Source organism: Mustela erminea, chromosome 5, assembly GCF_009829155.1.
Source record: "Mustela erminea isolate mMusErm1 chromosome 5, mMusErm1.Pri, whole genome shotgun sequence".
Taxonomy (NCBI): domain Eukaryota; kingdom Metazoa; phylum Chordata; class Mammalia; order Carnivora; family Mustelidae; genus Mustela; species Mustela erminea.
Genome location: NC_045618.1, coordinates 45,155,674 through 46,282,309, shown reverse-complemented (window position 1 = coordinate 46,282,309; position 1,126,636 = coordinate 45,155,674). Strand labels below are relative to the sequence as shown.

Genomic DNA, 1,126,636 nt, shown 5'->3' with positions numbered 1-1,126,636 from the left:
AAACCTCAATGAAAAGGAACTCAAAACAGCAGTTAGAACTCTGGCTTGTATAGCATCTTCAACAAAGAACAGTCAATTTGTATAGAAATGACAGGACAAAGGAAACTGGTTTTGGGGTTCCAGAGATGGAAGCTGTTGGGGGAGGGGGCGGTGTAAATACAGGGAAGTGAACTAGCTGAGTAGGTTTGTTGGCAGATTCTTCTGGAGCATGTCTGGACTGATAAGAATTTGTCTCCAGAAAAGGAGAGTTTGTACCTTGCCTTTAGGCAAAATGTGGGGGAGGGTAGAAGGAGATTTTTTCCTGCATTTGTTGCTTCTTAATCACCTTCAACTCAAAATGATTTTTATGTCAAAGAGGCATATTTTTGGGTGACACTCTGGTCTCTTTCAATATGAAAACAATTAGCTGAAAGAGTTGAAAGTCATTGCCTCTGGGGAGGGGCGTATGGGGGAGCATAGACAAGGAACTGTGTTTTTTCATAAAATCCTTGTAAAACTACCTGTATTTGACTCTTTATTTTTTTTAAAGATTTTATTTATTTATTTGACAGAGAGAGAGAGAAAGATTGAGATCACAAGTAGGCAGAGAGGCAGGCAGAGAGAAGGGGTAGCAGGCTCCCTGCTGAGCAGAGAGCCCAATGCGGGGCTCGATCCCAGGACTCCAGGACCCTGAGATAATGACCTGAGCCGAAGGCAGAGGCCTAACCCACTGAGCTACCCACGTACCCCATGTATTTGACTCTTTAAACTATAGGCATGAATGGGGCACCTGGGTGGCTCAGTGGGTTAAGCCGCTGCCTTCGGCTCAGGTCATGATCTCAGGGTCCTGGGATCGAGTCCTGCATCTGGTTCTCTGCTCAGCAGGGAGCCTGCTTCCCTCTCTCTCTCTCTGCCTGCCTCTCTGCCTCCTTGTGATCTCTGCCTGTCAAATAAATAAATAAAATCTTTAAAAAAAAATAAACTTAAAAAAAAAAACTATAGGCATGAATAACTTTGATTTTAAGAATATTAAAATAAGTGGTGAGCCATTCTTTTCAGTCCTGTGGGCTCCTAGTTAGTGTGGAAAGAACATCTAACTGTGGTTCAGAAGACCTAATTTCTTATTTTGTTTCTGCTGCTGACTGGCTCAAGGCCTCTTTGGGACTCAGTTTCCCTGGGAAAAGTGGAGAGACTGGACTTGGCTGCCATCGATAAGAATCCCCTGAGAGTTTGTTAAAGAGGCCCAGGTCCTCTTCCGGGGTGATCTGATTTAGAAAGTCCAGCTTGGCAGCCCCAGGGATCTATTTTGTTTTTATAAGGAGCTCTCTGGGGATTAAAAAAAAAAATCTCTTGTTTTTTAACTAGTTTTGTTGTTGTTCGCCTCCACCCATTTCTCCCAACCACTAACCTGGTCTCTGCTATCTATCAACTTGGGGTTTTGGCTTTTTTGTTTTTTTTTCAGATTCCACATTTAAGAGAAATCATACGGTATTTGTCTTTCTCTGTCTGACTCATTTCACTTAGCATAACACCCTTGAGGTCCATCCATGTTGTCTCAAATGGCAAAATTTCATTCCTTTTATGGCGGGATAATATTCCATTGCATATATAAACCACGGTATCTTTATTGATTCATCCATCTGTCGACATTTAGGTTGTTTCCATGTCTTGGCTATTGTAGATAATGCTGCAGTGAACTTGGGGGAGCATCTATTATTCTGAGTGTTTTTGTTTTCTTTTAAATAAACACCCAGAGTGGAATTGCTAATCATCTGGTAGGTCTATTTTTAATTGTTTGAGGAACCTCCCTATGGTTTTCCACAGTGGCTGCACCAATTTACATTCCCACCAACAGGGCACAAGGATTTTTCTCCACATCCTCGCCAATACTTGTTATCTCTTGTCTTTTTGATGATAGCCATTCTGACAGGTGGAGGTCATATTCCATGGGGTTTTGATTTGCATTTCCCTCAGGAGTAATGCTCTTGAGCATATTTTCATGTACCTGTTGGCTATCTATATGTCTTCTTTGAAAAAATGTCTATTCAGGGCACCTGGGTGGCTCAGTCAATTAAGCCTCTGACTTCAGTTCAGGTCGTGATCTTGGGGTCCTAGAATGGAGTCCTGCGTCGGGCTCCCAGCTTGGCGGGGAGTCTGCTTGTCCCCTCCTTCTGCCCTCCCCCCCACCTGTGTGCACATGCACAGACACTCTCAAATAAATAAAACAAAGTCTTAAAAAAGAAAGAAAGAAAAAAGAAAAGTGTCTATTAATCTGTTGTTGGGTTACGTGAGTTCCTTATATATTTTGGATATTAGCCCCTTATCAGATATATGATTCACAAATATTTCTCTCATTCAGTAGTTGCCTTTTCATTTTGTTGATGGTTTCTTTTGTTATGAAGAATCTTATTTTCCACTTGTTTTTTTGTTTTGTTTTGCTTTTGTTGCTTTTGCTTTTGGTGTCAGATTCAAAAAATCATCGCCAAGACCTATGTCAAGGAGCCCACCACCTATTTTGTCTTCTAGGAGGTTTATGGCTTCAGGTCTTCCATTCTAGTGTTCAACCCATTTTCAGTTAATGTTTGTGTATGCTGTAAGACGGCAGATGAGTTTCATTCTTCTGTATGTGGCAGTCCCGTTTTCCTAACATCATTTATTAAAGAGACTGTCCTTTCCCCAGTGTATATTCTTGGCCCCTTTGTTATAAATTAATTGACTATATATGCGTGGGTTTATTTCTGGGCTCTCTCTTCTGTTCAGTTGATCCGTGTGTCTGTTTTTATGCCAGTACCTCTGGGGATTCTTTTTTTTTTTTTTTTTAAGATTTTATTTATTTTTTGAGAGAGAGAAAGTATGCTCATGAGCAGGGTTGGTGGGGGGGAGGGTTAGGAGGAAGGGACAGAGGGAAAAGGAGACTCCCCACCGAACAGGGAAGCCAATGTGGGGCTCCATCCCAGAAGACCCTGTGATAACTCCCAGCCAAAGGCTGATGCTTAACTGACTGAGCCATCCAGGCGCCCCATCCTCTGGAGATTCTTATTCAATATATTGGGCCCATGGCCAGTATATGTAACCCTCAGGGCCTCCTGCTCTGACAGCCTGTCAGTCTTTCCTCATTTGTGGAGTAGGCAGTTTGGAACCAGAATTGTCTCCAGTCACTGAAGCCTGTCCTCTGGAGGACCCCAGAGATTAAGGAGACCAGTTGCTGGAGCTGCCCATGACTCAAGCAAGCAGAGGCCAGAGCCAAGACACCAGTGCCCTTGCTCTTCCCAGCCGGCCCTATGCAAAGACCTAGAGCAGTTACCACAGAACCTCCTCTACACAGCGAGCAGGACTGGACCTGGACCTGAGGCCTGGAGAAGACCAAAATCTTCCATGTTTTTCATGGCTCCAAACCAGACATGTTGTTTGAATGTTTAGTGAGGACTTCTGCAGGCCTATCCTGACCTAAACAGCAAGTCTGGGACCAGAACCTAGGACTCCTCAGGTCTGTCCAGCCCCTGGGTGCCTTCCGCTAAGCCTCGATGTCTGCCAACTTGAAATCACATAAAAAATATGCTTTGGCCCTAAAACTTGCTTTGAGTCACTTGCAGGCAATGCAAAACTATTTGAGAACATTGGCAAGGCGGCATAAAGTTGGTCAAAAATAAAACTGCATTTGAGAAAGAATAAAATTCAAGTTCAATTTCAAAGAGCAACATTAAATCCAAAGCTCTGTGTGTTTTGATTAAGGTAGTCTGGCCTTGGTCGGCCACTTGATTAAGTCCCCTTGATCAGAGGCGACCAGCTGGCAGGCTTCTTCCCCAAGCGGCTCTTCCCACTCCTCACCCACCTGCACCTAACTTTCCATTCCTAGGAAACTACTGCTTGATTTAAAATGGGGCATCAATGGACACGCTATAAATTTAAAATATTTTTAGGTCATAGAACAGTGTGGTAGTTAAAAGCCTGGGATCTGAAGTTAGATCCGAGCTGAAACTATAGCCTTATCATTAACTAGCTGTGTGACCTGTGTGTGTGTGTGTGTGTGTGTGTGTGTGTGTGTGTATAACCTTTTGAAGGTCACATCTTCTCTCTGTGCCTCAGTTCCTTATCTATAACACATGGATACTGAAACTTCCCAAAAGGGATGACTGAATGAGCTAGCATACAGGATGCTTGTGGTATGCCTCAGTCCTATAAACCCTGCTGCCTTTCCTCTGATCATCCTCTCATCCCCCTCATCGTTGTTAAGGTTAACAAATCTCTAGCGTTTATAATCAAACTCTGAAAACCTGGGAGAATCTCCCCCTTGCTCCCCACCCTCCCATCCCTGTAACTCAGCCTCTGTGGTCAGCAGGGTTTAAGGAAGCCACAGCAGAGGATTCTGGGAGTATCCTGAGAGAAGGACTATCATTACAGCTAATACTAAGGGTCAGGTGACTGTACTGGTGGTCCCCTGAAACAGAAGCAATGACACACTTAGCTACCTGAAGGCAGAGTCTAAACAAGGTGGCCCTCGGAGAGGAGGCTAGGAGGATGGTGAAGCCAGGGCACCAGGGGGCAGATCACGGCCTGGCCCAGGGATGCAGAAGGAAGCAAGTTCTGCCTTGGTGCTTGCTGTCACTTCTTTGCCCTATATCCTGTCTCTTCTGTGTCCTTACCATGTTCCTTCAGAGGCTCAGTGCCAACAGACTGAAGGCCTCCTGACTCTGGTGGGAGTGGAGGGGGATAGGGAGGTGGCGTCTCATGAACTTTCAGGCTGAAATCTCCAGTTCTTTGCTCTCATTCCAGGGGGATGTGCGTGTTGCCCTCTAGCTGGCTGACCCTCAGCCTCCTTCTTAAAAGGACCTTTTGTGATTACATCAGACCCACCTGGCTAATCCAGGATAATCTCCCATCTAAAAATCCTTAACTTAAGCACATGTGCAAAGTCCTTTTTACCATGTAAGGTAACATAATTCCAAGGATTAGGACATGGATGTCTTCAGGGGACCATTATTCAACCTACCACAGAGGGGCAATGCGTAACCCAAAATAATACGTGACTAATGGTGGAATTTCAAGCAGTCACATAAAGAAGTTCTGTTGTGTTTTGCATTACTCTTAATACAAGGGGCATTTCTATTTTGGAACAGAATGACCACGGAGCAAGCCTTCCCCAGAGGTCAGGGTCTCGGGCAAGGCTGGGGGCTCACCTGGCTCAAGCTGAGACAGCTGGCCCCAGTCCTCTCCCGCCTCTGGTAAGAGCCTCTGGGGCTCTTGCTTCAACTGGACTCAGCCTTCTACAGCTGACAACATTCTCCTGGCACCAGGAATGGTGCCAGCTGAGGGGCTGCCAGAGCCTCCTCTCAGCCCTGACCCTTCAGCTCTGGGCAAGGAGGGAGTGTAGGGGAGGGGATGCACCCTCAGGTGACAGCTGGCCTCCAAGGATCAAGTGAAGGACACTCCACTCTTGGTCCCCTTCCCTCCACACTTCCTCCTGGGCTGACCTTTCCCCAGGCTGACCTCTAGCTGCCCTGTCCTCCCATCTTACCTGGTGAGATTCCTTTGTTGGCCCCTGCAGGGAACGCTCTTTGCCGGTTAAAAGAAGATTTGGGGAGAGGGTAAGGCGTAACTCATGAACAGTGGCTCTTGAATGATGGGGTTATAGGCCCAGTAAAAGCTAGCAAACGGAAGGGGTGACCCTCCCAGCTCTTCACCTCATCTGACCATCAACTCAGGTCACTTGTACGACTCTGGCTGCAAGGAGCATATGGGGCTTTAGGGAGCTCTGGAAATGAGCTAATGAGGGATGGGGAGGTTTCCAGAGCCCCCCACGCCCAGCATGGGACCTCCTGGTCCACGCCTCTCTTCACTCTCCATCCTAAGGGCCAGGGCTTTGTTGCCAGACCCTTCCAGAAACTCTCTCTTACACACACACACCCACTATCCTTGGGGGCAGTGAAACCCCTGCTGGAGGCATCGTATGGAGGATTTGTGGGGTGTGTATGTCTGTGTGCTGGGGACAAGGGTGATCCTGAGTAGGACAAGAACTGATCACTCGATTCAACTTGAGAGAGGGCCTACTCCACCACCAAATCCATGGAGAAGTGTCTCCCATGCATTTAGTCCTGTGCTAGCCTCTGAGAAGACACTGCCCCTATTTCTAGGTGCTACATCCAGCTGATGAGCTCAAGCTACCATCAAGGAACCATTCACTTACTAATTATTTCATCCAATAAACCTTTCTTGCATACCAGCTGGGTATCAGGCCTGCTGGACCCACGAGTCAGGGAAGGTGGGAAGAAGAATGAGAAATGGCCTCTCCTGGAGCAGGAGGGTCACTCTGCTGAGCTGGCCAGTCAGCATGGCAGCTGGCTGAGAGCAGGCCAGCGCCTGTGCTGATGACAATGGCAGTGAAGGCAGGACGACCAGGCTGTGGGCCAATGGAGGCCTCTGGAGGTAGCACTTTGCCAGCTCCCCCTGTGGAACTGGGTCCCAGCCAGTACCCCTGCTGTCTCTGCTCCCCACCCAGCAGTAGGGCATCACCCCCACCCCAGCCTCTTCCTCTCCTGGCGAGAGGCCCTGCCTCCTGCCCATTCTCTTCCTGAACCTGCCCTTATAAGGCCACCGGCTCAGGAGACGTGTGTGTTCTCTGTCCTCTGGGAAGTTGCCCACACGGCGTCATCCACTGTTTTACTGCCCAAGATTTTTAACCTATGATTTTATTTATTTATTTATTTATTTATTTATTTATTGTCATTAAAGGGATGTTTTAAGCCTTTGCAGAGACATTAACTGGGTGTTGGGTGAAAGCGGAAGGATGGAAGCCAGGAGGCCCTGGACCCAGGACAGACCAGCCCCAGGCCATGGCTTAATCCCAGTCCCTCAGCTGCCAAACAATCCCATGAGCCTCAGCAGGCCTTGTGCTGAGCACCAGGAAGAGAAGGGAGATGGGGATCCTCTGGAAGACTGGTGCTGGGGCGGTGTGGGCAGCCTCCAGGTGGAGGGGTGACGCCCGGTCTGCAGGAGCATGAGCCTGGCTGAGGTACATAGGAGGGGACACAACTTAGTACATACAACTGAGACCACAGTGGTCGCTCCAGTGTGCTGGAGGGCCGCCTTCTCCATTTCCTTGCACCTATTCCAGTCTATTCTGAGGCCACAAAGCCATCCCCAATTTTTCTTAAGTGACACCCAGTGACCTTGGAAGACTTTCCCCCACTGGCTGTGGGCCTTCTTAGTGTGTTGAGATGCCTTGTCCTTCCCTGACCAGAGGGTGGGCACGTCACCCACACAGGGCCAGGCCGAGTCTGCAGTGTGACCTTGGAAGCCTGAGCATCCTCATTCGGGCTGCAGCTCCAGAGGGCTGCCATAAGCAGCAGCTTCTGCTAGGGCCCCTTGCCGCAGCTAAGCAACTATCCCTCCCCAGCCAGGGGTTCTGGCCTTCCCATGGAGCCTGGGGCTGCCCCAAGACCTCCTGATAGAATCCTGTCCTCTTGAACTTGGTCGAGGGTAGCTGCCCTTGCTGATGGCCACAGCACTCTGATGGAGGCAACGAGAGAACCTGATTAAAGGCAGCGGCCACACAGGGCAGAGAGTGTCCCGTCGCTCAGGGAAACTCATCAAAGGTCTAAGACTGTAAAGTGGGAGGACGGTTCTCATGGAGGGGTTATCTCCATCAGGGGGCTTATCTTGTGGTCCTGTAACTGCCCAAGGGGCTGCCTCCTTCATTCCTCTGTGAAGAACTGGGCACCAGCTCTGAACCTGGCTTGTCTCTCTGACCTGGATTGCTGGCCCAGCTGGAATGTACTCCAAAGCATTTGTTGAATGAAGACAGAGGAAGGAAAGGAGGGAAACCCATGAAATGAAGCCCACAGAGGGATGGCCCCTGCTGAAAGGTAACTGACTTCCACACTGGTTTCACCAAAGTGCCGGGGAAAGTGCTCCCCAGACAGTACTTTTTTTTTGTTTAAGATTTTATTTATTTATTTGACAGACAGAGATCACAAGTAGGCAGAGAGGCAGAGAGAGAGAGGGAAGCAGGCTCCCCGCCGAGCAAAGGGCCTGATGTGGGGCTCCATCCCAGAACTTTGGGATCATGACCTGAGCCGAAGGCAGAAGCTTTAACCCACTGAGCCACCCAGGTGCCCCGATCCCCAGACAGTATTAAGGGAAGCTCTGGGTCTTGGGAGAACACCGTCAGTGTGGTGATTTCAAGGGACAAAGGCAGCTAGTCCCCATTCCTCAGTGCCCTGCTTCTCAGAGCCTGGGATGACCACATGTGGAGCCTGGTAACTGCTGGGAGGGTGCCGGTGTTAATCTGTGCAAGGCCTGCTAGTCTCCCAGGAAGGAATAGTGGTCCAAGTTGGTTTGTCACCCCCTGATGTCCTCTTTTGGGGAGCACGTGGTCCCTTTTAGATGGCAGCAGAGCTAAGCAGAGACAAGCATGGATCACCATTCCACAGCCCAGAAGCAGGGACCGCACTCTCTATGGTGGACCAGGCTGTGCTCTGAGGAGAGGAGTGAGCACAGGTCAAGGAAGCCACCACCCCGGTCTCTCCATCCCAACCCTAGGCTAGGTGGGGACAGGTGACCAAGGGGTGGCCTAGCTGCAGTCCAGGGCTGTTTTCTGAGTTCAAGCTAGGTCACTGTTTCTGAAGCTAAGTGTGTGGACTTCCCCAGGGTGCAGAGCCTCAAGTTAGAGGTGCTGGGCCAAGCATCATCGGGCTAACACATTTCAGAATGTGGCTGAGAGGTCTCACATGCCTGCCCCTCCACCTTTCCCAGCTTATGTCCCCAAGATGACACCAGGTCAAGGAGTTATAACCCAGAGACAGTGGTGGCAGATGCTCTCAAGGCCCACAGCCCCTCTTTGGGAATCCCAACCACACCATGTAGTCATTGATGACCTCTTCCACCTGAAGCCAGACCGACTATTATTGGCAAGACAATCCGCTGCCCTGGCCTAAGGGCAGAAGGCTTTCTGGTTTATTGACACTTGCTGGGGGCTTCGCACCGTCCTAAGCTCCTTCTGCATCCTATCTCACTCAACTCCCCATAGTCCTCATCAATAGACACCATCTGAGGCTCACAGAAGTTAACAGCTGTCCAAGGCCATGTGGTCAGAAGGTACTAGTGCTAGAGTTAGAATCCAGGAAGTCTGAGCTGGAAGCTGGAGCATCCGGGTTCTCCTCACCATGGACCTGGCACACACACTCCCCCACCTCAGATACAGCAAGCACGTACACCAGATGGACTAACATCTTCAATGACAGATACAAAGTGGGGCTCAGAGAGGTCATACAACCAAGACAATCTCACCCAGCAAATGGATGGCAGGGATGGGTGTGGGATGAGGATCTCCAGGGCTCCCCTTCTGTATCCTGCAGGACCCCTTGTTTAAACCTGGTAAAGGTCAGGTCTGGCCAGGGCCATAGAGATCCAGACTCTACCTAGAGGCTGGCACTGGGGACCTGCCTGGTCCCTCCCTTGGGAGAGGACAGCGGAAGCTGTGCTCCCTGAAGCTCATGCATCTGCTTCTGTTTCCGTTCCCAGCCACTCCTCAGAGAGTTTCTAAAGGTCAGTTTTTTCCCCTCAAATTCAAGTGGCTGGGGAGGCAAGGCCCTAGCTTCCGGACCCTGGAGGCACCACCCCTTCTGGTAAGATGTTCTTCTGGTTCCCATCACTGCGTAATCAGGCCAAGGCACTGAACTGGACCTTTTCCAGTATCCTTTGCTGTGCTCAAATGTAGCCACTCAATGACAGATGCCCAGAGAGATGAGGGCCAGAGGGGACAGGGCACGTATCTCAACAAGAAAGAGATGGCACATTCACATTGGGTCACCAAGGACTATTTACAAAGGCTGAAAGGCTACTACAGGGAGAGTGCAAGGCCAATGACACAGACACTCTCACCACTTCTAGGCCTGGAGAGTGAGGGGAGGTGGTCACCTAAGAGGAGCTGTGACTTGGGTCAGCGGAGGGGAAAAGATCAGTCAGGGGCAGCCCTGCAGGGAGGGAGCCAGGAACAAAACCCGCTGACATCCCACCCCTCTCTACCCCCTACCTGCTGCTAGTGTCTCCCATCTGACCTGGAGTCAAGGGAGCTCAGGGATCTGACCCCCAAGGGCGGCCTCCTGGGCTATAGACTGTGAGAAAGGGACAGTGGATCTGCAAGGCCAGATAGGAGTCCTGAAGCACAGGGCAGGATGAGGGGCTTGGTACTGGCATTCAAGAAATGGGATATCTGGCTTCCACATTCACCACTCAGACACCTCCTGTGGATCCACACTTCCTACAGAATAAGGCCCAAGTTAGCCTGGCATTCAAAGCTCTTTCCACTCAGGTTCCAACCTCCCTCCCTAATGCGAAAGCTACTGGCCTGCTTCACATAATCTGTCTGCACAGCAACTCTATCCAGTAAGTCTTACCATGATGAACGTTTTATAAAGAAACCAACTTTGCCCAGAGGACACAGCAGGCATGTGATGGAGCTGGAGGATGAACCCAGGTCCCCTGATGCCAAAACCAGTCCTGCGTCCTCACTGAGTGATAAGATAAGTGCACAGACTGCTGGACAGTACCCAGCTCTTCCCAACCCTGCCTGCCTCCCAGACGGGGTCCCGAGAAAGCGAGGGGGTGGAGAAGGGAACGTGGAAGCTGGGCTTACTGCATGCAGGCCCCTAGGTTCCCAATTCGCTCTCCTAACAATCCTCTGCGGCAGGGATCGTCCTCCTTGTCTGGACTGGAGACACTTTCATTACAGCAAGCTCAAGCTACTTAGCTGTGGTCCCAGAGCAGTTAGTGTCAGAGCCCAGGTTGGACTCCAAGAGGAGCTGGCTGCCTAGCAGACAGAGCTGGCCCTCTGCAGAGCCTCGGTCCCTTCCTTCCACCCCGACCCACTTAGTGAGCTCCCTCGCTGCGCCCCTACAGTCAGGACTGTGGGGTTACGCACATCTACGGAAGGCCGGAAGGCCGGAAGGCTGCTGTTAGAATGGAAACAGGTTCCTGGAAAGACAAGTATACCTGGCCAATGGCATCAGGTTGCACTAGGGTTATCAAATGGTGAAGGGCCCGGGTGCCCAGATGCAACCATTAGAGCTCAATTCCTTCATCTCTGTCAGCTGAAAGAAAGCAGGGTGCTGAAAACAATGCTACGCCAGAGGGGGAGACTTATTGGGAACAGTAAGGTTGGAGGTCTGGAATCAGGGAGGGCAGGTCATTGTGGGGAAGCGCCCTCCAGGTGTCCTGAGGGCAGCACAGAGATGCAGCCTGGTGTGCTGGGAAAAGGATTCCAGAGGCGTGGGCTTTAGCTCAGGGTGGTGTGTAGCATTGCTGTGTGTCTCTAGGTAAGTTACTTGCCTCCCCTCTCCCCGCTACCCCAGAACTTCCCTCCCCCCTCCAGCCACACAAAGGAGGGGTTGCACAGAATGTTTATACCCTGGTCTAAGACTCTGCAGCCCCAGGAAAGGCCTCCTTTACCTTTTGTTAGTTGCTGAAGCGAGTCACTAGAGAGGGGGGCTCCTCCTTTTCATGCTTCCCACTCCAGCTGGGGCCAAATCATGTGGAGATGAGCCCGGAGAGACTGCTCCTTGGGGGTCCCGCATTCCATGCTCTGATCAGGTGCTCACAGGAGGCCTTTCTGCTGACATGTGTGTCTCCTACCAACACAATTAACATGCCACCCTTATTCCTGGCAAATGACAGCAGCCTGAAGCAGAGCAATTAGGGTGAAAAAGAGGCCCAGCTGCTTGAGTCCAAAGATAAATAAACAGAGGCCCTGTGCGTATTCAGCCACCAAGAGGAGTGATTCTTCACGGGGTGATTAGCGCTTCCAACTCCAGTCTCCTCCCCTCTACTGAAGGCGGAGAAGTGACCTGTGAGCTGCAGTTATCAGACCCCACTCTTCCCTGGAAGTACCAAGGACCCCCCAGCTCATCACCTCCCCCTGAAAGTCTTCCCTGGTCACCTGCCCAGCCCCACCCCCTGCCCAAACTCCTCTGAAATCCGACAGCCCCGAGTTTTTCTTCTGATAGATCAATTCATTCATTCCTTCTTTTGACATACATTGAGCACCATTCATTCATTAAATAATTAAGCCCTGGGGTGCCTGAGTGGCTCAGTTGGTTAAGTGTCTACCTTCGGCTCAGGTCATGATCCCAGTGTCCTGGGATGGAGTCCCACCTCCTCTGGCTCTCTGCTCAGGGAGAAGCCTGCTTCTCTTGCTCCCTCTGCCTGCTGCTCCACCCTGTTTTTGCTCTCTCTGTGTCAAATAAGTAAAATCTTAAAAAACAACAACAACAACAACAACGAAAAAAGTAAGCCCCTACTATGTTCTAGTCACTGTTCTGGGTCCTGGTGAACAGACAAAAATCTCTGCCTTTGTGGAGCTCAAGTTTTAGAAGGAGGAAACAGACACTAAAGAAGTAAAAGTATAGCATGATAGATGATGCTAAATGTTATGGAGGGAAATAAGGGAGTAAGAAATGCAGAGAAGAGGAAGGTAGATTTTAAGGGATGGGGGGCGGTTAGGAAAGTCCTCAGAATGAAGGTGACATCTGAGCAAAGGCCTGTAGGAGGCTGGCAGTCAGCCAGGGGGCTAAGTGAGGGAGGTGTGCCTGGCACAGATACCTGTGCAAAGGTCCTGAGGTTGGAGTGTGTGCATGGTGTGTTTGAAGAACAGCAATGAGCCCGGGGGGAGAGTGGTGAGAGATGAACTGAGGGAGGAAATGGGGCAGGGGATCCCGAAAGCACTGAGGCTTTCACTCAAGTGCAATGAACGACCCAAATCTCTGAATGGAGAAGCAATGAGGTCTGGCTGGCTCTTCATTGGATGGCTCTGGCTGCCACATGAGCAGACTGAAAGGAAGCAAGCAGGCAAGTAGGCTCTGGGTGGAATGTGGGAAGTTCTGGCTTCTCCTTCTGCCTCTGTCAGGCAGGCTATAGAACCACAACAGAGGGGTGCCTGGGTGGCTCAGTGGGTTAAAGCCTCTGCCTTCGGCTCAGGTCATGATCCCAGGGTCCTGGGATCAAGCCCCACATCGGGCTTTCTGCTCACCAGGGAGTTTGCTTCCCCATCTCTCTCTCTGCCTGCCTCTCTGCCTACTTGTGATCTCTGTCTGTCAAATAAATAAAATCTTAAAACACACACACACACACACACACCAGAATAGTTTCCAGCGAGAGGGAAGCTTGGGGTGCAAGGCTTCCAGAATAGGGGGCAAGGAGAAATTGTATGGAGGACTGGAGGGAGCCCAGAGAGTTGGACTACAAGGCTGCCATGGAAGCTCAGGAAAATGCTCCTTGCTGCAGTAATATGTGTGTGTGTGTGTGTGTGTGTGTGTGTGTGTACATCTCTCTGGAAGGATAGACTTCTCAGAGTGGGCCAGTGGGCTGGGATGGAGAGATTTTTAAACCCTGCCTTCTGGGTTTAGTAACCCCTAAGTGTCTCTTTATATTTGCCCCCGCCCCTCCCCAGCACCTGCCTCATACCTGGTTTGGCCTCCCACACCATACCTTCACTCAGTGGTCACGTCTAGGTGCCAGGATATAAGAGGCTAAGAATCCCAAGTTTTGTTTCCATGTCCTTGCTCTTCCACTTGACTGGCTACATGACTTTGGGTGACTCGTTTCAGCTTTCTGCTGGTTTCTCACCTACAAACAGACATAGTGACCATGCTTGCTGTGAGAGGAACAACAGAGTCCGACCTGTAAGGTCAGAGAAGATGGGCTGTATTATGAAAACCTCCCTGACACTTCATGAGAGGGAGGGAAATCTGTGAAAATGCAAAACCCCCTCAGGGTCTTCACAAGTGATTAGCACCCTCAGGCAGCTAGCCATTAGAATCCCAGCTAGATCCTAAAGCAAGAGAACTCAGGATAGCTATTTTTCCTAACACAGGGAAAGAGGGAGGGCTGGGTTTAGGGGAATAGGTGAACCACAAGTAGAAATGGTGCAGAAAGAAAGGTAACAGGGAAGGGAGTGTTAAGGAGTCTGGCAGAAACACCCTGTCCATCTCCAAATATCAGTGAAGCGGGGAGGCAGTCCCAGAAAACAAGCATGTGGCCTTGGGTTCAAGGCTGGGGCTCTGCTACTTCCTAGTTGTGTCTCTTCCAATCATGTGACCTTTGGGTGTTTGGGTTTTTTAAATCTTCAAGGGTAGGGGTTTTGCCAAGCTGCCTAACACTTAGAATTCTCACAGAGTTTAAACAAGTCAACTGTGGGAAAGCACACTGTGAACAGTGTTATTATTACTTTTTTTAAAAGATTTTATTTATTTATTTGACAGAGAGAGATCACAAGTAGGCAAAGAGGCAGGCAGAGAGACAGGAAGCAGGCTCCCCACTGAGCAGAGAGCCTGATTCCGGGCTCAATCCCAGGACTCTGAGATCATGACATGAGCCAAAAGCAGAGGCTTAACTCACTGAATCACCCAGGCACTCCTGAACAGCGTTATTATTATGCACAAAAGACATCTCAGAAAAGGCTGCTCTGGACCAAGAAATATCACAGCCCCAGGAGCCAGCAGGCCTTGCCTGGTTAGGTCCACACAGCCAGCTGCAAAAGCTGACATGCACAAAGCTCTGTGGGTCGCGAGAGCAGATGAGCCAATGGATCTCGAGATTGCAAATTTCAGGGCTGAGCACTAGGCAGGAGGAGTGAGCACAGAAGAGCGTGCTCTGAACTGTTACGAAAAATTATCCGTAAGTTGGACATAGACGGAATATCTTTTCAATGTTGTTGTGGGGTAGGGTTGAACAGCTAAGAATTCTCTCAGGAAAAACTAAATCCCTGTTTCACAATTTACTATTGACTAGAGTCCCGACTTTGTGAAGCTACACGCTCACTTGTAGCTGCATATATAATAGGTAGATGTGCGTATGCAAAGGTGCAAAGGTTTTTTAGTCCAGTACAGAACCACAAAAGTTATGGTTTTATTGTCCTGGAAGTTAACCAGCTTCACCTCTTATCTTAGCAAATTTATTTCAACAGGTCTTTTCCAACTAAAGACACAAATCTCTGTCTCTCAAATGTTCCTCTGAACCAGTTTTCCATTCTTCTGGTTCCTTTGTTAACAACTTAAATAAAACTTTGACACGTGGTAACAATTATACCGTGATGGAATCAGAAAGTGAGGGGCTCTGTTATGCTTCAGCATGAGGACAGTGGCTCTGGGTGCATCGCTTGGCCTCTGGGCCTCACGTATCTCATGTGTCTGCCATTGAGAGAAGGTACCGAACTCCCAGGACTGAGGCAGTGTTGGAGCAGGAAGACGGATGTGAAAGTACTTTGCACATTATTCACAGGATGCCAAAGTCAGGATTTATTGTTGTGATTTGGGCTACTCCAGGGCTGGCAGATGCCAGGTTTCGGAGGGCAGCATTCCGCAGGGCTTGGGACATAGGTCAGGGGCAAAGCCTGCTCCAGGCAGCCCTGACACTAGGCTCCGTGCTGATGTTACATTCTATACTTCTGACGAGACTGGAATTTCCCACAGGCCTCAGGTCTTCGAAGATAGAGACCATTTAGGGCACTTAGGGCATGGAGAAGCTGAGGACTCGGGTAGGCAGGTGACCAGAAATCAGGATAGGAGTATTCTAAAAGAGGGAAAAGAGTCTTCCTCTAATACCAGTTCCCTAAGTAAGACAGCCTCTATGGCCTGGGTTCTTTCAGGACCTCATCATTTGGTTCTGTAGGTGGGGAAGTTTTTAGGTCAGTTGATAGGACAACGGGATCTCTGCCCTTGTTATCTGCACATGTGCACGGTTTCACACATATACGGAAGGAAGTCATTCAGAGGTCCAATGAGCAATGCAGATGGCCAAGGTCGGGAACAGCCAACCCTGCACAGAGGAGGTAGGTACAGGGCCAACAGAGGGGTGGCGGGGGCAGGGGGAGAGGAAAGGCATTCCAGGCCCAGAGAATGGCAGGAACAGAGACTTGGAGGAGACAATTAACCTGCAGAATGCGGAGGAGGATGCAGTTAGACCTGGTCAGGATTGGGCTCTTGCCTTGAGTGACCTAAAGTCATGGAAGTTAATAATCCACTGCCCACAGGGTGATAGCAAAAAAGGGAGTGGGCAAGGGCTTGCAACTGACTTCTCTCCGCCAGTCCGCATCCTGTGAGGGGTTGTGGGGAGCCCATTCTCTCTCATAGGTGTCACCCCAGGTTCAGCTCAGTTATTGTCTCTACAAGCCATGCCAGCCTCGCCCCCTCCTCAAATGCCTCCATCTACAGATGTTCTGCCTTAAAGGCTGTGCTCACAGAGCCTCCTCCCATCTGTTCCAGCTTTCCCCCATCTCTTCTGAGCCCTGTTTCCATCATCTGAACCTCCCCCCTGCAGCAGCTAATTACCCTGCCTCTCTTCTTCACCCTTCCTGGAGTTAAATATTTTTCCTTTCCCTATTTTTCCTTTGTCCTGATTTCTTCAATACTATTTTATTCCACTGTGAGGTTTTGGTCTTTTTTTGTTTGCATACTGACTTTAGCCCTCAGTGGATCAAGACAAGTGTGTGCAAACCTTGGTCTTGGGCTAGACTCTAGGCTTTGTAGACCCCTCTAGCAACTACAGTGACCTTAGGCCTAGCACTGTACAAGACACACAGTAGGTGCCTGATTCTTGCCAACTGACTGGCAGTTTGATTAACATCACTTAACTCACTCCTAGTAATGCTCAATTATTGGCCCATTCAGACACAAGCCTGGATTATTGAAATCCTACCCCCCAACCCAATCCACTGGCATTGTGACCCACCAACTCTCAGCAGAGCCCAAGTAATCTGAAGGCTCAGACCCTAGCCCCATTGTTACTCTCTGAATTTCTTGGGCATGTTCATATCATCACAAGGCCCAAGACCTGCATGTCTCAACCAGGGAGACAGAATTTCCAAGCAGCTTCGAAGGCCAGCCCTATAGACTCAGCCATGGCTCAGCGAAGACTCGGGATAGCCCCTGCTAAAGGCCAACTCAGAATCACAGTTCTGGTGTTGTTGGGGCCACAGGCCCGGGAGTGCCAGGAGGAAGCCTAAGGAGGAAAGTCTGCAAGGACCCCGGCCTTGGGAAGCCGGCCTTCTCCCTGAGCAGCCTCCAGGTGTCACCCTCGATGGCATAGAGCAACGTAAACATGCGATTGACCGTATAGACTGTGTCGCCGCGCACCACCGCCGTGAAGAGCGCTCCCTTGCTGTTGACAAACTGGCCAGGCAGTGCGGTCCACTGGCCCGTAGCCAGGTTGAGGCAGTCGATGGCGCAGTGGAGGAAGTCGTCTTTAGGTCCGTTGCGCACCACGTAGAGGCTGTCGCGGTGGGCCACCATGCAGTGACCATAGCTCTGCGGACGCCGCAGCTCGGCCACCTGCAGCCACCTGTCCGCCTTCACAGCGTACTCCACCACAGCCGTGGTGTCGGCCGGCCGCCAGAGACACACGAAGAGGCGGCCACGCGCCTGGGCGCAGGGCACACCCGCGGCCGGCTGGGGCAGGTCGGCCACGAAGCTCCAGCAGCCCGCGGCTGGGTCATAGCTCTCCACAGAGCTCATGGGCGTCCTCTGGAACTCGCCGCCGATGGCATAGAGACGGCCGTCGAAGCCGGCCAGCGCCAGGTCATAGCGCGGCTGGTGCGGGCTGGGGAACTCGCGCCACGTGCCTCCCTCGGGGTCGTAGCAGAAGCCCAGCTCAGCCACCTCCTTGCTGGCACCCCGCACGCCGCCCACGATGTACAGCTTGTTGCCCAGCGTGGCCACGCCCGCCAGCAGTGTGCTGGCCTCCAGGGGCAGCGCGGCCAGCGTGCGCCACGTGTCCTCCTCCTCGTCCAGGTAGCACACCGTGCGGGACGCGTCCTCCAGGAAGCCCGGCGCCGGTGTGTGCGTGCTCACGGCCACGTAGCTGCTGGGCCGCAGCGCCGCCACGTAGGCGCGGGCCTCGGGCAACGCTAGCTCGGCCGCCAGCTCGCGCCCGCCATCGCGGATGAAGAGCGCGGCGCTGTGGAACACGTCGTGCAGGCCGAACACTGCGGCCGCGTCGCACAGCAGCGCGCAGTTGTCCGACGTGAGGCTGTACTCCAGGAAGCGCGCCAGCACCGGCGCCTGCAGAAAGGCGGCGCACTCTACGGCCTGCAGCAGCTCCTCGTCGGCCGCCAGCGCCGGCCGCTCGCCGCGCAGCACCTGCAGCGTGGTGTGGAAGCCGGCGGCGCTCAGCGCGCCCAGGCGCACCTCGGCCGCGCGCGTCTCCAGCATGCCGGAGCGGAACAGACCGCGGAAGAAGCCGCAGTGCTCCACCAGCAGGGCCCGCTCGGCCTGGAAGAGCTGGTCGTCCACCCGCACCTGCACCGTGGGGGCCTCTGGGGCCCGTGGCATGGCGAGCCGGACGGGCGGGGGCCGCCGCCGGGGGGCTTGGATTCAGCGGCCACAGACTCTGGGGCTCCCCCCGGAGCGGAAGAAACTTCCCGGGGGATATAAATATCTCCCTGGCTAAAGATAGTACGGCTCATGTGATGTGGTGGCCGGCAAGCTGGATGGCTGTGGGCCCGCGGGCATCGGGAGACGTGCAGGGTCACTCACTTCCCTATGGGAAATAGAAACAGTAGTGACCCCGTATTGAGTACCGATTGCATGCGGAGCACTGTGAGGGCCACTTGCAAAGATTTCCCCATTTAACCTGCACTAAAGCTGCTGTGTGTGCTTGTGCAAGAATCCTAACTCTGACCTTGTCTCCTCAGAATGTGACTAATAATAACACCCTTTTCATGGTATTGAGGCAATATCCATAAAAGTGTTTGAAATGAGGCTCAAAGAAATTACATGACGTGTCCAAGGTCATTCAACTGCGAAGAAGCAAGGACAGGATTCATACCTGGCCCAGCCCATTGGTTCGTGGGGGGGGGGGGGGGCGAGGTACTTGGGCACTGGGGGGGAGAGGGAGAGGTAGAGCAAGATAGAGTGGACCAGGCTGGGTCTGGAGCAGGTTCTAAAGATTTTATTTGTTTGTTTGCTTGTTTGTTTGAGAGAGAAAGAGTGTACTGAGCATAGGGGAATGGCAACTCAAGCCGGCTGGCGCCGAGGTCAGAGCCCAGTGGGGGACTCAATCTCATGACCCTGAAATCAGGATCTGCAGGAGACAAAAAAAAGAGTCTGTGTTTATCCAGCTGAGCCACCCAGGCACCCTATGGAACAGGTTCTAATTTGGCTTGAACCTCTGCCCCTGACTCTGAGCTAGTTTAATCTCCTTTTTAGCCTTGATTTCCTGGGAGCATAGCCTGTCAACGTCCAATAACTCTCTCCATGTGAAAGTACTCCTTGACTTGGTTTGGGAATGAGAAGCTGATGTCTACTCCCCACTTATCCATCCATTGCTGTGTAGCTCTGGACCTTGGGAAAGGGTCCCCTTGGGAAAGGGGATTGCATGTCTATAGATGGGAAGGGGAAGGGTTTCTTGAAATAATAATAGTTAACACTGAACTTGCATTGTGTCAGGCACTTTTGTAAGCACTTCGACTTCTGTGGTCCTTAGAATAAGCCTATGAATAGATACTGTCATTTTTTCCTCATTTACTAGATGGTTACCCATGTATTGCTTACAGAAACACTATGAGTTTCCATGGATGAAAAGACTAAGGAAGGCACCAGGAGTTTCGTCACATGCCCAAGGTCACATGGCCAGAGAGTGGCAGAGCTAAGACTGGCTTGTAGCTGTCTCACTGTAGAGCATGTGGCCCTAACCACTGTGCTCTGCATCCTGTCTGTGTTACAAATGCTGGCTATTCACCTCTTACCAGGAGGTCACAACTGGAAGGAACTTCAGGTTCATATGGTTTTACCCCTTCATTTACAGTAGAGGACCAAAAAGGGAATTGCCCAGAGTCACATAGCTTGGGACAGACAGCCCCAGGCCTCCTGCTCCTCACCCCAGGGTATTTTCCCCATTGTAGAGAACTTTCCTGAGTGACCAACTAAGACTTTGGGTTCCAAAATGTCAGGTGGAACAGAGCTTAGTGACTTTTTCCTGCCATCTTATTCTACAGGGGGGGAAACTGAGGCCCAGACCTGTGTAGGATGGTATCTGCCATTCGGGATATCATGTTCAACTACAGGCTTTCTTGAGGAGGATGGAGTGGCTTACAATGACAAAGCCAGAGTTGGGAAGCAGCAGGAGAAATTTTATCACCCCTAGGACACAAACACACATGCACAGATCCTCCCGTATGAATTGCAGACTGCAGACCTGACACAGATTTGCCTCTTCTGCCAGGAACTCCCACCCAGTTCACTCCATCAGAGCAGGGCTGGGATATGGGGACCACTTGTGTGAGCCTGGGAAGCCAAAGGCCTGGAGGAGGCAGCCAGAAATATCCAGGACACTCTGCCCCAGGGACTAGACAGGAAGAGTAGGAGGAGATAGAGGGGGTGGGCAGGAGTCCTCACAAATACTATCCCAGGCCCTCTGCCAGCCTCTCTTCTTCCCTGAGGCCAAACACTGGCCGAAAGCATGACAGTCCCTCTCTTGGAGGAAAGTGGACTCTGCAGTGCCCAGTCCTGATTCTGTCCTTGCTGGTGGCCCCAGGGGGTAGGGACAAGGTGTCTGACTGTTCCCATTTCACAGATGAGGAAAAGAGAGTCCCACAGATGGCATGGACTTTTTCTTGTTATGAATGAAGACGTGGGACTGGGTTGAACCCTGTCTGCTGCCCAGTCCCCAGCCCAGTACTAGCCTTTTCTTAGGGCAGGGAAACAAGTGCCTCCTGCCAGGCCCAAGCTAAGGAACAGGGTTGGGGAGGGGCTGATCCCTGGGGAGACAGTTTCCTCCCAAATGGTCTGCTTCAGGCAGCTGGTACCTGGAAGACACAACAAATAGAACCAGTGCCTGCCCCTCTCCTCAGAGGAGTGGAAGGAGAGCAACTCTTCCTGGCCGAAGCTGGCTCCCAGTGCCAGTTTTTCACAAGTCCAGCCCTGGCTTCAGTGGTTTGGGACATTGGGCACACACCCAGCACTGACCCTCAGTAGCCAAGCACTGGGGAGGGGGTCAGCGAAGGTGGGGGTTTATGGTTCCAAGGCTGGGCAGAGGACCAGCCCTTTGGTCCTGCTTCCAAGGCCCCAGTGGGGTGTTGTCTGCAGCTGGTGTGAGTTTCCTCTACCCAGGCAGTGAGCATCCCTCTGGGACTTGGAGAGGATGAGGAACTATCCTGGCTATGGGCAGCCCACGGAGTTCCCAGGCTCTGCCCGACCTCACACCAACCTCCCTCTCACCACTTTGCACCCCCATACTGGGTGATGTTCAGGGTGGGAGCAAGGAAAGGGAGACTGTGTCTGTGTCAGACTCTGAGCCTTTCTAGAGCACATACCCAGCTTTGTTCATCTCTCTATCCACAGTGATTGGCACACAGTGAGTGGTCTGTTAAGTGGACTCCTGGACCCTAACCTAAGTGGGAGTCTCCAGTGTGATAAAGGAGACACAACCCCTGTCCCAAAAGAGCCTGTAGTCTGATAAAGGAGACACAGCCCCTAGGTGCCCCGGGCCTCATGGTGGACTCCTGGCCTTGCCGCCCATGGCAGTGTTTCTGCACACAGCGTAGCGAGGAGCTTGCCAGGTTTGAGGAAGAACACTGGACCAGGAGTCAGGATTCCTGCCTGGCTCTAATGCTGGTACTACCACTGATGTGCAAAAGCCATCCAACCTCTCCAGGCCTCAGTTCTTTATAAAGTGGAGCTTGGATCTGACATCTAAGGTTCTGTTTAGTGCTGACACCTGAATTTATCACTGAACAGCCACAGAAGGGCTTGTCATATTGTGTCTCCACAATATGGAACACAGTGACTACATCACACAGGGCTCCCCAAAGCTTAGCTTTATGTGGAAGTGGCTCTTGGGGGGTGGGTGGCAAGTGTAGGACCTGGCATCTGGAAATCATCACAGGCCCCACCAATCAGACCTGCACACGCCCCACTCATTCACTTCAGAGACAACTATTGAACACCTGTTGCAAGTTCACTGCTGGCCCAGGTGCCACATCGTCTTCATTTTGAATGCCTCAGGGCTCCTCATAAGAGCCTTGAAGATTGGGGGTAAGGGATAAGGAGGGTTGGGCTACTTGCTCTTGCAGAATATCCTCTCTTGACTTTCAGTGTCCAAACTACTGGTTGCTAAACAATTGTGGCTTCTTGGTGGGTGAGAAGTATGTGCTGTTCATGTCCGGGGGAGTGGAGGAAACTATCATTTTGCTTTTTTGGGCCATGGGCCAAACTCTGGGTGGGACACTTTCATATCATCTCTTCTAACCCTTAATATTACCCCTATTTTAAAGATGAGGAACTGAGCCCCAGAAGAGCAAAGTAGCTTATTCCGTGGTCTGACAGTAAATGGCTGATTCTAAAGGTCTTTCCAGTCCACAATGGGCGCTTCCAGGTGGATAAGCAGCCCAGATGAGGAGACAGAGGTTGGGGAAAGGGACTGGTTGCAGTTGTGAGACTGGCACTGTTTTCCTCCCAAGTCTCATAAGAGGGGCAGACCTTGGGCACTTAGCAGTCAAGGCCAAGGGCCTGAGTAACCAGCTGGCAGCTAGTTTAAATCTCTGACCTAGGGTGGCTCAGTGGTTTTGGCTGCTGCCTTCGGCTCGGGTCATGATCTCAGGGTCCTGGGATCGAGCCCCACATCGGGCTCTCTGCTCCGCAGGAAGCCTGCTTCCCTCTTTCTCTCTCTCGCTCTGCCTGCCTCTCTGCCTACTTGTGATCTCTGTCTGTCAAATAAATAAATAAAATCTTTAAAAAAAAAAAATAAAAAATAAATCTCTGACCTAGATGAGAGGTCCGAGATCTCTTCCTATCCTGCAAGTTATGACGGAGTCTTCTTACAACACCTCTTTGAAGTGGTCACCTCCTTGGTTGCCTTCAATGTTGGAAGGTTCACTTCCTCTAAAAAACAATCTCTTGTAACTAGGGACAGCTCAGATGGTTCACACGAAGCTCGAACCTTTTTGCAGTGCCCATCTACTGGCTGGTCTTAGCCTCACACAAACAGGGCTATAACAGAGCCCAAATTTATACCCAATTGGGCCTACAGAGCTCCACAGCTTACCCTCTCTCCAGGAGTTCTCTGATGTGATTGGTTCTCTCCCACTAAACCCCATTCAGAACCAGTCTGTCCTCACAAGACTGGGGCCAGCCCAGGAAGGTGGCTGGAACTTGATTGCCACTTTTTTCCCATCCATCTACAACTCAAAGGAAAACCCTTGGCGATTAGCTCTGTGAGTGATTCTGGCCTGAGGGTGTAATCTAAACAGATTATTCCCAACACTTTACAGTCTTAATAACACAGCTGGCTTAGCATTATCTCCTACAAATACAATTAGGCTGAGTCAGTATTCAAGTCCTATGCGTGAAAATAATTTTCCTTCCTGGTTGAGAAGTTAGTACCATGAGGCTGTGACCCCAGACTCTGCCTGTTGATCTGGCTTTCCATGGTTTCTTTTTCCTGTGGGTGAGTAGATTAACTGGGGCAGGGAGGGGGAGTTGGAGAGGGGCGTGGGAGGGAGAAGGGCTGCTGTAAGAGGTCTCTGAGACTCCCATACCCTACCCCCGCCCCACTCTAGCCGTGAAGTATATTTCAAAAGAGAGGCTCCACTGGCTTCTAGAAAGTACTCAGACCTGGTGTTGTGTCACTCTCTGTTAGGCCTGAATCACGTCATGGAATTTTGGATTTATTTTCCCCTTCTTTTAGTACTATAGATGGCGACACCAATGCTCAAAGAAGTGAGGTGACTTGCCCAGGGTCACCCCGTGAAGAGCTGGCACTAGACCCTAAGTGTCTGGATTTCCCTTTGCTCTGAGTCCATCATGACCAGATTTACCCTGGGTCCCCCCAAAAATGACAGGTGACCCCTCCCAGGCTTGTCCAGCAATCCTAGAATCATTATAGGCAAGAGAGAATACCAGGTTTTAGAATCAAATGCCCCATTTGCACACTAGGCGTCAAACACATGCAACTCATTAGCTCGCATGAGAAAACTAATCCAGGATGGGTTAAGTTTCTTGAAGCTGGACCCATACTGACCATGAAATGTTGGTTAAGGCTCCTTCCTAGGAGCCAGGGGTTCTGCCTGGGGGTTGCAGTGATTCTTGAGTCCCCATATGGAAGAGCAGGGTAATGTGGTGGGGGAAGTGTTGTGCCAGGGGTGAGCTGGTTTTAACTGTGACCTAGAGAAAGGCCAAAGCTGGGAGTTGAACCAGGAAGGCTTCCCGGAGGAGGAGGCTTGGTAGAACAAAGGAAGGAGTGAATTTTCTTGCAGGTGGTAAGAGATTGAGCCGAGGCTCAGATAAGGCTGGAAACATCCCTCCCCCCTAGCCCCCTACCCAGGGCCACCTCTCCGGTCTTTGTCCTTCCTTGCAGGGTCCGGGGGGCGCTCCGGGAGGTGACAGTGCCCGGCCCTCGAGGCGGAGCCAGCTGTGGGGTGCGCGGCCGGTCCGGAGCTCCGTCCCAGGGTGGGGAGCGGGGGTGAGCAGGCCCCGCGGGGGGCTCCAGCAGCCCTTACAAGGAGTGTTGCCGCTCTCCGGGCGGCCCCGCCCGCCGGCCTCCGCCGGCTCCTCCTCCTGGCCGGGCTGGGCCGGGCCGCGGGAACGCAGCCCGCTTGGCGCTCGACGCCAGGGCCCCGGGCGAGGACATTGACGGGGCCGAGCCCGCGAGCGCGAGGGGATCCCCCGATTTGTTCTGCTGGGCCCCGACGGGCGGGCACGCTGCTCGGGGCTCTCCTACTGACTACCCGTGTCCCTCTTAGTAGCCTCACCATGTCCTCGGTGTTTGGGAAGCCGCGCGCGGGCAGCGGGCCGCAGAGCGCGCCACTTGAGGTCAATCTGGCCATTCTGGGACGTCGAGGGGCCGGCAAGTCCGGTGAGTTGGGGTGGGGGGGGCGAAAGGGAAGGGTTTGGGTGGGGACGTTGTGGACTTGCTTGCAGGAAGGCTCCCTCACTGGCTTTGGGGGCTTCCTGCACCCAGGTGGGTTGGGTCAGACAGTGTGATTTTCTTCTTTGCCTCAGTTTCTTTGTTGCTTGGTGCTCTCTCTACTTTGTCCCCAGCTCTTCCATCTCTCATCTGTCTTCGGTTCCTCACCTGCTTTCCTTCTCTGTCTGTGACACTAGGTATCTCTCTCCCCTCTGCCTGTCTCTGTGTCTCCTGGTCCTCAGCCGATCTCTCCCTTGCCGTTTTGCACCTTCCGTCTCCTCTCCCTGGGGCCCCCATCAGCCCTGAGGACTAGCACCAAAGGGACCTGTTAGACACTAATCCCAAGCCCAGGCCCCTGTGAGCGTAGTCACAGCCTTGTTATTCCTCAGTTTAGGCCGGGGATGAAAGAAAGTGGTAGAGGTCACTGGCTGCTGGGATTTTCCAGGGAGGGGCTCACTCCAATTCCCTGGAATGGAACAAAGTGTGCATTCTTATCAAACGTATTTGTTTCAAGTCAGAACCCTCTCGACTTTCTGGAAACATGTTGGACCTAGGTCCCAGGCGGCTGGGACTTGTTCTTGATGAACCAAGATCTTCAGTTACCACTTGAGCTCAGGTGGGTAGGGGGGAGGGTGTCACCACAGGCAGAGACCCAGAGAAAGGGTTCAGCCCTGCCCCGTTGCCACTTACAGTCCCAGGCAGCTGATGGTAGGAGGGCAGAGGGGCTCCTCCTGGGGCGGTGTTACAGTTACAGCCATTAGTGACTGGCTGATGTGGGCTGTTAGCTATGAGTTTCCTTCCCCAGAGTATTCTTTGAGACTCCATGGGATCCTACTCTCCTTCTGAAACCAGCCCCCTGACTCAGAGAGGGGACTCTGAATCATGTTTTCCTACAGAAAAGATTTGCCCTCTTCCTTTTGAAAATCAAACTGTGTCTGTAGCTCTGTTATTAGTATAGTTTAGCCAGTGACTACATGTATGAAGGAATTTAAATTTTAAAGTATGTATTCCCTGGGTAGTAGTTTGCCAAATGACACTGTTTGGAACCCTGGGAAAGAATTATAAGGATTTTCTTTAAAATATCACATTACTTTTTAAGAGTCCAGCGTAATAATTGGCTGACCCTGGACTTTATGTGGCTAAATTCTGAGCAAAATCAGAGTCCTATTAATGAATTCCACCTGGGCAGAACCTCATTTTAAGTTTTACATTCTTCATAAGCGCAAGACAGAGCCAAGACTTGAGACATAGAGGACCAAGGACTGGAGGGTGTTTACTTGGGATGTGAGTGTTCATACTCCTCCTGGGGATCACAGACTGATCAACTCAGCTTTTACTCTTTGGCTTATAGCCAGAACCAGAATAGATGCCCCCCATTCCAGAATCTTCACAACTTGACCAGCGTGGGAGATACCTCCCTTCAGTTTGACTTTCACCAGGCTGAGGCTGGACTCCTCAGTTTTGAGTCTCTATTTCTTTTTTAAAAGATTTTATTTATTTATTTGAGAGAGAACAAGAGCGAGCATGAGCAGGGGGAGGAGCAGAGGAAGAGGGAGATGCAGACTCTGCATTGAACCCGACTCAGGGCTGGATCCCAGGACCCCAGGATCATGACCTGAACTGATGGCAGATGCTTAACCAACTGAGCCACCCAGGTGTCCCCAGTTCAAGTCTTTATAAATACCCCTTAGGCTTGCCTCTCATGACTTTTCTTGCCATTAAAAAAAAAAAAAAAATGCCAGGATGCAATTGGAGGGGCATGGTTCCTCTATTTCTAGTTTCTGCTGAGCTTCTTAAACCAAGTCCTCAGCTCCCAAACACATTCCCCCAGAGAGCTGAGCTGAGTGTCAGCCAAGAGTCACAGAGGCTAGATAAGGCCTCCCTAAATGAGAGGGACAACCTCCAGGGGCTAGCAGCCAGACACGGTGGGGGGAGACTGAGCCAACTTCTTTCTGCTTCCCGCAGCTCTGACTGTGAAGTTTCTGACCAGGAGGTTTATCAGCGAATATGACCCCAACTTGGGTAAGAAACCACTCCTTCCCATTCCTCCTACTGTTGTCCCACTTGGATCCCTGCAACACACATGACTATACTGTGGTGGGCCCAGGCCTGACCAGGATCTATCATCTGGGGGCAGAGGGGAGGAGCCACCAGGATGACTCAGCCCATGGGACAACATGGTTTAAGTGCCAGAAAGACATCCTTCCATAGCCCACCCCAGACAAATGGCTTAATTAAGAGAACTGAGAGAGGCTGATTTGCCCTAAAATATGAGGAATGGTAAGACTTAAAAAAAAAATAGCAGAATGTCTGTAACTATTATTATTCTTTAAAATGGTCACTCGATGTACTTTTCAAGAAAAACTGGACAAAACACTTGAAAAATTCTGTAGTGTTACTGGTTTCTGACCTATTTTTGAACCACACAAGAAAATTTGTCTAGTTTTATAGACATATCATGGTCTGTTGGAAGAAAGGATGCTCTGTTGTCAGAGCTAAGTTTAAACCCTAGCTCTGCCACTTACTGACTGTGCAACCTTGAAGCAATAACCTAATCTCTCTGAGCTTCTGTTCCTCATCTGTAAAATGGGCATAAAGGTAGCTGTCTCAGAAAATTACTGTGAGAATTAAAGAAAGAACACGTGTAAAAGATTTATCCTAGTATCTGATCCACAGTAAACACTCAATGCATGTCCATTTTTCCTCGCTCTCTCTCTTTTTTTTTTTTTTTTAAGATTTTTATTTATTTGGGAGAGAGAGAGAGAGAACGAACAAGCAGGGGGAAAGGCAGAGGGAGAAACAGACTCTTCGCTGAGCATGAAGCCCATGGGGCTCAATCCCAGGACGCTGAGATCATGACTTGAGCCAAAATCTAGAGCCAGAGGCCCAACCAACTGAGCCACCCAGGCGCCCCCCTTCCTCTTTCCTTAAGTTTACATTTATAACATTTGTTTATTGCAAACTGTTCCTGAGAAAAATAGTGTGTCTGGATATGCTTAACCTTTTGAAAATGGGGGTTTGCAGTCTTGGATGGTTTTTCCCATTCATAAGAATTAAATAAGGCACTTGTGGGACCCCTGAGGGCCCTTCTAGAAAATGCAGGGCGATGGGGCACAGGACTGGAAACGCAGCAGTACAGCACTGGCTGCAGCATGCCCCTGATGGAAGGCACTGACATCTGGAGGGAAGAGCCCCTGAGCCTGTTGGTGCCCTCAGTTCAGGCTGGAATATTGAATCCTAGTGTCGGAGCAGGAAGGGACCTCAGGGCTACTGAGTCTATTTGATTAGCATGGGAGTGGGACACAGGGTGTAATTGTGTGCCAGCCAAGGGAGGTGTTGAGAGAGGCCAGAACATGAAATCAGATGGAGTGGAGGAAGGGAAGATAAGTAGGGAGGAGGTGAAAAGGAAAGGCATACAAGCAGGGGTGTCTGGGAAGGGGGAAATGGAGATTTCCAAGGATGGTTCCTCAAAACACATATTCTACCTAGCTCAGATAGGGAATACTTATACTAAAAAATATTAGCTGTTCCTCTGAAATTCAGATTTAATTGGTCATCCTGTATTTCCTCTGGCAGCCTGCCTCTACGTGTCTTCCTCCCTGCCCCCACTCCTTACCCTTCCTTCAGGGTCCCTCCAGAAGAGCCTAGTACAGTGGTGGTTTGGGCTTTTTGACTGAGTAATTTTGGAGTTCTGACCTGAGAGCGAAATGTGTGGTCGCACTGTCCGGGGGGTGAGAGGGGCGGGGAGCCGCTCCACAGTGGTCAGTCGCCCCGTCCTGAGAGCCTGTCCGCTGGAGAGATGACGAGAACCTCTCCTTCAGCATTCTGGGAGGCCCATGCCATGTCTTAGGAGTTCTGCCCCACCATCTGAACATTCCAGCCACTGTCCTATGGCTGGCCACAGCACTGTGAGGACCCCAGGACCGGGACCTTTCTTTCTGTGGAGAAAGGTCTGAGCATCCAAGGGAAGGGTTCGCCACCAGGACATGTAAAACAGCTCCTTCTCTTTTCTGAGGTCTTCTTTGAACCCAGAGTGAGCTTCTTGAGCATGGAGACCTTCACTATTTATTCTCATTTCTAGCATGGAGTACAGTACTAGGCACAACATAGATGCTCTTTTTTTTTTTTTTTAAAGATTTTATTTATTTATTTGACAGACAGAGATCACAAGTAGGCAGAGAGGCAGGCAGAGAGAGAGAGAGAGGAGTTAGCAGGCTCCCCGCAGAGCAGAGAGCCCCATGTGGGGCTCGATCCCAGGACCCTGGGATCATGACCCGAGCCGAAGGCAGAGGCTTTAACCCACTGAGCCACCCAGGCACCCCTCAACATAGATGCTCTTAAACATGAGATGGAATTTTGGTTTTAGGATTAGCTTTTAAAGAAGAATTCCAACTATTATCGTCATTTTACAGGTGAAGATATGGAGGCAGAGAGGGCTCAGTGATTTGCCTATGGAGAACCTCGGTACAAAGGAAGATGGGTCCCACTGCAGCAGCTTTCCCATAAGGGCAGCATAATGCCCTAGAGGGCCTGGAATCTCTGAGCCTCAGTTTCCCCATCTGCAAGATGGGGCCAATAGCCTGTGCTGCATCTGAGTCAGGGTCATGGCTGGGAGAGCTGGTTGGAGCTGAGAGAATCAGTATCTATGGAAAGGCTATGCCTGTGCTGAGTGCTCCAGGAAGGGGCAGGGGTCCCCAGGAGAGGGGCTGGGGCACCTTGCCTGGCTTGCCCAGGGCAGAATGACAGTTTCTCACCTCTCTTGCCCTCATCCTGCTCCAGTAAGGATATGGGCACCATTTCCAAGGCATCATCCTACACACACTGACAAGAGTGCCTTTAAAAGATTATTATTGGGTAATCAGGGGAAAAGTTAGGGAAAAGAAACTTCTCTCAACGTGGAAGTCCTCGGAATATTATTTAGAAGGAGGAGTTGTGAAGCCCATGTGGACCCCAGAATGCTCTGGAGAGCAGGACTTGGTGATGAGAGGACAAGTTACTGTAACTTGGAAAGGACCCTCCACGTCCAGTCACCTCACTTGCCAAGGAGGAGGAAGCTGGATAAGATGATCTCCGAGGCTTCCCCCTGCTCACTCCTGCGTGTGCCACATCTGGACTGGGAGCTTCTGCTCTTCCCCTGTACTCTGCCCAGATAGAGCTGGAGGACCAGCTGGTCCCCTGAGCAGAGGGTGAGGGGGTCCCCACAGGGAGGCAGCCCAGCCTAGAAGACCCGAGTTCACTTCCCTTCCACTGGTGGGGTGCTTTGTGGCAGTGGGCAAGTTCCCTCCTCCTCTGGGCCTCATCTCTCTACAGTGGAGCTAACAGTAACCTTGAAAGGCTATTTGCTGTGAGGAACCCCAGGAGACCAACACTGGGCTAATATTTTTCCTTGGACTGGGAAGGACACAGTGCCTGTTTCGGGGTGGGGGAGGGGGTGTGGAGCAACTAAAAGGGGGGCATCAGGCAACTTTGGCAGGAAAATAAAAATCTGAACAAGATGTAGGCATCTAGGAGCAGCTCTTCTTGCACCAAATATAGTTAAACGTTTGGGGCATATTTTCCATTAGATTTTTTTTTTTTAAATCTTTGAATAAGAGCAGCTATTTATCCAAGTCCCCAAACAGGCTGGGGATGGGAGCTGTCTGTGATTTCTGCTGGCTGCTAGTGGACCTGGCGTGTGTCCAGGCCTGGCTTGACTGCCAGGGACTCTCAGAGACAAGTGGCTGTGAACTCAGCCAGGGTCCGGGTGGGGTGGAGGAAGGCGGGGAGGGCCCTAGTTCTGCCTTTAGAGATCTTCTTTGGGGTCACTTGGGGCACAGGGGCATCCAGGGAAAGGTGACAGCCAAGTGCACTCACACACATGGGCCAGTGGCGTAGAGGAAGGTTAGAGATAGGGAGAATGATGGCCAATGTGACAATGAGGTCTTCTCTGCATGCCTGGCCAGCTGCACTTTCTCAGGTTTGAGGTCATGAGAACCAAAAAAAAAAAAAAAGCAAAAACTCGTGAAAACCAAATAAGGTCAGTGGTTTAGTTCATAGTATGGAACCAATGTCAATTTCCTGCTTTTGATCACTGTACTATGGTTATGTAAGGTGTTAACATTGCTGGGAGCAGAGGGAAAGGCACACAGGAACTCTCTGTACTATTTTGCAATTTCCACATAAGTCTAAAATTATTTAAAAAGAAAAAAAAAAAGAAAAAAAATCACCTAGGAATGTGAACCTGCCCTGTAAACTCAGGACCACCACAGTCCCCACTGTCCTTGACCAGGCATTTATGGTGTGCCAGGCCCCGTGCCTAAGGGCCAATCCAGGCCTCGCACAGCCCTGTGAGGGTGCGTGGACAAGCACTGGCACAGTGCCTGGCACAGAGTAAACTCTGGAAAACTTTTAGGCAGTGTTATCATGTTATCCCCATTTTACTTTTTTTTTTTTTAAGAGATTTTATTTATTTGAAAGAGAGAGCTGGGGGGAGGAGCAGAGGGAGAGGGACATGGAGCCCGAAGTGGGGCTCGATCCCAGGACCCTGAGATCATGACCTGAGCCGAAATCAAGAGTCAGATGTCGACCAACTGAGCCACCCAGGTGCCCCATGTTACCCCACTGTAAAGTGAGGACACAGATTCTCTAAAGAATTGCCATGACTTGGCGAAGTAGCTGAGCTTGGGTGTGACTCTACATGTCCAACATAAAATATTCGACTACACTAGAGTCCTCTGCTATTACTTGGTAAGGATTATTTGTAAACCTTCTCAGGGACTTCTGAATAGGGTCACGCATGCACACACACACCACCACCACCACCGCCATATGTCATATGCTTTTCTTTCCCGTCCTTTCTCCCACTGGGGGCTTCCTGCGGGCCGTGACCAGAGGTGAAGAGGGTGGGGAGGCTTGTTTGGGAGGGATGGGCTGGCAGTGCAACCGCAGAGGGCTCTGCTGCTAACCGAGCCTGTGGGCCACGCACTCCATCCTGTAGGCTTGGTGGGTGGACCCGAACGCAATGCTATCCCCTGTGGCGTGCTCTATGACTGACCTCTCATGCTCTGAGCCCTGACAGGTAAAGCAGCGTCTCCCGGCTAGGAGGTTCTGTCTGAGTCCTCCATTTGGGTGAGAGCCAAGGCCTTTCCAGTTTGTCCTAACTCAGCCAGCCCCGGAATAGATCCCCCAGGGTCTAGCACAGGGTGGCTGGGACTCAGACTCAGTCTGCGACTGAGTGGCCTGGCCTGCCCCTGACCTGGCTCGCCGTCTGTTGCAGAGGACACCTACAGCTCCGAGGAGACAGTAGACCACCAGCCTGTCCACCTGAGGGTCATGGATACTGCAGACCCGGTAAATTACCCCTGTGGGTAACAGGGTATGTTACTCTCCAGGGTATGGAGAGCTGAGAGTCAGTGCAGCCTCCTGAGAGGTCCTTCTCCCAGAGCGGAGACCTCAGATGGGAATTCATAAACTTAAACTCTAGTTTGCTATGTGACCCTGCATGAGGCACTGAACTTTCCAGGCCTGAATCTTTTCATTTGCCGAGTGAGAAGAGATGAAATGGGGTTGGGGAAATCTGTGGTTGCTGGCATCAGCTCTGAGATCCTGTGCTCGGGGACTCGATGCTCATGCACACCTGGAGGTAGGGCACACATGTTTACACTGTGGCCCCCTCGGCCCAGGCCCCCTCAGTACACACATTCCCTCTATGGTCTCACCACCCCCTGCCAGGGCTGGATACCAATTATTCCCAGAGGCCCAGGGTCACCATCAACCTGACCCCAAACCAGCAGTGCCCAGGGACAGCTGGGTCTCTGCAGCAGCCATGCTAGAGTCTTGGCTCTGTGCCCCAGAAGCCAAGGTCCCCGAGCCTCTGGCTGGGTGGTGGGAGTGAGGCTCCCGAGACAATGCCTCCTTTCACACCAAGCCAAATCCACACTCAAACACCCCTTTGAAAAGGGCTTGGCTGGGGAACAATATACAAAGACGGAGGGAATGGGGAGGTAGGATGGAGGAGCTCAGGTGAAGGCCTTCATCCCCAGCGAGGCTTCCCTCCTTTGCCCCAGGACACCCCCAGAAACTGTGAGCGCTACCTGAACTGGGCCCACGCCTTCCTGGTGGTGTACAGCATGGACAGCCGCCAGAGTTTCGAGGACAGCAGCAGCTACCTGGAGCTGCTTGCTCTGCACGCCAAGGAGACACAACGCAGCTCCCCAGCCCTGCTGCTGGGCAACAAGCTGGACATGGCCCAGTATAGGTGAGCATGGACCGTGTGTCCTCAACTCTGGGGCTCACTGTCCTCATTTGGGAAGGCTGTGTGTTGTCATCAGGGGTATTGGGCTGCTAAGGAAAGTTATCCCCACAACTTTAGGTTAAAGTGTACAGTGTGCATGGCCTTTCAGACAGGCCAGGGCAGGAAGAAAGAGCTTCTGGCCCACATGGGGGTTGGACCCTAAAAGTCAAAAGAGAAGCCACTTCTTCCGTCCTCATGGGGCTTTGTGGTGTCTCTTGGCCTCACCGTTTCTTGCCTGCCTATATGACCTTCCATCCTCATTCCCCGTAGCTGGTGGTTATTATTTGGTGCCCGGTTTCAGTTCTGAAAAGAAAGGCCGTGATTGGCTCGTAGAGTCAGGGGTCTGCTCTGGTCCAACCAGCTCTCGCCTCACCCAAGAGTGGCACCAGGCCCACTCCCACCATTGGCGGTGCTGAGGGCAGCTTTTCTTTGAATGGACTGGACTTGAACCAGAGGTCACAGACTGGGCCAGAGGACAGATTACCAGCAAACACCGCAGCATTTTGCTTGGCGAGCAATGTTTTATGAGACCTGGAACTGGAATGCTTTGAGGAGGGGTATGCTCTTTGCAGCTGACCATAGGCCTTACCACTCCCCATGGCTTTCCTCCACTCTCTCCATACATTCCAGTTGCTTGCCTGGCCCCTGAAAGCATGACGCTTCCACCTGATGGGTAATCCCTGTGCCCTTCTCTACCACTGACCTTTGTCCCTTGTGACCTGTCCACCTTCGGAGTCTGGCGCCTTCCACCCACCTTCCATCTGTCCCTCCCTGCTCATGGCCAGTCACTCCTGCTTCCCCAGACCCTAAAGGCCCGCTGACTGGGATAAGGCAGGAGAGGATATTCGGTGCAGAACAAATCAGATGGGCAGTGGGAAAGGGACGTGCAATCCCATGAAGAGAGGCCTCCATGGGAAGCTTCAAAAGCCATCAAGCCCTCAGACCAAGACAAATTCCATCTCAGGGAATGAAGGAAGTTGTGTCATCTTAAAGCCAAAAGGTGGTTTTTGAGGAATCCTAGAACCCATGATGCCTGGAAGAGGGGTCAGAAGACTAGATGGTGGTAAATCTATCTTCAGTATGAAGGGGGACACTAGACCACTGTTTTGATCCCAGTCTTTGCCACAGGGATTGTCCAAAGATGGTTGGGGAGCAAATAACAATGACTATGGGGCTCAGACAGAGCAGCTTCATTCCGTAGGAGAGTCATGCAGTTTTCCCTCATTTCCTTCTTTGATCCAGGCTGGTGGTGGGTCAGGATTTGATGCGGTCAGTCTTGTAGCTGAGATCGCTGTGCTCTCGTGATTGCCTTGCAGCCACATGCTAAATTGTGGGTTAGAGCAGTGGTTTCCGAGCCACCGATAAATCTCCAGCAGGCTGCTGCACAACAAGAAAGGATCGTGTGACGTGCCCATGTCTCCCATTCACAGACATGTATGCATGCACGGGGTGCTAGTTTCTGGAAACTTAGGATTCAAGTCCCCACAGTGAGAAATTTTTAGACTCAAGCTCATCATAAAAGCAAAGAATATGAAGTATTCCTTCAAAAGGGGTTCCTCAGGAAGCAGTGAGCTTAGAGACAGCACACCAGCCCTGGGCGGGGAGTCCAGATGCTTTGCGCCTGGCCCTTTTTGGCCCAGTCACTCTCCCATCTGATACTCCCCTGGGGAAGCTAGCCCACTCCCAGCCCCCTGTTCTTGCCAAATTAGCCTTGGGCCAAAAACCTCTTCCCATCAATACCCACCAGTCTCAGGGGCTGTGCCACTGTCTGTAGGAATGGCCGGCGGGGCAATCAGCAGGGCAGGGTGGTCGCCGAGATTCAGCCAATGGAACCTTGGCCTCAAGACCTCGGGTACCATCATCCCTTCTTTCTTCTGGACATCTGAATGACCCAAGAGCCAGTCTTTTTCCTCTCATTTTGATCCCCATGGCTTTCAGGCCAGAAACTTCCAGGACCTCCCCAGTTAAATAGTCAATCCCATCAGGAAAGATGGTATAGGACAAAGCTGACAATAGGTGTTGTTCCCTCTCCCCTTCTTTCCCTCTTTCCCATGAAATGTCACCCTTGGTCTCCTCTGCTCCTCCCCTGGACAAGCAGCAACACTTTCTGCATGAGTCCTGAGAGCTCTGCCAACCATAGGCATCCTGAGGCACCTCACCCTCCCTTCTCTGGGGTCTCACACCTTTCTCTCCAGATCCCTGCCTTTCTCTGGAGCTGATCCCACAGGCCAGGGTGGGGGGTGGCTTATTTCCTGACCGAGGACCCATGCTGGCCTAGAGGGAGGCAAGGCTGGGAATGACCATCTTCTTCCAGCCACAAACAGGGTTTAGCCAGTAAGCTGCTCCCTTGCCCATGCTTTGGTCCTGAATTCTGGCTTCAGTGACATCAGCCATCATTTACTGAGCCCGGACTCTGCGCCAGGTACTCCACCGGGCACACAATGCAAGTGGTCTTTCTTAATTCTTTCAGCAACCATGCAAAGCAGATGCCTTTATCACACTGTACTGATGAGATGCCTGCAGGTCCCCAAGCCCATGAGTGGGGAGATGAGTGTAGGTGTGGGCCTGCCTGACTTGGATGTGTGCTCCTGACCCTGCCTCGTCCTGCTTCCCCCACCAGGCAGGTCACCAAGGCAGAGGGCGCAGCCTTGGCAGGCAAGTTCGGGTGCCTGTTTTTCGAGGTCTCAGCCTGTCTGGACTTTGAGCACGTGCAACATGTCTTCCACGAGGCTGTGCGGGAGGCACGGCGGGAGCTGGAGAAGCATTCCCTAGCCCGGCCCCTTTTCATCTCCGAGGAGAGGGCCCTGCCCCACCAGGCCCCGCTCACCGCCCGGCATGGGCTGGCCAGCTGTACCTTCAACACGCTTTCCACCGTCAGTCTGAAGGAGATGCCTGCTGTGGCCCAGGCCAAGCTGGTCACTGTAAAGTCATCCCGAGCCCAGAGCAAGCGCAAGGCGCCCACCCTGACCCTGCTGAAGGGCTTCAAGATCTTCTGAGGGCACCCGTCAGGATCCCAGGCTCAGCAGCTGGCCGAGGCTGCATGACAGGGGCTGGCTTCTCACCACCGCCTCTGCCTCTGTCGGAAGAATAGTCCTTGCCCTCTGGTGGACAGCTGACCGCTCTTCCAGCACCAAGTAATGTCCCGGACACCCAGTTCACTGTGTGAGCTGGAGGGACAGGCAGGAAGGCTGCTCTTCCTCACTCCAGGCCTTGGTTTCCATGGTAACCGCTGCATTTCCTGACCCCGAAGGGAAATAGCCCCTGAGACAACCCAGAGACCTGGGGTTAGCCTGAAGTGGAAGGAAATTACAGTGTCCATCATGGTGCCATCAACCCTTCCTGCTCCAGCTGCAGCCAGATGTGTGCAGCTCTGGATGGTCCCTAAGGGTTGGCCTCAGAACATGCCGCTCGAGGAGCAGTCCTGAGTTCCTAGCACCACCTGGTGGACAGGAAGGGCAAAGCGGCTACAGGTTGTGGGGGTGTGGCTTGAGCCCGGCCCTCCTGTGGTCCTCTTAACTTCACAGAAGCCCAAGATAACAAACCCCACAGTTTATCCAAGTAGAGTCTAGTTCCAATAATCCTATGCGACAGGCTATGGAACCAAAATTCCCAGGAAGGGCTACTTCCAGTACTTTGCCTTTCAGTGAGGACTGGGGGCTCTGGGGTAGGGAGCTTCCAGTGTGTTTTTCCCCAGAGACAGGGCCCCCTTAATTCCCCTTCTTAAATGAAGGACTCTCTCCACAGACCTTCAGGACCAGTCTCCTGAAGTCTAATGATCAGAGCTGCAGATGTTCAACTGCAGGTGTTCAAAGTCATTCTAGTGACCGGCAACCAGGACTCCCAGGAGCCTACAACTGGGGTTATCAGACCTCCAGTTGGCACTGTCAGCCTGCCCCAGGCTTGTAGGTAGAAACACAGTACACCATCTGTAGTCTGGTCTAGCAGGACCCAGTAGCAGGACACTTTGACAGGGGGTCTGAATGTTCAGAGTCCACTTTTGAAAGATAGAAGCTAAGGCATTCGGAGTTCATACAGCAGGGGTATTTTGTATACATTATTTGGGATTACCGCCACAGCTGATAGAACAACACTGTGGCTTAGACACAGGATCCCGACACTCTTTTGGGATCCCATTGTTAGTAGAAGATCTATAGTTTTCTAACTCTATTTACCTTGAGGCCCCTGGCCCCAAGGAAATCTCTCCTGGACCCTCAGGAGATAAGCAGGTAAATAGGAGGGCTCTGCTAGGAGGAAAGGATGGGAAGGGGATTCTAAGCCCAGAACCCTGCTCTTGGCAATTCTAGGGCCTTGGATTAAGAACAACAGCTCTAACCCAGACTTTAGCCCCATTCTGTGGATGGAGAAGCTGAGGTCAGAGGGAGGCTGTGAACTCCTCAAGACCACAAGAGGAGTCCTAGCCAGGTTTCCAGACCCACAGGCCGGCTATGGATTTCACACTCGCGCTCCAAGACGCTTGTGTTGGAACACCGCTGTTTGAACAAACTATGCAATTCCAAATGCCCACTTCCAGAAGCATTTTAATAAAAAGCGGGTAACAGAATACTTGTTTGATTGCAGTTCATTCATCTATCTGCTGACGACATGGGGCAGGGCTCTGAAATCTCACTAGGTCTCCGATTCCTGTGGGTCTGGAAGGAGAACCAGTGACGCATCTCTCTCTTGTAACTCAATTTCCACCTGGCCTGAATTGTGATTTTCTGAGAGCAAAGTCTCTCTTACGGTGTTCAGCTTATTGTCATCTCTGGTTTCAGCCTCAGCCACGTCTTGGACTTCTGGAGTTTGTTTTTCTGGTTTGTTTTTCCCCAGGAGCTTTTGATTTCTGGGAGGAGAGAAAACACTGTTGAACCTGGGTTCCCGGGCGGAACCTGGTTTCTGCTGGCGGTACTAGGTTGGGGGTAGGACCGGGTCTCCCAAATGGATTAGCACTTGGGGGAGGGGGAAATCCTATAGGCAGTTCTGGGAACTGTTAAGGGAGAAAGCCACGACAGTTTGGTGTTCTTTTTGGCAGAGAAATGGCTTATTCTTGCCCATGCATCATCTCACCAAATCTTCATTGCCACCGTGAGCTTAACTATTATTGTCCCCTCTCCCCTTACACATGAAATGGAGTTCAGATAGGTCAAAGATGCACATACTTTGGATGTGATTTAAGTCTCCTGATTCTGGGTTCTGTGCTCTTCTTACCCCATCCCCACCTTTATCCACCTCAACGCTGGACAAAATATTTCAGGAAGCTCCTGACAATCTTCCTGCTTCTAGGTGCTTGCTTTTCCAAACCAGCCCCACACACCAGTCGTGTTTCTAAAATCCTGGTGCGCACACATTACTCCTCAGCTCAAACACCTTTAGTGGCTCCCCATTGCCAGTGTCCTTAACCTGGCATTGAAGACCCAGCCTTTCTTCCAGTAACTCTCCCAAGTGTCATCCCTCTGAAGGAGCTTTTACTCGAAATACCCGTAGGCTTCCTGGCCATAGGGGAGGGACCCAGCTGTGGTAATGGCTGACTGCCCAGAGGACCTGCTCAGGCCACGAGAGGAGCAGCTCAGTGTTTGCTGCTCCCATGGACAGCCACTTTGTCCCTGAGTTGACCTTGCTGAGGCCAATGCTTCCTGACAGGGTAAGAAAGGCAAGATCACCTTTTGAGAAGCTACACCTCTTTGGTTCCTTTTATATCCTACATCTATACTAACCTTTCTAAAATAGACCTTTCATGTCCCTGTGCAAAGCCAGTTTCTGGCTCCCCAGTGTACATGAGCTAGAGCCCAAATTCCTTGCAATGACACATAGAACCCATACATTCTGGATCCTTCCCTCCTCTTGCCCTCCCTCCCCACATCACATTCCTCAGCCATATGGGCTGGCCCTCCTCCTCCAGCACCTCAAGCTTGGTGCCTTCTGTCCCTCAGTCGAGAAGGCCTCCTCAGCCCACTCTCCCTCTCTCTCTTTGCCCTGAAGGTCCCAGATCCCACCACTGTGCTCCCACACACTATGTCCCACGCTGAGCATCCATCACTCTGAACTAGTTTCCCCATCAAACTGTAGATTCTATAAGGCTGCATTTTACTATCCCAAAGGGTGGCTAGCCAAGACCCCTAGATGACCGCTCCCTAGATTTCCTTTGGGAGGGCAGATCCCCCCACCCCCCAGAGACCACCCCCAGACCAGCTCCTCACCTCTTTGCCTGGATGCTCCTTCCCAGGAGGATGAAACTTATCACGCCCACCACGCCCACCAGTGCAAAGATGGAGTAATTCCAAGGAGAAGCTGGGGAAGGACACACGGAACAGAGCCTTGAGGAGAGTCTGCGTGCCCCTAAGGCCCACTCGGGTTTGGGGCTTGGGCTCAGACTCAGCTCATGGCATCAGTCATCCCCTGCGGTGGGCCAGGTGCCTTAGAGACTAATGAAAATTAGCCCCTGCCCTGTGGGACCTCCAGTGTGGGGGAGGGGGAAGGGGAGGGACAATTTCTGCTCTGCAGAAGCCCTAATCTAATGAGAGTGGGCAAGGAAGGGGTGGGAGTGAAACTGTGTCCCACAGCTGGCAACAGAGAATACAGAAAGTGGCTAATCTGAATTTGGATAATGAGACGTGTCCACACCATACCAAAATGAGGCAGGATCCAGCCCCAGGGCTCTTGCATTGGCTGTTCCCCTTACCAGGAATGCTCTTCCCCCACATAATGTGCGGGGCTCATCTGCAAGCCCTTATTCAAATGTCAGCTTCTTAGTGAGGTCTTCCTTGACCGTGGTACCTACCCTTCTATTCCCTTTCTGTGCTTAATTTTTCCTCCGTGTTGCTCATCACCCACATGCTATGCATTTTAGTCTTTTGTCTTGTTTATTTTCTCTCTCACTGGAATGTGTGCTCCACAGAGGGCAGAATAACCCCACTGCTGAGAACAGTGCCCGGCGCACCAAAGGAACTTAATAAATATTTGTGAGTGATCTGATAAATAATGAAAATGAATGACCACGCTCTGAGAAGAAGAGAGAGCGGTTGGGCCAGACCCCCATGGGAATTAAGACCCCTCGGCCTCAGTTCCCACCTTAGGGGGAAATACGCAGCCTCACTGGAGGAAGCAGCTATGTCGGGGTTGGGGGGTTCATCCAGGCCTCACCCCTGATCCCACATCACCTACCATCTTCTACCCGGAAGAACCAAAGCATTTCTTCCAGCAGTTCCTGAGGCACCGTAGTACCGGCTGGGGCTTGGATGACCCCCTCGCTGTGGTCCATGCCCCCTGCTCCTGGATGGGATCCGTTTCTGACAACAAAATCCTTAGGTCTCTGGACTCCCCGGCTGCCCTCCTGGCCCCCTAATTTCCGGACTCTGAGCAAAGCCCTGAAGATCGCTGGAAACAAAGCAGAGAGCATGACCAGATAGCCCATCCCAGTTTGACCTCCGTGACCGCCCAAACCCAGCTATCCTCTGGCGCACAGTTGCTGGACCAAGCTCAGGGCAGGTGGAGTCTGGAGAGGCAGAAAACGCAGGAGTCACTCAAGTCTTTAGGAAGACTTATTTGAGGATTCAGTCACTGACAGGCTAAGGGATCCTTAAAGGGGACATTTTCCACTTTTCCCTGTCTAGCACCCTCACCCAGCTTCCGCAGCCCGATGTGCTCCGTCACCCTGGTTCCTTAGCAAATCGTCCCACCTCTCACTATTGATTTTCTTGTGGCAGCCAGTAGCAGGCCCCCGTGTCCCCATCAGGGCCGGGCCTGTCAGTCTCTCTCTTGAACACAGGCACACCTATGACCTGGAGCTGAGAATAGGAAGATGCCAGACAGAGGTCACTGCCAGCACTTGCCACTGAGAGCCATGGAACCACCTAAGAACCTGAACTCATGCTCCTGGGATAAATCCCCTCCTTAATTTGAGCCCGTTCCCATTCCTACCAAGCAGGTTCAGTGGTATTTTGCAAACCTCCGTCAGTCCCAAACAGCCACACATCTGGACATATTCTTGTACTGCCTGTACTATTACTACTTAACCTAAAAATTTCCACTGTCCACATTCAAATGAGTGAAGTAGGTGCTTTTAACTTCGACGACGAATTTTCTTTAATCTAACATATCCCAAGCATTCTCATGTCAATGTAGTGAGTATAAAAATGGTTGAGGGGCACCTGGGTGACTCAGTTGCATGGGCAGCTGCCTTCGGCTGGAGTCATGATCTCAGGGTTCTGGGATTGAGCCCCACATTAGGCTCCCTCCTCAGCAGGGAGTCTGCTTCCCCCTCTGTTTCTCCTCCTGCTTGTGCTTTCTCACTTGTGTGCCCTCTCTCTCAAGTAAATAAATAAAATCTTGAAAAAATAAAAATAAAAATGGTTGAGATATTTTACCTCTTTAGTACCAAGTCTTTGAAACTTGGGTGTAAATTTTACACATATTGCATATCTCAGTTCTGACTAGCCACATTTCAAGGGCCCAGTAGGCTCATGGGGCTAGTATGATACAGCCCAGGTCTGTGCCCAGGCCAGGCCCAGGCTGTGACAGCTGATTCTCCAGCTGCTCCGGGCTCCCAGCTTGAGGAGAGCAGACCACGGGGTGTGAGCCTGGGGCTAAGAGCCAAGGAGCTGGTCCTTCCTCTGGCTCTGCCTCCCATTAATTTGTCTAGGCAGATTACTAGGTCCTGTGAAGTACAAAAAAGGAAATAATAGGGAAAATAAGATTATCTGTTCAATGAATAATACTATCAATACTATCCCTACACATTTCCAATAGGGGTAAGATACTTAACAATGCTCAAAATCAAGAAAAGACTGTTATCTAGAGTATACAAAGAATTCTTGCAAGTTAACAAGGAAAAGACAGGAACCCTAATAAAAGACAAAGGATATAAAGGGCAATTTACACAATAGGAAACCCAAAAGGCTAGTAAGCATATGAAGAAATTATCAATCTCTGATAATCAGAAGAATAAAATCAAAAGAAAAATGAGGGGCACCTGGGTGGCTCAGTGGGTTAAAGGCTCTGCCTTCAGCTCAAGTCATGATCCCAGGGTCCCGGGCTCGAGACCGAGCCCGGCATCAGGCTCTCTGCTCAGCAGGGAGCCTGCTTCCCTTCCTCTCTCTCTGCCTGCCTCTGCCTACATGTGATCTCTGTCAAATAAATAAAATTTTTTAAAAAAAGAAAAGAAAAATGAAATAGGACTTGGCATCTTTGGACTTGGTTTGGAAGGTAGATAATTCTGCACGTTGGTGGGGCTCTGGGCTATAGCCTCAGGCACTAACAGAGGGAGTGTAGACAGGCAGCCATCCTGAGAGCAAATCAGCCAAAGTAAGTATACACACCCCATAACACAGCAATTCTGCTCCTGAGAAGGTATGTATGTATGTACATGTGTATGTATGTGTATGTGTTACACACACACACACACACACACACAGAACATTGAAGGAGGGGAGCAGAGTCGGAGGATTGATGCTACCCATCTTCAAACTTCCTGTAAAGATACAGTGAGCAAGACAGTGGAATTAAAACTAATCAGAGAAGGGTACAAATTTGCGTGTGGGCTGATGTCCACAGGGAAATGTGGGGTCACGGACACATAGGCATAGGATGGGGTGAGGGATGTTTCCTGTCACCCTCTGCTCCCCAGCTATAGTTTCATAAACACAGCAATAGGATTCCTTGTTGCTTGGTCCCCAAAGCTTTATACTTTATCCTTTGGCTTTAAGTAGGTTCACCAGAGAGGCCTCCCCTGCTCCCCTGCAGGCAGGCAGGCCCAAGAAGTTCTGCTGAGGCTGTATTTTGACATTGTCATGGAAACATTTCAGACCCCGGCCTGCTGGCTCTTTTGTTTGCAGACCCCACTGGGGACTGTGTCTCAGCTGGCTCTGGGGCACTCTGGAAGAGGAGCACAGCTCACGCTCTTCCTAGACTTCCTAGACTTCCTAAACCAAAGTTCTTTGCCACGCCTACAGCCCAGCCTTGCTGCTGGTTTTTTCCTTTCCTTTGGGTGTCTGCACTCTGTGGGAAACAGGTTTTTCTATGCAGGAGCCACTCTTTTGGTACAGGGGCAAGTTGGAATTTTCACCCTGTTCGGTGCCTCCTTCCATATGTTCTTTCTTCAATCAGTGCAAAGTGGCTCTGGCCACCATCAGCTCCTCGATGCCAGAGGGCTGCCTCCCCAGCTCTTGAGCCCATGGGGGTAAAGCCTCCTCGGAGCGGACTCCAGTTCTCTGGCATGGCCAGAGATACGGGCATGTGTGCTCGATGGAGGGCAGAGAGGCGTGAGAGGGGAGGCGGGGAGTTACCATTGTTGCCCTTTGGAGCTCGGTAGGAGGGTGGACCCCAGGCCTTGGCAAGAGCCCCTTCTGGCAGATTTGGAAATTTCCAAATAAATCCTTGTTTATTGGTGGTAAAAAAAAATTATTTTAAACTGTATAATATTGTTATAATAAACACATACCAACAAAAAACCAAAAATGACTTGATTCCAAGTTTCGAACTGAGAGTCAGCCCTCCCTGGTTGTGTTAGATGCCACAGGAAGAGAGGACACATTTCCTTCAGAGCCCTTATCCAGGTTCCTTCTAGAGTGAGCATCATGTTAATATACCTGCTTCTAAAAAATTATTAACCCAACTTCAAGATTTATTTGGCTTTCATTTTTCCATTCATGTCCTTTTCCTATTCCAGGGTCTTACCCAGGATATCACAATGCATGTCTCCTTTGGCCCCTCTGGGAGATTCCTGTGTTTTACACAAGCCTTAACCATCTACTGCTGGACTGTCATTCCTGTCAAAGACCCTGGGTCACCCATCCCCATGGGAGGTGGAAGACACTCACCCTGGATCCCGCTTCTGGGTCCCGCCTTGATCTGCTGCTGGGAGCAAGCACTGGTTTCTAGGTCCTTCTCTCACAGGAGCACCAGCTGGTCTCTGCACCTGAGCGCTCCACAGAGCTGTCACCTACAGGGGCAGGGCTGCAGAGCCCATGGCTACGGGGCCCCTCTGAGAGCTCTGCCCTTAGCACACGCCCAGGCCTGGAGCCTCCTCCGTCACTCCAGGGTGAATGACCTTTTGAGTGAGCAGCCACGGGTGGCAAATGGGCTCCACCTGACTTCAGGATCTGAAGGAACCAGGAGCTCTGTGCTTTCCTTTTTTTGTGATCCGGAAGAACCAGGAGCTCCATGCTTTCCTTCTTATATGTTGACCTTGAGTTAAAAAAAATATATATATATATATACATGCACACACACACACACGCGCGCGCGTGCGCTCACACACACTCTCTCTTTCCAGTCCAGGGAATGGGCTGAGGAGGACCCTTGGTCTGGGGGTTCTGTTGTGGCTGGGGGTATGTAGTATGCCCTCCCCAGGTCTCTATTTCCTGTTCTTATCAATATTTAACCACAGTCCAGGGAGCCAAGCCTTGCCTTTTATAGCCTGTGCTTTCTCACAGTGAAGGTCATGGCCTGTGTAAATTCTCTATAAGGAGCTATAAAATAAGACCTTTCAAGGGCTAGGCTAGGTTGAATAGGATCATGTTGGGGTGGGGATGACTTGGTGGGGAAGCAGAGTAAGGCCAGACTCATTTGATTCTGACTGTTATTGGGCTTTTCTGCCTCCTGGCTCCTTACATTTCCGGCAACCTTTGGAGCTGGGTCAGCAAAGAGTTCCCATTTCACAAATAAGCCAACAGGTTGAGTGAGATCAAGTGAGAGGTCCAAGTTCCTCTTTGAGTTAATACTAATTAACAGTGTGGATTACAGCATAGTGCAGAGGATAGTGCAGAGGAAAGGAGACCTCACAAGGAAACTAGGTCCTGCATGGAACTCCAGCCCCTCACCGTTTTGAAATTCATTCACTCAATAAGTATTACTTGCGGGGCATCTGCGTGGCTCAGTTGGTTAATGTCTGCCTTCAGCTCAGGTCAGGATCCCATGGTCCTGGGATTGAGTCCCGCATCAGGCTCCTTCCTCAGTGAGGAGCCTGCTTTTCCCTTTCCCACTCCGCCTGCTTGTGTATGCACACTCTCTCTGTCTCTGACAAATGAATAAAATCTTTAAAAAAAAAAAAAGTGAGGGGAAGTGACAGGAGATAAAGTTGGAGGATGGACGGAAGCAGATCGTGCAGGGCATTATAAAACAGGATGATTTGGGATGTAACGAGAAATCACCAGGCAGGAAGTGACGTGGTCTGAATGACATTTATTTAAGATCACTTGGCTTGCTGGTGTGGAGAATGGATTGTAAAAGAGCAAGAGAGAAGCTGGGAGACTTGGCATCCATCCAGGCAAGAGATAGTAGAAATTTGGGTCAGGATTGTGGCTGTGGAGATAATCAGAAGTGGTCTGATCCAGAGTGAGTTTGGAGGAGAAAAGCAGCTGATCATTTTTATGAGAGGAACTCAACACTAATTCTCTTAAATACGAAAGGAATTCAAAGGAATTTATTGGCTTATATAACTAGGAAGAGCAGGGTGGAGCTGACCTTTGGGATAGCTGGAACCAAGTGCCCAAAGAACCTTAGCTCTTTCTCTCTCCTGCTCTCTCCCTGCTTCTCGCTGGGTATCAGGCTCATTCCCACAGGCTAGCCATCTCTAGGAACAGACCAGGCTGTAGGAAATCTAGGCTCACATCTTTACAGCTGCAAGGAAAGGAGTCCCTTTCCTCTGATTCAGTTTGGCAATTCCTGGGAAAGGACTCTGTTTGTCCTGGCCTGGATCATGTACCCATGTTTTGGGTCAGTTATTATGGCCAGAAAGTGAGGTACCACGGATGGCTCAAATCTCATGCCCATGGGGTAACCATGGCTGTGAACAGGATAGCCACTCCAGTGTGGGTTCCTAAAGTGACTCCTTGACCCCAATCCTCCCTGATCCTCCCTGTCTGCCTTTGAGGAGAATGCCATGGGGCCCTTAAATGGCACTGTGTCCCCTTTAAGAAGAACTTGCCCAGCCCAGATAAAGAGAGAAGAAATAGTATGAGACTTCTGAATCACTTTTTTTTTTGTAATTTATGTAAATCTTTTACTGAAGTATAACATACATACAGAAAAGTACTTGAATATTATGCTATGGCTTAGAGAATTTTCACATGAACACACCCATGTGTGAAACCCACACCATCCAGATCGAGAAATAGAACATCGCTAGAACTCAGAAATCTTCTTGTGTCCGCTTCGCGGCACTAACCCCCACAGAGGCAAACGCTAGCCTGACTTTTAATACCATAGATTGGTTTGGCTTATTTTTATACTTTATGTGAATGGAATCAATCAATAGGCAGTCTTTTGTGTCTGGCTTCTTTTGTTCAACATTGAATTTGGGGTATCACCCGTGTGACTGTGAATTACACAGTATTCCATTGTGTGACTGTGTCACAATATTTTTTATCTATGGATCTTGTTTTTATTTTTATTATTTTTTAAGATTTTATTTATTGAGAGAGAGAGAGAGAGAGCACACAAGCAAGGGAGAGGAGAGGCAGACTCCCCAGCTGAACAGTCAGCCCAGCGTGGGACTTGATCCCAGGACCCTGGGATCATGACCTGAGCTGAAGGTAGGCGTTTAACTGACTGAGTCACTTAGGTACCCTTGGGTCTTGTTTTTACAAGAAAAATTTCAACCCATCCACTTCTTTCCTCTGTCTGTAACACAGATATGATGGTGAAAAGGACATCCAAGGACAGAAGTCATTACATTACAACCCATGAGCCAAATCTGACCTCCAGTCTACTATTGTAAGTAAAGTTTTATTGGAACTCAGCCATGCCATTTTCTTACATGACATCTGGCTGCTTTCACACTACATTAGCAGAATCAAACAGTTGGGACAATGATTGTATGGCCTGCAAAGCCTAAATTTTTACTATTTGCCTCTTCACTGAGAAAGTTTGTGACCCCAGCAATAAGAAAAAGGAGTCCAGGTCCCTGAATGACCTCATGGAACAGAGCAGCCTACCTTCCCTGGACCAGCTGTCTACATCTGGAGTGTTACAAGTGAGAGAAGTAAACTTTGGTATGATTCGAGGCACAATGTCTGGGATCTCTCTGTTATAAAAACTTAGCCAGCACTGTAACTGATACATGCATTATTTGTGTCCAATAACTGCTGAATAAGGGAACACCTTAGCATCAGAAGAACTAAGTTCTAGTCTATTCATCCTTGCTACAATCAGCCATGTGCCCTTGAGCTAGTCACTTGGACCTCTTTTTCTTATCTAACTATATATAAGCTTCAAAGAGAAGTAAAAAGGAAAGTTACTTTAGAAATTATTATCAGGGGGCACCTGGGTGGCTCAGTGGGTTAAAGCCTCGGCCTTCGGCTCAGGTCATGGTCCCAGGGTCCTGGGATCGAGCCTCACATCGGGCTCTCTGCTCAGCGGGGAGCCTGCTTACTCCTCTCTCTCTGCCTGCCTCTCTGCCTACTTGTGATATCTGTCTGTCAAATAAATACATAAAAAATTAAAAAAAGAAAAAAGAAATAAAAGAAATTATTATCAGGAGAGGCCAATTATGTGTTGACAAAACCGAGGCTCTTTAAGGTTAGGAGATTTTCCCCCTGGGTGGTTCAACCAGTTAGTTCTTCTGTTTAAAAAAAAAAAAAAAAAAGTTAAAAACCTGGACAGGAAGGAGATCTCTTTTCCTAAGAACAATGGATGATGAAGGTAGGGAAATATACACTGGGCTGTCCAGGGTCTTGACCCCTCCGCTCAAGGCACTTTAATCTCAGGCCAGGATTAAGGTGACAGGTAGGGTCTGGCCCTGAGCTCCAGGGTCTAAAGATAAGCATCTTCCTGCTTCTCAGCCTCCTGCCTCCCACACTGAAGAAGCAATGCCTGCTGGGAGGCTTCTGGAGACTCTCTGGACTTCCACCTCAGGCTGTTCTGCTCCTTGGGGTGGGCCAACCATCATCAGCTGACGCCAGTAGGGTGGACAAGCCCTCAGCTAGCGTCTATTCTTACCTTCATTTCCACAAACATCACTCACACTCAGAAGGCAATTTAATAATTCAGTTTGAATAATAATTCTGGCAAGTTCCCAGTAGCAGCACATGCTCTCCTCAATACAGAAAACGTCATAGAAAACAAAAGGAAATCTAAAGATGGTGATGTAAGGAAATGATAACACAGGGGAGCAGAGACAGATGGGTGAAGATGTTTACTGCAACATTGTTTAAGATGGTTTAAAAAAAAATCTAAATTTCCAAGAACTGGGGAGGCGTTAAATTATGGTACCAAAGGAACCACATACTTCTTCTAGGGACCAATTTTTATACTAAACCCAGAGGAAGGAAACATAGAGTAGAAAGAGTGGGGGCATTTTGGGAAGAGGTAGGGCAATTAAGTCCAAAATTATTGGTGCTTAGCCCTGACTTGATGCCTCCATCTGTAAGAGGATGGTTGAAAAGAGAGATGGGTATCCAAAGGGAAACCATCTTTATGCTGAAATACAATGATCTCAGGGAGAAAATCCTTTTTCAACAGACCCAAATCTTGCTGGAAGCATTTTAGGAACTTTGCAAAGGATTAGAAGTTTGGGCAGAGACTGGTGTGTAGCAATGGAACGAAGTACGTACTTTCTCCAAGAAAGAACATTCTACTGTTGCCACTTTCAACTTAGCTACAGCATGAGACTTTCTGTGTCGTTGACCCTTCTTTATAATCCTCACTTCTGTGTCTTTGACCCTTTGGTCTCGGTTACAGTATAACCAATTATCTTCTTCAGTTCCTGACTAAATCAAAGTCCAAGAGTAGAATCCAGTCAGAGTCTCTCAGCCTCTCATTTTAATTATGGGAGACACGTGAGGTTTAATCATGCCCATACACAGCACTCTGAGTAGCTTCCTTGGAAGACGAATAGCTAAATGTGAGGTGTGCCTAACCACCTGGTAAGGAAGCATTACATATTAATCTGTCTGAATTCTGTTGTTACCACATGTCAGGAGCAAGTGATCGTTCCTTGAGGGGAACTCCGGAGCATACAGCTGACCCCAGCATTAAAGAAAACACTGCTGACAATTTAGTTAGGATCATTTATGGTTTTATTGCAATCTTGCTATAAGGGAAAACACCTTGAGTGGTCCTAATTTAGAGGTTCATTTTTGGTGAGTGGTTAGATAATCATGTTAGACTAGATTTTTTTTTTTAAAGGTTTTATTTATTTATTTGACAGATAGAAATCACAAGTAGATGGAGAGGCAGGTAGAGAGAGAGAGAGAGGGAAGCAGGCTCCCTGCTGAGCAGAGAGCCTGATGCGGGACTCGATCCCAGGACCCTGAGATCATGACCTGAGCCGAAGGCAGCGGCTTAACCCACTGAGCCACCCAGGCGCCCTTAAACTAGATTTTTAAAAGAAGAAGAAAAGAGGTGCCTGGGTGGCTCAGTGGGTTAAGCCTCTGCCTTGACTCAGGTCATGATTACGTGGTCCTGGGATTGAGCCCCGCATCAGACTCTCTGCTCAGTGGGGAGCCTGCTTCCCCCTCTCTCTCAGCCTGCCTCTCTGTCTGCTTGTGATCTCTCTCTGTCAAATAAATAAATAAAATCTTTTTAAAAAATATTTTTAAAAAAGAAGAAGAAAGTTTGGTTAAAAGGTCACTAAGACTCTTCACCAGTGTCAGGTAGATGGGTGGGTGACTAATTTTCTAGAACAAGTCGTACTTGTCTTAAATTTAGCAGAAATTTTCTAAGCATTTTGACCAGGAATCATAATTTCTTTCCAGAAGGAAGTTGTAAATTAAATCATCATAAAAGGAAAAAGTTCTGGGGCACCTGGGTGGCTCAGTTGTTGGGTGGCTCAGTCGTTAGGTGTCTGCCTTCCTCTGGGGTCATGTTCCCAGGGTTCTGGCATTGAGTCTCGCATCGGGATCCCTGCTCAGTGGGAAGCCTGCTTCTCCCTCTCTCATTCCGCCTGCTTATATTCCCTCTCTCACTGTCTCTTTCTCTGTCAAGTAAATACATAAAATCTTAAAAAAAAAAAAAAAAAAAAGGAAAAATACATAAAATCTTAAAAAAAAAAAAAAAAGGAAAAAATTTCTGTCCTTGATTAAGTGTGTGACAAATTTTCTTTTGAAGCCTCTCCTTTTTGCTCAGATTGTTTTTAAATCTGTCTTGGTCAAAAAAATAAGGCTGTCTGTTTATGTATTAAATTTCTTGCCTAGTTGATCGCTTTTTACATTTTAAAAATGGAGGCAAGTAAACATACAAAACATACACAACCATTGTTACCAGAAATATTCGTACCTACATTAATAGTATTCCTTTCGATCAGCTTCCTATATTTGGGAAGAATTTCCAGATGAATATTGTACGGTGATTCAATCTGGTGGTAACAGTTTCATGCAGTTTATGAGCCTGAATCATGTTAGTACTATTCTGTGTGTCATGCTTTAGTTCAGAGGTCCAACAAGAGGCATTTGCAAATGCACAAAGACCTTGCTGACTGGTAAGCAAGATTACAGTCATAAGAATAGAAGCAGAAAGTTAACTTTTCACTATAAATTGTATAAAGCCTTGGGGATAAGTTTCCATTCTTTCCACAGTACCAGAAGTACTGTGAAGTACTGACTTTTCAGGGTGTTTGCTCTGAGGCCAGAAACCCAACACCATTTAATTCACCTTATTCGGTTTGGTCATCAATTTCCAAGTCTGTTCTCCAGCTCCCTGAAACTTGTTAGTGTTTTGGACCTGCCTGGAAGGGGCAGTCTTTTCTACCTGTAAGGTTATGGTTCCATAAGCCATGACTTTGGAGGGCTTTGTGGCATCATTTGCATATACAAATTGTATATGCATCATTTGCATATACAAATTGCTTATAGTTGTTTGCAGATTATGTATTTCCAAAAGTTTCCTAGAAGTTAATGGATTCTTTTTTTTATTTTTAATTTGTTATTAACATATAATGTATTATTAGCCCCAGGGGTACAGGTCTGTGTACAGGCTTACACATTTCACAGCACCCACCATAGCACATATCTTCCCCAATGTCAATAACCCAAGCATCGTCTCCCTACTCCCCTTACCCCAAGTTAATGGATTCTTTTAAGAGTCTACATTTTGGAAGTTATAGCAAAAAACTTCTGCCATCTATGCAGATAACTCTCTGCCTTACAGACTAGCTTTTAAGGGCAAAGGCCACGTGGTTGGGCCTGGCCCACGTACAGGTGGCCAGTGAGATTGTAACACACAGAGAAAGCTGCGCAGTCATGCTAGGTCACATATAAGTGACCAGTTGAATCAACTGAATTACAATTTACCCTATAGTAGCTATTTGTTTGTCTTGTTTTGTTTTAAAGGTTTTATTTATTTACTTGACAGACAGAGATCACAAGCAGGTAGAGAGGCAGGCGGGGAGTTGGGGGGGGAAGCAGGCTCCCTGCTGAGCAGAGAGCCTGAAGCGGGGCTCGATGCGGGGCTCGATCCCAGGACCCTGGGATCATGACCTGAGCTGAAGGCAGAGGCTTTAACCCACTGAGCCACCCAGGTGCCCCTATAGTAGCTATTTGAACTAGCCTATTACCTTGGTCAGAATTGGCACCCAAAAGGTGCCCCAAGGGCGGGGCCCATACTCCTTGGTAGCCAGGGAGACAGTGTGCGCCCCCACTGATTGGATACCTCCACCTGGCCTGACCCATCCTTGTATTTGGGCTTTGTTACCTAGGACTGGTTTCCGAGACTTGTTTTTAAGTAAGTTCTCTGAGTTTGGGGCGGGCAGGGTCAGTTTAAGTTTTACTGCATAAACAACAAAATCACTGTTTAACTGGATGGAGCTGCTCTGGCTAAATAGGCCCTTACACTTCTTTTAACACTATTTATTTGTGAGAGAGAGAGTGAGAAAATGAGCCAGGCGGAGGGGCAGAGGGAGAGGGAGAAGCAGGCTCCCAGCAGAGCAGCAGAGCAGGGAGCCAGACACCAGGATCCTGGGATCATCACCTGAGTTAAAGGCAGATGAGACACTTAACCGACTGAGCCACCAAGCGCCCCTTCCCAGCAGTTCTTGAGACCTTTATTCTAAATTTTTGTAAATGGTTACCAATCTCCAGAGCAGGCAAATTAGGAGTTCCATTAAATGTGAGAGGCATTACTATCTTGTCAACTTCCTTGCAGAACTAAGAAAATGTACTTTATAAACAGAAGTCTCTCTTCCCTTCGTTAATATTGTACAGCTCTTTTGCCTGGGGGAAACCAAAGATTTTAAGATTCAATCTCTCTACATCTATTTTGACATTTCACTTGGTTTACTGGGGTTAACTATCAGCAGCAGCAAAGGAAAACTCCCTTACCCTCAGGCTGCTTTTCATTCCTGTAGTACCACATCTGCCTTCCTTTCCTTCTGACGTCCACCAGATGACTGGACTTCTCCAGTCTCTCTCCCCAATACACCCAGTCCTGCGGGCCCAAGCTGCCTCTTAAGTTCTCCCCAGGGGCCGGAAGACGCCTGGGCTCCTAACAGGGACAGTCTGCTGCATAGAATAGCCTCCTTTACTATTTGTGTCATCACGTGTACGAAGTGAATCGCTTAGAGGGGAAGACAGCCTGTTCCGGTCTGTCCCCAGAGGATGGTCTTGCAGCCCCAGTCCCGCTTTGCAGAGCTGCTGGACAGCTTAAGGAGGAACGTCTTCTGAGACCACAGAGAGCAGTAACGACACCGACAGCCAAATCCGAGCGAAAGACACTGGAGCTGGTGAATTGTCCATCAACGTTCAATGACAGGACATGTTGGTGAGCAGCACCCCCTGGCGGACTTCTGATGAAACTACAGGCAGAAGTTACTAGTGCATGGAACTTCTCCCAAAGGCGCTGCATCCCAAAAGACCTTTCTCTGTACAGCGCCTTAAGGCTAGGTTCCTGACCCTGGCAATGGCCCGATACCTGTGTATGGTAGACCTTCTCCAGTTACATGTGGCATTGTCTCCCAGACCACATTCCGGAATTCTTGTGGATTCAGGCATTGGTCATTTTACCAATCAGAACTTTGACCATTTTCCTCCCGGTGCCCCTGCTGCCTCTTTCCCAGGGCTCTTGCTGCTCCTCCTTTTTGACTCAGTGCCAAAGGGCTGCTCTCTCTCTCTCTCTCTCTCTCTCTCCCTAACACACACACACACGGAAATTATTGACTCTCTGGCAGGTGTCTGCTCTCCTCAGAAATCATACACACATACTCGGGGAGAAGGTGTGATGATGGGGACCAGGGAGAGGAGAAGCTTCCTGCTTCCTCTCATTCTGGATCAGCTCTCTCACCCTCCAGAATTTAAGGTCAATCCCACATTTTAGTTTTCCACCAGACATCTCCACTTGACTCTCATCACTTCAGTTTCCAAGTATTTGAAGTTGAAACATCGCCACAGTTACCACCGAGCGGGCTTGCTCTCTGTGAGCAACACTGCTCTTGTCTTGTCACCCAGATTCAGAAACTGGAGCAGTTTCAGGGATTCAGCATACATACAAACTCCATTCATCAGGAGAGAGAAATTTCTGGAAAGTGGAGCACCAGAGTAAGTAGTATAGCCCAGTCCTCTTGGATGTGCTTTCCGGACATTCTTAATTTATGACCTAAAACTCCTTGCCATGAGGAGCTGGTGTCCTTGTCTTCTCTGTGTGCTTTATAGTAGCTCCAGCAATGGATTTTCCTGGGCTTGGGAGTAGACTTCCTCATACATTCCTAACTTACTACCATGAGTTTCCAAAATATTTCCAGTTTAGTGTCCTGGGAAAAATTCAGCTGTTACAATAACATCATGTTCAGTTTTTTAAAAAGAAGTGTGCTGCAAACCAAAGACCATCGCATAGAAAATAAGATGTCAGTGGCAGGAGACAACCCTTTGGAGGAAAGGAAACAAATTGGCTTTGGCTCCTCAGACAAAGCAATTGCTGTGTGGTTGGCAAAGGGCCCTGCGAGCAGCTCCAGCAGTTCTGGGGAGTTGGGCTAGTTGTGGAGACCTCGGACTGCTGAAAATAAATCAAATGCAGTATAATACAGGCTAACTCAAGGAGCGAAATGACATAAACACAAACGTAAAGAGTCACACTTTAGACAGTGGCCAGATTCTAGGGTGGAAGCTCAGATGACTATTTGGGTTGCATTTATAAGTCCTGTTGTATGGAAAATGACCATTTTCAAATATTTTAGAATCAGGGATGCCTGGGTGGTTCAGTCGGTTAAGTGTCTGCCTTCAGCGTGGGTCATGATCCCAGCGTCCTAGGATGGAGCCTTGTGTTGGGCTACCTACTCAGTAGGGAGTCTGCTTCTCTCTCTCCCTCTCCCTCTGTGTGTGCTCTCTGTCTCTCTCAAATAAATAAATAAAATATTTAAAATAAATAAATATGTTAGAATCCTAGTCCACTTACTACAGAAGATATTGGAACAAAACTTGATTGGAAGCATGGAAGGTCTGAGGTCTCATCTGCTCCTCTTCCTATATGATCAGATGAGAGGCACTGAAAATACTTCCTCCTTGCCTCTCTCTTTTCAACACACAGGTGAATTTGTCAATGTTGATGCATAATCAGACAGCTTACTTGAATAATTCCAAATCGTGTGAGAAGCAGCAGTTCCCGCAGAGCATTAAGGAGGCACCACATGGAAAAACACATTAAATTCATCCAGGCAAGAGCTCGAGGTTTCTGGGAAGATATCTGAACTTGGCATTGAAGAAAGGATGTCATTAAGGTAAGTGATATGAGGAACACAGTCTAGAAAGAACTGCAAGCAGGGGTACCTGGGAGGCTCAGTGGGATAAGCATCTGACTCTGGTTTCGGCTCAGGTCATGATCTCTGGGTGTTGGGATCAAGCTGTGCCCATGTCAGGCCCTGTGATGGGCTCAGAGTCTGCTTGAGATTCTCTCTCTCCTTCTACCCCACCCCCTGTTCATGTGTTCTCTCTCTAACATAAAAATAAATACATCTTTAAAAAAAAAAAAAAAAGAACAGCAAGCAAAGGCACAGAAGCAGGGATGGGCAGAGCTCATAATTTGGGAAGAAGGACTGATCCAGGGTCACAGGGTCTAAGACTGTGTGAGGGGAAATGTGGTTAAGAGTAAGAATAGAAAGGAAATCCAGTCTCCGCTCTATAGTCATACACAAGATGTGTGATCATACATGAGAGGGCCACTGTATGGGCCTCTGGAATACAGAATCCAAGCACTAAATTTCCTTACAGTTCTTCTGGGGCAGCCTCCCCTGCTTTTTCCCCTTGAAAATTTCCCCTATGGTAACCCTTTGTGTGGGAGGCAAACCACAGGGGCAAGAGTGGGGCCTTGGATTCATCAGAATGACTGCGAGCAAGTAGCTGAGCCTCGGTTTCCTCTAGTGCAAAATGGGGACTTTGACTTGCTTAGTACGTGAGGATTGCCATGAAAACCAAATGGTTAAGGATCACAGACTTTGGAGAAACATGAACTAGGTGTCAGGAGCTTAGGTAGGTAATTCCCTTCACTTCATTGAGCCTCGGATTCTCTTCAGTAAAATGGCTGTGATAATATCTACTTTGCATGCCTGATATGAGGATTAACAGAAATAATGGATATAAAATGCCTAGCCAAAGCAAGGCATACAGTAAATACTCGGTAAATATTAATTATCATAACTACGTAATAAATGAGATGTCACTGTCTGAAAATACGTGATTTGCTCCCAAAAGAGTTCTTTTGGGGAGATTGGCTAAATCGTGCAAACAAATGCAATAAAAATCATGGGGACGCTAGAGCCAGCCAATTCCTACAAGAGCTCCAACACAGGTGGGACACGCGTCCAACCACAAAGGCCTCTCCTCCAGTCGCTAGCAGACCCCGCCCATCAGCCCTCCTTCCTGGCCCCGCCCCTCCGGCCGAGCACGCGCACCGTCTTCTAGCCCGACGCGCCTGCGCAGGATAGGCCGTCCCCGGAGGTGATGAGGGTGCTAGTCCGGCGCTGCTGGGGGCCCCGGCCCGTGTGTGGCGGTCCGGGCGGTAGGCCGAGCCCCCAGTGGCGAGCGCTGGCAGGGCTTGGAGGGTCCCCTGGCGGGGAGGATGGCCGGGGCGTCCGAGTCCGCGAGAAGCCGCCCTGGCGGGTGCTCTTCTTCGGCACCGACCAGTTCGCCCGAGAGGCGCTGCGGGCGCTGCACGCCGCCAGGTACCGGGGCCGGGGCTTGGGGGGCCCGGCTGCCGAAGGCGCTGATGCCGAGCCTCTGCAGCCGGCCCCGAGGATTTGCACTCCTCGCAAGGAAAGCAGCGGGGTCGGAAATGTCTGGGCCCAGATCCGGGCGTCTCCGGGCGCCCGTAAGGTGCACGGGGCGCGCCTGGTCCCTCCGGTCTACACTCCCGCTCCCGGCAGTCTCGGTTCTCCAAGCGCTGCCGGGCGCCCAGTGGTGCCAGGCCGGCGCTGGTCGCTTTGCATACATCACCTCTGTCCTCTACCAGCACCTCCTTGCTCAGTTTTTGTGTGAGGAAACCGGAGTTCAGAGAGGTTAAGCGATTGCCCAAGGTCATCATCTGAGCATGTCCGGCCTTGCCGGGGTCTGACTTTGTCTGACTTGAAGTCCTCCCCTTTCCACTTCCTCCTTCTACCTCCTGTTCATTAATTTGTACCCTCCAGTCCTTTGGGCTTCTTACCAGGCACAGGCACACCCATGTCTCACTTCTCTGCTCCCAGTCTCCTCCCTGTATACAACAGGACCCTATTTTCTGGGGCTGAAATGAGGACACGGTCCAAAAACAACTGTTTTCAGGTGAATAAATTTATAAATCACAACCCTTAGGTATACATTTAGTATTTGTACAATTTAACAAATGCCTTTTACTGAGGGAGAAAAATTTAGATCCAACCTCTTCTGAAAGTCCATGCTGTATGGTGGCTGGACCTGACTGTACTGCTCTGCCTGCCTTCCCTCAGCCTCCATTTGTTATTTTCCCACAGCGTTTTTTCCTGATGCACCCCCAACACTACTTGTCATCTCCATCAAGTCTTCCCTACAGATTCTTTTTTTTTTTTTACTATTCACATATAATGTATTATTTGTTTCAGGGGTACAGGTCTGTGAATCTTCAGTCTTACACAATTCACAGCAGTTGCCACAGCACATACTATCCCCAATGTCCATCAGCCTGCCCCATCCCTCCCACCTGCTCCCCCCAGCAACCCTCAGTTTGTTTCCTGAGATTAAGAGTCTCTTATGGCTTGTCTCCTTCTCTGGTTTCATCTTGTTTCATTTTTTCCCTCTCTTTCCCTATGATCCTCTGCCTTATTTCTCAAATTCCTCATATCATTGAGATCATATGATAATTGTCTTTCTCTGATTGACTTATTTTGCTTAGCATAATACCCTCTAGTTCCATCCACGTCATTGCAAATGGCAAGATTCCTATTTTTGATGGTGGCATAATATTCCATTGTGTTTATATACCACATCTTTATCCATTCATCTGTTAATGGACATCTTGGCTCTTTCCATAGTTTGGCTGTTGCGAACATTGCTGCTATAAACGTTTTCCCTACAGATTCTTCACAGCAGCCCCTCCTACTGACAACCCCATCAGTCCCCTCGTATCATATTCCTCCCTCCACCACTCTGCTCTGCGCACACACCCTGAAACACTCCCTTCACACGTGTTCCTTTTGCACACCCTCATGATGTACTCTCCACACACCGCTTTCCCCAGATTGTCTCCAGAATCTCATGGCACGTGTCCTGACCTTTCTGCTGGTGCTTATCTTGGTGGCTCCATTACTCCTGTGCTCTGTCTTTAGGGCCTCTTACATACTCCTTTTCTCCTCAACACGTGATGCAATACCTGGTAAATAAACTAATACCCCTGGGCACTGGACTACGATGCAGCAGGTAAAAAGAAAGATGTAGTACTACATGTACTGCTGTGGAATAATGTCCATGGGATATCTTTTGTTTTTTTAATGTATTTATTGGATCGAGGGGCGCCTGGGGGCTCATTCAGTGAAGCGGCTGCCTTTGGTTCAGGTCATGATCTCAGGGTCCTGGAATCGAGTCCCACGTCATTCTCCCTGCTCAGCAGGAATTCTGCTTCTCCCTCTGCCCTCTGCCCCTGCTCCCTGTTTGCCCCACATGCGCCCTTTTTCTGTCTCTCTCTCTCAAAATAAAATCTTTAAAGGTTAATAAACGTATTTATTGTTTGGCTAACACATGATTATGGTATAAAATTCAAAAGGTTCAAAGGATATACAGTGAAAAGGCAGTTCCCTCCACCTCTGTCTCCCATTTCCACTTCCTCTCTTCAGAGACAGCCAGTGTTTCAGTTTCTTATTCTAGAAATGTTTGTTGGATATACAAGCAAATGTATATTTAACCCTTTTTTTTAAAAAAGACTCACGTAATAGTAATATAGTGTTGTTAAGAAGGAAAAACAAAATGCAGAGCAATATGTATAATACCCTATTTTTGTAAAATATCTGTACTGTATATGTTTTTGTATGCACAGGAAATTTCTAGAACCCTGCTATCCAAACAGTAGTCATTAGCCACATATGGCTCTTTAAATTACAAAAAATTAAATAAAAAACAAAAACTCAGTCTCTCAGTTGTTCTAGTTTTAAGCATTTACCCTTGAATGTTTCATGAATTTAACTATAGAAGTACTGTGGAAGTATGTGAAGTAGTTTTAACTTTGAGTCATTGTCTTAACACAATTTCCTCCAATCTTTCCAACTTAGGGAAAACAAAGAGGAAGAGTTAATCGAAAAATTGGACGTGGTCACAGTGCCCTCCCCATCCCCAAAAGGACTACCAGTGAAGCAATATGCTGTCCAGTCTCATCTTCCAGTGTATGAGTGGCCAGATGTGGGATCTGGAGAGTACGACGTTGGAGTGGTAGCTTCATTTGGCCGACTTTTGAGTGAGGCTCTTATTCTTAAATTTCCCTAGTGAGTTTTTGTTTTTGTTCTTGTTTTTAAAGGGGATACAGTATAGGAGGCTTTTGGTCTTTATATATGGACCTGGAATGGGGCGCCTGGGTGGCTCAGTGGATTAAAGCCTCTGCCTTTGGCTCAGGTCATGATCCCAGGGTCCTGGGATCAAGCCCCACATCGGTCTCTTTGCTCAGTGAGGCGCCTGCTTCCTCCTCTCTCTCTGCCTGCCTCTCTGCCTACTTGTGATCTCTGTCAAATAAATAAATAACCTTTAAAAAATATATATATAGACCTGGAATTTAAAGTGCAATGATTTGAATTCTAATTCTGCTTTCTTTACTGTTTTCTCTTAAGATAAAAAATTTTGTTAGTGTCATGAATTGTTGAAATGTGTGTTGCTCTTGATCTCTGGGCTCTCTCACCCACCCTCATTTAAATTCCACGTAGATGCTGGCAGTTCCCAGATGTGTCCCTCCAGTTCACATCTCTCCCTGAACTCCAGGCCACTGATACCTAGTATCTGATAGACACCTTACATATAAGATGTCCTAAACTACATTCCTGAACTTTTGCCCAACAGCTCCTCCTCCCCAAGCCTTCATTTCCGTCAATGGCAACTCCACCCTTCTGGGTGTTCAGACTCAAACCTTTCAGGGACTCGTGATTCCTTCTCTCACACCACACACCCAATCCATGAGGAAATCCTATTGGCTCTGCCTTTGAATTCTAGATGGAATTCACCTGTCGCTCTGCAGTAACTGGCTCCCTCTATCCCCCCCCCCAACACACACAGCCCCCAGTGTATACTGTCCTTGGCCTTCTCAGTCTTTTACCAGCCCAGCAGCTGAAGTGATCCATTTAAAGCAGAGGTTGGATCATGTCACGGTGCTCAGCATTCTCTGGTGTTTTTCCATCTCACTCACAAGTCATCAGAGTCTGGGCCTATGAGGACCTACCTACTGGGTTTGGTCCCCTCCTGGCTGTCTGGCTTCATCTCCTCATGTTATTCCTCAGTTCATTCCACTCCAGCCACAATAGCCTCTGTGCTGTTCCTTGAACTTGCTGAACACTTACCTTATTCAAGATACTTACTGTTCCCTCTGCCTGGAATGTCTGCATGGCTTACTCCCTTACCTCCTCACGTCTTTGTTCAAGTGTCTTCTTATTGGTAAAACTTTGTGACCCCTGTTAAAACTGTCATCTCCCACCCAGTACTCCTACCACTTCTCTGCTTTATTTTCCCCCCAAGCCCTTAGAACCATCTGACAAACTTTTTACACAGTTTTGTGTTGTTTGTCTCCCGCTCTTGGCATGTAAGCTCCCTGAGGGCAGAATTTTTCCTCCTTTGGTTCAGTGTTGCTTATATCCTCAGCACATGGACTGTGCTCAGTAAATATTTCTTGGTTGAATCAGACAGGGCTGAACAGTGGAATTTTGAATCTAAGACTTTCGTGTACATGCACTCCTGAGTGCATATTCCTGCAGTGGAGATGTCGTCAAACTAATCAGGTTACTTAGTAAATGATTGAAGTTGCTCATCACTGGGCACTAGGTGTGTTAGGATAAAGAGTAAAGATGAATAGATTGTTGGATGGGGACTCAAGAAACTTGTTCTAGGCATTCTGTATGCAGACTAAATGAAACTAATTGGACTAACCTATATATTCACACTGCCCATGAGATGCACAGGAGTGCATCTCCTACAGTATAAAAGCTATTTTTTGCTTTTATTTAAAAACTTCCAGGGCACCTGGCTTGCTTAGTTGGTAGAGCGTGTGATTCTTGATCTTGGGTTTATGGGTTTGAGCCCCATGCTGGGTGTAGAGATTACTTTAAAAATGAAATCTTTAAAAACTCCCAGACGTCACAGACTGTTGTGGAACATCTTTGGGACAGTGAATAGTTTTCTTATTCTGTTTTTATTTGATTTTATTTATTTATTTTTAAAAATACTATTTATTCATTTGAGAGACAGAGAGAGCACAAACAGTAGAGGCAGAGGGAGAGGGAAAAGCAGACTTCTAGCTGAGCTGGGAGCCCAACATGGGGCTCGATCCCAGGACCTGGAGATTGTGACCTGAGCCAAAGGCAGACGCTTAACCATCTGAGCCACCCAGGTGTCCCTCTTGTTCTGTTTTTAACTGAGTTTCATTGATCTCTTATGGTAAGAGAGTAAACTTAATCTCTGGCTCCCTTTATAGGTGGTATAAGACTAGATTCAAGTTTGTTTTCCAAACTTTCTGGGGAAGTGTAGTGATAAAAAGTCGCATATTTGGGTAGCAGGAACTAAATGGTAAAGCCCACGTGCACACTAATTTCTGCCTTTTCTGACTCAGTGGCATATTGAATGTCCATCCCAGTTGCCTCCCGAGGTGGCGTGGTCCAGCCCCTATAATCCACACCGTACTTCATGGAGACACAGTTACTGGAGTGACGATTATGCAAATTAAACCTAAAAGGTAAGAGATATTTTCTTTTCTCTAGACTTTGCGGTTTTGAATGTTGATGTCAGTCTTTCAAAGAGGACGTGGAAGTGGATGAATGGATGGTGCTAATTCCTCTGACTCCACAGTGCCTTCCCTTTCTGTCTTTTCCTGGTTTCTGACATAAACTATATGTGGTTTGGTGTTACATAGTGTCTCTTTAAGTTCTTGTGAAATGTTTACCTTGTTAACTGAAATAAATTATATTATTGATAGCTGGGTTTCTGTGAAAAACATTGTGTAAGTGAGAGATGGATTTTTGGATATGAGTTGTAATGAGTCTTGGTTTTGCTGGCCTTGGTTTCTGTGGTCAAAATTTTTGGAACCTGAAGTAAGACCACATTGTATGCCAATGTGTAATATAATTATCTTAAACATTTTTAATTTTTTAAATCCTACTATAGTCTAAAATAGGATTATATTAAGCCTCTATCTTTTATCACCTAATGTCCCCATAGAAAATAATTCACAGCTTCACAAGAACAACTACATATCTGGGATTTGCTTTAACTTGAGAAAACAAGAGAGGCAGATGAAATGAATTGCAAAACTTTAATAATTCTAAACTCTGGATGATGTTATTTGGGGATTCAAGAGACTATTGACACTGTTTTGTGGATGTTTGTAATTTTTTTAGTAAGCATTTTATTATAGGTTGAAAGTAGAATTAACAACCACAAAGTTAATTATTTAAAATGAAGCATATTTCTAATAAAAGTTGAGAGCCAGTATTTATAGAGCTTGATGTAAAATGTAAGACTGTGGGAATGCAAATACACTTGTATCAACTTATAATCATCAATGATTATAATCTAGGCAAAACTCTTGTCCTTTGAGAAGAATATGTAGAAAGAAATGATAATGAATTTGTTTTTTTTTAAGATTTTAAAAAATTTATTTATTTGACAGAGAGAGAGAGATCACAAGTAGGCAGAGAGGCAGGCAGAGAGAGAGTGGGAAGCAGGCTCCCTGCTGAGCAGAGAGTCCGATGCGGGGCTCCATCCCAGGACTCTGAGATCATCACCTGAGCCAAAGGCAGAGGCTTAACCCACTGAGCCACTCAGGCACCCACATTATGAATTTCTTAATGGTACTTCCTTAGAAAATAAATTTTTTGCTCTGTGTTTTCATTGTATAAATAGAAACTTTTTAAATACTCTTAATTACTAAAGGTGGAATTATTTGCAACTGCAATTAAATCCCTGATATTCAATTTTGTACTTTTTTTCCTTTAGGAAAAATAGATATAAAATCTGAATATAGGCCAGATTTTGCAGTCCCTTCTTTCAAACTGATGTTTCTCTTTTGCTAATGGCTACCAGTCAAGTCCACAGCCAGGGTTAAACTATCCTTGCGGTATGTAAACACTCATGTAGATAAACCTATTGATCGGAAGAAATAGTAATGTTATTTGCTTTTGATTTTTGGTAGGTTTGATGTCGGCCCAATTCTGAAACAGGAAACGGTTCCCGTGCCACCTAAGAGCACTGCCAAGGAACTGGAGACAGTGCTGTCAAGACTGGGGGCCAACATGGTACGGTTCTCTGATACCCCGCTGCTTCATTTCCTAGGTCTCCTAACTGTTGGTGATGCAAAGAACACTTCTGGGATGCATCATTTTCAGCTTTTTGTTTGTTTGTTTTAAAGATTGCATTTATTTATTTATTTGACAGAGAGAGAGAGAGAGAGATCACAAGTAGGCAGAGCAGCAGGCAGAAAGAGAGGGGGAAGCAGGCTCCCCGCTGAGCAGAGAACCCGATGTGGGGCTCGATCCCAGGACCTTGAGATCATGACCTGAGCCGAAGGCAGAGGCTTAACCCACTGAGCCACCCAGGCGCCCCAACTTTTTTGTTTCTTTTAATCGATTTCTCTCCCTGCTTCCTAACATTAAGGTTGGCATTTCTCATGTGAGTCTTTGGGAAATGTACAGAGTGGTACTTAATACAGACTCTCCTGAAACATGTGAGCTTCTGTGGCCCCCTGCATTCCAGTGAGGCCATTAGAAGTTCCTTCCTGGGCGCCTGGGTGGCTCAGTGGGTTAAGCCGCTGCCTTCGGCTCAGGTCATGATCTCAGGGTCCTGGGATCGAGTCCCGCATTGGGCTCTCTGCTCAGCAGGGAGCCTGCTTCCCTCTCTCTCTCTCTCTGCCTGCCTCTCCATCTACTTGTGATTTCTCTCTGTCAAATAAATAAATAAAATCTTAAAAAAAAAAAAAAAAAAAAAAAAAAAGAAGTTCCTTCCCGGTTTCAGCCTCCGGCTCCTAGACTCACCTGGCACCCCTGTCAGACTGGCCAACAGCCATTCCCTCAGTGACCGTGCATTCCTCTCCCTTCTGTGCCTGCACTGCGGTCATCGCCTCCATAGTACTGGAGTTCTGCTGATGCCCTCGCTCTAAATGAGCTCTTTGGCTTTGTATAGCTCGAATCTGCACACAGTAGGTCGGAGTGAATGCTTCATGGCCAAATCAATGATTTTCATCTGAACTAGTTAATTTTCTGTAGAGGATAGTTTTCCCCTGACTGTCTAGACGGTGCTTCCTAATCCAGGCACTCACCAGAGAAATGGTTTTGGAATAGTGGCTCATTTTTTAAGGACTGGCTCGTGTGCCGGGACTATTCTGGATCCTCCTTAGACTTATTTTCTTACTTTCCCAACCAACCTTTGAGGCAGCTGATACTGTCACCCGCTGAAGGCCACACAGGTCAAAGAACTTTTTCACAATATCACAAGAGTAGGTGGTGGAATGGGGGTTTGAACCCAGGACTGTGTGACTCCAGAGTACATTCTTCTTTGAGGCTCCATTGCCTTCCCTCCTAGGACTCACAGTGTGGATTCCTGAGCACACACTCTTCTGACAAGAAAAGCTTGCATAGCCAGCAGAACTCGGCATTCTCTGGAAGCACTTCATTGCTCTGTCCTCGGAGAGAGCACCATCTCCACCATCTCCATTGAGGAGCCCTGTGTGGTCATGGCCTCAGGCAGTTTCCTGCCCTACCCTGCCACACAGCTCCTTCAAAGCTTTTGATAAATGTCTTGTACTGAATTGTAATGTATTTCTGCCTTTGTTCTTTTCATCTTGAATATGTTGCTCTCCCTTTTTTTTTCTCCCAGCTTATTTCAGTTTTGAAAAATTTGCCTGAGAGTTTGAGCAAAGGAAGGCAGCAGCCAACTGAGGGAGTGACATATGGTAAGTGAAGGTTACGGAGACCCTTACCTCCTCCATGAGGTTTTTGTCTGTCATGATGGCACCTGAACGCTCTGACTTCAATGGGACACTGCCCTTGATTTTGACTAAAGACTGAGTGCCCACTTGCCTGTCTCTTTCCAAAGAATGGCAAGTTATAATCTCCATTTTCCTCTTAACATGTAGTCTCCTCCTGGTTTTGGCTCAGGTCGTGATCTCAGGGTCATGAGCTTGAACCTGATACCAGGCTCTGCTAAGTGAGGAGTCAGCTTAAGACTCTCTCTTCCTCTCCCTTTGCCCCTCCTGCACTCTCTCTAAGATAAGTAAATAAATCTTTAATTTAATTTTTTTTAAATCTTTAATTTAAAAAAAATGATGAATACCTGTTTAACCCAGACTCAGTAATTATTAATATTTGGTCATATTTTCTTTCACTATATATGTGTATGTGTTTATTTAGTATATATTATAATCCTAATATATATTAATATATATATTAATCCTTTGGAAGTATGCATCATAACTTTTCATTCCTAAATATTTGAACATGCATCTCTCTTTTTTTCTTTTTTAAGATTTTTATTTATTTATTTGTCAGAGGGAAAGGGAGAGAGAGAGAGAGCACAAACAGGGGGAGCAGCAGGCAGAGGGAGAAGCAGGCTCCCTCTTGAGCAAGGAACCCAATGTGGGATTGATCCCAGGACCCTGAGATCATGACCCAAGCCAAAGGCAGACACTTGACCAACTGAGCCACCCAGGCATCCCTCAACATGCATCTCTTAAGAGAAATGAATAGTTCCGTAATAGTATTTAATGTCCAGTACATAAATGTTCCTAATTGTCTAAAAATACATTTTTTTAGCTGGATAGTTTTTCATAGTAGTATGTAATTATAATTTGTTGGTGTGTCTCTTTAATCTAGATTAATCCCTCCATTATTTTTTCCCCCTCCATATAATTGACTTTTTGAAGATAATAGGCTAGTTGTCCATTTCCTTCCAGTGTTGTTTAACTTATTTTTCTAGACTTTATATTTCTTGTGCATTGGAAATTCTAAAGGCTTGGTTAGACTTAGGCTTGATGTTTTTGGAAAGAATATTTCATAGATGTTGTTGTGTTCCAGTGGTACTTGTTTCAGTTTGTTTTTAATTTTAAGGATTGCTTTTTATTTTTATTTATGATTTATTTCTTGAACATGTAAAACATTTACATGATTCAGAAGTTAAAATTGTTTAAGGGTGCCTGGGTGGCTCAGTGGGTTAAGCCTCTGCCTTCAGCTCAGGTCGTGATCTCAGGGTCCTGGGATCAAGCCCCGCATCAAGCTCTCTGCTCAACAAGGAGCCTGCTCCCCCCGCCCCTGCCTGCTTCTCTCTCTGCTTGTGATCTCTCTCTCTCTGTCAAATAAATAAAATAAAATCTTTAGAAAAAAAATTGTTTAAAAGGATATGTTAGAGTGCCACCTCTCTCTGCTCTAGTTTTGGATGTCACATCAGTGAGTGATAATACCAGATTGCATCAAGGTTGGTGAAGTTCAGTTTGACCACTTGGTTGAATCCAGTGTAAAGATCTGTTTTTCCCTTTGCAGTTGGCAGGTAATCTGTGGGGTGATGCTTTGGCACCATGCAAATAATTCTGTTCTCTAACAACCTTTCATGTAATCATTTTGGCATGGGTTGGTGCTTCTTCCTTGAATGAATTATTTCATTAGGGATTGCAAAACGGCAATTTTCCGGTTCCTTTTACCTTTAATATTTGGCATTATTCTATGAAGAAGAGCTTTTCCTCATTAATTGAAGATGAATCCTAGTTCATTCTAAAATGGCAGGATCAATGTTTAATTCTTTCTCTACCAATTTTTAGAGTAAGAAGTTAGTGCCACAGTCACTTTCAATTATGGTGGCAACTGAGTTTTTTTTGTTTGTTTGTTTGTTTGTTTTTAAAGATTTTTTATTTATTTATTTGAGAGACAGAGATCACAAGTAGGCAGAGAGAGAGGGGGAAGCAGTCTCCTTGCCAAGCAGAGAGCCCGATTCAGGGCTTGATCCCAGGACTCTGGGATCATGACCTGAGCCGAAGGCAGAGGCTTTAACCCACTGAGCCACCCAGGGGCCCCAGCAACTAAGTTTTTAAAATTATGATTTGACTCATGGATTTTCACTTACTGTGTTTTACAGTTAATTATATCTATAATTCTTTCTCCTGCTCAAGTCATCCCAAATTTAGCCAGTGGGAGCCCCCTAAAGTTGGGTCCTGCATCCTTTTGACAACCTTAACTAGTTTTTGAGTGCTTCCTTGCTTTCTTTTATAAGATGCCCAGACTCATCTTTTTTTTTTTTTTTTAAAGATTTTATTTATTTCTTTGACAGACAGTGATCACAAGTAGGCAGAGAGACAGGCAGAGAGAGGGGGAAGCAGGCTCCCTGCTGAGCAGAGAGCCCGATGCGGGGCTTGATCCCAGGACCCTGAGATCATGACCTGAGCCAAGGGCAGAGGCCTTAACCCACTGAGCCACCCAGGCGTCCTGCCCCAGACTCATCTTATAAGTTCTCTGTCCCATGTTAGAACAAACCATCTCTCCCTTGTTTGTTTTGGGAAGGGTGCTATTTAGAATCCATCTGGTACAACAGTGTGTTCCAAGATAAGGTGTCAATGGACAAGGTGAGGCATTATATTTTTTTAACATTTTAAAAATAATATTTGAGTTTATACCATTATTGATTCAAATATATATACATATATATACATTTATTTATTTAAGATTTTATGTGACAGAGAGAGATCAGGGGGAGGAGCAGAGGGAGAGGGACAAGCAGACTCCATGCTGAATATGGAGCCCAATGCGGTGCTCAGTCCGGCAACTCTGAGATCATGACCTGAGCTGAAATCAAGGTCAGACACTCAACTGACTGAGCCACGCAGGCACCCCCGATTCAAATTTTGAATTTCAGGGTTTTTCTTGTATTTTCTTTTAAACTGAATATCTTTTCAAAAGTTAATACTGACCTATTTATTTAATTGGTAGGCATAAAATAGTTTCAGAATTACAACACCAGTGTTATTACAAACAGTAAAATTACTGAGTAATATTTCATATTCCTCTGCATGTTTTTTTTGGTCTATAGAATATATCCTTCTAATAGGTGCAGAGTGCTATGTCCAAAACTTACTGGAGATGATGATTATTTTTTCCATTTCATTACCTAGTTTGACACATAGATTTATTTGTTTTAGTTTGTTTTCAATTTTCAGAGTTGCTTTTTTTCTCTTTATGATTAAATTTTATTTTTAATCATATAAAACATCTCTATGATTAAAAAATTTAAGCTCTTTGAAAAAGTATACTCAAGAGAAGTCTCACTTCCATCCCTAGCTCCTCCTCGAGTGACTATTTTATCAATTCCTGATTTAGCTGTCCAGTTGTTTCCTTTTATCAAAATAAGCAAATACCACATATTTTTAAATTGATTTTTCCTAAGGCACCTGGGTGGCTCAATCAGGTAAGCGTCTGCCTTCAGCTCAGGTCATGATCTCAGGGTCCTGGGATAGAGTCCCGCGCATCAGACTCACTGCTCAGTGGGGAGCCTGCTTCTCCTTCTACCTCTGTCTACTGCTCTGCCTACTTGTGGTCTCTCTCTCTCTGGTAAATAAGTAAATAAAATCTTTAAATAAATAAATAAATAAATAAATAAATAGATTTTCCCTTTATTCTTTCACAAAAGGTGGCATAAAATATATACTCTTTTTTACCTTTGGTTTTTTGGTTTGTTTGGTTGGTTGGTTGGTTTTTTTACTTAACCTTGTACCCTGGAAATCCTTTCCTGTCAATAAGACGGTTCCTTTTTATGGCAGTGCAGTGTAATTCTCACTTATATGGCTGTATCATAATTTATTCAACAGATCCCCTATTGATGGACATTTTGATTGTTTCCAAACTTTTGCTATTGCAAAGAATGCTGTTGTAAATAACTTGAAGCTTATGTTACTTCCAAAGCCAATAGATAAGAAATTGCATCCTGGAGTAGTTTTAATTTACATTACTCCTGTGAGTGAGGTTGAGGATCTTTTTGTATGTTTAAAGACTACTTGCATTTATTTTTTCTAGGAAGAGACATATCTTTTACCCATTTTTCTATCACATTTTTGGTCTTTTCTTCTCAGTTTTTATGAGTACTTTATATGATAGATATAAATAAATCCACATAATAGATATAAAGTAGTCCTGGATATAATATTATTACATTAATATTATGTTATATATATATATATATATATATATATATCTTTTAGATTAACTTGTAATTATAAACTTTATTATAAATAGATCTAAAATATTATGATGAAAATTTCAAATACTTTAAGGTTCTGTTGTTGTTGTTGTTTCAAGTAATCTTTACACTCAGTGTGGAGCTCAAACTTGAAAATCTGAGATTGAGAGTCACGTGCTCTACCAACTGAGCCAGCCAGGTGCCCCCATCATTTTTTTTTAGACTTGATTTATGACCTTTCTTTTTGCCATACAAAAGTTTATTTTTATTAAAAGCTTATTTTTTTTTAAAGATTTTATTTATTTATTTGACAGAGATCACAAGTAGGCAGAGAGGCAGGCAGAGAGAGAGAGGAGGAAGCAGGCTCCCTGCTGAGCAGAGAGCCCGATGCGGGACTCGATCCCAGGACCCTGAGATCATGACCTGAGCGGAAGGCAGCGGCTTAACCCACTGAGCCACCCAGGCGCCCTAAAAGCTTATTTTTATGTAGTCATATTTGTCATTTAATTGCTTCTGGATTTTGAGTCATTGTTAGAAGGGCTTTTTCTGCTCCCGGTTTACAAAGAAATTCACCCAGTTTTCTTTTGTATCTATATGATTGATTTATTTTTACTTTTATGGAAAATTTCAAATTTACTCAAATTGTGGAAAATTTCAAATATACTCAAAAGTTGAGAAAATAATAAAAGTTCTCTTCTATCAGTCAGCATCAATAGTTGCCATTTCAGGGATGCCTGTGTCATTCAGTCTGTTAAGCGGCTGCCTTCGGCTCAGGTCATGATCCCAAGGTCCTGAGACTGAGCCCCACATCAGGCTCCCTGCTCAGCGAGAGCCTGCTTCTCCCTCTCCCTCTGCCTCTCCCCTGCTTATGTGCTCTCTCGCTTGCTCTTTTCTCTCTCTCACATAATTAAAGAAATTCTTAAAAAATATATAGTTATCAGTTCATGGACATAGAACCTGATATTTACTCCTGCTCTTGGCTTTATCTTGTAGCCCCTAAGATTTCTGCTGGTACCAGATGTATAAAATGGGAGGAACAAACTTCAGAGCAGATACTCAGACTTTATCGTGCCATTGGAACTATAGTAAGTTGGAAGTCAGATTGCAGTTTTACCTAATTGTCTGTGTATATGATTCATTTTCAAAATACTTTTATTTAGGAATGAATTGCAAACTAAACCTAAAGAATCCTGAAATTCATTTTATTCTTAAAACTTTTAATCTGATAAAAGATATATAACATAAACCATTTTAACAATTTTTAAGCATATAAATCAGTAGTATTCATGATGTAAGTGTATAAATCAGTAGCATATCATTGTGCAACCATTGCCACCATCCATCTCCAGAACTTTGTAATCATCCCAGACTGAAACTCTGTACCCACTGAACACTAATTCCCCTATCCCCCCTTCCCACAGTCGCTGGTAACCACTATCTACTTCCTGTCTCTTAGAATTTGTTTATTCTAGGTACCTCATATAAGTGGAATCATATTTGTCCTTTTGTGTCTGGCTTATTTCATTTAGCATCATGTCCTTAAGGTTCATCCATGCTGTACCATGTATTAGAATGTCATTCCTCTTTAAGGAAAACATTCTGTTGTATGTATATGCCACATTTTGTTTATCCCTTCATCAGTCAGCAGAGGTTTGGCTTGTTTCCCACTTTTGGCTGTTGTGAATAATGCTACTGTGAACATTGGTGTACAAATATGTTTGAGTCCTTGCTTTCAAAAATTCTTCTTTGTGTATGAAATTCATTTTTTAAATATTCTTTAAACTTCAAGTTTTTATATGAACCTTAAAATTCGCAAAGGACTTTTGAATATATATTCGTGTGTGTGTGTGTGTGTGTGTGTGTGTGTGTGTGTGTGTGTATGGACTTCAGGGTGCCCCATCACAAAATAATGAATCTAAATCTTCTAACATCTAATCCAATGCTTTTCCCAGTATGTCTTTCTGCCTATAGCCAGTTTTTTACAACTGAATTCTTAAATCCTCAATTTCTACAGATGGTTCACAAAGTGGAGTTGTAACTGTAACTTATTTATTAAATAGTTCTTTATTTATACTTACAGTATTTATTACATACTTATTAAAATATGTGAGGTGCCTGGCTGGCTCATTTGGTGGAGCATATGTATCTTGATCTCTGGGTTGTAAGTTCAAGCCCCACATTGAGGGTTTTTAGAGATTACTTAAAATCTTTTTTAAAAATTAAAAAAAATACTTATTAAAAGACCTGAGTTAAATTCTCAGTTCTTTGACAAATGTATCAGGTTTTTCCCCCTTTATTTTAATAGCCTCTTGTGTTGTCTGAACTTGGGGCCTACCAAGTGTGGGGTTTTTAAATGGGCCACCTGTTATTTTTATTTATTTATTTATTTATTAAAAAAATTTTATTTATTTATTTGACAGAGATCACACGTAGGCGGAGAGAAAGGGGGAAGCAGGCTCCCTGCTGAGCAGAGAGCCCATTGCAGGGCTTAATCCCAGGACCCTGGGATCATAACCTGAGCCGAAGGCAGAGGCTTTAACCCACTAAGCCACCCAGGCGCCCCTGGGCCACCTGTTATTGATTAAGATGGAGATCTGCCACTAAATACTTCTAGCGTGCCAAGTTCTTCAGTGAGGATCATGGCCTTATGTGGGTATCATCTGATTTTAAGTTGATGAAATTGAGGCTTAAGGTAAAGAATGGATGGTACTGAATATTGCTCAAGGTACCATTGCCAGTTAGTGGGAGGCAGGTTTTGAACCAGTCTGACTTCAAACCCAGTACTTTTCCCACTGCAACAGAAGGCATAGGGAAAGCAACATGGACGTTAGAGCCAGTCAGAACTGGGCTCCACCTTGTCTCTGCCACTTATTATTTAACCTCTGAGCTTTAGTTTGTTCATCTGGTAATTAGGGCTGATATAATGTATATAAAGCATCTAGTATAGTATCTGGCAAGGAGTAGGTACTCATTAAATGTTATCTGCTATTATTCATGCATTCATTAAACAAATTTTTTTTAAATATTTTATTTATTTGTCAGAGAGACAGAGAAAGCACAAGCAGGGGGAGCAGCAGGCAGAGGGAGAAGTAGGCTCCCTGCTGAGCAAGGAGCCTGATGCTGGACTCAATCCCTGGACCTTAGTTAGGATCATGACCTGAGCCGAAGACAGATGTTTAACTGACTGAGCCCCCCAGGTGTCCCTAAACAAAATATTTTTTGAAAGCCTATTATGTGTCAGGCATTGTACTGGTACCAGAGATAAAGAAGATGTGAGAAAACAGAAACAAATAAGCAAATAAATAAAAATACCAGATAGTGTGATAAGTTCTTTGGTGAAAATTAAAAGAAGAAAATATGATAGACTAACTGAAGGTTATTTTAGATTCGGTAGATGGAAAAGGCACCTCTAAACTGACATTTAAGTTTAGATCTGAAAGACATTATGGAGCCATGAATCATGCTGAGATTAGGAAAATGGCATTCTAGGCAGAGGGAGCAGCTAGTACAAAACCTAAGGTAGGCTAAACAAGATAAAGACTTCACAAGAAAAGAAAGCCAAAATCCATATCCTTAATGAATATAGCAGCGAAAATTCTCAGAAGAATTAGTAAAATAAATTAAACAACATATAAAAAAGGATTGTATACCATGACCAAGTAGGATTATATGAGGAATGCAAGGTTGAATCAACATACATGTAATACACCATATAATAGAATAAAAGGCAAAAGCCACAGAATTTACTCAATAGATGGAGAAAAAGCACTTGACAAAATCCAACACCCTTTCATGATAAAAATGTACAACAATCTAAGAAGGGAACTTCCTCAACCTGACAAAAACCCACAGCTAACATCATATTTAATGGTGAAAGCCTGAACGCTTTCCACCTAAGATCAGGAGCAAGACAAAAATGTCCAGTCTCACCACTTCTATTTAGCATTGTGCTGGAGGTTCTAGCCAGGGCTATTAGGCAAGAAAAAAGAAACAATACGGAGTCAGACTGCAAAGGAGTAAGTAAAACTCCATGTGCAGATGACATGATCTTATATATAGAAAATCATCAAGAATCTAAAAGAAACTTTAGAGTTAATAAGCAGTAAAGAAGATGTAAGTAAATGGAAGGACCTAGTTGTTCTTGGGTTGGAAGACTTAATATTGTTAAGAAGGCACTGTTCCCCAGATTGATCCGCAGATTCAACACAATTCCTATAAAAATCCCAGTTGATGTCTTCGCAGAAATTGACAAGCTGATCCTGAAATTCATATGGCATCCCAAGAGATCCAGAATTGCCAAAAAACCTTGAAAAAGGACAAAGTTAAAGAACTCACCCTTCCTAATTTCAAAACTTACTACAAAGTTACAGTAATGAAGGCAGTGGGATACTGACATAAGGATAGACCTATTTTTCAATGGAATAGAATTGAGAGCCCAGAAATAAACCTTCATGTTTGTTGTCAATCGATTTTTGATAGTGGTACCAATATAGTTTGATGGGGAAAGAATAATCTTTTTAACACATGGTGCTTGGACAGTTGGGTATCCACAATAAAAAAGAAATGAATTTGGATTCCTACCTCACAAACTCCAAATGGATCAGAGACCTAAATATAAGAGCTAAAATGATAAGACTCTTGGAAGAAAACTTAAGAGTAAATCTTCATGACCTTGAATTAGGCAGTGGTTCTTAGATATGTTGCCTACAGCCTAAACAACCAAACTAAAAATGGAGAAATTAGACATGAAAATTAACAACTGTTGGGGCTTCAAAGAACACTATCAAGAATACAAAGAGACAACCTATGGAGTGGAAGAAAATATTTGCAAATCATGTATTGATAATAGTTCAGTATCTATATAAGGATCTCTTCCAACTGTACAACAAAAAGACAAACATGATTAGAAAATGGGCGAAGCTTCTAAATAGGTAACTTCTTCCAAGAAGATCTATAAATGGCCACTAAACACATGAAAAGATGGTCATTTTCATTAGTCATTAGGGAAATGCAAATCAAAACTGTACAGAGATACCACTTCACACCCACTAGGATTGCTATAAATTTAAAAACACAATAGGCACACCTGGGTGGCTCAGTGGGTTAAGCCTCTGCCTTCAGCTCAGGTCATGAGCATGGGGCTCTCTGCTCAGAAGGGAGCCTGCTCCCCGCCCCCACCCCCCCACCACCTCTGCCTGCCTCTCTGCTTACTTGTGATCTCTCTGTCAAAGAAATAAAATCTTAAAAAAAAAAAAAAAAAAAAAAAAAAAGCAATAACAAGTGTTGACAGGGATGTGGAGAAATTTGGAACTCTCTTACATTTCTGGGATGGGAATATAAACTGGTAGAATAGCTATGAAAAAATTGTTTGACAGTTCCTTAAAAGTTAAACAAAGTTGCTGTTTGGTTCAGTTGGTAGAGTGTGTAACTCTTGATCTTGGGGTTGTGAGCTCAAGCCCCACGTTGGGTATAGAGATTACTTAAAAATAAAATCTTGGGGCAACTGGGTGGCTCAGTTATTCAGCGCCTGCCTTTGGCTCAGGTCTGGGTTCCTGCCCCACATCAGGCTCCCTGCTCCTTGGGAAGCCGCCTTCTCCCTTTCCCACTCCCTCTGCTTGCGTTCCCTCTCTCACTGTGTCTCTGTCAAATAAATAAAATCTCTTAAAAAAAAAAAAGTTTCAAAAACTTAAAAAAGTTAAACACAGTTCCATTACCATATAATGATTGTTATCTTCTGCAATTCACCTTTCCTCTCCATCGAGAAAAAGCTTGGGCCATAACAGAATGAGCACTTACGAACCAGAAGGTGAAATTTGATTCCTAGAGCTGACATTTACTAACCAAGAGCAAAACCTGTTATTTTCTCTGCGTTTTTGCTTTTTTACCTCTAAAACAGGGTTAATCACCATGTCCACAACTGCCAAGATCAAAGGAGATAAACTTGTGAATTAAATCCATGCAAACATATGATTTTGAAATCTTTGAAACAATCTAACTCTTCTGAAAATTAAATGACCTCTTTAGGGGAGGTGATAAAGAGAGCATTGAGCTGAGAATGAGAAAACCTAGATTCTGGTCCTAGGCTCTAGCTGTGTCTAAACTTGGGGAAATAGATGCATTTCTCTGGGCCTCCCTTTCCTTGTCTATGAAATAGAGGATTGAGCTACAGTCTGAAGATACATGTATTTACTTCAGAAATTTGAGAGAACTTATTTCCCACTACATGTTAATTTTTATTAGTCTGAAATCAAAATGTGACGAAAGTGTCACTTCACATTGTGGGGCAGGGTGAGATGGATTGTCCAGTAAATAGGGTTGGGACAACCGAACTGGTTAGCCATTAGAGGGTAGCCAAATCCTGAGGCCCTCAAATCCTGACTTTCAAAGTCAAAATAATGATCAAAAAAAGAAAAATGGATCAAGCATTTAAACGTAAAGATGGGAAACCAGAAAGAACTGAGGGAAAAGCACTGTTGAATAATTTTATTATATTTAATAATCTTAAAGTGTAAGTGTAATATTTAATAATCTTATAGCGTAAGGGACTTTTTAAGCATGATGTGAATTCCTGGAGCCATGAGAGAAAAAACTGGTTAATATTACTTCATAAAAATAAAAAAAAACTTATGCACAGGAAAAAAATTACTGTACCCAAGATTAAAAGTCCATATACTGGGAAGAATTGCTATTAATAGTAGCAAGAAATTGAAAATAATTGAAATGTCCATCATAAAGGTATTGGTTGCATAAATTATGATATAGTCATGATGGGAGTACTGTGCCACAGATAGAGAGGAAATAGACATGCATACGCTTATGAAAGTTGCCCGTGCTTCAGCGTTAGGTAAAAAACTTGTAAGAGTATGTTCTATATTTTTGTAATATTTGCAGGAAAGAAAGAAAAGGATATACCAATCAAATTGTTAACAGTGGTTACTTCTGGGGATGAGAGTACAGAATAATTTCTAAATTAAAAAAATTTTTTTTTAAGTTTTATTAATTTAAGTATCTTTACGCCCAACGTGGGACTCGGACTCAAAACCCTGAGTTCAGGAGTCACCAAGCTCTTCCGACTAAGCCAGCCAGGCATGTATACTTTCTAAGTTTTTAAAATATAATTGTTGTAATGCTTGCATTTCTTACAATGAACATAAATTTAAATTAGAAATATCAATAAAGATATAAACATTGATTTTTAAAATAGTGTTTAAGATCTTATCAGTCTTAGAGACTGTTGTAGAGGGTACACAGCTGTGTACTGTATCATAAGATTTAGAGACTCAGTTCCCAATTCTTCTGTAACTGGGAGAGTCAGACCAGATTAATGCAAAATAGTAGTTGAAAAGGTTTGGGGGTTGAGTGTATTCCATTATCATACCTTCTTTAATTTTATTTGCAGATTCCGTTGCAGACTCTCTGGATGGATAATACCATTAAACTTCTGGATTTGGTAGAAGTTAATAGTTCAGTCCTCGCTGGTACTAACTTTTGAATAGCTGATGTGGAAATCATTTTCACTGTAGTCCATTTGAAAATGTGACTGTTTTACCATAGGTCACATTTACTAAAAATAAGGATTCTTTTAGTTTGTTCAGTAATGATAATGCTTTACATTCATTTATCGTCTTACTCTTTGCAATGTTCATTCTCATGTATTTTTTCATTGGTCATCCTAAGAATGTGAGAAGCAGGCAAAGGAGTCTTACTATCCCATTTTAAGCTCTGTAATTTCCTACATTAAGGTTTTCAGGGAGTGCAGAATGACTTGGTCAGTTTCATTCTGCTGAATATCATAATGAAAATCCCTGGGCAACTCAGGGAGAATCCTAGGCCAGGGTATAGCATTTTGTGACACAGTCCATTCTGAGGCCCATCAGTACCCTCCCAGTATGGTGGACTGAAGGAGTGGGAGCCACAGAGGGAGGTGGTCCAGCTCAGAGGGAGTTGGGAGTTCCACAGATATCTAAGAATGGGATTTCCTGGGTCATGGATGGAAGGGTCAGCTTGGATCGTAAGCTTCCTGTATACCTCCTCTCCACTGGTAGCTAGTTATCTCCCCCAAATGGTCAGAACTTCTAAATTTGACATTTTTCGGTTGACCTTTGGGAGACTGGGTAAAGGTCTGGTAAGTTCCCATGTGTATGGAAAGCTTCCCTTTGGGTTTGAGATGCAGTAGAGCACCATGGCTCCATTGTAAGTTTGGATTACGGAGTCAGGGTATCAGCAGGTATGCCCTCTGGTATTAGTATTCCCTCCTAGGATGTTTTTTCATTTTTAAGCACCATGAAGTTGCATAATTATTTATTCTTTCTCATATCCTTCTCCCCTCCCCCCCAATTCTTTAGATCTAAAATTAAGAGGACAACGTGTTACTCCAGGATCAGTAGTATACCACAAACAGTCACAAATACTGCTGGTTTGTTGCAAGGTACATTTGCCTTTAGCTTTAAATTATACTTGTTCTACTGAGTTTATGGTTTATCGTTTTTAGTTAAGACTTCACTCAACTGTTTAATCCATCAGAGTGAGCCAATGTACAGTTTAATTTTTCTTAAGAAATAGAGTCACTAGTATAATTTTTGAAAGTGATGAAGTCTTACCAAGGCATTATTGCTGAAAGAAGATTCAGTAAGTTTAGTGCTCTTTTAAAAGAAACTTGTATATTCTCAGCAGTCCAATTTAATTAACAAGTTCTTGTTAGTAACTAACAAGTCTTATTTAACTAGCAACTCATCTTGTTCATTTGGTGATCACAGAAGATAGCCATAGCAGAGTATCTAGCTGAACTACTACAGTGCAGGTATCCTACTTGCTTTTACTGTTCAATAGTGGTTAAAGAGGAGATTTCTTAACCTATTTAAAATGACTTTCGAACCATTATTATTTTATGACAGTGGCCTGAGAGACGTTCCACATTTCTTCCATTTCCTGATATTTTCCTTCATATGGTGTTGATGTGCCATGTTTCCTGCTCAAGAGGCCAAGTTTATAATGTATGATAGGGTGATCTGACCTACACAGACTATAGATCCACAGCTCCCACATCAGACTCTCTTCATCTTGCTTATTCTCGAACGGTGTATGGTGGATATGTTTGCTGTTGTCTGGGTCTTTATAGGTCTGTCCTGCAAATCTTCAGTTTGCTCTCATAGAAGGAGTTGGGGTTGTCTGAACATGTGAGTTTAAGTCCCACGAGTTATGTTGCCTCGGACAAATCGCGCACCTCCCTGGGCATCAGTTTTCTCTTAAATCAGTTTCCGCTGGGGATGATATTGGATCTGCCTACTTTTAGAGCAGTTATATTTTTGATGACCAGTCATAGTAAGATACATGGACATATTCTGAAAACTATAAAGTACCATGCCAAGATGACACACTTTTTTATTCTGCCCCCTTTATATTTAAATAGGTTTAATTTATATAGGTCTATACATTTGTTGTCACTCGATAATAAGTTTAGAGTCAAAGAATCATATATGTTACTTAGTACAGTGCTATCTGTAGCTAGGCATTTGGTAAAGATTTGTGGGTTTGTTTTCATGCTAAAGTTGTATAAGCTAAAATTTACCTCCAGTTTTGCCACCACCCCGTTTACTGTTTGTCTTTTGCCCTTAGGATGGCTGGATTGGTGTTCGATCAGTGATGCTCAAGAAAACACTAACAGCTACTGATTTCTACAATGGGTATCTGCACCCCTGGTACCAGAAAGATTCCCAACCTCAGCCAAGGCAATGCAGATTTCAGACTCTCAGACTTCCAATAAAGAAGCAGGGAAAAAAAATTGTTGCTATGCAACAGTGCATTAAGTAGTTAGGAAGTAGATGGATAAGAACCTACTACATATTTGTAATTTATTAAAAGCCTTATTTACAAGGAATTACCTTGACTATCAAAGAAGATGACACTGTTGAAGGGAAAGGAAGGAAGATTATTGTCAAAAGATGAATTACTTCACTTCCCATTTTTTGTTTAACAGTAGTTAAAACTACTTTTCTATTTGAATAACAAAAAGAGCTTTAAATAAAACTTTTATTTATAATGTGAAACTCAAGGAGATTTTTATCTTTCCCTAAAAGCAAATACAACTAACTGGTAATTAGTGTGTATGTGTGTGTGTATAGACACACATACCCCTACAATAGTTTCTTTTAAAAAAGTGCATCTATGAAATTTTTTAGATCATATGCCCCCATTGACTAAGCTATCATTTCAGCAATATTTAATCTACATTTCTGATTTTCAGTAAGCAGTAAAGTCAGCTCTCTAAATTTATCTACCATCCAATTCTCATAAAGCAGTAAACATACATAATATTTAATCATCTCTGTCACATGAATCCGTACTATAAATTCATGGTTTACATCTAGGTTTTCTTTCTTTTTTTTTTTTTTTTTTTAAAGATTTTATTTATTTATTTGACAGAGAGAGAGATCACAAGTAGGCAGAGAAGCAGGCAGAGAGAGGGGGAAGCAGGCCCCCTGCTGAGCAGAAAGCCCAATCTGGGGCTCGATCCCAGGACCCTGAGATCCTGACCTGAGCTCAAGGCAGAGGCTTAACCCACTCAGCCACCCAGGAACCCCACATCTAGGTTTTCTTAATGTAGGGATATGTTAACATTTTTCAACTTAGTTGTGCAATTAAGGTTATTGAGCATCTGGTTTGTGCAAACTCCTGTCTCCAAGAGAGTCAAGCACTCCTGGGGCAGGAAGGAGATGCAGCAGCCAGCTGTTGAATTTTTGAAAATTTTTACATACCAGCTCTTCCCGCCTAGATTCTATCAGTACAGATTGTTCTCCTCTCATTAATAAATCCATTCCACATTTATTGATAGGGTGATCATATAATTGGTCATCTAAATTAGGCACATTCATGAGTAAAGGAAGCACTTACAATAATTACTCCTGCACAACAGGCATAAACCAGAACTCTCTCAGGCAAACCAGGTTGTATAGATATCCATCCCATTTTTGGAACACTTGCTTTGGAGGGAATGTTTTTGCAAATCCATCCTTTCAGCCAGAGCACAGAATAGGCTGTTCCCAGGAGGACCCCAGACTTTATGCTGCTTGCTAGAGATTCCGAGATTAAATAATATTTGGTATCTTCAATCTGCTTGGGAAGCAAACATGTAGGCAAGTATAATACTGTTACGAATGCCATAATGGAGGCATAATGGAAGCATTAGGTCTCCCTTAAGGGATTCAGTGGAGGCTTTCTGGAGGAGGTAAAGCTGCATCTGAGCCTCCAAATGATGATGAGGTCACCATGCAGACTAACGCATCCTAGCACGCACAGAAGCATAAAAGAACACTTTCACAATGGGTTATGGGTTATGGAAATGTGCTTCTTAACTAGACAGTGGGAGCATGATAGCCTTTTATTATCATTCTTTAAACCACAAATTTGTAATGCAATCTCTTCAACGTATGAGCTAGTTATGTGCTTACAGATATATATGCACCTGGCTGGAAAAAAGCTGACATTGGATCATGGAAGAGCAGCAAATGGCATGTTAAACACTGGGAAAAAGAGCAGAGTATTTGGAACCAACTGGAATAGGGTGGATGGAGACAAGACTGGAAGAGCAAGATGGGGGCCATGTCACTGAGGGCTTTGAAAACCATGAGACTTTGGACCTTTGTCTCCTATGCAGTAATCAGGGAAGTGATGACCGGACTGGCATTTTGGAAAGGTAACTCTGGTGGTGGAGTGGAAGGTAGAGCAGAGGTAGAAGCTGTGGCAGGAAGGTCTGGTGGGAAGTTAGGAATGTGAAGATCCGAACTACAGCCGCAGTTACAGGGAGGGCGGAAAGGAATTTACAAGATCTTTGCTGTAAAAGTAAGAATGTGGGTTATCATTCAGGTATTCTATTCTGATGGAGAGTTTTGGCTCCACCACTGATTAGCTCTTTGGTCTCTAACAAGTTACTTACCCTCCTTGAACTTTAGTTTCCTCAAGAAATGGGGCTGAAGGGACGCCTGGGTGGCTCAGTTGGTTAAGCAGCTGCCTTCGGCTCAGGTCATGATCCCGGCGTCCTGGGATCGAGTCCCACATCGGGCTCCTTGCTCCGCAGGGAGCCTGCTTCTCCCTCTGACTCTGCCTTCCACTCTGTCTGCCTGTGCTCGAGCTCTCTCTCTCTCTCTTACAAATAAATAAATAAAATCTTTAAAAAAAAAAGAAAGAAAGAAAGAAAGAAATGGGGCTGAAGATTAGAAAACAAAAAACAACTGCTCCCCAAACAGTTTTTAAAATCAGTGACTGTGTGAAAGTGCTTTTTTGCTGTCGTTTTCCAGTTAATATGCACGGACCACTTCCCCCCTTCAGGGGCTAAGGTCATGTTGTGGAATTCAGAGAGAATGCAAATCAGTGTCATCTAGGAGCTTGCCTGCGCAGGAGCGGTGATGGCAGGGGACCTAAGAAAATGCCCACTCAGACACTGCCAGAGGGAGTACAGAACCTCACTGAGGGCACAGCTTTCTGCTTATCCCTTCTGATCTCTTAACTAGCTAGTGGTGAATGGTCTCCAGTCTGCCACCCCACATTCTGGCCAGAGCCTGTCTTATTTAGCTAATACCATTGGCCTTGCTGCACAGAATCTTTGATGCCAGACCCCCTCTAGCCCTTGGCCAGACTGTGAGTTAAGACCCAGTCTGGTCCCCATTATTTCACCTGCACAAAAACACTACCTAATGCCAAGTAGGGGGCTGTGGGTGACGCTGTATGAGCTAGAAAGGGAAATGGTATCATGATTGGCATGATTGATATACTATGAAATACCTTTTATACCCATGAAATCTTGAGGCAAGAGTGCAAGACTCAGGGCAGTTTCCCATCCAGAGAGCTTCAAGCCCATCTTGGGCCTGGAGCGCAAACACCAGGTTTAGAAATGCCATCTGCAGTTTGGCAGCCCATTTTGGAATGGTAAATGGTATACATCCCAGGTAGGTCTCAGGAAACTATTTACAGTTTCAGGCCCCCTACAGAAATCACAATCCAGTATGATCGAGCAGTGTTTCTCAGCTAAGCTAGAGTCACCTAGAATACCTATTTAAAATGTAGATTACATACATACATACATAAAGTGTAAGATTCGCCCCCCCCCTTTTTTTTTAAGTAGGCTCCACCTCAGCATGGAGCCTGACATGGGTCTTGAACTCACGATCCTGAGATCATGACATGAGCTGAGATCAAGAGACAGATATTTAATGGACTGGGCCACTCAGGTGCCCCAAAATGTAGGTTCCTGAGCCCAACTCCAGACCTTAATTCAGAGTTTCTAGATACGGGACTCTGCATTTTATTACACTGAACAAATAATTTTTTTTTTAAAGATTTTATTTATTTATTTGACAGAGAGAGAGAGATCACAAGTAGGCAGAGAGACGGGGGGAAGCAGGCTCCCTGCTGAGCAGAGAGCCCGATGCGGGGCTCAATCCCAGGACCCTGAGATCATGACCTGAGCCGAAGGCAGCGGCTCGACCCACTGAGCCACCCAGGTGCCCCTGAACAAATAATTTTTATGCTAGAGTAGTGACAGCTTTAACTAGATTAAGAGGTGCACATGGAACTACATGCTGTTGCCTAGGTCCGAGGTCCTCGTTGGAATAGCCTATTCTGTGCTCTGGCTGAAAGGATGGATTTGCAAAAACACTGCCTCCTTATGCAAGATGCTTCTATTTTGGTTCCTCTTGTACAAAAATATCAGACTCAAAACAATTCAGTTACATATTAAAAGTTGGGTGACCTACAACAAGTTACTTAAATTCTTTAATGATTTCTCAATTTAAAACATGGGTAATACCTACCTTCCAGAATAGAAATACACATAGAATATGCCCAAGGAACTGCCTGACACATAGTAGATACTCAGTAAGTCCTAGATATTATTGTCAGTGTAATCTAATACTGCTAGAATGCCTTCTTTGAGCCTGCAACAATATTTTCTCCTCTGGATGGCAGCAATAGCTTGCTGAAATGCCTTTAGACCAATAGGAAGAAAAGAATTTAGAGAAGGTTCTGTGATTTCATAACTCAAAATTTCACTTAAGAGATGATGAAACAGGGACTTAGCAAAAGCTTGCTGGTGACAATACTAGGATTAGAACCTCAAGACCACAGTAAATTCTGCTTAAAAAAAAAAAAAAAGAATTTTACTCATGGTTTGATTTGGGTGACAAAAGTTTATCTGAGCATGGCTGCTGAAAGATGTTTATTTTTTTATACTTTGTATTTAAGACAGTATAACTTTTCACCACTCTTTTTTTTTTTTTAAGATTTTATTTATTTATTTGACAGAGACACAGTGAGAGAGGGAACATAAGCAGGGGGAGTGGGAGAGGGAGAAGCAGGCTTCCCGCTGAGCAGGGAGCCAGATGCAGGACTCTATCACAGGACCCTGGGATCATGATCTGAGCCAAAGGCAGATGCTTAATGACTGAGCCACCCAGGCACCTCAACCACTTTTCTTAATATTCATCAAACAGTTTCAAAGTGAAGATAGAAGATTTTGAAAGGCAGACAGATTCAACAAATATGTCATGAGCGCTGGCTCTGCCACTGACCTTAAGTCTAGTCTGGTTACTCACCCTCTCTAAATCCATTTCCTTTTTATGAAATGAAAGTTGTACCTGTTTTGCAAGGGATGTCATGAGGAATATATACATGCAATGCACTAGCACAGTGCCTGGAACACCATAGGTTCTCAAAAGCATTATTACTAGCTAATACTTACTGGGTGCTAGCCAGATTTCCAAGGACTTGACCGGAGCAATCTCATTTTATCATTCCAAATAACCTTGTGAAGCAGATATTGTTCTCCATCCTCATTTTTCCAGAACATTAAATAGCTAATAAGTGGCAGATAAAGAGTTCATACTCCACTGGTCTGACACCAGTCTGTGGGCCTAACCACTTTCCTACCCTACCTCTATTTGCAGATGTTTTAACCTTGATCAGGGAATTTAATGTTTTAGACATTGGTGCTTAGAGACAAAGAAGTGGGAGCCCATGGTAACTGAGTGCCTGTTAATACGCAGGCACTATGCTACACAATTTCTTTCAAAAAGATTTTCTCGGGATGCCTCGGTAGCTCAGTGGGCTGAGATCGAGTCCCACATCAGGCTCTCTGCTCAGCAGGGGGCCTGCTTCCTCCTCCCCCTCTGCCTGCTTCTTTCCATACTTGTGATCTTTCTCTCTGTGTCAAATAAATAAAAATAAAATCTTTAAATAATAATAATAATAATATTTTCTCATTTCAGTTAGTATTTAATCACGGTCTTCATTAGCTCTAAGAATTCATAAAGCTTTCTAGAACCCTACAGAGAGAAGCTTCTTTATTTTGTACAATAATAGTACAATTCTTGTTTCCCGGATTTCTTTATTGTAACTTTTCTTCCAGAAGATAGAGTATCACATTGCTACTTACAGAAGAAACACTAATGAGATACTAAATTGTCAGATGATCAAAAGATGTTACCTTTGCTTAGGAACTTCTATATTAAAAAGTTAGCAGTGAATAAAAATTAGCTTACATAAGAAGGTACAATATTGTTTCCAGAGAGAGGCATTTTTGTGTGCCAGCTGCTTTTAAAGTTTGATTGGGGTTGGGGGGGTCCTGGGTGGCTTAGTCACTTGAGTGTCTGCCTTCTGCTCAGGTCATGATGCCACGGTCCTGGGATTAAGACCCACATCTGGCTCCTTGCTCAGCAGGGAGTCTGCTTCTCCCTCACCCTCTGCCTCTACCCCTTCCTGCTCAAGCTCTCTCTCTCAAATAAATAAATAAAAATCTTTAGGGGTACCTGGGTGGCTCAGTGGGATAAGCCTCTGCCTTCGGCTTGCGTCATGATCCCAGGGTCCTACGATTGAGCCCCACATCGGTCTCTCTGCTCAGTGGGGAGCCTGCTTCCTCGTCTCTCTGCCTACTTGTGATCTCTGTCAAATAAGTAAATAAAATATTTTTTTTTAATCTTTAAAAGTTCTACCTCCTCTGCCAAGAGCACGCGGCTGTATTGTTGCACCGGGCCTTCCTGGTGGGCATGTATGGGCAGATGGACACCAGCGTCCAGATCTCCGAGGCCCTGAGGATCCTGCACATGGAGGCGGTGATGTGAGCCTGCGTGGCCGTCTGACCGCACGCCGCCCCTGCATCCCTCCTCCGGCTGCCTGCTGGTCTCCTCCAGGGCATGGAGAACATCGAGCCACTGCAATAGCATCCATGGCCCGTGGCTCCATGCCTGCAGTGACAGGAACAGAGGCTGATGTCCCGGCGAGCCTCAGCAAGGGGTTGGTCTGAAATGAAACGTTCTGAATTCAAAAAAAAAAAAAAAAAATCTTTAAAAGTTCTAAAAAATAAGTGACGGTTTATAACTTGTTTGATGGAACCTTTTTTCGATAAGTAGCAAGCTACAGAATACACATGTCAGCATCTTTCTTGGGCAGTTCGAAAATCTCCACTCCATGTCTGATCCCTATAATCCAGTGTGGCATGTATCTGACACAGACTGGGTCTGGCAGTAAGGAAACAGCCTTCATTCTCAGTCTTGGGTCTCAGCATAATTTGATAAATAACGCTGTAGTCAAAAGTATGCTGGGCAGCTTTAAAGGATGTATTCCAGGGCGCCTGGATGGCTCAGTAGGTTAGGCCTCTACCTTCAGCTCAGGTTATGATCTTAGGGTCCTGGGATCAAGCGCCACATCGGGCTTTCTGCTCAGCAGGGAGCCTGCTTCCCCCCTCCCCGCCTATTTGTGATCTCTCTCTCACTGTCAAATAAATAAATAAAATTGTTTAAAAAAATAATAAAGGATGTATTCCAAGAACTGATACTACTGTGAAAAACTAAGTGTTTGATTTCTCTTTCACTTTTTCACACATCTATGATTTCTAGGGGTAAAACAGAAGTAATTCATTCTGGTGGATCAGGTGGAAGACCATTCTAAGTGAAGGGAAGAGTATATATGAACATCTAGAGGGTTGAGACCTTGTAGGGTACTGGGTGCCCTTCGAGAAAGCCAGACCTGCTCTTGCCTGTTGATGTTCGACTTTAGCTTGTAGGCCGAAGAGAGCTACTTTTTTTTTGTTCTTAAAGATTTCACCTATCCATTTGACACAGAGAGAGAACACAAGCAGAGCAAAGGGAGAAGCCAGCTCCCCAATGAGCACAGAGCCCAATGATATGGGCTCCATCCCAGGACCCAGGGATCAGGACCTGAGCCAAAGGCAGACACTTAACCAACTGAGCCACCCAGGCACTCCCAGTAGGGAGCTATTAAAGAAGGAGCAGGGTCTAGAGCATGAATATAGTTGCTTTTAATTATTTTTAAATCATACAGTAATATAATAAATATATTCTTATATAAATTCAGATACTAAATCTAAAGCCAAAGTTCTTCACCACCCTTCCATCCTCCAGTTTCTTCTCAGAGGTAACTGCTGTTCCATTTGCTGTCTGTACATACATGAATAAGATATATCTAGGATTATTTTGCACGTGTGTTTTAAAACAAATATTATCCTATTGAAAGATCAGTTTGAAGGATAGAGCTTGAGTTTGGGAATCCTGAGAACCAGCTGGCCATCTGTTTACTTTGCCTGGTGTTCACAGATTATCTTGTGAACATTCCAGTTTTTAAGTGAGATTCTCAAACAGGGATTGGTGTTGTGGGAACCATCTGGAAGACCCCAACCGTGACAGCTGCAAACCCTCACAGCCATATCCACCAGGTCTGCCTGTACCGTGGCCTGCCCTGGGTCAAAAGTTTGCTCCCTGCAGTTGTGCAATTACAGGACAACTGGAATTCACAGAGATTAAATGTTCCCTGTTCACATTAGGGAATGGATAATGTGCCAGCCATGTGTTACAGGACAAATGAAGATCCAAACATGACCGCAGGGTCCTTTCCTCAGAGAAGGAAAACATTCATTACTTTGGATTTGATCTTTTACATTGTAATAAAAGTTCACATGCAACAAAGAATACACATAATGAAATCAACAGTCAGGTTAAAAATTATTACAAAACTAACAGAATAAGGACTTCTATATATTTAGGCATATCCATAGCTTAAATCTCATTAGAGCTGTTACTAAAGTGAGGTCTTTAGTAATAGGAGATATGGGAAATAAGGAATTCACTGTTAGGTATATGTGTGGATAGACTTATTTATTCTCTCATTAATTCATTGAATATACATTTAGTACCTACTATGAGCCAAATCATGTGCTAAGACATTGGTTGATTACTGTGTTCCCTTTGCTCTAAATTAAAACTCAGAGCCCACCTCTGGAGACATAAATGATTATCCATAATGGTCTTAAAAGACAACCAGTGATTTGGAATTTATTCCGTTCTTTGAACTATTCCAAAGTTTTGAGGAAAAAGCCACAGGTTAAAAATCTTCTGTAGAAATATGCCCTTTGCACCTACCTGGTGTTTATAATAAAAGACCACTTCCTATGACTGACTGAAAATTCTTAAAGAAGTGCTGGGGTGGGGAGGAGCCGCTAAACTGTGATTGTGGTCTTGGGAAATGCGTCTGGGATTTGTAGGAGTTCTAGACTGGGACCCAACGTTCATGAGCAGGAAGGCAGAGGTCACAACTAAGGGTGCAATTTACTCAGATTCTTCCCTGACCTTAATCCCATAAACAGTTGCCGCAGTAGGGGCACAAACCAAAGGCTTTAAACTGGATAAAAGCTTTCCCTAAAACAGATTAGGGGGAGGCACTTTCAACAGGACCTTGCAGGATCACAAAAAGACTTCAAACAAGATTTACATGTTATCCAACCTTATTACACATTTTTTTTTCCAGCAAACTGTAAATGCCTTAGTGAGTAACCTCTGCCACATTTTGCTTAAGAGGAAAGTTTACAAATACATTAATATTCTATATACCTTTAAGGGAAAGTGATGCAGGAGCTGGAAGCTTGGGGGAGCCGTTCTCAGAAATCCCTCAGAATGTCAGCCCAAGTCTGGAAAGTGTTGTGAGGGGTGTTACAGGGAGGACTACGGAGGGCGTCTTGGTTGTGCCAAGAGGGAAAAAATCTTGCCAAGGAAAGACAGTATACAAAGCGCTGTTCACCAAAGCCTGTAATCCAAAGGGGTCCCCAAAAGCTTTACATGGCGGAGAGAAACGGTCCGCACCTGCTTCCTCCAGAGGGGCGCGAACTGAAGACAGAGGCAGGTTCCAAGGAGTCAGGCGCCCCCTACTCGCACAGTCTCTCCCTCGGTGCCCGATCGAATGGGTGACCTATAGCTGACCCAGAGGCAACTCGGATCTCCTCCCGAGCGCGCCGCCACCTCCAAGGTGGACACCGATCCCCAACCCGCAGCACGTACTGAGAGCGCCCGGAGTCACTCACCTAGAGCTGCTGCTTGTCCTGTCGTCATGGGGACCGGCGGAGCCACGCAGCCCCGCCCCTTCCTCAAAACGTGGCCCCGCCTCCTCCGAACCCGGAAGCGCGAGGCTCGCGCCCACTGCGCGGACCGTTCGGCTAGGGGGAGCGCGGCGGCCCAGGCTCGCCCGGCCGCGCGCCCCGCCCCTCGGAGGCCCGCCCTCCAACTCGCCCCCACAGCTCGCGGCGCTTGCGGGTACTGAGTGCTCTAGCTGCCGGCGGTGAGCTGGGCCCAGCCACCCCCACGGCCCGCGCTCCTATTGGAGAGAAGAGCCGCCTCGGGGAAGAGGAAAAGGGACGTGGGGGAGGCCACGGCAGGTGAGGGGTGGGTGAGGGCCTGGGAAGCGGGGTGTGGGTGTGTGATGTGTTTAGGCTTGCAGGTGGGTGTGTATGTAGCGTGCGCGGCTGCCTCCGTTGGTGTGACTTTGTTTGTGTGGCCCCTAGTGGGCTGGTCCATGTGACCATGCACGTGATCGCACGTCCCTCTGTGTGTGTGTGTGTGTGTGTCTGTCTGTCTGAAGTCGAGTTTGGGTTCCTGACGTGGTCGGTGTACCTGTGACCCTGCCTTTTTGAGGCTTTCACGGTGGGACTGGGGTGGGGTGGGGTCTGTGTTTGGATCATCTGGGGTTAGGGTCGGAGGGGGCGCTGGACCAGAGCGTACTGCTGTAATCCGGTCCTGGGGATACACTGCTGCAGTCCAGGAATATGTTTTTCAACTTTTAAGAACTCTGAGCAGAAAGAAGCTAGTTATTTTGGAGATTGCACCTCAGTGACAAATGTCTTTGTCATTGCCAGGTGTGAGGGAGGTAGCAGGACCAGTGTTTTGCTTTTCCTCTTCTGGTTTTCCTGGGGAGTTATAAATTCTGCATTTATGCTGCTTCTTTGTCTCCTCGCGCAATGTTCCAGCTCCTTGTAGCTGAAAGACTCAAGAGACTCAGGAGTAACTTAATAGCTGTGTGCAAATTTCCAAGAGCTTTTATCCCAAGACAGCACAAGGTGAGGTGTCACCGAAGAAATGTCAGGTAGGCAGCTTTTCCTCCCATGAGGTTTAGACAATAATGGAGTAAGTTCCTGAAGAGAATAGGAATAAATCTGCCCCTGAAGAGATCTGAAAAAAGAATAGCTCTCTACTGGTGTGGTAATCTATGGAGACTTGCCCTTAAAAAAACCAGTTGGATCGCCTAGAGACCCTCAGGTTCTAATATTTACTTATTGCTGGTATTAATAATCACAGATTGTCCATATGTGGATCAACTACAGATTGAGATAAAGGATCCAAAAACCTCTGACTAGTTAAGCTGGTTATGTGACTTAAACATTCTTAAAGACAATCTCACTGATTGTAAACTGGCAGGTTCTGTTGAAACCCTGAGAGATAAGTGCATGAAATTCTTGGTGCACACTCAAAATTGGCGATTTTATTGTCTAGCACCTCAAGGGCTAGAGAGGACTGGGTGTCAAAAGCACTCCCTGAGGAGGGGTTTCTTTTTTTTTTTTTTTAAGATTTTATTTATTTATTTTTTTGAAGACAGAGATCACAAGTAGGCAGAAAGGCAGGCAGAGAGAGAGGAGGAAGCAGACTCTCCGCAGAGCAGAGAGCCCGATGTGGGGCTCGATCCCAGGACCCTGAGATCATGACCTGAGCTGAAGGCAGCGGCTTAACCCACTGAGCCACCCAGGTGCCCCAGAGGAGGGGTTTCTTTAGGCAAGATTGAGGCTGATGTCTGCAGCCCTTTTCCCACCAGCGTGAACAGGTGCTTTTGTTTTTGTGGAAGAATTGAATTGTGAGAGATCAAATCAGTCCACATTTGATCCTCATTCTTTCTTATTTAATACTGACCAGTTTGGTCGCAATCTCAGTTAACTTTTTTTTTTTTTTTTTTTTTTTTGGCCATATACAGAATGTTCCTCTTGTGACTTGGAAAAGTATACCCCTTTAGAGAATGAAAGAGAGCTAGGAGAACAAACTTCCTTTTCATACCACTCACAGCTGCTTTGCCTTTGCAGCAGTGAGTTGTTTTTTTTTTCCCCCACTTAGACGTCAGTTGGTCAAATGCAACATTTGGTATCTGTCTTACCTTTCATGTGCTGCCAAACTAGCACAAGTGTTAAAATCACTTGCCCCTACAAAAATGTAGTCACAGTTGGGTGGAATCTTTCCATCTAGTGAGATTAGTTATAAAAAGTTATAATACTGAGTTGGTTGTGAATAATACCGCGGACTGTGGTAAGGAACATCTTTCTACTTATTGCTGTGGGAAGAAGTGGATGACAGTGAATGTGTGTGCCCGTGTATAATCTGTATCTGTATGTGTATGATCTGTGTGTGATCTTTATGATAGTTTGGTTTGTACATTGCAGCCGATTCCAAAACTGAATAATTTGTCCCAAGTTTGACAAATCTAGAAGCTAACTATTTGGCTTTAAGGGCCTTAGGTGTTTTATAAACCTGCTGAGTAGATAAATGGCTTAGATTTTTTTTAACATGTTACTATTTGTTAAGAGAAAATGGATATGCAGAGAATGATTTTCTTTATTCCAGTATGAATTATAACTGCAGTTGTGCACACTGATTTCAGCTTAAGACTGGCTAATGATATTCTTGGTACTCTTTAGAACAAGTTATGATTTTAACATACTTTTCTAAAATCACCATCCTAGCCTTGAGAGAACAGACCATTATTACAATGTCAGGGTTGTAAGTCAGGTTTAGTAATGGATGTCTACATTTGCCATCTCCTTGGGGTTTAGTTTAGTAACCCCCCCAAGGTTAGAGGTAACTGTTAAGACTGTTAGTTCCTTGTACTCCCAAGACAGCAGATGTGGGAGGCCAAAAGGGAAGAGTTTCATTGGGTTTAGAGTCCCCAGCTCCTAGCCAGTCCAGAGAACCTCTAAAATGACAATTCGGAGTCAGCCCAGGAGTTAAGTCTAGTGGTCATGAACACATCCTAGCCCTAGTAGGAAATCCAGACTCACCCTAGGGGTAGAGGACAAGATGAACAGCAAGTATTTGAATCCTTCCAAATCAGTGGGTGGAAGTTCCTCATTTGGCAATAAGAATCTGCAACAGAGAGCTGTAATTTCAGTTTCTTATTATGACATAACACAGATGCTTTAGCAAAGAGGGGCAGCCTTTCAACTGAAGATGCCCAGCCAGTCCGAAGCTCTTACAGGGCTGAGTCAGAGGGAGTTTAGGATGGCCTGATCCAGTCTTCTTAGGACATAGTCATCCATTTTGTCAATGGGTAACACCTCTGTGCCAAGCCCTGTTCTAGACTTTGTCGTAGATGACAAAACAAGCCCAAAGAGGGTCAGGGACTTTTCCAAGGTCACAGAGCTATAAAAGCTAGAAATCACCAATTTTTTCTAAAGACAAATGTTTTGTTGCTAGATACAGTGCCATCAAGCCTATTCTGGTATTTTATCACAGATCTTTCAGAAGAGGTTATATCACTTTTAATCACACCAACGTGAACAGCAAATCTTCCTGTATTTTGCATTAAGTACTACATGTGAAGTTCTGAAGTTATATTCCACTAGAGTTAGATTTATGGCATTTTGTGAAGTGATCAGGAGGCACGCTTACATAACCTCCTTTCTCTAGTGTGGACTGTTCCCTATCATTCTACATCTTTGGTAAAATAGATTTCAAAGATACTGTCAACAGAGTTTGCAGTCATTTAACTAGGGCAGGCAGTCTGATGTCAGAAAAGACTCTTCCCTGCCTCTGGTCCTAGCTCTGTAATAGCCATGGGATCTCTGGTAAGTCATTTAAATTTTCTAGATTGGATTCTTCATCTGGAGGAACGAGGGAGTTGGAGTCATTATCTCTCAAGGGCCCTACCCTGCTCTATGACTATAGGATTTCACCAAATTGTTTTCTGTAGCTTAAGTATATACAAGAGGTAAAATAGTCCATTTCCTTGGTTTTACCATTTAAGGTATTGTTGGTATAGCTAGACCAGACTCTACATTTAGTTCTGATGTAAACATGAATTCTTGACGTGAAACATCACATGCTTTTATTTCAGGGTTAACCTCCATTTCAGCTAATCATGGGAGAGATTAAAGTCTCTCCTGATTATAACTGGTTTAGAAGTACAGTTCCCCTTAAAAAGGTATGTATGGTTTTACTACACCTCTTCTTCTCAAAATCTTGTGTTCTGTTTTTGTGACTGAGATGTTATGCCTTAGTAGTGTTTGAGAGTAAAAGGTCATTGCCAAGTATTGTGACTGTGGGCTGTAGAGCATAAAGTTCTCCCTTCTTTGTCAAGTGCAGTCAACTTTTGAGACTTATTCAAGAGTAAAAGTGGGTATAACTATACTCATTATTTTATAATTGCTTTTATGTATCCAAGCAAGCAGGAATATGTGTACTCCGTTTAGGGGAAAACTTGCAGTAACAGCAACTGCATAGTAAGTGTGGTCAGATTCTGTTATAAAGCCTTTTACTGTTCCTCAGATTTAAGATTTACTTTGGGTCACATTATAGGTCCTCTGTTTGCAGTGGTAGGCATCTTCAGGAAACCTTATTTGCCTGGAATGTCCAAAAACCCCAAGCACTTATATTGAAGTTTGACTGTTGTCTCTGAGTCCCCAAATAATCACAAATGTTTGGGGATCACACTAGACAAAAGCTAGTTAAGCCACAGAGCAAAATCTTTGCTGATCCCTTTGCAGAAGTATGAGAGTTACTGTGATCTGAAAATCTTCTGTGTCTCTATTATAATCATTTTGTCAGGGTAGACATCTGTGGAAGTACCATACAGGTTTGAATGAATAACAGAACTTTTCTCCATATAGAATTTGAGATACAGTTCTCCTCCAATTATAAACAGAGTATCTGCTATATAACCAGCAGTGTTGTAGAATTTCCCGGATCTTTTATGTAATTCTTTGAACGGTTTAACAAAGTGGGTAATGATGCCTATTTCATAGATGACAAAACTGATATCCAGAGAGGTTAACCTGTTAAAGGTCACACAGCCTGGTAGAGTCTGGATTAGAATCAAATTAATCTGGTTTCAAAGCCAGAAATACTTCACTGCTTAACAAAAGGAGCCTCCCTTCCTTCTTGTTCCCTGGGAAACACTGTCGTGCTAAAAGATAATTGGCTTCTGGGGTCCCTCTGCCTTGTCCCATCCCTGCAAGTAACTCATGTGAGCTCCTCTTGACGGACTCACTTTCTCAGTAAGCTGATCTCCAGACCCAAGACAACACCAGACTCACTGAAATATTCTTAAAAGTAGTTATAGCCAGTAGTTTCACTGATGTCATTTTCTCCAGACTGACCTCAGTCTGGTCCGCAAGTCATGATAAGTTTGCTTGAAATTTTGTGGTGCTAGATTTTAAATTACAAAGAGATACTGTGTCTTCTAAAATTATCAAATATAATTCTGACAGATTTGCCATTTAGGGAACTCTGAGAACATTGAAGTGATAAACTTATTCCAAATGGATTATTGGAATAATTTCCTAGAAAATCTTGGAGATCTGAATATCTTATCTCATATGAATGTTATTACTACAGGATCGGGATTTACTGTGTGTACTGTCAAAAGCCATTAAGAGATTTTCATCACAATCATAACAAAAACAAACAAACCAAAAAAACCCAAAAAACAATGAAAAGCAAAATGGTGAGTGGCAAAATACAAAGGGCAAAAACACAGGTATGAGTATTATTGTCATCATCTCTGAGCTGGGGAAGTCCAAAAGCGAATTGTTAGGGTCCTCTGGACATTACCTTGCCTCATTTGTCTGCTCCCAGTGATATCTGTGATCTCAGTGACCCCCTGGGCCCACAGCACTGCCAGCTAGGAGCTCTCCGAAAACAGAACCTGGAGACCTTGAGATTTTTAATGGCAAACTGACATAAATATTGATTTGCATTGGCAAAAGTTCAGGCAGTAAATGTACTTTTCCAAATCCCACCAAAAAGTGAGCCAGAGAAAACAAAAATGATTACTCAGTGAATAATACTGATATCTAACACTCACTGAACACAATATATCTGCCAGACTCAGCACTGAGCACCTGACTTGACTCAGCTTATTTAATGCTCATCTTTTTTCCCCTGCTGGGTTAAGAACTACTAATTCAAGAGGGTTTCTGAGGCTCCCTACCCTTTTTTCCCCAGAAAGACAGTTTCTCTCTCTGCCGACTCCCCACACCTGACTGACTGGTTTGAAACATTCTCCCAGGACAGGGACACCTACAGCTGCGGCCTCCTTCCTCTCTAGCAAGAGTCTCCCGCCTCAGAGGCATGGTCTGGATCAGCTTCCAGAACCATCTCCTGAGTGTGACCATCTCTCCCTAGTTTGTCTGAGAGCCTGGAGTCTTTTCTCCCCTCTGGACAGAGCTGGAGAATGACTTTGCAAATTGCCTCCTACACACACACAGCCAGAAGTATGGGAAAGAAATAAGATACCATATACAGAATTTGCTGTTTAATGGTAAACAGAATAGGGCTTCATATAATCATGGATGGGAAAGAAAATTAAAAACTGATTTCTGAAAAAAAGCAGCTCTTTGGAAGAGTATGAAGCAGTTCTGTGTAATATGTTAGCACTGAAGAGGGAAAAAGAGACCAAAGCAGTTTATTATACATGCTAATCTGGTGTGATCCCCAGGGAACCTTGTTAACAACCAAGGCAGTGACATTAAAATTGTCAGAGAAATTGCAGTATAAAGTAACAGTATAAAACCAAATCCATAAGCTTTTCCTTTTTTCTTTTCTTCTAACTTTCCCTCCAGATTATCGTGGATGATGATGATAGTAAAATATGGTCGCTGTATGATGCGGGCCCCAGAAATATCAGGTGTCCTCTGATCTTTCTCCCCCCTGTCAGTGGAACCGCTGATGTGTTTTTCAGGCAGATCTTGGCGTTGACCGGCTGGGGTTACCGGGTTATAGCTGTAAGTATTATTGGGTCAGTATTACAATTCATGTCCACATTTCCTGGGTTTTTTTTGTATGTGTGTGCTTCTGTTTCTGACGAACTATAGTAATGGTCCATGTTTTTGGTGTCTTGTTTTTTGTTTTTAATGGAAGGAAGACACTTTTTTTTCTTTTCTTAAATGTGAAATGAAATCTTTTGAAGGAAGGCTGTACAGTACACGGACACACAGAGAAGCAAAGGGAACAGACCTCTGTGGAAACCTCTGTGCCCAGCTTTTACGTAGATTGTCTTAAGTCTGAACAGTAGGAAGCATCAGCCTTGTTTACAGATGAGGAAATGGAGGTTCAGGTCATTTGGGTGATCGTGGCAGGTCATGGCCACTAGGGGGTGTAGGGAGAACCAACCGGAGTCTTCTGACTCTATTTCCCCTCCTAGTTCATGACCCCACTGCTTCCAGAGGAGATGAATGTGCACTCTCCCACAGAAAGGGGTCTGCTAACACTCGGGTAACTGAAAGCTTGCTTTAATGTAAGTCTTCAACAGTTGAGATGAGGTTTATTCATTATAATGCTCATAATCTCAGCATTTGGTTAAGTTTTCTGTTTTTGTTATTTTATTACTGAGTTTGGACTAAATCTAGTTTCTGGTTTTGTTCTCAAATCCCTTCTGGGAGAGCAGCGTAGGTGAAGAAGTCACTGTTGTTTGTGACTAGTTTTGTGGCATGCCCGGACTGCGTAACAGTGGAGGCTGGTCTCCTGGCTTCCTGGGATGGAGAGACTCTGCGGCTTTGAGCAGGCAGTTGTTTCTGGGAGCTGGAATAGTAACACCTAAACAGGTCTCCCTGTGGGAGTATTGCTTTTACTATTTTATTTACTGTCTGAAGGAGAGAAAACTCTGACCAGATCTCTTCTCTTGGAAGGTAACTGAAAATTCTACTGGGTTTACCACCAACTAGGGCCACATAAAACAAATCCCAGTTCTTCCTCCTGACAGCCCTTCTGGAGAAAACCAGTTACTATCAGCACCGCCCGCTGCCTTCCCCCAAGGTCTTTTCTTCCCGGGCAAAATTCTCCACATTCTTTAATCATTCCTCATATGGTGTGTTTTGAGTCTCTGCAACATAATCCTCCCTTGTTCTGGGTTTTCATAAATTCCTCTTGGTGGACAGCATTTTAGGAGAGCAAGATGGCCGCTGCAGCCCAGGACACGGTAGTAGCTTTCCTGGTGGCCGCTGTTAATCAGCCAGGGATGGAGGAGACTGAGTGGCCGCAGGCTTTTCTCTCACTTTAGAGCACTATCTGAAGTTGACTGTGTTTTTATTGCTCCTAACTGGCAGGTCATGCTTGCTTTACCTTCCAGATGGGTACTTCTTTTAGCCCTCAAGCTTCTTGACATGGGATTTCCTTATTTCATTAGCTAGATAAAGAATAAAGAAAAGTCCAGGGGTGACTGGCTGGCCCATTTGGTGGAGCATGTGACTCTTGATGTCGGGGTTGTGGGTTGAGCCCCACGTTGGGTGTAGAGATTTCTTAAAAATAGACAGAAAAGGCCAATGGTGACTTCAAAGCTACTTTGTCCTTATGTGCCTAATTCCATGAGGTTTTAAAATGTACTAGATATTTGTTAGTATCTCACAGTTAAAAGGCACAGGCCCTTTTCTCATTTAAATTTTTATTGAGGTAACTACAGAGTCACATGCAGTTGCCAAAAAATAATACAGAGCTGTCCCTTTTATTCTTTGCCCAGTTTCTCCCTGTGGTAACATTTTACAAAACTATAGTAGGATATCATAACCAGGGTATTGATTAATACAGTCCACTGATCTTACTCTGATTTCTAGTTTTACTTGTACTCGATTGTATATATTTATGTGTATGTCTGTGTTAAGTTGTATACAATTTTATTACCTATCTAGGGCATAGATATCTTTAAATTAAAGGCTCCATAAAAATACCTTCTTGGGGCACCTGGGTGGCTCAGTCATTACGCATGACTTTGGCTCAGGTCTTACTCTCTGAGTCCTGGGATCAAGCCCCATATCGGGCTCCAGGCTCTGCATTGAGTGGGGAATCTGCTTGTCCCTCTCCCTCTGCTTCTCCCCTCCACTCACGCAGGCATGCGCTCTCCAGACTCTTTCAAATAAATAGATAAAATCTTTTTAAAAAAAAATATGTCTTCGTGAGGCACCTGGGTGGCTCAGTTGGTTAAGTGTCTGCCTTCAGCTCAGGTCATGATTCCAGCCCCATGTCAGGCTCCTTGCTCAGTGGGGAACCTGCTTCTCCCTCTCCCTCTGCTGCTGCTCCCCTGCTTATGCTCTCTCTGTCAAATAAATACATTTTTTTAAATGTAAATTTAAAATATATATATATATATCATCTTCTTTCTTTTCTATCATCTGACTCAAATTCTCAAATTTTCTCCTAGGGAGAGGCTCTTTTCCATCCTGTCAGAATAGTGGAATCTTACCTACAAATGAAATTTTTAATAGTAAAAGTAACATAATTCCATCAGGTCTAAAATTATCCTATTATATACTTGGCAGTATCTATTCCAGCGATTTGTTAGTGATAGAATGAATCTAAGTACTTAAAACAACCAGCCTGTCAGGCATCATTTACTTATTTTTTTTTTAAAGATTTTATTTATCTATTTGACAGAGAAACAGAGATCACAAGGAGGCAGAGCAGCAGTCAGAGAGAGAGAGAGAGAGAGAGAGAGAGAAAAGGGGAAGCAGGCTTCCTAGTGAGCAGGGAGTCCGATGTGGGGCTTGATCCTAGGACCCTGATGTCTTGATCTGAGCCGAAGGCAGAGGCTTTAACCCACTGAGCCACCCAGGTGCCCCTCATTTGCTTACTATTAAAGAGAGGGCAATTCTTAGGTGACAAGCTAGAATACCCTCAAGGGACTTAGTGACTTGTATTTCTTTTCCTCCTCCTCATCGGAATTCATAAGCTACTTAGGGTCAAGCACCATACTTCTTTGGTCACAAAAGTACAAGAAATCGGAATGACTAAGTCAATTAAAAAAAGAGGAACAGGGGCACCTCGGTGGCTCAGTGGGTTAAGGCCTCTGCCTTCGGCTCTGGTCATGATCCCTGGAATCGAGCCCTGCATTGGGCTCTCTGCTCTGCGGAGAGCCTGCTTTCTCCTCTCTCTGCCTGCCTCCCTGCCTGCTTGTGATCTCTCTGTGTCAAATAAATAAATGAAATCTTAAAAAAAAAAAAAAAAAGAGGAACAGTTTTATTGAATACTCCCTTTAAGCCATGCTACCAAAAAAAGAGGGAATTCTCCCCAGACAGAATTTTATTTAGAGCCATAATTTAGAATTAAGGTAGATTTAAGGGCAAACAGTATTTCTTTACTTGGAAGGGTTCGGCCCTGTTCATCCATGAACCTCAGAGTTTCTTAGCTGTTTGGGAAGGAAATAGATGTGAATTGAAATTGTTATTCAGTTTCACTAGTGTGCTATTTATTAAATTGGTCTGTTAGGTTAAATGTGAATTTCAAAGTTTAGAAGAAGGTGAGAGCTTATTTTCACATAGTTTGAATAAGGAGGACAGCTTAAGCAAATGAGAAGTGCTGTTATGGGAGTCCTAAATTTTTCATTTGTATATAGTTATTAATTATTGTTATTCCAGTTGCAGTATCCAGTTTATTGGGACCATCTCGAATTCTGTGACGGATTCAGAAAACTTTTAGACCATTTACAACTGGATAAGGTGAGTCCCCTGAAACTAATTATTTAAATGTGATTTTAATGCAACATTTACATTGGAAAGGGTAGTGTTACCTTTCATTTAAGTGGTAGTTCTTTTGAGATATAATTCACATACCATATAATTTACCCTTTTAAAGTGTGTGACTAGGATTTGTAATATAGTCACAGATAGAGGCAACCATCAACACAATCAACTTCAGGAAATTTTTTGTCACCCCAAAAAGAAACCCCATAGTCATTAGCCGTCACTCCTGACCCTTCCTCCCGCTGGCCCTGGCTACTTAATCTACTTTCTGTCTGTGTAAATGTACCCTTTCTGGGTATTTTGTATAAATGGAATCATGCAATATTCATCTTTTCTAACTGAGTTGTTCAACTTAGCATAGTGTCTGCACAGATCATCCTAGTAGTAGCCTGTTATCCGTACTTCGTATTCCTCTTTATGGTCAAATAATATATATATCCCGTCGGGTAGGTGAACCACATTGCATTTATCCATTTGTCAGTTGAGGCACGTTTGGATTGTTGCATTGCTTGGCTGTTAGAAATAACACTGCTCTGAACATTCGTGTGCAGGTTTTTGTGTGGACATACATTTTTAGTTCTCTCAAGTATGTACCTAGGGGTAGAATTATCAAATCACAATTTTCTTAAACATAAATTACTAAATGGCTTCATTTTCTAGTGCAACCTATAGGTAATGTTTTTTCTTTTTTTTACCTTGTATTTGTGTACACAAATTGTTTTCTTGACGGTATGTGTCTAAATTGTATTTAAATACAGTGTTTCCTAAATGTTGAACTGCTACGGTTATTTCATCTAAGACTAGTGATGACATTATATTCTTTGCTTGGTGATAACTAAAACAACTTTTTTGAGGGGTATTTATGTTCAGGATTGATTATTGTTTTAGTATCCTTCTTGTATTTGTTTGCAATTAGGTTCATCTTTTTGGGGCTTCTTTGGGTGGCTTTTTGGCCCAGAAATTTGCTGAATATACACACAAATCTCCCAGAGTCCATTCCCTCATCCTCTGCAATTCCTTCAGTGACACCTCTATCTTCAACCAAACTTGGACTGCAAACAGGTAAGAATGTAAACATTTGGCCAAAATTATGACTTTCGTTCAGTAGAATTTTTTAAAATGCAGATTTTGGGGGTTTTTTTTGTTGCACTAAGGAAACTACCCTGGCTTTTAAAATTAGAAACAGTCAGGGCACCTGGTGGTTAAGGGTCAGCGCTCCGCGCAGGTCATTATCCTGGGGTCCTGGGATCAAATCGCATATGGGGCTCCTGCTCAGCAGGGAACCTGCTTCTCCCCTGTCTCTGCCTGTCTGTCTCTCATGAATAAATATATAAAATCTTAAAAAAAAAAAAAAAGAAAGAAAGAAACAATCAGAGGCACCTGGGTGGTGCAGTCATTTGGGCTTCCAAATCTTGGTTTGGACACAGGTCGTGATCTCAGGGTTGAGATCAAGCCCCGCATCGGGATCTGTGCTCAGGGTGGTTGTCTGCTTAAGATTCTTTCTCTTTCTTGGGGCACCTGGGTGGCTCAGTAGGTTAAAGCTTCTGCCTTTGGCTCAGGTCATGGTCCCGGGGTCATGGGATCGAGCCCTGTGTCGGGCTCTCTGCTCGGCAGGGAGCCTGCTTTCCTCTCCTCTCTCTGCCTGCCTCTCTGCCTGCTTGTGATCTCTGTCAAATGAATAAAATCTTTAAGGAAAAAAAAAAAAGATTCTTTCTCTTTCTGCCCCTCCCACTTGTTCTCTTTCTCTCTCTCAAAGAGATAAATAGATAAATCTTAAAAAAAAATTTTTTTAAATAAGTAAAATTAGAAACAATCACCTTTGCAAAAAAAAAAAAAAAGCTGGAATGCACTCTGAATTCAGCTATTTCTCCTATTCTAAATTATTGTTTAGCTTTGTTCAATGTACATTCATGTGCTCTTACAGTATTAGTTACACAGAGCCTGTAGAACTAATACAGTGTTCTGCTTGTTCCACTTACTATTTTGCTGTATATCGACTGACACAGTTTCTTTAGGCATATGGCTTCCCCTTATTCTTCGTTCTACTGTAAATCTTTGTACAAATCACTTTTTTCCCTTCCCTTTCTGGGTTATTTCCTTGAGATGTGTTTCCAAAAATAGAGGGAATAGAACATTTAGTCTGTCAGCAGACATTTTGCACATCATGACACGTTAACGGTCACTTCAGCTTCCAGAACAATGAAAATGGTGGAATGATTTGTGGGGCAACCAGTGGGGGGCTTGTTTCCTTTGAACCATCCCTTCATTGAAGATAACATTTCAAGTAGTTTGATCTGTATGTAATAGTCACCTTAAAGCTGACTTAATGTTGTTTCTTTCATTGCTAGTGAGGCTAGGCTCTACCCTTTAAAAAAAAAAAAAAAGAAGAAGAAAAGAAAAGAAAAAAAGGCCCAGTGAATATACATACCTGTATGACCAGGTTGATTTTCCCCGAATGCTATAGGTAAACATTGTTTTCATGATTTTCACATCTCTTTAAAATTGAAGGGGCAGCTGGCTGGCTCAGTTGGTAAAACATGCAATTCTGGATTTCTGGGTCCTGGGTTTGAGTCCCACATTGGGCGTATAGCTTACTTATAATAAAAATGGTACTCTGGTCTTTTTAAAAACTATTCCTGATGTTATCTCAGCAGTTTGCTGAGCAATTGTGCAATAATACATTAGCAGCAAAGAGTTCATGTCCAGACAAGGCACTAAAGCTCATTGATTATTTTTGATGATTTTAATGTTGTTTTAATTGCCAGAAGCCTAGACTGCCCCTACTTTGTTTTCTTTTTATTTTTGTTTTTTTCATTGTTTAGGCACCACACCCAAAGCTCTTGGAATCCCTCCTTAATACTTACCACCAGGCTCACCCATCCCCCCACCCCCTCCCTTTCAAAACCCTCGGTTTGTTTCTCAGAGTCCACAGTCTGTCTTGGTTTGTCTCGCCCTCCATTTTCCCCCAGTTCATTTTTCCTTTCCTTTTCCTCCATAAGTTGGGTGTTCATCCTTTTCGATGGAGGCATAATATTCCGTTGTATATATGAACCATATCTTCTTTGTCCAGTCATCTGTTGAAGGGCATCTTTCCACAGTTTGGTGACTGTGGACATTGCTGCTATGAGCATTGGGGTACATATGGCCCTTCTTTTCACTACATCTGTGTCTTTGGGGCAAATACCCGGTAGTGCAATTGCAGGTCATAGGGCAGCTCTATTTTTAATTTCTTAAGGAATCTCCACACTGTTTTCCAAAGTGGCTGCCCCTACTTTGTGCTTCTGCATGTGAGCTATATTTTCTCAGGTATCTGAGTGCTTGCTACATGCCACACATTGAGGCTACAGGGGCAGGCAAAGACAACAGGATCTGCCCCTCACAGGGGGTACCTAGGCAGTATCACCTTGAGAAGATGTGGAAGCCGTAGGAGGCGGGACGGAGAAAGGTAATGAAAGATGGCCAGCTGTGCTTGTTGAGGGAAGCTCAGCTAATTTCCAGCAAGCCATTCCATGGAGAGAACATGCGTCAGAACGTAGTCTGCTCCTTTTATAAGTCATTTCTAGCATAGGTTTAAAGAAAGTAGTATTTGCCCTAGACAATGGCTGTCAGCATTTGTAATTAATGTAACAAATACCAACTAAAAATCACATACAGAAATTCGTAGATTGAATTGCTTTGAATTAGTCCAGTTGAATCTGCTTGTAGCAAACTTCGGGAGGTACAATAACTCTTTCATTTTGCTATTTTGAAATATCAGTCATTCAAAAGGTGATAGAAACCTGAAGGTTGAGATCTTAAGGTTTCAGTTTTCTTTTTTTTTTTCCCTTAAGATTTACTTACTTATTTCAGAGGGTGAGGAGGGTAGAGGGAGAGGAAGAATCTCCAGTAGGCTCCCTGCTGAGCACAGAGCCCAAGGCAGGGCTTAACTCCCATGACCCTGAGATAGTGACCTGAGCCAAAATCAAGAGCCTGCCACTTAACTGACTGAGCCACATAGGTGCCCCAAGTTTTCAGTTTTCTAAAGGAAATAGTTTAGCCATTAGAAATAAAGCCAATTAGTTAAAACAAAATCTCAGAATTATCAAAATGTCTACCAAGGTATTTGAAATACTGCTTATAATTATTCTAAATCCTCAAATAAAACTTTGATCATATTAAACCATAACTCTTTGGGAGCTTGGGAAAATATATGTAAAAACAAGATGCTTCAAAAGCAGCTGTTTGGAAGAAGAGACCAGCTCTTTTTATCTTTAGATCCTAAGTACCTAGCTAATACAAAGCTATAGTAGTGAATGGAATATTTGCTATTTTTATGTAGTCTTGCAGATTTAAATTACCAGATCTTTGTTTTACAGCTTTTGGCTGATGCCATCATTTATGCTCAAAAAAATCGTTCTCGGAAACTTTTCATCTGGCCCAGTGGACCCTATGATGGCTGATGCTATTGATTTTATGGTGGACAGGGTAAGGATCATGGCATTTGAAGGGGGCCACCTTGTACTAGGAATTTTCATGTCTTCTTGGTTCCTGATTATCTGTCTGTCTCATTGAGTATGTATTAGAGATGTTTGTTAAGCAGTCTTCCATATTTACTTTAGTACATCAACAGATATTAACTGCTGGTAAGTAATTCATCAGAATCACTTGAGGGGAGCTTTTAAAAATACAGATTCCGGGGACGCCTGAGTGGCTCAGTTGATTAAGCCGCTGCCTTCAGCTCAGGTCATGATCCCATCGTCCTGGGATCGAGTCCCACATCGGGCTCCTTGCTCAGCGGGAGCCTGCTTCTCCGTCTCCCTCTGCCTGCCACTCTGTCTGCCTGTGCTCACTCTGACAAATAAATAAATAAAAATCTTTAAAAAAAAAAAAAAAAATACAGATTCTGGAGGCACCTGGCTGGCTCAGCTGGTAGAACGTGCGGCTCTTGATCTCGGGGTTAGCATGGAGCCTACTTTAAAAAAAAAAAAAAAAAGAAAGAAAGAAAGAAATACAGATTCCAAAGCCTCGCCAGCCCATTGAACTGGAATCCCTGGGCATTGGGTCTGAGAATTTATATTTTTACTCTACTCCCCGCCCCCCATTCTCCTCCCTGAGGGAGTCTGAAGTAGCGAGTCTACACACTTGCAGTTAAGGGGCTATGGGGCTAGATGATTTTCGTGAGGTCTCTTCCAGCTCCAAAATCTCTTAAAAATGTTGATCTGTCAATGTGGGGCTTTGGAAAATGGCTTGCTGCCCACAGGCACCTGATTGAAGAGGCACAGGTTGAAGGTTACTGAATGCCCAGAACAGCGCCACCAGCTGGGAAGCCCAGTGCTGGTCTCCCGGGTACATCGTATTTCCTCACAGATGACCTGGCCCTCCACACATGATGCCACCTTTCTAAGCACAGATATCAGCTGTGGATTTAATGTAAACGTGAGGCACAAAATTAATCCAAATACTTTGCCTGTGTTTCTTCCTGCAGCTGGAAAGTTTGGGGCAGAGTGAACTGGCTTCAAGACTTACCCTGAATTGTCAAAATTCTTACGTGGAACCTCATAAGATTCGGGACATCCCTGTGACCATTATGGATGTAAGCTTCCTTTTAAGTAAAATAGATGCTTTACCTTTTTAAATGTATATATCAAGAGCTTCCTCATACTTATTTTATAATTTTTCAGTATGCCTCTTCAAATGCTGCCTTGGATTTTTTTTTTTTTTTTTTTTTGGGACAGCCCACCCCCCAGCTTTTTCAGTTCTAAAACAGTCAATTTATTGCTTATCCCATATTTTCCCTGGTAGGAGTAACACCCTTGAAATCAGAATAAACATAAACAGGCATGGTGGTCCTTACCCATTTTGATGTATTTTTTGCTGTTGTCATCTCCAGATATGTGCAGCGAAGAAAAGTTGCCTCACAGGGCAGAGAATCAAGAATTCCATAAAGTCTAATAGGCACAAAAGCTTGCTTCTTATATTTTTTGAGTTGTGGTTGAATATACATAATGAAATTTACCATTTTAACCATGTTTATGTGTACACCACCGTCCATTTCCAGAACTTTTCATCATCCCAGACTGAAACTCTGCACCCATTAAGCACTAGCTCACCAGTCCCTCCTCCTCCCAGACCCTGGTAACCAATATTACATATTATATATAATATTATATACTATCTCTATGTATTTGACTAGTCTGTGTACCTCATGTCAGTGGAATCTTATAATACTTGTACTTCTGTGTCTTGCTTATTTCACTTAGCAGAATGTCTTCAAAGTTTATTCCTGTTATAGCATGTTAAAGGCTGAATAATAATTTTCTTTTAGTATATACCACATTTTATTTATGAAGTCATCTGTTGATGGGCATTTGGGTTATTCTACCATTTGACTATTAAGAATCATGCTGCTCAGAGTATTGATGTATGAATGTGTCTGTTTGAATGCCTACTTTCACTTCTTTTGGGTCTGTACCTAGAAGTAAAATTGCTGAGCCATATGGTGATTCTGTGTTTAACTTTTTGAGGAACCATGATACCATCTTCCACAGCGGCTATACCATTTTACATTCCCACCAGCAACGCACAAGAGTTCCAGTGGTTCCGTATCCTCCCCAACACTTGTTATTTCCTGTTTTTTTTTTTTTTTATAATGGCCATGCTAATAGATGCAAAGTGGTATTCCATTGTGTTTTGGCTTATTTGTTTTAAATCATGTAACTTGCATACCATGTAACTTTGCCTCATAAATGGATTTATTGCTAAAATCAACATGTTTTTAAGAATTGATTTTTGTCAGGAAATTAGCCATTACAAGTATGTAAATAATAATTTCTCATTCTCAACTGGAATCTCTACATTCTCACATTTGCCATGACAGAACGAGGTTTTCAGTACTCTTGGTAAAATATTTGGTCCTCAGTACATTTGCACTGCTTGCCCATTTTTCCAAACTGAGCTCACCACTTGGGTACATGGTCACTGAAAACGGTGTATAAGCTTCAGCACATTGGAGATGCTTTTTATGTGTGCTTCATTTAAAAAATTACTTTTTGAAAGCTTATTTGCTTGTATGTACACATAAGTTTAATTGGGCATTAAAAGATGTCTAGAATCATATACTCCAAACTGCTAACAATGGCTCCCCCAGGAAAAGATCTGGACTTTTTCTTATACTCTTAAAAAATTTTTTTGGTTTTTTTTTTTCTACTGACCATATACTACTTATGTAACTGTTTTTAGGTAATAAAGTAAAAGTTCTTTTGGGATTTTAGTGATCTTTTTGAAATTAATTGGCTTTCACTATTAATATTCTTTTAGTTTAGTCAGCTGTGTTTGAGGAGAAAAAATTCATGACATGATTTTCCCCCAGTGAATGCAAGAGATGTTTGACAACAGAATCTGTAGCTTATGTTGGAGTTAGAAGTCACCAGGGATGAGTAGGAGATGGCCTGGGGTTCAGCAGTGTCTCTTCACAAGCAAGAAATGCTTTGGGAGGCATGTTCCACAATGTGCAAAGAACATACTAAAATACTGGTAAGCTTCAGCTTTGTGGTTTTTTGTTTTTTGGGTTTTTTTTTTTTGAAGGTATTTGACCAGAGTGCACTTTCAACCGAGGCTAAAGAAGAAATGTACAAACTGTATCCTAATGCCCGGAGGGCTCACCTTAAAACAGGAGGCAATTTCCCATACCTGTGCAGAAGTGCAGAGGTGAATCTTTATGTACAGGTAAGTCCCAGCTTGGAAGCCAGAGCACTTTGAATGCAAAGTGTATGGTTTGAAACATAAAGCTATTTTTCTTTTCTTTTCTTTCTTTCTTTTTGATGGTAGAGTAAGAGAACTACAGAGTTCTCTGTAGGAATGAGGCATTCACTTGAAAAAGGTGGTTTACATTAATAATTTAGAGCAGAATTCAGCTGGGTATATTAGAGACAGTTGAGTGACTCTTTGCCTACGTCTCTTTTCTAAGAAGAGCAGGTTCACATCCACACATACCGAAGTAGCCACATCCTATGATGTGACCTTGCCTCCTAAATACAGTAAATTCAGTCAGAGCAGAACACCTTCATGAAGCAGCTTTCTGATCCATTTCTGATGCATTTAAAAAAAAATACACACAGGGAAGGGCGCTTTGCTGGTTCAGTCAGAAGAGCATGCAACGCCTGATCTCGGGGTTGTGAGTTCGAGCTCCACGTGGAGTGTAGAGATTACTTAAATAAATAAAACTTAAAAAAAAAAAAGCGCGTACACACACACACACACACACACACACACACACTGCCCCTTCACCCTCTACCCAAATGGGCTTAATTAAAATAGTGAGAAATTATTGCTTTGGTAGTTTGGCAAGAAGTATCAAGAGCTTCAAAACCCAGTCACGTCTTTTAGTCCTGTCATCTGCTTGTGGCAGTGGATCCTAAGGAGAGGACCCGAAATTCACAAAAACTCGAGACAGTCATCACGGTCTTACTCAGAACAGCAGAGGATGGGAAGGACCTGAGTCACAGCAGCAAAGTAGGAGGGTAAACACCTACTCACAGAGCAGCGCGCCACCGTTGAAAATGCTGATGAGGAGTTTATAGGAACTTTATAGAGACTTGTAACACAGGAAATAGGGAGCAAGGATCCCACATTGGGGTTTTTTCAAAATACCTCTTTGACTTTCCTGTGCTTTCTAACTTTTCTGTAATCGACATGTGTTCCTCTGTAATTTTATTTTATTTTATTAAGATTTTTTTTTATTTATTTGACAGAGATCACAAGTAGAGAGGCAGGCAGAGAGAAAGGGGGAAGCAGGCTCCCCACTGAGCAGAGAGCCGGATGTGGGTCTCAATCCCAGGACCCTGAGATCACGACCCAAGCCAAAGGCAGAGATCTAACCCACCGAGCCACCCAGGCACCCCTGTTCCTCTGTAATTTTAGAAGTACAAAACATTTCTGTGCTGTCGTGGCATTGAAAATAACAATCCTGTGTTTCCATAGATCCATTTGCTGCAATTCCACGGAACCAAATACGCAGCCATTGACCCGTCAATGGTCAGCGCTGAGGAACTGGAGGTGCAGAAAGGCAGCCTTAGCCTCAGTCAGGAGGAGCAGTAGCTGCGGCGTCGCCTGTTGATGACGAGCGGTCCAGAGAGTTCTTGTACAATCAGCGGTGTGAGTGCCTGCTGGGCAGCCACCTCGTTCCGTGGTCAGGTTCGCCGGTGATCACTGTGTTTGGAAGTAGGACTGTTTGTCATCTTTGTGACAGGCGGCAGCTCTTCTGAGCCAGTGTAACTGTTTTGTTTTTTTTAGCTTTTGAATTTGAGGAAGTACTTTTGAAGACTCCCATTTTAAGAATTGTGAAAATTTTGCTACCAAAAGTCTTCTCACCACCATGTTCTTAAGGGAATGTTAATTTCTGAGGTTTGGGGTTTTGTGAGGTTATTTTTTTCTTTTTCCTTTTACTTTCTTTCCTCCTCTCTTTCTTTTTATGATATTTGCTGTAAATGCTGCACATCCAGATTGTGTGTTGGAAGGACATTGGTTATTTTTATGCTTTCTTGGTCATAACCATTATCACAAGTGCCAAGGCTCTCTGTCACCCTACCGTTTGCTCTCCTGCAAAGTCAACTACTTCTAATTTCCGGTTAAGCAGATCATTTTCGGTTTTATCTGTTGTCTTTCTAGCCATTACAGTCATTTGGAATAAAAATTCAATTTCAGTGAGTGGCTTTGGTGATTACTATAGCTGCCCAACTGGGCTACATAGACCTAGGACTTTCTGAGAAGCAGGCCATTGTGTCGTTGGCCAGTCCTTTGTGACATAGGTAAGTTACCTAATCTCACTAAGGTGCGTGTGTTCCTTGTCAAGTAACGGTAGCCCTTATTTACTGAGCTGTTAGTATGTGCCAGGTACTTTTCATAGGTTCTTGTCTCCTCCTCAGTAGGAATGTCTCTTAAATCTCTTGTAGAATGTAAATTCCAAATTTTTTTTTTTTCTTGCCATTACTCTGTAGAAGAAACAGGCTCATTTGCTCTATAGAATTCCCCACGGCCTGGATTTTGCTGATTGCAGCCTCACAGTGTCCTTTAACTTGTTTCTGTGTCCCTGGTATTTGCCCTAAACTGGCAGTTACATTTAAAGGATCATTCAGGTTCAGATTCAGTCTTCTGGGCAGGAACACTTCGTAGGCAGAGCTGTGAGCTTCCCACAGTGTCACCTCGGGAGGCACGTAACCTGGTTGTCCTGAATTGTGGTGAAGATGACTGGGTGGGGTCAGCCAGCTCCAGTCACTGGGGAATCCCGTGGCTGGTTCGGCTGCCAGTCCTGATCCCCGCTGAGACACGCTGTGCTATCAGAGGGCACAGAGCAGTAACAATAACTCTTATTTTTACCTTCCCGTTTATTAACTAGAGTTCTCAAATTTGTTTTTTTAAATCTTATCCTCATCAACTATTTAGTTTCTCTGGATAATTTAGACCAAAAAATCAGCATCAGTGCTTCTTTCCCTTTAAGTTTTCAGAACATTGAGTTAGCCATACTATTTCTGATTTCATCTCTACCACAACCCTGATTAAACTGATATTACAGATGAGACCATGGAGACTGGGAGCGGCCAAGATGGGAAGGGCAGAGCTGGGATACCAACTTGGGTCTGACTATCCCTAAAAGCAGTGATCTTTCCACATAGTGTCTGCTCTGACTGCCCTATGACTTGAGAACAGTCAGGAGTTATGGAAACATCTGGAAGCCATGAAGGTAGAGCGTAATGTTTTTAACTGTTAGCATCTGAGGTTACTTCTCAGTCAATAGGGAGCTGTGGGCAGGGCCAGGCTGCACGTGGTCAGCAGCCCCTTCCTCATCTGGCACAGCAGTGAACTGTGGGACTGCCCTCTGCTTTCTGTTTGAATTCTCCCTGTGTGAGCCACCTCCCCCAGACAGCTTTAACTACTCCATGGCTCAATGCCCTGATGACTGCCATTTCCAGCCCCGACTGATTCTGAGCTGCCCTTGAATGCCTAACAGGCCTATCAGGCCGGACTTCTACAGGCACACCCATGTCCCCACTGCCCAGACCTGCCCCTTCTCTCCTAAACCATCAACTCCATTCCCAGTATCGCTTTTCCTCAGGTTCCCCAGCTAGAAACTCAGCCATCTTGGACCCCACCCATATCCCCATATCTCAGGCTGAAGCAGATACCGAGATGAAGCTTTGGGAGGAAGGTGGTTATTTAGGATCAAAAGAAAGTTGTGGCAGGAAGCAGATTGGGCACAGAAGAAGCTGAGCTATGACACAGGCCTGACCAAGCACCAGTGGACTGTGTAGGGGTCTCTGGAGCTAGGAGTCCCCATTGAAATAGTCTCTTCAAAGCCTGAAAGAGCGGGGGCCCTCCTGCCCCTCCAGCTCATCTGTCCTCCTCCTTCCATGCTTCCGGTGTCCCAACCACACCACTCCCCAAATAGATACATCCCCTCACCACCATACCATTGCACAGACTGTGCTTCTTGCTTGGAATGTGCTTTCCCCACTTCTGTCTTCTTTGTGAGCTTCTTGGACCTTGCTCCCCTTCCTCTTTACCTTTCCCGAGGAAGAACAAATCCGTTTCTCTGAACACACCCATCATCACACCAACCACATGATGGTACCTTATTGGTATTCCAGCCCCCCCTGCCCCCCACACTCCCACTGCACATCACAAGCTTCCAGACGGCAGGAACTGTGGCTACTCCGCTCTGCATCCTGACTCCCAGCAAACCATCTGGCATAGAAGACACTCAATAAATATTGACCGGCCATGGTGAGTTGAGTGGTGTGGTTATACAGAACCAATCCACAACAGCTTGTCTGACTTGAAATTTTGCCATATGTCTCCCAAACAAAAGAAACAGATCTTGAATGTGAAAGATGAGTTTCAACATTTCAATTTTATTTAAGAACTTGCTTTTTTGTCTTAAAAAAATACAAAATTCATTTTGCAGAATTCATCCACATAAATGGTCTAAGTCCCATGTGGTACAAATACATTTCCTAAATGGAATAAATGGAAGAGAAGGTTCTTCCCCCCTCGACAAAGTATATGCCGGGGGCACCTGGATGGCTCAGTCAGTTGCACCTCCGACTTTTGATCTCAACCAAGGTCTTGATCTCAGGGTCATGAGTTCAAGCCCCACTGTAGGCGTAGAGCCCACTTAAGAAAATGAAAAACAAAAGAACAAAACCACAACATATGCAGAGGAAGGGCACGGAGGTCTGCATGCTGCACGGGGTGGTGGAGGGGGGTGGTCTGAATCTGGCTGTGAACGCTGAAGCCTCAGGCCTACAGGTTACTGCATGTGAAACAGGTTGGTTTCAAAGCTGCCTTTTCTTGCTTTTCATAAGTTCTAGGTGGTTTTTAAAAATTATTAATAGGAACAGTTAAAAAAACTGAGCAGAAAGCACAGAGGTCCCATGCATCCCTCTGCACAGCACAGTTTCTGCTACATTTTTTCGCATTTGTGTTGGTATAGTGTTTGCAGGTTTATCTGTAGGATAAATTCCTCCTGGTGGGATTGCTGGGTCAGAGGGCAAATGCATTTGTCATTTGAGCAGATAGAATGGCAGCTGCCTTTCAGAGCATTGTACTACTGGGAGTTCCCACTGGCCCTGTGTGACGGCTGAAGCCCCTTTCAGCTCTAACAGCTTTTATCCTGCCTCCTCCTCAGGACTCAGGCCCAGCGGGTAGATCTGTGGGGAGTTTTTCTTAGACATGGGCTCCTAAACTGGCCTCAGCGAGCTGTGCCACATGTGAGAGAGCGCCAGTTAGAAAGTGCTTGGAGGCAAAACTTCCAAGCTATTGCCCTGCACAGATAATTCCCCACACCTGTGAAACCCTGGCGAGGCTTCCTGAGTCGAATCTTTGGGGTGCCCCGCTCTCACCAGTGTGGCCGAGCCACAGGGCAGCCTGTGCTGGCCTGGCACCCGAGAGCAAAGCTCCAGACCAGCTGGGCTGCCCAGTATGCTTGTCCCTTGCCACAGAGGCCTATTTAAATTTCTGATCATTAAAATTAAACTACACATTCGGTTCCTCAGGCCCACTAGCCACACTTCAAGTACCCAGCAGCCACATGTGGCTGGTTAGGAGTAAACATTGAATAGCCCAGATCTGGAACACTCCCGTTACCCCAGAAAGTTCTGCTAGACCCTGCTTGTCCGGAGAGGTGACCCCCTAGATAGGGCTAGTAAAACTAAGACAACTGTTAGGTCCGTTATTAAACAAAACAAGACTGAGACAAAGTGAAAGTTATTTAAAGCTTTGTTTTATGATAAGTATTAGAAATTAGACTGATTGGTCAGCGGAACGAGACTGAGACAAGGTGAAAGTTATGCACAGCTCTATTCTGTGCTAAGCATTAGAAATCAGATGTCAGGGCCGTCTCTGAAGAGAGTGACCACCCCCAGCTTACAGGCTCACGAATTGACTGACTGACCAGTTAGGGCTGCCTCCAAAGAGGGCGACCCCTCCCCATCTTACAGACTACCTTTTTTTTTTTTTTAATATATGTATATATTTATTTTATTTTATTTGACAGAGAGAGAAATCACAAGTAGGCAGAAGTAGGCAGAGAAGCAGGCAGATAGAGAGGGAGAAGCAGGCTCCCCGTTTAGCAGAAAGCCCCATGTGGGGCTCAATCGCAGGACCCTGGGATCATGACCTGAGCCGAAGGCAGAGGCTTAACCCACTGAGCCACCCAGGCACCCCCCAGACTACCTTTTATAGAGCAAAAGTCTGGCCACACATAGGTGGCCAATGAGATTGTACTCATGTTAGGTCACATGCAGGTGGCCAATTGAATTGCAATTTACCCTATAGTAGCTGTTTGAACTAACCTATTACTCTGGTCAGAATTGGTGCTCAAGGTTGGCGCCCAAGTGGCGGGGTTTACATTCTTTAGTGGTTAGGGAAAAAGTATGTGTGTTTCTTACTGATTGGATGTCTCCACCTTACAACTCGTCCTTGTATTCTGGGTTCTGTTATCAGGAACCGGCCAAGCTGGCCTTGTATTCTGGGCTCTGTTATTAGGAACTAGCTGACCATATTTTACTGGTTTTCCAGACTTGCTTCTAAGTAAGTTTCTCTGGGGAGAGGGAGCAGGGTCAGTTTAAGTTTTACTGTACAAACAACAAAATGGCTTTTAACCAAGATGGAGTCACTCTGGCTATATAGGTCCTTACAACAACAGTTTAATGTAAGGCGTGTTCCTGGACTGGATCCTGGTCCAGAAAAAGACATGAACGGCTCAACTGACAAAATGGGAATCAGGTCTGAGGAGGAGTTAAGAGTGTGGTATCAGTGTTCACTTTCTGGTTTTGAAAATTATGCTGTGATTAAGATGTTAACATTTGGGGAAGCTGCATTGTGAAGTGTTTTCAGAAATTCTTTGTACTGGTTCTGCAGTGTTTTTTGTTAGGTCTGAAAGGATTTCAAAATAAAAATTTTAAATGAAAAAAAACCTCTAAAACAGAAAAAAAGAGCGTGTGCCTCCTGGAACACGATTGGGGACGATAGAAACAGAGCTGTGGAGTAAGCGTGGTGTTCATGAAAAGCCAGTGAATGAGCGAAGGGCAGTCCATTTTGTGATGGTTGGAGAGACAGGAATGCGGGGTTTGGCCCCCGACCTCAACAGCTGGACTAGCTGCTTTATCCATCCGGGGCCTTAGTGTCCTCTCTGAAAAGATGCCCCTTGCATCTCAGGAGACTGCTGTGAGGCTCCAAGAGCTGTAAAGAACCATACCTGTGGGAAGAGATTACCTGCAGAACCCAAGCTGGCCCCGGTCCAGCCCTCGTGAAAGATTACAAGCCGTGCCCGCTGCTCCTGCTCGGCTGTGCGGTTCAGTACAAGCAGCTGGAGGTCTGTTAACTGTGATTTTTTTTTTTTTTTAAAGCCCTCGTGGTGGTCCTCTTCTGTTCAGTGGCTCCCATTCTGAGGCCCCATGCCCCTGAAAGTCGGGCCCCTCTGGTTACATGGCCGTGCACCTGCTGGGGGCCCCCAGGTCAGCATTTGCTTTCTTCCTGATGCTTTCTGCAAGAGAGAGGAATCCTATTGCTTCATGTTGCCTACGCGCTGCCTCACAGGGCTAGTTTTATGTTTTAATTGCCTGCCAGTGTTTGTGCTAAAAGAAGATAGATATTTAAGAACATTTTGGAAAAAGAAAAAGTCGTCCCTAACTCCTCTCCCCCCGACACCCCAGGCCATGATTGTTTTTCCACCTTGCCCACAGCTGCTGTGAGTTACCCACCACACAGGGGGCTCTCCTTTCTCCTCTCTAGGACATGCCAGCCCTGTTTTCACTGTTACTGCCTTCATTACTACTGCTGACTGACTGATACCCCGTCCTAGAGTCGCCCCGTAGTGCACCACACCAGCGGCCATTACGGCATTTACAGCTCTTTCATTGTGAGCTGATTTTGTTTTTAGTACTGAATGTTCTATCTTGCTTGCCTGATAGTTCCACAGGGTGCTCAGAATCTCAAACCAGGCATGTAGAATGGACAGGCTCCAAAGGTTGTGATGGTCTCAGAAATTTTATTTATTTGACCAGATCGACTGTTGGAACTCCTGTTAAGCCAGTTCTGGCCCATATGTCTTACTGTTTGTGAAAAAGGTCTGCAGGCTGTTCCAGCCTTATTCCAAATTAGAAAAAAAAAAAAAAAAATCAAAGTACAGAGGGCCAGAGAGGAAGAGATGATAGCATCGGTGGGTTTGTGGCTGTGAAGGTTGCAGGCATGATTTGAGCCAGCACGCTGACGGCGCGGATCGGGAGACGGGGGCCTGGGAGGCACTGGTTTGCCCAGGGCTCTGCCTGAATTCCAGTGGGCAAGGCTAGGACCAGGAATCCGGAAGGTTCAGAGCCAGCACCCCTGCACTGTGTTCTGAGCAGACCTCCGGGGGCTCTGTCACATTCTGGGGGGTAGTGCTGCCCAGAGCTAGGGACACTTACCAGCCAGGTTCCTCCTGCCAATGGCCACGAGGCCTTCAAACAGCGCTTTGCCAGGATTCTCACCAGCGGTGGCTACGCCATGCAGCCAGATGAGTAGCATCCGGTGGCCGTGCTCCTGGTAGCTCTTGGTGCCTGACGACCATGAGGGAAGAAAGAGAAGGAGCCAACCAAGCCCCCACTTGGCTGCCCTGCACCACCTCCTGCACATGTCAGGTAGGAGAGAGCCAGGCCCTTCTCTAAGCTCCAGTGGAGCTCAGCCCAGAGATGGGGAGAGGAGGGACAGGACAGGCTCAGAGGGGGTGGTGGTGGAGGTTTTGTGTTGAGGACTCTAGAACTTCCCCAGCTGCAGGCTTTCTCCTGAGCGTCCACCATGCATCGTGTTGGTGTTGCTCTGAAGACAGATTTGGCACTCCTTGTTGTGATCCCATGATGCACGGGACTATTCCTGCTTCTCTGGCTACTTACAGTAACCTGTGCCTTGCCCACCAGTGGTCCTATTTTACAGATGAGAAAACCGCTTAGTGCAAGACAGAGGTGGCCATGTTCTTTCCCCTACACCAGTGGTTCTCAGCTGTTAAGTGCTCACTGGAAACTCCCGGGAAGCCTTCCAAAAAATACTGACACCTGGGTGCCATTCCCCACCCACCTACCCCAAGAGATTACAACCTACTTAGGTCTGGGTGCAGCTTGAGCAGTGAGTGGTGTTAAGCCTTCCCAGGTAATTCCAATGTACGGCCACGTTTGAAAATAACTGTCCACACTCTGCGGTGTGGGAGGAGGCGGTGAGCTTTTTATTCCACTCTGTGACTAGGTAGGTCTCCTCTCCCAGCCACTGGGGCCAGGTCAGTCCACCGCGTGCTCGGACTTTCTGGCCCCCTCTGGGCCATCAGCAGGCACTTCCTCATGGTGCTGCCTTTGGCATAGCGGCTTCATTTGGCCCATTTATTCACTATTCCTTGCCCTCAGCCCCATTATTTAGGCGTGCTCCTTTATCCTCTCTGAAAGTTCTTATCCCTGCTCTGTTCCACTAACTGGTGTGCATATTTTTCTGTCCAGTATCTCTCTATGCTAATTATTTGAGCTATAACAGGTTGAGTCTGTTTGGATTAGACCCTCTTCATTTTTCCCTTCCCTTCACTATTCCCTCTTCGGGGTGCCTGGTGGCTCAGTCGGTTAACCGTCGTCTGCCTTCACCTCAGGTCATGGTCTGGGGTCCTGGAATCGAGTTCCAAGTCAGGCTCCCTGCTCAGCAGGGAGTCTGTTTCTCCCTTCCCCTCTGCCCCCCCAACCTCAGCTCACGCTCTCTCTCCTGTGCTCTCTCCTACATGCTCTCTCTCTCTCAAGTAAATAAAATCTTTAATCATTCCCTCTTGATTCTTTCAAGAGAACTCTAGAATCTTTTAGTCAAGTTTCAAAAACCTCCTATCTTGATGTGATTAAACCTGAGTCAGGGGAGCCTGGGTGGCTCAGTCAGTTAAGCATCCAGCTCTGGATCATGATCTCGGGGTCATGATCTTGGAGCCAGGATCTTTGGGTTGTGGGATTAAACCCCATGTTGGGCTCCGAGCTCAGTGAGGAATCTGCTTGGGTTATCTCTCCCTATCCCTCTGCCCCGGCCACTTGTTCTCCTTGTAAAATAGATAAATCTTTAAAAAAATCAAAATTTTAAACTAATTCAGGAGAAATCAATGTCTGCCTGACACTTCTAGCCAGGAATACAGACTGTCATTCCACCTACCCAAGTCTTGTTTATAGTTGAACTAATGTTTATTGTTTTACTCATATGCCATTCATATTTCTTTTTAGAAACTATTGCAAATGGAATAGCTTTTCCAAAATACCTCTATATATCCTCCCCACCTATTGATGGTACACAGGAATACTATGGTGTCTGTATATTTTATCATATTTAGCCATTTCACTACATTATTTTATTGAGTTTTTCAGTTTACTGGACTTCCTGTGCATGATTATAGCATTAATAAATTTCTCTCTTCCTTTCAATATTTACAGTCCTTATTTCTGTTTCTGTTTTCTGTCCTAGTACCAGGAGCAACTTTTTTTTTTTTTTTAACTTCAGAGAGAGACCAAGTGAGCATGACGGGGGGAGGGGCAAAGGGAGATGAGAAGCAGACTCCCAGCTGAGTGGGGAGCCCAACTCAGGGCTCAATCCCAGATCCCGGGACCCCAGGCCCAGGACCTGCGCTGAAGGCAGACATTTAACGGACTGAGCCACCCAGGAGCTCCGCGCCAACATTTCCAAACAGATACTAAATAATGGTGGCAAGATCTGGTCCTCTCCTTTTTATAGGGAGTGACTTTCGTTTGGTGTGTGAATGATGGGTCATCAGCTTGGCCTAACTCATGAAGAATGTGAAGTTCACAGGTCAGTGGGGAGGGAGAGGCAGAGGGCACGGCCTGAGCAAAGGCCTGGAAGAATGGAGAGCCATGTGGGGTGTTGGTGATGGCATGTGGCTTACTGTAGTCAGGCTGTGGGGTTGCACGGGCTTTCCCCCCAGAAACACGGAAAACCAAATATCCAATGCCCCCCCCCGCCACCCACTGGTCACTTTGGGGTAGGGAGAGGCAGGGTGGTACCTGTCCACTGCTGCTCGATGGCATGGACGTGGGCCTCAGTGAACTCCCAGCAATACGCCAGCTTCTTCCACTCATGAGGCCGCAGGTCCCTGGAGGCCAGTCGCCACAGCACAGAGTGGAATTGCTGCCTTTCCTGCCGATGGTCCTGCTTAAAGGTCAAGTTCTTCCTATAGGGATCCTTGGGGTCCTTGCGCAAGGGGTGATCCTGTGGAGCAGATCCCAAAAGTGCAGCTGCCATTTGGGGGAAAATCCCTGCTAGGCTCTCCCGTGGGAGTTTGGAGGGGCCCTAGCAGCATCCCAGGGCTGGGGCATCGTGTGTGTGCTACTCGGGTTTCTTGCTCTGTGTCTTGCTTTGACTTTGGGAACCCCAGCAGCTCACACTGTTCCTCTGACCAGAATTCCTTTTCTCACCTGCCTGTCCCTCAACTCCACTGTCACAGTCCAAAGATCACCCACATGCCACCTCTTCCGGGAAGCCTTCCCAATTCCTCTTTTTTCTCTGTGTTTTTGTTACACAAGCGCGAGCAGACTCGGCGGCTGTGGCTAACACCAGTCAAGCCAAACCAAGGATAAGGCACTAACTAGATTTCCTGAATCCCAACAAGTAGTAAAGATGGGCTTACAGAATTCTTTCTATGCAAAGCAGGTGATAAAATGAGAAGTTACAAAAGAATTATGTGATAGCCTAAGTTAACCCCACAAAAGCCTTAATAAGCCCCTCTAAAGGACGTGGGTACAGAGTTATGGTTCTTAAAAAAGCTCAGGTGGGTTCTGGCATCTGTAGCTGCAAATCTTATATCCTGGTCAACAGTGGCCAGTGACTCGATGACCCGGGAGACTGGCTGTCTCCTGGGGAGGTTCTTCAGCAGGGTTCCCGGCTGCATCTGTGCATGGGATCATCTGGGAGCTTTAAGAACCACTGACTCCTGGGACACCTGGCTGGCTCATTTTGTGGAGCATGCGACTCTTGATCGTGGGGGTATAAGCTTGAGCCTCATGCTGGGTATCGAGATTAATTTAAAAAATAAAATATAGGGGCACCTGGGTGGCTCAGTGGGTTAAGGCCTCTGCCTTCAGCTCAGGTCATGGTCCCGGGGTCCTGGGATGGAGCCCTGCACTGGGCTCTCTGCTCACCGGGGAGCCTGCTTCCCCCTCTCTCTCTGTCTGCCTCTGTCTACTGACGATCTCTCTCTCTCTCTGTTAAATAAATAAAATCTTAAAATAAAAATAAAGAATAAAATCTAATAAACAGGGGCGCCTGGGTGGCTCAGTTGGTTGGACGACTGCCTTCGGCTCAGGTCATGATCCCGGAGTCCAGGGATCGAGTCCCGCATTGGGCTCCCAGCTCCATGGGGAGTCTGCTTCTCCCTCTGACCTTCTCCTCCCTCATGCTGTCTCTCACTGTCTCTCTCTCAAATAAATAAATAAAATCTTAAAAAAAAAATCTAATAAACAAAACAAAACTAGGATGCTTGGTCCCCACACCAGTGATTCTAATTGAATTAGCCTGCGGGTAGGAGGGAGGTTTGTGATTCTAACTGCCCAGATGCCTTAGCATAGAGAACTTTTCAAGTCTGAGGTGTTAGAATCAATATAGAGGAATCAGTTCATCAAACCCTTGGTATTAATATTTTGGGGTCACAGTTAGGAGTAACCTGTTGTATGAAAAGGGGCTGTAATGTTTCTGAGAACCTAATATGTCCATGAAAGAGAATATCTTATGATTCGTATTGAAATTTGTTACTGATTTTGAAATAGTGATTTTTATGAGCGGTACAGGAGAAGCTAAGTTTGCAAATAATATTGGAATGTTTAAGATATTTGAGATTCACTTTATAGGTTTAATTTACTGGATTTACTGGGATAATTTAAGAATTTAGGGGGCACCTGGGGTGCCTGGGTGGCTCAGTGGGCTAAAGCCTCTACCTTCAGGCTCAGGTCATGATCCCAGGGTCCTGGGATGGAGCCCCACATTGGGCTCTCTGCTCAGCAGGGAGCCTGCTTCCCCACCCACTCCTCACTACCTTCCTCTCTGCCTACTTGTGATCTCGGTCTGTCAAATAAATAAATAAAATATTAAAAAAAGAATTTAGGGGGCATCTGGGTGGCTTAGTCAGTTAAATGTCCACTCTTGATTTGAGCTCAGGTCATAATCTTAGGGTGTGGGATCGAACCTTGTGGTCTGCTTGGGATTCTCTCTCTTCCTCTTCCCCCACCTCCCTCTCTCTAAAAAAAAAAAGAAAGAAAAAGAAAAGAAAGAAAGAAAAACTAAGGAAGCAAAGTGCTTTAAAAAAAAAACTATCAGATTTAATCAGTCGCTTAAATTGTTTAAGATAGTTAAATTTTAAACATGGGTCCAAACATTAATCAAAAGCCTTCCTAGAAAATGGAAATTCCCAAGATTCCTAAAAAATACCAGTTGTGTAAATGGAGTAAGATTTACAAAGTGAATTTAAAAGTTTAAGGAAAACTAGATTTATTTTATTTATTTTATTTATTTTATTTTATTTTTATTTTATTTTTATTTAAAAGAGTAAACAAGAAAGGGAGAGAGCACATGCATGAGCGGGGATAGAGGGAAAGGAAGAAGCAGACTTCCGGCTGAGCAGGGATTCCCGAGAAGGGACTCCATCCCAGGATCTTGGGATCTTGTCAGCGGAAGGCAGACACTTAACCAACTGAACCACCCAGGCACCCCAAGGAAAACCAGGTTTTAAAATTTGTTGATAAATTACTAATTTTTAAAAGTGAGGTAAATGCAAACATTATTTTCCAACTATAAAAACAACCTCAAAGACCCAAAAAAAAAAAAAAAAAAAAAAAGGCCCTCCCTACCTGACCCCATTTACTGGCGACCGGAAAAGCATGATCTTACATCTACTCTTCTTCCCCAGTTCCTCAGCAGGCATCACTAATCCATCCCGGCACTCTTTCCTTCTGGGCTCAGAAAGTTGCCTGGAGACAGTACCCCCAGCAGCAATCCCAGTCACCTGGAGATGGCAGTGAGCGGAAACCAATTTGCCATCTCGTTCCTCGCGCACGCAGGCATGCGCACATGCGTCCATGCGCACATGCGTCCTTCCGCCCAGCACTCTAATAGCATCCATGCTACCTCCACTCTGGCACGGCCCCCGGACTACCTTGGCTCACTCAGCTCCAGATGCTGATAGACAGCCGTGGTGGTGGGTAAGGTCAGGATTATCCCCTCCTTGGAAACAAGGGTGGGTAGTGCAGGGACCTGAACTGGGTCAGGGCTGGGGTTCAAAGCCAGCCCCACCTCGCGCCTTGGCCACTCCCTCTGCAATATGGACAGACCTTGTGCAGGGTGTCCGTACCTTCTCCCACGTGTAGAGGCGATCAGCCTTTATGATCATGTCCACGAGGCTGACGTGGTTGCTGCGAGCAGCCACTGCCAGGGCGGTTTTCCCTTGCTGCAAGGAAGAAGTAAGGGAAGCCAGAGTTGCTACAGGAGGGCTGTAGGGTGGCCTCTAGCACCTGCTGCAAACGTTCTGCCCCTAAGAAAGCGGCTTCCAGTAAAAAGGAGAGCAGAAATGTTTTCTGGGCATGACGAGGGGCATGGAAGGCATGGGAAGAATGAGGCAGTAATTCCAGCAACTGTCTCTTGTTTAGATTTAGGAAGTCTTAGAGCATATGAAACTCAGCCTGCATAACTCTTCAACATCACCTATGAAATAGGGGTCACCTGGCCCGCTTCTCAGCTGAAACCAGAGCCCAGAGAGGGGGACTGGGATCGTCAAGTCACGTCTGCCCGCCCCGCTTAGGCCTTTTGCTTCAGGCATCCCGCACAGGGCTGGCCTCAATCTCCAGGCAGGTGCAGGGAGTTGGGAAGCTTCTCCTCGCACCTGGCCAGCTGCCCTGGGGCCAGCTCAAGCCAGGAAGCCCCCCTCCAGGTCTAGCCTCAGGGCCTATTTCTGGCACCCCCCTTCACCCCCCACAGCTCTTCCACACACCATGTCAAGGATTGTGCAAGCCCCTTTCCCTCACAAGCTTGTGACCTCCTTAGCCTTATAACAAGTTATCAGCTCATCTGGAATCTCTGGCCACCTGAGGGAGTAGCACCCCCCCACCCCGCCCCAGGCACAAAGAGCCAGGAAGCTTCCTACCCCTGACCCACATGTAGGGGACTGTGAGACGGTGATGTGATATTTCTCTACTCCTCCCCCTCACCAATGGGCAACTCAAGGAGCTCAAAATCTGAGGGAACATGAAACAGAAGACAACCACCTCATAGTTCCAGACTAGCAGAAGGGCAGGCTAAGTCCTGAGGGACCTCAAAGGAGGAAGGGGAGGAGGGGTAGGAAGGCTTCCTGGTGGAAGCAGCATCTGAGCTAGTATATAAAGGATGGGAAGCTTTGGGGACGCCTGGGTGGCTCAGTGGGTTAAGCCGCTGCCTTTGGCTCAGGTCATGATCCCGGCGTGCTGGGACTGAGTATCGCATGGGGCTCCTTGCTCGGCGGGGAGCCTGCCTCTCTCTCCGCCTCTCTCTCCACCTCTGCCTGCCTCTCTGCCTGCTTGTGCGCTTTCTCTCTCTCTTTCTGACAAATATATAAAATCTTAAAAAAAAAAAAAAAAAGAAAGAAAAGAAAAGGATGGGAAGCTTTCAACAGTCTGAGAGCAGGAGTTTTTTTTTGTAGTAGGGTCTCTGGCAAAGAGGAAGCCATGAAAGCTTGAAACGGAGGCTGGTTGGGAGCAGATGTACCTTATCTCTCAGGTTCAAGTTAACCCCCGCGATGAGGAGCATCTCCGCTATGTCCTGCCTGGCGTGCTCAGCCGCAAGGTGGAGGGGTGTCTGCTGCCTCTGGGGAAGAAGCCAAGGGGATAGGAGAGTAGAAAAGCATGTACAAGTGGCCCAAAACTCAAACCAGAACAGGTCCAAGGTGGGTACACTTCTAACTGCGTCTTAATAAGTTTCTCTAAGAAGTTATGGGAGGGAGTAAGATGGGTTTAGTCATAAACTCAGTACCAGAGAAAACTTGATAAAAACAAAAAAGCAGAACGAACAAAGGAAAAAAATACCACTTGCTAGCTAAGTCAATCTCTGTAACGAGCCCAGTATAATTCTTCTAGTCTTTAATGTAGAATGCTTTTGGTTTGTTGATTTTACATGAGATCATCCCATCTATATATTTTGCATCCATTTTTCTACCAAACTTGTCCACATATTATAAAGCCCATTTTTAACAGCTCCACAGTAATCTATGTCTAACCCATAATCTACCTGATCATTTCTCTATTATTAAATATTTGGGCCATTTGCAAATTGAAGATTGATAAGCAGTGTTGCAATGGGTATCTTTGTGCATGAGCTTCTAATGTATTTCTTGAGGCCCAATTCACTGAAGCGCAAAGCCTGATCATTTTGAAGGTATGTGCTGCATCTTGTCAAGTTGCTTTCCATTGCTTGTGGTTGTAGGTACAGGCACTGAGGACTACATGGTTGTGGGGAGGCATGTGGGGAACAGGAATTGAAAGGGCTCCTGACTGAGCACAACTTCAGGACTCAGAGGCCTCTTGTGACACAAGACTGCCCCACTCATCCCTGTCCTGGAAATTTTCCCAAAGCGGAGATAAAAAAAATCAGTGAAAGGAGACAGTAGAACGTAGGAAGATGTTTACTGGAGTGTTTGATGGACCATGGCAGCAACGTGGAAACCACCAAAATGTTCCAAATAGAGGAATGGTTGCTAAAATGCCATTCCCTTCAACAAATATTCACACAGCTCTTTTACAAACTAAAGAAGTAATTTCTCAGCTCTGAGCCAGGCTAGGAGATGGCAGCCAAGCCCTGCCAGCCTGGGAGGGTGCCCAGAAGCCCTCCAGGGCCCAAATGGTTTCTGCAACCACTTACGTTGTCTGTGGCATCCAGGTCACTACTGGCATCGAGAAGGAGCTGGACCAAGGCAGGGAAGTTGTGTTTTACAGCTAGGTGCAGAGGAGAGACGCCCTGCTGGGGGAGGAGATACATGGGTCATCCTATGGGTCCCTCCCAGGATGGCCCTCACAGGTTGGTAGGTTAGTGCTGGGGGTAGACAGAGGGAAGGCTGTATACAAAAAGTGCTTTTCGGTTTGGCCCTTCTTGCTCCTTGGAGGACATCATTGGCTCAAGGAATCCATAGCCCCAAAGGCTGAAACCCTGGAGTTTCTGCATTGTAAGTTGGGTGGGAGCCTCAAGATCCAAGTTTGAGACCTTGCTATCCCAGGAACTCACTATGTGACTGTGGGCAAGTCATTTCCCTTCTCTGGACTCTTCATCTAACAAGTGATGTTTCCTGAAAATTCTTTAATATCTCATTGAATCCACACATGAACCTAGGCAGCATATATAGAAATGGTGTTACTAGTATTTTCTTCTTATGAAGAGGAACGCTGAGGTTCAGAAGACTTAAATGACTTGCCCATAGCTAATAAGAACCTTGTGTTACTGGGAGTTTCTCCCCTGAGCACCGAGGTAGGTGTCGATTACTGTTTATGCATGAAAGGAATGAATGAGAGAGTCAGCCGGGACCAGAACAGAGACCTCACAAGTCCAACACACATCCAAGGCCTCTCTCAAGGCTGGAAGACTCCTTCATCTATGGTCCCGTATGACTCCCTCCTGACCAATCGACAAAGTGGCAATACTGCCATCCTTGACACTTGGTGATATAGTGACACAGACATAGAGGAATAGTACAAAGCCAGTAAGATTGATGGTGGAAAAACACCCTCATATATTGAGTATAAAAAGATTATAGAACAGGGGCGCCTGGGTGGCTCAGTGGGTTAAGCCGCTGCCTTTGGCTCAGGTCATGATCTCGGGGTCCTGGGATCGAGTCCCGCATCGGGCTCTCTGCTCAGCAGGGAGCCTGCTTCCTTCTCTCTCTCTCTCTCTGTCTGCCTCTCAGTGTACTTGTAATTTCTCTCTGTCAAATAAATAAATAAAATCTTTAAAAAAAAAAAAAAAAAAAAAAAAGATTATAGAACAGAACACACACAGACACACAAAATGATAAAAATGTCTTCTACCAATGTCTATTAGTTTAGGCCAGAAATTTTAAAAAATTTAAAAAATGATAAAGGTTTATTGATATTGGAAAAGAAAATTTAAACTATACGATGATTTTGTAGGCAATGTGATTGTATATCTAGGCAGGTTAAAAAGGTTATTACTCCCCTCCAAAAAAAAACTGTAGTAAAATTAATTCAAAGTCATTTAGAAGATAAAACCCAAGTCAACAGCATTCCTGTTTTGAATCCTTACAAGAAATGACATATTTTTTAAAAGATATCTTCTCCATGACAGCCCAAAATACAAAGTATCTATGAAGAGTATAATTGTTAATGGACATATCAAAGGCAAAATAAAGCCATATAACATCACTGAGGGATAGAAAAGAAGACAAAGAAATAGCAAGACCTCATGCTCCTAGTGAAAATAAATTAGAAAGATGATCATTTTCTCTTATAAGTTTAATGTAATCGCATACCCAAATTTCAATAAATACCAAAAAGGATTCTGAAACACATCTAGAAAAAAAATTTTTTTTTAAGATTTTATTTATTTGTCAGAGAGAGAGTACAAGCAGGCAAAGTGGCAGGCAGAAGAGAAGCAGGCTCCCCGCTGAGCAAGGAGCCCGATGTGGGACTCAATCCCAGGACCCTGGGATCAGACCCAAGCTGAAGGCAGTGGCTCAACCAACTGAGCCACCCAGGCATCCCTAGAAAAAAAATTTTTTAAACCCAAGTAAAACTACTCTAAGAATTTCAACAGTGTCTTCAGATCATTGCTGAATGGCTGTGAAATCAAAATCCGACCTGAAAAATGTGTGCTGTGCCATTAAATGGGCAGAGACTGAAACTGGCTCAAATGCACATCTCAGGTGAGAAACAAGTTCTGGAAACTTGTCAGAACTAAAAGGACTGGCTTTCCAGGAAGCTGCAAACTATGGAGATAAGATAAGCAAATACACCAGATCTAGCCTCAGTTGTCCTGGAAACACATCTGGGGGAATGTGGTCTGAAAGGGGAGTAGAAAGAGAGAAAGTTGTTTTTAGTTGTTTTAGATTTTAGTTGTTTTACATTTTATTTATAAAAAACAAAAGAACCAAAAAGTACACAAGATACCTAGTGAAAGCCTTCTTCCACCCCTACCACCTATCTGTTACACTCTGCACTCCTAAACCCCACTGATTTTTTTTTTTTTTTTTGGTCAGAGAGAAAGAATAAGCAAGGGAGCGACAGGCAGAGGGAGAAGCAGGCTCCCTACTGAGCAAGGAGCCTGATGCAGGCCTCTATCCTGGGACTCCAGGATCATGACCTGAGCCGAAGGCAGATGCTTAACCAACTGGTTAACCCAGGTAACCCCAATAACTGTTTTTATTACACATATGAGCCACATCTTGCAGCAATCTGAAAGGACAGAGGAGGGCAGGGCATCCCTAAAAGAGACCAGGATGGCCCCATGCTGCAGTATGGGCTCATAGTATTGGCTCTATTGCCTTGCATCAGAGGGAGGGGACATCCATACTAGAGGCAGCCAAAGATCCCCAGCTAGCAGAACACTGGTCCTCCTGGACCAGCAGATAGAGGTAACTGAAGTTGGTGAATGTTTAGCTGGTATTCATTCATTCAGTGAATATGTATAGATTGTCCACTGTGTGCAAAGTACATTCTAGGCTCTGAGGATCCAGCAGTGGACAGAACAGACAAAGCATCATCAGCAACAGCATCAGCAAAGAGTTTGCATTCTGTTGGGGAAAACTGACAATAAACACAAGAAACAACTTGTCCTATCAGTTGTGCCAAATGCTAAGAAGAAAGCAGATTCCCTCGGAGGCAGAAAGTCATCAGAGATGGGGGAACAAATGGGAGTGTCTGCTCTTTTAGAAGAGTGAACAGAGGTTGAGGTTGCCTCTGATGAACAGACACTAGGGGTGGCCGCTGTGTTAACTGAATCAGCCCTCAACAGGGGCGGAAAGAGCACGAAACCCCTACAGGAAACAGTTCATTGTAATAGTCCATTAAATTTAAGTATTTAATAAGATGTGTCACAGAAGGGAGGCTTATTAAGTAAGAGGTGTTGAGATAAGTAGTCAGCCATTTTGGAAGGAAAAATACACATCGATCCCTGTTTGATACCATAGATATTTAAAATTTGATTTTTTTAAAAATCTGATATTTAAAAAGTTGGCTTTTAAAATTTTATGGAGGGGTGTTTGGCTGGCTCAGAAGAGCATGCAACTCTTGATCTTGGGGTTGTGAATTCAAGCCCATATTAGGTGTAGAGATTACTTAAATAAATGATAAATAAGATAAATCTTTAAAAATCAACTTATGAAAAAATTAGAAGAGAACAAATTATTTTGAAGTTAGGAGCAAAGAGATTCATTTACCAGGCGTAGAAACAATATTAAAAAAGCAAAGGAAAAACATCAGATTTGACTTGTTAGATCTTCACTCTTTAGGACTGTGTCTTTTGACACTGTTACTACCAGCAGATTATTTTCACTTTTTTAAAAAATGTAAATGTAACAAAAATAATATAAGTAAATATATAGGGGCAAACCTAGCCCAAATGAAAAGGTAAACAACTTACCAGGAAGAAATCTTTGTTGTCAACATTGGAGGCAGAGAGAGAGAGAGAGAGAGTAAATAAAGAAGAATATTTGTGCCAGGGTAGTAAAAATCTGGATGATTCTGTTTTCCAAACTTCCTTTTATGTTTCATTTCTTTAAAAAAAATTTTAAGTTCAACTTTGTTGGTGGGTTTAAAGTTTTATTCAAATATGTAGAGAGATATATTCCTACAGAAGAGTAAATATTGGGGCGCCTGGGTGGCTCAGTGGGTTAAGCTGCTGCCTTTGGCTCAGGTAATGATCTCAGGGTCCTGGGATCGAGTCCTGTGTCGGGCTCTCTGCTCAGCGGGGAGCCTGCTTCCCTCTCTCTCTGCCTACTTGTGATCTCTGTCTGTCAAATAAATAAATAAAATCTTAAAAAAAAAAAAAAAGAAGAGTCAATATTAAAATCATTTTAATTATCTCCAATTAATTTATAGTCCTACAATGATTAGTCTAAATCTTATATTGGTTTTTAAATTTTATTTTTTAATTAATATTTTTCTTAATATATAATGTATCATTTGTTTCAGGGGAATAGTTCTGTGTTGTTATTTGTTTTTTCATCATGATAATGTGTACTCTTTAATTCCCATGACCTGTTTTATCCATCCCTCCACCCATCTCCCCTCTGGCAACCATTAGTTTGTTCTCTAAAGTTAAGAGTCTGTTTCTTGGTTTGCCCCTCTCTCTCTCTTTTTTTTTCCTTTGCTTATTTGTTTTGATTCATAAATTCCACATATGACCAAAATCATGTAGTATTTTCCTTAGCGTTATATGTTCTAGCTCCATCCGTGTTGTTGCAAATGGCAAGATTTGGCTGAATAATATTCCATTTACTATATATACCACACTTTCTTTATCCATTTACCTATCAATGGACACTTGAACTGTTTCCATAGTCTGGCTATTGTAAATAATGCTTCAATAAACATAGGGGTGCATGTATCCCTTTGAATTAGTGGTTTTGTATTTTTCAAGTAAATATCCAGTAGTGCAATTACTGGATCATAGGGTAGCTCTATTTTTAATCTTTTGAGGAATCTCCACACTGTTTTCCAGAGTGGCTGCACCAGTTTGCATTCCCACCAACAGTGCAAGAGGCTTCCTTTTTTCCACATCCTCATGAACACTTGTTACTTGTGTTTTTTATTTTAGCCATTCTGACCTGTATGAGGTGATCTGTCATTGTAGTTTTGATTTGCATTTCCCTCATGATGACACATTGAGCATCTTTTCTTGTGTGTATTGGCCATCTGGATGTCTTCTTTGGAGAAATGTCTGTTTGTGTCTTCTGTCCATTTTTAAATTGGATTATTTGTTTTTTGGGTGTTGAGTCTTTATAGATTTTGTATCACTAACCCTTTAGCAGATACGTCATTTGCAAATATCTTCTCCCATCCCATTGCCTTTTAGTTTTGTTGAGTGTTTCCTTTGCTGTACAGAAGCTTTTAATTTTGATGTAGTCCCAATTGTTTATTTTTGCTTTTGTTTCCCTTGCCTCCAGAGACCTTTCTAGAAAAAAGTAGCTATGGCTGGGTGCTTGTGGGGCTCAGTGCATTAAACGACCACCTTTGGCCCAGGACCCTGGGATCAAGTCCTACACCCAGACCCCTGATCGGTGGGGAGTCTGCTTCTCCCTCTGCCTGCCACTCCCACTGCTTGTGCTCTCTCTCTCTCTCCCTTTCAAAAATAAATAAATGAAAATTCTTTTTTTTAAGATTATTTATTTATTTATTTGACAGAGAGAGAGATCACAAGTAGGCAGAGAGGCAGGCAGAGAGCGAGGAGGAAGCAGGCTTCCTGCTGAGCAGAGAACCCGATGTAGGGCTCAATCCCAGGACCCTGGGATCATGACCTGAGCTGAAGGCAGAGGCTTAACCCACTGAGCCACCCAGGCGCCCCATAAATGAAAATTCTTAACCAACTTAGCTACTCAGGCATGCCTTAATAAATGAAAATTCTTTAAAAAAAAAAAAAAAAGTTGCTATGGCCAATGTCAGAGAAATTACTGCCTGTGTTCTCTTCAAGGACTTTTCTGGTTTCAGGTCTCACATTTAGGTCTTTTATCCATTTTGAGCTTATTTTTGTGTGTGGTGGAAGTGGTCCAGTTTCATTCTTCTGCATGTGGCTGCCCAGTTTCCCCAGCACTATTTGTTGAACAGATTCTTCTTCCCATTGTATGTACATTCCTCTTTTATCGAAGATTAATTGACCATGTAATTGTGGGTTCATTTTCTGTTCTATTTCATTGATCTGTGTTTCTGTTTTTATGTCAGTACTATACTGATTTAATTGCTACAGCTTTGAAATATAACTTAAAGTCTGGAATTATGATACCTCCAATTTTGTTCTCCTTTTTCAAGATTGGTTATTGGTTATTCAGGGTCTTTGTGGTTCCATACAAATTTTAGGATTCTTTGATCTAGCTCTGTGAAACATGCTGTTGGTATTTTGAGAGGGTTTGCATTAAATCTGTAGACTGCTTTGGGTGTTATAGACATTTTAATATTTGTTCTTCCAACCCTGAGCATGGAATGTCTTTCCATTTCTTTGCATCAACTTGAATTTCTTTCATCAGTGTTTTATAGTTGTCAGAGTACAGGTCTTTCACCTCTTTGGTTAAGTTTATTCCTAGATATTTTATTATTTCTGGTGCAATTGTAGATGTGATTATTTTCTTAATTTCACTTTCTGCTATTTCATTATTAGCGTATAGGAATGCAACAGATTTCTGTACATAGATTTTATATCCTACAACTTTACTGAATTCATTTATCAGCCCTAGTAGTTTCTTGGTGAGTCTTTAAGATTTTCAGTACATTGTATCATGTCATCTGCAAATAATGAGAGTTTTACTTCTTCCTTACCAATTTGGATGCCTTTTATTTGTCTGTGTTGTCTAATTGCTGTGGCTAGGGCTTCCAGTGTTGAATAAAAGTGGTGATAGTGGACATCCTTTCCTTGTTACTGAACTTAGTGGAAAAGCTCTCAGTTTTTCTCTATTAAGTATGATGTTGGCTGTGGATTTTTCATATAACACCTTGATTATGTTGAGATATGTTCCTTCTAGACCTACTTTGCAGAGGCCTTTTATCACAAATGGATATTGTACTTTGTTGTATGCATTTTCCACATCTATTGAAATAATATGGTTTTTATCCTTTCTCTTATTGATGTGATGTGGGATTGTTCTCTTAATTTCACTTTCTGCTGTTTCATTATTAGTGTACAGAAATGCAAAAGGTTTCTGTATGTTGATTTGGTACCCTTAAGTTGATTTTTTTTTAATATTTTATTTATTTGACAGAGAGAAATCACAACTAGGCAGAGAGGCAGGCAGAGAGAGAGGAGGAAGCAGGCTGTTTGTGGAGCAGAGAGCCCAATTCGGGGCTTGATCCCAGGACCCTGGGATCATGACCTGAGCTGAAGGCAGAGGCCCTAACCCACTGAGCCACCCAGGCGCCCCACCTTAAGTTGATTTTTTTTTTAAAGATTTTATTTATTTATTTGACAGAGAGAGATTACAAGTAGGCAGAGAGGCAGGCAGAGAGAGAGAGGAGGACTCAATCCCAGGACCCTGAGATCATGACCTGAGCCAAAGGCAGCGGCTTAACCCACAGGCACCCTTAAGTTGATTTTTTAATCGAAAAAAACACAACTCTCAGCTGGAAAAATAAACATGTGAGCATGTAAAAGGATAAAAGGTTAGGATATTTAAGAAGATGAGCTTTATATGACTTTAGAACAAATTAGGAGGCAACAATAGTTAAAATGCTATGGTACCAGCAAAAGATTACACATACAACTTATTGAAAGAGAATCACTTGCCCAGACATAGAGCTTATCATATATCAAAATGCGAATATGTGATAAAGGAAAGAATGAGAAAGTGCTAAGAAATATTATAATTATTTAATAAATGTACCTGACATAGAAATATTTTAAAAAATTGGGAGGGGGAAATCTATTGAGTAATACACCATACTATATAAAAAAAAATACAGTGTAGAGCACCCGGCTGGCTCAGTCACTAAGCGTCTGCCTTCGGCTCAAATTATGATCCCAGGGTCCTAGGATGGAGGCCCACATCGGGCTCCCTGTTCTGCGGGAAGCCTACTTCTCCCTCTTCCACTCCCCCTCCTTGTGTTCCCTCTCTCTCTCTGTCAAATAAATAAAATCTTAAAAAAAAAAATACAGTGTAGGAGAATTAAAGAGTCAAACATCAAAAATCAAATCATGGCTAGAAGATTCCTAAATTAAAATTCAAAACTTGTGGGGCGCCTGGGTGGCTCAGTGGGTTAAGGCCTCTGCCTTCGGCTCAGGTCGTGATCCCAGGGTGCTGGGATCAAGCCCCGCATCGGGCTCTCTGCTCAGCAGGGAGCCTGCTTCCTCCTCTCTCTCTGCCTGCTTCTCTGCCTACTCGTGATCTCTGTCTGTCAAATAAATAAATAAAATTTAAAAAAAAAATAAAAATAAATTCAAAATTTGCATCAAGAATACCTGTGATTACACAGTTACAACTTCGACATGTCGAAAAGTTGTTAGAGCAAGCAACAGCAACATATATTATGATCCAAGAGTAATAACCTCAAAGAAATTGGTTAAAGAAAATCCACACAAGTATAGACAAAAGATTAGAAGAAATAACTCACAATAGAAGAACAACTAGAAAAACAAATTCCTGGGAAAATTCAGGGTCAACAGCAATCAAAGAGATTCTAAATAAAGCAATAACAAAGAATCACTTAACTATGAAATTTATAGAAATGTTAATACCTAATATCGGTGAAAGGTCACTTATAAATTATTGGGGGCTACGTAATCTGACCTTTCTAGAAAGGATTTAACAAATTACATGAAGAATCACAATAATGTTTTTACCACCTGACCCAGAAATCCTATTTGGAGAATTCATATATGATGCAAAAGAAAATACAAAGTTACAAGCCATAAAGATGTTCATAAATCATTATTTATCCTGACAAAGTCAAAAACAAATACTCAACAGCTGAGGAACTGTTAAGTGTGATGTAGTCATTGAACCACATCTGGCATTAAAAATGGTTGCTAGAAAAAAAAAATAAAATAAAAAAAAAATAAATAAATACAAATTTTTTAAAAAATGGTTGCTAGAATGTCCACAACAGCCAAACTATAGAAAGACCCTAGATGTCCATCAACAGATGAATAGATAAAGACGTGGTGTATATGTACAATGGAATACGCAGCCATCAAGAGAAATGAAATCTTGCCATTTGCAACGAGGTGGATGGAACTAGAGGGTATTATGCTGAGTGAAATAAGTCAATCAGAGAAAGACAATTTTCATACGGTCTCCCTGATATGAGGAATTTGAGAGGCAACGTGGGGGGTGTTGGGGGTAGGGAAGGAAAAAATAAAACAAGATGGGATCGGAGGGCGGGGAGTAGACAAACCATAAGAGACTCTTCATCTTACAAAACAAACTGAGGGTTGCTGAGGGGTGGTGGGGAGGAATGGGGTGGCTGGGTGATGCACATTGGGGAGGAGACATTGGGGAGGGTATGAGCTATGGTGAGTGTTGTGAAGTGTGTTAGCCTAATGGAACGATTCACAGACCTGTACCCCTGGGGCAAATCATACATTATATGTTAATTTTTAAAAATGGTTGCTAGAAAAGCTAGCAACATAGTTTTGGATAGTTCCCACTGGACTCGAATCAAAATTCTGATGTCTTGATGGTTAAAAACAAATAAGCATCCCCCTTTCCAGAATTCTGCCTTAGCCTGGATTCTTTATAACTAGTGGTACTAGTACACATATGAAGAAACTGGAAGGGAATAAAGAAAAGTCATTGCTTTACTGGGTTGCTGGGATTAGGGATGCCTTCTTTCTCTATGTTCCGATGAACTGTGCTATATTGTTCTTACTAATTTTAAATATATTGGTTATTTAAGAAATGACCTCTAAAAAACAAATAAAAACAAAAGAAAAAGAAATGACTCCTTTCTAATTTAAACAATAGATAGTTCCTCATTTACATAATAGGACTAATAATAGTACCTAAAGATAAAGAAACAAAGGCCCAGGGAGGTCAAAGCAACTTGTTCAAGGTCATTCAGTTTGTGACAGGCCCTGCCAGGCCTCAAAGCCAGGTTGTCTAACAAAGTCTGTGTCTAAACCACAAGAATATACTGTCCCCTGTGAGTGTACCACACAACATAAGCAAAAAATGAACAACCAAGAGGCTAGATTTGTAAAATAAAAGACCATCACTAAGTCCCAATGGTTAAATAAGTGGAGAACACATGCGAATAACTCACTTGGGAGGAAATGCACCTTGTTTGCTAACCCTGTCCTAGAAAGCAGCTTATCTGACCCTCCCTCATGCTAGCTACCAGGCCTTCCAGTCCTGGCCCTCATCCCAACCCCAGGGGCCCAAAGCACCTGTCTGTGCTGTGCTTTATCAGGGAAGTCATGGGGACTTTGCAGTGGGGACCCCTTCAACCCAGGCCCCCACACTTACATGATCAGCCATGTTGGTGTGGCCTCCTGCGTGGATGAGGGTCCGGGCCATGTCCTCAGAGCCACCGAGGACTGCATAGTGGAGACAGCTCTGTTTTTTCTAGAGGGAAACAGGCATCAGTGCCCTGTCCTGAAAGTCCCTCACAGTGGGGCTTTGGTATCCATTATTCCCTTTGTCTGTCTGTCTGTCTGTCTCTCTCTCTCTCTCTCTCTCTCTCACACACACACACACACACACACACACAAACACACACCCCTCCGGGATGATTACCCTCTTGAACCCTGAGGCTGGAGAAATCAATGCCTTGCCCAGGCCTGGTGACTAGTAAAAGGAGCTCACCGTGGTCCTGGCTTCTCCCCGCTTCCTGTCACAAACTGCAGAACATACATCAAAGCCCACACAATTCCTAGGCTGGTAAAGACATGCGGGGTATACTCAGGTTTTCAAAGAGGGCAGCAAGTAAGATTTGCCAGCACAAAGCAAACTGCACCTGGTACACACAGCCCTGCCGGAGTTGGTCTCAGCCGTCTAGGCGGGAGCCGGGAAGCACTGGGGCAAGGCTTCATCCCGATGGGCCTTCTGAGTGCCCCCTTTCAATCCAAGCCCACCCCCAGCCAAACAGCAACCCACATGAGCTACCCTGCTCCGCTCCACCAGGCGGACCCCTTTAGACGACCAGCTGTCCCAGACTGCCCAGACTGTTCCCCAGGACTTTCAGTTTGAAAACCAGGGCAGTGTGGGGCAAACTAGGATGAGCTGCTCACTCTCCCAAAGTCCTGTCTGAACTGTGCACAGGGTGAGTGGGAACCAGTCCACCTCCCAGCCGGAAATGTAATCACTTTGAGTAAGCCCCCATTTCAGAGGCCCTGCGAGGGGTGGGGTGTCCAGATAGAATGTGTCCCCTGCCGGAAACCGCAAACCAAGGCGAGAGCACAGGGCCCAGGGCAGTGGGCAGCTCCAGCCCTGCCCATGTCCACCAGATGGACACGACCTCCCCGGTCCCTAAACTCCTATGCTGCTCCTGCTGGGGACATGGGCTTGACACTTCACCTCTATGTCCCCTCCCAGTCCCGAGCACTGCTCTGGGCGTAGAGAAAGGGCTGCTGCTCAAAGAGGAGCACCACGCAGATGTGAGGACGCAGGGCGTTTCCCTGGGGCAGCTACTTTCCCCCTCGGGGTGGCTCTTGGCCTCATCCCAACACCCTAGGGCAGCAAGGTGTACCTGCTAGGGAAATTCTGCAAATTAAGTGTTTTGTGACTTACGAAGTAGTATTCACGTTTGGGGGAGGTTAACACTGATGTTATTGAATTTACATTTGCCATTTTGCTACTTATTTTCTACATGTTTCCTGTCCTTTTTGTTCTTCTGTTTCTCCTTGATTGCCTTCTTTTGTGTTAAACATTATTCGCATACTATCTTAATTCCCGGGCTTTTAAACTGTTTTTGCTATTATATTTTATTTATTATTATTGCTTTATTATTGAAATTTAGAACATATAGAGAATTCCAAACTCTGAAGCTATTCAGTCAGTGAAGAGAGATTGTCATTGATCTAAAAGTAAAAAGCAAAACAAAACAAAAAACGGCAACTCCCTACCTAAGGCCACGATACCCGGTTCCAGGACACACAGAGAATTTCCAGTGGCTGCTTAAGGAGTCAGTAGTGAGGGAGAGAGGAGGCCTGTCCTGGGCTCCAGCTCTGGGCACTGGGTGGCTCATGCACAGGCAAGGCAAACCTTCCAGGCCATGAGCTCTGCAGTCTAGGGAACAGGCTTTTCAGCCTCAGCTTGGCTTTTTCCTGGCTTGTGACCAGTGAAAGTTACTGGATCTCTCTAAGCTTCTGTTTCTTCATCAGCATAACAGGGGGAACTTTCCTGAAGTAACTTGTAAAGGGGGCCCACAAAATATCAAGTACCCAGCAATAAGAAGACACAAACAGGTGTCAAGCTCCTAGCACCCCTGAATGCTGGGAGGTGTATTTACTCCTCCCAGCAATGGAAGAACGTGACTACATAGCGTCCCCATTTTATAGCTGGGAGATGAGGCTCATCAAATTGAAGTGACTTGCCCTCGGTCACAGGGCTCAGCAGCGGAAAAGCCAAGAGCAGACCCCCGGGGCCTGAGGCCTGAGGGCCCCTATTTACACACGTTCAGGAATCATTGGCAAGGTTAGAGTTAGGGTTCAGAAGCCAAGGGCAGACATCCGTCCCCCGGGGGAGGACTGACTACCTGGGTGAGGGCATTCACACAGCTCCCAGCCTCAAGGAGCAGCTGTACGCAGTCGGGGTGGACACCTTCAGCCGCCGCGTGCAGGGCAGTCAGACCTTCCTGAAACACACGGGGCGAGTGTGAGGATGGCAGGGAGGCTGAGGCCAGACTCTGAGATGAGAGGACCCCTTGCGCTACGGCTCCAGAGCACTAGGAGCTCTCCATGGTCACGCTACTGAGGACGACAATCTGGGTCATTTTCCGTGGTTCCCTGAGCCCCGTACCCGATTTTCTCACGTTGAGGAGCATGTGATACATTGGCTTCCGCCTCCACATCCCTGCCCAGGGTCTCACCCTCCCAGCTGCCCCGCCCCCTGCCCTCGGTCTATGCCTTCTCACTCCAGGAAGCCTCTAGCAGGGCACAATCAGGCTGCACCTTGGGCCGTCCGTTCCTCGAAAGCAGGGAGCAAGCAAGCGTCTCTGCCTCCTCTGGGCGGTGACTCACCGCGTTCTGCTCCTCCAGGTCCAGCCTGATGTCCACAAGCCGCTGCAGCACAGCCAGGTGGCCCCGGCCGGCAGCCAGGTGAAGGGCCGTGTTACCCTCCTGCAGGCAGAAGGGCTCCCGAGGGACTGGTAGAATCACAGACCCTTGAAGGCCCTGGGGACCTGCTGGAAATGCCCCTCATTGTATAGACATGGAAGCTGAGGTCCAGAGAGGGGAAGTGACACATCTAGGGTCACAGAGCAAGTCGATGAAAAACTGCAGCCCCGAATGCTGGGCCAGTGTCTCCCTGCCCCTGAGAAATATGACTCAAACTACAGCCAGGGGCACTTCCAAGGTCCAAGTCTTGGTCTTTCCTTACATTTGAAGGCAGACACAATACGTGGGGGTAAAAAAAATCCCTACTTTGCATGCCCCTGTCTAAAGCCAGTCCCTCCTTGAACCATCCTAGATCCATCCCCTCCTCCTGCTCAAGGCCACAGCTCCAAGGACTGTCCTTGGCGCTCAGGATGTGCCCAGGCAGCCAGCTGCATGGCCCAGTTCAAGGTGGTAGCTTCTCATTGAAGACTGTGGCCCTGCTGACCACACTATTTAAAACTGCAACTCCAGGGGCACCTGGGGGCTCAGGCAGTGCCTTTGGCTCAGGGCACAATGTCGGAGTCCTGGGATCGAGCCCTGCATTGGGGCTCAGTGGGGAGTCTGCTGCTTCTCCCTCTGCCCATCCCCTTATCGCTGGTGCTGTCACTCATGTGTGTGCTCTCTCCCTCTCAAATAATAAAATCTTAAAATAAAGCTGCAACTCTCAGGGGTGCCTGGGTGGCTCAGTGGATTAAAGCCTCTGCCTTCAGCTCAGGTTGTGATCCTGGGATCATGGGGATCCGGGATCCTGGGATCAAGCCCTGCATCAGGCTCTCTGATCGGCAGGGAGCCTGTTTCCTCCTCTCTCTCTCTGCCTGCCTCTCTGCCTACTTGTGATCTGTCAAATAAATAAATAAAATCTTTAAAAATACATATAAAAAAAAAACCTGGCAACTCTCACCCTCCCGTCCTCCTGATCACCTGATCTTGCTGGACTTTTCCTTCCCTTTTCCCCCCATAGCACTGATAAACTAACACACTATAATTTGCTTGTATACTATGCTTATTGTTTATTGTCTGACTCTTCCTGCTAGAACAAAAACACCTCAAGGGCAGGGATTGCTCTTTTTGTGCTCCAGCATTTCCCCAAGTGCTTAGAATAGGGTCTGGGGCATGTGGCAGACATTCAGTAAAATATTTGTCCAATGAGTAAATACTGTGATGGAGAGACTGACATGAGACTCCTGGCACTTGAGAGCCACAGGGCTGGTGGCTGTCTCACACTTGAGAAGTCTAAAGGTGATGCAACACAGCCAAGGGAAGTGGCTCCCCTGGGTGTGGCAAAGGGCACGCTGCTCTTTGTATCAGAAGTGGCTCTTGCCAAGCGCAGATTGGGGTTGTTCTTAAAGGGATCTTTCTGCAGGGCAGCTGGGAGGCTCAGTCAGTTAAGGGTCCAACTCTTGATTTCAGCTAAGGTCATGATCTCAGGGTCCTGAGATGGAGACCCATATCAGGCTCCGTACTTGGTGGGGAGTCTGCTTCTCCCTCTGCCCCACCTTCCCCTCTAAAAATAAATGTCTTTTTTTTTTTTTTTAATGGGATCTTTCTGCAGAGGTCAAGTAGATGGTGAAGGGGGTCCTAGCAAAGAGGAAGAAAGCTGGAAGAGGCTAGCCAGAGAAGCAGATTCCCCAGTGAGCCAGAAGCCCAAGACAGGGCTCTATCCCAGCACCCCAGGATCACGACCGAGCTGAAGGCAGATGCTTAACTGACTAAGCCACCCAGGCGTGCCAATATGGGCAAGCAATTTTGAAAGCTTCTTTCTAGAATTTCCGATTATAAAATTCTGGGTAAGGATCAAAGCTGGGCTTTTCTTGCTTTCCAGTTTGGGTGCCCCCACCCTCCTGGCACCCTGAGTGTAATCCTGTTATTACCTCTGAGCTAGATGCATCCTGGCAGGGGCTGTCCTTCACTCCTTTCTGTGCTCCTGGTTCCTGGCCAATAGCCATCACAACATAGCCCAGAGCATGACCTGCTTAGCCCCTTTCCAGAATGAAGGAAATCAGCGTGATTTGATTCTCAGGACTAAGAGGATGAGTGTGCACAGCTGGATTCCATGCAAACCCCAAGGGCTCAATGCCTCAGGAGGCAGTAGCCCTGGGCGGGGCATCACGTTGCTGGTTCCAAACCCAGCCCAACCTCTGTGTTGCTCTGTGACCTTGGCTAAAGCACCCCCTTCTCTGGACCTCCCATCTATAAAACGAGAAGGTCGAAATAGTCGCCAGTGAAGGACACTTGCCGTTCTAAGCCCCTGTGTGCATTTGCCTATCATTAGCTTATAAACACAACTCCTCTATCCCGGCCAAGCACATTAATCAGAAGATTAATAATGGAGTTTGTCCCTTTATTGGAGCATTGTTTGGAATTTGCTGCAACATACTTGCCTAATGATTCACAATGGCCCACTGATAAGAGTCATTTTCAGGATAGTCGCCACTGGCCCAGCCCTCAGCTCTCCTCAGACTGGTGAAATCCTGCCTGAAGCTCTTCACCCTCCGCCAACTGCTCCCTCCTCCAGGCTTTCATCCTATTTCTGTCCTGACCACTTAGATGACTAAATGACACAGAAGGTAAATAACCAGGAGGTACATGGCTACCACCATCCCCTAACTCTTCTCCTCACTCCCAGCACCAGACAGCCCCATGGGCATCAAAATTCTGTCAAACCCACTGGCAGCACCACCGACCAACAGACTTGCCATCCCAGCTCCCCACAGCTGGCCGCAGCTTTCTACCAATGTGGCCGCCCAGGTTCCTTGAATGAAAACCTGTGTCTCAGAGATCTTTGGGCTCCTCACGTGAGTGCAGCACAGGACGGGCCCATAGCACTCGCTCGAAAAATGCCTGCCGGACAAACATCAGACCTTCTTTGGTCCTTAAGTCGTCTGCCCCTCCAGCATGCTGGTGCCAGAAGTTGGTGCAGGTCAGCCGCCAGCGCCCACCCTGGTCAGGAGCCCAGAGCTTGGACTGCCCCTGGAACCCAGTTACAGTACCTTGTCCTTCACATTGTGGTCACAGCCAGAGCCCACAAGGAAGTCCAGAGCATCCAGCTGCCCGTGCTCAGCCGCCCGGTGGAATGCCGTCCTTCCCAGCTGACCAGGTAGGGGAAGAAAGTGACCCTTCTGTACCCTGTAGGAGGCACACTGCCCACCTAGCCACCCACTCAGGGCTTGCAGGGGCCTCTCTTGCCTCAGGAACTCTCCCCTTCCATTGCCCTTCACACCTGACCTGGAAAGCCCAGACCCAACTTTCCAGCAAGACCTACTGGGTCGCCCCCCCTCCCTCCAGCTCATTGAAATCCTTCTGTGGCTCCCTGCTGCCTGCTGAATACAGGACCAATTTCTAAGGCGTGAGGTGGTGGAAATTTCCACAAGGGGCTCCCAACATGGCCCTGGCTCCCCCTCCCAAAATTCCAGTCCATCTGAACTCACATTCAAAGGGCCCTTTTCCAGTTCTAAAGCCCTAACAATGTTCTTCTATTTACAAAATCTCCCTGCTTTCCAATCTTACCAACAAAATCCAGTTTACTCACTAAATGCCACCTCCTCTAGGAAGCAGGAAGCAGTGGCTCCCATCTCTCTAACCTGTCCTCTCTGAGGGAACTGACCATTTTCCTCCTGTGTCCCACTCATTTGTGCCCTAACACCCCTTCTAGACCAGCAGTTCCCTGGAGTGGAGTCCAATCTGCACTATCCATAGCTCTAAAGGATGCACTCAAGGAATGGGCAAGAGTGGCCCCAGGAGCCCCAAACCCAATGGGAAGGACAAGCAGCCTCGAGGCCACTCTCACTTTGTCAGCATGGTCCAAGTGCACGTCCTCCAGGTCCTCCATTATGAACGCCAGCACCGGCACGTGGCCTTTTTGGGCTGCACAGTGTAGTAAGGTCAGGCCGTCCTGGAAACAAGGTGGTAGACCAGGGTGGTCCCTATAGTCTATGAAGAGGGCCCTTCTCACACCCTGGCTCTCTCGCAGACGGTGAGTGTTTGCAACCCAGAGCACAGCTTTCCCATGGAAACAACACAGTATGTAAATGGGGATGGGCCTCTGGGCCACCACAGGTGCCCACTCAGCCTCACTGGGGCTGGTGGGAGTCAGGATGCCAGAGTCCCAATCCCATGTCCAGCACTGGTCAGCAGTGCAGCGCGGTCTTGAACAAGTTATCTGTACCTCCACGAGCCTCCATTTTCTCCTAGGTTAAATCAGGATAACCCCAGACTAACCTCAGTGGGTTGCTGAGGGGGTTGGACAGCATCACCTACAGAAAGTTTTTTATACCCTGATAAATAACTCAGGATGTAAGGTGAGGTCGTACAGCATTGACAGTCCCTAGAATACACCCCCCCGCCGAACATTCTTCCATGTTTACAACATCTGCTTGTCTTGATAGGGCCCCACATGAGAAATAAGGTGACTAAAGTCCCCAGGATCTGTCTCTAGGAGGTCACCTCCTCACCTTTGGGGAGGGCTGAGAGCTGATGGGGTCTGCAGGGACTAGGAGGTGTTGAAAAAGGAGAAAGTAGACTCATGATGGAGTCACTTGTGCTAAGGCCCACCCACATCACCATTCCCAACCTAACTACAGCCTCAGCCTCTCCCAGATAAGTAATCTTTTTTTTTTTTTTTAAAGATTTTTATTTATTTATTTGAGAGAGAGACAGTGAGAGAGAGCATGAGAAGCGAGAAGGTCAGAGGGAGAAGCAGACTCCCCATGGAGCCGGGAGCCCGATGCGGGACTCGATCCCAAGACCCCGGGACCGTGACCCGAGCCGAAGGCAGCCGCTCAACCAACCGAGCCACCCAGGCGCCCCCAGATAAGTAATCTTAACCAGTCAGTCTGGAATTTCCTGGTTAACACTGGGGAAGAAATCCACCTGACAGACTCCCCCACCCCACCCCCACCACTGGCCCCCAAAGGAAGGTGATCTTGCCTAAAACAATCCAGTCTTTGCTAGAATAACTTCCTTGCCTCACTGCCTTTTGCCTATAAAAGTCTTTCATTTTGCACAGCTCCCCAGAGCTCCCTTCTGTTTGCTAGATGGGATGCCGCCCAATTCATGAATCATTGAATTAAGCCAATTAGATCTTTAAATTTACTCACTTGAATTTTGTTTTTTAACAGAGGAGAAGTGGCCACAAAAGAGGTGTAGACTGGAAGAAGGTCTCTTGGACCCAGAAGCAATATTTAAGTGAGGGACATTTGCAAATCCTACGTTTATAGCCCAGAGCTTCTACCAAGGCCTTGCATTATAGCTGGAGTGTTTGGAGCCCTGTTTTTAAATGGATTGCAACCATCGATGGGTCATAAAAATCAATATACTGAATGATGTTGTACATTTTGACAGTGCTTTGGATTACACTGGAGCAAAATCTGTCAAATCTCAGTGACTACAAACTTAAGATTTCTATATTTCATTTTAGGTAAAGAAATTGAATTCTAGTTAGTTATGCATGCTGAAGTATTTAGAGGTAAGTATAGTGATGTCTGTAATTTATTTTGAAATGATTCCAAAATTTATAAAGAACTCTAAAAGCTCATCAATGAGATATTAAACAACCCAATTAAAAAATCATTTGGACACAAAGAAGGTATATGGATGGCAAATAAGCACATAAAAAGATACCTAACATCATTAGTCATTATTGAAATGCAAATTAAAACCATAGAATTTTTTTTAAAGATTTTTATTTATATATTTGACAAAGAGAGAGACATCACAAGTAGGCGGAGAGGCAAGTAGGGGAGGGAGAGGGGGAGCAGGCTCCCCGCTGAGCAGAGACGACAACCACCCCCCCTTATCAGCTTGACACTCGATCCCTGGATCCTGGCATCATGACCTGAGCCAAGGCAGAGGCTTAACCCACTGAGCCACCCAGGCGCCCCTAAAACCATAGAATTTCTAACAATAGAGTAGTTAAGGGGGTAAAATGCTAACATTCCAGTGGAGAAACCTGGCTAAGACCACATAACCACATGATCAAGTGTGAAATTATGGTTTATAATAAGAAATACGTATTTCGTCCTGTTTCTGGCACAGAGCTCCTAAAACCCTTGGAATTTTCTAAGTGTACAGAGAGATTAAAGTGTCTATTGTTATGTTAATTTGCCGGCAAGGAAAGCCCAAGGTAACCTGAAGATGGGGGCTGGTTTCCTGGGAAACCAATTCAATTAGAGGGTTAGAACTTTCAGTCCCACTCCCTGACCTCTAGGGAGGGGAGAGAGGCTGAAGGTTGAGTCAATCACCAATGACCAAGGACTTAATCTAGTAAGTCAGTAAAATGAAGCCTCCATAAAAATGCAAAAGGACAGGGTTGGGAGAACTTCCAGGTTGGTGAACAAGAATGCATCCACGGGCTGGATCCCACACTCCTCAAGGACAGAAGTTCCTTTGTTCGCGACCTCACCCATGTGTCTCTACATCTGGCTATTGATTTGTGTCCTTTAATATCCTTTGGAATAAATTTGGGATCCAGTGTGTAAACTGGTTTCATGAGTTCTGTGAGCCCCTCCAGCAAATTAACCAACCCTAATGAGAAGGTCACGGGAACCTCTGATTTATAGCCAGTCGGTTGGAACCCCAGGTGAGGGACTGGCTTCTGAAATGGGGGTGGTTTTGTGGGACTGAGCCCTTAACAAGGGGAATCTGATGCTTTCTCCAGGCAGATAGTGTTGGAATTGGGCTAAATTTGTGGGATACCCGGTCAGTGTCCATGGAGAATTGAACTAATTACTTGTGATATGGAAAAACACACACATTGGAATTGGGGTCAGAATTGGATCAAGGTTACATCACCAGTGACAGGCCATATTGGTACTGATATCTCTTCTATCGAGACCTACAAAATAGAGGCTGCCCAGTGACCTGGCCCAGGTCACAAATCTGAACCTACTTCAAGGGCACCTGGGTGGCTCAGTCAGTTAAATACCTGCCTTCAGCTCAGGTCATGATCCCAGGGTCCGGGGCTCCAGCGCTGCTTGTCAGGTTCCCTGCTCAGTGAGCATGGCGTCTGCTTCTCTCTCTCCCTCTGCTCCTCACTGCTGCTTGTGTTCTCTCTTTCTCTCAAATCAATCTATCTATCTATCTATCTATCTATCTAAATCTACCTCAGCCTGCACTTATAGGAACGTACACCAGTGACAACCTAACACACATTCAGCGGTACTAACTGCCCCTACCCTAGAAAACAGAACCTGCCCGCCTTACAAGGAAATTCCCCTAGCAGCCAGTCCTGCCATTTCTGGGTTGTTGCTTTTGGGTCTCTAAGAAATTCGTTCTTGCCCCAAATCCCTCGAGAAGAGTGTTCAACTGCTTTGAAGGGCTGTAGTCCCTCCATCCAGGAAATGTTTTCTTCTGAATAAAGGACATCAAACTCACTACCAAACTGTTTGCACTTTGGGGGCACCTGGCTGGCTCAGTCAGAAAAGCATGTGACTCTTGATCTTGGGGTCATGAGTTCGAGCCCCATGGGCACAGAGTTTACTTAATTAATTAGTGTTTGCTTTGTCATTGGGCAGTGTCCTATGCACCCTGATAGGAGGCAGTGAAAGACACCTAACCCCTGGTTTTCTTCCCCCAATCTAATCATGAGACTCTAATCATGAGAAAAACATCAGACAAACCAGAATTAAAGGACAGAGTACAAAATGCCCGACTGGGACTCTTCAAAAGCGTCAAGGTCGTGAAAAACAAGGATAGACAGAAACTATCGCAAGATCGGAGGAGAGTAAGGAGACAAGATGACTCAATACTTCATAGGACATTAATGGGAAAATTGCTGAAATTTTCATGCAGTCTACCGTTTAGTGAAACTCTAGATATCACCATTCCCTGGCAAAGCAGAGTCAGGTAAATAGCAGGGAAAAAAAATCTCCAGGGCCAAAGGGACTGTGGCCCAGCCATGGTCTGGCTCAAGGCTCCTTTGCAAGTGGGCTGAATACCTCCAGGGAGGACCTTGAACAAGGGATAGAAAGGTAGTCAGAGGGACCACTTGCAAAGATGGCTACAACTGGGGCGCCTGGGTGGCTCAGTGGGTTAAACCTCTGCCTTCGGCTCAGGTCATGGTCTCAGGGTCCTGGGATCAAGCCCTGCATCAGGCTCTCTGCTCAGCAGGAAGCCTGCTTTCCCTTCTCTCTGCCTGCCTCTCTGCCTACTTGTGATCTTTCTCTCTCTGTCAAATAAATAAATAAAGTTTTGGGGGAAAAAAAAAAAAGGCCACAACTATTTCTCCCACCCCTGGAAAAACCCAAAGCAACAGGATTGTGCTACTCTACCCAACAAGGGGAGTGGAGGGGATCCAATATTCTCCATCCCCTGAAGCCAGGCTGGCAAGGCAATGGGCTCCGAGCAATAGAATATGGTGGAAATGGTATCGTGACTTCCCAGCTGTGGCCTCAAGAGACCATGCCCCTTCCACTCTTGCATTCTTTCATCATTGAAAAAAAAAATGCTCAATTTTTAAGTAGAAGTTAACGAAAACAGAAAGGTCCTTTTTTTCCTCCACTTTGAATTTTCTCTAAGGACCCGGATTGAGAACTCCTGGCTGACAGCTCTGGTCCAGAAATGTTGCGTTTTCATAAGGACCACTGACCCCCGAAAAGGTAAGACACCAGTGCTGGGATCCCTGGCACTCTGACTCCCTGGGGCTTCCTTCCTCCCGGAGCACCCGGGTGAGCAGCGCGGGAGCACCAGGCTCCCTAACATGCAGGCACTGAGCCAAACACTTTACACACAACACTGAGCTGCTCCCCCAGCTCAGAGGTGAGGACTAGCACCCCCATTTTCCGAGGGGAAACTGAGGCTCAGGATGCTTACGTAATTTGCCCAAGGTCCCAGGGTTTGGCAACCAGAACTTTACTCCTTCCACCCCACCGCACCACAAGGGAGCCAGGGCCGAGCGGGAGGTGGGAGGAGGCCCCAGCCTCTCTCGAGAAATCTTCTAACCACCCTCTGAGGGTGTTACTTTGATTTCTCCTGTGTGAATAAGGAGGCTGCCCAGAGGGACAGGGACTGTCCCAACATAATAGAGTGGTCGTAGGTCAGGGGCACTAGAAGAAAGAGGCTTTTAATGCTGACACGAAAGGCACCCGAGCACTTCTCCCAGCCCCAGTGGAAACAGCAAGTACCCCAACTTCACAGGCTGAGTTCAGCTGGGGCTTCTGGAGGGTCCTCAGAAGGTGGGGCAAGCTGGGACGGCAGAGCCATGTGGGGAGAAGGAGGGGGAACAGATGGGGGTAGATGGCAGAGGTGGGGGCAGGCCAGTGCAGCAGGGCAGGGGAACAGAGGGGGCAGGGACTCGGAGAGCAAGGGGGCTCCCCACTGAGGCCTTACCTTGTTCTCACAGTGGATCTTGGCCCCAGAGTTGACCAGGATCTGGAGGATCTGTAAGTGGCCGAACCAGGCAGACAGGAGAAGCGCGTTCATCCCAAACTGGGGGAGAGGACAAGGGGGAGGAGTTGAGGTGAATGTGAGCAGGTGTGGCTGTGCCACCTTGGCCCACGTCTGCACTGAAAATCATACAACCGTAAGGGACCATAAGTGCCACCCAAGCCAGAGAGCCGCTAAGCTTAATGAACGTAAAAACCATGGCATTTTTTTTATTTTTTAAATTTTTGAAAAGATTGTATTTATTTATTTGAGAGAGAGAGAGAGAGAGAGAGAGAGCTCACGAGTGGGGGTGGGGTGGAGGCAGAGGGAGAGGGAAGAGCAGATTCCCCACGGAGCAGGGAGCTGGACACAAGGTTCAATCCCAGGACCCTGGGATCTTGACCGGAGCAGAAGGCAGACACGTAACCAATTGAGCCACCCGGGTGTCCCTCCGTGGCATTTTTTTAAGAGGCTGAGACACTATTGCAAACTTTTGTTCTTGCTAAATAAAATTTTAAAATAGGGGTGCCTGGGTGGCTCAGCCGGTTAAGCATCCAACTCTTGATATCTGCTCAGGTCATGATCTCCTGGGTCATGAGACTGGCCCACATCAGGCTCTGCGCTGGGTGTGGAGCCTGTTTGGGCTTCTCTTGCTCCCTCTTCCTTAGCCCCTCCGCCACTTATGCTGTCTCTGGATGGATGGATGGATAAATAAATAACAGCTACCATCTATTCTCCCCATCATTTAATAAAGAAGGAACATTTTAACATAAAAAAATTGGGGAGAAACTAATCTCAGAGTATGCTCTTTGCAAATACAGCTGCATGAAAAACATACTACATTGTTCTTATTTTCTGGTTTGCTGTGGCTGGTGAAGACTGATGTTTGGAACCACTGTTTGACTCTCCTATAGGACAGCCTCCAGGCGGATGACTTGTGCCTGCAGACAGGCACTGCCCTGACAACCACTGCTCACAGTTAGAAAGTCCCTTTTTACTCTGCACTGAAATCTGCATCCTTGCGCCTTCCAGCCCACAGGCCCTTTGCGGCCACTGAGAGCATGTCTGGGTCCTTTTCCGAGGGTGGCCCGGCACCTGTTTGCCACTTCCTCAACACCTGTGAAGTGCTCCGGGATCTTGAGAGCCCCTGCACTGACCTCTGCCCTCATGGTTCTGCCTATGACCCCGCACTGGGGAGAATTACAGTAACTGTGGGCTGGCTGGCTGAGGGAAAGCATGAGTACTCACAGGGCAGAGTCCATGGGGAGAAGCCCACAGGAGCTTGGGAATGAAAAGGGTCAATGCTCAGGGCTGGCTGAGGGAGGAGAGTCATGGGAGCCAGAGCCTCCTGCCAGTGGGAACCCCAGGGATATTTCCATGTCCTAGTTTCAAGAACTGTCCAGGACAGAGCCCTGTGGCATATCCCTTGAGACCTTCCCCCAACAGCAGGATCTCCCTCTCTTGTCACCCCCCACCCTTCTGTTATCTAAAGTAGGCATGCCCATCAGCTTTCTTAGTTTTCAAAATATACTTATTACTGAGCCTGAGCGGCTCAGTTGGTTAAGCGTCTGCCTTCGGCTCAGGTCTTCATCCAAGGGCCCTGGGATAAAGTTCCTTATCAGGCTCCTTGCTACACAGGGAGTCTGCTTCTCCCTTTCACTCTCTCCCTCTGACAAATAAATAAGTAAAATCTTTCTTATTTATATGTAATATATAAACTTCTATTTGCAAAGGAAACAGAAGATTTATAAAAGCACTGTTTCTTTTTTTTTTAAGATTTTATTTACTTATTTGAGAGAGAGACAGTGAGAAAGAGCATGAGAGGGGAGAAGGTCAGAGGGAGAAGCAGACTCCCTGTGGAGCTAGAAACCTGATGCAGGACTCGATCCCGGGATGCCGGGATCATGACCTGAGCCAAAGGCAGTCGCTCAACCAACTGAGCCACCCAGGTGGTTATCTCTTTCTTTCTCCCGCATATCTTTTCTCCTCACTGATTCTCTCAAGGAAGAAATAACAGAGCACAGCAGTGATCATGGAGGGACTCTGTGGGCAAAGGCCTGTTGCATGAGATTCCAGTATTTTATCAGGAAGCTCAGGCTAAGGATCCCAGACATTTTTATTCTAGAGTCACCTCTAAATGAGGCCTAAGCAAATGCAGAGAGATGGGGCAGAAGTGGGAAGGTAGATGTTGCTGCCTCACCCAGAGCCCCAACTGGTCATCAAGCTCTCCCTCATGCTGGGGCCTGGGAGCAGAGAGAGGCCAAGGCAAAGAAGAGTATTTCCGGGAAAGGTATATCTCTGCAGGGAAGTTTGTAATTCCTTAAAAAAATGTTTGATTCAGACTCTTAAATATATTCCTGTCAAATGTCATTGTCAGACCCAGTCCTTTCCCTAAACCTATAGAGATGATTTTGTAGACCCTGTCACTGCTCCCTCTCAGCACGGTGTTGCCTGCCAATTTGTTAAGTAAGACTGTCAGTCTTCTTTTTTTTTTTTTAAGATTTATTTATTTATTTGAGAGAGAGAGAGAGTTCACAGGCAGAAAGGGCAGGGGGAGAAAGAAGCTTAAGCAGACTCCGTGTGGAGCACAGTCTGCCACAGGGCCCAGCTCAGGGCTGACTCACCAGCCTGAGATCAGACCTGAGCGGAAACCAAGAACTGGTTGCTTAACCCACTGCGCCACCCAGGAGCCCCAGACTGTTCGTCCTCATCCAGGTCGCTGGTTAAAGCCTTAGCCAGGCCACAGCCTTGTGGCATATCGTGAGAGTCCCCTCTCCTGATGGCTTTATTAATAAGTCCTTTATCAATCCATCCAATTATCAGTTCTACAGCCCGCCTCTCTCCCTGTTCACATGGTATCCCGAGGGACTGAAAAGGCTCTCTGAGAACTACAGAACTCTAGAAAATGGAGAGATCTTTACGGCTGTACAGGGGGAAACTCGTCTGTGTGTGTCACTGGCCCCTGAAGATGGATTCCCTGTCCACCCTGAGCCCTGTGTTTGCAGATCAGCGCACCCTCCACCATGACCGTGGACTCAGACCCAGAGGGAGCGCTGGTGCTCCTCCCCGACCCTGGGACACACAGACAGACAGACACGCACACAGGCACAGGGGCGCCTGCATGAGGGTCCCTCCCATACCGCATCCTCGTCGTCCACAGCAGCCTTGTGCTCCAGGAGCAGCCGCACAGCTGGCTCGTGCCCGGCGCCCGCAGCCCAGTGCAGGGCCACCCTGCCTACCTGCCGGGAGGGACAGGAGAGCTTGAGGCACCAGCTGCCTGCCTGGCCAGTCCCCCACTTCCCCCTCCCCCCCATCTCTCCAGCTGCAGGACAGCCGATCTGGTGGTGACACTCAGGCCCCCTCCTCCTCCTCCACATGGAAGCAGCTGAAACGAATGTAGTCAGACACCATGAGTACACCCATCCATCCCCCACTAAAACTTCAGAGCTTCCCACAGCTCTTGGGACAAACTCCTGACCCTAGGCCCTGCCCACCACAACTCAGAAATGCCGGACTACTCCCCATTGCCCTGTCTTTGCTCCTGCTGGACAGCCACTTGTCAGAAGATTACTGTCCTAGTCCTTGAGGGCTCCCCGACTGCCTGGGTTCTGTCCCCTCCTTCCTTCAGAATGGGCTGAAGGGGCCTGATCCTGCACCCCATGGTGAGACCACCTTGGAAGTCATCACGGTCTTTGGCCTCAGCACATCTGAGCAAGACTGGGGGAATCCTGCCTCCGCCAGCCCACGAACCGTAGTTTTTAGCTTATCAGGGGACAACAAAAGGAAACACTAATTTTCTGTGTGGTCTTTCTTCCTCAGAGCTTCTGCCCCTACTGTCCCCTCTGCCTGTCTTCACCTGGCAAAAATCCCACTTCCTTGAGAAGCCTTGCCTGACTGCAGCAGGGGGGACGGGCTCCCTCTGGCCTCCACATGCTCTCAGCTTATCACAGTGGGAATGAACTTGTTGTGAGACTCTGTTCACTTTGTTTTCTCCCCAACCAGTCAGCTCCAAGAGCGCAGGAACCACATCTGCTGTGGGCTCTGCTTGGTCCCCAGCACCTAGCACAGTGTCGACCCAGGGGGAGCCCTTTAGTATAACTGACTGACCGAATGAATGAATGAATGAATGGACGGATGAATGAATGGATCTGGCCTTAGTATCCTGTCATCCTACAAGTCCCTGTTTCTGTGCAAGTGTTTGTCCAGTGGATACTGGGGCTCCAGTTATGAATAAAACGCTGTTTTGTATAGTGACTTGCTAAGGTGACTTGCTATACTCATCTGTGCCTGTCTTGATCTACAAATAGGACCGACACTTCCTGCCTCCCCCACCTCTCCAGGGCTGAGGGACGACCACCAGGAAACAGGTGGCGGAGTGCTCTGAAAACCAAACCGCACCAGATGCACCTGAGAATTCCTGTTACTATTACTGAGCCTTGGACAAGCTCGGAAGACCCAGGTCACACACCTGTCATGTCACCCCATACAGAGCAGCCTCTGCTACAGTCAGGAATCCTGCATCCAACCCCTTCAGCCTCCACTGACCTCCCACCCAGGCCAGCATCTCCTCTAAGACAAGCCTGGAACCCAGAAGCCCAAGGAAGAGAGAAGCTACCCTGCATGGCACCCGGGCCTCTCACCAGTGTCTCCCCCCCTACCCCGCCCCTGTCAGAAGGAATGGCTTTTCTCCCCACCTCCTCCTCCAGCAGGGCTATGGACCACCCCAAATGTAGCCTGCCCTGCGGCCTGATCCATGGGCTGGGTCTGCCTCCCTACCTGGTGTTTGGATCACCTAGCCCACAACAGTTTTACACACTCAGTGTGTGCTCAGAAAACTGAACTGCTAAATTGCTTCCTCGCACATGCTCAGCCTCTCTTGGTCTGGCCTCTCATAGTCTTGGACTCCTGGACTTCTAATCACGGGCACCACTCCATCTTTGTTCCTCCAGGCTTCTGCCCCTCTCTGTCCATTTGTCTGTCCATCTGTCTCCTGGCCTTCAACCCCTGCCCTCCTGACTCTAATCTTTGTTCCTTGGGGGTGCCTTTCAGATGGGTGACAGGAATTAAGAGTATAAGATCTCAAATTGCCCAAGCCCAGCTGGGAGGCCTAACACTGACCTCAGGTAAGACCGCTAAGACCTTGAGACAATGTGGACAATCTGAGCCTCCCCCAAGTTAAAACATGCAAATGCTTCTGCCTTGGGCTCCATGAACTGTTTCTCCCGTGTAGAATTGTCACTGCGATCACTGCGGCAGGCACTATTCCTATCCAAGCCTCCCGATTGGGAAGAGCCCCTTTACGAACGTGGTTTCTGGCCCTGACGTTGACTCTCCTCTCCATCAGTTCCTTCATCCTCCCGATGTTGTTCCGTCGGGCGGCCTCATGGAGCTGCCTCTCCATAGGAAGCACTAAGGGCAGAAAAGGGGATGAGGCATGAGGGGCAGGGTCCTCACACGGCCTGAGGAGGAAGGGTGAACAGCTCCTCCCTGCCTGGAATGTTTCCCAGGCAGGGGTTCTTCCAGCTCGGACTCGGACTCAGGTGGAGATGCCGCTCCTCCCTTCGGATGTTAGGGACTTCCCCAGACAAGCTGCTTTTCTTCACTAATTCACCCCAAGTGCACATAACCAGGACTTAGCAAAACCCTAAAGATGGGACAGTAAGACTGTCCACGGGAGCCAGGTGTGTGCCCATCACGGCCCAGAGAGGTCCCCCATCATCCAGTTTTCATGACCCCAAGAGCAGCTCTTAAGGAAGGGACAGAATTCATTGCCACTGGAGTTAATAACTACCTTTTCTCTGGCTGTGTCCAGTGAAGAAGGCAGCCAGGAGGTACTGAGCCACCTACTTCATCAGGCTCGGGCAAGGCCAGAGGCACGCTCACCTGGCTTCTTTGTCCTTGTCCCTCCATTTCCTCTCCCTTCATCCCGAATCCTGACCAGCCATCACCTCCCACACACAGCTGTGTGGCCCACCCTGATTTACCTTCTCTCAGGGCTCCCCTTGCCTCAACACTGCATCATTACCTCAGACTATAGAGAGCTCTGAGGTCTGCCAGGGACAGTGGTGGGTTCAGAGGGTGGTGGCCAGGCCTGGTGACATCCTGGGCTCATCTCACCAGACCCCCACACTGCCATCATCCTGACTGCTCTTGGCTTGTGAGCATGTCTGGTGTCCTTGGCCACATCTGACCTTTGCTGACCCACCTACAGCTCACAGCAGGGAGGGATCCATAAAACTTTCTTTCCATGAGTGACACATAGCAGACTAATAGATGCCTGTCCCTCCCCCAGAAAGGCTTAGACATACTAGCACAAGGCACAAATATTTGCTAGACCTTTGCATGGTCATTACAGGACAGATAATCTGTGGTCTGATTGCTGCCAAACCCACATCCTGTGTGTCTGGTCCAATGTGAATGTCCAGATCCAGCCCCTTTGTATATCTAAGGAGAGGTGTCCAGTGTTTGGGCAGGGAAGGCTAGCATGAGCTCAGTGACAGGCCTGCCATCCATTTTCCAGATATGCTTTCCAGATATGGAGAGGGTCTTGGGTTTTTCGAGGCCTTACAGATACAACCTAGGGTCTTTGGGAGCTGCTGGCCCAGGGCAATCACATGGCTCTAGGTTCAACTCTGGCGAGTCACTTCCAGGTCTCCCGGCCTTGTGATTTAATTATCCTGTGGCTCAGTTCCCTCATCTGCAAAATGGGGAACGTGAGCTGCCCTGTAGGGTTGTAGTAATGATTAGATATAAGATATGAAAAGCCCCTACCATGGTATCTAGCAAATAGTGCCAACATCATCATCACTATGAATCCTGTAAGGTAAAGGGTCAGAGAATACATTCTGGTGTCCCTCCAGCTGGGGCTTCCTTCAATTCAGGGTCCAAGAAATCCCAACCAAGGAAAGCATCCTCCCAAGCCACCTCCCTACATTCTTTTTCTCCATAGCACCCCTTACCACAGACATATGCTATACTTACATACTTAACTAGGTTCACTGTCTTCTCCCCCTCCCCCACTGTTATAAGCCATGACAGGGGAGATTTTTGTCTGATTTGTTAACTGCTGTATCCCCAAATTCGGGCCCTGGCACACATCTGTTGAATGAATGAATGACATACAAATCATTAAATCTCTTCAGGGGCCTTTCAACTATAAGATGCTCTCCCAGTTAAGACTCATTAGTCCCCTGGAAAATCAAACCACAAGCTCAGGTAAATGGTGGGAAGGAGGCACTGAGCGGGAGGCAGCTTCAGGTCAATATTTCAGGGGAGGGAGAAAACACCACCTTCCAAGTGCGGTCTCCATTGCTAGCTCCGCCCTTTCCCACCTCTAAAGAGGGTGCCTTTCCTACAGGGGAAGAGAGGGCTTTACTGGAAGAATCCCTCTCGGATCTCAAATACCTTCAGGAAGCACTAAGTCCTGAGCTTTTGTTTCCTTAACCTCTTGGCTGAACAACACCATGATCCCGGTTGGGGAAAAGAGCTCCACTTCAGGTGTGAGCTTAGAGAAGCGGGGATTCTGGTACCCACTGTGCCACTTTCTAGCAGCAGGATCCCAGGCTAACCATGTACCCCTTGGAGGCCTCGGTTTCTTCAGCTGTAAAACTGCAGGAAGGTGAAGAAAATCATCTGTAGAGATCTCTTCCAGCTCTGATTCCCCTTCTCTTAGCTGAAGCCTGGAAGTGGCCTGGTTTGTGTTGGCAAAGGGGCACTGAGTGTGAGTGAGAGCGAGCAGACCCTGCAAGGCCCTCATCAGGCGTAATCTCATCCCTTCCATCCACCTCAACCCATGCATCTTCTTTCTGTCCACATCCAATACACACTGTGCTCTGGCCTTGGAGACCTTTCCCATGCTGCCTCCTCTGCCCAGAATTCCCTCCCACACATCCCAATACTCCATAGCTGCACATTCTTTAAGGGCCACTCAAGTCATCCTCTGACCCAGGAAGAACCCTGCACCCTTTGAAACAGCACCTCTATAGAGCCCCTCACCGTCCCCCACCCATCCCAGGGAGGACACTAGCCCAGTCCTCCTCCCTCTCTCCCAGGGAGTGCAGCCAAAGCCTCTTAGGCCAGCTGATGCCCACATGCCCACCGGATGCCACTACCCGGCCTAGAGGCCCTGGCACTGAGCATACTCCGTGAGGAATGCTGTGCCGTGAGCTCATCCCACCTGCGGCACACCACAGCTCCTCTGGTTTTCAGTTTCCCCATGCGGTATAGCCTTCATTCCCCTACCCAACCCCAGCATTCTGGGAGAGCAGGGGCCTTCAGCGTTTCTACCACTTAAAGGCTGTGTGACCTTGGCTAACTTATTTAACCATCCTGTGCCTCGGCTTTCTCTTCTGCAAAATGGCCATAACAATAGATCCAACCCGCAGGGCGTCTGTGAAGATCAAATAGCATCCCTGCCCTGGCTCGGCCTAGCACACAAATTAAGTACTCAATACAGGATCGCATGACCTTATTCGTATAAACCTCTAGCTACTGTCTCCGCGGCGGCAGCTCCCTGCTCCTCGGACCCGTGGCGCCGCCGAGTCCCGGACGCGCGGCCAGTGTCCCTCCCCCTGGTCCCGTGCGCGTTCCTCTGGACGCCATAGAGAAGCCCAAGACCGAGGTGGCCGCGCGGCCAGCGCCAATCGCGGATTCCTGCACCCCCGCGGGCGTGCGGGACTCCTCTGGGCTCTGCCCGCGCCCGCCCCCAGACCCCACCGCGCGGCCGACTCACAGCCGTCGGTCTCCCACGCCAGGGGCTCCTCCATGCCGCCGTTCCGCAGCCCAGGCGCGCGCTTCTGCCCCGCCGCGTGTCCGCGTGGGCGCGGCGCCGCGAGCCGAGGGGAGGGGGCGCTGAGCAGGGGTCGGGACGCGGGGGCTACCGGGAGCGCGGGGGTGCGCGCGGCCGCCGCCTCTCCGGAGCTTTCGGTCCTGCCTGGACCCTGGAGCACAACGTGGGCGCAGCTGCTGCGGCCTCTCCCCACATCCCGAACCAGAATGCAGGTGCCTCCTACGGCTCCCTCGACCTGCCCACGGCTCCGCGCCTTTCACACGGGAGGCCAGCGGAGCGGGGCCCCTCTGGGCTCCTTAGGTCCCCGTGGGCGTGTCTGCCCAAGGAGCTGTCCCAGCCTCCTCGGCCCTGGACGTTCGTGTAAGGCCTCCTGCAGGCCCCATCCTTGGTGCTCAGGAGCCTGCTCAGCTGCCACCAGACACTGAAAGTCAGACTCCACAGACACCCCCAGCAAGCCTGTAAGCATATGAAGAGATGGGCAGATTTATTCATGATCAGAAAAATACAAGTTAAAATGACAATGAGGTATCACACCAATTAGACTGGCAAAATCAGAAAGCTAGATAATTCCAAACCTTGGCAGCAGCGAGGAGCTGTCACAGCCAGGTGGACGGATAGTGGGAGTGGACTGGGGCAGCCATTCTGGAAAACAGTCCCGTAGTCATGAGGGAAACTGAACACAGCGAACTTTGACCCTAGAATGCAGCTTTTCCCTTCCAGTCTCGGAAAAGGACATGTAAAAGGACATTCCTTGGGGCGCCTGGGTGGCTCAGTGGGTTAAGCCGCTGCCTTCGGCTCAGGTCATGATCTCAGGGTCCTGGGATCGAGTCCCGCATCGGGCTCTCTGCTCAGTGGGGAGCCTGCTTCCCTCTCTCTCTGCCTGCCTCTCTGACTACTTGTGATTTCTCTCTGTCAAATAAATAAAATCTTTTTTTTAAAAAAAAAAAAAAGGACATTCCTTGCTGCCTTGTTTCGTGGTGGCTGGAAGTTGGAGGTGACTTGAGCTTCTGCGCTGAGGGAGTGGGTGGGTAAAGTATGACTATGCAACTAGAGAAATGAGGAACCAGGATGCAGCTTGGGGACTGGGTGCGGGCTGGGGACGCAGGCCCTGAAAGAATTCACCAAGGCAGAACAAAATAGAGAGAACTTTATTGGATACATTGCAAGGACAATAAAGGGGACACCACATGTGGTGGCAAGAACCTATAGTTATAGGGCGGAGTGAGGAAGTATGGGGACACACAGGAGTTTTCCCTTTTTTGGTAATTGTGCCTGGTTTTAAGTAGCACGTTGATGCCTTAGGGCTATTTGGAGGTGGGTCACTTAATGAGCCTGTCTGCATTCAGCCTGGTGGTCCTTGGGGGGGGGGGGGCTTTGGCCTGCTCAAGCCTGTTATCTAAAAGCACCCTCTACAACCAGGTGTGTTCACAACACAGATTTAAACACCCACTGCTGAGCTGAAAAAGTACAACCCAGTGAGAACTATAACACAATATCAATAAATGCATACATACAAGACAATAGAGATTGCAAAGACACAAACAAAAAGATACACATTAAACATATCAGAATGGGTTGCACTTCAGACCCCTGGGGGCTGTCCATGTCTTCTCTTCTTTGCCTTTTTGGCTTGAAGGCGTTTACGGCCCTTTAGATTTAGGGATCCTGGAGTCCCAGGCATCTCTACCCCAAGACAAGGAACTATTACTAGTTCTCTGGTAATAATTTTCAGTCATTATTGTAAGTTCAAAGAGTCTTCCTAGAGGAGGAAGTATTTGGGATGGCCTTTGGAAAAAATAACATAATGATAATAAGTAACGCTTAGTGAGCTTCAAGCTAAGCACTTTGTGTGAATTATCTCATTTTGTACCCCAAACCACCCTATGTGAAATGGGCATCACCATATTATGGAGACTGAACTGAAGCACAAGAGAGTAAATAATTCTCCCTACTCACATCGGTAAAGGGCAGAGCCAGGCTTCTCATTCAAGGTGGTCTGGTTCAAGAGCCAGAACCTGAGCATCCGGCAGGCTGAGAAGACTCTGATGGAGTCAAAGCCACAGGCATCAGGCAGTTTCTCTCTCTAAGCCCTGGCCTCCCGGATGGATGCAGAGGTGCCAGGGAGCGGGTGGCTGGCACACCTGCCCACTTGCCGTCAGTGATAGCCATAGCTCTGGGCTGGCAGAATGAAGTGGCTGCTGCTTTTTGCATCTCAACTAGGATACTCATATCTTGGGATACACAGTGAGAATGAAGAGCACAGGAAGCCATCGTCGGGACTTAAATTTTACATGATGACTGGGAAAGGGTAGAAAAGTTGAATTTTTATTAAAACTACCATGGTTCAATGAACAAGGGAGTAAGATGCAAAATCTGATGGGCCACTTTGGACAAGGCCCCAGAGCCTTAGGTGTTCATACCACTCTATCTTGGGGGGGATATTTGGAGGGAGGTAGCTGGGGGAACCAAACCCTGGCTCTGCCTTTTTCCTTCCTTGATGGTATGCAGAGCCCACTTTCACCCTGCTTCTCCAGCCCTCAATCTCACCCCCCACACACCACATACACACCCCCTTACTCACTCAAGTGCTCGCTCACTCTGATGATCCCCAGGTCATTCTCAAAGAAGACAGTTCCACACACACATGCTGCTTCCCTAATGCTAAAGGGACTGTGGGGTTGGGGGACAGAAGAGGTAAATCAGAGACCATCACAGTCAACAGAGGTGGAGAGAGAGCCTGAGAGCATAGTGCTAGGGCTGGGGGTAGGGCATGTGAGGTGGCTACAGGACCTGTACGAGTGTGTGTGACAGAGGGACGTGATTGACCTTAACATCTACTAGAAACAAGGTGGAAATATCAAAGTGATGGAAAACTTGGTTTGACTGTGGAAAAATAACGTCAATGATACTCATTTATGAGCTCTATTTAGCTTAGTAATGATACACATCATTTCAAATGTCTTTTTTTTTTTTTTCAGTCCTCATGTAGCTGGGGCCTAAAGGTGTGAGGGCACCTGACTCCAGGGGTCCCAAGCAGACCAGATTCGTCCCCTGGCCACTGACAAAATCCAGAGGCAGAGAAATGACTGAGGATGAAACCAGGAAGGAATTAATTTCCGTGAGGCCAACACCCAGAAGACCACAGGCCAGCAACCCACAGACCATCTCTTAGTGCTGAGAATACTTGTAAGTTTAAATAAGGAAAATGTGGGGCAAAAGTCAGTGGGTACGTGCAGGTGGGCAGTAAAGGTCAGGTCAGTCACTGTTGTGGGGTTGGTCATGGAGGCTTGCAGTCATCAGGGCAGTCCTTATTGCTTGAGGGGGTGGTAGTTTTGGTTCCCGTCACAGGATGCTTTGCCCACAGGGCAACTTTGCCTGAGTTAAGAGATAAGAAGAACCTAATCAACAAATCAATCAGTCAAGAACAGATTGAGTCAAATGAAGGTAGCTGAAGCCCTCTTTCCCTGGGGGAGGAAAAAACAATAAAATTAAACTTGTTAAATTCCTTTCAGCAGAATGAAATTTTCCCTGACCTGCCTCAGGATCTTTGCACTTGACATTTCCTTTTCCACAATTAGTTCTTTGTCATTTTTGGACCGGCTTAAGTGTGCATCTTCCAATGTTAGTTTTGCCATCCCTACCCACACTGTCCTTCTTCGAGCAGCCTTTGCCTCCGGAGCAGTCACAATCTGTAACTCTGGGACACACAAATAACACTGGGTCTCCCTATTCCTATTCAGAGTTCGTTGCTCATCATTTCATACTCAAACGGAACACCAGACTAGCATGGAGTTCATCATATTATTTGCTCTATGTTTATGTATATTTGAAATTTTCTAGAGTAATTTAAAATATATATATATTTATTTTATTTGACGAAGATCACAAGTAGGCAGAAAGGCAGGCAGAGAGAGAGAGGAGGAGGAAGCAGGCTCCCTGCCGAGCAGAGAGCCTGATTCGGGGCTCAAGCCCAGGACATTGGGATCATGACCTGAGCTGAAGGCAGAGTCTTTACCCACTGAGCCACCCAAGCGCCCCTACAGTCATTTTTTTTTTTTTTTACAAAATTCTTATCTCTTAGATAAGGCAGCTATGGTAAAATATTAATATATGGTACTATTCTTTCAACTTTTCTGTAGATTTGAAATTTTCCTAAGTAAAAATTAAGAGAAAAAAAAAATCGGGGCACCTGGGTGGCTCAGGAGGTTAAGCCTCTTTTGCCTTTGGCCTCAGATCATGATCCCAGGGTCTTGGGATGAATCCCACATTGGACTCCATGCTGGGCAGGGAGTCTGCTTCTCCCTCTTCCCTTCCCCCCTGCTCGTGATCTTTCTCTCTCTCTCTCTAATAGGTAAATAAAATTGTAAAAAAAAAAAAAAAGAGAGAGAGAGAGAGAGAGAGAGAAAATCATGTCTTTGTCTTGATTCTTTTGCCTCAGGGAGCTGCCTCACAACCCAGAACTTGGGCTCCATTTTTAGTAGCTCTTTGGAACTGAGAGAAATGTTATGGTCCCAGAGCACCAAATGTAGCAGTCCCCAAATCCAGCAAGGTCAGAGCTAGGAGGAAAACCTAACAGTATCTGGACTCCTTGCAAGGACCACTTGGAACTTCAAACCTACATGTTCAGGGCTTCCATCAATGAAGGGAGACATGTGCTTTGTCTGTCATTTTTACAGGAAGGCAGGTGGGACAAGGATGTTACTCACAAAAGAAAAGAAAGGATTGTTGGAGGCAAGGAGAGGGCTCATGTGACAGATTACCTCATTGGTGCTGACCAGAAAATCCCTGACTGACTTAACAGAGACTATGTTTCTGCGGGAGGTTGAAACTGCACTTAGGTTAGGTATTCAGCTGCTGTTTGGTGACTTGACTGAGCAAAAGTGACACCATCTTGGGCCTATGGTTTTCTTTTTTAACAATCTCAACTTTCCTGAATTCCTTCCCACTTAAAAAAAAAAAAGACTTGCATTATTTTCCAAGGCATTGGACCCTGGGTCTGAGATTTGAGGCTTCTTGCTGAGGCAAAAGTATCAAGGCAGATTTTTTTTTTCTCTTAATGTTTTACTTAGAAAAATTTCAAATCTACAGAAAAGTTGAAAGAATAGTATCACATATAATTTTGCCATATTTGCCTTATCTAAGAGATAGGAATTTTGTAAAAAAAAAAAAGAATACTATAGAAATTTTAAATATACATAAAAGTAGAGCAAATAATATGATGAACCCCGTATATCTATCATCCAGGTTCAGCTGTTAACTGTTCTGGTTAACATCCTTCTCTCCCCTGCATTATATTGAAGTAAATTCATATTCGCCCATATTCACTGTGTTTAATCCTCTGAAGTTATTTTCCTTATTGACGCTCAAATTATGGCCTCTTTGGCCAAACCGGAGACTAAACCTTTTTGTGTCAACCACAGTAGTCTTTAACAGCTTCCCTGCTTCTGGTGTGACAAGATACTCCAGGTTGATCCAGCCCATTCCCAGCCCCAGACCTAGAATCAGCCATTTCTAGACCCAAGGAGTCTTGGGTCCTTTTAGCGGGAAAGATATCGAGAGACCACAGTCTGGGCACTAGGGATGATCATTGCTACTGGGTTGGTCTTATTTCTAGGAACTTCCAGTGGATAGAGCTAGGAAATGTCTCATTTGTTTGTTTCCTGATAAAATGCATCACTAGTTCATACTCATCATTGAATGACTATAAGCTCAAATTCAAGACAACAGGGTTTTTACCTAATGTTATAAAAATTACATCTGTATTTTCTTTCTCCTATGTTGGAAGTCCCACCTCTCAGTGATGGCAACATAATTTGTCGTTCACTTTAACCACAATATACTCACAAAAGTTTCAGAATAACAATTCCAACATAAAAACCAACAATATGATTCCTGAACACTGTTGAAGTATTTTTAAAAGTTTGTCTCATTGGGGCCCCTCGCTGCCTCAGTCCGTAGAGCGTGCAGCTCATGATCTCAGGGTTGTGAGTTTCAGCCCCATGTTGAATGAAAGGTTTACTTGAAAAGGGGGCAGAGGGAGCGTGCCTGGGTGGCTCAGTTGGTCTGACTCTTGATCCCAGGTCAGGTCTTGATCTCAGGGTCTTGAGTTCAAGCCTCATGTTGGGCTCCTTGATAGGCGTGAAGCCTACTTAAAAATAAAAAGGATTTTCTTGTCATTTGAATATATCCCACTCAGGGCTTATAATCACATTACTGTTTTGAGATCACTTGGGATAGTTCCTACCTGTGTGGTTATGTCACCAACTCAACATAGCATAGGTTTGGAGAAAAAAAATCAGAAGTTTGTTTCATTTTTGCTTTTTTAAACGTTAATTTTGTTTAATAATTATGTAAAATATTTATAGTTTCAAAGTCAAGTCTCTGAAGGTTGTCACGGTCAGTTATCATAGCCCAGCAGTTTCCAGTTGGTTCTTGCTCTCCTTCATTCACATCTAGTTTTTCTTCCCCTCTGATGATCCTACTGACCAAAGCAGCCCCTGGCTACCACCGATGCTCAGAGGCAGACCCAGGGGCATCCTCTATGTAGAGGACACAGCTTCCAACAGAGGCCCCTGCAGCTTCCGCTGTGGATCCATTTGGGCAGCTAGACATACTGGGTTTCTCAGACTGACCAGCTAGTGACTCCTCTGATTCCTCCCCTTGCAGTGACTGTCTTCACCAGCTCCTTCCACAATCGTGCAAAGCACATTGCTATGATAAAGCCCCCATCCTGTAATCTCAGAGTGATTCTGCTCTCTAACTGAATCCTGACCAACACAATAACCATTTCTGTTGTTGTTGCTTACCCTTATATTGTTTAATTTAAATCATATATATGTATATGTGACATGACATAGATATATACTTTCCCTTTCCTACAATAGCATATTATACACAGTTGTCTCACTTTGCCTTTTTTTTGACAAGTTTGAGATATAACACACCATACAATCCACACATATAAGTGTACAATTCAGTGGTTTTTAGTATTGTTCAGGGTTGTATTCTCGTCACCATTCAATTTTAGAACATTTTCATCACCAAAAAAAGAAACCCCATACCTTTTAGCTCTCACTGCCCCCACCTCTGTCACCACCAGAGCCCCAGGCAACCACTAATCTACCCTCTATCTCTACAGATTTGCCTACTGTAAAAATCCTTTACCCACCGAAAAACCCACCCAGGTGATCTCTCTGCAATGGTCTGTTGTGATCTTCCTTGTTCTTTTTGCTGCCTCAGAGTCCTCCATTGTGTGGCTTAGCCAACCAGTGCCTTCTGATGGCCACCTGCCTATCTCCAATCTTTGGCTATTACAGTAGAGTTACAATGAATAGCCTCATGCATCTATCATTTGGCTTTTTTTTTTAACCACTGCATCTATGGGATCTATTCTTAGAAGCAGGGTTGCTGTGTTAAAGGGTAAATGCAAATGTGATTTTGCTAGCAATTGCCAAATGTCCTCCACAGAATCTGTATTGTTTTGTACTCCATCAGCAACATATGAGAATGCCTGTTTCCTCACAACTTTCCCAATAGGACATCCTGTCAAACTTGGATTTTTGCCAATCTGATAGGTAAAAAATGGTAACTCAGTATACCTTTTTAAAAAGATTTTATTTGGGTGCCTGGGTGGCTCAGTGGGTTAAGCCACTGCCTTTTGCTCAGGTCATGATCCCAGGATCCTGGGATCGAGTCCTACATCGAGCTCTCTGCTTGGCCTGCTTCCCCCAACTCTCTCTGCCTGCCTCTCTGCCTACTTGTGCTCGCTGTCTGTCAAATAAATAAATAAAATCTTTTATTTTATCTTTTAAAATAAATATTTTATTTATTTGACAGAGAGAGAGAGAGCATGACCAGGGGGAGGGACAGAGGGACAGGGAGAAACAGACTCCCTGCTGAGCAGGCAGCCCATGTATGTAATTTTAATTTGCATTTCTGTCATTACGAACAAAGTCAGTGATCTTGCCTATGTTTAAAAACCATTTTCATTTTTTTCCTGAGAACAATCCATTCTTATTTCTAGCTCATTTTCTTTATTATTGTTGGCCTTTTTCTTGAAAGGATTTTGAAACAAGTTTTATTTCTTGTCTTACTCATGAAGTAATGTTTGTTCATTACCAAAGAAAATTTAAAATACAAACAAGGAAAAATACATCCATGATTCATATGCCCAAAGATGACACTAGAAATCACTCATTATATATTATATTTATATATAAGCCCTTTTCTCTCTCTTTCCTTCTTTGTATAGTTGAGTATAGTTGAGGATAGCTGACACACAATGTTACATTAATTTCAATCTGATGAGTTTATACAATTTATAAAACTATGCTCACCACAAGTGTAGCTACCATAGCTAGCCCCACTTTTTTTTTTTTAAGATTTTATTTATTTATTTATTTATGTGAGAGAGAGTGAGCGTGAGAGAGTACAAGCAGAGGGAACAGCAGAGGGAAAGAAGCAGGCTCCCGGCAGAGCAGGGAGCCTGATGCAGGGCTTGATCCCAGGACCCTGGGATCACAACCTGAGCAAAAGGCAGTGGGATCATGACCTGAGCCCAAGGCAGATGCTTGCTTAACCGACTGAGCCACCCAGGTCCCCCAGCTAGCCCCATTCTAACAAAAGGAAAAAAGTTACATACACACAGACAATGGCAAAATATTTACTGGTCATGTGTCAGCACTAGGAAGCCATTAGTCCTTCAGGGGAGAGAGGCCTGGAATGCCTGGAGAAGGGAGAAGGAGGGGAATGGCAGAAGGTTCTTACCAAGTAAGGTCAGGAGTGGCCAGTGGGCAGCCCCTGGAGAAGTGCCGGTACAGAGTGGGCAGTTTGAGTGTTGCTTACCCAGAGGGGAAGGAAAGGGGGAAGCAGCCCCAGCATAGGGTTAGGACTGAGGTCCAGCTCTGTTCTGCTCTGCCCAGCCATGTGACCCTGGAGAAGGCTCTCCCCATCTTCACAAGGAAGTCAGCCTGGATGGTCTTTTAGTTCCCTGCCCAAGCAAGCATGATACTAAGATGGGATGAATAATTCATTAGAGCAAGAAAGCATTGATTAACGAAGGCTGGCTGTTTTATTTTTCAGGCCTCTGGGCACCCCCCTAAACTTACAAACCTTGGACCCCACCCACACTTCCCATCCCTTGTGTACTCATATTCCTGAGTCTGGTCGCCATTCTGCTACTCTCCAGCCATGTGACTCTGGGCAAATCATTAAATCTCAATTTCTTCATCTATGGGTGATACTTTTTTATAGGGTCTTTTCAAAAATGCCTAAAGCAGTCCCTGGCACACAGCGAGTGACATTATGGTGGTAATCATTACCTGCCACCTATCCCGCTGAATCGTCTGGACAACCCTGTGGGGTAAGACCCAGTAAATTTAAGCTACATTTTACCGAGGAGGCAAGCGAAGTGCAGAGGTTAATGACTCTCCCAAGGACACACTGAAAACAGGCGAGTGGAATCCCCGCATGCCTCTCTCCGAAGGCGAACTGGGTGGTCCACGTGGCGCTGCCGTGTGAGTCCCTAGGGTACCCCGGCTGCAGCTGCGCGCGCGCGCTCTCCGGGAAGAAAAGCGCTTTGGGGGCAACCCTAGAAACCAGAGCAAGCAGGCACGCGGGGTTGGAGGAGCCAGACGAGGGCGAAAGGCAGGCGGCGGCCGCTCAAGCGGCTTCTCCAGCTGCGCGACTTCTCCGTTCGGCCCAACTGCAGTTCCTGCGGTCGACACACGGGGGAGCCAGAGCCGGCCAAGAGCTGCCGGCGGTAAATACCGTAATTGTCCCAGGTGTGCGCACCTTATTCCGCCCCACCTCCCGCACGAGCGCGACCGAGGCGGCAGGAGCGTGAGAGCCAGCTGCGGGGAATTACAGACGCCAGTCTGACCTGAGCTTGGCTGGGTCCGCCTGCCACGGAGGAGCCTCGCGGAGAAGTGGGACTGCCCGCAGCCTCCGAGTCTCTCGGAGCTGGTTCTCCACGCCGGCTTCCTGCTACTCTGTTTTGTGAGGTTTTCCCCAAAATCGCAGCGCAGGCGGTTGGCCGCCAGGCAAGGACTTGGCCCCTGGGGGGGCGGGGTGAAAGGCGGCAGAGTTGCTGGGATGTCAGGACCCCGTATCGGCGGGTGAGCTGCCAGTTTAATTCCCACTTCCCTGACTTCCCCCTTCACTAAGGACCTCCCGGGAGAGTCCCAGGCCTTCGTCAGCCTGAGCGCCCAAGATACAATAACGCTGTTCAGAGTTTGGCGATTGACGGACGATGGGTTCCGGCCAGGGTAATGTGCATTTGAATACTGCAGCACGGATGTCCCAGAGGTGTTTGCCTGAACGAGGGCGGGGATGCCCGGGAGTTGTGGGCCCGGAGGTGGGGCAGCGCGGTGTGGCCTGGGGTCTGCGTTCCAGCCTCTTTAAGAAGGCCACCCCGCCACGGGCAGTGTCCTGAGGCAGGGATAGGGAAAGCACTATCAACAGAGAGGAAAAGGGAAGCCAAGAGCTCAAAGGCTGGAGCTGGGCAAGACTTTCATTCTCCAGGCCTCAGTTTCCTCATCTGGAAGGTGGAGATAATAATACCACCTAATGCTAAGGGCTACCGTGAGCATTCAGTGAGTCAGCGTTCTAAAAAATGCTCTGGAACCAGTGCAAAGGCTGGGCACGAAACCTCTTCTTCGGAGGCCTCCCTAATTGTCTCGACCCCAGTGCTGCTCTCTCCTGGAGGCTCCTAAAACTCATGGTCCAGCCTTCAGTGCCAGCCCTATAGCCTTGATGGGGTGACTGCTTTATTTTGCAGCTACTACCCCCACCCACGGGATACCTCTGCACCCCCATCCCTACCAGCCTGAATTTTTCAAGGCAGACAATGGAACTTGATTCGTTGCTGTATTAATTCAAAAACAAGGCCATATAATACTTTGCAAAATTATACTAAAGTTCGTCTAAAAAATAACAATAATAAGCACAAAGAAACAGAGTTGTGAAAACAAATGCAGTGGGGATGGGGAATGGGACCAGATATTGAAACAATTTGATCAGAGCCATCAGAATTTTTTTAGGTGTATATATACTTTACACTCCATTTTGAAGGATCCACAAAACTCCATTCAAAACTCCATTTTGAAGAATCTACATCTTCTACAGAAATCATAGCAGTGCTAGGGCAAAAATAAATGTGTAAGGACATTTGGTGTGGTGTTGCTTGTAACTGTAGGAAAGAAGAAACACTCCAGAGTCCACCAGTAGGGGTTAGTGATCATTTTACAATATATGTAAATCAAAGTTTAAGGCAACTTATACAGTGATGTAGGTCAATTTTGTTTTTTTGTTTTTGTTTCTGTTTTTGTTTTTTCAGTAAATCCGGAAAAAAACTAGAGGATAAAAATATATTGAGGTGCGGCCATACAAGGCAATACTGAACAGTTGTTAAAAAAAGAAATGAATGGGTTTATAAGTGCTGAGGTAGGAAGAATGCCTAAGAGATAGCAAGAAACAGAACAGGGAGTATAGTGTGAGTCCATTTCTCTGAAAACATTCTCCCACTGCTGCCTTTCAGTCTTTGTCAAATCTCCCTTGCCCATCTCAGGATGGCAAAATGGCAGATCCTTTGCTTTGCAGCCCCTTAAGAATATTAAAAGTCTGCTCCAACCCACTTTAAATTCGGCCTCTTCAAAGTACGTATTGCACAGAGCAACACGAGGCTTATCATTTTTTTTTAAAGATTTTATTTATTTATTTGACAGAGAGAAATCACAAGTAGATGGAGAGGCAGGCAGAGAGAGAGAGAGAGAGAGAAGCAGGCTCCCTGCTGAGCAGAGAGCCCAATGCGGGACTCGATCCCAGGACCCTGAGATCATGACCTGAGCCGAAGGCAGCGGCTTAATCCACTGAGCCACCCAGGCGCCCCGAGGCTTATCATTTTAACACATTTATTTCCCACCACGGCCCTCTGAAAGAGGTGCTATGATTATCATCTTCAGTTTACAAGTAAGGAAATTAAAGAATAGAGTTGTTAAACAGTTTTCCCTAAGTTGCACAGATCACGTTTGGCAGAACCAGTGTTTACAGTGTCAGAATCCATGCCCTTAACCATTCTGTGTGTCATTCTAGGCTCATAGGACTACAGAGAGCACTTTTTCTTGGTTCAGGTTTTCAGTAGGTACAGTATATATCATTAACTAGGTACACTAGCCTTTCCCCTGGTGAGGGACAGATAGCTTGTTTCCAGCATTGTGCTACCTATCACAAACATTGCTGCAATGAACCTCTTTGGTCAGGTATTTTTGTGCATCGTGCAAACATTTTGGTAGGTTAGATTCATAGAAGTCAAATCGCTGGGTCAAAGTGTAAATTTAAATTTGGATAGCTGTTCTAGTTACTTATTGCTGTAGGACAAACCACCCCCAAATACAATGCCTAAAGCCACCGCTTTATCTTATTCACAATTTTGCAGGTGAGGAATTCAGGAAGGGCTTAGCTGGACGGTTTATTTTTGCTTCTCTGCCAAGCCAGCTTCCTCACTCACAGGACAAGGCCTCACCACTTCTTGACCTCTCTCTGCAAGTGATGCCATACCCTCCAGGACTCCCCTGCATGCTTTGGGCTTCTCACAGCTGGTCATTGCAGTTCAGGTAAGAGGCAGGATGTGGAACCTGCTGGGCAAGTTAAGGGATATGCTTGGAACTATAACAGTGTCACTTTTGCTAGATTTTATTGGCCAGAGAACGTAAACACCAGCCCAAATTCAAAGGAAAGGATCGCCGACCTCCTTTCTCTATGGGAGAACTGTCAAAGAATTTGTGATCACCTTTATTCCACCACAGTAGCTATTTCCAAATTGCCCTCCAAAATGCTGGTCAGTTTACATTCCTGCAATGTTTGGGGCTGTCTCCCCATACCCTCACCAACACTATACGTTGTAAAACCTTTCATTGGTGCCAATCTGGCAGTTGAAAATGGCATTTCGTTGCTACTTTGTTATCTGTTTCTTACATTATGAGTGAAGGTGAGCATCTTTTCATGTATTTACTGTTCATCTGGAATTTTTCTTTCCTTATGAATTGCCCATTTTTTAATTTGGTTACCTCTTTTTCATGTTGACTTCTAAAATGTGTATATTAAGTATATTAGCTCTTTGTCTGACATTCTCTTACAAATAGTGTTCCCAGTGTTTGGTCTTTTAACTTTTCTCCATTTGGGTTTTTAATTTTTTTTTTTTATTAAAGATTTTATTTATTTGACAGACAAAAATCACAAGAGAGGAAGGGAAGCAGGCTCCCTGCTGAGCAGAGAGCATGATGCGGGGCTCCATACCAGGACCTTGGGATCATGACCTGAGCCAAAGACAGAGGCTTAACCCACTGAGCCACCCAGGTGCCCCTTTAATTTTTTTTTTTTAAAACGTGTTCAAATAATCAGTGTTTTACTTTAAGACTTCTGGGTTTTGTGTGGTGTGTTCCTCCCTTTTTCAGAATTTTTGTGCTAGTTTCAAATGTTTATTTTTCCAGAGGAAGATTAATATCATTTTCTGAAGCTCCCTCCCAATAGTGTTGGTATTTGGCTTGAAATAGCTTTCAATTGATAAACCCCTTAGAGAAAATGCACAACTTTACAATTGGAGGGCAGGGCTGGTCATCACTTTGTTTTGGGTCTTCTATTCTTTTTTTTTTTTTTAAGATTTTATTTATTTACTTGACAGAGATCACAAGTAGGCAGAGAGGCAGCCAGAGAGAGAGTGGGAAGCAGGCTCCCTGCTGAGCAGAGAGCCCGATGAGGGGCTCAATCCCAGGACCCTGAGATCACGACCCGAGCCGAAGACAGAGACTTAACCCACTGAGCCACCTAGTTGCCCCTGGGTCTTCTATTCTGTAGGACATTGGGGCTTATTGAGGGGTGGCAGTGCCATCTCAGGGAGGCCCCAGTACCCTGGGCACCTGTAGGGAAGGGAGCCCAAGAGCCCAGCAAGGGGCACCCTGGGGTCAGGTAGGCCCTGCACAGGCCTGTCCCTGGGAACCCAAGGCCCTGGGATGCCTAGAAAACAGCCCAAAGGTACAATCCCAGACCTCCATGCAGGGTGAGTTCTGGCCTGCCTAAAGGAAACATTCCTTGGAGGCCCAGGAGAGGGGCCAGATGTTACCTCAGAGAGCTGGTTCAGGAAGTAGGAGATTTCACAGAGCAGCACCTTGTTCAAGAAACCAAGTAGTAAGGCCTTGGCCAGGGACCATCCTACTGGTCTCAACATCACAGCCATGGGGAGAGGCAGGGATCTGCTCTGGGAACCACAGGTATGGGTGGTGGCTCTGGGCACAGGCCTTCAGGCTTGCCTTCCCAACCCTGCTGGGCTCCACTGGCTTCTGGCCACCCCGGGGCCTCAGACTGCAGCATCCAGCTCCTCCTTACCCAGGCAGGGGCCCAGAGGCTTGCCCATAGGCACCCAGGGAGACTGAGTGGCACTCGTGTATTCCCTGATCATTTGTTAAGTGCCTGCTATGTGCCCATCTGTGTCCTTGGGATGCAGTAGAGCAAAATTCCTGTCCTTCTGGAGCTGATAGACATAAAATAACTGTGGTGAAAATGTGAAATGTCAGGAGATAAGTGCTCCGGAAGACTAGAGGGCGAGGTAAAAGGACTTGGGGGCTGGGGGTGGGAGCAGCGGAGAAGGCAGTCATTGTTTCTGGGGAACATCCATTTGCCCTCCAGCTTGGCTCACCAGTGGGGACCCCGTGCAGGAAGGCCAGGAAGGAGCGCAAGGTGCTTGTTCTCCTGGCTCCTTCGCTGAAGGGTCACAGCTCCTATCTGGGGGCCCTCTCCCACAGTACTCTTTTTCCTGTTTCCAGCAGCCCCTTCCTTCCTTCCCCCTCAAGCCTGGGAGTGGTAAAGTTGCCCCATGCCCCCCGCACTTGGGCATAGCACTCTCCCTTGGGATGTCCTTACATCCCACTCACACCTTTGTGAACAGTCCTCGAATAATCCTAACTGGAGTGCAGTGTTCTGCTGGAATCCTGAGAAACACAGTGGCACCTGCATGGGCACGAAGGCAGGAAGGTGGTTTGCTGTGTAGATACCTAAGGGAAGTGTGCTCTCTGCAGAGGAGATTACCAGTGCAAAGGCCTGGAGAGGGAAAGTTACATCCGAACTTTTTTTTTTTTTTTTTTTTTTTTCCCTAAAGATTTATTTATTTATTTGACAGAGAGAGATCACAGTAGGAGAGAGGAAGGGAAGAGATCACAGAGAGAGAGAGAGGGAAGCAGGCCCCCTGCTGAGCAGAGAGCCCGATGTGGGACTCGATCCCAGGACCCTGAGATCATGACCTGAGCCGAAGGCAGCGGCTTAACCCACTGAGCCACCCAGGTGCCCCTTTTTTTTTTTTTTTTTTTGAGATTTATTTATTTATTAGAGAGTGAATGAGCCGGGGGGGGGGGGAGCAGAGGGAGAATCTTTAAGCAGACTCCCCAACGTGGGGCTCCATCTCATGACCCTAAGATCGTGACCTGAGCTGAAATCAAGAGTTGGACCCTCAACCGCCTGAGCCACCCAGGTGCCCTGGTATATCTGAACGTTTTGAAGAAAAGCAAGAGGCCAGAGTGGCTGGAGCAGAGGGGAGGAGAGAGGATTAGCACATGGTATCAAAGAGGTGGGTTTTGGGAGGTAAGGCCACTGGAGGCCCCAACTGAGAAGGCTGTTCTTCAACACTATTGCTCTGCTGCTATGTGGAGAGCCAGCTGTGGGGGCTCAGAGGTGGAAACAGGGAGGCCAGTGAAGGGGCTATTGCAGTATCCCAGGTGGCTGAGATGGCAGGAGGGAAGACATGAGCCCACGGGATTTGCTAGCAGGTTAGATGTGGGGGTTCAAGAACAAGGAGGCAAGGGTGCTTCAGGGTCTCTGGCCTATTGGACTTGTCTGGGCTGCTAGGTTTCATGTGGTGGCCCTGCACCCATCCAGCCTGGCCTTCACATCTGTCCCTCTGGGGGCCGCAGACCCATCTCTTCTCTGGCGTGCCGACTGGTCTGCCAGCCACTTCCAGGAGGGGTTCTTGAGCAGATCTCAGCCCCCTCTACTTGGGACCATCTCTCTGCTGGTCCTTGACCCTAGGATAGGAGTAGATTCTGGGCCTGGGGCACTGGCAACAGGGGCAAAGCCAGATCCCAAGAGGCAGCCCCAGTGAGCTGAGTATTGCTCCTCTAGTGACCAGCTTTCTGGGGGTACTCCCAGATCCACACTCTTCAGCCTGGGCCCTGTGGGTCAGCCAGACTCAAACATGACCTCCTCCTTCTTCCGTCATTCTCTTGGCTGGCTTCCTTTCAAGCTCCAGGCCTCTGTGGGGCCATCTGAGGCCTCAAGTGAAGAGCCTGCCCAGGGGTGGCCCAACCCTTCCTCAGGGACTTTGTCAGCCTTGGCCCCTCTTGCTGGACATGGTCTTTCAGAATTCCGGTTTGGAGGGCCTCCTCCCACAACATCCTGTGGGGTCACTTGCCGAGGTTGTCACTGCCTCAGCCACTGGATACCAGCTGATGCCTTCTGGACCAGCCAGACCTGGTCTCCACTGATAATAGCACCACCATCTAGACGTCCCCTGAGCCGGCTCCATGCTGAGATCTTCTCAGGCCCATCCACCCAAGTCCGCGGAGGTCCATCTAGCACTGATGGTCAGTTATAAGAGTGGGTTCTGAGGTATACTCTCTCCCACCGGTCTGCATCTGACCTTGGGCAATCACCTAACACTCCAAGTCTCCATTCCCTCAGCTGACCTCCTGGTGTCCCTCCCACATTGGAGATCCTCATAAGTACTTTCTGAAGAAGTTACTCAATGCAATACATTTAACACAATGCCTGATCCACAGTACATGCTCAGTAAAAGAGCTACTTATTCATTTATTTGACAGAGAGAGAGAGCGTACAAGTAGGCAGAGAGGCAGGCAGAGAGAGAGGGGGAAGCAGGCTCCCTGCCAGAGCCTGATGTGGGGCTTGATCCCAGAACCCCGAGACCATGACCTGAACTGAAGGCAGAGGCTTAACTCACTGAGCCATCCAGGTGCCCCTAAAAGAGCTATTCAAATCATCCCAATCTCTAGGTGAAGAAACGGAGGTTCAGAGAGAAATGGAACTTCTCCAGGACTACAGGCTAGGAAACGGTGGAGTCAGTTTCCCCTGTGCCCTGAGCCGTCCATCTACTCCCACCCCGGCTGTTGTCCCCTTCTTCCCTTCCACTGTGAGGCCCGCACAGAGTAGGTGTCAGCCCATAAGGAAACATATAGAGAAGCCAGGAGCTTATACTCTAAGCACCTGTCTTCATGGGAGGTACAAAGATGAGTTAAATAGTCTCAGCTCACAGGGGCTGCCCAGTCTGGAGCTGGGAGCCACAGTGCTCTGGGAGCCTCATCCTTCCCTATGTAGAAGATTCAGGAAACCTCCAAGGAGGAGTAACACTAGAGATTCAGGGACATGACTGGCTTTTTGAATCATACAGGTCACAAGAAATAGGGACCACACAATCTGAATTTTTAAAGACAGTCTTGAGTTTTAATTCTGGGACATCCTGTCCCATTGTTGGATAAAGGATCGAACGACCCAAAGAATCCAATATGGTAGCACTGAATTGACTTCTCACAATCAGGGATGGGGGCCACAAAAATCCATGGTACTCCACATGTCCTAAGCTTGACTTGGGGAAATAGGGCCAGGTACACAGATGCCACCTGCCCCAGCTTCATGGGTGTGTGTATGTCCTCAGAGACACTAACACCAGCCAAAGCTAAGGATCATCCACTCCCGGGTCATTCAGTGACTCACTGGCTTGAGCAGCACCCTCTGCCTGCTCCAGCAATGATCCTCGCCCCCGTGTGGGCACTGTAAGGTCTGGAGCGGCTGTGTGAATCCCCAGAGAAAACACCCTTGCCTTGTGTACTGCTTGTCCAGATGGAGGAGCAAGGCCTGGTAGAGGCAACACAAGGTTTTGGCTAGAATATCTCTGATCAAGACTGCTGCCCAGATATGGTGGCTTTGCTCCCTTAGCACAGCTCTGCAACCGTAGCGTTTTGCTACAGACCTGCCTTTCACATGGACTCCTGCCAGGACTTTTGGTTTCAGTTTCTGAGAGCCAAGAAACAAGTCCTGCCCTTTCCCTCTGCTGCCCTTCACACTCTCTCTCTTCCTCCTCTGTCTCTGCCCTTCCTTCCTTTCCCTCCCTGGTAAAACACCGGGCCTCTGGTCCCCTGCTCCGAGGGAAAGGATCAGTAAAAGGGGGAAGGGTGGAGTTAGAGGAGAGAAGAGAATCACCAGAGAAATCGCTCCATTCCCAGGGCTGCTTACTGTGCAACTCTAGGGGGTGCAGATTTAACATCTTGAGTTTGTCCCTGGGAAGCAGATAAGTTACAGCTGAATTCAGCCTCAGGGTCTCCTTTACCCTGGGGGAAGGAGGTGGTTGTCCCCCTGACTGCAACCAGGACCTGGAGTATTCTTCCACTGTGGAATGATGGTGGGAGCCCCGTGAAGTCACCCAGAGAGGCTGTGTCCTGGAACCTCTCCAAACCTCGGTTTCCTTCCCCAGTGAAATGGGTGTGATAATAGTCACCTTGCAAGTGGCTGTGAGGAATAAAGGGAATACTGTATGTTGTGGCACTGGCCCAGAGAAGGTGCTCAGAGGGAAGAGGAGGGCTCAGGGAGCTGGCCTCCCTGACTGAGGATAGGCCTGCGGAGGACAGTGGAACCACCAGGCCCAGCCACTGCCTGAACTCATGCTCCAGGGCAGGAAACCTACCTGGTTTCTTTTGGGTCCTATAGGCCACCCTCTAGCTTTCCTCTGCTGTGGGCTACCCCACCCCACCCCCTTGCATGACCGCACTTCCTGTATGCTTAGGGACAGCATAGCTCTGGAGGAACCCCCAAAAAGCCCAAATCCCATAGGCTGGCCTACAGCCCCACCCTCTGCCCTACCACCCCTGTGGCTCACCAGCAACCTTGAGCTACCTGACACCCCCAAACAAGCCCTGCATTGTCACACCCCCAAGCCTTTGCCCATGCTCTGTCCCTCCCGTGTCACATGCATGCTTTCTCCCCTCTCCCTGCCTCACAAGAGAGCTAAATCCCACTCATTGTTTAGAGACCAGCTCAAATGTCGCCTTCTCTGGGAAGCCTTTCCCAGTCTTTCCAGTAAAGAAAATAATCACCCTTCCTGTTGGCTCCATCAGCTCCACACTCTGTCAGAAGTGCTGTGGGGCTGAGTCAGTCAGGTCCCTACCCAGCCTCAGTGCCCTCATCTATGAAATGGAGGCAAATCCCCTATCCCAAGGGGGACAGTATTGGAGGACTTCAGGAAGCCCCTAACCATAGTGTGGGCATGCAGTCCATGCCCAGTAAACCCTAGCTGGCCCTTTAATTCCAGCCGGCCAACCCGGCAGGGAGCAGGAAGGGTGGGTCAGGCATCTTTTCCATCCATTTATTTCTGCCCTTTTCAATGGGTCCTCAGGTTCCCGCCCAGGGATGCTGACAGCCCACCTCTCATTGGAAACCAACAATGATTGACAGGCTCCAAATCCAATGATTGACCTAGTCCTTCCTGGAGCAGGTGGCACGCCCCACTGCCCTCTTTGGAGCCACTATCTGAGGAAGGCAGAGGCCTGGAGTAATTTGGGGGGTGGGAGTGATAGGTCTGACTTCCATGGGTACCCTTAGGTTGGCCTGCGCAGCCTGCCCGCCCCACCGATGACTCAGGTCTACTCCCCACCCTTCCCCTTCAGGAAGAGGCCTTGTCATAATCGCAGTTATGCTACCTAAAAATAGCTTCAGTTCACAGATACTGCATGAACACCAGGCCTTTCCACTCAGGGAAGAGGAAGGCCGTTTCCCCAGTGCATTCTCCCTCAGCCCCTCTTCAAAAACAGATCCTCTGGGGTGGAGTCCTAATGCTTCATGGATGGCTTCAGCAGCTGCTTCCTCCCCTGCTTGGGTGTAGAAGGCTTTTTGCTGCTTTGCGATCAGCTCCTCATATGTTCTCATTTGTCCTTTACACCAGAGATATGGGGCAGAGCAGCAGAGGTTTTTGTACCCATTTTGCTGATGCAGAAACCCAGACCAAGGGAGGGGAGGTGACTTGCCCAAGATCACACAGTGAGCTGGTTGTAGAGCTGAGGTTGGGCACCCGACTCCTCCTACAGTATTCTGTCTGCTCCAGCAAATGTCTCCTCAGAAAATGCCGTGGTCACAAGCAAGGCAAAAAGAGAAAGGGGAGAAGGGAAAGGTTGGACAGAGCACAGATTTGAGGAGCAAGACATTCTTGCAACAAATGTTTGTCAAGCTCCTGCTGTGTGCCAGGCACCACACCGGACCCTAGTGATATAGCAAGGAGCAAAAAGTCTACTTCCTGCTACCATGGAGTTCTATAGTTTAATGGAATGAGAGTTAACATTTACTGGCCATGTTCTTTATACCAGATGCTTTACAAAGCACTTTTCCATGTAATATAGAATTTAATTCTTACTAGCATCCCTATAAGGTAGAATATTGGACATTTGTCATTTGTGTTGGTCTCCTAGCATCTGAAATCCCTTCCAGTGTAGGGGTATTCTTCACTTGTGAGGAAGAGCCCAGCTTCCACGACTGAGACTAAGCATGCCATATGCTCCCTGTCCCAGCCTCCCGTGGAGCTTGAGGCTGGGCATGTGACCAACCTTGGCCAATTAGCACAACCACCCCAGACTCCATGTTTAGGCAGTAAGTGTATGGATCCATCCTGGCAGTCAGTTAAGGACGACAGGAGCCCCATCTGGTTTCCAGAGGCACCAACTGCCATTCATGGGGGCAGAGTCCCTCATTCACTGCTCGTGGAGCCAGTGTCTGTACCCAGTGGTAGCAGGTCGTGCTGTCCATCCAGCTGTGTGGAGACTGAACATGGGGGATAGTGGAGAAAGGAGAAAATCCTGCACTGCCTGTGGTGGGGATTCTTGCTGCTTTCCCCCAGGAGCAAGTGGGTGGGGTAGAACCTAGAAATGGCAGGGAGTCTGGAGCAGGGGTAAGACTTACTCAAAGGCCTTCCAGTCTGAGTCTAGTGATCTGAGCTGGGGTAGAAGTGGGCACTGGATGGTCTCAGAAGCCTCCACCTTGTGGCTGCATAATCCTCCCTACCTGATTCCCTGGAGAGCCCCTGTCTGTTCTCAGGCTGTCTCTTTTCTCCCACCCACCGTCCTCACCAACCCACTGACCCAGGCTAAGTTTTAGACCCTTGACCTCTGCCTGGACCCCTGTAACAGCTTCCCTTTGGTCCCCCTGCTTCAGCTTTGTGTCCTTGCATCCATGTACTACCATCCTTCTTCCTGGAGTCAGGGTGAGCCCCTGGGACACATGACTAATAAAGTCACACCTTTCCTTAAGCACCTGCCAGGATATCCTCACCCACAAATGCAACGCCTAGCACTCAAGCCCCTTAAACCCTGACTATGCACATCAATTCTCCAGCCCCGTCCCAGAGCCCTGATCCCACACCTCTTTGTCCAGTCATCCCACTCCATTGCCACTGTGCCCTGCTCCTTCCACTTTCTTGCACTGTTTTTTGCTTGTGCTGTTCCCTCCATTAGGAATGCCCTTCCCTAACCCCTCTACTCTTCTAATAAAATTGCATTTGTTCTTAAGGCAGCTTCAAGGGCCAACTTATCCATGAAGCTTCCCTCAACCGCACCTTGACTCCTAGTACTAGTACTAATTCCTTTTTCTTGTCGAGGAGAAGTTCTGTGGTATGTATAGGTACACAGGTTGCTGCTGCCTAGATCAGGGACTTTGATGTGAAGAAAGCTGTGCCTATGGGACCAAGAACCTGGGCTCTTGGTCAGACAGACCCAGGTTCCAGTCTAGGCTTTGCCATTTACATGCTGGGCCATTCAGACCCAGGTTCCAGTCTAGGCTTTGCCATTTCCATGCTGGGCCATCATGGGCAAGTCAGTTCACCTCTTCAATGCTCCATTTCTTCAGCTCCATTGGGCCCCATGACAAATTAGTAGTTTCCGTATCAGTCTCTTCTGTGAACCATGAGCAGCCCCTCCAGGCCCAGGATTGTCTGGAGCATGGGGCCCTTTACTACCCACCAAAGCCCTCTTTTCTCTGTGTCTCAGCTCCCCCACTTTCAGATCCACTTTCCACTATGGAAGCGTGAAACAGGTCAGAGGGGGACAAAGTGGGAGCCTCCAGTTGGGCATCTCGGGGCACTCAGGGAGAAGTGCATAGTTGTGCCCCATCTGTGTGACTAGCGGCTGACAGGTACAACTGTGTAAAAACTTGGGGTTGTATGAGTGTGTGTCTGTGGGGACACACGGGCTTGTCTGTGTGTATGTGTATAGCTGCTGTGGTTGTTAATTCAGAGCAAAAAAGCCCACACTTCCTGTTAAGAATCAATTAGAGAATTTTTTTAAAAAGACTTTATTTATTTGACACAGAGAGAGAGAGAGAGATCACAAGTAGGCAGAGGGAGAGGGAGAAGCAGACTCCCCACTGAGCAGGGAGCCAGATATGGGGCTCCATCCTGGGACCCTGAGATCATGACCTGAGCCAAAGGCAGAGGCTTAACCCACTGACCCACCCAGGTGCCCCCAACTAGAGCATTTTTATAGAAGCCCCACATCTCCCCAGCAGTGTCAACAGACTTAGGGGACGAGAAGTGGGCAAGGCAAGGCAGGAGGTTGGGAGTAGAGGGCAGGACTCCTAGGTTCTTGTCCCATTCTGTGGCCAAGTCATGGCATGACCCTAAACAAGTGACTGTACTTCTCTGGGCCCCGTTTCCCTTTCTGTAAAAGGGGGGGTGGTTAGACTAGGTGATCTCTGAACTCTGCTGCTCCCTCATTTTCGGAGATCCACATTAGCACCCAGAGTACACTCTTCAGAGGGAGACAGCACTCACAACCCAGATGTCCCGCTGAGCATACGCCTCATGCTGTGGATCTCACCCTTCCCTGGCCATCCTTGGAAGCACCTAGCCTCTTCCTTGAGGTTGTATCACGGAGGGGACAGGAAGGAAGTTTCCAGTGGGAAGGGCTTATCAGCAGCCAGGCTCCCACCCTCGTCAGTAACTTCCTCTCCACCCCCATCCCTACCCTAACCTCCTCCCTCCCAGTTCCCACATCCTCAACCAGAAGAGAAACAAATTAGTTCCTCAATCTGAAAAGGCAGGAGTCCCTGCCCTTTCTAGCCACCCCATCTACAGTGGGTGAGAATACACGGGGAAGAGTCTGGTTTCACAGTCAAGGCTGGTCTCCTCGTACTACAGATGAGAAAACCATAAACGGAGAAGGTCGGTGTCTTGCTCAAGGCACGCAAGTGAGATGGTGGCAGTGCCAGGATTGAACTCAACTTCCCACAGGCCTTTCCATACCATCAGGCTGCCCCTCCATGGAGGAAGCTCCCCAATTCATTCTCAGAGCACAAGAGCAGGAGCTTATACTGCAGCCTAGGGACCTGGAGTAGAGGCCAGGAGGCACTTCTCAACCTAGAATTGGTAGACCTGAACAGGTTCCAAAGTAACAGCTCCTCCCAGACATGCCTTCAGAATAGGCTACCCTTGAATGCAGCAGCTCCTTATGGTGAGGGTGATGGCTGAGGAGGCCAGGTTTCCTGCTCAAGTTATCTTTGCAGGGAAGGCAGGCAAGACTGAGAGGAGGAAGAAAGTTAACTTGGCCAGGCCCCATGTTCAGTGCTCCCACCTATGCCCGTGACAGCTTTAGGGGAGAGGATCCTTATTTTATAGATCAGGAAACTGAAGCTCAGAGAAGTTAAGTGACTTTCCCAAGGTCATATAGTTAGAAAGCACAGTTGATCACTGAACAATGCAGGAGTGCAGAACCCTGGCACAGTTGAAAATCTAAGTGTAACTTTTGATTGCCCCCAAACCTAATTAACTACTTATAGAGTACAGTTCACCTGAATGAATCCATACTGATACATAAACCATTGATTAACATCAGCTCATTGAACTCAAGATTTCATAGATGCTATTGCTTGGAAATAGGCAGAAGAAATTGTTTTTGTTTATCTTTTGATGCCCTTTACCCATTTCTGCCCCCTTCCCCCCAACTTCTAGCAATCACCAATCTCTTCTCTGTTTCTATGTGCTTGGGTTTTTTTTTAATTTTTGTTTTTGTTTTTTAGATTCCACATGTAAGAGAGGTCATATGGTTTCAGCTTTCTCTGTCTGACTTTCTTAGCATAATGCCCTTGAGGTCCATCTGTGTTGTTGCAAATGGCAGGATTTCATTCCTTTTTCTTTTTGCCGCTTGGCAAGCAGTGGTTTATTAAGGAGACTTACAGAGAGAAGCATGTCTTAGGTGGCAGCAAGATGAATAGATCTTTGGCGATTTCAGTCCTTTTTGAGGCTGAATAATATTCTACTATATACATATACTACAATTTCTTTATCCATTCATCCATTAATGAACATTTACATTGTTTTCATCTTGGCTATTGTAAATAATGCTGCAGTGAACATGGGAGTGCAGATGTCTTTTCAAATTAGTGTTTTCATTTTCTTCAGATTAATACCCAGAAGTAGAACTGCTGGATCGTATGATAATTCTGTTTTCAATTTTTTTTAAAGATTTTAATTATTTGAGAGAGAGAGAGCAAGAGAGGGAATACAAGGAGGGCGAGTGGCTGAGGGAGAAGCAGACCTTCACTGAGCAGGGAGCCTGATGTGGGGCTCCATCCCAGGACTGTGGGATCCTAACCCAAGCCGAAGGCAGACGCTTAACCACTGAGCCACCCAGGCTCCCCTGTTTTCTATTTTTTGAGGAACTGCCCTACTATTTTCCATAGTGGCTGCACCAATTTACATGCCCACCAATAGTACACAAAGGTTCCCTTTTCTCCACATCCTCATCAACACTTATTTCTTGCCTTTTTGACACTAGCCATTCTAACAAGTGTGAGGTGGTATTTCCCTGTGGTTCTGATTTGCATTTCTCTGATGGTTAGTGATGTTGTGCTTCTTCTCCTTGAACCTGTTGGCCATCTGAATGTCTTCTTTTGAAAAATATATATTCAGATTTTCTGCCCATTTTTCCATCAAATTGTTTGGGGATGTTGCTACTTTGTACAAGTTCTTTATTTTATTTTTTATTTTTTTATTTGAGAGAGAGAGTAAGAGAGAGCATGAGCAGGGGTGGGGAAGAGGGAGAAGCAGGCTCCCAGCTGAGCAGGGAGCCCAAAGCTCGATGCTCCATCCCAGGACTCTGGGATCATGACCTGAGCCAAAGCTAGATGTTTAATCAACTGAGCCACCCAGGTGCCCCCTTTTATCTTTTTTTCATGTATTTTAGACATTAATGCCTTATCAGATAAATGACTGGGGCAAATATTTCCTCCTATCGGTACATTGCCTTTTTATTTTGTTGATGGTTTTCTTTGCTGTGCAGAAGCTTTTTAGTTTGATATAGTCCCACTTCTTTATTTTTTCCTTTTGTTACCTTTGCTGTCAGATTCAAAACCCTACACTAAGACCTGTGTCAAAGGCCTTGTGGCCTATGTTTTTTAATAAGAATTTTATGGTTCCAGGTCTTACATTCACGTCTCTAATCTATTTTGAGTTAATTTTTGTATATATGTTAAGATAGTGGTCTAGTTTCATTCTTTTGTTTCTGTTGTCCAGTTTTCCTAACACCACTTACTGAAGAGACTGTCCTTTCCCCATCGTATATCCTTGACAGCTTTGCCATATATATGTAGGTTTATTTCTGGGCTCTCTATTCTGTTCCATTGATCTCTGTGTCTGTTTTCATCCCAATACTGTACTGTTTTAATTATTATAGCTTTGTAATAGAGTTTAAAATCAGGGAATGTGATGTCTGCAGCTTTGTTCTTTCTCTGCACTAAATTTTGAAAGGAATTAAGGATTAAAAGCAAGATATTAAATGGAAAATGGAAGTTCAGGTAACAAAAATCTGGAAAATGATGTGTGAATGGATGGAGCTTTAGAAGCAGTGCTCGAGGGACGCCTGGGTGGCTCAGTTGGTTAAGCAGCTGCCTTCGGCTCAGGTCATGATCCCAGGGTCCTGGGATCGAGTCCCACATCGGGCTCCTTGCTCGGCAGGGAGCCTGCTTCTCCCTCTGCCTCTGCCTGCCTCTCTGTCTGCCTGTGCTCGCTCGCGCTCTCTCCCTCTGTCTCTGAAAAATAAATAAAATCTTTAAAAAAAAAAAATTTAGAAGCAGTGCTCGAAAGCCCGTGGTCAGAGGCAGTGAATACGGGTTTCTGCCTGACCACCATGGTGGCAAACACCTGAGGGACCCCTGAGTGTGGTGCCCCTGTCCAGTCCTCGGGGCCCTGCAGGCCTGGGCTCAGGTATGTGTGCAGGGGCCAGTCCTAGGGAGATGTGGGTGGGGGAGGGGATCGTCTGAGCTTCTGGGGAAGGAGGCAGGCAGGAAGAAGTATGAAATGGAGCCCCTGGGCACCTGGAGTCAGCGTGGAGGAGAGGCTGAAGCTCTCCCCAAGGCCTGCTATGTGTGGGTGCCCCTTCCTCCCCCAGTTTTAGGTCCTCATTTTGGGTCCCGGTTCCTACTCTTCTCTGTCTGTATCAGTTTCAGCCTTGCTCACTTTCTGAGGAGCCATCCAGGCAAGAGGGAAACTCTGGGCTTCCCTAAGGGGCAACTGCATCCCTGGGCGTTCTCTCCTGGGCCTGGCCAAGGGAGCCAGTTCCATACGGCTGAACATCAGGCCAGGCAGCTGGCCGGCCTCCGGGACCCAGGGGACTAAGGGAGGATGCTGAACCCAGAGAGGGCCTGCCTGGCTGACCCTGCAGTCTGGGGTCAGTCCCACAGGGGCATGTCATCAAGGAGGTCGAGTAAACTCACTCCAAAGCTAACACAGAAGAACCCCCGGGGCAGCAGGGGACCAGCATCTTCCTGGTCAGGAGGAAGCCCTGTTGGGGGGGTTGGGGAGGAGCTCCATTTTCCTTCAGCCCCTTGCCATTCCTGGCTCTTGGATCTGCCCAGCCTGCCTTCATTGCTCGTGGCCTGTTCACTCACTCAGAATTGGAATACTGAGTGATCATATTCGTCAGTAAACATTTCTAGGATGTTTTCCCTGCAAACTCTGGGCCAAGTGTTCTTCACACAGGATTTTATTGAGTCTTCACAAGAACGATGAGAGTAGATCCTGTTATTATATAAGCTGAGTCTCAGGGAAGGAAGCTGTCTTGCCCAATGCCAGACAAAAGGCAAGGAAGAGCCAGGATTCAATCTGATTCTGAATGGGTGCTCTTTTCCCCATCCGCATGAAGGAGAGCTCACCACTGGAAAAGAAGTCAGGTCTTCAAATTAGACTTGATCTCCAATTGAAATCCAAAGCCCACCCCCTGGGAAAAGCCACCCTTGAAGCTTTCTTTACTGCTGTCCTTTACCTTAGCACCATAAATGATTTCTCACTCACCACCTCATGTAGTTCATGCCAGCAAGGTCAGATATGATGCCCATTTTATAGCTGAGGAAACCAAGACCCAGGGAAGGGTGACCATAGGCTACAAACCCCTGAACAACATCGTGACCCTCCCCTCTGTTGGGTCTGCCATTCTATCCACACACAACTTTCTCAGGACCTGTCTCCCAGAACACATTGTGGTAGGAGGGAGAGGAGCCAGCAAGAGGAACCAGGGCCCAGGAGGGAGGGTAATGAAGGGAACACGTGGTTTGTAAGGAGAGGGCAGACTATCTGGGCCTTTGGGCCATCCTGATTGCAACCTCATGCCCTTGCTAGACTTCCAGAGCCGCCTGTAGAAATGTAAGGGCCACCCTTTGTGAAAGCAAGAGCCGTTGTGCATCCTCTCCCCTACAGTTATCCTGCCAGCAGCCTATCCTCTAGCCAAAAGACCTCCAGTTCCTTAACCATTCCACTCAGGACATTGTCTGATTATGGTGAGTGTACCTGGAGAGGAAGAACGAAGATTCAGGGCTGTTTCAGTTGAGTTGAACAGTGTGAGTGTCTGTTTGCGGGAGAAGATGTTTCTGCTAATGGACTGTTAGAAGCATTCAGCTGGAGAACTGTGGATTGCTCACTGTCCAGTGACGGTGGGGAGTTGAATTTCACTTATGTCAAGTAACCAGACTGGCATTCAGGTTTCCAATGTAACTGGAAAATAGTCTTTAAAAACTCAGGATCCACTTTTTTAAATTTTAAAAAATATTTTATTTATTTAACTTTTTTTTAAAAAAGATTTATGTATTTATTTATTTATTTATTTGACAGACAGAGATCACAAGTAGGCAGAGAGGTAGGCAGACAGAGAGGAGGAAGCAGGCTCCCTGCCGAGCAGAGAGCCCAATGTGAGGCTCGATCCCAGAACCCTGGGATCATGACCTAAGCTGAAGGCAGAGGTTTTAACCCACTGAGCCACCCAGGCGCCCCTTTATTTATTTAACTTATTTGAGAGAGAGTGAGAGAGCATAAGCAGAGGGGAGGGGAAGAGGGAGAAGCAGACTCTGTGCTGAGCAGGGAGCCTGATGAGGGACTCAGTCCCAGGACACCAGGATCATGACCACAGCCGAAGGCAGACACTTAACGAACTGAGCCACTCAGGCACCTCAGGATCTACTTTTTAAATGGGGGTGTCTCCTCTAGGTCAGGGGCTCTTCACCTTTGTGTATGCTATAGCCTGCTTTGTCATCTGGTGAAGCCTATAGACCCCATTTCAGAATGTTAAATGTACACAATAAAATAACATAGGCTTATAGAGGAAACCAACGAACTTAAAATATGTTTAACAAAAATATTTTTTTCTTTTTTTAAATAAATATTTTATTTATTTGTTTGACAGAGAGTGAGAGAGGGAACACGAGCTGGGGGAGTGGAAGAGGGAGATCAGGCTTGGAACCTAACACGGGGCTTGATCCTGGCACCCTGGGATCAGGACCCAAGCCAAAGGCAGACATCTAATGACTGAGCCATGCAGGCACCCTCCCAAATTTTTTTGATGTAGTAATGGTGCTTCCTATTTGAGGCATGAAATATCAAGATCTAGCAATAGGTCTAATAACTACTGTAGTTTTGAAATAGTGATGAACGTAAACCATATTTTGAAATATCTGAAAAAGCTATAATGGTGATTTGAAAATATCTGTAACTCTATCAGTGACACCATCACAGGTCCTCCCTATATGGCTGTGGTTTGTTGCCACATCACTGAAGAGAAAAAATTTAGGTAGAGGTCAGTGAAAATAAAGATGTATTTTTTTCTCTTCTAGATTTTTCGATTCCTTGAATTCTCTTCTTAGGTCTTTGGGGAATCCCACAGACCTCAGATTAAGAACTCCTGGTCTAATTCTGTCTTGTATTTTATAGCATGTATATGTAATTGCATCTAATGTAATTTTTAAAACCTGATTAAATTTGCAAATAAAGTGCCTCTCAGCTAGTAGGTCTCAGTAAAGGAGGGTCTTTTGGGGCTATGGTTACTCTACTCAGCATTCTTCAGGGGAAAGTGCAGCCTCTGCTCACGTAGAAGGCGTAGAAGGCGAAGCTCCCTAGGCTGCATAGAGACACTGCCCCAGATGCTTTCAGAGGGCTCAGCCCTGAGCCAGGCCTTCCCCCACCCGCATGACTTTTGTGCCCCTGCTCTTTTTAACACCACTCAGCAGGAGAGGAACCAAATTAGGTCTGGGGTTATTTTGACCGGCCTTCAACCCTGGGGAAGCTCTGGCCTCCCAGGCACTCTGAGGCCCCTCAGGCCTTCTGCACCCAGCGCCCAGAGCCGTCTGCATCGTGGGAATCCCCCGGAAGCTCTTAGGCGCCTGTTTCCCCTCTTGACTCATTCGTGTGCAGGAGGAGCACAGTCACGAGCCAGCGTGACTAGGTCAGCACTGACAGGCTCACAAGACACTTGGCTGGAAATCAGGCCACAGACATGGGCGGTGAGTTGGGAGGCCTGCAGAGCCTGGGGAACAAACAGAAGCTAGAGGAGAGGTCCACTCCAGCTCCTCCGGCCTCAGGAAGCGGCCCAGCCAGAGCTCAGGCTCTGACTCCCCAGAGCTCATCCCCCCACATCTCCTGTACAGCCTCCTGCCCATTGCCAGGCCACCCTTCCCCCTGCCCAAATTGTCAGTGCCGTGGCGGACTTGTGCCCATCTGTGTGGCCCAGGTCTGCCACTGTCTTCTCCTGCTCCAGAACACGTCCCCCTCATCCTTTCCTTTCTGCTTTCTAATCAAAACCCATCTGTTCAAACAACAGAAAAACAAACAAAACAAAACAAAATGAAAAAAACAGTTGTTTTGTGTCCCTTCAGCCTCTGCTGTCCAGGACAGCTCCCAGTTAGGTGAGGTATATAGAATCTGGAATTAAAGATCTGTATTCAAAAAAAAAAAAAAAGATTCGTATTCAAGTGTTGGTTCTGATTAGCTACAAAATTCCCTGCCTCTCTGAGCCTTATTCAATGTCCTCATCTACTGCATGGACAAGTTTAAGGGCTTGTCCGTGTTTAAATTCATAGCTGTTATGAGAATCAAAAACATTTATTTATTTATTTATTTATTTTTAAAGATTTTATTTATTTATTTGACAGAGATCACAGGCAGGCAGAGAGGCAGGCAGCGAGAGAGGAGGAAGCAGGCTCCCTGTTGAGCAGAGAGTCCGATGCGGGGCTCAATCCCAGGACCCTGAGATCATGACCTGAGCCGAAGGCAGCGGCTTAACCCACTGAGCCACCCAGGCGCCCCTCAAAAACATTTTTATTTATTTTTTATTTTTTTTTTTAAAGATTTTATTTATTTATTTGACAGAGAGAGATCACAAGTAGGCAGAGAGGCAGGCAGAGAGAGAGAAGAGGAAGCAGGCTCCCCGCTGAGCAGAGAGCCCGATGCGGGACTCGATCCCAGGACCCTGAGATCACGACCTGAGCCAAAGGCAGCGGCTTAACCCACTGAGCCACCCTGGCGCCCCTCAAAAACATTTTTAGATGTGAAATCACTTTATAAAGTTTCATAGCCATTTTCAAAGCACTTTCATAGCTATAATACAGGACCCATGGCTGATAAGTTCCATCCGCAAAGTCTTTCTGGAACAGCACAATGGAATGGCTTTAGTGGGAGTGTTTGGTGGAGAGCGCCATCTAACCAGAGGGCCCTGCCACATGTTCCTACCTTGCGTGGAAATCGTATCTCCACAAAGGCCCTTGTAGGCAGAATCTGGTCTGGAATATGGGTAGGAGTTTGCAAACTCCCACAGAATGATCCCCAGCCCCCAGTTGATACTGACTTGCTTCTGCTTTAGATGTGATTCACCAGTTTGTCTCAACCATTGTTAAGGGGAGAGGAGAAGGAAGGATCAAACATCTGTTTCTGAGGAGGAAAGCCGGGAGGTGCAGGCCCATGTGGCTCACAGGAAGGCATTTTTTTTTCTTTTTTTTTAAGATTGTATTTATTTATTTGAGAGGGAGATCACAAGTAGGCGGAGAGGCAGGTAGAGAGAGGGGCAAGCAGGCTCCTTGCTGAGCAGAAAGCCTGACTCAGGGCTCCATCTCAGGACTCTGAGATCATGACCTGAGCAGAGGTTTAACCCACTGAGCCACGCAGGAGCCCCAGGAAGGCATTTTCAAACTGTTTGTTAGCGTGGGGGCCTGGAGTATGACCTGCTAGGGAATCTTGCAGGGGTTTAGCCCCAGAAGGCCTGGATCCCAAACCCTGCTAAACCACACCCAAACTGTGTGCCCATGGTCATCTCTGGGCCTGCATTTCCTGTCTGTACAAGGCCTGTGGTAATCCTCAAGTCAGCAGAATAGCGGAGCATTCATGGGTTCACAAGACAGCTGGGTTGCAGGGAAAGGTGCCCACCCGCCTAGCCTCCCAGTGTCTGCAGCCTCAATGAGGCCCACCCAGCACAGCACTTGTCTGGGCCTCCCATGTGTCTATCTCCCCGTCGGGTGGGTTCCTATGAGAGATCGAGCAGCACTTTTTCATCTTACACTTGCATTCATTGTGCACACAGGCCGCATGGAGGCTGGAGAGCGGTGCACCTGTGATTATTTCAGAACTCACACTGTAGCCAGGCCAGACGCCCAGGAAGGCCCCTTGCTCCCTGGGAGGCCAGGATCTCATGTCTACATTAGTGTTGTTTTCAGAGATTTCATTTAGTGTTCCCCTCTGGGGTCATAGAAAATCTCATGCCCAGCCAGCAGTAGCTCCTGTGTCTGGGACCGCTCCATCAGTGCCTTTCTCCTGCTTTGGGGCCAGTTTGATTCAAACCCCAGCTCTGCTGCTGACTAGCTATACCCTTGGGCAGAGCACTTAAACATTCTGTGCCTGGGTTTCCTCTTCTGTAAAATGGGAAGAATACTTCAATCTACTGCTGGGTAGGTGTATATTCAGCTTGATAAGAAACGTCAAATTTGTTTTCTAAGGGGATCGTGCCATTTACATGCGCAATAACTGCCTAAGAGATGTTATAATATGTAATATGATATAAGATGGTAACTGAATTTTCTAGGTTGAATATTGAATAATTATTTAAACACAGTCCCATGATATTTCAGAAGGGAAGGGAAAAGTATGGCTTGCTTTCTAACTTATGAATTCCAGTGTATACAGCCTATCGAATGACACTCAGGATAATACAAGAGTATTCCCTAACAAGAAAATCAAAATGTCCAAAGCCAAGTTTAAGGTAAAGATACTTTAATTCATTCATGTCTGTATGGGCTCTTTGCGATTTTTAAAGACATCTGATTCTCTGGAGGTTAGAAGGGTCCATATCCCCTTCAACCTCTGTATTGTCAAACTTTGAAATTTTTGCCAGCCAAATGGATGTAAAATGGTATTCATTATGGTGCTTGTTTGCACTTCTCTGAATGCTAATGCAGTTGGGTATGCCTTCATATGCTTATTAGCCATACACATTTTCCCTTTGGTCAAATGCCTATTCATATCCTCTGCTCATTTTTCTCTTGCATTGTTTATCTTTTCGTTTAACTGATTTGTAGGAGTTCTCTATTTTTTCCTATATACTGTTTTTAAGAAGACATTTATTTATTTTGAGAGAGAGTGTGTGTGAGCAGAAGGAGAGATAGAGGGAGAGGGAGAGAGAGAAAGAATCTCTGACACAGGGTTCGATCTCACAACCTTGAGATCATGACCAGAGCCGAAATCAAGCCAGAGGCTTAACTGACTGAGCCACCCAGGTGCCCCTTCCTATATATTCTTAATACTAATCCTTTGGTTATATAAAATAATTTCTCTTCTTCTAGTTTCTCTTTTCACTTTACTCAAGGTGTCTTTTGATGAGAAGTTCATTGTAACAAAGTGAGATATCAGAAAGATACCATATTTTTTTCTAAAAGTTTTCATGTTTGGCTTTGAAGTTCTTGATCCATTACTCCAATCCGGAGTATGTGGTGTGAGGTAGGAGTTTTCCTTTTCCCTATGGATAACTGAATTTTCTAGGTTGAACAGTCCAAGAGCAATCCTAACTGATTTTGAGGGGTCAGGGAGGGAGGACCCAGCTGAGGTCTGACTGACATAGAATTCCCTCTCAGCCTGGCCAAGGGCTTCCCAAGGGACTCACACCCAAGAAGTCTAGAGACAAAAAAGAGCCACACTGCCTCTTTGCCCAAGTAGCCCCTGCCTGCTTCTAAACTATTTTATTAATAGGCATAACTATTTTATTAATAGGCATAACATACACATATGGCAAATAATAATATGATAACAATTCAAATAGTACCAAAAAGTATCAGATAGAAAGTTAAATTTTCCCACGTTCAGAACCACTGCCCAGAGGCACCACTGTAGTAGTCAGTGACTTTTACTTTTTGTGAATTCTCTCCCTGACTGCAGAGAGTATGGTTTTTTTTTTTTTTAAAGATTTTATTTATTTATTTGATGTCTCTGTTTCTTGACGTATCTACCCTAGAGTAACTCTATTCATTGTCTGCCGGGAAAAAAAGGTTCGTCTACTTACATCTGCCCCAGCTCTCCTCCCTTCTCACCCCGTTCTCAGTACTTGGCTTTTTAAAACTGATTGCTAGAGGGGATGCCAGCTCCTGCAGCTGCTGCCACAGCTATGCCTCAGGAAGCCCAGCCCTGTGAGGTTGCCCCGCAGGAGGATGTCGGAAAGGACATCCCATCACCCCATTTCCTGATTGCAGCCATCAACACTGAACTGGACAGAAGGAAAACAGCCTTTTGGTGGCTGGGGCTCTTGCCAACAAGGGTGCACATGAAAAGACTGGGCCTGTTTCCTGAGCAGCAGGAGAGCCCTGGAAGAGCTGGAGAAGAATGTTGTTCGTGTGTGACCTTGGGCAAGTCTCTTCCCTAGTCCCTCCATCTGTAAAATGCAGGTTTCTGAGGTCACTCCCACAGCAGACTCTGTGTGCTAAGAATTAGAGTGGCGGCTTTCTGATGAGGAGAAGCGAGGCTTTCCTGAGAGATTGTGTGATGATAGGCTGATGAGAGGAGCAGCTGGCATTTCCTGAGTGCCCTCTGTGGGCCAGGCACTCTCCAGAGGAATCCTCACAACCCTCAGCTCGTGTTATTCTCCTCATTGAACAGATGAGGAAACTGAGGAGCTGAGAAGTCAGGCAACTTGTCAGAGGTCACCAGGGCAGAAGGTCTGTGCCACCAGTCAAATCCAAAATGAGTCCTGCTGAAGAACTCAGATATTTGAAAATGCTGAAAACCTCTAGAGTCCCTCTGGGCCTCTAGAAAACAGGTTGGAAGGTGGCAGTTTAACCCTTTCTGAGCTCGAGGAGACTCTGCCTCCCACACCCACTGGAGGGACTGATCCTAGCCCAGGTCGAGCGAGCCATTCTCAGACCAATTCCTTTCAGGGAGCCTTTTGTAGCCAGACAAGACTAGGGGGCTGTTTAGCCTGGGGAGACCTTTGCTCACCTTCAGTAAGGATTCTGAAAACAGGTTGGAAGGTGGCAGTTTAACCCTTTCTGAGCTCGAGGAGACTCTGCCTCCCACACCCACTGGAGGGACTGATCCTAGCCCAGGTCGAGCGAGCCATTCTCAGACCAATTCCTTTCAGGGAGCCTTTTGTAGCCAGACAAGACTAGGGGGCTGTTTAGCCTGGGGAGACCTTTGCTCACCTTCAGTAAGGATTCTGAACAGTTCAGACTGGTTTGGGGGCTATTCTTTCCCATAGGCCTCCCCAGAGACAGAGCTGTTCACATACCAACACCCCCATCCCACTGATAGGCACTATCTCAGCCATACCACATCCCAGGGACTTTGGGGACCCACAGGCCTCAGCCTCAGCATGGCCTGGCATTGGCCCCAGCTGGGGCAGGTCTGCTTCCCTTCAGGCCCAAGGCCACAGGCTGGGAAGGAAATGGAGGTGGGAGGAGCCCAGAAACGCTGACTTGGTTGGAAGTCTGCCTGGGAGGGAAGAAGAACAGAAAGGCCCAGCCCAGTGCTATGGGCAAAGCCAGAAAAGCTGCCCTGGCATCTCTGTGGATTCAGGGACAGGGACCTCTTCTTGACCACCCAGCCCTGGCTTGTGGCCAAGAGGCTGGGGGAAAGGTCCTAATTGTGTCACACTGTAAGGGACTGAACTAGAGCCTGGCCATGGTGGCCCAGACTATGGAGGTTTTCCCCCACCAGCAGCCAAGTTGGTGGCTGGTGGGCAAAGAAATGCCCATGTGTTAAATGAGCCCCTTCCCTCAGAGTCCAGTCTGGGACTCTGCACTTCTGAGCCCAATATATAGAAATGAATGAAACAAAGAGGCACACACACACACACAAAAAACAAGCTTCTTTGCTTTTATGTGAGGGCAGGAGCCCCTCCAAGCTGGGGAAAATGTAACAAACCCCCAGAGACCTACGTCTGAGCTGCTGAACTCCTCTGATACTGTGGCCTGCCAGGGACAAGTGTCTTGCGTGGCCACAAGCGACTTGTCTCCTCCCTCTTCATGCTGTCCTGGTTACAGCAGTGAGACTAGAAATTGTCCATGTAGGTCAGGGCTTCTCAAGCTCAGCACCACTGACATCTTGGGCCAAATGTCGTGGAGGTTGTCCTATGCACTGTGGTACATTTAGCAGCATCTCTGGCCTCCACACTCCCAGTTGGGACAAAAACACCTCCAGATGTTGCCACATGTCCCCTGGAGGGCAGCATGGCCCCCCACTGAAGAATGCTGCTCTAGAGATCCATTCTTTCCTTTTTCTTTGGTAATAAGACTCTTGATTTCCAGTTGGCACGTGTTCACCAGGAAGAAAGCCCAAGAAACTGGAGGATCATCCTTGCAGCTAGGTGTGACCATTTGACTAAAATCTGGCCAATGAGAGGTGGGCAGAAGTGCAACTTCCAGAAAGTATCTTTGAAGGGAAGGTGTGTGTCCTTTTGACCCTGTCTCCCTTCCCAGCAGTTAGAATCCAAGTAATGTGATGGGAGCCAAGTTGCTGGCAGGTCATGAGGTAGAAGTCAAGTGATAAGATGGCAGAACAGTAAGAGGTGACCTAGTGACCTTAGAGCTGCTGTACTAGGGATAGACTCTACTGCTAGACTCGACTCACAAGAGAGAAAACTAGTGTCCCTGTTATCTTGGCCTAACTCCCCCAGGGCTGAGTTTGGCCTCTGATGAACTCTCCTGACGCCATGGCCTCTTATAGGTCATGCTCAAATCTAATCCTACAACATCTAAGATATAACTCTGCCATAGTTGCGGCTTCAATCACCCACTGTCTAGATGCCCAAGATCTTCAGATTTGCTCCAACTCAGTTCTGGTAGCTCACTGGACCCCTCACACAATTGCCATCCTCTCCCCAGCCTGCTCTTCCCCACTCTGCTCCCCGTCTCAGGAATGGGCACCTGTAAGTCATTGATTTCCCTCCCTCCCACTCCCACATCCACGAGACCCTAAACCCCCATTCTACCTCTTAGAAGGATTCTACTCCTCTACTCTACCTCCTGTGCTGCTGTCCCAGCTCAAGCCCTCACCCCTTGTCCATTGCTGCCTCCTAATTGGTCTCTCTGCCTCCAGTCTCCAACCCACAGCCTGTGTCTGCCCTCTTCAAAACCCGCCCATGACTTCCCTTGGTCTCTAGGACAAAGTCCAAGTTTTCCAGGTGAACATCACAACCTTCTGCCTTCTGCCCACCCCCATCTCCCAGGCTTCCACCCCTCCCTCAGCACCTCCTCCTACAGGATGCTACACAAAGAATTTGCTTGAACTCCTGTAGCCTGCTGTTCCATGTGTCTCAAATGCCCTCCCCAGTTCCTCTGTTTAGTATTACTCTTCCTTCAAGGTGCAGACGAAAGTCACCTCCTCCATGAGGCCTTGTCTGATTCCCTCAGCAAGAGAAGCCTGTTGAGCTCTGTTCTGTGCTGCTGCAGAATGTGCCCATCTAACACAGCTTATCCCACTGTGCTCACCATGGGGAGGGAGGTGTCTGTCTGTCTGTCTGCCTCCCCTAACTGGCAGCAACCTGGGGAAGCAAGCAACCTGGGGAAGGACCCCATTTTCTTGGAATACATAGCTCCCAATAGAAAGTAGGTGCCTAACATACAATACTGTTACCCATTTACTAAGACCCTATTATGTGCCAGGCCCTGCGCTTTATATAACTTGTCTAGTTTTATCCTCAAAATCACCCTGCTGGGAGAGACGAGACAGGTCAGGGAGGCTGAACAGCTGCTTCAGGTCACACTAATTGTGCTCAGCAGTGTCAGAGACGATTTCACGGCTGCCATACTTGGTTCTCTGTTGGCCTGGGGCTTCACCCCACTGCCAGCCCCAGCTGGGGTCTCCAGGGAAGCGCCAGTCCCCACAGCTAACCAGATCTGGGTGTAGAACAAGTCCTTTGTCCTTTTATTCAGCTAACGTTGAGATTTCTTTAAAAAGAAGCTTTTAATAGGAAACCAAGGGAAAGCCCCGCCTCCCAATTTAAATATGTGATATACACACATGTACATATATATGTACACACACACACACACACACACACACACACACATATTTTAACACAACCTATGGGCAAGTTCAAGTCCTCCCACTGAGCTGTTACTTCCTCCTCTCTAAAACCAGTGGGAGGAGGGGCGCCTGGGCAGCTCAGCCCTGTAAGCCTCTGCCTTTGGCTCAGGTCATGGTCTCAGGGTCCTGGGATGGAGCCCCACATCGGCTCCCTGCTCAGCAGGAAGTCTGCTTCTCCCTCTCCCACTCCCCCTGCTTGTGTTCCCTCTCTCATTGCATCTCTCTCTGTCAAATAAATAAATTCTTTAAAAAAAAAACAACACACAAATCAGTGGGAGGGACTGGATGGTCTCAGGGTCTTTGTCTGTCCTGATACCCTGTGATTCCATGCTTAGCTAGCATGGCTAGTGATTTTTGTTGGGGAGGACAGTACCCCGAGAACACAGCTATGGGAGGAGGGGAATAGGATTTTGTTGTGCTGCTGGCCGACCAGTCCCCTTTCCCAGGCCCTAAGATGGCCCTGACCAGTCTGAAGACTGTGTGCTTCCTATAGGGCCTTCAAGGGTCCTGACCCCTCCCTTGGCCTCAGTTTGCACATCTTTGCTTCCCTGGGCCAGGGACTATGGCCTCCCAGGCCCTGGCTTCTCCTCCCCCCTCCAGCCAGTGGGACCCTCTGGAAAGCCCCTGACAGCGCAACACAGGAAGGGGAGAGGGGAGGCTGTGGGCGAGTTCCTGCAGAGGCCCAAGCTCAGCTGTAGCTGTTGGAGCCTGTCATTTCCCTTCCTCCACCCACCCAGCTGGGAGGCAGAAAAGTTTCATCATAGCTGAGTTGTTGTCCTTATAAGGGCAGGGCCTCCTGAGCCTCTCCCTTGGGCCATGGCTGGCTGGTGGAGAGCCTAGCCAGCCTGGGTTATCTTCCAGGTGCCAGCAAAGGTGGGGATGCCCCAAGCCCCAAGTCCCCCAGAAGTTCCCTAGGCTCGGCAGCCATCTGAAGTCAGACTCTCCAGAGAAAAAGCAGGAAGCTCATGGTGACCTCAGGCCAAGACCCCAGAGGATCAAATCCCAGGTCCTGGCACTAACTTGTGGTCTCCTGGGCAAGTTGTTTTAAACTTCAGTTTACTAACTTGTAAATGGAGTGACCATAAATACATCTTCCTCAAGAGGCCATTGTGGTGATGATGGGAGGTCAGTATAGGCCTGCCAAATAGGACGTGCCCTGTGAGGCCAGGCCACTGGGTTTATTAAACATTGTCTGTGAGGCAGGCCATGGACAAAGTGTCCCACAGCAACCCTATGAAGAAGGGAGAATTGGCCCATTTTATAGACAGGAAAAACTGAGGCAGGTTGCCTAAGGTCACTCATTCATGGCTGGGGCTTGAATCTAGATGTGTCTGCCTCCAAATCTAGTCATGGTTTTTTCTACTTGTACCCGGCTACTTCCTCCAGGACTTTTGTTTCTTTAATAAAATTATGACAACAGGGAGGAATGTTCACCATCATCTCTCTACCACTTTCCCCCCCAGACCCTCCTCATAACAACACAGAAACCTCCACTGGAGTGAGTGAATGTGGCCTTTTCTGACAGCCAAGTCTCCTATCTCTGACATGTCTTGTGTCAGGGACACGAGAGTAGAGGTTGGAAGACTGGAGTTGGAGGTGGAACAAAACGCAATGGCTCTAAAAAGACAGAGATCTTCCAGGGCCCAGGCTCAGGTCGGGGCAGAGGGAGGGACAATCCAGATGCTACCCATCCCCCCAACAATCCCTTCTGCTCTGTCCTGGGTCTTGTCAGAATATGGCCACCTTGGGGCACCTGGGTGGCTCAGTGGGTTAAAACCTCTGCCTTTGGCTTGGGTCATGATCCCAGAGTCCTGGGATCAAGCCCCGGATCAAGCTCTCTGCTCAGTGGGGAGCCTGCTTCCCCTTCTGCCTGCCTCTCTGCCTACTTGTGATCTCTGTCAAATAAATTAATAAAAATCTTAAAAAAAAAAAAAAAAAAGAATATGTCCACCTTGTAGTATGTAAAAACCCTGAATTTTGTAACTATCTCTATAGCATTTTAGGCCACTGAGATAATGAGGCCAGTAGTCCAAAAAAACCCCCCAAAAAAACAAAACAAAAAAACCCACCGCCTCTCTTCCACATAGGCCCCCAGCCCACAAGACCAGAAGATTCTCACCATATCCTTCCTCAGCCATGTGGCTGGCCACTAAGAAAGACCTTTCCCAGAGCCACCCTCTCCAAGGTGGCCTTCCAGAGGGGACCTCATTCTTGGGCCAGGGTTGGGGGACACCCTTACCAGTAAAGGGCTTTCTCTCCCTTATCTTCGTTTCTTCTCAGATAAGGGACCTGTGAAAGTGAAATGATTCACCTAGGGCTCCCCAGCTCTATAGGCCACTCACTCAGTACGGCTGTGACAACAGAGGCCAGTGGCAGGGGAATTCAGGCGGGATTCAAGGATCATTGCCAGTCAATAAGCCCTGAATCAGGTGCTTCCTGTTATGCTGGCCACCGGCCCTGTCCAGCAGCCCTCACAGGAGGAAGGGAGCCAGCCGTTGGGGAGCACAGCAGTGCCTTTTCACATCAGGAGAAGGGGCATGATACATCTCCTTTTCATAAGTGAGGTCTTCGAGGCTAAGTGGGACTTGGACCATGGCAGTTTGAACTGGATCTCTGTACACTGGCCCAGGGGCTTCCAAAGAACACTCAGTGAAGCCCTGGGATCCTGCTGTATTAGGAGTGTATTGGGGGTGCAGTGGGCAGGGCCCAGGCTCACCCCTAACCAGGACACGCTCTGAGGGCCAAGTAACAACTGGAATAATTTTGAACCATCATAGGAAACATCTGTCAGGCAAGAATCATCAATGAATACTAAATCTACAGGGAAATTTTGATGAAGTGCAACATATTCGTGCGGTCTTAAAATATCTCCCAGATTGTTTATTAGCTGCAAGAGAAAAAAATAACTATACAATAGAAAAATCAGACACCTTGACCGGGAGATCAAAGTTGGTATCACCAATGAGGGATGAATGAAGGTCATATGTCTCTATATGTAATGCCCTGAGAAGGACCTGCTGTCACCTATGCAGTTTTCTTGCTGAGAATCCATAACCTCAGTCTAATTATGAGGAAACCTCACAGTGACAAACCCCAAGTGAGGGATGTTCTAATAAAAAGCTGGGGGCGGGCGCCTGGGTGGTAAGTCGGTTGAGTGCCCAACTCTTGATTTTTGGCTCCGGTCATGATGTTGGGGTAGTGGGATCAAGCCCTCCATTGGACTCTGTGCTCAGTGGGGAGTCTGCCTGAGATTCTCTCTTTCCTTCTTTCTCTAAAATAAATAATTAGATCGTTTTTTAAACAAAGGGGAGGGGGAGGAAGGGCTGTATTCTTCAAATGTATCCACATCACAGCCACAAAGTCTGTGGAAACATTTCAGATTAAAGGAGACTAGAGAGACATGTATGCAATACTTAAGCCTATACTGAAGGAAAAATATAAATGAGATTATTGGGTCAAATGACAAAAATGGAATAAGAACAATAATAAGTACACCAATGTTAAATTTTCTGAAGTTGATAACTGTATTATGGTTATATGAAAGAATATATTTAGGAAATGCTCACTGAAGTATTTAGGGATAAGGGACCATGAAAATGAGTTCCTCAGTGATTCAGAAAAAATATATATGTTAAAGACAGAAAGCACTCAAAAGATAAACCAATGGGTCTGATAACACATGGGTTCTCTTTGTACTGTTCTTATTCTTGCAAATTTTCTGTTGGAAATAATTTCTAAATAGTCTCTAAAAATTCAAGTGTTCTTTATGACACTTAGCTCCCAGCTATAGAAACAGTGTATGTGGGGGTGGGGAGCGGGTAAAATTGGAGGGCCTGGCTGAGTTTAGCAAAGATGGGGCCCAGCCTATGGGAAGGGAGCCCTAGAATGAAACTTAAAAGACTGGTGATGTCGCTGACCAACCCCTGCCTACCCTCTGCTTCCTTGAGGCCAGCCCTAGAGCTCATCCCCACACTAACAAACAGGCTTGCGGCAGAGAAGTTCCATAAAAAGGGATTTATTGCCAAACTTCGAGAAAGGCGCTTCATGACAGAAGACATGGAATGCCATCCTCCACAAGGAGGCAGGCAAGGCAGCCCCTGTATATTCCCCAACCTTCTACCCTTCCCATTGAAGCTAGCTTTCCCCTTGGGGCCCAGGCCACCATGGCATGGGGACTCCATAGGAACCAATGGCATTAGGTCACTGAGATGGCCCCAGAGCTACTTGCTTAATCTGGTCACTTCTCAGAGGAAGAAACTGAGGCTCTAGTCCCTGGAAACAGGTGACTTGGCTAAAGCCCCAGCCCAGGCTGCTGGTGGGGGGAAAGCTGTTCCCCAAGAGAAGACTGCAGGGGGCCATGTGACATGGGCACATGATAACATCCTTGCTCTCCTACTGAAGGCAGACGGACAGGCAGACTGTGGCATGGGAGCCCAGTTTTGTCCATGGAGTGTAGTTTGAGGAGACCAGTGGGGCCTCGTGAGTCAGGACATTGCTGTTCACCTCCACCCTGCCTAGGACAGGCTGCAGAGTAGACATCTGCCCTTCTTGATCCCTGGCCATTATCCTCAAGAACAAAGTAGAAGTACAGTAAAGAAGGCATTGACCTGCATTGGCAGGTCTCAGTGGGCACGACTGGTGATGGGGCAGTGGACAGAAAGGCCGGGGCATGCAGCTATGACCCTCCCTTCTCCTTTTTCAGTAAATAAAAGTGCATATGCAGAAACCCCCTGAGCAGACCTGTCAGAAGCTGCTCCCACTCCCACAGGCCCCAGGGAGGGCGGCTGTGGCCCTTGGGGGGCTCTGCACCTACACAGGGACTGGATGGATCCCCAGAGCCAGGGACAACTGGGGGGGGGGTGTTGGGGGAGGGAGGTGGGACAAAGAGAGAGAGAGGCCCAGGCAAGCATGGACCAGGAAAGGGACAGAAGACAATGCCCGTTCCACAAGGAAGTTCAGGAGGAGCAGTCCATCTGGGGCCTGAGCCAGAGGAGTGGGGGGAACAGGGAAAAGGTAAGTTATTTCAGGCCCCAGCATACCCCCATCAGCATTCAAACAAATGATTGGGATATTGGACCTGTTTTGGTGGAGGTGGAACCAGAGACACAGATATAAATCCCATCTGGGGAGGCACGGAAATTGAGGTGGCTTCTCTTCTGAAGGTTGATTTATAATGAAGTATATAAGGGATTTTCTGATGTTGACTTCAGAGCCATTCTCAGGCTCACCTCTACAGGAATGTGCAAGGCTGGACACAGGCTGGTTCAGGGATAGAGACTAGACTACAAGACCCTTGAGTTTGTCCTCCACCCTGGAATCCTCCAATCATAGCTCACCATAGGGGAAGGCCTGCAGAATGGGAAACAAGCCCAGAAAGGAGCCACACATCCAATGGCATTCTCACACAGCTGCCTCCCACCTGCTGGCACAGGCCCTAGCTGGATTCCAGGTCTCACTCAGCTGAGGGAAGAACCTAGAGCTTGGACCCAAGGCCTTGGCAGCTAGTTATAGTAGGTGTGTGGGGAGGGTTGCTTAGGGCTCGGAGCTGCCTCTGCCATAAGGCTCTCTGCCCGGGAACATGTGGACATGGGAGCTGCAGGGGGGCTCAGCTGTGCTCTATTCAGAAGTCAGGAATGTAAACTACTGGGGGTGGGAAGCAGAGATGATGTCACCCCCAGAAACCCCAAGTGCCATGCTAAAGCCCTGGGGCAGTTCAGAACAACCATGCAAGCAACCAAGTGTGTGCTCCCAGCCCAAGCCCAGAGCCTAGAGGCTGGGCCAGATAGTGGCCCTGGGTGGCACCTGGCCACACTGGCCAGAGCAGGGTGGGAAGGATGCCAGGAATCTGCAGGTCCTGGCCATGCCCCCAACATGCCTAATGGCCCTTCTGCAGCCTGAGCAGAAGCATGTTTTTTGGCAGGGTTGGGCAGTGATGGACTGGGCAGACTAGGAGGGACCGTGCCCTGGCCCAGCAGGCCCTAGGGTGCACTTCTCCTGTAGATGGTCACCAGCTCCTTCCGCTTCTCCTTTAGCCCAGGTGCTTCCTGGCTCAGCTCGTCCAGATCTCTGATTTCCTGCAGGACTTGGGTGGCCTGCCTCAGCTGCTCCACAGCCTGGCTGAGCAATGTCTCAGCACTTACGGGGGTCGGCTCACTGTCCAGCACCTTGTTCAGCAGCTTCTCTGTCTGTTCTGAGGCCACCTTCACCTCCAGCTGGGCCCGATACAGCCGTTCTCCAGGTTGCCGTGGGCGCCGCGGGCCTTCCCCAAGGAGGTCCCCCAAGGAAGAACAGCGGGGATGGAAATGAGGTGGCAGGTCCCAGCGGGGCAGTGCTGTGGGTGTTGTTGCATCCTCTGGTGTCGTTTTTGAGATGCCTGAGGCCTGGGGTGGATTGATGGGCTTGGGACTGTCATCCATGCCATTCACTGAAATCTCTGCTGGGTCTGGGGCAGAGGTCTCAGAGGCCTCAGGACTCTGGGCTGGCCCAGAAGCCTCCATCCTACTCACGGAGGCTCTCAGTTTCTCTGATAAGATCTTGGGTGGAGGTGTAGGGGGCTTCCCACCCTCCTTGGGCACAGCTTCAGGAGTCTCAGAGCGGGGAACCTGGATTTCTGTACTCTCAAAGTCAGGGGGATCCTTGGGGTTGGCGTTCTCCCAGCTCACTTTCAGTTTGTCCGGCAGAACCCTGTTGGGGGGCTGCTCAGAGCCACTGTCCTGCTCTGGAGTCTCTGAGTCCTCTTGGCTCCCAGGGTGGGACTCAGAGCTTGCTGAGACAGGGGATGGGGCTCCCTCCCCAGCAGGGGTCTCCATGCTGTCACCAAGGCTGGTCGTTTCAGGTGCTGGGGAAGGCTTGGTAGGAGGCATAGGGGGCTTGAGTATCTCCCGGGGCTGGGCTGCACTGACATCATTGCTGGGGGCAAACACCGGTGGCCCACTATCTGGAACTTCGAGGTCCAGGCGCAAAAGCCCATCAGAAGCTGCGTTGGCTACCTGGTAGGGGACAGTATATGGGTGTCATCTTGGGTAACTGGCATTTGGGTCAGATGTGTCCACCCATAAGGGTACTCAAGCCCTCCCATCCAGGCTGCCCAGGTCCCCAGACCCCACTCTCTGCTTCCAAGGCCACATGATTAGAAGCTAAATTGATTCTCAATGAATCCTCTCCTCTCCCTCACTTGCACAGAATTCCCTGTTTTGGAATCACAAGCCAGGAAGTCAGAGCCTAGTCCTCTTGGTGCCCAGCCTGTGAAAGAGACTGCTTTATACTGGCAACTGTATTGGCCTGGGCAGCAGGGGACCTGGTTCCAGCTCTGTTTCTGATCTCTTTCTGGATGTCTGGCCTTGGGAGGATCCTGTCTGTGCAACCATTCACTCAGCGGGGCAATGGGACCAGGACTCAAACATGGTCTTCTGAGTTGTCTCGAGCCCACTCATTTCTGCTTCCCCTCCCTGGAGACTGCTCTCTCGTCTGCCAGCCTCAGAGCCAGCCCTCCAGCCCAGATTTCTGCAGCCAGTGCCTACTCTCCTCATGCCGTCACATGTAGTCTCAAACCACAGCTGACCGCTACAGGAGGACAGCTGCACCAAGTAAGCAGCTGCCCCCTCACCTTGCCCTAGGGACCCACAGGGACACCCAGCAGCCCCCCAGTGATGGAGACCCTCCCAGGGAGCCTCAGAGGCCCTGGAGCAGGGCTGGGCAGGAGGCCTCTCCCAGGGTGCCTCGTGGTGGGGGTCTTGGCTGGGACCCCCACTCTCTTTTACCATGCACACAGGTGATCTGGCCAACACATACGCTCACTCAGTCACTGGGACATAAGTCCCTCCCTGAATTCTTCTCAGAGGGTCTCTCCCTCCAAGGCCAGCCCTCCCCTAACACCTAGCCCAGCCCCTCAGGCATTTCCTTTCTCTCTGGCTATGTCAGTCTTTCCTTCTGCAGGCTTTATTCTCTCAGCTGACAGGCAATGAACAGGCTGTCTCATTTCAGAAACAAACTCTCCAATGACCTTGGCCCCTTCCCTTTTCTCTCCTCCCTACCATGGTCCCCTTCCCTCTGGCACCCCCAGCCCTGTTCCCCTTGACAAACCTAAGCCAACTCCTCTTCTGAGAAAATTTATGCAGTAAACGTCACCACCTGCCCCTTTCCCCAGTCCTGCCTTTGTGATTTGTGGCTGCCAACCTGGCTGATAACCCCCATGTCCTGTGTCCTTCTTTCTCTCTGGACTGCCATTTGCCTCTCTGGCTTCCTCTTCCTTGGCTATCTACTGCCTGGTCCCACTCCCCAAATGTAGCATTTGCTGAGGTTTTTTCCTGGCCTCCAAAATCTCTCCCCCCAACATCCACCCCCATCAGCAACACTGCCTGTAACACAACCCTCACCCTGCCTATAACTTCTTCCAGATTCTCTATTCCCAGGGCCATCATTCACCCAGTTGGCAGGCTTGGGTCCACCTGTGGACCACCCTCCCCTCTGTCTGGTCTGCCTCCCCTAACCCTGTATTCAGTGGCAAGCCCAGATGGCTCCTGCTTCGCAGTGTCTCTCCCATTATGGCCTCTCTTTTCATCCCCTCCTGGGGTCCGGAGGGCCCACCTCTCCCTTTTCTTGGCTCCTTGCCTTTCCCTCCCTCAGCCCAACCCACTGCACCCTGGGCCTCAACTGATCTCTGGAATGTACCCTCCAGTGCATTCTATTCCCAGCTCCAGCATTCAAGGCCTCTACAATTTCCTACCCTCAACCCACCTTCCCAGACTCATCAACCCATCAGAAGAACTCAGAATACCCCAAACTCTCCTACCTCAGCTCAGGTCATTCCCTTGGCCAGGGGGCTCCCTCACATCAAGTCTGCCAACTGAAACCCTTCCTACCCTTCAAGGGTTGGCTCAAGTGCCAGTGGGCCCTCCATGGTCTCTCCTGCTTGGAGAGCCCTCTTGTCTCTCAGAGCCCTCCTCTGTACAGAAGTTAGACACAACTCTGCTTAGAGGAGTCTGCAGGCAGGTCTTTTCTCCAGGTGGAAGCTGAGCTCTGAGAGGCAGGGCCTAGCCTCAGGATCTCAGTTTCCCTCAGGTACCGACTCTGGATAAGGCCAGTATGTAGACTCAACAAGCAAAGCAGGCATCTCTCCTCCCCAAGCACATATGACACACAAGCTTCCACACACAGACACCCTGCATACCACTCAGGAAGCCCCAACTCCCAGAGTCCTCAGGTAAAAAGGTGGCCCGAGCTTGGCTGCCACCTTAAGGAGCTGGGATCCCCGGCTCAACTGACCTCCGACCTACGCTGGGGGCAAAGTCTTACCTCCTTCAAGTGGACTCTTGTAGGTGGCCGGCGCCGCTGGCCCCCACGCACCCGGTCCCGTGTCACGTGCTCCAGGGCACAGCTCTTGTCCACTTTCACCTGAGAAGAAGGAATAAGGTCAGTGCCCCGCGGGGAGAGGAAGAAATGCCCAGGCCCATCTCAGAGGCAGGGTCTACACCATCATCTTCCCTTTAGAGGGCAGGGCCCCACCACTGGCCCTCTCTTTGAGGCATCTCCCTGTGTCTGGACTTTGCTTTTCTTCCTGTTGCTACACTGCATTTGTCATCTCTCAGCAGTTGGAGGCTCTTCCTCTCTGCCTCAGTCTTCCTGCCTGGATCTGGGCTACCAGCCCTTGCCCTTCAGTTTACTGCAAATACATACTAGCAGCCCTGAGGCTACTGTTGTGCTCAGCTGGGGGAGCGGGAAGAAGGCCCATGATCCCCTGGTGCCTGGCTTCCAGAAAATGGTCCCTGTCACTCTCCCAGGTCCTTGGAAAAGCAAAAAGCCCAGGAAAGAGCAGGGCCTCTGCCCCTTTGGGCTAGGGTGTCTAGAGGATAGCATATCCTCTCTGATGGTAAGGAAAGACAGTCAGGAATAGCTGGGAAGCCAGAGTAAGTACGATTTGCATGGGAAATCCAGACTCTAAACCCCAGTGCAGCTTGTCCTTGATGGGGAATGTGGCTAAGATTCTTTAACCCTTAAGTCAGGCTCAAGGTCAGTCCCACCCTGGGTGGGGGGCCAAGGCGAACAATCTGTTCCTGACTGCTCCAAGTCTGTGGGCTGACAGACAGCTGTTTCAGTGGCCCCCAACATCTATATGTCCCATCACCCCTCACCCACGAAATGGGGATATTTTCTCCAGCTAGTAAAGAGCTGAGCGTAATGGAGTCTCATAAAACATGACATAGGAGTCATGGCTGTGAAGCAGGAGACCTAGGTGTTAATAGGGACTTGCCTGGGAAGATCCCTTCCCTCAGGTCTTAGTCTTCTGCAATCCAAGGGCTCAGTTTAGGTGGCCCCCAGGTCCATTTTAACCCAAATAGCTGTGAATCCATGATGTCAAAGACAAATCCTCCCTAGGAGATCTGGGCCCATGGGATACCCTGCCTACTGAAGGCCCGATCATAGGCACTGTTGCCACAGATCACACTACAGTACGGGGGGCTGGCTGGTCATTGCCGACAGATGGGGAGGCCCAAGGCCAGAGTCAGCCTGGCCTAGACTTGACTGAAAGCTCTCAGCTCAGCCCCCTCAAGACCTCTCCGGGCTAGGCCCACCAGCTGTTTTCAGCTAAGGCTGGGTTGGAAAGGCTGCAGGACTGCCACTAGTTAAATTCTACTCTATCACTTACTCATTTTTTAATTTAAAACAAATTACCTAATTTATTGACACCTCAGTTTCTTCATCCTTAAAATGGGTACACTACTCTAGAGATGTTGTGAGTATTACATGAGGTAACAATAGCAGATGTCCAGTGTTTGCAGCAATGATATAATCAAGAGGTTGTCTGAGGTGGGGCAGGCAGAATCCTCTCTGAGATCACACATGGTGGGAAAGTGGACTAGAGTCATCCACAGGACCGTATCGCACCTCATCAAAAACCTTGTTCTTGCCTCGGTTGATCCCTTCATTGAGGGCTTTGATCCAGGATTCCTTCTCCTCCCCACTGGTTGCTTGAAATTTGATGTCGCTGACCTGCAGGGAGCATGGATGGAGTGGATGGCAGACGTTTAACAGAATTTATATTTGGGGTCTTAACAAGCCTCCCATCCCAGATCCCAAAGTCTGCCCTGGCACAGCTGGCCAGGAGCAAACTGAAATGACCCGCATAACAGGTCTGACATGGGGCTTTGGGGGTGGGGCACAGATCCAGCAGAGAAGGGGCTCGTTCTCAGCATGATGCTGTCAGAGATCTGGATTGGAATACACCTTGTCCTGTGGGAAGAGCCAACATCAGCTGCCTGTTTTTTTCATAAAGTAGGAATTGTCCTGATGTTCCACCACACCAGGCTGAGTATAGTAACAGAGGTGACAGGTATGAAGGGTATCCATCAGTGAAGACCCCCTGGAACCAGGGCCACATGCAGCTCCCCAGGGGCCCCCCCGTTCAGCCCTGGCCAAGTGAAAAAGTCCCAGGGTCTCCTTTCTGCCCTTAAATCATAGATTATACAAGAGAAAGGGCACCAGGTTCAATTCCAACCCCCTCTTTGTACAGATAAGGAAACAGAGGCTTACAGATGGGATGGGACTTGGCCAAGGTGACCTAAAGTAATCCCATGTCTCCTGAGTCCATCCCACCCCACTCCAGGGGTCCCTTGTCATCTCAGGCAGGAGCTCCCAGCTCATACATTAGAATCAGAGAGACACCTGGCTGGCTCAGTTAGTGGAGCATGAGGCTCTTGATCTCAGGGTTGTGAGGTGTTGGTGGTTCTTGTTGTTTTTTTAGGATTTTATTTATTTATTTTTTTTTAGGATTTTATTTATTTATTTGAGAGAGTGTGTGTGTGTGCACAAGCAGAGGCAGGAGCAGGCAGAGAGAGAAGCAGGCTCCCTGCTAAGCAAGGAGCCAGATATGGAACTCAATCCCAGGACCCTGGGATTATGACCTGAGCCAAAGGCAAATGCCTAAGTGCCTGAGCCACCCAGGCATCCCTCAGGGTTGTGAGTTTGAGCCCCACATTGGTGTAGAGATTACTTAAAAAAAGAAATTTAAATCTTGGGAAAAAAGAAGCATCAGAGGGCAGCTCAGAGAGCCCCCTCCCTGTCTGGCTCCAAGGTCAGACAGGAAATATAAAAGTAGCAAAGCCACATACACTAAGGGGCCACTTTGCACACTAGGGCCTCTGAATTAGACAGAACACCACCTACAGCTGGCTGACCTTAAGCCTCAGTTCCCTCATCTATAAAAGGTCAAGACCGCCACAACCCGCCTCATGGAGCTGTAAAGATCAACTGTGTATCTCAGGTGTTGAATCAGGAGCTCGGCACAGAGTGCTCAATAACAGGAATTATCACTACTGCCTGCCTTCTGACAAAACAGTCCCAGTTTCCTAATCTGGATAAAGGGGTCATGCCTGCCCCAAAGCAATGCTGAGGAAATTAAACATGACTAAAGCCAGGGCCCTGCACACAGTAGGTATTCAGTAAACAGTTACTGAATGAATGAGCCAATAAATGAATGAACTGACCCACAGTTCCTTCCCTTGCCCCGTTTTTGGGCCACTGCCCACTCTGACCTCAAGATGCCCTAGTTCTTGGTCGGGAAGGCTGCCAGCCTGCCCATCCCCCACCCTGGTGTTAGATAGCGCCTTCCCTCCCGCCACCCTCTAAGTTATGTAACAGCACAGTCCGCCTGGCCCCCGCAGCATCCTCGTTATATAACTTCCTCCTGGCTGCCACCTCCTTCTCATGCAGGGCCCTGGGTCCCACCCACCTCCCCATGCCAGGCACAGCCAAATGCTCATTTGCATGACCAGGGTAAATTCGATCCTGGCAGCAGATCTGCAGTTAAGTCAGAAACCCCAGGGCACCTTGGCAACTGCCTCTTAGCCTAGCCATCAGGGCTGCAGGGGGCTCAGGGAGGGACAGTGGCTACATCCAGGCTCTGCAAAGGCCCACCCAACCCTGTGACAGGGGCTGTCAGAAAGGTGGTCCAGGGCCAGCCCCTTGGAGCCCAACTGCTCCTCCTCCTCGCAGGCCCAGAGATGGTGGGGCGCCTGCATAGTGCAGGATTTGGCATGCCAGAGAACTGCAGAGGCATATACTTGAACTCAGCCACAGATGGAGCAAGAGCAGGGCAGAGAAAGAGCACTGGCCTGGGAGTCAAGCTAAAAGTGTTCTAGTCCCACCAACCCACAATGCACAGGCCTGTGCACTACTCAAGGCCTCAGTGAGACAAGATCAGAACCACTGTGCAGTCCTTCCCCACCGGCCAGCCCACGTGAAAAAGGCTTGGGGGTTGGCAAGGGGTCAGCCTCTGTTCTCTTCTCCTCCATGAGGGAGAAGGCCGTAGGAAGACCTACACACTAGCCCAAGGGATCCCCTGGGAGACGGAATACGTGGTTAAATGGGACCCAGTCCCACTCTGAAGAACCGTGTTATCCTGGCTCTATGAGTCAGGCATCCCGCAAGGGGGGCCAGAATGGGCACAACTGGAATACCAAGAAGTTATTCCTTCTGCCCCACCCCTGGCTCTGTGTCCCAAAGAGCCATAGGCTGCACAGGTCCTTCTCAAGTGCTTCCAAGAAGCCCCAGGGCCACAGGAGCTGCTAGGAGTTTCACAGCTAATAGGACTGGCCACAGAATAGGCCTACATGACCTAGGAAAGGGGCGAGGACAAAATGACAGGGAGGAAAAAAGTGGGAGGGGGAGACAGGCAGCAGGAAAGAGGAACGGGCCAAGCTGGCCGAGACCAGCAGGGCAGCAAGGCCCAGCTAGGCCACCCTGCTTCCTGGCAGCGTCTGCCTGTGACCTCATGGCAAGGGCGTGGGGATGGGAGGCAGGGGGAGAAGGACATGCAAGACACTGGAGTCTTTGTTTATTTGATTAGAGGGGGAAAAAAAGGCAGCCTCAGGACCAGACTGCCAGGGTCATGTGACCTCCCCGGCCAGCCGGCGGCCTCACCGAGGATGGGGAACACCCAGGGCGATAGGAAAAGGAGGGTGAGAGGACACGGGGGACATGGTGCTCTGGGCGGTGCACTATCTGATTTCTGGAGAGCCCTGCTCTCTGTAGTTCCTCAGGTGGTGAGAGCCAGGGGAGTGGAACCAGATGTATGTCGTCCCACCATCCTGCAGCCCCCACTACTTGCTCCATAGCCCCATCTCCCTGACTTATCATCCTGTTCCCAGAGTCACCTAGAGCCAACCTGAACTCTTAACAGGATTGGGGGTGGAAAGCAGGGTGTTGGCCAAAGCAGCTAAGAATGCAGCTGCACAAACAGGCCCCTCTGAAGATGATGGCCACCCTGAGCTGGGCCGAACCCGCCTAAGCCCACCATCAGCTGATTGTTAAAGCTGGGTAAAGGAAGCGGCCCACACAACAGCACTGGCAGAGGACAAACACAGCCCTAGCCCCCCACATCCACAGAAGCTCACTCAGAGACATAAAAAGACCCAGAGAGACCCATGGTCAGGTGAACACTCACCTGCATATAAAGAGATACACAAACACACAACCCTCCACACATAATGTGCTCTGCATGTCACTCACACACAACAATGCCTGCTCAGAGAGAAAAGTAGGTCTCCAGAACAGGGAGAGGCCTAACAGGACTGAAAGACCAAAATACGGTTCTCCTTTTCCTAAGAGCCCTAAGCAGCAGATGTCAAGTGAAACCAGGGTCCAGCCCCATGAACTATCACAGCACCATAAACCTGGACTCATACCCCAATTACCAGAGCTCCACAGATGACTCTGTGTCTCACCCGCCTTGGAGCTGGACAAAGGGTTAGCGAGTAACACATCACAGCCTCCTCCAGGGCCTAGAGCCCTGGGGATCAGAGGACTTAGGCTCCTGGCCCTTAAAGCTGGGGGAGAACAGAATGGGCTCCAGCAGACCCAGACCAGATGCTCCCAACCCCCCGCCTCTGTGACTCAGCCTCGCTCTGTGAGGCTCTGTATGACGTGCAGGGGTTGGGGTGAGGCGTGGCCCAGCTGCAGATGGGCGCAAGCTGGAGAGGTGCTGTACACGCCAGCCTCAAATGTGAACTCCCTCCTGACATCTGTGAAACTATATCATGCATCAACACCCACCCAGACTCCCTGCCAGAGAAATGTGGTGCAAACAGAAAACCTCATCTGCACACACAGCGCGTCCCAGGGGAAGAACCGCCCAGGCAAGAGACCTTCTCCAGCTTTAGCCAAGAAACAGAAAGTGCAAAGGGAGGGAAGGTGGGGGGCTGCAGGTCTCTGAGCACTGAGTCCAGGATGGAGCAGGAGGGGTGGCCCACCCACGAAGGCCTGAGATGAAGCGGAGGTCACAGCCTCCCCTCTGCCCCAGACAGCATCAGGGTACTGCAGGCCTGGTGAGCTGAAGGCCTCATTCCCCAGTTTTCCTGTCTCAGCTCTGAGCCTCATGTGTCCAGGGTGTGAAAGCAGGCCAAGGGCCCCACCTCCAACTACAGCCTGGGAAGGAGGCCCCAGAGCCTGGAAGGGGAGAGGGGATCAGGTATCTCAGAAGTGTCCTAAATGCATCAACCAGGGGCTGGGGAGACTCCGGGCCAAAATGAGTAAAAGGTCCAACCTGTGGCAGACCCTGGGTCTGAGCCTCAGCCACACTGCAGAGACCCTCCAGAGGCTATATCCAGGGGCCTGGCCTTCCTTAGAGAGCCTTCCGGGGGTGATCTTCCCAAACCTACCCTGGCCTGGAGGGAGGTCAGACAGCAGTGGGCATAGCCCTACCTTGTTCCCCGGGGATCGCTGTAGGATAAAGCGGTGTTTCCGCTTGAGGAGGGCACGAAGGTCCTGGCACTTCTCGTAGCTGCCCAGCTCCACTGTCTCCACACACTTCTGCTCATCCTAGGGAGGGAGGTAGAGAAGACATGAATCGATGAGAGCCAGACACATCCAGACCCTCAAACACCCAGGCTCCACCTCAGACCCTGATCCCACTCAGTGAGGGCATCATGCTGTCAAAAGGCAACCTTGGGCTGCCAGTCAATCACCAAGATGTGGTATTTGGACCCCAGCAAGTAGGTAGTGTTCCGCCCGTGCTGACTGGAAGGGTGCCCTCAAGGCTCAGCATCCACATGAGATCCAGGGCACCCAGGCCGGAGGTGGGCAGCAGGGCTGACTCAAATGCCTAAGGCCAAAGGAGGAGACAGCAGAAGCTGGAGAGACTTTGGAAAGGACACCTGGGGGTCCATGCAGGCCCAGAGGCCACACACAGAACTGCAGAAGAGATAGCCTAGAAGAGGGAACAGGATGTCACAAAATGAGAAAAAAGAAAAAAAAGAAAAAGCCTTCCAGGCAGAGCCACAGAGGGAAATGTGAACTAGGCACATTTGAGCTGCACACCCTGCCTTTACCACAATGATCCTGAACTGACTTCCCCACTTGGTGTCTTCCTCCGCTGACCCCTGGCTAGGTGGGGAGGCCACTTTCCATGGCCTGCACAATGGAGAGGGCAAGAGTTCCTTCAAAAGCAATCCCCCCACGAACCTGCCACCCTGAAGCCTCATCACTAAAAAGATAGTGGGCAGCCTCTTCTAGGCCACCCCTGGACACTGGCTGGGCTGCACTCCTGCCCACCAGCCCTGGCACTGGTGTATTTTTCTCCACAGGGGCTCCACCTACCAGGTGCCTTTGATGCAAGCTGCCTGGGATTAGCTCCCCACCCAGGGGTGGTCAGTTCCTCTTCCTGGGGAGACCCAGCTGGAACAGCTCTTCAGTGTGCTGCATTCTCACCCTTGAGCATCCGGGGAAGAAGAAGCAAACCCTGGAGGTAGGGGCTGGAGGGGAGAGCTGCCCAAGAGGCTGGCCAACAAGTTAAGGACATGCTTGTGCTTGGACATCACTCAGAGAGCCAGCAAGAGCACCCACCAGGGACCGCCTTGGTGCTCTGCAGTTTTTGGTGGAATATCTGAGAGGCAGTGACTCAACTGTCTGCAGAGGAAATGCCCTGATTTCCCTCCATGATCATCTGCATATGTTAAGAAGCCCTGACACTTAGCAGGCACTTTTGCTTCCTTGATTCTCCTGAGCCTCCCAATCTTCATGAAAGCTTACAGCCCCAGTATTTGCCTCACTATATACAGGAAGAGAATGAGGACTGCAGGCAACTGATTTGCCCGGTGGGAACAGACACAAATGTAAGGGGCAGGGCCAAACGCAAAGCTACCTCCTGCCTCCCAGTCAGAGCTGTTTCTAGCACACCACTCCTTCCAGCCACAGTCAGAGGCTTGGTGATCAATACCTTAGCAACAGGTCACTGAGTCTCAGTGGTCCTCCAAGTGAGGCACATGGCCCAGCAGCGGCATCACCTGAGAACTAGTTAGAAATGCAAATTCTCAGGCCTCATCCCCACTGAATCATAACCACAGGAGAATGGGCCTAACAGTCTGACGACTAACAAGCACTTCAGGTGATTCTGCTGTATGCAAAAGTTTGAGAACCTCTGCTCTACACCAGAGCTTCTCAACCACAATAGCATCTGGGAGCTTTAAAAACCCCAATGCCCAGGCAACATCTCAGACCAATTTCATCAGGACCTCTGCAGGTTGGAGCCCAGGCATCTGTATTTTTCAAGAGATGACTGTATAGCCAAGGGTGATAACCATTGACCTGCTCTCTGTTTGGGCTGTCTGGGTAAGGGGAACAGATAGATGGCCAGGGTGACCAGATCTTTCCCATCCAGGTTCAGTTAAGTGTCTTTTTTCATTTTTGCTTCTAAGCATGTCTTTCCAACCCCTAGTTTCCAAGCCTTTCCAAGTTCCTCTACTCCACACAGGGCTAGTAATATCCACCTGCTCCAGGAAGCCTCCTGCCACACCCCCACACCTGAGCCCTGGTGCTCTCCCTCTTCTGAGGTCTCCCATCCACAGAGCACCTGCCAGGCACAGGCACTATATGAGGCGCTAGGGCCACCCTGCCATGGGGAAGAGCAGTCCTAACTCCCTGCTGGGCATCTCTGTCTACCCTGGGGTACATATGTGTCTGGTTACCTCTACAGCACCCTGTGAAAGGCCGCCCACAAGAGGGACACATATTGGATTAGTCTGCTGGACTGAATGCCTGACACAGGGTGAGACTCTGGTCTAGCAGGTCCCCTCCTACCTGCATCCAGGGAAAGAAGCTGCCTGGGGAAGGAGGCCTGGTCCCAGAAAGAGCAGCTCACCTGCCCCATGTGCACAGGCCTCCCTCAACTGGACAACTACAGGCCCAAACACACCCTCCTCTGTCTGGGAACAAAAAGTCAGTCCATCCCCACCACCCGGCTCTCGCCAGGGTTTCCTGACCTGGGTCTCCTCTCCACCCCAAACGCTGAATCATCTGGGCCTTCTGCAGCTCAGAAAAACGGATAAACCAGCAGGCACTGGGTGGGGGCAGCATTTTTGGAATGTCAGCCTCCCTGACAGTAAAGAAACAGCCAAGAGTCATTTGCACTCGCCTAGTTCCTGACATCAGAAAGAGGAATTGAACTCATTAGCATTTCTCAATTCCTGCTCCTGGGCCAACCTTCCCTACCCCCCAAGTGCGAAGTTCTTGAAATTGCACGGAGGTTTTTAATAGTGACTTTTAAGCCTGATTTAGAGGTTTCATGTTTATGGGATGTGAAATCCTTCCCACTTCCCAGTTGTGGCCAGATGTGGAGAGGGTGCCCAGGACAAGTCTGGCACAGCCTGACAGGCTGACAGCTTGGGGGCTTGTCATTCAACTCCTATGGCAGCTGGGACCGAAGGAAGCTGTGATAACTGCCTTTATTTATAAAAATATCCCCCTGCTGCAGCTACAACACATCCTAATTTGGTAACAGCAGCAGTATAGAACATCTGGGGGACTGTCTGCACATTTCATTCCCTTGCCCTCCTCCAACTGCTTCTGACACCGCAACTCCATGAGCCCAGGGACTCGGGCAGGAAAGGCAAGGTGCTTCACAGAGGCAGTTCTCTAAACTGTTAGATCTGGTTGCCCAACCTTTCTTGGCCTGGGACAGTTCTGACTTTGCCAAGATAACCTGAGGGATGCTGAGAAAGGACGGTGGGAGACAGGCAGGATCCCTCTTCCTCTGCCTCCAAGACAGTTCTGCCCCATGTATTCCATCTGTCAAAGGCACGCAGGGATAGCCCATCTTCCGTGGATGGGCCTTCCAATGGCATCTATCCCAGGACACAAACGACATCTACAAGTAAAAGCCACCTTTCCTCCTCAGATCTTCACCCACAGCTTTATCGACTCTTACTTAACACAGAATTTTAACATCCTTGGTTATTCAAGTTCCGAGCCTGCTGAGATGGGAAGGGGCACAAGCCTGACATGGGCAGCTGTGAGGACGATGAGAGGCACACGGACGGCAGAAGTGGCAACTGGGGCTTGACGTTAAAGCAAAAAGAAAAGCTGAAAAGTATGGTCTGGCAGGATGGACTAGTCTAATAATAAGTGACTTCGAGCTACCATGGAAAGACTCACTTTTAGTCCAACACCTTCTGTTGAAGAAGGTAGAGAATACTTAAAATATTTTAGCCGATTTCCACCAAAAATAAGCTTTAGAGTTTACTTGCCAGAATCTATGAGTGGAAGGAGCACTGGATCTGTTCTGGGTCCCAACTCCTTCATTCACTGAGATGCTGACCAGTCACTGGCCCCCTAGGGCTTCAGTGTCTTCCTCTGGGACATGATGACACTCTCATGGGACTACTACGAGCCTCATATGGGAGATACGGAAGAGCCCCACAACAAGCATGACTGCAAAATGTTACTTCTATTCTCATTGCTGAATGGAACAAGCTTTAGCTTTCTGGAACATTCACTTATGTGGCATCTAGCCCAATGACAAGAAGTTACAGTATAGACGCACAGTGAGGAGACACACAGGTCCCTTCAACAAGCCCCTAATCCAGGAGCCCTAGACTTGTACCTAGAGGTACTGTCCCCACACCACAGTGACCCAGAGAAGATCAGGCACTCCAAGGAGTCAGGTCTCAAACCAAATCCAGTTATACAGCACGCCAAGAGTGGAGCAGGTGTTCCAGTGCCAGCTCTGGGATCCTCCAGCTGGCCTGGGCTGCCATCCCTTTGCCCCATCTCCCAGCACCCCCAACCACAGGGCCAGGGGGGTCTTTACCTCGTTCTCGTAGACCAGCAGCTGGGCCTGGCAGAGGAGAAGATACCGGTCTTTCCAAAGCCCCAGGAGGCCACCACTGCTCTTCTTGATCCAGCCAGCCTTGTCTGCCCTCCGTGCTCCCCGAGGCTTCTCGCCCCCTTCCTTCACACCCTGTAAGATAGCACCAAGACATGCCATGAGGGCTGCTGCCGTGGGGCCACACTGTCCACTGGCCACAAGAGGGATGTGTCCCTCTGTTGGGTACCTCCTCATACCATCCCACATGACTTTTCCCACAAACCCCAAGGCAGATACCCTTAGTCCAATGTCAGGAGAAACGGGAATAGGGGCACCTGGGCAGTTCAGTCGGTTAAACGACTGCCTTCAGCTCAGGTCATGATCTCAGGGTCCTGGGATCGAGCCCCGTGTGGGGCTCCCTGCTCAGTGGAGAGCCTGTTTCTCCCTCTCCCTCTCCCTGTCCCTCTGCTTGTCCGTGTTCTCTCTCTCTCAAATAACTAAAATCTTAAAAAGAACAGTAGCGACAACAATAATTGCAACAGGCACCTCAGTACTAAGGCATCAGATTATGTTTTACACACATCATCCCACTTAACCTATATTAACTACTCTCTGGGGTGGTAGCATCATTATCCATAGGGCACAGGCAAACTGAAGCTCAGAGAGATGACTTGCCAGAGTCACTCAGTGGGAGGGACAAATCCAGAATTCAAACCAGGTCTCTGACCCCATGTTCTTCCAGCTCTGCCACTCTGCCTCTCATGGATTCATTCAACCAGTCAACAAACACTACACTGAGCACCTACAACGTCACGGGTGCTGACGTAAGCAGAGAAGAGTAAAAATAATGCATCTCTGTCCTCACAGAGCTGGCAATGCAGGGAAGGAGGAGTCAAACAAACATGAGACACAAATACATTAACAAGCATGAAATGCTATGAAGGCTACAGTGAAGGCGGCATCCAGAAGAGGGGAGTAAGAGAGGATGGTGGGGGACCTCGCTGAGGTCTGGGTGGCCCAGGAAGGCATTCCAGGGGAGAGGACATTCAGGCAGGAGTGGAAGGATGGGAGGAAGCAGGCAGGTGGTGGTCATCTGCCTCTCCACCCCTGCCCTTCAAGAGTATCCATTCTGCAGGCCCCACCTCCTGCCCTTCAAGAGAACCCATTCTGCAGGCCCCACCTCCTGCCCCAAAGCAGGAGGTCCTCTGCTCTTAGCACCGCCATAGGCCAGGACTTGGGGGTGGCCATCCGTCTGGTAAGGGCTCCAAGGACTCTGCCTTCAACCACAGACTGGTACAGGAGGTAAACCTGAGTCTTCCTCTCGGACAGGGGCAGCCACCCTGGGGCCTCTAGGCTAGCTGCTGACATCTCATGGCCCTTGATTATCTGCTTAGGTGGCCGGCCGTCAGGTGCATGCCTATCAGATGGGGTCATATTTACCTCTGGTCCCCAGCACCTAGCCCTGTTTCTTTACACATAATGGGTGCTCAAGAAATATCTGTGAAAGAAAAATAAAAATACACCAAAATTTGCTAACCACTTTGCTTCGGTGACTGGTGCCCACAGCAGTGAGTGTGAAGGGGAGGGTAAAAGAGGGAAGGTCAAGAGGTGTCGAATCTAGAGGATGCTAGAAGGAAATTAGCACTGACTAAATTTGACTATTTTATAATTTACATAAAGTTCAAAAAAGGGGCCCCAGTTAAAAGGAGCATAACTCTCCCCAGGGATACCCTGTGGCCACAGCTTCTTTTGGAAGGACAAGCCTGGGCAGAAGTGTGCTGAGCTGTCAGGGGCTGGGCAGGGCACTGCCTCCTTGCTCTCTATCACGCCAGGGGAGCTCCAGCCTGGTTCTCACTGTGGCCCCACCCCTGTGAACTGCACACTCTGGTGGTTGAGAGTCAGCTTTGAAGCCCAAGTCACACAGACCCGAGGCAAGCCACTTAACCTCTCCAAGCCTTGGTTTCTTCATCTGTGAAATGGAGATACACCAGAAGTTGCTAGGATTTTAACTCCACAAGGGCAAGGATTTTTGCTTTGTTTACTGCCATATCCCCAGTGCCTAGACAGCATCTGGCATTCAGTAGATGCTCAATAAATGTTTGCTGAATAAAGATATGGCATATAAAGGAGTGCCTAGAACACCCTAAACTTGGGAAATGGTAGCTTTCGTTGTCATTGTTGTCAATGGCATCCCCTCTGGCTCTCAGGGACACTTTCCCTGGACCTGGTTCAGAATTTAGGAGAGGCCCTTCTGGGCTTAGCTGCTGGGCTTCAGTACCCCAGGAGCTCCAGGAATGTGGGGTGCCCCTCATCATCTCTCCCTAACTTGTAGAAGGCAGGAAGAATGGGGAAGTGAGATAGTCCCAAATGATCTTTCTGGATGGAGGAATGTGGAAGTGGGAGACTTGCTTAAAGGCCAGTTAAGAGCAACCCACCCTGACCAGAGAAAGAGGGGACTTCGGCACCCTTTGACCCTTTCACATCCAATCATGCACCAACCCCAACACCAGAGACCCTGTGTTCAGCCGCCACTAGCTACATGACCAGCAGGAGCCTCATCTCCCTCAGTGAGCCCTGCAGGCTGGCGCAGGCCCAGGGCTAGAAGGGAAGAAGTAGGAGATGGGAAACCCCACCCCATCTTTCACACCCCTCCATAGCAACTGCAGCACTGTTGTCCACTTCCTAGGACTGCAGACTCTCAGTCTCTCTCAAATGAAGCAGTAGGGACTGCAGAACACGAAGCTTCTGCCTGGTCTCCCACTGCTGAGTTCCAAGCTTGCCTCCTGCTTTTCAGGGGCCCATCCACCACCCCATGGGATTGCACACCCCTTTCTAAGTTCTCTCCCTCTGTGACCTCCCCTGCCTGCCTCACCCGCTATCGGACATGTGAAAACTTCCTGTCAGCTGGAAGCTCCCAAGGGGCGATACTAGACACTTGTGCCTTAACTGCTGTCCTCTCAGGGTGTAGTAGATAGAGCAGAGCTCAGTGAACACCATGACTGAGTCAGCTAAAGAAGCAAGTCCAGGGCCTTCGGGAATGGGTGGGAACAGGATGGGATTGAGGCAAGAAGTCACTTTAGGGATGGGGGGAGTGAGAACTGAGGGGCTGGAGGTGGCACAAACCAAAGCCCAGGGAAGGGTCTTCTTGTCTAGAATCAGCCTCAGCAAGAGGCTCCCAAAAGGGAGGCCTGGCTGGAGGCCAGAGTCGTGCTTGCCTGCCACCCTCCACCCTGCCCCTCGGACACTCCCACCGGGGGGCCTGGCTATGCCCCAGTAAGTTTTAATAAATGGCCCCTCCCCTTGGCAGGGCTCACAGGGGAGGTTTTGTCTTGCTCAGCCCAGTTTCTCGGCCTCCTCTCCTCTTATTGATCAGCTGACCACTGTTCTTCCTGTTTCACCCTCTCTTCCCACCCATTCTCACTCAGACCCTCCCCTACCCCCTGTGAGCAACTCCTGAGGCACCCCTAAGCACCAGCCTGGCTCCCTTTTGCCTGAGATGCAAGGCACTCTGGGTCATTCCTTTGAGAAAAGAAAAGGATGCCAGGGCACCCTAACCCTGTACACAGAAGGAAACAGGTGGGAAGCCCCCACTAGCTACATGACCAGCAGGAGCCTCATCTCCCTCAGTGAGCCCTGCAGGCTGGCGCAGGCCTAGGGCTAGAAGGGAAGAAGTAGGAGATGGGAAACCCCACCCCATCTTTCACACCCCTCCATAGCAACTGCAGCACTGTTGTCCACTCTGAGGACTGCAGACTCTCAGACGAGTAGAAGGAACCTTGCTGGCACCTCACATCACAGGGAGCTTATGACCTTTGCCCTTGCCCTTTGCCTAAACCCAGTGATGTGCTGACCAGACCCTGCTAAGAACCCACTGTGTCAGAAGGTGGGATGGGGTAACCAGAGAGGAAGCACAGGCTCTGCCTGGAGGAAGCTTCCAGTCTGATGAGGGCAACATAGACCCTGTGCAGGGAAGGTCCTCAGTCTGGGGGTAGGGAGGGCATTCCCCGCTTTTGGGAGAACACAGGACCTCAGCCCTAGCTCTCTGGTGGGGTAAGGGCTTGGGGTGAGTGTGGGAAGCCCTTGGAGAAGCGAAGGTTTTAGTAGGAGTGAGAAAAGAAAGAGACATACACCTTGACCCAGAAGAGAAGGAAGGACACAAAGGGTATCAAAGACCCTATACTCAACCCCTTCACTATTGAATGAGAAAGTATAGCCCAGAAAGGGCAAGAGATTAGCTCAAGGTCACAAAACCAGGGCTGGGACAGGACACTGCCCTGCCTGTCTAGATGGATATGGGCAAATAGGCAGCCTGGAGCCACTAGAGGCTGAGCCAGGGAAAGGCATGACTATGAGAGGGAAGCAGGGAGTAGCAGGACCCCAGGGCAGAGATAGGAAATAAAGCCTCAGTTTGGGGGTTTTAACCTTACTCCAGTGGCAGCAACAATATCCATGATATCTGCAGTTTTCAAAGCTTTTGCTTGTATATCAATCACATTTGTGGATGGCCCACCTCCCTCATTTTATGGGTGGGGAAACTGAGGCCCCGAGAACTCAAGCGGACAAATGCCCAGTGCCCAGACCTGCACTTCTTCACTAAGCCTCAGACTGATGAGGACTACCAAGCTACTGCACAGAGGAGGCCACTGAGGCCAAGGGGTCTTGGCACCAGGGTAGCTGGGACACGGGGAGAAAGCTCTGAGCTAGGCAGAGGGCTAAAAACAGCCATGTGGGGTGATGAGGCCTGCCTGAGGTTATGGGGAAGAGCAAGTGACTATGATCTAAGAGGTTTTAGAGAAACAACGATGGACACTGAGACCTACAGAAAAAAGAAATGATTAGAGGAAATGGGAGGAAAAGAATTAGGGATGCCTAAGAGGAAAAAGGAGATAGGGAGCCCCTGGCTGCATGGGGAGGAGGTAGGCAAGACCTTAGATGGCTCAGGTATGTGGGGGACTCCTGGCATCTGGGAGTCAGTAAGTAGCAATGCTAGAAACTCAGAACCAGAGGGAGTGCAGGGCTGGGCTGGCCACGAGACAAACCATCGGCCCAGGAGGCCCCAGGAGAACTTCCCTTAATTGGGGGCCAGAGCAGATCAGGAGATGGAGTAATCCTGTCCCACATCCTCTGGGAGAAGGGGAGGGGCCACAACCAGACAGTCCAACACTCACACCAGGGGCCTGGAGTGGGGGAGGAGCAGCCCCACCCCTGTCAGCAAGAAACCACAGCAAATCATAGTGGCTTGACTTTGCCCCCTACTTCCACCCACTCTGAGAGAAGGGGACACAATCACACAACACAGGGGGAGAAGGCCAAACCCTATATTTTATAGAAGAGGAAATGCAGGCTGAGAGGGGAAGTGACTTATCTACCATCCCACAGAAATGCAGGGCCTGGCCTGGAGGAAACCCCGACAGACTGTGGCCCCAGGAAGTAGGGAGCCAGACACTGATGCGGACACAGACAGCCTGGTCCACCAGGGGCTCCCCAGCTGACCAGGGTTGCCCCAAGAACAAGGTTTCATCTTTCCTCTCCACCCATGCTGGCAGACACCTACCCTTGCCTCGGGCTGGGAAGGGCAAAAGCTGAGACCCCCTCAGGGGACAAGAAGCAAAGTCCTTGAGACTCAGCAGATCCCGGCTCTAAAGTATTCATTCCACAGATACACACTAGGTGCTCACTGTGTGCTTCCATGATGGCGCTGCTGGGAGAGCTGAGGTTAAGTCAAGGGTAGGGGTCACTGAGTGCCTGGATTACTCCAGACCAAGAGAGTCCTGAGGTGGAAGAGGGAAGCTCAAGGGGCATTGCTGGTCCAGTCTCCCAGCTGGCCAGAGAGTTGGCTCTCCCAAGGAGGTGGGGAAGGCAGTGGCCAGGATCAGTCCTTCTGTGGACCTGACTCCAGAGCAAGGGAGAGGGTATGGGAAAGAGGATCACAGGGACTTATAAAGGGACCAACAGACACGGTCACGGACTCAAGATTCCTTGAGACAGGGACTGTGAAACCCGCAGACTCCGCAGTCTACCTCCTCCGGATCAGACCTGGCCAGCACAGGGTGTCAACCATAACCCCGTTCGAGCCCGGTAACCCAAGCCACTTTCAGCGAGTCGTTAACTGACCAGAGCCTCAGTCTCTCCGTCAATTCAATGGGAACAATAACCACCGCGATGCCCACAGTTGGTGAGAGAAGAGATATCCAAGGAGTCCGCGAAGAGCGGGACGCAGAACCCTAGCCCCTGCTCCAGCTGCCTGGGGGGATGGGGGTGGGGTAGGGGTTAGGTGTCGGGAGTACCGCGGGAGAGGGGCTGGTTGGAACAAGGGCCTGAGCCTGCGACCCCAACAAAAGTGAAGGTCTCAAAGACCCCAGCCCCGGCCTCCTTCCCGGCCCGGCCCTCACCTCCTCCTCCATCGCGAGTCCGCTGAGGTCCCGCAGCTCCGCTGCTCACTCCCCGCGCCGCGCGGGCTTCGCCACCTCCATCCACACCCGGCCGGGCGGTGGCTCTCTGCGTTCTGTCCCGCGGGCCGCCGGGGGCCCAAGAAACTTCGGGGGGGCGGGGTTGGGGGCGGGGAGAGGCTTCCGGGGGCCAAGGGGCGGGGCCCGGGGAAGGGAAAAGCGGGGCTGGGAGGCCCGGGGCAGGGGCGGGAAACGGGGGGGCGGGGCTGGTGCTGGGGGGCGGAGCCTGGGCGGGGCCGGGCGTTGGTTTGGGGACCGGACGGAGGAGCCGGAACGCAGGAAGGGGGAGGGACAGGGCGGAGAGAGGTTTCCCCGACCCGCCGAGGAAGAGGGACTGGGAGGGGACAGAGGATGCGGGGGACAGGGAGGAGGGAGGGGGAGGGGGCTTCCGGCCAGAGGCTGACGGGAGGGACACGGGCGGGGCCCGAGGGCGGGACTGGGGTGGGGCAGGACCAGCGAGCGCCGGAGGCGCTGGCGGGTTGCGCCTTTGAGGTTTCCAGACCTGAGAGGGGTGGGGTTGTGGGACTGGCCCAGGAGGCCCTGGGCGGCCCAGAGATGGGGGGCACCAAGAGCCTCCTCCTTTTTCTCCTCGACGATGGGGCAGTGGCGACGACTTGGTCCTCTTCTCCCAGGAACCTCTTCGCAGGGCCGGGCCTGGACCTCGCGTCCGGTCCGGATAATCGGGTAACGGGAAGACTTGGGGCTGGGAATCTGGATTTAAGGGGTTTCTTGTGGGGGAGGGGGCGCTACCTCTGGTTCTCAGGGGTCCCCAAATGCAGTGTTCTTCTGCCCTCGTTGGACGTTGCACAGAGCTGTTCTCCCTGGTTCCTATATCTGAGGGTCATCCTGCAACTCCCACCTCCATCCAGTGGTGATCTTCCAGGCTCCACATCCTTGCTGGGAGTGGAATGTTTACACCGTGCGCCCTCATTTGACATTTGGAGAAACAGAGGTCCAAAGAGAGAAAGTGACTGGCTACATCCCAGCCTCCAGCACCATCCCTCCCCCTTCCCTCTCAGCTCTCCTAGCCAACTTTGCCTAAGCTTGTTTCAGCTGGAAGAATTAAGTATATGTGGGATCAACAGTGACCTCCTTTGGCTCTGGCTGCTATAGCAGCAGCTGCACCAGTTGACCAAGTTCCCCTTTCACAGCCTTCTGCTGGCCCTCATGCCCCTAAGCCACTTATAGCCCTGCATGGAAAAGGGTAGCCTGGGGTCCAAGGGGGAGGAAGATGGGGACCTACTTTGTCTTTATGACTGGGCCTGGGTTCCTTCATTTTACAGGATCTGAGAAAGTCAGTGTATGTGGCAACCTCTTGCAACCAGTCCATGGTTTTTATTCCCTCAGTACGGTTTATATTGGTTTACTCCCTTTCCAAGCTGGGCATCTCATGCCTGAGGACTCAGAAGATCCTGTCCCTGGAGACTCAGAAAAACACCTGCGGGAGACCAGAGACCCTGGGGAATTCACGTTAGTTGCACAGAAGCAGCTCATGGTTGGGGTGGGGTAAGGTCAGTTTTCACATCCAGCGAGCTCAGTAATTTTTGGGAGTGAGCCACTGACAACCACTTTGGCATCAGTTTCCCCATCCCAGCCCATGCTGGCCCTCTAGTTGTTGCCTCCACACCACATGCATTCATTCAACACAAATATTTTATTCACCTTGTCAGTCCTTACTCTAATGGCTGTAAAATAATGGCCCAGTCCTCTATCAAGAAAGACATGTAAACAGATGAGAAGAGTATGTTAAATGTATATAAGGGTAAGTGTATATTAGGAAAAGCACCAAAACTGGGACAAAGGGGCAAGATGAGCATTTTAGGCAGAGGGGAGAGTAGAGCCATGACAAAGAGAAATGAAGCAGTAGTGTGTGTATGTGTGTGTGTGTGTGTGTGTGTGTGTGTGTAGGGCAGCCAAGCTGGAGAAGCAGACAGAGCTCAGCGTAGAAAGGACCTTGAGAGCTGTGTTGAGAAGACTGCATTATAACCTCAGGGCAAAGGGAAGTCATTGAAAGTTTCTGGCTGTGGAAGTGATTGAGTCTCTTTTGCATGTACACTGTATTATCAACAAAACAAATTTAGGGCCTTTGAAGTGGGGTGCTTTCCAATACTTCATCCTGGCATTTATTCACTCAAAAGAATTTAGGGAGCCTCTGTCATCTGCTCACTATACTAAACTCCTCACATGTATCTCCTTTAATCTTCACAAAAGTGGATAATGACCTACGAGATGGATACAATTGTTATCTTCATTTCAATGAAGCTTAGACATATTTCAGGTCCCTTGACTGGTGAGTAGTAGTTGCAAGGATTCGAACCTCGCCTGACTCCAGAGTCCTTGCTCTCGACTGCATGTTTCGGCAGCACTGTATGACCAGGCCACACAGGATCCGGGCCCTGCCTTGGAGGGCTGCAGAGCCAGTAGGAAGGCAGACAACTCCTTAGAAGGGCTCTGAAGAAAAAGTACACAGTGTGTGGTGAGAGCTGCTTCCCAGAGGAAGGGCTGGAAAGACTGAGAGTAGGTTCCTTGCTCAATGGGGAGTCTGCTTCTCCCTTTCCCTCTGCTTATTCTCTCTCTGTGTCAAATATATCTTAAAATATATATATATATATATATATATATATATATATATATATATATATATATATAATGTGGGTTTTTAACTTGAGCTAAAAATGGTGGTGCATTTACTGAGATAAAGACAGGAGAAACGCGGGTTTATGCGGTGTTGGAGAGGGAGATTAAAACCTGTTCTGGAGAAAGGGAGTTTGACATGCCTGCCAGGCATCTGTGTAGTGATACCAGGAGGACAAATGGAGACAGAGTTGGAGTTCAGGGGAGACAGGGGCTAGGGATACAATATTGGGAATCAGGATGCAGCTGATAAGCCATGGGATTGGGAAAGATAGAAGGAAAAAAAAAGTCCTTCCACATTGAGAGGTCTTGGTAGGGAAAAGGGGCTAATAAAGGAGACCTATATGGTGCAGCCAGTAAATACAAAGAAACAAAGGAAGTGTGCTGTGGAAAAAGAACAAAGGATTTCAAGGAGGGAGGGTCACCTGTACCAGGGGTTTAATGAGTGTGAGCTACCTGGTGATGAAGGAATGCCAGGTGAGGTAGTGCTCTGGAAGCTGGAAGACCCTTTCAGCATCTCTACCAAACTGTCCCTATAAGCTTAGGGTTGTAAAGTCTCTTTTATTTTTTTCTTAAAGATTCTATTTATTTATTAGAGAGAAAGTGAGCGCAAGAGAGGGAGAGCGCGCGAGCAGGGGAAGGAGCAGAGGGAGAGGGAAAAACAGATTCCCCACTAAGCAGGAAGCCTGATTCCGCTGCTCCATACTGAGACTCCAGGATCATGACCTGAGCAAAAGGTAGACGCTTAACCGCTTAAGCTTAACCGACTGAGCTAGTAAGGAGCCTCTGTAAAGGCTCTTTTAAGTATTAAATGAGATTTAATACTTAACCGCCCAGTCCTGTGCGATTAATGTCGCTATTGGTTTTTAGTAATGAGGCGATTAAAATTGAGACCACCGGTAAAAGAGAGCGCATGACTTATGGAAAGAGTTCTCAAGGAGAAAACTTCATAATGACGAAAACTCGTTCCTCCTAAGAGCTTGCGTTAAAACCAGGCTTGGGGTTAGGTGAGAGATCCAGGAGCTGTGGGGAGCTTCTTTTTTAACTGACCCTGCGCCCCGCCCCGGCAGCACTGAGGAGAACAGTGAGGATCGCAACAACTTCCCAAAGCCTGGAAGGAGGAAGTCTGGCCCGGGTCGTGAAATCCTCTGGTTCCGCCTCCTTCCTCCACGGACCAATCAGGACCAAACTGACGGGGCAGCGGCGCTGGGACGGGGAAGAGGGCGGAGCCTGAGGACCGTTAATCAACCGCTAAGCGGTACCCAGTTACTCATTCGATTCCTTTCCCTACAAGGACTCATTGTTGCTGCTCCTACAAACCACCACTTTGGAAAAATCCGTAGCAATCTCATATAAAACTAAATGTACACCTAGTCAATGACCCGGCTTTTTTTTTTAAAGATTTGTTTATTTTAGAGCTTGCAGAGGTGAGGGTCAGAGGGAAAGGAAGAGAGAAAATTAAGCAGAATCATGCTGAGCATGGAGCCAGACCTGGGGCTCGATCCCACTACCCGGACATCGCGACCTGGGTGGGAACCAAAAGCCAGAGGCTTAATGGACTGTGTCACCCCTGATGACCCAGTAATTTCTCACTGAAATATTTATTTCTTAAAAAGTAAAGCATAGGGCGCCTGGGTGGCTCAGTGGGCCTCTGCCTTCGGCTCAGGTCATGATCCCAGGGTCCTGGGATCGAGCCCCACATCGGGCTTTCTGCTCAGCGGGGAGCCTGCTTCCCCCCCCCTCTCTGCCTACCTCTCTGCCTACTTGTGATCTCTGTCTGTCAAATAAATAAATTTTTAAAAAAAGTAAAGCATAAATCTATAGAAAGCCCAGATATCTATCAACAGGAAAATGGAAAAACTAGTATATTCATACAGTGGAATACTACTCAGCAACAAAAAGGAACCAGCTACTGATAAAGCAACATGGATGAATTTAATTTAAGGAAATCATTATGTTCAGTGAAAGAAACCTGTACACACAAGAATACATAACGTATAATTCCATTTATAAGAAATTTTAAAACAATCTGTGGTGAGAAAAAAATCAGAAAAGAGTTGCCTAAGGAATGAGGATGGGGGGGAAGGATTGAGGATGGGGATTGACTAGGAAGGAAGTAACATGAGGGAACTTTCTAGGCGATGATAATGTTCTTAGAACTTTGTGCAATAAAGGAAATGTCCTAAATCTATGTTGTCTAATGCAGTAGCTACTAGCCACATGTGGCTGTTGAGCATTTGAAGTGTGGCCAGTGGGATTCAAAAACTGAATTTTAAATTTTATTTAATTAATTTGAATTTAAAATTAGCCACATGTGACTAGTGGCTACCATATTGGACAGCAGAGTTTATACCCTGATAAGGGTTGGGCTGCACAGATATTTGTATTTGTCAAAACTCTTCTCATGATAAGCCTAAGAGCTGTGCATTTTACCATATGTAAAGTTTACATTAAAAAGATAAGCATACGGGTGCCTGGGTGGCTCAGTTGTTAAGCATCTGCATTCAGCTCAGGTCATGATCCCAGGGCCCTGGGATGGAACCCCACATCGGGCTCCCTGATCCACGGGAAGCCTGCTAATGCCTCTCCCACTCTCCCTGCTTGTGTTCCTGCTCTCACTGTCTCTATCTCTCAAATAGTAAATAAAGTCTTTTAAAAAAAAAGATAAGCATAAAAAAAAAAGATAAGCATAGGGGAGACTTGGTGGCTGTCAATTAGCATCTGACTTAGACTTGGGTCATGATCTCAGGGTCCTAGGATGGAGGCCCACATAGGGCTCCCCACTCACCAGGGAGTCTGTTTGTCCCTCTCCCTCCCTCCCTCCCCCCACTTATGCCGTCTCTCTCTCAAATAAAAAAAATATATTTTTAAAGATTTTATTTATTTATTTAACAGAGAGAGGGACAGCAAAAGAGGGAACACAAGCAGAGGGAGTGGAAGAGGGAGAAGCAGGCTCCCCACAGAGCAGGGGGACTCTATCCCAGGACCCTGGGATCATGACCTGAGCCAAAGGCAGACACTTAACTGAGCCACCAAGGTGCCCTAAAATGTTTTTTAAATAAGTAGGTAGGTAGGGACGCCTGGGTGGCTCAGTTGGTTAAGCAGCTGCCTTCGGCTCAGGTCATGATCCCAGCATCCTGGGATCGAGTCCCACATTGGGCTCCTTGCTCAGCAGGGAGCCTGCTTCTTCCTCTGTCTCTGCCTGCCATTCTGTCTGCCTGTGCTCGCTCGCTCTCCCTCTCTCTCTCTGATAAATAAATAAAATCTTTAAAAAAAAAATAGGTAGGTAGGTAGATAGATAGATAAGTATAGGGGTACCTGTCTGGCTCAATCAGTAGAGCATGCAACTCTTGATCTCAGGTTTGTGAGTTCAGGCCCCACATTGGGCATGGAGCCTACTTAAGGAAGAAAACAAGCATAAACAAGTTAATGCTATGCATGTTGAAGTGTTTATTTTTATTTATTTATTTATTTATTTATTTATTTTTAAATTTATTTGTCAGAGAGAGAGAGGGAGAGAGAGTGAGCACAGGCAGACAGAATGGCAGGCAGAGGCAGAGGGAGAAGCAGGCTCCCTGCCGAGCAAGGAGCCCGATGTGGGACTCGATCCCAGGACGCTGGGATCATGACCTGAGCCGAAGGCAGCTGCTTAACCAACTGAGCCAACCAGGTGTCCCATGTTGAAGTGTTTAGATGTGAAATGTTCTGTTGTCTGCAACTTTAAAATACATAACAGATGAATTCATGGATGTTGAGATGGACAGACGACTAGGCATGTGATAAATACAACAAAATATTAATTATAGACTTTTGATGGTGGATATATGAGTGTTCACTGTAAAGTTCTTTCAACCTTTCTGTATATGTTGGAACATTTTCAGAATAAAATGTTGGGGGGCGCCTGGGTGGCTCAGTGGGTTAAAGCCTCTGCCTTCAGCTCAGGTCATGATCCCAGGGTCCTGGGATTGAGCCCCACATCAGGCTCTGTGCTCAGCGGGGAACCTGCTTCCCCCCTCTCTCTATGCCTGCCTCTCTGCCTACTTGTGATCTCTGTCTGTCAAATAAATAAATAAAATCTTTAAAAAAAAGAATAAAATGTTGGGGTCACCAAGGGCTGAGAGGAGAAAGGAGTAGGGGGTTATTATCTAATGGGTACAAACTTTCTGTTTGGGATGATGAAAATTTTCTGGAAATAGTGATGATGTTTATGCAACAATCAGATACATCAAGTACTTCATGAGAATGAGTTGTACACTTAAAAATAGTTAAGATGATTAAAAATAGTTAAGATGGTAAATTTTATGTATATTGTATTTTTTTTTAAAGTTCGAAGCTCAAAAGAAAAAAAGTATTGGGGAAAAATCCATGTGGAAGTGTCTGTGCCTTCTCTAGAGGTAGTCTGGGGTACTTCACAGAGGGAAAGGGAAAGGGAAAGGGAGTAGGTTGGTTGTGAGTGCACCAAGCCCATTATAAGAAAAGGGTAATGGGGGGCGCCTGGGTGGCTCAGTGGGTTAAGCCTGTTCCCTCTCTCTCTCTCTCTCTGCCTGCCTCTCCGTCTACTTGTGATTTCTCTCTGTCAAATAAATAAATAAAATCTTTAAAAAAAAATTATCTTAAAAAAAAAAGAAAAGGGTAATGGGAAGAGAGAACAGAGGCTGTGGAAACAGAACGGGGTTTATAATCCCAGTTTTCTCACTTTCTGGCTGTGTGACTGTACTTGTTCTTAGTGCTATTGCTCTAACAAATTATCACAAATTTAGTGGCTTAAAACAACACAAATTTATTATCTTGAGTTCTGGAGGTCTGATATGTGTCTCACTGGGCCAAAATAAAGATCTGTGTTCCTTCTATAGACTCTTAATAGGCAGGAACAATATTTCTCCTGGTTTTTTCCTAACAGTTTTATTGAGATATAAATACATACCATACAGTTTACCCATTTAAAGCAAACAATTCAGTGGTTTTAGTATAGTCACAGAGCTACACAATCATCACATTTTCATCTCTCACCATTTTTATATATGAGGAAACAGAGGTTTGAGACATTAAGGAAACTCTCTTAGAGAAACCTCTAACTGGCAGGGCTGGGGCGCGGCAGGGGCTTTCAGGAGCTGAGATTCCAGTGCAGGCCTAGATTCCCTTCATGAAGTTCGACTAGTCCCCTGGGAGCAGTGTGGTGCAGTAAACAGCAGATGTTCACACCAGGTGAGACTCGGATTCAAGGCTTTGTTTTGCTATCTGCAAGCTATGTGGCCTTTGGTAAAATCTGTTGGAGCCTCATTTGAAAAATGAGGGCAATAAATCTGGAGGGTGACTCACCTGAAAGATCCCTTCCAGCTAATAAATGCCAAGCCTCAATAAGGGGGAAGAAAAGATAATTAAAAATAAAGGGGCGCCTGGGTGGCTCAGGGGGTTAAGCCGCTGCCTTTGGCTCAGGTCATGATCTCAGGGTCCTCGGATCGAGTCCCGCATCGGGCTCTCTGCTCAGCAGGGAGCCTGCTTCCTCCTCTCTCTCTCTCTGCCTGCCTCTCTGCCTACTTGTGATCTCTCTCTGTCAAATAAATAAATAAAATCTTTAAAAAAAAAAATTATCAAGGGGCGCCTGGGTGGCTCAGTGGGTTAAGGCCTCTGTCTTCAGCTCCGGTCATGGTCCCAGGGTCTGGGATCGAGCCCCGCGTCGGGCTCTCTGCTCAGTGGGGAGCCTGCTTCCCGTCTCTCTCTGCCTGCCTCTCTGCCTACTTGTGATCTCTGTCAAATAAATAAATAAAATCTTTTTAAAAATAAATAAATTATCCAGCATCCAGTGCAACAAAAGGGATACGAATTCCCTGAAGACAGCGGCTCACGTACTTCTTTGTACTTCCTGAGCACCTGGCGCAGGTTTTGGAATTCCTCCCCAAAGGGCCTCAGCCTGGTGAGAGACAAATGAGTAAACTGACCCTTACAGAGGCACAGAAAAGTGGAAAGAGCAGTGGGGGGCGATGAGGGTTGTGGGGGTGGTTACCTCGGGGTAGTCCGCGCAGGAGTGGGCAACTGCCAAGTAAAGGTAAACACGGGTGGGTGGGATCAGAGGCAGCTCTTTCCAAAGGCCAAGTTCAGCCGCAGTGTGAGGGCTGGACCGAGAAAAAGCGTGTTGGAGGTATTGTTCTAAAAACAAATCTTCAAGCGGCATTGGGTGACACAACATCACGCGTGGCCGAGCTCTCCCCCTTCCCACCTCTCCCGCTGGTGCACGAGATTTGGTGTACTCGCCCACCACAATAAGCCTCCTCTCGCCGCCTTGCAATTGGTACAGCCCAAGCTCTGGGAAAAGACGCCCGTTGTCACGCCCCTGCCTCTGATTGGCTGGAGAATTTAAAGATCCGGCCGGTAATAGGGTGATTTTCTACTTCTAGTATTTGAAAGTTCTTACTGCCCGAGGTTCACTAGGGGCCGGGTCTGGTCAGCGTGTTCGTCCGAGTACCGGTGCAAGTGAGTGTCCACGCGAGCCCAGAGGTGGTAGACAGAGAGCCTGCTTTTTCAAAGGGTCTCTGCCGGGAGGGTGCAGACGAGTGGGTCAGACGGAGGAAACATGGTTTCCCGAGCTCCGGGGTCCCCGGCGATTTCCCCAGCCAAACATTCTCTACCCGGTGCCCACTTTGAGATGGGAAGGAAGAGTCAGGGCTTGGGAATCACACTAACTCTGACTCCTACCAGTCGTTGTAACCTCTCCCACTCTGTTTCCACTAATGTACACGGGGAATAGTGAGACTGACCTGGCTGCATGTAAACCACTGAACGTATTTGGAAGACAGAATGTGCCCTGGCTCATCTCTCCACTTAAGCTTCCCTTGCTTCCTTGGGAGAGGACTCGGGATTCCCTTGCCCGCTCTGGGCTTCTTGGAATCAGGCTTCTTTTTTGTTCAGAAGTCGGACAGCTGAGGCTCACCATTCCTGAGTGCATTTGACGCTGCCCCGTCCACCTCTCTGGAAAATACTGGTAAGAGAGTAATGTCTGCGTGAATTTCGGTTGATCCCAGGTCCCTCTTGCCGTCTCCGTGACCTCTTTGTCTTACCAGTGACAGCTTCCGTGAACTTCTGTGGCCTTGACCGGGCTCCCTATTAGGTCCACTGAGTCCTTATGACTCCGGCTCTCCGGACTTTTTGCAGATTTGCAGAAGCGGTGGCGATGCTATCGGGCACCCAGGCAGCGCCTGCGGGATTCGAGGACGCGGAGCTGCGGTGCCGCGTGGCTCTGGAGGAGCTGAGCCCAGGCGGGCAGCCGCGAAAGCGCCAGGCCTTACGCTCTGCGGAGCTGAGCCTGGGGCGGAATGAGCGCCGCGAGTTGCTGCTGCGGCTGCAGGCGCCTGGGTCCGAGGGGCGGCCGCGCTGCTTCCCTCTGCGGGCCGCGCGTCTCTTCACGCGCTTTGCGGCGGCGGGACGCAGCACACTGCGGCTCCCCACCGACGGCGTCCCCGGGGCAGGCGCTGTGCAGCTGCTGCTCTCCGACTGTCCCCCCGACCGCCTGCGACGCTTCCTGCGCACGCTGCGCCTCAAGCTGGCCGCGGCCCCGGGGCCCGGGCCGGCCTCCGCCCGGGCGCAGCTACTGGGACCGCGGCCCCGCGACTTCGTCACCATCAGCCCCGTGCAGCCCGAGGAGATGCAGCGCGCGGCGGCCACCCGGGTCCCGCATGCCACGCCAGTGAAGCGGCCCCTGGAACCCCAGGCGGGAGCCAAGCCCAGCACTGTGAGCCCAGGAAAGGGGGGACGCCTCAAGGAGGGGTGTGCCCCTGAGATGGAAGAGACCCAGGGGCCCAAGTTGGGGTGGGGGGAGGTGGTGGCAGGACATGGGAGGGGGTTGCTGGTTATCTCAGAGGAGATGCCCATCCAACATCTGAGCATGACAGAGATGTGGGAATTGTGCCTGTGTTTCTGAGTGCAATCCCTGAGTAAGCTAGAACAGGAAGAGCAGGCCCACCTCATGGTAAAAGAGAAAGAGAAGGAGATTTCATAAGAAAAAGTCGGAGGCTGTTGGGCCTGGAGAAGGAGAGGAGCTCTTGGAGAGAAGTGGCCAGCAGTGTCAGGCGCAGCCAACAGGTCTGATCAGTTGGAGGGGACAGAGTCTGGAAGGTCTGACAGTGTTTGTGAACTGGGACGCCTGGATCACAGACCACAGGGTTTTGAGACTAAGCTGGGGAGAAGATGGAGATGGAGCCAGGCAGGGTATTGCTGTGAGACAGGCAGGTTTGTGATGGGAAGAGAAGTGAGAAGGAAGGACCTGTGAGAGAACCAGGAGATTTAGGGAAACCAGGAGACAGAGCCAAGGGAGGATCCAGACCCACCCAGTGCAGTTACCAGGGCACCAGGGATCAGTGGAGATCCAGCCCTGAGCCCTTCCTCAAGGAGAGACCTGGCCTGGAGTAGTTATTAGTAAGATCTCCTGGGGAACCAAAACTGCCCACGGGCTTCAAGGAATGAAACCAGCGGAGACACAAAGGGCTACCAGGCCTAGCATGGCACACAGGCTAAGAAGGGAGGGGCCATGCCTAAGTGGGAGTAGGAAGCCCTAAGATAATCCTGTCCCCCCACAGGAAGCCCCAAGATGGCCCTTGCCTGTGAAGAGGCTGAGCTTGCCCCCAACAAAACCACAGCTTTCTAAGGAGCAGGCTGCTGTGCTAAGGGTTGTCCTGAAAGGCCAGAGCATCTTCTTCACTGGGAGTGCAGGTAGTGGGGGGGTGGGCAGCGTTGGGGGTTGGGGGAACGGTGATGGGGTAGGATAGAGGAGCAGGAGACCCTGACTTTACCCTCTCTCCAGGGACAGGGAAGTCTTATCTGCTGAAGCGTATCCTGGGCTCACTGCCTCCCACAGGTACTGTGGCTACTGCCAGCACTGGGGCGGCAGCCTGCCACATCGGGGGTACCACGCTCCATGCTTTTGCAGGTAAGTGGGAACCTCTGGGGCTTGAGCAGGAAGCCAGCCAGTCCTGTGAGATGGGAGAGGGGGCTCTGGGCTGAGACATGGCTAGGGTCTCAGGCTGCATGGTATCACTCACAGGCATCGGCTCAGGCCAGGCTCCCCTAGCCCAGTGTGTGGCCCTGGCCCAGCGGCCAGCTGTGCGGCAAGGCTGGCTGAACTGCCAGCGGCTAGTCATCGATGAGATCTCCATGGTGGAGGCTGACCTGTTTGACAAGCTGGAAGCAGTGGCCAGGTCAGTATGTGCAGCAAGGGCTGGGTTTTGGTGGTTTTCCATCTGGAACCTGGCCACCTCAGCTTTTAAATTCCCCCATGCTCCTATGCAGAGCTGTCCGGCAACAGGATAAGCCTTTTGGAGGGATCCAGCTCATCATCTGTGGGGACTTCCTACAGCTGCCACCTGTAACCAAGGGCTCCCAGCCCCCAAAGTTCTGCTTTCAGGTATCACTCACCCTCCGGCCCTGGCCCCCGACAGGTGCCTGCTCTTCTCCCTGAAACCCCTACCCTACCCCCACCAGGCCAAGAGCTGGAAAAGGTGTGTCCCAGTGACTCTGGAGCTGACCGAAGTGTGGAGGCAGGCAGACCAGAACTTCATCTCTCTGCTGCAAGCTGTCAGGCTGGGAAGGTGCGCCCTGGTGAACAGAGAAGGGGGAAAAGTGCTTCATGGTCCCATAGAAGGTGGTCACTCTCTGAGCATTGGGACTCTGTCTCCTCCAAGGTTGGGTCCCCATCACCCAGCACATGCCCTGGTGCAGAGTAGGTGTCAGGAAAGTATGGGCACATGGGTACATAAGAAGAAATCAGAGATGTTAATACTCCTACTTCACAGATGCAGAAATGGGGCGTTCAAAGAGGTGAAGTGACTTGCCCCAAATTCCAGCCAGTAAGTGACTGGGCTGGGATTTGAACCTGGCCTGACTCTAAAACCTAAGTTCCTTCCACTCTTAGAGGCTACAGCGTCATTTGGTGAGGGAGAGAGTTCTCAGGCACCATCCCACCCCAACCAGGACAAAAGGTTGAAATGCTGTGACTATTCTAATGTGCAAGCAGGCAAGAGGCAAGGAAGGCCAAAGACATGGGTCAGAGTTGGGCCTTGAAAACCAGATTGGGACAGGAGGTGGTGGTAGTGAGGGGCTTTCTATGCTTAGGGGCCCTGTCACAGATATATGAGTCAGGTAGGAAGGCACATAGCACACACCAGCATATGTGGGGAACAAGAGGAAGATTGAGTGGCAAAGCAGAGAGAGATGTAGGTCTTAAGTTTTTCCCCCACTCTCACATGATTTGCTGTCGCACCCAGGCTTCTCCAGTGGATGAAGGCTTGAGATAGAAACACAGGCTAGGGGCACCTGGCTGGCTCAGTCGGAGGAGCAAAAGGGTCTTGATTTTAGGATTGGGAGTTTGAGCCCCACATTGGGCATAGAGATTACTTAAATAAATAAATATCATTGAACATCATATCAAAAACTAATGATGTGCTATACATTGGCTAATTGAATTTAAATAAAAACAAACTTAAAAAAGAAAAGAAACACAGGCGAGATTTTTGCCCCCAAGGCAGCAAGCAAGCAAGGCTAGAAGACTGTAGCCTGGAGGCCAGTCTGATGATAGGCTACCACTATGACAGGATATCAACCTCAGTGCCTTATCGAGGTCCTCTGAACCTCTGGCCTGTGCTCACTCATCATATCCAACTTCCTCAGGAGCACTGGGGTGGGAGGGTGGCTAGCTCCTACCTGGGGACATTCACAGGGAAGGGTGCCTCCTTCTGTGGGAGCAGGGGAATGATCTGTGAATGTTCATTCCCCATGTTGGGGCTCCGAGTGGGGAAAGGCAAGTTGGCCAGCCTGGGGGCCAATACATTCTGCCTTGGTGCCCCTTTCTAATCCCCAAGTCTGACCCATGCCCTACGGCTTGGGCCATTATCAGCCAGGTACCCCACCTTCCCTGGTGTTCAGGTGGCTCTGCCCTGACAGCCTAGCCCCTACAGGTGCTCAGACGAAGTGACCCGCCAGCTCCAGGCCACAGCCTCCCACAAGGTGGGGCGAGATGGGATTGTGGCCACAAGGCTCTGCACTCACCAGGATGACGTGGCCCTCACCAATGAGAGGCGACTACAGGAACTACCAGGTGAGCAGGGAACCAGGGCTGGTCAAAACCAGCTGGGAAGGGCCATCAGGCTGGTGTGGGTCTCCACCCCCACCTAACAGCCTGGGCCCTTGGGGCCATTTGGCTATTTAGACCCCCAAACTCTCTGGCCATAAAGACTCTTGTATTTGGGACGCCTGGGTGGCTCAGTTGGTTGGACGACTGCCTTCAGCTCATGTCATGATCCTGGAGTCCTGGGATTGAGTCCCGCATCGGACTCCCAGCTCCATGGGGAGTCTGCTTTTCCCTCTGACCTTCTCCTCACTCATGCTCTCTCTCACTGTCTCTCTCTCAAATAAATAAATAAAATCTTTAAAAAAAAAAAAAAACAACCTTATATTTGCAGATGTAACTGTGACTTTGAGAGGCATGACCTTGAATAGGTCAAGGTCACTGAGCCAGTAAATGCTGGAAGTAAGATTTGAACCCAGGCCCCTGATTCCAAAGCCCCAGCTGTCCCCACTACCTCCTTCTATACCCTGGTCTAACATGTGGTTTTGGAAACTGAACCACAAGTCAATGACTTGTAATCTGTTTGCCTAACTCTTTTTTCCTAGGTGAGATGCACACCTTTAAGGCCATGGACAGCGACCCTGAGCAAGCTCGAACCCTGGATGCCCAGTGTCCTGTTAGCCAGATTCTTCAACTAAAGCTGGGCGCCCAGGTGAATGGGAAGCAGAGCCAAGACCTGGGGGCTCTGGGCTTCCCCGGTGCTTGCCCCTCAGCCCAGGCATCTCCATAGCCAGAGGGGGCCCAGCTGTGACCCCAGTGAACTCCCTCCCTCCTGTTCCCACCCACTTTCCTGTCTTCAGCTTCCCACTGCTTCTTCTTGCTAGGCCTGCGGCACCAGCAACAGTGCTTTGGACAAGCCCCTTTCCCTTGCTAAAGCTCAGTTTCTGTGAGAGGGCCCTGCTTCTTCCCGTGATGTTGGGGTGGGCCAAATGGGAGACTTTCCTTAGGTTCTGAAGGGCACTTAAGTGTTGGAAGAGGGGTACAGGACTGGGGCTATCCCTCACAGTTTTTTTTTTTTTTTTTTTTTTTTAAAGATTTTATTTATTTATTTGAGAGAGAGACAGTGAGAGAGAACATGAGCGAGGAGAAGGTCAGAGAGAGAAGCAGACTCCCCATGGAGCTGGGAGCCCGATGTGGGACTCGATCCCGGGACTCTGGGATCATGACCTGAGCCGAAGGCAGTCGTCCAACCAACTGAGCCACCCAGGCGTCCCATCCCTCACAGTTTTTGTCCATGCACATTCCCTATAATAGAAACAATTATTTTTCAGAGCCCTGTGATGCCCGTTACCTTACCGCTCCTTACTCTCTCCTGAGGCAAACAGCAAACGTCATTCCCCTTTGACACCAGGGGCAACTGAGACTGGAGAAAATAAAGCCGCTTGCCACAGGGGTCACAGTCAGGCAGTGACGGAGTTAAGGATTAGGACTTTGTACCTCTCCAGGTGTTCCCCTAGCTTCTTGGAACTGTCCTAGCGACTGCTGGAGCTGAGGCCAGGTGTGGCCATGGCTGCTCTCTGTGACTCAAGTTTGCTTTCTCTTGCAGGTGATGTTGGTAAAGAACTTAGCAGTGTCCCGGGGCCTGGTGAATGGTGCCCGGGGCGTGGTCATTGGGTTTGAGACTGAGGGGAGAGGTAAGCAATGGGCCTACTGTGTGAGTTTGCAGCCCTGGGGTATGTGTGAGGAGAAGGCTAGGTTGGAGGGGTAAAGCCTGCTCCTCACCTCTGAGCCCTGAAGCAGGGCCAAAAAAAGGTGGGACTTCTCCACGCTTCCCTCAGGGCTGCCCCAGGTGCGGTTCCTGTGTGGAGTCACTGAGGTCATCCGCGCTGACCGCTGGACGGTGCAGGCCACGGGGGGCCAGCTCCTCAGCCGGCAGCAGCTGCCCCTCCAGCTGGCCTGGGCAATATCCATCCACAAGAGCCAGGTGAGCAGCCAGTGTGGAGGATGGGGAGGGGCAGGGCAGATGGGGGACAGGATAGGCCTGAAGGAGGTTCTTAAAGGCTTTATGGAGGTTGAGCTTGCCCTGGATGGAAAGTTTCAGACCAGTGGTAGAATTAGCCTTTCTTTTGCACATTTCCTGTCCTCCTTCCTCTACCTTTCCCAGATACACACTGTCCCCTCTGTCATCTCCTTTCCTGCCATTGACTGAGCCACTACCAGATGTTAAATTTAATCCTGACAACTGTATGAGGTGTAGATGTGATAATCGGTCCCATTTTACAGAAGGGAAAACCAAAGCTCAGAGTGGTTAAGTAAGTTGTCCAAGGTCACACAGAGAGGGAGATACAGAGTCAAGATTCATTTCCTTGCCTGTCTGATCCAGGCCTGAGCTCTTTCCTTTCACCCCCATCCCTCTACTCTAATCCTCAATCTGTGTCTCCTGGACCTGCTCCTACTCAGACACACAATTTCTATCAATCTGTCTCTCTGCCTTGAGACTCTCCAGACTGACTGAAGAGGTCCAGGGGCAGTCTCTGGGCCGGCGCAGGTGGGGTCAGGTTCTTGTGCACAAGGGATTTCAGGCTAAGCTGGTGCTCGCTCTGTCCCTCCGTTCCCCCAGGGCATGTCCCTGGACTGCGTGGAGATCTCTTTGGGCCGTGTGTTTGCCAGTGGCCAGGCCTACGTAGCCCTTTCCCGGGCCCGCAGCCTGCAGGGCCTGCGCGTGCTGGACTTTGATCCCATGGTGGTTCGTTGTGATCCCCGTGTGCTGAGCTTCTATGCCGCCCTGCGGAGGGGCAGGGGCCTCAGCCTGGTAAGAGGGAGTCCCCTGTTGGTGGGTCATATGGCATGGGAAGCCAGGAGCTAGGACAGAGGGAAGGCCAAGGGGCCATGGGGTCGGGGTGGCAGAGCCTTCTCCAGCTCTGTTGGGAGCAGGGGCAAGAGGAAGGAGATGCTGGCCACTGGGCTGTGGCCCTGGGGGACAGCATGAGTCCATAACTGGGTTTCTCTGTCTCTGATCCAGAAGTCTCCAAATGATGATGAGGCAGCCTCAGACCAAGAGAATGAGGACCCAAACCTTTGAGCCTCAAAGAGAAGACAAATGGTGGTCTCCCCTTCTACCTCCTCCCTAGTGGGCCAGGGCCCCTGGAAATAACTGGGGGAGGATAGCCAGTGTCTCTTTCTGCCTTCTGCAGGGCTCTCAGTCTCCTGGCAGGGCACAAGGGAGAGCACTTTCCACCCATTTGCCAGCTGTGCCTCAGTTTCTCTCCTTGTCCTGGGTGAGCTACTTCCAGGAAGAGGAGAAACCCTTTTCAGGCCAGTTGGGAATGGGCCTATGGTAGCACCCGGTGTTCCAGAACAAAGCTGTCTGTGAGGGCTGGCCCAGGGCCACGCGGTTGTGAATGGTGCTTTCTTGGAGCTGCAGAGGGGAGAGGCAGTGAAGACAGGTACTCCAGGAGCAGGAATAGGCTATAGGAGCCCTGGACTGGGAGACTCTGGGCAAATACAGGCCCCAAACAGAGAAGGGAACTGGGGTTAGTTTCATAGGTAGGCCCAGGCTACACAGGCCAGGACAAACCCCTTCCTGAGCCTAACCTGAGAACACTCAATGCAAACCATGTGCCTGTATCTTAAGCTCCTTTTTTGGAGAAGAAATAGTATTTAGGGGTATTGAGATGGATGTTCTCAGATTACATTTATTTAGGCCAAATAAACTTGTGAGTTGTATAAGGACTATGAGTTGAGTCATCTGCTCTCTTTAAGAAGGCATCCCTGCCTGGAAGACGAGCTACACCTGTAGCCAGGGCCCTCTCCCCATGGGTGCACACAAGGTGTTTGCTACATCATGACACCCTTATGTGAGTTTTTGTTAGGATCACTGGTTATTTGGAAAGCTGAGTTACCCGAGATTGGTGACTCACAATGAAATGACAAGGTGAATCACTGTTGCCCAGGGTTCAGACAAGGACACAGAAGAGAATTCACACGGCAGGATATGGGCCTTCCGTCTCCTCTCTGGTTGCGTAGTCATGGGGGTTTCCCATTCTTCCCCTCCACTCTCCAGAGGAAGGCTGGAGAGAAGTTAGCAGGTGAACAAGTTGGAGAAAGGCATTTAGGAAAAGGGAACTGTACGGTACAGAGGCACAGAGGTGTGAAAGATGGAGCTTAACGTTCTGCTTTATTAGACTCGAAAGCAAGACAAAATGGCAGTTGGGTGAGTCCGGCATATTCCTAAGGGTGCTCAACATGGGGAGGGGTGGATAGAACCCCTCTGGGGAGAAAGAGGGTCTCTTGGAGTCCCACTTCCAGCTAGGCACCACTTGTATCCTGGGCCTGAGAGCGTGACCTGCCTTGGATGGTAATTAGCAACTTACAGTTCTATCTCCTAGAATGAGCCAGAGCCCTTGGGATGGAGAGACCTGGCTTAGATGTCTGAGTTCCCCCATGGCACTCCACACCATGACTCCAGAAAGGAAATACTTCACAAAATGTTTGATAGGGGCGCCTGGGTGGCTTAGTGGGTAAAGCCTCTGCCTTCGGCTCAGGTCACGATCCTAAGGCCCTGGGATCAAGCCCCGCATCGGGCTCTCTGCTCGGCCGGCGGGGAGCCTGCTTCCCCCACCCTCTGCCTGCCTCTGTCTACTTGGGATCTCTTTCTCGCTTTATAAATAAATAAAATCTTAAAAAAAAAAAAAGTGTGATAAATGAAAGAATGAGCCCCCTAAGAGGCAGGGATGTTTACTCTGATCTTGCAGAGGAGGGAGCTGAGCCAGGCAGTGGCAGACCTGGAACTCAAACCCACCCCCCTCCCCCACTCCTCCACCCTTCCTGGAGCCCTGCAGAGGAAGTAAAATGTGGGGCCGAGATGGCAGACCAATGGAGTGTCCACCAGCACTCTCCCCTCAGGAGGGATGCCCAGGAAGGGTTAGCTACGCATGATTCATCCTGGCATATTTTGCCTACCGCCACAGGGCCAATGGTCATCCTCAGAGGCCCTGGATCCCAGAGTAACTAAGCCCTCCTGCTCCCCTATCACCACACACTGAAGACCACTAGGTGGCGCTAAGTGGACAGTCCCTTCCCAGAGACCTTGCCGGTCCTTTGTCTCCTCGCGGTCCCTGGGCGGGGCTCGCGGGTTCCTCAGGAGCTGGGTTGCCCAGCAATTGTAGGGAAGAGAGATCCCTCTGTTGAGAAGTTTGCACCAAGCAGGTGTGGAGGACCTCATGTTTGTGTTCATGAGCCCTCTAGTTCGTTTTTCATAATAACTCTGAGAAGACAGTGGGACATTATCCCCACCTCATCGGAGAGAGAACGAATTTCATGAAATGTTAGATGACTGGGCGAAGCCACCCTACAAGCTGGGTCTGGAACCCAAGTCCCAGCTACAGGGAGGGTCCTGGGGTTTTTGCAAAATCAGCAGAGGGCCATGAGGCTCCAAGTGGCACTGCCACTTCCCATACGACCTTGAACAAGCTGCTGAAATCCTCAGCCCTAGTCTCATCATCAGCAAAGTGGGTCTAAGAGCGACCAACAGAGTTAGGACAAGTACAGAGCTGGGGTGGAGGCAGGCATGGGTGACCCCTCTTGATTACCTCTGTTGTCTACACTGCACTTACTCCAAGCCGCCACCCTGCACCGACCCCCCCCCCCGCCACTTCTCCCCCTGCTTCTAGAGTAGCCCTGAGGATAACAGAAATAACAGGATCCAGAGTAAATGAAAAGTTCTCTTTCAGTCTTCCCTCCTGGAGGACCCAGACTGTGCCCACCCACCACAAGGAAGGGGAGAATGAAGGGCCCCTCAACAAACATGAGTCCCAGCCCTAGTGAGTACATTTGTCAGAATCAGTTCTCTTCCTTCCTCTGTCCCTCCTCTTCTTCTTTTTTAAAGTAGGCTCCATGCCCAACATGAGGCTTAAAATTCACAACCCTGAGATCAAGAGTCCCATGCTTTACCAACTGAGCCAGCCAGGCACCCTCTCCGTTCCTCCTCTTAACAGAGCTTTGACGACCCTTTGAGTGGGATCTTCAGACTGAGATTCCCAAGGAGGAGACAGGCTCACAGAAAACTGGCAGCTCACAGGGTCTCCACTGTAAATGGCAGAGCTAGGATGGGCATAAGGCCTCACCCTGGTATTCAGAGGCTTTGGAAAAAGAGCAAGCATGGGTGCTTTCAGCCCCTAGCTTTGTCCACACACTCAAGACTCCATTTCTTTTTTTCCTCCTCCACCCCCCGCCCATTTTTTTTTAAGAGAGAAAGAACACAAACGGGGAGCAGGAGGCAGAGGGAGAAGCACACTCCCCACTGAACGAGGATCCCAGAACCCTGGGACCATGACCTGAGCTGAAGGCAACTAAGCTACACAGGCACCCCTTCTTTAAGATTCCGAGAGCATCACCTGCTGAGACAGAAACAGCTGGGAGGGGTCAAGATGGGAGGGGAAGGGCTTGGACGGGAGACCCTAAATGGGGAAGTGAACTCAGGGGCCCAGACAAGCCCCGCAGGGAGGGGACTGACTGCTACCCCACCTCCCACTCCCCAGACTCTCACTCCCTTGACTCCAGCTCCTTCCTTGCCAGGAATGGCCCTTCATTTCCTCTCCTGCTGGTATTGGGTTCAGTAAGCAGAGCCCCAGCTCACCTGCAAGGTGCGGAGTGAGGAGGGCGTCCAGTTACATCCTGGTGCTGGGAGGACAGGCAGGGGCAACCTGGAGGCAGGAGCCTAAGGTCTGGGAACTGACGGTGGGACCAAGTGTTGAGGGGGAGGCCGACACCCCTGTGGGTGCCCCCCCCCATCCCTGCCATAGGGGCCCTATCTTTTGGACTCCATGCCTCCCTGAACTCCTCCCACCTACTGGAGGCGGTTATGGAAAGACGGCAGCATCTGGCATCTGGTAGCTAGTGCGCCTCAGTTCCCTGAGCTGGGTCTCAGTTTCCTGATCCTCGGAATGGGGGTAGGGTGGGAATAAGCGTTGCTGACCCGTTCCCGTGCAGCCTGGGATTGTGCTCCATAAACTTGAAGGGCTCTGCACACCCCTTTCCTTTTTTTCTCTCCACCCAGGGTGGCCTCCTCCCCCCGCCCCTCACCCTGGGCCCTGGCACCGCACTCCATGCCTATTTAAGGCAAATCTCCTGATCTCCTTTTAAATAACATTCGCTTCTTGTTGTGGAGAAGACAAGCAAGGCCTGAGTTTAGGGAAAGGGGAGGGGAGCCCCAGACAGCCCATCAGAGAGTGGGGGGAAGGGGATATGGGGATGAAGCAGGTTTGGGAAGGTCCTTGCCCCACCCCCCACTCCCAGCCTCCCATTTGGTCCCCTTACTGAACAGGCCTTTGATTGGCTCAAACCCCTTTAGACTAGCTGGGGCACCCCCAGAATGCTTCATGCAGCCCCTTACAGGCAGCGGGGGGTGGGGAGATGAGGAATAACAACAGTCCCAGGGCCTGGGATGGGTGTATGCTTGGGAGAAGGAGGAGCACAATCGGGGTGACCAGGAAGGGGAGTGGGAGGCTCTGGGGTAGGATCAACATCTGATCTCCACAGCCTGCCCACTCTGAAGGATGAAACATAAACATTTTTTGGTTCTAGAATCTGAAGCTCAGATAGTCCAAGAGACCTTCCTGGAGCCGCACAGCTGATGAGTAGAAGGGTCTGAAATACAAGCCTGGCCTGGCTCAAATTTAATGCTTTCTTCCTCTTCATGCAGGTGTCCTTGTGCTGGGGCTGTATGTGACACCTGACAGTGACTCTTATCAGGAACAGGGTCTCATTGAAAGGCCCCCTGCACACACCCTCCCTCTGCTTGCACATGTCCCAGGGGGTAGGACCTGATTCCTTCCTTTCTACCTGCTTCTTCTTTCCTCCAGGCCCACCAGACCCCTCTCCCCTTCTCCTGCTTGACTTGGTTCAAACACTGAGAAAATTGTAGGTAGAAGGTGGCATGTCCCACACCCCTCCAGAGGAGGCAGACCTCTGTAAGACCCCTACAGGGCCCTTCCTACAGATCTTAAGGGGAAGATCTGAGGCTGCCCTCTCCAGCTTCCTTCTCTCCCCTTTGTTTAGTCTTTCTGCCAGGTAGCCATCTCCCCAGCCTCCCAGCTCAAGCAGGGCTAATTTCCTTGCGGTCTTCATGTGACTGAGTTGCCCTCTTCAGGGTTCAAAAGGAGAGGGTCAGGGATCCTTTACAGATCATGTTGCCTTCTTAGGACCAAACACTCACTCCTTAGGCATGTGAGCTCCAGCAGAACCAGCCCCAACCCGTGTCAGTGTCAGGCTGGACTGGGGGCTGGGGGGCCAGAACAAGAAGCCCTAGCCTTTCTCTGGATACTTAGAGCAGAAAGGGGTTTTAGTAGTCAGCGGGTCTGATGGCCTCCATTCACAGATGAGCTAACTGTGACCCAGGCAATGAGAGGGGAGGCTCTGGGTTTCCACAGTGAGACAGAAGCTGAGTTGGATCATACTGGGATCACTGATTACCCCAGGTAAGGACCTGCCTCCATCTGCAGTTCCCACCTTCCTGGGGGGGGGAGGTAGAACTGTGGGGTCCTAGAGAGCCAGCTGGCAGGATGCTTGCTGAGACAATGGCTGGGGCCGTGAGCTCCTGCCCACACCCCATTCCTTCCCCCCAGGGTGGTGTGTTTGACAGGGGATTACCTTTGACCCTCAGAGACATCCTTATTACCAACTCCAAAAAGACTCTTAGCTGGGCCTCACAGCAGGCTTTCGGCTGGAGGGTTTAGATCCTGGTCTTCTGATGACTGACCAAGTAGATTCTCAGAAACCTTCCCAAAGACCCAGGAAGCAGTGGCTGGCAGGAAATATGTTATTAGGAGACATCTAAGGGAAGAGAAGTTAGAAACTAGATGCTTGGAGACTTCGCATTCTGGGGTATAAACACTCTCAACCACTTACTAATTATAGGGCCTTGGGGGGATTATCTAATGTCTCCGAGCCTCGGCTTCCTCATCAGTAAAATGGGGACAATAATATTGTCTCATCCTATGACAAAAGAGTTGAGTGATGTATGCAGAGTGCTCAGCTCATGGCCTGGTACCTCATACATGCTCAAAAACGGTAACTATAATCCTTGTTGAAGACAGACGGGGGCGCCTGGGTGGCTCAGCCGGTTAAGCATCTGCCTTGGGCTCAGGTCATCATCCCAGGGTCCTGGGGTGGAGTCCCATGTCTGGCTCCTGGCTCAGCTTCTCCCTCTCCCTCTGCCCTTCCCCTCAGTTCACGTGTTTGCGCGTGCACTCTCTTTCTCCATCTACTTAAAAAAAAATTTTTTTTTTAAATAGGGGTGATTGGGTGGCTCAGTTGGTTCGGTGTCTGACTCCTCAGGGTACTGAGATCAAGCCCCACATCAGGCTCCAAACTCAATGCAGAGTCTGCTTATTCCGCTCCCTCCCCCTACTTGCTCTCACTCTCTCTCAAATAAGTAAAATCTTGAAACAAAACCAAACCCAAATGGATCAAGGCTCCCAGCTGAGGCAGGAAGGGCTGCTGGGAAGCAGGGAGGCACCGGGGCACAGGCTGTTCAGCCAGAGGTAGGCAAGTGGTTAGTAGCTAGAATAAAAACACACAGTCCCAAGCCTGGTACTACAGCAGTCTACGCAGACTATTTCATTTAAACCTCAGGCTCTCCCTTCGTCAAAACTAGGTCTTCAGGACAGAAGCTTCCTAAGGCCTTACTAGTTCAGTGAACACTTGACTTCCGTTTACAGATGTTTTCAGTGTACAAAGTACTTTTGACTTTATAGAGCCAACTCTGTGAGTGTTCTGGTAGTTGTCAGTGGTCACATAACCAGGTCTGGGACTCGAACTAGGGAGGACGGCTCCATCTTTCCCCAGATCCTGTGGCATACGGCTCTGAGAGGGGTGGGTAAGACCTGAGCCCCACCAAGGGCCCAGGGAGGAGCATGGCCCTTGAAGGCAACGACGTCATGGAAGCTTGGCTCTGGCTCCTGCCCAGCGTCCGGTTCTGTCGGACTGTGCCGGGGCCCAGAGGCCTGGGTCTGGAACTCATCAGCCCCACCTGTCAGCCCTCCCCTGGCCAGCACCCGGGGGCCTTCAGTTATCACTAAGGAGAGTGTGGCTTCAGTCCAGGGGCCCTGCATCCCTTCCCTGCTGGAGACGCAGGGCAGGGAGCTGTGCCCCATCAGCCAAGTACCCCTGGTTTGACCAAGCTCTGATATATGACAGGTACCATGAAATATACAAAGACCTCAGTTATTCAACAAATATTTATTGAACACCTATAGTGTGCCTGGCCCTGAGCTGGCTCCAGTGAATCTGACAGAAATTCTTGCCTTCACTCTAGTAAAAGAAGTTGTAAAGGAAAGCAGAAGTGTGAATGGGAAATAAAAAAGAGAGTGATTCACTTTACACAAAGTAGTCAGAGAAGGCCTCTGAGCTGAGAGAGGGAAGCTAGACAGAGCAGGCCCGACAGAGGTAAGGGCCCACACCAAGGCCCTGAGATAGGAAAATCTAGAGTGTCTGGAGAGCCACAGACCAGCAAGCTCTCCCCCAGTAAGTGCCCACCAGACAAATGAACATCACAAGGATTTCTGCTTCCAGCCAAGATGGAGTAACCAAGACTGGATTTACGTCCCCACCTAAGATGGCTAAAATACCCCACAAAATATATGAAACAGTGGTCCTCAAAACACTGGATGCCAGACCACGAGAGTCAGGAAACAAATGAGGCGAGCCCTAGGAATGCTCCACCTTACTGTCTGAAGAACACTTCCAGATCAGAGCACTGGGAGAGGAAGGCAGGTGGGGTCCACATTCTCCTTGCACTGACAGGATGAAGTTAGGAGTCTGGGGACACAAGGCAGAGAACCAAAAAGGAACATACTGTACCCAGAGAGAACTCTGGAACACTACATAGGGTACATCTTTAGTCATTCAGCTTGGTGCCTGCATGTGAAGAAACTACTAGAAAGCACAGTTAGAATCAACCAATATGATTAGAGAGAATAATCCTTGGAGCTCACACAAGGCTGGGAATAGGGCTGGCTCCCACAAACCAGAGTGGAAATCTCACAATTAATGGGGCATTGAGTGGAGCACTCACAAGACCTTTTGACTCAGAAGTGGGTGAAAACAAAACACTGCTCTGGTCCCATCTAACAAAAGCAAGATCTGAAAAAGGACCAAACTATTTCCAAGTGCTTTTGCACCCTGCAACAAAACTCAAGAATACGGATAAGAATACGGAAATGTCCAGCATCTAACAAAATTAAATTCACAATGTTTGGCAACTGATAAAAAGTAGCATGTATGCAAAGAAACAGGAAAGTATGACCCATAATGAAAAGAAAAAAACTGATCAATTGAAACCTACCCAGAAATTACCCAGATGATAGAATTAGGAGACACAGACATTAAAACAGTTATTGTAACTATGTTCCATATGTGCAAGAAGATAAAGCAAAGACTGACCATGTTAAATAGAGAAATAGAAGATATTACTTAATAGACCCCAATTGAAATTCTAAAGCTGAAAACTATAAGGTCTGAGATAAAAAATACACTAGATGGATTAATGGAACATTAGATGTGGCAGAAGACTAGTGAACTTGAATACATAGTCACAGAAACTATCCCAAATAAAATACACAGAGAAAAAAGCCTTTAAAATAATAATAACATGGCACTGGGGAGCCATGTGACCTAATATATTTGTGTAACTAGAGTCCTCCACAGAGGAAAGAGGATAAGAAAAAGAAATACTTGAAGGGAAAGGAAGAAAAAACAACTGAAAAACTTCTAAGTTTGATGAAAACTTTGATGAAGATTTGATAAATCCATAGATCTCAGAAACTAATGAACCCCTAGCACAATACACATAAAGAAACTATACCAAACTCTCTGTTTCTCCCAGCTCAACAGACAGCCACATCATGTGCAGTGCCAGCTGGGGCCCTGGGACATAACGGTAAAGGTTGTGGTAAATGGATTTGGCCATATTGGATACCTGGTCATCAGGGTTAATTTTTTTTTTTTTAAGATTTTATTTTTAAGTTATCTCTACACTCAATGTGGGGTTCGAATTTACAACCCCAAGATTAAGAGTTGTGTGTTCTACCAAGTGAGCCAGCCAGGCGTCCCAAGGGGAGTACTGCTGCTGTCAATGGCCTCTTCATTGATCTCAACCACATGGTCTGCATGTTCCAGTAAGATTCCACATGTGGCAAGTTCAATGGCACAGTCAAGACTAAGAATGGGCAGCTTTGTCATCAATGGAAAGCTCCTTTCCATCTTCCAGGATTGAGATTCCACCAATATCAAATGGGGTGATGCTGGTGCTGAGTATGTAGAGTCTGCTAGTATCTTTACTACCTTGGAGAAGGCTGGGGCTCACTTGAAGGTAGAGCCAAAAAGGTCACCATCTCTGCCGCTTCTGTTGATGCCCCCATGTTTGTGAAGGGCATGAACCATGGAAAGTAGGACAACTCCCTCAAGGCCCTCAAATGCTTCCTGCACCACCAGCTGCTTGGACATCCCTGACCAGTCTCATCCATGACAACCTTAGCATCATGGAGGGACTCATGACCATAATCCATGCCATCACTGCCACCCAGAATATTGTGGATGACCTCTCTGGTAAGCTGTGGCATGATGGCCATGGGCTTCCCAGAACATCATCCCTACTTCTAGTGGCACTGCCAAAGCTGAGGGCAAGGTAATTCCCGAGCTATATGGGAAGCTCACCAACATGGTCTTCCATGTCTCCTCTCTCAATATGTCAGCAGGATCTGACCTGGTCCCTGGAGAAAGCTGCCATATTTGATAACATCAAGAAGGTGGTGAAACAGGCATCGTAGAGGCCCCCCAAGGGCAGTCTGGGCTGCACTGAGGACCAGGTTCATCCTGCAACTTTAATAAGGATACCCACTCTTCCACCTTTAATGCTGGGGCTTGTGCTACCTTCAGTGAACACTTTGTCAAGCTCATTTCCTGGTATGAAAATGAATTTGACTTCAGCAATAGGGTGATAGACATTCTGGTCCACATGGCCTCCAAGGAGTAAGAGTATCCTAGACCAACAGCTCCAGTAGGAACACAAGAAGAGAGAGACCCTCAGCTGCTTGAGAGTGTTTACCCTAACTCAACCTCCCAACACATTGAGGCTCTACAGTCTCCATTCCAGAATCCCTGAAGAGTGGGAGGGGCTTAGGGAGCCTTCCAAGTTAAGTACCACCAATAAAGTACACTGGACCCAGCCCCCTCCCCTCCAAAAAAACCTATACCAAGGTATATTTTTAAAATGTGATGGGGCGCCTAGGTGGCTAAGTGGGTTAAAGCCTCTGCCGTCGGCTCAGGTTATGATCCCAGGGTCCTGGGATCGAGCACCCCCGTCCCCCTGCTTGGCGGGGAGCCTGCTTCTGCCTCTCTCTCTCTGCCTGCCTCTCTGCCTACTTGTGATCTCTTTCTGTCAAATAAATAAATAAAATCCTTAAAAAATAAAATAAAATAAAACGTGACAAAGAGAAAGATTTAGAAGTGGCCAGAATGGGGCACCTGGGTGGCTCAGTCGATTAAGTATCTGATTCTTGATCTGAGCTCAGGTCTTGATCTCAGGATCATGAGTTCAAGCCCAGCATGGAGCTTACTTAAAAATGAAAAAAAAAAATACACACACACACACACACAAGTAAAAGCAGCCAGAGTAAAAAGACATACTAGATACAAACAAAAATAATGCTAACAGATTTTCTTTTGTCAGAAAGCATGCAAGGAAGAAGATATGGAGCTGCATCTTTAAAATACAGAAAGAGGGTTGCCTGGCTGGATCTTGAATTCATGAGTTCAAGCCCCATTTTGGATGTAAAGATTTAAGTAAATGAATAAATAAAAACTTGAAAAAAAATACAGGAAGAAAAAATACAACATTAACCTAAAATGTTAACCTAGGTTAAAAAAAAAAAAACTTTCAAAAATGAAAGTGAGACCACAGGGGATGAAATTCGAAATTAATGACAAAAGGAAACTGGAAATTTCACAGACATGTGGAAGTTAAGCAACAACTCTGAACTAAGCCATGGTCCAAAAAAGAACTCACAAGGGAAGTAGAAAATATTTTGAAATAAATTAAAATCCTGTATCAAAGCTTACGGGATGCAGCTAAATTAGTGCTGAGATGGAAATATATAGCTGTCAATGAAAAGAAATATCTGAAATCAATACCATAACCTTTCACCTTAGAGATACTCTAAAAAGAAGAGCAAACTAAATTTAAAGCAAGCAGAGATAAGGAAATAGTAAAAATTTGAGTGTGAATTAATGAAAAGGAGAATAGAAAAATAGGAAAAAACCAATCAACCGAAAGCTGTTTTTTTGAAAAGGTCAACAAAACTGACAAATCTTTGTTACAATGACCAAGAAAAAAGAAAAGACTCAAATCACTAGAATCAGAAATAAGGAACTTCTTACTGCCAACCTTATGAAATAGCATTATTTATAAAAGCATAAGAAATACTATGAACAACTGTATGTCAATAAATAACTTAGGGGTGCCTGGGTGGCTCAGTGGGTTAAGCCTCTGCCTTCAGCTCAGGTCATGATCTCAGCGTCCTGGGATCAAGCCCCACATCGCATCCGCATCGGCTCTCTGCTCAGCAGGGAGCCTGCTTCCCCGCCTCTGCGTGCCTCTCTGCCTGCTTGTGATCTCCGTCTCTCTGTCAAATAAATGAATAAAATCTTTTTTAAAAATTTAATAACTTAGATGAAATGGACAAATTCCTAGAAAAAAAAACTACTTAAACTGATTCAAGAAGAAACAGGCAATCTGTATAGACTTACAGCAAGTAAAGAGATCGAAGTTTTTTTTTTTTTTTAGAGATTTTATTTTTAAGTAACCTCTATACTCAACGTGGGGCTCAAACTTACAACCCCGAGATCAAGAGTTGCATGCTTTCCCAACTTAGCCATCCAGGCACCCTGACATTGAAGTTTTTTTTTTTTTTTTTTTTTTAGATTTTCTTTATATATTCGACACAGAGAGAGAGATCACAAGTAGGCAGAGAGGCAGGCAGAGTGAGAGGGAAGCAGGCTCCCCACTAAGCAGAGAGCCTGATCCCAGGACCCTGAGACCATGACCCGAGCTGAAGGCAGAGGTTTAACCTAGTGAGCCACCCAGGCGCCCCACATTGAAGTATTAATTTAAGAAATTACCACAGCCTAAGATAGTTTCAATGATGGATTCTACAAAGTACCTAAAGAATAATTAATACTGGGGTACCTGGGTGGAATAGAACAAAGCCTGTGTCTGTGGTCAACTGATTTTCAACAAGGGTGCAAAGACCATTCAATTGTGAAAGAATAGACTTTGCAGGGGCGCCTGGGTGGCTCAGTGGGTTAAGCCTCTGCCTTCAGCTCAGGTTATGATCTCAGAGTCCTAGGATCAGGCTCTCTGCTTAGTGGGGAGCCTGCTTCCCTCTCTCTCTGCCTGCCTCTCTGCCTACTTGTGATCTCTCTCATATAAATAAATAAAATATTTTTTAAAAAATTATTTTATTTGTTCCATCACATGCTCCACTTTTTTTAAAAAAAAGATTTTATTTATTTATTTGACAGAGAGATCACAAGTAGGCAGAGAGGCAGGCAGAAAGAGAGGGGGAAGCAGGCTCCCTGCCAAGCAGAGAGCCCGATGTGGGGCTCCATCCCAGGACCCTGAGATCATGAGCTGAGCTGAAGGCAGAGGCTTTAACCCACTGAGCCACCCAGGCGCCCCCAAATAAAATAATTAAAAAAAAAAAGAATAGTCTTGGCAGCAAATAGTGCTGGGACAACTGGATATTCATGTGCAAAAAAAAAAAGAAGTTGGGACCCTTACCCTTACTTAATATCATGTGCAAAAAGTAACTCAAAACAGATAAATACCTCAATGTAAAAGTTAAAACAATAAAATTCTTAGAAGAAAATGTAGGCGTAAATCCCAGATTAGGCAATGGATTCCTAAATATGATGCCAAAAGCATAACTAACAAAAGAAAAATGAGATGAAATGGACTTTATCAAAATGTAAAACTTTTGTGCTTCAAAGAGCACTCAGGAAGGCAAAAGGCATACAGAATGGGAGAAAATGTTTGCCAATTATATGTCTGATAAAAGACTTGTATATAGAATATATAAGGAACTCTTACAATGCAATAATAAAAAGACAAACCAATTACAAATTGAGCAAAGGGTCTGAATAGACATTTCTCCAGAGAAGATACACAAATGGTAATAAGCAAATGACTCGACAACATTCATTAAAAACTTTACACCAGTAAATTTGATAACTTCAATGAAATGGACAAATTCTTTAATAGAAGACACAAAGCATGAAAGCTAACTCAACTAGAAATAAATAACTGAAATAGCCCTATATCTATTTTTAAAAGTCAGTTTCATTGTAAAAAGGGATAATTTTTGTGACAAAGGATGCTGGGCCAATCGGACATTCATACCCACATGAAAAGAAAGAAATTTAACTGGGACCTCATACATATGCCAAAATTAACACGAAACAGGTGACAGACCTAAGAGCAAAACTTAAAACTATAGGCAATTATTAGAATTTCTAAAACTAAAATGACTGAAACTAAGGATTTGGCGAGGATGTGAAGCACCTGGAACTTTCACGCACGGCTGGTGGGAATGTGAAACAGTATGGTCACTTTGGCTGCATAAGCTAAGCATAGCATTCACCCACCATATGACCAAGCCATTCCGCTCCTAGGTATTTATCCAAAAGAAATAAAAGCATATGTCTACATAACGACTTATATAAGAATGTTCATAGGAGCCTGATTTGTAATAGTCCCAATCTAGAGACAACCTCAATGTCCATCAACGGTTGAATAGTAAACAAAATGGTCACATGTCCATGTAACTCGTTATGACTCAGCCACAGAACTGATCTATTAAGATGTGTAAGTAATAACACGGACACCTCTCCAAATAGTTAAGCTGGCTGAAAGCAGACAGACAAAAAGGTACATACATATTGGAGGGCTCCATTTTTATAAAATTCTGTAAATGCGAACTAGTCTATAGGTACTGAAAGTGACTGCCTGGGCTGAGAGTCAGCGAGGAGCTGGAGGGATCAAGGAGGGCAGGAGGAAACTTTTGTGGGGGATAGATATGTTCACTGTCTTTTTTTTTTTTTTTAATCTGTGATTTTTTTTTTCTTTAAGATCTTATTTATTTATTTGACAGACAGAGATCACAAGTAGGCAGAGAGGCAGGCAGAGAGTGAGGGAGGAAGCAGGCTCCCTGCTGAGCAGAGAGCCCGATGCAGGGCTCTATCCCAGGACCCTGAGACCATGACCTGAGCTGGAGGCAGAGGCTTAACCCACTGAGCCACCCAGGTACCCCTATATGTTATAGTTTTAATTACTGGAGATACTGAACTGACTCCCTGTCAATCACAGATGCAAATGTAAATTCTCAGAGAAAGACCCTATTGGCCTACTTGGGTTAAGGACTACACGGTGCCTCAAGGTATGTGGTCAGGGGGCAGAGCCCCATAGGATGAACGTGACTGGCCTTACTTTCTGCAGAGGGAGAACAGGACAAGTGCTAGGAAAGTGCCTGGTGGACACACCACAAAAAGAGTGCCAAGAGAAATTACCAAGATACTAGCTGGAACTCAGGAGGCCTGGCTTGTTCTGTACTCAGAATTGTGCCTCTTGATGGGGCAGCACTATATTTGTAATGCTCAAGTGAGCAGCAGCGGGAATCAGTGGAGGAAGAAATCACTCCCAACCAGGCAGTCTAGGAAGGCTTCACGGAAGAGGTGCCAAGGATATCAGCTCTCTGAGAAAATGTATGCCCAGCATTTGTGTGCCTTTAAAGTTTAATAAGTGCTTTCATAGCCTCTCTTTACAATGTAGACCTATCTTCTCAACCTCTCCCCTGGGGTTAGCTTTATTCTATATCCCATTGCACAGATGGGGGAAATGGCCAATAAGAGACATTGATGAACTTGCCCAAGTTCAAGAGTATGATATGACTTCTGCTGTTTTGACACCAGAGCCCTGGCTTGCCCCCTCTCCAAGGGTGACTTCAAACGGAGTGTGGGGAGAAGGGCTTGTTCACTGAGTGCTTAGCAGGGACTGAAAAGGGAAAAAATCTTGGGTAGCATCTCTGAGCTGCTCTGCAGAAGATGTCCTGTCCCCTGCCATGGCATGACATCGCCTTTGAGCTGTGCTGCAGACTCAGCCCAGTTTCTGCCCCACTCTCCTGACCCCTCATCCTTCAGCTTCAACAGCTCAGGGGATCTTAAGACTCAAGATGTGAACTCATTAGAGCCCTGCAGAATGCCAAAGAAACCACAGGACCCACGCCAACCACCTGAAGATAATCAACACTAACAGTCAAAAGCCGGGCCATATAAACACATATGGTACTGATTTCATTTGCATATACATTGTGGCGTGCGTACCGCTACTGTCCCCATTTCACGATTGTGGGAAATTGAGGTTTAAATGACAGTTTATTCAGTGTCCCAGGTCACATAGCTGATAAGTGGTAAACCCAAGTGCGTCTGATGACAAATGAACTAAAATCATCCTGCTAAATTGATTCCTCTTCTCAGTTTGCCTATTCCTGCCGGTGGCACCAGCCCTGACACCGGGCCATTTCTCCTGCTTTCAGTGTCTTAGGACAACCTGCAACTCTGAAGTTGCTAGGGGCTCAGGTTGGGTGGCAGACAGGCCATCTGCACTGACATGGTGAGAAGCAAAGCGGGACTTGCCTCCTTTCTCTGTCAACCATGGATTTAATGTTGCTACTTTCTTTTTTAAGTTTTTAAGTAATCTCTACACCCAGTGTGGGGCTCGAACTCATAAGCCCAAGATCAAGAGTCATCTGCTCCACCAACTGACCCAGCCAGGTACCCCTGTTGCTTCTACTTTTAATCCCAACTTGGTAAGAGTTAAATTTAATTGTCAAATTTTATGTCCGGGAGTTGAAGAGCAAGGAGGGTTCCGGTCCTGCCCTGGCTTCCCTACTTTTCTGCTGTGTGATCTTGGGGCAGCTTCTAAACCTCTCTGAGCCACAGCTGCCTCATCTGGAACAGGGATTAACAACCCCAGCCTCTTGGGTTAGAATGTTGAGGGGAGATGAGTTCCACTAGAGGCGGACAAGGCTCGGGTTGCTTTAAGCAGCACAACACGTACTCCATCCATCCCTCTAACTGAAGCTACTACTATACTTCAAAACATTTAAAAAATATACTCAAGTTGGTCAGATGGTTAAATCTTGTTAAATAATCTCTACACCCAGCTTTGGGTTCCAGCTCACAATCCTGAGGTCAAGAGTCGAATGCTCCACCAACGGAGCCAGCCAGGCGCCCTGATGGTTAAATCTCTTTGATGCTTGCTTAGGTTTATTTATTTTGCCTGAAATGTTCTTCCAGTAAATCCACGTGTGAGTCCCAGTGAGCCCCCAGACCTAAAGCGGTAGGCCAAACAGCCCGCAGAAACAGCTAAACTGAGGTCTCACTGCCCCCTGTGAGCCTTTCACATGCTAACATGCATTTCAGGCCTCCCGGAAGTATTACGGATGGAAAGGGAGCAATGGAAGCTCCCAAACTGGCTCCCTGCAGCACCTGCCTGTGTCTCTTCTCGGAGAATTCTGGCAGCCACTGCTTCCCATTCACATTGGGTAGGCTTTTCCTCAATCTGTCCCCGGCTCCAGTCTCCCACTTTAAGCCGGAGAGACAAATGTCCTATCACATCTGGCTTTCTTCTCTGTCCTGCCCCTAGCGCCCTCCACCCAGGCCTCCTACTGCCTCCTGCTCCCCTCCTTCAAAGCTCTGTGAGGCCCAGTGCTTGTTTTTCTCTCTCTATCTTAAGGCCCTACAGTTGTCACCTCCTGAGACCCTTGGTCTAGCTCCCACCAGGGCCCTAGCCACTTGTGGACCCAATTTTCCTTCTCGTCTAACTCCTGGGAGTTTTTCTCTGTTCACCTGACACTCCACCCAAACCAGGCCCTCCACACAGAGTTTCCCTACACCCATGTCGTTTCCTCTGCCTGGAATGCCCTCAACTACCTACCCATCTTCAGGGTCTGGCTCTAGTGCCTTGGCCTCCCGGGGCTTTCCCATCCAGTCTGGGTGAAGGCCACAGGGGCTTCTCATTCAGTTTGGGCAGAGGTCTTTGTTCTTTTTTTTTTTAAGAATTTATTTTATTCATTTGACAGAGAGAGATCACAAGTAGGCAGAGAGGCAGAGAGAGAGAGGAGGAAGCAGGCTCCCTGCTGAGCAGAGAGCCCGATGCGGGACTCGATCCCAGGACCCTGAGATCATGACCTGAGCTGAAGGCAGCGGCTTAACCCACTGAGCCACCCAGGCGCCCCAGAGGTCTTTGTTCTTGAGGCTGCTTTATCACTTGTGAGGTTCAGTGGACTCTTTGATATACAGTAGGTGCCCATAAATACCTGTAGCCGGAAAAAAGGAGTCTAGCCCAATGCCTCCATTTTGTGGCGGAGGCAGAGCTAAAGAGATGTGCCGGACCTCCAAGTGCTGCTAGGAGACAGGACCAAGTGGGCTGGGCTCTGCCCCAGGCTAGGCTTTTTCTGCCATTCGCCTGGGGAAGGAAGCCCTCCAGGGGCCATGTTTCCCTGGGAAGACAACCATCTAGAGCTCACGCCATAGACTCCTCTCAGCTAGGTACTCCACTGCTGTCCCTGACACACAGCCTCTAGTTGGGCAACCTGGCTCCCACTCTGTCTCTTGGAGCCTTCCACTGCCATTGAACGGTTCCGAACACCACCACCTTGATACTATCTGAGGCAGAAGGGGCCTTCAGGATGATCCATCTGGGGAGCCCACAAAAGCTTCAGGTGGTCCTTAACCCCTGAGATGTGTGCACAGCTGTGTGTGTGTGTAGATCTCTGGGCTGATCATCCAGAGCCACCACCTGAACCTCAGCGGTGTCCAAGACCCAAAAGAGATACAGAACAGCTTATCTGTGGAGCTTCCGTTATACAGGTGTTAATAGACATAATGGTACAACTGTACCTGGTACATTTTAATTGCTCTCTAAGGTACGGACTGGCCCACAGCCTGGTTTTGCAAACAAAGTTTTATTGGAACACAGTGACACGTTTCTTTCTGTATTGTCTGTGGCTGCTTTCTCACTATGGCTACAAGGGCAGATTTGCAACATGGATATTGACTGCATTGCTCACAAAGTCCAGGAAGAATTGGCTGCCGTTATGATAATTATTCAGGTAAACAACAGGAGGCCCTAAGCCACACAGCTAGTAATTTGGAGCTCGAATCTATGTCTATTCAAGAACCCCGTGATACATCTTTGTGCTTTTCCACTCATCTTTAACACACAGTGTTCATTCATTCATTCAGCAAGGGTTCAAGGAACCCCTTCTGTGTCCTCCAGCCTACTGGGGGCAAAGTCTGGGGGGAAGCCGATCTTACGGCTTTGTAGAATGACTTCACTCTGCCTCTAGGGCCCTTAAGTGACTAGCCTCATGTACCTTTTTTTTGGTCTGTTGAGTATACAAATATTCCTCCTACCTCAGGACCTTTGCATGTGCTGGTTTAGCTGGCACTTTCCTGTCATTCAGGTTCTAGCTCACGTATCACCATCCCATTAAAATTCCTGGGCTCAAGTCATTCTTTATTCTTACATGGCACTTACCACCAGGTGAACTACTTTATTACTTGTTTTTTGTTGCTCTCCCTGAACCTAATGTGAAGTTTGTCTCATTCACTGCTAGAGCCTAGGGCCTAGAACAGTGCCTGAAACAATGGGCACTCATGGTACTCAATAATTGTTTATTAATGAAATGACTCCTGGATGGGGTGTCAGGCAATGTGACTTCTCTTCCTGGCTCTGTGAATCCACTCACTGAGCCACATTTCCCTTCTCTGGGCCTCAGTTGCCTCCTAGGTAAGACAGAATGTGAGAGTTGGATGAGAAGCCCCTATTCTTTTGGTTTGATCATTTTATGATTTGAAGGCATTTCCCAGGGACCTGCCATTGGTAGTTTTGGTGGTAACAGGCTATATTTGACCATGAGCCTGAGTCCCAGCCCAGGCCCTGGGGACAGATGAGAAAGTCTCTACTAAGGGATGAGGGAAGGAAGAGGGAGGGGGGAGGAGGTGGAGGGGAGATGCAAAATCAGTCAGGCAGGGAAGGCTCTGAGAGCTGCGGACCAGGGGCCAAGGAGGAAGCGCACAGAAAAGGGAGGCGGATGAAGAAGAGGGAGGATAGAGGTTGTAGGCAGAGCTTCTTTCACTTTCTAGCCTATGAGCTTTAGAGTTCTTTGAAATTTGTGTAACAAGCATGCATTATTTTTGTAACTGGAAAAATTAAAATGTGTATGCCCTTTGACCCAGCAACTCCATTTCTAGGAAGTCCCTGCAGATAGAGACATGTGTGAAATGACCCATATACAAAACTATTCAGGCAGCCTAGTCTGAAATGCCAAAATACTGGAAACAATCTAAATGTCCATCCAAAGGGGACAGACAGGCTAGATTAACCAGGGCACCTCTAGAGAAATGGAACAGTAGGGAGATGTTAAAGGCAAGAGCCTAGCAAGTCTGTAAGTGTGGATGCAAAATAATCTCCAAAATCCGTTCAGTAAAAGAAACAAAGTACAAAACAACAATCACAAGATGCTGCCTTTTATATGAAAAACTATACATACAAATGTTTATAAATTGTCAGATCTCTTTGTTTGTGTACCAGTTGCTAGGGGATAGGACTGGAGGGACAGACTCAATGTCCAATATTCTTCTTAAAAAGTTGAGGTAAAATTCACGTAACACAAATTGAACCATTTTAAAGTGTACAGTTCCTGGGGCGCCTGGGTGGCTCAGTTGGCTGAGCGTCTGCCTTTGGCTCCGGTCATGATCTCTAGGTCCTGGGACTGAGTCCCACATGGGGTTCCTTGCTCAGCGGAGAGTCTGCTTCTCCCTCTCCCTCTGCCCCCCAACTTGTGCATGCTCTGTCAAATACATGAAATCTTAAAAGAAAGGGATGCTTGGATGGCTCAGCCGGTTAGGCAGCTGCTTGGCTCAGGTCATGATCCTGGGGTCCTGGGATGGAGTCCCGCATCAGGCTTTTTGCTCGGTGGGAAGCCTGCTTCTTCTCCCTCTGCCTCCAGCTTCCCCTGACAGCTCTCCCTCTCTCCGACAAGTAAATAAGTAAAATCTTTAAAAATAAATAAATTGGATAATAAATTGATCTGCCTGCTTGTGCTCTGTCAAATAAATGAATAAAATCTTAAAAAAAAAAAAAAAGTAAATTGGGCGCCTGGGTGTTTCAGTTGGTTAAGCAAATGCCTTCGGGTCAGGTCATGATCCTGGAGTCCTGGGATCGAGTCCCACATCAGGCTCCCTGCTTGTCAGGGAGTCTGCTTCTCCCGCTGACCCCTCTCATGTCCTCTTTCTCTCTCTCTCTCTCAAATAAATAATTTTTAAAAAATTAAATAAAATATCAAAGAAAAATAAAGTGTACAATTTCCGTACAGTTGAACCATTGCCCTACAAAGAACCCACCATTCACACTAGCAGTCCCTCCCCATCCTGAGCTCCTAGCCCCTGGCAACCACTAATGTGCTGTCTCTATGGACTGGCCCACTCTGGATAGTTCATATGACTGGAGTCGTACAGTCTGTGACCTTCTGTGCCTGGCTGCTTCCACTTAGCATGTTTTGAGGTTCATCCATGCCCATCCTCGTCATGGATTTTATATTCCACTGTACAGACAGACCACATTTTGTTAATCTGTTCACCAGTTGATGGACATTTGGGTAGTTTCCACCTTTTGGCTATAGGCAATAGCACTGCTATGAACACTTGTGTATAGGTTTTGGTTTGAATACCTGTTGTCATTTCTTTGGGGTACATATCTAGGAATGTTAATTGTTGGGTCAACTGGTAATTCTATGTTTAACTTTTTTAAGAACTGAAAACCGTTTTCAATATTCTTTTGTCATGAGCATTATGAGCAGATACCACTCCGCAAAAACAAAAAATACATGAAGGTATATATACTCATGGAAAAAAAGAGCGTACTATCAGTGCAAAGGGTTATCATTAGGTAAGAAATAAGTAAATTTTTATCTAGATGCTTTTTTAAAAAGATTTTATTTATTTATTTGACAGACAGAGATCACACGTAGGCAGAGAGTCAGGCAGAGAGCGAGAGAGAGGAGGAAGCAGGCTCCCTGAGGAGCAGAGAGCCCGATGTGGGACTCGATCCCAGGACCCGGAGATCATGACCTGAGCCAAAGGCAGAGGCTTAACCCACTGGGCCACCCAGACACCCTATCTAGATGATTTCTAAGGAAAACTGCATTTTGGACTTAAGGTTTCAATTCAAATTCCACTCCTTTTTACCATTCTAGTTCTGGGTGTGGGCTACAGGGAGAACTCAGATCAAATGCCAGGCCTGTCAGTTTCAGCTGTGCACTGCTGTGTAGGTTACTTAACCTCTCTGCACTTGGGCTGTAAAATAAGGAAAGATCATTGACCTGTGAAAGCTGGATAAGCCAAGGGCTGTGTCACGCCTAGGCTTGTGCTTGATAGGTTAGTGGCCTTAGGCTAGCAGAGTACAGGAGCCACCCTCTTCTCTCCTGGGACCGCTGCTCTCTGCACCCCTTTTCACATAAGCTGCTCTGATTCCCCACATGCTCAAGGAACTGCTGGAGTTCTGGCCTGCTGGGCCATCCCTCTCCCACAATTTCATGACCTCTAGGGCCAAACCTCTCAGAAGAGGGACCAATCAGGGTGCAAGGGGACAGGTGCTAGGAAAGGGGCCTGTTGTCTACCAAGGACTGCCCTAGGACGGGGAGCATAGGTTTGCTTTATGGAGCCATGGAGTCCAGGGCCATAAATATGAAGGAGTTGGGTGCACGCACAGGGAGAGAGATTTGGGTTTACCTGGAGCAATAACTTTTTTTTTTTTTAAGATTTTATTTAGGGACATCTGGGTGCTTAATCGGTTAAGTGTCTGCCTTTGGTTCAGGTCAGGATCCCAGTATCCTGGGATCAAGTTCCACATCCGGCTCCTTGCTCAGTGGGGAGCCTGCTTCTCCCTTTGTCTGCCATTCCCCCCCCCTTGCTCTCTCTCAATTAGGGGGAGGGGGCAGAAGCAGAGCAGGGAACCTGATGTGGGGCTCAATCCCAGGATCCTGAGATCATGACCTAAGCCAAAGGCAGATGCTTAACAGACTGAGCCACCCAGGTGTCCCGAGAGGAACAACTTTTTAATTGAGAGGAGGATGTAATGCCAACCACGGTGTCAAGCACTGTTACGTGATCCTACACAAAGTATCTCCATTTCACTGATGAGAAAACTGAGGCTCAGATTCCTTTGTCACTTTGCCCAAAGTAACAAAAATAAATGTAAAGTGCTGCCTATTTGTACCCAGGGCTGTCTCAGTGTAGAACTTGGAAGCTTAGCCTCTGTGCTAAGGGGTCAATGGCCAAGTACTTGACAGATATTAATAACCACTAATCATTATCTGATAACAACACTGGTGTATGTAGAGCTGAAGGTGTAGCAATGCAATGAGTAGTTTGGGGTGGGGAGTGTGAGTTGTTTCTCCCCAAGTTCTGGCAGAGGCTGGATTAGCTTTTGGTAGAGATTTAAGTCTTTGATGCAGACGACTGGATTCAGGTCCCAGGTTCTAGTTTTGAGAGTGCAAGGAGATGCCCAAGATATATCCACAGAGATTTAGCTGTAGTTGTTTTCAGATGGACCTAGGCATCACTCTTTTTCCAAAAGCAGTTCTGGCCTGCAGTGAAGTGTGAGGTTCACTGGCTTGGATGACCTCTAGGGTCCCTTCTAACACAGATTCTATGATCTGCAATGCCTTAACACCCACTTCGGGGAAAGCCTTCCATTGGGTGAGACATTGTCCTCTCCCTCTCCTGCCTTCTGATTCCCTAAGGCCCTAGAGAGAATGAGTGCAGCTGCTCCCTTCCCCTATGAACACAGGCTTTGGGGAAGGCAAAAAAGATTGCAAAGATGCAGGGACAGGAGCCTCACTGCCACTTTCAGTGGTGAGGATAATGCCAGCTCATCTTCCTTCCTTGCCCTGCTCTACTCCACTCCATGAAGAGCCTCAAAACTGTCACTTGCCCCACTGGGTCCTGGTCTGGTGCAACCATTCCTACTTTCAGCTCCTTGGTCTTTATCAGACACTGCCCAGTGGGGTCAGCTTCCTGGGCAGGACAGGCAATTCTGCAGAGTTTTTCTGGTCCAGAGGTTCCGTCCTCTCCCAGCTTCTCAGAGGCCAGCAACAGGCAGGGACGTAGCCCAGAGAGTCACTCTCAGTGACCTTCGGTTCTCTGGGAAGGGCTCAAAACTGGTAAAAGTTTAGCAAGTACCATTTAATTGTTGCCAGAACTTTTTTTTTTTTTTAAAGCAGACTTCCTGGGGAATAAAATTTGAGGACTCTGTAAGAAAAGATCTGCCACCTGCTTTTGAGATTAAAAGTAGCAAGTATGAAATGAACTCAGTACCATGCTGTGGGACCTCAAGTGAGTTAATTTCAGCTGCTGAACCTCAGTTTCCCCATCTATGAAGGCAGATGGTCAGTGGCTGGGTAGAAACTGGCAAGTGGGGTAGGGGCTCTGGATGCTGAGAGGTAGGGTGTAAGCTGGGAGACCCAGAGCACAGCCTAGGAACTTTTGGCCTGCCACCCTTTTGGGTTCCTGATTGTTGTTTTTTATTTTATTTTTAATTTTAATTTTATTTTATTTTTAAAAGATTTTTATTTACTTATTTGACAGACAGAGATCACACATTGGCAGAGAGGCAGGCAGAGAGGGAGGAAGGGAAGCAGACTCCCTACCGAGCAGAGAGTCCGATGCGGGGCTCGATCCCAGGACCCTGAGATCATGACCTAAGCCGAAGGCAGCGGCCGAATCCAATGAGCCACCCAGGCACCCCTAATTTTTATTTTTTAAAAGATTTTATTTACTTGATAGAGAAAGAGAGCACAAGCAGGGGAAGCGCCAGGCAGAGAGGGAGAGGGAGAAGCAAGCTTTCCACTGAGCCAAGAGTCTAATGCTGGGCTCCATCCCAGCAAAGGAATCTGAGCCTCAGTTTTCTCATCAGTGAAATGGAGATACTTTGTGTAGGATCACGTAACAGTGCTTGACACCGTGCTTGGCATTACATCCTCCTCTCAATTAAACAGTTAAATCCCAGGACCCTGGGATCATGACCCGAGCTTAAAACAGATGCTAAATTGACTGAACCACCTGGGTGCCCCATCATTGTTTTTTTAATCTTCTACTTTCCTTGCAAGTTCTTAGCATCTCATTGTTTCTCCCATCTTGGGAGAGGAAATGCAGTCGTTGACATGTTAGTATAAAATACTTCTCTCAGGGATTTTTCCATGGCACTCAAGCCTATCATTCATTCCATGTTTATTACTGAACCCCTTCTACAAGGACCTGGGCTAGGTACCAAGGATTCAAAGATTTTTTATTTATTTATTTTTTTAAAGGCATCATTCCTGACCTCAGGGTCCTCCCCTAATTTTCAGGGGGTATAAGAAATAAGCTTTTGGTGTTTTGTTTTTGGAAGTGGGGGAAATACTGCCTCTTGGGCTTGAAGTGAAGTTCTTGGTTCTATTCCTTTGCTGATTTTATAATCACTCCTCTTGTTGCCCTACAGCTTTGAGGCCATCAGAGAACTTCCAGAGCCCAGATCTCACTTAGCACCCCCAAAAGCCTGGATAATACTCATGAAAGCCTGAAAGACATCTCTAGTTTTACTTTGTGGAAACAAATTGTTGGGGCACCTGGGGTGGCTCAGTCTGTTAAGTGTCTGCATTCAGCTAAGGTCATGATCCCAGGACTCTGGGATGGAGCCCCACATCAGGCTGCCTGCTTCTCCCTCTCTCTCTGCTGCTCCCTCTCTTTGTGCTCTCTTGCTCTTTTCCTCCAGTAAAGACATTGAAAAAAAAAAAAAAGCCTCAGAAAGTAAAGTACTTGCTCATGGTCACACAGGTTGCTATGGTCACCTGGACTCAAACCTAGGTCTTCTGGCATAGGCATTTTGGAAATATAGTTTGCCTTGGATTTGAACCTGCAATCCTGCAATTTAGGTTACTATGTGGCCCAGAGTAAGGGAGGCAAGAAGACAGAGCTCAGAAACTTGGGCCTGAAATGGTCCAGTCTCTGATCTTGACCTGCACCATTCTGACCTTGACCTTCAAACTAGCAGCAGGACCACAGGCAATAATCACAACCCCAAGAGCTTCCCATGAGGTTATTTGTCTTACATAACACATCCCCAAACTTATGTCTTAGTATCCCCATTTTACTGATGAACTGATTGATACTGAGCTGGTAACTTGTCCAAGGCCACCAGATCAAAATCGCATCACAGGGCTGCTTGGTGCTTTTCCCACCACCTATGCCATCCACCAGTAGCTAGGTGAGTTCCCCTTAAAACTTATGAGCCCCCGTTTTCTAATCTATAACTAGGGATAGCAGGAACAATGGGAGAATTGGATGAGAAGACATATTCACTGTCCCGAGTAGAAGGAGGCATTTTGTAAGTGCCAGCATCCTACCTCCTTCTCTTCCTGAGACCTCTTGTACCCAAGTGGAGCTTAAACCTATACATGCCAAGAAAAACACCTCCAATATATCCTAGCCTTTGGGCCTCAAGGTCACCCTCTCTACCTGCCTTCTTATCACACAGGCTTTCCCGAAATTAGGGGAGGTAGAATGAAAATGGGGGGCCTACTTGGAAGTAGCCTGGCCTACCCTCAGGATGCCAGGTCCAAGGCAGTGTTTCTCAAGAGTAAGGACATCTGGCTCTTTCCCTTATCCCAGGAATGAACTATCAAACCATAATGTATATACATACAGTAAACCAGAGAGAAATGGGCGGGCACCAGATAACCTAGAGGCCCCAGGAATGGCCCAGTACCATTTCAATAAAGACTTATGGAAACCTACTACTGCAAATGCCCATCTCTCATCAAGCTATCTGCTAGAGGCAAGGGGGCTGCAGAAATCGAGGGTAAGTCTATTCACTTAGCAGCGCTTGTGAGCACTGCTCAGAGTCAGAAATTTTCCCATCTGGTAGGTAAGACTGGAAATAAGGAATTCCCAGGCTCAAGAGGACACAGAGGAGGCCCTCAGAGAGTAATCAGAAAGATCAGGGAACTGGGAAAGAGGGGTAGTTCCAGGCAAAGGGAACAGAAATGTGAGAATTTCAGAGGTCATGTAGAGCCGAGCACTGGGAGAGAAGGGCACTGAAAAGGCTATTAGATGATGGGCTACTAGGTCACAGTTGGGTAAGACAAAGATATTAGTTCCCAACCTCCAGGCAGTCTGCCGGACTGGTACACCCCAAACTCCTCTCTTTGGCCCCATCTGCCTCAACCCCAACTCCAACCGGGCACTGATGGATACTCATGCCAGGCTGGGTGGGAGCTTTGCATTTATATGCTCTCCAAATTCCCTTGGGGTCAGAGATTCTCCCATTCCCAGGACAATCGACATATAGAGGAATAAGTTGTTGCCCCTAAAGTGCTTAAGGTCTGGTCACACATGAAGCTTTCAGAGGCATTAAGAATTTGAATATAAGGTGTTTCTTATGAAAGCGAAAAGAAAGGGACACCTGGGTAGCTGGCTCAGTTGGCTAAGCATCTGCCTTCGGTTTAGGTCATGATCCCAGGGTCCTGCGATCCAGTCCAGCATCAAGCTCCTTGCTCATCGGGAGCCTGCTTCTCCCTCTGCCTGCTCTGCTTGCCTCTCTCCCTACTTTGTGCTCTAAATCTCTCTCTGACAAATAAATAAATAAAAATCTTAAAAAAAAAAAAAAAAAGAAAGCAAAAAAGAAAAAAACTGGAAATCATTTAAATGTCTAACGAGAAATGAGTTAAATTCTGGCACACCCAATACGGGTTAAGCAATCATTCAAAATTATGACCAAAGAGGGGTGCCTGGCTGGCTCATTTGGTAAAACATAACACTCTTGACCCCAGGGTCATGAGTTTGAGCCCCATATTGGGTGTGAAGCCTACTTTATTTATTTATTTAAGATTTTATTCATTTGAGAGAGAGAGAGAGAGAGAGAGCCATGAGCAGGGGGAGGGGCAAGGGAGAGGAGGAAGCAGACTCCCTACTGAGCAGGGAGCCAGATGCTATGCAGACATTAAGATCACACCTGAGCCAAAGTCAGACACTTAACCCACTGAGCCACCCAGGCAACCGGAGCCTACTTTAAAAATGAATGAATAAATAAATAAATAAATAACTTAAAAGACATGTTTGTGATAAATTTCAGAGGAAAAGGAGTATTTAAATTGTTTAGCAGTTTTGGGGGCGCCTGGGTGGCTCAGTGGGTTAATCCTCTGCCTTTGGCTCAGGTCATGATCTCAGGGTCCTGGGATCAAGCCCCACATTGGGCTCTTTGCTTGGCAGGGGGCCTGCTTCCTCCTCTCTGCCTGTGTCTCTGCCTACTTGTGATCTCTGTCTGTCAAATAAATAAATAAATAAAATCTTTAAAAAAAATTGTTTAGCAGTTTTGTTTTTTAAAATAGGCTCGGACAAAAAAACCAGAGGGAAATATTAAAAATGTTGCTCTCCAGATTTCAAATTGTTTTCTAAACTATTATATAGCTTTCAACTATTCAACAATAAGCGTGTATTGCTCTTGTCACCAGAAAAGTAATAAAAATTATTTTTAAAATCATCAGCTTCATGTCACAGAAAAATAGTGATGAGGGTCAATAGTGGACCCTACTCTGTTTTTGTGTTTTTAAGAAATCTCTACACCCAACATGGGGCTCAAGCTTAGGACCCAGAGATCAAGAGTCACATGTAACACCAACTGAGCCAGCCAGGCACCCCCATTTGTCACCTCTTTGGGCCTCAGCTTCCTCATCTATAAAATGAAGACCTGAGGACAAGATAAGAATCCCTTCCTCTTTGAAAAATTCAAACTCACTTCTACAGGATACCTGAATTTAGAAAACTGGCCCCGCGTCCTCTTCCTGGAAAAAGTGAGGCTGAAAAAGGATCTTGAGGGAAGGATTTGGATTGAGGAAGAATATTGCTGGGCCAAAGTTGGAGGCATGTCTAATGAGAAGCTCTGTTCTAGGGAAGAGGGTTTAGGAGTGCGAATACAGCCACAGTGGACTGAGGCGTCTGAAGGATGGCCAGAGTATCTGCAGGTTCACCAGGCTGGCTCCATCTGGAAGAGCCAGAAGCTGGAAGAACCTAGAAAACTCTGGGTTAATTGAAGCACCTATCACTAACAGGAGTGACTGATTCCTATAGGGGCAGTTCCTATCATAAAGGGGCCTGAGCCAAGTGTTGGCAGTGTGGCGGGTGGGAAACCAGGGTGCTCCTGGTCTTGACATCAGCACGCAGTGGGTCCCCAGCACACAGTGGGTGTTCAGCAGTTTACTGAAAGAATATGTCACTGGGAAAGATATTACCTATCTCTAGACCTCAATTTACTTATCTGTGAAAGGGCAGATTAGGAAGGGGATCATAATTTGTTGGGGAGACTAAGTCACAGGGACACTATATACTTCCACACTTGACACTCCCATATGGTGGTGCCAGCCCTATTTAGAGGTCTGCATATTGAGGCTCAGATAGGTTGAGTCATTTATCCAAGGTCTGGGTCCCAAATGGTCCCAACTGGTCCCAACTGGTTCAACACTGCGAACCCAGCTTCCCCCACTCCACCAACACTGCGCCTTACTTCCAATCTCAAACCTAGGTGCCTTGACCTGGTTTGGCGGGGAAAGTCAGAATCGTACCCAGAGACCCCTGAACCCCGCCGGGCTCACACAGGATTCCCCTAACCTCTCAGCAGTGTCTTCCCAATTCCACACGGGACCTCTGGCCGGGAACCCCTGGGGTGCGGATGGAACTTCCAGGCGGGGGGTGGTGACTGGGAGCGCCCTCCCCCCGGGTCAGCTCGGGGCCGCTGCCATCTCAAGCGCGACCCGAGCGGGGCACGGAGTTTTACAAGGTGGTGGCAGGGTCTGGCCAAGTCCGCGCGGGTTCTCAAACCAGAGGCAAACGAGCCTGCGGACCGCGCGCTGGAGTCCCGCGGAGGGGGTCACCACCGTCCCGCCCAAAGGCTGCTCTCCCCTCCCCCCCGCCCTCGAGCTCTGAATAGGAGGAGGGGAAAAGGTGTGTGTGTGGGGGGGGCGGTATTTAAGCTGAGGGAGGAGAGGACCCCCAAGGCGGAGGTGGGGGTTGGGGGGAAGGAGGCATTGAATGGAATCTTGCTCATTCGAGGTATCCCCTCCCGAGGCTAATAACCATTCGGGTCCCAAAAACTTGTCTCCCCGCCCAGAGTCCTTATTCAGTGACTAGGAGCGGGAAGGGAGTTTGAGATCTAAGTCCCACCCTCTGGGCTGGAAGCCTGAAGCCAGAGAGGGGAAGTGATTTCCTCAAGGTCACGCAGCAAAACAGCGGCCAGTCAGAGCCAAACCCCAGGTGTCGGGCTCCCGACCGCCATCACCCTCAGAACCCAACCCCCAACAGTCCTGCGCTCGGGGAAGGCAGGAGCATGGCCGGGGACTGAGAGGCTGGACTTGGGGGTGAAATGAGTGCGCGGGACACTCTGTAACCCCCAGTCAGGGTACGAGGGGAGCTTTTCCTCCGCGACGACCCAGGAGCCTCGCTTCGGGCGCCTCTCGCGTGGGGCCGGCGGGCCACGGATAGCTGGGGACAAGCGAGCGCGGGTGCCTGGCACGCAGCTCCACCTCCCGCGGGCTGGGACAGCACGGAGCGCACGGACCCTTTAAGAAAGTTCACTGGGCGAGTTCATCAAACTTTAAAAACTTGTCACAGTAGGGTAAGGGGAAAGGAAAGAGAGGGTGAGAGACGACGAGGGAGAGGGAAAAAGCCCTGCCGGAGGCTGGCGCGCTGCAGCCCCGGCCGGGGCGAGCCCTCAGTGGGCGGCGGGGATTGGCTGCGCGTTCCCCCGGAGACCGCGAGGAGGGCGGGGGAGGGGGCTGGCCGGGCCCCAGCTGAGGCCGGTTCCGGCCCCCGCCCCCCGCCACCGCCCGGCGCCCGCCCCCTCCCCCGGCGCCCGCCCCCCGCCGCAGCCGCCGCCGCCGCCGCGGGCGCACTCGCCGGTCGCAGTGAAAAGGCGGAGGCGGCGGCCGCTCGGGCTCGGCTCCGGTTCCGAGTGCCCCCCCCGCCGCACCCCCCTCCCCACCTCCCGCACCCGCCAAACTTGATGTGACCCCAGCCCGACGCGGCGGCTGCCCCTCTCACCGCCCCGCGCGCCCCCCACCGCCACCCCGCCCCGCACTCCCGGAGCGCACCGCTCACCGCGCCCCTTCCCACCTCCTCGCCGGGGCCGGGCGCCGCGCTCGCCCTCAGTGTTCCCTTCCCCTCGCCACCCCCACCTCACCCCCCGCACCATGAGCAACCTGAAGCCGGACGGCGAGCACAGCACCAGCACCGGCACCGGCACGGGCACCGGCACGGGCTCCGGCGGCACTCTGGAGGAGGAGGTGGGTCTGCGGCCCCGGGACTTGTCGGGGTGAAGTGCACGCGGAGGTGGGCGGGGGAGAGGGCGCGCTGGGCCTCCCGCGCCGCGCGGGGCCGGTCTGGCAAGCGCTCCGGGCGCCTTCCCGCCGCTGCCCTTCGGTCAGGGAGGAGCAGCCCGTGTCCGGCGGGCGGGGGCGCGCGGCCTGGACTGCCCCGCCGGGCGGGCATTGTCTCCCCGCCCTCCCGGGCTCGGGGCGGGCCGCGCGCCTGCCGCCGTCCGTGCGTCCCGTGGTGGGCGAGCGGCGCCTTGCCTGCCCCACGCCCGCTGCCCGCGCGTCCCTTGTTCTCCACTCTCGGAACTGCCCGCTACAGCCTTCCGAGGCGCTCCTCCGGTAAGGCCGGGACTCCCGCCTCGGCTGGAAGGAACTAAACGGGATTAGGACCGCGGGCGGGCGGCACCCTCACTGCCTTACACTTTCCACCCTGACCCCTCCCCGTGACCTTGGAGTCCCGGGCCGGCCGCCCCGCGCTTTGGTTCACTACAACTGAGCTGTAGTCACGCGGGGTGGACGGACTTTCCTTGCAGCCCCAGAACTTGGGCTTTGGCAAAGAGGTCGGCGGGTGGTTAGTGAGAGTTGAGAAAGAGATGCCTGAAGATACTTCTTTCCCGGTTCTCCTCCCTTCGGTTTTGACCCGGCAGGCAATCCAGGACCCCAGAGCTGGCCTGGGTGGGATTCTGCAAGGAGAGGCGACATTATCTTGACCACCGGACATGTGCTAAGAGGAGGGCTTGTGAGGCGGCTTCGTGGAATCAGCAGTAGCTGGGTGGTTAATGGGATGGCCAAATCGGGGAGGGTGTTTGTGGGCGGGGTGGGGTGGGGTGTGAGGTGGTGGATATAAGCCTGAGAGCTATGGGCAGCGAATGGAGACCAGGACCTGGGCCGGCTGAGACAAAAAGTGGTGTGGAAGGGGCAGGCTTTGCAGCTGTCTCCAAGGGCCTCTGGCAAGCTGTGTCACTCCAGGGCTGAGAGACCCTTCCTGCCGCGCCCTGGAAAGCCCTTGCCCAGGAAACCAAGGGCCAGTTATCCACCCTGAGCTCCTTTCCCCTTGGTCTGAGGATAGTAACCGCAGAGCCCCTGATGGGGGCCGGTGCTGCTGCCTCCCTCCAGTGCAGTGGCCGTGGTGCCAGCGGGCCGTGCTGTAGGTGTGGTGCAGAATGGCGGCGGTGGCCCACTGCTGGGCTGGGCTCCTCACTGTGGGAGGGATGGTGGGAGGGTCACACCACCGGCACCCACTCTTAGTAATTCAGAGGGTTGCTGCTAGTCCGAGTCCACCAATGGCATGGCATCTTGAGAATCTAGGTCTAGATCTCACTTTTTTGGGCGAAGGGGTGGGAAATATATAACTTCACACAGAAGGATGACAAGGGAGGGCCTGACATTTGTCCGCTGGGGTTGTGTGGGCTCCAGTGCAAGGGTCGGGGGTTGGCTCCTGAAGTCCTTGTCTTCCTCGGACCTTGACATGCTGACAGGCCCATGGCACTGGTGGGAACCTTAACCCCATCCTAACTGTACCTGGTTGTTCAGAATCTCCCCTGAGAGTTGAGGGGAGGGTGACAGGGTTGCTGGTGTATATGGGATCTCTGCTTGGCCTCTTGTGAAGCTGGGCAAAGACCCAGAAGGCCACTAGTGCTAGATGGTTGACTTCAGCAGGGGGTTCACCCAAGAGGCTGGGCTGACCCTCAGACCTACCCCCTTTGAAGTGGGATGGGTGAACCTTGTGGCCAAGCTAAGTTCTTAGAGAAAGCATGTGAAGTATTGGTCACTTTTTTCTAAGTGCTTTTTCTGAGAGAGAAGGCAGAATCTTCAAGAAGTGGAATCCCTGTGACTCCTCCTTAGGGGCAGAGGTGGGTCACAGCACCGTAGTGGTTAAGGGAATCAGCGCACCTGGTGCTGATGGAGGGGCACAGGCTTGTATGTAACAGAGTTCTAAAATTAAAGTTCTGGGAATCTCCTGGATTCTAGTGTCTGCTCTGGTCAGGTTAAGTGCAAGGATGAGCCCCCTCTCCTCATTAGACTTCTGGACCAAGAGCTCTTCTGCTGAGGTTCCTTGTTGAATTGGTGGTTTGAGCTGGAACTGAATTCCTTCCCTTTAGCTTAGCTTCCCCCTTGGCAGTCATTTCTGCATCCCCCCAGGAGCCACCATCTGGGGAATCTCTGTTAGCTGGGGTAGTTTACTCTCATGGCTGAGCCAGGCTGGCTCTCAGAGATTAGGTAAAGCAAGCTTGGAAAACCAAGGAATCCTTCTTGCCCACCAGAAGACCTCAATTCCTAAAGGTGTTAGGTGGCTGGAGAAAGGGGTTGGTTGTCATGGTTCCAGAAGGGGGTATCAGTAGGGCTGCTCCTTTGTGTAGCCTTGACTTTGCCTGCTTGACCACCTTATGGCTGGGGGCTTTATCCCTATCACAGGCATTAGGTTCCTTTACTGGTTCAGGGAGCAGGATTACAGGTTCAAGGTCACAGACTAGAAGGTAAGAAGGAGGAGGGGATGGAGGTTAAATGCAACAGTAGGTAATATAAGGGATATCAGCAAGTGATGCGGTGGTGCCCCTGAGAAGGTAGAGATCAGCCCTTCCTGAGATGTGGCCAGGTTAAGAGGTTGGGAAGCCTGTGCTGGTCAGAAAGTGTTCCAAGAAGAGCGCATAGCAGATGTCAGAGGGAGAGGTAGATTGTGGAACCGCAGGAGTACCTGGTGTTTGCTAGGCTGCAGCCGTTCTGGGGGCCACATTATGAAGAGTCCAAGATCACGCAGGGCTGGGGGGAAATGGGCCTTTTTCTGCCACTTGGAAAGGAGATGTGTTAGAAGCTATGGTACTATTTGAAAGCTAAGGAGGACGGCGATGAATTAAGGAGAAGGTCTGCAGGGGAAGAGCTAAGTGTCCCTTTTGATCTGGAGGCTATGCCTTAACCCAGGTGGGTCATGGCTGGTGCTGGGAGCTCCAGAAAGTACGGTGAGACTGTAGCACAGGGCAGGCTTGCCTCTGATGCTTTGGAACCCCAGACCCAAGCATGCCTTAGTGATTCTTTAGGGCTGGCTAGAGCGTTACAGTGTTTCTGGGGAGGGGTACTTGTGGTTTGAAAGCATTCTATTTTGAAAAAGGAGACTTTCATAATACATGATGAAACTAAGTTACAGTAATTATTCACTGTGTGGGGGGGCGGCAGAGCTGAAGGGAGCGTAGTATTTGGAATCGTGGGGTGGAAGGAGTTCAAGTTTCTAAGAGTTAAAGAAATTTTTTTGCCAGCCTAATGGTAAACTGTAGAAAGGCAGCCAAAGAAGTGACAGCTTAACCTGAGGGTCTTGGCCTCTCCTGTCCTCCCACTCCATCTTTGCTGGTCTGTTGCATCCAATGGATCCAGGCCAGTGTGGCTGCTTGCAGGCCTGGCACCCCTTGGTCTGTCCTGTGTCCTCTAGAGGTCTCTGAGGAGCCAGCCACATCCCTGGCAGGATGGGCCAGGGTTAGCACTCTAGATGAAGGTGAAGGAATTCTGGGGTCCAGCATGTGACTCAGCCACTTCCCTTTTTCTCTGCCATCAGAAATCTTTGACAGAATCCAGGACATCTTGGTGCTCTATCTGTAAGCTTTTTATTATTTGTTTGTTTGTATGAGTGAAGGCAGGCCTCTGTTCTGGGCGTTTACCTGGAGACAGAGCCCCAGCAGGTAGGCTCAGGCAGATTCTATAGGCTGGGGTTGTTGTGGATGTGACCTCTCTGCTCAAATAGTAATAGAGAGGCTGTCCTGGTATTAGTGAGCATGCCCAGCTTTCGTGCCGGGCGTTATTCTAAATACCTGACCATTTTACCTCCTTGAACTTTCACAACAGCTCTGTGAATTGCTTTACTTTATTGTCATCACCACGTTATGAATGAGGAATCTGAGACCAAAAGTTTAAATAACTTTCAGGTAGGGGCCCTGGGTGGCTCAGTTGGCTGGGTGTCCTGCTCAGGTCATGATCTCAGGGTCCTCAGATCAAGTGCCATGTCAGCCTCCGTGCTTGGCATGGAGTCCTCGGGATTCTCTCCTTCTCCCTCTGCTCCCTGCCCCCCCGCCCCCAGCTTGTGTGTGTGTATGTGTGCGTGCATTCTCTCAATTAAATAACATCTTTTAAAACTATCACGTAGCTAGTAAGTAGATAATTTGGGATTTGAACCCAGAATTTGCCCTTAACCACATGCTATACCTGCTGTTCCGTTTTACATTAGGGTTTTTGGTGAGGGTTGGGGGCGTGGGGAGTAAAGTCCTGCAACTAAAGTTTTTGAGGCCCGAGCTTTGGGTGATGTTGCTGCAGGCTAGTTCCCATTGGGCTCAGGCATCTGAGGACTGGGTGATGGGAGCTGGCAGCCCTTGGGAGAGGAGCCTTTTATCACAGGTATTGTTGAGAATTGCTATCACAGGATGATAAAAGCAGACCAAGCCCGTTTTATTATTCACCCTCCATGGTAGTACACCTCCTTGTTGCCTGTCCTGGGGCTTACTGCTTTCATTCCCACCCCTACCCCTGCCCCCAGCCCACCTTGGTACCCTGCTGCTTTGGGCATCTTAATTGAAGAAATGGTACCCACTCTAAAGTGACTGTCATTTTGTGGGGGAGGGAACGGGCATCATTCTGTTGAGGTGCCTTATCTTTTCTTTTCCTGCACATGGGCAGCCTGTCTAGCTTATCCCAATAAGAACCAGCTTCTCAATCCCATTCAGCATTTGGACCTTCTGATTTCTTCTCATCCCCATCTCCAGAGAGGGGCTGAGGAGTACTCAAAGTGGAGTCAAGACATGAAGTGTGGGATGCCTTGCTTTTTGCTCTCGTGCTCTCCACTCACTTATCCTGTTGGGCCTCCAGACAGTCCTGAGAGCAAGAGGAGTCCATCCTACCTGCCCTGAGGGCTGGGCTCCTGGGCTGTGGCTCTCAGACTCGGCTGAGCTTTGGTTTTGGGTGGCAGTGACATCTGGTAACTTGCTTGTTTCTCTGCTGTCCCCTGACCATGGCTGCCTCAGAGGCGTGCTCACACCTCTGGCAAAGCCATGAGGCAGGAGGGCAGAGGCCATCCCTATACTTCAGAAACCGTGTTGCTGTGAGGTGGGAACTATAGATACCCCACAAAGCTCTGTGTGCTGGAACCCCATCTACTCCCTGCCCAGAGACAGCATGGCCTCCCTCTTTCTGCTGCTTCCCCTGTTGTATCCTTGGATGGAAAAAATGTGGATTCCTCTGAGATGTGCCACGGCTGACAGAAGAATCAGACCTTCCTGAAGAGTCCGCTGGTGGAATAGTCTGTGCTGGGGGCCTCTGGAGGATAGCAGGGGCTGTGGGTATGGGCGGGTCTGTCTAGGCCTGTCTGCCATGGCCTTTAGTCTTTTATGGCCCACTGAGCAGAGGCTCTTGGCTGTCACAAGTCATCAAGGCTGCCTGTATAGTTTGAAACATGCCTGGGACTCCCGGGAAGAAAGGGTAGGGCCTGACCTAGACGAGGCTGTGGGATGAGTGTCTGGATTACCTAGCTCCCTTTTGTGGTTTGCTACCCTCTCCCTTCCCAAATGGGTCTTGGGCTTTTACTGGTAGAGGGGGTGTCAGGAGAGGTAACTGGAATAGGACCTGGACCCTTTTTTGAGAACATTTGTTGAAATGAAGACTTGGAAGGACTTTTGCCCAGACTGGCCCTCATTCTTTTTTTTTTTTTTTTTTTAAAGATTTTATTTATTTATTTGACAGAGAGAGATCACAAGTAGGCAGAGAGGCAGGCAGAGAGAGAGAGAGAGAGAGAGGAGGAAGCAGGCTCCCTGCCGAGCAGAGAGCCCGATGCGGGACTCGATCCCAGGACCCCGAGATCATGACCTGAGCCGAAGGCAGCGGCTTAACCCACTGAGCCACCCAGGCGCCCAACTGGCCCTCATTCTTAATGTGTGGTGGTGGCTATATCCAGGCACTGCTGGAGATGTGTGTGACCCGGGAGCTGCAATCCAAAATGCAGACCCTTGAAGCAGCTTCTGTTCCCAAACAGATTCCCTCCCAACAGAAGCATTGTGTTAGGAACCCCCTCTTACCAGGCTTCATCTGCTTCCTTCAGGTAGTGGGCAGGTGTGGTAGGCTTGGTACTCTGTGTTCACAATGAAATAACGTCAAGTGGTTTAAGGGTTTAAGGGTTGGAGGTACTGGTTTTGGAGCTGGGGGAGGGATATAAGGTTCTCCGGGAAATACACTTTGGTGCGTGGCAGTGGTGACAGCTGCGACTCTTGCCAGGGACAGGAACGAGCAATAGATCTGTGTTGGCTGACCACACAGGCTTAGGAGGGATGGCGGAGGTGGGTGGCACAGGAGGGAAGGAAGCCTGCCCTCACGATCCTTTGTGCTGGGGACCCTGTGACCCTGCCACTTGAGTTGCCTCGGAAAGCCTTGGCCCCTGGCAGTGTCTAGAACCAAATGGAAAACAATCTCCTGGTGCATTGAGTCTGCACCGTGCAGTTCAGGTGGTTTGGTCTGCTTTCCTATAAATGAGATGTAGGCTGTACTCAAAACAGGCTTTGTGACCAGGTCTGTCCCTGAGATGTTGTGCTTTCTGTTCCTGGGGCTAGAAGTGGCTTGTAGCCTGAGGTCAGAAGCCTTATTATTTAAGACTCCATTGGTACCTGGCCCTGCCCCACCCTTTAGAGAATTTCTTACCACCCCAGTTTGCTTCCCCTGAGCCCATACATACACAGTCTGGACTCTGAGACACATGGCAGGTTGTAGGGCAAGTGCCCGACTTCCCAGGTGACTTGGGTTTTACTTCCAGCTCTGCCCCTGGCTGGCCCAGCAGCCAGTCCCTGAGCTGGTTCTTCATCTGTGAAATGGCCCGACTGCTCTGCCTGTTTCACCCAGGGACTATCCTGTTCTATGCCAGATGGTAGGTATGAAAGACCTGGGAACCACAAAGTGCGGCCCCAGGTGGGGTCTTGAGAGCCAAACCCTGTGATTTGGGGCTGTAATTAGCAGGGGCAGGCTTAATGCTATAGAACACATCTGAAGCCTGGTCCTTCACAGCATCGAAGATGTCCTACGTGCAGGGAAGCTGGGCAGTGTCCTAGCCCCGGAGCTGAGTGGCCCAGAGTTCTTTGGAGGGAGCATGGGAAGCACTGGTTTTCTGGGAGCCTGTGTCTCAACTCCCATCCACTGTCTGGCTGTATCTGCTTGCTCTTTTTCCCTGTGTCCTTGTTCAGCCCTTATAAGTCCTGCATCTGCGGGCCGTGTCACCACATTCCATCCACCTCTCGTCAAGTGGCCCCACTCAGAGGGACTTCTTTCCCCCGGGAGGGGTAAGAGCGACCTGCTGGTGCCAAGCCTCGGCCTGGGACCCAGGCGGCTCCCTTCCCCCACCCTGCCTTCTACATGCACACCCTAAAGAAGAAACCCTGGCCACAGAGATCTCTGGGAGGGAGTTACATGGGGGGGACTGCCCTGAGGTTTCTTTTTGTCAACCCCAACACCGCCCCAGCAGAGACCCCTTCCAGACCCCTAGGGTCTGGCTGCTGACTTCCTGCTCTGTCACTCTCTCAATCTCTGTCCCCCTTTTCATCACTTTCTTGGCCTTTTTACGTGCAGAAGGGAGTCGCTTAAGCTCTGAGCAGCTGGAGGACAATACCCAAGCCTTATCTGGGGACTCAGTCACCTTCTCCTGTGTCCCTGGTATCTCACAAGGTAGAGTGTGAAGGACCCCAAGGCCAGTACATCCTTCCTCTTTACAGTTGAAGCAGCAGAGGAAGGCTACAAAGCCATCTGCCAGGCTTGTGGCCAGGCTGGGGCTCCTTACCCAGGCTCCCTGACAGTTGGTTTGAGGCTCTTTTTCTTTTGTTTCCATATCTGAGCAACAGGTGCCTGCTGAGCAGAAGGCTGAGCCCGAGTCCTCTGGTGTCTCCATTCTCAATAGTGTTTCTTCCCCCTGAAGGAAGAATGATGATGGCTGATGCAAGCTTAGAAAGGACCTTTAGGGGACACTGGAGTGGCTCCGTCCCTTAAGTGACCAACTCTTGCTTTCAGCTCAGGTCATGGTCTCAGGGTCTTGAGATGAAGCCACATATCAGGCTCTGTGCTCATGCAGAGTCTGCTTGTCTCTCTCTGTCCCCCTGCTTGCTCTTGCCCTCTCTCTCTTTCAAATAAATAAATACACCAATATCTTTAGAAAAAGAAAGGACCTTTAGTATCTTTTTTTTTTTTTTTTTTTTAAAGATTTTATTGATTTGACAGAGAGAGAGCAAGCGGGCAGGGGGAGAGTGAGAGGGACAAGCAGACTGCACTGAGCACAGAGCCTGATGTGGGCCTCAATCTTAGGATCTTGAGATCGAAGGCAGACGCTTAACTGAGCCACTCAGGTGCCACAGGACCTTTAGTATCTTCATGTCAGGAAAGCTGTAAGCTAGATGTAACACCGGTTGCATTTCATCAACTCCCAGGGTCTGGCTGGTGGGGGTGGTGGTGGCTGATGGGGTGGCCTGGGCTTCTGTTTGGACTTGGGTGTTTGGGGCCACACGTGCCCAGCTGCTCTGTGTGAGGCATGTCTGTGGCCCTGTTCCGGTGCCTGCCTGCAAGTCAGCAGGGCACAAGGCTGTTCCCACTTAGCTGGTGGGAATCGGTAGTCTGTCTTCCTTTGACTTTCCTATAATTAATTTTGTTAAGGACTAAGCATGGGATCATCCAGTAGACAAGACACCCCCCACCCCCAAGTCAGCCTTCTGTTTCTGCCTTCTTAGCTCAGAGGCTAAAGGCCACTTGTTTTCAGGGTGCCCAAGGCCAACCTGACTGAGGGCCGAGTAAGTTGGGGTGTGAGACTGAGGTCTGCAAAGTATTGACTCATGGGCACCTGGGGACATAGAGCTCGTGGACATAGACCATGAGCAACTCACTGGACCTCTGGGCTTTGGTTTCCTCCTCTAAAAATAAGGTTTCTTCCAGTTCAAATGTTCTGCATTTCAGTTGCTTCAGAGGCCTGGGAGTCAGGGAAGGATGTGGGAGGGGCTTCTGAGAGGCTTGTTTTTCCCTTTTTGGACTTCCCTCCTCCCCCCACTCCCTTCCCTAAGTGGTGTTTTCCATCCAGATGACACCAGAGCTTGCACGAAGGTGTGAGTAGGTGGGGATTCAGAGTGAGCCCATCACTTCCGTAGTTCGCTGGGACGGACAGGTGAAGTAGTTAATTCCTTTCCAGATTGAATTCCAACTTCCAGAGATGCTACAGGACTGCTGCAAAGAATCCATTTTCAAATGTCATTTTTATCTCTTTGGTGGATGTATCTCTTGCCCCGAGTCACGTTTCCCTGGGTGTGTCCTTCCGGAGTCCCAGGCCTGTGAGGCAGGGATTTGCCTCGAAGGCACAAGTCTGTCTTCTAGGGCAGAGTGTTCCCGGTGGACCAGAGGGGTTTATCTGGGGGTGGGATGGGGAAGAGGTCGGGGTGGTTGGTCCCCGAAGTCCCGGCAGGACTGTCTTGGAGATGACAAGGCTGGGCTTTAGAAGAAGGCTGTGGCTGTCCTTCAGAGTTAAAGGATAAGAGGGTTTCATATCCATGATCATTTCACTGTTTTTTGAAAGTGGTGTTTACCCTTTTTTTGTTGTTTTTCAAAGATTTTTAAAAATTTATTTGACATAGAGACAGAGAGAGGGAGCAAAAACAGGGAGAGAGAGAGAAGCAGGCTTCCTGCTGAGCACGGAGCCCGATGTAGGGCTCAATCCCAGGACCCCGGGATCATGACCTGAGCCGAAGGCATACATTCGACTGACTGAGCCACCCAGTTGCCCCTTCCCTTTCTGCCTCATAATAAAAGCTGGGACTTAGGGAGCCTGTCCTCTCAGCCACAGGACCCTGCTGTGCTGTCAGCTGCAAAGTTGAACATTTAATGCTTGGTGTGAAGGGGGTCTTGTGTCGAAAAGGTCGGGGCAGGTTGGGGCTATAGGATCCTTAGTGTCAGTCCTGTCCCTGTCATTGCAGAGAAGGGCTAGGGCAGCATGGCCAGGCCCCAGCCTGTATGTGGAGTCCTCTTTGTGTGTGTGTGGGGGGTCCTTCAGTGACCACCGCCTTCTGTGGAAGCTTCACTCAGCTGTTTTCGTCTGTAGAGAAAACCGACTCCCTCGTTGTCCTCCGACAGTCCCCTTCCCTTAATACCTCTACAGCCTCTGTGTGAGCAGGGTCCTGCGCGTGCCTCGGGGAAGAGGGAGACCTCTGAGCAGCTGCTGTCGAGAGAGCTGGCCTGGACTGGCAGCACTGAGTGACAGGTTTCTGCCTGGGGGAGTGTCTAGGACCAAGAGGATGTCCACCTGGACTCCTACAGAGAGGATGAGTCCTGCCTAGAGGCCTTTCCCACAGAGGTCTAAACTTGTTCTAAGGCTAATACCTTGTGCGTCACTATCCCCTTGCTCCTGAAGCTTGTTTGATGTCACTTTTTTCTGAACATGTGTAAGCAAATGTCAGTTTGTCTGAAGGAAGAACATCAGAAACACACAATATGAATGAGGTGACCAGAGTCCCTGCTTCCTACTTCTCTTCAGAAGGTCATCTTCCGGGGTGCCTGGGTGGCTCAGTGTGTTAAAGCCTCTGCCTTCGGCTCAGGTCATGGTCTTGGGGTCCTGGGATTGAGCCCCGCATTGGGCTCTCCACTCAGCGGGGAGACTGCTTCCCTTCCTCTCTCTCTGCCTGCTTCTCTGCCTACTTGTTATCTCTGTCAAATAAATAAATAAAAATCTTAAAAAAAAAAAAAAAAAAGAAGGTCATCTTCCTCTGCCTGGAGAGGACTGCAGAGGAAAGGAGACCACCTCCAGTATGAGGCCTGAAGGAATAGCCAGGTACTCCAGGGAGCCTGTCATGTTGGGATTAGAAATTGGGCTGAGCTCCACAGGGGTCTCAAGAATAATGCTGGGGGATGGGAGACCGCTTGCAGACTGCCCTTCTCCACCCTCCCCAGAGTGAGCGCAAGGGCCTCCTGTGGGGGAGGTGAGGGCTCTTCCTCCCAGCCCTGGAGGGGCCCTATCGAGGAGCTGGACAACCTCAGGAAGTCTGACCTCCAGTGATAGCCTGGGGCATGGACTTTAATGAGACTGGACCTCCTCAACCCTTTGCTTCCAGCATCTTGGGGGAAGGACAGGCAGCAGGACTTGTCTAAAGGAAGAGCAGCCTCAGGAGCCCCCAGAGCCTGCTGGGTGGGTGGGGGACACAGTTGTGCCAAAGGCCATTTGGTTCCTCCAGGCAGGCCTGGGGCTCGCTGGGACCTCCAGCAAGACCAGGTCTGCTCCTGACCGTCATGAAGGCAGCATAGCCATGTCTACAGTGTCTTTAGTGGGCAAGTGGCCAAGATCCTTGTCCATGTCGACATGGTAGTTCTAGCAAGTTCCACCAGAAGAGCTGTTCCTCAGCATGTTTCTTCTTTCACTGACTTCTAAAGATTCTCTATACTTTTGTCCACTTCTCTCCTGATACTCTCCCTACCCTATTCCAAACTTACCTTCCACCTGCACTGAGGTTGTGGTTGTGGTCCAGCACCTTCCACCAGCACTTGCCATAAAGGTGACCATCTTAGAAGGTCTGCTGTTGCCTTAGACGTTTCAGGATGGGGGAGATAATCCCTTGCGTTCTCTAGATACTTCTGGAGAAAGGGTGAGTGTATGGAAGGAGAAGGGCCCAGGCAACAAGGTTGGTGCCTTCTAGCAGCCCAGGATTGTGTGAACCACCCCTTCTGTTTTCTTCAAATACTTTAAAACATTTTTGTGTTGAATTCCTCTACTGAACACATAGAATAGGCAGGACGTGGGTGCTTTGGTTAATCTATCTAGCTTGGTATCACCCTGCAGTTGGTGCCCAAACCCTTGTCTGTACCAAACCTCTTTCCTGAGTGTCACACCCTATTGCCATGAGGCTGGCATCAGTGGGGGCAGAGAAGGAGGAGTCTCCAGTGTAAGCCTGGGACACAACCAGTAGGCAAGGCCTTGGAGAAGTCACTGTATGTCTCTGTCCCTGCCGTCCCCTAAAGGACCTGACTGTGCCATCAGCTTGCTGTGTTACCTTCCTATCCTGAGCCTTGGTTCCCTCATCTGCAGAGTGAGAGTGCTGAACTAGCTGCTCTCCATGGTGCCTCCCACCTTGGCCATTCCCTCCCTAGGGAAGAGGAACATTAACGAATCCAGTGACTATTTAAGGTTCACTCACCTGCATTCCCAGCTCCCGACTGACTTGGACCCAATCCAGACTCACTAGGCAACTTTATAAATACATGGCTCATGGCCCCTGATAGGGGAGGTTTTTGTGCAGGTCGGTGATGTGATTACAGGAGCCCTAAGTGAACCAGCATTTCACTGAGCCTCTGCTACGTACTGGGCATAGAGGAGAGGGAGTTCTTCATCCTGGAGGTGGATGGTATCTGCATTGTACAGACGGAGGAACTGAGCTCTGGAGAGATGACACCCCTTCCCCACGCCAGGCATAAAGCTGGGAGGCAAACTCCGGTGTAACCGACCCAAGCCTGCGCTCTCCCCCTGTGTGGTGTCACTGTGCCCTGCCGGGCCACACCTGCCCCTGGCTGGGAGTCTTTCATCTGGATGGACTGAGGGGCACAGACTGAGGGGCACAGAGACGGGGTGGGAGGGGTGGGTAGTTCAAATGCCGAGGCGTGACTCTAGGCCCCAGTGGAGCCCAGTGGCTCAGTGGGAAGGAAAGGGGAGTGAGGAGACAGAGGGACCCGAAAGATGAGTGCTATTCAGTTAGGGAATGAGGAAGGGGTGCGCTGAGGGGCAGCACAAGCAGCTGCCTTGCGACAGGCCTGTGGGGGTGCTTGTTGGGAGGGGGTAGGACTGGACAGAGCTGGAAGCAGGAGGGGCGTGGTCTCTGCAACCTCCTGTCCTCTCCACAGCAGCTGAGCAGCCGGCTAGGCTGATGCTTCCTTCCACCTCTGGTTCCTTCTTGCTCTTCCCCCATCACTCCAGCATCCTAAACAGGTGCCGGGGGAAGGACCGCCTACCGAACTGACAGAACTTCACTCACCCGTGGGGCTAGTGAGGCCGCCTCGATGCCGCTCCCCCTGCCCCCACAGCAGGATGGACTGCTGGTGGCATAGATGGCTAAGTCAGGGTGCCTGGGTCTTACCCAACTTGGCTCCCTTGAGAGCTCAGCTGTATGAGCCTTTTCTGGGCCTCAGTCTCCCTGTCTACACAAGGGGATAGGCAGAGGGCACATCATCTGGCAGTGATGCTAGGGTCAAGTGAGTATACAGGGTAGGCTATCTGCGACCTGGCGGCTGGGGACCCACCACCTAATCTTAACCGCCTGACCTCAGCTTGTGTCCTGGGAGATGGCCGGAGACGGGGTGGTAGCCAGATGGTAGTATTTTGGACACTTTGGGACCTAAACGGTGGAAACAGAGGAAAAGGGTCATCTGACCCAGAGGGAAGGCTGGAAACAGGCTCTGAGCTGGGAATGAGGGAAAGCTCCCCCATACTCACCCTCAACCCCACCCCCAGCCCAAGCAGGAAATTTTATGCTGAGAACTTGCTATTTAAGGGGGCCTCTAGGGAGGTCTGGCCAGAAAGGAGCCATTTGAGGAAGGGTTTAAAATTAGCCCGGGTGAAATGGGTGGCCCCTGGGGAGAACTGAGGCAGAGGTTTCTGTGGGGTGGCTCTGGATCCTTGTCTTTGACCAAAACCACACCCCAGGGAGCAGGGAGTAGGACTGAGCCAGGTCCATCGAGCACAGCCCTGGCTGGGCTTGTATTCTGTCAGTCCATCTTTGGGGGGTGGGCTGGGTGCCCGGGTCTGCTGCCTTTTTTTTTTTTTTCTCCTTTTTTTTTTTTTTTTTGGAAAATGAAAACAAACAAAAATCAGTGACCCCTACCCTCTCACCCCTCCCTACCCACCTCCATCCCCCACCCCCGGGTCTGCTGCCTTTTAAGAACAAGCTGCACGACCTGAGCCTAGCACATCTGTTTGAGGGCTTACATGTAAATTAAAGGCCCTTCCATCAGAGGGCGGAGGCGTGTAGACGACTGTCATTCTCTAGAGTCCAGGACCTGGGTTTACTCTACCTGGAGCTTGGGCTGTCCAGTTCTTCTCAGGTTCCTCTGGAGATTGGGCCATGCCTGAGAACTGCATCCACAGGGAAATTTAATGTGCAGAACCTTTGACCCGGGCCTAGAAGCAGAGACATGTCTGGGGAGGGAGAGGCACGACCAGAGGGGAAAGATGCATCCTGAATGGCAAGGGATTCTGCCTGGTGTGCTTCTTGGCAAACACCTGTGTGAGAGAAGCAGCTTGTCCTCAATCTATTCTTGATCAGCGATGGGCTGGGAGTCATTCCTGGTGTGGGCGGGGCTGGTGACCCTCGTTACCAGCAGCTGTCGGTGCTGGTTTCCTTTGCCATTCCTGGCTCTGTTGAGATCTGTGTATTCACCGGGGGTGTGTGTGGTCTGTCTGTCTGTCTGTCTATGTGCCTGCCTCCATTGGGTGTAACTTTGCCTGGCTGCTCAGCTTCCTGGTTCAAGCCACTGAACCCAGGGTTGCCTGGGTTCAGGAGGCCATCACTGGAGCATGGAGGAAATTTTTTGGTGCCTCTGGAGAAGGGGATGTGGCCCCTGTAGGGCATCTGAATGCCTCAGGAATGGCCACATGGAGGGTGGGGGTGACTGAGGCCCGTGAGCTTTCTCTTAGACCAACAGGGATGAGTCGAGAAGACCTAATGCATGGCTTGATGGTACAGGATGCAGCTTGAAATCAGGAGTCAAGTGTATAGGGGAGCTCTATTCATTTGGGTTTTTTCATGCTCAACCACAGTTTTTATATGTATTTTTAATGGACCTAAACGATGGAAAATCCTCCCTCCCTATTCTAATTATTGGCTGATCTGGCCTTGCTCCTTGAGCATCCCGTGCCAGTGGTGAGGTTGAGTGTCTGCCAGCCTGTCACAGGATGGACCCCTGGTGTCTTGACCTGGCTTTACCAGGAACTTGTCACCATGGTGAGGGCAAGGCTCTAATAGCGCCATCTGCCTCACTTGAAGCTAGTGGGATCCTACTCAATCTCCAAAACCCTGCGTAACTCTTCCCTCTCTGACTCCTTAACCAGTTTCCTTATTCAATAAACATTTAATACAGCCACAGGCTAAGAAGGGGGCATACAGGCAAGAATACAGCATAGTCCCTGCCATTGAAGAGCCTCCGTCTAGCATAGGAAGCACTAGGAGATGGGATGTGAACGTGCTGGGCCCTCTGTTGAAATCCTTCCAGGGTGAAGCATGACCTAAGACTTAGGATCCGTTTACCTCCTTGCGTCTTCTCTGGTTTGGGCAGAGCCTTTCAACCAGGGGTCATTGATACCCCCTGAAAACTATATACGTTGTGACTTATATAATTTCGGGGGTATAGACACCATAGGATCTGTGTGCTTATCACACAGGGCTCTCTCCTCACACAGGGCTCTCTCCTCTGGCCACCGTTCAGTCTGTGCACAGAGGCTGTCAGCAGGTGCTCATTAGACCACCTATGGGATGAACACAGAGAAAGCAAAGTGGATAGGAAGGGCTTTGAGAAGTGAAATGCTGTGAAACTCCTGAGTGTTCCTTTGCCTTGGCCTCCAAAGGAAGCCCAGGGTACACGGGATTCCTTCTTCGCCTCTGGAAGGATTTCAGTTCCTTCCTGAAGGAAGAGCCATTTTACCCTGTCTACTATGGTCTCTGTCCCCCAGGTCCGGACACTCTTTGTCAGTGGCCTCCCTGTCGACATTAAACCCAGAGAACTCTACCTGCTCTTCCGGCCATTCAAGGTGAGTCTGGACCCAGCTGCCCATAGGCAGAGGAGGAACATCAGGAATGAGTCTGACCTGGACAGGGCAGCAGAAAAGACAGAGGACAGCGTATCAGAAATTGTGATTGCAGAGCTGGCTCTCTGTCTTGGTTCAGCTCATTCCCGTGTCTCTCTTCACCAGTGGCTTAGCCCTCTCTGAGCCTCTTTTTTCTCATCTGTAAAGCGGAAACGAGAGAGAATCTCAGTAGATTTAACCATATAAGGAATATTTGTGATTCAGTGTAGACTTTTCAGTTGAAGTTTTGAGAAAACTTTACAAGGTAGGGTCTGTCCTTCCAGATTATAAGTTAGCAGAGCAAGCGGGAATTTACGCATGAAATGATGAATGCTGCCTCATGATGCCCACCCCGTGTGCTAGACCATGTGATGGGGAACACAAGGGCAGAGGGCGCATGCCGGTGGTGGAGGTCAGAGTGGTGGACGTGGGTGGGGAGTGCGGGGGAGTGTGAGAATGGTGCAGCTGGGTGCGGGAGGAGGGGGGCTGGGATAGGCACAAGGAAGGCTTCTGACCTTCTCCGTGATGACCCTCTCTCTCTGCAGGGCTATGAAGGGTCCCTGATCAAGCTCACATCGAGACAGGTAATTTCTCTCCAAAGTTTTTTTTCCTCCCAGCCCAGACTGACTGCTAAGCTTGAACCTGAGCCTGCTGCCTTCCTCATCTTGAGGCATCTGGCAGCTGAGACCTGCTCCCTCTCATCTGGTTTCTGTGCTGGGCCAGTGTAAGAGTGGCCTTCAGCTCCCTTGTCCTTACCAGTCAGCTCCTGGGCCTCCTGCTTCGACATTTACAGAGCTGCAGCCTGGCTCCAAGGCTGAAGAGCACAGACACGGTGGCTGTGCCTGGGCTTCTGATGGCCCTATGTGGCCAACTTGCCAGAATGAAGTTGGAAAAGTTTTCAACCTGTTGCCCCTTGATTGAGCCTGGAGCCTTATGTCCTTGATATGTTGGTGTCCCCTTTCTTGTTGGGGAAAACACTGGAACTTAATCTTAATTATGGGCATGCATTTTTTTTTTTAAGATTTTATTTATTTATTTGACAGAGTTCACAAGTAGGCAGAGAGGCAGGCGGGGGCCGGGGGAAGCAGGCTCCCTGCTGAGCAGAGAGCCCGGTGTGGGGCTTGATCCCAGGACCCTGGGATCATGACCCGAGCCGAAGGCAGAGGCTTTAACCCACTGAGCCACCCAGGCGCCCCACGGGCATGCATTTCAAAAAAAGGTTTGAAACCATTTCAAAAAAAGGTTTACAGAGAGGGTGATGTTTAATGTGGTGGCATAAAGCTCTGTTGGCACCCTTTCCCACAATGGGGAGCCTGGATGGGAGACTTTGGATGCATGAGAAACTTCTCCTGTTCCTGCTAAACATAGGCAGGAGATAGGCAAGAAGTTGGTTTTTGTTTGTTTGTTTGTTTTATTTTTGAGGGGGAGATGGAATGTTGGGAGAGATGCAAGGGTGTTCTCTCTTCTTCCTACTAGCCTGTCGGTTTTGTGATCTTTGACAGCCGAGCAGGAGCAGAAGCAGCCAAGAATGCATTGAACGTGAGTAGACAAGGTTTTCTCTGACTTGCAGACCTCTAGGCAACAAATATTCCTGTTTACCTCCTGCAAACCTTCCCACTCTCCATGCCCTCCCCCCCCCCCAGAAAGGGCTACAGATGTGCCTCATTGCCCAGCCATTCCGGGGCCACGTCCCTGGCTGCACTGTCTGTGTCAGATGCCACTACTTACAAGGTCCAAGCAACATGTCTGTCTTGTCCCCTGCATGGGTGAGGCTTTTAGGCAAGATCATTTCTTTTCTTTTTTTTTTCTTTTCTTTTTTAAGATTTATTTATTTGAAGGGTACCTGGGTGGCTCATGGGTTAAGCCTCTGCCCTTGGCTTGGGTCATGATCTCAGGGTCCTGGGATCGAGCCCCACATTGGGCTTTTCTGCTCAGCAAGGAATCTGCTTCCCCCCTCTCTCTGCCTACTTGTGATCTCTCTGTCAAATAAATAAATAAAATCTTAAAAAGAAAAAAAAGATTTAGTTATTTGAGAGAGAGCACAGGCAGGGGGAAGGCCAGAGGGAGAGGGAGACCAGCAGATTCCCCGCAGAGCAGGGAGCCCAGCTCAGGGCTTGGTCCCAGGACCCTGAAATCACAACCTGAGCCAAAATCAAGAGTCATTCGCTCAACCGGCTGTGCCACCCAAGTGCCCCCTAGGTGAGCTCTTGTCTGGGTCCTACAACGTCTTTTCCAAGTCTTTTCCATCCTTTCCTTCCCTTCTCTTGTAGGGTATTCGCTTTGATCCTGAGAACCCGCAGACCCTGAGGCTAGAGTTTGCCAAAGCCAACACCAAGATGGCCAAGAACAAGCTAATGGCTACACCTAATCCCACCAATGCTCACCCCGCCCTAGGAGCACACTTCATCGCACGGGACCCCTGTGAGTAGTGCTCAGAGCTGTCGTCTGTCATCTGCTGTCCTTTTACTTGGCTCAGGCTGGGGATCCGAGCAGAGTTGCATACAGAGGGGAGACATCAAGATTGTCAGTGAGGGAGTAAGTCCTCGCCAGGAGGCTTCTTCTGTCCACAGCCACCTCTCTCTAGCGTTCCTTCCTCCCCTGTCGCCTTTGCTGGACTGCAGACAGACTAAGCTCCTGAGCTGTCTGTATCACCAACTCTCCCCTGAAACGGTCTCTGGGTTCTCTTGGTTGAGGTGGGCAGGGGCCCATCTTAGGGCTTCTTAAAGCAGTGAGGATGCTCGCCATGCCAGGTCAAGCTGACAGGGCTTGTTTCCCTGGTCTTGAGGTCCTTGAGGGAAGTCTGGCCTCAGTGGGCACTTTACACTTCAACCATTCTCTGTTTGGAATGGGGTAGTGGAAGGGGAGACCCATGCTCTGACCGTGGGGTCTGTTTTCTTCCGTTGCAGATGACCTTATGGGGGCTGCCTTGATCCCTGCGTCCCCAGAGGCCTGGGCTCCCTACCCTCTGTACACCACAGAGCTGACCCCCGCCATCTCACCTGCTGCTTTCACCTACCCAGCTGCCACTGCTGCCGCTGCCCTCCACGCTCAGGTACGCCCTTCTGGGGGAGGGGCAGTAGGGGACGGAGGAAGCTCAGAGCTAGCCAGACTTTGTTCCTCGGTGGCCCCTGGGCCACTCATGCTGCCAGAGCCACAGCAGGACGCTTTCTTCCGTGATCTCCTCTTTAGGGTTTGGGATCAGGCAGAGGGGAGGGAGAGCAGGCCACATCGAGGATCTGCGGCCGAATGTGTGAGCCAAGAGAGACCCAGTGTGGTCCTACCACCCCCTGAACCCCTCAGGCGGGCACCGTACTGCGTTTTGCCTGTGGTGACAGAGCGCCAATGCCGGTCCCAGCCTGAGTGTGGCCTCTGGAGCCAGGCCGCCTGCCTCTGCCTCTCCCGTCTTCATAAACTTCAGAAAGCTTTTCAAGATTTCCGTGTCTTGGCTTTTTTACTGTCGGGCAGAATGAGAACAGTATTCTCTACCTTAGGGCTGTGGCGAGAGTTTCATGGTAACAGCACATGAAGCGCTAGCGCGGCAGCGGGAGCGTCCCGAGGGCTGCGTGTATGCTGGTTTTCACGAAGCCTGGACACTCCGCTTGGTGGCCCTGCACTGGGGTGGGAAGCCGGGGATGATCCCCTCTCAGGGAGGGTTGGGGAGGGCCCTGGGCACCGTGGGACTCTGTGCTCCCGAGTGCCGTCCCGTGGTGGGTACCTGAGAGGCCAGTGAGCCGCCATCCATCCTGGCCTGAGCCTCCCTGAGGCGGTGGTGGCAGGACACACTGCCGGGTGTAGGGACCGGGTGCCACCAGCGGCACAGTGAGGTTGAGGAGCAATGCCAAGCCCACTCTGGCCTGTGGTCGGTAGACTGTGGGAAGAGCAACTGGGCCAGGCCCATTCTGCTGCTGACGGAGGTAGCCCAGGCAGGACAAGAGGGCAGGAGGAGGAGCAGGACATGCGAAGCCAGAACAAGGGGGTTCACAGGAACCAGAAGCTGAGGTGGGAGAGGTTGAGTGCTCTGCACAAGGGACGGCTGAGTGCGTGTCTGTCTCCAGTCCTCTGAAGGCCTCCGTGACATCTGGGTCCACCCAGTCCCAAGGTAGAAAGTATGGACTTCCCGGCTGCTACCTTCGCAGGCTGTTTCCTTCAGCCGGGGGGATTCTTGGCCATGGCTGCTTTAGATCCTACTGAGGGCAGAAGCGTGGTTAAACTTGGCACTGTTCCCCAGCTGAGTACCACAGACAGCAGAAAATTGATCAGGGGATAGGAAGGTGGTAAAGAGCCTTCCCTCAAGGGAAATGTTTGGGTAGCACAAGCCAGGTACTGCGGCGAGCAAAGAATTTTAAGCCCAGAAGACAGTCCTTGTCCTCTGTGACCTGGCAGCGTGGGGAAGGTGGGCCGGGGTGCTCCTGGCCAAGCAGGGACTCTCACTGCAGCAGCCCTGCAAGGCCTTGCTGGCCTCCGTGCCTGCGATCCCAGCTTTACCACCATTGAGCTCCATGATCTTTTACAAGTGACTCTACCTCTGGGCCTCTGTGTGTGTCCTCATCTGTAAAATGAGAGGGCAAGATCAGATCAGGTGGAGAGGTTCTCCCCCTTCTGCTCTGAGATGCTCCGCCATGACAGTGGTAATGCAGCGGCTGGGAGCGAGACAGTGTGTCAGGTTAATAGGGGGAGACGCCTCTGCCCTTTCTTTGGTAGGCTCCCCAGCTGGCTGGGAGTGGCACGTGACAGCCTGTCCTTAAAGGCCATACTACAGGGCTCTGTGCTCCAGTTGTCTTTTCCAGCTTTCTCCCAGCCTGTCCATGCCCAGGGGCTATCCAACTGGTCTGGCTGCCTCAGTCCAAATCCTGGCTCTTTCAACCCCTGTGTGACCTTGGGCAAGTTACTTAACCTCTCTGTGTCTCCATTTCTTTGGAATGGTGATAATCATGCCTACCTTATCAGTGTTTGTTTTTCACATGTTAGTGTAGAGGGAGAGCTAGAGAAGGGTCAGTTATCACAGTTACTATTTACTGTCATTATTGTCTCACGCCCCTTGGGTCCTCCCTGAGGCTGGAGGCCTAACTGGTTGTCCATTCCTGTCTCTGGCCTCCCCCGGAAGGGAATAAAGGCCACCTCAAAGGATAATGGCATTTTCTCAGGAGGAAGGCTGACAACAAGAAATCAGACCAGGGAGTGACTTGTTCTGTCCCTGCTACTCGACTTCTCTGGACGTCAGTCTCCAGAGCAGGAAACCACCCTGTCTAGACCAAATGCAGTCGTAAAAATGAGAGTATTTTCCAAGTAGAAGCATTTGTGCTTTTACCTTCCAAGAGTTCCCTCGTCCCCTGACAGTGCGGCCCAGACATGGGGGCCGGAAATCCTCAATAAGGAAAGTGGACGCTGTTGATCTGAAGGCATTATTCTGAACCTGGAGGAATCACAACTGACTTTCTGTGCTTGTGGGCAAGGAGGGGACTTGGAGAGAAGGTAGTAGCAAAAGGGGATGAAAAACAGTCCTTCCTTGCCCTATCCCAGCATGTACACAACTGCACACCTTCTGCCACTAGCCCACCCTCGGCTGAGGCATCCATTTATGGCCACGGGGCCCAGACCTGCAGGAAGGGGCCTGGGGAGGGTTCAGTTGCACGCTGCCTTGGTATGAGGCCATTTTGTTCGACCCTCTGGTTCTCTTAATGGAATCTTCCCCTTTAAGAGGGTGAGGCATCCAAGAGGTATGGGTGGCAGGGGCACACCAGGGTCTGGCACAAGCCTGAAAGCAGGGTCCTCCCAGACTGGGCTTCATTTTCTACTTCCGCCTGAGGATGTGGGGGTCTTTGACCATGACTCTTATACTGGCTCACTGCTTACTGGTGACCTTAACGTTACATGAACTCCCTTGCCTCTATTTTCTGGTCTGTGTAATGGACATGATAAGGTTCTCTTTTCCCTTTGCTTACTATCCTGCTTCCCCCAAAATGGCTGCTTTGAGTCCTTAGGATAGGTGGCTGGTTGGGTGCACATGTATAAGACTATAGCTGTGGGTCTTTTTTTTTTTCTTTCTTTTTTTTTTTTTTAAATAAAAGTTACACGTTTAATCTTTTAAAGCTTAAGTATGAGGCCCTTGCTTCCTGTTGGTAAATGTAGATCTACATCCCGGCTGTCTGGCAAACCCACTGTCATATAAGTGTGTCCAGCTCCCCACCGACGGAACATGAGGCTGTTCACGCAGTTTTCTGTGCTGACAGGCCGTGCTGCGGCGGATGCCCTTGTCTACCCTGTGTGCCTGTCCTGCTGGTTTCCTTATCGTAAACTGCTAGAACTATGACAAGGTCAAAGTGTAGACATGCCAGCCTGAGCGCTCCTTTAATTGGCTTTCTGATGAATGAGGCACCCGTATTTCTTGGCTGTTCCTGTTTCTTCTCATGTGGATCAAGTCCTCTGTCCACCTCTCAGTCCGTCCCAAGATCTGAGAGACGACTGAGTTCATGTGCCCCTTTCCCCCTTCGTTTTGATGCTGCCCCTCTTGGAGCCGGGTCCTTCTAGATGCCCATGGGCCTGTCCCTGTAGGGTGGCTTCTCAGGACCCACAGAATCCCTGTGAACAACCAGAGGCCCTGGGAGTGGGCTGAGCACTCACTCCCTGAGGTGCTGGCCCTGATCGCTGTGCCTTACGGGTCTCCTGTTCTAAGCAGGGACAGGAAGGGACGGTGCTTCTCTAGAGCCCCGACTGCCAGCCTGTCCCGGGTGTCTTGGAAAGCCAACCCCTCAAGGATGTTCTGTCCACTTGGATGGCGCTTCCCTCCCAAACTCAGAAACGGGGGTTGGCTTCTACTTCCTCCCCAAGGAGGTGGTGGCCCGTCTCAGGCTGGGGGGAGAGCTGCTGCTTTGGAGGATTTGCAGCACCTAGTGGGGAGAGGGGGACCCCATGAGGCAGGTCTTGCCAATGGAGCCGCTTACGCAGCTGCGGGAAGACTTGGCTTCTTCCCCTGTTACGAGAGAGTCAGAGGCCTCTGAGTCCTCCCCACCCTAATCGACATTTGCCCCTTGTCCAGCCCTGCAAGGCTCCCAGCCTGCTGCAGCAGCCGGAGGCCGGGTGAGGGGTGGTGGTCCAGGCCCCCCCCAGGGGTGTTTCACAGGCTTGGCTGGTAGCCACCATGCTGTTCTCTTCCGTGTCCCTGTCTTGTGGGATGAGCTCCGTGCCCAGCCACCGTTCCAGCCTGGAGTATAATCCACAGCTTACCCGAGAGGAGGAGAGGCATCCCCCCACTTGGCTGTCAGCTGGCATGGGAGGGAACTGCTTCCAGATGTTGTAGAGGCAGGGGAGAAGATAGTGGCCTCTGAGGCCGAGCAGCTCAGAGGTAAGAAGAGGCACTTGACCCTTTTCTGTGCTGTATGGCTCTTAGTCTAGGTGGTTCCTGTGGCACGGGGTCAGCTGTGTCCTGGTGAGAGCAGTGTCTCATCCCCGGAGCCCGGGGAAGGTCCTGGGCCCCGGGGATGAGACAGGAAGGTCAGGTGACCTAGGATCTGCTCCTGCTCTGTGCCAAGTGTCCTGGCATTTTAGGGTAACCAGCCTGTGCTAGGGAGCATGTGGTGACCAGGGTCCTGGGGTGTATAAAACACCTATAACTTGAAGGGGATGCAGAAGTTCTTAGGAAGCGTCCACCGGCCCCCAGGTGACCTGGTATTGCCCGTGATCTTGATTAGAGGCGGGATTCCGGGCAGCCGAGTGGGAAACTGAGGCCACTGCTGCAGTCAGTGCTAAGCAGGAGGATCTGTGAGGCCAGCTGCAACTTGTTTTCTACACTGGTTCTTGCGTCCCATGCCTTCCTTTTCCTGAGTGGACCCCGAGTCCCCTTCTCTGGGCACTCTGCCCCTTGCCCCTGACTTGTCTTGGGATGCCATGTTCCCCCAGCAGTCTGAGGCAGCCACGGGGAGGCTGGGGCAGGCGGTGCTGTGTGTACCTGGGGCAGTCCTGGCTTGGCACCCGGTGTAGCTCAGCACCCAGATGCCGGGCCTGTGGGGAGGCTGTACCTAGAAGGGGAGGGCACATCATGTCCTGACCTGGCCCTGGGAATCCTGCTATGGGGTTAGTGCTCCTTAGGGCCTGGGGGTTGAAGTAGCTGCCAGGCCCCCACTGGAGGGCTCGGCTGGCAGGTTACAAATCTCTGAGACTTGGGAGGCTGAGAAAGGAGGGAACAGAGGTATGGAAAGGGATGGAGGCATCCACTGGGTCTCAGCCCAGGTTTCCTTGGCAAACCCTACAAGGACAGGGCCAGTGTCTGGGAGTCGTGCCTCTGGGAGACCACGGCACCTCTGGTTTCCCAGGTGTCTGTATGTCGTGTCTCCCCTAATCTTCATGGACCCCCTTGAGGATCAGTTCAGTCATCTCTATCCTATGCGGGGATGAGGGCATGGAGACAGAAAGAAGCTGAGCAAAACTGTAGGAGGTTCATTGTCCTGACGTCGGGCATTCTGCACGCTCCCAGTTCGGGGGGAGGGGCACGCCCCCGCTGCTGAGACTCCACCTGGCACAAGCTGGTGCCTTCACATCAGGCCTAGTGGAGTGCACAGCATGGTTCATTTGAACCTCGACCTTGCGGAGAAGGCGGGTCAGGTGGCCCTCTCCCATTTTCAGGATGAAGAAACCAATGCCTAGAGGTGAGTAAATGGCCTGGCGTCGGCCAATCAGTGACAGAAGCAGGGCTCTAGCAGGCACGGTGATGGCTTTCCAGTCAAGAAAAGGGACTGCCCAGCTAGCTCCTGACATTGGCTTCTCTTGCAGGTGCGCTGGTACCCTTCCTCTGATACCACCCAGCAAGGATGGAAATACCGTCAGTTCTGTTAGTTCTTCAGTAAGTGCTGGCCCAGAGGCCCAGAAGGAAGAGTGTCTGAGAGCCTGGCTTCCTGCAGGGGGCCACGGTTCCTCCCACTGCCTGAGCCCGGCAGCTCCCTGGTCCTAGGCGTCCCCTGAGCTTGCGCGCTAGGCACTCTGGCTGGTCTCTCCCTTTCTCCCACCGTCACCCCCTGCCACCCATCTTGCAGCCTGTCATGAGGGCTAGGCCTCGGTTCAGGCCCTGTCCCACCCCTCTGCTCATGGACACCTCTCTCCCCTCCCTCCAGGTCTTGTCACCGCAGCTTGAAGCCCCTGCCCCGCTGGGGAGGAAGCCACTCTGAGCTTCCACTGCCCCCAGGCGGCCTGTGGAGAGCTGCTGCTTCCTTCCAAAGACTGTGAATTTTAAGCCTGACTCAGTGGACTGCTTCCCATTTCCTTCCTCCTCTTCCTCTGCCCTGTTCCTCCCCCAAAGCCCCTCACAGAGACCTCCCGGGAGGATTGGGGGGGCCTTCTTGCTGGGATACCCAGACCCAGCCCGGAGGCCTCACTGGGACTGAGCAAGGCCTGACCTCCGGTCCAGACTTGCTTCCATAGCTCCACCTCAGAGAAACGAGGCATTTAATTTTGCATGTTTTCTGGCATGAATTAAGACACTTAAACTTGTGTATATGTGAGTGTACAGTTTGTTCTCACATTGTGTCACCATAGCAACGGTCCTGGCCACCAGTGGTTCATCATTCCCGGTCCCTCTCTCCACACCCTCCCCAAAGCCCCTTGCTTCAGTGAGGACTGAGCCCCGCAGCTCACTCCACCCAGCGGCCGGGGGACCCCACCCCCACCCCCACGTGCTTCCAGGCCGAACAGCAACGACCACCTAACAGAGGTAGTGTTTTCTTTTTCATTTCAAATCCGGGTCCTCTGCTTCCTCCTCCTAGAGTGGCCAGCATCTGCTAAGAAAATCCTTTCTCTGCCTGGTTTGCTTACCTCTCCACAGTGCACCCCATCCCTGCCCATGCTCCTCATTCTTTCCAAACTTCGAAACCAACCAAAAAGTGAAAGTATTTTTGTACCCTGTGTAACAAAATATTTATGCATCATAAAGGATTTTTCGTGTGTGTGTGCAATTAATTATTAAAGAGACCTTGTTCGCCTTGTCAGATAAGTTTAATGTTTAGTTTGAGGCATGAAGACGAAAAGGGTTTCCATTCTCCAGCAGTGAGCCTTTGCGTCAGGCGTTAGTTTCAGAAAAATGAAGGGGGAAAAATTGTGCAATTTTTTTGTTTGTTTCGTGAGCACATCAGTGCTTTTGCCTTTGGCCACAGCTGTGGCTGTCTTGACTTTTTCAGACTTAGGAGACAAGGTGGCTGTTGTAATTGCTGATCCTGTGAGAATGTGAAGCTGGATAATATATGAAATGCAAAATAAAAAGTCATCCAAAGTAACTGTTCTCTGGCCTTTGCTTCTACGGGACCCAGATGGCCACTGGGAGGGCACAACTAAAGGGTAGACGTTGTGAGCTGCGGGGGGAAAGGTGAAAGGATCCTGGGCCCTGGGGCTCACATAGCCTCTCCTTCCTTTCTTTGTTGTCTAACTTAAGTCCTGGAAGAAAAGGGACTTGCCAAGGACCCCACGGCGGGGTAATATCTGCCAGCCCACCCTGCTTTTGATTCATTCACTTTGTCCTCATCCCAGCTCTGAGCACATGGGTGGAGAGTCTCTGCACCCAGAGGAAACACCCAGATGGGACCTTTGTTTTCTCTGGGTGCTGTGCTCTAGTTGGCCTGACCTTCTTGGCCTGCAGCCTTTCCAGGCCCTCTAGAAGAAAAGGACTGTGCTTTGGGAGGGTGGGCTCCTCTAGGCAATGTCTTTGGTGTGAGGCTATGCTGGAGGAAGGGAACCCAGGAGTCTGGCCCAGAAAGGGCAACGCTCCTGCACTCTTGTAGGCTCCCCATGAGCTCCGTGGTGGCTGATTCCTGAGGGGAGTTTTGCTGGAAGCTGGAGTACGTGGGTATGAAGGTCAGGGAAACCGTGTAGAGTTGAGACCCCAGACTGCCCCGAACCCAGTCAGAATGCCTGCAGCGGCCCCAGTTTTGTGATTTGGAGCCTCGGTTTCATCTGTGAAGTGGTGGTTTGGAATCCTTTCCAGCTCTTGGAGCTGGAGGGTTGGCGCAATGTCCTCATGGCGTTGCTGTTTGTCTTTTTTGTCTACGCCCCGCCCCCCCACCCCATACCCTTCATAGCTTCGCTCCAAGCTGTGCCTAGAAAGGGAGGACAGAAGCGGCCCCAGAGGCTTCAGCTGTAGGGTTTCATTCCAGTCTTGTTCTGAGCAAAACTGTTCAAACTGCCCTGCTGTGGCTGCCCTGGTCTCCCTCTCTCCTCCTTGCCTCACCTTTTCTGAATCCCAGCCCTGCACTGGGGGATTCGGGTCTAAGGTGTTCTGATGCGTGTGTCAGCTGTTAGAGGCTATGGGGTGATGCATCCCCAGCGGGTATCTGCACATGAGGGGAGAATACGCCCCCAGGTGTTGTGCAGGAGGAGGAGGAGCCTGGCAGGGTGACAGGGACCCCGGAGGGAGGTCTGTGTCCACACCAGCATGGCAGCCTGAGGAGGGGTGGATGCTTTCCTGCATGTACCCCTCACCTCCCTGCGGTATTTGGACCAGCGAGGCATCACTTCCCAGCCCAAAGCATCCCCTAGTGCTGGTGGGGAGCTGCTCCAAACCCCCGCCTCCCACCTCCAGGGCCACACTGATGCCTGACCTACTTCTGCTGTGTCAGGAACCACTGGGTCTTCCTGAGGTGGTGAATTATTTAGCTGGGGCGCTGGGCCTTTCTGAGAGGGGCTAGGAAAGCTGCTCCATAATTTAAAGGCCCCTGCTCCTCTGGCTTCCCTGGGGGGCCTCCTTCACGCCTTGCTGAGCAGGGCCCAGGCCTGGGTCTGAGAGGAGGAGCCAGGAAAGAAAGGGGCCCCCGAGGCCATCCAAGAGGAGCTCTCCAGCTGGACTGGGGCCTTTCCTCAGGGTGCGAGGCCTTCGCAGAAAGTCATGTCTGGACTGAACTGTGAAGCTGTGAAGTTAAAATCTTTCTGGCAAGGACAGTAAGACAGGTCAGAAGCAGCAGACCTGCCACCCATGCTGGACTTCTTTCAAAAAGCACCTTATTCCTTCCCAGAGGGGTTTAATCCTGATCTTTTACAGGCAAAAGGCTTCTTTCCTTTCTGAAAGTATTTTAGGCATCTGGGAACAGCCAGGGTTCTTTTGCTCCTTCCCAGCAGCACCAATATCATGTCCGTGGCAGAGGAGGCCTCTTCACAAGGGCGCGCACCTCCCACTCTCCTTCACACACGAGGGAGGCCTGTGTAAATGGATGCTTGTCCAGGCACTTGGGAACCTGGGCTACTCCCCATGCCTGGCCTGAAGCTGGCTCTGGATTTCCTGGGCAAAAAGATGGTACTTGGCCATTCTTCGGCATTGCTGCCTAAACAGTCCTTTTAGAGATGTGTCCTAATTTGGAGAGAGCAGGTTCCTTGGACCGCCTTTGGAACTTCTAGACTGTGTGGCCTGACATTGAGCTTCTTTGAGAATTAGCACAGGATGAAGCCTTATTAGGCTCCATGGGGTCCTGGAAGTCTCAGGAGGGAAGGGGACACACCGGTCCCTTGCCCTTCCCACCCTGCCCGGCCTGTGATGCATGTGCCTGGCCAACTCCATTTTTCGAGGTCTGGAATAAAGCTTTTTGATCTTGAGGAACTCTCTGTCAGAATGCAAATGTCCCTGAAAAATAGGGCAAAGCCCCTCAGAATAGAATTAGGGAAAGTACCAGAAGGGAACCCTGGAAGGGAGAAGTAAACATGGAGGAAGAAAGACTTTCCTACAAGGTGTCAGGAGAAAGAAGAAAAAATGTCTCCACCCAGCTACCTATTTCTCTTCCCCACCTACCTTTCCTTCCATGCAAGGCCTCCCCCCACCCGCAGTCATGGGCTACCTCCAGGAAAGCAGACACTGTTCCCTGACGTTTTCCTTCAGGAACAGAGGAGGGGATGTAGGAGCTGAGGGCCCACCCCTGTGAGTGGGGAGAGGCTGGGCAGATCGCTGTCCTGGCAGTGTTCCAGAGCTGACAGGAAAGGGGCCTAAGCTCCTGAAGCCTTTCCCCTGGGTCTCCTTGACCATCACCCAGCCCACCCACATTCTGCTCAGTGCAGACAACATCCACAGGCTCCCCCATTCTCGGGCCCCTGAATAGGTTGAGTGAGTGGGAGCCTCTGCTGGCATTGGGAGGGAGGTCAGGTGCCCCTTAGCCATGGTCTTCACGACCTTAGAGCAAACCACAGTGCCTGGTTTTCCGAGGGGTCCTTGACCGTCAGAATCAGAATATTAGCACAGAGAGTATTTAGTCCAGTCTCCCATTTTATAGATGAGGAAACAAGCATGAGAGATGAAGTGGTTTTCTCTTAGGGTTATAAAAACAACAGCTAAGAACATGCTTCACTCCTGTCTCCTGACTCCCAGCCCAGCTCCTTCCACCACCCACATGGCCATTCCAGAAAAACACACACACACACACACACACCCCTTTAGCAGCAGAGAAGCAGCAGCCCCAGGATGGCCATGGGCTTGGAAGTCTATCCTAGCAGTTCCAGAGGCCAGGACTAGAGCTCAGGTTTCTTGTCATGCCACGCTCTGCTTTCTGCCCAGGTGTCTTGGTCTTGGTATGGCCTAATCTCCTTCTAGGATACTGGGTGCTGCTCCTGGATTAAGGGACACAGAGGCCCATCTACCTTCAGCCCAGCTCTGTGCTGTCTCTCTTTTAACCTAAGGGGTAAGATTGTTGAGTCTGTAGGACCCCTCTGGCTTCTGGCTTATGCAAGAACCAAGATGGTGTATTTCCTTTTAACACATTTTAGTAAGATGAGTCTCAGATAGGAATGGTGGTTGTATCATTCCGTGAAAACCCATTGCCTTTCTCTCAGTATTAGGAGTGTTGATGATTACAGAAGAATGTGCCTAATGCCTAGGAGGTACTCAGTGACACGGCTCTGATTATCTTTAGAAAAACACCTGTTCTGGGGCAACTCTGTGGCTCAGTGGGTTGAGCCTCTGCCTTTGGCTCAGGTTGTGGACTCAGGGTCCTGGGATCAAGCCCCATATTGGGCTCTCTGCTCAGTGGGGAGCCTGCTTCCCCCTCTCTCTCTGCCTACTTGTGATCTCTCTCTTTATATCTCTTTATAAATAAATAAAATTTTTGGGGGGAAAAAAAAAGAAAAACACCTCTTTTCTTTCTCTCGTCCTGAACAAGTAGTGAAACCGAGGTGATTTTTTTTAATAGGTTTTATTTAGTTGTTTGTCAGAGAGAGAGTGCAAGCAGGGGGAGCGGCAGGCAGTGGGAGAAGAAGGCTCCCTGAGGGAGCCCTGTGTGGGGCTCCATCCCAGGACCCTGGGATCATGACCTGAGCTGAAGGCAGACGCTTAATTGACTGAGCCACCCAGGCATCCCTGAAGTGATTCTAATTTATGCATTCCTTGGTTATTTTCCCAGTGGATCAAGGGTTCTAAAAAGGTTTTTAACCACACGTTCTACCTGGAGGAGTGGTGGAGGAAGGAGAGGGCAGAGGCTTAGGAATCCCAGCCGACATCTGGGAGCCTCCAGAGCTGGCTTGTAGGATCTGAGAGTTCCGACGACAGCAGTGGTTATACCAACAGTGATAGTCACTTACTCCTTTACAGCTGACAAACATTTTCACACACAGCATCTCTGGTGATCCTCAGAAAAGCCCTGTGAGATAAGCAAGAAAGGCATTATTATCTACATTTTGCAGCTATGGAAATGGAAGTTAGAAGGGCCCCACAGAGGGGGGCCTGGGTGGCTCAGCTGGTTGAGCATCTGACTCTTATTTTGGCTCAGGGCATGATCTCAGGGTCCTGGGATCGAGCCCCACATCAGGGTTCTGCGCCTAGTGAGGGGTCTGCTTCTCTCCCTCTCATTCTACCCCTCTCCCTGCTTTCTCTGTCTCAAATGAACAAATAAATCTAAAGAAAAAAGGGGGGCCCACAGAAAGCAAAAGGCTCGAGACCCGGTTTTCTGACACATCTGTCGGAAGTTAAATGTTTCCCTGTAATTCTGGGCCACAGGGTCTCAAAACGGCCAGGGCTCCTGGGAGACTGGGAGAATCTCATGGAAACTGAAAGAGCCCACTAGGGCACGAAGAAGAACCAGCAGTTACCCACACCTTTCTAGTTACCTGGTTAAGAGGCTAACCAAACAAACAAACAAGAAGCAAAGGCTCCAACCATTATTGTATGTGTGAGGGAAAAACCCCTGGATAAGGGTGATCAGAACTCAGAAGTCTGAAGGTAGACGTGTTTCCTGATTTGGCTAGAGCGGGGTCATATGTATGTTTGTAGCGACTCCTCATACCCGACTTGGATGATCTTGTTAACATTTTATAAGCAGTTGCATCTTCGCAATGCTGCCTGAATGAGTAGTTTTTATCACTCAAGATGAATCACTGGAGTTTGTGGCTTTCAATACCTTAAAATCACGGGGCTAGGAGAGAAGGCAGGAGCTATGCCCACAGCCTATAGTCACGAAGCACTCCTGTCTCAGATTTTTGCAGTTGCTCTGGGATGTGATCTGGGGAATAACTGTCTCCATTTCATGGACAGGAAGTTTAAGTCTGGAGAGGTGCCAGGGTTGTATTTGGCTCTCATCACTGGCGGGGGGGGGGGGGGGGGACAACACCCTCTAACCCATTCATTTTCTCTGCATTCATCCTTCCTTGCCACTGACTCTTGTTGGACGTTTATTCCCTGTGTAGCCTGTGTCTGGTGCTCAGGTGGAGGATAAAGTTCCTATTCTGGGGATGCAGCTGTAGATCTGGGCCATGGATCAACTTAAGTGCATAGAAATCAGGTGGGCAAGATTTAGAAATGGGCGGTTCCAGGGCACCTGGGTGGCTCAGTTGGTTAAGTATCTAACTCTTGAATTCCTCTTGGGTCGTGATCTCAGGGTTGTGAGATGGGCTGGAACTTGCTTAAGTCCCTCTCTCCCTCTCCCTCTCCCTCTGCCCTCCCCTGCCCCCAAATAAAGAAGTCAGTGGTTCCAGATGGCTCCCCCTGCCCCATGCCACCCTCCTGTTCTCCACCTCTGCTCCCCTGAGTCCAGACCCTGCTCTGGAGCCATGTTTTGTGGTTCCGTTCTTAGCTTCTCAGAACAGCTACATGGGTGGTTTAAGATGTGGGCGTGGAGGGAGATGCCCCCATTTCCCACCCCAGGGTGACTCCTCTGCTTCCGGAGCAGGACACCATAGACGGTCAGCCCCTGGTAAAGGCAACCTGTCCTACTAGAGGCTTCTCAGCTGTACCAGTTTTTCTTTCAAGGCCCAGGTTCTCATTCTGGAACTGATGGAGTGTGCCTGTTGGAAAGAGGCTTGGGTTTCAGGAAAGAGATGGAGAGAGAGAAACCATGAAGAGGATTTCCCCCCAAAATCAATTCCCCCCAATTTTTTTTTACATGTGCTATTCGTGGATGTGTATATTTATTTTTTAAGGTTTTTATTTATTTTTTAAAGATTTTGTTTATGTATTTGACAGAGGGAAAGAGCACAAGCAGGGGGAGGGGCAAAGGGAGAGGGAGAAGCAGACTCCCCACTGAGCAAGGAACCCAACTTGGGCTCCATCCCTGGGATCATGACCTGAGCTTAAGGTAGACATTTTACTGAGTGAGCCACCGAGGCGCCGCATTATTTTTTTAAGTAGTTTCTACACCAAACACAGGGCTTGAACTCATGACCCCGGGATCAAGAGTCACATGCTTTTCTGATTAAGCCAGCCAGGTGCCCCTATGGACATATATATTTAAATCTTTCGGGGTGCCTGGATGGTTCAGTCAGTTAAGCTGCTGCCTTTGGCTCAGGTCATGATCCCAGGTCCTGGGATCGAGCCCCACATTCTGCTCCTTGCTCAGTGGGGAGCCTACTACCCCCTCTCCCTCTGCCTGCTGCTCCTCCTGCTTGTGATCTATCTCTCTGTCAAATAAATAAATGACATCTTTTAAAAAAAAAAATCTCTCCTGTCCACAGCCACAGATGCCCAATACCATTTTCACAGTTTCAAAGGACTTTCTTTCCTGATTCTCTAGAGCCTACAGGCTGATTGTCAAACTCAGGCATTCAGGACCCATCTCAGTCTGGCTTCTGGCCCTTTCTTTACTGTGCATTCAAGTCAAGACATTTGCTGACCACTGTGCAGGTGCTGAGATACTCAAAGAGAGAAGTTTTCCCCTCTGAAATTGAGGTAACTTGGGGTCTCAGTGTGACCTCACCCTAGGTCTCATCTCCTGATATATCTCCCAGCATGCTCTGGGACCCCAACGAGTCCCTTTCTCGGTCTTTGGCTCTTTTCTTGTCCTCCCCCCTCCACATCCTCCATTGCCTCCTTGTCCTATGACCACTTGTGTTTACATCTCAGGAGTCTTGTCTTGGCCCAGTGGTTCCTGAGGCGACGTTTCTGCTCACCTAACACAGCCTGATACGCCGGTGACCCTCTGATGAGGCCTCCCTCTTCTCAGGGGCCAGGTGGGTGGAGTGAGGCTCTGGCGCCCTCTTGTGGTCAAAAGTGTCCATAAGCCTCGCCCAGATATCTTTTGGTATCCCAGGAGGAACTCTGCCTGGGGCTACTTCCGGGTCCATTTGTTCTAGGTTGCCTCTGTTCTGGCTAATTCCCTCAAAGTTAGAGTCGGTGGGCAATCACAAATATTTAGGGAACATTGTTAACATTGGGCCACCTGGCTGGCTCAGTACACAGACCTAGGGACTCTTGATCATGTTGGGAATAGTTAAGTTTACTTAAATAAATAAGGGGCCCCTGGGTGGCTCAGTCGTTAAGCATCTGCCTCTCCTACTCCCCCTGCTTGTGTTCCCTCTCTCACTGTCTCTCTCTAATAAATAAATAAAATCTTTAAAAGTTTTAAATTAAAAAAATACATTTAGGGAGCACCTACTGGATTTGTACATAGTTTGTATTGTAGGTAGCCAGTTGTTGTGCTGGAATTGGAGATATGAAAGTAAATATTAGGTCCTGAGAAATTTAATCCAGTCCCTTGCTTGCGTTCACAGACGGAGAAGCATTGACTCTAAGAGGCAAAGAGATGTGCCCCAATTCACTCAGTTATGTAAAATGACATAACACAGGTGTGCTGACTCACTGTTTCACAAAAGATCAAGTCAGTTACCTGTAAGCCCTTCTGGTTGATGGATTAAACTCCTAGATGTCCATAGTAATGTGTCAGGAATGGCACCAAGCTTTCACTGGTATTTTCAGAGTTTACGTGTTTAATTTCTCATGTCTGGGAATGGCTCAGATTTGGACAGCTTCTTTTCAGAGCACTATTCCCAAATGTCTCTGTATCAGCACTGCCAGGTGTTGATATCTGTGTAAGCCTAACTGGTCTCTGCCCATGCTGGAAGTTTCTTTAGGGCACAGGTCATGCCATCATCACTCACCAGTATAGTCTAGGGCACCTCCTGGTGCCTAACACATGTCTGCTAAGTGGCTACTTCACTTCTGAGATGATATTGCAGGCAATATCTGCATGTCTCTTCGGACATGTGTCCTCAAGAGAATGCTACTTCAACAGACCGTTTCCGCTCTGTAAAAGCAGTTGGAACTGTGGGACGGTGCAATGGGCTGCCTTCATAGGCAATGATTTTCTTGTCCCCAAAGGTCTTCAGATATAAGCTAGATGCTGCTTAGTGGGGATATTCTGGTAGCAAGTCACAAACTGGATGACTGGTTGGCCCCATCCTGGTATTTTTTGATCCTGCTCTCCATCATGAAATATCCACCTTAGTCAGGAGTTGCAGACTCCCAGCCTGCAGGGTAAGGGGGTGGCACTGAGGGAGGTGGCCTGGGTGTCTTGGGGGCAGGAAAGCTCAGGCCTGTTGAAAGGGACAGTGCTTCTGGGCCCCAGCCAGTGGCAGCTCAGCAGGATTGTGGCCTCGCATGGCTTGATGTTTTGATCTTTCAAGAGAAATCGGACATTCAGATTTTAATGGGCAAATTGGATTCATGACTTCGGTTGTTGGCAACTAACCCCCAAATTAAAAACTGTTGCATGTACTTAACCATGCCCGTGTGTTGTTGGTTTGCAACTCAAAGATTTTTTCTAGTTTTCACTTTGTGCACTAAGCCCAGGGACAAAAATTCCCCCCAAGTGCTCAGTTGCACTCAACCCATGTGTATGGCCCCTCCTCTGCCTCCTTTGTTCATTTACTTTTCTACAGAAGCAATTTTGGCCATTCTCATCATCATCACCTACGTCAATCCCAGATCTCCCCGGTGAGAACTCGGCTTCCTGGTGACGGGAAGCTGTATCGGCAATGCCTCGAGAGGCCACTAGGGGGCAGGGTCGGGTGCAGAGAACATTTGGTTTTGACGAGCGGAATCGTGAGGTTTGTAATTATCCTTTGCCATTGTTGCCGATTTCAGCCCTGAATCCAGGTTTTTGGAGTTCAGGAAGGCATCTGGGTCGGTCCCTGAGGGTTCAGTGTGGCTCGCCATTTCCCTGCATCACTTCTGGAGTGCAAATTTCTACCTGGACTCCCTGTCCCTGACCCACCAACCGCCTTGCAGGTCCTGTAACCACCCAGCATTCCCTGATGTCAGGTGGATCCGCCTAAACCCATTTCCCACAGAACTTTCGAGAGCCTTCAATGGCTCATCATTACACACAGCTTTTCAGAAGGGTAGTGGCAAGCCGCTGGTCCCTGTTAAGTGAAAGGGAGTGGGATGGGAGGAGCTTTGACTTAAGACATCTTAAAGTGTGATCCTGGGGGCAAGCTTTGCTGTTACGACTGCAGAAAGGAGGAGGTGGAAGCACATGGAGAAAAATGACCAATTCAGCCGTCAGGTAGACCTCATAACTTCTAACTGTCCTTGCTAGATGGTGGGGGGAGAGAAAAAACGTAAAATATGGTTTCCATCCTTAAAGAAACTATAGCTTGTTAGGAAAACATGAAACACGTGTATAAAAATGTTAGGAAAACATGAAACACGTGTATAAAAATGTAACTAACTCCGCAGCTTCCAGACAGCTAGTACAGGCAATGATGCCAGCAGGAACTTGGAGAGGGCCCTGGATCTAAATGGAAGGCTTCGCCAAAGCCGTAGTGGTCTCCACACTTGAGTATGTGTATCCCAGAGGTACACAGAGGCTTCTTGTAAGGGCCAGTGGCAGGGTTGTGTTGAAGGGAATCAATTTCCAGACCGCCATCGTCGAGGAAGACTAGTCTGCACTTCTGAATGCCTTGCCTCACTTCTCTTCATTTCCACAACTTCTTGCCTGGCATTTTAGGAAAGAAAAGTGTATTATCCATCAGTGCTGCTCACCCATAGTCCCTGTTCTCCTCCAGGTACTTTCCCACCTTTTAGAAGTCAGATTTTGGGGCGCCTGGGTGGCGTGGTCAGTTGGGCCTCTGACTCTTGGTTTCAGCTCAGGTTATGATCTCAGGGTCCTAGGATCGAGCGGGGTTTCTGTTTGAGTTTGCTCTCCCTTTCCCTCTGCCCCTCCTGCTCTATGCCCTCTCTCTCTCTCTCTCTCTAAAAATAAAGAAGTAAATCTTCTAAAAAAAAAAAAAAAGTCAGGTGTGGCCATGTGACTTGCTTTGGCCAATATGGGTCTTCTGGGTGAATGCATTTTGGAGCCCATGTGATTCTCCCTCTTACCTTCTCTCTGCCCTGGTGACTGACTGATGACATTTCAGACGGTGGCATCGGGATCCCTGAGTGACGGTGGCATGGACCAGAACTCCCAGCTGACCTGCAACGGACGCATATCGTGAGTTGGGGGGAAGAATCTTTGTGGGTTAAAAGCAATTGAGATTTTGAGGTTGCTTGTTACTATCACCTAATTTAACCTATGCTGTTATATATAGGACTCCTGTCTTCCCCATCCAAACTCTTATTTTGGTGTGTTGCCTTGGTGTGTAAAAGTCTCTGGGGCTCCACGGAAACAATTTAAAATAGTGGTTTCCATATTGAGAAAGCGAATGACTCAGGATGTCTGGGCAATAAGTCATTTCGCAAATCAAAGATTTCCCAATATTTTGCTTTCAACCATTGAGGGAGGTGAAGCAAATTCAGTTGTTACTGGTTGGATGATTAGGTGGTATTGAGTAACTCTGCTTGAACTTCTTCCATTCCAGGTACTTATTTATGTGAATGAGATTTCTCAGTATTATCATTTACAAAAATAGGATGTAGGGATAAAATTGATGTTGATCGCTGTCACATTCTAGCATGTATATAAGTATTTCAATATGAGTTGTATTTCTTATAAAATTTTACTCCCTGGGGCACCTGGCTGGCTCAGTTGGTAAAGCATGCAACTTTTGATCTCCTGGGCTTGGTTGTGAGTTCGAGCCCCACGCTGGGGGTAGAGTTTACTTAAAAAATATTTTTTACTCCTTATATCTAATAATGCTCTATCAACGTTTGAATATATTTATGTCATTTTGATAAACAGCAAACGAATTATAACTATAATGATAAGTCAGTCCAGAAGAAAAATTTAAGGGGCTCCTGGGTGGCTCAGTGGGTTAAGCCTCTGCCTTTGGCTCAGGTCATGGTCCTGGGATCTTGGGATCGAGCCCCACATTGGGCTCTCTGCTCAGCAGGGAGCCTGCTTCCTCCTCTCTCTCTCTGCCTGCCTCTCTGCCTACTTGTGATCTCTGTCTGTCAAATAAATAAATAAATAATCTTTAAAACAAAACCAAAAAAAAAAAAAAAAAAGAAAAGAAAAATTTAAACTCTGCAGCCTTATGGCCACAAAAAAATAGAATATAATTTTAATTATGTATATATAAATATACATATGTATTATATATATATTTATGGTAGAGAAGTATTGTTTGATGATCAATAAAAGATTTTCAAGCATAAACTATATACTCCATTAGGATAGCATTATGTAGGAGAAGTAGAAAGAAAATGCATTCAAGGAGAAAACGCAGTGATGTAAATTTTCCTCTATTAAAGAAGAGCTTACTTAAGTATTTTGCAAATGGTTGATGATGAGTATCAAATCACTGTGATTCCAGTTTAATTTTTATATATATTTTTTAAAGATTTTATTTACTTATTTGACAAACAGAGAATCACAAGTAGGCAGAGAGGCAGGCAGAGAGAGAGAGAGGAGGAAGCAGGCTCCCTGCAGAGCAGAGAGCCTGATGTGGGGCTCGATTCCAGGACCCTGGGATCATGACCTGAGCAGAAGGCAGAGGCTTTAACCCACTAAGCCACCCAGGCGCCCCTCCAGTTTAATTTTTAAATGTCATTATGGGGACACCTGGGTGGCTCAATTAAGTGTCTGCCTTCGGCTCAGGACATGATCCTGGAGTCCCAGGATCGAGCCCCACATTGGGCTCCTTGCTCAGTGGGAAGCCTGCTTCTCCCTCTCTCAGTCTCCCCACTTGTGTTCCCTCTCTTGCTGTGTCTTTCTCTGTCAAATAAATAAAATCTTTAAAAAAAATAAATAAATATAAATGTCAGTATGTCTATTATGCCAGAAATCATATCCTTTGCAACTGCGGTTGACCCTTAAACAACACGGGTTTGAATTGTGGGGGGTCCACTTATACATGGATTTTTTTAAAGATTTTATTTTAATTTAATTTAACCTTTTTTTAAAAAAGATTTTATTTATTTATTTGACAGACAGAGGTCACAAGCAGGCAGAGAGGCAGGCAGAGAGAGAAGGGGAAGCAGGCTCCCCGCCAAGCAGAGAGCCTGATACGGGGCTCGATCCCAGGACCCTGGGATCATGACCCGAGCCGAAGGCAGAGGCTCTAACCCATTGAGCCACCCAAGCGCCCCAATCTTATTTTTATTTTATTTTATTTAAAAAAAAATTTTTTTAAGATTTTATTTATTTTATTTGACAGATAGAGATCACAAGTAGGCAGAGAGGCAGGCAGAGAGAGAGGGAGGAGGAAGCAGGCTCCCTGCCGAGCAGAGAACCTGATGTGGGGCTCAATCCCAAGACCCTGGGATCATGACCTGAGCCGAAGGCAGAGGCTTTAACCCACTGAGCCACCCACGCACCCCCCTAATCTTATTTTTAAAAAATACTTATTTGAGAGAGAGTATGAGCAGAGGGAAGGGGAGAGGGAGAAGCAGACCCAGAACCCCGAGATCATGACCTGAGCTGAAGGTAGATGCTTAACTGACTGAGCCACCCAGGTGCCCCAAGATCTTAAAGTAATCTCTGCACCCAACATGGGGCTCAAACTCACAACCCTAAGATCAAGAGTTGGATGCTGAGCCAGCCAGGCATTCCTGGATTTTTTTTTTATATAAATACAGTACAGTACTGTAAATGTATTTTCTCTTCCTAATGGTTTTTTAGTAACATGTTCTTTTCTCTCGCTTACTTTACTGTAAGAATATAGTATATATTATGTATAATATATGAAATATGTGTTACTAGACTATGTTAATTGGTACAGTGCCCAATCAACAGTAGGCTATTAGTAGTTAAGTTTGGGGAAGCAAGAAGTTCTACATGGGTTTTTGACTGCAGGACTTGACATCCCTAACCCCCGCATTGTTCAAGGGTCAACTGTATTTAAACCTAGTTGAAAAAAAATTTTTTTTTTTAAAAGATTGTGTTTATTTGAGAGAGAGAGAGAGAGAGCATGAGAGGAGAGAGATCAGCGGGAGAAGCAGACGAGCAGGGAGCCCGATGTGGAACTCGATCCCGGGACTCCAGGATCATGACCTGAGCCTCAGGCAGTTGTTTAACCAACTGAGCCACCCAGGCACCCAAAAAAATTCTTTTAATTTCAAGAGAATGCATAGTTCATGGAGAGAAGTATGAAATACAATTTGGGGTGAGGCTAACAGTTACCAGACTAAGGCATCTCTGCCTCTTAATTTTAATTATGTAAGTTACATGTAATTGTAATCTCCTTGTAAAATAGTCAAGCTTTAGGGATAGGCTTGGGACCATCACCTCCATTTCTGGTCCCCTCCCTGCCTCCCCAGCGATGACTTTGGCTTTCAGTTTGGTGTTCCCTCCTTCCACTGGTTTCCATGCATTCACACACACAGGTTGCTTCATGAGAGGGCACGCAGGGGAAGGAATTTTAACTTTATCACATGATGAAGCAGTCAGGGGCTGGGGGATAGGCTGTGATCGCTTCAGTATATGACTTTTTTACGGCTGATGACTGGAGTTTGCTCACTGGGAAAAGGAGAATTGTGATTTGGGAGTGAGGGAAGGAGTGGGGTTAGTTTTGGCACAAAGCCAGTGACAGTATTGTCAGAGGATGGCATTAAGTATCATGTCACTGGGAAGTGGAGGGAATGATACGGAAGAGGTGGTGGGAGGACACCAGGTCTCACCTTTATTTGCCCTCATGGATTCTTTTTTTTTTTTTTTTTTAATATTTTATTTATTTATTTATTTATTTATTTTTAAGATTTTTTCTTTATTTATCTGACAGAGATCACAAGTAGGCAGAGGGGCAGACAGAGAGAGAGGAGGAAGAAGGCTCCCTGCAGAGCAGAGAGCCCGATGTGGGGCTCGATCCCAAGACCCTGGGATCATGACCTGAGCCGAAGGCAGAGGCTTAACCCACTGAGCCACCCAGGCGCCCACCCTCCTGGTTTCTTTTACGTCCTCACTTTTCATAGAGAAAAGGGCCCGGAAAACAATGGAATGATCACACAAGTGTGATGAGCTTCAATGTTCAGGGAAATGGGGGACGGTAGGGACTATGGCAAAATGGACAACAGCCCAAGCTCTTTCGACAGGAATTGTCCTTACTCAACCCACTCAGTGCTATCTGGAGGAAATATGGCATCAGTGCTAGCCATATCTTCTTCAAGAGACTGTAGAAATTGGGACTTTTTTGTGTGAAATCTCTCAGTATTGGTTCAAAAATTTCTTAAGTGCTGTGCTGGCCAAACAAGGCATGTGTTTGCAGGATGCATTTGACCTGTGCCTGCTAGTTTGTGATCTTTGTTTTAAGGCTTCTTGCCTAAAGGCAGAGTACTGGACCATCATGTAATCTCTTATCTCTTGGCATGCTGCCCGGCTCTAAGATCTGCGGTTCTGAGGGTCTCTAGGCTTCTTAGAGAGATGCTGTGGGAATGGTTGACTTAACTGCTAATGTCTGGTTCCCACCTGCTGTCCAACATCTAGCTGGTAATAGAGCTCTGCCAGGAGGTTGGGAGCTCCGCAGAAGATTCCAGAAGCATCCTCATAAATCCAGGGAATTGAGCCAAGGTAGATTCACTAGAAGTTAAGACTCCTCCAGGGGGTTGGTCCTAAAGCCTCCAGTGTCCTCCTCTCAGGCGTTGGGGCAGGTTTTGTGCCTCCCACAGGGCAAAGCCCAGTGGGAATATAGACTGGTGACTGTTTCTCAAAGGGTTTTGTCCTGTGACTAAATCCAAGCAAGGCAGTCAGACATAAATGAAAAAGACCGTTCCTGTGTGTGTGTGCGCACACACACACACACTCTCTCTCTTTCTCTCTCTGTCCCCAGCACTCCCAAGACCTTTTCCCACACAGTCCCACGGCTGCCGGAAGGGCAGCTGGTCGTGGGAACAGACTTGAGGTCCCCTCCCCCGTGGAAGCTCCACCCTGCTCCATTTACTCCCAGCCCTGCGATCCTGGTTCCCTCCACCCGGCTTACTACTTCCACGGAAGGAAATAGCTGAACAATGCAGCAGATCAGAGACTGGGCACTGGGCCAAGGGCCCTGGGCTCCAAGCTCTGGCTGCTCTACTCCCACTGCACTCCCCTCCCTCTCCCTAAGTGTCACCTAAGGTTGCCTTCCTCAGACCTTCCTCTCGACCTTCTCACCATCCCTAGGAAACTTCAGATGGCTAACAGGACCTTTGGCCCCTTTCCTGGACTTGCTCCTTCCCCATTGTGGGGTAGCCAGTGATGTCCCTACTTCCTCTGAAGTATGATTCCTAGTATGAGGGCCAGAAGCTCGGCTTTGATGGAGATTTTGGCCAGTGGGATTGGGCGGGAAGGAAGGGTTATTTTTCCTGAAGTTGAACTCCAGAGGTGAAAGCAAGTCCTGAGAATGGAGAGAGTGCTGGAACAAGTGCCCCTGGAGCTCTCAGTCTGTCTTCCAGAAAGAGCCATCTCAGTGGGGCAGGAGGGGATGCATGTGCTTCCAGGCCTGGCGGGGTGAGGGGGGGCATTCTGAGAATGGAATCGCTAGGAATCGCTAGTCATTTCCAGTTTCTTGCGGCTGGGAAGGTGGTGGGAACCACTACTTTTGTTTTTCCTGTTGGTCTAAAATCCTATTCTGTTTGGATCCGGAACCCCGTGCCCCAGGCAGTTCTGCCTCTTGCTCATTCTTGGTTCTGGTGCTTTCTAATGGCCTCGCCTTCCGCCAGGCATTTCCTGCCCTGGGAGCCAAGGGGCAGGGTTCCTCACAAATTTTTGCCACCTCTAATAGCCAAGCCAGTCTCCCCTCTCTTCCTCAGATCAGGATTCAGGGAGTAGGGAGTGGGTTGGAAGCTGGAGTCTATGAAGGGAGCTCACTGGATAAGTGACAAGAGGCCCATCCTCAGACGCTTTGTCCTGCCACACCCCAGGTGGTGCCAGGACATGGGTGAGAGAAGTCTTCAATCCTAGTCTCTTTCCCTTGACATTTGTTCCCCCCTTCAGTGATTCTGTCCCTGTGTAGCTTGGCCGTATGCGAGGGGGCTGCTTGGAAGCCTAAAGTCTTGACAGCTGGAAAGAGTGCTCACAAGCCCACTCCCAAACTCAGAATATAGCTGAGAAGCTCAGGCACAGAGCTCAAGTGCCTTGCCCAAGATCAACAACCAGTAAAAGGGGCAGAACTGGGACTCTCGGGTTTTCTGACTCTTAGGCAATGTCTTTCTGTAACTTTCTAGTTTCCAAAGGCTGTGCTGGCATAACCCTGTGGGGGGGTGCCGTGCCGGGGGGAACAGAAGAAAAAGTGTCATCCACTTGGTGTCCTAATCTTCTTGCTTGAGCCTTTTAAAACCCTTATTTTTGTCTTCTTTTTTAATACCTCAGGCTCTATTTTCACCTTGAAAAAGTGGTATTTGAATTGTCTTTTGTTCTTAGCAAAAGAGCTGATGCTAATTCTTCTCAACTCCTGCACTCAGAGGCTGAGCAACCCACTTCTGCACTAATTATGCCAGCTGCGTTTGCTTCCAGTTGTTTCGTAAATGTTGAGTCCCGTCTCTCCAACTCAGCTGCAAGCTTTCCCTCTTCACAAAATACTCACCGAATTTTATCACAGTAGCAAAATAACCATCAAGTGCCTACTACAGCCCGAGCTCTTTGCTTCTCACCCTGAAAGAGCGTCCGGTCTAAATAAAAGGGCACAAGACACTGTGAGGAAACAGCAGACTAATGATGGCAGGTGTGACGGTTGCTGTGAAGGGAATGCTCAGGGCTCGCTGAGGAGGTGGCATTTCAGGTCAAATCTCCAGGAGGGGAAACCAGCCTTGTGAAGATCTGGTGAAAACGTGGTCTGGGCCAAAGGCAGAGTGGGAATAAGTGCTCTGAGCTCGTCATGTTTGAGACTGAAAAGGAGACAGAGTTGCTCTAGGAAGGAGAAGGGTGTGGGAAGCAGCTGGAGGGGATTGAAGGCTGAGGTCCATAGAGTCTTGTACGGAGGAGAGGTGAGGAATTTAGATGTTATTACAAGTGAGTTAGGAAGCCACTGGAGGGTTTAAAGTACAGGAACAACATGATCTGTATTCTGATTTTATCTATCTATTAATCTATCTTTTGGGGAATAAATAGCTAGTTTATTTTTCTCTCAGCAGGAGTAAGCTCATTTCTGGCACACAATAGGTACTTGTGTTTGGGCTCAACATGATTTCTTTTTTATTACTATTATTGTGTTCTAATAGCCAACAGATGGTACATCCTAAGTTTTTGTTGTAGCATTCAGGGATTCATTAGTTGCGTATAACACCCAGTGCTCATTATCACACGTGCTCTCCTTGATACCCATCACCCCGTTACCCCTTCCCCCTCCCCCTTCCTTCTGCAGCCCTCCGTTTGTTTCCCAGAGTCCAAAGTCTCTCATGGTTTGTTCCTTCTCTGATTTCTTCCCATTCCGTTTTCCCTCCCTTCCCCTGTGGTCCTCTGCGCTATTCCTTATGCTCCACGTATGAGTGAAACCATATGATAACTTTCATATCATAAAGTAGGAAGACTTATTTCACTCAGCATAATCTCCTCCAGTCCCATCCATGTCAATGCAAATGGTAGGTAGGTAGTCATCCTTTCTGATGGCTGAGTAATACTCCATTGTATATATGGACCATGTATTCTTTATCCATTCATCCATTGAAGGGCATCTCGACTCCTTCCACGTTTGGCTATTGTGGAGCTTGCTGCTGTGAACATTGGGGTGCACGTGGCCCTTCTTTTCACTACGTCTGTATCTTTGGAGTAAATACCTCGTAGTATAATTGCTGAGTCATAGTGTAGCTCTATTTTTAACGTCATGAGGAATCTCCATACTGTTTTCCAGAGTGGTTGGTACCAGCTTGCATTTCCACCAGCAGTGTAAGAGGGTTCATGATTTCTGTTTGTTTGTTCAGTTTTCTGGGTTTACTGTGATGTAACTGACACACAGCACTGTACTAGCTTAATGTGTACAGTGTAAAAAGGGGCTTCCGTACATTGTGAAATGGTTGTCACAGTAAATTGAGTTCACATCTATAATCTCATAGAGATATTTAAAAAATCATGTACAAAAAAACCCCCCCAAAACAATTACAACTATATATGTATATATGATATATATATCTTATATATATATAAATCTTATATTTATATGTATTTGTTTATATATATGTTTATATATATGTTTGTTTATATATATGTTTGTTATATATATGTTTGTTTATATATATATATTTGTTTATATATATATATTTGTTGTAGGAGGGAGAGGACATCCCAAGAGTTCTCGTCACAAAGAGAGAAAAAAAATTTATATTTATATAAATAAATAAATAAATAAATAATATATTTATATAAATATAATTTTTTTTCTCTCTTTGTGACGAGAACTCTTGGGATGTCCTCTCCTTCCTACAACTTCCCATACATCCCACAGCAGTGCTGACTAGAGCCATCATTTGTACGTCACACATGTTGTATGTCACACCCCTAGTACTTCTTTATCTTGTAACTGGAAGTTGGTGCTTTTAACCACCCTCATCCAATCCCCCCCACCTACCTATATTTGTAAAATACTTAATATATTAATCATCCTGGCTGGATTGAAGGGAATTGATTGGAAGAGGGCAAGAAAGAAGACAGGAGGTCATTTGAAGCCTGCAGTGATCCGAGCAAATGATGGTGGTGGACTGGATGAGGGCAGAAGAGAAGAAGAGGCAGGACTTGTTATGATGGGCTGGATAACAAGAGAGGGGGGATGAAGGAAAGAGAAATTGTAATGACACCTAGGTAGCTGCCTGAGCAACTTAGATAGTGGTGGGGCCATTTGTGAAGATGGGTAACATGGAAAACCCTGGGGAAGCACCAGGTTGGAGGGGGCAGGTGTAATCAAGGGTTTGGGCACGTGAAGTTAGAGGCATTTAGTGGATATGTCAGATTGTCATGATTGCCATGTATCGTGTCAAATGGTCAATATATTGCTGTCCCCAAAGCACTACATGTTACATCGGGTGGACAAATCTTAAATTTATTATTTCCCTCCTCACTTCTCCATCACCCCCTTTTTGGTGAAGAAATAGATTTTTTAAAAGATTTTATTTATTTATTTGAGAGAGCGCGAGAGAGAGGGAGAGCACAGAGGGAGAGGGAGAAGCAGACTCCCCACTAAGAAGGGAACCCAATATGGGGCTCCATCCCAGGACTCCAGGATCACAACCTGGGCTGCAGACAGATGTTTAACCAAGTGAGCCACCTCAGTGCCCCAGAGAGATTCTTGTCCTTTAGAAATGCCCTAGGGCGCCTGGGTGGCTCAGTGGGTTAAGCCGCTGCCTTCGGCTTGGGTCATGATCTCGGGGTCCTGGGATCAAGTCCCGTGTCAGGCTCTCTGCTCAGCGGGGAGCCTGCTTCCCTCTCTCTCTCTCTGCCTGCCTCTCTGCCTGCTTGTGATCTCTCTCTGTCAAATAAATAAATAAAATCTTTAAAGGAAATAAAAATGCCCTACATTCAGGCTGCCTGGGTATGTCAAGTCTCCAACTCATGATTTCCCCTCAGGTCATGATCCCACAGGGTAACACAGGGTCAAGCCCTGTGTTGGCTCTGCGCTCAGTGGGGAGTCTGCTTGAAATTGTCTCTCTTCCAATCCCTCTGCCCCTCCCCCCACTACTTACACATGCTGCCTGTCTCTCTATAAAATAAACAATTTTTTTAAAAGAAATTTTCCTATTGCTTCTTAGCCTTTTGGCTAAGATCAAGTGAAAAAAAAAAAAAAATCCCTACATTCAGGATTTTGCTGATTGCACTCCTGTGGTGACATTTAACCAGTTCCTCTGTCTCCTTTCATTTTCTACAAACTCTAGAGAGAGAAAAATGCTTGCTCTGATTCAGGTTCAAGTTTTTTCAAGAATACTTCATTGGTAGTGCTGCACCCTTCCATCAGGAGGCCCCTAACCTTCAGGTGTCTTTCCTTTGTAACATTACAGATATTGGTGACCTTGATCTCAGTGAGGGTTTACAAAGTGGTGATGTTCTATTTTTTCTTCTTTTCCTATTACCTAATTGGTTATCTTGAGGCATGCTTGTAATGAAAATCAGACTGAATGCTTATTTCTTTTCTTTTTTTTTTTTTTTTTAAGATTTTATTTATTTATTTGACAGAGAGAAATCACAAGTAGATGGAGAGGCAGGCAGAGAGAGAGAGGGAGAAGGAAGCAGGCTCCCCGCTGAGCAGAGAGCCCGATGCGGGACTCGATCCCAGGACCCTGAGATCATGACCCGAGCCGAAGGCAGCAGCGTAACCCACTGAGCCACCCAGGCGCCCTGAATGCTTATTTCTTACTCTGAGTAGTTTTCAGAATAATTATCTCACATCAGCGATTTTGTTAACCTGAATGCAATTCATACAAGAAAGGCAAGTTAAATGCTTGACTTGAGTCTCTTATTTACCAGTTTTCAGAAAAATGAGTTGGTTCCTTTGAATTCTCCAAAGGTGATCAGTGAAGGTTATTTTTTTCTTTTATTTCTTTTCTCTCTCTCACTCTCTTTATTTTGCCCTTTCTTTCTTTTTGTTTTCTTTATTATTTGAGAGAGAGAGCATGAGCAGGGTGAGGGGCAGAGGCAGAGGGAGAAGCAGACTCCCCGCTTAGCAGGAAGCCCTATGTGGGGCCCCATCTCAGGACCCCATCCCAGGCAGGACCCTGAGATCACAGCCTGACCCAAAGGCAAACAAACGCTTAACCAATTGAGCCACCCAGGTGCCCCTCTTATTTATTTTTATTTTTTAAATTTCTGTTCTTTTTTCCCTTTCTTTTGAAACATCAGTAAGTACTCGTGAATTTTATCATTATAAATTAGATTTTATCAGATTTTTTCTGGAGAGCAGATTTTTATTCAGAGAGAATTGGGCCTGAATTTATATTTCTGGAACATCTTCTAGACACCGGGCTAGGTGCCTTTACATACATTATTTTATTTGATCCCCATGGTAGACTTGGAGGGCAGGCTCTGTGGTCCCCTGTTTTTCGCAGAGCAGAGACAGACCCTTCGTAGCTACGTGACTAGTCTAAAGTCATCCAGCCAGGCAGAGGCCAAGGTCAGATTCGTCTGAACCACATGGCACCATGTAGCTCTTTTGAATGAGATGCTACAGACACTGGTTCCCTAAATGGGGTCCACTGATTACTTCTCTAGTCTCCTTCGTACCTCTTCGTATCCTCATACTTACCTGTTTTTGTTCTCTTGAGGTTGTCACTGTCATACTTGTAAAAGCAGTCCCTAGGGACTAGAATACTTCTCTGCCCTATAACCTAACTCATAGTTGTCCTTTTTTAAAAATTTTTTCCAGTTTCTTTTTTTAAAGTAAGCTCTGTATCCAACATGGGCCTTGAACACACAACCCTGAGATCAAAAGTCCCATGCTATGTACTGAGCCAGCCAGGTGCCCCACTCATAGCTTTTTTTGTTGTTTTTGTTTAATACATTTAAATTATACTTACATATATAATTTTACCTCAATGCCAACTTACCACGTTATGTATATTCTTCTCAGATTGAACATTTTATTGAGATAATTGTAGAATCATAGGCAGTTGTAAGAAATAATACAGAGAGATCCCTTATACACTTTGTCCAGTTTCTTTTTTTTTTTTAAGATTTTATTTATTTGACAGAGAGAGTGAGCACAAACAGGGTAAGTGGCAGGCAGAGGCAGATAAAGAAGCAGACTTCCTGCTGAGTCAAGAGTCCAGCATGGGTCTTGATCCCAGGACCTTGGGATCATAACCTGAGCCAAAGGCAGATGCTTAACCAACTGAGCCACTCAGGTGCCCCCTACACTTTGTCCAGTTTCTTTCCAGTGGAAACATTTTGCGAAACTAACCATAGTAGAACATCACAACCAGCATGTGAACAGTGGTCTCTCTATCTTATTCAGGTTATGCCAGTTTTTCTTGTTCTTATCTGTGTGTGTGCCTGTGTGTGTTTGGTTTTATACAGTATTAGCACGTGTGTAGGTTCGGGGGGTCCACCCCTAGCGTCACCACCAGCATCCCTCTGTGTTGCCCTTTTATAACCGTGGCCCACTCCCCCACCCCATCCCAAACCACTGCCAGCCACTCATTTCTCCTCTGTTTCTAAAGTATTATTATTTTCAAATGCTATATAAGTGGAATCCTACAGCATAGAACCTTTTTCAGTCAGCATACTTCCCAAGACATTCATCCAAGTTGTTGCATTTATTAGTCAACAGGTCAGCCCTTTTTAGGGCTAACTAGTAGTCCGTGGTGGCTGGGGACGTGCCACACTGTCTTTAATCATTCACCTGCTGAAGGACATCTGGGCTCATTCTAGTTTTTCATAATAATGAATAAAGCTGCAGTGAGCATACATGTATAAGTTTTTATGTGAAGATGTTTTCATTTCTCTGGAACCAGTGCCCAAGAATGCAATTCCTGGGTTGTCTGATAGTTGCGCAGTTAGCTTTTTTCTTTTTAAGGTTTTATGTATTTGAGAGAGAGAGAAAGAGCGTGCAGGAGCAGGGGGAGGGGCAGAGGGAAAAGTAGAGAGAGAATCCCTAGCAGGCTCTGCAGTGAGCATGGAGCCTGACGCAGGGCTTGATCTCACAATGCTGAGATCATGGCCTGAGTCGAAATCAAGAGTTAGAGGCTCAACTGACTGAGCCACCCAGGTGTCCCAGCCTGGCTAGTTTTCTAAGAAAATACCAAATTGTTTATCAGAATGGCTGTGATATTAGTTTTCAAGGATTGGAGAGGATGTTTATGTGCTGATGGGGAAGATTAGATAGTGGGAGGCAGGTTCTCAAAAAGTGGAGAGAGGGTGGGCCCCATGGCTCCTGTGGTGGGCTTGTAAGGAAGGGGACATTTTTCAGAGTACAGGCAGGGAGAGATCCTGGAGGTTGCAGAGGGAGATAGGTTTGCGGGTTGAGAGGAAGCTCCCCTTTGCTTCTATTTCCTCAGCAACAAGAGAGGCTAGGGCAATACATTGCTATCCATCAAATCACCATGTCATATGCCAAAACAAATACAGTGTTAGATGTCAATTATATCTTAATACAACTGGGAGAAAAAAAAAAACACTTCAGAACCTATGTCATCAGCTAAGATGAGAGGGGAGAGGTTTTTTTTTTTTTTTAAATAATTTATTTATTTATTTATTTGTCAGAGAGAGAGAGAGAGAGACAGTGCACAAGCAGGCAGAGGCAGAGAGAGAAGCAGGCTCCCCACCGAGGAGCCTGATGTGGGACTTGATCCCAGGACCCTGGGATCATGACCTGAGCTGAAGGCAGTGGCTTAACCAAATGAGCCACCCAGGTGTCCCAAGGGGAGAGGTTTTATGGAGTGTTGTAAAGCAAACTTACTGGAGAAGTGTCGTAGGCATTCCCAGGCAGTGTTGAGAATCTGTTTGAGGTTAAGATCATGAACATGAAATGAAGGTAATCTGCAAAGGCACTGGGAAGGCGGATGGTAAATTTATTCAGAGTAGGGTTTTTTTCAGGCCAGCACATGTGGAGGAGAGAAGGCAAGAGAGTGGTTATAGTAATGGATGATGGAAATGAAGGTAAGAAAGAAGGAACATGAAAAGTGCGTCTAATGAGTAGCGAGATATTAGTGAGGTCAAAGAATTGTCCAGGGAGACTTAACTAAGGAAAAGGTTGTGACTGGAGAGTCTCCATATTTTTTTTTAAGATTTATTTATTTGACAGAGAGAGATCACAAGTAGGCAGAGAGGCAGGCAGAGAGAGAGAGAGGAGGAAGCAGGCTCCCTGCAGAGCAGAGAGCCTGATGTGGGACTCAATCCCAGGACCCTGAGATCATGACCTGAGCCAAAGGCAGAGGTTAAACCCACTGAGCCACCCAGGCACCCGGGAGAGTCTCCATATTGGAAGTGGAATGACTTTTAGTGAAGACAAAGTTGAGGGTGTGACCATAGGAGTGGACAGCTGCTGTGGAGCATGAAAGATATTGCTGGGGATGAGGTGGTCAGGGAAGTGATGGAGAGGCCATCTCACATTGATGTGGAGTTCACCAAATATAATAAAGTATAGGGTGGACAGAGAGGTCCAAGAGCTAAATGATGGGCTGTGAGCGACCAGGAAGTTCACTGATACTATCAACCAAGATGGTATGGTCCAGATGGTGAAGCTTCAAAGGAACAGGGGTTTTGTAGGAGGAGTGGGGGAAGCACTGGTTTAGGAATGGCATTTGGGGTTGGAAAGGAATGTATTTACCCACTTGCTGACTCTGAGGTCCAGGAGAATAAGAGGAAAATAACATTCACTTAAGAGGGCTGCCAAAGACTCAGTGTACTTAGGGGGAGGCAAAGTTTCAGATGAGGCAAGGAGTTGAAGGCAGCATACTGAGAAAAGTCTGAGGATGTGGAAGAATTTGCTGCTCACAGGTTGCAGAGGGCACGGAGGAAGGATGTGGCTGAGGGCAGGGAGCTGGAAGCATCTCGCCAGTGGGAGCACAAGGATGGAGGTGATAATAAATGAGAAGGAACTCAGACCTGTAGTGATGGCTGAGGTAAGTAGGGATAGGGGAATGATGGGTTACAATGCTGGCCAGAACTTTCAGTACTGATGGAAAATCTGCACTCTAAACACTAGCCACATGTAGCTTTTATGCACATGAAATGTGGTGAATGGGATCGAGAGGCTAAATTTTTAGCCTTATTCTAATTAATTCAAGTTTAAATAGGCACATGTGGCTAGTGGCTCTCATATTGGACAGCAGAATGTGGCTTCCCATTTTTGTGACATTTTCACTTGCTGGTCAGGGGGTCGTCAGGATTTCCACTCTGCCAAATAGCAAGGTGTAGCAGAGAACTTCTTATCTTACTATCATGCAAATCCAGACAAAGCACAGGATCAGGCAACTTGGGGTCCAATTCTTTTTTTTTTTTTTTAAGATTTTATTTATTTATTTGTCAGAGAGAGAGAGAGCGCACAAGCAAGAGAGCACAACCCGGGGGAGTGGCAGGCAGATGGAGAAGCAGGAGGAAGGAGTCTGATGTGGGACTCTATCCCAGGACTCTGGGATCTTGACCTAAGCTGAAGGCAGACGTTTAACTGAGTGAGCCATCCAGGCGCCCTGGGGTCCAAATTCTAACTCTACCACTCACCAGCTTTGAATTGGAACAAATAAATTAACTTGCTTGGTAAGTATAGGGCTTTGGTAAATATTAGTTGACAGAATCGCCCTGAGGTTTCCTTTCAGCTGTGGAATGGGAGTGGGGAACTGTTGGCAAAAGTTAGTGCTTTAGCATTATATTCAATAAATAGTCCCTGTTATTGACATAGTGCGTTCTTAATATTTGCCAATTCATCAAAAACTGTCCTTCCAGCAAAAAGGTTGCTTGTCCAGGGATGGGTTGGCAGACATGGGCCATCCCAGTTTCCTTTGAGTTCCAGGTCTCTTGGATTACAAGATGGGGTAGGTCAGGAATAAATTTGATTGTTCAGTTCTGCTACGTACTGGGGTAAGAACATTCCTGACCTGAACTTGGAAGTGTAGATAGGGATAGCCAAGGGGCCAAATTTGGGGATCTAAAGTGAGCCATGTTATTGGAGCCTCTAGTCATCATCTGGGTAGGTTGGTTTTTTTTAACTTTATTTATTCGAGAGAGAGAGTGCGAGAGTGAGTGTTGAGTGTATGTTGTTGGGGTTGGGGGGACAGAGGGAGAGAAAGAAGCAGACTCTTTGCTGAGCAGGACTCCAGGATCATGACCTGAGCTGAAGGCAGACACTTAACCCACTAAACCACCCAAGTACCCCATAATGTGGGCAGCTCTGGTATCATTTACCACTTTTATTTTTCCTTAAAAAGCCTGCGTTTCATAGCTCCAATCTTTCTTCCATCCCTGCATCCTCATCACCTAAAAACCAAAAACATGTTTTTTGTGAAGTAGAGTAATGGTGTCCTTGTATTCTAATGGGAGACATTTGTGATTTGGGGCTATAATGAGTTAGGAGTCATAGTGACCTCTGATTTGGAGTGATTGTGATCATCCTTTCTGTGAAGCCATCCGTAATTCCCTAGTTATTATCTCTGTGGTCTATCTCAGATTGAACATTTACATCCCTCAGCCTCTTAGTGTCTCTCCCTCCGACTAGATTGTGACATCTGAGGCAGGAATTTTGCCTAAGTGATCATTGAGTATTCCTGGACTCTAGCACATGTCTGGAGCATATAGTAAGTAGCTGCTCAATAATTATTTGTTGAATAAGTGAATGAATGGGATTTGAGGTGATGGCACCCCACTGTGAGCTAAGATAATGTGACCTCTTTTGTTTGCGGTCCGGATTGACTGTGAACAGATTATGTTGAGGTGCCTATGTCTGTGGTGTACAATGACTGCGATCCGAGAGGTCTGTGCACAGTGACTGTGACCTGTTGTCACTGACCTGTGATAAGGACCAGCAGGGATAGTGAACGGAGGTGACTGTGAACCTTGCATGATTGTGATCTCAAGTGGCTGTGAACAAGTTAGCCATGGTGCCTTCCACAGTTGCTGTCAGGTGACTGTGATCCTGACCCACAGAGATTTGGCTTCAGATGACCACCAGCTAGGGTCAGACCTTGTTCATTTACCTGAGATGCCTTTCAGGTGCAGAAACTGTTGATCTCAGCTGGCAGCTGAAGATTATTGATCTGCATTATGAGCTGAGGTAACTGAGATCTGTGAACCTGGGCTCAGTCTGGGAATGGCGCTAATATGTGTGTACTACTCTTAGATTTGATTTTGTTTTGTATAATAAAATATCCTCCCAGGGCCTACAAATGACACACCTCTGCTTGGCTCCATGCAGAAGAGGTGTAGGGACGACAACTAGGTTGGGTCAGTGTTTCAGAAAACTCTACTTGAAATACAACGCATCTTCGTGGGGCGCACTTAAAACTACCGCAACGACCACAGCCTCCCGCAAAGGCCAATTCTCAACCAGACGCTGCCCCGCCCCCCCACATCCCCTGGTGCGCCTGCGCGGAGGCGGGGCTGGGCTTTGCCCTTTGTTGTGGGCCCCAGTTTCCCAGGACACCGTGCGGCGCTGGGTGGGGCTATGCAGATGAGGCCCCGGGGGCGGGGCGGTTGCGGCGGCGTCGGCGGCGTCGGCGGCGGCCGGGGAGGGTCAGTTGGAGGCAGGCGCTCGCTGAGGCAGGAGGAGGGCTCTGGGCCCGCGGCCTGACAGGGACTTAGCCCGCAGAGATCGGCCCCGCGCGCGCGACCCCACACCCACCCTCTCATCCACCTACCCACTCCCTGCGCCGCCTCCTCCCACCCTGAGCAGAGCCGCCGAGGATGATAAACACCCAGGACAGGTAACGGCCCGGCCCAGGCTCCCCGCCCCCATCCTCTCCTCATCTGCTCCAGAGGGCCTTCCCTAACCCTCTGCCGGCTCCAGCCCCCACAGAGGGGGCCTGTCCTCCCCCGCACTGGGTCCCTTCCCCACTTCAGCCACCCCAGTCCGAGTCCCCAGCCCCGCAACGGGGCCTCCTTCCGCCCTTTAGCCCCCTCCCTGCAGCCCGGCCCATCCCCCTCATCCGGGCCTCCTGCTCCCGCAAAGCCCTCACTCTAACCAGGACCCAGTCTTCCAATCAAGTCCCCGTTTCCTTTAAGTCCCGTCGGACCGTGTCCCTTTCCCCAAACGGGGCTTTTCCCTCATCCAGGTTCCCCAGATTATTTCCCATTTTCCCCGAGTCTGTCTTGCTCTCCCCTTTAAGTCACTTAACCCTTCCCTTTGAATCTCTTTCCTTGAAACTGCATCCTCCAACTAAACCCCTCTCTTATCACTGCCGCCCCTCCCCCAGTCAGTCTCCAACCTTTAGCTCTCAGCTGGACTCATTACCCTTCCCCCTTCCCTTCCCCCGTTTTCTCAGGCCTAATAGTTTTTACCGTGATGCCCAGCCGTCCCTTTAGTCCTTTACTCCTGCTTCATCTTTTCCCATCTTTCCTCCCTCGACACCCCTTTCCCCCCTCGACACCCCTTTCCCGGTTAGGCCTCGTTCTCTCTGTCTCCCAACCTCCTTTTATTTCTCAAACACTTTGGACTTGATTCCTATTCGCTATCCTGTTCCCCTAGTGGGGTTCCCCCAACACTCTTTTGAACATGGCCAACCTCTATACATTTTCTCTCAGCTGGAACTCCTCTTTACTTTTATTTTTCCCTTCTTAATTGAATCCCATCTTTAGATCGTTAGATCCAGTATTGAGCTCACCCTGCTTCTACTGAAGGCCTATTCTCTCTCCCCGTACTTCCCTCTCTTTCCCAGTGCCTCAAAATCAGGCCGTCTGTTCTGGATACTGGGCCTTTGCAAGTTTCCTTCCTCAAAACCTGACCCCGGTCTTCCCCAATAATTGGAGAGAAAGGCTGCACATCTTTCTGAAACAGCACCATTGATTTTCTAAACTTGCCTCCTTCATACTTCCTGCTGTCCCAGCTAGGCAAATTGATCACTCAGCTTTCCTCTCTATACCTTTCTTCTTTTTCCCAAGGCAGCTCTTGTTGTCATGCCACTCTTCTTTAAACATATCTGGTATTTCTGCCCCAGACTCTGAAACTGTTCCATAATCCTGATTTCTCACCATTTTTAACCCTAGTTGCTTTTTCTACATCAGAATAGCTTCCATTTATAATTTGGGTCTAATTTTCTTCCTAATTCTGCGCCCCCCCACCCCTGACTTGTTGCTGTCCCTTCCAAAATAAGCCTGAAGCTCATTTAGTTCTCCACACCGGACCCTTTGTCCCCAGATTTGGCCTTCTGGCCTCTGTTCCACACTTGGGCCTCATTGTTTTGCAAGCAGATCTGTTCCCTGCAGATCCTTCTTAAATTGTGTCCTGGTCTGTCCAAAGCTGGACTGTAGTTCCTTTTACAAACATATCCTTCCTTATTGCTTTTTTCCCCCATGGAGTTCTACAAGGTTCCTCTCAAACTTGGGCTCCCTTCTCCATAAGCTGGTCTCTAATTGCCATTTCTCAGTCCTTTAGCAGCACCATCCTTAAATATTCCAGCAGGATTTTTAGCTTTTCTTATATCTCAGTGTTTCTCAACCTTGGCTGCACGTTTGGAAGATCAATTACCTGAACCCCACCTTGAAAGATCTGGAGTAATTGGCCTAGGGTGGGGCCTGGTTATTAGTATGTATTTTTAAACCTCTCTGGGTAATTCTTTGTAATGTGCAGTCAGGGCTAAGAACCAGTGCCTTCTTTCCCCTGCCCTCCTAACCCCCCTAAGACCTTTCCCATCATATTTCTTTAGTGTCAGCTCTTTCTCTACCAAAAAGGGCCTTGTTTCCTTGCCTTTCTTTCTCAGGTACTGTCCAGAAATATCCAGGGTACCCACAACAGCCTCTTTAAGTTCTCCTACCATGTGTTACTCTTTTCTCAGCCATTAGCCATTTTCATTCTCAGACTCTTACCTAGCCCCCATACCTCTCTTCTTCCCTGTTTACAGAAAGCAAATTCACTCCTTGTTTTCTGGGTTTTTTTGTTTGTTTGTTTTTGTTTTTTTTTAATGGTTGTATTTGACCCATTACCCCCACTTTTCAACATTTCTGCATCTACAAAGCCCATTCTGTTTTTCTTTTCTGAGAATGTCAGTGTCCATGTCCCTTTGCAGTCCCTGCTTTTATTACATCTTCTCTGCTCAGCCCCTCTGGAGCTGAGGAGGTGGAGGTGGATATATACTTGGATGGTGCTGGATGCCCAAGGTGTTGCTTGTGGTAAAGCTGTGTGTGATGAGGGTAAGACAGCAGGTATGAGAGGGCAGGGTGAAGTGCAGGGGTGGAGGGAAGCAAAGGAACCCACAGGAAAATCCACAAAAAAGGGGATATGAGATGGATTTTCTTTTCTGTTCAATGTTTTTGTCTCCACAGGGGGTTTTGGAAGGTGGGGTGGTCTCAGGAAGCATTGTCGAGTCCTCTGGACTGAGGTGGTTTGGTGCCAAGTCCTTTACAGGTACTTGGAACCAACACGTAAAGGGTCTTCATTGACTATGAGATTGTGAGACCCGAGTTCTAGTTCTGGCTTAGCTAGTGTGCTTCCATGTAAAAAGGAGGGGGTTGGGTTCGCTTAATATAAGATTCCATCCCGCTTCCTAAGTGGCAAAACAGGCTTGCTTGTCTCCAGGGCCCTTTCTTAGTGTGTTGGTAATTTGAGGGGCTTGGCTGTATGAAAGGCAGGTGGAGGGAGGAGCCAGCTGGCCTGCCAGAGCCTGGGCGGGAGCAAGGCCTTGGCCTGGGGGTGGGGTGGGGCGGTGTGTGCAGGGTGTCTGGTTTCTTTGCGTTATGGCAATCCTGTTTCCATAACATGTTTGCCAGCCTCCTCTGGCCTGCCCCTAACTTTCTAAAAGGATCGTGGTAGAGCCCTAACTAGGGATTCTGATAAGAGCCTGTTCTTCCCAGTCTGTGTGCTTGGTGTTTTATATCTGCAGAGGGGAGAGGGAGCCGACTAGGAGTTTAGCTCTCATTAGGTGGGGGATGGGCTCTCTAGCTTCCTTGGCTCCAGTGAAATACCCAAGAGGTGGAGGCTTAGTTTCCTGGAAGAAATAGTTGCAGAAGAGCTGGTAGTATGTTTTGAAAACAAAGCTCTTCCTTTCCAGTTTTGTTCTGATTAGTACCTCCACATTGTCAAAATTCTTGATAGTGGGGTAGGGAAGACAACACAAGAGCAAACACTTTTATTATGGTTTTTGAACATGAGGCTTAAATCCAAGGAAATCAGACTTCATGGCCTTTCTCTCCCTGGATTCATGGGGGCAGGAGGACAGTCTCCGTCTCTGGCTAGCTTATAGTACCTTGTGACAGTACATTACGTGGCAAAGAGCTTGCCCTGGCTTTATATCTGTCTTATAATCAATCTTTGTTGGGCTTTGAGAAGCATTTGGTTCCACAGGTGTTTCCTCTTGGTGGACAGAGCACATGAGCACATCAGAGCTACCCTGAGTATCTTCACAGAATGGTTCCCTGGTAATGGAATTTCTTTTTCTCCCCACAAAGATATGGTTTTGGTTATTCCTTATTTTTTGGCACAGTGGCTTGTTGGGTGTGGGATAGTAGGGTGAGCAAGTTTTCCTACCATGTATCTTCAAGGTCATTCCACAGAGAGAGACAGATTCTTGGTATAGTTGGGAATCCCCCCATATTGGAGGTATGCTTCAGAAAGCGGTGTGGACTAATAATAGTAATTCCTCACTCTGCCAAGAAATCCAAATTTAGCTTCAGAGCTGCTCAGAAATATAAAAAGGGGGACTGAGGAGTGGGGTAGAGGAGTTACATATGTGCATTTCTTGGAGGGGGGGGAAGTAATTCATCCCTTTCCGAAAGAGTGTGCAGTGTTGATTCAAGTTGGTGCCATGACTTGGAAGGCTGTGAAGCCTGATTGAAAGCTACCAGAAATAGCTAAGTTGGTGAGCAAGAATTTTGTCGCTTGAAGTGAACAAAACAGGTAGTTTGCTGTTAGCAGCAGAATAAAATGCTTTGTAGAAGATAAGCCTTAAGAAAATTTCCTAGGCCTCTGATACTCTATTAACAATGAAGTCATTCTGTCCTGGGAAAGGTGGCTGGCACTGGGTGATGAGTTTACTATGCAAGCTAGATCAAGGTACTTAAAATGTGAAATTAAAGTATAATTTTAAAGCATGAGTGCCTTGCTATCCCCCCATCTCGGTAGCATATGTGGTTACACGTACCTTTGGCAGAAGATGTACCAATATCAGTTGTGTAATAAGATAAGCAGACCTCAGAAGGATATTCTAGCTGCTACCACAAGTGTGTTTCTTGTGGAAAATCAACCAAAACCCAGTTATGCTTTCAGTATGTGATTCAGAGTGGTGATGTCATTTTCTTTATAATTGTGCTTAGCAAGTAGACTCCCTTTGGCACACAGAACAGCCCTAGTGAAATGACTTATGCCTGGCATCTGACCAGGGTCCCTTTCTCATATGGGAAGGGAATTGGCAGCTGGAAATCAGCCTCCAAGATTCCACTAGACTGGAGGTGGCCATCACCACCTACCTTTCTTCCTATTCCTTCTTAGTTAAATGTGATGGCACCCCTGGATTGGTTCCTCTGTTCTCGGGATTAGTCATCAGAGACTTTTCTAGTCTCAGTAAAAGCATCCTGTGTAAGGGAAGTCCAGGCCTAGAGAGTGTTCTTTGAGATAGAGCCTGGGATGGGAATGGATCAGAAGAGACTGAAAGAGGGAGATACTTGTAGAATGCTTGGAAATGTGGTTTTTATGTCTTTTCACTTGATACCACAAGATAGGTAATACCAAGGCTATCTGACCCTCCCCTGACAGGTAGTGGAAACCAGAGAGAAAGGGTGCAAGTTCAGGCCACTGATTCAAGTGAAATGTGATCAAAAGTATATCAAGGAGAAAATGAATTCACAAATTTGTTGGGTGTACTGAATGGAAGTTAGTCACAGAATTACATTAAATCTCTATGTAGCAGGCTGTCCCCCGCTTTGAGCACATTAAATTTAAAAATCAAAACTGACATAAAGTCAACTGAAAGTGATTCTTTAACAGGAGATCCTTTACTTTATCAAGAGATTTAAAGGTACTTCCTTTAAATAGTAAGCAGCCTAGAGATTTAAAAATAGGATTTGAATTATAAAAATTTGATTTACCAGCAACATTCCCCAGGAATACATCTGCTGCATACACTGTCTGTAGCCAGTGTATGAAATTATAACTTGCTAAGGACGTTCCAGGCAGCAGTTTCACAGAATGCCTTAAATTAGAGGCAGCAGGTGTGATCTGTCGGTAGCACTCATATGTATCCTGAGGAGTGTTTCCAGGGGCATGTCTGATAACAACTGAGAAAATAAAAGGCACTAACAGATAGGCTCTAATCTCCCATCTCTCTTCTGAACTGACTTGGATATTTGACACCTTCATTTCCAGCATGTTTTTTTTTTTTCTTCTGCAAAAGCAAGACCAGCCCAGGTGCATGTTGGGTTCAGTCTGATAAATTTGATTCTTCTTAATGAGCCTGATCTTTTCACTCTCTAGATCAAGCTTCTTAAATCATCTTTTTGGTGGTAAAGATTAAACCATGCCTGCCCCCCAGTGGAGTGAGCAGGATATGAGGATGGAATGGAAAAAGCTGGGCATTGGAGCCAGTAGAAACATGACTGAACTGAATATGAAACCTAATCTGGTTTGGATCTTGTGACAGAAGGACCTGTGTTTAGAAGCCACTTTCACTATGCAAAAGTTCTGCAAGATTCTCTGTTGAGATTGGTGGTGTATTTTGTCACAAAACCATTTTGAAGACTAAAGTCAATAAAATAACAGAAGGCTATTCTTTTATTAATTTTTTATGTATTTATTTTTCTTATTTTTAAGTAATCTTTGCACCCATTGTGGGGCTGGAACTCATGACCCTGAGATCAAGAATCACATCCTGTACCGACTGAGCCCGCCAGGGGCCCCTGTTCTTTTTTTAATTGAAAAAATAACTGACATGTTGCATTAGTTTCAGGCATACAACATAGTGTGATTTGGTATTTATATGCATTACAAAATGGTACCATGTGTCACCATACAAAGTTGTTACGGTATTATTGACTGTGTCGCACATTACATGTCTTATTTATTTTGTGAAAGAAGGATTGTACCTCTTGATCCTCTTCACCTATTTCATCCTCTGGCAACCATCAGTTTGTTCTCTGTATCTGTAAGTTTGTTTCTGTTGTGTTTTGTTCCTTTAGATTCTACACATAAATGAAATCACAAGGTATTGATTTTTCTCTAACTTATTTCACTTAGCATAATGCCCTCTAGGTTTATCCATGTTCTCACAAATGGCAAGATTTCTTTTTTTTTTTTTAAAGGCCAGGTAGTATACCATTGTGTATATATATACCACATCCTTATCCATTCCTATACTGATGGACAGTTAAGTTGCTTCTGTATCTTGGCTGCCATAAATAATGCTGTGATGAACATAAGGGTGTGTATATTTTCTTGAATTAGTGTTTTCATATAAATACCTAGAAGTGGAATTGCTGGAGCGTATGGTAGTTCTATTTTTAATTGTTTGAGGAACCTCCATCCTGTTTCCCACAGTGGCTGCACCAGTTTGCATTCCCACCAATAGTGCACAAGGGTTCCTTTTTCCCCACATCCTCACCAACACTCCATATTTCTTTCCTTTCCTTTTTTTTTTTTTATTAAAGGCAGGGTTGGGGGGTGGCGAGAAAGGTGGAGGGAGAGAGCTCATGATGTGAGCCGAAATCAAGAGTTGGCTGCTCAACCGACTGAGCCACCAACACTTGTTATTTCTTGTCATTTTGATACTAACCATTGTGACAGGTATGAGGTGATGTACCGCTGTGGTTTTGATATGCATTTCCTTGATGATTGAGTGACGTTGAGCATCTTTTCACATGCCTGTTGGCTATTTATATGTCTTCTCTGACATATGACAAATGTCTGTTGAGATCCTCTGCCCACTTTTTTTTAAAGATTGATTTATTTATTTTAGAGAGCATGAAAGGGGGTGGGAGCAGAGGGAAAGGGAGAGAAATCCTCAAGTAGACTTGCTGCTGAGTGCAGAGCCCAGTGCGGGCAAGGGCTTGATCCTAGGACCCTGAGATCATGACCTGAGCTGAAATCAGGAGTCGGATGCTCAACCAACTGAGCCACCCAGGTGCCCCTCCTCTGCCCATTTTTTAATCAAATTGTTTTTTGATACTGAGTTGTATGAGTTGTTCATTTTTTTTTTTTTTTTAGATTTTATTTTTTTAAATTAATCTCTGCACCCACCATGGGGCTTAAACTGAATGACCCTGAGATCAAGAGTTGCATGGTCTGTCGACTGAGCCAGCCAGGCACCCTTGTATGAATTCTTTATGTATTGTGGATATTAATCCCTTATTGGATATATCATTTGCAGATATCTTCTTCCATTCATTTGGTTGCCTTTTTGTTCAGTTTCCTTTTTAAGCTTTTTAGTTCTGATGGCCCCATTTGTTTGTTTTTGGTTTTGTTTTCCTTGCCTAAGGAGAAAGACTAAAAAAAAAAAAAGTGCTAAGACTGATGAAATGTTTACTGCTATGTTTTCTAGGTGTCTTATGGTTTCAGGTTTTACATTTAAGTCTTTAAAAACATTTTTTAAAATATTTTTATTTATTTATTTGACAGAGATCACAAGTAGGCAGAGAGGCAGGCAGAGAGAGATGGGAGAGAAGCAGGCTCCCTGCTGAGCAGAGAGCCTGATGCAGGACTTGATCCCAGGACCCTGAGATCATGATCCGAGCTGAACGGAGGGCGAAGCTTAACCCACTGAGCCACCCAGGCACCCTACATTTACGTCTTTAATCTTGAATTTGGTTTTGTGTATGGCATGAGAAAGTGGTTCAGTATTATTCCTTTGGATATAGCTGTCTAGTCTTCTCATGCAGCTGTCTTTCTCCATTTTATATGCTTGTCTCCTTGCCTCCTTTGTCGTAGATTAATGGAACATAGGTGTATGGGTTTATTTCTGGGCTCTCTGTTATATTCCATTGATCTCTATGTCTGTGCCAATACCGTCCTGTTGTGAATACTATAACTTTGTAGTATATTTTAAAATCTGTCGGGATACCTGGGTTGCTCAGTCAGTTAAAATCTGAGAGTGTGATACCTTCAGCTTTGTTGTTTCTCAAGATTGCTTTGGCTATTTGGGGTCTTTTGTGGCACCATACAAACTTTAGGATTCTTTGTTCTAGTTCTGTGAAAAATGCCATTTGTGTTTTGGTAGGGATTGCACTGAGTCTTTAGATTGCTTTGGGTAGTATGGATATAACAGTGTTCTTCCAGTTCATGTCATGGTATATCTTTGCATTTGTATCTTCAGTTTCTTTCATCAGTGTCTTATAGTTTTCAGAGTAAATGTTTTTCTTGTGGGTTGTTTTGTTTTTGTTTTTGTTTTACTTCCTTGGTTCAGTGTAGTCCTGTGTGTTCTCTCTCTCTTTTTTAATGGAATTGTAAATGGGATTGTTTTCTTAATTTCTCTTTCTAGTAGTTTCTTACTAGTGTATATAAATGCAACAGATTTCTGTAAATTGATTTTATATCCTACAACCTTATTAAATTGATTTATTCTTAGAGGTTTTTGGTGGAGCTATTGAGGTTTCCTATATACAGTAGCATGTCATCTACAAATAGTGACAAGGTGCCTTGTACTTTTCTTGCCTGATTACTATTTATGCCCCTTAATTTCATTAACCACCCAGTTTGTACCCACTTCAGAAATGACAGGTTTTTTTTTTTTTAAAGAGAAGCAATTGCCATTTACAGCAAATAATGAAAAGCAGATCCATTATGATAGATGATGAAGATAATTGTTGATTGTGATCTCCAGTCTACTAAGTTTATCCTAAACCCTAGCTTAGGGACCTGGAAGTGGATCCCAGGGTGGGGACCCAAAACGCCCTCCAGCCTCAGTCATGCACTTGCTCTTGTGCAGACTTTGTTGGGGAGGAGGAGGAATTTCCGGGATCCTTGTGAATAAGAGTGGAAAAGCAAATGATTTGTTACCATGGAATAGACTTCTTAAATTTACTTCTAGAGAAGAGAGCACATGGGTTAGTGATGGACACAGGGCAGGCCCTAGAGATTATTTCTAGGAAGACAAAGGGGATTCTGGATCTAAAAAAAAAAAAAAAAATCCCCAAAAAACCACCCTACTTTTATCTTTCCAGTAGTTTGGCCTCATTGCTTGCTATTTGCGAGGAAAAACTAGCTCAGAATGAAGGTGGTAATTGGAATGCCCATCAGGTTAAATGTAGCTCTCTCATCCAAAGACCAGGGAGGAATAATTTCCTTGGAAGTAGGAGTCTGAGGTTAGCACCAGAATTCTGAACTGCAGGAGCCTGGGGATCTGGTTGTTTTAGGAACCCATGCAGTTTGGTATACAAGGCGATATTTCATCTGTCTACCCCAGAGGAGAAGTCTGCCCCGTTCTTGGGTAGCTCCACTGACTAATACATTGCAAGCCAGCTTTCTTCAGTGGCCCAGCCTTCCTGGTGTTTCTGCAAGAACCTCAACAGAGGCCCAGAGTGCTCACTAGGGAATGGAAACAGAACCACACTGTCTGTGGGGGGTATATATACCTTTGCTTAGGGAAGTCCACCTTTTTCTTAATTTTTTCTGGCCCGGCCACTATTATTCTGTCCCTTAACACATTAGAACATAGTTCTAATAGTTTATTGTCCCTAGTAGCAAATAAGTTCCTCCTTGAAAACAACGTAGTCCTTAGTCATGCCCCTTTTGCTGATTTGTGTTGGTGAGGCTAGAGTGGGGGAGATGAGGATGGCCTGAGGCTTTCCAGAGGAGGCAGAAGGTGGTGTGTGTGTATTGCCGCCGGTATCGATGCTGCGTGCAGCCAGGCCCTCTGACGCTGCCCTGGAAGCTCTCATCTCCCAATGAAATTTCTTTCTTTTTTTTTTTTTTTAAAGGACTTATTTATTTGAGAGAGAGAGAGAGAGAGAGAGTGTGTGTGTGTGTGTGTGTGTGTGCGTGCGTGCGTGCATGTGTGCATGCATGAGCGTGAGCTGGGGAAGAAGGGGGAGAGGGAGAGAGTCTCGGCAGACTCCCCCCTGAGTATGGAACCTGACGTGGGGCTTGAGCTCAGGATCCTGAGATCATGACCTAAGGTGAAATCAAGAATCAGATGTTTAACCAACCGAGCAACCCAGGCACCCTGCAATGAAATTTCTAAGTGTAATTTCAGGCCCCTGGTTGAAATCCTTCAGAGAAAGAGGAGCCGAGCTAGAGCAGTGATGGGTTTGGACTTCTGTCTCAGCTGGAATGCTGACACTTAGCTGGATGCCCCTTTGGTTATTGTACAATTGCCATCTTAAGTGTGAGTTCAGTTTTATTACTCTGAGCCTAAGTGTAGAACTCGAATCTGGCACGCCATGCCACATAAAGAGTGTGAAGAATGGTGCCTTGCATTGTATTACAGCTAGCTCTCAGGAGAAAAAAAAAAGCCATGATTTATGTCATTTGCTCATTTCTGTGGTGTAAATATTTCTCCTATGGCCCATTTAAGCTACCAATGTGACATTAAACACACAGTTGGGAAGAGAAGGGCAGAGTCGTGGGAGCAGGCTCTAGCATGTCCCTGCACTGTCCTTCCATATGTTATCCATTGCATTCCAGCTGCCTGGAGGCTGGGGTGTTGGGGTCATGGAACAGGCCTGTTGCTGACTCGTGGTGTACATGCACAGACTGCCTACTTCTTTCCCTGCTTCACTTGCTGTTGGTCTCTGAGGTGGCCTACAGCTCAGCCTAGTGAACAGTTCAGTCAGATTCAGAGGCGGCAGTGGAGCAGATTTGGAGCCCTTTCGGGTCCACCTGAAAATCACGGTGGCAGTAAGGGCACACACCTGGAGGTGACAGGGAGCTCCTTTAGGAGCTTTTTACCCTCTGTAATCCATTGATTATTGGCTTCCTTACTTAGTTCCCAGCAGATATTCCTTCCCCCGATACACATGCGCCTGATGTCTGTTCTCAGCACATCAGTATTAAGTAAACTCCCGTGCCCAGGTCAGATTCTAGCAAAGAAGGGCAAGGAAGTCTGACATAGGCTGGCATACCAGGGACAAACTCAGACCATAATACTCTGTTCCATAGTGTATCTCTTCTCTGAGAGCCAAATCCCAGGATTTAATTCAGTTCTTGACCCTGGAGAGATTTGGGTTATGGATTTCTTGTCTAGGTCTTTTGTTTAGATTGGGGAGGAAGCCATGATTGGAAAAATGGCCTTGGGAGTTCCTCAGGGACATGGTACCCAGCCCATGTGATCTCTTGAGGCCCATATGCCTCTCCAGCTGAAAGTAACTATGTAGGTTTTGAGATTGCCGCATAGTTTGTTGAAGTACCATTAGAATAAGGAGAGGACTGGGGGACAGGGTGCTAAAGCCTTGAAGGCAAGTCAGGATCTGGTTCCTCTCAGGGTTTGCCAGTGTCACAGAGATTTGTTTGAGGTCCAGCAGGTGCTGTTCTGGTCAGATGTGTCCAGCTGGACTCCCTCTGCTCTCTGCAGGGTGGTGGGTGTGCTTGAAGGGCACCGAAGTAGGTCTGGAAGCTGAGGCCGAAAGGATGGGCAGGCAGTGGTGTAGCTTTAGAGTGTTTGTTTTGGGAGAGCCAGGGCAGAGGTTGGAGTGTGGTGTTGTGTTAAATTGTGTGTGTGTGTGTGTGTGTGTGTTTGTTAAAATTTTAAGTCTTGGTGTTTACTGTCTCACCTTCTCTGTCTTTTGCAGTAGTATTTTGCCTTTGAGTAACTGTCCCCAGCTCCAGTGCTGCAGGCACATTGTTCCAGGGCCTCTGTGGTGCTCCTGATGCCCCTCACCCACTGTCGAAGATCCCCGGTGGGCGAGGGGGCGGCAGGGATCCTTCTCTCTCAGCTCTAATATATAAGGTAAGGAGGACTGTGGGGTGGAAGCCCTGGAGCAGAGCTGAGGGTCCACTCAGCAGCCGCTTAGGGGCAATAATTGCCTTCTTGAGTCTTCTCTTAGGCCAGGCCAGTAGGGAAATCGGGAAGGACTCTTTCAACTGAGGCTGCTCTGTGGCTTTTGGGGAGTACTGGGAACAGGAGATCAGCATTAAGCGAAAGCTGCCATCTTCTTAGCTTGGTGGTCAGCACTTCAGTGCTGGTTCAGGGTCCTGAGTGGGAAGGAGAATGATGAATGGGAGGGTTGCAAGAACACTTTTTGGTGTGACTGTTCATTTTCTCTTGAGAAGTACCAAGGGCCAGGAGGAGCAGTTTTCCATGACTGTTAGACATTCGGATTTCCATCCCTTAATGGCCTGGTTGGGGGCAGGCTGGGTAGTGTAGTGGGGGTGCGGGGCAGGAGAAGGGGCTTTGCATCTCCATCATCTGTCATCCAGTAGCATAGGCTACATTCCAGGAGCTTTAGAGAATGCTAGCTATCTGCCCTAGGAATGATCTGGGCGGGGGCAGCCAGTCGTTTGCTGCCCTTTAATCTCCTGTGAGGCCCAGAAGTTGGCTTAGCTTCTCCCCAAGATTGGGGAGCAGGGTGGCTGAGGTTTGGTCTCTTGAGGTTGTGCCCAGGGGAGACAACATGGACCTGTAGTTTAGCCTGGAAGCAGGCTTTGCTTGAGCTGGGCCCTAGCCAAGCCCTCACATACATCCTCATTTGTTTCTAATGCTTCTCTTTCAGAGAGAGAAGGGAAAGAATTTGGTTTTGGGGGACACACATGGGTTTAGAGTCAGGGACACCTGGTTTGAGTCTCAGCTCTGCCATTTACTAGCTACGGAGCCTTGGGACAGTGGCTTAATTGTTCTGGGCCCCTAGTGCCTCAGACTTAAAATGGGGGGTATTAGTAACTACCTCAGATGCTTCTGGTGGGGACTGAAAAGTGGGAAAGCACCTTGCTCAGTACTTGGCATCTAGTGGACACTTGGTAAATACTTCCCTTCCCATCATGCTGACTTGGAGTTGTCATCAGCTTGTCTTTGTGCCTGAGGAGTGACGGACGGCTTCATTTAGCCAGCATGCGGCTCTACATTTTCAGTGTGTCCTTCGTCCCATACTGCCCTGAGACTGGCCCCAGAGGACTCCCGGGATCACCTAGGTTAGGGAGCCTGTGATGTGGCCAGAGTAGTAGTGACCTGGTCCTCTGACCTGATCTCCTCCCAGGACGAGAAGCTCACTGTGACCCAGGACCTCCCTGTGAATGATGGAAAACCTCACATTGTCCACTTCCAGTATGAGGTCACCGAGGTGAAAGTCTCTTCCTGGGATGCAGTCCTGTCCAGCCAGAGCCTGTTTGTAGAAATCCCAGATGGATTATTAGCTGATGGGAGCAAAGAAGGGTAAGGAGCAGGTGCTGGGGAAGGGGAAGGAGGGCCCATTCCAGAGAAGGGCATATGCTTGTTGGGGCCAACAGATGAACAGAGTGTCTGCCTTCTTCCCTAGCTCTAGGTTTCCCAAGCAGATAGCAATTTGTGACAGTTTATTTTTAGCCAGTAAAACAGGCCTGCCGTAGGTTATAATTAAAGGAGATCATTACCACATTAACCAAATCCTTGTCATTTAATCAACCCATGGTTCACTCTTCTCAGCAGACATTAAATCCCCCTTGAGCTGCCATACAGTGATGCGATTCAGAAGGGCAGGAAGCTCTGAGCTACAGTGGGATTTCATTGGATTGGGCAAGGCCCTCGAAGGCAGCCAAGTGTGTAAGGAATAGTCCTCAAGGCAGAGTTCTCTTGAGTTGCCCCTTTCTTCTGAGGAAATCCTTTAAGGCAGTGTCTGGGTCCAGAGTCTGCGCCAGTGGCTGCGGTCATCAAACTGGGCAATTTTGGAAGACCCCTGAAGAACCACGTTCTCTTCCCAGGCCCCATATGATCCTGTGAACTGCATTAGTGGAGCTGGTTCGTATTAATTTCAGATGAAGAACCCTTATTCCAGGAAGAGAGAGCTCAGTAACCTTTTTCTTTGGGATTGTGGCTTTTTTTCTTGAACTCAGAGCTCTTGAAATGGGAAGCTTCTCCCTGGAGGTTCCCTATTAATACTGCCGGCTGTAAGCCTCAGAAGGCTTTTTTTGACAGAGGGTGGGAGGGAAGTCTAGAGAGGTGGTAATGGGCCTTGAGTGGTTTCTTTGCTTCTGGCAGATTGTTAGCACTGCTAGAGTTTGCTGAAGAGAAGATGAAAGTGAACTACGTCTTCATCTGCTTCAGGAAGGGCCGGGAAGACAGAGGTGAGGAATCAAAGTAGCCTGAACCCTACTGCCCAGACAGCAGGGAAGTAGTGAGGGGAAAAGGAGCCCCCTATTCAGTGAAGTACGGCTCTGGAGTTTGCCATATAAACCCTGGGAAGTCACAGGGTGGGAGTGCCTGAAGGGTCTTTAGTAAAGGCGTAGTACTTACATATTCAATCTTGGTTTTTTGTTTTCCCTTGATTTGAACCTGCCCGTGTGTTTCTTATCAGAATCCTTTTTACACTCTCTGCAGCTCCACTCCTGAAGACCTTCAGCTTCTTGGGCTTTGAGATTGTGCGTCCAGGCCATCCCTGTGTTCCCTCTCGGCCAGATGTGATGTTCATGGTTTACCCCCTGGACCAGAACTTGTCTGATGAGGACTAATGGTCATAGAGGATGCTTTGCCCAAGAGCCACAGTGGGGGAAGAGGGGAAGTTAGGCAGCCCTGGGACAGAGGAGGGGGCTCCTTACTGTCTAGGGAAGGACGCTGAGGGGCTCAGGGTGAGGGTTGCCTATTGTGTTCTCGGAGTTGACTCGTTGAAATTGTTTTCCATAAAGAACAGTATAAACATATTATTCACATGTAATCACCAATAGTAAATGAAGATGTTTATGAACTGGCATTAGAAGCTTTTTAAACTGCGCTGTGTGATGTGCTCTATCTAGCCTAGGGGAGGACATTGCCTAGAGGGGGAGGGATTGTCTGGGTCCAGGGGCAGGGCCTGGAGGGCTGGTGGGCAGCATTGTCAGGCTTAGGTTCCCCTGCTGTTGGGCTTTCTTTTTTGGTTTTTAAGACTTGTGTATTTTCTTTCCTTGCTTCCTTTCAACCCAGACACTCCTGAGTATAGGCTTTTCGGCCCCTGGACGGTGTCCTTGTTTTTCGACACTCCACCTGGGCTCCTCTGTGTGCATTTGTGTCTGGCCTGCAGAAACCAGGTCTGACCCCCTCCTTCTTTACAGCTTAGTGTTTTTCTGGCATTTGGTTAAGCTGGCTTAATCTGTTTAATGTTATCAGTGCATTTTAAATGGGGGCATTGAAGTTCACTCCCACCACCAGGGCTTTTTTTGGGGTGCCTGGGCCTTAAAAACACTAGCCAAACTCCCAATTCTCAAATCACAGCCAGTTCTTGTTCCTGGCTGCAGGCCCAGGCCCCAGGGTGTCTCCTTCCTAGGGTCACAAAGAGCAGAGAGGAAGAGGAATAGCAACTCAGGGCCTGGGGGTCGTGTGGGAATCTGTTTTTAGGGACTGGATGCCTCTGCCTGGCTGAGTATAGTGCTGACTGCCCCTCCTCTCTTTCTCAACAGGCTCTGAGTAGGGCCTGCCCCATAAGGCTTAGGGGTGGGAATGAGGGTATAGAAGTGTCCTGCCCTTTTCTGTTTTCACTGAACAGCTTGTTCTAAGGGGGGAGGAAGGGGAAGAGAACTAGATTGGGTGAGAGGGGGGTGGGGGTGTCAGGGAGGCAAGTGTGTTGTGTTACTGTGTCAATAAACTGATTTAAAGTTGTGGTTGGTCTGTTTTTCATTCCTGTACCAGGACTGGCTTTCTACCACTCTTCTTTTGAGTCTAGAGCCTAAGGTAGCAGGGTGTGATATGCGCTTCTCAGGACAAAAGCGGTGGTGCCTAAGGACAGACAAACCGGCTGAAGCCTCTGGGGCCACATTACACTGCAAAATACAGTTGCTGGTAACCCCTAGAGAGGTATGTACACATCAGCTTTGTCCAAAATAGAGGCTGTCCCCAGGATCCAAGCTGTTCGCAGTGTTTCCTTTAGTACAGAAGTCTGGGTCCTGAAACGGAGTTGACTTTTGCATGGAGCTGCCTGACATTCTTATTCCTGGAGGTGTTTGAAGGAAATAGCACACACCTTCCCTAGGATGGTGTGGCTGCCATTCCCCTGGTACCACCAGCATGACTGATAAGCTTCCAGTGGCCCTGTAGGGAGCTAGGATTATTATTTTTTTTAGACTAGCCTCCACACCCAACATGGGGCTTGAACTCACAACCCCGAGATCAAGACCTGCATGTTGGGTCATGCTTGGGTTAGCCAGATGCCCTTTAAATTCTTTTTAATTTCTTAGGTGCTTACAGTAGCATCTCCCCCCTTTTGCTTCTGTTTTCCCAAGTGCTGGGCAGGTTCTTCTACAGCTTTGGAATGATCCACTGTTGAGCTGTGGCTGTCCTTAGTTTTTCTGAGTCTTTAGTCCATTTTCACAGTATCCTGTGTGGAGCTTACTTGTGTTTTCACACTGGGTCATGTTACTAAAAGTGAGTGTAACACCTCCACCTTCCACAATATTAGAAGGTCTGGACCTAGACATTCAGCTGGAACAGGAAGGACTCAAAGATATCCTTCACTGAGGAGATAATCCCTACAGGCAGCATAAAGGCAGGGACTGGAAAACGGTCACTACTGTGAGACACCTACAGTAGAGGTCCACGTGAACGTGGACAATGGCCAAGTTAATGAAGATAGTGTAGGATCATGGTAAACTCAAGCCCAGAGAATCTACAAAACTGGGATAAAGAACCAAGACAAAAGGCAGCCCTTTACTAGTCCTTCATTCAAATAAGCAGAGGGGACAGGAAACATGCCTGAGTTTCTGCTGCCATCTGCTGGTAGATCCACTTCAATGCAACTAGAGGTAGAAGGGCAGAATTGGAAAACCAGGTGTTCTGTTAAGATTTCCCTTCGGAGGGGCACCTGAGTGACTCTGTGGGTTAAGCTTCTGCCTTCAGCTTGGGTCATGATCTCAGGGTCCTGGGATCGAGCCCCGAGTTGGGCTCTGCTCAGCAGGGAGCCTGCTTCCCCCTCTCTCTCTGCCCACCTCTCTGCCTACTTGTGATCTCTGTCAAATGGATAAATAAAATCTTTAAAAAAAAAAAATTCCCTTTGGAAAAAAGAAATTTTGCCAGATAAGACCACCAGCAGGAAAGAAATCTGGTACCCAAAAGTTGCACTCCATTTAAAAAGGTAACTTGGTATATTTTGAGGGGTTGATGGATAAGGAGGATACGTGAAAGGCAACTAAGTCTAAATTTAAGAACAGGGACATTAAAAACTTTATTTAATAAATACAACAAATAATTTAAAAATATACTTCAATTCCAAAGCCAATTAAGAAAAGGAAGTAGAGAAAGGGGAAAAAAGGGGGACAAGATCAGAAGAAAAAGAGAAAGTTCAAGAGACAGAACAATGGTTTGGTTGGGCTGTGTGTCAGAATGTACTACCCTTTAAAATTCTGATCAAATGCTCTTGACTCCCAAACCCTTAGCCCTTGTTCTGATAGGGTAGCCACAGGAGTCTACCAGCCAGGAATGATTCTCTGGGCTCTGGATCAGAGCACGCTGGAGGCTGGAATTGGCAGGGGGAATGTTAGGGGGCAGTTGCTTGCTTGCTTCTAAAAACCATCTGTTCTAACCCCCAGGCAGGTTTAAGTAGTGCAAACTCTTAAGCGGAGAGCTCCTAGCTGCATAGTTTCACAAGTGAGTGTCCAAAGCCCGGGCCTCCGGGAGCCAGGGCCCAGGGTACCGAGGGGTCCGAAGCCACTTTGGTGAATGGGATCGAAGGGGGAAGACAGGAGAGACCAGGGCAGAGGAGCAAAGCCCCTGGCTAAGCCAGTGGCCGAGCCGGAAAACACTGCTGGGCAAGAGAGGGCTGCAGGGCAGGTAGTCTGGACACTGGATTCAACAGTTTGCCATCAGCCAGGGAAGGTGGAGCTGAGGATGCATATGGAGCAGAAACAGGAAGATCAGGAAAGCTGAGGGAAAACAGAAGAGTGGGGAGGAAGGGGGAAGCAGCTCAGCAGCAAACTCCAGGAGAAATAACCAGCAGCCCTCACAGATTTGTGATTGTCTCTTAAAAAGATTTATTTTCTCTTCTTGCCTGAATGTACAAAGGCAAAAAGAGTACAGTTTGTATATATATATATTTATATATATATATATATAAAAAACAAGGAACTTGGTAATGTACACTTTACAGAAGGGAAGAATCAGGAAGACTGAAATTAAATCCAACAGAGCAACGCCAATGGAACAAAAGCTATGAACAGCAACACTGCCCCTCCAGCCCGGGCCTCCAGCTCGCCCCAACCTGCTCCCAATTGGGGGGGCTGAGCACCAAGGCAAGCGGGTGGGCTGGGGCAAGAGGGGCTGGGGGCGGGGCCTGGGAGGGGCTTGATCCCAGGAGGGGCCCATGGCAGAGGATCATCGGAAAGCTTCCTGGGATGCCCTAGTAGTAAAACAAATGACAAAGGCCCAGAATTATGGGGCCAACTAGCTGCCCAGTTGAATCACAGGGGCAGGAGAGTAGACACTGGGATGGTGACAGAGTACACAATATAATAAGCGACATGGGTGACCTCAAAGCCCGCGAACAGTAACTCTAGCCCTTCTACAGTCTCACCCTCCCAACCCCCAAGCCACATCCTCTCACCCTCGCCTTGGAGCCTGGAGAGAAGATTCAAGAATCACCATTTCATTTCATGGGGTGCCCTCTTAACCCTTCTGCATGTGGTCTTTTGACCTGGAGACGTGTGGAAGGGATGAGGTAAGAGAAGGGAGCTTCATACATGTTTACATACATGTACAGGCAGGGAAGGGGGATGAAGGAAACAGCACACCTTAAATGAGGAAGGAGATGTGAGCCCTGAAGAGCAGCTCTCCAAGCCGTGACTGTCCCAGCTGGGGGTGAGGCTCCTGCCTTCTAGCTTCTCAGGTGGAGCCCTGACAAATGAGGTCTTGGAAAAGGCCTGGGCAGGGGTGGCTCACAGTTGAGCCTTGGTCTGGGTGTCATGGCCCTTAACAGCACACTTTGCCAGCCTTTGCTCATGGGGCAGGGTCGGGGGATCCTTGCTGAGGGTCTCATCTCTCTGAACAAGTCACAGGTACCCCCACCCACGGGCCGCCTCCCCATACAGAGCGGCTGGAGGTAGACAGCAGGTCCCTCCACAGCACTGGTCAAGGATCTGTTTCCACTGCTGCTGCTTCGGGTTGTTTCAGGGAGGGAAGACTGGACCTGGTGAGGAAAGGGGCCTGGGAAAAAGGCAGTGCTATTCTGCCATTGTTGCTCCCACCTGCTCTTCTGGGCAGCTCAGCTCCTACTCTTCTCCAGAGGCTTGATACAAGGATCAGAGAGCCAAAGTGTTTTTTAAGGAAAAGGAAAAGCTGTCCCCTTCTGCAGAACCCAAGACTGCCCTGCTAATACAGAAGTTCCTCTTCTCTGTTATAGAACAAAGTGGAAAGGGCAGGAATGTGGGGCCAGGCCTGCCCAACGGGAAAGAAAATTACTCCCAACAGTTTCTTTACAATATGTACAGAACACGCTGTAAACCAGCGCCACAGATACAAAACACACAATATTTAAAAACAAACAGGAACAGAGATGGGCACTTGGCTCCACCCCACAGGAGCCTGGCAGGGCAGCATCAGGCTGAAATTCAGAGTCATCCTCCTGGTGGGGTTGACTCAGGTTAGGTGGGGTGAAGGCGTCCAAAGAAACTACTTCTATGGATAAAAGGAAAGTCAGTGCCCGGGTGCCCGGAGCACTGCCCTCCGGGTGAGCAGAGGCAGAGGGAATGACGGGGGCGAGGGAGGCTGCTTAGGGGCCTGCTAAGTGGTCTAAAACAGTGGGTTTTGGGAGAGGGCTCAGAAGCCAACCTGAATAAAAACAATGACATGAAAACCCAGAGGAAAGTTCTATAGGTCAGAGGGGCTCCTCTTAAGCAAATGACCCCAAGCCATTCAGAGTAGGGCTCTGGGGTTCTTGGCAGGCAGCCTCTGCCAGGCATTGTGCTTACTGTCCTCTACCTCCCTGCCCAAATGGAGTCAGAGCCAAGTCCTTGCTCTTAAAGGGTCGCTTTGGCACTCTGGTCACAAATACCCCTCTCAAGCCTCGGCTGGTGTGTGTCAGTCTTTCTCAATCCAGAAGGTCAAGGCAAGATAGCCAGGGGGAACAAAGGGATGATACCTCAAAAGCAAAATAAGAGCTAAAGCTTCCCCTAGGTGGGGGAAGAAGTGACTCCAATACAGCTGCCACATCCTCATCCCTTTCCCAGGGCAGAGAGCATAAAGCCGGACTGGGAGACTGCACTTCTGAGGGGAGCAGAGAAATGTCCGCTGCCTCATAGCACAGCTCCACTGAGTACACTCTGTGGTTCTGAGGAGTAATGGCTTGAATGTGTTATCCCAGGGTGTAAGGACCACCTACCTTCCCACGGCCAGTGGCCCCTAAAACAAAAACATGTGTTACGAAGATACACAGCTTATATTGGCACACACGGGGTTATAGACTGAGCTATATAAAAGTTGTGTACTTGTATACAGAGCAATTGGGCTGTATATATTTGGGGCCCTAAATGAGGATACTCAGGTGGCTGAATGGACAGGACATCTCTAAGAACTGCTGGGTGCTCCCAGGGCCTGCCTTCTGGGCCTTGCCCTAAGGTGACCTGGCAGACTCCAAAGCTCCCCATGCTGGGGGGAATACTATTTTACCTGCCTGAGTCTTAAGAGCCAAGCATTGGAAAAGAAAAGGAGCGATCAGCATGGGGATCCCCCTGGGAAAGGCACCAAGGGGTCAGGAGGAAAGAGAGACAAGGGCAAGGAGTTGGGGGCTAGGAAGCAGCAGGACTTCGTGAGGATGCAGGTTCTGTTTCACAGACTCCATTCATGCTCCAGCTCCAGCTTACTCCCAGTATGCCTGGGGAGCCCTGTGCTGGTGTTGGGACCCCGGCCCTCTGCCTGACGGGCAGCCCAAGGCCATGGTGGGGCAAACGCCTTGGTCTTCCTTTCCAGGCTAGGCTCTGAGCATTTATATGTGCTCACGTGAGGGCAGAAGTCTTCGTGTTTGAAGACCTTGTTTTCACAAGTACAGAGAAAACAGCCCCCAATTTCTTTCCTGAGATTCTAATTCCTCCACATGCTGCCAGTTCCCAGGGCCCAAACTGCTGGGGAGATGCAGGAATCTGGTGATTGTGGTAATGACGGTGAGAGGGGTATGGCTGCTGTGCTGTCTTCAGACCTTACCCAGTGCTTGGGAGTCCCTCCCTGGGGGTGAGGGTGAGGGTGTTGGCACTGCTCAGGCAGCTGACCAGGGTCTTGGGGGAACAGAGCAGTGACTTCTCTGGGCTGAGGCCATGTTCCCCTGGTTCCTCCCCATGCCTTCATCTCCACATGGGCCACAATAGTCACGACCGTGGCTGAGAGAATAAATATTTTTGCTAAGTACCAGCTCTCCAGCTCCTGAGGAAGAGGGAGGGTCGGGGAGTCCGGGGATCTGGTGGAGGTGAGATAGCCAAGGGTCTGCCTTCGGTCATGGTAGGAACGGCAAACAGGATGATCAACACCATTTAACTGATGTCTGAATGGCACCTCCGGCACCTCCTTGGGTGAGCCAGTCCGGGCCCGTGAAGCTGACTTTATCCGGGCACTTGGTGTTCTGTAAGGGAAACATGGACAGGTAACCAGGCACTCAGCCTGCTGGTATAATAACCACCAGGTGGCGCTCTGACAACACGAACTGCAGGGGAGGCCAATTCTGGCCCCTTGGGGATACTGGTGTTGGGCAGCGCTTGTTGGATGTATGTGGCTTAACCAGAGACTGGGGAGACCCCTACGAGAGGCTTGGCCAAGGTTCCACCATTTCCAGACCACTGACCCCCACTCCTAGTCTCCATAAGGGTTCTGTGATCCAGGTATCAACTCCTCCTGCTCTACGTGTTGTCCCAAATTAAAAAGTGACTTACCGTTCTCACCTCCGAGGGGGTGGGTAGAGTGAGGGAGTTGAGCCTTGCTGGCTGGCAACAATGGCTGTAGAAGAAAGCCCTGAGTGAGAAGGAGGACATGTTTAGTGTAACACTCCCAGAACCCTCTGATTAAACACTTTTTCTTTCTAAGCTTGGTGTGGGTAACAGGAGTTTCTCCTTAAATTCCTGGCTTCCCTGAGTTTTGGGGTGCTGACAGAAAAAAAAAATCTGGTACTTGGCCAGATATAGTGACTGCGGACAGTATATATAGCAAGGCTCTATTTTTTAGCTGCTTGTTTCTCTTTGGCTATGGAATACCTGGTCCTTATTCTTCTGAATATCAAAGCCAATTTTCTAGAGGAGTTTGAGAGTCCCTAAGTTCCGGGAGAGGAAATAAATGTTCTATGCTTTAATGACTACCTGCAGGGGGCTAAGATCTGGACAGATTAGAAGCTCAACAAGAAAAAATTAAAAAGGATTCTTGCTGGGGTCCCTTGATGTGGGCAATACTACTAGGCTACTGGGATGAAGTCAAAAAGAGTTAGGGGAAGGAGGTTACCTGCTGCGTAGGGTAAGTTGTACTGTGCTGGGAGCAACGAGTAGCCCAGATGGTGGTGGTGGTGGTGTGTGGACATCAGGCGCTGAGAAGGGGAGGTGCGGGGCCGGTCCACACTCCTTTCAGCCCCGCCTGCTCCCCCGACGCTGCTACAGCTGCCACCCCCCCCAACCACCCCACAACCTCCCCGATCTCTCTCCTGAGACGTTTTATCAGTTATCTGGAAAAAAAGCAGACACAAAAGCACTACTGTGAGACACACACACACACACACACACACACACACACACACACGATGCTCCGAGTCCACATTAGGACTCCTTACAAACGCAGGGCACCTGAGAATTGTGGAGATGCCCGGTAAAGCCAATGCTAAGTCAGCTAGGCTGCACTGTAGTTAAGACCTTAACTTGCTTGCCCACCTTCTTCCAGACCCTGGATCTGGGTTTTGTTAGCAGCCGGCACCTCTTACCGTGGGAGACTTGCTCTTGTAGTGACTGGCATGCTGCTGCAAGATGTCCAGAGCTTTGGACTCTGAGCTGGATTTACAACTGACACTGGGGCTGGCTCGCGCCTTGTCGGCATCTTCACCCCCTGAGACCTTGCTGCCGTATGGGGAGAAAGAGTAGCTGGAAGGTAGGTAGGAACCTGGTGAAGGAGAAGTAAAATGGTCAGAGATGCGAGTAGCAGATGAAACTCGTTTTAGTGACTGCAATTAGGCAGGTATCAGCTTTCCTAGGCACAGGCAGAGGTGTTCCTACCACGATGTCTTCAGGCTGAACCTATTAGCGTGTCCTTTCTTTACTGAGCTATAGAGGCACACTAGCTAAGGGATATTATGAACATGGACCTCAGCTTCTGGGGAATCAACTACTCTAGAGCCTCAGCCTCAGAGATTCACCTTGGAGAGGCTAAATTATGGTGAAGTGGAAAGGTCCGAGGATTTGGAGTCAGATGACCTTGGGATCAAATCTACCTCTCGAGACTTACCAGCTGGTTAGCCTTAAGTAAAGTAACAACCCTTCTGAGCTTCAGTTTCTTTCCCATCAGCAGGAAGATACTAATGCTATTCCATAGGGAAGATTAAATGAGATCGTGTACACAAGTCATTGAGTAGTGTCTGGCCCACAGCAGGAACTTGCCAAGGTAAGTGTTATTTTTATGTGGATGGATGGAATAACAGAGGAAGGAACACCACAGGCTGAGACAATCTCCTATCTCTGTTTGAAAAGTTTACTTGTGCTATTTAGAGTCTGCCTTACAGTGTTCGACAGGATATCAAGACTAGGCTGTTCTCTCACAAGGAAGGGGGAGCTCTGGGGAGTGAAAAGAATGCTCTTCTGCCCCCAGAAGCATCCCACATGAAGCTTCAGACAGCAGAAAGCAGTGAGTACAGTTGAACAGGAGCAGTCCTGTAACGAGTTAAAAACCACTTACGTCCCTACTTTGTGCCCCTCCCCAAGAATTCAGGGATGGCAGTGTCAAGAGCTTATCTTTCCCAAGCTGAATGTTTTCTACTGGACTTCCCCCACTCTGATTTCAAACACATCTTCCCCTCTCCCACTGTCTTCCAACCTTCCAGCTGAACATCATCTTCTAAATGAATACATGCATTGTCCTGGTTTGAATTTTATTTGTTCCATGTGTCTCTCCCAATACAATTAAGTTGTAAGCTCCTTAAGAGGGAACTAGCCTTCTCTGTTTCTTTTGTATTCCCCAAGATACCTTACCCATTGCAAAAGTGTAGAGCATGTGTTTAAAAAAATCCCAGCTGAGGGAAGATGGCAGTGGTAGGGAGTTCTGCCTTCAGTTATCCAGGAAAACTGACTATAGAGGCAAAACTTAAGCTGGAGCAAGGGAGGGAGACATGGTCCCTCAGACTGTAGTCAGGGGTCATTCAAGGAGCTTGGGGCTAGACTGACCAGCTCACAGAATGTCACATACAAAACAGGGCGGTCATCTGTCCCAGGCACAGTCTGGGGGTCTGCAAGAAAACTCTGGCTCTGAAATCTGTTTCATTTCCTTTCCCAGTTAGTGGAGCGCCAAGTGGGAAGGTGGGGGCTATACCTGGGTAGTTCTGCATCATCACAGCAGGCATGCCCCGGTAGCTGGGGTGGTTGGGGTCATAGGACTGGCTGTAGGAGTAGCCATGCATGTAAGGGATGTAGGACTGGTGCTGGGTGAGTGGGGAGGACACAGGCACATGGACACTCGGTCGGGGCTCCTTGCTCCCCAGGCGGGATTCCTCTGATGTGGACAGCTTGCAGTCACTACTTGTGCTTTCCTTCCCATCCTCCTTGGAGACAGAGTCCTTACTCCGACTCCTTTCTTCCTTCAATTTGCGGTCCCGCTCCTCTTTCCACCGCTCATCCTCTGACTTAATGTCCGAGTACTTGGCAGGATAGACGTATGTCCACATCCGGGGCTCTGTTTCCTAAAAATCACAGAACGAGCACTGAGTGTTGTACAGATGAGAGTGAGATTTCAAGCGCAAGGTCACAGGAGAAACACCAGTGCAGGTTAATACTAGACACCAGTGCAGGGTAAAATCTTGGCCTCTGTTGATCTTCATTTAGAATGAACTCTGGTCCCTCCTTTTTAAAAAGCCTGCTCCCTCCCTGCCCAGGAGGAAACAAGATGTGGGGAAGGAAAAGGAAAATCCACCAGTGGGTCTTCTTTAGGAGAAAATGCATTCTGGGGAAAGGAGTCTTTGAATAAAAGAAGCTGCTCCTTTTCCAAGGAATTTTAGGTGGTTTCACTTCTTAAGAACAAGCTTAGGGGCAGAGAGTCATGAGTGCTGCCCAGCTCAGAGGAAGGAGGTCTAGTGGTGATGCCAAGAAGCATGGGAAGACTTTCGAAGTCTCATGAGCAGAACATGATGTAAGACCAAGTTCTCAGTTCTAACTCTACCTATTAAAAAACCATTTTTAAAAAGATTTTATTTTTATGTAATCTCTACATCCAACGTGGGGCTCGAACTTGCCACCCTGAGATCAAGAGTTGCATGCTCCACTGACTGAACCAGCCAGGGTCCCCACTATAAAATCTTTCAGGAAGTAACTCAGGCTGAATGGTAACTCCCTCTAGGAAATGGATAGATCATCATGAACTTACTCCATAGGAACCAAACCGGGGAAGAAACACTGGACTAGGAATTGAGATAACCTGGGTTCTAGTCCTGGCTCTGCTAGTAAAGTTGCAAGTGACCCAGAAAAATCAAGCTAACTTACCTGGGCATCTCCTGTCAAATGGGAAAAACACCTTTTACTTTTTAAAATGCTTTTTAAAAACACGAACATGATTTACAAAAGTAAAGAATCCTTTAAATTACAGATTTCTCCTGCCAATCTCTATTCTGCTGATCCCCCCACCTAAGAGAGCCCTGATTTGTGAGGAAGAGAGAAAGCCCATCAAATACTATTTGTTTCCTCCCAGAACAGTTACCTGTCGGTACCAGAGTATGGGATCCACCTCTGCCTGCCGGCCACACTCAACACCTGTCTTAGCCTCAGAGGCCTCCTTGCCTAGATGGCTGGCCTCACTCAGCTTCACTTTAAGTCCTTCTGGGGCCTGGCTGGGGAGTTTGGAGGAGTCATCTAACTTGGGAATGATGACTGACTTGGCAGGGTCAGCCCCTGGCTCCTTGGCCTTCCCGGGTCCTGACTTGACCAGGTCCGTCAGGCTGGGGGCCTTGGTGAGAGTCGGTGGAATCGACGGCTTTTGCTTCCATTCGTCCTTGAGTGCCGCCTCCCGCTCCTTCAGGCTTAGCTCGGCCTTCTTGTCGAGCCCCCGCTGCTGCTGCTCCAGGCTTTGCCGCTTCTGCTGCTCCTCGTACTGCTGCCGGTAGGCCGTGTTGGTGCTCAGGAGGTGGGTGTGGTAACTCTGGTCGCTGTAGCCATACGGGGGCACATAGGCGTACTGGTTGTAGTACAGGGACTGCATGTACATGTTGGGACGCTGCTGGATGACTGAAGGCTGCTGGCTGGAACCGCTCAGTTCTGGTTTCTTCTCCTCACAGATATCGTTCTTCACTTTCCCCTCTATGCTCTCAGGCTCTTCATCCTTTTTAGTCTTCAGAGCCTGGCTCTCCACGCCTGCCTGGCTGTTGGGGTTCAGCGCCCCGGGGCTGGACTGTGCATAACTTGGAGAGTAGTAACTCTCAAAGCCTTGGTAATACGGTGAGTCTTTGCTCTGTGGCTGAGGGGGGAAAAGTGACTTCTTAGCCCCTTCCTTAACCAACTGTTCAGGGTCCTTTGATTTGACACTGTCCACTTTGCCCTCCCCATCTTCCCCAGCATCAGATATGTCAGAGTACGCAGGGCTGTTGGTTTTGACTGAGTTGGCTTCAGCTCCATTCTGAGTCACCACATGTAAGGGAGTCAGCGGCTGGGTAGGGGTGGTGCTATCTATGCGGCTACTGCCTCCGATGGAAGGGCTGGGGGCATTGTCTGTGAAGCTGTAGATCTTGTCAGCTTCTGCCTTGATGCTAGCCAGTCGGCTTTGGTGGGGGTCTGAGGAGCCATTCAGGAGCCCCTCCATCTTCATCCCATCTCCCGATGATTCCCTGAATGGGCTTTTGCCTTCTTCTGCTCGACACACTTTCCCAGGGGTCAGAGGACTTTCAAGTTCCTTTGAAGACTCCTTCTTTTTTTTGTCTTTCTTTTTCTTGTCCTTGGCTGGAGTCAAGGCAGGGTTGACTGTGAAAGGTTCTCCCATCACAGTGGGCTTGGGCTGAATAGGTTTGAGTTGGGGGCTGTTGGGCATGGCTTGGACCACTGTGGTGGTCAAGCCTGAGGAGGAGCCTGGGCTTCCTGCTGTGAAGGTGGCGGTCTGGAAGGTGTAGATTTGCTGTGGGGGGATGGCAGGGGCAATAGGCCTCGCTGACTTTAAGCTTTTGGAAGGAATCTTTTCAGGCTTCAGACTGGAGGGTTTTTTACATTTTTCTTTTTCCATACACTTCCTTTCCAAAGAATCAAAGGCATCATTGCTTGTTTCATCCATTACTGAGGGTCCATCATCAGAGCCATCATTCGATAAGGCCCCGAGGTCTGTGTCCCCTTCCCCACTCAGCTTTTTCTTACAGAGGCCTTTTGTGCTGAATTTGCTTGAAGGAGAAGGGCTATGGGGCTCTACGAGCCGAACTTTGGGGGTAGCTGAGCGGGCAGGGGACAAGGAACCTTTTTGTGAGACGGATGCACCATTGCAGCTCCCAAGGTCTGCATGTAGGGTGGGCTCCTCTCCGTACTCACTGTCTCCATCTGCTTCCGGCTTACTGTCATCATCTGTGTGGGCATGGGCTTGGTGGTACTTAAGTCCATTGATGTGCTTATATTTTTTGTTGCAGTTTGGGTGGGGGCAGTCAATCAGGACTGGGGAGGGACAATTTCTGTCTAGAACAGTGGGTTCCACCTTGGTCCCAGGGAGGGGACCAGTGGCTGAGCCCATGGAATTCGTACGGACACGCTTGCTCCCTTTGGAGTCCTCTGAGCTAGAATTCAGCTCCATGTCTGAAAGCGGTTTGTTTTTCCGCTTAGTAGCTGAGGAAGGGCTGGCCTTGACATCTTCAGAGGTGCTACTGGCAGGTGGGCGATGCTCTGAAGAATTCTGGCTGCCCCGACGGCCTTTGCTATTGGCTCCTGCTCGGGTTTTGCTGCTGCTGCTGGTCCCTTTGCTGTCGGAGGCCGTGGCTGTCTCATTGACAGGTGTGTTACTGTTGGGACGCATGCGTTTGCCTCTACCCCGGCCATTGCGCATTTCCAAGTCACTGGTGGGGGAGTCGCAGAACCTTGGCAAAGGGCAAACACAACAGGATATTATTAAGAAGAGAAAACAACTTCAAACCAGTTTAGCTGCCTCCAGAAGAACTGTCCAGATGGTAACTATCATTTTCAATGGATATGATTTGTTAAAGGAACTTTTGAAAGCATGGGAACTGCATTAAATGGTAAGCTCCTAGGATGCTATCTGCTTGCTAGCTGTACATCATTCCCCAACATCTGGGTTCCCCAAATCCTGGCAAACTGGGTATAAATAATATGCAAAGTGCCATTTACTGAAATGCCAAGCAGAAAGGGTCCTTGTGAAACCCACATTGTCTAGTGTTCATAAAAATGAAAATGTTCCTGAGTTTAAACTCTTTGGAGATGGCTACCATCAAAAAGCAGCATCAATGATTGTTTGTTTACCTACAGGCAGACTGGGTAGACTTGGTCTCAAGGTAATTCCAGACAAAGGCTTAAACAGGATCTCCTCCCCAATGCCTATCCCACCCGTCAACATGTAATTCATTTATTCTTCTTGAATGCCAGAGCAGGAGAGTGCCTTCCCTCAACCCAACACTATCATATTCTTTAAAAGCTGGGTGTCATAAAAGCGATCCAGCTCTAACAGGATGAAGGCATAAGGGATCACTGATTAGGGTGGCTGAGACTAATATGCGCCAAAAAACTGTAAAATGCTTACCTGGGGGGTGCCCAATCATGCCGCGTGCAGTCAAGAAGTGTACCTACATATGTCTTGTTCCTCCACGTTACATTCACCACCAACATCCCTGGAAGACAAGAAGATTCTGATACAGACAAGAGCAACCCTGCTGGCCACAGACAAGAGTGTTTTTCATTTGAGGAGGATTCTGGCTCCTGTAGGAGGGTTTAGGTGGTGCTCTGGGTCCCCATGAGACACACAGGATTGGGCCAAAATATCACTATGGGAACTACCTAGTCAGCTCCATAGATTTATAAGACTTAGTGTCATACTGACATCAGAATTCTCTTTTAAAGAATAAAAATCACAGTTAAAAAGCGCTATTGATGGGATCATGCTGATAACTTACCTTTCTCATTAACATTACAAATCTGAGATGTATCTATGTATCTATGCTGACATGAAAAGCTTAACTTATTTTAACTGTGCTCACATACGACTGAGCATATATGTGCTCACGTGCGTTATGATTTGACCACAGTTTTCAAGTTCTCCTACTGATGGACATTTAGGATATTTTGAGCATTGCACTCAAATGATATCACAGTGAACACTCTGTCTTGTTCATATTACTTAAAAATGGTTTTGGATGGATAATATAGTCATACTTCTAAATTCAAAAGCTAGCAAACAAATTGCAATATAAATGAAGTGTCCCTCCTGTCACTGTTCTTCAACCTTCTAGTTCTTCTTCCCAGAAACATCCATGGATCCACATAATTCTCCAGAGAGATTTTACACATTTATAAACAAATACACATTTATATATACAATATAAACAAATATACATTCTTCTCAAATGGTAGCAAAAACAATGTTCTGTACTTCTTTCATCTAAACATATATTTTGGATCATTCCATATCAGGACACGTTGAACTACTTCATTTCAACGGCTGCACTGGAATGATTTCAAAGTATACTATAATTTATTTAATCAGACCCCTGGTGATGGACATTTAGGTTGCGTCACCATTCTGCTATTACAAATAACACTAAATGGATGATCTTGTACAATGTTTTATCTTACTTATATGAGTATTTCGGTAAGGTAAATTCCTGTAAGTAAAACTGTTAATCATAGAGCACTTGTATTTGGATCTTGTTAAATACTGCCAAACTGCCATCAAAGAAGATATACTAATTTATACACCCATTAGTAGTGCATGAGAACACCAGCTGTCCTTTTCCTTTGGCAACACGGTGTTCTCGAACTTATTGATCTTTGGCAACATGATAGGAGAAAAAGAGTGTTTTATGTACTTTTAATATTAATGTTTCTTATCATGAGTCTGTATATCATATCATTTTAAGACATATGAGATGTATTTCCTTCCTGAGTTGTCTGTTCAAATCCTTTGCTCATTTTTCTACTGAAATATGTAGTCTTTTACTTACTTGTAACTCTTAATATACTAAAATAAGCCTACTGTCTGTTGTACAAATCAGGTATTTCCCCCTGGTTTGTCATGTGCTAATGGTGGTTAATGCTCTGTAGACATTATTTGCCTTAAAAAAAAAAAAGATTTATTTATTTGAGAGCGACAGATACAGTGACAGAGAGCACAAGCAGGGAGAAGGGAGAAGCAGGTTCCCTGCTGAGCACAAAGCCCAAAGCAGGCTCGATCCCAGCTCCTGGGATCATGACCTTTGAGCTGAAGGCAGATGCTTAACTGACTGAGCCAACCAGGCACCCCTATTTACATTTTGTTTTTTTAAAGATTTTATTTATTTGGCAGAGATCACAAGGAGGCAGAGAGGCAGGCAGAGAGAGAGGAAGGGAAGCAGGCTCCCTGCTCAGCAGAGAGCCCGATGTGGGGCTTGATCCCAGGACCCTGGGATCATGACCTGAGCCGAAGGCAGAGGCTTAACCCACTGAGCCACCCAGGTGCCCGGCCTATTAACCTTTTTAAAGAAGGTTTATTTAAGTACTCTCTATATCCAAAGTGGGGCTCAAACTCATGACACTGAAGTCAAGAGTTGCATGCTGTACTGACTGAGCCAGTCAGGCGCCCCGAAATTATTGACTTTTATGTTGTTACACTTATCAGTCTTTTATTTTATAGCTTTAGAGTTTTTTGTCCTGTTTCAAAAGGTTTTCCTTATTCCATCACTTCATTAATAGTTTTTTATTATGGTTTCTTTTAGTACTTTCATAGTTTGATTTTTTTTTTTTAAGATTTTATTTATTTACTTGACAGAGAGAGAGACAGCAAGAGAAGGAACACAAGCAGAGGGAGTAAGGGAGTGGGAGAGGGAGAAGCAGACTCCCACTTAGCAGGGAGCCTGATGCGGGGCTCAATCCCAGGACCCTGGGATCATGACTTGAGCCAAAGGCAGACGCTTAATAACTGAGTCACCCAGGCACCCAGTACAGTTTGATTTTTTTATCTTTAAATCTTTGATCCATCTGAAATTCAATCTGGTATAAAACTGTTTTTTTTTTTTTTTAAAGTAATCTCCATAACCAACATGGGGCTCAAACTCATGACCAGGAGATCAAGAGTCAGATGCTCTCCTGATTGAGCCAGGCACCCCTAAACAACTTTTTTAATTTTGTTTTTGGTGGCTTATTTATCCTCTTAAGTATTTTGGTTAATTCCACATTTAGTGAAGTCAAATATTTACAGTTTATGCTTCTGATGTTTTATCACAAAGTCAATAACATTATACCACGAGACACTTTAAAGTTATTAACAAGCTATAAATAGTTTTTACATTTTTAATGGTAGAAAAAATGAAAAGGAGAATAACATTTTATGTTATATGAAATTATATGTTATGTGATCTGAATAAAGTTTTATTGGAATCATAACCACACTTACTCATTTATGCACTGTCTATGCCTGATTTCAGGCCGCAAGGCAGAGTTACATACGCAACAGAGAGAGAGGCTGCATGGCCTGCAAACCCTAAAATATTTACTACCTGGCCCTTTGTGCACAGGTTTGCTAGCCCATTTTAGATCTTTTCTCCTTTCAAATATAAGCACTTAAATGTATGAATTTCCCTCATAGCCTATTTTAGCTGCATTCCACAGGCTTTGATATGTTTTCACGATCACTCAGGTCCAAAGATCTTCTAGTTTCCCCGGTGATTTCCTTTTTGATTCTGGGTTATTTAGAAAATTGTTGTCAAATTTCCAACTATCTAGGGACTTTCCCGATATCTTTCTGTTATTCATTTCCAATATAATTTGATTCAAATACAATTTGTGGCAGAGAACATACTCTGGTATGATTTCAAACCTTTCAAATTTGGAGAACTTCTGGTCTGAAATATGAACTATCTTGAAGAAAGTTCCATGTACACCTGAAAGTAGTATCTTAAAGTGTGTACTCTATAGTTTTAGGGTTTTCTATAAATGAATGATATTATTCAAATCTACTATACGGCCACTAATTTTCTCCCACCTTATCAATTATTTGCCCCCTCTTTTTGTTTACTGGAATTTCTGTTCCTCTAGAAGCTGGATGTTCTAGATTAATCCTCTTTTTTATCTCGTACTCCTGTTTTCCACTCCTTTGTCTGTATTTTATATTCAAAGGGATTTCCTTCATGTTCTAAATTATATTCTGAAATTTCCATTTTTACTACTGTATTATTAAAAAAAGGCATCCTGTTGTTTCATAGATACAATAATGTTATTTCTCTAAAGATATTTAATTATATTTGATCCTTGAACAATAAAGGTTTAAAGTACATGGGTCCCCTTATACATGTATTTATTCTTTTTTTTTTTTTAAGATTTTTTATTTATTTATCAGAGAGAGAGAGAGAGAGAGCGCACAGGCAGACAGAATGGCAGGCAGAGGCAGAGGGAGAAGCAGGCTCCCTGCCGAGCAAGGAGCCTGATGTGGGACTCGATCCCAGGACACTGGGATCATGACCTGAGCCGAAGGCAGCTGCTTAACCAACTGAGCCACCCAGGCGTCCCCATGGATTTATTCTTTTTAAAGATTTATCCATTTATTTGAGAGAGAGCATGTATGTGCAAGCACCTATGAGTGTGGGAAGGAGCAGAAAGACTCTCAGGCAGACTCCCTGCTGAGCAGATGACCTGAGCTGAAACCAAGGATTGGACAAAACCAAGAATGTGATGTTTAACTGACTAACTGACTGAGCCACTAAGGTGCCTGCACATTTGTTTTTTTTAAATAAATACAGTACAGGAGAGCCTGGTTGGCTCATTGGGTTAAGCCTCTGCCTTCGGCTCAGGTCATGATCTCAGGGTCCTGGGATAGAGCCCTACATCGTGCTCTCTGCTTGGCGGGGAGCCTGCTTCCCTCTCTGTCTCTGCCTGCCTCTCTGCCTGCTTGTGATCTCTCTCTCTCTGTGTCAAATAAATAATTAAAAAAAAATACAGTACAGTACTATAAATGTATTTTCTCTTATGATTTCTTTTTATTTTTTAAAAAAAATTCCAAGGGGCCTAGGTGGCTTATTCAGTTAAGCATCTGAACCTTGGTTTTGGCTCAGGTCTTAATCTCGTGTTGTGGGATGGAGCCTCTTGTCAGTCTCCATGCTTGGCAGAGTCGGCTTGTCCCTTTCGCTCCACCTACCTGCTCTCACGTGTGCCTTTTTTCTCAATAATAAAATAAAATAAAATAAAATAAAATCAGTATAATTAACATACTGTGTTATATTAGTTTCAGGTGTATAATACATCATTACTAGGGCTCATTCTAAGTATACTCCTTATTTCTTGGCCCTCCTTTCTCCCAACCTTAGATAAAAACCAAACTTTTGTGTTTTCAGTTCTCTTAAATCAGTACTTGTATTTTGCTTTCTAGTTTCCAAAGTTCTATTGATTATTTTTGTTTGCAGTAGTTTTGTCTGTTTCTTAAATTTTTTTTTTTAGATTTTTTTGTTTTTTAAAGATTTTATTTATTTATTTGACAGAGATCACAGGCAGGCAGAGAGGCAGGCAGAGAGAGAGGAAGGAGGAAGCAGGCTCCCTGCTGAGCAGAGAGCCTGATGTGGGGCTTGAACCCAGGACCCTGGGATCATGACCTGAGCCGAAGGCAGCAGCTTAACCCACTGAGCCACCCAGGCGCCCCTTTTTTTTAGATTTTTTTTTTTAAAGATTTTATTTATTTACTTGAGAGAGAGCATGAACGAGGAGAAGGTCAGAGGGAGAAGCAGACTCCACATGGAGCTGGGAGCCCGATGCGGGACTCGATCCCGGGACTCCAGGATCATGACCTGAGTCGAAGGCAGTCGTCCAACCAACTGAGCCACCCAGGCGTCCCCCCTTTTTTTAGATTTTTAAAAAAATATTTTATTTACTTATTTGCCAGAGAGAGAGAGAAAGAGCACAAGCAGGGGGAGCGGCAGGCAGAGGGAGCAGAGGGAGAAGCAGGCTCCCACTGAGCAAGGAGTCTGATGTGGGACTGGATCCCAAAACACTGAGATCATGACTTAAGCCAAGGGCACATGCTTAACCAACTGAGCTACCCAGGCATCCCTTGTCTTCTTCTTCTTCTTCTTCTTCTTTTTTTTTAAAGATTTATTTTTTTGAGAGAGAGACAGAGATAGAGGACACATGAGTGACTGCACATGAGTTGGGGGAGGGTTAGAGGGAGAGGGAGAATCTCCAGCAGGCTCCCCCAACGGCTCTGATTCCAGGACCCTGAGATTATGACTGGAGCCTAAGTCAGATACTTAACTGACTGAGCCACCCAGGTGCCTCAGTCTTATCTGTTTTTAAAGAAGCCTGTGAGTTTATACCTTAAAAACAAAATCCCTTTACTGACATTTGACTGAATTATAAAGGGAGAAACTGGGAGGTAAATATGTACTTTCAATCTATCATGTTTAACTAAAATAATGCTTTTACTTTATCTGGTATATTTCTTTTTTTAAATTTAATTTTGTTTATTTGACAGAGACAGAGATCACAAGTAGGCAGAGAGGCAGGCAGAGAGCAGACAGCAGACAGCAGATGCTAAGCAGAGAGCCTGAAACTGGGCTTGACCCTAGGACACGGAGATCATGATCTGAGCTGAAGGCAGAGGCCCAACTCACTGAGCCACCCAGGCGCTCATATGGTATATTTCAAATGTACAAACTATCTAGACAGTTTCTAATTAAAACCTAATTCAGGAAAATTATCACCTATTATATATTCATTTGCTGTCTCTCTGCCATTCTTTCAATCTCTTTTATCCCCTAGGACTCCTATCTAATATGTGTTAGAGCCTCTCAAGCCATTATCTCTCTATTTAAGTTGATCTCTCATGTATTTTTTCTCTTTGTGTTTGATTTTTCCCATTTATAATTTGTTCCTAGAATTTATCTATAGTATTGAATTAAAAATTTTTTCAATTACTATTATATATATTTCAAAGATTGTCATTTACAAAATTTTAAACTGGTTAATTTTTCATATCTACATAACATTATTTAATTTCTAGCTCTTTGGCTCACAGTTTTTTTTTTTTTTTTTAAAGATCTTATTTATTTTACAGAGGGAGAAAGAGAGCACAAGCAGGGGGACCGGCAGGCAGAGGGAGAAGCAGGCTCCCCGCTGAACAGGGAGCTCCATGTGGGTCTTGATCCCAGGATGCTGGGATCATGACCGGATATGAAGTCAGACACTTAACTGACTGAGCCACACAGGTGCCCTAGACTTATTACAGTCTTTATTTGTACCACACAATGATTTCACCAGGTGTACATTCAATTCCTGGTGGTTAAATTTTTAAAATTACTTTTTACATTGAGAAAATTATAGATTCACATACAGTTGTAAGAGATAACAGAAACCCCACTGTACCTTTACTGTTTCCCCTAATGGCAACAACTTGCAAAACTATAGTATTATATCCCAACCAGTAATCTAACAATGACACATCAAGATACAAAATATGTTCCTCAACACAAGGATACCTTCTGTTGCCCTTTTACAGCTTCACTCACTTCCCTCTCACACTCATCCTTCCTTTACTCCTGGCAACTACTAGTCTGTTATCCATTTCTGTAATTTTGTCATTTTAACAATGTTATATAAATGGAATCAGATAGCATATAACCTTTTGGGACTGTCTCGCCACCCCTGCCTTACAGCATATAATTATCTGGAGATTCATCCAAGTTGTTGCATGTATCAGCAGTTCAGTCTTTTTTAGTTGGTGAGTGGTATTCCCTAGTATGGATGTACCAGTTTGTTTTACCACTTACCTGCTCAATGTGAAGGACCTCTGGGTTGTTTCCAGTTTGGGGCTATTATGAATAAAGCTGCTATAAACATTTGTGTACAGGCTTTCAGTGAACTTGAGTTTTTATCTCTTTCAGATAAATACCCAGGAGTGCAATTACTGGAACATATTATAGTTGTATATTTAGTTTTTTAAGAAACTGCCAAACTGTTTTCTAGAGTAGCTGTCCTCTTATACATTCCCACCAGACATGCATGCATGCGAGTTCCAGATTCACTGCATTTTTGCCAGCATTTGGCATTAACTTTTAATTTTATCATTCTAACAGTGTGTAGTAATGTCTCATATTGTAGTTTTAATTTGCATTTCTGTAATGGCTAATGATGTTGAACATCTTTTTATATGCTTATTTGGCATCTGCATATCCTCTTTGCTGAAATATCTGTTCATGTCTTTAGCCTACTTTCTGACTAGATTGTTTTCTATTATTGAGTTATTAAGAGCTCTTTATATATTCTGGATACTAGTCCTTTGTTAGGCATTTTCTTCTATTCTCTAGCTTGACTTTTCATATCTTAACAAGGTCTTACATAAACCAAACATTTTTAATTTTGATGAAATACAATTTATCCATATCCCCTTTTATGACTGTGCTCTTGGTGTCAAGTCTAAGAACTCTTTGCCTAACCCAACTTTTTGCCTACTAAAGATTTTCTTTCCGGTTTATGTTTTCTATTTAGGTCCTTGATCCATTCACAGTTAGTTTTTGTGTATGATTCTTTTTCCTTTGGTCTGGCCCATGATGTGCACTTGTTCTACCACCAGTTTGTTCGAAAAGGCTGTCTTTCATCCCAGGAACTACTTTTGCTCCTCTGCCGAAATCAGCTGGTTGTATTTGTATGCCTGTTCTGGGTTCCCTGTTTTGTTCCCTTGGTCTGTGTCTTTCCGTCTGCCAATATCACAGCCTTGATTAGTGTGGCTATAAAATTAGTCTTGAAATCAGGGGTCTGATTCCTCCCACTTTATTCTTTTTCAACACTGTTTTAGCTATTTTTGTTCCTTTGGCCTTCTCATATAAATTTTAGAATAATCTTGTCCATATCTACAAAATATCTTGCTAGAATTTTTATAGGAATTAACATTAAACCTGAATATCAATTTGGGGAAATCTGACATCTTTACTATGTACTCCTCATTCATTTAGATCTCCTTTGTTTTCTTTTATCAGCTTTGTGTAGTTTCAGCACACAAATCTTACAGCTATTTTGTTAGATTTACATCTAAGGATTTCATTAAAAAAATTTTTTTATTTAAATATTTTAGAGCTAGGCAGTGCACAAACAGGGGAAGAAACAGAGGGAGAGGGATAAGCATACTCCACACTCAGTCCAGAGCCTGACATGGGGCTTGATCCATGATCCTGAGATCATAACCTGAGCCAAAATCAGGAGTTGGGTGCTTAAGCAACTGAGCCACCCAGGTGCTCCAAGGATTTCACTTTTTTGAGCTATTATGAATCGTATTATATTTTTTAATTTCCATGTCCATTTGTTCATAGCTAGCATGTAATAGACCTAGAATTTATTTTTATATATTTATCCTATATTCTACAACCTAGTTGAACTTACTCATTAGCTCTAAGAGTTTATTAAATACTGAGATTTTCTATTTAGACAATCATGGAACGTGCAAATAAGTACACCTGTATTTCTTCCTTTCTGATTTGTGTGCCTTTTATTTCCTTTTCTTGTCTGGTTGCACTAGCTAGAACTTCCAGCACTATGTTAGATAAGGGTAGTGAGAACAGACATCCTTGCCTTATTCCTGCTTTTATTGGGGTAAACATTCAGTCTTTCATTATGAAGTATAATGTTTGGCTCCATGTTGGGGATACAAGGCAAAAAGAAAACCCAGTTGTTCCACAAGATTTGAGGTCCCTAGATGGACTGCCTTCTTTCCCCCACCTTCACAATTTTTTTTTTTTAAAGATTTTATTTGTCAGAGAGAGAGAGAGAGAGAGAGAGAACATGAGCAGGGGTAGGGGCAAAGGGAGCAAGGAGTAGCAAGGAGCCTGATATGGGAACCTGGGATCATGACATGAGCTAAAGTCAGATGCTTAACCAACTGAGCCAGCCACCCAGGAGCTCCCTGAACAGGTCTTTTAATGGCCTCTGCCAGTAGAGTAAATTTAGGATATCACAGTTCTAATCACTGTACCAGAAGGCAGTTTGACATACCTCTTCACAACTCCTTAGGCTTCCCTCCTCCCCCATTCAATTAACTTCTGGAAATCTCCTTTCATGAGGCTGGCTGGGGGATGGCATCTCCCCTGGCTTCAAATTCTGTCTCTTTTGGGGGCATTTTAGTTTCCAGTTACTGCTCAAAAACTCATCTCTCAGGCACCATTCTCTATTCACTGGAGGCCAACAGGCCCACAGTTTCAGCTTCACCCAGTGACTTGTATCTCTCCTGTTTTTGGTCCATGAAGGTGGTTATTTTGTTCTTGGGCCCAAATATGTTGATTTCTACTTTATATATTTTATTTCTTGCTATATGTCTGGAACACAAGGTATGTGTCAAAAGTTTGAACACAGTAAATCATCTTGATTGGAAGCCCCAAAGCACATTTTCTATGTAATTTATTTATAGAGTAAGTCTGGGAACTTTAGAATTAGACTTTACTTTGTCTTTGGTCATACACTAATAAAATGCTAGTTCACCCAGCACTCCCAGGGCATATCTGTAGTAATTCACCTATATTCATTTTCTTCTTTGATGTCGAATGTGACTGTCTAAAGATCAATGGACTTGGAATTAGAAAACCTTAGTCCAAAATTTTACTCTTTTATAGTATAACCTTGGTCAAGTCACTTAAATTTTATGCCTCTCAGATTTTTTTTAATAGTTTTTTTTTTTTAAAGATTTTATTTATTTATTTATTTGAGAGAGAGACAGTGAGAGAGAGCATGAGCGAGGAGAAGGTCAGAGGGAGAAGCAGACTCCCCATGGAGCTGGGAGGCCGATGCGGGACTCGATCCCGGGACTCCAGGATCATGACCTGAGCTGAAGGCAGTCGTCCAACCAACTGAGCCACCCAGGCGTCCCAATAGTTTTTTTTTTTTAAGATTTTATTCATTTATCTGACGGAGATCACAAGTCAGCAGAGAGGGCTGGAAAGAAGCAGGCTCCCCACTAGGCAGAGAGCCTGATGCGGGGCTCAACCCCAGGACCCTGGGACCATGACCTGAGCCAAAGGCAGAGGCTTCAACCCATTGAGCCACCCAGGCGCCCCTCTCAGATTTAAAAAAAATACATTTTATTTTTATTATTTATTTGACAGACAGAGAGGGAACACAAGCAGGGGGAGTGGAAGAGGGAGAAGGTGGCTTCCGGCTGAGCAGGGAACCTGATGTGGGGCTCGATCCCAGGACTCTGGGATCATGACCTGAGCTGAAGGCAGGAAGGCAAAGTGTTAACGACTGAGCCACCAAGGCACTCTGCCTCTCAGATTTTTAATTAATACCCCAGGATTATAATGGAAATAAATGATAGGTTTGTTAAATTAGATAACTAGCCTACGGTAGCCTTTCTATAAGTCAAAGAGAATGCTTTAGACAAGAACATCAGTACTTGCACCCTGAACTCCTGAGCAGGGCTTTAAATCTTATTTAGTCCCTGTTTTCTTTCAAATCGAATCTTGATCATAAAATCAGATCAAACAAGAGAGTTGGGGGGGAAAAAAAAGGATTATCCTACCAGAAAGTCTCACTAATGAAATGAGGGCAGAAAAGAACTTTGGTTTAGCCAAACGGATTCTAACTCAAATATTTACTGCACATCTATTATGTGCGAGGTGTTTTCATGCTCATTATCTTGTCAAATATTCACAGCCTTGTTCACCTTTTTGAACAAGGCAGGCCATATAGAGAAAGCACAGTCATTCCAACAATCCTGGTCATACAGTGATTGTTAATAGCTACTCTGCAAACAAGGAAATGAAAGCCAAGAAAAGTTAAGTAATTTATCAAAGATCTCATTATTTATTAGTGGTCAAGATATCTGTGCCTGTGCAGTTATCTGTAATGGATTCTGGATTCTTTACATAATTTCTTTAAAATATCCCTTTATTTTCATCTTAGATAAAAGACACATACAGGATTGCAGGGAGGAAAAGAACAGGATTGCAAGGAGGGAAAGGACAGAATTCCTATCCCTTTCCAGGGCCCTGACATCTTAAGGGAAATGGCAAACCTCTTAAGAAAGCAATTAGACTATATTCTCTATAGCCATTAGCAAAGTGAATTCAAATGGATGTCTCCTCCCAGTGATGAGCTCCTCTGATTACTGCATTACGAATTTGAACAGGGAAAGAGTCCACTTATTTCTAGACAATGAAGACTTAGAGATAGTCATCTCATTAATAAGGGCAGATGAGCACAGCTGTATATAGAAAGCAGCAATACAATTTGAAGATGAATGTTACTCGTGCTCTTGAAACAGCTGGGCAGGAACACATGTTTATAAATCTGTCTTCTTCCTCTAGTATAAGCTGCAAACCCTAGCAATAATGAATGAGCTGAAAAGAAGACAGGTCAGACATAGTGCTGGAAATGGAAGAGGGGAAGTGGAAAAATTCTAATATAGAAAAACAAAATGGAGGCTTGTTTAAATGTCAAACCAAACACATTTTTCTGAAGTGTAACTCTCTTCCTACAAGGTTCAGAGTTGAGACAGCTGGAAGAATAAGAGGACAGGAAGGAAAAAGCAGAAAATAACACTTAACAGACTTAGTTTCTCTATTAGGGCAGCATGTAGGCTGACGAGAAAGAAAAATTGGTTTCCATTTTAGAAAGTATGCGTGTGTGTGTGTGTGTGTTTTAAACCAGATCCGCACTCTATTGAGGTGGGTTTTTTTTATTATATTTTTTAAATTTTTTTTAAAGTCATCTCTACACCCAACATCTGAACTCACGAATCAAGAGTCACATGCATGCTCTATGGATTGAGCCAGGCAGGCACCCCTGAAAACTTCCTATTTTGAATCAGTGTTCACAAAATAAGGAAAAGCTTGGCATATTTAAAGATAATAATGCTAAAAATAGTAGTAATAAATAGTGCTTTGTTTCTCTAGATGTTTATTTTCCAAGAATCTTACAGACATAATCTCATTAAACATTACTGATTTTTATTTTATTTTTTTTTATTTATTTTTTTTTTTAAAGATTTTATTTATTTACTTGAGAGAGAGACAGTGAGAGAGAGCATGAACAAGGAGAAGGTCAGAGAGAGAAGCAGACTCCCCATGGAGCTGGGAGTCCGATGCGGGACTCGATCCCGGGACTCCAGGATCATGACCTGAGCCGAAGGCAGTCGTCCAACCAACTGAGCCACCCAGGCGTCCCAAACATTACTGATTTTTAAAGTGCTGAGTATTCTCTCTTCTTACAGTTGATAGATACTGCAGCAAAGTAAAGGGGAAATGACTAAGTATGAGGCAGTAGTCAGGTTCTGCCCATCTCAGGAAGAGTGGTGTTGAGAAAAAAAAAAAAACAATCACAAAGCAGCACTGTTTTCTTTCAGAGGATAATTCAAAGCCTCAAAACAGTTGCACAACCAAGACTGATCCAAGCACAATAGTAGAAAGAATAAATTTTTATCTCCAGGGCCCTCACTTTTACCACTTCTCCTAGCACCTTGTTTCTCTCAGGGACCTAGTACCTCCACGCTCAGGTGACTCTCTTTGCTTTCTGTTTTTTGGTTTTTTGTGTTTTTTTTTACACACATTTTTATTTTTCATTTTATTTTATTTTTTAAAGATTTTATTTATTTAACAGAGAGATAGAGAGAGAGCACAAGTAGACAGAGCGGTAGACAGAGGGAGAGAGAGAAGCAGGCTCTCCATTGAGCAAGGAGCCCAATGCAGGGCTTGATCCCAGGACCCTGTGATCACGACCTGCGCTGAAGGCAGTTGCTTAACTGACTGCTTCACTCAGGCACCCCTTACACACATTTTTAAAAAAGATTTCATTTATTTGAGAGAGACAGCAAGGGGGAGGAGCAGAGGGGAAAGTCAGAGGGAGAGAATCTCAAGCAGACTCCCTGCTTAGCGCAGAGCCCACTGCAGCTGATCCCAGGACTCTGAGATCATGTCCTCAGCTGAAGTCAGATGCTCAACTGACAGCCACCCAGGTGCCCCCTGACATTACCTTTCAAAAAGTACATGCTCTTTGACCCAACAAATCCTCCTGTGGTATTTACTCATAAATATTCTCAGTGTAAAATATGAATGAAATATTTGCTGCAGTAGTGTTTAACAGCAAAAAATGGGAACCAAACTAAAAGTCCTTCAATGAGGGACCAGTTAAACCCATTTCTGTACATCCACACAATGGAATACTATGCAGCTGTTAAAAATGAAGCAACTATAAATAAACTGCTATGGGACAAATTCTGAGATATACAGGTGAGTGAAAAAGAACCAAGGTACAGAACAGTAACCATAGTATGTTACCATCTATGTTTAAAAAAAAGTATATAATAAGGTATTTACAAGTGCATAGAAGGTCACTGGAAGGATAAATAAACTAGCAATAGCAGTCTTGTCCAGGGAGGGAAACTGGATGGCTGGCAAGAGACTCAGGCAAGAGAAAATTTTCATTGTATACTCATTTTACCTTTGAATTTTGCCCCATATGCATGTCTTATGTATTAAAAAAAAAAAAAAGTTAATTTGGTAGAATTCCAAAGATGTTCTAAAAATTCTCCTTTTAAGGGTGTGTGGGTGGCTCAGTTAGTTAAATGTCCAACTCTTGATTTCAGTTCAGTCCATGATCTCAGGGTTGTGAGATTCCCCCGTTCAATTTTCCCTCCCCATCTCCCTCAGCCCCTCTGCACCAACTTCTTCTCTAAAAAACAAAACAAACCAAAAAACCCCCAAAAACGAACAACAAAAAACTCCTTGTAGGCAAAAGTGCAGGCAATACTGGACTTGAAAAGGGCATACAAGTGGCAGGATAGACACTATCTCTGAAAAAAACCTGTCTCATTTCCTCTATAATGGTCAACCTCTCTTTACTCAATTCAGAGTATCGGAGAGATTGTGGCAGTTCTAAAATATGTCTATAAATTCTTTGATAATTCTTCCTTCAAAAAAGGAAGAGACCTAATTCTCCTCACCTTGAATGTGGGTTACCTAGCAACTTGCTTGTAATAAACAGAATGTGGTCGAAGCAATGTGTATGACTTAGAGTAGGTGATGAAAGGAACTGTGGTCTCCTCCTTGGTTTTTCTCTTGGGGAAGCCAGCTGCTGTGATGTGAGGACACTCCAGCAAGCCACCCTATGGAGAGGTCCATGAGACTAGAAACTGAGGCCTCCTGCTAACAGCCATGTGAGTGAGCCAACTTGGAAGAGGATCCTTCAAGTTTAGACAGGCTTTCAGATGATGGCCAAGCCCGGTAGCATCTTGACTGCAAACTCACGAGAGACCCTGAGACAGAACCAACCCCCTAAGCCACTCCTGAACTCTTGACCCATGAAAACTATAGGAGATAATATTTATTTATGCTTTGGGGGTAATTTGTTACTATATAATAGATAACCTAGAGCAGTGTCTTACCCTGAATAGAATAGACAAAGAATTCATTTAACTTATTTCTTCCTGGAGCAAATATTTATTGAGCATCTATTATTTGCCAGGCATTATGTTAAGTACTGTATTAACAAAAAACAGCAACAAAGATACCAAGGTTCATTCCTGGGCTTAAATATTTATTAAAAGCCTACTCTGTGGAATTCACTGGACAAAGTACTGAAGAACAAAGGTTAATAAGGCCAGCTGCCTGTCCTCAACATAAGGGACTGATAAAGGGAAAGGGCAGGGTGTAAAGCTCTCAAGTTACTCCAATAGGCTTGAGTTTTCAAATGAAAACATAAACATTTGCCTATGTGCTACTTTTTAAAAAAATTTATTTCCTTGAGAGAGAGAAAGAGCACGAGCAGGGGAAAGATGGAGAAGCAGGCTCGATACAGGGCTCCAGTACAGCACCCCAGGATCATGACCTGAGCCAGAGTCAGACACTTAATCGACTGAGTCAGCCAGGTGCCCTGCCTATATGCCCCTGCTTTAAAATCTTATTTCAATCCCAATTTTCAATCCTGGTTGATGTTGACAACTACTCCCTGGAAAAATGCAGGTTAGCATGCATGTATCTCTGTTTCACATTATTTATTCATTCAACAAATGAACATCTACCTACTCTGGGCCAGTCACTGTTCTGAAGTGATGGGATATAGCAATGCACAAAACATATAGTCCTTGCTCTTCTATACAATTTATATTCAAACAATGGGAGAAAGACAATAAATAAGTGAACAAGTAAGTATATATTCTACAGTGGTAAGCCTATGGAAAAAAAGAAAACAGAAGCAGACGAAAAGAGAATGTGAGGGGTGGGATGTTGCTATTTTGTAAAGGAGGTTAAGAAAAGCCTTACTGAGAAGGTGACATTCAAGGTGAGATACTTGACGGAGGGAGAGAGTGAGCTGTGTGGATATTAGAATGAAGAACACTTCAGGCAGAGGAAAATGCAGGCCCTTTAATGGGAATGTGCCTCACATGTTCTGAGGAACGGCAAAATGGATATGAGGATACAGGGGAGTTAGACAAAGAGATGAGGTCAGAGACATGAAGGCAGGCCAGATCAAGTAGATCAGGGGTTGAGGGACAGAAACAGGCAGCAGACTGGATTTGGCGCTGAGGCCATAGCTTCCCGACCCCTAACTCCATGCAGGGAAATGATGGAAGCCAGAGGGAGACAGTATACATGCCCAGACTTTGGCCTCAGCATGCATTCTTCCACTGATACAAAGCTCTAAGTGAGAGCTAACTGAGATATTTTACTGGTATTAGGCACTCAGAACTTGTTTGTTAAACAGATAAAATAAAAAAGTAGGGCGCCTGGGTGGCTCAGTGGGTTAAACCTCTGCCTTCGGCTCAGGTCATGGTCTCAGGGTCCTGGGATCGAGGCCTGCATCAGGCTCTCTTGCTCAGCAGGGAGCCTGCTTCCCCCCCTCAGCCTGCCTCTCTGTCTGTCCATGATCCCTCTCTCTCTCTGTGTCATATGAATAAATAAAATCTTTAAAAAATATATATATATCAGTTTGGGACCCAAAATAACATTTAACTTTCTACAGAAAAATGGTTTGAGTCCTCCCACAAAATGTTTTGAAGATTAACTCTGGAATACAAGCCATTTATAAGCTGAGGACTCTCCATATACAGAAGACATTTTAATCTTTTTGCTAATGACCCAGTGCATTATACTACATATAATTATCTATGATGCAGTAAAGAGATGTCCCTTTAAAGGTTTGGTGCCTTGCTGGCTCAGTGGGTGGAGCATGATCTTGGGGTTACATGAGTTTAAGCCCCATGCTGGAGGTAGAGTTTACTTAAAAAACAAACCAAAACAAAACAGACCTATTTTTAAAAAGGTTGGAGTATTAAGAGTTAATAACCCTCTATTAATTGTAACCAAATTGCTCTGTTGGATTTTTGTGTTTGGCTTTTCCATCTCTTTTCTGGTTGTTAGCAGTAACTTTTTCTTGTCATTGATTTGTCTACCTTTCACAGTAGCAATCCTTCCCTTATCACCAACTTTTGTATCTCACCCAACTTCTTTCTCTTAATCTACTCTAGAGGAAATCAGGGAGTCAACACTCAGATAGCTCAATCATTAGCCCTATGAGTCCTCTTATCTGACTTCTGGGCTACATACATTCTATATCCATTAATGTCATGATTCTCTTAAGACTCTGTTATATTTGAATTCAAAGTTCATGGGGAGGGGCACCTGGCTGGCTTAATCGGTAAAGCATTCAACTAAGGGTTGTGAGTTTAAGCCCTAAGTTGGGTATAGAGATAGCTAAAAAAATTTTTTTTTAATCTTTTTAAAGATTTTATTTATTTGTCAGAAAGAGGGAGAGAGAGAGAGAGAGAGAGATAGTGTACAAGCAGGGGGAGTGGTAGGAAGAGGCAGAGGGAGAAGCAGGCTCCCCGCTGAGCAAGGAGCCCATTGTGGGACTCAACCCCAGGACCCTGGGATCATGACCTAAGCCAAAGGCAGCTGCTTAATCAGCTGAGCCACCCAGGTGTCCCTAAACTAACAACAGCAAAAAAAGTTCATGGGGAAAAATTCTATGACTGGTAGACAAAGGAATCAGTCAGATAAATCATTTCTGGTGACTCCCTACAACTAAGTTTGTCAGCGAGCTTTGAATGTCGTATTATACGTGTATGTGGTCAATATCCAATAATTTTTTTTAAACTGAAGACTTGTTTTTATCCCTGTTTTAAGAATGTTATTTCTACCAATGGGCAATGAGGGTTTCAGTACAGATGCCAAGAATGCCTAGGCATGGCTACAAAATGAAACATACATCTTTAGGTCTCTCTTAGAGAAACTAAAAAGCATTGTTTAAGGCAGTGGTTCTCCAAGTGTGGTTCAGGGACCCTGGGGAGTCCCAAAGACAGTTTCAAGGGGTCAGCAAAGTCAAACCTATTTTCATTATAATATTAAAACAAATTTATCTTATTATTTTCATTCTCTCCTGCGTAAGAGTTGTTCAGAGGCTGCATAACGTATTTTGACAAACCAAAGTATAGATGAAAATCCAGCTTATCTTCTATTAGGTCATACATTTAAATTATTTGTCAATACATTTAAAACATTTTTCTCACTGGGGCGCCTGGGTGGCTCAGTGGGTTAAAGCCTCTGCCTTCGGCTCAGGTCATGATCCCAGGATCCTGGGACAGATCCCCACATTGGGCTCTCTACTCAGCAGGGAGCCTGCTTCCCTTCCTCTCTGTCTGCCTCTCTGCTACTTGTGATCTCTGTCTGTCAAATAAATAAAATCTTTAAAAAAAACCCAAAACATTTTTCTCACTAAATATTTTTATTTTAGAAAAAATATATATATAGTAAGGTTTTATTTATTTGTGTGTGAGAGAGAGATAGAGACAGGGAACTCAAGCAGGGATAGCGGCAGAGGGAGAAGCAGGCTCCACAATGAGCAAGGAGACTGATGCAGGACTCAATCCCAGGGTGGGATTGTGACCTGAGCCGAAGCCAGATATTTAACCAACTGGGACACCCTGTTGTCCCTAGAAACTATATTTTTCATAAACAATGTTCACATATAATAGGTTTTTTTTACTATTGTTTTTAAATGTGTTAATAAATACGTAGTTTAACAGTTCCTCAATTTTAATTCCTATTATGATAAACATCGAGCTATAGTATCAATAAACAAAAGCTCTTAGAAGTCATTAATATTTATCTATATACTTATTTAGTAATCAAACTTATAAACCTGAAATCAAGAGTCACATGTTCTCCCATATGAGCCAGCCAGAAACCCACTTAATAATTATTAAGAGTGAAAGGAATATTGAGTATAAAACATATTAGGGGGCGCCTGGGTGCCTCAGTCGTTAAGCATCTGCCTTCGGCTCGGGTGGTGATCCCAGAATCCTGGGATCAAGTCCCGCATCAGGCTCCCTGCTCTGCCAGGGGTGCAAGAAGCCTGCTTCTCCTCCCCCTCCCTCTGCTGTGTTCCCTCTCTTGCTGTGTCTCTGTCAAATAAAATCTTAAAAAACAAAAACAAAAACTGATGCCATTTTCTTTTTTTTTTTTGACACACACACACACACACACACACACACACACACACACACACACACACGACTTGATCTCACCACCCTGAGCTGAAATCAAGAGTCAGATGCTTAACTGACTAAGCCACCCAGACCCCCCCAACCTTTTTCTTTTCCTCAAATGAACTCAACACCTACTGTGGGGCTTCAAATCATGGCCCTCAGATCAAGAGCCGCGTGTTCTACAGACTGAAGCAGCCAAGCACCCCTATTTCTGCCTTTTTATAGAGATGTTAACAGAGTTGTTGCTACCTTCATGCCGGGAGACAGAAAATTGGGGACTGGCCAGTTCTACCACTGCTGTCAGTTTTGCCTTGTGGAGATGGGCATGTCCAGCTGGAATTCTCCTAAATTATGAGAATTCAGGACCTGAAGAGAAGAGGCAACTGATGATCTGGAAAGGAAGCAGGGAACTTCGGCATAACTAGAAGGGATCAGGGGCTGAAAGGGGAGGAAGCAGAGCTGGCTTTCAGTGGCATCTGGATAACAGTCAGTCACTATGGCCTGTCATTCTGGCTTAGAACTCCTTGAATTCAATGTCTTCTTCTCCATTCCCACCACAACCATCAGAGTCCAAGTCCTTATTAACTCAACTGTAGACTATTACAATAGCCTCTGACTTGTGTCCCTAACTCCAGGTTTTAATTCTTTTTGTCAATCCAGCTGGTAAATCACTATCAGATTAATCTACTTCATACACTGCTTTCATGCATTTAGCCAGCAAATACGTATCACTTATTATTCTCCATCATTGTGCCAAGTGCTATTGGAAATTCAAAATTTTTACTGAATTGACAGTTTTACTCTTTTGGGGTGGTGGGGGAAGAAAAATGAATATACATAAAATCATAAGTTAAAAATGCTGAATAAAAAAAAAAGCTGGGGCGCCTGGGTTGCTCAGTGGGTTAAAGCCTCTGCCTTCAGATCAGGTCCTGGTCCCAGGGTCCTGGGATCGAGCCCCACATCAGGCTCTCTGCTCAGCAGGGAGCCTGCTTCCCCCCCTCCTCGCTCGCTCTCTGCTTGCTTGTGATTTCTGTCAAATAAATAAATAATCTTAAAAAAAAAAAGTGCATACTGTGGTAGAGCCAGGAAGTGTACGTAGATCAAAGAAGGAAGAATAAGTAGGATTTTGTAAATCTTAAGAGGATCTGGGATGAGCACAGCACCTGTAAGGAAGAGTGAAGTCATGTAATGATGAGCTGAGGCTGTGTTAGAGATTAAGAAAAGACTATAAAGTCAGTCAGTCTAATACTTGATGCTAAATAAATACTTGTTAGTTGTTTGATTGGTGCACTAATCCATTGTTACAGATAGAAAATAAGGTAAAAACTTGATTGGTTTGTGCTGGGTTGCTTAATTTACCCTCCCCCAACAACTATTACTCATCTACTATTTTCTAAATATGGTAATGGTTTTCAGCCTCTTTGTTAATAATCCCTTGACTCATTTTACACAATTCCCATGCCCCTTCTTCCCAACAGTCATTCTTTATATGTAATGTACACATTTTTGTTTGTATATATTCATACAAAATGTATATTATTTTTATTTCATGTATTTTAACTTACATATATAGGATTATGTTACGGATTTCATTGTTTGTTTTTTTAAGCTTGGCACTATGTTGTTAAGAATCATCTATACTGGGGCATCTGGTTGGCTTAGTTGGTTAAGTGGCTGCCTTTGGCTCAGGTTCTGATCTCGGGGTACTGGGATCAAGTCCTGCATTGGGTTTCCTACTCAGCCAGGAGTCTGCTTCTTCCTCTCCCTCTGCCCCTCCCTCTGCTAGTGCTCTCTCAAATAAATAAGAACTTAAAAAAAAATAAAGAATAATCTTTATTGTTATATATAACCCACAAGGTTATCTGTAATGTTTATACCTATCATTTAATAATAAATATGTAATAAGTTCCTATCAGTAGTTAGGGGCTATGGTAGAAGCCATTGTCCCTATCCTAGCCTAATGTATTTTATAGTCTAGCTGGAACAGATAAACACTCAAAAAAAATAACATGCTGTCAGGTAACAATGGATAAAGACAGAGTAAAGTTTGGTTGAAGAGCTGATTGAACTATACCTTGCCATAACATGATATATTTAGTAAAAGAGAAAAGACAGGAAGGATGTGGCATCTAGATTTAAATGAACTAATACAAAGTTGTAAAATAAAGTTTTAAACATTTTTAGACTTTCCTCTAGATGGTGCTAGAGCAATCATATTATCTTTTATAACTGAAGTTTCCTTCAAAATTATATAAAGGGTAGGAGGTAATTTATGACTCCTTAGCACCTAATAGCTCCTCTACCAGTTTTATTGCCCTTTCGTTCCTAGTCTTGGACAGTGAGAAATCCTGGACATTGCTAAGAAATTAAAACCACAGACAACTCAAACACCAGTGTTTTCTCATCCAATCTACAAAGAGCTATAAATTCAAAGCAATGTGGTATTGGTGTTTGTTGGGAAGCAGAGGAATGGGACTGAATAATTTTCAGTCTCTGCTTCCAGAAAGTTTGTAACCTACAATTAAGTACAATAGGCAAAACTCTTAATATAAAGCAGAAGACATTATTACCAGCAATGTTTACCACTACTAAACTAACATATAACAGGAATGCATAGAGTAGGTAATGAATATTCTAACCTGTTTAAGGAAATAAGGGGCTGTTTAGAGACTAGCAAGAAGTTTTTAAAGATTGGCTTAAATTAAAATCTTTGGACATCCATATAACATACACCCTAAATTCTGTTTATATTATTAGGTATTTGGACCAAATGGAATCCCTGTTTAGGAACAGCCACACTGTTCATTCTGTACAGACTTTCAGTATCTTAGGTAATATGACGCAGAGATAGAGAGATATGAACTGAACTCTAGGATTTCATGTTAGGAGGTGTTGTGTTTGGTTTTTTAAAAAGATTTATTTATTTACTTGACAGGCAGAGATCACAAGTAGGCAGAGAGGCAGGCAGAGAGAGAGAGGAGGAAGAAGGCTCCCCGCTGAGCAGAGAGCCTGATGCGGGGCTCAATCCCAGGACCCTAGGATCATGACCCGAGCCGAAGGCAGAGGCTTAACCCACTGAGCCACCCAGGCCCCCCGAGGTGTTGTGTATTTTTAAAAAAGATTTGTTTATTTGAGAGAGAGGGAGAGAATCTCAAGTGACTCATCACTGAGTGAGGAGCTGAACTGGGACCTGATTCTATGACCCTGAGATCATGACCTGAGCGGAAATCAAGAGTTGGGCACTCAACCAACTGAGCCGCTCAGGTGCCCCTTTTTGGTTTGCTTTTAAAAAATACCCTGTGAATAGAAACAAAACAAGCGGGGAGCATCTCTAGAAAACTCCCGTGTTGGTATCTGGAGAACACCTAAGAGAAACTTCTACCTGGGCCGCCTCCATCAGCTACTACTGCCAGGACAGCTTACAAACCTTTAGGTCATTTTATATCCTTGCTCCATTAAAGATGCTTTCTCCCTGTATAATCCTCTTGACAGCTCTGTCACAATCTTTCCCTCCAATGCTAGTGATGAATGGGCTGAGCAATGGTTCACTGTTCCTAACTAATAAGAGCATAAAATTAGGCATCAATTTCAGTTACCTGGTCTCCAAGCTAAAAAATAACTACTAAGCTAATAAAGAGCTGGTGTGAATTGCTCACCTTATCCAGAGTCACCCTTTTGGGAAAAGCTGAAAACTAACTGAGCTCTATAATTTAGCCAAAAGTGATCTCTTTTAGTTCTCAATTGTATGGCATCTGCTGAATGCATTATTAATAGGGCTCTTCATACACACTATTTGGTGGTATAGTTACTTGCCTATATTTACTTGAAAATAATCAGTTATAAGATTTCCTGAAAAGGAGCTCTCATAAACAAAGCAAATGTGAAAAAACAACTCCATAAATCTTAGAAAACAAAGCTGCCTATTTGGCATTACATGGCAAAAATGTGACAGGGTATAAATTTCTTTTTATTCCACCCCATTTAGAAGTATACAGGACTAGCCTGAGGTAAAGTTGTTCAAGATGTTCTTTGACTTAGTAAAGGTTTTAATGTAACCAAATTGGTAGATCTTTTTTCTTTGTGATTTCTTCCACTACTTTTATGGTTAGCCTTTTCATCTAGAAATCTGGAATTTATGTATTATTTTAATTAAGTGGCTTTATAAAAATCAAACAAACATGTATCTCTTTATAATAAATCTTAAATTTATATGTGTATGTGCATGTTTATATGTATAAACACATACATACAAATAAACTTATCTATTTTGGACTTTTTTTTAATCTTTTAAAAATTAAGATATATGGGAAGGATGGGGTGGCTAGGTGATGGACACTGGGGAGGGTATGTGCTATGGTGAGAGCTGTGAATTGTACAAGACTGATGAATCACAGGCCTGTACCCCTGAAACAAATATGTTTCATTATATGTTAATAAAAAAATTAAGGTATAATTGACAAATAAAATAGTAAGATATTAAAGTATAAAATGTGATGATTTTAGATATGTACATATTTGTATAAACTTAGATAAACAAACATGGGTCTCTAAGTCAATTTTTTTTTCCTTCACAGAGAATCTCCCCAATACTTAATACTAAAAGATCCTTCCCATTTCCATTGGTTAGCTTATAAATAAGGGTCTGTTTCTAGACAGCCAAACTGGTTCTACTGGGCCATTACTAAAGAGTATCTTTAGTTTTTTATTAGTTTTAAGTAAATGGCAAAAAATTGCCCTCTTATCAACCCCAATATACATACTGGACACTAAAAGAGTATTCTATCATCTATCTAATCATGTTAGCTATTTTCAGTATCAGGTGAAGATGTAAATCCTGAAAGGTTTTTCCTCAAAGTTTTATAGTCTCCTTTTTCAAAGTTCTGTGTAATGGTTTCTCTCTCTTTACTGATTCCCAACTCCTCAGCTTCCTACTTTTAGGAGGTTGAGATGTTAAAGACAACTTACTGGAGTTTGTAAAGAGGATCTCTCTCCCTTTAACACATGGTTGTCCTATTCTACAGGTAACTTTTGCTTACAGATTTCTTTTTCCTATGGATTTTCTTTTTTTTTTTTTTTTTTAAAAGATTTTATTTATTTATCAGAGAGAGAGGGGGAGAGAGCGAGCGCAGGCAGAATGGCAGGCAGAGGCAGAGGGAGAAGCAGGCTCCCTGCTGAGCAAGGAGCCCGATGTGGGACTCGATCCCAGGACGCTGGGATCATGACCTGAGCCGAAGGCAGCTGCTTAACCAACTGAGCCACTCAGGCGTCCCACCTATGGATTTTCTATACCTCCTCTAAATTTAATCTAGCTTTGATCCTAAATCCCAAGACTTCCAGATACAAATTTTATGTTGTCTATTGTGACTGAACTTATTTAATTAAAAAATTTTTTTTTAATTTTAAAAAATATTTTATTTTACTTGTTTGACAGAGAGAGAGTACAAGCACGAGGAATGGCAGGCAGAGGAAGAAGCAGGCTCCCCATGGAGCAGGGAGCCAGATGCAGGGCTCAATCCCAGGACCCTGGGATCATTACCTGAGCTGAAGGCAGATGCTTAACCAACTGAGCCACCCAGGTGCCCCTGAACTTATTTGATTTAGAAATTAATGATTTACTTTTTATAATTTACCTGATATCCCAAAATGTATCCCTGTGCCTGCTCTATTATTTCTATTTCTAAATAAATGTTCTGATTTAAAATATGATATTAATAACTACACTTTGAAATTATAACTCTTGTCATCTCAAGGTAGGTGAGCTTCTGAACAGGGGAGGAAGACTTTCTATTGTCTATCCTTTTTGTACCTTTTGAATGTTGTGCCATTTCATGCATACATGTAAACAATAAAAAGTGGCACCTACACTTCTCCAACCCCCTTGCCCCCGCAATGATGCTGTATTAGAAGAGATAACATCTACATTTTTCTCTTTTCTCTATATAAATATTTAGCAGGTACTCAGTAACGAATGAACAGAATGAATAACCCCAATACAGGCTTAACTCATCACAGAGGATTTTTTTTTTAAAAGATTTTATTTATTAATTTGACAGAGAGAAATCACAAGTAGACGGAGAGGCAGCCAGAGAGAGAGAGAGAGGGAAGCAGGCTCTCTGCTGAGCAGAGAGCCCGATGCGGGACTCGATCCCAGGACTCTGAGATCATGACCTGAGCCGAAGGCAGCGGCCCAACCCACTGAGCCACCCAGGCGCCCATCACAGAGGATTTAGATAGGAACCACATTTCATCTCTCTGGCTGATGAGCTGACAGCAGAATAGGAACTCCTCAACTACTTACTCTTCCTTCTTTAAAAGAATAAAAATCTTTGAAAGAATCAGTTTTTGACACTCATCTCTGTGTGGTTCACCAAATTTCTAGCAGCATGGGTAGGCTGTGTGTATGTGTGCTGGGGTTCAAAAAAGTTCAGCAATAATGACTTTATGTTACTAAAATGTAGTATAAAGATCTAGAATTTTTAAAGAAACCACAAATAAGCTAAACTGAATCCTGTATTTCTGATGCTTTGTTTAATGTTACAACAATTCTACCTTTTCAAGACTCATCTAAGGGTTAACACTGACTGTAAAAACCAAACACACTATACATATTTTACTTCACTGGGCTCACATTTAAAAGCAAATGTCTGAATTTGTCTGACAGTAAGTTTGAACTGGAGTCAATTCAAATTCTTGCCTTTTATTTATGTCATGCTGCCAGATAAAATTTGTTGCAGAATTTGCAACAAGCATCCATCTTCCTCTTCTACTTATAAGATGAACCATCAGTAGCATCCTAGAACTTAACTGTTACCATACATTGAGTCCGCTCACTCAGTTGAGATGTAGGCACTAATAAAATCCCACTAAAGTTGTGGAAGAAGTTTCTGAGGCCTAGTAATAGAAAAAGATGCTTAGTCCCTTGTTAAATCTCTTATTGCTTGGGGCGCCTAAGGCCTCTGCCTTCGGCTCAGGGTCATGATTCCAGGGTCCTGGGATTGAGCCCCATATCGGGCTCCCTGCTCAGCGGGGAGCCTGCTTCCTCCTCTCTCTCTGTCTGCCTCTCTGCCTACTTGTGATCTCTCTCTGTCAAATGAATAAATAAAATCTTAAAAAAAAAATCTCTTATTGCTTTTTCTGACTTTTTTTTGGCGGGGGGGGGTAGGTAGTGGGATGCGAGTGTACAGTGTTTATCCTTAATGGTTTTCAAGATAATAGTTACTACTTACTGGGATGAAAAGTACAGCATAGGGAATACAGTCAATAGTATTGTAATAATGTATGATGACAGATGGTAACTGCATTTATCATGATGAGCATAACATAATGTATAGAACTGTCAAATCACTACACTGTACACCTGAAACATAACACCGCATGTCAACTATATTTCAATAAAAAATAAAAAGCATTGCTTTTAATTAAAAAGTTACCATTTATTATGAAGAGTCTTCCATATATCTATTAAGATTTTTATTTATTTGACATAGAGAGAGAGAGAAAGTGTACCAGTAGGTTGGGTGGTGGGGGCAGAGGGAGAGGGAGAAGCAGGCTTCCTGCTGAGCAGGCAGTCTGAGGCAGGGCCTGATCCCAGAACCCTAGGATCAAGACCTGAGCTGAAGGCAGATGCTTAACCAACCTACCCACCCAGGCGCCCAAGTCTTCCATATATTATCTCATATTTAATCCTCTCAGCAATCTCCAAAGTATTATCATTCCCATCTCACAGGTGAAGAAATGTAAGGTTAGACAATCTATTCCTGTGTTTCACAGCTAAATAAGATACAAAGCCAGGATCTGAATCAAAATCAGTCTCACTCTAAAGCTTGTATTTTTAACTATGTTGTCTCACAAGATGAGGATATGCTTTCTTGGTTCTCAGCAGCCCACATTTCCAGGTGTAAAACACTAAATGGTCTGTGTACTGCACTTGAGAATAAAATTGTGGACTAGAGTGAAAGACATCAACACTTGTAGGTTTATTTTTGGCTGAGAAGGAGGTTATTGATTTTATGTTTGACCTCTCTCTGCCAGAAAAGAAACAGAAGCAGCAATAAAGCCGCATACTGGTGGCAAAGAGCAGAAGAGGCAAGAAGCAAAAAAGAAAATGTCAAAGTAAAAGGCAGCAAGAGGACAGAAACAGGAAAAAGAGCTAGGGGAAGAAATTCAACAGTGCAAAGCTGGAAGGTTATTATGAGACACATAATGTGTTTCCCTTTGTGAGTATTTTATTGATGATATGAAAAACAAAGCTAAGTTCTTAAAGGGCTGAAGATTTTCAGAAGTATCTTTTTTAAAGTCATGAAAAAAAAAAAAAGGGAATGTAATTTGATTAAATCAACCATGACACATCCTTTAATATAGAATGTGTGGTTTTTAAACAACTTTACAGGAGACAATTTAATGTTATAGGAGAGGGGGCACCTGAGTAGCTCAGTTGGTTAATCATCTGCCTTAAGCATCTGCTCAGGTCATGATCCCAGGGTCCTGGGATGGGGCCCTGCATCAGGCTCCCTGCTCAGTGAGGAGTCTCCTTCTGCCTCTCCCTCTGCTCCTTCTCCTGCTTGTGATCTCCTTCTCTTCCCTCTCTCAAATAAATAAATAAAATCTTTAAAAAAAAAGTTACCGTAAAATGCTCATTATATATTCATCCATAAACAAAGATTACAAATATAAATACACAGAGACAGGTCCCAATTTGTTAAAACTAAAACAAAAAAAAGTATGTGTAATACAATAAAATCCTAATAGTAGTTCTCTCTTCTTTATAATTTATGATTTCTCCCAGATTGTCTATAAAAAGTTTTATCAGTTTTTTTGAGAACGATAATTACTACCTATTTTCAAAAGTTCTTCATCACTTCAAACAGAAACTCTGTGACCATTAAACAAAAACTCCCTATTCCCTCTGACTCCTAGCTCTAGTAACTCTATTCTATTTTCTGTCTCCTTAAATTTGCCTATTCTAGATAACTCATCTAAGTGAAATCATATATTATTTGTTCTTTTGTGTCTGGTTTATTTCATTTAGCATGATATCTTCATGGTTTATCCACATTGTAACATGTGTCAATATTTCATTCCTTTTCATTGCCGAATTAATATCCCATTGAAAGTATACACATTTTGTTTATCTATTCATCTGTTGGTGGACATTGGGTTGTTTCCGTCCATATTCATGTACAAGTTTTGTTTGAACACCTGTTTTCAATTATTTGGGGTCTCTATCTAGGAATGGCATTGCTGGATCATAGGTTAATTCTATGTTTAACTTTTTGAAGAATGACCACAATGTTTTCCACAATGGCTATGACATTTTATGCTCCCATCTATAATCCACAAGGGTTCCAACTTCTTCACATCCTCTCCAACACTTGCTATTGTCTTTTTCTATTTCTTTTTGTGACAACAGCCCTCCTAGTAAGTGTGAAGTATCTCACTGTGGTTTTAATTTACATTTCCCTTGTTATTAAGAATGCTGAGCATCTTTTTGTGCACTTACTGGTCATCTGTAGATCTTCTTTGGCAAAATGTCTATTCAAGTCCTCTGCCTTTTTTTTTTTTTTTTACTTTTATTTATTTAGTTGGGAGAGTGAGCAAGAGAGAAAGTGTAGGGGGCGGGGAGGGGCAGAGGGAGAGGGAGAAGCAGGCTTCCCGCTGAACAGGGAACTCTGCAGACTCTTGGGGCTCAATCCTAGGAATCTAAGATCATGACTTGAACTAAAGGCAGACGCTTAACCAACTGAGCCACCCAGGTGCTCCTCCTCAGCTCTGTTTTGAATTGGGTTGTTTGGTATTTTTGTTGTTGGGTGGCAGGAGTTCTTTATATATTGTGGACATTAATCCCCTATCAGATACATGACTTGCAAATACTTTCTCTCATTCTGTTGGTTGTCTTTTTAACTCTCAGTATCTTTTGATGAATACAAGTTTTTAATTTCAATGGAATCAAATTTAACTATTTTTTTTTCTTTTATTGCCCATGCTTTTGGTGTCCTATCCACGAAACCAGGCTTTTTTTTTTTTTTTTAAGATTTTATTTATTTATTTGTCAGAGAGGGAGCGAGTGAGAGCGAGCACAGGCAGACAGAGTGGCAGGCAGAGTCAGAGAGAGAAGCAGGCTCCCTGCGGAGCAAGGAGCCCGATACGGGACTCGATCCCAGGACGCTGGGATCATGACCTGAGCTGAAGGCAGCTGCTTAACCAACTGAGCCACCCAGGTGTCCCGAAACTAGGCATTTTTAACTCAGTAAAAAATGTAATTAAAAAAAAAAAAAGACAAAATAATAGTTGCTAGTAGTGGGCTAGAAAATGCAGAAGGAAATTATAGCTTACTACCTCTCATCATGTATTCATTTTTTTTTTTTTATTTATTTTTTTTTTTTTTAAAGATTTTATTTATTTATTTGACAGAGAGAAATCACAAGTAGATGGAGAGGCAGGCAGAGAGAGAGAGAGGGAAGCAGGCTCCCTGCCGAGCAGAGAGCCCGATGCGGGACTCGATCCCAGGACCCTGAGATCATGACCTGAGCCGAAGGCAGCGGCTTAATGCACTGAGCCACCCAGGCGCCCTCATCATGTATTCAAAGTACAGTATAGAAAAGCTCAAAATGAAGACTTTGAGGCATTCACATGCCTCCTCTTATTAGATGTGACTTTGTAGAGGATCTCTTGGTCTAAAGATACATATAAAAATTTCTCTATTTCAACTTTTCAACTTAGTAACTTTTATTTTTTTTTTAAAGATTTTATTTATTGGGGCACCTGGGTGGCTCAGTGGGTTAAGCCTCTGCCTTCAGCTCAGGTCATGATCGGGGGTCCTGGGATCGAGTCCCGCGTCCGGCTCTCTGCTCCAAGGGGAGCCTGCTTCCCCCCAAGCCCCTGGTCTGCCTTTCTACGTATTTGTGATCTCTGTCAAATAAATAAATAAAATCTTAAAAAAAAAGATTTTATTTATATATCTGAGAGAGAAAGCAAGATAGAGAGCACAAGCAGGGAGGAGAGGCAGACTCCCAGCTGAACAGGGTGCCCGATGTGGGACTCAATTCTAGGACCCTGGGATTATGACCTGAGCCAAAGGCAGACGCTTAAACAACTGAGCCATCCAGGCGCCCCATCAGCTTAATAACTTTTACAACAAAAACGAAGTTACCCACTGGATCAAGAACTCATCAACTTTGCTCACCATTGATAGATGACATATCAGATTGTTTGCACAGTTTAAAAACAAGTGGGCCTATAACAAGAGCCTGTTGGTACCAAACCATTTAATATGTTCTATGCAATTTACAACTGACTCCTAAGACTCACATCTCAAGGCAGAAGCCATGGTAAAGGGATTTATTCCTGGGTGTGCAAACATTAGTTCTACCATCTGTTATTTTTAAAAGACCCTTTTTAATATTTCTTTTATAAAGATTTTATTTATTTGATGGGGGGAGAGAAAGAGCACAAGCAGGGGGAGCAGGATAGGGAGAAGCAGGCTCCCTGCTGAGCACGGGAGCCCAACACGGAGTTTGATCCTAGGACCCCAGGATCATGACCTGAGCCACAGGCAGACACTTAACTGACTGAGCCACCCAGGTACCCCTAAAAGACCCTTTTTTCCTTTCCTTCCCCCACTTTTTAAAAAAGATTTTATATATTTATTTGACAGGGAGCAGAGACAGCAAGAGAGGCAACACAAGCAGGGGGAGTGGGAGAGGGAGAAGCAGGCTTCCCACTGAGCAGGGAGCCCGATGTGGGGCTTGACCCCAGCACCCTGGGATCATGACCTGAGCCAAAGGCAGGAAGGCAGAGTATTAACGACTGAGCCACTGAGGAACCCCTCTCCTTCTTTTTTTAAAAAAGCTTGTCACCTTAAGAAAGATTCCCTTGGAAGCTGTATTTCCTTAGTGTGGTTAGAGAAACGAAAAGAGCTAAGCTAATGGCCAGTGCTAATGGGAGTGGTTAACAAGAAACACTAACGGTCATTGCTAACACTTTTTACACTGATGCCCAAATGTGGTACAATGTAGTCCTGTTCTCTGGAAATTAAATATGCCTTCTGGTGTGCTCTTCTCTTTGCTTTCCCGGTAAAGCCCTCTTTATTACTCCCCATACTTCTTATATGGGCCAAAGGTCTTTTTAGCCACCACTAAATGATCAAGGGTCTATTAAGAGGGCTTTGCATAGGTTTAATTTCTTTCTAAATGAGAATGACAGACATGTTTGTCAACTGGTATTGGGAATGGGGGCAAGAAGGAGGAGGATGCATCTACAAGAAATGTCTTGAATCCCAGTCAGTACTAACTTCAGGTTTTCTAGTTCTCTATAGAGATAGGTGTGGAGCAGAAGTTAGTCAGTCACAGTTTTTGGAAAGATCTAAGTATAGCGGCATCTTGGGCTGGAGTAGTAAACCACAGGAAAATGGGAGGACTGAGAGGAGAGTTACAGAGGGATACGCTTATGAGGAAAGCTGATCTGAAACTCCAACATCAGTGGAAACTGTAAGTGGCGGAATATAGGAATCATTACTTCTCACAGCTGATCTCTGGTGTACTGTCTAATGTTTAATCTCGTCCTGTGATTAGAGATTAGGCAAATTTTAAGCACTGTTTATTCCAGGACTAAAGTTCAAACCAGAGGTGTAGGAAAAGGGTGAATATAATTAGAAATTCATGCAAGGAAGTCATTTTAAGAAATGAAAAGACTAAGGAAAATTAGGGCCATCTGTAATTCATCTACTACCTAAGATTTTTTCCCTAAATCGGCTGCATTCTGAAAACGATTCTTTTTTATGGGTTCACCAGTAATAATATAAGGAACTTTGATAAAGAGTGTCATATTTTATTTATTTTTTAAAAAATATTTTTATTTATTTATTTGACAGAGAGAGAGATCACAAGTAGGCAGAGAGGCAGGCAGAGAGAGAGGGGGAAGCAGGCTCCTGGCTGAGCAGAGAGCCCAATGTGGGGCTCGATCCCAGAACCCTGAGATCATGACCTGAGCCGAAGACAGAAGCTTTAACCCACTGAGCCACCCAGGCGTCCCAAGAGTGTCATATTTTAAAACTCTGGTCCCAAATTTGTCTACAGCAGTGAAAATTATTGGAGAGAATGCTTTACTATGCTATAAATTCTTATGTCCTACCAAATCTCAAGCAGGCAGAACCTCAGATCAGCTTAACAGCAATTATCTCCAGGTGTTTTTGTCGTTGTTGTTGTTTTTTGTTTTTTTAAATCTCACTTATCCTGGCAATCCATTCATCTGCAAGTCAGATATCCGACTGTAGGGAAGGATCAACTCATGTATGAGTCTTCCAAAACCAGAAACCCAAAGACAGAAGTGTGGTTATTATTCCCTTAGAGAATATACTTCCAAAGAGGATCTGTATCTCCTAGGAGCCCTTTATTAATACTCTTAAGTATAAATCTCTGAAGTTATATAAAGAAATTTGGAATAAAGTCTTCAGCCAAAATGTCTGAAGTTCATAGAACAGTGGTTACCCAAATTGGGGCACATGGGATACAACCCCAGATGATTTAAAATACCAACACCTTAAGGGCGCCTGGGTTGCTCAGTAGGTTGCCCCTGCCTTCAGCTTAGGTCATGATCTCAGGGTCCTGAGATCGAGCCCCAAATGGGGCTGTCTGCTCAGCGGGGAGCCTGGTTCCCCCTCTCTCTCTGCCTGCCTCTCTACCTACTTGTGATCTCTCTCTCCGTGTCAAATAAATAAAATCTTAAAAAAAAAAAAAATACTGGGGCGCCTGGGTGGCTCAGTGGGTTAAAACCTCTGCCTTCAGCTCAGGTCATGATCCCAGAGTCCTGGGATCAAGCCCCCGCATCGGGCTCTCTGCTCAGGGGGGAGCCTGCTTCCCCCTCTCTCTGCCTGCCTCTCTGCCTACTTGTAATCTCTGCCTGTCAAATAAATAAATAAAATCTAAAAAAAAAAAAAAAAAAACTACTGACACCTGGGTGTCTGGGTGGCTTGGTCAGTTAAGTGTCTGTCTTCCCCTCAGGTCATGACCACAGGATCCTGGGATCGAGCCCCATGTCAGGCTCCCTGCTCAGCAGAGAGTCTGCTTCTCCCTCTCCCTCTGCCACTCCACCTGCTTGGGCTCTATCTCTCTGTCATTTATTTATTTATTTATTTTTATATAAATAAATAAAATCTTTAAAAAAAATACTGACACCTGGTTCCCATCTGCATACACTGTGATTTAATTTAACTGGGCAAGACCTGGGCACCAGGTCTTTAAATCCCTGCCCCCACATTCTAATGTGCAGCAAAATCTGGGAACCACTGCTATAGAAAATGGTGTCTTCAATTTCTTCTGCCTTCAGTTCTGGGATTGACAGGAAATAAAAATCCTAAGCCCTTATTTCTGGGATCCTTTTGGGCTGAATGAGCCAAGAAAGCACAAGGTAACACCCACCAAGCTGGAACAATTTTTACATGACCATGGTATTTTCTCTCCACCGAATTTCAAGCAAAAGTATATAGAAGGCCAGCTGAAACCATTGTCAAGCAAGCACCAATTTGGGGAGTTGGTTAGGTAGATGTTATTGCTAAAGGAAAAACATGCAGAGAACCAGTATAGGATAGAGATATAAGGCCAAAGTGGGACATCTATCAAATGTAGGCCACTCTACACCCAGACTATGGGGACAGGGTGGCTGGGGAGGAACAGTAAAGATCTAATATGAACCCTCCTCCCATCTCTAAGTTCCCACACCATGGAAACTTCGTCTAAGTGCAACAAAGCCTGGCTCACCACACCCTGAAATCTCACATCCTCCCTTTCTTCTGGCTGAGGTAACTACACACTATACCCACACTGGGAGGCAGCTCAGCAGAGGTCATCACACCCTCGGCTGTCCAGCTGGAGTACTTGTCTGAAAGCTACTGGAAATAAGAGGGGATGGTATCATCTCGGTGTGACAGCTTTGAAGAAATACTTGCCTGAGGCTGAGATGGAATCACACTTGTCCATGGTTTTACAGCTTTATGGCCTAACAGGAAGAACCAGGATAAGAACATGGCTGGGGGCTAGTCTACGAGAGACACTTTTCCTTTCAGCCTTCTTCAGGTATAGGCTGACAGAAACAGCTAACTGCTGAAGCCTCTTTTTCTTTCTCGGTAACCTCCACTTGGCATTTTCAGGCTTTGTTAACAGAGCAGAACCAAACCACATTGTAGTTCTCAGAGCCAAAAAAGATGGGAGATAGTGATGTAGAGAGAGGAATGGTTGAGATCAGAGTGGATGATCTTCTGCCCAGAGTGGCTTTGGGAAGCAGCGTCTCTTAGGATTATAAACACTTCTGGATTTCCTTCCTCTCTCTAACTTGTGACAATTATTTTGAAATTTTCAATGGCTTCTGTTTTGGGTTGAATTGTGTCCCCCTCAATTGGCTGAACTGAAGTCCTAACGCCTGACACCTCAGAATGTGATCTTATTTGGAAACAAGGTCTTTACAAAGGCAATCAAGTTAAAATGAGGTCATTGAAGTGGGCTCTAATCCAATATGACTGGTGTCCTAATAAAAGGGGAAATTTGGACACACTAACAGACACACAGAGGGAAGAAGATGTGAAGACACACAGAGAGAAGTCAGCCATGGGACTGGAGTGATGACATGTATAAGCCAAGGAATGCCAAGGATTACTGGCTAACACCAGAAGCTAGAAGAGGCAAGGAAGCATTCTTCCCTAAAATATCAGAGAGAGTAGTCCTGCTGCTTGATTTCGGACATCTAGCCTCCACAACTATGAGATAATAAATTTGTTCTAAACTACCAAGTTTTTGGTACTTTCTTACAGTAGCCTTAGGAAATACAGCCCCCAAAGCAGACCTGGTATTGCTTAAATCAGTCAGATTTTTACCTCAGTTAGCCTCAATGAATTACTGCTGCTAGCCAAGATTATAGTCTAGGTCAGTGGCTCTCAAATGGGGGGGGTGGAACACAGTGGTGATGGCAGCAAATTATAATTCTTTGGGAAGGCATTTCATAACAAATACCTAAGCTCTATACTGAGCCTGCTAATTCAGAACATTAGGAGTAAGGGATGTCAACATATCTTCTAATTAAACAAGCTCCCCAACTGATATCACAGACTTGCTCTGATCTCATGCACCACCCTGCCATCCCCAACTGAGTAACACTAGCTTAAATAAAAGGATAAAACTTTGGGTCTTACTCAAATTTATCTGTAGATCTAATGTAATCCCAATCAGAATCTCAGCAGGGTGTTTTTTGTCATAAAAATTCACAAACTGATCCTAATATTTATATGAAAATGCAAAAGGCCAAGAATACCCAAGGCAATCTTGAAGTAGTACAATAAAGCTTACAGTACTAGATACCAAGCCTCATAAAGCTATAGTTATTAAGACAGTGTAGTACTGGGTGCCTGGGTGGCTCAGTGGTTTAAGCCTCTGCCTTCGGCTCAGGTCATGATCTCATGATCTCAGGATCGAGTCCCACATCGGGCTCTCTGCATAGCGGGGAGCCTGCTTCCTCCTCTCTCTCTGCCTGCCTCTCTGCCTACTTGTGATCTCTCTCTGTCAAATAAATGGATAAAATCTTAAAAAAAAAAAAAAAAAGACAGTGTAGTACTGATATAAGGCTAGACAAATGGATGAACGGAACAGAATACAGGGTCCTGAAATAAACCCACACCTACGTCACTTGACATAATAAATGTGACACTGCAGTGCGGCGGCGGGGGGGGGCGGCGAGGGGGGGCGGGGAAGGGTGGCCTTTTCAATAAGGTGCTGGGTCAATTAGGTAACCAACCATATGTAAACAGGAGAATCTTGAATCCCAACTCATACCCTAAACAAAAATCAATCTCAGATAGACTGCAAATCTATATATGAAAATTAAAAAAAAAATAAAATTCTCAGAAAAACACGTAAAAGAATATCTTTATTACCTTGGAAAGAATATCTTTATTACCTTGGAAAAGGCAAAATTTCCTTAAACAGGACAGGAAGCACTTACTATAGAAGAAAAAAAGAAAAACTAGACTTTATAATAATGAAGAACTTCCATTCATGAAAAGTTAAGAGAAAAGGCAAGATGCAAAATAAGAAGACATTTATAATACATATGTATCTGATAAAGAGCTCATAGAATATACAAAAAAATTCCTACAAATTTGTAAGAAAAAACACAACCGAATCCCAAAGTGGTTAAAAGGTTTGAACATGCACTTCATAAAAGATTTCCAAATGGCCAATAAGCAAATGAAAAGAGCTTGATTTCATGATCTTCATGGAAATGCAAATTAGTATCACACATACACCAAACATGATGGCTAAAATGAAAAAGACAAGTAAGGTCAAGTGTTGATAAGGATGCAAAGCAACCAGGATTCTAATCAGAAGGAGGAGTATAAATTGGTTTAGACACTTTGGAAAACTGGCAATATCCACTGGAGCTGACCATATGTGCACCTAAGGACTCAGGAATTCCATTCCTAAGTATATACAGAATAGGAATGTGTATATATATTCCTCAGAAGACATATGCAACAATTTTTCCAGCAGTGTTTTGCATAACAGCCCCAAACTGCAAACAATCCAAATGCTCATCAACAACTGAATAGTGTTACATTTACATAACAAATACAATAAAATAATGAGAATAAACAAAGTACCACTACGTGTAACAACATGGATAAATTTCACTGGCATAATGTTGAACAGTTAGAACTAAAAAAGTATACACTGTAATGATTTTACTTATATAATGTTCAAAATGGAGAACATTAATCTATGATGCTGGCAGTCAGAACTGATTTTTTTTTTTTTTTGAAGGGGTTAGCTATTGGAAGGGATGAATGAAGGGGTTTCTGAGGTTGTGGTAATAATGCATTTCTTCATCTAGGTACTGATACCATGAAGTGGGCTCACTTTGAAAATGTGATGACCTGCATGCTTATGATTTGTGCACATATTTCTATTTCTATTATCGTTCAATAAGACCTATTAACTTAAAAACAAAAACACTTAGGTTTTTGACTCCTGTACATCAGTAGCAGGATCAGCTGGTTCTATACTAGCAAGCTAGTTCTCTGCTTTGGGCAGTCGCCCAAACTCCGTACTGGACCAACTCTAACACAACTGTGCCTGAGGGATGGTCGGGGAGGGTTTCTACTTTCTTCATCCATTCTTTCTCCATTTGAGATTATGAGATTATGAGATTTGTTTAATAGAATGATTCTAAGGAGCAGGCTAAAAGCTGAAAAGCAGAGGGGAGCATGGTAAATGGGAATATGCACAGTATTTCATGTACTGAATGATACAAGAAATTTTTCAAAAGATGGGCATAGTCTGAGTCAAATAAGAAGGCAGGTTGTTCACTGAAACAGTTCAGGGTGAAAAAGTTACATTTGGTACTGAGTTCAGTGGGGGTAGAGAAGTATTCCATAAAGTCTTTTAGGCTTTTTAAAGACATACTAAACAGAAAACAGAGTACAGCTTGTGGGAGGGGGAACTACTCAATTCCTCACCATAGAGGAATTGTCACAGAGCTTGTTGCTATGGAGAAGGCCATGAAGGCAGCAACTAGGGGAAATAAAGGATCTGGCAGGAGTAAGCACAGTGACAGTGGATTAAACAAAAATTCCTTGAGCAATTAGCAAGTAGCAGGGCCTATAAATGACACACTTTCCATTTTTTCCCTAACCCCTACCCTCCTAAAAGTACAGGGGCTTGGTTTGCCTCTATAATTTAACTCAAATACAGAGAACGCTGAATGGGCTTAACAAAGCCTAAGCCTGGCAGACAAAACACGGGCCATTTAGCAATGCTGCCTCATGCCAGGGGGAATGAGCTACCTACCCACCCCTATCCTGGGGAAATGATCTCCAGCTGCCTAAATTATAAAGTTGATGCCCTATGATTTCTTTGTTCAGTAAAGCCTGAGGGAGGTAGGATAATGAAGTATCAGAAGAGGTGCAGAATAGCCTCTTGTTTCATAAAGCAGTCAGAGACAGAGAGGGAGAAGTGAGGAAGAGGGAGTTCTTATTGGTATCATTAAGAGGCAGCAGCAGCGACCTGGGAGCAAAGCTCTGCCTGACTGAACTGGTCTGAAAACTACTGCTGTGGGAGAAAAGGCTGGTTGCCAAGTTTGTTAATAGCTTCTGCCCATCATTGTTACAGCAGCTTTATCAACCAGGGCAGGGCCAGGACCTGTTTTTAGCAGTGTAAGCACTGAGACCAGAGGGTTCAACAACATCTTCCAGCAGATCTCACCACAACCAGTGATTAACAAAGACAGTTCTCTTGTCTGTCCTACACAAATGATCACAGAACTGTAAATATCACAGCTGGAAGGAGTGCAGAGATATGTAGTCTAACCTCCCAATTTTACAAATGAGGACACTATGACCCGGACCAGTTAAACAACCTTATCCCTTTTACCTCTTGGAATCATAAGCCAAAGCTAAATTAACTGAGGCTAGTGATCAGTCCCAGTTTATACCAGACTGTATTTTATTGCCTAGGTATCACTTATTGGGTTTCACAGATAAGTATTAGGAACTAAATTATTTGTTAAAGGATGACATTAATAACAAAACAGGTCTGTCTCTGAACCCATCTTAAAGTAACAACTGAAATATCAAAAGAATCTCATTGGAAGCAACCTTGCTTATCTGCCAAGTCCACAGTCTGGCCAACTGTACTACCCCACTGTGCTTTGCAGGGATGAGGGAGGTGGGGGGTGACAGTGCACAAAAGGACATCTCTCTCCTGCTTATGAAACTCAAAAAAGTCTTTAGGATCTTTAGGGCTTCAGGATTTAAGTATATGACAGTAGGCAGATAACATAATCCACAAGGGTATATAGACAAGCAACTGCCCTAAAGCATCCCCTGGGAATAAGCTGCTAGGTGGGAAAAATGTGCTGGCTGATGTTTTGGGTGGGGGAGGGGTGGGAGAAAGTAAGTATCGATTTCCCTAATGTTTCCTTTGTGTGACTGCTGTTGCCATGTGGTGGTCTGTTGCTATGAAGATTTGTGGTGCCAGACAATGGCTGCTAGACTCTCTATGACTGTGCTATTGGTGGAGCTGTTTCTGCGGAAGTCAGGCTAGTAAGCAACTAGCTAAGCAGTGGACAAAGCTTGGTCACTGTGTACCATCTCTTTCTCAAGGTAAGTGCGGCTTGAGGCAAGACTGAAGGTGAAGGACTGTAAATTATAGCCTAGATAAAAGAAAAATCAGAAGCTGAGAACAAGTGTAACTTTCCAGTATAAATATATAAAATTAGGTACTTCACGGTTCAAACACATACTTTCCTACATCAGAATCACACAGAATATACCAAGGGTAACTACCAAGGTTATCAGTTCCATGAAAGATGATGAATGGACAGCCCCTTCTTTTTAGCAAGAAGGATAAAGACCCGCAGCTGGGATCTGCAATCAGATGAGGAAAAAGAACTGCTGAGGCAGGTTCTCAGTGGAGCTACCACAGGCAAACTAACTTCCTGCTAAGCAAAACCACTGCCTATTACTCTGATAATGAGAAAACTGCAACCCACAGACCAAAGCACAAGGCTCAACCACTGAGCTTGAAGCAGGGCCAAATGTTCTCCCAGGTAACGGGGACCAGAGTCATAGAAGTCACCCTGGGTCTGTGCAGATGTCAGCTACTTACCCACCCTCTTCATCCTCCCACATACTTACCCTTCTTTCTATATTACAGTGTATATTTGCACTTTTAGAGTATATATAATGTAAAGCTCTTCTAGCTCCTATGCTGCCCAATACAGTAAACCACTAGCGACATGTGACCATTTAAATTTAATAACCCTCAGGGTGACTGGGTGGCTCAGTCATTAAGCAACTGCCTTCGACTCAGGTCATGATCCCAAGGTCCTGGGATGGAGCCCCAAATAGGCTTCCTGCTCAGCAGGAAGCCTGCTTCTCCCTCTCCCATTCCCCCTGCCTGTGTTCCCTCTCTCTCTGTGTCTCTGCCAAATAAATAAAAATCTTTAAAACAAACAAATTTAATAACCCTCAGTATCATGTGCCACATTTTAGGGTGCTCAGTATCACATGTGACTGGACTACCACTTTGAACAGCATTTTTCCAACAAAAACATTTTACTAAACAGTGCAGACCAATCCAGACCCCCATAAATTAGAAATCTAAGGCCAGGATAAGTTAAGAAACTTACCCAAGATGATACAACCTAGCTAATGGTACAATCTGCTCTGGAACCCAACTCTCTTGACACTAGTTCAGATATCTGGTCTGTACTATTAAGCCTTTAAGACACTATTAGTCCTTGAAACAGTTACTTTCAAACAGTTCCTGACATTCTTAGCTGTTGAATAAAAATGTGGAGATGGGGATGCATAGACTTTTTATGTCTGCTTGTGCCTATATATAACAAACCTTTAATGGATATAAAAATTGAAACTGGGAGTCATGGGTGGCTCAGGCGGTTAAGCATTTGCCTTTGGCTCAGTTCATGATCCTGGGGTCCTCGGATTGAGTCCCACATCAGGCTCCCTGCTCCTTGGGGAGCCTGTTTCTACCTATGCCCCTCTCTCTGTTTCTCATGAATAAATAAATAAATAAAATCTCAAAAAAAAAAAAAAAAAAAAAAAAGGGGAAAAATAAAAAAAAAAAAAAAAAACTCCCTCCTCCCCACCAAATCTTTAAGCTGGAATTTAGCTTTGGAAGATAGACCAAACTTATCATACAGCTTTTCATGACATACAAGGGAGTTGTACCTGCTTCAGCTTCAAAAACATGGTTCTACAGCCCTGTAATTTCTGTCTTTCTGATATTTTTTGGTATTTCTGATAATCTTGAGTGGAGTGATATTCTTGGAGAGGGAAGGTGAACCCAGATAAATGATACAGAAACTTTTTCTAGCAACAGAATCCCCTTCAAATATAGTTTCACAAAGAGGCCTAACATATAAATCACCCCTAAGTATAACTATTCTGGGTTGCATCTGGTGGGGTAGCAGAAGTAGAGCCTGGGGTCTGCCCACTCAGCACCCCATATTCCTCTTATGACTGCTTCTCCATGCTCAAGTTCTTCAGAATATAACCTCAAACCACTTCCTTTGAAAATACCTAAGGTTCTATCTCTGATTTTTGAAACTTCCAAAGATTGGTGGTAGAAGACACAAGAAAGAAAGGAAGGAAAGGAAGGAAAAGGAGAAAAGAAGGAAGAGGAGGGGAGTGGGAGAAAAGGGGAGGGGAGGAAAGGAAGAAGGTAGAAGAAAGGGAGAAAAGAAGGAAGGAAAGAAGGGAGGGAGGGAGGAGGGAAGTAAGTAAGGATTACAAAATCCCTCATTATTTTTATTCAATATATACCAAATGATGGGGCACCTGGGTGGCTCAGTGGGTTAAGCTGCTGCCTTCGGCTCAGGTCATGATCTCGGGGTCTTGGGATCGAGTCCCGCATTGGGCTCTCTGCTCGGCAGGGAGCCTGCTTCCTCCTCTCTCTGCCTGCCTCTCTGCCTACTTGTGATCGCTCTCTGTCAAATAAATAAATAAAATCTTAAAAAAAAAATACACACACACACACACACACACACCCCAAATGAACCCAAGAGAAGTTGTCAAGAAATTAGATTTTTATGTACATACCTGAAATACAAAAGCACAAGGCACAAACAATTTTATTATTAATCAAATATTTACTGGTTATTTTACTTTTTGTGAAAAGACTGAACTAGTTCTTGGGGGAAATAAAATGATATATATATAATGCAATTCCTGACTTCAGCTATCTTATAGTCTAATAAAGGAGAAAAAGCACACAGGAATCTCAGGTGGAAATTAATAAGGACTGTTTATATTTGTTACTGTGCTCCTAAAAGGGCAGGAGAAAGACAGTGGAATGGAAAAAAATGTTTCAAGTAATGGCTGAAGACTCTAAAAATTTGAAAAAAGAAAATTACAGATTCAAGAAGTTAAGTAAGTAAACCCCCAAACAGGATAAACACAAAAGAAATCCACATTAGACACATCACACATCATAATCAAAATGAAAAACTCTGAAATCAAATAGAGGAAAGTGACGCATTACTTATAGGGGAAAAATGACTTAAGTGACTGTGTATTTCTTAGAAACAATGGAAGCTGTACAAAGAAATAGAGCAATTTTAAATTATAAGAAGAAACGTAAACCTAGATGTCTATATCCAGAAAAAAATATCTTTTTTTAAAAAAGATTTTATTTATTCATTTGACAGAGATCACAAGTAGGCAGAAAGGCGGGGGGGGGGGGGGGGGGGGGGGGGGGGGGGGGGGCGGGGCGGTGGGGGAAGGGAAGCAGGCTCCCTGCTGAGGAGAGGGCCTGATATAGGGCTGGATCTCAGGACCCTGAGATCATGACCTGAGCTGAAGGCAGAGGCTTTAACCCACTGAGCCACACAGGTGCCCCCAGAAAAAATGTTTTTTAGAATTAAGGTAAAATAAAGACATTCTTAGAGAATTAGTAGCCAATTAACCTGCTCCAAAAGAATTAGATTCTTTAGACAAAAGGAAAATAATAGACAACTGGAACACCAGGAATGAAGAAAGAGCCACAGAAATGTTAAGTATACAGGTAAATATAATAAACCATTCTCTTGAGTCTTTAAAGTATATAACACACAACTGAAAGGGAAAAATTCTTAAAGACTGTCTGATGGGGTTCTCAATGTATTAGATGTAATACATAAGACCAGGAGTTTACAAACTTTTTAGTAAAAGATCAGACAGTGAGATTTTTGACTTTGCAGGCCATATGATGCCACTCTAGTGCATAGTAGCTGAAAATAGATGAAGTGTGCCTAGGTTCCAATTAAACTTTATGTATGGACAATGAAACCTGGATTTCATATAAACTTCAGATCTCATTCTTATTTTGATTTTACCTGTTCTGGCAATGAGCATAAGACAATTACAACATAAAGAAGAGAAGGTAAAGGATCTTAAATAGTGGTAAAATTTCTACATTCCACTTGAGGTGGCAAAAAAATTTCAAATTTTAAGTAGATTGTGGAAAGTTGAACACACATATTGTAATCCCCAGAGTAACTACTAAAAAGCTATTAAAAAAAAAAGTTGAAGAATAGAGGTGCCTGGGTGGCTCAGTGGGTTAAGTGTCTGACTTAGTCTCAGCTCAGGTCTTGATCTCAGGGTTGTGAGTTCAAGGCCAACCCTGGCCTCCATGCTGGGTGTGGAGCCTACTTTAAAAAAAAAAAAAAAAGGTAAAGAAGTAAGAGTCAGAAATAATTCTAGGGAGGTCTGAGCCTAGTAAACAGTTAGGATGGTAATACAGGTAATGAAAGTAGATATAATAAAGAGAAATAGAGAAGAGGGAAAGAGAAGCAAAATTTCAGGAGAAAGAATATTCTTTTTTAGACATTCTGAATTTAAGAAACTGGCTTCTGGTGATATGTGAAATGGGATTAGGCAAAAGGTCAAGTCTAGAGATAACGATATGGGGATTGTTCATACAAGGGAGACAGCTGAAGCCATGAATATAAAAGACTGCACTTATTAAAAGAAAGCTACTGAACCAATGACTTCTGGTGGGAGTTATGACATATGAAGGTTATGCAAAGAAGAACGGCAGAGAAGGCTGCTTCCCATCTGTCTTAATATAACTCTATTTTGTGTGGGTAAATAATGTATCCAGTTAAAACACAGTATTTCCTTGTCTCCTTTGCAGAAGGGGTAGCCAATGAGATGTAGGCATAAGTCTTAGATCTGGCTTCTGGAAAAATTTGTTAAAGATAAACAGATTAGGTGGGAAGCCAAAGCTACTTTACTCTTCTCCTTCATATTCTTTCTTTTTAAAAATCTTAAAAGTAAGATTTTACTTATTTATTTGACAGAGAGATCTCACAAGTAGGCAGAGAGGCAGGCCACAAGAGAAGGGGAAGCAGGATCCCCGCTGAGCAGAGAGCCCCATGCGCAGCTTGATCCTAGGACCCAGAGATCATGACCTGAGCCAAAGAGGCTTAACCCACTGAACCACCCAGGCACCCCTCTTCTCCTTCATTTTCAAGCCTGGAAAGTAAATGTGATGTCTAGTGTTACATTAGCAATTTTGCAATGAAGAAGTAACTTTGAGGAGCCTAGAACACTGATTACATTTGAAGTCGTCATACTGGCCCTGGACTGCCTACCTTCAGAATTTTCTTCTATTAAGTCACTATTACTTCATCTTCCATTCCTTGTAGCCAAATCCCATTCTTAAGTCAATGTTTCCTCAACTTTCTCCACTATGGAATACACAGGATGTGAAAAAAATATATTGTGGATAAGGTTCCTTGTCTGGGGGAAAGGGGTGGGACACAAGTTACCACAGGCCCTCCCTAAAGGCCAACAGAACAGAATTGATCAATATTTCAGCATCCTAAAAGCCTTCCTGGAATTTCTGACTTAATAAATACAAGGAGGAAGAGGGACTGACACAAAATAAAGAGAATAACCAGTCAAAAAAAGAAATGAGATTTTTTTATTAAAATTTTTTATTTTTTTATAAACATATAATGTATTTTTATCCCCAGGGGTACAGGTCTGTGAATCACCAGGTTTACACACTTCACAGCACTCACCATAGCGCATACCCTCCCCAATGTCCATAATCCCAACCCCCCCTCTCGACCCCCCTCCCTCCAACGACCCTCAGTTTGTTTTGTGAGATTAAAAGTCACTTATGGTTTGTCTCCCTCCGATCCCAAGAAATGAGATTTTTGAGAGGTAGGATAAAGACGAGAGGAGAGTTTCAAGAATAGAGAAACAGTAGAGCTTCTAAAAGTCTAGGGTGGGGTGCCTGGGTGGCTCAGTGGGTTAAGCCTCTGCCTTCGGCTCAGGTCATGATCTCAGGGTCCTGGGATCGAGTCCTGCATCGGGCTCTCTGCTCGGCAGGGAGCCTGCTTCCTCCTCCTCCTCTCTCTCTGCCAACTTGTGATCTCTCTCTGTCAAATAAATAAATAAAGTCTTAAAAAAAAAAAGTCTAGGGTGGACTGAGAAAGACCTTGGGAAAACAGATGATCATTGGTACAAGATGATTTCAGTCAAATGGTGGCAGAAGAAATCTGATGGCAAGATGATATACGATACTAAGTAGGTGAAAAGAGACCATTAAGAGCAATAGCAAGTACTGAAGAAAAGGAGAGAAATTCAAAAGGGTAGCAAAGATGAGGAAAAAACTTTCACTCTAAGTAACTGTTGCAGGGGGAGTTTAAATAGAAGGGGAAATAATGAAGATGAAGAAAAGGAGATAAAATTCATGGTATAAAGTCTTAAAGAATCTTCAAAATAAGGAGAAAAAAGAAATAATAGGACATAAAAATACATTTTAATAAAGAAGAGGGAAGCGGGAGGGGTTAGTTAGGCTAGTGTCTTTGATTCTAGTTGCTTAAGAGCATGAAGAGAGAATGAACTGTGCTAATGAATCTAGGATGAGGTAAGTATTGGGAAAGGTGAATGCAACAGGATTGCTAAAGCAGTACTGTGCTAAAGGTGAATGAAGGGATTGCTAAGCAGTACTGCGAGCTCAGCTTCTACCACCTAGCAAATGCCTGCACCAAAAGCAACTGGGTTTTGTGAATTCTTCCACTTGTCAGACTAGAATCAGGAGTTGAAAAATGTGAGTGATCTTCTGAATGGGAGACTGACAAGGCGAGTAGTTTCCTTTTTTCTGAGAAAACAACTCTATATGACAAGTGTACAGTGAAATTTCATCATTGATATTAATATTTTAAGATGCCATAGTCAACTAGTATATGGCTCTCCTATTCTTCACTCTGGTGCTCTTTCCACTATACCACAAATTCTTCCAGAAAGCACATTTGATAAAGTAATGCTACACTTAGTGTGGCTGCTTAGAAAGGAAAACCTACAGCATCTCCTGGATTCTTGCCTTTAAGTCAGCCTTGCTTTTCTTAAAAACATTATAGAAGCCAGGAAGCAATTTTGCCTCAGTAAAAGAACATGGTCTGCCTTAAGGATTATTATACACTGTTCTAGGACCCTGGGTTAAAGTAAGCCTTATGAACTAGGAATGGATTGGGAACCTGTTATTTCGATTATTTTTTAAAAGCAGGCTCCATGCCCAGCATAGAGCCCATTGTGGGGTTTGAACTCATGATCCAGAGATCAAGACCTAAGCTGAGACCAAGAGTTAGACTCTTAACCAAATGAGCCACCCAGGCACCCCTGTTATTCTGATTTGAAGTAAGGTAGGACAAAATGAAATCAGATGGAATTAGACCTCCGCCTAAGTGCTAAGTCTCAAAAAAGTCAAAGAAAACATTCCAAGTTACACCTGGGTCTTAGTTGATCGTCCTAGTCAAGGACGATCTTTGCAGTACTGGCTGAATTATGAACAGCCTAAAAAGAGATGGAATCTGCAGGAATTTAAAAATGTCTCCAAGGCAAGTTTTGCACTGAGAGATAGGGAAGAAAGAAGCAATACTGCAGGACAGGTAGGCAAAGAAACCAGGAAGAACTGAGCTCCTGACCCCTACACCTGTTCTCAGCAAGGTAGCTCAGTTCTACAAGGACCCCATGATCCTCCATTTCCCTCAGAGGCCAAGCATTCACAGCTTCTCTCTAAGCTCTAAGGATTTTTCTATTTGAAGATAGTAGTTTGCTGGGAAAAGAGACAGACAGAAGTACAAAGAGTCAGGTGGCAGACAAAAATCCTAGAAGGCTGAAGGATTTTTTTTTCTAAAGTATCTGTATATAGTTCTTATTATTGACTTGAGGACTGACTCAGTATACTGTATCTTACAGATCTGCAGAGAATGATCTTTGCAGGAAATCTCTGTCACTTGAAGATGAAAAGGAATGTAAACCAACTCTGATCCCAGTTCAGACCTTTGCCAACTGATGGTTCAGGTGAAGGCCCTATGGGAGGGCCAGAAAGCAGAGTATAGTATCTAATTGCAGAACAGTTCTCTTTCCCTTGTGATGAATGGAAAAGAAAGAGGAGAGGTACTAAGCTATGAAACACAATATAGTAAATGGGAGAAAATATGGTATTAAAAGTAGGAGAACTAAAAATCTTACAGATATAAATAGGTGAGAGTGATCTCACTACCTGGTGATAGCAGTAATTATTCTGAGTTTCAGAGAAGGTTTAGAATTTTATAAAGTATTTGATATGGTTTCTAAGTTCAGATAATTATTATAATATCCATTAGATACATGTTAACATAGATCTAGAAATGAAAATAACTAGATGTAAGCATTCACTCACTCAAATATTTTTGAGGGCCTACTATAGAGGCCAAGTGTTAAGTATTAGATATTCGATGATAAGCAAAACAGAGTCCCTGAGCTCACAGAATTCTAAAACAGTGGAAGAGGGGCACCTGGGTGGCTCAGTGGGTTAAAGCCTCTGCCTTTGGCTCAGGTCATGATCCCAGGGTCCTGAGATCGAGCCCCACATCCAGCTCTCTCCTCAGCAGGGAGGCTGCTCCCTCCCCTGCCCCCAGCCCCAGCCTCTCTGCTCTGAGGAAAGCCTGCTTCCTCCTCTCTCTCTGCCTGCCTCTCTGCCTACTTGTGATCTCTGTCTGTCAAATAAATAAATAAAGTCTTAAAAAAAGAAAAGAAGTGGAAGAGATAGGTATTACTGGAAAACAGAATTATATAAAATTACAAAATCTGATAACTACTGTGAAATAAGATGTAGGGTGCATGCAAAAATATGTAACAGGGGAACTTGGTAATAAGCTGCCAGGTATAACCACAGAGCTTTTCAGACGAAATAATTTAAAATTTTTTGTGTGTGTGTGCTAACGCTGCCTTGGCAGGAAGGGAGAACAGGAATCCTGGGATTTAAAAAAAAAGTAACCACTGTTCTCAGGAGACTGAAAGGTTTAGCTTCACTTTCCTGCAAAGTTTTCATCAGGTTCACACATATGAAAAACATCTTGCCCTTGGAGAAAAGTCACCATCATAAAGATGGATAGAATAAACAGGCAGGAAATTTATGTCTTCTATCTTCAATATATTGAGGTAACAGACCCCGAAGGTTGCTTGGTGTCACAGAGCTAAGGTCTGGACATGTTTGTCATTCCAACAGACATTGTGACTGTTTAGACATTTGGCCATAGGCAGATGACATTTTTAAAACAAGAGATATAGCCACTTGTGATTTCCAGATTGTATACTGAATACACACATTAAGAGTCAACCTCTAGAATCAACTTCTCTCTCCAATGTCCCTGCATCAGTTTTTAACACAATAGGTTTTTTTTTTTTTTTGGCATTATGGTTTTAGGCACACAATAAAACCTCATCAGCAATGTTATTCTGAAAGCTGAAACTTTACTATATTGCTGTTTAACAATGAGAAAGCCAAAAACACAGAATTCTTTTTTTTTTTTTTTTAAGATTTTATTTATTTATTTGACAGACAGAGATCACAAGCAGGCAGAGAGAGAGGAGAAAGCAAGCTCCCCATGGAGCAGAGAGCCTGATGTGGGGCTCGATCCCAGGACTCTGGGATCATGACCTGAGCTGAAGGCAGAGGCTTTAACCCACTGAGCCACCCAGGTGCCCCCAAAATACAGAATTCTTAACCTATATCACCTCAATGCCTACTGCATGGTAGACTTTAAATAAATACTGAATCACAACAAAACATTCAGAGGAACAGACTTTGATTAGAATGACCACAATGAAATGCCTGAATTTCCATGGGCAAACTGACAAGATAGCTTATGATAATTAGAGATAATGAGCTGCGCTCCTCTGGGCCTCTAAACTCCAGAGTGGGGACGCTTTGAAAGTCTGGTTACTGATGCCAAGACCTGATGGGACCCTGAGGCCCAGCCTCCATAAACCACACATACTTTAACAAGAACTTGGATTCTTTATAAAAAGAATATATGTGCTGAAATCAAAGGATACCAAGGGGTCGGAAATACTTGGTTAACTCCCTTTATACCTCTAAATTTTAGGTTTATGAACTTCCAAAATAGAAGAAATTCTGTTCTCAGGGGCAAACGGAACATACAAGAAGTCTGGATGGTAGCCTCAGGCAGAAGCACCCAACAGTGAGCCAACTGCTTAGTGGATGCCTGAAAACAAGACCATGTAAACATCTCCCTGTTGCCTAGGCCTATAAATCAGTACTAAGTGACAGATGCATGAAGTGGCGTGGGTGGCTGGGCAATGAGGCAACCAGTGGGAAGGAGCTGGCTGCACCTCCAGGTGTTAAAAAAGGCCAGAGTTGCATATTCAATGAGCCAACACTAAGTCAATTTAAGAGTGAATGTTTTCCATTTCCTTGACTCCCACAGCTGTCCTTTCATTACTTTATTCTCCTCAAGCCTGACCCAATAAAGTTCATTTACCTTCAAATTCTCCCATATAAAATGATACAGAGGAGTATGGAGAGTATAGACCCTGTTTAAATTACCTGGCTAACACTTATCAAATGACTGCTTAAATACAAGGGCCGATACTGTTGATTGATATGAAGGGTAGATAATTAATTTTAAAAACTGGCAAACTCTAGAAGCTGGACGATCTTACTAAGAAGCTTGCTGCAATCATCTGGATAGGTATCATAAGCAGACTATGGCACTTGAGACTCCTAATAAATATTTGGTGTTATTTACACGATAAGCCCGTGTTGGCAGAAGCAGGTTGAGAAGGGATGGGAAAGTCCCACATAGCACTTACCATCTTCTGTTTCCTGCCACACGATGCCCTCGAGGTTGACACTTGTCCCAGGTTCACAGGGGCCCAGGCACTCAGGCTCTGTAGCCAGAGCCACATCACATGTGTTGACCCCAACTGATCGGGTACGAACCATGATCTGCTCACAGGGGGATGAGATGTCATTACTGACCACTGGTACCAAAAGGTGCAGTGGCAGCACCGCTGGTGTAGAGACAGGAGACTCCATCTGTGAGGGAAGAAAAGTAGTAGCTGAGTTGCAGAGAGAACATTTAGAGGAAATACCTTCTCTATATTTAATCTAGTCCTACATTCTTTCCTGCCAGCGTGGAAGGCTCTAAATATAAGATTTTGGTCCTTCCTTTCAAGTTCCAGCTTGTGATACCACTACAAATCTAGTTGTTTATATGAGTGCACCCTGTGGTAGGAGAAGCTGTATTTCTTATTAATGATCTTCCTCATAAACTGTGCTTAGCTAAAAGTGTACTAAAAAAAATCCTGTCTCGGGACGCCTGGGTGGCTCAGTTGGTTAAGCAGCTGCCTTCGGCTCAGGTCATGATCCCAGGGTCCTGGGATCGAGTCCCACATCGGGCTCCTTGCTCGGCAGGGAGCCTGCTTCTCCCTCTGCCTCTGCCTGCCTCTCTGTCTGCCTGTACTCGCTCGCGCTCTCTCCCTCTGTCTCTGAAAAATAAATAAAATCTTTAAAAAAAAAAAAAAATCCTGTCTCATTTAAAAACCTCTAGTGATAAAGAACCAGGTCCAGATTTCAACAGTATTTAGAGCCCAAAGATTGATGAGAAAGAAAAGACTTCTGAGTCATGTTCTACTGCCACCACTGTGTTTCCCACCAATCTATCATTTGACAAATAATACATTAATCAGGTACAAAATCCAAGAATATGGGAAGAGATAAAGAAGGCAAGAAAATATCCAGAGCCTTGAAATGTCACTTCAAGAAGACTAGAGCTTTAACATCTTTAACTAGAAGAACATCTACTTAAAAGTTATAGGAGGGCTAGGAGCAACCCGATGGGGGTTTCTAACCCTTAGAGATTACAACAGTGACTGGTTAATAAGAATGGCACTTTGGGGGCACCTGGGTGGCTCAGTGGGTTAAGCCGCTGCCTTTGGCTCAGGTCATGATCTCAGGGTCCTGGGATCGAGTCCCGCATCGGGCTCTCTGCTCAGCGGGGAGCCTGCTTCCTCCTCTCTCTCTCTGCCTGCCTCTCTGCCTGCTTGTGATCTCTCTCTGTCAAATAAATAAATAAAATCTTTAAAAAAAAAAAAAAAGAATGGCACTTTGGAGCATGAATCCAACATCAAATTAACTTTAAGGAACAGCAGGTGCTATTACTATCCAGAAGTCAATTCATGGCAGACTGCAGATGTTGATTACGCACACACAGACAGAAATAGGTGAACACAAGAACCAGCAACCTACCTCTAAAACTAGAACCTCTCACAAGAATGCAATCACTTAGAAACCAAAAATTCAACATATCCAGAATTAAAAGTTGTAATGAAGAAGATAATAATCCCTTAACTCTTTAAATCCTAGCATTTATCAGACTCATGAAAATACTCTGAGTCTACAGTGCCCAAATCCTAACTGAACAGTGTCCTGCACATGCGAAAGCATTCAGTTCACACACTGACTAATCTTCCCTGAAGATTAAGTATGACACCATTCAAAAGACCTAGAAAATGAGAGTCAAGGGTTGTGATTTTCTTCACCTTGTGAAAGACTTTTTAAAAAAGATTTATTTATTTTGAGAGAGAGCAAGCACAAATGAGCGGGGGCGGTACAGAGGGAAAAATTCTCAAGTAGATTCCCTGCCAAGCCCAGAGCGTACATGGGGCTCTGATGTAGGACTCCATCTCACAACCCCAAGAGCATGACCTAAGCAGAAACCAAGAATCAGACACTCAACTGAATGAGACACCCAGTGCCCCACAAAAGATTTTTTAGTGCAGTTTGAATATACTCCTTCAATGGACCTACATTTAGAGAGCCGCATATGCATTCATAATCCAAGCTGCTGGACAGTTCTGCAACAGAACTCTGGTTTTACTGAATGTCCACTGCTGAACCTATATTCTACCTTCCTTTCTTAACACACACATTCACATATTCACACACACACACCCCTTCCTGGCCTAAGATACTACTCTAGAAGCTGAGATCTGGGTATAGCCTCTACTGCAGTCAGCTCTCACTTCTTGGGTTAGAAGTCACTGCTATTTGTGAATCATCATTGAGTCCACTGAATGCTAGAACACAGATTCTGATGAATTCTGGTCCCTGAAAGGCTGCCAAAACATTATCATTATCTGCTTGTTGTCATGCACCCACCTTCCCCCTGACGCCCAACCCCATACTTCCCTAACTCCACCTCTTTCAAAAAAAGAAAAGAAAGTCAAAGCCCGTATAATGAATTTTCTGCATTATGGTCAAGGCCAAAAGATATCTTTGCTTTCTTTGGATGTGCCAGATTCCCGAAAGACCTGTAAAATTTCTATGCACAGATTTGAAGGTGAAAAGACAGAAAAAGTAATAAGCTCAAGTCTCTGCTACCCCTGTATATGGCTGGAATCTGGGTCTAACCATCAAGCCCTTTCAGGAATGCTTCAAGAAGGTAGCTCATAACACTTTGGATCTCCAGAATTACAACAGAGTACACAGATCATCTTTACTCTTGGCCTCACCTCTGTTTTTCTATTTTTTTTCTCCTGCAGAAGAACTGAGACAAAAACAATTTCACAATCAGTATGTACATTTCCTTTGCCTAAGAGGTTGTTGTCTTTTCTATACCATTCTTCTACTATCAGGAGAAATTCCGGCAATGTCCTCCTTCTTGGACACAGATTAGATTGAATCTTTTAAGTCACTCCTCTGAATTTTCTGACTGCCTTGTTTGAGCATGTCCTGTTGCTAATCTGTTCCATTGCTGAGGCAGCAATCCAAAACACAGAAGGAGGTAAGTCCCCAGGGAGTCACCTACACACTTGTGCCCACACATGCATGTGTGCGCACGCACACACACACCACTCTCTCTCTCTCAGCCATCAAGGGCAAGCTGTTTTCTAGAAATAGCTTCATTTCCTGGTAGATCATTCACTGCCTCTGGGAGACCGATGAGAAGGGAAGGAAGCTACTAAAAATGTAAATAAAGCCAAGCCCCTAGTTCTGTACTGACAGATCCAAAAAACATCTAAGATTTAAGTAGGAAACACCCTTGTTGCATTCAGTTTGCCAAGTTAAACCCTGCTAAAGAATACATGCAGAGAAGGAACTTAGCAGAAATAATCAGTTAGTATTATACAAAGAGCCAATTAACATGTATATGCACCAAACTACTCTTAATTGATCAGCAGTAGTAAGTAGAATTCAGGATTCTGTTTGTGTGAGGATGACTTCATTTAGTCAGTTAATTAAAAGAGATTTTGGTTGGGGGGAGAAATAAAGAAATCCACCTATTGGTTTGGAACTCTTCAGTTCCCTACTTTGCAACAGAAATCGGAGGAGAAGTCACGGAGCAGCACAATAATGTTTAATTACAGCTCTAGCTCTGCTAATTACCATTTGGTCACATCTATAATCTACATTAAGCCACAGTGCATAATAAGCAGCTCTGTGATATTCATCTAATAAACTAGGTGGCTTCATGGGATTTCATAGTCTACTATTCACTGGAACAAACACAATTTCATTTACCGCTCTCCAGGAGAGGATAAAAAATCAGAATAGGACTTATTTTGCCACCTTTCCCATATACCTAGGACACAAGAGAAGGAATCGTCAGGAGACTGGAGCCAGCAGGGAAAATTGAGTAACAGGAACATAAAAAGTTAAGGTCATTAAATACCTTAATAGCCATAAAAACAAAAAAACTCAGGCCAATTCTTGGTCTCTAAAATGCTAGAGTGCCACAGGGGGGCTCCCAGGACTCACTGAATGGGGAGATTAACAACAAAACAAAAGAAAAACCTAAAAAGAGACAAGAGAATTTAAAGATGGAAATATCTTAAATTTCCCCAGTGCATGTCCTTTATCTTTTAATGATACTTCTTTTCAATTCACCTTTAGATATTACTCTTAATAGCACCTATTAGAGATCTAAGTGCTGATAGGCAGGTGATGCAGAAATGAGGACTGGAGAGAATAAAGAAAGGACAGAGCCATTAATCTCCCCTCAAGAAGTAATATACACTGACTTCAGCTGCCTCCCACATGAGAGGAACTGATGGAAGTAAAATTTAAGGCTGCAACATAATTTGGGGGGTAGAAAATGCAGCGAAGAAATATTGGGGACAGATATTTCCATCTCCTGTTCACAAATAGGAGTCTGATACCTTCATCTTCATAGTCAAAAGGCAGAGAGGAAGACGGCTCTACTGATAACCTTCAGTAACTCTAAGAAACTCCTTTTATCCAAGAATGAAAGATAATGGGAGATAATGGTTAGGTAAATATTCAGATTTATACAGAATTATTGGACAAGATTATATAGAATGTAGAATGTCATCAAGTATACTAAATACTATATTCTCTTTCTTTGATAATTCCAAAGGTCCTTCAAGATCTTACAGTGACTCAGCTTCAGCAATACTAACAATAATATAGATTTCTGATTCATGGATAAACATGAAAGTAACTCCCTATAAAACTTGACTGTTTGCAAAATTTTTATTGTAGTTTTGTTTTTGAGAAAGAAAGCAAATGTGGGGGATGGGGAGAGGGAGAGAGAGCATCTGAGCAGGCTCCACACCCAGCACTGAGCCCAATGTGGGGCTTGATCTCGCAACCCTGAGATCATGATCAAGTGGAAATCCAAAGTCCAATGTTTAAACCAACTGAGCCACCCAGGCGCCCCTATGGTGGGTTTATTAAAAAGAATAACTGGTATTTATTCAAAATTATATTTATCAATTTTATTTTTTTAGAGAGAGAGTATTGAGGGGAGGAGGGAAGGAGACAGAGGGAGAGAATCCCAAGCAGAATTCATGCTGAGCGGGGGTGGGGGGGCTGGGAGGGTGCGGGCAGGGGAAGTGAGGGGCGCTCGAGCCCATGGACTGCAAGATCATGATCTGAGACAAAATCAAGAGTCAGACGCTCAACTGCTGAGCCACCCAGGCATTCCCCATTTATCAATTATGTTAATTGTCTCTAAAATTAAAAATACAGGAAAAAATCTTCAATTATTTGAACTGCCTCCTGTTGACTGAGATTTTGAAATAAAGTTATTGTATTTTTAAAATAATTACAGATTATCTTTGCTTATCCTGGAAGATCAGTAATTGCTTGTTTGCAAGAGCCTGGCCGGTAAGAAATCACAGTAAACTGAGAAAGAAGTTCTGAATTCTTTCTTCTGAGGAAGAAGAATCTGAATTCCTCCTTTCCACAAAGCTCTTAACAGGAATACAATAGAATATTCCAATTAAATCACAAAACAATACAACATTTAAGTATTAGTGAAGGAGGAAATCACCTTTTCAAACACTCTTTGACCCTAACTACTGGAAGGAAGGAAGGTAGATGGAAGAAGGAAGGAGAAACATAGGTTGCAGGTCTGTTGTTCCAGATTTCACTTAAGCTTGCTTTGAAAAAGAATTTGATTGTAACTCTGGTTAATTTCCAAGACATCTTGTAGCAGAAGGCAAGGAGGAAAAAGTGAAAAAGAAAGACACGGTAGCTGGCACCATAACCAGCCATCAAACAGTTCTTTGAAACCACATATTCTCTTACTCACAGACAACTTACTTTAGCACTCAATTTTAACCAATCAGCCTGGCCAAGGTCAGGAGTAAAGGCAGCTCCAGTTTGTACTAGAAAATGCAAGTGCAAGTGAACATATAATTTGAAGACTATAAGACTAGCCATAGGGAGATCTCCTGCAATGATAGATCCCTATAGAATAGAATCCCTATAGAATCTCAGGCTCAAACCCAAAAGACCTCTTCTGGTAAAGAGGAGATAGCACATCATATGACCCTAAAATTCAAGCCCGTCTTAACTTCCCAGTGTGTGGGAATGGATATATTATGCTGGAAATTTAACAAAGGAAGAAAAATCTCATAAATAAAATCACTGTATAATACAAATTACATGGCAGTGTCCATTACTGTGGCAAAGGTTTTTTATTGAGAGAAGCATCTATTCTGCTCTTCTAACTCTTCTCAATCCATAATCTCCTGCCTACTTGAAATTCACCACATTTTCCTTCAGCAAAGCTATTAACTTTGCAGCTGATGAGTGATGATAGGGACCTGAGTACTACCTCTGAAACTATTTTTTTCCACAGAAGGCTGATAATCCCTCCCATTCCTGTATTGTTTCAAGGGAAGCACTAGAATTAGCTTTTCAAGAATAAAGAATGAGAAAAATTCATTCTTTGGCAGCAACTACTTCCTTTCCTAAACACAATTCTTACTTCCTTTCACATACTCATTTCCTAAAAAGTCAGGACTGGAACTTGTCATCTCTACTCCATTCTCTAACCCCATAGGATATAAAAACAAACAAGAAAATAAGAAACAAGGGATGCCTGGGTGGCTCAGATGAATTGGGTGTCTGCCTTTGGGTCTTGGGATCAAGCCCCTCATCAGAGTTTCTGCTCAGCCGAGAGTCCAACTTCTCCCTCTCCTGCTACCCTCTCCCCACCGCTCGTGTTCTCTCGCTGTCTCGAATATATAAAATCTTAAATAAAACCAAATGAAACAACGATAACCCACAAAGTAAGGTGAATACAACAGAAAGCTTAAGTCTTTCTTCTGAATCATTCAGAATCACAGATGTCAGTAGAAAAGTCTTAATTTAACCAACATCATGGATAGAGCAACATTATACTAAAGAACCTAATCATCAACTCATATTGATGACCCTATGAGAATTCTAAATTGAGACATCACAAACCACAACCTTGTTCTGTAGTAGCTTGGGAAGGAGAAATGGGAATGATTCTCACTGCCTCAAGCCAGCTGTTTTTAAATATTTTGGTCTTGGGAAATATTTTATAGTCTTAAAAAACAGAGAACCTTACAGAGCTTTTATTTATGTAGGCTTTATCAGTTAGTATTTAACTATATTAGAAATTAAAAGTGAAAGATTCTAACTTGTACTTAAAACAGCTAATGATTTTGAGGTCTCCTGGGTAGCTCAGTGGGAGTCAGCTTGGATTCTTTTTCCCTCCCTCTGTCCTCCTCCCTCTGCTTGTGCACTCCTCTCTCTCAAATAAATATTAAAAAAAAAATGAAACTAATGATTTGAAATGACAAAATTAGAGACTCATAGAACAGATTATTAGTTTGCCAGGAGGAAGGGTTGGTGGGGGAGGTAGTAGAGCTGATTGGTTAAGATAAGTCACACAAGAGTTCTTACAGTAATGGAGATGTTCTATGTTTTGACCATGTGGTAAACAACCCAAGCCCACACATGTGATCAAACTGCACAGAATTAAATATATACACAAACACAGCGAGAGAAACACACAAGTAAGCACAAGCAAAATGGGGGAAATCTTAAGATATGTGGACTGCATTAATGTCAGTATCCCCTTTGCAATACTGTACTATAGCTCTGCAAGGTGTTACCATTAGGGGAAACTAGGTAAAGGATACATGAGATCTTTCTGAATTATTTATTAAACCTATTAATTATCCCGGGGCGCCTGGGTGGCTCAGTGGGTTAAGCCTCTGCCTTTGGCTCAGGTCGTGATCTCAGCATCCTGGGATCAAGCCCCACGTCGGGCTCTCTGCTCAGTGGGGAGCCTGCTTCCCTTTCTCTCTGCCTACTTGTGATCTGTCAAATAAATAAATAAAATCTTTAAAAAAAAAACCCTATTAATTATCCCAAAATAAAAAGATTAAAAAAAAATTGAAGACCCCAAAGAGCTCTGATGTGGACTATGTCTATTGATATTCACCATACTAGAACTTAAAAAGAAAAAATTTGACTTGCATTAACTTGTTTAAAATGACTTTTAAAAACTTAGTACATATGAATATATGTAACATTTTAAATAAAAATAGGGGTGTCTGGGTGGCTCAGTGGGTTAAGCCTCTGCCTTCAGCTCAGGTCATGATCTCAGGGTCCTGGGATGAGCCCCACATCAAGCTCTCTGCTTAGCAGGGAGCTTGCTTCCCGCCTCTCTGCCTGCCTCTCTGCCTACTTGTGATTTCTCTGTCAAACAAATAAACAAAATCTTAAAAAAAAAAAAAGAAAAGCTGTAATTTTTCAAAAGAAAGGGAAAAAAGAATAGTGACAATGATTTACATTTTGCAAATCTCTTCAATGGCTGGGTTAATAGACAACTGCTTGATTCTCATGTTTGTTTCTGCATTTAATCTGTTGGTGAAATGTGCTGAACTGGCCTCACATAGATTTTATATATGCATCCTTTTCAGGTAATTGTGGTTATTCTTTGATACGACACCAAAACCAAACAAATGATAGTTCTTAGAGGTTAATGGCAATGTGGAATCTGACTGTATCAATGAACTTTTTGTAATCTGTTACAATACAGTCCTTGGGTCCGTCTAGTACTTTGAAGGCTTCTTCTACCCATGCATGATTTTTAACATCATATATTAGTCATTTGGAAAATAATGGTTCACTGAGTTATACAACTTTTTCATATACCAACATATTCCATTAATACAAAAAAGTCATAGTTGCTGATATTGCCTCTGAGTTCATCAGAAAATCCTTTAGGTATTGGTAGGCTGTCAAACTACTGGGGGCGGGGAGGGAGATAAATGTTCCAAAAATACAATGTTTGCTTGAAAGCTCATATTTTATCATTGATAACAAATAGCGTTGATTGTTTTCCTTGGAGTTAATAGGCTCATTTCATTGACTTTTAAGAAAAATGTCTGCAAAATACCCAGCTCTGAATACCTATACTTTTAGTTGTACTTTCAAGTAAAAAGGACATCCCATGAAAAACTGGCTAGGTCAGCTTGCAACTCAATTGCAAAAGTGCTTTACCTAGAGAAAAATACATTTTGGCATGCAGCAGACGTACTTCCCCTTTTGTCACATAGAATATAAAATGACATGTACTCACAAGGTGAGATTTTATATATAAAGATATTTTAAAGATAAACTGGCTTTTAAAGATATATTTTTTCAACCTTTCACTTCCTTCACTCATTTTTCCCACCCCTACTCCCTGCTTCCGGTAACTGCTAATCTGTTCTCTGTTTCAAGTTTTTTTTTTTTTAAAGATTCCATATATAAGATAAGAGAGATCATGTGGTGTTTGTCTTTCTCTGAGCTATTTCATTTAGCACAATGCCCTTGAGGTCCAAACCGTGTTATTATAAATGGCAAGAGTTTCCCCCACTTTTCTTTTTATGATTTTTTAATTTAAGTATAGCTGACACAGGAAAATGCAAGATTTAATTTTTTGTGGCCAAATAATATTCCATTGTATAATACATCACATCTACTTTATCTATTCCCCCACTGATGGACTCTTAGGTTGTTTCTGTATCTTGGCCACTGTAAATAATGCTGCAATAAACATGGCGGTACTTACATCTTTCAATGATTTTGTTTTCTTCAGATAAATACCTAGAACTGAAATTGCTGGATCATATCATAGTTCTATTTTTATTTTTTGAGGACCCCTCCATATGTTTTTCATAGTGGCTGCACCAATTTACTTCCTCACAAACAGTGAACTTTTTTCCACATCCTAACCAGTATTTATTATTTCTTATTATTTTGGTAAATAGCCATTCTAACAGGTATGAAGTGATAATTCGTGGTTTTGATTTATAATTAACCGATGAGTAATAGTGTTGAACATCTTTTTATATACCTGTTGCCCATCTGTATATCTTCTTTGGAAAAATATCTCTTTAGATCTTCTGCCCACCCCCCTTTTTAAGATTGATTGACTTAACAGAGAAAGAGGGAACACAAGCAGAAAAAGCAGGAGAGGGAGAAGCAGGCTTCCTGCCAAGCAGGGAGCCCTGATGTGGGGCTCAATCCCAGGACCCTGGGATCATGACCTGAGCCAAAGAAAGACACTTAACAACTGAGCTACCCAGCCACCCCTCTTCTGTCCAGTTTTTAAACAGACTTTTTTGTTGTTGTTGTTCAGTTGTATGAATTCTTGTATTTTAGATATTAGCCTCTTATCAGATATATATGCTTAGCAAATATTTTCTCCCATTTAGCAGGTTGTCTTTCTTTTTGTTGATGGTTTCCTTTACTGTGTTTGCTGTGTAGAAGCTTTTTATTTTATGTTGTTTTGTTTATTTTTCCTTCTATTGCTTTTGCTTTTGGTGTCAGATTAAAAAAATCAATGCCAAGACCTATGTCAAGGAGCTTACTGCCTACGTTGTCATCTATGAGTTTTATGATTTCAGGTTTTTATGTACAAGCCTTAAATCCATTTGGAGTTGATTTTTGTAGATGTTGTAAGATGGTGTTCAAGTTTCATTCTTTTACATGTGGTTGGTTCAATCTTCCCAACACCATTTATCGAAGAGACAGTTCTTTCCCCATTGTATGTTCTTGGCTCCTTTGTCATAAATTAATTGACCATATATGTTTGGGTTTATTTCTGGGCAATTCTGTTCAATACCATTCTGTTTTAATTACTGTAGCTTTTAATGGAGTTTAAAATCAGGGAGTCATGAAATCAGAAATCGGGTGTCTCCAGCTTTGTTCTTCTTTCTCAGAATTGCTTTGACTGTTTGGGGTCTCTTGTGGTTCCACACAAATTTTCCAATTGTTCTAGTTCCATGAGAAATGCCATTGGAATTAATGATTACACTGAATTTGTAGACTGCTTTAGGTAGTATGGACATTTTAATGATACTCAGTCTTCCAAACTATGAGCACGGAGTATTTTTTCATTTATTTGTGTTGTCTTTAAAATTTTTACATTAATGTCTTATAGTTTTCAATACATAAGTCTCTAGCCTCCTTGGTTAAATTAGTCCTAGCTATTTTATGCTTTTTGATGCAACTGTAAATGGGATTTTTTTCTTAAATTTCTCTGGTATTCTGTTATTAGTATACAGAAATGCAACAGACTTTTGTATTGATTTTGTATCCTGCAACTTTACTGAATTCATTTATTAGTTCCAACAGTTTTTTAAGGAGTCTTTATAGTTTTCTATATATAATTATGTCATTTGCAAATAGTGACAGTTTTTTGTTGTTGTTTTTTTTTTTAAATTTCCTCCTTCACAATTTGGATGTCTTTTCTTTTTCTTACAGAATTTCTCCAGCTAGGACTTCCAATACTATGTTGAATAAAAGAGGCAAGAGTGGGCATTCCTGTCTTATTCCTGATCTTAGAAGAAAAGCTTTCAGCTTTTCACAATTGAATATGATGTTAGCTAAGGACTTGGCATATATGGTCTTTATTATGTTGAGGTATGTTCCCTCTCTACCCACTTTACTGAGAATTTTTATCATAAACGGATACTGAATTTTGTCATATGCTTTTCCTGCATCTATTGAGATAATCATATAATCTTTACCCTTCTTTTTGTTAATGTGTTGTGTAACACTGATTTTTTTTTTTTTTAAAAGATTTTATCCATTTATTTGACAGAGATCACAAGTAGGCAGAGAGGCAGGCAGAGAGAGAGAGGAGGAAGCAGGCTCCCTGCCGAGCAGAGAGCCCGATGCGGGGCTCGATCCCAGGACCCTGAGATCATGACCTGAGCCGAAGGCAGCGGCTTAACCCACTGAGCCACCCAGGCGCCCTGATTTTTTTTTTTTTGAAGATTTTATTTATTCAACAGAGAGAGAAAGAGAGAGCACACAAGTAGGGGGAGTGGTAGGCAGAGGGAGAGGGAGAAGCAGGTTCCCCCCTGAGAAAGGAGCCTGATGCAGGGACGTGATCCCAGGACCCTGGAATCATGACCTGACTGAAGGTTAGTCTCTTAACCAACTGAGCCACCCAGGCACCCCTGACGTGTGGATGTTGAAAATATCTTGCATCCCTGGAATAAATCCCACTTGATCATGGTGGGATTTGAATTGTTGAATTCAGTTTGCTAATATTTTGTTGAGGACTTTAGTACCTGTGTTTTATCAGGATAATGGCCCATAATTTTCTTTTCATGTGACATCCTTGTCTCCTTTGCATCAAGACAATGCTGGTCTCCTAAAATGAGTGTGAAAGAGTTCCCTCCTCTTCTAAAAATAGTAAAGGTAGTGGGTTAATCATATATAAAGCTAGTATAAAGACTAAAAGACAGAAGTAGGAAAAATAACTGTGATTACCATAATTAGTTAAGAGATACCCAAAATAAAAAGATGTAAAATGTGACATTGCCAATAAAACCTGGGTAGGGGGAGAATAAAAAATAATAAGCTTTGGAACAGAATCAGCTTAAGAGAGACTCTTATGGGGCATCTGGGCAGGTCAGTTGGTTGGGCTTATGCCTTTGGCTTGAGTCATGATCCCAGGATGATAAGATCAAGCCCTGCATTGGGCTCGCCGCTCAGCTGGGAGTCTGCTTCTCCCTCTCCTATTCCAGCTCCCCCTATTTGTGCTCTCTGTCAAATAAATAAATAAAATATTTTTAAAAAATAGACTGTTATAGACATAGGTTGTTATATAAGTAGGCTTCACAATCACCTCAAAACAAAACCTAAAGCAAATACACAAAAGAGAAAGAGAAAGCAATATAAGTATACCACTAAAGAAAGTCATCAAACCGCAAAGGAAGAGAGTAAAAGGAAAGAAAGGAACAGAGAGGAACTACAGTAACAGCCAAAAAAACAAATAACAAATGGCAATAAGTACCTATCAATATTATTTTAGGGGTGCCTGGGTGGCTCAGTGGGTTAAAGCCTCTGCCTTCAGCTCAGGTCTGGGATCGAGCCCTGCATTGGGCTCTCTGCTCAGCAGGGAGCCTGCTTCCTCCTCTTTCTCTCTCTGCCTGCCTCTCTGTCTACTTGTGATCTCTGTCTGTCAAATAAATAAATAAAATCCTTTTAAAAAAATAATTATGTTTATTTTTATTTTTTAAATTGAAGTAGAGCTAACAAACAATGGTATCAACTATGAAATATCAATAATTACTTAAGCGTAAGGTAGACTAAATTTTTCCAATCAAAAGACATACAGAAGTACTTAGATGAAAAAATAAGACCCATCTATATGCTACCTACAAGAGATTCACTTTAAATATAAGAACACACACAGACTGAAAGTGAAGGGACGGAAAAGATATTCTATGCAAATGGAAAACAAATGAAAGCTGGAGTGGCTATATGAGTAATACAACAGTCTTTTTTTTTTTCCTCTTAAATATGCCCAACATGGGGCATGGATATACAATCCTGAGATCAAGAGTCACAGCACCCCAGACAAAAACAGACTTCAATTCTTTTTAAATTTTATTTTTTCAGTGTTCCAAGAGTCATTGTTTCTGCACCCAATGCTCCATGCAATAAGTGCCCTCCATAACACCCACAACCAGGCTCACCCAACCTCCCACATCCAATCCCCTCCAAAACCCTCAGTTTGTTTCTCAGAGTCCACAGACTCTCATGCCTTGTCTCCCCATCTGATTTCCCCCAATTCACTTTTCCTTTCCTTCTCCTAACGTCCGCCATGTTATTCCTTATGCTCCACAAGTGAACCCATATGATAACTGACTCTCTCTGCTTGACTTATTTCACTCAGTATCATCTCCAGGCCCATCCGTGTTGATACAAAAGTTGGGTATTCATCCTTTCTGATGAAGGCATAATATTCCATTGTATATATGGACCATCTTCTTTATCCATTTGTCTGTTGAAGGGCATCTGGACTCTCTCCACAGTTTGGAGATTGTGGCCATTACTGCTATGAACATTGGGGTACAAAACAAACAAACAAACAAATAAAAAACCTTTAAACGCATCGGACTCTCTGCTCAGTGGGGAGCCTGCTTCCCCCTCTCTCTCTGCCTGCCTCTCTGCTGCTTGTGATCTCTCTGTCAAATAAATAAATAGAATCTTTAAAAAACCCCCAAACACTGGGGTACAGATGGCCCTTCTTTTCACTACACCTGTATCTTTGGGGTAAATACCCATAGTGCAATTGCAGGGTCATAGGGCCGCTCTATTTTTTAATTTCTTAAGGAAATCCCCACATTGTATTCTAAAGGTGGCTGCACCAACTTGCACTCCCACCAACAGTGTAAGAGGGTTGCCCTTTCTACACTCCTCTCCCAGCACTTGTTGCTTACGGTCTTCTTATTTTGGCCATTCTAGACTGGTGTAAGGTGGTATCTCACTGTGGTTTTGATTTGAATCTCCCTGATAGCTAATGATGATGAACATTTTTTCAATGTGTCTGTTAGCCATCTGTATGTCTTCTTTGGAGAAATGTCTGTTCATGTCTTCTGCCCATTTTTTTGACACAATTATCTGTTTTTTAAGTGGTGAGTTTGAGGAGTTCTTAAAGATCTTGAATATCAGCCCTTGTCTGTAATGTCATTTTCTAATATCTTCTCCCATTCTGTGGGTTACCTCTTCATTTGTTGAATGTTTCCTTTGCTGTGCAGAAGATTTTTATCTTGACAAAGTCCTAAAAAGTTCTTTTTCACTTTTGTTTCCTTTGCCTTTGGAGACATGTCTTGAAAGAAGCTGCTGTGAACGATGGCAAAGAGGTTCCTGCCTATGTTCTCCTCTAGGATTTTGATAAGATTCCTGCCTCATGTTGAGATCTTTTATCCATTTAGGTTTAGAACAAAGAGACAAAGATGGGCATTACATGATAAACAGGTCAATCCAACAAGAGGATATAATACTTGTAAATATTTACACCAATTGAGGAGCACCTAACTATATAAGGCAATTATTAACAGACCTAAAGGGAGAAATAGACGGCAAGACAGTAAGAGTAGACCCCATTTACATCAGTGGACAGATCATTCCAACAGAAAATCAATAAGGGAACATTAACCTTAAATAACACTTTAGACCAGATGGAGTTAACAGATACATACAGAACATTCCATCCAAAAGCAACAGAATACACATTTTTTCCCAAGTGCATATGGAACATTTTCTAGGAGAGATATGTTAGACCACAAAACAAATCTTAATAAATTTAAGAGGACTAAAATCATATCACAACCACAATGGTATAAAACTAGAAACTAACTAGAAACTAGAAAATTCACAAATATGTGGAGATTAAGCAACATGAATAACAAATGGGTTAAAAAAATGAAAAGAGAAATAAGAAATACTCACAGATAAATGAAAATGTAAATATATCAGAATTTGTGGGATTCAGCAAAAACTTTTTTTTTAAAGATTTTATTTATTTATTTGACAGAGAGAGGCAGGGAGAGAGAGAGGAGGAAGCAGGCTCCCTACTGAGCAGAGAGCCCGATGTGGGGCTCGATCCCAAGACTCTGAGGTCATGACCTGAGCCAAAGGCAGAGGCTTTTTTTTTTTTTTTAAGATTTTTATTTATTTATTTGATAGAGAGAGATCACAAGCAGGCAGAGAGGCAGGCAGAGAGAGAGGGGGAAGCAGGCTCCCCGCTGAGCAGAGAGCCCGATGTGGGGCTCGATCCCAGGACCCTGAGATCATGACCTGAGCTGAAGGCAGAGGCTTAAACCACTGAGCCACCCAGGCGCCCCCAGCAAAAACATTTTTAAGAGGGAAGTTTATAGTAATAAAAATACCTACCTTAAGAAATAAAAGTCTTAACTAAACAACTTAAACTAGAAACTAGAAGGAATTAGAAAAAGGGCAAATGAAGGACAAAGTTAGTAGAGGAAGGAAATAACAAAGATTAGAGCACAAATAAATGAAACAAAGACTAAAAAGACCTATGAAATGAAGAGGTAGTTCTTTGAAAAGATAAAACTGACAAGACTTTAGCTAGATTCACAAGAGAGAGAGACACTCACACAGAGAGACAAAGAGAGGGAGAGAAGTCAAATACAATTGGAAATGAAAGAGGACATATTACAACTGATATCACAGAAATACAAAAGGTCATAAGAGACTTCTAAGACTAATTATATGCCAGAAAACTAAACAACCTAGAAGAAATGGATAAATTCTTAGACACACACCTTATCAAGACTGAATCATGATGAAGTAAAAAGTGTGAATAGACCAATTACTAGTAGGAAATTGAATCAATAATCAAAACCTCCTAATGAACAAAAGTCCGGGAATGTATGCCTTTACTGTGAATACTACCAAGCATTCAAAGAAGATTAATACCAATGCTCAAACTCTTTCAAAATTTTTACTTTTACTGTGAGGGACAGCAGTGAAAATGTGATGGCTAGTAGTACAATCTGGTGCCATTTACCTGATTTGTGCCAAGATACTAGTCATTTTACCCACCATTGCTTTTGCATTATCAGTGCATATCAGGGCAAGTATCAACAAAGTGAAAATAATAAATAAAGTCTTACTACTATTATGAAAATAATCCAGACCCAGAGAACCGATGAAAAGCTCGCAGAAGTATCTACAGGTCAGAGGATCATATTTTGAGAACAAATCAGGTTTCATGTTCTGGGATCAGCTTCTCCAAAACCACATGCCCATCTGATTCCTGAAGAAAAGTGGGAATCTGGTAGCCAGGAAGTTAAGGGCAATTGCCTGTTTAGTGGGCAAACAGGAGTGTCTGCCACAACAGGGCAGTTTGGAAGTAATGGTGAAGGAAAATAAGACATAAAGGCAGGGAACATTATTAGCAAGAGGGGAGCAGGAAAGAAAGCTTCTAAGATCCACAGACAATAGATTTTGTAAGTAGGGGATGTTTACAAGTTAGGTAAAAATAAATTTCAACAGTTAGGCAATGAGTATTTTAAACCTGTGGGAGAATGAAGAGCTCAGCTAATGGTTTTGGAAATGGACAAATGATTGGTGGTCATCAGAGAGAAAACGGACCTTACCATTGTGGGAGGAAGGGAAATCAGTCTCTCTAATGCCTATTTGTTTTTAAATTGCCAAGGATAAGACTTCTTTGAAAATATAGCTTAGTAGTTCAGAAGATAAACATGCCATTATCTAAAAGAATTTTTTTTTTTTTTTTAAAGATTTTGCCAGAGAGAGACACAGCGAGAGAAGGAACACAAGCAGAGGGAGTGGGAGAGGGAGAAGCAGGCTTCCCCCTGAGCAGGAACCCAATGCGGGGTTCTATCCCAGGGTCCTGGCAGATGCTTAATGACTGAGCCACCCAAGCGCCCCTAAAAGAAATTTTAAAATAAATCTTCAATTACCAGGAGTCCTCATTTCCGAAATAAGTCTTCCTTGTCTATGTTATTTAAACTAAAGGTATTACAGAGTTAAAACCTCAAAGTAGTATGAAGGGTCCTATAGATTAACTCCTGATTATGGACACCTCAGCACTGTTAAACCAAGCAGGAACTGGACATCTGCTTAGACAGGCTTCACTGCCAAAGTGTCTCCCAGGTAATTTTATGTCCTAGAAGGTCACAGAACAACAGGTGATTTTACATAACAATGGGTAATTACAAAGAGACATCATTCATTCTAAAGAAAGCACCTTGAACAGCAAAACTGATTTGCGTTCCTAGAGAGCATGTTTATACCAGAGCATCTCATTTTCTATCAGGTTCCTAAAAGAATACGCACAGAAAAATCACATCATCATAATGTGGAAGAATCTTAAAGATTGTTTAACTAACCACTGAAGGGTGAAATATTTTCCATAACGGGTAGTCATAAAAACCTTGTTCTAACGCCATCCCCACCTACGTGGGAGGAGAAAATAACCCTCACTCTACTGCAGTGGTTTAAAAGATTAAATTCTTTTTTTTTTTTTTAAGATTTTATTTATTTATTTGATACAGAGAAAGAGAGGGAATGTGAGCACAAGCAGGGGGAGCGGCAGGCAGAGGGAGAGGGGGAAGCAGGCTTCCTACTGAGCAGGGAGCATGATGCTGGGCTCCATCCCAGGACCATGGGATCATGACCTGAACTGAAGGCAGATGCTTAACTGACAGAGCTACCCAGAAACCCCTAAAAGATTAAATTCTTTAATAGCTCAAGTGCCTAGCAACAGGTGTAGAGTATTTTGGCAATCTCAAATGATAGTTATTATTAGTCATTCTAATAATCACGTCATTCTTGGAAGCTCATTCTGAATTTCATATTCATTAGAACTCCCTAGATCTTTTCTACTCAGACTTTGAAAGGATTCTCTTTCATTCCTGACCCCTATTTCCTTTCCCAGAAGCAACCAACGTAATGCATATGTATTTGCTTGCTTATATGCACCTTCCCTTTATTCTTTTAGACAAAGGGCACTGTACTATATATACTGTTTTATACATTGTATCAAAAATGTAGGTAATGATTTTAAACTTGTTTAAACTTTAAATGCTCATCTTTCTAAAAGACATACTGGTTGATAGCTCTATTTTTTTTTTTAAGAGTATTATTTTTTTTATTTGAGAGAGACAGAGTATGCAGAGCAAGACAGAGAGAGCACAAGTGGGGGAGGGGAAGGGAGAAGCAAACCCTCCAATGAGCAAGGAGATCAATGCGGGACTCGACCCCAGGACCCTGAGATCATGACTTGAGCTGAAGGCAGACACTTAACCAACTGAGCCACCCAGGCTCCCCTCTCAGTTCTATTATTTAATAGCTGGGTGATCACAGACACATTATGCAGTCTTTCTGATTCTATTTTATTCTGTAAAACAAAAACATCAAGAGTACCTGTATTTCAAATGACCACTGTACCAATTAACTGGATGTAAAGTGCTTAGTATACAGTGCCCAAGACACAGTAAAAATTCAACAAATATTAGCTGCTGCTGCTGCTGATAGTAATAATATCTTGTTAATGTAATTCTGTCTGTCAGTCTCTTATAACATTGTCAATTTCTACTCAGACATGCAGTGCTTAAACTCTCCATTTGTAGTGGTTTGTCATGGTACAGTTTTGACTTTTCATCATACTTTCCCTTCCTCTTCTGGTAGAGGAATTTCTCTTTCTTATGAAAAACCCACTCCCCAAACCTCATTCCACTACAGGAGCGGGCCAAACTCTACACAAAATACATGATGTAAGTTCTCCACAGACCATAGAAATTCTTTTTTCCTATGGTACCTTAAGCTGGAAGGACTAAATTAAAACTGGAGCTGCCAATATTTATTTCTACTAACACATGACAAAGGCTTGACTAAGAATAAAGCCAATTCAGAGGAAAGGAGAATAGGGAAATGAGCAGAGACAGAATCCTGATGACATTATTTGAGCCCCTGCCGGAAACCTAATCAACTCTACTTGTGGGAACACATAAATTCCTTATTTGCTTAAACTAGCTTGAGCAAGGTTTCCATCACAAATGAAAAAGTCCTGACCACTATGTATCACCCACAAATTTATATACCTATTTTATATTTAGTCATGGAAGTTATAATGAAAATGTTGAGAAAGACTAGACCAAAGACAGTCTTGTGGTACACCACCTCCATCCTACCTGACAAACACCTAGTAATCAATACTCTTCAAATACAGCTCTTTGGCCAGCTATAAGGTTACCCAACTGTATCACCATCAAGTCCACATTTCATCAACATGTCATCAAGAATATCATAAAAGGCTTTTTCAAATACCCTGAAGAAATCAAAGTACTCCAATCTACCTACCCAACAACTATATTGGAAACAGAGGGAGAAAGTTTATAGTACCTGGTTTAAGGACTTCATTTGGTTTCTAATAACCAAAAGTTTTCTGGATTCCTTTCTTCATTCAGAAATAACAAATAATTACCATGGTGTCAGGACGGTATTAAGGAAGGTGATAAATCTTGTGGGAGGAGGGTAAGAGAGAGAGGGAGAAGCAGGTACTGGGCTCGATTCCAGCACCCCGAGATCATGACCTGAGCCAAAGTCAGATGCTTAACCAACTGAGCCACAAAGGTGTCCCTCAAAGCATTTTATACGTTTTATACTCTCCCTCTCCATTAAATGAATAAATTTTTTAAAAACCTTAAAAAAAATTATTAAAAAAAAAAAGCATTTTATATGTGTTCCTCAAAACCACCCACTGTGGTAATTAATATAGTAATATAGTATCTCCTTTTAAAAAATTAAATGAAAATTTATTTTTATTCAAATAAAATTAATGAAGTATTAGATTGGACAATACGATTCAACAATTCCACACATTTTTTGGTGCTCATCAAGATAAGTATACTCTTGGGGTGCCTGGATGGCTCAGTGGGTTGGGCCGCTACCTTCGGCTTGGGTCATGATCTCGGGGTCCTGGGATCGAGTCCTGCATCAGGCTCTCTGCTCGGCGGGGAGCCTGCTTCCCTCTCTCTCTCTGCCTGCCTCTCTGTCTACTTGTGATCTCTCTCTGTCAAATAAATAAATAAAATCTTAAAAAAAAAAAAAAAAAGAGGGGCGCCTGGGTGGCTCAGTGGGTTAAGCCTCTGCCTTCGGCTCAGGTCATGATCCGAGAGTCCTGGGATCGAGCCCCACATTGGGCTCTCTGCTCGGCAGAGAGCCTGCTTCCTCCTCTCTCTCTGCCTGCCTCTCTGCCTACTTGTGATCTCTGTCTGTCAAATAAATAAATAAACAAAATCTTTTAAAAAAAAAGAAAGATAAGTATACTCTTAATCCCCTTCACCTATTTCATCCCCGCTCCCCCATCTCTCTTCTGGCAACTATCAGTTTGGTCTCTATATTTAAAAGTCTGGTGTTTTGGTCTCTTTTTTTTCTTTGTTCATTTTGTTTCTTAAATCTCACATGAGTGAAATTACATGGGATCTGTCTTTCTCTGATGTATTTCACTTAGCATAACACCCTCTAGGTCTGTATTGTTGTAAATGGCAAGATTCCATCTTTTTTTTATAGCCGAGTAATATTCTATTGTATGTAAACGTATGTATGCATATACAACCATACACACATATGCATCCACATCTTCTTTATCCATTCATTTATTGATGGACACGGGTTGCTTCTCTATCTTGGCTACTATAAATAAGGCTTAACATAGGGGTGCATATGTCTTTCTGAACTAACATTTTCATTTTCCTACAGTAAACACCCAGGAATGGGATTACTTGATCATATAGTAATACTATTTTTAATTTTTTGAGGAACCTCTATACTATTTACCCCAGTGGCTAATCCAGATTGCATTCTCACCAAAAGCGCATGGGGTTCCTTTTCTCCCCACATCCTTACTAAGTAGGCTGCTTACTGGTATCCATGCCTAAACATTTTGTTGTTTCTTGTGCTTTTAAGTTTAGCTATTCTGATAGATGTAAAGTGGCATCCTACTGTGGTTTTAATACTATCTTCTTTTAAAGATGAATGTACTAAGGCTAAACAGATTAGGTAACTTGGCCAATGTCACACAGCTACTTAGTGATAAAACCAGGATTCAAACTCAGGCAGTCCGGATCTAGAACACACGCAGTAATAAAGAAGTGAGAATCAAAACTGAATGGTGTCACAGAAATCAAGGGAAAAGGGAGTTTTCAAGAAGAAAATGGGCCGGTGTTAATCTAGTAAGAAACTGAAATTGCAAAAAAAAAGAAAAGAAAAGAAAGAAACTGAAATTGCAGAAAGGATAGGGTAGCAGAAGCTAAGAAGCTAACTGACTATACTAGGTAAGGAAAAGCAGGAAGTGGTGAAGGGAAGATAATTAGAATTTATTACGGGTCTACTGTATGCCAGGATTTCTACCTACGTTATCTCATTAAATCTAATACCCTATGAAGTAGACGATAGCTATGTTTGAGAGAAAACAAATAGAACCCTGGGAAGGTTAACTGATTTGTCCATAATTACCCAATTATTAAGTGGCAGGGCCGGGAGTTGAATCAAGGTACGTCTGACCCTGAAAATTATACTCTTCCCCGTTATAGGATGCTATTCCAAAGAAGCTTAGTCATGACCAGGAAAGAGAGTACAAGGGACTCTCATCTACTATAACGTTTGTTCTAGGATTTTGCTAAAGATCAATAGAAGCTTAATGATCTCTAATTTTGAAATTTTGGGTATTTGCCTGTCCCAATGTTCTTCCAGTTCTCTCCCATTTGCCAGGATTCCCTAAACAATAGGATCTCTGGCTCCACATGCAAATTTTTTCAGTATTTTCCGATAGGATTAATTTGGATTTAGACACACTCTGTCAAAACTCAAGATGCTCTGTCACAGAGGAAAAAGGATACTTATTATTTTATAGTCCTCTCGTAAAGCAAATGTACCTTTTGTAAAAAGAATATTGTTCAAGACTTTTAATTTATTTTTGGATCTGGGTTTTTTCATATTTCAATTTTTGCTTAAAGTTGCATAATATATTTGATTTTTCAGTATATCCTCTGAAGTGAGACTGAAACATCTGTCATAACGCATTCAAGCCCTGCTAAACTATATTTTTTAACAACTCCTGCTTAGCTCAGCTCTTCTAAAAAGACCAACAAAACCCCAAATACTAACTAATAACACTATATGAAATTTAGAATTTTATAGAACATGCTTAACATATGGGGCTCACAAAATCCTATGGAAATTGAGAGGGGCAATTCACCTTTCAAGGGACAAAGCTTCTTCTTCTTCTTTTTTTTTTTTTAAAGATTTTTATTTATTTGTTAGAGAGAGAGAGAGATACAGAGCGCAAGCACAGGCAGACAGAGTGGCAGACTAGAAGCAGAGGGAGAAGCAGGCTCCCTGCCAAGCAAGGAGCCCGATGCGGAACTCGATCCCAGGACACTGGGATCATGACCTGAGCCGAAGGCAGCCGCTTAACCAACTGAGCCACCCAGGCGTCCCGGGACAAAGCTTCTTAAATAACATGACTTACAAAGACATCAGAATACTCTAATATTGGAAAGAATTCTGTCCTTAAAAATCTCTTTAACTAAGGTAGTGCATTAGTCAAACCCAATGCACAATATAAGAGTGACTATATTCTAGTTAGTGATTTTTACTGCCTTTACTAGTAAACATGCTCCTAATTCTAAAACTCACAAATCCATTCAACAAAGTAATAAAATGGAGAAACACAAAACTCTATAAGGCTCATAAAAACAGATGTATCCTGATTTGTAGAGTCAATACAAAGTTTATGTCCTTGCTTGCAAAACTTCATTTTACGTGGGCGGACAGACTGGTAAGAATGTAATCACAATAAAGATGAGCAAAGGGCTATAAGTACCCTGCCCAGGGAGTGACAGTCAGAGGGAAAAGAGAAGACTTCACACTGGAGTGGACCTAAGGCATAAGAGTTTCCCAAGAAAAGAAGAAGGCACACTCTACACAGAAGGAACAACCACTCAAAGGTGCATAGGCAGGAACAAATACAATATATTCAAAGAACTACAAGTTGCTAGATTTAGTTGGAATAAAGATACAGGAAGAGTAAAATTTGGATTTAACTTTCTAGGTATTAAGATACTACTAAAGAATTAAAACAAGGGAACAATGTTATGAGATTTGTATATGTAAAGGTAAAATTAATGGAAGGGAGTAGACTAAAAGAGATTTTAAAAGAGGGTCCCTAGCTAGATGCCTGCTGCAATAAACCTAGTAAGTCAGAAGGAGGGGGATGACATGAAGGATTCAAGAGACATTCAGGATGTATGAGCAATCTGACTTCATAAGATATTAGACATGTAGGTAATCAGTAAAGGAGTCAGGCATGATTAGAGTTTCAGATTCAGATAGTTGGTAGAGGATTCATTCTACAAATATTTACTGAACACCTAATACATGCCAGGCACTATTCTAAGTGCTCAGGATATGCTATAAACCAAACAGACTAAATTCCCACTCTCTGGAGTTTAAATGCAAGTGGATGGTATCCTATACCTGAAAAAGAAAGAAAAAAGAGGAGAAACAAACAGGTTTTAGTTCTGATTTGGAGAGAGGCTGAAGAAAGATGAATGAGATTAGTTTTTTGGTTTTCTTTTAAACTTTCCTCAGTTGCCAGTAGTCTAGGAAAAGAAGGAGGTTGGTCTTCAGTGCACAGTCTGAGGGACGTCAGAATAATATATAAATACAAAGGAAAGCAATATAATTTTCCACCTATCTGACTGGCAAAGATGAAAAAGTTGAACAAATATTGTTCAAGTTGGCAAGGGTAGGGGAAAAAACCAGGCATTCTGTTGTAGTTGCTGGGAATATAAACTAGCAGAAACTTGGTGGAGGGCATTCTGACACTATGTATAAAATATAAATTATACATGCTCTTTTGGCCCAAAATTCTATTTCTATAATTTATATAAAGAAGATAACAGGACAGGCACATAAAGATGTATGACAGGGCACCTGGGTGGCTCAGTCAGTTAAGCATCTGTCTTTGGCTTGGGGGTCATGATCTCAGGGTCCTGGGACAGAGCCATAGGTCTCATGCTTATTCTCTGTCTCTCACAAATAAATCAAATCTTAAAAAAAAAAAAAATAAAAACAACAGATGTATGACATAGAATTTGTCTCAGTGTTGTTTTTAATAGCCAAACAAAAAAGGCCCAGAAACATGTAAATGACCACCACAGCATAGATCTCTATCAAGGACAGATATGCATAGTGTATTTTTGAGTGAACAGAAGGTTACAACACAGCATGTATTAGATTAGCCCATTAATGTTAAATTGATGTCTACATTAAGTATATATGATTCTTTTTTTTTTTTAAGATTTTATTCATTTATTTGCCAGACAGAGATCACAAGTAGGCAGAGAGGCAGGCAGAGAGAGAGAGGAGGAAGCAGGCTCCCCGTGGAGCAGACAGCCCGATGCGGGGCTCGATCCCAGGACCCTGGGATCATGACCTGAGCCGAAGGCAGAGGCTTAACCCACTGAGCCACCCAGGTGGCCCTACATTAAGTATATATAATTCTTAAACAATCTGTAGATGAGAAATTAGAAATGGAAATTTAGATCTGGAAAGATGTTCTTGCAGTCATTTCTGAGTAGTAAGAATCTGGATGATTCTAAGTTTCTCTTTTGTATTTTTCAGTATTTGATTTTTCATTATATTTACAATTTATAGTTTTTTTAATAAAAATTAATTTTTTTATGGAAAAGGGAGAGATATTTACATATGTCAAGGTTTAGGTTTATTATTATTATTTTTAAATATTCTACTTATTTCTTTAGAGAGGAGAGAGAGTGCAAGCTAGGGGAGGGGCAGAGGGGAAGGGAAAGACTCTAGCAGAGAGGAGTTTGATTCCACAATCTGGAGCCCAAGCCGAAACCAAGAGTGGGATGCTCAGCTGACTGAACCACCTAGGTGCCCCAGGTTAAGGTTTATTAAAAAAGGGAAGGAGTTGATGAGGAAATGGGCAGTTGATGAAAAGAGCAGCAACAGCAGGGCATCTAAGTAGAAGGGGGAACCAGAAAGGTCAGTACATTCACTGCAGAGGTCACTGAGCAAATGGGCAGTTCTACACAAACATCTCTATGACCTTTGTAGGCTGATATCACAACCTAGGAACTACCTGTATTCATTTGATTCTAGCTGTTGAGAACTGAGTGGCATCTTTCATGCATGTGCAAAAACGCAAAATCTTTGTTGGGAAATAAACGACAATCCCAAACCCCTCTCTGTAGCAACCAGAATCCTATCTGGAAGAAGGCCAGAAAAAGCCATGTCTCCAGCACTTCTGAGAAAACTGTGGCTGCTGTTTATCAAATTAAAATGCAAAGCAGCTCACTCCAGTGTCACTGGGAACTGTCAGAAAGGGATTATGGTTCCCACCCCAAGGATGCAGGTCAGCTAAACAATACCCATCTTCTTGTGCTGGGAAGGAGAGAGAAGGAGAAAGATTAGGCCGGTTTCCAAATAGCAGTCCCGCCTGCTTGTTACCGTGGTAACCTCCTTTCCCTGAGCTGCTCTCATTTGTCTCTCTCTGCCTGACCTTCATGTTGCTCTGACAGTAACTGAGGAGGAAAAGGTGCCCGCCTGCCAGCTCAGCACTCAAGTTGAGGACACTGAGCAAGAAAAAGAAACATTCAAAGTCCCTCTCATTCCAGACTCTAAACAGTGACCTTACAGTGATTAGAGTCCTGAAAGTGATTTCTGGTAGCCCCTGTCATTCCATCCTTCCTCCCCTGCCCTCAGGGCCACCTCACTTCTCTGATACATCCTTTTAGTGTGTGGAATCGGAGTCGGAGTCAAGTGGGTAGGTGAGAAGTCACAGAGAAAAGAAAAAACTAGGCATGACAGGCTGAAGAATAATATCGTAATAAAATATCAACTCAAAAACGCCAGAGACAATTATCAGTATAATGGTTAAGTATCGCTTTCAGCTTCCTCTCTCTTCAGGATTCATGCCATATGCTCAGTAGGTGGAGGTATGAGAACATTAACATACTTGGGACAGGGCTGGGGAAAGGCCCAAATACTTAGTGCTATTTATTGCTTTTCTTCAAGCCACAGATACAAAAAATTCAATCATTTAACAAATAATTATTGAGTACCTTCCATATGTAGGTCCTGTGCTAGACACTGGGTATGGAGTGGTAAAAGAAGCTGGTAAATAAATAGGAACTGGAAACCTACTAAGGACTAGACAGGGCAAGTGATAAGGGAATAATGTGAGCTGTCTAGGGTAGTCAAGGATGAATCTTCAAAGAGGATGGATTTAAGCTGAGACCTGAAAGATGAGAAGATATGGAGAACCTGGGGATAAGCAATAAAGGCAGAGGAAACAGCATATGCAAACCCCAAAGGCAGGAAAAAACTTGTCATATATTTGAGGCCCATATTTTATTTCATATTACCAGACACACCAAGAAAAATGTTTGAGTCTGCTGATTCTAGAAGCTTAGAAGGTCCAGGTATCGGGCAATATTAGAAAAGCCAAACAGATACTATCCACTAAGTTCATAGATGACTGAGTTATATCAATCCTGAAATGATATGGTCTATGGACAGAACTCTTATCCAATAATTTAGAAAAATAAGCACTACAATACTGGAGTCAGTTCTCTACCAAAAGCAGTCACTGTCTCCCCAAAAGACACACTGTGTGAGAGTGGGGCTGATTTCCATTAGTTTATCTTAAATGGCATCCCAAATCTACTATAAACCCATCATAAAGTTTACCCTAAACCTAGTTAAACTGATTTTTGTTGGAGTAATAAGCTTATAAAAGAGGTGGCAGGACAGGTTTCATTCACAGTTTCCACCTGTATAACTTTAGGCAAGTCATTTTACTTCTCCAAACTTCAACCTTATGAAGTAGCTGACTTTTTCGATCACAGGTAACAGAAAAGCAAACCTGACTGGCTTAAACAAAAAGGGAGCCTGATTCCTCCTCTCTCTCTGCCTGCCTCTCTGCCTACTTGTCTTGTGATCTCTGTCAAATAAATAAATAAAATCTTTAAAAAAATATATTAGAAGCTGCTGACAGAATATTTATTTCATTTTTTTAGATGGTAAAGCCATGCTTAATAAGCCTGTTCATGATATAAAACCCTTTGTACCTCTCCTGCTCTTAAAAGTACTGAATTTTCCATCTTCCTCAAACGAAATACTTGAATGATCATCAAGGAGTTCCACCACAAAAACAGTATTATGGCCAGGCAACAAACACACCCAATTCTACTACAAGAATAAATTATGGTTGGATCATCAGAACATTCCAGATTACTCTTGAATTTGGGTACTTTCTTAAAGACCAACTGGAATTTTTCAGATTGCAATAGGCCTTATTATCAGAATTTCACTGTATCATAAATATTTTTGTATCAATTCGCTATTAATTTAAAACAATTTTAAATGTTTGAATAGAACTCCTCTGAACAAACAAACCATAGTTTAACTGACCAATCCTTTTACAGGTAGATATTTAGGCTATCTGAATTTTCACTTGTTCAAAAAAGCTGAGAAAAATATCTTTTTTGGGCGCCTGGGTGGCTCAGTGGTTTAAGCCTCTGCCTTCGGCTCAGGTCATGATCTCAGGGTCCTGGGATCGAGCCCCACATCGGGCTCTCTGCTCAGCGGGGAGCCTGCTTCCCCCTCTCTCTCTGCCTGCCTCTCTGCCTACTTGTGATCTCTATCAAATATATAAATAAAAATCTTAAAAAAAATGATTATGATTTAAAATATATATATATATCTTTTTTTTTTTTTAAGATTTTATTTATTTATTTGACAGAGACACAGCGAGAGAGGGAATACAGGCAGGGGGAGTGGGAAAGGGAGAAGCAGGCTTCCCGCCGAGCAGGTCATGGGATCATGACCTGAGCCAAGGGAGATGCTTAGCGACTGAGCCATCCAGGCGCCCCGAGAAAAATATCTTAATGGATAAGTCTCTTGCACCTGTTTCACTATTTTTACAGGGCTAAAGTCCTACATATGAGAATAGTTGCATAAAAGGGTATGTATATTTTAAGGCATTTGATACACACCATTCTATCAAACTTTCAGGTAGGCTGTTTTTTTTTTAAAGTCTATAGTATTGCCTACTTTTTCAGAATAATGTAATTTACCCCTCTCAGGACCTTTTTAGGTGTTAGGAGTGTTCAAAGGATTCTACCTTGAACTTATTTTGTCTTTATCTCTAAAGGATGATAACATTTTGTTTTTTGTTTTTTTAATGAAGATTTTATTTATTTCCTTGTCAGAGAGATCGCAAGCCCAAGTAGGGAGAGTGGCAGGCAGAGAGAGAAGTAGGAGCCCAATGAGGGACTCAATCCCTGGATCCTAGGATGATGTCCTGAGCTGAAGGCAGACGATTACCCAACTAAGCCATCCAAGTGTCCCTAACATTTTCTTTTTTAATGTCTCCCTAACTATAGCCCTGTCTCCCTAACTATAACCTTGACATTTAAAGCACTGCTCTTATTTTAAGGAGGTCTACACTAATTTCTGGATTCCTTTACTGGTTACTACTCAAAGCCCAGATATATATTACACATAATATATAAAGTATGTAATATTTTACACAATATATACTACATATCTCATGGCACCCTCACTCCCATATGGATGACCTTATATTTAACCTTGGGTAAGATTCAAATAATTCAGATCTAAGAGATTAAATACTGGGAAGAGTCTGAGTCCCTTGCAGGCCACAGCAATAAAAGGTTAGATTTCTTAGAGCACAGGTTGGGAGTTGAGATTCCTAATCGGCAAACAGCTAGCAGACAGAAGACTTAAGTTCATAAATTAAATGGGGCCATGTGCAGTATGTGTTTTTTTTTTTCCTCTCTCCAAATTCTCCTGGCAGCTCTCTGACTTCCTAATAAACCTGAATAATGTTTTAGCCTTTACCATAACCAGTATGATCAAGCATACCACATCAATTTTAAAATTTTTTTAAATATTTTTAAAAGATTTTATTTATTTGACAGAGAGAGATCACAAGTAGGCAGAGAGGCAGGCAGCGAGAGGAGGAAGAAGGCTCCCCAGTGAGCAGAGAGCCCGAAGCCGGGCTCGATCCCAGGACCCTGAGATCAGGACCTGAGCCGAAGGTAAAGGCTTAATCCACTGAGCCACCCAGGCGTCCCACCACATCAATTTTTTATCAGCATCTATCAGTTTCAGTTTTCACTGTGAATTCCATTAAGAGCCTTCTAGGGGTGCCTGGGTGGCACAGTGGGTTAAGCCTCTGCCTTCGGCTCAGGTCATGATCTCAGGGTCCTGGGATTGAGCCCTGTGGGACTGAGCCTCCGCATCTGGCTCTCTGCTCAGCAGGGAGCCTGCTTTCTTCCTTTATCTCTCTGCCTGCAGCTCTGCCTACTTGTGATCTCTCTGTCAAATAAATAAATAGAATCTTTAAAAAAAAATAGCCTTTTGGGGCGACAGGGTGGCTTAGCGGGTTAAGCCTCTGCCTTTGGCTAGGGTCGTGATCCCAGGGTCTGGGATTGAGCCCCACATTGGGCTCTCCGCTCAGCGGGGAGCCTGATTCCCCCTCTCTCTCTCTGCCTGCCTCTCCACCTACTTTTGATCTCTGTCAAATAAAAATAAAATCTTAAAAAAAAAAAACCAGCCTTTTAAAAGGAGTTTTCCTGACAAAAATATAATGAATAAGACTTAAATTTTTGGGTCTGTTTCCACTATATAAAACTTCTTAACCATTTTATTTATAATTTTAACCTTGTAAAAAAGAAAATCTCATATAAAAGAATATTGCTGAAAATGTCCATAGATATGGACTGTTTTAGGAAGTAGTAGAGGAGGATTTTGGTGTAAGAATGGATAAGGGAAGAAAGACTCCTTCAGAGAGAAGGAATGGGTGAAGATAAGTAGGAGGAGATAATGCAGTGAAATGGACTTTGAAGACAGTCAACCAGGTTCAAACCGATCCTCCAATATTGGCTATTGCAATTTTAGGCAAGTCATTTAACTTCTTAAAGCCACAGTCTTTCCATTAGTAAAACAGAAATCATACTACTACGTATCTCACAGAACTACTGTGAGAATTAAATGAAATATCATGTAAAAGCATTTAGCATTGTTTCCTGGCACACAGCCTGATAAATGTTAAATGCTGCAACTGCAGTTTCGGTTTTTATTAAGTGTGCCCTAGGGATCCTCCAAATGGCCTTTGTCCATTGACCTTTACTTCAGAACAAAGATTAGAAAGTTTACAAGTCAGATAGGAGCTTTTTTCAGGCTAAGAGCAGGCCAAGAGTTGGCTATTAAATCATTAATTTAAAAAGTCAAATGAGTTTGTCTCCTTTTTAGCTTCTCAAGCCCATCCTTATTTCAGGTTGGACCATGTGCACATAAGGTGAGTGCACCTTCCATAATTCTTGTATTACTCTATGACCGGGCTCCATAAGAAGAGTTAAAATGGAACTTGCTAGTGTTCATCTGAACAAGCCAGGAACAAACCCAGGAGAGAAAGTCCCCAAATGATATTCTGATGTGTAAACCACTTGCTCTATATGAGTAGCTGAAACATTATCCTTCTGGGCCTATTAAGTCTGAGTTGCCATAATCTCCAGTAGTCTGTATATCCTTCTCCTTCTTGTAGAACAAACTGCATAACCCCCCAGCCCACACTTTACCTAAGCAGATAAAAATGGTCAGCAGGTGACAAGTTGGTAATAATCCTATAATCCTCTAAGGAGTCAGCACTTAATCTCCACTTCAATGAGGCATTTAGGTAATCACTTGCTTGAGAAGGAACCTTTGGAAAAATACATGGGTGGGACAGCTTCGAATAAGGTGAAAATGCCTACAGCACAAATATTTCAGCTGTCTTAAAAAAATAAAAAAGATCAGGGAGGTCTCCCTCTCCCTCTATCAGTTCCTCTTCTGCCCTCTCTTAACAAGCAGACCTTAGTTTTGCAAAGAAAGCTATCCTGGCTCCTATCACTTAGTTGTCTAGCACCTTCAAGATTTCTACACATTAGGGGTGCCTGCGTGGCTCAGAGGGTTAAAGCCTCTGCCTTCAGCTCAGGTCATGATCCCAGGGTCCTAGGATCGAGACCCACATCAGGCTCTCTCCTTGGTGGGGAGCCTGCTTCCTCCTCTCTCTCTCTGCCTACTTGTGATCTCTCTGTCGAATAAATAAATAAAATCTTTAAAATTAAAAAAAAAAAAAAGGATTCCTACACATTAGCTGCTGCGGTCACTTAAGCTCTCTTGGCCTCAGTTTCCTTACAAGATTAATAAAATGCTAGATTTTTTTAGTGTCTCTCTAAATTCGGTTGTTGCCTAAATCCAAACTGGTATGATTGTCTTGGGGCAGCTATCCTTAACAGCACTGCTATTAACTTGAGTTTTATTACAAAGGTCGTCCATCAAACTGAAAACCTCTATATTCAGACAAGCATTTGCTGTATAAAAGTTAAACACTGCCAACCAGGAATCTCTTCAAAATGATCTGAATGAGATAAAGGCAGCACCTAATACACAATGACTCTGGACTGACATGAGGCTTAGGGCCCAAGCATGACAAGTTTTAGAAGAGGTTTTTTTGAGCTCCATATAGATATACATATTTCAAATAAAATACACAAGGGCGCCTGGGTTCCTCAGTGGGTTAAAGCCGCTGCCTTCGGCTCAGGTCATGATCTTGGGGTCCTGGGATCAGGCCCCGCATCGGGCTCTCTGCTCAGCAGGGAGCCTGCTTCCTCCTCTCTGCCTGCCTGTGATCTGTCAAATAGATAAATAAAATAAATAATAAATAAATAAATAAATTCTAAAAGTCATGGATGGGAAGGGACAAAGAAACCATTTGAAAGCCCAAGGAACAAGGAGAAATGGGTAAAGGAGAAGCAAAAGGCTTCTGCTCAGCGGGGAGCTTGCTTCCTCCTCTCTCTCTCTTTGCCTGCCTCTCTGCCTACTTGTGATCTCTGTCTGTCAAATAAATAAAATCTTAAAAAATAAACAAATAAAAAAATAAAATACACAGTGAAATAGTTCAGATGCATTCATTTATCCCACAGGCAATGAGATATCTTCTTTTAAACTAGGAAATATTAAAATGGACTACATTGAAATGTTCTAGTGTTCCACAGCCTACTACCGTTTCTTTTCTTCTCCTCACAGGTTTTGCTCGGGTTGCCAGAAGAGATTCTACAGATTTCCAGCCTCAGAGTTGGATTGATCTGATTGACTAAAAGATTAGAGAGAGAGCAGGCACATACAAGCAAGAACTAGCAAGAAACTAAATAAACCAAATCACAACTGTCAAGAGAAAGGAAGAGACTAATAGAGAAGAGAAATACTACTTTAGTATTTTTAACAAGTACATGTGGCAGGAATACTTGCTTTTTAATTTCATTGTTTACCTCATGTCCTCAAATCAACATTCAATTAATTCTAGTCTAAAGAGAAGCTCCTAGTAAAAGTTAACTGTGGGCATCATTCTATGTGTAACCACCAACAGGCCCAGAGCAAATCTTTCTGTTCTCCTTCAAACTAAGGTTTTCCTTAACAAATCAAAGAATTTCTTTTAGAATCTCCTATAGAAAGAGGAAAACAAAGTAGTCACATTCTAAGAAGTTCTTATTTCATACACAGTATTTTTTTAAAGGTTTTATTTATTTATTTCACAGAGAGAGAGAGAGAGAGCTATCTACAAGTAAGCAGAGAGGCAGGCAGAGGTGGGGGGGGGAGAAGCAGGCTCCCCACTAAGCAGAGAGCCCGATGCAGGGCTCGATGCCAGGACCTTGAGATCATGACCTGAGCCAAAGGCAGAGGCTTAACCCACTGAGCCATCCAGGCACCCCTCATATACAGTATTTTAAGCCATGTGGCAATATACTTTTTTTTTTTAAAGAGAAGGAGAGAAGGGATACAAAGGGAGAGGGAGAGAATCTTAAGCTGACTCCATGCTGGACCTGATCTCACAGCACTGAGATCATGACCTAAGCCAAAATCAAGAGTTGGATGCTTAACCTACTGAGCCACCCAGGCACCCCAGCAAAGTACAAGATATCTCATTACCATCCTAAAAAGACTAGATTTTCCATTCAGAGGGAAAGTCTATATTCACATATATTTAGAAGGACGTTACCTTAGTACACTGTCTTTGTTTCATAGCATCAGGAAGTGATACTTTGTACTTTACAAACCTTCGGGCAGGGACTCAGAATTTTTAAACTTCCAGCCCTATATTCCTTTTTGGAATACAGAAGACATAACAACAATGTTCACAGCAGCAATGTCTATAGCAAAAATACTGGAAGGAACCCAAATGTCCCTCAACAGACTGATGATATATATTTTCATATATTCACAGAGTGGAATACTAACAGTAGTGAAAATAAATTAATTATACTGAACATATCAACATGGGACAAGGAAAAAAAAACCACATGACATACTGGTTCCACTGGGAAAAAAATGCATGACAAACTGGTTCCATTTATTATTTTAAAAGACTATTTTTAAGCTATCTCTATACCTTATGTGGGGCTCGAACTTATAACTCTAAGATCGAGACATAGTCTACCGACTAAAGCCAGTTAAGCACCCCCATAATGATCCCATTTAAATCAAGAACAAAATCAGGCAAAACTAAGAAAGACTACTCAGTAATACAGACAAATGGAAAAAAATACGAAGATAAGCAGGTGAATGATTAATATAAAATATAAGTGGGAGGTAAAGAGGAAGGACCTCATTAGGAAAGGGTCACCCCCTTTAACTTCTAAACCTGAAATGCTCTACTTTTTTTTTTTTTTTTTAAGATTTTATTTATTTATTTGACAGAGATCACAAGTAGGCAGAGAGGCAGGCAGAGAGAGAGGAGGAAGCAAGCTCCTTGCTGAGCAGAGAGCCTGATGTGGGGCTCGATCCCAGGACCCTGAGATCGTGACCTGAGCTGAAGGCAGAGGCTTTAACCCACCTAGCCACCCAGGCGCCCCTGAAGTGCTCTACTTCTTAAGGTGGGTAACGGGTACAGGTGTTCTTTTCATTGTTCTTCATGAAACAGTTTAAAAACCAAAAGAAAGAAAGAAATACCAAAGGGCAAAATACTCCTTATTATCTAATGCTTACACATTGCTACAATGAGGAAAAATGCCAAGCTTTCCTGATGACCTCTTTAGGTAGTAAAGAGATTCTACTTATCACATTAGTTCTCTAAAAAATTAAGCTAGAGTCAACTTCCATAGCACCTCAGAGGTAATAATTTTCCTTTGTAGCACTTATCTCACACAAAATGACTTTTTGTAATGTCTCCCTCCCATGATAAACTAGAAATTCCGTGAAAGATAGATTCTCCTCCTCCAACACTTTATCTTAGGGCCCGAGCACAATCTCTGATCATGGGAAGTACTCAATAACTACTTTTTGAACAAATGGATAAATGGATCAATTGAAGAATCTAATTAAGTTTGTTAACTTTTGACAGTCTCTCCATAAATGTAAGAAAACACACTACAGTTTTCCAGCAACTTGATGTTTCATCCCCCTTCACTGTCCCAGAGCTTGGTAGTTATTCAGCATTTATGTAACTTTATATAACAGCATTTAAGTTTACTGAGGCCCTCCAGTAAGTGCTGAAAATATGGCACTGACAGAACTGACATAGTCTCATTTATCTGCGTAATAGTCACTCCACACTGACAGTCACCCCCACAGACCTCTTAAGACACTGAAATGTGTACAAAGACAAAGCTGAGATTTCAGCAACTGGTGGGTGGCAAAGATTCACACTTTGGAGAACAACGGGCTGCTATTTCCTTCAGCTGCTCTAAACGATGAACTAATTCCTTTAGTCTTTGCCATCCTTGTGAGTTAAATTAGATCATTCTTTGTTCTGCAGAGTAGCTGCTCATAAAATATTGAATAAACACCAAAGCACTGTCCTTCTGGAACCTCTTCTAGAAAACAACAGGCAGAGACAATCACTCATAGGAAAAAAAGCCATAAGGAAAGTTAGTTTTTTCCTGAAGATGAACATCTGCAGGAGATAAAAGAGAGGAGCCATAAGTTGTCACATTATAGCTGCCTCTCTGCCTCTAATATATTGGAAAGGTTAAAATTAGAGAGAACTAAGGAAAAAGGATTAAATGGTGGTTCTAAAAACTTGAGAACTATTTTGTTTCATTAAACTCAAGACCTTTGCTGCCTTTCGTTCTGCTTCAATACAGTTATCATTCTATCCAGCATTCCTTTAAAGGCCATGGTAGAAAATGCTGCTGGCACTTACTATCAGCTCAAGTTATTTCTGACTCCCTTCCTCCATAAGCCAGCCAACCTAAAAGTTAAGAAATCAAAGATAAGGGGGGAATTGTGGTTAGGCAGGACATTAAGGGGATAACTGGCATTGCTAAAAATGAACTCTGCTTCTACTATCTTAGGTAATCAAGTTCTCCTTGAAAATTAAACAAGGTTGTCAGTAATTTGACATCACAAGGTATATTTCCATTTGTACATTATCTCAATTAAAAATATGCACTGCCAGGGGCCCCTGGGTGGCTCAGTTGGTTAAGTGTCTGACTGCTGATCTCAGCTCAGTTCATCTCAGGGTCATGAGTTCAAGCCCTGCATTGGGCTCCACGCAGGGCATGGAGCCTACTTAAAAAATATGTGTGCGTGTGTACATATATATGTGCATACATGCATTTCAAAATCTCTTAGATTCAGTCTCCTCCTCTACGAATCATTATTTACAGGACAAGAATTTAGCATTCAGAATGTTAAAGTAAACTAAGGATATTGAGCACCCAGTTAGGTGCTAAATCGCTACACAAAAAACTAGTTAAGATTTAGAAATACAACATATTTATTACTATACTCAAAGGGCATACATACACAATTTACCAAGAACTGGGACACTGAACCCAGTAAAAAGCACTCACCATTTGCTACAGAATTGAAAAAATTCTCTATTACATTCAAGTGATACCTAAAGACAATAGCAACAAATATACACCCACGGTTACCACCAGCAAGCATAAGGCCTTGGTGGATATGAGAGAATTTGCCTTCCTGTGCTAACCAGGTTTAAAGTATTGTGAAATCAGACTGGATTTCAAGCCTTAACTCAACCTCTCTCAGGAGAGGATCTTCCTGAAGGCCACCCTCTACAACTGAGGGTGACTGCCCCACATACACGTTTTCCTCTGTTCTCTTCCAAAAGCTCACTAAAATGAAAACACCTAAGTAGAAAAGTAGGTGTAAAGCCTTGAGGACAAGGAGAGCAAAAGAGATAAGAACAGCAGGTGTAAGATATCAAAAACGTTTTGGAAACTAGAAAACAAGATGAACAAATGTTAACCTAGCAAACCAATGGAAGCTAAAACCTAAACCAGTAAGAGACCTAAGTCTATAAGCTTGAAGTGAAAGAACTATGCTAGCAGACATTCAAAACTCAGGAAAAGCTTAGTAGCATCAGGTACTTCTAAAAAAAGGATAAAATTCAAGACAAAGATCAATTCATAGTCTTTAAAAGATACAATCAGACCTCTAGATTATCTCAACCACCCAAATGCAGCCTCCCATCTCCCTACCCTACCCCTCAGGACCCTAGCTGAAGTCTGAAGGTTTATTCTCTGTATATGTTGGACAACCAAGCTCTGTACTCACCCACACCAAACCAACTGAATAGGGATAAATTACAACACTGACAGCACCAGTGAAACACAAAACCCTTTTCCCTTCACTGGGCTCTTTGAGAGCAGGCAAAAGATTAGTTGATTCCTCTGAGGGAAAAATGACTTGCCTAAGACTAAAGGACCTGTAGATGCTGGCAGTTGGATGACCCCCACATAAATGGTCACTCAACCCTATAGTACAGCCCAGCAACTGATAAACCCTGCCAATGAAAACAGAGCTTCTAAAAACGGTTTACCATAAGAGACACTTAATCTCAGGAAATAAACTGAGGGTTGCTGGAGTGGAGGGGAATAAGAGGAATGGGGTGGCTGCGTGATAGACACTGGGGAGGGTATGTGCTACAGTGAGTGCTGTGAACTATGTAAGACTGATGAATCACAGACCTGCACCCCTGAAACAAGACATTATATGTTAATAAAAAATATTCAAAAGGGACTATAGTGTCTCAATTTTATTATTTTTAAAGATTTATTATTTAAAAATTTTTTTAAATCTTTTTATTTTTTAAAGATTTTATTTATTTGACAAAGAGAGAGAGAGAGAGAACAAGCAGGGGGAGCAGCAGGCAGAGGGAGAGGGAGAAACAGATTCCCTGCTGAGCAGGGAGCCTGATGCAGGGGTCATTCCCATGATCCTGGGATCATTACCAGAGCTAAAGGCAGATGCTTAACCTACTGAGCCACCCAGGCACCCCTAGTTATTTATTTTTTAAAGATTTATTTATTTATTTATGTGTGAGAGAGGGAGGGAGAACAGGAGGGAGGGGCAGAGGGAGAGGGAGGGACAAGTCTTAAGCAGACTCTGTGCTCATCGCAGAGCCCTAAGAGCAACTCAATTTTACGACCCGAGATCCTGACCTGAGCCAAAACCAACAGTCAGATGCTTAACCAACTGTGCCACCCAGACACCCCTGTAGTATCCTACTTTAAATAAAGTAGTTAACCAAGACGGACAAGACCAGTTGATAAAAACCCTCCAATATGAGTTGAAACTAAACAACGAATGAACTCATTGCAAATAGAGACAATGCAGGGAGCAGAAAAAAAAAAAACTATCACATCAAACATAAGATATTAATAATTGGAAGAAGAGATTATGAAAAAGCATTTGAGTAGAATAAGGAAGTTGTAGTAATTAGAGTTGTAAAACGAAGAATAAAGAGGAAAAGGAAATTTATTATTAAAAAAGGATGGAGCACCTGGGTGGCTCAGTGGGTTAAGCCGCTGCCTTCGGCTCAAGTCATGATCTCAAGGTCCTGGGATCGAGTTCCGCATCAGGCTCTCTGGTCAGCAGGGAGCCTGCTTCCCCCTCTCTGCCTCTCTACCTACTTGTGATCTCTCTCTGTCAAATACAAACAACAAAATGTGCAGACATAAATTTCGATTAAAAGGGCTGTCTAGAACTTCTCTACTGAGACAGATGAAAAGAAACGCACACCAAACAACATCATAATAAAAAGAATAAAAAGACAGTATCTTCAAAAGGTAAAATTATTAGGTCAAATGAATGAAACTACCTTTTTTGTAGGCCAAAAACTGCTAACAGAAATTGCTTACAGCTCAACCTACTATTTCCAATCTTGAATTTAATATCTAGACAAACTTTCTGGACCTCTAAGGTGATCTCTATCAAATGAATAAATAAAATCTTTTAAAAAAAAAGATTTTATTTATTATTAATTTGACAGAGAGAGAGATATCACAAGCAGGCAGAGAGACAGGCAGAGAGAGAGAGGGAAGCAGGCTCCCTGCTGAGCAGAGAGCCCGATGTGGGGCTAGATCCCAGGACCCTGAGATCATGAGCTGAGCCGAGGGCAGAAATTGCTTACAGCTCAACCTACTATTTCCAATCTTGAATTTAATATCTAGACAAACTTTCTGGACCTCTAAGGTGATCTCTGTCTATCAAATGAATAAATAAAATCTTTAAAAAAAAAAGATTTTATTTATTATTAATTTGATAGAGAGAGAGAGATCACAAGCAGGCAGAGAGACAGGCAGAGAGAGAGAGGGAAGCAGGCTCCCTGCTGAGCAGAGAGCCCGATGTGGGGCTAGATCCCAGGACCCTGAGATCATGAGCTGAGCCGAAGGCAGCGGCTTTAACCCACTGAGGAACCCAGGCGCCCTTGTGTATTTTAGTTGAAATATGTATATCTATATGGAGCTCAAAAAAAGCAGAGGCTTAATCCACTGAGCCACACAGGTGCCCCTAAACAAAATCTTCTTAAAAATATTCTTGGGGCACCTGCGTGGCTCAGTCAGTTAAGCATCTACCTTCAGTTCAGGTCGTGATCCTGGAGTCCTCGGATCGAGCCCTGCATTGGGCTTCCCCTATTCAGCGAAGAGCCTGCTTCTCCCTCTGCACTTCATCCCACTTGTGCTCTCTGGCTCTCACTCTCTCAAATAAATAAAATATTAAAAACAACAACAACAAAAAAAACCAACCCATATTCTTTTTTTTTTTTTTTAAAGATTTTATTTATTTATTTGACAGAGAGAAATCACAAGTAGTCGGAGAGGCAGGCAGAGAGAGAGAGAGGGAAGCAGGCTCCCCGCTGAGCAGAGAGCCCGATTCGGGACTCGATCCCAGGACGCTGAGATCATGACCTGAGCCGAAGGCAGCGGCTTAACCCACTGAGCCACCCAGGCGCCCCCAACCCATATTCTTGAACTGTCTTCTAGTAAAGTTGTACCAAATAATTTTTCTAATAAGAGAACATGAGATGCTTTATATCCTGATTACAATGGTCAATTTAGTCTTTGTCTTTTTTACATGAACTTTGTTAAAATATAATGGACATAGGATGAATCCACGAAAACTTAAAATTATACAATCTAGGGGCACCTGGGTGGCTCAATCAGTTAAACCTCTGCCTTTGGCTCTGGTCATGATCCCAGGATCCTGGAATCGAGTCCCACATCAGGGTTCCTGCTCAGCAGGGAGTCTGCTTCTCCCTCTCCCTCTGCCCGTCTCTCTCTCTCTCTCTCTCTCTCTCTCCCTCCCTAAAAAAAAAAATTTTTTTTAAGGTTTTTATTTATTTATTTTACTGAGAGAGAGTGCAGAAACGGGGGAGCAGCAGGTAGAGGAAGAGGGAGAAACAGGCTCCCAGCTTAGCAAGGAGCCTGATACAGGGCTCAATCCCATAACCCTTAGCTGAAGGCAGATGCTCAACCAACTGAGCCACCCAGGCACCAGGCACCAGGCACCCCTCAAAAAAAAAACAAAAACAAAAACAAAAAAAACCTTTTTAAAAAAATTAAATAAGTCTGACATGTCTAATACTGTGAAATCATCACCATAATCAAAAGAGTGAATATATCTGTCATACACTGAACTTTCTTCATGCCTCCTTGTAACCCTCCATTCTGGTCTTTTTCAGTCTTTCCAGGTCTTCCCTGGCCTTCCCCCATCCAATTCCTAACCAAATGCTGACCTGCTTCCTGTCACTACAATTTTCATCTTCTAGAACTTCATATAAACAAAATCATACAACATGTACTCTTTATTTTACACAGTTTTTTTTTTTGCTCAGGATTATTATTTTGATATTCATTCATGTTGTGTCAATATAGGATTCCTTTTTGTTGATGAGCAATAATTTATTGCACAGGTACACCAAAATGTGCTTATCCATTAACCAGTTAATGGACATTTGGGCTGTTGCCAGTTTTGGGTTATTACAAATAAAACTTCTATAAATGTTTATGAATAAGACGATGTGAACAAAGTAAATACCTTGTAATGGAATGACCAGGTTATGTTAGGTAAGTGCTTAATTTCTTTTTTGGGGGGGTGGGGAGACTAATTTCTCTTTTCTTTTTTTTTGAAGACTGATTTATTTGACAGAGCAAACATACGCAAGTAGAGCAGAAGGAGCAGAGGGAGATGTAAAGAAGAAATCCAAGCACACTCCACTCCCTGCTGAGTGTGGAGCCCCATGCAGGGCTCAATCTCAGGACCAAGATCCTGACCTGAGCAGAAATCAAGAGTTGGATATTTAACCCATTGAGTCACCCAGGCGCCCTCCAAGTGCCAATTTCTTTTAAAAAATTGTGAAACTGTTTCTCGAACTTCTATCATTTTATATTCCCATTAATAGTGTAAAAAAGGGGCATCTGGGTGGCTCAGTGGGTTAAAGCCTCTGCTTTTGGCTCAGGTTGTGATCCCAGGGTGCTGGGATGGAGCCCCTCATTGGGCTCTCAGCTCAGCAGGGAGCCTGCTTCCCCCCTCTCTCTCTCTGCCTGCCTCTCTACTTGTGAGCTCTCGCTGTCAAATAAATAAGAAAAATCTTAAAAAAAAATAACAGTGTAAAAGAGTTCCAATTGCTCCTCAAAGACACGGGGTATAGTCAAGTCTTTTTTTTTTTAATTTTTAATTTTTTATAAACATATATTTTTATCCCCAGGGGTACAGGTCTGTGAATCACCAGGTTTACACACTTCACAGCACTCACCAAAGCACACACCCTCCCCAATGTCCATAACCCCACCCCCCTTCTCCCAAGCCCCCTCCCCCCAGCAACCCTCAGTTTGCTTTGTGAGATTAAGAGTCACTTACAGTTTGTCTCCCTCCCAATTCCACCTTGTTTCATTGATTCTTCTTCTACCCACTTAAGCCCCCATGTTGCATCACCACTTCCTCATATCAGGGAGATCATATGATAGTTGTCTTTCTCTGCTTAGTCAAGTCTTTTTAATCCTACATATTCTAATAAAGGAATCTAGCGGTATGTCATTGTAGGTTTAACTTACATTTCCTTGTTGGCCAAAGATGTTGGAAATCTATTCATACACTTATCTTTGGTGAAGTTATCTGTTCAGATTTGACGAACATCTTTTTATCAGGTTGGTTTTTTTTTTTATTATTGAATATCCAGAGTTCTTTACATATTCTAGAAATAAGTCCTTTATCAGATATGTAATTTCCAATTATTTCTCCCAAAATCGGTAGCCTGCCTTTTCATTCTCTTAATGGTACCCTTCAAAGAGCAAAACTTCCAGACTTGAATCAAGTCCAGTTTGTCAATTTTTCATTTTATAAACTGTATTCCTGAAGTTGTATCTAAGAATCTTGAACTAACCCAAGGTCATGAAAGCTTAGTACTATTACGATTTTCTCCAGAATTTTTATATTCCTACATTTTACATTTGTCTAAATCCATTTTGAATTAAGTTTTATATATATTGTAAGGCTTAGGTAGAACTTCACTTTTTAGAACATGGATATCCAATAGTTACAGTACCCTTTGTTAAAGCTATCCTTTCTCTGTGGAATTGCCTTTACACTTCTATAGGAAAATCAACTGACCATGTATGTATAGGTCAAGTCGTGGACTCTTTTCCATTGATCCACATATTTGGCTATCTCAATGTCCATGCTACATGGTTGAAATCCTTATAGATTTAAAATAAGAATTGAAGTCAGGCAGTATACGTGCACTTCCTTATGAATTTTAAAACCTGCTTATCACTTTCTATTAAAAAGTCTGCTAAGAGGGGCGCCTGGGTGGCTCAGTGGGTTAAAGCCTCTGCCTTCGGCTCAGGTCATGATCCCAGGGTCCTGGAATCGAGCCCCACATCGGGCTCTCTGCTCAGCAGGGAGCCTGCTTCCTCCTCTCTCTCTCTGCCTACTTGTGATCTCTGTCTGCCAAATAAATAAAATCTTAAAAAAAAAAAAAAGTCTGCTAAGAATTAGGGCTAACTGGTCTATCAATCAATTTGAGGATAACTGACACTGTAACACTGTTGAGTCTCTCCATCCATGAACATGATAATAAAGCTCTCCACTTATTTAGAACTTTGTTTCTTTCTGTAATGTTTTGTAGTTTTTACTACAGAGGTCTCACACGTCTTTTCTCAGGTTTACTTCTAACTATGTAACACTTTTGATGCTATTATAAGAGGTATTTTAAAAATTTCAATGTGATTGCCAGTATACAGAAATACAATAGATTTTTAAACATTGAATTTCTGTCTTGCAATATTGCTAAACTCACATAACAGCATTTTTTTTTTGTAGCTTCCTTCTCATTTTCCACATAGATGATCATATCATCTATAAAGACAGTTTTATTTCTTCCCTTCCAATGTATATGTATTTTACTTACTTCTCTGGTCTTATCAGACTAGCTAGAACCTTCAGTGTAATGATGGACAGAAGTAGTGAGAGAAAACATCCTTATCTTGGTCTTTATTCTAAGGCAAAAACATTCAGTTTTTCACCATTAGCTATGATATTAGCTATTTATTGTAGATACTCTCTATCAGGAAGAGATTTCCTTCTATTCCTACTTTTTTTTTTAAGATTTTATTTATGACAGAGAGAGCGAGAGAGGGAAAACACAACACAGGGGAGCAGGGACCCCAATATGGGGCTCTATCTCAGGACGCTGGAATCATGATCTGAGCCAAAGGCAGATGCTTAACGACTGAGCTAACCAGGTGCTCCCCCCGCCCCCGCCCAGTCGTACTTTCTTGAGCAAAGTGATGCAAAGGAAGTAAAGGAGGGACAAAAAGTATTCACCTCATGTGCAAATATTTAAAGAAGTACCCAAAAAACTCAGTAATCAAGATAAATGATATCTTTTATTTTTTAAAGATTTTATTTATTTATTTGACAGACAGAGAGCACAAGTAGGCAGAGAGCAGGCAGAGAGAGAGAGCAGGCAGAGAGAGGGGAAGCAGGCTTCCTGCTGAGCAGAGAGCCTGATGTGGGGCTCAATCCCAGGACCCTGGGATCATGACCTGAGCCGAAGGCAGAGGCTTTAACCCACTGAACCACCCCGGCACCCCAAGATAAATGATATCTTAATGCAATATTTTTTAAAGCTCAAAATTAAGGCAAAGCCCACAATGAACAAAACATCAAAACTTAAATAAAGGGGCGCCTGGGTGGCTCAGTGGGTTGAGCCTCTGCCTTCAGCTCGGGTTATGATCCCAGGGTCCTGGGATCGAGTCCCACATGGGGCACTCTGCTCGGCAGGGGGCCTGCTTCCCCTCTCTCTCTCTCTGCCTATCTGTGATCTATCTCTGTCAAACAAATAAATAAATAAATAAATAAATAAATAAATACCTTAAATAAAGACCGACTGGATTGTTATTAGTTATTTTTCCTTTTGCTTCTGGCCCCAGTATGGCTCTGCATGGCACAGTCTTTGAAGCCATGCAGAAGAGTGGGCATTGCAGGCAGAAAGAAGAGCACCCACAAAGACCAAAAGGTTGGAATATGCCTGGGGCATCTGAGGTATATTACGGAAGTTAGTTCCACAGGAAATGAGTGAAAGAGGCAGAGAAGAGAATAAAGGAGGTCAGACTAAATATAGGGGCTAGAAGAACTTTGAGATTTTCTGAATGATATGGAAAGCCACAACACAGTTTTAAGTAGAAGAGTGAAATAATTTGACATGTTTTAAAAGAATCACTCTGACTGCTACGTTGAGAAAAGATTATAGGGCACTAAAGACAAGGAGACAAGTTAAGAACTATTAAAATAATCCAGAAGTTAAACAGTGGTTTGGACCAGCTGGTAGCAGTGAAGGTAGTGAGAAGAGGTTGGATCCTAAATACATTAAAGATAAAGCCAGTAGGATTTGTTGGTGGACTGAATGTGGGGACAGACAGGAGGAGGAGTCAAGAAAGATTCCTTGGCCCAGAGAAATAGAAATCTGGGATTGTTATTTGCTGAGATGAGTAAGACTGAGGGATGATTGGGTTTTAGAGAAAAAAAATCAGGAGTTTGGTTTTAGACAAATCAGTTTGAAATGTCTATCAGATATCTAAGTCAAAATGTCAAGAAAGCAGATGAATATATGAAACTGATAATAATTTTGAAACTGTCAGCATATAAATGAGAGCAGAGGAGATAACAGTGGTGTGACAGAACAAGTAGTCTGAGAACTGCGCCCAGGGGCACTTCAATATTTAGAGGTTGGAGAGATTAAAATAAGATGCAAAAGAGACCAAGGTGAAGCACACACTAAGGTGAGGAAAAAAAAAAATCAGAAGAATGTGGTATCCCTGGACGCCTGGGTGGCTCAGTGGGTTAAGCCTCTGCCTTCGGCTCAGGTCATGATCCCAGAGTCCTGGGATCGAGCCCCGCATCGGATTCTCTGCTCAGCAGGGAGCCTGCTTCTCCGCCTCCCCCCCCCCCCCCGCCCCCGCCCCCGCACCTACTGTGATCTCTGTCTGTCAAATATATAAATAAAGACTTTAAAAAAACAGAAAAAGAATATATTTCAGGGGTGCCTGGGTGGCTCAGTCAGTTAAGTGTCCGCCGTCAGCTCAGGTCACAATCCTGGGGTCCTGGGATTGAGCCCTACATCAGGCTTCCTGCTTAGCGGAGAGCCTGCTTCTCCCTCTCCCTCTGCTGCTCCCCCTACTTGTGTGCACTCTCTGTCTCTGATTAATAAATGAATCTTAAAAAAAAAAAAAAAGGAATATATTTTTAAAACTCTTACAACAATAAAAAGACAACCCAATTAAAAATGGGCAAAGGACCGGAACTGATTCTCTTTTCCTAAAATCTTCACTGATTTTTCCAAAGAAAATATATAAATGGCCAAAAAACACAATGAAAAGATGCTCAAAAGGGCGGCTGGGTGGCTCAATTGGTTAAGTATCTACCTCTGGCTCAGGTCAGGGTCTCAGGGTCATGGGAATGAGTCCCACATCAGGCTCCCTGCTCAACAGCGAGCCTGCTTCTCCCTCTCCCCTCTGCTTGTGCTTTCTCTTGTGGTCTCTCTAATAAATAAAATCTTAAAAAAAAAAAAATTCTCAGAATCATTAGTCATTAGGAAACTAAACTCACAATGTGATACTACTTCATACTCTTGAAGATGGCTAAAATAAAAAAGATTAAAAACTGCTGGTGAGGGGCACCTGAGTGGCTCAGTGAGTTAAGCCTCTGCCTTCAGCTCTGGTCATGATCCCAGGGTCCTGGGATAGAGCCCTGCGTCGGGCTCTCTGCTCAGCTGGGAGCCTGCTTCCCCTTCTCTCTCTCTGCCTGCCTCTCTGCCTACTTCAGATCTCTGTCCGTCAAATAAATAAATAAAATCTTTAAAAAATTTAAAAAAAAAACTTGTTGGTGAGGGTGTAGAGAACTTGGAACCTTCCTACACCGCATGTAAGACTATAAACTGGTGCAGCCACTTGGGAAAAGTTTGGAGTTCCTCAAAATGTTAAACAGAGTTACCGTATGACTCAGCAATTCCATTTCTAGGTATATACCCAAGAGAACCAAATATACATGTCCATACAAAATGTGTTCTTGAATGTTCACAGTAACATGAGTCAAAACAGCCAAAAAGTAAAAACAACTCAAACACATCCATCAACTGGTGTATGGATAAACAAAATGTAGCATGTGTATCCATACAATGGAACATTATTTGGCCATAAAAAGTAACAAAATACAGATGCATGCTATAAAATGGATGACCATTAAAAATGTTATGCTAAGTTAAAGAGGCCAGGCACAAAGGCCATATATTATGTGACACCATTATATGAAATGTCCAGAATAGGCAAATTCACAGACATGAAAAGTAATGGTTTCCAAAAGCTAAGGGAACAAAGGAACGTAGAATGACTGCGGATAAGTACAGGGCTTCTTTTTGGAGTGATAATAATGCTTTAAAATTAGACAATAGTAAATGGCTGCATAATTCTGTGAATACACTAAAATCCTCCAAATCCTATTATTTTTAAAAGGTGAATTTTATGGCAAGTGAATTATATCTCAAGAAAGTTATTACGTAAAAAAAATTGAGAACTGATCATTGGATTTATCAATGGAGAAGTCACTGGTGACTTTGACAAGGCCAGTTTTTGTAGAATGGCAGAGACAAAAGCCAAATTAGAGCTGGTTTAGGAGAAAAAGGGAGGAAAGGAATGAGATGGTTGTATAGACCATCACTGAGTCTATAAATGGTGTACAGACTGCTCTCTGAGAAGCTGAGCTAAAGGGAGCAGAGAAATATGGCAATTTCTGGGTGAACATGTGTGACTGAGAGAGGCTATTTTTATTTTTATTTTTAAAGAATTTTATTTATTTGACAGAGAGAGACACAGTGAGAAAGACAAGCGGGGGTATGGGAGAGGAAAAAGCAGGCTTCCCGCTGATCAGGGAGCCTGATGCAGGGCACAGTCCCAGGACTCTGGGATCATGACCTGAGCTGAAAGCTGATGCTTAATGACGGAGCCACCCAGCACCCCAAGAGAGGTTGTTTTTAAAAGATTAGAGAAATCTGGTGCATGTTTGCTACTGATGAGAGTGATCCTATGCACAGGGAAAAAAAGTAATTCTGCAATTGAAGAAAAGGAGAAATGCTGGAGTGAAATTCCTGAATAGCCAAGAGGAACATTTTGTGCATAAGAGGAGAGATTAGTTCTAGATAGGAACACAAGCAGCTCATGGGCAAAGACAAATGGGTACATGTGAGTAAAAATAAATGGAAAGAGGTGTATAGAATGGATGGAAGTCCTTACTTCTGTTTTTCCAGGGAAACAGCAAGCAGAGTGGAAGTGAGGATGGGAGAGGGATGCAGCAAGTTTGAGCAGAGGAGAAGGTATGAAAAACTGAATAGTCAGGAAATGTAACAGGATTGCTGTTAAGTATTAAAGGCCCATTTAAGGCTAAGGAACATGAACTTAAAAGTGAGAACGGAGGCCCTACTTGTGACCTCTGTCAAATAAATAAAATCTTAAAAAAAAAATAGAGTGAGAACAGGCAGAATAGTTGTGTGGTTTTCTCCAGCCACCTTTAGATGCATACATGCAAGCATGCAGGAAGCCAAAAGTCAGATTTAACCATGGTCAGGGTTCTGTCAATGAGTAATTTAAAAATGTATAGAAGCGGGGTGTCTGGGTGGCTCAGTGGGTTAAAGCCTCTGCCTTCGGCTCAGATCATGGTCTTAGGGTCCTGGGATCAAGCCCCACATTGGGATCTCTGCTCAGCGGGGAGCCTGCTTCCCCCCTCCCTCTCTTGTCTGGCTCTCTGCCTGCTTGTGATCTCTCTCTGTCAAATAAATAAATAAAATCTTAAAAAAAATACGTATAGAAGGAATTAATTATAATTTGAAGAGGTAATGGTAAGGAGGGAAGTAAAGATCTGAAAAAAGTAAGATGTACAGTGTAAAAGGTGGTGAGGTTAAGGAATTAATACAGTTGAGACTCTAGAAAAAAGGAGGGGAAGATAGTCAGAGAATAGGATTCTTGAAATCAAGAAAACAGAAGAAATATACCTCTAACTGACTCGTTTTAAGTCAAGAGTCTGCAAGTAATTTGTCAAGATTAAGTCTAGGAACAATGTTGAAGATAATGACTGAGGGCCAGGAATTAAAACCTTTAAAGAATGGTGGGGGCAAAGGTAGAAATATCAGCAAAAGTGGCAGAGCAAGGATCTCTCTGAAAATTCCATCCTCCATAAAAGCAATAGGAAAACTGGCAAAAGTCATCAGAATCAAGTATTTCAGATTTCTGGAAATTAACCAAAGACCTGCAACAAATGAAGAGCATTTAGTTTTTTAAAAAAACAGCTCACATCACATATTGAGATTCAAACTGATCATGAATCTCAGTAAGAACAGTGGGCTTTGTGGCATCTTAATTTGCCCTATTCCTATCCTTGGGGCTGAAAAAAATCAATAGCCTACAATCCCAGTTAGTAGCAGCAGCCTGACAACCACTGAAGGGGCAGCACACGATTGAGGCTCCTTCCAAGCTTCATTTCCAAAGAATTCTCATGACATGGCCTTTCTTGTAACACGGCCAAACTTTTAAGTTTGTCTGTATTTGACCAGACTTTAGAGTTTGCTCATCATGAAAAGTTTTTTCATTGGTAGTGGGAATATTTGTTGAAAATATCTGCAGGCACGTGTTTAATTTTGTGGCTGCCTGAGACAATGGGTAACATTCAGGGCAAATAATAGACTATCCAAAGAGCTTAAAAAGAAAGCTAGGGAAGTTGATGTCCACAAGGGCTTTGAAAAGTTCTGATGTGATCCTGGCAATCAAGATGTCCACATGCATGCAGAAGGCTATGTGCATGCCCAGGGCTAAGCACATTGCTTAGAAATGGCCTGAGAAGGCTCTAAATTCTCACTTTGGTTGAGTTTGCACAAGCAGAAAGTGAAGGCTAAACCAGAGTGTCATTGCCTGGCTAAGGGCTGAATTCTTTTTTTTTTTTTTTTTTTAAGATTTTATTTATTTATTTGACAGAGAGAGATCACAAGTAGGCAGAGAGGCAGTCAGAGAGAGGGGGAAGCAGGCTCCCTGCTGAGCAGAGAGCCCAATGCGGGACTTGATCCCAGGGTCCTGGGATCATGATCTGAGCCGAAGGCAGAGGCTTTAACCCACTGAGCCACCCAGGCGCCCTGAGTGTTGAATTCTATACGAAGCAAAACTAGTCTTCAAAAAACTAGGAGAAAGTAAGATATTCCTGGGTAGACAAAACCAGAATTCATTGCTAGCAGACCTCCCATACAAGATATGCTAAGAGAAATCTTCAGGCTGACACAAAAGGACACAAGGCAGTAACATAAATCAACAGGAAGAAATAAAGAACACCAGTGAAGTTAACTCCATAGTTGTATTAGTTTTCTATTACAGCTACAACATTAAACCACAAACTTAGAGGCTTAAAACAACAAAAATTTACTAGAGATCTGGAGGTTGGAAGTCTGACACGGCTCTCACTAGGATAAAATGAGTATGTCAGCAGGGCTGCATTTCTATGTAGAGGCTCTGGGAGAAAAATCTGTTTTCTTGCTTTTTCCATTAGAGTGTGCCTACATTCCCTGGCTCAGGGCCTCTTCGTCCATCTGCAAAGCCAGCAGTATAGCACCTTTAAATCTGTCTCTCTTACTTTCCTGTCTCTCTCGTCCCTTATAAAGATCCTTGTGATTATACTGAGCCTGTTTTTTTTATTATTATTATTTTTAGGATTTTATTTATTTGACGGAGAGAGAGACAGTGAGAGAGGGAACATAAGCAAGGGGAGTGGGAAAGGGAGAAGCAGGCTTCTAAGCAGAGCAGGGAGTCCAACGTAGGCAGTCGCTTAAGGACTGAGCCACCCAGGCACCCTGAGCCTAACTGATTTAATCCAGGCTAATCTCTCTCATTCTAAATCCTTAATTTAATCACATCTATAAAATCCCTTTTGCTATGTAACGGAACATATTCACATGTTCTGAGAATTAATATGACAGATTGTTTTTTAGGGGAGAGTAATGATTCTGCCTAACACAGTAGATAAATACAAAAAACAGTATAAATGTATTTCTTGTAACTTTTTGTTTCTCTTATCTGATTTAAAAGACACTGCACAGGGGCACCTGGGTGGGCTCAGTGGGTTAAGCCTCTGCCTTTGGCTTAGGTCATGGTCTCAGGGTCCTGAGATGGGGTTCTCTGCTCAGCGGGGAGCCTACTCCCCACCCCACCTCCGCCTGCCTCTCTGCCTGCTTGTGATTTCTCTCTCCCTATCAAATAAATAAATAACATTTTTAAAAAATAAATAAAAAATAAAAGACATTGCACAAAGCAATAATTATAAATTGTGGTGATGAGCAGATAATATTTAAAGATGTCATCTGTATGACAATAACAGCATAAGAGAGAGGAGGGAACAGAGCTGTACAGGAATAAAATTTTTGCATACTACCAAAATTAAATTGGCATTAATCCAAACTAGGTTATTATAAATTAAGATGTTAACTGTAATCCCTGAGGCAACCACTAAGATAATAACTCAAAATATTAAAAGAAACAAGGGAATTAAAATGGTACACCAGAACATATCTATTTTAACATAAAAGAAGACTGTTGTAGAGGAACAGAGGAACAAAAATAAGATTTATAGAAAAAAACAGCACAATGGCAGACAAAAATCTCATCAATAATTACAACTGTAAATGAATGAAACATCCCAATTAAGGAATGATAAGAAGTAACCCCAGAGTCTATGACTAAAATAGATAAATGACAAACTAACAAACCTAGGAGGTTTTAGAAGAGAAAGACACAATGATCTGCAAGTGATGAGAAAAAGGAGGACACCAACCCCACTTTTAGGTTTAGTGGTATCAGGAACGCAAAAGAGAGAACAGATACTGCTTGACAGGACTACAGTCTAACAGGATCCTTTGGGGGATATTTATAATCTTTATGGACACAGAGAAATTAGCAATTTTTAATTTAGTAAAACCTATCAATCTTTTCCTTTGTTTCTTCTCTTAACATTCAGGCTTAGAAAGGCATTCACAGGGTGTCTGGGTAGCTCAGCTGGTTAGCATCTGCCTTCAGCTCAGGTCATGATCCCAGGGTCCTGGGACTGACTCTAGTATCAGGCTCCCTGCTCAGCAGGGTGTCTGCTTCTCCCTCTGCCTCCGCCCCTTCCCCCTGCTCATGCTCACTCTCTCTCAAGTAAATAAAATCTTAAAAAAAAAAAAAAGGTCATTGAAATCCAGAGAGCAAATAAAAAAAATACTTGTCTATAGCTTCTTTTTATATCCAAGATTCTTAAATTGGGCCCTCATAACATTTTAACCTTACTGTAGACACTGCTGTATAAAACTCTCTTATTTTTCTTTCACAGAATTAGAAGGAAAGGAGAGTAAAGGAGACAATGATATATGCTAGAAAGAACACTAAATTAAAAGGCAGTAGTACTAACACCTAATCCAAACTCCACTAGAAAGTCATTGGGTGGCAGCAGTTTGATCTCTAATCTGTATCCCTCCTCCCGCACTACCACAGTTGAACTCCCTATCATCTCTCGTTTATGGCTATAGGTTACTGCAATTATCTCCCAGATGGCCAAGTTGACAATGGTCTCTCCTTTTTCCAATCCATCCCCCATAGAGACTAGAATTATAGCCTTTAAAAAACCTTAAAATGAAGGATTCATACCTATCGTTTATATAAATCATTCCTACAAATCATTAAGAAAAACAAACAATTCAATAGAAAAATGAGTAAAGTGGATGCCTGGATGGCTCAGTAGGTTAAGCATCTGCCTTTGGCTCAGGTCATGATTCTAGGGTCCTGGGATCGAGCCCCACAATGGGCTCCTTAGTTGGAAGGGAGCCTGCTTTTCCCTCTGCCTGCTGATCCCCCTGCTTATGAGCACTCTCTCTCTCTAATAAATAAAATCTTAAATAAAAACAAATGAGCAACAAATATATTTTATTCATTTTATATAAATGGAGCCATATATAAATTTTATATATATATAGATTTTATTTATATATTTAATTTATATATAAAATAAAATATATCTATTGCTCATTTGTTTTTATTTAAGATTTTATTTATTAGAGAATTTTTATTTTATTTATTTTATATATATATAAAGATTTTATTTATATACTTGACAGAGAGAGACACAATGAGAGAGGGAACACAACCTGGGAAAGTGGGAGAAGGAGAAGCAGCCTTCCCAATAAGCATGGAGCCCGATGCAGCAATCAATCCCAGGACCCTGGGATCATGACCTGAGCGGAAAGCAGACACTTAATAACTGAGCCACCCAGGTGCCATACTTTTGCCTTTATAGCACTGAGCACATAGTTTGCACTCCATAAAAACTGGACTAGTAACATTTCATCTAACACCTAAAGCTAACAGCAAGGCTTTTTTCATTTCTCAAAGTCTTCAAAGAACAGGATTTACTAGAATCTTAAAATTATCTTCTCCAACATACCACTGTCCAAAACACCAAAACCAACTACCTTATATTAAAAATCTAGGTCTTAGCATTCAACATTTACAAGGCTAAAAAAAGCTAAATATTGCTTTTATCAGTATGTTATCTTAGTACGTTAGAAATAAAAATCATGATGTTAGAAGTTAACCGTGCAAGGTAACTGATTCCATGCTGATACACTGAAATTGACCAGGGTAAGATTATTTATGCTGTGGAAACTGGTAAACACCACAAACAAAAACTGCCCCCTTCTCCAAGCTGGTTAAACCAGCACACCAAATGACAAAGGTGTATTTATTCTAACAGGACAGCACTATGACCAGCTGATGAGTAAACAGTAGTTTAAGTTTTCCTTCTTCTTCAAGGAGCTTCCTGGTCTAGTTTAAATGCATGTATTTTCCCTAGTCATCTAAATCTAAAAATCTAAAGTATTTCTATCTATGTCTAAAAGTTTTACTTACATTCTTCTAATTCATTCAATAAATATTTACTGAGTACCTTGGCACTGTTCATACTCATGATCATTTTATCCACTCATTTTCTTCTTCTAAGTAGTAAAGCTTCTTGAAAGAGAAGTGGGTTCTCAGTAAGTACTTAATGGGCAATGACTGGCATAGCAGACCTTATGGTTGACTCCTAATATCCATTTCATCTGAGACAATCAGTCAAATACAGTCAGTGCCTAGTATAAAGAGGGTTTATGACCCAGCTAATGGTCAAAGAGATATGAAAATAAAAGTCCGCTGGGAGCTTCTGGGAAAGGTTTCCTTGCTCCTAAGAAACAGAAGATTTCCCTTCTTAACTTCATGTGGTATTTAGACAAAATATTTCTAAAGCTGTAGCCACTGCCTTATCCAAAACAAACAAACCACAACCACAACAAAAAATCCCAAACCTGACCTACCTCTGAAATTGATTGATGACTGATAAAAAAAATTTCCTTATCAAGCTATTTAAAATTTAAAAAGGGTTTTTGGGTTTTTTTTATTTTTTTTTAAGATTTTGTTATTATTATTATTTTTTTTTTGATAGAGAGAGATCACAAGTAGGCACAGAGGCAGGCAGAGAGAGGGGGAAGCAGGCTCCCCGCTGAGCAGAGCCTGATGCAGGGCTTGATCCCAGGACCCTGAGATCATGACCTGAGCCGAAGGCAGAGGCTTAAACCACTGAGCCACCCAGGCGCCCCGTGTTTTTTGTTTTCTGTTTTTTTAAGGTTTTATTTATTTATTTGACAGAGAGCGCTTGAGAACACAAGCGGGGCTAACAGTAGAGAGAGAGAGAGAGCAGCAGGCTCCCCAGGCTCCCTGCTCAGCAGGGAGCCCAATGTGGGGCTCAATACCAGGACTCTGGAATCATGACCTGAGCTGAAGGTAGATGCTTTAACCCACTGAGCCACCCAGGCACCCCTGAAGGTAGATGCTTAAACAACTGAGCCATGCAGGCACTCCTAAAATAAGGTTTCTGTTACTTGCAGCTAAAAGCAAATTAATTGATAAAACAGAAATGTGGACAAAGATCTAGGTAGTGAACTAAGATTTTTTTTTTTTAAAGATTTATTTATTTGACAGACAGAAATCACAAGTAGGCAGAGAGAAAGGCACAGAGAGAGGGGGAGGCAGGCTCCCTGCTGAGCAGAGAACCCGATTTGGGGACCCCTGGGATCATGACCTGAGTCGAAGGCAGAGGCTTTAACCCACTAAACCCCGTGAACTAAGATTCTTAACACAGTAAAATTGGTTGGACAGTAACTAATTGTGTGTGTGTGTGTGTGTGTGTGTGTGTTTTAAAAGATATTTATTTATTTGACAGAGATCAAAAGTATGCAGAGAGGCAGGCAGAGAGAGGGGTGGGGTGGGGGAGGTAGGCTCCTCACCCAGGGAGCCCGATGTGGGGCTTGATCCCAGGACCCTGGGATCATGACCTGAACTGAAGGCAGAGGCGTTAACCCACCAAGCCACCCAGGTGCCCCTTGTGTGGGTTTTTTAAAAAGAACTATTTTTTTTAAATGATTTTGTTTATTTATCTGACAGAGAGAGAGATCACAAGTAGGCAGAGAGAGAGAGAGAGAGAGATCACAAGTAGGCAGAGAGAGAGGAAAGGGAAGCAGGCCCCCAATGAGCAGAGAGCATGATGTGGGGCTCCATCCCAGGACCCTGGGATCATGAACTAAGCCGAAGGCAGAGGCTTTAAGCACTGAGCTACCCAGGTGCCCCTTGTTTTATTTTAAGTAGACTCCACACCCAATGTGGGGCTCCAACTCATTAGCCTGATATCAAGAGTTGCATGCTCTACCAACTCAGCCAGCCAGGTATCCCAACTGCTTGTGTGTGTATTTATGTAGGTATGTATTTTTTATTTTATTTTATTTTTTAGAGGGAGAGGGAGAGAGAATGTTAAGCAGGCTCCATGCCCAGGAGGGCCCAACACGGGGCTTGATCTCACAACCCTGAGATCACGACCTGAGCCAAAACCAAGAGTTGGAGGCTTAACTCACTGAGCCACCCCAATTGTGTTTTGTTTTTGTTTTTGTTTTTAGATTTTATTTATTTCACACACACACACACACACACACACACACACATACAGAGAAAACACAAGTCTGGGTGTGGGAGAGGGAGAAGCAGGATTCCCACAGCTGAGCAGAGAGCCTGATGCAGGGCTCAATCCCAGGATCCTGGGATCATGCATCACCTGAGCCCAAGGCAGAGGGTTAATGACCAAGCCATTCAGCGCCCCATCTCCAGTTGTGCTTTAAATTTTCTCCTTTAACATTTTCCTCTAAGGCATACACCTATTTTTAAAAGAGATCAAAGTTAAAAATGTACATAATTTAACAAATGAGAGTTCTACAAAGTTTGTTAAAAACAGTAGCCTGGGGCACCTGAGTGGCTCAGTCTGTTGGGCATCTGCCTTTAGCTCCAGTTGTGGATCCCGGGGCCCTGGGATGAGCCCTGCTTCGGGCTCCCTGCTCAGTGGGGAGTCTGCTTCTCCCTCTCCCTTTGACCCCCTCCATGCTCTAACTCTCTCCCTACCAAATAAATAAATAAATTAATTAATAATAAAAAAGGAAAAGCAGTAGCCCTCACCTCTGTTGTTGTCCCATTTCCAATCCCTAGAGGCAAACCACTTGCAATCACTTTCAAGTGATTATTCTAGAATTCATCTCCATGTTTCTAAATTATATGCTCCTGTTGTTAACCTCTTAATTTTTCAGTTTTGGGAATTATCTATTGATTTCTCACTTTGAAAGATGATGATTTAGATCTCTCTTTTCCTGTATCCAACTATCCTTCATAATAAAGTTAAAATTTTGATTAGTTCACTGTTCAGTGTACATTTTAATGACTTTGTAAGCCTATTCAAATTTAAGCCCTATAGTAAACCATGATTCCTTTTCCTTTCCAGCACAACTTTTGCTTTTCCTATGTAAGCATTATCTTTTTTTATTCATTTGCTTAGATCTCCATGTATTTACTATTATTTCAACCCAGAAAATTTTTCTCAATTGTCTACATTTCCTCTCAAGACATTCAGACCCATCAAGTATTCTACTTCATCTTTCTAAAGAAGTCTCTCTTCTGGAGCCTTCAAACTTTCTCCAGTGCAGGCTGGGTGGCCATTTAGTGCTGATAAATTATTGTTTATCTGCAATCCATTCACTGTCTAGAGGAATCCCCTAGTCTTCCTGCCTACCTTCCTTTCCTTTCTTTCTTTTATTAAAAAAAATTTTGCCCATTAAAATTTTTTTTGTGTAGATATTAGCTTCCAGTGTACAATGATTCAACAATTATGTACATTATGAAATGATCACCAATAATAAGTATATTACAATACTCCTTATGTTGTATTTTTCATCCCCATGCTTATTTACTTTGTAACTGGAGGTCTGTACCTAAGATTTTAATCCCATCACCCAGTTTGCTCATCCCCCCACCCCTATAGCAACCACCAGTTTTTTTCCCTATATTTATGGGTCTATTTCTAGCTTTTCTTGTTGATTGGATTTCCTGTTTACTCCATCATATGTCTTCCTCTTTCCTGGTTTAAACCTTTATTTTGTAGAGAACATCTTCCACCAGCTTCCTAGAATGGTGCATGAGAAGTACATTTTTTGAGACACTGCAAGTTTATTCTAGCTTTTCATACAAGACTGACAGTTTGGCTGAATTAAACACAAACATACACACACACACACACACACACACACACACACACACACGGGACACCTCGGTGGCTCAGTTGGTTAAACATTTGCCTTTGGCTCAGTCATGATCCCAGGGTCCTGGGATCAAGTCCCCCATCAGGCTCCCTTCTCAATGGGGAGCTGCTTCTCCCTCTACTGGCTGCTACCCCTGCTTGTGTTCTCTTTCTGACAAATAAATATTTTTTTCCTTTTCTTTTATTATTTATTTATTTATTTATTTTTTGAATTTTCAGCATAACAGTATTCCTTGTTTTTGCACCACACCCAGTGCTCCATGCAATCCGTGCCCTCTCTAATACCCACCTCCTGGTTCCCCCAACCTCCCACCCCCCGCCGCTTCAAACCGCTCAGATTGTTTTTCAGAGTCCATAGTCTCTCATGGTTCACCTCCCCTTCCAATTTCCCCCAACTCCCTTGACAAATAAATCTTTTAAAAAAACACAAACACAAACACAAAAACCTCTAGGCCTGTTTTTGGATACAATATTAGACAGTGATGTGTCTGATATTGTATCCAATATCAAGTCAGTATCCTGACTTTCTTTTTAACTTTTAGAACAAAATCTGATTATTTAACTTTTAGAACAAAAATCTGATGATGATTTCTGAATTAACACAGAAACTGAGATGCACCTGACTACAGAAGTCTGTATCAGAATTTAAAACACATTTAAGCTAGCCTATAGTTAGTGTTAATGTCTAAAGAAAGCCTCATAAAATTAGCAGCAAGTAGGCACTGAATAAATGGTATTAACAAAATCTTCTTTACAACTGTGAGTTCTGATATAAATGAAGTAGATAACTTTTTCTTTTAAAGACTTTATTAACTTATTTGATACAGAGAGAGAGAGAGAGCATGAGTGGGGGGAGGAGCAAGGGAAGAGGGAGAAGCAGGCTTCCCGCTGCGCAGGGAGACTGACACAGTACTTGATCCCAGGCCCCTGGATCGTGACATGCCTAACCCACTGAGCCACCCAGGTGCCCCCGAAGTAGATAACTTTGACCCAAAATTAAACCTGTGGTTTTGGCTTCTCAAGTTGCCTGATCTTTAGTAGTCTCCAATTTTATTAACTTCTCAAATATATCAAGCAATGTTTTTTGTATTTATATTTTCTCTGTTCGGTAAAACCAGCTTGCTTGGTTAGACTTTAAACTCCAAATACTGGCAAAACAACTATGTCATTAAGTTTACCTTGCTAAAACTTCAAAACCTTTTTGTAAACACACAGAGGTTTATACTGCCCAGGATCTCAGTAACTTACGTAATTAACAGCACACAAGAACCCTGAATAAGAAAAGGGAATTCATTATCAAGAGAAAACAAAGATGTCAACCTCCCTAAGGAACCAACATAATTTCCTCAATGGTTATTATTCCTATCCTGTCTCCAATGTTTCACATTGCCAAAAATTTCATAAGCACGAATCAAATCTCCTTTTTTGATTACAGGCAATTGTTTCTCTCCTCTTCTTTCTTCCCCTTCCCACACCCATCCTTGAAGGAGTCAATATTCAAACCACTGGTGTTCAGAGGAAATTCTGTCTTTTTCCACTTCATGAAAACTGTGTAAGTAGGAGGCATTCTAGCCTTCCCTTGGTTCCCTGATGTCTTACTGCATATCAATGCTTACAATCAATCCAGAATTCTCAAACACAATAGTAAGGCTTGGTATTAGGAAAATCTCTCAGACTAAGAGAGATTTAAACTAAGGGCCAAGAGAAATCTGATTAACTTCATACAACTACACAACAGTACTAAAATATTAGTAAGTATTTGAAAGATCAATATAAATTATGTATAATGTACCCTCAATCTCTGTGAGAACTCTATTTACATTTATAGCAATGAAAATTTTATTTACTAACACAAAGTTACAAAATAATGGGAAAAATGTTTATTTAAAAATAATGGTCCCACTACAGTAGCAAGAAGCATGCCTACTGCTTAGATCTTTCTTTTCTAGTGTCATTCTCTAATATTAAGAAGCAAGTCTCCTTGGAGAAATGGGCTGATTCAAGCATTAGGGCCAGAAGCATACAAGATGAGTCTACCTCATCTTACAGTGCGAGAAAGTGAGGACATGTTAAAAAATAAAGCACACAAGCACATTTGTATAGGTGCACACATGCACACATCCGTACACACACACACACACACACACACACAATCATATAACAAAGTAATGTGGGAACTGACTGAAAGGGTTCAGTTCAAGGGTGAAGCCAGAACAATATGAGCAAAAAAATAAAGTAGTACTGGATTGGAACCTAAAATATAAAACAAATACCCATGAGTCCACAGTGTTATCTAAATAAATGCCTGAGTAAATGAATAAATGAGAAGAGACAAATCTCCCATGCAAAAGAATTCCAAATAATTTATGTGGATACTCTACCTGCAAGGAAGGAGAGCAAAACTCCCCACTTTTTAGGCTGTGGACTACATACAGTGACTTCCCTCCAAAGGGTACAATATGGAAAGAGAAGAAAAGGGGAATAACTTTATAGTGAAGAACCTGACAAAACACTATTTTAGCCAGGTGATCATGTTCAACATCCAAAGTCATAAATCATGCTTATAATATGTATGCCGATGTAATGTGATGAAAATGGCACTTTACTTCTGTGGGTACTTTCCCAATAACTGATAACCCCAGTCTTACCATGAGAAAACAAGAAGACAAATTCCTATTGTGGGGCATTCTACAAAATACCTGACCAATATTCCTCAAAACTGTGAAGGTCTTCAAAAACAAGGAAAGTCTGAGAAACGGCCACGGCCAAGAGGGGCCTGAAGACAGTTAACAACTAAATGTAATGTGGGACTCGAAATGGGATTCTGGAGCAAAAAAGTGAAAAGTAGGTTAATCTTAATAAAACAAAGACTTCCATTAATAATAAGAATTATAATATACTAATATTGGCTCATTAATTATAACAAATGTATCATACTAATAATAAGAAAAATGGGTATGAGGTATATGGGAATTCTCTATACTATCTTCTCAATTTTTCTATAAATCTAAAACTATTCTAAAAGAATAAAGCCTATTTAAAAAAAAAAAAATACTGGTCCCTGCTGCCAAGTCACAGTGGGATCTAACCTATTTACCCTAAAGAAACAAACGTAGTGATCCAAAGGGGCACATGCACCTGAATGTTTATAGCAGCAATGTCCATAATAGCCAAACTATGGAAAGAACCTAAATGTCCATCAACAGATGAATGGAAAAAGAAGGTGTGGTATATATACACAATGGAATACCACCGGCCATCAAAAGAAATGAAACCTTGCTATTTGCAACGACGGGGATGGAACTAGAGGGTATTATGCTGAGCGAAATAAGTCAATCGGAGAAAGACAATTATCATAAGATCTCTCTGATATGAGGAATTTGAGAGGCAGGGTAGGGGGTTGTGGGGGGTAGGGAAGGAAAATACGAAAAAAGATGGGATCGGGAGGGAGATAAATCATAAGAGACTCTTAATCTCACAAACAAACTGAGGGTTGCGGGGGCTGTGAGGGTAGGCATAGAGTGGCTGGGTGATGGACATTGGGGAGGGTATGTGCTATGGTGAGTGCTGTGAAATGTGTAAGCCTGATGATTCACAGACCTGTACCCCTGGGGCAAATAATACATTATATGTCAATAAAAATAACTCTTAGGGACACCTGGGTGGCTCAGTTGGTTGGGCGACTGCCTTTGGCTCAGATCATGATCCTGGAGTCCCGGGATCGAGTCCCTCATCGGACTCCCTGCCAAGCAGGGAGTCTGCTTCTCCCTCTTACCCTCCCACTTCTCATGCTCTCTCTCTCTCTCAAATAAATAAATAAAATCTTACAAAAAAAAAAAAAAAACCTTTTAAAAAAGAATGGGACCTAACCAAATCAGGGTGGGTGAAGGAATTCAGTAAATTAGACTTCACAAAGAAATAAACACATTTCCCCTATTTTAGGAAACAATTTAGAACCTGTTAACCCAGGTACATAATTTCAGGTCAGCTGTCTCATCATAAGTTTAAGACATTTAAATTTCAAGGTAACCACATCTCCGCATCTCAGAATCAAACACCTCAACAGATATACAGCTAGCAATAAACATGGATGATCTGACAGGAGATCTGTGGGGAGAGAGTGGCTAAAAGTAAAAAATTCAGATAATATAATTAACAGATTAGCTTTGCTTGAAAGTAAAAGCAGATAAAAATCTTTGGAATCTATCACATTCTAAGAAAGAACTAATCACTAAAAAATTAAATCAAATCGGGGCACCTGGGTGGCTCAGTGGGTTAAGTCTCTGCCTTGGACTCAGGTCATGATCTCAGGGACCTGGGATCAATCCCCACGTCAGCCTCTCTGCTTAGTGGTAAACCCCCACCCGCCTGCCTCTCTGCCTACTTGTGATCTCTGTCAAATAAATAAATAAAAATATTTTTAAAATAAATAAATAAATAGATAGATAAAATTAAATTAAATCAAGAAGTATTGAGTCTTGGGCGCCTGGGTGGCTCAGTGGGTTAACAAGGGAATTAAAATGGTACACCAGAACATATCTATTTTAACATAAAAGAAGACTGTTGTGGAGGAACAGAGGAACAAAAATAAGATAAGATTTACAGAAAAAAACAGCACAATGGCAGACAAAAATCTCATCAATAATTACAACTGTAAATGAATGAAACATCCCAATTAAGGAATGATAAGAAGTAACCACAGAGTCTATGACTAAAATAGATAAATGACAAACTAACAAACCTAGGAGGTTTTAGAAGAGAAAGACACAATGATTTGCAAGTGATGAGATCTCAGGGTCCTGGGTTCGAGTCCCGCATCGGGCTCTCTGCTCAGCAGGGAGCCTGCTTCCCTCTCTCTCTCTCTGCCTGCCTCTCTGTCTACTTGTGATCTCTGTCAAATAAACAAATAAAATCTTTAAAAAAAAAGAAGTATTGAGTCTTAGCTATGCATAAGGCATTATCCCTAGACCAGTACTACTCTGTCTCTAGATTGGGAGCATCAACACATCCTGGGGGCCTGTTAAAAATACAAATGGACCTCAGTCCAGATTTAGTGAATCAGAATCTCTGGAGATGAGGCTAAAAATCTTTTTTAACATGCTCTCCACGTGATTCCGATGTACATTTAAGTTTGAGTATCACTGTGGCAGACAGTGTAATCCCTCTATATATGTGGCAAATGCATACAAGGGTCTGGAAGACAGATAAGCAGATGAAGATTCATGTCACACAGCAACCTACCTGCTATATGATTACCAAGCAGCACCAGTAAAGCAAGCAGTCAACCCTCCTCTACCAGAAACTAAGTAGAAACATAGTAGTTAGATCCTCTGAGCTTTTTGCAGCAATTTCAAAGACAAGCAAAAGGGAACAGAAGTCAGAGTCAAGCGTAAATGCTAGTCAGGAGGGAGACATACATAATAATAGAAGGTGTAGTGTATATTCTTATCCAGTGACCCAAAATAGACTAAGTATTGCAGTCCAGTTTGCTTAACATCAGGTTCTTGTTTTCCATGGAAACCTGTGGATTTGGATTTGACTCTTCTGCACTTTCAGACTGCTGTTTCCATCTAGTTCTCACCTATTTAAAAATGAAAAGCGCTTTCTATATCACCAACAAAAGCAATTCAGCAGGATTCATTTCTATACACTGTGCTGCCAAATATAAACCCCATTAATGAACAGCACAAGGGACTAGGGCTTGGCTTGGCAAAATGATTAGAGTGTCAGGAGAAATGTAGCTCTGCAAGCTGCTGCTTTTAGAAAAACGCATTTAACTACAGCCACAGGTCCCTCCCTCCTCTTGCTTCAAAATCAGATGTTCACCCATCCCTAGCATCAAGATGAAGACCTTAGAGAGAAGGCCCTGACAGCAAACCACAGAGGCTGCAGACACATCTCGTTTTAATTGCATCAGCAACTGCAAAGCAATTAATGAAAGAGAGAAAGAAGGAGGGAGCATCAAGGCAAAGAGAAAAGAGACTTGAGCAACCATGTGGAAATATTTCATCTTCACCCCAATGAAAGCAGGTTATTTATGGCAGCTGCAAAGAGCATCAAATCCTTGCATCTGAACTCCCAGGCACTTTCCAGGCAGCAATAAAGCTACATAGTCTAGATTTCCTGTTGCTTACAGTTTTATATCTCCCATATTCCTCCTTGTAGCCACCAACAAAGATGAGGGAGGGAGAAAGCCAACAGATCAAGTGGGTGATTTAGCTATTAAGTCCCCTGGGCAGATTCTATGCTTTGCACAATACTGGGATGTGAGAATCAGTAAATACTAAATATTAACAGCAGTGATTCATCAGAAGCATGCACATGCTAGGCCTAGGGCATGGTGGGGCAGGAACTCCATCAATAAACCTTTGCAGTTTCCTTCTTTTTCAAGCTGTATCGTTATCCTATCATTGAAGAGAAAGGCAGTAAGATAAAAACTGCCAACAAATATCTCTCAGAGATAAATTGAATTCTCAAATGTGACTTGGGGTACCAAAAAAACATAAGCATGAAAGAGAAACGAAAGCTCAAATAGTCATTCAATGCCAAGATTCCAGCTGTCATTTCCACAGTGAACAGGGAACCCTAAATAACATCAGTGAAGGTTGGTATTCTGGGGAGTTAAGGGAGGAAGCTGATGTAAAAATTAGATGGTCTTAACTAGTTCATTTGGGAAATTCCCTAAATAGAATAATGTTCAGATACCCCAGATTCCCCCCACACTCACTATTCAGTTATAAGGACCATAGGTTCTGGGTTTTCCACAACAACCCTGACTAAAAAACTCTACCATATTGTGTCTGGATTTGAGGTTACAAGAAAAAATGGTCATTTTGTATACAGCTTATTCCAAAGCCTCTCGCTCAGATCTTGATAGGACATGGTAATGCAACATATCCAAGCAAAATGCAATGCCAAACAGACAAGGTTGAGATAATTAGGCAGGAGAGAGATCTCTGAGGCCAAGGTCCAAAACTATTTAAAGCTGGACTTAAACTAACCTGGCCTATGTCTTTCTCTATCACAAAATTATTTGTACTCCTTATTAAAAATACAGACGATCATGATTTAAAGAAAAAAGTGTTCCAAGGGACCTCCCAGATGACTGCTGTTATGGGGAAAAAGCAAACAAAAAATAAACCCTTAGAAGTCCTTACCAGATCTGATTTCCACCTACCTCTCATCTCATAACCACTCTCCCCTCCTCACTCGAAACTAGCCCATCATTTTATAAATATTTAGTCAGTGACTGCTACATGCTAACACTGCTGTATGTACTACGGATGCATATAGGTCTGTCGTGTAAAGGTGTTCAATTCCATCCTGTGTAAGGGTTCCTAACTAAGGAAGTAGGAAGAGGCTACAATCCAGATTTATGCTTTGCTAGCTAAGCTGCGGATCCTTGCATGGGGCTGCAGTCTCTTGGGAAGGAGACTTGTTTCTTATTTGCTGAAAGAAGGCTGATGGCCTAAGAGAGGCTCTAGGTTCAGTGACAAATCAGACAAAAATCCCTGTCTTCACGGAGCTCATTTCCCATTTCGTGAGGAAATAGAGGAACCAAAAGAAATTATATAGTATGTGAGACGTTAAGTGTTAAGGAGAAAATAAAAAAGATAAGAAGGAAAAGTGTATAGATGTGTAATTTTAGAGTATTCAGAGAAGAACTCAATGAGAAGGTGACATTTATGTTGAGAACCTTAGCAAATCCATTCTTCTTGTCAGCCCTTTGCACCTGCCTTACTCTCTACCTAGAACTACTTCTGGCACACCTCTCCATACCCCCTCCCCATTTTTATCCATTCCTTTTTTATCTTTCAGTTTCAGCCTAAATGTCACCTCCTCAAAGGGGCCTTCCCTGGCTACCCAATGTACCTAGGCATTCTTAACCAAATGAAGACTTACTATACACAGATTAGAGATTTGAAATCTATTTCTTGATTTAACCTCTGGTGTTTAGTTTCCCATTCTGCAAAATGGATAAAAATAGCACTTAGCTTATAGGGTTGCTGTGAGGATTAATTACAACCACCACCACAAAAATATAATAATAATAATGATAATAACAGCTATTACTTATAAAGCTACATCATGTACTAGGCATTATTCTATGTGTTCTGCATTTATTAACCCACTTAATCCATTCAATTAATATATTTAAAGTGCTTAGCACTGTATTTAGTGCTAAGTAAATAAATGTTTGCTGTCATTCTCATTATCATTTGCATCAAGGGCAGCATTACGAGCAATTCAATTTAAGAATCTATCTAAGCCTCTGCCTGACTTTTTGCTCCACTGAAGGTTCTATGTTCAAAAGTTCCTTATATTCCCTTCTACGATTAATAGCCTCTGGAAGGAATATATGTATCAACTTCAGCATTCACTTTGTGCAAAGTGATCTTTCATTCCTGGCAATGGCATGGACCTTCAAAAAGAAAAAGATATAGGACTGTCTTTATGGATCACAGACAAGAGCTGTAGAACGCAAGTAGTAAGATAGTGTGGAATTACAAGTCAAAAATCCCTAGATTCACTAATTCACAGAATGTTAGATGTTATCCAAATTAATCTCTCACTTTACACATGAATAAAATGAAAGTCAGAGAAAGTAAGTTCTTTTTTTTTTTTTTAAGATTTTATTTATTTATTTGACAGACAGATCACAAGTAGGCAGAGAGGCAGGCGGGGCAGGGGGTGAGGGAGCGATGCTCGATCCCAGGACCCCAAGATCATGACCTGAGCCGAAGGCAGAGGCTTTAACCCACTGAGCCACCCAGGCTCCCCGAGAAAGTAAGTTCTTTGCAGACTTGCCTAGTGACTTACTTATAGTTAGTTCATTACAGACCTGGAACCAGAATCTAAATATTTCATTTCCCAATCTAGCACTCCTTATTCCTCCAGAGAACCAACATTTCAAAGTGGCCATCTGCAAAATAAGGGAAATGAACTTGTTCATAGAAGTCTCTCCTCAGGGGCACCTCGGTGGCTCAGTTGGTTAAGTGGCCTTGCACCCAGCTCCCTACTCAGCAGGAAGCCTGCTTCTCCCTCTGCCACCCGCCCCTGCTTATGTTCCCTCTCTAACTGTGTCTCTGTCAAATAAGTAAAATTAGGGGCGCCTGGCTGGCTCAGTGGGTTAAGCCTCTGCCTTTGGCTCAGGTCATGATCTCAGGGTCCTGGGATTAAGCCCTGCATTGGGCTCTCTGCTCAGCAGGGAGCCTGTCTCCTCCCATCTCTGCCTGCCTCTCTGCCTACTTGTGATCTCTCTCTCCCTATCAAGTTAAACAATCTTTTTTAAAAATTTAAATTAAAGTAAATTAAAATAAAATAAAGAAGTCTCTCCTCAGTCTGTTCTAATACTGTAAAATTCTAATAGGAATGCAACCAAGAAAGAGATTAATACAGTCCAAAACAAATTTCCAACTTGGGGAAATTTTAAACTTTTAACACTAGATCAAAGTTTACAAGGCAACAGGGTTGAATCCACAGGATTCACAGAGCATCAGGTTCATGACAAAGTGATAAAGAAATATAAGACCCTGGGAGGAGTAGAGTTATTGGTGTATGGAGAAACAAACAAAATATTTTGCTACATATGGATAACAGATGATATTAAGGAATTATTGTGTAGTATATATCAGTGGTATTTTGGTTACATTAGCAAATGTCCTCATTTTTTTGGAATGCATTTTCAAGTGTTTAGGAGAGAAACATCTTAATGTTTCAAGCTTCCAAACTGTTCAGCAAAACAAATAAAATACACATATGTAAACAAAGCAAATATGGCAAAACCGTAACAATTACTGAATCTAGGTGGTGGGTGATCATTTTACTTCTCTTAACTTTTCTGTATATTCAAAATTGTTCATTAAAAAAAGGTTCAGGGAGGAAAAATATCTTGCCACAATATAGTCAATTATGTATCAGAAAGCTGTCTTGGTAATTTTTTTTAGATGAAATGCCAGCTCTTTAAAGAAGGTACCTATTTTCAACTGCTAGTCTGGTTGAAAATATAAAACACTGCTTTTGAAATTTTTAAAAAATATTTAAAGTCTGTTTATATTGTCTCTCAATTCTACTTAGCAAGATCCTTTTTAGTCCTTTATTACCTTTTAACTGTATAATAGGTGAAACTCACACCCTCTACAGAGTTTATGATATTTCACTCTTTCTGGGAATCATATTTCCCAAAGCTTACCATTAAAGGCCTCTGTGCTATCAGCAGCTTCAGGCTGCCTGCCATTAAACAGTCCTCACCTCTGAATGACACTAAAGAGAATGGTGACCTCCAGCAAAACTGAGTTACATACTATGAGGCTGTAATACAATCTCTCTTCACTAGCTCTCAAAACCAGCTCAGAATTATTGAAGTGTAATTAGGGTCATCCAAGGTGAAACTAGGAAGAAGGTAGTACTGTCTCCACCACTCCCTACACTGGCAGTTTAGGAACCTCCAATTCTAAACCTTTCCCCACCTGTTTCCTTTACTCACATTTAATTTTAAACTCTATGTCAACTAAATAAATTAATTCTAGGGGCACCTGGGTGGCTCAGTGGGTCGAGCCTCTGCCTTTGGCTCGGGTCAAGATCTCAGGGTCCTGGGATCGAGCCCCACGTCAGGCTCTCTGCTTGGCAGGGAGCCTGCTTCCCACCCCCGTCTGCCTCTCTGCCTGCTTGTGATCTCTCTGTGTGTCAAATAAATAAATAAAACTTAAAAAAATGAATTCTAATTAATTAAATATGTTTAGCTAACGGACCTTTTCAAAAATGGTTAGAATTTCTGGCTCTTAGCTGTCTCTTCAAATCACATTATTCTGAAATACATTACATACATACAATATTCTGAAGGACCCACCTATAGAGTCTCATTTGAAGTTCCTATTAAAACCAACTCCGCTTTTCAGACAGTTCAAGTGAGAACCACAGACCGGTCATGCTTACTTCTTTTTCCATGGCTACTCATGGCTATTTACTGAAATAGAGAAGTCCCTGATTTAATGTATAGGTCAGCATCAAATGAGCACTTTTTGCCCTCCTTACTTTAACCAAAATTCATGGTAAATTTTAAGATGTCTCCCCACTCCTAAAAGAAACTTAGCTCATGGGGCACCTGGGTGGCTCAGTGGGTTAAAGCCTCTGCCTTCAGCTCAGGTCATGATCCCAGGGTCCTGGGATCGAGCCCGCATTGGGCTCTCTGCTCCGCGAGGGGCCTGCTTCCCCCCTCTCTCTCTGCCTGCCTCTCTGCCTACTTGTGATCTCTCTCTCTCTCTGTCAAATAAATAAATAAAACCTTTAAAAATTTTTTTTAAAGAAAAAAAAAAAAGAAACTTAGCTCAATATAAAGGGTTATTATTCTAGTATCATTCATATCTTGGTTCCCTTAAGAGATGATCAAAATTACCACAGTCATTGCTTCAAATGCCCTTGCCAAACCTAATTTTGCTCATTTTCCATTCTGTACTCAGTACTTCCAAAATTAAAGACATTTAATTCATTTGCTAAAATGTTTATGTAACTTAATGTGCATTCTTAGTAGCTAAAGCAGACATTAAGGGTAAATATAAAATAGTTTCATAAATTATCAGTAAAGAACTTACTTTATCCTAGTAAAGAGACAAACACTTAAAAAATTAAGGAACTACTGGATAAAAAGATAAGTTTAGTGAGCAGTACGCACAGCAATGGATCAGTGACAATACTATTATTCACTACAACCTAAATGTTGTAGTTTCAAGTGCTCTTTTATACACCCAGTTTAATTAAACTCAGCGGATACAACAGATTGAAGCCACACTGAAATGTGTATAGTTCTCTTCGCTTGCTCTACAACAAAACATAAAGACCCTGGTTTCCCTTGCGAATATGACAAAATACCAAAGAGAATCAATTCTCACTGAGGGGTGGATATCATTATGCCTGAAAAACAAAACAAAACGCATTTTATTCCAAGTGTTGTAAAAAACAAAAATAAAGCCAAAATAAACCTTCACTATTTGCTCTCATCTTCTGGGTTTTGTTTTTTTTTTTTTTTAAGATTTTATTTATTTGACAGATAGAGACCACAAATAGGCAGAGAGGCAGGCAAAGGGGCAGGCAGAGAGAAGGAAGGGAAGCAGGCTCCCCGCTGAGCAGAGAGCCCGGAGTGGGGCTCAATCCCAGGACCCTGGGATCATGACCTGAGCTGTAGGCAGAGGCTTCAACCCACTGAGCCACCCAGGCGCCCCTGCTCTCATTCTTATTGTTAATGTCTTCCTTACAAAGCCCCCCAACTTAAATAGGAACCAGAGAAGCAGTAATAACACTCAGCATGCTTACAGCTCCTCCTATGTGATCTAGTGCTAATAGTGGATTTCATTACTTGCAGCTTCCCTGACCACAACAGCTCTCTCTTCTCTGAGAGAATTGTTGTGAATATTACTCATCTGGCTTATAGACTGTTTAGTATACTTAGTCATCTTAATCCTTTTTATAAGTATAAGTCATCCCTTTCTTCCAATTAGATAATTAGTAATTGCTCTTTCTAGGCAAACACACACACACACACACACACACACACACGAAGTTGCTGCTCACGTTAAGATTAGATTTTTGCTGGTTTCAACTTCTGAACTACAAATTCAAGTTACAGTTTACTTAGGTTATTACAAATAAACAAAGATTGTAAATCCCCTTCCTATTTGTCTAGCCCCATTAGTTAAATTTGAGAAATTTAACAGAATTATACAAAGTTATCTCAGCCAGGAAATCTAAGAATGTGTGTGGCTGTGATACAGAGGGGTTATTAGTAATATATGAGCCCAATGTGGGTGTCATATTAATGCCTCCATCAAATTAAATGATAGAGGCAGCCAAGCATTATGGTAAAATGACCAACTTTGAAGTCACACACAGACATAGGTGATAAATCAAGTTATATTCATTTCTAGTTGTGTGATCTTGGGGAAGTAAATGTTTCTAAGCCACAGTTTCTTCAAATGTAAAATGAGAATAGTCACCACCTCTTGTCAAGGTTGTTGTGAGATTATCAAGATAAATTGTTGCCTGGCAGAGTCTCCTTTGAAAGCACTCAAAATAAATGACAGTTATTATTACTAATTACAATGACTTTCAGGGAACAGAATTTTTACATTTATTTGGCAACCAACATTTATCAATATCCTTGGTATTATGCCAAAATAAGAATGAAGAGTGGATCTTGGAGTATGAAAGGACTGAACTGAAATTATTAGACTTTTCACTAGGATCTGAGATGTATTCTCAGGAGTTTCCAAGAAATTTGGAAATGTGTAAAATTCAAAAGGATAATTCAGATGTCAGATGGTACATTAATAAACATAATACCAAATTTTTCACACAGCAGGATGTATACCCTCATCTCACTGAAACCTGAACTCCAGTTGTTAAGGCAGCTTAACAAAACGAATGGCATGCAACAAGCCTTCTCTGAAAAATAATCTAATGATTTTCATCCTCACAATACCCAAACACATCAGTGTTTAGTTCCTGGTTCTAAGAGGAGAGAAAAAACAATGTTAACATTGATCAGTTGTCTAGGATAGGTTTTTGGCTATAAGGCCTTCGTACGTTATTAGTTTGTCATTAGATACCAGCTCAGGAAGAGCCAGGAATGAAAACTACTATGAAAGAATCCATTTTGCATCATAAAAAGGGAGTTAGAATACAGAAACGTTACGTCTCTAAGCAATCCAATCTTACTAAGTAGCATTATTATTTTTTTCAAGTTTAGATTTAACCTATTTCAGTTTACTATGTTAAGACATACAATAAGAAGGTTGGGCAATGGGGCTTAGCAATCAGTGGACAAGGACCAACACTCACAAAGATTTCTCTAGAAGACAAAGGCTGTCAAACAAGGAGACAGCTTGAAAAACTGGCAAGTGGTATTACACAAATAAAATAAGGTAATGGGTTAAACTATGAATTACTGGATAAGTAAGTAAAGGAAATAGGTAATTAGATAAATAAACATGGAAGAACAGGTGGCTGAACGAGGAGTAAGCCAGGTATTAGGGATGGGGAACCAGGTTGAGAGGCTATTAAGTGCTGAGCTTTAGCACTTAAAACGCACATACTATGGGAATACCTGGGTGGCTCAGTAGTTAAGTGTCTGCCTTTAGCACAGGTCATGATCCCAGGGTCCTGGGATCCAGACCTGCATTAAGCCCCCTGCTCAGTGGGAAGCCTGCTTCTCCCTCTCCCACTCACTCCCTCTGCTTGTGTTCCTCTCTTACTATGTCTTTCTCTGTCAAACAGATTAAAAAAAAAAAAAAAAAAAAAAAGCCATTCTATGGATTCTAGTCATCTTTGACCGTTTCTATTCCTTGCTTCCCTAATCCAATTATTTAAGAAGTCCTGCCAATTTCTCTTTCATAAGTCATTTATTTCTTTTGCCAAACATCACACTTTAAAAATCTTTTCCATCTCTTGTTCTTTTCCCGACCTTCTCTCAAACAAGTGTATGTCTGCACAGAGATGAGCAGAAAATTTAACCGATAAGCCTGTCAGAAAGGGGAGGTCCCTGAGTTTTCTGTGTTAGAATCTAAATAACGAGCATGAAAAAATATTTCATTTCCAGAAATAGAAAATCAGGGGTTCCCTGGGTAAGAGAGGAAATAAACAATGAATAAATAAACTCTATTGAGATGGAATAGCATCTGATGGGTTGTGGAAAAGCCAAAGGATCCTTCCTTGGGAAAAAAAAAAAAAAAAAAACACTAGGGAAAGAGGAAGGGGATTGAAAATATGTGGCTACTCTAGATCCAGCACAGAGATGTAACAACTCATATGGCTACAAAAGCTCTAGTTTCCTCTACTCTGTTTATCAAAACCTTATTCTCCTCAAATGACCTGGTTAAAAGGCCATGTCCTGAGAGAGACTTTCTGTAAATTAAGCAAGCCAGAATTAATTTTTTCCTCCTTTATAATCTCGTATTTGAACTTCCATTTAATTGAATTTATTCTGCTAATTTATGTTATACTATTATTCTTGTGGATACTGCTATTATCTTACATCACAGAGGGGGATAAACAGAAGCAAGAACTAGAATACTAGGGTGCCTGGGTGGCTCAGCTGGTTAAGCAACTGCCTTCAGCGCAGGTCATGATCCTGGAGTCCCAGGATTGAGTCCCACATCAGTCTCCCAGCTCCACGGGCAGTCTGCTTCTCCCTCTGACCTTCTCCCCCTCATGCTCTCACTGTCTCTCTCTCAACTAAATAAATAAATGAAATCTTAATAATAATAATAATAATAATAATATATAAAAATAATAATAATAATAATAAAAGTAGAATACTAAATGAGCTATCTATGAAGGCACTCAGTAAACTGGGAAAGTCTAAACAAATTCATTTCTTCTGTTAATATTTACTAAACAACTACTATGTGCCAAACATAAAAGTAGACATGGTCTGTGTTCTCATGTAGTTTATATCCTTGGGGACAATGGGAAATGTTAGCAATTATTAATAGAATTATTCATTCATGTTCATCTTTCCTACTAGTGAAATTTCCTAATAGTGAAATTCTCTAAAAGGACATACCTTTTTTTTTTTTTTTATTCCCCCTAACAATGACCACTGCACCTAGTACACAACAGGTGACAAATATCAGTACTGGCAATACTTTACACAAAGGCTTTTCTAGTGCCGAGTCACAAGGTCCCTTCTAAGGGTCTTGACTTGGGCACCAGTGTTCTCCTTCTTGCTACAGACCCTAAGCCCTCAGCCAATCATCCTTTCCCTTTAACTGCTGCTACTCACCATTTTATCTTTGAGGTTCTCCCCCACTCCATCCCTGGATGATTAACAAGGTCAGATTTTGGCTCTCTGTTTTTCATCTTCATGATACAAGTCTCACTAGTATCGCATTTTGATTCCATCTTAAGCCAATCTATCTTGTCTTTCCAAAGAGACGTTGCAATTAAGGCAGAAAAACAAGCACTTTCTTGCTCTAAAATGAAAAAAAATCTACATTTTTGAAGCTCCACACTAAAATAGTTCATAAGGTTAGGGCCCACCGTGGGAATTATCCTCTCTGGGAATTTCTTCATAGCCAAAGCCAAAGGGGTGAATTTAACTGCAAATACATGAATTTCCTCAGATACTAAAAAGGTCACTTAGTACAACAGCCTGATTTCAGACTGAGACAAAAATAGGGTGAAACAGAAAAACCTTAAATTCTAGGGTGAAGGTCCACATGAAAGACTTGCTGACTAAAAGGGAATGGTTGGTGACAGTGGGGAAAAAAGCCATACTTTCAAAAGAATGAATCTGAGCTATCACCAAGAGCCAGAATTTCATTTTTACCAAAAAAGTCAGGAAGAACTCTATTTAATACTAAATTATGTTTACTGAATGGGTCTAGATTTTAGGTATAATTATCCTATTTCCTCTTTGAGGTTTTTTTTAATCTTTAATGTTTTATAGTCCCATTGTAGGTCTTATTTGTTATAAACTGCACAAAATCCTTTTTCTAAGCAAACAGGACACAAATAATTAAAAATTCTCACAAGTGGTGAATAACTTTAAATATATATTAAATCTAGTCAGTAGGAAAAAAATTAATAGACCGAGGTAATGTTACAACCATTAAACACACTGTATATAACATCTGAGTACTGGTCAACATTATGTCATGAGGCTATAAACACATTAAATATATTTGTATGCCAAAGACTATTAGTATTCAATATTAGTGGCTAGGAGGGAAGGATAAAATTTATATATTAAAGGGGCTTCTGGGGGCGCCTGGGTGGCTCAGTGGGTTAAAGCCTCTGCCTTCGGCTCAGGTCATGATCCCAGGGTCCTGGGATCGAGCCCCGCATCGGGCTCTCTGCTCAGCGGGGAGCCTACTTCCTTCTCTCTCTGCCTGCCTCTCTGCCTAGTTGTGATTTCTCTCTGTCAAATAAATAAAATATTTAAAAAAAAAAAAAGGGGGGGGGGCTTCTGGCTGACTCTTGGTTTCAGCTGGGGTCCTGATTCTGGAATGGAGCATGGGCTCCATGCTCAGCTGGGAGTTGGTTTGAGGATTCTCTCCCATTTGCCTTCTGCCCCCCCCCCCCAACAACCTCTCTCTCTTTAAAAGAAACAAATCTTAAAAAAAATTTGTATGTTAAACTTTTAGTTAGGTTTTGAAAACTGACCTTTTTTAAAAAAAAAAAGATTTATTTATTTATTCGACAGAGAGATAGCACAACTAGGCAGAGTGGCAGACAGCAGGAGAGGGAGGAGCAGGCTCTGTTGGGCAGCGACTCTGACACGGGACTCCATCCCAGTACCTTAGAATCATGACCTGAGCCAAAGACAGATGCTTAACTGAGCCACCCAGGTGCCCCATGGGAAACTGACATTTATTTAACATTTCTGTTAAAAAATATCTGATGGTTAAAGTTAATGTATAAGAAGCATTTAGAATAATACTTGACATTTAGTAAGTGCTACTGTCATTATTGACAGATTAGAAATTCTAATAAAGGGCTCATATAAATTATTAAATCCACAAAGTCCCAAAAATAAAACAAAAACAAAAATCAAAACAGAATTCACAAAAAATATAAACAGGTATAAAGCATTTGAAAAATTACTGAACCCGGGGCGCCTGGTGGCTCAGTGGGTTAAAGCCTCTGCCTTCGGCTCAGGTCATGATCTCAGGGTCCTGGGATCGAGCCCCACATCGGGCTCTCTGCTCAGCAGGAGCCTGTTTCCTCCTCTCTCTCTCTCTGCCTGCTTCTCTGCCTACTTGTGACTCTCTGTCAAATAAATAAACAAAATCTTTAAAAAAAAAAAAAAGAAAGAAAAATTACTGAACCCTATTATTCTACTTCAAAAAGCCTACTCAAGAAAGAAAATAAATACAAACACATATATGTATCAACATGGCCACTTTAACATTATTTGTATCTAAGAATGTATCCATAACAAATAAATGCAGATTAAACTGCCTATTTGAAGAATCCAGAAAATTTATTTACAAATAAAAAAGCTGAGAACAGCCCTAAAAGTTTAACAGTAGAAAATTAAGGAATGGGTAATTTATGATACATCCTGACTCCGGAATATTTAGCATTAACCAAAAAATGTTTACAGGGAATTTTTAATGAGATAAAAAAGATAAGTTAAGAAAGCAGCAGGAGGTCAATGGTACATAGCAATAGCATATAATAAGGGACATTATGGTTATTACTAGAGGTGCCCAGCTGGCTCAGACAGAAGAGTGTGTAACTCTTGATCTGGGGGTTGTGAGTTTAAACCTACGTTGGGTGTGGAGATTACTTAAATAAATAAAATCTTTAAAAAAATGGTTATTACTACATGTTGGATTATGAATTTTTGTTCTCTATACTTCTCTGTGTCTTACAAGTTACATATATAAGCACTGGTCAGCTTAACAATAAAAAATTAAACATTTTTAAGGTGGGGATGTCGGGGTGGCTCAGTTGGTTAAGTGGCCAACTCTTGATTTTAGCTCAGGTCTCAATCCCAGAGTCATGAGCTTAAGCCCCAAGTTGGGCTCCACGCCAAGTGTGGAGCTGACTTAAAAAAAATTAGGGGGTGGGGTATGCCTGGGTGGCTCAGTTGGTTAAGCATCTACCTTCAGCTCAGGTTGTGATTCCCAGGGTCCTGGGATTGAGCCCTGCTTTGGGCTCGCTGCTCAGCAGAGAATCTGCTTCTCCCCCTTCCTCTGTGCTCTCTCTCTCAAGCAAAAAAATTAAATCTTTGAAAAAATTTTCTTTTAAGGTGGGGGGAAAAAAACAATCTGAGGATTCTACTCTGCAGAGAACAGGAGACACAATTAGAAGTCCTACTAAGTAATTCCTATAGTAATTCCTACTACAGTTATTATTACAAAGGTATATGGCACCATGTCTTTATTTTTTAAAAGATATTATTTATTTGAGAGAGAGAGAGGTGAAAGAGAGCATGAACAGGGGGAGTGGCAGATCCTTAACTGACTGAGTCACCCAGGGGTCCCAGCACCACCTCTTTAAGATTTAAAAAAAAAAAAAAAAAAAAAAAAGTTGTCCCCAAGTCAATGGCAGTAAGCTGTATGGCTGGCAGTAAGCTCAAGTGATAGTTTTAACTCGCAGCACACCTCCAATAAAAATATCTTTTTAAAGAAGAACAAGCAGCGAGGAAGGATGAGACAGTAGTGGAGGGAAAATACATACTTTATCCTAAGTTAAGATTTGCACGAAAAGTCAGCAGGAGGGAAAGAGATCTTTTTTTGTTTTTCTTGTTTTAACCATGTACTAAACATACTTGGTTTAGCCCCAACAGTCCATATCCCTCATCAAATAAAGAAAAAATGATCAAGGCATAAAATTTTTCATAATGCCTTTTATCTCTATGAACATTGCTACACCATGGATTCTGTCATCATTCTGAAATGCCTCACCTTTAGGATATTAAATGACAAAATTTCTCTAATCATAATCCCATCCCCTCTCTCCAGGCTTTTGGTCCCTTACTTGGGAGCCATTAGAGCCATTAGAGGACCCCAGTACTTTGATCTCTCAGTCATATTCCAGGTTCACCCAATACTTCCCTTGCCACTCAGCCTGATTTCAAGACCAACCATTTAAATTAGGATCTCACTATGGTGGATTTCATAGACCATAAACTGGTTCTGAAAAAATATATAAAAATTAAGTAAAAAAGGACAGTAAAAAAAAAAAAAATCAAACACCATCATCCATCATCATAATTTCATAAAAGAACATTTAAATACCAAAAGTAGGAAGGTCATTCTTAAAGGAGTATAGTCCCAGAAGGAAAAAAGAAGAAAAACAAACAAAGAAGGGGTGACTGGGTGGCTTATTTGGTTAAGCGTCTGCCATCAGGTCATGATCCCAGAGTCCTGGGATGTAGCACCAGACATTGCGCTCCCTGCTGGGTGGGGAGTCTACTTCTCTCTCTCTCTCTCTTTGTTCCTCCCCACTGCTTGTGCTTGCTTAGTCTCTCTCAAATACATAAATAAAATCTAAAAAAAAAAGAAAGGAAAAAGAAATTTGCCCCTATCTACACCAACCTCCTCTAAGGCCACTTACAATAACTGAATGGACTATATAGGAGTAAGTGGATGGGAGGCATTAAAAACTTAACTTAGAGGAGACCGCTAAATAATCGAAATTAAACATTTGAAAATTTGGAAGGAGAGATGGAGAGAGATCAATGGTCCTCAATCTATTTGACCATAACATACAGTGAAAATTACAAATGGGTCTCCCTGTTTCCACCCCTGACAACCTTCAGTCTGTTCTTAACACAGCAGCTAGAGGGATCCTGTTAAAAACTGAATGATGAGACTTTCACCTCCGGCCAAAACTGAGTACCAGGATGAGATTTACCCTCTAACCTGAAACAAAGAAAAAGAAATATGAAATGCTTTTCAAGATAATGGACATCAAGAAATGCTTAAGACTGAACACTTCGGTGGCTCAGTTGGTTAAGCATCTGTCTTTGGCTCAGGTCATGATGCCAGGGTCGTGAGACTGAGTCCCACATAGGGCTCCTTGCTCAGTGGGGAGCCTGCTTCTCCCTCTCCCAGCCAGTCCCCCTGCTTATGCACGCACAAATGCACACACTTTCTCTCTCTCTCTGACAAATAAATACATATATACATACAAATCTTTTAAAAAAAAAAAAAAAAAAAGGAAAGAAATGCTTGTGATTCTCTCTTCCTCTCCCTCTGCTTCTCCCCACTGCCCACTCTTTCAAATTCTAAAATAAATAAATCTTTAAGTAATAAAAATAGTGATTCCCAAAAGATAAGAAACAAATGATTTAAGCTCTACAACTGTCCCACCTGACTGTCTGAAAGAATTTCTAGGCTGTTCTGTGAGGAGGAGTAACCCAAACAGAACCAGCAGTCTCCGAGAATTGAGAACAAACAGCTGCAAGTTTAGAGAGGGTCAAAGAGCTAGAGTTTACAGGGCAAAGTATAACAAAGGAAAGCACTGCACAAATTCTAGAGATCTACAAAAGGTCCCCTTCAAGTTTTCAGCTGAGTAGTGTTCAGCACATGTCTGTGAAGGAACAATCTAAGGCTGAGAAGAGAAACTGTCAAAAGTAATGAGAAAAAAAATACCTGTATCTCACACAGGACAGGAAATAGTGCCTGCTCCTACCACCAGAGAGGAAAACATCACCACACAGAATATGTAGGTGCACTCTCACCTCAGTGCCTTTGCACTGCTATTTACCCCCCACTCCTGCCCTTCCCTGGACATTTTCCCTCCAGATACCCTCTTAACTTGCTTCCTTATCTCCTTTAAGTCATTTATTAAATGTCACCTTCTCCTTCCACTCCCTCCCAAATCGCCAACACATCCTTCTCTGCTTTTTCTCCACAGCACTCATCACCATCTAACACACTATACATTTATTTTGCTTATTGTCTGTCTCTGTTGACTAGATTATAAATTCCATAAAGGCAGGAATTCTTCCTCTAGATTCTTTAATCAATTACTTAAAATCCCTATGTTACAGTTTTAACATCTGGACAATCTCTAGGTCTGGTTGTATATGTGTTGCTTCTTTTGTGTGTATCTTTAATTTTTTATTGAACTAGATACTATGTCTAAAAGTAGAAACAGAGGAAAATAACATTTATGCCTGGAAATAAGCACATCTGTTTCTGCCAGGACATTAGGGTAAGGATCTGAATCAATCTAGTGTATAGGTGAGCTGGCTTTGATTTTACTGTTGTTTTTGTTAGCTTCAGTGCATCATAGCCTTCAAATTCTACCAGTGCTAAACTGACAATACCTTGTATTTTAGTGTGAGGAATGGATTACTGGAGAATTTTTCTGAGAGTTGTTGTTTCATCCTCAGTTTTTAGTAGATCTTTTTTTAAAGATTTATTTATTTGAGAGAGAGAGAACATGAATAGGGAGAGGGAGAGAGAGAATCCTCAAGTAGACTCCCCACTGAGCATGGAGTCAGAGGCAGGGCTGGATCCCAGGAACCTGAGCTCATGATGTGAGCCAAAATTAAGTTAGCCACTTAAGCGACTGTGTCACCCAGGCACCTCTCAGCAGGTCTTATTTATCTGTGCATAGAGCAGGTGTTTGCTCATGTTCTTGCCCCCCGCCCCCAAGGAGTAGACTGACATTGCTTATTACTTGGGGGAAAGACTAGGGATGGAACAAGATTCTCTTGCTCCAGGTGTGGCCTTAAGCAGGCCTTATACACCCGAACCTCAGGTGTAGAAGTTACCCAAGGGCACGCAACTTCTGTTTCCTACCCTATGCAAGATCTATATAGCTCAGGTAGATTTCCTACAACCCTTCTGTCCCTACTCCCTTGCACTAACCCCTTGCCCTCCCCAGGGGGCAACTGAACTCTGCCTACTCTGACCTGTATTCTAAAAGGTTCTTGGGCAGGAAGAAGCAAAGGGCAGGGATTCTGACTGAATGAATGAATGAATGAATCCCTGTTTGGCACATAGCAGGCACTCAATAAATGTGATTAATTTTATGTTGCAATAAATATGCATTCAAACACACACAGCTTAAAATAACCTTACTAACTGTACTGAATTGCTTTTTTAAAAAGCTGTTTGCAACCAACTTAATTGATTTTATAACCCACTAATGAGTCAAATCTGTAATTCATGAGGAGTGTGGGGACTTATACAAAGGAGTACCGTGTCAGTCATGTATAACCATGTGCAAAGTAGGGCACTCAAGAAAGATACAAATCCCAGAGATGAACATACTGAAGAGATGTCTGTGTTTCTGGTTTTGGTTGCCCTTATGATTGTCTCCTGAAACCTGACAATAACTCCCCAATGACATTTGTTAGAGTGGATTTCTTGTCCTTACAACACAATTACTCTTAATACAACCTTAATCCAATACCTATCATTCAATTTTTTGCTTCTATTTTGTTTTTATTCTTTTATTCTTCTCCTGGCTACAAAGCAATGCTAGCAAATTCATGTAATTGTGGTATCTTGCCCAACAACAAATTCCTGGCAACCATCCTTTGGTTGACTTGAGCCGAAGGCAGCTGCTTAACCAACTGAGCCACTCAGGTGCCCCCATCTTATTATTTTTAGCCTCTCCAAATTTTCTCCAATGAACACGTTAATAAAGAAAAAATATTCTCTCCTTATAAAAAAAGCAACCTGTTTCTTTCCCTCCCTCTTCTAACTACTGAGATTTCTTTTTTTTTTTAACTACTGAGATTTCTAAATAAGTAATCTGTACTTGCTACTGTCACTTTCTTACTACTTACATTTCCTATATCTATTATCCCAAATCTTTAAATTGAGGGTGGGTGATAAAGACAATAGGTCAGAAATTAAGCCACAGGATAAAAGCTCGATCTTTACCTTAACCATATACAAAAATTAATTCAAAATAGATCAAAGTCCTAAACATAAGAGCTAAAACTATTAACACTTTGAAGAAAACAAAGGGGACACTGGATTTGGCAATGACTTCTTGGCTCACAGCAAAAATGCAGGAAACTTTTACACAAGAGGTAAAAAGACAACCTACAGAATGGGAGAAAATACTTACAGACCATAGATTTAATAAGTGATTAATAACCTGATTATGCTAAAAACTCCTATAATTTAATAACAAAAACTCAATATAATTCAAAACTGGGCAAAGGATTTGAATAAATCTATCTCCAAAGAAGATAAATGAAGGACAATAAGGGCATGAAAAGATGCTCCACATCACTAGCCATTAGGGAAGTGTAAATCAAAACCACAATTGGGTACTATTTGATACTTATCAGGATCTAGGATTGCTATTATTAAACAAAACAAACAAACGAAGACAAAAACACAATAACAAAATTTGGTGAGGATGTGGAGAAATTAGAACCTTTGTGTGTTGATAGGAATATAAAAGACGATGCAGCTCTTATAGAAAACAATAGGACAATCCCTCAAAAAAATTAAACACTGAAATACCATATGAGTCAGTAGTTCCACTTCTGGGTCTGGATATATATCCCAAAGAATTTAAAGCAGGAACTTAAGCAAGTATTTGCACACATATGTTCATACAACATTATTTACAGCAACCAAAAAGTGGAAGCAACCTAAGTGTTCATCAAAAGATAAACAGACAAAATGTGGTATAAACCCATAATGAAATATTATATAATGAAATATATTAAAAGGCATATATTTATTACTTTTTTAAAAATTATAATAATAATAATAATTATTATATATTATATAATTATATACATATTATATAATTATAGCCTTAAAAAGTAATATATAGCCTTAAAAGTAATATATATATATATTATTATAGCCTTAAAAGTAAATTCTGACACATGCTATGGTGTCAATGAAACTTGAGGACATTGTGCTAAGTGAAAAAAGCCAGTTACAAAAAGACAAATGTTGTATGATTCCATTTATACATGAGGTATCTAGATTGGTCAAATTCATAGAGACAGAAAGTAGAATGGAAGTTATCAGGGGCAGGGGAAGAAGGGATTGGGGAATTATTTAATAGATATATCAGTTTCAGTTTTGCACGATGAAAACAGTTCTGGAGACTGGTTGCACACCAGTGTGAATGTACTTAACGCTACTGATTTGTATACTTAAAAATGGTTAGGATGATAAGATTCATGTTATATATATTTTATCACATTTTTTTTAAGTAAAAAAAAAAAAAGTAAACTCTGGTACCAGGTTACCTGGCTTTGAATCCTGCCTTTGCCACTTCCTGGCTACAGGACCTTGGGTAAATTACCTAAGTGCTCTTTACCTTATTTCCTCAGCTATAGATGGGATGACATTAATACTACCCACATCATTAATTTGCAGTGATGATTACATTAGTGAATATATATAAACTTCTTACAACAGTTCTAGCACACAGTGAGTACTATTTTTAAGTGTTTGTTATTTTTATTAGATTCACCATTTTGAAAAGATAATTTAATGTGGAATTCAGGCTTATGGGCAAAATTGAGTTTCTCCTATACAAAATTGAATAAAACAACTCATATGGTGTTTTCAGGTGAACTCCTGATATAAAGCAGTACTACCACTTACACAAACTGAGGAAAGATTTCTATACCTTATTTTTTTCAAAGATTTCATTTATAATTTTGGGTATTTCATCTCACTTTGCTTTAGTAGATGTGCAGAATGTTCTAAGAATTTCTGTTCAGATATTCTAAGCAGTGCTATTTACTGGGCACATTACTAATGTCTATTGATTCATCAATCTGTAATGAAAAGCATGGATATAATAGCCATCTGGTGTAGTGCTGTTTCTATGGCATCTGATGTTTTACAATGTCCAAAGTAATATTATTCAAAAGTGGCACCTTTTTTTGTTTCTTCGCTGATCTCAAACACAATACTAACCATTTCTAAGCAAGATGGTAAAATGAACAATTCTAAAACTGTGTAGAATTTCCTATTTTGTATTTGTAGATGTTGAAAAACTCAAATTTTTTGGTGGCTCAGTTGGTTAAGCGTCTGCCTTTGGCTCAGGTCATGATCCCAGAGTCCTGGGATCAAGTCCCACATCGGGCTCCTTGCTCAGAAGGGAGCCTGTTTCTCCCCTCTGCCTGTCACTTGCCTTGCTTATGCACACACTCTGACAAATAAATAAAATCTTTAAAAAAAAAAAAAGTTTAAAAAAAATCAAAAATTTTTCCTGTGAAAATGGGGTGTTTTGTGGTGAGGGATCAGTGTAGTTTGCTTGGAACTGTATCTTTCGCAAACTCTTCCTTGAGAATAAGACAATTAGGTTAGAGAAGAAAATCATTAGGGAATACCTATCTAAACTTGAGATAATTCTCATCATCACTGACTGAATAATTATTAATTAAAACCTTTTTTCCTACTACTTGGTTTGTGAGGTGAATCTGATGAGTTTCCAGCTTTAATCAAGTCGTCTATAGGGGTCTTAAAACAGCATACTTCCAATACACCCACCCCACCCACCTTTTCTATCTAATTTTTCTCCAAAGCTCTGTTCACTATAAATAGCTAGACAGACAGATGTTTATGTCTAATACTTATTTCTCCCACTAGAGTGTAATCAAAACAGGGATTTTTGACTGTTCACTGGTATATCCCCAGTACCAAAACAGTGGCTGGTACCTGGTCAGCACTCACTCTCACTCACTAAATATTTGTCCAATGAATGAACTATAAGAGGCTTTACAAACGGCCAGAGGTAATGCCATTATCCTCTGCTGTACCTTGGTTTTATGAAGTGCTTTTCTTGGACTAGAGCCAAATTTTATTGTTCTTTAGAGCTCAGGACCTTCTTTCTAAATTTTCAAAAACCCAGAAGGCAAAACAACCTTGTTTGCCATCTGCCATGCCAATTCTACTGCCACTTCAACTGTGTTCATCCAGTTCATATTCACGGTTTACACTTCAATTATGTCATCCTAACATGCATACAGAGGCCTATAAAGATAAGGCTTTCAAATATCCAGAAAACTACACATGCCAAAAATCTAGAGTATGTGGATTCTATGCTTACTGCCTAAAGTTGAGTAAGATAAGTGCAATATCAACACCACAACCTGTTTATGTACAAAATCCTAGGAAATCTAAAACAAAACACACACACACACACAAAAAGACTGCTAGAGAAAAGAACTAAATGACTTTGATATAAGGTCATATACAATATTCAATTGCATTTCTATAGGCAACAAAAAATGTAAAATGAAATTTAAAAAAACACGATTTACAACAGCCTCAAAAAATGTGAAAAATTAGGGGCACTTGGCTGGCTCAGCTGGTAGAACATGCAACTCTTGATTTCAGGGTTATGAGTTCAAGCCTTACAGTGGGCATGGAGCCTACTTTAATAAAGAAATAAATAATTAGGGCGCCTGGGTAGCTAGGTGGGTTAAGCTGCTGCCTTCTGCTCAGGTCATGATCTCAGGGTCCTGGGATCGAGGCCCGCATCGGGCTCTCTGCTCAGCAGGGAGCCTGCTTCCTCCTCTCTCTCTGCCTGCCTCTCTGCCTGCTTGTGATCTCTCTCTGTCAAATAAATAAATAAAATCTTAAAAAAAAAAAAGAAATAATTAAATAAATATTTGTTTATTTAAATAAATGTCTTTTAAAAATGAAAAAATGTGAAAAATTAAAATCATAATGAGATACACCTCAAACCCACTTGGATGCTTCAATGAAAAAGATAATATCAACTTTTGGCAAGAATTTGCAGTAACTGGAACTCTCATACATTTCTGGTGGAAGTGTAAAATGGTGCAACCACTTAGGAAAATAGTTTTCCAGTTTCCTACGAAGTGAAACATACACTTATATAACCCAGAATTCCACTCAAATAACCCAAATTTCCTTCAACTGGTGAATAAACAAATTGTGGGATATCCGTATAATAAAACAGTACTCAACAATAAAAAGAAATAACTATTACATGCAACAATGGACAATTTTCAAAGATGTTATACTGAGCAAAAGTAACTGGAAACAGAAGAATACATAGTGTATGATTCTTTTTATGCAAAATCCTAGAGCAGGTAAAACTCGTTTATAGTGCTGAAAATCAGATTAGTGGTTGGTTGCAATGGGGAGGTGCTGAATGCGAAGGGACACAAAGGAACTTTGTGGGGAAATTAAAATATTTTACATCTTGGTTTGGGTGATTTTTTTTTTTTTAAGATTTTATTTATTTATTTGAGAGAGAGAGATCACAAGTAGGCAGAGAGGCAGGCAGAGAGAGAGGAAGGGAAGCAGGCTCCCTGGATGCGGGGCTCGATCCCAGGACGCTGGGATCATGACCCTGCGCCGAAGGCAGAGGCTTTAACCCACTGAGCCACCCAGGCGCCCCTGGGTGATTTTTTTTTTTTAAGATTTTTATTTATTGGGGCACCTGGGTGGCTTAGTGGGTTAAGCCACTGCCTTTGGCTCAGGTCACGGTCTCAGGGTCCTGGGATCGAGACCCACATTGGGCTCTCTGCTCAGCGGGGAGGCTGCTTCCCCCTGCCTTTCTGCCTACTTGGGATCTCTCTCTCTGTCAAATAAATAAATAAAATCTTTTTAAAATTTTATTTATTTACTTACCTATTTATTTGACAGAGAGAGAGAGATCCCAAGTAGGCAGAAAGAGAGGGGGAAGCAGGCTCCCCGCTGAGCAGAGAGCCCGATTCCAGGCTCTATTCTGGGCTCTATCCCAGGGACCTGGGATCATGACCTGAGCCGAAGGCAGAGGCTTTAACCCACTGAGCCACCCAGGTGCCCCAATTTTGGGTGATGTTTAAAAAAGTGCATTCATTTGTGAAAAATTGTCAATCTGTACATTTAAAATGTGTGATTTTTGTATTATATGGATATTATACTCAATAAACTGATTTTTTAAAATCCTGATTATCTGGATTCTCTTTTCACCAAACAACCCTTTTTACTCTCCCTGCTTTTATCAAGCAGATCCGGTTGCAAAATAAAGGGCTGAAAGTACCTCCTAGAAATACAAAGGCTTCCAGAAGAAAGTAGGTTTCTACTCTCACTAATCCTGATAAGTAGCCAGTCTTAATCTCTTTTACCTGCTAATCAGAATGGCAGAAACCACAAGCACACAGTTCTCTCATAACAGGGAAATCACAGTTTTTTGCAACTGTTTAACAACTGGGGGCAACCTTGAAGTATGCCACCCAACACCTACAACTTGATGGGCCAACAGCAGAGGACAAAGCACTGACTGGCAGTCTGGAGAATGAAAACCAAATGCCCTTTAACAATCAATGTACCGCCCTATATTCCCAGCTCATGGCTTTCATGCTAGACTGGTAAGAAGAGGTTTGCTTGCTGACAGCTTAGAGGATTTATGAGAAGGGATTAGTCCTGGCACTGCTGTTGTGAAAACTCTAGGCAAAGCATGACAATAACCCATGGCCTTCTGGAAAGGGGGTTTTAGATGAAGCTGTAGAAGAAACAAGGTCTTCATCACAGAAAAAAAAGAACGCTGCCTCCTATTTCAAAACAGTAAGCAAAACCAGACTGAAAAGAATACTTCCAACCTCAGCATCATTTGTTTGGCTGACAATAATAATCAATACTCTGCATGAATCTGGATACCAAAAATCAGTGAATGTACAAAGCACATCAAACTATATTCCAACAGGCCCCAAAGTCCTTTCAAATTCTTTGATTTTGTTGGACTTTGGGTCTAATGAACATTACTTGGAATGAATGGGTCCAGAGCTCAAGTTGAAAACCTTTCTGTTCCACTGAAATTTTTTTCTTTTTAACATGAATGACATTCAGTCAATGAGCATTTATGGAGCAGCTACTTGGAACCAGGTGCTGTGTTAAGTAACACGGAGCCTAATATAAAGATGACACAACACTGTCCTCCAGAAAAATCTTACAGTCTGGGTGAAAAAGAGTAAGAATTAGATTATGTAATAAGGTGTGATAAATGCTATGACAACAAATACATATGAGGTCTTCAGAAACAAAGCTTCCTAAAGTAAAACTTCTAATTCCTGCAGTAGAAGTTAATTGATCAAAAATAGAAGAGAAAGGTGTTCTAGGCAGAGAAGAAAGTATATACAAAGGCACAATGATATATGAAACAGAAGGTATAAAACCCCATGGCATTTCTAGGGAACTGTGAGTACTTTATATGGATGGAAAAAAAGGAGTGGTAGATGAAGCTAGGAAAAAGCAGACTGGAATGGGTTTCTGAAGGACTTTGTTTCTTAAAATTAAGGAAATGAAATTTAATCTAGAATGTTACAGGAAATAATTAAAATATTTTATGATAGGAGTCTGATGTCATGCTGTCATTTTATTTTGGAAAGATAACCCACCAGGCAAAGTAGAGAATGGTATGGAGAGATACTAACCCAGAAGCAGAAAGACTGACTGGGAAGTAACTGCAGTGATGCAGGTAGTAAGTAATAAGGTCCAACTTAGAGCAGAGAAGTGGTGATAGAGAGGAGGAGAAAAGATACTTTAAAGAGTAATTATTCACAGAGCTTAAGACTTCTGGAAAAGTGAAAAAAGAGAGTCTAGGACAATTCTCTGTTTCACCTTTAGCAACTGAGTGGATGGTCCAATTAAACATCACCAAGCCATGGAGTGTCAATAGACCATCAGGTTTAGGTAGAAAGAAAAGAACTATTTTAGACAAACTGATTAAAATATGAGTATTTGGGGCACCTGGGTGGCGCAGTGTTTGGTTAAAGCCTCTACCTTCAGCTCAGGTCATGATCCCAGGGTCCTGGGATGGAGCCCTGCATAGGGAATCTCTGCTCAGCAGGGAGTCTGCTTTCTCCTCTCTCTCTGCCTGCCTCTCTGTCTACTTGTGATCTCTGTCAAATAAATAAAATCTTAAATAAATAAATAAAATACTAGTACTGGTCTGTAGTGCACAGAACCTTGAAAGGCAACAACCTTTAAATCTTATTTTAGTATTACACAGCTAAAGGCCCATTTGATGATAGGAGAAATAACACACAGAGAAATCTTTAGTCAGAAAGGAAATTGCAGGAAAAAAAAGTTTAAATCTCATAGTTAAACTGAGAAGATGTTATCATTACTGCCTCCCTCTCTCACAATAACTACTTGCAAAACAAGTCTAATAAATTCAGGCAAATCATATTTTAAACTCTGCCCAAGAGGTCTACAAATATTGTAAGGCAAGTTGAAAGTTTGAGAAAGAAGGGCACCTGGCTGGCTCTGTTAGTAGAGCATACAACTCTTGATCCTGGGATCGTGAATTTGAACTCTACAACGCTGGATGTAGAGATTACTTAAAATAATAATAGTAATAATAGAAGTTTGAGAAAGATTGGTTTTAGACCATTTTGTAAGCTTCCCGACTCTCACACAGAAACATATACTGGGGGGTGGGTTCTGGGCTCACCCTTCTCAAAAAGGACTCACTTAAACTGAAGAGAAGTCTCAGTTCACTAAATAGAAAGACCTAACAGGGGGCACCTGGGTAGCTGAGTGGGTTAAAGCCTCTGCCTTCGGCTCAGGTCATGATCCCAGGGTCCTGGGATAGAGCCCCACATCCGGCTCTCTGCTCACCAGGGAGCCTGCTTCCTCCTCTCTCTCTGCCTGCCTCTCTGCCGACTTGCTATCTCTGTCTGTCAAATAAATAAATAAAATCTTAAAAAAAAAAGAAAGAAAGAAAGAAAGAAAGACCGACCTAACAGCCGAGGGCAAAGAGGAGAGATTCCACCTGTATAACAATTCCCTTTCCATTAAATCATTTATAGTCCCAGTGCAACACATTTGCCATTTTCCTCTCTGCCAGTTTTTCTCCTTCTAGGGAAATGCAACACTTTCCATTTTTCCATATGTTCTATTTGGTGGGAAAGAGAAACGGGACAACAAATGGATTTTGTTTTCTTGCTAGACTCCAGTTTTTCATCTACATTTAAAAAACCTGTATGTTTTCATAGGCACCTGGATGGCTCAATTAGGCTTCTCTCTTAAGCTCAGGTCATGATCTTGGGGTCCTGGGATTGAGCCCCATGGGCTCCCTGCTCAGTGGGGTGTCTGCTTCTCCCTCTGCCCTTCCCCCCACTCGTGCTCTCTCCCCATCTCAATCTCTCTCTCTCAAAATAAATAAAATCTTCCAAAAATATAAAAGACGGGTGGTGCCTGGGTGGCTCAGATGGTTAAGCGTCTGCCTTCGGCTCAAGTCATGATCTCCAGGGCCTGGGATCAAGCCCCACACAGGGCTCTCGGCTCAGCAGGAAGTCTGCTTCTCCTTCTTCCTCTGCCTCTCCCCCTGCTCATGCTCTCTCTCTGTGTATCTGTCTCAAATGAATAAATAAAATCTTTCTTAAAAAAATAAAAAACAAAAGAAACTTAAAACCTCTATGTTTTCATAACGATTGATGGCCTATTCTGCATCACTGAACACAGTCATCAAAAACTGACACAAAGGGGCACCTGGGTGGTTCGGTGGGTGGAATCCCACCCACTGGGATCATGACCTGCATTGGGCTCTCTGCTCAGCAGGGAGCCTGCTCCGCCCCCCCACCCCATCCCACCCCCTGCCTCTCTGCCTACTTGTGATCTCTATCAAATTAAAAACAAACAAATCTAAAAACAAAACAAAAAAACCACACAACTGACACAAAGAAAAGAGGTATTTGTGCCCCAATGCTTTAGAGTCTCTTCTTTTGAGCAGACCTTTTTCCCTCCAGCCTTCAAATCCTCACAGTCCTGCCTACTCCTACTTCTCCAGGAATACATGTTTAAGAAAGAGAAGATGAGGATGGGAGGAAATGGAGAAAAGAATCTTTTTTCTACTGCACTATAGGGCATAGGAGAGATGCAGAAACCTAGCATCATAAATCAGCTGGTATTAAAAATTCTCACTTTACAGACAAAATTCTAAAAAACGAAACTCTCTGACTACCGCCTACAGCCAAACTTACTAATTTATTAGTAAGCGATATATTTTTTAAAAGATTTTATTTATTATATATTTGACAGAGAGATCACCAGTAGGCAGGAGCGGGGGGGGGCGTTGAAGAAGGCTCCCTGCAGAGCAGAGAGCCCAATGCGGGGCTTGATCCCAGAACCCTGAGATCATGACCTGAGCCAAAGGCAGAGGCTTAACCCACTGAGCCACCCAGGCACCCCAGTAAGCGATATTTTAAACCAGTCTATGAACTAAAGCAAAAGCCTCAAATATACTGATCAAAAGTCACCAAAATTTCCAAAATTTTAAAATGCTAAGACAGTAGCAATGCGTGTTATATGCTGATAGCTAAGTCTCTTAGCTTAGAGACCTAACAGTAGAACCCAATATACTATTTGAACACCTCAACACTAGAAGTACTTCTAAAGGAAATCTACCATATGAAAATTTTTTTACCCTCCTAATATAACAAAGGAAGGAGATTAAGCTAATCAGAACACTACTTACAGTATCCACTCTCTGTGAGAACAGTATTGTGCCTGAGGGGTTAAAAAAAAGATACTATCATCATTTTGTGTTCCAGATATAAGGTATACATTGGTATAAAATTTCATGGGAAGGCAACTAGGGAAATGTCTTAAAAAACTCCTTAGGAAACAAAAATGAAGAAAAAGTGAGAAAAACTGTTCAAGATTGAGGGTTGGCAAATCTTTTCCGTGAAGAGTCAAATAGCAAATATTTTAGGGGTCTGAATTCTATACAGTCAGTCACTAACTCTGCAATCACAGCATGAAAATAGCCACAGATGATATGTAAAGAAACCAGCATGGCTATGTTTCAATAAAACTATATTCATGAATAAAACTTGAATTTTATATACTTTTCACATCATAAAAATTACTCTTCTTTTAATATTTTCAATCATCTAAAAATATAAAAAATCAACCCAAATATCCAACAAAGGACAAACAGATAAAATGTACACTCATATAGTGGAATATTATTTGGCAATATATTGCCAAAAAGGAATGAAGAATGACCCTTGAAAACATAATGCTAAGTGGAAGAAACTACAGACAAAAGACCACATATTTGTTGCATAATTCCATTTAAATAAAAAGTCCATAATAGGAAAGTAGATTAGTGGTTAGCATGGACTGGTGGTAGGGGAGAAGTGAGAGCTGACAAGATGTCTTGTTAGAATATTAAAATTACATAGAAGTAAACTACTCAACTCTGTGAATATACTAAAAACCAGTGAACGGCATGCTTTAAATGGGTGAAATTTATGGTATTTCAATTGGATTTCAATAAAGCAGCTTTTAAAAAATGATTAAAACCATTCTTAGCTCACAGACTCTACAAAAATGGAGGTGACCCTGATTTGGCCTGCAGTCTGTGATTTGACAACCGTTGATAGACTAGTTCAGCAACTATGATCTTAAAGGAGGAGAGTATGAACACCTTAGGAGTCAGACACTGATTAAAAGAGAAAAGATTTTTCAAGGCACTGTAGGAAAAGCAAATGTTACTTACAGCCAATATGCTGTAAGAACTGTTATCTAGGCTACCATGCACACTCACTCAACCAAACCAGATCAGGATCATCACCACTGGCGGTGGTGGTGAGACAGGTTGTTAAGACAGATAGCTGGGCCTCACTCCTAGAATTTCTGAGATGGGCAGGTCTAAGATGGTGATGGAACCTGCATTTCTAACAGATTTCCATATGATGCTGATGCGCCAATCTGGGAAGTCACATTCTGAGAATCACTGATCTAAACTAAAATCTAACTAGTGAAGGGCGCCTGTGTGGCTCAGTCATTAGGTGTCTGCCTTCGCTCAGGTCCATGATCCCAGGGTACTGGGATTGAGCCCCACATCGAGTCCTGTAACAGGCTCCCTGATCACCAGGAAGCCTGCTTCTCCCTCTCCCACTCCCACTCATCAGGCCTAGGATACCTGATGGACAAAGAGATTATTGGTTATCAAGAGATTTTAGGGAGTATGATTCTCAAAGTATAGGGGCACCTGGATGGCTCAGTTGGCTAAGCATCTAACTCTTGATTTTGGTACAGGTCATTAACTCAGGGTTGGGCTCTGTACTGGGCACGGAGTCTGCTTTAGATTCTCTCTCTACCTCTCCTCCTAGCCCTCCTCCCCACACTCACTTGCTCACTTTCTCTCTAAAAAAAAAAAAAAAGTAATCACAAATCAGTTTTTTAAGTTAAAAAAAGAGAGAGAACAGCTAAATCTTCCTGCCCCTTAAAAAAGTGTTGATAGCCTTCAATGATTTTGAAAAAGAACTTCTGCAAAAATAAATGCTTACCTATTCTTCCACAAGCCAACTTGAAATACTCCCAGTTATACACAGTCATGAGATTACAAATACTGGAAGCACACTTTTCTGACCTACTTAAATATATAACCCAAACATCTCCGCTTCCCTTTTTTTTCTTCCTATTTTTGGCCATATGAAGCAGAGGTATCTAAATATTATCAAAAGTTCTCAGCGGGGGCGCCTGGGTGGCTCAGTGGGTTAAAGCCTCAGCCTTCGGCTCAGGTCATGATCCCAGGGTCCTGGGACTGAGCCCCACATTGAGCTCTCCGCTCAGCAGAGAGACTGCTTCCCCCTCTCTCTCTGCCTGCCCTCTCTGCCTACTTGTGATCTCTGTCAAATAAATAAATAAAATATTAAAAAAAAAAAAAAAGAAAAAAAAGTTCTCAGTGAAAATAATTACCAATTACGTTTTCCTGATTGACTTGTACCTTTCTAAACATTTCTTCTACTCAAATTCTATACTCACTACAAGTTCCACTTTCTCTATAAACTTGTTTCCAAACATTCTTCCACAGATTTTTCCTTTTTTATATCACTTACAATCTGTGTTATATAAGCTATCACATTTTTGTGTATTACAGATCTAGGATTTCACGAGTTTTGTTTCTATAAAATATATACTTCTTTAATATGTACTATGCTTTCTATTCTCAAAATTCAACTACTAACTATATCACTCATGGTTTATGGTTGCTTTACAGAAACTAATTCTGGCTGATTTAAGCAAAAGATGAAAGGTTAATGGGTGACTGAAAGAACTCCCTGGAAGTCTGGAGAATTAGGCTCAGAAACAAGCAAGCACAGAGGGGCGCCTGGGTGGCTCAGTGGGTTAAGCCTCTGCCTTTGGCTCAGGTCATGATCCCAGGGTACTGGGATCAAGCCCCGCACTGGGCTCTCTGCTCAGCAGGGAGCCTGCTTCCCCCTCTCTCACTATGCCTGCCTCTCTGCCTATTGGTGATCTCTGTCAAATAAATAAATAAAATCTTAAAAAGAAAGAAAGAAACAAGCAAGCATAGAAAGAAACTATACAACCAGAACCACTTACAAAAATCATGCTACATTATCAGTCAGGATAGTGTTGCCTCTGGAGACTGGACGGTACTGCCACCACAACCACTATAAACAATTTTCCATTATCCCTTGGCATCAGAGATGAAAATATCAGTGATGATATATGTGGTTAGTGAAGCTTGGGTCAAGGTCTCAAACTCATTGCTAAGAGAGGTAGTAAAGTAAGCATCTGGCATTTTCTGATTTTATGGTAGATATTAAACTCCTAAGGTAAGGAATTCCCCCAAAAGGCAGTGACTCAGATAACTGGTAGGAAAAAAGAAAAAGACATTATACGTTTATTACACATGTTGAATTATTCCATCTTCCAAAGTATTAAAGGTGTGTCTATGTAAAATACTACAATCTAAATAAAAGCACAGTATCCTAGAAGAAAAAATTATATTTAGCCAAAATAACACAAGTAATACAAAAAGAAATAGTAGCAATTATTGTTATATATAGATGGAGATATCTGACCTTTCTCAGTAACTTAAATATAAATCTAAATACCTGGCTGGCTCAGTTGATAAAGCATGCAACAATTCATCTCTGGGTTATAAGTCCAAGCCCCACAATGTGTGGAGAAATTACTTAAAAATAAAATATTTAAAAAATATAAATACTGTCATGTAGTCAAAGCCGCAGAAATTACATCTGAATAGAAGCAGAGGGATAAACAATCCTGTGCTAAAATGGAGAAGACCGGGGCACCTGGGTGCCTCAGTGGGTTAAGCCTCTGCCTTCAGCTCGGGTCGTGGTCTCAGGGTCCTGGAATTGAGCCCGTGTCAGGCTCTCTTGCTCAGTGGGGAGCCTGCTTCTCCCTCTCTGCCTGCCTCTCGGTCTACTTGTGATCTTTCTCTCCGTCAAATAAATAAATAAAATCTTTAAAAAACAAATTAAAAAATAAATAAAATGGAGAAGACCGATTTGGTAAAGAAAAAACTAGCAACTCTCACAATTTTATCCAATATTTTTTTCATCCATCATTTTTTAATAGATTTTATTTATTTATTTGACAGAGAGAGAGAACAAGGGAGGGAACACAGGCAGGGGGAGTAGGAGAGGGAGAAGCAGGTTCTTGGCTGAGCAGGAAGCCTGATGTAGGGCTCAATCCCTGGACCCTGGCATCATGACCTAAGGCAGGAAGGCCTCCCAAGCGCCCCTCATCCATCAAATAGATGTACATATCAGACACTGGGGATACAAACAGAAGCTTAAAGTCTAATAACAGAAAGAAGACATGAAAACAACTGAATGTAATAAAATATTATTGGATGCTAAATATCACCATGAGGGGTTCAAAGGGAAGATGCCAGGGTGGGGCTGGGGTGCAATGACAAAAAGTCAAAAAGGCTTTGCTGAAGAGGTGTTCTTGAATGGTACGATGAATAGTACAGAAAAAACGGCAGGGGGAGGAAGAAGAACAAATAAAATTAAAATACCACCCATACAAGATAACCCTACTCCATTTATCATTCCAAACACTGTTTTAAAACAGAGGTGAAAATAATAAAACTTTATATAAAACTGATATGTTACATCAAACAAGACAAGGAGACAGGATTCGTGTTGGATCACTGGGATTTATTTTCCTAAAAACAAATGCTGGGGCACCTGGGTGGCAGAGTCAGTTAAACCCTCGGACTCTTGATTTCCTCTCAGGTCGTGATCTCAGGGTTATGAGACTGAGCGCCCCCATCCCCTGCTCCCCCCATATCAGCTTGGAGTCCACTTAAGATTTTCTCTCCCTCTCTTTTGCCCCTCCCACACATGCTCTTTCTCTGAAATAAATCTTCAAAAAAAAAAAAAAAATAGTGGGGTGCCTGGGTGGCTCAGTCGGTTGAGGGTCTGCCTTCGGCTCGGGTCATGATTTCAGAGTCCCAGGATCAAGCTCCATAGGAGGCTCCCCGCTCAGCAAGGAATAAACTTTTTCCTCTGCCCCTACCCCACTTGTGCTCTCTCACTTTCTCCAATAAATAAATAAAATCTTAAAAAAAAAAAAAAAAAGCAAACGCAAAATATGTCTATGGCAGTTTGAAAGAAAAAAGTCACAAATTCTTCCCTTCCTTGAAGTCACCCACTTTGCAATTCTCTCATCAAGAGACAGAATCTGACGTATTTACCACTTGATTCTGCGCTGACCTTGTGACTTGCTTTGGCCAACAGAAAGTGGAAGGAAAAAAAACCAGGGCCAGTTTTCTGCCTCAGCTTCAAAAGGCCTGGCATACATCTCACATTTCCCCTGAGGAGGGAAACCACCATGTGAATAAGCCTTATATAGCCTGTGAGAGAATGAAAAACCACATGGAGAAGGTGGCTCAGCAGTCCCAGCCAAGGTAAGCCAAATCTGGTGCAGGTCACCAGAAGCATTTAGCAAAATCCAGCCTCAACTGCTAACCCTCAGAATAAATAAAAAGGGAAGTTAAGCCAATAAACTGGTGTGTTTGTATACAGCAACAGTTAACTGAGGTAATGGGTTTGTTTGATTAAGTTTCTACATTAGAAGGTATATGTTAACCATTATAAAATTTCTAAAGTAGACATGATGAATATTGTCAGAGTTCCTCATCAGTATATTTGAGAAAATGTCCTTAGCCCCTGCAATATTAAGAAAAACAGGGTGAGAAGTGCTCTGAAAACTATAAATGCTCAAATACTCATCTACAGTAGAATGGCTAAATAAACTGTCTTTCACGATGGACTACTTTAGAGCAACTAGAGTGAACAAACCACCACCACGTGCAATTAGGTATATGACTCTCAGAGGCTCAACAGTATATGACTCTCTATTTGTATAAAAATTAAAAACAAGAAAAAAACTCACATATGCTGGTAGAAGTCAGCACAGTGGTTAGCCTTAGGGGGCTTATGACTAGAAGGCAGCACAGCAAAGTTTCCAGAGTCTAGTTATGTTCTGTTTCTTGATCTGGGTTCTGGTTACATAGTTGTGTTCAGACTGTGAAAATTCACTGAGCTGTAAGCTTCTGACTAGTGCACTTTTGTATGTATAATAAAACCTTTTTTTTTTTTTTTTAAAGATTTTATTTATTTATTTGACAGAGATCACAAGTAGGCAGAGAAGCAGGAAGAAAGAGAGAGGAGGAAGCAGGCTCCCTGCCGAGCAGAGAGCCCCATGCGGGACTGGATCCCAGGACCCTGAGATCATGACCTGAGCCGAAGGTAGCGGCTTAACCCACTGAGCCACCCAGGCACCCTAATAAAACCTTTTTTTAAGGGGTGTCTAGCTGGCTCAATCAGAAGAACATGCGACTCTTGACCTCAGGGTCAGGAGATTGAACCCCATATTGGGTATAGAGATTACTAAAAAAAAAAAACTTCTAAATAAAAAGTATGTATTACTTAATATAGTTGATAGTTTTTACTTCAATTTACTTATATTGTTTTATTCTCAAAATGTTATTAAAAAACTTCTAACATATGAGAAAAACAGAATAGTATATATTACTGTACTTTGATGAGCATCTCTACTTTTTTTTTTTTTTAAGATTTTATTTATTTGAGATAGAGTGAGAGAGAGAGGACAAGCCAGGGGGAGGAGGAGTGGTGGACAGAGGGAGAAGGAGAAGCAGACTCCATGCTGAGTAGGGAACCCGAAGCAGGGTTAGAGCCCAGGACCCTGGGATTATGACCTGAGCTGAAGGCAGACACTTAACTGACTGAGCCACCCAGGTGCTCCTCTACTGATGTTTAAGTTCAAGACTTCTTCTTAGTCAAAATATAAAACTAATTTGTTTTTACCCCTAACCTACTCCCTTCTGAGAATAAACATAACAACCACTTATCAAACCTAAACAACTCTGGGAAGAAAATCAGGAAAATAAAAACAAGCATGGTTTGGGCACCTGGGTGGCTAAGTGGGTTAAAGCCTCTGCCTTCAGCTCAGGTCATGATCCCAGAGCCCTGGGATCGAGCCCCACATCGGGCTCTCTGCTCCCCAGGGAGCCTGCTTCTCTGCCTACTTGTGATCTCTGTCTGTCAAATAAGTAAATAAAATATTAAAAAAAAAAAAAAAAAAAAACAAGCATGGTTTAAGGGCATTTGTATATGACATCTCCTGTGGTCCTCACTGGAAACAGCCTTAATTATTTTTTAATTTTTTAAACATTTTTAATTTTTTTTAAAAAAGATTTTATTTATTTATTTGACAGAGAGGGATCACAAGTAGGCAGAGAGGCAGGCAGAGAGAGAGAGGGAAGCAGGCTCCCCGCCGAGCAGAGCCCAATGTGGGGCTCGAACCCAGGACCCTGGGATCATGACCTGAGCTGAAGGCAGAGGCCAACCCACTGAACCACCCAGGTGCCCCTATTTTTATTTTTTTTAAGATTTTATTTATTTATTTGACAGAGAGAGCGAGAGAGGGAATACAAGGAGGGGGAGAGGGAGAAGGAGAAGTAGGCTTCCCACTGAGCAGGGAGCCCGATGTGGGGCTCTATCCCAGGACCCTGGGATCATGACCTGAGCCAAAGGAAGGCACTTAATGAGAGCCACCCAGGCGCCACCTCACTGGAAACAGTCTTTGGCCCTACTTGCTATTTCCTTGAAGCCATTAACTGATACATGCAGGCTGGGGATTTGGTTTGGGGTAGCTGACTTATACATAATCAAAATAGTTTTACCTTTCAAGCTGAACAATCTAAAATGCAAAGCATCCAACTAGAGTTTGGAGTCAGATGTTAAGAAAAACTGAGAAAAGAGGACAGAGATTTTGTTTTTGTTTTTGTTTTTTTCAAAGATTTAAGACAAAGAAAGAGCAAGCTAGCCAGTGTGTGAATGGAGGAGGGACAGAGGGAGAGAATATTCAAACAGACCCCCACACTGAGTGGAGGGCCTGATGTGGGGTTTGATCCCAGGACCCATGAGATCATGACCTGAGCCAAAGCAGAGAGTCAGGTGCTCAACTGACTGAACTACCCAGGTACCCCTGAGGTCAGTGATCTTTAAAACTGAGTATAACAAGCATCCTTCCTAGAGCAGAGATTTGGAAGAGTTTCCCTTAGGAAAATCCCAAAGCTCGAATTCAAAAGAACCAATTTCATTTGCATTATTTTATTTACATGTATTCAGTCATTATTCATATATATATATATATATATACATATATTCACACGTATTCTGAATTTCACTATTACTGTTCCAAAGGTTATCATTCCGAGTTTTTCTTTTTTATTTACTCAAACATTCATGCACTTCTGGGTGAAAAAATGTGAGACAGTGCTGAAAAGACTGTTTTAAACCATCAATGTAGATGCAAGCATCAATAGAGCATCTAATGATGTATTCTACAGCATCATGTTTTTATACCACCGTTATTCTAGGGAAAAAGTGAGCCAATAATGTCACACTTGTGAACTTTATATAAGTTCCAATTATTTCTCTCTTTTTGTGTTTTAGATTGGATGGGAACAGAAAACAATCTCCATCTGTTAAGCCCAGAACTGACACAAGACTCTAGAAATGAAAAAATACACCATGTTCTTAGGTGGTAAGCCAGTATCATATAATGGGAACTAAGTGGTTTATTACATTATTTTAAAGATCTTTTCTCCTCCCAAACTATAAATTCAATGTAATGCCAATCAGTAGCTGAACTAGATTCGAAAAGAATATAAGAAAATATTTTTAAAGCTAGTCTATAAAGAAGGACTATGAGGACAAGTTTGCCCTATTACAATAGCCTTTTACCTGGCACTAACTACCTTACATAGCATTTAAAGAGTTTTACATGTATTAACGCATTAATCCTCACAATAACCCTAGTATTTATATAATATTATAATTCTCATTTTGCAGATGATATTGAAGCCCAGAGAATGTAAATAACTAGCTAGTAATAATCTAGCTGGTAAATGATAGAGCTAGCCTTCAACTAGGCACCTGGAGTCAGATTCTTAACTATCATACCATGCCTCCTCCTAAACACTATAACGTCTCACAGACCCACAACAGATCATTAGAAAGTATGATAAGATGATGCAACAGATGACTGGACAGACAATTTGGCCCAGAAACAGACCCAAATATATATAGAACAATTTATATTATGATAAAGATGGCATCTCAAATCAATGAAAAACTATGAATAACGTTCAAAATTTCAGTAAATGATGAGAGAGGACAGGCACCCCTAAATACAAACTTTTATAAGACCGAAACACATAAGTAAACTTAAACGACAGATGTCTAGCGGCACCTAGGTGGCTCAATGGGTTAAAGCCTCTGCCTTCAGCTCAGGTCATGATCTCAGCATCCTGGGAAAATTGATAACTAGGCCTCATCAAAACATATTGGGGCCCCTGCTCAGCGGGGAGCCTGCTCGTCCCTCTCTAGCTCCCCGGTGCTTGTATTCCCTCTCTTGCTATATCTCTCTGTCATAAATAAATAAAATCTTAAAAAAAAAAATAGATGTCTATTCTCTCCATAGGGCAATTACTAATCAAAATTCTATCAAGACTTTTTATAGATAGAGTTAAAACAATTATAAATTTTATATATAAAGGCATTAGTTGGGGCACCTGGGTGACTCAGTTGCTTAAGTGACTGCCTTTGGTTCAGGTCATGTTCCCAGGGTTCAGGGATCAAGTCCCACATTGGGTTCCCTGCTCAGTGGGGAGTCTGCTTCCCCCTCTGACCTTCCCTTTCTCATGCTCTCTTTCTCTCTCTTTCATTCTCTCTCTCTCTCAAATAAATAAAATCTTTTAAAAAATAAAAATAAGGGGTGCCTGGGTGGCTCAGTGGGTTAAGCCTCTGCCTTCGGCTCAGGTCATGATCCCAGAGTCCTGGGATCGAGTCCCACATCGGGCTCTCTGCTCAGCAGGGAGCCTGCTTCTTCCTCTCTCTCTTTCAGCCTGCCTCTCTGCCTACTTGTGATCTCTGTCAAATAAATAAATATAATCTTTAAAAAAAATAAAAATAAATAAAAATAAAAATAAAATAAAGGCATTAGCCTAAGAATAACCAAAACAATCTTGAAAAAGTAAAATAAAGCGAAAGGAATCACAGTACCCTATATTAAAGCTTATTAAATAGCCATAGTAATCAAGGCAATGTGGTACTGGGAGAGGGAAAGACACGTAGATCAATGGAAAGATGAGAGAACCCAGAAATAGACAGGTGCAAGTTTGCTCAAATGATTTTGGATAAAGTTGTAAAAGCAATTTAATGGAAGAAAGTTAGCCCTTTCAACAAATGGTGCCGGAATAACTGGATATCCATAGGTTAACATATACAAAGTGAACCTCAACCTGAACCTCACACCTTCTATAAAAATTAACTCAAAATGGATGACAACCTTAAGTGTAAAACAAAGTTAACAAAAGTTTCAGAAGAAAATGGAGAAAATCTTCAAGATCTAGGACTAGACAAAGAGTTCTCAGGACTTGATACCAAAAACACAATCTATAAAAAGGGAAAATTGATAAATAGGCCTCATCAAAACTAAAAATATTTGCATTGTGAAAGCTCATGTAAAGAGGATAAAAAGATAAGCTAAAGACTGGAAGAAAATATCTGCAACCATACATCTTACAAAGGACTGGATCTAGAATATATAAAAAACCTTAAAAAAAAAAACAATAGAAAATGGGCAAAAGGCATTCAGAGACATTTCACTAGAGAGGATATACAGACAGGACACCTGGGTGGCTTAGTCAGGTAAGCATCTGCCTTGGGCTCAGGTCATGATCCGAGGGTCCTGAGATGGAGCCCCACTGTTGGGCTCTCTGCTCGGTAGGGAGTTTCTTCTCCTTCTCCCTCAATTCCTGCCCCCTGCTTCTGTTCCCTCTCTCTCAAATAAATGAATTTAAAAAAAAAAATTTTTTTTTAATCAAGGGTGCCTGGGTGACTCATCGGTTGGGCAGCTGCCTTGGGCTCAGTTCACGATCCCAGGGTCCTGGGATCAAGCCCCACATCGGGCTTCTTGCTCAGCAGGGAGTCTGCTTCTCCCTCTCACTCTGCCTGCTGTTCTCCCTGCTTGTGTGCTCTCTCTCAAATAAATAAAATCTTTAAAAAAAAAAAAAAAGAGGTGATATACAGACAACAAACAAGTACATGAAACGATCTTAACACTGTTAGTCATTAGGGAAATGCAAATTAAAACCACAATGAGATACCACTACACTCCTGTCAGAATGGCGAATTTAAAAAATAATAGTCATACCAAATACCGGTAAGAATGCAAAGAAAATGGACCTCTCCTGTACTGGTGGTAGGAATGTAAAATGGTACAGCTCCTCTGGAAAATAATCTGTAAGTTTCTTAAAACATTAAACACACAATTACCATATGACCCAGCAATTAGACTCTTGAGCATTTATCCCAGAGAAATGAAAATTTATGTTTGCACAAAACCTGTATATAAGTGTTCACAGCTATTTTTTTCATAATGCCCAAAACTGGAAACAGCCCAAATGTCCTTCAACAGGTGACTGGTTTAACAAACTCTGGAATATACACACATATGTACCACAGAGGCTCAGCAATAAAAAGGAATTAACTACTGAAAAATGTAACCACCTCGATTAATCTCCAGAGAATTATGCTGACTGAAAAAAAACCCAATTCGGAAAAAAAAAAAAAAGGAAGAAAGAAAGAAGCCAATTCCAATAGGTTACATGCTGATGATTCCATTTATATAAAACTTTTGAGGGGCGGGGCGCCTGGGTGGCTCAGTGGGTTAAAGCCTCTGCCTTCGGCTCAGGTCATGATCTTAGGGTCCTGGGATCGAGCCCCGCATCCGGCTCTCTGCTCAGCAGGGAGCCGCTTCTCCCCCCCCACCCCCACCTGCCTCTCTGCCTACTTGTGATCTCTGTCAAAAAAATAAATAAAATCTTTAAAAAAAACAAAATCAAAAAGAAAAACAAAAAACTTTTGAGGGGCGCCTGTGTTGCTCAGTGGGTTAAGCCTCTGCCTTGGGCTCAGGTCATGATCCCATGGTCCTGGGATCCAGCCCAGCGTCGGGGCTCTCTGCTCAGTAAAGAACCTGTTTCCCCCTCCCCCTCTGCCTGCTTCTCTGCCTACTTGTGATCTCTCTCTCTCTCTCTCTGTCAAATGAATAAATAAGTCTGCTTTTGACAGGACAAAATTTTAGAAATGGAGAAGAGATTAGTGGTTGCTTAGAATTCTCCAAGTGGGCGGTATATATAGAGAGGGAGGTGGCTATGTTATAAAAGGACAATATCAGGGATCCCACAGTGATGTAACTGTTCATAATCTTGACAGTGGTAGTAAAAAGACAAACCTACATGTGTGATAAGACTGCATTGAACCAAACTCACACACCCACACATACACACACACGAACAAGTAAAACTGGTCAAATCCTGAATAAGATTGGTGGATTATATCAATTTCAATATCCTAGGTTTGAGAGTATAACATAGTTTTGCGAAATGTTACTACTGGGGGAAAATGGGTAAAGTGTTCAAGGGATTTCTGTACTATAACCTACCGCTACATGTGACTCTACAATTACCTCAATAAAAATGTCAATTAAAAACAAACAAAAGACAAATGACAGATAAGAAAATAGGTGCAATAGGGTGCCTGGGTGGCTCAGTGGGTTAAGCCGCTGCCTTCGGCTCAGGTCATGATCTCAGGGTCCTGGGATCAAGTCCCACATCGGGCTCTCTGCTCAGCGGGGAGCCTGCTTCCTCCTCTCTCTGCCTGCCTCTCTGCCTACTGTGATCTCTCTCTGTCAAATAAATAAATAAATCTTAAAAAAAAAAAAAAAAAAAAGAAAATAGGTGCAATAAATATAGTAGACAAAACCACACTAAAACCACAATAAAGGATTTTCCAAAAGACTTAAAAACCGTGGGCACCTGGGTGGCTCAGGTGGTTAAGTATGTGCCTTTGGCTCACGTCACGTTCCCAGGGTCCTGGAGTGGAGTCCCACATCAGATTCCCTGGTCAGTGGAATGTCTGCTTCTCTCTATGCCTCTCTCTGTCTCTCACAAATAAAAAAAATAAAATCTTTATTTAAAAAAAAAAACCCACAAAGAAGAAAAGGATACAAAGGCAACATTTTGGAATCTCGAAAGCAAATGAAAGAGTGGCAACTAAGCATACACAAGAATGCTGAATGCTAAACCATACACAAGCATACACAAGAATGCTAAATGCAGTAGGGAACTTCCAACTACACCAGTCAACACCCCCAACCCCCGCCCCAAGAGCTCAGGAACTGTCAGCAGCAGGTAATTCAGGCTGGAATCTGAGTGCAGGACTGGTGATTAATAGTAAGACTGACTGAAAACTGTTTAAGCAAGTTACAAGCTTAATCCGTTTTCTCACTCAGATACTCCTGTCCAACCCCAACGCTGGAGACAGAGGTTTATTCTCTGGAGAGGGTCAAATAGAAGATCTCAGGACTAGGGTGCTTGTTCCAGGCACAGGGGAGGATATGAGGATCATACCTAAAATAAGGGGATTAAATGTGGATTTAAACATAGTAAATGGGGGCATGTGGGTGGCTCAACCCATTGTCTGCCTTCCTCTCATGTCATGATCCCAGAGTCCTGGGATCCAGGTCTGTGTTGTCAGGCTCCTTGCTGAGCAGGGAGCCTGCTTCTCCCTCTGCCTCTGCCTGCCAATATTTCTGCTATGCATGGTCTCTCTGTCAAATAAGTAAATAAAATATTTAAAAAATAAATATACAAGCATAGTAAATGTGGAAGGTTGAGGACCCAGCTCTCTTTTATTTTCACTTGGCAAAAGGAAAGCTAGCAGTTAGTCCTTACCTTGAGAAGACTAGAAGAGGCTTTTCTAAGGAGTGGTAAACCCATGAAGAAAGACCTAAAGATATGGACATGTAGGGTTTGCCAATTTAACAGCTATCTTATTGTGAAGTTCACCATAAAAATACCCTCCTCATGGCATTCAGAGCTTCCGATCAATCTTTCAGTGCCCCAACTGGTTTTTGTTTGTTGTTTTTAAGATTTTATTTATTTATTCCTTTGAGAGGGAGAGAGAGAAAGCATGATGGGGGAGGAGCAGAGGGAGAAGAACTAGCAGACCCCAGGCTGAGCACAGAGCCTGACACAGTGCTTGATCATAAGACCCTGAGATCATGAGCTGAGTCAAGAGTCTGACACTCAACTGAGCCACCCAGGGCCCCTCAGTGCCCCAACTTAAAGATGTTTAAGCCATGAACAGACAACCAATAATTACTAGATACTGAGAAAGCCTCCAATATAAAAGATAAAGATCAACACCAGCATTTTATAAATGAGTCAACTGAGGCTCACATCAGCTAAAAATGAAATTAGTATCACCACAATGGACAACCCATTCCCATGTTTAACAAATATTTAATAGTCCAGGTAGTATTAAAGGCACTTGGAAAACAAGGGTAAACAAACTAAAAGAAACAAATAAAAAACATCTCTTCCCCGGTAGAGCTTACATTTTAGCAGACAGTCAGATAATAAACAATAAATGTAATAATTATGTACACATAGTAAATTAGTAATTACTGTTTTGAGAAAAAATAGTGGAACAGGGTATAGGGGCAGTGAAGAGGCAGCTGCAAATTTAAAAAAGGGTGACACAGTTATAAAAACTTGAAGGAAATGAGGGAGTTGTCAATACTGCTGTTTATGAATAAAGAGAATTCTAGAAGCTGGAATTTTCAGTGTAGGAGCCCTGGTAAGAGGAGTATGCCCAAGATATTCAAGGAGCAGTGGCGTCCGGTATGGCTGGAGAAGAGAGAGGAGGAAAACAGGAGATAAATGCCACAGAGATATGGCAGGGAGAAGTACAGATCACGTATATAGGGCCTTAACACACCATGGGGTTTTTCCTCTGAAGGAAATTAAGGGCTGATGGAAGGTTCTGAGCAAAGATGTGATACTGACTGGACAAATTTTAACAATAACTATGGCTGGTGTGCTAAGACTGCCTAAAAGCAGGAGACACCAGTTAGAAGAGACAGGATGGAATCTCAAAATTTAGAACCCACAGGAACCTTGGAAATAATTTTTCCAAGTCTTTCATTTTAGAGATAAGAAAACTGAGGCCCAGGAAGCAAAGTGAGTTTTCCAAAGTTCCAAGTTCAAGTCTGGAATAATCCACTTTGTATTTGTGAAGCCTTTCCAGTGCTTTCAGGTTTATCTTCTCATTTGTGCTCAACATTCCTCTGGGCAGTTCAGAGGGTAGCTGATAGTTGATACTCATTTATCAGATAGCTGACCAAAATTAGGGGCCAAGTTTAGAATATTCTCTCTCAGTACTCAGTATAAAGCTATGAACTGTTATAGGGACTCTGCAGTCATGCCTCTAATATCACAAAGTATTAAATAATCCAACTAATTTAGACCTCAAGTAACAGAAATGACTCACTCTTACATGATCTAATCCCCATGGATCCACAGCACAGGCAAGGCTACCAAATGTTGCCGTGGGGTATTAGGACAGCATGATGTCCATTACAAATTAGTAAAAAGAAATAATTTTGAGGCAAATAGGAAATAGTGATTTTACTCCCCATGATACTGTATGTTCAGGTCTCCCCTTTCTTTCTCACCCAGTCTCATTCTGCAAGGTCTTTCTCAGAGAGCAGCTGATAAACAACTAATTCCCATAGAATTGTTCTTGATAATAGTACAAGGTATTAACTCTCCAGGGGAATGTGTAACTTTAATAGGAAACCCAAACCTACAAATCCCCAAGGAACTACAGTCAAGTTAGTAGGCAATACAATATTATTGTGAAGAAGATCGCCTAGCATTGTGTCAAATCACACTAAATAAATTCAAACTCAACAACTATTTATTGATGAATGTGGTTCTCGCCATTAAGATGCTCGGCCTACTGAAAAGACAACACAGACCATACTAGCTTTCGGGCGCCAGGGTGGCTCAGTCATTAGGCGTCTGCCTTCAGCTCAGGTCAGGATCCCAGGGTCCTGGGATCCAGCCCTACGTCGGGCTCCCTGCTGGGCAGCCTGCTTCTCCCTCTCCCACTCCCCCTGTTTGTGTTCCCTCTCTCTTGGTCTCTCTCTCTCTCTGTCAAATAAATAAATAAATAAATAAATAACCTAAAAAAAAAAAAAAAAAAAAAAAAGGAAAGAAAGAAAATACAAGCTTTAGTTGACTGAATGTCTGCTGCACCTTAGGCACTGAGCTAATAATTACTTCCTATAAGCAATATGTATCTAATATTGTACTCAGCTCATTGTTTAGCAAGTAATAAATGTTCAATATATTGTGGCCATGATTACTATAATCATTACCTTCATAAATTCATTCAATCTTCACTTCTGCTCTACGAAGCACTTATTAGCTTTACTTTAAGATAAGGAACTTTAGGCTCAGAGAGGCTGAGTAATTTGCTCAGGGTCATACAGCTATTAAAAGCTAGGATTCAGGGGCGCCTGGGTGGCTCAGTGGGTTAAGCCTCTGCCTTGGGCTCAGGTCATGATCCCAGGGTGCTGGGATCGAGCCCTACATCGGGCTCTCTCCTCAGCGGGGAGCCTGCTTCCTCCTCTCTCTCTGCCTGCCTCTCTGCCTGCTTGTGATCTCTCTGTCCAATAAATAAATAAAATCTTTAAAAAAAAAAAAAAAAAAAAAGCTAGGATTCGGGGAGCCTGGGTGGCTCAGTGGGTTAAAGCCTGCATGCTTTACATTTCACAGGTTTCTCTAACACACCACACACACACACACACACACACACACACGTACGTACCTCAAGGTCTTCGTCATGAAAAAAAAAATACTCTTAAATTTCGAACAGCAGGGGCGCCTGGGTGGCTCAGTGGGTTTAGCCGCTGCCTTCGGCTCAGGTCATGATCTCAGGGTCCTGGGATCGAGTCCCCGCATCAGGCTCTCTGCTCAGCAGGGAGCCTGCTTCCCTCTCTCTCTCTCTCTACCTACCTCTCCATCTACTTGTGATCTCTCTCTGTCAAATAAATAAATAAAATCTTTAAAAAAAAAAAAATTTCGAACAGGTATAAATGTTCCCTTCGAAACTCCTTATTAACAGAGAGCACCTCTGAAAAACCCACCATTACCACCACACTTAACAGTGAAAGATTAAATGTTTTCCCTTGCAATCAGAAACAAGCCAAGAATGTCTGCTCTTGCTTCTATTTGACATTGTACTGGAGGTTATAGCCGTGCAATTAGGCAAGAAAAAAGAAATCCGTATTGGAAAGGAAGTAGAAGTATCTCTATTTGCAAACGACATGACCTTATAGATAGAAAGTCCTAAAGAACACACACACAAAATCTGTTAGAACTCATGCAAGACATGAGACTAAGAAATATAAATTAACTGTATTTCTACAGAACTATATGAAATTGAGGAAATTCTGGGGCGCCTGGGTGGCTCAGTGGGTTAAAGCCTCGCACTTTGGCTCAGGTCATGATCCCAGGGTCCTGGGATGGAGCCCTGCGCCGGGCTCTGCTCAGCGGGGAGCCTGCTTCCCTTCCTCTCTCTCTGCCTGCCTCTCCACCTACTTGTGATTTGTCAAATAAATAAATAAAATCTTAAAAAAAAATTACTCTAGCAGCTCTGAGGCTAACTTTTGGAACCATCATCAGCACTTTGGTTTGAAAAAAAATCAAATCAGGATTGACTATCTAATGGTAAGTTTTGACCAACAGCTTGACTTAAGACTGTAAGGCAATCTGAAAAAAAAGAGAGAGAGAATATTTAAGGCAATTTAAGGAACCTCTTTGAAAACCTTCCATGTGAATAAGTTATATATGAATAGAAGGTTGAGAAATCATGTCTGGTGGCCTTACCTCTAGGCAGAATTTCTGCTTTCTGCATGTTTATCAGATGGCTTTAATGTTTCTACCTTTATTTATTGTCAAAAAGCAGAAAATAATCTGTTTCCAGAACTCATTAATGACTGATCAGTAGCTGGAAAATTTGAGGAATGAGTGAGCTAAACAGGTAATATATGGGGAATTTTTTTTTTTACTAATACAAGTTTTTAAAAATTAAGGTATTCACCTTTCCTTAAGTGTACAATTCTGTAGTTTTATGGTATATTCAGAGTTGTACAGCTGTCACCATTACTCAGTTCCTGGATATTTTCATCACTCCAGAAAGAAGCCTTGTACATATGAGCAGTGTCTGTCTCCTCTTCCCTCTCTTTTCACACACACACACACACACACACACACACACACACACACCCCCCATTCTCCTTTTCCCTCAGCTCCTGCCAGTCACTGGTCTATTTTTGTTTTTTAAAGAGATTTTATTTATTTATTTGACAGAGAGAGATCACAAGTAGATGGAGAGGCAGGCAGAGAGAGAGATAAAGGGAAGCAGGCTCCCTGCTGAGCAGAGAGCCCGATGCGGGACTCGATCCCAGGACCCCAAGATCATGGCCTGAGCCGAAGGCAGCAGCTTAACCCACTGAGCCACCCAGGCGCCCCTCACTGATCTATTTTATATCTCTATGGATATGTCAGTTCTGGACATTTCATATGAATAGAATCACACAGCATGTGACCTTTTGTATCTGGCTCCTTTCACTTAGCATAATGTTTTCAGTGTTCATCAGGTACTTCATTCCTTTTTATGGTTGAATAATATTCCATTATGTAGATATGTAGATATACCAGATTTGTTTATCCATTTTTCATTGATAGACATTTAGATTTTTTTTTAAGATTTTATTTATTTATTTGACAGAGAGAAATCACAAGTAGACAGAGAGGCAGGCAGAGAGAGAGAGGGAACAGGCTCCCTGCTGAGCAGAGAGCCTGATGCGGGACTCGATCCCAGGACCCTGAGATCATGACCTGAGCCGAAGGCAGCGGCTTAACCCACTGAGCCACCCAGGCGCCCCGACATTTAGATTTTTTTCACTATTTGGCTGTATGAATAATGTTGCTATCAACAATGGCATACAAGTTTTTGTTTTGTTTTGTTTTTAAGATTTTATTAATTAGAAAATGAGCAGAGGGAAAGAGCAGGATGCAAACTCCTCACTGAGCACAGAGCCCAATGTGGGGCTCAATCCCAGGATCCCAAGATCACCACCGAGGCCAAAGTGAGATTCTTAACTGACTGAGCCACCTAGGTGCCCCTCCATATGAGTTTTAGAATCAACTTGTCAATTTCTGCAAAAAAGCTACTGAGGGTTTTGACAGAGATTGTGTTGAATCTGTGGCACAATTTGGAGAGTACTGCAGTCCTAATATGTTTTCTAAACCATGAACACAGGATCTCTTTCCATTTATTTAGGTCTTCTTTAATTTCTTTCAGTGACATTTTACAGTTTTCAGTAATACAAGTGTTGCACTTCTTTTGTTAAATTTAGTCTAAGTATTTTGTTCTTTTAGATTATATTTGGGTTTGTATTTATATTGTAAATGGAATTTCCTAAATTTTTTTTATAAAGATTTTATTTATTTATTTGACAGAGATCACAAGTAGGCAGAGAGGCAGGCAGAGAGAGAGGAAGGGAAGCCGGCTCCCCGCTAAGCAGAGAGCCTGATGCAGTGCTCGATCCCAGGACCCTGAGATCATGATCTGAACCGAAGGCAGAGGCTTTAACCCACTGAGCCACCCAGGCGCCCTGGAATTTCCTCAATTTGGGGGGGGGGGGGGGGGAAGCAGGCTCCCTGCTGAGCAGAGAGCTCGATGTGGGCCGAATCCCAGGACCCAGAGATCTGACCTGAGCTCAAGGCAGAGGCTTAACCCACTGAACCACCAGGTGCCCCCTAGAGTAATTATTTTCACTGGGAGCTCCCTCCCTCCCATTATATGGAGAATACATGTTAAATGCAAAGAAAATCTATGATAATACCGTATCATTATACAACACACAGATTCAGAGAACATAAATTAAAATGTACCCAGCTAGCATCTCTCCTCATTTCTGTCCTGTTATAAGATCATAAGGGTATAGTAGTGAATGTCTCTTTTGGGAATGGCTACACCTGATAGCCATTAAAAGTACTCTTTGGCAGTAGAGCCACTTTTGTACTTTTATTTGGAGCTCCACTGCCAAAGAATACTTTCAAACATTAGTCTGCTATAGTTCCATCTCATTTTAAAAATAAGGAGAGGTAACAAATACATCCAAAATACATTTCCTTATTAGGCCAAGATTTCCATTTTCTTTACTACAAACCTCTAAGAGTTAATAATCTAAACATCTAGTAAGCAGAAGCTCCAGCTTAGACAATATAAATTAAGGTAGGAAGTTGTATAGTAAAAAATCTTTCCCTGTAGTTGCCTTAACTCGAATGTTACCCTAAGGGAAAAGAAAAAGGCCCTGTGCCTGGGTTTATCTCAAGATTCCACAAAAAACAGCCCTTTTCTATTTATACAATAAGAAATCTCGTAAGATTTCCTTGACCAAGCTTATCAAAGAAAGCACATTATTAGTTGACACCACAAATATCTCTTTCCCAAAAGAAGAAAGTGAGTTAATGTTCAGCCTTTAAAAATATTAAAACCTTCCCCCCTACACATTCTTTTTTTTTTTTTTTTTTTAAGATTTTATTTATTTATTTGGCAGAGAGAGACTCAGGGAGAGAGGGAACACAAGAGCAGGGGGAGTGGGTGAGGGAGAAGCAGGCTTCCCACTGAGCAGGGAGCCTGAAGTGGGGCTCTCTCTGGGATCATGACTTGAGCCCAAGGAGGACACTTAACAACTGAGCCACACAGGCACTCCAACACATTCATTTATTAAAGACAATCAGATAAAGATAAAAGTTGGCTTTGAGACAAGTTATAAAAACTTAAATATAGATGATAGAGTTTCATACTCTAGGGTGAAATTTCATCAAATGTAATAAAACCTAGCCAAGCAGAGCCAGAACAGGTTAGTTCCCAAATGGGAAAATTAAATATGCTTAAGGGAAGAGAGTTGAGATTCTATAGGTCATGTCCAAGCCAGTCCTGAACCAATAATCTAGCTAGGTCCACAATGTCAAAGAAATTCTTCTGCTAAGAAAATATGATAAAACTAAATATGATTTTTCTATTCTCCCTTTACCTTTCCACATTTTCCAAAACTTTTATAATAAAGCATTTATTACTTTTATGACATTTAAAACTTAAAAAAAATTAATGGTTTTTTTCCCAAAGACTAGCATTCAACACCTGAGTGCTGAAGCGTCACTAGTAGAAAATAATCTCAAAGAAACATGAGACCAAGTGGACATGTTGCTGTAATTCACAAGGTCAAGACAGTCTCACTTGCCAAGCAGACAGTTTACCCTGAGGGCATTAGAGATAACAATACTTGTACTTTGCCCCAATCTTCTCTCTGACAAAATAGGCTTTTGTATATAGTCACCAGATGCCTCAGCAAGTGGCTTAGCCAAGTGCCCGAGGCTCAGAGCCTAGATAACATAGCTGAAGTTTGGTACTCCCATACAGGGATTAAGAAACAATCCCCAGCCCACAACTCTATTGAGCAAGATTTTGGCAGTTGCTAGGACCAGTAAAGAATAATGAGGGGATAGGGGTCCAGAGGCATGGTTGTACCTCTTTCCCATACCAATGCTCTCCTTTTATTCTCAGACATTTCATTCTGTTGCCAACTTCAGGTCTTAAAAGTCTCCTTGGTTACCCACATGGCTGCCCACCATCTCTTAAAAACAAAAACAAAAACAAAAACAAAACCCATGCTGGCAGTGATGGGATTTAGTAAACTTCCAAATAAACTGAGGGTACCCTGATTACAGCACTTTCATAAAAGTTATGAGTCCTGACTCTACCTAGTTAAACCCCTTCTGGCTTTCGTTTTAGCAGACCAGAATATTAAAAGACTGCTCTAGAAGAGCTGTAAAACACTCAATATCCAACTATTTCCTGTACCTTGAAATGTTAATACTAAGAATGAAGGGGGAAAAACAAAACACAACAAGAAAAGGAAGGGAAAAAACTCTTCCTTTCAGGGCAATGCCCAGACCCCTAAGACCAGGTAAAAGCTCTTTCCCTGCTCTATTTCCAGCTACCCTACAGCCAGAGCCAAGAACAATCCTTCCACTTAACATAGCCTTCCACGCTTTTTTCCTCCTCAGCCAGCTATGGAAGCCAGGTTGAGAGAGACTCTGTTGGCACATGCCAGTTCTTGTTTATGAGCTGCTTACCACCTCAAAGGCTGCTGGGCCCATGGCCTGCCCTCTCTTTATAGGAGCTTTCAAACTTCAAAACGGGATCTTTTCTTGGACTCCTCTCAAGACAATGAGATGGGTTACTTAACCTACTGCTTTCAGCTTGGGTCCTGTCCAAGGACTTCTCTGGGGACTGTATTCTCAGGCAGCAGTCAATATCACCCAGTATGGAAGGACATTCTACCCATCCACACAAAGACAAAATCCAAAAGATTTTATATTAAAGGTAAAAGCAAACACTTTCAGAAGTAAATTCAGTGACCATCAAGAAAGGGGTCGTAAGAGTTGAAGTGACCGAAACAAGGTTATCCCTTCTTCTGCTGTCACAGAATAGCAGAGAGGATGGGAGGTAAGATACCTGTTTTGTTGATAATTCAACTCTGTCATATGCCTAGAGATTATTTCTGAAATCTTGTTATAGAAATTTTTCTAGATTGAGGGGCACCTGGGTGGTTCAGTGGGGTTAACGCCTCTGCCTTCAGCTCAGGTCATGATCTTGATCTTGTAAAGGTCTCTTTAGCCAGAGCAGCTCCATCCTGACCATGCAGCCCCCGCCCCCTTCAGGGAACTTACCGGTCCCAGGTAACAAAGCCCAAATACAAGGGTGGGTCAGGCCAGGTGGAGGTATCCAACTGGTGGGGGGTGCATACTGTCTCCTAGCTACCAAGAAGTATGGGCCCTGCCCTTTGGGCACCATTTATGACTAAGGTGATAGGCTAGTTAAAATATCTATTATAGGGTAAATTGTAATTCACTCGGTCACTTATGTGTGACCTAGCAGGACTGTGCAGCTTTCTCTGTGTTACAATCTCATTGGTCACCTGTGCGTGGCCAGGCCCAACCTCATGGCCTTTGCCCTTAAAAGCTAGTCTGTAAAGAAGAGAGAGGTCGCCTCTTTGCAAGAGACAGCCCCGGCCGATCAGTTTGATTCTCGATGCTTGGCGTGAAATAAAGCTTTGCTTGACCTTCGCTTTGTATCAGTCTCGCTCCTTTGACCATGGACCTATTATTGGGGAACGCAACAACCTGAGCCTGGGTCCTGAGGGTCCTGAGACCGAGCCCCGTATGGGGCTCTCTGCTCAGCAAGGAGCCTGCTTCCCCTCTCATTCTGCCTACTTGTGGTCTCTGTCAAATAAATAAATTAAAAAAGAAATTTTTCTAGGTTGAATTCCATACCCTACTGGCTAGGAGTTGAAAAGAGATATTTGAATGCTAACATTTCAGACTATTTTTTGCTGCCTTTCCATACTACCATGGACCCCTTTCTTGACTTAATTCAACCCCGCCTTTTTTTTTTTTTTTTAAAGATTTTGTTTATTTATTTGACAGAGAGAAATCACAAGTAGATGGAGAGGCAGGCAGAGAGAGAGAGAGGGAAGCAGGCTCCCTGCTGAGCAGAGAGCCCGATGCGGGCCTCGATCCCAGGACCCTGAGATCATGACCTGAGCCGAAGGCAGCGGCTTAACCGACTGAGCCACCCAGGCGCCCTCAACCCCACCTTTTAGGGGTTGAGGGAAAAGAATGAAAATCTAGACAAACTCAAATATCATAATGGGTTACAGCCTGGTTCTCTACTGCCTTTGGTGAAAAAATTATTTTAAAAACTTTTTATGGAAACATAACATTCACAGCAGAACACTGTATGTATCACTGGAATGTTCATAAACATACACAGCCACGTAAGTAACATTCACATCAGTAATAGTTCTCGAATGGAGACTCTGCTCTCTGGGGGACATCTGGCAATGTCTGGAGACATATCTGGTTGCCTCAACTTAAAAAAGATTCTACTAGCAAGCACCAAGTGAGCAAAGACACGGATGCTGCTAAACATCCTACAATACCCAGTCCCACATGTCACTGGTGCTATTGGTGAAAAACTCAACAACATTATAACAATGCAAAACTCCCTTGTACTTCCTCTGCAGAAAGGACTTTTACCACTTGAAATGTCAAACTCCTTTACTCTAGCAGAAAAGCTGCTATTACATGATGTCATAGGGAGGTGGGACAGGCCTGATCAGATGAAAAAAACTCACCTGCTTGGAAGTAAAGGACAAGATCCAAGAAAGAAAAGAGAGTACAGGGGCACCTGGGTGGCTCAGTGGGTTGGGCCGCTGCCTTCAGCTCAGGTCATATCTCAGGGTCCTGGGATCGAGTCCCGCATCGGTCTCCTGCTCGGCAGGCAGCCTGCTTCTCTCTCTCTCTCTCTCTCTCTCTGCCTGCCTCTCTGCCTACTTGTAATCTCTCTCTGTCAAATAAATAAATAAATAAATAATCTTTAAAAAAAAAAATAAAAATAAAATAAAATAAAATAAAAAAAGAAAAGAGAGTACATACACTTGTTGCTGGCCTACAACTACCAGACAACCATATATTACAAATTTATTTTTTTTAAGGTTTTATTTATTTATTTGACAGACAGATTACAAGTAGGCAGAGAAGCAGGCAGAGAAAGAGGAGGAAGCAGGCTCCCCGCCGAGCAGAGAGCCCGACTCGGGGCTTGATCCCAAGACCCTGGGACCATGACCCGAGCCGAAGGCAGAGGCCTCAACCCACTGAGCCACCCTGGCGCCTCTATATTACACATTTAAATATACTTTTAATCCATACAAAATTTAAGGTCATTAAATCTAAGGTCATTATCAAGATTCCACATCTATTAAGAGAAAGTGCTGAGATTCAAACACAGGTCTAATTACAAAGTCTATGCTTTATAATCATGTAAAAATGGAATTAAGGAAGTTGAGACTAATTTGGAAAAGGCACTAAAAAGCAGGAAAAATATGGGAAGTGGTTAAAATAAGAAGGATCACTCTTTCACTGTTTACAAGTAGCATGGGAAAGGAACTTTCCCTTAAAGCATGACTCAATCCAGGGGCGCCTGGGTGGCAGAGTTGGTTAAGCGGCAGATTCTTGTAGATTCTTGGTTTCCGCTCAGGTCACGATCTCCAGGCTGTGAGATCCAGCACTATTATGTCAGGCTCTGCGCTCGGTGCTCTGCGCTCAGAAGTAGAGCCTCTGCCCCACGGCTTGCAGTCACTTACTCAAACTCTCTAAATAAATAAATCAATCTTTAAAAAGAAAGAAAGAGAAAAGAATAAAGTGCAACAAAAAGAAAGAAAGAGAAAAGAATAAAGTGCAACTCAATCCAGTAAACCAAATCTTTTTTTTTTTTTAAGATTTTATTTATTTGATAAAGATAAAGAGCATAAGCAGGGTGAGTAGCAGACAGAGGGAAAAGCAGGCTTCCCGTTGTGCAAGGAGCCTGATGTGGGACTTGATCCCCAGACCCTGGGATTATGACCTGAGTCAAAGGCAGCCACTAAACAGACTGAGCCACCCAGGTACCCCTTCAGAGGACTTTTACATGTTTTTGTAGACATGTGATCCCAGTTGTAGTTTCATATACTCTCTATTACACAGAAAAGCACTTCTTAATATGTCATCTAAGTTAGATAAATCCTCAAGGATCTATCTTGGGCGCCCTTCTTTTCATCTGATTCAACAGACACGTTTACCCTGGTAACCTCATCCAGTTCTATGGCATCAATTACCATTCACTGGTTCACATTAATAACTCCTACATTTTCCAGTTCTATATTTCCAATTCTCTCTCATGACGTTAAGGAACTTTTTGACTTAGTTGTTCATTCATTTAACTCTCTCCTCCAAATTAGCTACTATTCATCCTTCAGGTATTTATTCAAACTTCTTCATGGTTATTTTCTCTGACACTCACCGTGTTATGCATGTGATTATTTGAGTCCATTCTGTCTCTCCTACTAGACTGTATACCCGCATTGGACTTATTATATAGTAGCTTACAAGATGAACTCGAGGGGGAAAAAAAAACTTTTTTTAAGATTTTAAGTATTCTTAGGTGCCTGGGTAGCTCAGTTGGTTAAGCAACTACCTTGGGCTCAGGTCACGATCCCAGGGTTCTGGATCAAGTCCTGAATTAGGATCCCTGCTCAGTGGCAAGTCTATTTCTCCCTCTCCCTCTGCCTACTACTCCCCCTGCTTGTGCTCTTTCTCTCTCATAAAAATAAATAAGATCTTAAAAAAAAAAAAAAAAAAAAAAAGATTTTAAGTAGCCTCTATACCCAACATGGGGCTTGAACCCAAGATCAAGAATCATACACTTCTCAGACTGAGCCAGCCAGGTGCTCCAAACTTTGGAAATGGTTTGAAAGATAAAAGAACAAGGGCACCTATGGCTCAGTGGGTTAAGCCTCTGCCTTTGGCTCAGGTGATGATCTCAGGGTCCTGGGATCGAGCCCCACGTCGGGCTCTCTGCTCGGTGGGGAGCCTGCTTCCCTCCTTTCTCTGCCTGCCTCTCTGCCTACTTATGATCTCTAATAAATAAATAAAATCTTAAAAGAAAAAAAAGAAAGAATCAGAATAGGGGTGTCTGGGTGGCTAAGTTGATTCAGCGTCTGCCTTCAGCTTGGGTCATGATCTCGGAGTCCTGGGATTGAATCCTGTGCTGGGCTCCCTGCTTGGTGGGGGATGTGCTTCTCCCTCTCCCTCTGCTGCTCTCTCTCACTCTCTCTCAAATAAGTAAAATCTTAAAAAAAAAAAAGCTATGTGGTCTTAAAAAAAAAAAAAAAGATACAGAAACATATAAACAGGGGAAATGTGGTAAGAAACCATCCCTAGGATAAGATTAATAAAAGAATATTTAAGAAAAGATCATTTTTAGGGGTGCCTGGCTGGCTCAGTCAGTAGAGCACAGTATTCTTACCCTTGTTGTTGTAAATTTAAGCCCCATAGTAGATGTAAAGACTACTTAAAAATAAAATCTTCAAGGGGCATCTGGGTGACTCAGTCATTAAGCATCCAACTACTGATTTCAGCTTAGGTCATGATCTCAGGGTCGTGAAATGCGCCCTCACATCAGGCTCCACACTGGGGTGAAGACTGCTTAAAATTCTTTCTCTTCCAAGGCACGTGGTGGCTCAGTCAGTTAGGCCTCTGACTCTTGATTTTGGCTCAGGTCGTGATCTCAGTGTTGTGGGATCAAGCCCTACATTGGCCACCACGCTCAGTGGGGTATCTGCTTGAGAGTCTCTCCCTCTGCTGCTCTCCACCGCCCCCACCCCACACTTTCACTCTCTCTAATAAATAAATAAATCTTAAAAAAAAAAAAAAAGATAATTTTTATTAAATGAGCACCACACTAAAATCTAAGTTCCTTTTAAAAGTACTGTTTGTAGGGCACCTGGGTGGCTCAGTGGGTTAATCCTCTGCCTTCGGCTCAGGTCATGATCTGAGGATCAAGCCCCGCACCCAGCTCTCTGCTCAGCAGGGGCCTACTTCTCCCTCTCCCTCTGCCTGTCACTCTCCCTGTTTGTGCTCTGTCAAGTAAATAAATGAAATGTTTAAAGAAAATAGTACTATTTATTTCCTGGGAGGTATTATTTAGACCAAAGACGCCATCACTTGCTATCAACTCCTAATCTACCCCTAATCTCAAATCCCTTGTCAAAACCAGATGAACCAGTCATTTGCCATTGTTTTACCAATAGCAAGTAAATAGGTGGTAAAGTGCTATAAATTTGTTTTTGCTAAAAATAAAAACAGGGTTGCCTGGGTAGCTCAGCTGCTTGAACCTCTGACTCTTGATCTTGTCTCAGGTCATGATCTCAGGGTTGTGGGACTGAGACCCATGTTGGGCTCAGCACAGAGTCTGCTTGAGATTCTTCGCTACTCTCTCTCCCTCTGCTCTTCTCCCCAGCTAGCACTTTCTCCCTCTCTTTAAAATAAATAAAACCCTTAATTAGAAAAATAAATAAAAATAAAAGTAAAAACAAACCATCAAAATTTAAATTCAAGCACTCATTCCCCACATCACAAAGCCCAACCCCACTATCTCTCCACTGCCACTATCTTCCAAATAATACTTCTCAGGCTGTCACCAATTCATTTGGACAAGCTTTCTCTTTGTCTATAGGGACAAGGGAATGGAAGGATTAAAGTGGATTTGCTTCGCCCTTTTCTCCTGATTTTCGTTATTAGATATGAAATGGAGGATGAAATGTGACTAGGGAATAAAAACAAATGAAAAATGTGAAAATTTTGGATACAAAAATGTCACTGTATTATTTTCCAACTATCTTCCCACACTTTCCTCTGCTACTTCAGGTCACTAATCCAGCATAAGCTAGGGACAACCCTAAAACTTGGGTCCTAAATAACAATCTTTGCCTCTCTGTGATATCTGAGGACACCTCCTATTTAGTTCTAAGGGAGTGATTAGAGGGTTGGAAAATTGCATTATTTTAAGCCTTTAAGACTGTCACATTCCTATCCCCACTTCTGAAAAGCTGCTCCATTTCACAAAGGCTGAGGGGCAAAAACCCAGAGCTTCCCAAGTGAGTAAGCTTAGAATGTCTATTTCTGGAGTTTTGTCCTGCCCAAACTGTTTCCTAGGAAGAAGCAAACTATACTTCTTTTCTTCCTCAATGATGTTTATAGGCCTACACTCAGAATCTTTTTTTAAAAAATAAAATCAGGGGCGCCTGGGTGGCTCAGTGGGTTAAGGCCTCTGCCTTCGGCTTGGGTCGTGATCCCAGGGTTCTGGGATCGAGCCCCGCATGGGGCTCTCTGCTCAGCGGGGAGCCTGCTTCCTCCTCTCTCTCTCTGCCTGCCTCTCTGTCTACCTGTGATCTCTGTCTGTCAAATAAATAAATAAAATCTTTAAAAAAATAAAAAATAAAAAATAAAATCATTTTTACTTAGTTCTTCAACATGAAAACTTCTGTTTATCCTGTCCTATAAGGCAGGTGCAATGTTCTAAGAGCAGCCACTAGTACACAGCTAAAAGCACACCACTGGCACCAAGCTTTTGAATAAGGTACACTAGTCACAGCAGTGCCATCTCTAAGCAGTAGCTAATTAGGAATTTCAAACGATGAGTAAAAGCTCATTGCAATAGTACAGTGGTTTTCTTGATAAAACCAATGTTGTGCCCAGAGTAACGAATGCCCATGTTGAACATAAAACATGGTTACCTTTTCCTGGTTAGGAAGGATGAAGAAGAAAAGACCTCTCTAAACCTGTGTAACTAGATATAATTCCACTTGGTTAAGACGGGACCAATATCAAATGCAAGAGCCTCAGAAATAACAAAAATAATTAAAACAATAGGACTTAAAAAAAAAAAAAAACCATGATTTAGATCTAGCTGAAAGTCAGAAAGGGATAGAAAGTAAAGAATAACTCAGAGAAGTTACCAAAGCACTAAGCCTGAGAGACACTAAGCTCAGGGATATTTATGTTGGTAAGAAGATAATAGCTCTGTTCTTCACTTTGCCTATAGGATGACCCTTGTTTAACTCAAGGGTAAGACCTGAGGTTACCATAGAGAAGACCAAAAGAGCCTAAGAAAGAAAGAATTTGTGATTACTGTAAGGAACATTAAAGGTGGACCTGAAAACTAAATGCTACAAAGAGTATTCATTATATTAAGCTGGGTTCAATCCAAGGACCTGTAAATTTCTGTTACAGAGAGAACCTGCACCCCAAGATTTTATCTACCATAAAATACCTTTGTATACTAAATAGATAACTGGATATAGATACATTTAACAAAATCAAGTAAACTATATGCAGCTGGCAATAAAAAGAAAAGAAAGAACAATCTGAATAGTTCAGGCTTCACAGTTATTCCACTCACTCAGTATACACTCTGGAGGGAGCCAGAGACAGGAGACTTGAACTGTCTGTTCACTTAATCTGGTTTCCAGTTCCATGCGCCAGTGTAAGTATTTAGCCAGGGTTAAGGGAACTTTAGGGTATAAATACATATTTTTCATTAATACAGTCCTTGAACACAAGCTACATTTTACATGAGACCTCAAACTGAAAAAACAATGGTTTCAATGCTGGAGAAAAAATTGTGTTGAATTTATGAAACCAATACATCAATCTCCAACATGGAGACATCCTAAATAATTTTCAAGAGTATTTTCTGACCAAGTGCTTCATACCCTGACTTTAGTACTTGATCCTTTGTAAGGGATGGGAAAGGAGAGGAAAGATAGCAGACACAAACAAAAATGAAAAAAATTTTCAGCCTCTTTCTGAAATTGTAATAAGCAATCAGCTTTTTTGACTTCAAGTCTCCACATTCTCAATCTAAGCACATATGTATAAGCAAAATGAAAAATGCCTTATGGCATATTTTATCTAAAACAGACACTCCACCAGATGTTTAGGAATCTGCATACTGACGGATTTAAGATCTAGTCTAACATGGTGTATGTAAATGTGTAGTCACATTGTATGATGACTTCTTCACCACATTTGCCATTTTTTCTCTTTCTATTCAGTGGTATATATATTCGAAAGACTCCAAAACCTAAAGAGAGCTATCTAAACTATAGATCAATATAAATCCTGAGAGCACAGGTAATACATGTACCAGTACTAAAAACCACATTTTAAATTTTATTTAAATAAATTAAATAAATAAATTTATTATATATAAAGTTATGTTACTATAACTTTGGCCAAAATAGGTCATTCCAGGGGCGCCTGGGTGGCTCAGTGGGTTGGGCCCCTGCCTTCGGCTCGGGTCATGATCCCCGCGTTGGGCTCTCTGCTCAGCGGGGAGCCTGCTTCTCTCTCTCTCTGTGCCTCTCTGTGCCTGCCTCTCTGCCTACTTGTGATCTCTGTCTGTCAAATAAATAAATAAAAATTAAGAAAAAAAAAGGTCATTCCATAATATTTCTTATTTGAGTTTGCAGCATATTCAAGTATGTTTTCATCTCCGATAACAACAGTAGCATGTTAATTATCCTCCCTTAGGTATGAGACTTAAAATCCCAGCAGGGAAATACACTATACTCAAAAACATTTAATTCTCTTATTGACTTCAAAGAAATAGTATGTGTTTATTAAAAGAAAAAGCAAAGAACTTAGGGGACTTTACTATTTATGTCAGGTGATGTTCTCTTCCTAAAACAGCACGTTTAATTTGAATGTGTCCAGCTCAGGAATAAGGTCTTTATTGGATAGCTATACTATTTTATTTGGGGATGCCATGAATTTCCAGAAAACTATGAACATGTATGATCTAACAAACACAGAAATACTTTCACAAATAGATTAGAAAACAGACTACTTTTGGATTAGCAATAAATTCAAATTATCCAAACCTGTCTTCTACTCCCTTTTACTTTATATTTTTTAAAAATATCACAAGTTGCCTTTCTGGCAAATATATCTAGTCATAAGAATTTTGCACAAATATGGGGCACCTGGATGGCTCAGTCAGTTCAGCATCTGTCTTCAGCAAGGTTTGTGTTCTCAGAGTACTGAGATGGAGCCCCATATCCAACTCCGCAGTCAGCAGAGAGTCTGCTTCTCCTTCTGCCCCTCCCCCTGCATGTGTGCGTACTCTCTCAAATAAACAAACAAGTAAATAAATAAAATATTTTTTAAAAAAGAAAGAATTTTGCTCAAATTTTCCTTAAAAATTCTGGAACAATAATTTAAAATTGAATCAATAACACTGATATGGATGTCCTCCTTTAACAACTATATCAGAAATTCAGGAATTAGTTCTCCTAATTGAGAGGTTAATGAGAAGTCAGATTCATTATAGCTGTATTCTGAATTGACCAACCCCACACAACGATTGAGAAATGAAAAAGGAGAGCGGGAGGAAAATCTTGAGCATGCTGACAAACACTTGAGAATCAGATGATATCTAAAGTGTAGTGCATAGCTCCATCTGGAAATAGCAAAAAAAAAAAAACAAGGACAACTTCCACAATGATAGTGGTATTTAACCAAAAGGTATATGAAAAGCATCTGTTAAAAGTTTTAAAGAAATATGTACATGCTTACTGTCCCCAGCACTAAAGATCTGACTTCAGTAGGGCACTTTTACTTCTGTAAAAGCTCCAAAATGATTCCGATATGTACGTCCAGTTTAGAAGCCTCCACACTGGGGTGCCTGGGTGGCTCAGTGGGTTAAGCCGCTGCCTTGGGCTCAGGTCATGATCTCGAGGTCCTGGGATCAAGTCCCACATCGGGCTCTCTGCTCGGCAGGGAGCCTGCTTCCCTCTCTCTCTCTCTGCCTGCTTCTCTGCCTGCTTGTGATCTCTCTCTGTCAAATAAATAAATAAAATCTTTAAAAAAAAAAAAAAAAAGAAGCCTCCACACTAAGAGACTATTCAACTTGAATGTTAATTTCTCTAACCTCCCATTACTCTGCTTGGCGTATGATGAGTATGTACACCTTCTTTCTACAATACTCTGTACCTTTCACTAAGGATTAATTCAGTGCAGAGTTACATATTTAACTTCTGAAGAAATGTATCTAACAGAAAAAAACAACTCTGAGTTGAGTGGGCTGGGTATCAGTTTATAAACACTTTTTATGATGGAAAGAGCCCACTGACAAAAATGGAGGCCAACAGAAGACATACAGATGGCCAATAGGCACATGAAAAGATGTCCAATGTCACTAATCATCAGGGAAATGCAAATCAAAACCTCAATAAGGTATGACTTTACACCTGTTAGAAAAGCTATTATTAAAAAGATAAGAAATTAGTATTGGTGAGGATGTGGAGAATAAGAAGTCCTTGTGCACTACTGATGGGAATGAAAACTGGTGCAGTCACTATGGAAAACAGTTTCCTCAAAAAACTGAAGATGGAACTACCATATGATGCAGTAATTCCATTTGTGGATATTTACTCGAAGAAAACAAAAACACTAATTTGAAAAGATATATGCACCCCCATGTTCACTGCAGCATTATTTACAATAGCTAAGACATGGAAACAACCTAAATGTCCATCAATGGATAAATGGATAAAGAAAATATGGCAAGTGTATATGTATATAAAATGGAATATTTTTCATTCATTAAAGAAAAGAATGAAATCTTGCCATTTGTGACTACGCAGAGGGAACTTGAAGGCATTACGCTAAATAAGTCAGAAAAAGTTAAATTCTATATGAGCTCACTTACACGTGGAATGTATTTTTTTTTTTGAGAGAGAGAGAGAATGCATACATGAACGTGCAGGGAGGAGGGGGGTGCGTGGGTGTTGGGAGGAAGAGAGACTCTCTTAAGCAGGCTCCATGCCCAGTGCAGAGCCAAATGCAGGGCTCAATCTCATGACCCTGAGATCATGACCTGAGCTGAACCCAGGAGTCAGACACTTAACTGACTGAGCCACCAGGTACCCCTATATGTGGAATTTAAACAAAACAAAAAACACCCAAGCTCATGGATACAGAGAATAGACTGGTGGTTGCCTGAGGTGAGGAGTGGATGAAATGGGTGAAAAAGGTCAAAAGGAGCTAATTTCCAGTTATAAAATGAATAAGCCATGGGGATGTAATTAATGTATGGCATAGTGACCATAGTTAATAATACTATATTGGATATTTGAAAGTAGCTAGGAAAATAAATCTTGAAAGTTCTCATCAGAAGAAAAAGACTTTTATAACTATATGTAGTTATGGATGTTAACTGGACTTACTGTGGTGATCATTTTGCAATATATACAAATATTGAATCATCACGTATATGTGAAACTAATATATTATGTCAATTATTCCTTAATTTAAAAAAAAAAAAGACCCATGAAAAAATTTAATGGCCAGGTCTGGCTCATCTAAACATAATATAGTATTTGCTAGTAGGGCTGGAATCCAATGGTCTCAAATTTTAAAATATTCAATTAGTGTATTTTTCAGGCACACAGTCAAATTATACTCTCCCAATGGACAATATTTCAAATTGAAAACTGACCACTACCAAAAACCTAAGAACTGCCTTTTTATTTCCTGCAGCTAGTGACAAGTTCACAAAAAGAAGTACCTTAATCCTCATTCTTCTCCTCACTGTTCAGCCTAGAGCTCTAATTCCTTCAAAAGGCTAAAGTCTGTACTCCTTAAGGATTAACAAAAGGGAAAAACCTTTCTAAAGCAATCATGTTACATTCATTTCAATCCTTAGAAAAATAGTTCAGAAGGCCTGAATATATACCAAAAAACCTGACTTTAATGGGAAATAGCTAAGCAAGAGCCATGGTTCTCTTTTATTTCATTTAAGATTTTATTTATTTGAAAGCAAGAGGGAGAGTGAGCATGAGAGAGAGAGAGCGCACCAGTGGGAAGAGAGGCAGAGGGAGAGAGAGAAGCAGCAGACTCCCCGCCGAGCAAGAAGCCCAATGTGGGGCTTGATCCCAGGACTCCAAGATCATGACCAGAGCTGAATGCAGACACTTAACCAAATGAGCCACTCAGGCGCCCCAAAAGCCAGGTTCTTCAACTTGAGATCAGCCCTGAACCAAAAGGAATCCAACAAACACTTCCAAACTAACTAATCTATCAAACAATGTAACTCCAAACCTCAATGGCTCCAATTGCTCTGACTCAAATCTCTCTCTCCTCAAACCTTCCTGGAAACCAGGAGTTGAAACATAAGCTATCATAACCTCATTCTTTTCCAAAACCTTCAGATTTTGGCTTAACTCTTTAAAGTCTCTAAAGATATCTTTCAACTTAATTTCACAATGACCTGTACCTCATAGCTAATAACATTATAATATTAGCAACAGTTAACATTTATTGAGTAGTTACAACATGCTAGGCACTGTACTGAGTGCTTAATATTCTTTATCTGATCTAATCCTCACAATAAGGTCAGTACTATTATTTACTTCCACATTACAGATAAGAAAAGAAGCTTAGTGTCGCCTGGATGGCCCAGTTGATTAATTATCTGCCTTTGTCCCAAGTCATGGTCCCGGGTCCTGGAATGGAGTCCTGCACTGGGCTCCTTGCTCACCAGGGAGTCTGCTTCTCCTTCTGCCTGCCCTTCTCCTTGCTTGTGCATGCTCTCCCTCTGACAAATAAAATTTTTCTAAATAAATAAATAAGGAAAGCACTTTATGACAGCGTATCTCCAACTCTGGTATATATCATAATCAAAGAAAGAGCTAATGTTAAAACACAAGGCCCAACACAATTGTTCACAGATACTACAGCTGCTGGTACAAGGACTACTGCTTTATAAAAAGGTAAACAGAAGTAATACCCTCACCTTAGCTATCATTTTCTCATGCGAAATCACTTCTCTACAGAGTACTTCTGACAAAAGAGACACTTAGGACTTAAAAAAAACCTCCAGGGTCTGAAAGCTAAAAGATTTTTTCCCCCACTTCACAAAGGCCCCAGTATCACCAATGACATTAAGACAATGGAAATCCTGGGGTGCCTGGGTGGCTCATTGGGTTAAAGCCCATGCTGCCTTCAGCTCAGGTCGTGATCCCAGGGTTCTAGGATCGATCCCCGTGTCGGGCTCTCTGCTTTGTGGGGAGCCTGCTTCCTCCTCTCTCTTTCTCTGCCTACTTGTGATCTCTGTCTAACAAATAAATAAATAAATCTTTAAAAAAAAAAAAAAAAAAGACAGTGGAAATCCAAAAAAGGAAAATTAAGACCAGAACGACTGTAAAATTCTGCTCAAGGGCCTGTCACCATCCACATTTTACTTCTTCAGCCTAAAAGTGTTTCCTTTGGGTATCCTAGGGCAAGAGAAACAACATTAAGAAAACGGAGGCAGATTGTTTTGTAATACTAAAAAATCAAGGACAACTTCTAAAAATATAATAGAATTTTGCCCTATGAACAGAAAATCTCTAAATGCTATAAATTCCTTCTGTCTGTCTCTCTTTTGTCACACTATCATCTATCTCAAAAGAGCCATTCCTCTTACGCAAGACTGACCCAAAGTCTATCCTTTCTCAGGTAGTTTAAACATTGATTACGTCAGTGTCATCTAGGATGAACAACTTCAGGTACAGGATTTGTTAAAAATGTCTCCTCAGTCTGCTGGGGAAGCTTCTTACTTGGATGGGTGCTGTCAGCCATGACTAAACTGTACCAAGAGAAATATATTTTAAAATATTAATATGGCTTGGCACCTTCCTGATGCTAATCCTTCCAGGTCCATCCCAATGGTACAACTGGGAAATTAACCGGAAAAAAGAAATCTTCCCTCTGCTTTCTACTTTCAGATGCTCCTCCTCTACAGCTCTGCCATGCACAGACTCATTCTATACATATACACAGAGATAGAACATGTCCACACACACAAATAACTCTCGGCAGGAACCAAAAATCAAAGCCTAACCCCACGGTTTTGAAGTGAGCAAGTCCAATTTCCTTCTTTGTAGCCCCTGACACATGCTGGCTGGGAGCCGTCTGGATTTTTTTTCTGCCTTGTTCCTGCACCAGAAGGCTCTGCACTGCAGGTCAGGGGATGATAAGGAAATGAGCAGTGTAATTTCCAAGGCCTCTGAACACGGCCCTGTCAGCAGCTCTGGAGGCGGGTTACTCAAGCATGGCTTGAAGAGTGAAAACCACAGAGAGGAGGGCTCAGCCAGCCAGCAGTGGCAGGATCTCAGCTGTGTATGTTACTGCCACCTCCAGCCTGAAAGCCCAAGCCCTGCTGCCTCCCTGGATGAGCTCTGCTGGTAAAAGCTCTTATACCCAAATGGCAAAAATACAAATTCGCATTGGGGGAGGAAGATTAAGAACTGGGACTTAGATTTTTCCATGCACTCTTGTGTAGAAACAAAAAGCATTTAGTGCTCTTCCAGCATACACGAGATTGCACAGGCTGGTAAAACCACAATAGCATCCATCCAACACACCCAACCCCACAGGAATATGGCCAGAAAGGAAACTTAATTTATATGAAATGTGAAATTCAATAGGCTACTTCAAGATTTTTTAAAGCCAATTTTCGGTCTCCTCCCTTCTCCAAATCCCACTATAAATATCAGGACCTTTAGAACCCATCACCAGCATGAAAATTTCCCAACCCAGGTTTGGATCTTCTTCTGAGTACAGTGCTCAAAATCTTAACCTACATGTTTATCTATTTATACTGGGCTTTCTGTATAGGGGGAATGTGGTTATATTTCAGCCCATTATTGCCTATGACAGACTGAGACATATTTTAACTTAAATCATGTTTTTCTCTCTTTCTAATATTTATTGAACGCTTCCTACTGAATGCCTCACACTGTTCAAAGTGTTTTATATGCATTAACTAATTTAATCTCATAACAACCCTATGTAGTAACTACTGTTTTCCTCAGTTCACAGTTGAAAAAACTGAGGTAGAGCAGTTAAATAACTTGCTCAAGATCACTCAGTAAGTGGCAAAGCTGGGAAACAAACCAGGTAGTCTGGCTCCAGAGTTTATACTCTTTTTTTAAAAAAAGATTTTATTTATTTATTTGACAGAGAGAGAGAGATCACAAATAGGCAGAGAGGCAGGCAGAGAGAGGGGGAGCAGGCTCCCCACTGAGCAGAGACCTGATGCAGGGCTTGATCCTAGGACCCTGAGATCATGACCTGAGCTGAAGGCAGAGGCTTAACCCATTGGGCCACCCTGGCACCCACAGAGTTTATACTCTTAACCATTAAGTTATAGATAAAAGTTGATGTGAAATTTAAGTTTAGAAAGAAAGCTAATGTTTTACGTCAGAAGTGGCTCCCAGTTCTCACATTAAACAGAAAATTCACAATGGTTCTCAAATGATAAAGTATACAGCAATTATCTGGAGAGACTTCTGGAAGTTCTGGGGCCCATACTCCTGAAACTTACTTAGCAGAACTGGGGTAGGGTCAAGAATCTGCATTTTGACACTCAGGTGATGTGATACACACGGTTTTATGGGAAACACTTTTAGGGACTCAATTGTAGATGGTAAACCGTAAAGTCCAAAGTGCAGGAAACTTCTCTGTTATATTCACTAGGACATACTGAGCACCAAGTATAATACCTAAGATCTAAAATGCACTCAATTGCCAACTATACCTCAATTAAAATTTTTTAATAAAAATAAATGCACTGTTAATATCCTGAATAAATGGTATTCAACAGTATATATCATGTCTTTATAAAACAGTTAATATCCCAATTCATTTAAGGTCTACCTACTAGTGATATGTCCAAGAAGCAATAGGGTTTTTTTCTTACCTGCAATTGCAAAAAAAGAGGGAACTGGCAATGCCTTAATGATTACAATGGAAATTTGGAATGCAATATTTCAGAAAACACACATATACACACAAACCAAGCTCAAAGCAGTTTAAAAGTAACTTTCCTTTGTTATATGTAACAAGATAATAGGATAGGCTTAACACCAGCTATAAATAGTTCTTTGCAAACATCATCATCATACCAAAGAAACCTAAACTCAAGGGCTCTTTTGTTTATTAAGCATTTACAATGTTAAAATCAGTATGAAAAATAGTGAAAACAGTTTCAAGAGTATCTGGGAATTTATATCCAATGTTTCTAAGGTAGTTTTTAGAATGGGAAAACAGAATCCCTCAGAACAACTGAAGACTTTTTAATAACCCCAGAGTAACAATATGCCCTAAGAACTTGGTCACCAAAAACCTGGTTTCTAAGCCTGGCTTTGCAACTGACTACCTGTGAGAGCCTAGGCAAGTCACATGACTTCCCTGGTCTTAATTTCTTCTTCCACAAAATAAGGAGATTGGACAAGATAATTTTTCTATGGGCCCTCCTTGAATTACAACACCCAGCTGGAAAACAGAGTTACTGAAGAAAAAATAAATTAAGATCAGGCTCTGTTGCATCTCTGTCCCACATAAATATCAATTTTTCCCATGTAGGAAAATACTGGAGAGCATCTGGCTTCAGGAAGCATGGTTGACTGCTATGTCATCAATAGCTGAGAAAAACAGCTAGTGAAGGAGGAGGCTTTATGAGAGAAAACCCTGAATCAGAAGGAAAAAAAGAGACCTGACCTTGATTGGGCAATGAGGAATTGTAACACAAGAGAACTTAGCTGGAAGGCATAAACTAGGGCAGGAAAACAAAACCAAGGGCAGAGGAAGATGCTCTTAGAACACAGGATATGATAGCAAGCATGATCAGAAGGGGAAAGGGCAAAGAGCACACTTAATGGGGTTTTTTTGGTATCCTAAACTAAGGGGGGAAGTGGTAATACATGTAGCAGTCTGAGAGTAACGGAAGTTGAGACCCCAAAAACGGAAAGCAGAGTGCAGACTGTTTCTACCTTGCAAGGTCAAAAACAGCAGCTAAAGAGGCCACGGGAGCTTCTGGTTGCAAACTTGTAGATCCTTTAGCCACTAGAGCCTACTGGTTACTTTATACGATTTGAAAAAATCAGTCTCACCTTAAATTCCTGGTTTAAGCCCTTGATTCTGACAAGAGTCTGTACTGCAGGACAGACTCAGCACAGATACATCACTGCCTTCTGTGGTTTGTACATTCTTTTTTTCTTGCCTGTCAGAGTGGCAATGCAAGCACTAAGCTCTAAGCTTGGAACATTCAGGCAAGGCACCCTTCTTCCCCTTCCATCCCTAATTTAACAACCTTTCAATCAAACCAAAGGCAAGGGAACAGGCAGGAGCCGAAAGGCTCTGTCTTGTTTATTCCTCAACATTCCCGCCCTCATCTCTTCAGCTGGCAGGAAGCATGAGCAGGAGTGTTCAGTAACAATTCACGGCAACCGCAGTTGCTAAGAGCCATTTCTGGTCTCTCCTAGAACTCTGGGAAACAGCACAGTGAAACCTTCCAGAGAAAGGTGTGGTGGAGCCTAAGCAGGATCCCATGAAGGGAAATCCACATTCTTGGCTGATAGGAAATTCCCTCAGCCACAGCCCAAAATACTTAACTAGATGAGAAAGAAGGTCCTGAGGTGGATAATTTGAATACTCAAATCTCCCTCATTAGCTAGTGGTAGATATATGACAATTCTACCCTACACCACAAACTATTTTCTCCGGTTTCCAAGGTGGGAGTGGGGAGGGAAGGGGCAGGTGGACATGGTTAGGGGGGAGACATCAGTCGAGACACTTCCCCAAGTTTTATGAGTTTTCTTCATGACAGCTCCCAGCTCAGATTATACAGTTCCCAGATTATATCAAAACATCTGTTTTGCTGTTTTAGTTCTGTTGGTATCCCCACATAGAAGGAACATTCCAAGCCAATTAAGGCATAGGCAAGCCCGTAACTCAGAGAGAAAATCTTAGTTTTCAAAGACTTAGCATACAAGCTATAATAGTAATCATCACTGAGCCCCTCTTATACTCTAAACCCTGGAGTCCATATTTCCCAAAATCTGATCTGCTCTAAGATTCCTAGCCTTCTTCCCCCTTAAGTCTTCCCCTCCTCCCATTCTAGAAACACTCTCTCCCTGAACAGTGTTTTCATCTCCTAGCAACTTCCTAACATTTACTTAAATAATTATTTCAATGATCAAAGGCTTTATGGAAAAGCACCCCTAGAAACAGACTGTTCAAAAAGGTTGAGGAAATAGGGAAAGGAACTAAGAAACCTGTTTTGGCTTACTGTAACATCAAACTGCAAAGCAACTTTCTGCTTCTGAAAGTATTTCCCAGCAGTTTTCTTTCTTCCCAAAAGTGAAGCAATCTCTCCCCCTTTTCTCTCTCATTCCATTGCCCCACTGTCAGTCTCCTTGGGAGACAAGGCTTATATATCACAGCTCCATTATAAAGGGGCAAACCTCCCTGACACCAAGGTGCTTTCCTAGCTGAATATACTGCATCTTTCAGCCCAATTATAATCTGAAGGGCAGCCACCCAACTGGTCACTGGACCTCCAAGAGAAAACAAGTTCCATTTGCTACTCTATTGGAGACTATCATAGACATTTAGACTTAAATCCAACACGAAGCTCAGCATCATTAATCCTTTCACCTGCAGATGACTTTTGGGCCTACAAGAATGGGACATGAAATTAATAGTTCTAAAAGGAAAGATTTCATGTTCCTTTCACTCTCCAAAGTAGCCACTTTTCAGGGTTCGTGGGTGACTCCATGGATTGGGCAACCGCCTTCGGCTCAGGTCACTATCCCAGTATCCTGAAATAGAGACCCACATCGGGATCCCTGCTAGGCAGTAAGCAGGCTTCTCCCTCTGCCTGCCCCTCCCCCTGCCTGTGCATGCATGCGTGCATACTCTCTCTGTTAAATAAACAAACAAACAAACAAACTAACCCTAAAAAAAAAGTGGCCACTTTTCAGCACAGGAATAACAGTGATTATGGACATGGATATATGGCAAGAGTTTATTGCAGCCAGATGTAGGGAACAGTCTAATGGGCCTGGAACAGAAGCAAGAACTGGTACTCCTAGGCCTCTTTAAAACAGTATTATCCATCTGTACCCCAGAGAAAATGGTAAATCACAGCCAGCACAGGACAAGCCATGCCAGTAGCCAGCTGGAACTTGACGCTGCTGAGGTGGACTATAGCATCTGTCACCTAAACACAGGCAGCTTTTCTTTGGCAGCTGCCTCCGGTGAAAGGGAATGAACCATTGTGTTATTAGTGGAAGAAAATTCACAGCCCTGTTACCAGGGAAGCCCAGATGTTGCTAAGAGCTACAGATGTGCCGGAGGCAAAGACCAAAATACCTACAGCAAAGAAAGCACAAGCTACCACTGGCATCCAGGCACGGAGAGGGCACCACCACACAAATATACACACGCAGCCTCTATTTATTAACACTTACATATGGAAATAGGTATTCCCTGTTGCAGCTGATGTAATTACAGAGAAACCAATTTATACTGCATCTGCTGGGATCAGCTGAAAGCAAAGGGTGAGCAAACACAGAGCAGAAAAATCAAGAGACAATGAAGAGCTCATCACCAGGCCAGCCGCTTTGTAGGAAATTGTAAGCTGCTGAAGTTTAAGGCAGCCTGAGCTGACCCTAGACTGACACCTACTCTGCTCCAGCTCTGCAAGCTCTATTTCCTGAGACATGAACTAAGATCATCTTCCCAGAGGAGGAGAGCCCCTCCTGGGGCTGCTAGCACCTGTCCTTCCAACTCAAGCAGAAGGTAAGGTATCATTACACTGTTTGGCAGCTATTAAACCACCAGGACACTTTGATTACCAATAGCTGAGGGAAATACTTGGCCAAAAACTGTACCTTTAGTGGCCAAACAATCTCTTTCAAGGCCAAACATGCATAGCCACAACGCTAACTCGTAAGACCTGATTAAATACCTCTTAGTACAGTCAGTACCTCTTGCTCACTTCTTTACCTGCCCCTTCACTCTTTGGTAGGTACCAAAAGAACACTTGGCAGATATCATTCCATGAGACTTATTTAACCATTTCTCTTCCAGAAACCCAGCAGCACCATTTATTCCATTAAGACGAGCACTCAACTGAAACCCTATCATCAACTTACAAAGTTTATCAATGACTCTGAGGATAAAATACAAGCAAGCTGGCAGCCACATAAAGGTTGATGCCCATGTCCAGCAACAAGTGTCTGAGGGTGGGACAAGGACAAGGTGGCAGGTTCTCCAACTTAAAGAGAAAATTCATTCTACCAAGTAGCTGCCCCCAACAATAGATATTCTCCAAAATGTCCAGGCCTGCTGTTAATGAATCTGTAGAGAATCCCCTAATTATGAACAAAACCACATTATCATTACCAGCTGCTCTGACCTTGTAATTGGTCATTACCCACAAACTAATGAGCCTCCCCACAGAGTGCACAAAGCATTTGGTGGTTAGTCCAGGGCAGTTCTGACTGGCAGTAGGCAGCCAGATCTGGCCACCTCTTACCTTTTCAGACTTGACTTTCTTTAGCGGGCGACACTCATTCTCCCCTTCCTCTGGCTCCGGTTTAGCTCCCAAAGGATTGAGCGCTGCCCCAGGCTCAATAGCTATACTCCCAAGTGGCTCCACAGCTCCTGTATCCACCCCTGCACTTCCATCATACTGACCAACCCGTCCTCCCAAGGGAACTGGCTGGAGGACCCCAGGATCCTTTTCTGAACAAGTCCCCACTCCTTCGCTTCTCTCCTTCTTGCTCTTAGATGAGCTGTTCTCCTTCTCCTTTTTGGAGCCGGCTACACTGCGGGATGCCTTAGCCGCCTTCTCTGAGCCCTTGGGAGCAATAGCAGCAACCAGGCTTCCTGCATTGGCACCATCTCCTGAGCGTCCCTGCACCTCTTTCTTGCTAGCTGCCCCCTCACTTGGAGTGAACAGGGAAGTCCCTGGAGTGGGTTTGCTAGTGTCTTTGCCACTCTTATTCCTTTTGGATTTTGATTTGCCTTCCTTCCCTTGAGGACCTGGCACTGGGGTCACAAACTTGATGTTGTCTGGTAGTGTGGCCACAGCATTGGGAGCCGGTATCCCCACCTCCTTTGAGCCTGACATTTCCAGTTTCTGCTGGTCCTTTTCCAGATCGGCGTCCAGGTCAATGATGAGATTCCCTACTCCAATGTCCCATTCATCCCCACTGTCGTATGTCTCAACCGGGTTTGCATCCACTCCTTTCCCTCCGGAGGCTCCACTGCTCAAGGACATCTTAGAGTCAACGTCCCACCTCAAGATTCAAGGCTCTTCCTTGCCCCCAGCTTTCCTATTTTCAGCTTCAGCTATGTTCTCAGACCTGTCACATTGGTCAGTACATGCCCAGTGGACAACATCATTGCTGGAAAAAGAAAATTTAAAGAGCTGTTAAAGGAAACAATACAGGCAAGGAGACAGCCTGAAATAAACTCCCACACAAAACAGACTATTCCTAGGGGGCTATCACATCACAATGGACAAGACAAACAGGTTCAATTGTATTTCTAACCAAGTCACATTGGACCAGGGAAAAGTTAATTCCCGCTCCATCTCCCCAGGGGAGAGTACAGTATTTCCAATTGCCCGGAGAGTCTGTATAAGTCTTAACTATACGGGTCCTTTAGAGTTAGTTTCCCATTCCCCAGAGACTAATTCTACTACCACCGCCAGCTGGCAATCCTCCCTCAATCAATACAGGCCCTGGCACAACAGATTCAAGCTCTAGCACAACTGTACTCATATCCCCTTTCTCCTTGCTTCTTCTTGAATTATCAGAGACTCAGAACATGGACTTGCAAAGGCTGTAAAAGCCCTCTATTAACAGAGTCTGTCCCTACTAAAAATAATAAGGATTCCTTGTCATTCTACTGTTTTGGGGGAAAAATCTTATTATGGATAAGAGCGAAAGAGAAAAAGCAAGCAGAACTAGAAAAAATATAACATTAGGATAGAGGCCAAATATTGCAACTAAAGGAGGCAGTCATCAGAGAGGACTCAACTACTCAGCTTAATTTCAGTTAAATAAGCCTTATTCAACTCAAGGTTTCAAATTATGTCCAAATAGCATAATGCACTGTAACCTTTCCCACGTCCCCCTAAAATATGTACGAAGACAAACACACACATAAACACACACACAAAAATTGTACCCTGACTAAACACTTCTAAAACCCCTAACACCGGAGTATGAAATAACTCTTCACAATTTTATATAAGATTGTTGGCATGGTGGGGCACCTGGATGGCTCAGCCATTAAGTGACTTTGGCTCAGGTCATGATCCAGGGTCCTGGGATGGAGCCCCGCATCAGGCTCCCTGCTCGGCGGGAAGCCTGCTTCTCCCTCTCCCACTCCCCCTGCTTGTGTTCCCTCTTTTGCTGTCTCTCTCTCTGTCAAATAAATAAATAAAATCTTAAAAAAAAAAAAAAAAAGATTGTGGGCATGGTATTGATAAATACCAAGGTCTCACCACATGAAACAGAGATTGGCTAAAAAAGAGCGGGGACAGAACAATTTGTAACACTCCAGTCTCCCAGCCCATGAGACTTTGAGAGTGTACCATCTAGAAAACCTGGCAGTCAAGAAACACCACCCAGATATTACTTTATGACAAAGTGAAAGAGTTCTGTTCTTGCTCACTCCCCTGTCCACCATCTTTCTATATCTATTTAGAAAAGAATGCTCATAAGATAAGAGAGCAAAGAGCAAACCAATAGTGGCACAATGAATCCTATAAAGTGGATTTCCAACAGTAAATGCTACGGATAGGACAGAGACACGACAAATTTTAATTTTTCACCTACTCTCTCGAGACAACATCAAAGAACCAGGGTGCAGTTACAAGAGAAGATATCAGAGCTCCTGGGTGGCTCAGTTGGTTAAGCGACTGCCTTTGGCTCAGGTCATGATCCCAGAGTCCTGGATCAAGTCCTGCACCGGGCTCCCCGCTCAGTGGGGAACCTGCTTCTCCCTCTCACTCTAATGCTCTGCCTACTTGTGCTCTCTAGCTGTCAAATAAATATTAAAAAACCAAAACAAACAAACAAACAAAAACAAAAGAAGATATCCTCCAAGACAGCAGAGCTGCCCCAAGTGAATGCTTGCTAGTAACTGGAATTTAAGAGAAAAAGGTGTGCAAGTTAATTTGCCATTTAGCTGTAAATCTGAGGGAAAAAATACATCCTTTACACAAGTAGAGAGCTTAGTACCATTAGGAACAACTATTGCTGGCAGTCTACAGAGATCCTACTTCGTAAAAGGAAGAGCAATCTGTCGGGGGGTGGGGCGGGGGCAGCATGATGTAGGAACCGTGAAAAAATGCCACCCACAAGGTAAAGGAAACATTATCCCTGAAGTCAGAGAAATGATACCTCTGAAAATATCTAGAATTTTATTTATTTTTTAAAAGATTTATTTTATTTATTTGAAAGAGACAGACCAAAAAAAGAAAGAAAGAAAGAGAGAGAGAGACAGACAGAGAGAGCATCAGTGGGGGGAGTGGGGGAGAAGCCGACTCCCTGCTAAGCAGGGAACCTGACATACGACCCGATCCCAGAACGCTGGGATCACGATCTGAGCTGAAGGCAGATACTTAACCGACTGAGCTACCCAAGTGCCCCAAATATCTGGAATTTTAAGGAAATTTTTGTTGAAATGTTTGGAATTCTCAATACCACCTAAGAAGACTTGGCTTCCAGTAAATATTAGTATAGCACACCTTTGTTCATTCATTTAAAAAAAAATGTATTTATTACCTACTAGTGCTAGGCTCTAAACTAGGTGCTAGGAATAGAGCAGTGAATAAGTGAGTAAGGCAGTGGAAAATGGTACTGGAAATAATTCTATTATGAGGGACAACGAGTATTTCTAGAAAAGGGAATGCCAAGTGAATCTGCACTGTAGTGCATCATTAAAGCATAGTTCTTTCCAACATCATAATTTATTACTGCTGCAATCTTTGCAACTGTGGCAAGGCTTAGAAGATAACACATTCACATTCACCTAAAACTCACCCACTTTCCTCCCAAGCTGCCCTATCACCAGTATGTAATTTAACCATTAAAATAACCCTATGTTTGTTTAACCTCAGAAAAAACAAAACTTTCAAGATTTTCCTCTAAAAAACTAAACAAATGAACACAACCTTCCTCTAGAAGCAGGAATATGATGGAACAGAGACTATTGGGGAAAGAATATAAAGTACATAAAAATGATAGTACTCAGAGAGCTTATGACAGTTCTCACTTTACTGTACTGGATGACCTGTCATATGGAGCAAGATAAAAGAAGCATGCCCATAAGGAAAAGACAGCATTAAGAAGAAAATAGGCAGAAATGAAAGGATATGAACTTAAGACAAAAGGATATGAGGATATGGCTTTTTTTTTTAAGATTTTATTTATTTATTTGAAAGAGAGAGATCACAAGTAGGCAGAGAGGCAGGCAGAGAAACAGAGAGAGGAGGAAGCAAGCTCCCTGCTGAGCAGAGAGCCCCATGCAGGACTCACTCCCAGGACCCTGAGATCATGACCTGAGCCGAAGGCAGAGGCTTAACCCACTGAGCCACCCAGGCACCCGAGGATATGGCATTTTTTAAAAAAGGAAGAAGGAAACAAAAAATGCACTACCTATTAAAATTCACAGAAATATCAAGAAAGCACAGAACTGAAACTGTGGGAAACGATTTAGTAAACTACGAGAAAACTTGAGATATTTTCCTAGAACATGAAGAAAAAGGACAGCAAAAAGAAAATGAGAGAAATGTTGAGAGATATACCACCATTTAATAGCAGTGAAAAGAAAACTGAGGAAACTAGAACAAATGGGAGGTAAGCAACCCATTAAGACATAACAAATGAATAGGATCTTTATCTGAAAAAGATCCTGCATGCAGACTGAAAAGGATTACTGTTCTTTCAGCAAAACCCATTTTTTAAAAAAGATTTTATTTATTTATTTGACAGAGAGAGAGCTCACAAGTAGGCAAAGAGGCAGGCAGAGAGAGAGGAAGGGAAGCATGCTCCCCAGTGAGCAGAGAACCCAATTCGGGGCTCGATCCCAGGACCCTGGAATCATGACCTGAGCTGAAGGCAGAGGCTTTAACCCACTGAGCCACCCAGGTGCCCCAGCAAAATCAATTAAAAAAAACAAACTTACACACATTCTGGCAAAATTTTCTAATTATAAGGACAAAAATTGGGCCAACCTCAGGCTGCTCTACAATAGTAAATGTTAAAAAAGAATGAAAAATCTACAGAATTTGAAGAAAAAAGTTGTTAGTCAAGTCTTACACAAAGTCAAGTTGTTTGTCATGTATAAAAGTAATAGGGGCACCTGGGTAGCTCAGTCAGCTGGTCGTCCAGCTCTTGGTTTTGGCCCCGGTCATAACTTCAGGGTTGTGGAATGGAGCCTGTGTCAGGTGCTCAGTATACAGTCTGTTTGTCCCTCTCCCTCTGCTCCTCCCCTAGTCCCCTGCTCTTGTGTGTGCTCTCTTTCTCTCTCTCTCAAATAAATACTTTAAAAAAAGGGTAACAAATTTTCAGTTATGTAAAACACGTATATATCCATCTTATTAAAAAACTATCTGAAGCCCTAAAATCATTTCAGTAGCATGAATGTTAGTAATTCTTGTAAACACAAATACCAACTGAATTTTGTAATCTAAAGAGTAAAACTGGATGAAGATATTAAAAATTATTCCTGAAAAAAATCTGAGATAAAATCAATGCCTATAATAATGTAGAACCCAAAGTTCAGCCTTAATACTAGCAAGAAAAGACACTTCCTCAAATTCCTCTTGTCCCAATTCTGTATGTCCTGGCAAATTGTTTTGTTTTTTCCTAGTAAACAAGATATACTGCCATTATTATTATTTTTTTAATGTGATTCTTCTCAAAGGGGAGCTGGAGATGAAAATTTGAACATCTGGTAGTCTGTGATCATTTCCAGGTTCTGCATTTTAAGTGATATTCATTAAACAGAAAGATGTCCAAAAGAGTATACTGAAAGATCAAAAAGCCATTTTTCCTAAGAGCAAAGGTCTTACAAATACAAAGATTAAGATATTCCTTAGTTTGGAAAGGCGAATACCAAAGGGAGACAGGTTGGTGAGCTTCAAGTATCTGGTTGAAATGTGGGAGAGAGAAATTATCCTGTGATGCTGAGGGCAGAAAACAGGACAAGTGAATAGAAGTTACAGAATTGACAGATCGTTTGGGACACCTGGGTGGCTCTGTCCGTTAAGCACCTGCCTTTGGCTCAAGTCATGATCCCAGGGTCCTGGGATCAAGTCCCACCACCAGGCTCTGTGGCTCAGCGGGGAGCCTGCTTCTCCCTCTGCCTGTCTCTCCCCCTGCTTGTGCGTGCTCTCTCTCTCTCTGACAAATAAATAAAATCTTAAAAAAAAAAAAAATGACAGATGTTTTAACTTAGGAAGAAATTCAGTTATTTCCAACAATAGCCCACAATGCTTAATGAAGCCGTATCTTTATCACTGAAAATAGTGAGCAGAAAAAGCATAATCATCTGTCAAGCAAATAACATTAAGAATTCCTCTATGTGTGGTAGGGGGTAGTCTGGATATGCCTAGGGCCTTTTTCAAATCTATAATTCTATTAAGGTATCTACCAAAAAGTGCTTTCCTTCCTAGAAAACCAGCCAGCATTTCTGGACCAGGATACAAACAAAGAAAACATATCCTGAGGACTGATCTTTAGTAGTCCCAATGTTCTTTTGAGAGTTACTGTCCTATTTTTGAGGGTATTAAGAGTTTTCATAAGTACTACTTTTAACCAGGTGACTTTTCAGAAATCCAGTCTTCCAAACCCCACAGGCTTCACAGTAACTTTGGTGGTACATTTCCAAAGATAAATTGTAAAATTGCCAAGGATTCTTTAATCAGCCTGACTGCAGCAGCCAAACCACTTCCCATCTGCTCCCTACAGCTTCCCTGGCTTTAGACTGCTAATAATCAATTCTCTGACAGGTCATTGCAGAGATGTTTAACCCCAGGAGGTAGGGCAACTAACATGCTTGCTGGAAATGAAAAGCACTGACCTCTTGCTTCCATGGCAGAGAAACTGCAGAATCAGGAGAACCAATACCTTAGAGAGACCACAAGGCACTTTCAACTTGAGAGCTTCTGTAAATACTTTCCTCCCTCTTTTCTCCCTCTGCCTAAATGTACTGCACTTCCTCATTTAGGACCACATTTCACCAGATTCTGGAATTACTTGTCAGTACCATTCATTATTTGTTCCAGCACCTGATCACCAACAACTCCTATCTGCACGAATATAGCTAAGGAACTAAGATAGGCCATGATAATCATTCCCCATATCCTGTACCTATACCAGCAAAAATTGAAATCCCAGTTTCTTCTCTAGAACCCAATTCCATCTCTCAAACTCCAAGCCCACAGACCAGTTTGCAATCACATATTTTGGGTCATTGTTTACTTTTTTAAGGCACATGCCAAACATCACGCTACTTTCCTACCTCAGGAATGTACAAGAACTTCAAGATGGCTGAGAATAAGAGTCTTCATGTGAGGTCTCCCCACTGCCCAGAGGACATAAGCAGCGACTGACCCTACTGATGTTCAAACATAGTAAGGACAGTACTTCTCCCTAGAGGACTATAAAGAGAGAGTATCTCTTTAAACTGCCAACTACCCACAGATAATCTGATCTAAGAAGCAAATAGTCCAATGCTGTTGTACTCTAAGTTTATCTGTCTACCCCTCTTCTTATGGGTTTTGGATCAATCTTCTTATAGGCTTTATCATGAGTGAGAAGCAGCTGTATGTAGGTATAATCTGCTTGGGACCATACAAGTCATACACATTTAAACATGATAGTGATCTGTCTGGCTAGGTAGCTCCCTCCAAAAGCTGTATGGTAAAAAAAAAAAAAAAAGAAAGAAAGAAAGAAAGAAAGAAAGAAAGAAAGGAAGGAAGGAAGGAAGGAAGGAAGGAAGGAAAAATGCTATACCCAATTTTAAGAAGATAGCATGGTCTAGAAAATAAGCACTGAACTTAGAATCAAGATATGATTTCTGGGGCACGTGGCTGGCTCAATCAGAAGAACATGCGACTCTCGATCTTGGGGTTGAGAGTTTGCCCCATTTTTTTAGAGATTATTAAAGAAAACTTAAAAAAAAAAGAGTGATTTCTGGGGGTACCTAGTTGGCTCAGCAGTACAGTATGTGACTCTACTTTTTTCTTTTTTTTTAAGATTTATTTATTGGGGCACCCGGGTGGCTCAGTGGGTTAAGCCTCTGCCTCTGGCTCAGGTCATGATCTCAGGATTCTGGGATGGAGCCCTGCATGGGGCTCTCTGCTCAGCAGGCCCCAACCTGCCTCACTGCCTACTTGTGATCTCTCTGTCAAATAAATAAATAAAATCTTAACAACAAAAAAAGATATATTTATTTATTTGAGAGTGTGTGGAGGTGAGGAGGGGGCGACCTTAAGCAGACTTCACACTGAGTATGGAGCCTGACTTCAGGCTCAATCTCGCAATCCTCAGATCATGACCTGAAACCAAGAGTCGAATGCTTAACTACACCACCAAGCACCCCATTTTTTTTTTTTTTTTAAGGCTGATTTACTGGAGCACCTAGGTGGCTCAGCTGGTTTTAACATGAACTCTTTTTTTTTTTTTTTAAGATTATTTATTTGACAGACAGAGATCACAAGTAGGCAGAGAGGCAGGCAGCGAGAGGAGGAAGCAGGCTCCCCACTGAGCAGAGTCCGATGCGGGGCTTGATCCCAGGACCCTGGAATCATGACCTGAGCTGAAGACAGAGGCTTTAACCCACTAGGCCACCCAGGTGCCCCCTAAGATGAACTCTTGATTTTGGCTCAGGTCATGTGATCTCATGGGTCATGAGATCTAGGCCCCAGTCAGCTCCATGGTAGGTGGGGAGTCTGCTTGAGATTCTCTCCTTCTGAACCTTCCCTGCAACTCTAAAATAAATCAGTCTTTTGAGAGAGAGAGAGAGAGAGGAAGCACGAGCACATGGAGGGAGAGGGAAATCGTGAATGTCAAGCAGACTCCCTGCTGAGCAAAGAGCCAGAGGTGGGGCTTGACCTCACCACCCTTAGATCCTGACCTCACCCAAAATCAAGTTGGAAGCTTAACTGACTGAGCCACCCAGATGCTCCCTAGAGCATGCTACTACTCTTGATCTCAGGGTCATGAGTTTGGGCCTCATATTGAGTGTAGAATTTACATAAAGGAAAAAAAAAGAGAGAGAAAGATGTGATTTTTGGACTCAAATTTTCACTGACCCTAAGCCAAGTTGTTTCATTAAATATTCTCATTTATCAAATGGAGCAAGCATCATTCCATGAATTCTAAGCATATTATAAGCATACAAATTGAAAAATGTAAGACAACTCAAAAATATAAAATGACCCAAATATTCTTACATTGTTCTACTGTCTGAACTTAAAGTGTCTGAACTGCTTTACAATTAGATTTTATACAGAGTATCACAGTATTTAAAAAGAAAAAAAAGGAAAAATGTTTAAAATTTTTTTTACAAAATTAGATAGTACTGATATTAACCTAAGTTCTATGAAAGAAAAATGGCAACCCATTTTTCCTCTTTCTTTTTTTTTTTTTAAGATTTTATTTATTTGACAGAGAGCACAGAATGGTAGAGGGAGAGAGAGAAGCAGGCTCCCCACTGAGTAGGAAATCCAATGAAGAACTTGATCCCAGGACACTGGGAGCATGACCTGAGCTGAAGGCAGATGCTTAAATGACTGAGCCACCCCAATGCCCTGGCAATCCATTTTTCTTCCATTAACTGAGCAGTCTGAATTTTCTCTTTAGGATACTCCTTAACTTCAGGTGTGGCTCAAAACCCTACACTACAGTGACAAACTCTGTTTTCCTTCAAAAATCCTCTAGGGCAAAGGTACCCATCTCAAAACTCTCTTTTATCACCTGTTCCTATCCACTAGGTTGTTGACCCCACTGATAGGACCAGGGGTCCTGATAGACCAAATCTGAATTGTGTGAGATTCATGGGTCTGATGCCCCAGGGAAAGGTCAATAAACCAATGGGAGTTGCTACAAGAAAACTGTATTATACCATCTTCCCTCAATTCTAGAGGCCTTCCTGAAATCAGTTTGTGCTTAGCCAGCCCCTGGTGAGGCTAGTACAACATTTAAACCACCCTCAGTGGCTCTGAGCTTTACCCAGCTGGAAGAACAGGCATCTCCCTCTCCACCTGCCACACTTCACAGCTCACTTATCAACTGAATTTCCACCTAAGGCTCTAACGAGAAACAATCAACTTTCCTCTGGGCCTCTCCCTTAATTTATTACATTAATTACTGTAACAAAGGAACTGTGTCATCTCCTCAAGTACCATAGCTCTAAGCTTATATCTCCAATGGGGGATCAGATAAAGAACAGACTAACAATGCCAATTTGAGAAGACGGATCCAATTCAACAGGGCTCATCTGACCATGTATCACCTAAGGACAGAAGAGTAAAAAGTATAGCATCTCTCTGTCCCTAAGTGTTTTATGCTACATCTCATGAACACTTTTATGGTCCTCACAGGCTGCTGCTCTCTGACAAAGATTATGAGGCTTGACCTGTTTCATTTCACAGAAGCAACTGACACTTCCACCAGGACACAGCTATTCAACAGGGCTCAGGCTTAGAGCCTTGGTGTTTGCTGATACTGCTCTGTGCCAGCATACATCTCACAATAGGCTAAACAGCATACCAAATATGTAAATAGTTCAGTCCCAGCTCTACAGGGATTCATTCGGTGGAACCAGTGCACAGAGAACTTTTTTTTTTCAAAGATTTTATTCATTTATTTGACACAGAAAGATCACAAGTAGGCAGAGCAGCAGACAGAGAGAAAGGGGGAAGCAGGCTTCCCGCTAAGCAGAGAGCCCGATGCAGGGCTTGATCCCAGGACCCTGAGACCATAATCCGAGCTGAAGGCAGAAGCCTAACCCTCTGAGCCACCCAAGCGCCCTTCCACAGAGAACTCTTATCAAGACCTATGGGTAAGTAGGCCAAGAAGCAGAAGGCAAAGATCATCTAAATAATAAAGCTCCACTAATCCCCTTTCCCTAATTGGAGGACTGTACAGCTTTTATAATTTAGTTTGACTCCCCAGAAGTAAACTTTCTATGCTAAAGCGAAAGAGGTGCTCGAATTCTCAGGAAAAAAGTGAATAGTGGAGATGGCTAGAAATCAGATCTAAGAAATCAGCCCTCCACACAGAACTGTTGCGTGAAAGCTTTTCTCTATGTCAATCATCGTTATCTATAAAATACGTGACAATTGTGGGAGAAGTTCATGGGCACAAGGGAAAGGAAATAACCCAAGAATTTCTCAGGAAATACAAGGAATTACCTTCACTTTTTATAGACCTCACCTCCCTTCCTAAACTGTACACAAGAGCTACTATGCTTTAGTAACCCTAAAGAGCAAAGAAAAACTCTCTATCAAAAGGTACTATTCACACTGTTAGCCATTAAAAAATGGTGGAATCCACATATACACCCATAAGGCTACCCAATACTTCTTCAGTCCTAGCTCATGTCCACACTGTCCTTTGCACCACACTCTTACCTTACTGCCTCATGGCTTTTACCTGAAAGGTATTCCCTGTGCACATTCTACCTCCCAATGTGTGTGATGACTTGATTAATATTTGTTTCCTCCATTCGAATGCAAGCACCCTGAGGGCAGGGACTATTCTTTTTTGCTCACCACTGTATCTTAATAACAGTGTTTGGTTTACTGTCAGCCCTCAATAAATATTTTGGTCAATAAATGAGGGAGGGATGGACGCCTGGGTGGCACAGTTGTGGTTGGGCAACCAACTCTTGATTTCAGCTTGGGCTGTGATCTCAGGGTCACGGGACAGAGCCTCACGTTGGGCTCTGCGCTTAGCTCAGAGTTTGCTCGAGATTCTCTCTCCCTCCCTTCTGCCCCTCCCTCTCGTGCTCTAAAGTAAATAAATAAATCTTTAAAAATATATATATGAATAAATGGATGGGTGGATGGATGGATGGATGAATGAATGAATGAGGGAGTGAACACTGCTTTCTTCTCAAAAGGCAGAATCATAATTGTGTCCAGGATGCCCTTTCTCCTCCCTAGTCTTACTTCAATTTCATTTGTGTCTAGTTACAAACTGTCCCAATTACCTGACAGTCTTCAAACTTACTAAAACAGAATATGGATTCCTCTCTCTAGGAGGAGTCTAGGGGAAATGTTAGGAAACAAAACAGTCTCCACATTTCTTTCTTTCTTTTTTTGGAAAGATTTTATTTATTTATTTGACAGAGAGACAGACAGAGAGAGGGAGAGAGAGCACAAGCAGTGGAGGTGGGAGAGGGAGAAGCAGGCTTCTGGCTGAGCAGAGAGCCCAAAGCTGGGCTTGATCCCAGGACCCCAGGATCATGACCTGAGCCAAGACAGACGCTTAACGACTGAGCCACCCAGGTGCCCCTCCACATTTCTTAAAATACCTATGTGCTCCTAAGTGTTCTCTTAACCTTCAAATAGTTTTATCCATACACAATGCAGATGCTCCCCGAAATAGGGCTAGTACACAAATCAGGTGTTCTGGACATAACTGACTCCTGAGAACCCTCATGTATATACTTAAATGTATAATAAATTCTATCAGACTTTAATCACTCATTTTTCACATTTTAAACATCTATAAATCAAAGATGACAGAAGTCAGAAAAGTGGTCATGTCTGTGGGGTTGGTGGTTAATGACTGGGAAGAAGCATGAGGGAATCCTGTGGGGCTGGAAATGTTCTAGATCTTGAACTGGATGGTGGTTATATGGGTGTACAAATATGTAAGAATTGAGTTGTACACTTAAGATTAGTGAACTTAATGTACTTTATTACATGCACATTATATCTTTTTTTAAAAAGCAACACAGTAGGGACGCCTGGGTGGCTCAGTTGGTTAAGCAGCTGCCTTCGGCTCAGGTCATGATCCCAGCGTCCTGGGATCGAGTCCCACATCGGACTCCTTGCTCAGCAGGGAGCCTGCTTCTCCCTCTGCCTCTGCCTGCCATTCTGTCTGCCTGTGCTCGCGCTCTCCCCCTCTCTCTCTCTGATAAATAAATAAAGTCTTTAAAAAAATAAAATAAAAATAAAAAGCAACACAGTAAATACCTATGAACAAAAGAGCTGCATTACTAGATCATGTTCCTGGTCCTAAAGCAGCATTTTATGCAATCATGGTAAAAGGGAATCATGGCATTAATCTTCACAGGCTAGGATATTAAGGCGGAATGATAAGGAAAAGAAAAAAAAAAAAGGAAAGGAAGAAGCTAACTAATTAAGCATTATTCTATGTTTGACTATATTGTGAGATTTACAAATCCGTTGAAGAATCTGAAAAAATTAATGATAGTGATGTAACAAGCCAAAATAAACAACGTAATTAATGATATTAAATCATGGAAAAAACAAAAATTGTACAAGAAAACTTAACAGCAATATACTAAATGGCCCAACAGTGAACAATATGTACTTAACACAATGAGTACATATTTAACCAAAAATGTGACACAACTATAGTAAGACGATTTAGTAAAGAGAGGACAGCAGAAAGCATGTTGTTATTTTGACACAGGAGTAAATCTAAGAAAAAGACTAAAAAGGAGTGCCTAGGTGGCTCAGTGGGTTAAGCCTCTGCTTTCGGCTCAGGTCATGATCTCAGGGTCCTGGGATCAAGCCTCATATTGGGCTCTCTGCTCCCCTGGGAGCCTGCTTCCCCCACCCCCGCCTCTCTGCCTACTTGTGATCGCTCTCTCCCTATCAAATAAACAAATAAAATCTTAAAATTAAAAAAAAAAAAGACTAAGAAGTATAAAGCTGTTACATATAGGGAGTAAGACTTGGTGGTGTCTTGCCAAAATGTCTTATCAAGGTAAAAAAAGTAGATTACTGATTTTCATTAAAAGCCATAGTGGTACTTGATTTTCAATATAAAGTTCATGGAAAGACAAAAAAGAAAAGCCTACATATTAATTTGATAAATAAAACACATTTTGGAATAATTACATAAAAAGGATATACTCCCTCAAACATCCCTGGATTTCCTTAACAGGTTATCATAAGGGGTACCTCGGTGGCTCATCTAGTTAAGTGTCTGACTTTGGCTCAGTTCATGATCCCAAGGTCCTGGGATGGAACCCTGCATTGGGCTCCCTGCTCAGTGGGTAATCTGCTTCCCCCTCTCCCTCTGGCCCTACCCTTGCTTGTGTTCTCTCTCTCTCTCACTCTCTCTTAAATAATAAAATCTTTTTAAAAATAGGTTATTGGGGCGCCTGGGTGGCTCTGGGTTAAGCCTCTGCCTTCAGCTCAGGTCATGATCTCAGGGTCCTGGGATTGAGCCCCACATTGGGCTCTCTGCTAGGCAGGGGGCTTGCTTCCTCCTCTCTGCCTCCTCTCTGCCTGTGTCTCTGCCTACTTGTGATCTCTGTTTGTCAAATAAATGAATAAAATCTTAAAAAAAAAAATCTTATGGGAGATGGAAGGACAGCAGAAATGAGGTTAGGTATGGCTATAAAAGGGCAATGTGAGGGATCTTTGTGGTGATAAAACTGCTTTGTATCTTAACTATGGTGGTAATAAAACGGCAGAGAACTAAATATATACACTCAAATGAGTACAAGTAAAACTGAAGAAATCTGAACAAGATGGACAGATTTTATCAATGTCAGTATCTGGTTGTGATACTGTATGGTAGTTTTGCAAGATATGACTATTGGAGGAACCTGGGTAAAGGCTACAAGGGATCTCTCTGTATTATTCTTGTTACTGCATGAGACGCTACAATTATCTCAAATTTAAGTTTTAAAAATCATTGAAACAAGGGCATCTAGGTAGGTCAGTTAATTAAGTGTCTGACTTGATTTCGGCTCAGGTAATGATCTCACGGTCGCTACCATGAGATCTCTCACGGAGCCCCATGGGGTCTGTGCTCAGTAGGGAGTTGGCTTGAGATTCTCTTGCCCCTCCCAGAATGGAGCTCAACTCAGGGCTTGAACTCACAACCCTGAGATCAAGACCTGAGCTGAGATCAAGAGTCAGATACTTAATCAACTGAGTCACGGCAGGCACCCCAATAATATTCTCTGTCTTTAAAAGATGAATTTTTTTTGATAGGTCTTCATTAAAGCCTTTACCTCCTTTGGTCACTGGCTCTGGTATGTGTTTCTTGGGGATCAACAGAACACACAGTTATCCCAAATATAAACAAACCTTGGGTTTACAGAGGGATGTTTATTTTTATCTCTGTTTAATTCTGATTCTCTTCCTAATGTTGCTCACGATTTCCTTGGCAGCACACTGAGCTAATTTTTCTAGGAATAGGCTTACCAAGATTCCTAGTCTTTGGGGGCTTACAAGGGTTAACTACAATTTACTCATCCAAAGAAAGTGGTTTGGACTTTCTAACTTTTTTTTAAGATTTTTTAAAAATTTATTTGACAGAGAGAGATCACAAGTAGGCAGAGAGACAGGCAGAGAGGGGGAAACAGGCTCCCTGCTGAGCAGAGAGCCCGTTGTGGGCCTCGATCCCAGAACCCTGAGATCATGACCTGATTCAAAGGCAGAGGCTTAACAACTGAGCCACCCAGGTACCCTTTCTACCTCTTTTTAAATGTAACACTTGTCCACATTTAAGCTCATCTATTTTTCATCTCTCCCCACCCCCAAGAGCCATGAGACTCTTGAAGTTTATAATCTAACTGATTCAGGAACTTAACTACCTAAAAAAGCTTCTGTGAAACATTTATTAAAAGGTCAAATAAGATGAGTGTTTTTACTTAAGCTCTTCTACCTAGAACAACTTACGAGGATGGTTCCTGGACGTAATATTATGAGGAACCAGCATAGTACAATGCACAAAAAGCCAAAACAAAACAAGGGAAGCAGCAGAAAACCTCAATCCTATTCTTTACTCTCTCTTAGATGCATAACAATTTCAGGCAAGTCACTGCACTTATTTGAGCTACAGCTGCTTCACCTGTAAAAACATGAGACAATTAATATACTCTATACAGTATAATACTCTCAGTAGAAAATGGGGTAGCCCCCCAACATTAAACTCATTGATATTCCTAAGGAAGATGAATATTTACTTGAAATAGAACAATAAAAGGACTGTGAATAGCCTCAACAGACACAATCAGGTTTGTGTCTACCTTACAAAAGCTCAGTTTTCAATTTTTGAGTTTTAGAACTGCAGAGAAGGAACTATGGACTGTCAGAAAGTCAGTTTGCTAATATACAACAAAACATTTTCTCCTATTCCATGAGTAAAGTTTTTAAATAGCCTTGGCCTGACTTTTACAAAAGTCTCTCAAAGTAAACAATGTCCACTGGTGACAACTTTGTCCACATACAACTACTAATGATTTGTCATATGTGACTTGTTATGTAAACTAACCTATCACCTTAGCCCCAGTAAGTTACATGAACAGTACCAAGTCAACTCAATCTTTACTTTGTATTTTTATCAATTTCCAATACAGTTTTTTGTCTCTCCATCTCCAGACCCTTCTTATGGAGAGAATCACATCTGAAATCTACACCAGTCTATTAGTGTAATGATCATGCCACTCACAACTTTAAGTAACAGACTTTCACTAAGAGATTTACAGTTTACCCTTGAATTCCTTCTAAAATCTTGGGTAGAGGTACTTGATCTAATCAAATTTAATGATGTGGGAGAAAAATGTGTTGGAAATACTGAATAAATGTTAATATTTCTGGGATAATTCCTGGAACTTCTTTATATTTTTCTATAATTTTGTACTTTGAAAAAGATTAATTCATGTTCTAACCAGAAAAAAAATAAAAGTTAAGCATCTATCATCATTTGATCCAGAAACTTTAATCTGCTTAGGAGGAGGGGAAAAACAGAAGTGGAAATTCTCTGATGCTTTCATTCCTGAATGGATCCTTCACACCATGATCAAGTAGTCTTACCAATTTTCTAGCTGCCTTTCCATTTCTAACACGTCTCCTTAAAAAAATAAAAACAAACAGGAAATTCTGACCATCAGCTGTACAAAGAGGTTTATCGAATTTCGTTTTTTTCTTTAACCTAATTTCTAGGTGGCACTCACCTATCATCACTTTGTGGGCTTCTTTGTCCTTGAATGAAAATATCTGTATTTTAAAGATAGCTTTCTTCTCTCCACAGCCTCTAAGACTATGCCAAATAACTATCTGTTTTGTACAGTCCTTTTGATCCCTAGCTTTCTTTTAACATGGATTTTTAATACAATGGTTTTTTTTTTTTTTTTAAGATTCCATTCATTTTATTTGATAGACAGAGACCACAAGCAGGCAGAGAGGCAGGCAGAGAGAGAGAGAGAGAGAGAGAGAGGAGGAAGCAGGCTCCCGGCTGAGCAGAGAGCCCGACGCGGGACTCAATCCCAGGACCCCGAGATCACGACCCGAGCCAAAGGCAGCGGCCCAACCCACCGAGCCACCCAGGCGCCCCTAATACAATGATTTTTAAGCCTTTAAGTTTGTAGTGGGTTATTTGCTTTCTAAAATCTATTTTTCCTAATGTACATACTTGATCATAGCTCCATTTCTTAAAAGTGAATCCCCATGTGAAAGATTTTGTTCTTCCTCTCCCTGAAGAATGCTACCTTAGTCAATATATGATTATATTTTTTGTGAGGCTGAGAATCAGATAAGATGATTTTATTTTTTGACCCAGTAAGATGCATGCACAGAGCCCATCACAGAAGTTGTTGATACGCCATGACTAGGACAGTAATTCTTGAGGCTTCCCAGTTGGCTGGGAGGAAAAGAGCCAAAATATGATTACTATTAAGTAGTGCTGACCTACAGAAATTTTATAAACTGCATATTATTATTATCTGGCCTATTTTTCAGCTTCCTTTTTTTTTTTTTTTAAAGATTTTATTTATTTATTTGACAGAGATCACAAGTAGGCAGAGAGGCAGGCAGAGAGAAAGGGAGGAGGAAGCAGGCTCCCAGCCTAGCAGAGAGTCCGATGTGGGGCTCGATCCCAGGACCCTGAGATCATGACCTGAGCCGGAGGCAGAGGCTTTAACCCACTGAGCTACCCAGGCGTCCCTATTTTTCAGCTTCCTTAATCTCCTTTAACAGCTCCAACTCAGTCATATTATTTTGATTAAGAATGCGATATTGCTATTTTTTTTTCAAAGATTTTATTTATTAATTTGACAGAGAGAAATTACAAGTAGATGGAGAGGCAGGCAGAGAGAGATAGGGAAGCAGGCTCCCTTGCTGAGCAGAGAGCCTGACGCGGGACTCGATCCCAGGATCCTGAGATCATGACCTGAGCCGAAGGCAGCGGCTTAACCCACTGAGCCACCCAGGCGCCCCTCGATATTGCTATTTAAACAGGGATCTCAATCCTTATAAAAATGTAATACCTTGCTGTCTCTATCTTCCCTATGAGGTGCATAGTCTACAAGCACCACATTTCAAGGATTAGTCTCCTTCCATCAAGCACCCGAGATGTGAATTAAATTATTATAGGATTATTTTGCCTACTAAGAAAGAAGGAAAAAAGTTCATAGAAGAGGACAGAAATGGCACTAATCATGTTTATGTCAGTGACACTTTTAAGTAAACCTAAGACTTTCAAGTAAACCTCAGATCACATACTCAGGTACAATGTATATCTGTTGCTGGAAAAAAAATGTCACTTCACCATTATGTCACCTACCCCAATGTGATCTTGTTAAAACTGAATTCCCTTAAAAAAAAAAAAAAACAAAAAACACTGAATTCCTTTCTTATATAAAGGCTCAAGAAAAAGAATATTGCCAAACACTGCCCTACACTTTCCTCTTTGTCAAACAGTGTTAATGGAACTCATCTGAAATCCACATTGCCAAGATATCCAGCTCCGCTAGGACAGGAAGGGCCAACTAATACAAACCACAGAAACATTACTACTGAAAAAACAGTTTTCACTAGCAAACTAAGCTATGTCAAAGCATTTTTACTAATAAAGCAATACACCTTGGTTAATTAAACGGAGATCCTTTCAAACCACTAAAATGAAAAAAACAACATACGTTTGAATTAACAGCTGCTGGCCTTAAAAGTTCACAATATCAGTAATGTATGACTGTACCAGTTAAGCACATGTAGTGAGAACCTATGACTTCAAGTTTGATATATGGCAAATTTAGAGAAAAGCCATGTGAAATTTGCTTGGAAGCCCACCTAACATTACAATCATCTGCCTAAATAAAACAAATTCTTCTTAGCATGGACCTGAATTCATTAAGAACCTTTATTCTAGGGAAGCCTGGGTGGCTCAGTAGGTAAGCGTCTGCCTTTGGCTTGGGTCATGATCCCAGGGTCCTGGGATGGAGCCCCATATGGGGCTCCCTGCTCAGTGGGAAGCCTGCTTCTCCCTCTTCCTCTGCTTCTCCCGCCCCCACTTGTGTTCCCTACCTCTGCCAAATAAATAAATAAAATCTTAAAAAAAAAAAAAAAAAAAAAGAACCTTTATTCTAGAATTGAAGACTTTTCTTTTCTTTTTTTTTTTTTTAAGATTTTGTTCTTGGGGCGCCTGGGTGGCTCAGTGAGTTAAGCCTCTGCCTTCAACTCAGGTCATGATCCCAAAGTCCTGGGATCGAGTCCTGCATCGGACTCTCTGTTCGGCAGGGAGCCTGCTTCCTCCTCTCTCTCTCTCTGTCTACTTGTGATCTCTCTCTGTCAAATAAATAAATAAAATCTTAAAAAAAAAAAAAAAAAAGATTTTGTTCTTAAGCCACGTAAGATCATGAGTCTCATGCTCCATAGACCTTTATTATAGGGACGCCTGGGTGGCTCAGTCATTAAGCATCTGCCTTTGGCTCAGGTCATCCCAAGGTCCTGGGATAGAGTCTCACATCGGGCTCCTTGCTCAGCAGGAAGCCTGCTTCTCCCTCTCTGGCTCCCCCTGCTTGTGTGTTCCCTCTTGCTGTCTCTCTGTCAAATAAATAAGATCTTAAAGAAAGAAAGAGAACCTTTATTATAAAATTATATATCTGGGGTGCCTGGGTGGCTCAGTGGGTTAAAGCCTCTGCCTTTGGCGCAGGTCATGATCCCAGGGTCCTGGGATCGAGCCCCGCATCGGGCTCTCTGCTCCACGGGAGCCTGCTTCCTCCTCTCTCTGCCTGCCTCTCTGCTTACTTGTGATTTCTCTCTATCAAATAAATAAATAAAATCTTAAAAAAATAAAAATAAAAAATAAAATTATATATCAAAAACAGCATATTTTTATGGAATGGCAAATAGATCTCCTTATGCACTGCAACTGCACAAGTTGATGTATAAATAACTAAAAACAGTGTTCAGGTACTACCTACCTCCGCTACCTTGAAGAGCATAACGTACAACCAGCTGAGAGCTTGATATCCACAAGCTGCATTCTATATAACCCAAGGACAGAAAAAAGACATGCCATTTCTTGTATATTAGATAGGAATTTTAGCTTCCAGCCAATTACCAAAGTGGCGGTCTGGCCTAAGGGATTTCTGTTTCCTATCAGCTTCATGTAAGCAAAAAAGGAATGAGGACAAGGAAAAATAATGAAGAAAGAGAGGGATAAGGAAAGGGCAAGCAAGGAAATTGTAAGAAAATTTAAAATACACAAGTCAAACAAGAGAGCATCCAGACATCATGAGACATCTTCATCCTCAGGCTAATGCATTAGGTATTGAGACTTCCAGAACACAGCTAGCTATGTGTTTAGAGGAAGTCAAAATACCAGAAACGTGAAAATTCAATTTTTAAGCTGGGAGCAAAGTGCATACTCCTTCAAAGCTTATTTTTAAAGAGCTATCCCAAAGTTGGTGAAGCCTCACCACGAAGGTCATATTGGACTTATCCCCTTGAGTCAGGAGATAACTCAGGGGCCTACCTCACCCTTTACTCTAGGTATCCAAAACCCAGTTAGCAGAAGAGTAAATCCCACCCCTCAGGGAACTGGCTACAGGGCCTCCAGTTCTACCCCTGATGTCTTCCAGACATGACTGACTGCAATTTTCACCATGATTAACTTCCAGGAATGCCAACCAGAGGAGCAGCCAGGAGAAAAGAACATAAGGAGTAGCTGTTTCCCCCTCTATGTCAGCTGCCTCTTTCTCTCTGCTAGGCAGCATTCAATAACCTCAGCAAAGTGCCTAACAACCAGTAACGTGCTTCTCAAGTATGCCAACTCTGTATTATTATTATTTTTTAAGGATTTATTTGAGACAGATAGACACAGTAGGATGAGGAGTGAGGGGAGGAGAGAATCTGTAGCAGGCTCCAAGCTCAGCCCAAGACCCAATATGGGGCTCAATCTCATGACCCTGAGATCAGACCTGAACCTAAACCAAGAGTCAGATGCTTAACCTACTGCACCACCCAGGTGCCCCTGACCATCTTATTTAAAGCTACAGCCTTCCCACCTCTCCCACCTATACCTCCTCCACACACCTAATCCCCCTTCCAATATTCTACTTTTCTCACACCATTTATTGGCCTCACAATAATATGTAATTATGCTTATTTCTATGTCCTTCTGTTTAAAGATAAGATTCATGAGGTTGGGATTTTTTTTTTTTTTCATTTTGTTTGTTTGGTTGGTTGTTTTGGGTCTATTTTGTTCACTGATAGATTTTTAAGCAGCTAGACTAGGGCCTCACAAATAACAGGAATGCAATAAGTATTTATAGAATGAAAGAAGTAAATAAGAAAAACTAAAAAGACCTTCCAGAGGTCAACAATACCCAGAGGGCCCAACAGTGCCTATATTCCTCTAACAGAACCGGTCTGGTTCCCATGTCTGACCTACATTGCCTCCACCTGCCATGTACTACTCCTCTCCCTCCCCAAAGTCTTCCATCAGCTAGGATATACGGTACTGCTGCAGGCAGTAAAAGCAACAAATGCTTGTCCTTGATTCTGAAGGATTTCTGAACGCTTTTATAGTCCTAGGTTATTCAGTTTGGGATAAAACGTGTTGAATGGAAATTACCTTAACATAAAAGGAGGCCTGAAGGGGCGGCTGGGTGGCTCAGTGGGTTGAGCCTCTCTGCCTTTGGCTCGGGTCATGATCTCAGAGTCCTGGGATTGAGGCCCACATAGGGCTCTCTGCTCAGCAGGGAGCCTGCTCCCCCCCCCCATCTTTGCCTGCTGCTCTGCCTACTTGTGATCTCTCTGTCAAATAAATAAATAAAATCTTAAAAAAAAAAAAAAAGGCCTGAAAAAAAATTACAAGAAGTTTCTGTTTTCAAAAATCAAATTCCAATTCAATTCAGCAAGTATTAATTAAGCATAAAATAATATTTTAAGGCACTGGTCGAGAAGCCATGAGGAACAGAGGAGACAGAGATGTCTCAGGCAGTTCAAAATGAGGGAGGAAAAAAATATATTCACAAATGATTAATTAAAGACAACTTGTGAGAAAGTGCTATAACAGAGCAAAGAGAGATACAGAGTAAGATGAAATCAATTTTGGAGATAGCTGGGTGGGAAGAAAAGGGTTAAGAAAGGCTTTGGGAAGGAGATGAAATTTTTTGCTAGGTTGAAGGATCAGATTTGGAGATGAATGCTTTGGAGCAGGGAGGGCCATTCCAACAGAAAAGAAAAGAAAAAAAAGCTGTTGAGAATGAAAAATGTAGGATAAGCTGAAGAAAGGGCTGCAAAAAGAGAAAGAAATGAAATGGGGGCTGAGGAGGGCCAAGGTTGGTCAGATTATAGAGGATGTTGAGTGCTGGCCTATGCAGGGAATAAGGAGCCCTTTAAGGTTTTTCAGCAAGAAGTGAAATGATAAGAACTATATTTTTAAAAATCTATACTGGGGGACACCTGGTTGGTTTCGCCGGCAGAGCATGCAACTGTTGATCTGTGGGTTGTGAGTTAGAGCCCCACATTGGGTATAGAGATTACTCTTAAAAAAATCTTAAGGGACACCTGGGTGGCTCAGTTGGTTAAGCATCAACTCGTGATTTTGGCTTAGGTCTTGATCTCGGGTAGTGAAATCGAGCCTGGCATTGAGCTCTGTGCTGGGCATGAAGCCTGCTTAGAATTCTCTCTCCACTTCTCCCTTTGCCGCCCCCCTCCCACCCTCTGGCATGAATGCTTGCTCACTCTTTCTAAAAAAAAAAAAAAAAAAAAAATCAAGGGGTGCCTGGGTGGCTCAGTGGGTTAAAGCCTCTGCCTTTGGCTCAGGTCATGGTCCCAGGGTCCTGGGATCGAGCCCCACTTCGGGCTCTCTGCTCAGCAGTGAGCCTGCTCCCCGCCCCCACCTACGTCTCTGCCTACTTGCGATCTCTGTCAAATAAATAAATAAAATCTTTTTAAAAAAATCAAATAAAATCATAAAACAAATCAAAACAAAAAAACAATGGGGCACCTGGCTGGCTCAGTCAGGGGAGCATGGGACTCTTGATCTTGGAGGCATGAGTTCAAACCCTAAGTTAAATGTAGAGATTACTTAAAAAAATACATTAAATAAAACTTAAAGGGGCACCTGGGTGGCTCAGTCAGTTAAACCACCAACTCAATCTCAGCTCAGGTCTTGATCTCAGGGTTCTGAGCTCAAGCCCCACAGTGAATCTAAACAAAACAAAACCAAAAAAAGGTGGAAACAACTACACTGGGTTCCTTGTCATATACTTGTCTAGAACCAAATTCTTTCAGGGCACTTTAGTTCATGAGCATACATTTATCAGTTGATTGTTGGTCTCCCCAACTACAATTTTAAGCTCTGAAAGGAGAGGGACCACGTATGCCCTGATACTTAACTGCTCAACAATAGTTAAGCAGGGGCGCTGCGGTAGCCCAGTCGGGGCGGCTCAGTTGTTAAGTATCTGCCTTGGGCTCAGGTCATGATCCTAGGGGGTCCTGGGATCCAGCCATACATCAGGCTCCCTGCTTAGCAGGAAGCCTGCTTCTCCCTCTCTTCCACTCCCCTGCTTGTGTTCCCTCTTTTGCTGTGTCTCTGTCAAATAAATAAATAAAATCTTAAAAAAAAAAAAAAAAAGATCAGTTAAGCAAATAAAGAAAAACTGTAATAATACCAGGGCAGCTAGCTCACTCAGTGGTAGAGTGTGTGACTCTTAATCTCCGGGTTGTGAGTTCAAGCCCCACACTGGGCTTAGAGCCTACATTAAAAAGAATTAAAATAATATTGCAGCAGACTGTACTATGGAATAGAGAGTCATTAACCATGAGGTGACTGCAATAATATATGGATGAAGGCCTGAACTATGTCAGATGAAAAAGCAAAGATAAATGGCAAGCTATTTAGAATAATCCAATTTTAGTGAATGATTAGATAAGGTAGGGAGTAAGAAAAAGAACCAAATTTGAGTCCAAAATTTTGTGCCGTCATAACTGGAAGAAGTGTAATGCTTAGGAGAGAAAGGGATAGGCAAGTGTCAGAAATGATGGAAGTACATTTGTAAGCAGATGCCAAATAGAAAAAAATTTTCCCTCCTCCCTCCTTCAGATTCACATACCCCAAAAGCTGCACAATAGCAACTTCTCTTCCTATAATTCCACTTCTAATAGCATTTTTAAAAAGATTTTATTTATTTATTTGACAGAGAGAGAGATCACAAGTAGGCAGAGTCAGGCAGGGGGGCGGGGGGAAGCAGGCTCCCCACCGAGCAGAGAGCCTGATGTGGGGCTCAATCCCAAGACATGTGATCATGACCTGAGCAGAAGAAAGCGGCCTAATCCACTGAGCCACCCAGGCGCCCCTCTAATTACATTTTTTAAGACTGCTCTAGAAGAATCAGTTCCAGAACAAAAATTAATGCTGAGTTTCACACCAAACTTCACCTAACAAGACCTAACAAAACCCAAAGTGTCCACCAAGAAGTATTGCTAAAAACACTGCTGGTAATTTGCCAAAAGCCCACTAGCTGTACTTTATACACAGAATAGAGCAGACACTGCTGCATTCCCCAACAAATATTCAACTACGGCCTAAGAAACTACAGATACAAATGTGCAATACGGTACCAAGCATGCAATGTGACCTAACTACCAGGATCTGGATTTCATTCATGGTGTGGTTTGATTTCCAAAGGTTGCATGGCATCTACTCTGGCCACTTTTCAATTCAATACCCTATGCATCACTTGACACCTAAAAAACAAAACAAAAACCCATCTATAGGGGCGCCTGGCTGGCTCAGGTCATGATCTCAGTGTCCTGGGATGGAGCCCCGCATAGGGCTCTCTGCTCAGCAGGGAGCCGCTTCCCCTTCTCTCTCTGCCTGACTCTCTGCCTACTTGTGATCTCTCTCTCTGTCAAATAAAATAAATAAAATCTTAAAAAAAAAAAAACCATCTATAAAAACTACTTGTCACAGACTTTTACTCCTGGGGCAAATAATGCATTGTATGTTAATAAAAATAATTTTAAAATTAAAAATAAAAACTACTTGTATTTCTAATGTAAATCTTTCTAAAATATCAAATTCAAGTGGAGCACTTCTCAAACTAACCTTCAGATTACCCAAAAATTAGTAATATGCTGAAGATGGCTGGAAACAAAGCAAAGCATTCCCAGGACTTTTTGTGAGTCCAAAATAAACAATAGTTCCATCCACCTGATTCTTCTATTACAGACTGATGGATGTTTTAAATGGAAATTTATCCTGGGTGGCTCAGTCGGTTAAGGGTCTGCCTCCAGCTCAGGTCATGATCCCAAGGACCTGGGATGGAGTCCCATATCAGGCTCCTTGCTCTGCAGGGAGCCTGCTTCTCCCTCTGCCTGCCATTCCCCCTGCTTGTGCACTCCTTCTCTCTCTCTGACAAATAAATAAATAAATCTTTTTTAAAAAAAAAATAAAGAAATAAATGCAACTTTTAAAACAGTGAATGCTTCTTCCAATGTTCAAAGGTAGATTGAACATGTGATTTTTGCTATATTAACAAAGAGAAAAAAAGACTAAAAGACCACCATCTTAATACTCAATAAATAGCCGCTACTGGAAGTCCCCACTCCAAGAATTAACTAGGAAATGCTGATAAAAATTCTAACTTGGGGAATTAACGTGGTTATGTAATTTTATTCATTTAAACTGCTGGAAAGCAAAGATTTCTTTTCTCTTTTCTTTTCTTTTTTTTTTAAGATGAAAGTCTTTTTTTTTTTTAAGATTTTATTTATTTGACAGACAGAGATCACAAGTAGACAGAGAGGCAGGCACAGAAAGAGGAGGAAGCAGGCTCCCTGAGGAGCAGAGAGCCTGATGCGGGGCTCGATCCCAGAACCCTGGGATCATGACCTGAGCCAAAGGCAGAGGCTTTAACCCACTGAGCCACCCAGGCACCCCAAAAGCAAAGATTTCTTAACATTATTGTCAATTCCACAGTTTCTATAAACACCTACCACCTTTCTATCCCTCAGTCCCTTTACAGGGCATTTCAGGGATCCTCCCTGTTAGTCATACTTTACCAAATGTCATCAATTTAGCATTTTTTGGCATTAAATCACATAATTTTATTTTCCAAGCAAAACACAGTGGGCAATCATATTTAATCCCAAGAAATTAATTCAAAGCAAGTTTTCTAATGATTGGTCAAAAATGGAAAAGTACCTAACCCACCTCCACGATCAGACCCATTTGACTCAAAGATTTTAGATAAAAGAGATTTAAAAAATCTTAGATTGCTGACTTAACACACAAATTTGCTTCTGGCAAATCTTTCAAGGTACAATTTCCTTCTCACAATCTGAGGTGCTTTTTCTACAGCTTTTTGATTCCCACTTCTATGGCTTGAGCAGACTAGAAAAAAATATATTTGACAAGCTGGTGAACCTGCACAATAAGGGTGTAAGAGCCTCTAAAAGAAGATGGCCTAGTAAAAAATGCACAGTAAAAAGCTTTACAAACATATCAAAGAGGAGGATGGATCAAACCCTAGAGAACCAAGGCTTTACTCATTAGCCTTCCTGTATACTGACTATATTTTTGACACAGTAATAAAAAACTTCTCACTATCAATAAGTTGCCTGTTCTTCCACCACAATCTTAGTATCATAAAATTCTACAACTAAATGAAACGTTGAGAGATGATTTTGTTTAATGTACTCATTTTACAAATAAGGAAAGTGAAAACAGTGGAGTGACTAGCACAAGGTCACACAGCTGGTCAGAAGCATAATAGTGATGAGGTTTTATGATACCCTATTCTATTCTTTGAAAAGCTGTATTAGCAAAGAAAACACTCTTAAATCAAACAATAACTTAACAGTAACTGTAACTAAGCCACACAAAAATAAAATCCATCCACATAAGGAGAACAAAGGGTTAGAACAGGAAGTACTCCAAATTAAACAGAAAGCAGCAGCATTTGTATATCCAATCCAGGGGTTTCTTTTTTTTTTTTTTTTTTTAAAGATTTTATTTATTCATTTGACACAGAGAGATCACAAGTAGGCAGAGAGGCAGGCAGAGAGAGAGAGGAGGAAGCAGGCTCCCCGCGGAGCAGAGAACCCGATGCGGGACTTGATCCCAGGACCCTGAGATCATGACCTGAGCCGAAGGCAGCGGCTTAACCCACTGAGCCACCCAGGCGCCCTCAATCCAGGGGTTTCTTAAGGGCACAACCTCACACACATTTTCTGAACCATTTTATTAGTTACTACATGCCAGAATGTGTGTCCTGGGTGTTTGTGAAATGTATCTCCTTAAGATGAGGCCACAATGACCCTAGTGGCAAAGGTCTGAAAAATGATAACTTCTGGTATAGATAACAGACAGTACTAAAGGAACCCACAAATGTGGTGCCAATAATCAAAAAGGACTGAACTTGAAGGGGGTAGAGATATTGCTGGGAGCAAGTAATCATGAAAACGGTGTAAGAATAAAAATCCAAGAGAGCAAAGTTGGTCATACACTAATGACCAGAAAGCACAATAAAAAGAAGGCAGTTTCAGAGCTTGCCTGGCATCAGACAGCTTTCACCTGCAAAAGAAAGAAGGAAAAAATTCTCACAGAGACAAGAGAAAGATTGGAGGTTTGCTCCTGAGTGATGGACTAGATATGACCTAATAGGTATTTGCCATCTCTTATTTCTGGGACTCTGATCCAAGAACAAACAGCAAGAGGACCATGAAAAATCAGCCCTGTTGGATCTGGAGTTCTGCCTTGACAAGATATAAAGCTCATTCATAGATCTGACTGTGCTCATGAGACTGCAGTTCAACTCCTGCTGCTAGAGCAAGGGGAGGGGGAAGGAAGATAGAAAGGGGTGAGTGGGAAGGAGGTGGAAGATCTGGGTTGTGACTATAATAGCTACAGTAATTAGAGTGTTTCCAAGCTGCTGGAGAAGTCTTCAGAGCAGGGAACTAGGATGAGAGATGGGGGAGGGGGAAAAGCACGAGGAAGCAAACTACTGAAAATGCTAGGAAAGTATATTGTGGTTTGTGAACAGTTTAAAACAAACAAACAACTGTGATGGCTTCATATGGGTAAATAAAGAACATTATATTCTTTCTGAGAAGTTAACGCTATACAAGTAACTGCGAGGCTCCCACTTAAAGCTAGGTTATGAACCAGGTTTAAGCAGATAACTGCAAATGTTCCTGTCTTTGCAGTGGTCTACTGGCCCTGGCCTTATACTGTTGCCTCCCTTTCCCCTAATCAATCAATCAATCTATCTATCTATGTATCTAAAGCTCTCTCTATCCCTCAGAGAGCCTTCACTCCACTTGGAAAAGGGTTTTCTGAACTCTAAACAGTTATTATAACTTACTTCCCTTCAATCAACTGTTAATTAGTACCCAGTGAATTCAGCGAGGGGGGCAGCACATAGCCTGTTGTGTTGACCTAACACAGAAAATGACTAGAGGGCCCTAAAAAAATCAGAAAATAAACACCCAAGTTATTTGTTCATACATTTTTGGCTCTAGTAGCATGAACACGTGAAAGAAAAATAATATATTAACAGAAGATGATGATGGTAACCTACAAGAAAAACCTGGGAATTTGCAAAAAACCTAAAAATAGAAAGTCCTCCTCCAAGTTATAGGAAATACTATGCTTGTTTCTAAGATAAATATATAGTTGAGGTATTATTTTCTTAACATGATTTGACTTGAGATGATTTGATTCTAGCAAGTGATGTTAATCTCAATGCCAGAGAAAAGTTATAAAGGTGCTAGGAGAAACTAAAAATGGAACAGGACATCTGAAGAGATGCAAACTTCATATGGAGATTTACATTCATAATAAAAACACATGCAAATTTCTTGAGGGAAGCATGTCAGGTAGACCTACACAAAAAGTCAATTATATCTTTTGCATAAAACCTGCTGGGTAGTCTCCCAGTGGGTTAAATCTATTTCACCACACTGAAAGCAAAGAATTTTCTCCTTCCCATTTCCCTCTAATAAACAAGCACTAGAAAACTGAATTACCACCATTTCCTTCCCATTCATTGGGCATAAAGCCAGAAATCACAGAACTACAATAAGGCCAGCTAGGACTATGTCTAAGGCATGTTGTTCAGTATTCTACAAGAAACAGAGAAAGAAGAATCTTTTTTCTATTCCATTATCCTCTTACTAACAAACCTGTATCAGACATTAAGAAATGTGAAACAAAGAGCAATTTCACACATATGAACTGAGCCTAAACCACGGAAGACCCAGTATTTTCTTGTCACTGTGGCATGTGATTCTTTAACCACCTGCTCAATAATCCCTCTTCAGCTGCACAGCTGCTGCCAATTCCACATGCCCAGCTAGGCAGGTGCTTTGGTGAATTACCTGTTCCCTAGTGAAAAGAGTCCTTCACTGACACTTAGTGGGCCCAGATCCTGCCAATCAGCATCACCGATCTTCATTTTGTCTGTCACAGCCAACTTTTATGAGAAATATCGTGACGGCATATTCAGCACACTATGTGATTTTGTATTTTGTGGGGTTTGTTCTTGTTGCTGTTGTTTTTTTAAAGGAAATGGATTTTTAAAAATCAAGTAGAAGTGAAAATTCGACTGCTGAAAAGAAAACTTGCCACACAACATAAGGCTGCCTTATCTCAGAATGGCCCCATCTGTCTGGCAGTATTCCCATCCATGACTGGTTTTCCACAAGGGAAATAACAATTGCTCAGCTACCTATGTAGCAGAAGAAGGTGGCAGTTGCAAAGTGCTATGGTACCTGGCAGGAATGAGGGGGGGAAGAACTTCTGAAGACTCCATGGTTGAGCCCATGGCAGTAGTGTTCGGAGTCAAATAAATAAGGAGTGGCACTTCTAATCGCCAGAGCAATGCTAAACCCCTCAACAAATTATCCTGTTCCAGTCCTTTAGTTGCTATATGCTAATTGCAACATAATTACTACCAGGAGCCAAAATTATGCTCCTATATCCTCACGCAAAATAAGCACTAATCTGCCCAGCTATCTAGACCTCTCACAAGAACATTTTCTACCAAGAAAACCAAAGTGCTCTCTGAAAGATGGTCATAATCAGAAGACTCAGAAGACTCCCTGTGGCAAGGGCCCAACTCTGAAACCACTAATTCTAATCAGGGCAAACTTAACAGGAGTCTTTTGCCTTTGCTGTGACCTGACAGGATTCAGAATGAATGCCTACAACCCAAGGACAAAATGCTTTGGACTCAATTTAGGTGAGGCTTCACCCAGAGACCTTGGACAGGTAAGCTGGAAATACTCTAAAGACAGACAACAATTCTAAAAAGACTTGAAGATAGTTCTGTCATCAAGAACATGTTCCCTCCCAACAAAGCCCAACACCTAAGCAGCAAGTCATCATTTTAAGAAACTCACTGAAATAAAGGGATGAGGGAGGCACATAGACTCAGCACCTCAGAACAAGACCTCTACCAAAACCAAAGGCTAAAATTCCTATTCACAATACCCTATAGGCTATGGTTGGCTATTATGTACACAGCGCATTGTGTGCAATTGCCCTCTCACAAGGAGTCTGATTTCTAATCTCTTCTTAAAAGTTTTCCTTAATACACTAAATGGAAACCTCATTTCTAATCCCAAATAATTTTTTACCCAACTAATAGTACCTAAATACTATCTGGACACTTCTATGAGATATTTACAAGGACAGCGTTTCTTCTAGCTTATTCTCATCCTTCTCTTATTAATAAACCCCAAGGCCTCAAATGATTTTTACATTCATCACTTTGACAAATTTCTCCCTAATATAAAGGCAGAAATGGCCTTTATGCACAATGGCAAGTCATCTCTTTTCATCAGAATTAAAATAAAGATTAAAAAGAAAGTTGTTTTGTTTCCATAGCCCTTGCCCAGATAGGCAAATTCTGTGGCTTTTTTGTTGTGCAATTATTACTGACCAGGAAGTCATCATTAAAAAGGTACTTGGTCCTTGACTCCCTATCTTAACCCTGCTAAGGTTTTTAGTGGTATTCCTAAACAAGCAAAAATCACTGTTGAGTGTCCAGTTTGTTTAAAAAGAAATATGATGGTTCAAACAAGAGTGGAAACCTCCCCTTGGAGTCTTCTTCCTTAAAGGTCTGACACAAACATCAGATTGAGTCTCCCAGACACGATTCCTCCACAACTTAGTACAGGCTAGCCAAAGAGGCAGGCACAACATGGCTGGCATTCCCTATTCTTCTGAAAAATGTGTGCCAATGAGCTCTGCATTGTTCCTCACTCAAAAAGAAGAGCCTTTCTGTCTGGCCTCCTCCAATGGCAAGCCCCAGTCTGGAAAAGGAAGAAAATGGCACTGAGGAGCCTGGGAGATGGAGCATATCCAAAGCTCTCAGACAAGACTTGAACCTATGACCTTCACTGTGTACACAATAGGCGGGTGAGAGGGACCGGTTTATCTCTGCAGCAGCAGTTCTCAGCCCTGGGGTAGCACTCCCGATAAAATGACACAGACTATTGTGTGTGGCAGCAGAACAGTCATCTCCTCACAACAGCCTAAACCAGCACTCCCTCCCCCAAGACAAAGCAGCAGGGGTGAAATTAACTCAAGGCTGCAGAGCAAAGCCTAGTACAGAAAAGAGAGGCCTGTGGGGGATTGGGGACTCTCCTCAACCCCTGGGGCTCTGGACACATGGCTAGAACAGACAGGTTTTCTCCCCCATCTTTCCCACTCTCATTTAGGTAGGAAGCTGCTTCTTAGAGAATTTAATCATCTGTGATTTGTTCAGAAATATTCCCCCTGAAGGGCTCTGATCTCTCCACCCTGTGTGAGCCTAATTCCTAGAAGCTGAAATGACTGTTTGCTGCTGCCTGTTTCACAAACACACATTAATTGGTCAGATGTGTCTCCTCCTCCTCAACCCCAGAGGGAGGAAGGAGAATCTGAGCAAAGCACAGAGATGATCCAACCGTAATTACACATAAAGGGAAAAGAGGGCAGCATGGGTTTTTCCAAACAGGACAGGGTCACAAATCCTCCCGGGGGTACAAGGAGAGCAGTTAAGGGCCAGGCCCAGGGATCCCTCCATCTTGAAGAAAAGGACAGGAGTAAATGTGACCTGAAGACTGGAAGGAGCACACACCCACAACCTACTTACTGCACACTCCGGGCCACCTTGCCCCCCCACCCCACCCCAGGGCCGCGCACACGTCCTGCTCCCAACCCTTACCCCTGAACCCCCCTAACTCCATGACTAGCCCCGGCTGCCTTAGGCCCCCTCAAGATACCCAGACTCGTCACTGAAACTCTCTGGCCTGTCCCCACAACCTGGTCTGACCCTAATCCTCTCTTGGGCACCCCTACCCTGAGGTTGAACCGGCCCCGGCCACGCTTTGAACTTCACCCCGCGCCCCTCGACGCCCCCTCCCCCACCCACGCAACGACCCCCCCTCCCCCCCAAACACACCTTCCCCTCGCTCCGCCCCAGCCCCCCAACCCCCACTTCCTCCGTCAGGCGCCGCTGCCCCCGGCCCCCTCAGCCCCGGCCCCCCTCAGCGCCACGGCCTCTCTCCTCCCCCAGCCCCGGCTCCACACAAAGCTTCGGACTCACCGCGCGGCCGGTCCCGGGAGCCGCCACCTCCGCCCGCCCGGGGCCCCGGGCCGTAGAGCCGCCGCTGCTACGGGGCCCAGGCCGCCATCCGTTCCCGCGGCCCCTCCCCCCCACCCCACCCCGCCTCAGCTCCGGCTCTCCGCCCCCTCCCCGTGCCGCTCCGCCCCGCCCGGCCGGTGCCGCTGTGTCCGGGGCCGCGGGTCCCTCAGCCGCCGCCACCGCCGCCGCCGCCGCCGCGATCCGGGACAACCAGGGCCGCCCCGAAGACCCGGAAACTGGACTACCGGGCCCTCGGATCTGGATTCCGGGCTGCGGTGGAGACTGGAGCGGGAGTGCGCCGGGGAAACCCGGAACCTGGATGAAAGAGCCAAATCCTGGGTCTCGGAATGCGCGGTCACACGGAGCCCGGATTAGAGTCGTAGCTCTGGGAATGCTGGAAAACCCGGCGAGCCGGTTAAAACAGAGATAAACTCGGAGAAACCTGGACTGGAGAGCTCGAACCTAACGCTCTCCCCTCGTGGAAAGAACTCTCGCAGGACCAGACTTCCTCGCAGAGAGATCTCTGGGGAATCATACCTTAAATACAGAAGACACCAGTTCCGTAGGTGTCCAGAAGAAAAGGCTTTAAGGGGTCTGAACGTGAATATCCATAAAGAACAGAAGAGCAAGCACAGCTCATAATGGTTTCATCCATTTTATCCTTTGGTTCAGCAAATTGTCAACCCCCTAATTTGTTTTATCCTTTGTTCTCCAGTTTCTTTCTTAGGATTACCACTTGTTTTTTTCTGCAAAGTACCCACTTCTCATCTTTCTATATCCCTTTTCATCTCACCATCCTATATCACCAAATCTTGTTGCTTTTTATTATTTAAAAGCCCGATGCTGTCCTTCTGCAACCCACTATTATAACGACTGTAACTTTTACCTTTCCATATCTGCCATTCATCTGTGATTGCCCAGTACACTACATAGTAGACATTCAGTCCATGTTTACGTGAACGCTCCCACCCATCTCTCACTTGTGAAATATAAACTTTTCATGACTTCTTCCCTAAAACTTCTACCTCCTTCCATAGCAAACAAATTTCTTAATTCTCAAGGCTCCCCTTTCTTAGCCCCTTTTATGTCCTTCCTGTGTCCTTGATCATTTTAGCTCTGCAGTTTTTATCTTTCTTCTCTTCTCCTGAGGCATCCTTCAACAGTGCCGCTCAAGATAGTGTGTGACTTGGGAATACAGCCAGGCCAAAAAACCCCTTTACTCTCCATCCACACACACACACACACACACACACACACACACACACACACACACGGTGGGGATGGGGTTGGGGGTGGCTAAAGATGAACACTAAGCCTGTCTAGCCTAGGAAGAATAATCTCCCTTTGGCCTACCAATATTTAACTTGTTCTAGTACAATATAGGGCAGTACTGATTCCAGGTGACAACATACTTCCAATCTCTACTAGGCAATGTTACAAGTGAGGATTCACTATTTAGCAGGTAGACAAAGAGTAGGGTTTGGTATTTTAGACTTAGATACGACTTAATTAAGGGTTAACAGTCAAGTAGTCACCTTCTACTGAAGAGCATGACCCTATCACTGGGGAGGAAAGGACTACAAAAATAGGGAAAAAAGGAAAATAAACACTCCTACAGTGAACCTCAATTTTTAGCCAAAGAAAGTTCGCAAGCCTTGAAGAACCACCAAAATTAAGTGATGTCCTGTACACTAAAAGACTTCCTGTTCCTCTAGACCAGGGGTTAGCAAATTACACTCACATGCTCACTGCATGTTTTGGTTATGTCCCATGAGCTAAGAGTGGTTATTACATTTTTAAAGGGCAGAAAAATAATCAAAATAATACTTTGTGGTGTGAGAATATAAACTTCATATTTCAGTGTCTATAAATAAAGTTTTATAGGCTCATAGCCATACTCATTCATGTATGCATTATCTATGGATTCATTTGTACTATAACAGCAGAGTTGAATAGGTGTAACAGAAATGTGTATGACCTCCAAAGCTGAAAATATTTGCTATCTGGCCCTGTGCAAAAAAAGTGTGTGGACCCCTGTTCTGAATAAGCACTGTCCAACTGAATTTTTTGCAATGATGGAAATGTTCTATATTTGTGCCCTCCAGTTCTGAAGTCACTAGCCACATGTGGCTGTTTGACCCTTTGAAATTTGGTTAATGGGACTAAAGAACTGAATTTTTAATTTCATTTAATTTAAATAACCACAAGTGGTTAGTAGCTACCATATTAGACAGTACAACTCTAGACTATTCTCAAATCTTCCGTATTGACATTTTTTGCCCCTTGTGCCAATATCTTACTCCCTTCCCGTGTCACACTCTATGTGGATTCTCAGTTCCCCCACTCCCCTACCCCCAGCCCTATATGTCTGACTCCAAGCTAGAATATTTACTGGGTTTTCTTTCTGGGCTCTCCATTGCCACAACTGAAATCTGATTAGTGTACCAAGTTTCACCCCGTGAATTAATCCACATTATGTGTACACATATAAATGGACATTTATACAAGTTTCTTTGTGTTGAAGGATGGAACTGTGCTATGTTCTTTCTTCTCTGCATGAGAGAAGTAGAAAAGCCCTCCACATGCTGGATCCCTTGTTGCTGCTGGAGCCTGTGATATGGATCACCTCCCTCCAAACACATTCACAGAAGCTGAGAACAGCAGATGTGTACTTGCTATTTGAATCTCAAGGAAAAAAATTCCTTCTTCGCAAGCCTTTCTTTCCTCCCCCTAGGCCTAATAAACTGAAGTTAGTTGATTTCTCTAGTTTAATAGATGCTTGCTTTTTTACTGGCCTTTTCTAGCTGGGCAGGAGAACAAACCCAATACTGTCTCAATCTTGGCTAGGAGTTCTAGCAAAAGCATAAAAAAAAATTTTACCAAACTAAATGAAATCCACATAAACGGGCTTTAGTAGAGACAGCAGTTAAAATGGAAAGAGATTAAAGGTTATAACTCATAAAAACCATTACTTTGTAATTATTTGTAAAAGTAATCTTTAAAGTCTAGATTTTTTACAGCTACACCGTAGGAAAAAATGGGTTTCTGTAAACTTCCAGCTTAAAGAGAAAAGAGGGGATACCTATTTCTGTTTCTCTAGATTAGCTATAGCAAGCAAAAACAAAACATAAAACCCCACAAAACCCTTAGTCCATTCCAAACATCTGACTACGAAGTCAAAGTCTCCTAAATCCTGACAAGAAAAAGTATCTGGTTTCATATATATCCCACTCTGAGCTTACATAATCAAGACAGGGACCTGCCTAGAAAAACAAAAACACTGAATCCTTCAGGTACTGCACAAATCGAGAGCCAATGGACCCAACCATCCAAAAGGGGGCGCCGACAACATTTAGGCAGCAAAAGAAAACCAGCTCAGAAATGTGAAACTTCCTCAGGCCAAGCTGTCCCAGAGTTAAAAGGGTCAGTGCAAAGTGTTATAAAGCACTGAAAGGCAATTCCTGGGTGAATTTGTACTCAGGATGCTAAGAATTTCCACTAGGCTTTAAACTATGCTATTCATCACTGAGCAACTGAGGGCCATCTACCCCCAAGTCTCTCCCACACTTCCTCCCCGGTGTCCTACAAATAAAAGACAGACCTTACACCATCACCATGTGAACTAAAGACAAACCTTCACAGTCTAACCATGAAAAGAAGTTTCCAAGTTACTCTGCCATTTACTCATGCGGCTCCACTGCATATTTTGGATGCTGAGGGGGGATTCTTGTAAACTTATAATGTTCTTGTAAACTTTCTTATCACAGCACACAAAATGGTTGCATAACCTGATCTTGCAGGTCCTGATGTTTTTCTTTAGGCATGCATACACAATCTATCCAGGTGAAAAAAAAAAAAAAAAAAAAAATCAATCCGGACTCCTCTGTGCTTGAGCTGCGATTCACATAAAAAGGCAGAAAACTTATGTTGTTGTTCCCTAGCCCTTCACCTTCTGCCTTTTGGTTTCATTCTGGAATTCAGAAAACCAGACAATTCCAGTGCAGAATTCATGGAATTACTGCTTGGTAATCTATTAACCCAGTGTGGGTTCATTAATAGTACTAGGGTCTTCAGGAAACCAGAATGATACTTTTTCCCCCCTTAAAGAAGTACCATTAGCTGTCCTTTCCACTTTCTCTACAGAAGTTGAACAGGAAAAGAATGAAAATACTGCATGTCTGCATTACCGGAACAAGAATCGGGTGGGTTTTCCCTGGGAATCCAGAGTGATCAGGCCCCACAAAACCAGTGCCTAGAGCTATGCAACAAGCTGGGTTCACAGTTGAGTGAACATCAATGCATATGAGTGCAGGCATTTCAATGCAAATACATGCTGAATATGAAGGATTAAAGAAAGGGGAAATTAATCTTTTTCATAACACAGGGCACTTTTTTTCTCTCCTGTGCGCTCTTTTTTAAGTCATGCACACAACTGCTGGAGGGAATCCAACTTCCCTAGTGTTGTGGTGGTGCTTTATAAAAAGCAGAACATACACATTTAAGACCATGAATTTCCTGAGGATGCCAGCAACTGAGATTCTGACAGCTCTACTGAACCGCCTCAGAAAAAAAGTGCTTCACTAAGTGGGGCCAGACTGATGAGTGAAAATCTCATTTCAAACCAACCTTCTATTTCTCAAAGCTCATAGCTTCCTGAGGTGTGGATGGTTTAAAGTGTTGGGTGGCTGCATTTGAGGGTATTTGAATACGTTTACTGAAGGGACTTTATTTTTTAGTTTGTTTCTAATTGCCCCATCCAATTGATGGTTTTGCAATACCCACAACAATAAATAGGGCAGTTTCATGCTGCTTTAACAAGTGGCTCTATCTCCTCCCAGGCTGATCCTCTTATGGCCTAACATCTCAAACATCTCAAACCAAAGAACAAAGTGGCAGCACCCCTTCAGGTTATTCCTTCAAAAAAAAAAAAAAAAAAAAAAATCTGCCAAAGAAGGTTATTCAGCTTTTGAAGACTATTCACTTCAAGAGATGTTGGACTAGAGCAAAAAACTTGTTAAAACGCCTTCCAGTCCCATCACAGGATTGTATTAAACACAGGATTCCTCAAACATCCTAATACTCCAACCAGGCTATTGCTTTAAAAAGAAACTTTAAAATTCAAATGGTTTCTCAAAAAAAATTGTTAACCTATGTTAAGAATTTTTGTAACCTCAAATCCAAGCCTCAGAGAGGAGGAGTAATTTCCAACTTGTTCCTTCCTCTTCTGATACCATTCTGAGAGAAATGTCAAAGACCTAGAATTTTTAAAACAGCATTTTATAAATAATGTATTCAAAGATTTTGACCTACTACATAAAGTAAGAATCCCACTCTTTAAGAAAAATATACAGATTTAGGTAAGAGTTTAAATTCTAAGAGATTCAAGCCTGATGCCAAGTCTTTAGATTTCTAATGCTTCAGTTCCAAAGGACCAGTGGATAGCAATTTTAGTACACAAAACTTCACTATGTTGTTTAGTTCCTTTTCTCCTGGGTCAGACAGCTTTATTCTGCTTCATTAACCCCTTCTTTGCTCCTTGATGGATCTTGGAATCCAGTTTCCCTGTAAGGGAGAAAAAGAAGCCTCATTATTTATTTTTTATATTTGCAATGCAAATCTTTCATGGCCTCGCAGGTCCTCTGGTTACTGTGTTCCTGTCACATTCAATTACCTTGCTTCAGGACTCAGATACTTTCAAACTTCAGAATTTCATTCTGTAAGAATGAGGAATCAGTGGGAATACTGTTTAAAGACACACAAGTGTGGGCACTCTCACACACACTCACACACACACACACACACTAAGTATTCACTTAAAGAATCTAAATAGTTTATATTTCTAATTATGTAGCTACTATGAAAGAAACACCATGGTTTCTCAGGATGTCTGATGCTAAGGCAAGTTTTTAAAGAATACACACATGTAATAAAGGAAGGCATTTCACACAGTGGGAAACTCATTCTTCTGACCTGTTAACTGGCTGAGCATAATGCATGAACCTCCCTTGCAGTGAGAAAAGCAGTTGAGTTCACCCCTTTGCAGCCTCCAACCTAATAGGGGGAGGGACCTGCAGCAGTGCAGTAGAATCCACATGAATGCTTTATTGACAAAGGGCCCCTATCACAAGCTAAGAAGGGCAAAGGTCATAGGCTGTATGACTCTCCTAAGTGTTAAAGTTAGAAAACAAGCAACCTTCCTGTCCCAGGTGACCCTAATGAGAGGTACTTCACTGATGTGGTCCCTGACCTCTGACCCCTCAAATCTACCAGGACAGGGTTTGGTTCAGTGGTAGCAGCCTTAAGAACTATCCCTCTCATGAAGACAATCTTAACAAAGTTCCTGTCTGTTTTGCACATTGCTTTCTCCCACAAGACTCAGTTAAGTCAATAGAGATGGGCACGCTGAACTGAAACAGAAACAGGGCAGTTCGGTCTCACACACAAAAAAAGTAATAAAAATAAAGACTAACAAATAAGTAAGAAGCCTCCCTTCAAGGACAGCCAGGTGTAAGCGTGACCCATAACTGCCCCATATTTGTGTCACGTAAAACCTGGGGCAAGTTATTTAGTCTCTCTAGACCTCAATATTCTCATTTCTCCAACTAAAATAAGAATACATGTCTTGACTGCTGCAAAAGATTGTGAGAAAAATAATCTCAACCTAACAAGTTTCCCTGTTTTCCTAAATTTTGTTTTCCTTTCCCCCTTCTCTCTAGAGATATACCTGTCTCTGGAATAACATTACTTCTCAGAAACCATCCTTCTTCAGAAACCATCACTAAGTAATGCCCGGAATGCTGTCCACAATAGTCACAAAGCTGTTGATTTTAATTTGGGCTTTAGAGCACAGAGTATTCCCAGGGATTTAGAAGTCTTTCATTCCCCAGGCTGCCCAGCTGGAAATTAGAACATGTGCCAGCAATCTGGCAAAAAGCCATATTACAAGGCACGTTTGCCTTTGAATCTCTAACACTACCATAGTGGGTGCAAAATGATAGGTGCTCAATAAATGTCTTCATCAAATCAATTAAACAAAGAAAGCAGACATTACAAACTCCAAAACCTTTGAATTATAGGAACTAAGTCACCAAAATTAGCAGATATTAGATAAACATGAGAGTATCCATTGTAAAGGTGGTGGTATCCAGAGGTATAAAGAAGTACTGCATCTTATTCAACTTTTTAGGGCAAGCTAGGACAGAATTCAGAATTCCACCTAGGACTCTAGACTTCTAGTTTTATATATTGAGTAAGTTAGAAGACTGAGGTCCTAACTGTAGTTCTGAGACTACCTAGCTGTATGTGAGGAAGTCGCCTAGTCACTCTCATCTTCAACTTTTTCGATGCTAAGAGGAAATGGGACATATAGCACAGAAGACTCCTTCCAGCTCTGATATTGTGCCTAAAAGTGAAAAATGATTGGAATAATTTGTTTCTGAGGCAACCTGATAAAGTAAAAAGAGCAGAAAAACCAAAGACAGAAAGATGTGAGCAAAATACAACTTCTATAAACCTATTTACTCAGCTGAAAAATGAAAGGAGGGAAAAATTCCTACTAACTTACAAAGTTGAGAAAATTAAAACTAATATCGAGTGCTTTCTAAATACCAAGCACTGTGCTAAGTTTTTTATATACACTAAGTCACTTAATCCAATAACTAATTGAAATACTATATGTTAAAGTGCTTCATAAACTCAAAGTTCTCTGAAAAAGTAAGGTAGTCATATTGATGCTGAGGCTTGGGAGTTGTGTTTCTTATTCATGGTCTCAGTTTACAACCCTAGACAAGTCTTTTAACTACATGTATTTCAGATTCCTCATATAAGACAGAGACATTATCTTCTTGACACTCTCAAAGCTTTACTGTTTAAGAACATTCCAAGTACAATCTTCAGAAAACTCCAGTCTGATTGTGAAAGCCCTCAAGTGAGACCAGCTCAGGAAAGATCAACCCATAGGAGCAAAGCACTCAGTGGGTAGGCAAACTAATCCCTGGCTTCAGAGATGATGTCATAAAATGGAAAACTAATAGGAAGAAGGAGATATAGATAGAGGAAGAAGGGATTTCCAGAGCATTTCCAGGAATGCAGAAATTCTTTCATCTCCTAGACTACCTAAGAAAACCATACAAGTGCCAGCAATCTGTGAGCTCCTCATAAGTAAGAACTTCTCTGCATCCCTAACATCCACCACAGGGACTGCCAATAGTGGCAATTCTTGGGCCAGCTGCAGGTCATGAAGGCAAGGGACTGGGGCTTCTTGCATGAAGAAGCAGTCGTTACAGTTGCCCTCTGAACTCTGAGTTCTAGTTCAGCCTCATCTTTCAAGACTTGGGACCTGGACAGTTAACTACAGTAACATACAGTATACTCTCTTAAATGCAGAGTGGTGATGCTTAGTTTTGGTATTTCCCCAACATTTCTACATATAGTACCTACAGCATTTCAGTGTTAACCACATCCTCAATCATGATGCCTAAAAGAAAATCAAATACATGTGCAGCAGATGGACAAGAAGTTAGAAGGGGGAAAAGTATTTGTCATCAATCAATATAACTCTCATAGGGATTTTCACATGCTTTGCATAACATATAAGGCAGTATTTGCATGAGTCTCTAGAGCATGGAATTCATTTGAAGTAAAAAGATTTCCTTTATCTCTTTGAGCATTTCACCTAAATACTCTACTATACTTTTTTGCATTTCCTAATTTGAGCAGACACACAGCCAAGTGATCATATTGCATATTGCTCTTTTCTGAATTATTTCAACTTCAAGAAACATAATTATCTCCAGGTCAAGCAAGCTCAAGTTTATGTGCCCAAAAGCATAAATCAAAATATATGCCTTTACTTCCAGTTATACACACACACACACACACACACACACACGGTACAACAGGTAAATTTCTAAAAGCTTATTTGCAAGTCAGAGTTTGGAACTTGCATATCTCATAGAACTAATCTATAGAAGATTCCTAAGCCATCCTACAATAGAAAAACAAGAATAAAAACATTTAAGTCATAGGGCTGTAATTGAAGGAGAGTATATTATTAATACCATGGACCTTAACCACTTAGCGTAATGACGTATCCAGAAGAAAATGTGAAGCATTTCAAATTAAGAGCCAAATACATATTTTCCCCTGTGGCAGTGGGAGTAAAGACTTTTTCTAGCTGTCAGCTACTGAAGGTGGCTCTTTCGGCCTATGGGGGAAGGAAGTTCTGGCAGAGTGTAAGACTTTTACTTTTTTATTTTTATTTTCAATTTTTTACCTAAATTCAATTTAGTTAACATATAGTGTATTACTGTTTCAGGGGTAGAATTTAATGACTCATCAGCTACATATAACTCCCAAGTGTAAGATTTTTAGAGATGGTAAAGAGGAATGAAGGATGAAGGAATAAAGTGTTATAGGGAATAGAAACTTTACACCAAACTAAATCCTCAGGTAAAACATAATTTTTTTCTTTCTGGGGAGCCTGGCTGGCTCTGCCTGTAGAGCATGTGACTCTTGATCTCAGGTTCATGAGTTCACAAAGGCCACACATTGGGCATGGAGCCTACTTAAAAAACAAACAAACAAAAATTCCTGAAATACACAGGGTCAACCCATTCTTTCCTTTTTTTCTTTAAATTTCGCTATTATTTCTGACCAATGTTTTACCCTGTCTGGCCTACCATGGAAGAAGCTACAGTCTCACAATTTCTCTCTAGTCCTATTGTCCCTGAAAGAAGCATACAGCCCATTTTGGATTTTTAAAGCTTTTTTTTTTTTTTTTAAAGATTTTATTTATTTATTTGACAGACAAAGATTAGAGGTAGGCAGAGAGGCAGGCAGAGAGAGAGGGGGAGAAGCATTCTCCCTGCTGAGCAGAGAGCCAGATGCAGGGCTCGATCCCAGGAATCTGAGATCATGACCTGAGCCGAAGGCAGAGGCTCAACCCACTGAGCCACCCCGGCTTTTTAAAGCTTTTAAGAACAGAAGCAATGGGGGAAAAGACAGGAGGTTACTAAAGCGCTCTTTCCTAAGAACATCACTCCCCCCACCCCTCATTAAACCTTATCGAGAAAAACAGGCCAGTATATGTATTGAAGGTAGGTCTCTGGGAGAGAAAGCAATAGAGTAAAACATTTCAGAGAAATATCTAAACTTTGTTTATACAGAACGTTTTCTCAAAGGAGCTAAGCAGCAGATAAAAACCAAGATAGGGAAGGAAGCTAAGAAAAGGTTATAGGGACTCAAGATCAAGCAGCACTAGATACGGGAGAAAAGACCTAAAATCTTTGGCTCCTACCACCAGTGCTGCTATGGGTGCCTAGAGTTAAGGTGAGAATGAAACAAAGAGGGATAGACTGCCACAACCAAAAAAGAGAAAAGAGATTTAAGTCCTAAATAGTGGAGGGGCGCCTGGGTGGCTCACTTATTAAGTGTCTGCCTTCGGCTCAGGTCACGATCCCAAGGTCCTAGGATCAAGCCCCACATGGGGCTGCCTGCTTGGCAGGAAGCCTGCTTCTCCCTCTCTCACTTACCCTGCTGTGTTCCCTCTCTTGCTGTTTCTCTCTGTCAATTAAATAAATACATTTAAAAAATCTAAATAAATAAATAGATCCTAAATAGTGGAGGAGCGCCTGGGTGACTCAGTCGGTTAAGTTCCAACTCTTGGTTTTGGGCAAGTCATGAGATCGAGCCCTACATCTGTCTCTGCGCTCAGCGAAAAGTCTGCCTGATATTCTATCTCCCTCTGCCCCACCCCCAGCTTGCACTCTCTATCTCTCTCTAAAATAAAATAACTAAATAAAATCTTTTTTTAAAAGGGGGCGGGGCACCTGGGTGGCTCAGTGATTAAAGTCTCTGCCTTCAGCTCAGGTCATGATCTCAGGGTCCTGGGATTGAGCCCCACTTCGGACTCTCTGCTCAGCTCTCTCCCTGCCTACTGTGATCTCTGTCTGTCAAATAAATAAATAAAATCTTAAAAAAAAAAAATCTTAAAAAAATAAATATTCTAGGGATGCCTGGGTAGCTCACTTGGTTAAGCATCTCCATTTGGCTAGGGTCATGATCTTGACATCCTGGGATGTCACACATTGGGCTCCTTGCTCAGCGGGGAGCCTGTTTCTCCCTCTACCTGCTTCTCCTGCTTGTACTCACTTTCTCTCTCTCCCTCTCTCTGACAAATAAATAAATAAAATCTTAAAAAGTAAAAATAAAAATAAATAAAAATCCTAAATAGTGGAGGAGGCACCTAGTTGACTCAGTCAGTGGACCAAGCAACTCTTGATCTCGGGTTTGTGAGTTTGAGCCCCAAATTAGGGGCAGACATCACTTAAAAAGAAAATCTTTTTTTTTTTTTAAGATTTTATTTATTTATTTGATAGACAGAAATCACAAGTAGGCAGAGAGGCGAGTAGAGAGAGAGGGGGAAGCAGGCTCTCCGCTGAGCAGAGAGCCCAATGTGGGACCCAATGCCAGGACCCTGGGATCACGACCTGAGCTGAAGGCAGAGGCTTTAACACACTGAGCCACCCAGGTGCCCCTAAAAAGAAAATCTTTAGGGGCTCCTGGTGGGCTAAGTTGTTAAGCATCTGCCTTCAGCTCAGGTCATGATCCCAGGGTCCTGAGATCCAACCCCGTGGCGGGCTCTCCACTCAGCAGGAGGCCTACTTCTGCTCTCACTCCCCCGGCTTGTGTTCCCTCTCTTGCTGTGTCTCTCTCTGTCAAATAAATAAAATCTTTAAAAAACAATAAATAGGGGCGCCTGAGTGGCTCAGTGGGTAAAGCCTCTGTCTTCGGATCAGGTCGTGATCTCAGGGTCCTGGGATCTGGCCTGCATCGGGTTCTCTGCTCGGCGGGGGGCCTGCTTCCCTCTCTCTCTCTGCCCGCCTCTCTGCCTACTTGGGATCTCTCTCTGTCAAATAAATACATAAAGTCTTAATAAATAAATAAATAAATAAACAAATTCTAAATAGTAGAGAGGAAGAAAAAAAACTTCCAGGACCACTTAGCTACCTGCTGGGATACAGTCTGAAGTAAATAATATATGTAAGTCAAAGGCAATATGTTCAGATTTTCTGATATGTAGGCATCTTAAGAATATATGTCTTGTAAATCATGAGGGTTGCCTGAATTTTGTGATGAACATATATTAATCTAAATTCACACTCCAAGTATTTTGTGATCAAAAGCAGTATTACTCAAAGTGTAGTTAGCTGAGCAACAGAATCAGTATCACTTGGGAGAGGGCCCAGAAACCTGTGTTTTAACACCTTTCTAGGTGATTTTAATTTACAGTACAGTTTGGAAAGCACTTCTCTAGGGGCACCTGGGTGGCTCAGTTGGTTAAACATCTAAGTTCAGCACACATCGTAGTCTTAAGGTCCTGGGATCCAGTCCAGAGTTGTCGGTGAACAGGGAGCCCCCTTGTCCCTCTGCCCTTCCCGACTCATGAGCTGCCTCTCTCTTTCAAATAAATAAAGTCTTTAAAAAAGAGAGAGAGAGAGAGAGAGAGCGGAAGAAAAGTACTTCTCTATAGAATAGGTTTATCAAATGGCTAGTTGGTCCCCAAGGTACAGGGTAAGGTAGAGTTGTGCACAGCTGAAGACAATGCTTGCCCCCAAATCATCCAGTTCACACAATGGGAAAGCAGTGCCACAGAGGCACAAAACAGTAACTGACATGGGCAAACGGGAGGGTGGTTGAGGTGGTTTTTAAAAATAAGCTAGGCAGAGAGGACACCACTATGTGTTTCCTGAGATTTTTTTGAAATAGAAGAGGCTGTGGTAGGACTACACAGAGGAAGAGAAGTTGGAAGTTGAAGAAGAGGTGGAAGTTGAAAAAATGAAGTCAACAAAAAGTGATTAAGAAGTGAGGGGCGCCTGGGTGGCTCAGTGGGTTGAGCCGCTGCCTTCGGCTCAGGTCATGATCTCAGGGTCCTGGGATTGAGTCCCGCATCGGGCTCTCTGCTCGGCGGGGAGCCTGCTTCCTCCTCTCTCTCTCTGCCTACTTGTGATCTCTCTCTGTCAAATAAATAAATAAAATCTTAAAAAAAAAGAAGAAGAAGAAGAAGAAGTGAGTATGCAGGGGCACCTGGGTGGCTCAGTGGGTTAAGGCCTCTGCCTTCAGTTCAGGTCACAATCCCAGAGTCCTGGGATCGAACCCCACATCAGGCTCTGCTCTGCAGGGAGTCTGCTTCCCCCTCCCGCTGCCTGCCTCTCTGCCTACTTGTGATCTCTTTCTGTCAAATAAATAAATAAAATCTTTTTTTTTTTTAAAGATTTTATTTATTTATTTGAGAGAGAGACAGTGAGAGAGAGCATGAGCAAGGAGAAGGTCAGAGGGAGAAGCAGACTCCCCATGGAGCTCGGAGCCCGATGCGGGACTCGATCCCGGAACTCCAGGATCATGACCAGAGCCGAAGGCAGTCGTCCAACCAACTGAGCCACCCAGGCGCCCCAATAAATAAAATCTTTAAAAAAAAGAAGTGAAGGGGTACCTGGGTGGCTCAGTGGGTTAGGCCTCTGTCTTCGGCTCAGGTCATGATCTCAGGGTCCTGGGATCGAACCCCACATCGGGCTCTCTGCTCAGCAGGGAGCCCGTTTCCCCCTCCCTCTCTGCTTGCCTCTCTGCCTACTTGTGATCTCTCTCTCTCTCTGTTAAATAAAGAAATAAAAATCTATTAAAAAAAAAGAAGTGAATATGCAGAGGGTTTATAATCTCAAATACATAAAGCAAAAGTTTGCAGAAAAATAAATAATCAAGAGGTTCCCAAGAGAATAAAAATCAAGAATGCAGAGTTCTAGAAACCAGTAATCACAGGAAAAGTGGGAAGTGGAGCCTCCAAAACACTCGAAAATAGACACCAACTTGAATCTTACTTGGACTGAATACTGAGGAACAATGAATAAATGTCATTATTGCCATTGGTGTGGGCTTACTACTTCCTTTAATGAGTAGTGCAGCAGAGTAAAGCATACTCTTTTGGCTGACAAATAAGGATTATAAATGTAATAGGGTCTGTGGGCACCTGGGTCGCTCAGCTGGTTAAGCGTCTGACTCTTAGTTTGAGCTCAGGTCATGATTTCTGGTTTGTGAGATAAAGCCCCGGCATCCGGGGCCCTGTGCTCAGTGGGGAGTCTGCTTGGGATTCTTTCTCTCTCTCTCCCTTACCCCTTCCCCTGCATGGATACTCTCAATCTCTCTCAAAATGAATAAATAAATTTTTAAAAGTAATGGGGTCTTACATAGAAGTTTAGAGTGATTCACTAGCATGCCAATAATTGTGGGTCAAGGTACACTTTGGAAAGGCTATGCTATGGATAACACTAAAGTTATCAATAAATGTAATTATATTAATCTTCCAAAGCTTGAGATGCCATAGAACAGGGTAAGAAGAGAAGATTTTAAGGTTTTAAACAAGTGAGACACAAGACAAAAAGAAAGAAAAGAAACAAAAATTAGACCATTAAAGCTTGTGACTTACAGATTTTTGGATTTCCTTTAATAGGAAACTTCACAATCATCTCCTGGGGATTTGTGCAGATGAAAACAAACGGAGAATCAGATTCTTGACTCATGTCTGGATACTGCAAAATATAAAAATAACAAGTTCAGACTAGTTGGGACAGATTTTGAATTTCAGGGAGATCAAAGGATGTCCCAAATTTCACCTCAACATTCTGATGATAGCACTCTCCATTTCAGTCAGGTAAAGAGGATTATGCTCAACAAGCAAGAACAAACCTTCCCCTTTCCCCAGGCCTTAGCACAGTAGTCTTATGCAGTCTATTGCCTGCCATTTCTGACCTCCTATAATGGGAACAACTTCTTTAAAAAAAAAAAGATACCTGATATTTTTCCAGAAGAATCAGGACTGACTGTTCTTTTAGTATAAATGACAAAGTTGGGAGATTTGGAGGTCTCCTTTGGGAACATTGGGCACCCCCAGGTTAACTTGAGTGAAACACTGGAAGGTTTAAGAAAAATAGAACATTTGTGGAAATGCTGCCAGAAATAGTCAACAAGGCCTTCTTTCACTATAAGGAAGGAAGATGATTCATTCTGAAAGGTATGAACATGCAAAAGCTGTTTTGCTGGATGCATTCCAGACTTACTTAGGGTGAAAAGGTAACTGGTAGAGCAATTCTGAAAATTATTTAGAAGCCTCCTTTGGATCTCTCATCACAAATCTGTGTGAATACTTAGGACTTGTATTCCTTCTGCAAAGACAGACATAGAACCTAGAGTAAGACTAGGCCGGCCACATAATCACAATTTAAGGCACAATAGAGGGTTGGCAGAAAGTGCTCTCTAGCAATGCCCAGCTGATTTGTTTTTTTCATTATTTCCTATCTTTCATGTCCTGTATTTAGCATGTTTGACAAATATGACTCATAGGCTGACTATGATATTACCAAAGGAGCCTTTCTCCTAGTAACTACCATCAAATGTATAAACTTATTTTCCACTCTTATTCACCTGGTAGGATATGTCCTCTAAAGAACTAAGGCTCAAAAGTAGAAATGGAGGTTTCAGTAAAATAAGAAAATTAAAATTTCTCTGTAACTAGTAGAAACATAAGTAGTTAAAACTTCTTTACTGATCATTTGACCACTCTGTTCTAAGTGGTTAAGTAAGGCTGTGGAGAAAACAGAAGGGATTTTTAGCCTTTTGGTCCTGCCCACATACCACGGCTCTCTGTGCGGGACAGGTGTGGCATGTACATTGAAAAAACATAGCTTAATATCAAGTATCAGACACAATTATATTCAGAGGCATGGTCAAAATGTTCACAGTAGGAAAAAAAAAAAGAGTAAAGATGAAAAGGAAAATGCTCTTCTTTCTTTATACCCTGGATCTTTAGAACTCAAAGAAAAGCAGGTTCCAGCTGTTACTGCTGAGGTGCTTTGGCACGAATAAAACCAGAGGCTGCCATCGAGATCTTTCAACCGAATTCTACAGAGGCGTCAACAGCAGCAGTCACAATTCACATCTCTTCAGTTTTCCTACTCTCTCCCCTCTGCGTCTCAGAATGTTGAGGCAGAGGACAGTGCTGCGAGGACCTCACAGCTCTACTTTTCTAAAACTATAACCCAGTTCAGTCATTCTCTCCTCTTTTTTCTGCATCAACAAATGTTCCCTCTCTACTGACTCTATCCCATTAAACATATTTTCTGTAATGTCTGCCATAAAACAAAATCTCCCCATTCTCCTCAAGCAAATGCCCCATTTCTGATTCTTTTTACAACAAAATTCACTAAAAGATTATGTATACTCCCTGCTTCAAATTCCTCTATTGTTTCTTGAATTCATTATAAACAGGCTTTCACACCCAACACTCCACCAAAACTATTCTTGGTGAACTAAAGGTCATTGTTCACTTCCATGTTGCTAAATCAAATGGTCAGTGCTCAGTTCTCATCTTAATTGACCTATTTGTAGAACCTGATAGAATTCTTCTCTCCCTCCTTCATGAACGTTCCTTACTTGGCTTCCAGGATATCATTCTCTTCTTAGCTTTGCTGTTTACCTACTGCTTATCACCTCATCCTTTAAATGTTGGGAGTGCTTCAGAGGTCAGGCCTCAGACCTCTTCTCTCCCAACATTTACCACCTTAGTGATTTTCTTCAGGCTCAGAGTTAAAAAATAAGGTCCTGAATTTGTAACTATGAGAGGTGATGGATGTTCTCTAAATATATTGTGGTAATCATTTTGCAACATATACATGTATTAAATCATTCTGTTGTACATAGTGAACTAATACAATGTTATATGCCAATTAGACCTCAATAAAACTGGGGAAAAAATGAGGTCCTGGAAATGCAAATCTAAACCACAGTGAGATATTAGTTTATGCTTATGGGATGATTATAATAAAACCAAACAAAACTAAACCAGAAAACATGGAAAATAACAAGTATTGGTAAGGATGTGAGGAAATTAAAACAGTCATGCATTGCTGGTATGGGTATAAAAGAGTGCAGCTGCTATGGAAACAGTTCAGTTTTTGTAACATCAAAGAGTTACAAAATTACTGTAAGGTCCAGCAATTCCGCTCATGGGTATATCCCTCAAAGAAATTGAAAGCTGTTACATGCTCCCAACATCTCACTTGTTCACCAATGTTCATAGCACCCAATAGTTTCCACAATCCAAATGTTCATCCACAGACAGATGAACAAAATATGGTACATACACACAGTGGAATATTAAAAATATTCCAGAAATTCTGATGAATCTTAAAAAATTACACTTACTGAAATAAGCCATACACAGAAGGCCAAATATTACCTGATGAGTAACTATACAAGGTACTTAGGATAAGCAAATTCAAAGAGACAGAAAATAGAGGTTATTAGGGGCCTGGAGGGAGGAGGAAGAAGTTATTATTTAATGGGGACAGTATTTCTGTTTGAGATGATGAAAAAGTTCTGGAAATGGATAGTGGCAATGGTTGCACAACATTACAAATGTACATAATGCCACTGAATTGTACACTTAAAAAAGGTTAAAATGGTAAGTTTTATGTTATGTATATTTTATCACAGTACAAATAAAATTTTACAAAACAGATCCTGATTCATTTCCAAACCTGCTCCTCTCTTATCCATTCCCCCCTTTAAAATGAATAATGAATGAATAAATAGATACCCAGCCTACTAGCTATTTCATCCTTCCAGTTGTTCAGGCCAAAACCCCCACAACCACCTCACTAAGAAATTCTGTTAACTCCACCTTCAAAGGATATCCACTATCTCACCACTTCCTAAGACCTCCACAGCTACTTCCCTGGTCCAAGCCATCATGTTTTCCTGGATTACCACAATAATTTCCTAATTGGTCTCTCTGTTTCTGCCCTTAACCTCTCTCTTTTCTATTTTTAACAGGGCAGTCAGAACTATTTTAAAAAAACATATCAGATCATACACTCCACTACTTAAAACTTCCCAGTGGCTTTTCATCTCACTCAGAATAAAAGCCTAAGTCCTCAGTATAACCTTCAGGTTCCTGGAGAGTCTGGCTCTCTATTTCCTCTTTGACATCTTTTCCTACTACATTTACCCCCACTTTCACTCTACTCCAGCCACACTGACTTCCAGGTTGTTCCTGTCCTTGGATCTTTGCACTTGCTTATTCCCTCTTCCTAGAATGCTCCCATCACTACCACGACCCAGATATGCACAAGGCTTCTCTTTCTTCAGAACTTTGTTTAAATGTCAGCTTTGCAGTAAGCCTTCCCTAATCATTCTATTTAAAATCAGAGCATGAATCTCCTCACAGACTTGGTATGCTCAACCCTATAGCACTTACCATCATCTAATACATTATAATTTACTTATTTAATTTTTTTTTTAAAGATTTTATTTATTTATTTGACAGTAGATGGAGAGGCAGGCAGAGAGAGAGAGAGGGAAGCAGGCTCCTGGCTGAGCAGACAGCCCGATGCGGGACTCGATCCCAGGACCCTGAGATCATGACCTGAGCCGAAGGCAGCGGCTTAAACCACTGAGCCACCCAGGCGCCCCTACTTATTTAAATTTTTAAAAGATTTTATTTTTAAGTAATCTCTATGCCCAATTTAAGGCTCAAACTCAAAACCTGGAGATCAAGAGTCCCATGCTCAGGGCACATGGGTGGCTCAGTTGAAGAATCCAATTCTTGGTTTTGACTCAGGTCATGATCTCAGGTGGTAAGATTGAGCTCCACACCCAGCGCAGAGTCTACTTGAGATTCTTTCCCCTCCCTCTCCCTCTGCTCCTCCCCCTGCTTGTGTGTGCTCTGTCAAATAAATAAAGAAATAAAAACTAAAGAAGAGTTACATGCTCTATCAACTGAACCAGCCAGGCACCACTGCATTTTTAAATTTGGCCTCCCTTTACAAGGATGAAAACTCCCATGAAGGCCAGTGTTTTTGTTTATTTTGTTTACTTGTCAGTACCCCGAATCATGCTTGGCACATTGTAGGCAATCAATATTTTCTGAATGAATGAATAATGAAAACAACCTGTGCATTAAGGTTATCTTTTTTTTTAATGTCATTGCATATGTCATATTTGTAACTGTTGATTAAAGACACAGTATTTTTTTAAAGATTTTATTTATTTATTTGACAGAGAGAAATCACAAGTAGATGGAGAGGCAGGCAGAGAGAGAGAGAGGGAAGTAGGCTCCCTGCTGAGCAGAGAGCCCGATGCGGGACTCGATCCCAGGACCCCGAGATCATGACCTGAGCCGAAGGCAGCGGCTTAACCCACTGAGCCACCCAGGCGCCCAAAGACATAATATTTTTAAAAGATTTTATTTATTTATTTAAGATAGAGCAAGAGTGAGAGAGAGTATAAGCTTTGGGAGCAGCAGGCAGAGGGAGAAACAGACTCTCCAATGACCAGGGAGCCCGACACGGGGCTTGATCCCAGGACTCCAAGATCATGACCTCATGACCTGGGCTGAAGGCAGACGCTCATCTAATAGAGCCACCCAGGCACCCCACACATTAAGGTTATTGTAACTATACTAAATGCACACATGCTGGGAACTAGAGACTCTTAGGACAATAACTCTGGGTAAAAGCAGGTGCTACTCTGTAATCTGTTATCCCTAAAGCTAAATTAGAACTTTTGTGTCTTGGCAAGTAGTCCAATAAGGCCCTATGTTTAATGTTAACTACACTGACATACATTAACAGAGTAAGCAAATGTCAAATAATGGGGAAAATGATAAGATAAATATAGATAAAATAGATAAATATAGATAAAAATAGATAAATAAATTATCCAACAGGTTCCTGGACCCACTCGTGCCTCACAATAAAGATAAACATTAAAATCAACTTTCCCAACTTAATCTAAATCAGAGTTTTATGTGAATATTCCTTTTTCTAAGCTCTTATACTGAACTTCAAGAGGCTTACAAGAAACAGAGCTGAAGAACAAAACAGTCTGCAAAGAATAAAGTAAAGTAAGGTCTTGTATTGGGAAAAGGGGTAGAGTGGAGTAAAGCAAAGTCAGTTTGGCAGAGCCTCAGTACGTTCAAAAAAGCATAATCTCTGCAACTGGGGCCTGGGTACTATGGACCACATTAAACACTGGCATGTCAGTGACTCACAAGAAAGGGATTTTTGGTCTGAGAGTCAGAGACTAAAATGTAGTTGATGGACAGAAAACTAAATCAGGGGCATGGCTGGCTCAGTAGGTATAGCATGCAATTCTTGATGTTGGGGTTGTGTTCAAGCACCATGTTAGGTGTAGAGCTTACATTAAAAAAAAAAAAAGTAGGGGCGCCTGGGTGGCTCAGTGGGTTAAGCCGCTGCCTTCGGCTCAGGTCATGATCTCAGGGTCCTGGGATCGAGTCCCGCATCCGGCTTTCTGCTCAGCGGGGAGCCTGCTTCCTTCTCTCTCTCTCTGCCTGCCTCTCAGTGTACTTGTAATTTCTCTCTGTCAAATAAATAAATAAAATCTTTAAAAAAAAAAAAAAAAAAAAAAAAAAAAAGTAAATTAAGAGAAAGGAGGTTCATATTTGTAAACAATGTGAATAAACTTTGGATATCATATCCAATTTAGAGAGGATGCTAAAGAAAGGGTCACTGAGATAGCACAACAGACAGATCAAGGAATGTGGGCTGTAAAATCAAGCAATTCAAAGGAACCATTGAAATTCAGTAACAGATTCCTCAGGAAGTTGCGGCTATTCTTGCCTAAGAAAACATGACTTCCGTTTTTTGGGTGTTGAGATGAACACCCAACTTTTCCATCAACATGGATAGGACAGGAGGAGATGATGCTAAGTGAAATAAGTCAAACAGAGAAAGTCAATTATCATATGGTTTCACTTGTTTGTGGAACATAAGGAATAGCATGGAGGACATTAGAAGGGGAAAATGAAGGGGGAGAAATTGGAGTGGGAGATGAACCATGAGAGACTATGGACTCCAGGGAAACAAATGGAGGGTTTTAGAAGGAAAGGGGGTGGGGGATGGGTGAGCCCTGGGATGGGTATTAAGGAGGGCACGGATTGCATGGAGCACTGGGTGTTATACACAAACAATGAATCATGGAACACTACATCAAAAACTAATAATGTACTGTATGGTGACTAACATAACTCAATAAAAAATAATTAGAAAGAAAGAAAGAAAGAAAGAAAGGAAGGAAGGATGGAAACATGACTCCTATCACCTGGTTTCCAGCCTGGGGGGGAGGAGGAGAGGGTTGGGCCTACTCTTTTTTCATGGCTCATAAGTTTCATAGCTGTCTAACATAACAGGTAATTAACACTAAACAGCCATTTTCTTCTCTTCTCCAGAGGAAAAATGTTCACCAGTCCTCTAGAAAACATTTCTTTTGCCATTTTTTGCCATTTTTTGGCAATCACAACTAATTCAGAGCTAAGTGGCCATTTTCACCAACTCTGCAAGATGTCACTCTTCCCAACAAATCCCCAAATGACCTTTAAGTCTTGTATCTGTCTCCAGAGGACTAAAAGCTAAAGCAAACAGTTAAGAAAGAACTCATTGACAAAGAACATATATTTGCTATAGGTTTTCTTGGTCTGAACTTTAGGGAACTAGACAGGACATGAAATCAGGCTCTGAAATGCAGTTAGCAGAAAACCAACTCCAAGAAGATTGAGGTGATAATACTCAGGAGAGAAGGAAATGAGTCTGATAAAAAGGCTACAAAGCACAACAGATCCAAAGAAGCATATCCTGAAAGCAATTGTGTTCTCTAATAGTTGTGTACATTTTCCTTCAAAGCAATTCAAGGTATTCATCTCTAATAGTTGTGTACCTTTTCCTTCAAAGCAATTCAAGGTGTTCACAGGACACACAACTAGTACCCTAGGCCACACTCTACTGGAGAATAAAAGTTTTCTCACATCAGTGACATACTGATCATGAGGCTTTGACAAGAAAACTACTATACATTTGACTGGAGTTGAATAAAGATCATGCCAGCTGGCCCAAGGTGGGATATTGAACTCCCACGTACTAGTAGTACCCAATTCAAGTCATGTGCTCAGTATCAAAGACAGAGGGGTTACAGCTCAATGCTACAGAGCTCATGTTTGCTCTAAGTGAAAAGAATAACGTATGAGTGATGTGCAGCTTAAGGGTTTTAGAGCCATTTGCGGAAAATGATCTAGCTGAAGCCACATAGTGTTGATTTCCTGGTCCCATCCTACTCACAGTTAAGTTTAACAATGTGGCTTTCTATGCCCTTTGGAATCCTATGCTTGAACCTCCATACATAAGAGAACCTAAGCAAGTATATTTTTTCTAAAATTAACCTCATAGCTTTTCTGCCCTTATTCATAAAGACCTAAAGGGGAACCACCCATACGTGACAGTTATTTTTGGTCTTAAATTTCATATAGTAGGCTTTTAATAATTCAACTTAAACTAGTAAGAACTAAAAGAGACGCCTGGGTGGCTCAGTGGGTTGAGCCGCTGCCTTTGGCTCGGGTCATGGTCTCGGGGTCCTGGGGTCGAGTCCCGCATTGGGCTCTCTGCTCAGCAGGGAGTCTGCTTCTCTCTCTCTCTCTCTCTCTGCCTGCCTCTCCATCTACTTGTGATCTCTGTCAAATAAATAAATAAAATCTTTAAAAAAAAAATCTTAAAGATACTACATTGTAAGGTCCTTAACCATTGAAGTCTACGTTGGGACTAATAACTCAGAACGCTAAAACTCGACTTGGGGATCTGGTAATTTTAGAATTTAACTCCCAATGGCTGGTTGACTCAACTAAGAGCAACTATACTGAGGCAGAGCTTAGAGCATCCTTTGACATCAGTTAACCTACCAAGGTAAGATCATTGTTAGGTAATCTGGTGCTATTAACATTAACAATACCCCTTCATAAAATGACATTTGTCTTTTAGAACAAAACAGATTAAAACATTTTATACTATCCAAGTAAAAAACCATAATACTGTGTGTGGAATTAAATTTTTTTTCTTAAGATTTTAAGTAATCTCGAGGCGCCTGGGTGGCTCAGTGGGTTAAACCTCTGCCTTCGGCTCAGGCCTAGACCTTCTAGACTTTCTAGATCAAGCAGACCACTTTGCCTCTAAGCCTGGGTTTACTTACAGGTAAAATGAAGGTGTTACATTAAGTGATTGATTCTACCTAAAACCTCTTACATCTGTCCCCCTCTTGTCTCATTTCACTGGCATTATCCTAGAACAGACTTTTAAAAATATCTTGGGCGCCTGGGTGGCTCAGTGGGTTAAGCCGCTGCCTTTGGCTCAGGTCATGATCTCAGGGTCCTGGGATCGAGTCCCGCATCGGGTTCTCTGCTCCGCGGGGAGCCTGCTTCCTCCTCTCTCTCTCTCTCTGCCTGCCTCTATGCCTACTTGTGATCTCTCTGTGTCAAATGAATAAATAAAATCTTAAAAAAAAAAAAATTTGTAAAAAAAAATAAAATAAAATAAAAATAAAAATATCTTGACCTGGGACGCCTGGGTGGCTCAGTTGGTTAAGCAGCTGCCTTCGGCTCAGGTCATGATCCCAGGCTTCTGGGATCGAGCCCTGCATCGGGCTCCTTGCTCAGCAGGGAGCCTGCTTCGCCCTCTGCCTTTGCCTGCCACTCTATCTGCCTGTGCTCACTCTCTGTCAAATAAATAAATAAAATCTTTATTTTATTTATTAAAAAAAAAGAATCTTGACCCTCGAATGACAACTGCCATCTCATTAGTCTCCCCACCTTCAGAATCTTCACTGTAATCCATCTTCCACATTGCAGCCAGATCCATTTTCGTAAATCAAGGCCATGACCGCGTTCCAAACACCCCTTCTCCATTCCACAACTGACTATAGAAAAAAGCATTACTGCTAAAGCTTATCATACAAAGCTATCTACTACTGGACCACAACATACTTTTCCATTCTTGTTTGCTGCTTCCTCCTCTTTCAAACCCATACCCATCTCTCAACAAACTGGTTTGCTATTATTCTCTGGATAGGCCCATAACTTCCACCTCACACTTCTTCTTCTCCTTGGACTATGCCTCTCAATCAACTATGTAGAAAGACTTGAACAACAATCTCACCTCTATCATTTACTGACTAATAGTACTCAAGTTACTTTAACTGAGTCTTAAATTTCCTCGTCCCTAAAAGAGGGGTAACGATACCTTGTTGTTGTTATTGTAATGAGGATAAGAACATACATGATAGGTCATATAACAGCAGATCAAAAGTGATAGATTTTATTATTATTACCCTTTAACGCTAATTCAAAAGCCATATTCTTAATAAAGTCTTTTGAGATCCCTCCTAGCTGGAAGCAACCTTTTCCTCCTTTAAATTCCTCAGTGACACTCTACTTTTCAAGACAGTAATTTTGCTTTTTATTTTGTATTTGTTTGTTTACATTGTTACATTTTGTTTACATTTGTTTGTTTACATTGCTTTTTATTTTGTATTTGTTTGCTTACATTTGTATTTCATCTGTCTAGTAGTCTTTCAAACATTCTGAGAGCAGAACCCATGGCTGATTCACCTTTCTGTTTCTTTTAGTGTCTAAAACAATGTCTAATTTATGGTAGGCATTCAAGTGTTTATAATAATACTTAAGAAAATCTTAAGAATTATATGTTCATTTTCAGAGGCATCTTGGTGGCTCAGTCAGCTAAGCATCTGCTTTCAGCTCAGGTCATGATCCCAGGGTCTTGGCATTGAGCTCCATGTCGGGTTCCCTGCTCAGCAGGGAGTCTGCTTTTCCCTCTCTATCATTCTGCCTCTGCCCCTTACCCATCACCTGTGCTCTCTTTCTCAAATAAATAAATTAAATCTTAAAAAAAAAAAAAAAAAAGAATTAGGGGCGCCTGGGTGGCTCAGTAGGTGAAGCCTCTGCCTTCGGCTCAGGTCATGATCTCAGAGTCCTGGGATCAAGACCAGCACTGGGCTCTCTGCTCAGCAGGGAGCCTGCTTCCCCCGCCACCCGCCGCCGACGCCTGTCTCTATGCCTACTTGTGATCTCTGTCTGTCAAATACATAAATAACATCTTTAAAAAAAAAAAGAATTACATGTTCATTTTCAGATGAAAAGCTAAACATCAAAGAACTTCTATAAATGCACAGATAAGTGTTACTATTTCTCTCCTCTGTTTGGGATAAGAACAATAGAAAGTATAATGCTTTCTGGATTATTAAAAAACATACATGGTTGTCCTCAACTCATGCATGTGGGCACCTGACACTCAGGTTATAAAACAACTGTAAAGAGAGTTTGTTCTGACCTAGAAGTTCTAGTAAATATTCTAGTCTTCATGAGAATTCTGAAAATACATTCCCTGTTTCACTCAAGTGAGCTGTGATTTTAAAGAACTGCTTAGAGTCAAACTAGCTGTGGCAGATACTCAGTTCCCCTCTTTGTTGGGTCTCTGACACAGCCCTCATGATCCCTTAGGAATACACATTTTTAGGTTTATAAATATGCAGGTTTTCTCAGTACAACAGAGAGGACATTTTAACACATTATTAAAAGGTTTTATTTATTTATTTGTCAGAGAGAAAGAGAGAGAGCACAAGTAGGGAGAGCAGCAGGCAGAGGGAGAAGCAGGCTTCCCACTGAGTAGGGACCCTGATGTGGGGCTCAATCCCTGGACCCCAGGATCATGACCTGAGCCAAAGGCAGGCGCTAAACTGTCTGAGACACCCAGGCATCCCCATTTTCCACATATTAAAAGAAATTTTGCAGGGGCTGGTTTGCTTAGTCGGTAGAGAATATGACTCTCATCTCAGGGTCATGAGTTCAGGCCCCATGCTGGGCATAGAGGTTACTTTGAAAAAAAAAGAAAAAGAAAATTTGGGGAATTTGGGGACTCCACATTTTTCAAAGCTAATGTCTGGTTTGAATATTGATATTCCTTCATCCTCTAATTTCTCACCTCTTAGACCAGCATACAACACATTGGTGATAGAAACTGATGATTTCCATTCCATTTTTATTAATCATCCTGAAGATCTGTATCACTTGGATACCCTTATAGGAGAAGGAACAAGTAATACTCTCTTCCCAATGAAGACTTCAATTCTACTCCGATGTCAATTACATAGGCACCCAGCAGAACTGCTTCAGCAGAGCTCTTTAAAGACAGGGTCTTGGCTATTATAAAAGCCATAAGATCAAATGGACTGAAGGGTCAGTATGCTGGCAGGAGAGGAATGGATTTAGTCAGAAGAAACAGAACAATCAATGACCTTGGAAATTTCAGACAAATCAGATTATTGAAGGCAGAGATATAAATAGCACAAACAATACAGACAAGTAGAAACAAAAGCCACCAACTCAACTTTCTGTTTGAAAACTTGTTGGGTCTAGAGAACTGTTCAAACCACAGCTGCTAATGGTTATGGATTTGGCAATCAAAATGTCTTTGTTAAAAAAAAAAAAAAAAGTTTTAACTGCCTTACTATTGAGGTTACAAACCACAGCCTTGATGTATTGTTGCAGTCAACATCCTCCCTGCTGTTTTTGAGAGCTTACATCTGCTGCTGGCAGATAAAATGCTGGCAAACATGGGCTCCTTCCAGGGGAATACAGGAGAAGTTGTAACTAGATGACTCTCATCTACCTTTCTCTCTTGAGTTGAGCCCACAGCCTTTTCTGTATCATTCCTACCTTGTTTAGGTTGATTCCCTGCCATTACTCAGGAGGGCTGAGGGTACAGTGGGATTTTTTTCTGGCACAAATTATCCAGCCAGCCATACTACTCTTAGAAGATAAAAGGAAGAGTAGTTCTTAGCTCAGGGCAAAGCAATTTTAGCACATATTTTAAAAAATCAGTCAGAGTATAGTGTACTTGATTTTAAACAACCACTAATAAAACCTTGTTTTTTTGTTTGTTTGTTTGTTTTAAGAGACTAAATGATCACACTATGTCAGAAATAGTGAGGGCTTAGTATATTTTAACTTATCAAAGAAAGGCCAAAAATGTGAGGTCAGGAAGTAAGTTACTGAGTTTCTCTGGGGAAAGAAAAAACTAGGAACAAGATGGAGAAGTAAAATGTGGTCCAAATTACTTAGGAGATTAGCTTCAGTGGAAATAAAAATTACTAGATCTACACTGGTTTTCAAGGAAAATATAATTCAGCTTGGTGATGAGAAATGAGTGTGAAGATGCAGAAAGAAGACACAGGTCAAGAAACCAATTCCTGGGGCGCCTGGGTGGCTCAGTGGGTTAAGCCGCTGCCTTCGGCTCAGGTCATGATCTCAGGGTCCTCGGATCGAGTCCCACATCGGGCTCTCTGCTCACCGGGCAGCCTGCTTCCTCCTCTCTCTCTGCCTGCCTCTCTGTCTACTTGTGATCTCTCTCTCTGTCAAATAAATAAATAAATAATAAAATCTTAAAAAAAAAAAAAGAAACCAATTCCTGGATGATTCTCCCTCATTTTCATAGATAAAACCTGTGAGAATAAAAGAAAACCAAACATATGTCGACTAAAACTTTCTAAGTTGTATATACCACAAGATACCAGTTCTGCAGTTAGTAACTAGGCAGTGTGCATGGGGTGGGGAGAGGGGATTTTATGGTCTAAAAGTTTTTGGAACACTGCATGTTATATCCACTAGATGTATCAGCGTCATAATGCACACTAGCATGTTAATGGACCTGCAAAAGTCTGCAGTAAACAAACACATTTATTTGATACAAATTCATTTTCCAAATACATGTGTCCATAGACAACCACCTCCCCCGTTTTTATGTCTCCAGAGAACACTTATGCATGGAATAGTTTGGGAAACGCTAGTCTAGAGCTATTACTCCTCAACTTTCAACTCATTATTACAGAAATGAGAATAAGGTTTGTAAAACAGGCTAGGTAATCACATTTCTTACATCATAGAACCCTAGGTTAGGGACAGGCAGATTACCAAAGAGGCTTCAGACATTTTCTAAAAGGCAGCCAAACACCAAAGCTATAACTTTTTAAAGATCCTTACCTAATACATAATTTCCAAATAGGTCTACTATCAATTCTGAATACATTCTTGAGCTACCCCCAAACACAGAAAAGAAACAGTGGGGGAAAGCCCCAGAAAAGCTGATCATAGGGAAAATGGGTAAGGGATTCCTGTTTAATGAAGCCTACTGGCTTCCGGTGTTTGGGGATATTCTAACGTCATACATTGGGAAATTCATAGGGAGAGCTGCCAGGACTTCCAGCTGGGAACATATGGGAGGATTCCTATATTTCTCTGTGCAGCCCTCACTATCCTCAGGATAAAAGACATAATCTAAGCTTGAAGAGGAGTATCATGCTGACCTGAAAGAGAGGTATCTTTGAGAAACAAAAAAGATTTATTTTGTTAATTAGATTTCTAATTCCCATAAACTTGCTATACTCCATAGGCTAGGGTTACAGTTTCTATCCTTCTCTACACAAACCTGTGGCAGAAAGAGGATAGGCTGTCTAGTGATTGAAATCATTTGACCTTATATCAGATGGTGATTTGCTTGATCAACAAATAAGAAAATAAAGGAAGGCCCCTTACCAAACCCCCCACCCACACTGCCAGATGCTCCTGAGTTCCCATTCAGAATGCAAATGTCCTAAAAAGAAAATATATTAATAACATATTAAGTCATACTAAGCTATTAATGACTGTGAGAGTCTTTAAAACTATAAAGTCTGGGGCACCTGGGTAGTTCAGTTGTCTAAGTGTCTGCCTTCAGCTCAGGTCATCATCTCAGGGTCTTGCAATTGAGCCCTGCATTGGGCTCCCTGCTCAGCTCCCTGCCTCTCTGCCCCTCACTACCCCCAGCTCATAGGTTTGCACGCACATGCTCTCTCAAATAAATAAAATCTTAATTAAAAAAACCAAACCTTATAAAGCCAATACCAATGTATGGAATTTTTATAATTTTTACTTCTAGACTGAAAAAAAAGGAGGGGGCTGGGGAGGGAAAGGAAGAGAGCAAAGAAGATCCTAGAAAAATGGTGAAAGACCCACAGGGGCATAGGCACAAGAGTGTGGAAAACAACCACATGTCTATGGTTTGCCTAAGTTTGGACCAGGTAATAAGGGCAGAACCAGAGGCGAGGGATCAAATTCATGCCAAAATGCATGCAGTATACTCATATACATAAAGTAATCAAAGAGGACTGAGGAGGCAATCCACAAGAAAATGAAAGAAAACTAAAGGGATACTAACTATTGGTTAAAATCTACGAGGAAAGGGTAGGGAGAGTAAGATAGAGAAGAACAGTTTGTATAAACGGTAATAACAATATTGAAAAGCAAATAAATCTGGAAAACAATTTACTGAAAAAATGAAACTGAAGAACATTTTCCTAGGCACAGTGGTTGCCTAAAACAACTGTTCAAAGAACAGGAAAACCATATTGTTAGATAAGATGCTTCAGGCTCCAAGGATAGACTTTCCCATTCTGATTTTTGCTGGTCTGAGTATAAATATAAGGCTCTAAATCAGTTCTCCAATTAAGCTAAAGTCCTTCAGCTCCCTCTACTGTTCAAAAATGAACTCTAGTTATGTCAGTCCAATTTTTAGTGATCAAAATAAACAAAAATATATACCTATATACATGCATGCACACAGGTGCACACACACTCTCTCTCGCTCTCTTAAATATACCCCAAATATGGCATAGTCCAGGAAATCAGAATTCAAGCATACCTGCTTATCATGAATTCTCTGGCATTCCAAAATAACAAATCTTATCATTTCCACCATCTAACTGAAATAATTTAAGGGATAATGGAGGGTTTCTTTACCAAAAGCAGCAAAGTTTTACGAAAGGATAAGGACCCTATACTCTTTAGCCTAGTTGGGGCAATAGTTTGTCACGCAGAAATGTACATGCATCAGAAACCAAAACATCACTAGTTTTTCTGTTTCTGACCTGATCCTTTCTCTTTCCAGTATTTCCCTATGAAAAGATTATCCTCACAAGTCTGAATTCAGTTGCTAACACCTTACTATCTCCACGATATTCTGTGTTGAAGGATCTACAAGTCAACTATGGTAGCAAACCAAGCATGTGTTCAAGAGAATCACTCTTTACTCACCTGATCCTTAAACTGCTTCTGGGACAAGCAGTCAATGAGGTCCACACAGCCCAAAAGACAACCTGATGGATAGTCGTTAGGAAATTCCACATCTGAATCAAGAACAACAGAAGGATCATATAAATTTCCTTTTCTGTGACCCTGAAACTGCCCAATCTGATTCCAATTCTGAACAAATCACTTTCTCTCTTATGTATTTGTAGACACGGAAAAAAAAATGATGTTTTTATTTAGCACAACTGTTTGTATTTTAGCAAAAAATTTAGTGAGTGGCTGGCTTAGTCCACTATCCACATCCTAAGCTATTAAAAAAAATTGCCCTTACACCATCAAAGTTCAAGGACCCTATAACTCCAAACAAATCAATTCCACCTATACTCAGCTGGACTAGCTTTGAATTTGGTGGTGATGGGTTTTGGAAACAAGCTATAGGTGTGAAGAGAAAAACCAAAAAAATACAGGAATGACAGAAGATAGGGAGTTAGAAAAAAAAATAAGACAATACAAATTTTTTTTTTTACTTTTATTTATTTATTTGACAGAGATCACAGGTAGGCAGAAAGGCAGGCAGAGAGAGAGGAAGGGAAGCAGGCTCCCTGCTGAGCAGAGAGCCCGATGCGGGACTGAATCCCAGGACCCTGGGATCATGAACTGAGCCGAAGGCAGAGGGTTTTTTTTGTTTTTTTTTTAAATATTTTATTTATCTATTTGACAGACATCACAAGTAGGCAGAGAGGCAGGCAGAGAGAGAGGAGGAAGCAGGCTCCCCACGGAGCAGAGAGCCCGACGTGGGACTCGATCCCAGAACCCTGGGATCATGACCCAAGCCGAAGGCAGAGGCTTTAACCACTGAGCCACCCAGGCGCCCGAAGGCAGAGGTTTTAACCCACTGAGCCACCCACGCGCCCAAGACAACACAAATTTAAAACAAGCCAGTCATATCAGTCAAAAAGAAAAATGTGCTTTTAAGAAAATATGAACTTTTGATTCCTAAAATTTTGGTTTCCTAAAAACTTTTAAGGGTAGCTCTGTAATTATCCTCTCATTCTACCTTTAAAACAACTGTATGAGTTAGATAAGAGGAAGAAAAACAAGACACCTAAAGGTCAGAAGTGGTTTTTAGGATCCAAACTTGATGTGCTTGGGATGACTTCCAAAATACACTGCTTAAGTCAACCAACTCTGACCTGTCCAAATCCCACAGCAGATATCTATTTGGGTCACTCCCCCCCAAAAATTCTTACTGTGGTTGTTCTTCCCAATCTAAAGATCCCAGAGTTTATAGTAGTCATTTTGCTCTCACAATTTAAAAGAGAGAGAGAGAGAAGGAAAGAAAGAAAGAAAAAGGAAAGAAGAAAGAAAGAAAATAAATTTCCTCAGATGAAATTAAAACTGACTCAAGTCAGTTAAGCATCTGATTCTTAATCTCTACTCAGGTCTTGATCTCAGGGTTGTAAGTTGGGCTCCTTGCTGGGTGTGATGCCTACTTAAAAAAAAAAAAAAAAAGAGGGGCGCCTAGGTGGCTCAGTGGGTTAAGTCTCTGCCTTCGGCTCAGATCATAATCTCAGGGTCCTGTGATCGAGCCCCACATTGGGTTTCTCTGCTCTGTAGGGAGCTTGCTTCTCCTCTCTCTCTGCCTACTTCTCTGCCTACTTGTGATCTCTCTGTCAAATAAATAAATCTTAAAAAAAAAAAAAAAGAAAAAAGAAAAAGAAATTAAAACCAGTTGGTCAATATCTGGTGTTAGGAACTGTTATTTTTCTTTTCTTTTCAAGATTTTATTTATTTATTTGACAGCAATCACAAGTAGGCAGAGAGGCAGGCGGTGGCGGTGGGCGGGGTGGGGGTGGGGAGCAGGCTCACCGCTGAGCAGGGAGCCCGATGTGGGGCCCGATCCCAGGACCCTGAGTTCTCGACCTGAGCCAAAGGCAGAGGCCTTGACCCACTGAGCCACCCAGGCACTCCTGTTATTTTTATTTTCACTGGATGATGAATTAATGATTTGAACAGCTATCTATGACCTGATAGCTGTTCATGAAACAAATATACACAAAGATAAAAGTCCCTCTCATACCAACTCACCCAGAAAAAATAAAATCATAGGAAGAAGGAAATGAAAGAAGATGAACATCAACAACAATGACTTCTCTCCATCAAATAATACTGAAAGGAGAATATACAGGTGTTACCTTTCCCACGAAGAACACGATATGTAGTCTGGAGTTCTGAGACTTCTTGAGGGGAGGGTCTTTTGGCTGTGGCTGCGATCCAAAGTCGTCCTCTATGAGGAGTGTACCAGCTTCTTCCCTCCACCCTTAAAACAATTACAAATTGAGAAGGAAGGGTTTAAATTCTAGTATCCCAGTGGATCTCATTTAAAACAGCAAATCTGGGGCGCCTGGGTGGCTCAGTGGGTTAAGCCGCTGCCTTCGGCTCAGGTCATGATCTCAGGGTCCTGGGATCGAGTCCCGCATCGGGCTCTCTGCTCAGCAGGGAGCCTGCTTCCTCCTCTCTCTCTCTGCCTGCCTCTCTGCCTACTTGTGATCTCTCTCTGACAAATAAATAAATAAAATCTTTAAAAAAAAAAAAATAAATAAAATAAAATAAAACAGCAAATCTTCCAGTTGAACCAAGAGATCTATAGAAAGTATTTCACAAAGAGGGGTATTTTGTGTGAAAAACATGTAATACCCTTCACTAGAGTATGAACCCTGTTCTCCAGCTTTTCCTATCATCAGAACAAAGACAATTCGGGCATCTGGGTGGCTCAGACGGTCAACTGTCTGCCTTCAGCCCAGGTCATGATCCCAGGGTCCTGGGACTGATTTCTGTATTGGGCTCCCTGTTTAGCAGGGAGTCTACCTCTCTCTCTGCCTGCCGCTCCCCTCTGCTTGTGAGGGTGCTCTCTCTCTCTGACAAATAAATAAATAAAATCTTAAAAAAAAAAAAAAAAAAAGAGCAAAGACAATTCATCTCTTTCAGGTCCTACTTTTTACCTGATCTCTGTAACTCAGAATAGCTCTCAGTACCTTTCACTAGCCTTGGAACTTCTACCACCCAAATCTTATTTTTTTTTTAAGATCTTATCTTTAAAAATATTAATAATAAAATAAAGATTTTATTTATTCGAGAGTGAGTGAGAGAGAGAGAGAACATGAGTGGGGCAAGGGCAGAGAGAGAGGGAGCAGCAGACTCCCCACTGAGCAGGGAGTCCAATGACATGTGGGGCCTCAACCCTGGGACTCTAGGATCATGACCTAAGCTGAGGGCAGATGCTTAACCAACTGAGCCACCCAGGTACCCCCAAATCTTACATTTTCAAGGTATCTAAGTTGTGCCACAAAAAAGGAAATCCTTGCTCTTCTCTGAGTGAAAAGCTAACATTTTCTTGGAAGCTTAGTTAATCGTTCTCTAACCTAACAGAAAAAACCTCACCAACACATAAATCTCTAAGAAGAGTACTTTTATAATCATTACTTAATAGAATTTAAGTAAATGAAAATACTTATCATCTTCACTCTTTAAAGTATAACCACTTTCAATTATATTTTCTAAGTATTCTATAAAGGATTATGTTCTTTGTAGATAATTAAACAACTTGACTAGTTCGAAAGAATCTTTAAGTGGAATAACAATGCATTCAAAAGAATTTAATTACTCTCCAAGAATTATAAAAAGATGTTCCTGGGGGAGGGGGAATTGGGCAAAATGAGTGAAGGAGAGAGGGAGATACAGGATTCCAGTATGGAATGAGTAACTCATGGGAATAAAAAGCAGTTATTTTTCTTTTCATTATTACAAGGATATTGTAATAGCAGTAAAATGGGAAACATGTGGTGAACAAAGCATAATGTATAAACTTGTCAAGTCACTAAGCTGTACACCTAAAACTAATGTATCACTGAGTGTCAAGTATACCCAAATAAAAAAGAAAAGAAAAAGAAGAAAAAGGATGTTCGTCTTTTGGTTCCAACCAAATGAAGTAAGTACCTTGATAACATACCCCTATTACAAAATTCTTACAATGGAAAATAGGGACTTTCTCACATCCTTCATTTTCCAATACAGATGAAGTGAAAGAGTGCCAGACACAGAGCAGGTGATCAATAATACATGAAGAATGAATCATTAGCTTTCTTCTCTCCACACCGAATCACCTGAAGGGTTATTGGGAAACCGGTCTCACAAATGTGGCAGAACCACCCATTTTATTTCAGTGGGAAATAACTTATTGTGGGCAGGATGCTGCTCATCTGTTCTTTTTAGTAACAAAATCTGAAGAACACAGATCCAAAATAGGATGAGAGAAATGTAGACATTCTCATTGTCTCAGCAGAAGGCAAACTGTTTAGCTTTCTACTTTGGAAGATGGAAAAGATAACCGAATTGTAGAAAACTGAATGAGAAAAACACGTATCTGAGGGCCCAGCTGCTCTGAAGCAGAAGCAGATTCACACACATTTGTTCTTTTTTTTTTTTCTTTTTAAATTTTATTTATTTATTTGTCAGAGAGAGAGCAGAGGCAGGGGAGTAGCAGGCAAAGCAGCCAGGGGAGAAGCAGGATCCCCACTGAGCAGGGAGCCCAATGTGGGACTCAATCCCCGGACCCCAGGATCATGACCTGACGCTTAATCGACTGAGCCACCCAGGTGTCCCTCACACGCATCTGTTCTAATGACACTACACACATGAACTATAAAACAATTACAAGCCAAAGCAAGAAGGCCTGACCTTCAAGAGGGGAAAAAAATGGTAATGAAGGAGGGAAGTCACAACTAATAATGAAAACACCAAAGTAGAAATGACTGATCCTAAATGCCAAAAAAAAATTTTCTTTCAGAAGAAAAATAACTGAAGCTTACTCAGTAAGAATGGAAAAAACACTCTGAAAACTTGAACTCTAGTTCCATCTCTGCTGCAAACAAGCTTTTTAATTCAGAGAAAGCTACTTTATCTTTGCTTACCTAAGTGCCTTCATTTGTACAAGATTATAAACTGGCCTAATCTCTTTCATAGAGCTACTACTTTTAAAACTGTAAAAAGCTATTTAAATATAAGGTATTACTGGGGCGCCTGGGTGGCTCAATAGTTAAGCCTCTGCATTTGGCACAGGTCATGGTCCTAGCGTCTTGAGGTCAAGCCCCCCATCCGGCTCCCTGCTTGGCTGGAAGCCTGCTTCTCCCTCTCCCACCCCACCCCCCGCCCCCCGCTTATGTTTCTTCTCTCGCTGTGTCTCTCTGTGTCAAATAAATAAAATCTTTAAATAAATAAATAAATAAATGGTATTATTACTATTATGAGTTAGGACACTGCCTAGGAATAATAAACTCTAAAGGCAAAATAGAAAGGGAAAAAAAAGATATCTGCACCTCTCACATTCATTGCAGCATTATGTACAACAGGCAAGACATGGAAACAATCAAATGTTCACTGATGGATGAATGGATAAAGAAAATGTGGTATATATGCACAATGGGATACTATTCGGCCATTTAATTTAAAACATGGATAGAGCTTGAGGGCATTGTGCTAAATCAGACAGAAAAAGACAAATACTGTATGATCTCACTTATATGTGGGATCTGAAAAAAAGCAAACTCATAGATACAGAGACCAAACTGGTGGTTGTCAGAGGTAAATGGGTGAAGATAGTAAAAATTTTCAGTTATAAGGTAAGTAAGTCCCAGGGAAGTAATGTACAGCTGGTAACTACAGTTAACAATACTGTATTATATAGGGGCGACTGGGTGGCTCATCTGCCTTTGGTTCAGGTCATGATCCAGAGGTCCTGGGATTGAGCCCCACGATGCACCCTCGCTCATCAGGGAGCCTGCTTCTCCCTCTCCCTCTGCCATTCCCCCTTGCTGCTCTGTCTCTCAAATAAATAAATAAATTTAAAAAATACTTGGGGCGCCTGGGTGGCTCAGTGGGTTAAGCCGCTGCCTTCGGCTCAGGTCATGATCTCAGGGTCCTGGGATCGAGTCCCGCATCGGGCTCTCTGCTCAGCAGGGAGCCTGCTTCCTCCTCTCTCTCTGCCTGCCTCTCCATCTACTTGTGATTTCTCTCTGTCAAATAAATAAAATCTTAAAAAAAAAAAAAAATACTGTCTAGTATATTTAAAAGTCGTTAAGAAAGTAGATCTTGGGACGCCTGGGTGGCTCAGTTGGTTAAGCGGCTGCCTTCGGCTCAGGTCGTGATCCCAGCGTCCTGGGATCGAGTCCCACATCGGGCTCCTTGCTTGGCGGGGAGCCTGCTTCTCCCTCTGCCTCTGCCTACCACTCTGTCTGCCTGTGCTCACTTGCTCTCTCTCTCTCTCTCTAACAAATAAATAAATAAAATCTTTAAAAAAAAAAAAAAAAAAAGAAAGTAGATCTTAAAAGCCCTCATGTCAAGAGCACCTGGGTGGCTAAGTTGGTTATGCATCTGCCTTGGGCTCAGGTCATGATCCCAGGGACCTGGGACCAAGCCCCATGCCCTGCAGCCATTAGATTCCCTGTTCAATGGAGATCCTGTTTCTCCCTCTCCCCACCTCCCCAGAATAAATAAAATCTTTTAAAAACAAAAAGAAATTCTCATGACAAACAAAAAATTTATAACTATGTGAAGTCATGGATGTTAACTAAACTTATTGAGGCAATTTTAAAAAAATATATATACTTCTATATCAAATCATTATATTGTACACCTTGAACTAATATGTTATATGTTAATTACATTTCAATAAAATTGGGAAAAAGCGGGGCACCTGGGTGGCTCAGTGGGTTAAGCCTCTGCCTTCAGCTCAGGTCATGATCTCAGGATCCTGGGATCAAGCCCTATGAAGGGCTCTTTGCTCAGTGGGGAGCCTGCTTCTCCCCTCTCTCTGCCTGCTGTTCTGCCTACTTATCATCTCTCTCTCTGTGTCAAATAAAAAGATAAAATCTTTAATAAAATAAAATAAAATTGGGAAAAAAGGAAAAATGAATATGTTGCAATGATAAAGTGAAAGAAGTAAAACATAATATATATTATGGTCTCACTGTATAATAATTTGCACAGGAAAAAATATAAGTAAACCCTCTAAAATGCTAACAGTAGCTGTTTCTTTATTTTTCTTTTTTTAAAAAACGATTTTATTTATTTATTTGACAGAGAGAGAGCACAAGCAGGCGGAGTCGCAGGCAGAGGGAGAGGGGGAGGGTCCTGGGATTGAGCCCCACATCAGGCTCTCTGCTCAGCGGGAAGCCTGCTTCCCCCTCTCTCTCTGACTGCCTCTCTGCCTACTTGCGATCTCTGCCTGTCAAATAAATAAATAAAATCTTTAAAAAATTAAAATTAAAATTAAAATTAAAAAAAAAAAAGGGAGGTACGACTGGGTGGCTCAGAGGGTTAAGCCTCTGCCTTTGGCTTGGGTCATGATCCCAGTGTCCTGGGATCGAGCCCCACATTGGGCTCTCTGCTCAGCTGGGAGCCTGCTTCTCCCTCTCTCTCTGCCTGCCTCACTGTCTACTTGTGATCTCTCTCTCTCTGTGTCAAATAAATAAATAAATCTTTAAAAAAAAAGGCTTTCTATAAAGATGAAAAAATGGTACTCTATTCTTTGTTATGATTAGGATTCTTAGTTTTTCTAAACTCAGTTTTTTTAAGCTATTCAGTAAAAACACTACTACCAAATCAATTACATGAATATATTGCTGAAAGTGAAGAGTATTATAAATAATCACTAAATTGGGGAAAATGAATTCTAATCCACATTTTTTTTTTAAGAGAGAAACAGAGAGGTTGGGCGGGGGTGAGGGGGAGAAGGATAGAGAATCTTAAGCAGGCTCCATGTCCAGGATAGAGCCCAACTCGAGGCTCCATCTCATAACCCTGAGATCATGACCTGAACCAAAATCAAGAGTCAGATGCTTGACCAACTGAGCCACCCAGCTACCTCCCTAATTCATAATTCTAAATCAAGCTTATGTCACTATAAAATCTTCCACTGCCAAGATTCATTTCTATCCTTACCTTTTGATCCCTCTGACAAGCAGAGAGGCCCAAGGCTGATGCATAGAGAGGCACCAGCCACCATCAAAGCCTTCCTGAAAATCTTGGTCCTGGATTCGCAGCTGGTGCCGATAAGAGTTGAATTCTAGTTGTGATCCTGCTGAATGGAAAGCCTTCTTCTGTGAGGCTGCACCTGTCTGGTCTATCCACTACACAAAAAAGAAACCAAACATACAGTTTTGTCTGACAAGGAAAGAACATGGGGTAGATATACAAAATGAGATGAATGCTTATAATGAAGAAATCATACTGGGCACAGTTTTCTTAAAGTTTATACCATATTTATCTGAAACAAGGCCAAAAAAGGTAGTAGGTTTTAAGATGATAAAATCTGGAGTTAGTTTAGATTTCTTAGCTTTTGGCTTATTTGATAATTTATTGGGGGGAAAAACTAGAATAGTAGTTTAGAGATTCCAAACAATTACTTAACTTTTAACAGTTTTAGTTTTCTCAACTATAAAATGTGGGTGTTGGACTAAGTTAATCTCTAATAATCTTTCTGTAATAAAATTCTATGATTCTAATCAACTGCATCATATCTTAATAAAATAAACATTTATTAATACTTGACTATGTGAAGCACATAAAGTATAAAAAAGATACAGTTCTTTCTTTCAAGGAACTTATAATCCTAGTAGAAGACAAACACATAAATAGCTATCCAAAATCTAAAGCAGAATAGAGTAAATATTACACAGGGATAGAGACCTTAACTGCAAATACCCAGGAAAGACTCATCCTTTATGGGGCAAATAAGTGGTTTCATAAACATGTTGGTGTTTGAACAATTTTGAGGCCCACATTCTCTGTTCTAGTTCTACTACAGTTCTAGTTTATATTACTGGTTTCTCTATTCCCACAGCCACTTTCCTAAATTAATCTCTTATATTTCTATAATACTGTTATAGACCTTAGTAACTGGTCTCCTCATCTGCTGCCCTACCAGTGTTATAACATTAACCTGGCTCCTCATTATCTCCCCACTGCACTACTGCAATAACCTTCTTAGGAATTTCCTTGCTTCTAGTCTTACTCCTCTCTCCAATCTGTTCTCTATATAGGCATGGAAGTCATGCTAATCTTCTGCTAAAATCTTTAAAGATTTCCCTTTGCTGACTATGGAATAAAACCAGACTCCTCAGCATGAGACATAAAGGCTTTCACGGTAAGATGATGTCTACTGTACTGGGTTGAGTAGTATGCCCCCTAACACTTATGTCTATCCAGAACCTGTAAAAGTGACCTTATTTGGGAATAGTCTTTGCAGATGCAATTAAATTAAGATACGGTCATGCTAGGTTAGGTTCAACCCCAAATCCAATGACTGGTGCCTTTATAAAATGGAAGAACAAGGCCGCCTGGGTGGCTCAGTCAGTTAAGCAGCTGCCTTCGGCTCAGGTCATGATCCCAAGACCCTGGGATCATGACCTGAGTCATGGGTTTGAGCCCCGCATCGGGCTCTCTGAGCAGAGAGCCTGCTTCTCCCTCTCCCTCTGCCTGCTGCTCTGCCTACTTGTGTTCTCTCTCTCTGTCAAATAAATTTTTAAAAAATTATTACAAAATGGAAGAATACTTAGAGACAAAAACATACAAGGAATAAGGCCATGTGAAAATGAAGGCAGACATCAGAATGATGCAGCTACAAACCAAGGGACACTCAGGGACACCAGAAGCTTAAGAGGCAAGGAAGTGTTTGGAGGAAGTGTGTGGCCCTGCCAACACCTTGGTTTTGGTTATCAAACTGTGAGAAAATAAATTTCTGTTGTTTTAACCCAATTAATTGTGATACTTTGTTACAGTTGCCCTAGGAAACTAATATACCTACTAGTCCATCTTTTTTTTTTTTTTCATATTAACTTTTATACTTAATTACTTCTGGTTCTAACAAATCTACAATGCTCCTAAGCTGCTGAGCCTTTGGTACATGCTGTACCTTCCACCTGGAATTTCCTCTTTAGATTCATCTCATTTGAAATTGTTATTCATCCTTTAAGTCTTCTCTCAAACACTATTTCTTTGGTGACTCCTCTAGTGCATTTATGAACTCTTTCTTGAAGTTCTACTCTATGCACATGTGTCTGTCATTGCAATTATCTTTTTTAATTGAAGTACAATTAACATATGCAACTATTTTAAGGAATTCAAATTATAGCTTCCCTATAAAAGCCTCTTTTATTCTCAACTGGAAGTACTGTTTCCCTCCCCTGGGTTTCCACCATACTTTATTTAAATTTCTGTTAGTATTAGAGCTGCTATGTAATCTTTTCCCCTACTAATCTATTAGTTTCTTGAGGATAGAAGCAGTGTAACAGTCAGTTTATCACTTACTACTATGCTTGCACATAGTAGATGCTCAATGTATGATGGAAAAAGTGAATGACAACAACAAACATTTTAATTTAAAATACCATTCCACGGGATTACCCATATTCTATAAAAGGCAGAGAAAGAATATTAACAAAAGGACCATGGGGTTATTGTCTAAAGATGTTACTTTTAAAAACCCTCTCTTGGAAAATACTAGGAAAGTAATACAGGTCAACTTGTTAGAAGTGCTGAAAAAATTGGAAAAAACTGGGGCCAGAAAATAAGGTTGGTGGGTGTGTTCAAAGAGCAAATTAGTATCTAAAGCCTATGAAACAGGCACACTTGGAGAAGTATCAGGGCCCAAACTTCTCTCATTACCATCTAGAAAAAAGGATCACTAACCTGGGGAGGGGACTGGTAGAGGTTGGGATTCACCAGAACTCCCAAAGGCTCATCAGAAGATCTATTCAGTTTGGTCAATGGTTGATTCAAGGTTCCATTGGCAATTGCCTGTATTGTCTCATCTAGTCTGTGATAACAAACCAAAGGATGCAATAATTGGTAATATTCTTTGCTCAGAATATCCTTACTTACCACATCATAAAATCCTTCAACAATGATAAAATTTGAAATTCAAAGAGGGGTCCATGGATGATCTTCCCTATCCCCACCACAAACTTCCTTCTCTTCACTCCAAGAACCCTAAGGAATATGAGTTAGTAGAAGTTCCAGAACATTAAGAAAATAGGTAGGGCATACTACAATCATTCATCTGCATAACAAGATCACTAAAAATGCCAAGATAAGAAAACATGCATAGAAATAATCTGACCCACAGAAGAGTATTCAATAGCAACCTATTTACTCAACACATTCAATTACTCCTCTGCCCACTCAGAAGTCCCTGTCTACTTCTCCATGCTGATCTGGATTCTATCCTTGCTTCGAGGCCCAGAGGTTCTAATGAGGCACTCTACTGGCCCAGCACAAAAGTTCTTACTCCTTTTTCTGAAGTCCTATTAACACCTACTAATTAAACAGTCACGGAACCTGCCTCCTTAGTGCAGTAGGCAGCAGGTCAGTCTCATAAACAGTCACGGAATACATCCCATGTTATCCTGTGCCTATGGTGTTTGTTATTTATTTTGGCTCTAAACTCACAAAAGAATGTGATCATTATTCATTTAAAGACTGTAGAACTGGGGACGCCTGGGTGGCTCAGTTGGTTGAGCGGCTGCCTTCGGCTCAGGTCATGATCCCAGCATCCTGGGATGGAGTCCCACATCGGGCTCCTTGCTCCGCAGGGAGCCTGCTTCTCCCTCTGACTCTGCCTTCCACTCTGTCTGCCTGTGCTCACTCTCGCTCGCTCTCTCTCTGACAAATAAAAAAATAAAATCTTAAAAAAAAAAAAAAAAAAAAGACTGTAGAACTGGGATGCCTGGGTGGCTCAGTGGGTTAAGCCTCTGCCTTCGGCTCAGGTCATGGTCTCAGGGTCCTTGGATCCAACCCCGCATGGGGCTCTCCACTCAGTGGGGATAGAGCCCTGCATGGGGTTCTCTGCTCAGCAGGGAGCCTGCTTCATCCTCTCTCTCTCTGCCTACTTGTGATCTCTGTCTGCCAAATTAACAAATTAAAGTCTTTAAAAAAAAAAAAAAAAACGATAGAACTAATCTTACTGATTAGTAATAGATCACAGGTCCTGCAGGAACCGTAACTTATTCTTCTTGATATCTCTATGTTACTTGCTGCTGTACTCCATGTTCTTGCCAGATGCTTTAGAAATATTTGTGGATAATGATAATTGTGAGGCACAACATAATGAAAAGCTTTTACCAGGAGGAAAGGTTAATTAAATACAATTTATTAATACGATTAAAGAGATATTTGTTAGGAACCTCAGATATCCAAGGCAACTTGGATATCCAGGAGGGGCACCTGGGCAGCTCTGTCAGTTAAGCACTGGATTCTTGATATCAGCTCAGGTGTTAACCTCAGGGTCCTCAGAGTCATGTGTTCCAGCCCCACATTGAGACCAGCATGGAACCTACTTAAGAAGAAAAGAAAGTGTGGAGGACATGGTTCTTGCCTTCAAGAAGCTCTGAATCTAAACAGCAGGTTTAAAACAGCTATGAAGATGATGAACAAAAACATGGAAGGATGTAGCTATTATACTATGATACAGTTATTGCAATTACTGCTATTATCATCTCACCTGTTGTACCAAATAGGCAGGTATTTCAAAAGTGAACATTGAGGGAGAAATTTCCAAACCAAGGAAAAAGCAGAGACATAGGCATGAAGCAAAAAGAAAAGAAAAATAAGAATTTTTTTAAAGCATTTTATTTTAAGACTTTATTCATTTATTTGACAGACAGAGATCACAAGTAGGCAGAGAGACAGGCAGAGAGAGAGGAGGAAGCAGGCTCCCTGCTGAGCAGAGAGCCTGATGCAGGGCTCGATCCCAGGACCCTGGGATCATGACCTGAGCCGAAGGCAGAGGCTTTAACCCACTGAGCCACCCAGGCGCCCCTGAAAAATAAGAATTTTTGAGGGAAGAGGTGAGTCTAAATAAAATAAGAGGTGGGGAGACAGTGTGATCTAAAGGAAGGAAATAGATTTGAGATATAACAAATGAGAAGTATATCTACAACTCTAGAATCTATAAAAGAAGTAATACAAATTTTAAAAAAGAAGTAATACAAATAGCTAATCAACACTTTTTTAGAATGTTCAGAATTACCAGCATACAACCAAAGCAAAGAAATGTGAATTAAAATTCTGATGAAATAAATACCATTTTTCATGTGTCAGAAGGGCAAATTTTTTTTTTAAATGTTGAGAAAGGGATGAGGAAATTAGCATCTTGCTATCAGGTTATAACTGACAGGTCAAAAAGTATGCATAATATAAGATACGGTTTGAGATACTGTCCAATTTCACTTCTAAAAGGCTGTGCCACTTTTCATTGAACATAAAAATAATTTTATTATTATAAATGGAATTCATAACTGGAAATAAAAATTAATGGGAAAAAGTTAAAAATTCTTAAACCCATCACCCCAAAATAATTTTTTTCTTTTTATCTACGTATCAAGTATTTAATTGGTGAGAACGAATAATTATTTTGAAGTTAGTGGTAGAATTTCTTTTATGGAGAAAATAACCTTTGCTTAGGAAACTTCTATAATGGATTTTCCAGATCTTAAAAGGAAGGCCAAGGATTGGACCTTGTGGCAGCATTATTGTGTTTACCAATATCTGCTTGTGTGTGTGTTTGAGAGAGACAGTGGGGGAGCACAAAGAAAGAAAGAGAAAGAGGGGGCAAGGGAAAGAGAGGCAAGGAAGAGAAGGAAGGAGGGAAGGAAGACAGACACCCATGCCATTTGCAAAACAGAAAGCAGAAAGTGAGATCCTTTCTTTTCAGTGCTATGCTTGCGCCAATACCGTATCTCTGAACTCCACATTCAGTAACTTCATGTTGGTAACTTGAAATTGGCCATGATGGAAATTTTTTCATGAAACTTTATTTTTTAGAGCAGTTTTAAATTCATAGGAAAACTGAACAGAAGGTTTACACATTTCTCATACACTCTTTGCCGCCATACATCCATAGTTTCCCCCGTGATAACCATTCCTCACTTAAGTGGTACATTTGTTTTTTTGTTTTTTGTTTTTTGTTTTTTTAAGATTTTATTTATTTATTTGACAGACAGAGATCACAAGTAGGCAGAGAGGCAGGCAGAGAGAGAGAGAGAGAGAGAGGAGGAAGCAGGCTCCCTGCTGAGCAGAGAGCCCGATGTGGGACTCGATCCCGGGACCCCGAGATCATGACCTGAGCCGAAGGCAGCGGCTTAACCCACTGAGCCACCGAGGCGCCCCAAGTGGTACATTTGTTAAAATTAAGCAGCCTACACTGACACATCATTATCACCCAAAATCCATACTTTACATTAGGGTTCACTCTTGGCATTGAGGCTGTACCATTTTAATAGTCCCATCCACAGTAAAAGAGCATCTCGAGTTTCCTACATTCACAGATTATGCAATATTTTATATATATATTTTTTATTTCAGCCAATTTAATGATGTATTATGTTTTAAAATTTGCATTTCCCTTTTAACTAGTTGAGCATTTTATATTTTTCTTCTTTTTAAAAAAAAAATTTTTATTTATTTGACAGAGAGAGAAAGCGAGAGAAGGAACACAAGCAGGGGGAGTGGGAGATGGAAAAGCAGGCCTCCCGCGGAGCAGGGAGCCAGATGCGGGGCTTCATTCCAGGACCTCAGGATCATGACCTGAGCCGAAGGCAGACACTTAACAACTGAGCCACGCAGGCGCCCCTAGTTGAGCATTTTTTTTTTTAATGTCTATAGGCTATTTGCTTCACCTGTAAATCGTCCTTAACCTTTGCTCATTTTTCGAATGGATTGTTTTCTATGTTTCTTCTAATTTGCAGGAAGTCTTTATATAGATATTCCTCTTTTGACTTAAAAATGTTGACAATATTCTCTCAGTTTGGTAGAATTTTTTTACTTTATTAAAAATATCTTGGGGCACCTGGGTGGCTCAGTTGGTTAAGTGGCTGCCTTCAGCTCAGGTCATGATCTCAGGGTTCTGGGATTGAGCCCCAGGTCGGGCTCCCTGCTCAGGGCAAGTCTGCTTTTCCCTCTCCCTCTGCCTCTCTTTATTTCTTTCTTATCTTTTTATCTCTTCTACAATTAACTATTTAGTCAAACTTACTAACGCAGTATGGTTTGAGGTACAGAGCTAATGTAGATTTTTTCCAAGTCGGTGCCCAATCATCCCATCATATATTTAACCCTTTTCTTACTATTCAGAAATGCTACCTGGTTCAGGGGCACCCAGGTGGCTCAGTCAGTTAAGCATCCGACTCTTGATTTTGGCTTTGGTCATGATCTCAGGGTGGTGGGATGGAGCCCCATGTCAGGCTCTGTGTTCAGCAGCGAATTTGCCTGAGATTCTCTCCCTCTTCCTGTCCCTCTGCCTCTACCCTGACTTGTGCACATGCATGCACTCTCTCTAATAAATAAATCTTTTTTTTTTTTTTTTAAGAAAGGAGAAATGCTGTTTCAATTACTAATTTATACATGTGTGGACACAAGCACACATAATTCAAGATTGTTTCTGGATTCCTTTACATTTCATTGATCTTCTCCACGCCCAAACTGTACCTCATTGTTTTAAAAAGTTTATCAAACTACAGCAATTTTCTAGAAGACAAATTCCCCTCACTGTTCATTTTCAAAATTGTCTTAGCTACTCTTTTTTTTTTTTTAAGGATTTTATTTATTTATGAGAGAGAGAGATCATAAGTAGGCAGAAAGGAAGGCAGAGAGAGCGGGTGGGAAAGCAGGCTCCCTGCTGAGCAGAGAGCCCAGTGCAGGGCTCGATCCCAGAACCCTAGGACCAAGTCCCGAAGGGAAGGCAGAGGCCCTAACCCCCTGGGCCACCCGGGAGCCCCAGTCTTATTTACTCTTACAATGATTCCAAATGAATACATAAGTATTTTTAAAGATTTATTTATTTATTTGACAGACAGAGATCACAAATAGGCAGAGAGGCAGGCACAGAGAGAGAAAGGGAAGTAGGCTCCCCGCTGAGCAGAGAGCCCGATGCAGGGCTCGATCCCAGGACCCTGGGATCATGACCTGAGCCGAAGGCAGAGGCTTTAACCCACTGAGCAACCCAGGTGCCCTGCAAATGAATATATTATTTTTAAAATCAACAAAAATAGAGGTGCCTGGGTGGCTCAGTCATTTAAGCATCTACCTTCCGTTCAGGTCATGATCCAAGGGTCCTGGAACTGAGCCCCATGTCAGGCTCCCTGCTCAGTAGGGGAGTCTGTTTCTCCCTCTCCTTCCATCCCTGCCCTTGCTCACACTCGCTCTCTCTCTTCTTAAAACTTTTAAAAAATAAAATAAAATAAACAAATAACAGATCCATGACAGGGGGAAAGTCCTCTACAGTCAAACTGCCCCCTCCCAAACCCTTTCCGGTGCTGCCCACTTACCTGCTGTGATACTCTGCTAGTGGATTTTCATCCTCCACGATCTTCCTGCCTGCAAAGTCAATGGTGACTTTCTTAGAGAGCCGAGACATATGTCGAAATTCTCTCAGCTCTTCCTCTCGCTTCTGCAGAGTCTCCCGCTCAATTTTAGACAACCACTGGTTAGAATCACTGGCAAAGTAATCTGACTCATCATCAATGACTTGGGTCCTTCGAATGCTAAGTAGGTAAAAAACAGAACACATGTCAACTGGGTCACCTGTTGATAAAACAGGGACTTGATATCCTGAGATTATTACCTCAAATATAGATGCCCAAAAAAGTCCAAAATCAGGTCAAGCTCTGCTTGGTTCCCAGCTTCTGCATATATCTTATCCCCATTGCAGTCTCAGCTCAGCTCTTGAAACTAATCTCACTCTCAGGCAGAAGAAGACACAGCATATAACCCATTATCCTTCTGCCATTTTTTTTTCAAACTGGTCCAGCCATAACTGAGCTTCCACCAGGTTTTGCGACATCTGAATTCATGTCTCAGCAGCTTACTCAATGTCCCCTTTTACTGGGACCTTGTCTATTCTTGCTAGGCCCAACTGCTGTCCTTTCCCTTAGAAACTAAGGAGTGCTATCCTGGACTATTTAAGTCCTATGGCTTACTTTTTTTTTTTTTTTTTTTTAAAGATTTTATTTATTTATTTGACAGACAGAGATCATAAGTAGGCAGAGAGAGAAAGGGGGAAGCAGACTCCCCATTGAGCAGAGAGCTCGATGCGGTGCTCCATCCCAGGACCCTGGGATCATGACCTAAGCCGAAGGCAGGAGCTTTAATCCACTGAGCCACCCAGGTGCCCCATTATGGCTTACTCTTAGGACATCCTACCACTCTACTACTATAAGCCAGTTTCTACCCCTTGCCCCCCAAAACCTATCTCTAGTCCCTCACTAAAACACTAAAACACTGGTCAAATTCTAAGATATGGCCTCAGGCCTATTCCTAAGATCATACTGACAAAGAAACTGAGAACTAGAAGGAATTTTGATGACCCAACCCTCTCATTCTATAGATAATGAGCCTGGGGCTCAAAGAAGTTAAGTCACTACTCAAAATGAACAAATCCAGTAACAACTGACTTTGTGCATAATATACAAAGTGACATAACACACACAGTGATGCCTGTGATATACACAGACAGGCACATGGAAATACTGAATTTAGATTCATATATAGATTTCAATTTTTCAGGACACAGCTGAAATTCTACAAGTTTTAAAGTAGACTGAGACGGGGAGGTTTCAGAGGGCTCAGGAGAAAACTGGTCCTACATGTGAACCTAAATAATGAAACTGGTACCCTGGAACACATGAGAAAAGGGGCCATTAGCAGGGAGAGACCCCTTTCTAGTTTCCATTTACCCAGAAATGTACTCCATTGCCAATTCTATTTCTAATGATAAAATTTTATTGAGTAGGGACAGAAGTGATATTTAAAGGATTAAGAGTAAATATGAGTTAAAAACCTTTGCGATGAGGGCACCTGGCTGGCTCAGTGGGTTGAGCCTCTGCCTTTGGCTCAGGTCATGATATCAGGGCCCTGGATCAGTCCAGCACCAGGCTCTCTGCTCAGCAGGGAGCCTGGTCCGCCACCACCCCGTACTCCGCCTCTCGGCCTACGTGTGATCTCTCTCTGTCAAACAAATAAATAAAATCTTGAAAAAAACAAACAAAAAAAACCTTTGTGATGGGCTTACTTAAGAAATAGCTTTCCAAGATATATCTCAGATTTACAGCAAATGGTTTGGAAGGAGGAAGCGTGTCTAACTAAAGGATTATAATGCCCAGAATAGACTCCCAGTTTAGGTACAATAAGTAAAAAATTCAGGGTTCTCCAAGGACCCTCACAGATTCTCACACAGCCATTTGAAAAATGAGTGTATAAGTCCAATTTAAACAATTTTACCACTGGCTCTGAATACATATTTTGTTCAAAAGAAGAAAAACGTGTAAGAAATAAAAAACAGAATTAACAAATCAATAAAACTGTCTCCTAAACAAAAGTTGATGTGCTAAATGACAAACGTGTAGGAGTGTAAAAGCCAATTTAGGGACATTTTAATATAGTGATCATTAACTTAGAAAACAAATTAAGCATCAAAGGGAAGGAAGGGTAAATCATGCCTTTCTATGATATGCCACTACCCACACTCTTCCAGAGGCAATTTCTTACAGCAGACTACACAGGGTAAGCACTCTAACATATGCCAACTGGCTACAAGCGGAACAACTGAGGAATTCTGTCAACCCAAATCAACTTTCTGGGGGTATACCAGCATCTGCCAAAAATTAAAAAAAATGTTACAGGGTAAGATCCTCTTGGTGGGAGCCTAATTCATTCAAACATGAATTCAAAAACAAGATGTAAGCCATGTTATGCAGAACTCTTCTTTTACTGTGAATCTTTCATACTCCACCCTAGAAAGGTACCAAGTGGCAGAATAAATGTTCTAATGGCCAGAAATTATAGACTAGTCTATTGCTTAGGATTTGTTATTCAAACCATATCATACCTAGTTCTGTCAAATTCTAACAGTTTGTCTTTGTGCTTAATAGCCTTCTCCAGACCAGACTTAATTCGCAATTCTTGATGAGGAAGAAGGTCCTTGGTAGAGATGTCCACTTTTCCAGAATTCTCCGTCCCTGAAATTCAATAAGGAAACCAAACGGTGTCAGCCTATAATATAAATTAGTTGTATCACTGGGCAGCAAAGAACAAAGAATCAGAAGATCTGGCTCTGCTCCAGATGGCTGACAGTCTTAACTGCAATGAAAAACAAATACACAGGCCAAGCTTTACTTATCAAGCATCAAGCATGGCTTGATACCGAATCAGTTCTCAGTATATAACAGGATCTCTTTCTGAAGTTTGGATCACTAAGGGTACCAAATTGTTACACAATATAAAAATGCATTATAGGGGCACCTGGGTGGCTCAGTGGTTTGAGCCTCTGCCTTCAGCTCAGGTCATGATCTCAGGGTCCTGGGATCGAGCCCCACATCGGGCTCTCTGCTCAGCAGGGAGCCTGCTTCCCCCTCTCTCTCTGCCTGCCTCTCTGCCTACTTGTGATCTCTCTCTGTCTATCAAATAAATAAATAAAAATCTTTAAAAATAATGCATTATAAATGAAAAGCTGACTATAATCTTTAAACATACTTTCACATAGCAAAACTAAAAACTAAATAATGGAAGGCAAGAGTAGAAATTGCAGGAAAGGGATAGAAATTAATGCTGAAAACTCATCAGATGCTAAGCCACTTAATATATTACATTATTTAATTCTCCCAATAACTGTGTAAGACAATTTATATTATGTTTCCAGAAAAAGAAACTGAAGTTCAGAGACAATAATAAACTTATTGAGTCACTCAGGTAGAAATTAGAAGATGGAAACAAAATTTAAACTTAGGTCTAATGAGCCCAAATTTATTCCTTGGCTCATGTGTCATCTCCTGTGTGACAGCAAACCAAAAGTCTATATATATCCCAGAAAAGAGAGCCATCAATTATGATAAAACCAAGACCTAAGATGTGTTAGGAAAATGAGGCTATATAAAGGTTGACCTTTCTTTTTATTCAAACTCCAGGACTGTTCAAAGTCTTGTCAAAACTCTCTTTTAAGGTTAGAGAGAGATTCTTGAGTTCTGAATATAAGAAAAACACTTAGAACTACCTTTACTTATAATAATGACCTTAAAGCAATCCTAACTGAAAAGGTATGGAGACATATTCAACTTCTTTAATAAAAATTTTTAAAAAAAGATTTTATTTAGGAGAGGAGTCAAGATGGCAAGGGAGTAGCAGACTGAGATGACATCAGGTCGCAGGAGTACAGTTAGAAAGTTATCAAACCATTCCGAACACCTACAAATTCAACAGGAGATTGAAGAGAAGAGCAGCAATTCTAGAAACAGAAAATTGACCACTTTCTGAAAGAAAATTTTTCTTACATTAAATTATTTTGGTCTAGATAAAAAATACTTCTATTTATTCATTTGAGAGAGAGAAAGAGAGACATAGAGAGCACAAGCAGGGGGAGAGGCAGAGGGAGAGGGAGAAGCAGGCTCCCAGCTGAGCCAGGAGCCCAACATGGGGCTCCATCCCAGAACCCAGAGATCATGACTCAAGCCGAAGCAGACACCCATCTATCCGAGCCACCCAGGTACTCCTTCAAGAAAAAAATTTTTAAGTATAGAGATAAAAATATTTGAATATCAAAATTCCCGGCTCAGCGGGAGCCTGCTTCTCCCTCTCCCTCTGCCTGCCATTCTGCCTACTTGTGGACTCACTTAAGCTCTCTCTCTCAAAAAAATAAAATCTTAAAAAAAACAAACACAAAAAAACATTAAAAAAATTCAATAGTGACAGGTTTTAGTCACTATACAGTTACAGATTGGTATATTTTGGCAAGGTAACGTGGCAAATACATTTTAAGTGTCAAAAATGATCATATTAGGAGCGCCTGGGTGACTCAGTGGTTTAAGCCTCTGCCTTCGCCTCAGGTCATGATCTCAGGGTCCTGGGATGGAGCCCCGCATTGGGCTCTTTGCTCATTAGGGATCCTGCTTCCCCCTCTCTCTCTCTGCCTGCCTCTATTTTTAAAATCATATTCTTAAAAAATTCTGAAAAAAATTTTTTTAAAGATTTTATTTATTTATTTGATAGACAGAGATCACAAGTAGGCAGGGAGATAGAGAGGAGGAAGTAGGCTCCCCGCTAAGCAGAGAGCCCGATGCAGGGCTTGAACCCAGGACCCTGGGATCATAACCTGAGCCGAAGGCAGAAGCTTTAAATCACTGAGCCACCCAGGTGCCCCTTAAAATTTTTTTTTTTAATTTTAATTTTTAAAAACATTTTTAAGAGAGGGAAAGAGGGGTAAGAGGCAGAGGAGAATGAGAATCTTAAGCAGGCTCCATGTCCAATGCAGAGCCTGTTGCAGGGCTCAGTCTCACAAACCTGGGATCATGACATGAGCCCAAATCAAGAATTAGATACTTAGGGTGCCTGGGTGGCTCAGTGGGTTGAGCCGCTGCCTTCAGCTCGGGTCATGGTCTCGGGGTCCTGGGATCGACCCGCGTCGGGCTCTCTGCTCGGCGGGGAGCCCGCTTCTATCTCTCTCTCTCTCTCTCTCTCTCTCTGCCTGCCTCTCTGTCTACTTGTGATCTCTCTGTCAAATTAATTAATTAACTAATTAATTAATTAAAAAAAAGAATTAGACACCTAACAGATTGAGCCACCCAGGTTATCCCTAAAGAATCATATTCTTTGTGGGGCCTTGCTGGCTCAGTCAGTGAAACATGCAACTCCTGATCTCAGGGTTGTGAGTTCAAGCCTCATGTAGGGTGTAGAGACTACTTAAAAAAAAAAAATCAGGGGCACCTCGATTGCTTGGTGGGTTAAGTCTCTGCCTTCAGCTCAGGTCATGATCTCAGGGTCCTGGGACAGAGCCCGGAATCAGGCTCTCTGCTCAGCAGGGAGCCTGCTTCCCCACCTGCTCTCTCTCTGCCTGCCTCTCTGCCTACTTGTGATATATCTCTCTCTCTCTGTGTCAAATAAATAAAATCTTAAAAAAAAAAAAAGAAAGAAACTAATTATAAACTACTAATTGAAAAAAGGAAAACATAAAATTCTATATACATTATGATCACTACTTTATAATACCAATCAATCAATCTTTATTAAAAAAAAATGGGGGAACCTAAGTGGCTTAGTCAGTAAAGTGATTGACTCTTGATTTCAGCTCAGGTCATGATCTCAGGGTACTGGGATCAAGCCCCGTGTTAGGTTTCATGCTCAAGGGGGAGTCTGCTTGAGATTCTCTCTCCCTCTCACTGTCCTTCCCATCCCCAGCTTGTATGTGTGAGCTCTCTCTAAAATAAGTAAATCTTTAAAAAAAAATGAACTAAAGCAAAAACAAAAACTACATAGATGTAAATTTAAAAATAAAATCTTGGGCCGCCTTAGGTGGCTCAGTCATTTAAGCACCTGTCTTCCACTGTAGTCATGATCTCAGGGTTCTGGGATCAAGCTCCACATGCAGCTCCTCCCTCTTCCTCTGCCCCTCCACCCACTCCTGCTCTTTCTTTCTCAAATAAATAAAATCTATAAAACAAATAAATAAGTATGGTAAAATTTTACAAAATTAAAAAAATACATATTTTTTAAAGTTTTTAATTTAAGTAATCTCTACACCCAACATGGGGCTCAAACTCACAACCCTGAGGTCAAGAGTCGCATGTTCCACCAAATGAATGAGCCAGGTGCACAGTCCTGAACTATTTTTATTATGTGTTTTACAACTATAGAAGACTTAGAAAAGAGCTGGAAAAAAAAAGTAGACTTCTGTATAATTTTCAGTTAGCTTCCCTTAATGTTAATACCTTATCTTACATAACCATAGTATATTTATCCAAAGAAATTAACATGAGTACAATACTATTAACTAAATTACAGTCTTTATTTGGATGCCAACGTTTTTGCCATTAATGTTATTTTCCTGCTCTGGAATCAAACTCAGAATCCCACATTGCAGTTAGCTGTCATGTCGCCTCAGTGTCCTCTAATTTGTGATAATTCTTCAGCCTTTCCTGGTTTTTCATGACCTTGCAAATCTTCTATTCTTAAACTTTTCATCCAACAATTTTAGTATCCATTAGTGGATCTTGCCCATGGCAATTACTACTACTGTGGTATTCTAATTGGTGATTTTCTATAACCCTCATTCATTCATGGTAATAATTGGAATTCTTCTATAATAAATAGCTATCTCTTCTCTCCCATTTATTAACTTATTTATTTAATTTGAGACATTAATTTTATTCTTTGGGTTATAATCCAATATTATTAGTAGTAGTTTTTTTGCTCAATGTTAGGTGGTTTTAATAACTTTGAAAAAATGATTGTAGAATAAATGAGTGAATAAACTGCATCTTGCATACCAGGATACAAGAAAGAAACAATCAGATACAACAAAATGTATCCACCACCACCATGATCCAATGGAAAGATTGCTGCCTACCTGACATTAACTTCTTCAGCAGTTTCTGGCTCTTATTAGAGTCACGCTGTAAAATATCCTGTTCTTCACGAGTACATACCTATAAAGTAATAAGAACAAGACACATGATCCTAGTTACATTAATTTTGTTTGCTTGATATCCTAAAATGTAATCTCAAATTACACATTAGTTATGGCAATAAAATAATGAGACTGTTGCTGGTTTTGTTATCCAAACACACCAGAAATATACATATCCAAATGAGTTTGCCCTTGTCTCTTTCCACTTCTCCCTTCTTTTATGAACAACAGAAAAAACTTACCTCACTGGAAGTGCCCCTGAATGATTTGTTTAAAAATGAAAAAAAAAAATCTTACATACTTTCAAAGGACAAAGATTTGCTATCACTGAGAATGTTGGGAAAAACATGTAAGACTTTTTTTTTTTAATTTGAAGATTTTAATCGGGCTCCTTGCTCGGCAGGGAGCCTGCTCTCCCTCTGCCTCTGCCTGCCATTCTGTCTGCCTGTGCTCGCTCTCTCCCCCTCTCTCTCTGATAAATAAATAAAATCTTAAAAATAAAAAAAATAAAATAAAATAATTTAAAGATTTTATTAATGTATTTGACAGAGAGAGAGATCATAAGTAGGCAGAGAGGCAGGCAGAGAAAGAGGGAGAAGCAGGCTCCCCACCAAGCAGAGAGCCCAACGTGGGACTCGATCCCAGGACCCTGAGATCATGACCCGAGCCAAAGGCAGAGGCTTAACCCACTGAGCCACCCAGGCGCCCCGTAAGACTTTTTTTTAAAAGATTTCCAGTTCTGATCATAAAATCCAAGTCTTATGAAAGAAGATAAGTAGATGTCTTATTAGAAAGAACCAGAAAGAGGCACCTGGGTGGGTGGCTCAGTTGTTAAGCATGCCTTCAGCTCAGGTCACCATCCCAGAGTCCTGGGATTGAAGCTGCACTGGGCGGGCTCCCTGCTTGGAGGGAAGCCTGCTTCTCCCTCTCCCACTCCCCTTGCTTGTGTTCCCTCTCTGGCTGTATCTCTCTCTGTCAAATAAATAAATAAAATCTTTAAAAAAAAAAAAGAAAGAAAGAAAGAACCAGAAAAAGCAAATTACAATGCTACCAATGAAAACTAGTCTAATTTTTACACTTTTATAATATATATATTTCATTTCTTTGTCTTTGAATATTACCTACTTATAAAATAATGATATATTAAGCAAAGAAAAAGTTCTGTTTATTATAAAATCACTGCAACGATAAGAAGGGAGGCAAAAAAAATAGTTATTTAAAAACAATTTCAGGGGCGCCTGGGTGGCTCAGTGGGTTAAGCCACTGCCTTCGGCTCGGGTCATGATCTCAGAGTCCTGGGATCGAGTCCCGCATCGGGCTCTCTGCTCAGCGGAGAGCCTGCTTCCCTCTCTCTCTCTCTGGCTGCCTCTCCGTCTGCTTGTGATTTCTCTCTGTCAAATAAATAAATAAAATCTTTAAAAAAAAAAAAAAAAATTTCAGGGGCGCCTGGGTGGCTCAGTGGGTTAAGCCTCTGCCTTCGGCTCAGGTCATGATCTCAGGGTCCTGGGATCGAACCCGCATCGGGCTCTCTGCTCAGCGGGGAGCCTGCTTTCCTTCCTCTCTCTCTCTGCCTGCCTCTCTGCCTAGTTGTGATCTCTGTCTGTCAAATAAATAAATAAAATCCTTAAAAAACAAAACTAAACTAAACTAAACTAAAAACAATTTCATACTGAATTTATAAAGCTGCAAGACTTAACGACCAATTTGCTTTACATTGCTCCATGTCTTGAATTGAAGGACGCAAGGGATCTAGCGGAAAACAGTGAAATTGGCTGTAAGTTGCCTCAGTTGCACACGAAGTTTCTGCCAGCAGCTATAGGGCATTTCTCTAGAGAAAACCCCATATAAGAAGCTATTTACTGCTGTTTTATAAATTTTTGTTTTATGAATATTTTTGATGGAAAAAACTACATTTTTTAGGCGATTCACTATCAGCTTATTTTTTGAGTATACTGAACAATTAAAGGACCCATCAGAGAAGAAAAAACAAAGAAATATAAAATGGATGTCGTCACTGATACTAAAGCAACTGCTTCTGCCAGCCTGATCAACTGGCAGAATAAGTTTTCTAGACAAACTCATTAGGGTGTTTGTAAGATAGTTACTACTACATTCTTGAGGTCATTCTCTCAGACAATGAAGGTAAAAAGGAGGTATCCTGGAAACAGAAGCTATAATAACCGGAGAATTATGTTACAGTACAAGACTTGGAGTCAACAATGTATATACTCAAAACTCTTCTCACTAATAGGCCTCAGTACTAAGACATAACCTTGGGTTTTTGACTAATTAAGTTCCTGCTACTAGAGTTAACTGAACATTGGAGGGAAAAAATTTCCTAAGAAAAAGAGAAATTACGAGGGGTGTGAATGTCCCTACATATTCAACCAAAGGACAGTAAAATAAAATACAAAAAACAATTTACCAGGGTACCGCAGAAAAAGCAGGGGCCAGAGCCCTCCTGTTCACAGACAATGCGCCCACAGATCAGACAGTTATTGATCAGCTTATGCTTCTGGCCCAGGCAATCACATGGATGGCGACCAGGGATCAGGACTGCAAGCCTGTCCTGTCCCTCTTTTGTGTATAAACTGACAAACTTTGTCTTCTTCTTTAAGGAGTTGCTGTTCTCTTGTACCTAATTGTACAAAGATATCAGAAATAACATCAAATAATTAATGGTAAGAAGAGAAAAACCTCAGTTCAGTTCAATGACAACTTATACACTGCCTAGGAACCATGACAGAAGGAAAGGAATGGGAGAAATACAAATTAAGGGTTATCATCAAGGGTTTGAAGAAAGGTTAGATTCTAGAAAACCTAGCTGATATGCCTTGCCTTTTCTGCCAGTAGCTTTCTTTCTTTCTTTCTTTCTTTTTTAAAGATGTTATTTATTTATTTGACAGACAGAGATCACAAGTAGGCAGAGAGGCAGGCAGAGAGAGAGGAGGAAGCAGGCTCCCCGCTGAGCAGAGAGCCCAATGCGGGGCTCGATCCCAGGATCCTGGGATCATGACCTGAGCTGAAGGCAGAGGCTTTAACCCACTGAGCCACCCAGGCACCCCTGCCAGTAGCTGTCAATCCTCTATTACAGCTGGTGGAAAGCAAATGTAGCAGTAAAAGCTATTTATGTGGCATATTTAAGCATAGCTAAAGTAGAGATCATAAGAAACAAAAATGCCCTTCAAAATAGATAATACTCGGGGCGCCTGGGTGGCTCAGTGGGTTAAAGCCTCTGCCTTCGGCTCGGGTCATGATCCCAGGGTCCTGAGATCGAGCCCCGCGTCAGGCTCTCTGCTCAGCAGGGAGCCTGCTTCCCCTTCTCTCTCTGCCTGCCTCTCTGCCTACTTGTGACCTCTATCTGTCAAATAAATAAATAAAATCTTAAAAAAAATAGATAATACTCAAATATCTTTAAATATGATCAATAAAATAAGAAAAATCAAGCACCTGGGTGGCTCAGTGGGTTAAGCCTCTACTTTCAGCTCAGGTCATGATCTCAGGGTCCTGGGATGGAGTCCTGCATCAGGCTCTCTGCTCAGCAGGGAATCTGCTCCCCCCAACCACTGCCTGCCTCTCTGCCTACTTGTGATCTTCCCCTCTCTGTCAAATACATAAATAAATAAAATCTTTTAAAAAATAAAATAAAATAAGAAAAATCAAGAAAGGGGTATGTGGGTGGCTCAGCTGGTTAAGCATCTGACTTTTGATTTCAGCTTAGGTCATGATCTCAGTAAGTGAGATGGAGCCCCGAGCTGGGCTCGTTGCACAGCACGGAGTCTTCTTGAGATTCTCTCTCCCCCCTTTCCCTCTGCCCCTTCCCCTGCTCATACCCTTACTTGCTCTCTCTCTAAATAAATAAATCTTTCAAAAAAAAAAAAAAAAGAAGAAGAAAAAAATTAACTCCATAAGAAAAAGATGACACAATAGAAAAATGGGCAAAAGATCTAAACAGGAACTTCATAAAAGAAAATATCCATGGGGCGCCTGGGTGGCTCAGTGGGTTAAAGCCTCTGCCTTCGGCTCAGGTCATGATCTCGGAGTCCTGGGATCGAGCCCCGCATCGGGCTCTCTGCTCAGCGGGGAGCCTGCTTCCTCCTCTCTCTCTGCCTGCCTCTTTGCCTCCTTGTGATTTCTGTCTGTCAAATAAATAAATAAATCTTTAAAAAAAAAAAAAAAAAAAAAGAAAATATCCAACTGGTCACAAGATACACGAAAAGATGCTTAATGACTTTGCTACTCATCATGGTAATGCAAAATAAAAACCAAACTGCAATACCAACCAGAATGGCTAAATTGAAAAAGACAGAAAATACAAAATGCTGGCAAGGATACAGGAAGAACAATTAAAGCTTTCATACACTGTTGGGGAGTATACACTGCTACCTACTAAAGCTGAACATATGTATAGCTTGTGATCCAGCAATTCAGTTCTCAGATATACATGCAACAGAAATGTGCAAAAATGTTCACCAAAAACATGTACAAGAATGTTCACTGCAGCACTAGAATTGAAAATTATCCAAATGTTCAACAGATTGATGTATTCATTTAACAGAATCCTCTGTAGGAATGAGAATGAAAAAGTATAGCTATATAAAACAATATGGATAATTTTTTTTAAAGATTTTATTTATTTACTTGAGAGAGAGAGAGTGAGAGAGAGAGCATGAGAGGGCAGAGGGTCAGAGGAAGAGGCAGACTTCCACTGACAGGGAGCCCGACTTGGGACTCGATCCTCGGACTCCAGGATCATGACCTGAGCCAAAGGCAGTTGCTTAACCAACTAAGCCATCCAGGCACCCAATATGGATAATTCTTTCAAAGAAGCCAGACACTAAAGAGTACACACTATTTAGCTCCATTTACACAAAACTCATGAGTAGGCAAAACTAACATGGTGTTGAAAGTCAGGAAAGTGTTTTCCCTTGGGAGGGATGTCATTTTGGGGCAAAATGGGGGTCCTCTAGAGGAATAGTAATATTTTTATTCTGGATATAGAGGAATGGTCAGTTTGTGAAAATACATCTGTTCACTTCCGTATATATGTTATAAAATAAAAAGTTTAAAAAGAGAACTATATTTATCAGCCTCTGTCTTAGTCCATTCAAGCTGCTATAATAAAATATCACAGACTGAGTAGCTTATAAACAATAGAAATTTATTTCTCACAGTTTTAAAGGCTAGAAGTCTAAGATCAGAGTGCCAGCATGGTTGGTGACCCTCTTACAGGTCAAAGGAATGATTTCTTCTAGATCATTGTATCATGACACAATAAAAGGGACTAGGGAGTTCTGTGGGATCTCTTTTACAATACAAATCCCAAGAATGCCTGGATGGCTCAATTGGTTAAGCATCTGCCTTCAGTTCAGGTCATGATCTCAGGGCCCTAGAATGGAGTCTTGCTCAGTGGAGAGCCTGCTTCTCCCTCTGCCTGCTGCTCCCCCTGCTTGTGCTTTCTCTCTCTGGCAAATAAATTTTTTAAAAATATTTAAAAAAAGGGCGCCTGGGTGGCTCAGTGGGTTAAGCCGCTGCCTTCGGCTCAGGTCATGATCTCAGGGTCCTGGGATCGAGTCCCGCATCGGGTTCTCTGCTCCGCGGGGAGCCTGCTTCCTCCTCTCTCTCTCTCTGCCTGCCTCTCTGCCTACTTGTGATCTCTCTGTGTCAAATGAATAAATAAAATCTTTAAAAAAAAATATTAAAAAAAAAAAAGAATACTAATCCCATTCATGAGGGCTATACGTTCATGACATAAGAATGTCCTAAAGGCCTCACTTCCTAATATAATCACACTAGCATTTAACATATAAATTTGGGTGGGAGGGGGCACCTGGGTGGCTCAGTGGATTAAGCCTCTGCCTTGGGCTCGGGTCATGATCCCAGGGTCCTGGGATGGAGACCTGCGTCACTCTCTGCTCAGCGGGGGGCCTGCTTCCCCTCTCTGCTTGTTGCTCTGCCTACTTGTGATTTCTCTCTCTGTCAAATAAATAAATAAAATCTTAAAAAAAAAATTTCTTGGGTAGGAGGACATAAATATTAATATTAAATATCCAGACACATAATTGTATAGATGCCTCTTGCTTTCCCTTTTCAGGGAAGAAAAATCTTTTTTTTTTTTTTAAAGATTTTATTTATTTGTCAGAGGAAGAGATAGAAAGAGCACAGTTGGGAGAGTGGCAGGCAGAGGCAGGCAGAGGCAGGCAGAAGCAGGCTCTCTGCTGCAGAAAGCCTGATGTGGGACTTGATCCTAGGACTGGGATCATGACCTGAGCCAAAGGCAGATGCTTAACCGACTGAGCCACCTAGGCATCCCCAGAAAGGAAAAATCTTAAGAGTTCTAATGGATGGGAAAATTACTACAAGGAAGAGAAAAATTCTTGGCTAAGTATAAAGGAAGGTGACATGCCCTAACGCCCAAAGCCAAGAGTTGAGATATAGGGATAATTTAAGTCAATCTAGGTAAAAATTAAAATCTAAGAAAGTGCTAAAGATTTTACCCAATCTAGCACACTGCCATTTTTTAAACTAGTCAATTATGTCTTTGGCTGTCAGTGATGGTGGTGAGGAGACTAAAATCTCTAAACAGAAACTTGTACTTGACTCTCATTAAATTATCCAGTAACATTAAAATATGGTATTTGAAGGCCGTGCTTTGATGAGTTCTCATATACATACAGGAAATGAGTATACATTGAGAAATACAGTAGAGAAGGAAAGAATAAGACAAGCAAGAAAATTCATACCATATTACCGCACTGCTTAAAACCATTTACTGGCTTCCCACTGTGCTGAGAATAGAAATCCAAGCTACTTATAATGCCCTATAAAGTTTTAGATACGGTCTCCAGGTGCTCTCCAACCTCATGTATATATCACTCTTGCTCTGTTCACTATGTGCCAGCCACACAGGCTGCTGTTAGTTCCCAGAACACCTGTCTCCACTTCCCCTTTGCACTTGTCATTCCCTCCATCTGAACTGTTCCTAGCCCATCTCTTCATATACTTTTCAGTGTTCAGTTCTTAGCTATAGTTTTACTCTCTCAGAGAGGCTTTCCCTGAATGTCCTATATAAAGTAGCTCCCTTCCTACCAAGTACTGTCTATCACACTGCCCTTTGTACTTTTTTCATGGCAGTTTTCACAGTCTATAATTACTTTTAAAAATTGGCTTTTTAAAAAAGATTTTATTAAAAAACAAATAAATATTTTATTCATTTTACATAGAGGGAGAGAGCTAGCACAAGCAGAGGGAGAAGCAGGATCCCCGCTGAGCAGGGAACCCAACGCAAGGCTCAACCCCAGGATCCCATGATCACGACCTGAGGAGAAGGCAGACACTCAACAAACTGAACCACCCAGGTGCCCCTTGACTGTCTTTTCTATCTTTCCTTTGAACCACTAAGATGTAATCTAGGAGAGCATGGGAACCTAATATGGTTTGTTTACTGCTATTATTCTTGACATATAGTAGACACAATACAATTTTCTAAATAACCAAATGAACTGTCTATAGAAGTTAAAGACACATTTACCTACAGGTCCATAAGTGGAACTATAAGTACACAACAAGATCATTTTTTATGATTCCAGGTCTATGAATTTGCTCATTTACTAAAATGTATTGTAAATATATTTTAAAATTTTGTAAATATATTTAAAATTTTATTTAAAATTTTTTATTTTTTATTAAAAATTTATTTAAATTTTGTAAATATATTTAAAAATATTGTAAATATATTTAAAAATAAAAGTATATCTAAAAATAAATTGTAACCCCCAAATCAATACACCAGGTACTTCACAATCATTTGTGGACATGCACAGCGTGGCAAACAATCTGATCTTCCAAATGCATAGATCTCCCACTAAAAGGCTAACCAAGGCAGTAATCTGCCTTCTCGTTTCAGCTCTCATACTGTAAACAAAAGTCTTATTTTTAGTCTACTTAGTGCCACTTTTTGTTCATGAACTCGGTATTTAAAATGGCCCTATGCATAGTGCTTAAGTGTCACCTAGTATTCCTAAGCTCAAGAAGGCTATACCTATGGGGTGCCTGGTTAGCTCAGTGGGTTAAGCCTCTGCCTTCAGCTCAGGTCATGATCCCAGGGTCCTGGGATCAAGCCTCACACTGGGTTCCTTGCTCAGCAGGGAGCCTGCTTCCCCCCCTCTCTCTGCCTGCCTCCCTGGCCACTACTGATCTCTCTCTCTCTCTATCAAATAAATAAATAAAATCTTTAAAAAAAAAAAAAAAGAAGAAGAAGAAGAAGGTTGTACCTTACATAGGAAACAGGTGTTAGATAAATTTTTTCAGGCATAAGTTATAGTGCTGTTGGCTGTGAGTTCAATGTTAATAAATCAGTAATGCATATTAAATAAAGTGTCTTTAGGGTGCCTAGGGGGCTCAGTCATTAAGCATCTGCCTTTAGCTCAGGACATGATCCCAGGGTCCTGGGATAGAGTCCTACATCGGGCTCCCTGCTCAGCAGGAAGCCTGCTTCTCCTTTTCCCATTCCCCTCTCGCTGTGTTTCTGTCAAATAAATAAATAAAATCTTTAAAAAATAAAGTGCCTTTAAACAGAAGTACTGGGGCGCCTGGGTGGCTCAGTGGATTAAAGCTCCCGCCTTCGGCTCAGGTCATGATCTCAGGGTCCTGGGATCAAGCCCCGCATCGGGCTCTCTGCTCAGTGGAGAGCCTGCTTCCCTCTCTCTGCCTGCCTCTCTGCCTACTTGTAATCTCTGTCTGTCAAATAAATATATAAAATCTTTAAAAAAAAATAAACAGAAGTACATATAAAATAAGGTTAAGTACTGAATGTTTTATAGAAATGTTGTGACCAGATGCTCACAGAAACCTAACCCTGTATTTCCCCTAAGAGTAATGGTTCAGGGGACCTGGGTGGGTCACTCAGTTAAGCATACAAGCCTTTGGCTCATATCATGATCCTGGGATCCTGGGATCGAGTGCCAAATCACACTCCCTGCTCATCGGGGAGTTTGCTTCTCCCTCTCCCTCTGCCTCTCCCCTACTATGCTTACCCTCTCTCTCTCTCTCAACTAAACAAAATCTTAAAAAAAAAAAAAAAGTAATGGTTCAGTATTCACTAATTCAGTGTACACTACAGTGTTAATAAGAAATTACTACGTAGGGAACAAACCATTTTTTTCAAAATCATTTTCCAAGTTTGCTTAATGAGTAGAAAATACTTAAGAACAAAATATAGACTTGGAAACAGGTTGTTGAAAGATAAGCTGCTCTTAAAGCATTAAGAGATATAAAATTAAATGTTAAGTCAGTATTAATTAGTTCCCTACCCAAGCCTGGGAACTTAAGAGTGAACCATGCTTTTATTTTCCCTCATGAAACATACTTAACAAGCAAGCATCAAGGCACTTTATTCATTAAGATCCATTACTAAAAACAGTGAAATACTCTGTTAAGCTAAGACTGGCATCTACTGCACTAAAAAACTAGGTTGTAGCACCATATTACATAGTTAATGGTGGCTTTAATGTGGATTGGTAAATGAGTGAGTTGACCAAACAGATTAGAGCAGCATAGGACTGGATGGATGAAAGACTAAATTATTACAAAAAAGGGGTAGCTCAGGGGTTGGGCCTCTCTGCCTTCAGCTCAGGTCATGGTCTCAGGACCCTGGGATGGAGCCCTGCATCCAGCTTTCTGCTCGGTGGGGAGGCTGCTTCCCCCTCTCTCTCTGCCTGCCTCTCTGCCTACTTGTGATCTCTCTCTCTGTCAAATAAATAAATGAAATCTTAAAAAAAAAAAAAGTTTTAAAAAAGAGCTTTAAATTATTACAAAAAAGAAATATCAAAAAGAATTGGAATATTAAATTTTAAAATATTTATCAATAGCTTCAAAATATTTAAAAACTAAACTGGAAGTTCTGAAAAATTATCCTTAGGAAATTGACTCAAAGGAGAAAACATAGATAATAGTTCTCATGTTGTTTTCAACAACTTTCTCTACTGGATGCTAAAATTTATTAAAGTTATTATTGGGGTTATCTGGGTGGCTCAGTCAATTAAGCAACCAACCCTTGATTTCTGCTCAGATCATGATCTCAGGGTTGTGAGACTGAGTCCTGCATCAGCCTCATACTCAGTGGGGAGTCTGCTTGAGATTCTCTCTCCCTCTGCCACTCCCCCTAACCCCCACTCTCCTCTCTAAAATAAATAAATAAACCTTTAAAAAATTCCATTGTTGTATTTTATGTTATTATTTAATGATTATTTTACTTATCTTTAAAGATTTATTTTAAAGAGAGTGCACGTGCAAGAGCACACATGCACAGGAGCTGGGAGAGGGGCAGAGGGAGAGAAACTGAAGCAGATTCAGTGCTGAGCACAAAGCCCAACTCGAGGTTTAATCTCACACACAGAGATCATAACCTGAGACAAAACCAAGAGTCAGAGGCTCCACCAAGTGAGCCACCCAGATGCCCCCACAATTATTCTTTAAAAAATGAAATAAGGGGGCGCCTGGGTGGCTCAGTGGGTTAAGCCGCTGCCTTCGGCTCAGGTCATGATCTCAGGGTCCTGGGATCGAGTCCCGCATCGGGCTCTCTGCTCAGCAGAGAGCCTGCTTCCTTCTCTCTCTCTCTCTGCCTGCCTCTCAGTGTACTTGTAATTTCTCTCTGTCAAATAAATAAATAAAATCTTTAAAAAAAAAAATGAAATAAGGGTTTAAAATTTTTTTCCATTATTTGAGGCAGCTGGCTGGCTCAATGGAGCATGTGACTCTTGGTCTTCGGGTAAAGAGTTCAAGCCCCAGGTTGGATATGGAGCTCACGTAAAAGAATAAAAAATGTTATCTGTGATTTGATCACTCTGGCCAGAAAATATTCTCTTTACGTTCCCATTATACTTTTACCCCCTTAAGATTCTATGTACTTGCAGTCACCACTTGTAAAATATACATTCACACATATCTATGTAATACATCTTCTACTTTAAAACCAAGTAATTTCACTGATAAGAGTAACAGAAAAATCACTCAAAATAATGTTCAGATGAATTATAAACCTAAATGTGAAAACTGTAACATTTAAACTATTAGAGGAAAATTTAGAAAAATATATTTTTTTACTTTGGGATGGGAAAAATGCCATAAGGCTTAAGTAAGCTATAAAAAGCATAAAACAAAGAAAAAGATCAATACATATAACTACATTAAAATTGAAAATTCCTGGGCACATGGGTGGCTCAGCTGGTTAAGCAACTGCTTTCAGCTTAGGTCATGATCCTGGAGTCCCAGGATGGAGCCCTGCATTGGGTACCCTGCTCAGTGGGGAGTCTGCTTCTCCCTCCTACCCTCCCCACTCTCGTGCTCTTGGTCTCTCATGCTCTCTCTCTCAAATAAATAAATAAAATCTTTTTTTTTAAATTTATTTATTTGAGAGAGAGACAGTGAGAAAGAGCATGAGTGAGGAGAAAGTCAGAGGGAGAAGCAGACTCCCCATGGAGCTGGGCGCCTGATGCGGGACTCGATCCCAGGATTCCGGGATCATGACCTGAGCCGAAGGCAGTCGTCCAACCAACTGAGCCAGCCAGGCGTCCCATGAAAAAGACTTTCAACTCAGCAGAAAAGCAGATCAAGAATATGAAGAAGTAGGGGCACCTGGGTGGCTTAGTCATTAAGTGTCTACCTTTGGCTGAGGTCACAATCTCAGGGTCCTGGGATTGTGCCCCACATCAGGCTCCTTGCTCAACGGGAAGCCTGCTTCTCCCTCTCCCACTCCCCCTGCTTGTATTCCCTTTCTTGCTGTCTCTCTCCCTGTCAAATAAATAAATAAATAATCTTAAAAAAAAAATATGAAGAAGTAGGTCATAATAATCCAAAAGGCTAAAAAAATGGAAACCAAAAACAAGTCAACAAACTCTCCAAAATGACACACTCTCAATTTAGAATTCATGTGTATGCAAAGTAAAATGAAATACCATTTCTTACACTTAAAATAGGCAAAACTTGGGACGTCTGGCTGTCTCAGTCTGTAGAGCATGCGACTCTTGATTTTAGGATTATAAATTCAAAACCCCCATTGGTGTAGAGATCATTTTTTTTTTAAGTTAAATAAAATAAATAAAAAATAAAAACAAAATAAGAATTTTTTTAAAGGGCAAAACTTTAAAGGCTTCACATTATGTATTGGCAAAGAAGAAGAAAAGAGAAATCACTTACCTTGATGGAAGGAGGTAAAAATTGGTACAATTACTTTAGAAATTAATTTGTTAGTTTCAGTAAAAGAAAAACTAAGAAAGCCTATAACCCAGCAATTCAAATAACAGGTAAATACATCCTAAAGAAACTCTCAAGTGTACCTGAAGGAAATATGTATAAGAATGTCCAATGCAGGGGTACCCGGGTGGTAAGCACACGGGTCTTCATTATATTAGTCATTATTCTTTCTGGGATTTTTCTACCTAAAAAAGCCTATTTATGAACTACCATATGATCCAGCAACCCCACTTCTGAGTATACATCCAAAAGGATTAAAAGTAGGGTCCTGAAGAGATAATTGCACACTGATGTTCAGAGCAGCACTATTCACAACAGCCAAAAAGAGAAAGCAATTCAAATGTACATTGAGAGATGAATGGATAAACAAAATGTGGTATACACATAAAACAGAATACTATTTAGCCTTAAAAGAGAAGGAAATTTTGACATATGCTACAACATAAATGAGGCTTAAGAACACTATGCTATGTGAAATAAGCCAGGCACAAAAAGAAAAACACTGTTTTATTCTACTTAGTTGTAAAGCAGTCAAATTCATAGAAACAGAAAATAGAATGGTGGTTGACAGGGACTGGAAGAAGGAGAAAATGGGGAGCTATTTAATGGGTACAGAGTTTCAGCTTTGCAAGGTGAAAATGTTCTGGAGATCTATTGTACAACAATATGCAAATACTTTTAATACTATTAACCTATACATTTAAAAACTGGTTAAGATGGTAAAAAAAACTTACCAATTGTACATCTTAAGTATGTGCAATTACATATGTATGACAATTACACCTCAATAAAGCTAATTTTTTAGAAAAACTATTCTTGTTCATTGTAAAAATAAAAAATAGAAAATACAAGAGTATAGAGAGGAAAAATTAAAACACTTACTGTCACATTACTTGAAGAAACACCAGTTTTAAAATTTGCCTTTTAGCCTTCCGAGGTTTGTGTGTGTGTGTGTGAAAGTATATTTGTGTGTATATAGAATAAGTAATTTTCAAACACAAAAAATCAAATATATATATTTTATTCATGCATTTTTCACTCAATATTTTATGAGTATTTTCCCAAATTACATATTTTAGAGAACAGTTTTATTAGTTGCATGATGTTCTATCTAATGAGGGAAACATAATTAATTTAATCTTTCTCTTACTGGTAAATAGGTCCGTTCAAATTTTCAAGCATTTCTTTTTTTTTTTTTTTTTAAGATATATTTATTTATTTTAGAGAGGGACAGTGTGCCATGGGGAGGGACAGAAGAGAGGGAGAAAAAGAGAGTCCCAAGTCAAGTCCCTGCTAACCGTGGAGGCTGACGTGGGGTTCAATCTCATGATCCTGGGATCACAACCTGAGTGGAAGCCATGAATTGGTCACTCAGCCAACTAAGTTACCCTGGCATCCCTTTGCATGCATTTCTGATTACTTTCTTATGTTAGATTTTTGAATCAAACTAGTAAGTCAAAAGGATATGAACATTTCTATGGTTCTTGATGTATGGTGCCAAACTGTCCCCCAGAAAGCTAAAACCAATCTACGGAGCATCTGGGTGGCTCAGTCATTAAGCGTCTACTTATTTTATTCTGCTTGATGAAAGGCTTAAACTTCTATTCTTTTCCTTTAACTTATTACTTTGCAAATACTTTTCCACATTTTTTTTTGCATTGTCATCACACTCAAAGTTTTTTAGTCAGCTCTCTTCCATCTTAGCATAATTAACTATTCCCTTTTATTGGGATATTTAGTTTGTCAAATTTCCTTGATTATAAATATTTCTGCTTACCTCATAGGGCTATTTTGAGAGTCATGATAAAATACATAAAAACTTTAAAAACTAAATGATAATGGTCGTGGCAGTAATAGATGGTACAAAGTAGGAACACTCTTAAATAACAGAACTGTTCGTTCTTTTAGTAAACACACACACACACACACACACACACACACAATGTTGAAGTTGAAGCCCTGGTGACCTTCATTAAATATTTTCCATTTAGGGGCACCTGGGTGGCTCAGTCAGGTAAGCATCTGCCTCCAGCTCAGGTCATGGTCTCCAGGTCCCGGGATGGAGCCCCACCCACACAAGGCTCCTTGCTCTTCAGGGAGTCTGCTTATCCCTCTCTCTCTCTGCCCCCTTTCCTTTTCTTGTGCGCACTCTCTCTCTCTCAAATAAATAAATAAAATATTTTTTAAAATTAATAAATAAATATTTTCCATTTATATGTATCTTTCTTAGTATCATTTCTAACCAAGGTGTCCTTATAATAACTATTTAATCAGGCTGCCAAAATAGCTACCATATAGAAAGTAATATATCATCATCACTTTCTCTCCATAAAATCCATGCATTTGTTGAAGAACTGCCACTCTAGATCAGTTTGTACACTTTGCTCTCTGAAATGTATCAGTCACCTCTCCTTTATCATAGAACTAGAAAAAGATTCATTCAAGCACTCACCTTGGCCAAATCAAAAGGTGTTTTGACCTCCCTGGTTGTGTCAGGTTCAGCAAATGCAGGAACTTCCTGTCTATTTCTTCCTTTCCGCCTGCTCCTCTTTAGCTGGTCTCCTGATTTCTGACCATCTGACATTTCTTTAAAGGAGAAAAACAAACAAACATATAAATATAAATATAAATATAAATATATATATATATATATATATAAAACACACACACACATACATGCACATAGGTTGATAACAGGATTCATTGGTAAACTAGTATCTACTAAAGAGAAGATGACACTTAATATTTAAAGTGAAGATATGGGGGTGACTTGGTGACTCAGTCCATTAAAGTGGCTGCCTTTGGCTCAAGTCATGATTCCAGGGTCCTGGGAATGAGCCCCGCATTGGGCTCCACACTTGACAGAGAGTCTGCTTGTCCCACTCTCTCTGCTTGCTGCTCTGCCTACCTGTGCTCTCTATCTCTCTGTCAAACAAATACATAAAATCTTTACAAAAAAAATAAAGTGAAGATATGAAATCAGGTAGCTTCTTACGTTAGTTTTTCCTCGCAAATTTAAAACACAATTTCCAAGATAGTAGATGATAAAGACTACTGGCTAGTATTAAAATGGTAAATTAAAATCTAATATTTCAGATTGAATAATAATAATGACTTAGATTATTTAGTTTGGTGTTTATCTTTTGTATCTTTTAACTAAATAGTTACTTCTAAATCCTATTCATACTATAATTGCTCAACATTTACTTTCATCCAGATATACACATAACTGGAAAGTGTTTTTTTAATCCATGGATAAATCTTTCAAACTATTCTGAAACCACATTTTTATCTGCAAACAGGCATTTCTGTGGTATTTTCAAAGTTCAAAAAGTCTGAACTAAAACAATATTCATTACTTGAGTAGAATTGAACTAAAAATATATATACATATGATTCTGCTTAAGTTAGCTGTGAGGAAATAGTGGTGACAGAAAATATCAGGTCCTATAAACCAGCCCATTTACCAGTATTTCAACCCTCAATTATATTAACTTAGCATTTTTTTTTTTTTTTTAAGATTTTACTTATTTATTTGACAGGTGGAGATCACACGTAGGCAGAGAGGCAGGCAGAGAAAGAGGGGGAAGCAAGCTCCCTGCTGAGCAGAAAGCCTGATGCGGGGCTCGATCCCAGGACCCTGAGATTATGACTTGAGCCGAAGGCAGAGGCTTAACCCACTGAGGCACCCAGGCGCCCCAACTTACCATCTTTTTTGAAGGACTGTTGCAAAGCATCAGAACTCAATTCCAGATCATTCTTTTGCCATTTGGTTATAAGCTCCTCTATGAATTGACCTTTTTTGTCCTCATTTCCCTGAAGGAGGTCAGTAACATACTCTCGTATCTCTTCAGCACTCTCAATTGACAAAACATACCTCAGGAAGAAAAATATAAGTTGTTGAAACAAGACCTGCTTATGCTGTATCTTCCAATAATCACAACAGAAATCAAGGTAGTTACAAACCATTCATTAATCCATTAGAGTGGATTGTGCCAAATTCTATGCTAAATGCTAGGGATTTAAGTTTGATCAGGACAAAAACCCTGAAATCAAGTAGCTCATAATCTAAACTTCATATAATCTTGTTAGAAGATTAGAATTAATGTTTTGAAGATAGGCTGTGGAGCTGTCTTTATATAGGAATACTTTCTCTAAGTATACATCTGCAGTCATTTCATATTCCTTGGAATCCAAAAGACTTAATCTTTACACTACAAAGCCTAAAATTTCTTTTTTGCTAAAAATTAGTATATATGACAATCTAACCAGTTATTGAATTAATATTCTCAAAAACTGGGGCGGCTGGGTGGCTCAATCAGTAAGTGTCAGCCTTTGGCTCAGGTCATGATTATACACTAAAATAATTAGCACTGAGTGATATGATTAAAGAGAGTTTATTTTTTCCTCTAAGATGAATATGTTTGAAAATAGATTACAATACGCATAAGAAAAACACTAAGAGAGAAACAATGATTACCTCTGGGTTGTGGTATTACGGTAATTTTAGTTTCCTCCTCTATCTCTGATTTTCTTTTTTAGGTTTCTACAGTAATTATGTTATACCAAGGTAAGAAAGAATTGAAAAAATAATTTGTAAATTAACATATCAGACCATGAAAGCATTATAAGATCTGAATGAACATTAATTCAGATACACTTGTATTGGATACAAGAAAAATTATAATAATGCTATATTCCTTTAAATTAAAATAAAATCACGTGATTGTACCATCACTAGTACACATGTACTTGGTTTTTTTCCTAATGTGATGGTACATTTGCAGAGTTATGATCGATAGGTAAATAAACCTGTGCCTTTGGGCCCCATTAAGAGCATCTTCTAGTCCATCGTATATTAAAAAGACACAACTGTTTTTCAGGACTTTTACAGTTTAATTAACTTGACCCCCAAACTTAGCAGCCCCCATCAAAATATTAATTGCTACCAAGCTCTCATAGAAGGAACTGCAAGGAACCTCAGGGGATCATTTAACTGTGGAGTATTCAAATCACTAGGGAAGTATTTAAAGAGTTCCAGAAACATTTGAATAAATGATATTTTAATTATTTAACAAAGTATAAAAAGGAACAGCATACAGTGTTATATACAAAATCTTATCAAAATAGGGTCATCCAAAACATGAGCTAAGGCAGATCGTAGAGCGAAGTTTATTCTGCTAATCCTGTGTACAAATCTTAATGTTCCATAAATGTATCACTGATTAAGAAGATAGTACTTCTGTGTTCTTTGTAAAAAGGTCACTCATGCCAAGTTTTTCAAGTTAGCACACTATCATAGTACTAATTTTCAATTAAATACTACGCAAAGCACAGCAAATTTACACAAAAATGCTTTGCAGTCAAATGCTCTACCCCTGAGCTATACCCCCAACACAAAAATGCTTTGATCATGGCATCATAGCCTGTTGAGCAATAACTAGTAAAAACCTAATAAGTCAAATGAGTTCAAATAGAATTATGCTGGGCGCCTGGGTGGCTCAGTGGGTTAAGCCGCTGCCTTCGGCTCAGGTCATGATCTCAGGGTCCTGGGATCGAGTCCCGCATCGGGCTCTCTGCTCAGCAGGGAGCCTGCTTCCCTTCCTCTCTCTCTGCCTGCCTCTCCATCTACTTGTGATTTCTCTCTGTCAAATAAATAAATAAAATCTTAAAAAAAAAAATTAAAAAAAAAAAACAAATAGAATTATGCTATAGGTAGTTTCAGTGCTTTTTTTGTTTTGTTTTGAACAATTCTTGTAGAACTTATTTATGAGTTTAAAAAAAAGCAAGCAGGTATTTACCCATACTTAGTGCTTCCAACTATAAAATTTAAACTTCTGATCATTGTTCTTTAAAGGGTGTAGATTAAGTTTAATTGAAAAAAAAGCTAAGGCTTCAAAATGAGCTGTTAAACCACAATCTATGAAAATTAGAATTTTCTTCATACTATGTAAGCAGACAAGATACAAATGAACACTGAGACTGAGAAGACTGCATCTAACCATATTGCCTGTTGACCCATCAAAAATAGCCTCAATCTTTGTGTTTTGTTTTGTGTTCACCAAGTGACTTTTTTTTCCATTTGGTGTATTTGCAAAGTCTCATTACCTCATTTGACAGCATCCACTGCTTTAAAAAAATGTTTGAAAACTACTTAATCTGATCTTGCCTTCAAACAAGGATAAAGATAAGCCATTCCATTTGGCAGGGTTTTTTTTCCCCCTAGTTGTTCGTTCCAGTTTTTAAAACAAAAACCTTTAAAGCAGCCCTTCTTAATTCTCTCCCTGCCAACTGTTTTCTCCCAAATCAGAAACTCATTTCCTATAAAAGCCCCAGAAATCGCAATAAAGGTTTCATCATCTATGAACAAGGAATCAAATCAAGAAACACTTTCAGGTTCTTGGATCGAGTCCAGTTTTTGTAGAAGTCTTTACCTCGCCGGAACACTGCACTTCCACCTACCCACCCTTTAGCTCTCAGGCTAAAGTCATGCCTTGAAGTAAAACCTTTCAAGTTTCTAAAATCTTAACGGGAGTCCTTTACTCCGTGCTCCCACAACACCTTATGTTTCCCCTGCTCATCAACCAAACAGAACCCAAAGGTCTCAGTCGTCTTTGTTGCCCCAGCACCAGTTATGTAGCGCAACAAAAATGACAAATCAATCGAAAGCAAATAGTAAATTATGTCACCATCTCCACTTCACAAGAATTATAAAATATGAAATATAAGCTCTGCTAATTATTCATTTTAATAGACGCGGAAAAAAAGGTATAGAGAGGGAAATTAAAATGTCCAAGGTTCCAAAACGGGTAAATGACAACAGAAAACAGAACTTGGGACTCCTCAGTCAAAAGTTATTTACACCTTAACCACCGAAGCTTCAATTTAAAGTCCAGGTCCTATTTGACACACCCATATCGGGCAAACTAAAATGCTCAGAGCAAGGATTTCTGGGAAAACAATTTGGCTTGCCCATTATCTCCAGAATTTATAAGGAAACTGGCTCCGGGGACAGTCTTAAAGACTTAATTATCAGGGATTTGGCCTTTTCCTAAGAAAAAAAGGCCCCACTGGCCGATTGGGTAGCCTGACACAGTAATCCATAAGTTAAACTGTAAAGTCGGAGGTCAAAAGTCGACTCCTAGAGACCGAAAATAGCCCTTTTATCCTATTTCTTCATTCTCATCAACTTTTTAGTCCTCCCCGCTTCACCCTTTCGCTCAGTGCACATCCCAGAGATGCTTCCCGCCTGGGACCCGAACCGGTCTCACTGCATGATCTCCTCGCTGACATCCAGGGCGAAAGTTTTCCGCAACTGCTGGGTGCACCAGCCCACTAGCTGCTCCCGGGACGCCGCCCCAGCTACCGCCATTTTTCCCAGCCGGAACCAGCTGGGTTCCAACAGCCCCACGTCCTGCGCCGGACTAGTCCCCTTCGCAACACCGACTTCGGTCGCGCGAGTTCCGCCAGCCTGCTTGGCCCCTCCCAGTGGCTCCACCCCCAGCACAGATCCCTCCCACCCCTACTGCCTTCTCTTTCCCGCTTCCGGACATTGTTTATACTGGTACCAGAGCTCCTCTGCGCGTGATTTTTCTGCATCCCTAGATGCAGGGCTTGAGAATCGAGAATTCGCTGAGAAGATAGTATAAATACCTATAACAACTACAGTCGAGGAAAAGATACAACTGTTAAAATGAGAGGCCAGCCTCTAAATTATTCTTGTTTTGTGTAAAAGCATTTAAAATAGCACTTGTTTTTACAGGTTCTTCATCCCCATTAGGCTATGTAGACTAAGCAATTACATTAATTGGATCCTGATTCACCTTTTTATGCTAACGCTTTTATCGACAAATAATAAAAATCATATGAGTGTGTTGATTTACACTAGGTGTAGATTGTTTTTGTTATTAATTTGGAAAATATATTATTTTCTATCTTTAAAAAAACCTCAAATACTCCGAATGTTCATGAATAGTACAAATTTTGTTTCTTCATAAAAATCTGCTGCTTTTCATGTTAATATAACATATGCTAATTATTTACCGGTTTGTATCTGTTTAGTTCCAACTATTTAAATGTTAATTTCTGGGGATGCCTGGGTGGCTCTGTCAGTTAAGCGACTGCCTTCATCTGCGGTGGTGATCCCAAAGTCTGGAATCAAGTCCCAAACTAGGGCTCCTTGCTCAGCAGGGAGCCTGCTTCTCCCTCTGCCTGCTGCTCTCCCTGCCTGTGATCCCGCGCTCTCTCTCTGTCTCTCTCTCTCTCTCTCTCTCTCTGACGAATAAGTAGATAAAATCTTTTTTAAAAAATTTTAAAAAGGAGCGCCTGGGTGGCTCAGTGGGCTAAGACTCCGCCTTCAGCTCAGGTCGTGATCCCCATGGGGCTCTCTGCTTAGCAGGGAGTCTGCTTCTCCCGCCCCCTCTGCCTACTTGTCATCTCTATGTCAAATAAACAAATAAAATATTTTTTAAAATAAAAAATAAATAAATAATAAGGGGCACCTGAGTTGCTCAGCCGTCAAACATCTGCCTTCCGCTCAAGTCATGATCCCAGAGTCTTGGGATCAAGCCCCTCATGGGGTTCTCTGCTCAGCGGGAAGCCTGCTTCTCCCTCTCCCACTTCCCCTGCTTGTGTTCCCTCTCTGGCTGTGTGTGTGTGTGTGTGTGTGTGTGTGTGTGTGTGTGTGTGTCTCTCTCTCTCTCTCTCTCTCTGTCAAATAAATAAATAAATAAATAAATAAAATCTTTTAAAAAGATATAAATAAAAATAAATGTTAACTTTTTGAAGACCGAGACTCTGACAAGATTGTTTTTACAACAGGACTTAGCACATCATATAAATTATGATGAAATTATTAGGTCCTCAAGAATATTCTTGTGGTGCCTGGGTGGCTCAGTGTGTTTAAGCCTCTGCCTTTGGCTTAGGTCATGGTCTCAGGGTCCTGGGATCCGCCCTGCGTTGGGCTCTCTGCTCAGCAGCGAGCTTGCTTCCCTCTCTCTGCCTGCCTCTCTGTCTACTTGTGATCTCTGTCAAATAAAGAAAATCTTTTTTAAAAAAAAGAATATTCTTTAAAAAAATATTCTTTTTACATAAAGCATATGTTAATGATTACACTCTCTAGTTTGTAATGTATGTAATGTAAAACAATGCCGTTTACAGATTATCATTTATTAAAATGCACTTCCGCCTGAGCAAAGCAAGCACACCTATTTAACATGACTCAAAGATACTCTTTGGTATACATTTAGGCAGATACTTCATACATCTGTACTACAACTTTTCATAATGCCCTAGGCCTTTGAAATTTTCAAGTTCACACCACACAATTCCCTGTTTTATTTAAAGAGGAGCTTCCTTAAAGCATATATTTAAATTAAGAATTTGTGCTAGACATCATTGCTTGTTTCCTATTTTTTTTTTTTTTACCTTAACATACATTCTTCCCTATTAAAAAAGCAACATACAGGGACGCCTGGGTGGCTCAGTTGGTTAAGCAGCTGCCTTCGGCTCAGGTCACGATCCCAGCGTCCTGGGATCGAGTCCCGCATCGGGCTCCTTGCTCCGCGGGGAGCCTGCTTCTCCCTCTGACTCTGCCTTCCACTCTGTCTGCCTGTGCTCACTCTCGCTCGCTCTCTCTCTGACAAATAAATTTAAAAAAAAAAAATCTTTAAAAAAAAATAAATAAAAATAAAAAAGCAACATACAAACACAGCTGTAGTAATAGACTGCTCTTGTGTGCAAAGGTATATTTGCAATTCTTTCTAGCCATTTACTTAGCATGTGAACTAAGATAAAAGACCATCAGATTCTCTATGCTGTTCTAATCTCCACAGGAATCTGCAATATGAGTTTGAATTAAGTAATACAGGCCTTTGTTGAAGCCACTTTAACTGAAAAGGAATTAATGTGTATTGAAGAACGATTGTGTATTGAGAAGGGAATGATAACAAAGAAGAAAGGAATACCCTGGGGCTTGTTGATTTTTCTGATAGGTATTCTACTGCAGTCTCCAAGTGTTAGACAAAGCTACAGGTAATTTTCAATACATTTCCTGCTATTATTATATCACTAATAGAATTATAATACAATTAATTTTAAAAATATATTTTTTCACCTGTTGGCTAGATTCATTAATCTTTTTATTTTCAAGATCTTTAATTCTAAAACAAAAAGTAGTTGTTGATTCTGTTGACATATTGAGTAGCCTATTTTGTGAAAGTTCAAGCATAATTTATTGGAGAGAATCAACGCAGTGCTTACACTTTCAGGATTGTCTTTCAAGTGAGCATTTAACAAAACATATCCCAAGGCAAGCTCATCTGATCACGTTTTATGCATGGTTTTCAGAGAGTGAAAATCACTCCCCAGGGGTATTTTGAGTAATTAGAAGACAGACATAGGGGGGCGCCTGGGTGGCTCAGTGGGTTCGGCCACAGCCTTCGGCTCAGGTCATGATCTCGGGGTCCTGGGATCGAGTCCCGCATCGGGCTCTCTGCTCATTGGGGAGCCTGCTTCCCTCTCTCTCTCTCTCTCTCTCTCTGCCTGCCTCTCTGCCTACTTGTGATCTCTCTCTGTCAAATAAATAAATAAAAATCTTAAAAAAAAAAAAAAAGACAGACATAGGGATAGAAAATAGTTGTGAGCTACTATTCTAGCGTTATAATCACTATGTGTCTGGGATGTACCCTTGGCACATTTGGCTTTTTTTTTTTTTTTTTTTAAGATTCTATTGTTAAGTAATCTCTGCACAGAAGGTGGGGCTCAAATCCACAACCCTAAGATCAAGAGTTGCATGCTCCTCTGAGCCAGTCAGGCACCCTGACATCTGGCATATTTTTAAGGAGCTCTGAGACCATATAGATGTCAGGAAGACCTTTCATTAATTGTTCCTTTTTAAGTGTGTATGTACATACAATCCACTCAGTTTTTACCTTGCTTTTCTAACACTCCATAGAACTGGTTTGTTATGGACCTTGTAAAGACAGTTTGCGGCTTTATTATTTTTTTTAAAGGTTTTATTTATTTATTTGAGGGAGAATGAGTGAGAGAGAGCATGAGAGTGGAGAAGGTCAGAGGGAGAAGCAGACTCCCCAAGGAGTTGGGAGCCAGATACGGGACTCGATCCTAGAAGTCCGGGATCATGACTGAGCTGAAGGCAGTTGCTCAACCAACTGCGCCACCCAGGCGCCCCAAGTTTACGGCTTTAAAAAAGAAGTTATTTATTCTGATTTGCATTTAAAAAAAAAAAACTGCTTCATTTCAAGTTTCTTTTCCTGGAGTTGATCGTTAGATTTATCCCTGTGGTAACTTTTGGAGAAATATTATAATTCGCTGTCTTACCGGTTTTCTTTTCTAAGCAGGACCATTACCCTAACTCACAATCTTAGCACTCACTCTTGGGGCACCCCAGGAAAAGCTTTAACACCGCCCACTTGGGGCGGCTACGAATCACAGGCTACTGCAAAGTTGATGGACGGGACGGTACTGAGTCAAGGCTCGCCACTGTCATAGCTGGACACTGACGATTGGTTGTGGGGGGACGGCGCGGAACCAATGGGAGCGGCTCCCCGGGAGAGTCCGTGGAGCGCGCGGGAAAGAGACCAATATAAACTGTGGCGGGAGATTCGTTTTTCAGGTCCTTGTGCAGTTAAACACCCGCGGTTGGGAAGTCAGTTGATTGCTCTCGTCTCCTCGAGTTTGACCATGGTGCGGACGAAAGCGGACAGTGCCCCAGGCACCTACAGAAAAGGTGAGGTAGTTGAGCACGGCAGTGGAGGGCAGGGGGCCAGGGCTCTCCACCGCCCTCTGCGCCAGGCTAGTCCAGCCATTCTGGAAGCTGCGGCCTGGCCCCTTTACCAGGAGGAAGGAGCGGCGCGGACAGGAGACGGTTGTCCTGCTTTTCTGGATCTCGGGGCTCTTCTCTCCAAGCGGCGGGGTCTGGGACTGTGGTGAAAACGCGGCTCTGGGACTCGTGTCGGAAACTTAACTGCCCTGTTTTGAATGCTCTCCTTTGCCTCTCCGCAGTGGTCGCCTCGCGAGCCCCCAGGAAAGTGCTTGGTTCCTCCACTTCTGCCACTAATTCCACATCGCCTTCGTCAAGGAAAGGTAAAAAGCGCCCCTGCAACTCCTGGGGGAACTTTGTCAAAGGGGATCAGGCCTTGCACCACAGTTCTCCGGACCTGCAAGCCTCCTGACCCACCGTGGAATTTATTTTCCTAAGAGCCTCACACTCAAATTTCTTCCCTGCCTTCTGATGTAATGAGGGGACCTAGGCCTCTCGTTCGGTTGGGGTAAAGGTGGGGGTCGCAAGGAAAAGAATCTCCAACCTCGGGGTTAGGGACAGACACGGTTTATCTTCAAACCTATTTTTCCTTTCTAGTTTGGCATTTTTATTTTTAATATTGGCTGATGGCTTTTTCCTGCAAGAGGCTATTTAAGCTCCCCTTCACTGGATTAAGAATTAGGACTACAGTTGACAGTCCTGATGGGGTTGTCTTAGTATAAAGTTTTTGTTTTTATTTCTGCATTTTTTGTTTTGTTGCTGTTGTTTATTTTTTGGCATGGTGTCTGTGTGTGTGTGTTATCCCAACTACTGCAGCTCCTGATATTGCTTTTGGAACATTAGAAGGGAAAACTTGGCCCATGAAAGAGCTTCACACTGCTCCTTCTGTGCAAGGAGAGATTGAGGAAATACCGTGCCATCTGGTGCCTCATTTCTCTCCTAGGAAGTTAGGAAGACTAATTCCACAAGGCCTAATTAAGAACATACAGGGGAGCACTGTGAAGAACTTCATGGGTTCTTAAGTTAACTTAAACTTCCCCCTGTTCTAAATATTTCATTAGAAAATATTAACTAATTCTCTTTAGATAAAAAGGAGCTGTAGGTCAAAATTTTGAAAGATGATGAATTTATTGAGAATATTCTATACTCTATACCACTAAATTATGATCAGGGCCACATCTCATTGTCTGGTGCACTGTTGAATCACCAAAGCCAACTGAATAGGCCTTCAACGAACATATGTTGGCCAAATGAACCTCTTAAGGCACTTTACAGATCTCTATCTTTTTGTAAGTAAGCTCTACGCCCAAGAGGGGCTTGAACCAAGGACCCTAAGATCAAGAGTCTCATTCTCTACACCCTGAGTCAGCCAGGTGCCCTTGGAAAACTCTTTTGGGGTTTTGTTGTTGTTGCTGTTGTTGTTTTGGTTTTGTTTTGTTTTCAAGATTTTATTTTTAAGTAATCTATGCACCCAACATGGGGCTCAAAATCACAATCCTGAGATCAAAAGCACGCTTCATCAACTGAGCCAGGCAGGCGCCCACAGATCTCTTTTTAATCAACTGTATGAAGTTAGTAATAACTTCATTCTAAATGATGAGGACATTTAAGCTCAGGTTACATACTTTGCTAAAAGTCACACAATTAAATCAGAAGAGCCGTGTTTGAATTTTTTTTTAAAAGATTTCTATTTATTTATTTGAGCAAGAGACAGAGCACCATCAGGAGGCAGGGCAAAGGGAGAGGGAGAGCAGACTCCCTGCCAAACAAGGACCCTGAGATCATGACCTGAGCCAAAGTCAGACCCTTAACCAACTGCAACCCAGGCACTCTGAGCTGGGTTTGAATTCTATGCTGAGCTATATAGGTTGCTGCCATTTACTTTCCAAGTAGTCAAAGAGCTCCTGTCTATGTCCTTTTGGAAAATTATGAACCAAAGTATCACTATTATTTATTTGTTTTTTGAATATTTATTTATTTTAGAGACATTGAGGTGGGAGGGTCAGAGGCAGAGAGAAATTTCAAAGTGGACTCCACTGCTGAGTGCAACCAGACCTGGCTCAAATCTCACAAATCTGAGACCACAACCTGAGCCAAAACTAAGAATCAGATCTTTAACCAGACTGCTCCACCCAGGGGCTGCAGATCACTATTTTTAAAAAGTCACTTGTACTTTTAAAAAAGATTTAAAAACTTAAGAAGTGGGCACCTGGGTATCTCTGTTGGTTACGCCTCTGCCTTTGGCTCAGGTCATGATCCCAGGGTTCTGGGATGGAGCCCCGCATCAGGCTCCCTGCTCAGTGGAGGAGCCTGCTTCTCCCTCTGCCCCCTCCCTACTCGGGCTTGTTGTCTCTCTCTCTCAGAAATAAAATCTTGAAAAAATAAATAAAAAATAAAAACTTCAGAGAGTATATATATATATATATATATGGAAGCAACTTTATAACAGAGTTTGTGACAAATGTATTTAAAAGGAAAGATATATGTAGTAGCTCAGTAATTTGCTCATCTTCGTATACTAATCATTACTTCATAAAGAGGCAGAAATTTTTCCTTTATATTACTGTTTTAAAATGAAAAAAAAAATCAGAAATTGGGGCACCTGTTTGGCTCAGTTGGTAAAACATGCAACTCTTGATCTCAGGGCCATAAGTTTAAGCCCCACGTTGGGTGTAGAACTTACTTAAAAAATAAATCAAGGGGTGCCTGGGTGGCTCAGTGGGTTAAAGCCTCTGCTTTTGGCTCGGGTCATGATCCCAGGGTCTTGGTATCAAGCCCCGCATCAGTCTCTCTGCTCAGTGGAGGAGTCTGCTTCCCTTCCCCTCTCTCTCTGCCTGCCTCTCTGCCTACTTGTGATTTCTGCCTGTCAAATAAATAAGTAAATAAATAATCTTTTTTAAAAAATCAAGAATTGGATTTACCTTATGAACTGTATGAACTGAAAAGGAGCCAAGGGCTTTGAAAAGTGTAACCTATTTTTGTGGAAACTTTCACATTGCTGTATATTTGTTTTGCCTTTCACAGGTGTTTTAATTAATAACCTTGTTAAGTAAAATTTTGGCCGTTTATACTACATCTCATATTAGGAAAAAATGTCAAAGTTTAGTATGACAATACATAAGACTATTTGAATAGCTCTGCTTGTGGATAAATTACGAAAAATATTTTCCAGTTGTAAAAATTCTGTTAATTTTATTTTCCTAGGACAAAGGATAATTTTAACAAAATATTATTATATATTGTATTAATATTAATTATATTAATAATAATGTATAATATAATACTGAGTACAGCTTTATCATCTCACATTTTCTAATTATTTTAAGATGGATGTAATACCACTTAATACCCTGTAGATTTAATGTTAAAGAATTGCTTCCTTTTAAGAAATGACAGTTGTATCCTTAGTTCTTATTTAGTTCCACCTGTTTATATTTTATAGTTGAAAATAAGTATGCAGGAGGGAATCCAGTTTGTGTGCGCCCAACTCCCAAGTGGCAAAAAGGAATCGGAGAATTCTTCAGCCTGTCTCCTAAAGATTCTGAAAAAGAGAATCGGATTCCTGAAGAGGCAGGAAGCAGTGGCTTAGGAAAAGCAAAAAGAAAGTAAGTTTTTATATTCTGGAGTATAAAGAAAATATTTATATTCTTGAAAATAAAACACAAGGGGATATTGAGTAACTTTAAAGTTTCTCCTTGAACAGATAAGAAAACACAAACCAGGGACGCCTGGGTGGCTCAGTTGGTTAAGCAGCTGCCTTCGGCTCAGGTCATGATCCCAGCGTCCTGGGATCGAGTCCCACATCGGGCTCCTTGCTCGGCAGGGAGCCTGCTTCTCCCTCTGCCTCTGCCTGCCATTCTGTCTGCCTGTGCTTGCTCTCGCCCTCTCTCTCTCTGATAAAAAAAAAAAGAAAAAAAAAAAAAAAGAAAACACAAACCAGGGTTTTTTTTAAACTTGTACTACTCTTGGGGCACCTGGGTGGCTCAGTGGGTTAAGCCTCTGCCTTCAGCTCAGGTCATGATCTCAGGGTCCTGGGATCAAGTCCCACATTGGGCTCTCCCCTGAGCGGGAGCCTGCTTCCTCCTCTCTCTCTGCCTTCCTCTCTGCCTACTCATGATCTCTCTTGTCAAATAAATAAATTAAATATTTTAAAAAAAAAAAACTTGTACTACTCTTTTTATAAGTTACTCCCAAATTTCAAACATCAGTGAAAAGTATTATTTTTACTCATTTCAGTCACTCAAAGAGGATCAGTTCCCAATCAGATGCTACGTACTAAGGGCTATGTTATTAACCACGAACTTCCTGTCTTCATTCTCTCATTTTTACTGTCTATTTCTTTCAAAAAAGCAATTATTTTAAAAATATTTTATTTATTTATTTGACAGAGATCACAACTAGGGAGAGAGGCAGGTAGAGAGAGAAGAAGGGAAGCAGGCTCTCCGCTGAGCAGAGAACCCAATGTGGGGCTCAATCCCAGGACCCTGGGATCATTACCTGAGCCGAAGGCAGAGGCTTTAACTCACTGAGCCACCCAGACGCCCCTCAAAAAAGCAATTTCTATGTTGGTTTATCCAGCATCAATTCTACTAAATCAGCTCCTCAAAAAATACTAGTTCAACCTCCATAAGTAATGAATAACCAATGTAGAAAAGTTAGAAAATGGGGTGGCTCAGTGAGTTAAGCTTCAGCCTTCCACTCAGTTCATTATCCCGAGGTCCTGAGAATAAGTCCTGTGTCAGGCTCCCTCCTCAGTGGGGAGCCTGCTTCTCCTTCTCCCTATGTTGTTCCTCCTGCTTGTGCTCCCTCACTCGTTCTGTCAAATAAATAAAATCTTTTTTTTTTTTAAGATTTTATTTATTTATTTGACAGAGATAGTGAGAAAGGGAACACAAACAGGGGGAGTGGGAGAAGGAGAAGCAGCCTTCCCTGCTGAGCAGGGATCCCGACACAGGGCTCGATCCCTGGACCCGGGATCATGACTTGGGCCAAAGGCAGCCGTTTAACGGCTGAGCCACCAAGGCACCCCAATAAATAAAATCTTTAAAGAAAAAAAAAAGATAATTAAATCTTGCTTTTTAAAAACTTTTTTTTTAATGTGCTTTTTTTTTTTTTTTAAGATTATCTTTATTTGACAGACAGAGATCACAAGTAGGCAGAGAGGCAGGCAGAGAGAGAGGGGGAAGCAGGCTCCCCAATGAGCCGAGAGCCCAACGCGGGACTCGATCCCAGAACTCTGGGATCATAACCTGAGCCGAAGGCAGAGGCTTTAACCCACTGAGCCACCCAGGCGCCCCCGCTTTTTAAAAACTTTTAATGTCAGAAATATGCTGATGATAAATATTAAGAAAAATTCTGCATATAGAACTATAGTTTTTATAATGTAAAAACATGTATATAAACAGACCAAATATCAATAGTGATTATCTCTGGGTAAAAACCTCTCTTCATATTCATTTTGTGCTCCCAACTTTCAACAACAAACATACTTCTAAGAATCAGGAAAAAAATAATGCCACTTGGGAAAAAAAGGGAAAGAAAATAGACGTATAAGTAATAGGATCCAGGCTCTCTATAAACAATTTTGAAGAATTGTGTTTCAAAAACAAATTATATGACTGGAGGTATGGGGGAATAGTGAGCATGGGTGGACAGATGGTGCCATGTCACTGTCATTATGATGCCCCCTGGTTGAAGACCCTGCTACTTCTTTTGCATGAGCCAGGAGCCTATGATCCAACAGCACACCAAACAGCAAGTCTGACCCACGCCACAGTGACCAACATAGGCAAGGGGATGGTGGCCAGGCTCAGTCTGTGACTGCTACTTCTGGCACTGCTCTCATCCACACAGATTTATTCACACAGTCCTTTACCAGCACACTGGGTCCTCTGTTTGAACCCACAGTGTCTACTGTGCCCTGTAGTCAGTGGTCATTCTCCTTGTGGTCTTACTTGCCCTTCTGTATTTCTACTGTTAAATAGATCCAGGCCAAAATAACATCTGTTCACTAATGCATATTCTAAAGTTCAATCCATATGGTAACTAGAAGTCCAATGTGAGAAAGAAAACACAGTCTTCATCAGATCTAATAATTCCATTCTTTATTTTACTAACACAGAAACTGTGAGAGTCCCCAGTTGGACTGACTTAGAGAGCATCTGAAGGATTTGACTAGGGAACAAATGCCAATATTAAATCTGCTGGAGTTTCACATATAAGACTGAAGAGAGACATTGAAAATTAATGATATGATTAAATGTAGTTTAATAAATATGGACACTTAAAACTCTACCTTGATAATAAGAATAATTTCACCTTGATCTAGAGAAAAGGGATAAGCTGTGGAATGGAAATTGGGTTTTTACTTTGATTCATTAAATTTAGAAGGCCATAAAATGATTAGGTAATACAAAAAGTTTCCAGGAGGGCGCCTGGGTGGCTCAGTTCGTTAAGCGTCTGCCTTCGGCTCAGGTCATGATCCCAGCATCCTGGGATCAAGTCCCACATCGGGCTCCTTGTTCTGTAGGGAGCCTGCTTCTCCCTCTGCCACTCTGTCTGCCTGTGCTCGCTTGCTCTCTCTCTCTCTCTCTCTCTCTGTGACAAATAAATAAATAAAATCTTAAAAAAAAAAAAAAAAAAAAAGTTTCCAGGATTCTATTTATATGTACATTGGAAGGAGCCACCAGGTGTTATTGTAAATCCTCTGTTTATTTCAGCAGTACTATTTTTTTTTTTTTAAAGATTTTATTTATTTTGACAGAAATCACAGGGAGGCAGAGAGGCAGAGAGAGAGGAAAGGAAGCAGGCTCCCTGCTGAGCAGAGAGCTCGATGCGGGGCTCGATCCCCGGACCCCGGGATCATGACCTGAGCCGAAGGCAGAGGCTTTAACCCACTGAGCCACCCAGGCGCCCCAGCAGTACTATTTTAATGCTGATATACTCCACATAAAATTTTACATTGTTAAGTTTTCATTGTTCTCTTGGAAACTCTTTCCTCTGGAGCTTTGGGGTTGACATTGCACGTGACTTTATGTAGTAACTGACATGTTCCAGGGTGGTGATGTTTTATTGGCATCTACTACAAATCTAAGCATGAGTAATTTTTTTTTAAAGATTTTATTTATTTATTTGACATACAGAGATCACAAGTAGGCAGAGAGGCTGGCAAAGAGAGGGGAGAGGGAGAAGCAGGCTCCCTGCTGAGCAGAGAGCCCGATGCGGGGCTTGATCCCAGGACCCTGGGATCGTGACCTGAGCTGAAGGCAGAGACTTTAACACACTGAGCCACCCAGGCGCCTCAGCATGAGTAATTTTTCCATATACACTTAAAAGTCAAATGACAGGTATTTCCTATCACACATTCCCATCCAGTAAGAATGGCAGATTCACTTAGTTAACTTGGATCACTTAACTTCATTCCAGAGATAAGAAGTGCTTTGACTTCAACCGTCTTAAAATACTGCATTTATTTCTGCCATTTGTTAAATAATTTTTTTTTAAAGATTTTATTTATTTATTTGACAGACCGAGATCACAAGTAAGCAAAGAGGCAGGCAGAGAGAGAGAGGTGGAAGCAGGCTCCCTGCAGAGCAGAGAGCCTGATGCGGGGCTCGATCCCAGGACCCTGGGATCACGACCTGAGCCGAAGGCATAGGCTTTAACCCACTGAGCCACCCAGGCGCACCATGTTAAATAATTTTTACAACTTAAAAATTGCTGTGTTTTGAAGGCGTATTTGACAAATACTGAAATTAAGATGCAAAAATATGAAGGAGGCAAAAATAATGTATATTATGTATTTGGGGAAGTGAAGACAGGAGACTTGCCTGTATATATATATATTTGTAATTTTATATAGACATTTGTATGTGTATATATATATATATATATATATATATATATATGAAAGATTTTATTTATTTGAGAGAGAGAGAGCATGAGCGTGGGGAGGAGCAGAGAGAGAGGGACAAACCGACTCTGTGCTGAGTGCAGAGCCCAACGTGGGGTTTGATCTCAAGACCCTGAGATCATGACCTGAGCTGAAATCAAAAGTTGGATGCTTACCTGACTGAACACCCAGGTTCCTGGAGACTTGCCTATATTAAATTCACAACTCTTTTGTGCTCTCTCTGTGAATACATTAAAAAAACAAACCTTTATGAGTCAGAATAGCTACATTTGGAACACTTTCTATATCAGTATTTTTAGATAGTTAGAACCTTGTCCTAAATCTAGGTGTACTTGATTCTGGAAAGTAAAACTTTTACAACTGCCTTGATGTACAGAAAACTATGTCTAGAAATAGACACTTTATGAAATTTTTGGTTCACATGTTCACACACTGATGCTTACGTGTTACAGTATCCAATATGGCCACAGTAGACTTAATAATTCTTAAACCACTATTTGCCATCTTTAGAAACCAATAGGGGAGCAATCAGACCCAACAGATCTCAAGCTATGAGGGATCTCTGGGAATGAACATTCCCTTTGTTTCATATCTGAACACTGTACATCTGTTTGAGGTTGTACAGTGTGTTTGGAATTGATTCCCGTTGAACACAAACTAAATAAAAATAAATGGCTGAAAGAGCAATTAAAACAAAGTATTTGGATATAGAAAAGGATTCTTACGTATATAAAATTTTAAGAATTCAATACTGTTCTAAGATCATTTAATAAATGTTTGTTGAGTGCCTATCATCCATGTTACAAGATATTTAAGTTTTTTGTTTGTTTGTTTGTTTTTAGAAATCTTTCCACCCAATGTGGGGTTTGAACTCACAACCCCAAGATGAAGTCACATGCTCTTCTGATGAGCCAGCTAGGCATCCCTGTTATGAGATATCTAAAAGAAATGTCAAACTCTAGAGCAGTAACTAAATTTTAGACTTTGTTGCTATGTCACTATTACGATTTCTGCTTCCAATAAAAATCAACAATGAATGGGATACATTTTTAGATAAAGCCTTTTAATAGATTTGCTTTCATGATTCTGTAAGTTTCTTCTAGTTCCAGGTCACTGTCTGGCATCATTCTTCCTTGTTCTTTCTCATTCTAATATGATAGGCTAATAGTCAATATTAGCTCTAGAATATACTACAGCCCTCTTGAATTATTTGTGACTTCCACTAAGGAAACAAAATATTTGGCAATATTGCCAAATATGGCTATACCATTGACCATTATTGATCATCGTAACAATAAAATATATATTACAGGCTTTCAATTATATGGAGAAAGATTACATGTATATATTCATAAAGGACTTTGATCCACAGTATACTAAAATTTGTGACATAAAACTAGGTAATAACGGTTTATACTATTCCTTTAGACCCCTTTTTTTAGATTTGTCTTTGTTTAGGAGAGTTGTAATTACCTCTTTATTGATAGTAAATCAATAGCCTTATTTTTGATAGAGTTAATTAACAGATTATCAGAAGGACTTCTGCTATAAACTCTCTAATTTATAACCTGAAACACGGCTACTCCTAAAGCTTTATTTTTCTCACAAAGGCAGGGTAAACTTCCTTTAGTTGCATTGGGGGGGGGGTGGAGTCAGAATCAAGAAAGACAATCTGTGTAAAACCTTGAATAGAGCTGTGATACATAAATTACAGCAGGTCCTTGCAAAAAGGAAGCTTGGCTCATGATAGTGTTCATTTGTTAATTTGATTTAACTTCCAGGAAAATACAATGAAGTCCTCTTGGTAATCTAATAGTAGGTAAGTCAATGAATTTTAAAAATATTTTAAAATTTTTTAAATTTTAAAAATATTTTAACCAACTGAGCCACCCAGGTGCCCCTAAAAATATTTTAAAAATTTAAATATTTGAAAATTTAAAAAAATATTTTATTATTTATTTATTTAAACAGTTTTTTAAAAAGATTTTATTTATTTATTAGAGAGAGCATGCACACATGATAGTGAGAGAGAGAGAGAGCAAGAGCAGGGGGAGAAAGAAGCAGACTCTATGTTGAGCAGAGAGCTCAACATGGGGTTTCATCCCAGGACCTTGGGATCATGACCTGAGCAGATGCTTCACTGACTGAGCCACCCAGGTGCCCTGAAAACTGCTTATTTTAGAATACAACTGCTTATTTTAGAATACATTTCACAGATCTTCAGCAGCTCTAAAAAATATTCTGATTTATGGTTAAGTTTTTCATAGACTTTTCTCTATAAAAAGTGTAATGAATACAAAATGGCTCTGGGCTAATGTAAATTATTTTTCAAAAGCTACAACTACCTTTTACCAATTTAACCAATTTTGAGATTTTTTTCCAATTAGGTAATATGTTTATATGGTTCAAAAAGACATACAGTCAAATATGGCAACTTGCTTTGTTTTCTCTGTTCACATGGATTGGTTGATTGTTTTGTTTTTTATTATCACAAAGTTATTTTTTTTTTTCCCTTAAGATTTTATTTATTTATTTGTAAGGAGAGGCGTGGGGAAAGCAGGAGTTGGGGAGTGGCAGGCTGAGGGAAAAGCAGGCTGAGGGAGCAGACTTCCTGCTGAGTAAGGAGCCGGATGTGGGACTTGATCCTAGACCCTGGGATCATGATCATGAACTGGGCTGAAGGCAGAAGCTTAAATGACTGAGCCACCCAGGCATCCCTATTATCATGATGTTCTTGCTGAAGGATTATACTCTATCAATTCACTTAATTGAAAGAAGATGATATAGAAATAGAGATTCCCTTTTTAATAAGAATGGCAACATATCCTAAAGGAGAAACACTGATACGACAAATTAACAGGCAAAATAGTTAAAAGATTTTGTTGTTCTAGTACTTGGGATTTGTAGGTGTTTGTTAACTAATGGAGTTTAATTTTCTCTCATTTCTGTTCACTTGACCAGACACATTGCACTATTCATGGTCATGATTTATATAGGTTGATAACACTTTTTTTAGTCGATACTCCAATGACTATTGAAGTTCTCTATTCTTTCCACAGAGCATGTCCTTTGCCACCTGATCACTCAGATGACGAAAAAGAATAGAACTTTCTTAATTCATCCTTGACTAATGTCTCCTGTTTATTATTCTAGGATGTAAATGCATAAATGTATTTGTTCCAATTAGCTTTGTTGAATAGGCATTTAATTTAAAAAATGAGGCTTATATACAGTTACTCCAAAGCAAGTGATTATGATATTGGAGAATTTGTAAGATTAATTACGATTACTTAGCTTAGTATTCAGTAAACTGCAATATTTCATTTCTTTTACCTGTTGTTATTAAGCTTCTTGTTCTTGCTAAAAATTAATTAATCATTGTGTGGTGTTCTAATTACGAATCTGTGTTTGAGATTGTAATCTTTGTACTGCTGCCATTTTTATTGGCATTTGATAATTGGAATGGTGCCATATTTTTGTTTCCTTTATTTGCCTTAACAAGCAGAGTTAGGTTTTTGCACATTAAAAAAATTCAGTATTAATTAAACTGAACCTATACCCTTTTCAAGAAAGAGGGCCAAAGATGCAATGTTGAAAAAATTTGGACAGCTATGTATCTTCTCCGTCAGGGCAATTTGGCCTGAGGGTTTAAACAGTTGATAAAGCTTCTAACAACAACAAAACAGCTAAAATACGAGCATAGAATTACACAGGAATATTTCATAGACTACACTAAAAGAAATTTTCCAAGAATATGCATTTGATTCAGTATCATAAAATATTACCCTTTGGGCCTGTAATTTTAAAGTTGGAAATCAGTAAAACATGAAAGGCAACATACCATAAATCCAGATATCTATCTAGAGTCCTTAGAGCTACCATTATACATTTTAAGATAACCAGGGGTATAATTGAAGGGGAGGATATAATATAACTTAGTAACTGATATTCTTACTTTCTCATCACATTTTTTGCTCCCTGACCTCCTGTTGTCAAAATTAACCATGTTTTAACAAGTATGTTTTGCTGAACTTTGTTTTTAATAAATGAATACTTATTTTCACAATAGACTGTCTATTTGTGTGCTTCCTGAGATTATGTCCTACTATTTTTATTTTTTTCTTACAAATCAGTGAAAAAAAATACCAATCAGTGCATTAATCTGATTTTATCAGTTTAAAAAAATATATTTATTTATTTATTTGACAGACAGAGATCACAAGTAGGCAGAGAGGCAGGCAGAGAGAGAGGAAGGGAAACAGGCTCTCTGCCAAGCAGAGAGGCCAATGTGGGGCTCGATCCCTGGACCCTGGGATCATGACCTGAGCCGAAGGCAGAGGCTTTAACCCACTAAGCCACCCAGGTGCCCCTGATTTTATCATTTTTTAAACTAAGTTCTGATGATTGTAGATTATATTTTTTGCTTTGTCTTTTAGAGATGGATTTTTTTTTTTTTTTAAGATTCAATCTTTTCATTTGACAGAGAGAGACAGCCAGCAACGGAGGGAACACAAGCAAGGGGAGTTGGAGAGAGAGAAGCAGGCCCCCTGCAGATGCAGAATGAGCCCCAACACAGGGCTCATTCCCAGAACCCTGGGGTCATGATCTGAGCGGAAGGCAGAACTACTACTGAGCCACCCAGGTGCCCCTTGGGTATTAAACAGAATGTTACTGAATTGAGAGCCGAGTTTTTATCCTAAGTACTTCCTTACTAATTAGGCTTTGTATTAAGGATTAGCTCAACGAACTCTATTAAAGTGTTGTTGTTTTTTTTTTAAAGACTTTATTTATTTGACAGAGACAGCGAGAGAGGGAATACAAGCAGGGGGAGTGGGAGAGGGAGAAGCAGACTCCCAGCTGAGCAGGGAGCCCAATGCAGGGCTCAATCCCAGGATGCTGGGATCACAACCCGAGCTGAAGGCATTCACTTAACCAACTGAGCCACCCAGGAATCCTTAAAGTAAAGTTTTGGTGGATCTGAAACCTGATTTGCTATTTTTCATAGATGGAAAGAGAAACTTTATGGTGACGTGTCCAGTGAAGTCTGAGTCTGATATGTAATTGTTTCTAAAAATGTTGACTTTAAGAACCTACAGTCTTTCCAAATATACAACATATGATGACTCCCTGTTTCTCCTGAACACTGGATCAAAAGTAAAATTTATATATTAAGAAGATAATTAAACTTGTTTCTAATTTTGTACCCTTCACAAAATTAATCTGGTTTAAAAAAAAATAATAATCTGGTTTTCCTCTTTGAATGGATTATTCAAATTAATACTAGTATTAAATTTAAAAATAACAAGATTAACAATATTAAATATTTTTAAAATTTTAAACAAAATAAAAACAATATTAAAATAAATATTAAATTCCTGGCCAATGAATAAAACTTTTCTGGAATTTTTGAACATTATGGGGATCATATGTATTTTATGTTTACCTAGCTTCACAAAGGAACAAATATACTATATTTTTATTTTACTTTTTAAAATATTTGTTTATTTGAGAGAGAGCGAGAGAGAGAACGAGCGTGGGAGGGGAAGGAGAAACAGACTCCACTGAGCAGGGATCCCCATGTGGGCCTCAATCCGAGGACTCGAGGATCATGACCTGAGCTGAAGGCAGAAGCTTAACTCACTGAGCCACCCAGGCACCCTGGAAGAGCAATACTATCATGGAAGTTGTACAGTGTGCTTGCTCAAGGAATGCTTATCATTTATTTTTAAAGCAGAAAATGAAACCTAAATTAACTGCACCTTTCCATATGTATATATACGCTGCTTACAGTTTTCACTGTACTTACAACGTGTCGTGGTAATTCGCTTTTGGAAAAACTGGAGGTTCAGCTGGACCTTGATCCAACCAACATTGTTATAATGGTTCTTTTTACCTTTGAGGATGGCATATGGGGGTGGGAAAGATTTTCACTGAATCAAAACCTCACTGAACAAGAAGTCTTCTTGCCCAACTCAAGCCAATTACAGCTGTTCATTAGGTGAACTATTTTATTAATTGGCAACTCTAACTGAAAAATGTTCGGAATTAAAATTTTGAATTTCTCTAACTGCCCTCCTTCTATTCTTGGTTTTGTCTTTGAAATAACTCTTAACAAGTTATTCCTTCCACATTACAACCTTCATGTATTTCAAGATAGCTGTTACATCCTAAGGCTTCTCGTCCTAGGGCTAAACATTCTATAGTTTATTTCACATGTATCCTAAGTGAGTTTCTCTAAGTCCTTTGTGTTAGGAACTGTGGGTTTTGTGTTGTATATTGCTTAGGCATTTAAGTGGCAAATTTGGCTACATGTCTTCCCCAGCTGATCCCAAGTAGTCACTAACTGATAGGCTCAAGTTTTGTTATTGTTTTTTTAATAGATTTTATTTATTTATACGACACAGAGAGAGATCATAAGTAGGCAGAGAGAGAGGGGGAAGCAGGCTCCCTGCTGAACAGAGAGCCCAATGTGGGGTTCGATCCCAGGACCCTGAGACCATGGCCTGGGCCAAAGGTAGAGGCTTAACCCACTGAGCCATGCAGGTGCCCCAGTTTTGTTATCTTTTATATTTGGAGATGCCAGTGGAACTCTAAGTATATCTGAATATTAATTACTTCAGGAATATTTAAATATTATTGAGAAACAGTATTGGGTTTTATTGTTTTTAAAAGTTATTTACTTATTTTTATTTTATTTTTATTTATTATATTTTTAAATTTTATTTATTTATTTGACGGAGAGAGATCACAAGTAGGCAGAAAGGCAGGCAGAGACAGAGGAGGAAGCAGGCTCCCTGCTGAGCAGAGAGCCCGATGCAGGGCTTGATCCCAGGACCCTGGGATCATGACCTGAGCCGAAGGCAGAGGCTTAACCCACTGAGCCACCCAGTTGCCCTATTTACTTAATTTTTTTAAAAAAGATTTTATTTATGTATTTGGTAGACAGAGTTCACAAATAAGCAGAGATGGGCAGAGAGAGAGAGAGCAGAGGAAGCAGGCTCCCTGCCATGCAAAGAACCCGATGCAGGGCTTGATCCCAGGACCCTGAGATCATGACCCGAGTCGAAGGCAGGGGCTTTACCCGCTAAGCCACCCAGGCACCCTATTTACCTGTTTTTAAAGTGATCTCTACATTAATGTGGGGCTCTAACTCATGACCCCGAGATCAAGAGTCACATGTTCTGACTGAGCCAGCCAGGTGCCCTAGGTTTTTAAAAAATAAATATTAGATACCCTGATTTTCTTAAATGATTAAAAGAGACGATTAAAAAAAAGTGAAAAAAAAATTTGAAGAGATTGGCAAAAAGGCTGGAGGTCCAGTATTCATTTACAGGATGAAGGGTGCTTACTGACCTTGAAGGCCATTTAAGATCTAGCCAGGTTCTGAAAGCACTGTCTTAATTATGGTTCATAATAAGAATATGGATTCCTCTAGTACTGCTCACAAAATCCTAAAAATGTAGTTAAACCCACATAGCTAGTTTCAGATGTGGATTTTGCTGTACAACTTTAGAGATCTCCAAGCAATGAGTATACTGAAAATGATAGAGTAATAGGGCACCCGGGTGGCTCAATCAGTTAGGCATCTCTTGGTTTCAGCTTGGTCATGATCTCATGGGTTGTGGGATTCAGCCCCCTGTCAGACCCCCTACTGCTTAAAGATTTTTTTTTTCCTCTCTCACTGCTCCTCCCCCCAACTCACATGTGCTCTCTCTCTCTCATAAATCTTTTTTTTTTTTTTTAAGATTTTTATTTATTTATTGGAGAGAAAGCAAGCACAAGCAGGAAGAGGGCCAGAGGAAGAGGGAGAAACAGACTCACTGGTGAGCAGGGTGCCTGATACCGAGCTTGATCCCAGGACCCTGGAACCATGACCTGAGCATAAGGCAGACACTTAATCAACCAAGTCACCTAGGTGCCCCTCATAAATAAATAAATCTTTCTTTTATTTATTTTTTTAATTTTTTTTATTTTTTAAAGCTTTTTATTTATTTATTTGAAAGAGAGAAATCACAAGTAGGCAGAGAGGCAGGCAGAGAGAGAGGAAGGGAAGCAGGCTCCCCGCTGAGCAGAGAGCCCGATGTGGGGCTCGATCCCAGGACCCTGAGATCATGACCTGAGCCGAAGGCAGCGGCTTAACCCACTGAGCCACCCAGGTGTCCCAATAAATCTTTCTTTTAAAAAAGAAAATGATAGGGGCGCCTGGGTGGCTCAGTGGGTTAAAGCCTCTGCTTTCGGCTCAGGTCATGATCCCAGGGTCCTGGGATCGAGCCCCGCATCGGGCTCACTGCTCCTCGGAGAGCCTGCTTCCTCCTCTCTCTCTGTCTGCCTCTCTGCCTGCTTGTGATCTCTGTCTGTCAAATAAATAAATAAATCTTTAAAAAAAAAAATAAAAAAGAAAATGATAAGGCACCTAGGTGGCTCAGTGGGTTAAGCCGCTACCTTTGGCTCAGGTCATGATCTCAGGGTCCTGGGATCGAGTCCGCATTGGGCTCTCTGCTCAGCAGGGAGTCAGCTTCCCTTCCTCTCTCTCTGCCTGCCTCTTGCCTACTTGTGATCTCTACTGTCAAAAAAATAAATAAAATCTTTAAAAAAAAAAAAAAAGAAAATGATTGAACTGTATATCATATGACCATTTAGTAGTTGGGCCAGTCATACAACTGTAAAAAAGCAATTGAGTAACTAAAAACAAAAACAAAAAAACACAAAACCACAAAACTATAGTAAGAGAAGATTTAAATGGATGCTTTTATAACTCCTATTACCTCAGGCAATTGGAAAAATGAATGATGCACAGGAACCTGCATTTCTATATTGGCTACTACCACGTTTAATCGTAACAATTAATTGTGGGACCCCTGGGTGTCTCAGTTGGTTAAGGGTCTGCCTTCAGCTCAGGTCATGATTCTGGGGTCCTGGGATTGAGTCCCACATCTGGCTCCTTGCTTAGTGGGGGAGCCTGTTTCTCCCTCTGCCTCTGCCCCTTCCCCCTGCTCATGCTTGCTCTCTCTGACAAATAAAATCTTTAAAAAAATCTTAACAATTAATTTTACCCAATTAAATATTTATTTATATATAACACATTTACCGTATCACTTTTTAAGATTTTTAGCGACATCTAAGTCCACTGTAGTTTAGATAAGTCATTATTCATTGAACTCATAGTTTCATTTTTCTAATTTAAAAATTTTTGATTCTGTTGACAATTGAAATAATATCCTCTGTTTTGTCATGGTAACAGGTTTATTACTTGTGACCTATTGCCAGGTGGGTTTTTTTGTTTGTTTGTTTGTTTAAGTAATCCCTACACCCAACTTGGGGCTGGAACTTGCATGCTCTACTGACTGAGCCAGCCAGGCACCCCTTTAAAAGAACTATTAGTTAGTGGATATATTCAAATTCCATTTGAAAGTTTTTATGTGCATACTCTCACACGTATGCATGTCCATGGCAAGAGTTGAAATGTTTTAGACTAATTAAATTACTACTGACATTTGAATTTCAAGTGATTTCCTACAGGTTTTGCTAAACTGTCTAGGATGAATCAATTTAATGCTGTTCCATGTGTACAGGAAACCAATTGTCCTGCTCTTTCTTTTAAGTTACCAAAGCTCATTTCCTCTGCCCCAGATGAGGTGGACAACAGTCCAATATTGATGACTAAGAAGCTATCATGACCAGTAAAATCAGAGCCAGCAATTGCATGTACATTTACTGATATCGAATAGAGAACAGATTCAGCAGCTACTCGTTTTACTGCTTTTAAACATATTCAAGATAAGAAAGTCCAGCCAATATTTTTACTAATTTTTTTCTGATTTCCCAGTTACATTTTTCTGAATGTTTAACTGCCCTAATGTATGGGTCATTTTTCTAAAGAGAGGATTAATTATATTGGGTTTTATCATAGCCAGTAGTTTCCCCAATAACTTCAAAATTCAGATCACCCCGACAGAAGAGTAAATGAGGTCTCACAACATTTTTCTTGTCCACAGTGTTGGTATGAAAGTTTATTCTGAGTGGAGGATTAAATGTTGTCTTTCCCTAGCTTGATTACCGACTTCTTTTGGATCAAAATAGCTCTACTCGACTTACAGCCAATCCTGTTTTTCCCTTCCATTTAAGCTAGGCTATTTCTAGATTGTACCTAAATGTGTAATCCTCACAAAAGATAAGATAGGTGAAGACAAAACTTTTCTCACCGTTCGGTTTCAGAGGCTGTCACAGGTGAATGAAGTCCATGAAAAAGCTTTTGTAACATTGAAGAATTTTTAAACCCAGCTGAAACATAACTGAAAATCCACAAGAGGGAGATGCTTGCTAAGTCGCCAGAAGAAAACTCCCACGAGGGACCAGAGAGAGCCTTAGGAGGAGTCAATGGGTTGGCCTGGACTCAGGTTGGGAGGGAGCAGGTGTACATAGTGCCTGGGGGTTGAGGGGGGACTACAGTTGAAGGGAAAAGCAAGCTGGGCTCCGCGTCTCTGACGGCGAAGAGTGTGTCCCTTCTAAGACCACGGGGGAAAGGTAAGAGGGTGTTTCCAAAAAGGTAGCCCCTCAGAGCTGCCTCCTGGTAGTCTCAGAAGAAATGGGGTTGGTTGTCTTTGAAGGCACTTCCGCTTAGCAACCCCACGCGGTTGCTAGGGAGGGGCAGTAGTGGGGATGACCCGGAAGTGGTGGTGTCCCTTTCTCTTTGCCTGCTTTAAGTTTGTCCTATCAGGAGCGCCGGGGTGCTCTGCGCCGGGCCGAGGGTGGGGCCAGCGCTAGTGGTTCCGGCTCGGCTCTTACAGCCCCTCGGCTCCTCGCTTTCCCCCTCCCCTCCCTCACCTCTCCTCCCTCCCGCTCCTGGGAAAGAGAGAAGCCACCACTGCGGGTGGCTGGAGAAGCACTCGGCGGCTCCGGTAGGGTACCGCGCCCGCCCAATCTGAGCCTCGGAGCACTGCCGGACCAGGTACTCACTCCGGATTCGACGGAGTCCGGGAGGCTGGAACCTGAGAGTGTGTGTGTCTGTAGGGACTGGTCGGGGGGCCCTTCTCCGTGTTGGGGAGGGGGCCGTGGAAATCCTGGGTGGGGCGCAGGCCGGCGTGTGTTTCTGTGGCGGGTTGTGGGGGTGGAATGGAGGCTTTGGGGGAGACCGCTTGGGGGAGTTTCGGGTGGCCAGCTCCAGGTTGCGGGGGAGGCGCCCCTTCGGATGCAGAAGACTTCGGCTGAAGTGGACCGGAGTTTGCCACCTGGAGGATTCGCTCTGAAGGGGGGGAGCATCCTCCCGGGCCAGAAGGGGAGAATGGACCTTGTTCGAGTGGTTGGGGCAGTCCCTTGCTTCCCCTGCCTACCCTTTTGAGACAGAGCAACGGCTTCCAGGGTTGTGGGGGTTGTGAGTCGACTGGGCACCACGGGGAGCCGCCCTTGGCGGAGCTAGGGCAGAAGAGTGGGTAAGGAGACCTCCCTCCACCCAACTTCCGTGTGCTTCCCTCACTTCTTCCTTTACTGCTCTCTCGCCCCAGAGCCCTACCGGAGCTGTACCTCCCAAGTGGGCAAGCATCATAGCGTAAAAAAGAGGGTGAGGTTCTTTGCCCTTAAATGATACTTCAGATATTTGGAAAGTGCCAGAATGGCATATTCAGCCAGGTCTCCCAGTTCGATGTTAAATCTCATATAAATTGTCTTAGAAAAGTGCAACACGGAAAAGCACCAAACTACAGGCTAGTTGGGCATAGCTTTGTTTGGTAGATATGCATGTTTATACAAAATAGGCTGGGGGGACCATATAGATGTAGAGGTCTAGGAGAGACATGTTGAGGCAAGCCTCCTTTTCCAATCTCTTACCTGTCAGAATGCCTGTCCTAGTTTAAATGAAGCAGAAAGATCCTCTTCATTTATATTTTAATTAGCGACTGAATTGTAGGTACCGTGTGGTGATAGATGGCTCAGAATAGATACGTGAACGTTCATAGAGACAAGATCCTCAGCTTTTGAGCCTGTCTCTTAATCTTTTAAGGAGATAATTGTGGTCAAGTGGAAGTATTGGCTTTGAGATAGGTAAATCTGGGATTGAACCCAGACTGTGCCACTGGCTAGTTGTTGACCATGGGCAAGTCATGGGATCTACCGGAGATTTAGTTTCTTCCTAAGTAAATGAGTTAAAATTTTTACCAATATTTTAAGTGTGTGTGTGTGTTGTATTTAAATAACAGTCCACTCTAGGGGCACCTTGGTGGCTCAGTGGGTTAAGCCTCAGACTCTTGATCTCAGCTCAGGTCTTGATCTCAGGATGGAGATCAAGCCCGGAGTTGGACTCAACTCACATGGAGTCTTCTTAAAAGAAAAAATTAAATAACAGTGCACTTTAAATGGAAGCGCCTTCATTTCTCAGTCTGCAGTCCCTTTCCACAGTGTTTTGTTTTATTTTTTAAAGATTTTATCTATTTGTCAGAGGGAGAGAGAGCGTGCATAAGCAAGGGGAACAGCAGGCAGAGGGAGAAGCAGACTTCTGCTGAGGAAGGAGCCCCGTGCGGGACTCCTTCCAAACCCTGGGATCATGACCTGAGCTGAAGGGAGCTACTTAATGACCAAGCCACCAGGTGTCCCTAAATGTAAGCACCTTCTTTTTTTTTTTTTTTTTTTAAGATTTTATTTTTTCATTTGAGAGACACAGAGAGCACACAAGTAGGGTTGAGGCAGTGGGAGAGAGAAAAGCAGGCTCTCCACTGAACAGGAAGCCTGATGTGGCCCTGATCCCAGAACCTGGAGATCATGACTTGAGCCAAAGGCAGACGTCTAACCATCTGAGCCACCCAGGCACCGCCGTAAACACCTTCTAATTGAAAGATCAATTATTATTAATCTCTCCAGTCAACATAGCCCAGGATGAGAAGGGAACTGGATAATATTGCAAAAACATATGTATACAATAGGACTTTCAGTGGCTTCTAGAAATTTACCATAAGCGGCATGAAATTCAGTTATTAGTAAGTGCTTTAAACTCTACAAAAGAGAAAACAATATGTGCATTTATTGAAGTGACCATTGTTTGAAAAGTTTTGCTCAGAATTGTAGTGTGTATAGTGTAGATTGATTGAAAAAATTAAAATAGTAATGTATATATATTTTCTTTTAAGTTTTTAATTCCAGTTAACATAACAGTGTTATATTAGTTTCAGGTGTGCAATATAGTAATTCATGACTTCCATACATATAACTTATATAAAGTTTAATTAACTTCATATGTCTGAAGAGAATTAAAATTGGGGCATAAAATAGAAAGTAGTTGTAATTTTAAAATTAACATCAACATCAGTAGCATGACTCATCTTTATTAGACTTAAACTATTAGCAATACTTACAGAATTTTTTTTTTAGACATTTAATTTATTTATTTGAGAGAGTACAAGCTGGGGAGAGATACAGAGGGAGTGGGATAAGCAGACTCCCTCCTAAGCAGGGAACTGGATTGAGGCTTCTGGGATCATGACCTGAGCCAAAAGCAGATGCTTAACCAACTGAGTCACCGAGGTGTCCCTACTTGCAGAATTCTTTTGTATAAAATTCTGTAAAACAAATGAAAATGGAATGAATTTCTGCTTTTAAATCATTCATGATGATAATATAGAACTAAGTCTAAGAATAATAAGTTTTTATATTCATTTTATATATTATTTTTTTATTTTTTAAAAAGATTTTATTTTTATTGATTTATTTATTTAACACAGAGAGAGAGAGAGAGATCACAAGTAGGCAGAGAGGAGGCAGAGAGGGGAGAAGCAGGCTTACCACCAAGCAGAGAGCCCAATGCGGGGCTCGATCCCAGGACCCTGAGACCATAACCTAAGCCTAAGGCAGAGGCTTAACCCACTGAGTCACCCAGGCACCCCTCATTTTATAAATGTAAAATGATACAGTTATATGTAACCTATTCTGTCAGATTATCAACTAATAGTGTTTGCCTTTTTTTTTTTAGATTATTTATTTATTTATTTGACAGAGATCACAAGCAGGCAGAGAGGCAGGCAGAGAGAGAGAGAGGAGGAAGCAGGCTCCCCACCAAGCAGAGAGCCCGATGCGGGGCTCGATCCCAGGACCCTGGAATCGTGACCCGAGCCGAAGGCAGAGGCTTTAACCTATTGAGCCACCCAGGCGCCCCTATATTTTGAATTATTAAAGAATATTATTATTTTTTTAAAAGATTTTATTTATTTATTTGACACACAGATATCACAAGTAGGCAGAGAGGCAGGCAGAGAGAGAGGAGGAAGTAGGTGCCCCACCACGCAGAGAGCCCGATGCGGGGCTCGATCCCGGGACCCCAAGATCATGACCTGAGTTGAAGGCAACTGAACCACCCAGGTGCCCCAAAGAATATTATTTTTAAAGAGTTGAAATTATATTTTTGCTACACTTAAACAGATTTTTTTTGGTAAGATTATTCAGGTTTCTAAATGGCTTTTCTGAGAGTATAAAGTCTTTTTTTTTTTTTTTTTGGTATAAACTCTTTAGTGTATACATAACCTTTTAGCCGTGTTTCCCTGGATCATCATTTTTAATCATCTTTTAGACCTTAAAATTGAGGCTGTATTATTTTGCTTTGGTAAAGCTATCAGAAGCTCCCATTTCCCCCCTATATTCTGATAGAACTTTATTACTAAATTAAATTTACTTTGGGATATGAGGTAGGATACTAGCTGTTAGAGGAAAAATATCTGCCTAAATAGTAGGCAATATTAGAGACCACTGGGGCACTTTTCTCAATGACCTTTTCCACTCAAAGTATGTGGCCCTTACGGGGATCTTTGCAGTTGTCAGTTTTGGAATTTGCTTGTCAGGAAATCTAAAAATGACTAAATGTTTCTTTACTGTTGCATCTCTTGAATGATATCAAAAAAATTTAGGAAAGATTGGGAAGATTTATATAAGCATATGCTGGAAACATATAAGGAACAAAGTACAGTTAATTTTACTGGTGTTGCCAATTTGGTAGTAAAGAGTTACTGTGGAAATGTTTAAAAAATGCCAAGTAGTGCTTTATTCAAACCAAATGAATAGTCTTCCAGAGCTTGTTGCTTTTTTAAAAGTATATTGCTTTCTGAAGATACGATTTGGTCTCTATTAAGGATAAATAATCACTGTAACTGTATAAAGAAAAAAAAGGTTGATATCACAGACAGATTTTAATATCATCAGTCTTGGTAGAAATTGCTTTTCAGTGGCTTTAGATAAAGAAGTGGATTTTCATGAAAGAACTTCAGAATTTGTGGCATGATAGTTTTTCTCTTTTTTTTTTTTTTTTTTTAAAGATTTTATTTATTTATTTGACAGAGAGAGATCACAAGTAGGCAGAGAGGCAGGCAGAGAGAGAGAGGAGGAAGCAGGCTCCCTGCTGAGCAGAGAGCCCGATGCGGGGCTCGATCCCAGGACCCTGAGATCATGACCTGAGCCGAAGGCAGTGGCTTAACCCACTGAGCCACCCAGGCGCCCAGTTTTTCTCTTTTTAACATCTAAGTTATCTGTACTCATTTCTGCCTAATTAGAAACTTTGAGAAGCTGGGAGGGTAAAAAAAATGAAATTACTTCAGAAATACCATTTTAAATTTTGTGGATTACTTATTTGGAGAGCTAAATTGGATCTTGACATTATTGGGATTATGTTCAAGATGGACTCAGGAAAAAAATCAGATGCCATCTGTTTCAGATTCCTTATTCCCTCACCCCTTCATGTTTTATGGCTTTGAATTCATCAGATTATTTTTTAAAAATAAAGATCCTCAGTAGATTTAGATTATGTAATTTCAGCTGTATCAGTGAACATGTAACTAAAAGAACTTGGATTTTTATATTGTTACACAAAAAGATCACAGACAACGGCTAAAAGTAAGTCATTTCAAATTATATGAACATTAGGTAGTCATCTTTGTCATCATTCACTTAAACCATTTTTGTCAACACTTGTTGCTGGAAGTTGCTTAAAAAATGGATTATGGAGATACAGAATAAATCTTTTATTCTCTCATGTTATATCTAGAAGAGAAGCTTTTGCTGAGGATTTTTTGTATTTAGTGGTAAGTCCACTTAAATTTAATCTTTCAGTAGGGAGTTTTGCCTTACCATATGCCATTTGCTATTATTTTCATCTAAATGGCACCATATAGTTCATAGGCCACATACTTGGATTTTTCAGTCCGGATCTTCATAAATCCTGAGGATAGGCTTTTGGGTTTACTGAGCTGGAAAAGACCATTATTTATTCAGGTTACAGTAGTTGGCACCTGGCATAGACTAGAAACACCCAGGCATCTTTGAGAAACTATAAAATACTACTAGCATGGTCTCTTAGAAATGGACTGGAGAGAGAGCAATCTGGATAGAAGAGTGCCATGCTTTGTCTGCAGCAGAAATGTTCTGATATTATAGGAAGACTAATGGCCTGCCCCGATACTCCTGTAGTCTCTTCCTCACCAGAAACTCCAAGTGGGCAGTGTAGTTGTGGCAAGGGCTAGGGTGTCAGGGATGGGAATTGTTCTTCAATAATTGCTCACCCATCACAATGGAGGCATAGACATACTGGGGAAAGGGATATTCTCTTGGATTTTGCCTTGGCCAGAGAAGCTGAGTGAAAAGGTAGCCTTTGCCTTTGCCACCAAAGACAACTTGGTGCAACACCTCTGGGTGCTGGGTAAGCCTGTCAAAATGCTATAGTTTCTTCATTAAAATGACATATAAAATTTCCAAGGAATAATATAGCATTGGATGCACACTGATTTCTGTAGTTTACATTTTCTAACGTAGAAAAAGGGGTGTTGAGGACTTATGGGCCTCTAAATGAAAGTACTGTACATGACGTTTTCCTTGTGTTTTATACATATATATATACACACACACACATACATATATATATATATAAACATACACACATACATATATATATGTACTGATACATATTGTCTGCTGAGTGGTGTGAAAATGTTTTTTAAGTTTTGTGTGTGTGTGTGTGTGTGTGTGTGTGTGTCTGTATGTATGTGTAATGTCCATGGTAATCATCAGATTTCATTTTAGTTCTTCAGGCTAAATTGCTAACCATAGCTGTGGTCAAGCAGTTCTTAGCTGGAATTTTTTCCTCCATTTCTTAGATGTTACTCTCTCATGTAGGTGGTAGTGAGCAGGGGTATGACTAATGCTAGGAAAAAGGCAAGGGGTTTAAAGTTAATTTTTAAAAAAATTTAAATAGATTTAAATTTGATTTTATTTAAAGTTAATTTCTTTCACTGTTCTCAAATTTCTGTAGCCTAAAGTAATAATATATCCTATCCAAAGATACTTGTTTTGTTTTTTTTGAAAGATTTTTTTATTTACTTTATTTGACAGATAGAGATCACAAGTAGGCAGAGAGGCAGGCAGAGAGAGAGAGGAGGAAGCAGGCTCCCTGCCGAGCAGAGAGCCTGATGTGGGGCTCGATCCCAGGATTCTGGGATCATGACCTGAGCCGAAGGCAGAGGCTTTAACCCACTGAGCCACCCACTGAGCCACCGCCCCCCCCCCCGTTTTTTGTTTTTTTTTTTAATTAAGACTTTTTTTTTTTTTTAACATTTTTAAATTTACAGAATAGTTGAGCAGGTAGAATTCCATATTTCCATATCCACAAAACTACATTCCATCCATTTCCCCAATTATTAACATCTTGTGTTAGTGTGATACATTCATTACAATTAATGTATAATATTGATACATTATTATTAACTGTAACACACTATTTCTTATTAAGGTTTACTCTTTGTGTTGTATGTATTTAAGGTTTATCCATGTCTTTTTGTGGCTTGATAGCTCCTATAGGTAAATGCCTAGGAGCTTGATTGGTGGATTGTATGGTAAACATATATTTAATTTTATAGGAAACTGCCAAACTGTCTTCCAAAGTGGTTTTATCATTTTGCCTTCCCATCAGCAATGAATGAGTATTCCTATTGCTCTACATCCTTGCCAGAATTGGTATGATCAGTTTTTTGTACTTTAGCCATTCTAATATGTGGTTTTTTTTTTTAAAGATTATTTATTTATTTGGCAGAGAAATCACAAGTAGGCAAAAGTAGGCAGAGAGGCAGGCAGAGAGAGAGGGAGAAGCAGGCTCCCTGCTGAGCAGAGAGCCTGATGTTTGGCTCAATCCTAGACTCTGGGATCATGACCTGAGCTGAAGGCGAGGCTTAACCCACTGAGCCACCCAGGTGCCCTTTCTAATATGTGTTTTAATTTGCAGTTTCCTAATGACATAAAATGTTGAGCACCATGCCTATTGGCCATCTACATATCTTCTTTGGTGAGGTGTCTGTTCACTCTTCTGTCTGTTAAATTGGGTTGTTTTCTTATTGTTGAGTTTTAAGTGTTCCTTGTTTAATTTGGATACATATTTTTATCAGATATGGTTTTTTGCAAATATTTTTCCCAATCTGTGGTTTGCCTGTTTATTCTCTTGTCTTTCGTAGTATAAAAGTTTTAAATGCTAATGAAGTCCACCTTATCAAGTTTTTCTTTCATTGAGTATGCTTTTGGTATCGCATCTAAAAACTCATTGCCAGACTCAAGGTTATATACATGTGTTCTGTGTGATCTTCAAGAGTTTTTATAATTTTACATTTTACACTAAGTTCCCAGGTCCATTTTTTTTAAAAAGATCCATTTTAAGGGCACCTGGGTGGCTCAGTTGGTTAAGTTACTGCCTTTGGCTTAGGTCGTGATCCTAGGGTCCTGGAATTGAGTCCCACGTCACGCTCCCTGCTTCTCCCTCTGTCTCTGTTGCTCCCCTTGCTTGTACTCTCCTGTTCTCTGTCTCCATCAAATAAATAAATAAAATCTTAAAGAAAAAAACAAAAAGATCCACTTTGAGCTAATTTTTGTAAAAGGTTTAAGGACCGTGTGTCTATTGATATTTTTGCTCAAGAGTGTTCATTTGTGGGCGCCTGGGTGGCTCAGTGGGTTTAGCCGCTGCCTTCGGCTCAGGTCATGATCTCAGGGTCCTGGGATCGAGTCCCGCATCAGGCTCTCTGCTCAGCAGGAAGCCTGCTTCCCTCTCTCTCTGCCTGCCTCTCCATCTACTTGTGATTTCTCTCTGTCAAATAAATAAATAAAATCTTTAAAAAAAATAGTGTTCATTTGTTTTATAAAATGTTTCTACTCAAAAAATGTTAATGTGGTATTTTTAAGAAAGACTTTTTCTAAAGATTTTATTTTTAAGTAATCTCTGTACCCAGTGTGGGTCTCCAGCTTACAACCTCGAGATCAAGAGTTGCATGCTCTATTGACAGAGACAGCCAGGTGCCCCCTAAAAAGATTTTGTTTTATTTTTTAAGGATTTACTTATTTATTTAAGAGAGAGAGCACGTACATGTGTGAGCAAGGCTAGGGGCAGAGGGAGGGAGAGAGAGAGAGCATCCTTAAGCAGACTCCCCGCTGAACACAGAGACCTACTTGGGGCTCCATCCCATGACCCCGAGATCATGACCTGAGCCGAAACCAAGAGTCTGACGCTTAACCGACTGAGCCACCTAGGTGCCCCCAAAGACTATTGTTTAAGGCCAGTTTTAGGTTCACAACAAAATTGAAAGGAACAAAACAGATTTCCCGTAAACTTTCTGCACTATACATGTATGGCTTCCCCCATCCTCTCCACCAGAGTGGTACATTTGTTACAGTTGATGAATAAATTGACACATTTAATGAACTCTATTGACACATCATAATCTCCGGAAGTCCATAGTAGCCTAGGATTCATTCTTTGTTTTATACAATCTATGGGTTTGTAAAAGTGTATACTATCCATCATTTAATATACAGAGTGCTTTCATTTTCCTAGAAATCTTCTGTGCTCTGCCAGTTCAAGCTTCCCTTTTGCCTCCAGCCCCTGGGTGCATTTTTTTTTTAAGAAATAAAAATGAGGGCGCCTGGGTGGCTCAGTGGGTTAAGCCGCTGCCTTCGGCTCAGGTCATGATCTCGGGGTCCTGGGATCGAGTCCCGCATCGGGCTCTCTGCTCAGCAGGGAGCCTGCTTCCCTCTCTCACTCTCTGCCTGCCTCTCTGCCTACTTGTGATCTCTGTCTGTCAAATAAACAAATAAAATCTTTAAAAAAAAAAAAAAAAAAAAAAAGAAATAAAAATGAATAAAATAATGTGGGAGTGGTTTTGAAAAGAGATTTTCCTTACATTGTCAGATGTAATTAGAAGCATTGTTCAGAGTCTGAATTTCCCTTTCAAAAAGATTATGTTAGATATTAGGCATTAATCGACAGGTGCTTAATTCTTTGAGATATGTAATTGGGTATTAAGAAGTGTGATCCTGGCCATATGACAGTTGTATGTGATAACAGGGCTTGAGGGAGATCTAAATTCAGAATTTTTGAACTATTACTAAAGTTAAAGTCCTTTGCCACTTGCCTTTTATTGTTGTACAGGGTATTATGTAGATTTCTTGATGCCCTTTCTGGTTTTTGCTTCTTTCTGTTACACTGGTTGAAGACTATCCAGATGCTTGAGCAGGCAAAGATCGTGGTTGCCTGATTATTTCTAGTTTGCATTCAGAGGGAATAGCTGTTCTAAATCTAATAAAATGCTTTCCTGAGACACTCTTTCTTATATAGCCTAAGTAGTAATTGTTAGCTAGAATCTACTTTTATTTGGTTTTATTAACTATCCTTTCCTGCACTTCTAGGGCACCTTCCATTTTTCTAGAACATCTTAACCTTAATTGTTATTTTGACCTCTAAATATTCTGGCCATCTAAGGTATGATGCAAAAACTGTTTAGTAACCTCATGTTTGATGGGTTTTATTTGCTTTTTCACCTAGTTAATTAACAATAGACACAAGGAATGATCTGTTTGTGTGAAAGCATTTAGGTTTTCCAGAGATAGATGCTTTCCAAATCTATCAGTGTGTAAGCTTACTTTCTCTTTAATGGGATTCATCTGGTTAATGCTTGTGTTTCTTGAGTTCCATAGATTATGGAATCATAAAGCTAAAAGAAAACATAGAGATAGTCTATGTAGACCCTTTGGTTTTACAACTGAGATTACTGAAGTGTAGAGAGGCTAAGTGATGAGCTCAAGATGGAATAGCAAATGAGTGAGACTGGAACCCAGATCTCCTGACTCCCAGTCCAGTCCTACTTCTCTTATAAGAACTCATTCATTTTAGCTTATGGAGAAATTATAATTTTATAAGAGGTACATTTTCCAGAAAATTTAAGTGGACTATTAAACTACAGTTACATGGGATGCCTGGGTGGCTCAGTGGGTTAAGCCTCTGCCTTCAGCTCAGGTCATGATCTCAGGGTCCTGGGATCAAGCCCCACATCGGGCTCTCTGCTGAGCCTCTTCCTCCTCTCTCTCTGTCTACCTACTCGTGATCTCTCTCTGTCAAAATAAAATAAGTAAAAATTAAAAAAAAACTACAGTTACAGCAGTAAACCAAATTTTTGGTTGAATTCCTAATTTCTGAAATGTCGAGGGAGTTAGTGTGTATTTCTTAAAGTGCCAGGTGTCACTTGGTCTTTAGTTACAAGCAAATTTGTCATTTTTCACATTCCGGATAGAAACTGGCTAATTAAAAAATAATGAAGATATTATAGCCTATATTTTGTAAGCACACATTCCACTGCATTAAAATGAATCTTAACATTTTTTTTTGCACAGTGGAAATAATCTGTTAATATTTAATGTCGGAAAGCAACAGTAGAATTCTGCTTTATGTGGTGGTGTATTTATAAAACTGGAATGGAGTGTTACGTAAAACTAAAAGTACGGATTAATTTAATATGCATCTGGTGAATTCAGGGCTTGAAGGATGCACATCTGTTGAGAAAACAAATCATAGAACTATTCAGAGCTTCAGCATCTTTAAATATGTGTGCTTTGATTCTCTTTAACTGTTTTGAAACAGTCTTTAATGGATTTCGACAAGGCTATTTGCTCTAAGGAAGCAACTGTGAAGTGATTTATGATGCTTTTAATCATTTTACTATTCCCCACAGCATTTTGATAATTAGTATTTTTCTTTTAAATTTAGTTATTGGGGATGGAAGGAGTTAAATAATCACCATAACAAAATAAGCTTGTTGTAGAACTGTATTTAAAAAAAAAAAAAAGAAGAAGAAGAACCATAGTTTCCTGGATTGGATAAATTAGAAATACTTTAATATTCTGACTTCTAACTTAAATCCATTATCAATGAAGAAATAACCACAGAGTTCCTAACAGTGTATTCATCATGCTAGGGCTGTAGAAATACAGAAATTGAAGATAAGATTATTTATCAAGTTGGAGAAACAAGACTTAAAATGGTAGGGTGAGAGTAGTACAATCCAATAAGTAAATGAGTGCAAACTTGTTAATATAATCTGGGAATACTGTAGGAATTTTGAGGGGAGAACATTCAGTTCATAGTCCTGATGGGCAGGAGATTGAAGGTAAAGTAGTGGATCTCAGCTCTGGCAGCTCTTTAGAATCCTTTGGGGGAAACTTTTCCCAGGATCATTTGAATCAGAATCTTGGGAAGGTGCCTCCATAGTTTGTGAAAAAGCTTTTCCATTGTAGTGTGCAGGGAGTGCTGGGAACCACAAGCTCAAGAGAGGTAGGATTTGAGTAAGCAAGGAAGTGTTTGCAGGCAGCTAAGGTAAGCAGTGAGGGAGACCTGGGCATAGCCCGTGAAAAGACTAATCCAATCAAAGCTGTGTGTGCCACTTAGAGAGTAGACAAAAATAAACTTAAGGAGGCAGAATGGGGCCATACAAGAGTACTACTTCTCAGAGTGTGGTTCCTCAAGCAGTGTTAGCATCACCTGGACATTTATTATAAATGCAGATTTTGAGGCCTGCTGTAGATCTGCTGAATTGGAAACTAAGGGTGGGGTCCACCAATCTGTTTGAACAAACACTTCAGATGATTCTGATGTACACTGAAGTTTGAGAAACAGCTGTTAATAGAGGATAATGAATGTCAGGTGGAGGAAGTTAGATTTGATGTTGACATTAAGTAGAGACTCATAAAAGTTTTTTAAGCTGGGGAGTTAACAGCATGCATTTGTATGTCTGGTAAATGCAGATGAAGGTAAATCTGATGGTGATGTGCAGAGTCCTTTGGACTCCTAAAAGATAGGAATGAAGAAAGCCAGTTGAGGCACAGACATAATCTAATGGATGTAATCAAGCAGCCATGAGGGTTTCTTCTAGGGAATTATTAGTGAAAACACAGAATAGTAATAATAGTGATGGTAGTTTGAATATTTATGAAATGGTCAGTATGCTAAATGCTTTGGCCATATTATCTCACTTTTTTTCTCATAATAAGCTCCTGAAGTGTGGCCATTACTACACTTCTACAGATTGAGCAATGAGGCCAAGAATGGAAACTACTTCTGAAGTTCATGTTGCTGATAAGGCATACACACAGGATGTCAAGTTCAAGTATCTCTACCTCTAAAGCCTCTTATTTTTTATTTTTTTTAAGAAGTTTTATTTATTTATTTGACAGAGAGAGAAATCACAAGTAGGCAGAGCAGCAGGCAGAGGGAGAGGAAGAAGCAGGCTCCCCGCTGAGCAGAGAGCCTGATATAGGGCTCCATCCCAGAACCCTGGGATCATGACCTGAGCCAAATGCAGAGGCTTAACCCACTGAGCCACCCAGGTGCCCCAAAGCCTCTTTTTAAACAAACAGCTAGTAATATCTGGAGACCAAGAAATAAATAAAACTCAAAAAATTTTTAATCCTAGGTGACATATAGCAAGGGGAAGTCACTGTCAGAAGGGAAATAGTGCTCACAGTAGGTAACAGGGCAAGTCAGACTGTTGGGTCCCCAGTGTTGGGTACAAGACCACTTGAATCTATTTTTTAAAAGTGATTGTGAAAGATAACTAATGGAAATTTTTGTATTGTGATTTTTAGATACAAAATTTGAAGTAACTTGTAGTAGCTGAGTTTTCAGGTTTTGTTTGACCTTTTTGTTCATGGTGACTAAATTAGAAGAGCCACCTCATCTAGCTTTTAAAAATATCTTTTATTAGATTTCAGAGTATATAAGTCCATGAATAAATTATGCTTGGGAAGCTTTGTATAATACTGCTTTTCTCTCTCTAAAGAAATACTGTGATTTAGAAAAATGTCAAGAGCATATTTTCTTTTTTAAAGATTTTATTTATTATTTATTTGAGAGAGAGAGAGAGAGAAAGAATGAGCACACAGGCAGAGGGAGAGGCAGAGGGAGAAGGAGAAGCAGATTCCCCGCTGAGTAGGGAGCCTGATGCAGGGCTTGATCCCAGGACTCTGAGATCTGACCTGAGTCAAAGGCAGCTGCTTAACCCACTGAGCCACCCAGACACTCCTGTTAGGAGCATCTTAATCTTAAAATGGTGTGGGGGTTTTGTTTTGTTTTGTTTTTGTTGTTTTTTAAATTCAAGTTGGTTAACATAGAGTGTAGTATTCGGTTCAGGAGTCGAGTTTAGTGATTCATCACCTATGTGAAACACTCAGTGCTCATCCCAACAAGTGCCCTTATTAATCCCTACCCCCCATCCACCTCCCCTCCAGCAACCCTCAGTTTGTCTTCTGAACTCTAGTCTCTAATGGTTTGCCTCCTTTTTGTTTGTATCGTCTTTTTCCTTCCCTCCCCTGTGTTCATCTGTTTTGTTTCTTAAATTCCACATATGGGTGAAATCATGGTGTTTGTCTTTCTCTGATATATTTCGCTTAGCATCATACACTGTGGTTCCATCCATGTTGTTGTAGTTGCAAGATTTCATTCTTTTTGTTGACTGAGTAATTTTTCATTTACACACACACACACGCGCGCGCTCTCTCTCTCTCTCTCTCTCTCTCTCTCCACATCTTCTTTATCCATTTCATCCATTCATCTGTTGAAGGACATTTGAGTTCTCTCCATAATTTGGCTGTTGTTGATAGTGCTGCTATAAACATTAGGGTGCATATACCCCTTCGAATCAGCATTTAATCTTAAAAAGGTTTAAGAAAAACTTCAATGTTGGAACTCTTGGCTGGCTCAGTCAGAAGAGCATGCGACTCTTGATCTTGAGGTCATGAATTTGAGCCCCACATTGCGTGTAGAGATTACTAAAAAAAAATAAACTTAGAAAAATATTTCAGTGTTATTTTGTTTTGGTTTGGAAGTAGTAAGTAGTAGAGTAGCATTACCTGTTTGGATAATTGTTTTCATAAGACATTATCAGTTCCAGCACCCTCTTATTTTACATACTGAGGTAAAATTCACATGGCACAAAATTAAGTATTTTGAAGTGTATAATTTGTGGCATTTGGTATGTTCATGATATGTTGCAAGTATAACCTTTATCTAGTTCCAAAACATTTTATCATCCCCAAAGGAAAAACCCCAAATCTATTAAGCAGTTCCTCCTTGTTCCTCTTTCTCCATAGCCCCTGGAGAACACTAATCTGTCGTTCTGTCTCTCTGGATTTATCTTTTCTGGGTATATCATATCATATAAGTGAAATTATGTAACATGTGATATTTTATATAACATGTGATGTTTTGTGTCTGTTACTTTCACTTAGGATGTTTTCTAGGTCCATTCATGTTGTAGTATGTACCAGTACTTCATTTTTATTTATTATTATTATTTTTAAAACAAAGTCTCTTTTTTTTAAGATTTTATTTATTTGACAGAGATCACAAGTAGGCAGAGAAGCAGGCAAAGAGAGAGGGGAAGGCAGGCTCCCTGCTGAGCAGAGAGCCCGATGTGGGGCTCCATCCCAGGACCCCGGGATCATGACCTGAGCCTAAGGCAGATGCTTTAACCCACTGAGCCACCGAGGTGCCCCTCATTTTTATTTTTATTTTTATTTTATTTTATTTTTTTAAAAATTTTTTAAAATATTTTATTATTTATTTGACAGAGATCACAAGTAGGCAGAGAGGCAGACAGAGAGAGAGGAGGAAGCAGGCTCCCTGCTGAGCAGAAAGCCCGATGCAGGGCTCGATCCCAAGACCCTGGGATCATGACCCGAGCTGAAGGCAGAGGCTTTAACCCACTGAGCCACCCAGGCGCCCCTCCTCATTTTTATTTTTAAGGCTGAAAAATATTCTACAGTATGGATATACCACATTTTTTTTTTTTTAAAGATTTTATTTTTTATTTGACAGACAGAGATCACAAGTAAGCAGAGAGGCAGGCAGAGAGAGAGGAGGAAGCAGGCTCCCTGCAGAGCAGAGAGCCCCATGTGGGGCTCGATCCCAGGACCCTGGGATCACGACCTGAGCCGAAGGCAGAGGCTTTAACCCACTGAGCCACCCAGGCGCCCCGATATACCACATTTGTGTGTTTATCAGTTCATAGTGTTTTTGGTTGTTTTCATCTTTTGATTATTATAAATAGTGCTTCTATGAACCTTCATATATAAGTTTTTTTTTTTTTTTTAAAGATTTTATTTATTTGACAGAGAGAGATCACAAGTAGGCAGAGAGGCAGAGAGAGAGAGAGAGAGAGGAGGAAGCAGGCTCCCTGCTGAGCAGAGAGCCCGATACGGGACTCGATCCCAGGACCCCGAGATCATGACCTGAGCCGAAGGCAGCGGCTTAACCCACTGAGCCACCCAGGCGCCCCCATATATAAGTTTTTGTTCAGATACAGGTTTTCAGTTCTTTTGGGTATGTAGCTAGTAATGGAATTGCTGGGCCATGTGGTAATTTTATATTTTACTTTTTTTTTCTTTGTTAAGTTTATTTCTAATTTATTTTTGTAGTCTCTATGCCAAGCATGAGACTTGAACTCATGACCCTGAGATCAAGAGTTGCATGCTCTACAGACTGAGGCAACCAGGCCCCCTGTATTTTACTTTTTAAGTAAAATGCACCGTTTTATTTATTTATTTATTTATTAAGATTTTATTTTATTTATTTAGAGAGAGCTCGTGTGCATGAGTACATGAGGGGCAGAGGGAGATGGAGAGAGAGAATCTGAATCAGACTCACCGCTGATCATGAAACCCAAGGCGGGTCTTGATTCCATGACCCTGAGACTATGACCCAAGCTGAAATCAAGAGTTGAACACCCAGCTGACTGAGCCACCCAGGCATCTAGGCTGCACCATTTTAGATTCTTACCAGCAGTGTTCAAAGGTTTTAATTTTTTCTACATTCTCACCAACAGCTGTTATTTTGTACCTGTTTTGTCTTGTTTTTTAATTACAGCCACCCTAGAGGGTATAAGGAGTAACTCCTGAGATTTTGATTTGCATTTCCCTAATAGCTAGTGATGTTGAGCATCTTTTCTTGTGCTTTATTGGCCATTTGCATATACTTTTTTGGTGAAGTGTCTGTTCAAGTTCTTTGCCCATTTTTCTTTAAATTTGATAGAAAGTTTTCACTGTATTTGTTTATAATTGGTCAGATTTCACATTTTAAGTATATGTCCATTAAATGTAGCTCACCTCAAGGTGCCATATTTCCAAGTGATTAACATGATTCCACAGATTAACATGGTTCCTTTTCTTCCATACTTTTTTTTTTTTTTAATTTAAATTCAAGTTAGTTAACATAGTATAGTATTGGTTTTAGGAGTAGAATTTAGAATTTACGTATAATACCCAGTGCTCATCCCATTCACATAGAGTGAAATCATATGGTATGTGTCTTTGAGTAACTTTTTTGACTCAGCATCATACATTCTAGTTCTATCCATGTTGTTGCAAATGGGCAAATGGCAAGAGTTCATTCTTTTTGATGGCTGAGTAATATTCCGTGCGCGCACACATACACACATATATATATATACACTTAAAATGTGAAACCTGACCAATTATAAAAACATTCTATCAAAAGGAAAAATGGGCAAAGTACTTGAATAGATATTTCACCAAAAAAAGATATTCAAATGGCCAATAAAGCACAAAAGATGCTCAACGTCACTAGTTATTAGGGAAATGCAAATCCAGGAGTGTGTGTGTGTGTGTGTGTGTGTATACACACATACATCATGTCTTCTTTATCTTTTCATCAGTTGATGGACATTTGGACTTTTTCCATAATTCGACTATTGTTGATGGCTGCTATGAACACTGAGGTACATGTGTCCCTTCAAATCAACATTTTTATATCCTTTGGATAAAAACCTAGTATTACATTTGCTGGCTCATAGGGTTGTTCTGTCTTTAGCTTTTTGAGGAACGTCCGTACTGTTGTCCACAGTGACTGCATCAGTTTGCATTTCTACCAACAGTGCAAGAGAATTCTTTTTCTGCATCTTCACAAACACCTATTGTTTTCTGTGTTGTTAATTTTAGCCATTCTGTCAGGTGTGAGGTGGTAGGTATCTCACCATAGTTTTGATTTGTATTTCCCTGATGATGAATGATGTTGAGCATCTTTACATGTGTCTGTTGGCCATCTGGATGTCTTTTTTGGAAACCTTTATTTGCTTTTTAAAAAAAAAAAAGTTTTGACAGGGTACCTAGCTGGTTCAGTCAGTGGAACATGTAACTCTTCTCTTGGGGTTGTAAGTTCAAGCCCCATGTTAGCTGGAGGTTACTTAAAAATAAAATCTTGGGGCACGTAGGTGGCACAGTTGGTTAAATGTCTGACTCTTGGTTTAGGCTCAGGTCACGATCTCAGGGTTGTGTGATCAAGCCCCACATTGGCCTCCATCCTCAGGCTGGAGTCTGCTTGGGTTTCTCTTTCCATTTCCCTTTCTCCCTCCCTGCTTGCTCATTTACTCTCTCTCAAATAAATGATTCTTTAAATTTTTTTTTTTTTTTTTTTTTTTTTTTTTAAAGATTTTTTATTTATTTTTCAGAGACAGAGGGAGAGAGCGCGAGCGAGCACAGGCAGACAGAGAGGCAGGCAGAGGCAGAGGGAGAAGCAGGCTCCCTGCCGAGCAAGGAGCCCGATGTGGGACTCGATCCCAGGACCCTGGGATCATGACCTGAGCCGAAGGCAGCTGCTTAACCAACTGAGCCACCCAGGCGTCCCTTAAATTTTTTTTTTTTAATTAAAAATTTGTGGCATATGTACATAGAGAATATTCCATTTTAACCATCTTAAAATGTACAATTCTGTGCCTTCAAGTACATTCACATGGTTGTGTGACACATCACCGCTATCACCAGACTATTTCATTTTCCCCAACTAAATGCTATTGAACATTTATCTCTGTACAAATATCTGAATTCCTGCTTTCACTTCTTTGGACATAAACTCAGAAGTAGAGCTGCTGGGTTATGTGGTGATTCTGTGTTTAACTCTTTTGAGGAAGCAAACATGGTTTTTATAGCTGATGTATCATTTCACATTCCCAGCAACAGTACACAGGATTCTAATTTCTCCACATCCTGGCCAACAGTTATTTTCTTTCTTTCTTTTTTTTTTTTTTCCCCTTTTATTTTTTTAGTATAGCCTTGCTATTAGGTATGTAGTGGTGTCTTGTGGTTTTGGTTTGCATTTCCTTAGTGATTAGTGATGCTGAGCATCACTTTGTGTGCTTTTTGGTCATCTGTGTATCTTCTAAGAGTGTGATACTTTTAGCTCTTATATGTTTGGTCTTTGATCTACTTTGAGTTGTACATTGTGAGGTTAAGGGCCAGCTCCATTCTTTTGCAGGTGGGTATCCAGTTGTCCCAGTATTATTTGTCCTTTCTTTCCCCAGTGAATGCTCTTGGCGTTCTTGTTGAAAATCAGTTCCTTATAGATGTATGGGCTTATTTCTGGACTCTTTTATTCTCTTGATCTGTATATCTATCTTTTTTTTTTTTTTTTAAGATTTTACTTATTTGTCAGAGAGAGAGAGAGTGAGCACAGGCAGACAGAATGGCAGACAGAAGCAGAGGGAGAAGCAGGCTCCCTGCCGAGCAAGGAGCCTGATGTGGGACTCGATCCCAGGACGCTGGGATCATGACCTGAGCCGAAGGCAGCTGCTTAACCAACTGAGCCACCCAAGTGTCCCTCTGTATATCTATCTTAATGCCAGTACCACATTGTTCTGATTATTAAGCTTTGTGGTAGTTTTAAAATCATAAAGTATAAGCTCTCCAATTTTATTTTTCAAGATTTTCCAAGGTTGTATTCTGGCTGTTTGTTGTCCCTTACAACTGTGTATGAATTTTAAAATGTTTTTAGGGCGCCTGGGTGGCTCAGTGGGTTGAGCTGCTGCCTTCGGCTCAGGTCATGATCTCAGGGTCCTGGGATCGAGTCCCGCATCGGGCTCTCTGCTCGGCAGGGAGCCTGCTTCCTCCTCTCTCTCTCTCTGCCTGCCTCTCTGCCTACTTGTGATCTCTCTCTGTCAAATAAATAAATAAAATCTTTAAAAAAAAATGTTTTTAGTGGTTGCCCTATGGTTTACATTATACATTTATAACTAAGTCCACATCCAAGTAATACTAGATTGCTTCATGATTCATGCAGGTATCTAAAAACAGGATTCCCATTTCCTCGTTCCTGTTTCTCATAACATTTTTTTTTCCTCATAACATTTTTGTGACTTAATTATCCAAACTATAGTTACCAAATAAATTGTTGCTATTGTTATTTTGGACCAATACTTACGTATTAGATCTGTTAAGAAAAAGAAAAAAAATTTCATTTTGCCATCACTTATTCCTTCTCAAATGGTCTTCTTTCTGTTGATCCAAGGTTTTGATCTATGTCATCTTCCTTCTGAAGAACTTTTTTTTATATTTCTTGCAAGGCAGGTCTACTGATGACAAATCCCTCTATTGTTGTTTGGGAAAGCTTTTATTTCTCCTCCACTGTTGAAGGATAATTACACTGACAGAGAATTCTAGGTTGGTTTTTTGCTTTCATCACTTGATTTTTTTACTTTTATTTTTTATTTATGTATTTAATTAATTTCACTTTTTTAAAGTTTTTTTTTTTTTAAAGATTTTATTTATTTACTTGACAGAGATCACAAGCAGGAAGAGAGGCAGGCAGAGAGAAAGGAGGGGAAGCAGGCTCCCCGATGAGCAGGGAGCCCGATGCGGGGCTCGATCCCAGGACTCCGGGATCATGATCTGAGCCGAAGGCAGAGGCTTTAACCCTCTGAGCCACCCAGGCACCCCTTAAAGTTTTTTTAAAAAATTTATTTATTTGACAGACAGAGATCACAAGTAGGCAGAGAGGCAGGCAGAGAGAGAGGAGGAAGCAGGTTCCCCGCTGAGCAGAGAGCCTGATGTGGGGCTCCATCCCAGGACCCTGGGATCATGACCTGAGCCGAAGGCAGAGGCTTTAACCCACTGAGCCACTCAGGTGCCCCTAATTTCACATTTTTAATTATTAATGTATAATGTATTATTTTTTTCTGGGGTACAGCTCTGTGATTCATCAGTCTTAACAATTCATAGTGCTCACCACAGCACATACCCTCCCCAGTGCCCATTACCCAGCCACCCCATCCCTCCCACCCCGCCTCCCACTCCAGTAACCTTCAGTTTGTTTCCTGAGATTAAGAGTCTCTTACAGTTTGTCTCCCTCTCTGGTTTCTTCTTATTTCATTTTTTCCTCTCTTTCCCTATGATCCTCTGCCTTATATTTCAAATTCCACATATCAGTGAGATCATGCGATAATTGTATTTCTCTGACTGACTTATTTCGCTTAGCATAGTACCCTCTAGTTCCATCCACATTGTTGCAAATGGTAAGATTTCATTTTTTTGATGGCCACATAATATTCCATCGTATATATATATACCACTTCTTTACCCATTCATCTGTCAGTGTATATCTGGGCTCTTTCCATATTTTGGCTATTGTGCTTTCACCACTTTAAATATTTCATCCTATTCTCTCCTTGTGTGTATGGTTGGTGAGAAGAAATAATGTCTCCAGCGATGGGCTTATGGTCCTAGGCTTTTGCTTTTTTTTTTTTTTTTTTTTTAATTAATTTATTTATTTGACAGGCAGATCACAAGTAGGCAGAGAGCAGGTAGAGAGAGAGAGAGGAAGAAACAGGTTCCCCGCTGAGCAGTGAGCCTGATGCGAGGCTCGATCCCAGGACCCTGGGATCATGACCTGAGCCCAAGAAAGAGGCTTTAACCCCCTGAGCCACCGAGACGCCCCAGGCTTTTGCTTTTAATAAACTTTGATTCTCCCTATCCTCTTTTCCTCTCTAATTCTCAGGACAATGGTTTACCCAGTGACCTCAGTTCTCTGGTGAATCTAAGAAAAGGTTTTGTTTTTCACTTTTTTTTTTTTTTTTAAAGATTTTGTTTGTTTGTTTGTTTGTTTATTTGACAGGCAGAAATTACAAGTAGGCAGAGAGGCAGGCAGAGAGAGGGGAGGAAGCAGGCTCCCTGCTGAGCAGAGAGCCCGATGCGGGCCTTGATCCCAGGACCTTGGGATCATGACCAGAGCCGAAGGCAGAGGCTTTAACCTACTGAGCCACCCAAGCGCCCCTTCACTTTTCCTCTTATAAGGAACAGGAACCATGATTGCATGATCTCTGCATGTCAGAGTAGAAACTGGCAATCTGTACATGAATTTTAGGAACAGATTTTCCATTTCTGTAAAAACCATTGGGATTTTGACAGGGATTGCTTTGAATCTGTAGATTGCTTTGAGCTGTACTATCATAATAATATTAAGTTTTCCAAACTATGGACAACAGGATATCTTTCCATTTATTTTGGTATTATTTTCTTTCAGCGTTTTTCCTCTAGTTTTCAGTGTACAATGCTTACACCTTTTTAGATAAATTTATTCCTAACTATATTATTTTCTTGATTCTATAATAACTGGAATTGTTTTCTTTATTTCATTTTCAAATTATTCATTTTTGGTATATAATAATACAACTGATTTTTGTGCTGAATTTATTACTGCTAACAATTTTTGTGTATATATTCTTTAGGTTTTCTTTTTTTTTTTTTTTTTAATTTTATTTACTTGACAGAGAGAGATCGCAAGTAGACAAGAGAGGCAGGCAGAGAAAGAAGGGGAAGCAGGCTCCCTGCTGAGCAGAGAGCCCGATGTGGGGCTCAATCCCAGGACCCTGGGATCATGACCTGAGCCAAAGGCAGAGGCTTTAACCCGCTGAGCCACCCAGGTGCCCCTTCTTTAGGTTTTCTTTTTTTTTTTTTTTTTTTAAAGATTTTATTTATTTACTTGAGAGAGAGACAGTGAGAGAGAGCATGAGCGAGGAGAAGGTCAGAGAGAGAAGCAGACTCCCCATGGAGCTGGGAGTCCGATGCGGGACTCGATCCCGGGACTCCAGGATCATGACCTGAGCCGAAGGCAGTCGTCCAACCAACTGAGCCACCCAGGCGTCCCTCTTTAGGTTTTCTTATATAGGATCCTGTCCTCTGTGGATAGAGATAATTTTATTCTTCTGGCCAACTTGGATGGCTTTTTCTTTCCCTTAAAAATTTATTTATTTATTTATTTATTTATTTGCCTAATTGTCCTGGCTAGAACTTCTAGTACATTGTGTAATAGGGGTGGCAAATGAGAGCATTCTGGTCTTCCTTATCTCGGGGAAAGCTTTTCTTTTTTTTCTTTTTTTTTTTTTTAAAGGTTTTATTTATTTATTTGACAGAGAACACAAGTAGACAGAGAGGCAGGCAGAGAGAGAGGAGGAAGCAGGCTCCCTGCTGAGCAGAGAGCCCGATGCGGGACTCGATCCCAGGACCCTGAGATCATGACCTGAGCCGAAGGCAGCGGCTTAACCCATGAGCCACCCAGGCGCCCATCGGGGAAAGCTTTTCATCTTTTGCTGTTCAGTATACCAACTGGGGGATTTTCATAGAAACATTTTATTATGTTGAAGTTCTTTTCTTTTTTTTTAAGATTTCATTTATTGGGCGCCTGAGTGGCTCAGTGGGTTAAGCCTCTGCGTTTGGCTCAGGTCATGATCTCAGGGTCCTGGGATCGAGTCCCACATCGGGCTCTCTGCTTGGCAGGGAGCCTGCTTCCTCCTCTCTCTGCCTGCCTCTCTGCCTACTTATGATCTCGCTCTGTCAAATAAATAAATAAAATCTTTAAAAAAAAAAGATTCCATTTATTTATTTGACAGAGATTACAAGTAGGCAGAGAGGCAGGCAGAGAGAAGGAGAAGCAGGCTCCCTGCTGAGCAGAGAGCCTGATGCAGGGCTTGATCCCAGGACCCTGGGAACAGGACCTGAGCTGAAGGCAGAGGCTTTAAGGCAGAGGCTTGGGGCGCCTGGGTGGCTCAGTGGTTTGGGCTGCTGCCTTCGGCTCGGGTCATGATCTCAGGGTCCTGGGATCGAGCCCTGCATCCGGCTCTCTGCTCCGCAGGAAGCCTGCTTCCCTCTCTCTCTCTCTGCCTGCCTCTCTGCCTACTTGTGATCTCTGTCTGTCAAATAAATAAATAAAATCTTTAAAAAAAAAAAAAAAAGGCAGAGGCTTTAACCCACTGAGCCGATGAAGTTCTTTTCTATTTCTAGTTTGAGTGTTTTTATCATGATAGAATTTTATCTAATCGATTTTTCTTAAAGATTTATTTATTTGAGTGAGGAGAGTATGAGCACAACCAGAGGGAGGGGTAGAGGGAGAGAGAATCTCGAGCAGATTCCCTGCTGAGCACAGAGTTGGATGTGGGGCTCAATCTGACAACCATGATACCATGACCTGAGCCAAAATCAAAGGTTGGACTCTTAAGAGACTAAGCCACCCAGGCACCCTGCTTTTTTTTTTTTTTTTGGCATCAATACTGATGATCATATGGTTTTTCTCCTTCATTCTGTTAATGGGTGTATTATATTCATTGATTTTTATAGTTGACCCACCTGGAATAAAGCTGTTTGTCATAATGTGTAATCCTCTTAATACGTTGTTGGATTACCTTCACTAGTATTTTATTGAGGATTTTTACAACTATATTGGTCTGTAATTTTCTTGGGATGTTTTTATCTGGCTTTGGTTATCAAGGAAATCCTGGCTTCACAGAATGAGTTAGGAAGTATTCTGTTCTGGATTTTGGGAGAGTTTGAGAAAGATTGTTAATTATTTTTTTGAAATTTGGTAGAATTTATCAGTGAAGTCATGTAGTCCTGGACTTTTCTGGGTGGGAAGTTTGACTGGTGATTTAGTCTTTATTTGTTGCAGGTCTGTTCAGATTTCTATTTCTTCTGGAATGAGTTTTGTTCCTTTGTGTGTTTATAGGACCATGTCCATTTCATCTACATTATCTGATTTGTTGGTGTGCAATTCTGGTAGTTTCCTTTTGTAACCCCTCTGTTGTTAAGGTCTGTAGCCTTGTCACTACTTTCATCTATGAAGTTAGTACTTTGGGTCTTCTTTTTTTTTTTTTTTTTTTTTTTTTAAATATTTTATTTATTCATTTGACACAGAGAGATCACAAGTAGGCAGAGAGGCAGGCAGAGAGAGAGAGAGGAGGAAGCAGGCTCCCCGCGGAGCAGAGAACCCGATGCGGGACTCGATCCCAGGACCCTGAGATCATGACCTGAGCCGAAGGCAGCGGCTTAACCCACTGAGCCACCCAGGCGCCCTGGGTCTTCTTTTTTTTGATAGTCAGTCTGATTAAAAGTTTGCCAGTTTTGTTGATCTTTTCAAAGAAATAGCTTTTGGTTTTGTTTGATTCTGTTGTTTATTTTCTTTTTTACCTCCACTTGAATCTTTATTATGTCTTTTCTTTTGTTAGCTTTGGATTTAACTTTTTCTAGTTCTTTTAGGTGTAAACTTCAGAGTATCAATTCGGGATCTTGTTTAATGTAGCATTTTTATGTATAAATTGACCTCTTCACACTGCTTTCACTATATGTCATAAGTTTCAGTATGTTGTGTTTTTGTTTTAATTTGTCTCGGGTTATTTTCTAATTTTTCTTGTAATTTTCTTTTTTTCCCCCTTTTTTTGGGTAATCTCTGAACCATTTGTTGTTTAAGATTATGTTGTTAAGTTTTTACTGTTTATGGATTTTCCAATTTTTCTTCTGTTAATTGATACCAGTGTCATTCTGTTATCATAAATGATACTTTGTATGCTTTCAGTCTTTTAAAATTTATTGAGAATTGTTTTGTGTTCTAATGTATTATCTCTCCTGGAGAATGTTCCATGTACACTGGAGAAAAATATGTATTCTGCTTTGTTGAGTGGAGTGTCTGTATATGTCTATGAGGGTTATAGTTCATAGTATTGTGCAAATACTCTATATCCTTATTTATCTTCTCTCTGATTGTTCTATCCATTGTTGAAAATGGAGTGTGAAAGTCTCTAATTGTTATGGTAGAATTGTCAGTATCTCCCTTCAGTTCTGTCAGTTTTTGCTTCCTATATTTTGTGACTTTTTTTTTTAATTTTTTTTTATTTTTTAAAGATTTTATTTATTTACTTGAGAGAGAGACAGTGAGAGAGAGCATTCACGAGGAGAAAGTCAGAGAGAGAAGCAGACTCCCCATGGAGCTGGGAGCCTGATGCGGGACTCGATCCCAGGACTCCAGGATCATGACCTGAGCCGAAGGCAGTCGTCCAACCAACTGAGCCACCCAGGCGTCCCATATTTTGTGACTCTTATTAGACATGTTTGTAATTGTGAGGTCTGTTTTCATCCTTTTACTTTTAACCATTGTGTCTTTTGATATAAATTGAGGGTTGTGTAAATAACATTTAGTTGGGATTGTTCTCCATTATGCCAGTCTCTACCTTTTATTTTTTTATTTTAATTATTATTATTTTTTAAAGATTTTATTTATTTATTTGACAGACAGAGATCACAAGTAGGCTGAGAGGCAGGTAGAGAGAGAGAGGAGGGAGCAGGCTCCCTGCTGAGCAGAGAGTCCTACTCGGGGCTCGAACCCAGGACCCTGGGATCATGACCCGAGCCCAAGGCAGAGGCTTTAACCCACTGAGCCACCCAGGCACCCCAGTCTCTACCTTTTAATGGGAGAATTTAACCTATTTACATTTAAAGTAACTGAAAAGGAAGGAGTTGTTTCTGGTATTTAGGACTCGTTTCTGCTATTTAGCTATTTGTTTTCTGTTTTATATATATATTTATTGTTTCTCAGGTCCTTTATCATTGCCTTCATTTCCAGTTAGTTTTGTACTGCTTTGTTCTCCTCTTTTTTGTAAAGGTTTTCCTTAATATTACTCTGGGGATTACAGTTAACATCTCAATCTTGGGACAGTCAAGTTTGAACTTGAATATCAACTTAGTTGCAGCAGGTATACAGACACATTGCTCCTGTATAGCTCTGCTCCCTCCCCCTTTTGTTATTGTTAGAATTACACCTTATACATTGTGTTGTCTTTATACATGTGTTCCTGTTAAAGAGGTGTTTAGTTATAAATGCATATTATTAGTTTAGGCATTTTTCTTTCAAATCATTGAAGCCAAAACAGAGTTAAAAACCACTGATGCTGGGCACCTGGGTGGCTCAGTAGATTAAGCGGCTGCCTTCAGCTCAGGTCGTGATCCTAGGGTCCTGGGATCAAGTCCCACATTGGGCTTCCTGCTCAGTGAGGAGTCTGCTTCTCCTTCTCCCTCTGCCTGCTGCTCTGCCTGTTTGTGTGCATGCGCTGTCTCTCTCTCTCTGTCTCTGTCAAATACATAAAATCTTTAAAAAACCTTTGATGCAATAATACTGGTTTGTATATATATTTATATAGCTTTCTCTTATTCTTTATTTCTTTATATGATTTTAAAGGTACTATCGAGTATCCTTTCATTTTGGCCCAAAGAACCATCTATTAAATTTCTTGTAAAGTGGCTCTTCTTTTTTGTTGTTGGGGGTTTTTTTGTTGTTGTTACTTTCAAGATTTTATTTATTTATTTGACAGAGAGACAGACAGCAAGAGAGGGAACACAAGCAGGGGGAGTGGGAGAGGAAAAAGCAGGCCTCCGGCTGAGCAGGGAGCCCAATGCAGGCTGATCCCAGGACCCTGGGATCATGACCTGAGTTGGAGGCAGATGTTTAATGACTGAGCCACCCAGGCACCCCTAGAGCAGTTCTTGTGATGAAAGCTTTACCTTTTGTTTTTCTGGGAGCATCTTTAATTTTTTTTCATTTTTGAAGAAAAGTTTTGCTGGATATAGATTTTTTGGTTAACTGTTACTTTCAACACTTGAAAATAAGTTATCCCACTGCTTTATGGCCTCCATGATTTCTTTTTTTATATAAGATTTTATTTATTTATTTGACAGAGAGATAGAGAGCACAAGTAGGCAGAGTAGCAGACAGAGGGAGAGGGAGAAGTAGACTTCCTGACAAGAAGGGATGCCATGCGGGGCTTGATCCCCAGAACCCGGGGATTATGACTTGAGCCAAAGGCAGACACCTAACTGACTGAGCCACCCAGGTGTACCTCAGTTACTATACTTTGAGGTCCTGAATTTCAATTTGATTTTCTTTTTACCCTCCCCCTCAATTTGATTTTTTTTTAAAATAATTTATATTTCTTTCCTGATGTTTCTTCTTGGTGAGATACTTTTTTCTTGTTTTCCTTTCGTTCTTTCTGGTTTCCTTTGCCTGGGTTTCCTCGGGGACATTTTCTTTCTTTCTTTCTTTCTTTTAAAAAACATTTTATTTATTTATTTGACAGAGAGAGAGACCACAAGTAGGCAGAGAGGCAGGGAGAGAAGTGGGGGAAGCAGGCTCCCTGCTGAGCAGAGAGCCCGATGTGGGACTTGATCCCATGACCCTGAGATCATGACCTGAGCGTAAGGCAGAGGCTTAACCCACTGAACCTCCTAGGCGCCCCATCAGGGACATTTTCTGTATTAATTTCTTTTTTTTTTTTTTTTTTTTTTTTTTTTTTTTTTTTTAAAGATTTTATTTATTTATTTGACAGAGAGAGATCACAAGTAGGCAGAGAGGCAGGCAGAGAGAGAGAGGAGAAAGCAGGCTCCCTGCTGAGCAGAGAGCCCGATGCGGGACTCGATCCCAGGACCCTGAGATCATGACCTGAGCCGAAGGCAGCGGCTTAACCCACTGAGCCACCCAGGCACCCCTGTATTAATTTCTTTATTCCTGTGAATGAGCCAGACTGGTTTTTCTTTGCATGCCTCATAATTTTTTTGTTGAGAACTGTACATTTTGAATATTATTGTGGAGTACCTCTAGACATCAGATATCTTCCTTGTCACTGCTCATTGTGGGTTGTTACTGTTTGTTTTTTGTTTTGGGTCTTTTCTAAACTATTTTTGTAAAGTATATATTCTTAGTCATCTGTGATCCTTGGAATCTATGTTTCATTATCTTAGTATTCAACTAGCATTTTGACTATATTTCCTTGAATACCTGTAGCCCAAAACAGGAAATAATACTCTTTCAGTTTTGACTAAATAGTTCTGTGTTTGAATATTCCTTCAACACTAAGCCAGGCCACTTAAAACCCTGCCTTATCCTTCACTACCCATTTGTGTGGAGCCTGGCAGTGAGGTAGGGGTGAAAATTTAGGGTCTTTTTTTTTTTTTTTAAAGATTTTATTTATTAATTTGACAGAGAGAGAGGGAATATAAGCAGGGGGAGTGGGAGAGGAAGAAGCAGGCCTCCTGGTGACCAGGAAGCTGACATAGGGCTCGATCCCAGGACCCTGGGATCATGACCTGAGCTGAAGGCAGACGCTTAATGACTGAGCCATCTAGGCACTCCAACTTAGGGTCTTCTTTCTATGCATATATCCAGACTTGGGCATATATGTATCCTTTTTGAATCCTTTTTATGTCTGAGAGCTTACAAAGCTCATTTCTCCCTACCTACCTCCTTTTTCAGTCTCTCCCTTCCCTGTTTTCTTTTACCCAGGCTGCTTGCCCTGGAAGTGCTCCAAGTCAGGCAGAACAAAGGCAAAGTCCTTGTGCCAGTCCTCCAGGAAGCTGCCAGTCAGGTCCTAACATTCAGTCACAGTTCTTGGAGACTAAGGTTTGTATTGCTCCCTTGGTACTATCAGCCTGTACCAGAAGTGCAGCTGCCATGCTCACTGCCCCTGCTGAACTAGAGAGTAGGGGATGATAGGCAGGTGACATAAAATCCTGTAACATTTTTATTTATTTATTTATTTATTTATTTATTTATTTTATTTCTTTTCCGCATAACAGAATTCATTGTTTTTGCACCACACCCAGTGTTCCATGCAATACTTGCCCTCCTTAATACCCACCACCTGGCTGCCTCCACCTCCCGCCCCCTTCAAAACCCTCAGATTGTTTTTCAGAGTCCATAGTCTCTCATGGTTCACTTCCCCTTCCAATTTCCCTCAGCTCCCTTCTCTCCTTCTCCCTATATCCTCCATGTTATTTGTTATGCTCCACAAATAAGTGAAACCATATAATACTTGACTCTCTCTGCTTGACTTATTTCACTCAGCATAATCTCTTCCAGTCCCGTCCATGTTGCTGCAGAAGTTGGGTATTCATCCTTTCTGATGGAGGCATAATACTCCATAGTGTACATGGACCACAGATAGCCCTTTTTTTTTTTTTTAAGATTTTATTTACTTATTTGGCAGACAGATCACAAGTAGGCAGAGAGGCAGGCAGAGAGAGAGAGGAGTAAGCAGGCTCCCTGCTAAGCAGAGAGCCCAATGCAGGGCTCGATCCCAGGACCCTGGGATCATGACCTGAGCCAAAGGCAGAGGCTTTAACCCACTAAGGCACCCCAAGATGGCCCTTCTTTTCACTACATCTGTATCTTTGGGGTAAATACCTAGTAGTGCAATTGCAGGGTCATAGGGAATCTCTATTTTTAATTTCTTTTTTTTCTTTTTTTTTTTTAAGATTTTATTTATTTATTTGTCAGAGAGAGAGCGAGTGAGAGCAAGCACAGGCAGACAGAGTGGAAGGCAGAGTCAGAGAGAGAAGCAGGCTCCCTGCAGAGCAAGGAGCCCGATGTGGGACTCGATCCCAGGACGCTGGAATCATGACCTGAGCCGAAGGCAGCTGCTTAACCAACTGAGCCACCCAGGCGTCCCTATTTTTAATTTCTTGAGAAAGCTCCACACTCTTCTCCAAAGTGGCTGCACCAACTTCCATTCCCACCAACAGTGTAAGAGGGTTCCCCTTTCTCGACATCCTCTCCAACACATGTTGTTTCCTGTCTTGCTAATTTTAGCCATTCTAACTGGTGTAAGGTGGTATCTCAATGTGGTTTTGTTTTTTTTTTTAAGATTTTATTTATTTATTTGACAGAGATCACAAGTAGGCAGAGAGGCAGGCAGAGAGAGGAGGAAGCAGGCTCCCTGCTGAGCAGAGAGCCCCATGCGGGGCTGGATCCCAGGACCCTGAGACCATGACCTGAGCTGAAGGCAGAGGCTTTACCCCACTGAACCACCCAGACACCCCTCTCAATGTGGTTTTAATTTGAATCTCCCTGATGGCTAGTGATGATGAACATTTTTTCATGTGTCTGATAGCCATTTGTATGTCTTCATTGGAGAAGTGTCTGTTCATATCTTCTGCCCATTTTTTGATATGATTATCTGTTTTGTGCGTGTTGAGTTTGAGAAGTTCTTTATAGATCCTGGATATCAACCTTTTGTCTGTACTGTCATTTGCAAATATCTTCTCCCATTCCGTGGGTTGCCTCTTTGTTTTGTTGACTGTTTCCTTTGCTGTGCAGAAGCTTTTGATCTTGATGAAGTCCCAAAAGTTCATTTTTGCTTTTGTTTCCTTTGCTTTTGGAGACATATCTTGAAAGAAGTTGCTGTGGCTGATAATCGAGAGGTTACTGCCTATGTTCTCCTGTAGGATTCTGATGGATTCGTGTCTCACATTGAGGTCTTTTATCCATTTCGAGTTTATCTTTGTGTACGGTGTAAGAGAATGGTCAAGTTTCATTCTTCTACATATAGCTGTCCAATTTTCCCAGCACCATTTATTGAAGAGATGGTCTTTTTTCCACTGTATATTTTTTCCTGCTTTGTTGAAGATTATTTGACCATAGAGTTGAGAGTCCATATCTGGGCTCTCTACTCTGTTCCACTATGTGGTTTGTTGTTTTTTTTTTTTTTTTTTTTTTTTTTTTTTAATGCCAGTACCATGCTGTCTTGGTGATCACAGCTTTGTAGTAAAGCTTGAAATCAGATAACATGATGCTGCCAGTTTTATTTTTGTTTTTCAACATTTCCTTAGCAATTCAGGGTCTCTTCTGATTCCATACAAATTTTAGGATTATTTGCTCCAGCTCTTTGAAAAATACTGGTGGAATTTTGATCGGAATGGCATTAAAAGTATAGATTGCTCTAGGCAGTATAGACATTTTAACAATGTTTATTCTTCTGATCCAAAAGCATGGAATGGTCTTCCATCTTTTTGTGTCTTCTTCAGTTTCTTTCATGAGTGTTCTGTAGTTCCTCGAGTACAGATCCTTTACCTCTTTGGTTAGGTTTATTCCACGTATCTTACGGTTCTTGGTGCTATAGTAAATGGAATCGATTCTCTAATTTCCCTTTCTGTATTTTCATTGTTAGTGTATAAGAAAGCCACTGATGGGGGCGCCTGGGTGGCTCAGTGGATTAAAGCCTCTGCCTTCAGCTCAGGTCATGATCCTGGGGTCCTGGGATCGAGCCCCACATTGAGCTCTCTGCTCGGCAGGGAGCCTGCTTCCTCCTCTCTCTCTCTGCCTTCCTCTCTGCCTACTTGTGATCTCTGTCTGTCAAATAAATTAAAAAAAAGAAAGAAAGAAAGAAAGAAAGAAAGCCATTGATGTCTGTACATTGACTTTGTATCCTGCCACGTTACTGAATTGCTGTATGAATTCTAGTAGTTTGGGGGTGGAATCTTTTAGGTTTTCCATATAAAGAATCATGTCATCTGCGAAGAGAGAGAGTTTGACTTCTTCATTGCCAATTTGGATACCTTTTATTTCTCTTTGTTGTCTGATTGCTGTTGCTGGGACTTCTAATACTATGTTGAATAAGAGTGGTGAGAGTGGGCATCCTTGTCGTGTTCCTGATCTCAACGGGAAGGCTGTGCTCTTTTTCCCATTGAGGATGATATTTGCTGTGTGTCTTTCATAGATAGATTTTATGAAGTTCAGGAATGTTCCCTCTACCCTTATACTTTGAAGCATTTTTTTTTTTTAAAGATTTTATTTATTTATTTGACAGAGAGAGATCACAAGTAGGCAGAGAGGCAGGCAGAGAGAGAGAGGAGGAAACAGGCTCCCTGCTGGGCAGAGAGCCCGATGCGGGACTCGATCCCAGGACCCTGAGATCATGACCTGAGCCGAAGGCAGCGGCTTAACCCACTGAGCCACCCAGGTGCCCTACTTTGAAGCATTTTAATCAGGAACAGATGCTGGATTTTGTCAAATGCTTTTTCTGCATCAATTGAGAGGACCATGTGGTTCTTCTCTATTCTCTTATTGATTTATTCTATTACATTGACTGATTTACAAATGTTGAACCATCCTTGTAACCCAGGGATGAATCCCACCTGGTCATGGTGGATAATCTTTTTAATTGTAACACTTTTTAAAAATATATATTTTATTTATTTTTTGAGAGAGAGAGAGTGTTGCGTGTGAGCAGGTGGGGGAAGGACTGAGAGAGAAGGAGAAGCAGACTCCTCCTGAGCAGGAACTGCCCTCCCCAACCCCCGCCCCCACTCCCGATGCAGGTCTTGATGCAGGACTCGATCCAAGGATGCTGATCATAACCTTAGCTGAAGGCAGACACCTATCCGACCTGGCCACTCAGAGCATCCCCTATAACACTCTTTTATTGCAATGTCATGGGTTCTTTCTTTGCTAATCTTCTTTTGGTTGTTGTGAGTTTGGGGGTTACATTCAAGGTTCTGCAAAAGTTGATTCTGACAGTTTTTACCAGGTTATTTGTTGCTTGTTTTTGTGGAGGGATGGGTCCCAGAGAGTTCCCTACTCTGCTATTTTTGATGATGTTCTCCCTCCGCTCCCTTCGGTTTTTAGTTTTCCTACTGAATCTCTGCAGAGCATCCTACTTAATTTTTATAACATTTTTTCAAGGAGTACATAAAGGGTTTACTGCATAAAGGGTCATGTATAGTTTAAAGACTAGAAGTGAACACTGCATACGCATCACTCAAATAAAGAAATAGGACATTACCAGTACCTAAGAAGACTCTTACGTGCCCCTTTCTTTTTCTGACCTTCTAGGAAACACTATTCTGAATTTTGTGTTATTTACTTATGCAAATAGGTAGGAAAGTATAACCAGAAGAAAAACCAGTCAATAGAAATAGACCTAGAAATGATGAGATGATAGAATTAGTGCAGAAGATCTTTAAAAACATTTAGTAAAAAGTTGAAGGATTTGAGGCACCTGGGTGGCTCAGTGGGTTAGAGCCTCTGCCTTCGGCTCAGGTCATGATCCCAGGGTCCTGGGATCGAGCCCTGCATCAGGCTCTCTGCTCAGCAAGGAGCCTGCTTCCTCCACCTGCCCTGCCTCTTTGCCTACTTGTGATCTCTCTCTGTCAAATAAATAAATAAAATCTTAAAAAAAAAAAAAAGTTGATGGTTTTAAAGGTAGATGTGAAAATACCGAGGAGAGAATGGATATAAGAACCAAATAAAACTTTTCAAGTGAATAGATACCTGAATTTTTGCTTTTTTAAAAAAGATTTTATTTATTTATTTGACAGACAGAGATTACAGGTAAGCAGAGAGGCAGGCAGAGAGAGAGGAAGAAGCAGGCTCCCAGCTGAGCAGAGAAGCCTGATGCGGGGCTGGATCCCAGGACCCTGAGACCATGACCTGAGCCGAAGGCAGAGGCTTTAACGCATTGAGCCACCCAGGCGCCCTGCCTTTTTTTTTTTTTTTTTTTAAGATTTTATTTATTTGACAGAGAGAGAGATCAACAAGTAGGCAGAGAGGCAGGCGGGGGGTGGGGTGGGGAAGCAGGCTCCTCGCTGAGCAGAGGGCCCCATGCGGGGCTTTATCACAGGACCCTGAGATCATGACCCTAGCTGAAGGCAGAGGCTTTAACCTACTGAGCCACCCAGGTGCCCTGAATTGTTGCTTTTAATTAAGCATTTTTTTTTAAAGATTTTATTTGTTTATTTGACAGACAGAGATCACAAGTAGACAGAGAGGCAGGCAGAAAGAGAGGAAGGGAAGCAGGCTCCCCGCTGAGCAGAGAGCCCGATGCAGGACTTGATCCCAGGACCCCGGAATCATGACCCAAGCCAAAGGCAGAGGTTTTAAACCACTGAGCCACCCAGGTGCCCCTATTAAGCGTTTTCAATATAACTTACAAAATGAAGACTGTCATAATACTGCTTTTTCAGATAATAAAAGATGAAAATACTAAGATCTGAAAAATGAGCATGTAACCAAGATGATTATTTTTATATATTTTTAAAAGATTTTATTTATTTATTTGACAGCAAGAGCAGCAGTGAGAGAGGGAACACAAGCAGGAGGATTGGGAGAGGGAGGGGGAAAAGCAGGGTTCCCGTGGAGCAGAGAGCCCAATGTGGGGCAATCCCAGGACCCTGGGATGAGGACCTCACCTGAAGGCAGGCAGACGCTTAATGCCTGAGCCACCCAAGCACCCCTGGTTTTTTTGTTTTGTTTTGTTATCATTTTATTTATTTGTCAGGGAGAGCTTGACCACAAATGGGGAGGGGCGGGAGAGGGAGAAATATGGGACTTGATCCTAGGACCCTTGGATCACGACTAGACCCAAAGGCAGTTGCTTTACCAATGGAGCCACTCAGGCATCCCACCAAGATAATCATCTTGAATGAAGTAAGGAATAATATGGTTAAAATAAGAGCTCAGTATTTACTGTAGAAATATTTGAGAATGATTCAACATAAATTGTATTTCATGAAGTATATCTACATTTCTGCTGTATTTATTTAATATAAATTAAATGTTATGACTTAACATATTTTAATTAATGTATGATAAATGCTAAATAACATTTCTATTATATAAATACTTAAGCATTAATCTTTTTCTAAAATTGCACATTTTCAAGCATTTTGTAGGTAAGGCTGTGCTGTATCCTTGTTAGGACAGTACTGACAGCATAAACCTCTTTATGCACTCAGCCATGATTAAACTAAGGTTTACATCCTTAGTATTAAAATACCACAGTCCAGTTACTAATCATATTTTTAATTTTTCTAAGTTGCCAGTCGTACCAGTACTGATCAGGGCCGTTGGGATTTGTCTTAATGTGGAGCAGGTTAGGACAATGAATTCTTTTTCTTTGGTTAAAAAATTTAAGTTTTAATTCTTTTTTTCCCAACATTTTATAATTTACTTTTGAATAAATCTCAATTTATGGTTGAGAAGGTTTAGAAGTATTAACTTGGGTCACTGACTTATACATGATTAGAATTCAGAATTTTTAGCCTTTGGTTCAATTCTTATCTTCAGTTTCTATATATGACATGTTCTTCCACGTTATGTGTGCCTTTGGTTTACTTGCATTAATTTGTTTTTGGTACTAAAATATTTTAAGGTATTGAGTTGGTTATTCAGAACCATCAAGTATTTTTATATTTGGGGGGAGCTGAACATTGAGTCCAGTTGATCCTTTATATTAAAAATAGTATTTATTCTCTACATTGTTATACAATCCTGTGTCCAGGACTTCCAGTTACAGGGTTGAGAGGATTTAATTTTGTCTTTGAGTAGAGTGACCAGATAGTTCAAATCTGTGACTGGAGAATAGTCTCTTGTGTGCCCAAGAGGAAGTAAATGTATGCTGTGCATGAAAGTTTTAGTTTGTTTGTTTGTTTGTTTGTTTTAAAGATTTTATTTATTCATTTGAAAGAGAGAGGCAGAGAAAGCTCAAGCAGGGAGCAGCAGGCAGAGGGAGAAGCAGGCTCTCCACTGAGCAGGGAGCCTGATGCAGGGCCCGATCCCAAGAGCCTGGGATCATGACCCGAGCCGAAGACAGCAGCTTAACCCACTGAGCCACCCAGGTGCCCAGAAAGTTTTAGTCTTTAAATGATCAAAGACCTCTACTGGAAGCAGGTCACTCTGCAACTTAAAGTAATTTTTGGAGGACTACAATATATATAACATTAGCATACATATGATTGCTAGTTTTAGAATATTCTGCATCCAATGTAATTGAATTGTAGTATCATAATAAAGTATAACAGATAAAATATTGTTAACTTTGACATAATGTGTACCTCTAATTAGTAACTACTTGGTTTTGTGGTGACAGTGTCATTAATCTCTTGGGTTAATGTGTGTGTGTGTATGTTTTTTGCAAATGTTTTTAATTTAAACAATATTAATAAGACTTTCTGTTACTGTAAGTTGTTTACAGAGGTATTCTTTTAACACAGTATATGTGCTTTCTAAGGGTGATTTTAATCTGGATAGAAATTGGGCAGTTTGGTGTGTATTCCTATAAATTCTTTTTCTTTATATATGCTAGCATGTGTATATATATATTCAGTTCCCTTGTTTGTTTAAAGATTTTTATTTATTTGAGAGACAGAGAATGAGCACAAGCAGGGGAAGAGGCAGAGGAGGAGGGAGAAGCAGGGATCCTAAGGTGGGGCTCTGTCACTCTGGTATCATGACCTGACTGGAAGGCAGATGCTTAACCGACTGAGCCACCCAGGTACCCCTTCAGTTCTCTTGTTAACAATATGCTGTACTGGGCGCCTGGGTGGCTCAGTGGGTTAAGCCTCTGCCTTCAGCTCAGGTCATGATCTCAGGGTCCTGGGATCGAGTCCCACATCGGGCTCTCTGCTCAGCCGGGAGCCTGCTTCCTCCTCTCTCTCTCTCTGCCTGCCTCTCTACCTACTTGTGATCTCTGTCTGTCAAATAAATAAATAAACAAAAAAACAAAAAAACAAAAAACTATGGTGTACTATTTATTGTTTTCCTACTTAAATTTTTTTTCTTAGCATTATCTCAATATCTTGTCACTATTTTGAGAATATGGACTAGGTATTTGGTTTGATTCATGGTTTTTTTTTTTTTTTTAAATGTTAGTATTTTGTTCTTTTTTTTTTTTTTTAAGATTTTATTTATTTATTTGACAGAGAGAGATTACAAGTAGGCAGAGAGGCAGGCAGAGAGAGAGAGGAGGAAGCAGACTCCCCGCTGAGCAGAGAGCCCGATGCGGGACTCGATCCCAGGACCCTGAGATCATGACCTGAGCCGAAGGCAGCGGCTTAACCCACTGAGCCACCCAGGCGCCCCTTGATTCATGTTTTAAAATAATTTATGTGAGAGGTACGTGGGTGGCTCAGTCAGTTAAGCATTTGACTTTTGATTTTGGCTCAGGTCATGATCTCAGGATTGAGCCCTGAATTGAGCTTTGTGGTCAGCATAGAGTCTGTTCTTCTCCCTCTGTTCCCTCCTGCTTGTGCTCTCTCTCTCTCTAAAATAAATTAAATCTTAAAATAAAATAAAATAATTTATGTGGTTATTTCATATGGGAGCATTGTAAAAAAATTTGAACAGTATAAAGAATAAAATAAAACCACATGTAATACCTTCTAGTTAGTAATCATTATTAGCAGTCAAATCATCTTTCTAATTTGTTCTGATTTTATGAGTATATATAAAATGTATGTTTTAAATAAAGTTTGAAAAAAATTTGGATTATATAGGTTAGTGTTCTTTTTTCACTTAACATTGAAAAAATTATTCCATATCATCAGATAGTTAGGTAATGGCTATAGAACACAGAAGTTATTTACACCTTTATTGTTTCTAAAGTTGTTTCAGATACTTGCTTCTATGTATCCTGAAATAAACATTTTTATTATTTCTCTAGGACACTTATTTCTTTAGGGCTTAATAGATGAACATTATTATTTATTCCTTGCTATTCAATAAGTGAACATTTTACCAGAGGTGATACAGTCCTTTTAACAAGGCATGAGAGTCTATTTATCTGGATTTGGATAACGTTGGGTAACAAGACTTTTTTTTTTATCTTTACCATTTTTATATGTGAAAAATATTTTTGTATAATGTCTTGAATGTGTACTTCATATGTGTAATATAACAGTGCTTTGTGACCTTTGGATATTATATATATTTAGCAACTAACTGTAAAGTAAAAAGTAAAATAAAATTTATGTAAAAATAAATTGGTACAGTTTGAGTCACATCAGTATTGTATTTCTGAAATGTTAGAGGACAATGAAAATTGCAAAGGACCTGTTTTTTCTAATTTATATTGTCATGTATATAAGACTTGGTAGAGTGCTGGTGAATCCACCTTGAGGTTTTTTTTTTTTTTTTTTTTTAAGATTTTATTTATTTAGGGTGCCTGGGTGGCTCAGTGGGTTAAGCCACTGCCTTCGGCTCAGGTCATGATCTCAGGGTCCTGGGATCGAGTCCCGCATCGGGCTCTCTGCTCAGCAGGGAGCCTGCTTCCCTCTCTCTCTCTCTCTCTGCCTGCCTCTCTCTCCATCTACTTGTGATCTCTCTCTGTCAAATAAATAAATAAAATCTTTAAAAAAAAAAAAAGATTTTATTTATTTATTTGACAGACAGAGATCACAAGTAGGCAGAGAGGCAGGCAGAGAAGAGGAAGCAGGCTCCCTGCTGAGCAGAGAGCCCAATGCGGGGCTCCATCCCAGGACCCCTGGGATCATGACCTGAGCTGAAGGCAGAGGCTTTAACCTACTGAGCTACCCAGGCGCCCCTCACCTTGAGTTTTGATGTGGTGCAGTTGTTATGTGAGAGTTGTTGGCTGATAGCTACTAAGAATCATCTCCACCCATAGCTAGAAATGGTCTTTGGAAGGTAGTTTGTTAAAATTATTGGTGGATTAGAATCATGATCAATGGCTAATCTAACAAAGAGCAAATTGCTTTAGAGGCATTTTATTTGACATTTTGATTGTAGATTCTTCCTATTTATTTGCATTAGGAATGTACCCAAAGGACTCTTGATTAGAAATTTTGGGGGGGGGGTGCCTGGGTGGCTCAGTCAGTTAAGCTTTGGACTCGATTTTTGCCTCAGCTTATGATCTCAAGGTCATGAGCTCAAGCCCCATGTCAGGCTGGTGCTCAGTGCAGAGTCTGCTTTTCCCTGCCTTTCTGCTCCTTCCCCTGCTCATGCTCTCTCTCTTTCTCTAAAGTAAATAAACAAAATCTTTTTAAAAATTGTTTTTTATTAGGGCACCTGGGTGGCTCAGCTGGTTAAGTGCCCAACTCTTGGTTTTGGTTCAGGTGTGATCTTACAGATCCTGAGATTGAGCTCCCTGTTGAGCTCTGAGCTCAGTGGAGAATCAGCTTGAAGATTGTCTCCCTCTGCTTCTTCCCCCACTGCATGCTCACTCTGTCTCAAATAAAAAAGTAAATCTTTAAAAAAAGAAATTATTTTTTATTAACTTTGTTGTTTGTATTTATGCACATAAAACAGTATTTCTTTTTCCCTTTGCTTTAATGTTTTTAAAATATTACAATTCATAACTTAAAGACATTAGTTGCATTGATGTTCAGATTAGTCTGTGTGTGAGAACATGTGTGAAAACACTTACCTTAAACATAAGGGAATTTCTAATGAATTAAAGAACAATGATGATGTTCAGTACACAAATCATGTCTTTACCCACTGCTCCTGAATTTGCTCTATTTGACTTAATTATGAAATGAAATGGCCCTTGTTTAATCCAATCACAGTTTTTTTGTTTAAAATTTTTTTTTAAGTAATCTCTACAATTAATGTGAGACTCAAACTCATGACCCTGAGATTAAGAATTGGATGCTCTGCCTATTGAGCCAGGCAGTTGCCCCTGTCCAACCCACAGAAACTCTTGTAATTTTATTTTCCTAGGAATATCATATATGCAGAACTGAGAACTTGAGAGTAGGCTAGGAAGTCTGTATTATAAAAGCCTGAGTCCTAAAACTCATGTGTTTTTCTTCAGAGTATACTTTTGAAGCTTCTAAGAGCATACTCGCTTGACTTTACTAAGTCACCTAACTTTACTATTGAGTTTGGTTATAATGCATAGCAAATTAAAGGTGTTGCTAGAACTGAACACACCCTGGAAGATCTGACTTTTGATACAAAAAAAGAGAAAAATATATAGTTTTAAAACTTAGTAGCCTGGGGCCGTTTAGTATAGTAACAGCATTTGACCTTATATACTTCATTAGTGCTGACTGACATAATTTTTCAAAAGAAGAATACTTTGGTTGTTCTCAGTCATCACAAAGGTTAAATTCACATAATGTCATGTGTTTGGCTGCCTCAAGAGTTCATGTGTGAGTCCATTTCATGCTCTGAAATAATTATAAATTGCCTTTTTTTCTTTTCCTTTCCAATATTTATATCTATCTTCTTTTTGACTTGGCTAGGGCCATTGTTTAAGTTATTTTTGCAGTGGCTTCTATTTAATTGTAAAGTATATATGTCTAAACTGAGCTTTAGAATTTAAAAGGATAAGCTTCCAATTTTCTAGTAAATTCATGCATTGAAGATACAATTTCTTAATGACTAGCCTAGTGAGATATTATTCTACTTAAAGATATTTACCTCTATGCACACAGTTTGGCATATATACCTGCATGTATTTATATATATTTTAAAAGATTTTGTTTATTTATTTATTTGTCAGAGAGAGAGAGGGAGCGAGCGCACAAGCAGAGTGGCAGGCAGAGGTAGAGAGAGAAACAGCCTCCCCCCGATCAAGGAGCCCGATGTGGGACTCGATCCCAGGACCTTGGCATCATGACCTGAGCCGAAGGCAGCGGCTTAACCAACTGAGCCACCCAGGCATCCCATTATATATATTTTAGAAGTACTTGGTTAGAAGGAATTGTGGTTGGTAGGGGCATAGTTAAAGAGGTAGGACAAGATCTGGTTAGAAGGAATTGTGGTTGGTAGGGGCATAGATAAAGAGGTAGGACAAGATCTGCTAATTATAGAAAAGATTAGAAAGTTTAAGGTAGGTATGAAAGATAGTTGGGGAAGAGAAAACAATTTGAAGATCAATGTGTTAATAATTTAATCTTGGAATATTCATTAAAAGGAAAATTTTCATTTTTTTGTTTTAATGTCACATTGACCCTAGGAACTTTATAAATAATCAGATATCATCCTGTAGTGTGTAAGACTGAAGATTTTATGTAACTGATTAAAATTATTTAATATTAATAGGTAAAAAAAGGAAAAGGGGCAAGTAAAACTCAGTTATCCTTGGAGTAAGAGCATTTTTTCTGTTCCAGGATTATAAAACATTGTTTTAGACATGGACTTTTATGCAGCCAAATGTACAAAATTATGTGTTTTACTACACTGTCTTGATAATTGAATTTGGCCCAGACTCATGGGAATCCTGTAGGCGTGTGTATGTTTGACTTCTGTGCAAGCTACTAGAGAAGGGTTGTTTTTTTTTTTTTTAATATTTTATTTATTTATTTGAGAGAGAGACAGTGAGAGAGAGTATGAGCAAGGAGAAGGTCAGAGAGAGAAGCAGACTCCCGTGGAGCTGGGAGCCCGATGCGGGACTCGATCCCGGGACTCCGGGATCATGACCTGAGCCGAAAGCAGTTGCTCAACCAACTGAGCCACCCAGGCGCCCGAGAAGGGTTGGTTTTAATTAAAGCTTCATAAAGCAGTGCCAAAATATGGATTTTTTAGGTGTTTGTTGTTTGCTTCTTTGTAGTGAGCCTACCTATTATTTCTTTTCCCATTTTGCCTTTCTTGGCTTTAAAGAAACACCCTTCTTGCTCATGGCTTTTAAAATTTCAAATTGAAACCAATATGTACTTATCTTACTTTATTTATTATTATTGTTATTATTATTATTATTATTTTCTTTTAAAAAGATTTTATTTATTTGACAGAGAGAGAGATAGAATACAAGCAGGGGGAGCAATAGAGGCAGAGGAAGAAGCAAACTTCCCGACGTGGGACTCAATCCCAGGACCCTGGGATTATGACCTGAGCTGAAGGCAGCCACTTAACTGACTGAGCCACCCAGGAGCCCTATTTTTTCTTCTTATTATTTTTTTATGTCTCTTACTTTAATGGTACTGAATACAGAGCAGCACTTTCTCTCCTTTGAGGTGACTGGCAGGCATTTCCTCCTCTGCTTCTCTCAAACATTATCTTTTGAGTATTTTCACTGGGTTTTTGTTTGAGGGTTTATTTCCCAATCAGAGGTTACTACTACTACAGGTAGATCCTCTCAGAAGACTTAATGGATTATTATGAATTCAGTATGGTGTCAGAGGAAGGAAAAGAGAAATTCTGGGTCTCTCTGCAGTAGGAATAAAATAAATATAAACTATCAAACAAGCCAGGACAAATTCAAGTTCTTTTCAGGGTTTTGTTGCTTGGTATGGAGGCTCAAGAAGAACAGGAGAAACTTCTTGGCTCTTTATGTGGATATGAGAGGTTATGGTTGTCTTTTGTCTACTCATTTTCCTTACCTTAACCACTTACCTTTGCTTTGAAGGTGTTTACAGGAAGAATAGGGATGAGGGGGAAAGAGCTCTCCTTGTGGCTTGCCTTATATCTCTGATCAATTTTTTTAATTTTAATTTTAATTTTTGCTTTTTTTAACTAAGCTCTATGTCCAACATGGGACTTGAACCCAAGACCCCGAATCAAGATCTCATGCTCTACCATGAACCAGTCAGGTGCCCTCATCTCTGATCAGTTTTGTTGTTTTTTTCTGTGGTAGTCATTCTTATTTTAGCAGCAAAGAAACTGAGGCATTGTCAAAGGTTACTGTTTCCCTATATTCTCTGTCCATTGTTTATCATTGAACCCTTTTGTGAATCTGTGTGTTTTCCCCACCTTTGAGTTGTGAAGCCATCCTAACTTCTTTCTTTATAGAGGAGATGCTTTGAAATAGTCATTTACCAGTTTGTGATTTGGGCTTTTTTTCATTGGCAGATTGTAATATTGGGGCTGCTTTGACCATAAAATTCATTTCTGGCTGATCTGACAGCCACAAAGAGTGAGGTGTCTTTCTATAGCTTTGAAATTAAAAAATGCAGCTTGACGGATTTTTTGCTAACTGTTGCTTAAGTTTGGTTGCCTATAGAAATTTACCAACATCCTGAAACAATTACGTGAGAGAATGGCTGATAGCACTAAGTAGCATATGTGTATGAATAATTTTTCAACCAAATGTAGAAAAGGAGAGCTAATTAGTTTAAAGTGATGGTGATATTCATTTTATTGTATAATTAATATAATGGAAGATAATTAAAAATGAAAAGAAAGTGAAAACGTTAATTCTAACACAGAATTCTAACACAGAATAAGTCATTTTTATTTTCTATTTTTTGCACTTGTATTTGTAAGTATACTATGTTTAATTTTTGTTATTTGGTAATATCATAAACACATATGTATAATCTACAAGGCCATGTTTAAAATTTTTTTTTAAGTTTTATTTATTGAATTTTGGTGCCCAACATGGGGCTCAAACTCACAACTCCAAGATGAAGAATTATATGCTTCTCCGAATGAGCCAGCCAGGTTACCCTATAAAGCCATGATTCAAAAAATTAGAGATAGGGGGAAGTTTTAGAGGTCTTAGAAATGGATGGTAGGAGAGCTTGGGTGGCTCAGGCAGTTAAGCATCTGACTCTTGGATTGTCTCAGGTCCAGATCTCATGACTCATTAGATTGAGCCCCACCTATTGCTCCAAGCTCAGGAGGAGTCTGCTTCCATATTCTCTCCCTCTGGCCTTCTCCCCTATTAGTTAGTGCATGTGCCCTCTCTCTTTTTTCCTCTTTCAAATAAATTAAAAGGAAAGAAAAGAAAGAAAGATGCGATGCCTGGGTGGCTCAGTCATTTAAGCATCTCTCTCCTACTTGGGTTGTGATCCCAGGGTCCTGGGATCCAGCCCCACATCTGGCTCCTTGCTCAGAGGGGAGCTTGCTGTTCCCTCTCCCTCTGCCTGCCCTGCCCCCTGCTTTTGTGCATTTTCTCTCTGTGTCAAATAAGTAAAATCTTAGAAAAGAAAAGAAGAAAGAAAGAAAGGAAGGAAGAAAGGAAGAAGGAAAGAGAGAAAGAAAGAGAGAGAGAAAGAAAGAAAGAAAGAAAGAAGAGATATTAAAGACTGGGAGGTAGGGTCACCTAGGTGGCTCAGTTGGTTAAGTGGCTGCCTTCCTCTCAGGTCATGATCTCAGGGTCCAGGTATTGAACCCTGTGTCAGGCTCCCTGCTCAGTGGGGAATCTGCTTCTCCTTCTCTGGCACCACCCCCCCCCCCCCCACCAACTTGTGCTGTCTCTGTCTCTCAAATAAAGTCTTTTTTAAAGAAGTCTGGAAGGTAATACTTTCCTATAGTTACTTGATAAAGGGCACCCCTTAAAAAGGAACTTTAAAGGAGTGAAGAAAGATAAGGATATTAAATATACAAGGAAGGTGTTTCAGAATTTCAGAACCACTGGTGTAACATAATCTTATATTTACTATCAGCTTAGAATAGATACTGCATTTACTTTATTTCCAGTGATAAGGAAGACTATATTTTTCCCCAAGATACACTATCTTTAAAAGAAAATAAAATCTTTCTACCATTAAACACCTAAAAATGATGGATTTTTTTGTTGTTTATTTTATTTTTTAAGATTTTATTTATTTATTTGACAGAAAGAGACATAGTGAGAAAGGGAACACAAATAGGGGGAGTGGGAGCAGGAGAAGGAGGCTTCCCGCTGAGCAGGGAGTCCAATGCAGGGCTTGATCCCAGGACCCTGTGATCATGACCCGAGCCAATGGCAGATGCTTAGCTGACTGAGCCACCCAGGTGCCCCTATTTTATTTTTTTAAAGATTTTATTTGTTTTTCAGTGGGGGTGGGGGCAGGTAGAGGGATAAGCAATCTCCCCACTGAACAATGAGCTTGTTGTGGGACTCAATCCCAAGACCTTGGGATCATGACCCCAGCCGAAGGCAAATGCTTAACCAACTGAGCTGCCCAAGTGTCCCGGATTTATTTATTTTTTTTAAACCAAACAAATGAACAAACAAAAACCTCAAGGTTTTTAAAAGATTAAAAAATGAAACAAATCAAAACACAAGAGAGTCCCAATTCAAAGAAGTATAGAAGCATTTGATGACTGCTGCCCTGAAGTCATCTACTTGTTCCACGTGACTTACACTTTCAGTTTTTAAGAGGTACGAATGGCGGAGGGCACCTGGGTGGCTCAGTGGGTTAAAGCCTCTGCCTTCGGCTCAGGTCATGATCCCAGGGTCCTGGAATCGAGCCCTGTATCGGGCTCTCTGCTCAGCGAGTGGCCTGCTTCTGCCCCACTCCTCTGCCTGGCTCTCTGCCTACTTGTGATCTCTGTCTGTCAAATAAATAAATAAAATCTTTAAAAAAAAAAAAAAAAAAAGATATGCATGGGACTCAGGAGACAAAGAATAGAAGCCATGCCTTATAGGAAGTCAGGCCAGAGATCTACCTTCCTAAAATGAGAATCCACAAAAAGCTATATACCCACTTTAAAAGGGAGAAGCAGGAAAAAAATCACCCTAGCAAAGAGAGGAAACTTATTCTTCTTAGCTATGGCTATAAATAGAGGGAGAAAAAAGTTTTCCCTGAAAGTTTATAATTAGACACATGCCCTCATAGAGGTTTGGAACCCCACTACCTGTGTAACTTCAAAAAAAAAAAAAAAATCTCTGAACTGAGACTCATTTTGAGTGATTACAGCTTGGTGTTATGCCCAGGCAAAGATAGAAATGAATCAAAATTCTTTCTGGAGGAGTATCTTCTCAAAGGTTTCCAAGAATCACCAAATATAACATTCCAGAGAGTGTGAACTCCCTTACACAAAGCACATGAGGAGATAATTCACCAAGAGCAAAACAAAACATCTAAATCAGACCCACAGAAACTTCAAATAGTGTCATTACTAGGCATTTATAAAAATAAATGTGCTTAATGTATCTGAAGAAACAAATGGAAGAATTGAAATTAAGACTCAGGAACAAAGGATTGTCCAAAATAATTAGAATCCAGAAACAAAAATATATATAATAATTAAAATGAAAAATTCAAGGGCGGGTTTAACAGCATATTAGATTGAAAAGATAATTAGTAAGGTAGAAGAGAGATTTGAAGAATTAATTAGGAATGTTATACAGGGAGATAAAAGAGAGAAAATATCAATAAGGTGAAGACATGGAAGAAGAATTGAAAAAGTCTGATGTACATTTATGGTAAACAGAATAACAGGCCCTCAAAGATATTCATATCCTAACCCCTAGAACCTATGCATATGTTATCTTCAATGGCAGAAGGGACTGGCAAATATGATTAAATTAAGGATTTTTAGATGGGGAGATTATCCTGGATTATCCAGTGAGCCCATTGTAATCACAGCAGTCCTTATAAGGAAAAACAGTAGGCAGGAGAGCCAGAGAGAGATTTGAAGATACTACATCCTTTGCTCTGAAAAGTAGAAGAAGGAGCTATGAGCCAAGGAATATAGGTGGTCTCTAGGGGTTGAAAAAGACAACAGATTCTTCCTTAGAACCTCTACCAGGAACATAGCCCTGTCAACACCTTGAGTTTAGCCTGGTGAGACCCAATTTGTACTTCTTACCTCCAAAACTGTTGTTCTAGGCCACTGAGTTTGTTGTAATTTGTTATAGGAGCAATAAAAAAAATAAACATCTAATCAAAATTCTACATGTAGACAGATGAGAGAAAGATAAGAGACCTATAACTTTAAACTTTAAATTATATGTACATTTAAAAGTTTCCAGAGCAGCGCCTGAAAGAATAAAAATAGAACTACAAGGCAAATGGAATGGTAGAGGGGAACCTCAAATAATGTAGAAAAAAAGGAGAAAGGAACAAAAGGGTAGGACAAAGGTCTGGTAGAACTAATATGGTACGAATAAGGCTAAATAAGCCACTAATCATAATGAATATAAATAGATCAAATGCGGGGTGCCTGGGTGGGTCAGTTGTTAAGCCTCTGCCTTAAGCTCAGGTCATAATCCTGGTGTCTGGGATCGAGCCCTGCATCGGGCTCCCTGCTTGGTGGGAGACCTGCTTCTCCCTCTTCTACTCTCCCTGCTCGTGTTCCCTCTCTTGCTGTGTCTCTCTCCATGAAATAAATAAATAAAATCTTTAAAAAAGGATCAAATGCTGTACATAAAAGACAAAGTTTGTCAGATTATATGTATAAGCCAAAACCAACATGTGGGTTTTTGGTGGTGGTTTTTTTTTTTTGAAGATTGTATTTTTTTTATTTGAAAGAGAGAGCATGAGATGGGGGAGGTCAGAGAGAGAAGTATACTCCCCACTGAGCAGGGAGCCTGATGCAGGATTGGATCCCAGGACTCCAGGATCATGACCTGAGCTGAAGACAATGGCTTAACCAACTGAGCCACGCAGGCGCCCCCAACATACAGTTTCTAAGAGATTAAAATACTGGGATAGAGGCAGTTGGAAGGTAAAAGGAATGCAAATGTTATACCTGGCAAAGTAGTAACCAAAAGAAATTGGTGGTTATGTTAATAAAATAAAATTACTTCAGGCAAAGGAGTACTACTTTAGTGTTTCAAATGAGAATTCGTTTTTGCTGCTAGGTAGGCACAGAAACTAACAATGGCTTAAAGAAAGCAGGTATTTATTTTTCCCCCACATGAAAGAGCCTAGAAGTTGACATTTCTAGGGCTGATCATGGAGGTTTCATTTTATCATCAAGGTCTCAGAATACTTTGTTTTTTTGTACTGCCGTCTCTTAGCCTGTGGTTAACTTTGTGGTCCAAGATGGCTGCTTCCGGCACCAATTCTCACAGATTCCATGTAGAAGGAAGGATGGGGGTTGGGTATGGAGCCCATGAAAGCTATTAGGCCATCTCTTAATGTCGTTCATGGAAGCCTACTTAGCTCTTCACTGCAAGACTGTTATGAAATGTGTTTTAGGTGAGCATATTGGTGCCTAGAGTAAACTTGGACTTTACTTACTGAGGAAAGAGGAAAGATTCAGTTTTGGTACAGTCACCAGCAGTCTCTGCCACATTATATAAAGACTGTGTTTACCAGAAGTTACTTTATTTTTACTATATAACAAAAGTTCAACATACATAAACCAAAAATGACAATTACAAGGATAAATGGACAAATTTACCATCATAATAGTTTTTAACTCCAAACAAAAATATTAGTAGGGAGATAGAAGACTTGAACAACCCCATGAATAAGCTTGAATTACTGGGTGAGTATAGAACATTGTATTCAAATTTTAAAGAATCAGTACCATAGCATTGCTACTATGTGCATATATAGTACTTTGTGGAACCCAGAATTTCAGATAATGCAACAGATAATTAACCTTAAAAAGTGCCCGGGCACCTGGGTGGCACAGTAGGTTAGGCCTCTGCCTTTGGCTCAGGTCATGATCTTAGGGTCCTGGGATTGAGTCCTGCATCAGGACTCTCTGCTTGGCAGGGAGCCTGCTTCCTCCACTCTCTCTCTGCCTACTTGTGATCTCTCTCTGTCAAACAAATAAATAAATAAAATCTTAAAAAAAAAAAAATGCCCCTGGAAATCTCAACAGATTTCAAAGATTGTGTGTCATTCAGACCATTTTTTCTCATGACACTCACTGCAAGCTAAATTAGGACTTAGTTTTTAGAAAGGTAACTTTTTTTTTTAAGATTTTATTTATTTATTTATTTGACATAGACAGAGACAGAGGGAGAGCACAAGCAGGGGGAGCAGCAGGCAGAGGGAGAGGGAGAAGCAAGGCTCCATCCCAGGACCCTGGGAGCATGACCTGAACTGAAGGCAGATGCTTAACTGACTGAGCCATCCAGGCACACCTAGAAAGGTAACTTTAAAAATATTTGAAAATTTGTAAATACACTTGTAAATAACTGAGGTTCCAGAAGAAGTTATGTTGGAGGTTTAAGAATACTTAAAACTTGGGGCGCCTGGGTGGCTCAGTGGGTTAAGCCGCTGCCTTCGGCTCAGGTCATGATCTCAGAGTCCTGGGATCGAGTCCCGCATCAGGCTCTCTGCTTGGCGGGGAGCCTGCTTCCCCTTCTCTCTCTCTGCCTGCTTGTGATGTCTCTCTCTCTCTCTCTGTCAAATAAATAAAATAAAATAAAAAGAATACTTAAAACTCGGTAATAATGAAAATGCAGTATCAAAATTTGTGGTTAACTCTTGGTGGCTCTTGACCATAGCACATAGTCAGGTTTCTTAAATATCCCATTAGAGCATGAAGACAGTGCATATGCAGGCAATGATAATAAGAGAGGAAAAGAACCTCACAGATTGGGAACTGTCAGTGGCTTCTCAGGTCTTAATGTTAGTGTACAGTGCCTTGTGCAATTTGACCTCCAACAGTTGTGAGCTTTCTCTGTTTTAATTTTAATAACATAATTACAGTTCCCTGATCAGATTAGATCAGTGGTTTTGAAACTTTAGTGTGTATCAGAGTCATCTGGAGGATTTGTTAAAGCGTAGATTGCTGGCCCCTACCTCCAGAGTTTCTGATTTAATGGATCTGGGCTGGGGCCCCCAAATTTCTATTTATAACAAATTCCCAGGTGATGTTGATGCTCCTGACCGAGGGACCATGCTTTGAGAACAGCTGCGTTAGAGGCTGCATTCTTTTGGCTCCATTCGTGTGTGTGTGTGTACATTTTTTCCCCTCTGCAATGCCTTTCTCTCCCTTGGTATACTTTTTCAGGAACTCTTAGTCTCCCCGCACCCCTGCTTCCCTGCCTCCACAGTTAAATCTTACTCTTTGAAGTATTTTTAACCACTAAATTATTAGATGTTCCTTGTCTATGCTTCCTTATACTGCCGAATACCTCTCACATATCTGTAAGAGCCCTTGTCATATTTCTTAAAGCATTTAAAATCTGTATTTTGTGTTTATATCCAGTGTATATCCGCATACCTGGTAATAGAAAGCAGTAAGTTAATACTTATTAATAAATAAATGAGCTTTTTCCATTCATATTTTGATTGAATATAGGTTAATATATAACGTATATATTATAGGTTTTATATATATGTATACATACATATATATATATATAATGATTATGGAGATTTATCCAATACTGTATGTAGCACAGTGTTAAAATTCTGTGTTGTATGTTTAGAAATATATTGGTAAAATACACTTTGGAAGGTCACCTGAATTTGGAAAGTTTTCTTTTGTCTTCCTGCTATTTCATGTCTTGACTGGAACAAAAGGGTACAGGAATAAAGATGGTGAAATGAGGAACTACTTGGAATGGATTTAATAAGGAAGGATAAAATAAGAACGAGGCCAGTGGGTCTTCCTTGATTCATTGTATCAGTTCAATCCGAAAGCAGGGTCACTAGGAGATTATATGTGTGTGTGTATTTTTTTTTAAGATTTTATTTATTTATTTGTCAGAGAGAGAAATGAGTACACAAACACGGGGAGTGGCAGGCAGAGGGAGAAGGAAGCAGGCTCCCTGCTGAGCAAGGAGCCCAATAACACACCAACCAGAGCTGAAGACAGAGGCTTAACTGACTGAACCACCCAGGCGTCCCTATATGTATATATTTTTTAAAGATTTTTATTTACTGGGGCCCTGGGTAGCTCAGCCAGTTGGGTGTCTGCCTTCAGCTTAGGTTGTGATCCTGGGGTCCCAGGATCGAGCCCCGCATCATACTCCCTGCTCAGTAGGGAGCCTGCTTCTCTCTCTTCCTCTGCTGCTCCCCCTGCTTGTGCTTTCTCTTGCTCTCCCACCCTGTCATTAATAAATGAATAAAATCTTTCAAGAAAGATAATATATATTTTCTTAGGGCTAGAAATATTTGTTTGCTTTTTTATTTTTTTTTTTTTTTTGCTTTTTTTTTTCTTTAAAGATTTTCTTGTTTTTCAGTAATTTCTGCACCCAATGTGCGGCTCAAATTCACAATCCTGAGATCAAGAGTTGCATGCTCCATGGACTGAGCTAGCCAGGCGTGCCCCCACATTTTTGATTTTATAAAGAACAGCAAATGCATGAAATTTTTAACTGCTATTTGTTATCAATGTTAGAGAAATGTTGATAACAAATATTATGGTAGCATAATGGATCTCAATCTAGCTGCATATTTAAAAAGTTATAGTGTCCTACCCATCTTTATCTTATTAAATCAGGATATTAAGGGGGGTGTGGTTCCTTGTTTCATTAGTGACTGCTATGCAGCCACAACTGAGAACTGCTGTTTTATGGCAATAAGGGATTCAAAGAAAATACTCAAAATAAAAAGTAGGGACCTAGTAAGTGTGTTTGAGATTGATCCATATTTATTTTGCATAGTGCTATCTGATGAATTATAAATATGAATTATGAATAGTGAAATTGTATTTGATCAAAGTATCCTTCTGTGTAGTAACATGTTTTGACTCTAAATGTAAACGAGATTATATGAGCTGTAGCACAGCTCATGGAGAGTGGTGTCTGGAGGATATCTGTGAATTAGCAAAAGGTGATTAGAGCCAGCTGTCTTACTTAATGAAACTGTCTTATTTCATCCTGTCCTCTTACTTGTATTTTTTTGTTGTTTTGTTTTTGTTTTTGTTTGTTTCTTTAAAAAGATTTTATTTATTTATTTGACAGAGAGATCACAAGTAGGCAGAGAGTCAGGCAGAGAGAGAGAGAGAAGCAGGCTCCCTGCTGCGCAAAGAGCCCCATGCGGGGCTTGATCCCAGGGCACTGAGATCATGACCCGAGCCAAAGGCAGCGGCTTAATCCACTGAGCCACCCAGGTGCCCCTGTTTTTTGTTTTAAGTAGGCTCCATACCCAGCATCGAGCTCAATGTTGGGCCTGAACTCACCAGCCTGAGATCAAGACCTGAGCTAAAATCAAGAGGCAGAGAGGCCCAATAGACTGAGCCAACCAGGCTCCCCAATTCATCCAGTTCTTTTCTCTCTCTCTCTCTTTTTTTTTTTAAAGATTTACTTATTTGAGAGAGAGAGAGCACAGGTGTGAGTGCGGGGAGGAGCAGAGGGAGAGGGAGATAGAGACTCTCAAGCAGACATCCTGCTGAGTGCAGAGCCCAGTGCAGGGCTCAATCTCACAACTCTGAGGTCATGACCTGAGCTGAAATAAGAGATTAGTTTAACCACTGAGGGCACCCCTCATCCTGTTGTTGTTTTTTATTTTTAAGGTTTTACTTATTTATTTGACAGGGATCACAAGTAGGCAAAGAGACAGGCAGAGGAGAGAGGAAGGGAAGCAGGCTCCCTGCTGAGCAGAGAGCCCGATTTGGGGCTTGATCCCAAGACCCTGGAATCATGACCTGAGCTGAAGGCAGAGGCTTTAACCCACTGAGCCACCCAGGTGCCCCCCTTCATCCTGTTCTTTTAAAACTAAGAAACGATATCAGAATTTTTCTGACAGAAAATGATCATCTGCTATTGATATTTCAGCCTTTTAGTCTTCATTCAGCTTTATGTTTTAGATACTTGAAGGCTTAATCTGAATTATCAGGTCTGATTTTTTTTTAATTTAAAAAAATTTTTTTAAAAGAATTTATTTATTTATTTGACACATAGAGATCACAAGTAGGCAGAGAGGCAGGTAGAGAGAGAGGAGAAAGCAGGCTCCCTGCCGAGCAGAGAACCCGATGCGGGACTCGATCCGAGGACCCTGGGATCATGACTTGAGCTGAAGGCAGAGTCTTAACACACTAAGCCACCCAGGTGCCCCAACAGGTCTGATTTTAATAGCAGTGCAAGTGCAAAGTGGAGATAAAGGTTAGTTAGCCTTCAAAGCAACTTACAGATTTAGGGCTTTGTGTGTCATGGATACTATCAAGAAAGTGAAAAAATGAACTACAAAATGGAAAAAAATACTTGCAAGTATTTTCTGCTAAGGGATTAATAACAGAATGTTTGCATGATGCCTAAAACTCAACGACAACAAGAAACAGTTCAAGAATGGCACCTGGGTTCACAGTTCAAGCCACCTGGGTGGCTCAGTCAGTTAAGCATCTGCCTTCAGCTCAGGTAATGATCCTAGGATCCTGGGATCAAGCCCCACATCAGGCTCCCTGCTCCATGGGGAGCCTGATTCTCTCTCCCTCTAATACTCCCCATTTGCAATCTCTCTCTCTCTCACTGTCAAAAAAAAAAAATCTTAAAAAAAAAATGGGTATAGAACTTAAGTAGATATTTCTCCAGTGAAGATATACAAATAAACACTTGTAAACACTTGAAAAGATACTCAAAATTGTTAGTCTTTAGGGAAATACAAATCAGAACTAGAAAGAGATATCACTTCATACTCATTAGAATGACTTTTTTTTTTTAAAGATTTTATTTATTTATTTTACAGAGAGAGATCACAAGTAGACAGAGAGGCAGGCAGAGAGAGGGAGAGAGGGAAGCAGGCTCCCCGCTGAACAGAGAGCCCGATGTGTGACTCGATCCCAGGACCCTGGGATCATGACCTGAGCCAAAGGCAGTGGCTTAACCTACTGAGCCACCCAGGCACCCCGAATGACTTTTTTTTTTAAGATTTTTTTTTTTTTTTTAAATTTGGAAGCAGGAGAGAGAGAGAGCATGAGCAGGGTAAGGGGCAGAAGGAGAAGCAGGCTCCCCACTGAGCAGGGAGCCTGATGTGGGACTCGATCCCAGGACCCTGGGATCATGTCCTGAGCCGATGGCAGACACCCAACTGACTGAGCCACCCAGGAGCCCCTAGTCTGACTATTACTAAAAAAAATTCAAGGGGCGCCTGTGTGGCTCAGTGGGTTAAAGCCTCTGCCTTCGGCTCAGATCATTATCCCAGAGTCCTGGAATCGAGCCCTGCATCAGGCTCTCCAATCAGCAGGGAGCATGCGTCTCTTCGTCTCTCTCTGCCTGCCTCTCTGCCTACTTGTGATCTCTGTCTGTCAAATAAATAAAATCTTTAAAAAATAATAATAAATAAATAAAAGTTATATTTTCATTTGGGTAGATGGTTTCTAGTTTGATGCATCTTTATTATTTTTATCTTGAAATTTTTTAAATGTATCAAAGTATATGCACTATAGGCAGTATGTAATGGTCAGTATAAAACTCGGTAGAGTTTTATATAGAAATATCTTTTTAAGTCCAAGATTGTGTAGCTTTAACCTTCTTTAAACACTTTTTTCATACTCAGAAAAGAAGAGGATAGTTGTGGTCGTTCTGCTTCTGCAGTATTTTTCCTATTTACTAACCATTCTGAAAGTCTTTCAACTAAAACTGAAGAGAAAATTTTAATCTCTTTTGTCTGTTATCTTCTAAAGATATTTATGGCTGTCTAGTTAAAGGTACAGAACTAAGGAGGAAAACATGGTGGCTTGTATCACCATTGAACCAGCCTTCCTTTTCAAGTACCATCTGCATCTAATTCTTTTTGTTCTAAGTACAGACTGCAACACATATCCTAACCAGCTTCTTCATTCACTTTGACACTGGCCGTAAGGAGGATTTGAGCAATCTTTTCCTAAAACCCAGAAAAAACTACGCAGTATAATTCCTTGTGAAAATTTTTGTAAAGGAAGAACTGAAGAGCATTAGCTCTTGCCCTCAAAAGCATAGAAGTCAAAGCAGTATTTATGTCAATAAAACTTATTAATAATTTTGCCTATTTTAAACCATGAATGTAACAAGAAGTTTTAAGTTACAATTGTGACTTGTAAGCATTGTTTTATTTTCTTGAAGATTGTTAGACAGAATGAGTGGGAAGGGCAGAGGGAAAGGGAGAGAGACTCTCAAGCAGACTCCCCACTGAGCACAAACCCTGACATAGGGTTGGATCTCACAACTCTGAGTCTGACACTTAACTGACTATGCCATCCCAGTGCCCCTAAACATTCTTATTTTTTAATTGAAATATGATTGATATACAATATCTTATTAGTTTCAGATATACATCATAGTGATTTGATATTTTTATACATTATGAAGTGATCCCCACAGTAAGTCTAGTTACCATCTGTACCATGCAAAGTTATTGCAATATTATTGACTGTATTCCCTCTATGTACATTTTAAGTGCTATTCTTTTTTTTTTTTTTAAGATTTTATTTATTTATTTGAGTGAGAGAGAGAGAGCATGAGAAGGGAGAGGGTCAGAGGAAGAAGCAGACTCCCACAGAGCCTGATGCAGGACTCACTCGATCCTGGAACTCCAGGATCATGACCTGAGCCGAAGGCAGTCGCTTAACCGACTGAGCCACCCTGGAGCCCCTATAAGCACTCTTCTTGATTTAATTTACTAGTAACTGAGTGAGGGACATAGTTATTTTAATTAATTATCCAATAGTCAGAAAAAAGGTGTTCAAACTGAGAGTGGCATAGATCACAAATTCAAACCAGCTCTGGAATTTTACCTTTCTTTTTTTCTTTTTTAAAAGATTTTATTTATTTATTTGACAGACAGAGATCACCAGTAGGCAGAGAGGCAGGCAGAGAGACAGAGAAGAGGAAGCAGGTTCCCCGCGTAGCAGACAGCCTGATGTGGGACTCGATCCCAGGACCCTGGAATCATGACCTGAGCCGAAGGCAGAGGCTTTAACCCACTGAGCCACCCAGGCGCCCCGGAATTTTACTTTTCACTAGCCGTTTTCCCTTGGGAAATTAATTATCAAACTAATTGTTGTTTTTCTTTTCTGTGTTATGGGGATGACCTGCTTTGTGATGGGAGAAGGGACTAAAAGGAGGGAATTAACCCAATTATTGATTTTTTTTTTAGCTATTTGAATATCCACATTGTGTAAATTCTGAAGCTCTTAGTGTTCTTATAATTTCTTTTATTTCTTTTAAAGCTCTTACAGCACAGACTTTTAAAAATTCAATTCATTAAAATAAACATCCTAGGATGCCTGGATTTAGGCAACATGATTAAATTCAGTTTAATTGAAGATTACAAAGAACTTCAAAATTTTCTAAAACTTGCTTTATTTTGAACAATTACTATGCGTAAGTTATTGTGGGACATCATAAAGAAGAAAAGGGTTTTTGCCTGTAAGAGGCTTATAGTAATTTGGAAGAACTAATTTGCTTTTCTTTTTAAGATTTTTATTTATTCATTTAAGAGAGAGAGCACAAGCAGGGAGGGGGGCAGAGGAAGAGGGGGAAGCATGCTCCCCACTGAGCAGGGAGCCTGATTCCAGGACTGTGAGATCATTACCTGAGCCGAAAGCAGTCGCTTAACCGACTGAGCCACCCAGGAACCCCTGATGATTTTTTTTTTAATCATTTAAAAATATACTGCTGATATCCCTGATATTATAGGGAATAGAATGGGATCTTCCTCTGATGATGGAAATGGTGAATATTATAAATCTTTTACTCTGTAGGAATTCTGAGCATATTTAGTGACATGTAAGTATTGAGTGCATGTCGAATTTGTACTAATTATAGTAGACCTTCTGGCTTTAAAACAAGAAAGAAAAAAAGTGTGTAGAGGATGGATTATAGATTTTGTGTATATTGTGGTTTTGCTGTTTCTTAATTTTTTTGTAATTAGAATAAGTGAAATGCAGGGCTAGGATTTAGTAAATTGAGGGTACCTGTCAAGTAAATTTCAATTCATTAAAAACAGTCACTTAGTTAAACATATATTTACTCTGCTGTGTTTTGTACAGCAGAAGCTGCTTGACATTGTAGGCAGCTAAGACAGCAGTGCCTGGTTCCATAGAGCTCCACAGTTTAGTAAGCAGACAGGTAACAATAGCCACAGTCTATATCATAGTGATAAATAGATGTATAATTAAGGATAATATCACTCATTTGGGCCTCATAAATTTATTGAGCAACTATTTTGTCTTAAGCCTAGTGTTGGCACTGGAAGTACAGTGAAAACAAAGATTTGCTTCTACATTGAAGAAGCTTACAGGCAGGTTTTAAGTAGGCTTTATTTTGTTCTTATCCTTAAGCTTTTGAATGAAGTAACTAAAACAAGACAGGAAACAGCAGGAGTAAGTTGACTCTCTACTGGGGGAACTCAAATCAGATGTTTGTATAACAATCTAGTATTTCCTTGATCAACAAAAAAATTTGAAATTCTGATTTTTCCTGTCAATATTGCAGGGACTCTACTATTAAGCTTGTGATAGGGTGTTTTTTAAAAAGTAGTAATTAGGTGAAAAGTTACATTAAAGCTTAAAAATCCAAATCCTCAATCAAAAGGAAATATTAATGGAAGAAACACAGTAGTTCTTTGGTAGTTAGATAGGGATGAGGCAATCAATGGAAAAATCAATCCAATAACTATTTGGGTTGTCATCAAGGCTGCTTGTTGGTGTCCTGTAACGTGTTATGCTGACTGTTCCTGTATTACCACATTGCCGTTATCAAAGCCTTATTTAAATTTTTTTTTTTTAAATTGTAAGAAAAATGATGATTCAGGATCTTTGTCACTCTGTATGCCAGTGGGAGGTGTTTGCGGCTTTTCAATACTGGCTTCATCGTGACAGATTTATTATTTATTTTTCCTTCAGGAGAGAAGAAAAACCATCTGCTCAATGACAGTTACTGTGTTTTTGGGTTTTTTTAGCATAACTTAGCTTAAAAAAGATTTTATAGTGTGGTAGAAAAGAAAACGTTTTCACCACATTACTGAAAGATATATATATTTTTTTTCTATTAGTCTGTGTTGGTTTACTGTTCTCACACAGGATGTGTTCTGAGTATTGAAACAAATATTCATTTTCTTTGTAGATTGTTTTAATAAAGTAATTATTGTAGAATAAAAATAAGCCAATAATCTGAATCTTTATATTAAGTCTTCTGGAAATATCATAAGGGAAACCGGTGATGAAAATAATAGTGTGATCTTACCCTAAATTAGAGAAAAACAGGTAATTCTAGGAGTGAACTTTTTGGTAAGGATAATTTTAATACTATTATCTGTTAACATAGATAAAAGATTTCTGTAGTTCATGCTTTGTTGGTATCATTGCCTTAGTTTTAAATTAAAACTGCCTCTTTCTAGGTCGTTGAATGGGATGGTCTTAGAAAATAGTACTCCTGTGTTTTACTCCTGAGATGTACACGCTAGAATTTCTTTATTCCCAGGTAGTTTAGCTCATGTTTAAATACATATACAGAGAGTGTATAATATACAGAGTGTAATAATATACAGAGAGTGTATAATATACAGAGAGTGTAAATAAATATACAGAGAGTGTATAATCTCTGAAGATAAGGATGAATTTCCCAGTCCTGTAATAGGAAATCTGAAAGGTTGATAAATCAGTATAAATTATGTTTATATTATGTTTAAATTATGTTTATATTATCAGTATAAATTATGTTTATCAGAAGAACTGCTTTTGCTGTAAGTCAATAGTCATTGGTTGATAATGTTTACATAACTTTGTTTTTTAAAAGATTTATTTATTTTAGAGAGAGAGTCAGGGAGAAGGGTCAGAGGGAGAGAATCCCAAAGCAGACTCTCTGCTGAGCTCAGATTCCTACAGAGGGCTGGATCTCATGACCTGAGTCAGAACCAAGAGCTGGTGGCTCAACTGAGTGAGCCACCCAGGCATCCCAATTTTTACATAGCTTTAAAAAGTAAAATTTTCTTATGACATTAAGTATTTATGTAATATTTTTGTAAACTGTAGCTTAAGGGGCGCCTGGGTGGCTCAGTGGGTTACGCCGCTGCCTTCGGCTCAGGTCATGATCTCAGGGTCCTGGGATCGAGTCCCGCATCGGGCTCTCTGCTCAGCAGGGAGCCTGCTTCCTCCTCTCTCTCTCTGCCTGCCTCTCTGCCTACTTGTGGTCTCTCTCTGTCAAATAAATAAATAAAATCTTCAAAAAAAAAAAAAAACTGTAGCTTAAAACCCAGGAAAACTGGGGCACCTGGGTGGTGCACTCAGCTGAGCATCCTACCATTGGCTTTTGGCTCAGATCTGATCTCAAGGTCTTGGGATTGAGCCCCCATCAGACTCCATGCTCAGTGCAGAGTCTGCCTGGGACTCCGTCTCCCTCTGCCTCCCCCCGCCCCCTAAAATGAATAAATCTTTAGAAAGGAACAGTAAAACTAACTGAAAACTAAGGTACAGATGTTTTTATTCATGTTGAATGAGGTAAAGTGTGATGTGATAGGATGGCACATAACATGATGGGAAACAGTTTTGGAATTAGGCATGTCTGAATTTGAGTTATCTTTCTGCCATTTCTTAGCTGTGGTAATATTTGGCAAATTACTTAATGTCTTTAAACTTTACTTCTCCCGTGGGTCAGATAACCCATATGAAGTGTCTCATATGGTACCTAGTCTGCAACAGGCACTCAACAGATATTCTTTTTTTTTTTTTTTAAAGATCTTATTTATTTATTTGACAGAGAGAGAGATCACAAGTAGACAGATAGGTAGGCAGGGGGGGGGGAGCAGGCTCCCTGCTGAGCAGACAGCCCGATGTGGGGCTCGATCCCAGGACCCTGAGATCACGACCCGAGCCGATGGCAACGGCTTAACCCACTGAGCCAGCCAGGTGCCCCCAGATATTCTTAATACTAGAAAAATTCAGAACTGTGAAATAAACCCTAAAGTTTGTGGTAGTGAAAGGTAGTTGAAATTTTGAGGTTTCAGAAAGCTTTATTTAAAGAATTCAAAGGGGGCGCCTGGATGGCTCAGTGGGTTAAGCCTCTGCCTTCGGCTCAGGTCATGATCTCAGGGTCCAGGGATCTAGCCCCACATTGGGCTCTCTGCTCGGCGGGGAGCCTGCTTCCCCCTCTCTCTCTGCCTACTTGTGATCTCTCTTTGTGTCAAATAAATGGATAAAATCTTTAAAAAGAAAAAAAAAGTATTCAAGGGGTGCCTGCCTGGATGGCTTAATTGGTTGAGCTTCTGACTCTTGATTTCAGCCTAGGTCATGACCTCGGGGTCCTGGAATCCAGCCCCAAGTTGGGCTCTGTGCTCAGCGGGGAGTCTGCTTTTAGGATTTCTCTCTCCCTCTCTCCTCTGTCCCTCCCCAATGTGTGTGTGTGTGTGTGTGTGTGTATTCATGCACATGCACACTCTCTTTCAAATCTTAGGGTAGTCATGAATCTAATTTTTCCTAATTTTATTTATTTTTTAAAATTTTATTTGAGAGAAAGAGTGCATGCAGGAGGGAGGGAGAGAGAGAGAAAGAGCAACCTGAGCAAAAGGCTGACACTTAACCCTTAACCGACTGAGCCATCTAGGTGTCCCTAATTCTTCCAACTTTAATTAATTTTTCATAGAAATGGTTAGATAAAGTCTTTTATGATTCTAGTACTATAGTTTTTCTTGCTCTGAGATAATCCATTATAATATGAGAATTATTTAGTACTAATAGTTGTCAAGATTGTGAATTGTCTCTTAGTCTTAACTCCTCACACTGACCTCTGCTAATCAATGAAATTCAGTTAGCTTTACTGAAAATAATGAAAGGGGAAGTTTATTGCTGGTCATGTATATTTGTAGAATTCAAATAGAAGCTTGCTATGCTGCATCTGAGTTATATAATGTAACTATAGCCATATCCCAGTGAAGGTAAAATATCATTGAAAGACCACTTGAACCATGTTTTTCCATTCTCCTTAAAATAAATACTTTTCTTTTACTGTAGCTTAGTTAGAGAGAAAGATCATAGGAAAAAGTATCAATCGTTCCAGATATCACAAAAATTGAAAGGACAAAAAGTGGGGCACCTGGGTGGCTCAGTGGGTTAAGCCTCTGCCTTCGGCTCAGGTCATGATCCCAGGGTCCTGGGATCGAGCCCCACATCGGGCTTTCTGCTCTGCAGGTAGCCTGCTTCCTCCTCTCTCTCTGCCTGCCTCTCTGCCTACTTGTGATCTCTGTCAGATAAATAAAGAAAAAATCTTTAAAAAAAAAAAAAGAAAAAAGAAAGGACAAAAAGTATTCTGTACTAAATTTTGTATTAACCAAGTTCTTATGGTTAAGATACTTTTATAAATTCAAAATGTGCCCTACCTAACATGTTATAGAGCATTGGACTGTATAATAATAAATTGTACCTGACATATTAGGCCAGTAGCATCTTCTTGAGAAAACTTGAATATACGTGAAGATGTAGTCATATTTCCTAAAAGAATACATTTTCTTGTGATAATCTTTTGTATCTGTCGTGCCAGTCAGTGATGAACCTTTTTTTTTTTTTAAAGATTTTATTTATTTATTTATTTGAGAGAAAGACAGTGAGAGAGAGCATGAGCGAGGAGAAGGTCAGAGGGAGAAGCAGACTACCCATGGAGCTGGGAGGCTGTTGCGGGACTCGATCCTGGGACTCCAGGATCATGACCTGAGCTGAAGGCAGTCGTCCAACCAACTGAGCCACCCAGGCGCCCCCCTTTTTTTTTTTTTTTAAAGATTTTATTTATCTCTTTGACAGTGAGAGAACACAAGCAGGGGGAGCAGCAGAGGGAGAGGGAGAAGTAGGCTCCCCGCTGAGCAGAGAGCTCATCGTGGGGCTTGATCACAGGACCCTGGGACCATGACCTGAGCCAAAGGCAGACCCTTAACCAACTGAGCTACGTAGGTGTCCCCAGTTAGTGATGAATCTTAATCACTGAAGAAGTTGGGTGGGGTTCCTTTTAGTCTCAGGTTACAAGAGTATGCCGTCTTTGGGCAATCATATACTTCATGTAAGTTTTGGTAATCAGTATAGTGTTTATAAAGAATTCTTGAGTCAGGCTGCCAAGTGTGCTGGCTCCATTTCTTACTAGGTTTATGAATCTTAGGTACTTTACTTGGTTTCCTCATCTGTGAAATGAGGATGGTGGTAAAAATATTACTGTTTCATAGGATTGTAGAAAAATTTAATGAATTAATATATTTAAATCACTTAAAAAGTGTCTGGCACATAAAAGCCCAATAAATTTTGGATAGTATAGTTGTCCCTGTTCTGCAGTGTGACAGATGTGAACTATCCCCAGGTTTTTCATTATGTCCTGTAAAGTATATGCAGAGATTAATAAAATCTGAGATAGAGTGGCTTTGTATTAAGAATATAGAAAGTGGCACCTGGGTGGCTCAAGTCAGTTAAGCATCAGGTCGTGATCCTGGGGTCCTGAGATTGAGCCCCATATTGGGGCTCCCTGCTCAGTGGGGAGTCTGCTTCTCCCTCTGCACCCCCCCCACTCACGCTCTCTCGCTCTCTCCAACCCTCCCTCTCTCTGTCAAATAAATAAATACAGTCCTTTAAAAAAAAAAAGTATAGAAAGAAACTATTCCTTTTGCACTATCATGTAAGCTATAAAATGAGAGAATAAACAGATAATGGCCCTTTGAAGAGGGGGATAAATATAACTTTAAACATTCTAATTAGATGGGTGAAGTTGCCTATGTGTTTAGCCATTGATTAAGAAATAGTGTTTGTAACTGGACAAGAGTTAGATAAAAATAGAGTAGTATTTGTATTTATAATGCTGTCAGATTTTCAACAGCAGCCCTTGCAGTTCCCAGTAAATACAGTGCAAAATGAAGACTTATTCATGATAAAAGCAAGCAGAAGATAGTAGTGTAATGCCTTTCATACTGCTATGATTAAAGTGCAGCCCTAACTTAAACTTTAGAGTTAACTGAGTTTTAAACCTGTGTTTCCAGGTACCAAGTAAGAGTATGGAAGTACCTAAGATGAAAAGTAGCTCAGCGCCTTTAGGAGAAAGAATCAGATTCCATTGTACCTAGTTCATACATGAAACTGAGAAAGAGAAAGCTGAATATGGGAACACCCCTGTTATAATCCTTTATGCTCCATGAGAGAAGTAAAATATGTTCTAGAATAAGGATTTCAGAAGGTAGAAGATAGTTACTATTTAGGGTAATTAAGTATACAAATACAATGAAATGTTACATAAGATCTAATTAGAGGTGAGATTTATTACTGCCTTGTGTGGCTTATCAATAAGTTAATGGGAAATACAGGAAGCGAATTCAGGCTTTCTGTATATAGCTGTTAAAACTCCAGTCTCCCATGGAGTACATGGGTGGCTCAGTGGGTTAAGCCTCTGCCTTCGGCTCAGGGTCCTGGGATTGAGCCCCGCATCTGACTCTTTGCTCAGCGAGGGCCTGCTTCCTGCCACCCCCCGACCCCCTGCCTCTCTGTCTAATTGTGATCTCTCTCTCTCTCTGTCAAATAAATAAATAAAATCTTAAAAAACAACAACAACAAAAAAAACCACTCCAGTCCCCTCCTTCCCCTCTTTTGGCTGCCTTGCTTGCTCAAGGAAAGTTTAATGATATGATCTTTTCCTAATAAGAAAACTTTACCAATATTAATGTTGTCTTTGACTAGATGATTTTAAATGAAATTTGCAATGTCTATGGCTATAACCCATCTCAGTATCAGAAACAGCTACATTCATCATCAGCCCATGGACTTGTAATTTTTTTTTTTTAAGATTTTATTTATTTATTTGACAGACAGAGATCACAAGCATGCAAAGAGGCAGGTGGAGAGAGAGGAAGGGAAGCAGGCTCCCTGCTGAGCAGAGAGCTTGATATGGGGCCCGATCCCAGGACCTTGGGATCATGACCTGAGCAGAAGACTGAAGCTTTAACCCATCTAACCACCCAGGTGCCCCTGGACTTGTAATTTTATATATGATAGCCTTTTCCCTTTATAAAGCCATCTGTTTGTCATATAAATGTTTGTCATATAAATGCATATAAATATATCTGTTTATCATATAAATGGTATAAATGTCATACCATTATCTAATGTGGAATAAACTTTTGTTTTGAAAACTGCTTATTTTCTGAGAATAATACCGAAATTGTTCTCATTTGGATGTGAAATTAAGAAATGTAAATATTCGGGGCGCCTGGGTGGCTCAGTGGGTTAAGCCGCTGCCTTCGGCTCAGGTCATGATCTCAGGGTCCTGGGATCGAGTCCCATATCGGGCTCTCTGCTCGCCTGGAGCCTGCTTCCCTCTCTCTCTCTCTCTCTCTGCCTGCCTCTCTGTCTACTGTGATCTCTCTCTGTCAAATAAATAAATAAAATCTTTAAAAAAAAAAAAAAAGAAATGTAAATATTCCCTTGAATAAGAAACAAATGAATTAAATCGATCTAGTTAATAGCACTAGCCATGATATTCTGAACTATTTGGTAGAAAGTGTTATCATTATGTCAGACTTCCACTTTTCATAAGATTTTTTTTTTTTTTTTCTAGAGTGAATAGGTACTTTTTAGTTTAAACAGGATACTTTTGTTCTTTGAGTACCCATCCTTTTTTTTGGCAACATAGATTATTTATGCTAAAGACTTTCAAAGCTGTATTTCACTTGAACAGCTTTAGATGAGAGGTTGCAAATGGGTGTTTCGGATATCTAAAATTTTTTTTTTTTTATTTGTTTCATATTTAATACTCAAGTGCTGAAAATGATATAAATTTTTTCTTTCTTATTGAAAAGGAATAGGTAACTTTGTAAAAGTCAGAAAATGCCAGTGTCCCTTTGACCCCATCCTAGGATTTTCTGCTGTCAGCTAGATCCAGCATAAACAGTGAAGGATGCATTTCTGAACTCCAGATATTGGAAAGTAGAAGACACGATTGCATATATAATAATGAACAGCACAATCTAAAGGGTTTTATCTCACTCTGAACACAGCTGTTTCCTCCTGACCCAGAGCCAATATTAAGAGAAAGTCAACATATTTACAAACGAGACTTAACAACGCTCACAAGAATAGAGTTTGCCCACAAATAGGGAAACTACACATTGTTTTGTTTCAAAAGGTTATAAATGCGGTGCCTGAAAAATCCAGCAGGTAAGCAGCAGGGCTAAGAGGGTCTGTTTGGGGACCAGTCTGCTAGCAAATGAGCAAACTGCTGTCCAGGAAGCCTTTTTGCTGCCGGGGGTGTGGCGTGGTGGGGGCGTTGGGGAATGGAAGGCACGGCGCTATTTACATCCCAGTCCGCACATTTCCCTTTCAACACCCTTAGTACCGTCTGTTCATCTTCTTGAACTTCTCATAGTGATAGTCGTCAGTGGCCTTCTCATTAGCGGGCCGTTTGCGGTTAGGAGGGGATCGCTCGGGCTCTGGCTTCTCCGTGTCCCCCACTCTCAAGGGCCGGGCTTTGGGCTCTTCTTTGTTTCTCCGTCTGGGGGCATTGAGCTCCTCGTGATAAAATCGGTTGTGCTGCACGTAATTCACAGCCATGTTCGTGGGCACAAAAGATGTCTCGCTGTCTTTCTTCTTGTTCTGCTGCTCTGCCAGCAGACGGGCCTTGGCATCCTCCGTGGAAATGATGTTTTTTATTTTAGCATCGATGCCAAGGTCCACCTCGGGGATGCCACTGAGCATCTGGTTGGAAAGCATCTCTTCGGTCTTCTTTGCTGAGGAAACGCGGATGTTTTCTGGAAGTTCGTAAAGACAGTCCTCTGCATTCTTCGGCTTGACTTTCTGTTCCTTGTGTTCCACAATCCCCTTCCTCTTTTTCAGCTCTGTCTCAGTGTACTTCATCATGTCAGCGTCCTCGTCCCTTCGGTTGGTTTCTGCAGAAAAGGATGTTCCCAGGTGGAGATCTTCCTCCTCACTGATCTTATCTTTGCCTCTTTCCTTCAGTTTCTTCATGTCCACCATACCGCCTGTCTTCATCTGGAAGGGATCATCCACTAGGGTGGTCTCTTCTTGTACCTTTTCTCCCACCAGCAGGGCCACAGCACTCACCCCGTTGGGCCTCTTCCTCAAGTTCTGCACCTCGCGGGTCTCTTCTAGTTTTAATCCAACCTCCTCTGAGTCCTGCTCATCTTCCTCCGACTCTGAGTCTGCCCGACGCCGGCGGAAACTCTTGCCGGTGACCGGCATGGTCGGCCCGGCCCCGCTGTCCCGCCGCCTAGCCCCCGTACCGTGGCCGGGATGGATATCTAAAATTTTTAAAAATTAATTGCCAACATATAAAAATAGGGAGATATTAAAGATTTTATTTATATATTTGAAAGAGAGCAGGGGTGGTGGGAGGGGCAGAAGGAAAGGAACAAGCAGACTCCCTGCTAAACAGGGAGCCTGAGGGGTAAGCACGGGACTGGATGCAGGAGCTCCATGGGGGTGGGGGGTTGGGAGCTTGATCCCAGGACCCTGAAATCATGACCTGAACTGAAGTCAGATGCTTTATCAACTGAGCTCCCCCACACGCCTCTGAAATTGGGGAGATTTTATTGACATTTCAGTGACTAATAACAACTCCTGAAAAATCAGTGCTGGCAGCATTGGGTCTGTATTCTTACATGGTAGACGTCAACAGGGACTGAGACATAGCTGTGCTTTAGATGGGATGCCCGCTCTTCACTTTACCACCATATGCCTTTGAAATGGTCATGAGTCCTTATGTTTGATATCTGGTTCTTCTGAGCATTGCAGCCTTTGCATCAGTGAGTTTGTTTCTTGATGCATGCCTTTTTAATGGAATCATCTTGAAAATGATAAAAAGCCTTGGTGTGTTTAGGCCATCATTCAGTTTTGTTCTGTTTTAAACCTTTTAGACTAGGAGTATTATCCTTTTATGATTTTAATTCATTCTAGGGAAGGGTGTTACATTTTATGTCTGTAACTTAAATAAAAGAAGATTAGCATGAGAAATTAAGATAACTTTGAGAAAAACTTCCAATAATTTAACATCCAAATAAGTCCTGCTTTCTTCAAGTAATCACGCCAGTTTTTTCTAAAAGTGCTTACTCAAAACGTATTTGGGGAAAAAAAGGTGGTATATTTCTTTTGAATATTATCAGATGTCACATTTTTATCCATAGAGATTAGATACATTCTAGTAATACTTGAAAAGTATATATAATTTGAGGGGAGCCTGGGTGGCTAGTGGGTTAAAGCCTCTGCCTTCAGCTCAGGTCATGATCCCAGGGAGCCTGCTTCCCCCTCTCTCTCTGCCTGCTGCTCTGCCTACTTGTGATCTCTCTCTGTCAAATAAATAAATAAAATCTTAAAAAAGAAAAGTATATGTAGTTTTGAGAAGTAGTATATATATATAAAATTCGAGAAAAGTATATATAATTTGAGAAGTATATATATAATATATAATGTGATAAAGTTTATGAAGTAACAAGAAGTCAGGCAGCTCAGAGTCCTAATGGATGACAATCTGGATAAATCCAGATTTTATCCAGCTTCACAGTAAATTTGAAGATTCGTTCAAAGTAAATAATTCTCCAGGAAAGAAGATGTTATAACTATAGGTTTATACCCATTAAACCTTCAGCTTTAACTCTCCTTACTGAAAGAATAGAGTATAATGAATTAACAACAATAACAACAGTAAAGACAAAAGTAGTGAAGAAAATTTTTATCAGGGTGATGAAAACAGAGATAATGCCCAATTTATGCTGCAGGTTTCAAGGAATGCCTTTCAGGAATAATATACTTTGAACCAGATTGAAAGAAATTCAGTTGTAACTATTCTTTCCAGAAGGACCATGCATTATTGTCAGAACCATATAAAGTTTGAAAAGCCATACTAATATGTCATAGGAAAGAGAAGGTTAGGTACATGTATTTTGAGGCCACAACAGCGAAGTGATAAACTATATATAATTTATTTATAATATTTATTAAAATATTTATATAAATGCGTATTTTTGCTCCTCTCTGGTTAAACCTTTCAATATCACAGTTGGCTTCTATATGAAGAAGTCATTACCAAATTTCGTTTTTAAGATATTATTTATTGGGCGCCTGGGTGGCTCAGTGGGTTAAGCCGCTGCCTTCGGCTCAGGTCATGATCTCAGGGTCCTGGGATCGAGTCCCGCATCGGGCTCTCTGCTCAGCGGGGAGCCTGCTTCCTCCTCTCTCTCTGCCTGCCTCTCTGCCTACTTGTGTTCTCTGTCAAATAAATAAATAAAATCTTTTAAAAAAAAAAGAAAGAAAAAAAAAGATATTATTTATTTATTTGAGAGAGAGCAAGAGAGCACGAGGAGGGGCAGAGGGAGAAGCAGGCTCCCTGCTGAGCAGGGAGCCCAATGTGGAGCTTGATCCCAGCACTCTGGGATTATGACCTGAGCTGAAGGCGGACGCTTAACTGACTGAGACACCTAGGCATCCCAAGAATTCCGCTTTAAATAGATGTAACTGCTTTTACTTTTCACAGTCCTTACCAAATTTATTATGAACAAGATTTAGAGATGAAGCCAAAAGCAGGAGGTACAGTCTCCTTTTCTCAGTATATGACAGGATAGTTCCTTTAGGCCTAGGTCCCTTACCATTCCTAGTAGGTTGGTGAAAGCAATGAGCCAACTAAGGAAGCTCTAAGTATTTCCCAGGTGACTGAGCTCAAGAAAAGTCAGTTGTACTGATTGTGGGCTAAATTTGATATCTCCCAAGTTCAAAATTTATTTTGTTTTATTTATTAATTATTAGTTTTAAAGATTTTATTTTTAGTAGTCCCTACACCCAACATGGGGCTTGAACTCACAAACCTGAGATCAAGAGTTGCATATTCCACCAACTGAGCCAGCCAGGCGCCCCCCAATTTTATTTTATTTGTTTATTTATTTATTTATTAAAAAAAATTTGACACAAGAGAGTTCACAAGTAGGCACAGAGGCAGTCAGAGAGAGAGGAGGAAGTAGGCTCCCTGCTGAGCAGAGAGCCTGATGCGGGGCTCCATCCCAGGACCCTGAGACCATGACCTGAGCTGAAAGCAGAGGCTTCACTCACTGAGACACCCAGGCACACCCCCCCCAAATTATTTTTAAAACAGAAATGTGCTTTAGATGAGTTATATGGTATATAAATTATATCTCAATAAAGCTTCAATTAAAAAATGCAAATGAGATCCCAGGGAGAAATTCTGCCACAAAAAGGGGCCATAAATATAGTGTTCAAGTGATGAAGAGCATCGGTGTGGGAAATAGAAGGAATTTTAAGTTGTTCAAGGGAGGAAGAATTAGGCTGGCTTCCTAGTTTAAAAAAAAAAAATTGTGGACACATATAAAAAACACCACACACTTTTATTTTTTTATTGTTTCAGGAGGACAGTTGTGAAGCCAGTGCACTTTCGATTCAGTGGGGCTGAATGGGTGAGTAAGTGAGTGCAGGGTCAAAGAGAGCAGAGTCAAACCCAGCCGGTTTGACTGTGACTTAGTTAGTGAATATAACCCTCTGAGCTTCAGTTTCCTCATCTATGACAAGGAATAATTGGCTTTTATCAGGGCAGGTAAGTCTAAGTTCCTTTCACTGAAGAGATCACATAGCACCCAAAGTTAAATGTAAATATCACTTGGCAGATACAAATCAAAACCACCATCGGTGAGAATGGCTAAAGTTAACAAGTCACAAAACAACAGATGTTGGTGAGGATGTGGAGAAAGGGGAACCCTCTTACACTGTAGGTGGGAGTGCAGACTGGTGCAGCTGTTCTGGAAAAGAGTATGAAATTCCTCAAAAAGTTAAAAATAGAATTACCCTGGGACGCCCGGGTGGCTCAGTTGGTTAAGCAGCTGCCTTCGGCTCAGGTCATGATCCCAGCGTCCTGGGATCTAGTCCCACATCGGGCTCCTTGCTCAGCAGGGAGCCTGCTTCTCCCTCTGCCTCTGCCTGCCATTCTGTCTGCCTGTGCTCGCTCTCTCCCCCACCTCTCTCTGATAAATAAATAAAATCTTAAAAAAAAAAAAAATAGAATTACCCTACCACCTAGCAGTTGTACTGCTAGCTATTTATCCAAAGGATGCAAACAGTGATTTGAAAGGGCACATACACGCCACTGTTTATAAGCAGCAATGTCCACAGTCGCCAAAATATGTAGAGCTCAGATGTCCATCAACAGATGAATGGATAAAGAAGATGTGTGTGTATATACATATTCTTCTACACACACACACACACACACACACAGGGGAATATTATTCAGCCATCAAAAATCTTGTCATTTGCAATGACGTGGGTGGAACTAGATGGTATTATGCTAAGTGAAATAGGTTAGTCAGAGAAAGACAAATACTGTATAATTTCACTCGTAGGTAGAATTTAAGAACCAAAACATGAATATAGGGGAAGGGAAGGAAATATAAAATAAGATGAAAACAAAGGGAGACAAACCATAAGAGACTGTTAACTATAGGAATCTGAGAGTTGCTGGAGGGGAGGTGGGTAATTGGGTGATGGGCATTAAGGAGGGCACTTGATGGAATGAGCACTGGGTATTCTATGCAACTGATGAATCACTAAATTCCACCCCTGAAACTAATAATGCAGCACATGTTAACTGATTTAAGTTTAAATATAAAATAAAAATAAATGTAAATGTCTTTTGTAAGCCCTAAATCCCTTCATATATAAATGTCCTTCCACTGCTTTAAATGTTTAAATGGCTTCTTCTTGCTGTATCAGTGATCTATAAAAGTCCTGAATGATGGATTCCTGCTGTGCCTTCACCTTGAGAACTTGTTGGTCTTCTTCCACCAAGTCTTTTTTTATGGGCTGTTCCTTTCTCTGGAGACTCTGTTCCTAGCTCTTTTTTTTTTTTTTTTTTAAGATTTTATTTATTTATTTGAGAGAGAGACAGAGAGAGCATGAGTGAGGAGAAGGTCAGAGGGAGAAGCGACTCCCCATGGAGCTGGGAGCCCGATGTGGGACTCAATCCCGGTACTCCGGGATCATGTCCTGAGCCAAAGGCAGTCGTCCAACCAACTGAGCCACCCAGGCGTCCCTGTTCGAGCTCTTGATAAGGTTGTCTCCTTCTCATCCTTGAGGACACTGTTTAAGTGTGGCTTCTAATAATGGCTTTAATCTCCCTCTATCTAAAACTCTCTCTTTTGACTTCCTCATAATCTTTATTTCAGCAGATCTTTGTTTTCTTTGTATTTCTTTTATTCCTGTGATTGATTGTGATGCCACCTCTTAGAACTGTAAGTTCTATGAGCACAGGAACTACATATATGTTCATGTCACCATTATATCCCTGGTGACTATCTTAGTTTTACGCACTCATTACATGTTTGTTGGTTGAATTAAGAACTCCACTTTGTTTTTTTGGTGGTTTTTTGTTGTTGTTGTTGTTCTTTGTTTTTTAAGATTTTATTTATTTGACAGGGAGAGAAAGAGCACTAGCAGGGGTAGTGGCAGGGACAGGGAGGAGCAGGCTCCCTCCTGAGCAAGGAGCCCCATATGGGATCATGACCTGAGATGAAGACAGAGGCTTAACGGACTGAGCCACCCAGGCTTCCCCAAAATTCCACTTTGTTTGCTTGTTTGTTTGTTTTTAAACAGTTTATTTATTTATTTGACAGAGATCACAAGTAGGCAGAGAGGCAAGCAGAGAGAGGAAGGGAAGCAGGCTCCCAACCGAGCAGAGAGCCCAATACGGGGCTCGGCTCGATCCCAGAACCCTGGGATCATGATCCGAACGGCAGGCAGAGGCTTTAACCCACTGAGCCACCCAGGCGCCTCCCAAGAATTCCACTTCGAATAGATATAAGTGCTTTTCCTTTTCAACACCTAGAAATTATGCGGACTCCTTCAGTAATGGCTATTAATCCCTTAAAGTTCTTTTATGTAGAAATAATATTTTAAGATGTGTATAAACAAACGTGTCTATGTCTGCTTTTTTTAAGACTTCATTTTTTAGAGCAGTTTTAGGTTCACAGTAAAATTAAAGAAAAAGATATAGAGATTTACCATTCATATATCCCCCAAACATGCATAGCTCCCCCATTATCAATACCTCCCACCTATCGATACATTTGTTATAATTGATGAGCCTACATTGACAAATCATAATCACCCAAAGCTTCTGGTTTACATTAGGGTTCACTCGAGGTGTTGTACGTTCTGTGGTTTCAGAAAAATGTATAATGACATATATCCACCATTATAGTATCATACAGAGTAGTTTCACCGTCTTAACAAATGCCCTACTGAAAGAGTACATGCGAGGGACACGTAACACAGAATTGAGTCAGGAAAGGTTTTCCAGAGAAAGGGACATTTAGGGTAAAGGCTACAAAGGAGCATAAGTTAACTTAAGGAGTCCAGGCTGAGGGTCTTTGAGAAGAAATGAGCTAAGTTTGGTGTTCATTAACATTCACTGCAAGGGAAGTATTGAAGTGAAATGAAGCTGGAGAGGTTAGGAAGTGCCAGATCAGGAAGGACTTTAAGCCACTTAAGAGATTTTACCTTTTCTCTAAGGCTATTGAGAAGCCATTGAAAGTTTGAGTTGGAAGATAACATATCAGGCCAGCCTTTTAAGAAAGTTCCCTTAGGCTGCAGTGGTGTGCAAATTGCTGTGGAGACTCACTAGTTGAGAGGGGAAACTGGGAGCAAGGAGATCAGTTGTGAGATTGTGTTCCATCCCTCTGGGAGGATTGTTTCTTTGCCACAGTGGTACTAAATCAACATGGAGAAAACTTCTAGATTTGAGTGTTAAGAGTTAAAACTGACAGTTCTTTTGTCTCTTGTTTAGGTCATGAGGTCGATGGTTAGTAGTATTGTGCTTTGAGATGAGATCGAAGAGAAGAAAGAAGGTTTCAAATTTTCTTGGGGAGGAGAGGGTGGTGGGAGAAATGGGAGCCAAGAGATGAGTTCATTTTAAACTGTTCAGTTTGAAGTATCGGCATTTTTTATGTTTAGGTAGAAAAATTAAGTATACTTATGACCATATAGATCTCAACCTCTGGAGAAGGGCTGGAAATGTAAATTAGGATGTATCAGCATGTTAATGAACATATGATACGGATGCTTAGAATAATGGATCAGTGCCTGGGAACAGTATCTTTTACGTAATAAATGCTTAATACATTTATGTTGAATGCATGCGTGACTGGAATCCATGAAGTTGTATTGAGTGAGAAGAGAGGTTTGACCCAGTATTCAGAGGAAATGAAACCATTTAAGGACAGGCTGAGTAAAGGAGCAGTTAGGGCACCTGGGTGGTTCATGGGGTTGAGGGTCTGACTCTTGATCTCAGCTCAGGTCTTCATCTCAGTTCAGGTCTTGATCTCAGGGTAGTGAGTTCAAGTCTTGTGTTCTCAGCCCCAAGCCCAGGAGCCTACCTTTAAAAAAAAAAAAAAGGATCAGTCAGAGATACAGAAAGACAGAAGAGAGTGACAGCATGAACTCAAAGGGGAAAAAATTGTTTAAAATAAGAGCAAAAGGCCACCCACCAGTGTGAGGGGATGAAAAAGATAAGGACTGAACGGTGTTCCTCAGATTTAACCTCAAGGGTGCGGTTTACCTGGGGAAACATGGTTTGGGGGGATGGGATTAAAAACCCTATTACACAGTGTTCAGTAATAAGGAAATAGAAACTATGAGTGAGGACAACTCTTCAGTTTGGTTGTGAAGGGCCCATGGGAGAGAGGATGGTAGCTGGACCAGAGATAATGATCAAGGTATGGGTGTTGTGTCTTGTATTTTTAATGGGACTGTTTTGAACATGTTTGGTGCTCATTGTAGGGGATCAGGAGAGAGGAAGAGAATAAAGGTACAGGTGAGAGAGATGATATAGTAAAGTTTATAAGTTACTTGCCTTGGGTGAGAAGACCGCCTATTCTGTATGAGATAGGAAGAAGGTAATGTAAAGATAGATAACTTTGCAGACATGTTTCTGCTGGTTTGTGTTAGAAAATTGAGAGAATTTTTATCTAATGATTTTTAAAAAATAACTAAAATAATGCATGCTTATTTAAAATTATAGTTGACCTTTGATTAGTGTGGGGGTTAGGGATGCCAGCTCTCCAGTACAGCTGAGAATCTACTTATAACTCTTGACTTCTCAAAAACTACTGCTAGTCTGTTGTTGACAAGGAGCCTCACTAATAACATAGTCAACACAGATTTGTGTGTTGTATGTATTATATACTGTATTCTTAAAGTAAGCTAGAGAAAAGAAAATATTAAAATTATAAGGAAGAGATAATATGTTTATAACATTATACTGTATTTATAAAAAACAATCCTTTATAAGTAGACCTGTGCTATTCAGGGGTTGACCGTATTATTATTAACTAAAGCCCATAGTTTACATTAGAATCCAATCCTTGTCTTATATGTTTTATGGTTTTTTTTTTTTAAAGATTTTATTTATTTATTTGACAGAGAGAGAGACAAGCAAGCAGAGAGGCAGGCAGAGAGAGAGGAGGAAGCAGGCTCCCCGCTGAGCAGAGAGCCCGATGCGGGGCTCGATCCCAGGACCCTGAGATCATGACCTGAGCTGAAGGCAGCGGCTTAACCCACTGAGCCACCCAGGTGCCCCTGTTTTATGGGTTTTGACAAGCACATAATTATATGTATCTACCATTACAGTATTTTATAGATTAGTTTCATTGCTCCAAAAATCCACTCTGTCTTTTCATCCCTTTCTCCCTTTGTCTCCCTGAATATGTAGCAATTACTGTTCTTTTTACTACCTCCGTATTTTTTCCTTTTCCAGAATGTCATACTTGGAATCATATAGTATATAATATTTTCAGATTGGCTTCCTTCACTTAGTGAGTGTTCTTTGAAGGCTCCTCTATTTCTTTTCATGGCTTAATACTTCATTTATTTTTATTGCTGAATAATATTCCTTTGCATGGCTGTATCATAGTTTATCCATTCATTTATTGAAAGATATCTTGAATGGTTCTACTTTTTGGCGATTTCAGATAAAAACATTTACTATGTTTAGCTGCTATAAACATTATGTGAAGGTTTTTGTATGGCCTTTAAGTTGTCAGTTCTTTTGAATAAGTACCAAGGACTGCTGGATCATATGGTAAAAATATGTTTAGCTTTGTAAGAAGCTGCCAAACTGCCTCCCACTGTAGCTGTACCATTTTGCATTCCAACCAACAATGAATGAGAGTTCTTGTTGCTCCATATCCTCACCAGCATTTGGTGTTGACAGTATTTTGTACTTTCCGTTCTAATAGTGTAGTGGTTGGTACCTTATTTGAATTTGCAATGTCATAATGGCGTATGATGTTGAGCATCTTTTCATTTTTGTGATCTGTATGTCTTTGTGAGGTGTTTGTTCAGATTCTTTGCCCATTTTCTTTCTTTCTTTCTTTCTTTTTTTTTTTTTTTTTTTAAAGATTTTATTTATTTATTTGACAGAAATCACAAGCAGGCAGAGGCAGGCAGAGAGAGGAGGAAGCAGGCTCCCTGCTGAGCAGAGAGCCCGATGTGGGGCTCTATCCCAGGACTCTGGGATCATGACCTGAGCTGAAGGCAGAGGCCTTAACCCACTGAGCCACCCAGGTGCCCCTCTTTTTCTTTTTTTAAATTAAGTTCTACACCAAATGTGGGGCTTGAACCCAGAACCCTGAGATCAAGAGTCACATGCTCTACCAACTGAGCCAGCCAGCCAGGTGCCCCCGTTTGCTCATTTTTATTTATTTTTATTTATATATTTATTTATTTTTTCTTTAAATTTTGGGTTAAGAGTCCTTTTTCAGGTATTTGTTTTGTGAATATTTCCCCAAGTCTGTAGCTTGTCTTTTCATTCTTTTAACAATGACTTTTGCAGTGCAGAAGTTTTTAATTTAATTTTTTAAATTATTTTTTATTTTTTAATTTTTGAAGTTTTTAATTTTAATTAAATCCAGCTTACCAATTTTTCTTTCATGGGTTGCACTTTAGGTGGTGGATCTGAGAAATTATTGCCAAACCCAAGGTCACTTAGTTTTTCTCTATTATACCTTCTAGTAGTTTTATAGTTTTGTGTTTCCCATTTAGAGCTATCCTTCATTTTGAGTTAATTTTTGTGATAGGTGTGAGGTCTGTGTTTAGATTCACTTTTTTGCGTGTAGTATCCATTTTTTCCAGCACCATTTTTAGAAGAGATAATCCTCCACTGTATTGCCTTTGCTCCTTTGCCAAAGATCAGTTTGATTATATTTGTGTGGGCCTATTTTTGGGCCTTCTGTTTGTTCCATTGATCTATTTGTGTATTCTTTCACCTGTATCACACTGTCTTGATTACGGTAGCTTTATAGTGAGTCTTAAAGTTGAGTAGTGTAGTCCTCCGACTTTGTTCTTCTCTTTGAAATATGTGTTGGCTATTCTGGTTCTTTTGCCTTTTCTTTCTTTCTTTCTAAGATTTTATTTATTTATTTTTGAGAGACAGAGAGAAAGGGAGATGAGTGGGGGAGTGGGGCAAAGGAGAAGTGGTCTCCCCACTGAGCAAGGAGCCTGATGCGGGACTCTCCTTCTGGCCTACTGCATGTCACCAGTGTGTCTCCTTAGAATAAATCTGTACAGTCTCATCTGGTACCCGGGCTTTTGTGGCTGTTGCCTGGGATTGCACCCGCATGGTTGCCTGGCTCTGGTGGCTGCAGGGCTTGTGTTTATGAGTCCCACAGGACTATAACAAACAGTTTTTAACTGACTATAGCCCTGAGGGCTCAATGCAGAGGGAGCAGATTAAAAAGCTCTGCTCTCAGTCTCCCTGAAAGATCTACTCTCATTCTTTAAAAGCTGCTGCCTGAAGGTCCAGCTTCTTATTAGCCTTCATCTAAATGCTGACTTAAGTCTTCCCTTTTGGTTTTGTTGTTGTTGTTATTTTAAAAGATTTTATTTATTTATTTATTTATTTGTCAGAGAGAGAGAGAGAGCGAGCACAAGCAGGCAGAGTGGCAGGCAGAGGCAGAGGGAGAAGCAGGCTCCCCGCTGAGCATGGAGCCCAATCCCTGACTCTATCCCAGGACCCCAGTCTCATGACCTGACCTGAAGGCAGCCACTTAACTGACTGAACCACCCAGGCATCTCAGGTCCTCCCCTTTGGGTCATTGACGTGTGTTGGCACATCCTTAGTTACTGGGCACCATTAAGAACAAAGAAGGTGGCTTTGCCCAATCACAAAGATTTGAGAAACAGCCAGGACCTAGGACCTGGCTGAGCAGTAAGGTTTATCTATAGGAGACTACTCTGTCTAGACTGGGAGAGGTGGATGTTTTATCCAGTACACAGAAATCAACAGAGTCAAGGAGAATGAAGAAACAGAGGAATATTTTCTGAACAAAAGAACAAGGTAAAACTTGAGAAACAGAGATAAGTGATTTACTTGATAAAGTCTTAAAAATAATGGTCATAATGTCAGTCACTGAGGTCAGAAATCCTTTAGAATTAAAGGAGTGATAAAGAATTTTCCAGACAAGCAAAAATTGAAGGAGTTCATTACCACTAGACCAGCCTTAAAAGAAATGTTAAAGGGATTTTTTCAAGCTGAAACTAAAGCATGGTAATTACTAACAGGAAAACGTGAGTGTGTAAATCTCACTGGTAAAGTTAAATATATAGTTAAATTCAGTATTTTCTAATATTGTAATGGTGATGGGTAAATCACTTATAAATCTAGTATGAAGGTTAAAAGAGATAAGTAAAAAATAACAAGCTACAATAATTTCTTAACGGGTATACAAGGTAAAAGGATGTAAATTTTGCCATAGAAAACATAAAATGAGGGGGTGTGTAAAAATATAGAGCTTTAGTGTACAGTTTAAGTTGTTATCAGCTTAAAATAGACTGTTGTAAATGTATTTTATATAAGCCTCATTGCAACTACAAAACTGAAACTTATAAGATACACAAAAGAGAAAGTGAAAGGAATCTAAGCACACACTAAATAAAATCATCAAGTCATAAAGGAAGAGACAAAGGGAACAAGAAAAGAAGAAAGGAACTATAAAGCAGCTAGAAAAATAGTTAACAAAATGGTAATAGTAAGTCCATATATATCAATAATGACTTTAAATATAAATGTACTAAATTTCTCCAATCAAAAGACAAAGTTGGTTAATGGATGAAAAGATAAGACCCAACTATATGCTGCCTACAGGAGATATCTGCTTTAAGAACACACACAGACTGAAAGTTAAGAGATGTTAAAAGATACTCCATACAAATTGAAACCAAAAGAAAGCAGTGGTAGCTATACTTACATCAGATAAAATGGGTTTTAAGACAGATTCTCTAATGAGAACAAGGTCATTATAATGGTAATGTTGTCAGTCCAACATGTTGACAGTCCAACAAGATGATACAACTTTTGCAAATATTTATGCACCCAACATAGGAGCTCTTAAATATATATAAAGTAAACAATAATAGGGAGAAATAGATGGCAACACAATAATGATAGGAGACTTCAGTACCCCACTTTCAATAGTGGATGGATCATTCAGACAGATACTCAGTAAGTAAACATTGGACTTAAAGTATACGCTAGACTAGACAGACTTAACAGACATTTACACAGTGTTCCATTTGACAGCAGAATACCCATTCTTTTTAACATACACAGAATATCTCCAGGATAGATAATATGTTAGGTCACAAAACAAGACTTAATAAACTTAAGAAGACTCAAAGCATATCAAGCATCTTCTCTTTTCTTTTTTAGATTTTATTTATTTATTTGACAGAGAAAGCGGGAGAGAGCATGAGCCATGGGAGAGGCAGAGAGAGGGAGAAGCAGACTCCTCATTGAGCAGGGAGCCCAAAATGGGGCTGGATCCAGAACCCCTGTGAGCCACTCAAGCATCTTTTCTGACCACAATGGCATGAAAGTAAAAATCGATTACAAGGAAAAATGGAAAATTCAGAAGTATATGGAGATTAAACAGCATTCTACTGAACAACCAATGGGTCAAAGAAGAAATCAGCATAGTATTTGAAGTCCTTGCCAGAGCAATTAGTCAAGAAAAAGAAATCAAGGGGTGCCTGGATGGCTCAGTTGATTAAGTTGATTTTTTTAAAGATTTGATTTGATTTGATTTATGTATTTATTTATCAGGCACCCCTAAGTGTCTTACTCTTGATCTCAGCTCAGGGCTTTATCGAAAGTTGTGAATTCAACCCCTCCATTGGGCCCCATGCTAGGCATGGAGCCTACTTAAAGAAAGAAAGAAACCAAAAGGCATCAAAATTGGAAATGAAGAACTAAAGTTATCACTGTTTGTGGATGATGTGATATTATATAGAAACCCTAAAGTCTCTATCAAAAAACTAATAGAACTGGGACGCCTGGGTGGCTCAGTGGGTTAAAGCCTCTGTCTTCAGCTCAGGTCATGATCCCAGGGTCCTGGGATAGAGCCCCACATAGGGCTCTCTGCTCAGCAGGGAGTCTGCTTCTCTTATCTCTCTCTCTCTCTGCCTACTTGTGACCTCTGTCTGTCAAATAAATAATTAATAAAAAAGAATCTTTAAAAAAAAACTATTAGAACTAATGAACAAATTCAGTAAAGTTGCAGGATACAAATAGATGTACAAAAATCTGCATTTGTATGCACTAATGAACTGTCAGAAAATGGGAATTTTAAAAATCCCATTTGTAATTGTATCAAAAAGAACAAAATACCTGGTAATAAATTTAATCAGGGAGGTAAAACTGAAAACTGAGACATTGATGAAAGAAATTGAAGAAAATACAAATAAATGGAAAGGTAATCTGTTCTCATGGTTTGGAAGCATTAATATTGTTAAAATGTGCATACTGCCCAAAGTGATCTACGATTTTTCAGTTCAGTGCAGTCTGTATCAAAATTCCAGTGACATTTTTCACAGAAAAATAAGTTTGAAAAAGTATGAGTAGAAAAAAAATCCTAAAATTAGTATGGAACTGCAAAATAACCCCATAGTCTAAGCCATCTTTTTTTTTTTTTTTAAGATTTTATTTATTTTCGCAAGAGTGAGAGAAAGTGTGTGCACACACAAGTGGGGGGAGGAGCAGATGGAAAAGCAGTCTTCCTACTGAGCAGGGAGCCCTATGTGGGACTCGATCCCAGGACCCTGGGATCATGACCTTAGCTGAAGGCAGACACTTAACCAGCTGAGCCACCTAGGTACCCTAGTCTAAGCAATCCTGACAAAGAACAAAACTGGAAATATCACACTTATGGATTGTGGACCGTAAGACAAAATTACAGTAGTCAAAGCAGTATGGCATTGGGATAAAAACAGACACTTTGATCAATGGAACAGAATAAATGGTCAATTAATTTACAACAAAGGAGCCAAGAATATACAATAGAAAAGGGATAGTGTTTTCAGTAAGTGGTGATGGAGAGCACCTGGGTGGCTCAGTGGGTTAATAAGCCTCTGCCTTCGGCTCAGGTCAGATCTCAGGGTCCTGGAATCAAGCCCCAGGGAGCCTGCTTCCCCTCCCCAACCCCCACCCCCGTGCCTGCCTCTCTGACTACTTTTGATCTCTCTCTGTTGAATAAATAAATAAAATCTTAAAAAAAGAAAAAGTCATAATGGGAAAACTGGACCCCTGTCTTCTATCACCAGAATGAACTCAAAATTGATTATAGACTTTAATGTAAGACCTGAAACCACCAAACTTCTAGAAGAAAACACAGAGCATAAGCAACTTGGTACTAGTCTTGACAATGATTTTTTTAAATTTTAACAGCAGAAACAAAGACGACAAAAGCAAAACAAGTGGAATTACATCAAACTAAAAACCTTTTTTCCCCCTTTATTTATTTAGTGAGAGAGAGTGTGTATAGGAGTTGGGGTGGGGGTGGTGGAAGGGGAGAGGGAGGAAGGGAGAGGGAGAGAAAGAGAGAGAATCCCAAGCAGATTCCATGCGGAGCCGGATGCAGGGCTTGATCTCACAACACTAAGACCATGACCTGTGCGAGAATCAAGAGCTTCTGCATATCAAAGGGAGTCATGGATAAAATGAATAGACAAGCTCTGAATGGGATAAAATAGTTGCAAATCCTGTAGCTGATAAGTGGTTAATACCTAAAATATATAAACAATTCAAGTCAATAGGAAAAACCTCTAATTAAAAATGGGCAGAGGAGGGCGCCTGGGTGGCTCAGTGGGTTAAGCCGCTGCCTTCGGCTCAGGTCATGATCTCAGGGTCCTGGGATCGAGTCCCGCATCGGGCTCTCTGCTCAGCAGGGAGTCTGCTTCCTCCTCTCTCTCTCTGCCTGCCTCTCTGCCTACTTGTGATCTCTCTCTGTCAAATAAATAAATAAAATCTTAAAAAAAAAATGGGCAGAGGAACTGAAAAGACATTTTTCAAAGAAGACATACAGGTGGCCAACATGGATATGGAAAGATGATCAACATTATTAATCATCAGGGAAATGCAAATCAAAACCACAATGAAGTAACACTTCACACCTGTTAAAATGACTGCTATCAAAATGATAAGAAATACCAAGTGTTGGTGAGGATGTGGAGAAAAGGGAACCCTTGTACACTGTTGGTAGAAATGTAAATTGGTACAGACACTGGGGAAGACAGTAGGGATGTTCCTCAAGAAATTAAAAATAAGAGTTATATGTATCCCCATGTTCATAGCAGCATTATGTGCAATAGCCAAGACATGGAAATAGCCTAAATGCCCATCAAAAGATAGACATATACACGCATACTCACACACACCCCCACAAAGATATTATTCAGCTATAAAAATAAATGAAATCCTGCCATTTGTGACAACATGGCCCTTGAGGGCATTATGCTAAGTGAAGTAAGACAGAGAAAGACAAAATACTGTATGACCCACATACATGGAATCTAAAAAACCTGAACTCAGAGCAACAGATTGGAGTTGCCTGAGGCAGGAGGCAGGGGTAATAGTAGGTATAGGGGGGTTGTGAAGGTAGTTGAAAGGTACAGTAGTCCCCCACCTTACCTGTGATAGATAAGTTCCAAGACCCCCAGTGGATGCCTGAAATTATGGATAGTACTGTACCCTTTATATACTGTTTTTTCCTATATTACATACCTGTGATAACTTTTATCAGTTAGTTAACAACAACTGACAAGTAGAACAGTTATAATAATATACTATAGTAGATGATCTTACTCTCCTATATCCCCCTTTTTATTATTATTATCTTTTAAAATTTTATTTATTTGAGAGAGAGTGCACAAGCAGAGGGAGTGGTAGAGGGAGAGGGAGAAGCAGGTTCCCCACTGAGCAGGGAGCCTGATGTGGGGCTCCATCCTGGCCACCCGGATCATGACTCAAGCCAAACCCACCCAGGCACCCCTCCCCTTCTTATTCTTGTGACATTATGAGATGGTCAAGTGCCTTACATGATGAGATGAAGTGGAGTGACACAGGCATTGTGACGTAGCCATAGGCTTCTATTGACTTTCTGATGATACAGCAGAAGAAAGATTACCTGCTCCCAGATGGAAGTTTACCATAGGTAACTGAAACTGGTTAAGGGAGACACGAGGAGACTTCTGTACAAACTTGGAGTTAGAAGATAATTAAGTTCTGGGGATGTAATATACTGCATGGTGACTATAGTTAATACTGTATTTTATATTTGAAATTGTTGAGGGTATGATTGTAAATAAAACTGAAAAGTAATCATTAGATGAGAATAGACTGAACAGTGAGGGTAGGGTGGTAAGAATAGGAAACATTTGGGAGACATTAATAATTGGAATTGGTGGAAAAGAGAAACAGTAATAGTATCAGGACCTGATACTAAACATTGTTCTTCCCTTTAATAATAACACTCCTGAAATGTATTGCGACTAAAATAAATCAATTTTGGTCATTTGTTAGATTAATTAAAGTGATATTCTTAGTGTCCTTTTTTCTTTTAAGCTAAAATGAGTTATAAGACTTTTATTTGTCCTTAATTTGTCTTTTAATTTTTTTATTCTGTAATTCTTGATGGTCTTTTAGTGCGCACACACACACACAAGTATATGCACACATGCAGATACCATTTTTACTGAATATTTACTCAGTACCTTCTTTTAGTATGATACCACTCTTGAAACTTATCCTGTGTTCTATTTTTTTTTTATTTTAAAGATTTTTATTTATTTATTTGAGAGAGAGACAGAGAGAGCATGAACGAGGAGAAGGTCAGAGGGAGAAGCAGACTCTCCATGGAGCTGGGAGCCCGATGTGGGACTCGATCCCAGGACTCCGGGATCATAACCTGAGCCGAAGGCAGTCGTCCAACCAACTGAGCCACCTAGGTGTCCCTATTTTTCTTTTTTTTTTTTTTAAGATTTTATTTGTTTATTTGAAAGAGCTTGGGCAGAGGGAGAAGCAAACTCCCCAGTGAGCAGGGAGGCTGACTGAGCAGGGAGCCCAACCTGGGGCTCAGTCCCAGGACTGAGATCACGACCTCAGGGCAGATGCTTAACTGACTGAGCCACCCAGGTGCCCAAATTATCCCGTGTTCTAAACATCAGGTTAGGCTTGATGTCATTCTTTGAGGAGCTTACAGTTGGAATTTCAGGGATTGTGGTATTCCCTGTTGGCCACTTAGCAGGAGGGGAACTTTGCTTTGGGCTCTGGGAAGAATTTTCATCCTTACCAAGAAACAGATACATGATGAGAAAGTCTTTTTGCTCTTTCCCTTTCCTTTTTTTTTTTTTTTTTTTTTTAAAGATTTTATGTAGTTATTTGACAAGAGAGGGAACACAAGCAGGGGGAGTGGGAGAGGGAGAAGCAGGCTTCCCACGGAGCAGGGAGCCCCATGTGAGGCCCATGACCTGAGCCTAAAGCAGATGCTTTAATGACTGAACCACCCAGGTGCCCCTGCCCTTTGATTTTTGTTTTGGATACTGGAGTGAGAAATGATGTCTGAAGCTGAAACTTGTGACTGAGAGGCTGTACGCCTTTGCACCAAAGCCGGTAGATGGAGGAACAGAGGAAAAGTGTGGTCACTTCAGAGACTCTTTAAACATTCACTTACCATATGATCTAGCAATCCTACACCTCTAAGCAATTTCATCGTAATTTATATCAGAAGAGAGAGACTTAGGCTTGAGTATCTCTTGTCTTGACTATCAACAAAGACTGTGTATGTTTTGACTTTAAAATTTAAATATTTACATGCCTTATTTTGGTGTTGCCAGTATATGAGAATCTGAAATAACAAACTGTAATTCAGTGATTTATTTTCTCTTAACAGACTCACAGCTGTAATTCTTTAAACTTTTTTTTTTTGGTGGTTTTATAATATGACTTACTTTTTTTTAGACTTCATACAGCTTCTCAAAATACTCTTACGTAAAGCAATAAAATAACTTTAGTCATTTCATTCATGATAGAGGACCATGCCTGTCTCTTCCACAAAGCATTCGTTGTTGCCTTTATAAAAGAGTGACTTCGAGCCAGATGACCCCTTGGTTTTAGCCTATTTCTTTTTTTTTTTTTTTTTAAAGATTTTATTTATTTGACAGAGGGAGATCACAAGTAGGCAGAGAGGCAGGCAGAGAGAGAGAGGAGGAAGCAGGCTCCCCTCTGAGCAGAGAGCCCGATGCGGGACTCGATCCCAGGACCCCAAGATCATGACCCGAGCTGAAGGCAGCGACTTAACCCACTGAGCCACCCAGGCGCCCGGTTTTAGCCTATTTCTTTTGGATGTTGCTTCAGGGTGATAGGTACCAGAAAAGTTTCTCCCATTTCAATGTGATAGAATGCTCTAAGATGTCTTCTAGATATCTTCTAGGAAAACTTTTCACTGACCACTGTTGAAAATAGCCATATTCTTCAACTGTGTCATAAAACAGCAGATTTGGCATCAGTTCCCTACCCACAGTTTGATGAATTGGATTTTTTCATTTTACTATTAGCAATAATTCTTTAACCTACTGGAGAACTCTTATAATTTCCCAGTCAAGAAAGTCATGCATGTAAATCTCTTTTTATTCAGTAAGTGTGGCTTTATTGACGAAGTGATGCCTTCTGGGAAGTGGTAAACCAGTTCCTGAAATGAATTATAACTTTTGATTATAAAGAATGTTTGCAGTGTTATACTTGAAAAAATATATTTCCTCTTAATTCAGGCATGCTTAAATTCATAAAAACTATTAGAATTAAGCTTCTTTTTTTCCCCAAGATTTTATTTACTTGACAGATAGAGAACACAACCAAGGAGAGTGTCAGGCAGAGGGAGAGAGAGAAACAGGCTCCATGCTGAACAGAGAGCCCAATGTGGGGCTCAACCCCAGGACCCTGGGACCATGACCTGAGCCAAAGGCAGATGCTTAGCTGACTGAGCCACCTAGGTTCCTGTAGAATTTAGCAAGTTAAGAACTTGCTGGCATGATTCTAAAAATTTATCATAGCATTTACATGTTTAATAAGTTAAAAGTAGTTGCAAAATGGCTTATTTACTAGAAAAAGAAACATTTTATTGCATTTATATATCTCTCCCTCTGTCATTTTTTAACATATGGTTGACATGCAGTATTTGTTCCAGGTGTACAACATAGTGATTCAGCAATTACTTGCATTATGAAATGCTCACTACACTGTTACCATCTGTCACCATATGAAGTTACTACAATATTATTGACTGCATTCCTTATGCTGTACTTTTTATCCTTGTTGACCTACTTATTTTATAACTGGAAGTTTGTACCTCTTAATTTCCTTCACCTATTTTGCTCATCCCTTGAATCTCCCTCCCCTATGGCAACCACCAGTTTATTCTCTGTATTTATGAATCTGTTTGTTTATTTGTTCATTTGTTTTGTTTTTTAGATTCCACATATAAGTGAAGTAATATGGTATTTGTCTTTCTCTGCCTTATTTCACTTAATATAATAGCTTCTAGGTCCATACATGTTGTCACAAACTGGCAAGATTCCGTTCTTTTTTTTTTTTTTTTTTAAGATTTTATTTATTTATTTGACAGACAGAGATCATAAGAGGCAGAGAGGCAGGCAGAGAGAGGAGGAAGCAGGCTCCCTACTGAGCAGGGAGCCCAATGCCAGGCTCCATCCCAGGACGCTGGGATCATGACCTGAGCTGAAGGCAGAGGCTTTAACCCACTGAGCCACCCAGGCGCCCCAAGATTCCATTCTTTTAAATACCTTATATTTCATTACACACACACACCCCCACCCATCTTCTTTATCCATTCACCTATCAATGGAAACTTAGGTTGCTTCCACATCTTGGCTAATTGTAAAAAATGCTACAGTAGACATGGGGTATATGTATCTTTCTGAATTAGTGTTTTTGTTTTCTTCAGGTAAATACCCAGAAGTAGATTACTGGGTCATATGGTATTTCTGCTTTTAATTTTTAAAGGAATCTCCATACTGTTTTCCAGAGTTGCTATACCCATTTACATTCCCACAAACAGTATACAGGGGTTTCTTTTTCTCCACATTCTTGCCAATTTTTGTTGGCATATCTTTTTTTTAAGATTTTATTTTATTTTTAAGGATTTTATTTATTTGAGATAAGAAAAGAGAGAGCTCACAAGCAGGCGGAAGGGAGAGAGGGAAAGGAAGAAGCAGACTCCCGGCTGATCAGGGAGCCTGACCTGGGCTTGATCCTGGGACCCCAGACTCATGACCTGAGCCAACGGCAGACGCTTAACCAACTGAGCCACCCAAGTGCTCCAAGATTTTATTTTTAGGTAATCTCTACACTGAACGTGAGTCTTGAACTCACAACCCTGAGATCAGGAGTTGCATGCTCTACTGATTGAGCCAACCAAGTTCCCCATTCTTGTCTTTTTGGTACTGGGTATTCTGACTACTGTGAGGGGATATCTCATTGTGGTTTTGATTTGCATTTCCCTGATTAGTGATATTGAGCCTCTTTTCATATGTCTGCTTGTCTTCTTTGGAAAAATGTCTGTTCAGGTTTTCTGCCCATTATTTTTTTTTTTTTTAAAGATTTTATTTATTTATTTGACAGAGAACACAAGTAGCAGAGAGGCAGGTAGAGAGAGAGAGAGAGAGAGAGAAGCAGGCTCTGCACTGAGCAGAGAGCCCGATGCGGGGCTCGATCCCAGGGTCCTGGGATCATGACCTGGGCCGAAGGCAGAGGCTTTAACCCGCTGAGCCACCCAGGCGCCCCACTGCCCATTATTTAATCAGGGTATTTTGTTTTTAGGCATTGATTTATATGAGTTCTTCATATATTTTGGTTATTAACCCTTATTGGTTATATCATTTGTAAATATCTTCTGTCATTCAGTAGATTACCTTTTTGTTTTGTTAATGGTTTCCTTTGCTGTGGAAAAGCTTTTCAGTTTAGTTCCAATAGTTTATTTTTGCTTTTGTTTCCTTCATCTAAGGGGACAGATCCAGAAAAATACTGCTGAAGGCTGATACCCAAAAGTTTACTGCCTCCCTGTGTGTATGTGTGTGTTTTGTTTGCTTTTAGGAGTTCTCTGGTTTCAAGTCTTACATTTAGAAATTTAATCTATTTTGAGTTTATTTTTGTGTATGGTGAAAAAAAGTGGAATTTCCCCCTTTTTTACTGTAAAAAAGAAAAAGGACAAATCATATATTTTGTCTTTTACTGCTATCTTTGGAAGTCATTTTTTTTAAAGACTTTATTTATTTATTTGAGAGAGAGAAAGTGAGAGCATGAGAGGGGAGAAGGTCAGAGGGAGCAGCAGACTCCCCTTGGAGCTGGGAGCCTGATGCAGGACTTGATCCTGGGACTCCAGGATCATGAGCTGAGCTGAAGGCAGTTGCTTAACCAGCTGAGCCACCCAGGCGCCCTGGAAGTCATTTTTTTAACATAAAGTTAAAGTATAACTTGATGTTTACATGTTTACCTTGGATGTTAAATTTGACCTGGTTCTTTTTTCTTTTTTTTCTTTAAAGATTTATTTATTTAATTAATTTATTTATTATGAACCCCAGGATCATGACCTGAGCTGAAGGTAGACACTTAACCAACTGAGCCACCAGGTGCCCCCTATTTGACCTGATTCTTTTTTTTTTTTTTTAGGATATTTATTTATTTATTTGACAGAGAGAGAAAGAGAGAGAGAGATCACAAGTAGGCAGAGAGGTAAGCAGAGTGAAAGGAGGAAGCAGGCTCCCCGGTGAACAGAGAGTGTCCAATTCTGGGCTCGATCCCAGGACCCTGAGATCATGACCTAAGCCGAAGGCAGAGGCTTTAACCCACTGAGCCACCCAGGCACCCCTGACTTGCTTGATTCTTGAGCTAACTTTCTCATACGTTATCTGCTACTAATTGAAAATAAATCATTTAATATCCTTGTGAAATAGAAAGCCTATCATGTCTTAACACTAATGACTTGAAATGAAACCTTAGCAGTTTCTTTCTAGATGAATTCTAAGAGTTTTTAGGGTTAATCAGGATTCTCTTGTACCATTTTGTGTAAATATTTGGTTGTGTCATTGAAAATCTGTTTTCTATTAAGCAAGACCATCATAATTGTTATTCAGTATTTGTTAATTACCATAATATGCATAATATAAATAAATAAATAATATAAATAAATAAATATATATATATATGTAAGAAACAAAAGGAGATATGATAAGATCCCTAACTTAAGAGGCTTATAACCAAATGGAATATGGAATACATATCAATATAATCTGGTACATGGTAAATTGCAGATGTACACATAGTATACACAGTGGTGCTCCAAGTGTTGATTATGAATTGGTTATAAAAGGTTTCATAAGGGCCATAGGATGTGAGTCAGGCCTTTAAGACGGAAGAGGCCATTCTAGGTATAAGGGCCAACAATGGATGCTCCTTGTGTTTATGTGGTAACTTTAAAAAAAAAATTAATTTTTAATTAACATATAATGTATTATTTGTTTCAGGGCAACAGGTCTGTGACTCATCAGTCTTACATAAAACACAGCGCCCACCACAACACATACCCTCCCCAATGTCCATCACCCAGCAACCCCCTTCCCCCAACTCCGCTCCACTCCAGCAACCTGCAGTTGTTTATAGAGGTTAAGAGTCTCTTATGGTTTGCCTCCCTCTCTGGTTCATCTTGTTTCATTTTTCCCTTTCTTCCCCTGTGATCCTCTGCTTTGTTTCTCAAATTCCACGTATCAGTGAGAACGTATGATAATTGTCTTTCTCTGATTGACTTATTTCACTTAGCCTAATACCATCTAGTTCCATCCCCATCATTGCAAATGTCAGTATTTTTTGATGGCTGCATAATATTCCTGTGTGTGTGTGTACATGCATAATATAAATAAATATATATATATATATATATATATAGTGTAACTTTTTATACAAGAATTAAAATAGGGAGTTTAATAGTAAAGGAATTCAAATGACAAGCTAAAGAGTTTGCAATAGGGAGGTAGAAAATAGGTGTGAGCAGTGGGTGGTGATAAAGAAATAGGATTTTGAAAAATTGTTCAATCAGTTTGATTTCTTAAATGAGAAGTGCCATATAAAAGTAGTATTAAATATTATTCATCTTTCATAATTACAGGTTAGACCATGCTCATGTCGCATGCATATATTAGAAAACTGGTTTCTTGGGGCGCCTGGGTGGCTCAGTGGGTTAAGCCGCTGCCTTCGGCTCAGGTCATGATCTCAGAGTCCTGGGATCGAGCCCCGCATCGGGCTCTCTGCTCAGCGGGGAGCCTGCTTCCTCCTCTCTCTCTGCCTGCCTCTCTGCCTGCTTGTGATCTCTGTCTATCAAATAAATAAATTAAAAAATCTTAAAAAAAAAAAAAAAAAAAAAAGAAAACTGGTTTCTTAAATGTAAGTTTTTTCCATGTTTGTGGGAGTTAAAGTGATTCTTCTGGGCTACAAGCAGGTGTTAAAAACATCCTTTTCTCAGCTGAACATGATTTTTGCAGGGTTCTAACGTGGCAAGTACTATATGTTTTTCTATACATACATGCAAGTATACATGGAAATGATGTATGTGATTACTCCACATAATGTTTCATGAGTTTAAGCGCAATGGAGAAAGTTAGTGACAAGTATAAAAATAACCTCCATCTGTTAGAGTGAACACATATGAAAAGTATGAAGAGCAATAGATAAGGAAGTACACTTTTCCAAATCTTATAAATGAAACTATTACACTAGTGATAATTTATGAAAATTTGGTAGTTAGTTGAAATAGCTCAAAATTGTCTGGATAGGCTAAGATCCATCTTTTTCCTGTCTTCAGAGAAATTTATAAGGGAAGAAAATCTAGCCTGACAGTTTCTCATACAAAGACACATACTTGCACCAGTTAAGACAGAACTATCTAAAACATTTTAAGTTTTATTTCCCTTCTCTTACTAATACTGTTTGAAGGGCTTTTAGTAAACAACAAAGATAACTGGAGGATATTAAATACAATTGCAAAGCTTCAGTGTAGGACTGCTTAGTATCACTAGGGTTTTGGGAAGTTTTTTATAGAACTAGTTTGTGTCATCAGTAACTTGGATTGGATTGTGTTGTTGCTGTCAGTGCTTGGTAATGGTGGGGATGGAGGAGGTGGGATGGAAAGGAAATTCATTTGTGATAGGTTCTGTACAAAATTGAAGGAAGAGCTTTTAATTGTCCACAGTTTATTTAACTAGACTTAACCCCACTTTTTCTTTCTGTTGGCCAGTGATGAAAAAGGGAGCAAATAGCTTTCTTGTGGGTCATATGTACAGTACTAGAAGATAGCATTTATGTATGTATATATATATGTACTTAAATACATACGTATATTATGTGTGTGAGTAGGTTACACTCCCAGTATGGAGGCCAACAGAGGGCTTGGACTCATGATCCTGAAATCAAGAATTGGATTCTTAACCTACTGTGGCACCTAGGCACTCCAGAGATAGAATTTTATATTAAAGGCTTGCATATTCCCTTAGCTGCCGTGGGCTGTTGCTTACCGAGCTTATGCTACCAGATGAAGAACTAGTCCAGATGGCTAAACTGTTGGAAAGTATAAAACCAAAACCCATATCAGGAAGCTATCCACTTTGTTCATTTTTGGATAAGATCCATTCTAATTAGTGGTAACTTTCTGAATTTGTTTTAAAATTTAATTTTTAACTCTATGTTTTTTTATTTTTACCTAGGTTACCAAATATCCTCCTTTGTTTGAGATCCACAGACTACATGTCCTACAAGAACAAATCAATGATTTTTCATCTCCTGGAGATACATTAGAAACATAAATATGGTGTCAAAAGATCTCCTTACTTTTCTCTGACTACGGTTTATTTGGACGTACTTTTGTATTGAAGAGAATTATACGGACTGAGGCTACTCGTGCAGAGAGACTGTCGTGTAAAATCATGGACCATCCTAGTAGGGAGAAGGATGAAAGACAACGGACAACTAAACCCATGGCACAAAGGAGTACACACTGTCCCCGACCGTCTGGCACTTCAGCGTCCTCTGGGGTTCTTATGGTGGGACCCAACTTCAGAGTTGGCAAGAAGATAGGGTGTGGGAACTTTGGAGAGCTCAGATTAGGTAAGGACTTGGTTTTATCAGTGACTTCCAACAATGACAGCTTTGGTGTGTTTAAGATAAGCAGTTATAATTTCCTGAGAAATTATCTTAAGGAGGACTTGTTATTATAAGAACTAAAGAATTTGTGAAGGGGACTATAGTCATTATCAGTTATAATTTGTATCCAAGGTTCATCTCTGTATGATAGACTTTTAAATTTACCACCAATTCTGAGATTTTATGATGTAGGGAGCACTATATACAGATATCAATAAAATGAAAATTCTGATTTAGTGGGTCTGAGAGGTAGACCAAAGTTCTTTTTAACAAACTTCAGGTGACCTAGATGTTGTTGGTCCTTGAACCACACTCTAAGAAGGGAGTAAGGTCTTGCTTTAATTCTGACTCTACCCCTGATAAGGAATAAATCCTTAATGAATAATACCCAGACTTAGTCTATAAGGATATACTTCCTGTTCAGAGAGGCTTTCCAGCTGATACTGTGTTTGCATTCTTCCTGGAAATATCAACGTCAGGATTGAGCTAAAACTCCAGGGAGAAATTACGCGATTTTATTTCCCAACCAGGGAAATGGATTTTTTAATTTCAAGTATGAATTTGTGAGTATGATTATGAAAAATGACAAAACCAACCAGTTTGAAGATGTGAAATTGGGAAGAAGATACAGTAGGTATTTATAAAATTTTCAGTGGCCCTCCCTGGATGAATTGGGAAGAGAAAATGAAAGATCTTGTATGAAGTTGGACATCAGCTTGGAGAATGTAAAGAGGTTGCCTTTTAGGCTAAAGTGTTTGCTTTTTCTCCATAGCTGTTATCGGTAAAGATGATTATAAAGACCCATTGTAAGCCCCTTGAGGGAACAGGAGAACAGGAGTGTGGAAGGGTAACATGATTATTGTTTGTCACCTTTTCTTCTTCTCTTCTGCGGAAGAAGGGAAAAATGTTGTCTCTGGTCCCCCATAGAGAGAATCAGGGAAGCATCACTGCACTAGTGAGAGATCACTGGGTGCACAGTTCAGCTTAAGGATGCTGAGTATGAATTTATTTTTACTGGTAGAAGGCCAGCAGCCTGGAATTTTAAAACCTGACTAGTGTAATGGAAGGCTCTTTATATTTAGCGATGTTCGAGTTAGCAAATCTAGCAGATGCTACTGAGAATAGGAGTAAGATGTGTAATTTCACACTGCTTGAGTTCCTAGCAACTACTGAGTTGTTTTAGCAGCTAGTTTTGTGAATATTCATTTATGTAGTGGATTGACTTTGCTCTAACATCACAGTAGTAACTTGAATTAAATAGATTATGACATAAACATCCACAGAATTACTACTGCGAAGCAGTTTGATGCATATGAATTCTTGCTTTCTCAGAACATCATAAAATTGTTTGATTTCTCTATAGGTAAAGGAAAACTTCAGTCAGTAAAAACTGGAAATCTGTCTTATTTAATTATTTGTATTAGATGATCTTTAAGTTTACATGGAAATAGAAAAACTTAGTGAGTTAAAAGGATAAATTTGTACCCATATGTATTTCAGAGTCCTTACGTGAATTTAGGATAATTTTGGTAGTTCTCATTTTGGCTTTGTAATCTGTAGAAAGACTTCTCTTTCTTTTGTTTTTTGTTTTTTGTTTTTTGTTTTTGTTTTTTTTTTTAAAGATTTTATTTATTTATCAGAGAGAGAGAGGGGGAGAGAGCGAGCACAGGCAGACAGAATGGCAGGAAGAGGCAGAGGGAGAAGCAGGCTCCCTGCTGAGCAAGGAGCCCGATGTGGGACTCGATCCCAGGACGCTGGGATCATGACCTGAGCCGAAGGCAGCTGCCTAACCAACTGAGCCACCCAGGCGTCCCAAGACTTCTCTTTCTTTTGAAGTGGTTTTACTCTTTTGTGCTTATCAGGTTTTCATTAGCCCTGGGACGATATTGTCATGACATTGTATGTAGGAATACTTTTTTATCAACAGAAACCAGAAAACAAACTTCCAGAATCATTTGACATCCTCTTAGCAACAGGGTATGCTATATACTCCATTCCACTGTTCTTTGGGTATGATTTTCGTAAGTAGGAGATTGTGCAGACAACAGATGATATAAACTAGAAATTGCATACTCAAGACACGTACAGATGGGCCTTCACCAAGGCTGCCACTTACAAGGCCATGCTTTCTTCTCCATATTCATTTCTTTATCTAGCCACACTGTCTCTCTGGCCCTCACATAGCCAAATGCATTTATGCTTTCAGACCTTTTGTACTTAAGGTTCCTTCTACTACAGAATTCTTCCCCCAAATTTTGCTTAGGTGGTTGCTTCTCATCCTTCAGGCTTTACCTTTTCTTTCCTTCTCAGAGAAACCTTCAGTGATTTCTTCCCCACCTCCATTTAAAATGGCACATTTCTCTCCTAGCTATGAAGCCAAACACTTTATTTTATTTAATTTAGTTTTTTAAAAGATTTTATTTATTCACTTGACAGAGAGCACAAGTAGGCAGAGAGGCAGGCAGAGAGAGGTGGGTAAGTAGGTTCCCTGCTGAGCAGAGAACCCGACGTGGGGCTCAATCCCAGGACCCTGGGATCATGACCTGAGCCGAAGGCAGAAGCTTAACCCACTGAGCCATCCAGGCGCCCCCAAACACTTTATTTTAGTCATCACATTGATAAACTACCTGAAATGATTTATTTGTGTTTATTTACCTGCAAATTGTCTCTCCTTACTTGAATATAACCTCCTTGGAGGGTGGAGATTCTATCTGTGTTATTTACTGTTGTTAATCTGTGGATTGGATAGATAGATAGCCAGATGAACAGGAAGAGAGAGAAAAAAAAAAAACACAAACAAACATAGCCTCCTTCAGGCTCCTGGTATGTGGGGGTGGGGGTGATGGTAGGAAGTGGCCTTAGTACCACTGATTTAGGAGACCTCTGGATTCCAGGTAGAGAAATAAAGAAAATAATGCAGTGTTAGTACATTTTGGTTCTCTGCAAAACTGTTTCTACCCCATAATTCATTTAACAAAAATTTTTCTTTTAAGATTTTATTATTTATTTGAGAGAGGGTGAGAGAGAGAGCTTGAGCAGAGGGAAAGGGAGAAGCAAGATCTCTGCTAAGCAGGGGGCCTGACATAGGACTTGATCCCAGGAGCCCAAGATCATACCCTGAGCCGAAGGAAGACAGTTAACGGACTAAGCCACCCAGGTGCACCTTAACAAACATTTTTTGAATAATTACTAACTACTAGACTTTGGGAAAGATAGAAAGAATAACAAAGTGTAGTTTCTGTCCTCAAGAATCTGTCTCACAGTCTACTGGTAGAAAGAAAAAAATTATAACATGAAGTGATAACTATTATATTAAAAACTGCTTTAGCAGAGGTTAATGAAGATTTCAGAAAGGAAGCATTATTTGAGAATAGGACTAGACTTCCACGAGGAAGAAGGGCTCTCCAGCAGTAGGAACATGAAACATCAGAGTAGCAACTGGTTAACCCAGCAACATGACTGGGGTAATGGATGTGAAGTAAAAGAAGTAATAGATGACTCCATCATGGAGGTTGGGGCCAGATTGTGAAGTGTTTAGATGGTACTAAAGCATTTGGACTTTATCCTGTAGGTAGCGGAGTAGAATCATCACGGGTTTTACAACCCAAGAGTGGCATGATCTGGTTTGTATTCTAGATGGAAAGATAATTCAGGTGGTTGTAAGATTAGATCAGATAAGAAAGAGATTGACATCTTGTGAATTTTGCTCTAATTGTAAAACTTGTCACATTGTATTATCTTCCCCCATGTCTCTGCCTCAAGATTAGCTTGATGGTAGTACTTTGCTTCATTAATCTTTATATTCTCAGCTCCTTTTTACTGTGTATGGCATATAATATATATTTAAGAAATGTTAATGGGTACTTAAGAAATGTTTATTTGGCTTTACAGTCGAAGTCAGAAATGGCCAGACCTGCCTTAGCTTTTAGCTCTGAAAATGGCAGTGAGATGGAGAGAAAGGGATGAATTAGGGAGAAATTTCAAAAGTAGATTGTAGGCAGGATTTGACCCCCGATATTTGAGGGAAAGCTTTCAAAGACAACTGAATTTTGCCAGCTTGGAGAGACCAAATGAATGAAGAAACTTTTAATGTCAAAAGGAAATACAGGATTAGAGTTGGTGGAAGGGAAGACAGGTAGTTAAGACAGGTAGTTAATACACTGACTTTGAGGAGTGTGCAGCACATAAGCAAAAATGTGAATCTGAGACTAAGAAAATTTTAGGCTTGAGGTAGGGATAAGGAGGTCATCACTATGTCTGTGTTAATGGACACACAGTCACAGATGATGAGATGATACTTTATGGAGTTTGTATGAGTGGAAGAAAGGTGCATTTAAGGGATGCTGGAAGAGGAAGGGCTTGAAGAGTAGTGAGGTTGAAAAGTCAGAAGTTTTTTCAAATTTTACTTCAGAAATTTCTCCAGGGGTATCTGGGTGGCTCAGTTGGTGGAGCATGCAACTCTTGATCTAAGGGTTGTGAGTTCAAGCCCCATGGTGGATATAGAAATTACTTAAAAATAATATCTTTAAAAAAAATGTTTATCCAAAGATAACCACTAATTTTATTTAATTTAATTTTCTAGAATGTATATCAGGACATATTTTAGAAATATAATCAAACTATAGTATAAACGCATCTTTATCACTTAATATAACACGGATTTCTTTTTTCAGTTTAAATACAGATCATTCTTGGGGTGCCTGGTGCCTCAGTTGGTTAAGCGTCTACCTTCTGCTCAGGTCATTATCCCAGCATCCTGAGCTTGAGCCCTACATCTGGCTCTCTGCTCAGCAGAGAGCCTGCTTCCCCCTCTCCCTCTGCTGCTCCCCCTGCTTGTGCTCTGTGCCTCTCTCTCTGTGAAATAAATAAATAAGAATCTTTTTAAAAAATAAAAAATACAGATTTTTCTTTTTTTGAGAGAGAGAGCACACATGTGAAATGGCAGGGGAGCAGAGAGAGCGAGCTCCATGCCCAGCGCAAAGCCCTGTTCCAGCTCCATCCCAAGACCCTGAGATCACCACCTGAGCCGAAACCAAGTGTCAGATGCTTAACCAACTGAGCCATCCAGGCATCCCTAGAGCATTCATTTTTAATGTCTGTAGTTATTCTGTAATTTAGCCCATTTATATTTACATATTAATTGTTTCTGTCTTTTCATATTATAAATGATACTGTACTGAGCATCCTAATAGGTGCCTATGGTAGTACATCCTTATTGTATAGACTTGGCTAATTATTTTCTTAGGGTAAATCTGGGAACTGTACACTCTGAGTCAAAGGATATACATATTTGTGATTTTGTTACATATTGGAAATTGGCTCCATAGAAAGATGGCTTCTTTTTACTTTCTGCCTGTGTGTGCATGCATGTGCATGGGTGATTCTTTCCCTGCCCCTTCAAAAGCCTTGAACATTACTGAGAATCTTTTGATGTATGCTAATCTGATAGGGTAAATGGTGTCTTATTAAATATGTATAGATTCATGGGTAAAGTTAAATGTCTTTATACATTGATTTATATTTTTTCTTTTAAGAGTTGCTTCTTTGTGGCCTTTGCCTCTTTCTTATTGGAAAGATTGTTTCTGTGGCGTCTTACCTGTGTATATTGCCTCAATAGATAAGGGAATTTTGAAGATTCGAGAAAGGAAGATTGATGAAGGATGATTGTGAATAAAAGGTTGGAGGATACAGTGGAGTGGAAATACATGTGCAAGCTGTTTTTTATTAATTGAGAAATATGGGTCTATTTTGAGGCCTTTTTAAAAAAAATTTTTTGAGTATTCTGAATCAGGCCTGGAAATCATGTAAACATTAAGTTGTGACTGATTCTCTTCCTCTAGAATTAAGAAAACCTTTTCTACATTTAATATAGTCTACAAGTAAATGGCTAATGGCTTGTTTTTCTTTTTAGTTGTAAGAATAAGTAGATGATACTTCTTACCCTTCCTAATATGTGCCCATGTTAATGGGAGACCCTTTAGACTAGACAGTGTTGCATATAATTTTAATAATCTTCATATTATCCTTGTGAAATAGGACATTGTTAGAGAATCTTTTTACTTGCAAATAAGAAAATGGAGGTGCAAGGAATTCTTTTTAATTAATTAATTAATTCATTCATTCATTTGTTTGTTTGTTTTTGCTGTTTTTCATCTTTGGTACCTGATGAAATACACAAAAGTACATCATTAACACAGAAGAATGTTTTTGACAAAAGTAAATTGGCCAAGGGTAGCAACTTGTCCTTTGTCACCCTCCCTTCTAAAATAAGATACTTATTATTTCTGTGACTAAAATAGGGTGTACATGACAACATCTTTGCATATTTTTCTTTCCTTACCTGAATTACTTATCTGTCATTAATGAAGTTAATTGGAATTTTAACTTCATCTTTTACCATCTTTTACTTTGGGCAGTTATGATCATTAACAGTTTACAGATGCATATTTTCTAAAACCCTTCATTTCATATTGTGTCCCACAAGGCCTTAGAGCCCTTATTTCCCACTGTGAGAGAATGGGAAATGAAGAATGAGAAGATAGGATTCTCGCCTATATACTGAGTTTTCAATAAGATTATGTTTAAAAGATACCAATCTGCTGAGTTAAAATTTTTAAGATTGGGGACGCCTGTGTTGGTTAAGCGACTCTCTTGGGCTCAGGTCCTGCCAGGATCAAGTCCCATATCAGACTCCCTGCTGAGCAGGGAGTCTGCTTCTCCCTCTGACCCTCCTACCACTTCTCATGCTCATTCTCTCACACTCTCTCTCTCAAATAAATCTTTAAAAAAATTTTTTTTTCAGATTCTATTTATTTATTTATTTGAGAGAGAGCACTTATGAGCAAGAGGGAGGGGGCAGAGGGAGAGGAAGAAAGGGTCTTAATCAGCCTCTGCACTGAGTGCAGAGTCCTACATGGGGCTCAGTCCCACAACACCCAGGTCATGACCTGGGCCGAAAAAAAGAGCTGGACACTTAACCGACTGCACCGCCCACGCCCCTTTGCTGTATTAAAATTTTTTTTGAAAATCATTTATCTGAAAGAATGTAGGCTTAAGATAAAATTTAAAAGTGTTTAGTTGAAAGTGAAGGCATTATAAAATGAAATATTACTTTTTTATTCATAGTTTCTTAATAAATCTATTAATTAATCTATTTTGAGCAAATAGAACTAAGTCTGGATCAGCCCAAAGCTATGCCACCAATGAAACAGAAACAGCTGTGTTGTGCTTTTACAGCATTGTTAAGGTTTTCCTATACATTTGCAAACTCGTAGCATGTTTGGATGGAACAAACTAAAACAAGGTTAGAAGTCATGTCATTACTCTCTTTCCCAAGTGGTTAGAGTCCTGGAGTCATATTGCCTTTTGAAGTTTTTTCCCCCTTTTTTAAGATGAGAGTAATAATATCTTTACAGATTAGTTAGGAGCTATAATTCCCGTAGTATATATAATCACATAATACAGTGGCTGATACATAGTGAGCATTTATATATATAATACAAATATTGTTTAAACTTTTGTTTTAATTTTTCCCAACCTTATATGAAGATTTTCAAATTTTTACTAAAAAGTAAAAAGGATAGGATGGTGATTATCCATAATATACTATTACCTAGATTTACCAGTTGTTAATATTTTGTCCCATATGATTTATATCTTTGGGGATATGTGTGTACATTTGTGTGTGTGTGTGAGTGTATGAATGTGTGTCTGTGCTTGCACCATTCAAAGTAAGTTGTAGACCTGACAAAATACCTTCCCCTCTCAGGGATGTTTATGGCCCCACTTCACAGGTGTGTAACAGATTATATCCTTTGTTTTGCTTCAACGGTATGTTGTGGAGGGCTTTAATTTAAAATTATGATTCCAGAAATAAGGCATTTTTATTTTCTTGAAAAAACTACAAATAAATATAAAATTCTTGTTCTTAGTAATATGATAGTTTTACTTTCTTTTGAAATTACACCCTGTTGGTTCTAACTCAAGCAGAGGTTGTAGAATTAAACAGCTTTAACAGATCTTGAGGAAGAACTTTTTTTTTTGGTCGGCATAATCCATCAAAAATGGTAGGAGTCAAGCATTTCAACCATATTCGCTGACACACAGTCTGCATCACATTAATACAACAATTTTAGAAGTGTCGCGGATAGGATTCTTACAGGATTATTCATCTTGGCTGGTTTATCAAGAAAATTAAATGGTGCAGTTTTGAGGATTGCTGAAACCACTCTGAACTGTATGAGCGGGATTATGAAATGAAGATGATTTTGGATTTGATTATGAGGAGAGTTCAGAATCAATATTTACTTGATGCCATCATGCATCCTAAGGAGAAAACTGTCTGAACTTAGACTTTTCCAAAAAGGCAAAGCTTTTATCAAAGGAAGTGGAGTTTACTGCCAGTCATAGTGGACTCTTCAATGAGTAGATCATGTTAGATTAATACAGTTTTTTCCTGAGTTGGGGTTATTAGGGCAAGAGATTGCTATAGACATATATTTTTATGATCTAAATTTTTAAGAGCATGAGCAAGGAGAAGGTCAGAGGGAGAAGCAGACTCCCCATGGAGCTGGGAGCCCAGTGCAGGACTCGATCCTGGGACTCCGGGATCATGACCTGAGCTGAAGGCAGTCGTCCAACCAACTGAGCCACCCAGGAGTCCCTTAAGTGTTATTTTTTAAGTAATCTCTACACCCAGTGTGGGGCTCAAACTCACAACCCTGAGATCCAGAGTCACATACTCTACCAATTGAGCCAGTCAGGTGCCCCTTTTATAATCTGATTTTAATGAAAACAATTATATGGCATAGGTTGTGAAATCCTGATCTCTACAGGCAAGCATTTCACCTCTTTTAACAATGTCCTCTAGATACCTTCTTTCTTCTAAGTGTTATTAAAGATTGTTTTTTATTTTTCTGGTGTACATCATCCCAGTCACTCCCCACCTTCTCCCAACATACTAACGTTATACTTTTTTGTTTAAACTATTTTTCTACATTTATAGTGTTATGGTTGTGAAAATACTGTTCACAACTGAACTATGAGAGCACTGTTATTATATTTTCTTTCACGTACATCTTCATCCCCCTTCCCTCAGAATTAAAAATTACTGATACTTGATTTTTAAAGAATTTTCTTAGTTATCCACATATCTTTCATTAATCCTTCTCAAGTTTCCAACGGAATTGTAAACTTTCTATCAATATCATTAGGCAGTCTTAGCATTAAGATTCCTCCTTTGTCGTATATGTCTGCTTTCTCAGGTCTTGTCTGTTTAGTACTTCTGAAGGTTGATGTCTTCAGTCTGCTGTTTTCTCACCTACTTACACCTGTCTGGTTTTTTTGGTCGTTTCAGTGGGGTTTTAGAGAGGACTAGAACTAAATGCCTCTTTTTTAAGCTACCATGTTAAGTCAACTCTTTCTATGTGTCATACATTTTTTATTCAGCAAGGCATTTATTTGACAGACTTTGAGATATCCTAGTGACATATAAAAATGTGAGCTAGCTGCTAAGATAGTTAAGTAGATTTGTAGTTGTTTTAACAATCAACAGAGAGCATTTGTTAGTGGATTGTTGTCATCATTAATGCTATATAAACTCCAGACTGACAAAAGTAAGAGTTTCTTAAGTTTTTGGCTTGTGAGGAACCTTGGCATTGCCTAGTCCAACCTTCATCTTTTTAAAGATGAGAGAGACTAGAGACTAAATGACTTGGTCAAAGTAAAATAAACTAGTTTGCCACACAGTTGCAACCAGAGCCCAGATCTGGGACATCCCAAACAGTTTGTTTCCATTCTGTACTATGTAATCTCACCACCTGTCACTTACTTACGTGGGTGGTTAAAATACCACATGAGATAAAAAAAATTAAAAGGGCATTAGAATAAATATCTCATTCCAAAGATGATAGTCATTGGCATTTAGTACAATTACCTGTTACTAGGAAAAAAAATACAAAGTATAAAATGGTAGCCAAAAATCTTCTCTTTAAGTAAAATTATTTAGTTTCCCTGGTGGACCATTCCAAACTTTAATCTTTAAGGATTTTTCTGGGAGGTGAGGAAGGAAAACATTGGCGAATTAATTAATTATTTTTATTTTTATTTTTAATTTTTAATTTTTTTGCAAAGTGTGTATTTTAGAATTTAGAGTAAAATCAAAGTGGAGGAGGACATTGTAAACATTGTACATTATTCTACCCTGAGCTTTTTATTTGAATAAGGTTCAGGGGGAAGTGAGGCTAGAGATGTCCGCAGTCCATTCTTGACTAAGTGTGGGCCATGATGTAGATTTTGCACTTTTATTCCGTAGGTAGGAAAAAAACCTGGAAAGGCATTATATGTCATCCTTCCCCCTTGCTGGAGACCATAAATTAATAAGAACTTCTGATCTCGGGGCGCCTGGGTGGCTCAGCGGGTTGAGCCGCTGCCTTCGGCTCAGGTCATGATCTCAGGGTCCTGGGATCGAGTCCCATATCGGGCTCTCTGCTCAGCAGGGAGCCTGCTTCCCTCTCTCTCTCTCTCTCTCTCTCTGCCTGCCTCTCTCTCTGTCAAATAAATAAATAAAATCTTTAAAAAAAAAAAAAAAAAAAAAAGAACTTCTGATCTCATTTTTCCATCCCACCACAAAAAATGATTTTTCTTAAAAAATTGAAAAGCATTTAATTTTTATATTTTTAAAGATTTTATTGATTTGTTGATTGATTGATTGATTTTTTTTAAAAAGATTTTATTTATTTATTTGACAGATCACAAGTAGGCAGAGAGGCAGGCAGAGAGAGAGAGGAAGAAGTAGGCACCCTGCTGAGCAGAGAGCCCCATGTAGGGCTCCATCCCAAGACTCTGAGATCATGACCTAGGCCAAAGGCAGAGGCTTAACCCACTGAGCCACCCAGGTGCCCCGATTTATTGATTTATTGATTTGAGAGAGTACACACACAAGTGAGGGGAAGGGGAGGGACAAGCACATTCTGTCCTAAGCACGTAGCCCAATGTGGGGCTTGATCCATAACACTGAGATCATGGCCTAAGTGAAATCAAAATTTGGATGCCTAACCAGCTGAGCCATCCAAGCATCCCTAATTTTTTTGTATTGTTAAAAAACACAGAACAGTCTTTTTTTTTAAATCCAGTAATACTGGTACATAAAGAATAATTAAAGAGTTTTCTCAAGTTTGGATGGTTTTGTTCAACAGTAAGTGCTTTGTGATTTTAAGTAATTCTGTGTTCTATGATTAAAGGGATCTTTTAGAATAATGTTTCTGCCATGAAACTAGAAGTTCAGATGTCTTTTTGAGGTGGTAATGCTACTTTTTCTATTTTTATCTTATAAACTACTTCAGGGATTAATTAATCTAAATAATTTTTAAAAATCTAAATAATAATTAGATGGTTTGGATTTGAACATCCAGAAATTCCAAATCATGAAGGTAGTTTTGTATTGTTTTTGTTTCGGTAGACAGAATTGTAACATCACAGAAAAATAGAGCAAAGTCTTTGTTCTGTCATATGTATATGTATGTACATATATGGAGCATATACATATGTATGCACCTTGGCTAAACAAATTTGGAGATGCTTTGGGATTCTGCTTTTTTTTTTTTTTTAAAGATTTTATTTATTTATTTGACAGACAGAGATCACAAGTAGGCAGAGAGGCAGGCAGAGAGAGGTGGGAAGAGAAGCAGGCTCCTGGCTGAGCAGAGAGCCCGATGTGGGGCTCGATCCCAGGACCCTGAGTCCATGACCCGAGCCGAAGGCAGAGGCTTAACCCACTGAGCCACCCAGGTGCCCCGGGATTCTGCTTTTTTATTTACTAAATTGCTAAAGTGATTTTCATGATTACAAGTTTAATGGCTATATTTTTTTCATGAAGTGCATTACCACAACTGTTACTGTATAATTGGGCTTCTGGTTGTAGATTTTATTTGTAGATTTTAGATTTAGATTGTAGATTGTAGATTGTAGATTTGTAGATTTACTTGTAGATTTTATTATTATTATAAGTAAATAAGCGGGGCGCCTGGGTGGCTCAGTGGGTTTAGCCTCTGCCTTCGGCTCAGGTCATGGTCTCAGGTCCTGGGATCGAGCCACGCATTGGAATCTCTGCTTAGCAGGGAGCCTGCTTACCCCACTTTCTCTCTTGCCTGCCTCTCTGCTACTTGTGATCTCTGTCAAATAAATAATCTTTTTTAAAGAAAACAAGTAAGCATTTTCATAAAGATAGATTAACATCAGAAATATAACATCATCCTCTATAGCTTACTGGGTAAAATTAGTTTTATATATATAGCGCAGGAAATTTATACATCAATGATACAAGTGCAGTTTTCTACAGATACTCTAAAATATCTCTGTTTTCAGGATACTTGATTATTTTTTCACAAAAATTTACAAAGAGTATGTTAAGGTAAATTAGAATTATAAATTATATTTGCCAAAATTTTTAGCTGTGTTATACTAAAACTGCATATGGTATCATTTTTCTTTACAAGTTCTAGTTCTCTGGAACAAAGCTGAAGACTAGCAAACAAACCAAAACAACAATAAAAATTTTAAAATGTCTTAGCAGCTAAAATAGGTGTCTTAGGATCTATGTACCCAAAAGTTTCTATATTTTAGAATGATAGTCTTTTCCTTAAAGCTTCTGTCTTCATATTTTATATGCATTTCTTTTTTTTTTTAATTTTTTTTTTAAGATTTTATTTATTTATTTGACAGACAGAGATCACAAGTAGGCAGAGAGGCAGGCAGAGAGAGAGAGGAGGAAGCAGGCTCCCTGCTGAGCAGAGAGCCCGATGCGGGACTCGATCCCAGGAGCCCGAGATCATGACCTGAGCCGAAGGCAGCGGCCCAACCCACTGAGCCACCCAGGCGCCCCTTATATGCATTTCTAACAAGCTTTATTTTCTTAGTCTCCCATAGAGTAGATACACAGGAGAAGGGTATTGTATATATCAAGAAGTAATCACTAGCAGACTGATAGCAAGGGAGGGGACAGAGTACACAAAATAGTAGTCTAGGAAGCCTTATATACTTCATTAACCTTCCAGGGTATCATTCATGTGACAATATAACTATTACTTATCTTGATCAGATTCATTTAAAAAAAAAGATATTCTGTCTTTTAAAAAAAATTTTAGGGGTGCCCAGGTGGCTCAGTTGGTTAAGCATCTGACTCAGTTTCAGCTCAGGTCATAATCTCATGGGTTGTGAGATCGAAAACCCATTTCAGGCTTTGTGCTCGTTGGTGAGTCTGCTTGAGATTCTTTCTTTCCTTCTGCATTTGCCCCTCTCCCCACTTGTATGCTCTCTCTAAGATAAATAAATCTTAAAAAATTATTTTAATTGAGGTATAATTGCCATATAACATTAGTTTGAGGTATACAACATAGTGATTTGATATTTTTGTATATACTGCAGAATGATCATCAAAGTAAGTTCACTTAACATCTGTCATCCTTTATAGTTAACAAATTTTTTTTTCCTATGATGAGAACTTGTAAGATTTACTTTCTGAACAAATTATAAATAAGCAGCTGTAGTCATCATGCTATCTATACATTACATCCCCATTACTTACATATTTTATAATTGGAGATATGTAAAAATGTGGAACACTTTACAGATTTATATGTCATCCTTGCACAGGGTTTTTGCTAATCTATGTATCAATCCAGCTGTGGTACATGTGCTGCCAAAATGAGCACCAGATATTCTTTATGAAGCCTGAAACCTCAGAAACATTTTCATTTTAAGTGATTTTAGTTTTTAACTTTTACTGAAGGAGTGTCACTAATCTGGAAAATTCATTTACATGAAAGAGTTCCCTAGTTAGAGTTTAAGAGGTATTAATACTTTTTTTTTCTTTTTTAAAGATCTTGTTTATTAGAGAGAGAGTGTATATAATCAGGGGAAAGGCCAGAAGGGGACAGAGAGGCAGAAAATCTCAAGTGGACTCTGCACTGAGTGTGGAGCCTGATGTGGAGCAGGATCTTACGACCCTGAGGTCATGACCTGAGCTGAAATAAAAAGTCAAGATCCTTAACCGACTGAGCCACCCAGGCTCTCCCTAATACTTCTCTAATGAAAAGAAATAATATGCTTCTTGGAATGGATCATGGGAGAAGAGGTCCAAATTATTATTAAACAAAAGTATCTGTGTTTAATCTGAAAATGAAGTTAAGAAAATAGTTGTTTACAATATAATCAAAAAAGAATAAATTTAACAAAATGGGTATAGAACTTACACTCTTGAGAGCTATAAAATGTCGAAAAAAATTAAAGAAGACCTAAATACATGGAAAGACATTCATATTCAGGGAGCAAACTTAATATTGTTAAGATAGTAGTACTCCCCGAATTGATCTCCAGTTCAACTCAATCCCTGTCTGATTTCTAGCTGGCTTCTTTGTAGAAATTGACAGGCTGATCGTGAAATTGATAAGGAGTTGCAAGGTATGCCTAAGAGCCAAATCAGTTTTGAAAAGCAAGAACAGGGCGCCTGGGTGGCTCAGTGGGTTAAGCCGCTGCCTTCGGCTCAGGTCATGATCTCAGGGTCCTGGGATCGAGTCCCGCATCGGGCTCTCTGCTCGGCAGGGAGCCTGCTTTCCTCTCTCTCTCTCTCTTCCTGCCTCTCCATCTACTTGTGATTTCTCTCTGTCAAATAAATAAATAAAATCTTAAAAAAAAAAAAAAAAAAAGCAAGAACAGAGTTGAATGACTCACACTTTTTTATTTTGAAACTTCCTACAAAGCAACAGTGATCTAATAGCAGTGGTACTTGATTTGGAACAGACATAGTAGAGCAATGGGAACAGAATTTAGAATCAGATATGAGTCTGTGGTCCATTGCTTTTTGACCAGTGGACAAAGTATAATTTTTTCAACAGATAGAGTTAAGACAGCTGGATAGTTGAACCTGTACCTCATACCATATACAAATATTAACCCAAAATGGGTCAGCTAAATGTAAGAATCCAAACTATATAAAACCCTTAGAAATATAAGGCAAAATCTTTATGCCCTCAGATTAGATGGTGGATTCTTAGATAAGATAATATATTCTTAGATAAATCAATTCTTAGATAATAGACTGTTTTTACCAGATGATTCATTGACAGTTCATGGTTTTGGGTTTTCTAGAGTCAGTTGCTTTACCTTGAACTCTGTTTGTAGTTGTATTTTTTTCACTCAATCATTTCGCTTTTCAAAGGACCACCTAGACTTTTTTTTCTTCCTGAATGCCTGAAATGTCTGACTATTGCTATAATCTCCTTGTCCCTGGGTCTCCATTTGGTCTTTTAATTTTCCACGGTTGTATTGTAGAGGTTTTCCAATAGCAAGTAATCTGCCTGTTTTGAAGGACTACTTCAAACCTATTAGGGATTCATAATGAAATATTTATTAATAAAATAGAGTACCAGGGATTTGCTTCAAAATAATTTACTTACTGAAATTGAGTAAGGTTACATGGGATAATCATTATATAACTTTAAAATTTTACATAATAAAATAAATAAAAGTACTTTAGTATTTTTACTGCAGAGTATCATGCCTTTTATTTATTTTTTTTTTTAAAAAAGATTTTATTTATTTATTTGAGAGAGAGCATGAGCGAGGAGAAGGTCAGAGAGCGAAGCAGACTCCCCATGGAGCTGGGAGCCCGATGCGGGACTCGATCCCTGGACTCCGGGATCATGACCTGAGCCGAAGGTAGTCGTCCAACCAACTGAGCCACCCAGGCATCCCGTATCATGCCTTTTAGAGTGATTCATTCCAGTTTTTTTTTTTTCTTACCACGGTGATATGGACAGTTTTACACATTTGCTTAATTAATAAAGCCTAGGCCTCTGTAAGTAGTCACAGGCTTACCTTCTTGAAATGGGGTATATGGGTCTTTCTTTGACCCCATTTATAAAAGGTACTGCCCCACCCTCTTTTATCTTAACTCTACTGAGCCTCATTCCGATTTTGAGCTGCTAGAAAGCCCTCATTTTTCTGACTAACAGATTGATCATAAAATTGTGTTTAATAGTTTAGGAAAGTCAGTGAAGCAGAGCCTATCACTGACTCAACTTGAGATCATTGAAACTACTTTTCAGAAGGCTTTTATAATTGAAAAATTTTCATTTATATATGTATTCTAGTTAAATTCCAGTTAACATAACAGTGTGATATTAGTTATAAGTGTACAATACAGTGATTAACACTTCCATACACGACCTGCTGCTCATCACAGCAACCGAACTCCTTAATCCCCATCACATATTTCACCCATCCCACCACCCACCTCCACTGATAACCATCAGTTCTCTATAGTTAAGAGTCTGTTTCTTGGTCCCCCCAACCTTTTCTTTTGCTTGTTTGTTTTGTTTCTTAAGTTCTACATATGAGTGAGACCATATAGTATTTGTCTTTCTCTGACTGACATGTCGCTTAGCATAGGAATACCGTTGTTCATCCATGTTATTGCAAATGGCAAGAGTTCATTCATTTTTATGGCCGAGTAATATTCCATTATATGTGTATGTATATACCACATTTTTTTTTAAAGATTTTATTTATTCATCAGAGAGAGGGAGAGAGAGAGAGCGAGCACAGGCAGACAGAGTGGCCGGCAGAGGCAGAGGGAGAAGCAGGCTCCCTGCTGAGCAAGGAGCCCGATGTGGGACTCGATCCCAGGACGCTGGGATCATGACCTGAGCCGAAGGCAGCCGCTTAACCAACTGAGCCACCCAGGCGTCCCAATATACCACATTTTAAAAAAAAATTTATTTTCTTTATTTGATAGAGTGTGAGAATACAAGCAGGGGGAGCATCAGAGGGAGAGAGAGAAGCAGGCTCTCTGCTGAGCAGGGACCCCTTTGCAAGGCTCAGTCCTAGGACCCTGGGGTCATCACCCAAGCCAAAGGCAGACACTTAACTGACTGAGCCACTAGGCCCCCCATACCACATCTTTATCCATTCATCAATGGACATTTGGGCTGTTTACATAATTTGACTATTGTAGATAATGCTGTATAAACTTCGGGGTACATGTATCTTTTTGAATTAGTATTTTTGTATTCTTTGGATAAGTAGCTAGTGGTGTGTTTGCTGGATCATAGGGTGGTTTTACTTTTAACTTTTTGAGGTACCTCCTGATGTTTTCCAGGAGAGCTGTAGCAGCTTGCATTCCCATCAACAGTATAAGAGGGTTCTCCTTCACATCCTCATCAACATCTTTTGTTTCCTGTGCTGTTGATTTTAGCCATTCTGACAGGGGTGAGGTGGTATCTCATTGTAGTTTTGATTTGTGTTTCTCTGATTATGAGTGATGTGGAGCATCTTTTCATGTGTCTGTTGGCCATTTGGATGTCTTCTTTGGAGAAATGTCTGTTCATTTCTTCTGCCCATTTTTTAATTGTATTATTCATTTTTGGGGGTGTTGAGATTGTTAAGTTCTTTATAGATTTTGGATACTACCCCTTTATCAGAGACGTCATTTGCAAATATCTTCTCCCATTCTGTAGGCTGCATTTTGGTTTTGTTGTTTCCTTCACTGTGCAGAAGCATTTTACTTTGGTGAAGCCCTAATTTTATAGTTGCATTTGTTTGTCTTGCCTCTAGAGACTTACCTAGAAAGAAGTTACTATGGCTCATGTCGCAGAGGTTACTGCCTGTATTCTTTTCTGAGATTTTTATGGTTTCAAGTCTCACATTTAGGTCTTTAATCCATTTTAAATTGATTTTTGTGTATGGTGTAAGAAAGTGGTCCAGTTTCATTCTTTTGCATGTTGCTACTGAATTTTCCTACACCATTTGTTGAAGAGACTGTGTTTTTCCCATTAGATATTCTTTCCAGCTTTGTCAAAGGTTAATTGATGACATAGTTGTGGTTTCATTTCTGGGTTCTCTATTCTGTTTCTTTGATCTGTGTGTCTGTTTTTGTGCCGGTACCATACTGTTTTGATTACTACAGCTTTGTAATTTAATTTGAAGTCTAGAGTTGTGATGCCTCCAGCTTTACTTTTCTTTTTCTTTTTTTGTTTTGGCTATTCGGGGTCTTTCGTGGTTCCATATAAATTTTAGGGTTATTTGTTCTAGCTCTGTGAAAAATGCTGATGGTATTTTGATAAGGATTGCATTAAAGGTGCAGATTGCTTTGCGTAGTATAGACATTTTGACAATATTTGTTCTTCCAATCCATGAGCATGGAATGTTTTTCCATTTCTTTGTGTTGTCTTCAGTTTCTTTCATCCGTGTCTTATATTTTTCAGAGTTCAGGTCTTTTACATCTTTGGTTAGGTTTATATTCCTAAGTATCTTGTTGTTTTGGTTGAATTCATGACCTTGAGATCAAGACTTGCACACTCTGCCACTTGAGTGAGCCAGGTATCGCTGGAAGGCTTTTATTGATGGCTTTTATTTTTTTTACTATGACCCACACTAAATAAATTATATTGCGATCCAGTGCATACGCAGTTTCATATGTATGTATATCTGCAACAAACATTTCATGAAATCATATCCTTACTAAGTGTGGTATACTGTATTTTTTTATTTTACACTGGTTTTCTTCAAAGAACATGTTGGTCAGGATCCCGTGTATTTATTTATGTCACACTCCACTAATGGATCATGTCCTGCAGTTAAGAAGACATTTTAATATTGTTTAAAATAGACATCTTTAAAATAAAATAGACATGTTTTTGCATATTACTAGTAAACATGCTCTATGCTGTCAAAAGTGTCAAGCAAGATGTAGTAAGTTTTTTAATAATATACTACTGATACTGACAAGTAAGTCCTTCAGAAAATTTAGCACAAAGAGAAATTTTATTTTTGCTGTTAACTGCTAACCATTTGGGAAATAATTCTGCACATTATACTAATATACTAGTAGAATTAAGTTAATAAAAATGAAAATGACATGTGGTTTTTTTCTTTAAAGTTGTAGTGCCGTTTTGTTATCTTCTTACCCCTAATCATACTGCCTGCTTAAAAAAATATTCTCTGGGTGCTGAAGGTATTAGGCCAGTCTGTCCTCTTTACCCTAAATAGACACGGTAACCAATCTGAGTTACATAAAAGTGGTTTCTTGTTTTAACACAAAAGTACCCCAAGTTCATTTGGCTGGATTTTTTTTTTTTTTTACAAGTTCTAGGTAGTAATTTATAAATGTACTACTTTCACTTTAGGGCAAGAAAATGTGACAGCTGGAGATCTAACTAAACTGGGAACCTGAGGCTGTATGTTCCTTTATCAGTGTGACTCTGAGAACTGAGACCTGCTGGTTCTTTGAAATAATGCTGTGTCTGATGAAGCTTACGGTAAATGTTGTCTCTGTAGGTGACTTACTGCAATAGGAAGTCTTCATGCAGTGGGTTTTATGGGCAGCATCACATCGAGGACTGCTGCTTCAAAAGGGCTGAGTTTAGATATAAAGCTCCAGAAGCTGCTATGTAATGCAGTTTCATTTCCATTAACAATAAAAGAACTCAGAGCCAGGAAGTGAGCGTGGGAAGCATTGTGGATTTTGTGCAACAGATTCTAAAAGCTTTGAGTGCTTGGGATTGTGCCATCTCATCGATGGTACTTTGCTGTCCATTAAACTGCCTGCCTTTCTCACAGTTATTGATAATGTTTTAAATATATATACTTAATAAATACATTTCAGCCGCAGCAGCCATTCATTTAAATGGGCAGGATTTTAATCCTCTATTTTTGTAAGTCTTCAGAGAAACATTTTTGAGTATGTACATCACTGAGGAGGATAGTGGCTGAGTGATTGTCAAGCTTTCCACATGGCTGCATTTTGTGTTGGCCTGTTCAGTCTTAATGATGCCCTCTGGCAGAGGAATTCATTTGACTGATGCATAGCTCAAGAGAATTATCCAGTCACCTCCATTACCTCTTAGGAATAAGGATAATTGCTTTGTAAGAGGGTGACATGTGTTCAGTTCTTTTGGTGCCCCCAGAGAAGGTTAGCAAACACAAGCAATATTTTGTAATGTATCAGCCATCACATTTCGTGTTAACATAGGCTGTCTCATTCATTATGTTTCTGTGATTATATTTTTTATATAGGTATGAAAGTTGAAACTGAAAGATGTTTCATAATTGTCTTGTTACTTTTAGATTTAGTGGGAACTTGGAAGGAGGCATCATCATGGAAGAGTGGAAGGTTGCTTCCTCTCTTGGTTCTCTTTCTGTTCTCCACTAATGGAGATATCATTTTTGACCCTTCTCTTTTCCTTATCCCCCACTTTTACATACAATCCAAAGATTATTAGTTTTTTTCTTTGAAATGCCTTAATTATAAATCGTATTTTTTTTAAAGATTTTATTTATTTATTTGACAGAGAGAGATCACGAGTAGGCAGAGAGGCAGGCAGAGAGAGAGAGAGGAGGAAGCAGGCTCCTGCTGAGCAGAGAGCCCGATGCGGGACTCGATCCCAGGACCCCGAGATCATGACCTGAGCCAAAGGCAGCGGCCTAACCCACTGAGCCACCCAGGCGCCCTATAAATCGTATTTTTAAGTCGTTTTCTGCCAGGAAATATTGGTCCATACCCTGCAATAAAATAAAAATTAGGTTTATCTAGCACCTAGCAGCTTGTAAAGAAGTTTCACATATTCTAACTCATGTAATGCTCATAATCATGCTAGGCATGGTAGATGTTATTTTTTAAGTGTTCTGTTATCAAAGCTTCCCCTTCATTATCTCTCTAAGTATTCTTCTCTCTTTTACTTTATACTTTGGGGCCAGATTAATAATTAGTATTTCACCATTATGCTTTTTCTCTTAGCACAAGACCTTTGTTGGTTTCACAGCAAGCTGAATAAGGAAGTCAAAACTCCTGTATTTGCATTTAGGATTATCCATATCTGATTGTAAACTAGACTTCTTTTTTTTATTATCCTAGAACTTTCTCAGAAGAACCTTCTCTGTGTGTTAATTTGGTTCACTGCAGCTAGCATCTGTTACCTATTATATATCAAATACTGTGTTTGTTACTAGGAATAAGAAGTTGAGTTGAACATTCTTTTTGACCTTTTGAGTCATAAAACCACAAAGAACAAAAAAAAAAAAATGTGGGAGAGAAGAGGAAAACAGGTGAGAAAGGTTAACAAGGGGTGCCTGGGTGGCTCAGTGGGTTAAAGCCTCTGCCTTTGGCTCAGGTCATGATCCCAGGGTCCTGGGATCGAGCCCCGCATCGGGCTCTCTGCTCAGCAGGGAGCCTGCTTCCTCCTCTCTTTCCGCCTGCCTCTCTGCCTACTTGTGATCTCTATCTGTCAAATAAATAAATAAATAAATCTTTTAAAAAAAAAAAAAAAAGAAATGTTAACAAAATTTTGGAAGCTGGAAAGCAGGTAGTCAAGTGGTAACTGACTGAGCAGTCCAGAGAAAGCCAATGATTGAAAGGTTCGGCCAGTTTGTAATATAAAATACACCAGTTAAGCTCAAGAATTGGAGACACTAGGAACTCTAGCAAGGATGCTAGAGTAAAAAAAGAACTTAGTGGCAAGTCTATAGAGGTTGGATGGCTAAATCACCTCTTTCCCTGGCAACACGTGGCTCATAAGAGATGTAAGTGATATACATTGTGAAAGCTGGGCCACCCAGATGAACATAGGGAAAATGAGAAACAGTTTCCCCACTGATTGGTGAGACCCCTGTGGCCTCTGGAAGAAGTACATCCATAAATGCTTGGGATTTCCTTAAACTCTTGTGTTTTTTTTCTTCAAATGAAATCTGTGCACTTTCTCTAATAACTTTTTAACTATACAAAAGATTTTCCCCAAATCTTCAAAGAAAAGTGAAGATCTAGGAAATTTTTGTTTTATTTGTATATCTTATGGCCTGACACCTCTCCATATACACATGGTTGTATATACCTTAGAGTAAGAAGCTGGCATTCAGGGTTATTCACCTGTCCCTATTGGATCTTTCTGGCTTTACTTCTCACCATTTCTGTCCATATACTTGTGCTTAATTCATATTGGCTTACCCAGAGTATATTGGATTCTGCACAATTTCTATCATGTTTCCACCTCACTATTCACTATTCACCTCACTAGTAGTATTATTACTAATACTAATAAAATTAGTATTTTATTATATACCCTTTATTGTCTCCTCTGTGAGCCTTCCCTCAAATGCCTCTTGTGGTGGAATGCTTTACCCTCCCTCATCCAATCTCCTATATTGACTTGTTCATATTTTTCTTATAACTCGTCACATTATGTGATTAATTTAATAATAGAGCCACCTGTGTAAGGCCCTGTATGAGGACCTAGAATACAGTCTCTGCAGGGTGAGAACTGAGTGTTAGATGTCTGATATCTGCATAGGCTGAGTATTAAATGTACAAATGCTTTCCCCTACCTTTGGTCTCTTATTTTTCTTTCCTTCTTTTTTTTTTTTTTTTAAGATTTTATTTATCTTTCCTTCTTTTTAAAAAAAATTTGTTTATTTGGGTGTCTGGGTTGCTCAGTCATTATGTGTCTGCCTTTGGCTCAGGTTATGATCCCAGGGTCTGGGATCGAGTCTTGCATCAGGCTCTTTGCTCCAAGGGGAGCCTGCTTCTCCCTCTTCCACTCCCCCTGCTTGTGTTCCCTCTCTTGCTCTCTCACTCAGTCAAATAAAGAAATAAAATCTTTAAAAAAAAAAGATGTATTTTAGATCGAGTGAGCAAGCAATGAGGGAGAGGGGCAGAAGGAGCAGGAGAGAGAATCTTAAGCAGACTCCGCACTGAGCATGGAGCCCGATGCAGGGCTTGATCTCACAACACTGATACTGCCACCTGAGCTGAAACCAAGAGTTGGAGGCTTAACCAGCTGCATTGCCCATGCACCTGTGGTCTCTTATTTTCTAGTTCATCGTTTATGCTTCCTCACAAATGGTTATTCATAATCACAGATCTGGTCATGTCACTACCCTACAAAAATTTTTTGTTTTAAACTTTAAGATGGCATTGAGGATTTTTCCTGTGTGGCCTGAGCCTTACTTTTCTAGTCTCCTTTGTTACCCTAAGCACTCTTTTCCCTATTCCTGCTCCATCCTGATGCTCATGATGCAACTTATAGTTCATCGACTCCCAGACCACCTTTCATTGTTAGACTACCTCTACTTCATCGCTTTTTTGTTTTTTCGTAGTGTTTTTTTGCCTTGGGTTGCCTTTCCCCCTTTTTCAGCTATTAAAATCCAACTCATTTTTTAAGACTTTAGCCAGGCGGTGCGGATGGGGGATGTAGATGGGGACAAGAAAGAAAATAATATCTTCCCCAAGAAATCCTAAACTGCCTTCTCTCTTTTCTTGCTCACAGATCAGAATCTATGTTTATTACTCTTACATGTACACCATCACCTTACTTCACTTAAGTGTCGTATCTGTGGAATAGAAGACCTGTTAGGTTAAGCTTGTACTTCAAAGGTTAATTCTTTGACAGTAAGGGCATGTTGTACTTTAAATGTGTAAGGTGTGAATTTTGGTGCCTCTACTCCCCATTGGAATTCTTACTGTTAAAAAAACTGGCTGGGGAAAAAAAAAAAAACTGGCTGGGCAGGGGGTGGAAAGTGTGGTGTCCAAATCATAAAGACTCCTAAACATGTTTACAAATTTTTTAAAGATTTTATTCATTTATTTGACAGACATAGATCACAAGTAGGCAGAAAAACAGGCAGAGAGAGAGAGAGGAGAAAACAGGCTCCCTGCTAAGCAGAGAGTCCGATGTGGAACTCAATCCCATGACCCTGGGATCACGACCTGAGCCGAAGGCAGAGGCTTTAACCCACTGAGCCACCCAGGCGCCCCCCATGTTTACAAGTTTAAACTTGACCATTTTCTTCTAAGTGATACTAAATTTTTAGGGTCAGACTTGTGCCAAAGTTGGTTTTGGGTCATAATAGCAGTGCTTATACTGTGTCAGGAAGAGCTGTCCTGAAAAATCTTTATGCAGTATTGTATCTGGTGTGGGAGAAGTCTGTGGCCAAGTTGGAGTTTTTTTGTTTTGTTTTTTAAAGATTATTTATATGTTTTGAGAGAAAGAGACCAAGTGCAGGCATGAGCAGGGGGAGGAGTAGGGAGAGAGGAAGAAGCAGACTCCCTGCTGAGCAGAGAGCCCAACACGGGCTCAGTCCCACTGGGATCATGACCTGAGCCGAAGGCAGAGGCTTAACCCACTGAGCCACTGAGGTGCTACCCCTGGTTTTGGAGAAAATAAAATTTAATTATGTACATGTAGAGAACCCACACAGATATGAGATGCCTGCCCAAGTTGGAGTTCTAATCTACCTCTATTGGCTGCTTCTACTTCAACTCTCTGCACCCAGTTATTAGTATCCTTTTCACAGTTGCATCAAATACATTTTTAAAAATGTTTTTGGTGAGAGGATTAATCAGAAACACAAATTAACTTTTAGAAGCTTAATGCAATTAATATATAGAGGAAAAATACCTGTTTTCTACTTTCACTTCTAAAAAAAGAAGTTGTTCATCTTAAAATGGTTTCTTAGGTATTTCTCTGGCAATCTCTGAGTCCTCTTTATTATGTTATTTGCAGACAAAAGTTACTCCTAAATTAATGTGCTCTTTGACACATTAAGGTGCTTGGCAACCTGACAGCAGTATTAAAAATATAATGGTATGATTTGCAAAGGGCCATCTGTTGTCTAAATCCTGGTTAAAATAGGAACTTATATTGCAAGCAGCTTTTTGTTCATTATAAAAACAAAAAAATCAAAATACTAAGAAACAGTCATTTTAATACCTTAATGTACATCTTTCTATATCCTTTTCCGTGCATATATATTCAACTGTGTACATATATGTCCGGGTATATGTATAAACATAACATTTACTTCCCTGTATTATTTAAATAATAGTTACACTATATATGCCAGTAACTTTTCATTAGTCAAGGTTTTGGGTGTCTTTGAGATGTGCAGAACATGGTCTTAAGCACCATAGGACATTGAGAGAATCATCAGATAAAATTCCTACCCTCAAGATATTTATAACCTAGCTGATTAAGATAGGACAAATCTATAAGAAGAAATGTGAAGTCCAATGCCATAACTAAACACTCAGGAGGAATTAAAATTAGCCTTCAAGAATCAGTAGAGATGGGTAGGTGAGGGTGGCTAAGTACCCAGTGTGGAACACAGGCTTACCAAGTGATTAATTGCTGCTTTCATCCTCATCCTCCCTCCAGGCACTTTAGACGTCTAGGAGAATATTGGTTCCATTTATACAGGTGGAGAAGTTGAGAGGAAAAGTTGTTGATATTGCAAGAAGAACTTTGAGACGTCTAAGTGTTGTCCAGGTGGAGAGTTGTTTTCTGCTCATAAAGAGCTAGAGTTCTGGTGAAGAATCACAGCAGCTTTGAAAATCATCTACTGAGATGAGTCTTCCAAAAGGAGGATGGGCAGTAATTGGTTTTATTTCACGCTGTCCTTTTTGCCAACGTGACACTAAATACCGTGACAAATAATATATAATCCCCATTTGTTAGTGAGTTTTAAAAATTGAGGGGTTTGTGTTTATTGTGCCAAAAGTTAAAAATGTGTGTTTTTGACAGTCTGGCGTTTCTTGGTTTGCTTCATAGTTTACTAGTTGGGAAATAATAAATAACAAAATGTGTACATGAGAGAGAAAAGAAATTTGTTTTCTTCTTTTTAAGTTCTCATGCCTAACTTAAATTTCCAAATCCTCAAGTGGTTTCTAGTCTTGTCTTACTGGGTCTCATTATCTCTGTTTAGCTTTTTGCTTATAAATCATGTTTCATATATGTGAGTAGCATTGGGAATGTGACCTTTCTCATGACCCTGTAAGCTAAGATTTTGCTTTGCATTTCCCAAAATAAATGTCACTAAAACATATACATTCTGTTTTCCCCTAGGTAAAAATCTCTACACCAATGAATATGTAGCTATCAAACTGGTGAGTAAAATTTGTATTTGTGGTAATTATGTTTTGGTGCTCTCACCCTCACATATTTTTTTACAGGGAATAGTTGTAAGTATTCACAAAAATATTAATTTTTTCTCCTTTGCATATGTTCCCACATAGTCACTTTCCTTCAACCATATATAGTATTACAGTGATGAATCACTATATACCATGTAATGCTGTGTAGTTAGATGTTGCTAACTATAGTTTCAGCAGCAATGAATCAAAAAATAGTTATTAAAAAATAGCTGGAAGAAAGACACTGGAAGATTTGTAATTTCTGTGAATTTTGTAACTTCCACAGTGCTATTTTAAAAGATAAAATCACTGGAAATTTTCACTTCCTTTTGCATGATTGTGACTAATTCATTTTTAAAATGTAAGGTACTTATTAATATACTTAGTAGTAGAGAACCAAATCTGATCATCAAATCATAGCCTTAAAAACTGTCAAATGTGAAAATCTTGTATTCATATTTGAAACAAAAAGTTGACTTGGTTTTGTCAATACTAATCTTGTAAATAAGTAAAGTCATTAAAGATAACATCCTGTTTTAAAAAATATGTTATTTTTGAGGAAGGGTAATTTTAGAAGAAAATTCTTTATCTTATATTTAAGGTCAAACAAAATCATTTCTAGTCATATGCGATGTCATATGACTAGTTTCTATGATACTGTGTAAATGTTTGTCTTCCTAGTAAGTTTCCCAGGATTTACAGGCAGTTTGAGGCTTTATTAGTTGGAAGACAGAGGAGTTAATGATTGAAGGAAGTATGGTGTGATAATTGTGATAATGCTGTTCTTTTCTCACAAATTGCACTTAACCACATCCACACCTGCTCTGTGTGTTGATTGAGCTTCTCAGTTTATAGAAAAATCAGAGTTGTCTTTTGAAGACAATTATCAGGCAGTTACCAGATCGGTTTCTCTACAAAGACATGGACAGGAAGCAGGGCTTAGAGCAGGTAGCTGCTAGGGAACCAAGTGTTTTCTTATGTTTGTTGACTTGGAACTCTTGTTGGAGAAAGGGGAGCAGGAAGACAGGTAATACATGTAACAAGGCAGGCCAAATATTTTCTCAGATTGAATATCAAAGGAGTAACCGTATTTTTTATTTATAGGAATTTGGTTCTGTAAAAGTGTTCCCTAGTTCATCCGTTCTTTTGCTTTTGTTTTTAATTTGTCTGTTTTACTGCTTCAGTAAGTTGGACTAGTAACAGGAGGAAGCAGCTCCTGAAACACTTTAAAATACTGTCTCAATGCTATATATCTTTCTTATTTTCCCTTTATTTATCAAGACTTCTCTAGAGGCTTTTTGTTAGGGACAGTCTTTTCTATTTAGATTTCTTCTTCCAAGTTCATACTAGTTAATCTCATTAGATAAGTTTATTACATATTGTTCTCATGATGGATTACTGCATTTCACTTGTAGTTTATTAAACTTTATTCTACTTTGTATGGGCAAGAGTGAAAGCTAAAAATAGACTTCATATCATCTAGTGTGGTGCTCATTTCTCTTTCAAATAAATCTTAAATAAAGGCTTTTTATAGGATAACAATCTTGCCTATGGGCCTTCTCTCTTGCTGTTGGGCTGTGTTCTCCATGGGCGATATGAGGGCAGTAATTGAGCTCTTCTCATTGTAACAGCAAAATTTGCCTTAAGCATTATAGTCCTACAAGGTAGCCGTCTGCTGTTGGTTTAGGATTTCAGGCAGACATGTGTGTTCCAGAATAACCGTGATTCTGGCAAATAGCCAGCCCTCTGTGGAAATGTAATCAGCATCTGGCACAGAAATATAAGGAAGCCCTGCTGGTACTGTTTTCTTTCTACTTTGTTTGGATCTTCACTGTGGGCTTTTGTTTCTAAGATTTCTAGGAACCTTTTAAAAAAATCATATACAACATAAAATAGTATAATGAGCCCTTCCTTTACCCCATCACTGAGATTTCTCGGGTTCTTTTTAACAGAAGTTTTCTAACAGCTGTTAAAAAAGAAAAAAATTTCTCTCCATGCTCCTAATCTTGCCACCTTCCACAAGACGTAGATTGAGTGTTTATAATGTACTTTCTTTATAGTGCTTCCAGAAGAGCACCTTGAAGCTCTAATTGTCTGAGCAGGCTTCAGCTGTATGCTAAAGGGGTTGGCCAAAGGGTATAAGTCCTTTCATCTGTGATAAAGAGCTCCTCATGTCTGAATATATGTGACATCTATGTCCACTTTCAGCCTTGCGACTCTAAAGAACTTTTGTGTTTTTTAATCTGTTAGCTTAGTTACCCCCCATTAGATCGAGTATTTCCGATCAAGATATCCACAGTGAAGTTTTAGAGTATTGTGTTTGAAGAAGGCTTTTTCATTCATTGCTCCTTGTGGTTTGTCAGAATCCCAAAGACTTTCTCCAGGAACAAACCTCCAGAAAGATCAATCTCTGGTTCCATATTAATTTGTTGTCCCGTTTCTGTTTGGATCCTTGTGAATTATTAGGGATTTTTCTGAAGGACAAATTTCACAACTGGCTGCTTTACTGGTGCTACAGTAGAAGATCTAAAGCCAAATGGAGACTCTCAACAGTGATCCTTCTCTGTTTGACGACATAAATGAATAAAGAAGTGACTTTACAGTGTAATTAGTCTTATGTACTTTTTCTTTTGACTACAAGAATCTTGAGAAGCTTAAAGTTCAACTCTGATGATTTGCTGATTTTATAATCAAAGAAGGATATGAGTTCTTTCATGGAGCTCACTAGGGATATGAACTATTTCAGCCTTCCCAGAAGCAAAGGGATAGACTAGATAACTTCAAGGAAATTTCTGAATTCTGTGATTTATGGATTCTATATCTTAAGAAAAATGTAGAAAACAAGTGGGTTCAGGAAGAGCCTTCAAAGATGATCAAAGAACTGAAAAATAGGACCAGTGAGGAAAGGGATTGAAATCACTTTGCCCGAATAAAGAAAGTCTAAGAAATGATTGAGTAGTTTTGTTATTTGAAGATAGTAGTTATAGTATTCACTGGTTATTGAGGAGCTATTTCATTTTTGTCGGGGACAGAAAAGAAGTTTCAGTTGTGGAGATTTAAGCTACATATAAAGACCTTTGAAATCATGAAATGTTTTTAACATCAGGATGAATTATCAAGGGAAACTATGGGATCTCCTTCTTTTGAGCCGGTCTTAAAAAAAGGACAAGTAACCATTCACTGGAGAAAGGACAGTTTTTTGCACAAATATTGTTAGGAAAACCCAATATCCACATGCATTGAAGCTGAACCCTTACCTTACATCAGACATAAAAAAGTAACTCAGAATGGATCAAAGATCTAAATATAAGAGCCAAAACTATAAATCTCTTAGAAGAAAATTTAGGGAAAAGCTTCATGACATTGGATTTGGTGGTGATTTTTTAGATGACACAAAAAGCACAAGGAAGGAAGGAGATTGATTGGACTTTGTAAAAATTAACTTTTTTGTATTAAAGGACTCTGAATACAGTGAGAAGGCAACCCATGGAATAGGAGAGAAAATTTAAAAATCATGTATCTATTAGAATTTTATCTAGAATTTTCCATTTTAACCCATTTTTAAGTGTGTTGCTCTGTGGCATTAAGTACATTCACACTGGTGTGCAACCATTGCCACCATCCTTCCCTAGAACTTTTTCATCTTCCTCAGCTGAAATTCTGTATTAAACACTGACTGTCCATCTCCTCCCTCATAGCCCCTGGCAACCACCATTTAACTTTCTGTCTCTATAAATTTGACTACTCTAGGTACCTCTTATTAGTGAATCATGTAGTATTTGACCTTTTGTGTCTGGCTTTGTTTGCTTAGCATAATGTCTTCAGGGTTCATCCATGTTGTAGTATGTATCCAGATGTCTTTCATTTTCATGGCTGAATAATATTGTGTGGGTACACGTACATGTGCTTGCGTGTAACAAAATGTAATCACAGTTTGTTTCTTCGAGTGTTGCTGGATACTTGGGTCACTTCCACCTTTTGATTATTGTAAATAATGTTGCTATGAACATGGGCATATAAATATCAGTTTGAGTCCCTGCTTTCAGTTTTTTCAGGTATGTATGCAAAAGTAGAATTGCTGGATCATATGGTAATTCTTTGTTTAATTTTTGGAGGAACTTCCATATTGTTTTCCATAATAGCTGTACCATTTCACATCCCCACCAGCAATGTACAGGGGTCCAGTTTCTCTACATCCTCATGAACACTTATTTTCTATGGTTTTGATGATAGCTATCCTATTGGGTATGTAGATCTACTTTCTAGGGTAATGTTTGATTTTCTTGTTAACTAGTTGCCCAGTGTACTGTCAGTTCAGAACAGTTAACCAGCTAGTTCTTAAAGTTCAATGTAGAGCAAAATGGTAGTTTGGCTGTTTTATCCCCAGGGTCTTAAAAACACTATTTTTGCAGACTTGAACATCATATTGATTAAGGGTACATATTTTATTTTACTTTTTTTAAGGTACATATTTTAATCACATTTACAATCTTTAATTTTCTTGAGTGTAAAAATACATGTGCATATAATGTTCCTCCAGGATTATTCATAATAATGAAAACTGAAAACAGTCAAAACATCCAAAAGTTTTCATATATGTGTACACACACAACACACACATACAGGGAAATACTACAGCCATTAAAATTTATATAAAGCTTTACTCAGTTGGTAGGGCATATGACTCTTGGTCTCAAGGTCATGAGTTCAGGCCCTACCTTGGGCATGGAGCCTATTTAAAAAAAAAAAAAAAATATATATATATATATATATGAAGCTATTTACTGCCATAGGAAAATGTCATCATTATGTTGTTGAATTTAAAGACATAGAAGAAAAATATAGTATCTCATTCATTTTAAATATATTTCCAAGTCTGTATTATATCTAAATATACGTGTAAATATTTAGAAGGACATTCACCAAATGTTAATAGTGCTTTTCTTTAAAATGATAGGATCCCAGATTACTTTTAGTCTCTTCCTAATTTTTGTGTATTTGAAATTTTTTTCTGAGCATGTATTATTTTTCTAAAAAAAAAAATACTGTTTATCACCCAAAATTCATAATAAAACAGGCAGGGAATACATGCTCATCTTTAATTAAAAGGTTTGGCATCTGGTTTCCTAGGAGAATACATTTCAGGGGGCGCCTGGGTGGCTCAGTGGGTTAAGCCTCTGCCTTCGGCTCGGGTCATGGTCTCAGGGTGCTGGGATCGAGCCCCGCATCGGGCTCTCTGCTCGGCGGTGAGCCTGCTTCCCCCTCTCTCTGCCTGCCTCTCTGCCTACTTGTGATATCTCTCTCTCTCTGTCAAATAAATAAATAAAATCTTTAAAAAAAAAAAAAGAATACATTTCAGGAGAATATTTCATGGTGAGGGAGCTATCCTTGAATGATGTCTCACACAGAATATTTGTACTTAAATATCCGTGAAGGAATTGTATGTACTTCAGCTTCATCTTCCCCTAGCTGTGCTTTCAAAGAGAAATTGTGGTAAGAAAATGCTATCATATATGAATATCATCTCTAAAATATTAAGTGGTCTTAGCCCTGGTTTACTTTGGAAACCTAGGAATGGAAAAATTTTATTTGTCTACATCTGATCACAATTTCTCTTCTTGGGTTTCAGGAACCAATAAAATCACGTGCTCCACAGCTTCATTTAGAGTACAGGTTTTATAAACAGCTCGGCAGTGCAGGTAAGTCAAGTCTGTTTTCTCCATGTGCTTAGTTAGCATATAGCTTAGCTGAAAGCCCAGAAGTTTGCAGATTTTCTTGTCCAGTTGGCTTTTTTTTACCAGACTGTATATCTCCCCTGTTTGCTGAGTAGGTAAATAAACATAGTTAACTCAAGCTACTTATTCTCTGGCTCCTTGAAGGGACAGGTGATTGGGGATCTGTGCCATGAGCATGCCCACAAATCAGCCTTTGAATGCTTTCACCCACCTGAAATACACATTGTATGAGGTATTGATTTTTGGTAGTTTCCTTCTCTTTTCATTTCTTTATACTAAAAGAAAGGAAGAGGGTTTGGTAACTTGCAAGCAGTATTTTATCGTACTGAGACTATATATCTGTTTTAAAGATAACTACTAAATAACTACTAAAATACACGTTCGAAATACCATAACACTGTCATTTTATCCATTGTTCTCTTAATTTGGAAGATCTATCTTATGCTATTGTATTAATCTGGGACCTTTGAAGATTTTCTAATTAGATTTGTAATTTTTAAAAATATACCTGTTTTTTATCTAAAAGCTCTAATTTCTGAAATATCTTACTGGCTTCCAGAAAAATATCTTGACTATGTAAATGTTACCAACCCTAAAGAGGTTATATCTATAGGATACCTCTTGCAAAAGACAAAATTGTTCAGCACTAGTTTCATTGTTTGACAGTGTCAACATTCCTTTACTGTATGCCTACTTCAGTCTGACAGTTTTATATGATTGAAACATGTTTTTATTTCAAGTACCACTATTGGAACTACTGCTGAAGGAATTTGAATTTCTCTTCCTAGATTATGTAGAATTATTTAAGAACCAAGTGGTCTTATATCCTGGCTATGGCAGTAATCAGCCATAATCATGACCTAGTAGGGCCAAGATAGACATCTGTCTTTCATTGAACCTGAATGGGCTCTTGATTACAATAGCCTCTCAGCATATATTTGTTTATTGATTATATCCTTAAATATGGAATATTCCAGGCATAGGATTTAAGATAAGATTGAAGATTGAACCTGAGTTCACAGAGCATTTGTGTAACTTGAGTCTTGTCTTGCCAGAACTAAACTTTTAAAGTTCACTGTTATGTTGTTCCTGTTTTTGTAAATTTCAGGGTGACAATTATCATAGCTCATTTTTAATTAAATATGTTTATACATGTTTCACAAATCTAAGGCTCAAGTAAAAACATTCTAGATCCAGCCCACCTTAGAAGTTTGAGGGGGCCTGTGGAAGGTGACCAGGCCAGTCTGCAGGATTTCCTCTGTAAGCCCTTCCCAGTATACCCATCCAATAGGCCAATCTTCCCTTTTCAATATGTAGTGAAAAATTTCATGAACCTGTTATGTAGGAATAGCATCTGTGCTCTTCCTGAATACAGGAGAATATTGCAGATTCTTAAGTTTTGACATTGTTCATGCACTGGAAAGGATTAAATAGAGAGAGGATTGGAGGAAAGGGGACTTCAAAAAAATTGCCTTTCACTTAAGTCAGCAAGCAACCTCTGAGACTAGAGGGGTTAGCAAGAGCGCTGTTTGAGTGGTCAGGCCAATTATTGGCCATCATTGGTCTCCCTCCCAATACTTCTGGCAATCTTCTCAAAGTCACAAAGCCTTCTAGGTCTTACGTGAAGTTCAGTCCTGATTCCTGACTCCTTTCTGCTTTTTGAGATTAACTGCTCTTAAAAGTAGCTGTGGTGGATATCATCTTTTTAATATTCTTGCCTGCAGCTAACAAGGTAGCCAGAAGCTTTTCTAAGATAGGAAGAGCTTCAGAATCTGTTACAATTTCTACCAAGTGTAAGAAATTCTCCTAGGGTTTTCTTAACAAATGAGCATCCATCTCTGCTTGATTACTACTAACTGTAGAGTTTACCCCTCTTCTAGATAGTTCAGTATTGGAAAGCCCAGGCCATTAGAAGTGCTTCATATGAGGCCAAAATTTGCCTTTATTTCCATGCAGCACAGTTCAGCTTTCTTGTATCAGCTTAGAGGCATTATAGCTGGTATATGCTGCCCCCTTCACTACTCACCCCAAGTCCTCTTTCAAGCCAAATGTCTTTAGTTCCTTCAGTCTTTCTGTATATATGTTTTATAGATGCTTCACTATCACCACTGTCTAGCATGAATATATACTCTCTCACTCACTTTCTTTCCTTCCCTCTCTCCCTCCTTCCCTCTCCTAGTTTTGTTATGAATGACCCTCATAAAATAGCACCACTAACTCTTGAGTATGGAGATAGTGGCATTATTATCTTCCTTGGTCTGGACACAATATTGCTCTTAATTTAGATTAGCTATCTTAACAACCATTTCACTGGTTGACTTTTATGCTTTTTACGGTGTTTTACTCTGCTGAAACCTTTACATCTTTTTCATGTAAGTTGCCATCAACCCAGACTTTCTGCATTTTGTGGTTATGTAATTGATTTTGAGCACCTAAACATCTTAAAGGCCATACTAGGATTTTTTCAATCCTGATTCTGTTCCTGGTGATCCTGTATTGAACGTTCTTTAACTGTGATTACATATTCCACCACCCAGCCCTGCAGTGAAACCATAAATCTGGAGAACAAGGCTTGTATCCTCTGCTTCCTTGTGTATCAAGTTTATCTCAAGGCCCAACATAGTTCATTCACATGATAGGCAGCTAGGAAGTATTTTGGTGAAAGAAAAAAAGTTAGGAAGATTTGATAAGCATGGCTTTTTAGATTTTTGCCAAGTTATTAATAAAAATATTTCTGGGGATGGCCGAAAAAGGAAATTTATTTTGAAAGTAAATCATTTGACAAGAAAGTAGACAAGTTTTCACCATGTCTTATTATAAATGTGAGCATGAATATGCAGTCCTTACAAGCGAACATTTCTCTCCCTATTTTTCTAGAGTGAGTTCCAGCTGCAAATGTGACTCATCAGTAGTTAATATTTAAACAGCCAGAGCTTATATGCCACTCTCTTCAGAACCAAGGTGATGTGGCATTGTAAATAAACAACCTTTCATGTTGCAGACAGTGACCAAAATAATGTAATCGTTTTTACTCACTAGCTTTTGTCTGTCATTATTCATCACAGGCCAGTGATTTGTAAAATATTTGGGTATCACGACAAAGAATACTTTTAAAAGCCCAGGATGACTTAGATTTATTCAAGGAATTAATAAGTGCTTATAAAATGGATGCAGGGTACCTGGGTGGCGCAGTTGGTTAAGTGTCCCACTCTTGGTTTCAGCTCAGGTCATGATCCTTGAGGTCCTGGGATCAAGCCCCGTGTTTGGCTCTGTGCTCAGCACGGGGACTGCTTGGGTTTCTCTCTCCTCCTCCCTCTGCTTCTCACCCCACCCTACCAGCGCTCACTCACTCTGTCTCTCAAATAAATAAATCTTTAAAAAAAAGGATGAACTGGGGCGCCTGGGTGGCTCAGTGGGTTAAGCCTCTGCCTTCGGCTCAGGTCATGATCCCAGGGACCTGGGATCGAGTCCCGCATGGGGCTCTCTGCTCAGCAGGGAGCCTGCTTCTCCTCATCTCTCTCTCTGTCTCTCTGCCTATTTGTGATCTCTCTCTCTGTCAAATAAATAAATAAAATCTTTAAAAAATAAAAAAAATAATAAAAAAAAAAGGATGAAGTTTTTTGAGAGGAATGAGTGCTTATGAATTTAAAGAATTCTGACCAGGGTGTGAGACTTTAAATTCCTAAAATAGGAACTTTTGTGTTGGCTTGAGAGTATGACCATTTCTTCCTTAAGTATGCAGGTCTTAATTATTACCTTAGGTTTTTGACCCCCATATTGCCCTGACCGTATGATGTGGAAATTCATATCAGTTCCCTATCTATGGGAAGATAGAATGGTAGCACTAGATGATTGTGAACATGGTTTAAGTTGGAACTCTTCCTGATTGTCCATTCTTTTCCTTGTCTAATCTCTGACACCTTCCATTCCATTCCATTCTGTCTCTTGTGGACAGTCATACTTCACGCTTTGTTTGCTGATTGTAGCTTTGCCATCAAGAAATTTCAAGGCCTGATTGTTACTATGACAGTTGATATCTCCAAAATAATCAGGGAAGAAAGTAAAGAGGGCATAGAGGGCCCTGAAACTGAGAATGATGATTCTGATCTTTGTTATAGCTCTCAATTTTTCTTTTTTCATTCACCACAGAAACTAAATTATAAAATATTAAAGGATATTTTGAAAGGAAGTGGTGAAAGAACCATGCTCTTATCACCCTAACTGAGCTACATTTCATTTGAGTATCTCTTCTTTTCATATGCAGACATATTTCATAGTTAATCTTAGTTCCATGTAACTACATCGTCTCTCACTTAGCATTATAGCATTTGTCATGATGCTGTAGTCTTCATGTTTCTGATCGTTGCATAATAGCCCATCAACCTCACAGGCTATAATGTAGGCACCAATTTTAATGGTCTGTCAGATATTTAGATTGTTTTTATTTGAGGAAATCATTTCCCCTATTGATTTCTGATATCCCAGTATTGTAACTCAAAACTCGTTTTTGTTCTTCCATTTACCCCCATATGATCATGATTTTCAAGGGTTTAAAGAGCTAGTATGTGGTAAGTTAGGTTTCCAAATGACTTAAAACAAAAATTACTGAAAAAAACTATAAGGATATATTCTGGCTTTGTATAACAATTAGAACAGAATGAAAATAATTTAAATGTCATCAGTATAGATCTGGATAAATAAATGATGATATATTTATACTGGGGAATTAGCTATTAAAAATAATGTAGAGGGGCAACTGGGTGGCTCAGTCATTTGAGCATCTGTCTGCCTTTGGCTCGGGTCATGATGCCAGGCTCCTGGGATGGCGCCCCACATCAGGATCCCTGCTTAGCAGGGAGTCTGCTTCTCCGTCTCCTTCTGCCTCTCTCCCAGCTTGTACTCTCTCTCTCTCTCAAGTAAATAAATAAAATCTTGGGTTTTTTTAAAGATTTTATTTACTTATTTGACAGAGAGAGATCACAAGTAGATGGAGAGACAGGCAGAGAGAGAGAGAGAGAGGCAGGTTCCCTGCTGAGCAGAGAGCCCGATGCAGGACTCCATCCCAGGACCCTGCAATCATGACCTGAGCTGAAGGCAGCAGCTTAACCCACTGAGCCACCCAGGCACCCAATAAATAAAATCTTTTAAAAACAAATAAATAGGGCGCCTGGGTGGCTCAGTGGGTTAAGCCACTGCCTTCGGCTCGGTCATGATCTCAAGGTCCTGGGATCGAGTCCCGCATCGGGCTCTCTGCTCAGCAGGGAACCTGCTTCTCTCTCTCTCTCTCTCTCTCTCTGCCTACTTGTGGTCTCTGTCAAATAAATAAGTAAAATATTTAAAAAAATAATAAAATAAAAACAAATAAATAAGGGGCGCCTGGGTGGCTCAGTAGGTTAAGCTGCTGCCTTCGGCTCAGGTCATGATCTCAGGGTCCTGTGATCAAGTCCTGCATCAGGCTCTGCTCGGCGGGGAGCCTGCTTCCCTCTCTCTCTCTCTGCCTGCCTCTCTGTCTACTTGTCTCTGTCAAATAAATAAATAAAATCTTTTAAATAAATAAATAAATAAATAAATAAATAAATAAGGGACGCCTGGATGGCTCAGTTGGTTAAGCACCTGCCTTTGGTTCAGGTCATGATCGCAGCGTCGTGGGATCGAGTCCCACATTGGGCTCCTTGCTCGGCAGGGAGCCTGCTTCTTCCTCTGACTCTGCCTGCCAGTCTGCCTGTGCTCGCTCTCTCTCTGACAAATAAATAAAATCTTTAAAAAAATAAAAATAAAAATAAATAAATAGGGACGCCTGGGAGGGTCAGACAGTTCAGTGTCTGCCTTCGACTCAGGTCATGATCCCAGGGTTCTGGGATCGAGTCCCACATCAGACTCCTTCCTCAGTGGGGAGCCTGCTTCTTTCTCTCCCTCTGTCTGTCGCTCTGCGTGCTTGTGCTCTCTCTGTCAAATAAATAAATAAAATCTCAAATAAATAAAATAATAAATAATAAAAAGAGGGTAGGATCCTATGTATTGATATGGAAAGATGCCCCAATATTTTTTTTTTTTTAAAGATTTTTATTTATTTATTTGACAGAGAGAGATCACAAGTAGGCAGAGAGGCAGGCAGAGAGAGAGAGGAGGAAGCAGGCTCCCTGCTGAGCAGAGAGCCCGATGCGGGACTCGATCCCAGGACCCCGAGATCATGACCTGAGCCGAAGGCAGCGGCTTAACCCACTGAGCCACCCAGGCGCCCCCCCAATATGTTTTTTAAGTGAAAAGGTTTGCAAAACAGTATATTGTCATATTTATATAGTGTAAGAAATACATATATAATACAGGTATGTCCACAGGAGCGTAGAAAATATCTGATTGGATATACAAAAATAATGATTACCTTTGAAGAGTATGCTTAGAAATGGGAAGTGGTGCCACTTTTAAGCTTTTAGATTAATCCTTTAGTATTTTTGTATTTTTCTTTTGCCCTAATCATGTACATTATTATTACTATTATTATTATTATTACTATTATAACAACTAGTTTCTTAAAAGACTACAGCAGTGGATTTATGGTCTCCCTTCTTCCTCTTATATTGTCAAGCAACCTGTTTATGTCCCCATTTATCCTGAGCCATGTGTTCACAGTTTCAGGCATAAGTTCAACTAGTGATAAAGTGCTACAATATCTTGTTTCCTTTCTTTCCAAACACCTTCTTGTAGGAAGAAAAACAAATTATGAACTGGAATAAGCTGTCTTACACAGTAGGATTTCCTGTCTTTTAGGGGAAGGACAGTATTCAGGCAGCAGTTGAAGGGTTCTGCATTCTGGAGGTTGTGAGGGAGATTTGTGCATGGTGTAGAAAGTTAGAATACATGACTTTTTAAAGAACTATTTGAACTCTAAGATTGAATACAAAATTTTTAAAAAACCACATGTTACTCTACGAGAAACATCCTGGTACAGATATTTTATACTCGGTATCTTCATCAGCTTCAGAAGACATAAAATTATTTGTTTAAGTTAATTACATTGTAAATTAACCCTGGCAAAGTGGATTCCCAATGACCAAGTGAATCAAAATGGGAATTTAGTCTAGTGTTTTCACGTAATTGGATCACTGTGGGTGGGGAAGATTTTTCTTTGCGCATTGTTGTTGAACTCATTGCATCTGAGGTTGCTGGAGAATTTCCAAAGTTTTTAGAAAGAAAAACAGTATTTTTAAAATGTGAAGCTGCAACTATATGTAAGGACTATGAAAAAGTACTCTTTTCCTCACTGTTGGAAAATGCTTTCTTCAGTTTTGTCTAATTTTTGTTTCATTCCTTCTTAAATCACTGTGTTCTGATTTTTCAAAGCACAAAGGGGTTTGGCATTGAGCACAATTGTGCTTTTCTTTTCATATGTAGTTTCTATGGATTGTTTGGAACATGTAAGAGTAGGAGTGAGGGTTTAAAGAACTACTCTGGATTCCCTGGAACTTGCTTGCCCTCCTAGTTGCTTTAGCATTTGTTTGGTACAATGGGCCAGCATCAAAGAGAGAAGAGCAGGATTTAATCATGGTAATTAAAAGCTGTAAGCTTTGCAGTCAGCAAGTGAATGTAACCATCTTTCTTACTTTCTTTCCATTTTTTTTGTTATTCATCAGTGTTGTGTTAATTGTGCTACAGTCACTATGGGTAAGTCCCAAACTCATTTTCCTGTTTGAGGGATTGTTCCCTGCGCTCTCAGGGTCATTTTACTTAGGAGAGTATATATATATCATCAATTTTAAAATTCCCCAGTCCACTAATCCTTTATCCATTACACCTCCCACTTTTGCTGGTATCCTAACACAAAGGAATAGGACTTGGTGGATGACAGGTTTGAGGCAGAGATGGCCAAAACCAGAGGCCTAATTAGAAGGCCTAAACGTGAGAGAGGGGACAGTATGAGCCTGAAGGTTCCTAGCTCCGTATGGACTGGCGACATGGTAAAAAGGCCTAGTATATGTTCGGTAAATAAATAAAAGATGAGTAAACCAGAACCAAGCATGGCAGCTGAAGTGACAGGAGAGGAAGGGAGGGAGAGGAAATATGCATAAGCAAGGGCAGAAATAAATGAAAGAGGATGGGGGGGGGGGAGGAATAGGCAAAGGGCAAGAAAATGGGACTTAGATAAAGAAATGAGAATATAAATAGATAAAATACGGTGGAGGCCTCTGATGTAGCCAGAAGGAAGCATAAAGTTGCCTTTTCCTAACTGTTCTCAGAGTTAACAGTTTCTTGGGAACAGTGGTTTTGAATAATATCTTTGGCCTTTTTAGTAAAAGTACTAGAGTAAGTTATGGTAAATTCTTGCCGGTTCACTTGGCATTTGGAAAGGCCTCACTGTAATATAGACCAACACTACAATGATTTTTTGCTTCTGGAGCCTTCTTAATTGTATTGAGAGATCCTAAAGGTGGTGGAGGAATTCCTCTTGCTCTGGTTAAACACTTAATTCCACTTCTTTTTTTTTTTTTTAAAGATTATTTATTTATTTATTTGACAGAGATCACTAGCAGGCAGAGAGGCAGGCAGAGAGAGAAGAGGAAGCAGGCTCCGCGCTGAGCAGAGAGCCTGATGCGGGGCTCGATCCCAGGACCCTGGGATCGTGACCTGAGCAGAAGGCAGATGCTTAACCCTCTGAGCCACCGAGGCACCCCCTTAATTCCACTTCTAACCAGCAACTTGCCTGGGTAAAATTCTCAGGGACTCTGGGAATAAATGTCATGTCATAGTGGATCTAAGCCTCACCTGCCATGGCTCAACTATTCAGCAGCTATTCTAATCTGCTAATGACCATTCTATTTTGGATGTCTTGTAAAGGCGATGCTAATCCTCATATTTAAAAAAACTACAAGAGGGGCACCTTGGTGGCTCAGTGGGTTAAAACTTCTGCCTTCAGCTCAGGTCATGATCCCAGGGTCCTGGGATTGAGCCCACATGGGGCTCTCTACTCAGCAGGGAGCCTGCTTTCCTTCCTCCCTCTCTGCCTGCCTCTGCCTACTTGTGATCTCTGTCAAATAAATAAATAAAAAGTCTTTTAAAAAATAAAAAGACAACAAGATACTGAAATTTCACAATGTAATAAAACACAGCAATGTCTTATTGGGCAGAGAAAGTAAGTAAACTTAAGTATACCTCATATACTTTGTATGCTTATTTCATTTTTCTTATTTTTGAGCACAGGGGAGTTTATTAACTTACTTACCTAGGGTCACACAATAGGCAAACCTGAGCTAGGAATGTTTTTTAATTTTAATTTTGTTTTTTAAAGATTTCATTTGTTTATTTGAGAGAGAGAGAGAGCACAAGGAGGCAGAGCAGCAGGCAAAGGGAGAGGAAGAATCAGGCTCTCTGCTGAGCAGGGAGCCTGACTTGGGGCTCGATTCCAGGACCCTGGGATCATGACCTGAGCCCAAGGCAGCCGTTTAACCTATTGAGCCACCCAGGCACCCCCCCCAGGAATGTTTTTAATATAGATAATTTTCTTGTGTGTATACATACACATTTCCCCAGCAGATGCCTGGGGCCTTCCACCCATTATCCCTTACCTAATTTTAATAGAGTGGTAGATGATAGTCCTAGAAGTGTTTAATTAAAGCAAAGGCCCAGGGGTGCCTGGGTGGCTCAGTGGGTTAAAGCCTCTGCCTTCGGCTCAGGTCATGATCTCAGGGGTCCTGGGACCGAGCCCCGCATTGGGCTCTCTGCTCAGTGGGGAACCTGCTTCGCCCACCCCTTGCCTGCCTCTCTGCCTGCTTGTGATCTCTGTCAAATAAATAAATAAAATCTTAAAAAAAAAAAAAATACAAAGGCCCAGAACATCCCCCCAGTGAAAAAGTAGTTTTTCCTGTTTCACATGATAGCCTCAAACTTTATGCCTTAGAAGGCTGCCTTTGGGGGCGCCTGGGTGGCTCAGTGGGTTAAAGCCTCTGCCTTCGGCTCAGGTCATGATCCCAGGGTCCTGGGATCTAGCCCGGCGTCGGGCTCTCTGCTCCACGGGGAGCCTGCTTCCTCCTCTCTCTCACTCTCTGCCTACTTGTGATCTCTGTCTGTCAAATAAATAAATAAAATCTTTAAAAAAGAAAAAAAGAAGGCTGCCTTTGTTACCTCCAAAACAACCTTTATGGCCTTCGGCAACTAGATTTTGAGATATTTGTTGGGCAGCTAGGTTTTGAGATATTTCTTTCTAAGGTAATCATTTATGTTGAATGCATATGCCTTGTATGCAGCTGAGAAGCCCAGAGCTAGTCCTGTGCAATCTATTTCACTCACTGAAATCTTTTTTTTTTTTTCTTAAAGATTTTATTTGTTTATTTGACAGACAGAGATCACAAGTAGACAGAGAGGCAGGCAGAGAGAGAGAGAGGGAAGCAGGCTCCCTGCTGAGCAGAGAGCCCGACGCAGGACTGGATCCCAGGACCCTGGGATCATGACCTGAGCTGAAGGCAGTGGCTTAACCCACTGAGCCACCCAGGCACCCCTCACTCACTGAAGTCTTTATGCTGTGAATAAAGACAGTGTTCACAGAGCTGATCAGACTTTGCAATTTTGAAATTTCTAGGAGGGAATGCCTTCATATGTCATCAAACAAGATAGGAGGTGCCAGTTGGTACCAGCAAGAGCTTTGAATCTAGGCAGCTATAAAATTAATAGGAATGTGGTTCTCCTTCAACAGAGGAATAAAGCATAGATCTGAAGAAAATCATCGGAAAGTGTGAGATTAACAAAACCTTCCTATAATGTTGTGAACTTCCTTAGGAGTATATTATAAACCCGCTGAGCAAACACAGGAAAATTTAAAGTAAGAACAGCTGAGGAGATACTGCAAAGATGGGAATTTTACTTAAAATAGAAGTGAATCATGTAACAAGAGTAGCTGTGAACAAGTAACTTACCTCAATACAGCACTTAAGGAATTTATTTATTTATTTTTTAAAGATTTATTTATTTATTTGACAGAGAGAGACCACAAGTAGGCAGAGAGGCAGGCAGAGAGAAGGAGGAAGCAGGCTCCCTGCTGAGCAGAGAGCCCGATGCGGGACTGGATCCCAGGACCCTGAGATCATGACCTGAGCCGAAGGCAGCGGCTCAACCCACTGAGCCACCCAGGCGCCCCAGCACTTAAGGAATTTAAAAGAAACTTTTCAATTTCCCGTTGGGTAGAAAGTTTTCATAAGAGAAGAAAGGACAAAATAGTGAACTTGATAAAAAGAAGTGAAATCTGGACCTTTCTTGTCATGTATGTTTTTCAGAAGTCTCTCTTCCGGGGTATTGTGGAGGGGGGAGACACATACCACTAAATACAGGGAAAACTGATCTTAATGAGTATAAATGGACAGCTCTGAAATTACACTTTGAGTAGGCGATGCGAGTAAGTGGAAACAGCTAAGAATTACAACGAGGAGTAAAGCTTAGCCTAGTTTTTCCCTCCATCTTTTTTGTTTTTGTTTTGTGTGTGTGTTTTTAAAAAAAGATTTATTTACTTGAGAGAGTGAGAGAGCATTTGCATGGTTTGAGTAGGGAAGGACAGAGAGGGGCAGAGGGACAGGGAGAGAGAAACTTGAGCAGACTCCTCATTGAGTGCAGAGCCTGTCAGTGGGCTCCATCCCACAACCCATGAGCTTACAACCTGAGTCAGACGCACAACTGACTGTGCCCCTTCCCACTGCTTTTTTCACTCCATGCTAACCATGTACCCCTCCTGTGCCTCAGTTTCCTTATGCATACAACAGGAAACCCTGTTTCTCACAGTTTGAAGATCTGCTGGGGTTGAATGAGGTGATGTCTATAAAGACCTTGTATTCTTAGGGGGAAGGGTACTATATAAATACACGGTTGTTATTGTTTTACTTCGAAGCTGAAGATCTGACTTGCCTGTAGAAATGGAAATATCCTATTAACATTTCTCATAGCGTTAAAAATCTCAGAGTGAAGAGAGAGATAACAGTTTCATCTTCAGAGAATTTTTTGCTGGATTCTCCAGAAGTTGCAACTTCATATTTCTCCGCTCTTCTGATTCAGTAGAGGAGAATTCCAGCTACAGTGAACCCATCACATCTGTGATCTTGAGGGTAGTGTTTGTTTCTCTCAGAGGAGCTGACTATAGTCATATTGAAATATAGTTACCCTCACTTAAGCCTCCTTCGTGAGAACAAACACTTCTACTTGCACAACTCTGCAGCCTTTCATGCCAGTTTGTAGGGGACACTTGGCCACAGCGGTCTCGAAATACCTATGAAAAGAACCCCAGGAAAAAAAAGATCACATTACCATAACTGTTTTTGTTCTGTAAAACCAAACTGAAGCTATTACGCAAGAACCAGGCCAACTGGTTCAGTTAATGTTTGGTCCTTATCATAACTGGGTGCATTTATGAATTTGCCAAGGAAGTGGTATTACTAGTGCTGAACTAGGGAAACATCACAAGGCAGGTTTATTAAGGATCTGTCGGACTGTTAGTGACTATGAATCCCCGTAGAAAAGGAAGGCTCCATCCTGCCCCCAGTTTGGAAAATGAGATTTCTTATGAAGCCAGGTAGTAAAATGGAACAGATGGTAAATACTTGAGGCTTCGTGGGCTGTCACTCTCTCCTGTTAACTATTCATCTCTTTTCCCGTAGCACAGAAGCAGCCATAAATGATAAGCAAACAAATGTACTGTATTCCAGTAAAGCTCTATTCGTGGACACTGAAATTAGAAAAATTTGAGAGAGAAAGCATAAGCAGGAGGAGGGGGAGAGGAAAACAAACTCTCCTCTTAGCAGGGAGGCTGTTGCGGAGCTTGATCCCAGGACCCTGAGATCATGACCTGAGCCAAAGGCAGATGCTTAACTGACTGAACCACCCAGGTGCCCCTGAAATTAGAATTTTATGTAGTTTTTAAAATATATTATATGTTTATAAAAATTTTTTAAAAATTTAAAAAAAGAGGGGCGCCTGGGTGGCTCAGTGGTTTAAGCCGCTGCCTTCGGCTCAGGTCATGATCTCAGGGTCCTGGGATCGGGTCCCGCATCGGGCTTTCTGCTCGGCAGAGAGCCTGCTTCCCTCTCTCTCTTTCTGCCTGCCTCTCCATCTACTTGTGATTTCTCTCTGTCAAATAAATAAATAAAATCTTTAAATAAATAAATAAATAAATAAATAAATAAATAAAATCTTAAAAAAAAATTTAAAAAAAGAATTTTATGTAGTTTTTGTGTATCACAAAATATCAGTCTTTAAATTGTTTCAAATATATTTTCAAATGTAGAAACCTTACTTCATTCTCTAATCATACAAAAGTATCCAGGCCAGGTTATATGTAACTTACGGGCATAGTTTGCTGATCCGTGTTCTGGCACAGCAGTGACCAAAACTTCTTACACCTTTTTATCATTCCATTCAGTTTGCAGGATATAGTAATAACCTCAAAGAATTCTAGGCCACCTTGAGGCACTGTAATGAGGGGACTTAGAAGCATCTCTCCCACTCTGTGGATTTTTCACAGTGTAATATGCTGCTGGGTTGTGAGTTTTTTAAGAGCAAGAAACACTTTTTGGTTCATTATACTATCACTTGCATGTCACTTGATCTAAAGGAGAGGTTCAGCAAATGTCTGTTAAATTGATGAAATCTCAGTATATAAGCTCTCTGGATAGTTTGTGGCTGGCAGTACAATCACCCACTTAAGTTGGAGCTTCTTACCTTCGTGTGTACTGTCCTCTCCAAACTCAGCCTCTTCTTTATTTGCTTGTACCAATAATTGTTAACTGTGTTAAGGAAGCAGAATAGAGATATGAATGAGTAATTAAAGATATTAGAATGAAGTCCCCCAAATTATTTCTGCAAATATTTGGTATGTAGTTAGAGACATTTATATTCATTACTGCCTACAAACAGAGTATCTAAGAATTCCATGGTAAGAGTTTTGGAATTGAAGCCCATGGGAGGTAGGAATTATGTATAGATCTCATCAGTATAGTGGCTATAACATTGCAAGTCTGCAGGCATAATTTGGCCCATCAGCAGCTGGAGAATTATTTAGACATAATCACATTGAACCAGTGGTCATATCTTGTCAACTTTTTGCTTGGCTCCACTTTCAACAGGTACAGTTCAGAAAAGACAGCCTAGATCTCTTAACTCTGCCGCCTAAAAAAGAAAGTAACTTTAGAGGATGAATTTGCAATTATCTATGCACAGCTTGCCCAAAGGAAAATAAAGTTTTTCACTTAAAAAATTATTTTGTAAGTTCTGGAGAAAACTCCTATCATTTTAAATATTTAGAAAAATATTTAAAAGAGGTGGGCCTGGGTGGCTCAGTTGATTAAGCATCCAACTCTTGGTCTTGGCTCAGGCAGGTCATGATCTCAGGGTTATGAGATCAAATCCTGAGTCAGGCTCTGCACTCAACACAGAGTCTGCTTGAGATTCTTTACCCTCCTTCTTCTGTCTCCCCATCTGTTCCTTCTGCATGTGTGTGTGAGCTCTCTCAAATAAATAAATAAATAAATAAATAAATAAATAAATAAATAAAATCTTAAAAAAATTTTTTTTAAATAAAAAATATATAAAGAAAAGATAAAAGTTTTGGTCACTGCCATGCTGAGTCTCTCTATTCACAGCTACTATTACTATATATATTTCCTTAGTCTTTTTTATTTATATTTTTTTTATTAAGATTTCTCTGATGTTGGGATGCCTGGGTGGCTCAGTTGGTTAAGCAGCTGCCTTCAGCTCGGGTCATGATCCCAGCGTCCTGGGATCTAGTCCCATATCGGGCTCCTTCCTCAGCAGGGAGCCTGCTTCTCCCTCTGCCTCTGCCTGCCACTCTGTCTGCCTGTGCTTGTTCTCTCTCTCTCTCTCTCTCTCTCTCTGACAAATAAATAAATAAAATCTTTAAAAAAAAAAAAAAGATTTCTCTGATGTAAAGATAAGTATTTATCAAGTGGGAAGGAATAAATTTCAAATAGCACTGAGTTTCTTTTAGCCTTATTTTTTACATTTCAATTCTAGCATAGTTAACAGTGTTATATTAGTTTTAGTTGTACAGTATGGTGACTCAGCAATTCTTTATATTATTCAGTGCTCATCATCTTAATCCCCATCAACTATTTCACCCATCCCCCCACCCACCTTTCCTCTGGTAACTTTCTATTTGTTCTTTAGAGTTAAGAGTCTGTTTCTTGGTTTGTCTCTATTTTCTCCTTGTTCTTTTGTTTTATTCCTTAAATTACACATATGAGTGCAGTCATGTGGTATTTGTCTTTCTCTGACTTATTTCACTTACTAGGTTTATTGTTTAATATAGATTTAAGAGATAAGATACTAAAAGGGTGAAATGAATTAAGTGTCAGGTTGAATAGTATGACAGAAAAATAATTCTGGGGACCTGGCAGGCTCAGTCAGTAGAACATGAAACTCTTATTCTCGGGGCTGTGAGATTGAGCTCCATGCTGGGTGTAGAGATTATTTAAAAAAATAAATAAAATTTAAAAAAATAATAATTGTAATACTAAAAATATTGAAAACAGTTCTAGGGAATAATAAAACATGTTAAAGAATAAGTTGGCAGGGGCTCATCTGTGTGCTAGTTTGCTTATTTCCTGTATGGAGACACTGTCACTTTGGGGACTTAGTACGGAATTTGAGGCTGTAGACTGTTCAGAATCATAAATTACCTCTTAGAACACCATATTTCAGTTCACTTGACTGCTAGGATAGTCTAATAATCAGTCCAATAACTAGATGACCATCAGCTGCCACAGCTTACATCTAACTAGTTTCTAGGTATTTTATTTTAAATACTAGGATTTCAGGACCACCTGGGTGGCTGAGTCAATTAAATGTCTCCCTTTGGCTCAGGTCATGATGCCAGGGTCGTGGGATGGAGTCCCTACTTGAGTTCTGTCTGTCAAATAAATAAAATCTTGGGGCACCTGGGTGGCTCAGTGGGTTAAGCCTCTGCCTTTGGCTCAGGTCATGATCTCAGAGTCCTTGGATCAGGCCCTGCATCAGGCTCCATGCTCAGCGGGGAGCCTAATCCACCCCCACCCTACCCCACCCCCCGCCTGCCTCTCTGCCTACTTGTGATCTCTGTCTGTCAAATAAATAAATAAAATCTTTAAAAAAAAAAAGAAAGAAAAATAAATCTTAAATAGACAAATAAAATGCTAGGATTTCAAGGGTGACAGTTTTTCTAAGGAAACCAACTGTTAAAAACAGGAGTCACATGTGAGGTTAGGAGCTAAAGTTAGCACACAGGTGAGAATCACATACCATCCAAGTTAGCCTTGAAAAAAATCCCTAAATTGCCTGTAGAGTGTCTGTTCCAACTGGATTTGTGTATATATGATCATGATCAGTAAGTATGTATTGCAGAGTATGGGTATATAGTATATACAGTGCTTCATCTGCAAGATATTTAATGGTAGTTTTTAATTTAAACTTTGGCCAAATATGTATCATTAAATTTGAGTGAATAAATTTGGTTCTTATGTCATTCCACATTCCACTAGATGGCTCAGTCTGTTCAGTGTCTGCCTTCAGCTCTGGTTGTGGTCTTGGGGTCCTGGGATTGAGCCCCGAGTCAGGCTCCCTGCTCGGTGGGGATCCTGATTCTCCCTCTCCTCCCCACTCGTGCTTTCTCTCACAGTCTATGTCTCTCTCTCAAATAAATAAATAAAATCTTAAGAAACAAAAACAAAAATACTTTTAAACTTTGGCAAATATGTATCATTAAATTTGAGTAAATTAAATTTGGTTCTTATGCCATTCCACATTCCACTCTTTCTTCATTTTATTTTTATGAAAGGCTTGACCTAGCAACTATGCTAGCTGTCCGCTTCTCTGTTTTCTACCTCTAAGTTCCCTAAGGGCGGAGTCTGTGTCTTTTTGTTTTTTCACTCCCTAATGCGTCTAGTGTAGTGTTTTGCACATAGTGGTGTTTAGGAAATGATGGTTAAAGAGGAAGAAAATGCGCAGTTATGTGTGTGTGTTGGTCAACACTAGTTTGATTATCATTAAGAGTCTATTCTGGTTAGCTTAGACCCAGAATGAAATTTACTGGAAGATGACAGAGATGTGTCTTGGAACCAAGGAAGGAAATTTAATACAGGTCTCACTAGGGATTGGTACAAAGTACTTGAAAGCCTCTAGAAACCTGGACAATTACTCTGTCTCTAGCTTTCTGTCCTATTCTCATGGACTCTGACACTTTGACTCTCCTTCTCAGGGCCATAAAGTCTCTTGCCTCAGTGTATGCTAGCCCTCTTCATTTTCTCCATGTTACAGTCTTTCTCTGTCCCTCCTTACATTTGGTAGAAGGCCTTTCACTCAGTCCCTGTTGATTTAAGTCCCAGCAGCTATTAACTGCAGCCCTGTGTCCTGATTACAAGTTCCTGGGTAAGGAGCGGCTGACTTAACCTATAACAACTTTCCAGTCCTGGCCTACATACCTTATTCGGGGGTACAGAATCATGCAGACCACCATTCCACAGAGAAAAGGTTCTCTTAAGAGTGTGGCTTCAGAACGGTTGATAGTGTGATAAGAGAAGGGTGAGTTTACAGACCATGCTTTTCTTTCTGTTCATTTAACACTTGCTAAAGAAACTAAATGTTTTGCCCTAAGACATTTCAACATCTTGAGATTATCTAAGAAGGGAGTCTGAAGACAACAACCGTGTGTTGTCCTGGCATAGGGCAGTTGGTATTCCCAGAAAGAGAACTGCCTATTTCACAATTGTGTCTGTGTTTATTGTACTTATCATACTCTTATTGGAAAAGAGTAGCCCTCAGAGGGAAACCTGCTTTAGGCCTTTGTTAAGAGAGGCAGACTTTCTTATACTTTGCAGTGGTCTGGAATGATGCATTGAAATTTAAAGCTGCATCTGCCCAGCTTAAGGACCTGCTCCTTTCAACATCAGTGGCTCCTTTCAGCATGCATGTTTTGTTTGTGTGAAATAAGTTAACATTAGGACAGTAGCAGAGCCTCATATTAAAAACGAACGGAAAAATCCTGTCCATTGGGTAAAGAGATGAGGGGGTGTGTGTGAAAATATCTGAGCCCCTGAATGTACTTTGCAGAAGGAGCAACCCTGGTGTCACTGTTGTTCCTCTGAGGGAGAAGAACCTAAATATAAAAGTGTCCTTGAGTTGGTGACTCAGCAACAAGAACCTGAGATTGGTATATGAAAAACATCTCTATGTCACAGCATATGAAATGAACCTTAGACAAGGAAATATGTGGTGTGGTCATCATCTTTTCCTTTTAAAGTGTGTGTACATGGATGTATGCTTCCAAATCTACCTTCGTTGTCTAGAAAACATTCTAAAAGGACATTTAAATGCCTTCCTTGATGGTACAGCATAAGTCCAATCTGTTACTCGTGCTTAATTTTAGGAAGGAAAATATAGAAAGGGTTGTTTTTGTGTACTGGGCTTGGAATGGTGTAATTCACATACTTAGGACTAATAATTGCTAGTCTTTAATGGAGCAGATTTACTGCTGCTAGTTCAATGAATTTCATTCTTCCAAGGATCATGACCTAAACTTTTATTAACTAGCCTCACTCAAACAGAGGGAACAAGGGGAACTGATATTTCTGACTAGGTAGGATACACTTCTTGACTAGGATAAATTGTATTGTTTTGTGTCCTTTGTGTGTGTTTTTCATAGTTTAGAGCATTAGGACATTTCTTTTTATTTTTTTATTTTTTTATTATGTTATGTTAGTCACCATACAATACATCATTAGTTTTTGATGTAGCGCTTCATGATTCTACATGTATAACAGCCAGTGTTCCATGCAATACTTAATACCCATCACCGGGCTATGCCCCCTACACCCCCACCCCCAAAACCCTCAGATTGTTTCCCCGGAGTCCATAGTCTCTCACAGTTTGTTTCCCCCTTTGATTCCACCCCCCCTTCATTTTTCCCTTCCTTCTCCTAATGTCCTCCATGCTATTCCTTATGTTTCACAAATAAGTGAAACCATATGATAATGGACATTAGTGTACTCTGTGGTATAGTGAAAATTAAGCAGAAAAGTTCATATGTAATGCTGCAAGAGACTTGCTTATCTGTTAGAGTCAAACCCCATGTGGCCCTACTTTGCTTCTTAAAACTCTAAAATAGCTCTAAGTCACATGAAGCATATTGAGTAATTACCTTTAATTACATACATAAAATTTGTCCCTCTCCCTCCTGGGGCAGGGGACTTCTATTTTAAACATTTTACTGGTGAAGACTTGTGCAAATAATCTCTTTAATTGCAAGCAGAGTGTTGTGAGTTTATTATAGAAATTGGCCTGTGTACCACCTCACAGTAACACAGAGTACTAACACCTTTCGGTGCATTGTTTTGCAAAGTGCAAAACTGCTAGAGCTACTTGCTCAGTCTGAACTGAATTTGTTACTTGGCTTTTGTCTTCTTTTAAGAAACTTGATGCAAACTAGAAGGCAGTGTTCCAAAAATAGACCGAAGTAACTTATATGTAAGTGGATGGACTGGAGAATTGTGATTAGTTGCAGAAAACTGGTATTGTGTTTATACAGGTTAAGGTTGGGGGAAAGTAAGAAAAAAAAAAAAGAAAAGGGGCACCTGGGTGGCTCAGTGGGTTAACCCTCTGCCTTTAGCTCAGGTCATGATCTCAGGGTCCTGGGATGGAGTCCCGCATCGGGCTCTCTGCTCAGCGGGGAGCCTGCTTCCTCCTCTCTCTCTGCCTGCCTCTCTGCCTACTTGTGATCTCTCTCTGTCAAATAAATAAATAAAATCTTTAAAAAAAAAAAAAAAAAGTTGGGGGAAAGTCGATCACCAAAGCCTGTCAGTGGGAGTGGCTTGTAAACTGACCCAGAACCTAAAGTTTCAGATCCCGTTTTCTCCTTTCATTATAGCTCATACTTCATGTGTCTGTCTATTCACACCTCTCTAACTATGTACCTGCCTGTTATTCTTCCTTTGGTGTCCTCATGGCCATTTTTCAGTCATTAAGAATGACTTAGTAATTGCCCATAGAGAGTGCTTTTTTAAGGAGGGCAAAGGCAGGAGAAGTTTCAGCTCAAACTAAGGGCTAGAATAAGCTCAGTGACCATCAGTGAGACTGGCCACAGCCCTCAGACGCTCTCCCCTCCTAACTCAGTTTGTCAAGGTTAACTATTAAGAAGGAAGGTAAGTAACATTTCACAGCATCCTCAAAGCTGTGGAGTACTATGGAATCAAAGAGATGAGTCACTGAAGTGATTTACTCCTTTCAAGGTGGAAGCATGTATCCAGTGTTTTATATTAAAACCAAACAAATTCCTTTCCAGTGTCTGTCAGTGTCATTGGTGAGAGAGAATATTTTCTTTAAGTTCCAATAGCAGACCACATAAAGATAGGGAAATCCTTGCACCTCCTTTCAAAATAGTAATCCAGTTACTAATTAAGCCCCTGTAGAATAATACTTACCTGTAAGTATGCTTAAGATGAAAGCCATCAAAAAACCCCAATTTTTAACATTTGTGACCAATTATATTGTCATCTTCTTTGAACAACTTGTAAGCAAGTATTTTATATTCCTCCCACTTAAAAGAAGAAATTTGTCAGCTCTATATACACCTCTGCATTCTTGTGCTTTCAACAGTCTGACACAGTTTTATTTTTCCCTACATTTTCCTCCTTATTTTTTTTTTAAAGATTTTAAAATTTATTTTAGAGAGACAGCAACAGAGACAGAATGGGGGGTGGGCATGGTGAGGAAGGGGCAGGGGAAACAGATTCTCCACTGAGCTCAGAGCTGGAAGTGGGGCTTAATCCCACACTCCAAGATCACAACCCCAGGGGAAACCAAGAGTCAGACACCCAACTGTCTGCCACACTCAGGCTCCCCACATTTTCCTCTTTCTTTATACTTCATATTGCTTTAATTTCATCATTCCTAACCAGCCTGTAGTGGTCTTGTGCTAATAATTACTTTAGTCATGATGCAAGGAGATAAAAGCTAAGCATCAGCTGTGTCCATAGCTCTGTGCTGAATAATTGAGGGCCACAGGGTTATGAAACACATGGTCTCTGCCCTTCAGGAGACTAGAGGAAAAGAAAATGTAATGTTTGCTGAGCTTCTGGTACTTTTTTATGAGATATTATGCTACACTCTCAGGGAGCTCCCTAAGGTGTGTGAAGAACTATAATGCAAACAAAGAGTGGAATGTTAGTGTTTTTTTTTTAAGGTACATATAAGATAAGATGGAAATTCTGAAGGGAGAAATGGCTACTAATTATGGAAGATAGGGAAAGCTTTATAGAGAGGATGATAGCTAGGGGCTGAACTTTAAAAAAAAAAAAAAAAAAAAAGAGGTATGATTTACTTGGACATGTTCTAATAGAAGAATAAGGGAAGCCTTCCAGAGTAAGGAAAGCCTTCCAAGTGCAAAATAAGCTAAGGCCTTGAGGCAGCTCCATGTCTGTTCATGTGTTTATTAAAGAAGTATTCATTGAGCATCCCACTTGGGTCAAGTACTGTTGGAAGTTAAGCCCTGGGGATACAGTGGTGAACAAGAGTAGGCCCTGCTCTTAACTATCTCCTAAAAGGGAGGGGCGCCTGGGTGGCTTAGTGGATTAAGCCGCTGCCTTTGGCTCAGGTCGTGATCTCGGGATCCTGGGATCGAGTCCCGCATCGGGCTCTCTGCTCAGCAGGGAGCCGGCTTCTTCCTCTCTCTCTGCCTGCCTCTCTGCCTACTTGTGATCTCTCTCTATCAAATGAATAAATTAAAAAACAAAAACAAAAACAAAAACAAAACAAAAAACAACTATCTCCTAAAAGGGAGACAACCCAGTGAGCAGAAACAGCAGTTCTAGAGAGTTGAGAGGAAGGAGCGAATTGTGGGCTAGAGAAGCGAAGGCTCCTTGGTCAGGGTCATGCAGATTGCTGAGTATAGAACCAATTTTCTGCCCCATTTCTGTACATAAGCCTCATTTATATCTTTCAAAACTCCTTACAGAGCTGAGCCACTAGACACATGTGCCTTTGAAGCATCTGAATCAGTACTATAGCTAATCCGAATATGTTGGAAGTGTAAAAAATAAATTGAATTTCCAAGATTTAGCCCTCCTCCTCCTCCCAAAAGATGTAAAATATTTTCGTAATTTTTAAATTCATTATGTGCTGGAGAGTTGATGTTTTGGATGTATATTAAATAAAATATATTATTAAACTTAATTCCACCTATTTCCTTTAATTTTAAAGTATGGCTTCTAGAAAATTTAAAAATAAATTTATGATTCTCATTCTTGGCTTGCATATATTTCTGTTTGTGCTACTATAATGTAATGGTGTGTTCCTAGTGTGTTCTTTAAATACTTCCAGTGAAACTATTTTTAAAAATATACTAAGGCAGTATGGGTATATAATACTCAGATAAAATCCTTATTTTTCTTCTTTATTCCTGTGATTTTTAAAAAAAATTTTTTTAAGATTATTTATTTGAGAAAGAGCGTGACAGAGAAAGCATTTGGGGGAGGGGGGACTTCAGAGGGAGAAACAGACTCCCCACTGAGAATGCAGGACTGGATCCTAGGACTCTGGAATCATGACCTGAGTTGAAGACAGACGAACTGACTGAGCCACCCAGGTGCCTTTTTTTTTTTTTTTAAGACTTTTATTCCTTGGATTTTTTTCATTTACTCCAATATCTCTGCCTTTTCAAATTTATTAATAACCTCTGCCATAATTTTTAGAGACATTTGTTAAACCAGCTGGTGGTTCAGAATTAGAATAAACTCTAGGAGAGAGAGCAAATACTCTAGTTTTCCTCATTTCAGAGAGCTTGGTGTCTATGCTTTTAGCTACCTCTATAATTGTTGCTCCCTCAGCCAGCAGGATTCATTCTTTCTACTCTGGCCTAATCAACCCTAAACCACCCTTCAAGAATTGGCCTTTGGCCCCTGCTCTGTGAAGCCTTTTCCATCCCCTTGTTCACTGTACCCATAGCACTCTGTTCTCACTTGTGATGTTTGATGAATGGACAAACTGACCACCAGACTCTTTGAACTTAATTGAATTTGAAACTGGACACAGGAACACTGTAGTACTTATTCCTCAGATTTGTTGAAAATCAGTAAAATAAATGAGTTCACTTTGCTTCCTTGCAAGTCTTCATGCTTCCTCAGTGACCAGAATTATAAGGCCATCTTGAATGTTCCATCAGGTCACATGTGTTCTGACTGGAGAGATATATGGGTAAAGGCTCAAATGAGAAAAGAATGGCAGGCTGTGGTATCTGTTCCATTGACTGGTTGTTCTGTGGCAAGCCACTTAACCTCTGTGTTTCCATTCAGAAAATGAGGGTAACACTTGTTCCTTTACTCTCCCAGGGCTATTTGGATGCTTAAGGAAGGGTGTTACAATATTAACAGAGCTCAGTAATAGGGGGCACTCTGCTTCTGTACTATGATTAGACTGTGTGCCTTAGTAGGTTTTGTTTTGTTTTTTTAATCAGAGAACTGCTGGGAACAATTTGTTAAATGGGCCCAAAGTTAATGAAAACAAATGCTTATCTGTTTTTTATACTTTGTGTGTTATTCTAAGTGTTTGCCAAGTTGCCTTCTGAATTCCTAAGTGATGTGTTCAATTTATTAATAGACTTCATTTAAAGATTGACTCCTTCATAGTTGTATTAGGAAAATACCACTTTTGCACTCTTGATGTAATCTTACCTGTGCTTTCATAAGGGAAGTATTACTTTCTTTATTATTTGAGTTCATAATGTATCAACATCATCAATATCTTATGATTGTCCATTAGAATCATATACAAGCCATATTTTACTGAATCTTTATAAGATCATTTAATCTCCTATCAAGGCAATGCATCCCAGTAGAACTTACTGCCAGTCTCGATGTCTGTGAACTTAGAGCACATGGGTACCTGTGATTTAGTGAGAGAGCGTAAGACTTGGAGGCAGAAGTTGGGGTCTTGGTTGTACCACTCATTATATGATCTGAGCAAGTCACTTCAGATCAGTTATCTTACCTATAAAATGAGAATAGTAATACCTCTGTGTACTTGCTAGGATTAAATGGGAGAACCTGCATAAGTTTAGGGCCAGTAGACTTTTATAATAGAGGTATGCTTTGAGGGAAATTTTCCATGGTAGCATTGAACAAATAATGGGGTGTCTTGACTTTGAAATATCAGTGGTAACTTGGATAAAAAACTAGAGATGCCTTCAGATATGCTGTGGCTAAGAATAAGAGAGGAGGTAACCTGGAGCTGGAACTTTGGGAATAATAGATCAAGGCATGTTCTGAAAGCAGTTTTAAATAGTCCATGGGCCTCCATACTTAAGTAATATGACTTGTGTTTAAAGTAGGCCCAGGACTGGAGACACACCAGGAACCCACAGGATTTAGACCTCTTGGCAATTTGGTGATATAAAGTGAAATGTTAAATACTCATGCTTTTTGACTCACATTTTCTCTTAAAGGAATTTACCCCCAAGATATATATTTGCACTCATGCCCAAAAATGTGGGCACAAGGATTTTTGCCATCTTACATGCATATTTGTCTGGACTCTTTAATTTTCAGATGATAGAGTTCTAGCTTACTTGGGGAGTGAGGGTAGCAAGGAGACGAGATGAATTTTTTGGCTCACAGAACTGGTAAGTCCAGCAATATTCATACCTCAGGCAGTCTGGATCCAGGACCAACACTGTCCTTGATCCTCAGGTTATGTGACATATTTGTCTGTCTCTGTTTCTCTCAGCTCTGCTTTCTCTGTGTTTCATTCCCAGGTAGGTAGTCTATATATATATGCCTATTTTCATGTGGTAGTGTCTAGAAGCTCCAGGCTAAGCCCCTTCCAGTTTAGCAGTGGGGGTGGGGTGGGAAGGAATTGTTCCTCCTTCTCTGTAGGTCCACAGTGTCCTCGAGTTGACTCTCGCGGTACAAACATGAGTCAAGCACCCATCCTTGACCCAGTTCCCCAGGGCAGGGAGATAGATTACTCTGATTTACCTGGCTTGAGTCATATCCTTGGGGAGGCAGTGGGAAATGAGTTGACCCCACTTTAACCACATGAAGTCGTATCTAGGAAATGGTGCTTCCACACTGGAAGAGTTAAGTGTTGTTATCACAGGAAGGAAGAAAAGGGTGCAGGCCAGGCAAAAGCAGGATCTGTTCACTCTATTTCTAACAACAGATAATACAGATAACAACCTAAATGTCCATCAGTACTAAGAAAAATTTAAATATGGATGGGATACTATGTTAAAATGAATGAGATATACCCATGAGATGACAAGAAAATATGTCTTCTATATAATTAAAAATGAAGTTGCAGAAAAGTATTCTTAGTTATGTGAATTTGTCTAATCTGTTATGGATGTGAACATTTTTTCTTCATATATTTCTGTACTGCTTTTGGTTTGCTGTTATATTTGATTGAATGTGTGCATGTGTGTGTATATATACATAATATATACATGTACATACATAATATACCTATTATGTATATATAAAAGTTATGTTTCTGTAATATATATTACACACATGTGTAATATATATTACACACATGTGTAATATATTTAATATATATTTAATATATTATATAATATATTTAATATATAATATTTATATGATATATTTAATATATTGTATATAATTATATTATAATTTTATATAATATATTATATATTATTAAATATATAAATATATTTATATATTACATATGTGTGTAATATACATTACACACATATGTAATATATATTACAGAAACACATAACTTTTATAATTTAAAAAATAATGCCCAAGTGACCCCTGTTCTGGAGCAGGGGCTGGAATTGACAAAGCTCTAGAACTATAGAGAGATAGATATATGATAGGAAACCTGAAAGGGTGGTATTTATGGAGCCGATATAAAAGTAATGGGAACCCAGGGAATGGATAGGACAGATTAAGCTGCTTATGTAATACAGCAGGGGATTTATATCCTAGAATAGTGACAGAGAGTTGCTACAGAGGGTAAATGTTAATCAAAAGGGCATTGGTTTGGAAGAGGTAGGGGACAATAGAAAGTAACTTCAACAGCCACATAAATCTGGAGAGCGGCTAATCTGGAGTCGAGAGATCTGTGTTACTTGGGCACTCTTTTACCTAGGAAAGGTCACACAACATCTCTTAGGGTCTCCATCCCATATGCAAAGTGGAATTTATTAGTATTTTCCTGTTTTCTTCACAGAATGACTGTGAGGTTCAAGTGAAATGGAAGAGGGCTAGTTAAGTAAAGAAAAGACCATGTAATTCCAAGTTAGCCTGGATCAAAGTAAAGAACTTGTCTATAAATGAATAGAGTGGGAAAATAAGGGATAGGAAGATGTCATCAGACTGCCTTTGCACATTAGACAACTCAGATGACTCATTATATTGGTCATTTAACCTGTTTGGATGGGCAGGTGCTTTTTTGAGAGCGGGGAAGACATGGACCATTGTTTATGTGTAGCTTTTGGGGCTGTTAACTAAAATGAATAGTTATAGGGTCCCATATGTGGGAACAGCAAGGTAAAACTGTAAAACTGCAGATACATGTACAACCATCATGGAAAAATATACAGAAAAGAGAGCCAATGTAGAGATACTATAACTCTGCATTACTGGAATCTTCATAGTGGTAGCTTGCCCAACAAAGCATTCTTTTAAAAAATGTCATTCCTATGAAAAACAAACAAGAACTACTCAGAAGTATCAACTGTGTTAGCATGTCCCACATGTTTAAAATCTGATGAAGTTGTTTTGTTCTGTATATATACATTTTAGCATTTTGAGGTATAGGTATTATGCATTCCAAATAGAAAACTCACATGGCATTTTATTGAATTGTTTTTATTTATTTACTTAATATTTATCCTGCCCTTATCTGCCATATGTTTGGGCCAATGCTAGGCTCTGACATGCAAACATAATTAACACATGGTAGTAGTCACTGCATTCAGACAGTCTTCTGTTAGTAAGGAAGACAGACACATGGACAAAATGTGTAAGGGGAGTGGGGCAGGATTGTCTAGAAGGAGTTCACTGTTCTTGAGTGACCTCATTTTTTTTCTTTCATTCCTTTTAAGTGCTTGCTAGAACGTTCTTAATTTTGTAGTTATTATTGCTCAGGTGTGTATTAAGAATTTGATTTCTCTTTTTAGCTTTTGAAACTCAATAGATGTTCTGCATCTATAACTTAATCACAGAAACTGTGAATGCAATACTAAAGAAAGTAGAAATTTTTCAGAGACTGGGTTTTTATCCTGTAAGCTTTTACCAGTTCTGAACTGAATTAGTCTTTTTGGAAAGACAGAAGATCCCCCACCCCCACCCAACCCCAATATACAGCACACTTTTAAATGGTTTTTATCTTAGATGCTATCTATTACAGAAGAAATCTCTTCTCCCAACTTTGGCTTTCTTTCCTGGCTCCTTTGGATAAATAAAACTTTGACCATGCTTTGAGGCTTAAGGCCTTGGTAGGGGTGTGTGTGTTTGTGTGTGTGTGTGTGTGTGTGTGTGTGTGTGTGTATGTGTAAAATAGAGAAACCGTAAAAGCTCAATTTTTGTGGCTCAGAAATATGAGCTTATTTGTCTTCTCTTGCCTTTCCTCACCTTCTCTTCTCCCACCATACAGATTTGAGCTCATGTTAGCAGCATATGTCTAGCAATACTCAAATTCCCAAGCGGCCTGTGAACAAGATGATTATAAAACATTTTTCATTACAAGACAAAGTAATCCTGTTGCTTAATTCTGGGTCTAGCTGTTTTGTTTTGTTGTTGTTGTTGTTGTTGTTGTTAAGCTGGCATTTTGAGTAGATTCGTATGTGAACTTGTTCATACTGTAAGCAGGCATTTTTCAGAGTCAGAGAAATGAGAAAAGGGAAACACATGTATTGTTTCATCTTTGTGATGCATTGTTTTCTTAGAGTTATTTTTTGAGTTTTAAAGGCTATGCTTTTGGGGTGCCTGGGTGGCTCAGTGGGTTAAGCCTCTGCCTTTGGCTCAGGTCATGATCTCAGGGTCCTGGGATCAAGCCCCGTATCGGGCTCTCTGCTCTGCAAGCAGGGAGCCTGCTTCTCCATCTCTCTCTGCCTATCTCTCTGCCTACCGATATCTATCAAATAAATAAATAAAATCTTAAAAAAAAAAAAAAAGGCTATGCTTTTATTTTCCCCCTTTACTTCTTCCTATGGAATATAATCCTGTTTATTTCCCTATTCTTTCTGCTTTCTTGTTAAGTGGACTTGCTTAATATCCTTAATATCCTGATGATCAATCCTGATGATAATTTCACATGTAAACAGTAATTCCGTAATCTCTCACAAATACTAAAGAACATTTAGTAGTTGTGCTAGAAGGTACTACTGTGGGACAACTAAGTGTTGGAGAAAAACTGTCCTGTTTTCTGTAAGAATTAAAAAATCCAGCTGTATAAACAAAAAGAAAAGGAAATTGCCAAGGTTATTATGTCCTTAAAGGTTTTCTCTGGTCCTGACTTTAGATGACAGTCATTACCAACATACACTTATTTTCTACGGAAATATTAATATATGTGTTTTTTTATATCCAGATATTAATGTAGGTATGGGACTTACTTGAACTTGCTTCACAGCTAGATAATTTAGTTTTTCAAAAAGAATGAAAGGCTAATTATTAGGCAATAATGTGATCAAATTGCCAAAAGCTTTGAGGTGGTTCTATTTCAGTTCTAAGCCTGATGTGCTTTTTAAAAATATCTCTACTTAGAGTAGTTACTGTTCATAATGCATTATGGAATCTTTTTAGCTAACAGCTTGGATGATAAAGAAGCCATTATCTTTGATTTAGTGTGTTTAACCCAAGTTAAATTTATGACAGACTGAAAATTAGCTGTCATGTGGTAAACCTCACTTCCTGTTCTGTGCAACTTGATATGTGTGTGAGCTGCGTGTCCAGCAGGATTTTTTTTTTTTAAGATTTTATTTACTTATTTGACAAGAGAGTGATCACAAGCAGGTAGAGCAGCAGGCAGAGAGAGAGGGGGAAGCAGGCTCCCTGCTGAGCAGAGAGCCTGATGTGGGGCTTGATCCCAGGACCTTGAGATCATGACCTGAGCGGAAGGCAGAGGCTCAACCCACTGAACCACTCAGGTGCCCCTGTCCAGCAGGATTTATAAGAATGTGTTATTGATGGATGGGAAAGCTGTCTTAAAGTACCCTGCAAAAATGTACAAGATAATATGTACAGGGTACATATAACCTTGCAGTTTTGGTTTATAAGAGATTTAACCTGTGGCTCAATAGCATATGATGAAATCCATTAGAAATTTTTCAGGAGATGAAAACTCAGAATTTACTTCTTTAATTTCCAGGCTTTTATGCAGTTGACCAGTTTAAGAGGGAGATCTTTTTTTTTTTTTTTTAAGATTTTATTTATTTATTTGAAAGAGAGAAATCACAAGTAGGCAGAGAGGCAGGCAGAGAGAGAGGAAGGGAAGCAGGCTCCCCGCTGAGCAGAGAGCCCGATGTGGGACTCGATCCCAGGACCCTGAGATCATGACCTGAGCCGAAGGCAGCGGCTTAACCCACTGAGCCACCCAGGCGTCCCAAAGAGGGAGATCTTAATTAATGCTTGATTTCCAGAGCAGATGAGAGACTATGAAACTACTTAGCTTCTGAAATACCATGGATCAAAGAATTCAGTGCATATCTGCCTTGCCCACCTCTCCCACTTTGTTCCCATTACCTCACACTTACTTCTAGGAAGTACCTTATTGCATTAAAGGCTCTGACCTCATCCCTTGTCTTCTTAAAGAGTTCACAGCATCATGTTTATGGATTAAAAATTTCTTAAGCTATGAATTCAACATGGCTCTGTTGAAGAACAGTGAAATAGAATATACAGTATTTCTCATTGAAATTCAGCCCAGGATAAGTCGTTACTGTGTGCTAATCTCTGATCAAAGAGATAGACTTTAAAAAGAGAGAGAGAGAGAGAGATTTTCTTAGTGGGCTTATATCTATGTTTTTCAGCACCAACATTGGTCACTTTATGGGCAGTCATGTGGAACACTAGGCACAGAATGGAACTTGCGTGGGTATCTTTCTGTACAGATAGTTCTAATAAATTATGGCTACATCTCCCAAAGAGACTTTCATATTTGGCACATATTCTGTAATACCTAAGAAGCTAAACAGACAAGTCTTTTATGGTTTGTTTGTTTTTTTTAAGATTTTATTTATTTATTTGACACTGAGAACATGCATATACACAAGCAGGGGGATGGGCAGAGGGAGAGGAAGAAGCAGACTCCCTGATGAGCAGGGAGCCCGATGTGGGGTTCTATGGCTTTAGAAAGAGGAGCCTAGAAGGTAGCTAGAAGGAATTCCTAGCTATTGTCATAATTTTGGTTTTAAAAGGAAACCAGTCTAAATGCTTCCTTCTTTATAGACGACAAAACAGACATGAAGGAATTTTCAGGGTTGGTAGCAGAATAGATCAAAGACTGACTTGAGCCTTTTCTACAGTAGCATCTTGGACTTAATCCATCTTTGAGAAAAGCTTCAAGCTACTCAGTAATCTAGGAGTTGTCCTGAGTATCTGAAGCCTGCCAAAGTATTGTTAGGTCTCGGTATTTAATACAAGGAGCAATAATGCAGCCAGCAGGAACTCCTCACATCTTTGAAGGTACTAGGTGGAATTAGGAGTGATAGAACTCATACGTAGAATTATAGACATCATCCATAGTGCTTTTATAACTTCTTTGTAAACATGGAAATGTCTGACAAGAGATGCCTAGATGTGTTACTAAAGATTGTCAAGAACAAGATGATTATTTGTCTCATTTAAACTGATCCTTAAGTATTGGCAGCAAGTATAGGAAATTATGTCAGTATTATATTTCTAAGCAGGCCTGACTTTTAGCTTGTACTTCAGAAGGAGGATATTGTGCCCATATTTGCAGTTTAACCAACTAAAAGAATAATATTTTATTAATTAGGATTAGATTTGGCTATGAGAGAAAATCTAAATAACAGTTCAGTCGAGGTAGAGATTGATTTTTCTTTTGAATTAGAGTCCAGAGGGAAGGGAAGTCAAGCATTGGTTACTTCACAGCCATCAGGGACTCATGTTTTCCTTTTTGTTCCGTTCATTCTTGGCATTATGATATCCTCAAGGTATCTAGTGGTTCTAGATGGCTTCTGGAGCTTGAGCCATTGTCAAGGGCGGGGGACTATTTCCAATTTGAGTTGGCTACCATGAAAGAGCTTTTCTAGAACCATCTGCTTCTGTTTCACTAGTCATTCCTGTTATCAAGGGAGGTTGAAAAGCTAGAACTGGGCAGATTGCTTTTCGCAATAATTAGAAATTTTGTTATTAAGTAAGAAGGAGATTGTGGGGACGCCTGGGTGGCTCAGTTGGTTAAGCAGCTGCCTTCGGCTCAGGTCATGATTCCAGCGTTCTGGGATCGAGTCCCACATCGGGCTCCTTGCTCAGCAGGGAGCCTGCTTCTCCCTCTGCCTCTGCCTGCCATTCTGTCTGCCTGTGCTCGCTCTTTCCCCCCCCCCGATAAATAAATAAAATCTTTAAAAAAAATAATAAAGAGATTGTGGATACTGGACAGGCCACTAACAGATCTGTCACAAAATGTTTTGAAGAATATAATATTTATATTGGGAAAATCAAATTTTAGTGACATCAAAAACTATTATATAGGATGTAAATTTGAAAAATCCCCAAACTACTACAGTCTGCCATATGTCTGATTAATAAAAGCAATGACTGTCTATGGTGGTGGTCTGCTTTGGATTTTTCAGCAGGACTTATCGGGAACAGCTATGAGGTTTTGTGTATTTTAAATAAAACTGAAAAATGAGTTCAGAACAACGGGGAAAAAAGACACTTCAAATTAAATCTTGTTTCCTTTTAGAGAGGGAGAATCAAAACAACCACAAGGACAACTGAGTGCATATTTATGGAGCTGGCAGGAGCAGAGTATACTACATTCGATGATATGAGCTAGGGATGAACATATTAGAACACTTGAGTTGCTTTGTACCTAGATAGATCAAAAGACATTGTAGCAGCAGTACATGCAAGAGGCATGAAATAGATGTCAGAGCAACGAAGCGTACCCACTCCAGATAGACAAGATTTATGCTGGGGACAAGGATGAGCATACTGGGCTAGAGATTAAGTAGTAGGTATTGTCTAAGTCCATTTGGGCTGCTGTAACAAAGTACCACAGATTGGGTGGCTTATGAAGTCAGAAACGTCTTTTTCACAGTTCCAATGACCAGAAGTCCAAGATCAGGGTGCCATCATGGTCAGGTTCTGACAGAGACCATCTTCTGACCTTTTGCTGTGTCCTTACACAGTGGAAGGCGTTAAGGAGCACTGTAGGTTCTCTTGTATAAGGCACTACTCTTAGTCACAAGGTTTCTGCCCTCATGATCTAATCACTTCCCAAAGCCCCCCCCCACCCCACCCCCCGCTTAAAACCATCACATTGGGCATTAGGTTTCCAACATAGGAATTTGAGGATGGGGGTGGGGAGGACATAAGCATTCAGATTATGGCAGAGAGAATTCCCTCTGCTTGTATCACGCCTGTACATAGAAAGAGAATGGGGAGATGGAGAGAACTTTGTTGTCTAAAAAACTTGTAGGCAGAAGCAACTGCAGACCATGGTATATATAAACATGTAAGATGGAAGTGCTTCTGCTCTATGAGACCAGATTTTTAAAATGTTCTGTAGTCTTCGTTCGTATCCACCATTCACATGGTGCCATTTAACATTTATTTACTGAATGCCTCATATTTACAATACACTTTAGAGAGGAAATTCATTCACAAGTTGCCACTTAGGTGAGAAAGTCTAAATTTTGGCATCTTAGAGCTATGAATTTCAAATCTAGGGAAAGCCCAGCCTTTTTTTTTTTTTCCCCTTCCTTTTCCTTTCAAAATTACTTACAGTAACCAGACCCTGTGTGTTGGCTTTGCCCCAGCTGATAGAAAACAGGAAAGTACAGAGACTCCCTGTGAGAAGAGGGTCAGGCTGCACCCTCTGTGACCTCAACCCTTCAGTCTGAGTTCTCCTTGGGGCAGCAGCTGCAGACAGCCCATATGGCATTGGCAGTGAGCATAGGGAGCGCAGATGAAACCGGCTAATGCGCCAGGGCCAGGTGGGCTGGCTTTGAGCGCAGTGAGCTGTCTTTTGAACCTTTTATGACAGTGCACTTTCGGGCCTCCTTGGGGGAGAATAGTTTATGCTCTGATCCAGTTAATGGATCAGGGACCATTCTCTGTCTTATACAGCAGTGAAAATACCTTTGTCACTCTGGTATAAAATAGCTGCTTATTTGAGGCCATTGTGCAGTGGCTCGCCTTTCCTGCCCATTATTAGTTCCCTTTGAAGCTGCTCTACTCAGTTTAGGTTCTCCAGGAGGGACTATGAAAGAAAATGGAAATCTCGTGAATTGTGCTTTCTGTATTTCTACTCAGTGCTGATGGAGCTATCTCACATTTTGGGTTTTGTGTCCCCCACTCTGTACCCCTTTTCCCCTCTGCTTGCAGGTGAAGGTCTTCCACAGGTGTATTACTTTGGACCATGTGGGAAATATAATGCCATGGTGCTGGAGCTCCTTGGCCCTAGCTTGGAGGATTTGTTTGACCTCTGTGACCGAACTTTTACTTTGAAGACGGTGTTAATGATAGCCATCCAGTTGGTAAGTTGGCATTGCTATTCTGCGGAAAGATATATAGGTCCCCCAGCTACACCCTTGTGACCCTTTTAGTGCTTTCCTGGCTACAGTAACACCTAGTGAACGCACACTCAGAGGCTTGATGGCATTCTAGGAAGCAGGCCGGGCAAAAAGGGTTAACCCAGAGAAGTCACACTGCATCTTCTGTGCACTCTATTTTAAGAATTTGCACCTTGGAGCAATACCCTGCCCTTAACTGAAGTGGAAGCATTATAATTTAGATTGAGGAGAAAGAGGATGATTAGGTGAAATTGTACAAATGCAAGTAATTTCCTTGATGTTTTATTTTTAGGTTCTAAACATATGGCTGTAAGGTTCTGTCCTCTCCCCTCAACCTTGCATCCAAGAAAGGATTGGTGATGTAACCCACTGCCCTAACAATCAGATTCTAGAGTGCTGTGACCAAGAACCTGTCTTAGTTCCCTGGCCTCTAGTTCTCACAGAGACTGGCAGAGCTGAAGAGACAGCTCTCTCAATTCCAGCCAAATTGCATACCAGTGCCAGTTCAAGAGTTAAGGCAGTTCTCAACTTTGAGGAGTTTCTCACCCTCTCAGAGGAAGGATGCAAATGCATTTTTAATGGTCTGAAATGGTGATGGTCTCACCCACTTTACAGTAAAAGCTTTGAAATGTTTAAAAAAAAAAAATTTGACCTTGACCTTGACTTTTGAGTCCAAAATTCAAATGCCTGAGCTTCCCTTTCTATGTTAAGTAGAGAAGTGTCATAGATAGAAATAAAACTTAATGCAATTTGAAGTTATTTTTTTAAAGATTATTTATTTTAGAGACAGAGAGAGTGAGTGCACATGCACAGGGTTGGAGGGGACGGAAGGGCAGAGGGAGAGAGATACTCCTCAAGCAGTCTCCCCTCTGAGCACAATGTGGGGCTTGGTCCCAGGACCCTGAGATCATGACCTAAGTGGAAATCAAGAGTTGGCTACTTAACCAACTGAGCCACCCAGGTGCCTCTGAAGTAATTTTATGATTATTATTTTGGGCTTTATTTACTTTCACATAAAAACTGCACTTCTATCTCTGCTGCCCATTAGCTCTAGGAAATCAGTCCAATACTAACTTCTCTGGACCTTACTTCCCATATTTTTGCAACAGAAAGAATTAGGTTGGGGAGTCGTGTCTGATTGAGGATAGGAAGGTGTGGGCAGAAGGTGAATGTGGCAGTGGCACCTATCTTCACAGAGCACCGACCTATTCTGATATCCTGGCTGGGGATACTTCTCGCCTCTCAAATGTGTGCTTTCTGCAGTCAAATGCTCTACCCCTGAGCTATACCCCCTCTGCTTCAAATGTGTGCTTTCTGAAGTAGCCTAAAAACACCTAATTCCATTTATCATTTATAAATTATAACATTATGAGGTAAAACTGTATATTATCATTTTAGCTGAATAGTGCTATCCCACTTTCATTTATCTCAATTTTTTTTCAAGATTTTTATTTATTTATTTGAGAGGGAGAGAGGTCTGCAGGAGAAGCAGACTCCCTGCTGAGCAGGGAGCCTGGTATGGGACTCAATCCTGAGACTCCAGGATCATAACCTGAGCCAAAGGCAGTCACTCAACCAGCTGACCCACCCAGATGCCCCGATATTTGTTATGTATATATTTGTATATATTTTCTGGTTTATAAGAGTGAAGTGAAAAAGAAATAAGTTTTATTTTCATTTCAATAGTTAAAACGTTGGACTGATAAATGAAAATGTTTTGATGTTTTTTTTCCCCAATAAACTTCTTTAGAATGTTTTCATTGATGTGTTTTCTCTTTTAGCTTTCTCGAATGGAGTATGTGCACTCAAAGAATCTCATTTACCGAGATGTGAAGCCAGAGAACTTCCTGATTGGCCGACAAGGCAATAAGAAAGAGCATGTTATACACATTATAGACTTTGGACTAGCCAAGGAGTACATTGACCCTGAAACCAAAAAACACATACCTTACAGGGAGCACAAAAGTTTAACTGGAACTGCAAGATATATGTCTATCAACACGCATCTTGGCAAAGGTGTGTTTATTTTCTGCTCCATGAAATGGGCAGGTCTTTAAAATAACATTTTTTTTTTTTAAGATTTTATTTATTTGACAGCGATTGAGAGAGCAAGAGAGGAAACACAAGCAGCAGAGAGCTGGAGAGGGAGAAGCAGGCTCCCCTCTGAGCAGGGAGCCTGACACAGGGCTCGATCCCAGGACCCTGGGATCATGACCTGAGCTGAAGGCAGACCCTTAACAACTAAGCCACCCAGGCGCCCCCTTAAAAGAACTTTTTTTTTTAATTTTTAAGGATTTTATTTATTTATTTGACAGAGATCACAAATAGACAGAGTGCAGGCAGGCAGAGAGAGGGGAAAGCAGGCTCCCTGCTAAGCAGATAGCCCTATGTGGGGCTTGATCCCAGGACCCTGAGATCATGACCCAAGCCAAAGGCAGGCTCAACCCATTGAGCCTCCCAGGCGCCCCTTAAAATAACTTTTTATTCCAATAATACTTTTGTCCCCATTGTGCGTTACAAGTTGTGATTCTTATTGCTTCACAAGGCAAGTGATTTTTTTACTTGAAAAACTAAGGTGGTAAGTTAGTGACTTTCCTAAGTATCCTGTTGACAACTTAAACATTTTTAATTCTTTATACTGTTTCCAGATACTTAGTTTCTCAGCAGTGTGGGTCCTTGAACTTTTGTGTTAAGATGGTAACATTTCAGTTAAGTCTGATGATTAATTTGGTGTTTATATATGACTGCCTATACGACAGTCCTGAAAGGACCTGTATGAATCTTGCATTGTATTCAGGATAGACAATGGGCACAAATGTTGCTAAACCCGCTAATGAAGGCAGAAGGCCTTACTTGAAAGAGGAACTAAACCAGGGAAGAGTATTTAAAGAGAAGTCTAAGGAACAGTGGGAAGGCCAAATAGACAAGGCCCTGGACCCCTCACTAGCTTCTCCAGAAAAGCTTCCCTTTTTATCTATTTTATATATGGGCTTCCATGGAAGATTCTGTTTGAAGAAAAAGTTCCAAAGTGATTGAAAAATATGTTTGAAAATCACTACTCTTGAGAGTAGACATGTAAACAATATTATCAGATTCCATACTCCTAGACATAGCTAATTATAGTGGGTGTTTAAATATTAATGAATTTTTTTTTTTTTTAAAGATTTTATTTATTTATTTAACAGAGAGAGATTACAAGTAGGCAGAGAGGCAGGCAGAGAGAGAGAGGAGGAAGCAGGCTCCCTGCTGAGCAGAGAGCCCGATGCGGGACTCGATCCCGGGACCCCGAGATCATGACCTGAGCCGAAGGCAGCGGCTTAACCCACTGAGCCACCCAGGCGCCCCAAAATATTAATGAATTTTTGTACACTAAGAAGTGTTTTAAAGACTAAATGGCTACAAAGTTGTCTTGTTGAGTAAACTGCGGTATTCAGATGAGGATTCTGATGTTAGGAGTAAAAATCATATTACAAAGTGATACAACTTTAATTGAAATCATGCATGCTTTCAGGATTTTTTTAGTAACCATATGGAAATCTTCAATTAACTAAGTATAGTTTTTTTTCTTAATATTTTATTTATTTATTTGACACAGAGAGAGACAGCAAGAGAGGAAACCCATGCCAGGAGAGAAGGAGAGGGACAAGCAGGTTTCCCACTGAGCAGGGAGCCTGATGTGGGACTCGATCCCAGAACCCTGGGATCATGACCTGAACTGAAGGCAGACACTTAACGACTGAGCCACCCAGGCGCTCCTAAATGTAATATTTTAAAATTAGAGCAGAAGGTCCCCTGCCACTTATTATCTGTGTCATTTTGGAGAAGTTACTTAATCTTCCTGAAACTTATCTGTAAAATGAGAGTAATATTTCACAAGGGTGTGTTTGTGGGTTGAATGAGTAATATACGTAACACGGCTCTCTTGCATAGTGTTCAGTATTCCCTCTTCCTTCCTTTTTACTAAGAGACAGACTGTTGTAAATAGTGAAGTCATGATTATTTGGTTTAACTGACAGACTCTAGAAGTTGTTTCAATGCTTGCTTACTAGGCACAGCAATTTGTGTTCTGATTTTATTATTCTTGTCAGGAAAGGCAAGAAGAGACAAGAGATGGGTATCTGTGTTATGTTTGTATGAGGCGCAGGGTAATGGTTAAAAAGAAGGGATACGGGGCGCCTGGGTGCCTCAGTGGGTTAAAGCCTCTGGTTTCGGCTCAGGTCATGATCCCAGGGTCCTGGGATCGAGCCCCACATGGGGCTCTCTGCTCGTCGGGGAGCCTGCTTCCCTTCCTCTCTCTCTGCCTGCTTGTGATCTCTCTCTGTGTCAAATAAATAAATAAAAATTAGAGAGTTTAAAAAAAAAAAAGAGGAAGGGATACAGGGGCGCCTGGGGGGCTCAGTCAGTTAAGCGTCTGCCTTCGACTTGGGTCGTGATCCCAGGGTCCTGGGATCAAGCCCTGCATCGGGCTCCCTGCTCAGAAGGAAGCCTGCTTCTCCCTCTCCCACTCCTGCTGCTTGAGTTCTTTCTCTTGATGTGTATCTCTCTGTTAAATAAATAAATAATCTTTTTTTTTTTTTTAATTAAAAAAAAAAGAAGGGATGCGAATCCTGGCTCCTGCACTTAAAGCTATGTGATTTTGGTCCTGTAACCTTCTTCCTTCGGCCTCACTTATCTCATCTATGAAATGGGTATGATAGTAGTGCCTTATACTGTAGGATTCTGAGAGATAACATATATAAAGTGTTTAGCATAGTGCCTCATGGTAGCAAAGTCTCTAAATGATAGTTATTTGACTAAGTTTTAAGCATGTATGGCCATTAGACTGGGTTCTTTCTCTTGGTGTGGCCATTCCTGCTGGAACTTTGAGTTTTTCTCCAAACTTGAATTTCCTGAGTTCCAGAGTTTTCCAGGTCACATTGAACCTGTCACTGTATTTCGTCCTCTCCATATTACAGAGAATACATATAGATGGCTGTCACATGCCCTTTAAACTCTGGTCAGGGTCTCAAAGCAGAAAGGTTTCCATAGGAACTTGAATCCTTATTTTTAATAATACAGAAAAAGAGGGGCGCCTGGGTGGCTCAGTGGTTTGGGCCGCTGCCTTCGGCTCGGGTCATGATCTCAGGGTCCTGGGATCGAGTCCCGCATCGGGCTCTCTGCTCAGCAGGGAGCTTGCTTCCCTCTCTCTCTCTCTGCCTGACTCTCTGCCTACTTGTGATCTCTGTCTGTCAAATAAATAAATAAAATCTTTAAAAAAAACATAATACAGAAAAAGAGAAGGGTGTCTTCAAATGACTTGGAGAGAATTGCCTATTAATTTTGTGAGGGAGAACAAGGGAAGAATCCTCCTAAACCTGACATTACCTTGTCAGATTAGCCACCTCCTGTTGATTAAGGTAGCCAATTTTGATCTTGTATTCTTTTTTTTTTTTTTTTTAAAGATTTTATTTATTTATTTGTCAGAAAGAGAGCGAGCGAGAGCGAGCACAGGCAGAGAGAGTGGAAGGCAGAGTCAGAGGGAGAAGCAGGCTCCCTGCGGAGCAAGGAGCCCGATGCGGGACTCGATCCCAGGACGCTGGGATCATGACCTGAGCCGAAGGCAGCTGCTTAACCAACTGAGCCACCCAGGCGTCCCTTGATCTTGTATTCTTTTAATGATTGAAATTAGGGTCAGAACACTGGGTCACCTAGCCCCTTTCCTCCAGCAAAGAATATTTGACCTAAAATCAGGGATGTCACCCATGTAAAACCAAATGTCTTTCTGAATTGTTGAGAGCAGGCTTTTATGGTGTGGAAGAATTGTGTCCTTCTGGCCCTAAGACAGCCCCAGGACACTTAAAACCTTTCTTCTTTGAAAGGGAGAATTATCCTTCATGAAAAAAGATGAGGGCATGTGGAAATGCTGGATTCAATGAATGTGGAGTTTTCAAAGAAGTATGGAAACAAAGCATGACTCTGGTTTTCACTTTTTTTTTTTTTTTTTTTGGAAAGGCCTAAATTATCGTAGATTAATTATTAATGTCTCAAATTGCCACAGATTAATGACTTTAGAATTTTAGAACTGGAAAATGACTTTTCAGATTATCTAAATCAACCAGTGTATTTTCAGATGAGGACTGAGGCCCAAAGTAGGTGACTTAGCCATGCTTAATTTCACATGGATCAAATTAATGGAAAGAGTGGGCCAGGAGCTAGATAACCCAGACTCAGGTGCCATTGCTCTTCCTATTATTCCATATTTCACAGCTGCTGTTCATGGTGCTCAGTATTTGGAAAACCACTTTATTAGATATGCTAGTGGGTTTACGTGTGTTTTCTGTTTGTTTGTTTTGATGTTTAAAAAACCAAAACCATTTTATAATGGGCTTTGCTGTGGAGAGAAGTTGGGCTTTTTCCCTGAAGTTCTGATCAGTATTGAAAATGTGGTGAGTTTTGCCCTCTAGTGTTCAACTAGCAAAAGTGCAACCCTTTGTCCAGTGAATTTTTATCACAGAGGGGCCTCTTGATAGAGGAAGCAGATGTAAAAATGGAAAGGCAATGAGTAGGTGTGATACAGTATGAGAAACTGCAGGGTGTGGTTCCTCTATCTGCCGGGCTTTGTGGGAGGCCTCAACTCACCCTGCTTGTACTTTCTTTTTTGTTGTGTGTCTTTAGGTTCGGTTAACAAACTTTTCGTCTAACAGCTTTTTGTTTTCTGTTATATATAAAATTTGTTGTAAACCTCAGGCAAGCATGTAGACAAAAGCTTCTCTTGGCCTTGCTGTTTTATTTAATTCTTTTAAAGATTATTTCAATTGATGTGCATCCACTCAAGTTTATGTTATATATCTCTCTTGTCAGGGTGCCTCCCTTTCCCATTAGCGACCACCTTGCCAAAAAACGTTTTCAAACTATGATTTAGAAAGTTGCCTTTTTTTTCCCCATATGCCCTGTAGAGTTCTATTCACTTCTTTTCATCCACATTTCCCATAATTGGAGGCAGCTCTTAAACATGTTGTACTTTTGTATTTTGAGCTGAGTAGCTTTCCCTGCCTCTTAGATTTTCTCTTCTGTACAAAGAAAGCATAATGGAGCCTAGAATACCCACTTAGTCTTTTCTCTCTAATTTCTTATGATAAAGCCCTAAACTTGATTCTGAGAAGTAAATACATTAGATGTCTGAGATGAGTCATAATTGACAAATAAGGAGTAGAGACATGTACTACTTCTATTCAGTCTGACAACCCAAGAATACATAAGGATGTTTTGTGAGATGAAATAACAGTTTTTTGGTAAGCATTCTTTGGTTCTTTACATCTTAGTCTTTCCAATGAAAAAGAAAGGAAAAACCTAGCAACTTGTTTTATATGGTAAGTGCCCAGAATATGGGGATCCTGTTTTATGTGCCCATAATAGGCACCTTAAGTAATACATTTTAAAGTTTTCTTAAGGTGTCTATGGAACATGGTACAAATGGATTGGAGTGAGAGATCATACATCCATGTTTGTTTATGTCAAACTAAATTTTAAGTGTTAATTTTTATGATGAAATAAAAGCACTTGACAGGTATGCCAGGCATTCTGCAGCTTGTGTCTTTGCAGGCCTAGCCAGAATGGACTATTTAAAAGTTTCAGCTGCTTAATCTACTTCTCATTTTCCATGATGGTCACCCAAAGGGTAACTGTAGCCCATATACTGAAAATAACATTTCATTTTAATTATCTTACTTTCAGGAAGGTGACAGCACCTTCCTGGTGACTGAGGGTGGTTACCCACCAGTTAGTGATTCGGATTTGGTTTTAGTTTAGGATTTGCTCCTTTCCCTTGCTATTTACTTGCCCGTGACAGCAAAGGAAGTACACAGTGTTTTTTGGTTTTGATCTAAAATACTATTCCTGGTTTAGATATACAAAGAATGAGTAAGCAGAGCCTTTCCAGAGACAGAAGGGCTTCTGAAGGGATTACTTGGTTTTGAACCCCTTTCTGCTTTAATAACAGCAAACATAATGTGTGATCTGTCTTCCCTTTTAGAGCAAAGCCGGCGGGATGATTTGGAAGCCCTCGGCCATATGTTCATGTATTTCCTTCGAGGCAGCCTACCCTGGCAAGGACTCAAGGTATCCTTGAAAGTGCTCAGTGGAGGGCTTTGTTTCAATACTCAGTTGTTAATGGAGGGGTTGCTGACTCGATGTCTGTAAGAAGATGGGCTGGCAACAGAGATAAGAAGCAGGGACTGGCAATATCAGTCTACATATCATAAATGCTCCCCTGGGCTTTGGGAGCTCTGTTTTGCCTACATTTGTCTTTTCCCCTTATGAATCCTTCTTCCTTGTTTTGGGGTTTCCCATAATCTCTTCCCTTGTTCCCTCCCAGCCTTGGCAGTGCTGCTTTTCTCTGTGTCACTTTCCTCCTCCACTACCATTATGTAGCAGGAAGAGTGTTCCCAGTGTGCTGGGGAATTTCTGGAACAAATTGATGACAGCAGCTGCTACACATTTTACCAACAAGGACAGCAGGGCTGGGTGTACCCCTAAGGAGAGCTGGAAAATACTTGTTCAAACTCTATAAGCTAAGGACCCACCTGAATTAAAATAAAAATCCAGGTTTAATGTTGCTGTTCATGTGTTTTATTCAGTAAATCCCTATGCAGATGATAGTCGTTCCTTATGAAGCATATAGTTTAAATAGCCTTCCTTAGGTAGGTATTGGTAGAGTACATTTGTGTTCAAGTTAATTATTGATAATAATCATAACCATTGTAATTACTTTGTACCTTTGGCTGGTTGGAGCAGATAACCCATTTTAAGTCTCATTAGATAGTTAAATGTGAGACATATTTTTGAGTTGTAATTTATTTCAACATGTTAGTGTGGACAGAAAATCAGTAGCTTTGGGTGCCTCTATGCCCTGAGCCTCCCTCCAGAAGGGCAGAGGGATCCACTCACTATGCTTTCTAGACTATTGTCCTGAAACGTAAAACTTTGCCCTTAAATTCCCCTTTTAACACCTCCTAGTCTTCTCCTGGTCATATGTATCTTGTCATTGGTACTGGTAGCTATCAGAGTGTCACATTCTGTTTGCTCATCACATAGCCAAGCAATGCATTTGTGTGTTACTGTTTGAAATGTTCTCACGATCCATGAATCATTTTAGTGGCAGTCGTAGATCTAAAATTTCTCCAACTTACCTTAGAACACTGTTGCTTAAAGCTGGGTGCAGCAGGCTAGGGAGAGCCTCATGAGACCCCCTTGAGACCGCGTTGTTGATCCAAGCTCCAGGAGCCTGTCTATAATTCGGAGCAAACCAGATTTGGCTTCTTTGAGCCACTGACCTGTATCAAACCTGTCTGTTAGCCATGCCTCTGTCATAGATAACACTTTTCCCTCTGGAAGCACATTGTAGAAAGGCATATTTTTCTACTACTTGTTATTTTTTTCTCTTCAGCTTCCCAGTAAATATTCTGTGGAGTCAGCTATCTGTCTGCCCCCGCTTAGATTAGCAGTTTTTTTTTATCTTATCATAGAACTGATCTAAGAAGGAGAAGGCTGAATCACTTTTGAACCTGTGGCCATGGGAGATTACTAAGCTTCTGTAATTTTGAAAATACCACTATGTAATACTTTTACTTTCTTCTAGTTAACTCATTTCATTACATTGGATGGTGTTTATCTGAGACTACTAAATATACTTACAAGGAAAACCTTCCAGAACAGAGCAGATATTAAATACATCATCTCTACTACCTTTCTTATTTATTAGAAAGAAGACTGAGCCTAGCACATCCTGCCCGTTTGATTGAAACAACCATTGCCTCCCCAAACATATTGCACCACCCATACTTGGGACCTCTTCCCAAATAACTTTCTTTCTCTTCTCTACAGGCTGATACATTAAAAGAGAGATATCAAAAAATTGGTGACACCAAAAGGAATACTCCCATTGAAGCTCTCTGTGAAAACTTTCCAGGTAGGATGCTAAAAGGATGCTTCAGCCACTGTGCCTGAAGCTTTGAAGTAGGTGGAGACCGTGACTTGGTATCTCTAGATGAGGGTGCTCGCTCACATTTCCTTTTATTGTCATTTAGACCAAGACAGGTTTTATCACTTTCATTTGGGTCATAAAGAAAACACCAGATATTCTTGGCTTGGTCCAGAGCTTCTCGCCATGGGAAGCATTCAGCTCGTGAACATGGCCTTTCACCTCTTTTCTACAGAAGAGATGGCAACCTACCTGCGATATGTCAGGCGATTAGACTTCTTTGAAAAACCTGACTATGAATATTTACGGACACTCTTCACAGACCTCTTTGAAAGGAAAGGCTACACCTTCGACTATGCCTATGATTGGGTCGGGAGGCCTATTGTAAGTATCCACTTTTACGTCCTCACCTCAGACCAGCGCTGCCTCACCACTTGACATGTCAGACTTTCTGGTTAAGTCCATGAGAAAAACATTCCTTTGACTGTAGACTTCACATTTGCCAGCCTTTTCAGGGTGATGCCATAGATAGCAGTTGGGAAGGAAGAGCAACTCCTTCCTATGTTTTTAAGATTATGCCCTGTATGTCCTAAGGTATCAGAACTAAAGCCAGTTCTGAAGAAGAACTTTCAGTTGAGTGATCCAGACGCTGGTGCTATGTAAACTGTGAAGGTCTTCTGGAGGAGTGGAACCCAGAACTTTAGGAAACTCTTGAATTGGCTCTCTTGGCCAGGGGTCCACAGTGCCTGAGAGCATGCTAACACATCACTATAGGATGTTTTCCTTATTTTCCAAGGTAAGCTACTCTCCAGTGAACTCTTGAGGACCAAGCGGCCTCCCTTTTGCAAATAAATAAACAAAAGAAGACTGGAAACTGCCCTTGGTGGCTAAAAATAATAATCACTACTCTTTTATTAGAATTAGAATGATGCTCACCTTTGCGGAGGCATTAGCTTGGACCTGTTTTCCATTTGACTTTCTGTTCTGTCTTTCCAGCCTACTCCAGTAGGGTCAGTTCACGTAGATTCTGGCGCATCTGCAATAACTCGAGAAAGCCACACGCACAGGGACCGGCCATCACAGCCGCCTCTGCGAAATCAGGTACGTGCTGGGCCTTTCTTGTTTCAGACATTCTCCCTCTTCTTGGCTAACACTAAAACAAATTCTTCAGCTTCTCTGCTTCGGTGTATATACTGAAATTAAAGACAAAGAACTTGCCGTTTCTCAGTGGTGTGCGGCGTTCCAGCATTCCTCGGGGCTAGGCAATGGTGCAGAGATGTGGCCAGGCAATTTACATAAGTATCCAGTCTAAAGAATTTGGGCTTGTCCAAGTCTGTTGGCTGAAAGGGGAGTCTGCCACAGGCCTGAAAAAGCTGAACATACAGGGTGAACAGGGTAGCCCGTTTTGGGTCTCAGCTGCATGTAGTCCAATGTGGCACTCTTGCCAATGCTGAGGGGTTTTTTTTTGCTGATTAAGAAGAGTGGGTAATCTGGACTTCTAGCTGACCTAGGCATAAAGTGGCACCTCTCTTCCCCCTCTGCCCCTGCCCCTAAGTTAATTCTAGAGCTGGCCAAGATCTGAGATAGACCTAAGTGAAGACTCAGCTTCGCTTTAGGCCACTCCACAGAAAGCCATGTCATCCATCCTTCAGTGTTAATATTGTTTGAGAAACTAGTGCTCTATATGAGAGGCTTCTCTCAGCAAGAGGCAGACACATAAAAATCAACAGATTTGACAACATTGAAAGAAAGGGGTCACTTATTGGGCAGTAAAAATTATGACTTTCATCTTTATATCATATTCAGTTGACTTTTGAGTAACGCATGTTTGAATTGTGTGGTCTACTTATATGCGGATTTTTTTTTTTCAGTAAATATAGTACAGTACTGTAAATGTATTTTCTCTTACAATTTTCCTAGTAACATTTTTTTCTCTAGTTTTATTGTAAGTACAGTATATAGTACATATAACACACAAAACGTGTTTGTTGACTGTGTTATTGGTAAGGCTTCTGGTCAACAGGAGCCTATCAGCAGTTACGTGGGAGTCAAAGTTATATGGGGATTTTCAACTTCATGTTGCCCCGTGTCCCTAACCCCATTGTTGTTTAAGGGTCACCTGTATATTGCTAAGAGAAAACTTCAGGACCCCAGTAGATAAACAAGCAAAGGATATTAAGCAGATATGCACACAAACACACACTGAGACATTATCGCCTATCAAATTAGCTTGTTCTCCTCACCCTTGACCTCACTTTTTTTTTTTTAAGATTTTATTTATTTATTTGACAGACAGAGATCAGAAGTAGGCAGAGAGGCAGGCAGAGAGAGAGGGAGGAAGCAGGCTCCCCGCCGAGCAGAGAGCCCAATGCGGGGCTCGATCACAGGACCCTGAGACCATGACCTGAGCCGAAAGCAGAAGCTTTAACCCAGTGAACCACCCAGGCGCCCCATTGACCTCACTTTTTAATATTCACACATCTTTTTATAATAAAATGCAAAAACACTTCTCTCAGATGTACATATGGAACCACATAGATTAAAAATAGCATATAGAAGTACAAACACATATGTGTACAGTGACATACACATACAAATAATGGATAGACTCACTGTAAGTACATACTCTTAGCAAAATGTGTGGCTTGGTAAGAAAAAAAAGTATAAAGGAAGGAAATCTGTGTCTTAGTAACTAAAACTCAGAGAAGACAGGCAAAAAGATGGGGTTTAGCAAATTGTGTACACTAGTGGGTCCATAGTTATATGCTTTATTTTTTTTTTTTTTTAAAGATTTCATTTATTTATCTGACAGAGATCACAAGCAGGCAGAGAGGCAGGCAGAGAGAGAATGGGAAGCAGGCTCCTCGCCCAGCAGAGAGCCTGACGCGGGGCTCAATCCCAGGACCTTGAGATCACGACCCGAGCCGAAGGCAGAGGCCCAACCCACTGAGCCACCCAGGCACCCCCCTAGTTATATGCTTTAACCAAAATAGTTGGCTAAGAATTATAATTTGTCTGACTTCTGATTTGACAACAGAATATCGTTGACTTCTGTGATTGTTCTCCCTGGACCTCCCTTGTTAAAAGTGTAGCTAAGTGCACAGTTAAACTGTCTACTGTCCTACATTGCTCTGGACTTTGCAAATTGTTAAAATTTTCTAGAAGGTAATTGGATGACGTTACTGTTCTCTCTGATAGAAAAATCTTACTTCTGAGAATCAATCGTAACAGAACAACCAAAAATACAGATTAAGTTATGTGCATAAAATTGTTGCAGTGCGATTTTAAACAAAGTTTGAGAAATGACCCACCTATATAATTATAAGGGAATGGTTATGGATCTAGTTCGGGTCTTTAATCAGATAAACTGGGTTATAGTAAAGTGAGTTGCAGTGCATTTATTCAGGGGAATATTATGTAGCCACTTAAAACAATATTTAGGAAAACTTGTAGCAACCTGAAAGTGTTTATAGTTTGTAGAGTGAAGAAATCAGAGAACAAATTAGAAATACATCGTGATTTCCCTGAGGGAAAGGGAAAATGAAAAAAATCAGTGAGACAGGATAATGCCAACGTATTAACAGAAGTGGTGTTGAAACTGATAATATTGTGGTTAACATTTTTCCATACTATTCTATGATGAAATTGTATTACCTTATAATGAAAAATGCGTTTGAATAGAAAAGGTTTGGAAAGAAAAAGATAATTTAAGAAGTCAGTGAAGTCAGCATAATCAGCATATCTGCCCACTCATGTTTTCAGAATATTTCAAACTAAAATAGGTATTTCCTTTAGTTTCCCTTGTCTTTCCTGCTTCAGTGAATTCTTAATCAACATTGCTGTTTTGAATGGATTTTAAAAGTATGGGAGGGTGCCTGGGTGGCTCTGTGGATTAAAGCCTCTTTCTTCAGGATCCTGGGATTGAGCCCCACATCTGGCTTTCTGCTCAGCGGGGAGCCTGCTTCCCCCATCTCTCTGCCTGCCTCTCTGCCTACTTGTGATCTCTGTCTGTCAAATAAATAAATAAAATCTTAAAAAAAAAAAAAAGTGTGGGAAAAAGAGATGTTGAAAACCTAGATCGCCAAGGTGAAAAATATGGTCATACGTGGTAGCTGAGTAAAAATACAGTAATTTTCTGTGTACTTTTAAGTGAAGGGTGTAATTAGGAAATCTCATCTGCAAGGTAATAATAAGCTTCTTTTTGAGGAATTGAATCTTGAAATTCTCTCCCCCTGCCAAAGGGTTTTTAGTATCCCATGGCTGCTAAGGGACCGAAAGTCCCCGCATTAATGCAACTTTTATACCTCCACTCCCAGCAGGTTTCTGAATCCTGGGTAGAATTCTTTCTGTTCTGTGCCCCATGGGCAAATATTATTTCTGGTGTCTCTTCTACCTTTACACTGTGTCTATGTGGTCTCATTGCTTTTTTCCATCTTTAGGGTTGTGTTGTTATATTTGGGGGGTGTTGTTCTTTTATTTTTTAAGAAAAATTGTAGTCACATAGGTCCCTTACATGACTCTAGGAATTGAAAGCGGTATGTGTTCTTTTTTAGGCTGATTCTTTTCAATTTTGAAATCAGCAAAAGAAGAAAGTAAAGTCTCTCTTTGAGAGATATTGACAAGTATTATTCTCATTTGAGGGGCAGCTAACTTTTTTCTCAACAACTTTGACTAAATACGTCTGAGAACCTGCTCCGTGAAAGTATGTCCTAGGGCTACCAAAATAAGTAGGGAATCCTTGCCCTCAAAAAACTGACAAGCAAATATGCCAAGTAGCCAGAAAACTATAACCCAAGGCAGAACAGAGAAGTATCCCAAGTTTCAAATTACCATCATCAGACTTCAGAATAAGGAGACATTTCGTCTAGTCTGAGCATGACAGAGTTTCATGAAAGAAACTGCATTTGAAGTGTTCTTGGAAGAGTAACGTGGGAATGAAAGAGGCATTCCAAGCAAAAAGGAAAAATAAGCAACAAGTTGTCAGGTTCATTTTGCTAAAATACATAGTGTGAATAAAGGGAGACAAGGCTAGGAAAATATCTTGGAGACATTTGATGAAGTTCCTGGAAAGCTGGGCTGGAGAGTTGGTATTTAATTTCAGAAAGGAATAGGTACTAAAGGTTAGTGAACAGAGGGCTGATAAGATCAAAACTTCGCTTTAGCAGTCTTTTGTGCATAGAAGGTGATTATAACCTGGCAGCTACCTTGGAGACAATAAAAGTACAGGGCATCCCCTTCAGAGGTAAAGGGGCCTGGATGGGCTATTGTTGTGAAAATGAAATAGAACTGAGAAATGATAAAAAGTTATGAGCTACCAGACTTGGCAGCCCACACGTGTGTCAAGGTTGAAGGAAAAGGATGAGTCAGCACTGTTATGGAGATTTTTGAAGCCCCAATAATTTGGAGGCAGGTGGTACGATTACTAGAAATAGGAAAGTTGAAAGAGAAACTTAACTTGGAGTTTGAATCAAGGCATCTTGAGTTTCAAATACTATGAGTGTATATATTCTAGCTGAAGACGGCTAGCAGGCAGAGGAGGGCTCTCAAAAACAAACAAAACAATAGTGACATATTTGGAAATCAGAACATGGAGATGACATTGAGGTTAGTGCCAGCAGAACCTCCTTATTCTGGGTAAATCTGTTCTTGAGTTGTGGAAGAGTGATCCTAGGGATTAACAGGCTCTGTTTAGTCCCATACTTAGAGTAGGAAGAGAAAGAAAAGGAGCTCAGTACTTGGTTTTAGCTTAGCCCAAGGACTTTTGCCATAGGACATTTAACCTTTGGCCGGGGTGGGGGAGGCACTTAGTTTTCTCAGATGTAAGCCTGTAAGTGAGGGTAGAGATTTTTATTGTTTTGTTCACTGCTGTCTCCCTAACACCTAAAATAATGTGTGGAGTAGACACTTGATAAATAGTTGTTTGAATGAATGAATCTGTCAGATGAGGAGCATAGATGAAGTCAGATGTTCATTTAAAATACAGATTTTTATTTAACCTTCCATGAAAAATAAATTGTAAGCTTTTCTTCCTACTTGTTTTCTATTTCCACAAAAAGCCATTCTGCCTCCGTTGGCAGCCAGAGTAGGGCTCCATTGTCTACTGAAGGAGAACGGTGTTCAAAAAACACAGCAGGTCTTGCTGCAGAGTAAGCTCAGGCAATTGTATTAGTTCTCGTTACAATGAGAATTTTCCAGGAAAATTTGCTTTGCTGTTCTAAATTGTAGGTGTATCAAATTGAGTACTATTTGGTTCCCAGTAATAGATCCCAAATACAGTTCCCAAAAAATGGTATTTAAATTCATCTATATTGGATCTGTCTTTTACAACTATGTTAGTATCAGATGCTTAAGAACAATCTTTTTTAATATAAGTATCACCCAGCTAGACAACTATAATTAAATCATGAGTTTGGATAGAATAAATACTGAGAAAGCTATATCTATTCAGAAAGTTCCCAGTGGAACCTTCTGTCATTTTCCCCTTGGTATTTGTCCTTTCGGAGATCCAAAGATGGCAAATCTTGCCATGGCTGTGGTTCTTCTTTAAAGAATTCTGCATTACCATCCATCAGGAAGGGGGTAAAAAATAGTTCTGCCTCTCTCTACCTGGCAAAGCTTCCCTTTGCATTCTCTGATCAAGTGGGATCAGGAAGTAAGTCTTGCCATTATCTGGAGAGCTAGTATTAGAGTGCAGTATATTGCACTGTTGAAGGTTTTATTCAGTGTGTTTGCTCAACATGCTAAATATAGAATATTGCATTGACTAGAATGTGCATGCAGCAGTGTGCTTTCTGTTCTTTCTCAATCTAAGTCTGTGACAGTCCTTACTCAGGTAAATGCTATACACATGTTACTGTGGTTCAGCAATTTTGATAGTTACGTAGATTTTCTGCTGGCATATGAAGAAGGGACACTTGACCTAGAAGGCTAGGGAGAACACATCTGTTTTGAGGTTAGAAAGAGTCAGACTAGCCATCTAGAACTATTAAACTCTGCCAGATATGGCATCCTAATATGATAATATTGAATAGTACTTATTCATTTTTATATATACAGGATAGGTTTAAGGGAAAAAACTGAATTTTTATCATTTTCTATGAGGTGAACTGTTTACTTAAAAATTCTCAAGTTTCTGCTTCCTCCTCTCTCTACCTGCCTCTCTGCCTACTTGTGATCTCTGTCTAATAAATAAATAAAATCTTTGAAAAAAGTTGGGGGGTGGCCTGGGTGGCTCAGTGGGTTAAAGCCTCTGCCTTCGGCTCAGGTCATGATCCCAGGGTCCTGGGATCAAGCCCCACATCAGGCTCTCTACTCAGCGGGGAGTCTGCTTCCTCTTCTCTCTCTCTACCTGCCTCTCTGCCTACTTGTGATCTCTGTCAAATAAATAAATAAAATCTTTTAAAAAAAATTCTCAAGTTTGACTAGGCAAGAAAATATGAATCAAATGTCAAAGAAAAGTTGACCCCTCATCCTTCTAGAAGAACCATATTCAAACTACTTCAATACCTTTTAAACACAGAAGAAATGAACAGTAAAACTCAGAAGGATCAAATCATGTTGAATTCTAAAGATGTGCCCCCCATCAAAGAGTTGGTTCAGGGACACCTGGCTGGCTTAGTCAGTAGAGCATGCAATTCTTGATCTTAGGGGTGTGAGTTCGAGCTCTGTGTTGGATTTGGAGATTACTTAAAAATGAAATCTTTAAAAAAAAAAAAAAAAAGAGTGGTTCTCTAATCCAAGAGATTAGATTTAAGGAATGTATAGCCTTACAAAAGTATGTGTGGCTTAGTGTTGACATGCTTACTGAAAGAAGCTTGTTATAAGCATAGCTTTTCCAAAGGGCAGATTAAGCCAGATTGCTAACTAGCCAAGATGGGCAGAGATCTTCCTAAAATGAATATCTTCATATATTCTTTTGAAAGTCCAGTAGCTTTAGAAAAAACAAAAGCTGATTAATTCTCCATTGCTTTCCTTTGACAGAGTACTGCTTCGGGTTCAGCAAGGTTCACAGTTTGCTAGTTGAAGGGGCAGATGAGTATGCTCAGAGAGAATTTGCCTCCCTCTGACCTGTGTGTAATTTCCTAACTTGCTACCTGCCATTTAGCAGGAATTTGGGTGTAGAGATTGCATACTTTCCCTGTCACCCTCCAGCATAGAGCTCTCTGCAGAATGGGGCTGTCCTTCCTCATTTCTGGGGCACTTACCCCAAGGGGGACATGGAAACAAGGAAGTGTAAGACTGAAATACAGACCTTACCTTACCTTCTCTCATTCTGTCACCGAGTTGCTGCCACTCACTTCTGCTCTAATTCTCTATTCTGTATTAAAAGTTTTCTTTGTGCAGTCTTCAATGTTGTGTATTTCAGCAGACATCCTGTGTTCTGAGGCACTTCCTTTGTAGGAAGGAGGTTCTGGAGAAATCCTCCCTAGTGAAGTCATCCTTCTCTAGCTGGGAGAGGAGGCGTGGGGTGTCTTAAACCCTTTGGAATAAGAATAGGGCAGGGTCTGAGTAGAGTTTCAGACCTCTGATTTTTCCCAGAGCATCACAAAATTGATACTATTAGCTCTGGATCTGCATAGTACTGAGCTTGGGAATAATCCCTTCTTACGTTGTTATCAGTGATTCTCAAACATCCCTGATATTTGATATCTAGTTTGTAGAATACAGGAAGGCATTGTTTGGCCACATGACAGGTTGCGCAGAATAATCCCTGTCTGGAATAGAAATTGATTCTATTTCATGAGCTTAACAGAAGGAAGTTTTAAATTTTGTTAAAGTACACTTCAGCCACCTTGCCAGCTTTTAAAAATTTCATATCTAAGGTCTAATATGCTCCAAAAAAAATTATTGAGATGCTTCCTGCCCCATTCTTTCTACTTCTGTCTTACGCCTGCTACCTTAAATTTTTTTTTTTTTTTTTTTTTTTTAATCTTGGGAGTGTGGTAAGACAATGTAACCTAGTGTATTCATTACTAACTTTTTGGTACTATTTGGTCTCTATTCTAGTTTATTACAGTTGAAGACTATAATTATGTAATGAGGCCTAGAAGACTGACATGGGAGGCCAAAATGTTTTATATAGGTGGCATCTTGTAAAATACTTTGGGAGGCATAAAGTGACATGGAGAAATTTCCTTATAAATGTAATTTAGTAAACCTTTCAAAGAATATAAAGAATAGGATTCAGTGATTTATTTTCTACAACAGGAAATGTTCTCCTGCCTTTTGCTTGAGAATAGGAGCTTTATCTCCAATATAAATTGGAAATAATATCTAGCCATAGATGGGAGTGGTACCTCAGGTATTTCCAGACTGTATTTTCCTGCCCTCTTGTTAGTGTCCTTTTCCCCCTGTCTGTCCATTAATCCTGGCCAGGTGACTGCTGGGAGGCATTCATTTCCTCTGCCCTAAGCATAGGTAGTAGTTTTGACTTTTTACACCAGGATCCTCTAAGTTTCCCCTTAAGTAATTTTTGTTAGCTTCGTCTTTGATTTATGCCATGCGGGATCGCTGCTGTTTTATTTCCACATTCACCTACTGGATAGTAAACCCAGCATTTCCACATAGGTAATGCAATTACAGCAGAAGATTTTAAAGCGTTCCCCCAAGGAATTCCCACTGCTTGAGATTCCTGCTTCTGCCTTTGCGGATTTTCACACTCCACGTGGACCTTTGCCTTTCAAGTAATGCAGAGAGATTGACCTTGTTGAGTCAATCAGGAAATTGATCAGGAGAAAAGCTCCTGATCACCTGTTAGATAGACTTGTGTGCATGAGTGGTCTTTGAAGAGTAAAGAGTTTACATGCCCATCTCCTCTGCTGGTTTGCTTAGTATGACTATATCCTGTGCTGAGTATGCCCAGTCATAACTCTGTGTACACAGCCTTGCCTAGAAAACCTTTCAGGTACACTAGCAGCATACTGTAGTTGTCGACATTCCTCCATTTCATCTAGTTCCTGAGCACTCAGTTGCTTTCTAAAACTGGCCAGTGACCCTTTTTACCAGATCAGCTTCCATACACCATTCCTAGCCCTTAAATTCTAGAAGAGAATAGCCATAGAGTTTAATATTAGGATGAAGAGTAATTCCCAGTGTGATAAACCACCAACCCCAGGTTCATATCCATATCTTGGTTTTGTAGCTTCCAGTGGATATAGAAGGTTTTGAAGTGCAGTAGAATGGTGCACTGTGTTCTTCGTTCGCCATTGTTTTTCTCTTTTTAAATAACACACTGCTTTGATAATGGAAATGGAGTGTGGCTTTTAGGCCTTTGGGAAATGTCTTGGTATTTTCAAAATCTACACAAAAATGTTAATTCCTCCAACTAATTTTGTCTTTAACTAGAATGAATATAAATAGGTACACAGTCCTATGAATCAGACAGTGGCATCAGACCAGACTTTTGATGTGTGTTTCAGTAAAAATGGAAATAATAGTTGATCCGCTGTCCAGATTTTGTTGTTTAAAAAGCATATGAGTGTTTTATGTACATTTCTTTCCATTTTCAGCTTTATTTGCCTTAAAAACAAGTTCACAACAGAGAGCATTCATGCAAGAAGTAATCACACTGAATATGTATCTTAGAACTCAAAACAACCCCAAATGGCATATAAATATCTGGATATTGCTTGAACATTTAAATGTTTTGAAAACTGACAGTTCTTCATAGTTGTTTAGGAGCTTAAATATCCTACTTAAATATTACAAAAAGTAAAGTCCTAGAGGAACTGAAGAAGCTATCACTAATGGATAATAGTTACAGGTATTATTTATAATATTAGAACAGATTTATTCTCTTGGCACCTGGCTAGTTAGTTAGTTGGTAGAGTATGCAACTCTTCATCTTGGGGTTGTGAGTTAGAACCCTGTGTTGGGTGTAGAGATTGCTTAGAAAAATAAACAATAAACTGGATTTATTATTAAATCTCTGGTAGTAAAATGATAGGAGATTAGGTGCTCTGAGGATATGGATACTGTCAATAAGTTTATAAAAGTTGTGGTTATGTTATAAACTATAGCCTTATGTTGGAAAATGAAACATCTGAACTTCTGTTGACAAAATAATCAGAGGGGTGGGGTTTTTTTTGGGTAGCTTTGATTCTCAAATGTGACTGGCGAACTCAGATGTGACTTAGAGAACCAAGCCCCTCTTTTGTTAGAGAATATAGCAAGTGAGTTATTACAGCTGCCTCTGTACAGAATATACTCATTCCCTGAGGAATATCAGAAAACATGGCCAGGATTCTTTACACTGCTGTTACCCATGTGGCTTCATGTTTTGTTAATAAAGATGAGGTTGTAGCTGATACATGAGGCTCAGGTTTTGTTTTGCTTTGCTTGCTTTTTTAATGGAAAAAGCCCTTTTGGTGACTTACAGATGAGCTTTAAACAGCTCTTATCCATAAGATGCAGAAGAGGGAGATTGAATATGAGCCTCAGACCACTACTTTTTTCCTTTCCTTTTTTTATAAAATACAACATTGGTAGTTATGAACATCTCTAAGATTTATTGCATCCTTGCTGATTTTCATGCAGAGCAGCAATATCACATCCCAACCCCTGCTGTTGTTTATATCAGCAGCAATTAAAATTTGATTTACTAATCCCTCACTGCTGCCTCTCCAACTCCTCATTTTTCATTTTGTAGAGCCTTAGGACTGTTACAGCTGAGCATCATGATGTTAACACCTCCTCAGCCATCTGGTACAGGGGAAGAGGCACCTAAACAGATTCTTCAGAACAAAAATCACAAATGAGCAAGATCAGAATAGTATGAGATCTAAAAAACAGGTAAAGAAGGAATGAAGAGAGCCTGAATGACAGCAGAACTGAAAGCAGAACCCAAAAAGGTTTTGGATTGGAAGCTCTCCTTTTGCTGGGGAAAGATCTGCCTTTTGCTTTCTAGAAGAAAGCAATTCATAGTAGTCCTATCTAAAACTATTTCTAATTCCAGACTAGAGGCCAATAGCTAGGGGAATCAGGAAAACATTGTAGCCTCACCACCCCCCAACTTTTCATATTTCTTGACCCATGAGCCTGTTTTGAAGATACACTTTTTTCATTCTCCTAGATAAGAAAGCATATTCCAGCCACCGCCACTGCTCGTTTTATCTTAGTCGAAAGTCTTGCAGAGGTTTATGTTGAGAGTGGTGGGCTCCCTATTTAAGAAACAGCCATGTTATCTTGATTCCTAATGGTAGGAATTTTCTGTATTGACTACTGTCCATTTAGGTAGATCTTTAATCAGTGAAATGATTTGTAAGTATGATTGTTGCTTTGTCCAACAATATTAACATTCTGAATTCGGTCTGCTTAGTGGCTACTGAATTTTACTAATAATGGAAGCTTAAATTGATTCCAGCTTTTGGTGGTGGTGTCCCGCACCCCCCCCCAACCCTGCCCTGCCTTTTGGTGATTATTGTTTTTCTGTGTCTGGGTGAGGATGGTGTGCTGTAGACTGTCATGTATTGGCTCATTAGGCTGAAATGAATGTAGCCAAGCTAACTTTTTCCTAAGTGCTTTGCAGCCGTTGTTAGTTTAAAATCCAAAACGAAAACAAAACCCTCAGGGACACTAATGTACTTGATTTTGTTATTGCTTGCTGTTGCTTCACCTTTCCTTCCATATCTTGCTCTCATGCTTCCTAATGCCTGAGCAGACTGCATCGTCAGAGCGCCGAGGAGAGTGGGAAATCCAGCCCAGCCGGCAGACCAATACCTCGTACCTGACGTCTCACTTGGCTGCAGACCGCCATGGGGGATCAGTGCAGGTACTTACTGCCTTTATTGCCCTTTCCTGGCCTTCTCAGCTTGGCTGGTGGAATGTTGACTTGCTTCTGAAACTTTGGTTCCTTTAGAAACGAAACTTGCTACAAGGTTGAGCTGCTTCTATAGTTAACGGAATATCTATGTGCTGATTTCTGCCTAAGTGGACATGTAAGAACCACTTGTTGAGATAATTGTTGGTTGTTGTCATTGACTAAGAAACATCTGTATGATTTCTGATACTGATTTCTGGGTAAACTAATCCTATTACCTTGATCTACTCATGATAAACGATAAAAATAATGTCAAGGTAGAGGTATGTTAGTGTCAAGTATGTGAATTTTGAAGACTTGAGATGTGCAAAATAAGTAGATTTTGGATAAAGAATTGCATATGTAGCTCATTCCATGGTCGTTTGTGCCTTATTAGCACTTAAGGTGAGATTGTTAATTGGTCCAAGTCACCCATTTCTGAGTGGGTTACCAAGAAGTTGGGCTCTTTCCTTTTTGGGCTTTATTCCTCTGGAATAAGTGTGGTCTCAGTGAATTATTTCTGATTTCATTTGGACGGTTTTGAAGCCTTTGTTGTGTCTGGTACTTAAGAACATCTGTGTCTCTTTACTTTTCTTCCATGTCACTGTTTTAATAATCTTAATCCAAATGTGTCTCTCAGACTGTTAAGTGACACCACCAGTTGGGGCACACAAGTAAACCCAGAGCCACCAAATCAAATAAAGGGATAGACAAACCTTTTGCATGTAGAAATGCATCTTAATAGGCTTGATTGTCTAGAATATGTTTTTTACATGGAGTGACTCACAGAAGATTGTGTTATTTATAGGAAGTCAGGAGACAGCTGTGGTTCTGTTAAAAAAAAAAAAAACCCTCACAGGAACATCTAGGTAAAAATGATGGATTGAACACACAGATCTGCTCTCACCTACTCCTGAAACAGCACTAAAAGAATGATAAAGGGATTTTTTTGAAAGGCATGAATCTATACAAGGTTGGAGAAAACAGAAGAAGCAACAGCAACAAAATGTTAGATGCTGGACAATTATTCAGTGACTTAGCAGTCCCAAGAAAACCGAATCCTGAGCCAAGAAGGCCTGTTTTCACTGGGTAATCCCCTAAAGACTCAGAAATTGGCCTTCTGTAAGGAGAAGTCGGTGTGTAGGGCCATGTGCTAAAATAAAGAAGAGTGGTTAAAAGTCTGTTTCCTAAGAAGCCAGAGGTCCCTAGATGCTCTCCCCCTTCCCAACAAAAGCAAAGACTTAATCTTTGCTAAGGGCAAAATAAGGGGTCTATAAATTAGAGGGTGTGAGTCACATTTGGGGATGGGGAGCTATATTGAAGCAAAGGGATAGTAAATGAATGTGTGATCTATACTTTAAAGTCCCACCCCTGTACTTCTTGCAGTCTCCCACTTATTTTGTTTGTTTGTTTGTTTTTACTTTTTTATATATAGAGAGACTGAGGATGGGTGAGGGAGGGGAGGAGGGAGAGAGAATCTCAGGCAGACTCCCTGCTGAGCATGGAGCTCAGTGCTTAACTGAGCCACCCAGACACCCTGAGATAGAGAGACTCTCAAGCAGGCTCCTTTCACGGGGCTTGATCTTAACCTGAGTCAGGTGCCCCAGCATGCTATTTTAAAAAGGAACATTCTAAGAGCAAACCAAGAAAAAAGGAAAGAGCACGTGCTCTTGGAAATTAAAAACATAAGAAAAATTAAAACTCAAAAGAGCTTGGAAGATAAAGTTGTAAGGAAGTCTCCCATAAAGTAGAAAAGAGAGGTTAAAATGATAGAAAACATTTTTGAAAAAATAAACAATAGAACTACCATGTGGCCCAGTAATTCCACTTCTGAATATTTATCCAAAGAAAATGAAAACACTAATTCAAAAAGATATATGCACCCCTCTGTTTACTGAAACATTATTTATGGTAGCCAAGATAGGGAAGCAACTTAAGTGTCCGTTGATAGATGAACAGATAAGAAGACGTGCTGTATGTGTGCACACGCACGTGCAATATTACTTGGCCTTAAAAATGAAGTGTCTCCATTTTTGACAACATGGGTGTACTAGAGGCTTTTGTGATAAGTGCAGTAAGTCAAGCTGAGAAAAAAAAATGCCATATGATTCTGTTATCTATGGATAAACATTGTTCAAAAAAACAAATGAACAAGAAACTGACTTATATATGAGAACAAATTGGTAGTTGTCAGAGGGTAAACAAAAGAGATGAAGAGGATTAAGAGGTACAAACTTTCCATTGGAAAATAAATAAATTGGGGCACCTGGAGGTCTCAGTTGGTTAAGCGTCTGACTCTTGGTTTGGGCTCCGGTCATGATCTCGGGTCCTGAAATCAAGCCCCACATCGGGCTCTGTGCTGGATGTGGAGTCTGCTTAAGATGCTCTCTCTCCCTCCCCACACCCAGACCCCTGCTCACTTTCTCTCTTCAAAAAAAGAAAGAAGCAAGTCACAGGGATAAAAAGTATAGCACAGGGAATATAGTTAATGATGTAATGACTTTGGGGGTACTTGGCTAGCTCAGTGGATAGAGCATGCAACTCTCAGTGTCAGGGTTGTGAGTTTGAGCTGCATGTTGGACATAGAGATTACTTGGAAAAAAATTTTTTTAATGTAATAACTTTGGTGACAAAAGGTAACTACACTTATTATCCTGAGCATTTTATAACGTATATCATTGTTAAATCATTATGTTGTATACCTGAAACTAATATATGTCAACTCTACTTCAATTAAACATTTTAAAAGATAAGATTTAAAAAATGAGATTGTAGAAAACAAAAAAAATGATTAACTCTAAGGAAAATAAGAAATTATACAGGGAAGGAAAGAAGCATAGTATATACTCCATGGCACAGCTGTAAATAGTTAATGTAAAACTAAGAATTGATCTTGTCAGAATTACAGTATAACTATAATGGAAGACTAGAAGGGTGAAAATGTGAATATAATGCCTAAAAATGAAGGATCAACATGTAAAAAACAAAAGAATCTGTTTTAAAGGAGAGGAAATAGTGGGGTTGGGGAAAGACTGCTATTTTCCTAATGATCCTTGTAGAAAAAATTTTTTTAAAGATTTTATTCATTTATTTGAGAGAGAGAGTGTGCACACTAGTGGGGTGGGTAGGAGTAGAGGGAGAGATGAGGCAGGGCTCGATCCCAGGACCCCAAGATCTTGACCTGACTCAAAGGCAGAAGCTTAATGGACTGACCACTCAGGTACCCCCTCCCCCCAAATCCTTGCAGAAATAATTTATGTACATATACATACATAACAATTTTCGTCTATCACATTTGCAGAAATCTATAAGTTTAATAGCTCATCTATCTAGTATTGTTGAAATCGGAGTTACAACTATTTTAGAGGATTATTTGGAACTCTCTTTTAAAATCTTAAATATCGGGGCACCTGGGTGGCTCAGTGGGTGAAAGCCTCTGCCTTCGGCTTAAGTCATGATCCCAGGGTCCTGGGATTGAGCCCCACATCGTGCTCTCTCCTCAGCGGGGAGCCTGCTTCCCCTCCTCTCTCTCTGCCTGCCTTTCTGCCTGTTCGTGATATTTGTCTGTCAAATAAATAAAATCTTTTTTAAAAAATAAAAAATAAATAAATAAAATAAAATTTTAAATATCTACACTTTTTGATTCAGTGAATCCAGTTTCAGATAAATATTGCTCAGAAATGCACACATATTCCAGAACAGTGCTGACAAAGGAAATGAGTCATATGTGATTTTAAATTTTCTAGTAATCACGTTAAAAAGGTAAAAATAGGGACACCTGGGTAGCTCAGTGGGTTGGGCCTCTGCCTTTAGCTCGGGTCGTGATCTCAGGGTCCTGGGATCGAGTCCTACATCAGGCTCTCTGGTCAGTGGGGAGCCTGCTTCCACCTCTCTCTCTCCTTGCCTCTCTGCCCACTTGTGATCTCTCTCTATCAAATAAATAAAATCTTAAAAAAAAATAAAGGTAAAAATAAACAGTGAAACTAACTTTAATAATATATTTAATCCAGTTTAAAATACTTCAGCACATGGTCAGTATTAAAAATAGTTATGAGAGGGTTGGCATAGTCAATGGAGTGTGCAACTCTTGATCTCGGGGTTGTAAGTTCAAGCCCCATGTTAGGTGTAGAGACTACTTAGAAATAAAATCTTGAAAAAATTTATGATGCTTTTTTTTTTTTAAATGGAGTGTTTGAAATCTAGTGTGTATTTTACTCTTAAAAAACATCTCAGTGTGAACTAGCTACATTTTTAGTACTCAGCAACCACATGTGGCTAGTAGCTACTGTTATGCATGCTGCAGTTCTAGAATGTATGTTGCCACTTGTTACCAGAAAATCTGATGCAACTAACTTTTTATTAGTCGACCATATACTAAAAATAAAACAGAATTTGGTATTAACAAAACAAACATAATACTTGCATACAGTGGATGGAGATCTCTAGGTCCTGTGGGAAAGGTCTAAGATATTTCGTGGAAAAAGCAAGTTGTAGGAGCACCTGGGTGACTGAGTCGTTTAGGGTCTGCCTCCTGCTCAGGTCATGATCCCAGGTTCCTGGGACCAAGCCCTGCCCTGAGTCAGGCTTCCTGCTAAGCAGGAAGCCTGCTTCTCCTCTCCCACTCACCGTGCCTGTGTTCCCTCTCTCGCTGTCACTCCCTCTGTCAAATAAAAATCTTTTTAAAAAAGAAACAAAAACCAAGTTGTAAAACAATATATGAAATTTGGCCCTATTTTTTTCACACATAGATGAAAATATATATAAAAATATATTTATATATATTATGTATTTGTATATAATATATAAATACATATATAATATATTAATATACAATATATTATTTATATTGTACATTATTAACATATATTTTATATATTATACATAAGTATATACATATATATATGGGGGTTAACATATACATATGTTAGTGTATACAGAAGAAAAAAAAGAAACAATGTAGAGTATGGGAGGACCAATACAACCAGTGGGCCAAATCCTACCTTCTGCCTGTTTTTATGAAGTTTTATTAGAACATATGCATACTCATTTGTTTATATATCGTGGATGTCTGCTTTCATGCCAGAGTTGAGTAGTTACCACAGACTGTATAGTCCACAAAGCCTAAAGTATTTACTACTTGTCTTGTTATGTAAATGCTTTGCACAACCTTGTTCTCAAGGAAAATATACTGAATTTCCCACTAGTCATGTCCATGTGATGTCATCTCTGGAAACGTGCACTTTTTATATAGTCTTTTTTAATATTCTAATTTTTTACAGTAAACACGCTTTTTCATTAGGGAACAATGTAAAGATTAAATATTTTACAAGGAAAATACCTCCATAATCAACCACATCTGGACAGTTTACTAGATTTGTGTTCCTGGAACACAGAGGTGCTCATTTAGATAGTGCTTCCTAATTGTCCATTGTGAGGGGTTGTCTTTAAAATTGGAGTTGATTAGAGTCTCTGGCGGCACTTTTGGAAAATGCAGCCTCCCTCTACTCCCTATAAACTTAGTTCTGCAAGCTTCCTTGACACTTGGGTAGGGGATAGGCACGTGTACCGTTTCCCTAAGATTACATTAAGCTCTGGTGCCCCTCAGGATATCTGCCTCTCTCATTGTAGCCACAGTTTGTGTATACTCATAAAGGCTATGCTTTTTGCAAACCAAATCAGCCATACTTTCCTAACACAACAGATGCCACATATTTTCAAGTCATCTCATTTCCCAAAGATAATGTGGTCAGACCGTGCTTAGCCTACCTGAATGACCAGCGGAGCACATGGTAGGAAATACAGAGCACCAAGATGAGAAGAGTTTGCTTTAGTAAGGCACATGGACACTCCCATTCTAACCTGTTTAATAGGCAGGCCCCCTGCCCCATCCCCATGGTTCCCATTCTGCCACTGTTTCCACAAGTCCTCCACATGGGGAAGATCTAAATTCAAGAAGGCAGTATATTTTTCTCTTTCAAAAAGATGACCCCGAAGTTGTTTAAATTAAAATATATAGGAAATACCTAGAAAGTTTCAGGACCAGGCAAAGACATGAGACTTAAGAATGACATTCAACTATTTTTTTTTTAAGATTATATTTATTTATTTGACAGATGGAGATCACAAGCAGGCAGAGAGAGAGGAGGAAGCAGGCTCCCTGATGAGCAGAGAGTCCAATGCAGGGCTCGATCCCAGGATCATACCTAAGCCGAAGGCAGAGGCTTTAACCCACTGAGCCACCCAGGCACCCCAAGAATGACATTCAACTATTAACTAATATTTACTTTGCTCAAATCTTTATAATTTTTAATTACAATTCTTGTTGAGGTCAGTAATATGCCCATTTTACAGACAGGGAAGCTAAAGTACAGAACTACCACATATGTTAGTTGTGAGAAGGAGGATTGAAATGTTGACTGTCCACTAAAGTATTGCTTCCTTTGGTATATAACTCTTATTTTTCTTCATGGTCATGTTTTGAAAAATGGGGTTTAGTAACTCAAATTTTTTACTTAAAATATTAACTTATTAAAAGAGATGTTACTAATATTAAGGACTAAAGTTTAAAATAGCACTTTACCTTAATCTCATTCATTTAGTCCTTTAAGATATTTGCGATATAGCCAGAGGAATGTTGGATTAATTTTAATAGTGAGTACAACAAAATAACTTTCAACATTCCAGGTATACAAATGAGCTTATTTTTCTATGAAATTATACTAAAAATTCAGCAAAAAGGGTATAAAAATGATACTGCTTAAAATACTAAAAATTCGGGCACCTGGGTGGCTCAGTTGGGCAGCTGCCTTTGGCTCGTCCCACATCGGGCTCCCTGCTTAGCAGAGAGTTTGCTTCTCCCTCTGCCCTTCAGCCTACTTGTGCTCTATCTCAAATAAATAAATAAATAAAATATTTTTTTAAAATACTGATAATTCATTACATTCAGAAGGGTGTTTTGGGGTTTTTTAATTGTTTTTGGGGGGTGGGCTTTTTTGTTTTGTTTTGTGTTTTGTTTTTTATAATTTTCCTCAGCATCCTTGTATTTAACTGCCATAGTATTTAAGAGGTAGATAGGACCAGAGCTGTCAGCCTGGTCTTCTAGAACTAGAAATCAGGGCTCACAGAGGAGGCTGGAGCGAGGCCTGGAGTCCAGCTCTCTGGTCACCTACAGGAGCATTTACTGCCCATCTAGGCAAGCAGTTCAGTGGTTTGCCGGGCTGTCCCTCCAGCCTCTGATGTGGTTGCTCTAAAGACCTAGATTAGTAGGATATTTTAGGCATAGTTAGGTTAAAAGTTAGACACCGGATGATCAGGTTCCCATTTGTGCCTGACTGATTTGAGACTAGACACTTACTGATACAGACAGGTTTTCCAGTCTGTAAAATGGAAATACCTGCACTTCCTTAGATTGCCCGAGGACATTGCTTATGGGCCAAGTGGCAATTCGTAGCAAAGAGGAATTAGAGAGCCTTCAACCTGTGAAACACTGTGGACAGGAGCCGTGACCCAAAGTCATCAAGCAGCTGGCAGTGGTGACTCTTGCTGACTCCTGCTTTGTCTCAGTAGAAGCGAAAACATTTTCTTTAACATCTTGTCTAGTTCCTGAGTTGTTCACAGAGAAACTTACAGTGTTTTCTCCTCTAGCCCCTGTGCTGGCAGAATGAATTTACAAGCATGCTCTCCAGCATGCAGCCAGAATGTGCCCCAGGAAATAAGTGTAGGCTAAGGAAGTTAACGGGACAGCATTCACATGAGGAGCTGTGCTTCTCTAATCTGTAAATCTTCACTCATATTTCGGTTTTGCTGCTTATTGCCTTATGTTCTTATCTTGAAATTTTCAAATTTATGTAGTAGTTAATGGTGGTGGTGGTAGTGATGGTCAGATGAACCCATGTGTATCCTTAACGTAGATGAATGATTATTAAGATTTTGCCACGTCTTTCTTTCTGTGGTGGTGGTGTATGGGGGGGGGGTGTGCTAAAGTATCTGAAAGTAGTCTGTAAACATCATTGCATTTTATCTCACAATACTTTAGTCCACATGTCCTAAGAACAAAGATATTCTCTCATGTAACCAATACCATCATTGTATCTAAGAAATTGAATAATAATTCCGTAATATCTAATCTTCAGTCCTTATCACATTTCCAGTTGTGCCCCAGATTAATTTTATAGGGTACAGGACCTAATCGAGGTATGCATTGGCATTTAGTTCTTATGCCCCCATTAGTTTCTTTCAGTCTCTTATTTGCTTAATTTCTTTTAGTCCGTAACACTTAGCCCTGTGTTAAAATTTTCAGAGAAGTCTTTTTTGAAGAGTCCAGGCTTGCTGTTTTATAGAAAGTCCCATATTTTGGGTTTGTCTGGTTTTTTTTTTTTTTTTTTTTTTTTGGTCCATCATACTTAGATTCAGATAAAGCTTTTTTTTTTTTTTTTTTTGGAAGACTATTACATAGATAATGTTATATAATATTTATTATGTCATGTCAGGAGATAAATAAGGTTGAGTGGTTCCATTAATGAGAGATGGTAAATTTGATCAGATCCCTTAGGTAAGTCCAAATTGAATGTTGTAGTTTTCTTTGACTAACCGTATAGCATTGTTTCAATTATTTTAAGCATGTATTATAAGAACAATAAATATTTCTGGTTTAGAAATAATGGTAAGTAGAGACTGCTGCTAAGTAGTGTTTACCTTGTGTGCCCTTTATTCTTTATGTAAGTACCCCAAAGAGCCCTTTCTCAACACATTTCCTCCTGCCTTCCTTTTCATGACTATTCTTGAATTTTTTTTCAAATAAGCTGCTGGTAAGGACCCCAGATCAAGAGGGAGATAAGAATAAACACTTATGGAGGGAGAATAACAGTAGTATGAACACTTACTGAGCCATTACGATGTACCATGGCATGGGGCTGAAGACTTGATGTACATTGTCTGCACAGTAACCCTGTTAGGGGTAAGCTGCATTGTTTCCCCATTGAACTTAGGAAGCTCAGGCACAGAAAGATTGCAGATCTTGCCCAAGGACCCACAGCAAGTAAGTGGTGGAGCTAGGATTCTCACCCAGGGCTGACTAACCCTGGAACCCATATCTTAGTTACTTTGTGTGCTCTGGTACCGTGTCGGGTGCCAGGTATCCTCCCAAACGCCATCTGGTACATTTGCTTGTGTAATTCTCACATCAGCCTATAAGAAACCGTCTCAAGTAGATGAAGTTACTTACCCAAGGGTATGTGATATCTGAACCATTTATCCTATTTTGTGGTTCTCTCCCATGTTTCAGCCAAGGTCTTTAACAGCAGAGTGGTTTGTCCAGCGGGGTCCCTTTTCCCACTTCCCAGCACCCACATAAGCAGGAATCACGTGCTGGAAATGAAACCAAGTGACAGAAGCAGCTGCACAAGCAAGAGAAGCCTGATCGGGTCCACATTAACCAGATGACAGGAGTGAGAGCCTTCAGTTACAATTCGGGGACCATCAGTGAGAAATGGGATGACCGTGAACCTGAAATAAAGGTTGTTGAAATAACACTGGTCTTCCAAAGGAAAGCGTTTCCTTACCGTCTGCCCTCTCAGCAGAGAGGATGTGGCACTCTTGTTGTTTGAGTAACTTCAAACCAGTGGTCAAAGCCGTGAAGAAATTCCTGAAGGAAAGTGTGATTGCTTATAGTTTCTGATGCCCACTATTGATTTCCTTTTTAGAAATTTTTTTCAATATCATCCCTGAGTCTATTTATAATTCTAGCATAAGAAACTGAGAGTAGTAGAATTAAAGCAAGTTAACATGACCTCTTTCACAGGCTTTTTGTGAAGATTAAATTTACACACACAGTATAGCAGAGTGCCGACACAGAGTACGCATTCAGTGTGGAAGCTACTGTTACATGATTACGTCATTGCATTTTGTGTTCTCACATGATACGGTCCTGGGAACCTGACCTAAATGAGGACATTTGGCCCCTCAGCTCAGGAAGACAAGCATTCCAGACACTGCTTGGTTAGTACCTAAGTTAGAGACTAGATCTCCCCTAGGGATCCTCTCTGGTGCTGGCAGGAGGCTCCTATTGCCATGGCGTCCATCACACTCCATTTTTCTGTTTCAGGTGGTTAGCTCAACCAACGGAGAGCTGAATGTTGATGACCCCACGGGAGCCCACTCCAATGCACCAATCACAGCTCATGCCGAGGTGGAGGTAGTCGAGGAAGCTAAGTACGTTCATCTTTCATGGGGGCTCTTGTGTCCTAGGTTGAAAAGTCTTCTATCTTTTCCTTTCTGTGTGCTGCTCATCTCAGACTGGATTTCTCATGCTTGTGTCCTCAGCTTTCTTCCTTTGACTGTTTTATTTTTTTGCATGGTACCTTAAGGCTGCTTCTGCCCTTCTTTAGCTGTGATTTCTGGGAAGATCATCACATTTTTCTAGTCCACATGGGGCAAAAGACCTAGTGAACTAAAAGAATCGTGGTATAAGAGCTAAAACGGATAGTAGTCATGAGCCTCTTGGGTCCCTTGAGCTTCTTGCTCCCTGTGGGATACGGAGAAAAATCTGCTTATCTGAAATCATGGACCATACTGAACAGCATTTGATGCCTGGTTCTTGGCTAAGAACTCTGCATGTGTAGTCCTGGAGCAAGAGTTTTAGGACCAATTATGTTCTCACTTAAATGATTCTGGAATCAGAGAGACTCTGATTAGTCAGGCAAGATAGTCTCTACCTGTGAGGAAGAGTTTTGGGAGGAGAGGAAATCACACTATTGGGGAGGAGTGAGTCCACTCTCTTTTCTGCTTCTCTTGCCTGTGAATGTGTTGCCCTACCTATACCACCAGCCCCTTGGTGCTCTCTGCATGGCGTGTGGTTAAACTCTTAGCAGTTGGGGTATAAGGGGGAATAACTGCCAAGTCTACTGCTAAAGCAGTGTTTCTATCACTTCTTTCCCTTTTTGCCCCATCCCAAATTCCAATCCAGGCTGAAACTCCAAGAAGACATGAGGTAGGGAGAGAGAAGTCCTTTACAAATCAGTAACTGCTGCCAAGCCCGATATGGACGACCTTTCTTAGAAACCCTTTGAGAACATTCAGGCTATCCCAGTATCTTGTTCTCAGAAGCAGACAACATACGAATAGTGACACTGTGTCCCAGGTGCTCTCTTGAGTGCCAGGTGACCTCAGTACCTGCCAGAACATGCTTACACCTCTGGGTATAAAGTGGTGGGAGGCCATTCGAGACCTGCATTCTCTCTTCGGGCTACACTTTGCATACTTGTCCCCTGCCCACTCCTCTGCTCCCCTGCCCATCTGTATGATAAGCTCACTTTGCTTCCAAGAGGTCCTTTCCTCAGAAAGCCAGGATTTGGGGATTCCTACCCAGTAGGTAAAGAACAACTCAAGGATGACTTGGACTCTCTCTTGTCAAGTTCCTGCTGACTGCAGACAGCTTCAGATGCTCCTCTCCTGGTTTCTAGAGGGCCCTTATGAGCAAGGAAGGCAGGGGCAGTTTTTAATGCCAGGGAGAGACCATTTTTAGTAAGGAAACATGCTCTCTGGTCTCAGAGACTTTGGAGATTTTAATAGTACTCACAGTTTTTCCAGCTTCTGTGACAAAACTTCATTCTCCGAAATAAACAGTATAGTACTTCCTGTCCTCTGGGTTCTCAACCTTGGCTGCACTTTGGAATCACCTGGGGCATGTTAGAAAATACGTGTATCTGAACGCTGGTCCCAGAGATTCTGCTTTTATCTGGGATTATGGCCTGAGCATCAGGAAATTTTAAAGTTCAGATGATTTGAATGGATGGCCAAGGTTAGGAATCAGGACATTAAACATGTTCTGATTTAAACACTGTCTGGCCTTGAAAGATGGCTATACCCATTCCCACCCCCACCTCACTCCCAGTTCATGTCGTGGCTATTACTTTGAAGGCCAGGAGTTAGTTCTGGATTTATTAGTGTACTTTGAATACCAAGATTGAATGGGCTTTCGTCTTCTGGTGTGTCCTATATAGGTTTATCTTTTGAACCCATTCTCTCATTTCGTTTTGGTAAATGTGTACACTGATTGTGTATGTGAGTATGGTGTTTGTGTCCTGTGTGTAAAAGAGGGGGCTGTTCACACAAACAGGTTGCAATGCAGTGAATTCTGTTCTGGAATATTCTAAACTTTAAGATGTGATGAAGAATGTTTAACGTCTTCCCATTTAGTTAAAAGGACTGCTGTGCCTCTTTGCCACTAGTTCCAGGTTTGGGCCTTCAGAAATGTGTGGAAACCAGGAGGGAGCAGTTGTCTTTGACCAAATGTCATCCAAAAGCTCAAAGCTTAGGGCATTTTGTGTGCTGATTCCCCCAGTGATTTCGTGAGCTACCAATCCATCTTGCCCAGGGAACTGTCAGCACAACCATGTGTGTTTCTTCTTGGCCGTCTCTATGTTTTGGAGGGAGGGGGTAGCCGTGAATCCACCTGCTCGATCATTTTCATGGGAAGAAGTCACAGCTAGAGAAGCACAAGATGTCCCAAACAACCCCTCATTGCACGCAGCTGTGATGCCATTTGTCCATGCAGCCTGCTTGTGGGAAAAAGAGGGCTGTTGCCTCTGTTAAGATTCACCCAGGGACTGGGGAGATATGTGAAACCTTCCCTTCCAAGCTTTTGAGTTTGGGTTCCTCACCCAGCTTGTTTTGTGTAAAGGAGGAGAGACATAACAGGGTCTTGGTTTTTGTTCTGTTTACGAAATGAATATCTAACTGCCCTTTTCTTCTGGTTATAGGACACATGTCCTTGTTTAAATATGATTGGAAGGGTGGTGAGGCAAGACAGCTTTTTGTTAGGGTAAAAATAGGAGTTTTTGGTTAGTTACCAAATATAACTTAGCAGTTTCTCCTGGGAATTAACAAGAATGGGATGTAGGCCTTTCTCCTGGCAGTTATACCTTAGTCCAGAGCAGTGACCCTTCTTGCTGCTTCATTTCCTACTAAAATAAAGGGTGGCTGAAGCCTTTCCCCCCTCCTCTAGGGGGATAGCTAACTGCCAGCTGCTTTGGTCAGGCATGTTGGAATTCTGGAAAGGCTAAGGACTTCTCTTTCCCTCAGAATAGTTGGGAGGTCAGCCTAACATTGTATAGTAAAACTTTGTGTGGGAACCAAAATGGCTCACTTGGTGCTTGATTCAATTCTTAGAGCAGGATTGTTTCCTCTTTCTCCTGCTACCTTTCTGGAAATTGCCCAGGAAAACCCACTCTGAGGTTCTTTCTGTTTTACCTTTCCCCTCACTGAGATACCCAGCTCCCTCCTCTATGCTTCTGTCAGGCACCTGCCCCCTCCTCCTTAGCATGGGGGCCAAGTGGCCTGGGCGTACTCACCGTACCTCAACAGAGGAGGAAACGAAACACAGACACATACTGCATGTTTGCATGGCTCACAGGGAGTCGCTTCCATCTCACCTCTGTGGACTAATATCTCTCTTTCTCTCTTCCTTTCTGTGTTTTTCTCTTTACACACTCTGTAGCTGCCTGAAAATGCTCAACCTGTGGTGAGTCCCTCTCTCCAGTCCACATGCTAGGGGAGCGGACCAGACTGGGCTGGGACTGGCAAAGCCAAACAAAATGCCTTAGGAACACTGAATGGCTTCCATACGCCACCTTGTGCAATAACCACCCAGACTGGGGAACTAGATCCACAAGGTGGGGATGGGGCAGGCCTACACCCAGGAATTAATCTGTTCCTTCTTTCCTTTCAAACCCATCTCATCGCTGTCGTCTCCTGTCAAAACAATATCCCACAGTATCCAGAATTACCTTTCTATTTTTAGCTGAGTGAATTGTCTCCCAAATTAATAGATCAGAGATAATCAGAGAGGGACAGGAGCAGGAGGACAAGGTTACTATATCAGTTGTTTAGATTATCATTCACAATGTCAGTTGTTGCCAGATAATCTCACATTCTGTAGCTTGGTCCCTCACCTGGAAATTGGCTGCTTTGCAAAAAATCTGTGACTTTCCCTTTTGATTCAGCTGGTTCTTTTATCTGTATAATGAGTCTTTCAAAAAGAGCTCCTTCTTGGGGGGAGAAATGGACATTTTGTTGTTGTTGTTTTGGGTTTTTTTGTTTGTTTGTTTTTCGTTTATTGTCTTTTTCTTTTTCTTTTTTTTCCTGTCAGAGTACATTCAGTAGGTCAAGGGCTGACTCAGCTAATGCAATATTGAAGCCTCTCTTTTCCAACTCCTGGAGAAGGTTCCTTGAATGCCTTCTTAGGAACAACAGGAGCTATGTGGAAGGGGAAGCCCTAAAGAGTCCACATTCAGTGAGGCACATTCTTGCTACAGGAAAGAGCCCTCTCTCCAGCTTTCTTCTTAGCTGCTGCCTGTGGCCTTCCAGATGCTCCTGAGCGAGTTGGTCTGTTGTGGTCTGGAATGAGAACCCCCCCACATCATCTGCATGCATGGGGTTGTGTTCTACATGGTGATAACAGCCTGCTGGACTCTGTAATCACCTTGTTTCTATTTGTCTTCGGGGACTGGGTTGGACACCGGTTTCTGAACCCCAGGTGGTCTAAGCCAAGTTGCCTACAGGGTTCCCCAGGGACAGGGCTGTGTGGAAGATAACAAATGGGTTTAATGGAAATAGACTTTGTAGTCTTATGGTACTGAGGAGCACATTTGGCCTGTTTAATCTAACAAACATGTCTGTGTAAATTTGACATTGTCATAGTCTATTTTTTCCTGTGAGAAGTCAGTCGCATAATTCTGAATGCAAATACAGAGCCTGCTGTGTGCTCATCCAACTCTGCTTGGAAGTCTAGGGGGTTCCCCAAGAGCTTAGGTACCATCTGCTTAGGTGCTCCAAAAAGCTTAGATGCCACCTAGCTGTAGAGATAAGACATATATACTTGAAAGGACAAGTAGTTCTCCAGGACACTTGTTGTTGTCTCCCAAGCGGTCACTATGGACAGGAAGACTTCACTGATATGGTGGGGTCTGAGCCAGGCATGAGAGCAAGGGAAGTATGTAAAAGAACACTCAAGAAGAGATGAGTGGCAAAGGGGTAGCAGACGGGGAGAGGGCCAGGATGTAGCAAGAGTGCAGTATAGGCGAGGTAGTGGCTCACAGGTCTGGGGAAAGAGCACGTGGTGGCTTGGGACCAAGGAGAATGGACTGATTCTGACTCCAGCATGTTAAGAACTTCTGGTCATCCAATCAAAGAATCAACTGGAAGAAAACCTACGACATAAGAAGGATTCATCACGCACCTTCCTTCTCTTCAGAGAATAAGATGTCTGTATGGAATTAGTCAGTGGGCTTGGTCTGGGGTCTGACCCAGTTTAACAGGCCCTGTTGCCAATAGTAACCACAGAAACTCGAGGGTCGAAGAACAGATTGTGGGGCCTATTTCCTTGGGGTTAGAATTAAGAAAAGCTTCTGCTACTGCTGAAGCATTAACTATAGTAACTAGCCAAAATTCATCCAGGCCTGAAAACCACAGCTCACATTCCCCTCTGGTCAGGCACATTCAGCACAGCATGTCAGGTTATGATGTGCTTGTAAGCAGACGTTAATTCTTAGGATTTGCCTTGAAGGAGGTAAAATGAAATAGTATAATTTGAAATGGACCAAAATAGTATTTTGGACTTCATTGTGATTGTTCCTATTAAAAACACAAAATCCTCATTTTAGCACCCCCCCCCAAAAGAAGAATAGAGATTGACTTAAATGTTAATGATGTCTCTGAAAATCATGGTTAATAGGGAATAGGTAGCTCTGTTGAAGTACTGGTGCCCTCATGAAATTTAATTTGCCTTGTTTAATGTTAATTTCAGGACCTTCAACTTGGAAATGTCCATTTTCTAAAACATATATAATAGAAAAAGACCATATTTTTTTTAAAGCCTCCTCCAGGGAGAAAACCATCTTAAATAATTGAAAGCATTGGTCATTTTTATTTAAAAGAATTTATTCAGTCTGCAAATACACCTACCGTTTGTTTAGTGACTATATTCACACCCATTAACAGTATTTTATGGGGCACCTGATTCTGGTGGGCTCAGTTGGAAGAGCATGTGGTGCTTGCTCTTGGGGTCATGAGTTTGAGCCCATGCTGGTGGTAGAGATTACATAAATAAATTAACTTAAAATAGTATTTCACAAAAGCCATTGATACCCTCAGAAAAGCTTTTTTAAGACCTCCTTAAGGTCACATTTGATACATCTAGATATGGTTAAAGGTTATCATTACCTGTATAAAATGTCTGTTTCTGCATTCTAAGAGACCTCCAAATTTTTAATAACCTGTCCTTTGGGTGTCGAAGTACCAAGGGGTCAGACTGAAAACTGAAAGAATCTTAGCTACAGCAGAGAATTTTGGGGCATGGGAAGTAAGCAACAGTTTTTCCTTTTCATATGAATGGCCCTGGCATTAAACCCAGAGGGATTTAAGGAGGAGAACCAGAGACTTTTCTCCAAAAAGCCTTCCTTTCAAGGGTCAAGTTTGCAACTTGACTCCCCCCTCTACCGTCTGGCATCTTTGACTCATCCACACCTTCTGGCCCTCCCATCCTCATTTCCCACATGTCGGCTTCCTGGGAAGGACCTGTCTCTTGCACCAGCCGTGCCACTGCCCTCATCACCCCCTCCTGGACTTAGTCACTGCCTCAGTGAGAGCTGCTCCCCTTTCCAGTGACAGGAGTAGGAGGTGATGCTGGAGCTCAGGGCGGTGCTGGAACCGTGGCTGTTGCCCGAGGGAGCAGCACATGGAGGGCAGGGGAAGGGAGCAGGCCCGGACTTCACCTTACACAAGGGACAGCCCTCTAGCCCTGTCTGGTGCCACAGCAGCAGGCTCAGGAGCTATGCTGAGGACCCTGCAGCCATTCGCTTGTCGAGGGTCAGCGCCTGGGCTGTGGTACCAGTCCCCTCCAAGCAGACAGTGGGCTGTGCTGATTTCATTCAGAGGATCTGGGCTCACAGGTCTCACTAGATTCGGGGCTCCTCCTGCCTGCTCGGGTTGGGTGAGAGTGGAGATGAGGCTGTGGGATGGAGAGAATCCGGAATCCTGCACTGGCAACATCATGAGGTCCCTCTAGAGATGCAGTCAGATTTTGTGGGGGATTTGTCTGCCTCAGTTTAGCTCCATACCTGCTGGCTACTGCAGCTGCATGAAATCATTTTGCTCTCTGTCTTTGGCAGCCCTGAGGACCCCCAGCCTTGTTCTAGAAAAGATGAGCTCTGTGGGCTGAGTGGGAGACTGGGAAACAAGCCTCCTTCCTCCTCCTTCCAAAGATGCCTGTTTTGGCCCTGCCTAGCCTGTAGCCTCTGGATGATGAGGTTTGGTGGCTGCAGATTGAGATGTAACAGCTGTTCCCTTTGGCTCTCCTGGCAGACACTGCCCACTGCTTCCAGTGTGTGCACCGCAGACGCGGGTGGCCCTGTGGGTGGGTGCCAGGGGGGAAAGCCATCCCCCACCCCCGCAGTAAGCAGAAGCAGGCAGAAGCTGTTGGAAGCTGCAGGCCTCCCGCACTGACTTGCGCTGTTCTTGTGCTCCAGGTGCTGCTGTTTCTTTAAGAGGAAAAGGAAGAAGACTGCCCAGCGCCACAAGTGACCAGTGCCTCCCAGGAGTCCTCAGGCCCTGGGGACTCTAACTTGATTGCACCTGCAGCTCCTGCCACTTTTCACTGGAAGGGACTCCTCTGTGGGGAAGGGTAGAGATCCAAACCAAAAAGAAGAAAACAGATGCCCCCAGAAGGAGCCAGTGCGGGCAGCCAGGGCCCAGTAGGTCATTGGCCACCCCGCCTGCCTAAAGCTCTGAGCAGGTCCCAGAGCTGCTGCTCCTCCACTGATTGCCCTTGGGGGGCTGCCTGGTTGACTCTCCTTCCTATTGTTTACAGTGAAGGTGTCATTCACAAAAACTCAAGGACTACTATTCTCTTCCCTCCCCGGTAGTTTACTCCTGGTTCTTGCCCCACCCTCAATCCTCTCCAGCATAAAAGCTAGTGAGTTACAGGCTTTGTCTGCTGAAGGATCTCCAGAGGCTGGGGGTGTGGCCAAGGAGGCTGGGGGAAGGTGGCAGGCCTGGGCAGGAGAAGAACCTTCTCCAGCTACCAGGTGTGCCTGGCAGTATGTGGCTTCTTCCTCCTCTGTGCCTGTGCAGCCTCCAGCCCCAGCTGGCCACGGGGTGCAGGTTCCTCCCTCCCCTGCTCCCTCCTATGAAGTTACACTGTTGGACACAAGCTGTGAGAAATCTGCAGTCTACTGTCCCCGCGTGCTGGCATTCTTCGCTCTCTTGACAAGCGAACTCTGTTCTCCACATGGTAGTAGGACAATGCAAATTGTTCTGAGCAAAGGAAAAAAAAAACTGACTTTATTGCACTTTTAGTTTTGTTTTTGTTTTTGTTTTGTTTTTTAACAAAAAACATGGCAGATGCATATTGTGTCTGGTTATATTGGGAGTTTTACTTTTTTCTGTTTTGAGGGGGATGGAGCCAGCCAAGCCATTCAGAGAGAACATGGGTCCAGAGGACATGCTCAGTGGAAAAAGTTGGGTCTGCAGCACCCAGAAGAGAAGAAGCCAAACTCTGTGTCATTCTGAGTAAACGCTCAGGTTGGCAAGGAAACATACTTGAATACTCATTCATCTTCTCAACTGCTGAAGAATGTCCCTACCAGAGCCTCTTGACCTCATCAGCCTACAGTTTGGACACCCTTGCTCTCCGGCACATGGGATGAGCCAGCCAAGCCAGACTGTGACCAGGAGAAGGAGATGCTTGACAAAAAAATTGGAAATAATCAGTTTCCTCCACTGCCAGGGACTTCCAACTAGATAGCCATGTGACTTCCATAGTAACTTGGGGGACAGATTAGTGATGAAAGAGCCACTGCCATATTGCCACTAGTGGACAAGAAGAGGAGGAACGTGAGCCTGCCTTCCAACTGCCAGAAGAACCTCAGGATTTGGTATCATAGGGCCAGGAAATAAAATCAGTGTGTACTGTCTGCCCCAATAGCTGAGTGATAGCATTTGGGCTGGCCTGCCTTACTAGAAAGCACCCACAGATCTCCCAGCAGGTCCACAGCAGCAGGCTGAGGACTGAGCATGTGGGGCTGTCGTGAACAGGAGGATAAGATTGGTTGGTGCTGGAAAATTCCAGGGGAAAGGATACTGAAATGAAAGGTCTGAAATTATCTTCTCAACTGGATGTAGACTCCTTCCAAATAAGATGGCCATGTATCAAGAGCATGTTTTCCCCAGTCCACTGTCTGCCTTCCCATGTGGGGTAGTCAGCGAACCTACTACCATGAAGGGTCTTGGTTCTTCATTCACTGCTTGGAAAGTCATCAATATGTGGAGTTAATCTCATTGTGCTCAATTTTCATTTGAGCTCAGCAGCTTTTGCAAACAGTGATCTCACTCCAGATGTGATAGAGGAGAAAGAATCACGTCAGGGAGCAAGGCCTTGTGTCTGGGAGTAGGGAGAGCTAACCATGGAGGACCAGAGGCTGGCAACTGAGTCTGGTGGTTTGGGGAACACAGAAATCAGTGCCTCTGGCTTGAGGTGGAGGGCCCTCTTTTGGACTGGAGGATGTGGGGATACTTTCTGGTAGTTGGCATGTCCTGACAAGTCCCTTGATGCATCTCACATGGAGCAAAAATAGCAGTCACATGGATCAGAGTTTCTGGGCCTTAGCCTTTCCATTGGGCCTCGGCTAGGAAGTATCACTTTACTGGCTCCAGACCCACTCAGCTCATGTGTAGATCGTGATCTTTCATTTTTTTAAAAGAAGTTTTCCTGTATACAGAACAGACTGGGAAACACAGTGTCACATCCCTTTTCCACAAGGATTTTGACTATTGCTTCTTCAATATTACCTAGTGGTTAAGGCAACATCATGGAAACTTATTTCTCAATTGGCATTTGGGCAACTTGAACTTCCTGTATAGTATCTTTAACTTATCCCTTGACACTCTCTCAAAGGAGGGCAAGGGAAAGTGGTGACAAAGCCTCTAGCATCCTGGCACTCCATACCCACTAAGTGCCTCCCCACCTCTGCTTCCACAAAAAAGCAAAGGCAGTGACCAGCTTGGCTCAGGGCAGGCCCCCCTGCAGCTGGATTTGTGACTTTATTTTGGGCTTAAATGTTTTTAAAGGCTTGCTCTTGAGGGGTTTAAACCTAAGCAGTTATGGGGGGTCCTTCCTAATGCACTGTTCTTTCTCTGCCCCCCCAATCTCTTACTAGGTATGTGATTTTCATAACAAAGGGTCATAGTGATTTTTCCAAGGCCATTAGCACTCCAAGGTGGTCCCAGACCCCATAGAGATTCCATTGTGATCTTCCTGAAAAATAAAAAGTGAATAAAAAGACTACCTAAGGAATAATTTGGCCATCAGTACCATCCCCACCAGCCCCATCAGGGCTCCCGCCTCCACCCGTTTGCTATATTTGCTTAGCGCTGTGCCTCAGCCAGGCCCCCGAGGCTGGGCACCCCCTCCACCCACCAGCCACCCCAGTCCGCTCACTGCAGTTTTTTGAGCTTTCTCCATTTCTCAACATGGTGCCTAGGGATCTTTTCTTTGGGATTGTTGCGGTTGTTCCTGAGTTAGCAGTAAGTACTAACAGCATCTGTTCATTAAAAAACCCTTACTACATGCCACCAGGAGTTCTCCCGAGCTCTGCGGCCCCTCTGGCATTGTATCCTGAGCAGATTGAGGCAGGCAGGGCAGCGATCCAGCCAGGCATAAACGGTCCTTCTGTATGCCCAGAGGATGACCTGTGTCTGCGCAGTCGGGCGTTGCAAGGGTTGAACCCTTGCCGCACACACGTGCCATTTCCCAGGGATCTCACTCTGGACTCCTCTGCAAGGGCAGGCAGTGTGCCAGCAGCCACTATGCTCTCAGGACTGCCTTAACATTCTGCTGTACTGGGTCTGTCTAGGAGTAAACAGAGTCTAAGAAGGTACAAGTCAAGGGACTTGGCTGACCTCCAGTTCAAGTTCCATTTCACTCTGACCCACAGGGGCAACAGGAGATGGCAGGTTCCTGGAGTTTTCAGTAGTGATGTTGATTTGCCTGTTTATGTCCATGAACTCCGAGTACAAAGAAACAGCCCCCGCTGGTAGCCAGAAGAGGGTCCATTGCCTCTTTATCCCAATGTAGTTCACTGGAAGTGTATGCTGATGGTGCATATTCAGTGTTGATTCTCAGTGCGAGTAACCATCTTTAATGTCAGAAATATGCAGTGATAGTAATGTATGTTGGAGTGGTTACTAAGGATCATAGCCTTAAATTTTTTTGTATGCAAAAGGTAGAGTTTATCCCCCCTGTCCCCCCGCCCAGTGAGCAAGCATGGCCTGCGTTTCTCAAAAACAGCCCAGAAAGCATCTCAAAGGAACGTATTCTTCTGATGCATCTCTCCCAATTCCACCTGATTTGTGTGTGTCCCAGTCACCTCTTCCACTTTCATATTTAAGCCAGTTTTCCATCCCCAGTGAGTAGCCCTGACAATATCATCTCCAGTGTCAGCCACGTTAGGGCTAGAGTCCCTCAGATTGGGAGCTTAGAGCACCATCTGGCCAACATTGCCTTTGCCAGTCCACTGCCACCCTCCCCACCACTGCCCCAAGGTGGGTGGGTGAATTCCAGCAACCCACCTGTCACGTGGCACCCCGTCTGGATTGGCCATATGAGCAACAGGCACTTGTCTCTGGGGTTCTTGCTTTTGCCAACTCCAGACCTCTGGGAAAGCCCTGCCTAGAGATTGATGGCCAGTGACTCCCAGTCTTCCCTGTGATGGGTCAGCAGGAATCGAAAAGAGATCCCTATAGTTTTGTTGTCTTGTTTGGGGGCCGGGGTGGGGGGGGAGGGGTGGCTTCGTTTCTGAATCTTAAAATAAGGAATCCACGGCCCTTGTGAGGGTTTACAGAGTTTTGAGCAGTTTTTAGCCACAAATAAGGAATCTTGAAAGTTTTCAATCAATTAAGCAGTCTTAAAAACAGGTTTCTCATAACTACTTTTGCAGGTGACTGAGTGCAAAAGAATAGGTTTCTCAATTGTATTCAAAATAGTAAGTAGGTTCCCTGGATATAGACAGTAGTAGTTGACAGATTTCCTTAAAAAGCAACCAGGAAGTCCACCCCAGTATTTGTAGATCAGCTTACAAAGGAAAAAGTGAACGTGTACTCCATATGTTTTTAGTTTTATTACCAAACGTGATGTTATAAAGAAACCTCGTTCTGTGGACAGAATTTCTTTTGTTACTTTCCTCCTCTTTGTCCTCACAGTCATATTTCCAGTGCCATCACCACCTTCAATGTCTCAGAGCAGAGGGTTATCCATGGTAATAAGTGGGGGGTGCAGTGCACTCATCCCGATAACACACGAGGACAGCTGTCCTGACTGCCCCTTCCCTGAAAACCCCCTCTTTAAGGGCAGGTGAGACATTTTCAGTGTTCCTCTTCATGAGCTCCAGACCAAATCCCAGGCCAGCCCTTGCACCGAAAGCTTTCTTTAAGAGGTTTGTCAATCTGTTAGGAATGTCTCAGGAAAAATGAGCCATTTCTTTGGGGGGAAATACACTTACAAATGGGTGTACGTGGTTGCACTTGTATGCCTGTGTGTGTGTGTGTGTGTGCACACGTGTTCGTGCACATTCTCATCTGTGCATTTCACTTCCATAAAGACTTACAGCCCAGGCCACTGGGAACATGTGTTACTGCATATTCTCAGAAGTAAACAACTAACAAGTGAGCTTCTCGAATTAGTGTCGCAGGAAGTTGGCTCTGGGAATGAGCCCCATTTATCGAGCAGAAGAGTAAACAGCAGAAAAGATAAGAGATGAAACCAAAAATATAACCACCCCCCCCCATTGGAAAGTAATGTTGATTCATCAATTCCCATTGGATATATTACATGCTCTAATTTATTATATTATTATTTTGTCTGTTTCTTTAATCTTTGCCCATTGTACTTTTAAAAAAGATGTTGGGATTTGATTGCAATTTTTTTAAGACTAGATGTATAAATCAGCTGTGGAAATCAGTTTTAATTGCTGTGTGGATGTGTCTGATTATTGTAAAATACTTTTTTTTTAAACTTTTTGTTTTATTTTAGATATGTGATGTTTCATAAACCCTGGCACTGGTCACATAGCTCAGCTGTGAAAATGAAACTTGTAGTATTTTTAAACATGAATGTCAATTTCAAGTGTATTTGAATGGTTCCTCCAGGGAGAGATTTGTACACCATTGGGAGAAACTCCTCTGCAGAGGAAGTAGCCTTCTTTGGGGGAAAAAAAAAAAACAAAAAACAACGGAAAATGGGTCTTGATATGTTATCTCAGAGTAGCCCATTTCCTAGGGCACCACGGAAAACACAAATGTGATCTTTAAGTATACCTCTTCCCCAATTTGGGGAAGAAAGGACTCAGTTTGCACCCTTTTTGTATGTAAAATAAAATGTCTTACCTTTCTTGACTAATTTTCTTTGGTTTGTTGGTTGGTTTGTCTGGTTTTAATTTCCCCTGGTTGGTTTGTAACGAAGAATCCAGCCAAGATTAACTTAGACGTGACTCAGGGCTGATGAATGAAAATAATGAATGAATGAATGAAAATACTTTGGCATTCTTGCTTCATTCCTTTGGGTTGAACATTGCTCTGTCCTGTCAGTCACTTGAAATATTCCTGGCAGAACTTGGACATTCATGACTCACATACTGGTTCCAGAATCCCTGTGGTTCTTAGGTAGTAGAACACCTTAGGTAGTAGAACATCAGGAAGTTAAGATAGCTTTGTTATTCTGCTCTACTAATTAACCATCTATACAGATAGAGGATAAAACTATGATGTGCAATTATAAAATCACAAGTGTGTGTATGATATGTATATATAGCCACAGATCAACTGTCAATCGGCATGATTGGCTAGTTACAATTTTTGTTACTAAATTACTACTTAATGATTTTGTGTTTTTTCAATGGTAGGTAAGTAAGCAGAAGACGTGTTTTAAGTTCATCATGAAAGGAAAAACTTCACATTTAGAACATTTTATCCATCGGGCTTTTTTTTTTTTTTCTTTTCCATAGCAGTGGGGGAGGTACAGAGGAGGCTGCTTTTATGCTGTTTTAGCATTAGCTCCTCATGTGGAGAAGGGTACTTTGAAAACATAGTTTGGTAAACATTTTTCCCAGTAGCTATGGTTAGCATCAGACCAGTCAGTGGCAAAAGAGGCCTGACCAAAAAAATGATGGGGGATGGGGGTATTGGAAGATCAATCCTGTCAGTGCAGCAGTTCTACCTAGAAGTAGAAGTTCTACCTAGAAGAACCTTTACCAGATTGAGGTGGTCTGAATTGAGGTGTGAAGATTAGAAACAGCAAATGTCGTGTGTTTATCTGAGACACCTATGGAAGATTTGCACCTTGGCCATATTGAACTTGGTGTTAGCAAGGACAAGTTAATGCCAGCGGCCATGCATAAACTCCAGCTTGGCCCAGACCTCATAAAGAGACCAAATTGCAGGTTCAGCTAATTGAAACAGAAAAATTCCTACCTATAATTCAGGCTGTGAAGACCTAGAATTTCCATATTAATCTTTGAAAACTGGTTTAAAGACATTTAATAATGTCATAGGTCTAAATTTTAGAAAGATGTGTGTAATTTTATTTTTCTGGGTGAGACTCCCAGTGATGAAGTGTATATGAGAGAGGAACAAGTGTATATGTGGTAGAGAGGAACAAGTTGTCAGAGAGCATCTGACAACTATCCCTGACCTGGAGGTGTCAAAACTGAACCTGAGGCCATTTCATATATATATATATAATCTATATGTAGATTATATATAAGATTATATATTTATCATAGATTATATATAATAATTATATATTATATATAATCTTAACATAAGATTATATATATAATCTTATATTGATTATATGATTATATAATTAAGATTATATATATAATCTTATATATATATATGATTTTCCACCTCCCTGTTAATGATGCTATTGCAATCAATATTTGTTGGACACTTAGCCCTGCAGGAGTGTTGGGGGAGATGTACACAAAAGTGCAACACATGCAACACAGTTCGTTGCTCAAAAAAAGTGGTTAGTTGGCAGCGCCTGGGTGGCTCAGTCAGGTGAGTGTCTTACTCTTGATCTCAGCTCAGGTCTTGATCTCAGGGTCGGAAGTCCAAGCCTGTATTGGGCTCTATGCTGGGTGTGGAGCCTACTTCAAAACAAAACAAAACAAAAAACAGTTTACTTGGGAAAATAGATGAAGAAGGAAGTTAAGAACCAGAATATACAAAAATAGTGTGCACTGACTCATACATACAGCAGTTGGCACACTAAGACCAGAGAAAAACAGGTACAAAAGTGACAGGGACTAAGTCAAAAAGAAAAGGTTCTGAAGCAAGACAAGTAGAAGGCGCAGTATAAGGTAAAAATCTGGGTGAGCAGAAGGATGCCCCGAATTTTGGGAAGCTACCATACTTAAACCCAAGCTAGTGGTGGCTAATGCTTGACTGGTCCAACTCGGAAAACATCAGAACGTCGTACCTTCCAGTCCCCGGCCCTTCTAACATAACTAACCCTCCAGACAACTTCCCTCCGCGAAAGCAAGACTGGTCACGGGAGTGGCTGCTCTGCATGCTGGGGTTTGTAGTCTCCTCAGAGACCCAATCCGCGTGCTCTTCGGGGCGGTGCCGCCTTCCGGGATGCTCTTCCTGTTGGTGGGCCCTGGCGAGGTGGGGAGCCAATGGGGCCACAGAAACGTGGCAGCCACCCACGAGCCCGCGTCTTGGCCGACCCTGCCGGCGGGCCGGGCCACGCCCCCTGCAAGGCCCTACTACCCGGCGCCAATCCAGAGGGGGAAAATAGGGACGACCTCCTGCCAGGAGACTGGCAGGAGCCCCGGTTTCCCCCCTCAGTCGCTCTCAGTGGTGGCGCCGGTGCTCTCGCCAACGCGTCCCCACCCTCTTCCGGCCCTCGGCTGCCGGGGCCGCGCTCTCTTTGCCCGGTGGATGCTGCGCCTCTCTGAGCGGAACATGAAGGTCCTCTTTGCCGCCGCCCTCATCGTGGGGTCCGTCTTCTTCCTGCTGTTGCCAGGTCCCTCCACGGCCGACGAGAAGAAGAAGGGGCCCAAAGTCACCGTCAAGGTCCGTCCTCCCCTCTCCTGACCTGCCTGGCGAAGCCCACCCCCCCGTCGCCGGCGTTCTGGCCTCGGAGCCGCAAGTCACCGGTGTCCGAGGCATTTAAGCTCCCGGAGCTCAGGCTTGGGCGTCCTTGGCTTTGGCTCAGGCTCTGCCTAGGTTCCCGGCTGTGGCCTCGTGGCGTCCGGGCTTTTCTCCTCATTCAAACCGGAGACTGCCCGGCCCTCCCCGGCACCCCAGCCCCTGCTTTGACCCAGGAGTGGGCGCCCGGCATGTGCAGCCGGGGCTGATACTGTCAGCCTCAGAGCAGTCTTGCGAATACCGTTCAGCGCTGGGAAAATAGTCAAGGATCACGCCTGGCAAACTGGGAATCCTTTTCTTTACTCAGGCCAGATGTTACCCACTTGCAGTTACGAAGCACAGCAGTCTCGTTCAGACTTGCATGATGCTAACTAAGTTAAATTCCCCTCTTAAGATTTTTTGATGTTCGTTTCCAGAATCTGCGCTCATTATTTATGTAGACTAAAGGTTGTTTGCTACCCTATAGTCTAAAGGGAGTGCAAACAGACATTTTCTGGGAGAAGTGTCTGGAGCCTTCATTAGATTCTCATAGGGTTTTTGTTACCACCGTAATCCGGTTCAGAACTACTGTTCTCAAAATAGGGCTCTTTTCTGTACGACCTTCATGGTAACTTCTTGGGCCCTGGCTTCTCTGGCAAGACCCCTTCGAAAAGGCTGAGTTTGAAATGGTCTTCTTTCTCAGGTGTACTTTGATCTGCGAATTGGAGATGAAGATATAGGCCGGGTAGTCATTGGTCTCTTTGGAAAGACAGTTCCAAAAACAGTGGATAATTTTGTGGCCTTAGCCACGGGAGAGGTAAGTGGCTGGAACAGAGGTAGTTGAACTCAAGTGAAATTGGCACGTAAAGCTGGCAGCAAACTGAAGTGCAGAGAGTGGCCTATCTACAGCGGTAACCCTCACCGAGTACCAGCAGCTGACCGCTGCTCTGCGGCTCTCGGAACCTGGTATTATCGTATCTTCTGGAGGTTTTAAACTAAATCCAGAAATACGGATTTTTTTTTTTTTTTGAGAAAAAAAATTTTTTTAAGATTTTCTTTATTTATTTGTTAGAGATACAATGAGAGAGAGAATACAAGCAGGAGGAGTGGGAGAGGGAGAAGCAGGCTCCCCATTGAGCAGGGAGCCTGATGTGGGGCTTCATCCCAGGACCCTGGTATCATGACCCAAGCTGAAGGCAGATGCTTAACAACTGAGCCACCCAGGCTCCCTGACAAAAAGCAATTTTAAGACATTGCAGTAATCAAGGAAAACATATCTGTGGAAACTAGTCTGTGGCCTGTGCACCAGAACTTTCTCTTAAGGGTAAGGGGCCCAGAGCTTCCCAGGTTTTTAAAGAAACAGGAGTGCCCTGTTTAAGAAAGTTTGTATTCCTCTTAACTCTAAAGCAGGTGGTGGGGATTAAGAATACACTTACCAAGGGGCACCTGGGTGGCTCAGTGGGTTAAGCCTCTGCCTTTAGCTCAGGTCGTGATCTCAGCGTCCTGGGATTGAGCCCCACTTCAGGCTCTCTGCTCAGCGGGGAGCCTGCTTCCCCCTCTCTCTCTGCCTGCCTCTCTGCCTACTTGTGATCGCGCGCTCTCTCTCTCTGTCAAATAAATAAATAAAAATATTTGAAAAGAAAAAAGACTGCTGCAAAAAAAAAAAAAAAGAGTACATTTACCAGGATGAGCACTGAGTGATGTATATAGCATTGTTAGTCACTGTATTGTACACCTGAAATTAAGATAATGGTGTATCTTAACTATACTGGAATCAGAATAAAAAATTACCAGAGAAAAAAAATGTCTGTATTCCAACCTTGCAGTGACTCAGCAGGTAACTGTTGTTTTTTGGCCCGTCTTACATCTGTTCTTACGATTAGAGGAAAATGAGGGGGAAAGGTGGAGACGACATGTGAAGTAGAATTGTATAAAGGCTGAGGAGTGTGCAGTCTTAGCCTCTCCTGGGTCTGTGTGCTCTGTGCCTGGCCCGTTGGTCACTGCTCACTTGGCATGTCGAATGACGAATCTGGTCAGTGGTGTCTCTTCTGGGAGGTGGAGCTGTGGGCTGGGTTCATGGAGGGTCTAGTATCTGCCTGATGTCGCATGCCACTTCTCACCTTCTCCTTCCCTTATTTAGAAAGGATTTGGCTACAAAAACAGCAAATTTCATCGTGTGATCAAGGACTTCATGATCCAGGGTGGAGACTTTACCCGGGGAGATGGCACTGGAGGTAACCTCGGGCCCACTGGGCACCAGGCTCTCTTGGTACAGCCTTTAAGCTGGGAGGGCTGGATTGTGCTGGGCAGACGAGCTGCCTCCTCTCCCAGCTGCAGAAGCAGGACTAGCACCCGCATGGGGACCAGCTGTGGCCTTCTTTGTACAGGGACCCCAGGACAAAGGGGAGGAGAAGAGCGGGGGGTCGTGTGGCTCTCATCCCTGCCGGTCAGGGCCCACAGCCTTGGTGACTTTTCTTGAGGTACCCCCTGGGGGTGGGGAGCAAAGTGAAACACGTGGGTCAGTGGCTCTAGGTCAGGCTCTTGCTGGGTTGTTCACCGTCTAGGTGGGAGGAGCCAGGGGAACAGGACATGGAAGCTATGGAACAGTACGGAATGTGAGTGATGGCCATCGGCAACAGTGCCTGAGACGGAGCAGACGCGATACAAAGCACTGTATGCATGGGGGCAGACACATTTGGGTGAGGTCCGCCGTCCTCGTGCTTAGTGACCTCAGGCAAGTGAGTCCTCTGAGCTTCACCTTCCTCTTGTGTAGAGTGGGAAGAGCTGGGGTGCTGCAGGGTAGCTGCCTGGTAAGTTGGCCACTGCCAGGTGCCGGCAAGCAGAGGGGTCGCTCCGGCCAAGCTGGTCAGTAGTGGCCTCTTGCTTGTGAGGGAGGATCTGGTCAGGGTCTGGCCGGGGAGAACTTGGACAAAGAGGTGGGGCTCAGGTGAACCCACTGCTGTTCTGTGGCAGGAGCTTGGCTGAAGGTGGGGTTCCGAGATGGAGGGAGAGCACGCACCACACGGGGAGCCCATGCTGGGCTGCGGCCAGGCCCGGGAGCCTGGCCTTGTCCTCTGTGGAGGGAGGATCCACGGAGAGCTTGAACGGGAGGAAGACCTAGGCACAAAGGAGTTTGAGGGAGGATAATGGGGCCGTGTTTCTGTGTGTAAACTGCTCGTGACTGTCCTCCAGCGTACATCGTTCCCACTCTGAGCATTAGTCACTACTGGAGTGGGGGTGGCAGGAGTGGAGAGGAAGGACGAGTAGATAATGCAGGTGGGAGCTGCATGGGCAGTGGGCAAAGGAAAAGTTGTCAAAAGAATAACTGAAGTCTGGAGGGAAAAATGATGAAATATATTGAGTTTAAAACGAAGAGTTATTCCATAGGAGTTGGGAAAGTGATCAGAGCCATGGAGGGAGCTGTGGGGGGTTTCTGGCAGAAACCCTGCAGATGCCGGAGATTTACAAGGAAGACTCTCATGGAGAGGAGACTCTGAGCCAACACTTGACCCAGGAGTTGCCACAAATAGGTATAGGTTTTGTACGTGAGTTTGAAAGGTGTTGGGTAAAATAGTGTAGCTTGTTACTGGGTTTTTCCAGGACCTATAGTCACTAATGCACACTGTGAATCTCCCAAGAGGAGACAGGGAGAAAGTAGGGGGCAGGATTTCTCCCGGAAGCAGCTCTGGGAACTCAGGTATGAGGATTTCTGAAGTGGTGTCAGGGTCTGCCCAGCTCCCTTCGTCATGTACCTGGGCCTCAGATCCTTTGTGGGTAGACACACTATACACATCAACACCCAGCTTTTATTTTGTGTTAGTGGTAAGAGGCACTTGATCATCCAGAACCCAAGTGGCAGCCCCTCCCCACTCATCTCCGTTATCTTCTGTGCTCTGAGAAAGAAAAGCTGATCAGCCACAGCTGTCCTTTTCTTTGCTTCTGCAAAGCACCTCTCTATACCAGAGTACTTCAGAGTTCCTGTGGCAGACCTCTCCGGCCATAGCCAAGAGTAGCTGTCGATCTTTGCCTTATTTAAAAGCCACTCAGTTATGTTCTCAAAGTAACCAATGGGATAAGCTGTTCACTAAATCAGTCTGGCCTCATGCCTCACTTGGTCTGTCAGCATGGTTTGGCTCTGAGACCAGAGGGAAGGAAGTGAACAGCTTTTATGTCCTTATAATCCACTGGAGCCTGGCCTGACCAAAGACAGGTTGAGTCCCTGGAATCCTCACCCCAAAGGATGCTTGATTTGGGCCAGCTCAGCTCCTTGCTATACTCTTTCTTCCCAGGAAAGAGCATCTATGGTGAACGCTTCCCTGATGAGAACTTCAAGCTGAAACACTACGGGCCTGGCTGGGTGAGCATGGCCAATGCAGGCAAAGACACCAATGGCTCCCAGTTCTTTATCACAACGGTGAAGACAGCCTGGCTAGATGGCAAGCACGTGGTATTCGGCAAAGTTCTGGAAGGCATGGTGAGTTTGGGGGGCAGGGGCTAAACCTGGGTGGCCTTCCCCAGGAAATGGACATTCATGGGCAGGGGCACCATGTAGTTTATCCCTTTCCCAGTAGGGACCCATAGATTGCCAGTATTCCTATGTCCAAATCTGGAGGGAATCAGGAACTACCTTATGTGTCTCTGCCCCCAAGTTCTCAATTTTTGTGGCCTGCACAAGGACAGGGGCCTCTATTTCACTTGCTCAGTGAGAGGCTGGCACTACCCTCTGTTGTGCAGAACCCAGCCGAACACACTATCATCCCGGAGAGGCCACTGGGTACCCACTCCCCAGCCACCCCCCTCCTCTTCTCCCTTAGCTCTGCCTAGTCCTGCTGCAGAGGATCAAAACTACTGCCTCCTCATGTTACAGCTAGGGTCTCCCCGGCTAGGATTCCATTAGGGTTTTTGGGGCCCCATGGTTTGCCTGCTCTTTCTCCCATGGGGGCAGATTTTCTCGGCCAGATTCTGAAGCCTTTCTTCTTTGAGGGGTGGACCTCCTGACTCGGCTCTGCTCTACCTTCCCAGGAGGTAGTACGGAAGGTGGAGAGCACCAAGACCGACAGTCGGGACAAGCCCCTGAAGGATGTGACGATTGCAGACTGTGGCAAGATCGAGGTGGAGAAGCCCTTCGCCATCGCCAAGGAGTAGGGCCCCCGGGACCTCTTCCCTTTGAGCCACCATCTGTGCAGCCCTGTTGCCTTCCCCTGGGTGGAGACCGGCTGCCGCAGGGTTCCGTGCTGCTCTGGCCCCAGTGCTGGCCTCTGACAGAGTGGACCCCTCCCCGCACATTCGGCAGGCCTACCTACCGGCCTGGTTTTGTAACAAAGTCCTACCAATGCTGACCAATTAAAAAAAAAAGATGGTTTTTTTTATAATCACTGTGTGGGCTGGATTCTTGGGCCTGCAACAGCTGCTGAAGTCCCTGTCCCAGAATGTCTGGGATCCTGTGGCAGGGGGTGCTGTCCCCTGTTCGGGGGCTCTGGTCTGAACCCTTCTTCCCCAAAAACTACTCACAAATAGCAATCAGAAACTTTTTGCTCCTTGCTTCTAACCTTTGCCACTAAGGTGCCACTTTTTGCCCCTTGCCCCCTTCTGGTGTAGGGGAAGAAATACACCTCTTCCTTTTCATTGCCTACCTCTAAATGGACTTCTCCCTTTACTCCTTATCCCCTGTTGTCCCTGCCCTGACACCTAGGGTGGGTAAGTCCTGGGTCTGGGCTGGGGGGACCCCGCCGCCTCTGAGAAGGGAGCACATACACTGAGGCATGTGCCTGTCCTGGCAGGTGGCCCATAGGCCTCTGGGCTGGTCAGGGCATCGTTGGCAAAGGAGCAGGATGACAAGATGCCTCTGGCTGAGCTTCAGCTGGCCTGTTGCTGAAGCCGTAGAGGCCCTGGAGTACGCCATTCACCACCACGTTGGGCAGAGGCTCTGTGGGACAGAAAGAAAATAGAAGCAAAGGGAGAAAAGATGGAGGGCCGGCCTGGCCTCAGGTCTGTAGTTACGTGAGCGCCTGAACCCATAGGCTCAGCCCCCTCAGGAACAGAGGTCCCTGCCAAGGCCCTAGAACAGCTGGCCATCCCAAATGAGGCCTTGGCATGTCCTGCTTACATTCTGTTCACATTAGCTTGGTAAAGCCAGGATGGTGAGGAATGGAGACCAGGAGTGCCAAGTTTATCTCCCCACGTCCACTTTCTGAAGGAAAACAAAGCAGGCCACAGGAGCAGCAGGACAGGTATGACCCCAAAGGCAGGCAGTAGGCCCAAGATGCTGCCTTGAAGTCCTGAGCTGAAAATGGCAGGTTCAACCTGGATTCCCATCCTGACATCTAGGCCCTACTAGCAGATTATAGGTCTGAGCCCCCACCCCTCACCTGAGGATGGGCTGCAAATGTAGGGATCCGTGTAGAAGCTGATGACAGGCCGGTGGTGCAGCTGGGAGCTAGGAGGGAAGAGTCCAGAACAGTGAGGGAGAGGCAGGGGAGAGACTAGGGACCCCAAAAGGAAAAGGTGGGTGGTAAGTGGGCTCAGAAGGCACCAACAGAAACCAGGGTGGTGGTTGGGGGCGGGGGTGGGGGGTGGGAGTCTGCAGTTGGGAAGATAGGCCCCACAGCCTCAGGCCGCCTCCTGGCGCACGGCCACTAGGGGGCGGCAGGGGCTTTGACTTGCCTGCTGTCCTGCGGCAGGAACTCCCCCAGGGCGCTGAAAAGAGGAGACGCGCTGTGAGCTGCGGTTGGTGAGGGGGGTGGGGGGGGGCAGGGGCGCGCGTGAGGAAGAGGTGGAGACACGCAACCCCAGCACTTCGCCTCCCAGGGGACCACTGCTTCTATTTGTAACAAGCTCAGTTCCGGAGGTGGCTGGGGTAACCAAGACTGTCCAGAAAATAGCCACTCTATCCCCACCGCCAAGAAAGCTAATGAGGGAGGTCACGTCTCAAAGAAGAAACAGGCCCATGCCTGACAGCTGTAAGAAGAAAAAGGACTTGGCCTCTATAACCTTTCCTCAAAGATAAATAATAAGGCACACCTGGGTGGCTCAGTTGGTTAAGCAACTGCCTTTGGTTGGGGTCATAATCCCTGCGTTTGAGTTGGGCTTCCAGCTCCCATCTCTACTGGGAGTCAGCTCCTCCCTCTGACCTCCCCTCTCATACTCCTCTCAAATAAATAATCTAAAAATAATAAGTAAAACCTTTCCTCACCTGCTTGCTGCAAAGAGACCCTGTGCCCCCAGCACTGGGGCCCCTCTCTCTTGACTGGCCATGGTCCCCAGAGGCACTCACCCCCAGCTGCTGGCCTTAGAGTCTGTGGGGAAGTGCCGAAGATTCAGGAATTCCAGTAACTCCTTGGGCACATCCTGGTTCAGGTACAGGACACCCTGGAGGGATCAGAGGGAACCTGTAATCAGACCCTGCTGTGTAACATACAGAGCCCAGTGCAAAATGGAGAGGGTGGGGGTTCTAAGATGACCAAGAATTTCAAGAACGAGCAGAGCATTAAACCAAGCTTGGGTACCTTTTGAGCACTGGGCCTTGGGTGACTCCATGGGTTGTAAGCCCAGGAAGCCAACATGGCCTGGAATCTGGCATCTCTGTGTGGGGAAAAGGGAGAAGGGTCCCCACCCAAATCCTCAGTATTAACGGTAGCCCAGGCTCTCACCCTGGAGGAAAGCAAGAACTAGCTTTCATTGAGCAGAAACCACTGCCTCTGTGTTACCTCATCCTGTTCTCTCAACACAGAGAGAGCTGTTTGGACCCATGACTGTTCAGAAAACTGAGGCTTGGGGTCGTACACAGCATGCTGGAGAGTGGGTCCCCTTCACTCCCTGTACCTGCACCCCCCCCCACCCCGGTCCACACCTTTGGTCCAGCAGGCTGGGGATTAACAGAGGGCGCCCCCTGCACACCTGGATATAGGCCTCCAAGCCCTGCCGCCGCTGCTCCAATCCTCTGCTCCTCCAGTTAGGCAGGCGTTTTGAGGGGAAGTCGGGCACTTTGTACAGTTTCTTGATCTGCCAGAAGGTTACCGCGGTGCCATCACAGCATTCTGCTTGAGCCCTCAAGCTCACTGAGCCCGAGTCTCCCCCGGTCCTCCCTGCCCCCACTTCCAGACTTCAGGCTCTACCCCGGGGCAGACCGTAGTGAGTGATGGTTGGGACAGGACCCAGTCTCCCCCCATCCTCCCCCAAATGCCCGAGGGATGGCCGACCACGCGACTGGCATTGACGGTACAAGCTGGGCCCTGCCCCTCTGCGTCCACCCCGAAGCCCGAAGGGAGGTCTGTGCCCAGGACGGAGGGAGCGGGGCGGTAATGGGGGTGACAGAGGCTGGGGCCGCAGTTCGTCCGCCCATCTCCCAGGAGCTGGACAGGAGCCGGGCCGGGGTCGGTCGGTCGGCGGCGCAGCCTCACCCGCTTGTGCAGCGCGTGGAACTCGCTGTAGCGCCTCTGCACGATGTGCCTGCGCCCGCGGCACAGCACTTCCACTCGGAACACCTGGCGGGCGCGGGCGGGCGGCCAGGTGCGCGTGAGGCCCAGCGGGAGGGCTCAACAGGACCCACGGCCGCAACCCGCCCACCCTCCCGCGCTCAAAGGTACAAAGCGGCCCCGGGAGCCCCGCCAATCTCCGGGGACCCTCCCACGCTGCCCTCACACTTGGGGAGATGGGGAGGATGCACCCGCCCCTCTGCTACGTGCAGTCCCCGGTGAACCCGGACCGTCGTCCACGGAGCTGCCAAATCCAAGCGGCCCGAGACCCTCGGCTGGCGGTCTCTGGACCGCCTGACCCGCCGCGTTCGGATGCTCCAGCCCGGGCGCGGGATCCCCACTACGCTCGGCGCGGGGAAATGCGGCGGGTCCCATGCCCCTTCCCAGCCAGTGTCCCAGCTCACCATGTGGCCTTTCTCTGGGCTCTGCCTGGGATCCTCGGGTCCCACCGACGGGATGTGAACTTCCAGCATCCGCACCCCGGCTCCAGCCCCTCCGAGCGGGAAGCAGCAAGCAAGACCTCTCCCAGCTCACGCCGCAGACCCCGGCGGGCCGCACCGGGCCCGCCCCCTCGGTCAGGCCCCGCCCCAAATTGGCCCCGCCCCGGGCGTTCCCTCGCGCTGCCGGGTCGTGCGAGGGGCCGATTAGGCACCGCGCGGAGGCGGCGGGGGCCAAGCACCGCCCCCTGAGCCTAGTGGGCCGCAGGTGGGGACCCTTCGTCGGACAATTATCAGTTGTCAATATTTACTGAGTAGCCGCAGACTTCCAGGAATTCTGATGAGCCAAAATTTCATCTGCTCTTTATTGAGCGCCTAGTAACGACTAGGGTCTGTGGGCGCTGGACAGGGAGGGATGCAAGGCCCAAACCTTGGCGCCTACCTTGGGGGCCAATCAAGGATGTTTTTTGCGTTCTCACACCCATTCCCGGGACTAGGCTGCCCCCCATCCCCTTCCCGCCACTTTTCACCTAGACCCTGGGAACAAGACCTCACCTAGGAAGGCTTGGACAATCTGGCTTTGATGTCTGCCTCTCCCAGCATCCATGAGCCCTTACATTCATTTATTTTTTTCATCCATTCATTTATCTTTCAGCCCCAATCTGCTTCAGGTCCAGTTTGCCGGGAAGAAGCAGTTTAGAGCCCTGGGCTCTGCTTTGGGGGACAGATAGCTTGGCTTTCCTGAACTGTGTAGACCTGTTCTCATCTGCAAAATTGGGATTATAGGGCTCCCTCAGGAGAGTGTATAAAAACTTAGATGATCCCTGTTAAGCCCTCAGCAGAGCAGGTGTTGAGAAGACGGCAGCTTGTGGGCTTGTCCTGGAGGCAGAGGTGGGTGGTGTCTTTGTACAGGGCAACAGACAGGGAAGAGGGACTGTGGGAGAGAGCACTAGGCTGTTCTTGCTCACCCCCTCAGACAAGGCCTTCCTGGGTATGGGGCAGGATTTAATCCAGAAATCTCTCACCCTTGGGCTAAAAAGGGCCTCTACTCCCCCACTGAGCACCCTACATTTCAGCCCTAAGGGAGCTGTCCCATTCAGCAGAGTCCCATTCAGGACTCCTCTGACTTCTCCCAACAAAGGTCTGGGCAGGCTGGAGGACTTGTGGTGGGAAGGAGGAAGCAAGAGCACCTGTCTTAGGGGTAGAGGCTGGTGATTGGGGGACCACTGACTCACTTCCTCCCCTGCTAGTGCAGAGGGGCTTCTGAGCTGGAGCAGAAAGTCGCCCCCCACCCCCCACCCTCAGCTCTGCTCTCAGAGAGAGGCTGAGAGGATGACCCCAAAGAACGCAAGCAGGTCTCACCAATACTATGTACCACATGTTCTTCCCCCAAATTCCATCGCACAAGAGCCCCAGAATCAGGAAGCTGAAACTTCCCGCAAGGGAAACGACCCATTATGAACAGAAGTGGTGGGGTTTCATTTCTTCCCTTGCACTTTGGAGCGCCATCACTCAGAGACCCTGTTCTCCTTGTCTACTTACCGGGGAATCCTCTCCCAGGAACCTAAGACCTCTAAACTTCTTGGTCACCTGTCCTAATGACCGCCCTCTGTCTCTGATCCTACCACCCAGAAAACAGCTACATTTCCTAATGGATCTCCCTGTTTTCCCTTGCCTCCCTTTCTCATATAAGGTCCATTCTCTGATTAGAACAAACCACCATCAAGGCATTGCTTCAAGCCTTCAGAAGGCTTCCCGTTATACTAAGAACAAAACCCACCCTCCCTACCACAGTCTACAGAGCTCTGAGTGACCCAGCCCTGCCTCCATCTCTCATCTCATTTCCTTTCCTTCCTTTTCATGTACCAGCTCCAGCCACAGTGACCTTCTAGTTCTTCAAACCCAACAAGCTCTTTCTTGCCTCAGGGCCTTTGCGCTTGCTGTTTTCTCTCCCTGGAACACTCTTCCCTGACTCCTTACCTAGCTGGTGGGCTTAGCCTAAAAACTGCAATTCTTAGCCTTAAACCTCCTCAAAGAGACCTGCCTTCCTGACCTCTTACCTCACCACTATCCTATCACCCTGTCTTCCATTATATAATGTTTGGTTATTGTGTGCCTCCCTGGTTCTCCCGACTTTGCCCCAGGCTTTCATTGCCGTTGGGCCAGGGACCTGGTCTCCTCAGAGTCTGCTGCCATGGTGCCAAGAATGTAGGAGATACTCAAAAAAACATTCGTGGGTTGAAAGCCTCCATGAATGAATGGAGAAGAGGATGTTGGGAAGAGGCTGGGAGCAGAGGGAAGGCCTGGGAGAGAGGCAGGAGGGAGGAGTTAGAGGAAGGCCTGTGAGGGGTTACCTTCAGAGCTGGACACCTCTCACTCCCCACAGATTGTTGTCCACCTTATTTATTTGCTTAATATTCAAGTGTTCCTGAGAAACCTCAAATTGATGGAGTTTCATCACCAGTTTACAGGGAGATTAGTTAGAGGCAACTGACTTGTAAAACATCTGGTAGTAAACCGGCAGCTCCTAATTCCACCATGTTCCACACATGAGTGAAGATCCAAATGAATAAAGACAAGATCTTTGGCCTGGAGATATTTTAGGATGTCTCTGGGAAGATCAGTTCTGGAGAATATTTTCCTGTAAAGAGGCATACATGACATACTGTGGACTCCAAAGCCCATATTACAATCAAGGGAAAAGCTTATTTTCTGTAGACTTTAAGCTCAGGCCAGCTCGGTAGATGAGCACGGAGCTAAGTTCCTCACACTCTATGAGGGGTGTGTGGACCTTCAAAGTGACTGCTGTTTTTAGAATGAGTTTAACTGCACTAACTCTCTAACACATGAATTTCATTTCCAAGTTTCTGGGAGAAAGGGGCTGAAAAGCTCTAGTTTCTTGGCCCCAGTATTTCCAGATCAGATCACAGAACAATGGTTCTCAGGCCTCCAAAGGCAGCAGCAGCAGCATCACCTACAAGGCCTGTTGAATCGCAAAGAAGGCTCTGAGTTCAGTTTTCTGAGATCGTGGGCGGTTCCCACAACTGCCCGGAGCGCTGCGGCCGCTCCTGGGTTGGGGGCTACGTTGTAGGCACCAGTCTCTTGCCTCCCACACCGGGCCCCTGGGGAGGAGGGTCACCGCCAAGCAGGAGGCAGCGAGGGCCCTGGGTACAAGCGTCCCCTCCCCGGCCCCTTCTGGGGACCGTGCAGGTGGGCTGGACCGCAGCTGCCGCCCCGGCTGGGCCCTGGCTCTCCGCGGCCCTCCGCAGCCGGCACACAAAGCCCCTTTCACGGATCCGGCTTCTGCCGCTGCTCGGGAGCTGGCTAAGCCCTTTAAGAAAACAAACAGCTCCTGGGCTGGTGGGCGCCGCAGGGCACAGAGGCTGGATTCTTCCCTCCAGGCGGCCGGAGGAGGCGGACTAGCTCGAGGGGGCCCAGCCCCCGCAACCCGTGCCCGCCAGATCGCTTCACCCGGGGTGCTCTGGTCACCTGGACAAGCTCAGACAGCTCCCTGCCTCAAGGTCCTTATCTGCACGGCGGAGCATTGGGTGTGGGCTGAAAGACATCATGCTTCCAGAACATTTAGCTGGGGCCTGGCACATAGTAAATTAATGTTAGCTCTTATTATTTACTGAATTATAGGAATTTGCTGTTTTTGTAGGTTACAACATTAGGATACGGGCAATTACATAGGGTTCATCCTAATACATTGCTGATTCAACTTTGAAACAACACAAATAAGCTTTACTCTTCCTCTTTCAGTATCCCGAGATTGCAAGGTTAAGTTAAAAAATGAGTTTTTAACTACTCAGTGATCAGAATTTTCCTGATTTTGGGGCGCCTGGGTGGCTCAGTCAGTTAAGCATCTGCCTTCAACTCAGATCAAGATCCCAGCGTCCTGGCATGCAGCTCTGTATATCAGGGCTCCCTGCTCAGTGGGGAGTCGGCTTCTCCATCTCTCTCTGCTGGCCCCCCTGCTTGTGCTCTCTCTCTTTCTCTCTCTGTCAGATAAATAATAAAATCTTTTTTTAAAAAAATCCCGATTTTTGTTGATATTGTACAACCAAAAAACGGTAGAATAAATTGGGAGCAGAGCTTGATGTAAAAATCAGCAACGATCCCGTTCATCCTTATGGCCTCCCAGTTCTTACTAATTGCCTTTCTAACAGGTACATTTTTTTTTCTTAAAGAATTATTTTAAGATTTTATTTATTTGAGAGAGAGAAAGAGAGAGAACATGAGTGGAGTCAGAGGGAGAGGGAGAAGAAGACTCCCACCCAAGCAGAGGCCCAATAGAGCTCGGACGGGGGTGGGGGGGTGGGAGTGGGGGTGGTGGAGGGTGTTGGATCCCAGGACTCTGGGATCATGGTCTGAGCCTGTCAGATGCTTAACCGACTGAGCCACCCAGGCACCCCCTAATGGGTACATCTTTAATAAAACAAAACACCATACCTTTATGTTTTGCATACTGGATTTTGGTGTAGATGTCTAAAAAAATATTAGTGCTGCTAAAACATCTTGAATTATAGAGGAGTCTAAACTCTTCATTTTACAGGTGAGGAAATGGAGGTGTGAGGAAGGGGAAGCCAGCCCTGGAGTTGGTTGTGTAAGGAGAGCGCCTTTCACCAGCGAGCATGTCCTGCCACAGCCCCAAAAGCAAAGTTTGAGGGTAGCTGCTTCTCGGAGGACACAAAGGCTCTAGCCCTAGGGTTCCAGCCAACAGTGTCACTACTAGGCATCCCTTCCCCCTGTCCAGATGACAAGGACAGCTCAGGTGCATCAGACACCACCCAGGTCGAGGGGGCACTGGCAGAGGCCTCGAAGGCTGCACAGCTTCCCAGGGAGATTGTTCTGGTGCTACAACAACTCCCAACACCCCTTACTTAGAATGATTATGTCAGGGGACCAACCAGTCAGCCCCTCTGGTGTGCCCAGTGCTCAGGTTCCAGAATGAAGATGGGCTCAGGAATCCTTAGGTCACAGGGGTTTCTTGTGAAGAGTTATGGGTCCAAGCACTGAGGCCAAGAGGAAAGCCAGACCAAAGGCTGGGAGGGACCGCAGCCCTAGGCCCTGAGGTCTGGGACTCAGATGCTCTCACCTCCCACTCTAGCTCTGGGTGCTGTCTGTGGTTTCTCAGGAAGTGGAGTTTTTTGTCTCTGCCACTAATGGTCCCCGGGGTACTCACCCAAGTTGCTGCCCTGTGTTCCAGTTTCTGCTCCTGCTCCCCAACTGGGCCACACGCTGTGCACGTCTGGGGAGAGACTACCTCACAGAGGTCAGAGAAGTTCATATGCCTACAGAAGTCAGGTGGGCAACATGTCCTTAACAGGTCTATTGTGTGGCTTCCTTTGGTCTTTAAAAGAACAACTTAGTTCATTATTATCTAGGTTCCTCCTGTCCATCCCTGCCTCGAACATGTGCAATATGGTGTGGCAGACAAGCTGAGTCAAGCAGATTGGGTTCAGGTCTTCCTTCTGAGCGTGTGGGGGGGGGGGGGGGCGGGACAGAGAAGGAGGGGGACGTGGAGGTGGTGATGAGCCTGAGCAAGCTGCTTCAGGTCTCAAAGCCTCAATCTTTTAATGCAGAGAGTGATGCCCATCTGGAAGTTCCTGATGCTAGATTAGAGATGTTTCAAGTGGTGGGTATTACAGAGTGCACGTATTACATGGAGCACTGGGTGTGGTGCATAAACAATGAATGCTGGAACACTGGAAACAAAATATGATGGAAAAAAAAAAAAAGATGTTTCAAAGCCCAAAGGCACAGAGTAGGCCTTTAACATGTGACATCTCCTATCATCAGGCTCAACGGTGGGAAGAGATTACCCTGCCCCCAAGCGGGTTCCTGCCTCCCAGGTGCCTTATCATTATTTCTGGTGAGGCTGCCAGGAGACTTGCTGGTTGGGTCCCTGTGGTCACCACCGCTGCCACTCAAAATGGAAGAGGAAGAAGCTGAGAGCTCTGAAGCTAGGAGGGGGCAGTCATTAGGAAACAATGGTTACATCCCTGGAGGGAAAGGTGCCCTAACTCAGATGGGACAGTGGTTTTCTGTGGTTTTTCTGGACCCAAAGTGCATCTGTTGGAGGCTGAGCAGCTGGCTCCCTCCAGGCAGCCTTGAGGGTGAGGGGTGTTTTCTGCTCCCGAGGTCTGGTCATCCCAGCCAGAGGGGCATTCCCATAACAGACAAGGACAAAGGGGAGGAATCCTGTCTAGGGCAAGCATGGGGGCAGGTGGTGATTATCCCCAAGCCTGCAGGCACCCCCTCCTTAAGCACCATTCCTGCCAAAAACATATCAGGTTAATTTCTGGGTCTCTTCAAAAACCCCAAGATCTGGGCCTACAGGCTCATAAAACAATAATTGCCAGGAGCTGAATGGCAGCCATTGCCCCCTTAGGCTGCCTTTGTGGGTGAACATGGAGATGGGTAGGAACAACACAGTCCATGATCTTAAGGAGTTCCGAGCCCCAGAGGCTAATGAGAACATCTCAGATTGATTAGATCTCAGATGATCCACTGCACACAAGAGTGAGAAAGAGCAGAGGTTTAAGAGGATGACAATGGGCTACAAAGGAGGTAGAGCTGCCCTTCCAGTCTGGGGGTAGAGCAGTGAGTGCGTCAAGGAAAGCTTCCTGGAGAATGTACATATAAAGTAGGCCTCGAAGGATGCACGGAGTTGTTTTCCCATAATGAAAACACTTTAATTTTTATGATTATAAAAGTAATACATGGGGCGCCTGGGTGGCTCAGTGGGTTAAGCCGCTGCCTTTGGCTCAGGTCATGATCTCAGGGTCCTGGGATCGAGTCCCACATCGGGCTCTCTGCTCAGCAGGGGCCCTGCTTCCCTTCCTCTCTAACTGCCTGCCTCTGTCTACTTGTGTTCTCTGTCAAATAAATAAAAAAATCTTAAAAAAAAAAAAGTAATACATAGAAATTCCAAGCAACACAAAATGGTATAAAAATTTTAAATAATGCAAAATTCCATCCCGCTAGGCAACTGTAGATAACCGCTCAATCAACATCCTTCTCAAATACATATCATTTTGTATAAAGGTAGATGATACCATACATGTAATTCTATAACCTACTTTTTTCACTTAAAAATGTTTTTCTTGTCAATGGATATAGTTATGTATCATCTCCAATGACTATATAATATCCAGATGTACAATAATTCAGTTAATCCCTTCCTGCTGTACATTTAGATTGATTTCGGTTTTTACAACCGTAAATAATGCTAAGATGGGCACCTTCCCACAGTCATCTTCACGGACTTGGTTTCTAGATGTGTCTACGGGAATCCCCCATGAATGCTCTGACACATTCGCCCGTGCCCTCCATCTCTAATCAAACTCCCATTCAGACAAGTGTAATTCTGAGACTGAAGAGAGGGGTGGGAGCGGAGACAGAGGGCATCAGGTACAAAGCCCACCATTAATAAAAGGCTGCTGGGGCTGCATGGAAGTGCCAAAGGAAAGAGCTTGTTTGGAGGCAGTTTCTGTGAGGTGTTGGTATTGTTGGGAAGCACTAGGAGATAAACAGGAAAGGTGAGCGGTGGCCTCTCAGGGAAGGCTGTGAATGCCAGGTGGGAGAATCCGCAGTTGGAGATGATTCAACATTTAGCTATTTGGCACCTATTTTGAGCCCAAATCTTTGCTGGGGACCATGGAATTATAAAGACTTACCACTTCAGAGAGCTGACTATTTGGCAGAGAAAGCCATCATCAACCACATATCCGGCGTCGTAAGACACTGGCAGATGACATACACACTACCCCAACCCCCAGCCAGAAGACAGGGGTGAGTGGCTCTTACCCGTTTCTAAGGCTCAGCTCAGGCCCAACTCTCTGCAAGCGTGGAGCAGAAAATCTAAGCCAGTGTCTCCAAAGATAAAGCGTTCGGTTTAAGGGCATGCCAGATGCAGCAAAGGTCTTCTCTTCTTTGCTGTGGGAGGGATCTTCATTTTCCTCTTCCCTCCTGTTTCCCTAGGCTGCTGTGGGGAAATCCCACCACCTTGGGCCTGATGCCCCTCACAAGCCATGATTTCCACTCCCACGTGGGCTCCCAGCATGTTCAGCAATGGACACTCATTCCATCACCGTGCTCTCTCCTCAACCAGTTCCCAGTCCCACCCTTAGCAGATTTTATCATCATCTCCCTGTTTTTCAACTTTGAGCTGCAAAGGCATTCTTTATTTTCTTTAGGGTTCCCAGCTACAGATGCACTCAGGATGCACGTCTATTTAATCTTTTTTAAATTTTAAGTAGACTCCATGTCCAACATGGGGCTTGAACTCACAACCCTAAGGATCGCAAGCTCCACCAGCTGAGCCAGCCAGGTGCTCCGGAATGCAAGTCTTCTGGAAAGAGGTCAAAGTTACAAATACCTATGTGTGACACTATCATTCCTACTTCTCACTTATTCTGTCACTATTTATATTGAATGTTGGGGTCCCTCTAGCTCAAAGTCCTCATCCTCGAGACTCTGGAGCCCAGAGATTCTTAGGGGGAATAACATAAGGAGAAATGGGGGAAATGTAGACTTACCTCCACACTTCTCTAAACCACTTGACTCAAAGTAGGAAAACAAAATATCCCTATTTGAGAATGCCGTAATTATCAGGCAGATAATAATCAGGCAGGTAAATATTCAGAGATATTTACTCTCTGGCCTACTGTATCTTTCTTCCCCACCCTTCCTCGTCTCCTTGAACGGCAGTGAGGCTCCTTACTCTGCGCATTTTCTCCCAGACATGGCTTTGATGGGGATTCCCTTTCTCTCTTCTGAATTTATTAACACGCTACGTGTGACCCACCTTTTTTTTTTTTTTTTTTTAAAGATTTTATTTATTTATTTGACAGAGAGAGATCACAAGTAGGCAGAGAGGCAGGCAGAGAGAGAGGAGGAAGCAGGCTCCCCGCTGAGCAGAGAGCCCGATGTGGGACTCGATCCCAGGACCCTGAGATCATGACCTGAGCCGAAGGCAGCGGCCCAACCCACTGAGCCACCCAGGCGCCCCAATGACCCACCTTTAAATTAAGGCTCCTTTCACGCCCTCTCTCCCCCACCTCTCAGCATGGGCCTCCCTTCCCATTCGGAGGAGCCTCTTACACTATAGGACATGGTCAGCACCTACTGTCCTCCCTGTTCTGCTCCCATCTGTTCCAAGCCTACTTGGCCGCCTGTGTTACCTGTGTCATGAAGGGCTTTACCGTACCCCCAAATCTCAGCCAGAAACCAGCAGGTCTGGCTATCGCTGCCCTCCCTCAAGCCTCTCATCATCAGTGACCAGATGCTGGGTCCATATCCACCTCCTGAGCCTCTCCCCAGAGCTCCAAGACCATTCCTTCTGCCCTCCTCAGCAATCTGCTTGGTTGCGATGAGCCTGGCTGCTCCCCTTGCTTCCAGTCTCACACCTTCTAATGTGACCATGTTGTCTGTTATTTCCTGCTTAAGTCCCCTCTGTGGCTCCCCACACTTCTGGGGAACATTCCACGCACCTCCCAAGTCGTACTGGCAAGTCATACTTGCAAGTCGTACCAAGTAGTACAGTCTGCTTCCTGCTCATCACTCTCTGCAGGCTGCCCATGGACTTGACTCTGGCCATGCTGAGCCACTTCCATTTCCCTAGATGTGCCTACTTCCCACTGTCAGGAGACAGGGAGGCAGAACGGTCCCAGCAGAAGGGGCGAACACCTCTCCACCTTTAAGACATAGTTCAAGCATCCTCTTCTCTACAAATTTCTTCTTCCTGACTCCCCAGATAGAATGACTCCTTTTGTACAGTTGTGCTGGCCTATGGGCTCAGTACGCCTAACCTGCCTTTGCAATTCCCATGTCTGCAAGCTCTATACAGAAATGCAGGGGCCCTGTCAGCCTTGGATGCCAGAAGCTGATGAGGAAGTTCTGAAGTCAGAGAATCTATCCCAAGGAAATGATAAAAATAACCTTCATCAAGATGATCATTGGATCACTGGATAACAAAGCAAGGAGAAAGTTTTAAAATTAAGTTTCTTTAGAAGAGACTTAACAAACACAGAAAAGGGAGACTAGGATAAATCCAATGGGGCTAGACTGGAAGTATCCCTGAGAGTTCATGATTTCTAGTATCTAATTCTTTATGCCATCTCTCTCTCTCTCTCACTATTGCTATACATCTTTATCCTTCCTTATTTTCTTGCTCTGGCCACCAAGGGCCTAGAAGCAATGACACTGCAGGAGCAATGAGCACTCTTAGCACCTAGACCTTGGTTTCTAAATATAAGCCTCCATCAAAAGAAATCCAAGACTCCATGGAGAAATGGCTGATTCCAGGGCTCGGGCAAGGAAGATACAAGAAAAGCAGAAACATTTTATGACTCCAGAAAGTAACAAAAGTGTTCAGAAATGAAGGAGACAGGTTAAAAAGGCACAGGACCCTCCCAGAAATCAGGAATGATTTGAGAATCAAAGTAAATAAAAGCAATGGCTTGCAACTCTGAGAAAAATAGGAATCCATTCATCCATCCTGATAAACACACAGATGATTAAGTCAGGAGAAAGGATGCTTTTCTTTAGTAGAGTGCCAATCAGGAAATGCAGATTATGGATTTAGAAAAGCACAACGGGGGTGCTTGGGTCGCTCAGTGGGTTAAAGCCTCTGCCTTGGGCTCAGGTCATGATCTCAGGGTCCCTGGATGGAGCCCCGCATCAGGCTCTGTGCTCAGCAGGGAGCCTGCTTCAGCCCCTTCTCTGCCTACTTGTGATCTCTCTCTCTGTCAAATAAATAAATAAAATCTTTTTTAAAAATTAAAAAGAAAAAAAGAAAAGCACAACGGACAAGGAACAAAATATTTACAGGATCTCAAAGTATCTCCTCACAAATTCCTTGTTAATTACAAAAGGGAAAATAGTAACCAAGGGATCAGAGTTACTTCAGCTCAATGGGACATCATATGCCAACTTAAAATTCACTGAGGATGCACCACTTCTGTGATGTTTCTGCCTGACTGCAAAACCCTAATCTAGTCATATGGAACCATGAGGCCAATCCAAACTGAGGAATATACTACAAATACCTGGCCTGTCTTCTTCACAAATGCCAAGGTAAGGAAAAGCAATGACTCAAAGCCTGTGAAGTTCTTCTGGATTGAGAGAGACACACGTGTAATTATGGGTTACAAGTAAATGTAATACACAATCCTGCACCAGGAAAAAGGGCATCGCTATAAAGGACATTACCAGGATAAGTGATGAAATTTAAATATGGACCATGGCTTATATCACAGTATTATTTCAGCGTTCAACTTCCCGATTTGGGTAACTGTACTTATGGCTTTAAGTTCTGAGAGAGCATCCTCGTTCTTAAGGAAATACATACTAAAGATTTTGGGGTAAAGGGGCACAATGTCTGCAACTTACTTTCAAATGCTTCAGAAAATACAATATATAAATATAGATAATCTAAGTCATAAAGCAAATAAGGTAAAATGTAAAGACTCAGTAAATTTGGGTAAAGTATATATGGGAGTTCTTTGTGATAGCCTGTAACTATTCTATAAGGCTGAAATTCTATTAAAATTTAAAGTTTACCAAACAACTAAGAATCCAACAACAAGGGATGAGTCAGAATTATGGTACAGTCGCTCTGTGGAAGCCTCAAAATTACTTAAAGTTTCTGAAGATATATAACCATATAGAAGAAATGCTTATAAAATATACAGTGCCGAGTGATAAAAGTGGGATACAAAATATTTTGTGTATATTATTACAACTAGGCAAAAACGAACACACAAGACAAACTGGCAGGATAAAATCAAGGATAGTAATAAATATACTGGAGGGTAGGAAGAGATTGAGTGACTTTTTCCAAAAAAATCAACCAGTTGAAAGAGATACTTGCCAGCACTGCATCCCACCCCTCACCCCTGTATCCCCAACTCTCCAGCCTGCTGTACTGGAAAGCAGTGGTATTGACTGCATTCTCTTGCCTCAGGCTGGCCCTCCCCAAACCTTGAACACCCACCAAAGAGAACTAACAGAGCAGGTGTGGAGCGCCCTCAGAGAGAGGCATCTCTGGGGCTGGGGCTGGGGCCCGGGAGTGGCGAGGTTACACAGCAGGCAGTCCGCCAACCCTGCCCCGCAGAGCAGCTCCAGGGTCTACTCAGAGCAGCCAGTTTTAGCAGCTGTGGACACAGCTGAGGGGAAGCCCAGCAACAGTGCAGTGGAGACTCGAGCCCCCTGGCCAGGCCAGGACAGAGACCCCTTAGAACGCCCTTGGCCTGTGTGGACAACACCTGGCCTCTTGTTGGCATGCTCCCTCCTGGAACAGACAGTAAAGCTTCTTGGAATCTCAAAAAATTTAGGAACTCTTGGATCATCTTATCTATAGAGGCAGAATGCCTGGCTCTGTCATCAGTGGAGATAAAGTGTTAAGTCCTTATCACCCCTTTACACTTTTCACATGAATCTGTCTACTAAAGATGTGGCAAAAAGAAGTTTAGAACACAAGACTGCTATCAAAGTGCAAGATTCAGAAAGACCTGGGCAGCTTAGGGAAACAGCAGGAATAAAAGACAATCGGCCTCCTCTGTAGGAGAACCCATTTTGCCTCTCTTACTGTAAGAAAGGTCTTTACAACTCCTTCCCTAAAGAAGTAGGAATAAGAATTAAACAGATTAAGAGACCCTCAGAGCAGGTACCTGAGGTAGGTAGAAAAAAAAAAAAAAAAAAAAAAAAAAAAGAAATCCTAGCTCCATAGGGAAGCATCAGCAAAAGCTTGTAAACTCCTATGGAGAGAAACTTACTCTATACCTGGGTAACTTCTTGGTTCAGAGCATTCCGGACCTGCTTCCCAACTGCTCCCCCGCCTAAAGCAAAAAGCACCACCATTCTGAGTCATGTAATCTGATTTTAAAATATTTTATTACATAATCTTTTCATGGCACCATCAGGAGTAACAGAAAACGTTATTCCCAGTTCCTAACCACATCCTGAAAAATATACATTTGTATTTATATATTTATATCAATACTCCACCCCATCCCCTAACTCCACCACCTAGTGTGGGTCTTCTGCTTAAAGCAACAAACTATTCTCTCAGGTAAGAAAATATATATGGAAGCTAAATGAAGTAACGGTTAGAATGGGGACAGGTTGGTCGTGGGGACAGGGAGGAAAGGGTCAAGTCCAGGCTAGGCAGGATGCATCACTGGAGTCCAGCAGAGGTGGAGGACAGTGTATAAAAAGGCAGCGTCAGGCAGGTGGGTTCTGATGTCCTTGGTCCATTAGGAGATGGCCTTTGCCTCAGGAAGGAAGGCTTCCCAGTACTTTGCCAGCTGCAAAGAAGTGGGGACAGTAAGCAAGTGCCCCCACCTAGTGGTGGTGGCAGAGCCAGAGGCTGAGCCTGGGAGGGGAGCAAGCACAGTGCCTCGGCACTCCCCCAGACGCCTGAGCCACCTAAAGGGAGGCTGGAGCTCAGGCCAAGCGGGGGAGATGGCTAGGCTAAGTGGACCCTGGGCCAGACTGGCCAGCAAGCCACACTGCCCTTACTTGTCTCTGGACTGAGAGAAAGCATCAAGTGCAAGGGAAATCACTAAAGACAGTCGTGGTTCTGCCCTGGAGGAAGTACCCCTGTGGGGGCCACGGCTTTGCCCAGCTCAGTTAGCTCCTTACAATGGGGACCACTGTCCACCACACAGACTGGGGCCTCAGCCTTAAGAGTGTTAGGTGAGGGGCGCCTGGGTGGCTCAGTGGGTTAAACCTCTGCCTTTGGCCCAGGTCATGATCCCAGGGTCCTGGGATTGAGCCCCACATCGTGCTCTCTCCTCAGCGGGGAGCCTGCTTCCCCTCCTCTCTCTCTGCCTGCCTCTCTGCCTGCTTGTGATCTGTCAAATAAATAAATCTTAAAAAAAAAAAAAAAAAAAAAAAAAGAGGGTTAGGTGGTACCACGGGGTTATAGGGAGAGTTGGGGTTTGTCCTTAAAAACTAACTTCTTATAGATTTGGGAAATCCTGCTTAGCAAAAGACCCTGTTAGATGTTCCACGTTAGAGTAATAGGGCCAGCCCATCCCATCCTGTGACCAAAGCCCACAGAAGGCAGCTGGCCTCTGGAGCAGGCAGAGGAGGACAGTCATGCATAACGTACATACCTGCTGCTGTGAGGACAGGAGTGTCTCAAGGTACTTGATCACATGGTTTTTGAAGTCCTTGGATTTCTCTTTCTACAGGAGACAGGATTCTCGAGTGATCATCTAGACAGTTACTCCTACCCCTCTTGATTGGATGGTGGTGTGTAATGCTGACCAAGGCCAAACACAGCCCCGGAAACTAGAGCCAGCAGCTGAACAGCTATAATTTCCAGTCACACAGCTTCTGCTGAGGCCTTGCAAAGTTTTCTTCATGGTGGGTGGGGGGGTGGGGGATGAAGAAGACAGGAGCAAGGAAAGGGGACCAAAGGACACAGGACGATTGCAAGCTTTGTTTTGCGTCTAACTGTTCTGGTCTAACGACACAGGCCAAGCTACTTTGCCTCAGAACACACATGTAAATACACACACACACACACACACACACACACACACACACAAAGGCCACGTCTGTTCACAAGTACCAAGTCACCAGCACTTCCACCTATCTCCCTACGACAGACGTGAACAAAACCAACACTACCACTAAAATCAGGCACTGCACACGTGTGAGAAGCAGGATGTTCTCTCTCACCTCAAACCGTATCACTTCTTTTCGGACCACAGTTGAAATCCTTTCAAAGTCCCTTTCATACTGAGTCACACGAGACTCCCACTGGGAAGAAAGGGGAAAGGAAGGGTCACTTAATATTATGGTACCATTACTGAGTCTTTACCCCAGGACAGCAATTCTACATATGAGACCTGAATTGGTCATTATGTCTTTCCATCCCTCTGGGTAAGATTAGAAACCATATGGGACTCAGTGTGTAAGGCCATCTGGCTGGAAAAGAGGTACTGTGTGCGCCAGGCCAGGCCTGATCTCTCAGGAAGTTCTGACACTCCATAGCCTCTGGCTCAGGCACCCACCAGCACAGCTGGGAGTTCCAGAGAACTGAATTTCACTCTCACCACTAGAGGGGCATATCTGAATCACCTTGGAGTTTTCTGAAGACCCACCCAAGACCCCTCCCTCGGGGACTGTGACTTGACCAGCAGGGGTGGAATGGCACAGGAGCAAGCCGGGACTCCTCCGAGGCTTCCACAGCAGCCACCGCCTTTAGACTCAAACAGCTCCCTTGCCTGCTGTGGGGGTTCAAGCATCTGGGTGGGATGGGACCTGGGCCCATTCAGGAGTCCGTCAAATACCCGCACTGGTCTGCCTCGGGGGGCCTCACCTCTAAGATCTCGTCCTTGGCCTGCTGCAGTTTGTCAGGCTTGTTGGCCCAAAGCAGCCGAGCCTCAGCCTCCCGTTTCTTCTGCAGTGTAGCTTGAGCGTCCTGCCAGCGCTGCCAGGTCTTCATGCGCTGGTCGAAGGCAGCCTGTGGGGCGGGGGGTTGGGGAAGAGCACAACCAGCCCTGCAGGAGCGCCACCTGCTCTGCCGGGGGCGGGGGGCAGCTGTGCTAGAGAAGGACGGAGCAAGGGCAGGTTCTGCAGCCACATGTTAGTGCCCAGCTGGAAGCCTAGTATCAAAATGCACAAGCTTGGCTAAGACTCCTCTCCCAGCCTCCAGGAGGCCATGCTGCTTCATGCGACTCCCCAGGCTGGATGGCTGGGAGCACAGCAGGTGGCCTAATGCCAATGCCCAGTACTATGGCTTCTGAACTGCTTCCCTCAGATTAGTCCATGGGTCTCCACACCCTTCCTGAGCTCCTGCCATGTGCCAGGAACTAAGATAGAGAGTAACGAAACACATGGTTCTGCTTTTAATGGAGCTTATAATCTAATAGAAAAGGCTAACATTATATTAATAATTACCAATAAATGATTACATGTATGCAGAGTACAGAGAAAAGAAGCAGGGGACCTATAACCAAATGACAGAACTGGAGACTTAGCTTAGCCTGGAAAATACACCAGGCAAGGCCAATCTAAGGAAGCAGTCTTTAAGTTAACACCAAATAGTATACACGGTAAGCTTAACAGATCTTTAAATAAATAATTGTAGCTACCATGGGACACACGGCTTCCATCTCATTTACATATTCAACTGTGGAAGGCTACCAAGGCTCACAAGAAGCTCCCCAAGGTCCACTTGCTGGTTTGCCCTCATTCCAGTCCCTCGACTGCATTTCCAGAGGAGAGCTGGTGGCCTAACCATGCCATCCACCACCCCCATTGGCTCAGTAAGACTTAAAGAGGCAGCCTGATGAGAGATCTGAACCCAGGGTCAGCCTTCCAGCCCTGTTCCATTTGCTCTCCTTTGCTGCAGAAGTCCCCTGGACATTTTCTAGGTCTCCTTAGTGCAGCCCTTCACCAAAGTTTGAACCCTAGGGAGTGAAACTGCCACCACATTCACCTTTTCCAGTGCTGTCACGTGTGATCACCTGAAACTTCCTAGCAGCTCAATGTCAAAGGACAGGTAAAGGTAACTTTGTATCCACGAGACTCTAGCCTAACCTTCTGGATTAAGAGTGGTGCAGCTCCAGGTTCAGGGAAAAGCAGAAAAGAAATATTTGCTCATCGCCTCAATCCTACTGCCTACCCTCATAGGCAGGTGAAGGGTCTCTGAGAGAAGCCTAGCTCGCAGTTCTGCACGCAGGCATGCTGCCCCAGCCTCTGCCCAGAGCTCTAGGCTGGGCCCCTCTCATCTCTGTCCACAGAGGCTCACCCAGCCTGGGGGCGGGGTGGGGGGGATGGTCACATCCCAGAGCTGTGCTCTCCTGAGACTCCAAACAATGCCCCCCTCTGAAGACTTCCCCAGAGAGGGCACATCCCTGAGGTGGTGCTCCAGTTTTTGTAGTCGGACCAGTTCTACGAATTCCAAAGCAGGTTATTTTTCCAGCCTCTTATCAGTCTGGAGTTAGCAGCAAACCAGACAGCTGAGGGGGAGGACAATGAGCAACCTCATAGGCCACACTGAGCAACTCTACCACGGAAGAAATGAGAGCCCTGGGAGCAGCTTGGTTCTTGACAACACAGGAGCTCCCTGGTGGGGGAATGCTGGAGATGGGGAGTGAAGGTGGCCCTGTTCCAACTTCGAGGTCCCTCCTGGTCCCAAGCTGGTTCAGGGGCAGACCCAGGCCTTATAAGGCAGGTACCAGGATCCCTCTTGGCTCTTTCCTCTATCACAGGGGACCATGCGAGAGCGAATACCACTGCCCAGTAAAGCTTCCTTGGCCACCCTAAAAGGTCTTGGGAAACCAGACTGCCCTGGTTACCAGGAGAAGAGGTGAGGTACTCGACCTGAGAGGCAGGCGGCAGTGTTGTTACCACTGTGGGCAGCACAGCACACAAAGGACTCTGGTGACAAGCTCTCTCAGCCCCCTGGCCACACTCCTCCATGCAATGCCAAGCCAGTTCCGTGTAGTTACCTGACTGCCCACGTTAGAGGGACAAGTGGAAGCCAGCAAGAGCTCTTACCAGGGCAAAGCTGCTGCTTACTGTTAAGGAGGCAAAGACCAAAGACTGAGGAAGTCACTGCTCCACGAGGCCAAGACAGCAGGTCTATAATAAGCCTCGTCTGAAGAAAGGAGCACTGTCCAGCTTCAACAATAAGGAGGGGCCTACTTGGAAATTCAAGAGTAGTCTCTTCTGCAAATATTTTAGTGTTTTAAAAACTGGCTGTAGGCCTCAAAATGACTCTGTGATAACTAGCTAACAGTTAAATGGATTTTTTGGTTCAAAAGATACCTTCTCTCCTGAGAATAAAGCTACACCTATTTTCAGCTATAATGGATGGAAATATCTTGGGAAGGGGAAAAGCAAAAGAAAGACAAATCAATGGGAGCATAGAGAAAGAGGAAAGGAAAAAGAAGCTTACACGGACAATGGCCAGGAGACGAATGTAGTCACTCAGGAGCTCAGCAAGGAGGAAGAAGTCATTGTTGGCCTGTTCCTGGTGGAGCTGCTCAATTTTTTCTTCCACCTCAGCCAGCTGGGAGAGTGCCCGTGACAATGCCGTGTTGTCCTCAGAGCTCCCAAGCATGGCTAGACTCTTTGCAAACTGGGCCGTGTTCAGCGCTAGCTCTGGAAGAAGACAGCAGAGGCCTCTGATCTCACAAGGAAAAGGGAGAAGTCAGCTGGCACTGCAGGGCATGCCTTAGCAAAGCTGCCTCTGCATATCTAACAATGGGGGGCTCTGTGACCCAGTCACTTACACCCCGGCCACTTGGACTTAACAGAGTGAGCGGAGTGCAATGTGGTCACACGAGCAGGGAGAGGCACATGCTGGCCGAAGTATCACTATATTGAGGCCTACCTGGAAGAAGCAGCTCCAATATTCCTGGAGAAGCAGGGGCAGTTAATACAAATAGGACAAAGGAATGATTCTAATTTTCACGTTAAAGCTCACGGTTAGCAGTCTGTTTGCAAGAAAGAGAGTGAATGTATGTGCACACTCCATAGTCTTGTATGTTCTAGAGCAGGACAAACATTTTCTGTAAAGGGCCTGAGGACTGAAGCTTCGTGGACCACATACAGTCTCACTTACTCTATTTTTTCACTCTTCTCTTTAAAAATGTAAAAACCATTCCCACCTTGGAGCAAAGGCTGAGAGCCAGAAGTGGCCCATGGGTTAGGCCCTATTTTTCTAACCCTTACATTGTCTTCATTTTAACAGTTTTCTGCCTGTTTTGATTTCTGATTATTACCATGTTTAAGGCAGGGAAGGAATGCATTCAAACGTGGCAAATTTTAATAGCTCTTAGGCAAAAGTTAGGAGACATACATGGTTTCCATGAATTTACATACTGCCCATCTGATCATGTAGCTGAAGTGTGTGACATCACTTTGGATAAAAGCCACCAATTCAAATCATACCCTCTGAAGGCCATGAGTGTGGGCTGGCTTCCCTGTATCCTTCCCAGGTAGAAAGTACAATGATCACAGTGGCTGAGGTGGGAGGTGCAGGGCATACCTTTTTGATGAGAACATCAAGGACTAGGTGGGCTGAGTTTCCACTTGAATGGCTGATAGACTTGGGGACAGGATGTCCTCCCATCTCCAGCTCACTAGCAAACATCAATTTCCCCAGCTCCAAGTGCATTTCCAAGGTTGTTACCTTTCCTATGGTTGACTAGAGTTTCTACAACAGCATGCAGTTTCCGTAAGCGCTGCTCTTCACACTCTACTTCCTGGAGCTTCTCCTCAAACCACTGAAACACAAAAGCCCAGATCTTTAATGGAGGGGACTCATATAGGCATCCAGCATGGCATTTCCTTAGCATTTTTTTTTTTTAAAGGGACTGAATTATATTAAAAAGAAAGTCTCTGAGAAATTCAGGACTCTTCAGGGCATCTGACCCATAAGACTGAGGGAGCAGGGGAAGCTGAGAGACACAGGGCTACTCACAATGTCTGATTCATTCATCTTGATGGTCATTTTACTGACGGCATCTGTGGCTTTGTTGAACATCTTGAGGAGACCAGCGCCACTCAATGTCTGGGTACCCACGGCGCGTGGCAGCTACAAGACCAAGAAGGCGGGATGGCATGTTATCTGCTGCCCCTATTTTAGGTTCAGAAGAATTAGTATCCATCAGATGGTATGCCCAAAACTTGCTAAACAAATTATTTGAACTGTAGATTGCTGTTTTCAAAAGCAATTAGGCACTTCTGTAACTAGTACATACAGAAAGAAAAAAAAAAATCAAAGGACTATGTTAAGCAGAATTAGCAAAATTTTCAGCTTTTGAAATAGTGTGCAGAAAGAAATGAGAGTAGGATTGTTACGTGGCCAGGTGACCTCGTGTTGAGACAGTTTGTCATCCCAGGCATGAACTGCTTAAATTTCAAACACACTTTTTTTTTTTTTTTTTAAAGATTTTATTTATTTATTTGACAGACAGAGATCACAAGTAGGCAGAGAGGCAGGCAGAGAGAGAGAGAGAGAAAGAGGGAAGCAGGCTTCCTACGGAGCAGGGAGCCCGATGCGGGGCTCGATCCCAGGACCCTGAGATCATGACCCGAACGAAGGCAGCAGCCCAAACCACTGAGCCACCAGGCGCCCCTCAAACACACTTTTGTTAAAAGATACTTTGGGTTAGCATACTCTGCACACAGCTGGATATAATGTCTTGAGAAGCTTTGAAGCTGTCCTGTGATTCCATTTGGATTTTCCTCAGTGAACAAAGGTCTAAGGACAGGAGCATTATTTGTTCAGATTGAGGTTACTTTTAGGGATGATCTTAATAAGCCAAGCATGCCAAACATTTAGAAACAACTTGGTTGATTCAGTCCTACCACTACTTTCCCAAGGTACGGAATGGATGCTAAAGAATCTACAGTAATTATAGTATACCATGCTGAAAAATTAGATTACAGGGCAGTAGTTTTCAACTTGGGGCCATTTTGCCCCTTAGGGGACATCTGGCCATGGCTGGACATAATTCTAGCTGTTCAGACTGGGGAGGGGTAATACTGGCGTCTACTGGATAGAAGCCAGGGACGCTGTTAACCCTATAATGCACAGGGCAGCTCTCTAGAGCAAAGAATGATCCAGCCCTAAGTGTGAAAAGTGCTGTTGGAGACAAACCTGTTTTAGGGATATGAAGTGGAGATGAGGGACTAAAAAAGAAAAATGGATATAGGAATCCAAGAGGAATGAAAAGACTTTTTTTTTTCTTTTTTAAAAAAGATTTTACTTATTTATTTCACAGAGAGAGAGATCACAAGTAGGCAGAACAGCAGGCAGAGAGAGAAAGGGGAAATAAGGCTCCCCACTGAGCAGAGAGCCTGATATGGGGCTTGATCCCAGGACCCTGAGATCATGACCTGAGCCGAAGGCAGAGGCCCAATCCACTGAGCCACCCAGGCACCCGAAAAGATTTCTGCATTCAGTAAAGAAACTGTAATTTAAAAGTTTCATTTTGGGCAGAAAAAACCCATATACTTAGTACCATTTTCTTCATGAGAGTAATGCATACTATATGCAAATGAAAATTTAAAATAACAAGTAAATAAAACCTTTAAAAGTAATAACAAAATGAAAAAACAAATACAAAATGATAGTCCTACCCTGTCATTTCCTTCCTTCCAGTTTTTTTCATATGAGATACAACACTATTTTAATCCAGTGTTTGTAGAGATTCTTAATGACTAACATGTTCATATAGCTCTATATACATGCTGTTTCAAGTTTCACTTTCCATAAATTTTTATTTTTATTTTTTTAAAGTAAGCTCTAAACCCAACATAGGGCTTGAACTCATGATCTTGAGATCAAGAGTTACATGCTCTACCAACTAAGCCAGCCAGGCACCCCATGTAATTCTTTTAATGTATATTTCCAGTGAATATATATAAACACTTCTGTATATTTTCTGTTCAGAATTATTGTTAAGAATAAAGTATTTGTTGCATTGTATATTTCACTTACTTCTTCAACTGTTAGTAACTGGACCATCTCCAATTTTTCACAATCAGGAATAGTCTATGCATAGCCTATAAAAAAGACTGTCTACTTGAATCAACACTTTTGCTACATGGCAGTTTTGTGGTGTGTGGTAACCTGTTTTGAACCAATGCCCCTCAGCTCCTGCTATAAAACAAGCATTCAGTCTGAACCAAGTAGTAACTTATGAAAGAAATGAAAAGGACATGCCAAACAGATCACTGTATTGTTCCAGTAAGATAAAACTAGGTTGCAGTCTGACCTCTAAAACCAGTTGCTTTTGAATACAGGTAGAACTTCTTTTATTTCAAAGGCTGAAAAATACCTGTCATTCTTGAAAGGCTTACAAATTAGGATATAGTCTTGTACTAAACTAAATGCATGTAAAGTGCTCAAGTGTTTGTTGAGTGAACTGGTTTCATTTCACTAGAGGCAGAGAGAAATTATGAAATTCAGTTTGTATAATACTAACCTCTTCTTTTTCCAAGAACTCCCTGACATCAGGGTCCTGTAACATGGTAGGATGATTCACAATCCTCTGAAGGTACCTACAAGGTATAAGCAGTTATCTGGCTAGTCAACCTGGCCTCACAAAGTTTTGGGTGTCATACACTGTAGGCAAGGGTACATCTTTCATTACTTTAACATGTCCTCAGATAAGGCACTTAAGTGTGTCTCTGCTTATCAGCACCACGCTCTAACCAACTGAGCTAACCGGCCAGCTAAGTGTGTCTCTGCTTATAAGCACATTTAAATTCACATTCCTCACTTTTCTAAAAAGGGAAGAAAAATAACTGCTCAGAAAGAGACCTCGGAGCCATTCATATTTGATTGTCCAAGGGAATATCCCTGTCTGCTCACTCGGGATGAGGAAAGAAAAGAAGATGGTCTGTTCCTAAGGTGGGAAGGTCAGGGACTTAGAAAAGATTAAAGAGCTTGCAGATGTGTGCATCTTTAATTCAGTCAAGTCTGATCTCTACTAACTTCAGTGAATGTTTCATGGTTAAGCCTCAGTTTCAGCCTCTCACCTGTTCTTATGTCATTCAGGAAAATGGTCGTATGGCACTTACCTTTCTAGAGCGGCCCTCCGTTTTTCAAGAAATTCTGCAGAAGAAGAATCTTCCTTCCCAACTTTTACTTTTGTCATGCCTGAAATGGAATTTGAAAAGTAAAAATAAATGTAAATAAATCATCATGAATTTAAAAAATAATAATAACCTGTAAAAAAGTCCACAAGAGGAAAGGCAATGAGAACAGCATTACAAAAAACAACCAAAGGCCACTTCTACACTTCTTTTTTTTTTTTTTTAAAGATTTTATTTATTTATTTGATAGAGAGAAATCACAAGTAGTTGGAGAGGCAAGCAGAGAGAGAGAGAGGAGGAAGCAGGCTCCCCGCTCAGCAGAGAGCCCGATGCGGGACTCGATCCCAGGACCCTGAGATCATGACCTGAGCCGAAGGCAGCGGCTTAACCCACTGAGCCACCCAGGAGCCCCACTTCTACACTTCTATGTCATGAGAATGCATGAACAAAAGGTTCTTTACATGAGAGTCATATTCTGAACTAGTCTCAAAGTGCTGAAGGTTAGTCTAAACTCTGGGACTTGCAGAACATTATACGTTTTCTAAAAGGGGACCACAGGACTCTGAGTATAGATTAACAAACATCAACTGATGGCAGTGAAAAGGTTCCTAAGTCCCCCTCCCCTGCTGCCAATCCCCTTTCAACTTAGTATATTTCAGTCTGAAGGAAACAGAAATCATTTAAGACTCCTGATACCAATACAAACATGAACACAACACAACACTCCTACACTGATACAAACATGAACACAACACAACACACGCAAACACAGAGAGCTGTGAAAGCTCAAAGCAGAGCCTCCTACTGCACCTGAGGAAAGAGTACATGTCAAAACATGCTATCTCTCTAGACCTCGTGTAAGTTATAGGAAAACATTGGAAGTATCTCTTTCCTACCTATAAGATTCCACACTGTTAATAGTCTCATGTACTAATCAGAAAATATATTACAGAAAGAATGCAAAGGAAAAGATTCCAAGCAGAATAAAGACTGCAGAGCTTACCTATTAGGCTTTTCTCGGGTGGAGGAGGGACAATAAAGCCATTCTGAGAATGTTTCTCGGAAAGCTTCTCATAAAGACCCAGAAAGTCACTAAATCTTCTTTTCACTGCAAACTGTTTACTCCTGAACATTGGTAAGCTTGTCTTGGGGACAGAAAAAACACAAGGTGATTTCATTTCAAACAGAAGATGATTAAATATCTTTAAAGTCATCTGGCTGATGTGAAAGGAACCTATTTCCCAGATCCCTATCCTTTAGCCACCTGGCAAATAACTCTCTCCAAGGCTGAGATTCTTAAACTTTTTGAACTTCAGTACCCCCTGGCTGTACAGGATGTACAGGATTATAAAGGCAACTAACTGAATTCAAATCCAGTTCTACTTCCGGGCTAAGAACGCTTGCTCTAAAAGGAAACAGATGTTGAAGTCTAGTTTAAAGTGGAAATCTATGGTCACCTATAACCCATTCATCTTGCACTGCTTTCTTAAGGGTACTGGCTGCTGGAATTGAAGCAGCAAAACTAAAGACAGATTAAAGGGGGCGTATCAGGTGAAATGTCCACACTGGAGATACTTTAACTTCTAAAGTGTCACTGAATCTAGAACTCACAGGTGGCCTGCTAACACGTAGTAGTGAGACAATATAAAGGAGACTTCTAATAAAAAAGACTAGGCCTACATCCTAATGACAGATCATTTAATACTCACCAGGTAGGCAAAATTAAAGGAGGCTGTCCTTGCCGATTGTTGGCAAAGCAGTATATCAAGGAGAACTTTTACACATGCCAATGGGAGTATAAACTGGTACAAAGACTTCTAAAAAGTTTGTATTCCAAAAACAAAAATGAAAGTTTGTATTCCCTTTTCTCAACATTTGCTCTATGACCCAGGGGAACTACTCCTGGTTATAGACCCTAGAGCAACTCTTCATGGTGTTTACTAGCAGACATGTGCAAGAAAGGTCATGGTTTGTAATTACAAAAACTGGAAACATGCCGAATATTCACAACAGGAAAATGGGTAAATATATTATGCTATAATCACACAACAGACTAACTACAGCTACACAAAACATGGATGGGTCTGAGAAACAATGCTAGTCAAGAAAGCACTATTTGCAGCACGATGCCGTTTTTATGAAATTTAAGAACAAAGCAAAACAGTATATTGTTCAGAGATACGTATGTGAAGACTCTTTATAAAGGAAATGAGAAACTCAGGAGAGTGGTTGCCCTGAAGGTGTGAGGCAGGGGATATGAAGGGAGAAACACGCAGGTGGATTCAATGGTACTCATCTTAAGATTGGTGGTAGGTTCGGGGCTTCATTTTTTATGCTTCATAACCTGCATACAACATCGTATAAGTTTTGTATGCATTAATGTTATATAAAAAAGGAAGACCAGACCCGAGGGGTAAAAGGGTAGGGAAAGTATTAAAAGAAGCTCCACACAGGAAACCTCCTAAGAACTGATGATTTTTAAATAGGTGATATAGCTTGGGGCAATCCACCAAACTAGTTCTAAGCCACAAAGGTCCTAAGAGGGATGGGAATATATCAGATATACCACATGTCTTAAGAAAACTTACAAAGTTTCATACTGAAGTGTTAGCTCTCTGGAAGAAAAGTGGAAAGGCTCAGATGAGATTACCAAAGGGATGCAGGCTTGCTCCATCTTGAGTAAACTTGAAGGAGGATGTTGGCAAAGAAACTAAAGAAATACCCAGAAATAATCTGAATGATGACCTTCTTGGTACAAACACCCAAATCTATTAAGCTGGTCACCAGTAGGGTCACTTGGACTCACCTGTGTTGTAACTTTGTAGGCTACATAGGCATTCATACCATCCCCTGTGAGAAAACAAGAAAGCGTAAGAGGATTATTCTGTGAATCAAAGCAGGGCTGATCTTGCTCACATTTAACCAGGAATCATAAGCCACAGGAGCCCTGCATAAGAAGGGATACTTGTTTCATCTCCAAGCTTTATATACTATCCTACAATCTTCTACTTTGCTTTAGGGTCTCTGTGTCACATATCATGGCCCCACAGATACTGGCAGGGCCCCAGGTTGAGACAGACAAGAGAGTCAGCCCCCTGTTCCAAGGCCAGGCTCCATTTATACCCTCCACAAAGCAGCACTGGATACTGACAATCCATTGGTTGTTACCATGCCAATATTTGGGCTGGTTATACACATCTGTCTAAAACCAAACAATTCTCTTGCTGTATAAAGCAGCAGGAGGAGAAGGAAGCAACTGATGTAAAAGGAAACAAGCAGTTCTACCCTAAGCTAGCTCTGGGCTCCGTTTGCTCTTTCAGAAATACTGTCACGGACCCCTCCATTGGTCCTGGGGACACTGACCTCTCTCATCTAGCATGTTCACCCAGAGCAAAGGGCCTGGCAGGAAGACGCTCCGGCTGCCTGATGTCACACAAATCTCTTTCCTGGAGGAATTATTTTTCTGAAAAAGCCTTTGACTGTTAAATAATTTGGGATTCAGGCAATTGTTTTTCTCTGTGGTAGTGTCCTGACCTAGACCACTTAGGGACATAAAGGCGCCATTGACTCCGAGTAGTGAAAAGACACACTGGACTCAGACAAAGCTCCAGTGCTAGAATCTGGTGTTTTGGGTTGGTTTTGTTCCCTTCTTCCCAACCCCTCAATTATTTCCCCACACCAAACAGGAAAACCTAGGTCAACAATTACTAGCTGCTTAAGCTTCTGAACTGGTCCTGGGAGAGGGCCCAGGGGAAGAAGGTACAGTACCAGATCAGCAGGGTCCCATATTGCGACTTGGTTTCAATGACATGGCTAGGAATGCCTGCTTTTATAAAGTACACAGACGAGCTGGAGATTATACAGGAACAGAGGGCTTGTCTTCTCTACCTCTCTAATCCTACCAAAAGGGTGTGTATGAAACAGAAATCATAAGCTAAACCTTAGAAATCACTGCGTATCAATTACCACTGTTAGTTCTCTTCTAAATCACTTACACTACATTGTGTAACACTACTAAGGATGTTTACTATAAAAGGAAAAAAAAATCTAAATTTACTTTATGAAAGAAGTATTCAGAATTTCACTCATAGGTCATAGTCAAATTTCCAAAAGGTCAATCCCATAATTTAGTGCCTAGAATAAAGGGAAGCCTAAGTGCAAACATCCATAAAATATAAGAGCAAAGCAGGATCTTCAGTTTGCCAGTGTATCTGCTGCTTTTACTGAGACAATGAGAAAAAACATACCTGCATGTACAGAGTTCACAAAATATGGAAATGAGCAAGTAATACAGCAGTTTTAAATTTAACGTTAATTTCCTAAATAATTTCAGAAAGTTGGAGATGGCCTATACAATTACCAAGGCTCTAAAAAGCACATCCTGGTATGAGTGGGATTCTAATTAATTAGATTCTTATTTATTTATTTATTTATTTATTTATTAAAAAGATTTTATTTATTTATTTGACAGAGAGAAATCACAAGTAGGCAGAGAGGCAGGCAGAGAGAGAGAGAGAGAGGAGGAAGCAGGCTCCCTGCCGAGCAGAGAGCCCGATGCGGGACTCGATCCCAGGACCCTGAGATCATGACCCGAGCCGAAGGCAGCGGCTTAACCCACTGAGCCACCCAGGCGCCCGATTCTAATTTATTTTTTAAAAAGATTTCTTTACTTGATTTTCAGCAGAGAAAGTGTGTGCACGCATGAGTGGGAGGGGCAGAGGGAGAGAGAATCTAAAGCAGACTCCATGCCAGTGTGAGGCTGGGTTCGATCTCATGACCCTGAGATTGGCCATGACCCTGGTATCGGCACCTGAGCCGATACCAAGAGTTGGCCGCTTAACCAATTGCACCGCCCAGGCACCCCAATTAATTAATCAATGTTTTTAAGGTTTTATTTTTAAGTAATCTCTACACACAATGTGGGGCTCTAACTCACGACCCGAAGATCAAGAGTTACATGCTCCACTGACTGAGTCAGCCAGGTGCCCTGGATTCTTATCTAGATTGTGTGTAGGAATGAGAAGCACATGTTGAATATAAACAGCCCACACAAACAGAAGGTATTGTTCTAAAGATCAGGTGGGTTTTTTTTTTTTTTTCCCCAAAGTAATCTCTATACCCAGTGTGGGGTTCAAACTCATGACCCGGAGATCAAGAGCTGCATGCACCACTGACTAAACCAGCCAGGGACCCCAAGATCAGGTCTTTTTTTTTTTAAATAAAGATTTTATTTATTTCTTTTGTCAGAGAGCAAGTGAACGCACAAGCAGAGGAAGTGGCAGGAAGAGGGAAAAGCCCGATGTATATGACTTGAACCCAGGACCCTAGGATCATGACCCGAGCTGAAGGCAGATGCTTAACTGACTGAGCCACCCGGGTGTCCCCGACAGATCACGTCTTGAATATGAATATGCCTTAAGTAGCTGGTTTCTTGGTATCAACATGACTAAGAATCTAGACTATAGTGCCAGGGAATGAAAGCTAATCACCTGAGTGATTTGTATTTAAATAAATCTGATCCATGGAAAATTTAAATTACTATTAAGGGTTGAATTCTGTCCCCTTAAAAAGATAAGTTTAAAGTCCTAGGGCCCCAGTTATCTCAGAATGTGACCTTATTTGGAAACAGGGTCTTTATAGAAGTAAAGTGAAAATGAGGTCAGAGGGGATAGGCCCTAATTCAATGTGACTGGTGTCCCTATAAAGAGAAATGTGGACAGAGATAGACAAATATAGAGGTAAGACTATGTGAAGACACCAGGGAGAATGCCATGTGACAATGAAGGCCGAGATTAGAATGATACATCTATAGGCCAAGGAATGCCTGAGGCTCCCAGAAGCTAGGGGAGAGGCATGGAACAATCTTCCCTAGTGCCTTCAGAGGGAGGATGGCCTTGCTGACACCATGATTTCAGACTTCTGGCCTTCAGAATTCTGAGTATATTCCTGTTGTTTTAACTCACCCTGTTTGTAGTGCTTTATTACAGTAGCCTTAGGAAACTAATATACTTCCTCCCTCTTCTGGTTTATTAAGCGTCATTTTTATTTAATTTTTTAAAACATCATTTTAATTGAAATTTTTATTAAAATATTAAAACAATCAGTATTATTTACTTATAATTTTTCTTATTCTACCAAGGATAAAGCAGGTAATAACTAGCTTAAAAATCAATGTGCTTACAGAATATTTAAAATATTACAGAGGCAAAAAATAATCCTGCACATGCAATCCAAAGTACTTGTCGAGGCTCTACCATGGGCCATACTGTGACCTGACAGGAAAGCTGCATTTCACCTACTGGTTCCCAGTTTCCTCTACTATTGGATGAGGAAACTGTGAAAGATGCTCATAAACATCCTACAAGTCTAAGAGTCTAGGAAAAGTCCAAGTCAACAGTTCAATGACAAAGCTTTTGGCATAAAATCTAATTATACTTTATAAATTCCTCTTCCTAGTTTAGAACAGAAAAAGGGTTGATTTTATTTTCCTCTTAACCATACAAACACGATCCCTGTTTAGGAGGAAAAGCTCTGTAAAGCCTCATTTTTCAGGGACTATATACAGAACAAGGAAAGTTGAGGCCTGTTGCTCTCTGCGAATAGCTTTTACAAGCTTGGAACATGGGAAGGCTATCCAGAAAATCCAAGTTCTGCCCAGAGTTAAGCATTGTGCTTTCTGAAAATCTAACTTCCCCCAAATATGACTAAAATTCAGCTTGGGTCCTTTTGTTTTTATCTATCAAAGAGAGATGCAGACTTACATTCTTCTTTAGGCTATCGAGGGATAAATGATACATAACAAGAATTCCACACTTACGGGGGGGGGGAATAAATTCAGTACTCTCAAATTTTAGAACATATGTTTTAGGATGTGTAAATGGAATTTATGATTTCAAAAAGAGTAAAACCATCTCATCAACTCTATGGGAAAAAGCAATGTTTGGGTTTTTAAAAAAGGATTCTGGGGTACCTGGCTGGCTTAGTCAGTGGAACATGTAACTCTTGATCTCAGAGGTGCAGGTTCAAGCCCCATGTTGGGTATAGAGATTACTTAAAAATAAAATCTTTGGGCCCTCTGGGTGGCTCGGTAGGTTAAGAGATGGACTTTTGACTTTAGCTCAGGTCATGCTCTAAGGATGTGTGACCCGTGTTGGGCTCTGCACTGGGTGTGCAGTCTGCTTAAGATACTCCCTCCTTCTCTAGCTCTGCCCCCCGACCCCCAGTTTCCTCTGCTCATGTTTGTTCTAAAGAAAAGGAAATAAAAAATAAAAATAAAATACAATCTTTTAAAAAGAATTCTAATAGTATTTAATGTCTCTGACTTTCCTCCCCTCCAAAGCCGAGAAAAGCCTAATAAAATAGCAAGGAGTATAATCTTACAGGAAAGATAATGATGAAGCACTTCATATTGGCTAATTCAGCTCTAGAGACAACTGTGTAGAAATTAGCTAGCTATGCTTTCCTTGGCCACACCCTAACATCAGAAGGAATCCCAAGTACACTCACCTATTTTCTCAGGATCAGTTATACCGACTGTCAAATCAAATTGGTCTTCCTGTTCCTCTTCCTCTAGCTTTTAAAGAGAAGATAAACCATGAGAGTTAATACATGAAAAAGGCTATTAATTTTATCCTGCATTTATTTTGTAATATAACAACATCAAGCTATATTCTTCTATACATCAGTGTTCAACTCTGTCCCTTCCCAATAATCCCAATGTATCAACTTCCACAACTTTAAGCCTGTTCAAAGGTCTTTGTTACATCTATTCGCTTATAACATTATTTTGATCATAATGCATAATTACTAGAATTTGCAAGACCTGCCTCTGTTGGGCTAAGGAAGGAATGAGGAAAGACTACACTCTTGAATATGGGAGCTTCAGACACTAAGTATCATTAGTGTTCACTGAAAGCCTCTGTGCTATCCTTTGGGCTATCCTCTGCCCAAGAAAGAGGTATTGGATTGTGGCTGTCCATTAATCATAAGGGTCTTCTAAAGTCACAAATATTTTCTCAAGGTTCATACTCAACTGAACCTTACACTGGCAGCACAGTCCTAAAAATACAAAAGAAACAAGACCAAAGGCACAAATTCTCACCTCTTCATAGCTTGGCTGGGATTTAGAAGAATTTATAGCTTCCTGTGGAGGAAGAGAAATGAGCGTTTTGGCTGGCACCTTCTTCTGATTATTTTGTGTGCTGTCCAGGGAGAGCTCTACTGTGGCATCTAAAAAGAAGTAGATATTCTACAATGAAGATCAATAATGGGTCTTTGATAGCTAAATTTCAGTTCTATAGTTAAGAGACAAAAACAAGAGCAACCACTTTTTTTTTTTTTTTTTTTTTAATTCTTTTCATGCCCACAGTGGCTGGGCTGTGGGGGTTAGGGATAGGGATTAGGGTTAAGGGTTAGGGGACAGGGTTCAAGAGCAACCACTCTTAATACTTAACACATTTTCAAACTGAGAGCAAGAGTCGAGAAATCTCACCCAAGTGAACTGAACAAGAGAAAGTAAGAAATTTTTACATGGATAAAGGGACAGATGATAAGAGATGCATTCTTCTTTTTCCTTTTAAAGATTTTATTTATAATTTGACCGAGAGAGCATGTGCACAAGCAGGGGGAACAGGAGGCAGAGGAACAAGCAGGCTCCCCACTGAGCAGGGAGCCCAATGCGGGGCTTGATCCCAGGACTCTGGGATCATGACCCAAGCCGAACAGATGCTTAACCCACTGAGCCACCCAGGTGCCCCAGGAAGTGTCCTTCTAGCACAGGCTTGATGGAACAATCTCTCCCATTTCCAAATACAATTACTTGGCTATCCTCTCCTACTTAAAATTTAGGCAATAACCAGTTATTAAGCAAAAAGCCTACAAAGTCTATGTAGCAATTTATTTTACTCTTGGGAATATTCCAAATCTTATATAAACTATTTATTCCTATTACAATTGTTTGGAAAAGAAAATTAAGTTTCAGGGGCACCTGGGTGGCTCAGTGGGTTAAGCCGCTGCCTTCGGCTCAGGTCATGATCTCAGGGTCCTGGGATCGAGTCCCGCATCAGGCTCTCTGCTCAGCAGGGAGCCTGCTTCCTCCTCTCTCTCTGCCTGCCTCTCTGCCTACTTGTGTTCTCTGTCAAATAAATAAATAAAATCTTTTAAAAAAAAAAAAAAAAAAAAAAAAGAAAATTAAGTTTCAGCTAGAGGCAGCAGGCACACTGATAGCAAAAAATCACATCAAAGGAAGTTAGGAAAACTGGTAAGCTAGTAAAAACAGCCCCAACATACAAACATAGTAACACTTGGGGTAAGGCACTATTAGCCACACCTGAGGATGGCAATGTAGTTTTAGCAGTTTAGTAATTGTTTATAATTATAATTTTAGACCATCTTGCAAAGTTTTTTTAAAAAAAGACTTTGACAGAGAGAAGGAGAGAGAGAGAGAGGGAGAAAGCACAAGGAGGGGGAGGAGCAGGGAGGAGAGGGAGAAGCAGGCTCCCCACTAAGCAGGGAGTCTGATGCTGCACTTGATACTGGGACCCTGGGATCATGACCTGAGCCGAAGGCAGAGGTTTAACCAACTGAACCACCCAGGTGCCCCTATGATTATGTTTGATACAGGCTGTCCAAAGGGGATAAAAAGATATTGTGATATCTGAAAATCTTTCTAATAAAAAGTTTTTTTTTTTTTTTTTTTTAAAGATTTTATTTATTTATTTGACAGAGAGACCACAAGTAGGCAGACAGGCAGGCAGAGAGAGAGAGGGAAGCAGGCTCCCTGCTGAGCAGAGAGCCCGATGCGGGGCTCAAACCCAGGACCCTGAGATCATGACCTGAGCCGAAGGCAGTGGCTTAACCCACTGAGCCACCCAGGCACCCTGCCATTTCATTCTTGAACAAATTTGTGATTGCCTTCTGAAGTATCCAGTTTTTCTCTACTGATATCATTTTATATAATTCCACTAGATCAGTCTTCTTAAAACATTTACCCTTATCACTTTCTTTTTTTTTTTTTTAAAAGATTTTATTTATTTGACAGAGAAATCACAAGTAGGCAGAGAGGCAGGCAGAGAGAGAGGGGGAAGCAGGCTCGCCGCTGAGCAGAGAGCCTGATGCGGGGCTTGATTTCAGGACCCTGGGATCATGACCTGAGCCAAAGGCAGAGGCTTTAACCTACTGAGCCACCCAGGAGCCCCATACCCTTATCACTTTCTTTATTCAAAACTGCCAATGGCTCTTAGTTGACAGTAGAATGAAAATTCAAACTGTAATTATTATTGATGTCTAAAGTCCCCTAAACTACATTTCAAGTCTTACTTCCATGCCTTCTCTCAGAATTCCCTGCTCTGGCCCACCTAGTTTACTGAACGGACTTCAAATGTACCTTGCATCCCCTGCCCCACCATCTGTAAATCTTCTCCTTTTCTCCTACATAAATACTTCTTCTAGGAAGTCTTCCAAGGGCACTCAAGCAGTTTCTCAATCTGCTCCCCCTGCTTGTGCTCTAACAAGTCAATAAATAAAAAAATCTAAAATGTTAAAATAATTAAAAATTATTGGGCCCAAAATGTTAATAGTGCCAAGGTTAAGAAACCTCACTTCATACTAGTCTTTTCCAAACTGCAAGATGTAGCTCATTGGTGAACTGTGAAAACAATTCAATTAGATGCAAATAGCTTTTAAAAGACAGGGAGAGGGCGCCTGGGTGGCTCAGTGGGTTAAAGCCTCTGCCTTCGGCTCAGGTCATGATCCCAGAGTCCTGGGATCGAGCCCCACATCAGACTCTCTGCTCAGTGGGGAGCCTGCTTCCACCTCTCTCTCTGCCTACCTTTGCCTACTTGTGATCTCTCTCTCTGTCAAATAAATAAATAAAATATTTAAAAAAAAATAAAAATAAAAAATAAAAAACAGGGAGAAACAATAGGACATTTCAGATTGTATTGAAATAAAGGTAAGTCACTTAATAAAATTTGTTTCAATTTTATATAAGTATGCATATATTCTGGACTATGACACAAAATGTAATTCTCACTGTGAGTCTTGATCATAAGGCTAGCCACTACTTTAGTCTGATCTCAAGCGAAGATGTGAGACTTAGTATTTCTAGCATTGTTCTTGCCACATTAACACTGTTTATTTAGTAGCCTAACTCTATCTGTATGTTTAGGTCTTTTTCCTTAACTTTCTTGATGGCAGGGGCTACTTTCTACATGATTTGAAATCTCCCACGATTGTATCCTTAAGAGCTATGTTTCCAATAGAAACTTTGCTTGTTTAGTTCAGTGACTTAGAAGACTCCTAGGTTTTTTTTTTTCTTTTTTTTTTTAAGATTTATTTATTTATTTATTCGACAGACAGAGATCACAAGTAGGCAGAGAGGCAGGCAGAGAGAGAGAGAGAGAGAGGAAGAAGCAGGCTCTCCACTAAACACAGAGTCTGATGCGGGACTCAATCCCAGGACTTCAGGATCATGACCTGAGCCGAAGGCAGAGGCTTTAAACCACTGAGCCACAAAGGCGCCCCCTAGGATAGGTTTTGAGTCCATACTTGCCTGCAAAGAGATCCTGGGGCTCTTGGTCTTGTTCCTCATGGATCCCATTTTCTTTGGAGCCATTGTTGATGGGAAGGGAAGCGATTCTCTTTGGAGACTGGGGCTTACTCTGTAAATGAAGAGATAATCTGACTAAAACAGTACTTTAAAAAAAAAAAAAAGATTTTATTTATTTATTTGACAGACAGATCACAAGTAGGCAGAAAGGCAAGCAGAGAGGGGTAAGCAGGCTCCCTGCAAAGCAGAAAGCCCGATGTGGGGCTCGATCCCAGGATCCCGAGATCATGACCTGAGCCAAAGGCAGAGGCTTTAACCCACTGAGCCACCCAGGTGCCCTAAAACAGTACTTTTAAAAAAACAAACTCATAAAGTGACTTTTAATGCGTTCCTCAGTTGTACCCACGGGTGTTTAGCAGCAAATCATCATTAGTGATGTAAGTGCTGCCCAAGTAATCACAGAGCTAAAATAAACTCATACATTCCAGAGTTAATTTCTAACACCATAACCTTGCTGAAATGCCCTACCCCAAAGCAGGTGATACTGACATGGCTATGTGTACACACAGAAAATTTTCTAAAGAACGTGTCCAAATGCATTTCCTCTTCTCACTTGATGACCTTTATTCTTTCAAATGCTGATGGGGCACATTCTAGTGACCAGGACACCACACTAGGGTGCAGAATTCAAGCTCTGACCCTGGCTTACTGTATGGCCTTGGCTAAACTGTTCACAGAAATGCAGTTGTGCAGGTATTACTGGCCCCCTGACAGGCAAAAAAAGGTACAATACTTTACATCTAATGCTGTTCACAAATATGTTATCTTTTTATCCTTAACTTACACAGACACAATTTTCTTTTCTTTCTTTTTTTTTTTTTTAAAAGATTTTATTTATTTATTTGACAGAGATCACAAGTAGGCAGAGAGGCAGGCAGAGAGAGAAAGGAGGAAGCAGGCTCCCTGCTTTGGGGAGCAGAGAGCCTGATGCGGGGCTCAATCCCAGGACCCTGGGATCATGACCTGAGCTTTAACCCACTGTGCCACCCAGGCGGCCCCACAGACACAATTTTCAACCACGCCCATGCCAGGCTAGCAGAATAAAAACCAGTCATGCTTAGCCTAATGGGCACATGGTAAAAATAGTCAGTTGATGGCCTTCATCAAAAGCTCAGTGATCACCCACAAACAAGTGTTGGGTGGGGCGCTAGACCGGTACCAGAATGAACAAAGCTGGATTGTATAGAACATGAACAAAATGCTGGGAATCTGGCTTCAAAAGCCATGGTGTAGTGTTGCAGGGTTTTGAAGTCAAACCCCAAGGCCAAATCAGTTAAATGACCTGACTTAAGGAATCTTTTATGAAACATTTCCTTAGCAAATCTGAGGGACTTTGTTCCTCAGAAACAGGCCTTTCTGACCCAACAAAACAAAGTAAAATGACAGATCTGTTGCGTATTCTGAATTTGCCAGGCAAACAGCTCCATCCCAATACTGGGGCCATCCTCAGGGAAAGAAACTGCTACCAATATGTACGATTTATATTAATAAGCAATGCTCCTACAGAAACTTTTCTATGCTGACAAAGCTTAATGAATAAGTATTTTAATACTTAAAAATATATGCTTAAATGTTATACCAACTCAGAGACAGTGATCCTGTTTTCTAGGTGCTTCCACAATCTTCATCAACAAAATTACTATAGAGATAAATACAACAAAATAGAACAAAATTAAAACCCACAGTTCCCTTTTGCCTCATATATTGTCAACTACCTTCTTACAACCCTGTGATCAAGAGTTACGTGCTTTACTGACTGAGCCAGCCAGGTACCCCGAATTCTTTCTTTTTAAAAAATCTGTGCCAGGTTGACAGGTCTGAAAAGTCTTGCTTCCACATGTTTACTGGCCATTTGAACCTCTGTGACTTGTCTTCTTGATGTCCTCTGCCCATTTTTCTAAGTCAACACTTAGATGTACACTTTTCTTACATAAGTGTATCTAAGTTTACCTAAGTTTCTTACATAACCCTTTCTAGGGCATATTGTAAGTACCCCTCCCCAACTTTCTCTCTTTTCACATCTGTTTTATTTTGGACCTTACAAAATTTACTTTCAGATGAGTAATTTGGATTGGTATTGGACAAGCTAAGCTTATTTCTTTAGGCTGGGAAGTACTCAGCACACAATTAAGTCTTGGAGGCATACTATTCTCAAGTTCTACTTAAAATCAGATTCAGTAAAAGCTAAGAACTTTTTTTTTTGTAAAGATTTTCATTTAGAGGCGCCTGGGTGGCTCAATCCTTGGGCGTCTGCCTTTGGCTCAGGTCATGATCCCAGGGTCCTGGGATCCAGCCCTGCATCGGGCTCCCTGCTCTGTGGGGAGCCTGCTTCTCCCTCTCCCTCTTCCTCTCCCACTCTCCCTGCTTGTGTTCCCTCTCTCGCTGTCCCTCTATTAAATAAATAAAATCTTTTTAAAAAATAAAGATTTTTATTTGAGAGTGATCACACAGGGATCAAGAGAGATTACAGAGGGAGAGGGAGAAGCAGACTCACCACTGAGCAGGAAGCGTGATGTGAGGCTTGATCCCAGGACCACAAGACTATGACCTGAGTCAAAGCCCATCTCTGATTGAGCCACCTAGGCGCCATTGAAAACTACTTTTACATATAAGAAACAGACAAAGGATTCTTCCTTCCCTGTTAATCTTTAGATTAACAGAACTCTTAATAGAAAACAAGTCTTCCATGAGACTAGAGTTTATAATAATAGCTTATCAAAATAAATATCTATCTGGGCTTTATAACACATTTCATGAGTTTTGCCCCAGATTTAAAAGTCTAATCTTTAATCATTATTATTGATTTATACTAAAAAGCTAATTTGGGGGCACCTGGGCAGCTCAGTTGGTTAAGCATCTGACCCTTGATCTCACTTCAGGTCTTGATCTCAGGGTTGAGATTCAAGGCCCATGCTGGGCTCCATGCTAGGTATGACAGCTACTTAAAAAAAGTAAGTAAGAAATAAATAAACAGCTAATTTAAAATCAACAGCTAAATTTCAGGAAGGACTCATTCTGAGGGAAGGGAAGAGGCACACAGACTATACTGAGTTGCAAACTCAATACTAAAAATAACCTTGCTTATAATTCGCATTTTAAAAATCTCTGAATCACCAGGACATCACAAAACTATCCCTCTATTAAGGGGAGCTAAATTTCTAGGCAACAGATAAAACTATTTTCTATGATGAAAATGGTGTGTTTGTGATGTAGATAGTAAAGCAAATTACAGCCCTGCCTGCTTCCCCTTGTCCCGCCACCTTCTGCCCCCTTTTCTGAAATAAAGGAGACATACTTTCTTCAGTGAGAGAATCCTAGGCTAGGATACCCAACCCTTGCTGACTCCTTTGGCTGTTAATTCTAGCAGGTGGTTCCACTGATAAGCCTACTTAAAAGTTCAAGTATTTCTCTTTAGAATTAGAAGGCACACAGACAGCCAAATCTACCTCTCAGAGAGGCCCTAGAAAGAGCTACAGCAAGAGAGCACTTGTGTTAAGAGCAAAGAGGTATTCCTCACCAATTAGCAGCCTCAAACCACAAGGCCAGGCCATTAACACAATGTTCTTAGCTCAGGGAAGGACAGACTTGGGTCTGCTCTCCCTCATAGCTAACAGAGCCATTTAGTCTTGAAAAGTACAGCTGTGATTCTGCATCACTTCCCTTTAGGTCACTGAGTGGTGATTCTTTTTTTTTTTTTTTGGTAATTCTTCCTTATGTTGCTCAACTGCTCTATGCTGAATCCTCGCATTCTTCAAGGGACCTCAAAAGACAAGTACCGTTAAAATTCTCAACTGCATTTAGAGGGTGAATCCAAATTAAAAGCTATGATAAAACTGTGCTTCCGGAGAACTAGAGTACTCATCTTCTAGTGAAAAATTAATGTAATTTAGTAAGGCAAGATATAGCTAAACAATTGTGTGATCATACCAATGTAACAAGGCAAGGACAATTAGGAAAAAGTCATGCCCAGAAATTTTACCTAGATAACAGGGCAGTCACAAAGTCTTTAAAAATCACCCTGGCAGACTCTGGCATGGAATACTGTTCTATTTGCCATGTTATTTCTACAGATGAATATACTAAGTGGAGTGGTGTATTCGTTTTCTATCATCACTGCAACACAAAATTATCACAAATTTAACAGTTTCAACAATGCCAATGTATTATAGTTCTGTAGAAGTCAATACAGGTCTCACTGGGCTAAAATCAAGGTGTCAACCACAGTTATATTCCTTTGTGGAGGTACTATGAAAGAATCTGTTGCTTTGATCTTCTAGCTTCTAAAAGCTTCTAAAAGCAATCCACATTTCTTCCTCCATCTTCAAAACCAACAATGTTACATCTCTCTTTGCCTTTCTTCTGCAGGTACTCATTTCCACAGCCACTCTCTGACACTCTTCAGTCTTCTATTTTTTTTTTTTTAAAGATTTATATATTTATTTATTCGACCGGGGGTGGGGGGGGGGTCACAAGTAGGCATAGAGGCAGGCAGAGAGAAAGGGGGAAGCAGGATCCCAGCTGAGCAGAGAGCCCGATGTGGGCCTCGATCCCAGGACCCTGAGACCATGACCTGAGCTGAAGGCAGAGGCTTTAACCCACTGAGTCACCCAGGTACCTCCAGTCTTCTATTTTTAAAGGATCCTTGTGATTATATTGGGTTCATTCAGATAACCCAGGCTAATTTCTCTACCTTAATGTCAACTGATTAGCAATCTTAATTCCATCTTCAACCTTAATCCTTCTTTGCTTTGTAACCTAATAGATCCACAGCTTCTGGGATTAGGAGGTGGACATCTTAGGGAGAAGGCAATTATTTTACTTACCACAGGCAGTGACTCCACTCTCACATGCCACTGCCACATTTCAAAAATGGCACAGATGCACTAAAAGCTTCTGGACTTGGAAGAATGGAATTTAGTGTCCATTAAATACGGTAATAGTGTGCATCTTACTCTACAAACTGGTTAAATATTCAATTAACCCAAAGGACTTCACAATTTTACCCCCCTTCACAGCTAAAGGAGTTTAAGTAGGGGTTCTTATTCTGGGATCAGGAGATGTCTAGAACTTAGATGGAATAAAATTACAATTTCATTTTCACTAATTTCTGAGATTCAGCATTTTCTTCAATTAAAAGATAGGCCAAAAACCACAACAGTAATTACCAGTATTTGACACTATAATGGAAATTAGATATTTTTATTTGATATCACAATAGTTACAGTTCTCAAAATATCATTTATGGTCATCTGTATTTTTAAAAAATTATGGTAGTTATATAACTATCCCTACATCTTAATATGTAAAGCATTAAAAAGCACATGTTGCAAACATAAAATTGTTTTAATGTTTGCTAACTGCATTTCTATGTAATTGGTTTCCTTGTAATCTTATGTATTTTATACACGTAAAAACATTCTGAGAATGGATCCATAAGGTTCACTGGACTGTTAATGGGTCCACGACACAAAAAGGTAAAGAACCTTTAAGCTAGTCCCTCTAAGACTAATGAAAATAGAAAAGGGGAATCTGGGAGGGTAGGGAAAATGAGAGACCTCAAAGTGACAGTGTATACTGCGGTCTACCAAAATTTAGCTGTAATCTACTGAATTTTATGGTGTAATTTCCCTACTAAACTTTTTGGGTTTCAAACTAATATAACTTAGAAGGCCCAGAAAACTGCAGAAGGATCAGAGTCCGAACGAGTGTATTAACTTCCATTTTGAAAAAGCAAAACCCGTTTAAATCTGCTCTGAAAGCAGAATGAAGCCCCAGCTATTCACTTGACTAAGCAAGAGAATAAGCCAGAAAAGTTGAGCAACAGGCTTTTCCTGGAGATCAGATACTTATGGCTACTTGCTCTAGCAACTATCAACTACTCATGATTTATTTATGCCAAGTTACTCAAGACAGCAGAGAAGATTTGAGGAGCAAGAGAGAAGTTAGAGTATTCTTTTTCCTCTCTCCCCTCCCAACCAAACAAATCACAAATGGCTAGGTCATCAGAACTACCCCAACACCTGAATAAGCAAGGAGCAGAACTCCCTGCAGAAACCAGAAATCTGACTGCGACCTTTACTGCTTCTCCCATAAGCCCCAAAGTACAATTTTATTTATTTATTTATTTTTAATTTTTTTTTTTAATTTATTTGACAGAGATTGCAAGTTGGCAGAGAGGCAGGCAGAGAGAGAGGGGGAAGCAGGCTCCCCGCTGAGCAGAGAGCCCGACATGGGGCTCGATCCCAGGACCCTGGGATCATGACCTAAGACGAAGGCAGAGGCCTTAACCCACCCAGGTTAACTGAGCCACCCAGGCGCCCCCCCCCCCCACCCCTGCCCAAAGTATAATTTTAAATAAATTTTAAGGTTTTTTTCTATTTTATTGTATTTCTTTGAGAGTGAGAGACAGAGAATGAGGGAGCATGAGTGGGATGAGAAGCAGAGGGAGAAACAGGCTCTCTGCTGAGCAGGGAGCCCTACATGGGGCTTGATCCTGAACTCCAGGTTCATGACCTGAGCCGAAGGCAGATGCTTTACCGACTGAGCCACTGCCCCTGAAGTTGAGTTCTTGTTAGTCATCTTTAAAAGTCTTTTCTCATTCCTCTACCTCCAAATGTGCTTTGTAACTACTTTTGTTAGTTTTCCTGCATAATCCTAAAGCTAGGTTACCTGCAAGCACAATTCTATGATCAAGAAATTAATGATTCTATGTGCTTCAAGAAAATCTAAACTTTTTAGAAGTGAAACTTGTTTACAATCGGAGCTGAGCATTAAAATGAATCTTCAATGTTTTGCTGACTTTTTCAAGAACATATGTATCAGACCTATGTGAAAAATGAGGAAATTCAACTACCATCTTTTTAAAGATTTTATTTATTAGAGAGAGAGACTGAGCAGGCCTGCTAGCAAGAGTGTTGAGGGGGGAAGGGTGGGAGGAAGAAGGGGCAGAAGGCAAAGGAGCCACACTCAATACAGGGCTTGATCCCAGGACCCTGAGATGATGACCTGAGCCAAAAGCAGACATTTAACTGACTGAGCCACCCAGGGACCAACTACTAATCATTTAGTAGTTAGATCTGACCACCTAATGTGGTATTAGCTCCAAAAACAAGTGTTTAAGAAAATATGCCTATAGAAAATACTACACATTAGAGGAACATAATAAATTATCCATGACTAATTGATATGACACAATTAACTAAAGACATTAAGCAGTAAACTTGTTTAACTATACTGTTACCTAAATTAACTCTCTAAGTCTATTTAATAATCCAGAAGAGGGGGTGCCTGGGTGGCTCACTTGGTTAAGCATCTGCTTCAGCTCAGGTCATGATCTCCGGATCCTGTGATTGGGCCTGGATCTGGCTCCCTGCTCAGCGGGGAGTTGTCTTCTCCCTCTGTCCCTCCCCACACCGCCTGTGCTCGTTCTCTCTCTCTCAAATGAGTAATAGTTTAAAAAAAAAAAAAAAAAGACTAGAGAAGGGATATTATAAAAAACTTATTGAGGACATGTTATTTACTTGGGAACAGTCACCATAGATTTTGCAGAACAGAATTAAAAATATTAGCCAGCTAAACTATCAATCTCGTTAGGCCTTTAATAAAATTACCATACTCTGTCCAGATCTAAAGAAGTTTTCCTATAAGCACAGAAAAGGAAATAAACTGGTCCTGGGATTGAAAAAGAGTACAAATGAAAAATAGTAGGGAAATTCCTCAAAAAATTAAAAATAGAACTATGATATGATCCAGCAACCCCTCTTCTGTGTGTGTACCTAAAAGAACTGAAGAAGGGTCTCAAAAGCTATTTACACACCTGTGTTCACAGCAGCACTATTCACAAGAGCCAAGAGGTAGAAGCAACCCAAATGTCCATTGAGGAATGAATGGGTAAATAAAATGTGGCACATACAATGGAATATTATGCAACTTTAAAGATTTTATTTATTTATCTGACAGAGCTCACAAGTAGGCAGAGAGGCAGGCAGAGAGGCAGAGAGGGAAGCAGGCTCCCTGCTGAGCAGAGAACCCAATGTGGGGCTCGATCCCAGGACCCTGGGATCATGACCTGAGCTGAAGGCAGAGGCCTAACCCAGTGAGCCACCCAGGTGCCTCTATTATGCAACTTTAAAAAGGAAGGAAATTCTGATGAATAGTGGAACATGGATGAACTCTTGAGGGTATTAGGTTAAGTGAAATAAACCAGACACAAAAGGACAAATACTGCATGATCCCACCTACATGAGGTCATCTAAACTAGTCAAGTTCACAGAAACAGAAAGTAGAATGGTGGTTACCAGGGGCTTAGGAGTGGAGAGAAAGAAGAACTGTTATTTAATGGGTACTGATTTTCAGAATTGCGAAATGAAAAAGTTCTGGAGATCTGTTGCAAAATGTGAGTATACTTAACACTACTGAACAGTAAAATTAAAAAGGTTTATGATGGTAAATTTTGTTGTATGTTTCATACCACAATAAAGAAAACCTGATTTATTCTCTCTCAGGATACATATTATACTGATCACAGATGTAGGCTGGATTTTAAAAATAACATGTCCTTTCCTGTCTAAATGTTAATACATAACTTACCTTTATATAATTCCCTTTATATATAAGTCTATAAAACACTGTCAATCAGAAGCCACTTGCTATCCGTGACTTCTGAATACCAATAAAAAGTTATGTTATTCTTTTGATTTAAACATCAGTGAGACTATGTAAATAAGTCTTTATTAATCAAAGACTAAGTGTTCAATACATGACTTTTGAAGTCTCCTGCTATTTCTTTATTCTATTTTTTACTTTTATTTATTTTTAATTTAAGTGGTCTCCATGCTGGGCATGAAGCCCAAAGCAAGGCTTGAACTCGCAACCCTGAGATCAAGAGTTGAACACTTAACCAACTAAGCCACCCAGGCGCCCCCCCCTTTATGTTTTCTAGCCATTTCTGTAATTCTTAGAGTTTCAATTCAAGATTAAGAGTAGTGGGAAAGTGCTCGCTTCGGCAGCACATATACTAAAAAAAAAAAAAAAAGAGTAGTGGGAAAAAACTCTAATCGGTCTGATAGATCACTGGAAGTAGTAGTTACCAGATTTGGCCAAAATCTGAAGTGAGGTTATCATTTATCTATGTTTCCCTCCTTCCTCTTAGCATTAGAAAGGCATCTGCAGGGGCGCTTGGGTGGCTCAGTGGGTTAAAGCCTCTGCCTTCAGCTCAGGTCATAATCCCAGGATCCTGGGATCGAGCCCCTCGTCAGGCTCTCTACTCGGTAGGGAGCCTGCTTCCTCCTCTCTCTCTCTGCCTGCCTCTCTGCCTACTTGTGATCTCTGTCAAATGAATTAATAAAATCTTAAAAAAAAAAAAACAAAAAACACCCTGCATTAAAAAAAAAAAAAAAAAAGAAAGGCCTCTGCAGTTCTTTCATTTAGAGGGCATATCTACTTGTGGTCCTGGCATACTGCTAAAAAGAGATGGGCATACTAGAATTCCTGGGAGGGCAAATAATGAACTTGCTTCAACTCTATCATTCAGTGTTAGAAGTTTGCAAGTAAGACCACTGAAGTCAAATGAGGCACAGAAATATGTATGCCATTCAGTCTTTTTAATGTAATTTTAAGATTTAGGAGGGCCAAAAAAATGGCTCTCTCATTTAATTAAGGAGAAAAATTAATCCTATCCTAGAACTAAGAAAGTTTTAACTAAAAAGCTGTGTATCTAGATTCAGGTTCAGTCAAAGATTCAGATAATAGTTTTAGAATTGTAACCTTTTTATAGATACGCCCACAAAGTAAGAAGCAGAAAGACGTAAGGTCTTAAGTATTATTAAGAATCATCTTAAGATATTTCCCAGCTGGTTCTCAATCTTAAGGCAATGCTTTCAGATTTGTTTTAGACTTAGTAATCCTTTAAATACTCAGATTTGTTTTTAAAATCCTTTGAACTCCAGACTATCCCTTTTGGGTAACTGGTTTGTTGATTCTGAAATGCCTATCATGGGCTGCTCTTTTGATTATAAATCGTACTTTTATTACTGTAGTAACAAAGTCTCTGGGGCCCTAAAAGAGAGCAGATGGGATGATTAACAACAGCAGCTGTTGCATCAATGTCCAGGAAATTACATGCATACCATAAATTTTAAATTTTATATGCCTCAGCTTCCCAATTTTTTAATACCACTCCCTCTACTGCCAACCCCCAACAAAACACAATATATGAAGATAAACTTAGTAAGATACCACTGAAGTCATTAAGTGCCTTTGATGACTTTTAGTTAAATCAATCTTATTACTAGTTTGATTTTGATAAACTATATTAACCATTTTTAGAGTTAATAAATATAACTTTTCTAACCCATTATTAGATTCCATGGGTTACAGTAATTAGTTTACAATGCTCAACTGTTTCACAAGTGTTTCACTGATATTCAAATTTAATATGCACAATAATGGTGGGCGTAAATGCTGTTATTCACATTTTATTGGTGAGGAAACCACACAGAGTAATTAAGTATCTTGCCCAAGTAAAAGAACCTAGGTGGATTTAAATAAGCCTTCAAAGCTGTTGTTCTTATTCTTCAATGTCCTTAAGACACAGAAGCACTGGAATCCCCTATCTTCTCACACTGGCTCACAACTAAAACATTTACTGGAATATAATTTGTATTTAATGGCTTTTAAACAAGAAATTCACAGTTTAACTAGTGAGAAATCTGGGGAGTCTTGGCTTCTTGAAGATTAACATCAGAACAGGCAGCTCAAAAAACGGCTTACAGGTGCCATTTTAGTTTCCCCAGCAACTCAATTTTCCTGGATCAAAATCTAACTAAAAATAATGCTTTCTGTGGTAGAACAAGTTCATTTTGAGTCCTTCCTCCTCCCTTTGGAAATTAAGCAAAGTACTTTGACACAGTCTAATACAAGAGAAGTACCGACGCCTCTGTAAAGTAATCTGATCAAGTCACTGCCTCTTCAACTTCTTTTAGAAATCTCTAGAAAACAACTCTTTGCCCTTTCAGGGCCCTTTTTGGAAAATAAATCCTCATTTGCCTATGTGACTAGTCACTTTCAATGTCAGAGTGTCTAGTTTCAGATATTTGGTCTGAATATCTACCATTCCAGTAGCTATTATTAACAGTGACTCTTCTCCATGACTTATGGGAGAATTACCAAAGGAAAGGACCAAAAATTTGTTTTAAGTGAGATACAGAAAGACTAAATTAATCAGCAAGAGTTATTTCTTAGAATAATAGAGACTTCATTAGACAGTTTAAGCGGTTATATTAGTATCAACAAGTACTTCTTGAGCTGGGATTATGAATTCAATTCCTGAATACAGTACAGGGAAAATTCTAAAGATGTCACCAAAGAGATTTCCTGGAAACTTAACCTCTGACAGAAATGATACCAGCCTCAACCTCTTTCAGACACATGGCGCATAAAGAATTTACAGATGTTTTATTTAGTCACTTACTTACTGAATAGCTACTACAAAATGTATTATCCAAGACCGAATAGTACATAAATTCACAGACCTAGCCCTGTAGAAGTTTTCAAACTGGAACGAACTGTACCAAGTAGTTATGAGTCAGTATTCTTATAAAACAACCCAAAACATCTTCACTGGTTCCAGAACTGATTACTGATTTTCACATTCCACATATAAAGATCAGTTTTTCCCCCAACACCTCTTATTAGAAACCTGGATATTACTAAGGGAAACACCATTTCCTCCTCACGTTTAGAGATTTAATCGCACAGAGGTACTTATGCATTTTAATACATCTCTTTAAAAGGGACAAAGCTTGTCATCTATGTAGTGATTTATCTGGCAGGGCCTTTTTTTCAAGCGACTTCTGGCAGGATTTTACTTAAGAGATCAGAGGGTCTCAGCTTAACGCTTATAAACTAGATCCACAATGGGCCTTTGGTAATTAACGGTAAGTTCTGAGCTAATGAAAGGATTTGTGGGCGGGTCACTGTCCTGAGCGACTCCAGATAAGACTATTTGTCCTAGAAGCAGTAGGGTTCGGGAAAGAAAAGTCTGCATCCCATCTCCTTATCTTGACCTATTAAATCAGGCCGCCAGGAAAAGACCACAAAACCACCCCCTGGGTCCTTGGGGTCAACACACGGCAGGGCCAAATGCCGGCCTGGGCATCTCTTCGCTGTCAGGGACCAGGGTAGAGAAGCCACCACACCCCTCGCTCCTCACCGTCCACCCCAGGGACCTGGGAGTCAGGCCCATAACATCTTAGCACTCATTAAGAGCTCTCAAGCCACGACTACCGTCACCAACGCAGGGTTTCAACGGGCCCATTCTGCCCAGCTTCCTCGACCCTCCCTTAGCCTCTCTTCCCTTTCGGGGCGCCCGCCCGCCCCAAGGGTGGGAACTCACGGCCGCCGCGGCGCCGGTGAAAATATCCTCCCCCTCGGTGTCGCTGTCCCCAGCCTCGGGTTCTGACCCTCCGGCCGTCCCCTCCGACTCCGGCTCCAGGCCGGGGAAAGGCGGAGGGAATCTTTCCGAAGCGCTACATCCACCACCACCCGACGCCATCTTCCTCCACCCGCGGCGGAAGCCGCAACAACAACTTTATAGAGAGATAGCGCCGCGAGCAAAACGTTCCAGATGAACGAGGAGTGGGATCGTCGTGACCAACCCCGCGGGACGCACAGGGCGGGGGTTCAGGGGCGGAGTCTGGACACTGGGGGCGGGGCGGGGCGGCCCCAAACTCTTACCCAACAAATCCGAACCCGACATTCGGACGCTGAGATCTTAACCAAGGGGAAGAGTGGGGCGGAAAAGGAGGAGCTAGCTGGGTAGAGAATGCTCAGATTCCTAAGGCCCTTTGTGTTCTGGATAGCTGTAGCCGACAGCTTTCGTAAGATGTTCGAAATAAAGGAGTTTGAAAACTTCTCTACATGCCACCTACCTCTGCCAAGCACAGTGCTCTTGTTGAGATTCAGTAAATATTTTTGATTGCGGTCTCTCAACAGGCGGCAGTAGTTTCACCATTTATTCTTCCGGCAGCGTTTAGTTAATTCATTCAAGAAATATATATTGAACATCTACTGTGTGCCTGGCACCCTACTATGCGTTTGAAATACAGAAATAAGCTCCTGACCCACTAGACACTTGAGGGAGACAGACGTGTAAATGAACACATTCAATGTGTTCAGTGCTGTAATGTGCTCTGGGAGCTCAGTGAAAGAGGGTATCAGTTATGTTTGGAGATGCAGGGAGGCCTCACAGGAGATGAGACCTAAATGCTCTAAATTTGGTTACAAGGAAGTTAAAGTTATCCTCTTCATTGTTGTGGAGTGGAGTGGAACAGATGGCAGGGAAATTCTTAAACTCTGAACACAATTTTCCTGGGACCCAAACTACTCACCTGTCTGGTGAGCCGAAAATCTAAATCAGCCGGACAATAAGCAAAGGTTTAAAGATAAACGGGATATGTTAGCATAGGGTAATTCTGCACAATGACCCTGACTTTCAATAGAGAAGAGATGACATTTGGTATCAAGTCTGACAAAAGGTTTGTTTCTAATTGCAAATTCTTCAACATCAGGGATTAGTTCCCTCACAGGTCTATGAGCTGTGAGGGCTGGGGCCACCTCCTACCTTTGCATTCTCAGTGCCTATACACCAAGTCTGGCAAAGTAAGTGGCCAATAAAAGTTCGAAGCTTGGAGGGAGGGATGGATAAAACTAACATCATCAACCTTGTTCCTGGCATTCATCACTGGTACGAACATGAGAGGACTTAAGACATTCTTTTTAGGATGAGGATTTCCAGTATGTCACTACTGGATGTCCTGAGCACGAGGAAAGCTCTTTCGTTGTTAGTTGTCTCTGAAGGCGACTGACAGAAATACGCAGCTAGTAGTGAGGTAAGGTGCTGGCCTGAGAGCCTCTGAGGCGAGGAAAATCAAAAAACCCTCCCAGCCCCGCGACGCCTAACCAACCTCAGTAGACTCGCAAGACCTTCCGTTTCACGGCAACGGAAACTCACTTCCGGCGTAACTAGGAAGTAAGAAACTGGCTGGAAGCGGCTACCGCAGAGATATAATAGTAGACTGTCCTTTCATACGCTCCTCCAGCAAAAGAAATCAAGATCTCCTTTCCCCTACCTCTTCAGGATTCATTTTCAGCTTATCGAGGGCGCTGAATGAGGCAAACAGTGGCGGGTAACAGACCGTTACCTACCGGCTCTTACCCGACATAGACTACAAATACCAGAATACATCTCCCTGTTCCATTCGTCCCAGCACGCAATGCGTCTCACGTGCTGGAAGGAATTTTTTTTCTTCTTGTCCCGCCGAAACCGAGCAAAGCATGCTGGGGTTTGTAGTCTCCGCGGGGCCCTTCCCTAGGTCCTCCGCGCTACTCCGCCGGGTCCCGCCTATTTTCTGCTGTCCTGGACCTTTAGGCTGGTCTTGGCCGCTTTGAAGACCAGGAAGTTGATAAATCGCGAGGCCCGCTGCTGAGAGACGGTGGCTCGGGTGGGACAGTCGCCAGGGATGGCGGAGCGTGAGGATGGAGCGGGTGTCCGGGCTGTTCTCCTGGACGCTGAGCAGAGTCCCGTGGCTCACCGGCCTCTTTGAGCGGGGAGCTGCCCGGCAGCCCCGGATCATGGAAGAGAAAGCGCTAGAGGTTTATGGTAATTAATTTTACCCAGGGAAGCGATTGGCGTTGTACGTGGAGATGGGGGTAACGGGGATCTCACCTGAGGGCTGGGGGTACAGACCTCGGTTTTAGCTGGGTCTCGTCCGAAGCTTGGGAAGCCTTTTTTCCGGGTTCCTGAGTCACGCTGGAATGTGGATCTTTCTAGGACCCGGGCTCTTCCTAAACCTGGGGATGCCGAGCCTGGAGGTCTTAAACGCTTCGTTTCCCCTGTCTGCCCCACGCCCTCTTCAAGACTTCTGGGCAGAGCAGGCGTTTAGGGTGCTTGGTTAGGAACCAAACCGGGCTACACTACTTGTCTCCTTCCTTGCGTCTCCTAGCCCCTTGGACACAAATTCCTTCTCCTGCCACCACTCCTGCAGCACTGCTGGGTGACTAACGAGTTGGGGACTGGCCTAAGGTCATAGCCGTTCTCTTGTCCAAAAAAAAAAAAAAAAAAAAAAAGAAGTGGACAAAACGGCCTCCCTGTACCCAGGCTTCGAACTTAGAGTTTCTTATCACAGCCAAACCAGCAGTGCAAAAACGAATACACACACACAGTCACATACATTTTTTCAACCTTCTGGGGCCAGCTTCATTGCACAGATGAGGAAACAAAGGTTCAGAATGGTTAAAACAGCTACCTAGAGGTCACACTGCCAGTAAAGAAACGGCAAAAACCAAGCCCTTGTCTTCTGATTCCAAACTTTCTGCACTTTACACCATTTTACAATTGCCTTATGCCTCCCTGTTTTTGGACTTACGTAGTATTGTTTTTGTAAACTAAGAAGACTGGCTCTAACTACTGTTAAGCTATTCCTGCTGACGGAGAGTGAAAGATCTAACCATAAGAATACAAATAAAATGTGGGCAATGATTATAGGCTGGGAGAAGGAGGTCAGCGTTGAAAAAGATCTTTGGAGCCAATCTAATTTACCTCTCTCTGACTAGAGGCAGGAGTTAAGCCCAGCTAGATGATTATGAGTGGAATGATCTCCACAAAACAGACACATTCCTGTCCTGACTTCTGTCTACAGCATCTCAGGACAGAAGGACACTTGGGGGTACGGCTTTGGAAGAGAGATGATTCTTGTCCTAAAGCTTATATTGAGGGAGACCTGTGTATGTGAAAATACACTATTTTTTGTTTTATGCAGTAGAAAGCCATTGATCTGAATAAGAGATACAGAAATTCAGAAGGAGAGATAGTAATCTCTGAGTGGGGGGATCTGGAAAAACTTTAAGGAAGAGTCACTTGAGTTAGACCTTGAAGTATAAGTAGGCTCTGGATGTATAGAGGATAGAAGGCATACTAAGCAGAGAAAAGGGAGCAAAAGTATGGAGGTGACAAAGTAAAGTAATGTTAGAGAATGGCAGATAGGTGGGGCTTCAGGATAGGGTTAAGGTTAAGGGTGGAAGTGTGGTTAAAAATTATTTTGGATACCAGGTCAGTACTGGATACTGAGGATTTAAATGTATAAAGAGTATCAGTGCAGGGGCACCTGCGTGACTCAGTTGTTTAAGCGTCTGCCTTCAGCTAGGTCATGATCCCAGGGTCCTGGGATCGTTCCCCACATTGGGCTCCTTGCCCAGCATCAGGCTCTTTGCCCAGCAGGCTGCCTGCTTCTCCCATCTTCCTCCGGTCTTCCCCCTACTTGTGCCCTCTCTCTCTCACTCACTCTCTCTCTCTCAAATAAATAAATTCTTAGAAAAAAAAAAATGTCAGTGCAGAGCCATAGAAGAATTTTCATCAGGGGAGTAATGTGAGAAGAGCAACATTGCTCTTTCTAAAGAAATAAATCCAAATCTTTCTAAAGAAATAAATCCAAATCTCTCAAATCAATAGAAAACCAGAGAAGTTTAATAAGGGGTGAGACTTAATTTCAGGGTTAGGTATCATATTAAAGAATATAATGCAGCTTGTATAAATGAGCCTTACAGGGAACATGCCCAGGATGAGGGGCAGCAAATTCCTTTTTAAAGAGCCACGTGTTTGGGGCGCCTGGGTGGCTCAGTGGGTTAAAGCCTCTGGTTTCGGCTCAGGTCATGATCCCAGGGTCCTGGGATGGTGCCCCACATTGGGCTCTCTGCTCAGCAGGGAGCCTGCTTCCCTTCCTCTCTCTCTGTCTGCCTCTCTGCCTACTTATGATCTCTGTCAAATAAATAAACAAAATCTTAAAAAAAAAAAAAAAAGGCCACATTTCCCTGAGCCCCATGATGATAGAGCCTTGTGAAGAGAAAGCTTTGTTCTTTTCTTCCCTGCCTCCATTTTCAAATTCTATGGCTAATCAAGTGGCTAATGAAGCCCAGGAGTGGTCAGGAAGAGAAGGTAGAGCTTGCTGGATTCGTTTTTCCCAGCATTTTTGATTACAGGGGTGCTATCAATTATAGAACAAAACCTTAGGCTTGAGAACATCAAGCCCATCTTGTGTGAATTCCCTCTGCTCTCCTTTTTACCTCACCATTTCTCTATCATTCTATTTTTCTGTATTTTTCTACCCCAGAATAAGAAGGAAATCTTGTCCTCTCCAAGGCCAGCCCAGGCTCCCATATCCTTGGTCTCATTCCCTTCTTATTTTGCCAGTCCCCCGTCCACCCCCTTATACTTTCAGTCTCACTTCCTCTATTTGATCCTTCCTCTTGGGCTATAAAACATACTCAAGTTTCCCTTACTTTTTTTCATTGTTCTAGCTTTGTCTAAACCGCCTATTGGTTCTTTGCCCTTCCCTTCCCTGCCAAAGTCCTAGCACTACATTTTCAGTTCCTTCTCACTTCCCCCTTTTGCCATCTGGCTTCTGCCTTATCTCTTTACTGAAACTGCTTTCTTACAGGTGATCTTCTGGGTGACAAAACCAAAGAAAGACCTTTTTCTGTTCTCTTTATTTGGAATTTTTCTGCTGCATTTAATGTTAACCTCCCCCCACTTCCATCTCTGCTTCTTGCTTTTCTTTCTCCTTCTGATACCTAAATTAGGTGTTTCCCACAGATGTATTCTTGGGTCTCTCCCTTTACATTAGTGGTTTTCAAATTGAGATGCCCATAAGAGCAATCTGAGGACTTTTTTAAAAAAGATTTTATTTATTTGGCAGAGAGAGAGCACAAACAGGGGGAGTGGCAGGCAGAGGGAGAGGGAGAAGCAGGCTCCCTGTAGAGCAGGGGAAGCCTGACATGGGACTCATCCTGGGACTCCAGGATCATGACTGAGCTGAAGGCAGTGGCTTAACTAACTGAGACACCCAGGCACCCCAACTGGAGGAATTTTTTAAAAGTTTTACTGCTCAGCCCATACAAATCAGTTAAATCAGGATATTTGGGGGTAGGGCTTAGACATCAGTTTTTGTTTTGTTTTTAAAGCAATCCTGATGATTCCATTGTTCACCCAAAGTTGAAAACTACTGTTCTGCTCATTCTTTGCGAATCCCTTGGGTTCATCAACCACTCAGGCTTTGGTGCGCTCTCTGTCTTTTTTTTTTTTTTTTAAAGATTTTATTTATTTATTTGACAGACCGAGATCACAAGTAGGCAGAGAGAGAGGCAGGCAGAGAGAGAGGAGGAAGCAGGCTCCCTGCAGAGCAGAGAGCCTGATGCGGGGCTCTATCCCAGGACTCTGGGATCATGACCTGAGCTGAAGGCAGAGGCTTTAACCCACTGAGCCACCCAGGCACCCCTCTCTCTCTCTTTTTAATTAAATTCTTAATTTTAATTAACTAACATACGGCTTATGTTAGTTTCAGGCGTACAGCATGATTTAACAATTCTGTACATTATTCAGTGCTCATCTTGGTAAGTGTACTCTTAAAACTCTTTATCCATTTCACCTGTTCCTCCACCCACCTCCCCTCTGATAACCATCAGTTTGTTCTCTATAGTTAAAAGTCTGTTTCTTGGTTTGTGTGTTTCTTTTTTCCCTTTGTTCATTTGTTTTATTTCTTAAATTCCGCATATAAGTGAGATCATATGGTATTTGTCTTTGACTTATTTTGGTTCGCATTATACTCTCTAGCTCCATTCATGTCCTTGCAAATGGCAAAACTTCATTCTTTTTTTATGGCTGAATAATATTCCATTACATATATCAGATATATTCATAAATTCATCTATCAATGGATACGGGGCTGATTCTATGTCTTGGCTGTTGTGAAAAATGCTGCTACAAACATAGTCATGCATGTACCCCTTTGAAGTAGTGTTTTTGTATTTTGGGGGTAAATACCCAGTAGTGGAATTACTGAATTATAGGGTAGTTCCATTTTTAATTTTTTGAGGAACCTCCATACTGTTTTCCACAGTGGCTGTACCAGTTTGCGTTCCCACCAGTAGTGCACAGGGTTCCTTTTTCTCCACATCCTTGCCAACATTTGTTTCTTGTGTTTTTGATTTTAGCCATTCTGACAGGTGTGAGCTGATATCTCATTGTGGTTCTATTTGCATTTCCCTGATGACCAGTGATGTTGAGCATCTTTTCATGTGTCTGTTTAACCTTGGTGCTCTCTTAACCCTTACGTCACAGTTCAGTGTTTGCTGGAATGTCCCACTGAGTTGCCCCTTAAGCACCTCAAAATCAATATGTATAAAATTGAACCCACTTCTCCCAGCCTCTACCCAACTTTCTTCCTGTGTTCTCCAGTTTTTCTTTTTTCATTCTGTCAGTGTTCTCCCAGACGGAGTTAAAATCTGAGTCATCTTCCTTTTTCCCTTTCCTCGTCTTCTACATATCAACAATCGTCAAATTCTGTTGATTCTGCTGCTGAGATTACTTCTCCTTCTGTCCCCTCCTCTCCATTACTATTGTCATGTGCCTGTTTTGGGCTCAGCATTTTCAGCTGGCCCTGCTCTTCCTCCTGAGTCTACCAGCTAGTGGATGAGTTCCTTGCTGACAGTGTAATGCTGGCTCTGTTCCTCTCTTGTTCAGAACATCTTGAGGATTCCCTATTGCCTATGCTTAACTGTAAAAGATCCTTGATGGTCTGGCCCAAACTCTTACATACTCACTTATGCTGGGTTCCAGGCAGACTAAACATTTTTTTTTTTAAAGATTTTATTTATTTATTTGACAGAGATCACAAGTAGGCAGAGATGCAGGCAGAGAGAGAGAGAGAGAGAGAGAGAGAGAAGCAGACTCCCTGCTGAGCAGAGAGCCTGATGTGGGACTCGATTCCAGTACCCTGAGATCATGACCTGACCCGAAGGCAGTGGCTTAACCCACTGAGCCACCCAGGCACCCCAGCATTTTTTTTTTAAAGATTTTATTTATTTATTTGACAAACAGAGATCACAAGTAGGCAGAGAAGCAGGCAGAGAGAGAGGAGGAAGCAGGCTCCCCACTGAGCAGAGAGCCCGATGCAGGGCTCGATCCCAGGACCCTGAGATCATGACCTGAGCTGAAGGCAGAGGCTTTAACCCACTGAGCCACCCAGGAGCCCCATTAATAAAAAATTTTTTAAAAGTAATCTCTACACCCAACGTGGGCCAAGATCTAGAGTTGCATGCATTGCTGACTAAGCCAGCCAAGTGCCCTAAACTTCTTTTCCTTTCCTTTCCTTCACCTTCAGTATCAAATATTGATATTTTTAAAGACTTGATTTAGATTCGATTTTCATAAATCCTGATATCCCAAGCTACAAGTTATTTCTTTCTCTGGAGCTTCTATGATACTCTTCTTTTATTTTTTACTTTTTTTTTTTTAAGATTTTATTTATTTATTTGACAGAGATCACAAGTAGGCAGAGAGGCAGGCAGAGAGAGGTGGGGGGAAGCAGGCTCCTTGCCGAGGAGAGAGCCCAATGCGGGGCTTGATCCTCAGGACCCTGAGGACCTGAGTTCCTCAAAAAATTAAAAATGGAACTATCCTATAATTCAGTAATTCCACTACTGGGTATTTACCCCAAAAACACAATACCTGGGCCGAAGGCAGAGGCGTAACCCACTGAGCCATCCAGGCGCCCCACTCTCCTCCTTTTTTATTCTCTCTGCAGTGTTGGATCCAAGAAACAAGTTATGATCCACTAAGAATCTAAGAAAACAGTTTTCTCAAAAGGAAACTGGTTGTGGAAACTGCTGTGAGAAATCTGGGCAGATACTGTTAATATTTGGTTAAAGAAAAAGAAAGAAGTCCATGTTTAGATTAGGACTGGCAAAGTCATCCTTATTTAGCATATTCATGTTTTAACATAATACCTTGTCTCTGATGATTCTTTAGATTTGATTCGAACTATCCGGGACCCAGAGAAGCCCAATACTTTAGAAGAACTGGAAGTGGTAACGGAAAGTAGTGTGGAGGTTCAGGAGAGAAACGAAGACGACTATTTGGTTATTATCAGGTTCACGCCAACAGTACCTCACTGCTCTTTGGCAACCCTTATTGGTAAGGTTTTATATACAAATATATTTTTAATTCTAAATTATTTTACTGTTATTGACCCCAAATAACAATTGGTGTCATGTATCACACTTTGTAGTTCACAGAGTCTTTTCAGATGTGTGTCTTCTGTAGCCCTCACAGCCTGTGAGAGAATTTTCCAGATGAGGAACCCGAGACTCAGAGAGTTTAAGTGACTTGCTCAGAATCATATAGCCAGGAAATGATGAAGCTGAGGCTCAGACCCAGGTCCCCTGACTCCAGACGTGAGATCTCCTTAGTTATACCATGCTGCTTGTCTTCCCTATGCGTGCCTACAGTTAAGAGAGTGGGTGTGGGCCAGTCCTCTCCTCAGTTCTGGAGATTGCAGTGGGTGCTGTCAGCCTAACCCTGCTGTCATCACCTTCCTCTCCTTTGCTGCTCTGTTGGCTTCAGTGCAATATGGGCATCAGTCCTAGTGGGAGAGTTCTTTTTTTTTTTGTTTTTATTTTTTAAAGTATTTTTGATGTAGTTTTCTATTTGAGAGGCAGTGTTCCTAATACTTTGGAGTAGTTAGCAGTAAGATATACAAGAGATGTCTTTGAATATATACTACTTTGTTATAGAGAAGATAAAGGAGGGGTGCCTGGGTGGCTCACTCAGTTAAGTGTCAACTCTTAATTTCTGCTCAGGTCCTGTTCTCAGGGTCACGGGATAGAGCCCTGCTCGGGCTCCGCACTGGGTATGGAGCCTGCTAAAGATTCTCTTTCTGCCTCTCCCTCTGCCCCTCTCCCCACCCACTGTCTAAAAACATAAATAAAAATATAGAAGATAAAAGAAGTTTATTTCAAACCAAATGTTCATCAGTAGGGGAATGCTGAAGTAATCATTGATGATATTTATTAACAATGGAATGCTGTACAGCTGTGGAAAAGGTCTCCATGTACTGGTATGGAAAGATCTTTGTGACATACTGTTAAGAAATAAAAACAAGTGTAATATTGCTATATTTGTGTAAAAAAGGGCAAAAACAGAAATTTGTATTTGATTGTGTATACATGAAGAATGCATAAGAAATGACTAGCTGTGAAGGGCAGTGTGGTAGAAACGGCAGGATGGGGACAGGATGGGGTAAGACTTTACTATATACTTTTTTATATTTTCAAGTCTTTGAACTATGCGAATATATTATCTATTTAAAAATAGATACATTTATAAAAATGATTGAAAAGATAAATGTTTTATTTTTACTTCCATTGTTGTGATTTCTGTTTTTCTCTTCTCACTTGATGATCTGGGATTCCTATTCGTGATTTCCAGCATATAGGCCGTATCTTAAGGGACTAAAGGGTCCACGAATCCATAGATAATATTGTGGTTATTTATTTATTTATTTATTTTTAAGATTTATTTATTTATCAGAGAGAGAGAGAGAGAACATGAGCCAGGGGAGGGACGGAGGGAGAGAGAATCCTCAAGCAGAGTCCCCGCTGAGCATGGAGCCCAAGGCAGGGCTGGATCCCAGGACCGTGAGATCATGACCTGAGCCAAAATCAAGAGTCAGCCATTTAACCTACTGAGCCACCCCGGCGCCTTGATAATACTGTGGTTATTAATATTCCATATTGGAAAAAGCATTTTTGAATGCGTACTTATTTTTTTGTCATTGCACAGTTTCTGAATCAACAGATAACAAGTGCTGCTGCTCTCTTGATGGGAAGGGGAGTATCTTAAAATATTTTAATATATAAGAGTTCTTAAAAAGAGGGTCTGTTCCTGTAAGAGCCTTTAGCAAATTGAGTTTTCAAAAAGTAACATTTATTTTGTGCTTTTTCTTTTTTTTTTTTTTTTTACACATTACAAAAGTAATGTGTTTCTTGGCAATAATTTGGAAACTCCACAAAAGCATAAAGAATGAAGTAAAAATCAGCTGTCATCAAAGAATGTGTGCTCTGGTCTAAAATTCCAGCTCTTTGGGGTACCAGTGGGGTCCCAGTGAGTTTGGGTGGCTCAGTGGCTTAAAGCCTCTGCCTTGGGCTCAGGTCATGATCCCAGGATCTTGGGATCGAGCCCCGCATTGGGCTCTCTGCTCAGTGGGGAACCTGCTTCCCCCACTCCTTGCCTGCCTCTCTATATGCTTGTGATCTCTGTCTGTCAAATAAATAAATAAAATTTTTAGAAAAATAAAAATAAAAAAATAAAATTCCAGCCTGTCAGGTCTGCCACTTTGTGGCCTTAGGCAAATTACTTAACCTTTCTGAGCCTCAGTTTTCTCATCTGTAAAGTAGAGATAATAAGAGTATCAAGAGTTATAAAGGTTAGATAATAGAAAGCATGAAATAGATAAGGAATATTTTTTATTCTTTATTAAATATTAGTTTTTAATTACATAGCCATAGAAATTTGTGCTAATCACATCAGTATATCATAATTTTTATAACCATTTATACCACTTCTCGACTTTTACAATTATAAATAATACTATGATGAATGACTTTATACATAAATATTTTCATATATCTCTAGTTTTTGCCTCAGGATAAATTCCTTTCATTGGAATTATTGGGTCATATGGTATAAGTAATTTTAAGCCTCTGGGTACATATTAGTAAGTCCTTATGAAAAAATTTCTGCTCTTTGACCCAGGAATTAAGGAAATAATTCCATTAAAGAAAAGAGTAACATGTACAGAATGTTTATAGTAAATTTATAATCATAAAGCCTGGAAGAAACTCTAGTATCTATTAATAAGGAAATGGCACCAACATAATGGGATTTCTTGTTTCTTTTGAAAATGATAAATATGATCGGGCGCCTGGGTGGCTGAGTGGGTTAAAGCCTCTGCCTTCAGCTCAAGTCATGATCTCAGATTCCTTGGATCGAGCCCTACATTGGGCTCTCCGCTCAGCAGGGAGCCTGCTTCCCTCTCTCTACCTGCCTGCCTCTCTGCCTACTTGTGATCTCTGTCTGTCAAATAAATAAATAAATAAAATCTTAAAAAAAAAAAAGAAAATGATAAATATGATCAAGGAATCAAAGTATCTGTTTGGGAAATGTATGAAAAAACTGGAATGCTAAGTTGCATTTGCATTCTAATTGTAATTATCAAAAAGCATGTTTGTATGGACAAAGATTGAGAAAACCCACGAAATAAAAGTAACTCTAAAGGCACCAAGATCCAGTTATGGTAACTACTTCAGATCTGTCCACTCCTTGAACAAAGTGTTGTCAGGTTTTTTGGGCCCCTTTTAATATGAGTTTCAGTTAAGACCCTTGGCTTTTTAGAAGTGAGTATACTAGTGTAGTAACCGTGTTCAGTCAACGTGATTAGAAAACTCAATGAAGATAGCCCTCTTTCTGGCATCTGGGAGGCATTTCCTATCAGCATGTAGTGTGAACCAGCGGAAGGCACCTGGATATGCATTCCAGCCCGACTACTTAGCTCATCACCTACTTAGAGTTATCCTGGTAAGTAATTGCAAAGACAAGGAAGACGCAAAGGAAATGAGTGGGTAAGGCAGAGAAACTAGCTGATAGCCATTTGTGTTGACTTAGTCCGGACAAGAATAGCTGAAGGCAGGTGTGGTCCAATATGAATGGCATAGGATTTGGAGTCAGAAGGTCTATATTTAGCTCCCAGCTCTCTGCTGTTCAGACAAATCATTTATCATGGTTCCTGGTTGTAAAATGAAAATGATACGATAGTAATAGCTAATATTTATTAAATTCTTTTTATGTACCAAGTCGTATTTTAGGCACATTGCATAATAATTTATTTACCCCTTGTAACAACCCTATATGTAGGGGTACTATTATAATATTTACTTTACAGATGGGGAAGCTGAAGCTCAGGAGAGGTTAAGTAACTTGCCTAGGCCCCCATAGCTTGTATATAGTAGACTGCTTTTGAACCCAGACTATCTATCTCTAACACTGTACTGCCTCTCTTGAGGATATTAATGGTCAAGAAAGTGCTTTGTGAATTGTGAAATGGTTGTTATATACTATGTGGCTAAAACACCTACCAGCAGTGAGTAGAACACATGAGGAGGCTCAGATGATACACAGGTAACAAATTAAAGAGACAGTGTGGGGGGGCAGAGGGAAGAGAAGAGCCCTCCAGATATGTTTTAAGGCAGATCTTCTAAAGGGGGACCCTCTTACAGAAACTATATATTGTCTTTAGAGTTCTCTAATATTTATTATGGAATTACTGTGTTTTAGACTCTAAGTGCTTTGAAACACTTCCTGTGCATAAGAACAGTTTGATTTATCTTTTTGTGTCTAGGGGTGTAGATTTAGATACAAATTCCTTCCTTTTTTTGAGGTGGGAGAGAAGTGGAACATGGACACACTGAGGGTCTGTTCTAAGCTGAGTTTTAATTTCTCTTATAAGTCTCAACTGGGGGAGATATATATATATATAATATATATATATATATAATATATATATATATATATATATGACTTGGCATTGGGTGATAAACTGAAGTTCAGAGGATCTTGTTTTAGGGAACTCTATTTGTATATTGCAGGCATAGAAGATTCCAAATTTGAGAAGATCCTTGTGGTCCTTATAAGAGGCTCTTATTTGGTTTTACATTTTTACATGATCTGGCCTGTTCTGAGTGTTCAGTAAAGTCAAATGAGTGAATTGACCTTTGCTTGAAGGTAAATTGATGTAATAGAAAGGGCATAGGCTTTGCAGTGGTCTTGGGTTTTAGTCTCAGCTACCACTTTACTAGCTAAGTGACTTGGGCAAATTACATTGTGACCTTAGTTTCATAATTTGTAGAATGGGTTTGGTAATACCGTGGCTCACTGGATTAGTTGAGGAATATGTAAGACTGTATATATTAAAGTTGCTAGCATGGTGCCTGATTCAAAGGAGACCTACACTGGATTGAGCCAAAGCTGTTTCCAGCTACTGTTTTGTATGGAGACACCTACATACAGCTGTATACTTTTTCAGGAATTGATAAGAGAAGAGATAATTAGGGCCTTTCCTTTTTTCCCTCTACAGGGCTGTGCTTAAGAGTAAAACTTCAGCGGTGTTTACCGTTTAAACATAAGGTAAGGAAGATTTTGTTGTTTTATAACAGGTTTATTGAGATTTAATTCACATTTTACACAACTCCCCTGTTTAAAGTGTACAGTTTAATGTTTTTTTGTCTATCCACTGAAATGTGCAACCATCACTACTATCACTTTTTTTTTTTTTAAAGATTTTATTTATTTGAGAGAGTGTGAGCAATCATTAATAGGGGGTGGGCAGAGGGAGAGGGAAAAGGAGAGTCCTTGCTGAGGAAGTCCAACTCAGGCCTCAATTCCAGGACCCTGGGATCATGACCTGAGCTGAGGGCAGCCGCTTAACCAACTGAGCCACCCAGCTGCCCCAGTTTTAAGACATTCTCATCACTTCAGTAAGAAACCCCATAACCATTTCCTGAAACCTTCCTCCATCCCCAGGCAACCACTGATCTCCTTTGGATTCTATAGATTTGCTTATTCTGAATGTTTAATTTATTTTTTTTTAAATTTTTTTTTTTTAAGATTTTATTTATTTATTTGACAGAGAGAAATCACAAGTAGATGGAGAGGCAGGCAGAGAGAGAGAGAGAGGGAAGCAGGCTCCCCGCAGAGCAGAGAGCCCGATGCGGGACTCGATCCCAGGACCCCGAGATCATGACCCGAGCTGAAGGCAGTGGCCCCACCCACCGAGCCACCCAGGCGCCCTGAATGTTTAATTTAAATGGAATCATACAGTTTGTGGTCTTTTAGACTGGCCTCTTTCGCTTAAAATATTATTTTCAGAATTCATCCATGTCCTAGCATGTGTCAGTCTTTCTTCCCTTTTTACTGCCTTATATGATTCCATTGTATGGATATACCATGGTTTGTTTATCTACTGACTACTGGATGGACATTTGGGTTGTTTCCACTTCTTGTCTATTATGAATAATGCTGCTATGAACATTCATGTACAGGTTTTCACTTGGGGATATGTTTCATCTTCCCTCCACCTAGGAGGGGAATTGCTATGTCTTTTGCTAACTAGATTTAACTTTTGAGGCATTGCTAGACTGTTTTCCATAGCTGCTTTACCATTTTACATTCCCACCGACAGTGTATGAGGGTTCTTACACTTCTGTATTAATATTATCTTTTTCATTATAGCCATTCTAGCAGGTTGGAAGTGATAACTTATGGTTTTGATTGCCATTTCCCTGGTGCTAACAATGTTGAACATATTTTCATGTGAAAAAGTTTAAAAGCAAGGAAGAACCACTAAGAAAGGGCCACAAGTAACCTTTCAGATTTAGTCTTCTATGCCTGCAAGGTACCAAGCCCACTGTGTGGTCTCCCTGAAGTATAGTTAGTTCATACAGGAATAACAGGGTAAATGCCTGACTTTTCCCCTTTATTTACCATTTTTCAGAGTTGAGTCATGCGTAATTTTAAACCAAAGTAAATGAATATGGAGTGATTTTATACCTGTTCCTTTGTTTTCTGGAATAAGAGTTAGTATTATGCCTCTAGCCACTAGAGGAATTCATACGGTATTTTTTGCAGGGGTGGAGCAGAGGGAGAGAAAGAATCTTTTTTTTTTTAGATTTTATTTATTTATTTGACAAACAGAGATCTCAAGTAGGGGGAGAGGCAGGCAGAGAGAGAGAGAGAGAGAGAGAGGAGGAAGCAGGCACCCTACTGAGCAGAGGCCCGATGCGGGGCTGGAGCCCAAGATCCCAGGATCATGACCTAAACCTAAGGCAGAGGCTTTAACCCACTGAGCCACCCAGGTGCCCTGAGCGAAAGAATCATAAGCAGGCTCCATAATAGCAAGGAGCCCGGCGTTGAGCTGAATCTCACAGTCCTGAGACCATGACCTGGGCTGAACTCAAGAGCTGGGGAGCCACCCAGGTGCCCCAAGGTGTTTTGTTTTTTTAAAAAGTCTATTCTATATGATCTCTAGGGTCTCTTTTAGCCATAATAAAGTAAGATTTTTTTTTCCACTCTTGAAAGTAGCAAAATAATTGTATAAGAATTAGTTCATACACTCCAGTGTTCTCTGGGGAGTAGACATGCCTTTATCATATAGCATGCTTTATTTGTCACAGGATTTTGTGGGTTTGTCTCAGAAGGTCTAGTTCTTGGAAGTTAGCTAATCTGGGGGAATGAAGCAGGGCCAGGAGGTTTAGCTTAACCAATATTATACTTGAAATTAAATTTAGCAAGATAATAGTTTAATGAGAAATAGAGGATACTGAAAACCATATTGTGATCCCATTTTTGTAAAATAAGCAAAGAAAAGAAACTTACAACTTTGGGGTGTATAAAATCTGTATTCCATTATGTAGGTATGGAGAAAAATATGGAAGAAACTACACTAGATTATTAGTATGGCTTTTCTTGGTGCTTGGGGCAGAGAGGAAGTTTAGATATTTTAGGTACTGATTTGGGAGGAAGAGATAGAGTGTAGAGTAGAGAGATCCATTCCATGAGTAAAATATGTATGAGATCTCATTTGTGTAAACTTTTATTTGTGTGTATTCATTAAAGAAGGTGATTAATGGGAATACCCCCTGCAGGCCTTCCGTGGGTGACCAAAATTAAAAATTTACTAATTTCAGGATGCCTGGGTGGCTCAGTCGGTTAAGTGTCTACCTTCAGCTCAGGCAGTGATCCCAGGGTCCTGGCCTGCTTCTCCTCTGTCTCTCTCTGTCTCTGTCTCTCTCTCTCTCTGTGTCTCTCATGAACAAATGAATAAAATCTTAAAAAAAAAAAGAATTACTAATTTCAGTCCCTGTTTTGGAGGGATTTGTCACTAAGTCATTAGTGTTAAGAAAACTATTTGGGCTTTCATTCCTAGACTCTTTAGTCTACTGTGCATTCCACTTTACTTGTCATCTTAGAGTGTTCTAAGTATTTTGGTTTTAATATTTTTTTTCTTCCTAGTTGGAAATCTACATTTCTGAAGGAACCCACTCAACAGAGGAAGACAGTAAGTCAATCTTGACCCATTAAAAAACAACTTCAGATAGTACTTCACTTTGGATACTGGTATTCATCTATCCAAGTATCTTTGGGTCATTTGCAAAAAAGTGAAGAATTAGTTATTAGCTCTTCTATGAGGTGGGGAAGCATAGGTTTTTCAAGAAAATAATTTTTCAGTAGGACTCTAAGTGAACCAGAGGCAGGCCCTGTGAGTATTGGCTGGTTTTGACGAGTAGCTGCACCTCTCTAAAAGATATCCAGCTTTAGGGACCTTGACTTACAAACTCTAAAGAGGGCTTGATTTTTTTCTTTGGTGCAGGATAGAGAGCTATGTACTTGAAATTGAAATTGAAGATCTAGAAAAGAATATGGACATTTCTCTTTTGAACTCTTATGTTGAGAGTGCTTTTAGCAAATTATAGACAGATAATATGGGCCAATACCTTTATTATATCAAGAGCCATGCAAACTCATTAAAAAATAAAACACGCAGTAGATTAACAGAGATGGACAGAAAATTCACAGAATAACTAATAGATAAACATGGGGAAATGTCCTCTCACTATTTATCAATATATGATAAAATTATAAAATATGCAAATTGATAAAATATGCAAATTATTATAATAATGAGCTGTTTTTCACCTACTGTTTTATATGTGTGTATGTTTGTTTTTATTAATAGTACTAGTTGTTTTTTGCAAACTGATAACTCATGTATTGTTGGTAAAAAATGTTGGGAAGTAATTCAGTGATAAGAATTAAACCATAAAAAAATATTCAGACCCCTTGATCTAATAATGCCACTTTTAAGAATCTTTCCAAAAAGAAGTCTATATATATAAGGGTGCTCCATGTAGCATAGTCTTCATAATTAATTTAGAAGGCTTGAGATTTTGGCTGTGTTAAATAACCCTGTAGTTTCGAAAAATAGGCTTAACAGGGGAAAATAACAGTTTTCAAAATTGTATCTACTCTTTGCTCTATATGGGAATAGTGTATATGGACAAAGACTAGAAAGAAAGAAATGAAAATAGTTGTGTTAGAGTAGTAAGGATTTAGGGGGTATTTTTCCTCTGTAAGTCTCCCTTCTAGAACTTACAAAAAGTGAGCCAGCTTTAAATTATCAAGGAGTTCAATTTTGTTTAAAGGGCTAATGAAATTTTTGTCTGTCACTATATGTTGACACAGTCCCTCTGCTAACTTTTGTCTGTGTTTTGCAGTCAACAAGCAGATAAATGACAAAGAGCGGGTGGCAGCTGCAATGGAAAACCCCAACTTACGGGAAATTGTGGAACAGTGTGTTCTGGAACCCGACTAATATCTGTTTTAAGAGCCACTTACCTTTAATTGTTTGATGTATTTGTTTAAATTCTTTGTAAAATGCAAAAGACTCATGTTTAATACATAGGTGATTTGTACCTCAAGGCATTTTTTTTAACGGATGATTTGCAAGCAAGATATAATTATAAGCAGTACCTAGTTTGTTCAGTGGATAACATTCTCAGGATTTGTAACACTTAAATGATCAGACAGAAAAATATTTTCTAGTGATTATGTGTCAGATGACTTGCAATTTTTTGACGCCTCTTCTGATACACCTACTTTTCATGTCAAATATTTACTGTGCCCAGATGTATTCAATTTAAATCATTACTGTAGAATAAATAAAATAGACATGATTCTTGTAATGATGTACCTTAGAATGTTTACGTTGAATTGTAAATCTTAGGTAAATGTCAACTCTAAAAGGTATCTACATAATAATCAGAAATCTGAGAACCAGGAAGAACGCTTAAAAGCTGGCGTAGGCTCTGCCTTGCTTCAGGGAGAGTCCTGGACCCATCTGTAGATAAGGATTGAATGTGGAGCAGGCCAGATAATATACATAATTTTGAAGATCTAGAAATCCCCTAAAGAAGTTTGGGTTAAACCAAACTAAATTTATGGTTTCTTCTTTATTTGAACTTTGTTCATTTGGGGGCTGATTATCATTTGAGATATAACAGGTTGTGGAAGGCGGCCTCCGAGTGTTCCCCAATGATCTTCCGTTCCTGGTCTCCATGCCCCTATATAGTTTCCTTCCAGATTGAATCAGAGCTGGTAGGTGTGGCTACTCAAGAGTCAGAGGGGACAGTGTGTGACTTCTGAGGCTGATCATAACAGGTGTTGTTGCATTCATCTTGATTTCTTGAATCTCTCACTCTGTGGGCATCCGGCTACCATGTCATGAGAACACACGAGCAACTCTGTGGAGAATTCCACAAGGGAGGAATTCAGGCCTTGCACCAACAACCAGCACCAATTTACAAACCATGTGAGTGAACCGTATTAGAAGTGATACTGCAGCCTCAGTCAAGCTGATATCTTGACTGGAACTCCACAAGACCCTGAGCCAGAACTGTCTAGCTAAGCCCCCCAAATTCCTGACCCAGAGAAGCTGTGAGCAATAATAAATGTTTATTGTTTATACCACTAAGTTTGGGGGTAATTTGTTATATAGCATTAAGTAACGAATAGGTTATTAGAATGGAATTCTTCTGCCTCAAATTTAATTGAGGATACAAAGGGGAAAATGGGAGAACTTCTTCCTTGGCTCTTGAACCCCTTTATCCACTTCGAGAGTATATGTTTTGAAAGAACAGTGGTTTTTATAAGAAGATTAATGAAGAGGTTTTTTTGGATGAAACTGTTGCCGTGTTGAGTTCCAGCCCCCATTTTGGTGGAGGAGTAGGGAAGGGACAACTTCTACCACTGCCTGCTGAGGGGAATTCCAAGGGGACAACTTAGAGAGTTTGGAAATGTATTCCTTGCAGTTGGGGGAATCCAGTAAACTGGTGCTTGACTCGGGCCCGAGGAAGAAGGTGAAAGTGGACTGAAGGCTGGATCAAAGGCAGGCTGATTTCCTGCCTGGGAAGTCTAGAGTTCAAGAGAGGGGCAAAGTCAATGACTCTGATGACAGAGCCCTCAGGACAAGGTATGCATGACTGTTTCTCATGGACTGTGATTTGGGGTCGTATTTGACATTGTCCAATTGGCCATCAGCAGAGATGAGGAGACCTCCACAGAAAGGGTCTGAACATGTCCTGCCTGGTGCCCAGGAACTGAGGAGAGAGGACAGCAAGTGAACAGCAAAGTGGGGGCAGATGCATTTGCCAGGGTCAAGGGGTGCAGCAGGACCCTCTGGTAAGCTCATGAAGGTACCAACCCAAGAGAGAGAGCCAGCCCTAATCTCCAGGCAGGCCCAGAGAGCACAAAGTCAACCAGCTAAGTAAGAACTCTCCTATCTGGAATGTTCCCTTATCAGCCTCTAAGGCAGTGGTAGACTAACTAGCAAGCAGGGGGACTGGGGAGGAGGAATGGACTGTATCCCATTGCTCTGATACAGGTCTCAAGCCTGAAGCAGGACCCAAATTATCCAAAGAGATAATGCCAAGTTTGTAGTTTTGACTATGAGATGTGACTAGATTCTTTAATGCAGTGAGATTTTACGATTGAAGGTGACGGGAAGACTTCGTCTGACAGAAATCATCTGTCTGCCCAGATCTTCACCACTGGGTAGAGGAAGATCATACTTTCTTAACAAAGTGTCAAAGGATAGTGGGGGACAAAAATAGAACGAATTCTTCTATAACATACTGGTTTTAGAAGTCCCGTGGAAACTGTCTCGGTTTCTGCTAAGTCTGCACTGCCTCAGCCCAGCTTTTGCCCCACGTTCTCCCTCTCCCTTGAGATTACGAAAAATGCTGCTATCTGGAAAATTAAATGTTGTGGGATCAGAGCACTAACTTTGTGGAAATGTCACTATTGATCCCTGATCTTTCGCTATGAAAGTTCTCATTGGCTTCTCGCTTTTTTCCAGGTCATTAGACATCTCTGTCCCCCTAGCCTACATAAATAGATCCACAAATAAGGGAGTGTTGCTGATTTTAGTCATCACTGTAATCACTTCCTCCTGAATTATCAATCCACCAGAGTTGGTCTGAGCACCAACACCCAGTTGCTTGCTTCGTGACAGTCTGCAGACAAAGGCCAGGGCCAGAGCGAAGTGTACCTGATGTGTACCCTGTCTCATGTTCTCCCAGGCAGCGCACACTTGCATATTCACATGTGCTTTTTGACCGGCTATCTGCTTCTGAAAGATAGGGTAGGTATCATCAGAGGAGCTCTGAGACTAATAGCCCAGGGTCAAATTCACAGCACTCCTCAATTTTGACCATTTCTCATCACTAGAGCCTTGATGGTCTGGGAAACCCAGGAAACCATAGGTAGGGTTAGAGGAGGAGGGCTGTCTTTCTAGTCCCTTCTTAAGAGACGCTGATACATGAAAAGCTCGTTGCCAGTTTCAGGTGGCTGGAATCTAATGGAGTCGAGATCCCTAGTGTATGCTCTCTCCAACTCACACACTTACTCCCTGGTGCTCTCATCAACAGATACCTCAGTGAGCCCTCTTAGTACTCAGCACTCTCAGGCGCTGAGGGTACAAAGACGGACTGGCTATTCTCTGTCCCCTTGAAGCTTGTACTTAACCAACCTCTGCCTTTAGCCCCTCTGCTGCAGGCAATGAATGATGCTGGCCCATGATGCTGGTCTCTTCTAGTGCCTGAGCTTGGCTTAACCGGGTAGACACACAGGCTAGACAGCTAGAAGCAAAGACAAAGTCATTCCTTAAGGACTGTTGAATGAGGAGACCTCTGACATGCAGCCAGAAATGGGTCGTTGCTGTAGGGCTCCCATCCTGCTGCTCCTGCTGCTCTTGGAAGTTAGATGTGACTGCCATGTCTCTGCTGCTGCCAGAACAATCTCTCCTCTCCCTGCTGTTCCGTGTGACTCACTCCAGCTTCAGAGCCCTAGATGAGGTCTCTAATGCCAAAGGCTTCGTGTATGCCCTGAGTGCCAGGGAGGTGGGAGAAAGGAGTGGCTGGCCTCATGTGGTGGGAGGGAGCTCCCCAGATTCATTAATGTCCCCTACATTAGTAATATACTTAGATGAGTTTGTACTTAATCACAACAGCATCTACACACAAGTGCAAAGCAGAGGCACATACATTTGCAAGATGTATTATCTAGTCCCATCTCTGGCTGGGTCAGCAAACTTTTCTTGGGAAAGGTCCAGATGGTACATTATTAGGTTTTGTGTTTCTGTTACAGCTATTCGGCTCTTCTCTCGTCCCGCAAAGGCAGCCATGGCAAGATGTAAATGAGTGACTATTGTTGTGTTCCAGTAAGACTTTTTTTATGGATGCAAATCTGAATGTCATTTAATTCTGTGTATCATGAAGTACTACTCTTTTGTTTTTTTTCAACCATTTAAAAATATAAAAACCATTCTCAAAAGCTAAAACCCAAACCAAAAAGAACCATTCTCAGCTGGAGGCTTGTACAAAAGCAAGTATCAGGAAGAATTTGGCCTGTGGGCCATTTGCTGGCGCCTCCCCTGATCTGGAGGAATGATTCATAACCTTTTTGGAAGGTCTCCGACCTCTTTGAGAACCTGATAAAAGGTAGGGAACTGATCCTTTTCCTTTTCTGAAAGGAAAAAATGTACTCACATGATACTTGGTGTGTGACTTCAGACTGCATGGATTTGCTAAGGAGTTTAGGGGAGGTCAGGTTTGTAAGTCTGGTCTGCAAGTAATGTTGCCTTAGCATTTGGGCTTCCTGTTCTTTCAATAATTCCTCAAAGCCCTGGGCTTCACAGCTGTGACTGGAAGCCACTACCTTGTTAGATCGTAGCAAATAATCGAGAAGCTTTCTCAGCTCTACCACGAAGCAATTGCTTTGTTACCCAAACTGCAGATGTCTCCAGCAGGATGCATCAGATGTCTCCAGCAGGATATTAGCTGTAACTGGGGAGGACTGTTTTTAGGAAGGCGAAGGATTGCTATAAAAACTGCATTGCACCGAGAGCCCACTTGGTGCCCCTTGTGTGTTAATACAGTGGCAGAAAACAAGCCAGTGCACTAAGGGTTGAAACACATCACTGATGCATTGCTACTGGAGACACAATTTTTAAAATGCTGCTGGTGGGTCCTGAATATTTATTATGTTATTCCTTACCTATTTTTTGTCTATATGAAGTATTTCACAATTTTTATTTATTTATTTATTTATTTATTTATTTATTTATTTATTTTGTAAATCCACTGGATTTGGCCTGGGCCATAGGTTGTCCCTGACTCAGGTTAGACTGCCTATCTGGCAGAGGCCGACTCAGTCCACGCGCTAACTTATTTGGGCCAGATGTACTAAGGGAAGGGGTAGCAGTTGCTGTATGGGGTGTGAGGTTCTCTTCGAGTACTATTATCACACAGACCTTTGCCCTTCGCAAAGGAGGTGGTTCAGAGCACAGACCGTGGTCCCAACAGGCCACCTTGCTCTAATTCTGGTCTTAGCCACTTGGGTGGCTGTGTGACCTTAGGCAAGTTACCTAACCTCTCTGTACCTTAGTTCTCTCATCTGTAAAGTTAAGTTTTGAGAGGGCTGTTAAGGGGATTAGTAGGCAGGGGACGCCTGGGTGGCTCAGTTGGTTAAGCAGCTGCCTTCAGCTCAGGTCATGATCCCAGCGTCCTGGGATCGAGTCCCACATCGGGCTCCTTGCTCCGCGGGGAGCCTGCTTCTCCCTCTGACTCTGCCTGGCACTCTGTCTGCCTGTGCTCGCTCTCGCTCTCTCTCTCTCTGACAAATAAATAAATAAAATCTTTAAAAAAAAAAAGAGGATTAGTAGGCAGTGCTGAACACAATGCCTGGAACATAGTAAATGCTTTATTATAGTGTATACTAAACAAAAATAGGGCCCCTTGGTGGCTAAGTTACTTAACGGAGGGACCATTTTCCTCGCTAGCTGGGTGCAATCACCTTGGGGAGCACTAGGTGGCAGCAAAGCATGACTCCTTAGTGTCAGTTTTCAGGTTTCCAGCGGATCAGTTAGGAGCAAGACAGAGCACGGCTTGCTGAGCCTCAGCAGACCACGGGGGTCCCAGCACCTGCCCAGCAGCGCTCCCCGCTACCCCCCACCCCAGGGCGCCCTCGCCACCCGGCTGCGCTAAATGCTACACCGTACTGGGCGCTTTGCCTTAATTCTGACGGGTGATTATCACGGAGGACTTCTTAGATGTGGAATTACCTTGCCAGAGGTTATGAGTAATTTTGAGGCTTTTGATATATATTGCTGAATTGCCCACTGAATTGTACTGATCGACATCCTACCAAGAATGGGGGTTTGTGTCTCTGTCGCACATTAATATTGGGCATTGTTACTTTATTTATTCGGGGGAGGGTATTATTTAAAAAAAAATCTTAGCCGTAGGTGGAAGATTTTTAAATGCTACCTTTTTTTCCATTCACATTTTTTTTTTTGCTAAAGTTAAACATTCAAAAATAGTTTTATTGGGATTTTAAAAAGATTTCCCATTTATATCCTTTGCCCATTTTCCTATTGACATGTTCACTTTTTATTTATTTTTATTTTAAAAGATTTTATGTATTTATTTGAGAGAGAGAGGGAGAGAGCAGGAGCACGGGAAGTGCTGAGGGAGAAGCAGACTCGCCACTGATCAGGGAGCCCCAGGTGGACCTTGATCCCTGGTACCTGGATCATAACCTGAGCCAAAGGCAGAAGCTTAATCAACCAGGTGCCCCTGAGATGTTCACTTAAAACAAACAAACAAAAAAACCTATACAGTATGGGTTTTAGCATTTTCTGTCATAATACTGCAAATATGTTTCCCAGATTTTTGGTTGCATAGGAATGTTCAATTAATGTCTACTAACTAATGTAAACTAAATTAACATATTAATAAATAGAATGAATTAGTTTTTGAATGAGTAACGCCTTCAGGTGGTTTAAACATCAAAAAACATGGTCTAAAGTATATGGTGAAAAGATTCCTTCACAACCCTGTCTACCGGTTTTTACCCTTCCCCAGTAGATTTCATGGTTATTTTATTTATTTATTTATTTTTTAAAAAAGATTTTATTTATTTATTTGACAGAGAGAGATCACAAGTAGGCAGAGAGGCAGGCAGAGAGAGAGGAGGAAGCAGGCTCCCTGCTGAGCAGAGAGCCCAATGTAGGACTCGATCCCAGGACCAAGATCATGACCTGAGCCAAAGGCAGTGGCTTAATCCACTGAACCACCCAGGCGCCCAGGTTTTGTGGTTATTAATCTCTTGTTGCTCCACTGAGTTTTTATGCCTGTAACAGCCAATATAGATATATATATATCTGTGTGTATATATATATGTACATATATATCTGTGTATATATACATATATATACATGTACATATATGTATATACATACATATATACACATATATACATATACATATATGTATATAAATGTATACATATATACACACAGAGATATATATGTACATATATATATACACACACACAACCTTTTGGGCACAATTTGTAGCATACATCTTGCCAGACACACTATTTTATGCCTTGCTTTTTTTTTTTACTTAACAGTGTATCTTTGAGATATTCCCATAACAATCTACAAAGAACTTCCTCATTCTTCACTGTGTTACAGGGTTCCATTGTATGTATCATATTTTATTTAGCAAGGCTCCTATTGATAGACATTTAGATTATTTCTGTTAACTGGCTATTACAGACCAAGCTGTAATGAACAACCATTTATATACCTCATATCATACATTTACAAGTAGATCTCTAGGATAAGTTTTTGAAAATGGGATTGTTGGATAAAGGATCTATGCATTGACAGTGTATAGATACTGACAAATTGCCCTCAGTAGCGATTGTGCCAGTTTGCACTCCAATGGATGAAAGTCCTCATTGCACTGCACTGTAGCCAAATGGGGCATTTTCCGACTTTTAGATTTTTGTTAAACTGACAGGTGAAAAATTTTATCTCAGTGGAATTTTAGTTAGTATTTTCCTTAGCAGGAGTGAGGTTATGCACCATTTTTATATGAGTTAGAGATATTTTCTTTATGAAATGAGTTAGAGGTATTTTCTTTGATGTGAACCGTTTACTACATTTGTCCATTTTTCTGGTTAATCTTTTTCCTAATGATTTGTAGGAGATCTTCACAAATTAGAGTAGTGATAGGTGTTGCAAGTTTTTTTTTCCAGTTTGTCACTTACTTTTGATTTTTCTCATTTTTTATTGCCATGAATATTTTTCTTTCTTTTTTTTTTAGTGCTTTCTTCTTCGTGTGTTTCTTGTTTTGTTTTATTTTTATGTGATTGAATTTATCAATCTTTAACTTTATGTATCCTGGATTTTTTGGTCATAATTAGAAAGATTGTCTTCTCTCCAAGGTTATAAAACATTTTTCCTATGTTCATTTTTATGAACTTTTTTTTTTTAAAGATTTTATTTATTTACTTGACAGAGAGAGATGACAAGCAGGCAGAGAGGCAGGCAGAGAGGAGGAAGCAGGCTCCCTGCTGAGCAGAGAGCCCGATGCGGGGCTCGATCCCAGGACCCTGAGACCATGACCTGAGCCGAAGGCAGTGGCTTAACCCACTGAGCCACCCAGGCGCCCCTCATTTTTATGAACTTTAATGATTTTAATTTTTAGTATTTAATGATTTTAATGATTTTAATTTTTAGTATTTCAGTCTTTGAGCCATTTGGGATTTATACTGATATACATAAGGAATGGACCCAATTCTCTTTTTATCCACATGACTAATTATTGTCTTGGCACAAATGGTCCATCTTATCCATGGCCGTTATTTCCAAATCTTACTTTATAAACCATGTAATCCTATTACTTTTTTAAAAGATTTTATCTATTTATTTGAGAAAGAGAGAGAGAGCATGACGGGGGGGAGGGGCACAGAGAGGGAAAAGTAGGCTCCCCACTGACCTGGGAGCCTGAAGTGAGGTGATCCCAGGACCTTGGGATCATGACCTGAGCCAAAGGCAGACACTTAACTGATTGAGCCACCTAGGCATCCCTGGTCACATTATTTTTTATAATGAGAAATGTAAAATTCAATGTCTAACAATAGGTAAAGTATTAACTAAATAATACTACATTCTTTTAATGGATTCAGTGTTTTCAAAGACTTGTTCATTCCATTGGATAATTCTCAATATAAGAGAGAAAAACAAAATATAAAATAATCTATGCCAAATGATCCCAATTAAAAACAAAGGAGTGCATTTACATATAAAAATGGCTAGAAGCAAATATATTAAAAATTTAAGAGTAATTGTCTCTGCCTCAAAACAGTTTATTTGCAATGAATATATTTTATTTTAATAATACGATAACCCCTAATAAATGTTACTAAACATGCACACACACATCTTACGGCATGTGTCTCCTTCATAAAGCTATTTTAAAAAAGTATATTTTTAAGGTGGGAGGTAGGGAGGTAAGTAAAATAAAATGTTATTTCCCCCCTTGGAGAAATTTCCTTTGATTCTATCCAAACTCCTAGGGCCTAGTACTGTATCACACTGCTCATTTTCTTGGTTATCCTGAGCCTGTTTTTTATTTCTTATCTTCTTAGGTGCCCCCTAAGTCTCCCACAGCTCATGGTACAGTGAATTACTTCAGGCTCACCTTGGTCATAATGAAGGGTTTCAGCTTCACACAGGGTTTCAGCCTTTGGCATTTCACAGAAGGGATGTCCATTGAATGATGGGTGAGACCTGACCTTTAATCCTGGTTCTGCCCAGACAGAAATGAACTCGGGTAAAAGTCACTTCCCTTGCTTTGGGTTTCCTTCTTCCTTCTATAAAATGAAAGTGTTAGATAGTTCCTAAGGTTTCTTTCGGTTTAAATTTCTACCTATTAGAAGCCATAGTGGGTTCTGGCTCTCTGAGGCTTCCAAGGATTTATTAACATCCTTAACAACCACAGACATGATTAATGTTGAGCCTGGTCCACAGTTGTGAATCTGTTGATTTTTACAGAATTGAGAATAATTTTTTTTAAGACTTTATTTATTTATTTATTTATTTGACAGAGAGAGAGATCACAAGTAGGCAGAGAGGCAGGCAGAGGGCGGGGTTCAGGAAGCAGGCTCCCCACTGAGCAGAGAGCCCGAAGAGGGGCTCCATCCCAGGACCCTGAGATCATGACCTGAGCCAAAGGCAGAGGCTTTAACCCACTGAGCCACCCAGGCACCCTGAGAATGATTTATATAGCAAAGAATGATTTATATATCAAAGAGTGATTTATATAGCAAAGTTTATTGTTTGTTGTTGCTTTTAAGGAGTGTGTGCTTCTTTGGTGATGGTGGTGGGGGGTGGATGATGTTATTTCTGTTTTGATACAGCTAATTAAGCTAAATTGGGTCACATCATCTGAGTCTCCTTGTCACTGGTTTCCTGAGGCTGTCTTATCAGTGTTCTGTGGCTACGTCAAAGTGAAGTCTGCTCAGATGAGTCAGAATATACAATGAATACATATGCCAAGCTCAAAGTTGCCTTGCAGGTTGAAATTTACCAAGGTGCGGAGGATTGCTGGACCTTCATTTCCCCAAGTGAAATAAATGGTTACAATTGGTGAGCATGGGAATTCTAATCCTACTACTTGATTTTATAGGTGAAAACATAGTGGGAAGGTGTTGAGTGACCTATCCACACTCACACAGCATGGAAAACTCAGAGCCAAGACTGTGGGCTTAGGATGTATGGAAAGAGGTCTGGATTCCAACCGAGGATTTGCTGATAATCAGCATGATTTGGGCAAGTCATTTTGCTGCACAGATTAAAGTGAATTAAAAGAATAAAATGTGAAACTTTCTAGATTATTTAATTATTTTGTAGACTAAAATATGGGCTAAGTGGCGTGCCTGGGTGCTCGGCGGGGAGCCTGCTTTCCCCTCTCTCTCTGCCTCCCTCTCTGCCTACTTGTAATCTCTCTGTCAAATAAAGAAATAAAATCTTTAAAAAAAAATACGGGCTAAGTATATTGACAAAGGATTCCCCTGGTTAAAAAAAAAAAAAAAGGACGTAATAGGACATGAGAAACAAGATATGATTCAATTCATTCGTCCATTTACATCAATTTCTGAAAGATATTTACATCCTACTAGGTCTTCACATTAGTGATATTTAATATTCTTAGCAATATTTTTTCCTCTTTGTAAGGTTTAGTAAAATAATGCAAGCCTTTAATGAGTGCTGTGATTGAGCAGAAACGAGGCTGAGGAAGCAAGACGGAGCTCTAAGAACCTCAGTGACCATTAATAGGTCTACAAGCTTAATGAACATTAATGGCACTAAACATGATATTTATTAATTCTTTTTTAGAATGAAGAAGCCTCTACAGATAGAAGCTTACATCCTCAGAGCAACTTCTGTTGTATATATTTGTTTTATTAATTAATTACTAGTTTTCTTTCATCACAAGAGTAATATCGAAGCTTAGCAAAAAACGTTCAGAAAGTATAAAATGAAAACTAGAAGTGTCCTTTTCTGCCCACTCCCCAAAGACAACCAGCTTCAACAATTTGTATTTTTAGTTTTTCTGCCAATCACCATAATAAATGTTATGTTTTACTTTCTCCAACTTTTGGGTTTGAAAACCTCAGACTTACAAAGAAGTTGCGAGAAGAATTCATCTAGATTTATCAGTTGCTAATAGCTTGCCATGGTTAGCTTTCTCATACTCTACAAAAACACATTCTCCTTTTTGCTGAACCATTTGTGGAGCAGCTGTAGACTTACTGCCATTTCTCCTCCAAATACTCCAACATGCATGCCCCAAGAATAAGGCCATCCTCTTCCATAACCACAATGTAATTCTCCACTCGGAAGATGTAGCATTGATAGATTACATAATGAAGTGTCCATATTCACACTTCCGTAATTGTTCAATAATGTCCCTTTTAACTTCTTTTTTATTTTTATTTTTATTTATTTTTTTTAAAGATTTTTTTTTAAGATTTTATTTATTTATTTGACAGAGATCACAAGTAGGCAGAGAGGCAGGCAGAGAGAGGGGAAGGGAAGCAGGCTCCCTGCTGAGCAGAGAGCCCGACTCAGGACTCGATCCCAGGACCCTGGGATCACGACCTGAGCCGAAGGCAGAGGCTTAACCCACTGAGCCACCCAGGCGCCCCTTAACTTCTTTTTTAAATCCAGGATCCTCTCACTGGTCACACGTTGCACAGACTTGTCATCTCTTCAGTCTCTCTAATGTAGAGAAGTCGTCTTTTTTCGTGACAATGATATTTTTAAAGAGTACAGGTCGGTTGTCCCACAGGATGTGGATTTGTCTGATTGCTTCCTCTTGACCAGATTCAGCATCCACATTTTTGGCAGAAATACTACATGGGTGATGTTCTTTCCCAGCACAACACATGATGCCAGATTGTCCCATTATTACTGAGGTTCAGTTTGGACACTTTATTGAAGTGGTATCTGCCACATTCCTTCATTGTAAAAGGACCCCTTTCTCTTCGTCAGTAATGAGTAGTCTGTGGCATGGTAGTTAGAAACCATGGGAATATCTTGTTTTCTGACCATCTTTCACTCAGCCGTTTTAATATCCAGTGATGAGTCTTTCTTGCCTGAACACTCATTGCTCTGCGTTGGGGAAGTGGTGATTTTTCTAATTCCATCAAGTCTTCATTTATGAGTTGTCATTTTCCTTTAAAAAATTGCTCTCCAGGGGCACTTGGGCGGCTCAGTGGATTAAAGCCTCTGCCTTTGGCTCAGGTCATGATCCCAGGGTCCTGGGATCGAGCCCCACATCGGGCTCTCTGCTCAGTGGAGAGCCTGCTTCCACCTCTCTCTCTGCCTACTTGTGATCTCTGTCAAATAAATAAATAATTTTTTTTTAAATTGCTCTCCAGGGGCGCCTGGGGGGCGCATTGGTTAGGCAACCAACTCTTGGTTTCGGCTTAGGTTGTGATTTCAGGGTTGTGAGATCGAGCCCTGAGTTGGGCCCCACACTCAGCAGGGAGTCTGATTCTGTCTCCCTCTGCCCTTCCCGCTCATGCACGTGCTCTCTCTCTCTCTAAAATAAATAAATCTTTGAAAATAAACAAACAAATAAATAATTGCTTTCCTTTCTTATCCTCCCTTTGCTTTAATTTTAATTTTTAAAATAAAAATTTTAAATCTCTGTGAGGTTAACAGGTGTAACTTTTTTTTTTTTAGATTTTTATTTATTTGACAGAGAGAGATCACAAGTAGAGAGAGAGAGAGAGAGGAGGAGGAGGAAGCAGGCTCCCCGTCTAGCAGAAAGCCCGATTCGGGACTCGACCTCAGGACCCTGAGATCATGACCTGAGCCGAAGGCAGAGGCTTAACCCACTGAGCCACCCAGGAAGTCCCAGGTGTAACTTTTTAAAAAAGTTTTTATTTACTTATTTTTAAGTAAATTCTATCCCCAATGTAGGGTTTGAACCCAGGACACTGATATCAAGAGTCTTGTACTCTGCTGACTGAGCTAGCCAGGGACCCCTTAATTTTCATTTTAATTTATTTAATAATTTATTTTTTTAGAGAGGGAAAGGGGAGAGGCAGAGGGAGATGGAGAGAGAGAATCCTAAGCAGATTGCATGCCTAGCGTGGAGCCCCACGAGGGGCTTAATCTCGCAACTCTGAGATCATGACCTGAGCTGAAATTAAGAGTCAGACCTTTAACCAACTGAGGCACCCAGTTGCTCCTTAATTTTTATTTTTAAATATCAGATTAGGACACATGGATTTAAAAAATTTTTTCAATATGTTATATCAACATATTAAAACCTGTTTCTATCATTATTTATTTCAATAATCAAATTATTCCAAATTGGATCAGTGGGAGCCCCTTCAAGCTGGCTCCCTTGTCCCCAACACATTTGTTACCATCCATTTTTGAGCACTTCCTTACTTTCTGGCACAAGGTGTTCTAGGTTGTAAAACATCTTTTCCTTTCCCTGCCTTGTGCTCTCATCCTTGTACTGTCCCTGCCCCAACCCTGGTATCAGCCATTTCTGTTAGGAGCCTTCCGTTATGATGAAAAAATAATATAATATAAACTAGAGCAAATGCCTCTCCTTCTACCCTTTCTACTTCCCAAATTTGTTAGCTATATATACTTTTTGTGCTGCCAAGATCTATAGCATTACATCTTAATCAGTACTACAGTTAAACTAGTTCATTCTTGGCTTAAGCATTGTTTCTAAAAATTAAAAGCCAATAAATGAGATATACTTTATGAACATATATAATTCTCTTTAGAAACAAATACACATTGGGTGTCAAATTTTAGTGTAGATATGAAATCTCCTGAAGGGGCCTGTTGAAGATGCACATTCCTCAGCCCCACCCCCAGAAGTTCTGAATCAATTCATTTAAGGTGTCTGGTGATTCTAAGACCTTGTGAAGTAGTACTGACTGGATAAAGAAGGAAATATAAACCCATGTCAACTGAGAATCCTTCAAGTGTCAGCCCTTTAAGAATTCTTTTGTTTTCTTTCTAGCTGTGTTCCATTCTTCTGGGTCCCACTCAGCACAAGCTACTGCTTGTATCTCATATCATCCACTTTTTTGGATCCTTTAAACATTTTTTTTAAAAGATTTTATTTCTTTATTTGAGAGAGAGAGAGAATGAGAGAGAGAGAGAGCATGAGAGGAGAGAGGTCAGTGGGAGAAGCAGACTCCCTGCTTATTAGGGAGCCTGATGTGGGACTTGATCCTGGGACTTCAGGATCATGACCTGAGCCGAAGGCAGTTGCTTAACCAACTGAGCCACCCAGGTGCTCAGGCATTTTTTTTTTTTTTTTTTTTTTTACATTTTCCAGAGTGATTCTTTTTTTCATCTCAGATGCATGTGGTAAGATTTCTGAGCCATTTTGCAAAACGTTGCTTCATTTTATTCTCACATTCACATTGGTTTGAAACCACAGATTTCAAATGAGAAATCTGTTGCTAGTCTCCTTTGTATTCTTTTTTTTTTTTTTTTAATAATCATATATTTTTATCCCCAGGGGTACAGGTCTGTGAATCGCCAGGTTTACACACTTCACAGCTCTCACTCTCCTTTGTATTCTTGAGGCAAGATGCTTTTCTCCTCTGAATTCTTTTAGGGTTTTTCTTTATTCTTAGGGTTCTAAAATTTCACCCTGATTTGCCCTGGTATAGATATTTTTTTAATTAACCCTACTTGGCTCTTGGTGGGTTCCTTTAATCTGAAGATTTTTACCTTTTTTTTTTAAAAAAAAAGCAAAGGTAATTTTCTTTAAGTATATCTTTTATTATTTCTTCCTTTTAATTCTCTCTTAACACTCATTTTAGACAAATGTTGGACTCCCTCGATCTATTCTCTATGCCTCTGAACGTTTCTTTATATTATCCACCTTCTTGTCCTTTTGTTTTGTTCTGGGAGATTTCTTTTCTTTCTTTCTTTCTTTTCTTTTCTTTTTTTTTAACTTCTTTATTTTCCAGTTTACAAACTGTGCAAGTGGGTTGGATGAGTTGTTAGTCTAGCCTTCTTGTTGGGGACTGCATTTGGAACACAAGGTTGGGGACAAACTGCAAAAAAAGTCTTTCTGTCTTTCTTTCTTTCTTTTGCTTATCCTTGAGCATGGCACGCTGAGGTGTATTTCACTTCTAGATAAAGCTATCATTTCAGCCCTTTGTCCCTCATAGAGGACCAAACTTACCTCTGCTCCACTTCTCCTGAGGGTCTCCACAGCCCTGTCAGGAGGCTTTCCTGGATGGGTTGTTCTCTTTTTCACACTTCTTTTTTTTTTTTTTTTTTTTTTAAGATTTTATTCATTTATTTGTCAAAGAGAGAGTACAAGCAGGGGGAGGGGCAGAGGGAGAAGGAGAGTCCTCCCTGAGCAGGGAGCCAGAGGTGGGGCTTGATCCTTGGACACTGAGATCATGACCTGAGCTGAAGGAAGACGTTTAACCGACTGAGCCACCCAGGTGTCCTTCACAGAGTTATTCTTATACCGGATTTATCTCAAATCCAAAGCTGTATCCTCTGGCCAGTGGGGAGATGGAAGAGTAAGGGAGGAGCCTACTGGCACTGCTGTGCCTGGTGTGGAATTCGTGAGTGATTCTGTCACACCATACACAGCCCCCCAACTTCTGCTCTTCCTAATGTTCAGTGCAGAACACGGAGATCGGTGGTGTGGCATAACTGGTGCAGAGTGTGAGCCCTGTCTCTGCTACATATTAACTCTGTGAGTCTCACTAAGTCTCATCTGTAAAATGGAGATTGTAATAATACAATGTTTCGTGGCATTTAAATGAAATAATAGGAAATGCTTAGTACAGTGCCTGGCTCAGATAGATTCTCTATAGATGTTGGTTTGATCTAAGCAGAGGGATGAGCATAATCTGTGTGGAGACAGTGACAGAAACCAAGCGTGACATGAGAGGCTGGAAAAACCTAGAAGGAAAGTGCCGAGGGTCCCGGGGTTCTTTACCCTAGAGAGCAGTTCTGGTGAGGATGGAGGCCCAGTTCTGTTTGGGACGGAGGCCACTATAGATGGCTGGACTTGGCCTTTTCTGCATTTGTTTTCCCGGATGCAGCTGCTTGTGATTGGGTCGGGACCTGGGCTCAAGTGAGAGGAAGATACAGACGAGGGAGGGCAGGGCATGAGTCCTGAGTGGGAGGGCAAGCCTACACAGAGGTCGGGGATCAGCCAGGGGTGTGGAAGGAGTTGGAGCAGACTGGGACCAAGTTTGGCCCTGAAGTTCCTCTTGGGATGGGGAGGACTATACTCTGTCCTCCCTATCCTTCCCTCATGGAAACACCCAAGGCCTCTGATGGAGGGTCTAACCACACCACCAGCAAAGTGTGGGAAAGATGGCAGGAGTGACTCAAAGGACCCATTAACAAACAGGGGAAGGTGCAATCTTATCTTCAGTTCAGCAGATATGATTGTGACGTTGAGCAAAGGCTCTCTCCTCAGAGCAGCCTTCCTGCCACTGCGCTCAGCGCTCAGGGACCATCCCTCCCACCTCTGGGCTCCTCTGGGTCTCTGCCCAGCCTCTTGCCTGGCCCCAGACCATGGGGTTCTGGACCTTCGTTTCCAGGATAGCTTCTCTGCTTGGCGTGGAGATCCTGAAGGGCAGAGCCTATGTCTCATTTCTCTCAGGGCCCAGCCCAGAGCCTGGCCCATGGCACCAGGAAATATCTGAATAGTAAAGGAGGCTAGAATTGAGCTAAGTCTTGGATAAATGAAGGTGAAAAGAAGAAAATATCTCAGGGACAGTTGTGGTAACAACATGGTTAGAGAGATACAGCACAAGTGACAGACTATCTTTAGAGAGGGACACATCAGTTTTGGGAGGGAAGGTGAAATTTGTACCCAGTTCTTTCTCAAATATTTTTTCTGGTCCTCACATCAATTCTGAGGGAAAGGTGTGATATTCCCATTTTACAGATGAGGCAACTAAATCTCAGAGAAGGAAAGGTGACTTTCCAAAATAGTGGCTGAATAGGACTATAAATAGGCCTACCTGACTCCTCAAGTTAGAGACACAGGTAGGTGAAATTTGTAGCCCTAAAGGTAGGCACAGTCTTGGGGGGCATCTCTAAGAACTCCATGCACATGACTCTGCCCCAAACTGAAGGCAATGTCGAATGCCTGGGTCATGATCTGACAGTGTGACCCCCATGCTGACTCAGGTGGGAGTTGGGATGGTAAATGGCAAGAGGTTGCTTACCCCCATCCCTTTGTGCACACAGCTGCTCCCGTCTGATGTGCTCCCCTCCCTGCCGCCTCCTACTCATCTGGTCCTCTTCCTCCAAGCCTCTCCTTCCCCTTAAACCCCTCGTGATGCCTGCTGGAGTAGACCGAACCTTCTGGGCATTGATTCTTTTTTTTTTTAATATTAACATATAATGTATTATTTGCCCCAGAGGTACAGGCCTGTGAATCATCAGGCTTACACATTTCATAGCACTCAACATATGACATACCCTCCCCAATGTCCATAACCCAACCAACCTCTCCATATCCCCGCACCCTCCAGCAACCCTCAGTTTGTTTCCTGAGATTAAGAGTATCTTATGGTTTATCTCCCTCCTGATCCCATCTTGTTTCATTTTTTCCCTCACTAGCCCCCACGACCCCTTGCCCTGCCTCTCAAATTCCTCATATCAGAGAGATCATTTGATAATTGCCTTTCTATGATTGACTTATTTTGTTTAGCATTATACCTTCTAGTTCCATAATGGCAAGATTTTGGGGTTTTTTTGATGGCTGTATAGTATTCGATTGTGTGTGTGTGTGTGTGTGTGTGTGTGTGTGTGTATTATATATACACACAACACATCTTCTTTATCCATTCGTCTGTTGATGAACATCTAGGTTTTTCCCATAGTTTGGCTGTTGTGGACATTGCTGCTATAAACATCTGGGCATTGATTCTATGCTTACCCTTAATGGAACCCAGCCCCAAGAGGTGTCCTCCAATATTTGCAGAGTGAATGGGTGTGCTTATATGCTCAGGAAATCCCCATTCTCTAGGCTTCCAGGAAAAGGCAAGGCCTTTCATGGCCCAGCTCCTTTCTTGGTGGGGTCAAGGCCTTGCTGAGTCCAGTAAGGCTAAAGTTCGAAGCAGTCACCTCTGACTGCAGAAGCCAGTGGGCCTTCTGAGGGAGGAAACAGGAAGGGCTTCTGGGCCCTTTCCACACGCCCTGACCCTGCCTAGCTGGGTGTGGGAGAGCAGAGGGCACAGGGAAGGGTAGGCAGGACTGGGAAGGGCTGAGAAGTCAGGCCACAGGGCCACCTTTGGGAGGAGGAGGCCTCCGGCCTGCCTTCCAGCCCGGAGGCAAGCCAGCCAGGGAGGAACCACCTGTGCTCTCTCCTGGCTTGCTCTGATAGCCTAAGAGTCCACATTGGGCCCACTGTCAAGAAGCCTGCATTCCAGACTTCATTTGACACTTGCTAAGAACGTGCTCTGGGCCAGGCTGTAGGCGGGTGGGGTGAAAAGATGGCTAAGTTCCATTTCCTCCTCTAAGGAAGCTCACAGCAGACATTTAAGGAAAAATTAAAAGAGCTAAGATTCATTGAGCACTTTGCCATGTACCAGGTACCGGTCTAAGTCCTTTGCATGGATCCTTGATGAACTGAACATTCACAACAGCTTAGGAGACAAATCTTAGCTCCACTTGACCACTGAGGATAAGGAGGCACAGAGAGATCAAGAAGCTTGCCCTAGATCACACTGTAAGTAAACTGCATGCAGGGACCTGGCATCATTTGTCCTCATACTATGCACCCTCTGGGCTGACCCCAGGGCCAGCTGCCCCAGCCAACACATGCATCATCTTAATCCCTGCCCTGTCTCCTTGTCCACAGGCTCTGTATACTTGCCGGGCAACCAAACTGTGCTTTAGGATATCACCACTTTCATTGCCCTTTGCTGCCTGCCATGGTCACCTCTTTCCCGGTGGACTTGTTCTCTGTGGAAGCTTCAAGCTCTTGTGACTCACCCATCTCACGGTCCCTTGGAGTGTGTTGAACAAAGCAGGTGCTCAGATGTGTTTGCAGTTTATTGGGTTGATGGAGGGTGGTTTCATTTCCCCAGATCTTTGTGACATGAGCAAAGTGGTTCTCAACCTGCCCACTGGAATCACTTGGGAGTTTTAACCACTACTGATGCCCAGACATCACTCCCAGAGGTTGCTATGTCATTGGTGAGGGGTGTGGTCTGAGCACGGGGATCATTAAACACCCTCAGGCAATTCTGATGTGCAGCCTGGGCTGAGAACCCCTGTATTAACACCATTTTGGAATCTTTGGAAGTTTCCACTGAGAGAAGACAGTGTGTAGGTGGGTCAGGGGAGCAGAAAGATCCTGGTCTTTGGAGGTGGGCAGGACAGATTCACAGTGGAGCTCAGCTACTTACAAGTTAGGGGAGCTTGGGCAAGTCAACATTCCCAAACCTCAGCTACATCATCTATAGAAAGGGATTGTTGCATCCACCCCGAAGTAGAGTTCCTGGTATGGAGAAGGTACTTGCTGGAAGGAATGCTATATGTGGCAGCTATTAAAATGAGTTGTATGTCTCTCCATCCAACGTAAAATTTCTAAGGGCTAGGGACTTGGATACCCTTGGGAGACAACAGAAAACAAGACAGTTGTCTTGTGCTATTTACATTCTAGCAATCCAATCTAACAAACTTTATCATGTTTGGGCTATCAGCCATTGCCTGGGTACAGAGATGAACGAGACATTGTCCTTGCCCTAAAGGCAAAGGGAAGTGGACACTGATGATAACTAAAATAGGGGAAGGAGAATGCCAATTTGGTACAAACCAAGAGTGGTGGGGCTCTGGGGAGAAAGCCATCTGGAGAGGAAGGGAGATGGTATCCGTGGAAGATAAGGATACCCATCCTTCAAGGGCCCTTGAAGGATGGATATGATTTTGTAGGATGGGACTGGGGGAGGGCGGAGTGACTTAAACAAAAGCATGGAGGCAGGAACAGCCAATAATCCAACCTGGCAAGAGCGCTGGCTGTGCAGGCATACGAGGGAAAAGGGTGTATGTGTGGGCCTGGGAACTGCAGGTTGGAGCCTTAATTGCCAGAGTGAGGCATTTGTGCTATTTTGCCAGCCGTGGGAAGCACGCAGGAGCTGGAGCAGAATCACGCTCTTAGCTCTTCATACCCAGCCCCTCCACTGGTTTCATTCTGGAATAGATGCACTTCTTGCTATTACCCTCGGGGTCTTTCCTTCTCTGCCCACTGCCTCCTTGGTCCCATGTGCAGTGCTCAGTGTCCTGTTGCTGCTCTCAGGTGAAGGTCTGATATGTTCACTCAACCTTAAGCAAAAAATGCATTTCCAGATGGTACCTCCCTAGGCAATTGCATTTGGCAAGAACAGTGCAGGGAGCACCAGACAGAATCTGGCAGAGGCCTGGTTCTAATCCTAGCTCTGCCTCTCACCAGCTGTGTGACTTTGGACAAGTCACTTTTTCTTTTCTGAGCCTCTGTTTCCTTGTCTGAAAATGACAGGCTGGATGGGATGACTGAAAATGACCCTTCCTGCTGTGATGTTCTTCGACTAATTTGCCAAGTATCAAACCTAAGAATGTCAGTTTTGCCTCATGTGAGGGGATGTTGTTTTTGCAAATTAGGTGTTAAGCATGAGGTTCATGGGGCAAGTGATGGAGAGGTGACATGTAGGTATTCTGGCAGTGTTGGCTGATTCCAGCTTGGCTTCATCATAGCCCAGGCTATGATGTGAATGAAGAAACCTCCAGAATATTCTATCTCCCAGCCATGCAAATTATTCCCCACCACTCAGATCTTCCTAGTTGAGGCCCTGGACATTGCAGAGCAGAGCTCAGCCATCCTGTGCACTGTCTGAATTCTTGAACCTCAGAATTTGTAAGCCTGGCAATATTGCTGTTTCAGGCCACCAAGGCTGAGGTGTCTTCTTACATAGCAATAGATAACTGGAAGTGTGTGTGTGTGTGTGTGTGTGTGTGTGTGTGTGTGTGTGTTTTGAGGGTAGTCTGAGGATAAAGGGTCTCCTTACACTGGTGAAACTTCTGTGGGTGGCCTCCTCTATCACTGACTTTGTTGTTGTTAAAGACTTTATTTATTCGTCAGAGAAAGAGAGAGAACAAGCAGGGGGAACGGCAAGCAGAGGGAGAAGCGTGCTCCCCAGTGAGCAAGGAGTCCAGTGTGAGAATGGATCCCTGCACTCTGGGATCATGACCTGAGCTGAAGGCAAATGCTTAACCAACTGAGCCACCCAGGCATCCCTTACACATGTTTCATTTCAGTCCCATAGTAGCTCCATTAGAAACTATAAGAAGGGGGGCGGTGTTTGCCCCACTTTACTGACGAAGGAGAAGTTCAGGTGCCATGCCCAAGACTATACATGGGGAATGGCAGAGCAGGGCTTTGAACCAAGGAGCAGAACTCCAAATCAAACACCTTTTCCTCTAGGACCCCTTGAGGAGCCCTGTTGGTGACGTAGGGATGGGAAACTCTGGGAAGGGGCCTCCATTTCCTTTCGCTAAACAGTCTCTTGTCTTCAAATAAGTTCTGTCTTGGCTGTGATTCTGTTTCCGCTTCCTTCTTCCCATCACCCGCTCCACTCTCATTCCTTTTTTTTTTTTTCTTCCTGGGATTTTTGGCAGAAGACAGAGAGGAGGAATCCACTGCCAAGTCCTTTATTAAGGAAGGCTTGACGGTGATATGGGGCTTCACTCACCAACCCTGCAGAGGCTGGGGGGAGGGGACATAGAGGGCACCCGAGGTTAGGCCACTCCCAAGCTGGGGGTTGGTGGGGACAAGGGGAGTGTCCTTCTCCATCTCAGCCCCCACCCAGCTGTGAAAGCCAGTGGTGATGTTCCCAGAAGAGCATCCTGGCTGGGAGGGAGGAAACGGCCTATTCCCTCGTGGGACTTCCTCTCTCACGGTGTGTGCGTTGTGGGGGGTGGAGGGGTGGGCAAGGGATCGGGAGTGAGAGGACAAGGAAATACCATTTTCTGAGCGATTGTGCCAAGATATAGCAGATTATCATCGGCTCATTTAAAGCAATTTCCAGATCAGACTTGGAGAGGTTAGTTGACTTGTCCAAGGCCACACAGCCTGTGAGGGGCAGAACGCTAAGGACGCGGGCAGAGTCTCGCTGCTGGCTCTCCCCACGACTCCTGGAGGTGTCTGGGGACCTGGCAGGAGGCTCTCGACGCTCACCTCAGGGCAGTCCAGAGGGGGCTCCCAGCAGGGGGCGCCCCGAGCCCCGGTCCCGGGACGCCAGGCGCGCCTCCAGCCGGCGCCTGGGACGGGGCCGCCGCTCCGCCCTCTCCGCTGCTCCGCGGCTCCGCGGGCGGGCAGCCGGCCGGGAGCAGAGCAGAGCCGTGCGGCGCGCACCCCGTCGCGTCCGCCGTGCCCGTCCAGCGCAGCCTCTCGCCGTGAGTAGCGCCCATCTGTGGGCTCGACGGGCGCGACAGGGCGCGCAGGGCTGGGGCTTGGCGGGGGCAGGTTGCTCCGGGGTGCGCTCTCGGGTTCCCCGAGCCCGCCGCCCGGGTCCCTCACACCGTACCCCCTCCACCCCCGTCTGGGGGGTTTGGCCGGCCTTGCCCTCGGGAGCTGTGGCCGGCCCCCGGCCTGTCCTCTGTGCTCTCGGGCGCGCTCTGAAGCCTGGCACTTTGACCCTAGGGACGAGGGACGGGGTGGGAGCGACTGGCCGAGGCTTGGCACCCAGGGCTGGACCGGGGGAGGGGTGGGAGATAGGAAACAGACTTTCATCAATTTAGGGCCCCCATGAAGGGGAGAGCACTACAGATTTCCGGGAGGAGAGGGGCTAGTCTTCTCTGCAGCCACCTCGCACACCTCCTCTCCCATTTGCACAAGGACGTGATTCCAGAAGGCTGCTCCACACACAGTCAGCTTGCTTGTGGCAGAATGAAGCTGTGGTCCCCGTCGTCATGGGCCCGGGGCCACTAGGGAGGCAATGGGGGTAGCCAGTAAGTTTGCAGCAGGCTGGGATAGAAGGGCATAGGAGGGCATCGTCAGTAGTTGACCCTGACTCTGGGCCAGACATTGTGGACGTCTCCTGGCATGTGTGGGTCTGGCTGGTCCTCACCGTAACTTTGCGAGGTGGCGATTAGTGTTCTCACTTTAGGAGTGAGAAAATGAGTCCCAGAAAGGTGAGCATGGAGGCCATGCTGGTAGTGGTAGGTTGGGGGTGCACCCTGGGAGAGAGGGAGTCCTAGCTGATTGCCCCAGAAGCAGGTGGGAAGGTCCCTGGGGCCAGGTGGAGAGAACAGCCCCTGGCACCTTGTACTCTAGAATCCAGTGGAGGGCAGCTGGGGGCTGCTGCTGTGGTTTCCGACTCTGTTTCCCAGCTGCCTCCATGTAAGTTATTTCTGGGAGACTCCTGGTGACTAAGGGGAGCTGGTGCCTTGGCCTCTTCACCAGTACTTTCAGAGTCCTGTTCTTCTCCCAAGTTGTGATTTAACTGTAAAGTGACCCCACTGATAATTCAGCTGCTTTGGAAGAGGCTTGGACAGGGGGTGCAGGGTGTGTATGGTTGGGGGTGAGTGTGTGCTGGTCTGGAGTAAGTTTTCAGCCGGCAGAAATGAGACCTGAACTGACCCTGACCACCCCCCCCTGAGGTTTCCCTCCTTATTAGACGTGAGGGTGAACGAGCAGGCTGTCTAGTGGAGCTGGACCTTCGTTAGAAAAATGGGTTTTCTCATGTCAGCTTAGGCAAATCGCTGATCTCTGGGCCCGAGCTTCCTCATCAGAGTTTGATTGGGGCTGGTCAGAGGCTTGACTGCATGGAGGGGCTCTGTAATGCCGGAGCTCCTTCCCTTCTGTGGGCAGTCTCCTCACAGCCTGAGTGTGATGATTCCTAATGTGGGGGAAGGTATAAGAGGACAAGCTTGCCTGCCCCCTTGCAATGGTCCCATTTCACTGACTGACAGTGGGTGAGGTGGGATGAGGATCTCCAAATGACCAGGAGAGTGAGCTGGGGTCAGTGAGTGAGAGGATTTAGTAGGGTAGAGGGTTCCCCGCAGGGTGATCCTCTAGCCTTGGAGGCATCCTCCTAAGTTGTCCCTCCGGAGGCCACTGGCTTCCCCAACCCCGGTGCTATACTGGAGGGTTGAGGGGGCTGTCCTCAGAAGCCCAGACAAGAACAGCTGGAGTGGGCTAGCTGTGGGATCCCCTGTCTGGACCTCAATTTCCTTCTTTTGTCAAACGAGTGGATTATAGGGGCGACTGGGTGGCTCAGTGGTTTAAAGTCTCTGCCTTTGGCTCAGGTCATGATCCTGGAGTCCTGGGATCGAGCCCCGCATTTGGCTTTCTCTTCAGTGGGGAGCCTGCTTTCTTCCCTCTCTCTCTGCTCTGACTCTCTGCCTACTTGTGATCTCTGTCTGTCAAATAAATAAATAAAATCTTAAAAAAATTTAAAAAAAACCAACAACAAGTGGATAATAGACCAGATAGCAGTGGTTTGTCAAGCTCCTCCTGCCACCAGTGAATTCTTACCCAGAGCCCCAACTTATTGTATAGATAAAGGGGGAGATGCTCTGTCTCTCCTTCCTCATGCTGGTGTCTAAAAAGGCCCTGGATAACCTTTGAGGTTCCCTTTTGTGAGGTTCTAGGAAATCTGTGTTAAACTTCAGAAGGGTTGCCTATTATGAGGGTTGAGGGCAGGATTGTGAGTCCTAGTGATTCCATTAAGAGAAATGTGGGCATGAAGGTGGGTTTCACCCTTGGAATGTCTGGAGCAGACATCCTGTGCTTCTGACCAAAAGCTGTAGCTGTGTCCCTCCCTTCGGCCATGTTGTTTCATCTTCTCAGGGCCAGAAAGGTACCTGTGCCCTGGGGCCTTCTCTGGGTCCTAACTGGTGACTATAATTTCACCTTGGAATTTCTCCCCTTTAGTTTTATGTCCCTAAATTGATAAAATTGATAAATTGATAAAATGCAAATTCCTCTTGGGGAGAGATAATTAGGAAAATGCTTTAAGTTGTTATTAGTTGTTTTTACCTGATGAAGCGGCTGAGCAGAGAAGGGAGGCTGGGCCCTACATTTAAATCAACAAATATTTAGGGAGTGCCTATTATATACCAGCAGTGACAGAGGGACATAGGTGAGAATGTGACAACCACTGCCCTTATGGGGCTCCAAGACAGGAGGCAGGAAGGAAGGAATTCATATTTGTTGGAACCATCCAAACACTATGCATGTCGTTTTACAGGTTTATCTCATTTGTCATAATGTAGATCTTAGTCTCATTTTTTATTATGTAAAATTTTGATTTCATACAAAATAAGTGCACATTTCACATATCCATGTAACCATGACCCAGAGCAAGAAACAGTATTCATTGCCAGCACCCTGAAACTCCCATTTCCCAGACATAACCCCCCACCCAGGGGTAAACCACTATTCTGACTTTTAGCACCATAGATGAGTTTTGTCTAAGTGTCTGTTGTGGTCTTAAGTATGTGGTCTTTTGTGTCTGGATTCTTTCAGCTTGTGAATTTTATCCATTTGGTTACACGTAGTGGTAGTTTATTATTGTTATAGAATAATTCCATTGTATGGGTATAGCTCAGTTTACTTATCTATTCTTCTACTGATGGCCCTTGGGTTGTTTCCAGTTTGTAGCTATTACTAATAGTGCTGCTGCGAACATTCTACCGTGGACCATCCTGGAAAACATCTACATGCATTTCTCTTGGGTATGTCCATAGAAACTTCCCAACAGATTTCTAAAGTGGTTGTCCCAGAATATGCTTCTCCTGGTAGTGTCTGAGAGTTCTATCTGTTCCACATAGTCACCAACAGTGACCAACAGGCACTGTCCAGACTTATTTTCCATGTCAGTGTTTTGAAGCTCCGAAAAATTGTCCTGTGCTCAGTATGTGCAGAAGTGATAGAGCTGAGATTCCAGGTCAGTCCTGTGTGCCTGTAGGGTCTGTGCCTTCTCCTTTGGGGTTAGACACAGACAATTATGAGCCAAAATATGAAAGCTCTAACCCTAAAAATGTATGAAGAGACTGCTCTGGGAATTTAAAGGGGGAGGGGGAATTTAATCTGTTTTGATGAGAAATAGAGTCATGGAGCCTCACGGAGTTGGTGACATTTGAGCCAGGTCTTGTGGGAAGGAAATGATTTTGCTGGGAGGGCTCTCCAGGTGGGCCTTTCATGGAAAGGGCCCAGCTTGAGCTGATGCATGGCAGGGGTGAAAGTTTTGAGGGAATGGGAAAGGTCTCATTTGGCTGGAATATGGTCTCATTTGGCTAGGATATGTCGGGGGAGGGGGCTAAGGCTGGAAAGTTTAGTTGGGACCAAACTGGTGGTCCTAGTTTGTCCTCAGGGTGCTCCCTTGTCCCCTAGCCCCTGGCTACACCTGGAGCTCAACGCAGGGGCTCATCATTTTGCTGGGAGTGGGGGCTGCTTTGAATCCAGCTCAGTTCCCGAGAGCAAATGGAGCTGGCCTGTTTCCTAATGGAGGATCTTAGCTACTCTGGGGAGGGTCTTTGCTGTTCTAGGGACTGGTCTCAGGGTATCTGTCAGAAGAATTTTTTGGAATTTTCTGTTTCCCTCTAGGTGTGTGAAATGAGTACCCCCCCCCCCCCTTAGGACCTGCCTGACCCCAAAGAAGGTGGTAGATAGCTGTCCTCTGCCACCCTCTGGGCTAGTCTCAGGAAATTTTCCAGGATGGGGGTTTGGGGTGTGTGTGAGTGAGGGGGTATAGCTTCAGATTTTGGTCAAGCCAGACTTTCTAGGAGGATCCCAAAACCTTTTCCCTAGAAGGGAATTGAAATGCTTTTCTCCACTTTTCTCCATTGCTGTGGGAAGCAGAAACACTAAGACTGGCCCAGGATGAGTCATGTATTAACAGTAATAATCACCTTTCTTATTTGCTTATGAGTTTATGCCCCAATCACAAATGGATCCACACACGGCTGTGTGAAATATACGTTTACAGATGAGGGGACTGAGGCCCAGAGGGTGCCAGCCTGTGTGGGTTAGACAGCTACATACCCAGGGTAGTCTAGAACTGGGGCCCTGGGAACCTGCTCTTTTTTGTAGCCCATGTTTGCTGGGCTCAGGCTAGCACTGGGTGAAGAATGAGCAGGAGGGAGGCTGCCTGATGGACCATGGGCATCAACAGGCAGTAATTTGGCAAGTGACCAGGAGTTAGGCTCTGGAGCCAGGCTGGCTCTCCCTGGGGGACTTCAGGGATGTGCAGCCCATGGGAAGGAGGGAGGTAGGCAGCATCATGGTAATAGAGCTATGGTGTGCAGGGGGCAGCGCCGGAGGAACGAGTGTGAAATGTATACATTATCTGGGAGCTGAAACAGCTTCAGCCACTTGGCATCGATGAGACGCACCCTTGTGTGAGGCTGCCTCCACCCAGCCTGGTGAAAACAGTCTTTTGGGGCTCATGGGGCCCTGGGTGTGGTTGGTATCTGATTGCCAGGCAGAAGAAAAGTTGCCAATGCTAGCCAAAATGAGCTTGGAGAGGCCTGTGCTAATGACTCTTGAGACACACAGCCACAGGCAGCTGGTTGTAACATTGTCATTTGCAGACTGTGCCCTGGGTCCTTCCCTTGGGGTGCTGTCCAGGGTGGCATGGGGCTGTCCCAGGAATGGGTGAGCTTTTTTGGGGCAGGGAGATCCCAGGGGAGGATGCAAACAATCTTCTTCTGGTGGGGTGGTGAGCGCTCTCCATGGCTCAGGGTTGTCCTCTGGCTCTTACTGAGGGGCTCTGGGCAGGTAGTTGGTCCATTTTATAGATGAGGACTCTGAGGCTCTCTGACAAGAGATGAGGTCACAGAGCTAGTTGTGGGCTGCATTGGAATCAGAACCTCCAGCCCCTGACTGCTGGTGCCTCCTATAATTTGCTCCGCCACTCCTGTCCCTCTTCCCCTTGGAGTGATGAGTGAGAGTTTACAAATCAGTTTAGACTCACAGCTGGGTGGCGCAGCCCCTCCGGGAGCTGAGGTCATGATAATCCCTTACATTTCCACTGCATTTTAGAGTTTACAAAGTAATTTCATGATTTGCAGGTTTTTAACAGGATAAACCTGTTTAGCAGATGGGGAAGCTAAGTGTGGCAGTTTAAAATGACTCAGGCAATTGGGACTCGAACCCAGAACTTCTGTCTCAAAGATGAGCGCTCTGTCTCCTGCTTTGTGGCTGCCTCTTTTTCTCATCCAGCCTGAATTTCATGAGAACAAATCACTGAAGCTGGCAATGGGGCTGTTTCTCTGAACGTGTTTAGAGCAGATCTAAATAAGTGAGGAGGCCTCCTTTCCTGTCTCCGTAGCAGGTTCAAATTGATAGAAATCAGTAAGAACCATACATTGTCAGTCACTGGTGAGAATAGGCTTGGGCAGGCTAGTCCTTGAGGAACTAGGGCTGTGGATTATCTTTAAATTATGAGCTCTTGTGCAGCCGATTACTTTTAGGCCCAGACTCTTAGGCCTGTGCCAATATTCCTGGCTGTCCTGACCTCAGGTTTCCTCTGGTTTCAGGGCTGTATGCTCCAGGCCTCAATGAGGAGCCCAAACATGGAGACGTTCAAGCAGCAGAAGGTGGAGGACTTTTATGACATCGGAGAGGAGCTGGGCAGGTAAGAGGCTGGGAGAGGTGGAGGGGACGCCTCTCCTGGGGCAGTGTTTGCTTGATCAGGTAAGCACGGGCTTGTCATGCGATTCCTGGGAAGCTTTAAAAACAATCCTGAGGAATTCATCTTCAGGTGTGGCTCTGCAAATAGCAGTCTCTGTGGAAATAACGACTTGCCAGTGGAAGGGACTACAACTCTTGGGCCCTGTGGTTTCCAAATAGCCTGGCTGACAGTAAGGGCAAATCTTAAGGATTCTTGTTTCATCTGTTCCTTTGCTCACGAAGCCCTCCCCAGACTCTGGACCCACACCTGGCCTGTTGGTTTTCTTCTCTGAGTCCCACTTGGGATTCTCCATGGCTCTTGGGATTTTGTTTCATAAGCCCAGTGCCTGAATGGGAGGTGAAGTAATCCTCCTGAAAATGGATTTGTCTTGAGTAAGAGGCCACTCAAGCCTCGTCAGGAAGGTTCCTAGGATCTGAGTTATCAGTTGCATTTTTAGCTTGGCTAAATCCCAAATGCAGCCAGGGATGAATTCTGAGTTCTGAAAGTAGTTACTGTGTGGAAAGAAATGAAGATGTTCCGAGGCTTTCTTCTTCTTCTTCTTCTTCTTCTTCTTCTTCTTCTGCTTCTCTTTTTTTAAAAGATTTTATCCATTTATTTGACAGAGATTACAAGTAGGCAGAGAGGCAGGCAAAGGGGGGAGGCGGGAAGCAGACTCCCTACTGAGCAGAGAGCCTGACTTGGGGCTGGATCCCAGGACCCTGAGATCATGACCCAAGCCGAAGGCAGAGGCTTAACCCACTGAGCCACCCAGACGCCCCCCCAAAGCTCTCTTTTTGCCTTCCGTTTCTAGAATCTGCTAATATTTAAGTGGCTCTTCAGTGATTACAGAACACCAGCACTAGAGTCTGAATTTCACTCTCATTTTTCATGTAAGGAAGCTGGTCCAGAGAGTTTAAGCAAATTGCCCAAAGCTGGAGAGTGACATGGCCAACGTCTGGCCAGTCCAGTTTGTACCTGCACACCTGTTATGCATTTTCCAATAAGTACAGCACTTGCATACTCCTGTGAGCCCACCAGTACACCCAGCCTCACCCCCTCACATCCCTAGCAGAATAAAAATGTGGGGGTTGAAGGCCGTCACTATATCCATGACGCAAACAGGAGGCCTTCCCTCTTTATAGAACTCTTGGATTCAGGCCCAATATTCTCTTACTTTTATTTATTTATTTTGTCTTAAAATATGTATGTATTTATTTTTAAAAAGATTTTTAATTTATTTATTTGACAGAGAGAGAGGGATCACAAGTAGGCAGAGAGCAGGCAGAGAGAAAGGGGGAATCAGGCTCCCTGCTGAGAGCCCAATGCAGGGCTCAATCCTAGGACCCTGGGATCATGACCTGAGCCGAAGGCAGAGGGTTAACTCACTGAGCCACCCAGGTGCCCCTAAAATTTTTATTATTTTAAAAAATTTATTTATTTGAGAGAGAGAAAGAGAGAATGTGTGGGGAAGGGGGGTGAGGGAGAGGAAGAGAGAGAATCCTCAGGCTGACCACACCTGAGTGTGGCACCTGATGCAAGGCTTGATCCCAAAACCCCGAGATTATGACCTGAGCTGAGATCCAGAGTTGGATGCTCAACTGACAGAGCCACCCAGGTGCTCCATCTCTTACTTTTATTTTTAAAGACAAAACAGAAAGAGCTTCAAAGCCAGAGGAGGCTTACTTCATGAAGAGGGTACATTACTTCAAGCCCAGGGAGCACTTGTTCTGGCTGACTGGCTGGGTTGGGGAGCGAAGGCCTGCAGAGACCCAGGAGGGGCACAAGTCTCTGGTGCCCCTCACAGGGCCAGGCATGGGGTAAGTGTTCAATGAACAAGAGCTTCTGGCCTTTGAAGTCCGTTTGGGGCACTGAGGCCCTGCCTCTCACCTCTGCAGCCCCCTAGGAGGGAGTCTGCAGGAAGAATGGGGTTGAGTCATTCTTATTTTGGGAAGAGCATAAACCTGGCTTCCTCAGCTCTCGGTGAGCACCTTAGGCTAGACCCATGGATGTCTTACTGATTTTAACTCCTCATTCAAGTCCTTACTGTGCACAAGTGAACATGACTGACACTGGTTTCCATGCTCACAAACCCAATGTTGAACAAAGGAAGCCAGACTCAAATGAGTCCACGCTGCGTTAAGTCCGTTTGTGTAAAGTTCAAAAACAGGCAAAATCAATCAGTGGTGCTAAAAGCCAGAATAGTGCTTATTCTTGAAGAACCAGTGACTGGAAGGGGGCACGAGGAAGGTTTCCGGGGGGGTGGGTATCGTTCTGTTTCTTCACCTGGGTGCTTGTTTCACTGATGCATTCTTTTCATGGAATTATATCAAGTCATACATGTTTAGGTCCATCTTCCTGTAGGCGTGTGAAACCTTAATTAAAACCATGCATTAACCAACAAGGAATCTTTCACTCTCCTCCTGGTCCTGGTCTGGTGCCCAAAGCACAAGTTTTTTATTCCTTCGGAGGCCTTATATGTCTTGATCCTACAAGTAAGAGGACATCTGTGAGAAAAGCTGCAGAATCCGCCTTTGGATCAGGACAGCGTGCCATGGCTGGAGGGTCCTGGGTTGTGGCCCCATTTGAGCTCCTGCATCTTGCCTGATTTCTGGCTCACGGTGCCGAGTACAGACACTTGGCTGTGCTCCCATTTTGGGACCAGCCTGCTGGGGATGCTGGAGATCATCTTCTATTTCTGGGAATGCTTGGAGTAATGCTGGCCTGTAGATTCTGGCTTCTCCCAGCCTTGGTACCTGGGGCTAGGTAGAGCAGGGGAATAGGGGAGCGAGAGCAGGACTTACAAAGAAAAACCCACCCAACTCCTTCTTTTTAGTTAAGGCTAGGACCAGAGAGGGGAAGTGACTTGTCCAAGGTCACTCAGAGGTGGGGACAGGTGGTCTGACTCTTCTGAAGAGTTCTGACACACTCTAAGAACTGACACCCTAAGTTCTGACACACCCTAAGAACTCACAAAGCACAAACTCATTTTGGCTCTCATTTAAATGTTTCTGGTGAGTGGGGAGAATATATGTCAGGGTGGTCTTTTCTGTTTGACCCTGAGGGTAGGGTAGCAGTGTCCGGGTCAGGAAGGTGAGCATTTGGGAAGGAGTGGTGTTCCTCAGAGGAAGGGCACTGGTAGATAAGCCCTCCCTCTGGGAAAGTACGCCCAAGAATAGAAACTATTTTAACGTATTTGATGTCTGTCCTATAATAATCAGCACTTTCTTCTTTCCTTGTGCTTATATTACTTTACTTAGACTGTTATATTAACATAAAATCGTAAAACGTTATGCTGAACTGGATCTCAACAAGAAATTAGTCTCAATCTCAATTTTATAGACAAGGAAAGTGAGGCTGATGAAGTGGGGGGTGATTTTGTCCAAGGTCACAGACTAAGCAACATAGAAGATGGAGCTTAAAGAAGCTTTTCAACTACACTGTGCTGGCTTCAATAAACAGACAAATATTTACCAATATGTTCATTCAACTTTTTTCTGCAGCTCCAGCTCTGTCCAAGAGCTTACCCCACCATGACCCCACATGTACCCCTCACCCGTCTCCTCTTTGCTGGCGAAGACACCAGCCACAGCCCTGTTACTTACAGGAGGCTTATGTGTGCAAGGTGCCCTGCGAGGCATGTAACATACAGAATCCCCTTTCGTAGGGGGACAGGAGCCTTGGGCCAGGGAAGGAGTCACTGTTCTCCAGCCTCGCCCTCCCTAAGCAGCACTAAGGAATTCCCTGTGACATCCATATTGATAGGGCTGCCTGCCAGACCCGAGTTACCTGATGGGGTTCCCTTTGCTTAAGATCACATACTCAGCTTAGCCAGGGCAACCTCTTTTGGGAGAGAAACAAGACCTCCAGGAATGTGTAAAACCCAGGCTAGGTTCTATGGCCCAGTCTAGCCACAAAGCACTATAGGAAACTACAATAGCAGGTGTTTCGGTTAACCTGTCTCAGTCCTTGGGAAAAGGTTTCTGAGGTGACCTCTGAAGTAAAGGAGCTTTTATTATTTCTTTTTAAATTAAAATTTGCCTTTTTAAATTATAGAAGCAATGCATGGCAAATGTCAGAAAGTTCTGAAGAGTTCAAGTAAAAAGTCACCTCCCTCCACCCTCCTGCCTTGTCTCATGCCCACAGCTGGACTCTGATGATAATTTTTCTTCTGTCCCCTTTCAGAACTTTTCTAAGTAAAGCAAGTGTATACAGGGACCCAGATGGGATCACATGACCATAGCAATCTACAACTTTGTTTTTTCGCTTAATGAAATACATTGACTATCTTCTTGTAGCACTATTTAGAGATCTATGAGACTTATTTTGGATGAAAGTTTTTTTTTTAACATAAAGAACTGAAGAAGGCAAGTTAAGCCAATGAGAGATTAGCAGCCTTAACTCAGCAACTATTTTTATTTCTGAGTTCTACCTTCTTATTTTTCCAAGGCTACTTCTCATGCCCACACAGCCCCTCCTCTTTTGTGTCTGCTTGAGGCACATATGTTCAGAGTTAACATTCCCTCCGGTGCTGGGCTACTGGTCAGGCTGGGGAGGCCGTGGAGAGCAGGGTAGCATTCATGGCCCTGGGACTGCCTAGGTGAGGCCTCTCTCACATTTGTGTGTACCAGGCTGTCCGCTCTTTGAAGGCAGGTTCTCTTATTTTGTTTTCTGTTTGTTTACATTTGTATTTAAATTCCAGTTAGTTAACAGGGAATGTAATACTAGTTTCATGTGTACCATAGAGTGATTCAACACCTCCATGCAACCCCCAGGTCTTACCATGACAAACGCTCTCGTTAAGCCCCATCGCCTCTCTCCTCCCCGCCCAGGTTCTTATTTCGAGTATCACTGTAGCACTGAGATGGAGGCCAGAGAGTCCAACAACTTCTGTGATGTCTCCTTGCTCTTTCCTTCAAGGTCTAGGTCAAATGCTGTCTCCCCAGAAAAGCTGTCTGACCTACCCGAACCTACTCTATCCTCTTAATTAATAGTTAATATCCCCTTAATTAATAAGGGGTATTTAATTACCCCTTATTCTGGACCCACATCCCTATTAAGTGCTCAGGTCATCATACTTCGAGTTACCTGAAAGGGTTCCCGTAGCTGTCTCCCCACCGAGGTTTCCTCCCCACTGGGCTCCCCTCTGTAGTGTCCAGAGCAGGCCTTTTACACTTGAGAAGTGCTCCCCTCCCCCAGATACCCTTCACTAAGCAGCAGCGCTGTCTGGAACCTCCCCTGAGTTAAATCTGAGGCAGAAAATCTCAGCCACGTGTCTCTAGTACCACCGGCCTTGAAATCCATAAATGTCCAGGATTTCGCAAACACCAAGCAGAAAACAAAATGCAATAATTACCCCCATTTCATGGACACACATTATTATATTTAATCCTTGTCATATCCTGTGAAGTAGTTATTGCTCCATTTTATAGGTGGAGAGACTCAGTCTCCAAAATGTTAGGTACCTGCCTCAAGAAATTAAGATCTACCGTATGAAGGAGAAGTTAACTGGGAAATTACATTTTGTGCAACACAGCAAAACTCAGAGAAAGACAGAAATAAAAGCTAGGAACTTTGCTGGGCAGAGCCCTATCTGCTGCCCTGGGCTGGGATTTTTGTGCCTTTCTGATCACACATGCTTATATTTCCTGTTGCTGGGAAGGTGAATGTGGCTGACATGTGGTAAGAATCTTCTGTGCTCACATCAATGTCTGTGCCGGGTAGTTCCTATTGTTCTGGAACAGTATGAGCTGGATCACATTTCCACTTCACAGATGAAGAAACTGAGGCTCAGAGAACTTCTACAGGGGACTCTGTCCCTCATGCCTAAAGGCTTCCTGGCCACTAGCACCAAGCTTGTCTTCTTTAGGCCCAGGAAGCTCTCAGCTTGGTGTTAGTGGCAAGGTAGCCTTTGGGCAGTAGCTATGCCCTGAGCAAGCCAGTGTTTCTGAAAGATGAGTGGGGTGTGTGGATGCGTACGTTCATGTACATACTCTAGGTCATTATCACAGTCCAATGATGCCTCCTGGCACCCACTGGTGATGGGCACCATGATGGATACAGGACACTTGGGGCTCAGGCCTTGCCCCAGAAGAGCTTAGGCTCAGTTGGGGCACAGGGGTGCTGTCCTCAAATGAAATGAGATGGAACAGGACATAAGCTAATAGGGGGACCCTAAAAACATGTGCCAGTTGTTCAGAGGAGGAGGTTATCACTTGCGCAGGACAGCTCCTCACAGTCTAGTCCAGGAGGCGGCAGGTAACCACTCCAAGATTAGGGCTCTGCCAGGGACTGGGGAGCAGCAGGCCTGGGCTTGGGCAAGAAGACACATGGTGGGGGTTGAAGGGTGGGGCTGTCGGAAGGACAGGCGACAGCAGAGGGCCCTGGGTGCCAGAGGCCATGGAAGAAGGAGGGAGGCGCTTTCATCACCCATTGTTAGGAAAACAAAGCACAGAGCCACTCGAACAAAGTGGCTGCATTGCCCACGCTTCTGTCAGAAGCTGGCACATGGGACAAATCGCTCGCCCTGAGGGGTAGGTGTCATTGAGCTCAGTTTGCATTAGGAAAACTCTAAGAGCTGGTGGGGGGTATCACTGAAACCATTATATACCTATATCTACCGCGTACACTCTCTTTTCCACTTCACCACCAGCATGGATATTTGTGTTGTGTTGTTTTCCACTCGACCTTGTTTTATGTACACCGTTCCATGTATCCCGAGTCCATATAACTTAAGCATTTTTTGCTTCAAAATAATTTCAAATTTAATAAAAAGTTATCAGAATAACAGAAATCCCACATATCCTTTATTCAGATGCACTGATTTTTAACATTTTGTCCCTTCGTCCCTCCTTCCCTCCCCCTCTCCCCCTTCTCCCCCTCTTCTCTCCTTCCTTTCTGTCTATCTGACCATCTGTTATTGCTTCTGAACCATTTGAAAGCACTTTGCAGACATGATGCCTCTTTATCCCCTATGACTTGATTATGGATCTCCTAAGGGCGTGACTGCTCTTTTTCCATAGCTACAGAACAGTTTTCAGCTTCGGGACACTTAACTCTGATATAATATTTTTATTTTTATCTACACTGTCAACCTCATTCCAGTTTTGTCAGTGGTTCCATAGGTGTTATTTTTTGTTTGCTTTTAAAGATTTTATTTACTTATTTGAGAGAGAGCACAAGCAGAGGGGTGGACAGAGGGAGAGGGAGAAGCAGACTCACCACTGAGCAGGGAGCTCCATGCGGGACTCGATCCCGGGACTCCAGGATCATGACTTCAGCCAAAGGCAGACGCTTAACCCATTGAGCTACCCAGGCGCCCCTCCGTTAGTGTTCTCTATGGCCATTTTCTCCCTGCACAACAAGATCCAGGGCAGACCATACACTGTGTTTTGTTGCCATATCTCTAGTCTCCTTTATTTTATTTATTTATTTATTTATTTTTAAAAGATTTTATTTATTTATTTATTTGACAGAGAGAAATCACAAGTAGATGGAGAAGCAGGCAGAGAGAGAGAGAGAGGGAAGCAGGCTCTGCCGAGCAGAGAGCCCGATGCGGGACCCGATCCCAGGACCCTGAGATCATGACCTGAGCTGAAGGCAGCAGCTTAAACCACTGAGCCACCCAGGCGCCCCTATTTTATTTATTTATTTATTTTTTAAAGATTTTATTGATTTATTTGTCAGAGAGAGAGAGAGAAAGAGAGCGAGTGAGCACAGGCAGGCAGAGTGGCAACAGAGGCAGAGAGAGAAGCAGGCTCCCTGCCGAGCAAGGAGTCCAATGTGGGACTCAATCCCAGGACGCTGGGATCATGACTTGAGCCGAAGGCAGCCGCTTAACCAACTGAGCCACCCAGGCGTCCCTCTAGTCTCCTTGAATCTGGAACGGTACCTTAGAGCCATCATGACTCTGACATTTTTGAAGAATGCTAGCCTTAAAAAAATAAATAGACACAGTACTGTCCATATACATCTGTTAACTTCATAGCATTCTGCTGTAGAGACATTGCCAGTGTGCTTAAGTTCCCCCTGTTGTTTCTCACTACTAAAAATAAATGTTTCTGTGGACGCATTTGCTTACTTTCCTCTCTGCCTTATTTCTGCTGGGCGTATGCCCAGAGGTGGAATACCGGGTCGAAGGTTATGACTGATTTGTGTAATGGTTGAAACTAGATACTCAATCAGTTTACCAGGTCACCAGGAGGTGCTTATTTCTATGTGGCTTTGTCGATAGGCTTTCATTGTTTTTGTGTGCTTTTGGTACTTCGAGAGTTTCGTAAAGGAACATTTGTGTTTTCACAGTGGGGTTAATTTAAAGGGGTCAGGTCTTCTGTGCTTCTCCCTCAGTCCCAAACTTGGTTTCTCTCTGTGACTTTGCCCTCCTTCATGGTGTTTATATTTCATTACATTTCCAGTCATTGGATAATTTGAAGTTTTGAGAGCAACACAAGGCAGGTAAGGCAAATATAATCATTCCCATTTTATAAATGATGCCGGTGAGGCTTGGGGAAGGTATGTGACCCAGCCTTGCCAGGACCAGAGGTAGAGAGCTCTTCCCTGTGGCCTCCCTCCCCTCAGAGGCAGAGGTGACACTGGTCTTCAGACCACAGAACTCTAGTAGAAGGTTCCGTGTCTTTGTCCATACTTATAGAAACTGGCTGGAAGGGGTCTCTAAGAAAGCTTTTTGAGAGCTCTGGCAGAGCAGTTTCCTGGGGAGGGGACTGCTTTTGAGGGCAGAGGAGAAGAGAGTGTTGTTTCCCTATACTTCTTGCTGAGGAAACCCACATGAAGGAGAAGAGGCCAGGCTAGTGGTAGGAATCTGGTCCTGAGGTACTCATTCCCTTAGCTGCAGTAAACCAACCCAGCCTCTGGCAGTGCAGGTAGGAGGTCGTGGGAGACACTGAAACTTCTAGATTTTCCCACAGGGGTGATGGCTGTGGCCTTCAGTGACTCTCTGGGGGATTGCCCCAGACTCCCAAGCAGTCTTCACCAGCCTTTAGAGCCTAAGAACTCCAATCTGCAAGGGCTCCTACATTGTCTAGACCAGGGGACGGAAAACTAGAGCCCTGAAGCTATACCTGGTCTGCCACCTGTTTAAGTGGCCTTGGAACTATGAACAGGTTTTACAGATGAAGAGTTCCAACAGATTTGATGAGAGAAAACATTGACTTTGGACCCCAGATAAACAAAATATTGTTCCTCCCCGCAAAATGTTCCATTCTTCTCCTTGGAAGATCTGTACTACCAAAACCACACAAAATGAAGATAAAATAAAACTCCTTATTATATTTTAAATTTCATCAACTGAAAATTTGTGTAGATGTTGTTTTCTTCCTCATTATACACATACCTTGATTTTGCTTCTTGGTGCACAGTGCAGGAACTATTTACTATCTGGCTCTTTGTGAAAAAATTTGACTACTCCTGATTTATTTCAGTAGAGTTTACTATTTAAGCAACAAGACTTTTTTTTTTTTTAACATTTTATTTATTTATTTGAGAGAGATCACAAGTAGGCAGAGAGGAAGGCAGACAGAGAGGAGGAAGCAGGCTCTCCACGGAGCAGAGAGCCCGATGCGGGGCTTGATCCCAGGACCCTGAGATCATGACCTGAGCTGAAGGCAGAGGCTTAACCCACTGAGCCACCCAGGTACCCCGCAACAAGACTTTTAAAAAGTGGATTATTATGGGATGGGGGACAGGCTGTAAACCGATCAAAGTCTGAAAGGGCCATTATGGAAAAGAAGGAAGAAGGGGTAAGCAGAGGTCTACCTGTCCCTCTTCCCTGCCCTCCCTCTCAGAGCTTGTGAGGAACCTCCGAGAAAGTGGTTTCAGAGTCACTGACTAAGTTAATCCTGTCCTTCTCAGAGAGTGAGAAGCGGGAGTGGGAAGAAGGGAAGGGCACTCTGGGCATTAGGAATTGAGTGTCTCCTCTAAATCTGATCCTGCACTAGACACAGGGGTTCATTACCTGGATTAATCCTCTTGCAGCCTATGGGGTGATAGGTCTTTCTCCCATTTTGCAGATGAGGAAGCTGGAGTTTAGTGAGCTTGGCTGACTTGCCATGGTAAGTGTCAGAGCTGGGATTTAAGCACATGACTCTGACTCCTGGTCTGGTGCTCCCTTTGAGGTACCAAGTTGCCCAGAATTTTCTTTCTGCCTGAGACCCTCAGGCCCACTCCAGAGGACAGGGAGGGAGGTCTAGACAGTTGTTTCCTACTCTTTGTGGGCTATTAGAGGAGAGCTGCTGAGAGCCCAGTTGTCCTGCATCTGGTGTGTCTCTAGGGCTGGCACTGCCACCCTGCTCATCCCTGGCCCTTGGTGGCCAGCATCTAACCCTGAGGACCCTAATCTTGAATCCTGAGCTACTGGCCCCTCGTGGCCTGGCCACAGAGCCTGGAGGGTGATGATGAAATGTCCTTCTTTTCTCGGGGTGAGGCTAATTTGGCACCCTGGGAAGGACCCACAAGCTAAAAGGGCAAGGTTAGCTACAGTGCGGTTCTAGAAGGCAAAGCATTCCTACCAGTCTTTTGGAGGAGAGCCCCACTTCTCTCCCAGCTGAGAAGACAGGGCAGAGGGGGAGAAGGGCAGCTCAGGGGTGTCGACAGGAGGACAGGCTCAGGGCAGGAGACTGATGAGCCCTAACCTGGCAAGGACTCTTCTGGGTGTGAGAGCCACCAGGCCCAGGTTTGACTTTGACTCTGCCACTGTGAGCTTTTAGACCTCAGGCAGGTGCACTCTTGTAGGCTCTGTTTCCTCGTCCTAAGATGGTCCCTGTCTCACAGGATTGTTGAAATACCAGATAGTAGAGTCTGAGTCTCTCCATGTTTTCCGGCCTTCTGGAGTCCCATTCTTTAATGTCCAAATAAGAATAATGAGCATTCCATTCCTGGGTAACAGGAAGTCCTCCTCCTCATCTAGTGTTTCAGGCTCTCCCCAGGGAGGACTCACATCCTCCTCCATGTCTCAGGGCCTTGGGCTCAGGGGCCCCTTCCTCCTTGGAGACAAGGCTGGGCTCCCTCTGTGACCTTGTCGCACACATGGACTCGGGCCCATTTCTGAGGGCCTCCCCCACCACCAAGATTGGTTGCAGAGTATGCTGAGTTTCACACAAGGCTTGGGGGTAATGAGAGGAATTTCTCCACAGAGATGGCTTAAAGGGTGGTAGCAGACCCCTCTGCTCCTTTGATACCTGACCTCTGCCGTGATGCTGGGGCCTTCTAGCACCCCTCTCTGGGGCCCAAATCTGCTACCGTCCTTCATACTTACTAACCAATGGAGACCCGTTTTTCCTTTAGATGCTGCCAGGTTAGCTCCTTGTTGTGACAACCTGTCCCTGAGTGGACCGTGTTTTGTTTTTGTTTTTGTTTTTTTATCCTAAATCAAAGGCCCTTTAAAGTTTTTCCCATACAAAAGCTATCTCTGACCTGTACCCACCTGGCCCCGATGATGAAGTCTTCTCTCTCCATGGTAGCAGCTTGGAGCAGCTTTCAAAATACCACTTTCCGGGTGCCTGGGTGGCTCAGTGGGTTAAGCCTCTGCCTTCAGCTCAGGTCATGATCTCAGGGTCCTGGCATCGAGTCCTGCCTCGGGCTCTCTGCTTGGCAGGGAGCCTGCTTCCTTCTCTCTCTCTGCCTACTTGTGATCTCTCTCTGTCAAATAAATAAATAAAATCTTAAAAAAAAAAATACCACTTTCCCCATTCTTGCCATAGATGTAAGGGCATGGCCTGGCATTTGGGAAGTGTCCAGCAAATGGTCACAATATGTTCATCCATTTTGCTAAAAGCCTGGTAGTCAGTTGTTTTGAAGGCCTTATGGGGAGGAACTGGGTAGGGCAGCTTCTCTGTTACCTCATTTGATCATGAGACTCCTGAAGGAGCAAATCTCCATATTATCCTCTCCTGGCTATGTTCATCTTACCTCTTTGCCTTTGCTCACACTAGACCCCTGCTGAGATGCCATGCACCCCCACCTCCTCCCCCCTGACCGCCCCACCCCTGCTTGTGCGTGGTGTCTACCGTACTCAACATTCCTTTCTTGCTAGAACTACTCTCTTTCCTCTCCCCTACCTCATGCCCCTCACTGCCCCTTTCCCGGTAGAGTGGAACTGGGCTGGTCCTTGTGCAGGGGTAGCTCCCGATTGACCCCAAGCTACCCATTCATTGGCTAGCTAGTATCCTATGAGATGACTGGCCTTAAACAGCTCTGCCTACTAGGAGCCATGATAACTTAGCTAAAAGCCAATTAAATGGCCTCTCTCTGAGACTTGACTCGGAGGGTGAGGAGGGAATGGAGTGGCCACTGAGGAGGCCTGATTCCATGAGCTAATGCCTTTGTGGCCTCTAGGCTCACTTCCCATTCCTGCGTGGATCCTTCCAGTGACTACCTTTCCTTCACAGAACTCGAGTAGCAGGCTTTCCCTGTGTTATCCTCTCTCACCTGAGCATGGAGCCTTGCTCCAGCTGCTTCCTCTTAGAGGCCCACCCAGACAATTGCCTGCGCATTGACTGCTGACTGTGGGCTGGGTTGGAAGTGGCTACAGTCACACAACACATGCGGCCACCCTTGTCATTATTTGCCCGCAAGTCAGCTTTCACTGAGTTTTGTGCTACCCCTTGATGAAAAGCTGTCCCAAACCAGGTCACAGTCCGGTGAGTTTTCTGATCACAGGGTCTGGAGGCACTCTGTTTTACTTCCTAGTGCCTCACACGGTGATCCACATGAGGTAGATGCAGCATAAGTGTTCAGATGAGTTTGATTTCAGTTGGCTCCACTCTGTAGTCTCTCTTCTGGTTTTGCGCCATATCCTTGGTCACATTTCTCCTCTTCTCTGGTCTGCAGTTCCCTTTTTCCAGTTTAGAACATGGCTACCTCCATGACCTGGCATAGCCGATGAAGATTTTGGGAGGTAGGAAAAAAGTGGGGCACTGAAGGGTGGTTGAAATTCAGATAGGTTGATTGGGAGCATGGGCATTCCAGATATCAGTAAGTAAAGAGCTTCCCAAAGGGACAGGAGCATGCAAGGTATGTTTGCAGGGGGTGGGTCCCTTGGAAGCTAGATGACTGGTTCTGGCTGGCAAGCCATGGGAAAGTCCAGGATAGCAAACACAGGATGGACAAAAATCTAAGCTAGCCGATGTAATGGTATTGGTCACAGGGCTGGCCAGGGCGGGGAAGGAGGGGAGGGTAGGATTGTGGATGATTCAACAGTTTTTTTTTTTTTTTTTAAAGATTTTATTTATTTATTTGGCAGAAAGAGATCACAACTAGGCAGAGAGAGAGGGAAGCAGGCTCCCCGCTGAGCAGAGAGCCCAATGTGGGGCTCAGTCCCAGGACCCTGAGACCATGACCCAAGCTGAAGGCAGAGGCCCAACCCACTGAGCCACCCAGGTGCCCCGCAACAGTTTTTTATTTATACTTTTCTGTATCTTCGAAAAAAACATTCAACATGTACTTCTTATGTTATAGAGAACATATTGCTTTTTAAGTATTTCATGCTCCGATGTTTGGACTTTTTGCTGGTTTTAAGCTAGAAGAAAGGTTCATGGGACCTGGATGGAGAAGGAGGCGTGGGAGTCAGGCAAAGTTCGCTCTAGGGATCCTGTCTGTTAGGTGAAGTGACACATACCTGTATGTATTCTAGCTCAAGTCGTAATTCCCACTAATGCTGGCTTTAGGAAGCTCTTTCTGAACAAGAGCTTCCCAAAATAAGTCTGGGAAAACTTTGCGGAGGACTTTGAGGAACACGGCCGTTAACTGAGAGTAGAACTTAAAACTGTTAATGGCAGCAGGCGCTCATTTACTGATGACAGTGTTGGGCCTTTTCTGTTGTTGATGTGAGATTGCCCCATAGCCAGATGTTAACTGGGACTTGGGTGATTACTCTGTGCCCGCAGGTATATTGGCTCTGACTTATTTGCCTTAGCTTTTCGCTGCTGCTTTCGTGTCCTCTTTGCAGGGAAAGTGATTCAGGACTATGTCCAAGCTGTGTCTTCCCTATCATCTGTTAGACACAGAGTCAGGATAAGTGCCTGGTTGATTAAACTGAAGGATGTAGGGTGCGTGGGTGGCTTAGTCGGTTAGGTGTCTGTCTTCTGCTCAGATCATGATCTCAGGGTCCTGGGATCAGGCCCCGAATAGGGCTCCCTGCTCAGCAGGAGCCTGCTTCTCTCTCTCCCTCTCCCTCCCCTCCACTTGTGCTCTCTTTCTCTCTTTCTCTCTCAAATAAATAAATAAAGTCTCAGTACTTCCCATATTTTCTGTACTCTAGCTGCTATGCTCCCCTGTCCGAGCCTTTTATTTTTACGTTTTTTAAAACTTTTAATTCCAGTTAGTTAACACACAGTGTGATATTGGTTTCAGGTGTAAATATAGTAATTCAGCAATTCTATATATCACCCAGTGCTCATCACAACAAGTGCCCTCCTTAATCCCCGTCCCCTGTTTCACCCATCTCCCCACCCCCTCTCCTCTGGTAACCATCAGTGTGTTCTCTATAATTGAGAACTCTTTCTTTCTTCTTTCCTTCCTACCTTCCTTCCTTTCCTTTCCTTCTTTCTAAAAGATTTATTTATTTATTTATTTGATGGAGAGAGAGACAGTGAGAGAGAGGGAACACAAGCAGGGGGAGTGGGAGAGGGGGAAACAGGCTCTCCGCTGAGCAGGGAGCCCAGCACAGAGCTCGATCCCCAGACCCTGGGATCATGACCTGAGCTGAAAGGCAGACGCTTAACAACTGAGCCACCCAGGTGCCCTGAGAGCCCATTTCTTGATTTGTCTCTCTCTCTCTCTTTTTCCCCTTTGCTCATTTTTGTTTGTTCGTTTGTTTGTTTCTTAAATTCCACATATGGGTGAAATCATGTGGTATTTGTCTTTCTCTGACTGACTTACTTCACTTAGCTTTATACTCTCTGGCTCTATCCATGTCCCTGCAAATGGCAAGAGTTCATTCTTTTTTATGGCTGAGTAGTATTTCATTGTATATAGATGCCACATCTATTCATTCATCCATTGATGGACACTTGGGCTGCTTCTGTATCTTGGCTATTGTAGATAATGCTTCTGTAAACATCGGGGTGCCTGTATACTTTTGAATTAGTGTTTTTGTATTTTGGGGCTACATACCCAGTAGTGCGATGGCTGGGTGCAGGGTATTTCTATTTTTAACTTTTTGAGGAACCTCTATACTGTTTTCAAGAGTGACTGTCTGAGTTTGCATTCCTACCAACAATGCATGAATGTTTCTTTTTCTCTGCATCTTTGCTAACACTTGTTGTTTCTTGTGTCCAAGCCTTTTCCCTTCAAGTTTTTAAAAAATTTTAAAAGATTAAAAATTTTTATTTATTTTAGGGAGAGAGAGAGAACGGGGGAGGGACAGAGTGAGAATCTCAAGCAGACTCCCCACTGAGCGTGAAGCCCTATTTGGGGCTTGATCCCATGACTCTGAGATCACAACCTGAGCTGAAACCAAGGGTCAGACACTTAACCAACTGAGACTCCCAGGCGTCCCCATATCCAAGCCTCTTAATGAGATATTTTTTCCTTCTGGATCACCTTCTCTCTCATCTCCCTTCCTTTCTTCCCCTCGTTCTCCTGAGTCCTCAAATCCAGTGAAAATGCCTCCTATTACTGCAGCCTTTCATAGTACCTCCCCCAGCCTTGTCCATCTCTCCAGCTTCGAGGAACCATAGCCCTTAGAGTCTGTGTCTCGTACATAATTGCTCTAAAGCAGAAGGCTATCTGGAAGTTCATTCTGTATCCCAAGCCAGACTGTGAACCCTTTGAGGACCAGGGCCAAGGTGTATCTTTCTTAGTGTTCCCAGGATCTGTAGCGGGGGCAGGTCCACAGGAGACAGTCAACAAACACAGGGGCTGGGACAACCATAATCCGTGCTGAGCCCCAAGGGCTTGTTTGTGTCTACAAGCCCAAGAGAAGGTAGAAATGCAGCATCATTTGCCTCACAGCCCTGCTCACACGACCCTCTTTGTTTTCTTGCCTGGAGGGGGCGGAGCAGGGGAGCAGGCCAAGTGTGCAGAGCTGTCTGACAGCAGCTGTAGAGAATGCTCGCTTGTTCTCCCTGTCGTGGGTCAGAATGGCCCCACAGCACAGCTTCTTCCTGCACTGGGGTTAGCCTGGTGGCCTCTGTCCTATTCCTGCTTCTCAGGGAAGTGGTGCAGCCTGCTTCTCTGAGGCCAAGCCCGGTATCTGATTCCAGGGAGGGAAAGTGTAGGCACTTCCCCTTATGCAGGTATCAATCTCAGCTGAGGAGACGATGAGGAGTCCTGTTGCTGTGGAAGTTCCAGAACGGGGTTGAGGCATTCTTGGGGCTGAGGTTAAGAGGAGCAGAAAGCCTCATTTGTGGCATCCGAGCCAATAGCCCTGCACTTGAAGTAGAGAACTTGATGCAAGTCCCACTTGGGCCACTAAGATGTTGCGCCCTGGGCAAGACCGTGTTCCTGTCTGGGCCATGGAGCATGTTGGTGGTGCGACAGGAACCTGAATGCAAGTCTTTCCACTCCAGGTCCTTTGCTCTCTCTACTACTGCACAGAAACACTTACTCCTTTCAGTACTGGAGGTATTCTCAAGAATAGGGGCTTTCTTCCAGAGATGTGCTGTCAGGGATCTACCCCTGACATAATTCCATAATTCTCCCACATTTCCTTCCTATAGGTATTTCCTTTTAAGCCTCTGACTCCCTTGGGGCTACCGGACAGTCTGTGTTCTTCAACAGCTACAGGGAGATCCTTCCCAGAGGAGGCGGGGACATGCGACCCAGCAGGAGACAGGAGAGTTGATGATGCCATGGTGTAGCCTTAATCGTCACTATAAGAGACCAGGCCACTCTTGGGAAGACACCCCTCCTCCCCCCGCCCTGTGAAAGGGACCATCTCAGAGCAACACCTTTACCTGGCAAGGAGAGGCCTGATAAAAGAGGGTCTGTGCACACCTTCCATCTCTGTCTCTGCTGTTTCTCCATGTCGAGGCGGTCGACGAAAGGACAGCGAGAGGGAGTACTGGTGTGGAGTGGATGGGTCCAGGCTGCCTGTGTTTAGGCAAGTCCTCATGACCTCAATTTCCCCATCTCTAATATATTTTTTAAAGATTTATTTATTGATTTGAGAGAGAGAGAGAGCGCACGCATGCACAGCAGGAGGGGAGAGGGAAGGGGAGAGAGAATCCCAAGCAGAGTCCATGCTGAGCAGGGAGCCCAGTGCAAGGCTCAATCCCAAGACCCCGAGACCACGACCTGAGCCAAAACCAAGAGTTGGACATTGAACCCCTATGCCACCCAGGCACCCCTCCCCCCATATCTAACATCTGTGTGTCACCTGACACTAGCCTCTTGGACTATGATTATATGAGGCAACCTTGCCAGGCTGGAGGCCACATGCTCAGTCGGGGCAGGAGTCGCTGACTTGGCGCTAGGGCCCGTGGCACGGGAAGGCATCTGGTACCACTGGGACTGCTGCTGCTGAGATTAGACAGTGATGTTTGGCACCGAGGCCATGCCCAGGGCCTGTTTTAGCAACACAGCTAGTTAATACTGACCCTGTGACACGAAAATGGAAAGCGGAGATGACTACTTTAACACCCCCAAGAGGGTCAGAGTTCACCAGGACCTGATAAGATGAAATGTAGTTTTGCAATGTAGAGGTGTGTCATTAACAAATCAGTTGTTTAGGGGTAGGGAGAAGGGAAAACAGGACGAGGAAGCCTTCATGGGCAGTTTCCTGCTGCTTTCCTGAGGCCTCTGGCTGGACTACATATTCATCTGTTCACTTTTTAAAAAAATTAACATATAATCTATATTTGCTTCAGGGGTACAGGTCTGTGAATCATCAGACTTACACTTTTCGCAGCACTCACCAGAGCACATACCCTCCCCAATGTCCATCACCCAGCCACCCTTTCCCTCCCCCTCTACCCCCCAGCAACCTTCAGTTTGTTTCCTGAGATTATCATCTGTTCACTTTTAAATAAATGGATACTTACATGCTTGAGGCCTATAGAGAAGACAATGCAAAGAAAAACATCAAAACATCCCCCAGGACATTGTATAGGGATGGCTAAATTGTTCCTCGTTTGGATTTTTCATATACTTTTCCCATTTTCCACACCGCCTGCAAGGATTCCATATTGCTTTTATAATTATAAAAGGGCAACGTATTAGAAATAAACTATTTTTCTGTGATGAGTCGGAAGGAAATTTCTGACTCTCCCAAGGACCTCAGACCTTTGTGTTTTGCCTGCTGAACATTGTGTCATCAAGAGAAAAGTCTGTCAGGGAGAAGTTACTTTTTCTGAATAAACCCTGATCTAAGCTTGTTTCCTTATTGATTTGTGTGCATGAAAGCAGAATGTGGTGGGAAAAATTCCAGTCATTTGAGATTTCAGGATTTTTTTTTCTAAGTAAACAAACACTTAATTGCTCTGAGTGCTTTCTGTTTGCCAGCTCTGTGTACCATAGTGGCGAGGCCTGGCTTGGCTCAGAACTGGTAGGTCCAAGCACAGGACACTCTGCTAAATGATTACGTGGGAGCTGGAAGTGGCAAGAGCCAGGTCTGGAGGGACGAGGCCTTAGAGTTTGGTGGGGTGGGGAGGCGATGACAATGCCATTATTATAATAACCACTGCTCATTCAGCACCAATCATATTCCAGGAGCTTCCCATGTCTGAGTACAAATCCTTGCAAAACTGTGTGATAGACATTAGCTAGCGACCCTTTAGGGATGAGGAAACCAGGCCCAGGACAGTCACCTTTCCAAAGCTCCAGAGCCAGTCAGCAGTGGGCCTGGATTCAAACCCACGTCTGCCTGGCTGCCTCGCATGTGCTCTTTCCACCATGCCTATCAAGCGATTTAGGGTTTTGAACCAGAGAACAGAAACTTCCACAGGGTACATGAGCTAACAAACAAGAGGCATGCAGCCTTCACCCAGGACTGAGGGTCTTGGGAGGAAGAGGCAGCCCCAAGTGTAAACATGGGCGAGTAGCTACAGGCAGGATCCTGGTGCGTCAGCCCTGACCCCAGGACTGGGTGTGTCTGCCCTCCTCAGCCCTGGGGTGACCCAAAGGGGCTGATAAGGCCATGAGAACCAAGGGGAGGTAGACCTCCTTTGAGATTACTTCTGGCCAGTCAAGAGGGCCTTTTGTCTGCGGACTGCTGTGAGATGGGAGGCAGGGGGAATTGTTGAGGAGAAAGGAGCTGGAACTCAAGGTTGTGGCATCAAGGCCTGTGGGTGAGGAGAAATTGGTTTCTGGGTCTTCTTTAAGCCCTGTGAATGAAAATAACCACTAAAGGAGTCTTATGGCTGTTTAGCTCTTTATTGGGTTAGTAGAGCTAATTTCTGAGTCTGAGGCAGCGATTGTCTCTTTGGGCTCATAGATCCAGTCCCCACAGCCCTTAGGACTGGCCAGGAACCCCACTTCCTCACCCACTTCCCCTGGGAATCTCTCTGCCTACAAACTATAACTGGAGAAAGCTCTGTCTGCCCCTCCTCACTCAGGAAGGCCTGCCTTCCGAGAATGAATGTCTTGGAGTTGGACTTCATCTGTTAAAGTTGGTTTCTACTTGTTTTATTTTCTTAGGAGAAAAGATGTGTATTTTGCGGGGAGAGGCTGAATTGTGGTATGTGGTGTTTAAAAAAAACAAAACCAAACTTTTTTTTTTGAGTCCTAAGCAGCCGAGTTGTTTGAAGCCCAGCAGCACTATTATAGAAATGGCTTATTTTGTGGCTCTCCAGGGTTGTGGCTAGAATATTTTGGGTTTCCTGGCAAAGCCATAGAGAACCTTGAAATCTGATGGAGACAGTTTCAAAGTTGCCCAAACTGAAAGAGTGGTTGAAAGCAGAAACTGTACTTTCCTCCCTCTGGCCCACGAGTCTGTGTTCCTTCGAGGCTCACAGCAGTGTGGAGGGCCTGCTTCTGACATGATAATGATAATCATGATAATCACCTGTGTTTGTATAGCGCCTAACAGTTTATAAAACACATTCACATACACAATCGCATTAGGTTCTCATGGCTACATTTCTAGCTCGGCAGGGGCAAGGAACCCTCTTTTACAGAAAACTGAGGCTCGGAGGGTCAGAAGTAGAGTCAGGGTTTTCTGACTCCAGACCAGAAAACGTGGGGAGGTTTACACCCAGTTTAAGATGTGACCCTGCCATTGTCCCAAAATGCAGATTTGCTGTGACAGTTGCAGGCCCAGCAGAACCGACCTCGGTAGGCTTCCAGGCACAGAAGGGAGCTTTGCTTCTGTGGCCTTCTATGGCTGCTGTCTCTGTTTGGCCTTTACATTTGCCCTATGAGGCGGCAGAGTAGTTAGATGCTGTAAGCCCCATTTTACAGATGATAAAAACAACGTTTTCAGAGGTTGGGTGATTCGCTCAATGTCATTTTTTTTGTTGTTGTTGTTATTAGCAAAACAAGTATGTGTTGGGTGCCTCTTTGAGGTACATAGGGGACTGGAGTCATAGCCAGTGACTGGGGAAGGAAGGACTAAGAAGAGGGAACACGGTAGGTGCTCACCAGCTCTGCTGAGTGGGAGCCCTTGAGGAGAGCCCCAGGTTGTGGTTCTCTTTGTATTCACCACAGCAATGGGAACAAGGGGGGCTCAGGCCAATGTTCCAGAAGAACTTCATTATTCATGTAAATAATGATGATTATTGTTACCATTTATTGCGCTCCTGTTACCTACCAGACCGTGAGCTGGGCATCTTACATGGCTATTTCTAGTTGTCATAGTAGCCCTGTGAGGTAGTGAGTACTTACTCCACTTTACAGATGAGAACACTGAGGCTCAGAGAGGTCAGTCACTCATATCCCAAGTCACCCTAGGATTAAAGCCCAGGTCTGTTTGGGGCACCTGCCTGGCCACTCAGAACAGCATGCAACTCTTGATCCTGGGCTTGTGACCTCGAGTCTCACGGTGGGTGTAAAGATTACAGAATAATAATAATAGGCTTTTTAAAAAACCCCAAACCCAGGTCTGTTTGACTCCAAAGCCAGAACACTTTCCACTAAATTATACTCCCTCTCTATGATAATGGACTCTGAGAAACTCATTGGACAAGGATGGTGCCAGTTCGTTTTGGGGGGGCTCATGGATCCAGTGTGGAAGTTCTGGACTGGGTGGACAGGACCACAGCTCTGGAGAGGCCCCAAAATGCAGTGAACCCCTCTATGGTAGCCGTGCATGATGAGAGAGCCGGGCAGGCTTCTGTTTGTGGGCCCTGTATCCAGCCAGCTTGAAGTCCTCAGGAGCCAGTGACTCAGAAGTCACAAACATGAGTGACTTCATCTCGCAGAACTCCTGAGACTCCCCAGCCTGCTTCTCCACCCCCTGCCCTGCTATATTAGTTTTCTGGGGCTGCCATAACAAATCACCAGAAACTGGTGATTTAAAACAACAGATGTTTATCCTCTTACAGTTGTGGAGACCAGAAGTCCAAAATCAAGGTGCTGGCAAGGTTGCTTCCTTCTGGAGGCTCTGAGGGAGGTTTCCATGCCCCTTACCTAGCTTCCAGCAGCTGTGGTAACCCTTAGCATTCCTTGGCTTGTAGCCACGTCACTCTGCCTCTGTCTTCACCTGACCTTTTCCCCTGGGTGTCTCCATGTGTCCTCCTCTTCTGTCTGGTCTCCTTCTGCCTCATTCTTATCAGGACACCTGTCACTGGATTTAGGGCCCACACTGGTAATTCAGGGTGATCTCATCTCAAGATCCTTCAATTAGTTACATCTTCAAGGATCTTTTTCCCAAATGAGGTCACATACATATGTTTTGGAGGTTAGGACGTGGACTATCTTTTTAGGGTCCACTGTTAAGCCTACTATGCCTGCCACCCCTTTTTCCTCTTGGAGTTGTCTGAGACCTTTGGGGTCAGTGCTCTCACTGCAGGCTTGGCTTTTTGCCCACGCACCTGCCTCTCCTCCCCAAGAAGCCGTATGGTTGGGCCTTATGGTTGAGTGGGCCTTGGCCCCTCATAGAGTGGCAATGAGGGGGTTTTGTATAAAATGTATAGAGCCCTGGTGTTAGCTGCTTTTGAACTTCAGAGGAGTAATTCCCACCTGGAACGTGCTGTCCTTGTTGCGTACAGCGTAGGCAGGAGAGGGGGTATCCTTGGCATGACAGGGCTCCAGGGGGCAGCCAGGCTGTTTGTTTCCTGCCCGACGGCAGCTGGCAACGCCCTTGACCATATGATACCCTCTCATGCTGCCTCCTCCCGACTGACCACCCCCCAAACATCTGCTCTCCTCCTCTGCCCAGATCTCCTTATACTTTCTGGCTGCCTCTTCTTAGAATTCCTCCTTCCTCCATGCCTCTTGCTTGTCTGGTCATTCTCTCTCCTTCCTCCATGGTGGCAAGTCTTGTTTTTATTTAATGGCACTAACTTTTCTGAGGGATCAGGTCTATATTTCAAGTAGAGTGAGCTCCCTGTGATACTTTGCGTGTGTCTTTGATGAATAGCTGTTGGCGGCCCGTTGGCTGCTCATTCGGCATAGGAAGGTGTTGGCTCCAGGCTTCATCTGGGACCTGAGGTCTCTCTCCTTCAGAGGCCTGAGGGCTGTAGGGAGAAACAAAAGCCCAGGAAGTGGGTGACTTGTTCCTAAATTATCGGATGGCTATGCACAAGACACTCACTTCCTCAGTCCTCCCTTTGTCCTCTGGAAAACCAGAGTGTTGGGCTGTTAACAACTGTGGAAGGTCCCTTTCAGGTTGAACGCTGTGTGATGGCCCAGCAGTCCCCAGGTCTCTGAGGGATCACGTCTGTTAATGGCAGGGCCTGGACTGACGGGAAAGTTCTCCCTGTGCCTGGGGTTGGTAGAGACACCATTCCTCCACCTCCACCTCCTCAGGTAGTACCCCTGAAAAAACAAACTCCAGGAGGGGCCATGCATGCTTTTTTCTCCAAGGAGTCTTTGTGAGAACCCCACTTCCCTAGGATCTGGTTCTCTGGGACCAAGAAAGACTGTTCTAGAGCCCAGTGAGAGGAAAACGAGGTAACCAAACATGTATGTGATTTATGTCACTGCAACACCACGAGGACTGTGAGCCCAGCCCAGAACCCTACCTGGAAGGTGTTTCTTTCTGGGGAAGCTGCCAGCCACACCCTAAGGAGGCTGGGATTTACTTTGTAAAATGACTAATTAGTCCTGAAGCTGGAGATTTCTATCTGCTCGCGATGGCATCATGATTTATTCATGTGAGCCTGGAACAACTTGAGGGGGGACTGGGCCCTTGTTTCCTGTGGCTTCCATGTGATATGCAGCCAATTGTATTTTTCCAGAAGGGGTAATTTCTCAAATCTAGACTGCTTGCCCAGTCACTGCCAGGACGCCTGCAATTGGGGCACTTTCCTGGGTCTGCAGTCATTTTAGAAGGAATGCATTCTTATCTGGCCTCCATTCCTTCTCTGGCAATGTAGGATTGGGCTAGATAGTATCTCTGGGCCTTCCACCCCTTAGGTTCCTTACTTTTAAATTCTTGCCCCTTCCTGAAGCAAACCCTTCTGTTTTCCTAAGGTATTTGCTTCCATAGGGCTGCTGGCGGTAATCAGAGACATCCCAGCTGCTTGGAAGCCTTGCGCCTGGCTTCATTTTCCTGCCAATCACTAACTCTCAAAGGCACCTAGTGTAGTTTAAGCAGCTAGTTTCTGGTCTTTTACAATAACACAGATTTGCTTAAGGTCTTCCAACTTGAAGCTTCTAGACTAAAATCTCAGTAACGAAGAACGAAGTCTCAGCTCATGGGGAATGTCCACTCAAGCTTTGCTCCACCTCCGTATTCCCTCGGAGTGCAGGAACTGGATCTGCGTCACTTCGCAGGACATTTGTAATGTTACCGTGACTGCCTCCTGTGCTCTGGTTGTGGAGGGAGAGGCTCCTTACCGATTTCGTTGCCACCTTGTGGATCGGCTAGGGGTGGTGATGGCAGGAGCCTCTGTCCTTCGAGGTCTAGACCGTAAGCGGCTGTGTGATGGTTTTGCTTCTGTGTGTTGTTCTTTTTTGTCTATTTGACGTTAGAATCATACCCAGGACACAATTTATATCCCATTTTCCCCAATGACATTATGATGTAAACATTTTTTTTTCTCAGTATATACATATATACGCTGTGTGACATTGCAGATATGATTTCTAACATGAGCATGTTTAACTTTTATAGTTGAAAAAGAAAACTATCCATAAAAAAGAAAAATCAATGTGTTGGAAATTTCCTGTCCCCCTCCTCCTGAACCTCTCTAGCCCCTCCTCAGAGGTGACCACTGTTTAGTTTCTATGTATCCTTCCAGAAATTATCTATGCATAGACAAGCATATGTCTGCACATTTTGTAGTTTTTAGAATGTAGTTGGCATGAGACTGTACATATAGGTGGGATCAGAAGGTGGTTCTGCAATTTGCTTTTTTGTTTTGTGCATTTTCCCAGATCTCTGTGTGTTTGTGTGTATGTGTGTGACAGAGAGAAAGAGACATTCCTCTTCACAGCTACTTGTACTGCCTATTATGGATGGACCGTAATGACTTCAGTGCCCTTGTTGGTAGACATTGGAGTTGCTACCACAATGACCATCCTTGGACATCTGCATATCTGCCTATTTCATTTACTCACCTTCTAACTGCCAAGTATGGTTTCAGGCACTGAGATTCCGCAGTCAACAGGACAGATTCTTGTGCCACACTCATGCCGGATAACTGTCAGATAAATTCAAAGTAGAGTTGTTGGCCGATTGACTTACTCCGTTTACTGAGTGCATATAAGCCACATGGAATATAGGCATACCTTCTTTTATTGTGCTTGGCTTTAGGATGCTTTGTTTTTACAAATTGAAGGTCTGTAGCTACCCTGCCTCGACCAAGTCTGTTGGCACCATTTTTCCAACACCATCTGCTCATTTCATGTCTCTGTGTCACATGTTGGTAATTCTTGCAATATTTCAAACTGTTTCATTATCCTTATACCTGTTATGCTGATCTGTGGTCAGAGATTACTACTTACTGCAGGGTCAAGTGATGGTTAACATTTTTTAGGAATAAAGCATTTTTTTTTAACAATCTTTTTTTTAAGATTCTATTTTATTTATTTATTTAACAGAGAGAGAGCAATCACAAGTAGACAAAGAGGCCCGCAGAGAAAGGGGGGAAGCAGGCTCCCTGCTAAGCAGAGAGCCCGATGCAGAGCTCGATCTCAGAACCTTGAGACCATGACCTGAGCCAAAGGCAGAGGCTTAACCCGCTGAGCCACCCAGGCACCCCAATAAAACATTTTTCATTAAGGTATATATGTTGTTTTTTAAGACATAATGCTGTTGTTCAGTGAGTAGACTACAGTGTGGTGTAAATATAACTTTTATGTGCACTGGGAAATTGAAAAAGTGATTTGATTCGCTTTATTGCAGTGCTCTTAGAATTGAACCTGCATTATCTCTGAGGTGTGCCTGTAATTTGTTGAATGTTTGATAAATCAGTGGCTGCCTGATACTCTCTCTCCACCCCCTCCATCTCAACCCCCTCCCCCCGGCCCCTGGCCACATTGTCATCATCCTCTCCCCAGCCTCCCAGTGGCTGAAGGGCCATTTAATGAGGCTTCTGGAAGGTCGTGATAGCATTCATGGGTAGTGAGTGGTGACTGTAATGTGTTTGCTAGCACTTTTAAGATTCCTTAGGGTACAGCTTTGCAGTGTGTCCTCACAGCTTGTGTAGGAGACTCAGATGGACTGGTGTGCATTTCACAGAAGGAACTGGGGCACAGAGGGATAAGACTGAAACCAAGGTTGGTCATGGGACTCCCAGCTCTCCACAGAGCTGGCTGGGGACAAGGCTGGGATGAGGACCCAGGAAGAGGGGCTCTGCTTTCTGGGACTTCTTAAGGGAGCACTCAGACTTTCTGCTCTTTAAGTTAAACCATCTTTGGAACACCTGGCTGGCTCAGTCAGTGGGGTCTGTGACTCTTGATCTCAGGGTTGTGAGTTCAAGCCCATGTTGGGTATAGAGATGACTTTAAAATAAAAACTTTCTTTTAAAAAAAAAAATCAATTACAGCATTTTAAAACTGGCAGCTTAAGTTAGCTTTTTTCTTGTCACTTACAATCTAGTGATAGAGTTTTGAAGGATTTGTGGTTCATGAATTCCCTTTGTGCTGTGCTGTGCGGTGCAAGGGCCACCAGCCACGCGTGATGATTTAAATTCAAATGAAAAGCAATTAAAATGAAGTAAAACTACAACTAAGTTCCTCAGGCAGCATTTCAGGCACTCAGTAGGCCCACGTGGCTAGCGCCTAGCCCTTCGGACAGTGCAGTTACAGAACATTCCATCATCTGTGGCGCTGGCTTAGAGTATCAATAAGGCTGTAGCATCAGCTTGGATATCTGGGGGAGGAATTTTTGATATGGTTTTCATTTTCCAGCTGTATAGGTAGGGACAAGGAGGCTCACAGATGGGGAGAGATTGGCTGTCCACAGTCACACAGCTGGATGTACAAAGCTATAGCGAGAGCCAGCCCTCTTCCTGTGTTTCCTCCCCTCCAACCTGCCCCATTTTTCCTGAGGACCCCCCCACCCCTTCGCTTGTGGCTTCATCTGTTCCCTTGCCCTGACCCCTGGCTGAACCAAAGGGCCCAGATTAGGTGCCTTCTGCCAAGTAGCCCCAGGTCTGTGTTCTCGCTCTGTTCCCAAGACCGGGAGACCACGGAGTAAGCCAGCCACCTCTGCAAGGCAATGCTGTTCCCTGCAGATTCTCCCCCCAGACTGCAGGCCTCCTCTTGAACCTCTTTTGACGAGGTCAGGACAAGCATCCACAGTTTATAAACAAGATTACGGGAAGCTGGGCCGCTGCTGTGCGCACAAGCCCACCCCACCCAGCAATCTGCCCTGGGATGGACGGGTGCTGAAGAATGAGAACTTGTACAGTTTGTCCTCATGGATGGGGTCCGACTGGAGATGTTAGCAAACTGACCCACTGATTTCACATATGGGGGCAAGCATCCCAATTAGAGACCAAAGTCTTCTGTAGGGACTTAGAAAGATTAAAGTGCAAACTGCAGGGGGCACCTGGTTGGCTCAGTCAGTTAAGCATCTGCCTTCAGCTCAGGTCATGATCCCAGGGTCCTGGGATCGAGCCCTGCATTGGGCTCCCTGTTCAGCAGGAAGCCTGCTTCTCTCTCTGCCTGATACACTGCCTGCTTGTGTTCTCTCTCTCTCCAATAAATAAATGAAATCTTTTTGTTTTGTTTTGTTTTGTTTTCAAAGAGTTCAAACTGCAAGTTAAGATGATTGAGAAGGCAGCCAGTTCCGCCTTGGTCTTCATTTGTCCTCTGGGGTTAGGGAGTGATGAGTAACCACTGGTTAAAACTGAGAAACAAATGGGGAACATGGTCATCCTGAAAGGGTCACAAATGCATATACCCCATGCCTCATAGATTTTTATCCTCTGCTCGACCTCTCACTCCTGGAAACTACTGTTTAGCTGGGAAAATTGACAGAGGGTCAGTCAGTAACTGGTGTTATTGCTGGTACTGGTAGTTAGTGATAGTGATATTGCTGTCACTATTACTGCTGGTAGTAGTACTGACTAGTAATAATAGTTATCAATTGCTCGTATGCTCTGCCTATTTTGCCAACTATAGTTGTTGATTTTAGGAGCAGTAGGGGTAATCGTAAACAGGAAGACATGGGCTAAAAATTACATCCATAGGCAGTCTTTAGAGACGGAAGGAATTGTTCTTTCTGATGTATCAGGATATTCCTCTTAAGTGTTTGAGCCAGTGGTTCTCAAATGTTGGTGGACGTTGGAATCCCCTGGAGGGCTTGTTAAACCACAGAGGCTGGACCCGACCTCCAGAGTTCCTGATTCAGGCGGTTTGGGTTAGGGCCCGAGAATCTGCATTTCTCACAAGTTTCCGGGTGATGAGGAAGCTCCTGGTCTGGATGCCATCAGGGGCTAGAGAGGACTCCCCTTGTTTCTTGGTGGCATAGATTGAAGTGTCTAAACCCCTCTTGTGAAGATCCTCCTACCCATGCCCCACGTTGCATGGCTGTCTAGAACAAGCCTCTGTACCACCTGGAAGAAAAAACACTATTGTCATTACTAACTGAGGCTGTATTTCTGATTTTGAGATGTAACGACCAGTAAAGGTTGAGCTTCTAGAATGTGTCTGTCTTACACTGGGTGTGGTGGGTCACACTGATGAAGTGTAACCTTGCCCTGCCCTTAAGAAGATTAATCTAGTTCGAGGGTGGGAAAAAGACAAACACGGAAAGAAAAGGGCACAAAAAGATTATTAAGTGTACTCAGCTTTGGAGCTGACACATTCAGAGGCGAGGATCCCCAGGGGTTGGCATGGTCAGGGAAGGCCTCAGGAGGAGTTGGAACTTGAATTTCAGCAGAGGTGGGAGCTGAGGAGGTAGAAGTTATCTCAGGATAGACAAAGAGGGCTAGTGGAAGCCCGGAGGTGGGAATGAGTGTGTTGGGCTGTGCCTGCTGGGAAGCCAGGTAGCATGGGGCCAGGTGATGAAAGGGCCCTGGGGCCTGGCCAAGGCGCCCAGGCTTGATGGGAAGGGGGAAACAGGTCTCGAGCAGGGGAGAATGGGATGATATCAGCATTTCTGGAAGGCGGATGTGGGGATGTGTGGGTGGAGGACGGCAGGCAGGAATGCCTATTGGGAGGTGGTGTTCAGTGTATTTGTGTGTAAAAGTCTAGCTCAGGAGGGTGGCGGGTATGAAGAGAGTCTAGACAATTCCATTCAGAAAATGTGTACTGTAGACCTACTGTGTGTCCAGCGCTCTATCAGGTGCCTGAGGATACAAGGATGAGTGATGGCTGGCTCTGCCTGAGGACCTCGCAGTCTCTTGAGGGAGAAGAATATATAAAGAGAAAATTCCAGTAAAATGTGCTGAATGCCATGAGGAGGTATGCTCCGGAGATGAAGACAGGAGAACATCCCCTGTTCAGGACACAAGGAACATTCTGAAGGAAAGATCTCTAGTGACAGAGTACATTCTGGCTGACTTCCCTGTGTTCCTTTTGAGCTGATGTTTGCAGACTAAAAAAGGGGTCCTGCCCTCTCCTCCCTGTTGCCTGGAAGGCCCTCGGTGACCCTGCGGTTCAGTGGCCTGTGCCGACCCTCAGGGAGTTCACCCCTGTTTGGATAATTACCGTGCTCTGCTATGCTGGTTGGGGGGTGTCCATTCAAGTGTTTATTTTTTCTCTCTCTCTCTTTTACTGTTAAAACAATACAGGAAATTTTTAAAGGAAAGTTTTCACTGAACTATTCATCACCCCAGCACATTTTTGCATCCGTGTTCTCTACTGTGTTTTGGCCACACAAGGGTATTTCAAACAAAACAAAAAATGATAACCAAACTGACATACCACTTACACATGTTTACTTGACATTATTTTATAACACATCAGCCTCCTGTTTATCACGTTAATGTTGGTGTGTACTCTTCCATTGCATCCGGGACAACTTGGGGCCACTGCAGTTCCTTAGCAGAGGAGGGTTTTTTTTTTTCCCCCCAAAGATTTATTTATTTATTTGGCAGAGAGGGAGAACACACAAGCAAGAGAAGTGGGAGAGGGAGAACCAAACTCCCCACTGAGCAGGAAGCCTGATGTGGGGCTCAATCCCAGGACTCTGGGGATCATGACTTGAGCTGAAGGCAGACACTTAACTGACTGAGCCACCAAGGTGCCTCCGGAAGATGTTTTGTTTGTTTTCAGCTTTTCCTTGTGTGTGAAGCTGTGTTTTTTCTTTCAAAGTCTCTTCATACCTGGCATTCCTAGAGAAAATTTTACCTGGACTCAGATCATCTGATTTTTTGGTTCCAGGTCTGTCGCTAGTTAGCAATGGGACCTCAACTCCTTGAGCCTCAACTTCCTGATCTGTAAGATGGTGAGAATAGTGATTGTACAGGGTGCTGAGATAGGACTCAGGACAGATGTGTGTGGAAGTGTTTCATAAATACCTACTTCTTTAATTGACATCACCCAGTAAAGTAATGTGAGTATTTTTATGGTTCCTCTTTTTTTTTTCAATCCCTTTAAGTAATATAATTCACCTACCTACAATTCAACAGCTAGAGTTACACAAGTTAATGGCTTTTAGTATATTTAGACTTACAGCATCACTACTATCGATTTTAGAACATTTTATCACCCTGAAATAGAAACCCTGTTCCTATTAAGAATCACTCCTCAAGTCTCCCCATTCCGCTAGCCATAGACAACCATGAATCTAATTTTGTCTTTATGGATTTGCCTATTCTGATCATCTTATATAATGGAACCATACAATATGTGGTGTTTTATGACTGGCTTCTTTTACTTCTCATAATGTTTTTTAAGACTCATTGTCTTGGCACCTGGTACACGTTGGGCACCTGGGTGGCTCAGTTATTAAGCGTCTGCCTTTGGCTCAGGTCATGATCCCAGGTTCCTGGGATCGAGCCCCACATCCGGCTCCCTGCTCAGGGGGCAGTCTGCTTCTCCCTTTCCCACCCCCCCTGCTTATGTTCCCTCTCTCGCTGTGTCTCAATCTGTCAAATAGATAAAGTCTTAAAAAAAAAAATGACTCATCCATGTTTAGCATGCTTCAAAAACCTCATTCCTTTTAATTGCCAAATAATATTCCATTACATGAATATAACACATTTTATTTATCCAGCTGATGGTCATTTAGGTTCTACCAGATATACAGTGCTAAATGGCATTTATCAAACACTCCTGCATGTCCCAAGCTTTTGGATGTGCCAGGAAGTAGGACTCTTGGTCCTTTTTAAATTTTTTTTAAGATTTTATTTATTTATTTGACAGAGAAATCACAAGTAGGCAGAGAGGCAGGCAGAGAGAGAAAAGGAAGCAGGCTCCCTGCCGAGTAGAGAGCCCAGTGTGAGACTCCATCCCAGGACCCCGAGATCATGACTTGAGCCGAAGGCAGAGGCTTAACCCACTGAACCACCCAGGTGCTCTCTTGGCCTTACTCTTGGACACCTTTCAACATTAACAGCAAACCACTGAAATTAGGTAACTCTTTTTTTTTTTTTTTTAAAGATTTTATTTATTTATTTGACAGACAGATATCACAGCAGGCAGAGAGGCAGGCAGAGAGAGGGGAAGGGAAGGAAGCAGGCCCCCGCTGAGCAGAGAGCCCGATGCGGGACTCGATCCCAGGACCCCGAGATCATGACCTGAGCCGAAGGCAGCGGCTCAACCCACTGAGCCACCCAGGCACCCTGAAATTAGGTAACTCTTTTTTTTTTTTTTTTTTTTTTTAAGATTTTTTTTTTAAAGATTTTATTTATTTATTTGACAGACAGAGATGACAAGTAGGCAGAGAGGCAGAGAGAGAGAGGAGGAAGCAGGCTCCCCGCTGAGCAGAGAGCCCGATGCGGGACTCGATCCCGGGACCCCGAGATCATGACCTGAGCCGAAGGCAGCGGCTTAACCCACTGAGCCACCCAGGTGCCCCTGAAATTAGGTAACTCTTAATAGACCCATCAGAGAACTGTTCCCAGGGAGTTAGGAGGAATCCCACACAAAGTAAACACACAGCTTCTAGGATGATACCTCTGCCTTCCTTCCTAGCACTAAATTTATCCAGGGCTAGGAGATCAGGGGAAGGGCTTCAGGAGACAGAGAAGGCTGCCTGGAGGAGGGGGCTGCCAACTTTCTATCTCCTAAAGAGGGATAGAAAGCTCTGGCTGGAACTAGGAGGAGGCGGACCTCTTGGACAGGTGTAAGCAGGAGACAGGTTGCCATGATAGGATTGCTGAGAGAGAACTTGGGGGCATCGGGTTGGCCACATGGTGAGCTGAAGGGATCTTATGCCTTCTCCTCATTTGGGGGATATGTGAGAAAGGGTCGTGTGATGATGAGCATGAGGAAGTGGGGATGGGCCCACCCCTGGTTTTCAGCTTTTGAGCCTCCTGCATTTTCAGTGGCTACCTGGAGCCAGGCTACTAGTTTGCACTGGGCTCTGTGTGGGTGGGAAGGAAGAATAGTCTCCACTTCCTTCTTGGCGACCTGTGAGATTGATGTAATCTGGACTTGGCCTTCTCCTCTCCCAGCTGCCAGGCCTTCCCCATGCAGGCGCCAGGTCTGGGCTGTCTGAAACCTGAGGCGTGCTGGAGATGAGAGAGACCTGGGATGCCGGTCAGGAGACCTGTCTGGTCCGGGATCTGTCACTGCCTGGGAGAACAGGAGACTTGGGCAAGGCCATTCCCTCTGCTGGGCCTTGGTGGCCCCATCTGTAAAGTAAGGGGTGATGGTGAGAAGCTCCCTTTATTTCCATGGCTCCATGAGGTTGCCAGTTTTATTGAGCACAGGGAGATTGCGGACAATTTCCTTGGTTGGCTCTGTCCTGCTTTGGGGGGGTTGTGGCTTCCCTTGAGGGTCCTGACATAGGGACGGCACATCCTCAGCTGGGGAGTGTCAGGGCTGACACGTATTGTATAAACCAGGACATGGTATGAGGAGAGAAGTTGTATTGGTGTCTCCTGCTCCCTGATCAGTCACCCTGAAAGCCTGGGGCCTCTGCTGCTAAGAGCTGATTCTCTGACTCTGGTCTGTTTTCAGTAAACTGGCAAAAGCTCTATGGGTCTAATTCGGGTTGGTACAGACCTTGGTGGCAGGTGCTGCTATGGTAACAGAGGGGTTAGGGCTGGCTGGGGGGAGCCAGGTGGACCCGCATGGTGGGCTGGGATCTCCCAGTGTAAGTTGGTACTGAAGCCCTCTTGTTGGGATGCCAGGAGAGGGCGCAGGCAGAGCCATGCTGGGCAGGTTGGTTTTGCCCACACTGCAGAGATTTACGTGGGCTGGGTCTGGTTCTACTCCTGGATCCAGTCCTTGTGTTCACTTCCCTTCCTTTGTGGGCAAGATAATTTCTTGTTTTTTTTCCCCCCTCCCGCCTCCGCCTTGGCCATCTGTCTCCCAGTGTTTGCTGTTGGCCTCAAGCATGAGGGACTCTGGGCAGATCGGTACAAGCCCGTTCCCTTCGTGGGAGGGCACGTGGCTGTCCTCCTGCCTCCTGGGCTGTTTCGGGCATCCCTTTCTCCATTTTCTCCAGCACCTGCATAGCTTTCCTGAGCTGCATGTGGTATTTCTGGACTGGCAGCTGGGATTTAGGTCAAGGGAGGATAATGTTTCTGCTCTTGTTTCCAATATCTGTGGTGACTGTGTTTACTAAACCCCTGATCAAAACACATGGCATCACACACACAGCCTGAGAGTAGGACAAATGCTTGCAATTGCTGCTCTTTGGGGGAAATCTAGCTGGATAATTTGCTGTGAGCTGACTGGAACCCGTTTTGCTGAGAGCCTCTTAGCTCCTCCAGTACCACAGGTAGGAAGATCCCTTGGGGGTGGGTATTGGACTTATGCCGAAGACATGTCTTTTTCTTGGTGTAGACAAGATCTGAAGCGCAGGCCTTAGGCCAGAGCAGGACAGCAAAAAGTCCTGCCAAACTCTTTGGGTTTCCCTGCCTGGGGAGTGGAGCTCTCTGCTAGTCACCTTCCTCACACACTTAAGTGGTGGGAGGATTAGGTAAGAAAGTGTTTTGAAAGCTCTTGAAACCCTCATCTATGAGGAGTTATGGGAGTAGAAGGAATTAATGTTTCAAAGGAAGGAAAGAGAAGTCATCATTATTTTGGCCCTGAAGCCAAGAATGTGAGGTCAAAAAACTTGTGGCTGCTGAAAGGGAGGGTGTGGCTTTCAGAGTTATGTCTTGGGTTGTGCCTTGGCTGATGCGGGAGGCACTTCTGCCCATGCCCAGTGCATTTATGAGACCCTGTGAAAAAGAGCCTGTACGCACCCCCAGAGCCTGTGCTGAACCTTGGAGCCTACCATGTGATTGTTTTGATCAAAGCTGAGGGGAAGACCCCACCAAACGAAGTCAGTAGAGACTCTGACTTTGACCCCATGCCAATGGGGCAGTAACAGCTTTGAAAGCCTATACCGCACTAAGGAGCTCCAAACCCTCAGAACATTGTACTGGTCTAAAAAGCTGTCTCATCCAAGCAAAGGTATCAGCATGAGACCAATCATGGCATGAGAATGATTTTTTTTTCCAGAGGGGAAGAGTGTCAGAAGGAGAGAGAGAGAGAAAATCTTTAAAGATTTTATTTATTTGTCAGAGATAGAGTACGCACAAGTGGGGGAGCGACAGGCAGAGGGAGAAAGAAGGCTACCTGCTGAGCAAAGAGCCCAATGGAGGACTTGATCCCAGGACCCTGGGATCATGACCTTAGCCAAAGGGAGATGCTTAACTGACTGAGCCACCCAAGAAGAGAGAGAGAGAGAGAGAGAGAGAGGGAGAGAGAGAGAGACAGAATGAATGAATCTTAAACAGGCTTCATTCCCAGTGCAGAGGCTGATGCAGGCCATGATCTCATAGCCCTGAGAGCATGACCTGAGCTGAAATCAAGAGCTGGACTCTCAACCGACTGAGCCATCCAGGTGCCCCAGTGATGATAATTTTTTAGAAAATGACTTCCCTCCCCCACTTTGAATGAATGGCTCTAAGTGTTGGTCATCAAAATTTGCTGATGTTACAGAGAGAGAGACAGCCATGCATGTATATACCTCCTGATGGAAGCACCTATGCAGTTTTGCCAGAAACTCAAACCTCTATCTAATCAAACATCTAGACCCAGCTTCTATTTTGTAGGAAATATAGGGGACAGAGGAACGTGTTCAGCAACACTATGGTCAGCAAAATCCAGAACTGGAAAACTCTGCCAGGCACAAGACCTAGTATTTTCAGCAAATGTATTTTAAGAAAAAGAGAGAGATGGAAAGAGAGAAGTGTGTGTGTGTAAAGTAGGGAAAGGGGAGGAGAGGAGGAGACCTATAGATTAAAAGATTTAAGGACATTTTCAATCAGTTGCAATGTATGGACCTTATTTGGATTTTTGATTTGATGAAACAAACTTTGAAAAATCCTTATGACACCATAGGGGAAATATTGGCATCAACAAGATATTGATGATATTTAAGAATTATTGTTATTTTAAAAAGTGTGATGGGGGGGCGCCTGGGTGGCTCAGTGGGTTAAAGCCTCTGCCTTCGGCTCAGGTCATCATCCCAGGGTCCTGGGATCGAGGCCCGAATCGGGCTCTCTGCTCAGCAGGGGGCTTGCTTCCTCCTCCCTCTCTCTGCCTGCCTCTCTGCCTACTTGTGATCTCTGCTTGTCAAATAAATAAATAAAATCTTTTAAAAAAAAGTGTGATAGGTACTGTGGCTATAGTTCTTTAAAAAGAGCTTTTGCCTTGGAGACACACATACTGAAATATTTACAGATGACATAAAATTATATCTGGGATTTGCTTTGAGATACTCCAGCAGAGTGGAGGGTAGGTAGGCATGAAATGAAATGGCTGTGAACTGATAATTGTGGAAATTAGAAAAATTTGGTTTTAATGAGATTGGAAAAAAACATTTATGGGACTGCTTAACCCCCAAGTTGATTCAGAAACCTTATTCAGAAGATGTGCCACAAAGTCTTGGTGTCACAGGTGTTACTAAATATTTGTAAACCAAATGAACTCCAGTATAATAGAACATGAAATAGAATAGGACGATTTTCTGGGTTGGCACAAAGTAATAGTGATAATAAGAGTAATTAATATCGGTAGAGGTTCTACTGTGTATTACATGCTGTTCTATGCCCTTTGTTCATTGGATCATCACAACTCTATAAGGTAGATCCTATTATTCTGAAATTTTTTTAGATTACAGATTAGGATTTACAAAAAAGTTATAAAGATAAGCACAGAGAGTTCCTGGATACCTCTCACCCAATTCCATCTAATTTTAATGACATCTTGCATACCTCTGGTATATTTTTCAAAACTAAGGAACCAGCATTGGCACGTTATTATTAAGTACACTCTAGACTTCCTGTGGCTTTCACTAGTCTTTCAGTTAGGTTCTTTTTTCCATTCCAAGGTCTCCTCTATGATTTCACTGTGCATTAGCTGTCATGTCTCCTTAGACACAGAATCACCTATGGAGTTTTGCTGGAAATTCAAACCTGAATCTAAGCAAACCTCTACCCAACTACTAACTTACAGGAGGGGACAAAGAAACTCTGGCCTGTGACTATTTCTGTCTTTGTTTTTCATGATCTTGAGGAGCTAGAGGAGTACTGATCAGGTATTTGCAGAATTTCTCTCAGTTTCGGTTTGTCTGATGTTTTCCTCATGACATTCTGGACTGGGGGTGGGAGGGAAGAATGCCACAAAGGTGAAGTGCCCTTCTTATCACCTGCTAGTAGGAGCTAGTAGGGGGTACCTGGCCTCAGCATGACTTATCACTGGTGTTGTTAATCTTGATGACTCCGTTAAGATGGTGTCAGCCAGGTTTCTCCACCGGAAGGTCACTGTTTTTCCCTTTCCATGCTCTGTTCGTGAGTCACTGAGTCTGGCCCACACTCAAGGAGAAGGGAATTTGGCTCTGTCTCATGGACAGGGGAGTATCTCTCTATATTATTTGGGGTTCTTCTGTAAGGAAGATGGATAACCTTATTTTAAAGATTAGGGAACTGGCACAGTGGCAAGCTAGCTCACCCAAGGTATGATTTCTCCATGGGCCACCACAAGCCATGTCTGTTTAACTTTGTGAATCCCCCAGCTCCAAGCTTGACCAATTTCCTGTGTAGCCTGGTTGCTAGAATTGACCATAAGAATCACTTTGGCTCCTAGTTCACCCTGACATTTGTCACCAGCTCCCAGGATAAATCACGGAGTCCCATAGGCTAGAGAGAGACGGGAACGTAGAGTCCATCTGACCTAGCGATTTTCAAGCTGTGCTCCTTAGAGCCATGGCTCTCCCTGCCCACCGCCCAGGGCCACCACAGGGGAAAGGGAATGGGGGATTGAGCATGTGGCTTCTCCACACCTAGAATTTCTGTTTCCATTGGTTTTACATGTTGGGCTTTAGTAGTTGAGAAGTTTGAAGACTGGATCTATGTCAGTCATCTCATTTAAAATGAGACAACTAGTGGTGCCTGGGTGGCTCTATCGATTAAGCATTCAGCCCTTGATTTCAGCTCAGGTCTTGATCTCAGGGTCATGGGATCAAGCCCCATATTGGGCTCTGCACTCAACGGGGAGTCTGCTTGAGATTCTCTTTCTCCCTCTGTTCCTCCCCACCATGCTCACTCTCTTACTCTCTTTAACTAAATAAATAAATTTAAAAAACAAAAACCGAAACGAGGCAACTAAGGTCCAGAGAGGATGATTGATTTACTCTCCATCACATAGATTAAACCCGGGTTGTGGAACTCCCTCAGGAGTTCCATGCTGGATGTCCTGTAAGGACCTTACCTTGCAGTCTACAACGTATATCTAGGTCTCTGCCAGCAATGGCTCTGGCTATAGTGGGGCACAGTCACTAAACATTTTCATGAATTTGGGTTGATTTCACACTCTTTGGCAGTATTGGTCTTCTGAGCTTTAACACTCAGTCACTGAAGAGTGACAGAATCTGGGTATGTGACCTGGGGGGAGCCGAGGAGAGCCAGCAGGGTTTGTCTGTATCCCTAAAGCAGGAAGGCCCAGTCTTCTCTCCCAAGGACAGTTCCTCCCCATCTCACCTCCCTGCATTCATCCCTGCCCTCCTTGGCCTCCCAGCCTAGGTCCCACTCTTAGGAATTCCTGCTTTGGATGAGTTAATAAGGGATTTGGCCATAACCCTACCCCACCACCTCACCACCTCCAGCAATAGGCACGTGCGCGCGCACACACACACACACACACACCAACACACATCCTCTGCTCCATTTCATTACAGCTCCAGAACTGTAAGGAATACTACTTTAAAGAAATGCACTGTGGGGGCAGAGGTGCCCGAACTCTTACCAATGGCGGCTTACTGCCTGTGCGTGAGACCCAGGGAGCTGGTCCATGTGTCTGTGTGGCCTTTTGCAGTTTACAAAGTGTGTTTGCTTCCATCTTCATGTGTGAGCCTCACAGCGGCCTCCTGAAGGCAGGGGTTATCCTCATTTTACAGAAGAGGAAGCAGAGGCTCAGAGAGTTTATGACTTATCCCGAGAATGACAGCTCTCTCAAGGGAGTGGCTACCAGATCCCAGGCCACCTGATTCCTGGGATCCCACATCCCAGCTGTAGACAAGTGGCTGCCAGGTCTCAGGATGGGTGCTCTGCTTCCACTGGCCTGCCCTAAAAGTCTACAGTCACCTGTGACTGAGGTAGAAGGAAGCATTTGGGTTCAGGGGTCCACTGGTGACTTTTGTTTCTGTGGAACAAGAAAGTGAAAACTTGGGTTGAAAGCTCTGTCATGGCCAAGTTCCCAGCACACTCTGGTGATGTTCAAGGATGGATCAAACCAGTCCTGCTTGGTTTTCAAAGTGGTCAAGATCCTGGCCTCCTGTCTCATCATCTCTCCCCAGGCTGCTGACTCCATTTTTTACCAGTTTCCCACCAACTCAAGATGAGGTCATCAAGGTCAGGAGTAAGGCTCTGGAGCCAGTTCTTTTGGGTTTAAATTCCGGCTTTGCCCCTTCCTAGCTGTGTGACTGGGAAATTGCTTCCCTTCTCTGAGCTCCAGGAGCTGCCTTATCTGTAAGTGAGACAATTATGATACGCCCCTGATGGGATCACTAAGAGGACCCAGTGAGTTAATACATTCTAGAATGGTGCTTAGAATATACCAAGAGGGGTGCCTGGGTGGCTCAGTGGGTTAAGCCGCTGCCTTCAGCTCAGGTCGTGATCTCAGGGTCCTGGGATTGAGCCCCACATCAGGCTCTCTGCTCAGCAGAGAGCCTGCTCCCCCCACCCCCGCAATCTCTCTCTGCCTGCCTTCTGCCTATTTGTGATCTCTCTGTCAAATAGATAAATAAAATCTTCATAAAAATGAGTTTTTCCTGAAAAAAAAAATATAGCAGGAAATAAATGATAGCTGTTATGTGTTAAAAAGAGTGAAAAGTCTTTGTAAATAGAGCAAGATATAACTACAAAATAATGAACTATCAGTTGTTGTTGTTGTTTTTAAATAAACTGGAGAATCTTCCAAGGATGCTGTCAATTCTGAAAATAGTCCTGAAGCTCCTTCCTGGAAATTGCCTTCTGTGACAGACTGCAAACCTTATGAGACAATCGGACACATTATGGTCGCATTCTATGAAACTTCTTTTAACTATAATCCTTTGCCAAGTGGAATTATGAGCATGTGTATATGTGTGACCTTTTAAATAGGCAGATTAAAAGAAAACAAGATGGTATCAGGAATCTAGTTCATATTTTAGGGGTAAGGCCCCAGTTTCTCACACCTATAGGTCAGTTTACAGCCTTCTCCAATGACAAATGAAAAGATATGTTCTGACAAATTTGCCACATCTATATATCTACCATTCATTCATTCAAAACATTTACTGACAGTTACATACAGATTACTGTCATAGATGCTATTGAAGACATGACAGTGGGAGAACTTGAAGACCTTTCAAGATCTGTTAATCTTTAAAAACATATTTGATCAAAGCACATATATATATATACACAGAATCTTATTCATTACCAGGGAAGGTAAAGCTGGTTCATATTCTCAACAAGAGTGCCCAAATAAAAAAGGAATTTCTGATGAACTTTGTTACTAAAACATTTTTTAAAATCAGGTCATCCTTTCCTCCAAACACTATGTATGGTTAGTCTGTGCTGAGCTGTGATCTTTCCACCAGATCTGGCTCCTAAGTGTGACATTGGAGGCTGTCGGTGTCATTCTCTTCAAGACCCCCAGGTGTGGCTCCTTGTCTGTAAATTGGAGTCAGAAATACCTGTCCCCAGGGTCTTCTTAGAGATTTGGTGAATATGAAATAAGAGAAGACACATAAAACCATTTTGTAAATCATGATGCTACTCTTTCTCATTTATTATTATCATTCAAGAAAGAAGTCATTCAACGGATATTTATTAATTTGTGTTTGCTCACCATTCTGTCTTTACTAAAGTATGAAACAGTCTCCTAGGTCCAGATTTCCAGCAAGAAGGTCCAGAACCTTCTCGATGAAATGAATTTTGGGGTACCCAGGATTCCATTAAGTAGTAGACTGGGGACTTGCTGTAAGTTTTTCTAAAGTACTGCTTCTCAAACTTTAATATGTGGGTGACTCACATGGGAGGTCATATTGACATGCGGATTCTAATTCAGTAGTGCTGGCATGCGGTCAGAAATTCTGCTTTTCTAACCACCTCCGGGTGAAGTTAATGCTGCTGGTCCAAAGTTCTCACTACGAGGAGCAATGTTCTCGGGGGTACAGGGTTCAGTGGTGAGCAGAGGAGAGGAAGTGCAGCCCAGGGCCCTGGGATGGAGATTTCCAGGAAGGTTGTGTTGAGAGCTGTGATTACAACTGTCTGCCTCTCTTTCCTTCCTATCCCCATCTGGAACAGGCTGTTATCTTCCTGGGCTGTGTCTTTGCTCTGCGTTTTGGAGGAAGAAAATGTGCCTTATGAATGCTTGGGGGAAGGAGGAGGAAGGAAGGAGATTGCACCATCTCAGAGGGTAACTGTCCTATCTAGGTGACGAGCTGCATTTCCTCATGGCTGGGCAGTGATCTAGAGAGAGCAGAATGAGCCAGTTCCCACCTTCAGCATCCAAAGGTCAACAGCAGAATCATAATGTAATGCAGACCAGAGCTTTTAACTTTGCCAGTCCTGGAGGTGGCTGAAGAATGTGAACTTAAAGTGTTTTGGAGAAGGGAAGGACTGAGGAGTAAGCAATAGGGATACTCCCCCCACTTCTTTCTGCATCCCTCTGACACATTTTGTCACCCTCTAGTCCCAGCTGGGTGCCCTCATGCTGACCTCTGGCACCCCAAACACCTCCACTGCTGGGCCCATCTTATCCTGCTTTCTCTTGGGTACCCCAATTCTCCCCACTCACAGTTCACCCCTTCTTCTTGTTTGCATCAAAATTTCCTTTTTCTTCCCCAGCAGGGCTGAATTCTGCCAGTTGGTAGGAAAGTAATCTAATTCAACTAATTTAGGCCTGCATGACTGCTAAGCAAACTAGCCATTAGTTACTTATGGTTTTACGAGCTGTGACGCAGGTGGACTCCTATTTCTGTCTCACCAGAGCCGCAACCAAAGGAAAGCCTAGGGCTTTGTAGAGGTCTCTTTCACTATGGATATTGATACCTCAGGAGTCTGAGTATGGGAGGAGCCATGGGGACAAAACTCAGGCATACCTGGTTGCAGGTGCAAGGAGCGAAGTTCTCTCTGCCTCTGTAGCGAAAAGCAGGAGGCTGCGTTGTAAAGGGAAGTTTGCTGTAGAGGGTATGGTGTGTGGTTTCCCGCTGAATCTTATGGGGCTTTCCTCTGTGTGTGTGTGTGTGTGTGTGTGTGTGTGAGATTCTACTCTAAGACCTTGTGTGCAATTTCTTTTTTATTTAGCCACAGTCATGGGTCTTACTTTGCTACAAATTTAAGAAAGAAAGAATGAAAAGAAAAAGAGCTCTGCTACCAGAAAAAGTTTGGAAATCCTTGCCATCCTAGAAAGTCACCGAACAGGTGCTGAGAGGCCTAGGGTCTCAGGCTGCTCCTGTGTGAATTGCTCTGTGACCTTGGACAAGCTCTGAGTGTTTCCTCAACTGTCAGATGGGTCCTTCCTCTCCCCCATGGTTTGACCCTGCAGTTCGTGAGAAGCAGCTGTTGGCAGCTGTGGGAGCAGGATGGTCCCTCCCACTCCCTAGCTGTGCCCTGGCCAGGGTGGGGTCTGACACCTGGCCTGTGGATTGACCTGGACCCTGGTCCCAGCCTGGTCAGATAATTCCTCGGCTGGAGGGGAAGGGGAATTGACCAAATTACTTTCCATCTTACTTGCTGCTGGGATCATGAGAAAGTTCCTTACAGAACAGAGAGGGACTGGGTGGGTTGTCAGCAGAGTATACATGAAATGCTTCTGAGCTGAGTTTAGTGTGTGTCAAAGAGGCGCCTACTGTGTGCCCCGTGTGAGCATAGGCATCCTGGAGGTAAAGAAGGGCTCGACAAAACAGCTCTATCCTCAGAGAGCACAGGAGAGGAGACACACAGCATGTTTAGAAAAGAGATTTGCGAGGGTGCCTTCTTCGAATATGTTGTAGTTCTTACATGAGTCGGGACCTGCCTCTTGCTCCCGCTGCCTCTCGGTGTCCCTGGTGCCTACACTCCAGGCTCAGTTACACAACTCACATGCACTGAGCATTGATAAATGTCAGAAGCACAACAGTGAGCAAGACACTGCTGTCCCTGCCTCTTAGAAGTTTATATTTCCGAAGAATGGGCAGGTGGGATTCAGGAAAGGAGACAATCAGACTAGCCCAGGGCAGGAAGAACTGTGCTGAATGCTGCGTGGGTACATAGAGGGCACCTGTTGCCACAGTCATGACAATCACAGCCCTCTTGCCTACACTCCCTGGCAATTCCCCAGGGTCTCCTCGGGGGTGGGCCACCCAACAGAGACCCAGGCACCCAGGGACCCAGGTAGAGAGCTCTGGTGATCCAGGGACCCTCCTCTGTGTGTAAATAAAGCTCACCAGCCAGACCCAGCGTCCAGCAGGATACCCCTCAGAGCCCTGACCTGCAGGAAATGGTACAGTGGCAGAAGACCCAAGGGAGACAGTCTGTCCCCTGGCTCTCCTGAGCTCTGATGGGTCTAGACGTGGCCTGGCTTCTCACTCTACTCTGGAGGGAAAGCTGGAACCTGCCAGCTCTCAAGATAAGCCAAGAATGTACCCGTCTAGCCAGTCTGCAGCCCATGTGGGACATGTGTGGGGCCCTTGTGGGGACGGGTGACTGCTCTGTTGGCCTATTTCCCTAAGAGTAGAAGTGATTTTATGAGATCCTGAGGGGGAAAGAAAGGGCAGCCTGCAACCATGGGGGAAAACATCTGCTCTGAATCAGGATATTCATTGTCTGATTTATTCATCCTTCACACTCAGAAACTGTTCACCGGGCAAAAAGGTTATGCCAGGCTCCTTGGCACAAGAAATCTTAAGATTTCTCAGCAGTCCTGCAACTTAAGTGTATTCTTTCCATTTTGCAGATGAGGAAACTGAAGCCCAGAGAGCTAAAATTGAGGTCATAGTTCTGACCTCAATGTTTGTATGTTTACCATAAAGCACAAGCTGTTCTGAGCCCTTAGATCTGTCAATATGGGTAATCCTTATCTGGGAGGTGGCTGTCATAACATCTTACTGAGGAAGAGACAGAGGCATAGAGAACTTAAGAAACCACCCAAGTCTCCAGAGCCAGCTAGTAACGGAACCGGGCTGGTGTCCTCCGGGGGTCCTTTCTGGATCTGAGCCCCCTGCTCCCTCAGAGCCCTGCTGGCTAACCTCTGGCCCACTGTGACTCCAGCATGGGTCACATGCGCAAGGACAAGGCCGCACTGAAACAGCTGGTGAGGGAGGCCTGGCAGGTGGATTTTTAGAGGGAAGAGGCCTTGGGCTGGGGGACTGTTCTAGATTGCAGTTTGGCTTGATGGAGGTAAAAATGAATCACAGTAGATGTGATCCGTACCCTTCCTGTGTTCTGACAATTAGGTTCAGAGGCAACATGCCAGGCTGACTTAGAGCAGCTGAGTTAGAGGAATTGAGAAGGAGTGGCAGCCTCGAGGGCGCCGGGTAGCTGGTAATTGGGGTTGGTGATGACAGGAGGTGGCAAAGCCGCAACTCTGAGCCACTTGCCCAGCAGAGTTTTCTGGCTTCTGCTCAGGAGAGGGGAGGGAGGAGGGTTGAGAGAGAAATCTGTTTCCAAGAGGCCTTGGACCTGTTCCTCCACCCCCACCCTACCTCCAGGCTTGTGGGAGACTGGGTGTGGACCTAAAGTCAAATCCCTCTGAGGGTGGGGAAGAAGGGATGGGCCACCTGAGAGCTGGGGACAGAAGCGGGATGGAAGCGTCACCATTTTATTCCTGAGGGAAATGGCTCCTTCTCTGAGATCCATCATCTTGGCTGTTGGGTTGAACCTTAAGTATTTGGGTGGTTCTGTCTTGGACCTTTAACAGTTTGGAGGCTGTGAAACGGGCCGAGTTCTGTCTTTGCAGGTGTACTCCCCAGCTCACTGTCTTTCTCTTGCCAGAGGGATGGTGACACAGAACCACTTACAGTTAGTTCTTCCTGTTCATGTGTGTTGGGGTTGGAGACAACATAGGATAAGAGGCACATAGACAGAATTGGAAAATGGAGGTAGAAGATCTAAAAGCCACATGCCCTCCAAAGATTATGATTTATCAAATCTGTGGTAAGGCCTGGGGATCTGCATTTGAAAGACTTTATTTGTTTGTTTGTTTGTTTGTTTAGAGCAGAGGGAGGGGCAGAGGGAGAGAGAGAATCCCAAGTAGGCTTCATGCTAAGTGCAGAGCCTGGCAGGGCACTTGATCTCACAACCCACGAGGTCATGACCTGAGCTGAAACCAAGAGTTGGGCGCTGAACTGACTGAGCCACCCAGGCTCCCTATTTTTTAAAAAAGGATTTTATTTATTTATTTATTTATTTACCTATCTATCTAGTTCTATATTTATATATTTATTTATTTATTTATAGACAGAATGAGAGCACAAGTGGGCATCTGTATTTTAAACGAGCTCCCCAGATAATTCTGAAACATGCCCAAGTCTGAGAACCACTGGTGTGAAGGAAGGAGAAAGGAACTACACCCCAGGTCTAGGCCCTCACAGTGGTCATCACTGACCACCAAGATAACAAAAAGGAAATAAGGTAATGTTATTTTCATTTTCTGAAATGAAGAAGGATATCAGTTTTTCAGGGTAGCCAGACATCTTCATGGAGCTGATTTCTGAAAGAAAGCCATTAGGTGTATCCTGGGACAAAGGATGCTAAATGACATAATGGATAATGAGGGGGCAGGAGAGATGCTTTGTGTCCCTCAAGGTCTGTTGTGCCAGCCACTCCGCAGCTGTGACCCCTGTAGGGGGCACCAGGCCCACTCTGCATTAGGACTTGCTCACTCTGAGATGCCATGCCTTCCTACAGCCTCCCCTACAGGGAGGGGGCATTGCCAGGAGGAAAAGTGAGGTGACTTTGAGGAAAGGAGGACGTGTGGGGATGAGAGATGGCGGTGGTTCTTCTGGGCTTGTGCAGTGAGTCTGAAGGTGTAGCCTGAATCAGGTCCCTAGGTAACCAACCAAGTGAAGAGTTTCACCCCAGGGCTCAAGCCACTTCCCTTCAGGGTGCCCCTAAAGCAAGCATCTGGGTGGTTGAAGTGACAGGGGGAGGGGGAGGGAGAGGTAAAGGGGAAAAACTGGTTAACACCACCCGATGCTGAGAAGACCTGAAACTTCTCTGTAGACAATCCAATCAGTTGGGGAAAATATTTGCAATGTATGTGACAAATGAATACCACAAATACATAAAGAGTTTTCGTAAACACTAAGAGAAAGGCCAACACTCCAGTAGAAAAATTAGCAAAACATATGTTGAGTATGCAGTTCAGATCACCCATAAACATGGGAGAGATGTTCATTCTCACTAATAATCAGTTACAAGTCAATTACCTTCTTTTTACAAGTTAATTAACTTCATTCAGGTTAAAACAACAAATGCGATTTCATCTTTTGAGTATCCAGATGGTAAAGCCGAAAAAAGTAATGAGCCGGTATTTGGCGAGATGCATATAGTGGGAAATGCAGGGGTTGACAATATTTATGGCTGTTAGGAATCTTCGTAGCACAGTCTTTTTGGAGAATAATTTGTCAGCATGAAAAACCTTAAAAATGAACATAACCTTTGGCTAAGGACTCTATTTCCTGGAATTTATCTTAAGGAAAGAAAATCAGGGACATATACAAAGATTTATATGTAAGGGTATTTAGAACAGTGTTATATTACATTAACAGTTGGAGGTAAAATAGATGTCCAAAATTAAGAATTTGCTTTTAAAACCATAGTTTATCTGTAAAATGGGTTATTAGGTAGCCATTTAAAATCAGGGACTCAAGGAATTTTTAATTATGTAGGAAAATGTGAAGTGGATATATTGTTAAGTGAAGCATGTAAAAAAGCAGGTTCCAAAATAGTACTTAAGGTATCATTCCTGTTATGTTAAAAAAAATTAAGAAACCAATAGAAAATACTATGTGATGCACTGAAAAAAATCCAGAGAGCAGACACCAAATAACAATGATTATCTCAGGAAGGCGTGATTAAGGAGTTTTTAGCCTCCTCTTTGTGCTTTTCTGTGTTTGCTTTCTTTTCTCTTAGATAATGAACATGCTGCTTTTGTAATAAAAAAAAAAAATACCAGGAACATGTTCTTTTTTAAGTGACTCTGCCAGTAATGCTTCTGCTACATTGAGGGCTGGCTGTGGGTGATCACTTCACCACACTTCCTGCTGCCTCCGTTTAAATCTTCCTTTCTCCAATCTCTGCATCCTCGCTGACATCTGTTGTTTCCTGAGTTGTTAATTTTAGTCATTGTGTGAGGTGGTATCCCCTTGTGGTTTTGGTTTGTGTTTCCCTGATGCCAAGTGATGCTGAGCTTTTTTTCATGGGTCTGTTAGCCATTTGGATGCAAAGAGAGAGAGGAACGCTCTTACACTGTTAGTGGGAACGCAAACTGGTGCAGCCCGTTTGGAGGTTGGAAAACAGTGTGGAGGTTCCTCAGAAAGTTCAAAACAGAACTACCCCATGACCCAGTAATTGCACTGCTAGGTGTTTATCCAGGATACAAACACAGTGATTCAAAGGGGCACATGCACCCCAAAGTTGATAGCAGCGATGTCCATGATAGCCAAAATACGGAAAAAGCCCAGATGTCCATTGACAGATAAATGGATAAGGAAGATGTGTTATATATCTAAGATGGACTATTACTCAGCCATCAAAAATTAATGATATCTTACCATTTGCAGTGATGTAGATAGAACTAGAGGGTATGATGCTAAGCGGAATAAGTCAGAGAAAGACAAATACATATGATTTCACTCTGTGTGGAATTTAAGAACTAAAACAGATGAACATAGGGGAAGGGAAGGAAAAATAAAATTAGACAAAAACAGAGAGGGAGGGAAACCATAAGAGACTCTTAACCATAGGAAACAATCCCCCTTGCTGGAGGGAAGGTGGGTGCAGGTTGGGCTAACTGGGTGATGGACATTATGGAGGGCACTTGATGTAATGAGCACTGGGTGTTATATGCAACTGATGAATCACTAAATTCTATCCCTGAAACTAATAATATGGTACATATTAACTAAATGGAATTTAAATAGAAAATTTTTTAAAATGAAAAAAATTTTCCTTTGCAAGCCCTGGCTGCCTCCCTGCTGTGTGCTGAGTGCTGAGTGCTGAGTAGGGTCTGTGAGAGTTCTTACTGTCCAGGTTCTTAGGAGCTGGTTAGCCGTGAAGGGCTAAGGTCTAGATCATTTGCTATAGACATACCTTTGGCCTTTGGTGTGTTCAGCATTTTGCTGGATATAAAGATGGTGTAGGGGCATCTTGCTAAGAGTGCCTGAGATCTGGTTTTCTTGCCCAAAACCCTAATCCTCTTCTTTCTTTGGAAATTTATTTGGTTAACACGGGACTGATAATTCTCAGTAGCCTCAGTGCATGGCTGGGCCCGAAACTGAGAAGTCACCATCTATATCTCAAAAGGATAGATCCATGTGACTTACTGACCTGCATCAGAGAATCCTAAGAGAGCCAGCTGGGATGGAGCTACCTCCATCCCTGTGGACCTGAACGAGGCATCTGGTCTAACTCTTCATTTTTCAGAGAAGAAAACTGAGGCCCCAAGAGAGAAGAGAACTTGGTAGTTGGTAACAGAACCAGGACTCCTAAACTTGTGCTCTGCCCACAGTCATCCCTGAGTGTTTGGGAGATGTGATCTGGGCCATTGTCAAGTAATGGCAATGAAACAAACTTTGGGAGAAAAAATTCACCGAAATTCTGAGAAACAGAGGATGGCAAGGAACTGAGTGTATCAATGAAGAAGTTGCAACAAGAATTCCTACGACATTAAGATCCAGGGAGACAGGGACGCCTGCGTGGCTCAGCTGGTTAAGGGTCTGCCTTTGGCTCAGGTCATGATCTCAGGTTCCTGGGATGGAGCCCCGCCTCGGGCTCCCTGCTCAGCAGGGAATCTGCTTTTCCCTCTCCCTCTGCCCCTCCTCCCTGCTCATTCTCTCTCTCTCTTTCAAATAAATTTTAAAAATCTAAAAAAAAAAAAAAAAAATTAGGATCCAGAGGTACAGAAGAGAACCAGCAAGAAATAACTGGTCATGATTCGTTCACACACCCACATTCACATACACAGACACACATAGTCAGTTCTCTGTAGAGCCACTTATTTGGTGTGAATTTTAGGAAAGTGGAAAGACCTTTTTATCTCCAAGGAATTTCTCCACTTAAAGTCCCCCTTGGTCAAGGACGCTGTTAAAATGTGAATGTGTTACTTTGGAAGGAGGTCAGATGAACCCTTGGGAATCCTTTAACACTTTCTGTGAGTTATGGAAAGGCTCCCAGAGCAATGTGGGCCACGGGGAGGTGAACATACACAGGAGACAGGATAGGCACAGAACTCTGCACTCGGGGGGATTCTAGAAGATAAACTGCTTATTTTGCCCTTTCTTGAGGATGAACTTATACTCCCACAGGAATGGCAGAACCTCAGCCATCTTGGATTTTTCTGTCTTCCTTGGCAGTGCTGTTCTTGCTCTGCACAGTGAGCTCACACTTAAGTTCTCATCTCTTATGGTCCAGTCTGGGCTTTGCCAGGCTCTGAAGGCCAATGGGCTGACGTTTCTAGGATCGAGCTAACTGACCCATTCTGTGGAAGTTCTTTCACAAACCAAATGTAACATCTGATTGTCAGGAACCAGGTGGTGAGAAGGGGGCCCAGCCCAAGTGAACATCGTTGTCTGCTGACCTTTTACTCTTGCATTCCTTCCGCTCCCACAGAGGAGAGGAAAGGGCAAGCATAGCCTTCTGATGTATGTTGTCAACAAAGTGGCCACTCGCCAGCAAGGAAGTGAGGTAGAGAGGTGGTGACTTGGGGCCGCCACAGAATACAGCATTCGTGTCACCCTCTCTGCTTTTCCAGCTTTGGTGAACTGTTTCCCCTTTGCCTGTCTGGATCCAGCTTTTTCTGCTAGGCCTGGTTCAAATCCTGCCAGCTCCACAAGGCTCTTCCTGACCCCCCTCCCTGTCAGGTGGTAGTTCTCTGCAGCTTCTGTTTGCCCACTCACTTGACCATGACACACGTTCCTCTTACACACACCCATGCTATGTTTCTTTTTTCCTTAATGTGTGTTTCATCTCCCCAGTTGACTGGGGAGAGCGCTTAGAGCACTCAGGACACTGATTGACAAGTGAGGAATGGAGGAATGAATGAGAGAAGGGATGGAGACAGGAATGGGCCCTCAGGTGGATGGTGGGGGGGAATGGGGTTGGGGAGATAGGAGGTGAGTGTGTGGAAGGCTCCAAGCCTAACACTAGATTATGTAACCCACATCATGTCGGCATCCGGAGCCTAGGCTCTACACCAGGGGATATGCCAGAGGACACTGAGCTGTATTTTCAGTCAAAACTGTTCTCGGGATAGCCAAGTCCAGCTTAAATCTGGTCTCACTTACTTCACGTCTTGGTCTTGTGGGCTCAGGTTCATTTGACAACACCACCAAAACGTAGATTCTGAAAAGTAATCGTACCTCAGCCTGACTTGGCTGTGCTCAACAATTCCTTCCTTTTCATGCTTTAGGAGTTTTTTTTCCTGACAGGATTAAAAAAAAAAAAAAAAAAGTAAACAAAACAGGCCAGAGGAAGGAAGTTAGCCTGCAGGGAATCAAGTGAGCTAACCTGTGAACCCAGCTGCCATTGGCCAGCATGGGCAGACACCTGTGACTCTGTGGCTGGAGGCCACTGGTAGGTCAGGGCTCAGCTCCCTGATCTGGTCCCTGATTCTTTTTTTTAAAAGATTTTATTTATTTATTTGACAGAGAGAGATTACAAGTAGGCAGAGAGGCAGGCAGAGAGAGAGAGGAGGAAGGAGGCTCCCTGCTGAGCAGAGAGCCCGATGCAGGACTCAATCCCAGGACCCTGAGATCACGACCCGAGCCGAAGGCAGCGGCTTAACCCACTGAGACACCCAGGCGCCCCTGGTCCCTGATTCTTATCCTCTGTGTATTCCTTACTGTTGACCCTGAGCTTGGCTTGGGTGGAGTGACTTCTTGAAAGACCAGATAATTTTGAGAAGCGTTCAGTGTTTTCTGCTTATCTCTCGCTCACTCTCTTTTTTTCCCCACTTACAGTTTGGAAGTGTTTGGGGACCAGCAAAGGGCATGTTTTCACGTTGTACAGGGTACTTCTCCAGTTGCGTTTCCTGGAGCTCTCGGAGTTCTACGAAGCCTGTTAGGCATCAGGGTGTGGGCTCTGAGTCCGTGGGCTCCCAGTGTCCCTCCTCCCAAAAAGAAGTACTGCTTTTTAATCTTTTTTACATATTGGGCTTCTGGGCAAGATGTATTGGAGAGAGGGTTCCACACTTCACATAAATATTAAGCACCGATGTCAGAAAACTATGAAGACTTTGGCAACATGGTCAGAGAGGAGAAACGGGTTCATCGGCCAGCAGGCTTGTCTTGCCAGCTGGCACAAACGGCCATTTGAAGGGCTCTGGGTGCTCTGGTGTTTACATTTCTGGTGCTGATGTTTCTGTCCACTCCAGAGTCTCCACTCGCCTCAGACTGGCTTGGAGGCTGCTCCTGGGTGCCTAGTACTCCTTGCTTGTCCACCTAGTTCCTGATGCACTGCCCACCTGGCTTTGGTAAAGTTTTGCTCCTTACCCTTATCTCTGTGGCCCAGAATTCCGACCTGCTTCCTGCTCTGATTTCTGGAAACTTTATATTTCTTCGCCCTATTTTGGATTCCCGGCTCTCTAATTTCTTGCCTGGCCCTTGAGTAACTATGTCCAGGTGTCTTCTGTCTTCCTGGATGCGGGCATTACATGGGAACCCTGCTTTCCATCTGTCATGGCCCTCCCCGGCATTATCTGTTTTTAAGCTGGGATCTGAGGATCCAGTTCATTGGGGCTGAATCAGTTTCAAGGATAGGCTGGGTTGGAACGTGGGGACCAGAGTTATTGGCTGGAAAGAAAAAAGAATTTACTTCCACGGAGAAGTTATGAAAGCACATAGTGCTTTCATACACAGTCTCATTTCATTCTTGTTACAATCTGGTGAGACTGGGACATTCTTATGTCTATATTACACACAAGGGATGTGCAGAAGTAGAATGCAGATCTTTGGACTCTATATCCTGGGCTAGGGTCGAGGAGATAAGAATAGGTTGAGTGCCAAGACAATGAGAAGGATCTTGTTCATGGGAGTTAGAAGTGGTCTGACTAGGAGTTAGATGTGTTGGTAATGGGAGGGAGATAAGAGGCAGGGGCAGCCACAGAGGCCCCACAGTCAAAGGTGGTCAGGCAGACAGGGGAGGTGGTGTGCTCCATGACACCATCCCCAGGCAGGCTATTGTTGTGGGAATGGGGTGTGTGTCCTCTGGGATCAGGCTGATCTGGTTTCTACTGACTACAGATTTGACTGCTCCTGGCCCATGCCTTTTTTTGTTGGTGTTTTTTAATTTATTTATTTTGAGAGAGAGAGAGAGAGAGAGAGAGAGAACATACTGGGGAGGGGCAGAGGGAGAGAGAGAACCTCAAGCAAATTCCTCAAGCAGACTCCATGCTGAGCACAGTGCCTGACGTGGGGCTTGATCCCAGGACCCTGAGATCATGACCTGAGCCAAAATCAAGAGTCAGATGCTTAGCCAACTGAGCCCCCCAGATGCCCCATGGCCCATGCCTTGTAGATATGTTAGCTCAAGGGCCTGTTCCCCAACCTGCTGGGCTGCCTTTGGGAAGGTCTTGACTGGAAGCATCTAAGCATTATACCTGCTCCTTGACCCTGAAAACTTGCAGGGTAATTCCAAAGGAATGGTGGCTCATTGTTCTGCAGTGTGGGAAGAGGAACTACAGTGACCCCTTGGGGGAAGTAGGAGGAGGAACCAGGTCTCCACATCCCTGTGCCTTGGAACACTTCCCATTCACTACCACTCCACACACATGGCCTCTCGTCCCTGGATTTACGTTCTAGGAAGCCCTGCCTCATCTCTACCTTAATACACTGGTGACTTTGGGTCAGATTACTAAACTCATGGACACTTTACAATTGACTGAGAAAGGAACTGAGTTAGGTCCGCTCTGTTCCTAGACCTTACAAAACATGTTTAGCAGCGTGCCAGAACAAGTCTGGTTGGCTGCTGCTTTCCATGGAAGATAGGGGTGGGTAGGCTGGGGATTTGGTCTCTTGGAGGCAGGTCATGATTGGTGTATTTTCTTTTGAAAATGAACACCAACAATAAAATAAAAAAAAAAAGTCTGCTTTTTAATTTTCACTGTTCATGTGCAATTCTAAATAATATCAGTGATGAAATACTCCTCTTTTCTGGAGTGGGCCCCTCTCCCCACAACTTGGTATACTACCGAAGCTAGAGTCAGTAGATGTGGTTTTGTGTCCTAGCCCAGCTTTCAGGGCTGGCTCCCTGGCCCAACCACCAAGTTTCTTCCCCAAGCTTCTGTTTCCTTTTCTGTGAAATGGAACTGTGAAGGAGACCTGCAAATATTAAAAGAGAGAATAAATATAAAATTATATATCAATGGATATCAATGTTGTGGTATCCACATTGCTGTACAAAATCTAAATGGTGTGAGATCTGGGTCACATTCAGGATGTTCTTCTTTGGGAGTGAAGAATTTGGGGGTGATCAAGCCAGGCTCTTCATGAAGTTGAGAAGCTGGTGTTGGAGAGATAACATGGTTTTCAGCACCGAGAAACTGTTCTAGGTTTATGCCTTTTCATCTGATTCCTGGGCAGACAATAGGACATCCTCGTGGGGTACCACCCTGGGCCCTGCTGAGTTGCTGAACGAGGCCCATCTGTCTCGCTCTTTATGCAGGCTCCTCCATCTTCTGGGGTGCTGAGTGAGTGAGGAGCTGAGTCCTTTGGCTGGGAAGAGGGGTGTGTTCCTGACTTAATTACAGGAGAGTGTGCTGGCAGAATTATGGAGGCTAGTTTGTGTCTGGTGGATTGCATGTCCGTCACTAAACCGTGCTACGTGACTTCAGTCCAGCCCCAGGCTCAGAGTCACACACACACACACACACACACAAACACACACTCTGCCCCATGCCTCCTGTCCTTCTACAGTGCTAGATAATAAAGTCCTTTCTCAGGCACCATTTATGACTTCTCTTGTGACATGGCCAGGCCAAGGTTTCTCAGCCCTGCTTGACAAGGGAGGAAACTGAAGCCCAGGGAGTTGAACTGTCCCAGGTCGGGGGTAGGGCTCTGACTAGAACCCATGTGGAGAATAAAGGGAAAGCCTTTACTTCTGTTCAGTTTGTCATGGGCTCTTTGGAGCTTTCTGACTGAAGCTTTCTGAGGTGAGACCTCAGGGGGCAGGTGGAGAAACACAAACCAAGAAGGCAGTGCCTTGCCTGAGCCCATGAGGCTCTGATGGCAGGACCAGGAGACTGCCGGCCCTTTGCAGTGTGAGACCATGGGTTGGGTATTGACTGCAATGTTGTGGGGGAGGGGAAGGCAGGAGGATTGGAATATGCATGCTATTCACATGTGTGTCAATGTTTCAGCATTCTGAGAATTTCTGATTTAATATGGGTAATGATTTTCATTAGAGATTGGGTGGCTCCTCTCTGTTCCCTCTCTGGATGGCACCCCGGGTGGCTCTGTCCTAACCTAACCTGGCCTAGAGAGGCCCTCACTGCCTACCCTTTACCCTCATAGCCTAGCTGGGCAACTTCTGTGCTGTGTGGCCTGAGCCCCTGGCTTTGGAACATCCAAATGGACAGATGAGGGCCCATCCATGAGTCAACAGGGCATAACAGAGAGGCATCTCTGCTCTGATTTTTTTTTTTTTTTTTTTTTTTTTTACACCTCCACTCTGATTTTTGCATTTGCTGTGGATACAGTGACCAGGGTGAGCCTGAATGTAAACTTCTACTCCTGGTACCCCCAAAGCCTAGGGTCATCTTCTGTCTTGATTTGGAGCAGTTCAACACCAGACCTGTCAGGCAGAAATGGCCCTAGTGGGAGAGGCAGACTCCTCTCCCTCCCTCCCGTACTCCCCATCCTCCTTCCCTTGAATGTCAGATCAAAGAACCAAGGGAGAAGGTAATGAATACTGAAAAGGACAAGGAATAAAATGAGTAATAGCAGTACGGTTTCTTCTTCCGTAAAATGCAGAGAATCAGAAGACTGTGGTAAGTCGGTTTCTCAGCCCCCGCTTGCACCAGTCACCTGGGAGGTTTTTAAATATCTCCGTTCCCAGACGGTAGCCCACCCAGACCCAGGAGATGGGAATCTCTGGGGATGAGACCCAGGTAGCCAGTTTTGGAGTCCCCTGGGTGATTCCTGTGTACAGCCAGTTGAGAACCACTCCTCGAAGGGGCAAGAGAGTTGGTTAACTGCTTAGGACAAAGATATCCCTGCATCTAGCTATGCACTAGAATCATGAGGAGGACTTTAAAAATGACACTGACTCCCTGGCCACACACTGCCCACCATGTAGATCAGTGACTTCCATGGTGCCTCTAGCTTGACCTTCAGAGGAGCGGTAAACTGGTAACAGTTAGAATAGCTGTCATCCATTAGACCTGACTGTGGGCCAGCATTGCAGATGTTTCCAGTCACCAAGAGTCCCTAGTAGGAAGTCATGATTCCCATTTTACAGATGAGGAAACTGATGCTCAGAGCAGGTAGCCACTTGCCCCAGGGGACAGCATAAGTTTCCCGAGTCCAGGCCTGTCTGTGCTGGAGTGCTGCTTTTGCTGCCCAAACCTCTCAGCCTAGGTGCTGGCCCTCATGGAGCTATTCTCCCCTCTTTCCAGTAATGGTCCACCAAGAAGGGCATCAGTGGCCTAAGCTCTCCTTGGGCTCCCCTTGGACTCCCCAGGGCAGGTTGAATGGAGGACCCCTCCCCCAGGAAGAGAGGGGAGATGAGTGGTGTTCTTTGGTGTTTGGCTTCATTATTCACCCACTCTCAAAATTCCTGCTTTTGGTGGGAAGAAATGGCCTGTATATTAGGACTGACCCCCCCCCCCCGCCCCAGTCACCTCTCATGGCCATCCATAGTTGCTCTCAACAAGGAGAAAACTCAACCAGGAAAAGCAAACACTCATTTGCTTTTTTTGAGACTCTGAGGAATTTTTAAGTCATGTCATACAGAAAAATGCCTCTGTTTCCCTCATAAGTCAAAGTGGTGGAGCTTTCTCAAGGTGACTTAGAAATATTTCTCTCAGCTTTACAAAGATCCTGTGCCTCCACATCTGTGTGCTGTGAGCTTAAACAAAATGCTTAAAATCCTTAAGCTTTGGTTTCCCCATCAGTCAGCGGGAAGGAGTGAGCCCTGTCTGCCCTGAGGGCTGCTGACACCAGGCCCCTGAGATGTCAGAGAAAAGAACATGGCTGTCCTGACATTGAGACTTACAGTTGCCTGGGACTGGAAGCTTTGTCAGGTGTTTGCTGCCTCCGACTGAGGGACCCAGTGTCCCTGAGGCCCAAAGTAGCTCCAGGGGACCAGCTGTGTTAGAAATCTCACTGACTGTGTTCACTCTGGCTTTGAGAGGCCTGGCTTCCCTCCACCTGCATCAACCCCTAGTGTGTAGACAGCTAGGAGCCAATATTCAGGGCATAAATAGCTGAAACTTTAGAATTAGTAGACAGTGTAATATAAATTTGGTTCCATAAAGCCATTCCTGCCCAGCCTAGACCAGCTCCCAGGACCCTCTCCTTCCCCAGAGCTTCCTCTGTACCTGTTGTCTGTGCCTTTGGTCCCTGCCCCTTTTTCTGTCGCACAGGGCCTGGCACAGAGCAGACACTCAGGCAGTGCTGAGTGAATGGAGGATGAGGGCATGGAGAGTTACGGGAATATGCGTCTGGTGACGTCTCTAAGGTGGTTGCCATAGAATGCTATTTAAGTGTTGGCATATCTATTCCTTGCTTGCTCTACTTGATTTTTTTTTTTTTTCCACTTAGGTTTATTTTGAAGGCTCTCTCACTGAGAATTATTCTAGGAATGGAGTGGTTCAGATGTGAAGCTATTTTCTGAGGTTGAGGCAAATATCTGGAGAATTTCATTGTGCATAACTCTTACCCCAGAGCCACTAAGAGAGTACATTCTGCCTGTGGAGTATGGTGCTCCCTTATTAAGCCATTAAACTGAACCTGAACACTTTCTGAGTTCTATCTTAAGAAGTGGGTATTGTGGGTGAGAAAACATGGGGCGCTTGTGGAAAATGATGGAAGAAGAGTGGGAGGACCCCAGAAGGGGGCGACCACTGGGTCGTCTCCGGGGACTTAGAGCTGCCCACCTGCCTTGCCCATCTGAACTGAGATGGCGAACAGAAGGCTGCTGCCCTTCCCTGTAGAGTGGGCTGTCCTTGGAGCACTCAGAGAAGCTGGCTCAGGGCCACCTGCCATTGGGAGGGACACCATTTCATGGTAACTGTATTGGTTGCCAGAGCGAAGCATTTCTAGGCTCAAACCTGGGGGGCACTAAGCACGGTCTTGACTTCTATAACTACTTAGTGGCTTTGTGGACAGTGGGCTGGGCCCCTGGCTTGGCCATTGACTCTGTGATGACCTTACACTTATCTCTTGACCTCTCCTACGCATCAGTTTTCTAACACTTTACAACTCTGTGGTCCCATTAGCCCTCTCACCATGGCGAGCTCCCACTTATTGTTATTAACAGTATTAGACTGCCTCCATCCACCTGGCCTCCACCAATATCCCACCAACCCAGCCAGCATGTCCTCTGGCCTTGCCCTTACTTTAAGGGCATCACCCTCATCTTGGCTCTGCTCTCTTGCTGTAGACCTGCTTTGGTCAGGTCATTGAGATTTTATTTGTTGGAAGGAGGTTGGGAACAAAGGTAGAATAAGAATATAGGGAATATGGAGATATCACAGTTAGAAATCGATGGACTTGTACTTGTATCCAGATAAGGATGGAAATAAGTAACTGTTACCATTAGTACTTTGACCATACCGAACTGATCTTTATGTTTTTCCTTTTTAAACTTTACATGACATAATACAAGCTTCTGGACCCTGTGGTTTTATCTAGTGGATACTGGACTCAGGTTCTAACTGAGACTTAGGAACGATGAGGCTGTGTCATCCTCATCAAATCAGTAACCTTCCAGGGCCTCAGTGGTCACATCTGTGCACTGGGAATGACAATACTAACATTCATTCCTAGTCAAGGTGAAGGATTTGTATGAACAAAAGGGAAGCCCAGGACCTGCCCCATCTCAGCCACGGTTAACAGGCAGGTGAGGATGCTGGCTGGGAGCATGATTTGTCCTACCCTTGCAGCATGACTCTGAATTAGTGTGGCCTGGGGGCTGGCAACTAGGTCACTTCCTGGATGGACATAGTAACAACCCAACTGTGCCGGTCTGTGTCCCCCACAGCGGCCAGTTTGCCATTGTGAAGAAGTGCCGAGAGAAAAGCACAGGGCTGGAGTACGCGGCAAAGTTCATAAAAAAGCGGCAGAGCCGGGCCAGCCGGCGGGGCGTGAGTCGGGAAGAAATCGAGCGGGAGGTGAGCATCCTGCGGCAGGTGCTGCATCCCAACGTCATCACGCTGCACGACGTCTTCGAGAACCGCACCGACGTGGTGCTCATCCTGGAGCTGTGAGTGGGTGCCCGGGACCCCTGGTGGGGGCGGGGAGGGTGCTGGATGGTGCAGCCACAGGTCCCAGAGGGCAGTAGCAAGCAGATGAAGTCAGCGGAGGGTTGTTTCCCTTGGTTACCGCCCCCGCCCCCTGCAATCTGGGTCAAAGTAGGTGGGTTTGCTGAGTAGTGGGGACAGGGCTAGAGTCTAGGTCTGGCTTTCATTGGACCCTGGGGATAAAAGGGAAGCAGTGGCTGGTGCTGGGGTCATTTCCTGGCTGAAGAGCTCAGGGGAGGACGTGGCGGTGGGGGTGGAGGGGACGGTGGGGGATAGGGTGTAAGAAGGTGGTGGGAGGGAAGGAGAGGCAGTCTGGGAGGGGTCTTCTCTGTGAGGAGGAGAGAAGCAGTCATGCTCCAGGCTCCAGAGAGCCCTTCTCCACCCCTTTCCTGAGAAAAAAATCTCTGCATTTGTGCTGTTTGATGCCTTCATTATCCTAATAATAGCTGTTATTGAGAGCGCCCCACCCCCATGGTAAGCCAACTATTTGTCAGGTGCTTCATGTTTGCCATCTTGTTCAGTCCTCACAAAGACTCTTGAGGGAAGTGTCCTACTAACCTGGAGGGCTTACTTTGTTTTCACTGTACTGAGCACTTCTGTTACCTTACTTAATCTTCCTAACAATCTTAGCACACAGAAGCTCTTATTCTTCCCATTTTACAGACAAGAACACTGAGAAGCCAGGTTGCTTATTGGTCCCAAAGCCAGAAAGAGGCGGGGCCAGGACCTGAGTCCACAGGCTTGTGTGGACAGTGATGAGCTTGAGGTGGGATGGCCTTATGCCAACCTCGTGGGGGGAGATGTCACAGTCTGGTGTCCCTCCAGAGGTGTGGCCATGGAATGTGGAGATGGGACTCTGGCAGACAACAGAGTTTGAGCTGGACTGTGGTACAATGGCTGTGTCCAGTCAAGCAGCAAGACCCGTGTTGGGAATATTCTGAGCCTCACAGGCATCTATGCATCTGCCGGTTAACAGAAGGGTGGTGGCATTTATTTTGGTAATCCCTGACTTTGTGACCTTGGGCCAGTCACCTCCCTCCTCTGAGTTTCAGCTCTCATCCCTAAATGTGGCAGCCACCCTTCGCCTGCCTACAGGTTGGGTGGATCACCTGACATTTGAAATAATTCTAGTTTGAGAGCTAAACCCTTGTATTACCAGGATATAGATTTACATAGCAGATGGCCATTTGCATACTCTTGCATTGGATGCTTAAATTATTCATCTCTCTGTTTAAATGCATAAAATCACTCGTGCTACTCCTTTCTCACTCCAGCGTCCTTCATGTCTCTCCCGTGGTCTTCTCAACGAGTCACACTAGCTGGCAAATACCTCTGCTGACTCAGCAAGCCTCGGGGTGTCCTGCAGGTGTGGTCAGCCATGTGGACAGCCCGAGGTGTGGCATCCTGTGGGGCTCAGGGGGAGCAGTTGGCACACTGGTTCCCAGCAGAGTGAGAAGCCCATCTCTGCTGGGAAAGCAAGGCCACTGCTTTAAAAAACTTTCCAGCAACTGAAAAGAAATTACATTCATAATCCTACCACCCAAACATAGCTATTTATGTTTTTCTGTGATTCCTCTCAGTCTTTATCTGTTTGTATACAATCATTGTACTTGTACAATTTCTTGGTCTGCTTTCCCCCCTCAATTAGCATAATTTCACAAAAAGGGTTTTTTCTTTTAACTGAGTGTATCATGTTTCATTGAATTACATACTCGTGTATCTTTATTGTTAGACATTTGGTTTTTATTTCCCAGCTTTTAACCATTACAGATTTTATGGCCATGAAACAACTTTCTTCTCATAATTTCCCACCTTTTTGTTTGTTTGTTTGTTTGTTTGAAATAATCCTTTTGGATCAGTCCCCAGGAAGAGGATCATTTTCATAAAATGAAAGAATTTTATTCTTTAATTGCAGGGGAAATCGCCTGCTTCTCTCTGTTTGTAAAACCCTAGAAGTTGGGGTCTGGGATGCTCTTGAGATGTCTCTGTTTCTCCCAGCAAGGCTCCTGGTCCGTGACAGTTATGTGCCCTCTTCTAGTGAGCTGTCACTGTCCATACCACTGGTTGTCGCCAGCGCAAGCTGCCATGCTTGCTCCGTTCTGTGTACTTAGAGTTTCTCTGTCTCCTTCTTTTCTTTCAAGCTGTCTCACTGCTCTCACTGGGGTCTGAGAGGGAGGATCTCCTGACAGAGAAAGACTTTTTGTGGGCTTTTTTGTGGTTGGACTTGGTGACCCCTGTTGGGCTGTTCAGCAGCCTTTGGCAGCCCGGTCCTCATGAACCTAATAGGTCGGTGGGTTTGCCCAGTGCTGGAACATGAGTATTAGTGCCTGCCTGTTCAGTTGAAATGGCAGGTTTTATGGATAGGTCTACCCCAATCCTACTGCCCCTCTCGGCAATTGCGGTCCAGTGCCTGGCACACTCTGCTTTCTATTAAAGTGACCGGTTCTCAGAGGACATGCCCAGCCCCAATTTGAGTCCCTTTTAGCTGTTGTTCCCCCATCCATGACCTCCTTAGCAGCAGCTGCCTCCAGTCAGGACTGTTGAAGGCAAAGATGGGAAGGATTCGGTTTTGCTATATAAGCTGACTTCTGTATACCATAAAGAATATTTTCAAAATCTCAGTAGATTAACTCATGTCATATGTGCAGTGTGCTCTGGAAAATGTAAGTCAGCCCTGGGAGTTTGGACAGGCTCTCCATCCAGGCCCGATGGCTCTGGTACCTCCCGGATCCCCAGCGAATGGAAAGCAAGACCCAGGCGGTTGCATCGGAGAGAATGACCCGGCAGAGCGCCCCAGCGTATGGGCAGTGCTTCCCAGTGCCCCAGATTGAGTGCTGTTTCCTGGGCCTGAGCAGCTCTAGCAGCATCCTTCCTCAATCACTGCCCACGCAGGTCGTTTTAGCGCACGTTCACAAACCAGTCAGGGAAGTGTTTCCAGCAGGCAGAGCAACTGCAAGAAGGGAGATCAGCAGACCCGGAAGGGACTGATCCTGGGGATGCTGAGAGGACAGGACAAGAGGCTCAGACTATTAGGTTTTGCTTTTCATCTTTAAGCTAAAGAGCTTTGGGATGTGAGAGGAGAGACCTTTGGGAGGAGACAGGAAGCTCCAGGAAAGAGGTTTGGGGGCTGAGAAGCTCTTGGGAAAAGCTGTGTTAAGGGGAAAATGAATAAAACCTTGAGGAGAGCTGCCAGGGCACTGATGTGAGTGTCCCCAGCCTGGGTGTCCAGACTTGGACATTTACCCGTGGTGACCTCATCAGTCTTCCACGCTTCCAGGACTCTCGGCGGAGAGTCTGGGGACTCCTGTGGCTATTCCCTCCTTTATCCGAAGGAGACCATGAGTTACCCGGTCTCCTGCCCAGATCACACCTTCAAATGGAGTGGCTGATGACTGTCTCCCAAACCCTCACCCAGCCTGGGCCTTCACATCGGTGGCTCTGGGTGACAGGACACATCCCCATTATCACGAGATTCTTTCACACTTAGGGAGCTTTCTATTTAAGGTAAGAAGGCTAGGATATGCCTGAGGCAGCAGCCTCACAGAACCCAGCAGCGGCTGGAAGGACAGAAAGCAAGGGCCAGCAAGAGGGGACGCTGTGGATTTGAACATGGGCACAGGGCCCCGGACAGGTCTCTTGCCGATGCCACGGTGTCACTTCTGTATGATATGGAATATCCTATATCATGCTGAGAGTTTTAATGCTTTTCCCCCTTTGTTCTTTTAACCACCTACCTTCTGTTGAATGCCTTTGTTACACAAGGTGCTGTGGAAATGAACATAACGTAGCTGGGGAGAGAGACAGACAGCTAACAATAGCGTGAAATGAGGGATCCAATGCGGCTGAACAGGGATGTCAGAGGACTGCCCACTACTTGGGGAGGCTTTGAGCCTTCCTCATGGCACTAAGTCAGGCTTTATAATGTGGAGACAGTGCGGTGAGAAAGACATGGTAGACTGGGGCTGAAAAGATGCAGCTCTGAATCCTGGTTCTGTGACTTACTGTGTGACGTTGGGTAAGTCTTACTCTCTTCGGGCCTCTGTTTCTCATTTGAAAAATCAGGACAGAAGTTCCATCTACCCCTCTGGGGGGATGTGAGTTTCAAGGGAGAGAATGCTCAGGGGAAGCACAGGTGGCAAACTTTGAGTAGACTTGGAGTCAAATGCCCTTCCACCACCGGCACGCCTGACAACGATATGGTGTGTGGTGTTTACTTCCAGGACTTCATCAGGGGTCTCATAGCACTTGTCCAACCCTACAGCAAGATTCCCCACTCCCGGGGGCCATAGGCTGGGTTTTTTTTTCTCATTCCTGGTTTTTTTTTTTTACTCTTTTTAAAAAATTTGTTTTTTAAAAAATATTTTATTTATTCATTTGACACAGAGAGAGAGAGAAATCACAAGTAGGCAGAGAGGCAGGCAGAGAGAGAAGGGGAAGCAGGCTCCCTCCCTGTTGAGCAGAGAGCCCAATGCGGGGCTTGATCCCAGGACCCCAAGATCATGACCTGAGCCGAAGGCAGAGGCTTAACCCACTGAGCTGCCCAGGTACCCCATCCTCATTCCTGTTTTGCAAGAAGAAAAGCCAGGCCCAGGGATTCTCCCGTGCCATACCCTCAGGGGAAGGTTGGATCTATGTTAGGGAAGGATTGGGACCACCGTCCTGGTTCTTTGACTGGACTCAGGGTTACTCCTTCAGCAGATAACAGGAGGCTCCACTTTCCAGCACCTGCCCAGGAGGCGGTAGGGCAGAGAATGGCCTCACCCCCGAGACACATGGAGAAATAGTGCACCAGCCTCATCCCAACACTGAGGCAGCCACCTCGGGCTGTGCCCAGCTGAGGGAGTAGAGGGACAGTGAGGCTCTAGCAGCCAACAAGCTCTCAGGCGCCATCTCACTGGCGCCTCTCTCAGGCTCTCTTCACCCCTTTACCACCACCCCCACTTTCTCTAAATATTGACTCAGCATCTCTTATGCGGCAGACACTAGCCAGAAAGATGAGGACCTGATCATGACTCCTGCCCTTGAGAAGCTCACACCCCAGCAGGAACAGGGTCTTCTTTCTGACATTCATCTGTCTGCCAGAAGGAGATATTTTTAACCCCATTTGACAGATGAGAGAAGACTAAGGTGGAGAGTGATGTGCTCTCCACAGAACCAGTGCGCCAGCAGGCCTGCCCCTCACCTCCAAGGCTGGCCAGGCCCAGGGATTTCCTGCCACATACATGCCCTGTACGCATCCCCCCACTCCCGCCCCTGTCTCTGGGCCTTTGCTCATTTCCCGTACTCCCCTGGCCAGGCCCTTCCCAAGCCTCACTGCATCCCCAGCGCCTTCTCCCACACTAACCACATGTGACAAACAATACGTCATGGCGGAAGCCCTGCTGGTGGAGTGCTGACACATGCTGGTCACTGGGCTGAGTGCCTTCCTTATAGCACCAGCCCATTTGCTCTTCAGAACGAGGTGAGCATGTAGACATCCTCATTACCCCCAGTCCCTGACAGGCATGGCTGAGAGGGTTAGGGCAGCTCCTCCCCAGTCACACGTTCGCCTGAGGAGACAGTGTTGGACAGCGGCTGGGGCCTGGACATGGCCTTGACCGCACACTCCCCTGCTGAGAGACCTTGCATGGCCACTTCCCTCCTGTGGGCCTCGGTTTCCTCATCTGTTATGGAGGAACTGCCAGGCGATGATGGTCATAATGTGGGAAGGCGGCTGAGGGAGATCCCAGAGTCTGCCCCCACCCCCCACTGTGGAAGTTTACTACTAACTTCTGATTATAGTGGATTTCAAATACACAAAAGTAGAGAGAAAAATGTAAGGAACGCTCATATGCCCATCACCCAGCTTCAAATGATCAACGTTTTGCCAGTCTTGTTTTATCTAAAACTCCTACTCCCCTCACCTGCCCCTACCCTAGCTGATTGTTTGCTGGAATATTGTAGAGCAACTCTCAGACAAAATGTCACTTTACATATAAACATTCTAGTGTGCATCTCTCATTGATGACAGTTTTTTAAAATGTGGCCATCGTGTATCTATCCCATGACAGAATTATCCAGTTGGGCCTCGGGACCACCGAGGCTGTCTACGCTGCAGTCCATAGTGATGTTTCTCTGATTGACCCAGAGATATCTTTTTATGGTTGTTTTATTTGAATTAGCATCCAAGTGAGGTCTGCACACTGCATCTGGTTCTTTTGTCTCTTCTGTCTCATTTCTCCTGTACCAGTTTTCTTTCCCCTTCTTCCTTGATGCTATTGATTTGTTGGAAAAACTAGGTCATTTGTCCCGTTGATTGTCTCACAGCCTGGATTTGGCTTATTCCTTCCTCATGCTGTTAGTGAACTCGTTCCTCTATGTCTTGCATTTCCTGTAACCTAATGGCTAGATCTAAAGGAGATAACCTCCATATTGGCACAGTTCAAGAGAAATAGAATATGAACCATATATGTGATTTGAGATTTTCTATTAGCCACCTTGAATAATAAGTAAAAAGAAATAGGTGAATTAATTTTTATCATATTTTTATTTACTCCTATATATATATAAATATCATTTTAATATGTAATCGATATCAAAATCATTAATGAGATATTTCACATTCTTTTTTCCGTATTCCATCTTCAAAACTTAGTGTGTTTTTTACACGTACAGCACATTTAGCTCATTCTCATGTAATGGTTAGCGTGAAATACAATCCTATCAAAACAATAAAGTTGTGTTTGGAGTAAACTATTTTATACCCCTTCAGTTTTTGAATGAAAATGATTTCAAATGAAATAAAATTTAAAATTCAGTTCCTCTCGATGCTCAGTAGCCACATGTGACTAGTGGCTATATTGGACAGTGTTCATAGAACACATTTCCATCACGGCAGAAAGTTCTGTTAGCTAGCACGGAGCGAGAGGCTGAAGCAGAGGTGGGTGTGAGATAACGTCATGGGTGTTGCTGTGTGCTTGTTCTTGGTACCCCATCATGTCCAGGGGTTCTGTTTTTCATGACACTGAGATTGAAGAGTGGTTCCGTGGGTACTTCTGAACATTTTTTTTTTTTTAAGATTTTTATTTATTTATTTGACAGAGAGAGACCACAAGTAGGCCGAGAGGCAGGCAGAGAGAGGAAGGGAAGCAGACTCCCTGCTGAGCAGAGAGCCCAATGTGGGGCTCTATCCCAGGACCCCAGGATCATGACCTGAGCCGAAGGCAGAGGCTTAACCCACTGAGCCACCCAGGCGCCCCGCTTCTGAACATTTTTAAAGAACAGTGAAAAAGGACATTTTGGTGCTCTTTGTTTAGGATGAACTAGGCAGTAGGGTATAAGTGGGTCCCCAAATTGGGACAGAAGCCATTCTGGCCATTTAAGAATCATCTGAGGACACTCGATATGATAGAGTGGTTGAAAGTCATCCTGCCTGGGTTTGAATCCTGAATGCCACTTACTAGCTCCATGACCTTGGGCCTCTGTTTTTTCAAACACAGAGACAGGCTCTGTTTTTTCAAGTAGGCAATACTAGTTCTTAGCTCGTAAGGTATTGTGATGGTTAAATGAGATAATATGCCTTAAGTATACATTATGCACAGAGTAAGCATTCAATGAATATGAATTAACTAGTATTTTTTTTTTATTGTAAAAATATAGGTTCTAAGGCTTAGGGGCTGGAGAATCTAATTTGTTAGGGTCTGTGGTAGGACCTGGGATATGCATTTAAAGCAGGTTCCTCAGGTGATCCTGAGTTCTTGGACACTTTGGTCCAGATCTCTTCCTAATATCTTTCCTTGGGATGACTCTTGGCTCTGTCCCAGCCCCAGAGAAGCACATCCTGGCTGGATACCCTAGCATCCATCAGAGGACAAACAAACCCAGTAGGGCTATCAGATTTAGTGAATAAGAATCCCCTATTTTATCTGGCAACCCCAAATCCCTAATTCCGATAAAACTGTAAACTAGGCAGGAGTGGGGGGTGGGGGAGAAAAAAAAACCTGTAAACTAGTATTTACAGGGGAGGTTGTTTTTGCTCTGTGGGCCTCCATTCCTGCCATATCTACGATAAGGTGCAAGAGAGGGGAGGGTGAGGACAAGAGTATCATGGTCAGGTTTTTAAATGGGTCTAGAACCCATGCCTAGATTCCCTTGAGCTTTGAGGAGGCCATCTTTTGTAAAATGAAAGAAAGGGCTCAGGAGCCATCTTTCTCAATCTGCTCATCCTGCAGGTAAGGAAACTAAGATCTGCCTGAAGGGGGAAAGTGAATTGCCCAAGGTGAGTGGCAGAGCTGGACTAAAACCTGAGCCTCCAGTTTCTGGCCCAGCATATGTTCCTCTTTGTCACTGCACAGCACTGTTTCTGTCCTCTGTCCCCTCAGTCATGGGGTGGGGAGAGGTAATACCAAGGGTAACCCAAGATCCTTCTGGTGACCCCCTAAGAGCAGTTCCTGCCCTTATGATCCAAAGGGAAGAATGCAGTAAATAGAAGCAAAGTCGGTTCCTGGTGCTGGTTGGACAGAACCCCAGAGATGGGTGAGGGGATCCTGCTGTATGTCCAAATGATTGGGGTCATGGTTAGGAGCTGCACCCACGGCCTGGCCCCCACCCCACCACTGGTGTCTTGCAGAGTGTCGGGAGGAGAGCTCTTTGACTTCCTGGCCCAGAAGGAGTCGCTGAGTGAGGAAGAGGCCACCAGCTTCATCAAGCAAATCCTGGATGGTGTGAACTACCTTCATGCCAAGAAGATTGCTCACTTTGATCTCAAGGTCAGTGAGGGGATGTGGGAGAAGAATCATTTTAGGAAGAACGGGCCCTGTCCCTTCTGACATTACTGCTAGGAAGGGATCAGCGCCCCTTTGGCCATTCTCCCTCATCTCACCATGGAAAACTCTGAGCTCCTAAGAAAAATATGATGCCTCAGGAAGCGTCCCTCGGTTTCATTTTGCATTATCAGGCTTTCTTCACAGAGAGGCTGGTTGCAAGAAGCTGCTTCTTCAGACCACAGGTACCTTATCTCTTTCAGACAGTAGTAGGTGGGGTGTCATTTTTAAATAGTAGACCACTGACAGGAAACGTGAAACCAAGCACATGTCACAAGGCTGGACTCGTCAGTAACCAAGAACGAACTCAGGAAGAGGCAGAAGTCTTAGCGTTCAGGCAAGCACTGCCAGGGTCGGCTGGCTGTCTGGGCCCCACACAGCCTCCAGGGCCCCTGGCCCAGAGGTCATCAGTCTTGGAGCCTAGGGACCGCTGGCTGCCCTCCCTGTTCCCATCTCCTAACGTGGCCACAAAGCTGCTTCCAAGGGGCACTGATCATTTGTGGTAACTGGTAATCAGGGTTGAGAAAGTTCACTGCGACCACATAGGAGCTCAGAAAGCAAGAATGTGGTCAAAGTAGAAGGATCAGTTCCCGTAGTAACTGAGCTCAGTTTAGTGGACTAATGAGCCTTTACAAGCCCCTGAAGCATAAAGATCCTCTAACCCGGGATCAGAGAGACCTATTTACCCAGGGGCGGGGGGTGGGGGGAAAACCCGTTCAGTTTTCTATCCAGAAAGTCCTATTGTGTTTCAAGCATTGTGCCGTGTGCCTAGGTATTTCTACAGATATACAAACCAACTAAGGCCCTGTCTAGGCTCAGTTCCTCTTTTCTAGGAAACCTAGTACAGGAGACAGGAAAGAAACATAACAACTCTTAAGTGCTGCGATAGGAGGAAGTATAGGGGAGTTGGGGAGCTCAAAGGAGAGGGCATCTGAGTCAGACTGAGGTATCCCAGAGGGCTTCCTGGAAGAGGTGATATTTGAGTTGAGTTTAGAAGGACTGGCAGGGGTTACCAAAGGTGAAGGGTCTTCTGAGGAAGAGAGGCTAGCAGTGTATATGGTCTGGAAAGAGCACAGTGTATTCAGGAAAGTACCGGCAAAGAGTAGATGTTCTGAATGACAGAATGAACAAGCCAGGAGGCGAGCACAAGGCAGACACAAGGGTGTGAGAGCTAAACCAAAGAGGTTGAACTTTACCCTGAGGGCTACAGAGTAGGGAGTGGGGTAGGGAGGGAACATGGAGGTGAGGTGAGCGGATGTGTGTTTTGGAAGGATCTCTCTCTGGCTGAAAGGTTGGATAGAATGGGGACACCTGGAGGCTAGCTGGGGCCTAGCTGGGAGGCTAGTGCCCTAATCTGCTGAGGGTGTGGCCTGAGCCGGCCTTTGGCCTTCGGGGTGGTTAACACTCTGAGTGGGAAACCGTCTACCTGAATTGCTCTTGTGTATCCCTCCTGACAGTACTGTGGACAGTTAACTTGTTGTTTTCTGTGTCTTGACTGCTTCCAGGAGCCTGGCCTCACTCTTTGTCTTTTCTCTACCAGGTCTGGTAGAGGTAGGAGGAGTTGTAATCCCATAGGTACCATGACGGTAGCCCCTTCATGCTGTTTAATAACTTGCTTGTGTGCAGGGCTCCTGGGTGGCTCAGTCATTAAGCATCTGCCTTCGGCTCAGGTCATGATCCCCCACATGGGGCTCCCTGCTCAGCGGGAAGCCTGCTTCTCCCTCTCCCACTCCCCCTGCTTATGTTCCCTCGCTAACTGTCTCTCTCTCTGTCAAATAAATAAATAAAAGAAGAAGAAGAAGGAGAAGAGGAAGAAGAAGAAAAGAAGTCTTTAACTTGCTTGTGTGGCTGCTCTGGGGAGGGGAGTGTTGGCTTGGAGGCGGCCAGGCCAGGGGTTTGGTCTTCACTCTGCTGTATACCGGGATACCCCTGAGCCTTAGTCGTTCAGCTTCAACACAGGCAATAATCCCCACCTGGCACAGTTGCTGCCGGGGTTAAAGAGAAGCGGCATTAGCTGACTCCCTGTAGCACTCTGTAATAGTACCTGCCATTGTTATTTCCCCTCCCAGCAGAGAGGAAAAGAAAACACAACTCTTGTTACAGGATTTTGGGCCCATCAGACTAGGAAAACAGGCCTGCTAATGCAGTTCTCAACTGCCCAGCAGAGAGCTGAGATTGATGGCTGCTGGGGCATGTCTGGCTCCTGGGCTCAGTCTGGCTGCTTTCCACCACCTGGAGACAGTCTGGGTTGCCTCAAATGTGCGCAGGGCGAGGCTGCTGCTAACCCCTATCTTGGCCTCCTGTCCTTAGAGCTGTGCAAATGCTGAGCCTTCTGGCCCATCCGCCCCCATCCGTGGTCCCTTGGCCCAGGCCCAGCTGAGCAACTCCAGGAAGTGATGAGTAGTAGCTGTGTTACCTCATGATGGGGTAGACATCCCTGGAGCCAGAATGTGGGTATGTGTGCCCCCAGCTGGAACTTTCCACCAGCTAGAGTGGATGATGTAGAAAGTCCAGCTGGTAGCTTGGGGTGGGGGGTGGGGTGGTTCCATGTTGTTTCCCACCATCTAAAAATCATTATTCATGGATATATTTTTCTTCCTGATTTTCATTCTCTTTGAGGTGCCTCTGCTTTCCTCAACACTTGTATTCTCGTACTCCTCACCAAGTGAGTCAGGCTAGTCTTGTGGTCCCACGAACACAGCCACCCTGTTGTCTCCAGGCCCCTACCTGTGACCTGTTCTCCACGCTCACCTTCCAGCTTGAAGGGGCAGGTGATGGAGGAGGGGCAGCTCTCTGGAATACGAATGGCTTCTCCTGGGACTGCTAGCCGATAAGCTCTTCCTGTTCCGTCACGGTGCTAGAGAGGCTAGAGAGGTGAGGCCCCATCCCCGGCCCCATGTCAAAGCTGACATGTTCCCAGCCTTGTGGCAGAGAACAATAAATGTACCAATTACCATATGATAAGCAGTCTTGGGAAAACAGATCAAGGCAGGCTGCTGCCCAGAAATTTGTGATGGGTCGGTCCTTGTCATCTGTAGGATAAGGGAACCCATTGTCAGCATGACATTCAGGTCTGATTCTGACCTCATCCACCTTCCCCACCCCCCAACCCCTCCAAAACTCTAGCTCCAGGCAACAAGATGACAGATCTGTATTCTGGCCTCTCTCCTCCTTTGTTCAGGCTGTTCCCATCCAGGAAGCTGCTGCTCCTCCTTTTCTCTGGCCATAGACTTCCTTCCTGCTTGCCCTTCTAGGCCCAGCAGAAACACTACTTCCTCTGGGAAGACTTTACTGCTACCTCCCAAACCATAACTTAGAATGAACCTGCCTCTCTGATTCTGTTGCCCTTTGTACAGCCTTCTGCTGGGAGTATCTGTCGCTCTCACTCACTTTCTGCTGCTTATATCTAGCACCATCGCTGGCACATGAAGAAAGGGATGAATGCCTTGGTAAGACCAGATGTGTGCATGGCACTTTCATGTCACCTGGAAAATGCAAAAGAGGCTACAGGCAGGTTTTAGTCCCACGATGTGAACATTTATTGAGGGACTGTCATATGCCCAGGAATAGAGTGTCAAACATCAGTGCAATAGGGTACCTGCTTTCCAAGGGCCCACTGTCTACTAGGAGGTGGCCATGGTGGGACTCAGTGGGGAGGCCACCTGAAATGAAAGCTAACCATGACTCTCGCCAGCAAAATCTCACTTCCAGGGGGTAAGTGTTCTGACTCAGCAGAGGGAATACCATGCCAGTGTGTGTTGTAAATATACCCCAGAAAGGCCCATTGATGTGGGTGGTTGTAGGTGGTGAAGGTAGATGCTGTTGCCCTGTGCTTGCCTGGATGGAAGGAACCCTAGGGCTGACTGCCCCTCAGTACCACCTAGCACCTGGTGTGCCTTCAGACATGGCGTCTGCATGGTGGCTTACCCTCAGTACTGCCCGGAGACCTCACCCTGGCATGCCATCCCAGCACAAATGAAGGTCTTATAGAGGGCAGGTTTGTGTGGTTTTGTGTTTATTTTAGATTTGGGAGTTTCCCTTCTGAGTATGGGTGTGTCTCCCCTACACCCCAAACCAGCTGGAGAATTCAAAAATGGAAGGTCGTCTTCAGATCTTACTGGTATTTTCAGCACACACCATGAGGATTGAATGAAATTATACGCAAGCCAGGAACCTAGAACTCTCATGGGGCTTTTGGTTTATATAAATAGCATTAAGAAGTGAATTTTGAATTTGTAAACAAAGTACCCCAAATCCAAATTCCTCAATGCTCTGATTATCCTTTGAGCTATTTTTTACATTCGTGACATGATGGGGTCTGCTCGTCAAGCTTTCATAGGAATGATACTAATAATATTTTGAATGTTTATGGCACTTTCTAGAATATAGCATGCTTATACATTTGTTCTCTCATTTGATCCTTGTGGCCATGCATGGAGGTACAAAGTATTGTCCTTTTTTTACACACAAGGCAATTGAGATTCAGAGAGGTTAAATAACTTGTCCAGGATCACACAGGTATTAAGTGACAGAGCTGGGGCTTGAACTCAGCCAATGAGGAAACACTAAGCCAATCTGGGTGCCACGAGCTTTTCTTTCCCCAGATTCTGAACAGCATAAATTTCTTACTTCCTTGGGCCATGCCTCTGACATATTATCAATCCAAAGGTCTGTACCATGCCATGCATTTCTCCTTCACACAGTTAATTTCTCATCTGGTTACGTTATTTCTAATAAGTTATTCCTCATATTTTAAAAAATGTATATTTTATTAGTTGCTATAAAATGTGCATGCATTTGAAAGTAGAACTTATAAGAAGGAGGCTGTTTCCATACCAAAACCTGGCAGCATGAAGCAAAGGCGAGTCATGGCAGAGATTTAACCGATGGGATTGAGTACAGTGAGATTGTGAAGGTGCAGGCCAGACCACAGTCTGTCAAAGCAGACCATGGAAGGCTTTTTCCCTCAAAATTTTTTATTATGAAAACATATCAGAAAAATTGGAAGAATATAATGGCCACCATTATACCTTCCCCCTAGATCCGACATATAGGCACATTTGCTTTACCTCCTTCTCTCTTTAAAAAAGAAAAATGTATATTTATATAAAAGTATTTTTATATATGTGTATATCTACACACAGACATGTACACATAGTACATGTATACTTTTAAAATTAAAACCATTTTAAATAAAAATTAAAATAAAAAATATATGTGATTCTTTAAAACGTTGGTATAATTTGAAAGAAAATTCTAGCCATCCTGACATTCCACTCTCGGTATTTCTACAGGCATCTCCCAAGATTCAGGTCAGGCTCCTACCAACCTACCACCATTATCACACTTAAGAAAATTAATAACTGGTAGAAGACCTTTCATGAATGGATGCACATGATTTTATTTCTGATTTTGAAAGATAATTCTGGCAGCGCAGAGAGGATAGCTAAGAGAGAGTAGGCCAGTAATGACAAGAACATGGGAAAGGGATGACCCAAAGTTACCCCTTAGCATTTTTTAACTGAAGGATGGTCTTTTATGCTGTCATAAAAAGTAGTAGCTCATAGAAGACACAGAAACTTGCAAAGAAGTTACCCATAGACTTTCTACTCCAAAACAACCATTAACAATTGGTCTATTTTCTCCAGCTTTTTGAACAGGTGTGCGTATGTGTTCATTTTAGGATGCTTATAACTATACTACTTTTATAATTTTCTCTTATGCTTTTTTTCTACTTTACATTTTAACCCGAGGAGCCCACATGTGCTCTAAAGTATTTTACTTTACTGTAGGAACTTTTATACAAGTCTTTCCTGATTGCCTTACCTTCTCGGTGCATTTTTAGGGGAAGACCTTGTTTCCTGTTCCTCAGATGCCAATCTTAGCTTGTGCCCCAGCCTCAGAGTGTAGCCCTTGGGCCCCTTCATTGCAACCCCATGCATCAGACTGAGCCTAGAGCCCTAGAAATAAATGCTGGCTGTATTTTCCACTCTTGCCAGGCCCCCTTAGGGTAACCCCGGAAGGAGTGAGCTGAGGAAACTGAACTTCTAAATAGTGGAGGGAAAGTACAAAATGTGGCAAATAGTAAGTATGGAGAGGCATAATTAAAAGAGTTGAGGGGCACCTGGCTGGCTCAGTTGGTGGAGCGTGCAGCTCTTGACATCAGGCTTGTGAGTTGAAGCCCTACGTTGGGGGTAGAGATTACTTTAAAAAAAAAAAAAGAAAGAAAACCTTTAAGAAAACAAAAATGAGGGGCGCCTGCGTGGCTCAGTCCTTAGGCATCTAGATGCCTTTGGCTCTGGTTGTGATCCTGGGGTCCTGGAATAGAGCCCTGCATTAGGCTCCCTGCTTGGCAGGAGGCCTGCTTCTCCCTCTCTCACTCCCCCTGCTTGTGTTCCCTCTCTCGCTGTGTCTCTCTCTGTCAAATAAATAAATAAAATCTTTAAAAAAAAAAAAAAGAAAGAAAGAAAGAAAACAAAAATGAAGGAGTTGAAATACAGATACTTTGCAACAGGAGCATTAAGCCAACCAGGTGACTCTTACGAGATACAGCAGGGGGCCACATGGTGAAGTAGAAAGAGGAGAAGATTGGGGGTTGAGCATCTCCTAGCCTAAGGTTCTGTGCAGTAGTATTCTGGTAACAGCCAGATCTCCAGAAATCAAGTGTATGGACACACACACACACACCCCCACACATATCATGAATTTTATCATGTAAAGGTTTGTAACACAACCTACAAACAATAAAAATATATGATACTTTCTTTGGTAAATCCCAGAGAGCCAATTTTCTCATACAACATTTCCTTTGGGTTCTGCCAAACTCTTGTATCAAGAGCCAACCTAGGGATGCAGTTGACACCCAAGTGTAATTCTGACCAGAATGTTGGTTGATATTTTTGTCTACGAAATTTAACAAGTAAGGTGAAAATGAAACAATGAAGACATGTGTTAGAACTTTGCTTATTTTTCAATGACTGGAATGACTTCTTGGCTGGATTAGATAATAGTTTCCAAATACTAAAAAAATGTGTCCTCTGTTTCTGTGCTATTCACAAAACAACAGCTACATACACGGCACCCTTTTAAGTTTCAGCTACATTATTAAGTGATCTTCTCCAGCACGTCTTAAGTCTAGAATCAAAAAGATAATAAATCAGGTTCTGATCTGTAGTGTCTGCCTCTTTCCATGGTGTCAATATCCCCCCAAGCCCGGGCCACAATTTCAAGGTAGCAACGTGCCACTGACCAGAGTTTGGAAGAGGGGAGCAGTAGCATAGCCTTATTTAGGATTTCCCCAGTTCAGAGATAAGGGATAGAGATGACCTCAAAAGCACAGAGAATACTAGAACACGATTTTTAAAATTAGGAAGCAATGAGTTTTAAGTATTGTTTTTCATCTGACTGATTTCAAAATCAGTTTATAAAATTTAATTTTAATATTAAAATAATATAGTTAATGTGGCTCTCTTTATCAGCCGGCTCACACAGTTCCTGGGCTGTCATGGGCCAGTAGGCACCAGCTCCAACACCTCCCTGGCTCTCTGAGCCTTTGCCCACAACATGAGAGCACTTTGTAAACAGGATCGTGTTATAGGCAGGCTGACTGTTGTCAGTGGTGTAGTAACAACAATGGGAGCTGGTGGTTACTGGGCACCTTGAAAACATGAAGGCTCCTGTCTGAGTGCTGGGCATGTGTTTACCATTTAATCCATGCAGCCACCTGTGAGGGAGGGTCTGCTGTCATGCCCATTTTATAGAAAGAAGAGGTTACTTCAGGGCTCCTAGAACCTTACCACAGTAATATTCCCGTTTTGCAGACCAGGGGCCAAGGCTCAGAGAGGTTCAGTTTCCTCACTGGTTAAATGAGGACACCAGGCATCCACAGCTTGGTGGTTGTAAGGATCCAATAAGGTGATGTGTGGGGAAAGCCCACCCCAAATGTTAGTTTGGCACAAACCATAGGGCCAACATTGCTAGTTGGCCCAAGGCCCAAAGCCAGTCGTCCTGGAATGCCCTTAAAAGTGAATTTTTATTTCTCTCCATGTCACAGAGCCTAGGGACAGAGTAGGTAGCTAGAGTAGGTTTTCCCTTCTGCTTTACCAGACAGGTTTGGGCTCTGCTCCTCACTCAGTGACCTTTGCAGTTTCTTGACCAGGTCACAGCTCACAGGCTGCTCTGCAGCTTGGGACTTAATGATCTCTGGGGGCCCTTGCAGCTTCAACACTGTGAACAGTGTAGGGGTGACATGGGAGTGAGGATGCATGGGAGGTCAGAAGGAGGCCATGAGTGTGTGGCCAGAAGCTGTGGTTTAACAAATCCAAATGCGAGGGGCACCTGGGTGGCTCCGTGGATTAAAGCCTCTGCCTTCGGCTCAGGTCATGGTCCTGGGGTCCTGGGATCGAGCCCCACATTGGGCTCTCTGCTCAGCGGGGAGCCTGCTTCCTCCTCCCTCTCTCTCTGCCTGCCTCTCTCCCTACTTGTGATCTCTGCCTGTCAAATAAATAAATAAATAATCTTAAAAAAAGAAAAATACAAATACAAATGCGACCGAGTTTGGGGTCCTTTCCGAAGCCACTTCTGTGGGTTTTCTGGGAAATAACATGGAGCTGGGATAGGAAGCTGCTGAGGCACCAGAGCCAAGGTGGACATGCCCACTTGGGCAGCAGGCAGGGGTGACCCCAGCAGGCTCCCTTGCATCAACTAGAGGAAGGAGGTGACAGAAGAGACAGGAGAGCACACAGGATCTGGAGTCTGCCAGAGCTTGAACCTCAAATTCAAGTAGCTTACTACTTATTACTGAGGCACCTTGAGCAAGCGCTTAACCTCTGTGAGCCCCAGTTACTTCATCTGTAAAATGGGGGTGATGATAGTACCTGTCTTGGACACCGAGAATCAAATGAGTATGCATGCTTTGGAAACTAAACGCTGTAGGCTGTGCTATACCAAAACCCTAGGCTGGGTGCTTTTAGGAACACAGAGCATGCAAAACAGGCCTGCTCTCTGCAACTGGGCAATCTGGTTGGGAAGGTGGGACGAACACACAGGCTCTTGGCCTTGACTGAGGCTGTGGGGTGAGGTTGCTGCACACATGTGAAGGTAGGAGAAGGAAGGAGCACTAGGCTGGCTATTTAGATGATACTTGCTGGGGGAGACAGAATTTCGGCTGAGAAGGAAGGCAGATGATAAAGACCCTCGTTCTGGGGAAGAAGAGACATGACCAAGGAAATATTCGCCGAGGGGATGCTAACAGCTACGGGTCACTTTATAGGTCCTGTTTGATCCTCTTGGTAACCCTCGTGAAGTAGTTGGATCATCATTACTAATTAATGGGTGAGCAACCTGCAGCTGCCCACCTAAGTGACTTTCCCAGTGTCAGACTGGTAAATGGCCAAACTGGGATTGGAACCCAGGTTCCAAGGCTCTTAGCCATTATCTATCTTGATTCCCTAAAAGCAGAAGGTGCAAGAGATGCATATGTGACTGTGCTAGTTGTTCATTCGGGCAGGAAATAGTTCCCGAGCACCCAGGAATTGCGATGCCAGCCACTCTTGGGTGCAAGGGGTAGAAATGAGAGGCAGGGCCCCTGTCCTTCTCCTGGGGCTTCAGAACGGTGGGGAGAGGACACACAAGGAATTATAGTGCAGTTGACTCGACGCCAGAGGTGTGTCAGGTTAACAGGCAGGTGCTGGGGGGAAAAACTAGTTGGAAGTGTTGGAGGGGAGGGGGTCATGGAACTTGTTCCAGAATGAATGTGTCAGAGCTAGCAGTGGGGACGGGAAGAAGCTCGTGAGGAAGGCCATTCCAGCAGAGCTAACTGCAGGGGGGTGTAAGGGTGATTAGGAGGTTGGTTGGGATGTGGCGGAGGGGTGAGTTTCCAGAGGTAGGAAAGCCTTGACTGCCAGGTGGAGGGGACCTTGTGCATGGGCCACACTGGAGGCATGTGGGAAGGGGCTGCCTGTGGTCTCATCTATAGGGTGCCAGGGGAAGAGTTTGCTGCATCTCCATGGAAACCTGCCCCTAGAGGTCTGGCAGCAGGCATCCTTCCTGGCTCAGATTGCCCAGCACTTCCTGGGGCCATGCTCCACATTTGCAATGAAGGTTCATAAGCAGCTTCCGTGTCTGGCCGGTACCCCGCTTGGCTGAGCTAAGCAGCCTCGCCCAGTGACAGGCACGTGGAGAAGACACTGGGCGGGGGTCAACAGACTTGGGCTCTCCTCCTCGCTCAGTGACCTTGGCAGTTTCCTGACCTCTGTGAGCTGCTCTGCAGCATGATAGGACTTAATGATCTCAGCTTCAACACTGTGAACAGTGTAGGGGTGACATGGGGGTGAGGATGCGTGGGACAGGAGGCAGGTCAGGGAGAGGGCATATTCTACAGTGGTGCACAGGTGATTCAGCAGGGATTCAGTAAGTTTCCTGGAGATGACTGTTGTCATTGCTCCATCCCAGAGAGTAACGAATGGACATAGCCACCATTACTTGAAATCTTGCTGGGCATCGATCCTTCCATGGACCATCTCTCTGGATCTTTAGAACAGCCCTATGCCATGGAGGTATTGCCCCATTTTACAGATGGGAAACCAAGGCTGCAAGAGGTCCATTGACTTTGACCAGGTTTCACTGTGAGTGACAGAGCTGAGTTTGAACCTTGACCCGCCTGACTCTAAGCTCAAGCCTTTGCACCTTACTGTATAGGCCCCTGAGGTTGACTTCCTCCTGCAGGGGCTCTTGGACACGCTGTACTGGACGGGGGAGAGGGGAATCACCCACTCACATGGGTCCTGCCTGGAGGACAAGCTTCCAGTTTAGCACCATAACAGGCACCTCTGATCAAATCCACTGGGACACGGTGGGGCATGTTGGCCTCTCCCACAGCTGCCTGCCTCTTGGGCTGAGCTGGGTGGGTTTGTTTTGACAGGTGAGGGCAGTTTCGCCTCGTGGTAGCAACTCCACAAGCCCTGTGCGGGGCAGTGGTGGCACCTGTAGGAATCCCTCCTTGTAGCCATGCTTTGGAGGTGATGTCAAGTGTGTGGGTAGTATTTGGTCAAAGCAAATAAAGCTGGAGAAGGACAGATGGATAGGATCATACTACTCCAGAGGGCAGCCTGGCTTGGACCCAGCAGTCTGTGGTCACAGTGGCCTGTTCTTCCTTCCTGACCTGGAGACAGGAGACCTGAGCCTTTTGTATGTCCTACTTGGGGCCCAGAGGAGTGGGAATTTGCCCAACCAGCTCGGGATGTTGTGCCACCTTCCAACTGCAGAGGCTAGAGCTCGAAGGGGCTCTGGAACTCATCCAGTGTCTATTTTAGAACTGGGGGTGCTGAGGCCCAGAGAGAGGAAGTGGCATGCTTCAGTTCACATGGCCTTGTATGGTGGAGGTGAACCCGGAATTTCCCAGTATGCAGGCCCGGGATCTTTTCTAGTGCCCTACCTTGTTTGGGAAGGGGGAAGCAGAGAAGCTGAGAAAAAGCCCTTGGGGGAGCTGCTGCTTTGCTGGCCCTCAGGCTACCCTTGGGGATCCTCCCTTAGTCATGGTCCCTCCTGACCCAGCCCTACAGCGGCCCGTGGGGAGGAGTGCCCTAGGGCACCCCCCAAGGGTGGTGGAGGACTTCCACAGGGCAGAAAGAGAAGGACCGCTAACTCCCACTTCTTTTAGTGCCTGTTAGCATATTTCAGGGGCGTGTGCAGGACACAAGATACCATAGGGGATGCCAAGAAACTTAGCACTGATCTGAAATTTCCCAGGGAGGCCACCACCTGGGAGAGCAGCGATGTCCCAAGACGAGAGACAGCCTACAACTGAGGACCACTTGCTCACAAGCATTGTCAGCGCCAAGGGGGTTAGAGCCCAAGGTCAGGGGCCGCTTCGTTGAAAAGTAAGGCAGTAGTAGGAGGCGGGGTTGAGGCATAGTCCCTGAAAGTGTGAAGAGGAGTAGGAAAGGCATTCCAGGCAAGGGGAAAAGCCAGAGCAAAGGATGGAACCGAGCTGTCTCTCTGGGTGTAGTAGTAGCCACCTGGAGGGGAGAGGGGGCAGGTGCAAGGAAGTGAGGGGTGATGAGGCTGGGAAGGTGACATGGACCCTCAGTGCAGAGTCTCATTGCCTCAAATATCAGGCAGGGCATTTGCGCTTTCTCTCTTGGTCAGTGGGACCACTGAAGGTAATTAACCAAACTGGGTGATGTGGTGGCAAGCAGGGCCTGGACAGCCTGGGAAACCCACCCCAAGACTCTGCCATTATGAGGTGTTGGGCCTTGGGCCAGTGCTTTAGCCCCCTGAGCCTCTGTTTCGTCATCTGTGAAGTGGGGAGGTTGACAGTGCCTACCCCTGAGAGCGGTTGCAAAGATGACATGGAGCCGTTGTACGCTGCTAGCCTTGGAAATTGTTCAGACGATGTCAGCCCCTGCCTTGCCTCCTGGGTGGCATCGGGTTGGGTGCATGGAGGCTGGGATAGCGAGAAGGAAGCCCCTCCGAAAGCAAGAGGAGCTACAGATATAGGAGCCGTTTTCCTGTTTACTCCCAGTCAGGGCAGGTCTGAACCTAAAAGTACATTTGGTCCAAATGGGCCAGGGTGTGAGTGATGGAGGGCAGAACAGGGGTCCAGGGCTTGCCCACCCAGCAGAACATTCCTGCTGTGCCAGGGTACAAGGCTGCCCTAGGTTGTGAGGCCCAAACAGCATTCCCACTTCTCCCTGGGAGAGATTCCCAGGACACTTGAGCCCCAGGGAAGGGAGATCCTTTCCTCTATTGATAGGAGCAGAAGTTTTGCAGTCCAGCAGAGGTTTAAGCCTTGCCTTCGCAAGTCAGTCTTTCGGTCTTGGTTTCTCTTTCTGAAACGGAGGAATGATGGCATCCACTGCGTAAGATGGGGGGGAGGGTTCGATGAGGTGTAAAGTATGTCATGTGCTTGGTTAGCACAGTGCAGCCAAATGACAGCTGTCCTCACTCCCTGGACATTTACTGAGCACCTGGTGGATGCCAGGCTCTGTAGCAAGGAAAGGAACAAAACTCTCAGGAAGCTTGTAGCTCAGTGTGGGGAGACAGAGAAGTAAGCTGTCACCTTGAACGGGGGAAGAGACGCTGGAATTGGGGAGGCACGGGGTATTATGGGACGGGGGGGTGGAATGTGTGTGCCCCCGTGTCGGCCTTCTGGAGGAGAGACTATTTTTACTGAAATGTGAAGAGGAAGTAAAGCAAGTTGGGGATTGGGACTGTGCAGGAAGACTGTTCCAAGCGAGGGTGAAGTCACCTGCTGTGTGTTAGGTTCTCGGGGTGGACAAGAACTTGTGAGGCCAGGCAGTACTCGGGTGAGAAAACGTGGCCTGGCCCTGAGGTTTTCACAAGCCGGTGGAGAGGCTGTTTCTCCGGCCTGTGGGTCGCAGAGGTGAGAGGCCATAAGGGAAGGATGCTTCTCACCTCTCAGAGCAGTGGGGCCTGGGAGAACTCAGCCTCACATGGTTCTTCCTTCTTCCGTGATGTTCCCCACCCAGTTCCTGGTGCCCCATAATTCTGGGGGTCATCTCTGGGGATCTGGCATGACTGCATCTGTCCGCTGCAGCTCCTGTCCCCATGTAGCGTGGGCTGCGGCCCAAACACGCTGCTCATCAGGAAGCCTTGGGCCCTGACCCCCGGTCCCAGAGACAAGCCTCAGGGCCATTGCTTGGAGAGAAGGGGAAGTTGCCAATAATGTGACTAAAGAATATGGTGGAATGGGGGGAGGAGAAGCTCCCTGCCCCCACCTGCCGGGGTGATGGTGGACAGTGGAGAGGGCACAGCTCCCTGAATGGGGTTCCAGGACACTTGGAGTCCATGGGCAGCCATTGGAGGGCTGTACTGGGGGTACTGGAGTGGGGCCATCTGTCCGGGTCTTATTTCCTGACCTCCCCTGTCCCTACTCTCCTTTCTGCAGGGCCAAAGACGCTTTGCCTTGGGAAAGGACTTTGACACATTTTCAAAATAAAGTGGAGAGAAATCTCCAGAGGGGAAAAAGGATAAACAAGCTTTTAAAAAAAAGCAAAAGGGAATGTATTATTTATTTTCAAAGTCAGGGGAGGCTTCAGCCAGCCTCCTCGAGTGAAAGTTTCCAGCCACTCTGACATGAGGTCTCAGAGACTTTGAGGAGCCAGGAAGTTTGGGATGGGGCACCTGGACTGTCTTCCAGCCAGACTGAGAATCAGTTCGGCTAAAGGTTAGGACCACCCTCAGCCTGCCAGTATCTATGCTCTGCACTGCAAAGGCCCCAATCCTCCCTCCAGCTGAGGGTCCAGTAGAGGATCTAGGACAGTGACAGCAAGGACTGTGAGCAAAGGAGAGTGTGACAAATGTCATAACCAAAAGGTTAAAATAAGTACCAAGGGGACTGGGGAGGAGAATTCATTTCTGGGCTGTGTGTCTGGTGGGGGGTGGGAGGCAGTACACAGTTCCTCCCTTTGAGGAAAGCTTTTAAGACTGGCTGAGTTGAGGGACGCCTGGCTCAGTTGGTTAAGCGGCTGTCTTCGGCTCAGGTAATGATCCCAGGGTCCTGGGGTCGAGTCCCACATCGGGCTCCTTGCTCGACAGGGAGACTGCTTCTGCCTCTGCCTGCCTTTCTGTCTGCCTGTGCTCATTCGCTCTCTCTCCCTCTGTCTCTGACAAATAAATAAATAAATAGAATCTTTAAAAAAAAAAAAAAAAAAAAGACTAGCTGAGTTGAGTTAGACTTAGAAGCCCAACTAGGATTTTGATGGGCAGATCAAGCAGAAGGCTTTCTAGGTAGCTCAAATAATGTGAGCAAAGGTACAAGGTGGGAAATTCTTCAGGACTTCAAGAAATAGGGACACTTGATTTTCTTAAACTTGTATTTATTTATTTACCTTTATTTATTTAAAACTGCTTTATTGAGATAAGTCACATACTTTACCACTCACCCATGTAAAGTGTACAGTTTACAAAATTGTGCAACTAACACCGAAATCAATTTTTGAAAATCTTTGTCACTCAAAAAAAAAAAAAAAAAAAAAAAAAAAAAAGTCCTGTTACCCATTAGCAGTCACTCCCCTTTCCCCCAGTCCCAGGCAACTACTAATCCACTTTCTGTTTCTATGGATTTACCTAGTCAGGGTATTTTGTATCAGTGGAATCCTACAATGCGTGGTCTTTTGTGACTGATTGTGTCACTTGGCATTAAGGTTTTCTTTTTCTTTTTTAAAAGATTTTATTTTTTTCTTTGACAGAGAGAGAGAGAAATAGCACAAGGTGGGGGGGAGGGACAAAGGGAGAGGGAGAAGCAGACTCTACGTTCAGCAGGGAGCCGGATGTGGGACTCAATCTGAGCACCCTGAGATCATGACCTGAGCTGAAGGCAGACCCTTAACTGACTGAGCCACCCAGGTGCCCCAGTGGGATGTTTGTAAGGTTCATCCCTGCTGAAATATCAATACTTCATTCCTTTTTATTTTTTCTTTGCCTTCATTCCTCTTTATGGTGGAATAGTATACATGGATATACCATATTCACCAGTTGATGGACATTTGTCTTGTTTTCACTTTGAGACTATTATGTGAATATGCGGCTGTGACATTTGATGTTTTGGTGCGGATGTCTGTTTTCAGGACATTCCAATGGGAATGGAGTCCAAGACCATCATGGTGGGGAGTGGAACGGGACATGGTGAAGCAGAGCGACCTGCTCCCCCTCTGTGAACTCTGGGCAGCTGGGTGGGAGTGAGAAGGGTAGGCTCCTGTTCTGTCCTCACTGAGAGCCTGCAGCGCATGAGGCCAGGGCGGGACCATCCCCCTACTGACACGTACCCACAAGGTTGCATCCGATCTAACAGCTGTTTGTGACACTGGGGATAGCCTGGGCAGCTGGTATTTTCCCTGGAAATCAGGTGCATTTTTTTCCTGTGTCCTGCCGAGGGCCAAAATTAGTTAGACACATAGAGAAGTGTGAGTTACACAGTTAGTCCAGAGGAGGGGAGTTTGTCAACAGGAAGCTGGCCAGCCGGGGAAAAGAGGTGGTCAGGAAGACAGAGGTTAATAAGCCAAGTGTAAACCGAGGCTAGACTGCGAGGCTCCCACCCCTCCCATCCTCACACAGGGCAGTGGTTTTGTTTACAGGAAATACTGCAAGTTTCTCCCTGGCCCCATTTAACAGATTGGGAAACAGAGGTACTGCATTAAAGGGATCTGCCATTCAGAGACAGAAATGGGACCAAAGTTAAGGTCTCCACTTCTGCTGTGAACAGCAGGTTTGGCGCAACCCAGGCCTTGCCCTCAGCGCTGTGCCTGTTTTTGAGTTCATAGGAAAAGACAAGACACAAAACCAAGAAAGAGTTTGAGTTTCCTAAAAAAGAACACCAAACCCCACCCTAACCCCAAAGTGAAAACACAAAACAGGGCTTTAATTAATGTCTTTTCTTCCTTTCTTTCCTTCCTATTTTTTTTTTCTTTTTTTGTTCTCCAGCCAGAAAACATTATGTTGTTAGACAAGAATATTCCCATTCCACACATCAAGCTGATTGACTTTGGCCTGGCTCATGAAATAGAAGATGGAGTTGAATTTAAGAACATTTTTGGGACGCCAGAATTTGTTGGTGAGTTTGAGGTCTGCTTCTCTCCCACCTAAGCATCTGGGATCCAGAGGTAGAGAAAGTCTGGGAACAAACCCCCTGTGTCTAGGGCTGTGGTCTCTAGGCTGAAAGAGGGTGCCTTGGAGACCCTCCCCCTTAGAAATATAATGGGTGGGGAAGGAAATGTCCTGCTGGTTTTCTGGGTAAGGGTCCCGGTGTCGGCTTTGAGCCCCCAGTGGGAGGGGGAGGCCAGAAAAGGCTACAGGCCTTTGCAGAGCCAAACCCGCCGCGAGCTGGCCCCACCCCCCCACCCCCGCTCTTCGTTGAATTTATTGTGAAGATTTAAAATTAACTTGCCCTCTGGCATTCCCATAAACTCAAGTTTCTCTGGAGCAGCTTTTGATTTCCTGAAAAGGAAAAGGGAAATCATCTGCCAAATGCCAGATCCACCCACTCACCTCTCCTGTGTGCCTGGCCTTTATTCGTGCAGCTGTGTCTTCCCTCTCATTCTCTCAGCCTTGGCTCAGGGCCCAGAGGAGGCCCCCTCATGGGACTGGGACTGTGCAGGTTGGGGGTCCTAGAGAGGCAGCCTTGAAGAGGGGAGAGGAACGAGAATCGAGGACCACTGTCTCTCTCTCTGCTTTGGGGGTTGGAGTGGTCTTGGAAATGGAGGGCATGGTCTCCCCAAAACCTGGTGGCGGAAACTTCTGACCACAGTCAAATGAAAAAGGAAAACAGAATGTGTCAGATCATCCCTTTTGATGGATTTTCGGGTCACACATGCCAGTGCTATGGCTCTTCTAGAAGGGTGCTGTCAAGGACCCAAAGACCCCAGGGTAGGGGAACATTGCTGTCTGCCAGGCACTATGCTGGGGGTCCTACAAACATTATCTCAGTTAATCTTCAAACAACCTCATAAAGCAGATTTAATTATTTTCTCTATCAAATGTTTTGTTCTCGGCAAAACAACGAAAGCTAAGATTCAAATGTAGATACATCTAACATCAAAGCCTGTGCTTTTTTGGTTACACTGGGTTGTCTTTCTAAAAAGATCTTGCCCCCAGGGGGCGTGCAGTTTAGATGTTGAAATAAGACATCAAACCACCAAGTAACAGTGCTAGAAGGCTCTGTTTGGGTCATCCATCTAGTTTAACAAGTGTGGAATTGGAAGGCTATGGGATGTCAGTTGAGGTCGACCAATGGTTATTCTTCATCTACTTTATGACAGATGTTTGATGAGGTACTGGGGACACAGTGATGGCAAGGAGGCACACTCAGAATGACACATCCAAGGTCACACAATGAGCTGGTGACACAACCAACTTGAACCCGGGGCACAAGACATCTATTCTTGAACTTTGTCCAAGATAGCAGTTGCTGTCCACTATTCACGTGTTTGGTAAAATGCGTGTATGTACTTAATTAAGTTCAAACTGAGTGTTAATCAACAGTAAATGGTTCAGCTAGAAATTCAGGGCAAGAGTGGAAGAAGTGATACAATACAGCATATGATTAATTATAAAGTGAATGATGGAGTTATCTCTCTGGAAGCCTGTTCAAATAAGATGTCCACTCTGGCAGAGTCAGTGGGATCAGTCATGCCCTTGAGTCAAACAGAGACAAAGGGCTGGTGTTATGGATGAGAGAAGTGTCTGAAGAGGGATGGGGACAGAATCAGGGTAGAGGAGGAGCATATCCCAGGTTCAGTCATTTATAGCAGGGGGTAGGGCCAGAATTAGTGCTTTTATTGGGTATAGTTCACTGTCCACTCTGGATGGAGTAGGGAGTTTCCATCAGACTAGCCATGTGAGTGGGATATTGATGAGTAGACCAAACTGTGGAGGGTTTTTTTCACTGCTATGCTGTTAAATGTCTAACAACTGGGTCTGAACACAAAACACAACCCTAATTTATAGCATTTGCCAATTTTAAGCTACCAATTTTAACTGGTCACTGAATTCAGAGTTGGGAAGAGATGCCCACAGTTGACTCGGGTGAGCCCATATGACCCAGCTCTAGCCCAGAAATGGTTTTGTTTGTACCTTACAGAAACATAGGGTGATTTCTCTAGGTCCATGTCCAAATTAGAATGACTTTCTTTACCCAGGACTCCTGAGAAGTAGGATTATAATAATTTGTCCTACTCCCACCATTCCTTTGAAATTTGAACCTGAGACACAGTGTTAAAAAGTAACTACTGTCAGCCTCTAGGAGTGTAGTGGAACCAGTCTTCCAAAAGCCTTCCTGCTACAAAACTGGATTCTTGAGGAAAATATTCTTTTTAATGGAATTCTGGACTCATTGCAAATAAGTGAAATGTTTAAGTGTAGTAACTCCTTCAGCACCACTAACCCCACCTCCAAAGCCAGTGAAATGAACTTAGAGCTGGGTCTGGGGGCAGCAAAGGAATTCAGTAGGAGGACCTCTCCCAAAGTGTGCGTATCAGCCTTTCAATGAGAGACCAACAAGACTTAGACATCTGAGGACATAAGATACAGAAATTATCATAGGTTGACTATAAAATAAATGGAATGTATATAGAAATAAAAGAAACACAAGAATGAACAACAAGAGGCTGTCAAAAATGAACAGGCAAATTCTAGAAAGAACCAGATAGAAATTTGAGAGATTTAACATATACTCCTAGAAATTTAAAATTCAGTGAATGAGTTACACAAGGTTTTATACTGCTGAAGAGAAAATTGAAGAATTGAAAGGCAGAGTTGAAAAATAATTAACTAGAATACCACTGAAGGAAAAAGACATGAAAATATGAAATAGAGGACAAGTGTAAGAGGGTAAAAATGGAAAGCTTAACTAACATAGGTCTGTTTGGAATCCCAGAGGAGGGAATGAAGACAACAGAGGAGCAGCATTTGAAGAAAATGGCTGAGAATTTCCAGAAGTGTTATAAAATCATGCACACCCAGTTACAGAAAGGACAATGTATATCGAATAGAAAACAATAAAAATAAATCCATTATAGTTATACTATAGTTGACATTACAGTTAAACTATAAGGTACCAAAGACAAAGAGATCTTAAAAGCAGCCAGAGAGAAAAGACAGATCACCAATCAATCAATCTATACAAATTTAAAAAAATTAGACTGACAGCATACTTCTCAAAACAACAATGGAAACCAATGTCCAATAAAATATTATCTTCCAAGAACTGAGGAAAATTTAAAAAAAAAACAGTAATTGGGGAGCATCTCTTTACTTGCTAGGTGAGATGCTGATTGATTCTCGAATTGCTTAATAGAGTCAATTACATACTCAAAAAAAAAAAAAAGGACCCTTAACTGCATACCCAAGAATGTTATATTTCAAGAAAGAGGGTAAATGATTCAGACAAAACACAGCAAAAAAACAAAAAATAAAATGTGAACAATAAAGACAAACCATGAAATAATTAACCACCAACAAACATGTATTAATGGAACTACCAAAGATGTGTTTGTGAATTAATGACCTTTTGAGGGAAAGTCTCAATGCAAGAAGTAATAGGAGCAAAGAAATGAGTAAACATTGGACAAATATAAACATTTTCTGTTTAAAATAATGATGAAAATGATGATGATGTTGTGGGGTTAAAAAAGGAACTAAAAATGGAAGAAAATGATGTTAGGACAGAGGGCTTAAATGAGTATTTTAAGGTTCTTGTATTGTTAGAAGAAGGTCAAAACACTGCTTTATGTTAGAATTTGTTAGATAGCCATCCTAAAGTTTCAAGGGTGGCCATTACAAAAATGTAAGTAGAGGGGGAAACAATAGGAAAATTAATTTAAAAAACTATCAAAGAAAAAAAAAGAAAGAAGAAGAAAAGCACAGAAGAAAATGGACCAATAAAAGCACACAGAGGACAGAAGTGAGTGTATATGCATATCAAGCAGACAAGCCTGGAAATTGAGTTGTGTTTCTCAAACTCTCTGTGGTGAAAGACTGAAAAAAAAAATGTTTTCAATCTGTCCGGGACTGCTTTTTCAGTAAGATACTGGAAAAATAAACCCCTAGAAAAATTATCACAATTTGAATGTCATGGCAACGTCAAGTTTCTCTGTGGGTTTCTAAATGCTTACTCCCAATTTTTGTACCACTGTGTCTGGACCAGTGACTGTCTTCAGACCGCACCTTGAATCACTGTCCGAGAGGAAGTCTTTCATGTTTGTGAGGAGACGTGTGCAAAAAGTTCATAACAGTGTTGTTCTGATGAGAAAAGAAGTGGAAACCATCCAAATGATCACTGAGAAGATGCTATATGTTCGCACAGTGGACTACTACATAGCAGTGAAAAAAAAAAAGACCACGGATGAGCCCCGAGTGAACGCTAGAAGCATAATGTTAGGTTGGGGGGGGCAGGTGACTACCTCATATCCAGTAAGACATCATTTTTAAGAAGCTAAAAAATAAGCAGAGCCAGAAAAGTGTTTCCTTGTGTCTTGAAGTAGAGTGGTGGGAAGGTGGGCACACCCCATAGATGCTGTGGGTTTGCAATTATTCTAGATGAACAAACATAGCCTTTCCTGCTCTCTCCCTTTTTTCCATTATGATCAGACGGGCTCAGCCCTTCTCTCTTCTCTAGCTACTCACCTCTTTCTCCTCCATTTCATGGCCAAGCTTTTTTTATGGTGTCGTCTACAGTCTTATCTCGACAGCTACCATCCCGTCACTCTCTAGACCCTACTCACTTTCCAAGTGCTTGCGTGTTTGACCTTCACGCAGCACTCGGCCCTTTTCTGTGGTGGGTAGAATCTTCTTTCCTAGACTCTACACCCACTCCTGGTCACCACATCATCCACGTATCTCCTGTTTCCACCTGTACAATGACTTCAGATTTGATGGCTCTGTCTCCCTCTCCTGTTCCCAGGACATCTTTGTCTGGATGCCCCTTGGGCACCTCAGGCTCATCATCTCATCGGCCCCAGAATGTCTTCAATCTCCTCAGTAGGGCGGTGTCCCTCTTTCAGACCAGACTCAGGGATTTGGATTCCCTTTCTGCCTTCTTTTCTTCATTATCACCTTCCAGTGCTGACCTGCCTGGTTTCCACCAGAGAGTTCTAAAGCAGGCCTTGTTGCTAGGCCCCATTTCCCCTTCCTGCATCTTCCTCACGCTACCCTGTGCTTCCTCTTCAGGGTGTTCCTCTCCCCCACCATCAAGGCCTCTGTGTAAAAGCTTCCCACCAGAATAACAGGCAACTTCATTTCTCAAGATTCTTAGACCCAGAATTATCTCCATCTGTTGCTCTGATTTTTCCTTAGTGAGGATTCAGGAGGGAGACATTTGTCACCAAACACCCTAAAATTCTCTCTAGCCTTATCTTCTCATCTTCATTCTCCTGCTAATTCTTCAATCTGGCTTCTTTCAGCTCCAGAAATTGTGAACTACGAGCCGCTGGGACTGGAGGCTGACATGTGGTAAGTTGTGCAGGCCACCTCAGCGCCTTAGGGATCCTTTCAAGGTCAGCAAGCCTCAGACCCCAGCTCTGGCTGACATCCCCCTCGACCATGAAAACCCCTTTCTCCACACATTCGGAGCCTCTGGCTGCTCCATGTGTGCTGGACCCAAGGCCCTGGCAGCTGGAGGCAGCCAGGCCCAGCCCTGAGGCCACTTAGAACATGGCCGAGGCAGGGACAAGGGGAGAGGCGAGGCTGCAGGTGCAGGCTCAGCCCTGAGGCCCGGTGCCGTCATTATAAAGAAATAGTAACAATAGCTCATTCCGTTAACCAACCAGGTAACTGCCCAGAGCCTTTTAAGCTCTAACCACGGTGTGGGGCCCAGGGGTACTGTAGAGAATTTTCTGCACAGACAGAGCTCATTTCACTCAACAGTGCTTGATAGGGGCCGAGTACCTTCATTGCCTGGTTTTCTAAAATCCTCCCAGCAGTGTTGTGAGGTAGTTATTATGCTCCTTTTATGAGGAGAAAGAGGCTCAGAGATGATAAGGGACTTGGCCCAGTCACAGCCTGCCAGTGCAGGAGTCTGAACTTGGGTCCTTAGCCTGAATGTCCAGAGCTCAGTGACTCCACACACATCCCAGGCTGCTGCTGAAGAGTAGGACCAAGAGGGCCATGGACTTGAGATGACATCTTTAGGCCGCTGTGAAGGGGCAGGTGACCATTTCCCCTGGGGACCGTGCAGGGGAGTCCCTTGCTGGGCTGGGGTCAAAGCCGCGTGGCTCTGACTGGCCTGTTCTTTGTTTTGCAGGAGCATAGGCGTCATCACCTACATCCTGTAAGTATCCCTGATGCCGGGACCCCGACCTCACTTGGATCAAGGGGACCCGGGAGGACTCAGAGAGGGGCAGGCAGACAGGCAGACTGAATTTACTGATTTTCCCCATTTACTCATTTACTGTGAGCCAGATGTGTTCCATCCCTACCTCACACCTGGCGGTCTGTGCTCTCAGCTCCGGTTCAGATGCTTGGAGCCAGCGTGGAGGCTGAGCCTTGTCCCTATCCCCACTGCCGCCTGGCATCCTCCGCTCGGCCTCACCCGGGCTGCATGTCCGTGAGAAAGTCAGCTTTCACCCAGAAGCCTTCCTTGGTCCAGCCCTCCGGCAGCTATGCCTTCCCTGACCCCGGGTCTTTCTCCCCCGTCTCCCCTGCCTTCCCCGGCTCTCACAGCCTCTCTCGTTTCTCCCCAGAGCCTCATTCCTAGCCCTGAAGTATGAAGTTGCTCAAGCAGTCATTTCCTGTGTAGCCCACGTGCAGGGAACCTGCCACTTTCGATCTGTGTGGCCTTGGGCAGATACTTAACCTCTGGGCCTGTTTTCCTCCTCAGGAAAATAGGAATCTCAAACTTCCTGCCCGCGGGTGTGCTGTGCGGGTTAAGGAAGCGGACACGTGCAAACTCCCTGGGCAGCTCTGGCTGATTAGTAGGTCTTCATTCCAGCGGGGCTTTCCCACACTTTGCCCCTGACCACGCACCTGGTACGTGCTATTTTTAGGGCACACTGGGTCAGAGTCTAGCAGCTGTCAGAGGTGATGTGGGGGCGTCAGCACCCAGCACCACAGTCTGCCAGTTCTCTGACTTTTCCAGCAGTCCACAGACTGGGAGCTCTGTACAATGTGGAGGGTCGCGATCCTGGCTGCACATTAGACCTTGTAATACCTACCACTGCCCTCAACCCCCTGCAGAGCTATTACATCAGACTTGCTAGGGATGGGGTCTGGGCATCAGTATTTTTTAATCAGGTTTTTTTTTTTTTAAGGTTTATTTATTTCTCTTTAGAGAGAGACAGAGAGAGCACAAGTGGGGGAAGGGGTAGAGGGGGAGGAGAGAGACTCAAGCAGACTCCCAGCTGAGCACAGAGCCCCACACAAGGCTCCATCCAGGACCCTGAGATCATGACCTGAGCCGAAATCCAGAGTCAGACACTTAACGGACTGAGCCACCCAGGGGCCCCTGGGGATCAGTATTTTTGAAAAGTCCCAGAGGAACTGGACACAGAGGAGAACTGGATCCATTGCTCCATGTTTCCAGATTCTGCGATGGCTCTGAAACCTTGATTTTTTTTTTTTCAGAACTGTGATTTCCATATTGAAATATTGAGGAATTTGAATGTGTACCAGGCACATAGCCTTCTTGTAGCTCATTTGAGTCCCACACAGTTTCTTGTTTCTTGGGTGCCTGCTCCATGGTGGGCTCTGGGCCAGGCAGTCAGGATGCTGCCATGAAGGAGGTCTGCCCTGCTTGCCTGGAGCTCCCCGTGTCGGGAGACACACCACCAGCTAAGTCGTACTCGGTGGGACCAAAGTCACGCTGGGTGTATGAACACGCCTCTGTGAGACATAGCTGGGAAAGGCACTGGTTTGCTGGGGCTATGGAAGATTAAGCGAGGGAGAGACTGAAATTCATTTGAGCTGGGCTGTACAGAATGAGATTAATTCTCCAGGTAGAAAGGGAGGGAAGGGCTGTCTACTGAGGAAGGAAACAGTGTGCCTGGTAAGTGTGGTGAAGTGTACTGAGGTGGTGGTAGGGACTAACTTCTGATGTCCTTCTCAGGAGTTTAGATGTGATCCTGTAGAAAATGGGGAGTCATAGAAGATTTTTTGTGTTCAAAGACAGAAATCATGGCCACCGATTCCAGAGCGCTTAGTATGGGCAAGACTGCCTGGAGCATTATCAGCATATTATTTATTCTTTTTTTTTTTAAGATTTTATTTATTTATTTGACAGAGAGAGATCACAAGCAGGCAGAGAGGCAGGCAGAGAGAGAGGAGGGAGCAGGCTCCCTGCCCAGCAGAGAGCCCGATGCGGGGCTCAATCCCGGGACCCCGAGATCATGACCCAAGCCGAAGGCAGCAGCCTAACCCACTGAGCCACGCAGGCCCCCCAGCATATTATTTATTCTTTATAGCAATCGTGTGAGGTGGAGGCTTTTATTTTCTTCATTTTATGGAGAAGGAAACTGCAGCATAGAGAGGTTGTGTAACTTACCTAGGTTCACACAGCTATTGAGTAGGAGCTGAGATTCAAATCCAGGTCTGGAATAGCAAAATTTTCCCAGTGCACCTTGCTGCCATTGTGCCAAGAAAGTGACAGTGGGGATGGGGATGGCCTTCAGGAGATATTTAGTAGGTAAAACCAACAAGAGTTTGAGGCTGGTTAGATGTGGTGAGGAAAGGGATGGACAGGTCACAGGTGAGCCCTGTGTTCTAGCTTGGGACATCTGTGGAGTGACATCATTCAACAAGGCAAGGGAGCTCATAAAGGGAGGTTAGGGCATAGTGACAATGACACATCTAGGGAGAGGTATCCCATAAGCTGGAATACGAGTCAGGAAACAGTAGATTTGGGAGTCACTATCTGAATGACACATTCTTGACAAACCCTACAGAGGAACCTCACATACCCTTCCCGCCCTAATGGCCCATCTGTTTCCACACCTCTCAGGCTTGGCTCAGGATGCTCCCCTAGTCTAGAAGACTTCATCTCCCCTGACTGCTGACAACCTCTTCATTCTTCAAGACACAGCTGATACTAATGTTAGCTCTGCCGTGGAGCCTGCACTGGGTGTCCCCTCTGTCCTCTGCTCCCCCAGACCTTCGTCTGGTCTTCTGTTATATTCTGTTTTATTCTGTTTGAGATTACGAAGAGTTGTCGCTGTGTTTTCTCCCCTCCTCTTCCAAGTTCCTGGGACACAGTTTTTATCACGTACTTACTGGGAGCTCCATGAAGCAGATTGAGTCGGACTCAGTCGAGAAAGCTGCTGACTGGCTGCCCAGAGCAGGCAGCTGATGCCTCCAGCAGTCAGCTACCCTGACTCCCTCAGCCCTGACTCCCTCTACTCACCTACAGTCACACATTCCCTCTCTCTGTATTCAGCCTAAGTGGAGCATCCCCTTTCCTGGGAGACACGAAGCAGGAAACGCTAGCAAATATCACAGCCGTGAGTTATGACTTTGACGAGGAATTCTTCAGCCAGACCAGCGAGCTGGCCAAAGACTTCATTCGGAAGCTTCTGGTTAAAGAGACCCGGTAAGATAACAGAGAAAGGCATGGGTTTCTGAGATACTGACTTTCTCCTGTCCCCTCTCCTGAAGACATGTCAGTCTGTCCCTACTTTGCCACAGGCTGCCATGTTCACCATTGTTGTCTAATCTGGACAAGTGCTGAGAAGTGTGGATTAGCTGAGACTTGGCATTCATCTTGCTTGCTCAGGTCTTTCTGCTTTCTTTCCTGCCAAAATACAAATTAGTTTGTGTGTGTGTGTGTGTGTACGCTTGCACGTACACACACGTGTTTGGAAGTCAGCCTGCATTTCTCTAGGGCACATTATGTTTTCCAGTCTGTTCCAAAGGCACCTAGAACTAGGATTTGAAAAAGAAAGTGGTGCCTTGATCGTATAGTGGTTAGTACTCTGCGTTGTGAAAAAGAAAGTGGCAGAGTTTCTAAACCAATCCAGATGGGAGTTGAGGGGGGAGGCAGACTCAGAGGGGTCAGTAAGTGGAAAAATAGGAGACATGAGAATCCTACCCCTTCTTAGGGCCTAGGGAGAGCCCTGTGGCTACAGAGTCAAAGCAGGAGGTAGGCAGGGAATGGTAAGAGGCTGGGTGCCCAGAGCATGGACTAGATGGGACAGGAATGAGATCTACAGATTCTAGAAGGCCATGTCCTCTTGGTCCCACAGACTTCAGAGAGAGCCAGAATGGGGGCCTCAAAAGAGTAGGGTCCTGGTTTCCCCATCTAATGGCAAAGCTAGGTCAGATCCCTACCAGAGCAGGGAAGGGCTGAGAAGGGATCTGGGAAGCAAATAGAATAGCACAGAGGCTTTGTAGTCTGTGTAGAACTCAGCTCATAAGAGCACTTGTAAGTCTCATAGAGTGTGTTGTTAGGCCCTTTGAGTTTGCAGCCAAAGATGAGGGTTTATGTAATGTCACTCTATGGAGGGGTCTGCCTGGACCACTTTGTCTGGAATGCAGGGAGTTCAGCCAGTTCCCCATCCAGTGGTCAAAGAATGCCACAGGGCAGGTCTGACAAAGAGTGAGGATGGAGACCATTGCTCTCAGCTTCTGTCCCCCTGGATCATCACTGTTTTCTGATTCTCGTTGCAGGAAACGGCTCACAATCCAAGAGGCTCTCCGACACCCGTGGATCACGGTAAGGGCATGGTGTGGAGTGCCAGTGAGCAGGAGGTCTGCAATCCATTGCCAGGGCTGGGTGGGGTGGCCAGATGCAGAGGGCCCACAGGAAGACCTTTGCTAGAAACCCCCACCCTTGGGCATAAATAGATGAAAGCCAGGCAGGGGTGCCAAATGGTCTGGGTTTGCTCAAATAGGTTCATAGGTTTAAGTTTATATTTCACAGGTTCGGGTGACTTATGAAATGAAGCCTTCACAAACCTCCCTTGAAACACTTTATCCTTGGGGCTGTCTTACAAAGTGTATTTTGTCAGAGGACGTGTCACTGTCATTCTCAAAGCAGAAATCAAGACTCCCAAGTTGTAGAGAGAAAGCAAAGACAATTAGAAACCTCAATTCTGTAACCAAACCTCTTTCTTTCTGACTTTCGGGGCTCTGACTAAAGGATGACACGCTGACTAGTCAGCCAGCTTTCTCCAGCGCCTTGAAACCTTAGGGGACAGGGCTCGAAGATGGCAGCCTAGTGTGGAGGACAGGCAGTCATCCTCAGTGCAAGGCTGTTCCCTCTGGGGAGGTGGGGGCGCAAAGGTGACGCCCCACCTAACCTGTGTTGTAACTGGCCTTCCAGCCACTAGTCTGGGGAGGGTCTTGCTTTCTAGGCATAGTACAGTAAAATACTAGTTGAAAGCACTTTGCCCAGGAGTGTCTGACTGGCTCAGGTATAGAGCATGTGACTCTTGACCTTGGGTTTGGGAGTTCAAGCCTTCAAGCCCCACATTGGGTATAGAGATTACTTATAAAAACAAACAAACAAACAAACAAAACAAAAAAACCCACTTTGTTGGGGTGCAAATCAGGAGACCAGGATTACAGCCCTACTTCTGCTGACTGATGAGATGCGCACTCCCTGGGCATCACCAGATGTCCCATTCATCTGGATCTCAAGGAGAGGCTAGGATGATCTGAGCGAGCAGACGGGCAAGGATAGGGCCTGTGGAAGATGGAGGTGAGGGAGGGCTGGAATGCTTTGGAGTAGGTTCATCTGCCCATTAAAGGATGGGGAAGGCCAAGGGCCCTCTAGGTTTGGAGTGGGCCCTGAGCCCAGAGTGAGGGAGTTCCTTGGGCTTAGGGTACCAAGTTGCTGAGGCCCAGCATGCCAGCCGGCCCTGAAGGAGAGCAGTCCCTCAACCTCCCTCAGTCAGCCATGGCCTTGTCTGCTCGTGCCTTTGAGCGGATGCCTGCAGAGTTCTGGCTATCGCCTGCTTGTCTGTGTGAGCTCCCTCAATGCTATGCGTGTGGAGACCTTCTCTAATGGCCATAGATCCCTGCCCTCCAGCCCTGAGGTGAGCATGTGGGCAGCATCTTTGTCATCGTCCGTGGGGATGCTCATCCCACCGTGGTCCTCCCTGTGGCCTGATGCATGCAGCAAATGACTACAAGGCTGCTTGTGTGCCTTCTGCCTGCACCTTGAACTGCCCTTTGGATCAGGCATCAACTTAATTCTGGCTGTTCTATCCAAATACCCACTAGTCCAAAGGAGAAGTCAGAGCCCAGGAACAGCAGAAGACAGAGCCCACCCAGCTGAAGACCAAGCGCCTGAGAGAGTACACCCTTAAATGCCACTCGAGCATGCCCCCTAATAACACATACGTCAACTTCGAGCGTTTCGCCCGCGTAGTAGAGGATGTGGCACAGGTCGACCAGGGCTGCCGTACCCTGGCAGGGACCCACAACACCATCCAGGATGATGTGGAGGCCCTAGTCTCCATATACAACGAGAAGGAAGCTTGGTACCGAGAGGAGAGCGAGAATGCCCGGCACGACCTCTCCCAGCTCAAGTATGAGTTCCGCAAAGTGGAGTCCTTGAAGAAGCTCCTTCGAGAAGACCTCCAGGCCACAGGAGCGGGCCTCGGAAGCATGGCCAGGAAATTGGACCATCTGCAGACACAGTTTGAAGCTTTAAGGCAGGAGCTCTCAGCAGACCTACAGTGGATCCAGGAACTGGCAGGCAGCTTCCAGCTGGAGGATAGGAACACAGATGGCCTGGGCTCCATGTTCCACAGAGATGCCAGGGAGTCCCTAGTGGAGCTGCTCGACAGATCAGCCGGCAAGGAAGCCTTGGCCGGCTTGAAGCCCTGAGTACCAGAATCTAGTCCGTGATGCATCCCGGAGGATTTTCAGAAGCATGCTTCTGAGCACCCTGCCAGGACGTCAGCTAGAATTAGCCCACGGGGTGTGTGTCTGTAGCAGAGCCTTCCACCCCCTTCACAGGATCCAGAACCAGGAAGGTGCTAGCTAGTTATTCCTTCTGCACCTCCTCTCACCAGCCTGGATTTCTGGGAGGGTGGCTGGCAGAGGCCAGGCTGTTGAAACAATTGCGAGTCAATACCCCTCCACAACGGAGGGAGGGTGGCTGGCCCTAGGGGGATGCTCGAGAATTGATTTGTGATCTTGGATTCATTCGCATCTCACTTCCCACCTCTGTGCCTTAGGGACTGCAGACCTTGAGGAGTCTTTGCCTTAATTTAGGAATAACAATAAGCCAGTGTGCTGCTTTCCTGCTATGTAAGGAGGGATTTAAAATGCATAGAGAAAATATTACCTTTTACTGGCACTGACTTTTCACTTAAGAGCACTTATGTCTTTGATGTTTAAAAGAACTCTGTGAACAGGAAGGTGGGTGGTATTAGCATTGTTGTTACTACTGTTTCCACGTAACTGTTGAGGAAATTGATACAGAGAGGGAAAGTGACATCCTCAAGGTCTTTTGTAGCTGGTTGATACAGATGAAGTCTATGGGAAGCAATAGTGAGATTTTGCTCTAAGTGTCCACCTTCACAGTAATGTTCAGCTCCAGAGGTAAAGTTAACAACTTCATCTAGTTTATGTATTCTGCCAGGTAGAGTAGAATGGCCCATAGCTTTAGATGATTGTCGCAAGAAGGGGTCCTGAAGGGTGCTGTTCGCTGTTCCTATCCAGCCCTGTCCCTGTCTGCAGATCAGTGTGCCAAGCAGGAGGCAAGGGGCAGGATCTCCCCCTTCCCCTCCCTTTCTCCCTTCTGGCCAAAGGTCCCAACCTTGTTTTAGGAATGAAGACCAAAAGGAATCGAAAGAAGGTCCCTTTTCTTATGTACTTAGGGCACTGGAGCCCTGAAAGGGCTGAGAAACTCTATGAGAGTTTAAGATTGGGAAGCACAAGCTCAGGGGTCCCCCTCGTGACCCCAAGCTTTGAGCACCCCTCCCTGAGGACTGTGTGAGGTCATCTCCCTGGAGGAGCCAGTCAGCCAGCTCATATGGACAGAGTGTGGTCAAGTGTGGGCCCGGCACTGGGCTAGAAGCTTGGGGGTGAGGGACCAGATGGTATCATTTCAAAGTGACTTTACAGATTCACAAAACACCCTTGTCAGATAGGCAGGATAAGTGTTATTCCCAATTTGGAGATATGGAAACAGAGAGATTGACTTGCCCAAGGCCACAATCAGTGGGAACCGCCCCCGGCTCCAGGAGTTTACTCTCTGCTTCCATAGCAGAGATGCCCAGGGTCACCCAACCATCTATTGACAAATAATGTTTGAGCACATGCCAACTTCCAGGCACTCGGTTGGCACTGGAGTTACAATGTTGAGTAAAAACAGGCTCGTCTCCTGACTTCATGGAGTTCACGGTCAGGTAAAGGATTCCCACATTAATCAAGAACATTCTACAAGTGCAAGAGTGCGTGTGGAACACATGCTATGAAAGAAATGTGCGTAGCCAGTAGTGGGGTTTGATCTAGTCGGGGAAGGCCTCCCTGAGGTAGTGATGATGGAGGCGGGGTCTGGGGAGCAAAACAGGGAGAAAGAAGTGTTCCTGACAACAGAGCTGTCAGGGCCAGGGCTTGGTGGTAGAGAGGGCGTGGAAGCTGGAAGGGAGAGGGTAGGGTGGGTAGGTGGTGTAGATGTGGCTGGAGAGAAGGCATGACCAGTGGTACTTGGCCAAATTTAAGAGTCTGCCTTCATCCCAAGAGTCTTGGGGAGCCATGATGGATGCCAGGCTAGTGAACACCTGCAGAGCTGGGTGGGGGAGGGGATGGCCAATGAGTGACACATGCAAACCTACCTCTGTTTCCATTATCATGCTAGATCATTTCAAATATCACATATAATATTTGTAACAGAAACAGTTTCCATCAAATGTGAGAAACCATATTTTCGTTAAATATACAATGCATTGTTATTTTACATACCAAAAATAAGAGAAAAAAAAGCCAGGTGTGATAGGAGACCGCCTCACCTCCCCACCAAAGCCGGGACACCCTCCCTGAGACGGCAAGCAGAAATAAAGCCATCGTGCAAAAAGGGAAAGCAAGGAAATGTGTGTTTCATTCTTTTTTTTTTTTAAGATTTTTAAAAATTTATTTATTTGACAGACAGATCGCAAGTAGGCAGAGAGATAGGCAGAGAGAGAGGAGTCAGCAGACTCCCTGCTGAGCAGAGAGCCTGATGCCGGGCTTGATCCTAGGACCCTGAGATCATGACCTGAGCCGAAGGCAAAGGCTTTAACCTACTGAGCTACCCAGGCACCCCTGTGTGTTTCATTCTTAATGCTAGAGAAGAGGAGCTCAGGTGGGTGGTCCTCACATAGGTGTACTTTCTGTATTTGCCCAATCGGTGTGATCTGAATGTTCCTCAAGCAGAGAATCTGATGTCACATGGTCTGAGGTTGGGGGCCCCCTGAGGTCTGGCAGAAGCGGTGTGGTTATCTCCTGGAACAGCTGCCTTCACTTCAGACCGACAGTAATGATATGATGCCATTGGTTCGAAGAGAAATCCTGATTTCAGAGACACAAAAGTGTGTATTTGGAATCAGTGGAAGATAGCAAAGCCCCGTTTTCTGTGCCTTGCCTGGGAGACTGGGTACAAGTGACCTGTCTCCAGTCTCTCCAAGAACTTATTTGCCCTGTCTTGAGATGTAATGCACTCATTTGCCATAAGATAAGACACTGCAACTATAAAAAGGTCCCTTTGGCCGTGTCAATAGAACTTGACCTCATACAACCAGATTTGCTAAGGAAAGGAAGTTCCTAGTTGAGTAACTCAGGTTAAACTTCCTTGTGAAGGTCGACATAAAATGCACTGAAGGAGTAAGGAAGGCGTTGATGCTGATTTGAATGAAGGAGACTGGGAACAGGCAGGGAAAAGTGGTTAGTCCAGAATCGTGGCATCGGCCACTCCCTGCTCGTGCTGGGAGGTACTGAGCGGCCAACCACCAGACATCCTCATTTCACAGCATTTGACAGGACAAGACCTGGCTGGAGTCAGCCAGCTGGTCATCCGCAGAGCTGGAGTCAGAACTAGAAGTGGTTTTCCTCACAGTCGTGGAATTGTCCTCTCTTGGTTCATGTCTGGTCATTGGTAGCTATTTATTATTTAGATGTTTTATAAGCAGACCCTTCTCTGTAACTAAGAGCTTGTGAACACAAATCGAAATGACCTGAGAAATGCCCCCAGGTCTTTCAGGGAAATGAGAGGGGACTGTGACCTTCCTCTGTCACCTGGCCAGTCTGACTCCTATTGCCCTTTGGCATCAGAACTTGATGCCAAGGGGAGAGGCCAAGGAGTATGGTGGAACGCCCAGCCAGAGGAGACCCAGGGTTCTCTGCCACCTGGGCATAGCTGGCATTTTAACAGTGGAGTCAAGGGCAGGACAGGGCTGACGGTGGCCAGATGGGGTGTCGGGAAAGGAATGTTTCACTAGTACATAGAGGGAGGCGGGCCTGGGGAGCACTGCTAGGCCATTATCAGCCATGAAGGAGGAGTTTTCATTCACCAGGTATTGAGCGGTTGTGCAAAGGCCACGCTGGGCTATTGGGGAGGGGAGGCTGACATCTTCCAGATTACGGACTCCCAAGTAAGCTGGAAAGTCGGCACCTGGGGAAGGCAGGAGCCTGTCCCCCCGGGCTGAGGCCAATGTGCATGGCATGTGATAGCTCAGCTTTGCGTTGGGAAAGGTGGAGATAGCATGGCAACCGGTGAGTCTGCAGCAGCAGGAGGTGGCAGTGAAGTGATAATGACAGGAGAAGCTGGTCTCCCCCATGAGCCCTCTCCCCGCACTGCCTAGCCTCCCCTACATGTGATTATGAAGACAGTGGCCCCCCACCTCACTCTGGTACACAGTATAGCTGACCTGTGTGGGATGTGGCTGTGTGCCTGCTTCCAACCCCACTGTCTATCTCTGGAAATGTCTGTGGCTTTTTCTCCTTTGTCTGCGAAACTCTTGGCCCGTGGAGAAGATTCTTTGCCCTGTAGAGGAGACCCAGCAGTGGGCATATTTGAGGAACAGAAGGAACCAGTTCATTGGGACAAATACTGATTGTGCTCTGGCTCTGGAAGGAGGTGACAGATAAGGACAAGACAACCCCCTGAATAAAGCACTCAGTCTGGGACAGATGGGAACCATGGTACCAACCCCCTACACCCCGAGCTGGGAGATGGGAAGGGCCATGCTGAGTCATAAATAGAGGTACCCAGTATTCCAGAAAATGGTAGAGATGAATTTGGACTGAGAAAGGGTCAGAAGGGCAGCAGGGGACAGAAGTGTTCTCAGGGAGGGACCCCGCCCCCTCAACACCTCCTTCCCAAGCTATAACCTGAGATGATGCCATGTAGGATTGGGGGGGCGGGGATGGGCATGAGCTCAGATTGGGGTCAGGAGCCTGGACCTGTAAAATGGAGAAAAAAGAGGATATTTACAGAGATTTAACAGAGGGACTGTTTTCATTTTGAACTTTTTGTTATGGGAAATTTTCACAAATATCCAGAATGGCACAGTGAATTCCAGATACCTCTTGCCCACCTGCAGCAGTGAGCTAGTCACGGCCAGTGATCTCCCCTCTGTTTCTCTGCTGCACTCTGCTGTTTCTGCACTATCTGAAAGCAAACTTTAGACTTATTTATTTCACTCATCTTCAGCATGAATTTCTAAGCACTTTTTTTTTTTTTTTTTTTTTTTTAAGATTTTATTGATTTATTTGACAGAGATCACAAATAGGCAGAGAGGCAGGCAGAGAGAGAGATGGGGAAGCAGGCTCCCCACTGAGTGGAGAGCCCGACATGGGGCTCGATCCCAGGACCCCGGGATCATGACCTGAGCCGAAGGCAGAGGCTTAAACCACTGAGCCACCCAGGCGCCCCTAAGCACTTTCTTTTTAATGCTACTCTTGTACCGTTATCACACCTGACAAAAGCAAGAATCATTCCTCGATATCGTGCGAATAGATATTTTATACTCCCATGTCCCCACTTTTCTCCAGGCTGTCCTGTTGCAGTGCATGGTTTGTTCAAATTGGGATCGAAACACAGTCCATGTGTAGCATTTGGCTGTGACATCTCTCAGGTCTCCTGTCTTCTCTAAGAGTACAGGGGGGAGAGCTTTGGAAGCGTTTCCTGGGGACCAAAAATTGCTCAGAAAACTGAAGGTCCTGGAAAGAGGATTAAAAGTACAGAGACCTAACTCAGAGAAGTGAGACCAGGTCAGGCAAGGAAAGGGGGCATTCCTACTGCTTTTCATTGGCTTCTTCAGTACAGGATGACCTTTGGAGACACAGTCTCTCCCCATCCATGCATTAGGAGGCAGACACTCAGGCTCTCAGAAGCTTCACCTTCTTCTTTCCTGGGAAGACTGGGAGGTGAGAACCAGTAGGGCCCAGGCTCTAGCACCCAAAAGGGAGAGTTGGAGGTGCCACCTATAGAGAGACTGGATTCGGGGAGATTGCTGGGGTTGGAGACAGACAGACCTAGGCTGGAGAGGGAAGTGGGTGCTCAGGTGTCCTTGACTTTCTGTGGAGGATGGAGCTGGAGAAACGGCACAGATGGAGGTTTGAGAAGTTGCAATCTGTCTGCAGTTTCTAGAGGAGGCCTGATACTGAGAGAAAATCTGGAGTGTCTCTTCTTATAAAGAGAGTTCCTTTTATGTGCCTGGGGGATAGTTGCTATATCATCTCTCTGCTCTGTGGACATTGGTGCTGACCCTGCTGGACTTTTCCAAGGCCATTTGCGTCTCCATAAACAAAACCTGACTTCAGCCAGTGTTCTCTCCTCTTGCTTCCTTTCCCGACATTTTTCCGAGACACTAAACATACTCCTAGGAGTCTGGTCAGAATTGCCCATGCTCTAGCCAAAGGACCTGAGTGTGTAGTGTGTGTTCGCAGGGAGGGAAGGGCCAGGAGAAGGCAGAACACGGCCCCATCCCCCCAACACCCCTCACTGAATCAGAAGTGCCACATTCCTTCCGGGAACAGATTTCACTGCAGAATTTATGCCTCTGACTTTCAAAGATTCGATGGTAGTGTCAGCATGTGATGAGCCTCTTAGCAACCAAGGAGACCCATTGATCAGGAAAGGCCAGCCTGACAGATTTATGCCTGGCTGGCCCTCTTCTCAGAGTTCATGCTGTTTGTGTAGCACATAGACTGGGCCCTAGAAGCAATTGCATCACCTTTTATTAATGGCCCCTGGGAGTGGTCACCCCACCCCATATTTTAGTTGGGCCCCTCTGCTCCATGGCTGGCACTGCTGGACCAGTTGGAAGATAGGATGCCTATTAAAGGGATTCCCCCAACTATATGTTGACCTTCCAGCCATGGGGTTTGGGCATTTCTATTCTGACAAGAGTGCTGATCAGGAAGTGGATAAGAAGAGGTCCCTTCCCTCCCAGAGTCTGCTGATCCCTCATCAGACTCTCCAAGTAAAGTACAAGGGTTCCCGGCAGGCCTGAGGCTCAAAAGTGAATGCAGACATTAGTGAAGTTAGGGGTGGAAATGTTCTGTGGGTTGGGGAGGCAGGAAATCACCCTGGAAAGGAGATACTTGTTGCTGGGAGGTGCAGGAGAGAGAGAGAGAGTAACAACAACAAAAAAATAAGTACAGAATAAAATGTCAGGTAGTGTGACCTGTTATGAAGAAGTAGGGTGTGGGCACAGTGCATTGTATGGGGCAGTTGGGATGCTGTTTGATACAGAGTAGTCAAGGAAGGCTTCCTGAGGAAGTGACGTTTGAGCAAAGACTGAACAAAGTGACAAAGTGAATGTATGAAGGAGCAAGGGCAAAGACCCTGAGATTTTGGATTCCTGAGCCAGCAAGCGGACTGGAGGAGCCACAGCAAGAGAAAGGAGAAAGGGAGGAAATCAGGTTGGAGAAGGACCCAGATGGTACAGGCCTTGGGGATCTTGGTGAGCTTGTTGGTTTCCATCAAGAGAGCAGGGAAGAAGCTACTGGAAGGCTTTGATACGGGGAAAAGTCAGGCTCTGCCCTCAGGTGAGACCTAGACCCAGGACTGGGCTTGCCGGTGCAGCACAGGAGGTGAGAGGCAATTAAGGAAAGAGCTAGGGGAGATCAGCCGCATGGTCCCTTCCGTGGCCTCATCCTCTTCTCATCTCTTCCCTCTCCATCTTCCTCCTTCCCCTCCCCTCATTCCTCCTCACTCTTTGGCCCAAAGAGTGTTTTAATTTGGGAGAGTGAACAGCCCCTGGCTTACTCATCCCCGCTCCAATGTCAAGGGTATGCACACTTTCCTCCCTGCTCCCTGACCCCCACAGAACTGTGCTGACTCCCCGGCAGAGCCCTGGGGAGCCATGGTGTCATGGCTGCTGATCCAGGCGCCTGCGCCTGTCATTGGCAGCAGTGAGCAGGTGTCAGGTGTCTCTTCAGCAACTCAGGGAAACTAAGGGTGCAGCTGTTGAGCACCTACCGGTGTATGCTCAGGGTGGGGAGGAGGTGGGGCAGAGGACACTGATAAAACCACGAAGAAAATTCTTTCTGTGCCCTCCAGTTGTTTTTCGCTAGGGAGACGGCCCCACTGCAGAGCTGGCCAAGGTTGGGGAGAAATATTGAGGGAGCCCACCTGTGTTTCGGTTATGGCGGGGAGGGAGGCATTGCTTTTCGGAAGCTGTCTTGGGGAATGGACATGTTTGAACTGGGCTTTGAAACACCTGGGGGCTTTCCAAGGGCAGGATTGGGTGGACATGGAAAGTGCGCCTCCTGCTGGATTTTAGGTCCCCAGCTGTGTGGGGACCTAATGCGTTGGCTCCCCCATTGCGGAGGGCCATGATGAGAAATCAAGAATGGAGGAGTGCTCCATTATGGATGAGAGACAAGACCAGCACTCAGGAACCCGCGAGCTGTGTCACTCAGCATTCTCTGTGAAGCCACATGAGGCATTGCTGTGAGGAGGCTGTCAGAGCAGAGAGAAAAATCCACAGGGGATGGGCCCCTATGGATCACCTCCAGCAGTTCATTTCCTTGGGGTCACAGAGTTCTCCGAGAATGGATGAATTCTATCCGCTCTCCTCGGAAGAACTGCCTGCCTGTACACACACCCATTAAATTAAATTTTTTATTGAGATACAATTCACACACCCTAAAATTCCCCATTTAAAACAATACAATTCAGTAGTCTTTAGTATCTTCACAAGATTGTGCAAAAATCACCACCATCCAACTCCAGGACATTTTGTCACAACAAAAAGAAACCTCATACCCCCTCAGAATCCTCTTCCAGCAACTCTTCTTTCCAGCCCTGGCCACTACCAATCTCATTTCTGTCTCTATCAATTTGCCTATTCTGGACATTTTATGAAAATAGAATTATACAGTATGTGTGGCCTTTTGTGTCTTGCTTCCTTCCCTCAACATAATATTTTCAAGGTTCGTCCACATTGTAGCATCTGTCAGAACAGTGGACCCAGGTTTGAACTGCGGGGGTCCACATTATTTTTCCAAACACAGTACAGCACTGTAAAGTATTTTCTCATCCTTATAATTTTCTCAAGCTTGCTTTATTTTAAGAATACAGTACATAAAACATATAACATACAAAACATGTCAGTCAACTGTTATGTTATCAGGGAGGTTTCTGGTCAACAAGAGGCTATTAGTGGATAAGTTTTGGGGGAGTCAAAAGTTATATGTGGATTTTTGACTGTCTTAGGGTTCAGTGCCCTAACCCCTGCATTGTTGTCAACTATATTATGAATAATATTTCTGCATTATGTTCCATTGTATGGAATTTTGTTCACTCATCGGGTGGTGCACATTTCAGTTGTGTCTACTTTTTGGCTATTATGAATAATGCTGCCCCCAAGATTCATGTATAAGTTTACACACTAAAATTTGCAGACCATTTTGGGAGGCTCATAGAACCTCTGAAAGCTGTCTTTTGATCTAGGAAAACCTTGTTTTACAGGAAGGGAGGAATTCAAGGGGGAATGGACTCATCAAATTGTGCACATTAAATATGTCCAATTTTTTTATATGTCATCTCTACCTTAATAAAGCGACTATCCCCATAATACAGATGAGAAAACTGAGGCTTAGCAAAGCCAGGCCAGGGTTGTTGAAGTCAGGATGTAAGCTGAGCTTTAACGGCCAAGCTGTGAAAGGCAACTCTACATCCCATTTCCTCTCCCCTGCCACCCAAGCCCCTGTTTCCTTCAGTTTACTTGTGAACAGAGTCCTGATGTTCTATTTGCCCTCTATTTTACTAAGCCCAGTGGCAGCCCAGCGCACAGTGGGCATCCTAGACTGCTGTCCGATGACCCTTCCCCAAAGTGAGCAATGCCTGAAGGCCCTGCCTCCCGTTCTTCCGCTCTGGGGGGACGCGGCTCCTGCCCAGCCAGAGTGTGTGTTGGCTGTGTTATAATATAGCTCAGGGGCCCCAGGGGCATCTCCGGAACAGCTGAGACCTCTGCAACCTTTGGCCTCAATGCGATGTCCCCCTGCATGCCCTGCCCTAGGGGGAGGTGGCAGAGTCAGGCTAAGGATGCTATGTGGCTGGGGGTTTGGAGAGCGGGGTGGCTGCCGACCCAAGCCCAACATCAGCCACCAAACTCTGCTTTGTCTCCCAGCCGGTGGACAACCAGCAAGCCCTGGTCCGCAGGGAGTCTGTGGTCAACCTGGAGAACTTCAAGAAGCAGTATGTCCGCAGGCGGTGGAAGGTGTGTCAGGGTTAAGGGGTGGGGAGCAGGGAACCCCGGCGGGTCTCTGTGCACAGTCTCAACTGGCAGTCCCTCTCTCCTCCTCTCTCCCTCAGCTCTCCTTCAGCATCGTCTCCTTGTGCAACCACCTCACCCGCTCCCTGATGAAGAAGGTGCACCTGCAGCCAGATGAGGATCTGGTAGGGAAATGCAGAGTTCTCTTGTTGGGCAGGATTCTGGGGTGGCCTGGAGCCCGGGGGTGGAAGGGATCAGGTGGGTGCTAATTATTTCCCACCGGTTCCGCTCGTCCTGTCCTCCTCTGCATTGTGTGATTGGCGGAGGCTGCATGTTCAGGGGGACTTCTGGGGCAGTCCTGGGAGGGGAGCACTCTAAGGGGGCAGCATGGACTTCTGGAGGATCTTGAATCTTTGCTTAGTGGACTGTCAAAGGGACTTTACTGCCCCAGTCTTTCCCTGAGGACTTGTGGCCTGCTGGAGACCTTGAGGGCTCTGAATAACGCAACTATCAGAGTCAACCCAAAATATATTCCTCACAATCCAAAGATCTGTTGTAGAATGGAAGCTTAATATTTGTCTTTCAATTTGTCCATTTCTGTTTTGCTTTAGATTGCCATCAATAACAACAACAACAACAATATTTAGATGATATTTGACTAGCTTGTAACTATTCATGTACATTTAAAATGAACTTACTCTGATCAGGAGCGTGGCCTCTGGAACTAGACTTTCAGAATTCATATTGGCCATTTATTAGCTGTGTGACCTTGTGGAAATGACTTAACCTCTCTGTGCCAAAATGCTATCCTGTGTGAAATGGGATTAACAACAGTTCCTACCTCGTAGAGTAGTCACGAGGACTAAATGAGGACCTATCCTTAGAGCCTGGCATTAGAAGTGCTCAGTGTGTATTCACAGTTGTGATTGTGTAAAATCTCCCCGTAGTCTAACATACAGTGCCAAGTGCTTTTGAATGCAGTTAGTGTTTCAGCCATAGAGGTCCCCGGGACGGATGCTCCTTGTTGCTCATCAAAGTGGGGAGACTCCAGAAGTGTCTGGGATGGCACAGGAAGGGCAGCTGCCTAAGACGGATGGGGCCGTCAGCCCTGAACAGTCCCAGGACATGCAGTGCTCGGGCTGCATCCCGGAACCTCCCTCTGCGCCAGGTCCTGGGGTCCACTTCCGTTAGCCGAAGCTCTTGTTGGTTCTTAACCTTGATTTGAGGATTTGTGGCACAAGAGGCCCCAAGCAACTGTGTGGCTTTGGCAAAGCCGTGTCCCTTCTCTGATGGCTCTCCTCACCTGTTGTTCAAGGGGACTGGACTTTCCCTCTGAAAATCCCTGTTAATGACAGGCAGACTTTCCCCCAGCTTACTTTTTCATTGTTTGGCTCTGACTCATGCTAAAAAATTGCTATTCAGCAGAGCTTGAGTTATTTTTATTGTTATAGCCAGGCTTGGTCCAGGATGTACTTGGCTAAAGTTAATCTTGACCTTGGATTTCCAACTGGCTTAGGCCAGGAGAAGGAGAGAGAGAGAGAGAAAGCTCCAGGAAGGCACATGGCAAGTGAGTTGCTCTGATATGATGGAGGCCATGGGAAGACAGGACCAGAGAATCATTGAAAGAATGTAAATTTCTTTCTTAATTTTTTAAAAAGATTTTATTTATTTGTTTGACAGAGAGAGATACAGCAGGAGGGGGAACACAGCAGAGGGAGTGGGAGAGGGAGAAGCAGGCTTCCCATGGATCAGGGAGCCGGATGTAGGGCTCGATCCCAGGACCTTGGGATCATAACCTAGCCAAAGGCAGATGCTTAACGACTAAGCCATCCAGGCACCCCTGTAAATTTCTTTCTTAATGTTTGTCCTTGTGCACACATTTTTAAATATAGCCTTTTTTTACTTAAACATTCAGTGCCATCAGCTCAATGCCTCATTCTACAAGTGGAAAAGGAAGGCTTGGGTCCTAGACATCTATTATATAGTTTTCTCAGAGGAAATTTCCTTTAAATAATGATGATGATGATGATGATAAGTTCTTTTGTTCAGTCACCCTTAAAATTGAACATCTAACAACCGAGTATTTATGAGACACTGAAGTCTTTCTGGATTAGTACCTCTCTTAATAAATTTTAGTAATTTGTTTAGACTGGGGTCTCGTGTGGCTCAGGTCCTGCATCAGGCTCCTTGCTCAGCAGGGAGCCTGCTTCTTCCTCTACCTGCTACTCCCCCTGCTTGTGTGCTCTCTCTGTGACCAATAAATAAATAAAATCTTCAAAAAATTTTTGATTAGACTGATATGACCTGAATAAAAAAGGCACTGTGATCTCTAGGATGGCTGCCTTGACTCTGGTTCAGCCATGGAATACACTTTACTCTTTTTCCCCTTTTATAAAGATGGGCAGCCTGAGCCAGTCAGAGCAGAGTGGGTGTGGGGCAGCGGCCCATCAGAGCTTGGGGAGGTCCCTGTGGCTCACTCCTGCCCCCCATTCTCTCCAGGCTGAGTTTGGGAGACCTGTCAACTGTTACGTGGCAGCTACAACAAACACCAGATATTATCTTGATTGTTGTTGTGATTTGGGTTCTCCTGGTGCCTGGTTTCTCTTAGATGTGCTGCCTGCTTTCCTTCCTCCTGGGAAGGAGGCCTCCAGGCAATTGGTCTGGCCCCATTTCAAGTCCCTCCCTACCCCCACCCAGTCCCCCTCAAGACTCCAGCCAGAGCAACAGAATTCGCCTCAATATCCACCTCCCTGGCTTATAGGACCCTGGCCCAGGTGTGTCAGCCGGGCTGCCCAGCACTACCCTGTCCCTGGCCTCTCATGACCCCCTTGCCCTGGGCCTCTTTTTTTTTTCCAGAGGAATTGTGAGAGTGACACAGAGGAGGACATAGCCAAGAGGAAAGCTCTCCACTCCCGGAGGAGGAGCAGTACCTCCTAGCTGGCCCGGCTCTCTCTGCGCAGACTCTGGGTCCCCTCTCGTTACCAGTGCCCAGGCATTCTGTATCCCTGAACGCTTTGCAAGACAGATGGGCCTGCGGGATTCAGAAGACTTTAGGGAGGAGCAAGGAGCCCCTGGGAGAAGTGGCTGTCTCCTAAGGAGGAGGCCCCAACGTCCCCAAGCTCTTATTCTCCATAAAACAGGCTTTCACCTGTCTTCCAACCTCAGAACCTGGGATGAGGTGTGGACTTGAGAAAACAATGTCAATGAACATCATCACCAGGGGGGAAAGGTCAGACTCCGGCAGGTTTCCTCACAGGATGAGGGAGTTCAGAACTAGCCTGGTCAAAAATTACACCAGAAAGACAGAGGTTTCCCCTGTGGAAACAAGACAAGTGAGAAGAGTGAATCTTAGGGTGTGAGGGACCAATCCCGTGACCTCCCAGAACCCACAAGGAGTCCGTATGTTGGGCTGACCAACATATTAGACCTTCTAAAGCAGCCCACTGTATTATAATTTTTTTCACTTTTATTAAACTTCTGATTTGCCTGATGCTTGGCTTCTTTTAGGGCTATCCCCATCTGGTTTCCTTTAGCTCAGGTGCCTGACTCTAGGGGAGCACCCAGGGTTGGGGTGCTGAGGGGACGGTGCCTCAGAAGGCCACAGTGAACCATTCCCTCTGGATCATAGGGCACCTGCCTTCTACACCCTTTCCTAAAGATTTTCCACCCCTTTCCCCCAATCATCACAGACACAGCATATAAGGCCCGTGCCTCCTCCACCACTACTACCATCGCCCCGTGGGTAGGGGCTCAGTTGTGTCTTCCAATCCCCAGTACCACAGAATATGACTATATATGGAGATAGGGCCTTTAAAGGGTAATTAAGTTAAAATGAAGTCATTGGGGTGGCCCCCAACCCAACGTGCTGGTCTCCTTATAAGACAAGGAGATAGGACATCTAAGAAGGACCGTGTGAAGACAGAGAGAAGATAGCCATCTACAAGGTAAGTGGAGAGGCCTCAGAAGAAACCAACCTTGCCAACACCTCAGACTAATGGCCTCAAGAGCTGTGAGAAAATAAATTCCTGTTGTTTGAGCCACCCATCTGTACTACGTTGTTAGGGCAGCCCTAGAAATTAAGTACACCTGCCAACTATGGCCAAGATGGGGAAGGGGAATTTTTTTTTTTTTAGATATAATTTATTTATTTGAGATAAGAGAGAGAACACAAGTTGGGGGGCGGGGAACAGAGAGAGAGGGAGAAGCAGACTCCCCATTGAGCAGGAAGCTCAACATGGGGCTGGATTCCAGGACCCTGAGATCATGACCTGAGCTGAAGGCAGATGTTTAACCAACTGAGCCACCCAGGTGCCCAGGGGAGGGGACTTTTTTTGAAAGATGTGGATGGAGAAGGGCAAAGAAGGACCCACAGGGAGAAAGGAGAGGGGAAAGAGATGGGTTACCTGGATCCTGGAAGTAAGGGAACCTTAATGTCGTAGAAATCTGGGCCCTGCTTTCCAGGCCAAAAGAATGGGGACACTGACCAGAAGCCCGAGAGAAGGGCCTTAGAAGCCAGAGATCAGGGTGAAGCATTGAGACTGAGAAAGTGTGTGGGAAGAAAGGGGAAGTTTTGGGAGGTGAGTGAAGGGGGAAAATGAGACAGGAAGAAGAGAGGGCGAAAGGAAAAAGGGCCAAAAAGAAAAGGCCCGGAAGAAAGGCTGAGTCAGCAGTAGGTTTGAAGCACATTCTGAAAGGGAGTGGGCCACACTGCCTTCAGTCTGTGCGTGGATCCAGAGCAAAATGGCTCCAGGGGAATAGAAAGGCAGCCCAGTTTCAGAGAACCTTCCAGGAGTAAGGGAATGGAGCTGTCAGTGTGTTGAGGAAGCTCTGCTGCTGGCCTGTGGTTCCTGGGTGTCCCTCATTCTCGGGCGGAACCAATTCTGTGCCTCACTGCAGCTTCTGGAGGACAGCTGAGGCTGGGAACCAGGTCCAGGGCCCCAGGGCCTGTGATGGGCTGTGGCAGGGCACATCTGTCAGTGGAGAATGTTCGGAACAGGGGCTCGGTGGGAGGTCCTCGGAAGTAATGTGTGGTAGAGGGTAGGGGACTGACCTCTTGCTGGGAAGTAGAGCAGTGACCAGCGTTGACAAACCTAGCCATGAGTTTCCAACCGTGAGCACAGAGTTAAACTTTTGGGGTTTGTGTGGCCCAGCTGCTACATTTAACTGAAGAGGAAACCAAAGCCTGGAGAGAGGAAGTAACTGGTTCTGTGCCACACAGCACATTTGTGAAAATGTCTGATGAAAGCCAAGACTTCCTGACTCCTAGCACAGTGCTCCTTTCTTCAGTCCAGTGAACTGTGTACACCCTTAAGAGGATGGACCTTTCACTTTGCCTCATTTTAAACACGTTCTCGACAGTCCTTTACTGGGCCCTGCTTTTTGTACTTCATTCCTGGAAATGGATGACATTGTCACACATGCTTCTATCTTTTCAGAATAAAGGACACTGCTGCTAAGTGGGGACATCAGTCCATCTCCATGGGTTGTGAGTCAGTCAGGGAACTAGTATGTGCTTGGCAGTGTTCTAGATGCTGGGGTTGGAAGAGTGAACAGGACAGACATGTCACCTGCCCTGAAGGGGTCCACAATCCAGGACTCCCACCTGCCCACCAACGGTTCCTCCTAGGCTTCTTCTCAATCAAGCCCTGCTCCCCGAGTCCCCTCAGTCCAGCTCTCTGGTGTTTGATGGCCCTTACTAGGTTTCCTAAATCCCTTGGGAAGCACAGGGCAAAGGCAATGAACAGAGGGGGTTGCCTTTGAGAATGCCTTTGAAGCCCAGCAACCAGAAGAAGCCACGTGCCCATGCCGCTCCCATACAGAGGCTCAGTCCCTGCAGTGTGTCTGCTGGCAGATGGTGGGTGCCCTCCAGGTGGGAAGATCAAGGGAGCAGCTGGCAATGGGAACCAGGTATGTAGGGTTGGCTCTGAAGAAGGCTGTGTTGGCCAGCTGACACTTTAAAGGTGAAAGAAACCACAGTGTACTCTGAGGTGAATGGAATATTCCAGTGACGAAAGCTATGCTAGGTTGAAAAGGCAGGTCTTCAAAGAGATCTGAGGGAGCCCTGCCCCAGAGTGTTTGCCTGTGTATTTTTGCTGGGTGCTACATTAATATTTCACAAATGCACACATAAATATTTGAGTGCTCTGTGTTTTAATGTCAATCTCACCAGCCTTCCTGACTCCAAATCTTAGATCACTTTTGGTTTTTCCACTCACATATTTATTTGGTGAAAATCCTATTTGGGAAGCAAATGCAGACCATATCATAAGAGGTGAACCACAGAATCTCTGCGAAAGAAAAGTCAAGCCCAGTGCTCTACAGACAAAATCGGTATATATGAAAAGAGCGAAACTGAGGACTGAGATATCACAAGGAATTTTATCTGACACTGGCTTGTAGAACTTTCTTTCCGTCTGGTTCCCAGCTCAATGTCATCCCGTCATTGTTCTGTTCGTGGAAGCTGGACCCCAAAGAATATTGTCTTCTTCAGTGGTCAGCTGAGAGGATCCCATTCTAAGCAAACCTTGATGGGCTTAGGGATGGGAGCAATTGAAGAGCGGTAAACAATGGGTAATTGACATTTCAAAAAGCAGAAACACACTCATAGTTTCTCTCACTAGTTCTTTTTCTCTCCCTCTCCATCCATTTGCAAGTCATAATATATAGCTCAAGTACATATTTTAGTAATGTCTTCAGTAACTGGATAAAATTCATGTTCCCACTTCTTAATCTAAAAAACAGTTGATTGTATTATCTAGGGGGAAGTAATTTTGTAAGGATTTTTCGCCCTGTGAATCACTGATCTCCATCGCTGAGCTAGAAGAAAAACAAGAGGAAAAGAAAACAATAGAAGCTCGCAGTAATTTTTAAAACCCTGTTCTGCAAGAGGAACCCTTCATATGCAGGCTTTTACTGTATCCTCTTCATAACCTTATAAGGGGAACAAGAGCCCCATTTATACAGATGAGGAAGCTGAGACTCAACAGAGTTAAGAAATTTGCGTGCAATCTCACAGCTTGAGCGCTTAAGATCTAGATTCAGCCCAGTTTTGCCTATCCCCAACCCATATTCTTCTCTTTGTTCCGGATACACCCTGTGGAGTGAAAAAAAAAAGCATCCCAGACAAGCACATACAGTATGATATTATTTTGGCAAAGCTCAAAAACGATACCATGCATCGTTTAGGAATACATGCAAATATGATAAAACCATATGTTACAAGCAAGGCAATGACACAGCTCAAAATTCAAGGCCAAGCTCACCTTGAGATGAGGAGGGGCTCATCTGAGCTGAGACGGGGAGGAGCGCAAAGGCGGGTGCTAGCTGTTGGCAGTGTTCTAGCCAACACTGCATTCACGGTGGACTCCTGGAAGTTCATTATTATGCTTTTTTACTTACATAATAGGTATCTACTCTTTTGCATCTATCAAATATTACATTAAAATAATTAAAAAGAGGAAGTGAGGGCGCCTGGGTGGCTCAGTGGGTTAAGCCGCTGCCTTCAACTCTGGTCATGATCTCAGGGTCCTGGGATCGAGTCCCGCATCGGGCTCTCTGCCCGGCAGGGAGCCTGCTTCCCTCTCTCTCTCTCTCTCTGCCTGCCTCTCTGTCTACTTGTGATCTCTCTGTCAAATAAATAAATAACATCTTAAAAAAAAAAAAAAAAAGGAAGTGAGGTGAAAAAAAGGAAGAGCTTGATGGCCGTCAGGTCAACCGAAGCTTGAGTGGACGGGACATGAAGCTGCATCGTGACTACCCCTGGGTGGTCCTTGCCCCTTGCAACTCAAGGATGGGCTTTTCTCTGTTCTTTTATTGGCACTTTGATGAGAGCTCATTCTGCTACCCTATGAGAGTCCCTAGGTTGCGTTCATAGTCTCATTTTGTTTTATTTTTTGAGAGAGAGCGAGAGAGCCCAAGCAAGGCAGGGAGGGGCAGAGGGAGAAGGAGAGAGAAAGAGACAATCTTAAGCAGGCTTCACGCCCAGGGCAGAGCCTGATGCAGGGCTCAATCTCATGGCCCTGAGACCAGGACCCGAGAGGAAATCAAAACTCAGATACTTAACTAACTGAGCCACCCAGGCACCCCATTCATATGCCCATTTTATTTATTTATTTATTTTAAAGATTTTATTTATTTATTTGACAGAGATCACAAGTAGGCAGAGAGGCAGGCAGAGAGAGAGAGAGAGAGGAGGGAAGCAGGCTCCCCGCTGAGCAGAGAGCCCGATGTAGGGTTCTATCCCAGGACCCTGAGATCATGACCTGAGCCGAAGGCAGAGGCTTTAACCCACTGAGCCACCCAGGTGCCCCTCATATGCCCATTTTAAAGAAAGAGGGCAAAAAAACTCCCCCTGCCCCTCCCAGCTCCACCTCCTCACTCATCACCTCCCCTGATGAGTGGTCCGAGGACATCTTCCAAGCCCAAGTAGATTGAGCTCACCACCTCTTGCTCTGGGTGACTTCACATCTCTGAGTTTAAACCCAGAAGCTGGATAGGATCTGAAAAGCCACCTGGGCCATTCCCCTGTTCCTGGGCAGGACTGCACTTAGGTTTCTTTATCTCATTTTGAATTGAGAGAAGGGGATCCCGTGCCTTTCCTCAATTCCCCTTTCTGGTTCTTATCAGTTCTAATATCTCACCACTCAGAGCACAAAAACCTGGACTAAGTTCTGCCATTTTTCATCTGTTGCATCTTGATCTTGTTATTCAATTTTATTTTTTTTTTTAAGCAGGGAGGAATAAACTTGAGAGATCACAAGTAGGCAGAGAGGCAGGCAGAGAGAGGAGGGAAGCAGGCTCCCCGCTGAGCAGAGAGCCCGATGTAGGGTTCTATCCCAGGACCCTGAGATCATGACCTGAGGCGAAGGCAGAGGCTTAACCCACTGAGCCACCCAGGTGTCCCTTGTCATTCAATTTTTATGGGCCTTTATTTTTTTTTTTAAATTTCATTTATTTAAGTAATCTCTATACCCAACGTGGGGCTTGACTCATGACCCCAAGATCAAGAGCCACATGCTCTACTAACTGAGCCAGCCAGGTGCCCCTGGACTTTGGTCTTTTTTTTTTTTTTTTTTTTTTTTAATATGTGAAATGGTCATGAGCGCCTTGTTGAAACCAATTCTGCAAAGGAGATTTGTCAGCTTTGAAGAACTTGGCAAACCTAAGGGATTTATTATTTACATAATTTAACTGCACTCTAGGACCATAGTCAACTTTGAAGAAGTGCTAAAAAAGAAAGACCATGGCCAATGATGGCATCAAACGCTGGTGGCTTAGACTCTTGGTAGAAGGCCCCTGGGGGCTGGATGCAGCTCTTGCTCAGCTCTTCTGCTCCGACAAGCCCGTGTGATGCCTGATTCTGCACACTCAACAAAGATCTACTAAACACAGCGGGGAGCACGAGCGCCTTTCCCCCCACACTGGTGTCCGAGGCTCTCTGCTGGCCACCCAGCTCTCCCCTCTCTGGAGGGGGTCTGCTGGGAGGCCAGAAGCAGAAACAGGCACTGAGTGTTCTGCTTTGTGTTTTCATTCAGAACATGTGGTATGATTACTAAAGATCTGAGGAGGAAAGGCAGGGTGGAGGGAGTGATGGGAGGAACGAAGGGAGGAGAGAAAGAGAGAAATGTGGGTGGTGCAGAGGTGGCCACAAGGCTCTCTCCTTCAGGGACAGCCTGTAGGAAAGAGCACCATTAGGGGCCAGACCCCCGCTCCCCAGCACCTTTAGGATCCACCAGACCATTCACACCAGACCATTCTCTCCCCAGGCTGATGACTGAGCCAGTGACTGAACATGGCAGGGCTGGGGGCCAGATGAGGGGAATGGTAGGTTCTAGAACCAGGGCCCTCTAATCCAGTGTGGGACCCACTAATCCTTGTTCTGGGACTCACCAGCCCCTGGCTGAGACCCTCTCAGAGCTGCACGGCAATCTGAGCCCCTTCCTATCCAACCCTCCTTCCTTCCCTGTCTCTTGTCTTTGGGGTCAGACCTCTTAGTGGTCTGAAACTCCCCCATGCCCACTCCTGCTCCCTTGCCCTTCATCTTTCCTAGGTGACCTCTCACCCAGATCTCCTGCACCTCTGATTCTGTCCTGGCATCTGCTTCCCAGAGGACCTGCACTGACATGGGGAGAAAGGGAGACAGCCGGGAAGTTTGAACTTGTGCCTCCTTCCTTCTCCACGGATCTCCTTTGGCAGTCATAGACTGGCAAGCCATCTCGCTCACTCGATGGCTGGGTGCAAAGCCACCAGTGCTCAGCTCACGTCTTTTTAAAAAGTAATGGTGGTTTGTGTCTTTAGCTAAAAAGCAGTTCCTTCCCCCATCCAACCCTCTCTCCTTCCCTTCCTTCCTATCTCTCCACCTAACGTGGGGACTGAACTCACGACCCCAAGATCAAGAGTTGCATGCTCCACCGACTGAGTCAGCCAGGTAGCCCCAGAAACATTTCTTTAAGTAAAAACGAATCCTCTGTATCTCCCCTTTCTCTTGTCTCTTATCTTGAATCCCAGAATCCTGAACATGGCACAGAATGTGCCTCGTGATCGGGCCCATGCCTGTTGCTTTAGCCTTTGAGCCCTTTGCTCACTGTGTTCCTCACAGGCATCAAAACGCTTCTCGATTGCTTCTGGACCAGATCATTTGTCCTCTGTCCAAGCCCCACCTACTTTCTACCTTTTGGGAGTTAATGTCTAATTTTTTAGGTCCTAGTTTAAATGACACTTCCTGTGACCCTCCCCCCTTCCAGTAGAGCTTTGGTCCGGGTTCTATTACCTCATGTTACACCTTCACGACACTCATTCATTTTAATTAAATATTGCATTAGTTTTCTGGGACTTCCATAAGAAAGTACCACAGACTGGTGTGGGCTTAAACAACTCAACTTCATTTTCTCATAGTTCTAGATGCCAGAAGTCCAAGATCAAGTTGTCAGATGGGTTGGCTTCTTCTAAGGCCTCTCTCATTGGCCTTCCCCCTGCATGTCTGTGTCCTAACCTTGCAACTCCAGTCATAGTGGATTAGGAACCCTCATCTGACCTCGTCTTACCTTAATTACCTCTTTACAAGGGTTATGTACCTTCAAATACAGGGTCAGTCGAAGGTTTTGGAGCTTAGGACTTCAACATATGAATTTCAGGGGGAACGGAGGGAGACACATTCAGTACATAACAACGACTTACTTCAAGAATCACTTGAGGGACGCCTGGGTCGCTCAGTCGGTTAACCATATACCTTCACCTCGGTCTGTGATCCCAGAGTCCTGGGATCGAGTCCCCCATCAGGCTCCCTGTTCAGCCAGGAGCCTGTTTCTCCCTCTGCCTGCTGCTCCCCCTGCCTGTGCTTTCTCACTCTCTGACAAATAAATACATAAAATCCTAAAAAAAATAATTACTTGAGGTTTTGATGTCTGTCTCCTATGGCATGCCATACACTTCATAGGAGCAGGACTGGGACTCTCCATTTGCTGTTTTCTGTGTAGTGTCTGTGGGGGCTTAGTAGGTATTAATGGAAGGAGCTAATGAAGAGATTGTCTTTCCTTGGTTGATCCAAAATGGCAAGTGTAGATGGAGGACCTCAGCAAGAAGCCAAAACAGAGCTCTGAGGACTGGAGAATGGGCAGCCATCTTCTCCCAGCATGGCCAGCCCTCATGGACATAGTCCAGTGCACAATGGTGTTGAAGGCCTACTGTGCATCAGACTTTCATCTGACCTTAAAGGATGGATAAGTTTCTGTAAGAGAAGGGAAAAGAAGGTATGGATCTGTGTTCTGATTTCTTGTCCTTATGCCTTTCCATGACTGGACTTTGGAAAGTTACCAAAGAGCTGGTAGCCACCTGTTAGAGTTGGAGAAGCATTCAAGGTTAAGCATGGAGGACAGATATGACTCTGACTCAGTCCTTTGGAAGAGAGAGAGAGAGAGAGAGAGAGAGAGAGTGTGTGTGTGTGTGTGTGTGTACACATGGGTGTGTGTTTCTGGGTGTTCCCAGGTATCTGTGTGTGTGCATGTTTCCTTGTGGGTGTATTTAGATGTGTGTGTGTACACATATCACTGGATATGTCTGAGTTTTCTGTATGTGTGCATCTGCTTGTGTGTCTAGGTGTGTATGGGTGTGTGCATCCATCTCTGTGTGGGTATATCTGGATGTCTGGATATTGTCCCAAAGGACTCATGGGGCAAGTGTCTCTGGGCCCAGGCTTGGCTGCATCTGTTCTGATGCTGTCAGATCTCTGAGGCTGGTCTGTTTGACATTCCAGGGGACAGGGTTGAGGACAGCTACATCTGCTGAGTCATAAGGATGTGGGCTGTATGTGTTCACAGTTGGACGTATCTCCTTTCACACACGGGGAGGGGAGATTTCAGTTGGGCCAGCTGACTGTGTGTTCTTTCAGAAGGTCATGACCTCAGCCAGCCCCAGGAAGGAGTGGAAATGAGAATGTTTATGAGATCTGGAGGTTGGCAGAAGGCGAGCTGAGACCCGGGTGTTCTCCAGCTGGGTCCCCTGGGTCACGGCTTTCTCAGGCCATTCCAATCAACCAAGTTGCTGCCTTTCAAGCTGACTGATGGGCACTTCCTGATGGGGTAGGAGGCCAGGGAGGGTTGTCTTGAATGGTACAAATAGCAGACCTCACCCAACTCTTACAATCAGTGCTGCTCCTGGATAGGCCCCACCAAGCCGTGAGTCTAGACTCCAGAAAATCCTCCTCTTTCCTCTTCAACCAACTAACCAACCAACCAACAAACCAAAAAATGAACAAAAAGCACTACAACAGTTTACTTAGCCAAAATGCAATCAAGTGAGTCTTTCAAACTTGTCTGATTCAAACAGTAAAATTTTCCCCAGGGATGGCAGGGGCAGGAAGCCTCAGTCCCAGTCTCCTTGACTGGAATGGGTTGTATAGGATGTTTCCCAGGCGCAGATGGGAAAGGGCAAGAGGACATTCATCCACGGGTGTGTACTTGGTAAGGCATCATGGGTGGGGAAAGGGTTTGAGCAGGCATGGGACGTAAGTATATACTGACTGAGAGTTCAGACACGCCTGGTGTGGTGCTAGGCACTGATCCCCAAGAGCCCCAGAGGGAGCAAACCTATAGATATTCAGCTTACTCATAGATAAGCTGCTGCGAACCCTTGAAGCTGGAGGCACAGGTGTGGATGAGGTGAAGGAAGTGGGTACAGGTGCATCAAAGAAGGGTTAATCATTCTGAGGAGGCCATAATCAAAAGAGGGAGGTTTGTTGGCTTGAAGTAGGGTCTCTCACCACTTGTCATGTCTTATAATCAGACAGTGAAGGCCACGGACATAAACTCATGCTTGCCTACCATCACTCTCCTCTGGTAAGTGCCAGCCAGCCTATGGAGTCTCGAGACGGCCTAGAATGTGGAAGAGTGGGCTTGGCGGGCTGCCCTGGGAAGAGAGGGGCTTGAGAAGGAGGTTGGAGTGATCAGTACCTGCCTAACCAGGGACTTGAGCAACTTTGTAGATGCTCATTCAGCCTCACTGAGGGAACCCAGAGGCAACAGGGAGCTCACACTCTGCCGGTGGGACTTCAAGAGCTGGTGTCAAACCGTTCGCTTTATTACAAGTTCTTTCTTAATCTGGTCTCCCTGAAGATCGATTCGTCATCCTGGTTCTGTCTTCTGGGGTCACATGCATTTAACAAACAGAGGTAGACAAAGATGACAAAAGTCCATGTCCTCAGGAAGTCCACAGACCAGTGACAGGTACAGCTGTTTGCAGGGCAGGATGAAATAGGAGCTAAGCTGTGAGCTGAGGGTGTGTGTGTGTGGTGGGGGAGAGTCTTTCCTCAGGCCTGACGGGAGCTCTGGGGGTGTCTGGAGGAGAGGACATTACAAATAGGCAGCATCTTTTTTTTTTTTTTCCCTTAAGATTTATTTATTTATTTGAGAGAGAGAGATCAGGAGAGGGGCAGTGGGAAAGGGACAGGTAACTCCCAGTGAGTGCAGAGTCCCATGCGGGGCTCCATCTCCTGATGAATCATGACCTGAGCCGAAATCAAGAGTTTCAGCTTCTTTAAGGGGATTTGTGTTTGTGGAGGGGCCGTGGGGGCCAGGCCAGGAGCTGCTTGAGCAAAGACACAGAGCCAGGAGGAGTCCGGCAGGGCAGGGGCCTGGTGTGGAGGGGAGCTGAGCTGACCATGGAAATTGGATCCCTGAGGTCTTGAATGCAGACCTGGGCCTTTATTCGGTGAGCCATGGGGAGGTCCAGAGGGTTTGTGAGACTTTATGGGAGCTGGGATATACATCAGCTATTCTCACGCATCCCCTGGGGTCTGTTAGAAATGCAGGTTCTCAGGCCCTACTCCAGACCTGCTGAATCACAGACTCTGGGAGTGGGACCTAACGATCTGCTTTAACGAGCCCTGCAGGTGATTCTGATGCCATCTCGAGAAAAATAAAATAATGAAAAGCTGAGGGGAGGCCAGGATGGGAGGGTTCTGGAGGAGGAAGACCAGTCAGGGCTCCTGGACTCAGCTGTACCAGCCGGAAGCAGGCCTGGCTTGGGGAGGGGGCAGGAAGCATTGGACAGATTGGGGGTCCAGTGCCAGCTCCTCCTCTTCTAGCTGCAAGAACCTGGGCAAAGGTCTGGCCTTTCCTGGGCCTCAACTTCTGCATCTTCAAAAAGGAGTCCTGACCTGCCCAGGACCAAGGGACTTCATGGGACACAGGACTTGCAGTGCTAATCCCACAAGCATCCAAGGCAAACCGGGACAGTGAGTCACCCACCCCTTGTGCAGTGCCCAGAGAGAAACACTTCCCATGATGTTTATGGAGGGGATGGGTAGGGAGTAGGGCTGCTGGGTTGCCCAAGCCCGGTCTCGGGAGTTGTGCATCCCTCTTGCCATCTGTTTCCGGTGCTCAGTGGACCTGGCCAGAGCCCCTCCCACATGCCTCTGCCTGGGTCTGGCTCTGGAAACCAGCAGAAAGGGAGATGGGGCCCAGGCTTGAGGCAAGGACGAAAGGCTGGCTCTCCATGGCCCTCTCGCTGGCCCAGTGCCTGGGTCACATGAAATACAATATGGCTGATGCCTTTCAGACCTTGCTGATGCTGCCACAGGCTGAAAATACCCAGGGCCTTGGCCTGGGCGCCTGGCTGACTCTCCTGGGCCAGGAGTGAGGCGAGCGGCTGTGGTGGTGTCTGTTTACCCTACTGCTCTGGTCTCTGCTGGGTTCTTGCCACTTTAGCCATGGCCAGGGGTCCGGTGTGGTGGTATTACAGGGCCCTGTGGCCTCCCGCCTTTCCTATGTGGGAAGTTTTTAAAAACAGGAGCCTGAGGCGTAAACACCAGATAGAAAAGTTACCCACGGAAGCTTTCTCAGAGAAGTGGGGCAGCTTCTTTCTGAAGACCCCGAGAACCCTCTCCATGTGTTTTGCTGGGGACTGGGGATGGATTAGAGTGATCTGTTGAGGCCGGAGACCCAGAGCCATAGAGCCTGCTTCTTCCAAAACTAATGGGGGATGAACTGAGGTCATTGCCAAGAGAAACGCAACAGATATCAGGAAGGACCTAATGTCTCCCTCATTCTCTTCCCCTTTCCCGCTGGGCGGTACTATTTCCCTTGTTCTGCTGCTGGGATGCCCTCTACTCCTCCAGGGCTGCCTCCAGCGCAAACTGTCTGGGGAGCAACTGAGGCTCCCCTACTCCAAGCATGCACCCATTCATCCTCAGGAGTCCAGACTCCCAAACCTGCGAGCCCTTGTGCATAGCTGCCCCTCTTCCCTGGAAAGAACCTTCCTACCCAGGCAGGAGATGTCAGCCTCAAGTGTGCAAACACTGCATTTGAGGTCGGGCCAGTCCTCTGGGTTTGAAGCTCAGTTCTTGCACCTTCTTTGATCAGGTGACTTTTGGCAAGGAACTGAACCTCAGGTTTTCCCTCTTGTAAATGGGGAGGACAACATGTTCCTTGCGAGGCTGTGCGGATTAGAGGAGACGAGCAGATGCGTGTGAGCTAGTATCATAAGCGTGCGTTACGTTACACTCAGACCGTTGTTCCCGCTGCTCCAATGATGCTTCTCACTGATGTCATACAGTAACACGAATAAAAACATAAATGAGGAAACTGGAGCAGAAGGAAGAGGGGGATAGAGACTCCTTGTAGTATTTTTGCCCCTGGCAACTGCTCTGCTGACTGCCATGCTGTTGGCAGGTGCCTTAATATGAATAAGGAGCCACACCCCTTATCCTTACTTCCACCATGCTTTCTCCTGGGTTTCCCCACCCTGTGCGCTGGGCGTGTGGCCTCCCTACCATCGCCTGCATGCAAGGCAGGTTAGTTAGCAAGTCTCACCACCCAGCCATGAGGCACACCTGCACCCCCCCCACCCAACCTGACCCCCATGACTCTACCATGACCTTCGCCACGTGCAAAGCGGGCTCTCTTCCTACCTATCTGTGCCAGGTGTAGTTGGATGGGAGAAGCACCAGCAACAGTGGTCCCACCTGTCCTGTGCCTGTGACGGTATGTGCGGGATTTGCAGGGCGATTTGCAGATATTCTCTTTAGTCTTTATAAAATCCCAAGGAAGAACTATTGTCTCTGTTTTACCTATGAGGAATACCGAGGCTCAGAGGGGAGAATGAACTTTTTAAGACCACTTAGCAAATGAATGAACAGCAGAGCCCTAGTCAAAATCCAGTCCTATCTGGCTCCAAAGCCCCAGTGCTTTCCATCACACAATGGGGAGAAGACTCAAGGTGCAGGTCACGGTCATCCACCTGGGACTGGGGCAAAACCCTCCCCTTGCTGGTCCTCTGTTTCTTCACTTGTGAATGAGGTGATGCCTAAGGTTAGGATTCTTTTCCCGTAGTGTCTGACTTCTGGAAGGTCCTCTGCCGCCACGAGTACGGAGAACAGCCAGGGCAGAAGTGTGGCACAGGTGACCTTGGTATTACCCACTTTCCTCTGATGAGGCCCTTCCTCCGGGCAGGCTGGCGTCTTCCCCCTGCCAGACAGCTTGGAACCCAGTATTCACCCCTCCCAGGCTGCTTTGCCTTGTTCTCGGAACATTCCTACCCACAGCCTCAAACAACATGTTTTCAATCTAATGTCTCATCTCCCTGGGGCTCTGCCATCTTTGAGAAGACCTGGGAGGAATGCTAAAATGCTACTCTGAATTAAGGGGAAAGAGGCTAGTGGGCTCTTTAGTTCAATATTATCAGGAGCCTCTAGAAACAGTATCTCAACCCAAAAGAGCAAATGACCAACTTAGTATTTTCATCAGTGCCTCTCTGGGTGCCCTCACCCTCCTGCACATTCACTGTAATTTTTTGCTCTGTTTGGCTCTCTCCTCAGACTGGGTGCTCCCTGAAGATGGGGATTGGGCCTTGTTCCCTGGCCAGAGGAAGTGCTTAATGGAGTGTGCAGGCCTCCCGGGGGAATGACTGGAAGTGGATCAGGCCTGCCTGTGGGAATCTGGGACACCTCCTGAGTTCCCTCCCCTCACCAGCTAGGCCAGAATTTATTCCTTGGTAGTTAAAAAGCAAGAAGGTGGAAAGAAGGAAGCAAAGTGTTTAGCAAGACCAGAGGCACAGAGATTTCTTTTCCCTCAGCCTTTCCAATGTTGAATCCTCCCGGCAATGTGGTCACAGTAAGCTCCCAGGAGTCAGACTACCCTCTTTTGGTCAGGGGGAGTAAATTTTATGAAGAAGTAACAAAGGGGAAGAGAATTAACATTTATCAAATTCTTGCTATGCAGAGGCATTTTTCTAGGTTTGTGTGCAAACTTTATCTGAGCTATATCTGTACCCATTTGGCAGATGAGAAAACTGAGGACCTAGAAGGTTAAGCCATGTGAGATGACAAGGCTAGCAAATAGTGGCATCAGGGTTTGAACTCAGGCCTAACTTTAAAATCCATGCTCTGTGTGCTCCTGCAGCCTGCCTCTGGTGGCTCCTTGGGACATAGAGGTTCTAGAAATCTGGGAAGCCACGCCTCTTTCCAGTCAAGACCCTGACACACAGCTGTGTGCTCCCTGGAGCCATCCAGCCTGTGGGCACAATGCCATGTTACCGTCCCTCTTCTGTATCTGCAGAGCATCCTTACAGATTTTTTAGAGGGGTGCTTTGGACTCTTGTCTGACTGAGGCCACCAGGTGGCGCAGCATAAGCCATGGGACCTTAACTCCGAGGTCTAAAGGCTCTGCGGATTCTTAGGGATCTTCCATGACAGGCCAGGTCTCCGCTAAGACGATCTTGGTTAACCAAAGCTACAGGTCCAATTCCTGAGAGTATGGCTTGATCTTCTGAACTGGGTTTCAGGAATCTGTCACTATTTTTATGCTGCATGTTTACATTTTTTGAATGGTGAAGTAACAGTCACATGTTTCAAAAATGTTAAAGTATGAAAAGATACATGGAGAAAAATCTCCATTTGCTCTCCAGCAAGTATTTACTCTTATTAGTTACTTGTGAATTCTTCTAGAGGTTATACCTTTGTATATAATATTATATATAATCTGTGTATAAAGTTTTACATAAGAGCACAAATATAATAATCCATAAGGGTATTCTTCCCCCTTTTTAATACAAATGGTTGCTCTCTTTTTACTACCTGATTATTATTTTGTTTTATTCAATTTCAGAATATACATCTAATCACAAGTTTTATAAAAAGGAAAAGCTATATTACAGTCCTTCATTAAATAAGACTTAAGTTGTCATTTAAAGCAATAAAATGACTAATCTGAGCCTTATTTCATGGGGTCACATACAAATATGAAATGTATATATCCAACAAAAGAAGCAAGAAGAATAGATTTTAATTAAAGTGACAAAATAATGGATTTTTTTTGTGTGTGGTCTTGCAAAGCATAGGTTATCACAAGTAAAAATATTAATAAGCAGTAGCTATTGATCTGGTAGGAATAGGAATATCTCAATCATAATTCTTATTATAAAAATTGACTTGATTTTTTTAAAAGACTTTATTTATTTGACAGAGAGAGAGAGAGCACAAGCAGGGGGAGGAGCAGACGAGACAGAGAGAGAAACAGACTCTTCACTGAGCAGGGAGCCTGATGTGGGGCTCGATCCCAGGACTCTGAGATCATGACCTGAGCCGAAGGCAGGTACTTAACCTACTGAGCCACCCAGGTGCCCCTTCACTTAATTTTTTTTTAATTGACTAACTCAAATTGTGGTTTTAGGACTGGTCTGGGCCACTAGGTTTGTGAGCCTTACTTCTTTGTCTCTCTTTAGCAATACTTGATTCCCACTTACACAGAATGGCCAAAAACGTTTGGTCATTAGGCTTCTTCCACTCAGCTTTCAAGTGATTCCACTCATTTAACTTAATGGAAATACAATATATGGAAATATAATAACGTGCTACTTCTCATGGTTGTGTCTGGTTCTTTCCAGATGTCCCTCAGCTCTGGGAAGTCTTGGTTCTCATTTTCACCACTTTGCGAGCTGGGTCCTTAACCTCTTGCTATAGGATAATGCCAAAGAGCTCGCTGTATATTACATTTTCTGAGTATCCTCAGCATGGAGTGAGCCCCATCCCTAACAACAGTGACCTGTGGGATCTGTTCCCACAATGTAGAGGTCTGTTTCCATCGTGGGGGTGAGAGTGTTACATGTTAACATATATACTTGGTTCCACACCTTGCTTTTTTCACCAAACAATATAGAGATTTTTTTTATATCAGTTCATAAAAAAAAAATCTTGCTTATTCTTTGTTACTATTATGTGGTAATCCACTGAATGAAAAAAAAAACAGATTTAAGTTGTTTCCTTTGCTGTTACAAATAAGGCTATCATGAACAACCCTGTGCATGTGTCATTTCATACATGTGTAATATCTGAGGGTAAATGCCTAGGAGTAGAATTGTTATGTCAAATGGTCTGTGCATTTTTAATTTTTCCAAATATAGCAAAATTGCCCTTGATGAAGGTTATACCAATTTATACTTCTACCAGGAAAGTATTAGAGTGCTTGTTTCCCAACAACTTCACCAATGTGATTATGTTATCAATACCAGATTTTTGCTAATCTGATAATGTGAAAAATGATAGCTCAGCATTTGTTTTATTATGAGAGAATTTGTAGGCTGTTTTCATATTTTAAAGATCTATTTATCTTTTCTGCGGTTTGTCTGAGGAATCTGTCATTTATAAAATGCTCCTCACTTATATCATGAGGCAGGAAACAAAAAAGACCCCTCTGAGGTCAGAGGCAGCTCTTCTTGTAAGAAAGACGTAATATGTAAGATGTAAAGATGGATATATTTAACTACATTCAAATCATAAACTTCTATGTAATAAACAATAGCGCTAAAAAATATTTAAAAACCTAACAGGTTTCCAAGATGCCCTTCAACGGACGAATGGATAAGGAAGATGTGGTCCATATACACTATGGAGTATTATGCCTCCATCAGAAAGCATGAATACCCAACTTTTGTAGCAACATGGACGGGACTGGAAGAGATTATGCTGAGTGAAATAAGTCAAGCAGAGAGAGTCAATTATCATATGGTTTCACTTATTTGTGGAGCATAACAAATATCATGGAGGACAAGGGGTGTTAAAGAGAAGAAGGGAGTTGGGGTAAATTGGAAGGGGAGGTGAATCATGAGAGACTATGGACTCTGAAAAGCAATCTGAGGGGTTTGAAGTGGCAGTGGGGTGGGAGAGGGCACGGATTGCATGGAGCACTGGGTGTGGTGAAAAAATAATGAATACTGTTTTTCTGAAAATAAATAAATTAATTAAAAAAATAAAAACCTAACAGGAAAAAATATTTGCAACATGTATTCCTAATGTAACTTGCAGAAGAACTTCAAAAGAAGGAAAATGGACAGAATTCGGACTGTCTACATTCCCTCACCATCTTTGAAGCTTGCAAGGGAAGTGCTCATACCCCATGACTCCTCAAAAAAGCCCCCTGAAGTGGGTGCTATCATTTCATAGATGAAGACTGTCCGCTCAGAGAGGCTAAGTGACCTGCCCAAGGTCACACAGGTTGGGGAGAGGAAATGGGGTGTTGTATTTCTACCACACACAGCTCCCTGAAGCATGTAGAGACCTGGGTTCCTGCTCTGGCTTGGCCACACCTCCTAGGCAGCCTTGGGGAGGCCTCTCCTCCCACTGCCTGTCTTCCAATCTATAAAATGACTGGATTTTTAAGATCCTTGCTAGGCATGGTGGGAGTGGTGGAGAAGGGTAGGAGTCAAGTGGGGGATAGGATGTGTGAGGCTGCACTGTGGAAGTGTGTCCATGATGGGGAGGTGGTGAGTATAAGTGTGTTCATGGTATGTGGACTGTGAGGGCATTTCTGCAGGCAGAGGCCTCCTGCCAGGGAGTTCATGGGCTTTTACAAGAAGAGTTGCCTCTGGCCCCATCCCAGCAAACCAGGCCCCTGAGCAGTGGGGGGCATTGAGCCCGCATCCACTTTTGTCTCCAGGGCCCTCTTGCTATGCCTCTCCCCATTTTCCAGCAAGTTCTTCCTCAGGCTCAACTGTCCTGAGTTTGAAGGAAAGGGAAGGCACCTATCACTCCAGTGAGAGGTGCCATCTAAGAGTCCTTATAAGGGGAGGACAAAACTCAGCCCTAAAGAAAGACCGCCATTGGCAACAACTGTGTGGGTGAGGCTGCTCTTCTCATAGATAACCAAGGAGGGGCTCACATCCAATAGATACTGATCCAGGAGGCTGGCCCTGTTGGGAGTCGCCTTCTACCTTGTCAGCCTGGGGGGACAGTCTGAACAACTGACCTTAGCACAGAACTATGATGGGAACCGTGAGATCCAGCCACACAGCCTGCCGGACAGATGACCCCAGGGCCAGGCTGGGGCAGGTGTGGGACAGAGGAAAATGTCAACTTTACCCCCACTCTCTCCACGTGGCACTGTAACAGGGGCCTAGTTTGTCCCACATGGGTATATAACTTGACTAAATGGTCAACAAACATCTCTTGGAGAAAGAGAGAAGAAGGAAGGAAGGGAGGAAGGAAGGAGGAAAAGCACTGGATAAACAAACTTTGGAAGTTAAAATCTAAAAAAAAAAAAAGATAAAACAAAGATGATATCTATAAATACAACATTCCAGAGTTTTAAGCAGCTTTAGTAGGTCTCTGCTGTTGGCATTAGTCGTGAGTTCTGTGCGTGTATGTGTGCGCCTGGGGATCCCTGAAGGGTCTGCATCTCATCATGTGAGACGGGGCTGGGTCAGAGGCAGGCCTATGGGGACCTTTCCCAGGCCCTGTGGCTTTCTGGGTGACAAGAGCTGATCCCAGAACAGGACCTGGCCCTGTGTCTGCCTGGAGGTCTTACCCTCCCCACTCCCAAGCTCGCACCAGCCTCAAAGCAGACTGCCCCAGGCTTGGCTCCAGTCCCCCAGAAGAGCAGCCGGGGGCAGCTTTCCCAGGCTTCCCGCCCAGGCCCTGGCCCTCAGAGGAGGTGCTGACAGAAGGTCAGTGAGGCCTGACCCAAGGGGGAGGAAGTCCTCCAAACGAAGGAAGTGGAGCAGGAGTCAAAAAGAGAGAGGGAAGCAGGAACACCTCCCTTGGGAAACCAAACAGCAGGGTGGGGTGAGCCTGCCTTCCCGCTAAATACAGACTTGTTTTTCTTAGCATGGGGTTGGGGCCCAGAAAATTCACCAGCAATCTTGGACTCCAGCCTTCTTGGTCCACTTGAATCCTGGGAGGGGTACTAAAGAAAATAAGCCTCTGCTTTGGCCTTCTGGAGGCCCCCAGGGACAGACCATGTCAAACAGAGGTTTAGAGAAGGGCTAGAGAGGCAGGGAGATGGGAGAAGCCCCTTAAAAATGAGGGTAACATGGCGTAAGTTCACATTTACATCAAGTAGACAACGGTCAGTCCTCATCTGTGGGGTCAGGTCAGGACTCACCCTTGGTCGGAGAGATGCTGGTGGTGCCTGGCAGGGACACAAGGGGGTCTTCAGGGGCTTGGCTGGGATTGGCTACACAAGTGTGTTCTGAAAAATTGATTGAACCATACTGAAGGATTTCAGAACGAGCCTCCCCAAACTGTGCCATATCGGCCGGTGGATTATCTCGAGCCAAAGACAAGGTCCAAAAGACTCCAGAAGAGCTTTTTGCCTTGCCCTTTTTTGCCTGTAAGAATCTAGATAAGGGGCCTGGTCCAGGAAGAGCGCTCCCACCCCCCAGATAGCAGCAGAGCCTCAGGGAGTTGTGCTAAGCCAGGGATCAGTAGGACCTGTGGGTTCAAATTCCCGTCTGTGTCCCATTGACTCTGCCTGGCATGACAAACATTTGTTCCCCTCTTGACACATGTGGGTCTAGCTGATTGATTTGAATTGCTGTGTAGTATTCCAGGACCTGAACTGACCCACAATTCAGTCTTCTTCCTGTAGATGGACCTTTTTTATTTTTATGAACGTTACCCCACTGAATGTTCAGATTCTTGTCTCCTTGGGCCCGTCTGTGAAAGTTTCTCTAGCGGATATGCTCGGAAGTGGAATCCAGAGGTCTGAGGGGAGGAACATCTTCCACTTCCTAAGTGAGATGGCTACATGTTCTCCCAGCCAGTTCTCTGAATTTAAGCTCACAGCACGCAGTGTTGAGTATGTTGTGAACGCCCTCCTGAAAATCAGTGCAGTCAGGAAATGCAAATCACTTTCCTTCTGTCTGCCAGTTGAGAACTGAGCAATTTTGTTTGACCCTCAAATACTTGACTCCTGAAGCACTTCATGGAACCCAGTTGTGAGCAACACCCGGGGTCCTGGCCCCTGCCATCCGTGTCTATCACCCTACGAGCAAAATAGTACCTTAGACACCCTTTGTGTGCATTTCCATCTTAATTCAACAAATGTTTATCGTGTGCCTACTGTGAGCAAGCGCTGGGAAAGCTCAGTGCCCAACAGGAACCCCGTCTGGCCCTCGAGGGGATTATGGCCCAGGGGGCGAGGGAGCCCAAGTATGCAAACCGTTATCCAAACCACATGAACTCGTCCCTGAGGTACACACAAGGCTCTGTGGGGCTTCCCAGCAGAAGTCAGTCTTTAAGTGATTTTTGTTTTGACTCTATCACTGAAGAGTCTTTGAAAAGAGAGAAAATTGGTCATCCTAACCTCCAAAGACAATAGCTTTATTTTCTCTTGATGCTGGGTGACTGGTCCTGAATGGGGACAGTGGTCAGGAGGGGGCAGAGGACGTGTATGCCGGAGGGATGTGGGGTCTGCCATCCTTCAGATAACAACCCTTCCCTTCCTGGGGTGGAAATTACAATAGATGGGGAAGCGGAGACACTGATGTTAAAGTCCCGGTTCCTCAGGTCAAGCCAGTCCTGACACCTATGTGGGCCTCAGTGTCTCCATCTTTAGAATGGTGACCTGCAGGTTTTTTTCCGGGTTTCTCACTTGGACAGTCTGGCCTGCAGCTGGCATACTGGGTTTATTTGTTCAAAGTCAGATTATTCTGTGTTGTTTTCTTTAATAACACATGAGGGGAAGTGGAGCCAAACCCCTGTCCCTCTCGGACAACAGCTCCTATTCTCCCCACCTTCCTGTCCCCGCCAGCTCTGGGGCAGCCCTGAGCCATCTCCCATGATCCTGATCCTCAAACTGGAGGTCTGTCCACATCTGAGAACCCACAGAAAATGCTGGGCAAGGGCTGAGTGAGCCTGGCAACCAAGCTGCGCTCAGTGGTGGTTACTCTGATTGCCCTGTCAAACCCCCCTCCACCACCTACTTCTGGCCCCGGCAGGAAATTCCCCACATGCCAGGCTGCCTTGTGGAGGCTTAGGGTCTGTGACCACTCCTGCCCTTTCCTCACTCGCAGGGACACCCCCCCCAACCTGACAAAGGCTTGTAGTGGCCTCAGAGGGGAGTCATGTACCCAAGGGGGAAATATGGGGCAAAAACCCTGGGATTCCAGATCCCTGACTGTCCCAGGGTGGTAAGGGAGGCCTATCCCCTCAGCCCCACTCTGTGAAGACAATTTTGCTGTTGTCGACATTCACGTCAGATCCAGGTGTTCAGAGTGGATCCATCCATAGGCCACTCTGCAGCAGGAATGGTCAAGGCCAGTCCCAGATAACCCACTTGGAACCCTGCTCTAGCATCCAGCTTCAGTATCAGCCAGGTCACTCAGAACTTGGCCTGAGGCTCAGGGCACTGGGGCTATTCTCCGACTTCGTTCTGGAACACCTATGAGGTGGGCAACCTTCTCTGGCCTGAGGTCCCGTGAAGAAGGCGTGCAGGTAGGCAAACACCATGACTAAGTCCATTTTCGCTCAGGGGTTGCTATGCATGGTCTTGACAACCTTGGATTTATTACAAATCTCTGCTTGTGGGATGAAGAAACTGAGGTTCAGAGAGGGAGGTTATTAGCTCCAGTTCACTCAGCTCCAAGTAGAAGAACCTGGGCTTGAACCTGCATTCTGTCTGAGTCTCCCAGATTGGGACCTACTCACCATAAGACTTTCGGGCTTAAGCTTTCCCTTTAGCTTCTGGGAAAATGCATCGAAACTCATTCATACTAGAATGAAAATGACTGAAATAGGTTAATTGTATCCTCTTTCCCAGGACGTTCCAAGATATGGGCCCAAGCGTGACCTCTCTCTGTCTCAGATACCGCCAGCTGGTCGTGGTCCGGGATGGCCCTGGGCCACAGAAAGTTGATTTAATTGAACAATTTCTTTTGGAAATTTCCCCTAAAGCTAAGGCATTTTCCTCTAGGTGTCACTGGAAAGTTCCCAAGAACCTTCCTCCCTACCCATTCTGCCCAGTTGGCCCCAGGCCAGACAAGAGGTCAAGACAGGGAAGTGGCAACTCTGGGGCTTGTTCTGCTTTTCCCATTGTCAGCTGGTCTGTAGCCTGTGAACAGCTTCCTGATCCTTCGGGGAGGGGAACAGCGGAGGGTGGGGATGGGGTGCCTCACTGTGAAGAGCGGGACCTACAGGTATCTGAGGCCCAGCACCAGGCCTGGCGTCAATTGAGTGGTGTGGAAATGGAAGCCAGGAGTCCTGCAGAAGCACTCTGGAGCTCCCAGAGGCTGCCTCAGTGGCCCTCTCAAGGTCCCTGGGCTTAAGCAGAGAAGGGGCACTCAGGCTATGGATTCCAACAGACGGGATTTGAATCCTGGCTCCAGGGATTCCCACTGAGTGCTTCGGGGGAAGTGACTTAATCATTCAGGCCTTGACTTCCTCATTGTAAAAATGGGGACTCTGCCTTACTCACAGGCTGCCATGAGGCCTGAAGAGGGAACATACTGAAAGAGTCTAGCAACTCAGGCGGCAACGTGAGTAACTGGCAGCGGTGTCCTGGGGTGCCGTGCGGACAGGCAGTGGGTAGGTGTGCGGGGCTCAGCAGTGGGGTTCACCAGCAGGGTCTGCACCCTGTGACCTGCCAGCCATCTCCAGCCTGGCATGTGGTGGGTGTTAAATGACTAGGAACTCCCTGTCACCCTCATGGGAAGTCACCTTTCCCACTTGTCCCTCCCTCCCATGCCTGGGGGATGGATGTCACCTGTCCTTTTCTACCCCCCAGCTCCAAACCCACAAAGCCTCTTAGGGTCTAAGTTTAGCATGCCAAAGGAGCCAGATTCCTAATGGCAGAAATCTCCCTTCCTCCTGTTTTTGCCTCAGGGGTACAATCACTAAGGGCCTTGGATGGCTGACAGAGAATTCACTTCAGACCACACTTTTTTTTTTTTTTTTTTAGATTTTATTTATTTATTTGACAGACAGAGATCACAAGTAGGCAGAGAGAGAGAGAGGGAAGTAGGCTCCCCACTGAGCAGAGATCCTGATACGGGGCTCGATCCCAGGACCCTGAGATCACGACCTGAGCCAAAGGCAGAGGCTTAACCCACTGAGCCACCCAGGTGCCCCTAGATGTACACTTTTGAACAAAGTTTATATTTAGCAAATGACTCCAAGTCTATGTGCTGAAATATTAACAGTGGTATTATATACACATGCATACCATGCCCATACAGAACTTCTTTTCCTTTCTACACATTGAACATGTTCTTCAGGGGATAAGCATTATATTTATAATGAGAACAAAGTCATGGTGAGCAATATATTTTCCCTTGTATAACTGTATCTAGGTTGCTTTTTCTTTAAAGCCCTGAAACCTAAGGTGCTTGGGTGGCTCAGCTGGTTAAGCCACTGCCTTTGGCTCGGGTCATGGTCCCAGAGTCCCAGGATCCAGTTCCTCATCAGGCTTCCTTCTAAGCGGGGAGTCTGCTTCTCCCTTTGACCCTCCCCTGGCTTGTGCTCTCTTTCTCTCTCTCACTTTTTCTCTCAAAAAATTAAAGAGATAGATAGATAGACAGACAGACAGACAGAAAGACAGTACTGCAATCTATATTGTCAGGTAAGTCAAGGTAGAGATTGAATCGCTCAAATGTCTTGGCTACCAACCTCTCCTTGCTCATTTTGGTCCTGTGAGTCCTGAAGTACCTTTGAAAAAACCCCCGAGATTCCAGCTCAGTTTCTCTCCCCTCGACTCCACACCCATTTGCTGAGCACCATGTATCCGGCTCTGTGCCAGGGGCCGGGGGATTGTGCCAAAGATGGGGTGATGGCGGGACAAATGTGGCTGGGCCCCTGAAGGAAGGAAATACATGTCCTTTAGTGGCTGGCATTTCGAGATGAAAGAATTATACGCAGGAGGGAAAGAGTTAGAAGGTGGCTTCCCAGCTGGGCAGCGGATCACCACAGCTGCAACCTGAGTCCCCCACTGTCCTCTCAAGCTTTGCTGAGGCTTGAGGGACCCGGGTATGCTATGGAGCTCTCTGAAGAGAACCCCTCTTCCCTGCTCACTCAGAAATCTGGAGATCTGTGAAGCTGTGGAGATCTGGGTCCCTGGGGAGCAGCCACCAGGCCAGGCTCCTGGTGGCATTTCCTGGGGCCTGGAGGGAGTACTGACTCCAGAGGGCCTACGGCTGCCTGCGCAGAGCTGCCTCATTGCCGGATGAAGAGTGACTCCCCTGTCCTCAGGCCTCAGAGAGAGGTGGCCTTGGTGACCTGAATCTTTAGGGAGAGAGGTTGTGCCTGGCAGGTTCCCAGGAGGCTCAACCTGCAGCTACCATCCCTGCCAGGGCTGAGAGCACCAGCTGCCCCCGGCTGCCAATGAGACGAGAGAAGCAGGGCCAAGGTGTGGAGCTCCGAGGCCTGGGCTCTATCCTGGCCCTGCCACTCATTCTCTGGGCCCATTTGGATACTTGTTACCCAGGATGTGCCAGACACAATGTGAGATACTTTCCATTTTTAGGAATGTGTTTTCTCTCTTTCCCAGGTGAGGATACTGTGTCTTAGAGAGGCTCTGTAAATTGCACAAAGTCACACAGCTGGAATTTCCAGTTGGTTCTCTCTGGCTCCAAAGCTGCGGCTGTCTTTCTGTCACAGGGCAGGTCTCTGCATCTCCCATCTCTTCTTCCTCCTGTAAAGAGGTTTGGACTCAACTTGATGAAGGGAGGAGGCAGGAAGGAAGCCCTTCAGCTAGAGAAGCCACCAGAGGGCTTACTGTCATTGCCATCGGAACCACTGGGCTTGGGGGCAAGGGTCCCCCACCATTGCTTGGGTTTGCGCCAAAGTTTCTGGTTTCTCAGGGGTGGGGGCCAGAGTGGTCCCATCTGGGGTCTGAGGTACTCCCTCCCACCCTCCTCCACTGGCCCCATGCCACCCAGTAGGCTGTTTTTATTATCCTTTTCTTTCCTTCTTTCTCTTTCACCACCTAGGGTCAGAAAATCGACTTAAGAAGAAAAATACAAATAAAGTGTTTTCTCCAGTGAAAACCCTGATCACAGGAGAAGCTGTGACTGGAGCCTACTTTCTGCAAACTTTCGAGGATTCTGTAGGCTCTACTTTCTCCAGGCTCGCTTTTTCCCTGAAGGCCAGCAGGCCCCATGTCCTCTGCCCCTCAGGGTTCTGGGAGCAGACTTCCAGCCGTGATTCTACGGCCCTGTCCCAGGCCTCACTGTAACACCCTCCCAGCAGCCCTGCTTTGTTATGGTAGAAGAAAGCAGCCCCTGGGCATTTGGTCCTGCGACCATTTTGATGAAGTTCTAGAACCTAGGTGAGGTTCGGTGGGCTGAGGTCCGGAGCCGATGACCAAGAAAGAATTCTTGAGACATCTTTGGTGCAAAATGGTGGTTTATTAAAGCACGGGGACAGGACCCATGGGCAGGAAGAGCTACTGCCCCGGGCCTGTGGAGTGGCTGGTTATATACACAGGAGTTGGGTAGGTGAGGACAAAGGGGTGTTCAGAAGGGCTATTGAGGTAAAGACGAGTATCAGGATATTGAAGGCCTGGTTACTATCAAGCCAAGGCCACTTTCCCTCTAAATGAGGTATTAACATAAAGACAATTGGGAGTCTCCTGGTGGAATGTTACATTCCTGCTATCAACCATACTTGTTAATGAGATTTAGGTTTAGAAGAAATGTAACTTTATTTTTCCTTCTACCTCCGCCTCCTTCGGTTTTTTATGGAGGGGAGAGTGACGTTAGGGCTTGAGGAACTGAGTTCTGGGTCTTGGAAATTGGGCTATTGATAAGGTAACTTCTTTGTTGTAAATCTCAAGGACATTTGCAAACCAAGGGAGACTCCTGCCTTACAGGACTGTGATCTCTGCAAGCTAACCATTTGTTCTTCTTTTAGGGCAGTCAGGGGTGTCTGAGGAATGTCACACATATTACCAAGGGGAGTGGGTGGAGAGGGGGTGCAAGGCGCCAGCCCCTGCTCCGTCCTCAGCCAGCCTCCTGCTCCCTCATCAATTTGAAAGATGAGAAAACTGAGGCCATACAACTAAAAGGCAAGTCTGCCATCTCTGAGTCCCGGCCCTTGGCTTAGGTGAGTGTGGCTTCTGATGGGGTCATCCTGTGCTGCTTTTCCCATCCTTTTTAAGATTTTATTTATTTATTTGACAGAGAGAGCACAAGCAGGGGGAGCAGCAGGCAGCGAGAGAGAGAGAGAGAGAGAGAGAGAGAGAGAGAGAGGCAGACTCCCCGCTGAGCAGAGTCCCACATGGGGCTAGATCCCAGGACTCTGGGATCATGACCTGAGGTGAGGACAGACACTAAACTGACTGAGCCACCCAGACAGCCCTTATGGAGCTTCCTCCCCGAAGTTGTCTGTAGTCTGGAATGCAGCCTATCTCACTGGGTTTCCCAGGTTCTTGCTAGCAGGTCCTAGACTGGCCCTCCTACAGGAACTGAAGCTACCTTCTGCTTCATTCCCACTGACTAGCAAACCCAGAGCTTTGTTTCTCCCCCACATGACACTGAAAACCTATGGGCCTGCTGCAGGCTCCACTGAAAAAGGACTCCCTGACCACTTGCCCTTGTCTCCTTCTACCCCAGAGAGGAAATAGCAATCCCCCAGGACACATGTGTTGGGAGGCCGGCAGCGGGGCTCTGTTCCAGCCCTTGGAATCTTGCGAATGGGGGGAACCTAGCACTCTGGCTCTCCTTCCAGATAAGATAAAGTTTCCTTTTGTTACTGTTGCCTTAGGAGTTGACCTTGCCAGGGGCCAAAAATGTTAATGAGGTCCCAAGAGGAAACCTGCCAGGTGGACTGAGCTCTGAACTGAAAGTCACATGGGACTAGGAGGATTCCCAGAGGTGTGACTTCGGGCAAATCAGGTTGCCTTTCTGAGCCTGCCTTGCCAGGGGTTGGCAAGACAATGAGACAACACTGCAATGTTTGTGGCTTTGGAAAGGTGCTCATCATACGTTGGTCTGCAAAAACAGGTCACAAAAAGTTGCCTCCGGTAGGTCCCCATGGATGTGGCATATAGATAAATACTGGACACCATGTGCTATAATGTTAGGAGTGTGTATTCTGGATGATGGGCTCATAGATGGCTTATATCTCTCCTTTCTTACTTATCTATATTTTCTCATGTTTTTTCTACAGTGACCATGAATTACATATTTATCAGCTATTTCCAGAACAGTGCTGCAGAACAGAGCAGCCCCGGAACCAGTGGCTTACATCACAAGGATCTATTCTTGTGCTCATGGTCTGCAGTTAGACTGATGTGGGCTGGCCTTGGCGGGGCTGCTCTGGCAGGTCAGCCCAGCTCCTTACTGCAGGCTTCGGTTCAGGTCTATTCCATGTGTCTTCATTTTGGGACTCTGGCTGAAGGGACAGCAGCTAGCTAGGACTTGCTTCTCTTTCCAGGTCACCAGAGCCCGAAGTGCACAAGTATCTAGAAAGCCCCTGCCTACATCATTTCAATAATGTATCATTGGCTAAAGCAAGACACACGTTGGCCAAGCCCAGCATCGAGGGAGCAGGGAAGTGAGTATACACCACTGCAAGGGGAGGGAAATGAAGGTATGTTGAATAATGGCCCAGATTTACTAGTTATCATTTGCATAACAAAATGAGCATGCTGTACTTCGTGAGATGTATTCATATCGTCCACTAGAGAGAATCCTATAAGGCTCCCTAAGGATAAGATAGGGAGCCATTGTATTACCTTGTTAGAGGTCAGAAGAAATGTTCAAGGGATAGGCTGACCGTCTCTTCCCTCAGCCTCTCTGTCCCTTTAAGACAACCAGACGCTACCATCATTGACACCTGCAGTCCCACAAAAGAAGGTGGAAAACACAGGCTATGGGCGATTATAGCCAAAGGCCAGACATTTGCTAGTTCCCGTCCAGATCTGTTTGAATCCACTTCCTGATGATTTCCTCTCTTCTGGCTTCTCTCAGTTCATTCAGCCATTCACTCAAGAAATATTTACTGACCACCTACTATGTGCTGGCACACTTCCAGCAAGGATGGGGTTATGTTGGAGAATAAGGCGAGTATCAATGCATAAGAAAATCTCCCTAGAGTATACATTCTAGTGGGGAGATGGAATGGGTGCTGGGTGTGGTGGGAAATGGTAGTGATGTTGATAATGCCAAGTAGTGTAAATGCTAAGAATGAAATAAAATAGGGTAGCGCTCCTGAAATCAATAGGGCAGGGCAGGGCAGGGCTACTTTGGGAGATGAAATTAGGGAAGAACCCTGAGTAAGTGCTGTTGTAAGTCATTAGAGGTGCCTCTTAGAATCTGATATTTCTATCTGGGCCCTCCAGACTTGACTGTGAGTCCCACTTAAGAACTCGGCTTGGATTTTTCCCACCAGCTCACTCCCTACTTTGGCCTGTTTTGGGGAGCTTTCCTATCCTAGCTGTCTTTCTGAACCCAGCTCAGCTTCCCATTGGCTGGCTGGTGCCCCAATCAGCTTAACTAGTTCTCATCATAGAAGATACCCTGGGGAGCCTTGTGACCCTTGATCTCAGGATCAGTGGGTTCAAGCCTCACATTGGGCATAGAGCTTACTTTAAAAAAATAAAAAAATAAAAAATAAAAAGAGAAGCCCCGGGTGGCTCAGTCGGTTAAGTGTCTGCCTTTGGCTCAGGTCATGATCCCAGGGGCCTGGGATCGAGTCCTCATCACGCTTCCTGTTCAGTAGGGAGTCGTCTTCTCCTTCTCCCTTTGCCGCGCCCCCCCCATTCTACTCTTTCACTCTCTCTCAAATAAATAAGTAAAATCTTTGAGAAAAGGAGAGACCCCCAGAAAATCTATTAGGTCAAGCCAACCATTTATTGAACTCCTACTGTGTACCAAACTAACAGGCATTTATCGAGCACCTTTTATAAACCAAACCAATAGGTGTTGATTAAGCATCTATTTGATACCAAACCTATAGTTATTTATGGAGTGCTTACTGTGTATGCAAGCCAATAAATATTTACAGATGGCCTCCAACTTATGATGATTCAACTTATGATTTTTCAACTTTATGATGGTACAAAGTGTAACGCATATCTCATAGAAACTATACTTCAAATTTTAAATTTTGATCTTTACCTGGGCTAGCTCTATGTGCACAGTTCTCTGTCACAGTGGCAGTGCCCTACAGCTCCCAAGCAGCCATGTGACCTTGAGTGTAAACAACTGATACATTTCAACCATTCTGCTTTTCACTCTCAGCACAGTATTCAACAAGTTACTAGGCCTATTCAACACTTTAGTTTAAAATAGGCTGTGTGTTAGATGATTTCGCCCAACTGTGGGCTACTACGAGTGTTCTGAGCACGTTTTGGCTGGGCAAGCTAGGCTAAGCGCTCATGTTCGTTAAGTTAGGTGTGTTAAATGCATTTTTGACTTACAATATTTTCAAATTACAGAAGTGGATTAATTGGGATGTAACACTATCATTAAGCCAAGGAAGCTCTCTATTTACAGTGTGCCTGGAATTGAGGAGAACATAAACTTTCTAGCTAATTCTAAGAACGTGCAGTGCAGTGGTAGAGCCAAATGTTACATGACTGCGGCTGTAAAAGGCAGAGCTTAGTAACCAGAAGTGCTATGCTGTGCAGAATAGCCTGTAAGCCCTTTGAGAATCTAGGGATGGGCCTAGAGATCAGTGGGGGGAAAAGGGTGGCTGCATGTGGCTTCCTGGAGGAGGGGAAGCCAGAGCTGGGCTTTCAAGGATAGATAGGGCTTAGATAGAAGAGAAGAGTAGGGACAGAGGGAACATGGCTGGCATGGTATGTATATGTTTCCTATGTTTCCAAACCCTAGGTTATAATTCTGGGCATTCATTATTTGGGCCTGGTGTCCTCTCCTTTCTGGTTTTCCAGCATTCTTGCGACAGCCAGTTCCTCCATGACCCCTTTTTGTCTGTGGCCCCAGCTGATTCCTCGGCATTCTATAATAATTTGCCTGGGTGATCAAGGGCTGATGTCATCAGGCTAATGTCAGAATGGGCATCCCTGGGAAAAGGTGTTTATGAAACTTTCAGTAGAGAAGGGCATAGAAAGGTTAGCTTGAGCATATCCAAGTACAGTGTATCTCTGGTCTAGGTATCCTCCTACCTCCTGCCACAGATGTCTTTAAAAACAATCATGTGGGGGCGTCTGGGTGGCTCATTTGGTTAAGAGTCTGCCTTTAGCTCATGTTGTGATCCCGGTGTCCCTGGGTTGAGCCCGGTGGCAGGCTCTCTGCTCAGCTCTGCTTCTCCTTCTCCCTCTGCTCCTCCCCCTGTTCATGTGCTCTCTCTCTCTCTCTCTCTCTCAAATAATTAAATAAAATCTTAAAAAAAAATAAAAACAATCATGTTCATTTCCTCTGCCTGGAGCTTTGAGATAGCAACCAGGCTGTTTAGAACTTATTAGATTTGAGGGATGGGCTCAGTGGTCCCTTCTTATATTTCTGGAGGCAGGAAGAATGGCGTATTATTTTATTACTCTGATGGCTAATAAGATAGTCTACTTTCCAGAAATCAGTCATGAGAATCGGCTCACCTCTCTTAGTCTGTTTCCTTAACTGCAAAATGCAAGTTAAGGGATTAAGTAAAACAGCATATTTATAGTGTTGGGAGTGGAGTCAAGTACCCAGTGCATGTTCGGGGAATGCAGATGCCCTTCATTCCCTTGTTATACCCCATCTAGTGGCAAGTCCAACACAGCAACATGTGCTCCTGCTCAGCCCCTAATCAACCATCCTTCTTCCCTCTCCAACCCCTCCCTGCGCAGTCCACAGAAGACCAGGTCCTTGAGCCTCTATCATGATGGGGCTGCAGCCGGTGACTAGGCTCCTGGGCAGGGAAGAGGGAGACCCCAGCAGGATCAATGTCATTCCTACTGAGGAGGACTCACAGTGTAGTGAACTGTGCACTCTTTGGAGCACCCTTGGGGAAGACGCTCAGGCAAGCTCTGCTACAAGGCACTCTGGGCTGGGGTACAGACCATCTGTTGCCCCCAGACTACTGGATATCTTCCCACAGAGGGAGCCTTTGGGGACGGCTGTGTAAGGCAGTACCCAGCCTCTACTTGCCTACAACTTTGACCTCACCCTCATGATCCTGCCATGCTGTTCTCTGTCTTTGTCTGCGTTTCCTCTTCACTTCTCTCTTCCCACCCAATAATTCCAGGTCTTTGTGCCTGCTGGTCCCTCTACCTACAGAGCCCTTCCCCTTCCTTCACCCTCCTAGTCAACATCTTCTTCACCAGTCTGGCTCAGATGTCTCTTCTTCTGGGAAGCCTTCCCTGACCCACCCCTCTTGGTGTATCCAGTCCCCTATACATGTCTCTGTGCCTTGGTTTCTGTACCTGGAAAATGGGGTTGATGATGTTAGTATTACTGTAGCTAGTCACACGGTAGTGGTACGAATTAAATGAGATAATAGTAAAAACTACCTTGTAAAGGGCTGTGTAAGTGAGCACCATTGTCAATGATAGGTATGTGTCCAAAGGACATTGGTCTATGAGCGTGTCATACTGTATAGTGGGGGATGAGAGCCCACAGTGCAGCAATGCAGAAGGAGTGCTGGACTCCGAGGTAGAAAACCTGCTTTTGTCTGCTGCGGGGCTAAGTGTCCCTGAGCCAGCCCTTGTCCTCTCTGGGCTCCAGTTTCCTTCTCTGCATATGGATGTGGCCTCCATGGGCTCTCTTTGGCTCAGAGTCTCTGGGTCCTGGGCCGTGCAGGTGTTGCCTAAGCTCCGAGACCCTTCCCAGATCCCACGCTGGACAGCTCCTGTGGTATTCTGGGAGGCAGCAGAGGCTCGCAACTCTCAGCATCTGGACAGCACCTCAGATTGCGAGGATGGAGAACCCAGCTGAAGTCAGGCCCGAGTATCCAGCTGGGGTTGGGGAGACTGCGGAGTTTCCTTCCAGAGGAAAAGGGTAGGGACCAGCAGCAGCGAGGCCTCAGAGAAGAGGTTGGAGGGGTCTAGACCAACTCTAGCCCCTTAGTGGAGGAACTAAGAGACTGTATGTAGCCTTTGGGATTTGGCTACAATTTTTCGGGCTGAGATCACCAAAATCATTTAGACCCTGATGTCTTGATTGGCCCTAATCCAGATATAAGACACAGGGTTCTCACCTGATGCTATGGAAAAGAAAAATTTTCCACTGTGATTGTTCAGAATCTTATTAGGCATCAAGGGCATTATCCCACACACAGCGACTCTGTCATATCCAAGACTATGAGAATTTTTTAAAGTCCTTTGGTGTGTCTTTGATGCTAGATCCAGTAATTGGCTGTTAGGTTTTAAAGGCTTGGCATTTCTACTGTGAGTCATAACTGTTCATTGACATACCTCGTTTATTGCTTAATGCCATTTATAGCCCTAAAAGATAATATGCATAGCATGAAAATTTTTTAAACTGCCCTTCTTTAAATAGACTCTCTATTGTATACTTTTTTTCTGGGTCTTTCATTCACTTGTTTACCCATGAAATGTTCCTCTGTTGTCTCCTGCGTACTGGCAACTTCTCTCACTTTCACACCCTCACACCCATGATGTAAGTTAATCATCAGGACCACCCCAGGAGCCAGGGGTTGTTATTCTGTTTTCACAAGTGAGGGGAATGTCACTCAGAGAGTTTGAGTGACTTGCCCAAGGCCGCGTGGCACATGACTGAATCAGGATTTCAACTTAGGACTTGAACTTTTAATTGTATCCTGTTTGCCTCCTTTCTCCTTCTCAGCCCCTCACCCCCATTGTCTCCATGCCCTGCCCCTACTGTTTTGAAGCAGAGAACACTGAGGAGAGTTAAAATTGGGTAGATGGAAGACAAAAAGATATTGTTGAGTGTCAACTTTATTTTCATGTACTTATTAATTCTTTCAACACAGATCAGTGAGAACTGGCTAAACAGGAACACAGGTCTTAGCCCAGAGACCTAAAGGTCATGGTCACCTATTACATACCAGGACCCATGGGAGCTCCATAGCACCTTATTATTACCCTGGGTAAGGAATGTAAATTAAAAAGAGTCACAAATAACTAGGACTCAAGTGTCTGGTCCTATAGAAGAGGGTCTAAGGAAATGAGAAGGAGGAAATTCTACCAATTAAAAATGAAGTCTGAACGTGAAGCAGAAAAAGAGGGAAAAAGTCATCCATTCTAAAAGACTTCTGTTCCCACTAATCTCATGATGTTAGATTAGGATGTTTCACATAGTGGCCAGATAGGGTATGAAACCACATCCTTGGGAAGGAGGTGTTGTGAGGTTAGGGAAATAGTGACGCGGCATTGGCACCATCAAATCCTGGGCATTCTCTCAGGCCAGTAGCTTGATCTCTTCTTGCCTTGCTTCTTTATCTAGAAAAGGGAGATCTTTCCCATCTCTTGGGATGTTACTAGTAGATTCAATGACACGTGCAAAGCCCTTGGTGCAGTTCCTGGGGTGTGGCAACTCCTTGAAAATTGCTATTTCAATTCCACGAGTTCTATTAAAGTAGTTGTTCCAGAGTAGAGAGGACCCAAAATTGGGGCCTGGACATAAAGGCTAACACAGCATAGGCATGAATCTTTGCAAATATACACTCTTTTTCCCAAAGTGCTGATGAGACCCCCTACATCCCTTCACAGAGTTGGTCTACATGAAAGTGACATGAGATCTAATTTGGGAACTGTAATGGAGAGTTCATGTGCCAATGGCAAATGCTAATGATGATTGCAAACAAAGGGTGGTAGCCTATATGAATGAAAACTCTTTTTCATTCTCTGGAGGAAAAGAAATGCTTACTTGAGACCGCTGGTTGGGTGCTTTCATCTGAAGAAAACCAATACAATATGCGACACAACATGGTGGAGAGAAACCTAGACTTCCAGTAAGAGGACCAAATCCCAGCTCCACCCTTGAACAAGCTTTGACACGGGTGGGCAAGTCACCAGGTGTCCTGCCTTGTTGATGGGAATACTTGTCTTAGGACCTGCTTTATCTCTATCACAGAGCTATTGTTGGAACAAAGAGGTGTCTTCCTCAAAAAATTAAACATAGAGTTACCAAACTATCCAGCGATTGTACTTCTGGGTATACACCCCAAAGAACTGAAAGCAGGGACTCAAAGAGATGTTGGTACTCCCATGTTCACAGCATTATTATTCACAATAGCCCAAAGGTAGAAGTAGCCCAAATGTCCATCAACAGATAAATTAATTTTTTTAAAATGTTGTATCTACGGACAACAGACTACTATTTAGCCTAAATAAGAAGTGAAGTTATAGTACATGCTATATCACTGATGAAACTTGAAACCCTTATACTTTTTTAAATAAACCAGACACAAAGGGGCAAGTATTGTGTGATTCCACTTATATGACGTGCTTTCAACCATCAAACTGATAGAGAAAAAAATTAGAATAATGGTTACCGGGAGTGGGGTGAGGGAGAGGAATGGGAGTTATTGCTTAATGGGTGTGGAGTTTCAGTATGGGGTGATAAAAAGGTTTTGAAGATGGATGACCATGATGGTTGCCCAACAATATGCATGAACTTAATGCCTCTGAACCATACACTCAAAACACTTAAAATGATACTTCTGTATTATGTGTATTTTACCATAATTTAGAGGATGATAGTTTTCCTTTTTAAAGAAATGGTGTAATATGGGAGAAAATGGTTTACAATATGTAGAGCAATATGAACCAATGAGCTGTGGTAAAGAGATTAGGATATAGTATTTGCATTTCTGTTACAGCAACCATCAAACTTGGGGTCCCTTCCTTGAACTTCCTACAGCTGTCTTCTCATCTGTACAATATCAGGAAGCTGTCGATATGAAAAAGAAATAGCACCCATGAAGAGAATTGAAAATGGGGCTTCCTGTAGAAAGTAAAAGCAGGAATGGGGGGACTGATGTTTTTTCTGACACACTTTGAAGAACAATTGGACTCTTCATTATTTTTTAAAAATTTATTTATTTATATGAGAGAATGAGAGAGAGAGAACAAGTGAGAAAGTCCGTGGGGAGAGGTAGAGGGAGAAGCAGACTTCGCACTGACCAGGGAGCCCGACCCCAGGACCCTGGGATCATGACCTGACCTGAAAGCAGACACTTAACCAACTGAGCCACACGTGTGTCCCCAACTGGACTTTTTAAACTGTGAAGATATAGGGGTGCCTAGCTGGCTCAGTTGGTGGAGTGTGCAACTCTGGATCTTGGGGTTATGAGTTCAAGCCTCATGCTGGGTGAAGAGATTCCTTAAAAAATAAAATAAAATCTTAGGGGTGCCTGGGTGGCTCAGTCGGTTAAGCATCTGCCTTCAGCTCAGGTCATGATTCCAGGGTCCTGGGATCAAGTCCCACTTTGGGCTCCCTGCTCAGTGGGAAGCCTGCTTCTCCTTCTCCCACTCCCCCTGCTTGTGTTCCCTCTCTCACTGTCTCTCTCTCTCTCTCTCTGCCAAATAAATAAATAAATAAAATCTTTAAAAATAAAATAAAATCTTGAAAAACTAATGAGATAATAAACTATGCAGATACAGGTGTTTCACAAAAACAAATGTAACTTTGGCCTTATAGGAGGCCAAATTAGTGAAAAGAAAAAATGTCAAATGTTTTTAATGCATTACTTTGCTTATGCTTCTCTTTTACTATGATAGAATGAACAGGGCCAATGAAACCTGGGTGTGATTGTCAGAAGGAGGTAGCGGACAAACACGGAGCACCCTGTGTTCTTCCTCTTTGCTTGCTAGGCACCCAGTGAGCAGCAGGCCCTGTCCCAGGACCCTCCATGCACGCCCCCTGTAAGTGAATCAAATGGCTTTCCTGTTTTTTAGTCAGTCTCTCAAGACTCTGGAGCCCAGGCCTGGATTGTCCAGAGCTTGGTATTCTCATGTGAGCTTTGCTGGTGGTGGTTAACAACCTCCAAAACCAGGACCAAACTCAGGATCTGAGGGACCTGTCAAGATATCTTTGAAGTTCTTCCTACTTGGAGGTCTTAGCCCCTTTGATTATAACACCTAGAATAAAAAATCCAGTGTTGGGCACCTGGGTGGCTCAGTGGATTAAGCCACTGCCTTCGGCTCAGGTCATGATCTCAGGGTCCTGGGATCGAGTCCCACATCGGGCTCTCTGCTCAGCAGGGAGCCTGCTTCCCTCTCTCTCTCTCTGCCTGCCTCTCTGTCTACTGTGATCTCTCTCTGTCAAATAAATAAATAAAATCTTTTAAATAAAAATAAAAAAAAAATATATATAAAAAAAAAAAAAATCCAGTGTTAAACTCTGTGTATAAAGGGTAGTATATATAAATAAATAAACTTTAACTTTGGTGGTAAGTTGGCGCAATTTCTAAATATCACGTCACAGGTACTAACTCAATCTGCCCATTAATGCTTTTTTAACATCTTTATGGAGATGGATTTCACATACTGTGCCATATACCCATTTAAAGTGCACCCTTTAGGGACACCTGGGTGGCTCAGTTGGTTAAGCAGCTGCCTTCGGCTCAGGTCATGATCCCAGCGTCCTGGGATCAAGTCCCACATCGGGCTCCTTGCTCGGCAGGGAGCCTGCTTCTCCCTCTGCCTCTGCCTCTGCCTGCCATTCTGTCTGCCTGTGCTCGCTCTCTCTCCCTCCCTCTCTCTCTGATAAATAAATAAAATCTTTAAAAAAATAAAATAAAGTGCACCCTTTAATGTTTTTTGGTATATTATTAATCTTATAAAATTGTAATTATATATATCATATATCATAAAATTTATCATTTTAAGCATTTTTTAAAAGATTTTATTTATTTGACAGCAATCACAAGTAGGCAGAGAGGCAGGCAGAGAGAGAGAAAGGGAAGCAGGCTCCCTGCTGAGCACAGAGCCCCATACAGGGCTCAATGCCAGGACTCTGAGATCATGACCTGAGCCGAAGGCAGAAGCTTCAACCCACTGAGCCACCCAGGTGCCCCTCATTTTAAGCATTTTTAAGCATGCAGTTCAGAGGCATTCATTAATTACATTCACGATGTTATGTCATTGAATATCTGTGAAGACACCTATAGATGGGAAATTGAGTCTGAGTAAGGCTAACAAATTTACCCATAGTTACTCGGTGAGGAAGTGGCCAGGTAGAGTTGCAAACCTAACTCTAATTCGGCCAACTTTGAAAGCTGAGCTCTTCCCAGTGTGTCTGTCATGTGGCCTTCTACTGAGGCAGAGAAGTTCTTTGGAGGTAAGCAGGGCAGGGTGGCTGGAAGGTGGGCTCGATAGTGCCTACAGGAGCCGGCCGGGGAAATAACAGAGTACATTTTGGCCCCTTGAGGCTCCTCACCTGACCTTCCCATTTGACCTTGAACAAGTTAACTTGTGTTCTCCTTTGTGCCTATCATGGTTCTCCTTTGAGGACATGAAGAAGCCACCTTCCTGGCCAAACTTTGTGTGAAAGAAGGACCCACCACTGTCTCTGCTTGCTCATTCCTTGTTATTCCCCAGCATACCGAGATGCAGTCCCATGGCTCCTCTGATGTGACCCCCAGTGACCATATGCAATGGCTGCCCCTCTCGGCGGCTGTGCTGGCTTTTCCCATGGCTCCCATGGCATCCTATTATTATTATTATTTTTAAAGATTTTATTTATTTATTTGAGAGAGAATGAGTGAGAGAGAGCATGAGAGAGGAGGAGGTCAGAAGGAGAAGCAGACTCCCCAGGGAGCTGGGAGCCGGATGCGGGACTCGATCCTGGAAGTCCGGGATCATGACCTGAGCCGAAGGCAGTCGGTCAACCAACTGAGCCACGCAGGCACCCCATGGCATCCTATTTTTATGATCCTCCCAGTTCTGACCATTCCTCTACCTCCTTCCCTTTGCCCTGCCCTTAGTGGCTGGGGTTCCTCAGAGTTTGGTCACAAGAGTTCTGCTCACTGTTCTTCTTGCCCCAGACAGCCTTGTGTGCAACCAGTGCCTAACCTACACCTCCTGCCAGGCCAGACCTCCCATCTGAGCTCTGGCCTCCACTCGACGTGGCCATCCTCTTTGGTCATTCCACAGGGGCCTCCCATGAACCATGTCTAACGTGGAACTCAGCATCCTCTCCAGGTCTGAGTCAGTTGCTCTGCCCTTGTCCCCAACTCAGTAACAAGCCTCGTCAACCCCCGAGGCACCAGAGGCAGAAACCTGGAGTCATTCCCTCAAATGTGAACACTACCAGGACAGAGACCTTGTTCCCTTCCTTTTTTTTTTTTTTTAACCCTATATTTAAATACCTAGAACTGTTTCTGGCTATAGGAGATACCTAATAAGTATTTGCTAACTAAATGCTTGCCCTTTCCCTAGACAGGCAAACCATCACCAAGACCTGGTTATCCTGCCTCCTAACACATTCTCCCACATACCTCTATTCCTCCAGCAGGTCCCCTGCTACCCCGTCTAATCTTTCCTCACCTCTGGCCTGCGCAAGCATAACCACTTCGTTGTTACTTGCGCTCTCTACTTCTGATTCCCCATTTCAAGACCATTCCCCAGGTCACTAGCCAGTGGATTATTGCAAAAACCTGTATGTAAACAAAACAAAACAAAAAACCAATTGTGATCTTGTCCTTACCTGCTAAAAATCCATCCAAGTCCCTGTTGTGATCAGGTTAAATATCCATGCATGAAGGGGGTCAGGAATGGTTTTGAATGAGCATTTCTCTGCTCTCTGTAGCAGACTGAGAGCAGAGCCCTTGGCCCACTCAGCTCAAAACTTTTTTCCTGGGGGGGGTGTTGCAGAGCTCTCTGACATCAGAGGCTTCTGGCAGCTCCCTGCAAACACGCTGGTCTCTGTTAGGGTGATCTGGGACTCCTGTTCCACATCCTCTCCCCTGTTTCTTCCACCCACTCTGGAATCCATTCAAGAAGCATGACTTGGAAGTTGTGCCCAGCAATTCTGCAGAACCGGGGAAAGAAGAGAGAGGGACAGAGCGACTAGGGTGGTGACTCATCCTTCTTGTTTAGGATCCTTCTTTCCGGCCATCCTGAGCCTGTATCCTGATCTGCCTGTGGGCACCCCTGAGGATCTCCTAGTGGGGACCTGAGACTGCCAGCAAGGGGCAGAGGCCTTTGTCAAGGTAACCAGTAGGGTGAGAGACCCAGCTTCCTTCCTTAACTGAGGAAAAGGACTCCTAGCTTCAACTGCCCTAACGACTTGGGTTTTGGTAACTTAGAGCCTGAGGGGTGAGCCTGGGGTAATGGAGATCAGGGGTACCATGAACTCTGGAAATCAGGCCATGGAGTGGGGGGTTCCTAGGCATAGGGCATAGAGAGATTCTGATTGTAAAAAACTTTTTCTGGAATGTTTTGGACTCAGGCTGCGGGAACATTTGAGAAATTCTTAGAACCTAGGCTCTGAGGTCATCCTAGTGAAAGGATTGCACTGAGGCTGTGGGGCCTTTTTGGGAAATGCACTCCGTTCAGGCTGCAGAGGCTCTCTGGACACTCATGGCTTCCAGCAGGGGGCTTCTTGGGAGACGTGCTGCCTCTGACTGTCAGGATGTCCAGGGGAGGTGACTGGGCTCAGGACAGCAGGGTGTTCTTGGGGACTACACTGAATTCAAGTTACGGGGTCTTCTTGGAGGGATTAATGAACTGAGTTTGTGAACACGTCTTGGGAAGCTCACTGAACTCCTGCTGCTGGCCTGGAGCTTGGCCTGTGGGTTCAGAGTCCGTGTGTCTTCCCTTTGCCACACAAACCCAGAGTTACCCAACCTAGAGACAGGCAGGACACAGACAGCAGTCACCCATAGGGTCGTTCAGTCTCTCTCCTCTCACTCACATACGCACACACACCACCTTCCCAGCCCTGTCTTCTGCTGCTTCTACATTTTCCTGACGTCTAAGTCAGCCGTCAGTCCTGAGACCTCTCTCGTCTTGTTGGCACTGAAGCTCCAGGTGATCCCACCCAGTCAGATGACATGAAGCACCAGCTGTTCTCTGATGACTCTCTGTTTTCCATCTCCAACCTAGGCCTCTCCCAGCAAGACAGACTCACTCATACCCAGTGGCCTGCTTGACACCTCAAGCTGACAGACATCTCAAACTCAACATGTCCAAAAACAGTTTTACTGCCTTTTTTTTAAAGACTTTTATTTATTTATGAGAGAGAGAGAGTACAAGCAGAGGGGAGGGAACAGAAGGAGAAGGAGAAACAGACTCCTGACGGAGCAGGGAGCCTGATGCGGGACTCGATCACAGGACATCAAGATCATGACCTGAGCCGAAGGCAGACGCTTAACCGACTGACCACCCAGGTGCCCCTGGACAGACAGACTTCCTTCTGACCTTCCCTTCCATACTCCTTCCTCCCATAGTCTTCCCCATCTTAATAAATGGTAAGTGCATTCTCTCAGTTTCCCGAATCTAAAAGTAGAGTTGTCTATGATCCCTTCTTTTGTATTCTGTATCAGCAAATCCTGTCGACGCTACCTGTAAAATATATTCAGATTCCAACCTCATGTGGCCATCTCCCCCATGTCCACCCTGGTTCAAGCCATTATCAGTTTTCCCCAGGTCACTGCTCTTCTAGCCTCCCGGGTTTCTATATAGGTCTCCTTACCTTCATCCTTACCTCCTCTCGTCTATTTGTAGTGTTGCAGTCCTTAAAAAACGTAAGCCAGAGCATGGCACTCAGTTGTTCACAACCCGCCAGTGGTCCCCACCTCAGGGTAGAAGCCCACATTCTCATTTGACCTCCACTGCTTTATAGGATACTTCCTCCCCTTTCCTCTCTCTCCTCCCTCATCTCTGTTACTCTTTCTCCTGTTCACTCCACTCCAGTCCTCCTCGGCACTCCCCACCCTTTTGCTTATGCTTAGCTAAGTATTTTCTCTATAGCTCTTAATACCACCTGATACACTACAGGTTTATTTACTTATTTGTTCATTGTCTCCCTTCACTAAAATATAGACTCTACGAAGGCAAAGATTTTGTTTTGTTCACTGCTGTATCCCCAGGTCCTTCAACAGTGCCTGGAAAATAATGGGTGCTCAATAAATATTTGTCGAATGAATGAATGAATGAATGAATGCTGGGAACCAAGTACGTGTTTGTTGGAATGAATGAAACTAGATCCTACCGTTGCACTTTTGGGTCTCACAGAATTATATCGTCCTTTTTCAGAGATTTTAGGAAACAAAAAGGAATTTTCTAAAGCAGTTACCAAGGCTGTGACATGAAAATCAATACTTAGACTAAAGGGGGATGGTGGGGGGTTAGGATTTGTAGAACAGTTTGGCTGTGTGAAACGTAACAGCTAACAGGGTAACAAAACAGATATTAGTAACGTCTTGTCTCGAAACAAAAACCACTTTGAGTGTTTATTTTAAAACAGAGATGTTCAGGGGTGCCTAGGTGGCTCAGTGGGTTAAGCCTCTGCTTTCGGCTCAGGTCATGATCTCAGGGTCCTGGGATGGAGCCCCGCATCTGGCTCTCCGCTCAGCAGGGAGCCTGCTTCGCACCCTCTCTCTCTCTCTGCCTACTTGTGATCTCTCTCTCTGTGTCTAATAAATAAATAAAATCTTTTTTAAAAAAGTAAAATAAGATTTAAAAAAATAAAACAGAGATGTTCATAAAGATGACGGGCTGCAAAAGTGATGGATGAACCAGGAACCTCTGGGAAACATAGTGCAACTCAGAAGTTAGCAGCCTCGAGAAGCCACTTTGACCCCTAGGTTGGAAGGTCCCTGGCAGGAAGTGGCTAGGGCCCGGGAGCGGGGGACACTAACAGGACTGGAACCACAGAACGAAAGCAGAGATGCAGTCAGAGACTTTTGCTGGGGAGAAATAGCCTGGCCTTTCCACAATGCCTCCTTCCAGGGCCTCCCCTTGGCCAAAGCTGATCTGGGAGCCTGCAAACTGCAGCCTGCAGGGGGCGCCTCCTGCAACACAGACCAGAGCAGGGGAAAAAGGAGGAAGGGCGTGGAGGGCAAATGGCAGAAGCACAGGATGGGCCCAGAGGGAAGAGGGGGGAGAGAGAGACAGACAGACAGACAGACACGTGGGGAAAGGCAGAGGCAACAGCGGAGGCCTTAAATGTGAGCAGGAAGGAAACATCAGGCCTGAACTGGCCTGAATGTCTACTACAGTTTGGACTCAAGCAGTGGGAGGTGCTGCAGAGCGCCACCACATAAAATTTTTATCCCTTGTATCTGGTCTCTCATTCCTGGCTGCTGCTTTAGAGAGAGGAATCTGGCTCTCCTGGCTGGCCTTCCAAACCTGCCTCTGCCCTTCTCTGTCAAGGCTGAACCTTGCTGGACACCAGTCTAAAGCACTGCCCTTGAGAGCCCTTTACTATCTGGCAGGTACCAGACAGGTACTATCCATGGGTTCATATGACGCTGATGGCCCCCAGGGCACCCACGGTCACTGCGGCAGCAGAGGAGGGCAGCACACAACCCAGATGCAACTGAGGCCTTCAGTTTAGCTGAAAATTTAACCGTTCAGATTCTTCACTGCTCTAGAAGGCCTCATCTCCAGAAGGGGAGAGTTTGCTCGGCCTCAGTAGAGACAGGACTGGTGGGCCCATTTCTGAGGAGGAAAGCTCTAGTTAAGGAAGAAGTTTTAACAGGTGGAGCAGCCAGCCATGGTACTGGCTGTCTTGTGAAGCAGTGAGGTTCCTGTTCTAGGAGGTATTCTAGCAAGGGTCTGTCTAAAACCTGTAGGGGAAGCCTGCTGTGGTAAACAGGATGGAATGCATTCTCTATTGCCTGTAACTCTGCCCAACTCTGAATCCTGTGGGTGCCCAGCCTCTCCTTTCATTCTGACCCTGTTTCTGACACATCCTTCTTCAGACTGAGGCCAAGTTCAAATTCCATGAACCCTGGTGAGGGAGCATCTGAGGGGAGGTGCGTGCAGCTCACTCAGTGGGCCTTTCTCTTCCTGCCTGACTTTGGGTTGCAGAAACTGGCCATTGGTGGGTGTGGTAGAGAGACTAATGGTGATTAAAGATGTTCACGTCCTAATCCCTGAGCTTATGAAGAGGTTACCTCATGTGGCAAGAGGGACCTTGCAGACTTGATTAAGGATCTTGAAATGGGAAAATATGCCTGATCATTTAGGTGGGACCCAAAGTAATTAAGGGTCAGAAAAAAGGATGTGAGTACAAGGGCGGAGCTTAGAGGGATATGCTTTAAAGATGGAAGAAGGGGCCATAAGCCAAAGAATGCAGGCTGGAAAAGCAAGGTAATGGGTTTTCCAAGAGCCTCCAGGAAGAATGCACAGCTGACACCCCAGATTTCAGCTCCATAAGACCCACTTCTGACCCCCAACACAGTAAGATAGATAATAAATTCTCATTTTAGGGGCACCTCGGTGGCTCAGTGGGTTAAAGCCTCTCCCTTCAGCTCGGTCATGATCCCAGGGTCCTGGGATGGAGCCCCACATCGGGCTTTCTGTTCAGGAGGGAGCCTGCTTCCCCCTCTCTCTCTGCCTGCCTCTCTGCCTACTTGTGATCTCTGTCTGTCAAATAAATAAAATCTTTTTTTAAAAATTCACATTTTAGGTCCCTGAATTTGTGGTAATTTATCAAAATAGGAAACTAACCTAGAGAGCTTGTGACCAAGGCCCAAGATAGCTAGCACACAGCCTGGTAGTCAGGAGGAAACCAATCTCTCATCCAAAGGGAGTAACAGGGCCATTAAGAGCACTGGCCTTCAAGGCGGATAGGCCGGGTTCAAATCCCAGCTCTGCTACATTACACAATGTCTCAGAACCTCAGCTCTGTGTCCATTAAATGGGAGTATTAATATCTACCTTTGCCCAGGACGGTTGTGAAGATGAAATACAAGCACGCAGGTAAAGTGCTCAGCACAGTGCCCAGGACACCGGAAGGCCTGGATACCTAATAGCGGAACTAATTCTCATTCCCACCACCGTAGCCACCTCCCACCACTGCAGTTACTACCACCGTTCCTGTGACTATTTCTGCCCCCACTACTCCTACCACTGGCAGCAACGGCAAGAGACAGATCTGTGGCTGAAGAGTCGAGCAGGTGCCACAAGAAGGATGAAGAGAAACAGCAGCGGGGAGGAGGGAGGCTGGGATTCAGAAGGGTCAGAGGGTGGAAGTCGCCACTTCAAACTGCTAGTTGAGATTGACCTTGGCCTGAGGGCACTTGAGGCTAGATGTCTGTTTCTGGGGGTGCAGCCTTCTGGCTTCGAGACCCTGACTCAGAATCACCGGCCAAGGCCTTCCATTTGTGTTTCTGTCTGGTCCATCCTCCTTGTTTCCAGGCCTGGAGCTAGGGGAGCACCAGAGGCATGCAGCAGCGTCAAAGAGCCCAGAGTTCAAGGCCTGGTCCTCTCCTCTGGAAGACAAACCAGGATCCTGAACCCAAGTACACATTCATTTCTTCATGGTATTTCCCAGTTGAGAAAACAGGTCAGATAGCAAAAGAATGTGCAGGCAATGTACAACCCCCTCCTCCTCATCTCTGTAATTCTCTCCCTCCATACTTCTTTTCTTTGAATGTACAGAAAGGCACCAGGTGGCTTTCCCCTAAGACACGGGGTTTGATGAGCAACACACCAAGGCGGTATGTGGTAGCTATTTTTAGCATACCCTACCACCCAATGTGGTGGTTAAGAATCTTCCTCAGAGCGAGAGAAAACCTAGCCTCACACTCTGGCTTTGTCACTTTTTAGCCGTGTGGCCTTGTGTGGTCTACATTCCATAACTTCTCTAAGCCTCGATTTCCTTGTCTTTAAAAACCACTAAATTGGAGATACCTTCTAGAACTTTTATAAAGAGAAAGGTGGTGATCCGTATATGGTACTCAGCACACAGCCTGGACTTTAGCAATTACTGGGGAGATAGTGATGATTGTTGTTGTTAGTATTGCTGTCGTGTTACTGTCATTTTCAGAAAAAGCTTCAACTCCGGACTGGAGGGAGTCCCAAATCTAGGTAGCAAGTTGGCTTTACTTCTCCATGTTGTCACAGCAGGCTGAGACCACATGCTTGGCAAGGACCAGCAGGTCAGGCAGCCTGAGGATCTTGCTGGTAGGTTCAGCTAGGCACAGCTCTAAGAGACAAGGAAGAGATGTTGACAGGTTCCAGATATGCTCCACAGCTGTTGTAGGGGGATTGGGGCTGTCTGTCCCAGGAAACCATGAAACACACACACACACACACACACACACACACACACACACGTCTCTCCTATGAAGCCATTAAAAAAATGTTGCTGGGAAACTGGCTTCTCAATTCTTGTGTCTTTGGACAAAAGGGTTGAATTAGTGAGCAGGCTAATTTTAGTCATGACTGAGAAAAACACACCTGAGCAATCATGATGCCCCAGGTTTAACTCAAACAGGGTGACTGGGAGCAAATTTTCCCAGGGTACAAACAGGACATAGAGAATGAGTCCAATGACAATTTTGAAACAGCTCTGAACTCATGGCTCTGGAACGTTAACAGTGAGACAAGCAATCTCCTTCTCACTATATCCTTTGAGAAGGTAATTTGGCTGTTGGTGTCAAAGGGTTTTTTTCCTTTGGGCTTGATAAATCTATCTCTGAGACTCTATTCCAAACAAATAATCCACAAGCTTAGGAAGGGTTGTATGAGTGTGGTTGTTCATTGCCTCTTTGCGTATAAGACTCAAAAGATGGAAACATCCTAAATATCAGCCTAAAGGTCTAACAGTAGAGGGCTGGTTAAATGAACCGCAGCATATTTATCTGGTGGAATATTAGATGGCCATTGCTAATGAGAATCGCAAAGTCCCTGCAGCAGCACAGGAAAAGCCTTCTGGTCTATATCAAGTGAAAGAGTCAGACACAGAACGGTAAAAGCATAACCGTGTGAAAGACTAAATAGGAAAATTTGATTGGGAAGAGTTACAGAGATGTTATTAGTGATGATGTTAGGAAGATGGAGGAACTGTGGGGGACGTTTTTGGTACATGCTCCAAGTTTTAAACTTTATAGTTATATAACTTGTCATGGTAGGCAGAACGACCACCCAGAGCTTCCCCAGAAAGCCTCCCCCAGAGATTCCAGAAGGAACGTAGCCCTGCCAGCACCTGGTTTTTAGCCCAGTGAGATCTATTTTGGACTTCTGACCCCCAGAATTATGAGATAAGAAGGTTGTTGGTTTAGGCCACTATATTTGTGGTGATAGGAAATGAATATATGTAATAAAATTAAATTGTCTAGGGCACCTGGGTGGCTCAGTGAGTTAAAGCCTCTGCCTTCGGCTCAGGTCATGATCTCAGGGTTCTGGGATCGAGCCCCACATCAGGCTCTCTGCTCAGCAGGGAGCCTGCTTCCTCCTCTCTCTCTGCCTGCCTCTCTGCCTACTTGTGATCTCTGTCTGTCAAATGAATAAATAAAAATCTTAAAAAAAAATTAAATTGTCTAATGTATATAACAAAAAATTAATTCCCTAAACTGCCATTTATTACAGAAGTGTGTCATCAAATAGAGTGGAATCATTATATATTTTCTTTACACTGATGATATTCTCTTGAATGAGGAAGAGGCTTAATTAGTAGCACTGGCTTTGGAACATGCAGACCAGAATTTGCATCTCAGCCCCTCAGCTGTGTGACCTTGACTCATAAGTTCCTAGAAGACTGCTTTGATCTTTTAACCTACCTAACTTGTGGACTGAGATATAATCATTTTCAACTGCAATGGGCCTTGAGAGGATAGAACTGTTCTTTTTTTTCCTTAAATCATTTTTTTTTGAAATTTTAAAATTTCAAAAATTTAAATTTTTGAAATTATAAAAATAATATAATATTACAAACAAAATTGAAAATATAGAGGAAAACTCCCATAATTCCTTTACCTTAACACAATAACTCTTCCATGCCTTTTCTTCTCATCTTTTTTCATATGCACATTGTGTCAGTCCGGACTCAGTTTCAAGTAACTAAAACTCAACTCAAAATAGCTCAAGTTAAAAAAAGAGGTTTTTTGGTTCAATAACTGGGAAGTGCCCTGGCTTTTGAAACGGCAAGGTTCATGTGCTCGGGTGATAGGAAGTTCCTGTGTCTCTCCAGGCACTGGCTCTGCTTTCTTCTGTGTGGCTTCAGCATCCAAGGGGCTCTCTCTTTGTGGGGTGAAGAATGGTTAATAGCATGAAGAGGTTTCTGTGGTCCTGACAACTCTTCATTCCAGAGGAAAATAAAGTAGCCACATGCCAAATATCATGCTGAGACTCTGACTGGCCTGCCATCCATCTCATGCACTTGGACAAACCAGTGTGGGTAGGGGAAGGGGGTGTTGTGATGGTCTAGGCCTGCCCCACATGCCCACTCCTGCAGGCAGGGATTAGAAGGAACAGGGTGGTTGCCATACAACTGAGGGGAAGGGCAGTTAACAGACAGGATATGACAGGGAATGCAAAAACAGGAGCCGTCCTCTATCCATATTTTATAACATGAATAATTTGTATTTAATTCCAAAGTCTTTTTTTTAAAGATTTTATTTTTAAGTAACCTCTATATCCAATGTGGGGCTTAGACTCACATCGCTGAGATCAAGAGCTCTACGCTCCACCAACTGAGCCTGCCAGACACCCCCATTCCAAAGTCTTCACAACGATCATTTTAATAGATTTTGGTTTGCAGTGTACCATATTTTGCCTAACCTCTGTTAAATAGTGTTGGCTGGGGGGTGACTGGGTGGCTCAGTGGGTTAAAGCCTCTGCCTTCAGCTCTGGTCCTGATCTCAGGGTCCTGGGATCGAGCCCCACATTGGGTTCTCTGCTCAGTAGGGAGCCTGCTTCCCCCTCTCTCTCTGTCTGCCTGCCTCTCTGCCTACTTGTGATCTCTCTCTGTCAAATAATTAAATAAAATCTTTAAAAATATATATATAAATAAAAAATAAATAGTGTTGGCTACTTGGATTGTTATAAAAATTCCTTCATTATGAATAATGATATCATGAACATTTTTGTGCAAATGTTTAACTCTGAAGTTTAGATTATTTCTGTAAGACAGAGTCCCAAAAGAGGGTTTGCTGGGTTAAAGGTGGCAAATTGATTTCCAGGAGGGCTGAACAAATGCATAGGAAATGGTGCAGTTGCTTTAACTGAGAGGTAGAGCTGGGCTCCCTCCCAGGCCTTGCACGGGGGAGGCGAGTTGACAGGATACCACAGACTGCTATGCCCGGAGGCCATGACCAAAGCAACAACAGGAAGTACACTTACCCAGCTTAAAACCAAGAAAAAAATGCAAACTCACTTGTAATTAGGGAAATGCACATTAGAGCCATCTTTCATCCATTAGGTTGGTAAAACTTGAAAACACTGGTGACATATGGTGCTTGTGAGCCTGGGGAAAGAGGCACCCTTATCATCAGCTAATAGAGAGGGCAGTTAGGACAGATTTTGGGGAAGTAGTCTGGCCACATGGCTAAGACCAATCTGAAAACACCTCCATTGCATCACAGAATTGCCATTTCTTTCGTGGTGGGAACATTTAAGATCTACTCTTGTAGCAACTTTCCAGAATATAGTAAAGTATCATTTTTTAAAAAATATTTTTATTTATTTAATGTATGTATTTGACAGATCACAAGTAGGCAGAGAGGCAGACAGAGAGAGAGAGGAGGAAGCAGGATCCCCGCTGAGCAGAGAGCCCGATGTGGGACTCGATCCCAGGACCCTGAGATCACGACCCGAGCTGAAGGCAGAGGCTTTAACCCGCTGAGCCACCCAAGCGCCCCTAGTAAAGTATCATTAAGGGCATCTGGGTGGCTCGGCCAGTTAAGCATCAGACTCTTTTTTTTTTTTTAAGATTTATTTATTTGACAGAGAGAGAGAGCGAGCCCAGGCAGGCAGAGGCAGAAGAAGCAGGCTCCCCACCCAGCAAGGAGCCCGATGTGGACTTGATCCCAGGACACTGGGATCATGACCTGAGCTGAAGGCAGCCACTTAACCGACTGAGCCACCCAGGTGTCCCAAGCATCAGACTCTTGATTTCAGCTCAGGTCATGATCTCCTGGGTCCTGAGATTGAGCCCCACATCTGGCTCTGGCTAAGCAGGGAGTCTGCTTGACATTCTCCCTGCCTTCCCTCTGCTCCTCCCCCTACTTGCTCTCTCTCTTTCTCTCTCTCTCAAAATAAATAAATGAATCTTAAAAGAAAAAGAAAAAGAATACAGTACAGCAGAATTAACTATAGTCACCATTCTGTCCATCAGATTTCTGGAATTTACTTAGGTTCTAAATGGAAGTTTGTGCTCTTTGACCAACATCTTTCCAAATCCCCTGGTAACCACTTTCACTTTCTGTTTCTAAGAGGCTTTTTTAGATTCCACATATAAGTGATATCATACCATATTTGTCTTTCTTCCTTCCTCCCTTTCTTTTTCTTTTTTTAAAGTAAGCTCTACCCCCAACATGGGGCTTGAATTCACCATCCCAAGATCAAGAGTCACATGCTCTATGGACTGAGCCAGCCAGGTGCCCCCCAAAATTTGTCCTTCTACAACCATTTTATTTCATTTAGCACAATGTCCTCAAGGTCAAGCTATATCATTGCAAGTGGCAGCATTTCCTTCCTTCCCATGAGTGAATAATATTGTAATATTTAAGAATATCAGATCAGCCCATTGTACACCTTATGTTTACACAACATTATATGTCAATTATATTTCAATACAGCTGCAAAAAATTGATCTCAGAGTCTCATGTTTGTGAATCTGTTCAACAAAAGCAAGGTACTGAGTCTATTTCCTGGCAGTGTCGGTTTCTCTTTCTTCACAGGTTATAGCTTCCTGCATGAGCTAGAGCTATCAGGTAGGTGTCTTTGGCCTTTGGGGTGCCATACCCACTTTTGCCTTAAATAGCTAAGCAGTCGATG

At 43.9% G+C, this 1,126,636-nt stretch overlaps 19 protein-coding genes, 6 long non-coding RNA genes, 1 other non-coding gene and 1 pseudogene across 71 annotated transcripts; 14 read left to right on the top strand and 13 right to left on the bottom strand.

Moving 5' to 3' along the window:
- Positions 1 to 14,328: 14,328 nt before the first annotated feature.
- KBTBD13 (kelch repeat and BTB domain containing 13) lies at positions 14,329 to 18,371 on the bottom strand. The gene has a single exon (XM_032342875.1). It carries the CDS (start codon positions 18,294 to 18,296, stop codon positions 16,917 to 16,919), a length of 1,380 nt encoding a protein of 459 aa, XP_032198766.1. The 5' UTR covers positions 18,297 to 18,371; the 3' UTR covers positions 14,329 to 16,916.
- A 6,116-nt stretch (positions 18,372 to 24,487) lies between these two features.
- Positions 24,488 to 36,669, top strand: RASL12 (RAS like family 12). The gene is made up of 5 exons (XM_032342870.1): positions 24,488 to 24,816; positions 26,833 to 26,889; positions 32,123 to 32,196; positions 32,913 to 33,103; positions 35,760 to 36,669. The coding sequence occupies exons 1-5, from the start codon at positions 24,714 to 24,716 to the stop codon at positions 36,133 to 36,135; spliced, it is 801 nt and encodes a 266-aa protein (XP_032198761.1). The 5' UTR covers positions 24,488 to 24,713; the 3' UTR covers positions 36,136 to 36,669.
- A 997-nt stretch (positions 36,670 to 37,666) lies between these two features.
- Positions 37,667 to 88,299, bottom strand: SLC51B (solute carrier family 51 subunit beta). Of its 4 annotated transcripts, none has more exons than XM_032342872.1 (4): positions 88,247 to 88,299; positions 40,298 to 40,510; positions 39,334 to 39,424; positions 37,667 to 37,979 (listed from the first exon to the last, which is right to left on the bottom strand). In XM_032342872.1, exons 1-4 carry the CDS (start codon positions 88,272 to 88,274, stop codon positions 37,766 to 37,768), a joined length of 546 nt encoding a protein of 181 aa, XP_032198763.1. In that variant the 5' UTR covers positions 88,275 to 88,299; the 3' UTR covers positions 37,667 to 37,765. The 4 variants fall into 4 exon arrangements, with proteins under 4 accessions (XP_032198763.1, XP_032198764.1, XP_032198765.1 ...); XM_032342873.1 differs by lacking the exon at positions 88,247 to 88,299 and adding an exon at positions 43,951 to 44,287; XM_032342874.1 differs by lacking the exon at positions 88,247 to 88,299 and adding an exon at positions 42,819 to 43,011.
- MTFMT (mitochondrial methionyl-tRNA formyltransferase) lies at positions 55,890 to 78,935 on the top strand. Of its 2 annotated transcripts, XM_032342867.1 has the most exons (9): positions 55,933 to 56,213; positions 58,764 to 58,973; positions 61,295 to 61,417; positions 62,873 to 62,975; positions 64,552 to 64,627; positions 69,883 to 69,974; positions 76,289 to 76,367; positions 77,235 to 77,317; positions 78,505 to 78,935. In XM_032342867.1, exons 1-9 carry the CDS (start codon positions 55,993 to 55,995, stop codon positions 78,697 to 78,699), a joined length of 1,182 nt encoding a protein of 393 aa, XP_032198758.1. In that variant the 5' UTR covers positions 55,933 to 55,992; the 3' UTR covers positions 78,700 to 78,935. The 2 variants fall into 2 exon arrangements, with proteins under 2 accessions (XP_032198759.1, XP_032198758.1); XM_032342868.1 differs by lacking the exon at positions 58,764 to 58,973 and having other exon boundaries at positions 55,890 to 56,213.
- Positions 88,300 to 88,485: 186 nt separating the features above from the next.
- SPG21 (SPG21 abhydrolase domain containing, maspardin) lies at positions 88,486 to 108,603 on the top strand. The gene is made up of 9 exons (XM_032342869.1): positions 88,486 to 88,597; positions 92,311 to 92,397; positions 95,036 to 95,197; positions 98,819 to 98,899; positions 99,840 to 99,985; positions 103,279 to 103,387; positions 104,388 to 104,495; positions 106,487 to 106,627; positions 107,882 to 108,603. The coding sequence occupies exons 2-9, from the start codon at positions 92,335 to 92,337 to the stop codon at positions 107,996 to 107,998; spliced, it is 927 nt and encodes a 308-aa protein (XP_032198760.1). The 5' UTR covers positions 88,486 to 88,597; positions 92,311 to 92,334; the 3' UTR covers positions 107,999 to 108,603.
- Positions 108,604 to 113,801: 5,198 nt separating this feature from the next.
- Positions 113,802 to 154,859, bottom strand: ANKDD1A (ankyrin repeat and death domain containing 1A). 3 transcript variants are annotated; one of them, XM_032342864.1, is made up of 15 exons: positions 154,521 to 154,859; positions 151,095 to 151,198; positions 148,930 to 149,028; positions 145,754 to 145,852; positions 140,217 to 140,321; positions 139,420 to 139,518; positions 136,295 to 136,393; positions 135,808 to 135,909; positions 133,581 to 133,679; positions 123,329 to 123,427; positions 122,180 to 122,278; positions 120,795 to 120,890; positions 117,460 to 117,664; positions 114,862 to 114,993; positions 113,802 to 113,942 (listed from the first exon to the last, which is right to left on the bottom strand). In XM_032342864.1, exons 1-15 carry the CDS (start codon positions 154,552 to 154,554, stop codon positions 113,881 to 113,883), a joined length of 1,533 nt encoding a protein of 510 aa, XP_032198755.1. In that variant the 5' UTR covers positions 154,555 to 154,859; the 3' UTR covers positions 113,802 to 113,880. The 3 variants fall into 3 exon arrangements, with proteins under 3 accessions (XP_032198755.1, XP_032198756.1, XP_032198757.1); XM_032342865.1 differs by having other exon boundaries at positions 135,811 to 135,909; XM_032342866.1 differs by lacking the exon at positions 120,795 to 120,890 and having other exon boundaries at positions 135,811 to 135,909.
- LOC116590704 lies at positions 141,561 to 151,119 on the top strand. The gene is made up of 4 exons (XR_004285709.1): positions 141,561 to 141,893; positions 144,944 to 145,023; positions 150,097 to 150,248; positions 150,839 to 151,119. It is a non-coding gene; the product is annotated as an uncharacterized LOC116590704 (long non-coding RNA).
- A 2,692-nt stretch (positions 154,860 to 157,551) lies between the features above and the next one.
- Positions 157,552 to 237,257, top strand: PIF1 (PIF1 5'-to-3' DNA helicase). 6 transcript variants are annotated; one of them, XM_032342857.1, is made up of 14 exons: positions 157,552 to 157,763; positions 167,011 to 167,188; positions 228,787 to 229,363; positions 230,208 to 230,340; positions 230,432 to 230,557; positions 230,672 to 230,825; positions 230,917 to 231,031; positions 231,109 to 231,215; positions 232,581 to 232,720; positions 233,296 to 233,402; positions 234,297 to 234,384; positions 234,529 to 234,674; positions 235,311 to 235,502; positions 235,713 to 237,257. In XM_032342857.1, exons 2-14 carry the CDS (start codon positions 167,124 to 167,126, stop codon positions 235,770 to 235,772), a joined length of 2,010 nt encoding a protein of 669 aa, XP_032198748.1. In that variant the 5' UTR covers positions 157,552 to 157,763; positions 167,011 to 167,123; the 3' UTR covers positions 235,773 to 237,257. The 6 variants fall into 6 exon arrangements, with proteins under 6 accessions (XP_032198748.1, XP_032198751.1, XP_032198746.1 ...); XM_032342860.1 differs by lacking the exon at positions 157,552 to 157,763 and adding an exon at positions 164,295 to 164,359; XM_032342855.1 differs by lacking the exon at positions 157,552 to 157,763 and adding an exon at positions 164,699 to 164,842.
- On the bottom strand, positions 195,815 to 219,097 carry PLEKHO2 (pleckstrin homology domain containing O2). 2 transcript variants are annotated; one of them, XM_032342861.1, is made up of 6 exons: positions 218,947 to 219,094; positions 212,558 to 212,707; positions 208,177 to 208,293; positions 203,365 to 203,469; positions 201,775 to 201,873; positions 195,815 to 199,469 (listed from the first exon to the last, which is right to left on the bottom strand). In XM_032342861.1, the coding sequence occupies exons 1-6, from the start codon at positions 218,956 to 218,958 to the stop codon at positions 198,459 to 198,461; spliced, it is 1,494 nt and encodes a 497-aa protein (XP_032198752.1). In that variant the 5' UTR covers positions 218,959 to 219,094; the 3' UTR covers positions 195,815 to 198,458. The 2 variants fall into 2 exon arrangements, with proteins under 2 accessions (XP_032198752.1, XP_032198754.1); XM_032342863.1 differs by lacking the exon at positions 203,365 to 203,469 and having other exon boundaries at positions 218,947 to 219,097.
- On the bottom strand, positions 219,577 to 227,679 carry LOC116590697. Its single transcript, XR_004285708.1, has 3 exons — positions 227,642 to 227,679; positions 220,247 to 221,454; positions 219,577 to 219,714 (listed from the first exon to the last, which is right to left on the bottom strand). It is a non-coding gene; the product is annotated as an uncharacterized LOC116590697 (long non-coding RNA).
- A 7,520-nt stretch (positions 237,258 to 244,777) lies between the features above and the next one.
- On the top strand, positions 244,778 to 245,964 carry LOC116590696 (annotated as a pseudogene).
- A 19,824-nt stretch (positions 245,965 to 265,788) lies between these two features.
- OAZ2 (ornithine decarboxylase antizyme 2) lies at positions 265,789 to 335,754 on the top strand. Its single transcript, XM_032342849.1, is given in 12 exon segments — positions 265,789 to 266,181; positions 281,897 to 281,974; positions 282,556 to 282,594; positions 283,487 to 283,549; positions 284,281 to 284,431; positions 284,917 to 285,062; positions 302,585 to 302,658; positions 331,786 to 331,861; positions 331,863 to 331,943; positions 333,187 to 333,362; positions 334,164 to 334,249; positions 334,503 to 335,754. Coding segments are annotated over 12 exon segments (1,194 nt in total). The 5' UTR covers positions 265,789 to 266,088; the 3' UTR covers positions 334,634 to 335,754.
- A 1,395-nt stretch (positions 335,755 to 337,149) lies between these two features.
- Positions 337,150 to 563,729, bottom strand: ZNF609 (zinc finger protein 609). Of its 2 annotated transcripts, none has more exons than XM_032342831.1 (10): positions 563,519 to 563,729; positions 530,985 to 531,858; positions 398,563 to 398,788; positions 349,014 to 349,101; positions 345,996 to 348,336; positions 344,619 to 344,985; positions 343,024 to 343,199; positions 342,555 to 342,771; positions 341,996 to 342,059; positions 337,150 to 341,688 (listed from the first exon to the last, which is right to left on the bottom strand). In XM_032342831.1, exons 2-9 carry the CDS (start codon positions 531,729 to 531,731, stop codon positions 342,001 to 342,003), a joined length of 4,221 nt encoding a protein of 1,406 aa, XP_032198722.1. In that variant the 5' UTR covers positions 531,732 to 531,858; positions 563,519 to 563,729; the 3' UTR covers positions 337,150 to 341,688; positions 341,996 to 342,000. The 2 variants fall into 2 exon arrangements, with proteins under 2 accessions (XP_032198722.1, XP_032198721.1); XM_032342830.1 differs by having other exon boundaries at positions 337,151 to 341,688; positions 341,996 to 342,074.
- LOC116590692 lies at positions 371,025 to 373,483 on the bottom strand. The gene is made up of 2 exons (XR_004285707.1): positions 373,447 to 373,483; positions 371,025 to 371,127 (listed from the first exon to the last, which is right to left on the bottom strand). It is a non-coding gene; the product is annotated as an uncharacterized LOC116590692 (long non-coding RNA).
- On the bottom strand, positions 444,550 to 456,306 carry LOC116590691. Its single transcript, XR_004285706.1, has 3 exons — positions 456,019 to 456,306; positions 444,657 to 444,662; positions 444,550 to 444,580 (listed from the first exon to the last, which is right to left on the bottom strand). It is a non-coding gene; the product is annotated as an uncharacterized LOC116590691 (long non-coding RNA).
- Positions 563,730 to 568,816: 5,087 nt separating the features above from the next.
- On the bottom strand, positions 568,817 to 636,792 carry TRIP4 (thyroid hormone receptor interactor 4). Of its 6 annotated transcripts, none has more exons than XM_032342832.1 (13): positions 636,606 to 636,791; positions 633,042 to 633,211; positions 631,787 to 631,920; positions 619,508 to 619,720; positions 617,023 to 617,101; positions 612,517 to 612,646; positions 609,959 to 610,174; positions 604,329 to 604,455; positions 601,581 to 601,768; positions 595,778 to 595,902; positions 593,589 to 593,680; positions 578,037 to 578,139; positions 568,817 to 569,119 (listed from the first exon to the last, which is right to left on the bottom strand). In XM_032342832.1, exons 1-13 carry the CDS (start codon positions 636,704 to 636,706, stop codon positions 569,052 to 569,054), a joined length of 1,746 nt encoding a protein of 581 aa, XP_032198723.1. In that variant the 5' UTR covers positions 636,707 to 636,791; the 3' UTR covers positions 568,817 to 569,051. The 6 variants fall into 6 exon arrangements, 5 of the variants coding, with proteins under 5 accessions (XP_032198723.1, XP_032198727.1, XP_032198724.1 ...); XM_032342836.1 differs by having other exon boundaries at positions 636,597 to 636,693; XM_032342833.1 differs by lacking the exon at positions 636,606 to 636,791 and adding an exon at positions 635,443 to 636,590.
- Positions 636,793 to 640,917: 4,125 nt separating this feature from the next.
- Positions 640,918 to 655,090, top strand: PCLAF (PCNA clamp associated factor). 4 transcript variants are annotated; one of them, XM_032342854.1, is made up of 5 exons: positions 640,919 to 641,083; positions 641,359 to 641,439; positions 644,559 to 644,721; positions 650,810 to 650,847; positions 654,929 to 655,090. In XM_032342854.1, the coding sequence occupies exons 1-4, from the start codon at positions 641,038 to 641,040 to the stop codon at positions 650,820 to 650,822; spliced, it is 303 nt and encodes a 100-aa protein (XP_032198745.1). In that variant the 5' UTR covers positions 640,919 to 641,037; the 3' UTR covers positions 650,823 to 650,847; positions 654,929 to 655,090. The 4 variants fall into 4 exon arrangements, with proteins under 4 accessions (XP_032198743.1, XP_032198745.1, XP_032198744.1 ...); XM_032342853.1 differs by lacking the exon at positions 654,929 to 655,090 and adding an exon at positions 652,088 to 652,171 and having other exon boundaries at positions 640,920 to 641,083; XM_032342852.1 differs by lacking the exon at positions 650,810 to 650,847 and having other exon boundaries at positions 640,918 to 641,083; positions 654,929 to 655,088.
- Positions 655,091 to 659,740: 4,650 nt separating this feature from the next.
- CSNK1G1 (casein kinase 1 gamma 1) lies at positions 659,741 to 862,574 on the top strand. 15 transcript variants are annotated; one of them, XM_032342838.1, is made up of 14 exons: positions 659,743 to 659,976; positions 728,768 to 728,816; positions 750,508 to 750,907; positions 776,830 to 776,870; positions 782,527 to 782,596; positions 816,187 to 816,338; positions 818,156 to 818,390; positions 824,386 to 824,471; positions 826,236 to 826,320; positions 826,568 to 826,716; positions 827,329 to 827,433; positions 838,991 to 839,101; positions 849,231 to 849,337; positions 856,651 to 862,574. In XM_032342838.1, exons 3-14 carry the CDS (start codon positions 750,727 to 750,729, stop codon positions 856,703 to 856,705), a joined length of 1,377 nt encoding a protein of 458 aa, XP_032198729.1. In that variant the 5' UTR covers positions 659,743 to 659,976; positions 728,768 to 728,816; positions 750,508 to 750,726; the 3' UTR covers positions 856,706 to 862,574. The 15 variants fall into 15 exon arrangements, 12 of the variants coding, with proteins under 12 accessions (XP_032198735.1, XP_032198737.1, XP_032198729.1 ...); XM_032342841.1 differs by lacking the exon at positions 728,768 to 728,816 and adding an exon at positions 688,732 to 688,848; XM_032342839.1 differs by lacking the exon at positions 659,743 to 659,976 and adding an exon at positions 664,517 to 665,691.
- Positions 724,136 to 725,650, bottom strand: LOC116590689 (telomere length and silencing protein 1 homolog). The gene has a single exon (XM_032342850.1). It carries the CDS (start codon positions 725,596 to 725,598, stop codon positions 724,729 to 724,731), a length of 870 nt encoding a protein of 289 aa, XP_032198741.1. The 5' UTR covers positions 725,599 to 725,650; the 3' UTR covers positions 724,136 to 724,728.
- LOC116592162 lies at positions 764,549 to 764,652 on the bottom strand. Its single transcript, XR_004286347.1, has one exon. It is a non-coding gene; the product is annotated as a U6 spliceosomal RNA (small nuclear RNA).
- Positions 862,575 to 864,972: 2,398 nt separating the features above from the next.
- On the top strand, positions 864,973 to 870,681 carry PPIB (peptidylprolyl isomerase B). Its single transcript, XM_032342822.1, has 5 exons — positions 864,973 to 865,255; positions 866,013 to 866,126; positions 867,450 to 867,543; positions 869,599 to 869,783; positions 870,332 to 870,681. The coding sequence occupies exons 1-5, from the start codon at positions 865,121 to 865,123 to the stop codon at positions 870,452 to 870,454; spliced, it is 651 nt and encodes a 216-aa protein (XP_032198713.1). The 5' UTR covers positions 864,973 to 865,120; the 3' UTR covers positions 870,455 to 870,681.
- On the bottom strand, positions 870,504 to 874,495 carry SNX22 (sorting nexin 22). Of its 4 annotated transcripts, none has more exons than XM_032342825.1 (7): positions 874,188 to 874,495; positions 873,709 to 873,792; positions 873,206 to 873,310; positions 872,583 to 872,677; positions 871,973 to 872,030; positions 871,678 to 871,745; positions 870,504 to 871,235 (listed from the first exon to the last, which is right to left on the bottom strand). In XM_032342825.1, exons 1-7 carry the CDS (start codon positions 874,254 to 874,256, stop codon positions 871,166 to 871,168), a joined length of 549 nt encoding a protein of 182 aa, XP_032198716.1. In that variant the 5' UTR covers positions 874,257 to 874,495; the 3' UTR covers positions 870,504 to 871,165. The 4 variants fall into 4 exon arrangements, with proteins under 4 accessions (XP_032198716.1, XP_032198714.1, XP_032198717.1 ...); XM_032342823.1 differs by having other exon boundaries at positions 871,973 to 872,005; XM_032342826.1 differs by lacking the exon at positions 871,973 to 872,030.
- Positions 874,496 to 887,101: 12,606 nt separating this feature from the next.
- Positions 887,102 to 922,763, bottom strand: SNX1 (sorting nexin 1). 3 transcript variants are annotated; one of them, XM_032342821.1, is made up of 15 exons: positions 922,625 to 922,763; positions 908,353 to 908,461; positions 904,903 to 905,030; positions 904,308 to 904,374; positions 899,608 to 899,651; positions 897,805 to 897,946; positions 896,787 to 896,865; positions 896,189 to 896,264; positions 893,677 to 893,790; positions 893,386 to 893,479; positions 892,147 to 892,352; positions 889,561 to 889,704; positions 888,918 to 888,998; positions 888,347 to 888,418; positions 887,102 to 887,533 (listed from the first exon to the last, which is right to left on the bottom strand). In XM_032342821.1, the coding sequence occupies exons 1-15, from the start codon at positions 922,652 to 922,654 to the stop codon at positions 887,483 to 887,485; spliced, it is 1,437 nt and encodes a 478-aa protein (XP_032198712.1). In that variant the 5' UTR covers positions 922,655 to 922,763; the 3' UTR covers positions 887,102 to 887,482. The 3 variants fall into 3 exon arrangements, with proteins under 3 accessions (XP_032198712.1, XP_032198711.1, XP_032198710.1); XM_032342820.1 differs by lacking the exon at positions 922,625 to 922,763 and adding an exon at positions 922,539 to 922,568; XM_032342819.1 differs by lacking the exon at positions 922,625 to 922,763 and adding an exon at positions 920,804 to 921,068.
- Positions 922,764 to 922,766: 3 nt separating this feature from the next.
- Positions 922,767 to 939,519, top strand: CIAO2A (cytosolic iron-sulfur assembly component 2A). Of its 2 annotated transcripts, XM_032342828.1 has the most exons (5): positions 922,768 to 923,068; positions 929,270 to 929,434; positions 934,431 to 934,480; positions 937,364 to 937,409; positions 938,626 to 939,519. In XM_032342828.1, the coding sequence occupies exons 1-5, from the start codon at positions 922,945 to 922,947 to the stop codon at positions 938,721 to 938,723; spliced, it is 483 nt and encodes a 160-aa protein (XP_032198719.1). In that variant the 5' UTR covers positions 922,768 to 922,944; the 3' UTR covers positions 938,724 to 939,519. The 2 variants fall into 2 exon arrangements, with proteins under 2 accessions (XP_032198720.1, XP_032198719.1); XM_032342829.1 differs by lacking the exon at positions 934,431 to 934,480 and having other exon boundaries at positions 922,767 to 923,068; positions 938,626 to 938,680.
- A 21,123-nt stretch (positions 939,520 to 960,642) lies between these two features.
- On the top strand, positions 960,643 to 1,076,605 carry DAPK2 (death associated protein kinase 2). Of its 5 annotated transcripts, XM_032342818.1 has the most exons (12): positions 960,653 to 960,739; positions 967,326 to 967,423; positions 1,024,960 to 1,025,181; positions 1,033,827 to 1,033,965; positions 1,050,463 to 1,050,592; positions 1,055,937 to 1,055,985; positions 1,056,776 to 1,056,802; positions 1,059,899 to 1,060,051; positions 1,061,128 to 1,061,173; positions 1,073,034 to 1,073,123; positions 1,073,219 to 1,073,302; positions 1,075,974 to 1,076,605. In XM_032342818.1, exons 1-12 carry the CDS (start codon positions 960,668 to 960,670, stop codon positions 1,076,052 to 1,076,054), a joined length of 1,191 nt encoding a protein of 396 aa, XP_032198709.1. In that variant the 5' UTR covers positions 960,653 to 960,667; the 3' UTR covers positions 1,076,055 to 1,076,605. The 5 variants fall into 5 exon arrangements, with proteins under 5 accessions (XP_032198704.1, XP_032198708.1, XP_032198709.1 ...); XM_032342813.1 differs by lacking the exons at positions 1,073,034 to 1,073,123; positions 1,073,219 to 1,073,302; positions 1,075,974 to 1,076,605 and adding an exon at positions 1,062,685 to 1,065,234 and having other exon boundaries at positions 960,643 to 960,739; XM_032342816.1 differs by lacking the exons at positions 960,653 to 960,739; positions 1,073,034 to 1,073,123; positions 1,073,219 to 1,073,302; positions 1,075,974 to 1,076,605 and adding exons at positions 960,810 to 960,883; positions 1,062,685 to 1,065,234.
- An 8,585-nt stretch (positions 1,076,606 to 1,085,190) lies between these two features.
- LOC116590677 lies at positions 1,085,191 to 1,093,468 on the top strand. Its single transcript, XR_004285701.1, has 3 exons — positions 1,085,191 to 1,085,505; positions 1,085,940 to 1,086,062; positions 1,093,434 to 1,093,468. It is a non-coding gene; the product is annotated as an uncharacterized LOC116590677 (long non-coding RNA).
- A 9,650-nt stretch (positions 1,093,469 to 1,103,118) lies between these two features.
- LOC116590675 lies at positions 1,103,119 to 1,105,393 on the top strand. The gene is made up of 3 exons (XR_004285698.1): positions 1,103,119 to 1,103,836; positions 1,103,983 to 1,104,138; positions 1,104,250 to 1,105,393. It is a non-coding gene; the product is annotated as an uncharacterized LOC116590675 (long non-coding RNA).
- The last annotated feature ends 21,243 nt before the right edge of the window (positions 1,105,394 to 1,126,636 follow it).

Coding starts and splice junctions, on each gene's coding strand:
- TRIP4 (XM_032342832.1), bottom strand. CDS start 636,706: ATGGCGGTAGCTGGGGCGGCGTCCCGGGAGCAGCTAGTGGGCTGGTGC. Junction 633,212..636,605: donor GTCAGCGAGGAGATCATGCA/GTGAGACCGGTT, acceptor TTTCTTCCTGAG/GTATGTTTTGTCAATTGAGA. Junction 595,903..601,580: donor CTTGTCAGAGGGATCAAAAG/GTAAGGATAGAA, acceptor AATTGTTTTAAG/GGTGGAGGGAAGAAGCTGGT.
- PPIB (XM_032342822.1), top strand. CDS start 865,121: ATGCTGCGCCTCTCTGAGCGGAACATGAAGGTCCTCTTTGCCGCCGCC. Junction 865,256..866,012: donor GGCCCAAAGTCACCGTCAAG/GTCCGTCCTCCC, acceptor CTTCTTTCTCAG/GTGTACTTTGATCTGCGAAT. Junction 867,544..869,598: donor CCGGGGAGATGGCACTGGAG/GTAACCTCGGGC, acceptor CTTTCTTCCCAG/GAAAGAGCATCTATGGTGAA.
- LOC116590689 (XM_032342850.1), bottom strand. CDS start 725,598: ATGCCGGTCACCGGCAAGAGTTTCCGCCGGCGTCGGGCAGACTCAGAG.
- SNX22 (XM_032342823.1), bottom strand. CDS start 874,256: ATGCTGGAAGTTCACATCCCGTCGGTGGGACCCGAGGATCCCAGGCAG. Junction 871,746..871,972: donor TTCCTGCCGCAGGACAGCAG/GCAAGTCAAAGC, acceptor CTTCCCTCCTAG/CTCCCAGCTGCACCACCGGC. Junction 871,236..871,677: donor CATTTGCAGCCCATCCTCAG/GTGAGGGGTGGG, acceptor TCTGTCCCACAG/AGCCTCTGCCCAACGTGGTG.
- SLC51B (XM_032342871.1), bottom strand. CDS start 40,547: ATGGGCTATCTGGTCATGCTCTCTGCTTTGTTTCCAGCGATCTTCAGG. Junction 39,425..40,297: donor GTTCTTCCGGGTAGAAGATG/GTAGGTGATGTG, acceptor GTCCTTCCCCAG/CTTCTCCTTGGAATTACTCC. Junction 37,980..39,333: donor AGGAGCATCCAGGCAAAGAG/GTGAGGAGCTGG, acceptor CTCTCCTCCCAG/AAATCAAAAGCTCCTGGGGA.
- MTFMT (XM_032342867.1), top strand. CDS start 55,993: ATGAGGGTGCTAGTCCGGCGCTGCTGGGGGCCCCGGCCCGTGTGTGGC. Junction 58,974..61,294: donor CTTATTCTTAAATTTCCCTA/GTGAGTTTTTGT, acceptor TTTCTGACTCAG/TGGCATATTGAATGTCCATC. Junction 64,628..69,882: donor AACTGAGGGAGTGACATATG/GTAAGTGAAGGT, acceptor TTTATCTTGTAG/CCCCTAAGATTTCTGCTGGT.
- CIAO2A (XM_032342828.1), top strand. CDS start 922,945: ATGGAGCGGGTGTCCGGGCTGTTCTCCTGGACGCTGAGCAGAGTCCCG. Junction 929,435..934,430: donor CTCTTTGGCAACCCTTATTG/GTAAGGTTTTAT, acceptor TTCCCTCTACAG/GGCTGTGCTTAAGAGTAAAA. Junction 937,410..938,625: donor CCACTCAACAGAGGAAGACA/GTAAGTCAATCT, acceptor TGTGTTTTGCAG/TCAACAAGCAGATAAATGAC.
- KBTBD13 (XM_032342875.1), bottom strand. CDS start 18,296: ATGCCACGGGCCCCAGAGGCCCCCACGGTGCAGGTGCGGGTGGACGAC.
- ANKDD1A (XM_032342864.1), bottom strand. CDS start 154,554: ATGGAGGAGCCCCTGGCGTGGGAGACCGACGGCT. Junction 145,853..148,929: donor CTGTGGACGACGAGGATGCG/GTATGGGAGGGA, acceptor CCTCTCCCCCAG/TTTGGGATGAACGCGCTTCT. Junction 114,994..117,459: donor CATCGAGCAGCAGTGGACAG/GTACCACCCTGC, acceptor CATGGTCGTCAG/GCACCAAGAGCTACCAGGAG.
- RASL12 (XM_032342870.1), top strand. CDS start 24,714: ATGTCCTCGGTGTTTGGGAAGCCGCGCGCGGGCAGCGGGCCGCAGAGC. Junction 24,817..26,832: donor TCGAGGGGCCGGCAAGTCCG/GTGAGTTGGGGT, acceptor TGCTTCCCGCAG/CTCTGACTGTGAAGTTTCTG. Junction 32,197..32,912: donor TCATGGATACTGCAGACCCG/GTAAATTACCCC, acceptor CCTTTGCCCCAG/GACACCCCCAGAAACTGTGA.
- PLEKHO2 (XM_032342861.1), bottom strand. Junction 208,294..212,557: donor TGCTGGTCTACGAGAACGAG/GTAAAGACCCCC, acceptor CTCCCTCCCTAG/GATGAGCAGAAGTGTGTGGA. Junction 203,470..208,176: donor AGCGATCCCCGGGGAACAAG/GTAGGGCTATGC, acceptor TGCTCCCTGCAG/GTCAGCGACATCAAATTTCA.
- SPG21 (XM_032342869.1), top strand. CDS start 92,335: ATGGGAGAGATTAAAGTCTCTCCTGATTATAACTGGTTTAGAAGTACA. Junction 95,198..98,818: donor GGGGTTACCGGGTTATAGCT/GTAAGTATTATT, acceptor TTGTTATTCCAG/TTGCAGTATCCAGTTTATTG. Junction 104,496..106,486: donor TCCCTGTGACCATTATGGAT/GTAAGCTTCCTT, acceptor TTTTTTTTGAAG/GTATTTGACCAGAGTGCACT.
- PIF1 (XM_032342855.1), top strand. Junction 167,189..228,786: donor AGCTGGTCATTGCAGTTCAG/GTAAGAGGCAGG, acceptor GACTTTTTGCAG/ATTTGCAGAAGCGGTGGCGA. Junction 231,032..231,108: donor CCCCAAAGTTCTGCTTTCAG/GTATCACTCACC, acceptor TACCCCCACCAG/GCCAAGAGCTGGAAAAGGTG.
- PCLAF (XM_032342851.1), top strand. CDS start 641,038: ATGGTGCGGACGAAAGCGGACAGTGCCCCAGGCACCTACAGAAAAG. Junction 641,084..641,358: donor CCCAGGCACCTACAGAAAAG/GTGAGGTAGTTG, acceptor GCCTCTCCGCAG/TGGTCGCCTCGCGAGCCCCC. Junction 641,440..644,558: donor ATCGCCTTCGTCAAGGAAAG/GTAAAAAGCGCC, acceptor TATATTTTATAG/TTGAAAATAAGTATGCAGGA.
- CSNK1G1 (XM_032342837.1), top strand. CDS start 750,727: ATGGACCATCCTAGTAGGGAGAAGGATGAAAGACAACGGACAACTAAA. Junction 750,908..776,829: donor CTTTGGAGAGCTCAGATTAG/GTAAGGACTTGG, acceptor GTTTTCCCCTAG/GTAAAAATCTCTACACCAAT. Junction 827,434..838,990: donor AGCCGCCTCTGCGAAATCAG/GTACGTGCTGGG, acceptor ATGCCTGAGCAG/ACTGCATCGTCAGAGCGCCG.
- ZNF609 (XM_032342830.1), bottom strand. CDS start 531,731: ATGTCCTTGAGCAGTGGAGCCTCCGGAGGGAAAGGAGTGGATGCAAAC. Junction 348,337..349,013: donor CATGATTGGGCACCCCCCAG/GTAAGCATTTTA, acceptor CCCTTTGCCAAG/GTTCTGCGACTCCCCCACCA. Junction 342,075..342,554: donor CAACTTACCCTACGCAGCAG/GTAACCTCCTTC, acceptor CTTCTCACTCAG/GGCTTTCTTCTACAGCCATT.
- SNX1 (XM_032342819.1), bottom strand. CDS start 920,962: ATGGCGTCGGGTGGTGGTGGATGTAGCGCTTCGGAAAGATTCCCTCCG. Junction 905,031..908,352: donor GCCCCAGGATCTCTTTGCAG/GCAAGTATGGAC, acceptor ACTTCTTTTTAG/ATGCCACAGTAGAGCTCTCC. Junction 893,480..893,676: donor AGATGAATGAATCAGACATT/GTGAGTAGCCCT, acceptor TTTGTGTTTCAG/TGGTTTGAGGAGAAGCTCCA.
- DAPK2 (XM_032342813.1), top strand. CDS start 960,668: ATGTTCCCAGAAGAGCATCCTGGCTGGGAGGGAGGAAACGGCCTATTC. Junction 960,740..967,325: donor GTGGGACTTCCTCTCTCACG/GTGTGTGCGTTG, acceptor CTCTGGTTTCAG/GGCTGTATGCTCCAGGCCTC. Junction 1,025,182..1,033,826: donor GTGGTGCTCATCCTGGAGCT/GTGAGTGGGTGC, acceptor GGTGTCTTGCAG/AGTGTCGGGAGGAGAGCTCT.